A 1,153,433-nucleotide genomic window follows, 5' to 3' on the forward strand; every position below is an offset into this window, starting at 1 on the left:
TTCGACTGCCAGCTGATTTGAAGTTTGGGATAGATGCCGATGCGGAGATAAATGTCAATAAATCTACTGGTGTCTTGGAAGAAGAGATGAGAGAAATACACGATCTTGTAAGGCAACGAACAAAGATTATGATTGACAAGATCAAAGCCAGGTACGATAAAGCAATTAATTCGGAAGGTTTTCAGGAAGGAGATTTGGTGCTGTTATACAACCCACAATGAAAAAAGGTTTGTTTCAGAAATTTCAGTGTACTTGGGAAGCCACATACAAAGTTGTAAAACGGATCAACGATGTAGTTTACCGCATACAAACCATTGGCAAACCACGAACCAAAATGAAGGTGGCTCATTTGGAAAGGCTGGCAGCGCTTAGATCAGCAAATTTGTCTGATCGGGACGATCCCATTTAGGTGGAAGGCAATGTGGCGAATTTTCACATCTCTAAATAAATGCACAACAACAAAAACATTAAAGCAAGCTACATAAACACGTTAATCATCATTTACCCACATACATACACGTCAACGAAGAGATAACTCACACACAGATGTAGTCATCAGTAGAAGTAGTACTCACACATACACCCGCATATGGCCATAAGATAGACATAAACTATAAATATACATGTAAGTTAACACGCTGGCGGCACCCAGCATGTTAGATTCCCACAAGCTGAAGTTTACACGTGCCGCTGTGTCAGCATAATTATTCTTCCCACAGTCCCATAGCCCACCTGCTGTTGTGTCAGCATAATTATTCTTCCAACAGTCCCATGGGCCACCTGCAGCTGCGTTAACATAATTATTGTAAGCAGTATAATTGCAACCCAACACCCGTTTCTAGGCCAAGTGCATTTCATCATATCGCGCAATGACAATATTTCGCAACGTTATCAAACCTATGGGAACCAAGTCAGTACTTATGCACATTGCAGCGGAGTCAGCATATTTCTATTTCACACTGTTATGAAACTTTTGCATTGCACATGCCCGCCAAGTAAGACACCTGCGGGAAGTCAAGGCCACACTCACACCCAGACGTCGCATATGTCTGGCTACGGAACGACGCCAAGAGAAATGTTATAAAAGGCAGCAGAAGACATTGCGAGGGCAGTTGCATCGAGGTATTCGTACTAACCAGCACTATATTCTATTCTCAAAATTTGTAAGTAGGATTATAAGTATCCTGGAATAAATCTTATTGTAAAATTTTAACTGTGGTGTTCTAATGTGTTTGCAGGGCAAGTTGGCCCTTTAGTTTTTTTTAGTGTAAGGATCCTTTAACTGGCGCCCGAGAGCAGGGACTGGTAGTGAAGTGAAAAATAAAAAGTTCTTGATAGACCAAAAGGTCAATAGTGAAATCTTTAATATCAAAGGAAGTGAATAAAGAGACAAAGCGGTCCAAGTTGAAAGTGTATAAAAAAGGGCTAGTAGACCAAGAGGTCAAAAGTGAAATCCTTTAATATCAAAGGAAGTGCATACCGAGACCAAGCGGTCCAAATTGAAAACTAAAAAAGTGCTCAAGAGACCAAGTGGTTCAAAGTAGGAATTTGACAAAGCCGTTCTCAGTGAAAGCCCGGCCTATATATGATAATAAGAACCAAGTTGGAAATGCTAACATTCCATCTTTTATTGTAAGTAAATTATTCTCACCTAACTCTATGTTTGTAATTACAGGCCAAAATGGAGGCACTAAAAACTACGGTAAATAACTTGACGGGTGCTGTCAACGCACTCCTCGAAAAGGTGAATAGCGTGGACAAGTGGGTATCCCCTTTGGATACTCTACGATCTCGGCTTGCCCTCTTGGAAGGTGGAACCAACGAAGTGATAGAGGGGAACCGCGAGCTCCTCCAACGGAGATGGACCTCAAAGATATTTGAAGGTTGCCATATGCTGTTAAAGACCTCCAAACCTTTCACAGCAATCCAGTTCAATATGTTTCGTGGGTGCACTCAGTGGAGAGCATCCTGTCTGATTTTAAAATAGTGAAGAATAAGCCTATATATAGGGCTATTTTGCAGCACATACGCAACACGGTGCGAGGGCAGCCGATTGTGCCCTGATATCATATAATATTTTCGATAAAAAATGGGCTGCTATAAAGGAATGCTTATCACTCCACTACGCGGACAAATGGATGTTCGCACTTTGCAGTACCAACTCCACCAATTATCCCAAAAGGATTCACGGCTCGACGAATTCTATGCTGCCGTGAATAACCAATTTTCGTTAACCATTAATAAAATTAAGGACAACTTGGCGTCCTCAAGAGAGACGACATCCTGTTGAAAAGCGAGATCGGCAGTTTGCCCCAAAACCATCAACGCCACAACCATCTGTAGAGAATATGGACATGGATCAGTCGGTACAATCGCGTAGGGTAAATTGCATGAACCGACCGAATCTATTCAAACGGGGCGCTAGATCCGAAAACCTTCCCCGCAAACAACAATGCTGATACTGCGAAGTACTTAGAGACTGCGCAGGAAGAAAATATTTTATCCAACGGCTATCTAGCGTACCATACGTAGAGTACGTTCTCCCCGACGGCCGCACATTAGACTTCCTTGTCGACACAGGAGCTAAAAAAATTTCATAAAACAGGCGGTCGTCAAACAAGGCAAACCGGTCGACAGATCCTTTAGTGTACGATCGGCGGCGGAAATATTCCAATAGAGGAGACAGCTAATTTAAATTTATTTAAAGACATCGATTTCGGCTCCCAAATTACGTTTTTTGTTCTGCCAAGGTTAAGCTCCTTTGATGGAATCATAGGCGACGATACCTTGAAGGATATCGGAGCCATAGTTGATAGGAAATCCAATGTTTTGATGGTGGGAAAATTTAAGATACCCCTTAAGGCACGAATATCCATTGAAGTAAATTATACAATGTCTAAGGACCTTCCCTTAGAAGCGAAAAGAAGGGTAGGCGAAATAATTGAATATATGGCGAATTATTTCAACCGATTAGTGGAAACAAATTGGTAGACACTAGTGTGTTTGCGGAGATAAGGACATCGACAACCGACCCAATTGACCGCAAAAGTTATCCTTATCCCGCATGCATGAGAGAAGAGGTCGATAGGCAGGTGAACAAATTACTTGAGGAAGGTGTTATCCGGCCATGAAAAAGTCCCTACAATACCCCAATATGGGTAGTTCCTAAAAACCTAAACCTGATGGTGAGAAACAATACCGCATGGTCATCGTTTAAAAAAGATTGAATGCCGCCACGATCTCAGATACCTACCCAATTCCTGACATAAACGCAACTTTGTGCAGTTTAGGAAAATCCAAATACTATACCACTATCGATCTGACATCTGGTTTCCACCAGATACCTATTAAAGAACTTGACATCCCCAAACCCAAAAAAGGTTGAGGCCATGAAATTAATTTTGCCCCCATGTAATTTAAAAGATTTAAAAAGTTTTCTAGGTATGGCATCCTACTACCGCAAATTTATTAAGGACTAAATTGCTAAGCCGAATCTAACTCGTGGAGAAAACGCACAAATTAAAGCTACAGCGTCGGAAAAGGTGCCTATTGAACTAGAAAAGAATGTTCACTTCTGCCGACGTCCTCGCCTTCCCAGACTTTGAGAAGCCTTTTAATTTAACGACCGACGCATCAAGCTATGCGATTGGTGCAGTATTGTCACAAGGGGACAGAGGTAAGGATAAACCAATAGCCCTTATTTCTCGTTCCTTAAACAAAGCAGAAGAAAACTGAGCAACCAATGAAAATGAGATGCTCGAGATCATATAGGCTCTTGATAATCTCAGATCATATTTGTATGGGGCGAAGAAAATCAAAATTTACACTGATCATCAGCTGTTAACATTTTCTTTGAGTTGTCGCAACTACAACGCCAAGCTGAAGCGCTGGAAAGCTCGCATTGAGGAATATAATTGCGAAATCGTATGCAAACCAGGTAAATCAAATTTAGTCGCTGACGCCCTTTTTCGACTCAAAACTGAGTGTAACACATTAACTGATTCTGTTATCGCTCAGCCTCCTTCTGTATTAGGACAAGACACTCATGCAAATGCTGACGATAATGTAGGACCCGAAGTTGATTCAGCAACAATGCATTCTGCTGATCAGGACAGTTCGGATCCAATTCCACATGTAGAGGCCCCACTTAACGTGTTTAGAAATCAAATAGTTTTCAGGGACGGGGATCGCCCTCAATGCCTCGAGTATCCTCATTCAGGTTATAATAGACATTACGTCTCATTTCCCGAATCCGACAACGCCTCATTGTTTTCTATTTTGAGAGAATGTCTCAATCCCAATGTGATAAACGGAATAAAAATTCCCGAAAGTTTCCTTGCCTCCTTACAGGATGTTTATATAAATCACTTCCAAAGGTACCGAATCAGGATAACACAAAGAATCGTAAAATATGTTACGGCAAATCAGGGAATATTCCAAATAATGCGACACCTGCAAAATAAATAAATAAGATACGCATCCATCGAAACCCTTCCTTCAGCCCACATCGATTCCGAGCTATCCCTGCGAGATTCTGCATACAGACATCTTCGAGATTGAAAAACAAAAATAACTTAGCGCAATAGATAAATTTTCAAAATTCCTTAAGCTATTTGCGATATAGAATAAGTCTTCAGTACACATTCGAAAAAAGCTTACTGACCTCCTGCACTACTTCTCAGTACCAAAAATATTGGTCATGGACAACGAAGAGGTATCCTAACTCCTCTTGTCTTAAATTATGTCCGCTCACTAGGTATAGAAGTCTACCAAACCCCCACACAATGAAGTGAAAGCAACGGTCAGGTTTAGCGCTTGCACTCAACCTTGATTGAAATATACCGCTGCATTTCTGTTGAATTTAATAGATTAACTCCGAAGGAACACGTCTCGATAACAGTGGACCGGTACAGCAATACTGTTCACTCTGTTACTAAGCGAAAGCCAACAGACGTTTTCCTTAACAGGAATTCTAGAGTCAATTACCAGGGATTGGTGGACTTCAGAGAGAAAACGTATGAGGACGTTAAAGCGTTATTAGAAGGGGAGCAGGAGGTCAAGAACGCTAGGTTGAACAATAAACGTTCTACCCTACGCACCTTCAGTGCAGAAGAAAAATTGTTTATTGCGAATAAACAGATACAGGCTAAACAAAGGCCATTGTACAAAGAGGAAACTGTTGCTGAAGGCAGAAACGTAACCATTGTTACGGAAAGTGGGAAAAAATTCCACAAAACAGACGTAAAAAACGTCTAAGATAACATTGGTCAGAAGGCAAATACTATGCTTAGATCCTTGGGACCCAGGGCTTTGGGTACAAATCTTTTGTAGCCGATCAGGGTCAAATGTTGGTTCAACTCCAAATAACTCAGCGGCTCGAATGACGACGATCGGTGTTGAACCACTCCACCAAAAGGTCTCTGCTTTAATTGAAGTGAAGTCACTCGTGCCACGAGTAGGTCATTTGCAATTATCAACTCTTATGATTAAAAGGGATCATCACGAACCTTCTTTCAGCTGGGAAATCGCTTATATTCCAATGCAAAAGATAAGATTTTTATTAAAAACAGTGTGCGAACTGTCAAAAATATTAAAATATTTTTACACAGTTACTAACTGTTGAATCAAAAACTCATAAAGCGCATATTAACACAAAAGGCATAAAAGCGTTCAACAACAAAAAAAAAAAAGCAAAAAAAGAGGAAATGGCATCCTCAAGAAAAATGAAAACAGAAACTAGTAACCTAGCACTAATCAACTAACATACTAACTCTAAAAGAAAGGACTCGAAAAAATTTCGTTGATCCTCCTGTAGAGTAGAAATTAATATTAGAATTAAAATACACGTAAGGGAAATGGCAAGAGTACTAACAAATTAGCTTAATAATTTTTCTTCTCCATAGCATCTGCCTCTGCGCAACTGTATATTCGTATGATATATTCAAGATAGACTCTCCATTGGCTATTATACGTGATGGGTACGGCTGGGACCATCAATTGACACTTTAAACTTATTCACATTGTTTAGGTCAGAACCTAAATATTTATATCCTTTATACACGGCCACCCCACACTGGTTTAAATCGCAGTTTTTGTGGCATAAACTTAAAATTTTTATTACAAATATTTTAAAATTTAATAATGTGTCTGTTTAGTTAGATGTCCATTTATTCTGGAAATGTGCACAAAATATTTCCTTTGTGCAGCGTATACATCTGGCAACGCTACAAAACCAGATGTTTTTGAAAAATATAACTTCGGTGGCGTGTATGGAAAAAAAGTTCAGTTTTCATTGGAATTTACTTTAAAACGTCAAGTTAAAAATTAAAAGTCAAGTATGGATAATTCAGCAAAAGGTATAAATATTTGTGTGTTGTGAAGATTTTTACATATTTATTCAATGGTTTCCTTAAAATAAGCTTTAAGTCGTGTAGCTTTCTGTGAAAAGCTAAAAGTAGAAGTTTTTTTTTATGTGGAGCAAAACTAGGGGGGATACTGCTGGGGACTCAAACTATTGATGCTCAATTATCTGCTGAAATTTATTTTTTATGTGGTAATAATATTTCTTGCGCATATTTGCGCAAATTATCAAATATTTGTTTATTGCAGAGCAAGTTCAGCTTTTACGTGATCATCTGTTGTCAATTTGGGTGGAAAAGAATACGAATACCACTGAATTGACTAATTGGCTGTTAGAAAAACTCAATGGCGATATGTTAACAAAGAGCGATGTATCGGAAGTTATACAAAAAAACAAAATGTTTCGTAAAGTATGTGAAAAAAGGACTTGAAAAATGCGGAAGACGTATGGACAGATTCAAAAGCTTACACTCAGATTGGCTTGCAACAAGCATAACTATCACAATAGATAAACCTAAAATTTCAAAAAAAAAGCTCGGACGGCCGTCTCTAACATATGAGGAGGATCAAGACTGAAATGGAAATTTGCTACGGACTTATCCGGAGAGCACAGTACTTCACGTTTGGTTCACGCTGCTGCAGTGTCAGCAAAAAAGTCAAAGGATAGAGATACTGCGTTTGTTTTAAATCAGACTTTAAATATTTCGGACGCATCAAATATGAAAGATAAGTTGGAGTCAAAAACTGTAATCTCTCTAACAGTGGATGAAGCTTTTGCTTTCATAATTGAAAACTCGTTCACAAAAAGGCAATAAAACAGTTTTGTATAAGTGTATACAGTAGTACAGTATAAGTGCTAATAAACACAGCCGTTACCACACTATAGTCTGAAATATGTTTTGAAAAAGTAGGCCGAGTCACGCCCTTCCATAGGAAAAGGCTAAATTCGCTTCAAGGAGCTGTACATATTTGGTATAGAGGAGTGGGGGTGTGAGAAGGAAATCGGGATAAAGTACGAGATAGAAAAATGTGAGAAGGACGAAAATAGAAAGTAGTGAAAGATAGTGAAGAAAGAAAAAAAGAAAAGTAAAAAGGAATCGTTAGTTGTTTAATTGGAAAGAGTGTTACGACAAAAGCGTGACGGGGGAGCAAGAGACCCAGACTGAATGGTGTGTGTTTGATTTGATTTAGGATCTACACACGATGACAGGTTGACTAAAGCATATTTTTGGCTAACTAAAATGAGCATGCGTTGCAACAATATACAAAGTTTATGTAATAAGTTGCCCGTTAAAAAACAACTTAGAACTGCCGCGTTGCATTCAAAAACTTTTAGAACTATAAGCATTCAGGGTGCGGTAGTAATTGTTAAATGTTAATTTGTAAATCATTTATTTCGTGAAGAGACTCATAGAGTTAGATTATGAAGGTAAAAATAAAAAAAAAATGCAAAAGGCAGGCTTCGCAAATCTATATTCTTTCAAAAAACATGAAAACACTATGTTTATTCTATCAAAAAAACTCGCGTTCCACTACAAAAACGATTCACCCCATTAAAGATCTTCTTTTGCCCAAACCCGCCATATAATGGTTTCAAAGGTTGCGAAATACCTCAATGAAAAGCCAGTATTTTGTCTCAGTTATAATATAATGTTTAAACTTACACATTTTGTAAAATTATGCAAATACATTAAGCTATATACCTAACATATTAATTTTTATATAACTTTCGTATTTCTGACCCGATTTGAAAATCGATCCCATCACTGTGATGTGATACTTTAAGCGTTGCTATCTCACCAAAGCAATTTTTCATTATTTACATATTTTGCAAAGTTTTACGACGCGATTCTGAATTGTGCTTTATTTCTCCCATAAGTCTAAGAATACTGCATAAACTGTTGGTTTGATTGAAATAAAATAACGTCGTTTTCGCGGTTCCATATATGGAACTCGAAAGTTTTTAAATAGAATAAACATGGTGTTTTCATGTTTTTTGAAAGACTATAAAAATCTGCGATTATGATACACGGCAACAAATACCCATAGCTGCAGTTTTTCTCACCTTGCAGTTTATTCAAGGTATCAATAAGGGGTCGTGTGCACTTCTAATAGTCTTCTAAATATTTAAAATCAGTATCCTGCATGGTGTTTGTTATTCCCACCGCCTCACTGAATGTAATAATTTCGTCGCGTAACGAAACAATCAATGCTAAGCTATCGAACAAAGAGTTCCACCTAAGACATATTGGATTTTTCAGAGGTTTTCCAAGATACTCTATCATTATTTCTCTCTGCTTCGGGGAGCGTAACAAAGACCACAGAGCCTGACAGCGGTTAATCGTTTCACTATGTTGGGAAGACAAAGTGGCTGGCTGCTTTATGACGGAAGTAAAATCAGTGGAGGCAATTAAATTAATCGTATGACTGGCGCATATCACATGCACCGAAAGCGATGGCTTTGGTCGGAACTGATGAGGTTCATCTTCGGGTAAGGCTGGTTCAGCATCGAATGGTATTTGGGATGATGCATTATTGCGGACATATGGATCAATTATATCATCGTCTTCGTCATCATCGGACTTAAATCAGTAGCGCCGTCTGCAAACATTAAGTTTAAAATAAAAAAAATTAAGAAATGTTGTTCCGAAATGTGGTTTCTTTTGAGAAACTCAGCAAACTCGAATATGGTGGACGAAGGGATGGACGATTTACTCGATGCCACCATTTTACAATTAAAGAAACTTCATAACATAAATATAAAGTTTATAGTAAAATATGTAGACGACATTTTTGCTTTTGTAAAACAAAGCGACGTTACAGTTTACTATGGAAAAAGAAGAAAACCAAAAGATCCCATTTTTAGATGTCCTTATACATAGAAACAACAATGAAATTTTTCTCAATTGGTACTCGAAACCTATAGCGTCAGGCAGAATAATCAATTTTCTCTCAGCCCAGCCGAAAAAATACAAAATCAATACAGCTAAAAATATGATAAATAAAGTTTTAACCCTTAGCCATGAACAATTTACGGAATCGAACAAGGAAAAAATTTGCAAAGTGCTTATAAAAAATAACTACCCACGTCATTTAGTAAATACTCTCATTGAACAAAAAACCAAAGAAATGAATAATAAGTCCAAACAAATAACCCTTTCACAAACAACAAATGAGACAAAACGATACCACAGCATCACATATATTCCACAATTCTCAGAAGAGCTAAACAAAAACTTAAAGAACACAAACAAGACATATCTCTGGCGTACAAATCAAATTGCACACTCTCAACTGTATACACCAAAACCAAAAGCAAAATAGAATCACAACATAGAAACAATGTCATATACGAAATTAAATGCAACGGAGGAGAGAACAACGACTGCAACAAAATATACATTGGAACGACAAAAAGACCACTAGGAGTGTGATTACAAGAACACGAATCGGATATAAGAAGAAACAAAAGCGGTACAGCTCTTGCGCAACATATACTGACACATGCGCATACAGCTGATACACAAAACGCCAGAATTTTAGACACAGAGAAAAGAGAGAGAACAAGATATACACTGGAGAGCCTACATATTTTGAAAAACAGAGAAAAAACAATAAACAAAAGGGAAGATAGCGACGAAATCGCGGCAGCATATTTGTTATGTTTATGATAACAAATCAGTATGACAAATGTACCTGACATTGATGGTACAGATAAATTATGTTATATGACTCAAATTTAAAAAATTTTGTTGTTATTGTTTAATGTTTTTAGATTATACATTTTTCCAACTTTTCAATGTAAGTGACACTTATACATGTTTTTATGATATTGCCTCTTATGTATTATCTTTGTTTGTGTCTTATAAAATAAAGATCCTGCCCCTGAGGATGCCAAGGAGATTGGCGAAACGTAGGAAGTTAAGTGGAGAAAAAGCGTATCTTTTTTTCTTGCACTAGCGCGCATCAGACCGCATCAGCTTATTAAAAAACTAACGTTTATAAAAAAAGTGAATTAAAGTTATTCACCATCTATTAATTTTCTGAATGTCGGCATTTAAACTGTAGAAAAGGGACTCATACTTTCGAGCACATAGGTAACAACATTATCTTCATATTTTTTCTGACGGCTCGAACGGTTCAATTTTTTTATAGCACCAGATGTACTGTTCTCCACCTTTTCCTGGTTTTTCTGCACATATGGCTTATATTGATTTTCATAAGCTTCTGCGTGCACTATCTAGAAGGAAACATGCAAATTAAAACAAAATTTTTTCGTATTACGCAGATATCGAAGTTATGTCACTTGAGACTTTTTAATGTTACGTAGGTCGTATCATACGGCTATCTTCAGAGGCTGATAGAGACGCAGGATGAGACCGTTTTAGTACCTTTAAAATCAGGTGATCGAGTCTATTTGTTATTTTGTCGTCTATGCTTAAGATGTCACACTTGTCTTATCTGCGGTGGAACAAACAAGAGGGCAAAAGGGAAAGGATATGGAATTTCTACTGGGGAACTTCTAATATTTTTTACCGGAATGGGAACCGAAATACAAAATGGAAACGATAAACAAATGGTTTTATGTGTAATGCCCTGAGCCGCTAAAAAGTATTAAAGATAATACCTGCTGGTACCAACAAACAACATTCTACTATAAAATTTGAAACTCCTGATTGTAGCTTAGATACTTCTTTACAAATGTGCAAGTCCTGGATAACGGATGCGACATTCGCACGTAGGTTTAAATCTGCATAAAAGGGAGCATAAGCAGCGCATTGAATATATATTAAAATATTTAGATAGATAAATATTTTGTGGACTTTAAACATTTAAAATACTTATACATATACGACCATATACATATAATGCGGTTTGTCGCGACAAGAAATAGAAGTAATTCTTTTGTGCTTGTGAAAGTATGCAAACAGTTATACAAAATTTAAAAAAATTTCAGTTTTGTTCGTAGAGTAAACCGATATAAACTTATAGGCCATTATTTAAATCAACCTATGAAAGCGGGGTTACCGACGTGGTAAATTTTAGACGCCAATAAAATATCCTAATTGAATTTTCCAGAAAAAAATTATTTCATTTTTTTTAAGTACACATAACTATTAAACATCTGAATGCTGTTTGAATTCCACGTGCAGGTTTGCTTATAGGAAAAAGTTTTGTTGTTTTTATATAGGGGACGCGACACTAGGGTAAAGGCAGAATTAATTTATATAGAAAATAACAAACTTACCTTAAGATGGCTTATAAAATTTGATGCCGATTTTATTCTACCTCTGATGGATTTTCCCTGAGGGCACAGTTGGCACTTAGCAATAACTGATAGTGTACAACTGCTAGCTCCAAAAAACTCTGGCACAAAAAATGTTCCATCTAAGTACGCGGTAGAGGAACATGCATCAATATTTCCCTGGGGGTTAGGTTCAGCAATATTCAAGTCCAACATAATATTGCTGATACTCGATCGCGAATCCTCATCGATTTGTATTGGCGTTGATATTGTAAATATTTTATATTATTATTTAATATATCCACTTGAACACTTTCACTGAAAATCAATATTACAATTAAAAGGCCATTTAGCCAGTCTGCCCTGTCTTCAAAAAGTATTATACTTTTGCTCGGAATAACAGTATTCTAATAAGAATATGTACTATACAGCAAACTACTCGTGTAAACAAGTCGCTCATTTATTTCAATAGTGTCATAACTCAAAAACCATGACTTTTGAGTAAATAACGTAAAAACGTAATCAATATCATAATGTATGTTGTATAAAAAAAATCCTTGTGGTCCGTAAAAAATTGATCACGTGCTATACAAATGAAAAGATGCTTTTATATGCACAACAAATGGTAGTTAAAATCATTGAATGGCTCTCCTGAAAAATTTTGTTTTTTGAGTTATGACACTATTGAAGTAAATGACCGAAGTGTTATCGTCGATTTAAGCCAATTATGCCAAATGCTCTACATATAGGACACCTAAATTTTTACATACAAAGCGAGACATGTTTTATTATGTAGCGTTTACTTTATTTACGGATTTTATGTTTGTCAATATATAGCGGTCCACAGTACGATACGTTAGTTTTTTGCGGCAATTTGTGTGATGTCAAATCATAAACTATCAACATTTTCACTGCAAGTTGAATTTTTTCCAATTGTTAACTAGAAATATTATATTGTATTCAACTTTAAATTTACAAGCATGGTTTGCCAATTGCTTGTCTTCGGTGTTGTTTTTATTGTACCGTTCCATAGAGGTACTTCTTGTAAGTATAAACCCCACTGTCAATGGGAAGGCATGTATGAAATCAATTTTTTCCAAAACATTTTTATAAATCCATAACAACAATGTCTTTCGACTGTTGTTTTTGCTAAACATCAATGCAAACACTTTTAAAATATTTACGTACTTTTGATGGGCGTATCGGGGTTAATGGCAATGTTGGCTGCCAAATCACGGCTGCCATACAATGTTTTCATTTCGGTTCGAAATTCATCAAAAAAAAATTACCAAATTTGATAAAGGACCATATTTTCTTTATTTTTGGTAAAGATAAAATGACATTAACATAAGGTTTTCAATTAGTTTTTTCGCCGGCCATCGTATTGCCTCAATCCATGGTAATTAACAGGATTCTCAATCAAGCAAAGTCCTTTCAACGTTCCCATAGTTTGTTTCTCTCCCAGAGAAAAATAGAGAAATATACCAAAGTCGTGCCTACCTGCTAAAAATTACCAAAATTTACCAAAAAGGACCATCGGGCCAAACGGGGTTGGAAAGGACCATTTTTGGTCCAAATGGACCAAAGTGGCAACAGTTATGCATAGGTTTGCCCAACCGTTCAATAACTCCTGAGAGAGCGCTAAATACCCAGAACCAAACTTGTAAAACGGCATTTTTAACTGAGCTCACATCCAAATTACTCCATATAACAATTTCAGGTCAAAAGAAACTTTTTTCAAATCAAATAAAATTTTTTTTGACCTATGAGATGTACAGGTTTTGAACCTTGATTATACACTCAAAAACCGAATGGAATATCACCCAATCTCGGCTGCCGATTTGAATGCGCCACATCCCAGAAAAATTTTTAAACAAGGGACTTTTTTCGAAGAATGTCGTACCTCATCACGAAATTAATCCCAAATGACCCCTTGGGAGTTCCCAAAACCATTCCGAAATGACCCCGAGAGAGTCCCCAAAAAGATCCCGGAATGACCCACGAATGACCCCGAGGGAGTCCCCAAAAAGATCCTGGAATGACCCCCAAATGACGCCGGAAGGACCCCGAGGGAGTCCCCAAAAAGATCCCGGAATGACTCCCAAATGACGCCGGGAGGACCCCGACAGAGTCCCCAAAAATATCCCGAAAATACCCACGAATGACCCCGGGAGGACCCCGAGACAGTCCCCAAAATCATCCCGGAATGACCCCGAGGAAGTCCCCAAAATCATCTCGAAATGACCCCGAGCGAGTCCCAAAAAGGTCACGGAATGACCCCGGGAGGACCCCGAGGTGCTCCCCTAAACCATGCCAAAATGACCTCCAAAAGACACAGAGGGAGTCGCAAAAGCCATCCCGAAATGACCCCAAAACCCTAAAAGGATCGCGAGGGAGCCCCTGGAATGGACCCCAATAGACCCCGGGAGGATCCCCAGGGTCCCAGAAATTACCCCAAACGGCCCCCAAAAACCCCGCGAATACTCCCTAAAATCATCTCAATATTACCCTAAGAAGCTTCAAAGCTACACGCGAACTGGTTACGCATATGGGTATATTTTCAGGGCATCTCGATGGTTTATTTTTTTATTTTTGAATAACTGAATAAACACTGAAATTTTATTGTTATTCCATATTTTGTAAATAATGAATAATAACTCAACTCTTTATTCAAAATTTGCAAAAATAAGAATGGGCGTTTATCATCAATTAGAATATTTTGAATAACGAGAAAATGTTATTCATTATTCAAGAAATGCTTGAATAAAAAATACCATGTTATTCATCACTCAAGTTTTCTTGAATAATGAATAAAAATTTATTTTTTATTTTTTCGTCAATGGTTATTCAAATTTGTTGATAACGCCCATCCCTGTCTAATACTATAATTTTTTAAATATTTTTAAGTATTATTTTTGTTATCGTTGAAAGCGAAAGTTTATTAATTATTTATAATAAAAATATATTAATCTTGTGTAAAAATGTATATAAAACATTTTATTTTTATTTTTATTTTTGTGATATATTATTCCTAAAGTCGGGCATACCAAACTCTCTTTACTTGAGATAAATTCTACTCTTCTGTACAACACGGTGTTTATGTTGTGTAGCTCCAATTCAACTTTCACTTCCCAGGAGCACAGCGGAGATAATACATACATATATGATATGGGAAGAAAAAACTGTATGGCAGCTCCAACACCCTTTTTTCCAACTCTTCTCATTACCCTGACATTATTAGTCTCAGGACTATTTTATTTTTCATATGTTGCTCTATATTTGCACTGGAGCATCCTACTTTCTACAAATTGGTGTATATTTCATTCAAATCGGCCAACCAATGCGTTCAAAAACGGAGATGAAAAATTTGCATATGGCGTATTTCTACAATCGATTCTTTCATTTCATTTCATTTATTGCAAAAATAGTATTAGTACAATAAGATATAGAATATTTTATAGTACAACAAAAAGATAAATCGCAATGTAAAAAAACAAAATTACTAACAGAGGGTTATATAGGATAAATTATCACATTAAACATAGAGAAGTATCTTAATTTACTAGTATCTAAAATAAACAAATAATTAAATTCAATAACAAAACATTGTTTACACTCATACATATTGATGGCGAAAACTCAAGAAGTATAATGGTTTCATCTAAAATGAGCATAAAGAACATTTTTAAAGTTGCTTTTATTTAGACTACTACGAATGGATACTGGAATAGAGTTCCATAGGCGAATAGCATTGACAAAGAATAGCCGTCCAGGGGCCCTATTCGCTAACTGTGAGTTTTAAAGTGTACACAAGAAATTGTGTAAACTTTGAAATTCTGATTCTGTAAAGCAAAGCTGTGAACAAAAAAACTCACTGATAAAAACTTCGTGCGTTTTCTTGGCAGACAGTGTACACTATTGTGACATTCAAAACTCATACGCACTGTTACAGAATGACATTTTTGTTTTCATGGCGTTTGATGAATATTTTCTCACTGACATAAGACCATTCAGCGCTCATTCAGCAAAACAATGTGCACAATAATTTACAGAATCGCATGAAAATTTAAAGTATAAATTATGTGTGCAAATGAGTTTTCAATGAGTACATTTTTAATTTTTTCACAGTTAGGGAATTGACCCTCAGATGTTAGATAGTTATAAGTTGGTAATATTAGGTCGTTGATTTGAGCTGACCTGGGGAATATTAGCTTATCATATAGGTAACTAGGCTCCTTATACATGATAAGTTGACAAAGGAAAATGCTGTTTCTAGCTTTCAGATATTCGGAGATTTCACAGCCCAGTAGACGCGCTCTCCAGCTGGATATATTGTAAAATCTAGCTAAGCCGAATACATAACGTGTAACATGATTAAATGCTACATCAATTTTGTGAGCAGACTGGGAGCTCAGTTTACTGTACACTAGCTCAGAGTAGCAAATGATCGGCATAATCAATTGAATTGCAAGTTTTCTTCTAACATTGACAGGATTATAAATAGCAGACATTCGTAAGTTTCATAAGATATTGTATACTTTCTTAACCACCGAATTTACATGATCATCACAGGACAGCGTCGTGTTAATAACAAAACCAAGATTAGTCACTTTTGAAACGAGATTGAGACATTTACTGGCAACACGTAAGGGCGGAATACTTGAGAAACTTATTCATTTTTTAGATATAAGCAACACGTACGATTTCTCACTGTTCATGCATAAGTCATTTTTCCTAGCCCATTCAAATATGGATGTTAAGTCATTATTCAATCTTGAGCATAAATCATTTGTCCCCTCATGATTTCCCGACAAATATAGTTGGACATCATCATCATATGCATGCATATGAGCATGCTGGCATGCATTAAATATGTCATTAATAAAAATACTAAAAAGTAGTGGACCCAAGATAGAGCCTTGGGGTGCCCCTGCCAATAGTGGTTTTAGACCTGAAGTTTCGGAGCCAACTTTGACAAGCTGGGATCTACCCGTCAGATAACTTCGCATGAGCCGCTCTGCGGAGTCATCAAAACCAAAATAATTTTTTAATTTTAAGCACAGCAGGTCATTGCTTACAGAGTCGAAGGCTTTTGAGAAGTCAAGTAGGCATAATAAAGTCAACTGGTTTATGTCAAAGGGTGCCCTGATGTCGTCTAAAATTTTTATGATAGCCGTGGAACAACTGTGCTTTGATCGGAAGCCTGACTGTAAGGTGATAGCAGACTATGTTTGCTAGCATGGTCTTGAATTTGTTCCGACAACAATATCTCAAAGACTTTCGAGAGTAATGGCAAAATGCTGATAGGCCGAAAGACACTAGGACAATCTGCAAACTTAGTTTTTGCAATGGGTATAACCGTGGCAACCTTCCACATATCAGGGAAGCAGGAGGTAGTAATACTGTGGTTGATAATATGCGTCAATGTAGGAAGAACGTACGGGGCAATTATTTTAACAAATTTGAGCGGTATATTGTCCTGACAAATTGCGTTCGACCTTATTTTATTTATGCATCTCGCCACATCAAGTTCCGAAACAGCTGTAAACTCAAATACTTGACAAACAGGAACCACATATAAGGGAGGGGTTGGGAAACAGGTATTAACACAAGACGGGTTAACTTGAATCTCAAAAGCTGCATTAAGATCTTCAGGATTAAGGGAACAGTCAGAACTCTCACTCACATGTACACAAAGGCTTTTCAGATTACGCCACAAAACATGATTAGGCAACGATATATTCAACATTTTACTGTAGCATTTGCCTTTTTCTCTCCTAATATAGGCTGTGGTCTCATTTCGTGTAAGTTTGTATGCACGCCAATTTGCGTCGCTTCGGTTTTCCTTCCAGAGGGAATAAAGCTTATTGCGCTTGATAATCATAGCACGGACGGATCTATTAAACCAAGGGCAAGAGGAAAATCTGCTGCTATATACCCGAGATGGAACGTGAGTTGTATAGAGGTATAAACTAATTTCATTTAAAAATCTCAGCTTTTCATGCACCGAACTCAAAGTCCAACAAGCAAACCAATTTATGCTGGAGATGTCTCCAAGAAGGTTATTTACGCCCAGTCGTCGATAATCTAGTGAAATGGATAGTCTAGCTACTGCACTGTGGTTATCGAGCACTACATCAAATGAACAGAAAATTATATCATGGTCAGAGATAAAGACTAATTGATCAAACTTTAAGACTTTAGACGTATCGGACACAATGAGATAGTCAAGAAGGCTGGGGCAGCAGTTCTGTCCATACCTTGTTGGTACGCACACATTAACCACTTCAAGACCAACACTTGAAACATCGTCTAACAAACGGCAGGTATACGGGTCACTACATAAGAGATTAACATTAAAATCTCCGCAGATAATTATATCAGTGTAATCAACTACGACCGAGGACAACATTGTAAAATATTCCTTCACTATACACCATTTATTAGGGTTATAGACGCACGACAAAAGGACTTTGGACATTGAACTAGACACTTCAACTAGCAAGTTCTCAGTGACGCCAACAGCTATACTTGATATGATTCTGGACTTGAGATTTTTTTACAATACATAGCAACACCACCACCTTTCTTTTCCTTTCTATCCATCCTATAGAGTACGTATCCTTTTATGTCAAAATGGCCATCATGTATTTCAGGATTAAACTAAGTCTCGGAAACACAAATGATATCAACACTAGATTGTTCAAATATCGCTCTGACTACATCCATCTTTTCACCATTTAAACTACGAGCATTAAGTGCACCACGTTGAAACCTTTATGGTGCCTGCATAGGACATTAAGCAAAGCTAGGCTATTATTCGCAATGCTATTCGCGTTTCTACTATCTCCAAACACCGAGTACAATCGAATTAAAAGCAACTTTAAAGTAAGGTATAGACAAAGCCGAAGAAAAGGAAAAACAAGTAAGAACGGGACTGTCTTCGGCTGTGACGAAGACTTCATACCTTCATGAATGGGGCTGAGCAATAATCTTATCCTGTTCGTAATCTCCGAATAATCGGATGTATAAGATAAGAAATATATAGTGAAAAGATCTACATACCTAAACGATTTTTAAGATAAATATAAAATAAAAAACAGGTAGGTACTTTGTGTGAATTTTGAAGCGTCTAGCCGTAAAAAAGGGGCAAAAATTACAGTTTATATGGGGTATATAATATATATACCACCGATCTCTATGTTTTTTTCAGACAACAATATATGCTATATATGTAAGCATTTGGTGAAATTTGAAGCTTCTAGCTGTTAAAATGGGGAAGAAATTGCGCAAAATTTCTTATCTGAACAATCGGTTGTATGAGATATATACTATATACCACCGGTCTCTATGATTTTTTCAGACAACAAAGTATGCTATACACGTAAGCATTTGGTGAAATTTGAACATATCTAAACGATTTTTAAGATAAATATAAAATAAAAAATAGGTAGTACTTTATGCGAATCATGTATTTCAAAAATATATGACGTAAACGTAACTATTGGATGAATTTTGAAGCTTCTAGCCGTAAAAAAGGGGCAAAAATGACAGTTTATATGAAGTATATAATATATATACCATCGATCTCTATGATTGTTTCAGACAACAATATATACGTAAGCATTTGTTAGCTGTTAAAACGGGGCAGAAATTGGGCAAAGTTTCTTATCTGTTCTAAAATTTTGTTTACAACTTTAGGTCTGGACAATAAAATGTTTTAAACGAAAATTTCACCAAATATGCGTACAAAATGCAATTCAATTTCCAGAAAAATTAAGTAATTATCAACAAACAGAACAGAAAAAATGACACCAGTATTAATAATCCGAAGGCGTAAAATAAAAATTTTAACGCGTTCAAAAGATATTAACGAAAAACCGAAAATTGACCCGCGGGTCCCTCTGAACCCGGGGTGGGATCCATAGTATTTTTGCGCAGAACATATCTCTGCATTGGCGGCCTTCGGCCGCGGTTATAAAAAATTACCCTGGGTGGGTCCAACATCAGTTTGGAGACCAAAACTATATCCGCACAAAACACTTATGATCACAATTTGTTTTGTGGGCACCACAACATGACAACAACCACATGGAAATCGCCAACTTCAACTGCAAATATCTCTGGACAGAGAAAAAATTTTTCTTTTCCGCCGGATTATTGTTGTCGAGGTCAATACGCGTCTTTTGACACCTCTCTCGATATTTTTGGTAGCGTATTAGCAGTCGACCCCTCAACTAGACTTTTACCAACTTTGGATACAGTCAACTACGGCAAGTTACTGCAAGACTCGGAAGGCTCTCTTCTTCCTCCTAGTCTCAAAAACGGGCCGCCAATTATCTGTCTGGTCGACAGGCATCGATGCAATTCAGGAACGTAACCTAAACCCAGAAGAATAAAACAAGGGGTAACCAGAGTGGTTTCCTATCTTCGCTTTTGTTTATCTTCTACCTATCAAAACTCCCTTCGCCACATACATGTCCTCAAGAGAGATATCATATTGAAAGTGAGCAGAGATTTGAACATTTTCATCCAGGTGTAATAAGTGACAAGCTACAGGCATCACTTGGTTTAAACCGTGGAGAAATTCCATTATTTTTCTATCGTATGAGAAAGCTCGGCTATCCGCCTGCCTGGTTAGAAGAGGCTAAAGTGGAACACTCAGGCATATCACTTTTCACAAAATCAGTAATATGTTTGTTTTTTTTTATAGAAATTTATTTTCCCATGTTCACAAAAAGTTAGATATTGCAATAAAGATGTATGAAATAGTATTGTATATCATATAAACCGAGCTGCTTATTATTATTTACAATCACTGCACGTAAAAATATTAACAAACAACCAATATTAACAAACAAGCTATTTAATTATTTGTTTACACTGTTTTCTTTATTTATTTTTGTCAGGTGTTTCCCAGCAATATTGCCAGCTGGTTAAAGCGATGTTATTCCGAAAAAATGGCACTGCAAACTTTTCCGAAATAACAAAAGTACGTACATATTGGGCTTGACAGTCTCAGTGAATACGCAGTGAATACGTAGTGACTACGTAAGAGAACGAAGGCGAATACGTAAGAAGTTATAAAATACGAATTCTGGGTGAATGTGAATGTGAGTGAATGCGACGCAAACATTCACGGTGTCACGCAGTAGTTTCCGCACCTACCTTACCACACACACATTCATGTATAAAATAAAGTAAAACTGAATTCATGGATGGCTACGCATGTAAGCGTGGGTAATATTAAATTGTGTTTTTAATTAAAGTTCAAAAGAATTCACAGAGTATAATGAATAAATTTAAAAACAAAAATATATTTATTGAAAATTACTATCTTTGATTGCTTAAGGCTAAACTTTTCTTCACGGCGGCTACTACACGACTCTTCTCTCTCGTTTTGGTACATCAACGACAATTGTAGCGTATGTAGGGTTGTCGTAGGTTTAGATCAGGGTCGTATTACAATGGCATTTTTAGTGTTGGATAGAAGTTACGTGGCAGCTCGGCCATTCCTGACTAGATATCGGCCTCGATGTCTTCGTCGCTTGAATCGTCGATATATAATTCTGGGCAAGTGCTACACCACGGTTTGATTTTATCGACGGTGTATACTGAACAGAATTTCTTTGACGTGGCTTGATAACCAGGTATATCTTCGATGAGGTATCCATCGTTGCCCAAAACTTTTCGATTAATATATGGGCCACGATACTTCGGCTCAAGTTTTCTTGATTTGCCCACAGACGCTGGTTCGTTCTCAATGACGACGAGATCGTTTTCGACCTATATCTTCGGTGTTGCGTGTTTACGATCAAATCTCTGCTTCCACTTTTCATGTTCGTTGCTTATATTAATTGCGGCTTGTTCGTGCTTATCGGCGATTGTCGTTGTTGGTTTTGTTTCTATATCATCCTGAATTGCGGCTATAATTTGATTTTGGATAACGTCTCGAAGGTTGAAGTCAAATACAAGTTGTTTCGGGGTAAACCCCGTTGTTGAATTTTTCTGGTAATTTACAGACCATTGCAGGTTTCGGAGCGTTAAATCCCAGTCTTTAGGCTCTTCTGTTGTTGTTCGTATAAATGAAAGTATAAGCTGGTCGGTGCGCTCCACCTGACCGTTTGCTCTTAGAGTGCGCACTGCGATTTTTATATATTGTATGTTGTTGTCGTCGCAATAAGACTCAAATGCTTTGGACGTGAACGCCGTAACCCGATCAGATACGGTCTGCGATGGAAGTCCAAAGTAGCTAGTCATTTCGTTGAGTGTTTTAAGTACGTGCACAGTTTTTGTATCTCGAACGGCTTTAACTATGAGAAATTTGCTAAATGAATCGGAAATCGCGAGTGCGTAGCAATTTCCACGTTTAATTTTTACAAATGGATCCATGTGGTCGATATGTATTCGATAAAAAGGAATTGTTTTAACTTCGCTGTAATGGAAACTAGCTTCGGTTTTTCCTGAGCGTTGTTTCTTAAAGCAGCAATCGACGCATGCGGAAATATATTGCCTGCTTAAGCCGCTCTAATGTTTTTTCTACTGCTTGGTGCCCTACTTGGCATGATAGTATTGTAATATACGCCACCGTACAGCTTTTGGCACTACAAACTTAAGTCCATCTGGCTGTTTTCGGTAAAGTCGATGATTTTGAAGTTGATATTCTAGTTTAATTTGATTCGCTTCAGCAGCTTTATTTGTACCATTCAAAACAGATTTTATGTTGTGCAATTTTTCATCCTGTAGTTGCATCGTTAGCAACCAATCCTCTACGTTTGCGGTTACTTTCAGTACTAACACGGCTGGTTCAATTTCCCTACTGGGTTCATCTGAAATACGGCTAAGTGCATCAACATGTTGAATTCGGGAACCCTGACGATGAATACATTCGAAATCGTATTCAAGTCGCTTAAGCTGCCATCGAGCAATTTTTGGCTTAAGCTCCTTGTTTTCTTTAACGTGTGCAATAGCAGAGCAATCTGTAACTACACGGAAACGCTTACCTAATAGGTATATTCGGAATCGCTCCAAAGTTTCTACAACAGCTAGAACTTCGAGTTCATAGCTGTGATATTTACTTTCGCTAGCGGTAAAAAACAAGTTTCCAATTTTTCCCGTCTGATGACTGCAATAACACGCCTGCAAGCCCTACGCTGCTTGCATCTGCATGAACTTCATGTTCAGAATTAATGTCGTATAATGCGAGGGTAGGCTAAGCTGCCAATATTTTAATGAGCATAGTGAACGCGTTTTGTTGGTTTCCCCCCCCCCCCCCCTCCCCGACAAAATTGTCAACATTTTCTTTGTGCAAAAGTTTTGTTAAAGGTTTAGCGATTAGGGAATAGTTTTCAACAAACTTACGGAAGAATCCTGTAAGGCCAAAGAATCTTCTTACTTCTGTTATATTTTTGGGTTTCGGAAAATTTAATATAGCGTTAATTTTTGTCTAACCAGGTGTGATTCCATTTTCATCTATAACGTGTCCCAAATGCTCGATTTTCTTTTCTAAAAATTTACATTTGTCAATGCGTGAGATTTGCTTCTCTTAACAAAATAAAAATTTTCGCAATCGATTTAGTCCTTCTTCAACCGTTTTGCTCGGTATAATCACGTCATCTAAATACACAAGCACTTCGTTTGCTGACATTTTCAACACTATATTGTTCATTACGCACTGAAACACATTTGGCGCATTAACGAGACCAAAAGGCATTCTATTAAATTCATAATGTCCCTCTGTCGTAACAAACGCGGTAAATTTTTTTGAATTTTCTTCAATTTCGACCTGGTGGTACCCCATTCTTAAATCGAGGGTTGTGAAATATGTATTACCGGCTAACTGAGCAAACTGCTCGTCCATGTCGGCATGGGAAACTGTTGTTTAATGATTATTTTATTTAAACATCTATAATCAATGCATAACCGATGATCACCACTCTTCTTGTCAACGAGCACGACCGGCGAAGAGTATGGCGATTCACTTTGACGTATAATATCGTTTTCGAGTAATTCCGAGATTATTTTCGTAATAATAGGTCTTTTCGCGAACGGCACGCGATATGGTTTGAGACATATAGGTACTTCAATATTCAATTTAATACTCATTTTGGCAATAGCATGTTTTTCAATTTCGGAAACATTATCCGCGAATACATCGCCGTAATTGTTTATCAGTTTATCAAGCGTTTTACGTTCATTTTCGTTTAAATCGCCGCACGCGTTAATCAGTTGTATACGTTCAATTGTAAATTTGTCACCTCCGATAACTAATCGTTTATCAGCGAGACATAAAAAGTCTTTACCCAAAAGCACATTTTCTTTAATTAAATTATCGTCAACTATTAGTAAGTAAGAAACAATTTTATTCTTATCGATCACAAGAGGAACTCTTACTTTTCCCGAGCAAACGTATTCACCACCCGCAAAACCGTGTAGTTTGGTGTTATATTCATCACACACTTCTTCCGCGAATGATTTTTTTATTAGAGTACATGTACTACCCGGATCCACGATGGATTTCGTTTCCTTTCCGTTTACTAAAATAATTTTTATGATATTTTCAGATTTTCCACACCGCATTGTATTTTCTAAAATTGTATTTATATCTTTTGCCCCCGATGTACGACGTACGATTGCAATTAGCACAACGTGGCTTTTTCTGCGGCTCTGGAGTAGAATAATACCCGAATTCTGCACAATTATAGCACTTTACATTTTCGAATAGTAACTTTACACACGGCGTTGTCTTTTGTTTGTTTCCGTTTATATTCGATTCACGCGTATTCGTACTATTTCGCGCCGGTTGCACAAAGTTTTTCGTTTTCTTTTTAATTCTCTTCGGTTCATTATAAATGCAACAGCTTACTATATCACGGAGTAAGTCTTGACAACACTTAGAATTTTTTCTTTTTAAATCAATATCGTTAATTGCATTAACAATATGGCGCACAATACAGGACTCCGGTAGTCCACCTTTTGTTCCAAGCGCCAACATTCGATAATAATATTCCGTCGGTGTCTCCGCGTTTTGACGTTTCGTTTGAGATATTTTTAAATTCACGTCGGCTTCGTTGTCGATATGTGGAAAATCTGAAAAAAAACTTGTTCACAAACAAAAACCCATTATTCCGCGTCGATCCACAATTTGGCTGAACCACGCATTTTTTGTTGTAATGCAAAAGTAAAACACTTTCAGTCCATTGACACGTTTCTTTCAATAGTTCTACACGTTTAACAAATTGTCGCGAATTAAACGATTCATCTGAAGTCGGATCAAAAATTGGTAACAGCTCAATTATGTCACGTATATGATTTTGATAAGTCGAATTATTATATAAACCGGGAGTGTAATTCCCATAAGCATATGGCACATTTTGTGGCGGCACAGCATTACGCACGTTGCTGTATGACACTGGCACACTGGTATATATTGCATTATTTTGTATATTTTGATTTGGCACAGCACTTGTTCCATAACCCGTATTTGCCGATTCCCATTGCCAAGGAATGGTTTGCGACGTACGCGGTGGTATATAATTTGACGCGGTAGTGTACACTGCTGGTACAGGAGACGACGATATTAAACGCTCCAAATTTCTTGACACGGCATTCGGTCTTTGAGTTGATAATTGGAAATGCAATTCCGCTATGTATGTATGTATGTATTTATTTAATGATAAAATTATTAGTACAATAAGATTTGAGGTCTCTTATAGTACAACATGAAAGGAAAGATAGTTATAAGTAATAGTACACAAAGAAAATAAACAGTTGCATGATACTGATATAAACACATATATATACATTTATATATATACACATTTAAATCTGTTGCGTCGACTAGACTATTCTTCGTGAACACTATACGTACCTGGAATTCTATTCCCAATGCTATAAGAAATAGTATAAGTAATAGCAACTATAAGAATGTTATCTATAACTATTTTTCTGATAATAGTATGTAGACTGGCCGTGTATTTGATCACGATACTAGAATGAATTACAAATTACCAATTAGGTTTTATGGATAGGCTTACAATATATATATATATATATATATATATATATATATATATATATATATATATATATATATATATATATATATATATATATATATAAGAATAGTCTAGTCGACGCAACAGATTTAAATGTGGGTACTACTATTGTCCTTTCTAAATTAGAAACGCGCTGTATTACCGAATCGTTTTGCATTAACGTTTCTTCATCGCTTTCATTATTTTCGCCATTCATATGCTGCATTAAACGTTCTACCAATTCGTTTTTCCGTCCGGACATAGACAAACCAAATTTTTTACATTCGGTTTTCAATTCTTGCACCTTCATTTTTCGTAAAGACATTTGGCACTTTTGTTTTGATTATTATAACACGTAAAATCAAACACTTTCAATCGTGGTAGCTAATGCACTTATTAAACAGAGTGAACACTATTTCTCTGATAATCAGTTTCTCTTTTTTGTTTTGTTTTGTTTTTTCCTTATTCGCAAAAAATCTAATTAGAATTTTGTCTTTCATATGAGAATGTAAAAGAGATCGCAAGCTTTTACTTCAGTTTCATCGTTTGCTTTTAACTTCATTCGTACAAAAGCACTATTATGTTCTGTCTAACTTATTTTAACTTGTTGAGAGTGTAAAAGAGATCGCAAGCTTTTACTTTACTTTCATCATTTGCTTTAACTCCATTCGTACAAACGCACTATTTTGTTCCCTCTAACTGATTTTAACGTGTAGTATAACGTGTGGTAAGGTCGTCTTTTTTCTTTACATGAATTTATTTATTATGCACGAATATGCGTGTAGTGAAAATTTGTGTAAATTAACCGATGTAACTTTGACCAAGTTCGTTTTGTAGCTTAAACGCTGCTACTTCTAAAAGTTCGGATACATACCGACCTTATTTCAAATCGCGCACGACAAAACTGCCTTCGCGATGGACAAAGCGTATGCCCATAACAGCATAAATACACGATTCGCAACGTTTATTGCAAGTATCACATGCAGGGGAGTCTCAATCACAAATACATATGTATATACGTACATATGTATATTCGTTTTAAATCATTTTGCACATGCTTAACCTTTGTACATTGCAATCTGTTTCTTTTAATTTAAAACGATTTGATTTATTTATTTTGCTTTATTTTTATTTGAACAACCTCTGCGTTTCGCTGTCACCGGAAGAAGAAGGCCCCAGAGCAAAAGCGAAGCTGACTGCATTTCCGCCAGCAAGTGACATTTACCATCTGTCAGAAATGCATGGTATAATAAAATGGGTGACATGACAGATTAAATATAAGTACATTACAACTCGGCCAATCTGACTTAATGATTGACCTCAATCAGCTGAGATTGTGTGACCTGTTGCAGTTGGTGACTGAAGTGGGTCTTGTTCATCATTATTAGGCAGGCACCATTTACGAATTTTATAGCTTCAACAATGCCGTCATATGGCAGATGTGTCAGTTGGCAGTTATCTATATCCCTTATGAAATAACGATCATTCGGTAGTACTTTGTGTATAACATACAGACCCCTATATTTTTGAACGAGTTTCTTATTAGTTCCTAACGTGGTATCCACGTGCCTAATGACTACAAAATCTCCTACTGAATAGGTTTTTGCCGGAACACTGTGTTTCAAAAAATATTGGTAATTATACTCTTGAGAACGTTCTATATTCCTAAGTGCCTTTTGCCTATTTTCCCAGGTTTGCGAATCTACAAGTTGAGAATACTGACGACTGCTAATACTGCTTTCAAGTGAGATTTTTGGAATCGTATTCTCTTTTCAACAACGGACTCCGGCTTAACGCGTCTACATGGCCCAGATTAGCTCCAACCCGATGCTGAATAGAATAATCAAAATTTTCCAGCTCCAATGGCCACCTAGCTATTCTTGGATTGATCTGTTTCTTATTTAGTATCATAGTGAGTGAGTTGCAATCTGTTATGATTTTAAATGGCACACCTTCTAAATATATTCTAAATCTGCGGAGAGCATATATGATCGATAAGGTTTCTAGCTCAAAGCTATGATATCTAGACTCAGCTGGTATAGTTGTTTTGGAAAAGTACGTTATTGGATGAAATTTCCCATCATCCTGCTTTTGCAGAAGCACAGAACCAAAGCCCTGACTGCTTGTATCGCAATGAAGGTGTGTTTCACGTTTGCGATCATATATTGCTCACAGCGATGAACTTACTAAAATATTGCGTAATTCCTCAAATACCTTAAAACATTCCCTTGAAAACCTAAATTCAGCATCCTTGCGTAGTAAATCTAAGAGTGGCTTAGCGATTTTAGAAGAAAGGACAAATTTTCGAAAATAAGAAAACAAACCGATACAAGAGTGGAGCTCTTTATGATTCATTGGGACTGGGTAATTCGCAATTGCCTTAATATGGATCCTCGAAGGCTGTATGCCTGAAGGAGTAACTTGATAACCCCAACACTCAATGACGTTGTAGCAAAGCTTGCACTTCCAAGCTTAAGTTCCAAATTTTTTTTCATAAGTCCTCCTAAGCACTTTACGTAGGATCTTAATATGACTTTCAAGATCACTTGACGCTATTAATATGTCATCATTATACACAATGATTTCTTTTGCATCAATTCGGTCTCGGAAGATGTTAGAGACAAATTTCTGAAAATTAGCCGGTGCATTCTTTAACCCAAATGGCATTCTAAGGTATTCGAATTGCGCATGTGGTGTGACAAAAGATGTTAATGGAATAGATCCCTCATCCATTGCTAACTGATTGAACCCATCTTTCAATTCCAAGAGAGTGAACCACTTTTTTCCCGACATATAATTTATTCAATCGTCTATTAGGGGCAATGGAAAATTGTCGCGTACTGTTTTCTTTTTCAAAGCTCTGTAATCGATGCACATACGAGTTTCGCCACTCCTTTTTTTTACCAGGAAAATCGCAGAAGCATAAGGGGAGTTACTAGGTCGTATAATTTCGCGTTTCATTAAATCATCAGTGATCTTTTATACCTCTTCCCTATCCTTAAACGATAATCGTCTTGGCAAAGGATAGGAAGGTATATCATCCGTTCTTCGGATTGTCATTTTATAGTCATACGGTTTTTTTTCAATTGATGTAGGCGATAAATATTCACTAGACAACACTTCCATTACTACCCCTTTTTCTCGTTTAGCCAAACTGGGGCCTATATCTATTTACGACTGAAAAACACTCCTATCTCTTTCACAGCTGAATCAAACAGATCCGTCATATCATAGGGGTAATTGCCCATTTCTTTTGAGTCCTGCTTATTATGATCACATCTGTCATATACTTCACTTAATGTAGGATTATTACCATCTTATTTAACACTTAAGTCACCATCAACAAATCTATTAATAATCGAATCAGATATATGTTTTTCGATCTTTATTTAATTCAGTATTTCTAGAAGGTACCTTCTATTTTACGTTTTTATTAAATTCATTTGATATTTCATTTAATTGCATTAAGTGAATGTTAAATTTTTGCAAAAAATCTCGACCAAGAATTAATGGAAGAGTTACAGTTTCATCTGGAACTATTATTACATTAATATTTCCAATTAATTTACGAAAATAAATTGCACACAATACTGTGCCAAAAGAATATATCCTTCTTTTACCAACGCCAACAATTGTGTAGCCTTTGCCCGAAATGACAGCTTAACAAATTTTTCAGCAACTGATCTTTGCATAAGGCTAATAGAACTACCGGAACCGAAAAGAGAGATGATATTTGTAAAACCTGTACATCTGTTTCGATTTTTATCGTAAAAGGCCACACTTACCTCTTGCTGAGATTCTAAAGGAACATAGTCATCCATGGATACGGCTGCAACTTGAGATGTTTGGGTTTTCTTCTTTGTACAATTGCGATGCATATGTCCTAGTTGGTGGCAAATAAAACATGACCCGGCTGGGCGTTGCGGCTTTGGGCAGGCCGCCTTTGCCTTTACTGCGGTATTTGATAACTCTGTTCTCAATGGTTTGCGCACACCAACGCTGTGACGACGTTGCTCGTAACGTTCCATTCGGTGTATGAGTTCGCTTATGGTATTAGCGCCATACAAGTTGCTTATATTGTTGCTGCTGTCTGGGATTCCGTCCACTATAATGTCTACCAACTCCTGCTCAACTATATCCGTTTGGGCAGCGATTGATTGCATTGCCACCACATAACTGACACACGATTCTTACAGATTTAATTTGCGTAAACGTAGCTGGCGATAGACCTCCTGTCGAGAGCAATTACGGCGAACATTACGCATAATAAAAGATTCAACGTGGAGTAATCCGTTAGGCATTGGTTCAAAACGAATTGTTTCGCTGTCCCAGTCATGCATAGGCGCAATGCTAGGCATTTATGTCTTTCATTGTAGTTGTTAGCATCAGCATAGTCTTAAAACTGTAAAAACCACCGATTTATATCGTAGTGATTGTCGCCACTAAACTTCGGGACTGCTGCATCAAGTTCGTCGAAATGGATGTACTTTCCTATACGCACGACCGGGCCAGACTCCAATTGCTAGACTACACCTTGGAGCTCCATTACTTCTTTACGTAGCTTCAATAATCTTAACTGCTCTTTAAGGTGGTTTGTTTCTCCACTTGATGGTGTGGCTTCAAGGCCAACAGATACGTCAGAAGCAATAGTTGGGCTTATGGCATAGTTTGCAGCGGATTCATTCATATGAGGCTGAGTGGAACCATATCAGGCAACGTTGTTAGTATTCTCACTGGACATTACGACGGTCCCACCAGAGGCATCGGACAGCATAACAGCGGAGGAATTACGATTTACAGCAGTAGTAGTAACAGCAGGCAATGTAGTGGCAGGAACACCGTTAAAACAGGCAATGTAGTGGCGGAGGCAGCAGCTGATGTAGTGGCAGAGGCAGCGGTAACGGCAAGAAATGTAGTGGCAGCGGCAGCGGCAGGCGACATAGTGGCAGAGGTAGTGGCAGCAGGCAATGTATTGCCAAAAGTACTAGTTACAGCTGTCGATGAAATGACAGAGGCAGCAGGAGCACCAGGAGCAGGCGGAGGTACAACAATGGTGCTATTTTAAGAATCCTTAGGTTTTCTTTGTGTATCTGTAGATTTCTGCTCCACTGTCGATGCGCATATAGAGGGTAGCACCCCACACCTGAGGATACAATCTGTTTATTTTAATTTAAAACGATTTGATATATTTCCTTTGCTTTATTTTGATTTGAACAACCTCTGTGTTTCTCACTTACGAGTATATTCAAGATAAGGTCAAAGAGCAAACTGCTGCGGAAAGATAAGCATCGGTACAAAAATGTTTGCTGGTGGTGCAGCGGGTATAGCATATTGGATGGTGGATATGCCAGCTGATGTACTCAAGATTGCAAACAGCTCCCGCAGGCAAGTATCCGCGTGGCGTGCGCAGCGGCTTCGTGGATCTAATGTGTACCGATGGTCCTTTGGCTTTATATCGTGGTGTCACACCAGTTACGTTACGTGCCTTTCCCGTTAATTCTGCCTGCTTCTTTCGCATCCAGATAGCAAATAATGCTTTCGAGGCTATCATCGCTCTAATAAAGTAAAGAATTTAATCTAAAAGACTAAAAATAAAATTTTTTTATAACAATAAAATATATAGTGCACTTATAAATCTATGCAGTTTTCACTATTTTAATTTATATAAAAAAAATAATTAAGTATTTTACGTATGATTATTGCTATCATACTGAATTGTTGTAACATTATTAGTGTACACAACCTATATACATAAGCAGAAATGGTATCAAAATGATGAGATAGCTGAGCAGCTATTTGGAGAATTACAACCAAGATAGCCAAATCATAAGCAGCGCTTATTAGAGGCATGGCTAAGTTCTTTCAGGAAAAAGCTAAATTTCATATTTATTATATTGTTTTGTTGAGTTGTTGTTGTTAAAATAATAGTGCTTCGTTTCATCCAAAAGGCGGGATTACTCAAGAGTTGTTATTGTAATTGCAGAAACAGTCTCCAAGTCTAAGCGGCTTTTATGGTTATGGGCAAATCCAGTTTCCGAACTAGTATTTTGGTTATAGTATGAACTCCGTTGAAGTTTTTTTACCCTCCATACCTACAAGTCTGCGGTGTCTTTCTTGTTGTTGTACTAACGATAAAAACTCTGTTGTTGTAGTTGTTGTAGCAGTGCTTTTGCCCATCCAATAGGTGCGACCGATCATCAATGTCCTCTAACGGGAGTCCAACGAAACTTGTTTTTTCAACCGGGCTGGACAAAGTGAGAGGGGTGTTAGAAGCGTTGGTTTCAAATTATAATTAAAAAGATGCTTGGTGACTTGTGGGGACACATTCCAAATAGGATATAGATTTTGTAAGTCGGGGTTGATTCTGGATAGGTAAGAGTTTAACCTGTTACAGTATCCAGATCGAAGTTGAGCTAGAGTGACCGCCTGCCTCCGAGGGAGACTGCGTTCCTCTTCTGCTAGCTGAGTATTTTTCTTTAACTACCGGATTCTCCGGGCAATTCCCGGTATGGAGGTCTGACGCCTGTTTGTTTATATCACTGATCCTCATCAATAAGATGTCTGCTGGGATGCCCAGCTTTCTGGGTATTCAATAGAAACTGTTTGTTCAGCATTTAATTTCTCTCCCTAATATGGACTACTCACGCCTTATTGTGTACGTGGTGTTCTGGGGACATAAGACGACAGCTATGGCGGTTCTGAGGGCAGTATTTTGGCAAGCCTGTATTTTCTTCCAGTGAGAAACCTTTAGGCTTGGCGACCATATCGGGGACGCGTAGCGTGCAATCGGATGTCCAATAGCTTTGTAAGTGGTAACGAGTGTTTCCTTGTCTTTACCTCAAGTGATGCCGGCAAGAGATTTGAAGATTTTATTACGGATATGGATTTTAGGAATAATTCGGTTGCATGCTCTCCAAAATTTTGATGCTGATCGAACGTCACACCCAGGATTTTTGGGTGTAAGACAGAAGGTAGCGTTACTCCATCGACGTGGATGTTCAATATGGTCGACATTTGGCGCATCCATGTTATAAAGTCGCCGATTTGGTCGGTGACAATGTCAGTGACGCGAAGCGAAAAAATTGGAGAAATCAGGAGATAGTTGTTTATTTTATTACCTATCTCATCGATGGGTGGCCCGGGACCTGTAGCCATAATCGTGCAGTCAGGGGCTTCGATATATAGAAGTTAAACAGAAGCGAGGATAGGACACAACCCTGTGGTACCCCTTGTCTGATTCTTCTGGGCTTAGATGTTGCGTACCTGAATTGTACCGATGATTGTCGACGAGACAGACTATTTGCGATGCACCTTTGTGGTTCGAAGTAATTCACTATGTCGTTCGAGAATCAGCGATGTATAAGAACATTTAAAAAAAGTAACACAGAGGTATAATTATTATAGTTATTAAAAAATCCACAATAAAATTATTATTTTTTTCCTATTACTCAGAATTATTTTTTGACATAAAATTAAGAAAATAAGGATTGTAACGAAAGATAGTGACAAAACTATAGTATAACTATTAGTCATAATCAGTGACTCATTTTAATAATTTTTTTTCTTAACTCGAAAAAATCCGGTTAAAAACTATTCCTTGGTGAAGGTATATGGGACTCCGGGGATTCCCATACCATTTTCAGGACGAATCATGCATCCTTTTTCAAAAAAATCCACACAAAATTAAAAAACCGGGTATTTATTTTATAAGTCCGAAAATAAAAGTTAAATCCAGACTTATATTTTTTATTAACAGAATAAAAGTACGACCTTATAACTAAGATACGAATCATCCAAACGAAATGAATCCTTTATTTCTCGTAGATATCTGGATTTGAAACCTTTAGGGAACTTTAAAATGTTTGCTTCTATCACTAGAAACTTGTTATCGAAAAACCATAACCAACTGTTGTTGTTGCTGTAGCGATAAAGAAACTCCCGAACGTTTCAGGAGAGTTATGGATGTTGATGGTCTTTTGCAGGATAAATATCCGGTATGTTCCGGTAACAAGCACCATTAAGGTAGAAGCTCGACCATGTCGGGAAAGATTTAATTTGACCACATTGAACCTTCTAGGCCACACCAACATTTTTTCTGAAGGACTTTAATTACAAAAGGAATAACTGTTCTGGTCCCTGGCTATAATTTGTATAGGTTTCGCTTATGTTTTATTTGTTCTTGTAAAATTTTTTGACGAAATATATGTACATTGAACGAAGCTCTAAATATAACCGTTATGTCTACGGAAAATTTCAATCTTTTTTTTCCCGTTATGCTAAGACTTTTACTCAAAAATTATAAAAAAAACGACAATGAAAAAACGAAGTGAATGAAGCAAACGCGACCCAGAAGCAAATGAATATTTTGACAGCATAAATGAGTGTTCGTGATACTTTGCGTCGCTATATAATACGAAAAAACTTAAAGCTGCAGACATTGGTGCTTTTTCGGTAACCGTATCGGTAACCTTATAACAGTTGATTCGACCAACCTTATGGAAATCAATGCAAACGATTATTGGTGCCGCTTAGGTCGTAACCGTATCGTAGCCAACCAATTGGTTTTTGGTTTATCGTCGTAACGATAAACAGCTGATTACGTTAGGGATACGACTACAGCGATACGACATACGGCACCAATGACTCCCGCTTAAGACAATCACCTACAAACACCGATAGTCACTGAGAGTCACCGAAGTGAATGAATGCTCTTATATGATACGAATTTGGTTTCACTTGGGTGAAAGTAACTCCTCGCTTCGTTTTGCGTTATACATAATAACGCCGTTAATGTGAATGTCAGTGAATGCGACGCAAACATTCACTGTGACATACATTATACGGGCCTAAATGTTTTAGCAACGATCTTTTAGTCGCTGTCATGAAATCACTTGTTCCCAATCATTTGCCTCCTCTAGGCATAATTTATGTTGATGTTTTTTAGTACACGGGTAAATTGTTTAATTACAAATCAATTATACAAACTGCTCATTTAAAGAGATGAACCAAGTTATTTCCATGATCAGACTATTCTTTAACATGCCTATACTCACATACATGGAAGTACTCTAGGACTGACTATGTTTTCGCAATTAAAGGTAAAATAAAATTGAAAATAGTTTCAGTATTGTGTAGAGGAATGCTGCTATATTTTACTGGAAGCAACAATGTAGATCACCATTTCTTGAAAATGTCGCAGACGTATGCTATTAAATGTTTTGGAGTTGCTTGGAAAAGTCTTAGAACAGCGATAGCGGCAAATGCTAGTTAGGTAAATTGCACTAAATTTGGTAACGTTGTAAAAGACGGTGCACCACCTAATTTTTATCGAAAATTATCGGTAATTCTAGGTAATAGTCTAGTTGAGGGGTCGACTGCTAAAACGCTACCAAAAATATTGAGAGAGGTGTCAAAAGACGCGTATTAATCTCGAGAACAATAATCCGATGGCGGAAAAGAAAAATTTTATCCATGTCCGGAGATATTTGCAGTTGAAGTTGGGGATTTCCATGTGGTTGTTGTTGTGTTAGTACCCCCAAAAAAAATTGTGCATCACCGTGGCGGTAGCCACGGTTACACCACACACCCGGACTTGGCATGGCGTAGCCCAGGGTTATTTTTTATAAGCGCGGCCGAAGGCCGCCAACGTAGAAAGGTGTTCTGCGCAAAAATACTATGGATCCGACCCCCGGTTTCGGAGGTACCCGCGGGTCTTTTTTCGGTTTTTCGTTAATATCTTTTGAACGCGTTAAAATTTTTATTTTCCGCCTTCGGATTATTAATACTGATGTCAAGACGCGTCGTTTGACACCTCTCTCGATGTTTTTTGACGCGTATTAGCAGTCGACCCCTCAACTAGACTATTACCTAATTCTATACGACAGCATGACACTGCTAATACGCATCCAAAAATGGTAGTAGTGCAGTTTACGGTACCCACCCTAAAGTTGGGCAAAGATTTTCGAGTGAGGTATCAAAAGACGCGCATTAATATTTAGAACAATAATCCGAAGGCGGAAAAGAAAAATTTTATCTCTGTCCGGAGATATTTGCAGTTGAAGTTTGCGATTTTAATGTGGTTGTTGTTGCGGACTTGGCATGGCGTAGCCCAGGGTAAGTTTTTATAAGCGCGGCCGAAGGCCGCGAACGCAGAAAGGTGTTCTGCGCAAAAATACTATGGATCGCACCCCCGGTTTCCGAGGGACCCTGGGTCTTTTTTCGTTTTTTCGTTAATATCTTTTGAACGGGTAAAAAAAGTTAACTTCCGCTTTCGGATTCTTGATCTAGACGTGAATACGCGTATTCTGATACCTCACTCGAAATTGAGCCAAATTTCGGTGGGTACGGTAAACTGCACTATTACCCCAAAAATAACAAAAGAGGTGCCAAAAGCCGCGTATTAATCTCGACAACAATAATCCGAAACCGGAAAATAAAAATTTGGTGTAATAGTGCAGTTTACGGTACCCACGGAAATTTGGGCCAAAATTTTCGAGTGAGGTATCAAAAGACGCGTATTCACGTCTAGATCAAGAATCCGAAAGCGGAAGTTAGCTTTTTTTACCCGTTCAAAAGATATCGTAATAGTCTAGTTGAGGGGTCGACTGCTAATACGCTACCAAAAATATCGAGAGAGGTGTCAAACGACGCTTCTTGACATCAGTATTAATAATCCGAAGGCGGAAAATAAAAATTTTAACGCGTTGAAAAGATATTAACGAAAAACCGAAAAAAGACCCGCGGGTACCTCCGAAACCGGGGGTCGGATCCATAGTATTTTTGCGCAGAACACCTTTCTGCGGTGGCGGCCTTCGGCCGCGATTATAAAAAGTAACTCTGGGCTACGCCATGCCAAGTCCGGATGTGTGGTATAACCGTGGCTACCGCCACGTTGATGCACAATTTTTTTTGGGGGTACAAACACAACAACAACCACATGGAAATCGCCAACTTCAAATGAAAATATCTCCAGACATATATAAAATTTTTCTTTTCCGCCATCGGATTATTGTTCTCGAGATTAATACGCGTCGTTTGACACCTCTCTCGATATTTTTGGTAGCGTATTAGCAGTCGACCCCTCAGACGACCTCTGGTAAAAGTCTAGTTGAGGGGTCGACTGCTAATACGTGTCAAAAAATCTCGAGAGAGATGTCAAAAGACGCGTATTAATCTCGAGAATAATAATCGGAAGGCGAAAAAGAAAAATTGTATCTCTGTCCGGAGATATTTGAAGCTCAATTTGGCAATATTCATGTGGTTGTTGTTGTGTTAATACCCACAAAAAAAATTGGGGTTGGATTTTATATAAGGTGCCACGATTTTCAAACTTTTGTTGATTTGTAGGGATAGAGGGGGTCCTAAAAATCACAAAATTATCGTCCGCAACTCTAGGAAACTCTTAGGGCCGATTTCACCAACTCGACTTAGGCTAAAACTTAGTTGTGACTTAAGTTAGTCCAGATTTGCGGCTTAGTTTTTTTTCGGTTTCACAAACTTAGTTACTTAACGAAATTGACATACAACAACCCTATCAACTGTTTTATACATAGTAGTATTTTTTGCTACTCTTTAATTTCACGCAACCCAATCCATTTGAAGTATTGTCAGTTACGGCTGTCAGCTGCACAACTTATAATAAAATTATAATAAAAATAATAACATCTCATATGCGGGTGTAAGCGGTTTTGGTAGTTATTTAATGTATGAGAGTGGTACAAGTGGTCTGCTACCTGCAAGCTCTCTGAATTCAATTGGCGCTAACACTGAGGCGACACTTGTGCACATGCATCCAGGTAATGTGCCACAGAAGCAAGCAATGCAAGAGCAACTACAACGTTGTATCTCGATAAATTTATATTCGGTGCTGCGAGAATAATATCAAGGGAAGGATCAACAGGTGCCCGAGGTCGCCGTACTGAGCCAAGTACACCCATTGAAGAAAGAGAGCCAAGCAGTAAAAAGCAGAAACTAAGCGAAGATGATGCGGGTAAGTAACATTGAATAATCGATTAGACAGGCTTGATCTGTATAAAAATATTGCCAAAAACTCACTTGGAGAATTCTCCAAAGCCCTTCTGGTCTTGTTTACAGAAGACCTAAATTTGTATGCTCAAAAACCTCGGACAGGTTTTCGCCATTGCAGCACAATAAAACCTTGCTAGCTGTAATAACGTAACTCTTTTTTTTTTTTCTGCAGCAACTTCGGGCGCAACATCAAGCACTGTTACAACAACAGCAGCGTCCCCTAATAGCGACAGCACCGGCGATTATAGCGAAACAAATAACCCATCTGCAACAGTTGCAGCAGCGCCGGCGTAGAAATGACAGATAGAAAACCGGCGTGCATGTGAGTTAATGCGCGTCAAGTTCGATGCACTTGTCATAGCAGGAAAGGAACACCCAAGTAACATCGTGCAAGCTTTATTACGCTTTGTAAAACATTCACGCCCAATAGTGTTGTACAGTCTTAGCAAGGAATTGTTAATGGACTTGTATGTAGAGCTGAAAACCAACTCTAATGTCACAAATTTGCATTTGACTTGAAATTGGCTACGTTACTATCAAATATTGCCCAATCGCACACATCCTGAAGTAAATATGAATGGTAATAGTGGTTACCTCTTGACTGGTTATACCATAGGCTAATATTCTTAGTTTATTTAGAGTGTGCAAACAATTATATTCAAATTAATAATATATCGGACGAATATATACCACGGTTTTAAGTTTACTTTTGCTGTAATTATTTTTAAATTGGTTTTACTTCCTTTAATTGGAAATCAAATCCACAACCTCAACCTCTTAGGTGCTCCTCCCATTTCGCCCGCTTGTGTTCATCCACAAGCAATCTGATGCGTTGGTTTATATCCCTTATTTGGGGGTCGCCTGGGTCGAGCTGTCTTATAAGGTCACGTTCTCTTGCTAAATTTGCGGCCTCCGCCGGGAAGTGGGCCGAATTTCGGGAATTCTCCCGGCGGGAATGAAACGTGCCGAGGCGGATTCAATGACCTTGCGGAAAGCATGCTCCCCTTGGCGGGCATCAGTCGGGATAGGGAGGGCAGCAAAGAGGTTGCCTGTAAAAGAATTGTATTCCTCCCACTTTCCTTTTTTAAATTTTTTGAAAGTGCGTTTATCTGTAACGATGAAGTCGGCGGTTTGCTCGGACGAAATAAGTATAGGCGGGTGGTCGGATGCCAATGTTACCATCGGCTGCCAGTTTACGAGTTCTGCGCTCACGATTGAAATATTCGGCGAACTGTGACAGCTTCCTACCATGCGTGTGGGGGCGTCTCCGTTTATTGTGCTGAACGTCGTTTCTTCTATTTGATCCGCCAACATCTCACCCCTACTTTCCGCCCGCCATAGATCGTGATGGGCATTGAAATCACCTAAGATAATGCGATTGTTGCCAGTGAGTAAGGCGCTAATATTAGGGCGGTAGATGGTGATGATTTCTAGGTTTGCATCGCCTGACCGGACAGATAGGCCTTGAAGTTCTAAGACATTGTCCCTGCGGTCGATGCCAGGATCAAATATATATATATATATATAATATAATATAATACAGGGATGCACCTTAACGTTAAGCTAATCGTTTATCAAAAAATTTCCACCGTTTCCGTTGAAACACTTCGAAATATTATCGATAAAGAAATTATCAAGATAAATTGTATCTCGTTTTTAACCGAAACGAAAAGCTTTCGTTAACGTTAAAAACGTTAACGAAAACGTGATACTTTATGTTTGAATTATGCTGGCAATGCTATAACCATGGTGAAGCCGTAAGGTGGCAACAACGAGCGCACATACACACACAAACTCTATGTAATTTGTTTGTGTAATTCGTTGGTGGTAATGTCAAAAATACTCTGAGAAATGTTCGTACTGTCAAAATTCATGAGAAAAGTTGCAATCAGCTTGGATAATGCTTTCACCTTTAATGACTCCGCCATCAATCAGCTTTGCCAGCATAGTTTTGAAATTAATAATCAACATAAACGATTTGATTTCGTTTTGATATGGCAGAAAACGAAACGAAATCATTTCGTTAATTTGACGATCTTAACGTTAATAAACGAAACGAAATGACTTCGTTTCGTTTATTAACGTTGATTATCGTAACGAAATGATATCGTTTCGTTGGTTAAGCATGCCTGATATAATATATATAGATATTGCACAGAGTGGTGTATGATAAACGCGAGGCCGCCTCCATTTCCGCTCATGCGATCTTTTCTGTGGACATTATACCCAGAACAGGTTTGCAGTGCAGATCTTGCTATGAGTTTAGTCTCTTGAATCGCAGCAATGCGAATATTGTGCCGCTTCATGAAATCGACTATCTCTGTGATCTTCCCAGTTAGTTCATTACAGTTTAACTGCAGAATACTGAAGTGCATAGCGGGAAACGTCGCCACTCTGGGAGTAAGTGACGGGTGACTACCGCTGGGTTGAGGAAGGCCAGGACGCAACTGCTGTTGTGGCCCTGGGACTGGGGGTCCTTGGGCAAGCATTGGGGTACTCGGTAGATTGGGGTTTGCGACCTGGCAACATGACGCAATGAAACCCGTCGGGGGGTTGCCGTCGCGGAGAGCAGAACATCTAGGAAAGTGGCACCGCCCAAGGCAGGAGCTTCTTTGGGCGGATGTCGCAAACATATATATTCTGTGCTGGCAAATGGTGCAAACGGTGAGTTGTTGGCGCCGCTGGGCGCGAGCAGCAGCGGGTACTAGTTGTGGCTTGCTGAGCAGCTTGGCTGCTGGAAGGTAGTGGGGGGGGGGGGGGGCGCTAAGGCGTAGACTACGGGACGCCCTTGGACGTGAACAGCAAGGAGCCACAAAATATTTATAAAAGTTAAGTGGACGTCGGGTTTTGGGATCAAGCCCAGAACAACCTGTCCGATGCAACTATCCCTTACACGAGACACACTGAACAGAGTATGACCGTCCTAAAAATATTCTTTTCCGTCAGGTGCAGCAAAATCATTTCTCAGGAAATTAAGAAAACAAACCGATACAAGAGTGGAGCTCTTTATGATTCATTGGGACTGGGTAATTCGCAATTGCCTTAATATGGATCCTCGAAGGCTGTATGCCTGAAGGAGTAACTTGATAACCCCAACACTCAATGACGTTGTAGCAAAGCTTGCACTTCCAAGCTTAAGTTCCAAATTTTTTTTCATAAGTCCTCCTAAGCACTTTACGTAGGATCTTAATATGACTTTCAAGATCACTTGACGCTATTAATATGTCATCATTATACACAATGATTTCTTTTGCATCAATTAGGTCTCGGAAGATGTTAGAGACAAATCTCTGAAAATTAGCCGGTGCATTCTTTAACCCAAATGGCATTCTAAGGTATTCGAATTGCGCATGTGGTGTGACAAAAGATGTTAATGGAATAGATCCCTCATCCATTGCTAACTGATTGAACCCATCTTTCAATTCCAAGAGAGTGAACCACTTTTTTCCCGACATATAATTTATTCAATCGTCTATTAGGGGCAATGGAAAATTGTCGCGTACTGTTTTCTTTTTCAAAGCTCTGTAATCGATGCACATACGAGTTTCGCCACTCCTTTTTTTTACCAGGAAAATCGCAGAAGCATAAGGGGAGTTACTAGGTCGTATAATTTCGCGTTTCATTAAATCATCAGTGATCTTTTATACCTCTTCCCTATCCTTAAACGATAATCGTCTTGGCAAAGGATAGGAAGGTATATCATCCGTTCTTCGGATTGTCATTTTATAGTCATACGGTTTTTTTTCAATTGATGTAGGCGATAAATATTCACTAGACAACACTTCCATTACTACCCCTTTTTCTCGTTTAGCCAAACTGGGGCCTATATCTATTTACGACTGAAAAACACTCCTATCTCTTTCACAGCTGAATCAAACAGATCCGTCATATCATAGGGGTAATTGCCCATTTCTTTTGAGTCCTGCTTATTATGATCACATCTGTCATATACTTCACTTAATGTAGGATTATTACCATCTTATTTAACACTTAAGTCACCATCAACAAATCTATTAATAATCGAATCAGATATATGTTTTTCGATGTTTATTTAATTCAGTATTTCTAGAAGGTACCTTCTATTTTACGTTTTTATTAAATTCATTTGATATTTCATTTAATTGCATTAAGTGAATGTTAAATTTTTGCAAAAAATCTCGACCAAGAATTAATGGAAGAGTTACAGATTCATCTGGAACTATTATTACATTAATATTTCCAATTAATTTACGAAAATAAATTGCACACAATACTGTGCCAAAAGAATATATCCTTCTTTTACCAACGCCAACGAATTGTGTAGCCTTTGCCCGAAATGACAGCTTAACAAATTTTTCAGCAACTGATCTTTGCATAAGGCTAATAGAACTACCGGAACCGAAAAGAGAGATGATATTTGTAAAACCTGTACATCTGTTTCGATTTTTATCGTAAAAGGCCACACTTACCTCTTGCTGAGATTCTAAAGGAACATAGTCATCCATGGATACGGCTGCAACTTGAGATGTTTGGGTTTTCTTCTTTGTACAATTGCGATGCATATGTCCTAGTTGGTGGCAAATAAAACATGACCCGGCTGGGCGTTGCGGCTTTGGGCAGGCCGCCTTTGCCTTTACTGCGGTATTTGATAACTCTGTTCTCAATAGTTTGCGCACACCAACGCTGTGACGACGTTGCTCGTAACGTTCCATTCGGTGTATGATTTCGCTTATGGTATTAGCGCCATACAAGTTGCTTATATTGTTGCTGCTGTCTGGGATTCCGTCCACTATAATGTCTACCAACTCCTGCTCAACTATATCCGTTTGGGCAGCGATTGATTGCATTGCCACCACATAACTGACACACGATTGTTACAGATTTAATTTGCGTAAACGTAGCTGGCGATAGACCTCCTGTCGAGAGCAATTACGGCGGAACATTACGCATAATAAAAGATTCAACGTGGAGTAATCCGTTAGGCATTGGTTCAAAACGAATTGTTTCGCTGTCCCAGTCATGCATAGGCGCAATGCTAGGCATTTATGTCTTTCATTGTAGTTGTTAGCATCAGCATAGTCTTAAAACTGTAAAAACCACCGATTTATATCGTAGTGATTGTCGCCACTAAACTTCGGGACTGCTGCATCAAGTTCGTCGAAATGGATGTACTTTCCTATACGCACGACCGGGCCAGACTCCAATTGCTAGACTACACCTTGGAGCTCCATTACTTCTTTACGTAGCTTCAATAATCTTAACTGCTCTTTAAGGTGGTTTGTTTCTCCACTTGATGGTGTGGCTTCAAGGCCAACAGATACGTCAGAAGCAATAGTTGGGCTTATGGCATAGTTTGCAGCGGATTCATTCATATGAGGCTGAGTGGAACCATATCAGGCAACGTTGTTAGTATTCTCACTGGACATTACGACGGTCCCACCAGAAGAGGCATCGGACAGCATAACAGCGGGGGAATTATGATTTACAGCAGTAGTAGTAACAGCAGGCAATGTAGTGGCAGGAACACCGTTAAAACAGGCAATGTAGTGGCGGAGGCAGCAGCTGATGTAGTGGCAGAGGCAGCGGTAACGGCAAGAAATGTAGTGGCAGCGACAGCGGCAGGCAATTTGGCAGCGGTGAGAATAGGCGCCATAGTGGCAGAGGTAGTGGCAGCAGGCAATGTATTGCCAAAAGTACTAGTTACAGCTGTCGATGAAATGACAGAGGCAGCAGGAGCACCAGGAGCAGGCGGAGGTACAACAATGGTGCTATTTTCAGAATCCTTAGGTTTTCTTTGTGTATCTGTAGATTTCTGCTCCACTGTCGATGCGCATATAGAGGGTGGCACCCCACACCTGAGGATACAATCTGTTTCTTTTAATTTAAAACGATTTGATTTATTTCCTTTGCTTTATTTTGATTTGAACAACCTCTGTGTTTCGCTGCCACCGGAAGAAGAAGGCCCGAGAGCAAAAGCGAAGTTGGCTGCATTTCCGCCAGCAAGTGACATTTACCATCTGTCAGAAATGCATGGTATAATAAAATGGGTGACATGACAGATTAAATATAAGTACATTACAACATATAATGTTATATATGCAATTATCGAACTTTTCACTACAGCACTTCACTTCATTTATATGAATATCATTTTTTCTTATTTTCTTAAACGTTTGCGTTTGAAAGGGAGTTCGATCCCTACTTCTGAATAATTGTCACGCAGTAGTTTCCGCACTTACCTTGCCACACACACATTCATGTATAAAATAAAGTAACACTGAATTCATGGATGGCTACGCATGTAAGCGTGGATAATATTAAGTTGTGTTTTTAATTAAAGTTCAAAGCGATTCACAGAGTTTAATAAATAATATTTTAGACAAATATATATTTATTGAAGATTACTATATTTGATTGCTGAAGGCTAAACTTTTCTTCACGGCGGCTACTACACGACTCTTCTTTCTCATTTTGGTACATTAACGACAATTGTAGCGTATGTAGGGTTGTCGTAGGTTTAGATCAGGGTCATATTACAATGGCATTTTTAGTGTTGGATAAAGGTTACGTGACACCGGTGACTACATAATAAGGGCCGTAGTTTGATTCACAATAAGGCCCGTATTATGTATGTCACCGTGAATGTTTGTGTGGCATTTATAACTTCTTACGTATTCGCGTTTGTCCTCCTACGTAGTCACTACGTATTCACTGAAACTGTCAAACCCAATACGAGCCAGTATAGCCACTTGTTACTTTTTTATTTCGGAAAGCTTTGCAGTGCAATTTTTTCGGACAAATACCGTTTTAACAAGATGGCAATATTACAGGGCAAGATAATTGTAAATAAATAAAAACAGCGTAAACCAATATTTATGGTACCAGCGCAAGAACATAAAGCAAACCCTTTGAAGGCCTTTTTGAGTCGCGGATTTGGTTGCATATACAATGTACACTCGAGACATCCATTGGACACCATTAAGGTTCGCCTCCAAACAAGGTCCAACCCCGCTCCTGGTCAACCGCCCTAGTACAAGGGCACTTTCGATTGTGCTGCCAAAACTATAAAGAATGAAGGCGTCACAGGCCTATACAAAGGCATGACTGCACCACTCACAGTTTAGCGCCCATATTTGCGTTATGCTTTGCTAGTTATGCATTGCGTAAACGCGTGCAACAAACAGGTGAAAATGCAAAGCTAACATACACACAAATTGGAATTGCTTGCTCTTTTTCCGGGTTGATGTCAACCGTTATTACAGCGCCTGGTGAACATATTAAATGCTAATTACAAGTGCAGCAATCGTCAGGTGGCGAACGTAAATACAAGGGTATGTAAGATACAGCCTCGAAATTGTACAAGGAAGACGGTATACGTAGGTTATACAAATGGAGCTGTGCTTTCTATTTTCTCACTTACGAGTATATTCAAGATAAGGTCAAAGAGCAAACTGCTGCGGAAAGATAAGCATCGGTACAAAAATGTTTGCTGGTGGTGCAGCGGGTATAGCATATTGGATGGTGGATATGCCAGCTGATGTACTCAAGATTGCAAACAGCTCCCGCAGGCAAGTATCCGCGTGGCGTGCGCAGCGGCTTCGTGGATCTAATGTGTACCGATGGTCCTTTGGCTTTATATCGTGGTGTCACACCAGTTACGTTACGTGCCTTTCCCGTTAATTCTGCCTGCTTCTTTCGCATCCAGATAGCAAATAATGCTTTCGAGGCTATCATCGCTCTAATAAAGTAAAGAATTTAATCTAAAAGACTAAAAATAAAATTTTTTTATAACAACATAGTCTATATAGTGCACTTATAAATCTATGCAATTTTCACTATTTTAATTTATATAAAAAAAATAATTAAGTATTTTACGTATGATTATTGCTATCATACTGAATTGTTGTAACATTATTAGTGTACACAACCTATATACATAAGCAGAAATGGTATCAAAATGATGAGATAGCTGAGCAGCTATGTGGAGAATTACAACCAAGATAGCCAAATCATAAGCAGCGCTTATTAGAGGCATGGCTAAGTTCTTTCAGGAAAAAGCTAAATTTCATATTTATTATATTGTTTTGTTGAGTTGTTGTTGTTAAAATAATAGTGCTTCGTTTCATCCAAAAGGCGGGATTACTCAAGAGTTGTTATTGTAATTGCAGAAATAGTCTCCAAGTCTAAGCGGCTTTTATGGTTATGGGCAAATCCAGTTTCCGAACTAGTATTTTGGTTATAGTATGAACTCCGTTGAAGTTTTTTTGCCCTCCATACCTACAAGTCTGCGGTGTCTTTCTTGTTGTTGTACTAACGATAAAAACACTGTTGTTGTAGTTGTTGTAGCAGTGCTTCGGCCCATCCAATAGGTGCGACCGATCATCAATGTCCTCTAACGGGAGTCCAAAGAAACTTGTTTTTTCAACCGGGCTGGACAAAGTGAGAGGGGTGTTAGAAGCGTTGGTTTAAAATTATAATTAAAAAGATGCTTGGTGACTTGTGGGGACACATTCCAAATAGGATATAGATTTTGTAAGTCGGGGTTGATTCTGGATAGGTAAGAGTTTAACCTGTTACAGTACCCAGATCGAAGTTGAGCTAGAGTGACCGCCTGCCTCCGAGGGAGACTGCGTTCCTCTTCTGCTAGCTGAGTATTTTTCTTTAACTACCGGATTCTCCGGGCAATTCCCGGTATGGAGGTCTGACGCCTGTTTGTTTATATCACTGATCCTCATCAATAAGATGTCTGCTGGGATGCCCAGCTTTCTGGGTATTCAACAGAAACTGTTCAGCATTTAATTTCTCTACCTAATATGGACTACTCACGCCTTATTGTGTACGTGGTGTTCTGGGGACATAAGACGACAGCTATGGCGGTCTGAGGGCAGTATTTTGGCAAGCCTGTATTTTCTTCCAGTGAGAAGCCTTTAGGCTTGGCGACCATATCGGGGACGCGTAGCGTGCAATCGGATGTCAAATAGCTTTGTAAGTGGTAACGAGTGTTTCTTTGTCTTTACCTCAAGTGATGCCGGCAAGAGATTTGAAGATTTTATTACGGATATGGATTTTAGGAATAATTCGGTTGCATGCTCTCCAAAATTTTGATGCTGATCGAACGTCACACCCAGGATTTTTGGGTGTAAGACAGAAGGTAGCGTTACTCCATCGACGTGGATGTTCAATATGGTCGACATTTGGCGCATCCATGTTATAAAGTCGCCGATTTGGTCGGTGACAATGTCAGTGACGCGAAGCGAAAAAATTGGAGAAATCAGGAGATAGTTGTTTATTTTATTACCTATCTCATCGATGGGTGGCCCGGGACCTGTAGCCATTATCGTGCAGTCAGGGGCTTCGATATATAGAAGTTAAACAGAAGCGAGGATAGAACACAACCCTGTGGTACCCCTTGTCTGATTCTTCTGGGCTTAGATGTTGCGTACCTGAATTGTACCGATGATTGTCGACGAGACAGAGTATTTGCGATGCACCTTTGTGGTTCGAAGTAATTCACTATATCGTTCGAGAATCAGCGATGTATAAGAACATTTAAAAAAAAGTAACACAGAGGTATAATTATTATAGTTATTAAAAAATCCACAATAAAATTATTATTTTTTTCCTATTACTCAGAATTATTTTTTGACATAAAATTAAGAAAATAAGGATTGTAACGAAAGATAGTGACAAAACTATAGTATAACTATTAGTCATAATCAGTGACTCATTTTAATAATTTTTTTTCTTAACTCGAAAAAATCCGGTCAAAAACTATTCCCTGGTGAAGGTATATGGGACTCCGGGGATTCCCATACCATTTTCAGGACGAATCATGCATCCTTTTTCAAAAAAATCCACACAAAATTAAAAAACCGGGTATTTATTTTATAAGTCCGAAAATAAAAGTTAAATCCAGACTTATATTTTTTATTAACAGAATAAAAGTACGACCTTATAACTAAGATACGAATCATCCAAACGAAATGAATCCTTTACCAATCCTTTCTCGTAAATATCTGGATTTGAAACCTTTAGGGAACTTTAAAATGTTTGCTTCTATCACTAGAAACTTGTTATCGAAAAACCATAACCAACTGTTGTTGTTGCTGTAGCGATAAAGAAACTCCCGAACGTTTCAGGATAGTTATCGATGTTGATGGTCCTTTGCAGGATAAATATCCGGTATGTTCCGGTAACAAGCACCATTAAGGTACAAGCTCGACCATGTCGGGAAAGATTTAATTTGACCACCAACATTTTTTCTGAAGGACTTTAATTACAAAAGGAATAACTGTTCTGGTCCCTGGCTATAATTTGTATAGGTTTCGCTTATGTTTTATGATTAAAAGCCTAGGGAAAGAGGGTTTCAAATACTTAGCACATATCTTCAACCTGTCTCTTTTCACCTTTGTTATACCCGATAAATGGAAAATGGTCAAGGTGGTCCCGCTACTAAAGCCTGGGAAACCAGCTAACATAGGTGAGTCGTATTGTCCGATATCTCTCCTATCGCACACTAGGCGTATCACAAGGTGCAGTGCTTGGTACTCTTCTGTTCCTAATATATATTAAGGATATGGAAAATATGCTACAAGGAGTTGAAATCTGTCAACTTGCAGATGATACAATGGACCTCTCTATTTTGTCCGACACGTTCACTTAGGTAATTCGGCAGGTTTCCCAACTTTATGTTGTGTATAAACTTCAATGTGTAGTAAGTGATGTTCTGTTTTACACTAAGCCAGTTTAAGCTGTCCAGTAAATCTTTAATTGGGGTATCATACCGTTTTCTTGATATGAGACGCATAATTTTGTTTTGCTTAATTTGTAGCCTGGATATTTGCGAATCAGCTAATGCGAATAGGATTGTAGGACAGTAAATGAAATGCGGCTCGATAATGCATCTATAGACCAGTATTTTGTATTGCATACTAATATGCTTGCATGATCGAAACTTGAACCCTATTTTTTTTTTTGGAAATTTTCCCTTCAATGTATTTTAGATGTTCATCTAATTTTAATTTGTCATCTATAATTATTCCCAGGTATTTTATTCGGATTACTCTTTCTATAGGGGTATTTGCTATTTTAAGCGACACATTATCATCTTGAGTCACTCTAGACCCCATTATCATCCATTTTGCCTTTTCTATGTTTATTTTAAGCATATTTTGGCACAACCACTTATATATTGCCTGTAGGTCCGACTGTATTTTTGAGTCTGCTTCATCAATCGCATTACAGCTTATAGTCAAAAGTGCTTCATCAGCGAATAATCTTATTTTGCAGTATTTGATACAGTTTTTAATATCATTTATGTAAATTATAAAAAGAATTGCTGCAAGCACCGATCCCTGTGGCAATCCTATTTCAAGGTCGACTTCGGGGGAAATCTTACTTATTACAGTTTTCTGTTTTCTTCCACTAAGGTAACTTTTGAACCAGTTAAGCGCTATGGTTCCAATGCCAATATTATACAGTTTTTTTATAAGAATATCTCTGTCTACTGTTTCGAATGCTCTTTTTAGGTCGAGGAAAACTGAAATTTTAAATTGTTTCTTCGTTCTACTATCTTTCCATTCTGCAATTACCAGGTTAAGTGCAGTTTCACACGAGTGTTTTGATCTAAACCCTGACTGCTCATTTACAATAATTTCGTATTTATTTAAGTAATCCAGCAATTGGTTCTTAACTACAGTTTCTATTATTTTCTCATCGCTAGTTAAGGTATTTATGGGTCGTATCTCCTCTGGTTTAATTGTTCCCTTTACTTTTTCCACAGGTACAATTACTGAGGTCTTCCAGCAGTCTGGAAATACACTATGTAAATTGAAAACTTTCATTAATTACCTATGTGTAGGTATAGCCTAAGTATTCCATGCTGTCTTTTAATATACCTTCCGTTACTAATTTCTTTCCTCCGTACTTGTTTTTTAATTTCGTTGTAACTCTCATAAGTTCTTCAACATCTATTTTCTTCTGCATCATCCGCAAATAAACGAATTTTGCAATGTTTTTTACATGATTTAATATCGTTAATATATATTGTAAACAATATTGGTGCCAGTACTTAGCCTTGCGGCAGGCCAATGTTTACATCAACAACCGATGAAATTGAATTTCCAATTATCGTTCTTTGCTTCCTGTTACTCAAGTAACTTCGGAACCATTCCAACACTTTTCCCCTCATACCAATTTTAAACATGAAATCCAACAATATCTCTATAAATTGTTTCGAAAGCCCGTTTTAAGTCTAGGAAGACCGATAACACAACTTTTTTGTCACTTGTATCCTCTTTCCATTCTGCAATTACCATATTCAGTGATGTTTCGCAAGAATGACTTCCTAAACCCGGATTGCTCAGGTATAATTACATCGTGTTTTTCTAAGTATGCTACTAGTTGTTTTTTAACCACTGTTTTCATTATTTCTTCATCCGCAGGTAACGTATTGATTGGACGTAGCTCCTCCGGCTTTACTGTATTTTTAAAACTTTTTCCACAGGTACTATTGTAGATATTTCCCAGAAATTGGCAACAATGAATCGATTATGATTTTTTTTGTAAAAGTGAGCAGTGTATATCATGGCATCTTTAAATACACCATCCGACAAAAGCTTTTTCCCGCCATATTTGTTTTTAAATTTCTTAGTGATATTTATTATATCATGGTTATTTACGCTTATTTCGGCAGCATAAGGAATTATTTCAATGATTTCATTAATTTCGACTATGCTCTTAACAAAGAAATTGTTCAGGGCATTGGATATATCACATTCCTTCTCAATGCATTCATCATTAATTATTATTTTGGTTATGTGTTTTTTGTTATCAGTCCTCTCTGCGAGATCCTTCAAACACTTCCACATCCGTTTCATGTCTCCATGATTATCGAGCACCCTATCTTCCATATATTTCTTCTTTTTATACTTGATAGATTTTAACAAATTTTGTTGTTGGTATCTTGAAATGTATTGTCTCGTGATCTGAAATTCTATGATCACTCAAATTTTCATTTGGTCGTTATTACTAAACAGTAAATAAATTTTTGTAGCTGAGTACTCTGTTATTCTTGTATTGAAGGTGATCCTCTGCAACATAGCCATTTGTGCAAATAAACTTGTTAGCTGATTTGAGAATTTTGACGATACATTCATATTTATGTTGAAGTCCCCCATCATTATATTACCTTCTGATTCCTTTACATATTCAGTGATGATGTCGTTGAGATATAAAATAAAGTCGGCATCACTGCTGCTTGGTGAGTGATAGAGTACCACATATTTGCCATTTTAATGCACATTTCTTGATTTTTATGATAATACACCACACATTCATATTGATGGATTTATTGCACACTGTAACAGCAGCCTTATAGTCTCACCCTTTTCCAACTTGGTGCAACCCTGTTGTCTATTGTGAATGGACAGCAGGTGTTGAAACGAGTTGGAAACGGGGAGGTCGGCTCTAAAAAAAAAGGCGGCCATCTTTAAAAATCTACACAAAGAAAAGGAGACACGGACGTGTAGCAAAAGTAAAACTACAATAATTAATCTAATCGTACAAACTAAAATAAAACTAAAATAAGTGTAAAGCAAATTATAAAACATTTATTATACTAAAAACCAACATAAATAAAGAACTAAAACTAAACTAAAAATACTGTGTTTGCAATTGGTGTTTGGTGTGGAGTGCGTTGCGCGTGCAAAGCGCATAAGGACAATTTTTCAGAGGTTCCGAAATGGAACCTCACATGGCGACCGTGAGGCTGGAGCCTTGCTAGGCAGTGAAAAATATGCAGCAGTGGTAAGTAGAGTGGTTTAGGAAAAGTGGCAGTGGCAGTGGAAAACTAATGCCAACATTTAAAAGAAGCAGAGATAAAGAACGAAAGGACATTGGCTAAATAATAAAACTACCTAAAAACAAAATTACGAATAAATTAATTGGAAGAAATACGAAATTAAATACTTTTATAAAAGAAAATGTTTAACAAAGAAACTAATACTACGAATAAATTCAACATAACGCTATTAATTAATGGAATTTAAAACCCATGCCACTAGCCAACTGTACAACATCGCCATTTTTAAACGCCACCACCACCACCGGCATTTAACATCACCGCCAGCAGCATTGACGAAGACCAGCGGCAACAGCGCCAACGAAGACCAGCAGCAGCAGCAGCGCCAGCGAAGACCAGAGGCAGACAAATAAGTATATGATATATATGTATGTATTAATAAAATTTTTCCTACGGTTTTTTTTCTTAACACATATGTATGTATACGAAATATTGAAATCTTTATTAAATGCGGTGCGTTCGCATAATATTCATTTTTTATTTTTTTTATTACAACGGTGCGGCCGTTTAAATAAAACAGTTTGGATTTTTTTTGATGACAACGGTCCGTCCGTTTAAATAAAATATTTTGAATTTTTTTGATGACAACAGCGCGTCCGTTGATATAAAACACTTAGATTTTTTTACTAAAATGTTGCGTGTATCTAAATTCTAAACTTAAACATTAATTTTTCAAATTTTCAAACCATTTTATAAATATTAACATTTTCAAGTCTGCAATTTTTATTTTTTAAATCAAATTTTTCAACTCATTTTACAAATTTACAATTTCTTCAAATTATTCATATTTTCAGATTTCTAATTTAAATATTTATCAATTCATTTTACAAATTCTCATATTTTCAAGCTTCCATCATCATCTCACAAATCTTCCATTTAAAATTTCTCTTACTTCAAGTAAAATTTCTTTAATACGTTCATTTTCCAACATAATACTAATTCTCACCATATAAAACTGGTGAAACAGATAAACAGTCTGCATGTACCCTATAAATTTGATATTTTTTTGATATAAAGCGGTGGTTCAGTGAAAACCCAAAAAATATTTTTTTGATATAAAGCGGCGGTTCCGTGAAAAACCAAACGATATTTTTTTTGATATAAAACTATGGTTCCGTGAAAAGCCAATTAAGATTTTTTTTGAATAAAGCGGTACGTCCGTGATAACCACATTTTTGAGATTTTTACCAATTCCTACTTACATACTTTTGAGACATTTTAAATTCAATTGCTTTTTATACAATTATATTTCAGTTGCAATTAATGCTTCCAATAAATTTTAAATATTTCGTTAGCGACAATTCACTGTAAATCAGTTCCCTTTTACAAAAATTTTTTTTTTCTTTTTCCTCAACATTTCAACTTCAATTATAAATTCCGACATTTAAATAAGTGCTTCATTAATTTCATAGTAGTTTCAACTGAATTCTTTTGCTATTCTGATAACTGCATATGTACAACTTTAGAGATAGGAAGAGAGTTCACAAAACTTCTAATTCAGAACCAGATTCCTAAAAATTAGGTTCAAGCTCCGAAAGTTTAACTTCATCTTCGACCGAAAAAGTCACAAAACAGGAAAATAAATTATCTTTGTCAGCAGATTTCACAGGGTTCGAAGATTCTTCCAACAAAAAATTAACTTCAACTTCTAATTTAGATTCAGATCTTAACGATCCAATTAGTACAAACGTTGTAACTTCATCTTCGACCGAAAAAGTCACAAAACAGGAAAATAAATTTTCTCTGTCAGCAGATTTCACAGGGTTCGAAGATTCTTCCAACAAAAAATTAACTTCAACTTCTAATTTAGATTCAGATCTTAACGATCCAATTAGTACAAACGTTGCCTCACCTCCTTCCAATTCAGCTTCAGATCTTAACTATAAAATCATGGCAACACTTGAGGAAAAGAAAACTTTCATCAACATGTAGAATTCTATTAGAGAAAACTACAGCGGTGATCCTCTAGCACTTGAGACTTTTATCGACAAAATTGAATTACTTGAAGAGTTCGCTAATGCAAATTTAACTAATACTTTTATAGCATTTTTAAAATCAAAAATGGAGGGTAAAGCCCGTGAAGCAATGCCAAGACAAGTAACTTCAGTCAATGAAATTAAAGTAGCTCTACGTAGTAGGATCAAACCAGACAACTTGAAAGTTGTAGCAGGGAAAATTGCAGCGTTGCACGTTAACAATAACAATTATGCAGATTTTGGTAAAAAAGTTGAATTAGCTGACTCACTTGAGCGGTCCCTTATTATTGAAGGGATCACTCAAGCAAAAGCTCATGAAATGGCAGTCGAAAAACGGATAACGTGTGGCGTTTAAATGTAAGATCAAATTTAGTCAAAACCATTTTAGCCTCAACGGCATTCACTGATCTGAAAGACGTAGTAGCAAAACTATTTGTAGAACAAAACAACGAAGTAACAGCGTCAGGTTCTAGCTTTCCGATCGCGTCGTAACAATACATTCAGAAATTCACGTGGTAGTTATCGTGGTTTTTTCCCTAATCATAGCTATACTGGTTATAGAAATAATAGTTCATTCTCATACAATAGCAACCGTAACGGTAACAATAGTCAGCGATATAGATATGACAATAGAAATAGAAACCAAAATAGTAACAACAGTAATACGCGTATAAATTCAAACTCAAATAATAGTAACAACAGAAGCAACAATTCAAGATCGTCAAACGGTAGAGGTAGAAACGCAAACGTACGCGCTTTAAACGTTAGTGCCCCTCAGGCGCGAACACTGAGGGAGAACGAACTAAGCGAGTAAGCGAACTTCCCTCACTGTAAGCTAACCCCAAATTGGTGAGCTTGCGTTTCGCTCACCTGTTACCCCACCTGCTGCTATTAAAATCGTGGAGGGCGCTGCCTTCAAACTTCGGCGTTCTTTTAATTTTGTGTCGGGATCTTAGCGTGGTGGTCGTCCTCGCCACGTTCCCGTGTATTTAATAAAAATACTCAAATCAATTTAACTTTTAGGTTTCCCGTTTATTTATTTTAAGAACGGACACTCAAAACGTCCAGCGTGTGCGAAAGCGAAAATTATTCTGTGTATCACATTTTTATGTCAGTGATGTGGGCCGCAGTTGTATTTGACATGCGCGTTGCCACCTGCACGCGCCTGTCAAATACAACTTAAGGCCCAACCACATAGTATACCTTATAATAATTTTGTTTAAGGTTTATGTTCCTTATATCAGCCTTCCTTTTCAAAAGAAGAATTTGGCAAATTAATTAATTAAACACGTGTGCCATATCCTTCTTTTGTATTCTATTAATTGGTTCGGATGAACGAAAATATTAGGGTGTACCTTCCTTTTCGCAATTCGTTCATCCGGAGCAATTTTACATTTTGTTGCAAGATAAATTAAAAAATGTTAAAGTTAGGTTAGGTTAGGTTGGGTGGTAGCTTCCCTGATAGAGGAAGCTTACTTGGACAACATGACGGTCCGCTGTGATACCACATATAATAAACTAAACTAACGGTGACGTAGATATAACTACTTAGAAAATCGTTGGGTAGCAACGATAAAGTTCGGAATGATCCCGATCTCGACCTTGGATAGCTCCTCGGGAGATCCAAGTAAGTCACGACCGAAATACTTTCGCCTAGTTCTGGCAAAAGCTGGGCAGTCAAGCATAAAGTGATTTGGTGATTCCACCTCATCATCCTCCATACAGCTGCAGCAGGATGGAGTTTCCAATATATTGAGACGTACCGCATGGATACCCGTGGGACAGTGCCCTGTCAAAACCCCAATGACCATTGATAGGTGAGCCTTAGTGAACCCAATTATTTCAGTAGACCTCCTGCCATCCACTTTCGGCCAGAAAGATCTTGATACCCTGCAAGACGTAGTGTCCGCCCAACGTTTGCTGAGCTGACTCTAGGCCCAGCTATGGAAGAGCAATCCACAGGTGTCTAGCGGAATCCCGAAATCCCTACAGCCATCTTCATCCGGTTCAGTTGTACCGATTAGGGCTAAGAGATCCGCTTGACAGTTATCCGGAATATCTCTATGGCCCGGGACCAAGATAACCTTAATTGTAAAATAATTCGATGCAATCGCAAGTGAGGTCAGGCACTCCCAGACCACCCTCGATCGCACTTTGGTTGAGCTCAAGGCCGTTATAGCCGCTTGGCTAACAGAGTAGATGTTAAATTCCCTAACCGTAGAAGCGCTGGATAGCATTTCATCCACCGCATCCTTAATCGCAGCAACTTCCGCTTGGAATACACTGCAGTGATCAGCCAACTTAAACTTGCGGCTTACATTTAGCTCTTGACAAAAGACCCCCCGCCAACCTTCCCGTTCAACTTCGACCCATCCGTGAACAAGTTAACCGGTCCCATGCCCCAGATAATTCCTCTTCTCCACTCCTCCCTCGGGGGAATGGCTGGGGTGAAGGTTGTATAGGGAGCGGCCACCGGCATGCAATAGTCCGTCCTGTCCGGTATAAAGTCGAAACTAGTAAGAGGGCTAGAGTGTCCGAAATCAGAAAGCATATAACCCATATAACGAAGCCTGACCAACGACCGGGCGGCGGCTCCTTTGCCCGCAACATCTACTGGATGTATATTCAGCATGACATTCAGTGCCAAGGTAGGTGTTGTTCTAATAGCGCCACTGATACCAATAAGCGCCGTCCGTTGCACTGACACTAACATTTTGGAGGTGCTCGCCGTGTCCAGTGCTTTCCACCAGACCAGCACCCCGTAGAACAGAATCGGTTTGACCACCATCTCATAAAGCCAGTGTAATACTCCTGGCGAGAGCCCCCATCTCTTTCCGATAGTCCCCCTGCAGCATTACAAGGCAACCACGGCCTTCCTGGCCCTATCTTCCACATTGGGCCTCCAGGACAGCTTCTTGTCCAGAACGATTCCCAAATATTTAACCCTGTCAGTAAGTACCAACGGTACCCTTCCAATCGAAGGAGTTCTGAAGTCGGGTATCTTATATCTCCTTGTAAAAGAACCAATTCTGTTTTTCCCGGGTTGACCGCCAATCCACATGATTCAGCCCACCTAGCCACAGTATCCAGGTAGCCCTGCAGAACATCGCGCAGGGTACCCAGAAATTTGCCCCTGACTAGGATAGCGAGGTCATCTGCATAGGCAACCACCCGACAGCCATTGGCTTCCAGCTCCACAAGAAGCTCGTTGACTACCACAACCCAGAGCAGAGGAGATAGAACACCCCCCTGTGGCGTGCCCCTGCACACCTTCTTCCTAATTATGGCCCCTCCCTACTCCGCTGCGACAATTCTGCCGCATAGAAGTTTGCTAATAAATTCAACCAGAGCCGCTTCGACTCCTAAACCCACCAGAGCTCTCTCGATTTCCCCCGGTAAGACATTGTTAAAAGCCCCCTCGATGTCTAGAAAGGCACCCAAAGCATACTCTTTATGTTCTAGAGACCCCTCTATTTGCTTTACAATCGAATGGAGAGCCGTTTCCATCGATCTGCCCTCGCAGCACGCATGCTGTGAAGCCGACAGTAACCCCCCAGGTATCGTTTCCCCTAGGTACAGGTCAATCAGCCGCTCAAACGTCTTAAGAAGAAACGACGAGAGACTGATTGGCCTGAAGTCCTTAGGTGACACGAGAGCTCCTGCCGGCCTTCGGAATGAAGATGACCCTACCCGTATGCCACGACTTAGGGATATAGTTAAGCGTGAGGCAGTTAGTGTAGATGATGGCCAACCAGCGGCAGGAAATCCCTAAAGACCTTTGAAGTTGCGCAGGAATGATGCCATCCGGGCCTGGTGACTTATAGGGCTTGAACGAATTTATAGCCCAGGATGTTTGACTTTCCCGTAGTGAGATGGCAGGCATTTTCAGTCCGAGGGTAGTTTACTCCTCCTGGCTCTGTTAAAGAGCCGCCTACTGGACGCTCTCAGGTCGTCAAGGGAATCAGACCACCAGGGCGGCTTGCCCTTCCTCCTGTAAGTTTTCAGTGGGCAGGACTGTTGAAGGTGAAGTTTTCCACCAGACCGTCTATTTCAGATTCGGACAGGTCCGAACCAACGATAGGCGCCTCAGGCAATAGCTCTCCCAACTTCCTACAATACAAGTCCTAGTAGGTACTTTTAGGGTTCCTAAAAGATATTTTACTGGGACGTTCTTCGCTCACCGAGAACTGAATATATCGGTGATCAGAGAAGGAGTGCTCGTTGAGAACCCTCCAGCCAGTTATCCGATCTTCTAGTTCTCTGCTAACCAGGGTGAGGTCCAGGACCTCCTCCCTTACCGCAGTAATAAAAGTCGGGTCATTCCCCCTATTACATATACAAAGTCCCTCATCTACAATAAAAGTAAATAAAGACTCACCTCTGGTGTTCGTATCCGAGCTCCCCCATATGCTATGGTGTGCATTACCATCGGCACCTATGATTACGCCAACACCTCTCCGCCTTGCTTCAGCGGTGATTTCGCCCAGTATCACAGGTGGTGGTCCCGTTACGTCCCCATGGGGCATATACGCTGAGACCACCCACAATTCGTTACTGCCTCGCTCGAGGCAGACCGTGGTTACGTCAGCATTGCTGAAATTAGAGAGAATAAAAGCTTTAAATTCCTTTTTAATAAGCACACAGGATCTAGGCCTACCTGCCTCCCCATGCACCAAGGTGTTGAATTTTCCCGTCCTTAATCCAGGAATTTTTCCGCCGTTACTACTCAGCCACGGCTCCTGGACAAGGACTATATCCATTCCGCCTTTCTCAAGACAGAGCAACAAGTTTGCGGAAGCCGCCTTAGAATGCTGAACATTGATTTGACGGATTTCCATCAACACCACCCTTCTTCTTCTGCACCCCATCCTTGGCGGCTTCGCCCTCGGAGACTAGGAGATCCTCCTCCCCCCAAACAGACGACTTACACTGATGACGGATCCCGCCGTCGATGATTCGCCCTCGGAGGCTAGGAGCTCCTCCTCTGCCCTAACAGGCAGACGACTAGCACTGATGACATATCCCGCTATTGACGGGACGTCAACAGTGCTTTCGCTGTCCAAATTAGGGGGATCAGCATCCACAACCATGTGTACTGGCTCCCTTGCGGACGCCTCCACCTCCCGAATAGTCTCTGGGGGAGAGGAACCATCTCCCCTGGAATCGGCTTGGTAGATTTTGAGAACCACACGCTCGAGGCCATAGGAGATAACCCCCCTCGTGTCAGAGAGAGGACCGGTGGACTCTGCTTTTAGCAGAATCAGCACTTGCCGACGTGGCCCAACAGCCTCCTCTACTCTGAGGACCCTCCAGTTATGCGTCGGAAGGTTCGGGTTTCAGTAACGCATTAATTCAAGTATTTTCTCCGGCTGAGAGGGCCCGGCAGGCAACCACACTCGAGCCCTCGGTCGAAGGGGGAGATCCCTCCGTTGCACGGCCTGGAGTCTGGCTCCCCTCCAGACCTCCCCAACCAAAGAAATTATTTTCTTAAAGATACAGACCGACCGCTCGTCAGCACAAGTAATCAGTCTAAATCCATGATACCACCCCGAGTATTCCAAGCATGGCCGCGGATCTGGGCTCTCCATAACAGCGGTCATATAGGTGGCACCATCCTCCCTACTCCTATCCAGGACCCCGAGGGTGATGGAGCCCGCTCGTTTAGCGATTTCGCTAAACGAAATTGCGACCCCACCTCGGGCCCTTTTTGTCTTTGAGGCATTCCGCTCATCCGACCTTTGCCGCTTCATAGCCCCCAAACCCTGCTACTCACCCGCATCGTTCGACACCGGTGTGTGGTCGTCGCAAGTTACGACGCTCCTGGCCCACTCCAGCGTCCGGGAATACTTCTCAGAAATCTGAGCTGCATCCCTTCCGCCGTAGCGCTCCAAGATCTTCTCAGCTAGGCGCCGATCACCCAGAGCTTTCCTACGCGGCGTCGATCGCTTACCTTTCCCGACAGGCTTCGACCCAAGGGCTCCCGTTGGGAAAGCTCCTCGCGACAAGACTTTCTTACTAGTAGTGGGCTGGTCCGTCGCATTCGCCGGACCTCTACATTCTGTCTTGTTGATTGAATAAACATTATAATTTTAAAGTTTTTCTGTCCGAATACTCTTTCTTTTCACATACTTTACATCATCCGTGGTGTTTATGACTTTAATTATTGGGTTAATGGAATTAACAATGCACCTAGCTGTGAAAACGCCTTTTTCAATTTCCTGCGAGTCCACGAAAAGTGGCTCGGGTGAATCTCCTAAATCAAAAAATCTGAAGATTTCACATATGGGAGGAAAGATACAACTGTCGCTTTCTGTTCCGTGCAGGATTGGTACCGCGACTTTTTCATTACCTACCGGAAAGGAAATACTATTTCTTTCATAATTAATAATGCATTTGTTAATTTTCAGAAAGTCTTTACCTTATATGCCATTGGATGGAATATTAAAGTCTTCATCTACTACATGTAAAGTATGTTTAAGAGAAAAGTTTGAAAAATTTACATTTACTGTAATTTTACCTAAAGTGGAAACTGAATTTGAAGTGACACTGGTAATGTTAATAATGTTGTTTGTATTTAATGAGACATTACTGCCTATAAATGATATTTTTATTAAAAAAATGTCTGCTTGAGTGTCTACTAAGAAAGAACAAAATTTTCGTGACTCGTTAAGTTGTAATTCTATGAAATCTGAGTAATTTATATTTAAACGATAGATGCCTATTGGTGAGGGATGTTCGCTTACTTGCTTAGTTCGGCCTCCCTCAGTGTTCGCTCCTGCGGGGCACTCGCGTTTAAAGCGCGGACGTTTGCATTTCTGCCTCTACCGTTGGACGATCTTGAATTGTTACCTCTATTGTTACTATTATTTGTATTTGAGTTTGCACGTGTATTGCTATTGTTACTATTTTGGTATCTATTTCTATTATCATATCGGTATCGCTGACTATTGTTACCGTTACGGTTGCAATTGTATGAAAATGAACTAGTATTTCTATAACCAGTGTAGCTGTGATTTGGGTAAAATCCACGATAACTATCACGTGAATTTCTGAGTGTATTGTTACCACGCGATCGAAAAGCTAAAACCTGACGCTCTGTTACTTCGTTATTTTGTTCGACAATTAGTTTCGCTACTACGTCTTTCGGATCAGTGAATGCCGTTGAGGCTAAAATAGTTTTGACTAAATTGGATTTTGCGTTTAAACGACACACCTTAACCGTTTGCTCGACTGTCATTTCACGATCTTTCGCTTGAGTGATCCCTTCAATAATAAGAAACTGCTCAAGTGAGTCAGCTAAATCTTCAACTTTTTTGGCAAAATCTGTATAATTGTTATTGTCAACGTGCAATGCTGCAATTTTCCCTGTTACAACTTTGGAGTTGTCCGGTTTGATCCTAATACGTAGAGCTACTTTAATTTGATTGACTGAAGTTACTTGCGTTGGTATTGCTTAAAGCCCCTGCTTACCCCTCAAGTTTTGATTTTAAAAATGCTATAAAGGTATTAGTTAAATTTTCAGTGGCGAACTCTTCAAGTAATTCAATTTTATCTATAAAGGTCTCAAGTGCTAGACGATCACCGCTGTAGTTTTCTCTAATAGAATTAGCACACATGTTAATTAAAGTTTTCTTTTCCTCAAGTGTTGCCATGATTTGATCTTTAAGATCTGAAGCTGAATTAGAAGAAGGTGAGGCAACGTTTGTACTAATTGGATCGTTAAGATCTGGGTTTACGTTAGAAGAAGGGGTAACTAAGTTTGCACTGTTTGAATGGTTAAGATTTGATTTTGATTAGAAGAAGCCGACAAGGATAATTTATTTTCCTGTTTTGTGACTTTTTCGGTGGAAGATGAAGTTAAACTTTCGGAGCTTGAAGTTTATTTATCGGACTCTGATTCTGAATTTGAAGTTTTGTGAACTCTCTTCCTATCTCTAAGGTTGTACATATGTAGTTATCAGAATAGCAAAAGAATTCAGTTGAAACTACTATGAAATTAATGAAGCACTTTTTTGAATGTAGGCATTTAAGATTGAAGCTGAAATGTTGAGGAAAGAAAAGGAAAAAATTTTTTTTGGGAAAGTTGAACTGATTTAAAGTGAATTGTCGCTAACGGAATTTTAAAAAATTTATTGAAAGAATTAATTGCAACTGAAATCTATTTGTATGAAAAATCTGTAAGAAGTAATTGTATTTAAAATGGCACAAAAGTATATAAGTATGAATTGGTAAAAATCTCAAAAAAGTGGTAATCACGGACGCACCGCTTTATTCAAAAAAATCTCGATTGGTTTTTCACAGAACCACCGCTTATATCAAAAAAATTTTAATTGGTTTTTCACTGAACCACAGCTTATATCAAAAAATGTTAATTGGTTTTTCACGGATCCACCGCATATATCAAAAAATCTTAATTGGTTTTTCACGGAACCACCGCATATGGGTAAAGTGGTCAACCAGAAGTGAAAAAAATTTTTTTTCGCGATAGCAAAATCGCGATAGCAAATAGATGCCTTCATATGTCTTATACTTCAAATAAGTACTATTTTACTGGTTTTCTTAAGACTGCCCAAAAAATACATATTTGTCAAAAGTGCGTTCTCTTATGCAGCTATTGTGTGTTTTTATTTTACTTTTTACTAATTCCATTAATCCAATACTAAATGTCTCTCTTTAATATTTATTCTATTATTGAAAGCTATTTTTGCTCTTCGATATTCTCTTATGACAATACTTACAACTCAGCCGTATAACTGTTAATCACGCATTAACGCTAAGCGTCCAGTATGTAACGTCCATAACGAAAATTTCCAATTTTTTGTCCAAAAAAAAAAGTGTTGCGTTAAAAAAATACAGCGAAGTCATTTATTAAGCAAGTTGTATTAAAGTTAGAAGAAAAACAAATCATAAATAATAACTTTTGTAACGTCCGAACGGTAAGTCTTGATATCAATTATTTTAGAGTAGTTTGAATTTATATTATTTTGTTGAAAAGATGGCGAAGACTGCAGCAGAAAGGGCAAGAGCGTGGCGATCAGCTTTAAAAGAAAATCAGTCAAAATCAAAGGAATATCGCGAAAAAGATGCCGAAAGGAAACGAAAATTTAGGAAAAACCTGAAAATGCGGTGTGGAAGGGACGCTTTGCTCGCTGAAAAATTAAGGACAAGCAACTACAATCGTCAGAGAACTTTTCAAGAGAGAAAAAAAGCAGAAAAGGGTATAGTAGTTGAGCCGTACAGCTGTAAAAAAACTTTAGGAAAGGCCCTTAAAAAGTAGAGAAAGCGGTGCCGCAAGATATCAATAAGAAGCGTAAAATAATTGATGTGCTTTATAAAAAGTATGTAGGCAAGAACATAGCTGATTGTAACTACACCGAAGAAGAAAATGAAGATGAGGACGTTAAAACAACACATACATTTTTTGGTCGTGATGACATTTCAGTTCAAATGGCGGGACGAAAAAATACAGTCTTGAAGGGTCGTAATTCGCTACCTGTAGATAAGCGTTGTATGGTAATGACTGTAAATGAAGCATATCAATTATTTAAAACAGAATTTGTACATAAAAGTATATCACGAACAAAATTTTACGACAATAGACCAAAAACCGTACTTATGAGTAGGGGCATGCCCCATAATATGTGTGTCTGCAAATACCATGCGAACGTTTCTTTCATGTTGGAAGCTATGTCGAAAAAAATTCCATTATTTCCTTCTAAGTTTGATAACTTTTTAAAAAAAGTCTGTTGCGATATCAATAATGAGATGTGTATTTTAAATCAATGTAAAGATTGTGAATTCGACATAACATCAACTTTAGTTCCTTTACGCTTCTTAAGTGAACTGAATAAAATTATAAAATGGAAGCATTGGCGGACTGTCCACAATCGGATGCTTTTAAGTGTATCTGAAGAGCCAATGAAAGAGCTCATTTTTGAAATAGAGTCCCAGTTGCCTGCATTCAAGCTGCACACATTTATTAAGCGCACTCAACAAACTTATTTTGAAAACTTAAAAATGAATCTTAAGCCCAGGGAACTAGTTATCCAAATTGATTTTGCTGAAAACTATAGAATTACAGTACAAAACGAAGTCCAGTCTGCTCATTTCAGCTACACACAAGTAACACTCTTTACATGCGTAGCATGGATCCATAATTTCCAATAATTTATATTTCGTCCGTTAAAATAAATGAAGAAACACAAGACTTAGACGGAATATGGAATAATGTAAAAAATATAAATAACTTGATGCCTTACCACACTTTTACTTACTCTCATAAGAATCATATAGAAGCTGCTATAACAACGAAGTCAAAACCAATAAATATTTATATCTGATAACACAATTTCTATGTTCAACTAATTTTGCTATAAAATAAACCCGTTTTCTTATATATTCATACTATTTATTTTTGATTTAATTTATAATTTACATTGGAGGAACATATTATAATGCCCGTAACGTAACGTGCAAACTTATTTGTGTCATGATTACAAGGTCAATTAAAGCCGTAGACTGTTTTGATAATGACTTTCGCTTACTTAATTTTTTCACTTCCAAATCCTTCTTGGCGGCTTTATATTTCTTTTGCCCAATTCGCAGGATTTAGATGAGTTATAGGAGAACATAAATGTTACTTCCATTTTGAGTAACGTCCGAACACTAGTTTGGATGCCAAAAAAATTCTTAACACCACATACTTACAGTTATAACACTTTTTCTATGTAAGTACTATCTCGCAGTATTACTTCTACCTTAAGACACATATACTTTTTTGCTGTAGTGCAATCTAAAAATCCAAAGGGGCGTGCGAACATAACGTCCGTCACGCCAGGATTTGCCCATATATAAAAAAATGTTAATTGGTTTTTCACGGAACCACCGCATATATCAAAAAAATATCAAATGTATAGGGTGACTGCAAACTGCTTATCTAGTTCACACAGTCTTATATGGTGATATTTTGTTGGAAAATGTACGTATTAAAAAACTGAAGCAGAATGAAAATTTGAAAAATGGAAATTCAGGCAAAAGAAGAATTGTGAAATGATTTGAAAATTTGAAAAGTGGAAGCTTGAAAGTATGAGAATTTGTAAAATGAGTTGAGAAGTTTTTAAATTAGAAATTTGAAAATATGAAAAATTTGAAGAAAATGTAAATTTGTAAAGTGAATTGAAAAATTTGAGAAAAATAAAAATTGCAGACTTGAAAATGTTGATATTTATAAAATGGTTTGAAAATTTTAAAAATTGTTGAAAACTGGGGTAGTTAAACTTATCCGCACGCACCGTTTTAGAAAAAATCCAAGTGTTTTATATAAACGGAGGCATCGTTGTTATCAAAAAAATCCAAAATATTTTATAAGAACGGACGCACCGTTGTAATACAAATTCAAAAAAATTTATAATATTTAATGTGGCCGCACCGCACTTAATAAAAATTGTAAATTTTTTGTATACATATATGTAAAAAAAACCCGTAGGAAAAATTTTATTAATACATAAATATACTTATTTTTCTGCTTCACTGCTGCTATGATGACTGCCGCTGATGTTAATGCTGCTGCTGGCGTTCGCTGCTGCTGCTGCTGCGCTGGCAGACTTAAGTCGCTGCTGGTTCTGTTGCTGCTGGCGGTGATGTTAAATGCTGGTGGTGGTGGTGGTGGCGGCGTTTAAAAATGGCGATGTTGTACAGTTGGCTAGTGGCGTGGGTTTTAAATTCCGTTCCTTAATAGCATTATGTTGTATGAAAATTTTCACATTTTGACCTTATATTTAATGTAGTTTTTAGTCGATTTTATTAAATTAGAGATTTCGTATTACTTCTGTACCGTTTATTTGTAGGTTTAATATATTTTATTATTTAAAGTTTTTTTTTTTGATTATTTCTATATAATTTAGTTGTAGTTTTTAAATGTTTTTTATTATTTAACGCTTTCTTTACTTTGTTTTATTTAATTATATATTTTCACTGCCATTTTCCGCATAATGTTTCACAAAAACTTCCACCACCACCTACCAAAAATACGCGCCTGTCAAATACAACTTAAGGCCCAACCACATAGTATACCTTATAATAATTTTGTGTAAGGCTTATGTTCCTTATATCACCAATAGGCATCTATTGTTTAAATTTAAATTACTCAGATTTCATAGAATTACAACTTAACGAGTCACAACAATTTTCTTTCTCAGTAGACACTCAAGCCGACATTTCTTTAATAAAAATATCATGTATCGACAGTAATATCTCATTAAATACAAACGACATTATTAACATTACCGGTGCCACTTCCAATTCAGTTTCCACTTTAGGTAAAATTACAGTAAATTTAAAATTTTCAAACTCTTCTCTTAAACATACTTTACATGTAGTATGTGAAGATCCATCCGATGGCATACTGGGTAAAGATTTCCTGAAAATTAACAAATGCATTATTAATTATGAAAGAAATAGTATTTCTTTTCCGGTAGGTCATGAAAAAGTCGCGGTACCAATCCTGCACGGAACAGAAAGCGACAGTTGTATCATTCCTCCCACATGTGAAATCTTCAGACTTTTTGATTTAGGAGATTCAGCCGAGCCACTTTTCGTGGACTCGCAGGAAATTGTAAAAGGCGCTTTCACAGCGAGGTGTATTGTTAATTCCAGTACCCCAATAATTAAAGTCATAAACACCACGGATGATGTAAAGTATGTGAAAAGAAACAGTATTCGGACAGAAAAACTTTCGAAAAGTCGTACTGACCGGACGTGTTTTTTAATCGCTCTGCAACGATTTTGTATTTGCTATATGTACTGTGACATAGTTAATCGCTTTTGTTGCTTGTTTTACTCTAATGCCTTGTATTTGTGGTCTTAGAGTTGAGCGCACTCAACCTAAGGTTCAATGTGCTAAGTGTTCGGTACTTTTTCATCTTCCCTGTCTGGGTGTTTTGGAGACTGACTTAGACTTTTTAAGAGAGTCTAATAGTGCTTTTTACTGTAAAGCTTGTGCGTGTGAGCGTCGTGGGTCGATTCGATCGCCGCCCGCCTCTCTTAAATCATCATCTAACAAAGCGTCATCGAGTATTGTAAATGACCTGCCCTTGCTGCCTCCTGGTTCACTCAATGAAGATATGCAAAACAAAAACAATCACGATAATTTGTGCAATATAGAAAAAACATTGAAGTCGTTAGTGTGTGATATTGCTGTGCTGAAAGGCAATGAAGAGAAGATTTTACGTCTGCTTAAAACATCAATAGACGAAGGTAATAGTTTACGTCGACAAGTCAGCGACCTGCAAGTTAAGTTAAGCTCTATGCAGAATGCGCTCTGTAACTTGCCGCTGGCTACCTGTCGCTCTCGCTCTTCCTCTTAGTGATGCATTGCTGCTGTTTCCAATGTTCGTTCGAATGGTACTTCCTCATCGTCTCACACGACAAGTGAAAAAGTAGTTATTCTTTCTGCTTTGCCTGCTGCTTCTAAACATACAGCAGTTGCTAATACGTGTGTTATGGCTACCAATGTTGATGCTTGTTCTACTGTTAAAAATAGTGCTATGAACGTTGAAAACAACAAAAATAATTTTTCAGTACCAATAGCTATTAACAATGCTACCACCATAGCTATGTCTCAAACCTATGAGAATAACTCTGTTAACAATTCTGCTAATAGTGTAGATCGTCACAGGCTAATAACTCTAATGTTACCTGTATGGATGGCGCTGGTAATAAAAACAATGTTAAAACCAAACAAACATACAAAAGTCGTAAGCCGCCTAGCACTGTCGGTTCGATTACAACTTCTGCACCTGGCTTATCATCTTCTACTTCTACGTTCACATCTACATCTATTTCTACGCCTGCATCTTTATCCCCTTCTGCGCTGAAAGATAGCACTGAAGTTTTCAAGCGTCGTATGCCAAATTTCGTTGGCTCTAATGCTAATAATGAGTTGGTAGTCGTTGGAATGATTTGGCTTCATCTATCGTCATTTCAGCCGTCAGTTTCTTCTAATGATATTATTAGCTACCTGGTAAGGCATCTGAAGGCTGATCGGTCTAATTTTTCATGCAAAGGGCTCGTTAAGAAAGATACACCTGTTGACTCAATAACCAAAGTCAACTTTAAGCTTGGTGTTACTAATGCTGTTTATGAGAAAATTTTATCGCCAGACTTGTGGCCTGCTGGTGTGAATGTTCGCCCTTTCCGTTTTTTTCCTCAAGTGGAAAAGCAACTCCAGTTCACCTAGCTTCCAGCAGTAATGAGAACATAATTAACAAACAGCTTAAAGTGTATTTCCAAAATGCTTCTGGTATCAGGACTAAATCGCACATTTTGAGGGCATTTAGTTGCCAATTGGAGTACGATATTCTTGTCATTGTTGAATGCTGGCTTACTTCGGATTTCTTCGACCCTGCGTTCTTCGATCCCAAGCTATTCGTCGTTTTTCGTAAGGACAGGGATTGTACTAAAAATGGGCGTTCAAGAGGGGGTGGTGTACTAATCGCTGTTAAACGCAAGTATAATGCCTCCCTTATTATGTTAGATAATTCTGATACCATCCTTGACCAGATCTGCGTCAATGTCCGTGGTTCTCCACAGTCTGGATCTCTATATCTGGTTGCATCATACATACCGCCGAACAGATTGGAAGAAATTTACAAAGCTCATGTTAACAATATATCGTCCCTATTTTTAAATAAATTAGGAGATAATCACTTATGTGTTTTAGGGGATTTTAACCTTTGTGATATTTCTTGGTCTCATAGTTACTCTGCGTCAGGCCTATTACCTAATAATATTACTAAGTCTTTTGAGTCATACGTTATAGATAATATCTTAAGTCTAAATTTGCATCAAATCAATAGTTTCAAAAACAGGCTCGATAGAATGCTAGATCTTATTTTTATTAGTAATGACATATATTCTAATCTTTCTGAGTGCCATGCGCCATTCGCTCCGACGGATATGCACCATTCTGCTCTAATTCTTAAACTCGAATTTTATGAGTTTGGAGCTCGCTCTTTAATTGATGATTTTTCATTTAACTTTTCGAAGTGCGATTTTTCTAGACTCGATCAGGATCTAGCTGAAATAGAGTGGGCCAATTTGCTTTCCATCTCTGATGTTGGTCATTGCTTTGAAATATTTAAGTCGACTCTCTTTGATCTGTGTACGAGACATGTACCAGTTGCGAAAAGGAAACCATATAGGTTGTCATGGTACACAACAAGGTTAAAAAAGTTGAAGAATTTAAGAAACAAGTTCTTCAAAAAGTTTAAAAGAACCAAAAACCCGTTATTTTTTTTACCAAATATAAACATTATGTGAAGGATTTCAACTGTTTAGAGAAGTTTCTTTACAGAAACTGCATTACAAGCTTTGAGACGAATACAAAGTCTAACCCGAAAGCATTCTGGAATTACGTTAAGTCGAAGAAATCTCGCTCCTCGGTGCCTGCCACCGTCTTCTACAATGACAGACCTGCTAACACTCCCCACAATATGGCTAACGCGTTTGCTGAATTTTTTAGTTCTAATTTTGCTAATCATGATGCTAGTCCCTCGTCTGACTTCTCGTCTGAAATTTCTTCTTCCCTAAATTTTGGTTCAATGTCAATTTCATTTGAAGATATCTTCAGTGGTATCTCGAAACTGAGCAACTCTACTAAAGCTGACATTGATGGTCTCTCGGCTGCCTTGCTAAAAGGATGCACTTCCCTAGTTGTCCCGTTAGAGATCATGTTCAATTTGTCACTTAACTTTCGTGAGTTTATTGATGCTTGGAAATTCGCCTCGATAACTCCTATTTATAAATCTGGCATTAAGACTGATGTCTGCAAACAGGCCAATTTCAAAGCTTTCCACCGTTTCTAAGCTATTTGAGTGCGTTGTCAAGGAAAAGATTTATTTTTCAGTGAAGCACTTGATCTGTCCGAAACAGCATGGGTTTGTTTCTGGTCGCTCTACCGTTTCCAGTCTTGTGGAGTTCAGTGAATATTGTATCTCTGCCTTTTCATCTGGTATTCAGGTCGACTGTATTTACACCGACTTTTCCAAAGCTTTTGATAAGGTATCGCATGATGTTCTAATTCACAAACTGTACTGCCTTGGCTTTCATTCAACCTTTTTGCAGTGGCTAAAATCATGTCTAAGTAATAGATGGTGTGCCGTCTCTATTGATGGGGTATCATCAGATCCCTTTTTGGCGACATCGGGCGTCCCGCACGGTAGTATTTTGGGACCATTACTTTTTGTCTTATTCATCAATGAAATTAGCTCATGCTTCTCTTACGCTATATTTTTGTTGTACGCCGATGATCTCCAAGTTTACTCTGTTGTAAATTCCGCAAACGATATGATTAATCTTCAAGCTGATATTGATAAACTTTACTCCTGGTGCATTAGATCTCATCTTTCATTAAATATAAATAAATGCTTTCACGTAACCTACTCAAAATCTCGTTCAAATCTCAACAGTTCGTTAAGTATCGCTAACAGTACGTTGCAGACTGTTGAAAAAATCAAAGATCTTGGGGTTTTATTTGATACAAAATTTATGTTCGTGAACCATATTGATTTCATCATTGCCAAGGCCTATGCTATGCTAGGCTTCATTCGGCGTAATAGTTCGGAGTTTTCTGACCCGTATACTTTAAAAGTATTCTACTCCTCATTCGTGCGTTCTCATCTTGAGTATGCTACCATCATTTGGAGACCTTTCCAACAATTCTCAATCAACAGGCTTGAGCGAGTTCAAAAAGTTTTTCTTAAGTATGCTTTACGGTCATTACGGTTTACATACCCTCTTCCTCCATATACTGATCGTTTACTTCTTTTGAATCTTAAATCCCTGGAAGCCATGAGATCTATTCTCTCCTTGACTTTCTTGTTTGGCATTACCACGGAGATGTAGACTGCGCTGACCTTCTTGTGGAAATTAATTTTAATGTTCCAAGGAGGGATCTTCGTAATGTTTGCCCGTTTTATGGTATCAATATTAGAACCTATTATGGAAGGAATGCGCCAATTGCACGTGCCCTGAACGAATTCAATAAGATTTCATCTTCTATTGAGCTTGATTTTTCTATGTGTAGGGACGCTTTTATAAATATTTTAAAGTCAGCTATTTAATTGTTTTTAATTTGTTTGTTATAAGAACTTATTATTTATTGTAAACTATATATTTACATGTATATTTTGTAATCTTTGTGTTAATATTTTTTGTATCTACCATTATTGGCAGTCTGTAAGACCTGTATGTTCATAGACAATTAACAGGACATAAACAGATGACAAACGTACGAAAAAACTGACTTCAATTTTAAAAAATCAAATACCTCAACATGCTCACAGTAAATTAATTGACCTTTGCAAAAACTATCTATTGCCATACTCTCAACGCGAAGAAATAAATCGCCAAGTAAATAAACTGTTAGACAACGATTTGATTGAACCCAGTTACTCCAATTACAATAGTCCTTTGATTGTAGTCCCAAAGAAGAATACCAATGGGCAAAAAGCTTATCGCTTGTGCGTAGATTTTCGCGCAGTAAACAAAAAACTCATTGCTGATAAGTTTCCACTAGCTAGAGTTCACGATATTTTAGATAATCTCGGTAGAGCAAAGTATTTTTCGACACTAGATCTTTTTTCGGGATTTCATCAAATACCCTTTCATCCTCACTCTCGTGACATTACTTATTTCGGCACTGACCGAGGTGCATTTAGATGGAAAGTTCTTCCATTCGGCTTAAATATAGCACCAAATTCATTCTCACGAATGATGACAATAGCTTTTTCGGGGATACCACCCAATGTCGCATTCTTGTACGTCGACGATATTATCGTCATCGGTTGTAGTGAAGAAAACCATATTAAAAATCTTTCAAAATTTTTCAATACTTGTAGGTTCTTCAATCTCAAACTTAACCCAAATAAGTGCAACTTTTTACGACCAGAAGTTACATTTTTAGGTCACAAATGTTCAGCCAAAGGTTTGTTGCCAGACGACCAAAGTAAACGCTATTAAAAAGTATACAAAACCGACTGATAAAGACGCGGTACGACGATTCGTCGCGATTGCAAACTGCTACAGAAGGTTTACCAAATTTTCCGTCTCTGGCAGCGCCTCTTAACCGATTAAGCAGAAAAAGAGTTGAATTCGTTTGGGATGTTGAGTGCGAAAGAGCATTTTTATCTTTGAAAGCAGCGTTACTTTCACCAAAATTACTTACTCCAGATTTTACTAAACAATTCATTAAAAACTTCAACTCGTTCAAAAGATATTAACGAAAACCCGAAAAATTACCCGCGGGTTCCTCCAAAACCGGGGGGTGGAATCCATAGTATTTTTGCGCAGAATACCTTTCTGCATTGGCGGCCTTTGGCCGCGCTTATAAAAAATGGTAAAAGTCTAGTTGAGGGATCGACTGCTAATACCCTACCAAAAATATCGAGAGAGGTGTCAAACGACGTGCCTTGACGCCAGTATTAATAGTTAATCCGAAGGCGGAAAATAAAAACTTCAACTCGTTCAAAAGATATTAACGAAAAACCGAAAAATTACCCGCGGGTTCCTCCGAAACCGGGGGTGGGATCCATAGTATTTTTGTGCATAACACCTTTCTGCGTTGGCAACCTTCGGCCGCGCTTATAAAAAATTACCCTGGCTGGGTCCAACACCGGTTTGGAGACCAAAACTATATCCGCGCATAACAATTATGTTCACACTTTTTTTTGTGGGCACAACAACATTACAACAACCACATGGAAATCGCCAACTTCAACTGCAAATATCTCCAGGCAGAGATACAATTTTTCTTTTCCGTCTTCGGATGAATAAGAAAATTATTTGATTCAATATATTGAAATCTTGGAGTTTGCTTGAAGTATTTAAATATTTAATTGAGATTTCCATAAAAGACTTATTAGTGAAATTTATGACTGAAAATTTAGTTTCTACACCTTTTCCAGTTTATAATGAGAATATATAACTTTATATTGAGAAATATATGTTTATATTGAGAAAACGCAAATCGATAATGGGAAATCCAACTTTATAACGAGAAAATAAAAATTGATAATGAGAAGCGTAACTTCTTAATGAGAAAATATAAATTGATACTGAGACGTTACTTCTTGAGAATACGTAAATTGATAGTGAGAAATATGAATTGATAATGAGAAAATATAATTTAATAATGAAGAAATATAAAATTTTAAGATTAAAAAGTTGCAACTAAGCTGATCTAGAGTCGGTGAGCCAATGCTGCAATATTTCGGGGATACAGCATAAAGACAAATTATAGCCCTCTCCTTGGTGCATCCACTGCTTTTTCAAGGTACTACCATATTTGCTGACTTACTTAAGTAAGATTTTTTACATTATAACCTCGACCGTGGATTTCGTCATCCACAACAGACATTTTTAGCGGTGAACGCTTTTTAATACGGGTCCACCTAAGTAAAAACAAGTATAAATAAAAACAAAATATTTTTATTTTCTCATTATCAATTTCTATATTCTCAATATGAAGTACCGTTTCTCATTATCAATTTATATTTTATCAATATGAAGTTACATTTCTCATTACCAAGTTATATATTCTCATTATAAAATTACATTTTTCATTATCAATTGTATTTTCTCAATATAAACTCATATTTCTCATTATCAATTTATATTTTCTCAATATAAACATGCATTATCTCATTATAAACTTGAAAAGGTGTAGTATGGCGAACTCAATGAGTGGGTTGAGATTAAAATTGAAATTGAAAGAAAAAGTTTTTGGAATTAGGCCTAGGCTGAAAATGTTTAGATTGGGTTTATGCTTGTATTTCGGAAACTGTAAATTTTAAGTTTCAAAAGAGTCAAACTTTGGTACATATTCACGGACGCACCGTTTAAAAAAAAATGGTATATTGGTATATTCACGGACGCACCGCTTTATTAAAAAAAAATTCTCATATATTCACGGACGCACCGCTTTATTCAAAAAAATCTCGTATTGTATTGATTTATTAAGTATGGTTTAATAAGGGTTTTATAAGGCGTATAAGCAATTATTAGGGAATGAATAAGGAATTTGTAAGGAATCTTGCAGCGGATACTAATCTGGAAATTGTGCTACTTGGATGATGTAATAAATACGGTTTGGGATTTAAACTCGAAAAAAAAGCATTTAAAATGGAATTGATTAATTGCAGAAAATGTGAAGGCGAAATTTTTCAAATTTGTTTTATTATTTATGGTCTAATGACTTCCAGGGCGGATACCGATTGCAAAAAACTTAGGAACTCTGAATATTTAAAATTTATTATATTAACGTACCTATGTAAAACAAGTGAAGAGCAGTATGAGGAATCAAATTGAATAATGAAGCCGTATTATAAACTTAGAAAATGTTACTGAATTTGTAAGGAACACGTATTCGTAAAGAAAAATATCGAAGGAATACGCAAAATTGGAATAAACTAATAGAGTAAAGTTATTCCCGCCTTGAATTATATTTTATAGCAAATATAAACTATTTTTTTTTTGTTCTGTTGTATGTATAACTGATAAAAAATCAAACACATACGTATATCTAAACACATCTTGATACTAAATATGTATACCCATGTATATATAAATACATATAAATTTTTTTATTTTTGAAAATCTTTTCGTTTAAAATTTTTTTGGGCTGAAATTTCATTCAATTGAAAACTTAGTTACATAAACATTTTTTTTAATTTTTTTATTTTATTATTATTACAACATATTTTTTATTACATCGACAGTAATTTCTTTTGCGAGATTGCTGTTGTGGAATTCGAATAACGAATCGCAATTCACATTGTTAGTTTTATCGTGAAACTTTCAATTTCTGAAAAAAAACTTTTGTGCTTTTAATGCAAAATACTTTTGGTTTTTTTTATATCAATTTAAGATGTGGAGTTTAAAATTTTTATTTTAAAAATTCAATTTTTACAATTTTTGTATTTTTTATAGTTTTTTTACCTCACCTTATTTCTTTAAATACATTTTTTTTACTTTCTTTGGTTAAATCTAATGTTTGATTTTTTCTATCTTGGAGATTAGTATTTATTTTCAACAGGGTATATCCCGTTAATATTACATTTTTTTCCAATTACTTCAATTACCTCTTTGACCGTTTTAATTTAAGTTGTTGTATTTTATTTGGTTTAGGGTTTTGCATTGAATTTCGATAATTCATTGAATTTGATTTGAATTTCATTTGAAACTTTACAATTTTTATTTATTTTTTTTTTTGAAATTTGTTTTGGACTTAAAAATTATTAAATATTTTGTTTTTATTTTATTCTTATAAATATAACACCTTTATTGCCTTTATATTTTTTTAATCAATTTTTAATTTAAATCTAGGAGTTAAGTTTCCTTTATTATTTTGAATTTCATTATCCAAATCTCTTTGTTTTTTTTTTACTTTTAGTTTTGATCTAATTTCGAAAAGTTAACATTTTGTGATTACCTTTGAATCGAAATTTTGATTTTTAGATGTAAGAAAGAAGAGAGAGAGAGAATTGAAGAGTTTACATATAAATAAACTAGAATATGAGGAAGCCCGGAGGAGAATATTTAATGAGGAGTAAGTAGAAAGAAAAAGAAGCAGACATTTTAAAAAGATACAAAAGATGAGAGAAAAGAGAAAGATGTTTAGAAGAATCAGGAGCAAAATAATTTCGACAATAGTCACTTTAAAGGCTGACAATAGACTTTTTGCGCAAACAAAGATAGGGGGTTAAGACGCATTAGCTTTGTTAGATTCGGGAGCAGGATCATATTGTCTGGGGAAAAATAGTGAGAAGTTTTTAGAAGGTCACGAAGCAAGGATTCTGCCAATAACACATAAATTTATTAATACGGCAAACGGAGGAGAACCACCAGTGACAGGCGTGATAGTATTACCAGTGATGTGGGATGAGATGTGTAGGAACTTGGAGTTTTTAATAGTGCCAGGGCTCCAACAAGAAGTATATTTAGGGATTGATTTTTGGAAGGTTTTCAACCTAAATGTAGTTAGTAGAGGTCCAACAGATCGTCCAACCCACACGACAGTAGCAGAGCTCGCTGCGGCGGAGGGAGACTTGTCCTTCGACGCTGTACAACATGTCTTATCCCCAGACTAGACAGTAGCTTTAGAGAGGGTAAAGGCACAATTCCCGTCGTTCGCTGTCTTAGGATGAGGCCGTACCGGATTAGAAGAGCATGTAATAGAGGTATGCGATGAGAATTTACCTGTTAAACAACGCCACTACCCCATCTCACCAGCGATTCAAAAGTTAGTTTACGCGGAATTAGATCGAATGCTAAGTATGGGAGTAATCGAAGAATCCAATAGTAGTTGAACTCACCAGTTTCACTTGTCATAAAGGGGACTAAGAATCGAATTTGCCTTGATGCGCGTAAGGTAAATGAGCGTACCGTCAAGGACGCCTATCCCCTCCCTCAAATCGACGGAATACTTAGCCGGCTACAAAATACTAGGTATATATCAGCCATAGACCTGAAGGACGCCTTCTGGCAGATTCCGTTGGAAAAAAGGTCGAGGGAGAAGACAGCGTTCACAGTGCCAGGGAGACCCCCGCTCTACCAATTTACAGTTATGCCCTTCGGACTGTGCAACGCGGCATAAAGAATATGTCGATCAATGGACAAGGTTATACCCGCTTCGTTACGTGAATGTGTGTTTGTTCTGATGATTTTTCGTCTCATATATGTTTGTTAGAAAAGGTCGCTCGGTGTCTGCGCGAAGCAAACCTAACGATAAATGTAGAGGAAAGCAAATTTTGTTATAAAGAAGTTCGGTACCTTGGTTATCTTGTAGGTGACGGCTGCATTAGAACTGATGCAAACAAGGTAGCAGATGTGAGGGACTTTCCCGAGCCGAAAACCCCGAAACAGTTACGACGGTTCCTAGGCATGTCAGCCTGGTACCGACCCTTCATACAAGATTACGCGACTATTGCAGCTCCATTGCACGACTGCCTCACCAAGGAAAAGATGAAGAAATTCACTATGACTAATGACGCTAGACGGGCATTTGACCAACTCAAAAAAAGCCTTATATCAGCGCCCGTTCTAACTCATCCAGAGTTTAGCAGACGTTTCTACACCCAATGCGATGCATCGACAGACGGAGTGGGCGGGGTTCTTTTCCAATAACGAAAGACCAATTGCATATATGTCCTCAAAACTGAATAAAGCACAGAAAAACTACAGTGTGACAGAACTGGAATGTTACGCAGCAGTTCTAAGCGTTAAACGATTTCGACCTTACGTGGAGGGCTTGCCCTTCACGATAATAACGGACCACGCGAGCTTAAAATGGCTTATGAACCAAAAAGACCTTGATGGACGACTTACTAGATGGAGTTTAAAACTCCAAAGTTTCGATTTTGACATCAAACATAGAAAAGGCTCACGAAACGTTGTACGGCTCAATCAAATTTTTTTTCGATACTGATGATTTTGATATATGGAAATCTATATCTATCTCGATTCCTATTCTATATCTACGTGATTCCAAGCCACCCACCCAAATCATTGCGTATTTAAGGTAGTCAGCAGATTTTTTTATTACGTAGAGTGAGTCACACGTATCAATGCTTTTGCTGTGCTTATTGAAGTCAGTACACAGACAACGAAGAGGTTCGTACATTTCAAAATTCGATCTGCATGTGCTTATATGAAGCGGTTGAAAGTGTCTAGATGGTCTAAAGGGAACATTAAATAAAATTTCACCGAGCAGAAAAGGGCTATTTACCATCCCTCTAATAAGTTTTACTACAAATAACACACATACCATCTCCCTACGACTCCGTAACGTAGGGAGCTGAGTAAGTTTTAAACGGCAGGAGTAGGGAGGAAGAATCCTTGAGGGGTCCCATGGTAAGTCCCTTAGCGCAAAAATCAGGAACCGACCCTAATTTGTCGCAGTACGTCTGGTAACGAGGGTTCCAGATTATCGAAGCGTATTCTAATATTGGCCGCACCAAAGATATAAAGAGAGTTTTAGTAATATATGGATCATCGAATTCTTTAGACCGTCGTTTGACGAACGCCAAAGTCTCTTTGACTCTGTTCACGCAACCTTCTATGTGCAATTTTAGGGTCCATCGTAACCCCAAGGTCAACAAAACTAATAACATGGTTAATTGTGTAATCATCGATCATATACTCGTAGGATTGGAATGATTTCCTTGTAAAGCACATGAACTTGCACTTCGGCAGGTTTAGTGACATTATATTGTAACGAATTTAGGGAAACTCCGCTTATTGCCAACCTTCTGCAAACGTTCGAATCGCAAAATTATCGAATAAACAACTCCAATATTCAATAGTGCAAAATGGTCTTTATTAGACTACTTTAAGGTACTTCACAATAACACTTATACAAGTAATTGCGTGTTTAAATAAAACTGATTACTGACTACTCAGCTTGTGCTGCTTTTATACTCTCTGCCCAAATGTCTAAACGTTTCTTCTTCTAGAATTGTCTACTTGGTTACCAGCTATATGCGTGCGTATTTGTTGTATATAGCCCCAGTCGCAAAAGAACTCAGAACTGAAAAAGGTAAGCGAGTTGGGGGTTGCGGGGTGAGAGAAGAGACAAATGTTTTAAAATCGTTGTTGTTTTGAACTAAAGTATTTATATAAAAGTATGTGAGTCGGTAAGGTGAACAGCTGATCAATTCATTTACCCAAGTATGTGAGTTTGTAATTGATATAACTGACTGGTTAATATCCACGGGTAAGCGAGTTGTTCAGGTATGAATTTCGTAGGACATCGTTATGTTAAAATTCAACAGCAGACCATCACTTTGGCTATTACCAACTCATTTCCTATATATTACCTTTTGTTACTGGGGCCTCTCGCATAGCCATATGCGTGTGTATATGTGAGTACTACTTCGACTGATGACTACATCTGTGTGTGAGTTATCTCTTTGTTACCTTGTATGTATGTGGGTAAATGATGATTAATTTGTTTACGCAGCTTGCTTTAAAGTTTTTGTTCTTGTGCTTTTACTTAGTAACAGCTTAGAGATGGTAATATTCGTCACACTGCCCTCCACCTAAGTGCGATCGTCCCGATCAGACAAATTTTCCGGTCTACACGCTGCCAGCCTTTCCAAATGAACCACCTTCATTTTGTTTCGTGGTTTGCCAATGGTTTGTATGCGGTAAACTACATCGTTGATTCGGTTTATAATTTTGTATGGGCCTTCCAAATTACACTATAATTTCGGTGACAAACCTTTTTTTCCTTGTGGGTTGTATACCAGTACCAAATCTCCTTCCCGAAAACCTTTCGAATTAATTGCTTTATCATATCTGGCTTTCATCTTGTCACTCATAATCTTGGTTCGTTGTCTTACAAGATCATGTATTTCCCTCAGCTGTTCCTCCAAGACACCAGTGGATTTCTTGGTATTTCTCTCCGCATCGGCATCTGTCCCAAACTCCAAATCAGCTGGCAGTCGAAGGTCATTGCCAAAAATTACTTTTGCGGGAGTTTGGCCCGTTGTCTCATGCACTGCCGATCGGTAAGCCATCAAGACTAATGGTATGCGTGTATCCCACTCTTTTATATTTATTTATTTGTTTATTTATTTAAGTCTACAGTACCAAATACCGTACAGACTAGAACAATATATTTTGATAAATCCCAAACAGGGAAGTAAATATTATATAGAATAATAAAAAATACAAGTTTTTTACTAACAAATTGCATTAAGTGTTTTTACAAAGTGTGATTTTGAGGAAGCAAAGTCAACATGGTTTGTGATTGAAAATAAAGCACTCATTTCACGCAATGCCCGAGCAATAGGTGCCATACTCGCATATTTGGTTTTAAAATTTTCTAAATAAAAGGGGAACATTGTCCGCAGATTTCTTCGCGGAACATAAAAACGAATACACTCAAGTAAAACTGGACAATCAATTACGCCATTAATAACGTTAAACACGAACCCAAGTGAAAGAACTTTCCGTCGCTTTTTCAAAGAATTCAAATTTATTAGCATACGTCGAGCATCATTCGAGGGAGCTGGATCCTCAAACCGAAGGGAACGTAATGCGTGTTTCAGAAAAACTTTTTGCACCCGCTCTATCCTATTGATCCAAAGCTGATCATACGGTCGACAAATTAAGACTGCATACTCCAAGTGTGACCGGACAAGCGATGTAAAGAGTTGTTTATGGGTGTAAGCGTCGGCAAATTCAGACGAGTTGCGACGAATGAAACCCAAAAGAGAAAATGATTTCGAAATTATACCATTTAAATGACTGTTGAAATTAAACTTTGCATTAAACACAACTCCTAAATCCTTAAATTCTGTAACGGATTGCAGTACACCAGTATCAATAGCGTACGATGTACTCAGATTGGACTGACGCTTGGAAAAAGATAAATGGAAACATTTTTTAATATTTAAAGAGAGGCGCGATTTCACACACCATCTATAAAGATTGTCGAGATCCTTCTGTAGGTTCACCGCGTCAACTAAGTTTCTAACATTACAAACAATTTTTAAATCGTCGGCATAAAGTAAAAACTCTGCATGTAAAACACAATCACTTATGTTGTTAATAAATAGTATAAATAGGAGTCGTCCTAAAATACTGCCTTGGGGGACCGCTGAGGAGGCAACAAATTGGTTAGAAGACACACCATCAATCGTAACTACGCAGCGTCTATTCATTAAATATGAATTGATCCACAATAAGAAAGATGAGTGAAATCCTACGCAGGCCAATTTACTAAGTAAAATTTTGTGCGATAATTTATTAAAAGCACTTAACTCCTCCAATGTTTTATTGAATCGTTCCACCATACCATCGGACTGAGGATGCAATGCAGTTGTCCGTGTTTTTCGAATGCCAAATGTTTTACACATTTCTTGGAACACAGCTGATTCAAAAATATCTCCCTTGGTCAGAATGTAACTCCATTGATACAGCATACCTTGCAACCCAATTGTTTATGAACACTTCTGCTACTGTTTCCGCTTCTTGATTTGGGATTGGGTATACCTCTGGCCATTTGCTGAAATAATCCATAGCCACCAGTACATATTTGTTTCCGCAGTTGTTAGTAGGAAATGGACCTGCGACATCCATAGCGATCCTTTCAAATGGCGCACCTGAGTTATATTGCTTCATCTGGCCATGACTTCGGGCTTTGGGCCCTTTCGCTCTGCTGCAAACCTCGCAGTTCGCAATCCACTCAGTGACCGACTCACGGCAACCAACCCAATAGAATCTCTGCTCAATCTTCTCGAGCGTCTTCGTGATTCCCAGATGACATCCACTTGGACCATTATGTAGCTCGTTGAGAACGTCAGGAATCCTTTTCCTGGGAACAACTATCAGGTTCCTCTTACATTGACCATCTTCACTCTCCCATACTCGATGCAAGCAACCGGATATCAACTCTAAACTGTTCCACTGTTCCCAATATGACTTCGCAATGCGACTCTCTGCTGACATCTCCTCTCTATTTGGTCTTTCAGCGGGTTTCCCAGCCGCCCTGGTATAGTCTTCAGGGGAGCATAGGCCCTTTGCCTCTTTGAGCTCGGATTTTCCTCCGGAGTAAATTGCCCAATCCTGCGCTTTTCAGTGGGAGCGGTTGCATGCTTGCCAGCTATCGCTGGCTGTCTCTTATTTTCTGCTCTGCATCCTCGTTGTTGTTGTTGTAGCGATAAGGACACTCCGCGAAGGCCTTTGGGAGCGTTATCGATAAAGGTACTAGCCCGACCATCTCGGGAGCGGTTTTTATGACCACATGAAACCTGGTCGTGGTCTGGTTTATGCCTGTGCTCACTCGCCCTGGCTCTTGCCTTCATGGGTGACAGGCACTCCTCAAGGTATCGGATATACCATTTTACTCCAGACCCACTTAGTCCTAGGCGCCATCTGTCATCAAGCGCTCCTGGTCAGCCCGGTGGTGGTAATGCAGGTATCTTGCCTCTATTATGCCTTCTGTTGGGCCGCTTCCACTCCTATGTATTTCACTCTTTGTTGTTCCCCTTCTGGGACCTTTCTCAGTTGCTCTGTTAGCTGCTTCCTGAGTCATGCTTAGACGGCGAGCGCCTGGACTTACCCGACCCTCTAGAGGGCCTGCTAGGGTAGTTGTTAGTGTTTCTTCCAACAACGTTCTTAGGTAAACCGTCGTAGCCCCGCTTCGCTCTTGTGTCCTTGTTTTCGTGGTCATTTGCTTGATTGTCTCCGGACCCCGCGATGCACATTGGTGTACTGGGGCCTCCATGGATAGCGAGCTTATCGCCTGATGTCGCGTTCTGCTCCCCTTGTTTGTTTGGCCTGCGCTGCTCACCAGTGGCCGAGAGGCCGCTAGGAATCGTGGGTTTCGTCGCTGTTTGCAGTTTATGCTCTTTTATGAGCCCGCGCTGCTCTCCTGGAGGGATATTACCCTTGGAGTTGTTTTAAATGCCGGGTCTCTATGCACTCCGGGGAGGGGTTTCTTCGTCCCTCCGGTGCTGGATTTCGTTGGCTCCTCTGTTGTGAGGCTTTCCAGGAATTGCCTGGAGTATCTGCGCGGCCTTCTACTGCTAATCCCGTTTCTTTTCTTGTTGTTTTGTTTCTGGTTGTTATTCATCTTGTTCTTACGACCACTTGCTTGACATGGCAAGCGTGGTTGTGAAATTATTGTATAGGGGAAACTCATTTGGTCCGCCGCGGAAGATCCCCGTGACGCGGTAAGACCATGGTTACACCCCAAGGTGGGCCGGTGTTGGAGAGGCGCCGTTCTAATACAGGCGGTGTTGTTGAGCTCCTGGCTGCGCTTCCCAAGGCAGCCGCACAGTGTGATATATCATCAATATAGCTGATATAAAGTCACGATTGGAATAAATAATTAATTTTTCTGGCTCTACTCACCAACTAACGCTTTTACATAAAAATAAATATATTATTTGTAGACATTTATTATTATTTCACCACTTTTTAAGTTTTCATTGAGCTAAATAAATTTAAATTAAGAAAGGTTATATCGAAGTTAAAAAAATTCATTAGAGAAGAAAAGCATATTTTTGTATGTAGTAATAAGTAATTGCAATAAACTTAAATAAATGTAATCAAAATCAAAAAAATCTAAGTTGAACTCTTCATCTAGGTGTGAGATGTCGGAGCCTTGTTCAAAATTTGCTTCTGGGTTTGACAATAGCTTAAGTACTTCTTTGTCGAATGCCTCATTTGCCTTAAATTCATTCGAGTTCTTTTCTGAAATAGAGTATATTAGGGGATCGACGACAAAAAACAAATATTGAATAAATCTTCCATTGTATATTTACGAGACATCTTTGTTATAATGTTTTGCCTGTAGCTCTTAAAATTTTTATTTCTATTCTCCAGTGCTTCCTCTGAGAGCTTTCCTGTTGAAAGTAATGCTTTATTAATAATATCTGCCCCATGAATCAAAATTTTGTAAATGCTCGATGGCATGTAATACCATTGGTACAAATATACAAAAATTTTTGTGGTCAAAATGGCATACTTTCGAAATGCTTCGGACTCAACGGCGAATCCATATGACATTGTTTGAAGTATGAAAGCAAATCGCTTAATTAGATTTTCGTCAACTCCCGTTATTTCCGCAGCATTTGAAGGGTATTGAAAAAACGTCTGGCTGTGTTGCCCTCATTGGTCGTCCCAAAGCCTTGTTTTGGGAGATTTACTAATATTCCCATGTCTTCTTTAAATTTTTTTTTCTCTCTTCAACAATCTTTTCTTCGGTTCCTTCAAGAGTTTTTCTCACCAACGCTTGCAGGTGGACTTCCGCTGACAGAGCAGTTATAAGAATGGATTCTTTTGGAGGATAGCATGCAATTTTTTCTTCTCTAAGGAATTTAAATGCTGGGTAAATGTCAGCAGAACTTCACTTAGCCCCAGATCGTATTTCTAAATACGTTTTAACTGTAAACTTTTGATTTATGTATCTACTGCCGCTTCTGGAGTATATTTAACTATCACTGAGGCTGGACGATGCTGCATCCCGCTGACCTGATAACCGTAAGCTAGAGGCAGTTACAAAAGCCAACTCTTCTTTTGAATAGTTTCTTATCAAATGAAATGTGATTACTTTTTCCTTTTGCACTGATGACTAGGCTCCGAAAAAGATATCAGTGTTCATCCCTTCATCTTTAAAATATGTCTGCAACTTTTCCACTCACAAATTTTGAAACGGGTTTTTTTATTGGAGTCAACTTTGAGCTGTAATTTTTTTCTTTTGCGTTATTTTGTTTATACCAAATCTCGAAAAGTTCGTCCTTTGGAATTGCCATATTTCCTGAAAACAAAGTATTACATGAAAACCTCCATTTTCCTGCAGCTAAAGTTGTACTATTTTTGTTATACGAATAGTAGCAAACAAGTTTAGATAAAAATTAAAGCGGATAAACGCGGATAACGAGATTGCTGGTCTTATGAATTCAAAACATTTCAAAAATTTTACTTAATTTAACATTATCCCGCTATAACTTGAAAAACTAATTCCTGTTCAATTAAAATCACAAAAATGTATATTTACGAAAATTAGCATACCTCAGAAAATAAAAACAATATAATATTTTAGCAATTGAAGTATAACTCACTGCAGGCCAGCAATTTAAACTTGCACATTCAATGGTAAAAATTCGAGTTAAAACTTTTTCTCAATTGATATGCTTCCAAATAAAGCTCCGTTAGTCGATTCAACTTAGTTAAAATTTCCTAGTTTTTTATTTTTTCGCTTAATTACGCATTTCTAAATAGAGTTTCAAAGAATTTTTGAAATTCAATAATATACTTTTTATAATACACCGTGAGCCGGTTCTATGTATAGTGGTTGAAACTACTCTTATATTTTATAAACACTTTTATTTAAATACGCCTAAATGTATGTGTTGTTGAAGATTGTTAATGGTTAATTAATAATAAAATACATTTATTTTATATTTTAATATACAAATTGCTTTATTATATTAAACGCCTAAATGTAGGTGTTTAGTTTATAAATATTTTCAATAGAATGAAATTTTTGATATTTGAAAAATCAAAATAATGAAAATAAAATTACCGAACATAAATAAATAAATAAATGTAAGGCGCGATAACCTCCGAAGAGATCTAAGGCCAAGCTTCTCTTCCAATTTGCGTCGTGCTCCTCTTGATTTTTCCCTACAAATGGGCCGGACGGGACCTACATGTTTTATGCCGACTCCGAACGGCATCTGCGAGGCAGATGAGTTTTCACTGAGAGCTTTTCATGGCAGAAATACACCCGGAGCGCTTGCCAAACACTGCCGAGGGGCGACCCTGCTTAGAAAATGTTTCTTCTAATTGAAAAACCTTATTTCTAAAAATTTGATGTTGCTTTGCCCGGGAGTTGAACCCAGGGCATACGGCGTGATAGGCGAAGCACGCTACCATCACACCACGGTGGCCGCCGAACATAAACTAATGAATTCACAGTATACAAAGTTAACTGGTAAAATGTTTAATATTGTAACGAATTTACTTTCAATTACAATCTTCTACTAAGTTCGAATCACTAAACTGTTGAATAAATAACTCCAATATTGAATAATGGAAAAATGGCCTTTATTAAAGTACTTCACAATAAATAATACTGCTATTGCTCTCCAGATAGCGTTTTAATCAAAACTGCTTTTTTGTGCCTCTACTGTTGTTGCCTTTTATACTCTCTGATTTCCTCGTTCGCATCTTCTAGGCGCTTCCATTTCCAGAATCTACTAGTTGGCCACCAGCTATCAAATTTCTCAGCTGTAACTACAATAGCACGATTTTATAGCTTCTCTCATTGCATACTTTCGGGAGTATCTCAGATATATGCATGTGGGGTTGTGCGTTGCTTCTCAGCTGCGTATACGTACATACGTGTAGACATAATGATTGATTCGTTTATGTAGATACAAGTGACTGTCTGCTTTATTGTTGTTGTGACTTTATTTACTTAGCATCAGACTAGGGATGTGAGTATCACTTAGTGTCACTCATATTCGCCACATATTCACTCATATTCGTCCCGATCAGACAAATCTCCCGATCTAAACGCCGCTAGCATCTCCAAATGTACGACTCTTCTACTCCGTGGTTTCCCAATGGTTTGTATGCGGTAGATGGTATCACTGATCTTCTTCACAACTTTGTACGGGCCTTCCCAACTGCACCGAATCTTGGATGGAACACCTTTCCGCCGGTGAGGGTTGTATAGCAGTACCAAATCTCCCTCCAAGAGATCTTCCGAATTAGTGTTCTCATCGTACCTGGGTTTCATCTTACTACTCATTATCCTTGATCGTTCCCTCGCACTCTGTTGTTTGGCCAATGAACTACTTTGAAGAGCTTACTCTTGACGGATTGGCTTCACATACTCAGGTACCGTCCCGACGTTTCCCAACAGTGGTGCGCCCTGGCTTGAAACCACCCTTGCATTCTTTCTGAAAAATTCTTTCAGTGGTGATAGTGCGTCCATTAGGGTTTGTCAATGCCGGTCTTTTTCTCGCAGGTACTTTTAATTTCGCTTTATTTGGCCCATTCGATCCATCAACCTTTTCTTTTGACTTTCGTGGTCTTTGTCGAGTCTTCTCCACCATTACTCGATTACTACTGAACCCTTTCTCCAAACTGAAGTTAAGTGGTATTTCCTGGTTCTCATAACGCATCACCCTTCTCTGCATATCGATCTTGATGTCATGGTCAACCAAGAAGTCCACTCCCAATATGACTTCTTCAACGATCTCCGCCACAATGAATTTGTGTAGAAACATGACCTTCCCAATTAAGACGTCACAGATCACTTCTCCCTGGACTTGGCTATACTCGCCAGTGACTACGCAACCTTGCTCCGGGTAACGGTTGTTGATCAAGTCAGATCGGATTAAGGAATGGGATGCGCCCGTATCTAGAGTCAGTACACGCTCCTTGCCATCCAGCTTTCCTTTGACGGCAAGACTGCTCGATTTTCTTCAAATTTGCGACACAGATATCACAGGACATTCAATAGCTGGGGCAAGTTTTCGTTCTTTACATCTGGACCAAGATCGCAATGACGTGCAATGTGACCGGGCTTCCCACATTTGATAACTATTTCACTCCGCTTTTGCGATCCTTTCAGCGCCCCCACGCACACGGCGTGCTTTGAAAACTGGCTTACACAGAAGCGATGCTGTTTCCTGAATCAGAGCTTGTGACACCGTTTCTGCGAATGTTGGCTTTGGGTTTGCGTATGTAGCTCGCTTTGTTTCGACGTCCCACGTGCCATTTATAAAACTCAGGATTTTTACCACGTCAGGAGATCGCCAACTGTAGCTGCCGGTGTGCCGCTCACCATCATTTCGGCGTATATATCAGCGCCGAGTGTCAGCCGAATTGGTGATGAGCGGTGGAAATGCGGATCCGCTAGCCGCATAAATTGAAAGGGCGCGGCAATCTTCGGGTCCACATTAGACGGCGGACTCAAGCGATAGTGGCCTTTGACAACTGCGGTTTGAGTGGTGACATGCGTCGATGACCCGAACTTGCCGCGCAGAATGAGTGTGCACTGCCCTGGTCCTTGGCGCTCCAATTGTAAATCGCGTACCAGCTCTACATCGACGATTGTGCTGGTAGCGCAGGGGTCAATAATGGCACGAACCGAGTGTAAGTGCCCGCGCGATTCGATGCGTACGATGCCCGTCGGCGCAATGGGCACGAAAGGCCGCATGATGGGCGATGGAGTTGCCGACCGGTTCGGAAGCCTTCCGGTGTGTCGCGCGATAGTGCCCTTGTATTAGTATATTCAATCTCGACCAAATGAATGATTGATGGAGATATGTAATGCGCGACATGTAGTGCGTGTAGCAGCGCACGAGGCCTAATGTCGGTATTGCCATGCATTCAAAGTCAGAAATGAAGTGTAGAAATTTGAAATTTGCTACGCTTTTTCATTTCCTGAATGGCAAAAAGTCATTCATTTAAAGCACGCGGTGGTAAGTATACTCGTAGACTTGCTGATATTTTTTATTAATTACTTTGTGTTTTCTTTTTCGGGTATACAGTTACAAACATACCCAATCCATGTTAATATGACACTTTTAGCCTTTAAAGTCGAAATATATGGCTATAAACCACACCTAAACGAAGAATGTGAAATATCCTCTCTCCGTGGATGTAGCAAGATGCAGATAACATGCATTCCATCTGGCATAGAACCCAAAGCTGGCAAAATAGCTGGCAGACTGAAACAATGGTGCACGCGTTACATGCGTTTTGACTTCGGTTTTTATGTTTTCAATTACAGTCTCAAGAATCAATTACGATTATGCGGCAATCTGGCGTCCAAGATATTCCGTCATGAGCAACGTTACTATGAATTACTAGTGCAGAAGAGCATCAATGGTTTGCTATTATTTCCTTATCATTTGGCTGATATAATAACGAAAGGCTTGCGCTTTAGGCCCTCAAATCATTATCTCGATTTATTGCGCAATGATAAATCGTATGATATGCTACCAAATTTCACAGCTGCTGATTGTCTGCGTGTATTGGGTATTGGACGTAATTAATACCTTTCGCTGATGAAACCCAGGAAGAGATTCAACAACTTTGCGTGAGTCATGGCAATGTATGGGTATACTTTGCATTTTAAATGTATTTCAGTCAATAAATAAAATAAATGTAAGGCGCGATAACCTCCGAAGAGATTTTAGGCCGAGCTTCTCTTCCAATTTCCTCCTCGTGCTCCTTTTTAATTTTTCCTAAAAATTAGCGCGACGGGACCTACTTGTTTTATGCCGACTCCGAACGGCATCTTCGAGGCAGATGAGTTTTCACTGAGAGGATGTAATGGCAGAAATACACCCGAAATGCTTGCCAAACACTGTCGAGGGGCGACCCCGCTTAGAAAAATTTTCTTCTAATTGAAAAACCTTATTTCTAAATGTTGCTTTGCCCGGGGTGTGAACCCAGGGCATTCGGTGTGGTAGGCGGAGCACGCTAGCATCACAACACGGTGGCCGCCGACTTCACTCGCTCGTCGATATTTCGAACATTAAAAAGCAATTGGAAGCGATTTCACACGGCAATTCTCCTCACGCTGTTGTTGGAGAATTTGGAGAGTTGGAATTTTACCTATGTTGGGCTATTTCTCTCGAGTGGGATTATTACGCGTACATTCTCTGTTAGAAGAGTACTATCAACTTGATACTATCAAGCCATCAAAGTGTTGGAACCAATTGAAATACATAAAGGGCACAGTATTCTCATATACCTGCCGGCCGAACATCAACTTCATATTACATTGGCTTCGCCTACATGATGATGCGTCGTTATGCTGATGCTATACGCACTTGCTCTGAAATTTTGTTGTACATTCAATGTACTAAAAAATTGTATAGCACGCGTTTCTGTCACAATGATCAAATTAATAAGCAAGCCTAACAAATGTATCATTTGTTAGCAATTTGCAGAGTAAAACAGATCTGACGTGAGAAAAACTATCATGATGCTATGTTTAAGATGCAATGCGGTGACTTGGAAGTATTCAAGTCGTTTTACATTTTCGCATGTATCCATGTCCACCTGCTGCCGACGCGAAAATGAAGGACGACGTTAAAGATCCAATGGAACATCAACTAATCGCGAAAGTAAGGCACACGAGTAAGACGTGTTTGTGTTGTGCTCTTAAATTTTTTGATTCTTTTTCAAAAAAAGTGTGGAAATATATTGTTAAATTCATTTTAATAATAAAAAGTATAATTTTCTAAATTGATTTTGCTACATTCGAATCTGTTTCGCGCATTTTTTCGAGAGATTGCAGCAGAAAGTAGAAATTTCAGACAGCAACATGAATGCAACAATAATAACATGCGATGAATGTGAAAATCCAATACCAGCCAACGGCGAGTACGCCACTTGTGCGCAATGCAAGAACGTTTACCATTTCTCGACGTGCACTACAATATCCGATACAACCTTTATTGACATGAATGCGGAACGGCGAAGGAATTGGAGATGCCATAAATGTAGGCGAAGGGCAAAATCAGCATCAACCCAACAAGCTGAAGATATATCTAAACCAATAGCTGCCAGGCCTAAATCGTCATCTAATTCGACAGCCGAACAAGCTTCAGTGGGAACGAGCAAAAAACGCAAAGCGGATGGCAATGAAGGCTTCAATTTCAGCAGCAATCAATCAGATATTTCTGAGATAAAGCATCTGATTGAAGATATGGCCGCAAACTTTTCACAATTGCGAGATTAGCTGAAAAATTCGACCACCACGTTTGAAGCAAAAATGTCCGGTTTGGCGAGACAAAGTGAAAAGTGTAACGAGAAAGATATTCGTATATTAGCATTAGAACGTAAGCTAAATGAAACGGAGCAACAAATGCTGGAGAAAAACGTCGTTTTGAGGAACATCAAAAGAAAAGAAAATGACAACATTCGATCAATTGTGGATGGCATTGCAATTTTTGCTGTTGTTGGTTTGAGTGAGAATGATGTAGATGACGTGTATTTTGTGAAGAGAAATCGTGAAAACATTGTCATAAAGTTCTCTGTCCGCAAAAAGAAGGAGATGCAAAAAAATTTGCGAGGTGTGAAAATCTTTGCTAGCAAATTTGACGATGTTGAACACAATAAAGGCGTAGGCATTGACAAGAGGGTCTACATCAATGGCGATTTAACAAAAACATATCGCCGTCTATTATGGGCCGCTAGAAATAAAGCAAAGGCGTCGAGCTGGAAATTTGTGTGGTTAAAAGGGGGTCATATCTTAGCCAAAAAAGATGAGAATAATGAAATTTTGTATATTATTTTGTATATATGTTTGTTTTAACGACCAAAATGAAAAACCCTATCAAAAACCAGGACCTATGTGTATCACTCCTAATAGCTGGAGTCTTAGCCTGGCAAGGGCAGGGCAAGAGCACAGGACGTGCTCAATCGGTTCCTCCTCTAGCCCGCACTTCCTACATCTGCTATCACTGACCAAGCTTAATTTAAAGGCATGTGACGCCAGAAGGCAGTGTCCAGTCAGAATAGCCGTCATGAGTCTACAGTCCTCTCTTTTTAATGATAGAAGCAACTTTGTTAGTCTAAGGTTGTAAGACCTGCACATAATCTTCGACACTTTACAGCCCCCTGCTTGAACCCACGCCTTTCCTGCTTGTTCGCCTTCGCTTAATTTCGCCCAGTCTAATTGGGACGTCTAAAGAGCAAGTTTCAAGGGGTGCGCCTTTTTTAGCTAGTTCATCCGCTTTTTCATTCCCATCTATTCCCATATGCCCTGGGACCCAATATAGATGTATCCTTCTCTCTGTCCCGATTCTCTCCAGAGACTGCTTATACTCTAACACGCATTTAGATGCTGTGCTATGCGAGATTATTGCCTTAAATGCTGCTTGACTGTCAATATAAAAGTTAACACGATTGCAGCTGGGGCTATTTTCTTCCAGGGTTTCTACTGTTTTGGTTACGGCTACTATTTCCGCTTGGAAAACGCTACAGTAATCCGGCAGCCTGTGGGATCTGTTTATTTCCGGATCAGCACAGTATACCGCAGATCCTACTCCTTCCACTACTTTGGAACCATCTGTGTACACATGTATCGCCTCATCAACCATTTGAGCACCCTTGCGCCAACCGTCCACCTCTATTGTAGCCTTAAGATCGCCCTCGAAGCGCAGATAGGGAATCAGGTAGTCTGTTCGTCTTGTGATTGATGACGCTATACTACTATGGCCGTATGGTCGGCGCTCAAGCTGCCCCAAGGCACCGAGCCTGGTTGCAGTTGTTTATTTTTTTTTTTTTTTTGTGATATTACACAATTAATACATTGTTCACTTTTTCACTTTATTAACTTTTTATCATAATATTAAATTTTATTTTTTTTATCTTGCAATGAACGAAATTACAACAAACATATTTTATTCATTTGAAGAAATTGATACAATGACCTTTAACAAATATGAATGTAAATGCGTTGACTAAACATACGCTCTATGAGAAAGAACTTCAACGCGTTTAGAATAGAAATCGACAAGCTTATTAACAGCATAGACATATTGGTACTAGTTGAAACAAACATAAATGATGATGAGCAAAGTCTTTTTCAAATATAGGGGTTCAATGCTGAGTTTTTGAACAGAAACCAGAGATATGGGGAGGAATAGTGGTATATGTGAGAGAAAACTTATGTTATCAAAGAATTTTATACGAAACACACTCTTTCGAGTCTATAGAAATCAAAATTTCCAATAACAACTCCACTAGATACACACTGCATGCTATATATAGGCCCCCTAAAAACACAATACGTATGTTTGTTGATGAGCTTGATGATATTTTGAAGAAAGGGCACAAAGAAGATTGTAAAATAGTAGTTGGTGACATAAATCTAAATATATTAGATGCCGACAACAATACAAACGTCTACCTTGACATGCTCTCATCATGTGGTATGCAAAAGGTGATAAATAAATGCACGCGAGTTCCCAGCGGGTTAGGGGATCAGAATATACTCGCAGTAGGTATGCCTGTAGTAAGAGGCGACTAAAATACCAGATTCAAGGGGCTGTATATCGCAACCCTTCAGGTTGCCAGCGCAATATATAGCTTCTCCAAACCCAATTGTCAACCTCACCTATCCGCGGCGAATCCTGTTTCACTAACAGACGAGGCTCTGGCGACCCCAAGCTCCTCATGGAATTTGGGGGTAGGGAGGGAGGGAAGAGCCTGAAGGTTTAATGTGGCCACATAAATCGTTTCCGAGATGGTCGGGCTAGCACCTTAATTGTGCTATGGTACCGGAGCGTACCGGATTTGTATCCGGCAAAGGACCATCACAGCGATGACACTCCCCAAAGCCTTCGGGGAGCAACCTTATCGCTACAACAACAACAACAACAACAGTTGATTTACACAGAGACTCTCATACATGTATCGATCACACTGTGAGCGATGGATAGTAGTTGCGGGTTGAAAATATCCTTATACTTGCCGATTAATGCGGATTATGAAAAACACATCAAGTAATTTATAAGTATTGAATAGATTTAATAAAGCGCAAGTAAACAATGTGTGACAGCTGACAGCACAGTGCAGCCAAAGCTGGCTGATGACATTAGGGGAAAGTAGGTGTGTACAAAGTTGTCAAATAGGTTCGAACATGCTGGCCGCCTTGAACAACTGTTTAAAATTACAATACAGAATTAAATAAAATTACAATGTCAATTAATTTCGTAGGAAATCTCCTTCTGATGTTCTCAAATTAATCACACGAACATGATCGTCCCAGGGTAGTACACGCCCCAGTTTCCACTTAGTTGGGGGAGTGTTATCATCGTGGACGACTACGATGTCGTTTCTTCGTAAGTTTTGCGTTGGTCGAAACCATTTAGTTCGTTGCTGCAGATTGACAAGATACTCATCACGCCAACGTTTCCAAAAATGTTGTCGGATAGATTATTTGCCACCGTTGGAAAAGTGTTCCCTTATATACTTCTGTGTCAGGGTCAGGTAACCCTCTTAGTGGTTCGCCAATGATGAAATATCCTGGCGTAAGGACCTCGAAGTCGTCAACGTCGCTAGGTATTGAGCATATAGTGCGAGAGTTTACACAGGCTTCGACTTCGGTGAGTACGGTTGAAAATTCTTCGTATGTTAGGTGAGCTGTGTCTAACGCTCGTTTAAGGTGGCATTTGATTCGTTTAATGCCAGCTTCCCAAAATCCACCCATGTGAGGAGCACTTGGCGGATTGAAGTGCCAGGTCGTCTGCGTGTCAGTGAAGTACGAAGTAAGTTTTTCATCTCGGATGCATCGTTCGTAGGCTGCGCGCAGTTCCCTTTCGGCACCCACAAGATTCGTGCCGTTATCAGAGTACATATGTTGGCAGTACCCTCGACGGTTGGTACATCCTTTGAAAGCCGCGATAAAACTGATGGATGAGAGATCGCCTGCTAATTCCAATTGCATTGCACCCGTACTCATACAAATAAATGAGCAAATGTACGCTTTTATGGACTTGGCGCCTCTGCCTTGCGAGAACTTGACATTGTATGGACCTGCGAAGTCGACGGCGCTATGTAAAAAGCTGCGTGCGCATGTTACAGGACTAGGCGGAAGATCTGGCATAAGCTGCCGGAGCGGTTTGCGGTTAAGTCGTTTACACCGGACGCAATGACGATGTATGTATCTTACGAGATTTCGAATACCTGGTATCCAAAATCGGCGTTGTAAAGCGGCTTGCATAGCTTGCGGTCCTGAATGCATCGTTATTATGTGTATCTCAGCAGCGATGACCTTAGCAAGTGGTGAATTTCTTGGTAGTATTATAGGGTATTTTACATTATGTGCGCAATTTGAGTGTTTAATGCGGCCCCCGCGCGTAAAATACCTTCGTGATCTATGAATGGATGGAGGCGTACGAGACTACTCCGCACCGGTACTGGCTTATTTAATCTGCAATTACATTATTCTTGTTCGAACGCATTAGATTGAGAGTATCTTACCAAAGCTAATTCGGCTGTGCGAAGTTCGGCGCAAGTCAGATTTCGAGGCCGGAGCGAGAAGTGATGATACGTGAATTGTTCTCAAAGCGGATTAAATATGCAGTTACCCGCTTTAGCTTATTGTATGAGTGGTAACGTGTCAGTAAATCCCATTCCTCAGCGGTTTGTGCCAGATGAGTGATTTTTTTGGTTGATTTTAACTCCAACCCAGTAGCATGTAGGGAGGATTGGTGCACCCAGTCACCGTCGCGTTCTGAAAGCCAGATGGACCCGTGCCACCAAAGCGAATGTGAAAAATGTGAGGCAGAGCGGCCTCTTGAAGCGCAATCAGCAGGATTTCTGTCTGATGATACATGCCTCCAATTAGTTGGCGCTAATAACTCTTGTATGTCGGCTACACGATTTGCTACGAATGTAGACCAGCGATTGGGAGTTCCTTGCAGCCAACCATAGAATCCGTTCATGCAAACAACCTTTCTATTCCGCAATCGATACTTGATTGGACTTGGCGAACTAACTTTGCTCCAAGATGAGCTGCACATAACTCTAACCTCGGCAACGACGTAGTTTTGAGTGGTGCTACTCGGGTTTTTGCTGCGACTAGTAAAACCTTTGCCTGCCCATCTGGATCCTTAGCTCGACAGTAAAGAGCCGCTGCGTACGCGGCCTCTGAGGCATCAGTGAATACATGGAACTCGTTAGCTGAAGTGGGGCTGGTGTCCAACCAACGATCTAAGCTAAGCGATGAGAGCTTCGTCAGCTCAAGGCGATGTTTAACCCAATTGTCGGCGATTTAGTTAGGTACAAACTTATCCCAGTCAACATTCAGACGCCAAATTGATTGAAGCCAAATTTTGGATCGTACACGGAGCGACTAATCCAAACGGGTTGAATATTTTGCTAGTGTCAGACAGAAAAGCGCGTTTTGTAAGTTTCTGAGGCAACTCGTTTAGATTGACAGCTATAGACAGCATGTCGTTGTTTGTATGCCGGATGCACCCCAGAGTGCGGACTTCGTTACCCTCAGCTAACAGATGGGACACTTGTTTAGATATATATGGTATTCGCTCTTCTAACTGCTGACTGTTTATTGCCCACTTGCGAAGTTGGAAGCCGCTTTGAGAAGGCAGGAGACGTCCCTTTGCAGAGTGGAGAGGTTTTGAAAGGTGTCCGCTCCACTCAGCAAATCGTCCATGTAGAAATCTGACATGATTGCCTTAGCCGCGACTTTGTGAGTGTCGTCGGCATCAAGTGCTGCTTGGTGTAGCGACTTTACAGCAAGATGAGATGCGGAAGCTACTCCGGAAGTAACTCGGAGAAGGCGATAATATAATATTGGCGATGTTGAATGTTCGCGCCACACTATGGTAGTCTGCGTAATGTGGTGCGACGTAGACTTGCCTATACATCTTTTCGATGTCAGCGATGATACCGTAGCGATGCGTTCGGAAACGCACTAAGATCGAAAACAAGTCTTGCTGCAGTTGTGGACCTACCATTAAAGCGTCGTTTAGCAATTTTCCGGATGATGTTTTCATCGAAGCGTTGAACACCACCCTTAGTTTGGTTGTAGGACTCGTATCCTTTACGACTGCATTGTGGGGCATATAATAAGTCGTAAGTAAGCAAAACTTCGAAATGACACCACCTTATCGACGTATACGATGTACTACCATATCGACACCTACATAGTTACCCATTAACATTACGAAGATTATTAAGACAACATACCGCCGCCCTTGAACTATATATGTACATATGATATGTTCAACTTAATCTTATGATAAATATTTCAAGGTATTTGACAACAAATATTTAAATATCACGATATTACAAACTATGTATTTTGAGTATCATATGTTTACAAATTCAGTCTTCAGTTATTAAGATAACTATTAGAAAAGATATTCACCTTTACAAAAATTCAATTTTATTTAACTCTCAAATATTTTTAAATTTTAATAATCGAAAAAGTTTACTTTAAATTTCAATCGTCAAAAATTTACTTTAAATTTTTAACTTCGCAAAAGTTTACTTTAAACTTCAATTATCGACAAAAATTTACTTAAAATTTTTAATTATCAAAAATATTAACTTTAAAATTTAATATTGAAAATCTATCTCGAAAAATTTAATATTTTTACAAACTTGAGTAATCGAGATAAATATGGAAAAAATACGAAAACCTTATAATTATTACGGATTTTCTGATGATGATTCGCAAAACAAATCCCCTTTTGTAGGTAAAAAGCACAGTCTGGTTACGGGTCGAACGTACCCTCCATTGCTTGTCTTTACGGTTACGACGCGCATCGGTACCAGGGTGAGAACGAATTACCCTCGCAAGTGTCCACTTCGTAGGTGGAGTTCGTTCATCAAACAAAGCTCCGACATCTTCTTCTTCGTAGTTGCGTGCTGATCTAAACCCTTTAGTTCGACGTTATAAATTTAGCAAGTATTCATCACGCCATAGGCGCCAAAAATGTTGTCGCCTAGAAGAGATTAAATGCCATTGCTTAAGTAGATTTCCACAGAACCCTTGACCCTCAGGTTCTGGGATCGACTTCAGTGCAGCAGAGTGCTGAATTCTTCGAAAGACAATAAGTTCCCTTCTAGAACGCGTTTGATATGGTACTTTATGCGCTTGATACCGACTTCCCAATATCCGCCCTTATGAGGCGCGATTGGCGCGTTAAAGTGCCACTCTATGTTGGAGTCAGGGAAAAACGATCGCAACTACTCGCCATACACTTCTCATATCTCTCGCGCAATTCTCTGTCAGCGCCAACGAAGTTCGTACCGTTATCAGAGTACATAGCTTTGCAATAACCTCGACGGTTGATAAAGCGTTTGAATGCGTTGGGAAAGGCACTTGAGGACAAATCTCCTACAAATTCCAAATGCATGGCACCAGTACACATGCATATGAACGACGAAATGTAGCCCTTTGTTGACTTTGACCCTCTTCTATGTGCAAATTTATAAGTATACGGACCAGCGAAATCTAAAGCTGTGCGCGTGAAGCACGAAAAATTTCATTAGTAAAATACATACCTTGGGTATATTTAATTAAACGTAGTTCGGCTGCAGCTAACTCTTCACAATTAGGATTACCATCTTTGATTTTTGGCGTGCGGTTCTTACTAGCGCGAGTATTGTGAATGAACCTTAATACATATGCAATAACCCTCCGTAGTTTTGAAAATGATGACAGAGTAATAGTTGAATTAGTCCAGGCGTATAGCGAAGTTCGTCCCAACTTTGTAGTACACTTCGTACTAGCTTAGACGCGAGATGAACTGCGCAGATCTCCAAACGCGGTAATGGTGTAGACTTAATTGGCGCTACTTTGGTTTTGGCAGAAATCAGGGAAACCGTGACTTGTCCGTTGCTATATACTGTACGCGCGTATATGACGGCGGCATAGGCTCGTTCCGATGCATCTGAGAAAACGTGAAGCGCAGTTGCTGATTCAGAGGTTTTACAGCCAACCCAACGAGGCACCTTTAGATCCGTCAAACTTTGTAGCTCCGATCGAAGTTCACACCAGCTTTCCGCTATTTTATCACATATTAGTTCGTTCCAACCAACCTTGGCGCGCCAGATGTTCTGAAACCACATCTTGGATTTGATCGTGGTGGGGGGCGAGCAAGCCTAAAGGGTCGAACAGCGTGCTAGCATCCGATAAAAAAGCTCTCTTTGTAGCAAGCCTAGGTGGTTGCTTACGGTTGATTGCGAAAGTGAAATAATCTTCCTCCGTGTTCCACACGAGGCCGAGAGCGTGAACATCTTTACCTCCAGCGACGTAATGAGCAATGTTCTCTGAAGCGCTAGGGATCGTGTTGGTAAGCTCCACACAACTTGAAGCCCACTTGCGAAGTTCAAACCCACCACCCAGGAGGATTTCGGAGACATTTTGTTGCAAGGACTGAACACTCGAAACGCCGGTTAAAAGATCGTCCATATAAAAATCCCTTTGTATTATTGCAGCGGCATTTTCGCATATATTTGTTGAATAACGTGAACTTTGCTGAAGTGCCTTGACAGCCAAATGTGATGCGGCGGCGACCCCGTACGTTACCCGAAGCATCCTGTAGTCTTGAATGGGATGTGATGGGTCACTTCGCCAAACAATCCGCTGCAGGTCTACGTGTTGCGGTGAAACACATACCTGACGGTACATTTTTGCAATATTCGCAGTGACGGCATAACGGTGGGTTCGGGAGCGTAAAAGTATACAAACCAAGCTTTGTTGCAGTTGCGGACCGACAAACAGTGCATCGTTGAGAGAGTTCCCATTTGTTGTCTTAGCGGATGCGTTGAAGACGACTCTTCATTTGGTCGTAACACTAGACTCCTTAATCACGGGGTGATGGGGCATATAATATGTGGGATTTGACGTTTCGACAGCGGCTTCCATGTGCTTCATGCTTATGAGCTCTCGCATAAACTCATTGTACGAACCGCCTGGTTTCGAGACTCTCCAAGGGGTACATCAGGCTTTAGCGGAAATTCGACGATGAAACGGTTGTCCGGTGATCTGGTATGCGTTGCTTCGAAGTGCTCTTCACAAAATTGTTCCTGCGGTGCGTTTTCCAATTCACAGAGCCTCGTCAAAGCTCTTTCGAGTTGCACCTCACAAAAATAGGTTTGGAAACACGGTGTTGATGGATTGTCTGCACTTCCAAAGATCGTCCAACCGAACACTGTGCGTTGAGTTGTAGGCATCCCACATGGATCCTTTCGAATCTCCGAGCAAATTAACGTCTCCATTACGACCATACCTATCAATAGATCAATAGGACCAGGCCTCATAAACTGTGGGTATGCTAGGGATATGCTATGTGACCACGAAGTTATACTAACGGTTTGAGTCGGTAAATTCCCGGTGCTTCTTGGTAAAATTAATGTATTGATAGTGTAGCGAAACTTGACCTGTAGCGCGTCCTCCCTGCGATGACCCAATGCCTGTAATTATGGCGGTAGACGAGCTCCTACGTAAGCCCAAACGCCGGACACACGACTCAGTTACGAAGGAGGCGTACGAACCAAAGTCAAACAACAACCGAGCTTGTTGAAAGCGACCAGAACAATCTCGTAACTTAACGAGAGCAGTAGCCAACAATATAGTTTTGTTCTCTGGTAGCGGATCAGCATTCGTGTCTAAACACGAAGACACACATTCTGGGGCGGGGTTATCGGTCGAAAAAGCTATTGCGGAAAGAGCGGTGGTGATATTCCCTGAAGTGTTATCTGCGGCGGCGTAGTTCGATGTTGTTTGCTGGTTTTCGGCGGTGTCCGTACTGTTGGTTGCTGCTGGCGTTCCATGTAATAGCGTGTGATGGCGTTGGCAACACGGCATGACGAAGAACTGTTGCAACGAGGTTTATAATGCCCCGAACCTAGGCAATTTATGCAAAGATGTGACTGCTTAACAAACTTTGATCTAGAGGTAGGATCAAGGCTGATGCATTTTTCGCAGCTATAAATCTTGTGCGCACCCTTGCAACAAGGGCAACTATTAGTGTTGGGATCAGATATAGAATGGAAAGCTTTGGTATGTTTGTTAGCAGTAATGGGTTTACTTGGTTGTAATGGCGCTGCTGCTGACAGCATAGACAGGGATGTACATCGAGTCTCAAGAAATGTTAGCTCCTCAAATGTTGGCGGTGCATCAGTCAAAAGCGAAAGCTCCCACTGCTTCCTTTTTTCAAAAGATAATTTACCTACTATTTCATGAACGAGCCAGTCGTTCCAGAAATCATGGCGGCCTAATGCCTTGAGTTCACGAACATGCTGCTGATATGGGTTCAGAACTGCTTTAATTGCACTGGCGGTGTCACTTGTCGCTTTGCGGACATCGGCCATTGCCTTGAAATGCGATTCGACGATAACTCGCATACTGTTGAACCGGGATTTGAGCAAGTTTTGAACCCGCTGACCACCTTCAACTCTTCCCCCTTTAAACAACTCCGTAAATAATGCATTTTCTGCCCGTCCGACAGTGCAACATTACCATCACCAAGTGAGCAAAAGGAATCATAAAAGCTGATCCAATCAGTTGAGTTGCCCGAAAAAGGTGGTAGTTCCATTTTTGGTAAACGAATGGGGGCAGAAACTGTTGTAGAATGGTTTGAATTGTGACTTGGAGATTCTACGCGACATTTGCGATAACGATTAAAATTAGGTAGGGCCGATGCGGTCCAAGTTTCGGCTTGAGTCCGTGTGCTCTCCTCAACTGCAGTGTTTTCTGTACCACATGAAGTGTCCACCTCATCTTGTGCAGCGTTGATTCGAGCCCATTGCTCATTCAAGAGTTGCAAATAACTTTCAACTTGATCGATGTCTACAGTTAATGCAACATCCGTGCTTTTGGTCATATAACGTTTGATTGCATTGAGCGCGGAATCGCGGGTTTTTGCAAAGGCGGACATACTTGTTGATTGTTGTTAGGTATTATATAATATTCGAAGAAGTGTATGTGATTCTATTCGTAGAATGCCGATTTGTTACAAAAAATGCGAAAATGTAACCTTTGTATCAAAATCGCATGGGGGTATAAACGTATAAGCGGGGTCTGCTACTTAGTATTTGATTGCTCGCTTAGAGGGCAATTAAAAGTCGTATGAGTTGAACTTGTACGAAGAACAAAGCATAAAAGGAATTTGCAATCCTTGTTAATATGTAAATTTGTATGTGTGTAGAGGGCAAATGAAAGTTGATTGGTACTTGCAATTGTAGAGTTGCGCCAAGATTATTAAATATATAAGTTTTGTATATATGTATATAATATTTGCAAACTACTTGCGGTTTTTTAAGTTATACGGTGAAATGCTTTTCCTGGTGGACAATCCGGCGCGAAGGATCAGAAAATGATGTGGCGGATTACTTCGCTTGTGCGGTGCGGGTGGACTTCTCTGGTTTAGCGGGAGTGGACTTTATGCGGTGGTTTATCTTCTACATTTGCAGGTAGCTAAAGGAAACTCAATACAATTTCAGTTCACTTTCATTTAATTAAATTAAACTTTAGTTATTTGTACATAAATACAACTTTTAATTCGAATTATAATATTAAATACTTCGGCAAATAAAATAACGCGGGCGGTCGTGTCAGCAGCAAGAAGTATAAAAAAAGTCAATGTAAACAAAGCAAAACGTCGAAATGCAAAGTAGCGAGAAATGGCACCACCTTATCGACGTATATGATATACTACCATATCGACACCTACATAGTTACCCCATTAATGCCATGATGTGTGTCAAAATGGTATAGGTACTTCGCAATTTTTGACAAAATTAAAGTACTCACTTCAAACTTCCTTTCTAATGAGCGTGGAGATATGCAGACTTGGACTTCAACTTTAGTACGACCTCTTTGCAGTGAGCCAATACCTGTGACGCTAGTTATTGACGAAGATGTAGGGAGTCGTAAGCGCTGGACGCAAGCCTCGGTGATGAATGACGCTTGAGATCCGTTGTCTAATAGTGCACGAGCGGGTTGCCAACATCCAGTGCTGTCTTGTAGTAAGACTTCAGCTGTTGCTAGCAATGTGATGCGATCGGCATCAGCAAAATGCGAAGAAACTTTTATGTTTTTATCAGTAGGTGTTGGAGCGGGTGCGGCGGATTGGTTGCTGTTGAAGCTAGCGTGTAGTAGTGTGTGATGGCGTCGCTGGCATACGCGACACGATGATATGCTACGCCATTTGTCGAGCATGTGTCCTTTGCTGAGACAATTCAGGCACGAGCCTTGTTGTTTTATGGCGGTTAACTTGGCTTTCGACTGTAGTTGACTAAACTTGACACAGTTGTAAATTTTGTGAGTAGCGTTGCGATATGCGCAAGCGAAATTTTGTATAGTAGTTTGCGGCACATTATTTTGCGTTTTCAATTGCTTGCAAGTAGTGTGCAGAACATTCTTTGCTGTAGATTTTGTAGCGGTGGTGGCAATAGGCAACATTTCTAGAGATCGAGCGCGAGTTTAAAGGAAATATCTAAGTACATTAAACGATGCAAGCTCGTCGACGACTAGAGATAACTCCCATTGCTTGCGTGTTTCGTATGCTAGTTTTGAAACAGTTAAATGAACGAGCCAATCCCAAAATTCGGCTGGCCGCTTGAGTGCGCGTAGCGCGCCAACGTGTTGTAGCGTGAGTTTCAAAACGTTTTTAATGAATTTTGCGGAATCTTTCGATGCCCTTTCGATCGCTGATAAGGCCTTGATGTGGCTATCCACAATAACTATGATCAGTTTGTATCTAGCAATCAGCATGCCTCGGCGTAGTTGCTGTCACTTACCGCTAAACTGGTGACCAAATCTAATGCTTCACCCTTTAAACAATTTCTAAGATAGTGTATTTTCTGCCCATTAGATAAGCTAGCATTTGCCTTCACGAGTGAGCAAAACGCGTCGTGAAATGGTACCCATTCGGTAGGGTCGCCGTTGAGCGAAGGCAATTGCAGTTTTGGTAGTGGTACGGAAGAATGTATCATAGCACATCCTGGTTTTACGGTATTTTGTAAGGGCGTTTGCTTTGCAGCAGCAATGAAGCGTTTGGAATTGGCATTAGCGGTGGCGTACCACTCTTCGCCTTGAATACGCGATTGCTCTTCCACTGCAACGTTTCCGTCACAACACTGTAGCTCTATTTCTTGTTGCGCTATGCAAAAGCGTGACCATTGCTCTTCGATCATTTCTAAATATGTCACCACCATTTCACTATGTATTGGGTTTAGCTTGTTTTTAAATGTCGCTTAATAGCATTTAACGCGGAATCTCGTACTTTAAGTGTAGACATGTTGTATAGTTGTATAGGTTAAATTAATTTAATTAATTCGCGAAATATAGCGGTTCATTTGTTATTTGTTGAAAATAACGCGGTATCCGGAACGAAGGACCAGTTTGTGAGCGATGGATAATAGTTGGGGGTTGAAAATATCCTTATACTTGCCGATTAACGCGGATTATGAAAAACACGTCAAGTAATTTATTATCATCTTGGCTACAATTATGACCGGTGCCAGCCAAGAGGGTCGAAAAGTTTTGTAATCGCAGAAAGTATTGACCTTTTTGTTACAGCATAGTTATTGTTAAAGGTTTTCGCTGTAAAGTAGAATAAGTCGAAATGGGCGTTCCACCTGATCCCGAGTGCCTTTACCGTGCTGGTGTCTTCAAACTCAAGAAAATCCTCGTTTAATAAGTGTTGCTTCGGTATGCCCTGTAGAGTTTTCTTGCAGTTGGCCGATTATAATGCCGATGATATTTCATCCTTTGCCCTTATCGCAGTTTCGATGCTGTGCCCGCCGGCGAGTACGCCATCAACGTATATATAATTTCGCAGGATATCTGCTGCCATTGGATGCGTGGTCTCGTCCTCAGCGAGTTGGTGCAGCGTCCGAATCGCAAGGTATGGAGCACAATTTACCACAAAGGTTACCGTTTTTAATTCGTACAAGTTAATTTGGTTCTTGGGGCATTTGCGAAATATGCTCGCTGGTATTTTCTTCGGCCTTCATTGACCCATATTTGTCGATACATTTTCTCTATGTCGCTGTTGAAGACGTATTTGAACAGCCTCCAACGAAGTATTAGGATGGTTAGGTCGGATTGAAGAATCGGACCTGGATATGGGGCATCATGTAGACTTTTGCCATTCGTGGTAGGACATGATGCATTAAATACCACTCTGACTTTTGTTGTGATACTTCCCTTCTTTATAATAGCATGGTGAGGTAGGAAGTAACAGTCGGTTGAGTCTGGCGGGATATTACTGACTTGTTTCATATGCCCCAGGGTTTCGTATTCACATAAAACTCTATTGTATTCTGTTTGCAGATCGGGATTTCTAGCTAGTCGTGTCTCATTACGATAAAATTGAGAACACACACTTTTCAGAGAAGAACCTAAGCTAAATTCTTTCCTAAAGGGTAGGGAAACCACGTATTACTAAGGTTTTATTTGTATTAACCCCATCTGTCCACCCTGTTAGAATCCAGCCAAACACCGTTTCCTCTGCTATTAATAGCTATCCTCCGGTGGCAAAATCCTGAGCCAGATAAATAATTTTGCATGTAAATGCAACAACAACGATTTGAGCCAGATAAATCCAGATAGAAGTCTAGTTCAATTTGTGAGCCAGATAATTTGTTAATTACTTCTTTTTAGGTTGGCAACGCGGCCTTTAATAGACCTACTTTTTTAAAAATAGATGCCGCTGCTTAGCCTTTCGCCGTATGAGTTAAATGAAAAACAGCGGCGACATCTGCCTATCACATTTCACGTGTGCGAAAATTTCACGACATCTGCTTCTCAAGTCTCTCAATGATCCAGACCATTCCCGTGAGAATTGAGCGTGAGCCGGAGCTGTAAAACTCACTGAAAGACGGCGAATGTGTTTAGCACATATTTCCTAATGCCGCCTAACATAATTTAGGGGAATATGTTTCCGCCCAGAATTAGATCGACTGGCTCATTGACAAAAAATCTTTTGTCAGCCAGTACTAAGTCAGGGAATGCTTGCCTAGTCATTGCGTTTATGTGGCCAGCTGGAAGATTCCCTGTTAGTTGTGGTAAAACCAGCATGATCGTATTGATCTCGATTAATGGGTCAGTTGTATGTTGCACGCTTCTTTTACTTGTACAGACATTGTATTATTGATGCCCGAAACATGTGCATGCAGGTGTTTGGTTGGCTGATTAATTCTGCGCTTGAGTTTCTCGGTAATGAATGAACATTCAGGTCCCGAGTCTATTAGGGCTCTCGCCGAACAGTCAACACCATTAAAATTAATATTAACCAGATCTGTCCCTAGTAATACCCCTTTACTTGTATTTGCGAAACATGAGTTCCCATTATTAATCGGAGTATTTTCTCTTTCAGCATTGCCTCGTAATTGAGCTTCTCGTGACGCAGATGCTCCGATAGTATCTGAAGTATTTGTGGGTTTTGGCTGATTCGAAATATGAAGCAGCGTATGATGTCTTAAATGACATGTGGCACAGTTCATTTGACTTTTGACTGGTGCACTGTGATACCGAATGGCCAGCAGAAAGGCAATTTATACACCCCCGGCTGCTCTTAATTTGTTGAAACCGTTTAGTAGGTGTTAAACGTAAAAACTTTTCACACTTTGAAATTTGATGTGCAGGACTTTTGCACATCTAACATGCAGGTTTGGCTACACTTGCCTTATAGGACCCCAATCTTTTAGCAGATGTATCTGTTGTCGAACGAGGCTTAGAGGGTTTGGAAACTGTATCCCCTCTCACATCACTCACGGTTTCTAGGGTTTGGAAACGATTGGATAAGAATTTATCCATATTAGCCCATGTTGAAATTTCAGTTTTGTTTTCAATGGTTTGTTCCCAGAGTGCCAGTGTGGCTTCCGGCAGTTTTGTGGAACATAGATACGTAATAATTGCATCCCAGTTTGATATGTCGATATGATGACACTGGAGCGCCGAGATGCAATTATTTATTTCACGCTGCAGTTTCTTTATGGAGCTACCGCATTCACTCTCAACTGCTTTCAAACTAAAAATAATTTTTAATTTGGCATTAACGAAGATACGTTTATTTTTGTATCGGTCGCATAGATTTTTCCATGCTGTTTCGAAACCGTCTTTCGTTAAAGGACATCGTCCAACTATTTCTTTGGCCACACCTTGAATCTTTTGATTTAAATAATATAATTTTTCTACTGCTTCGAGGTTTTTGTTACGTATATATATAGCAGTGAACATGTCTCTAAATGACGGCCAAGGAAGGTAATCCCCTTTTAAAACGTCCGTATCACATGCTGGTAGGCGCACCCGATATTCCCTATCCCCTGAGCTTTCTTCTTTCCTTTCAGCTTTCTCAAGTTTTTCCGAAAGTTCAGCCCTTGCTGCATAGCACCTAAGAAAGCTGAAGTATGTAATTTTGTTCTTCTTTTTAATGGCCGACAGATCCTTTGATTCGAATTCTGATCTCAGGAGTTCTTCATATGTCCGCTTCGTCTTTTTTTCCCATAGCGATTTCAACTCATCCTTTTGGAATAAAAGGGTGTGTATTGTATGGGCTGAAGGGAACATATCATTATAAGCCATTTTCAAACTCTGTCACTGCATCTGCTTGGCGTATATATGTAGGTATCCATTATATCAGAAAATTTATTGAAATATTAATTAATTGTCTTTGCAGAGAGTATTAAGTGTAAATGTACTGAAATTAAGGACTGTGTTCGATAGAGATTCCTCGTGGAAGTGTCCTCGAAGCTTGCAAGAAAGCTAGTAGTTTTAAAAAAAAATGTGCTAATGCAGATTGTGTAAACCAATAAGTAATGGCTAGTGAAAGTGATGCTAGTGTAAAATACGAAACATTCGTTATGGACTGTATTCAGACTTTATAGTGCTTAGTGGTCTTTTATATATCAAATAAAAACAACAATATGTGCAGTTGAAAACAAGTGCACCTTGTACTAGAACAACAAAATAAATTGCAATCGTATTGTAGTATAAACAAGGCATAAGCCAAAAATTCCAATCAAAACGTGTAAGCCACTTAATACATAATTGTGTATATATGTACTAGCGTGTGACAAATTAAAGAATGCGTCTTAACTCAATCGCAGATATTGCAATTCCCAGCGACTTAATACATACTATGTATGTACGAGTGTATTACCGTGTGACAAATCCAAATTTGCGCGTCACCTTATTTCGGCAAATTTGATGATATTGCATTTCCCACGAACTTCACAAATCAACACAAATATGAAGGTGCATATTTGTGTCGATTTGTACGTAGATATGTAGGTATGTAAAATTTAAGTAGATATGTAAGTAGGAATATGTTTAGATTAGAATTGCTGATACCTGTGCTCACCCAGCACTGACCGTTAGCAATTAATTAATCAACTCATCGTTCTTTTTATTTGGCTAATTTGGCCACACCATATGGCGTTCCTGCCACTTGAAAATCGCCGCCAATAAAGGACATCAGTGTGAAAAAAAGAGACAAATAAATATGGAAAATAAGGTGGTCATTTATATAGACGTTCCAAGTTCCTGAGAAGCGATCCAGCCACTTGACAGTCGCCAATAAAGGACATCAACATTCGCACTTCCTGAGAGTGACGGTTTCGAAAAGTAAGGTGGTAGTTTATATAGAGGTTCCCAGTTCCTGAGAGTGACGGAATAAAAACCCAATGGGATAAAAATAGAGCTTACATATTGAACAGCAACAGCGTCCACAGTACACAACACATTTACTCACATTGAATGGACAATTGCAAGGTTTCTTATTGAGCATCCATTAACGTATAATATAACAGATAGAAAATAGCAACAGCATCAATTACATCAGCAGCACCAACATCATACTTTTAAACAACTTGAGCAACAATAACAATCAATATGGTCCAACAATAGACAACAATCAAGAAATACAAAATAAGGCAACCTAACAGCTGCTGATACCCCCATTGGCAAATAATTGAACTTCTTTCAATTTTTGCGAATATTTTTTTTATGTCTTTTTAAATAATAAATAATTAGTTTTAACACTTATCTAAAAAGTTTGACCATTTCCCTTCTCTTGTGATGCGAGAAGTCACATAAGAAGAGTTTGATGCCATTTTTTCTAAATGGCAATTTTTTCTTGGAAAATAGCTAGAAAACACCGGCAACAGAAACAAAGGCCCCACCCCAATCACACTAGAAGAGTATAGACGCCCACAGGGCAAAAATACAAAAATAAAAGGAAAAGGGGTGGAGCAAAATTGGCCACAAGCCAGGAAGAAAAAAGAAAATAAAACAAAAAATTAAAATAGTCAGAAAATCTTAATAAGTATGCCTCATAAAAACCCCATTGTCTGGGATGATAAGCCCCTAGAAATAGAATCTAGAAATGTAGAACAAGAATTAGAATGCCTTAGAAAATGTTGGATAATTTTAGGAATGGATAGAATCCCAACCATTAAACCCAACTACCTTAGAAATAGAAACCAATCTACTGTTGGAAAGAGTCTTCCCAAATGGACATTATTAAATAAAATAAATTATATAATTGAAAAATTGTTTATTTTAAAACTATTAACATAAATAGGTTTTTTTTGCCATAATGGGTGGAATCCAAAATAGAAAAATCAACGTTTGCTGTAAACTCAGTCCAAGTAGTAGACCATACCATTAAAGTCATGCTTCTAATCATCAGTATAGTTAGTTGCATAAATTTGTTTCTGAAGCTTTATTCAACCCATATGCAAGTCCCGCCGACGGTTTAGATAAGGTTTAACAAATTTTCCTTATCTACTATCCCCAATGGGCAAATGGGAAAATATCGTTAAACTACTTGAACAGACTTGCTCTTTCTTCCCTACACTCTTCACTTCTGCACAAAGAAAAAGATGTTTTTTTGTTTTCTCTTAAAACGTTATAATGTTTCACCTTTAATCGTTTAACTTTCAAAAATAGAAATTAATTCCAGACATGTATTTTTAATGTTGTTGAAACTTTAGCACTTTAACACTTTTTATACGATATACAAAATATTGTCACGGATATTAACATCACTAAGTTATACCATCACTAAGGCGATGCCAAGGCCACGATAAGCAGTATTTACGTCAATAATCAAATCATGTATACACATATATAAGGCAGCCGAAAGAAGTCACACACAGATGCATTTACTTATACGCCTATGTATGCGCGAGAGACTGTAAACTACAAACATTCACATCAATAATTCAATCAGTATGTATCTACATAAACGAATAAATAATTGCGTCTACACATATGTACGTATACGAGCATCGGAGGGGCAATGCACAAACACATGCATATATCTTATCTGAGTTGTCACAAGAGAGAGCAATAATTTGTGCACGTAGTTGTGGCTGGCGATTTTGTAGCCGAACTAACTAGTAACTTCTGGAAATCGAAGAGCCTAGAAGTATGCAGCGTAAACTATAAAAGCGGGGCGGGCGAGTAAGAAGTAATTCAGTTTGAGTTGAGCAATCAATGAGTTATTGATTAAACACGCGATCTGGCGGCCAATAGTCGAGTTTAATTTGAGTTATCAATCAGTTTGGTTATTAAGCCAGCGAGTAGCAAAGTATAAGTGTTATTGTTAAGTACTTTAATAAAGGCAATTTTTCCGTTATTCAATATTGGAGTTATTTATTCAACAGTTTAGTGATTCGAACTTAGCAGAGGATTGCAAATAAGAGGATTTGCAGTAAATTCGTAACAATTGGTGTCAGAAGAGGAATTGTTGAATAAATTCCGAAGATTGGGAATACAACTTGGACATGGCAAAGTTCAGTGAATTGAAGATCCAGCAACTGAAAAAGGAGTTGGAAAACCGTGGATTAAATACAACTGGCAAATAAGATCGAACTTCAAGCACGGCTACGAGAGGTAATGTAGTCGCAAGGAATTGATGTGGACGAGTTTGTCTTTTATCCTGATGGGGACGAAACAACAACAAAAATTGAAGAGAAAAACGAAACATCGCAGACAGTTACGAGCATAGACTTGAACATGATATTGGCTGCAATAACTGCTCAAACATCGACAGTGGCATCTCAGCTGGAATCGCAGGAGATACGTTTAACATCCAAGATGGAAGAACAGAAAACGTATATGTCATCTCAACTAGAAGAACAGAAAACGTATATGTCATCACAGATGGAATCCCAAGAGACACGTATAATATCAAAGATTGAAGCACAAGAAACGCGTATTTCGGAAATGTCAGCACAAATTTCAGCACAGATATCATCTCAGATCTCCACACAACTAGAAGAGCAGGAAGCCCGTATATCATCTAAACTGGAAGCGCATATGGAAGAAAAACTAACCCAGTTTCATGAAGGCTTCAGTGGTCGACAGGATAAAATCGGGGCCGAGGTGAATGCTTTGAGAGGACGTATCGAGCAGTTACAACTAAATCGTCCAGCAGTTTCAGCGAGTAATCCAAAGGTAAAAACACCATCCTTTGACGGTTCTGTTCCTTTCCAGGTCTTTAAGCTACAGTTTGAGAAGACCGCAGCAGTGAACAACTAGAATGTGGAAGATAAAGTTGCAGCTCTGTTCGTGGCATTGAAAGGGCCAGCAGCCGAAATCCTACAGACGATTCCAGAGTATGAACGGAACAGTTATGAAACATTGATGGCTGCTGTAGAACGACGTTATGGAAGCGAGCATAGGAAACAGATATTCCAAATTGAGTTGCAAAACCGTCACCAAAGAGCGAATGAGACTTAGCAGGAGTTTGCCTCAGATATTGAAAGGTTAGCTCATCTCGCAAATGCGGACGCACCCGTGGAATACACCGAGAGGGTAAAAATCCAGAGTTTCATAAATGGCATACGGAACGTGGAAACGAAGCGAGCTAAATACGCAAACCCAAAGCTGACATTTTCTGAAACGGTATCACATGCATTGACTCAGGAAACGGCCTCACTATTGAGTAAACCAGCATACAAAGCTCATCGTGTGGAAGTGGAAAGACCAGATTGGGTAGACACAATTTTGGAAGCACTGAAGGGATCACAACAGAAAAATGCCGGAGTTATTAAATGTTTCAAGTGCGGCAACCCCGGTCATATTGCACGACATTGCAGCAGCGGTCCCAATAGCTCCAACAATGTGGGTGGTCGTAAACGCAGAGCAGAAGGTGATGAGCAAATCTCCAAGACCACTCAATCGTTAAACTAAATCGAGTCAGCTGCAAGGGGCGACAGCTGGCTCCCGCAATTGAATGCCCCATAATCTCTATCTCGCAGATTGGAAGAGGATCGAGCAATCTTACTGTTGGTGGACATGTGGACGGAAAGGAACGTTTACTGACTTTAGATACGGGTGCATCTCATTCCATCATTCGAGCGGATTTAGTCAACAAAAAGATAAGACCATTGCTTGGAGCAAGATTACGTACAGCCACGGGAGAGGACACCCAGGTAATTGGAGAAGTAGAATGTGAAGTCGCAATTGGCAACGTCACGGTAGTACACACTTTTATAGTGGCAGAAATTGTTGATGAAATCATAATTGGAGTGGACTTCTTAATCGACCAGGGCATCAAGATCGACATGCAAAGCAAAACGATGCGATATAAAAACATGGATGTACCACTTAATTTCGGCTACGAGAGAGGCTACAGCAGTAAACGAGTGCTGGTGGAAGAGAGTCAGCAAATACCACCAAAATCCGAAGCAGTCATCTGGGCAAAGGTTGATGGAGATTGTGGGACAAACAAATTGTGGGTTGTCGAAGCAGCAAACAAATCAGCACTAAACATACTTGTAGGAAAAACCCTGGCTATGACAAAACAAGATGGACGCATTCCGGTAAGAGTACTCAATGAGTTCAAGTCACCATTCAATTTGACCAAAGGAGCTATTTTGGGAAGATGCCAAGAGGCCGAAGTAGTTATTAACTGTGAACAGCTCCAGGAACACGTTTCATCTAGTAATACTGATCTTTCAAATGATATCACGGCATGGACACATGGGCTAGAGGAAGCCTATCAGAGTAAGGCAAAACAACTGCTCATAAAATACGCGAACATATTTGACCAGGATGGTTCCAAACCAGGCCGCACCAATGTTGTGAAACATCAAATTGACACTGGAGATGCGAGGCCGATCCGTCAAGCTCCACGTAGTGTTCCACTAGCGAAGCGGGAAGTTGTGAGTCAAATCATACAAGAAATGAGTGACAGCGGCGTCATCGAACCATCAGCTAGTCCATGGAGCTCACCGGTAGTACTTGTAAAGAAGAAGGATGGAAAAATGAGGTTTTGCGTGGACTACCGGAAGTTGAATGACGTTACGAAAAACGATAGCTACCCGTTGCCAAGAATTGACGACACTCTGGACTCGCTATCTGGTACGAAATGGTTTTCCACACTGGACTTGAAAAGCGGCTACTGGCAAGTTGAGGTGAAGGAGGAAGATAAAGAGAAAACAGCCTTCAGTGTCGGTGATGGTCTTTGGCAATTTACAGTGATGCCTTTTGGACTTTGTAATGCACCAGCTACTTTTGAGAGACTCATGGACCAGGTACTGAAAGGACTACATTGGAAAACATGCTTGGTGTACCTGGACGACATCATCGTATTGGGGAAGAGTTTTGATGAACATCTTAAGAACTTGGAGGAAGTTTTCCAGAGAATAGCTGGCGCTGGTCTGAAGTTAAGTCCCAAAAAGTGTACGCTGTTTAAAAAGGAAGTAAATTATTTGGGCCACAAGGTAACTACAGAAGGTGTCTGTACAGCGAATGAAAAGATAGAGGCAGTAAAGGATTGGCCAAGACCACAGAACCTACATGAATTGAGAAGTTTTCTTGGGCTGTGCACATATTACCGCCGATTTGTACCAAATTTTTCCAGCGTAGTCCATAGCCTCCATGAGCTTACAAGAAAAAACAAAGCTTTTGAATGGAAGAAGGAGCAAGAAGTGGCTTCCAAACATTGAAGGAGCGTTTATGCACTGCCCCAATGTTAGCATATCCGATTCCAGGAGCAACATTTATTCTAGATACAAATGCGAGTGGATATGCTATGGGAGGCGTTTTATCACAACTGATCGATGGACAGGAGAAGGTAGTTGCATATTACAGCCGTTCGATTGGAAAACCAGAGAGGAACTACTGTGTTACGCGGAGAGAGCTGTTGGCATTGGAAGAGTGCATTAAACATTTTCACAAATACCTCTACGTCCAGCGATGCCGTGTCAGGACAGATCACGCAGCGTTGAAATGGCTTCTGCAGTTCCGTAATCCGGAAGGACAATTGGCACGGTGGATCGAGCGACTACAAAGCTACGACTTTTCCATTGAGCATCGAAAAGGTAGTACCCATGGAAATGCTGATGCAATGTCACGAAGACCATGTAGTTTGGAATGCAAGCACTGTTCAAAAGCCGAGGCTAAAGAAGACATTATAGATGTCCGGCTAATGAATATAACATGTACAGATGAATGGGACAAGGAACAGCTAAGAAAGTGCCAGCTAGAAGATGCAGATCTGTCACGTGTTATGCAAGGGCTCGAACGAAATGAAAGACCAAATAGAGAAGAGATGTCAGCAGAGAGTCCCATTGCGAAGTCATATTGGGCACAGTGGAACAGTTTAGAATTGATATCCGGTTGTTTGCATCGAGTATGGGAGAGTGAGGATGGTCAATGCAAGAAGAAACTGATAGTTGTTCCCAGAAGGAGGATTCCTGACGTGCTCAGCGAGCTGCACAATGGTCCAAGTGGAGGTCATCTTGGAATAACGAAGACACTCGAGAAAATTAAGCAGAGATTCTATTGGGATGGTTGCCGTCAGCCGGTCACCGAGTGGATTGCCAATTGCGAGGTATGCAACAGAGCGAAAGGGCCCAAAACCCGAAGTCACGGCCAGATGAAGCAATATAACTCAGGTGCGCCATTTGAAAGGATCGCTATGGATGTCGCCGGTCCATTTCCTACTAGCAACGGCGGAAACAAATATGTACTGGTAGTTATGGATTATTTCAGCAAATGGCCAGAGGTATACCCAATCCCAAATCAAGAAGCGGAAACGGTAGCAGAAGTGTTTATAAACAATTGGGTTGCAAGGTATGGTGTACCAATGGAGTTACATTCTGACCAAGGCAGGAATTTCGAATCAGCTGTGTTCCAGGAAATGTTTAAGTCATTGGGCATTCGAAAAACACGGACAACTGCATTGCATCCTCAATCCGATGGTATGGTAGAACGATTCAATAGAACATTGGAGGAGCACTTAAGGAAAGTAGTGGACAAGTACCATAAAGAATGGGATACCCGCATACCATTATTCTTGATGGCTTACCGATCAGCAGTGCATGAGACAACGGGCCAAACCCCTGCAAAAGTAATTTTTGGCAATGACCTTAGACTGCCAGCTGATTTGAAGTTTGGGATAGATGCCAATGCGGAGAGAAATGTCAGGAAATCCACTAGTGATTTGGAAGAAGAGCTAAGAGAAATACATGATCTGATAAGGCAACGAACAAAGATTATGAGTGACAAGATGAAAGCCAGATATGATAAAGCAATTAATTCAGAAGGTTTTCAGGAAGGAGATTTGGTGCTGTTATACAACCCGCAACGAAAAAAAGGTTTGTCCCCGAAATTGCAGTGTAATTTGGAAGGCCCATACAAAGTTGTAAAACGGATCAACAATATAGTGTACCGCATACAAACCATCGGTAAACCACGAACCAAAATGAAAGTGGTCCATTTGGAAAGGCTGGCAACGTTTAGATCGGGAGATTTGTCTGATCGGGACGATCAGACTTAGGTGGAGGGCAGTGTCACGGATATTAACATCACTAAGTTATACCATCACTAAGGCGATGCTAAGGCCACGATAAGCCGTATTTACGTCAATAATCAAATCATGTATACACATATAAAAGGCAGCCGAAAGATGTCACACACAGATGCATTTACTTATACGCCTATGTATGCGCGAGAGACTGTAAACTACAAACATTCACATCAATAATTCAATCAGTATGTATCTACATAAACGAATAAATAATTGCGTCTAGACATATGTACGTATACGAGCATCGGAGCGGCAATGCACAAACACATGCATATATCTTATCTGAGTTGTCACAAGAGAGAGCAATAATTTGTGCACGTAGTTGTGGCTGGCGATTTTGTAGCCTAAACAAACTAGTAAGTTCTGGAAATCGAAGAGCCTAGAAGTATGCAGCGTAAATATAAAAGCGGGGCAGGCGAGTAAGAAATAATTCAGTCTGAGTTGAGCTCTCAATCAGTTTGATTAAGCACGCGATCTTGCGGCCAATAGTAGAGTTTAATTTGAGTTATCAATCAGTTTGGTTATTAAGCCAGCGAGTAGCAAAGTATAAGTGTTATTGTGAAGTACTTTAATAAAGGCCATTTTTCCATTATTCAATATTGGAGTTATTTATTCAACAGTTTAGTCATTCGAACTTAGCAGAGGATTCCAAATAAGAGGATTTGCAGTAAATTCGTAACAATATATATTATATATGTATATAATATATGCTTATGGCACGTTGCAACAGGGGGGCGCCCGCGATTGCCGGCTATTAGTACTTGACTGCTTAAATGCGCTGTTGTCGGCGACGATGGCAGTTCAGTGTTCGTTGGCGCCTTTCCAATCGTCGCCCACGTCTGCGCATAGGAACTGCCGCCGTCTAATGGTGATGAAGGCGGCTTAAACACTACTCATAGAAGAAAAAACGATAGAAGAAAAATCCTACAAGTGTATTAATAAAAATACAAAAATAAAGGCAGAAACGGTAGTAAAACATCTCACAATAACAGTTGAAGCATTAAATAAGATAGGAAAAACGATACAAAAATTAAATGGTCTACTAAATAGCAGTCGCAAAACACATGCATATCAAATTTTTGCAAGCGTTAAAAGACAAATTGGTGTCCTCGCTGGCAAGATATGATATAGAATTCATAGTACCAACAACATTCAAAATATTCCAGATGTTTGGCTAGTTGTTTTATCTTGCGTATTCATACTATTGATCATCGCAACAGCTATGATTCTCAAAAATTATATACAAAATAAATTTAGACAGCTAAAAGGCATTCAAGAGCCTCATTTTTACTACAACGCCAACTACATTTGAACAAAATGTAAACATCAACTTTAAAACCTTATTATTTAAAATCCATTTCCAAGCAATAACCTTCAAAATGGCTCAATTAACAATAAATTTTCTTGGGACAGCTAAATTAGCGCTGCCTAAGTTCAATAGCAAACCAAGAATTTGCATAATCTTTTTGGATGCTCATGCATCTCTGCACAACTCAAATATAAGTAATGAAGCAAAAATTTAGGATGAGATGCATTAACTCTAAAAGAAAAAAAAAACAGCCAATAACACTATTACCAACAGTAATGAAGAAACTAAGAGTCACCAAGAGAACCTTATTATAAATAACGCGCTTAGTAAATAAATAAATTTGCAATTAGACATGTCGCGCTCGTTTTCATCCAAAAGGATAAAACATTTGTAGCATAATAAATACAAGCAACCGGAGTGTTGAGGAAGTTATTGACTTAGGACAATATTCGACCACGCCAGAGCGACTACACGGCTTTTGATAAAATTTGGGACAGACAATAGTTTACTAGCGAAATTTTTTTCGAACATTGAAAGGGGGTGGGGGTCCCACGACCCCTTCGAACAATTACTTTTTAATAATTTTTACACATAAATTTACGTATACTGGCCCTCACCAATATTACAGACTCAATGGGTCAAATAATTCGAGGGCTTACAAAGTGAGCAGTGACACCCTCCGCCCCTCCCCACTCTGGCGTAAAATCTATAAATTGTTATAACTCAATATAAATTTTCTCCTAAATCAATAGTTTTTGGTATCTGGCACATACAGATCGAGATCTAAACAATTTTGGAGAAACGATCAGTGGTCCTCTCCTTCTCCTCCCGCCATCCACCCTCCCCCAATTGTTTTTATTAGCACGCTTTTATTAGCTTTACCTGTATGTTTCTATGTAACTCTTCATTCGCTCCAACGCGCCTGCTGCCTTATTAACATGGTTTTATAATTAGCTTCACCTTATTTGTAATCCCGTTAGGGTCATATCGAGACCCTTCCGGGGTCATTTCGGGACTTTTTCGGGGTTATTTTGGGTCCCTTCCGGCATAATTTCTGGATGGTATTCGGGATCTGTCCGGGACCCCGTCGGGGCCATTTCCGGGTTATTTTGAGATCATTTGGGGTATCTTTCGGCATCATTTCTGGATGGTTTTCGAGATCCGTCCGGAATCCCGTCGGGGTAATTTCGGAACTTTTTCTCGACTAATGCGGGATCTTTTGGGGTCCGTTACGGCATCATTTCTGGATGGTTTTCGGGATTCGTCCGGTATCCCGTCGGAGTCATTTCAGTACTTTTTCGGGATAATTTGGGTTACCTTCCGGCATCATTTCTAGATGGTTTTCGGGATCCGTCGGGGTCATTTCGGGACTTTTTCGCGACTAACACGGGATCATTTGGGGACCCTTTCGCCATCATTTCTGGATGGTTTTCGGGATCCGTCCGGGATCCTATCAGGGTCATTTCGGAACTATTAGGGGATCATTTGGGGATCTTTCCGGCATCATTTCTGTATAGTTTTCGGGATCCCGTCGGTGTTATTTCGGGATCCTTTCTAGATGGTTTCCGGGATCCGTCCGAGATCCCGTCGGGGTCATTTCGGGACTTTTTCTCATCTAATGCGGGATCATTTGGAGACCTTTCCGGCATCATTTCTGCATAGTTTTCGGGATCCGTCCGGGATCCCGTCGGGGTCATTTCGGGACTTTTTCGGGATCATTTCTAGATGGTTTTCGGGATCCGTCAGAGATCCCGTCGGGGTCATTTCGGGACTTTTTCTCATCTAATACGGGATCATTTGAGGACCTTTCCGGCATCATTTCTGGATAGTTTTCGGGATCCGGACGGGGTCATTTCCGGACTATTTCGGGATCATTTGGGGTACCTACCGGCATCATTTCTGGATGGTTTTCGTGATCCGTCCGGGATCCCGTCAGGGTCATTTCGGGACTATTAGGGGATCATTTGAGGACCTTTCCGGCATCATTTTTGGATAGTTTTCGGGATCCGGACGGGGTCATTTCGGGATCATTTGGGGTACCTACCGGCATCATTTCTAGATGGTTTTCGGGATTCGTCCGGTATCCCGTCGAGTTCATTTGGGGACTTTGTCTCGACTAATACGGGGTCATTTGGGGGCCCTTTCGGTATCATTTCCGGATGTTTTTCGGGATCCGTCAGGGTCATTTTGGGACTATTGGGGGATCATTTGAGGACCTTTCTGGCATCATTGCTGGATAGTTTTCGGGATCCCGTCAGGGTCACTTCGGGACTTTTTCTCAACTAATACGGGATCATTTGGGGACCCTTTCGTCATCATTTCTGGGTGGTGGTTTTCGGGATTCGTCCGGAATCCCATTGGGGTCATTTTAGAACTTTTTCGGGATCATTTGGAGTACCTTCCGGATCATTTGTAAATGGTTTTGGGAATCCGTCCGGGATCATTTCGGGACTTTTTATCATCTAATACGGGATCATTTGGATACCTTTCCGGCATCATTTCTGCATAGTTTTCGGGATGCGTCCGAGATCCCGTCGGGGTCATTTCGGGACTATTTCGGGATCATTTCTACATTGTTTTCGGAATCCGTCCGGGATCCCGTCGGGGTCATTTCGGGACTATTTCGGGATCATTTCTTCATTGTTTTCGGAATCCGTCCGGGATCCCGTCGGGGTCATTTCGGGGCCTTTTCTCGACTAATACGGGATCATTAGGGGACCATTGTGGTATCATTTCCCAATGGTTTTCGGGATCCGTCCGGGATCCCATCAGTGTCATTTCGGGACTATAGGATTATTTGGTGTTCCTTCCGGCATCATTTCTAGATGGTTTTCGTGATCCGTCCGGGTAATTTCAGGACTTTTTCTCATCTAATACGGGATCATTTGGGGACCCTTTCGGAATCATTTCTGGATGGTTTTCGGGATCCGTCCGGTATCCCGTCAGGGTCATTTCGGGACTATTAGGGGATCATTTGAGAACCTTTCCGGCATCATACCTTGAAGGTTTTCGGTATCCGTCCGGGATCATTTGGGGTCCCTCCCGGCATCATTACTGGATGGTTTTCGGGATTCGTCCGGGATCCCGTCGGGGTTATTTCGGGACATTTTCTCAACTAATACGGGATCAATTGGGGATCCATTCGGCATCATTTCTGGATGGTTTTCGTCATCATTTGGGAACCTTTCCGAAGTCATTTCTGGATCCGTCCGTGATGCCATAGCAGTCATTTCGAGATTTTTTTTGTTACTATTTCGGGATAGTTTTGGGACCCTTCTGGGATCAATTCTGGATCCGTGCGGGATACCATCGGTGTCATTCCAGACTATTTCGCGATCATTTTGGCATCCTTCCGGAATTATTTCTGTGTTGTTTTCGCGATCCGTCGTGGATCCCCTCGGGGTCATTGCGGAACTTTTTCTGGACTATCTCGGGATAATTTAGGAACCCTTCGTGGATATTTTCTGGATGGTTTTTGAGATCCGTCCGGGAGCCTGTCAGGGTCATTTCGGAACTTTTTCAAGACTATTTCGGGATCATTTTGGTACCCTTCAGGGATTATTTCTGTGTGGTTCTCTGGATAAGTCTAGACACGATTCTCATTTCGGGTTTTTTGGGACTGTTCCGGAAAATTTTGGAGACCCTTTCGGGGCATTTCTGGAAGGTTTTCGGGATCTGTCCGCGATATCGTCGGGGTCATTTCGTGGCTTTTTCTGGATAATTTCGGGATCATTTGGGGATCCTATCAGGTTATCAGCTCATTTAGATCTTTTTTTTTACTCAATTACAAAAATAAAATGCATTAGACAGAAAAAATGATTTAAACAAATAACTTGATAAGCAGGCTAACGTGAATAGCCCATATATTTCATTTTCTCCTTGCGGACGGGGGCGCGGGTAAAGGCTAGTAACCTATAAAGTGAAAATATTGATAGTAAAAGTAATTATACTTTAATTCCATATAACATACTTTAATTCCAGATAAAAACGATTATACACCGAATAACGAAAATAAGAAAATAATAGTACACAAAAATATACTTAAATTATTAGAACAAGAAAATTTTCAACTTGTAAACATAAAATACAAAATATAGAATTAATTTACTTACACTTACATATAACTAAATAAATAGAAAACCACAAAAGTAATACACATTAACTTGAACACAACCCTTATTGTAACATAAAATATACAAAAAAAAATGTACAAAAATAATAAAAAAAAAACAAATTCAAAGCTAATGTAAACATGTCCAAACTAAATAACTAAACTTAAATCCATAAATCTTAATTGAAATAGACTGCTCCTGCATTCGCCAAATGCATAAGCATTCTATAAAAAATTAGATGTAGTATAAACAAGGCCTAACCCAAAAATTCCAATCAAAACGTGTAAGCCACTTAATACATAATTGTGTATATGTGTACTACCGTGTGACAAATTAAAGAATGCCTCAAACTTAATCGCTGATAGTGCAAACCCCAGCGACTTAATACATACTATGTATGTACGTGTGTATTACCGTGTGACAAATCCAAATTTGCGCTTCACCTTATTTCGGCAAATTTGATGATATTGCATTTCCCACGAATTTCACAAATCAAGACAAATATGAAGGTGCATATTTGTGTCGATTTGTACGTAGATATGTAGGTATGTAAAATTTAAGTAGATATGTAAGTAGGAATATGTTTAGATTAATTTATTATATAAAATCAACAAAAATCCAAATAAAGGCAGATTTGCTGATACCTGTGCTCACCCAGCACTGACCGTTAGCAATTAATTAATCAAATCATCGTTCTTTTCATTTGGCTAATTTGGCCACACCATAGTATTGCCCGTGTAAATAGCCGCAAGTGATTTGTGTGTGGAACATTTTTTCGCTAAATTGACTTGTGCACGTAAATTAAAATTAAACATTTTGGTTTAATAAGCTTAACAAATTAAAAATTAATAATGTGAATATTTTTTGAAAATGAAAGTTCTGCAAAAGTGAAGGTATAAAAGTGGCACAAAGCGGTGTTTGAGGTTATGTTAACATTTAGAGCAGTGTTTTGCTACCTTGAGCTGTGTCCGAGAATCTTACAGCGGGTGGGGATTGTTCCAGATAGTCCCAAGGCATGATGTACATACTTTAAATAACTGCCTGATGCTTTTCTACTTTCCCACTTCACAAATCACTTGCACTTTTTAATAAAGGAAACACTACTATGCTTTATAATTTTATTTTGAAATTTTTTATTAAAAAGAGAAAGGAAAACCCCTACCTAGCACGGAATATTTATAAAAAACGTACCTTTTCTTAGATTCTTGATCCGGAGTAATGAAATATGATTTTTGGATGTTGTTGTTGTTGATGTTTCCAAGATAAAAATTGCTGGTATCACCAAGAAAGTGTATCACTTGTTGTGTAATGTGGATTGATGTGTTGGTTGTAACAAATTGCTGATGTTGATATTGGATCGCTTTTCCTCGGTGTATTATCACGAGTTTTTGGATTGTTAGCTACTTCCTTGATTATTTGCCTAAGGGATGGAGTGGACTGTAGTTTCTTTGTGCGGTTCTCTTGACCGGCGTGGTAAGGACCATGTACAATTGCGTGGTGGCACCGGCGCGCACCCACGTAATTGTTAAAGAATGGTTAGGCGAGAAAAAATAAGAAAATAAAAACACCAGAAAAAGGTTTCGGGTTAATTCAATAACAATATGATAGCTTTTTTATTAAATAAATTGAAAAATAACAAGTGTGAAGAAACTAACTTGACTGAAATTAGAACCAGAAAGTAGAACCAGAGATCGGTAAAATTCTGAAGATTTACGATCACCCATTTCAGAATCGTACAACACTATCTAACTTCGCATTTTCGCTTAAGAAATGTCTTTAAATCAAATTTTTTTTAATGCAGAATATTTATTTATTTCCGGTGGATTTTCAATAAAATCTAAAATGGTCATTATGACTTCCTGAGGTAATGCAGCAATAATATACCCATATTTAGTCGTTTAGTGAGTAATTTGTTTAGTACCGAATTGCATTTCAGCATGTATGAACCATGCTTCAGGACAACTGGTCCAAAACTGAGGAAGTTTCACTGAAAAAATTTCGTTATTGTTTTGGTTCGCATATGGATTTATTAGGACATTTTGCGAAGAAGCACCTCCTAAATCAATAAGCGAATCGTTAACCCGATGTGTTGGTGTAGACGTGTTTCTGTCGTTTGGTGGCGTGCGAAGCATAATTAAAATGGAATGTCAAAAATTTATTTTTAAAATAACGGTCAAAGCTCGACGTTATTAAATGTAAAATATTCTTCTAAACCTCCAGAAGAAAGAGTTTACAATAAGAATAATAAGATATATATATATATTAGTATACATACATATGTATATAAAATGTATACATATATAAAAGATGATGTCGTTGGTAAAATACTTGCGAATATTCAGTTTGTTGCTGTAACTGATGTTTATGCAATGGCTTTTGATGATGTCTTTTTGTGTTAGCACCAACTTCCTTTGATGTGACTCCTTTTGTATACCAATTCAAACGTTATTATGTTTTTATGTAGATAATACGCTGGAATATTGTATCAATCTTCTTTAATCATGCCTTTCACTTTCTTCTTTTCCGTTTACTGTTGCTCGCACTGTTCCGTTTACTTTTATTCATGAATAATCCATGAGTAAATTTAGAAAAGCTATTGTTTTTGGCAAATTCGTTTCCTTTTGTTTTTGTATGTAATTTTAATATATATGATGATAATATCCTTGCGTTTATAACGTTAACAATCACTAACAATGCTGTGGTTGCATCTGTTGCAACTTTCACTTCTTCGTTTTCTTTTGACTGTTCTTTTCGCTTCAGTCAGCATTGCAAAATTTTCAGCACACACACACAAAAAGGTTTCTTGTTTAGTTTAACTATCCCCTTATAAACACTTTTATTTAAGTGCGACATGACATGGAATGAATTTTTTGTTTCGGGGTGAGTTCTTCGGTAGAATCTCATCACATAGCACAGCACTCGTAAAGCCCTCGGTAGGTCGGAAAAGCGTTGGAGAACATCGGCAGTATGTACGGTTGTCGTTGCGCAGGCCTCGCTCTCTTTTCCTCTTCGGAGGTGTTGTAATCAGTCTTTTGTCTTGGCCAGTGGGAAGTGTCTTCTTGTAATCAACAAGGTCCCTGCCACCATAACGAATTGTTAACCAAATCAGACGCAGGTAATCCTTTACTGCCTAAATCTTCTGGGTTTGATTCTGAGTTCACATGGAACCAGTCCTTATTTCCGACCATGCCGATGATCTTGGTGATCCGATGTGCGACGAAAGTGGACCAGGAACAGGGCGGTTTCCTTATCCGTGCGAGCACTATGGTTGAATCCGTCCATAGACGTAGTTTTACGGCGCCCTTTGCGCATGCAGATTGCTGCTGCATATGCCTTTTCCGATACATCGCAAAAGCCATTTATTTCGATGTCGTCCTCTGGCGTAAAATTGACCCATCGCGGTATCATAATTTTGTCTATCTCGTGGTATTGTTCGGTGAAATTTTCTCAACGTTCTAACGTACTAGCCGATACTGATTCGTCCCAATCTGTGCCCTCTAACCATATACTCTGCATGAGTATTTTCGCCAAAATTACCATTGGTGCAAGCCATCCTAAAAAAATAAATAAAGGTAAGGCGCGATAACCTCCGAAGAGATCTAAGGCCGAGCTTCTCTTCCAATTTGCGTCGTGTGCCTCTTGATTTTCCCTACAAATTGGCCGGACGGGACCTACATCTTTTATGCCGACTCCGAACGGCATCTGCAAGGCAGACGAGTTTTCACTGAGGGCTTCTCATGGCAGAAATACACTCGGAGCGCTTCCCAGACACTGCCGAGGGGCGACCCCGCTTAGGAAAATTTTCTTCCAATTGAAAAACCTTATTTCTAAAATTTTGATGTTGCGTTGCCCGGGGTGTGAACCGCTAAGTACGCTACCATCACACCACGGTGGCCGCCAGCAAGCCATCCTAGGGGATCGAAAAGTTTGGTGATTGCCGATAATATTGTTCGTTTCGTAATGTTTTCAGGGTTTTCCAACGCGCCTGATTTAAAATAAAAGATATCTGAATGGGCATCGAATGCCTAATGCCTTGACGAGTTGGATTTTATATAAGTTGCCACGATTTTCAAACTTTTGTTGATTTGTAGGGGTAGAGAGGGTCCTAAAAATCACCAAAATGGAATCCGCAACTCTAGGAAACTCTTAGTTTATGAAATATAAACTTTTTAATTTACAAATTTAGTAAAATTTCAACTTAAGTCCTGCACTTAAAATTCGGGTCGCACATGTCGATAGCGGTATCAAAAGACGCGTATTTGCGTCAAGATTCAGAATCCGATAGCAGAAACTATATTTTTTATCTCCCTTAAAATTTATTCGCGGAAAACCCGTCGATACTATTGTCGCTTTTTTCGTTGTTGCAATTAAACAAACGAAAACATATGAAGGTGGTGAATAGTGTTGCCAGCTCCACAACAATATCTGTTTATCTTGGTAGAACATTATAAGGTGGTGGCACTTCGAAATAAATGCAAACAAACATACATTATCAATGTATTTTGTTTTTGTAATTCTCTGAATAATTTGAAATTAATATATTTAATTTACCAAAACGCGAGATTTTTAAGTAAATATTAAAATTTTTTATGATAAGAATTTAGAAAAAGGGATATTTTTATTTGATGTACAAAAGCGCCGCAGGCGAAAAAATTTTTTTTTCTTTAATTTTATTTTTCTTTTTTTTTTTATAATTTATTTAATAGTTTGGGAAAAATTTAAACAACGTGACATCAGGACGGACAAGGCGACAGCTGTTTCGATTATACCTTGTAAATCTCTTCAAAGCCTTTTCTCCCGGGAGTGGTAGTCGAACTCGCACTCCTACGATAGTTGAAATGGTTGTAAACGCATTCAGCTACGTCATGCCTGTTGTAAAGTTCTTCCCAATTGCCTTCTTTTTTGCATATTTTAATCTTTTACACATTGCATACTTTGTATGCAATTATGTGTTAAAGCTATGCTTGGTACGGCGGTTTTCAAAGAAACTTTGGTTTTTGTTGCTGTTTTCGTTCTATTTATAGATCTACAACGAATTAACCAATTTTGTCTGTTTGTATGATTTTAATAATCGGGGATTGCCCATATTGCTTTTCTAAATGTATGAAAACATTTATTTGAAGCAATTTTTTTTTTTTATTTTATAATTTATTTAATAATTTGGGAAAAGTTTAAACAACGTGACATCAGGACGGACAAGGCGACAGCTGTTTCGATTATACCTTGTAAATCTCTTCAAAGCCTTTTCTCCCGGGAGTGGTAGTCGAACTCGCACTCCTACGATAGTTGAAATGGTTGTAAACGCATTCAGCTACGTCATGCCTGTTGTAAAGTTCTTCCCAATTGCCTTCTTTTTTGCATATTTTAATCTTTTACACATTGCATACTTTGTATGCAATTATGTGTTAAAGCTATGCTTGGTACGGCGGTTTTCAAAGAAACTTTGGTTTTTGTTGCTGTTTTCGTTCTATTTATAGATCTACAACGAATTAACCAATTTTGTCTGTTTGTATGATTTTAATAATCGGGGATTGCCCATATTGCTTTTCTAAATGTATGAAAACATTTATTTGAAGCAATTTTTATTTTTTATTTTATAATTTATTTAATAATTTGGGAAAAGTTTAAACAACGTGACATCAGGACGGACAAGACGACAGCTGTTTCGATTATACCTTGTAAATCTCTTCAAAGCCTTTTCTCCCGGGAGTGGGAGTCGAACTCGCACTCCTACGATAGTTGAAATGGTTGTAAACGCATTCAGCTACGTCATGCCTGTTGTAAAGTTCTTCCCAATTGCCTTCTTTTTTGCATATTTTAATCTTTTACACATTGCATACTTTGTATGCAATTATGTGTTAAAGCTATGCTTGGTACGGCGGTTTTCAAAGAAACTTTGGTTTTTGTTGCTGTTTTCGTTCTATTTATAGATCTACAACGAATTAACCAATTTTGTCTGTTTGTATGATTTTAATAATCGGGGATTGCCCATATTGCTTTTCTAAATGTATGAAAACATTTATTTGAAGCAATTTTTTTTTTAATTTTATAATTGATTTAATAATTTGGGAAAAATTTATTATTATTTATTATTATTTATTTTTATTTAATTTTGTTTTTTACATTTTACTTAATTTTATTAACCAATAATAAAAGCTTATTTTTTTTCTTTAATTTTATTTCCTTCTCTCTTGTTTACGTATTCTCGCGGTACCTTGCCTATTTGTGCGTTGTTCTGGCGACTCGTTTTCTCTATGCTTACCGACTGCTAAACTTATCTTTTCTAAGCGTTGCCGCTTGTGGGCATCGCTTTCATTAGCAATATTCTCCTGTCGCTTAAAGTTCGCCTTCTCTAAACGTATTTTTCTTTGTTTAGCAGTTTCTTTTTTTTTTGTTCATTTTGTTCCCACGAGTATAGGACAAAAACGGTCCTTCCCCCAGAGGTCCATTGTAGAGGGATAAGGGCTTCAGTACAACAGGGTTCGCCCTGGTACCCTGAGGTGCAACGTTAGCGATATGAAACTTTTATACACCCTCATATCAATCAGCCCTCGGCACGTACTCAGCTTGGCACTGGGTTATAAATACTAATAATAAATCAGAAAAAATCCGCATTCATAACCAACAAATTTTCTCTGTGGCAGAGATCGTCATCAGGTAACTTTTTTGATACTCTAATATATCCGCAGCAATATGAGTATGAGTTAGCGTTGCCAAATGTCCCGTAAATGCTATGTCTCGGCACTTTCACAATATCAAAATAACGGCTGAATTCTGTCATTCAGTCTCATCTCTCTATTTCTCTCTAAATTTGAGATTTTCCTTTAGAGACAATTTTTGTGACTTGAGGCGACAATTCACCATATTAACGAAATTCACCAAAAAGACAATTTACTCATACATTGAACAAATAATATAGCATCGCATTTTGTCAACATAATGTGGGGTGGTACTGTGGCTGAGCTTGCGAAGACATCGTTCACAATTTTGTATAGAAAATCCCAAAGTGTGTAGGTTCGAATCTCAGCGGGTCCACATAGAGTTCGATGTTTTTAAGCATTTTCTGTTTATTAAGTTTTTGTAGCTTATTTTAATTTGAGGAATAAAACAATATATTTAAAGCGTTTTTCGCAAATAATTTCCATACTTTTTCTGAAATTTTCACGTTTGTGATCTGCCCTGGCCCAGCTCACAAATTAGTGATTGCTTTTGTGAGGCTGGAGACGCGAGACAGCTTACAGAATGGCAAATTATCTCAAAAGTGATTTTCACCCCAAATAGTCTCTAATAGTGACTAGAGACGGCTTACTGAATTCAGCTATAAATAAATTATAATCTGCTAGGAAACATGGCCTTATTTGCGGCTTCGATTTTATTCAGCTCATTAGCATATTGCATGCAACTCAGTAAAGAAGAAAAATTCATCCCTACTGTGGTTCTGAATATGGTCAATGTTTGACATTTCGCACACCTAATTATTAATCTTGCAAGGCAAGTGTTGTGTTTTAAAATAACGTTTGGAAAATGAATCCATAGAATATTGAATTCACATTAAACACTGTAAACGTATCTGTTAGCCTGTTTCATAAAAATATTTGTTATAAATAAATGAGTTTAAGCAGTTTAATTCCATCTAAAAATTATTTCGCCGAATGAGCCGCCCTTACAATTATATAGGTGTTTCTTATTTTTCAAATGCCCCGGGAAATTTTTAAATACCGGGAATTTGGCCCAAATTTCAGGTTGGCCCGGGAGCTCGCAATAAAAATCTGGCAACCGTAGTATAAAGCAACCAATCGCAGCTAGCCTGATCTATTAGTTTACATACAAAAATTGATGTGTAAGTATAAGCTATGATGCATATGGATACAAGCGACAACGGTCTCCCACGAAATATTCTCGTGTTTGGTCTGCTTTCGTATGAAATTTTAATTGATATACGAGGTAAAAGTTTGCTTCGATGGGTCAAAGCGCAACTTCTTGCTCTGCTAATCACCATCAGCTGAGTGAAAGAAATTGTGCTTTTGAAACGATACGTTGAGCCAACTGTCAACAACCAATCGATAAAAACGTTAAGTGAATGGAGCGGAAAATTTGTATGCTCACTAATTTGTCGTGAAGTTGCAACTGTGCGTTCCAAGAAGTTATCACTAATCAATTTCGCCAGCAGTTGTGCTTTTGGAATGCGCCCCATGCTTTGTTCAACTTATTCAAATGAATTTGTATACTACAAAACGTTAAATACATACATACATACATATGAATATACAGATTTTCTAGAAAACATATCGTATGTGTTTGCCAAAAGTGGATTAACTTCGGATATCAGCATCTTCGGTTATCAGATCTTTCGCGTTCGACGCTAACGCGGTGTCAGAATGAAAAAGACTCTCAACCAAATCACTGATATGAATCGCTACGTTTAAATACCCTGACTGAGTATGAGTACACGATTTTTTATATCATGATCCGAATATATTGGGGCATATTCTTAATCGAAACAAAATGTGACTTAGTTGAAGCACTTTTGACAGAGAGCACATATAAGATTTTGTCAAACAGTGTTAACTAACTTAAAATCATATTTTATTGTGACTTTGCCTATGTCGCGTTCAGTTTACAACTACTCATTGCAGATCTCTGCTCTGTGGGTTAAATCTGTTTTAAAATAAAATTTCAACTTTCGCTTAGCTAAAATTCCATTGCCAAAAATCTGTAAAACAAAATCAATTACGCAGAAAAGGATGCAACATTTAGCGATAACAGCCTAACTTCTACGTTTGTTGTATACACAAACAAGGCGAAGTTACCTGCGTTCTTGAGCCGCTGTAGGTTATTCACCATTCCTCTAAACAAAGAACATGGAAGTAAGCGTGGAATTCACCACATGGTAAGAAAATTTTCTCATATAAAATAGCATTGTGAATCCCACACCCGCGTAGTAATGGCATGGAATTGCTACAGCGGTTCGTGTCCGTGGCTCTCGCAGTTCGTTAGTATGCAATATAAATATCTATGGTTACAAGCAACAATCGCCTAAGTCTCAGACTCCACGGATAGGTACCGCTGTAGCTAGGCCGGGTTTGTCTGGGACTTAGGCTTTTATTGCTTGTGAGCACAAATCTTTACCGATAACGCTGTTATCGATTAATTTATCGAATTCTCGCGAAGTAATATTGCATTGTCATCGGAGTTATACATGCGTGCAAAATTTCAGCTCAATCGGACACCGGGAAGTGTATCAAATTTAACTTGCAACATTTGATTACAGACAACAGCCAAATTAAATTAAATAAAAGCTTATAAAAAACGCTATAACACACCTATCAGAGACATGCTCTATGCTCTAAATTGGCTAAGCATTAGACAGCAACTGTTTTATTTTACTATGAAATTTATTAAAAACATAATAGACGGTAATTTGCCTGCGTACTTAAAGAGTAAGAGTGAAAGATATGCATTCTGTAAATACTCGAAGCAAAAATAACTTCAACCTACCTGCTTATAAAACCGAAGCAGATAAATGTAACTTGTATTATAAGGGATTAAAATGCTATAACGAGCTACCTAACGATATAAAATCATGTAATGCCCATAGGTTAGAAAAAATTGTATATGCATTGTAAAACACTACCGATTAGTACTGTTTAGACAAGCTTCCATAGCATCAATACAAATGGATGATTGATAAGTATTCTGATATAAGCGCCTTCCAAGCTCTCGTGCCCATACAATAAAAGTCGCCGAAGCATATACTGCAGCGCATCGCTCGATCATATCATAGTATCGCCGTTAGGATGTTGCCTTCGCGCTTTACGAACATGCGCAAAAGTCGCCGACGCACATACTGCAACGCATCACTCGATCATATCATAGCATCTCCGCTCGGATATCGCCTTCGTGCTTATGCGTAAAGGGCCTTCATACCAGAGACAACTGGCATCAAAATATTGTGTGGCATGATTCGGAGGTCTGCCACAGTTCAGCACTATATGGTAGTTCATAGATGTAACTAGGTTAGATATGTTAGTCTAGTTAAGAAATTATATATATACATTGTAAAAACATATAAGCTAGGCTCAATTAAGCTGTAATAAATAAATAAAAAATAACAATTAGAGACAAAGAAAGCGTCGTCCCTCTAATTAATAGGGATTGTAAATTAATAATCAATTGCAAAATAAAGGCCGCATATTCAAGTTTTGACCGTACAAACGATGATTAGAGCAATATCAGGGTATATGGATCTGAAAAACTGATGCTGTTACGCCTTAGGAAAGCGAGAGAGGCATACGTATTAGAGATAATGTAATTAATATGGTTATTGAACGAGAACGAGGAGTCGAAGATGACCCCAAGGTCCTTGATCTCAAGTAGGCGTGAAGCTTTTAATTGTTGAGTAGACTTTTAGGTCATCAGCACAGAGTAAGAACTCTGACAAGGTGAAACAATTGGCAATATCATTACTAAATAAAATTAAAAGAAATATATAGGATACTCCCTTGGGGTACGCCAGAGGTGGCAGTAAAAAGCTTGGAGGATACACTCTCGGTTGATACTGTGACGACTTTACTGCAAATCCTCTTATTTGCAACCTTCTGCTAAGTTCGAATCACTAAACTGTTGAATAAATAACTCCAATATTTAATAATACAAAATGGCCTTTATTCAAGTACTTCACAATAAATAACTCTACTATTGCCCGACAGATAGCGTGCTTAATCGAAACTGCTTCTAGCGCCTCTATCTGTCGCTACCTTTTATACTCTTTGATTTTCTCGTTCGCATCTTCTAGGCGCTTCCATTTCCAGAATCTACTAGTTGACCATCTGCTATGAAATTTTTCAGCTGTAGCTACAATTGCACGATTTTATAGCTTCTCTCATTGCATACTTTCGGCAGTATCTCAGATATATGCATGTGGGGTTGTGCGTTGCCTCTCAGCTGCGTATGCGTACATATGTGTAGATATAATGATTTAATTATTGATGTGCATTCACGTCACTGCTTAGCATCGGCTTAGAGATGACAGTACCCTTAGTGTTGTTAATATTCGTTACACTGCCCTTGACCTAAGTCTGATCGTCCCGATCAGACAAATCTCCCGATCTAAACGCCGCTAGCATCTCCAAATGTACGACTCTTCTACTCCGTGGTTTCCCAATGGTTTGTATGCGGTAGATGGTATCACTGATCTTCTTCACAACTTTGTACGGGCCTTCCCAACTGCACCGAATCTTGGATGGAACACCTTTCCGCCGGTGAGGGTTGTATAGCAGTACCAAATCTCCCTCCAAGAAACCTTCCGAATTAAAGTTCTTATCATGCCAGTGTTTGATCTTACTACTCATTACCCTGGGCCGTTCCCTCACAATCTGTTGTTTGGCCAATGAACTACCTCGTAGAGCTTGCGCTTGACGGATTGGCTCCCCATAATCAGCATCGTTTCCACGTTTCACAACAGTAGTGCGCTCCGGCTTGAAACTACCTTCACAATTTTTCTGGTAAATTCATTGCTTCGTTTTTGTGCGTCCATTAGGTTTTGTCAATGCCAGTATTTCTCTCGCAGGTACTTTTGATTTTGCTTTATTTGGCCCATTCGATCTATCAACCTTTGCCTTTGACTTTCGTGGTCTTTGTCGAGTCTTCTCCACCAGTACTCGATTACTACTGAACCCTTTCTGCAAACTGAAGTTAAGTGGTATTTCCTGGTTCTTATAACGCATCACCCTTCTCTGCATATCGATCTTGAGTCATGGTCAACCAAGAAGTCCACTCCCAATATGACTTCATCAACGATCTCCGCCACAACGAATTTGTGTAGAACCATGACTTTTCCAATTAATACCTCACATACCACTTCGCCTTGGACTTGATTATACTCGCCTGTGACCGTACACAACCTTGCTCCAGGTAACGTTTTTACTCTCCTGTTGACCAAGTCAGATCGAATTAAGGAATGAGATGCGCCCGTATCTACAGTCAGTACACGTTCTTTGCCATCCACATTCCCTCTGACGGTAAGACTGCTCGATTTTCTACCAATTTGCGACACAGATATCATAGGACGTTCAATAGCTGGAGCTAGCTTTCGATCTCTACATCTTACTCGCTCATGCTCATCCCCTCCAGCTTTGTTATTAAGACCACTCATGTTGTTGCAACCACTAGGATCAAGATCGCAATGACGTGCAATGTGACCGGGCTTCCCGCATTTGAAGCATTTCATAACTCTTTCACTCCGCTCTTGCGATCCTTTCAGCGTCTCCAATATTGCGCCTACCCACTCTGGCCTTTCTACTTCCACACGGCGTGCTTTGAAAACTGGCTTACACAGAAGCGATGCTGTTTCCTGAATCAGAGCTTGTGACACCGTTTCTTTGAATGTTGGCTTCGGGGTTGCGTATGTAGCTCGCTTTGTTTCGACGTCCCGTATGCCATTTATAAAGCTCTGAATCTTTACCCTTTCAGTGTATTCCACGGGTGCGTCCGCATTCGCTAAATGTGCCAACCTTTCAACATCCGACGCAAACTCTTGCAATGTTTCAGCAGGCCTTTGGAAGCGGTTCAGTAACTCCATTTGGTATATCGTGTCTCCTATGCTCAGTTCCGTATCGTCCCTCTAGAGCGCCCATCAATGTTTCATAACAGTTCCGTTCGCCCTCTGGAATGGTTTGAAAAATCTCAGCTGCAGGCCCTTTCAATGCCATGAACAGTGCAGCAACTTTATCTTCAGCATTCCAGTTGTTCACTGTTGCGGTATTCTCAAACTGTAGCTTAAAGACCTGGAAAGGAACAAAACCGTAAAAGGATGGTTTTTTTTACCTTTGGATTACTCGCTGAAACTGTTGGGCGATTTATTTGCAACTCCTGTATACGACCTCTCAAAGCATCCACCTCAGTTTCGATTTTTTCCTCAAACTGCGTTATTTTCTCGTCCATACGCGCTTCGAGTTTTGATGATATACGCGCCTCTTGCGCTTCGAGTTGTACTGTTATGCGTGCCTCTTGTTCCTTCAGTTGTGTTTCCATCTTTGATGTCTTCTGTACATCCAGTTGAGATGTCATGTTGGTGGATATTTGTGATGACATTTCGGACATTTGTGCCGATATTGCAGCCAATATCATGTTCAGGTCTGTGCTCGTAACTGTCTGCGGTGTTTCGTTTTTCTCCACAATTTTTGTTGTTGTCCCATCGCCATCAAGATGAAAGTCATACTCTTCCACGTCAATTCCTTCTAATTCCATTGCCTCTCGTAGTCGTACCTGAAGTTCGAGTTTAATGCCGGTTGTATTCAATCCACGGCTCTCCAACTCCTCCTTCAATTGCTGGATCTTCAATTCACTTAACTTTGCCATGCCCCCGTTGTCCTCTGGAATTTATTCAACAATTCCTCTTCTGACACCAATTGTAACGAATTTACTGCAAATCCTCTTATTTGCAACCTTCTGCTAAGTTCGAATCACTAAACTTGGGAATAAATAACTCCAATATTTAATAATGCAAAATGGCCTTTATTCAAGTACTTCACAATAAAAATTTCCCGACAGATAACGTGCTTAATCGAAACTGCTTCTAGCGCCTCCATCTGCCGCTGCCTTTTATACTCTTTGATTTCCTCGTTCGCATCTTCTTTCGCTTCCATTTCCAGAATCTCCTAGTTGACCATCAGCTATCAAATTTCTTAGCTGTAACTACAATTGCACGATTTTATAGCTTCTCTCATTGGATACTTTAGAGATGACAGTACCCTTAGTGTTGCTAATATTCGTTACAATACCATACAGCATCTATTCATCAGGTAGAAACACAAGAAGAAATTGTGAGATACCTTGTCGAATGCCTTGGAGAAATCCGTGTAGATACAGTCCACTTGATGGCTAGATGAGAACGCACCCAAGCAAAATTCACTAACTAACTTAAACATTCCACAAAGCAATTGTAATCCTACCAGTTCTTCCTCTAGTGCTCCGACACTTGATGCCGTAGCTGAAGTTCCTGAACCCGTAGTTATATCACCCCCAACTCTCGTATTAATAAATCTGGCATCCCCAAATCCCTTAACAGCTCAGACATCTTCATCCAAGGTTTCTATAACAAAACCTAAAAAGTCTTCTATAAAAAGCAATCGGGATCCCATAACCTTTCTACGGAGTTGGAACCGCCCACTAGTAATTTTATTGTTGTCCCTATTAAAAAATCGATTTTTGTGTCAAGATTTGATAAAGACACGACAGAAGAAAAGTCGTACATCATCGCTAAGCTTAAATTTGAAAACGTGACAATTCGAAAATTCAATTTTAACTATCCTAGAGATATTTCGTCTTTTAGGATTGATGTATGCGCACAACATTTTGAAACTATATTCACCCCTATTCTGCATTTCGATTACGTTCCCGTTCTACGCTCCGCTTTAATCGAAGTTGGGTATTCTGCATTACGACGGAATTGTAACGAGAAGAGGAAGAGCAAATGATTTTTCGAAGTCAGCTGTTTGTACGGAATGTGTGAACATTGGAACAAAATAAATTAAAGAAAATTTGTAAAAAACACTGAAAAATGTATATATTTTATTATGCACGCCATTTTGTACTAAAAAAAGCAATAGAATATATTGCCGCAGTGTTATATTTTTTTGAGTGAAGTGCTTTCATAATTGTAAGTGTGTTTTTGTCGTTCTTCCTGTGTTCCTGCACGAATATATTTGACATTTTCTGAATTTTATGGATGCTAATTCATTGCACTGGCCTAAAATACTTTATGAAGATTTGTTTATTCTTTCCGCAAGGATTGTTTACGTTTTCGCTTCACCTTCCTCTTGCTTTGGCATATAAGTGACGCAACGAACAGACACAAATTATAACTATTATAATGGCATCAATAGCCGTAGCATTATTTGTACAGTTGGTAAGCAACGCATACGAAAATGGCCAGGCGAGAATGGAAAGGCAAATATTGCGAGATTTGTGTAATCCATTTGAGATGAGTGACGAATTGTAAGAAATTGAACTTAAAAGTGGTAAAGTTTAATGACTTATTTTCTTATTTAGGTTCAGAAAAAACTTTCGACTTAATAAGGATGCTTTCAAGTATGTGTTAGATACTTTTGGGGAGCAAATTCGTCCAAGGACTTCGACATCGACATCTGCCTTTAATATTGTAGTAGCTGCTTTGAGATTTTTTGCAGAAGGCAGTTACCAGCATGGAATAGGGGCGGATTATAATGTAGGAATGGGACAGTCAACGGTGTAAAGGTCACTGTCTACGTTTCTGGATGTAATGCAACCAAAATTATGCCCTCAGTGGATAACATTTGAACAAAGTGAAGAGGAGAAAATACGAGCGAAGCAAGAATTTTATGCGAAGGCTGGCTTCCCAGGAGTCATCATGTGCGTTGATGGCACGCATATAAAAAAAATTAGGCCATCTGAAGAGCGCTTTCTGTATTACAACAGAAAAGGATTTTTTAGCATAAATGCTGTGGTGGTGAGAATTTTTTTCCGTAACATTAGTGCAAATTATGTATTGATTTCTTTTATGTTTTTAAGGTGTGCGATCACAGAATGCGTATAAAAAGCATTGATGCAAAGTATCCTGCATGCAACCACGACTACCATATACGGGGATTGAGTAGGCTGAATTTTAATTTACAACGGCAATATCGAGAGGGTGAAAGAAACACATGGTTGTTAGGTACTTTGTTATAACATGTATATACACTGCGTCTCATATTTATAATCTTACCAGAATTTCCATGTTCTAAACATTTATATAATTTTTTTTTTTTTAATTTCAATATTTTATAAACATCTGTTCTAAACTTTATATGCATATTTTAAGACTGTTGCCATTAAATTAGCCAACGTCTCATACTGCACTTGTGTTGTTGTTTTTGACCTGGAAACATATAAAAAACGCCACCGTGGTGTAATGATATTGGCGGCCACCGTGGTGTGATGGTAGCGTGCTCCGCCTGCCACACCGTATGCCCTGGGTTCGCACCCCGGACAAAGCAACATCAAAATTTTAGAAATAAGGTTTTTCAATTAGAAGAAAATTTTTCTAAGCTCCTCAGCAGTGTTTGGCGAGCGCTCCGAGTGTATTTCTGCCATGAAAAGCTCTCAGTGAAAACTCATCTGCCTTGCAGATGCCGTTCGGAGTCGGCATAAAACATGTAAGTCCCGTCCGGCCAATTTGTAGGGAAAATCAAGATGAGCACGACGCAAATTGGAAGAGAAGCTCGGACTTAGATCTCTTCGGAGGTTATCGCGCCTTACATTTATTTTTATTTTTTTTTACATATAAAAAACAATCTTTTTATCAAGCCCTTTACGTTTCTCAACAAGTTTTACTTACATTTTTGTTAAAATTCTGTTATAAATTAATAAAAAAATAAAAAGAAAATATTTTTCCACCACCAAATTTGCAATTTAAAAAAACGGAACTACGATCGGAATGCAGAATAAACAAAATCGAACGATTCGATCGAAAGAGATTGGAACACAGAATACCAAAGTTGCCAAATCGAAAAAATTCCAATCCAGGCCGAAATGCAGAATAGGGGCTATTAAATAATTATTTTTAGCCGCCCGGTGCTTTTGTGCTCGAATTCGAGCGTAGTCGTAACACTAATATCTCAAATCTTACTAAACTTCCTCATAACGATATTGCATCAAAAAACTGAATGTTAGATCGGCCCTTAATTTGTTTTATCAAAATATTAGAGGTTTAAACACTAACTGAATTGTATTTGAAATCGTTTAACTACTTACAACTAGTGCGATGAGATTCACATAGTAGACATACTGGCGGTGTGCTGATTTACGTACATAATTCAATTGAATATAACATTCGATAAAAATCGTTGGTGTATTTTTATTAAATTGAACCACGTCAACCCAAAATGGTAAATTGGAGTGATTTATCACTCTCCTAGCACAAGTGATGCCGATTTCATTAACTAATTGCGCAACGTCCTAGGTTGTACTTGCGAACTGTCTGATAGCAATATTCTTATACGTGATTTTAATATCAGTTTGAATAATAGCTCAACTTATAGCATTCAACTAATCGGTCTATTTAAATCATATTCAATGAATAAAAAAGTTTATTTTGATACCCGTATAACTGAGCCATCAAAAACTAAAATTGATTTACTCTTTTCGAATACTGACGATATCGTATGTGAAAAGTTAGATGAACACCAAATATCAGATCATGAAACCATCCAATTTAAAATTAAAGCAGCCATAGGTCAAAAAAGTGAAGTCTTAAAAAAATTACTTCTTGGGAGTATTATAATACGGAAGCACTTATTAATCAATTGCGCTTGTGTGATTTTAGCAACTTTAATAGAATTGATTTAGAGTCCAAAGTAGTGCTGGTTAATAGCAATGTTTTGATTGCCATGCGAAACTTAAATTATGAAAAGGTAGTATAACTTATGAAAAGGTAGTACACTTAAAGTTAATAAATGGTATGACAATGAGTTAGCCAACATGAATAAATATAAACTAGAACTTTATAAACTAGCTCAAATATCCAGAGAATGGGATGAGTATAGAAACATAAAGAAAGAATATAAAAAGCTGGTAAAAATTAAAAAAATCAAGCATATGGAGCATAATATACAGATGAATAGTCAAGATAGTAAAGCGATGTGGAAATATTTGAAATTCGCAATAAGTATGGTTAATGAAGACTCTTCTTTCAAGATAATTGTAATAAACGGTACAGCATATATGAATGAATCTGAAATTGCTAACAATCTAAATAAATATTAATTGTCCTGTTTTGCTGGCTCGAGGTCCGTGTTTTATAAATTAAACACAATTGTATCTTTTTTCAAAAAACCGATATATTTCGATTGCTCTACGGCAATCGTCTTCAAGGTTACGGAGCTTATAAAAACATAATAACAACAATTAACAAATGTACATATCAAACATTTAACATATTTACATACTTTTCTTAACACGTTTGCTCTGTGTGACGTGGAGTATGGTACTGCCTTTTTCTTAGCAGGTGTTTGTAAATATGAGCGCAATGGTCCACATCACTCTTATAGTTGAGTCGTATGTTTGTCGGTACGTTTATAATATGTAACATTTCCAGAGTAAATCGTTTATTATAGTGTTGACTCAACTATAAGAGTGACGTGGACCATTGCGCTCATATTTACAAACACGTGCTAAGAAAAAGGCAGTACCATACTCCACGTCGTCACACAGAGCAAACGTGTTAAGAAAAGTATGTAAATATGTTAAATGTTTGATATGTATATTTGTTAATTGTTGTTATTTTGTTTTTAGTAGCTCTGTAACCTTGAAGACGATTGCCGTAGAGCAATCGAAATATATCGGTTTTTTTGAAAAAATAAACAATTGTGTTTAATTTATAAAACACGGACCTCGAGCCAGCAAAATAGGACAATTAGTTGAAGAAAAAGGTCGCCAAAAATTATAATCTAAATAAATATTTTGTTGACAGCATTGACGATATTTGCAATAATATAGAAGAATTTTTTACAGAAGCAAATTTTCAGTTAAATGGGATTTTCAAATTTGTAAAAGTTAGTACAGATGACGTCATCGAACTTCTCATAACGTTTAAAGCTAAGCGAGGTGGTAAAAAGCTGTTATCAGATGGTGTTGTTAAAGACATGATATCATATTTAGGATAATTCTATGCGCAAATCATAAATGAAACTTTAAGTAGTGGCATAGTTCCGGGTATTTGGAAAACTTCTACCGTGCCAATCGAAAAATTAATAACACAATCAAAGCAGAGGAGCTACGTCCGATTAATACAATGACCAGTGATGAAAAGATTTTAGAACTTGTGGTAAAAAACCAGTTGGTTCAATACTTGGAGGAAAAAAATATACTCATACCTCAACAATCAGGATTTAGAAAAAAACATTCCGGTGAAACAGCTTTGAATATGGTTTTAGCTGAATGGAAAGAACTTAATAATAACAAGTAAGGAAGGCTAAGATCGGGTGTAATCGAACATTACATACTCAGTTGAGACCTATGGAGACAAAATAAGGGAAAATCACCATGTAGGAAAACGAACCTCGGGTAACCCTGGAATGTGTTTGTATGACATGCGTATCAAATGGCAGGTATTAAAGAGTATTTTAAGAGGGAGTGGGCCATAGTTCTATAGGTGGACGCCTTTTCGGTATATCGTTATAAAGGTGGACCAGGGGTGACTCTAGAATGCGTTTGTACAATAAGGGTATCAAACGAAAGGTGTTAATGAGTGTTTTAAAAGGGAGTGGGCGTTAGTTCTATGGGTTGACGCCTTTTCGAGATATTGCCAGAAAGGTGGACCAGGGTTGACTCCGGAATTTGTTTGTACGATATGGGTATCAAATGAAAGGTGTTAATGAGTATTTTAAAAGGGAGTAGGCCTTAGTTCTATAGGTGGACACCTTTTCGGGATATCGTTATAAAGGTGGACCAGGGGTGACTCTAGAATTAGTTTGTACGATATGGGTACCAAATAAAAGGTGTTAATGAGTATTTTAAAAGGGAGTGGGCCTTAGTTCTATGGGTGGACGCCTTTTCGAGATATTGCCATAAAGGTGGACCAGGGGTGACTCTAGAACTAATTTGTACGATATGCGTATCAAATGGAAGGTGTTAATGAGTATTTTAAAAGTTGGTGGGCCGTAGTTCTATGGGTGGACGCCTTTTCGAGATATCGCCATAAAGGTGGACGAGGGATGACTCTAGAATGCGTTTGTACAATATGGGTATCAAATGAAAAGTGTTAATGAGTATTTTAAAAGGGAGTGGGCCTTAGTTCTATAGGTGGACGCCTTTTCGAGATATCGCCATAAAGGTGGACCAGGGTTGACTCTGGAATTTGTTTGTACGATATGGGTATCAAATTAAAGATGTTAATGAGTATTTTAAAAGGGAGTGGGCCTTAGTTCTATGGGTCGACGCTTTTTCGAGATATCGCCATAAAGGTGGACCAGGGACGACTCTAGAATTTGTTTGTACGATATGGGTATCAAATGAAAAGTGTTAATGAGTATTTTAAAAGGGAGTGGGCCTTAGTTCTATAGGTGGACGCCTTTTCGAGATATCGCCATAAAGGTGGGCCAGGGTTGACTTTAGAATTTTTTTACGATATGGGTATCAAATGAAAGGTGGTAACGAGTATTTTAAAAGGGAGTGGGCCTTAATTCTATAAGTGGACGCCTTTTCGGGATATCGTTATAAAGGTGGTCCAGGGTTGACTCTAGAATGCGTTTATACATTATGGGTATCAAACGAAAGATGATAATGAGTATTTTAAAAGGGAGTGGGCCTTAGTTCTATAGGTGGACGCTTTTTCGATATATCGCCATAAAGGTGGACCAGGGGTGACTCTATAATGTGTTTGTACAATATGGGTGTCAAATTAAAGGTATTAATAAGAATTTTAAAAGGGAGTGGTGGTAGTTGTATATGTGAAGGCGTTTTCGAGATATCGACCAAAATGTGGACCAGGGTGACCCAGAACATTATCTGTCGGGTACCGCTAATTTATTTATATATGTAATACCACGAACAGTAATCCTGCCATGATTCCAAGGGCTTTTGATTTCGCCCTGCAGAACTTTTTCATTTTCTTTTACTTAATATGGTGGGTGTCACACCCATTTTACCAAGTTTTTTTCTAAAGTTATATTTTACGTCAATAATCCAATCCAATTACCATGTTTCAACCCTTTTTTCGTATTTGGTATAGAATTATGGCACTTTTTTCATTTTTCGTAATTTTCGATATCGAAAAAGTGGGTGTGGTCATAGTCAGATTTCGGCCATTTTTTATACCAATAGAAAGTGAGTTCAGGTAATTATGTGAACTGAGTTTAGTAAAGATATATCGATTTTTGCGCAAGTTATCGTGTTAATGGCCGAGCGGAAGGACAGACGGTCGACTGTGTATAAAAACTGGGCTTGGCTTCAACCGATTTCGCCCTTTTTCACAGAAAACAGTTATCGTCCTAGAATCTAAGCCGCTACCAAATTTCACAAAGATTGGTACATTTTTGTTTGACTTATGGCATTAAATGTATCCTAGACAAATCAAATGAAAAAGGGCGGAGCCACGCCCATTTTGAAATTTTCTTTTATTTTTGTATTTTGTTGCACCATATCATTACTGGAGTTGAATGTTGACATAATTTACTTATATACTGTAAAGATATTAAATTTTTTGTAAAAATTTCACTTTAAAAAAAAATTTTTTAAAAGGGGCGTGGTCGTTCTCCGATTTTGCTAATTTTTTTAAGCATACATATAGTAATAGGAGTAACGTTCCTGGTTGTACAGGTATAAAGGAATCGAGATAGATATAGACTTCCATATATCAAAATCATCAGTATCGAAAAAAAATTTGATTAAGCCATGTCCGTCCGTCCGTCTGTCCGTTAACACGATAACTTGAGTAAATTTTGAGGTATCTTTATGAAATTTGGTATGTAGGTTCCTGGGCACTCATCTCAGACCGCTATTTAAAATGAACGATATCGGACTATAACCACGCCCACTTTTTCGATATCGAAAATTTCGAAAAATTGCGATAATTCATTACCAAAGAGGGATAGAGCGATGAAACTTGGTAGGTGCGTTGAACTTATGACGCAGAATAGAAAATAAGTAAAATTTTGGACAATGGGCGTGGCTCCGCCCACTTTTAAAAGAAGGTAATTTAGAAGTTTTCAAGCTGTAATTTGGCAGTCGTTGAAGATATCTTGATGAAATTTGGCAGGAACGTTACTCGTATTACTATATGTATGCTTAAAAAAAATTAGCAAAATCGGAGAACGACCACGCCCACTGTAAAAAAATTTTTTTTTAAACTGAAATTTTTACAAAAAATTTAATATCTTTACAGTATATAAGTAAATTATGTCAACATTCAACTCCAGTACCAATCCTTGTGAAATTTGGTAGCGGCTTAGATTCTAGGACGATAACTGTTTTCTGTGAAAAAGGGCGAAATCGGTTGAAGCCAAGCCCAGTTTTTATACACAGTCGACCGTCTGTCCTTCCGCTCGGCCATTAACACGATAACATGAGCAAAAATCGATATATCTTTACTAAACTCAGTTCACATAATTACCTGAACTCACTTTCTATTGGTATAAAAAATGGCCGAAATCTGACTATGACCACACCCTCTTTTTTGATATCGAAAATTATGAAAAATGAAAAAGGTGCCATAATTCTATACCAAATACGAAAAAAGGGTTGAAACATGGTAATTGGATTAGTTTATTGAAGCAAAATATAACTTTAGAAACAAACTTTGTAAAATAGGTGTGACACCTACTATATTAAGTAAAAAAAATGAAAAAGTTCTGCAGGGCGAAATCAAAAGCCCTTGGAATCATGGCAGGATTACTGTTCGTGGTATTACATATATAAATAAATTAGCGGTACCCGACAGATGATGTTCTGGGTCACCCTGTTCCACATTTTGGTCGATATCTCGAAAACGCCTTCATATATACAACTACCACCACTCCCTTTTAAACTTCTTATTAATACCTTTAATTTGACACCCATATTGTACAAGCACATTATAGAGTCACCCCTGGTCCACCTTTATGGCGATATATCGAAAAAGCGTCCACCTATAGAACTAAGGCCCACTCCCTTTTAAAATACTCATTATCACCTTTCTTTTGATACCCATAATGTATAAACGCATTCTAGAGTCAACCCTGGTCCACCTTTATAACGATATCACGAAAAGGCGTCCACCTATAGAATTAAGGCCCACTCCCTTTTAAAATACTCGTTTACACCTTTCATTTCATACCCATATCGTAAAAAAATTTTAAAGTCACCCCTGGTCCACCTTTATGGCGATATCTCGAAAAGGCGTCCACCTATAGAACTAAGGCCCACCCACTTTTAAAATACTCATTAAAACCTTTCATTTGATAACCATATCGTACAAATTAATTCTAGAGTCACCCACATATAGAGCTAAGGCCCACTCCCTTCTAAAATATTCATTAACACCTTTCGTTTGATACCCATATTGTACAAACGCATTCTAGAGTCATCCCTGGTCCACCTTTATGGCGATATCTCGAAAAGGCGTCCACCCATAGAACTAAGGCCCACCCACTTTTAAAATACTCATTAACACCTTTCATTTGATACCCATATCGTACAAATTAATTCTAGAGTCACCCCTGGTCCACCTTTATGGCAATATCTCGAAAAGGCGTCCACCCATAGAACTGAGGCCCACACCCTTTTAAAATACTCATTAACACCTTTTATTTGGTACCCATATCGTACAAACTAATTCTAGAGTCACCCCTGGTCCACCTTTATAACGATATCCCGAAAAGGCGTCCACCTATAGAACTAAGGCCTACTCCCTTTTAAAATACTCATTAACACCTTTCATTTGATACCCATATCGTACAAACAAATTCTAGAGTCACCCCTGGTCCACCTTTATGGCAATATATCGAAAAGGCGTCAACCCATAGAACTAAGGCCCACTCCCTTTTAAAACACTCATTAACACCTTTCGTTTGATACCCTTATTGTACAAACGTATTCTAGAGTCACCCCTGGTCCACCTTTATAACGATATACCGAAAAGGCGTCCACCTATAGAACTAAGGCCCACTCCGTTTTAAAATACTCATTAACACCTTTCATTTGATACCCATATCGTACAAACAAATTCTAGAGTCAGCCCTGGTCCACCTTTATGGCGATATCTCGAAAAGGTGTCCACCTATAGAAATATGGCCCACTCCCTCTTAAAATACTCTTTAATACCTGCAATTTGATACGCATGTCATACAAACACATTCCAGGGTTAGCCGAGGTTCATTTTCCTACATGGTGATTTTCCCTTATTTTGTCTCCATAGCTCTCAACTGAGTATGTAATGTTCGATTACACCCGAACTTAGCCTTCCTTACTTGTTTATTATGAAAGACTCACAAACTGATAAGTTGCAAAAAATGTAAAATAAAGCAATGCGCTTTATTTTAAGCAAACGTTATGATACTCCTATAAATTACATGATTCTAAGTTTAAATTGGATGAGCGTTAAACAACAATTCTTTCTTAACACAATGAAATTTATTTATAATATAAATAATAGTTTAAAAAAACTAAAAAAATACCCTTTTATAGCAAACCGAACTAAAAAATAGAAAATAATTTTCAATTAAAAAGAGTTTATATAACAGTAGTAGAAGGTCAAACAATCGTTTATAGTTAATCACCTCAAAATAAAATTATAATAAAATTTAAGTTATTAACAGAATAATTTAATTCAGAGTAAAAAGCGTGGGGTGCTTTTGACTACATTTCATATCTTTCCTCTCAGATAGTTGTCAATAGAATGATTGTAGCATTCAATATCAAGCACCCCACGCTTTTTACTGTGAATTAAATTATTCTGGTAATAACTTAAATTTTATTATAATTTTATTTTGAGGTGATTAAGTACAAACGATTGTTTGACCTTCTACTACTGTTATATAAACCCTTTTTAATTGAAAATTATTTTCTATTTTTTAGTTCGGTTTGCTATAAGCGTGTTTTTTAGTTTTTTTAAACTATTATTTATTTTTAATTTTTTAGTTTAAGTAATTTTAAAAGTTTTACTTGAGAGTGATGAAACCTCGAAACACCAACGGTCCATGGATGAACCCAACCCCATGGCACCGAAAAGGGCCAAGACGCAGGGAGGCTGGACACGGTCTTTCGCCGAAATTACCAAGGGTCGGCAGATCATTGGCATTATAGACGAGAGCAGCGAAGATGGCAGGATCCCAAAACAACAGTGGAAGTGGATCGAGGCCGCGCTCGCTACGGTGGCCGTTAAGGTTAAAAAGACAACCCTGGTCCAACGCCATCTTACACCGATGCAGGGTGGTTCCAGGGCAATGTCAAGCTAATTGCCTGTGACGACGCCAGGTCGGTCAACCTCTATAGGGCCGCCGTCACGCTGATAGGGGTGGTATATCCGGGCACGCGCCTCAAGGTAGTGGATCCCCTCACGACCAAGGGCTAGAGCCTGGGTTCCAGTGACGCCAACGGACCCAGCTGACATCCTGGAGTTGCTCCATGAGTACAACCCAAAACAGGTTTGGAAGTCAACCCGGATAAAACCGAGCTTCTTCTCTTCACGAGGAGGTACAAAGTACCAAATCTTACACCGCCAAGAATTGGGGGTACGTTTTTAGCGTTTAGCGATCAAGTCAAGTATTTGGGAGTCATTATGGATAGGAAGCTATTATGGAGTGACCATATAGTGGAGCAATCCAAGAAGGCAGCAGCAGAGCTGTTCACCTGCAAGAGGGCAATTGGCACCTCCTGGGGATTCTCCCCTAAGGTGACCTACTGTATTTACACAGCCATTGTGCGCCCGATTCTTTTTTATGGTGCCTTGGTCTGGTGGCCTGCACTAGCTAAAAGTACCTATCTTAAAATGCTTCAAAGGGTGCAACGGAGTTCGGAGCTCTGCATTGCCGGGGCTCTCGGCTAGATACAGGCCAAGCTAATAAAAGCGTGCTAAAAAGGGCTCCAGTATGCTCTTTCGTAGACGTGCCATGCATACACTTCTATCATTAATAAATGAATGCGTTTTTCGCATTATGTGCAAGGTTTAAAATATATGGCCATTAGGGGTGGTCACAAGTTCAATTGATCTTATATCCGTTAACCTTATGTGACCCCACCATCACATTATTGCATTGTCATCGAGCCTTGATACGTGTGCAAAGTTTCAATCAAACTTATGGCCTTTCAATGTGGTAATAATTCCAATTGACCTTATGACCGTTGACTTTATGTCACCACACCATCACATTAATGCATTGTCATCGGGCCGTGATACGTGTGCAAAGTTTCAATCAAACTTATGGCCATTCAAAGTGGTAATAAGGCCAATTGACCTTATGGCCGTTGACCTTATGTCACCACACCATCGCAATAATGCATTGTCATTGAGCCGTGATACGTGTGCAAAGTTTTAATCAAAATATGGCTATTCAAAGTGGTAATAAGGCCAATTGACCTTATGGCCGTTGACCTTATGTCACCACACCATCACATTAATGCATTATCATCGAGCCTTGATACGTGTGCAAAGTTTTAATCAAATGTATGGCCATTCAAAGTGGTACTAAGGCCAATTGACCTTATGGCCGTTGACCTTATGTCACCACACCATCACACTAATGCATTGTCATCGACCCTTGATACGTGTGCAAAGTTTCAATCAAACTTATGGCCATTCAAAGTGGTAATAAGGCCAATTGACCTTATGGCTGTTGACCTTATGTCACCACATCATCACATTAATGCATTTTCGTCGAGCCTTGATACGTGTGCAATGTTTCAATCAAACTTATGGCCATTCAAAGTGGTAATAAGGCCAATTGACCTTATGGCCGTTGACCTTATGTCACCACACAATCGCAATAATGCATTGTCATCGAGCCGTGATACGTGTGCAAAGTTTCAATCAAACTTATGGCCATTCAAAGTGGTAATAAGGCCAATTGACCTTATGGCCGTTGACCTTATGTCACCACACCATCCCATTAATGCATTGTCATCGGTCCTTGATACGTATGCAAAGTTTCAAATTAATCAGACTTCTAGAAACCGGTTAAAATTAAGCTCAAAGATTCCGTTACATAGATACAGGCCAAGCTAATAAAAGCGTGTTAAAAAAGGGCTCCACTATGCTCTTTCGTAGATGTGCCATGCATCCACTTCTATCATTAATAAAGGAATGCGTTTTTCGCATTATGTGCAAGGTTTCAAATCTATGGCCATTTGGGGTGGTCATAAGTTCAATTGACCTTATGTGCGTTAACCTTATGTCACTCCACCATCACATTATTGCATTGTCATCGAGCCTTGATACGTGTGCAAAGTTTCAATCAAACTTATGGCCATGCAAAGTGGTACTAAGGCCAATTGACCTTATGGCCGTTGACCTTATGTCACCACACCATCGCAATAATGCATTGTCATCGATCCGTGATACGTGTGCAAAGTTTCAATCAAACTTATGGCCATTCAAAGTGGTAATAAGGCCAATTGACCTTATGGCTGTTGACCTTATGTCACCACATCATCACATTAATGCATTTTCATCGAGCCTTAATACGTGTGCAATGTTTCAATCAAACTTATGGCCATTCAAAGTGGTAATAAGGCCAATTGACCTTATGGCCGTTGACCTTATGTCACCACACAATCACATTAATGCATTGTCATCGAGCCGTGATATGTGTGCAAAGTTTCAATCAAACTTATGGTCATTCAAAGTGGTAATAAGGCCAATTGACTTTGTGGCCGTTGACCTTATGTCACCACACCATCACATTAATGCATTGTCATCGGTCCTTGATACGTATGCAAAGTTTCAAATTAATCAGACTTCTAGAAACCGGTGAAAATTAAGCCCAAAGATTCCATTACATACAGGCCAAGCTAATAAAAGCGTGTACAGGGTATTACAGGTATTACATTTACCTATGAGGTCCATGATATAAATACAAAGCAGATAAATGATTTTAAATTGCCAAATTATAAAACCTAATTGGAGCAAAATAGTCTTTTTTACAAATAAATAAATAAATAACATTATCGCTTTGACTGAAACTTGGCTAGAGCCTCATGTATTTAACCCCGAGGTTCTTTGCCATGATTACTAAATATACAGAAATGACCACTTGAACAGAACTGGAGGTATAGTTTTGCTTGCAGTACATTCAGGTGAGGGTAATTTACCCGTTATCGGTTCTCCAGAATTCAATGCATTAGAATCAAGTTCGGAATGGGTTGTGTCTATATTGCCCTGTGCTATATCCCACCATCTTCTGATACTTCGGTGTATATGGATCATTATTCCCTGCTGAAAATTGTTAGTTCAATGTTGAAGCCCATTGATTCGATGATAGTGATGGGTGACTTTAATCTCCCGCACATGTTACGGACCATATCTGACCAGGATATTGTACCAATTTCTCCAAAACTATCCAACAACGAATTTTAGCCGAAGTAACTGAACTTTGCCTTAAATAGATAAATATAATTTCTAATATGTTCGGGAGGACCCTTGATTTGGTATTTGTTACCGGTACATCAAAATGTACTGTTATGCGGGGTGAACCTCTTACTGTACCTGAAGACCCTTATCATCCTTCCCTGGGAATAGCATACGAATTTGAAAGAAATACTATGAGTAGCATTGCTACTAAATACGAATCTAGTTTCTGATTTGACTTTGCGAAGGCTAATTTTAGTAACCCTCTCAATATATAGCTTCGGCAACCAAATTGTCAACCTCACCTACCCGCGGCGAATCCTGTTTCATTAACAGACGAGGCTCTGGCGACCCAAGCTCCTCATGGAACTAGGGGGTGGGGAGGGAGGGATGGCCTTGAAGGTTTAATGTGGTAATTTCCCGAGAGGGTCGGGCCAGTACCTTAATGGTGCTTTGTTACCGGAACGTACCGGATCTATATCCGGCAAAGGACCATCAACACCTGTTAGAAATATACTTTGTAAATAACCACTTTGTTTTCAATATTATATCACATTTGCAATTATTGTCATATTGTACTACTGACGTTGGGTAAATTTGTATGAGTTGAATTCTTTCTTTCTGAAATATACGCTGTACGAAATTAACGTGTTTTCGTTTTACTTAAATTCTATAACTGCGCATATAAAACTGATATATGGTCTAATAGGTTATGGGCCCAGGTCGTTAAAAGAATTAAAGGATTTGAGATTAATTTATTAAAAGCGTATACATAATGAGTTTTGCCGGATTGCATGCCATCGAAAAACTTAATGACTATATGTCTTGGTCTGTACAAATGAAGAGCATTTTAATACATTCGGATTTGTGGGCAATAACTAGCGGAAAGGTAGTGAAAGGTGAGGATGCATCTGCAGAAGAAGCAGCAGCGTTCGACGTGAAGGATGAAAAGGCGTTGGCGACCATTATGCTGTGCATTAAACCATCACAGCTGAACCATGTGAAGCATTGTCAAACAGCAGCTTTAGCCTGGGTTAAGCTCAAGCAGATTCATCAGCCGGGCGGTCCTGCGCGGAAAGTGACGCTATTTCGACAATTGCTGTCTCTCATATTGTCTGAAGGTCAGAAGGTTCAAGAACATCTTAATGATTTTGCGACACAATCGAAAGGCTGGCGGAGATAGACGTGATTTTACCAGAAGAAATGGCAGTCATAATTTTGCTAACGAGTTTGTCGAAGTCTTACGAAAATTTTGTCGTGGCAATCGAGTCGCGTGATTTTTTGCCAACGTTAACATCAATCAAAGTAAAGCTGCTCGAGGAGGGAGCTAGACGGAATGGTGCTGAAATTGGTAGTACTCAAGCGTTGGTGGTACGTGCAAGATTTCATAATGATAACAACAACAATGCTCCAGAAGAACAGAAAAAAGTGAACACAACGGGAAGGAAGCGAAAAGGTAAATGGTTTAATTGTGGAAAACATGGCCATTATGCTGCACAATGCAAGGAATCCCAGTCAAGGAGGGATCGAGACGACAAATCCTTTAATGTGATTGCTTCTGAATCTTCTCTCGAGTTGAGTCGAAACGATTGGTGTATCGATAGTGGAGCAACTGCGCATCTATGTTGTGATCGTTCTGCATTTGAGACGTACAAGGAAAGCAGGCAAAGAATCGCACTAGCTGGAAGCAAATACATACAAGCGGATGGAGTTGGTGATGTCTGCGTTCGAAGTAGCGAATTTCAAGTAAAGTTAAGAGATATTTTGTATGTTTCAGACTTGAAGTGCAATATTGTGTCGGTAAGCAAAGCTTGTGAGAAAGGGCTTTTTGTTACTTTCAATGATAATCAATGTGTTATAAAGGATAGAAAAGGGAAAATTTTAATTAAAGGTAATAGGAGAGGTGGTTTGTATGTATTCAAAAGTTAGTCAAATATGTGTTTTAACGTAAATAGTGAAGAAAGTTGTGTTAGAACGTGGCATGATCGCTTCGGACATTTAAATTTCGATCGTTTAAATGAAATGCGGTCCAAGGAGCTTGTTCATGGCCTTAAAATGGAAAGAAGTTCAAAAAATGAAGACTGTGCTACGTGTGTTAAATGTAAGATATCTGTTAAGCCATTTCCTCAGGTTTCCAAAAATAGGGCTAGTGATTTGTTAGAAATCATACATTCGGATGTATGTGGGCCAATGAATATACATTCAATTGGTGGTTCCCGATATTTTGTGACGTTTATTGACGATAAGTCAAGATACATTTCTGTCTATTTTTTGAAATCAAAGTGTGAGGTTTTTGAGGCATTTAAGACCTTTAAGAAAATGGCAGAAAAGCAGACAGGCAGAAAAATAAAAATTTTAAGAAGCGATAATGGCGGTGAATATTTGAGTAACGAATTTCAAAATTTTTTGGATGAAAATGGTATATGTAGGCAATTGACAGTCCCATATACACCCCAACAAAATGGTGTGGCTGAACGTGCTAATCGAACTTTGGTTTAGATGGCACGATGCATGATAGTGCATAGTATGTTGGACGAAATGTTTTGAGCGGAAGCTGCGGCAACAGCATCTTATTTACGGAATAGGGCTGTTACAAAAACTTTAGTCAACAAAACTCCATATGAAGAGTATACGGGTAAGAAGCCAGATGTTAAGCATCTTAGAATTTTCGGTTCGTTGGTAATAGCCCTCGATAAGACGCAATCGAAGAAGTTTCAACCAAAAGGTAGGGAATTAATAATGGTTGGGTAATCCAGTACATCCAAAGCATATCGCTTAATGGATCCAGTTACTAATAAAATTGTTATGAGTAGAGATGTTGTGTTTATGGGGATTACATTTTTTGACGATAAAAAGACAGATACAGATATTATGCTACTTGATTTAACACCAAATGAGAGTAACAGTGTTGAACGAATCGAACAGTCTGTAAATGAATTGAACGACGGTGATAATGATCGCATAGAGCAAGTTCGTTATGGTCCGGGTAGACCAAAAATAATTCGTCCAGGAGCTCGAGGTCGCCCGTATAGAACGACATCGTCTAAATTTAATTGAAGCAGTCTGTTGAGGAGGCATTAGGTGGTGAAAATGCTACGCAGTGGAGAGATTATGCAGGAGGAGTATGATGCACTTATGAAAAATCATACGTGGTCGCTGGTGGAATTACCTCGTGGCGAAAAAGTCGTCAATTATACATGGGTATTTCGTATTAAAAGAAAGGCTCACGGAAGTATAAAATGCTTGAAAAGTCGTATTGTAGCAAAAGGTTGTAGCCAGAGATTTGGTGTAAATTTTAATGAAACGTTTTCACCTGTAGTGAGGTATGCAACAATACGTTTAATTTTAGCGTTAGCATGTGAATACGACTTACATTTGCATCAATTGGATGTATCATCAGCATATCTGAATAGTGATTTGCATGATGTGGTTTTTATGAATCAACCTGAAGGGTTTGTTAGTGAAGAGTTTCCTTATCATGGTTTCAAATTAAATAAGGCACTTTATGGGTTAAAGCGGAGTGGGGGCGAGTGGAATGCAAGGTTAGATTCAGTCCTAAAGTCATTTGGATATAAACCATGTGCTAGGGAGCCTTGCGTTTACATACGACATGAATATGAGAACTATAATATTATTGATGTATATGTGGATGACTTAATTATAAGCGGTACGAAATTAGAGGAGGTCGAAATAGTAAAGGGCAAATTAGCAAATGAATTTGATGTAGTTGACGCAGGTCCTTTAAATTATTATCTTGGAATGGAGATTTCGCGTGAAGGCAAAACAGGTGAATAACTCTATGCCAAAAGAATTATATTACAAACTTATTAATGGAACAAGGAATGTCTGATTGTAAAGTTGTATCTACACCGCTAAGTGCAGGTTTTCAAGTTAGTTGTAATGACAACAAATGTAGACGCGTGTCACAAAGTGAATATCAGTCTTTCATAGGCGCTTTAATGTATTTGGCTATTTCCACGAGACCAGATATTCTTCATTCATTAAGTAAACTGTCTCAAAGAAATACTGATCCACATTGTGAGCATGAAGCTGCAGCTAAACATGTTCTTAGATATTTAAAGAGATATCAAAGAGATATGATAATACGTTATCACAAAGCGGGTAAATCAATTGAATGTTATGTTAATACTGATTGAGGAGCCGACGTAAGTGACAGGAAATCATATTCAGGAAATGTATTTTTTGCTGCAGGTGCTGTATTTTCCTGGGAGTCTAAGAAACAGAGCGTAGTTGAACTTAGTAGTACAGAAGCAGAGTATGTAGCGATGTCATTAGCTGCAAAAGAAGCTATATATATAAGAAAGCTTTTAAATGAATTGGGTTTCGGTGATCCTAAACCTACTGTAATAAAAAGTGATAATCAGGGTGCACTGTTTTTGGTAAAGAATCCTGTATATCATGCTAGAAGTAAACACATAGATTTGAAATATCATTTTGTTCGAGATTTGTATAAAACAGGGGAAATAGCACTGAATTATGTTTGTACTGAAGAAATGATAGCCGATATTTTAACCAAAAACTTGCAAAAGACAAAACATTGCAAATTTAGAAAAGATATGGGATTATATTAAATAATGAAAAATGTATACATATTGAGGAAGAGTGTTAGAAATATACTTTGTAAATAACCACTTTGTTTTCAATATTGTATCACATTTGCAATTACTGTCATATTGTAATACTGACGTTGAGTAAATTTGTATGAGTTGAATTCTTTCTTTCTGAAATATACGCTGTACGAAATTAACGTGTTCTCGTTTTACTTAAATTATATAACTGCGCATATAAAACTGATATATGGTCTAATAACACCGATAACACTCATCAAAGCCCTTGGGGAGTGTATTTATCGTTAATGCAACAAAAACAACAACAACAACAACAAAAATGTTTCAGACTTTTATACCACCATTTACGGTATTATGGAAAAAGACGTACCTAAGCGAAAACGTGTGTCTGCAGAACCAGTCCAGTCACTAAAGGCCTAAGCAGGGATGGGCGTTATCAACAAATTTGAATAGCCATTGACGAAAAAATAAAAAATTAATTTTTATTCATTATTCAAGAAAACTTGAGTGATGAATAACATGTTATTTTTTATTCAAGCATTTCTTGAATAATGAATAACATTTTCTTGTTATTCAAAATATTCTGATTGATGATAACCGCTCATTCTTATTTTTGCAAAATTTGAATAAAGAGTTGAGTTATTATTCCTTATTTACAAAATATGGAATAACAATAAAATTTTAGTTTTTATTCAGTTATCCAAAAATAAAAAAATAAACCATCGATATGCCCTGAAAATATACCCATATGCGTAACCAGTTCGTGTGTAGTTCTGAAGCTTCTTAGGGTAATATTGAGATGATTTTGGGTAGTATTCGTGGGGTTTTTGGGGCGGTTGGGGGGTAATTTCTGGGACACCCTGCGGATCCTCCCGGGGCCTATTGGGGTCCATTCCAGGGGCTCCCTCGCGATCCTTCTAGGGTATTGGGGTCATTTCGGGATGACTTTGCGACTCCTTCGAGGTCTTTTGGAGTTCATTTTTGCATGGTTTAGGGGAGTACCACGGGGTCCTCCCGGGGTCATTCCGTGATCTTTTTGGGACTCCCTCGGGGTCATTTGGGGGTCATTCCGGTATGATTTTGGGGACTTCCTCGGGGTCATTTCGGGATGGTTTTGGGGACTCCCTCGGGGTCATTTCGGGATGGTTTTTGGGACTCCCTCGGGGTCATTTGGGGGTAATTCGTAGGTCATTCCGGGATCTTTTTGGGGACTCCCTCGGGGACATTTCGGGATGGTTTTGGGGACTCCCTCGGGGTCATTCCGGGATGGTTTTGGGGACTCCCTCGGGGTCATTCCGGGATGGTTTTGGGGACTCCCTTGGGGTTATTTCGGAATGGTTTTGGGGACTCCCTCGTGGTCATTCGTAGGTCATTCCGGGACCCCAAGGGAGTCCCCAAAACCATCCCATAATGACCCCGAAAAGACCCCGAGGGAGTCCCCAAAATCATCCCGGAATGACCCCGAAATGACCCCGAGAGAGTCCCCAAAACCATCCCGGAATGACCTACGAATGACCCCCAAATGACCCCGAGGGAGTCCCCAAAACCATCCCGAAATGACCCCGAGGGAGTTCCCAAAGAGATCCCGGAATGACCTACGAATGACCCCGAAATGACCCCGAGGCAGTCCCCAAAACCATCCCGAATTGACCCCGAGGGAGTCCCTAAAACCATCCCGGAATGACCCCGAAGGAGTCCCCAAAACCATCCCGAAATGACCCCGAGGGAGTCCCCAAAAAGATCCCGGAATGACCTACGAATGACCCCCAAATGACCCCGAGGGAGTCCCCAAAACCATCCCGAAATGACCCCGAGGGATTCCCCAAAACCATCCCGAAATTCCCCCAAAATGACTCAGAGGAAGTCCCCAAAATCATCCCGGAATGGCCCCCAAATGACGACGAGGGAGTCCCAAAAAGATCACGGAATGTCCCCGGGAGGACCCCGTGGTACTCCCAAACCAAAATGAACTCCAAAAGACCTCGAGGGAGTCGCAAAGTCATCCCGAAATGACCCCAAAACCCTAGAAGGATCTCGAGGGAGCCCCTTGAATAGACCCCAATAGGCCCCGGGAGGATCCGCAGGGTGTCCCAGAAATTACCCCCCAACCGCCCCCAAAAAACCCCACGAATACTCCCAAAAATCATCTCAATATTACCCTAAGAAGCTTCAGAACTACACACGAACTGGTTACGCATATGGGTATATTTTCAGGCCATCTCGATGGTTTATTTTTTTATTTTTGGATAACTGAATAAAAACTAAAATTTTATTGTTATTCCATATTTTGTAAATAAGGAATAATAACTCAGCTCTTTATTCAAATTTTGCCAAAATAAGAATGAGCGGTTATCATCAATCAGAATATTTTGAATAACGAGAAAATTTTATTAATTATTCAAGAAATGCTTGAATAAAAAATAACTTTTTATTCATCAATTAGAAAATTTAAAATGATGAATAATTTTTTATTTTGATTTGTTTCATTTCAAAATGACTCAACCCTGGGCCTAAGGTCTTTAAAAAACAGAAAATCGCGCTTCTTCAAATTATTCATAAGGTCAGGCTCTCACTCCGATTACTAGCAGTACTCTATTTTGCGTCATAAACATTTTGAATTAAACAAAAAGTGCTATAATATATACATCTGTAAGATGAAAAGGAAAATAACTTACAAATCGAAACCCTTCTATGATTTCGTGAACTATAAACGTGGGTTTAAACGGTTTCCTTCTGCTTCAAAATACTAGGATGATTTGTCTAGCGACGATCAAGATATTGCTAATTTCTTTGCACACTTTTTCAAGTCCAACTATTCCACTGATTTTAATTTCTTTCAAATGAATATCCATCTGAACTTAACACAATTAATATTCCAGCAATATCTCCTGTGTTTTTTCATATTTAACGTCTTTGAAGGAATCTTACAAGTACGGTCCTGATTTAATTCCACTTGTTTTCTTAAAAAATGCGCTGAAACATTTATCAGGCTCCAACAGATTTATTCAATCTGTCCCTAAAACGTGAAGTTTTTCCTTCAGCTCGGAAGGAATCTTTTCTCATAACCCTTCACAAAAGTGGTAGTAGTACGTGTGGAGAAAACTATCGAGAAATTGCAAAGTAGTCGGTCATCCCAAAGCTGTTTGAAGCTATCGTTACCAATCCGCTAACATTATCCATTTCTATTTTGTGATTTTCCGGTGAATTTAATTATAACATTTACTAATGCTTACTTAGGCTCTTTTGACCATTAGCGTTTGGTGCAAATAAAAACAAACTTATTTCACCATTCCAACCCGACGTTTCGCTAGTATCTCTAGCTTTTTCAAGGGCGATCTGTGCATTTTAATAACAAAAAGCAATACATTAATATAAAAACAGAAAAGGCATAAGTGCGTAACATTTCAATATTAGTAATCACAGTATTACATACAAACAAATATCACAAAACAAGAGGCAAAAACACTTCGAATAATATAACACGATTTATATAGAAAACTCACATAATTGGACTATTTAAACAAATTTGTTAGAACTAAAAATATTTTCGGTACCATTCCATAGTGGTATCATTGTCATACTAAAACGAATTAATGTTAGAGACAGAGGGTGTAGGCAGCAGCAACGTCATCTGTATCTTCCTTTTTGTTTATTGTCTTGTCTCTTCTTTGCAATATTCGCAGGCTTTCTAATGTGTACCTGGCTTTTCCTTGTTTATTTTTGTCTATGATTCTTGTGTTTTGTAGATCAGCTGCATGCCCAGTTTGCGTTGTGTGTTGACATAATGCTGTGCTTTGTTTTTTCTTTCGTATATCTGCTTCATGTTCTGCGAGCCGAACTCCTAGTGGCCGTTTTGTTGTTCCTATGTATATTTTCTTGCATTCTTCATTTTCATTGCCTTCACATGTTATTTCATATATAACGTTGTTTTGTTGGAGCTTCTCAATAGGGCTTTTTGTTTTTGTGAATATCGTCGATAATGTATGATTGGATTTGTAGGCAAATGCAATTTTGTATTTGTTGTTGGTTAGCGTTTTGCTGAAGTTCTCCGTAAGTTTAGGTATGTATGTTACGCTAAAGTATTGTTTCGTTTCTTTCTCTCTTTGTATTGTTGTTATATTTTGTTCGTTTTTTATTTCCATTATTTTGTGATCAACTAGACTTTTTATTAGAGTGCCCGGATAATTATTATTTTTAAGGATTTCGGTAATTTTCCTTAAGTTTTTATCCCAAAATTGTTCGTCGCTTATTGTTATAATTTTGCTTATAAGATTTTTCGCCGTGTTTATTTTATATTTTAGGGGTTGTGAAGAGAAAAGGTTTATTAGACGTCCAGAAGATAGGGGTTTTGCATACCAATCAAAAACGAGATTTCCATTACATTTGTGTATTTTGACGTCGAGGAAGGGAATGCTACAGTCTTTTTCCATTTCATATGTAAATTGAATTTTGTTATGATAATTGTTTAGGGCTTCTAAGATCTGTTCCACGTCATTTCTTTTAACTATCGCGAAGATATCGTCAACATATTTGACTAGAAATTTTATATTAATGTCAAGTTTTTCCTTAAGTGCTTTAAGTGTGTTGTCAAGTAGGTCGTCCATAATTATGTCAGCTATTGTCGGGGAGAGAGGGTTACCCATTGGCATGCCAAACGTTTGTGCATAAATTGTGTCATTGTATTTAAAATAATTGTTGTTTAACAAGCAGAATTTTAATATGTCATGGAATTTGATCTTTGGTATATATGTTGTGGATTTTATTTGGTCCCATTTTTGCATTATTATTCGGATGGCGAGATTGGTGGGGATATTAGTGAACAGAGACACGACATCAAATGACACTAGCACTTCTTCATCATCTACAATAATATTTTGGAGTCTTTCCTTTAATTTAAACACATTCTTGACATTATACTCTTCGGACGTTACATTTTTAATTCTATCTCCTATATATTTTGCTAAATGGTAACAGGGAACATTTTCCATTTCTAGTTTGATTGCAGAACCGCAACATGGATTCTGTAAAGGCAAATATACCATTATAAATCTACTTGTATTCACAACTCATGTTTCTAATGGGTTTAGAAAAAATCTTGACACCGATGTTATTTATACTGATTTCAGTAGAGCATTTGACAAAGTATCCCACTCCTTACTTATCTACAAGCTTGATCGGCTTGGTTTCCACCCTGGACTCACCCAGTGGATATCGTCGTATCTCTGCGGCCTAACGCAAAAAGTTATTTTAAAAAATACTCTTTCAAATGTCATCGATATTCTCTCTGGCGTCCCACAGGCCAGTCATCCTGGTCCAATTCTGTTCTTGCTATTTATTAATGATATCTGTACCACTATAAAATATTCCAAAATCTTAATGTATGCTAATGATGTAAAACTTTTTGGTCTTGCGCGTCTATCGAAGAACGTCCCTTGCTTCAAGCGGATTTCAACTAGTTACTGAGTGCAACGTAAATTCAATGCCGCTGAACCTCAATACATGCAAATTCATGTGCCTCCCTCGAAGATCTTTACCAGCAGCGTCTTACGTAACTAATAATTTTTGTCTCCTATCAGTAAACTTTTTTGTGGACTTGGGAGTCACGATAGATGCTAAACTTAGTTTCAACCTTCACATTAATACTACTGTCAATAAGCCTATAAGTGTCCTTTCATTCGTGAAACGGTGGTCCCAAGAATTTAGTGACCCTTATGTAACTAAAACCCTTTTAATCACTTTAGTTAGACCGATACTTACTTACTTACTTAATTGGCGCTTAACCGCTTAAACGGTTATGGCCGTCCAACAAGGCGCGCCAGTCGCTCCTTCGCTCCGCCCACCGGCGCCAATTGGTCGCACCAAGGGAGTTTAAATCGTTTTCCACCTGGTCCTTCCAACGGAGTGGGGGCCGCCCTCTACCTCTGCTTCCATAGGCGGGTTCCGATAGAAACACTTTCTTGGCCGGAGCATCATCTTTCATTCGCATAACATGGCCTAGCCAGCGCAGCCGCTGCGTTTTAATTCGCTGGACTGTGTTGATGTCTGCGTATAGCTCGTACAGCTCATCATTAAATCTTCTTCGGTACTCGCCATCGCCAACGCGTAGAGGTCCATAAATCTTTCGAAGAACTTTTCTCTCGAACACTCCCAAAGCCGCTTCATCTGCTGTTGTCATGGTCCATGCTTCTGCCCCATATAGCAGGACGGGTAGGATAAGTGACTTGTAGAGTATGATTTTCGTTCGCCGAGAGAGGACTTTACTTTTCAATTGCCTACCTAGTCCAAAGTAGCATTTATTGGCAAGATTGATTCTTCGCTGGATTTCAGTGCTGATGTTGTTGCTAGTGTTGATGCTGGTTCCGATACTAGAGTACGGATAAATAGTCTAGTATCCAAAATATCGAGTTCATGTAGATAGACTTGAATCAATACAACAGCAATTTCTACTTTTCTCTTTAAGGAATTTTCAGTGGGACTCTGCGTATAATCTTCTAGTCGGTAGAAGCGTAGAAGCTTATCAATCTTCCAATTCTTTCAAGTCCTAGAGAAATGCTGGGCGTAATATTTATGGCTAAACTGATATCTAGCCCAATTCTTTTGAACGAAGTAAACTTTTACGTCCCATCACGAGTGCCAAGGCATAACAAACCTCTTATTTTGAGGCATTATAATTATTATAATTATTATTATTATTATTATAATTCATTTGATATAACGGATTCACTTTTTACCATAAAGAGAACTGTCCTGTCCTATCTTAACTCGTAACAAAAAAAATAAATAAAATATAATAAAATAAAAATTTCACTTATTTAACAATGTAGCTGATGAAATTTATTCTGTAGCTGAGTACTCTTAGATCTCGACGCTTACCAAACCTCCGCCTATCAACAAGTCGGAAAAATAAATCCGTGCGTCATGCGGATGCGCCCTTGCGTAAGTTTAGCGGCTTGGAGGGTATTAATCCGTTGAGTATTATTATTTATTATTTAAACACTACTAAATTAGTAACTGCAGACCGACCAAAAACGAAACCATGCTGATTTGGCAGAATACAGTGTTTCACTGCGAAATACATTTTTTCCTTAACAATCCCTTCGAAGAGTTTAGAAATAATAGATAACTTAGATATTGGCCTATAGTTTGAAACATCATTCTTCTTGCCCGTTTTGAAGATTGGGTAATACCTGCAATTTTCCAGGCATCCGCAAAGATCCCGGAGCTAAGAGATTGGTTAACATTAGGGGGACAACATTAGCAGGACAATTTTTGAAGACAGCGCTTAATCCGCCTTGATCAGTCTGGGTAGACTTTTTCAATCCTTTAATACCGTTAATAACGTCATTGGAGGAAAACCGCAGATCGCTATAATTCAAAGCTGCCTAATGGTTAGAATGACTATTATCATTTCACCAATTCAACAAATTAGCAATGGCTTTGGGAGAGTTAGCCAGTTTTTCATCAAGAAATAGGGTTAGATTTGACAAAATACCAAACATTTTTATACTCAGCGTGCTTTGCACACAGAGTATATTAACTTTTATTGGATAACGGTTGGTTGTACAAATATAAAGGAATCGAGATAGCTATAGACTTCCATATATATCAAAATCCTCAGTATCGAAAAAAAATTTGATTGAGCCATGTCCGTCCATCCGTGTGTCCGTTAACACGATAACTTGAGAAAATTTTGAGGTATCTTGATGAAATTTAGTATGTAGGTTCCTGGGCGCTCATATCAGATCGCTATTTAAAATGGACGAAATCGGACTATAACCACGCCCACTTATTCGATATCGAAAATTTCGAAAAACCAAAAAAGTGCGATAATTTATTACCAAAGACGAACAAAGCGATGAAACTTGGTAGGCTGGTTGAACTTATGACGCAGAATAGAAGAATTTGAAGATATCATGATGAAATTTGGCAGGAACGTTACTCCTATTACTGTATGTGTGCTAAATAAAAATTAGCAAAATCGGATAACGAATGCACCCACTTTAAAAAAAAAATTGTTAAAGACAAATTTTAACAAAAAATTGAATATCTTTACAGTATACGTTTTCTGTGAAAATGAGCGAAATCTGTTGAAGCCACGCCCAGTTTTTATACACAGTCGACCGTCTGTCCTTCCGCTCGGCCGTTAACATGATAACTTGCGCAAAAATCGATATATTTTTACTAAACATAGGTCACTTACTTATCTGAACTCACTTTATCTTGGTATAAAAATGGCGGAAATCCGACTATGACCACGCCCACTTTTTCGATATCGAAAATTACGAAAAATTAAAAAAATTCCATAATTCTATACCAAGTATGAAAAAAGGGATGGTAATTGGATTGGTTTATTGACGCAAAATATAACTTTAGAAAAAACTTTGTAAAATGGGTGACACCTACCATATTAAGTAGAAGAAAATGAAAAAGTTCTGCAGGGCGAAATCAAAAGCCCTTGGAATCTTGGCAGGAATACTGTCCGTGGTATTACATATATAAATAAATTAGCGGTACCCGAGAGATGATGTTCTGGGGTCACCCTGGTCCACATTTTGGTCGATATCTCGAAAACGCTTTCACATATACAACTAAGGGCCACTCCCTTTTAAAACCCTCATTAATACCTTTAATTTGATACCCATATCGTACAAAAACACTCTAGAGTCACCCCTGGTCCACCTTTATGGCGATGTCTCGAAAAGGTGTCCACCTATAGAGCTAAGGCCCACTCCCTTTTAAAGCCCTCATCAATACCTTTTATTCGATACCCATATCGTACAAAGAAATTATAGTCTCCCCTGGTCCACCTTTATGCCGATATCTCAAACTAAGGCCCACTCCCTTCTAAAATACTCATTAACACCTTTCATTTGATACCCATATCGTAGAAACGCATTCTAGAGTCACCCCTGGTCCACCTTTTTGGCGATGTCTCGAAAAAGCGTCCACCTCTAGAACTAAGGCCCACTCCCTTTTAAAATACTCATTAACACCTTTTATTTCATACCCATATCTTACAAACACATTCTAGAGTCAACCCTGGTCCACCTTTATGGCGATATCTCGAAAAGGGGTCCACCTAGAGAACTAAGGCCCTCTCCCTTTTAAATAATCATTAACACCTTTCATTTCAAACCCATATCGTACAAACGCATTCTAGAGTCACCCCTGGTCCACCTTTATGGCGATTTCTCGAAGAGGCGTCCACCTATAGAACTAAGGCCCACTCCCTTTTAAAATTTTCTTTAACACCTTTCATTTCATACCCATATCGTACAACCACATTCTAGAGTCACCCCTGGTCCACCTTTATGGCGATATCTCGAAAAGGCGTCTACCTATAGAACTAAGGCTCACTCCCTTTTAAAATTTTCATTAACACCTTTCATTTCATACCCATACCGTACAAACACATTCTAGAGTCACCCCTGGTCCACCTTTATGGCGATATCCCGAAATGGCGTCCACCTATAGAACTATGGCCCATTCCCTTTTAAAATACTCTTTAATACCTTCCATTTGATACCCATGCCATACAAACACATTCTAGCGTTACCCTAGGTTTATTTTCCTACATGGTGATTTTCCCTTATTTTTTTTCCAAAGCTCTGAGCTGAGTATGTAATGTTCGGTTACACCCGAACTTAGCCTTCCTTACTTGTTGGGGTTAGCTTTAATTGTAGCTTTCACCCCAAGCACATAGTTTCTATAAAGAAATTTGTTGATGCAACCTTCAGGCACAGTGGGATATGATGTCGATCTGCGGGTGAGATAGGAGAAAGACATTCGGAAATGCAGTGCTTATTTACATGATTAAACACTCATCTGGTTTTGTACAAACTACAAGATTACAATCTTCCAAGCATTGCTAATTCACCAACAATGAACTTCCTTTGACTTTATATCACTTAAAACACGTCTAAAATGTTTAGTTTTTTTGTTCTAAACATTGGATTATATAGAGGACCTCCTCGTGCTTTTTTGGATTTAACGGCTGAGTTTGTAAGTACCGAATCTCATCGTAGTACTAGTGGTGATATCTTCTTACCTACATGGGAAGCAGGGATATATCAACCAGTTGCTTTCTGGCGTGTCATGGTTGATGAGAATTCAGCTTAAACTGTGTAGCATTTCAAAATGCTCCTTTACATTGAGCTCTCTTACCCCACTGTGTCGATGCTGTTCAGGTGAGTATTCCGTGTCAGTTCTGAGTGCAGTGTTTTCACAGGCCTGCAGCCTTTTCGAGTGGGTGTTTTTAAATCTGGCGACGCGTAGCACGTAATTGGCCGACCTTTGTATGTTGTCAGCAACGTACTGCCTTTTATTGTGCCCGGACAGTTTAATTCCCCTGGATTTGAATGTTTCATTCCTAAAAAAATTGTCGTGGTGCGGAAATAGCGCACTCACTCTGTGTGCACAAGTCCCTGTGTTCAAACGGTTGGGGTTCCACCTAAGCAGTGCTTAATAAGCAGTGTATTTCTTCAATTAAGGACTTCTCAGCGAAAATTTATCTGCCTGGAAGATGCGTTCGGAATCAACCATTTGTAAGAAGGCAAATACTAGAAGCTTCCCAGGACTTAAGCCACTTGCTGCTTTTAGATCTGACAGCTGTATCACTCCTAATAGCTGGAGTCTTTGCCTGGCAAGAGCACAGAACGTGCTCGACTGGTTCCTCCTCCGGCCCGCACTTCCTACATCTGCTATCACTGGCCAAGCCTAATTTAAAGGCATGTGACGCCAGAGGGCAGTGTTCAGTCAGAATAGCCGTCATGAGTCTACAGTCCTCTCTTTTTAATGATAGAAGCAAATTTGTTAGTCTAAGGTTGTAAGACCTGCACATAATCTTCGACACTTTACAGCCCCGCGGTTGAACCCACGCCTTTCCTGCTTGTTCGATCATGTGTACCTATCGCCTTGGCTTAATTTCGCCCAGTCTAATTGGGACGTCTACGGAGCAAGCTTCAAGGGATGCACCCTTTTTAGCTAGTTCATCCGCTTTTTCATTCCCATCTATTCCCATATGCCCTGGGACCCAATATAGATGTATGCTTCTCCCTGTCCCGATTCTCTAAAGGGGCTGCTTACACTCTAACACGCTTATAGATGCTGTGCTATGCGAGATTATTGCCTTAATTGCTGCTTGACTGTCAATATAAAATTTAACACGATTGCAGCTGGGGCTATTTTCTTCCAGGGTTTCTACTGCTTTGGTTACGGTTAGTATTTCCGCTTGGAAAACGCTACAGTAATCCGGCAGCCTGTACGATCTGTTTATTTCCGGATCAGCACAGTATACCGCAGACCCTACTCCTTCCACTACTTTGGAACCATCTGTGTACACATGTATCGCCCCGTCAGCCATTTGTGCACCCTTGCGCTAACCGTCCACCTCTATTGTGGCCTTAAGATCGCCCTCGAAGCGCAGATAGGGAATCAGGTAGTCTGTTCGTCTTGTGATTGATCACGCTATACGACTATAGCCGTATGGTCGGCGCTCAAGCTACCCCGAGGCACCGAGCCTGGTTGCTGTTGTTAACGCTATGTTCTTTGCTACCATTTCTACAGGTGGAATGTACAGAATGGCATACAGTGCAGCTGTCGAGGTTGTTTTCAGGGCTAACATTGATATTCTGCATACCCCCTCTAATTTTTTGAGGTAGGTTGCTTTTTGTGTGGCTTTCCACCAAACAAGAACTCCATAGTATAGGATAGGGCCTACAATCGCTGTAAAAACCCAATGATAAAGATAGGGTGATAAGCCGCACGTACACCCCAGCATTATTTTACATGTATAAAGTGGCGTTGAAACCTAATCGTTGGAAGGCACTTGTAACAAAGCCTTAATAAATAACAAAAATGTCACCCTGTCTCCAAATTGCTGCTACACACGTTGTCTACTGTGAACGGCCAACAGGTGTTGGGACAATTTGGAAACAGAGTAATTCGGCTGGCAGAATGATTATTAAAAATTTGGACAACGAAAAAGAAACACGAGACTAAGTGTGTGCAAAACTAAAATAAGTAATTTAAAAGTAGAACTAAAATACAAACTAAGTATAGTGTACAAACTAAAAACATTTATTACACATCAAACGCAAAACATACGTATTAAATAAACAAACGGAAACTGAAATAGTAAATACGTGTTTGGTGTTTGAGTGGAGCGTGCGCGTAGTAGGGTGTGTGCGCGCAAGAACAATTAAGGACAATTTTTGCAGGAGTTCCTTGAATGGAACTTTACATGGCAACCGTGACGGCTGGAGCCCGGTCATTTTTACATTTTGGGCGAGAGTGGTGGTCTAAAGTGGCAGTGGCAGTGAAAATATATAATTGAAATAAAAGAAAATCTTTAATACAACAAAACTAATACTACGACTAAATTTAACAGAGGTAACACAAAATCTTTAATATAATAAAATTAACTAAAAACTGTACTAAATACAACGGAAGTAATTGGAAGAGAAAAATTTGAAATTATAGTATAATATAATATGCCATAACGGGATATAAACCCACGCCACTAGCCACCGGTATATCATCGCCATTTTTAAACACCACCACCACTAGCAGCGGCGAACACCATCAACAGCAAAGTTCAGCAGCAGCAACCACAATCGGCAGCGAAGGCCATCGCCAGCATTCCTTTCGCATGCTGCCCTGTACTCGGCTTCGGTTGTTGAAAGCGCTACTGTTGGTTGAATTTTCGAAGACCATGAGATCGGTCCACCGCAGAAAATTATAACATAACCTCCGGTTGAACGTATAGTACAAACATCTCCAGCAAAGTCCGAGTCACTATAACAATTTAAAGATAAATTAACAGTTCTTGTAAAACATATACCTTTATCAATTGTGCCTCGTAAATATTTAAAGATTAGTTTAAGAGCGGCAATGTGTTCGCCCTGATGGATATCCAAGAATCGACTAACATAGGATACTGCAAACGCGAGATCTGGTCTTGTGAGCAAAGATAAATACATTAGGGATCCCACTGCTTCGCGGTATGGATAATTTGAATGGATGCTCGATTCCGCATTTTGGAGTATACCTTCTATAGGAGTACTAACTGGCTTAGCATCGAACATGTTAAATCGCTGTAACACTTTTCTAGCAAAGGCCCCTTGTTTGATGAAAATCTGGTCTATACCAAGCGTTATCTGCATACCTAGATAAAATATTGAGTCGAAGATTTTAATTTCGAATTCGCCTTTTAAATAATTAATCTAGTCGTCAAATGCGGTACTGGACTTAGCCGCAATTATTCCATCATCAATGTATTTGCAAGGATGAGCTTTGAGTTACCAAATTCGCCTACAAATACGCATGGATCAGCCTGTGTGGATTTCAGGTTATATGCTTCTAACATTTGTGTAAATTTCTTGTTCCAGCATCTGGAGCTTGCTTCAAACCATAAATAGTTTTATTTAACTTGCAAACCCTGCCTGAATCCTCCTCATAGCCAATAGGTTGCTGTATGTAAACTTCTTCCTCAAGATTACCGTACAAAAATGCGGTTTTAACATCAAATTGTTTCATCGTCAAACTATATGTACAGGATAATGCAAAAATTATACGCAGGGACGTAAACTTGGCTATTTGGCTAAATGTTTCACAATAGTCTGTGCCAAATTTCTGTGTGAAACCTCGTGCAACCAGACGTGCCTTGAACCCTTCAACTTCACCTTTCTCATCGATTCGTTATCAATCTTCGTTGTGAGCGGACGTGTTTTCGCAGTGTCTTGGGGTGCGCGATTTGTTAATACGTTTTCTCCACTATAACTCTTAAAAAAAAAAAATATATATATATATAATATGTTCTGCCCTGCTTGCAGTGACAAAGTTGATCGTGCGGATGTGGCTAAAGTCGCGTGTGCTGATTGTGGTAGCTTTTTTCATGCCTCATGTGCAAGTATTACTGCTGATGATTTGGACTATATGAAGTCCAATAACATTAAACATCGCTGTGGTGCATGCACTATTTCGCGGCGCAAGTCCATACAACAACAGCCATTACCAGGTTTTGTGCCTACTGTTGCCATGGATGGGTCTGCTACATAAGGATCGAAGTCTGCCGCACAAACATCCACCAAACCATCATCAGCGGCGCTTGCTAAACAAAAACAGCACGTGCTCAACAGCCAAAAACAACAAACACAAAAGATCATTGGTAATAATAGCGCCAACTTACATAAATCCACAAACAACAACAGCAATATCCTCAATGTAAACCAAACGGGTCAACTCCACCGCCCTCAACAAGAGCAATTGCTATCAAGTCAAACCAACACAGGTACGAAAGAAATAACATTGCAATTGCTGTATGAATAACTCGTGGGCTTAAAGAAACAAAACTCTGATTTCCTCAGCATAGTGAAGCAGCTCAAAGAGGAAAACGCAAAATTGTGCGATAGAGTGAGCAAGCTGGAAGGTTTATTGAACTGGAGAGAACAGCAACTGCTCAGCAGTGCTGTGGACATTGTTGGTGTGCCGCAACTAACAAGTGACAATGCAAGTGAAGTCACAAAAAATTTTTTATGCTCTGCTTTTGGCATAACTGTCACTTCTGACGACATAAGCAGATGCTATGTAAAAAAAAATAAAGCAGGGAACTGAATTTTCTCATTTGAGAAATGTGGTGCGAGTGCACTTTGCTTCAGTTGAAGTGAAGAGTAAAATAATGTCGAGCAAACGTAAGATGAAGAGAAAATTAACTACCGAAGTTCTTGGTGATACAAACAAAAGCAATATATTTATTAACGACAGTCTCACCAGCTACAATCGAGCTCTGTTCACAGTGGCAAAAAAAATAAAAAAAGAGAAAAGTTATAAATATCTGTGGGTTAAGAATGGCAGTATTTTGATGAAAAAGGCTGATAATGACGTGGTTGTCTATTTAAGAACTTTTGACGATTTGTCAAAAGTGAGTTAGTTTTCCTTTTTATTTCTTTTTATTAATAATAAATTAAATGGTCTCTTTCGATTTTTTAAATAATAACAGCCACTCCGTAATCAGCCCAATCAAAGATTTAAATTTATTATGTAATACTAGTGACTCTTTTGTTGTTGTCCATCAAAACATACGCAGTCTTCGGCAAAATTTTGATTTGTTGCTCTGTAATTTGGTATTATTTAAATTCAAACCGGATTTAATTTTTGTTTCCGAAATATGGATATACTGTCACGAAATACGTGACTTTACTATACCTGGCTATACTTTCTTTGCAAATACAAATGACCGATATTCAGCGGGTGGTGTTGGAGTTTTTGTAAGAAGTAATTACGAATGTGAATACTTAGAATATGATATTACGAGTGCTGACATTTTAAAGATATCTTTAAGGTTGGATTCCAAAGTTTTCAGTTTCATGTGTGTCTACAGGCTACACTCGGTCGCTGTTCAGATATTTTTGGATGAGTTTTCAAATCTTCTTTGCAGTGAAAATTCTGGTAACTTTTTTATTCTAGGTGACCTTAATTTAGATATCCTCAACCTAAATGCTATAACTGATAGCTACCTTATGCTTATGACTAATCATGGGCTAACATCCTTTTTAAATGAACCTACTCGTAGTGTTTCTGGGAGCTGTCTCGACTATGTATTTGTTCGCAGCAGCAGTTATATATTTAATATTGTTACTGGTATAAATCTCAACCTCAACATTACAGATCATTCTATGACAGGCTTAGTAATAAACATTACACGCAAAAAAACAGCCCCGAATAGCAGTAATGCTAATTCTAAATTCACCAGGATTAATTTCGGTTCCCTCAACCAAAGCCTACGGTTTGAGTCCTGGGACTTAGTTTATGCTGAAGATAACGTTTCTGTTGCATACCAAATCTTCTTAAATATCTTTATTAGCCATATACAGGCAGCAAGCTTCTCTTTCACTCCACCTAGGTCTGAAATAAAGTTGAAGCCTTGGATCAGCCAGCGGTTGGTTAAAACCATTCGCCTTAAAAATAAGCTTGGGAGAAAGTGTGCTCAATATTCGTCCAATACGATGATTCGTAATCGGTATAGAGGCTTATGTAAAAAGTTAAGGAAAGAAGTCCGTTTTGAACGCGACAGTTTCTATAGAAATGAGTTCAGAGCATCGCATGGGAACCCAAAGAAGGAATGGAAGGTAATAAACAATATTTTTAATCGGGGTTCTAAATCAGTCGACTCATCAATTATTTTATTACAAAGTGGTGTAAACATTTCTGATCCCAAAATTGTAGCAAATCTCTTTAACTGTCACTTTTCTTCAGTCGGTCTAACTCACACAATTGCAGGCACATGCGAAACTTCGATGATTAACCCTATATTTTCGACCTCAGGCAGCAGTTTTTACTTTGTACCTTTTACCGGCGCTGAAATATTAAAGGCAGTTAATTCTTTAGATAACTTTTAGATAACTTCAGATCGTGTGGCTCTGATGGAATTTCCAATCAGGTTTTGAAAAATGTCGCTTTAAATTTAGTCGATATTTTAGTTTATTTGTTTAACAAAAGCATCTTTTCTGGAATTTTTCCTACTGACTTGAAATGTGCTGTAGTCATTCCCTTATTTAAAAAGGGTGACAAAAAGGATATAAACAATTACCGACCAATTTCTTTGCTCTCTTCCATCTCGAAAACTTTTGAAAAGCTTGTTAAACGTAGAATTCTTGAATTTCTTAACAACAAAAATTTTTCAGCCCGATGCAATTTGGTTTTCGATGTGGACGTTCCACCGAAGATGCGCTCTTGAACTTTTGTTCCTTTATATATAGCGAGTTAGACAAAAAAAAAGAACTGTGCTGGCCTATTCGTAGATATCACGAAAGCATTTGATATGGTAGATCACCAAATCTTGTTAAAAATTACATTGCGTGGGCTTTCGTGGAATTATCTATAACTGGTTGAAATCTTACTTATCAGGAAGAGCGCAAAAAGTTAAGGTTGGCAGTTGTTTCAGTGATTCTGTTACTATTGACCTGGGAGTACCCCAAGGTTCTGTCTTAGGTCCGACATTGTTCTTAGTTTATTTGAATTCCTTATTTTCCTTGCCCTTTTTTAGGAAGGTTACCGCGTTTGCAGATGACCTTGCTATAGCCTATAGTTCAACGAACTATCTAGATTTGGTAGCAGGTGTCAACTATGATGTTCATCTGTTGAGAGTGTGGTTTGCTACGCATAAAATGATTGTTAGCAGGAAAACACACATGATGTATTTCGATTTACATTCAAAAATCTCTCCCGATATTGATATTATATTCCACGCCACTGACTGTGAACATTTTGCTCTAAACAATTTGTTGGGCTCTGGAACGTGGTATAATTCTGAAACAACTTGTAGCGACAAGTGTTTTCCAATTGAAAGAGTTAAAGTCTTCCAATATCTGGGAATTTCTGTGGACCAATCCTTAAGTTGGTCAACACATATTTCTCGCCTGAAGTCCTACATGCGATCCACGGTTCGCTATTTTTATAGTCTGAGGAAGATATGTTCAAACGCAACGCTTAGAACAATCTACTACGCGTTGGTTCACTCAAGGCTTCAATATGGCATATGCTGTTGGGGGGGGGGGGGGGGGGGGGGGGGGTGGTGCTTCTCACAATAATATCCAGCAACTTCTTACTACTCAAAAATTTTTCATAAGGAAGATATGCAACGTTAACCGTTTTCACCACAGCATGGACTTATTCAGGGAAATGAAAATTCTTCCGGTAAAGCACATGTACTATTATAAAACGTTAAACATATTTTTTATTCGCTGTGGGTATTTACACAGCCTCGTCTCTGATAATTATAACTTAAGGCAAAACTCACTGGGACTTGTTGTTGTTCCCACTTCTCGTACTACTCATTTTAATAACTTCTTTACTATCGTTTCTTGTAAAGTCTTCAATAAGATACCTGCGACTATGCGTGTCATTAGGAATTTGCGAGAATTTTTAAAAAATGTTAAATCATTTTTATTAGAGCTGTCACACGACGAGATCAAAACTTTGCGAACCCTGTCACTTAGTGAACTGAAACCAAAATTGTTATTTTTAATGCTTTATTATTTTCATTATTTAACTCATTGAACTTATGGATTATCTTTACCTTCACCCCACACATATCGTACATGTTCATGATTCTTAATTTGTGACGGCATTCAACACTAAAATTGCATACTATTTTACTGAATGCCTTAACTTTCTTTCATTTATTAATAATTTTTTAAGTTAAGTTCCTATTGTATACATATATGTAAAAAACTTATTGAAAGAATGAATAAATCTAATCTAATCTAAATCTAATCTAATAATCATTGCGCTTTATTTTAAAGCCCCATTTATTAGAAATGGTGCCTTTACCATGAGGAAGACTTACCAAATCTCAAGTTTTATTGTTGTTGAGAGATTCAATTTCCTTGTCCATGGCGCGTTTCCAATACGTTTTTAAGTCACCACTCATCGCTTCTTTAAAAGTTTCAGGCTCATCGGTCTCTGCCAAACATGCGAGGTGGAGATCCTTTTTGGTAGACATCGTGTTATATCGACTTGTTGTTGCTGGTGATTTTAACTTGCCAGCAGTTAGTTGGGTTAATATGAGTGACTAAAACTTTTTAATTCCCACTGCTCAATACGATTTTCTCAATTGCCTGTTAGACTCATCTCTTCTTCAGATTAACAACGTTCCAAATAGTAGAAACAAAATGCTGGATTAGTATTTGTGGATGGCTCGGTGCGTACTGCCCTTACTCAAATTCCACCTTTATTCCTTTCAGAAGACCCTCTGCACCCTACGCTTGAGGTATCACTTGATATCAGTCTATCCCGCAGGATTCAAGTACATGATCGACCCCATTCTAGATGTTTCTACAAAGCGACTTTCATTATGCTTAATGATCTGTTGGCTTCCCAGGATTGGTCGGATCTCTATGCATACACTGATGTCGCTTCGGCAATCTCCATATTTTACAGTACACTTGACGGCTTCTTTGATACCTGTATTCCTACTGTTGTTGTTGTAGCAATGCTTCGCCCCACCTAACAGCCGCGACCGATCACAAATTGTCATCAATATAGTTTAATTTTAGTTCTTGTTCAATGTTAAAAGAAATTGTAAATTTTTAATTTATTCCATTTTTAATTCTATACTTGTATATATTTTTACGCTATCTTTTTTTATGTTACTTTCCTTTGTATTTTGTTAGTCGATCACTCTTGTTAGTTGACTTTAAATAATTAAATAAATAAATAAAATAAATAAATAGCCTCTAACGGGAGTACAAGGAAACTTGCCGTTTCAACAGGGGTGGACCATAAGGTAAGGGGTGTTAGAGGCGTTGGTTCCACATTACAATTAAAGAGATGGTTGGTGTCATTTGGGGACACATTGCAAGCGGGGCATACATTTTGTATGTCGGGGTTGATTCTGGATCGGTAAGAGTTTTAACCTGTTACAGTATCCAGAACGAAGTTGAGCAAGAGTGACACGCGTTTCCCTGGGGGGTATGCGTTCCTCTTCCGCGAGTTTTGGATACTTTTCTTTAAGTACTGGATTCACCGGGCAATTCCCGGCATAAAGGTCCGACGCCTGTTTATGGAGTTCACCAAGGACTTGCTTGTGTTTTTTCGCTTCATACGGCTGGGTTCTCAGGTGCCGTATTTCCTCAAAATGCTTATGGAGATGACTCCTTAAGCCCCTAGGCGGTGCTGGTTCATCAATCAGATGTCTGTTGGGATGCTCAGGTTTCTGGGTATTCAACAGGAACTGTTTGGTCAGCATCTCATTTCTCTCCCTGATGGGGAGTATTCTCGCCTTATTATGCAGATGGTGTTCTGGGGACATAAGAAGACAGCCCGTGGCGATTCTGAGAGCAGTATTTTGGCAGGCCTGTAGTTTCTTCCAGTGGGTAATTTTTAGGCTTAGCGACCATATGGGTGACGCGTAGCACGTAATCGGCTGGCTAATTGCTTTGTATGTAGTCATGAGCGTTTCTTTATCTTTTCCCCAGGTACTGCCAGCGAGGGATTTGAGGATTTTGTACGGCTCTGAATTCTCGGAACAATTGCGGCTGCGTGCTCACCAAAATGTAGATCCTGATCAAACGTCACACCCAAGATTTTGGGGTGTAGGACAGTCGGTAGCGTAGTGCCATCGACGTGGATGTTCAAAATGGTCGACATTTGGGACGTCCATGTTGTAAATAAGGTCGCGGAAGATTTAGTCGGTGATAATGCCAGGTTTCGCGAGGCGAAAAAACTGGAGATATCAGGGAGTTAGCCGTTTATTTTATTGCATAGCGAATAGATCTTTGGGCCTGGGCCTGTGGCCATTATTGTGCAGTCATCGGCGTAGGAAACGATTGTGACTCCTTCCAGTGGTGAAGGTAGCTTAGATATGTAGAAATTAAACAAAAGTGGGGATAGGACACCACCCTGTGGAACACCTTATTTAATTCTCCTTGGTTTTGATGTTTCTCTTCTAAATTACACCGATGCCTGCCGACCACCCAGATAATTTGCGGTCCACCTTTTAAGACATGGGGGAAGGGTAGACCCTTCCAGTTCATGCAGTAACGAGGCATGGTTGACCGTATCAAAAGCTTTTGATAGGTCTAGCGCTAAGAGTACTGTTCTATGGTGGGGGTATTGATTTAAGCCGCAATTTATCTGCGTGCTAATGGCATTTAGCGCGTGGTAGTGCTATGGAGTTTTCTGAAGCCACACGCGCATTTTTTCGCATCCGACAGCACTTTGTCGCCAAAGGCGATGGAAACTTTGTCTTTGTGCTTAGTCGGATACGATAGGGACTTTACGGTGGACCAAAGTTTACCCACACCAGTAGAGAGGTTACAACCTCTTAGGTGCTCCTCCCATTTCGCCCGCTTGTGTTCGTCCACAAGCAATATGATGCGTTGGTTTATATCCCTTATTTGGGGGTCGCCTGGATCAAGCTGTCTTATAAGGTCACGTTCTCTCGCTAAGCTTGCGGCCTCCGCCGGGAAGTGTAGCCGGATTTCGGGAATTCTCCCGGCGGGAATGAAACGTGCCGAGGCGGATTCAATGACCTTACGGAAGGCACGCTCCCCTTGGCGAGCATCAGTCGGGATAGGGAGGGCAGCAAAGCGGTTGTCTGTAAAAGATTTATATTCTTCCCACTTTCCTTTTTTGAAGTTTATGAAAGTCCGTTTTTCGGTGACGATAAAGTCGGCGGTACGCTCAAGCGAAATAAGTATGGGCAGGTGGTCGGATGCCAATGTTACCATCGGCTGCCAATTGACGCAATTTACGAGTTCTGCGCTCACGATTGAGATATCTGGCGAACTGTGACAGCTTCCTACCATACGTGTGGGGGCGTCTCCGTTTATTGTGCAGAACGTCGTTTCTTCTATTTGATCCGCCAACATCTCACCCCTACTGTCCGCCCGCAAGTTTGAATGCCATAGATCGTGATGGGCATTGAAATCGCCTAAGATAATGCGATTGTTGCCAGTGAGTAAGGCTCTGATATTAGGGCGGTATCCACTGGGGCAACAGGTGGCAGGAGGGATGTAGATGTTGATGATTTCTAAGTTTTATCGCCTGACCGGACAGATAGGCCTTGACGTTCGAAGACATTGTCCATGCGGTCGATGCCGGGATCAAATATATAATATTGCACAGAGTGGTGTATGATAAACGCGAGGCCGCCTCCATTTCCGCTCTCGCGGTTTTTCCTGTGGACATTATACCCAGAGCAGGTCTGCAATGCAGATCTTGCTGTGAGTTTAGTCTCTTGAATCGCAGCAATGCGGATGTTGTGCCGCTTCATGAAATCGACTATCTCCGTAATCTTCCCAGTTAGTCCATTACAATTTAACTGCATAATTCTGAAGTGCATAAGGGGAGACGCCGCCACTCTGGGGGTAAGTGACGGGTGACTACGCCTGGGTTTTGGAAGGCCAGGACGCAATTGCTGTTGTGGCCCTGGGACTGGGCGTCCTTGGGCAAGCATTGGGGTACCCGGATGATTTGGGTTTGCGACCTGGCAACATGGCGCGATGAAACCCGTCGGGGGGTTGCCGTCGCGGAGACCAGAACATCTGGAAAAATGGCACCACCCAAGGCAGAATGGCGCTAAGGCGTAGACTACGGGACGTTCATGGGCGTGAACAGCAAGGAGCCACAAAAGATTTATAAAGGTTACGTGAACGTCGGGTTTTGGGATCAAGCCCAGAACAACCTGTCCGATGCAACCATCCCTTACACGAGACACACTGAACAGAGTATGACAGTCCTAAAAAGATTCTTTTCCGGCAGATGCAGCAAAACCATTTCTCAGGACCGGGGTCAGGAGACGGACCCGGATTGGATTCGATGCCTTCCCGGAGTAAGAGAATATGGAGCAGTCCTGCTGCAAGGAGCTGCTGGGAGGATGACAATTTGTGGGAGGAACGCAACAAATTAAATGGGGTCACACTGAAATGACAGTTCTTGGTCGGGAAAAATCCCGAGTCGCTCCGGTACATAGAACCGACTGCCTTGGGAAGTATTCCTACTCGCTATACCTAGTGTTCGAATAAGCCGCCTTGTTTTTCAAGGCAACTTATCAGACTTAATAACGTCAAATCTGGGCTTTATAAGAGATTCAAGAAAACTGGAACTTCTGCAAACTTCTCTAAATACCTAATAGCTCGTTCTAACTGTCACCGTCTTAATCAGCTTTGTTATAAAGATTACTTAAGTTGTTGTAAAGCTACATTTTTTGAAAATCCAAAAAAGTTGTACAGTTTCGTAAATTCAAAACGGAAAACTTCTAGGTATCCTTCCTCATTAACCTTTGGATGTAAACAAGCTTGCACTGATGACGACGTTGCTGAACTATTTTCTGAGTTCTTTAAGTCCACGTATTCATCCAGTGGTTTTCATTCTGGTCAATATCCCTATCGCTTAGATAGCTCGAATTCCATTAGGAATCCTGCTATTGATGGTAATATTGTTCCTCAGAGTCTTCAATCTTTGAAGTCCAACTTTTCTCCGCGACCAGATTGTGTTCCTAGTTTTGTGCTTAAGTACTGCGCTGAAAACATATATGACCCTATTTTAAAATTTTTTGAGCTATCTCTGGGATCTGCGTCATTCACGTCACTTTGGAAACAGTCTTTTATTATACCTCTGTATAAAAAAGGTAGTAGGTCAACAGTTGAGAGGTGTATTGCTAAACTTTCGGCTATAGTTTTTGAACAGATTGTTACCAGTCAACTTCAATATCAGAGCTCTTCCTTATATCTCCATGCCAACACGGCTTCATTCGTCAAAGGTCAACCACTACAAACTTGCTAGTATTTACCTCTTTAGTTATGGAAGGATTTTTGGCGAACAAGCAAACGGATGTCATCTATACTGATTTCAGCAAAGCATTCGATACCGTCAACCATGAGTTACTTATTCATAAGCTTGATTTACTGGGCTTTACGTTTGACCTAGTATTGTGGCTGAAAAGCTATCTTTCTAACCGAACACAAAAAGTCCTGTTCAAGTGCAATCTCTTGGAATCGTTTGGAGTTTCCTCCGGTGTACCTCAGGGAAGTCATATAGGCCCTTTGCTCTTTACCGTATTCATAAACGACTTGCCACAGATAATATTACATTCCCATATTATAATGTATGCAGATGATGTAAAACTTTGCTATACTTACTGTCCTACCGATTTGAGTTCCTTGGATCTTCTTCAGGCCGACTTAGACTCGTTCCATTGTTGGTGCACAACAAATTTACTAGCTTTAAATTGCTCTAAATCTAAGCATATGACATTTCACCGAGTGACACCAGTTTTGAAACCGTATGTAATAGATGGTACCCCTTTGGAGCGTATATCTATTGTAAATGATCTAGGTGTTCTTCTTGATCTGAAACTGTGTTCCAAAATGCATATTTCATCTATTGCGAACAAAGCGTTGGGTGTACTTGGATTTGTTAAAAGATGGGCTAAAGAGTTCCATGATCCGTACCTCACTAAGATTCTTTACAATCGCTGGTCCGTCCAATACTCGAGTATTGCTCATACCTTTGGTGCCCTGTTTCTCAAAATCATATTAAGCGTCTTGAGTCAGTTCAAAAGCAATTTTTGATATTCGCATTAAGTGGCCGTAACTGGGACTCAAGTCTCCACCTTCCACCATACAGAAATATACTTCTTCTTATTAGCTTACCCACTCTGGAAAACCGGAGAATATTACTGGGGGTATTGTTCATCCATAATCTCATTATCGGAGAAATTTATTCTGCTGACCTTCTCAGCCGATTGTTTTTTGCAGTTCATCCTAGGGTTTCCAGACACTACGTTCCTTTTTATTTACCCCTTTGTCGTCGAAACTTTGCTAAAAATAATCCTCTGCTTATCTGGTGCTCGCGCTACAATGACTTTTATAGCTGTATAAGTCTTGAATGTACTTTTGCCACTATACGTAATGCAATACTCGCCTATCTAAACTAAGAGATACAAGCTAATTTATTTTTTAAAATCTGAAATTATTATTTCTTCCGTAGAAAACAGGCGCGATATCGTATAAGGATGGATTGGATACATCGGTAATTCAACCAGTTCGCGCGTCCCCCCTACTGGTCATCCCGCTCCTTTATGAGCACGTCGCGTCAGCCCCCTTATGGGCACCAAGCTCCTTTCTGAGCACCTCGCTTAAGCTCCCTTCTGAGCTCTTCACGATGACTCGCCACTGGGGACACTTATATTAGTCCTTAATAACATTACTTTATGTATAATAGAAATTGTAATCCCTATAATTATATACAATTTACTTAAAATTTTTAGCAGTCGACCGCTTTGTTTTCGAGTCGACTATAATTTTAAATAAATAAATAAATATCGTTTTATAACCTCATCATCTTCTGTATTCGCATCATGTGATTGTGCATCCTTAAAATCTTCACACGATTCTTCATCGGTCACCGGATCAGACTTTTCAATTTCCAATGGTACATTAAGTTGCGTTTCTGCATTTGTATCATCTTTGTGAGGAATAACTGCTTCGAATAATAATGTCTCTCGAAATTGCAATTTTCCTTTCATACGGAAACCAAATTCGATACCCTTTACAATGCTCCTCGTATCCAACAAATACACCTTTCTTCGACTTTGCATTTAATTTTCGCCGTTTCTCCTGTGGAATGTGCACAAATGCATCAGAACCAAAAACTCGAAGATTCAGAATGTCTGGTGGATGGCCGAACCATAGGTAGTACGGTGTCATTTGTTCAGTTTTGGTTTTGCATGTTCGGTTAAGAGTTTATGTAACGTTTTGGACTAATTCGCCCCAGAATTTCACACTTAAACCTTTCGTATGTATCAGTGACCTTGCTGCTTCTATGATAGTTCACATATCTCTTTCTGCTCTACCATTGTGCTCTGGAGTATACGGTCTAGACTTTCGATGCACAACTCGATACTCATTAAGAATTTTTGTCACATCCTTATTCAACTCCAACCCATTATCAGATCTTATGTATCTTACCTTTTTCTGGATCTCAAATTCAACGCGGTCTAAAAAGAGTTTCAACTTGCTCGCAACATCTGATTTGGATTTAATGCAATAAAAGTAACGTTAGTTTGAGTAATCATCGCGAAACAGGAGCATGTAGCAAGCACCTCCATACAACATTTCCTGCATTGGTCCACATAAGTCGGTATGAACCAGTTCTCCTGCCACACTCGCTCTACTCTTGCTTTGGTCAAACGGAAGGCGATGCTGCTTTCCCATAATACATGCCTCAAAAAAGAAATCACTTCCAACGAAAGATATATTTTGCTTCTTAAGAACCTTCTTTACATGGTCTTTGTTTTGATGGCACAATCGCTCATGCCATAGTTGAAGATATTCGCATCTCGCTGCCACATTTGCTTCTGCTTCTGCATAATAGTTTAAAAAGCTTCGCGCTTTTACGCGTACCTTGCAGACACATTTTCCCGTCCTTTTCGAAACTACAATCATTTCCATGAGCGCGTCACGTATCCTTTATACAAGCAAGCATTGCAGGAAAATAGATTCAGCTTAATATCTGGAACATACAATACTTCCACTAAACGTTTGATGTTCCAATCATTTCCATCAAATGCTTTCACTTCAATATCGCCTTTGCCATACGCTTGAACAATTGAAGCATCTGCGATTCTCACATCTTTCGGAGTTCCTAGCTGGATGTAGATTTGAAACCATTCCTTACAGTACGTCATATGCTCGCTTGCACCGGAGTCCATGCACCTAGTCTTTTCTTCCGATATGTTTGACTTTTTTTTTTTTTTTTTTTTTTTTTTTTTTTTTTTTTTAATGGACGTTGTGGCAGCGCGCTGCCCTCAAGTGGCCCAATGAAACCAGGCTAATCCTGTTCACGCGATCGATTTATATATATATATAATAACTTTTTTTTTTTTTTTTTATTTTGCCGAGTCTTTGATGGGCAGCGGTTTGTCAAGCGTCACGATCTGAGACTGCTCAGCTACAGAAGAAATTTCATCAGCCAAGCGTAATACTTAAAGAGAACAGAAGCAAACGTAGTATACATTAATTTAGAGAGGTGAGAACAATCTTTTTTATAGAAAAAAGGGAGTCCGAGCTATCAAATGTGTTTGAGTGAGAGTTATAATCTTGGCATAAACGCCGAAAAGGTTCATTTTTTTCGAAATTCGTTCTACATTGTTTCAGCAGAAGAGGTTTGAAGTGTCTCGATGTCCGAGAGGGAACGCAAAAGTTCACTTCATTCAGAAGGAATGGGCTCGAAATTGATCCATTTAAAAGTTTTGTCATAAATATCACACCAAGCATTTCCCTTCGACTAGCAAGAGTTGGAAGATTGATAAGCTTTAATCAATTAGTATAAGGTGGAAGATTAGTTAAAGAGTCCCATTGGAAATTTCTTAAGGCAAATAGTAAAAATTGTTTTTGTATTGATTCGAGACTGTCTGCATGGACTTGATAACGCGGATTCCAAATTATCGAGCCGTATTCTAATATTGGCCTAACTAATGTTGTAAAAAGTGCTTTAGTTATGTAAGGGTCGTTAAATTCTTTTGACCACCATTTAACAAATGCAAAAACACCTTTGCCTTTATTCACTGTAGCATTAATATGAAGATTGAAACTAAGTTTGGAATCCATCATGACTCCCAAGTCAATAAAATTATTTACAGTTTCTAGACTATAGTTGTTAATTGTATATGAAGCTGGTGGCGAAACTCTCCGAGAAAAACACATGAATTTACATTTTTTGAGATTGAGCGGCATATAATTTACATTGCACCAGGTAACCAAGTGATTTAAATCCATTTGAAGCAAGGAATGTTCCTCAACCGAGGCACATGATTTGAAAAGTTTTACATCGTCTGCGTACATCAAGATTTTTGAGTATTTAATTGTACCAGATATATCGTTTATGAACAACAAGAACAGAATCGGACCAAGATGGCTGCCCTGAGGAAAACCAGAAGAAACATTGATGACCCCAGAAAGTGTATTTTTAAAGATTACTTTTTGCGTACGATAACCAAGATACGAAGAAATCCAACATATAAGACGGGGTTGAAAACCGAGTTGACTGAGCTTATGAATAAGTAATGGGTGTGATACTTTGTCGAAAGCTTTACTGAAATCGGTGTAAATTACATCAGTGTGAAGGCCTTTTCTAAATCCATTAGAAACGTGGGTGGTAAATTCTAGTAAATTGGTGATAGGTGATTTGCCCTTACAGAACCCATGCTGCGAGCTTGCAATTATGGGGGAAATAGGGAATGTTAGGTGGTGGGTAACAATAGCCTCAAATAACTTTGGGATAGCGGATAACTTTGCTATTGAAGACCTGCTTCCATTTTTATGAAGCGGAATAAGAAAAGATTCCTTCCATATTGTTGGGAAAACGCCATAAATTAAAGATAAATTAAATAAATCTGTTAGCGGCTGATAGATGTTTGCGGCACATTTTTTAAGAAAGTGTGTCGGGATCCTGTCGGGGCCGTATGAATATGATACTTTTAAAGTTTTTAAATAAGATAATACATCTTCTGAAGATATAAATGGAGCTCTGATTGAATAACATGAATCAATATGGTATGGGTATTCATTAGGTGGAACGTTGGTCTCAATAGAGTAATTTGATTTGAAAAATTCCGCAAAGAAGTCGGCGATCTCTTGATCATCGCTGGAAATATTATCTTGGAATTTCATGGATGATGGAAACCCTTTCACCCTGCGTTTAGAGTTTACGAATCCGTAAAATGCCTTCGGGTTGCAAGTTATATTTCTTTTCATTTTACAAAGATAAGCTTTGTAACACTTTTTGTTCAATTGAAAATACTTGCAGCGTAGAATCGAGTACTGTAAGTAATGGTTATGTAAACCCGTCTTTTTGAACAACTTGAAAGATCGAGACTTTTTATTCTTTAAAATTTTCAGCTCTTTAGTGAACCATACTTGGCTTGTATCGGAATGTACACAAATCCGCTTAGGTACGTATTTTTCAAAAAGACAGTAAATGGTATTGTAAAAGTGAGAAACGCTTTGCTCCACATCAGCATTAAATGTTGGCCACACTATTCGAGATAGATCACGATTTAATTTTTTAAAATTGGCCTTCGCAAAGTCGAAGCGATAACTGGAGTCGTATCGTTTATTTCCGCTGTTACAAGCATAATTTACAACTTCGTAAACTATTTTGAGGGAAGGGTGGTAAGCATCTTCAGGTTCAATAATGGGTTCGCATCGACTAATGGAATATTTAGATTCATCATCCACAAAGGCTAAATCCAACACTCTTCCGAATTTATTCGATTGGATGTTGATTTGTTGAAGGCACAGCTCAGACATTCCGTCTAGAAATTCATTGTTGGAAGACTTTGACGAAACTGGTACGATATTAAAGTCAGAGATGTACCATGATATGTGTGGCATATTGAAGTCACCCAAGACAATAATGGAATCGGAAGGCTTTAGCATCGAGTTAACAGTTCTTAGCAAGGAAATGTGATTCATATAAACGGGCAGTTCAGAAGATGGCGGGATATAACAGATGGCCAAATAAATGTGGATATTTGCTAGTTGTGTGCGTATGCACACGAACTCAGTTGTATCGGTGGCGGTTACGCAAATCTCTTCAGATGGTATTGAAGAGTGTACAGCAAGCAGAACCCCACCTCCAACCCTGTTCAGGCGGTCATTTCGATATATCTGGTAGTCATTACAGAGGATCTCTGAGTTAAAAACATGAGGTTTCAGCCAGGTTTCGGTTAAAGCAATTATATCGTAGCTTGAGTTAAATGACTTTAAAAACAGTTCTGTTAACTTGGTGTTTAAGCCTCTAACATTTTGGTAAAGTATATCTAAAGCAGATTTTTCGTTCAGTTTTTTGACTCAGTGTTATTAACAGGGATCTTTGCCAAGTTTGGAACACTCTTATTCCGCCTATATTCAAATTCCCGCACAAGTGCCCCAGAGGGCCAAAAATCGTTACTCAAGATAGTGTCAAAATGGTCAATAGGTACATCTAATCTAAAGGAAGATACGTTTCTTTCATAACTAAAATTAAATTTCCGAATTGTTACGTCATGGGTTTTCCTTTTTGAGAAGATATACGATTTCAGATCCTCCTCAGTAGTATCCCTGTCGAATCTTGACACGAATATCGATTTTTTAGGAGGGACTACAACCAACTTCCTAGTTCCAGGCTCAGTCGCCTGAGAACGGTTTGCAGGTTCAATATTCTTTCTAGCTGCTAGTTTTGTTGGAGGTGCCTTTGATGTTGAAGGCTCTACTGTAAGAGGACTTGGAGATGCTAAGTTTATTAATTCTATCGTGCTAGGTGTAGGAACGATTGGGTTCTGGATGTTTTGAACGGGGTTTAGGGTCAATACGCCAGCCGAGACATCAGTTCGTTTTCGTTTGCTGTCACGACTGTCGCTGTTAGCATTAGCAGCTGAATCGGTAATACATTTGAAAGTTTTAAACAAGTTTTCATAATACTTGAATTTATCCCCTAATGTAGAAAGTTCCTTACCGATTTCGGAGAATGCGTTTCGGGTATGTTTGAAAAGCTTAAAAAGATCCACTTCGGTGGATCTGCATTTCAAGCACGACCAACGCACACCCTTGTTATCGTTGATCGCATCACACGCCCTTGCTGTCAAACTAGCGCACTTCATATGAGCAAGCTCATCACAAAGCCAGCACGACACGAAACGCTCGGTATCACCTTTCAATTGGCAGTTAACAAAATTGCAAGACATTATAAGTTAAAGTAAAATTGATTAAACAGACGGAGGCAGTGAAAATAGTTTGGAGATCACAGTAAGAAAATCACTGTTTGAGCAGTTTGAAGATCACTGTATGTGCAGTTTAAGATCGCTATTAACTGACGCTTAACAACACACAATGCAAACAGCTGTGGCAGTGAAAAGAAAATGAAGTAAATGTGCACGAGCAAATAACAATTGAAAACTGAAAATATGTAAATGCCAATCAAATGCAACAACAAATATGCAAAGTGACTCGGCAAATATGTATGTATGTATGGATATACACACTTTATCAATTATTTTTAAGATACAAATTATTTTAGTAAAGAAAAGCAGAACTTTAAATTGCGAATGCAGTACACAACGTGTTTACACTTATTTTTAGCACAATAATTATTTAAACAAACAAATTTATTTATTTAAGACAAAATAAGGCACAGTAGAAATCAAAACACAACTTCACAGCTTGACGTTCGCACTTCGTACAAACATAACTTCACCTTTAAATGCATCGCCACTTGATGACTTCTCCGCTTTTCTTTTGTTTGGACAATCCCGCTTCAAGTGCCCATACTTTTTGCAAATAAAGCACTTGTCCTGTCGTTTTTTGATGTTTGCTTTATTTAAACGCTTTGCTACAAAAGCTGCATGTTTGTTAGAATGCACATCTAAACAAGATTCCTACATACATAGTCGAGAGGTCAGGGTTTTTAAGGTTCTTTCTTCGCGCGATGTCGCTTGCCAAGAAGCAAAAAGGTGATTATATTGCTCCGGCAATATCATTAAAATTTTTGTAATTAGCATATTTTCCGAAATTTTTTCGCCCAGATCTTCGAGCTGTCTCGCAATTTTCTGCAGTTTAGCGATATGCATTGCAATGCTGTCTTCTGGATTTTTCGTATACTGGAAAAATTGTTGTTGCAAAAGGTGAACGGAAGTCTCCGACTTCTGCTCATACACACTTTCTAACGTTGAGTACATCTCAGCCGCTGTCTCACAATTGATCACGTGCATTAGCGGCTCCTCTCCCATCGAGACCACCAGAATCTTTTGCGCCTTGGCATCATTTGCCTACCACTTCGTTAAGTCGCTACCTTCAGTAGTCGCTACACTGTAGTACCATTTGCAATATCCCAAATCCCGCTTTCTTTGAGTATAATCTTGACCTGGAACTTCCACAGTGTCCAGCCCTCATCTCCGACGAGCTTAGCAATTTTTATTTCCTCCATAGCGCAAAAAATTACAAAAAATTATACTGTGTTCTTTTACTTAGATATTACCGCACTGGGCGCGTAATCTGTTTAGCTACGCAAAAAAAAAAAAGAACAACTGGTTCTTAATGATTGAATATGAGAGTGAATAACTTTATTGTGCAGTTTGCTTATTTATATGTAGCGGAAAAAAGGTTTACATAAATAAGTATGTTGGTACTTGATTGTTTCTTACATACTATATGAAAAGCAACGTTATTAGAAAAAGTGAGTAATTAAGAAAAAGTCATCTAAAGAAATGAGGAGAATAAGCTGGTGAAATAAACAGTTAGCGATCAAAACATTAGTACGCTTAATGAACCCCGTTCTTAAAGACAAATGCCCGGAGCTCGCAGCTGAAGAAAGCAACCTTCCCAGGGGACGCGAGTCACTCTAGCTCAACTTCGATCTCGATATTGTAATAAGTTTAACTCCTACGTATCCAGAATCAATCCCTACATACCCAATATACATATGTCGTCATTGTATCGTGTCCCCTCATGACACCAACCATTTTTTCATTTAAAATGTGGAATCAATGCCCCTATTACCCTTATCTCGCTGGTCCAACCCTGTTGAGACAGCAAGTTTCCTTGAACTCCCGTTAGATGATCTATTCGATGGGGCGAAGGAGTGTTACAACAACAACACGAATTGAATGTTATGATATACGTTTCTGAAAAGTGTTCCATGAGATGTTTCCCCGGACTTATACCAGCTTTCTCAATCTTCTTTAAAAAGCTTATTTGTACTATCCTACTTTACAATTCTTTTGGTATCGATAAACAGATCCATTTTATGACTTAGTGCCGAAAAGTTTACTTTAAAATTGCTATTTGCGGTGCCAAAGTAAATCTTACGTTTATAATAATATATTCTGGCGTTTGTGACTTGGTGTGACATGGGGGGTGAAAAATTACCCAAATTCGCGTGACGTTATATATGCACAACCCCTTAACAAAAACTTAGTTAAGTTTAAAAAATTCCAGAAAAGATCAGGACTTGGACAGTTAATATTAAAAAAAAAAAATCTGCCCGACCAGTTGTTCTGAACTTTGGTCTATATGAATAACTTTTAAGAAGTTTTTACTTCTTACTCTCCCTCCCCGTTCTTTATTCTTTTAGTCACTCCTCTCTCTGCGTCTTTTTCTCGCGTTCATCGTTTCCATCCTTTCTTTTCTCGCTGGCTCCGTCTCCTTCTTCCTCTGCTCCATCTATCACTATTTCTTTATCTTTGTCTAACTATGTCATTCTCTGTATCTTACTCCTTTCTTTGTTTTTCTTCTCTATAGTTCTTTTTATTCTTCTTCAACACTTTTCCCAGTCCCAGTCCCAGAGGGTTGTATGTATTTTTAATGCTGTTTCATAAAAAAATAAAAACAAAAATGTTTGCTAGAAGAAGGGGGTGGCAAAAATTACCATATTGGGGTATGAAAAATTGATAAGATCGGATTCTCAAACTTACTCCATACGCTCACAAAATTTCAACGGTCGATCCGTTTCGAAAGTTTTCAGCCGCAAACACTGTGATTTATGAATTTGACAGACTTAAACATTTTTTTCAGACTTCAACATTTACTGGACGAATTACGTATAGTTTCAAAAGCTCCTTCTGTTGGGGTTTTGGGAAATCAAGTAATACCGCCTGAGACGCAATCGCAATTATGCCATTATTAAGGACTAAAAAAAATATCAAATATTTATTTTCGAGAAGCTTTTGGCGAGGCGACCCTCTGCAGCGGTTTTCAAGATTAAGGATTTCTCTATTTGGTATTTTCGGTTTTATATGCTACTGCTGTATTATCAATATCGTCGCGGCTTCAAATGATAGCAACAGTGCGAGTAGAATTAATAGGAACATTATAACAAAGAGTTCTTCAATAAGCTCAAATGATACTACTCAGATGGAGTTTCAGTTTTCACCTCGAGATATTGTTGCTCAATTTAATCTGCCTAAATTACAACAGGAGGGTAGTAACTTTGATATTAGTTCCGTGGATGGCAGTTTTTCGACAAATGCAACAAGCTCTTCAAATACTCCCAACCGCTCTGCGACTAACATATTAAGTACACCCGAGTACAAAAATTATTTTACTCATTTAGCATACGATTCCAAAAATAATGTTTTTTATGCCGGTGCAACTAACAAGATTTTGAAGTTGAATGGAAATCTGCGTGTTTTGTCCCAGGCTTTAACAGGACCTAAATATGATTCGCCACATTGTCATGCAAGCGGTTGTCCTGTAGATGTCGAAACATCTTTACGTAATAACCATAATAAAATCCTCATTATTCATTATGCACAAGGTTTGGGAATACTAATAGTTTGCGGCAGTTTACGTCAAGGTCAGTTGTGCTTTTTTTACTTTTCTATAATTTTTGTAAATTTTTATTTATAGGTGCATGTGACATGTATAATCTTACCAATTTTCCGGAAGCGCCGCAATTTATAGATACCCCTTTAGCAGCTAACGACGAATTTGCGTCCACTTATGCGTTCGTAGGCCCAGCAAAATATTCTTGGAAAGACGAAGATATTCTATATGTTGGAACAACATTCACCAATGTTGGGGACTATAGGCATGACGTGCCTGCTATTTCATCAAGACGCTTAAATGATTTACATTATGTCGAATTTTCGATACAGCAATCTATAATTAATATCGATGTAAAATATCGGGATAATTTCCTTGTCAATTATGTTTATGGATTTAACACTTCGGAATACGCGTATTTCGTTCTAGTGCAGAAGAGATCACATTTAGCAGATGAAGCTGGTTACGTGACACGTTTGGCGCGTATATGTGTTGCGGATCCAAATTACGATACTTATACTGAGGTAACAATTCAGTGCCTTGCAACTAAGGATAATATTGACTATAATATATTACGCGACGCAAAGATTACACCTGCTGGCCAAAAATTAGCTCAGGAAATGGGCATTAAGCGGGATGATTCTGTTTTAGTTGCGGCGTTTTCTCCATCCAAAGAAATTAGTGATCAAGCAGAAGCTAAATCGGCAGTTTGCATATATAGTCTGAATCACATTGAGGAGGTATTTAATGAGAATATACACATGTGCTTTAATGGCACTATTAAAGATCGTAATTTGGGCTATGTATCTGGAGCTATTGACGACGGGCAATGTCCAGTTGCTGGTGTAAGTAATTTAATGGGAGCGTGTCGTTATTCTGTATTACAAAATTCTGGGTGACAAAATTCCGTAAATTGCAAACAAATTCTGCTTGAACAAAATTCTGCTTTTTCAAAATTCTGGAAGTCAAAATTCCGGAATCATGGCATGGTGTAGTCGGTGTTGAATCGGCTAAGGGTTATTTTTTTTAAGTGTGGCCGAAGGCCGCCTACGCAGAAGGGTATACTACGCAGAGGACATCACCGTGGCGGTAGCCACAATTATACCACACACCCGGACTTGGCATGGAGTAGCCCAGGGTTATTTTTTATAAGCGTGGCCGAAGGCCGCCTATGCAGAAAGGTGTTCTACGCAGAATTACTATCCATGGCGCACTTTTTCAAAATAATTACATGACCTCTTTAACATTGTTAACATTATATTTTAATACAGAATTTTGTAATACAGAATTTTAAAAAGCAGAATTTTGTTTTTAGAATTTTATACATACAGAATTTAGACAACAACCCTAATTTAATTATTTTATTGCTATTAATAACGTTTTCTTTTAAACATTTTCAGGCCATAGGAAATATTCAAGATTTTTGTACAGTGGGTTTAAAAATTAGTGGATATTCGGTAATTACATCACAGGCATTGTTTCACTTTGATAATGTTAGTATTTCATCAATCACTGCAACGACTACTGGGCCTCATTCATTGGTTTTTTTGGGAACTGAATCTGGCACAATAAAAAAAGTACTAATATCTGGTCCAAATGCAGGCGAATACGATGAGATAATTGTTGACCCAGGCAGCCAAATCCTCCAAGATACAATGATGTCTTCTAATAAGGAATTCTTATACGTGTTATCAAAACAAAAGGTAAGTACACTTATAAAAATAAATCTGGGGCTTTCAGGCATAACCGAAAAGTCGACAAAACTAGTCTTAAAGTTTTTGAAATGGTTGTCAAAAATAAAAAACTTGAATGACTTTTTATTTTATAATATCATTTTCTGCTCTGCAAAAGCTGAAATATTAAAAAAAAATTTTACCGGTAAAACGGGCTCGGAAAAATGCAGTGTTTTGTTTGTGAAATGCCAGAAACAAATATAAAAAAGGTATAAAACTTGATAGTATTTTATTTTCTGAAAACTCTGGTTTTCCTGATTATTTCCAAAGCTTTTAAATATTTAGTTGCAGAAATTAGGCTAGGTTTTTGGGTGCGAATTTAACCGAGTTATTTTCAATTTTCCGGAAGATGATTGTTAATTTTTAAGTTTGTATGAAAATTTTAGAAGAAAACAACCTTAACATATTTAGGGAATTTGTAACCATTAACGTATGAAAGAAGTTTTTTGGTTGCTTCCGAGCTCGTTGTTATTTTCATATACTCAGTTGTTGTTTTGTAGCAGGGCCTTCCTCAATCCAATATGTGCAACCACTCACTATCTATCATCAATGCCTTTTGACGGGAGTCCAAGGAAACTTGCAGTTTCAAAAAGTTTGGACCAGAAAAGTAAGGGTGTTGAGGAGTTGCTGGTTTGTGCAATGTTGGAACACATTACAAGCGGGACATACATTGGGGATGTCGGGGTTGTTTCTGGATAAATAAGAGTTTAACCTATTACAGGATCTAGATCGAAGATGAGTTAGAGAGACGCACGTCTCCCTGGCGAGGTTGGCATAGTAATCCGTCGCTTTCTTATGGATGTCTCTGAGGGCTTTACCATGCTTTTTTTATACCGCTGAACTTGCAAGTGCCAGATTTCTTCATAGTGCATACCGAGATAACTTCCTAACTTTCTGCTAGGTGGGGCGTTTTCAATCAGATGTCTTTTGGATATTCATCAGAAACTGTTTGTTCAGTATATAATTTCTCTCCTTTGTAGTGAGAATTCTTGCCCGCTGTGTAGGTAATGTGATGCGGTCTTAAGAAGACGGTCCGTGGCGGTTCTTAGCACGGTGTTTTGACAGGCCTGCAGTTTCCTTCAGCGTGTTTCTTTTATGCCCGGCGGCCATATAGAGGACGCGTAGCATACAAACGGCCCCAAGTCCAACCGGCAAAATAATTGAGAATTTTGTTGCGGATTTGGACTTTAGGAACTAATAATTTGAATGTCAGACAGCCGGTACCGTAATGCCTGTCGTAGGAGGCGACTAAAATACCAGAATTGCGTAGCGCAATATTTTCAGGTTGCCAGCGCAATATATAGCTTCTCCAAACCCAATCGCCAACCTCACCTTAGAGCGGCGAATCCCGTTTCACTAACAAACGAGGTTCTGGCGAACGCCAAGCTCCTCATGGAACTTGGGGGTGGGGAGGGAGGGATGGTCTGAAGGTTTAATGTGGCCATATAAATCGTTACCGAGGTGGTCGGGCTAGCACCTTAATGGAGCTGTGTTACCGGAGCGTACCGGATCTGTATCCGACAAAGGACCATCATATAGATAACACTCCCCAAAGCCGTCAGGGAGCAACCTTATCGCTACAACAACAACAACCACTTACTAATTGTCATCGATGTCCTCAAACGGTAGTCCGAGGAAACTTGAAGTTTCCATAGAGTTGTACTAGAGAGATAACGATGTTAGAAGCATTGATTATGTGGCGGCATATCACAAGCGAGATATACATACATTAGGTATATCGGGTTGCTTCTGGTTAAGGGAGAGTTTAACCTATGGCATTATCGAATTTGAGCCAAAGTAACGCGCGTCGCCCTTGAATACTTCCCATGGCAGTCGGTTCTATGTACCGTAGCGACTCTGAATTTTTCCCGACCAAGGGCTGTAAAAAAATGTATGATAGTTATTGATGAAAGAATTTGTTATTTTTACGCTTTTAATATAGTAGCAGAGTTCGCCGGTCGTGAGAATTTATCTTGATGTTGCTAAACTAACTTATAAACTTAATGTATATTGGAACGATTTTCCGTCATCCCTTGTCAAATTTGGTTTCGCGACAAATCGGTTTCGGCGTTGTGCCATCATGAGTGTGAATTTCGTTCCGATCTGTTGTTGTCGTTTGTCTTGCATTTATAGTTCGTTGGACATGATCAGGTATTGTCAAAATGGATGTTTGTGTATGTGCTGTATGCATTTAGAACCAACGGTGGTTTTTACAGATGTTGTTGTTGTTGTAGCGATAAGACCCGAAGGCCTTGGGGAGTGTTATCGATGTTCATGGTGCCTTGTCGGATGCAGATCCGGTACGTTCCGGTACCAAGCACGACCATCTCGGGAACAATTTGTTATGACCACATGCGACCTTCTAGGCCATAACGCCCTCCCACCCGCTAGATCCATGAGGAGTTCGGGGTCGCCAGAGCCTCGGCTGTTAATAAAACGGGAATCGCCACGGATAGGTGAGGTTGGCAATTGGGTTTGGAGAAGCTATATATTGCGCTGGCAACCTGAAAGGGTTGCACTACACAACCCCTTGAATGTGGTATTTTAGTCGCCTCTTACGACAGGCATACCTACCACGGGTATATTCTAACTCTCTAACCCGCTGGGGGTTTTTACTGATCGAATTGTGTGACTGACTGAGGCAGGTAGAAATCAGTATTCTATTCGTTTGACCATCTTTGTGTGTTTGTCGCTTTAGTGCGTTTATTGTTTTGTGTTTATTATTATTTTTTTTGTTTTGTGTTTCTCTTTTGTACCTGTGTGATTACTTTGTTTCTTGTAAACAAGTTTTAAAGGTTCAGATATAATGCCTGCCTCTTCACTTATTAATCTACCGTCGAATGTTTTATGTTTGTAGATTTCCATGTTTTCGATTTCATTCAGGCGTTGATCTTTTGCTTGTATGTGAAGGACATTGGCTGTCTTATTGATGTTTCATGGAGAACATTCACTTTCAACCATGTCATTCGCGAAGTTAGACACTGGTATGATGTTTGGATTCCGTGTTTTTTTTTATAATCTGATCTATTTTCTGCATCTCATTCTTATTTGCCGTACTGTTCGTCCCACGTACCTGTTTTGGCATCCGCAGGTTAGCCTTTATGCGCCGTGGCTGCTAAACAGGTCCTCTGAGTTAGTTCTTAGTTTTCGCCCTAAGTTGTAAATATCAAAAATCGCATGTCAAATAGCCAAGTTACAATAAAAAAACATTTCGGCTGTATTTCGATGGATAAAAAAAAAAAAAAATTTCAAACCCTCTCAAATAAGCTTCAAATTTAGAGGCGAACTTTCACACACTTTTTTTTTATGGGGACCAACCCGGTCTATAGTACATTGTGGACCTCGTACCAAGTTTACAGCTTCGAGGCGAAGCCGGCTCACAACGCCCACTCAGTAAACTGTTGCACATACTATTTTTTGCGTCAAAATAAATTTCTTGCAGAACGTGGTTTAGCTTTTCGAGGCTCGGGCGAAATTATCGGTATATTCAACAATGGAAATTTTCTTGGTGTCCTGGAACTACTGGCTCAATTTGACCCCTTCTTGGCAGCACATATTTGTAAACATGTGGCAGCTCGAAGGCAAATAATCGCAACCCTGCTGAACAAAAATGAATACTCACTTGGTCTTTCTTCGCTACACTCCACAGTCGGGAATAAAAAAAAGTTTAATAGGTTTTTTTTTCGAAAACGTTATAAATTCACTAATTTTATTACTTTAATTGTTATAAATTAATTTCAAACTTCAACCTTTTACTTAATTACGACGAGGTCGCCTGGTTGAGGATTTCGCTGTGGCGTTTGCCATTTATAGCGCTTCTGAAGGTCCTTCAGATAATCCTCTTTCCAGCGTCGACTGAATTGGTGATGAAGAGATTTGAGTTTTTCCCATCGATTTATCCAGGAGAGGTCTTCCGCGTTTGGCTCAGGAATGGATAATAGCGGTGCACCTCGAAGGAAGTGACCCGGAGTGAGCGCTGTGAAGTCAGCTGGGTCCTGGGATAGTGAGGTTAGAGGCCTCGAATTGAGAACTGCTTCAATACGCACCAACAGCGTCGTGAATTCTTCGAACGTAAACGTGTGGGATGCAGCGGTTTTTTTGAAGTGGGTTTTAAAACTTTTTACTGCGGATTCCCGCAAGCCGCCCATATGAGGGGCGCTGGGTGGAATTTACTGCCAGTTTATTCCCTGGGGGCATATTTCTGCACAATGTCCGCAGAGCATTCGTTAAGAAGTTTAACGAAGTCGCGTTCGAGTGCGCGCTGAGCGCCAATGAACGTTTTACCATTGTCGCTCATCATTTTTGAGAGATAACCTCGTCTGCCAACGAATCGGGCGAATGCTGCTCGAAAGGCTTCAGTAGTAAGGTCCGAGCGTAGCTCGAGGTGTACTGCCTTTGTGGAAAAACAGACGAATACAGCCACGTACCCTTTTATGATAGTGGTCGGCCTCAGAACCAATGCTTTTATTTGGAATGGACCTGCAAAGTCTACTCTTGTTGTGGAAAAGAGGAGTGAGAAAGTGCAGCGCTCAGGTGGTAGAGCTGCCATTATTTGCGTGCGCGTTTTCTGTTTGAAAAGCGTGCAAGATTTGCATTGAAAAGTGCATTTCTGTATAAGAGGCTTTATTTTTGGTACGTAGTACTCTTGCCTCACCATTTGGAGCATTAACCGCATTTCTGCATGAAGAAGCAGGCGGTGTAAAAACTCCAGATACAACTGGCAGAGCCTTGAATCCGGAGGAAGGATTACTGGATGCTTCTCGTTGTATTGCATTGTAGAATGTTCCAATCTCCCACCGATACGTAGGAGCCCGTATCCATCCAGAAATGGGTCAAGAGCCAGAAGGGAACTATTTTTGCTTATTGGCATATTGTTTTGTAAGGCGCTCTTTTCCGCCCCGAAATGACGAGATTGTGCCATTACCACAAGCCGCGTTTTCACATGTTGGAACTCTTTGTACGTCAGATGGGGATTATGTGTTGTTGCCACCGATTTGGATTTGTTGCAGGCATTGTTCGCAAAACGGAACACGTATGCAATCACACGGAGAGCTCGAGAGTGTGAGGAGAAACGTTGAAGAATATCGTCTTCTTCCTCGAGTGCGTGATATGCTTCGACCTTGCGTTTCTCGGGTGGAGAGGCGCTACCTGCTTTCGGCTTTGGCCATGCCGAAATGTGGCAAGAAAGCCATTGTGGTCCGTGCCACCAAAGTGAAGAGCCTATCAAATCATGCGGCTTGCAACCACGTGTGCCAAGATCAGCATGGTTGTCTTGGCTAGATACATGGCGCCATTGCCGATGAAGGAATTTAGCAGTTCCCGAAATGGATCTATACAACGAGCTTTGGCAGTTGTCTAAATTTTTTCTTTCTTCTATTCTAATTTAAAAATTTTCTCAATTAAGAAAAAATTTATCATAATAATAATGATAAAAAATTATTTTTAGGCCTTGAGCTCTATTCTAACCCGCGATCTTACAAATCAGTAGGCCGATATAACAACAAAAATTGTTAATACATCCCAGAGCACGGGGAAAAAGTGTCAATAAAATATGACACTATGGCTGCCTTGCCATCAAACAAGTCCAATTTTCACATCCATTCTGCAACAGATGTCGCAGTCTTGTGAATATCAATTGGCACGAACCAGAATAGAAGTAGGATTAACGAATACAAACAAAAAACCGCTGTGATGTCTGAATGGTTATAGCAGCGGCGCCTAAACGTTGCCGATGTAGTTCCCGAAATGGATCTATACAACGAGCTTTGGCAGTTGTCTAAATTTTTTCTTCTATTCTAATTTAAAAATTTTTTCAATTAGCAAAAATTTATCATAACAATAATAATGATAAAAAAATTATTGTTAGGCCTTGAGTTCGATTCGAACCCGTAACCTTGAGAATGTTAAATTAAAAGACTACTCGCATGTCAACAAATTTTTGAATGACTTTGAAAAGCAGGTGAACGAGCTAAGAAGCCGGAGCTACGATAACTGAGCAGGAGAAACTAAATTATATACTAAAATCACTACCAAAAAATTATAGTTACATTGGAGATCTTATTGACGTTCTGCCAGGAAAGGACAGAACCGTAGACTGTCTCAAGAGTAAACTCAAAATGAAGTCAACGGAAGGTACTCCAGAAGGTCCACAAGATGATTTAAATAATAAATCAAATGTATTCAAGGCGCATTGCAGTGCGCGTTCAACATCTACAGAAAAGCCAAAATGCTATAACTGTGGAAAGCCAGGACATATTAAACGAGATTGTTGGCTTGGAGCTGGTAATCGTGGACGGTGCCGCGGATTTAAGAACCAGGAACGTGGTGGACACAACCAACGAAATTTTCAAAGAGGACGAGTAAGTTACCAAAGCCAATCGACTGGAGAATATCAAGGCAACACCTTCCATATTACTATAGCAAATAACATCGAAAGAAAACCCGAAAATTGCAATTGGAATAGAGATGAAATAGTATGGCTACTAGATAGTGGATGTACCGACCACATCATTAACAGCGATATATATTATTATGAGTATTTGAAGTTGAAAACCCCTATAAAAGTGAAAGTAGGTGATGGTAGAGTATTGGAAGCAACTAAAGTCGGAAACATAAAAACGATATTTCCAGTTAACGATACACAATCAGAAGTTACACTAATTAATGTGTTTTATGTCAAAGACGTGAAAGCTAACAGATTTGCTACTCTTAAATCACTGACAATCACTCCATCATATCGAAAGGTCGACTATCGAAAATATACAATGGTTATCGAAATATTGTAGCCATCGCTACGAAAGAGGAACGACTATACAAAATAAAAAGTTACATAGCGAAATCAAACGTAGAAGGCTAATACTAATTTAACAACAAAAGAAAAACTGCATCGTACACTTGGACACGTGAACTTTAAAAATTTAGCCTTAATGTGTAAAAGCGAATTTCTAAAAGGACTGCCAAAGAGTGGGTAGGTAGGTTGAACTGGCCGGTCCATGAGGACCTCACATAGACCGATTGAGTCCGTAGTGTTACCAGAAGTTTGTTTTAACGACCAAACTGAAAAATCCTATCAAAAACCAGGACCTATGTTATAAAATAACTCCGTCCTCTTGGCAAATACTAGAAGCTTCCTAGGACTTAAGCCACTTGCTGCTTCTAGATCTGACAGCTGTATCACTCCCAATAGCTGGAGTCTTAGCCTGGCAAGTGCAGGGCACGAGCACAGAACGTGCTCGATCGTTTCCTCCTCCAACCCGCACTTCCTACATCTGCTATCACTGACCAAGCCTAATTTAAAGGCATGTGACGCCAGAAGGCAGTGTCCAGTGAGAATAGCCGTCATGAGTCTACAGTCCTCTCTTTTTAATGATAGAAGCAACTGTGTTAGTCTAAGGTTGTAAGACCTACACATAATCTTCGACACTTTACAGTCCCGCGCTTGAACCCACGCCCTTCCCGCTTGGTCGATCATGTGCACGTCTCGCCTTCGCTTAATCTCGCCCAATTTAATTGGGACATCTACGGAGCAAGCTTCAAGGGATGCGCCCTTTTTAGCTAGTTCGTCCGCTTTTTCATTTCCATCTATTCCCATATGCCCTGGGACCCAATATAGATGTATGCTTCTCCCTGTCCCGATTCTCTCCAGAGACTGCTTACACTTTAACACGCATTTAGATGCTGTGCTATGCGAGATTATTGCCTTAATTGCTGCTTGACTGTCAATATAAAAGTTAGCACGGCTGCAACTTAAGCTATTCTCTTCAGGGTTACGGCTAATAATTCCGCTTGGAAAACGCTACAGTAATCCGGCAGCCTGTAGGATCTACTTATTTCCGGATCAGCGCAATATACCGCAGACCCTACTCCTTCCACTACTTTGGAACCATCGGTGTACACATGTATCGCCTCGTCCGCCATTTGCGCACCCTTGCGCCAACCGTCCACCTCTATTGTGGCCTTAAGATCTCCCTCGAAGCGCGGATAGGGAATCATGTAGTCTGTTCGTCTTGTGATTGATGACGCTATACTACTATGGCCATATGGTCGGCGTTCAAGCTGCCCCGAAGCACCGAGCCTGGTTGCAGTCGTTAACGCTTTGTTCTTTGCTACCAGGTGGGATGTGCAGAATGACATACAGTGCAGCCGTCGGGGTTGTTTTCAGGGCTCCCGTAATGCTAAGCATCGATAGTCTGCATACCCCTCTAATTTTTTGAGGTATGTTGTTTTTTGTGTGGCATTCCACCAAACAAGAACTCCATAGTATAGAATTGGGCTTACAATCGCTGTAAAAGCCCAATGAGAAAAAGAGGGCATAGGCCCCACGTACACCCCAGCATTCTTTTACATGCATAGAGTGCCGTTGAGCTTCCATGACAGCTTACTGTCTAGGATGATTCCTAAATATTTTGTGCAAGATTTCTCCTGTAAGGTCACCCCTCCTAACTTAGGCCTGGTCCAGTTTGGGACCTTGTAGCTCTTTATAAACAAGACAATATCCGTCTTCTCCGCATCGACTTTCTACCCGACATTAGATGTCCAGGTATGAATATAAGCGCCCGATTCATCAAAGAACTAATCGTTGGAAGGCTCTTTCCACTTATGACAATTGCCACGTCATCTGAGTAAGCCGTAAGTTTTACGGGTCCCTCATCGAATTGCCTGAGCAGTTGGTTGATGACCAGCGTCCACAGCGGAGATGATAGCACTCCTCCCTGCGGCGTGCCCCTGTCCACTGATTTCTGCCAAAGAGTATTGAAAAAGAATATATGAAATGGGCCACACGTGCAGAAAATAAAATGTGTAATTTGCCCTTTCATAACGATAGGCACAAGGCCGGAGGCATTCTGGAAATTGTGCATACAGACTTAAACGGGCCGCATAGAACTGATGGAAATAATGGTGAAAAATATTTCGTGAGCTTCATAGATGACTACAGTAAAATGGCAAAAGTATTCTGTATACAAGCAAAAGAACAAGTGTACGAATGTATAATGCAGTATGTAAATCAGATACAAAACAGTACAGGAAAAACAATAAAAGAATTGCGTTGCGACAATGGAACGGAATATATAAATAAAAAAGTACATCAGTTTTTGATTGCAAAGGGTATTCGCTTGAAAACTTGCCAACCCTATGTGCACGAGATAAACGGCACAGCAGAAAGGTATAACAGATCGATCATGGACACGGCACGATGTCTTTTTACTGAGGCACAAGTCGAACGAAAATATAGGCCAGAAGTGATAAAAGCTGCTGCGTATTTGAAAAGAAAAACACCGTACGAAATATTTTTCAAAGAAGAACAACTATTAAAAATCTAAGAATGTATGGTAGCAAAGTTAAGTGAGAATTCCAGAAATAAAGAGAATTTCAAAATGGGACAAAAAGGCTGAGCTCGAAACCTTACTGGGTTATACAGACGTTGGATATAAAGTACTAGTTGGAAATAAAGTGATAGTGGCAAGGCATTGTGGCGTAATTGAAGAGGGTGTGACTTTGACGACGAGCAAGAAGAAGAAAATGCAGCTCTAAAAAGCATCAAAGGAAGAATTGAAATCAGAAGGCAACGAGATGATAGCAACGAAAAGAGTGAAGATAGTGAAAACAATGAAGACGAACATAATCAATGGACAACAAAAAGACAAATAAAAGCACCAAAAAGGTTCGGCGAGGAATTTGGATAATATTGCATAGGAGATAATTTGTGCGATGCAACGGATCCTCTCACCTACCAGGAGGCGGTATCATGCAATGAAGCAGGAAAATGGATAGACGCAATGAACCGGGAAATGGAAAGCTTGAAGGAGAATGACACGTGGGAGCTTGTAGAGAAACCATATGACAAAAACGTTTTAGATATTAAGCGGGTATACCGAAAAAACCAAACTGTGAGTATAAAACCAGATTAGTTGCAAATGGGTTTCAACAAAAAGACGAGTTGACGATTGCTAAAATGCAAACACTGAAATTATTGTTATCTTATTGTTGTCAAAAGAGTTTAGAAGTCCATCAGATGGGCGTAGAAATATCTTTTTTAAACGGAAATTTATTCAGAAGTCTATGTAAAACAGCCAATAGGATTTAATGATAAATCTTGAAAGGTATATAAATTAAAAAAATCCCTGTATGGATTAAAACAAAGCCCTCGTGCTTGGTATGAATGTGTTAACAAATCCCTTCAGACCCCCGATTTTCGAAGGTGTAAATATTGTAACGAATCTGCCGCAAATCCTCTTATTTGCAATCCTCTGCTAAGTTCGAATCACTAAACTGTTGAATAAATAACTCCAATATTGAATGATGGAAAAATGGCCTTTATTAAAGTACTTCACAATAACACATACTTTGCTACTCGCTGGCTTAATAACCAAACTGATTGATAACTCAAATGAAACTCTACTATTGGCCGCCAGATCGCGTGCTTAAGCAAATTGATTGATAGCTCAACTCAAACTGAATTACAGCGCCTCTACATCTGTCGCCTTTTATACTCTTTGGTTTCCTCGTTCGCCTTTTTCTAGAATCTACTAGCATTGTCCATGAGCTCTCAAACTTCTCAGCTATAACTAAAATTGCATAATTTTATACATCTTTTAGGCGCTTCCAGAATCTACTAGTCCAGTAGCTCTCAAACTTCTCAGATATATGCATGCGTTTGCACATTGACTCTCCGCTGCTCGTATTCGTACATGGTACATATGTGTAGACGCAATTATGTAGATACATAAAGATTGATGTGAATGTTTGTAGTTTACAGTCTCTCGCGCACACATAGGCGTATAAGTAAATGCATCTGTGTGTGACATCTCTCGGCTGCCTTATATATGTGTATACATGATTTGATTATTGACGTAAATATCGATTAGCATCGCCTTAGTGATGGTATAGCTTAGTGATGCTAATATCGGTGACACTGCCCTCCACCTAAGTATGATCGTCCCGATCAGACAAATCTCTCGATCTAAACGCTGCTAATCTCTCCAAATGGACCACTTTCATTTTGGTTCGTGGTTTGGTAGTGGTTTGTACGCGGTACACTACATCGTTGATCCGTTTTACAACTTTGTATGGGCCTTCCCAGTTACACTGCAATTTCGGGGACAAACCTTTTTTTCGTTGAGGGATGTATAGCAGCACCAAACCTTCCTGAAACCCTTCCGAATTAATTGCTTTATCGTACCTCGCTTTCATCTTGTCACTCATAATCTTTGCTCGTTGCCTTACCAGATCGTGTATCTCTCTCAGCTCTTCTTCCAAGACACCAGTGGATTTCTTGACATTCCTCTCCGCATCGGCATCTATCCCATACTTCAAATCAGCTGGCAGTCGAAGGTCATAGCCAAAAATTACCTTTGCGGGAGTTTGGCCCGTTGTGTCATGTACTGCCGATCGGTAGGCATCAAGAATAATGATTGTGTGTATCCCAGTCCTTATGGTACTTGTCTACTACTTTCCTTAAATGCTCCTCCAATGTTCTATTGAAACGTTCCACCATACCATCGGACTGAGGATGCAATGCAGTTGTCCGTGTTTTTCGAATGCCCAACTTCTTGCGCATTTCTTGGAACACAGCTGATTCAAAATTCCTGCCTTGGTCAGAATGTAACTCCATTGGTACACCATACCTTGCAACCCATTCGTTTTTAACCACTTCTGCTACTGTTTCTGCTTCTTGGTTTGGGATTGGGTATACCTCTGGCCATTTACTGAAATAATCCATAGCCACCAGTACGTATTTGTTTCCGCGGTTGCTAGTAGGAAATGGACCTGCGACATCCATGGCGATCCTTTCAAATGGTGCAACTGAAATATACTGCTTCATCTGGCCATGACTTCGGGTTTTGGGCCCTTTCGCTCTGTTGCATACCTCGCAATTGGCAATCCACTCGGTGACCGACTGACGGCAACCAACCCAATAGAATCTCTGCTTAATTTTCTCGAGTGTCTTCGTGATTCCAAGATGACCTCCACTTGGACCATTGTGCAGCTCGCTGAGCACGTCAGGAATCCTCTTTCTGGGAACAACTATCAGTTTCTTCTTGCATTGACCATCCTCACTCTCCCATACTCGATGCAAGCAACCGGATATCAATTCTAAACTGTTCCACTGTGCCCAATATGACTTCGCAATGGGACTCTCTGCTGACATCTCTCTGCTTGGTCTTTCGTTTCGTTCGAGCCCTTGCATAACATGTGACAGATCTGTATATTCTAGCTGACACTTTCTTAGTTGTTCCTTGTCCCATTCATCCGTACACGTTATAGTCATTAGCCGGACATCTATAATGTCTTCTTTAGCCTCGGCCTTTGAGCAGTGCTTGCATTCCAGACTACATGGTCTTCGTGACATTGCATCAGCATTTTCATGGGTACTACCTTTTCGATGCTCAATCGTCGTAGCTTTGTAGTCGCTCGATCCACCGTGCCAATTGTCCTTCCGGATTACGGAACTGCAGAAGCCATTTCAACGCTGCGTGATCTGTCCTGACACGGAATCGTGGCCGTAGAGGTATTTGTGAAAATTTTTAATGCACTCTACCAATGCCAACAGCTCTCTCCGCGTAACACAGTAGTTCCTCTCTGGTTTTCCAATCGAACGGCTGTAATATGCAACTACCTTCTCCTGTCCATCAACCAGTTGTGATAAAACGCCTCCTATAGCATATCCACTCGCATCTGTATCTAGAATAAATGTTGCTCCTGGAATCGGATATGCTAACATTGGGACAGTGCACAAACGCTCCTTCAATTTTTGGAAAGCCACTTCTTGCTCCTTCACCTCCACTTGCCAGTAGCCGCTTTTCAAGTCCAGCGTGGAAAACCATTTCGAAAACCTTTTTCGTTACGTCATTCAACTTCCGGTAGTCCACGCAAAACCTCATTTTTCCATCCTTCTTTTTTACAAGTACTACCGGTGAGCTCCATGGACTAGCTGATGGTTCGATGACGCCGCTGTCGCTCATTTCTTGAATGATTTGACTCACAACTTCCCGCTTCGCCAGTGGAACACTACGTGGAGCATGACGGATCGGCCTCGCATCTCCAGTGTCAATTTGATGTTTCACAACGTTGGTGCGGCCTGGTTTAGAATCATCCTGGTCAAATATGTTCGCGTACTTTAGGAGCTATTGTTTTGTCTTACTCTGATATGCTTCCTCTAGCCCCTGAAACGTGTTCCTGGAGCTGTTCACAGTTAATAACTATTCCAGCCTCTTGGCATCTTCCCAAAATAGCTCCTTTAGTCAGTTTAAGTGGTGACTTGAACTCATTGAGTACTCTTACCGGAATACGTCCATCTTGTTTTGTCATAGCCAGGGTTTTTCCTACAAGTATGTTTAGTGCTGATTTGTTTGCTGCTTCGACAACCCACAATTTGTTTGTCCCACAATCTCCATCAACTTTTGCCCAGATGACTGCTTCGGATTTTGGTGGTATTTGCTGACTCTCTTCCACCAGCACTCGTTTACTGCTGTAGCCTCTCTCGTAGCCGAAATTAGGTGGTACATCCATGTTTTTATATCGCATCGTCTTGCTTTGCATGTCGATCTTGATGCCCTGGTCGATTAAGAAGTCCACTCCAATTATGATTTCATCAACAATTTCTGCCACTATAAAATTGTGTACTACCGTGACGTTCCCAATTGCGACTTCACATTCTACTTCTCCAATTACCTGGGTGTCCTCTCCCGTGGTTGTACGTAATCTTGCTCCAAGCAATGGTCTTATCTTTTTGTTGACTAAATCCGCTCGAATGATGGAATGAGATGCACCCGTATCTACAGTCAGTAACCGTTGCTTTCCGTCCACATGTCCTCCAACAGTAAGATTGCTCGATCTTCTTCCAATCTGCGAGATAGAGATTATGGGGCATTTAATTGCGGGAGCCAGCTGCCGCCCCTTGCGGCTGACTCGATTTAGTTTAACGATTGAGTGGTCTTGGAGATTTGCTCATCACCTGCTCTGCGTTTACGACCACCCACATTGTTGGAGCTATTGGGACCTGCTGCAATGTCGTGCAATATGACCTGGGTTGCCGCACTTGAAACATTTAATAACTCCGGCATTTTTCTGTTGTGATCCCTTCAGTGCTTCCAAAATTGTGTCTACCCAATCTGGTCTTTCCACTTCCACACGATGAGCTTTGTATGCTGCTTTACTCAATAGTGAGGCCGTTTCCTGAGTCAATGCATGTGATACCGTTTCTGCAAATGTTGACTTTGGGTTTGCGTATGTGGCTCGCTTCTTTTCGACGTCCCGTATGCCATTTATAAAGCTCTGAATTTTTACTCTTTCGGTGTATTCCACGGGTGCGTCAGCATTCGCCAAATGTGCAAGCCTTTCGACATCTGACGCAAACTCCTGCAAAGTTTCATTAGCTTTTTGGTAACGGTTTTGCAACTCTATTTGGTTTATATGCTTCCTGTGTTCGCTTCCGTATCGCCTCTCTAGAGCGCTCATCAATGTTTCGTAGTTGTTCCGCTCTCCCTCGGGAATAGTCTGTAGGATTTTAGCAGCAGATCCTTTCAATGCCACGAATAGTCCAGCAACTTTATCTTCAGCACTCCAGTTGTTCACTGCTGCGGTCTTCTCAAACTGAATCTTAAACACCTGGAAAGGGAGCCGTCAAAAGAAGGAGTTTTTACCTTCGTATTGCTTGCTGAAACAGCTGGGCGATTTAGTTGTAACTGCTCCATACGGCCCTTCAAATCATCGACTTCTGCCTGAAATTGAGCGATTTTTGCATCCTGCGCTTCCAGCTTTGATGTTACCCTTGCTTCCTGTGCTTCTAACTGTGAAGACATTTGTGCCACCTGCAATGATAAGCGCTCCTCTTGTTCTTCCATCTTGGATGTTATGAGTGTCTCCTGCGATTCCAGTTGGCATGCCATATATGTCTTCTGTTCTTCCAGTTGAGTTTCCATCTTGGATGTAATCTGTGTCGACATTTCTGACATGCGCGTTTCTTGTGCTTCAATCTTCGATATTATGCGTCTCTCCTGCGATTCCATCTGTGATGACAGTTGAGATGTTATATCTGTCTTTTGCGATTCCAGTTGAGAAGCCACTGTCGATGTTTGAGCAGATATTGCAGCCAAAATCATGTTCAATTCTGTGCTCGTAACTGTCTGCGTAACTGTCTCTTCCATTTTTGTTGTTTCCTCGCCTTCAAGATGAAAGTCATACTCTTCCACGTCAATTCCTTCTAATTCCATTGCCTATCGTAGTCGTGCCTGAAGTTCGAGTTTAATGCCCCTTGTATTCAATACAGGGCTCTCCAACTCCTTCTTTAGTTGCTGGATCTTCAATTCACTGAACTTTGCCATGTCCTTGTTGTCCTCTGGAATTTATTCAACAATTCCTCTTCTGACACCAATTGTAACGAATCTGCCGCAAATCCTCTTATTTGCAATCCTCTGCTAAGTTCGAATCACTAAACTGTTGAATAAATAACTCCAATATTGAATGATGGAAAAATGGCCTTTATTAAAGTACTTCACAATAACACTTATACTTTGCTACTCGCTGGCTTAATAACCAAACTGATTGATAACTCAAATGAAACTCTACTATTGGCCGCCAGATCGCGTGCTTAAGCAAACTGATTGATAGCTCAACTCAAACTGAATTACAGCGCCTCTACATCTGTCGCCTTTTATACTCTTTGGTTTCCTCGTTCGCCTTTTTCTAGAATCTACTAGCATTGTCCATGAGCTCTCAAACTTCTCAGCTATAACTAAATTGCACAATTTTATACATCTTTTAGGCGCTTCCAGAATATACTAGTCCAGTAGCTCTCAAACTTCTCAGATATATACATGTCTTTGCGCATTGACTCTCCGCTGCTCGTATTCGTACATGGTACATATGTGTAGACGCAATTATTTATTCGTTTATGTAGATACATAAAGATTGAATTATTGATGTGAATATTTGTAGTTTACAGTCTCTCGCGCACACATAGGCGTATAAGTAAATGCATCTGTGTGTGACATCTATCGGCTGCCTTATATATGTGTATACATGATTTGATTATTGACGTAAATATCGCTTAACATCGCCTTAGTGATGGTATAGCTTAGTCAAGCTAATATCCGTGACAATATGATTATTGTTTGTATGTAAAAAATGAAAAACATAATACGTATTTGCTATTATTCGTAGATGACATATTGATTTGTTACGAAGATACGACAGAAATAATGAATATTAAAAACAAGCTTAGAAAGAAATTTAAAATGAAAGATATGGGAAAAGTGAAAACATATATCGGAATTGAATATGAATTCGGTACAAACAATATTATGAAGAAAAGTATATAGAAACTTTAGCGAAACGGTATAATATTGAAAATTCAAAACTGTATAAGACACTAATGGAAGAAATTTTGAAATTGGAACAGTCCGAAAGATGTAAAGTATAGACACTTAATCGGTGCGCTATTGTACATAAGTTCCGGCACAAGACCAGACATAGCTTATAGTGTAAATTTCTTAAGTAGATACCAAAATTGTTGTAATGAAACACATTTTAAGTACGCCTTGCGAGTATTAAAGTATTTGTATTTAACAAAAATGCGACACTGAAATATTATAAAAATGAAAATGCAGATATAATTGACTGTTATGTAGACGCAGATTTGGCAGATGTTGTAGATAGAAAATCCACCACTGTTTATGTTATAAGATTGTTCGGAAATGCTATTTATTGGAAATCTAAGAAACAAAAATGTGTAACAAAATGCTCAACCTTTGCTGAGTATGTTGCAATATCAGAAGCTGTAACAGAAATTATTCACTTACTTAATATAACTGAAGATGTGTTTACAAAAGTTTGTAGGCCAATAAAGATATTTGAAGATAATTCAGGAGCAATATCAATTGCAAATTATGGAAATTTTACAAAAAATTCAAAACACTGAAGTTCATTACCATTTTGTAAATGAAAACTTAAAAAATTGAAAATATTAAAATTGATTCCGAAAATAATGTTGCAGACATTTTCACAAAAGCCTTAGGTAGTGTTAAGTTTGCAAAATTTAAATATATGTTATTAAACTAATTTCATAAAATGTATGGAATATAAATGTAAGGGGCGTGTTGAAATATGTACATTTTTATTCCTACTATATGGCAACGCCATGATATTATATTATATACTTGTATACTTCCGTGGTAAGAAAAACTCCTCCCTTCTTCAGTAAATCGTGTTTGGTGAACACGCGTTTGTTTCACAAGCAGAAACAAAATGAAATAAAGATCAAATTGAAATCCAAAATATATAAACTTTAATTAATTATCTTAACAATGTTCAATAAGATTAAAGTCAAATAAACAGGTTTCTTTATTAAGTTATTTTTGGGTTCCCACGAAATTAAAATGTATGGCTCGTGCTGTCAGGCACGTGAATAGTGCAACCCATCGCTTCTCCCTTCTTCGACCAATTGCAGCAAAAAATGACCCACAATAGTCGACACCGGCGTAAGAAAATGCGCGAACGTATCGTGTGAGGCGATCTGTTGGCAACTGACCCATGAGTGGTGTAACTGGCTTGCATGTTGTTGTTGTAGCGATAAGGAATCTCCCCGAAGGTCTTGGGGAGTGTTATCGATGTTGATGGTCCTTCGCCGGATGCAGATCCGGTACGTTCCGGTACCAAGGCCGACCATCTCGGGAACGATTTGTTATGACCACATACGACCTTCTAGGCCATACCGCCCACCCACCCCCTAAATGCATGAGGAGTTCGGGGTCGCCAGAGCCTCGGTTGTTAATGTAACAGTATTCGCCACGGATAGGTGAGGTTGACAATTCTGTTTGGAGAAGCTATGTATTGCGCTGGCAACCTGAAAGGGTTGCGCTACACAACCCCTCAACCCACTCAACCCCAGGTATATTCTAACCCCCTAACCCGCTGGGGTCTATTCGCCACAATGACTAAACCATCAGCTTCAAAAATATGGTGATGTTTGCCAGAAATCCGAATGGGTCGTAAATTGACATAATATGCCTAACCATTCACGCTTTTTTGACGTTCGCGTGCCATTCAGAACATTCCGGGGGATTTTGTAAATTTGAAATTGAAATTCAAGAGCATCTTTAGAGGTATTCCAATACATACCAAGCACCATTTCAGTTTTTGAATTGTGGTCCATTTTGACGAGTTTGTAATGGCAGCATAATAAATACGCTAAATAAAATGTGTCACCCTGTTTCCAATTTGCTGCAACACTGTTGTCTATTGTGAACGGACAACAAGTGTTGAAACAAATTGGAAACAGAGCAGTTCGGCTCGGTAAAAAGGAAGAAAGAAAAGAACCGGCGCCTTAACTACACGCGTTGAAAGAAAATGTGAAATTATAAAAAGTAAAAATAAATTAATCAACCTAAAGCTAAGTTACAAAAAGAACCAAGTGTAACTAAAAAGTTTGAATAAAAGCCGATACATATGATTTTGAAATATATATATTTTTTTTCAAAAAACTGTCATAGACAACGATTTTAGCGAAAATTTTTGGGTCGTACAGGGTATACATATGAAAATTTTTTAGTAGGTCATGAAAAAATTCTTAAAAATCAAAGTCGAAAAAAGTCAAAAAAATGAAATTTCGCAGGTTCGAAAATTATTCTTTTGGGTATGCGTAGTATAACTTTTTTCCTGAGCCCAAATCCTATCGAAAAATCGATGGCGCGATATCGGTTAACTTTCGTCCATACAAATCGACCCACCCTAATGTATATGCATATAATACATACATTGTGGCTAAAAGCGAATATATTGCATTTTTAAAACGACGTACATATGCACATACATAGATACATTTTGTGAAAATTTAATACAAAAAAAAAAAACATAGAACATTTTGCTGTGAAATGGTGCGTCCGACACGTTAAATAATGAATATATATTTTTGATGAAAACGGTGCATCCGTAAAAACTCTAAAATTAATGTTTTTCTAGTGCAACGGTGCGGCCGTCACGTAAAACAATTGGAATAAATATTAAATTGCAATAAATATATTCCTTTTAAAAGTAATATTGTCTTGCGCCAATTGGAAAAAATAGATCAGTCTTCTCTCTTGTATGGCGCAAAACAAAATTTTTTTTAAAGCCAAAATTTAGATGATGGTTCACGAGGAATACAATCAACTCACTTTCAAGTAATTCTAACAAATTTATGCCAACATTCAATACACAATTGAAATAAAGCTGATTCAATTTGGGTTATAAAATCAGTTCAAATTTCTTTTCCATTCAAATTTGTTCATATTCATAACTCAAACTTGAAACTTTTTCTTAATTCAATCTAGGTTATAAAATCATTTCAACTTTCGTTTTTTATTCAATTTTGTTCATATCCATAACTCACACTTTCAGCTTTTTCTTCTGTTAATGTCAGATTTCGAAACAAAGTTCAAAGAATTGAGAGAAAATTTCATTAAAATAAAAAAGACGCGTTTGACATACAGGTCGTTCTTTATCAACAAGGCAAGAGAAGTTAGATGAATATAAAAATAATTTAATTGAGGAATATAATAACATTTTGGTAGAGGTAAATGGTCACTATGAAAACCGACCTAGGCCAATTGCTGTGAATGAAAGTTTATCACGTTGTAGGGAAGAATTAATTAAATGCTTTACAAAACTTAACTGCACAGTTAAGGTACCAATTAACTGTAGCGACTTAGTCCAAGATAACATTTTTATGTCAGACACTGATCGTAAAGAAGAAGAATCCTTCGACGCACACAAAATAAATTCTGAGGAAGAAGAAGAATTCTCCGACCCAGCACAGCCACAAACATTCGAAAGTCGTATCGGTGAGCAAAGTTGTTCTTTGCCTCATACTGAAAATATTTCATTACAAGAAAACTTCTGCGGTTTCGATAACCCAGTCGGTACATCAAACAATTCTTTAGGGCTTTTAACAACTTTTTCCAATTCCAACCAATTTCGTAGTAATACTCTAGAACCAACAATAATGGCTACCACAGAGCAAAAGAAACATTTTATTGCGATGCGTGCTCCCATATTCAGGGAAAACTATAACGGTGACCCATTAGCGCTAGAATCCTTCATAAATAAAATTGACCTAGTAGAAGGCTTAACAGATACAGATCTTACACCAACTTTTATTTCATTTGTTAAATCGAAGCTCGAAGGGAAAGCAAGATAAGCAATTCCGACAAATATAACATCTATCCAAGAAATTAAAGATGCGCTTAGAAGTCGAATAAAGCCAGACAATTCAAAAGTCGTTGCAGGAAAAATAGCTTCACTAAAAGTTACCAAAAATAATTTAACCGAATTTGCATGTCAAAGGCCAAAGCGCACGAGATGGCAGTCGAACAGTCAGTAAACGTTTGTACCCTAAATACGCGCTCAGATTTAGTCAAAGCAATTCTGGCATCAACCTCTTTTAGTGACTCAAAAGACGTCGTAGCAAAAATGATAGTCGAGCAAAACAATCAGGTTACAGAAAGACAGGTATTAACATTTCGATCAAGGTTTAACAATCAAAATAATTTTCGCAATAACAATAGAGGCAATAACCACTACAACAACACTAATAGAGACAACAACAATAGCAATTTCAGTATGTTCAATAACAATAATAATTTCAATAGGTACAACAACAATAATAACCGTAGATACAACAATAACAATCCAAATAGGCAAACCAACGAAAATCGAGGCAATGATAATTCGCGTAACACTAGCAACAGTCAAAATAGGTCAGAAAACAGAACCAATACTAACAGCGGAAGCTCAAATGCGCGAAATAATGGAAACGTTCGCTCTTTAAATTTGGCCGCCCCTCAGCAGCGAACACTGAGGGACGAGGAGATAAGCAAATAAATATTACGAATGTTTTTTGTCTGAATTTAAATTACTCGGAATTTTATAGAAATTTATATAACCGGATCTAACAAATTATGCACATTTTTTTTAAATACACAGGCTGATATTTCTTTGAATAAAATTTCAAGTTTCAATAAGCAAATTCCCATTAACTCTGACGATATAGTTAATATCACTGGCGTGACATCAAACTCTGTTCCTACTTTGGGTAAAATAAACATAGACCCACATTTTGCTAATAATCCCGTTGAACATACCTGACATGTAGTAAACGATGACTTCAATATCCCATCAGACGGTAAACTGGGTAACGACTTTCTCCACTATAACAAATGTGTAATAAATTATTCAAATAATAGCATCTTATTCTGGGCAAATAAAAAAAAAAGTCATGATGCCAATCTTACACGGAACGGAAAGATATATGTGTATTATACCACCAAGATGCGAAGTTTTTCGAATTTCCCACTTACTTACTTACTTAATTGGCGCTTAACCGTCTAAACGGTTATGGCCGTCCAACAAGGCGCGCCAGTCGCTCCTTCACTCCGCCAACCAGCGCCAATTGGTTACACTAAGGGAGTTTAATCGTTTTCCACCTGGTCCTTCCAACGGAGTGGGCGCCGCCCTCTACCTCTGCTTCCATAGGCGGGTTCCGATAGAAACTCTTGGCCGGAGCATCATCTTTCATTCGCATAACATGGCCTAGCCAGCGTAGCCGCTGCGTTCTAATTCGCTGGACTATGTTGATGTCTGCGTATAGCTCGTACATCTCATCATTAAATCTTCTTCGGTACTCGCCATCGCCAACGCGTAGAGGTCCATAAATCTTTCGAAGAACTTTTCTCTCGAACACTCCCAAAGCCGCTTCATCTGCTGTTGTCATGTTCCATGCTTCTGCCCCATATATCAGGACGGGTACGACAAGTGACTTGTAGAGTATGATTTTTGTTCGCCGAGAGAGGACTTTACTTTTCAATTGCCTACCTAGTTCAAGGTATCATATAATGGCAAGATTGATTCTTCGCTGGATTTCAGTGCTGATGTTGTTGCTATTGTTGATGCTGGTTCCAAAATAAACGAAGTCTTTTACTATTTCGAAATTTCGACTTAGGTCTCTCAACAACTCCACTTTTCGTTGAATCTCAAGAAATACAAAAAGGCGTATTTACAGCAAGATGCATTACAAACTGCAATAACCCAGTCATAAAATTAACCAATACCACAAGTGGCGTACAATTCGTACATAAAAATTGTATTAAAACAGAAAGCCTATCAAATTATCACGTCTATGTAATCGACAAAACTAAGTCAGATAAGAAACGAATTAATGAAATAACTTCAATTTTTAAAAATCAAATTCCCTAATATGCACCATCTGAACTCTTAAATCTCTGCATACAATACAACGACAGAATGACGTTAAACAATTTTTATGAGCAGAAATTGCGGGTAACTTACAACGAACCGGTGTATATAAAGAATTATCGGCTACCCTATTCCCAGCGGGAAGAAATCAACAAACAAGTTACAAAATTACTAGAAAATGATTTATTCGAAGAAAGCTATTCTAACTACAACAGTCCTCTTATCCTAGTTCCTAAAAAGAAAATTAATGGAAAAAAAGCGTACAGAATGGTTGTTGATTTTCGCGCAGTTAACAAGAAGCTAATAGCAGACAAATTCCCATTAGGACGAATCAATGATATTTTAGACAATTTTCGCAGAGCCAAATTTTTCTCAACCTTAGACCTCTTTTCTGGATTTCACCAAATATCCTTACACGTTCATTCCCGCGATATAACCTCATTTTCTACTGATCACGGAGCGTATCGATGGAAGGTATTGGTTGAACATTGCACCAAACTCGTTTTCAAGAATGATGACAATCGCATTTTCAGGAATACCACCTAATATAGATTTTCTTTATGTAGATGACATTATAGTCATTGACTGTATAGAATCCCATCACATTAAAAATTTGTCTAAAGTATTCAATACATGTAGATCATTCAACCTTAAACTCAATCGAATAAATGTATTTTTATCAGACCCGAAGTAACATTCCTAGGACACAAATGCTCAGCTAAAGGTCTGTCATCAGACGATTCAAAAATAGATGCAAGTCGTAGCTATACTAAGCCAACATACAAAGGTGCTGTAAGACTGTTTGTCTCTTTTGCTAACTACTACAGACGCTTTATTCCAAACTGCATCTCTATGCTATGAGTAAGAAAAAATATAGACATGTGAAAATATACAAACATTAAATGTTCATGATAAATTCACTCATAGCTTTTCAAGAACAATTCCTCGTATTAGATCCGAAATATTTCATGATAAAAACAGTAAACAATTTTTAAGAATATGCGCGCATATGAAGCATAAAAGAACAATTTTATTTAATTTTGAATTTTCTAACGAAATAAAGAATTTCGATCCTTTACTTTCCAGGTTAGAAAAAGAAGCCGGAAAACTTTATATTAAGCAAAAGAATGGCCAAAAGACGATTTAATTTTCAAATACACTACAATTACAAATTTTAAAGACAGAGGAAATATGATTTTACTATTTTTAAAATAATTTTAATGGATCTAATTGAAACAATAACTGATCAGGAACAAAAATCAAAATTATTATCAATTTATCACAATGATCCGATCACTGGAGGTCACTGTGGAACGAAAAAACTATATGCCAAATAACGAAACAAATTTTACTGGAAAAACATGACAAAAGACAGCCAGTTATTTTAGAGAATGCGAAAAATGTCTTTTGAACAAAGTCAAAATAAGAAATAAAGAAGAACTCGTCCTAACTCCTACCCCTAATAAAACTTTTGACATTGTTGTAATTGATACAATCGGCCCATTGCCAGAATCGATATGTGGTAATAAGTTCAATAATTTACGATCTGACGAAATACCTAGTAACAATATCAATACCGGATAAAAGTGCAAAAACCATCGCTTCAGCAATATTCGAAAGAATTATTTTAATATACTGTGCTATGAAATCTGTTAAATCGGATTTAGGCACTGAATTTAAAAATGAAATTTTTGCAAATTTAACCAGTTTACTAAATATCAATCCCAACTTTTCTACACCATATCATCATGAAACTGTAGGAACTGTCGAACGAAACCATAGAGTTTTAAACGAGTACCTACGTGCGTACTTCAATGATTCCTTTGATGATTGGGATACATTCTTGAAATATTTTACGTTTTGGCATAACACAACGCCAAATACGGTATCCGATAATAAACGTACTCCTTTTGCACTAGTTTTTGGCAAAAAGCCATTGTGCCATCTGAATTGAAGAACGAAATCAATTTATAATATTGAAAGTTATTCCAAAGAAGTAAGGTACCGCATGCAAAAATGCCACGCCTTGGCTAAAGAATTAGTAGAGAAACACAAAATAAGAAATAAAGATACACACGACAAAAATGCACAATCAATAATACTAATCATAAACGATATGGTTTTAGTACAAAAAGAACCGCGTGAAAAACATAAAACATATATCAGGGCCCCTACCTAGTAGCAAATATAGACGGTGTAAATGTGCTCCGCCTACCACACCGTATGCCCTGGGTTCACACCCCGGGCAAAGCAACATCAAAATTTTAGAAATAAGGTTTTTCAATTAGAAGAAAATTTTTCTAAGCGGGGTCGCCCCTCGGCTGTGTTTGGCAAGCTCTCCGAGTGTATTTCTGGCATGAAAAGCTCTCAGTGAAAACTCATCTGCCTTGCAGATGCCGTTCGGAGTCGGCATAAAATATTTAGGTCCTGTCCGGCCAATTTGTAGGGAAAAACAAGAGGAGCACCACGCAAATTGGGAGAGAAGCTCGGCCTTAGATCTCTTCGGAGGTTATCGCGCCTTACATTTATTTTTATTTATTTTAAATGTAACTGTATAAAATAATTCAACTGCACTAGGCACTTTAGAGAATTAGATTCGTATGTTGTGTAATTAACAATTAGGCACTTTATTTATGTTTAAAATTTGTATATAGGTATTTATTCTTATCACTCACAGTTTCGAGTTATAACAAAATGAAGTTGATTAAATTATAGAAAATGAAATAAACTATTCAAAAACAAAATGCGCTATGGCAGGCGGGCGATTCGTTGGATCACGGCGAAGATCTTTTTACGATGCGAGATCGATGATAGTTTTAAGTAAACTAAAATATTGAGAGCACGGTGGTGGTTGGCAAGCCACAGCTGAGCTGCACTGCCTGCGCTTGGCCGCACTGGCCGGGTGTTGCCAGACGGAGGGCGGACTTAATCCGAAAATCGGATCATGTCTTCAACATGCTCCCCCCCGCCCGACGCGTTGATGGGTTAAAGGCGGCATCAACCCTGTCAAGGACCGACCGTGCCATTTCGACCAATTTACGTAGTTGTTCGTCCTTGTGACGAGCACATCGGCTTTGTAGCGCGCTCTGGCGGTTTTCCGTGCGGGCTCGTGGGGTTGCCCTGTCTCGTCGTCGGAGCTCGTTGTGTTGGCGTCTCGCGCTGTTTTCCTGTCGAGCCCGGTGCAGTAACGTATGGTGGCCAAGGGAACATTTTCGGCAGCTGTTCGGGGAGGCACACGCCCCAGTGGTATACGAAATGGCGAGGCAGTTGAGGCGGTGCCGGTGGGTTTTCGCACACTGGTACCTCTCCTCGGGTTGCATCGCTAAGAATGCCCGGCACTGTCTCAACACGTGACGTTGACCACAGAGGCGACACTTTGGCCCCTCGGTTGTTCTGCGGGTCCTGTAAATACAAGAAAAGAAAAACAAAGATTCGTATTTTTTAGGCATGGGTGAGGGTAGCTTATATATCTTTTCAGATTGTAGGGTTAGCACTACTAGGCAGTTGGTAGCACGCACAATTTGGCAATATTACGGATTAATAGTCCATTTTGGGTTTTGAGTTCCACAACTCGAACATGGTTATCCGCTCCAGGGTGTAAAGTGATTACCCGTCCTAAACGCCATTCGTTCGGGGGTAGTAAATCATCCTTTACCACGAGTAAATCTCCAACTTAAATATTGCGTTGAGGGCATTTCCATTTGTACCGCGTATGCAGCTCCTTGAGATACTCGCTCTTCCATCGTGTGCTGAACTGGTGGTGAAGCACTTTCAGTTTATGTCATTTGTTGACCAGGATGAGATGCTCTGCAGTTGGCTCCGGTAACGACAAGAGCGGAGTTGCATTTCTTAAATCGTGTCTACGACGTTAAAAAAATTTTTCACGTGGTCCCGCATATCTTGGCCATTCTTCATTTTTAGTAATATAAGAGATTTCAATAACATTGCCTTACGAGCTGGTCCTTTGGATTGATATATGCTATGAAGCTTGTCCCATATATCCTTTGAAGTGATACAATTTCTTATCTGCTTCAATTCGGTAGTAGCGATCGCTAATATCAAATCCGATTTAGCCTTTGCATCCTCAGAGTCCCATTCGGCAACTTTTTCCGGGGGAGAAGTTGGTTTTGAACACGTACCATTCACGTATTTCCAGGCATCATTCTTTGTTAGAAGGGCCTCAATCTGGATCTTCCACGTATCGAAATTCTCTTTACCCAATGGCTCAATTTTCACGGCTGTGTAGCTCATCCTGAATCACACGTATGTAGGTATTTATAAGTTACTTATTCGGCGCAGTGGAAGCTTGCTGGGCCCATAACCTATTGTGATAATATTCAGCAACAACTTTTATTTTGAATATAAAATATCTTGACATACTTTTTTTATATATAGTTTATATAAGCAAAGCTTACTGAGAATATTAAATGTAAAGTAGAAAGTAACAAGTGACAAAGTTGATAATTTCATTTGCTAAAATCCAACAGTTCGTCGGATATTCTGAGGTTGCAAAAGCTTATCGCTTGTATGATAAGGAAACGAGGCAAATTTGTGTAAGACGTGACGTAAAATTTTTAGAAGATGAAGTCAACTTAGCTGTGCCGAAGGTGACACCAAAAACAGAGATGAAAATGACAATGCTACAATTTTTGTAAAAATCGACGATCGTAAACATGTTGAAGAAGAGCGGAAAGAAGATGAAGAGTTTGAAAGTTGCACCGAATACGAAACAGAGGTAGAAGAGGCAAATGTAGGCAATGTTGCAGAGAATGGAATTGTTTCGGATGAAATGCAAATAATAGGTGAGTCTCATAGAAATGGAAACGAATCACGTCGCGGTCGAGGTAGGCCAAAAATTATTCACACTGGTCAAGTAGGGCGTCCCAAAAAAGAGTATCAGATGCTAAATTATCTACAATATGGTGAAGATGTAGACACGCCTCGATCGGTCAAAGAAGCATTGTCAAGCGAATACTCCTTTGAGTGGAAGAAATCAATGGAAGAAGAATATTCGGCGCTTCTTGCTAACAACACTTGGTCAGCAGTAGATCTGCCTGATGGTCAAAAAGCGATTGGATCGAAGTGGGTTTTTCGAATAAAACGTGATTCAGATGGCAATATTCAAAAGTTCAAGTCGAGACTAGTAGCAAAAGGCTGCAGTCAGCAGCTGGGTTTAAATTACTGGGAAACTTTTTCGCCTGTAATACGATATGAAACAATTCGTATGCTACTTGCTATTGCCGTTGAGAAAGAGCTTCACTTACATCAGATCGGTATTTCCAATGCATATCTCAATAGTAAGCTTACGGAAGAAATTTACCTTAAACAACCAGAAGAATTTGTAGACAATAAAAATCCTAATAAAGTTTTAAAGCTAAATAAAGCCATTTACGGCTTAAAGCAGTCTGGGCGACACTGGAATAGTACTCTTGATGTAGCATTGAAAGGTATGGGTTTCAGCCCATGCAAAAGCGAACCGTGTTTGTATGTCAAACAATACAATGACAGTTATAGTTACATTGCCGTTTATGTCGACGATCTTATCTTAGCATGTCCAAGCGAGAAAGAGATTGCGAGCATTAAAAAAATCATTATCGTCTAAATTTCAACTACACGATAGCGGGGCAATGACATTTTTTCTTGGCTTCGAAATAGAACGTCAGGGTAAGACAGGTGCGATTTCTGTGTGTCAGAAGAACTATATAAACGAGTTATTGATTATGTATGGTGTGACATCATGTCGTCCGGTAAGCACACCTCTTAATCCTGGTTTTCAAGTAAGCTGCATAAATGACCAGTGCACTAAAATATACGCAACAAGCTATCAATCGTTAATTGGATCTTTAACGTAGTTGGCCATTTCAACGCGGCCAGACATTATGCACGCAGTAAGTCTATTAGCACAAAGAAACGAAGAATCCCACACCGAACATGAGGCTGGTGTAAAACATGTCCTATGATACTTATCAAAGACCATCAATTTAAAGTTACACTACTGCAAAAATGGCAAACCGGTAGAAGGCTATGCGGATGCGGATTGGGCGAGTAACGATTTAGATAGGAAGACATACACCGGTTATTCGTTCTTTTTGGCGGGTAGCGCTGTTTCCTGGCAAGCAAACAAGCAAGATGTAGTTGCATTGAGCAGCACAGAGGCTGAGTACATCGCTTTAAGTACGGCAGCAAAAGAGGCTGTATATCTGCGGCGCTTACTTAAAGAAGTTGGTTTTATTCACGACATCGGTCCTGTTAAGTTAAAAGGCGACAACATGAGCGCAATTCAAATTTCAAAGAACCTTGTGTTCAACAAGCGACCCAAGTACATAGATTTGAAATATCATTATATCCGAGAAGTTGTCGAACAAAAAGTAATAGAATTAGAGTACATCTCCACAAATGAAAATGTTTCTGATATTTTTACAAAAAATCTGCAAAAACAAAAACATGTAAAATTTGCTCAAATGCTTAGCCTTAAAAATTAACTGAAGAAATATTTAACTTAAGAAAGAGTGTTGAAATAATAACTTGGAGTTTTAAGTTCAATATTTCCTATTGAGAACATATTTCTAGTAATTAGAATGAATAAGACATATTACATATATTGATGAGTTAACTATATGTACACATGAATTTTACGTAGTATATAGTAGTATATACGTATATATGTAATATATGTATATACCCACTTAGTTCGGTAATATCACCCGAGCTACATATTTTTCCAGCGTGAAATTCCGTTGCCCAATTTACTCTTATATACATATATTACATAAAATATATTTTACAAAAAACCCACATACATTTTTAAACAAATAAACATGTATAAACAAATTCAAATGCACTAAACACTTTAGTTATGTTGTATATATTTGTAGTTATCGTTTCTCACTCACAATTCACAACTTGAGCTATTATTATTTATGCTAAAATAAAAAATGAAATAAAAATTTTAAATAAACTGCGCGACGGCGGGCGGAAGAAAATACAGCAAACGATTGCGGTTCGGAAGTTGCGTGTGGGCGGGTAGTTTTAAGTAAACTAAAAAACTGAGAGCGCGGTGGTGGTTGGCAAGCCACAGCTGAGCTGCACTGCCAGCGCTTGGCCGCACTGGCCAGGTGTTGCCAGACGGAGGGGGCGGACTTAGTCCGAAAACTCGATCATGTCTTCAACATGCTCCCCCCTCCCGCCCTACGCGTTGATGGGTTAAGGGCGGCATACGCCTTGTCCAAATCCGCCCGTGCCTCGGCTACTAATTGCCGTATTTTGTCGTCTTTGTGACGAACCGATCGGCTTTGTACCGCGCTCTGGCGGTTTTTCGTGCGGGATCGTGGGGTTGCCCTGACTCTTCGTCGGCTGTCGTTGTCCTGGGGTCTAGCATGGTGGTTCGGTCGAGCCCGGTGGAGCAAAGTGTGGTGGCCGAGGGAGCATTTACGGCAGCTGCTTGCGGAGTCGCACGCTCCGGTGGAGTGTGAAATTGCGAGGCAGTGCCGGTGGGTTTTTGCACACTGGTATCTTTCCTCGGGTTTCACGCTAAGAATGCCCGGCACTGTCTCAACACATTTCGTTGGCCACAGAGGCGACACTTTGGTCCCTCAGTTGTTCTGCGGGTCCTGCAAAGACAAGAAAAGAAAAATATTCGTATTTGCAGGCATGGGTGAGGGTAGCTTATATATCTCTTTCAGATTGCTAGGGGCATGAAACAGAGGGTACCAGAGGTAGGGTTGGCATTACTAGGCAGTTGGTAGCACGCACAATTTGGAAATATTACGGATTAATAGTCCATTTTGGGTTTTGAGTTCCACAACTCGAACATGGTTATCCGCTCCAGGGTGTAAAGTGATTACCCGTCCCAAACGCCATTCGTTCGGGGGTAGTAAATCATCCTTTACCACGAGTAAATCTCCAACTTAAATATTGCGTTGAGGGCATTTCCATTTGTACCGCGTATGCAGCTCCTTGAGATACTCGCTCTTCCATCGTGTGCCAAATTGGTGGTGAAGCACTTTCAGTTTCTGCCATTTGTTGACCAAGGTGAGATGCTCTGCAGTTGGCTCCGGTAACGACAAGAGCGGCGCGCCACGTAGGAAATGCCCTGAGGCTAGGACTAGGGGATCCATTGGTTCTTCGGACATAGGGGAGAGCGGCCGGGAGTTGAGGACCGCCTCTATGCGTACTAAGAGGGTAGTAAGCTCTTCTAAGGAGAACTTCTGGTTTCCTGCTACTTTCGTAAAGTGTATCTTGAAGCTTTTCACGGCCGCTTCCCATAGACCACCCATGTGGGGAGCGTATGGTGGGATGAATTTCCGTGAGAATCCGTGAGTTGCATACTTTTCGGCGACGTCTGTGGCGACTTCCTTGAGGAATGTGGTGAATTCTCTTTGTAATCCGCGTTGTGTGCCGACGAACGTCTTTCCGTTGTCAGAATATATCTGGTGGGGTAGGCCACGGCGGCCAGTGAATCGGGCAAAGGCTGCGTTGAAGGCATTCGTGGTGAGATCAGAGCACACTTCTAAATGAACAGCCTTTGTGGAAAAACAGACGAACACACAAACGTAAGCTTTGGCATACGAAGCTCGGCGAAGGGGAGAAGTTTTTACCATAAATGGTTCAGCAAAGTCGACTCCTGTTGTATGAAAGGGTAGAGAATATGTTGACCTCGCGGGTGGCAAGGGTGCCATTATCTGCGTTTTCATCTGCTGTTTGTAGATGGTGCAGGTTTTGCAGTGGAGGATGAGCTTTTTGACATTTTGCTTCAAACGTGGAATGTAGTACTGTTGCTGCACCATTCGGATCATCAGCTGTTTGTCGGCGTGCAGCAGGTTCAAATGGAGGAAGTCTAACAGAAGAGAACAAAATCGAGAGTTTTCGGGTATGATAATTGGGTGCCGCCCATTAAAGCTATAGGTGGCATATGCTAATCTTCCAGAAACTCGCATGATTCCTGAGTCATCTAGCATGGGGTTTAATGTCAGAAGGGTGTTCTTTTTGGGTAAGGATCCTGACGTTTGAAGCAGCTCTATCGTGTCTCCGTAATGATTCCGTTGAGTTTGAATGATGATTTTGATTTTGGCATCATTCACTTCGGCGTGGGTGAGGTTGAGCGTGGCTGGAACTTTCAGTTTCCTTGCTTTCTTGATAAACCGCAACATATAGGCCACGACTCTAAGCGCTCGAGAAAACGACGAAAACCGGTCGAGTATGTCTATATTTTCTTCCTGCAGGGTGTGGAATACGTCCACATATCGTTGTTCGCGTGGAGTTGGGTGGTGAGGTGTATCCTTTGGCCACGAAGTTGATGGATTGATTAGCCAATTAGGTCCTTCCCACCATAGCGGACATTGGACTAAATCTTGAGGCTTGCAACCTCGAGTGCCCAAATCCGCTGAGTTATCCTTACTGGAAACGTGCCTCCAAGTGGCGTTGTCGACGTTCTTAAGAATTTCGGATGTCCTGTTGGCGACATACGTTTTCCAGGTATGGGGTGGTTTTTCTAGCCATGCTAGTACGATGGCAGAATCGCACCAGAGAATGAGTTCGTGTGGGGGTAGATTCAGCTCACTTCGGAGGTGTTTCACTAACTTGGAGAGTAAAACTGCTCCACAGAGTTCCAACCGTTTGGAGGGGTGCTACTTTACTTTTAGCAGCTAGCAAATGGGATGAAAAACTATTTTCATGGGTTTGTACTCGTAAATATATACAGGCACAAAATGCTTTTTCTGAAGCATCTGAGAATCCATGCAGCTGGATTAGTTCATCGGGGGAATACTGTACCCACCTAGGGATTTTAATGTCTCTGATATGAGGTAAATTTTCATAAATTGAGGTCCATTTTTGGAGAGCTCCGGGCTTCACGTCTTCGTCCCAATCCGTTCCTTCCATCCAGAGTTGTTGCAGCGACATTTTTGCAAGAATAATTATTGGTGAAAGCCATCCTGCGGGGTCAAACAGTTTTGCAACTGCTGATAAAATCTGCCTTTTTGTAATCGTGTTTTCTGCTGATGGTGGATCATACGTGTAGGTGAAGGTGTCGGTTAGCGCGTTCCACTGAATTCCAAGGGTTTTTGTGGAACTCGAATCATGCAATTTAAGGAAGTCGACGTCTAGCAAATCAGGGTCGGGAACGGGTTTTAAAATTTCAGGGTGATTTGCCGACATCTTCCTCAAAGGGAACCCTGCCGATTTTAAGGCTTCGATAATTTGAGTCATAGAGTTCAAAGTGGACAGTATATTATGACCGCCTGACAAAATATCGTCAACATATGTTTCGTTTAATAAAATGTTTTTAGCGAGCGGATATTCGTCTTGACAATCATGGGCAAGTTGGTGTACGGTTCGAATCGCCAAATATGGCGCGCAATTTACACCAAAGGTAACTGGTTTTAGTTGAAAATCTTGTATCGGCAGAGTTGGGTGTTTTCGAAAAACGATTCGATGAAAATCTTTATCTTCTTCATGGATGAGTATTTGGCGATACATTTTCTCAATATCGCCGTTGAAAACAAACTTATAAAGTCGCCATTTAAGTATGACGAGCATTAAGTCGTTTTGTAGAATGGGGCCTGTATGAAGCACGTCGTTCAACGAGTTGCCAGAATGCGACATTTTTGATGCGTTGAAGACGACTCGCACTTTTGTGGTTTTGCTGTCGGGTTTTATGACAGCATGCTGGGGTAGATAAAACGATAGATATTTACCATCTCTAATTATCTCTTGTTGGGAGGCGGGTTCCATGTGATCCATGGTTAAATATTCATTAAGGACTTCAAAATATTTGTCTCTTAGTTCGGGTTTTCTTTCGAGGGTTCGTTCGATGCTGATATACTGCTGTTGTGCTGCAGGTCGTGAATGACCGAGTGCCAGATGGGCTGGAAATTCCGATTTGAAGGGTAGTTTGACTCTGTAGCGTCCATCTTCCTCACGAATTGTGGTTGTCCGGTAGAGTGCTTCGCAGTATTCATCATCTGCTGATCGTTTTTGGGTTTGGTGAACTTCTTCCTGTTCCCAAATTTGTCTCAAAAGTTGATTGATGGGGTCATCGGTGCATTCCGTGACATGAGTGCTGAAGGTTGATACCTTTTCAGCTACAGGGCCGCTTAATATCCATCCGAATATTGTGTTTTGGGCAAGTAATGTTCCACTCACATTTCGTAGGAGCCCTTCGGTGAGGATTTGCGGGGTGATATCGCTGCCGATTACCACATCGATTTTCGATGGTATCGAATACTGTGGATCGGCTAACGGTAAATGGGACAGTTCTTCTATATCGATGCTTGAAACTCTGACTGTGGGCAAGAACTTAGTTAGTTTAGGCAAAATTATTGCTTGTGCGTCTATCATTTGGGTTAAGTCTGCTGAACAGAATGTTATCTGGCAGACTTTATTGGCATTTTTCACAACCGTTCCACCCATTCCAGATATCTGGTGGAGAGACTCTTTTGTGGGTAGACCAAGAACCTTTTGTATACGGGATGATACAAAATTTTTTTGTGAACCTTGGTCTATTAGGGCACGAATTTTATGAAATTCGCCAGCAAAGTATACTGATACTATTGCTGTGGGTAGTAGGGTGGTTCCATGATTACTCGAGAAGAGTGAAGAAGCCGGGTTTTTGTCTTGAGACTGTTGGGAGGAGGTGGCTCTTGCGGCGGCTTTCGATGTTCAGGCTCGCTCGTCGTCCGTTCTCCTAGGGGTGCCGGCTTGGGCATTTTGAGCTCTGGGGTTTGGTTGTGATTGTTGGGGTTTGGGCTGCAAATGCAGTAGCGAATGATGACGCTTTTGGCAATAAACGCACGTGAAACTACTTTTACATTCGTTCTTGGGGTGTGACGTTGATAAACAGTTTACACAGTAACTATATTCTCTCACAAATTTGATTCGGTCTGATACCGATAAGTTCCTAAACCTGACGCAAGATTTGACTGCGTGGTATTGGTTGCATAATCTACACGAAGCCGTTTTATTGAACTCCGTATGATATGCATGGGTTCTATTATTGTTAGATTGGATCGAGTTTTGATTCACAGTTCGTGGTGTAAAACTCGAAAATTGGGGTTTCGCCTTGCCTGGTCTGTAGTTACTTAGTCTTTCTACTACCTCGTATATACTGGTGAGGAATTTATTCATGTCCTCCCAAAGGGGCAGCTCCTTCCGGGAGCTGAGGGATTGTTCCCATAGTGAAAGGCTTTCACTTGGCAGCTTTGATGAGCATAGATAAACGAGGATAGGGTCCCAGTTCGTTGTCGGGATGCCTTGGGTGTTAAGGGTTGACATTCAGTTGTTGATTGTTGACTGCATCTTCTGGATTTGTTCTCCGTTTTCTGTAAATATTGTGGGCAGGTTGAACAGCGTCTTTAGTTGATTATCGACGAGTATCCTTTTATTTTCGTACCTCGATCTAAGTGCTTCCCAGGCAAGCTCAAAATTATCATCGCTCAGTGGGTATTTTTTTACAATAAGTCCTGCTTGCCCTTTAGTTTTCAGGCGTAGGTGGTATAATTTTTGAGCGGGTGATAATTTAGGGTGGTTTTTATAAACTGCCGTGAACATATCTCTAAAGAATGGCCAGTCTTCGTATCCACCATAAAATACTTCGGTGTCGCATGGTGGTACTTTTAAATAAAAACCGTTTGCGTTCGAATTGTTCATTGGGTGGGCGGGTAATTCTTGTTGGTTGGTGCTAGCAGTATTAAAAAGCTGTAAGGCTTCTAAAATTCCCGATTTGCATGTTTGGTACGTTTACATGCATTTAGCGAATTTTTGCTCAACCGAGCCGCAGGATGTGGAATACGTCCACATGCCGTTGTTCGGGTGGAGTTGGGTGGTGAGGTGTATCCTTTGGCCACGAAGTTGATGGATTGATTAGCCAATTACGTCCTTCCCACCATAGCGGACATTGGACTAAATCTTGAGGCTTGCAACCTCGAGTGCCCAAATCCGCTGGGTTATCCTTACTGGAAACGTGCCTCCAAGTGGCGTTGTCGACGTTCTTAAGAATTTCGGATGTCCTGTTGGCGACATACGTTTTCCAGGTATGGGGTGGTTTTTCTAGCCATGCTAGTACGATGGCAGAATCGCACCAGAGAATGAGTTCGTGTGGGGGTAGATTCAGCTCACTTCGGAGCTGTTTCACTAACTTGGAGAGTAAAACTGCTCCACAGAGTTCCAACCGTGGAAGACTCACGGTTTGGAGGGGTGCTACTTTAGTTTTAGCAGCTAGCAAATGGGATGAAAAACTATTTTCATGGGTTTGTACTCGTAAATATATACAGGCACAAAATGCTTTTTCTGAAGCATCTGAGAATGCATGCAGCTGGATTAGTTTATCGGGGGAATACTGTACCCACCTAGGGATTTTAATGTCTCTGATATGAGGTAAATTTTCATAAATTGAGGTCCATTTTTGGAGAGCTCCGGGCTTCACGTCTTCGTCCCAATCCGTTCCTTCCATCCAGAGTTGTTGCAGCAACATTTTTGCAAGAATCATTATTGGTGAAAGCCAGTAACCATTTTTGATAATGAAAAAAAAAAAAAAAATACAAAACGGTACATAAAAACCGCATAAGAGGAGTACCTAGATAAATAAAGTCAGATATAACCAATTTAGTTTTGAGACAGTAAAAAAAAAATGTTATTAAAAAATTTTAGCAAATTTAAATAAAAATATGCCATACTGTAGAAACCATAATTAATTTAAGTAAAAGAGACACATAGAAAATGTATGTATCAGTTAATACACAAAACCTATGAAAATGAAATTTTTAATTACAAAAAAACACAAACAAAAAAATATATAAGTTATTAATATTCATATATGTAAATATGTAGGCTTACGTATTTGTACCACGAGAAATGTAAAACTAAGCATAATAAATGTAAATACAAATAAATGTAATTAATTAAATTAACTAAGTTAATTTCGGTATAATGCGGCAAAAGTAAAATTTTTTTTTATTCGGGATGAATTTAAAAACACATCACCCAAAAAAAGTTGAAGTGTAACTAAAAGGTTATATAAAAATTAAAAATACTAAAGAAGTAAGCAGAACAGAAACATAAAGGGATGTGCGTGGTCGTGATTGACCACTATGTAATATGCTTGGTACAATATGCCAGTGAGTGAACGTACATAAAATTCTGTTTCATGGAAAGAGTATAATTGTGTCTGCTATTCTTCCTATTGGTCAACTTTCGGAAGAAGCTCAAGAGTCCAGAAACAAAGATGCATGCAACTATCGTGAATTTTTCACCACAAAAAAGTCAAGAATTTGTAGTAACTTGGATTTGCTGCACAGAACGTTGATATCGTCAGACGTTCATAAACAGTTTGCGGAAAACCCCTAGGTCCAAGCGGTGAGCATTAACGAGTGAAGTTATTGGCTTATTATCTGAACCAGAGCATGTCGACGATTTTGACTCCGACTAATTTTATACCAGTTAAAATAGAAGATGATGAGTTTGAGTGAGTAAGACGTGTTTGTGCGGTGCTCTTAAGTTTTTATCAAGTTTTTGCCCAAAAACAACATCTGAATTTCCTCAAATCTGTGCTGCATTTGCATATTTGTATGGTTGTTTAATTCGCGCATTTTGTCTTGAGCGTTTTCATCTGAATTTTTACATAATGTCTCTCGAAAAATGCCGAAGTAATCCTCCGCGCAAACCTTCTACCCCGCCAAAAACTCCAAACACGCCACTTGTAGGTAAGACAAATTACAACGCAAGATGGATGAGCAGAGAATGGCAATTGTTGATGAGCAGTAATGAAAAAGACAATAGCCGATTCCAAAGACAGGGTGATGCAGAAAATAGGTGAGTTAGCTGCTGAGACAGCAAACCTCAAGCAAATCATCACAACAATGGAAACAAGAATGACTACCTTAGAAAACTTGTATCGTGAGGTTGCAGCTTTGCGCAGTGAAATTGTTGCTGTTCGGAGCCAGCTTAACGAGCTAGAAAGCATCGCAGTCGCTACTGACATTATTATTAATGGTATCCAACTTGATTGAGTTTGCCTGATATATTCGACAACATACGCAAAGCTGTGAAACTCACCCCACCACCATTGCGTGATGCTTTTAGAATAAGAAAAGCAAAACGCAAAACAACAGCAACAACATGAATGTCATGCCTATTGTTGAAAAGCTGCGCTCTTCGCGCGAACGAAACCAGCTGTTTAAGTCTATTGCTGCATGTTTTAAACATAAACAGAGATCGCTTGTGCTGTCGGATGTTAATATACCTGGCTATGGATCTGTTTATGTACATGAGAGTTTGCCAAAGAGACTAAGAGAATTTATGTCTTATGCTAGAAAGATGAACAAAAAGAAGCTTTTAGCATATGCGTTCTCAGTTCGTGGAAAAGTTTTTTTACGAATAACATTGGGCTTTATTTATTTATTTAAGAGCCCAAATTGATAGCTAACAAAGGGGAAGTGGATTCTCTTTTGAGCACCGGAGATGGAAGAAGAGCAGCTAATTAATATGACCATACTTTTAGTTATATTTATTTGTTTTTTTTAATCAGGAATATTTATTAATATGTATAAGTTCTTATTTTATTCTTTAATCACTTTTCATATGTACTCTCCTGTTAACCCTTCCCTGTTATGCACTCTAGTGTGTCGGCAATTTGAAACGCACACTTCTGGATTTATTTATGAAGGTAAATAGCTCAGCTGTTGGCTCTAACGAATTTAACAATAAGATAGTACTGAAGATTTTGAGTGATTGTCATCCTGGATTTCAGGTTTGTCATTTTAACTCGAGAAGTTTAAATCAAACAAATCTTGATTACTTAAATCTCGTTTTTAGCTCTGCGTGTATTGATGTCCTGTGTATTACTGAAACTTGGTTTCAGGATGATATGGCTGATTATAATTACCAATTTCTTGATTACTGTATTGTAAGGAATGACAGACAGCAAGACAAGCGCGGTGGTGGTATCGGGATCTATTATAAAAAGGCATTACAGGGAAGAATAATTGACAGGTCAGGTCAACTTGATCCTGTGAAGTTTTTGATGTTTGAGTTCTTCAATAATTCTAAGCGTTGCCTAGTTGTATGTGTATATAATCGGAAAAAGTCGTATGATTTGGGTAACTTTTTTTAAGAGTTTCGATAAATATAGTGCAATTTATGAACACATACTCTTGTGTGGAGACTTAAATATAGATCTGCTTTTGGAAAACGATCGTTCCAAACATTTTGTTGATAACATATCAGGCGTAGGATTGGAAGTTGTAAATAAACTTGCTACTCGTTTCGGATCCCATTGCAAACCTAATTCAGAATGTATTTTGTGTGGCTGACATGAGCAATGTCTTACGTTTTGATCAGCTTTCTCTGGGAGGTGTTAGCGACCATGACTTAGTTTTTTTGAGTTATAATGTAGTTTTGCAATCTACGAAAACTACCTCCATTGGCATCCTGTACGTTCGTGATTTCAATAGAATCAATGTCAGAGCTTTAGCTGCTGAAGCATCTTCAGTTCCTTGGAATGACAGTTGGTTTGAAGCAGACATAAATAAAAAGGTTGACAATTTGTCCAATTTGGTTAACTACCTATTTAATAAATATGTCCCACTTAAGAAAATTAGAGTGAACAAAAATAAGCAACCATGGTTCGATCGAGATGTACTTCAGGCAATAAAAGCAAGAAATAATAGCTATTCCCTTTGGAGGAAATCCTCTTGTGAAGAAAACTGGCAGGCTTATATGATATTGCGAAATAGAGCTACGAAAATTACTAGGGATGCCAAAAGGGGTTATTTCCAAAGCAAACTTGATGTATGCCTACCACCAGAGATTCTCTGGAATAATCTAAAATAACTTAGTATTAAGAATGATTTAAAATCGGAATGCTCGATTGAGGCTAATGTAATGAATGATTTCTTTGCTACCAAGATACCGAATGAGAGTGAGTCAAATATTTCCAGCGACGATTCTTTGCTTGATTGGTGCAGTAAATTCAACTTTTCTAATATCACTGAATCTGAAACAATACAATCCATACTTTCAAAAAAATCAAATGCAACAGGGGAAGATAAAAGAAGTCTAAGATTTATTAAACTTATATTACCATATGTGATTGCGCCATTGACGCATATTTTAAGTTTTGCTTTAACATCACTAAGTTTTCCTGATGTTTGGAAGATGGCTAATATTATACCTATTCCAAAAAAGGGTAATGCTTCCCAACCGTGTGATTTTCGGCCAATAAGTATTCTTCCATGTTTATCAAAAGTTTTGGGAAAGCTCTTATCGAACCAGATTAGGAAATATCTGACTGAAGAAAATCTGCTTTCGGCAAATCAATTAGGTTATCGTATTGGACATAGTTGTTCACCGCTATGCTCAAGGTTTTAGAAGACACAGGACCAAACTTTGACAATGGCGACCTCACATTTCTTACGTTGTTGGACTTTTCTAAGACATTCGACACGGTCTGCCACAGAATTCATCTGCATAAGCTAAAAAAAATATTTTGGATTCAGTAGCGATGCTGTAAAGCTACTTGAAAGCTATTTGACAAACAGGTACCAACGTGTGATATGTGGAGATATTGGATCCAGGTTATTACCAATAAAATCTGGGGTACCACAAGGTTCTATTCTTGGTCCAATTTTATTTAGTTTGTATATTAATGACATAGAAAAATGCTATCGTAATGTATCCATTCATCTCTACGAGGATGATGTTCAGGTATACCTTTCTGCCCCTCTTGGCTTAACGGAGGATTTAGTTTGCCGATTAAATAAATATTTAGAAGTTAAGAACAAGCTACACCTTAATGCATCCAAAACACAGGCGATCACTATTTCACATTTTTCCTACAATCTGGATGGCATTTCTCCGATAGTTATAAATGGAAGCGTTGTGAAATATGAGACGACTGCAAAAATCTTGGATTTATCTTAAATAAGCATCTTACTTGTGTTGATCATGTGAATTCATCAATTAGTAGGTTATATTATATATTAAGGCATTTATGGAAAACGGCTTATCTTATTCGAAAAGACATAAAACTTAAACCTTTCAAAAGTCTATTAATACCAATAATATCTTACCATGAATTGATATACGTTTGCCTGGATAAAGCTTCCATGAACAAATATCAACTACTGATTAATAATTGTGCCAGATATATCTATCTTAAACGGAAATATGATCATATTTCGAACTTCTAAAAAACTATTCTTGAATGAAGTTTATCGTAGGAGTGCGAGTTCGACTCCCACTCCCGGGAGAAAAGGCTTTGAAGAGATTTACAAGGTATAATCGAAACAGCTGTCGCCTTGTCCGTCCTGATATCACGTTGTTTAAATTTTTCCCAAATTATTAAATAAATTATAAAATTAAAAAATTGCTTCAAATAAATGTTTTCATACATTTGAAAAAGCAATGTGGGCAATCCCCGATTATTAAATCATACGAAGTTTATCAGCGTTCTTTGACTGTCGTTTGCTAATATTTATACATAAGATTATCTTTTCTCGTACACCGGAATACCTTTTTGTAAAACTTACTTTCGCACAATCATCCCGTACTTGCAATCTAATTGTACCTCATTTTAAGTATTCAGTAACATCGAGATGTTTATCGTTAGGGCTGTGCAGTTGTGGAATGCTTTGCCTAATAAAGTAAAGTTAGAATCTACTCCTAAGCGCTTCAAATTAGCTGTACATCGTACCCTTTGTTCTTGAACATTCTTATGTGTTTTACTTTTTCTTTTCCTTTTTTACTTACCACCATGGAACATATGCTGTATGGTTTCAATGTTACTTCTATTTTTGTTTCTAGCTTTTAAACTTACTTTGTACTAGTAATAAGAATAATAACATATATGGCACTGTAAAAGACTATGTCTTATATGTGTATTTTTAAATAAATTAAATTAAAAGTGAAAAAAGTTACACTGTGCGTCAAAGACAATATGCAGTTTTCCCGGTTTCTACGGATTGTCAACACCAAAGTGAGGGAGATACCATGTTTTGCGATTTTCAATAGCGGCTTCATCTTGTGTCAGCTTTCTGGCATACCCCTTTTCTATATAATTGGCCATTTCCCTTTTATAACTCTCAGCATAAAAGAGATCCTGCATTCTAGACTCAGTATTCAATAAACGCTGCTTCGCCATTGCATAACCCGTTCGGTCAAATATTGTGCCAAAGTAATCCTACTCCATACCTCTGGCCGATGTTTTTCATGGTTTCTAACAAGATTTTCCTGGCTCGTTGATATTCATCCAACTCCAACACGATTTTGGTACTCCGGACTCCAAAGCTGTCATTTGAAAAATACTCCTCCATCAGAGAATGGTACAAACGTCAAGCTGTATAGTTGATTTTTTACCTGTGCTCTTGTGTTTTCAATGTTTAATATTACTAAATATAGCTTTATTGTTCACATAGTTGGTGAAGTGCTAAAATTATATATAATTGCTTTTACTTAAAGTTTTAATATTAAAAATTAAAATTTTCATCAATTTTGCATATACACATATGTACATATTTATTTGCAGTTGAATTGCCGAGTACTTTTGCATTGTGTTGTTGCTGTCGATAGGCTTCAGTTTTTAATAGTGTATTTTGTTTTTATTTTTGATTTTTTGCGTGCACATTCTTTCCTCAGTGTCACAGCTGTTTGCGCAGTTTGTTCAGTGTTATTGCAGTGCATCTCAAACTGCTCATACAGCATATCTCTTTCAAACAGCTACTTTCAAACTGTTGTATTTTTTGTTGTAACCCGTTGTGCTATCGTTCAATTAATATTCATACTTTTCCTATTTTATTATTTATCGGTTTTCTGTAGCATTTATATATATATTTATTCCTAATCCTCTAAATAAATTAAGAATGTCGTGTTTATATCCTAACTGCTTAGTAAAAAGTGAATCACATCCCTTCGTGGCATGCTGGCTTTGCGATGGGCTTGCCCATATGAAGTGCGTCGGTTTATCAGCACGAGTGGTTAATAACCTCAACCAAATTTTATCTACAATAGTTTGGCCCAAATACGGTGCAGATATTGACAAAAACGTTTCTGACTTCAATGCCATCATTCACGGTATTCTGGAAAGACATGTACCTAAGCGTAAACGAGTTTCCACTGAACTAGTCCAAATATGGTACACCAAAGAACTGAAATCTTAAAAAAAAAAAAAAAAAAAATCGCGTTCCTTCAAGCTGTACAAGAAGACGGGTTCACACTCGACTACTTGAAGTACTCTATATTGCGTCATAAATATTTTGAATTAAATAAAATGTGTTACAATACCTAACTCTGTGCGATAAAAAAGGAAATAACTTGCAATCCGCAAGCTTTCTATGATTTCGTGAACTCTAAACGTAGAGTTAAAGGCTTTCCTTCTGGCATGAAATACCGTGATGATTTCTTTAGCGACGATCAAGATATTGCTAAACTTATTTGCACAATTTTTCACATCTAACTATTCCGCTGAATTAATTTCTTTGTCTAGTGAATACCCGTATCAACTTTACTCACTTAACGCAATTAATATTCCATCAATATCTCCAGAAGAGGTTCTTACATATTTAACTTCTTTGAAGGAACGTTATAAATACGGTCCTGACCTAATTCCCACATGTTTTCTCAAAAAATTCGCAGAACACATTTATCAACCCCTACTGATTTATTCAACATGTCCCTAAAACGTGGAGTTTTTCCTTCTGCTTGGAAGGAATCTTTTCTAATACTCCTCCATAAAAAACGGCAGTAGGTCATGTGTAGAAAATTATCGAGGAATTGCAAAATTGTCTGCCATCCGAAAGGTATTTGAAGCCATTGTTACCAATCAGCTAACATTTTCCATTTCTGCATTGATTGCAGACTCGACATGGATTCTGTAAAGGCAAATCAACCATTACCAACCTACTTGAATTCACAACTCATGTTTCTAATGTATTTAGGGAAAATCTTCACACCGATGTTATTTACACTGATTTCAGTAAAGCATTTAACAAAGTTTCCCATTCATTGCTTATCCACAAGCTGGATCGACTTGGCTTCCAACCTGGTCTCACTCAGTGGATATCTTCATATCTATGCGGTAGAACGCAACAAGTAATTTTTAAAAATACTCTTTCAGATGTCGTTAATGTTCCCTCTGGCGTCCCACAGGGCAGTCATCTCGGTCCAATTCTGTTCTTGCTATTTATTAATGATATCTGTACCATAATAAAATATTCCAAAATTTTAATGTATGCTGATGATGTAAAACTTTTTAGGTCTTATGCGTCTATTGAAGAACGTCCCTTGCTTCAAGCGGATTTAAACTGCTTAGTTGCTTGGTGCAACGCGAATTCAATGCCGCTGAACATCAATAAATGTAAGTTCATGTGCCTCTCTCGGAGATCTTTGCCAGCAGCCTCTTACGTAATTGATAATTTTTGTCTTGTATCAGTACATTTTTATTCGCTGGACTATGTTGATGTCTGCGTATAGCGAATTAAAACGCAGCGGCTGCGCTGGCTAGGCCATGTTATGCGAATGAAAGATGATGCTCCGGCAAAGAAAGTGTTCCTATCGGAACCCGCCTATATTATGACTACTGCCAATAAGGCTAGAGGTGTTCTATCATTCGTGAAGAGATGGTCTAAAGAATTTAGTGACCCTTATGTAACCAAAGCCCTTTTTACCACATTAGTTAGACCGATCCTAGAATGTGGATCAGTAGTCTGGAATCCGCGATATCAAGTTCATGCAGTCGGTTAAAGCTTATCAATCTTCAAACTCTCGCTAGTCGTAGAGAAATGCTAGGCTAAACTACTAAAAGGACTAATTTCTAGCCCCTTTCTTTTGAACGAAGTAAAGTTCGTTGTCCCATCACGAGCGTCAAGACATTACAAACGTCTTCTTTTGAGGCAGTGCAGAACTAATTTCGAATTAAATGAATACTCAGCTAATTATTTTTATTCTGTAGCTGAGCAGTTTTAGATCTCGACGCTTAACAAACCTCCGCCTATCAACAACTCGGCAAAAAGAAAAACAAATCTGTGCGTCATGCGGATGCGCCCCTCGTGTCGGTTGGGCGGGCTTTGGAGGGTATTAATTCGTTGGGTTTATTATTATTATTAAGTTATTTCATTGTTTATATAATTCCGCCTTACGTACATGAAGTACCTTCGGCATGTCAACGCTTTCTTGTTGGTGTGGTCCGTATACCACCCAACCCAACTTAGTTTCCGCTGCTACTGGTTGATCACGTCCAACTTCGACGACTTGGTTGGACAAACACACATGACAATTTCCAAACTCAACAGTTTTTCAGTGAGTATGTATGGCGACTATTTACTTCTCCTATTTCAAGAGACACTTTCCTGGAGCTTTCTGTTGTCTGGCTGTCATCGTACCATTAAAAAGTGAGAGGCATGACACGACCTCGTAGACCTAACTGCGTTGCGATATCTTTCAAAAGCGACACTGGTGACCCTTCTATAGTTGATAATACAACTATATATTTTTTAAAATTTTATTTTATTAATTAAATAAATGTATTTACTTTAAAAAAAATTAAAAATTACTGACAAGAAAATTTTCTTTTTGAAAGAATATTGAAAGTAATGTAACACGAAAATAATTTATAAAATTACAGTATATTTAATACAAGTAGATAATCCTACATTTACTCCCCCTCCAGTGAAACGAAAAATTTATTTTTTAAATATAATTTACAGTGTGTATTAATTACTGTAAGAATTTTGTGTTGTAGTTTGAAAAACATTTGAATTGTGTCTTAATTGCGTTAAAAGTTTATGTTAGTATTGATGTAAGTATCCAATCTTTTGATGAATTGATGTACTTGATAACTGATTTTTAGAATATTTTATGTATATTAATATTTGGTTGTGTTATTTCTATGTTGTTTGAGAAATATTGTTATTTATCGTGATGTGATTGAAGAACCTGGGATGAGGTTGAATAATAGTAGATTGCAACTTTGTGTGCACAATTACTCAAAAATTAAAACTTGTATTATATATATGTTATATGTTCAATATATAATTGTACTCTGCATAATGTATGTCCAAGTTGTTGATAAGGAATGAAAAGTTGATTCCTTTATTCGGTTGAGGGTGATATGAAATTGTTATTGATTCGTGTCATGTTAATGAGTATAATATTGAGTTTTTAATATGATTTTAATTTCAATATGAAATAATTGATATATGTCAATAAAAATAATTTTAAGAAATCTTTTGAGATTTTTTAAAATTGATTGTACTAATTAGTTTTATTTTAAAAATTTAAAGTTGTTTGTTGTTTTGAATTGGAAATGAGATTGGCTAAATACGAATTTGAGTTTATATGTCTGTTGTTGTAAATTTACTTACATGTGTTAATGGTATATTTTTGATTATAAACTGGAGAAAGAGTGTATATAATTAAAATATATTTATTATAACCTTAATTTTGAATATATTAACTCTTTTTTTTTGTATACATTTAGTAACTTCACTAATAATTCATATAAAAGATATATAATTTGATTATTTTGTTTGTATAGCGTAAAAAGCGTGGGGTGCATTTGCTATAAAAGCGTGTTTTTTTAGTTTTTTTTAAACTATTATTTATTAAATACTCTTTAATACCTTCCATTTGATACCCATGTCCTACAAACACATTCCAGGGCTACCCTAGGTTCATTTTCCTAAATGGTGATTTTCCCTTATTTTATCTCCAAAGCTCTCAGCTGAGTATGTAATGTTCGGTTGCACACGAACTTAGCCTTCCTTACTTGTTTCTATTATGCACATATATATGTAGATTTCAAAGATTGCATTTTGATTATGCTGCTAAATGCTGTATTGAAACCCACATCGCGATACGTAGCATATATTGATGGAAAGCGTGTTACTTGTAAAACTACTATTCCAGATGCTATGGACAGTTATTATATATGTATATATATATATATTATACATATTACCAATATAAATGATCTGGAATTTACGTACGCAGAGAAGGTAAAATAATCGATACACAGGAAACAAAAAATTCAACCGTATCTCATTGTAGTGGGTCCAGACATAAAAAGCTTAACTGAATTTTATGTAAACTATGACGGAACGTTTAATATTCAATACTTTACTTTATTTCATTTTCATGTGTTTTTGAATCATCGTCAAAGGCAAAGAGAAAGACCGGTTTTATATACCTAAGTACGGGTTGGCTGATATTGGTATATGAACTGTGCTCGCACATAACCCAAAAATGACCGCTATGTGAATTATGTACACTCAGAGAAAAACGCCGTTCCAAAATCCAGCACCACCGGACTCAATTCAAGCTTTTCATGTTCTTACTTTCTTGTTCTTGAAAAACGAACGACCTGTTCTTAAAACAACAACCTTGTTCTTGAACTGACACCATTTTCTTGAAAAGAGAACGGCTGGTCTTAAAATATGAACAAATGTTCTATTAATGAGAACTATGTTCTTGAATTAAGCCCAAGAAAAAGAAACGGTACACTTCGCGTGGACTACAATGTTAAATACAACATTTGGCACAAGCTATCAAGCAGTTGTAGTGGCCCAGCGGCTATGATGTTGCGGTTGCGATCGTGTGGCGCGGGTTCGATCACCGTCAAACTCTGAATTTTTTTAAAACAATTTTTTATGTTATTTTTTTTAACTCTTATTTTTCGTTCAGTTCCATTCACATATGCACAGGTAATTCTCAAACTTGTTATGAAATGTTTTAAGTATATATGCAGATTACATCTTCAAATAAGAATAATTTCTCAATAAGAGAAATGTATGAGAAAATGCTTATTATGCATTTTTCTTAAACTTTTGAATTTTAAGAACAATTTTTTTGTTATAAATATTTTTTATTTATGACAAAAAAATTATTATTAATAAAAAATAAATAAATATATTTAAAAAAATACTTTACCTTCCCACCAAAGTTCAAGCACGAACCGTTCTTGAATTGAGACCGAAAAATGTTAAATCGACCCCAAATCGTTCTAGAAGCGTGAGAATGAAAAATCTTAACTCAATCCCAAGTAGTGCTTGAAATGAGCACAGAAGTTTCACACATCAATACCAAACTGGTCATAAAATACGAACGGTGTGCTTGGAAAAACTGTTCTTAAAACAAGCCCATCGGTCACAAGTTAAGAAAAAACGTACTTAACAGACTTTTGTCAACGAATGTTCTTAATTTTGAACTTGTTTCGTTCGTTTTAGAACGATTTTTTCTCTGAGTGTAGTTAAGTAGGGGATTGATAGAATTTACGAGCAGGGACCGTGCATATACAGTGATCGTACATAACACCCCTTAACGCCCAGTTGTGTAAAATTGTGGAGGGCGTCTTTCTCTGCTCGATCGACGTGGAGTCGGCTCATTGACACTGGAATCTGAAGATGCTGTTGCTCCGGCGGCAGATTGTCGAGATTGCGGAGAGTGCGTAGTGTGCGACGGATTTTCCGATGTTTCGTTATCTTGCTGGTTTCACTTGTTGTTTCCGACTCTCTTTCTACGAACTGAGGGGCATCATCTACTTGGCGACTTCGCATTTGATCTTGATGTCGCTTGACCGTTCTCGAGTCTTGCAGCTTCACTGTGTATGAAATCGGCCCTGTTCTAGATAATATGGTACCTTAGATCCATTTTGGTCCCGAAGAGTAGTTTCGAATCCAGACAGCGTCACCTTCACTATATGTTTTTATTTTAACATCGATGTCAACTTTTGACGATAACTCATGGGGATAGATCTTGTCGAAGTACGTCTTAAGTTGGCGGTTGAACATTAGCTCAGATGGCGAACGTCCTGTTGATGTATGTGGAGTGATATGCTGGTTAAAGAGGAATCGAGACAGTTTTAGATCTATGTCCGTGCTTTCCGGAATTTTCTTCAGAAAGTTCTTGGTTGTTTGCACCATTCTTTCAGCCTGCCCGTTAGAGGATGGATGAAATGGAGCACAGCGAATTTAGCGAATTAGATTGTCTTGCAGGAAAACTTTAAATTCTTCTGATGTAAAGGCTGTACCATTGTCGGATACTATGGCATCTGGCAATCCATGTGTTGCAAAAAGATTTCGCAGTACTGTCAAAGCCGATTTCGATGAGGTTGACTTTACCAAAAAAACTTCGAGCCACTTCGAAAATGAGTCGACTACGATAAAGAATAGTTTGCCCTGAAAGGGACCGGCAAAATCTACGTGTATGTGTGACCATGGTGATTTAGTGGTTTCCCACCAGTGAATTGGTGCGTGCGCATTGCAGACATCTTATTCGATGCTGGCCTAATGCCCAGGGAGGCCAGCTTGAAACCAAGAAAATCAACAACTGGCACTCCAAATGCGCATTTATCTTTACGTAACCGCAACCCCGATTCATCGAATCGTGTAAAAACCTGTTCAATACGTTCTGCAAGCTCGGGTAAAACAGAAAACCCATTAACATTAAAAATAAATAAATGTAAGGCGCGATAACCTCCGAAGATATCTAAGGCCGAGCTTCTCTTCCAATTTGCGTCGTGCTCCTTTTGATTTTCCGTACAAATTGGCCGGATGGGACCTACATGATTTTATGCTGACTCCGAACGGAATCTGCAAGGCAGACGAGTTTTCACTGAGAGCTTTTCATGGCAGAAATACACCCGGAGCGCTTGCCATACACTGCCGAGGGGCGACCCGCTTAGAAAAAATTTCTTCTAATTGAAAAACCTTATTTCTAAAAATTTTGATGTTGCTTTGCCCGGGGTTTGAACCCAGGGCATCCGGTGTGGTAGGCGGAGCACGCTACAATCACACCACGGTGGCCGCCACTTAACATTATGTCATTAAAATATGGCAACACACCCGGTATGTTTCGCAAGAGAGATTCAATAAAGTTTTAGAAAATGCCGGGTGCAGAGGAGATTCCAAATTGAAGACGTGTTACTCGGAATGCTCCTTTATGTGTGGCGATTGTTTGCAGTAGTGACGAGTGCTCATCAACAACCAATTGTTGATATGCCTGTGCCAAATCAAGCTTGGCGAATATGTTGCCACCCTCTATAGACGAGTAGGGTGCTAACAGCAGGAATTTGAAAATCATGCGGCCTGAGTGCCTTGTTGAGTGTTGACTTGTAGTCTCCACAAATTCTCACCGAGACATCGCGTTTAAGAACTGGTACGATAGGTGTTGCCCAGTCAGAGTACTCAACAGGTTGTAATATGCCTTGTGTGCATAATTGGTCCAATTCTGATTCGACGAGTGCTCTGGTGGCTAATGGAATTCGACGCGGTGGGTACACGTATACGTATATACTGTAAAGATATTACATTTTTGTTAACATTTGTTTTTAAGTGGGCGTGGTAGTTCTCCGATTTTGCTAATTTTTATTAAGCATACATATAGTAATAGGAGTAATGGTTCTGCCAAATTTCATCGTGATATCTTCACGACTGCCAAATTACATCTTGCAAAACTTTTAAATTACCTTCTTTTAAAAGTGGACGGTGCCACGCCCATTGTCCAAAATTTTACTAATTTTCTATTCTGCGTCATAAGTTCAACTCACCTACCAAGTTTCATCGCTTTATCCATCTTTGGTAATTAATTATCGCACTCTGTGTTTTTCGAAATTTTCGATATCGAAAAAGTGGGCGTGGTTATAGTCCGATTTCGTTCATTTTAAATAGCGGTCTGAGATGAGTGCCCAGGAACCTACATACCAAATTTCATAAAGATACCTCAAAATTTACTCAAGTTATCGTGTTAACGGACGGACGGACGGACATGGCTCAATCAAATTTTTTTCGATACTGCTGATTTTGATATATGGAAGTCTATATATATCTCCATTCCTTTATACCTGTACAACCGACCTTTATCCAATCAAAGTTATTATACTCTGTGAGCTCTTCTCAACTGAGTATAAAAATGAGTAAAGGAGTAAAATGTTTTGGCTTGTGATTTTTTTTTGTTTTTATTGAACTCCCAATATTACTTAACACTTTAAAGATGCTCATGGCTTGACACACACTAGTGACTTTCGATGTACTTTTTCAAATTGTAATCAACTATTTTCAAACCTGTATTGCTTTAAGAGGTATACCCAAAACCATTTGAAACATTTTATCGAAAGTGAGCTAACACTACCACAATCTAAAAGAACTAATATTGATTTACCTTTTGTAAACGACAGCTCTAGAATAGTTGCTCAAATAGCAGACTCAAACAGACCTTGTAACAATATGGACGAAATGACAGAAAGTAAGTTAATTGTATCAAAAAAATCAATCGTTTTTATTAGATTTACATACTAAGAGCAATATAAACAGAAAAGACGTTCTATCGATTCAGGAAAGTGCATCTGCTATAATTTCTAGGGTTGTGGAGCCATTCAAAAATAAACTGCTTAGCTATACTCTTGAAAATGAGAGAAAAGATATTATAGAATTTGTTAATTTTTGCGAAAGCCCGTTCAAACTGAATGTAAGTTCTTAAAAAGCGTTGAGCGATCATATGAATTTTCCAAACCACAGTTTTTTTAATATAAACAATGAAATGTGTGAAGTTATACTAAATAATAGACCAGCAATAGAAGCAGGTAATGTGCTTGGCTGCATTATGCCGATTAAATTTCAAATTAGAAATTTTTTCGAATTACCATCAGTTCTGGAAACTACTTTGAATAATATAAATGACCTATTTAATTCATCCTCGATTACGCATTTCATAAAGGAAGTTAAGAGAAGTTAAAGTTTTTTGTTGGTAAAACTGTAATACCGTTTTTTGTTTACATGGATAGCTTTGAAATTAATAATTCGTTGGGTAGTCATGCAAATGCAGAAAAAATATGTGGTGTTTATTATATATTTCCAACTTTGCCGCAATATCTGTTATCTAATTTAAACTATATATTTGTTGCAGCTTACTTCAAAAGCAAAGAACCAAAAAAGTTTGTCTATTTTATATATATAAACATATAATTTAACAAACAATAATTCTATAATTTAATCAAAACACTTGATACATTCATTTATTTCACATCCTGACTGTATAACGAGGAGTATTGTTGGGTATAATTTCCAAGTCGGAAAGAAATAATATGACCACTACAACGGCACTATCTCCCAGGATCTACGAGCTTCCAAAAGTTCACAAGGAAGGTACTCCTCTCAGACCCTGTTTCCTCATCACCATCCTACGGCCTTTGTAAATATATTGCAAACATTTTGAAAAACTTGACAACGAATGCGAATTATAACATTAAAAGTATGCTTGACTTCAAAGATAAAATTAATGATACGTATATTTATGAAGATGAAAAACTGATTTCTTTCGATGTTGTATCACTGTTTCCTAGTGTTCCAACCAGGGCCGTAGAGAGAAAATCCGGTCCCGGTACTAAACAATTTACGGGCCCCTATAGAAAATCCACTAATACATTTCATTAACTTGAATTAATGAAGTCTCATTACACTGTGTTACACAAACGAGCTTTAGTTCTGTCCTATGAACCAAATATACTTTTTCGGAAAGGGGAGAAAAAATAAAAATACACGTGTATCGGCGATTTTCATGTACACGTCAGAATTTGTTTATGTATAAAGTATAAAGCTCGTACTGTCCGCCTGTGTGTCCGTCTGTCCGCCATAAACAGTTTAGTGTTAGAAAGTTACTATTAATAAGCTACAAATATTCGGAGTAGGATGGGTCGGAAAACAATTTTTTTTTCGAAACTCTTTAGTAGTTTAAAAATTTGGAGTCCCTTCAAGTTATGCCGAAAAAAGTGATTTTTTTTTTTATTCTGGAAAGTCTGAGAATTGATAAAAATCTCTTTTTTTTTACACAATTTGACATAATACAGACATTTCCACGAGCCTGCCTGCAAAACTTCAGCTCGATTGGATCACGGAAAAGGGGTTAAAAATCGATACAAAGTCTTTCACACAGGCGGACAGACGGACACTACGAGCTTTATACTTTATACATAAAAAAAAAATGACGTGTACATGACACGTGTATTTTTATTTTTTCTCCCGTACCTTTATCAAAATTTGCTCCGTAAATGTGTTTTAAGTTAATTATTTCGCATTCTAAGCTTTGAGAAATGTCCGTCTTGTATTTTTCGACAAATTTTGCTGCGCTCGCCCGAACCGTAGTTTCATCCTTGTCTTCAAATTGCCACAAAAAGGAAAACGTCTCGCTTAAATTTGTCATAGCTGCAAATCGTTCAGTAATGCCAGTGATTACCGCATCAACGATCACCAGGAATGTATTGTTTTCAAAATCAGACTGAACCATCCGTAATTATCTCCTTTAATCCACCAGCGGGTTAGGGGATCAGAATATACCCGCGGTAGGTATGCCTGTCGTAAGAGGCGACTAAAATACCAGATTCAAGGGGCTGTGTAGCGCAACCCTTCAGGTTGCCAGCGCAATATATAGCTTCTCCAAACCCAATTGTAAACCTCACCTATCCCCGGCGAATCCTGTTTCACTAACAGATGAGGCTCTGGCGACCCCAAGCTCCTCATGGAACTTGGGGGTGGGGAGGGAGGGAATGGCCTGAAGGTTTAATGTGGCCACATAAATCGTTTCCGATATGGTCGGGCTAGCACCTTAATGGTACCGGATCTGTATCCGGCAAAGGACCATCACATCGATAACACTCCCCAAAGCCTTCGGGGAGCAACCTTATCGCTACAACAACAACAACCACAACATCTCATTTAAATTATCTTAAGAACACCTTTCGGGCTTTCTCTTTCGAATGGCGGGAAACTTTGGCGAGATGTTCAATTGAATAGCAACTGATTTGCATTCGTTAACAATTGTTTCCCATTGGTTCCTGATCAACTTGAAATCAGCTAATAAGGCATCTAGATGTCGGACCTCAACGTCTTTGGTGGCGTTTCTAGCTTGGAGGACCGCGTTTCTTTCATTAATGGTAGTCAGTATTTTGAATTGAGGACAGCAAGATATATTCGAACTTGTTGATGTACTTGAGAATGCCGGTAGCATCTCTGTATGCTTCCGCAGTCAAATTTGGCTTTTATCTGAAAGACTATGAAGAGAGCTCGGTACATTTTTTTTTGAGGACGTTCCATCGTTGTGAATTGCTGCTGAACATAGTAAAACATTTTTGTACAACTCCGAAGAAAGTAATTGCAGCCGTACAACATTCTGAAGTATCAACACCATATAAATTGAGACTGTGGGTTGCACAAGGCGAGTAATCAGCATTCGAGTTTTTGTCGTGAATGCGACGTAATGCTCCGTTGTAAGCTCCTTTCATATGGGCACCGTTATCGTACCCTTGTGCACGACAATTATCAATCAGGTATGGCAAATTAGATCAGCGATTTTCTGACCAGTTTTTTGGTTACAATTCACGAAAGCCAAAACCCGTTCTTGAATTGTAAAATTTGTTGCTTTCGAATTGAAATGGAGTTAGCGCAAAATGCACTGGGCCACAGCCACAGGTTTGGAAGTCAACCCGGATAAAACCGAGCTTGTCCTCTTCACGAGGAGGTACAAAGTACCAAATCTAACACCGCCAAGAATTGGGGGTACATTTTTAGCATTTAGAGATCAAGTCAGGTATTTGGGAGTCATTCTGTATAGGAAGCTATTATGGAGTGACCATATAGTGGGCCGATCCAAGAAATCAGCAGCAGCGCTGTTCACCTGCAAGAAGGCAATTGGCACCTCCTGGGGATTCTCCCCTAAGGTGGCCTACTGGATTTACACAGCCATTGTGCGCCCGATTCTTCTTTATGGTGCTTTGGTCTGGTGGCCTGCACTAGCTAAAAGTACCTATCTTAAAATGCTTCAAAAGGTTCAACGGAGTTCGGAGCACAGGGGCTCTCGGCTCCACCCCGTCTAAAGCACTCAACACAATGCTATACCTTCCGACTCTTGACCTGGTGGCGAAGGAAATAGCGATCATCGCCGCTCTACGCATAAGGGAAACAGGTCTCTGGTCAAATGGATCTAGTGGACACGCAAAAATCCTAGGCACGAACGCCCAGTCCCAATACCGGTACGCACTGACTACTGCACGCCAAAGCACGTCGTCGTTAAAAACTGTAGTACATATATACCATCGCGATAAGACTGGAAAACAAGACAACATACGGTACCGGGTGCCTTCAACATATTCACGGATGGTTCTAAGCTTGACGGGAAGGTGGAAGCAGGCCTCCTTTCACCGGATCTGGGTCTAGAGGTCTCTTTTCGCCTACCAGATCTCTGTAGTGTTTACCAAGCGGAAATGCTGGCAATAAACAGGGCTGTGAATCATCTTGGGCATATGCCTAAGGATGGTAAACGGGTGTTTATTTTCTCAGACAGCCAGGCCGCATTAAAGGCCCTGGAGTCATTCGTCGACAACGCAAATTCGGTCACTGAATGCCGCAGATCTCTTAACGAGATGGCTCAACACTTCAGTATCATCCTTATACCTGGGCACAGGGATATTGAAGGCAACTGCAGAGCAGACGAGCTGGCCAGAAGAGGCACCGCCGACCATATCCTTCCGGGAAATGATTCGGCAGGTATACCCATGGCTACTTTCAGGCTTCGTGTGACCACAAGCACTATAAGAATTGCAAATGGACTATGGTCAGCCATATCATCGTGTGAGACATCCAGGCTACCCTGGCCCTCATATGACAAGGGGCGCACAAGAGCGCTTCTGATTTTAAACAAATCAGTTCTATCGTCCCAGATAAGGGTTCTAACAGGGCATTGTTTAATAGGCACGCATGGTGCTAGAATGGGGGTAACGACCTTCGACTACTGTCGCAGCTGCAGATGTACAGAAGAGGAGGAGAGTGTTCAGCACCTTCTCCTTTGAGACCTTCGTCTTTGAGACCGTATAGGGTATTACAATGGGCCCATCGGTGGCCTAAATAGTGAGCTGTTACCATAGTTTCCAGCTCAGCCCTCGCAACCTAACCTAGCGCAAAATGAACGTAGTCAACGTGACTAGCATCAGGCATAGCATCAACGATAATAGCAAAATACTTGGCTTTCTTGCCTTCATCTAATATAGTTTCCCTCACGTGCTTTGCACAAATCTCTATAAACTCGTTCTGAATGTCTGGGGAAAGATAATGAACTTGTAAACGTTTGTGCTACTGTTGTGAAATCCTAACTTTCTCCAAATGATCTCTAAGTATCGGATCATATTGGCTTATTTTTATTTATTTATTTATTTATTATTTAAAGTCGACGACAAACTATGGTCGACTGCATAATATAAAAGATATATAAATATACAACTCAAAAGATAAAATTTAAGATATATCGAGCTTTCAACAATGTTATATTACAAACAAAGAAATATTAATGAACATTACTATTTAATTTCAGAATATAATAATAATAAGAAATATGAGCAGAAATAAGATCTTATGCCGAAATCTTATACTGGCGGAATGCATCAGATTCCGCTCAGCATGATTTCGGAATGCAGTGGATTCCAATCTCCCTGTTGGAATGCAACAAGATTCCAATCAGCATGTCATGGGAATCCGGCAGTGCTAAGAGTAGTGTAATGAGGATACGCCATCACAAGGCATAAAAAAGTAACATGACCTGTGTTGTTGGAATGCACCGGATTCCAATCAGCTCGATGCCTGACCCATAAGATTATACTGCCGGAATGCATACGATTCCGGTCAGTGACTCATGAAAAAGCATGTTTTTTACGTTGTTGGAATGCACCAGATTCCAATCAACACAGTACTGTCTTGTTCCTTCTTAATGATACATGTTGATAAATGTTCCTCCATCCTTAAGCGAGATAGTTCCTGTTTTTTATCGAAGGAATAAAATGCCGGCAAATTAAATTAGCTTGTATCTCTTAAATTAGATAGGCAAGTATTGCATTACGTATAGTGGCAAAAGTACATTCAAGACTGATGAAGCTTTACAAGTCATTGTAGTGCGCGCACCAGATAAGAAGAGAATTATTTTTAGCAAAGTTTCGTCGACAAAGTGGTAAATAGAAAGGAACGTAGTGTCTGGATACTCTAGGGGGAACCGCAAAAAACAAGCGGCTGAGGAGGTCCGCGGAATCAATTTCTCCAATAATGAGCTTATGGATGAACAATACCCCCAGTAATATTCTCCGATTTTCCAGAGTGGGTAAGTTAATAAGAAGAAGTCTACTTCTGTATGGAGGAAGGTGGAGACTTGAGTCCCAATTAAGGCCGCGCAATGCAAATATCAAAAATTGCTTTTGAACTGACTCAAGACGCTTTATATGCTTTTGAGAAACAGGGGACCAAACGCATGAGCAATACTCGAGTATTGGACGAACCAGCGATGTGTAAAGAACCTTAGTGAGGTACGGATCATCGAACTCTTTAGCCCATCTTTTAACAAATCCAAGTAAACCCAACGCTTTGTTGGCTATAGATGAAATATGCATGTTAAAATTCAATTTCGGATCAAAAAGGACACCTAGATCATTTGCAATAGATATACGCTCCAAAGGCGTACCATCTATTACATAAGATTTCAATGCTGGCTTCACTCGGTGAAATGTCATATGCTTACATTTAGAGCAATTTAAAGCTAGTAAATTTGTTGTGCACCAACATTGGAACGAGTCCAAGTCGGCCTGAAGAAGATCCAAGGAACTCAAATCGGTAGGACAGTAAGTGTAGCAAAGTTTTACATCATCCGCATACATTATAGTATGGTAATATAATATTGTCTGTGGCAAGTCATTAATGAAAAGGGCAAAGAGCAAAGGGCCTAGATGACTTCCCTGGGGTACGCCGGAGGAAACTCCGAACGATTCCGACAGATTGCACTTGAACAGGACTTTTTGGGTCCGGTTAGAAAGATAGCTTTTCAGCCACATTAATAGGTGAAACGGAAAGCCCAGTAAATCAAGCTTATGAATAAGCAACTCGTGGTTGACGGTATCAAATGCTTTGCTGAAGTCCGTGTAGATGACATCCGTTTGCTTGTTCGCTAAAAATCCTTCCATAACTATAGAGGTGAATACAAGCAAATTTGTAGTGGTAGACCTTTGACGAATAAAACCGTGTTGACATGGAGATAAAAGACTAGAACACTGATATTGCAGTTGATTGGTGACAATCTGTTCAAAGACTTTAGGAATGACTGAAAGTTTAGCAATACCCCTGTAGTTTTCAACTTTTGACCTACTACCTTTTTTATGCAGGGGTATAATAAAAGACTGTTTCCAAAGTGCCGGGAATGACGCAGATCCCAGAGATAGCTCAAATAATTTTAAAATAGGCTCGTACATGTTTTCGGCGCAGTACCTAAGCACGCAACTAGGAACACCGTCCGGTCCCGGAGAAAAGGTGGGCTTCAAAGATTGAAGACTCTGAAGAACAATATTACCATCAATAGCAGGATTCCTAATGTAATTCGAGCTATCTAAGCGATAGGGATATTGACCAGAATGAAAACCACTGGATGAATACGTGGACTTAAAGAACTCAGAAAATAGTTCAGCAACGTCGTCATCAGTGCAAGCTTTTTTACCTCCAAAGGTTAATGAGGAAGGATACCCAGAAGTTTTCCGCTTTGAATTTACGAAACTGTAAAACTTTTTGGGATTTCTAAAAAATTGGGCTTTACAACAACTCAAGTAATTTTTATAACAAAGCTGATTAAGACGGTGAAATTTAGAACGAGCTATTAGATATTTAGAGAGGTCTGCAGATGCTCCAGATTTCTTGAACCTCTTATAAAGCCTAGATTTGATGTTATTAAGTCTGATAAGTTGCCTTGAAAACCAAGGGGGCTTATTCGAACATAGGGTATAGCGAGTAGGAATGCAGGTATCAAAGAAGCTATCAAGCGTACTGTAAAATATAGAGATAGCCGAATCGACATCAGTGCAAGCATAGAGATCCGACCAATCATGAGAAGCCAACAGGTCATTGAGCATAATGAAATTCGCTTTGTAGAAGCATCTAGATCGGGGACGAGACTGTACTTGAATCCTACGGGGTAGGCTGATATCAAGTGATATCTCTAGCGTAGGGTGAAGAGGGTCTTCTGGAAGGGATAAAGGTGGTATTTGCGTAAGGGCAGTACCCACCGAGCCATCCACAAATACTAAATCCAGCATTTTATTTCCACTATTTGGAACATTGTTAATCTGTAAAAGAGATGAGTCTAACAAGCAATTGAGAAACTCATGTTGAGCAGTGGGAGTTAAAAAGTTTGAATCACTTATATTAACCCAACTAACTGTTGGCAAGTTAAAGTCACCAACAACAACAATTCGATCGTTATCTCCCAACTGCGAATGCAAATCGCAGATGGCCGAGCTATGACTAGCATAAACATCCATATCCGAACGAGGTGGTATATACGAACAGCAAACAATTACGCTATAGCTACCGAATGAAAGCCTAACTGCTATGAATTCGATATGAGAGATATTGTCCAGCGAAATCAACTCAGACGATAGGTTAGATTCAACAGCAATAAGGACACCTCCCGCTCTAGAGATGCGATCACGCCGATAAACAGCATATTTATTTGAAAAAACCTCAGAATTGTAATTATCAGGATTTAGCCAGGTCTCCGTAAAAGCTACAACTTGTGTAGAAAAGTTGAAAGAATTAAGGAAGAATGGAACAAGTTTTGATCGTAAACCACGAACATTTTGATAATTAATGAGAAGACGGGACAGATCAGCAATTACCTTTGTGTTGTTATTACTGTGTTCGTCATACCGTTTTTTGGCTGTAATAAAACAGGTTCGGCCCTCGCCTTTCTCGTGAACAAGTGAACCACAGTATGCTTGGGCCAAAAAGAGGAATCAAGTACCTTATCGAAATATTCATCTGAAAGGGATATTTTAAATGAGGAGATATCTCTCTCATATTTAAAGTTAAATTTATACACATTGATGTTACTAGTGGGTGCAACACCAAGTTTAGAGCAAACGTAATGAGCAATGTCATTTTCGGTAAGCGAGGCGTGTAATCGGGACACAAATACAGCCCTACGAGGTGGCACGGCAGTCACCTGCGAAGGAGTAGCGGATAGCGCACCAGAGAGCTGGGAAGGTGCGGCCGTTATAGCGTTGGTTATCGAGCCCGTACTATTTTTTTCAGGTACACTTGTATCGCTAGCAATAACCCCAGTATCGGTAACTGTTATTGTTGGAGCTAAAGATACCGGTGGAGGTGTAGGATGAATTGGGGAGTCCAGCGAAATCAACATTGGTGACGTAGAAAAAACAGCCGCAAAAGTACCACTATTAGTTCGTGCATCGTTTAATTTGCCATAGATCGTCTCACTGGAAGTCTCGACACAACCTTGTGTAGATTCTTGTGGAGATTCCTGAGCTGCATTGTTCATAACGTCTTTGGTTAGCCTGTTCGTATTAGTCAACGCGGTTGAAGGGACATTCGTAGGAGGACAGCTTTGCCCCTGACTCGAAGACAAGTTGGAGTCATTGTTGGGCATACATTTCTTTCGTTTTGGGGATTCAGATATCACTTTCAATTTTTTAAAGTGAGCCTCCATCGTTTTGAATCTTTCGTTAAGGTCACGAAACCCAATAAAAATGTTGTTGAACTCTTTCTGAGTTTGCCTCATAAAAGCTCGCATGTCATTTTCTACGGAACGACAATCATGACATGTCCAGTTCAGTCCAATTTTGCTGGATATTAGGTCAACCACCCGACCACCTATGTCAGAGAAACCGGCACAGATAACATGAGCCATATTATCACAGAGCCAACAACAAACATAAGTATCACCACGGGAAATTTTCTTTTGATTGGTGCACTTCTTGACACAGCAATCCAACATAATTGCAAAGTTAAACAAACCCAAAAGAAAAATAGGCAAAAGAAACTATAAGTATAAGATAAATTGAACAGCTGTTCAAAAATTATGGGCAAGAGTTATTTTGGAGCACTGGATGCAAATCGCAAGACAGCGTATAGCTAGCAGCGAACACAACACAAAGCAAAAAGGGCACACAATGACTTGCTAATAGCAGCTACCAACAAAAAGGTATGCAGTTATCACAAATTTTCGTGAAAATCTATGATATATGAACACACAGACTGAATGTTTAAATTGCACAAAAAGCCACTATGTATATTGCACTGTGTAAAGATTTAATACGAAATTAAACTTATAAACTGTTTTCTATTATATGAATAAATATTTATAAAAGACAAAACTTGTTTACAAAGTAAAAAGAATAACAATTCGAAGAGCGATCAAAAACACGTCCGCGCACGGCAGGGTTACCAGATCATTTATGAGATCTTAGATGCCCAAAAAATGCCCATCGTTTCGTTCACCAAGATATTTACTTTGAAAGCTAGGCCTCTTTCACCCAAAAATAAAATAGTATCCAAAATTCTATATAATATTTCTTTCCACTTTTGAGTTTCAGTGATTACCTGGTCATTGATAAGTGTATCAATTGTAGCTTCCTTTTGAATTAAATTTTATAAAAATCGCCATTGAATATAGCATTTAATTTGATCTTGAGTATTTTCGTGTGGTGGCAGTTTATCGTATAGCTTCTTCCATACCTGGAATTTCGAATATCCGCAGAAAAAATTTTAGGTCGATTTAAAGTATTGGTGCTTAACAGATGACATGGTAGGCAATAAAAAGCATTGCTACTGGCACTCCACACTAACCAGTCGCGCTCCACTTTCTCTCCATTTGGCAAGATTCTGTTTAACATCGAGGTAGGAAATGCCTCGTCATGACAATCACGTGGAAAAATAACAGGACACTTTTGCTGACCTCGACGAATTATTTCGTTGACTTCTTTATATCGCAAAAACTCATTATTCACGGTACCGATTTCGAAGTCGCTTAAATAATCTGGACTTGGATACAGAGTTGGTGGTATTATTGGAAGACTTTTTGAAAATGAAACTTCATCACTGTCACCACGAAAACTTTACAATTTCGGATTCATGTAAACATACATTTTTGTTTGATGTTTTATTGTCTCCTCCTTTTGAAATTCAGCTTAAAATTTGCACATGAAACAACTAAAGACTCTCCTGAATTAAAAAAATGTCTCAGTACCTCTAAATGGCTGGCCCCCTGAGAAACCCCGGAGTTCACTACGAAACTCGAAGACGACGGATAGTTACCCTATCTCGACTCAATTATAATAAGACAAGGCAATCAAATCAAGTTAGTGTGATATAAGAAACCAACATCATCAGGACGCATCATTAATTTTCATTCGAAACATCCTAAGACAATGATAATTAATACAGCAATGGGCTGTATAAAACGAATTGTGAATATATCGGACGACACTTACCACAATGAGATTAAGGAAGAAATAACAGTATTATTAAAAGATAATGATTTTCCGGATAACATTATTAAAACCTTAATAAGAAGAGCTCTATCAGAAAATGTGGAAACTAGACTAGAAAAAGTGAATATATTTAAATCTGTAGTTTATGTACCTAAACTATCAGAGCGCCTTGCAAAATCTGATTGCTATAATAGTAAGGAAATAAAAATATCCCACAAGCCAATCAATAATTTAAAATGTATTTTCAATCGTACGAAATCGCTAATACCAGAAACAGAAAAAAGTGACGTTATATACAAAATACCTTGCAGAGGTAATGACAAAGAATTATGTAACAAGATATATGTGGGCACTACGAAATCAAAATTGAAAACACGTCTCGCACAACACAAAACTGATTTTAAAAATTGTAACCATACAAAAACCACAAAACAGCACTCATGGCCCACTCTGCAAGGGAGGCGCATACTCCGAACTTCGACGTCGCTTCATTTATCCAAAAATAGGAACAATGGTAAAAGAGATATACATTGGAAATGTTACATATAGTGAATACACCCACGGACATACGTATTAATTACAAAACAAATATTGATAATACAGCGCAAGCATACAGACACTTGTTAACAAAAAATAAGCAGTTTAATACTCCTCGTTGTACAGTACGGATGTGAAATAAATGTATGTATCAAGTGTTTTGATTAAATTATAGAATTATTGTTTGTTACATTAATGTTTTTATGTTTGTTGTTAGTTCGCCCTTGAAGACGATTACCGATGTGTAATCGAAATATATTGGCACAAAATATAAACACCTTGTTTTAATTTATATGACCTCAAGCCAGCAAATAAAAATGTAACATTTAATAGGTCGCTAAACAATCATAATACAAAAAAAGTTTGGTAATGAGCCTTTTATGAAACCTCTAATTGATATATTCAAGTCTCTTGAAGAAGGCGGTTTAGAATTTAATTAAAAAAATTGTACTATGACATCTTGGTTTTACAACTTCATTTAATTCCAATTATTATTGCCGATTCTGTATGAGAAACAAAGCTGAGATGCATTTAGATTGCGTGGAGTATCCAGACTTCATCAGGTCCGAGAAAAATTATAATGCGGAAATAGTGACTAACGACGTTAAGCTAACTGGTATAAAATTGATTTGCTTGTTTAATAATTTAACATCTTTAACATGCTACAACAAATTTTGCGGTAGATATAGTACACGATTTGTTCCAGGGAGTTTGTAAATATCATATTTGTGAAATTGTAAAATATTTTATAACTCAAAAGAAACTATTTTCCCTCGAAGCATTTAACTATAGAAAGCAGATGTTTAACTACGGTGAAACGGAAATCGGAAATTTATCCCCTGCTTTTGAATTAACTCACCTCTCTAGTGGTAACCTCAAAATGTCCGCTAGGGAACTGAAGACGTTTGTACATTTTCTTCCTCTAATAACACTGGTCGACGTCCAAAATTTACCAGAGATGCCGTTATGAAATTCGTATGTAAAACCACCCCTGATTTCGAAAATCGAGTTCATTTTTAATTCTATGATACCATTTTTGAGATATTTGCAATTTACCGTTATTCGGAAAAACCAAAAAGATGGCTCCATTTAATTACGTATGTCTCACGAACGGGTCAAGCAATTGCAAAAAACTTTACAGAATCGGAAAGAAGATAAAATTTACTATAAATGCATAATATATTGTTTTTTGCGCAACCAGATAGTTTTCGAGATATTAGCATATCATTTCAGATTTTTGTTTTTTTTTTTTATGAAAAATTATGAAAAAAATTACTTTGTGAGGGCAGCATTCCAAAAACACAACTTTCTTTCAAGATATTTTTTCTTTGCGTAAAGTTCTGTTTAATTAGAAAAAAGATAAGCTATCATAGAAGAAAATCGATGCAAAACTGCGTAAGTTATAAGCGATCAAATAAAAATACCCAGGTTGCGCAATTTCAACGTATACCTCAAAACGTATGTATGGTATAAAGAAGAGTGAAATATCTAGCTATGCTCTGTTTCTATTTAGTTAAAAGTTCAATTTGAATGGAATTACCCATATTTTAACTTTTTTTAAATTTATTTATATTTATACTATATTCTAACAATCTTTATCTTAATTTGATTTTACTATGTAGTCGAAATAATTATGTGTTCTACTTTGACGCTTATTCAGTTTAGGATCGGTTTCCTTATGAGTAACCAGCAGTAATCACCCATCATTGTGAAGTCCCAGAATCCTTGATATCGATTCTCAATTAATTTCATTTGCTGATGAAACCTTTCGCCTTTTTCGTCACTTTCTTCGCCAAGATTTGCCGGAAAAAAGCTCAAATGTGAGTGCAGAAAGTGAATTTTTAAAGACATATTTAAGCCAGGAAAGAAAATATTAGTTAGGTAAACAAGTTATAGAATTTTGGGAAATTAATTTTAATAAGCTTTTAATATTTACCCATTTTCGCATAATTATTGATTAAGTCGTTCACTATCTGATCGTAGTTAGGGCTTTTGTGTCTACCGAGAAAAGAAGCAACGACCTTTTCAAAGGATTCCCACGCTGCTGCCTCAACTGATGAGAGTAGTCCTTTGAATTGATTATTGTTGATCAACTTTTTTATTTGTGGTCCAACAAAAATACCTTCCTTTATCTTGGATTGAAAAATATCTGGGAAAATTGTTTTCAAACAGTCGAATGCTTCGCCTTCTTTGTCCAAAGCCTTAGCAAAGTTTTTAATGAGACCGAGCTTGATGTGTAAGGGTGGAAGTATGATTTTCTCTTTCTTGACAAGAGAGGTTTATTTGATGTTATCCACACCAACGGTAAACTCGATTCTTTCCGGACAGTCCTTTCTGATGTAGTGGTCCTTACGAGCTCGGCTATCCTACTTGCAGAGGAAGCAGCAGTGCTTGGTGTAGCCACTTTGTAGACCGCATAGCATTGCAACGACTTTGAGATCAGAACATATTTTCTAATCATGCTCTTCATATTTGATAAATTTGAGTAGTTTTTGCATTTCCTCGTAGGTTTCCTTTGTATTTACTGCATGTGCGATCGGGATAGAAGGCTTTTTGTTACCAATATGCAATAATACAATCTTCAGACTCAGTATATTGCTGTCTATGAACAATAGCCACTCTTTTGAATCATATGTTTGACCAAACTTTTTGAATAAACCAGGAATGTCGTTTCAGTAGCATATACTGTCTTTCTTGGTATAGTGTTTGGAAAATGGTTCGTGACGAGTTCTACAATATATCACCTTAACATCGGATGACATAAATTTAAATTGTTGCATACGATAAGTGTGAATCTCGGTCTTTTCCTTGGATAGTTCCAAATATCTTATCCAATCATTAAGTTGTGCTTGCGACAGAACGTTTTTCTCGTTTCCTATGCGAAATTCAGTACAACTTGATTCCCCGCACTCAGATATTACTGTTGACAACGGAACTGGATCCGCAACTGCTGTTGAATGTAGTACTGGTAATGTCACTGTAGGTACGCTGGCATAGGTTACTCTTCTTGATCTTCCAACGCCAAGTACTTTTGTTTGACAAATATAACACTCTATTGAATGGCAAGTAAGTTCTCTCCATATCATTGGTGTATCAAATTTTATTTGTTGTCCTGATTCCGACTGAATCAATTCTACTCGAGACGATGTACGCAAAGTATTCGGTAACCATGGTTTTTCAGCATTTTTAGGCTCAATGCCAAAATACTTGGAGTATAAAGTTTTGATATGATCTGAGAACATTCGTCATCGCCTTATGATAGTATATTGGCCACACATGAAACTGAACATATCTGGATCGTTATTACACTCAAATTCTCGCGTCATTTTACTCAATTTATTTTTTTTAATAAATCACGGTTTTGAAATTTGACTTATGAACTGAACTATCTACGGCGATCCTTGCAGATGTTATGAAGTTTCAAGGCGCATTAACTTATATTTATACTCGGAACAAGAATAAAATTGAAAAAATCAAATCTTACTTAGACAGAAAGGTTCCTTTTTATACAAAGCCGGGAAAAGAAAATACTACCTGCTTTAGATGTAGGCTTTAAAAATTTTCTGTGTCTTACAATTTTGAAAATCTCCCTGCATACTTACCCATAAGTGACGGAAATACATTATAACCTCATGCCTACAGCAGGTTTCGAACCCAACCACTCTTCCTTTCGATGCAACCACTCTACCTAATAAAACAATTCGAGTATTAAAAGTACTATTTGATTTATTTAAAGAAAAAGTATTATCATTGTTATGGTGATATTCGTTTATCAGGATAATATCCCATTTGCACTTTATACCTTTTATATATGTATGTATACATACATTGAAGTTGCGCAACCTGGGTATTTTTATTTGATCGCTTATAACTTACGTAGTTTTGCATCGCTTTTCTTCGATGATAGCTTATCTTTTTTCTAATTAAACAGAGCTTTACGTAAAGAAAAAATATCTGGAAAAAAGTTGAGGTTTTGGAATGCTGCCCTCGCAAAAATTTATTTTTTTCATATTTTTTCATAAAAAAAAAAACAAAAATCTGAAATGATAAGCTAATATCTCGAAAACTATCTGGTTGAGCAAAAAGCAATGTATGATGCATTTATAGCAAATTTCATCGCCTTTCCGCAATTGCAATTGTCTTTTTTGCAATTGCCTAACCGTTCGTGAGATATACGTAATTAAAGGGAGCCATCTTTTTGGTTTTTTCGAATAACTGTAAATTACAAATATCTCAAAAACGGTACCATAGAATCAAAACTGAACTCGATTTTCGAAATCAGGGTTTGATTTTACATACGAGTTTCATAACGGCGTTTCTGGTAAAGAGAAAAAGTTGAAATTCGTGGTCCAGTGTAATAGGAAATCGTATTCCAGACGACGAGGAATGTTGGTTATTTTTTTAACACTCCTCAAAATTATTGACATGATACATAGCAGTTCTTTTGATACAAATTCTTTAATTAAGTTAGAGTCTTTAATAAAATCACATAATGAAATGTATTTAAAATTGTTTCACAAATCCCTTAAACCTAAATTTCACTTTTTAACACATTATGTGCGTGTCATTAAACAATTAGGCCTTTTTAAGTACTTATCGAATCTTCGATTCGAATCTAAGCACAAGGAAGCAAAAATGTATGCAAGAAGTATTACTTCCAGAAAAAATATAACATACAGTCTAAGCATGAAGTTTACAACATTTATTAGGGCCCATAACAAAGGGTTTCCAAGCCAAACGCAATATGATAAAACTGAGCATTTTCGGATTAAAGATTGCAGTTACTTTAAAAATATCGTGAACTTTCAAACTTTTGAATCAATGTTCACAAATAATATTAAATATTAATATTAATAATAGGAAATCGTATTCCAGACGACGACGAATGTTGGTTATTTTTTTAACACTCCTCAAAATTATTGACATGACACATAGCAGTTCTTTTGATACAAATTCTTTAATTAAGTTAGAGTCTTTAATAAAATCACATAATGAAATGTATTTGAAATTGCACAAGATTCGAATCTAAGCACAAGGAAGCAAAAATGTATGCAAGAAGTATTACTTCCAGAAAAAATATAACATACAGTCTAAGCATAAAGTTTACAGCATTTATTAGGGCCCATAACAAAGGGTTTCCAAGCCAAACGCAATATAATAAAACTGAGCATTTTCGGATTAAAGATTGCAGTTATTTTAAAAATATCGTGAACTTTCAAACTTTTGAATCAATGTTCACAAATAATATTAAAGCCAAATCAGTCAACTTTAAGGGGATGACGTATAGAATGGGCTATTTTTAAATGGTTTTATTTAGGTTGACTTGACAGGCTGCACGGCCGGCCGGCCGGCCAGCGCGAATTTTGTAATTAAAATTTAAGTAACTTCCCGATAAGCTACAAGCTTGAAACTTGGAATATAGTTCAGAACCCGATGACAATGCAATAATACAAAAAAATCGCCGCTAGGTGGGCACGGAACGAGATAGTCACAAAAATCGTATTTGTGGGCCGATTTCGCTCATATTTGGAACACATAATACATACAAGAATAGAAAGCGACCTATGAACAAAAATCGCGGCTAGGTGGCGCATGGATCGATATATTCACAAAAATCGTATTTGTGGTTCGATTTGGCTCATATTTGGAACACATAATACATACATGAATAGAAAGAGACCTATGAAAAAAATTGCCGCTAGGTGGCGCAAGGATCGAGATATTCACAAAACTCGTATTTGTGGTCCGATTTGGCTCATATTTGGAAATATTATTTGACATACAGAAACAGAAACCGCTTTAGTAAAAAAAATTTACGCTAGGTGTCGTAAAAATTGAGATATTCAAAAAACTCGTACTTATCTGTCCGATTTGGCTCTGTGAACAAATATTATATACAGTCCGGTAGAAGTGACATCAAAATACTTTGGAGCACATAAGTTCAAATTTTGTTAGTGAAATTTCTGTAAAAAATTCATTTCCCGATAGAAGTGACGTCAAAATATTTTGGATCACATAAGTTCAAATTTTGTTAGTGAAATTTCATTATAAAAATTCATTTCCCGGTAGAAGTGACGTCAGAATACTTTGTAGCACATAAATTCAAATTTTGCTAGTGAAATTTCAGTATAATAAAATAAATAAAAAAAAAAAAATTTAGTTAAACGGTTTTATTGAAAGCAATACTAGTATAAAAATTCTAGTCCCGTTAGAAGAGACGTCAAAATACTTTGGAGCATATAAGTTCAAATTTTGTTAGTGAAATTTCATTATAAAATTCATTTCCCGGTAGAAGTGACGTCAGAATACTTTGTAGCACATAAATTCAAATTTTGCTAGTGAAATTTCAGTATAATAAAATAAAAAAAAAAAAAAATTTAGTTAAACGGTTTTATTGAAAGCAATACTTACATTAAGTAATAATAATACTAAAAGATAGAAAATAAAATAATTAAAAAAATTTTTTAAGTAGTAATAATATTAGACGGTTCTATTGGAAACAATACTTACATTAAGTAGTAATAATACTAAAAGATAGAAAATAATTAAGTAGGTCCTAGGTACTAGTCATCACCCTCCTCATCAATCTAGGGCGTTGATCAGAAAATTAAATAAAAGCGTTGGGCGCGTGAAATTTCTGAAAATGTGAAGCGTAGCATAACCTGATTAAGGTTCAGTTGGACTTACTTCTGACTATCAATAGAAATTTTACGCGTCCAACGCTTTTATTTAATTGTCTGATCAACGCCCTAGATTGATGAGGAGTGTGATGACTAGTACCCAGGACCTACCTAATTATTTTATATCTTTTAGTTTTATTACTACTTAATGTAAGTATTGTTTGCAATAAAACCGTTTAACTTAAAATTTTTTTTAAATTATTTTACTTAAAAAAACTACATGAAATAAAAGAAATTGTTATCAATGTCAATATGAGGCTTACTTTCTAGTCTATAAACAAGAAATTATTGGATTCTTAGAGCACTATCAATCGTACAAAGTATAAAGAATGTTATTGAATTAAAAAATGTTAAATTTTTTTCAAGTCCACTTATTCATTTGTACTACATTAACGAAGGAACTCCTGCCATAAGAAATAAGAATTTTTAGTAGATAGGTCGAAAATTGATGTGCATCTACAAGGAGTTAAAAAAATTTACTGGTTATGTTCAGTTAAGAAACTTATTTAAAAGCAAAGTTATCTTAACAATTTGAATATATTTAACTTTATACAAATTCCTTTTTTATTATTTTAAAATTATAAAAGGTTTTTATTTTATAAAGTAGATAATGTCCGTTACATTACCTCCCCTCCAAAAGAAGGAACGCAAAAATCATGCTTTGAAGTTTACAACTTTCTTCTGAAATATTACATTGTTGTCTTTTTCGATGCATATAAAATTAGAACATTACCCCTGAATTATCTCATTCTGTATATTTTTAGAAACAACACTTGCAAAACTTATTTGTGCATGCGCATCAGGTGCGTATTCAGGGGGGTGTTTTGGGGGTTCAAGTTGATTGAACTGAAAATGATTCGAGTACAGTCCAGCCCCATTTCCCTTTTCCATTTTTGAGCCGTCTGTGTTGGATCTAATGTCTCTACCGTTGTCTAGGCCTCCCTCCTTTTCCACCCTCGTAGGAAACCTTATGTTCTTAACCTGGAAATCAACAACTGTTGGGATATAGTCTGTGTCTTCTCACCGGGCATATCAGGAATACCCGGGCCTGAGGGTTTTCCCCCTTTCCTCCTCCCTCTCGTAAGGCCTGTGTAGGCATCTTGTAATAATGCCACGCAGACGACGAATGAGTTTGTCGCCGGCGGCTTGTATCATAGCCGGTATCACTCCGTCCGGTCCCGCCGATTTCAACGTTTGGAATGACTTAATGGCCCATAATATCTTATCCGGGTCTAGGATGCTTGTGGTATCAGTTTGCGGAGAATAAACGGGACCATCTGCCATTATAATAAAATCCCAGATAGAAATTCTACTTTTAATCAAAATTGTTGCAGGTTTCTCCGAAAGACGTAGCAACCTACTGCCGGAAAAACCTCAACAACAATGAAAAGTATGAACTTCTTGTCAATACGTGGGTCCCAGATGAAACTTTCAAGTTCCCAATTTCAAGCTATCGAAATTTTAAATTTCAATAGTCATGGCTGCGATCTTTTCAATGGACGACTTACTCGTCTGAAGAAGATGGAGTTTATTGTAAATATTGTGTTTTATTCGCAATCAAATCTGCTGGGAAAGGAAATCATCAAATCTTGAAAACTTGTGTGGGGGCGCCGTTCAGAAACTGGAAAAGCCCTAGAAACTTTTAAAGAGCATCAAGAAAAGCGGTATCACATGGATGCCTCTATCGATGCACAGAATTTTCAGTCTACTTTTGAAAACAAAAAAGACGACATTTTGAACGAGATCGACACGAGTCGAAAGAAAATGCAACTCGAAAATAGACGGAAATTGACTCCAATTATCCGAACTGTCCTTCTGTGTGGCAGACAGGAGATCGCACTGAGAGGTCATCGTGATTGCGGTCCAATATCCACGACAGTTCCGAAAGAAAGTGAAGGAAATTTCAGAGCGCTATTGCGTTTTGTCTTAGAAAGTGGTGATACAGATCTACAAAGACATTTGGACACTGCTCCTGCCAACGCCACATATACGAGTCCATCTACTCAAAATCAAATAATAAATGCTGCTGGGGAAACGATAACAGAAAAACTTGTGGAGCGCGTTAACAAGTCAAAATGTTTCGTGGCAATCGCTGATGAAACCATGGACATCAGCGGAATTGAACAATTTTCAATCTGTGTACGGTACATCGAAAATTCAGAAGGGGAATATCGGCTTCAAGAAGATTTTTTGTGTTTTACACCAGTAAAAGATGTAACCGGGAAAGAGTTTGGCAATGCACTTCTTGCGACTCTAAAAGAGCTGAAAATTGAGTCTTCTTACATGGTTGGACAAGGTGAATATCAATAATGAGTAGAAGTAGAAGAACTTTAATTAGTACATTGTAGAGAAAGCAGAAATGTTAATTTTGGAGTTTTATCAAGATTTTTTTTAGTTAACCTTCGATTTCTCTATACATATATGTATAAGTGTACCAAAATTAATAGTTAAAGGGTGCGCCGTTGAAGTTCAAAAATCCCATCCACAAGCCATTTACCTTCATTGTGCCAATCATAGTTTAAATTTCGTCATCACACATGCATGCGACGTTCCACCAATCAGAAATTGTATCGGGACAATCAAAGCAATTGTTAATTTTTTCCGTCAATCAAGTAGATCTGGTGTCACGTTGGAGACTCCTTTTAAGACCCACGTTTCCGTATTTGTCTGGCTCTAGAAAAACTAGATGGAACTGTCACAAAAGTTGAAGGAGTTCAACCCAATGCACTCCTTACATCCATACAAAAACCTCAGTTTATAATTGCTCTGACAGTTTTGGAACCTATTTTTCGATTAACGAAAAATCTCAGTTTGAGTTTACAAAAGAAAGACTGCGATCTGAGTGTTTGTGTAAAATATGCAGATAACTTGTTGGAGAAGGTTCAGGATATGGAAGAAATGCAAACGTCACATTTGAAGAAATGTTTGCAGCAGCAACGGAAACTGCTACAAAAATGGAGTTTCATTAAGTATTCCTCGTGTTGTTGGACGACAGGCAAATAGAGACAACTATACTGGTACCCCACAAGAATACTACCGACGGTCTATTTTCATCCCATTTTTGGAACACTATTGCGAAGAATTGGAGACTAGATTTATCAAACACCGTGAACTCCTTTCAAAACTTCAAATCATATTTCCATCAAAATGTAAGGAACTGGATTCCGATAAGATCAAGTCAACGGTAGGATGTTTTGAGACTCAATGGCCAAATACACACTCTTCGACCGAAGAATTTCTAGCTGAAGTGAAAATGTGGCAAAGGTAATTAAGTTTCATATTTTCCGACAGCACAATTATCCTTTTAAAATATCGAATTTTGCATTATTTTCATGCTCAGACATATCATTCTCGTATGTTTCACCTGAGTAAAACCACGTCAAAACCGCCAATGTAATTTCATTGATCTCTGGGATTTCAACAAAGACTGCAAAGATATGTAGGAAATGTCGATACAAAAAAAAAAGGAATATTTTAATGAAAAGTTAATAATTCACAGGCTTTTTGCAATAAATCTATGAAATTTTTTTTGATAGTAGGCAAATATTTTGTCTACAAAAAGAAAATACAGGCAAGTTATTAACTTTTCACTAAAATGTTCCATTAAAAGAAAAAGGTTTTCTCGCAAACGAAGAGGAATCTCGAAAAGTGTAATTTTGTATCGACATTACCTATACATTTTTGCTTCGATGTTGAAATTCTAGAGATCAATTAAAAAAACATGTGCGGTTTTGACGCTGCTTTACCCACCTCTAAATTAAAATGCAATGAAAGAAATCTCTCATCAAGTAAATCAAATGAAAATATGATCAAGAATATTTTTTTGTATTACGCCATAATAAAAAACACAGCAAAACTTTTTCAGGCATTGTTTGACAATCCCAAAGGAGGAGCGACCAAGCACGTTCATTAATGCATTAAATAATTGTTCCGTGTCTTTTTTCCCTACGGTACATCGATATATAAAAATTGCTGCGACGCTTCCAGCTTCCGTTGCTCCTAGCGAACGCTCTTTCTCTTCCCTTCGAAGGTTAAAAACTTATCTAAGAAGTACAATGGGCCAGGAGAGGATGCACGGGCTGGCTCTACTCAACATCCACTCTACTATTGAAGTAACTAATGAAGAAATCCTAAACAAAATGGCAAAACAAACAAGAAAAATAAATATTGTTTTGTAGAAAGAAAGAAAAATTTCAAATAAATAAAAGTATAAATATGTAATATGCAAAAATATATATATGTGTATATTTACATGTAATTATTATTTACTGACACTTTGGCCAAACGAGCTGTCAAATTTTGTATAAAAAATCATTTACACAATTTGTATAAATTTACGCGCACCTTTCATTGTGTAAACGCGGTAAACTCAAGTCGAAAAAGTTTCCTTCCTCAGGCTTTTGTTGGTATCATGGGAATTTTTCGGATAAAGCTATTACGCAAAAACCTAGTAGACGCTGCTGTCGAAGCGGCACACAGCAGAGAAAATTTTAAAGTAGAGATGTTGCATGCGCGAAAAATAGTGTGAAGCAACCTTCACAAAACTCTAGTAGGTCACATTCACCACTCACCACAACAGAATGTGTTAAACTACCACAGTCTGTATTTGTTATTTAACAATTATTTGTATACTTTTTATTCAGCTAATCTGTTCAGAATTTTAATTTTTACTCTTTAAAACTCCAATCAATGTATTTTGTGTTCTTAAATTATTTTAAAAATTGTGTTAAAGTTTGTAGTGTGGTGGAAGTGACTTACTAGAATTTTGTGAAGCTCCGCAGCTTTCCACTGAATTTCGCGCATGCAACATCGTTATGTTCAAAAATCTTTGCACACAGTAGCATATTGCCTTCAAACAGCTTATTTATTTTCGATCCAAGAACTAAGTTAACATTTTTAGTTGATTCTGATGCTGATGTTAGTGCAATTCCCAAATCACTTTGTTCTAAAGTCTCCCAGCTACCAACACAAGTTCTTTCAGCAGCAAATGACACAAGTATAAACATTTTTGGATCAAAATTATTAACCTTAACATTGAATTTACTTCGTAATGTCCCCATTTTTTTGCATTGCTGTGATCACAGAACCGATCATTGGTGCTGATTTCTTAGTTAATTTTTTGTAATAAGTAAGTTTGAAGTATTTATTTATTGTATATTTAGCCGGCATAGACAAAGAAATTTTATTATAGCTTTTAGTTGGGCGAGTTTTGTACTGCACTCACGAAAAGTGCGAAATTATTAAGGCCCTTATTAAAAATGGGAAGACAAAGAAGAATGTGGAAAAAACTGTTGGTTGCTCGCCCACCATGATACAAAACGCCTTACTTATCAAAACAAAACGGGGAAAGAGGGTCGACACGCATAAATTATCAACGACTACCGTACCCCAAGTTAATAAATACTAGAAGACTCATACCACAATGTCCGGTGTCGAAACTTTTGACGACCTAGAACTCAACCTCTATGCTAGAAGTCCATGTAAGGCCCCGCTTTGAAAAAAAAACATGTGGAGCAACATTTTATGAACGGACTCTCGGTAGTTTGTTAGACACCCACACCAACACGTTAACGTGGGAGGTTATGCAGTATTATGGTATGGGGATATTATTCATATCATGGTGTGGGGCCAATATTTTGTATAAAAACCATTATAGACAAAAATGAGTATGCTAAAATAATCAAGGAGGTTATGCTCCCACTCGCCGGAAAAGAAAAGCCACTGAAATGGGTACTACAGCAAGATAACGATCCGAGGCATACAAGCAAATAGGCAAAGTTGAGGTTCCGCGACAATGAAATTGAGGGAATGGAGTGGCAAGCTCAATCTCCTGACCGCAGTCCCATAGAAAACCTTTGGTCAAACCTTAAAAAAGCTTTATAGTATGCAAAACTATAAAGCAACCACAATCTATGGCGTGTAGTGTTTCGGGCATGGCAGTCAGTACCAAGGGAAAGATGTCAACCACTCATAGGCTCTATGAGAAACCGATGTGCCGCAGAGATTAGAAATAACGGTTATGCTACCAAACACTAAATTTTAGTATTAGTATTAACGATTTAAAGCATATTAAAGAATTTTTGTTATATACTACTATTTTGCTGCTCGCGGTAATTTGCATGAAAACAAAACTTACGTGCCTATGTTTCTACATTTAGTTATGAAATTGTCCTTTAGTTTGCAATAAAATGAATGAAACTTTCATTTTCGTTTTCTAGCAGTTTAAAAAAATGTTAGCCGTGTGTTCAGTGCTCGCAGCTGTATATATCTTCACTTAATAAATCACCACTGAGCCATTTTCTATTTTATTTGATTTTACTTATGATTTTTGGAAATCTGATTTTGTGTATTTTTTTTTTATAAATGTAAAATAATTTTTTTTTTTCATTGCCGCAATAATAAAATGTGAAAAAATTTGCGTTTTTTTTATTGAAAGGCCCACATTTACGTTGTCAACCAATATTACCTAAATTAAAATCTCCAAGGTAGATTAATTTATCGAACTGACCTAAATTTTCTTTAATAGTAATTTGGTTGTTTAGATAGTTTTCATAAATGTCAATACAACTATTAGGAGGAATATAAGAAAATACTAAAAATTCACATCTGGAGCTAGAAAATTTCACTTTAACACAAATTTGCTCAAGCTTATTGCCATGCAATTGCAAAACTACAGCATTACTACATAAGTCGTTTTTGATAGTGATTAGCACTCCACCTCCACGTTCTAGACCAGAAGCTTCGGGACAGCGATCAAGGTGGTAAACATTACATTAATCGTCAAAAAATTCGCATGCGCTCGAGGCAGTGGTTAAATAACTCCCAACAAAACGGGTTGTGCTGATCAGTTGCAATGAATCGTGGACACACACACAATTTTAGGTCATACCTAGATGTGAAGAATAGTGTAGAGGTAAAAAGGAGATACACATTTTAGTTGCAATTTAGTATAGTGCGTACTGAAATTTAGCAGTTCTTATTTTCTGCAAAACGATTTAATAAGTGTAGATAAGGTTATGCAATTAGAAGTCCATATAAAGTTTAAGTGCATTTATATGCATGTAAAAAAAACACTGCTAATAACAGCAAAGCAAGCAATCACACATTTATAAACATCAGCTAAGAGCGAAGAAGAAGCCCAGCAAAATATTGAACCTTATATAAGACTTATTTCATTTGGCGAAAAGGTGTATAGTATCAGGCTTTAATTCGAAATATTGGTCTTATGGCGTATTCCTTATAAGGATTATCTGAAAGATAACGTTATTATAAGGCTTATGGACTAGATCAAATAAGACTGACATTATGCCTTATAAGGTACTGCTTGCTGTATTATCACCTTTCATTTAAGGCTTATAACCCACTTAATATCAGTCTTACATAAGGCGTTATAATAAGGTAATATATCGAGTACATTAACCTGATTTTAAGGTATCGGAACCAGGTAGCATAAGGAATAGTATGCCGTAAGAAAAATAAAAAGAAAATCCAGTTTCCTTAAAAATAATACGAAAATTTATCGACTAGGGCTGGATTCTATTTGTCACATTTTGGTTTACATTTTGGTTTACCTTAGGGATAAGGCTTATTTGTAGGATGTATGAACTTCAAATAAGGTGTTACTAACTATAAAGCGTATGATGTACTCTTTTTGCCTTATTCTGATGTTTATCTCTGAGGAGTGAAACCAGTATTCCTTATTGCTTACAACCGCTTATAGCAGTTTTTGCTGAAAAGAGAAAACAAACACACATACATGCACACAGCAATAAACAGCGTATATTTTGCAGCCATACACACACATATGCATAGAAGTCCATAGTGAGAGCGCACAGAAACGATATAATATAGAAACATTGCATAGACGAAAAATCGTGTGAGACAAGCTTCACAAAATTCTAGTGGGTCACATTCACCACTTACCACAGCAGAATTTGTTAAACTACCACTGTCTGTATTTGTTATTTAACAATTATTTGTACACTTTTTATTCAGCTAATGTGTTCAGAAATTTAACTTTTACTCTCTAAAACTCCAATCAGTGTATTTCTGTGCTTAAATTTCGTTAAAAATTGTGTTAAAGTTTTTGGTGTGGTGAAAGTGACCTACTAGAATTGTGTTAGGCTCCGCTGCTGTCCACAGAAGTTTGCGCCTGCAACATCTTTGTTTTCGAAAATCTTTGGAGCGCATAAGAGCACAGACGTTATTACACATACATGTAAACAAAAGCCAAAAGCGCAGAAGTTATTACTCACACTTATACCCGCATATAACTAGAAGACAGACGTGAATATCAGATGCAGGAATGAGTCATAAATAAACAGCTGTTCGAGAAGTCTGTTCGTGAAAAGTGTAAACCCGCATAAAGGCTTGGTTTCTTCAAAAAACGCGGTTTCGCTAATAACGGCCGTTAAATTTGGACTACCTTACCTACCATCATCAGCGGCACCGCTTTACTGTAAAGTTTGTCCACCGTCACAGCCAAAACATTCCAGTCTAGGTGATTTTTGATAGCCCGATACATACTAGTTATTGTAGGTTTGGTTAAGAGGGCGTGCGTGGATAATACCCACACTTCCTCTCGGAGACATTTTTGTCCATTGTGAGTGCCCTCAGTAAGTACAGGGTGGCGGCAAATTCGTTTAGCCCCATTACCTCCTCAATGAACCACTTGCTTTCCCTGATGAACCCAAGAAGAAGCGGGACGTCCACCTTCCCAACCTCTGCCAGGCTGTCGAAGAAGCGTGAGCCCAGAAATCTGAGCCTTCTTTGAAGCGCCGGGCATCGGGAGAGAAATTGGTAGATCGAATCCTCTTCCTCATCCTGACAGCTTCTGCAGAGGGAGCCTGTTGGTATTCGCCCCAGTCGGAGCATTGGTGCGATAGCACAATTACCTGTGATGACACCCGTAAGTACCCTCGCCGCAGATTTGTTCAGTTTGAGAAGGAAGCTGGTGCCCTTCCTATCCAAGCATGACCATAAGGACCTTGAGACTTCGCAGTCAACCCTGTTGGTCCATAGTGAGTCCGTTGGCTTGTTTTCATATTCGTCGATTCTCCCTAGGAGACAACTCAGCGGCGGTCGGACGGAGCTGTCCACCTCACTTATGTCTAAGTCGGAACCTTTCCTAGCCTTCTCATCCGCGAGTTCATTCCCTTCAATGCCGCTGTGCCCAGCAAAGGGAGACACTGAGATGACTTATAGAAGCCAGAAAGGCTATACACCTCCGCACGACGTCCGATTTTATCATGTTGGACTCTGATGCCCTTAAGGCGGCTTGGCTGTCAACAAAGATTGTTGCGTCGGTGTTGCTGACCGCGCTATCTGGGAGCAGCTTTGCCACTCTGTATATGGCATAGACATCGGCTTGGAATACACTGCATGCGTCAGGAAGTCGGAATGATTGGCTTAGCTGTAGATGTGTCGTGTACATCCTGGCTCCAGTTCTCGTTTCCATTTTCGAGCCGTCAGTGTATATTGCGATGCCCCTGCCGTTGTCTAGGCCTACTTCCCATTCCTCCCTTGAAGGATATCGTATGTTCTGAACCTGGAAGTCCAAAACCCATGGGATGTGGTCTGTTTTGGATGTTAGGTCGGTTATTATTCCGTTTAATTGCCCTTTCGTCATATCGTCCAGAATCGTTGCGTGTCCGTGCTTAGCTGCTTTCCACATGTTGGATTCTCTTAGTCGTAGAGCTCCTCTAGCGGCTAATCCCTGCACGAAGACTTGTACAGGCGTCAAGTGAAAGATGACATTTAGCGCTTCCTGAGGTGCGCAGCTCACAGTGCCTGACATTCCCAGGCATGCCAGCCATTGTACCTTCCCGATCCTCTGTTGATTACTCTTTTTGTCTAGCGCCTTCCACCAGACTAGAACTTCATGTGTTAGTATCGTTCGAATCACTGTGCTGTACATGTCATGAATGACATGTGGTGCCAGTCCCCAGTTCCGCCCAAAAGCCCCTTTGCAGCTGCTAGAGCTTTCTTTGACCTCATCTCAATGTTATTTCTCCAGCTTTACTTTGAATCGAGTATAATTCCAAGATATTTCGCTTCCGAAGATAGGTCTAACGTTGTGCCGTTTAGCCTCGGTAAGTTAAAGGAGGGTATCTTTGTCTTTATCGTGAACAGGACAAGTTCGGTTTTTTTTGGGTTTACCCCCAGCATATTTTGCCTTGCCCATCGCGAAATGTCGCAAAGTACCGATTCCATGAGTTCGCTGATAGTTGGCAAGAATTTGCTTGTGATCAGAATCACTAAGTCATCGGCGTATGCAACTACCTTTCTTCCTTTTCTCCTACATATTTCAAGAATTTCGTTGACCACCAGTATCCAGAGAAGAGGCGATAGCACCCCGCTTTGGGGATGCCTTTGGTGGTCATTTAGAACCGTAGAACCAGTCCCTAAAGTTGCGTTGACAACTCTACTCCTAAGCATAGAATCGATCCATGCAATTATAGAGCTTTGGGTTCCATATCGTGTAAGAACCTTGCAGATGGCCTCCGTCTGCATGTTGTTGAAAGCGCCCTCAATGTCGAGGAAAGCTGCCAACGTGTATTCCTTGCAGCTTAGTGAGTTCTCGATGACACTAACTGCCTCATGAAGGGGACTTTCAACTGATTTGCCTTTTTGGTATGCATGCTGGGCTGCATCTATCTGCCAGAGATTGGCATTGTTACTAATGTGTAGATCGATATGTCTCTCCAGTGTTTTAAAGGAGGAGAGGCTTATTGGTCAATAGTCTTTGGCTTCCGAGTGGTTATGTTTTCCTGCTTTGGGAATGAAAACCACCCGTACATTTCTCGAGGCTTCGGGTACATAACCATCTTGTAGGCATTTTGAAAAGATACCGTGTAGATATGGACGAACTGATACAAGCGGCTTGTAACATAGCCGATATCACACCATCCGGTCCCGCCGATTTGTAGGGTTCGAACGATTTTATAGCCCATGATATTTTATCCCGGTCAACGATGTCCGTGACGTCGGTTTCCGGAGGGTATGCGCGGTTTTCTGGCATCGTCGTGCCTGTCGTATCCGTGCATCCTGGAAAGTGTGTCTCCATCAAGACCTCTAGAGTTTCCTGACCGGAGACGGTCCATGAGCCATCAGACTTCGTTATGCTACTAGGGGCTGAACTAGATCCTGATAGTATTTTGCGTAGTCTTGATGCCTCATTTGTCGTCGCCAAGTTCTCACAGTATTGCTCCCATGATATCCTTTTTGCCTTCTTGATGCAGCTTTTGTATTTGTTAAAGCTACATCTGTAGGCATCCCAGTCCTCTTTCAGCCGGCTATGTTTGGCTTTGTTGAAGAGTTTTCTTGTTGTTGACCTCAGTTGGCTTAGCTCTGTGTTCCACCACGTAGTTCTAGGTCTTACCCGTGGTCTAGTAAGGAGACAACAGAGTTCAAAAGTGATTGTCAATATCGTTGTCAGTCGGTTTACCGCTCTGTCTATATTGTTAGCTCCCCGTCTGACTTCCATTTCCGTGGACGCCATTTTGTGAGATACTACTTCGGAGTATTTGTTCCAGTCTGTTTTTCTTGGATTTCTATATGGCCGGGGAACTTCCACTTCAAGATCGATGTTGAAGAGTATCCTACTGTGGTCCGAGAAGGAGCATGTGTCTGACACTCTCCAGTCATGGATTCTTACAGTGGGAGTGTCTGTGGCCAGGGTGATATCTATGACTTCTTCTCTAATTCTATTCCTAAACGTTGGATGGTTGCCTTTGTTGCATACAATTAGGTTAGTAGTAAGTTAGTAGTCAAAAATGGACTCACCTCTTGCGTTTGTGTCGCTGCTCCCCCATAGCTCATGATGTCCGTTGGCGTCGCAGCCGATGACAAGGCCGGTTTTATACGTTTCCGCGAACTTCACAAGTTCGCGGACAGGTATCGGTGGTGGCGTGTCCCTCTCGTACGGGGAGTATGCGGACGATAACAGCAGCTTGTGCCCCTGCTTTTGTTCGCATACTACAGTGAAGACGTCTCCGTTGCAGTGCTGTATAGAGATAAATATTTTTCTTACCTACAATACATGCTCTAATTTTACCCTCTTGTGGTGCATGTAGACGGTAGCCGTCTAGCCCTAATCCGCAAACCCTGCCCGTAACCAGCCATGGTTCTTTGATTAGAGGTATGTCCACTCCGTTTTCTGCAATATATTTCGTTAGGTAGAGCGAGGGGGAAGCTGAGTGGTGCAAATTAATCTGCACCACCTGGAGCTTCTTCCTTTGCGGCATCTCGCCGGCCAACAGCTACAAAGACCTTAAGGGAGCCCAGCCCAAACTTAACGACCCCGTTGAGCCTCTTTATGGCTTGCAGCGATGTTTGATCGATTGCGATCTGTAGTTCGCTGCCCGCCCTCATCGTAACCACCTGCCATTGGTCTGCCTTCAGCTCTTTATTCTGCTTGCCCATTACTTTCAGTATGGACTCCGTTGCCATTACGTTCGTTATTGTAAGGCCGTAGTTAAATAAAACACAATATTAAAAATTGTATTTTTCGGTTTTAATTGGTTGATATTTCGATTTCAATCTGAAATCATCTTCAGGAACATATCACTATGTCGATCAAACGTAAACAGTAGTTAAATAAAAACAAATTACATAATTTATATTTTTATTATGTGTTAACAGATAACCAAACTTCGAGTAGAGCACTGTTCAGTTTATACAAATTGTTCCTCATGCATGGAATCACATGATCCATTCTGTGGCTGGTGTTCATTGGAAAAACGTTGCACTGTGCGGTCTGCATGTCAAAAGGATACCTCTGCCGCGCGCTGGCTTGCATTGGGCGCTGGACAACAATGCATCGATTTCGAGTCTATTGTCCCTGATAACATACCCATCACAGACCTTGCAAAGGTACAGTTAATAATTCGAACCCTACCAGAACCTTTTAATGCTAAATATCGATGCATTTTTGGTAATTCAACTCCTATCGACGCTGATGTATTGGAAAACGGTTTAGCTTGTACCACTCCGCCCATAAAAGAAAGGCCTGAAATAAGTTCTGGTATGGACCACGTTTTAGTTCCTCTTTCAGTACGAAGTTCCGAAACTAATAAGGATTTTGTGTCCCGGTCTTTCGCTTTTTTTGACTGCTCGCGGCACAGTACTTGTCAGAAATGTTTACGCAGTACTTGGATATGTAATTGGTGCATTTTTGATAATAAATGCGTGCACAAAATGGAACAATGTCGAAATATGGAGAACGTAATCAGTAATGAAGAAATTTGCCCACACCTCAAACTTCCCAGTGAAATAATTATGCTGCCTGTGCAAGTTCCAAAGGAAATAAGACTAGAGATTGAAAATCTTCCCAAGCCAAAAAGTGCCCACTCAGGATTTTTGTGCACGGTTCAAATAGAAACATCGCAAATGCTTTTGCCCGCCCGAGTTGAATCTAATAAAGTAATAGTATGCGAAAAGACACCAGTAAGTATAATTAATTCTATATTTCAGGTATATTTTATTAATGTTACAAAATCTAGTACTTTTATGAAACGAACACGCATGAGTATGAAGCCAAAGTGGATATAACTTGGAACCGAAAACATTATATTGATACTGCAACAATTCATCTGTATAAATGTAGTGTGCTAGGTTCACATCGTGAACACGCTGATTGTAGCTTGTGCGTTACAAGGGATACAAAGTATCAGTGCGCCTGGTGCCGTAATTCGTGTGTGTACAATGAGACATGTTTTTCTGAAGAGTCTCAACACACTAAAATTCAGTATGACTCACCATATTCAATGTCTCGTGCTAATGAATGCCCACGTCCTCGTATTGATATGATTAAACCGTTATCAGGGCCTATTGAAGGTGGAACTTTAATTACCATTGAAGGCAGTAATTTAGGAATAAGAGAAGAAGATGTAAGAGGGAAAATATTTATTGGAAAAGTTCCATGTGAATTGGTTAGTTATGAAATATCAGTAAAGATTGAATGCCGAACAGGCCCTGTTACACACGAATTATCTGCACCTATAAAAGTAGCAAATGAAGCCGGATTTACCGAGTCTAGTGTTCAATTTAATTTCAAAAATATACAGCTCATTGGATTACAGCCAAATGTTGGGCCGAAATCAGGTGGTACTCAACTTTCAATTATAGGCAGATATCTTAATGTCGGGTCCCGCATTCGGGCTTTCTTAGACGAGTATGAATGTCACATAAATGTTACTCAATTATCGTCATCTCGACTAACTTGTATTACATCGGAAGCGACCCAGCCAGAGCCAATAAGAACTTTACGCTTGGTTATTGATAGTGCCAATCGTACGTATACATGTAACAATCCTATATTGCCACATGCTGACACTGTTAGTTATAACCACCACCAAGTTATAGATCCTATGCTTAGTTCAAATTTTACCTACCAACACCAAGTGCCCACGGCACGGATATGCTCCATTTTCAATTATACTCAAGATCCGCGTATAATGCAAATAAAACCACTTTTAAGTTTTGCAAGCGGTGGTAGAGTTTTGACGGTCCATGGCCTGCACTTAAATTCAATACAGAAACCTGAGTTACAAGTTACTATTGACAACGTGTGTATTAACAAAAGTTCTTGCATCGTTATAAATTCAAACCAAATGGAGTGCCCTTCTCCGTCTGTTAAATCCAAGTTTATAGAATATGAAGCCTCGTTGGAGCACATTTCAATGTCTGCTGCTGGTCCCGATACCTCAGCACTTGAACCGTTAAATATATTTGCTGTTAAAAGGCATAGCTTACAAATAAGCGATAATTCGTATTTGTACACAACAATGAGTAATGCAGGAAGTAGTTACTATTCTGGATATGGTGTCAATACTGATGTTACTGCTCTTGTTAAGATACGTGAATCCCAATTAAATCTCCAAATAGGTTTTATTATGGATAATGTACAGTGGGTACGTGATTTAAGCAAATATTTTCAAAACATACGAAGTACAATTGTATATGTCAATGACCCTAAATATACTCCGTTTCCAAATGGAGTAAAGATATATAAAGGTGACACGCTAGTAATAGAAGGCGAACTATTAAACATTGCTTCAGATGAGTACGATGTTAACGTAACAATTGGAACTTTGCAATGTAATATTACTAGTTTGGCATTAAATCAGTTAGTCTGCATTCCGCCTGAAAAACAGCCTCCGTCGACTGATGAAAATGGTGTAGATCAAACGAATTCCTTGCCTTTAGTTGTTGTAAGAGTTGGACGTAGCTTACGTTTTATTATTGGTCATTTAAAATATGATTTACTGAAACCCTACCCATTATCAAATGCAATAGTAGGTATCGTTATTACGGTGTTGGTCACTTTCGCGGCTTTATGTGTAGTTCTAATTATTTACCGACGCAAGTCCACTCAAGCTGAGCGGGAATATAAGCGTATACAAATACAAATGATAACATTAGAAAGTAACGTACGTTCAGAATGTAAGCAAGCCTTTGCTGAACTTCAAACGGATATGACGGATTTAACAGCGGACTTAGAAAATAGCGGCATTCCGACTCTTGATCACGTCAACTACATCATGAAGGTATTCTTTCCTGGAGTTTCTGATCACCCAATCCTAGTAACACCAAAGGTAAGTTTGTTTATGGACGTATTTTATAGCTTTACTGACTTCGAGTCATTTCAAGGTACACAATATCGACTGTTGAGTGGCTATTGGCTGCTGTTTCAAAGTTGCCCTACCTCAGCAACCTTTTTATTTATTTATATTTATTCAGTCTGTGCTTTTCCCGACATTACAGGCTGGATAAAATTTTTTAACATAACACTGCGTTACAAAAACGAGCTTTAGTTCTGTCCTATGAACCAAATATACTTTTTCGGAAAGGGGAGAAAAAATAAAAATACACGTATATCGGCGATTTTCATGCACACCTCAGAATTTTTTTTATATAAAATATAAAGCTCGTACTGTCCGTTTGTCCGCCTGTGTGAAAGATTTGGATCGATTTTTAACCCTTTTTCCGTGATCCAATCGAGCTGAATTTTTGCAGGCAGACTCGTGGAAATGTCTGTATCACGTCAAATTTTTAAAAAAATAGATTTTTATCAATTCTCAGATATTTCTCATTTTTTTTTTAATGGTTATCGGATTTTTTGTAACGGTTTCAGCTCATTAAAAAACCGAATTTTTTTTATTAATTTTATTATATTAAAATTAATAATTGTTACATTAAAAATTTTAATGCGTTTAAAAAACTTAGGCCTTTTATTTTTGCGTTTGTAAGCATTTGTGTCAGTATCGCAACAAATAGACCAACAGTATTCGCCAAGCATATGCGTAATGTCTTGTCCTTTAAAGCGCTTTTCAATAGCCGCAATGTTCTGATGGAACCTTTCGTCATGCTCATCGCTACAAGCTCCTAAATCATCAGGGAAAATATCTAAATGATTGTGAAGGAAATGGATCTTTAGCGACATTAATATGCCCATTTCGCCATATGCCGGAATCATTTCTGCAACAATATTTTTATAATTGGCAGCTCGTTTGTTGCCAAGAAACCGCTCAATAACGGCAACTGTGCCTTTCCATACACTTTGCTCGATAGCATTCAATTTTGATGAAAATTCATAACTTGCAACAATTTTTTTTATCTGCCATATCACATACACATCATTAAAAAAAAATTACTAAATGCCTTCTTAAAAAAATACCTGCATGAATCTTTGCGCCGCTCAATTTCGGAAAAATTTTGCGCAAACTGGCAATCGCCTCGCCCTCACGATCCAGTTTTTTAACAAAATTTGATACGAGACCGAGCTGAATGTGTACGGTTTTTTTTTTGGGACTTTTAAAGGACCGGATTTCCGGGATTCCGGGATCGCACTTCACAAAGCACCGATATTTTTCAGATGAGATGCGCTTTCTTATTTCTAAAGAAAGTAAATTTTTGTACGTAAAGCCATCGGTAGACGAAAAAGCACGCATTTACTTCATCTGCGGCTATTCCAGCAACACCCTTGGGTTGATCATTACACCTCAAATCCTTAAGGGTTCGGTTTAAAAATTGCAGCGACGGGTTACGAGTCATGGTGCACTCATCCCACACACTAACTTTGGCCTGACCGTTTACTTATGTTGTACATCGGTGTACCAGATGTTAGATGTTAGAGAGTGGTAATTTAAATGCGGAGTGAGCTACACGTCCACCACACAAAGGGTATTCGCGGTACATGAGGAAGCAACTGCCATAGTGACTTCCCTTTATTCTGTTACATCAATTAATAACAAATTTAGCAGATATGTTTTTTTCCGGTTCCTGGAGCATCCAAAAATATCAATCCTAAAGATAACAAACCCCAAAAGAATACTGAAGGAATAACAGCCAACCCCAGCTCTGCAATCGAAATTCGTGTTTAAATAATCTAAGGCAGCTATAGTTTTGAAAAATCCCATTTATCTTCTTTTTATCAGTTCCATATATTACTGGTGCTGTTAGGACTTAACGTCATGTAGCTCCATACCAATTTTCATTATTCTACCATTACTGAATGCAGAGATATGTAGTATGAAATATTCCTTACTGGATTTCAATGTTCTAGCATAAATCCCTTCAGAGTTATGCAGTACCAAAGATTCCATTTTATATATCGAAATTATTTTTAGACTACGACCATTCTTGGAAGATTTCTAGTGGGTGGTGCAAATTTGGTTGCGATCGGTCGATCCGTATAGGACGCAACCTACATACATACATAATGTGAATTTTATGTATATAGGTTAAGTAATTAACTATTAGAAAATATTCAATTAATTAATTAATTATTTTCATTACTTATATATTTCACTTTTTTCGGTTAACTAATTAATTAGTGTAAATGTAGTACTTTTTTTATTAATTCAAATTGATTTTGAACCCAAACGTTATGTGATCAATTGCTTCCGCGTGAATTATTTTAGTTATGTAACTGATTTAATTATTTTCTTATTCGATTTTCACTGTTTAAACCATTAATAATTACAGACTATGCAAAAGTTAAAAAAATAATTGAAAGTAAAGAAGGTAAGTAAAATAAAGACAATTCGAATCGCATTTTTTTAATTAAACTATCGCAGAGCTCTTTCGTAAACAACATTCTTTCTTTGTCTCTGAGTTGTGGTGTGGATAAAGAGAGCCATTGGTTTTCCAACACGTGAGCACGATTCATGGGAGAAGCATGGATATTCCAGACCTATTCCACACGATTCCAATTATTGTCCTTGCTTTTTATTTATGGTCATGGCAAATGCAACACGAATTAGAAATTGAAATCGTTTGAACTCAAATGGTAGATCTGGTAAAATCATTAGAACACGCGGAATCAATACATCATCACCTTTAACTTTTACTTTTAAAATTGTTGCTTCAGTGAGGTTAGTTATAACCCTTTTAACTGCTTTCTGGCCCCATTACACAATCGAGGAGGGTTTGTGTTTCGCAGCATAATAATAGGTGCACCAACTTTTAATTGCAATCGATGAGGTGGCAATCCTGGTAAATCCAATGAATTGAAAAATTCCATCGGATAATTCACAAAGTCATCCTGATTCATAACCGTGTCAACGGTACAAAATGTTGGTACTTTTGAGTAAAGCAATGTCCGAGCAAATATATCACTTTGAAATAACTCGAAGAACGATAATAATGTTGTTGATGGTGGCTGCTCTGCTATCTGTTGAGCATTATTAACTGTAAAATATATGCGCTGTCCATTTTCCAAGTGTACTGTCAAATGAACAACTGGATTTCGTTCATGTACTGGCAAAGATAGTATTCGCCATACTGCCTCGTTGCTACTTATATATCTGCCCATTTGAAATTGGGTGATTTCATCGTTTATGTTCTCCGCAACGACAAAAAGTGCCATGTCATTGTCTTTATTAACATACTTGCATATGTATTTAATCGATTTGATAGAATTTCAATACTCTACATTAATGTGAGCTTTGAAGGCTTTCGACAATATTGGAGAATAGTGGACAACCCACCTATTATCGACCTCTATGTTTTGGCCATTGACACACAGAACTATTGATTTACCATTATCATTTCTTGACCGTCGACGATATAATGGATAACCATCATTTCCAGAAATTGTTTCAGAAACCAATGCTGTGGGATATCGTTTCGTACAATTCCCGTCAAGCATGCACTGCGAATTAACTTTTATAATGCCACGCGACACATGAATCATATGTTTCGTCACAAGGTCAAATAAACCTGGGTCAGTGGTCTGGTCCTTAATTTCCGCTGAAATGGCATCATCTATTTAATTAGTCATTATTTTGTTGACGAATCATGAGTCTTTGTGCATAGTAATGCTGACATTTTTAGTTAGCTCACGTTCTGAAAAAAAGCATGCAATGTTAAAACTTAACTCAGACAATTATTAACATTGATAGTTAACTCAGTTGACTAAAAAGAAAAACTCTAACGTGGATTTGTTGGATCTACTATTTTCAAATTGATAGAGTATCCATCTTCTTCCCCCCTACAAAATAAAATTGGATATTGCAAGGCGTTATACGACGGATGTGTTTCGCACACGCGTTGGAGCGTGTTATTACAGGGATGACACTCATCACCAACAATGACAACAGCAATTTCATTACTCAACATTGTTCATAATGCAAATAACCACCAATTTATGAACACTATAATCAACAGCGGTATCATATCGAAATCCAGCACCATTCAAACGAACATTAACAAAAAGTATGTACAACCAAGTGTGTATGTCGATCGACTTCTTATCCCCGCAAGTAAGAGATATTTTTCGAACAGCACGCCCACTGAACAAAGCTGTCAGCGCCATAATCATTGAATTTCACAATCCCTATGATCGGATTCGTACTTTGCGTGCTTTCAGCGAACATCGCAAAAAAACAAAGGCAGATGTTTCTCTTAATGATATTGGTTTTGAGGGCAGTTTCAGAATTTATGAGAGCGTATCTCAAGGTACAAGAAAACTCCGTCATGAAGCAATTAAGCTTAGGCGAGCCGGCAAAATTGCATCTGCATTGACTCTTCGGGGAGAAGTGTACAAACGAGCTACCAAATACTCCGTTGCAGTGAAGATCTTCACCTCTGACGATATGAAGCAGTACCGCTGACTACAAGTTGCGCTAGCTTATTGCTATTTAATATTATATTTCTATTTATATTATTATACGTATATAACCTCATACATACATATAACATTAACACCTTATGTTAAAATGGTCCGCCTAAACCTCTTCAAACTCTTTTACTTATGTTTCTCGTCTTTGACTACTTTCGCTGCTGTAACTTTGTGTGTTTGTCTTATGGTTGCTTTTGTTTGCATACATTATAGTGACCCTTAGCAGCAATTTGAGTGGTGCGGGCGATAATAGTCTTGCTATGATAAATGTTTTATGTCAGCGTGGGAATGGTTTTAATATTGTACATTTTAACGCCAGAAGCTTGAATGCTGAGAAGATAGATTTTGTAAGGTGTTTCAGAGACTTGGTTTGATGAAGATCTTGATGACAGGCACTTCAATATAAGCAACTATGATCTGGTTCGTAATGACAGAGTGGGTAAAAAGGGTGGAGGCGTTGCAATTTATTGTAAAAAATATATAAATAAAAATAAAAAAATAAATTTAAGGCGCGATAACCTCCGAAGAGATCTAAGGCCGAGCTTCTCTTCCAATTTGCGTCGTGCTCCTCTTGATTTTTCCCTACAAATTGGCCGGACGGGACCTACATGTTTTATGCCGACTCCGAACGGCATCTGCAAGGCAGATGAGTTTTCACTGAGAGCTTTTCATGGCAGAAATACAATCGGAGCGCTTGCCAGACACTGCCGAGGGGCGACCCCGCTTAGAAAAATTTTCTTCTAATTGAAAAATCTTATTTCTAAAATTTTGATGTTGCTTTGCCCGGGAGTTGAACCCAGGGCATACGGTGTGATAGGCTGAGCACGCTACCATCACACCACGGTGGCCGCCTAATATATAAACATAGAGCCTATTTACAAGTCGGTGGGCCCGGTACAGAGTATTTGTTTGTTGAGTTACGTGATGCTTCTACAAAGGTCCTTGTGTCATGCGTTTACAGGCCCCATAAAACTAATAGTTCCTTGTCCTCGCACATTGTAGCTTATGATAGTATAATTGTTTGTGGCGACTTTAATGTTAATCTCCTTGTTCGTGACTCGTATAGTTCCAGTCTATTGAATAACTTCTGTAGTACTGGTCTTAGTGTTGTAAATCGGGATATTCCTACAAGGTTTGGTATTAATTGTTGTCCTAGTCTACTTGATTATTTTATTGTTTCTGACTTGGCTATTGTTCTAAAATTTGACCAGATACCATTTCTATCAGACCATGAACTTATCTTTTGTTCCTTTGACTTTAACTTTGACCGCTGTGACGCAAATAGCTCTTTTGCTTTTAGGGATTATCGTTTTCTTGACAACAATGCTTTGTACTCCGATTTGTCCCATGCTGATTTCAGTGAATGTTGGCGCCTCGTTACTGCCAATGAAAAACTTGAGTTTCTTAATAATAAGATTCTAGATGCCTATAACAAGCATGTCCCCACTCGCTATAGCAACCCTACAAATAGGTCCTGTCCCTGGTATAACGGCCAAGTTGTTTCTGCAATTAAAGCGCGCAATAAGGCATACAAATCTTGGAGGAGGATTAAAACTGATGTAGCATGGCAGACCTACAGAATCGCTAGAAACACTGCTACTAGGATTATAAGAAACCAAAAATGTAAGTTCTTCACCTCAAGGCTAAATTCCTCACTACGTCCTAAATCTCTTTGGCGTAATTTAAAGAGTCTTCGAATATATGGAAATAAAAGGCAAGATTTTACTTTGAATGCAGATACCCTTAATGATGCTTTTGTGCATAGTACAGTGGTTGGTGTTGATTTTGGTAATTTTGTTCCAAATAATTCTGTGTGTTTCTCTGGAAGTCCATTCGAATTCTCTGCGGTGACTGAATGTGAGGTAGTAAGAATTATTCTTAAAATAAAATCCAACGCAACTGGAAGTGATGGTGTACCAATTGAATTTATAAAAATTATTTTACCATTTGTGTTGAGTACCCTTACACACATTCTTAACCACTGCATTACGACATCTTGCTTTCCTGAGTCGTGGAAGTGTGCCATAGTTAAGCCTGTTCCTAAAAAACGGTCTGCGAGCTCAGTCACTGATTATCGACCCATAAGTTTTTTGCCGGTATTATCTAAAGTTTTTGAAAGGCTGCTAGCAGATCAAATCAACTCACATATTTTGAGGCATAATCTACTTTCGCCGTACCAGGTTTTAGAGCTAATCACAGCTGTGCAACTGCATTACTAAAAGTAATCGATGATGTCCTAATACCCTTCGATAATAACCAGCTCACCCTGCTCTGCTTACTAGACTTTTCAAAAGCTTACGAATTTGTCGACCACGAGTTGCTCTGTTATAAACTACAGCTATACTTCGGATTTACTAAAAGCGCCTTGATGCTAATGGAAAGTTATTTAACTGGAAGAGTTAAATATGTTAACACAGGAAGTGTCGGGTATGAAAAACTTAATCCAAGGTGTTCCGCAGGGCTCCATCCTTGGGCCCTTATTATTTAGTATTTTTATAAACGACATTTTTTCAGTGTGTAAACACATGTGCAGGCATGCGTATGCAGATGATATACAATTTATCTGGTAGTTTCGCGAACCTAAGCACACTTTGTGTCAAAGTAAATGGATGTTTGCGGGCTTTGATCTTACTTACTTACTTACTTAATTGGCATATTTATCCGAGGCTTGTTGGTATGTTTCATTGGAGTATAGTTTTACGTGGCAGGTCCCAAGCCCAGCGCACAACCCGCTCAGCGGGTTGTAGCATTATACGTCACACCCACTGTATTGTATCATTATACGTCACACTCACTGTAACATATTCGCGACATTACGCATAACAAACTCCAAATATATTTTAGTAATAATCATATTACAATATTTTCCAACATAAATTATTGAACTAACCCAGACGGCTAGCCAACATCAATGGAATGCCGAATATGAGACCCATATCCATTCACAGCTCATAAACTATACATACAAACATACAACCCATGGTGGGGAAAATATTAAAACACTCAAATTGATCTGCTGACGCTGCTAAATGTACAAAACTACATGTATGGAGTTATGCATACAAAACTACATGTATACAAAGACTGTATACAAACGTACATGTATGCATAACCCATTTCCTATGTACTTATTTTTAGTTATTAGTATTAAGATATTTATGAATGTATAGGTTAAGTAAATTACTATAAAAGACAAGAATTTATTTAATAAAACAAGATTTAATGTTGGAACATTGAACACTAAACATCTTTTCCTTCTTAACATTTCATGGCGATACTGCCAGCTCAGATCAAACATCAGCACAACTGCTAAAACGATCTGACTGGAAAAGATCCTGCCAGTTCAACCTTTAAGCATAAAATTTGCTGAATAAGCGGAAAATTGCTAAAGGCGATCATCTTGAAGGAAGAGCCTGCCAGATCCTGCTAAAGATCTGAAAGGCTAAAGTAATTAAAAGTAATTATCAAAATCCCAAAAAGGATTCAAATGAATTTTTTCGAAAACAACTATTTAATTGTGGCAAGAATGCAAGTGACCCCATTTCACAAGAAGTTTGTTTGCAAGGATGCAAGTGATCCCATTTCACAAGAAGTTTATTTGAAAGGATGCAAATGATCCCATTTTACAAAAAGTTTATAACAACGGGCGCATGGCAGCGAATGCATAATCGAGTGGAATATACACTTCGGATCCAAAAGGCACGCATGGCAGCGAACGCATAAAAAGTGGAATAAACCAGGACAGGAGAAACATAGCTACATCGAGAGACGATACATTAACAGTCAACGGAGCATCGGTTATATGAACAAAAACTGGCAGCTTATATTATAAATAGGTATAAAATTTAGAAAACAAATTGGGCGGTCTTTATGGACGCTAAACAATGAGCAAAAACGAAAGTTTTTGCTTAGGATTTTTTTTTTTGTCTCTCTAAGTAGGAAACTAAATAAATAATATGAAAGAAAATTAGTTAAAAAAAAATTTTTTTTTAACGTTGAGCAAAATTTTTAACAACAAAAACCGAGGATAGATTAAAATTAAAAGACAAGATTAGAGAATTGAGAAAGAAAAAATAAAAATTTTTTGAGTAAATTGGAATGTCATCTAATCACAAGAAACACCCCATTACATGGGAAGATAAAGATATTAGAAATAAAACAGAGGTAGATTATGAAAAACAGCTCCTATGGTTAAAACCATTTTGGAAGAAAATAGGCATGAAAAGGGAACCTACAGTAGAAGATGTAAAAAACCCTACAACAACAGAGGAGGAAATAGCTAGGATGATAAGAACGGTCTTCCCAAATGAAAAATAATTTTTTTAGAATTAAAATCTAATACTAAATTATATACTGGTTGGCAAATAAATGAATAAATAAATAAATACAAATTTTCTTAGTAAAATTTTTTTTTAAAAAATGGCATGGTAGAAAACTATACTAATAGGTATCGCAGGATACGAAGTTGGTAAGGAAAATACAGAAAAATAGCATAAAAAATTATTTTTAAAATATCGTGTAAAATGAAAAAAATTTTTTACATTAAAATGCTAAAATTAAACAAATTTTTCCAACGAAATCTTTCTTAAACTTTTACGTCAACTAAATAAGGAAAAATAATAAAAGTAAAATGGAATGTATAGGATACAAGAATAAAATCGAAAAATTTTATTAAAAATTAAAATTTAGCTCATTACTCATAGAAGCAGGAAAATAGCCAAAATGTCTTGGTGGACAAAAATAGCCCAAGGCATTATGATAGCCATAGCTGGCGATGAATTCGGCAAAGAAACCTCTGAAGAGGAAATAGTTGACAATAAATTGGTAAAATATGAGCCACAAGCCCAAGTGGACACAAAAACTACAGACATTTGGCTAGGTGCTTTAATATGCACGATAGGGCTATTAATAATAGCGATAGCCGCTATTCTTAAAAACTACATGAAAATCAAATATAGGCAAACTAATAACGTGCAACAACGCGTATAAAATTTTTTTTTCTTCCCCTTCTACCCAAATTTCCAAACTCAAAGCTGAGAAGAGCAATAAATAATTGAAGTAAAATCTCAAATAGTAAGTCTCAAAATGTCACAATCGACAGTAAAGGTAGCTCTGCCTAATGCGAACAGCAAATCCAAAATTCGCATAATTCCTTCGATTGCCCCTGACAAAGATGGCCAGGAAGCAATAGGAAATTCTAGGACAGTGGAAGTAAGCAAGACCTAAAGACAAAAAAAATATATACTAATATTTTACAACCAGCTCATAACAACAAGCATGAAGAAAAAGTCACAACGAGAACCTATATATATATAGATAAATATTAAAGCGCTATATAAATTTGCAAAAAAAAAACTAGTCGCGCTCGTTTTCATCTTAGGATAGAAAAATGGTAGTGTAGAAAAATTTTTAAGCAACTAGATTGTTGAGGAAGTTATTGACTTAGGACAATATTCGACCAGGCATAAAAGAAATGCCGGCAATCCAGGACTTGAAATTTATAAGGAAAACACAGTTGTCCTGAGGGACAAATTGGTGAAAATAATTGAATATTTACTGCAGTAGGCGAATTTATAAAATAATAATTGGTACCCAAGTTCTCTAAGATCAAATAATTGCACTAACCAAAGAGGTTGTGCCTGTGACAATCCCGGTATAAAAATAAAAATAATTCTTCATAAAAGTCATGACGATTCTGTCTTGGTGGCCGCCGCAGAAATCGCATGACTCATAAGATCAAAGATGTTGCTGGAAAATAGGGAAATTATCGAAAATATAAAAATAACATTTAAAAGATACGAAACATTCTTCTTTGCACCCACTGTACCTTCCACTCATCCATTAACAGAACTACTATCAATACATAGCTACCCCGCTCTTCCATCAGCAACCCCTCTATTGTATACAGTTTATTACATATTTACCTTATTATGAATGAAAAAAGAAAAAAAAAAAAATGCCAAGTGAAAAAAGATCTTTTTCCTTGAATAATAAACAGAATTAGTTTAATAAAATAAAATAAATACAATCATTTATTGCCTAGGTCTAAGGTCATATTTTTACATATTAGGAAAATAATACACTTTAACCCCAATAGATAGAATAGGAAAATAGTTTGCATAATTTACTACATAATGATAGGAACAATAAAGATATGGAATTAATAATCCATAAGAATAGGCTTAAACGCATATGGAATAAGCATTTCAGGTTACTCATTACACATTTAATATCAAAAAAAAAAAAAAAAAAATCGAAAAAACGAATTTTTTTTTCTTTCTCAATTCCACATTTACATTAATTATTATAAATATATAAACATTAGGGAATATATACCGACAAGCGGATTTTAATTGGATACACACATTTAAAATCCGACTATAAAAATATATACAATAAATAAAATAAATAAAATAAGAATAATAATCATTAAACAAAAAAAAAACTTTCTCTTTTTAAGATAATAATAATGTAAACAATAAATATAGAAGTAATAAACATATCAAGGTCAGCAAATCAAAAACAAAAAGCAAAATATCAAAATATTAACAATACGACAAAGAGTCTTATACAATTTGTTCACACAACAAATGTATAACACTCTTTTTCTAAGGTGGATGGTATAGCATTATACGTCACACCCACTGTATTGTATCATTATACGTCACACTCACTGTAACATATTCGCGACATTACGCATAACAAACTCCAAATATATTTTAGTAATAATCATATTACAATATTTTCCAACATAAATTATTGAACTAACCCAGACGGCTAGCCAACATCAATGGAATGCCGAATATGAGACCCATATCCATTCACAGCTCATAAACTATACATACAAACATACAACCCATGGTGGGGAAAATATTAAAACACTCAAATTGATCTGCTGACGCTGCTAAATGTACAAAACTACATGTATGGAGTTATGCATACAAAACATGTATACAAACGTACATGTATGCATAACCCATTTCCTATGTACTTATTTTTAGTTATTAGTATTAAGATATTTATGAATGTATAGGTTAAGTAAATTACTATAAAAGACAAGAATTTATTTAATAAAACAAGATTTAATGTTGGAACATTGAACACTAAACATCTTTTCCTTCTTAACATTTCAGGGTGTGAAAATATTACTTGCACGTTTATATAGCGAGCCGCTTGTTCCAAGACAGATGCCCGCTTGCAGCCGCACCTAGAGATGTACAGACGCTGCCGATGAGATCTCCCCGGCTAGCCCTTAAACCGATTATGTCAGAGTGGCCTAACCAGGTTGTCGCCTTCTCACATTAGCTCACCGCTAAACGGCTACCCAGAGGATACTTGGACGCAAGCGACCGGCAGTAGTGAGCTGCTTGAACCGCATGCAAAATAATCGCTCTGGCCATCCCCAGATGAATGGCGGGCAGAAGCTTTCCCCACTTTCGTGGACTTATACACACGGCTCCACCCTCATACATATGTATGTTAGCATAAAAAAACCTATTGTGCACTACCGCTAAAACAGCTGAATCTGTCAACATATGTTTGTACATAATTAGTTACATCTCTTGTTTGTGCTACCGTTAAATAAGGCAATATTTCTGCACCAATGAAAGATGCTCTTTGTACAATAGATGCATAGAATAATGATATGATAAACTATATAAGGGTAAATACTAAGAGCAGTTTTTGCCATTCGTCTTATGTTCATGGTGCAAATCAAAATAAATTTCATACCTATATCGTACAGTTTTCTTTATTGAAATAATAACATGGGTAATAAAAAAGCTTATTATCCTAAAAACATTGGTGACGTTATCGCGGAATCGGTTCAAATTCAAAAATTAATTATTTTCGAACACCGTGTGGAATCGTCAAAAAAAAAAAACAAAACCGACTCAGTTGACGCCAAGAAGAAGCTGGAGTCACTAATCCATCAAATTAACCAGATCAACAACTCATTCACCTTTGAGTTTCTCATGCGCAAATGGAAGATAGCGATAGTGATGACATTTTTACTACATCTAAAAACCATTATATTGAGGTAAAAACGAAGTTGACTCGACAGATGCACACATCCCGAACTACAGAAGCTCACAGCTCTACTTTGCTGGTATCTGCTGGAGATCAGCCGTCGTTCATCGTTACTCAACCTAAGCAAAAGCTACTCATCCTGCAAATTCTCAAATTTATCAGTAACTATGTAGATTGGCCAGATTTTATTTTCGATGCTCAACACCGTTGCGCATCAAGACACAGATTTGACAAGAATAGAAAAATTACAGCATCTTCGATAAAGTATACGTGATGCAGCGTTAGACACAATTCGATCGTTGGAAATATCAGCGCAAAATTATGATAATGCTACTGTTTTGTTAAAATCTAGGTTTGACAATAACTGCTTAAATTTCCAGGCTCATATCAGGGATATTGTGCAGTTCAAAAAGGTAGAGCGTGATAAGGTTGGTTCGTGAAATTAGCTATACGATGAATGCTCATTTACGTGCCTTACAAACCATGAGAACAAAGGAACATATAGCAGATTGTCTTTTGATTCAACTCGATGCACAGAAGTTGGACATCAAATCTCGATCCAAGTGGAAGGAAGAAGCACCTGCAAACGAAATACCAACGTGGACCTCAATGGAAACATTTTTGGAACAACGTTGCCAACGCCTCGAAAATGTCGAAAACGCTATTGCATTGCCCGATAAGCAGGTAGGAAGGAAACTGTCCTATGGCAATAACAATAAAAAGGTTCTATTGACTTCCACTAGCTGGCTGCACTTTATGTCGCTCTAGCGAACATAGAATTTCAAGATGCCAAAAATGTTTAGGTCTTTCCCATTAATGGGAAGTGAAAAAACTACAACTTTGTCTCAATTGCCTCAGAGGAGGTCATTCTATCAAGGAGTGCAAGTCTGTGTAATGGCACCTTAAGTTCAATTTCACCACATCAAAAATACATCAGCTGATGTCGCTCGCACGGGCGAAATGCAACCCGGTACGTGAGTATCTCGTCCATTACATTTTTGGATCTACAAACCGACAGCCACTAAGAAATTGTTAAAGATAATAAAATACGAAATAAATTAAAAAGAGTACTTTTTTTACTGTGTGCCGGCTGAATTATTTCTTTACGATCGACTGTATAATTACTGCGATGCAGCTTGCTGCGAAAATAAAAGCAATTTGGGTAATTATGCCACTTATATTTTCTGGTATATCACATGGCGACCGTGACTTAATCCAAAATGGCGGATTTTGGTGACAGGCAGCGAAAATTGGTAACAGGCAGAGGAAATTGATAGCAGGTATTGAGTATACGCAGGCTCCAAAAACTAAACAAGCAAAATTCAAACTAAATTGCACAATACTAACAGGATAAAGCAAAATACGGAAAAAGGATTTTTTTACTACAAATTTAACAAAATAAAATAAACAACAACATTTTTTTTTTGGTTCACAACATTTTCCGGTCATTACAACATCTATCACATGGCACATCTATTACATCCCAACATTTTTCCTAGAAAGGCAGTTTTCCGTCGTATATATGTATGCATATATATGGGTATGTATGGGATAAGTAATGTAGATACATAGTAACAAGCAAATAAACGTGATGTAAATTTTAAAAAAAGTTTTTCTCAACGAATCATTGCTTTCCTGTGTTTGAAAGCAAAGCAAATAAACGTGATGTAAATTAAAAAAAAACGAATTATTTTTTACCTGTGTTTGAAAGTATAGACACATTTTGATTTTCCAATAATATGAAATTTCCAAATCGCTTTCCATGTTGTCATAAATTTTCAAAAGTTATGTACTGTAAATTTTACATTATATACATACAATACACATTTAAACGCATTCATTTGTTTTAACTTGCATGTGAACAACCTCTTTTGCATGTAAACTCCATACGTTTTTTACAGGTGATTTTTGCAAACGGTACTTTGCGGAATATGGTAATTCCAATATATAAAATATTTTAAATATATTTTCGGCTTTTGCATATAAGTATAGTTGCCAAATCGGGATCCCTTATCAATTTAGTGCGTTTTAACTTATATTATTAATTCTCATTCCAATTTTGCATATTCTTTGAGATTTCTTCTTTTCGAACACAGGAACATGTGCAGTATCATTTTTCTGAAGTTATAATACAGCTTCGTATATTCAATTTAATTCCTCATACTACCCTTCACTTATTTTACATGGTTATGTCAATAGAATAAATTTTGAATATTCAGAGTTTCTAAGTTTTTTTTTGCAATCGGTATCTGCCCTGGAAGTCATTAGACCATTAATTAATCGAATTTGGAAAATTTCTCCATTATATTCTTCGCATTTAATACAACATTTTATGAATGAAATTCATTATTCTTATTTAATAAGACTAGGGGGCTTTGCCCCCTGCTCGTTACGCTCGCCAACCCCCACACTTTTTCGACCTCCTCACCTTCCCCAACCTTTACACTTACTCTTACTCAGATTATTACTTTTACTCTTGTTCTCACTCTTAATCTTACTCTTACTCCTACTCTCTCTCTTACTCTTATTCTCACTGTTAACTTTACTCTTACTCCTAGTTTTACTCATACTCTTATTCTCACCTTTACTCTTTGCCCTTACTGCCACGCTAACTCAGCCTTTTCCCTCTCTTTTCCTATTTCTCATTTATTTGTCTTTCACTCTTACTTTAACTGGTACTCTTATTTTTACTGTTACTCTTACTATTACTCTTATTCTTTTCCTTGCTCTTACCTTTACTGTTTCTTTTACCCTTCCACTTACCCTTAGCCTATTATTCTTAGTCTTACTCTTACACTTATTCTGACTTTTACCTTTACTCTTACTCTTACTTAAAAAAAAAACAGTACATACTACAGAAAGATCATACCACTGAAATAAAATATTTCCGGAAGAAAACAAATTTTTTATATAATAGAAGGATGGGGTTTAATAATCCTCGGATTTGAAAATTTTTTCGGTTTTGACTTTGGGTCTTAATTTTTTGTAAACTTTTACGATTACTGGCTTGTACTAAAATAAATTACGTCTACTTTACTACGCTACTTTAACTATATACGTGCGCTACTACAATATTTTTTTTTTAAATTCTTTAAATAACTTCTGTTTGAGTTTAAAAGGCTATGTCAGATTTCGAAACTGAACTTAAAATAAGACAAAGTGATATCCTTAAAGTAACGAACTGAATTCTACAAAAAGCGACCATTGTCGACGAATGCAAATAAATTAAAAGAATATAAGCTTTCACTCATTAAATCATATAATAATATAGTGTTATATATTACTGATAATAGTTCAGACTCTAACTTTAAACAATCAAAAGGAAAGTTATCACGTTGTAAAGAACAATTAATTAAATGCTTTGATCGATTAAATTGCCAAACAAATATTCCTGTAGAAGAATTAGCGACTATTCCTGAAGACGAGTCAGACGAAGAATTTTTCGATTTCAATTCTCAAAATCGAGAAAGTTTTAATACAAAACCAAGCTTATTATTGCCTTTAGAAGATCAATCAGCAGAAAGTAATTCACCTAATATTTATTTCGATTTTAAACGTATTTTTGAAATGGCTACTTTAGAACAAAAGAAAAGTTTCGTTGGCCTTTGCGCTTCAACCATGCGCGAAAATTATAGTGGATATCCACTTGCTTTAGAATCATTTCTAGACAAAATTTATTTGATTGAAGGTTTCAGTGACGAAACTTTAACAAATACTTTTATTTCTTTTATAAAATCTAAACTCGAGGGTAAAGCCCCCGAGGCGATTCCTACTCAAATTCGTTCTGTTAGAGATATAGAAGCAGCACTACGAAATCGTATAAAACCAGACAACTCGAAGGTTGTGGCTGGAAAAAACGCAGCTTTACAAGTAAATAATAACAACTACACAGACTTTTCTAGACGTGTTGAGGAATTAGCCGACTCACTGGAACGCTCGCTCATTATAGATGGCATCACATAAGCGAAAACTCACGAAATGGCATTCGAGCAAACAGTAAATGTTTGTCGATTGAACGGTAGGTCAAGTTTAGTGAAATCAATTCTCGTTCAACTACATTTACAGATTCCAAAGACGTCGTTGCCAATCTAATAGTAGAACAGCCAAACGAAGTAAAAGAGCGTCAAGTATTAGCATTCAGGGGTCATAACAACAACAACTTCAGAAATTTTCAAAATAATGGTCTAGGTCGTAACTTCTCCAACCAATCCCGTAATTACAACAATTATGGACAATACAGACCAAATTTTAACAATAATAATAACAATAATTTTAATCGAGGCAATCATCGACAATATTCCCATTCAGGAAACGGAAACCGATTACAGGAGAATAGGAACAATAACAACAACAACGGCAACAACAATACTGGCAATACAAACAACACGCGGACATCAAACATTAGAAATAGAACTGCAAATGTACGGACTTTAAACGTGAACGCCCCTCAGGAGCGGACACTGAGGGAGGACGAGACAGACAACTAACGGTTTCTTCATACACATTTTTTCCTTCTAAAAGTATTTATTGCTTAAATTAAATTATTCCGACTATATACAGTTAAACATCACTGTTTCCAACAAATTTTACACATTTCTTGTCGACACACAAGCCGACATCTCGTTAATAAAAATTTCTTGCATTAACAATATTTCATCAATTAATCACTTTGATACCATTAATATCACTGGAATTACTTCCGAGCTAAATTTTTTTAATTTTCTCATCAAACACACTACACGTGGTAAATAACGATTTTAATAATCCGACAGACGGAATACTAGGAAAAGATTTCTTAAAAAAAAAAAAACAAATGTAATATCAACAATAACTCAAATTCTATTTCCTTTTGGATAGGCTACGAAAAAGTATCACTTCCAATCCTGCACGGAACGGAAGGCGATATTTGCGTTATTCCACCTCGATGCGAAGTTTTTCGAATTTTTGACTTAAACAAATCAACAGAATCACTTTTCGTGGACTCACAAGAAATCACTAACGGAGTTTTTACAGCAAGATGTATCATAGATACAAGCAATCCTATTCTCAAAGTAATAAATAGAACAAACAGCATAAAATACATAAAAATTGTACCATCCGGACTGAACCAATTCAATTTCTAATTATAACGTTTATAAAATAAACAAAGTAGTAAAAGAAGATAAGCGTATTGACGATCTAAGGACAATTTTAAAAAACAAATTCCTAATTATGCTACAAGCAATTTACTAGACTTATGTTTAGAATATTCGAACATTTTCGCTCTTAATGTCGACAAAATGTCATTAAACAACTTTTACGAACAAAACCTAAGACTGAATGACACTACGCCTGTGTACGTAAAAAATTACTGCTTACCGCACTCGCAACGTGAAGAGATAAACAAGCAGGTTAACATATAGTTAGAAAACGCCTTAATCGAAGAAAGTTATTCAAATTATAATAGTCCACTTATTATAGTTCCAAAAGAAGATACAAACGGGCAAAAGGCTTGTAGGATGTGTGTAGATTTTTCATCGCTGATAAATTCCCTCTCCCTAGAGTGGATTATATTCTTGATAACCTTGGCAGGGCAAAGTATTTTTCAACGCTAGATTTATTTTTCGGTTTCCATCAAATGCCGTTACATCCCACCTCGCGAGATATAACGTCTTTTAGTACTGACCGTGGAGTATTCTGATGGAAAGTGTTACCTTTTGGCTTGAATATAGCGCCAAATTCATTTTCAAGAATGATGACTTTTTCTGGTATTCCACCTAACGTAGCATTTCTATACGTTGACAACATTATCGTCATAGGTTTCAGTGAAACGCACCATATTAAGAATTTATCACAAGTTTGCAGCACTTGCAGAAAATTTAATCTCAAACTAAACCCGAACAAATGTCATTTCCTTCGACCAGAAGTAACGTTATTAGGACAAAAGTGTTCAGCTAAAGGTTTGTCGCCAGATCCATCCAAAATAGAAGCAATTAAAATTATACAAAACCAATTGATAAAGATGCTGTACGAAGATTAGTCGCATTTGCGAATTATTACAGCAGGTTTATACATAATTTTGCCTCTCCAGCGGCACCTCTAAATCGTTTAAATAGAAAAAAGTTGAGTTTAATTGGAAAAATTTTTGTGAAAATGCGTTTAATTCTTTGAAATCGGCTTTAGTGTCACCAAATCTACTACAATATCCAGATTTCAAACCACAATATATAGTTACGGTTGGTGCATCAAAAATGGGATGCGGTGCTATCCCAAGTCAAATCCATGAAGGTAACGATACCTATTTGTTATGCGTCGAGATCATTCAATACTGCAGAACAAAAGAAACCCATCATAGAGTCAGAGCTGTTAGCGATTTACTTTGCCATTAAGCATTTCCGACCATATATTTACGAAACACATTTTCTTGTTAAATCCGATCATAGGCCACTTGTATATCTTTTTGATATGAAAGATCCAGCATCAAAACTTGCGAGAATATGACTAGAATTAGGAATACAATTTTACAATAGAATACATTAAAGGGAAGTCAAATGTTGGTGCCGATGCACTTTCGCGTTTCTCTTTCGAGGAAATAAAAGAATCAACAAAAAACGTTTTTGCAGTACAAACTAGAGCGAAGGCGAAACAAAAAAGCGACACAGACGTACAGTACAACGATAATAACACAGACAGTCCAGATGATGTAAAGGTTTACGACAAATTTGCTTACAAATTTTCTAACAAGGTTCCGCGTTAAGAACCACAATTTTTTATGATGATAAAAGTAAAATTTCTAAAGTTCATATAAGCGCACATATGCGACGTAAAAAGATTGAATTACTTAATCGAGAGATTGTTAACGAAATAACAAACTTAGGAGAGTTACTTTCGAAGTTACAAACGGTAGCTAACAATCACCATATTAACAAAGTTGAATGGCCAAAAGATGATCTATTTTTCCAAATATTATACTATTGCGAATTTAAAATAATGTGGAAATAAAATTTTAAAAACGTTAGAAATACTACTTACAGACACAGTCGAAACTATAACGGCAATTTTGGAAAGTTTTATTTTAATATATGGTCCTATGAAATCCATCAGGTCAGATTTAGGAACCGAATATAAAAATGAAGTCCTTGCAGAACTTAAGTCACTTTTAAATATCAAACATGACTTTTAAACAGCGTATCACCACGAAACCGTTGGAACCATCGAACGTAACCATGGAGTATTTAACGAATACCTACGGGCGTACCTTAACGATATATTCTCTGATTGGGATACATATGTAAAGTACTTTACTTTCTTGCACAACATAACATCCAATACCGTTTTCGATAATAAATTTACGGCCTTTGAGCTAACATTTGGTAGAAAGCCAGTTTTACCAAATGAGCTATGGAAAGAAACCATTGATCCAATATATAATGTAAGGGTTACGCAAAGGAAGTAAGGTACCGTATGCAAAAATCCCATGTATTAGCAAAAGAGCTCATAGACAAACATAAGGAACGTAATAAATTGTATTACTATAGGAATATACGTCCTTCAGACATTGCAGTAAACGATACGGTCCTAGTAGAAAAAGAACCGCGCGATAAACACGCAAGCATTTACGTGGGTCCATATGTAGTTAAACAAATGGATGGTGTAAATATAACGATTTTTTTAATTTTTCTTGCTTTTTTTGGATGTTGTACTGCCAAACGTCGCCTATTTTCTTCTTTCCGACGTATTTGTTTCCACTTTGCCTGAGTTTCTTATTTTTCGCGGCAAACCAAGTACTGCTTTGTGTTTGAACTCTTCGCTTGCGTTGTTTGGCTCAAACTGGAATCTCAACAACTGAGCACTCGTCTGAACTTGTATTGAATACAAATTTTTTATTTTTCTAGCGACCTGCATTAAAAACTAATTTTCGTAAAAAATTGGACTTGCCACTTTTGCACGTTTAGGTGACGATATGTAAAACTTTGGCAGCTACCCTCATATACACATATGGTTTTCCATATTTTAATTTCAATATTATTTAATTCGTCAAATATTAGGTACTTATCATACATTTATTCGTTTTTCCAGATGAAAGAATCAGATGATATTAATTCCAGCGAAGTTCTCGCTGAAACTGATAGCGACGTGTATTACGCTCCGGAATGTTCTACATCTGTATCATTCGAGAAATACAGAGAAGCAATGTTCGAGGCAACTAGTTTAATCAACAAAGGCTTAGAAATAATCGGAGTTTCACCAATTCAGAATGTTTCTGAAACAATTTCAGGTAAAATGTTTGGCTTAGCCAGTGCTGACAACGTCTGCTTCGATGAAAATGATGGAAACGAAATATTACAAACTCTTCTTTAAAGACGCATTCGCTACCACACGTGATCGAGCAAAACAACTTAAAATTTTAACTATTTGCAATGATTGGCCTCGTCGGAAAATTCAACATCATTTCTCTGCTACAGTTCATATGATAACTGTTGCTAAGAAAACTTCTAAGGAAGAAAAAATTCTGTCAGAAGCAAATCCCAAATCTGTGCACCCAAATAAAAGCTATCAAGACTGTTTAAAACGTATGTTATATCTTAATGCATCAACAAATTGTTATTTCGGAAAATGTGCGCAGTGCCCTGTGGCAACAAATTTGATCGATGAAATAAGAACAATTTTGGAGGATAGATTCATTGAGGAAATAACTTACAGACAATAGGTGAACGTCGAGAGAACCACTTTGCAAGTAATGATATCCCCAGTTGATGAATACTTGCAAAAATTAGAGTCCGGTTTAAAAAAATTTGTGTTGCATTCATACATAGTTAAAAGCCAAAACAAGTTTATAAGCAGCAAAAAAGAATCTTTACCAGAAAATGAATGCATCGTTCTCTGTGATTTTTCCGAAAACTGTGCATTTGTCGTGCAAAATGCTGCTCAAGGAATTCATTGGAATAACAATCAGGCAACAATTCCTCCATTTGCCATTTATTATAGGCATGAAAGCGGCGAAATTCGTATGAAAAGCTTTGTGGTCATTTCGGACTGTTTACATTACAACACAATTGCCGTGCATTTATTTCAAAAATACCTAGTGGAATATGTTAAATATAACTTTGCACAGTATAAAAACAAAAAAAAATTTTGTTAATCTTACCCACCATCAAAAAAGATTTCGGTTTGAGTGCGGAGTGGCACTTTTTTTTCCAAGTTCACATGGCAAAAATGCATGCGATGTTTTAGGTGGGACCTTGAAAATATTGGCTGCCAGAGCAAGTCTACAGAGAGCGAATAATCCAATTCAAACGCCAAAAGAATTATTTGATTGGACAATAGCGGATATCCCTAATATTTCATTTAAATATGTGGAAAACGAGGAATACTACAAAGAAGAAAAGAACTTTGAAGCTAGATTTAAAAAGGCAGTAGCAGTGAAAGGGACGCTGACATACCACTGCATGATTCCAGTGGCAGAAGGAATAGTAAAAGCAAAGTTTTGTTCTTTGGATGATCATTAATTAGTACATCAATTGCTGTCTTCAAGACTGAGTTTGTTATTTTTGTATAATTGATATTATATAAGTTGGTTTATATATTAGACCGAATACGTTTTTGGGTCTTCCTTAACCGTCTGAAAATGATTGTTCACGCGATGGTTGAAAACGAACTGATTTTCTATTTTATTCTTATTTTCTTCTAAAGTACTTATTCCTATACAAAACTAAATTGAACAGTAATTTTACCTAACGGAATTATGTTAGTTTAAAAACAAGTATTTACGCATGTTAATATCGGTGCACTTATGTACATACTTCATTACTTACGTACCTATGTAATTACATGTGTATATACCGAATAGAGATTAAAATAGTATACAGGGTGATTGTAATGTTAATATGAAATATCGGAGTATTTATACCTTTTACTAAGTATAGTTATTGATTGTGCAGATAAGTACATACACTCCCCCTCGAATGACGCCGCCCGCATAGTCTAGGAATACCTCTTCGGAAAGCGAATTGTTCGTCCGTTTTTTTTTTTACTGCTGGTTCAGATGCTGCGTGGTCCCGCTCGCTGGTTATCGTTTTGTGTTGCTAAACTTGGAACTGTGCTTATTCTGTTTGTTTATGTTCGTCGTCTAAGATACATGCGGGCTTCAAACGACCTATGCTTATTTTGAGTACCTTGTTTCCCACTTCGATATCGAAGAACTTTGCTTGGCGTTTGACTACCTTGAAAGGGCCGTCGAATGGTGCCTTTAGTGGTGGCCCCACGCTATCGTCCCTCACAAATACATGACTACATCTATGTAGGTCTTTGTGAACAAACGCGGTATGAGATGAATGATTTAAATTGGGAACGGCTTTGAGCATGGCCATGATTTTGCGCAATACCCTTACGAAATCGCTTTGGGTGTACTCCTCACTTGTTTGATCGAAAAATTCTCCGAGTAGTGACAATGTTGTCCCGTATAGCATTTCTGCGGCGATGCACACAGGTCGTTTTTGAAGGTTGTGCGGAGTCCCAGTCAAACGAAAGGGAGACTGTTGATCCAGTTAGCTGATGTATGAGATTTGATTGCGCTTTTCAATGTACGATGCATACGTTCGACGAGTCCATTGGCCTGCGGGTGGTATGCAGTAGTGAGTAGATGCTTTGACCCTGTGAGAAGTGATAGTTCTTTGAAGAGCTTTGACTTAAATTGCCTACCCTGATCAGTTGTTATGGCTCTCGGTACTCCATAGTTTGCGATCCACCCAGATAAGAAGGCGTGTGCGACTGTTTCTGCGGTGATGTCTTGAAGCGATATCGCGACGGGCCATCGGGTAAATCGTTCAACACAGGTCAAGCAGTATTTAAAGCCACCGGACAGGGGCAGCGGGCCAATTAAATCTATGTTGACATGCTTAAACCGTGTGTCAGGTATTTTAAAGGTATCGATAGATTTTTCCATATAAAGCGTTCCAATACCATTTTCACGGTGGACCGTACACCTGGATGGGATAAATTGTGCAAGGAATTAAACATTTGTCTTCTAAAATCACCTGTTACGAAGGAACGTGCACGACCGGTAGAGATGCCACACCATAGTGCGTTGCTTGTATTTGGTATGTCGATCAGTTTAAACTGAAGCTTGTCGCTTTTCTTTAGCTCCTCTAACTCGGTGCTGCTTTTTGGCTTACAGCAAGTTTTTCGAAGTCGATTGGTTCTCCGCAGGTCAGCTACGACGTTGTAAGGTGGGATATACTTCCGTGTAATTGGTTGGTGTTTAATTAAACAACGGGCCCGGGGTTCCTGAGGGGGCCCGCGATTTAGAGGTACTAAGACACTTTTTTTAATTCAGGAGAGTCTTTAGTTGTTCCATGTACAATTTTTAAGCCGAATTTAAAAAGCAACGAAAATCTGCATTTCGTTTTAATATAGTGAAGTGTGAAAAATAAAAATCCATATATATATATAAAAAAAGGCTAAAATGTGTGTTAGTTGCTCGCCGGTGTTTGAAGAAATGCGTCGGTCGATTCTGTTCAAACTTTCACAAAAGCTGCGTATACCTCACGCGGTGGTTATTACATTTGGTTGCGATCGACGTACACTCAGAGAAAAACGCCGTTCTAAAATTCAGCACCACCGGACTCAATTCAAGCTTTTTATGTTCTTACTTTTTTGTTCTTGAAAAACGAACGACCTGTTCTCAAAACAACAAGCTTGTTCTTGAACTGACAACCATTTTCTTGAAAAGAGAACGGCTGGTCTTAAAATTTGAACAAATGTTCTATTAATAAGAACTATGTTCTTAAATTAAGAACAATGTTCTTAAATTAAGTTCGTGAAAAAAGAAACGGTACAATTCGCGTGGACGACAATGTTAAATACAACATTTGGCACAAGCTATCAAGCAGTTGTAGTAGCCCAGCGGCTACGATGTTGCGGTTGCGATCGTGTGGCGCGAGTTCGATTCCGTCAAACTCTGAATTTTTTAAAACAATTTTTTTATGTTCTATTTTTTTAACTCTTATTTTTCGTTCAGTTCCATTCACGTATGCACAGGTAATTCTCAAACTTGTTATGAACTGTTTTTGGTATATATTCAGATTGCATCAGTAAAAAGAAGAATTTCTCAATAAGAGAAATACATAAAAAAATGCATATTATGCATTTTTTTCATATTTTGGAAGTTAATAATAGCTGTCTTGTTATTAATATTTTTATTAATGACAAAAAAATTATTATTAATAAAAAAAAATAAATAAATGGGTATTCATTGAAAAAACTACCTTCTCACTCCCCCCAAAAGTTCAATCACAGACCGTTCTTGAATTGAGACCGAAAAATGTTAAATCGACCACAAATCGTTCTCGAAGCGTGAGAACGAAAAATCTTTATTCAAGCCCAAGTAGTGCTTGAAATGAGCACAGAAGGTTCACACATCAATACCAAAGTGGTCATGAAATATGAACGGTGTGCTTGCAAAAACTGTTCTTAAAACGAGCACATCGGTCACGAGTTAAGAAAAAACGTACTTAACAGACTTTTGTCAACGAATGTTCTTAATTTTGAACTTGTTTCGTTCGTTTTAGAACGATTTTTTCTCTGAGTGTGTAGGGTCTCGAGATATAGGCCGAAACGTGGACCCGGCTACCCCTAGAATGTGTTTATAGAATATGGATAACAAATGAAAGCTGTTGATGTGTGCTTTAGTAGGAGGTAATTTTCATACCCATGGGTGACTAGGATCTCGAGATATAGGCCAAAACGTGGGCACGTGAATGCCTAGAGAGTGTTTATGCAATATGGATATCAAGTGAAAGCTGTTGAAGAGTGCTTTAGGTTAGGTTATGTAGGTTGCAAGGGCTGAGCTGGACACTGTGGTAACAGCTCCCTACTTAGGCCACCAATAGGTCCATTGTAATACCCTATACGGTCTCAAAGAGGACCAATACCCTGCCTAAAGCGGGTCTAACTACCTCGTGGAAATTATAAATTTTGCTAGAGTATTTACTTCATAGCTAGAGACCTCAGCGAGGTCATGTAGAAAAGGTTTACCAAGGATGGCCAACCTACGCCTACTAAGCGCTGGACAAGACAGAGAAGGTGCTGGACACTCTTCTGTACATCTGCAGCTGCGACAATAGTCGAAGGTCGTTGCCCCCATTCTAGCACCATGCGTGCCTATTAAGCAATGCCCTGTTAGAACCCTTATCAGGGACGATAGAACTGATTTGTTTAAATTCAGAAGCGCTCCTGTGCGCCCCTTGTCATATGAGGGCGATGTTTGCCTGGATGTCTCACATGATGATATCGCTGACCATAGTCCATTTGCAATTCTTATCCCGGAAGGATATGGTCGGTGGTGCCTCTTCTGGCCAGCTTGTCTGCTTTGCAATTGCCTTCAATATCCCTGTGCCAAGGTACCCATATAAGGCTGATACTGAAGTGCTGAGCCATCTCGCTAAGAGATCTGCGGCATTCAGTGATTGTTGACGAATACGAATACACTACAGTCATCTGGTAGGCGAAAAGAGACCCGGCGAAAAGAGGCCTGCTCCCACCTTCCCGTCAAGCTTAGAACCATCCGTGAATAAGTTGATGGCACCCGGTACCCTATGTGGTCTGGTATTCCAGTCCTGTCGCGATGGTATATATATACTAACGAAGATGGTCTTTGGCGTGCAGTAGTCCGTGCGCACCGGTATTGGGACTGGGGCGACAGCTCATACTGTAACGCATCACTCATCCTAGTAAGTGCATCGCTGTTTAGATATTGCTTTCGCACTTTAAATACGTTAACAGCGTTAGATATAACTGGCAAAATCCTTGCATTGGTGTCATTCGTCTGCTACCCATCTCTCACTCCATTTGTGCAGTCAATAGATGCAGATAAATTAATTTAATTAGATTATATATTAATTACTATTATATATATAAGCTAGGCTTAGTATAAGCTGTAAAAATAAATAAATTAAATTAAATATTTTTTCCACCACGAGACGACAAGCGCGACAATTTCACAGAAAATGAAAATTTACAGTTAGCTGAAGCAGAATACGATAATAAGCGACCGAAATTTACACATTGTTGTATGAAATTACACAGCATGTATACTTTTGCACACTTCCTGCGTAAAACTGCCTACTTTTCGGGTGTAAATCAAAATATTACACGTTTTTTTATATTAATATCATCCATTTTTTTGTTTTCAACATGAATACGTACAAAACATCGGCATTTTACACCAAAAAATTATTTCAACAGGAATTTACCCCCATTTTATCTTCATTTCATACAAAAATTTTAGAGTGTAATAGGATAGGAGGCGTTTAAAATTTAAAGCATATCTTTCGGTATTAATGGAATGCTTGGTATGACAACTTTTTGTTGTTTTCAAAATATCCCAATAAAATCATTGCTACAGTGACATTCGGTATAAGTTTTGTGATGATATGGGTTAATCGTCTGGAATTTTCAATGGGACTCTTTATTTAATCTACTACCTTACACTAATCGATTAAAACTTATCAATTTTCCAACTTTTGCTAATCGAAGGGAAATGTTTGGCGTAGGTTAGGTTAGGTTGCAAGGGCTGAGCTGGACAGTATGGTAACAGCTGACTACTTAGGCCAGCAATGGGCCCATTGTAATACCCTATACGGTCTCAAAGAGGACCCCTACCCTGCCATAGCGGGTCTAACCACCTCGTGGAAATTATAAATTTTGCTAGAGCCTTTACTTTATAGCTAGAGACCTCAGCGAGATCATGTTGAAAAGGTTTACCAAGGATGGCCAACCTATGCCTACTAAGGGCTGGACAATGACAGAGAAGGTGCTGGACACTCTCTTCCTCTTCTGTACATCTGCAGCTGCGACAATAGTCGAAGGTCGTTGCCCCCATTCTAGCACCATACGTGCCTATTAAGCAATGCCCTGTTAGAATCCTTATCAGGGACGATAGAACTGATTTGTTTAAAATCAGAAGCGCTCCTGTGCGCCCCTTGTCATACGAGGGCCAGGTTTACCTAGATGTCTCACACGATGATATGGCTGACCATAGTATATTTGCGATTCTTATAGTACTTGTGTTCACACGAAGCATGAAAGTGGCCATGGGTATACCTACCAAATCATTTCCCGGAAGGATATGGTCGGTGGTGCCTCTTCTGGCCAGCTCATCTGCTCTGCATTTGCCTTCAATATCCCTGTACCCAGGTACCCATATAAGGCTGATACTGAAGTGCTGAGCCATCTCGTTAAGAGATCTGCGGCATTCAGTGACCGACTTTGCGTTGTCGACGAATGAGTCCAGGGCCTTTAATGCGGCCTGGCTGTCTGAGAAAATAAACACCCGTTTACCATCCTTAGGCATAGACCCGAGATGGTTCACAGCCCTGTGTATTGCCGCCATTTCCGCTTGGTAAACACTACAGTGATCTGGTAGGCGAAAAGAGACCTCTAGACCCAGATCCGGCGAAAAGAGGCCTGCTCCCACCTTCCCGTCAAGCTTAGAACCATCCGTGAATATGTTGATGGCACCCGGTATCGTATTCCAGTCCTGCCGAGATGGTATATATATACTATAATTTTTAACGAAGACGTTCTTTGGCGTGCAGTAGTCAGTGCGCACCGGTATTGGGACTGGGGCGTTCGTGCCCAGGATTGTGGCGTGTCCACTAGATCTATTTGACCAGAGACCTGTTTCCCTTATGCGTAGAGCGGTGATGACCGCTATTTCCTTCGCCACCAGGTCAAGATGTGGAAGGTATAGCATTGTGTTGAGTGCTTCAGATGGAGTGGAGCCGAGAGTCCCGGTGATGCAGAGCTCCGAACTCCGTTCCACATTTTGAAGCGTTTTAAGATAAGTAGTTTTAGCTAGTGCAGGCCACCAGACCAAGGCACCATAAAGAATAATCGGGCGCAAAAGGTCACCTTAGGGGAGAATCCCCAGGATGTCATCTGCATACGCGATCACTTGCTGACCTTCTGATTCCATGAGGCGTAGTAGTTGGTTGACGGTAACCACTCAAAGTAGCGGAGAGAGCACACCTCCCTGCATAGTGCCTCTGCCGACCGGTCTGCGGATCGCGCATCCACCTAGGTCAGTTTTAATCTGCCTACGCGTAAGCGGATTGTATATAAACTCCACCAGGCATGCGTCCACCCCCAGATCGGTCAGCGCCGAGGTGATGGCCTCCGGGAGAACTTTGTTGAAGGCACCCGCTATATCTAGAAATGCCACCAATGTGTATTCCTTGAGGTCTAGTGACCTTTCTATAACGGATGCCAGTGAGTGCAAGACCGCAGTTGACCTGCCCTTAGTATAGGCATGCTAAGCTTGCGGAAAAAGCGACGGATCAATCCTCCTCCTGATGTAGTCCTCTAGGAGTCTTTCGAGTGCTTTAAGAAGAAAAGAAGATAAGCTTATAGGCCTATAATCATTTGGTTTAGAGTGGGAGGGTGTCCCTGCCTTGGGGATAAAGACCACGTTGACTTCCCTCCACAATACTGGTACGTAATTGAGCATAAAACAACCTATAAACATCCCTTTTATCCAGGGCCTTATAAGTTCGGCAGTATACTGTAGCTGAGCCGGAAAAATATCCGTCCGGCCCCGGCAATTTATAGGGCTTGAAGTTCTGTAAAGCCCAATCTATCCTTTTGTCATCTGTGATTTCGCTTATCAGGGGGGCTACTCTGTATTGCGATGGGAATGGAAATTTTTTCGCATTTGCCTTATCTACACTCTGTAACTCAACTATCGCAACTGACATTTGAGATTTTCGGATTTGCTTTTTCCCTTTCGCATTCATTTTTCCCTTTCGAATTGCGTACACTCTGTATCGCGAAAGCGAATGTCAATTGCTCTGTAAATTCGAATCTGTCTTCCTACAACAAAACTTAGTCGCGCGGCAAAAAAATGTAAGTTTAAAATGTAAGTTTTTACCAAAAACTATATGTTGTTTTATTTTTTATGTTTATTTAAACACTTAATAAATAGTGCTGTTAACGTTTTTTAGGGAAAAATCTAAAATGAAGCACACGCAACAAAAACAATTCGAAGTGCTCGTGGACTTCATGAAGGCGCATCCCGACTTGTCGAAGGGATTACTAAAGTCCGCGAATGGTCGAAATGCTGCCTCAAATTTGTGGAAGAGGGTAACATCACAGCTAAATGCAGTTGGTCCACCATCGCGCGATGTTGCTGGTTGGAAAAAAGTAAGTACTTCTCGGTAGCTATTTATGTACATAGTTAAATGCAAAAAATTTTAGGTGTGGGCTGATTACAAAGTGCATCTAAAATCAAAAATGCGACGCAACAAGACAAGCGTTTCCGGAACTGGTGGGGGTCCGTCGGGGGTTGTGGCGTTAACACACCTAGAAGAAGAAGTAAGTAAGCTATTGAGTGCAGATAAGTCCATGAGCGGAACCATTAGCACCTCGAGGTTTGGTGCTAAGCCAAAGTCGGCTTCAATACAACGGAGGGAGAGTCCGGTGGCGCGACGTGAGAGTCCGGTGGTACGACGTGAGAGTCCGGTGGTACAACGTTGGAGTCCGGTGGTACAACGTGGGAGTCCGGTAGCACGAGCAGACAGTTCCGCCGGGTCGGGGAACTCGTGCTCAGATAATGAACATACAGGCTCAGAAGAAAGCGAGCAAGAAGAGCTTCCCACTTGTTCGAACACCGCCAAAACTCCGCGCAGAAAGCAAAGTCTGTTGGAACATCAAGTGTCGAATCAAATCGAGTACCACAAGCGTTCAATAAATTTGCTGAACGAAATAAACTCGAACTTGATAAACATTTACAGCGAAATGAAAAAAAAAACGAGAGCTACAAGAATGCCGACTAAAGCTGGAGAAAGAAAGGTTCCTTTACCATCAAATAGCAGACAATAAAAAAATGAAGATGAAGCTAACCAAACTAGAACTACAAAAGGAGGACCTAGTTGTTGAAGCAAGTACCAACGAGTTGATCTCTAGCTCAAAGCGACAGGCACAGTAAACCAAAAGAGGTGTTGTTTCACTATGTATATATACTAATAAGACCGTACCTATTTATAAAAAAATATGTGATTTTACAAAAATGATGCTTAATTTAATATTAATTACCAAATAATTAAACAAATGGACCTGCATTTTTTTTAATTTAATGTATTTGTGTTTTATATTTATTTTGTTTTGCTTTTTACATTAATATTACTATGTACATACCTTTTTATATAGATACATATATACGTAGGTGTATGTGAATTTATTTTAATACACTTATGTTTTATATTCCTTGTTTATTTGTTTTAGATTAATAATACGTTTGTACATACATACATGTTTTTTTTTTTTTTTTTGTTTTACGAGGAGGAAGCATCGAAAGCCTCATAGTCAGTGTGGGACTTTAACCGCACAAAACCTCCTACCGTCTGAGTACCATTTACCCCCCGGTACTACCGTCAAGTATTCCGTCGGGAGGTAGGTTGAGCACTAAGCTCTACGTCTGTCGGGGTCACGTTGCTGTACTTACTACCTGCTTACTACCTGAATGTGCTTGACGCATACCACTTCTACGAATATTTGCAAGCCTACCTTAAACACTGTGCATATAGTGCTTGTGGCATGCTTGTGCGTTCGACTACTTGTATTGTAGGGTTTTGTTTTACATACATACATGTGTATATTTATACATGTATGCGTATAGTTTTTTTGAAAACACCCATACGCATACGTATATATGTATATATATATGTATGTATATGTATATATATATTTATATCAACATATGTGCCTTTAAAAATATTGCTTGTGAGTTTTACATAATATATATATTTTATATATTTTTTTTTGTTGTACGTTAATATATATATAAAATAAAAATAAAATAAATTAATATAAAAGACTATAAATATATAATATAAGATTGTATAAACGTATGTGATAATGTGTACAATGTTGAATGAAAAAGTCAGTACGCTTTATTTAATTTAATGACGTAAATTTATTGAAGTGAATTTAATTTTGATTTAATTGAATGCTTTTATGCTTAATTTAACTAAATATATCTACATATATATATTACATTAAAAAATGAAAAAAATAGTGTACCTTTTAATTTGAACCATACATACATATATGTATGTATTTACATAAATGATAATTAAAAATTTAAAAAATATGTACCTTTTAATGCCATAAGTGTATATGTGAGCATGTTCGAATTTATTTTAATTTAATATTTTTATGTTTTGTATTCGTTTTTTTACATCAAACATGTTTAAATTCACATACATTTGTATACATATGTGTATGTAAAAACTATTTCAAAATACATGAACAAAAATAATTGAACAATTCATATATTTTATTTCTTTAGTTTGGGTTTCTCGAGTATTATTTTTAATTTGTTCCCTAATGTTTTTGGCGATATTTGACAAATTTGGACTTTCTTGTGCATCGACATCGGCACTTGAAGGGTCATTTCGCTCGAAAACAATGTTTGAAGGATCATCCACTTTGTATAAAATGGAAATATTATGCAAAACACAGCATACGTTTAGAATTTGAACCACTTTTTCGGGTGTATAAGCAACTCTCTTGCAGCTAAGAGGCATCTAAACCTGCCTTTTAATACTCCAAAAGTTCGTTCGATTAACGATCTTCCTTTGCAAAACTTATCATTAAAAAAAATTTCGTCAGAGTTCTCTGCTGCGTTTCTGTATGGTGTTAGCAGCCATGGCTCGAGGGGATATCCAGAATCTCCTATAATAAAGTAACATAAGTATGTGGTTAGAAAAACTGCGAAGCAAATCCTCAGGCGAAATACCTAGAGTATGTTAATCTTACCAAGAATTCTCACTCCTCTGTCTCCATTTTCAAAATTCGTCTTTAAGCAAGCACGCTCTGAAGATAGGCTCCAGACGTGGAAATCATGCGAAGTACCTCCAAACCTTCCATCTACTGCCCTTATGCGCATTTTGTGGTCACAAATCTGAAATATATAAATACATAAATATGTAGTTGCATTTAAATGTGTATTTATAAATACTGTATCACTCTTACCACCATTGCATTAATGCTATGTTTGAGCTTACGGTTAAAATATAAATGCTCGTCTCGAGCCGGTCGTACCAATTGAATGTGAGTTCCATCGACCGCACCAATCACTCCTGGAATTCCGCAAGCCGAATAGAAACTTCTATTTGCTTCATTCTTTTCCGCTTCAGACAATGGAAACTCTATATGTTTTTTTACATAGCACTTTTTCAATGGCGCTACACACCTCGAACATGCTACGGGAAAACGTTTGCTGGGCCATACCCGGGTGGCAATCTTGACCAATCAAGTGTTGATACGCCCCCTGGCCAAGAAAATTCAATGTGTTCGACAACTTCAAAATGTTTGGAACTGCGGTTGACCTTTTTGTGCTCTTGAGTTCGCCGTTTATGCTATCTAGCACATATAAAAATGCATCCTTATTCAGGCGGAAATTTTGAACAAAACTAAACACAAAAAATAAACTTTCTATAGGTCACAAACTTACAAATTCATAGATTTTGCATACCTCTTATCACTAAGGTTCATTGGAGCTATCACGAATAATTCGTCTTTCAATGCGCTTCTCGTTTGTGTCATCCCATAGTGCCACTGAATCCATTTTATACACTTTTAAATCTTTATTGCAACTATTAATTTAAAGCACAAGCCAAATTGAACGCGTTCCTAATCGCAATATACAATTGTTTATTTTTTTACTTTATTTGTTTTGTTCTTACATTCTTTGACATCTTCTAGCAGTAATGCCAAACCCACACAGGAAAATACGCAAACAGCAAAAAGGCAACACTGTTAGCAATGCTATAGCAATACAGAGTACCATTTGCTTATCGACTCGGATTTGACAATCGCATCGAATTCGTTTTCGAATCGCAATACAGAGTAGCCCCCCAGCTGATTATTAGGTGACCCTCCGCTGACAATACTTGAAGACAAGCCCGCACTTGCTGGGAAGTGTGTATCCATTAGAAATTTTATGGTTTCGGCGCTGGAGTCCGTCCAGTGCCCATCCGGCTTTTGGACGTAACTTAGCTGAGTTGGAGATTTCGATAGCACCTTCCTTAACCGGGAGGCCGCGGATGTGGATTCAATCCTGCCGCAGAAATCCCTCCAGGAGGATCGCTTTCCATTTCGGATTGATTTTTTATATATATTTATTTTCGCTTTATAAGCAGCCCATGAGTATTCACGTCATCATGCTTTGCTTTATTAAAGGCCGGCCTACATGACTTCCTATGCTTGTCAAGATCGGACGACCACCATGGTGGTTTGTGAGTTTCCAAAACCTTTTTAGTCGGGCAAGCCCTATCTAAAGCATTCCTACATTTTTGACTGAAATTATTTACAAACACGTCTAGCTCCTCCTCGCTTTCTGGGGCTCGCACCTCTTCAGATAGCTTTTTACCTATTATCTTCTTATAGTAGCCCCAGTTCTTCTAATATTTTGTATGTACTTAGAACTTGTGTGCGCCTGTGTAGTATCGCGTGGATTTCACCCCATTTCAAAAACGCTTAACATTACAAACGCTCGTTCACTGACCCAGGTAACTACCATAAGTTCATTTGCTTTCACAAAGTCACCTAATGCATTTATACGTCATACCAAACTGCTCAAGCGGGAATCATATTGACAATATGTAGGTCAATAATTTGCTGACAAGCATTCCTCACTATTGAGTCATGCACCTTTAGTATGTAAATATTAATGTAAGTATGTATATATGCATAGGTTAAGAACTTCTGTATAAATAGTAATGAATTTCTTTAATAAAATGATTACTGATCAGACTTCCAAATTCTAAACACTCTTTTATCAATTTGTCACATCACATGGCGATCCTGTCAGCCTAGATCGGAATTAGCAAAACTTCTAAAGACTGTCGCGTTAATAAAGAAGCCGGATTCGCCTCATTACATGGCGATCCTGCCAGCCTGATCTTCAATTAACTGAAAATTTGCTCATAAGCAAAATTCGCTAGATCTTGCTGAACAGAGATCCTGCCCAGTTTTTTTTTTTTTAAAGTTTTGTTAAAAAACAAAAAAGAAACGATGTTAGCAGCAGCAGTACAATCAAGAAATTAAGCAGCGTTTAGATGGCATGAAATACGGACATTGGCAACAATTTTACTGACAGCATGCGAGCATATACCCAACAAACATTTAGGTTATAAAACGATTAGAAGACGAATCGAATTCTAATGTATTTCTCTAAGGTAGAAGGTTAGAGGACGATTTGCGAAACTGTCGCGAATTATAGCATTCTCGACAAAAAGGGGACTTCGTTCTCGATATCGAGAAAAGGGTTAGAATTCTAATCGAATTCTAACGTCAATTGCTAATGGGTTTCTAATGAGAATTTTTAGGTGATGCGCAATTTAGTTCATAACATTTAGGTTATAAAACGATTAGAAGACGAATCGAATTCTAATGTATTTCTCTAAGGTAGAAGGTTAGAGGACGATTTGCGAAACTGTCGCGAATAATAGCATTCTCGACAAAAAGGGGACTTCGTTCTCGATATCGAGAAAAGGGTTAGAATTCTAATCGAATTCTAACGTCAATTGCTAATGGGTTTCTAATGAGAATTTTTAGGTGATGCGCAATTTAGTTCAGTTATTTTAAATCAGCGAAACTTTCATTGTTTCATTATATCAGATACTTTTATTTTGGTTTAAGCTTATAAATTATAATAAAATAAAAATAATGCAAAATCCTATCGTATGTTTCACAGTTTTCAGTAATAGTTATTGTGTTGGAATTTTCGCTTCCACTTATTTCCTCAGGATTGAGCTCGGCATTGGTTTGAGGTACGGATGAGGAAGCGTTTTCTTCATGCCATTCAAATAGCCCTTCAATAATCGGCTCGCTTTCCCTTCTTAGCTTTCTTGGATTCATTTTCACTTACTAGTATTTATTATTATAAATAAAAAAACTTATTTCTCAGCTTATAATATTTCCACAGAACTTTTCACTATTTTTATTTTTTTTGTATAACACTATGACTGATCATGTCGTGCGAATAATCGATAAGTGTGACAATAATCATAACATCGCATTTCTAGTGTTATTCGAATCGTTTCACAGTCGAATTCTAATCGAGTTTTCTAACCTAGTTTTCGATTCGAAATGCATTAGAGAACTACATTAGAATTCTAATGTAAAACTACAATATTTCTCTAACGTTAGAAACTGTGTTTGCTGGGTATAGAGGTGGAATATAATAAGGAATAAATACTACATGGAAATTAACAATTTTGACTGGCAGCATGCGAGCATATAAAGAGGTGGAATATAAATAAGGAATAAGTATCACATGGAAATTAACAATCTTGACACCATTCCAATACAGTTAAACTTTTGCATTTAAACAAAAGGTAATACTATGTGGCATCAATAAAGATCTTAACAAAGAAAGCCTTCTTCGGCAAGGATTTGGCGGAAATATAAAACTAAGTTGAAAACAAATATTTCGTGGTAACAAAACGGGATCGGAGGACACCTTTCAATTGGCACAAGTTAACAACAAAATGAGATCGGAGGCGTACCGCTCGGGGCAATTAATATAAGTATATAATAACTTTAGAAACAAATTGGGCGGCCTTTATGGACGCTAAATTATTAGCAAAAACGAAAGTTTTTGCTTAGGATTTTTTTTAAGTTAGGAATTGGATAATATGTAAAAGTTGTGTTTTAAACGTTGAACAAATTTTTTTTTAATTGAAAAAAATAATAAAGAAGCTCAGTTATCTCTCTAGTATGCAAGAAATAGAAACGGAAGAAGAATTTCACAGAATTTTTAAAAAAGTGTGAAGACTATAAGAGAATTCATAAAAATTTCTGAGGAAGTCCTTAAAACCCCTAACACCACTAAACAAGGTCCGACACCAATTACTATAGAAGAGTATTGATGACAGAACCAGTCTATAAAAAAGGAAGAAATACCCAAAATACCTACCCTAAAAATCCGAAAAAAACGGGGAGGTAAACAATTTAAAATAAAGAAAAAGATAGTTGAGTCCTTTAAACAATTAAATATAACAACAAATACCGAGGATACGTTAAAATTAAAAAAAGAAAATTAGAGTCTTAAGAAATAAAAAATAAATATAGAGAAAATTCTCAGTACAAATGAACATAAACATTTTGCGTAGAATTTAATTTTAAGAAATTTCAAAAAAAATTATTCAAAATTTAAGTTAGTAAATCGGAATGTGTAGGTAGTCCACATTCAACTCTTTAAATTCGAAAATTTTTTTGATACGTTAACTGGTGCTTTTCAAAAACAGAACATTTTTTTAGCCCAAAATGGCACAAAAAAAAGTGGAAATAGCATAGGAATCAAATCTTAATTACTTTGTAAAATTAATTAAACAAAAGAAAATAAAGGTGTAGTTACCTATTAATGTGAAAAAATAAAATTAGAAAATTTTTTAAAGAAAAATTTTAAATATGTAAATTAGAAATGAAACAATACTAAAGTAAAACAAAAATTACAATTTTAGAAATAAATTGTTAAAATACCTAATAAATAATAAGGTAAAAACAAATGAAGGTCAGGAGTAAAATGGAATGTTTGAATAAAGACTAAAATTAAAGCGTAAATTAGCAACATTTTTTTTTCCTAAGGAATCCGCAATAATTTTTTTTTCTTGAATTTCCTCTTTCAATCGAAATGTCTTGGTGGACAAAAATAGCCCAAGGCATAATGATAGCGATAGCTGGCTACGAATTCGGCAAAGAAACATCTGAAAAGGAAATAGTTGACAACAAATTGGTAAAATATGAACCACAAGCCCAAAACGGCACAAAAACTACAGACATTTGGCTAGGTGGTTTAATATGCACTATAGGGCTATTAATTATAGCGATAGCTATTCTTAAAAACTATATGAAATTTAAATATAGGCAATTGAATAACGTGCAACAGCGCATCTAAATTTTTTTTTCTCCTTCTCAAACATCTAAATTCTTTTTACCCAAAACTGCGGAAGAGCAATAAATTCAAGTAGATCTCAAATAGTAAATCTAGAAATGTCACAATCGACAGCACAGGCAGCCCTGCCTAAAGCGAACATCAAATCAAAAATTTGCATAAATTCCTTTGAATGCTCCTGACAAAGATGGTCATGAAGCAATAGGAAATTCTAGGACAGTGGTAGTAAGCAAAACCTAAATACAAAAATCTTACAACCAGCCAACAAAAGATAATAATGAAGAAAAGTCACAAAGAGAACATATAAAAATAAATGTGAAGCGCTATATAAATTTGCAATAAAAGACTAGTCGCACTCTTTTCTATTTTAGATAGAAAATGGTAGCATAGAAAATTTTCAAGCAACCAGATTGTTGAGGAAGTTATTGACATAGGATAATATTCGACCAGGCTGAAATAAGCCGGCAATCCAGGACTTGAAATTTATAACGAAAAACACAGTTGTCCTGAGGGACAAATTGGTGATTAAGAATTGAATATTTACTGCAGTAGGCGAATTTATAAAATAATAATTGGTACCCAAATTCTCTAAGATCAAATAATTGCATTAACCAAAGAGGTTGTGCATGTGACAATCCCGGTATAAAAATAAAAATAATTCTTCATAAAAGTCACGACGATTCTGTCTTGGTGGCCGCCGCAGAAATCGCATGACAAATAAGATCAAAAAAATTGCTACAAAATATGAAATTATCGAAAATATAAAAAGAAAATTTAAAGATACGAAAAATTTTTGCATCCACTTTACCTTTCACTTATCCGTTAATAGAACTACTACCAATACATAGCTACCCCGCTCTTCCGTCGGCAACCGTTTTATTGCCCTTCTCATTTCAAGTGAAAAAAAAAACAAAAAAATTTTTTTCTCTCAGCTTCATATTTGTATATAAATATTAGAAAAAACTTTCTAGAAGACAAGCGGATTTTTAAGTGGGTGCACACATTTAAAGCCGACTGTGTAATAAGTATAAGTAAATAAATAAAAAACCACTTAATACAAAACATTTCTCATAATCGTAATCACTCAACCACAAAAAAAACACAAAATTTTGCACAAAGAAAAAATATAATCAAAATTACTCATTATAGCAAATATACGAAAATACAAAAAAATATATAGCAAAAGTCAGCCTATTATGAAAAAGCGAGCATGAGCATAACGGGCGGGCATGGTATGTAAAGCAAATGCAAACGAATAAAAGCAAAAAGAAAACATATAAACTTATAATATCAAGTTACCACTATGACATAAATTACAACCGAATGCAAAAATTATTTGGTAACAAGCAATTTGACTGGGTCATTCAACGAAAAATGAAACAACACGGCACACTTATCACAGTGACATTGGAGTGACCGTCTATAATTAAGCATAAAATTATATACGCTCACTTAAAAGGCCGATGGTGTAGTATCGCGTGGAATTCACCCCATTTCAAACACGCTTAACATTACAAATGCTCGTTCACTGACCCAGGTAACTACCATAAGTTGATTCGCTTTCACAAAGTCAACTAATGCATTTATGCGTCATACCAAACTGCTCAAGCGGGAATCATATTGACAATATTGTTACGAATATTAGCAAAACTAAGGAGTGCTGCCAGCTCTAAGCCGATCTAAGCAGTGACGTGAATGCACATCAATAATTCAATCATTATGTATCTACATAAACGAATCAATAATTGCGTCTACACATATGTACACATTCCGACGAGCAACATTTACATACAAGGCAGCGAGAGATGAGATGTCACACACCGATGAATTTACTTATACGCTTATGTGTGTGCGGGAGACTGTAAACTACAAACACATGCATATACCTTATCTGAGTTGTCACAAGAGAGAGCAATAATTTGTGCACGTAGTTGTGGCTGGCGATTTTGTAGCCGAAACAACTAGTAACTTCTGGAAATCGAAGAGCCTAGAAGTATGCAGCGTAAACTATAAAAGCGATGCAGGCGAGTAAGAAGTAATTCAGTTTTGATTTGAGTTGATCAGCAGTTACGACTAAGACGATATCTAGCGAGCAATAGCAGTATTATTTTGATTAGTGGAGTTTCATTTGAGCTATCAGTTGTTATTAAGCTATTCGTTGCACAGTTTGAGTGCTATTGTGAAGTACTATAATAAAGGCCATTTTTCCATTGTTCAATATTGGAGTTATTTATTCAACAGTTTAGCGATACGAACCTAGCAAAAGGGCAAATAAGAGGATTTGCAAGTAAATTCGTTACAATTGGTGTCAGAAGAGGAATTGTTGAATAAATTCCAAAGATTGGGAATACAACTTGGACATGGCAAAGTTCAGTGAATTGAAGATCCAGCAACTGAAAAAGGAGTTGGAGAACCGTGGATTAAATACAACCGGCAATAAGATCGAACTTCAAGCACGGCTACGAGAGGTAATGGAGTCGCAAGGAATTGATGTGGACGAGTTTGTCTTTTATCCTGATGGGGACGAAACAACGACAAAAATTGAGGAGAAAGGCGAAACATCGCAGACAGTTACGAGCACGGACTTGAACGTGATATTGGCTGCAATAACTGCTCAAACATCGACAGTGGCATCTCAGCTGGAATCGCAGGAGACACGTTTAACATCGAAGATGGAAGAACAGAAGACATATATGGCATCCCAACTGGAATCACAGGAGGCACGCATTTCAGAAATGTCGTCACAAATGTCATCTCAACTGGAATCGCAGGAGACACGCATAACATCCAAGATTGAAGCACAAGAAACGCGTATGTCAGAAATGTGGACACAGATTACATCAAAAATGGAGACACAACTGAAAGCACAAGAGGCACGCATAACAGTACAACTCGAAGCACAAGAGGCGCGTATATCATCAAAACTCGAAGCACGTATGGACGAGAAAATAACGCAGTTTGAGGAAAAAATCGAAGCCGAGGTGGATGCTTTGAGAGGTCGTATACAAGAGTTGCAATTAAACCGCCCAGCTGTTTCAGCAAGCAATACAAAGGTAAAAACACCATCCTTTGACGGTTCTGTTCCTTTCCAGGTCTTTAAGCTACAGTTTGAGAAGACCGCAGCAGTGAACAACTGGAATTCGGAAGATAAAGTTGCTGCACTATTCGTGGCATTGAAGGGGCCAGCAGCGGAAATTCTACAGACGATTCCCGAAGGAGAGCGGAACAATTATGAAGCATTGATGGCTGCTGTAGAACGACGTTATGGAAGCGAGCATAGGAAACAGATATTCCAAATTGAGTTGCAAAACCGCTACCAAAAAGCAAATGAAACATTGCAGGAGTTTGCTTCAGATATTGAAAGATTGGCTCATCTTGCAAATGCGGACGCACCCGTGGAATACACTGAAAGGGTAAAAATCCAGAGTTTCATAAATGGCATACGGGACGTGGAAACGAAGCGAGCTACATACGCAAACCCAAAGCTGACATTTTCTGAAACGGTATCACATGCATTGACTCAGGAAACGGCCTCACTATTGAGTAAACCAGCATACAAAGCTCATCGTGTAGAAGTGGAAAGACCAGATTAGGTAGACACTATTTTGGAAGCACTGAAGGGATCACAACAGAAAAATGCCGGAGTTATTAAATGTTTCAAGTGCGGCAACCCAGGTCATATTGCACGACATTGCAGCAGCGGTCCCAATAGCTCCAACAATGTGGGTGGTCGTAAACGCAGAGCAGAAGGTGATGAGCAAATATCCAAGACCACTCAATCGTTAAACTAAATCGAGTCAGCCGCAAGGGGCGACAGCTGGCTCCCGCAATTGAATGCCCCATAATCTCTATCTCGCAGATTGGAAGAAGATCGAGCAACCTTACTGTTGGAGGACATGTGGACGGAAAGGAACGGTTATTGACTGTAGATACGGGTGCATCTCATTCCATCATTCGAGCGGATTTAGTCAACAAAAAGATAAGACCATTGCTTGGAGCAAGATTACGTACAGCCACGGGAGAGGACACCCAGGTAATTGGAGAAGTAGAATGTGAAGTCGCAATTGGGAACGTCATGGTAGTACACAATTTTATAGTGGCAGAAATTGTTGATGAAATCATAATTGGAGTGGACTTCTTAACCGACCAGGGCATCAAGATCGACATGCAAAGCAAGACGATGCGATATAAAAACATGGATGTACCACTTAATTTCGGCTACGAGAGAGGCTACAGCAGTAAACGAGTGCTGGTGGAAGAGAGTCAGCAAATACCACCAAAATCCGAAGCAGTCATCTGGGCAAAGGTTGATGGAGATTGTGGGACAAACAAATTGTGGGTTGTCGAAGCAGCAAACAAATCAGCACTAAACATACTTGTAGGAAAAACCCTGGCTATGACAAAACAAGATGGACGTATTCCGGTAAGAGTACTCAATGAGTTCAAGTCACCACTCAAACTGACTAAAGGAGCTATTTTGGGAAGATGCCAAGAGGCTGAAGTGGTTATTAACTGTGAACAGCTCCAGGAACACGTTTCACCTAGTAATACTGATCTTTCAAATAACATCACGGCATGGATGCAGGGACTAGAGGAAGCATATCAGAGTAAGGCAAAACAACTGCTCCTAAAGTACGCGAACATATTTGACCAGGATGATTCTAAACCAGGCCGCACCAACGTTGTGAAACATCAAATTGACACTGGAGATGCGAGACCGATCCGTCAAGCTCCACGTAGTGTTCCACTGGCGAAGCGGGAAGTTGTGAGTCAAATCATTCAAGAAATGAACGACAGCGGCGTCATCGAACCATCAGCTAGTCCATGGAGCTCACCGGTAGTACTTGTAAAAAAGAAGGATGGAAAAATGAGGTTTTGCGTGGACTACCGGAAGTTGAATGACGTAACGAAAAAGGATAGCTACCCATTGCCAAGAATTGACGACACTCTGGACTCGCTATCTGGTACGAAATGGTTTTCCACGCTGGACTTGAAAAGCGGCTACTGGCAAGTGGAGGTGAAGGAGGAAGATAAAGAGAAAACAGCCTTCAGTGTCGGTGATGGTCTTTGGCAATTTACAGTGATGCCTTTTGGACTTTGTAATGCACCAGCTACTTTTGAGAGACTCATGGACCAGGTACTGAAAGGACTACATTGGAAAACATGCTTGGTGTACCTGGACGACATCATCGTATTGGGCAAGAACTTTGATGAACATCTTAAGAACTTGGAGGAAGTTTTCCAGAGAATAGCTGGCGCTGGTCTGAAGTTAAGTCCCAAAAAGTGTGCGCTGTTTAAAAAGGAAGTCAATTATTTGGGTCACAAGGTAACGACAGAGGGCATCTGCACTGCGAAGGAAAAAATAGAGGCTGTACAGGATTGGCCAAGACCACAGAATCTACATGAATTGAGAAGTTTTCTTGGGCTGTGCACATATTACCGCCGATTTGTACCAAATTTTTCCAGCGTAGCCCATAGCCTCCATGAGCTTACAAGAAAAAACAAAGCTTTTGAATGGAAGAAGGAGCAAGAAGTGGCTTTCCAAACATTGAAGGAGCGTTTGTGCACTGCCCCAATGTTAGCATATCCGATTCCAGGAGCAACATTTATTCTAGATACAGATGCAAGTGGATATGCTATAGGAGGCGTTTTATCACAACTGGTCGATGGACAGGAGAAGGTAGTTGCATATTACAGCCGTTCGATTGGAAAACCAGAGAGGAACTACTGTGTTACGCGGAGAGAGCTGTTGGCATTGGTAGAGTGCATTAAACATTTTCACAAATACCTCTACGGCCAGCGATTCCATGTCAGGACAGATCACGCAGCATTGAAATGGCTTCTGCAGTTCCGTAATCCGGAAGGACAATTGGCACGGTGGATCGAGCGACTTCAAAGCTATGACTTTTCCATTGAGCATCGAAAAGGTAGTACCCATGGAAATGCCGATGCAATGTCACGAAGGCCATGTAGTTTGGAATGCAAGCACTGTTAAAAGGCCGAGGCTAAAGAAGACATTATAGATGTCCGGCTAATGACTATAACGTGTACGGATGAATGGGACAAGGAACAACTAAGAAAGTGTCAGCTAGAAGATACAGATCTGTCACATGTTATGCAAGGGCTCGAACGAAACGAAAGACCAAGCAGAGAGGATATGGCAGCAGAGAGTCCCATTGCGAAGTCATATTGGGCACAGTGGAACAGTTTGGAATTGATATCCGGTTGCTTGCATCGAGTATGGGAGAGTGAGGATGGTCAGTGCAAGAAGAAACTTATAGTTGTTCCCAGAAAAAGGATTCCTGACGTGCTCAGCGAGTTGCACAATGGTCCAAGTGGAGGCCATCTTGGAATCACGAAGACACTCGAGAAAATTAAGCAGAGATTCTATTGGGTTGGTTGCCGTCAGTCGGTCACCGAGTGGATTGCCAATTGCGAGGTATGCAACAGAGCGAAAGGGCCCAAAACCCGAAGTCGTGGCCAGATGAAGCAGTATATTTCAGGTGCACCATTTGAAAGGATCGCCATGGATGTCGCAGGTCCATTTCCTACTAGCAACCGCGGAAACAAATACGTACTGGTGGTTATGGATTATTTCAGTAAATGGCCAGAGGTATACCCAATCCCAAACCAAGAAGCAGAAACAGTAGCAGAAGTGGTTAAAAACGAATGGGTTGCAAGGTATGGTGTACCAATGGAGTTACATTCTGACCAAGGCAGGAATTTTGAATCAGCTGTGTTCCAAGAACTGTGCAAGAAGTTGGGCATTCGAAAAACACGGACAACTGCATTGCATCCTCAGTCCGATGGTATGGTGGAACGTTTCAATAGAACATTGGAGGAGCATTTAAGGAAAGTAGTCGACAAGTACCATAAGGACTGGGATACACACATACCATTATTCTTGATGGCCTACCGATCGGCAGTACATGACACAACGGGCCAAACTCCCGCAAAGGTAATTTTTGGCAATGACCTTCGACTGCCAGCTGATTTGAAGTATGGGATAGATGCCGATGCGGAGAGGAATGTCAAGAAATCCACTGATGTCTTAGAAGAAGAGCTGAGAGAGATACACGATCTGGTAAGGCAACGAGCAAAGATTATGAGTGACAAGATGAAAGCGAGGTACGATAAAGCAATTAATTGGGAAGGGTTTCAGGAAGGAGATTTGGTGCCGCTATACAACCCACAACGAAAAAAAGGTTTGTCCCCGAAATTGCAGTGTAACTGGGAAGGCCCATACAAAGTTGTAAAACGGATCAACGATGTAGTGTACCGCATACAAACCACTACCAAACCACGAACCAAAATGAAAGTGGTTCATTTGGAGAGATTAGCAGCGTTTAGATCGAGAGATTTGTCTGATCGGGACGATCAGACTTAGGTGGAGGGCAGTGTTACGAATATTAGCAAAACTAAGGAGTGCTGCCAGCTCTAAGCCGATCTAAGCAGTGACGCGAATGCACATCAATAATTCAATCATTATGTATCTACATAAACGAATCAATAATTGCGTCTACACATATGTACACATTCCGACGAGCAACATTTACATACAAGGCAGCGAGAGATGAGATGTCACACACCGATGAATTTACTTATACGCTTATGTGTGTGCGGGAGACTGTAAACTACAAACACATGCATATACCTTATCTGAGTTGTCACAAGAGAGAGCAATAATTTGTGCACGTAGTTGTGGCTGGCGATTTTGTAGCCGAAACAACTAGTAACTTCTGGAAATCGAAGAGCCTAGAAGTATGCAGCGTAAACTATAAAAGCGATGCAGGCGAGTAAGAAGTAATTCAGTTTTGATTTGAGTTGATCAGCAGTTACGACTAAGACGATATCTAGCGAGCAATAGCAGTATTATTTTGATTAGTGGAGTTTCATTTGAGCTATCAGTTTGGTTATTAAGCTATTCGTTGCACAGTTTGAGTGCTATTGTGAAGTACTCTAATAAAGGCCATTTTTCCATTGTTCAATATTGGAGTTATTTATTCAACAGTTTAGCGATACGAACCTAGCAAAAGGGCAAATAAGAGGATTTGCAAGTAAATTCGTTACAATATGTAGGTCAATAATTTGCTGACAAGCATTCCTCGCTATTGAGTCATGCACCTTTAGTATGTAAATATTAATGTAAGTATGTATATATGCATTGGTTAAGAACTTCTGTATAAATAGTAATGAATTTTTTTAATAAAATGGTTACTGACCAGACTTCCAAAGTATAAACACTCTTTTATCAATTTGTCGCATTACACCTTTGATATAGAAAAGCTTATATATCTATGGTCAGAAAAGGAGTGCTCCTTTAGAACTCTCCATGAAACCATCAGGTCACTGAAAGACTCTGTGAGCAGGGTTATGTCAAGGACCTCTTCGCGGTTCCTCGTAAGACAAGTGTATTTCCCCTATTACATAAACTTAGATTAGTGCCTAAAAGATAGCTAAATAAAGACTCCTCGGTCATTTGTATCACTGCTGCCCCACTGGACGTGATGGGCATTGGCGTCGCCTCCGAGTAGGATGAAATCGTTTCGTAAATTTGCCGCTCTCACGAACTCCCTGAAATTATCCGGTGGTAATGAGCCTTGGTGATCGTGCGCTAGGTAGAAGGAAGCAAGTTTAAAGCTCTTCCCTAGCACCTCGACGCTAACCGCTGTCACATCCCCATCGCTAAAATTGGATAGAAGAAAAACATTAAGAGTAGACTTAGCCAATATACATGTGCGAGGCGTACCCTTTTCCTGAGCGCTATAAAGCTTATATGTTGTTGTCCGCAGGCCACAGATCTTATTGCCAGCGATCCACGGCTCCTGGACTAGTACGATGTCTACCGCACCTGAAGACAGGTGCAGTAGGAGTGCAGCTGATGCTGCTTTGCAGTGATGCAGGTTTATTTGGAGGACGCGAATCACTGTTTGTTTGCGCTCTCCTCCGTGAGCGTCGCGCCCGAATCGCCATCCTCCAGAAGCTGGCCCTCAGAGTACAACGCTCTGAGAGCCAAGCTTCCGATTGGGCCTGATGAAGCGTAGCCACCAGCTTCTTCGCCCTCGTCTACCTCCATCTCGTGTTCAGGGGGGGGGGGGGGGGTGGAGGGAGTTCAACCACCTTCGTACGAGACGCAAGGTTTACCAAGGCTTCAGCGTCAGCCTTATTAACCTTAGAGCTTATATTCTTGAAGCCGTAGCTTACCCTGAAATCCTGTCTTTTCAACGCTTCGACGCTTGCGCTGTCGAGCAGCACGACTATCTGCATCGTGGCCTGTTCAGTCTTCTCCACCTTCCACTTTTGGGTCGGTAGACCCGGGTTGTACTCCTGGAGCGGCTCCAGGATATCAGCTGCATCCGTTGGCGTCACTGGAACCCAGGCTCTCGCCTTTTTTCGTGAGGGGATATCACACGCCTCCACTACCTTGAGGCGCGCGCCCGGATACACCTCACCTATCATCGAGACGGCGGCTTTGTAAAGCTTCGCCGACCTGGCGTCGTCACATGCAATTAATTTAATATTGCCCTGGAACCACCCCGCATCGGTATAAGAAGGCGGCGGACCAGGGTTGTCTTTTTTGACCTTAACGGCCACAGTAGCGAGCGCTGCCCCAATCCACTTCCACTGCTGTTTGGGGATCCTGCCATCTTCGGTGCTCTCGTCCATAACACCAATGATCTGCCGATCCTTGGCTATTTCTGCGAAAGACCGCGTCCAGCCTCGCTGCGTCTTCGCCCTTTTCGCTGCCGTAGGGTGGGATTCATCCATAGACCGCTGGCGCTTCGATCCTTCATCGCCTCTCTTCATCTCTTTCGCCCAAACAAGGCCACGCTGCGCTTTCGCCCAGTCCTCCGCGAAAACTTCAGCCTCCCTTATCGGCGAGAAGGCATTCCTGCGCAAGATCCGGGCAGCCCAGCGCTTGTCCTGGTGACTGCGCTTTTTTACTCCCTTGACCCTAGAGCCGGCCACCCCCACATCCCTGGAGCCCCCAGCAGCCAAACCGCCAAACGCTTGACGCCGAGTGGCAGCCGTGCTGGTGGCTACGAGATCGGCGGCAGCCGCCCCAAAGGCCTCCCGGTGGGTGGCCCCTCCCCGAGAGGTACCGGCCTTCGGAATACCCGGGCTGGATTTTCCCTCAGCCCTATCCTGCCTAGATTGGCCTTTGGCCCGTGGACCTATAGCCGACCCCCCACTCCCATCTCCCTGAGGCCCCCCAGCAGTCGACCCACCAGACGCTTGTCGCTGGGTGGAGGGAGTGCTGGTGGGGGCCAAGGTAGGGGCGGTAGTAGCACTGATGGCCTCCCGGTCAGTACCCCCTCCATGAGAGGTACTGGCCCTCGGACTACTCGGACCGGATAATCTCTCGCCCCTTTTCTGTCTATCGGTCGCCGCTGCAGCGAACCTCTGGAGTTCTTTCAGCTAACTTGAGCCCCGGCTGAGCCGTAGCCTTTGCGGAGCAAGCTCCTGTCGGCTTCTTATTAGGAGAGCCGCCCTCATTATTTTTATATATATATTATCCTCCATACTAAATTACATCCCACGACTAGCGGAGAAGGGGAAAGGTCCACCCGGACAGAGATCCGCGATGTCCGGGTAAGGCTTAATAGCATCGAAGGTCGCCCGGTATTTGATGCGCTCCCTTAGCGACTGGGCTATTTATGTGCTCCCAGCCAGGCTGATCCTCTGCACGGGTCGTATAACACCTTGATCCAGCCCATTAAGGAGGAAGGGAGAGAAAAGGGAAGAGAAAAAAGAAAGGAAGATAGTGTTAAGGGGGTGGGAAAAAAGGTCGCCGCTCGAATTAGCCGCCGAAGCGTTACCAGGTGCCACCACGAGGAGGCTCCGCCCCTACATGAGGGAGGGAGGGTCTAAAAACACCTAAGAGTCGACGATTTGGGGTGACGCCGGTGAGTGCAAGGCGCAACACCCCTCATGAAAGGCACCCGATGAGTGCTTTAGTAGAGAGCAATTTTCATACCCCTGGATGACTAGGATCTCGAGATATAGGCGAAAACATCGGCCCTGAATGCCTAGACAGTGTTTATACAATATGGATATCAAATGAACGCTACTGATGAGTGCTTTAGTACAGAGTAATATATTATACCGCTGGGTGACTAGGGTCTCGTAATATAGGCCAAAACGTGGACCCGGATACCCCTAGAATGTGTGGGTAATATGGATATCAAATGAAAGCTGTTTTGCCGAGAGCTCTAAAGTAATTTTCATTGTGATATTCGATTTAGTCGCATACCCACATACCCATTTACATACGTCCTATTCGATGTGCCTGAAGTTTGGTATATAAATTTGCTTATAATAGTATTTACGATCCTTCTTTGCGGGAAGTAGACCAGAGACGGACTGGGACTGAGATTAGGACTAGGACTGGGACTGAGACTCGGAGTGGGACTGGGACTGGGACTGGAACAAAATACATACCGCCCTCTGGGACAGGCAATAAGGGAGGAAGAAGAATGAGCAGAAGAACTTAAGAGAAGAGAGAAGGAGACTGAGAAAATGATAGAATGAGACGAAGGTGGAGATAGATGAAGCGAAAAAGGTGGGGGAGGAGGATTAGGGAAAGTGAAGAGGGGGGGAGGGCAGATTTAGATGGAAAAAGCTTATAAAAATGTATGCAAATAGGCCAAATTTAGGGCAGAATAACGTCTGCCGGGTCTGCTAGTTATATATATTTTTTTCGAAAATATTCGTGGGGGAAAACAGTATGTAATAAATATTAAAAAAATTCATTTTTTATTCATTATTCTGATTTTATAAAATTAAATATTTTTTCACGCAGTTATAAAGTAAATATGTTTACCTTCAAAATAAAACAAAAATTAATAAGATACGACGAGTGGAAGCAAATATATAGCATTTTGAATGTGGGCAAGTTTGCTTACACATCGAATCTTAGCACATGCAGATCTCTGAAAAAAAAAAAGTTTTTTCCCAGGAAATCCTGATACAGGTATTTGCTTATTTCGTGCGAGCAACTTAACATAAAAGTTTGAGCCGAATCAAAACTATGAAATCTCAAAAGTGGTTCGATTTGTAAAATAATGACCCATATGCATACATTTATCGTTTTTCTCAATTAGCTAAAACAAGAAAGACTGGACTACTCAGTGCAAAGGCATTACAAGAAGGTGCTTTCCTACTAACTCGAATGCTTCAGAGAGTGCATCGTCGGGAAGAATACAAAGCCATCGAAATTGGAGAAACGATCAGACCTTCGTCTGAAATTCGTTCACTCAACCCCTTCCTTGACGAGCGTGGACTGCTTCGTGTTGGCGGAAGACTTCAGCATTCAAGTATGGACTTTTCAGCAAAGCACCCAATTATATTGCCGAAACGGCACCCTTTGCCTGACTCAATCACCAGCAGTTTTCATAACAAACTTTTACATGCTGGACCAAAATCGCTACTAGCATCTATTCGTCTTCAGTACTGGCCCATTGGCGGCCGTGAAACCGTAAGTCGAGTTATTAATAAGTGTGTTCGGGTCTTTCATGTCACGCCCACATCTATGCAACACTTAATGGGAAGCCTGCCAGCAGCAAGGGTTGAATGCAATCGTGCATTCCTAACGACCGGAGTCGAATTTTGCGTTCCGTTTTTCTACAAAATCGACGTACGAAACCGAGCTCCAATCAAGTGTTATATTTGCATATTTATTTGCTTCGCAACTAAGGCTATACATATGGAGCTGGTCAAAGATTTGGCAACCTCGCCATTCATCGCGGCTTTAAAGAGATTCATTGGTACTCGCGGTAGGCTGCAAATCATATGGTCGGACAACGCCACTAATTTTGTTGGAGCCAAAATTGAGCTATCTGAATTAAAAAACTGATTATTGATCAAGAGAATGTGAAAGCAATACATGAACAGTATACTAGTGATGGAATTGAATGGAGGTTCATACCCGCAAGTTCTCCGCACTTTGGCGGCTTATGGGAGCCCGGAGTAAAAATTGCGAAATATCATTTTTATCGCATAGTTGGCCTTTCCCTATTAAATTTTGATGAGCTTCACACGCTTGTGTGTCAGATTTGTGCAATTATAAATTCACGTCCTTTATGTACAATTTCATAGAACCCTGATGACATTGAGGTGCTTACCCCTGGGCACTTTCTTATTGGCGCATCTTTCACATGTGATAGAATCTGAACTTACCGCAGTAAGCATAAATCGACTTAGTAGATGGCAGCGTGTATTCTACATACAACAACAGTTTTGGAAAAAATGGCATACCGAATATCTTATTATTCTTCAGCAATGCCAAAAGTGGAATTCATCAGCAATAAATCTAAAGCCTGGAGACTCAGTTTTGATGAAGGACGAGAACCAACCGCCGCTTAAATGGCCACTGGCCAGGGTCATCGAAACTTTTAGTAAAAAGGACCAGGTGGTTCGGGTTGCCACTCTGAAGACTGCAAGTGGGATCTACAAACGGTCGGTGACAAAATTATGGCTACTTCCAACTGACGACAATGTATTGAAAGCCTAAGCCTTTCAACGGGGGGAGTATGTTTAGTTATAAACACATTGTACATATTTAAAAGTATAAGTTGCTAATTCCATATTACTACGTTTTGTCATGTACGATCACTGATAACTTTATTTTCTTATAATCACTTGCAATTTCTAATGTTCATATGGATATACATAACTTCATACAAACATATGTAAACAGTTGCTTACTCTAAATCTGCACTCCCACTAAACCCTATTGTTATCAATGCATACAAACCTGCTTACCATTGATCTTTAATCATTGTTGTACATAAAACATACAAATATATGTACATATGTATGTTAGCATAAAAAAAACCTATTGTGCACTACCGCTAAAACAGCTGACTTTGTCAACATATGTATGTTTGCACATAATTAGTTACATCTCTTGTATGTTCTACCGTTACCTATGAAAGGAGCTCTTTGTACAATAGATGCATAGAATAATGATATGATAAGCTATATAAAAGCGGAGTCATTGGTGCCGTTTTTCGTATCGCTATAGTCGTATCCCTAACGTAACCCTATACGACACATTGTGATCGATTAATGGTGCCTTAACCTAAGAATCGTGAAAATTTCATAAATATGAAGAAAACGCAAAAAATTACAAAAATATTCCACAAAAAATAAGTCTCTTAGTCATAACGTATCCAAAACAATGAATAAAATCTACAAAAAGTTATTAAATTCATCAACTCAAATATTTTTAGGTTATGGATATGGCGGAAAACCAAAAACCAATTGGTTGGCTACGATACGGTTACGACCTTAGCGTTACGATATGGCACCAATAATTGATTACATTGATTCCCATAAGGTTGGTCGAATCAGCTGCTATAAGGTTACCGATACGGTTACCGATAACGCACCAATGTCTGCAGCTTAAGGGTAAATACTAACAGCAGTTTTTTTATGTTCATGTTACAAACCGCATCTATAAATATATATAATCTAATCCAATCTAATATATATTGTAACGAATTTAGAGCAATTCCGCTTATTTGCAACCTTCTGCTAACGTTCAAATCACTAAACTGTTGAATAAATAACTCCAATATTCAAGAATGCAAAATGATCTTTATTAGACTACTTTCACAATAACACTACTACTTATCAACAGAAAGCGTGCTTAAATCAAACTGATTACTGATTCTCAGCTTTGCCTTCTTTTATACTCTGTAATGTCTCGTTCGCATATTTTTAGGCGTTTCTATTTCTAGAATTTACTACTCGTTTACCGGCTATAAATTTCTCAGCTATAACTACAGATGCACGATTATTATAGCTTCTTGCACAGCCCGTGCGCGTGTATATGTGAGTGATACTTCCACAGATGATTGCCTACTTTTGGGAGTATCTCAGATATATGCGTGTGTTTGTGCGTTGGTCTCGCTGCTTGTATGGACATATGTATAGAAGTAATGATTGATTTGTTGATGTGCATACAAGTCACTGCTTAGTATTGGCTTAGAGATGATAGTATCCCTTAGTGTTGCTAATATTCGTCACAATATATTATAAATGGGAAAGTTGGGATGTTTGTCCAGACGTTTGTCTTTGTGACTCAATCACGCTACACGGATTTGGATGAAATTTGGCACACATATAGCCAATAGTCTAGAAGGATCTACTAGCTATATTTTTTTGAAGAGAGGAAGGTCCCCGCCCCCAGGAACAGTTATAATTCAACTATTGTATCTATTCGTCTTTGTGACTGAATCACGCCAGGACGGCCTGCTGCCTTATTAACATGCTTTTATAATTAATGGATAGTTTTCGGGATCCGTCCGCGATTCCGTCGGGGTTATTTCAGGACATTTTGAGGAGTATTCTGGGGTCATTTGAGGATCCCTCCCGGATAATTTCTGGATGGTTTTCGGGATCCCGTCAATGTCATTTTGGGACTATTACGGGATCCGAAATTACCCTGACGGGGTCCGAAAACCATACAGTGATTGATCCCGAAAAAGTCCCGAACGGATCCTGAAATGATCTCATAAGGGTCCCCAAATGACCTTGATATAGTCCAGAAAGAAACACGAAATAAACCTCACGGGATCCCGGACGGATCCCCAAAACCATCCAGAACTGATGCCGAAAAGGTTCCCAAATGATCGCCTAATAGTCCCGAAATGACGCTGACGGAATCCCGGACGGATCCCGAAAACCATCCAGAAATGATGTCGAAAGGGTCCCAAAAGGATCCCGTATTAGTCGCGAAAAAGTCCCGAAATTACCCCGACGGGATCCCGGACGGTGCCCCAAAACCATCTAGAAATGATGCCGGAAGGTACTCCAAATGATTCCGAAAAAGTCCTGAAATGACCCCTACGGGATCCCGAAAACCATCCAGAAATGATACCGGTAAGTACGCCAAATTATCCCGAAATAGTCCCGAGATCAAAAAACAATAATATACTCATTAAGTTCTTTTCGTTGCGTAAGAAAAGAGAATTGATGATGAAACTAAGAGGTAAAAAGATACAACTTAAAGATATCGATTCTCAACAAGGGGGCCGAGTGGGGATAAGAGAGTATTTGTTAGCAATCAGCTCACAGCGACAAAAAGAAAGCTGATATGGGCATCCAAAAATAAGGCAAGGGCGGCGGGCTGGAAATTTGTATGGGAAAAGCAGGGTAAAATCGTGGCAAAAAAGGAAGAAAATAATAAATTTATTTATATAAACAATGAATTAGATATAGACAACATCAAATAACCCATATTTATTTATTGATTTACTTTATTATTTATAAAAAATTAAATTAATTATATAAATTTTTAACTTTTTTATATCGTATTTTACTTTTATTTTATCTAAATTTTTTTTGTACTCAGTTGAGCAGAGCTCACAGAGTATATTAACTTTGATTGGATAACGGTTGGTTGTACAGGTATAAAGGAATCGAGATAGATATAGACTTCCATATATCAAAATCATCACTATAGAAAAAAAAATTCGATTGAGCCATGTTCGTTCGTCCGTCCGTCTGTCCGTTAACACGATAACTTGAGTAAATTTTGAGGTATCTTGATGAAATTTCGTATGTAGGTTCCTGGGCACTCATCTCAGATCGCTATTTAAAACGAACGATATCGGACAATAACCACGCCCACTTTTTCGATATCGAAAATTTCGAAAAATCGAAAAAGTGCGATAATTCATTACCAAATACGGATTAAGCGACGAAACTTGGTAGGTGAGTTGAACTTATGACGCAGAATAGAAAACTAGTAAAATTTTGGACAATGGGCGTGGCACCGCCCACTTTTAAAAGAAGGTAGTTTAGAAGTTTTGCAAGCTGTAATTTGGCAGTCGTTTAAGATATCATGATGCAATTTGGCAGGAACGTTACTCTTATTACTATATGTCCGCTTAATAAAAATTAGCAAAATCGGAGAACGACCACGCCCACTTAAAAAAAAATTGTTTTTAAATTCAAATTTTAAAAGAAAAGTTAATATCTTTATAGTATATAAGTAAATTATGTCAACAAACAATTCCAGTAATGATATGTTGCAACAAAATACAAAAATAAAAGAAAATTTCAAAATGGGCGTGGCTCCGCCCTTTTTCATTTAATTTGTCTAGGATACTTTTAATGCCATAAGTCGAACAAAAATTTACCAATCCTTGTGAAATTTGGTAGAGGCTTAGATTCTAGGACGATAACTGTTTTCTGTGAAAAAGGGCGAAATGGGTTGAAGCCACGCCCAGTTTTTATACACCGTCTGTCCTTCCGCTTGCCGTTAACACGATAACTTGAGCAAGAATCGATATATCTTTACTAAACTCAGTTCACGTACTTATCTGAACTCACTTTGTATTGGTGTAAAAAATGGCCGAAATCCGACTATGACCACGCCCACTTTTTCGATATCAAAAATTACGAAAAATGAAAAAAATGCCATAATTATATACCAAATACGAAAAACGGGATGAAACATGGCAATTGTATTGGTCTGTTGACGCAAAATATAACTTTAGAAAAAAACTTGGTAAAATGGGTGTGACACCCACCATATTAAGTAGAAGAAAATGAAAAAGTTTTGCAGGGCGAAATCAAAAGCCCTTGGAATCATGGAAGGAATACTGTTCGTGGTATTACATATATAAATAAATTAGCGGTACCCGACTGATGATGTTCTGGATCACCCTGGTCCACATTTTGGTCGATATCTCGAAAACGCCTTCACATATACAACTAAGAGCCACTCCGTTTTAAAACCCTCATTAATACCTATAATTTGATACCCATATCGTACAAACACATTCTAGAGTCACCCCTGGTCCACGTTTATGGCGATATCTCGAAAAGGCGTCCACATATAGACCTAAGGCCCACTCCTTTTTAAAATACCCATTAACACCTTTCATTTGATACCCATATCGTACAAAAAAATTCTAGAGTCGCCCCTGTCCCACCTTTATGGCGATATCTCGAAAAGGCATCCACCTATAGAACTAAGGCCCACTCCCTTTTAAAATACTCATGAACACCTTTCATTTGATACCCATATCGTACAAACAAATTCTAGAGTCACCCCTGGTCCACCTTTATGGCGATATCCTGAAAAGGCGTCCACCTATAGAACTAAGGCCTACGCCCTTTTAAAATACTCACTAACACCTTTCATTTGATACCCATATAGTACAAACAAATTCTAGAGTCACCCCTGGTCCACCTTTATGGCGATATCTCGAAAAGGCGTCCACCTATAGAACTAAGGCCCACTCCCTTTTAAAATACTCATTAACACCTTTCATTTGATACCCATATAGTACAAACAAATTCTAGAGTCACCCCTGGTCCACCTTTATGGCGATATCTCGAAAAGGCGTCCACATATATAACTAAGGCCCACGCCCTCTTAAAATACTCATTAACACCTTTCATTTGATACTCATATCGTACAAACAAATTCTAGAGTCACCCCTGGTCCATCTTTATGGCGATATCTCGAAAAGGCGGTCATCTATAGAACTTAGGCGCACGCCTTTTTAAAATACTCATTAATACCTTTCATTTGATACCCATATCGTACAAAATAAATTCTAGAGTCACCCCTGGTCCACCTTTATGGCGATATCTCGAAAAGGCGTCCACCTATAGAACTTAGGCCCACTCCCTTTTAAAATTATCATTAACACATTTCATTTGATACCCATATCGTACAAACAAATTCTAGAGTCAGGCCTGGTCCACCTTTATGGCGATATCCGTAAATGGCGTCCATCTATAGAACTATGTCCCACTTCCTCTTAAAATACTCTTAAATACATTCCATTTGATACACATGTCATACAAACACATTCCAGGGTTACCCTAGGTTCTTTTTACAACATGATGATTTTCCCTTACTTTGTCTCCACAGCTCTCAACTGAGTATGTAATGTTCGGTTACACCCGAACTTAGCCTTCCTTACTTGTTTTTCATTATTTTCAAAACTTTAGCTATGAATAGTATCAGATACAATATACACTCTAATTTTAATGAAGTTGATGCAATAAGCTTTAATAACCATTCTATTAGTTGCATGTGCTTAAATATCAGATCATTAAGGAAAAATTTCTGTCCGTTCTTAGCAGAGATCAATGAACTAATAGATAGCGTAGATGTAATCGTTTTAGTTGAAACCAACATAAAAGCGTATGAGCAAGACTTATTTCACATAAATGGATTTAACACTGAGTAGGTACTATAACCGGGAGGAAAGGAGAGGGGGTGGAATCAGAGAGAACTTTATTTATGAATGTAATATTATTGAAACAATCTCTTTTGAGATTATTCGAATTAAAATAGCCGAAGATAACGAAAATCGGTTAAAATGCACTCTGCATGCTATTTACCTCATACTAATGTACGCATGTTTGTTAGTGAGCTTGAAGGTGTTTTACGAAATACGCACAAAGAAGAATGTGAAATATTAATAGGAGACATCAACATAAATACGCTCTGTGCTAACAACAACGAGAATGTCTCATTATACTTAGATATGCTCTCCTCGTTCGGTATGGAAAGCGTAATAAGTGACAGTACAAGAGTCGACATAAAAAGGGGGACAAGTACTAGCATAGATCATATTTTTATTAAAAGCAGAGCTACAGACGTAGGTGCTGCTACTGTAGAGTGTAATATCACAGATCATTACGCGCTGGTACTTGGTCTCTCTGAAAAAAGACCTAACAGTAGTGTTTTGAATTGCAATGCACCCCCCTCAAAGGCGTTAAAATGCAGAAAAATAAGAGCATATAAATAGCATAGACTGGAATGATGCTCTTTTATTGACTAATGTAGATGACCTATATGAAAATATACTTTCTCGATTTAAAAGCATCTATGAAATTTCAGTTTCCAAGGCCAATAACAAAAAGAAAAGAGCCGCAAATAACTGGATGACGCAAGATTTGAAGATTCTGTGTGGTAAAAGAGATAAGTTGTATCGAAGATGGAAAGATAAACCTCGTGATAATCTCTTAGAAACTGAGTATAAAAGATATAGAAATTTCGTAAACAAAGAAATCCATAAGACAAGAAATCTTTATTACCAACAGAAGTTTTTTGAAAACAAACACAATATTAGGAAAACTTGGCAAATAATTCATGAAATAATTGGCAAAAATGTTAATAATTTAGATGACGTCATAACAAAAAACTTCAAACTTGAAACTTATCTGTGATTCTCTAGCAAAGACATTTGAGGATGGGGTGAAATGTGCAATACATACCTGTATATTAGAACTATAAGTGCAATTCACTCTAAGACACCAAATTCAATTTATATAGACGTGATAAGCGAAGGTGAAATTTACAACATTATACTAAGACTTGACGATGGTATTAAACCTATAGACCTAAAACAAAATGTATCTGTGATAACACCAGTGATAACTAAACTTGTTAACCTTAGTTTGAGGCAGTCCTCTGTACCTGAAGCCTTAAAGATCTCAGTTATCAGACCCGAAATAGCCCCGAAATGGCCCCGACAGGATACCGGATGGATCCCTAAAACCAACCAGGAATGATTACGGAAGGACCCAAAATGACCCCGAAAAAGTACCATAGTGATCCCGGAAACCATAAAGAATTTATCTCTCAAAGGAAAACAAATTATCCCGAAAATACCCCGATGGGATGCTGGACGGATCCCGAAAACCATGCAGAAATGATGCCGGAAGGTTCCCCAAATGATCGCGAAATAGTTCCGCAATTATCCCGGAATAGTCCCGAAAATGTCCCAAAATAACCCGACGGTATCCCGGACGGATCCCGCAAACTATACAGAAATTATCCCGGAAGGGTCCCAAAATGATCCCGAATAAGTCCCGAAATGACCCCGGCGGGATGCCGGTTGGATCCCGAAAACCATCCAGAAATGACCCCCGAAGGGTCTCGATATGACCCTAACGGGACTACAAATAAGGTGAAGCTAATTATAAAACCATGTTAATAAGGCAGCAGGCGCATTGGAGCGAATGAAGAGTTACATAGAAACATACAGGTAAAGCTAATAAAAGCGTGCTAATAACAACAATTGATGGAAGGCGGATGGCGGCAGCAGAAGGAGAGGACCACTGATCGTTTTTCCAAAATTATTTAGATCTCGATCTGTATGTGCCAGATACCAAAAACTATTCATTTAGGAGAAAATGTATATTGAGTTATAACAATTTATAGATTTTACACCAGACGGGAGAGAAGCGGGAGAGGGGCGGAGGGTGGCACTGCTCACTTTGTAAGCCCTCGACTTATTTGACCCATTGAGTCTGTAATATTGGTGAAGGCCCTTATACGTAAAGTTACAATGTGTAACGTGTGTGCGTTGGAGCGAATGAAGAGTTACATAGAAACATACAGGTAAAGCTAATAAAAGCGTGCTAATAAAAACAATTGATGGAAGGCGGATGGCGGCAGCAGAAGGAGAGGACCACTGATCGTTTTTCCGAAATTGTTTAGATCTCGATCTGTATGTGCCAGATACCAAAAACTATAGATTTAGGAGAAAATGTATATTGAGTTATACAATTTATAGATTTTACACCAGACGGCGAGAAGCGGGAGAGGGGGCGGAGGGTGGCACTGCTCACTTTGTAAGCCCTCGACTTATTTGACCCATTGAGTCTGTAATATTGGTGAAGGCCCTTATACGTAAAGTTACAATGTGTAAAAATTATTAAAAAGTAATTGTTCGAAGGGGTCGTGGGAACCCCACCCCCCTTTCCAATTTCGCTAGTCGACTATTGTCCGTGTCCCAAATTTCATCAAACTCCGTGTAGCAGTTCTGGCGTGATTCAGTCTCAAAGACGAAAAAATACAATAATTAAATTATAACTGTTTCTAGGGGCGGGAACCTCCCCCCTTTTCAAAAAAATATAGCTAGTAAATCCTTCTAGACTATTGGCTATATGCGTGCGTATTTCATCCCAGTCGGTCCAGCCGTCCTTGCGTCATTGAGTCACAAAGAAAAACGTCTGGACAAACATCCAAACTTTCCCATTTATAAGGTACTAGTATCGCCTGTGGTCGAAATTCGACCAACGTGTTTTTTTTTCAACTCAGTCTATGCATCAAGTGTTGGAAATATAGCAAACTGGTCTAACTTACTTAACTTTTTCTTTAAAATTTTGAATTTGATCTAAGACTTTCTACTTTTGGATTGTATTTTCTTAAATTTGCTACAAACTTTTCACATGTAATTATAAAGTTTTGGTATGGAGCTCCTTAAACAAAAATATAAAAAATATGTTAAATCAAATGAAATTGACATAGAATTATTCTGAAATTACTTGAAGTTGAATTGAAAAATAGGTTTTTCCACACCACCCGGAAGGTCCCCGTTGGCGCGCTACCGAAGTTAGTTTTGGGAGCTCGGTTCCCCAGTAGGCCTATATCACCCATATACATATATCGCCCATTTACTTCAATAGTATCATAATTCAAAAAACATGAACTTTTAGTTAAAAACGAAGAAAGTTGCTAAATGAATTTAGCCTATTTCAGGCCACCCGTTTAATTTTGCATAAATACATATCTAATATGTAAGTGTGACACAAAACAAAAATTTCGAGTAGAATAGAGGATACCTTTATAAAAAACAGAATAAAAATATAAAAAAATTATGTAATGAGAAAGAAGACAGAGTTTACTAAAAATATGTTTAATTAAAGAAAAAAAATAAAGTACTTAAATTGCGAAAAAATTAAGTGAAGTGAACAAACAGTTCCATATAAAAACGCAATAAATGCACTTAGACTTTTCCGGGTTTTAATGTGATCATTGTGGAAATATGAATATTATAATGTTCGGATATTTAATGTTGGGATTCCCATTGAGATCTATGTACGTAATTAATTTGTATTAAATTTGTAAATACTCCGTTTCATGAATATATATGACCATATCTACCATAAAATTATCGTCTGTGAACAATACAATACTAAGATATAACAAAGCAGAATAAATTATAAAGAAAAGAGAAACAAACAAAAACATTGAAATTATTCACGCAAACATATTTACTAAAATAAAATTGATTTCATAACTTTAAGCGACATAAACAAATTAGGGTTATGGGATCTAAGCATCCGATTAATGGATATATAATCCAACAAAGTTAGCCTAATAATAAATACTAGTATCGCCCGTGGTCGAAATTCGACCAACTTGTATTTTTTTCAACTCACTCTATGCATCCAGTGTTGGGGTAGTGCAATAATGCGTTAATAGTTGAGCAGTGAGTGGAAATATAGCAAACTGATCTATCTTACTTAAAGTTCTCATTACAATTTTGAGTTTGACCTAAGACGTTATAATATTTGATTGTATTTTCTTAAATTTCCTACAAACTTTTCAAATGTAATTATAAGTTTTGGTATGAAGCTCCTTAAAAAAAATATAACAAATATGTAAAATCAAATGAAATTTACATAGAATTGTGGTGAAATTACTTGAAATTGAATTGAAAATTTGTTTTTTCCACACCACCCGGGAGATACGCCGTTGGCGCGCTACCGAAGTTAGGTTTGGGTGCTCTGTTCCCCAGTAGGCCTATATCACCAACATAAACTACATATACATATATCGCCCATTTACTTCAATAGCGTCAGAATTCAAAAAACACGAATTTTTAGTTAAGAACGAAGAAATGTGCTAAAGGAATTTAACCTCTTTCACACAACCGGTTAGGTATGCAATTGGCGCTTTACTATTACATATGTATTTATAATTAAATTAAATTATAATTAATTAAATTAATTATAAATACTTATGTAATATGTAAACGAAAACGAAAATTTCGAATAGATAGAGGATACCTTCATAAAAAATAAAATTAAAATATAAAAATAAATTAGCATAAAAGACAATATACAAATTTTAATGTAATTATAGTGTTAACTACTTTGTACTCTTTACTTTAATTTTTAAAATAATTTTAATTGAGTTTTCGTGTTAACTTAAAATTTTGAATAACTTCAAAAAAAGAAAATTCTAATTAGTTGGAAAATATCTAAACTCAAAAATAAACAAAAATAAATTTTTATATTTAAAATCAAAATAAAAGATTTTTTAAATATCAACTTGAATGTTGATATATTGGCGATCCTGCCAATGGTCCTACAACTTTAAAACGAACTTTAAACCGAACTTTAAAACTAAAATCAACTTGGATCATAGACGAATTTATTTTGCTTTTATGTGATTTCGCAATATATAGTAACGTGATGTAATTAAAGAAAACTGGGATCATTAATGTACATAACTATCCCTCCATATTTGTTATAATTAAAATAGCATAATGCAGTACGCGCTGAAGAATTAACTAATAAAAAAATTTAATAAATAGCACTATTGAAATTCTTGTGCATATAATTTAACTATGTTTGTGTTCCCTATACATTTGTGAACAGGAAGCAATACAACAACATTCTGTGCAAATTTCATATAACAGTCGCTGTAAATTATATGTACGAAACATTAAAACAAAGAATAAGTGTTGAAAATCAAATTAAAAACATAAACGTACGTATAACAGAAATTTACTAGTAAGCATTCTATGAATTTTATGCAACATAAACAAAATACAAAATAAAATTTGTTTACGATTTTTTAATTAATAAAGAACTCTAAAAACGTGTGTGTAAACAAAATAAAAACATTTACAACCTAATACTCTTAAAAACAACGATTGGGTTATCCAAGCCACAACAACAATTTTGCACGCAATACACACAAGAACAGATTAAAAATGAAGACATCACGATGAAAATTAAGAGATTTACAAAGAAAACAATAAAGCCATTGCATATTTTAAAAGCATTGCGATATCAAACAATACATATATTAATTTCAAGTAATTTTTAAACAATCATCAATCAACTACTTATTAATTTTAATATTTTTTTATTAAATTTAATTTTATGTAAGTATAATTTTTATTTTAATATTAAATTAAAAATTTTTCAATTATAATTTAAATTAAAATTTTAAACCTTTTAACTTTCAAATTTATTTTAAGATTATTTTTATATTTTAACAATTTTAATATAAATTATTTAAATTTACTTATTTTTTATATAAAATTAAATATTTTATTTAAATTGTTAACTCCCTTTCCAAAAAAAAAAAATAAAAATCTTAAATATTTCCTAATTTTCAAATTTTTCATTTAATTTTTTTTTTTTTTTTTTCATATGGTTCTACGTTCACCAATACGAACCCGTAAGTTTACAAATTCGGAAAATCAAAACAACAATTATACAAATAACACAATGACTCACAATACAACTCAAAATTCTAACATTAATACAACACAAAACAACATCTCTAATATAACACAAGATACTTCAAGACAAGATAACTTTACAAATTTTCCTTCTACTAAATCTATTAAATTACCACAATTTTGGCAAGATTCTCCTGATGCCTGGTTTTTACTTGTTGAAAGACAATTTGAAATTAATAATATCACTGATGATAATTTAAAATTTCAAAATGTTCTAGTTACCCTTCAACGAGATACTATTTCTAAAATTTTTGACGTTATTAACCCTCTCTTCAATAAATATGATACAATCAAAAAAAATTTATGTGAAAGATTTTCTCTTAGCGAAGAAAAACGATTAGAACAATTATTTTCAAAAAATGAACTTGGTGATCGTTCACCATCTGAATTATTCAGATTTATGAAATCACTTATAGGTACTGACTCCATTGTAAGTCAAGAATTACTTTTCAAATTATGGATTCGTAAATTGCCACAAGAAATACAAATCCATTTAACTTCTAGTAACAATCAAAATAAAGATGAAGTAATTATTTTAGCTGACAAACTTTTTGATTTAATCAACAAACGTCATTCTTCCAAATCTCCTATAGCTTCGAGTATAAATAATAATATTTTAGAACAATGCGTTAAAAATTTAACTGAATTAACCACGGCTATTTTTCAAAATTTAAATAAAATTTCTAATGATATTAATCAATTACAAATTCATTCAAGATCTAAAGATAGAAATAGATCTAAATCTCTAAATTTTTCAATATCCAGAAATTTTTCAAACAATCGTAATTTTAATTCACAAACAAATATTTGTTGGTATCACAAAAAATTTAAAAATAACGCTCTTAAATGTATACCCCATGCAATTTTAATCAAAATCAATTCAAATTCCGAACAAAATTTAAACTGAAATGATCCATTATGATGGTGACTGATAATGGAACTATTATTAAACCTACTCGTCGCCTATTCATATTTGATAAATTCAATAAACTTAATTTTCTTATCGATACCGGCGCAGTCGTATCAGTTATTCCTTTTTCTAAATTTAAAATTTATAAAAGAAATTCGGATCTTACTTTGACTGCAGCAAACGGTTCTTCAGTTGAAACTTTCGGTACAAAACTACTTAAAATTGATTTAGGTTTAAGAAGAGATTTTGAATTTCCATTCATTATTGCAAACATTGATACACCAATTTTAGGAGCAAACTTTTTAGAAAAATTCGGAAAAAAATAAAGAAATAATGGATTCTACTACAAAAATTAAAGTTACTGGATTTTCTGGATTTTCTGATATTTTCTCACTCAAAATTCCTATTATCGAAAATAAATTTTCAAAATTACTTAATGAATTTCCGTCTATTACCTGTGAACCAGATTATACTAAAAAAGTTAAACACCATACGGTTCACAGGATAGAAACAAAAGGTATTTTACCATTTTCGAAACCCAGACGTCTTGATCCAATCAAACTTAAAATTGTTAAAGCTGAATTTGAATTTTTAGTTAAAACTGGTATATGCAGACCCTCAAATTCTCCTATTGCATCTCCGCTTCATCTCGTTCCTAAGAAAGAACCAAATGATTGGAGACCTTGCGGAGACTATCGAAGACTTAATTTTATTACTACACCAGATCGGTATCCTTTACCACATATTCACGATTTAACAATTGATTTAAAAAACAAACAATTTTTTTCCAAAATTGATCTTGTGCGTGCTTACCACCAAATTCCAATGGCAGAAGAAGACATTCATAAAACTGCAATAACTACCCCTTTTGGAATGTTTGAATTCATAAGAATGCCTTTCGGTTTACGAAACAGTGCTCAAACTTTCCAACGCTTTATTAATGAAGTATTTTCTGATTTCGATTTTGTATTTACATACATTGATAACATTCTTATTGCCAGTGATAATGAAGATCAACATATAAATCATTTAAAATCAGTTTTCAAAAGACTTGAAGAATATAATTTAAATATCAAACCTTCAAAATGTACTCTCGGTGTAAATAAATTAAATTTTTTAAGTTACGAAATTTCAGGCGAAGGTGTTAAACCATCTTTCGATAGAATTGAAATCATAACAAATTTTGAAAAACCAATTTCTATAAATAAATTACAAAAATTTTTAGGTATGATAAATTACTATCACAGATATATTAAAATGTTAGCAACAGAACTTAGTCCTCTGCATGAAATGTTTAACACATGCAATTAAAAACAAACTCAAACCATTAAATTGGACAAATGAAACCACAACAGCTTTCGAAAATCTTAAAAAACTTTTTGCTAAAAATACTTTACTTACACATTTCGACAAAAATGGTATTTTATCATTAGCAGTAGATGCATCAAATGTTGCTATTGGAGCAGTTCTTCAACAAACTAGCAATAATATACTAGAACCCTTAGCTTATTTTTCAAGAAAATTAACTACAACAGAAACTAAATATTCAACATTTGATCGTGAACTTTTGGCTATTTATAATTCAATTAAACATTTTAAACATTTTCTTGAAGGTAGAACTTTTACTATTTATACTGATCATAAACCTTTAATTCATGTTCTAAATTCTAAAGCAGATAGATCTCCTCGTCAACTACGTCATCTTGAATATATTGCTCAATTTACAAATGATATTCAATATATACGTGGAAAAGACAACATAGTTGCCGACACACTTTCCCGTATTCCAGAAATAAATGCAATTTCAACTCAAGATATAAATTTAGAAACTTTATATAAAGAACAACAAACTGATACATTTTTACAAAAAACCATTTCTGATCAAAATTCTAAAAATAATTTAAAGGAAATTCATATTCCAGTTATTAATTTAAATATATGGTGTGATGTTTCTCTACAACCTTTTCGGCCTTATGTTCCACATTCTATGAGAAGAATTATATTTGACAAAATTCACTCATTATCTCATCCAAGTATAAGAACAACTAGAAAATTAATTCAAAATAAATATTATTGGCCTAACATGCGTAAAGAGATTAACGATTGGACTTCATCTTGCATCAATTGTCAAAAATCCAAAATTTCAAGACATACTAAATCTCCTATCTAAAAAATTCAAATACCATCAGGCCGTTTTGAACATATTCATATGGATATTGTTGGACCTCTTCCAGTTTCAAATGGAAATTGTTATATTTTAACAATTATTGACAGATTTTCACGTTGGCCTGAAGCTTATCCGCTTAAAGATATTTCAACAAATACTATAGTAAAAACTTTTATTCAAAATTATATACCACGATTTGGTATACCATTAAATATTACAGTAGATCAAGGTTCACAATTCACCTCAAAATTTTTTACAGAATTAACTAAACTTTTAGGTTCTCATAAAATTCATACATCTCCTTACCATCCCCAAGCAAATGGCATGATAGAGAGATTTCATCGAACTTTAAAAGCAGCAATTATAGCATCAAACGACTCGGTTCATTGGTCTGACATTTTACCATTCATTCTACTTGGTTTACGAACTTCTATTAAATAAAATTTAAAATGTTCATCTGCTGAACTTGTTTATGGCCAAACACTTAGAATACCTGGTGAATTAATTATTTCAAATAGTAATAAAGAACATGATTTTTCTAATGACGCTCTTCATAAAATAAGAGAATATTTTTCACTTGTTCGTTCTAAAGTTTTTCATCATAACAAAGAAAATGTTTTCGTTCCTAAACAATTAGAAAATTGTGAGTATGTTTTTGTTAAAGTTCTTCGTAAATCTAATTTAGAATCACCTTATGAAGGACCTTTTAAAGTTATATCTAAGAAACATAAAACATTTACAATTCAATACAATAATACTATTAAAAATATTTCAATTGATTTACTTAAACCAGCAAACATACTTATTAACACTAATTTAAATACAAATACATTAAACAACAAAAAAAAAAAAGGTTACATTTAATATTAATTAATAATTTGTTTGTTTCAAATTTTCTTGGAGGGGGAGTAAATATAGTGTTAACTACTTTGTACTCTTTACTTTAATTTTTAAAATAATTTTAATTGAGTTTTCGTGTTAACTTAAAATTTTTAATAACTTCAAAAAAAGAAAATTCTAATTAGTTGGAAAATATCTAAACTCAAAAATAAACAAAAATAAATTTTTATATTTAAAATCAAAATAAAAGATTTTTTAAATATCAACTTGAATGTTGATATAGTAATATCTTTGTAGCAAATTTATTTATTTTTTGTTCACTATAAGACGTGCTATATCTAAAATGAGCATAAAATCCGGAAATGCAAAAAACATTTGGGTAAAATTTGCAATTACTTACTTACTTAATTGGCGCTTAACCGTCAAAACGGCGCAGCCGCTGCGTTTTAATTCGCTGGACTATGTTGATGTCTGCGCATAGCTCGTACGGCTCATCATTAAATCTTCTTCGGTACTCGCCATCGCCAACGCGTAGAGGTCCATAAATCTTTCGAAGAACTTTTCTCTCGAACACTTCCAAAGCCGCTTCATCTGCTGTTGTCATGGTCCATGCTTCTGCCCCATATAGCAGGACGGGTACGATAAGTGACTTGTAGAGTATGAGTATGATTTTCGTTCGCCGAGAGAGGACTTTACTTTTCAATTGCCTACCTAGTCCAAAGTAGCATTTATTGGCAAGATTGATTCTTCGCTGGATTTCAGTGCTGATGTTGTTGCTAGGGTTGATGCTGGTTCCCAAATAAACGAAGTCTTTTACTATTTCGAAATTATGGCTGCCAACAGTAGCGTGGTTGCCAAGGCGCATATGCGATGACAGCAGGTACTTCGTTTTGTCCTCATTCACCATCAAACCCATCTTTACCGCTTCTTTTTCAAGCTTAGAGTAAGTAGAACTAACAGCGCGGGTGTTTAGGCCGATGATATCAATGTCATCAGCATATGCCAGTAATTGCACGCTTTTATAGTATATTGTTCCAGTGCGGTTAAGTTCTGCAGCTAGTATAATTTTCTCCAGCATCAAATTAAAGAAATCGCACGATAGGGGGTCACCATGTCTGAAACCTCGTTTAGTTTCGAACGGCTCGGAGAGGTCCTTCCCGATTCTGACTGAGCTGATAGTGTTGCTCAACGTCATTTTGCACAGCCGTATAAGTTTTGCGGGAAACCAAATTCAGACATAGCGGCATATAGGCAGCTCCTTTTCGTGCTGTCGAATGCGGCTTTAAAGTCGACGAAGAGGTGATGTGTGTCGATTCTCTTTTCACGGGTTTTTTCCAAGATTTGGCGCATTGTGAAAATCTGGTCGATGGTAGATTTACCAGGTCTGAAGCCGCACTGATAAGGTCCAATCAGCCGGTTTACGGTGGGCTTCAATCTGTCGCACAACACACTTGAAAGGACCTTATATGCGATATTAAGAAGGCTGATTCCACGATAGTTGGTGCATTGTGCAGTATCCCCATTCTTGTGGACTGGGCAAAGAACACTTAGATTCCAACCGTCGGGCATGCTTTCGTCCGCCCATATTTTGCTAAGAAGCTGCTGCATGCGCCTTACAAACTCCTCGCCGCCGAACTTGAATAGCTCCGCAGGCAATCCATCAGCGCCCACGGCCTTGTTATTTTTCAATCTGGTTATTGCTATTCTAACTTCGTCATAATCCGGTGGGGGACATATATTCCATCATCATCGATTGCGGGATCGGGTTCTTCATCTCTGCTTGGTGAATTGCTGCCTCCATTTAGGAGAGCAGAGAAGTATTCCCTCCATAATCTAAGCACTCTCTGGACATCAGTTACAAGGTCGCCGGGTTCATTCCTACAGGAGTTTGCCCCGGTCTTAAAACCTTCCGTCTGTCGCCGTATTTTTTGGTAGAATTTACGGGCGTTATTCCTGGTGGCTAGCAGCTCAAGCTCGTCGCACTCACGCCTTTCTGCTTCTGCTTTCTTCTTCCTGAAAAGGCGTCTCGCTTCCCTTTTCAACTCACGATAGCGTTCACACACTCCTCTTGTCGCGCTCGCTTTTAACGTAGCCCTGTAGGCAGCGTCTTTTCTTTCGGTTGCAGCGCGGCATTCTTCATCTTACCAGTTGTTTTTTCGTGGCCGCCGGTAACCAATTTTTTCCTCGGCGGCAGTACGAAGTGCTTTGGAGATATGCTCCCACTGCTCCTGTGTTCCTTCAGGATGAGTTGTGCTCTCAGAGAGCAGGTGTGAGAGTCGAGTTGCGAAATCATTGGCAGTCTGTTGTGATTGAAGCTTTTCGACGTCTAGCTTTCCTTGTGTTTTTTGTTCCTTGGTTTTAGCCGCGTTGAGGCGGGTGCGTATTTTGGCTGCAACGAGATAATGGTCCGAGTCGATGTTAGGTCCTCGGATCGTGCGCACATCTAAAACACTGGAGGCATGTCGTCCGTCTATCACAACGTGATCGATCTGATTGCGAGTATTTCGATCAGGAGACAGCCATGTAGCTTGATGTAACTTTTTATGCATGAACCTCACCATATTTGTATGTAGGTGAAACATTTGTGCTTTCGAATTTATGGGGGATACATAAAGGTTTAGGTCTTTGAAATTCGCATTAGAGCACTTAGATAATTGTTCCCAAAGATGGCGCGCTTGTGCACGAAAATGAATTTCGATATTTGTATGCATTGCTCGAATTTACAAAAAAAATTTTCTATTAATTATAAACAAATAGAGTAATATTTGTTAACAAAAATAGGCCTATGCACTGCGGCTGATCAATACGAATCGATTCATATAACTTTTATATGATTTTTCGTATGCTAAGTATGCGAAACAGCCTTCAATTGATTGTATGGAAATTTTATTAGCGTATTAATATATAGATATTAGATTAGTTTCACCTTATTTGTGATCCCGCCAGCGTCATATCGAGACGCTTCCGGGATTATTTCTGGATGGTTTTCGGTATCCGTCCGGGATCCCGTCGGGGTCATTTCGGGACTTTTTCGGGACTGTTTCAGGATCATTTTGGGATATTTCCGGGATCATTTCTGTATATTTTTCGGGATCCGTCCGGGATCCCGTCGGGGTTATTTTGGGACTTTTTCGGGACTATTCCGGGATCATTTCGGGACTAGTTCGGTATCATTTGGGGACCCTTCCGTCATCATTTCTGGATGGGTTTCGGGATCCGTCCGGCATCCCATCGGGGTAATTTCGGGAATATTTATGGACTATTTCGGGATCATTTGCGTACCCTTCAGAGATCAATTCTGGATTGTTTTCGGGAACCGTCAGGGTCATATCGAAACTATTTCAGTATCTTTTTGGGGCCCTTCCTGGATCCTTTCTGCGTAGATTTGGGGATCCATCCGGCATCGAGACTTTTTCTGGACTATGTCAGGGTCTTTTCGGGACTTTTACGGGATCATTTCTGGATGCATTTCGGGATCCGTCCGTCGTCCCGTCGGGATTATTTCGGGACTTTTTCGGGAGTATTCCGGGGTCATTTGGAGATCCCTCCGGGATCATTTCTGGATGGTTTTCGATATTCCGTCAGGGTTATTTCGGGACTATTTCCAGATCATTTTCGGACTCTTCCTGTATAATTTCTGGATGATTTTTGGGACCCGTCGGGGTAATTTCGGGACTTTTTCGGGACTATTGCGGAATAATTTTGGAACACTTACGGGATCATTTCTGTATAGTTTCTGGGATCCGTCCTCGATCCCGTCGCGGTTTCGGTACTTTTAAGGAGTATTCAGGGGTCATTTCTGGATGGTTTTCGAGATCCCGTCAGCGTTATTTCGGGACTATTTCGGGATCATTTGGGGATTCTTCCGGGATAGTTTTTGGATGATTTTCGGGATCCGTCCATTTACCCGTCAGGGTCATTTCGGGACTTTTTCGGGAATATTTCGGAATCGTTTGGGGACGCTTCGGGGATCCTTTCTGGACGGTTTACGGAATTCCGTCGGGGTAATTTCGTGACTTTTTCTGGATTATTTCGGGATCATTTGGAGCGTTTGCCGGCATAAGTTCTGCAAGGTTTTAGGGATCAATCTGTGATCCCGTCAGGGTAATTTCTGGATGATTTTCGGGATCCCGTCAGGGTCTTTTCGGGACTTTTTCGGTACTATTGCGTGATTATTTTGGGACCATTCCGGCATCATTTCTGTAATCAATCTGTGATGACGTCAGGGTAATTTCGGGATCATTTGGGGACTCTTCCGGTATAATTTCTGGATGATTTTCGGGATCCGTCTAGGTTTTTGATGTCATCCCACTGCGGATTACATGTAAATGTAATGAACAGATCCGGTCAACCGTATTTTCGTACATAACACATTGCGTCTTGTCATATTCGTTCATATTCCGTGGGCTACCAATATACGAAGATATAGTTAAACGTCCGATGTCATTAATATTAGCATCATTCGCTATCGCATCTTGCAAATGAATATATTGTTCAGATCTTAATTTTGCTTGGTTGAAACGAATAAAATTAAGACGTTCTGTTTCTATTTTGGCATACATATCAACGACGTACTGATGAGATAGTTTACCACATCTGAATATAAAAATCTCATAAAATTTTGTTCTTGTGGACGAACCATCAATCGATACGAATAAAAATTCATGGCACTAACTTTTTTCTGTACATGTAGACCTGAAAATAAGTGCAAAATATGACTTAAGAAATTTATACAAATTATGAAATGTCAACACACTGAAAATATTCAGACCAATTCTAAATATTCTCGCGGAATTTTGTTCTCGCGGATTTTTTATTTCCGCGGAAAAATTCCTCCAATTCTTTTCTCCTAGGGAGAAGAATAATTGGGGAATAGGAATTTCGAATTTTCGAAGTCAGCTATTTTGTCAATTGAAATTTTGTTGCGCATTTCTATTTTTGTTTAAGAAATTGAGAAGTATAATTATTGCTGCGAGTTTGTTTAAAATTTAGAAAGAAAATATGAACAATACACAATATTGCATTTCATATGGAATTGACTAAAATTAGTAATAAATTGGTGCCACAGCAACATCGACAAAGGAGCATAAGAAGAAGAAGACGGCGGGATAACACAAATCCACAGGAGTTGCATGCATTCATTCTGCAAAGCAATTTTCTGGCGGCCAAGTCGAGTTGAGTTCGCCTTTCGCCATATACCAAAATCTATTTAAGCTTTCTTAAAAAATCCTTGCGCAATTTCTGAATGGCTGCATCAAATATACGAAGAGCTCTTCCGTTGCTTATGATATACTTTTCGACTTAAAATAATGAATATTGCGGTTGTTGCATTAACAGTGGGAATATTGTGGTAGAATTTAAATTCATATTTTAGCACAAATTTGTAGAAATAAGTGTTTTTTTCTTAAAAGAACCAATTTCCTTTAACTATTTTGATGCATTCCCTTTCATTTAACTAGTGAAAAAACTCATGAAATGGCAGAGAAATCTCCCTCACATTCATAATACCTACTTTTCTCCCATAACCGGTTTCCGCTTTTTCGAACATTGTTCAGAATAGGAGGAAAGGGAGAAGTGAAAAAACTCACAAGGAATTTTTATTTAGAATACGAGGAATGGGAGAAGGGAAGCACGGAATTTTCGTTTAGAATCGGGCTGATTATTTACTTGTTCGTGGATCAATCATTGGTATATTGATATGGTATCCATCGTCACCTTTCCAATGCAATATTCGGTATTGTAATGCGTCGTAACTACGATGAAGTTCCGAAACATGTTACAATTGCTCATTTCTGCGATAAGTATAATATCACGGGATTAAAACTGATCACCAAGAATTACTATTGCAACGTCATCAATTGTCGGTGCATTTAATCGCCTTTCATGCTCTCCAAAAGCTGTTCTATCAGCCCTTATTACGATTTTGTGATTGTCAGATGGCATACGATCGAGAGAAATTTTGAACAATTGAACTAATGCGTTATGCTGATGGAAAAACCTTTGTAGCTCACAAATAATTTCTCGTCTTGTATTCAAAGCAATTGTGCAACGTTGATGCAATTCACGATTTTCATCACCAATAAAATAAATGTGCAAAAATGTATAATTAGCGTCGGGGTATGGCAATAACGAACCAGCTTGATTATAAATTTGGCCCTGAATCTGCAACATGTATGCAATTTTAGGTATATGTTGATTAATAATTTTTAAAACTATAGAATACTTTTATGATTCAGATTGATTGGGACAATCCTGTTTAAGTATTTACCTTAAACGTCGGGATAAAATTATCTCTAATAATGTTAGTAGCACCAAAAGAAGTCATTTGAAATGCCGTATTGTATTGTTGAATATGACTTAAAAAGTGTTCGAATTTTCGGAAGTCCCAAAAATTAATGAAGACAATGGTTCGAGTGGAGCTTCTAATGCTGGCAATCTCACTTTGCCATTAGCACAACATATGCCGGGCGTTTCACCTGGAAATTTAGCCGCATCACAATGTGGACATATTATCTCCATTATTCCAATATATCCGTACATACTGTAATCAATCTGACTGTTGTAATTAAAAGCAGCACGTATAATTTCAGGTACAACAGATCTATTTCGTGCATTACGTTCACGCTGCGATGCATTGGCTTGTGCTCTTTCATCTGGTGTCTGTGATCGCCTTTGTAATGCCGCAGAATTTGCATGCCACGTTCGGCAACCTATATTTCCTCGTGTGGGTGGTGGCGTTTTTCTTTCAATTAAAAAAAAAAATAAATTAAATTAAAAACAAAATGTCTACATTAATAGTGGTACACCATATGTTTTTTCAAATAAGGAAACACACATGTATTCGTGTAATTGACTTCAACAGTTCAAAACTTACCGTTTTTTGCTCGGAAATTCGCTTTGCGCTATATTTCTTCTTTTCACAAATTCACACAAACTTCAATAATTATTAAACAAAAACACTATTTTCATTTTTATGTAATAATTTGCACCGCGGTAATTTCGGACACTACTGAACGTATTAAGCTGCTTCGTTTATTCTGCTAAGGAATGGTGTTGAGGCCAAAGAAAACGCTGGAGCGATGTTTACACTCCAATGTCATTTATTCTCCTAATTTGAATTTTTTTAATGCTAAGAGCCAAAGCTCTATATACCTATCTATACAAAATATTCATGTATTGCTCTAAGTAAAAAAAAAAAAAAATGCATCGTAATATTGTTCGATGCCTTTTCAAAGCCTACTTTATTTGTCGATCTGCCTGCTACATACATACATGTTGATATACATAAATATAATGCAAGTAAGTTTGTAGGTGGGAATAATGAGTAAGCTAGTTAAGACGAAAGTACATAAATTTTGAGAGCGAAAGAGCGTAGCTAAGTAGGTAACAAATCGTTTAGTGAATGATTAAACTATTATTGATGTATGTATGTTAATATAAAAATGTATAATCCGCTGGCTAAGTGGGATGAATCTGACCAAACAAATGGGTTTTTAGTCTGTATTTCAAAATAATTTCACCATATATTGAGCGCTTTTCAGCGCCTTCAGGTAAAAACATTATGTTGTTATGTGATTGAATATATCATTTCAAATGGTTGTTATTACAAAAAGTGTTATTATATTTACAACAGCTCGTTACACGATTCATTTAAAAAAACTCAAAAATAGAAGGAAAAAGCTGTGTTAGATTGAAGATAAAACATACCGAATTTTAATTACGAATAATTAGCAGCAAATCTACGGCCATAAAAGCTCATAATTTAAAAAGGCATGTGTGCTGAACTACCGGTTGCGAAGAGACTTAAAATGATCCCGGAAAGGTGGTCCCAAGATGATAATAAAATTCCCGGACAGATCCCGAAAATCATCCAGAAATTAACCAGGAGCGGTCCCGAAATGATCCGAAATAGTTGCGAAAAATTCCTGAAATTATCCTGACGGGATCCCGAAAACCATCCAGAATTGATCTCTGAAGGGTCCGCAAATGATTCCGAAATATCGAATAGTCCGGAAAAAAAAACTCCTACGGAATCCCGGACAGATCCCGAAAATCACACAGAAATTATCCCGGAAGGGTCCCAAAATGATCCCGAACAAATCCAGAAAAAAATCCCGAAAAGGTCCCGAAATAACTCCGACGGGATCCCGTACAGATCCCGAAAATTACCCATAAATTATCCCGGGGTCCCAAAATGATCCAGAAATTATCCCTGAAATATCTATCCTCAAATGATCCCGAAATACTCGCAAAAAAGTCCCGAAATGATTTGGACGGAACCCGATATATCCCTGACGGGATTCCGTATGGATCCCGAAAAACATCCCGAAATAATGCCGGAAGGGTCTCCAAATGATCTTGAAATAGTCCCGAAAATGTGCCGATTTGACCCTGACGGGATCACGAAAACCATCCATGAACCCAAAATAGTCTCGAAAAAGTCCCGAAATAACTCCGACGGGATACCGGAAAGATACCGAAAATCATGCAGAAATTATCAAGGAGGGGTCCCAAAATGATTCCGAAATAGTCCCGAAAAAGTCCCGAAATGACACTGACGGGATCTCGGACGGATCCCGAGAGCCATCCAGAATTGATCTCTAAAGGGGCCGCAAATTATCCCAAAATAGCCCGAAAATCATCCAGAAATTATCCCGGAGGGGTCCCAAAATGATCCAGAAATATTCCCGAAAATAACCCTGACCCCATCCAGAAATGATGCCGAGAGGGTCCCCATATGATCCCGTAATAATACAGAAAAAGTCACGAAATGACCCCTAAAGGGTCCCAAAATGTTCCCGAAATAGTCCCGAAAAAGGCCCGAAATTACCCTGATGGGTTCCCGTACATATACCGAAATCCATCCAGAAATGATGCCGGAAGGGTCGCTAAACGATCCCGTATTAGTCCCGAAAAAGTCCAGGAATAGCCCCGAAAGTATTCCTGACGGATCCCGAAAACCATCCAGAAATTATGCCGGAAGGGACACCAAATGATCCCGAAAAAGTCACGAAATGACCCCGACGGGATCACGGATGGATCCCGAAAACCATACAGAAATGATGTCGGAAAATACCCCAAATGATCCCAAAATAGTCCCGAAATGATCCCGAAAACTCTCCAGAAATGATGCCGGAAAGGTCCTCAAATGATCCCCTAATAGTCCCGAAATGACCCTGACGGGATCCCGGACGGATCCCGAAAACTATCCAGAAATGATGGCGAAAGGGTCCCGTTGCTTCGTTTTAGCCGCGTTGAGGCGGGTGCGTATTTTGGCTGCAACGAGATAATGGTCCGCGTCGATGTTAGGTCCTCGGATCGTGCACACATCTCAAACACTGGATGAATGCCGTCCGTCTATCACAACGTGAGTGATCTGATTGCGAGTATTTCGATCAGGAGACAGCCATGTAGCTTGATGTATCTTTTTATGCATGAACCTCGTGCTGGATATGACCATGTTTCGAGCACCGGCAAAGTCAATTAGCCCCAGTCCGTTAGGAGAAGTTTCATTGTGTAGGCTGAACTTTCCGACTGTAGGGCCAAAAACACCTTCTTTGCCCACCCTGGCGTTAAAGTCGCCAAGCACGACTTTTATATCATGACGGGGGCAGCGCTCGTACGTGCGTTCTAATTATCCATAAAAAGTGTCTTTCACCTCATCGTCTTTCTCCTCTGTCGGCGCATGGGCGCAGATGAATGGTATGTTAAAAAATGTTGCTTTTATTCGGATATCGGCGAGATGCTCGTCCACAGGCGTGAACGCCAACACCTGACGACAAAGTCTTTCCCACCACGAATCCGACGCCGAAACTGCGCTTATTCATATGGCCACTCCAATAGATGTCACAATTTTTGATCTTCTTTCTTCCTTGCTTTGTCCAACGCATTTCTTGCATGGCGGTGATGTCAGATTTTGCTTTGACGAGGACATCAATAGAGAGTGTATTTATCCGAGGCTTGTTGTTATATTTAATTGGAGTATGGTTTTACGTGGCGGGTCCCAAGCCCAGCGTACAACCCGCTCAGCGGGGGTGAAAATATTACTTGCGCGTTTATATAGCGAGCCGCTTGCTCCAAGACAGACGCCCGCTTGCAGCCGCACCTAGAGGTGTACAGACGCTGCCGATGAGATCTCCCGCGGCTAGCCCTTAAACCGATTATGTCAGAGTGGCCTAGCCAGGTTGTCGCCTTCTCACATTAGCTCACCGCTAAACGGATGTTTAGCGCCTACCCAGAGGATACTTGGCCGCAAGCGACCGGCAGTAGTGAGCTGCTTGAACCGCATGCGAAAGAATCACTCTGGTCATTCCCAAGTGAATGGCGGTCAGAAGCTTTCCCCACTTTCGTGGACTTCTACACACGGCTCCATCCTCCAAAAATTATCCCGGAAGAATCCCCAAATGATCCCGAAGTAGTCCCGAAATAACCCTGACGGGATCCCGAACACCATCCAGAAATGATCCCGGAAGGATCCTCAAATGACCCCTGAATGCTCACATAAAAGTACCGAAACCGCGACGGGATCGAGGACGGATCGCAAAAATTATCCAGATATGATCCCGTAAGTGTTCCAAAATTATCCCGAAATAGTCCCGAAAAAGTCCCGAAATTACCCCGACGGGTACCCGGACGGATCGCAAAAATCAGCCAGAAATTATACCGGAAGAGTCCCAAAATGATCTGGAAATAGTCCAAAAATAACCCCGACGGGATCTCGAAGACCATCCAGAAATGATCCCGGAAGGATCCCCAAATGACCCCGGAATACTCCCGAAAAATTTCCGAAGTAATCCCGACGGGAGGCCGGACGGGTCCCGAAATCTATCCAGAGGTGATCCCGTAAATGTCCCGAAAAGACCCTGACATAGTCCAGAAAAAGTCTCGAAATTACCCCTACGGGATGCCGGACGCATCCCCAAATCTACCCAGAAATGATCCAGGAAGGGACCCAAAAAGATACCGAAATAGTCGCGAAAAAGTCCCGATATGACCCCGACGGATCCCGAAAACCATCCAGAATTGATCTCTGAAGGGTACGCAAATGATCCCGAAATAGTCCCGAAAAAGTCCCGAAATTACCCCGACGGGATGCCGGACGGATCTCGAAACCCATCCAGAAATGATCCCGGAAGTGTCCCAAAAGTATCCGGACGGATACCGAAAACCATCCAGAAATGATACCGGAAGGGTCTCGATATGACGCTGACCGGACTACAAATAAGGTGAAACTAATTAATATTAAAAGCATATTAATAAAGCAGCAGGCGCGTTGAAGCGAATGAAGAGTTACAAACAATCATTCCGGTAAAGCTAATAAAAGTGTGCTAAAAAACAATTGGTGGAGGGAGGATGGTGGGAGGAGACGGAGAGCACCACCGATCGTTTTTTCAAAACTATTTAGATCTTGATCTGTATGAGCCAGATACCAAAAATTGTTGATTTAGGAGAACATTTATAGTGAGTTATAACAATTTATAGATTTTGCACCAGAGGGGGAGAGGGGAAGGGGGAGGGGGGCGGGTGACGAGACGGAAGGTGTCACTGCCCACTTTGTAAGCCCTCGACCTATTTGACCTATTGAGTTTGTAATATTGGTGAAGGTAGTAAACGTAAAGTTCTAATGTGTAAAAATTATTGAAAAGCAATTGTTTGAAGGGTCGTGAAACCTCCACCCCTTTCCATTTTCGAAAAGATTTCGCCAGTCTATTATTGTCTACCTGTGTCCCAAATTTCATCAAAATCCTTGAAGACGTTCTGGCGTGATTCAATCACAAAAACGGAAAAATACAATAATTACATTATAACTGTTGCTAGGGAGCGGGGACCATCCCCCTTTTCAATAAAATATAGCTAGTAGATCCTTATAGACTATTGGCTATATGTGTGCCAAATTTCATCCAAATCCGTCCAGCCGTTCTTGCGCGATTAAGGCACAAAGACAAACGTCCATACAAACATCCAAACTTTCCCATTTATAATATATATTAGATTAAATATTAGATTAGATAGATACAAGCCTTTACCCGCGGCCCCGTCCGCAAGGAGAAAATAAAATATATGTGCTATTCACGTTAGCCTGCTTATCAAGTTATCTGTTTAAAAATTGTTTCTGTCAATGTATTTTTTTTTTTTTGATAACCTGAAAGGCACGCTTACATGAATACAATACAGTTTTTTCGAATTAAAAAAAAAAATACATTTCGTTTTTAAGTTAAATTAATTGCTATGACAGGGGTGAAAGAACAAAGGAGTGAAACTACAATTAGCTAAAACCAAAGAGAATTCTTTAGATGAAAATAGTTTGATTTTTCGGGTATTTAGTTGGTTAAAATATTATAAAAAGTGTAATTATAGTTATAACAGTTCGTTACAGGATTCATTTAAAAAATAGAACGAAAAAGCTGGGTTAGATATTAAAAATAAAACACCGAATTTTAATCACGAATAATTTGCAGGAAATTCATGGCCATAAAAGCTCATAATTTAAAAAGGCATGTGTGCTGAACTACCGGTTTCGAAGAGACCTAAAATGATCCCGGAAGGGTACCAAAATGATACCAAATAGTCACGAAATGAGGGCGACGGGATCCCGGGCAAATCCCGAAAACTATGCAGAAATGAAGCGTCCCAAAGTAGTCCCAAAGTAGTCCCGAAATAACTCCGACGGGATCCCGGACGGATCCCGAAAACCATCCAGAAATGATCCCGTAAAAGTCCCGAAATGACTCTGACATTGTCCAGAAATAGTCCCGAAATTGCCCCGACAGGATTCCAGACGGATCCCGAAAACTTCCCAGAAATGATCCCGGAAGGGTCCCAATATTATACCGAAATAGTTCCGAAAAATTCCCGATATGACCCGACGGGATCCCCAAATCCCTTCCAGAAATGATGCCGGAAGAGTTAACAAATGATCCCGAAATAGTCCCGAGATGACCCTGACGGGATCCCGAATACCATCTAGAAATGATCCCGGAATAGTCCCGAAAAAGTCCCAAAATAACCCCGACGGGATTCCGGACGGATCCCGAAAACTATACAGAAATGAACCCGGAAGAGTCCCAAAATGACCCCAAAATAGTCCCGAAAAAGTCTCGAATTGACCCCGACGGGATCCCGGACGGATCCCGAAAACCATCCAGAAATTATCCCGGAAAAGTCCCAAAGTGATCCCGAAAACTATACAGAAATGATCCCGGAGGAGTCCCAAAATGATCCCTAAATAGTCCTGAATTGACCCCGACGGAGTCTCGAACGGATCCCGAAAACCATCCAGAAATTATCCCGGACGATACCCAAAGTGATCCCGAACGACCATCCTGAAAAGATCCCGGAAGGGTCTCTATATGACCCTGACGGGATTACAAATAAGTTGAAGCTAATTATAAAAGCTGTAACGAGCTGACTAATATATCTACCATTAGTGTGACTCGACTATTATTTATTGTTATTTATGAACGGCTTAATATGCTTAGTTTTATTACAATGTAGAGTTAACGGTTATTTGATTCTCTTCATTCTCAATGATACATTAAAAATTCGGTTACTATCGCTCAAGCAGAGCAGACTATTTTATTATAAGCTTTTATTTACTTTCACTTGCCTGTTGTCTGTAATCAAATCTTGCAAGTTAAATTCGATACACTTCCCGGAGTCCGATTGAGCTGAAATTTTGCACACACGTATAGCTCCGATGACAATGCAATATTACTTTGCGAGAATTCGATAAATTAATCGATAATAAAGTTATCGGTAAAAATTTGTGTTCACAAAGGAATAAAATCCTTTGTTTAGAGAGAGGGTGAATAACCTACAGCGGGTCAAAAACGAGGTAACTTCGCTTTGTTTGTGTATACAACGAACGTACTGAGTAGTTGTAAACTGAACGCGACATAGGCAAAGTCACAATAAAATATGATTTTATGTTAGCACTGTTTGACACAATTTTATATGTGCTCTCTGTCAAAAATGCTTCAACTAACTTAAAAAAAAAAAAAAACTAACTTAGTCACATTTTATTTCGATTATGAATATGCCCCAATATATACGCATCATGATATAAAAATCGTGTACTCATACTCAGTCAGGGTTATTTAAACGTAGCGATTCGTATCAGTAATTTGGTTGAGAGTCTTTTTCATCCTGACACTGCGTTAGCGTTGAACGCGAAATATCTGACAACCGAAGATGCTGATATCCGAAGTGAATCCACTTTTGGCAAACACATACGATATGTTTTCTCGAAAATCTCTATATTCATATGTATGTATGTATGTATTTAACGTTTTGTTGTTGCAAGAACACGTGAACATGTGTATGAACATATATATACAAATTCATTTGAATGAGTTGAACATAGCATGGGGCGCATTCCAAAAGCACAACTGCTGGCGAAGTTGATTAGTGATAACTTCTTGGAACGCACAGTTGCAACTTTACGACAAATTAGTGAGCATAAAAATTGTCCGCTCTATTCACTCAACGTTTTTATCGATTAGTTGTTGACAGTTGGCTCAACGTATCGTTTCAAGAGCACAATATCTTTCACTCAGCTGATAACTAATTATTAGCAAGATCAATTAATTGATGGAACAAAAAACAAGGATCAGATTGATGTTAATAATATAATACACTCAGACATTAACAAAACAGGAGGTCTCCCAAAAGAACTAGAAATATTTGTTGGTGCTAAAGTTATGTTGAGATCTAACGTTGACGATGCTAAGGGACTTGCAAATGGAGCAATAGGTCACATCACTGAAATTATATGGCCATATTACAGACGTGCTCAACTATACCATAACGATATACAATCGGTTCGCGTAGACTTTGGTAACGATGGCGTTCACATAATACAGCCTAAATCAGTTCAATTTCCTTCTAAATTTAATCACGGTACAGCTGAAAGAAGAATGCTCCCGATTGTCTTGTCGTGGGCTTCAACTGTGCACAAAATGCAGGGAACTACTATTTATCTAGGCTGCAAATTATTTGCTGCTGGTCAAACTTATGTGGCTTTAAGCCGAGTTAGGTCTTTAGCAGGTCTTCGAATCAAAGAACTTGACTGTTAAAAGTTGACTTCGAAGAAACATTGTAATGTTTATGCATTAAAAGAAATGGATAGGATGTGGAACGTTACAAATAACTAAGTAAATACTACATAACTAATTTAAACAATATTTTACCCTACTAAAAATTTAAAAAATTGATATTTAAATTAAATTTAAGAAAAAAGCTTTTCTATGAACAAGCTTTTATTACTTGTTAATAAAACGAACTAAAAAGTAAAAAATAAAATTTAAGAAAAAAAAGCTTTTTTAAAAATAAGATTTTATTATTGGTTAATAAAATTAACTAAAAAGCAAAAATTAAATTAAAGAAAAAAAAAACTTTTTAAAAATAAGATTTTATTATTGGTTAATAAAATTTACTAAAAATTAAATTTAATGGTATAATTAAGAACATTTAGGACCTCCTTTTCTTGCTCTCACAATGTAACAGGCTTTTATTATAACAATTAGGACTGTGATATAAACTGTAAGATTTAATAATTTAAGTGTGAAGTTTTAATGTTAAAAATATATAACTATGTACAATATGGAATTTTTTTGTCGCAGACGAAGAAGCCTAATTATCGTTAAAGGTTACAATGAACTTATAAAGTGTTATATCTTTTTACAGTCAATTTATTTTTTACTTTCTAGTTAATTTTCTTAACCAATAATAAAAGCTTATTTTTAAAGAAGTTTTTTTTTTACTTTAATTTTATTTTAAATCAACTCGTCTATTTATTTTGCCCCCTGCGCTTTGTGTGATTTGGCCGCCTGTAGGAAATTCTTGGCTCTTGTTGGCTGGTCATACAAACGCAACAACTTGTGTACATCAAGCCTTAATTAGTGAAGCCTAACCAGCATCCTACAACTGGCGCCCAACGTAAAATCAAATAAAAAGAAAATAAATTTCAAATAAAATATAAAAAAGAAATCGTTGAGACGCCTGTAGACAAAATTGTTTGGCTCTTACGGCTAGTGATTTATATATATGAAAAAAAAAGAACTTTAAAACGCCCGAATTTGGCGCTATTGCGAAATACATCCGGCAAATAATATTAAATACTCTGCGTTTAGAAATAGTGTGTTGTTGTTGTACTGCAATTATTGGCACCGAAACTCGAATTCATCATCAATTGTTGTTGTTGTTGGTGGAATATTTTATGCGTGCATGGTTGATACCAGACATGGGCAGATTACAGTAAAACGAAATAAAATCTAAACGTTTGAATGCTGGAAAATTTTGCGCTGTGCTGAAACTATTGTCATAGAATCACAGTATTTTATGCGTGTGTTGTTGTTGGCTACCTTATAAAACGGTTGTTGCGAAATCAACCATTTAGGAAGACTAAAATTATATTCCGTTATTAAATTTTTTCTGCGTTGCTGTTGTTGTTGGCAGTAATTGATTCGCTGATCTTTTTACATGCAATCAAACTTAGCTTGCTGCCATATATTGTTGATGTTCTTCTAAAAGGTGCTACTTACCATTCGATAAACCTCTCTGCTAGCAAATTCATCTGAGTTTTTAAAGTTTTTGTGACGAATCTAGAATTTTGTTGCTTAACTCCCTGAATATATGCGCGCATGATAAGGAAAATTCCCATATTAAAGCCGGCAGCAGATAAGTCTAACGCTCGAGCTGGACGCTCAAAAACAAAATAACACTACGACCTCTAATGCCAATTCAAAGTTCATTTCAATGGAAGGTGCACGGCATAGTGCAAACACGACGGCAAATGATGTTCCATCAAACGCAAGCACTAGTACAGTTGGTGTACAGTCGCAAAGACTAGACACTAGTCCAAGCACCAATCCTAATTCAGGTCAAGCCAATGTTACTTTGTCGCAAAGTCAATTTAGGTTGTTGCTAGGTAACCTTCATGTAGCTCAGGAAACCAGCACAACGTTACCAAATGCAGCGCTCGTTTTAATGGCGGTAGACATGTTACCAAAAGTGAAGATTTTATAGCAACAATTCTGGTCTAAAAACAAGCAGAAAACGTTTCGGATGAAATGGTGTTATTAAGTTTAAAAATAAATAAATGTAAGGCGCGATAACGTCCGAAGAGATCTAAGGCCGAGCTTCTCTTCCCATTTGCGTCGTTCTCCTCTTGATTTTCCCTACAAATTGGCCGGACGGGGCCTACATGTTTTATGCCGACTCCGAACGGCATCTGCAAGATGAGTTTTCACTAAGAGCTTTTCATGGCAGAAATACACCCGGAGCGCTTGCCAAACACTGCCGAGGGGCGACCCCGCTTAGAAAAATTTTCTTCTAATTGAAAAACCTTATTTCTAAAATTTTGATGTTGCTTTGCCCGGGGTGCGAACCCAGAGCATATGGTGTGATAGGCGGAGCACGCTACCATCACACCACGGTGGCCGGTGGTTATTAAGTTTACCCTTATTGCTAGAAGGCTATGCTTCCTCCTGGTGGCAAGGAGTGAAAAGCGAAGTAGCATCCTTCAATGGTGCCATTGATCTTCTGCGGAGTGCGTTTTCTCCACCCAAACCGGATTGACGAATATTCGCTGAAATAAATAGCGACAAACAAAAAACTCTTGAGCATATATGCAGAAAAAGACAGCTTTTCTCGCAATTTACCGAAAGACTCTCAGAAAAAACCATGATCGATATGATTTTTCGCAATTACATGTTAAAAATAAATTAGGGGAAAACTCTCTCGTGATTCGGGGAAAACATTCATGATTTGCTAGAAAATGCTTGGGAAGTTGAAATGATGTTGAAAGAAAGCAACGAAATTCCAAGGATAGTTCATCCGGTTGATAAGATTTCTGGTCGCAGTTCATACTGCCGAAAGAAAAATGATACGGCTGAAACATGCTTTAAGAACATTGAATCGGAAAAGAAAGGTTCATGCAAAGTCAAGGACCAGTCAGCAACTGTATTAAAAACTAACACAAAAGCAGATATTTTGATAGGAAAACGCTTAAAGAGAATACGCTTCATTTGTTTGTCTAATGCAAGCAATAATCGCACATTACGCGGTATTGAGTTTCTTGAACAAGCCGAAATAGTAATGGACTTGGCTCAAAGAACATGGTACTTTAAGGATGACCCTGGTACAATTTTTGAATTTAAGTCACAGGAAGCAAACATTGAAAATTATGTTTCACTTACCTAAGCCAACGTTGAAAGTAAAACGAGCACCCATTACAAATTATCAAATTTTTTGGATTGGTTCGAAAAATCGAATAGAGAATCATCAAGCGCGCCCGAAGATTCGTACGTATATTCGCCAATGAGTATAAAAAAGATTTTCGCGGACCGTTTACCGGCAAATTATAAATCGCCTAGGAAAAAAGTTAAAAGATGCAAGCAGTCTGAAAAGAGAGTAAGCTGCTCCATCAATATAAATTCACTTGATCTACATCTAAGATCCGATGAGGGTACTCAGTTAGATGAGAGTCAAAAGAACGCCTTACAACATCTTATTATAAAGCGTAAAGCGGCCTTTGAACCAGGAATGCACTTTAACGTTAAGCTAATCGTCTATAAAAAATGTCCACCGTTTCCGTTGAAACACTTCGAAATTTATCGATAAAGAAATTATCAAGATAAATTGTATCTCAAGATCGGTAATAAACAAATATCAGTCAACATCCAAGAAATTAGTAAAACTAAAATCTAGCATTAAGTTTTTGTTAAAGTGTAGAAAAACTAAGGTCATACCGAATGTAATCAAAAATTCCACAAAATGCAACAATTTATTTGTATTTGACTCAGACACACATTCAAATATATACAGACTCTTGGACAAACACACATACTGTTTTCACACAAAACTATTAAATTTACTAATTAAACATAAGCACAACAAATTGAAGATACAAAACATGGAAATTGAGGAAGTCACAACAAAGCTAAGGAAACAGCTGGACGCGAAAGAATTCGAAGTTTTCATGGAAAGTGAGAAGAATATTACCAATAAGTTAAGAGTGACACTGAAGAAACGACAAGAAATGAAACATGAGAAACTGCGATGCCAACGCAACAGTGCATTAACCACGAATAACAACAACGACTGGTTTGTTAATATTACGAAAACTGAGTTTCCACAAGATATAGAAGCATTGTTAGCTAAAGGGCCGAAGTTCGCGTTACCCATACAAAAACAACGATTCCCCCTCTTCCAATACATCGCCGACGGAGAGGATCTCATACAAACTCTTAGCGTGAAAGAGGAACAAGAGCAAGCGCGCACAAAGTTCTCATTACTTGTGAAACATCACACTACAACTAATAAAGAAAGTGCAATAGACCGTGCAATATTAGACACATTATTTCGGACGCGGGATTTTCTAAGAAAAAATGAAAATATTAGAATTTTAACTTCGGACAAGGGAAACAAAACCGTCGCAATGGAGATAGATGACTATAATAACAGAATGAGTGATATTTTAAATGACTTGACTACATATAGAATTTTGAGACTTGACCCAACCTCCAAATTACAAAACAAAAATAATACTATAGTCGATAAACTATTTAAAATGGGATATATTTCGAAGTCTGAAAAACACAAACTCACCACAACCACCGCCCTTCCCCCTAGACTATATGGACTTCCAAAAATACACAAAGAAGGAGTACCACTCAGACCAATTTGCTCAGCGATTAATTCCCCATCTTACGGTCTATGTAAGTTCATAATTAATATTTTAAGGAACATAACAGCCAACTCTCCATATAACATAAGGAACGCACTTGAATTTAAAGAGAGGATTAATAATACCTTGATTTGTGATGATGAAAAACTTATCTCCTTCGACGTGGTTTCTTTGTTTCCTAGCATACCTACACAATTAGCACTTGACATTATACAAGATAAATGGACGATTATAAAAGAACACACCAGGATACCAAAGAAAACGTTTATGGATATACCTAAATTTTGCATCGAAGAAAATAGGTACTTCAAATTTAACGACACAATCTACACACAATTAAAAGGAATGCCCATGGGATCACCTGCATCGCCAGTCATTGCTGACATAATTATGGAAGGACTTTTGGAAAAAACAATGACAAAACTAAAACAGAAACCGAGAGTACTTACAAAATATGTTGATGACCTTTTTGCAATCATACAAGAAAACGAGATTCAAAATACGCTGAATACGCTTAATTCCTTTCACAAGAATATCAAGTTTACTGTAGATTTAGAAGACGGGGGCAAATTACCTTATCCATTATAATAAAAAAAGGTAACCAGCTAAAATTACGGTGGTATGAGAAACAAACAGCGTCTGGACGAATCATCAATTTTAACTCTAAACATCCTAAAACGATGATTATGAATACAGCAATGGGCTGTATACGACGCATGTTAAATATATCTGACAAAACTTACCATAAGGAGATTACGGACGAAATAAAATATTTATTAAAACAAAATGACTTCCCAGACAACATTATAAACTCCCTAATTAAAAGATCAAAATACAATATTCAGCATCAAATTCAAGACAAACCCAAACTATTCAAATCGGTAACTTACGTACCCCATTTATCTGAACGCTTAATGATGTCAGATTGCTACGACAAAGAGAAAATAAAAATATCTCACAAGCCTACAAGTACCCTTAAAAACATATTTAACAGAACTAAGTCAAAAATACCGGAAATGGACAAAAGTAATGTCATTTATAAAATCCCATGTAATGGAAACCAGAACGAGCTGTGCAACAAGGTATACGTTGGTACAACCAAATCAAAATTAAAAACGCGATTGGCACAGCACAAATCAGACACCAAACAATGCCAAAATTCTTTTACACATAAAACTGCGCTAATGGCACACTGTGCATCGAGCGGACACTCTCCCAATTTCGCTAAAGCATCCATCTTACAGCAAGAAGCAAATTATTCCAAGCGTTTCTCACTTGAAATGTTACACATTATAAACACTCCGCCAAATATACGACTGAACTACAAGACTGACACGGACAACGTCGCGGATATTTACAGACATTTAATTACAAATAAAGTAGTAACAAACTCCACGCCTAAGCAAGAGGACGTGTAAATTAATCTATGTCATTTGTTGTTACTGTTTCATCAATATTTTGTTTATATAATGTTATTTGTTTGTATAGATTTTGCAGTTTATATCCCTGAGGACGGTTACCGCGGAGTAACCGAAATATATCGGATTTTTAAAGAAAACTTGTGTTTATTTTTTAATTGACCTCGAGCCGGCAAAAATATATATTAAATTGTATCTCGTTTTAAACCGAAACGAAAAGCTTTCGTTAACGTTAACGACGTTAACAAAAACGTGATATTTTATGTTTGAATTGTGCTGGCAGTTCTATAGCTATGGTGAAGCCGTAAGGTGGTAACAGCGAGTGGACATACACACAAACTCCATGTAGTTTGTTTGTGTAATTCGTTGGTGGTAATGTCATAAATACTCTGAGAAATGTTCGTGCTGTCAAACTTCATGAGAAAAGTTGCAATTAGCTTGGCTAATGCTTTCACCTTTAATGACTCCGCCATCAATCAGCTTTGCCAGCATAGTTTGAAATTAATAATCAACATAAACGATTTGATTTCGTTTTGATATGGCAGAAAACGTTTCGTTAATTTGACGTTCTTAACGCTAATAAACGAAACGAAGTGACTTTGTTTCGTTTATTAACGTTAATTATCGTAACGAAATGATATCGGTTCGTTGGTTAAGCATGTCTGCTTTGAACCAACTGCGAAATCAATATCGCATGTTGAACATTTCATTGACACCGGTTCACATGCCCCAATATCATCTCTACCATATCGTATTTCACCGGCGATGAGGGCAAAGTTGAAAATAGTTACGTTTAGGTCATATATTTTTGAAATACGTGATTCGTAGTCATAGTTTTTACATGCAGACCACAAAAAACGTGAAGCTTTGCATCCTCACACAAAGTACCTACCTATTTTTTATTTTATATTTATGTTAAAAATTGTTTAGATATGTTCAAATTTCACCAAATGTTTACGTGTATAGCATATACTGTTGTCTGAAAAAATCATTGAGATCGGTGGTATATATAGTATATATCTCATACAACCGATTGTTCAGATAAGAAACTTTGCGCAGTTTCTGCCCCATTTTAGCAGCTAGAAGCTTCAAATTTCACCAAATGCTTACGTATATAGCATCTATTGTTGTCTGAAAAAATCATAGAGATCGGTTGTATATATATTATATACCCCATATAAACTGTATTTTTTTGCCCCTTTTTTACGGCTAGAAGCTTCAAAATTCATCAAATTTCATCAAATAGTTACCTTTACGTCATATATTGTTGAAATACGTGATTCGTAGTCATAGTTTTTACACGCAGACCACAAAAAACCTGAAACTTTGCATCCTCACACAAAGTACCTACCTATTTTTATAACTTTCATGAAAATGAAATGGTATATTAATTTCGTCACGAAACCCAAAATTGTAAGTCTTTAAAGGAAAATAGATAGACCCAACATTAAGTATACCGAAACAATCAGTTTGAAGAGCTGAGTTGATTTAGCCATGTCCGTCTGTCCGTCTGTCTGTTTGTATTCAAACTCGTCCCTCAATTTTTGAGATATCTTGATAAAATTTGTTGAGCGGGTGTATTTGGGTGTCCGATTAGACATTTGTCGTAACCGGCCGGATCGGACCACTATAGCATATATCCTCCATACAACCGATTTTTCAGAAAAAGAGGATTTTTGTCATATCTTACTCAATTTAACAGATTGAAGCTTCAAACTTCGCCATATAATTTCGTTTATTGCACATATTGTTGCCTGAAAAAACTGATGAGATCGGTCGTATATATAGTATATATCCCCCACAACCGATTGTTCAGATAAGAAACTTTTCGCAATTTCTACCCCATTTTAACAGCTATAAGCTTCAAATTTCACCAAATGCTTACGTGTATAGTATATATTGATGTCTGAAAAAATCATTGAGATCGGTGGTATACATAGATATATCTCATACAGCCGATTGTTCAGATAAGAAACTTTGCGCAATTTCTGCCCCGTTTTAACAGCTAGAAGCTTCAAATTTCACCAAATGCTTACGCATATAGCATATATTGTTGTCTGAAAAAATCATAAAGATCGGTGGTATATATAGTATATATATGGTCGTATATATAGTATATATATATATATATATTTTCGCAATTTTAGCTCCATTTTAACAGCTAGAAGCTTCAAATTTCACCGAATGCTTACGTATATGGCATATATTGTTGTCTGAAAAAATCATAGAGATCGGTTGTATATATGGTATATATCTCATTCAACCGATTGTTCAGATAAGAAACTTTTCGCAATTTCTACCCCATTTTAACAGCTATAAGCTTCAAATTTCACCGATTGCTTACGTATATAGTATATATTGTTGTGTCAAAAAATCATAGAGATCGGTGATATATATAATATATATATGATGGTATATATAGTATATATATTTTTTTTGCGATTACGGCCCCATTTTAACAGCTAGAAGCTTCAAATTTTACCAAATGCTTACGTGTATAGCACATATTGATGTCTGAAAAAATCATTGAGATCGGTGGTATACTTTGTATATATCTCATACAACAGATTATTCAGATAAGAAACTTTGCGCAACTTCTGCCCCGTTTTAACAGCTAGAAGCTTCAAATTTCACCAAATGCTTACGTGTATAGCATATATTGATGTCTGAAAAAATCATTGAGATCGGTGGTATACATAGTATATATCTCATACAACAGATTATTCAGATAAGAAACTTTGCGCAATTTCTGCCCCGTTTTAACAGCTAGAAGCTTCAAATTTCACCAAATGCTTACGCATATAGCATATATTGTTGTCTGAAAAAATCATAGAGATCGGTGATATATATAATATATATATGATGGTATATATAGTATATATATAGTATATATATATTTTTTTTTGCGATTTCGGCCCCATTTTAACAGCTAGAAGCTTCAAATTTCACCAAATGCTTACGTGTATAGCATATATTGATGTCTGAAAAAATCATTGAGATCGGTGGTATACATAGTATATATCTCATACAACAGATTATTCAGATAAGAAACTTTGCGCAATTTCTGCCCCGTTTTAACAGCTAGAAGCTTCAAATTTCACCAAATGCTTACGCATATAGCATATATTGTTGTCTGAAAAAATCATAGAGATCGGTTGTATATATAGTATATATCTCACTCAACCTATTGTTCAGATAAGAAACTTTTCGCAATTTCTACCCCATTTTAACAGCTATAAGCTTCAAATTTCACCGATTGCTTACGTATATAGTATATATTGTTGTGTCAAAAAGTCATAGAGATCGGTGATATATATAATATATATATGATGGTATATATAGTATATATATATTTTTTTGCGATTTCGGCCCCATTTTAACAGCTAGAAGCTTCAAATTTCACCAAATGCTTACGTGTATAGCATATTATTGATGTCTGAAAAAATCATTGAGATCGGTGGTATACATAGTATATATCTCATACAACCGATTGTTGAGATAAGAAACTTTACGCAATTTCTGCCCCGTTTTAACAGCTAGAAGCTTCAAATTTCACCAAATGCTTACGCATATAGCATATATTGTTGTCTGAAAAAATCATAGAGATCGGTGGTATATATATTATATACTTCATATAAACTGTCATTTTTGGCCCTTTTTTACGGCTAGAAGCGTGATTCGTAGTCATATTTTTTACATGCAGACCACAAAAAACGTGAAGCTTTGCATCCTCACACAAAGTACCTACCTATTTTTATACCTTTCATGAAAATGAAATGGTATATTAATTTCGTCACGAAACCCAAAATTGTAACTCCTTAAAGGAAAATAGATAGACCCAAACATTAAGTATACCGAAATAATCAGGTTGAAGAGCTGAGTTGATTTAGCCATGTCCGCCTGTCCGTATATCGGTCTGTCTGTTTGTATGCAAACTAGTCCCTCAATTTTTGAGATATCTTGATAAAATTTGGTGAGCGGGTGTATTTGGGTGTCCGATTAGACATTTGTCGGAACCGGCTGGATCGGACCACTATAGTATATATCCTCCATACAACCGATTTTTCAGAAAAAGAGGATTTTTGTCATATCTTACTCAATTTAACAGATGGAAGCTTCAAACTTCACCATATAATTTCGTATATTGCACATATTGTTGCCTGAAAAAACTGATGAGATCGGTCGTATATATAGTATATATCCCCCACAACCGATTGTTCAGATAAGAAACTTTTCGGAATTACTGCCCTATTTTAAAAGCTAGAGGCTTCAAATTTCAACGAATGCTTACGTATATAGCATATATTGTTGTCTGAAAAAATCATAAAGATCGGTGGTATATATAATATATATATGGTGGTATATATAGTATATATATATAGTATATATATATATATATATTTTCGCAATTTTAGCCCCATTTTAACAGCTAGAAGCTTCAAATTTCACCGAATGCTTACGTATATGGCATATATTGTTGTCTGAAAAAATCATAGAGATCGGTTGTATATATGGTATATATCTCATTCAACCGATTGTTCAGATAAGAAACTTTTCGCAATTTCTACCCCATTTTAACAGCTATAAGCTTCAAATTTCACCGAATGCTTACGTATATAGTATATATTGTTGTGTCAAAAAATCATAGAGATCGGTTATATATATAATATATATATGATGGTATATATAGTATATATATAGTATATATAGTATATATATAGTATATATATTTTTTTTTTTGCGATTTCGGCCCCATTTTAACAGCTAGAAGCTTCAAATTTCACCAAATGCTTACGCATATAGCATATATTGTTGTCTGAAAAAATTATAGAGATCAGTGGTATATATATTATATACTTCATATAAACTGTCATTTTTGGCCCTTTTTTACGGCTAGAAGCTTGAAAATTCATCAAATTTCATCAAATAGTTACGTTTAGATCATATATTTTTGAAATACGTGATTCGTAGTCATAGTTTTTACATGCAGACCACAAAAAACGTGAAGCTTTGCATCCTCACACAAAATACCTACCTATTTTTTATTTTATATTTATCTTAAAAATTGTTTAGATATGTTCCAATTTCGCCAAATATTTACGTGTATAGCATATACTGTTGTCTGAAAAAATCATAGAGACCGGTGGTATATATAGTATATATCTCATACAACCGATTGTTCAGATAGGAAACTTTGCGCAGTTTCTGCCCCATTTTAGCAGCTAGAAGCTTCAAATTTCACCAAATGCTTACGTATATAGCATTTATTGTTGTCTGAAAAAAACATAGAGATTGGTGGTATATATATTATATACCCCATATAAACTGTATTTTTTGCCCCTCTTTTTCAGGTAGAAGCTTCAAAATTCATCAAATTTCATCAAATAGTTACGTTTACGTCATATATTGTTGAAATACGTGATTCGTAGTCATAGTTTATACACGCAGACCACAAAAAACCTGAAACTTTGCATCCTCACACAAAGTTCATTATATATTTCATATCTTATACATCCGATTATTCGGAGATTACGAACGGCATAAGATTATTGTTCAGCCCCATTCATGAAAGGTATGGTCTCGTCCTTACTTGTTTGTTTTGTGTTCTGACTGCAAGAAAAAAAGAGCTTAGAAGTTCATCAGTGCAGGAGAGTATCGAGCTCAGATTTTAAAAGAGGGCTCCAAATTTTTAAAGGGCCCAAATTTTTAAATGACCTCTCATATTTCTAAAGTATATAAGTGTGGGGGAATGATAAAAATTCTTTTTTATACCCAACTATGCTTCACCTGTCTGTGCTTAACGTATAAAAAGCCCACCATTCTTTATTAATTTTCATAATGTTTGCGACAGTAGATGTTCAAGGCTTTAAGGCATGCGATAATAGATTTATCGTAAAGGAAACATCTGTGGTCCTCAAGAATGAAGAATTCTACTGTTTCCACATAATAGCTCCATTTGATTTTTCGGATCTGAGTAAGGATAATCAACGCAAATTAATTGGTTAATGTTACACCACCATAATTTATTATGGTCCTATGGAAGTGATAGTTTTAAATCTGTAAAAAACTATTTGATGTCAACATTGAAGCACATAAAAGTTTATGTTAAGGGGCGACAAAAAAGTGTGTGGATAGCAGAGTTCCTCCAAAAGCCGGTATTTAACATTGAAGAGGAGAGTACAGGATGTGATGGAATGAATCTCTCTAGATTATACAGTTTACACCCAGATGTTGTGCGTTGTCAATATCATTTTCATACTGATTGTAATGTGAAAATCAACCAACGACAAATTCGTTGTGCTTTAAAAGCAGCACATATTTTGTTCAAATATATATCGGATAGCAATTTAAATTTATAATGAAAGAAAATAGAATTATAAATCTTAACTGCAGTGTTTTTATTTTAAAAGGGTGAGAATAAGAAGAAGAAGAAATGTATGTATATAAATACATTGTTTTCTAATATCAACCTCATTTTAAATTGACGTGAACAAAGGGATATATCACAATGAATTTTAAATTTTATATATCATTATTATTATTATTAGTTGTTTTCAAAACTACCTACGGAGCACCATTTTGGGAAAACCTAGATAGTAATGCGCTTGCGATAAACCAAAACTCGAAAAGTATTCAATTTAATTTAACATTGCCGAATAGAAATGATATTTTATCAATCAATATTTCATTATTACTACTAAAAAAAAAGAGCCTCTTTTAACGAATGACGAAGAAGAAATTGAAGTGTTGTCAACGACGCCATTATTTTCACCATCCACAAAAATCACACCATCGCACTATGGAAAATAAAGGCCAGTTTCTAATTAAAAATCAAAAACTTTTTTATTTCTGAATATTATGTTCTAAAATGTTGCACATATATTGAATAAGGTATATGTAATTTATTTAGCCTTAATTTAAAACCATACCTTAAAAGATAAAAGAAATTCGAAATTATTAAAAATATCCAATATTTATTTTTTAACAATGGATACTGTTACGAATATTAGCAACAATAAGGGGTACTGTCATCTCTAAGCCGATGCTAAACAGAGGTTTGTATGCACATCAATAATTCAATCATTATGTCTACACATATGTCCATACGAACAGCGGAGAAGCAACGCACAAACACATGCATATATTTTATCTCAGGTGCTCACAAGAGAGGGCAATAATTTGTGCAAGTATTACTCGCGCGCATATGAGAAGCTATAAACGTAGTTGTGGCTGGTGATTTTGTAGCTGATAACTAACTAGTAAGTTCTGGAATGGAAAAGCCTAGAAGTATGCAACGAGAAATCAAAAAGTATAAAAGGCCATGACACTACAGGCGCAAAAACAGTTTCATTTAAGCTATCAATCAGTTTGAGTTATGCAAACTATTCGTAAGCGAAATATAAGTGTTATTGTGAAGTACTTTAAAAAAGACCATTTTGCATTATTGAAGAGTGGAGTTATTTATTCAACAGTTTAGTGATTCGAACTTAGCAGAAGGTTGCAACAAAGAGGATTTGCAGTAAATTCGTTAGAATTGGTGCCAGAAGAGGAATTGTTGAATAAATTGCGAAGATTGCGAATACAACTTGGACATGGCAAAGTTGAGTGAGTTGAGGATCCAGCAACTGAAGAAGGAGTTGGAGAGCCGTGGATTGAATACAACCGGCAATAACATCGAACTTCAAGCACGACTACGAGAGGTAATGAAGTCGCAAGGAATTGATGTGGACGAGTATGTCTTTTATCCTGATGGGGACGAGACAACAACAAAAATTGAAGAGAAGAACGGAAGTCCGAGTCCAGTCGCAAGCGGCGAGAATAATGCGATATTGGCTTTGTTATCACAGATATCGGCAAAAATGGAAACCCAGGGAACACGCATAACAGAAATTCCATCACAAATATCCACAAATATGGCATCCCAACTGGAATCGCAAGAGCCACGCATAACATCCAAGATGGAAACTCAACTGGAATAACAGAAAACGTATATGTCATCACAGATGGAATCCCAAGAGACACGAATAACATCAAAGAAGGAAACACAACTGAAAGAACAAGAGGCACGCATAACAGTACAACTCGATGCGCAAGAGGCGCGTATATCATCAACACTCGAAGCGCGTATGGACGAGAAAATAACGCAGTTTGAGGAAAAATCGAAGCTGAAGTGGATGCTTTGAGAGGTCGTATACAAGAGTTGCAATTAAATCGCCCAGCTGTTTCAGCAAGCAATCCAAAGGTAAAAACACCATCCTTTGAGGGTTCTATTCCTTTCCAGGTCTTTAAGCTACAGTTTGAGAAGACCGCAGCAGTGAACAACTGGAATGCTGGCGATAAAGTTGCAGCTCTATTCGTAGCATTTAAGGGGCCAGCAGCCGAAATCCTACAGACGATTCCCGAAGGAGAGCGGAGCAACTATGAAGCATTGATGGCCGCTGTCGAGAGACGTTATGGAAGCGAGCATAGAAAACATATATTCCAAATTGAGTTGCAAAACCGTCACCAAAGAGCGAATGAGACTTTGCAGGAGTTTGCCTCGGATGCTGAAAGATTGGCTCATCTCGCAAATGCGGACGTACCCGTGGAATACACCGAGAGGGTAAAAATCCAGAGTTTTATAAATGGCATACGGGATGTGGAAACGAAGCCAGCTACATACGCAAACCCAAAGCTGACATTTGCTGAAACGGTATCACATGCATTGACTCAGGAAACTGCCTCTCTATTGAGTAAACCATATAAGGCTCATCGTGTGGAAGTAGAAAGACCAGAGTGGGTAGACACAATTTTGGAAGCATTGAAGGGTACGCAGCAGAAGAATAATGATGCAGTCAAATGCTTTATGTGTGGAAAGCCAGGGCACATTGCGCGTTATTGCAACACCAACCCTAACAGTTCCAACAATGTGTGTGGTCGTAAACGCAGAGCTAAAGGAGATGACCAGACCTCCAAGACCAATCAATCTTTAAACTAAAGCGAGGCAGCAGCAAGGGGCGACAGCTGGCTCCCTCAAATGAATGCCCCATAATATCTATCTCACAAATTTGAAGAAGGTCAAACAATATTATTGTCGGAGGACATGTGGATGGAAAGGAACGTTTACTGACTGTAGATACGGGTGCATCCCATTCCATCATTCGATCAGATTTAGTCAACAAGAAGATAAGACCATTGCTTGGATCAAGATTACGTACAGCCACAGGAGAGGACACCCAGGTAATTGGAGAAGTAGCATGTGAAGTAGCAATTGGGAACGTCACGGTACTACACAATTTTATAGTGGCAGATATTGTTAATCGACCAAGGCATCAAGATCGATATGCAAAGCAAGACGATGCGATATAACAACATGGATGTGCCACTTAATTTCGGCTACGAGAGAGGCTATAGCAGTAAACGAGTGTTGGTGGAAGAGAGTCAGCAAATACCACCAAAATCCGAAGCAGTCATCTGGGCAAAGGTTGATGGAGATTGTGGGACAAACAAATTGTGGGTTGTCGAAGCAGCAAACAAATCAACACTGAACGTACTTGTAGGAAAAACCCTGGCTATGACAAAACAAGATGGACGTATTCCGGTAAGAGTGCTCAATGAGTTCAAGTCACCAATCAAACTGACAAAAGGAGCTATATTGGGAAGATTCCAAGAGGCTGAAATAGTTATTTACTGTGAAAAGCTCCAGGAACACGTTTCAACTAGCAAGACTGATCTTTCAAATGACATCACGGCATGGACGGAGGGCCTAGAGGAATGTTATCAGAGTAAGGCAAAGCAACTGCTCCTAAAGTACGCGAACATATTTGATCAGGATGGTTCCAAACCAGGCCGCACCAATGTTGTGAAACATGAAATTGTCACTGGAAACGCGAGGCCGATACGCCAAGCTCCTAGTAGTGTTCCACTGGCAAAACGGGAAGTTGTGAGTCAAATCATACAAGAAATGAGCGACAGCGGCGTCACCGAACCATCAGCTAGTCCATGGAGCTCACCTGTGGTACTTGTGAACAAGAAGGATGGGAAAATGAGGTTTTGCGTGGAGTACCGCAAGTTGAACGACGTCACGAAAAAGGATAGCTACCCATTGCCAAGAATTGACAACACTCTGGACTCGCTATCTGGTACGAGATGGTTTTCCACACTGGACTTGAAAAGCGGCTACTGGCAAGTTGAGGTGAAGGAGGAAGATAAAGAGAAAACAGCCTTCAGTGTCGGTGATGGTCTTTGGCAATTTACAGTGATGCCTTTTGGACTTTGTAATGCACCAGCTACTTTTGAGAGACTCATGGACCAGGTACTGTAAGGACTACATTGGAAAACATGGTTGGTGTACCTGGACGGCATCATTGTATTGGGCAAGAACTTTGATGAACATCTTAAAAACTTAGAGGAAGTTTTCCAGAGAATAACTGGCGCTGGTATGAAACTTAGTCCCAAAACGTGTTCGCTGTTTAAAAAAGATGTAAATTGTTTGGGTCACAAAGCAATGATCAAAGATTGTGAGTGACAAGATGAAAGCCAGATACGATAAAGCAATTAATTCGGAAGGGTTTCGGGAAGGAGATTTGGTGCTGTTATACAACCCACAACGAAAAAAAGGTTTGTCGCCGAAATTGCAGTGTAATTGGGAAGACCCATACAAAGTTGTAAAACGGATCAACGATGTAGAGTACCGCATACAAACCATCGGTAAACCACGAACCAAAATGAAAGGCTGACAGCTTTAAGATCGAGATATTTGTCTGATCGGGACGATCAGACTTAGGTGGAGGGCAGTGTTATGAATATTAGCAACACTAAGGGGTACTGTCATCTCTAAGCCGATGCTAAACAGTGATTTGTATGCGCATCAATAATTCAGTCATTATGTCTACACATATGTCCATACGAGCAGCAGAGAATCAACGCACAAACACATGCATATATCTTATCTCAGGTGCTCACAAGAGAGGGCAATAATTTGTGCAAGTATTACTCGTGCGCATATGAGAAGCTATAAACGTAGTTGTTGCTGGTGGTTTTGTAGTTGATAACTAACTAGTAAGTTCTGGAATGGAAAAGCCTAGAAGTATTCAATGAGAAATCAGAAAGTATAAGAGGGCGCGACAGTAGAGGCGCAAAAACAGTTTCATTTAAGCTATCAATCAGTTTGAGTTAAGCAAAATATCCGTAACCGAAATATAAGTGTTATTGTGAAGTACTTTAATAAAGGTCATTTTGCATTATTGAAGAGTGGGGTTATTTATTCAACAGTTTAGTGATTCGAACTTAGCAGAAGGTTGCAAATAAGAGGATTTGCAGAAAATTCGTTACAATACTATTATTTTATGCCTACAAAAACCAAATATCAAATGGTAAATCAAAATACAAGCCAATTTAAATAATAAAACCTTAAAAACATGGTGATTGAAATTGAACACAGATTAATTAATTAATTGTAATGCTTACTATTGTTATTGTACATACACATAAGTTTATTATGTTATTTATACCTGATGAACTTCGGGATCTGAAATTAATTCGTTCACTTTCAAAAGATCTAAGGTGTCTTCATCAAGTTCATTCTACAGTTTTCTAATGCTGGTTATGTGAGGATCTGAAGTATAAAGAAGAGTATGAAATATGTCCTCGTTTGTAGCGGGTTTTGATCATTTTCTAGCATGATGTAAACGAAATTTTTTATAATCCTTATAACGGGATTCTAGTGCATCTTCCGAAAGTTGACCAATAGAAAGTACTGCAAAATGCTTTATGACACATTCTCCATGAATCAAAATTTTGTGATCTAAAGATGGCATGTAGTGTTATTCATAATTGGTAACATAGATCCTGGCAGTCTCCATAGCATAACTGCCAAATTTTTCAGCATTTAAAGAGCTTGCAGAATGATGTAAAGTCGTTTAATCAAATTTATAAACTCCTGTAATTTCAGCAGAGCAGCATGCATTGTGAAAAATTCTTCTGGAAGTATTACCGTCATTAGTATTACCACTTACTTGCCTTGGTTTGTCGATGATCAATCCTAGCTCTTCACGGAAACGCCTTTGTACCAGGGTGTTCTTCTCTTGCTTTAGTCGTTTCTTTTCTTCGCTTGTGGCTCACCATGTTTGGAAATACAGATTATAGGAAATATGTAAAATCATTTCCATACAACGTATCCAGGCGTGTAAAGTAGACAGTCCATATTAATAAGAATCTTCATTTTCAGGCCTAGCAGTCACTTTAGTCAAATCGTTCATTTGTCCCGTAGTACAAATATTGTGCTTTCTTTAAATCCAAGTAAATAAATACGCTCAATGCTTCTTCATCCGTAAACATTTTTGTCTGCCTTGCGTCTTCTATGAAACTCGAGAATAAGGTCTTATTTTAACTGTCAGCAAACCTTAATGTTTCCACAAGTTTAGCTTCTGTTCCTTCTCTTATTGAACGACCTTTGAAGATATGCATTATAGACGTGTTCAAATCCATATTTATTAAATAGCATTTTATTTTTTCTTCTTTTACTGGATTCTGACAAATCTGGATAAGATACGCACGGTCTCCCACGTAGATGGTGCGGAGTCGGTTGTCAAGTCTTCAGATTTCGGTAAAGTTACTGATTATTCTGATTCTAACCAATTACGGATTTTCATTAAAAATTTATCCTTTTTCCGTGAAGCTTCTGCCCATCGTTTATAAAAAGTATGAATAATATGTCTTTGAAAATCACTGAGGATGAAACATAAGTTGTCTTAAGATACATGATAATTTTCTTTTAAAATTGTTGATGATGCCTCCAAGGATTTTCCTCCTTCGATATACGAAAGTATTATTTCACGTTTAAAACACTTGGAGGTAGACATTTTGAAGGGACAACAAAACACGCAGTTATTTGTATTCGCAACAATTACACTTCTGTTAATTCACTAATATTCCGTTTATATACTAATATGAAATATGAGGGTAGTGCGTTGAAACAAAGGGTATTTTGGAAATTCCCTTATAATTCCTTTTAAACTCGTTAAGTTCCTACCTAAGGTGTACATTCATAAGTACTCCGTCAACAAAGTTTCGAATTGTAGGTATATTATGCAAAACTACACTTAATGCTTTACTTTTTTATTTTTTAAAATAGGATTCAACGCTCAATGTCACACGGGAAAACTGGAATTTTTATTGATAAAAAATAGGAATTGTACATAGTAATAATATATTTCCGCCCACTGAAATTTAAAAATTTAGGTAAAACTGCATTTATTATTTTTGTTATGATGTTTGAAAAGATAATGCTTTAATTTTTTTTATTGTTTAAATCTGTATTCAACCCTCACGGTCACTCGAGAAAACTGTGATTTTTATTGAAAGAAGAATCATTCAGCGCTGTTATCAGGTGTGCAACTTGTTTATTAATGCTTTCAAACGCAATATTAGTTCAAAAGAGATAAACTTCCTAATAACAATGAAATATTACAAAACTTACCGCAAACTATTGATGTACACAGCAACATTTAAAACCCCAATAGATAGCGAGCGGTTTTCCGTTTTCTGACTTTTATCACATTTTTAATAGTTACTCCGAAAATCGTAAATTTCCGCAGCTTTTTTTTATTTGGTTATGTTAATGGATGCTAGGCTATAAATCAACGTAAAATGTAAAGCGTGGGTAAACGTGGGCAACTGTCAAAAGTCTCGATGAAAAACTTTTTTTCACCATATTTTATTTTGCAATTATTTTAAGGTAAACATAATATTAAAAACGTATTCGTTGTTTCATATTCTTAAAAACAAACGAAGTTTCCAGAAATATATAATACATCATACCTTTTCCTGTAACGTATAACATTAAAATCAATTTGAAAGTGATGAAGGGAATGGGCTTAACATGGACGTCCGTCAAAATTTAAAGTTTGTGACATTGTAAAAAAATCATTTCATATAATATGTATAATTTTTCGATATTACAGTCTAGCTTGGTGCTTAAACTATTGATTGAAATAAAAACAGCATGCCAGTAGCGACATCGAAAAACCCATTTTTAATCAGCAGTTGCTCTACGATTTTCCATAGTGCATAGTCTAAAGTTGTCTTTTCAACGGAAGGGAAGCCTATGAGAATTTTTACTATAGATGAAGCTATAGAGGCATTTCGTAGAGAGCTCACTGAAAAGGAATCTGATATTGGAGGAATCATTCAGGCAAAACAAGCATTTTATCGACATTTTAAATTGGAATATGATAATTTTGATCTACCAATTCGTTGTACTTATGATACGTGGAAAAATGTTGGGCATCAAGTGCTTTGAATATCGTGAAATTGAAGCTGAACGAATTCTTAGTAATGGTGATATTGAAAAGATTCTAGCCCAGGATACTTCATTTAAAAGAACACATGTAGAAATAATTGATGTGAAAAACTATAGACAAACATATAATATGATCACTGTATATTGTGACTCACACGTGTATAGATAAAAATAAAAAAATAAAAAACCGATATGAAATTAGCTAATTTAATAAATAATTTACCTATTTAAATTTTGAAAATAGTAAACAGACTAGTTTTGAATACAATATTCCAAACACTTCATTACGCTTAAAAATAAATGTAACAATTCAATTGTTAGATCAGAGTTTTCCTGAGCTGAACCCATCATTATTAAAAACAACATCAACAACAACAACAACGCAGAGCCCTGGGGATCTTTTAGACCAACTAACCGCGATCAAAGGAGTGAGTCACATGGTGTGAAAGAAAGTGAATACACCATTCTAGAGGCTACTGACAATTTTAAATAATTGCTGGTTGGAAAGGAAAAGAGAATAGGAGGCATTCTTGAAAGCCCAGAGGTTTTTATATACATTTCAATTTAGTTTACGATAATTGTGAAATACGAATTAAATGCTCTTATTACAGCAATTATATACAGCGTAGTTTAAATATCTATTGCTCTGAATTTCCGGAAGACAATACAATAATTCATGTTGATCGTTATTATCAAGCATTGCATATGAACAGCGGTGGGCACCACTACATTTACATGGTTACCAAATTGAGAATGTGTTAGTAAACACGAACGTGTAGCGAGCACGAAAGCAAAATCAGTTATTTATTTAGTTTGATTTCAATGCCTGAACGGTGAACACGTGTAACACGCACTCTTTGGTACTCTGTTTTAAGCGCGCGTGCGACACTTCCTCACTGTACGACCATCGAAATCAAACTAAAAGAGCTGTCGTTGACGAAGTAGCCATTGTGCTCTCGCTTATCGTATACATATATGGTCGCTTAGCAGGTGCTAAGCCCACCCCGGCATATGAAGGTTCAGTAATCACAAACATGTCATCGTTGTCGTCGTCAGCAGCATTAGACATATTTAATTTTCTGAAACAATTGGACATATTTTACCTGAAGAGCAGAGGAAAAGACTTTTCGAAATTCATTCAAAAATTGAGTATAGAGATAAATTAAGTAAAATAAAGAATCATTTCGGTTAAAACTATGAAAACTGTGTTTGGTCGAATTCGAATAGCACAGATGGCCAAGACACTTGCAATTGCTCACACATAGAGCGTTTGGATGAGGAAGCCTACAAAATTATGAATACTTACACAAAAATTTATAATCAACTTCGCTGTAAATATTGTAAATAAATTCTACCTGTAAATACTTACTTTTTTCAAATAAATAAAAACAATTTTTATTTAAAAATTTTTTTTTTAGTATCTTAAAGAGAGTGTTATGGCACCTTCCATAAAAATAATTTCACCCTCTCCTAGAGTCCATAAATACTCCATATCTCTTTAGCAGAGATGTACTAAGGCAGCAAAAATTTCCTGCCTCAGTATCCGCTAAAGCTACATCCTGTACAACCATTGTAAGTTCGGGTATGTAGTAGAACTCCGGCTGCAGGTGCAGGTAATGCACTAGCCCTTCTGTGATCTCATCAAGCAGCTCTTGTCGCTGCTGTTCATCCTCTAAAATTAGACGCCATCGCGCAAAATCATTAAGAGGGAGATTATCCCTCCTAATGTATGCACTAAAAATTACGAGTTTCAAATTAAGAATATCAATCATCTTGAATCTTTTAGTTTTGAATTTTTAGTGATTTAAAGTAGCTCTGAGCTGAGTTTTTATAGTAGAAGAATAGAAACATAAAGTACTTTTTGTGTGTAATAAGAAATGTGTAATCTACTTTTAACATGTCATCTCATTATAGTAAGCAATGCCTAATCTACTTGCAACATGTCATCGAATATATTCATAAATTTTATCATGGATGAGCATACAATAAGCAGTGGTGTTGTTAACTTGTCAGGTTAGGTTAGGTTGAACTGGCCTGTCCATGAGGACCTCACATAGACTGATTGACTCCGTAGTGTTACCAGAAGTTTGTTTTAACCGTCAAACTGAAAAACCCTATCAAAAACCAGGACCTATGTTATAAAATAACTCCGTCCTCTTGGCAAATACTAGAAGCTTCCTAGGACTTAAGCCACTTGCTGCTTCTAGATGTGACAGCTGTATCACTCCTAATAGCTGGAGTCTTAGCCTGGCAAGTGCAGAGCACGAGCACAGAACGTGCACGATCGTTTCCTCTTCCAACCCGCACTTCCTACATCTGCTATCACTGACCAAGCCTAATTTAAAGGCATGTGCCCTCTCTTTTTAATGAGAGAAGCAACTGTGTTAGTCTAAGATTGTAAGACCTACACATAATCTTCAACACTTTACAGCCCTGCGCTTGAACCCACGCCTTTTCCGCTTGGTCGATCATGTGCACCTCTCGCCTTCGCTTAATCTCGCCCAATCTAATTGGGACGTCTACGGTGCAAGCTTCAAGGGATGCTCCCTTTTTAGCTAGTTCGTCCGCTTTTTCATTCCCATCTATTCCCATATGCCCTGGGACCAAATAGAGATGTATGCTTCTCCCTGTTTCGATTCTCTCCAGAGACTGCTTACACTCTAACACGCATTTAGATGCTGTGCTATGCGAGATTATTGCCTTGACTGTCAATATAAAAGTTAACAGGGCTGCAGCTTAAGCTATTCTCTTCCAGGGTTTCTACTGCTAATATTTCCGCTTGGAAAACACTACAGTAATCCGGCAGCCTGTAGGATCTGCTTATTTCCGGATCAGCGCAGTATACCGCAGACCCTACTCCTTCCACTACTTTGGAACCATGGGTGTACACATGTATCGCCTCGTCCGCCATTTGTGCACCCTTGGGCCAACCGTCCACCTCTATTGTGGCCTTGAGATCTCCCTCGAAGCGCAGATATGGAATCAGGTAGTCTGTTCGTCTTGTGATTGATGACGCTATACTACTATGCCCATATGGTTCGCGCTCAAGCTGCCCCGAAGCACCGAGCCTGGTTGCGGTCGTTAATGCTTTGTTCTTTGCTACCAGGTCTACAGGTAGAATGTGCAGAATGGCATACAGAGCAGTCGTCGGGGTTGTTTTCAGGGCTCCCGTAATACTAAGCATCGATAGTCTGCATACCCCCTCTATTTTTTGAGGTATGTTGTTTTTTGTGTGGCTTTCCACCAAACAAGAACTCCATAGTATAGAATAGGGCTTACAATCGCTGTAAAAACCCAACGAGAAAGAGAGGGCGATAGGCCCCACGTACACCCCAGCATACTTTTACATGAATAGAGTGCCGTTGAGGCCTTCTTGACCCTCTCCTCCACGATGAGCTTCCATGACAGCTTACTGTCTAGGATGATTCCTAGATATTTTGTGCAAGGTTTCTCCTGTAAGGTCACCCCTCCTAACTTAGGCCTGGTCCAATTTGGGACCTTGTACCTCTTTGTAAACAAGACCAAATCCGTCTTCTCCGTATTGACTTTCAATCCGACATTAGATGCCCAGGTATGAATATCCCGAAGCGCCCGATCCATCAAAGAACTAAGCGTTGGAAGGCACTTTCCACTTATGACAATTGCAACGTCATCTGCGTAAGCCGTAAGTTTTACGGGTCCCTCATCGAATTGCCTGAGCAGTTGGTTGATGACCAGCGTCCACAGCGGTGGTGATAGCACCCCTCCCTGCGGCGTGCCCCTGTCCACTGATTTCGTGGCTCGTACAATACCCATTGTGATGTATTCTTTCTGTAATTTAACATCCAGCCGATCCATTTGATTAAGGCAGGATGTACTTTAATGTAATTAAGACCATCCATAATCGCCCATTTTGCAACATTATTGAAAGCCCCAGCAATGTCCAAGAAGACTCCTAGAGCATACTACACTACGGACTCAATCAGTCTATGTGAGGTCCTCAAGGACCGGCCAGTTCAACCTAGAGCATACTCCTTATGTTGGGGGCTAAGATACTTGGCTTGGATATCATAAGTGGTTCCAGGCTCTGTATCAGGGACTGTTATATCATTCTTAGACCGGCCATAGTGACGAATGTCACGCGTGATTAGTTATCACGTCCTGCACGAGGTGTCCCTGCTTCTACTGATAATGGCAGATCTAGAAAGGACAACTCGATAAAACCCGCACCCCTGAGTCATTGTGCAGAGCTAAGGGGAGGGAGGACTTTTTAAGAGTCAAGATCGGTACCCAACGGTGACGAACTGGATTGTTTAGGGCTTTTGATTATTGACATTCAGTTTTGACTTGATGACTTTGGGCTGGTAGGTGCGGTATTCTGCCACCTTAGTAGGTCGGGGTGAAACCCTACCGAAATGGCTGGTAGGCTAATGCTGCACCTGCCCACGTCCCGCTAAAACCGTGTCGGGCCTCAAGGTACGTTCCGGCTCTGTCGCCGTTAAGTTGGTGGTGTAGGTGCGGTTGAAAAGTTTCCCGCTTCGCGTCCGGTCTGGCTCTGAACGCATTACTCATAAGGTAATGCGTCAACCCTCGCGTGGCCTCCCTGCATAGCATAGATAACCACGGGACCGTTGAAGGGCGACTACACAATCGGCTCCGGATAGCGGCCTTGAGGGGGGGCTTTTTAGAATGGACACGACTAACACGAATCCGCCAATTATGGGTTGCGGAAGAAGAGCGGTTTTGATGGAAATCCGTCAAATCAATCTTCAGCACTCTAAGGCGGCTTCCGCAAATTTGTTGCTCTGCCTTGAAAAAGGCGGAGTGGATATAGTCCTTGTCCAGGTGCCGTGGCTGAGTTGTAACGGCAGTTATATTTCTGGATTAAGGACTAGAAAATTCAACACGTTGGTGTAGGGGGAGGCCAGTAGGCCTAGATCATGTGTGCTTGCTAAAAAAGAGATTAAAGCTTTTATTCTGTCTAATTTCAGCAATGCTGACGTAACCACCGTCTGCCTTGAGCGAGGAAGTAATGAAATGTGGGTGGTCTCAGCGTACATGCCCCACGGGGATGTAGCGGGACCACCACCTGCGATACTGGGCGAAATCACCGCTGAAGCAAGGCGGAGAGGTGTTGGCGTGATTATCGGTGCCGAATGCCCATCATAGCATCTGGGGAAGCTCGGATACTAACACTAGAGGTGAGTCTTTATTTACTTTTATTGTAGATGAGGGAATTTGTATATGCAATAGGGGGAATGACCCGAGTTTTATTACTGCGGTAAGGGAAGACGTCCTGGACCTCACCCCGGTTCGTAGAGAACTGGAAGGTCGGATATCTCGCTGGAGGGTTCTGAACGAGGACTCCTCTGATCACCGATATATTCAGTTCTCCGTGAACCAAGAACGTCCCGGTAAAATATCTTTTAGGAACCCTAAAAGTACTAACTGGGACTTGTATTGTAGGAAGCTGGGAGAGTTATTGCCTGCGGCGCCTACCGTTAGTTCGGACCTGTCCGAATCTGAGTTAGACGTTCTTGTGTAAAACTTCACTTCGGCAAGGAATAGCGCCTTTCAGCTGTCCTGCCAATTGAAAACTTACAGGGGGAAGGGTGGTCGGATTCTCTTGACGACCTAAGAGCGTCCAGTCGGCGGCTCTTCAATAGAGCAAAATTACCCTCGGACTGGGAGCTTTATAAGGTGTGTCTGGGGATTTATAAATATGAAATAAGGATAGCCAAGCGAAATACATGGCGAAGCTTCTACGAAAACGCAGAAGGCTGCAATGAATCCGCGAGGCTTAGAAAAATACTCTCTAGGAATCCCGCTCCTCTGGGGTATCTGAGAGAGGATGGTGGGGACTGGTCGATGAGTAGCGAGGAGTACCTAAGGCTTTTACTGGAAAATCATTTTCCCGATGTCCCAGTTGCGCAGGAATCTTTGCCTGCATGGTCGGCGGTCGTTGGCCATGCAGAAGTGCCTGCCATTCCAATACGGGAAAGTCAAATAACCTGGGCTATAGGGTCGTTCAAGCCCTATAAGTCTCCGGGCCCGGATGGAATCATTCCTGCGCAGCTTCAAAGGTCTTTGGGGATTTCCTGCCGCTGGTTGGCCATCATCTATACTAACTGCCTCAGGCTTAACTATATCCCGAAGTGTTGGCACACGGTTAGGGTTATTTTCATTCCGAAGGCCGGCAGAGGCTCTCATGTATCACCTAAGGATTTCAGGCCAATCAGTCTCTCGTCGTTTCTCCTTAAGACGTTTGAGCGTTTGATTGACCTGTACCTACGGGAAAGGATACCTCGGGGGTTACGGTCGGCTTCACAGCATGCGTACTGCAAGGGCAGATCGACGCAAACGGCTCTCCAATCATTGAGATCGGTGGTATACATAGTATATATCTCATACAACAGATTATTCAGATAAGAAACTTTGCGCAATTTCTGCCCCGTTTTAACAGCTAGAAGCTTCAAATTTCACCAAATGCTTACGCATATAGCATATATTGTTGTCTGAAAAAATCATAGAGATCGGTTGTATATATAGTATATATCTCACTCAACCTATTGTTCAGATAAGAAACTTTTCGCAATTTCTACCCCATTTTAACAGCTATAAGCTTCAAATTTCACCGATTGCTTACGTATATAGTATATATTGTTGTGTCAAAAAGTCATAGAGATCGGTGATATATATAATATATATATGATGGTATATATAGTATATATATATTTTTTTGCGATTTCGGCCCCATTTTAACAGCTAGAAGCTTCAAATTTCACCAAATGCTTACGTGTATAGCATATTATTGATGTCTGAAAAAATCATTGAGATCGGTGGTATACATAGTATATATCTCATACAACCGATTGTTGAGATAAGAAACTTTACGCAATTTCTGCCCCGTTTTAACAGCTAGAAGCTTCAAATTTCACCAAATGCTTACGCATATAGCATATATTGTTGTCTGAAAAAATCATAGAGATCGGTGGTATATATATTATATACTTCATATAAACTGTCATTTTTGGCCCTTTTTTACGGCTAGAAGCGTGATTCGTAGTCATATTTTTTACATGCAGACCACAAAAAACGTGAAGCTTTGCATCCTCACACAAAGTACCTACCTATTTTTATACCTTTCATGAAAATGAAATGGTATATTAATTTCGTCACGAAACCCAAAATTGTAACTCCTTAAAGGAAAATAGATAGACCCAAACATTAAGTATACCGAAATAATCAGGTTGAAGAGCTGAGTTGATTTAGCCATGTCCGCCTGTCCGTATATCGGTCTGTCTGTTTGTATGCAAACTAGTCCCTCAATTTTTGAGATATCTTGATAAAATTTGGTGAGCGGGTGTATTTGGGTGTCCGATTAGACATTTGTCGGAACCGGCTGGATCGGACCACTATAGTATATATCCTCCATACAACCGATTTTTCAGAAAAAGAGGATTTTTGTCATATCTTACTCCATTTAACAGATGGAAGCTTCAAACTTCACCATATAATTTCGTATATTGCACATATTGTTGCCTGAAAAAACTGATGAGATCGGTCGTATATATAGTATATATCCCCCACAACCGATTGTTCAGATAAGAAACTTTTCGGAATTACTGCCCTATTTTAAAAGCTAGAGGCTTCAAATTTCAACGAATGCTTACGTATATAGCATATATTGTTGTCTGAAAAAATCATAAAGATCGGTGGTATATATAATATATATATGGTGGTATATATAGTATATATATATAGTATATATATATATATATATTTTCGCAATTTTAGCCCCATTTTAACAGCTAGAAGCTTCAAATTTCACCGAATGCTTACGTATATGGCATATATTGTTGTCTGAAAAAATCATAGAGATCGGTTGTATATATGGTATATATCTCATTCAACCGATTGTTCAGATAAGAAACTTTTCGCAATTTCTACCCCATTTTAACAGCTATAAGCTTCAAATTTCACCGAATGCTTACGTATATAGTATATATTGTTGTGTCAAAAAATCATAGAGATCGGTTATATATATAATATATATATGATGGTATATATAGTATATATATAGTATATATAGTATATATATTGTATATATATTTTTTTTTTTGCGATTTCGGCCCCATTTTAACAGCTAGAAGCTTCAAATTTCACCAAATGCTTACGCATATAGCATATATTGTTGTCTGAAAAAATCATAGAGATCAGTGGTATATATATTATATACTTCATATAAACTGTCATTTTTGGCCCTTTTTTACGGCTAGAAGCTTGAAAATTCATCAAATTTCATCAAATAGTTACGTTTAGATCATATATTTTTGAAATACGTGATTCGTAGTCATAGTTTTTACATGCAGACCACAAAAAACGTGAAGCTTTGCATCCTCACACAAAATACCTACCTATTTTTTATTTTATATTTATCTTAAAAATTGTTTAGATATGTTCCAATTTCGCCAAATATTTACGTGTATAGCATATACTGTTGTCTGAAAAAATCATAGAGACCGGTGGTATATATAGTATATATCTCATACAACCGATTGTTCAGATAGGAAACTTTGCGCAGTTTCTGCCCCATTTTAGCAGCTAGAAGCTTCAAATTTCACCAAATGCTTACGTATATAGCATTTATTGTTGTCTGAAAAAAACATAGAGATTGGTGGTATATATATTATATACCCCATATAAACTGTATTTTTTGCCCCTCTTTTTCAGGTAGAAGCTTCAAAATTCATCAAATTTCATCAAATAGTTACGTTTACGTCATATATTGTTGAAATACGTGATTCGTAGTCATAGTTTATACACGCAGACCACAAAAAACCTGAAACTTTGCATCCTCACACAAAGTTCATCATATATTTCTTATCTTATACATCCGATTATTCGGAGATTACGAACGGCATAAGATTATTGTTCAGCCCCATTCATGAAAGGTATGGTCTCGTCCTTACTTGCATAACAGAAATTCCATCACAAATATCCACAAATATGGCATCCCAACTGGAATCGCAAGAGCCACGCATAACATCCAAGATGGAAACTCAACTGGAATAACAGAAAACGTATATGTCATCACAGAGACACGAATAACATCAAAGAAGGAAACACAACTGAAAGAACAAGAGGCACGCATAACAGTACAACTCGATGCGCAAGAGGCGCGTATATCATCAACACTCGAAGCGCGTATGGACGAGAAAATAACGCAGTTTGAGGAAAAATCGAAGCTGAAGTGGATGCTTTGAGAGGTCGTATACAAGAGTTGCAATTAAATCGCCCAGCTGTTTCAGCAAGCAATCCAAAGGTAAAAACACCATCCTTTGAGGGTTCTATTCCTTTCCAGGTCTTTAAGCTACAGTTTGAGAAGACCGCAGCAGTGAACAACTGGAATGCTGGCGATAAAGTTGCAGCTCTATTCGTAGCATTTAAGGGGCCAGCAGCCGAAATCCTACAGACGATTCCCGAAGGAGAGCGGAGCAACTATGAAGCATTGATGGCCGCTGTCGAGAGACGTTATGGAAGCGAGCATAGAAAACATATATTCCAAATTGAGTTGCAAAACCGTCACCAAAGAGCGAATGAGACTTTGCAGGAGTTTGCCTCGGATGTTGAAAGATTGGCTCATCTCGCAAATGCGGACGTACCCGTGGAATACACCGAGAGGGTAAAAATCCAGAGTTTTATAAATGGCATACGGGACGTGGAAACGAAGCCAGCTACATACGCAAACCCAAAGCTGACATTTGCTGAAACGGTATCACATGCATTGACTCAGGAAACTGCCTCTCTATTGAGTAAACCATATAAGGCTCATCGTGTGGAAGTAGAAAGACCAGAGTGGGTAGACACAATTTTGGAAGCATTGAAGGGTACGCAGCAGAAGAATAATGATGCAGTCAAATGCTTTATGTGTGGAAAGCCAGGGCACATTGCGCGTTATTGCAACACCAACCCTAACAGTTCCAACAATGTGTGTGGTCGTAAACGCAGAGCTAAAGGAGATGACCAGACCTCCAAGACCAATCAATCTTTAAACTAAAGCGAGGCAGCAGCAAGGGGCGACAGCTGGCTCCCTCAAATGAATGCCCCATAATATCTATCTCACAAATTTGAAGAAGGTCAAACAATATTATTGTCGGAGGACATGTGGATGGAAAGGAACGTTTACTGACTGTAGATACGGGTGCATCCCATTCCATCATTCGATCAGATTTAGTCAACAAGAAGATAAGACCATTGCTTGGATCAAGATTACGTACAGCCACAGGAGAGGACACCCAGGTAATTGGAGAAGTAGCATGTGAAGTAGCAATTGGGAACGTCACGGTACTACACAATTTTATAGTGGCAGATATTGTTAATCGACCAAGGCATCAAGATCGATATGCAAAGCAAGACGATGCGATATAAGAACATGGATGTGCCACTTAATTTCGGCTACGAGAGAGGCTATAGCAGTAAACGAGTGTTGGTGGAAGAGAGTCAGCAAATACCACCAAAATCCGAAGCAGTCATCTGGGCAAAGGTTGATGGAGATTGTGGGACAAACAAATTGTGGGTTGTCGAAGCAGCAAACAAATCAACACTGAACGTACTTGTAGGAAAAACCCTGGCTATGACAAAACAAGATGGACGTATTCCGGTAAGAGTGCTCAATGAGTTCAAGTCACCAATCAAACTGACAAAAGGAGCTATATTGGGAAGATTCCAAGAGGCTGAAATAGTTATTTACTGTGAAAAGCTCCAGGAACACGTTTCAACTAGCAAGACTGATCTTTCAAATGACATCACGGCATGGACGGAGGGCCTAGAGGAATGTTATCAGAGTAAGGCAAAGCAACTGCTCCTAAAGTACGCGAACATATTTGATCAGGATGGTTCCAAACCAGGCCGCACCAATGTTGTGAAACATGAAATTGTCACTGGAAACGCGAGGCCGATACGCCAAGCTCCTAGTAGTGTTCCACTGGCAAAACGGGAAGTTGTGAGTCAAATCATACAAGAAATGAGCGACAGCGGCGTCACCGAACCATCAGCTAGTCCATGGAGCTCACCTGTGGTACTTGTGAACAAGAAGGATGGGAAAATGAGGTTTTGCGTGGAGTACCGCAAGTTGAACGACGTCACGAAAAAGGATAGCTACCCATTGCCAAGAATTGACAACACTCTGGACTCGCTATCTGGTACGAGATGGTTTTCCACACTGGACTTGAAAAGCGGCTACTGGCAAGTTGAGGTGAAGGAGGAAGATAAAGAGAAAACAGCCTTCAGTGTCGGTGATGGTCTTTGGCAATTTACAGTGATGCCTTTTGGACTTTGTAATGCACCAGCTACTTTTGAGAGACTCATGGACCAGGTACTGTAAGGACTACATTGGAAAACATGGTTGGTGTACCTGGACGGCATCATTGTATTGGGCAAGAACTTTGATGAACATCTTAAAAACTTAGAGGAAGTTTTCCAGAGAATAACTGGCGCTGGTATGAAACTTAGTCCCAAAACGTGTTCGCTGTTTAAAAAAGATGTAAATTGTTTGGGTCACAAAGCAATGATCAAAGATTGTGAGTGACAAGATGAAAGACAGATACGATAAAGCAATTAATTCGGAAGGGTTTCGGGAAGGAGATTTGGTGCTGTTATACAACCCACAACGAAAAAAAGGTTTGTCGCCGAAATTGCAGTGTAATTGGGAAGACCCATACAAAGTTGTAAAACGGATCAACGATGTAGAGTACCGCATACAAACCATCGGTAAACCACGAACCAAAATGAAAGGCTGACAGCTTTAAGATCGAGATATTTGTCTGATCGGGACGATCAGACTTAGGTGTAGGGCAGTGTTATGAATATTAGCAACACTAAGGGGTACTGTCATCTCTAAGCCGATGCTAAACAGTGATTTGTATGCGCATCAATAATTCAGTCATTATGTCTACACATATGTCCATACGAGCAGCAGAGAATCAACGCACAAACACATGCATATATCTTATCTCAGGTGCTCACAAGAGAGGGCAATAATTTGTGCAAGTATTACTCGTGCTCATATGAGAAGCTATAAACGTAGTTGTTGCTGGTGGTTTTGTAGTTGATAACTAACTAGTAAGTTCTGGAATGGAAAAGCCTAGAAGTATTCAATGAGAAATCAGAAAGTATAAGAGGGCGCGACAGTAGAGGCGCAAAAACAGTTTCATTTAAGCTATCAATCAGTTTGAGTTAAGCAAAATATCCGTAACCGAAATATAAGTGTTATTGTGAAGTACTTTAATAAAGGTCATTTTGCATTATTGAAGAGTGGGGTTATTTATTCAACAGTTTAGTGATTCGAACTTAGCAGAAGGTTGCAAATAAGAGGATTTGCAGTAAATTCGTTACAATACTATTATTTTATGCCTACAAAAACCAAATATCAAATGGTAAATCAAAATACAAGCCAATTTAAATAATAAAACCTTAAAAACATGGTGATTGAAATTGAACACAGATTAATTAATTAATTGTAATGCTTACTATTGTTATTGTACATACACATAAGTTTATTATGTTATTTATACCTGATGAACTTCGGGATCTGAAATTAATTCGTTCACTTTCAAAAGATCTAAGGTGTCTTCATCAAGTTCATTCTACAGTTTTCTAATGCTGGTTATGTGAGGATCTGAAGTATAAAGAAGAGTATGAAATATGTCCTCGTTTGTAGCGGGTTTTGATCATTTTCTAGCATGATGTAAACGAGATTTTTTATAATCCTTATAACGGGATTCTAGTGCATCTTCCGAAAGTTGACCAATAGAAAGTACTGCAAAATGCTTTATGACACATTCTCCATGAATCAAAATTTTGTGATCTAAAGATGGCATGTAGTGTTATTCATAATTGGTAACATAGATCCTGGCAGTCTCCATAGCATAACTGCCAAATTTTTCAGCATTTAAAGAGCTTGCAGAATGATGTAAAGTCGTTTAATCAAATTTATAAACTCCTGTAATTTCAGCAGAGCAGCATGCATTGTGAAAAATTCTTCTGGAAGTATTACCGTCATTAGTATTACCACTTACTTGCCTTGGTTTGTCGATGATCAATCCTAGCTCTTCACGGAAACGCCTTTGTACCAGGGTGTTCTTCTCTTGCTTTAGTCGTTTCTTTTCTTCGCTTGTGGCTCACCATGTTTGGAAATACAGATTATAGGAAATATGTAAAATCATTTCCATACAACGTATCCAGGCGTGTAAAGTAGACAGTCCATATTAATAAGAATCTTCATTTTCAGGCCTAGCAGTCACTTTAGTCAAATCGTTCATTTGTCCCGTAGTACAAATATTGTGCTTTCTTTAAATCCAAGTAAATAAATACGCTCAATGCTTCTTCATCCGTAAACATTTTTGTCTGCCTTGCGTCTTCTATGAAACTCGAGAATAAGGTCTTATTTTAACTGTCAGCAAACCTTAATGTTTCCACAAGTTTAGCTTCTGTTCCTTCTCCTATTGAACGACCTTTGAAGATATGCATTATAGACGTGTTCAAATCCATATTTATTAAATAGCATTTTATTTTTTCTTCTTTTACTGGATTCTGACAAATCTGGATAAGATACGCACGGTCTCCCACGTAGATGGTGCGGAGTCGGTTGTCAAGTCTTCAGATTTCGGTAAAGTTACTGATTATTCTGATTCTAACCAATTACGGATTTTCATTAAAAATTTATCCTTTTTCCGTGAAGCTTCTGCCCATCGTTTATAAAAAGTATGAATAATATGTCTTTGAAAATCACTGAGGATGAAACATAAGTTGTCTTAAGATACATGATAATTTTCTTTTAAAATTGTTGATGATGCCTCCAAGGATTTTCCTCCTTCGATATACGAAAGTATTATTTCACGTTTAAAACACTTGGAGGTAGACATTTTGAAGGGACAACAAAACACGCAGTTATTTGTATTCGCAACAATTACACTTCTGTTAATTCACTAATATTCCGTTTATATACTAATATGAAATATGAGGGTAGTGCGTTGAAACAAAGGGTATTTTGGAAATTCCCTTATAATTCCTTTTAAACTCGTTAAGTTCCTACCTAAGGTGTACATTCATAAGTACTCCGTCAACAAAGTTTCGAATTGTAGGTATATTATGCAAAACTACACTTAATGCTTTACTTTTTTATTTTTTAAAATAGGATTCAACGCTCAATGTCACACGGGAAAACTGGAATTTTTATTGATAAAAAATAGGAATTGTACATAGTAATAATATATTTCCGCCCACTGAAATTTAAAAATTTAGGTAAAACTGCATTTATTATTTTTGTTATGATGTTTGAAAAGATAATGCTTTAATTTTTTTTATTGTTTAAATCTGTATTCAACCATCACGGTCACTCGAGAAAACTGTGATTTTTATTGAGAAGAAAGAAGAATCATTCAGCGCTGTTATCAGGTGTGCAACTTGTTTATTAATGCTTTCAAACGCAATATTAGTTCAAAAGAGATAAACTTCCTAATAACAATGAAATATTACAAAACTTACCGCAAACTATTGATGTACACAGCAACATTTAAAACCCCAATAGATAGCGAGCGGTTTTCCGTTTTCTGACTTTTATCACATTTTTAATAGTTACTCCGAAAATCGTAAATTTCCGCAGCTTTTTTTTATTTGGTTATGTTAATGGATGCTAGGCTATAAATCAACGTAAAATGTAAAGCGTGGGTAAACGTGGGCAACTGTCAAAAGTCTCGATGAAAAACTTTTTTTCACCATATTTTATTTTGCAATTATTTTAAGGTAAACATAATATTAAAAACGTATTCGTTGTTTCATATTCTTAAAAACAAACGAAGTTTCCAGAAATATATAATACATCATACCTTTTCCTGTAACGTATAACATTAAAATCAATTTGAAAGTGATGAAGGGAATGGGCTTAACATGGACGTCCGTCAAAATTTAAAGTTTGTGACATTGTAAAAAAATCATTTCATATAATATGTATAATTTTTCGATATTACAGTCTAGCTTGGTGCTTAAACTATTGATTGAAATAAAAACAGCATGCCAGTAGCGACATCGAAAAACCCATTTTTAATCAGCAGTTGCTCTACGATTTTCCATAGTGCATAGTCTAAAGTTGTCTTTTCAACGGAAGGGAAGCCTATGAGAATTTTTACTATAGATGAAGCTATAGAGGCATTTCGTAGAGAGCTCACTGAAAAGGAATCTGATATTGGAGGAATCATTCAGGCAAAACAAGCATTTTATCGACATTTTAAATTGGAATATGATAATTTTGATCTACCAATTCGTTGTACTTATGATACGTGGAAAAATGTTGGGCATCAAGTGCTTTGAATATCGTGAAATTGAAGCTGAACGAATTCTTAGTAATGGTGATATTGAAAAGATTCTAGCCCAGGATACTTCATTTAAAAGAACACATGTAGAAATAATTGATGTGAAAAACTATAGACAAACATATAATATGATCACTGTATATTGTGACTCACACGTGTATAGTTAAAAATAAAAAATAAAAAACCGATATGAAATTAGCTAATTTAATAAATAATTTACCTATTTAAATTTTGAAAATAGTAAACAGACTAGTTTTGAATACAATATTCCAAACACTTCATTACGCTTAAAAATAAATGTAACAATTCAATTGTTAGATCAGAGTTTTCCTGAGCTGAACCCATCATTATTAAAAACAACATCAACAACAACAACAACGCAGAGCCCTGGGGATCTTTTAGACCAACTAACCGCGATCAAAGGAGTGAGTCACATGGTGTGAAAGAAAGTGAATACACCATTCTAGAGGCTACTGACAATTTTAAATAATTGCTGGTTGGAAAGGAAAAGAGAATAGGAGGCATTCTTGAAAGCCCAGAGGTTTTTATATACATTTCAATTTAGTTTACGATAATTGTGAAATACGAATTAAATGCTCTTATTACAGCAATTATATACAGCGTAGTTTAAATATCTATTGCTCTGAATTTCCGGAAGACAATACAATAATTCATGTTGATCGTTATTATCAAGCATTGCATATGAACAGCGGTGGGCACCACTACATTTACATGGTTACCAAATTGAGAATGTGTTAGTAAACACGAACGTGTAGCGAGCACGAAAGCAAAATCAGTTATTTATTTAGTTTGATTTCAATGCCTGAACGGTGAACACGTGTAACACGCACTCTTTGGTACTCTGTTTTAAGCGCGCGTGCGACACTTCCTCAATGTACGACCATCGAAATCAAACTAAAAGAGCTGTCGTTGACGAAGTAGCCATTGTGCTCTCGCTTATCGTATACATATATGGTCGCTTAGCAGGTGCTAAGCCCACCCCGGCATATGAAGGTTCAGTAATCACAAACATGTCATCGTTGTCGTCGTCAGCAGCATTAGACATATTTAATTTTCTGAAACAATTGGACATATTTTACCTGAAGAGCAGAGGAAAAGACTTTTCGAAATTCATTCAAAAATTGAGTATAGAGATAAATTAAGTAAAATAAAGAATCATTTCGGTTAAAACTATGAAAACTGTGTTTGGTCGAATTCGAATAGCACAGATGGCCAAGACACTTGCAATTGCTCACACATAGAGCGTTTGGATGAGGAAGCCTACAAAATTATGAATACTTACACAAAAATTTATAATCAACTTCGCTGTAAATATTGTAAATAAATTCTACCTGTAAATACTTACTTTTTTCAAATAAATAAAAACAATTTTTATTTAAAAATTTTTTTTTTAGTATCTTAAAGAGAGTGTTATGGCACCTTCCATAAAAATAATTTCACCCTCTCCTAGAGTCCATAAATACTCCATATCTCTTTAGCAGAGATGTACTAAGGCAGCAAAAATTTCCTGCCTCAGTATCCGCTAAAGCTACATCCTGTACAACCATTGTAAGTTCGGGTATGTAGTAGAACTCCGGCTGCAGGTGCAGGTAATGCACTAGCCCTTCTGTGATCTCATCAAGCAGCTCTTGTCGCTGCTGTTCATCCTCTAAAATTAGACGCCATCGCGCAAAATCATTAAGAGGGAGATTATCCCTCCTAATGTATGCACTAAAAATTACGAGTTTCAAATTAAGAATATCAATCATCTTGAATCTTTTAGTTTTGAATTTTTAGTGATTTAAAGTAGCTCTGAGCTGAGTTTTTATAGTAGAAGAATAGAAACATAAAGTACTTTTTGTGTGTAATAAGAAATGTGTAATCTACTTTTAACATGTCATCTCATTATAGTAAGCAATGCCTAATCTACTTGCAACATGTCATCGAATATATTCATAAATTTTATCATGGATGAGCATACAATAAGCAGTGGTGTTGTTAACTTGTCAGGTTAGGTTAGGTTGAACTGGCCTGTCCATGAGGACCTCACATAGACTGATTGACTCCGTAGTGTTACCAGAAGTTTGTTTTAACCGTCAAACTGAAAAACCCTATCAAAAACCAGGACCTATGTTATAAAATAACTCCGTCCTCTTGGCAAATACTAGAAGCTTCCTAGGACTTAAGCCACTTGCTGCTTCTAGATGTGACAGCTGTATCACTCCTAATAGCTGGAGTCTTAGCCTGGCAAGTGCAGAGCACGAGCACAGAACGTGCACGATCGTTTCCTCTTCCAACCCGCACTTCCTACATCTGCTATCACTGACCAAGCCTAATTTAAAGGCATGTGTCCTCTCTTTTTAATGAGAGAAGCAACTGTGTTAGTCTAAGATTGTAAGACCTACACATAATCTTCAACACTTTACAGCCCTGCGCTTGAACCCACGCCTTTTCCGCTTGGTCGATCATGTGCACCTCTCGCCTTCGCTTAATCTCGCCCAATCTAATTGGGACGTCTACGGTGCAAGCTTCAAGGGATGCTCCCTTTTTAGCTAGTTCGTCCGCTTTTTCATTCCCATCTATTCCCATATGCCCTGGGACCAAATAGAGATGTATGCTTCTCCCTGTTTCGATTCTCTCCAGAGACTGCTTACACTCTAACACGCATTTAGATGCTGTGCTATGCGAGATTATTGCCTTGACTGTCAATATAAAAGTTAACAGGGCTGCAGCTTAAGCTATTCTCTTCCAGGGTTTCTACTGCTAATATTTCCGCTTGGAAAACACTACAGTAATCCGGCAGCCTGTAGGATCTGCTTATTTCCGGATCAGCGCAGTATACCGCAGACCCTACTCCTTCCACTACTTTGGAACCATGGGTGTACACATGTATCGCCTCGTCCGCCATTTGTGCACCCTTGGGCCAACCGTCCACCTCTATTGTGGCCTTGAGATCTCCCTCGAAGCGCAGATATGGAATCAGGTAGTCTGTTCGTCTTGTGATTGATGACGCTATACTACTATGCCCATATGGTTCGCGCTCAAGCTGCCCCGAAGCACCGAGCCTGGTTGCGGTCGTTAATGCTTTGTTCTTTGCTACCAAGTCTACAGGTAGAATGTGCAGAATGGCATACAGAGCAGTCGTCGGGGTTGTTTTCAGGGCTCCCGTAATACTAAGCATCGATAGTCTGCATACCCCCTCTATTTTTTGAGGTATGTTGTTTTTTGTGTGGCTTTCCACCAAACAAGAACTCCATAGTATAGAATAGGGCTTACAATCGCTGTAAAAACCCAACGAGAAAGAGAGGGCGATAGGCCCCACGTACACCCCAGCATACTTTTACATGAATAGAGTGCCGTTGAGGCCTTCTTGACCCTCTCCTCCACGATGAGCTTCCATGACAGCTTACTGTCTAGGATGATTCCTAGATATTTTGTGCAAGGTTTCTCCTGTAAGGTCACCCCTCCTAACTTAGGCCTGGTCCAATTTGGGACCTTGTACCTCTTTGTAAACAAGACCAAATCCGTCTTCTCCGTATTGACTTTCAATCCGACATTAGATGCCCAGGTATGAATATCCCGAAGCGCCCGATCCATCAAAGAACTAAGCGTTGGAAGGCACTTTCCACTTATGACAATTGCAACGTCATCTGCGTAAGCCGTAAGTTTTACGGGTCCCTCATCGAATTGCCTGAGCAGTTGGTTGATGACCAGCGTCCACAGCGGTGGTGATAGCACCCCTCCCTGCGGCGTGCCCCTGTCCACTGATTTCGTGGCTCGTACAATACCCATTGTGATGTATTCTTTCTGTAATTTAACATCCAGCCGATCCATTTGATTAAGGCAGGATGTACTTTAATGTAATTAAGACCATCCATAATCGCCCATTTTGCAACATTATTGAAAGCCCCAGCAATGTCCAAGAAGACTCCTAGAGCATACTACACTACGGACTCAATCAGTCTATGTGAGGTCCTCAAGGACCGGCCAGTTCAACCTAGAGCATACTCCTTATGTTGGGGGCTAAGATACTTGGCTTGGATATCATAAGTGGTTCCAGGCTCTGTATCAGGGACTGTTATATCATTCTTAGACCGGCCATAGTGACGAATGTCACGCGTGATTAGTTATCACGTCCTGCACGAGGTGCCCCTGCTTCTACTGATAATGGCAGATCTAGAAAGGACAACTCGATAAAACCCGCACCCCTGAGTCATTGTGCAGAGCTAAGGGGAGGGAGGACTTTTTAAGAGTCAAGATCGGTACCCAACGGTGACGAACTGGATTGTTTAGGGCTTTTGATTATTGACATTCAGTTTTGACTTGATGACTTTGGGCTGGTAGGTGCGGTATTCTGCCACCTTAGTAGGTCGGGGTGAAACCCTACCGAAATGGCTGGTAGGCTAATGCTGCACCTGCCCACGTCCCGCTAAAACCGTGTCGGGCCTCAAGGTACGTTCCGGCTCTGTCGCCGTTAAGTTGGTGGTGTAGGTGCGGTTGAAAAGTTTCCCGCTTCGCGTCCGGTCTGGCTCTGAACGCATTACTCATAAGGTAATGCGTCAACCCTCGCGTGGCCTCCCTGCATAGCATAGATAACCACGGGACCGTTGAAGGGCGACTACACAATCGGCTCCGGATAGCGGCCTTGAGGGGGGGCTTTTTAGAATGGACACGACTAACACGAATCCGCCAATTATGGGTTGCGGAAGAAGAGCGGTTTTGATGGAAATCCGTCAAATCAATCTTCAGCACTCTAAGGCGGCTTCCGCAAATTTGTTGCTCTGCCTTGAAAAAGGCGGAGTGGATATAGTCCTTGTCCAGGTGCCGTGGCTGAGTAGTAACGGCAGTTATATTTCTGGATTAAGGACTAGAAAATTCAACACGTTGGTGTAGGGGGAGGCCAGTAGGCCTAGATCATGTGTGCTTGCTAAAAAAGAGATTAAAGCTTTTATTCTGTCTAATTTCAGCAATGCTGACGTAACCACCGTCTGCCTTGAGCGAGGAAGTAATGAAATGTGGGTGGTCTCAGCGTACATGCCCCACGGGGATGTAGCGGGACCACCACCTGCGATACTGGGCGAAATCACCGCTGAAGCAAGGCGGAGAGGTGTTGGCGTGATTATCGGTGCCGAATGCCCATCATAGCATCTGGGGAAGCTCGGATACTAACACTAGAGGTGAGTCTTTATTTACTTTTATTGTAGATGAGGGAATTTGTATATGCAATAGGGGGAATGACCCGAGTTTTATTACTGCGGTAAGGGAAGACGTCCTGGACCTCACCCCGGTTCGTAGAGAACTGGAAGGTCGGATATCTCGCTGGAGGGTTCTGAACGAGGACTCCTCTGATCACCGATATATTCAGTTCTCCGTGAACGAAGAACGTCCCGGTAAAATATCTTTTAGGAACCCTAAAAGTACTAACTGGGACTTGTATTGTAGGAAGCTGGGAGAGTTATTGCCTGCGGCGCCTACCGTTAGTTCGGACCTGTCCGAATCTGAGTTAGACGTTCTTGTGTAAAACTTCACTTCGGCAAGGAATAGCGCCTTTCAGCTGTCCTGCCAATTGAAAACTTACAGGGGGAAGGGTGGTCGGATTCTCTTGACGACCTAAGAGCGTCCAGTCGGCGGCTCTTCAATAGAGCAAAATTACCCTCGGACTGGGAGCTTTATAAGGTGTGTCTGGGGATTTATAAATATGAAATAAGGATAGCCAAGCGAAATACATGGCGAAGCTTCTACGAAAACGCAGAAGGCTGCAATGAATCCGCGAGGCTTAGAAAAATACTCTCTAGGAATCCCGCTCCTCTGGGGTATCTGAGAGAGGATGGTGGGGACTGGTCGATGAGTAGCGAGGAGTACCTAAGGCTTTTACTGGAAAATCATTTTCCCGATGTCCCAGTTGCGCAGGAATCTTTGCCTGCATGGTCGGCGGTCGTTGGCCATGCAGAAGTGCCTGCCATTCCAATACGGGAAAGTCAAATAACCTGGGCTATAGGGTCGTTCAAGCCCTATAAGTCTCCGGGCCCGGATGGAATCATTCCTGCGCAGCTTCAAAGGTCTTTGGGGATTTCCTGCCGCTGGTTGGCCATCATCTATACTAACTGCCTCAGGCTTAACTATATCCCGAAGTGTTGGCACACGGTTAGGGTTATTTTCATTCCGAAGGCCGGCAGAGGCTCTCATGTATCACCTAAGGATTTCAGGCCAATCAGTCTCTCGTCGTTTCTCCTTAAGACGTTTGAGCGTTTGATTGACCTGTACCTACGGGAAAGGATACCTCGGGGGTTACGGTCGGCTTCACAGCATGCGTACTGCAAGGGCAGATCGACGCAAACGGCTCTCCATTCGATTGTAAAGCAAATAGAGGGGTCCCCAGAACACAAAGAGTATGCTCTGGGTGTCTTTCTGGACATCGAGGGGGCTTTTAACAATGTCTTACCGGGGGCAATCGAAAGAGCTCTGATGGGCTTAGGAGTCGAGGCGGCTCTGGTTGAGAAAAAACGGGAATTGTTCTTTTTAGAAGGAGATATAAGATGCCCGATTTCAGAACTCCTTCGATTGGAGGGGTACCGTTGGTACTTTCTGATAGGGTTAAATATTTGGGGATTCTTTTGGACAAGATACTGTCCTGGAGACCCAATGTGGAAGATCGGGCCAGGAAGGCCGCCATTACCGTGTACTGCTGCATAGGGGCTATCGGAAAGAGATGGGGACTCTCGCCAGGAGTAGTACACTGGCTTTATGAGATGGTGGACAAACCGATTCTGCTATATGGGGTGCTGGTCTGGTGGAAAGCACTGGACACAGCGAGCACCTCCAAAATGTTAGTGTCAGTGCAACGGACGGCGCTGATCGGTATCAGTGGCGCTCTCAGAACAACACCTACCTTGGCAATGAACGTCATGCTGAACATATACCCAGTAGATATTGCAGGAAAGGCGGCCGCGGCAAGGTCGTTGGTCAGGCTTCGTGATATGTGATATGGACTTTCTGACCGCGGACACTCTAGCCTTCTTACCAGTTTTGACTTCATCCTGGACAGAAAGGACTACTGTATGCCGATAACTGCTCCCTATACAACCTTGAACCCAGGTAGTCCAGAGAGAGAGGAGTGGGGAAGAGGAATTATATGGGGCATGGGACCTGTTAACTTCTTCACGAATAGGTCGAAGCTGGATGGAAAGGTTGGTGGGGGGGGGGGGGGGGGGGGGGGTCTTTTGTCAAGTTTTGGCTGATCACTGCAGTGTATTCCAAACGGAAATTGCTGCGATTAAGGATGCGGTGGATGGAATGCTATCCAGTGCTACTACGGTTAGGGAATTTAACATCTACTCTGATAGCCAAGCGGCTATCAAGGAGCTCAACTACAGTGCGATCGAGGGCGTTCTGGCAGTGCCTGACCACGCTTGCGTTTGCATCGAATTATTTTACAAATAAGATTATCTGGGTCCCGGGCCATAGTGATATCCCGGGAACTGTCAAGCGGATCGCTTAGCCCGCATCGGTACAACTGAACCGGCTGTAGATGGCTGTAGGGATTTCGGGATCCCGCTGGCCACCTGTGGATTGCTCCTCCATAGCTGGGCCTCGAATCAGCTCAGCAAACGTTGGGCGGATACCACGTCTTGCAGGGTAGCAAGATCTTTCTGGCCAAAAGTGGATGGCAGGAGGTCTGCTGAAGTAATTGGGTTCACTAAGGCTCACCTATCAATGGTCATTGGGGTTTTGACAGGGCACGGTATCCATGCGGTACGTCTCAATATGCTGGAAACTCCATCCTGCTGGAGGATGATGAGGTGGAATCACCAAATCATTTTATGCTTGATTGTCCAGCTTTTGCCAGAACTAGGCGAAAGAACTTCGGTCGCGACTCACTTGGATCTCACGAGGATATATCCAAAGTTGAGATCGGTATCATTCGGAGCTTTATCGTTGCTACCCAACGATTCTCTAAGTAGCTAGATCTAAGTCACCGTTATATTTGGTGTGAGCTATCCTTATCAGGGTAGCTACCACCTAACCTATCCTACTCCTTATATTCAAGGGATTTCTCTATGCTTATTACCACCCTATGCAATGTGGTGTCTACCGACTTGCCTTTGGTGTACGCATGCTGTGTTGTGGAGAGCAGCTTTTCATCCACGTTGGACTTTATGTACACATCTATCAGCCTCTCAAAGGTTTTGAGCAGAAATGATGTTAAGCTAATGGGTCTATAGTCTTTGGGATACACGTGACCTATCTTCCCCGCCTTTGGTAGAAAAGCTACACGAGCAGTTATCCAAGAGTGCGGTACATGATTCAGTCTTATGCACCCATCGAATATTATTGTAAGCCATTCCACGACTGCCCTACTTGAGACTTGTAGCAAGGCCGTGAATATACCACCTGGGCCAGGCGATTTAAACTTAGAAAACGTCTTCACTGCCCACTCGATCTTGGTATTGTTCACCAAGCCCGGCACTACTAGCTCCGTAATCGAAGTGTGAGTGATGTCTGTTGGCTCTTCCAAACCGTCTCCGAGAAGCACCTCAAGGGATTCCTCACTATTACGTGGCCATTCGCCGCTCTCTTCCTTTATTAGTCCCTGGACTATGTTTCCCTTTGCTAGGACTTTTTTCAACCGTGCTGTTTCGCTGGAGCACTCTATACCCATTCAGAAACTTTTCCTTGAGTTCCTCTTCGCCCTTCCTCAGTAGATCCCTGTACTCGTCCCGAAACGCTTCGCTGTTCGCAGTTTTTGCGAGCTTAAACATTTCTTTTACCTGTCTTCTTAGAAGACTTAGCTCATTGGTCCACCATGGCGGCTTTGCTTTTCCCCTGAATCTTCTTAGAGGGCACGCTTTGTTATACGCAGTCATAAGCGTCCTTGTTAGGAATTCATTCGACTCCTCCAGTTCCTCTACATTAGCAACCTCTTTGGGTTGTCCCAGTTTTGTTTCTACATGTTTCTGGAATTTAGTCCAGTTCGTTGACTTAGGGTTTCTAAAGTTTCCTCCCCTCTCTACCCTCTTTAGGGGGATGCTGAAGCTGATATACGCATGGTCGGAGAAGGATTGTCTATCAAGAACCATCCAATCATACCTTGATATATCACGCTCGGAGCTCAATGTAATATTCAGAACATTGCTGGATGTTGGACCAATGTATGTAGGGACATTTCCCCTGTTGGCTATCTGCAAATTGGTTTGCAGGATGTAACAAAATAGAGATTCGCCTCTCTCTTTCGTATCTGCTCCCCCCACGCATTGTGGTGCGCATATGCATCTGCGCCTATGACCAACCGCCCTTGGGACCTTCCTCCTGTACTAGCCTTTTGCAGTCCATCGGTGGAACATCCGCAGCATGGGACATGTAGCAGGATGCCAGGATAATTGCCTGCTAATTCTTTTGCTCAACGGCAACCGCTACGAGATCCTCAGTGGTGTAATTAGGCAGCATATATGACTGCAGCTGTTTCCTTACCATTACTACAGCTCGCACCCGTCCTTCCGCTTGCGCGTAGTAAACGCCAAACCGCGCGCGCTAAGTACAGAAACCTTTCCTCCTTATGAGAGCCACGTCAAACGAACCCTCCTCAATGGTTAGGAGGAGTTCGCTCGACGCCACTTTACTGTGTTGGAGGTTTATCTGTAGGACTCGCAGTACCATTGGGCTGTTTGTCCCCCTCCAGCACCTTCGTCTTGACGTCGTGGTCCTCCCCTTGCCCTTTTGGTTTAGAGTATTCGAGGCCCCCTTCAGCCTCTCGTGACTATTGTGCCGGGTGTTCCTCTGTGCGAGTCACAGCACCATTTAGCGGTTGGTCCCCTTCTAGCACGTTCGTGGTGACGTCGAGGGCCTCCACCTGTCTTTTTTCCCTTAGGATTTTGAGGGCCTTTTTGACTTCGCTCACCTCTAGCGTGTTAGGATTTTTATCCTCGGGACTTCTTTTCCTGAGTCGCATGTAAATTTTGCCAGTGCCAAAGGACATTTTGAAAAGCTGCGTGTACAAAATATCCTCCGCCTGCTTATTTATTTGGAAGATGTGGAACTGACCATCCTCGGTAGGCCGAGATACAGTAAGTACCTTCCAATTCTGTGTCGGTATGTTCGGATTCTGATTCTGCAGAAGTCGCAGGGTATCCTCCGACTTCATCACGCATGGTATCCATACCTTATCTTTTGGTGCCGTGGGGATTTGCGCTTTATCCACCACCTCAAACCGCGCGTTCGTGCCTTGCCTTTGGAGGTTTGGAACCACTTCCTCCAGCCACCGCAAGCTCGCGATGTTGTCGCACGCTATCATCTTCACACCATTATACAATCTCCCCGAATCAAAGGTTTGAAGGGGCTTACTTGGTTGTTCCCGCATCATCTTAAGCATTAAGCTAATAAGCTCCCTTTCCACAGATCTCCACCTTTCAGTAGTCATTTGTCCGAAAGGACTGCTACGATCAACGAGCGCCACAGTCAGTGACTGCTTTGTCACATCACTCATCTTCTCGGAAAAAGCAGGAGTCTTAGTGTTATCTCCCTTTGGCACCTCCGAGAAAGCCGTAGTCTTAGCGTTAACTCCCTTTAGTGCCTCCGAGAAAGCCGGAGTCTTAGCGTAATCTCCCTTTGGCTTATCTCCTACTTCCGTAGTTGAACTTCCCTCTGACTCGCAGCTTTCGAGGTATTGCTACCTCGCTATTGGGGCCCATCTGTCTTACAGCTTCGGGCCTACTTGTCTTGTCTATGCGATTGCCCTGCCTCGCGGCTCTAGGACTGGGTCCTTTCTGCCTCTTGAAAGCAGGCTTGTCGCCTTCCGCCGAACGTTGCCTCTTCCTTCTGCCGTCCGACGCTTCTTCCTCCTCGCACCGGTTGCAGAACCGAGGGTTTTCTCGCAGCAAACCTTTTAAACTGCCTTCGACCTACTTCTACCTCTTCATGGGCCTACTACAAGTGCTCGATCTCCACTTCTGTTGGGTCGACCACTGCTCCCAAGCGTTGTACAAGTCTTAGTGCTGCACGGTACTGCGAGAGAGCTCTTTTACTTCCTCTGCTCCGTACCATTCTCCACTCTTCCACTCCGTTTTCATTTGCGTGCTTCTCGAACACGGAGTTCATTGAATCAGCACTACTCTCGCTCCCCGAGTCCGACGCATCGCTTAATTCGTATTTGTGGTCCTTGGATTGCGACTCAGTCCTCCTCTTTACATCGTCCTTATTACAATCAGGTAATGAGTCGTTCATCTTGGTCGTACGACCACCTGCCCGACAAGGCGGGCTCAGCGGTCCAGTATTATATACGGGGAAAGAACCGTCCGCCACAGCAGCGCCCCTTACTGTGGTAAGGCCATAAATACTTCCCTAAGTGTCCCGGTATCGGGAAGACTCCGTTCGAATACAGCCGAATTTATCCCCTGGCTGCAAATCGTCCAATAGGCACGGTCCGCATAACACCCTGGATTAGGGGGTTGGCAGTTCTTGGTCACCGATATCCCGACGCCCTCCTATGAGGCGTAGATGTCAGTCCTAAACAGCTCCGCTTCATAGTCGGGCGCTGTGGAGTTCGGCTAAGCCCTCACATCAACGACAAGGTGCCTACCCTAGTGAGGGTGTCAACTTGTGAAAAAAATTGTTTGTGTGCATGTGATGAGAAAAAATGTGGTTAGCAATGCGTCAACTTGTCAACTTGTGAAAAAAATCTTTTGTGTGCGTGATAAGAAGAATTGTGGTAAGCAATGCGTAATCTACTTACGACATGTCATCTCATTAAGCAATGCATAATCTACTTGTGTGCGTCTGTGTTGCAGAAAAGGAAGATAAGGGAATTACATTTGATCAAAGTGTTTGCGGTACCAATTTTCGTTATGAACATGAAACGGCCGAGACAGTCTTAATTAGTAGAATGCCTGTATCCTCTAACAAGTTGATTCTATCCAATTCTCCCAATTTCATTCTTTTAAGTTTTTCTTTTAATACTTTCCTGATCTTAACAAGATTTGCTAATACAGTCATATGATTATTTGGCATGATTTTTAATGAGTGATCGAAAAAAATCTATTACCTATCAGCTATGTATCTGATAATAATCTGATACATAGCTGATATGTAACAGATTTTATTCGATCACTCATTAAAAATCATGCCATGTATTAGCAAATCTTGTTAAGATCAGGAAAGTATTAAAAGAAAAACTTAAAAGATTGAGATTGGGAGAATTGGATAGAATCAACTTGTTAGAGGATACAGGCATTCTACTAATTAAGACTGTCTCGGCCGTTTCATGTTCATAACGAAAACTGGTACCGCAAACACTTTGATCAAATGTAATTCCCTTATCTTCCTTTTCTGAAACACAGACGCAAGACTGTATTAGCAAATCTTGTTAAGATAAGGAAAGTATTAAAAGAAAAACTTAAAATATGAAATTGGGAGAATTGGATAGAATCAACTTGTTAGAGGATACAGGCACTCTACTAATTAAGACTGTCTCGGCCGTTTCTGTTCATTACGAAAACTGGTACCGCAAACACTTTGATCAAATGTAATTCCCTTATCTTCCTTTTCTGAAACACAGACGCACACAAGTAGATTATGCATTGCTTAATGAGATGACATGTCGTAAGTAGATTACGCATTGCTTACCACAATTCTTATCACGCACACAAAAGATTTTTTTCACAAGTTGACAAGTTGACAACACCGCTGCTTATTGTATGCTCATCCATGATAAAATGTATGAACACAAAAGATTTTTTTCACAAGTTGACAAGTTGACAACACCGCTGCTTATTGTATGCTCATCCATGATAAAATGTATGAATATATTCGATGACATGTTGCAAGTAGATTAGGCATTGCTTATTATAATTAGATGACATATTAAAAGTAGATTACATATTTCTTATCACACACAAAAAGTACTTTATGGTTCTATTCTTCTACTATAAAAGCTCAGCTCAGAGCTAATTTAAATTACTAAAAATTCAAAACTAAAAGATTCAAGATGATTGATATTCTTAATTTGAAACTCGAAAATTTAGTGCATACATTAGGAGGGATAATCTCCCTCTTAATGATTTTGCGAGATGGCGCCTAATTTTAGAGGATGAACAGCAGCGTCAAGAGCTGCTTGATGAGATCACAGAAGGGCTAGTACATTACCTGCGCCTCCAGCCGGAGTTCTATTACACTCCCCGAACTTACAATGGTTGTACAGGATGTAGCTTTAGCGGATACTGGGGCAGGACATTTTTCTGCCTTAGTACATCTCTGCGAAAGAGTTATGGAGTCTTTATGGACTCTAGAAGAGGGTGAAATTCTTTTTATGGAGGGTGCCATAACTCTCTCTTTAAGATATTAAAAAAAAAATTTTAAATTTAAAATAAAAATTTTTTTTATTTATTTGAAAAAGGTTTGTTTGAAAAAAGTAAGTATTTACAGGTAGAATTTATTTACAATATTTACAACGAAGTTGATTATAAATTTTTGTGTAAGTGTTCATAATTTTGTAGCGCTCTAGGTGTGAGCAATTGCAAGTGTCTTGGCCATCTGTGCTATTCGAATTCGACCAAACACAGTTTTCATAGTTTTAACCGAAATGATTCTTTATTTTACTTAATTTATCTCTATACTCAATTTTTGAATGAATTTCGAAAAGTCTTTTCCTCTGCTCTTCAGGTAAAATATGTCCAATTGTTTCAGAAAATTAAATATGTCTAATGCTGCTGACGACGACGACGATGACATGTTTGTGATTACTGAACCTTCATATGCCGGGGTGGGCTTAGCACCTGCTAAGCGACCATATATGTATATGATAAGCGAGAGCACAATGGCTACTTCATCAACGACAGCTCTTTTAGTTTGATTTCGATGGTCGTACATTGAGGAAGTGTCGCACGCGCGCTTAAAACAGAGTACCAAAGAGTGCGTGTTACACGTGTTCACCGTTCAGGCATTGAAATCAAACTAAATAAATAACTGATTTTGCTTTCGTGCTCGCTACACGTTCGTGTTTACTAACACATTCTCAATTTGGTAACCATGTAAATGTAGTGGTGCCCACCGCTGTTCATATGCAATGCTTGATAATAACGATCAACATGAATTATTTTTGGATTTATATCGTAGAAGTGTGCTCATATAATGCTTCTCGTTTATATAATGTCTCCGTATTGTCTTCCGGAAATTCAGAGCAATAGATATTTAAAGTACGCTGTATATAATTGCTGTAATAAGAGCATTTAATTCGTATTTCACAATTATCGTAAACTAAATTGAAATGTATATAAAAAACCTCTGGGCTTTCAAGAATGCCTCCTATTCTCTTTTCCTTTTCAACCAGTAATTATTTAAAATTGTCAGTAGCCTCTAGAATGGTGCATTCACTTTCTTTCACACCATGTGACTCACTCCTTTGATCGCGGTTAGTTGGTCTAAAAGATCCCCAGGGCTCTGCGTTGTTGTTGTTGTTGATGTTGTTTTTAATAATGATGGGTTCAGCTCAGGAAAACTCTGATCTAACAATTGAATTGTTACATTTATTTTTAAGCGTAATGAAGTGTTTGGAATATTGTATTCAAAACTAGTCTGTTTACTATTTTCAAAATTTCTAAAGCTGTTTATATTTTGTTCTTGATTCATAAATTGATTATAGGGATAACTTGTTCCATAACTTAAGTGAAACAGGTAAATAAGTAAATTTTTTATTAAATTAGCTAATTTCATATCGGTTTTTTATTTTTTTATTTTTATCTATGCACGTGTGGGTCACATTATACAATGATCATATTATATGTTTGTCTATAGTTTTTCACATCAATTATTTCTACATGTGTTCTTTTAAATGAAGTATCCTGGGCTAGAATCTTTTCAATATCACCATTACTAAGAATTCGTTCAGTTTCAATTTCACGATATTCAAAGCATTTGGTGCTCAACATTTTTTCCACGTATCTACTATCATAAGTACAACGAATTGGTAGATCAAAATTATCATATTCCAATTTAAAACGTCGATAAAATGCTTGTTTTGCCTCAATGATTCCTCCAATATCAGATTCCTTTTCTATGAGCCCTCTACGAAGAGCCTCTATAGCTTCATCTATAGTAAAAATTCTCATAGGCTTCCCTTCCTTTGAAAAGTCAACTTTAGACGATGGTGTGATTGTTGTGGATGGTGAAAATAATGGTGTCGTTGACAACACTTCAATTTCTTCTTCGTGATTCGTTAAAAGAGGCTACTTTGTTTTAGTAATAATAATGAAATATTGATTGATAAAATATTATTACTATTCGGCAATGTTAAATTAAATTGAATACTTTTCGAGTTTTGGTTTATCGCAAGCGCATTACTATCTAGGTTTTCCTCAAATGGTGCTCCGTAGGTAATTTTGAAAACAAATAATAATAATGAGATATAAAATTTTAAATTCATTGTGATATATCCCTTTGTTCACGTCAATTTAAAGTAAGGTTGATATTAGAAAACAATGTATTTACATACTTGCTTTTCTTCTTCTTCTTATTCTCACCCTTTTAAAATAAAAAACACTGAAGTTAAGATTTCTAATTCTCTTTTATTTCATTATAAATTTAAATTGCTATCCTATATATATTTGAACAAAATATGTGCTGATTTTAAAGTACAACGAATTTGTCGTTGGTTGATTTTCACATTACAATCAGTATGAAAACGATATTGAAAACGCACAACATCTGGGTGTAAACTTTATAATCTAGAGATATTCATTCCATCACATCCTGTACTCTCCTCTTCAATGTTAAACACCGGCTTTTGGAGGAACTCTGCTATCCACACACTTTTTTGTCGCCCCTTAACATAAACTTGTATGTGCTTCAATGTTGATATCAATGTTGACATCGTTAGTTTTTTACAGATTTAAAACTATCACTTCCATAGGACCATTAGCCAATTAGCTTTATCTTGGCGTTGATTATCCTTACTCAGATCCGAAAAATCAAATGGAGGTTTTATGTGGAAACAGTGGAATTCTTCATTGTTGAGGACCACAGCTATTTCCTTTACAATAAATCTATTATCGTATGCCTTAAAGCCTTGAACATCTACTGTCGCAAACATTATGAAAATTAATAAAGAATGGTAGGCTTTTTATGCGTTAAGCACAGAGAAGTGAAGCATAGTTGGGTATAAAAAAGAATTTTAATAATTCCCCCACACTTATATACTTTAGAAATATGAGAGGTCATTTAAAAATTTGGAGCCATCTTAAAATCTGAGCTCGATACTCTCCTGCACTGATGAACTTCTAAGCTCTTTTTTTCTTGCAGTCAGAACAAAAAACAAACAATTCGAGGCTAGAACGTATGCGCCTAAATGCAGGCACACAAACTTACAATACAATACAATAATTATTTGCGGTTTTACGAAATTCTCACGAACATACATATGGTCAGTATGTACACACAAACTTACAATCTAATAAAATGCCAAAAATGTTCAATCTTCATATTTAAAAAATTATAATTTATGTATATGCTGTCATGTTTAAGGAGCTCAAATGGTTGTAATCAATGTGAGAACATGTTTTATTGAAATACAAAACAAAAAAACTCAAAACTTTGTGATAAAGAAATCATAAGTTCAATATAAAGATGGACTTTAGTTAATTATGAAATTTTCAGATGCATATATATGGGACAGCATGTGCATACAAACATATAACCTAATAAAAAACAAAAATAAAATGTTCAATCTGCCCCTGATCGGGTTTCTATGTTTTATACTTACGGAAAATCTGATAACGACTTTAATTAAATGAAATACAGCATGTGGTTTTATTTACTTATATACATATAAATATGTTTCAATGTTGTACGGTTAAGGTTTCTTATCAGTGTGGTTTAATAAAATTCCCATGTACAAACATATGTGACAGTATGTACACACAAACTTACAATCTAATAAAATGCCGAACAAAATGTTCAATCTTCATATTTAAAAAATTAAAATTTATGTATATGCTGTCATGTTTAAGGAGCTCAAATGGTTGTAATCAATGTGAGAACATGTTTTATTGAAATACAAAACAAAAAAAACTCAAATCAAGAAATCATAAGTTCAATATTAAGATGGCCTTTAGTTAATTATGAAATTTCCACATGCATATATATGGGACAGCATGTACATACAAACATATAACCTAATAAAAACAAAAATAAAATGTTCAGTCTGCCCCTGATCGGGTTTCTATGTTTTATACTAACGGAAAATCTGATAACGACTTTAATTAAATGAAATACAGCATGTGGTTTTATTTACTTATATACATATAAATATGTTTCAATGTTGTACGGTTAAGGTTTCTTATCAGTGTGGTTTAATAAAATTCCCATGTACAAACTTATGTGTCAGTATGTACACACAAACTTACAATCTAATAAAATGCCGAACAAAATGTTCAATCTTCATATTTAAAAAATTATAATTTATGTATATGCTGTCATGTTTAAGGAGCTCAAATGGTTGTAATCAACGTGAAACATATTTTATTGAAACACAAAACAAAAAAACTTAAAACTTTGTGATAAAGAAATCATAAGTTCAATATTAAGATGACCTTTAGTTAATTATGAAATTCTCACATGCATATATATGGGACAGCATGTACATACAAACTTACAATCTAATAAAATGTCAAACAAATTTTCAATCTGCGCTTGCGAGTGCCCGACAGGTCCGTTTTGCAGACGATAAAAAAGGGGCCGGTACTACAAGTGCCCATCGGCACCTTTTTGTAGACGAGAAAAAAGAGGGGGTGGGGGGATTGGAGAGCAGTCGCTCTTGACAAAATTCTCTCACGTGCATACATATGCGTCAGTATGTATACAAGACAAAGGCAAGCAGCTCTTTAGAAATCTGTGGGACTCTTTAAAAACGTTCGGGTGAAGTCTAGCACTCATTAGAAATATGAGGGGACATTTAAAAATGTGCGGCCCTTTAAAAATGTAGGGCCCCCTTTTAAAATCTGAGCTCGATCCTCTCCTGAACGGCTAAGCTCTGCTAAATGCAAAAAACTCTAAGCTTTTTCTTACAGATCGGCCAGAACACAAACCAAAATAACAAATGTAGGCAACGAAATTGTTTAGCGTCACATATATGTGTGTCAGTGTGTATATACTTTTCCTTTCTCATTTTTCCTTTCTACATTTGAGCTAGAATCGGCTTTTCAATACTACTCCAGCGCGTTTCACATAGTCCACTTTATGATTCCTGCAGATGTTTTTTGGAAACTATGGTACGTTTCGGATACTGATTTGGAAAACTGATAATTTTTTTCATCAAAGCAATATAATCCTTTGTTTGAAGAACTTTCAACGTTTCCGCAAGCGAGTTATTAAGACAATGGTTGAAACACGGACAATGATTAGCATTGGTACATATTTTAAGAAATTCCTGCACAGCTCCCTTAACTTCTGATGTCATTACAGCATATCCATCCGTTCCAATTCCACCGCAATCTTCGAAGGGTAGTCCTAAATTATTAAAAATATCGATCACTATGTGTGCCAAGGCTACACCTGTCATTTTTTTTTTTCTCCATTTATAACATCTTCTTCTCGGATCGAATCGTACGCATCAAGGAAAGTTACAAAATCTTCTCTTATATTGCCATCATATAAATACCGCAAACAAAGGCTGAGTTGCTCAGTATGACTGCAATCAGTAGTTTCACCGAAAATAAGTGCAAAAATGTAGCTTTTTTAACCCTCTCTGTCAAAATAGATTGAACTTCATTGTTTAGGCAGGATGCCTAACTTTTCCGCATCTGATTGCGACCCCCCAATGCAACTCTGCAAATCGATATTCGATACTCGAATTAATTTATAACCACCCACACCATCACCCTCATGCATGTGCATGCATGTTTTTTTTTTTTTTTTTTGTTTTACGAGGAGGAAGCATCGAAAGCCTCATAGTCAGTGTGGGACTTTAACCGCACTAAACCTCCTACCGTCTGAGTACCATTTACCCCCCGGTACTACCGTCAAGTATTCCGTCGGGAGGTAGGTTGAGCACTAAGCTCTACGTCTGTCGGGGTCACGTTGCTGTACTTAGATAGTGCCGCGGTATGGTTAACGCTGGGACTGACACGCCCTGCTTACTACCTGAATGTGCTTGACGCATACCACTTCTACGAATATTTGCAAGCCTACCTTAAACACTGTGCATATAGTGCTTGTGGTATGCTTGTGCGTTCGACTACTTGTATTGTAGGGTTTTGTTTTTTTTTTTTAATTTTTTTTTTTTTCCACAATACGTAACGGGGCTTTCCTCGTACTTCCACCGGTTGGAGAGGTCTTCTCTCCAATCCGAGTATAAACTCTGATTGCATGTGAGACGTTTACCCTCATGCTCGTTGTTTCTACGGTTGGAGAGGCCTTGTCTCCAATCCGTAGGTTTGTTGTTGCGTGTATGTTGACTGCTTTTGGTCGCACGGTTGAAGAGGCCGTGTCTCCAATCCGTGCTTTATTCCTTCACCTGGGGCAGTATTCGAACGGTTGAAGAGGCCTTGTCTCCAATCCGTCGCCTGGTTTGCTATTACATTTACCTACATATATTACGGTATTTTCTTATGTTATCATTCTCACGCCGCTAATTGTACGGAGGCCTTGCATTCAATACGTGCTCAGCTCGATCCCCTCCACCTTAGCAATTTATTATCCACCCACACAACTCGACTGTTCAATGTTCGCTGCTGCGCCGTAGCCTTTCAAGACGTCGTAGACACTTCATTATTTCCGCTATTACATCGCACGCCGCTGACCATTTTACCTTGCTTTGTAGCATGCATCCAACAATTGTTTCAGGAATGTAATCCTCTCCAAATATTCTGCACAGTTTGCATCTCGAGCTATAGAACCTAGGACACTCGAAAAATACATGGTAAACATCTTCTACTGTATCGCCGCCGCAGTGATCGCATATGTTGTTAGGCTCGTGATTGAATCGGTGCAAATATTCCTTAAAGCATCCGTGACCACTCAGAAACTGTGTGAGGTAGAAATCCACCTCGCCGTGCTTTCTAGATATCCATATATTAATATCTGGGATACATCGGTGTGTCCAACGACCATTTGTTGAGGCATTCCACCTGAGCTGCCAGTTCTGCACGCTTCGCTCTCGTGCTCCGTTACTTGAGCTTTGATCCCGATAAATCGTCGCTGCTTCTTTTGCTAATATGTCTATAGGACACATTCCTGCGATGATTAGTGCTGCGTCGTCAGAGACAGTTTTAAAGGCGCTACAGACGCGTAGTGCACACAGGCGGTAAGTCGACTTTACCCCGCGGAAGTATGATTTATACTCCGTGGCCTGATGCCAAACAGGAGCCCCGTAAAGTATTTGGCTTTTTACAACGCCAGCCAGAAGTTGACGCCGTCGTTGCTTTGGTCCTCTTGCATTTATCATTATCCTAGATAATGCTGCTACGGTTTTTGCTACCTTTCCATTGGCATACTCTAAGTGGGATTTGAATGACAACCTCCTGTCTATCACAACCCCCAAGTATTTTATTGCAGGCAGCGTGTCGATGTCATGGCGGCCGATTCTTATAGTGACCTACTCCACCCTTTTCCTACTTGATATGAGTACAGCCTCTGTTTTTTGTTCCGCCAGCTGCAGTCCATTTTTCGTAAGCCACGATTCAACCATCGCTATGCTTGTATTAGATTTGGCGCATATTTCGCCTAGGTGCTTGGCGGTGATTACCAATGCGATATCGTCCGCGAAGCCGATAATTTTCACCCCATTGGGTACCTTGAGTCGAAATACTCCGTCGTACATAATATTCCAAAGCAGTGGACCGAGCACGGAGCCTTGAGGAACACCGCCTGTGACGTGAAGCTTTTCTACTCCAGCAGCCGTTTCATATTCCAGCACTCTACCTTCAAAGTAGCTGCGTATGATCCTACGCAGGTAAAGGGATATGCCTATCTGCTCCAGCGTGTCTAGAATTTTTGCCCAATTGGCAGTGTTGAAGGCATTTTTTACATCTAAAGTAACGATGAGGCAATATTCCTTAGAGCCTTCGAGCCATCGGGTGCCACTTATGGCTTCTTGGGCCACTTCCTTCGCCATGTTCACAGCTTGGATGGTGGATCTTCCTTTCCTAAACCCAAACTGGTTATCGGAAATACCACCCACATCTTCAATTTCTTTTTCAAGTCGATTATAGAGGACTCGCTCAAGAACCTTACCGGCGGAGTCGAGCAGGCAAATGGGCCTGTAGCTAGATGGTTCCGCCGTATTTTTACCAAACTTTGGCAGCAGGACCAGCTTTTGTCGTTTCCATATTGTAGGAAATGTCCCCTCAGCCCAGCATGCATTAAATAGTTCCGCAAATGTTGGCGTAATATAAGTGAGAGCTAGTTTGAGTGCTCTGTTTGGTACCCCCTCTGGGCCAGGAGACTTGCGGTCTTGCAGTCTATTCACCGCTTGAAGGACCTCGACGTCGGTAACCTCGTCAAATGAGTATAGTACGGCGCCTGATGTGGGAGACACTAGCTCCCTTTGCGTGGGAAATAAAGTATCTACCACGTTTCTGAGAAAAGAGGGGCATGTTGGCATCGCCTCTCCTTTGTGTTTCAATTTCTTAAAAACCAATTTATAAGCTGTGCCCCAAGGGTCATTCTCGACGTCATCGCAAAGCTTGAGAAAGCATTCGCGCTTACTATCTTTTATTGCTCTCTTAAGTGCGAGTCGCGCTCTTTTGTAGGTAGCTCTGCACTCTAGAAATTCCGGTCTCCCTCTGGCTCGTTGATAGCGCCTCCTAGCCTGAATACACTCTCTCCTTAGGGAGTGTATGCGCTCGTTCCACCAATATGTGGAACAATGTTGTTTGCGCTTGGTCTTTCTAGCCATTGACGCATCGCATGCTGCTCTAATATCCGCCATTAATTTATTCGCCATGTCGTTAGCACTTCCTCTATGTTCGACTGTTGTCAACATTAGCTTGAATATGTCGGGGTCGAAAGTATTGATATTCCAACCTCTGTTTTTTAGGGGTGGCTGTATAGTGGGCCGCCCTCCCCCCTCGAGGTTGATGTCCACCACAATCGCTGAGTGATCGCTTTGGGAATAGCAATCACTGATTTTCCACTCAGCCAACCTGTAGAGATTGGCGCTGACAAACGTTATGTCGATTACGGAGCCGAACCCATTTCTTAAGAAGGTGTTTTGCCCACCCACATTAAGGAGCGCTACATCAAGGCATGCAAATGCTTCGAGCAGAGCCCTCCCTTTGGGAGATGTTCTCTGTGAGCCCCACTCTATAGCCCATGCATTAAAGTCTCCCGCGATGACGAAACGCTCCCGCAACGTCGCATCCATGGCTATTTTCCCGACGATTTCTTCGAACGCCTCCAGCGGCGTACTAGGTGGTATATAGCAACTGTAAACGTAAATGCCATCAATCTTACCGCATACGAATCCTCGTTCCTTAAGTATTAATTCCGCATATAAGGGATTATGTCTGCAGGACCAAATAGCAGTCTTGCTCAATTCGTCTTGTATCCAATTCGCAGTCTTCGCTCTGTATGGCTCACTAAGAAGTGCTAAGTCAATTTTCAACTCCAAAACTGTTTGTGCCAGAAGGCCCTGGGCTGCTTCACAATGGTTAAGATTAAGTTGCAATAATCTCATAAAGGTCTTTGTTTCTGGACCGCTTCTTTATATACTGGGCACTTATAGCCACCAGTGTGATGGTCTGTGCAGCTGAGCCCTCTTCTAGCGCACAATAAGCACTTAAGCGCGTTAGTGCATGATTTCGCCGCGTGCCCTTGGCCCCCGCACTTAAAGCAAACGCCTTTGAGATTGGATTCGGTGCCGCAGTTGCTTGCTATGTGTCCGAACTCGAGACAGTTAAAGCATCGTTTCGGCTGAACTTTTGCTCGGACTCGGCATATGACCCATCCGATTCGGACTTTACCACTTCTCGTAAGTTCCCGAACTAACTCGGTGGGTAAAGACATAGTCGCAGTCTGCGTACCGCCGTACGCTTTGCGCAAGGATCGCACACAAGACGGCTTAGCATTGAAACCTGCAAACTGTGTGTTCAGCGCCTGGCAGACCTCTTCAACCGTCGTTACTTCGTCTATATCGCGTATTTCGCACATAGACTCCTCCTTGAGGGACTTGACATCGGCTTTCCCTGAGAGAGCTTGTCCTACAGCTGCTTCAAGTTTTGCAGTGTCATTGTCCGACTGCCTACTGAGTTGGAAGAGGAGTTCTCCTTTAGCAGTCTTGCGGATCTTACGAACCATTGTGTTCATTTCTCTCAGTGACTCTTCATTTTTAACCGCTTTAAGGATATCCGCGTATGAGCAATCACCTGAGCTTTTGATCAGGATTGCGTCGGGGCGGGCTGGTTTCTGCTTCGGGCGCTTTTGCTTTTTAACCGTCGCCCAAGCTCCTCCTTTTTCTGCTTCTTTCACTAACTCTGTTACTTCCTTCGTTGGTGCGTTCGCGACTTCTGAGGTCTTTTGCGCGTTCTTCTTCTTCTTTGGTCGCACCTGCGCCGATGGCGTACCCCCGGATGCGCACTCACGGCCACGTTTTGTAGACTTCTGTTGCACGCTTTGTGCCAGAGATGGGGTAGTCTGTGACTGCTTCACTTCCCAGCAAGAATTACTCGTCTTCTTGAGCGCATCCGTGGCTTGCTCGTAGGAGATCGCAATAGCCTTGACCAAATCCCGAAGGTTTTGGTAAATGGTGCGTTTTCCACTTCCTACAAACTCCTTCATCTCCTTAATGAGCTTTCCGAGGCACTGGAAAGCATTTTCGTCGTCTGATCTGCCCTCCGCCACTGGCTCTGATTCGCTCAGTCTCTGCGAAGAAGCACTAATGGGTGGAGCGGAACGTGGAGGCGACTGCGCAAGTCTTGACCTCCTGGCGAATGGGTTCATACTGCTGTCTTCGTTTATTTCAACAGGGACAATTGGTGGTGTTCTCATATTGCCCTTCTTCTTATTCTTTTCAGTTATATTATTATTATGTTATATTTGTACTTATTTTCCATTATATTTATGATTTTAATTTATTTAGTTATATTTTTGGTTATTTGTTTCTTTATTTATTTACTTATTTTTTTTTTTTTTTTTTTTTTTTAAGTATTATTTTATGGTATATTTTGTTTTTTGTTTTTTCCGCTTTATTTTACCGAATTTTAGTTGATTTTACTTTATTTTATTTTATTAATTTACTTTAATTTTTAGGTAATATTAGGTGTTTACCATATTATGGTATGTTATATATGCCTCATTTACCCTATAGCTAGAGGCTTTGTTTAATTTAAAAGAGCTTATTTGAAAAGCTCACTTGTGGTGAGAAGCTTCGCGAAGTCAAAAGCTTGCATCGATTTTGATGCAAGCTTCTACGCAGATATCTTCGTCTCGCTTGTGGGGCGAAGGATTGGATACAAAGAGAAGAGAAGGCTCGCTAAACCCACCACACACAGCTGATTATGTGGGTCACAGTTTCGCGCTCTTTTCTTTGTGTTATATAGGAAAATATAAGATTTTTAAAATATAAATCGATTCGCTTACCAGCGCAGGTTTGGTCTTTTACCGGGCTGTATACAAAGATACAGCCTATACCAATTTACGTTGCACCGATGGAATTTTTTTCCTCGCGTGTTTACCACTTTTATTTGGGCTTTTTTGCCGAGCACGTGTATGTGTGCTTTTTGTCAGCACTCATGCATATGCATGTCGGGGTTGATGTGTGGGTGCCTTTCCCCTCCAAAACGGAGGATTTTGCGGGTCAACGGTTATAGCTTGCTATACAACCGGCCTCTTGGATTTCAACAGCCGTACAGCACGCATCTGCCGCCAACGATCTCTGCCGTATTTTTGCGTTTATTCAGGTAATATTGTAACTATTGCTATTTCCACATTTACCCAATAAATCATACATATTATAACGAGAAATCTCGTCTATTTGCTTATTTTCTATTCCACACACCTATTCCCACTGAGATCGACCCGGTGCGCCCACCTCTCCAGGATTAGACGCACACCGGCCGAACATTTGGTCCTTCTCCCCGAAAAAGGAACCACAGCGATATAAATTACAGTCCACAACATAAGACCATAGCTGACCGCACAAATTTCAAATTCCTCATAAAAATTCATCCGAAAAACGAGTTTGCCCACCAACGAAAAGTCTATGATATCATACCAGCGTGAAAAAACACTGAGAGCTTAAGCCATCAGCAACACCACAAGTCATCTTGCCACATCATCACCAGAACATACAAATCATCAAAAAGTTCACAGTAAGTGCAATATTTCTTGCCACATTTTTTTTGGTTAAAATAATAAATAAAAGTGCGAAAAATCGATCTATAGTGCCGTACGTGATTGTAGTTAACCGCAAAAAGTGTGAAAAACCTGTGTAGTGCCAAAAAGGAAAATAAGTACAAACGCGTTGCATTAACGTCGCTTAAGATTCCTTGTGACTATCTGGTCTGTCGCCCCACCAGCGGTAAGGCTCTCCAGACACAGCACAGGGAAGAGGTGCACATAACCTCACTTTCAAAAAATTCACGCCATTCGACTGCGGCAAAATTCTATTTCTTTTGCGTCACTATTATTTTCACTAATTTCTCTAATTTCTCTAATTAATCTTGCTACACAGTTTTGGTTCTTTGTTGCATAACATTTATTTTACGGTTTCACACTTTTCGTCGAGTTTATATCAACGCGCGCACTTATTTTATAATAAAATTGAAGGTTGAAGTGGCGAGTGGTCCCTCTTTACTTCGCACAATACACATTGGTGTTGATTCCCCCTGCTCCTTGTTTTAAGGCACAAATAATCTGCAAAGTCAGACAAAAATAAACAAATTAAGAGTAATAAATCAATTGTGCGTAATTTTAATAGTTGTTGGTTGGGTGATTCGCTCGGGTTTTTCAAGTTTTATATCCCTTGGTTAATTCGCTCTCCACTTTTCAACCATGAACATGGACTCCTACATTAGATTGGCCGATCGAATAATCGAATTCGAGGCCGATTTTAATGATATCAATGCGGCTCTGCACACTGTACACACTCTTGCAATACAGCAAAAAGAGTTGCAAGCCAAGTGGGAAAAAGCAGAGAACGCCCTAGAGGAGTTGCTTGGCTCTGACACGCTCGACGCAAAGAAAATTGCAGCGGTCAAGATCAAGCATAAAGCGGCATATGCCGTATTCTTGCGATGCATGTCGAACATGGCTGAACGTCAAGCCAAATTGAAGGAGGAAAAAGATAGGGCAGTCAAACCTGAGGGAGAACGCGCGCGCGAACACAGTATCCGCCTGCCAGCCTGCGATACTGGGGTATTAAAGGGCGACTACCTATCTTGGCCAACGTTTCGTGACCTGTTCACGGCCATATACAAAAACAACAGTCGCCTAAGCCCGGTAGAAAAGTTGTTCCACCTCAATCAGAAAACTCAAGGTGAGGCAAAGGACATCGTCAAGAAATGTCCCTTGACAAATGAAGGCTTCGAAACAGCCTGGAAAAACCTATGTGAGAGATACGAGAATAAGCGGATTCTCGTAAACTCACAGCTACAAATTTTGTTTAATCTAAAAAAGATAGATAGCGAGTGCGGCAGCTCTATCAAAACCTTACAGCGCGACATAAATAATTGCTTGGCATCTCTAAAAACACATCAGATCGATGTTTCAAATTGGGATGCGATTATTACCTATTTATGTTCGACAAAATTACCTGAAAATACGTTGGCTCTATGGGATCAGAGCATTGACCACAAGACGGACATATCCAAGTGGGAGGATATGGACAAATTCTTGTCAAATCGTTTCCAGACACTTGAAACCGTGTCTGGTTTTACAGGGCATGCCACTTCTAAAGTGCAAAAATCAAACACGTCGCGCCAGTCGACGGAAAACCCTATAAAAAGACTTGGTGCTTTTCAAACCAAAGTAACCAAGCAAACAACAAAATCAATGTGTAAAATGTGCAAATCTACGGAGCACAGATTACGCAACTGTTCACGTTTTTGCGATTTAAACCCAGTAGAAAGGATTAAATTCGTCAAATCCACAAATGGCTGCCTGAATTGTTTATCCCCAGGACACACAGTGACGAGGTGCACCAGTTCATACAACTGTTCCAAATGCCACTCTCGTCACCACACGCTCCTGCATGCGGACACACTTCAGCAACCGGCGGTACGAAATCCCTTCAAAGATGCGGATAATGCCCCATCAACTTCGGCACAGGCAAGGAAAAGACAGGAATCGGGACAACCACCTTCCTCTGCGAATCAGAATGTCAAATCCTGCCATGCCAATTCCAGCACAGGCGTGCTATTAGGAACTGCTCGCGTACACATTCACCATAATGGTACCGACTTCTCCGCGCGGGCATTAATTGATTCTGGGTCTTAATGTTCCTTTATAACTGAAAGACTGAAACGCAGAATCAATTTGCCAGCGAGGAAAATGCATGCCCATGTTTCAGGCATCACAAATGCGGTGTCAGCTCAGGTGAAAGAAGCATCCAACATCGAACTACGTTCACCAGTGGATCCCTGCTTCAGCCTGACTACACCCGTACTAGTTCTAACGAAACTCACTGGGAATCTTCCATCCTGCCATATCAACGCAATGACTATGCAGGCATTCCCAGACTTGGTTTTGGCAGACAAGAGGTTCTACGTCAACGAAGACGTAGACCTCATACTTGGCGGAGACATATATCCCCAAATTATAATGAACGGTATAAAAAAGAATGTGCTAAACACACTCTTAGCCCAAGAGACAGTGTTCGGTTGGATACTGACCGGTCGTATCGAATCACCAAATCCAACGAAGAGCATTATGTCTTTCTACAACGAGGTTGCGTTAGACAACCAACTCAAAGCTTTCTGGGAGGTAGAAAATGTACCCAAAAATAAAATATTAAATTAGGATGAAAGGTACTGAGAACAACTATTTAAAGAAACAACGCAGGAAGTGAGAATGGAAGGTACACCGTGTCACTACCATTCCGGGAGGATTACCCTAACAATATTAACTTAGGACCATCCCTGAAGCGTGCATGCTCTCAATTCTTCCGGAATGAGGGGCGGCTAATAAAAAACCCAGACTTAGGTAAAGAGTATGTTCGAGTGTTGTCAGAATATGAAACGCTCGGACATATGAGAAAATTAAAAAAGAATATCCCATCCGACGATTCGGATCATTACTTCCTGCCCCACCACGCCGTTATTAAAGCGGAAAGTACCACTACAAAGGTACGCGTCGTATTCAATGCCTCGAGCCCTACGGCCAACGGTAATAGCTTAAATGATATTCTACTCCCAGGCCCAGTTCTACAAGCCGATCTACCCATCCTTATCTTACGATGGAGACTATACCGTTTCGTCTTCAATAGCGACATCGAAAAGATGTATCGACAAATTTGGGTGAACGAGAATCACACCAAATTTCAACGTATTGTGCATCGCACTTCCCCGAATGACCCTATTAGTCTTTACGAATTAAAGACGGTTACCTTCGGAGTGAATTGCGCTCCATATCTCGCGATAAGAACGCTCTTACAACTCGCAGACGACGTGTCAAATTCACACCCTACAGCGGCTAACATATTACGAGAATACATGTATGTAGATGACGTGTTAGCGGGTGGCCATACGATCACATCGACTATTAAAGCCAGAGATGAAATTCGTCAAGTCCTACACTCAGCGGGCTTTCCACTTCGCAAATGGACATCCAATTCAGAGGACATTCTAAGGGACATCCCCAAAGCAGACCTGCTCAATGAAAACTTCCTGGCATTCGAAGATACCAGTTCAGTTAAAGCGTTAGGCATTCGATGGAATGCCCTCTCCGATTTATTTTATTTTAAAGCAGGGACGCTGGACAACCCGGAAAACATTACGAAGAGAGCGATACTATCAGCAATCGCCAAACTTTTGGATCCCTTGGGATGGCTGGCACCAATGGTCATTGTGGCAAAAATACTCATGCAGAGTATTTGGTTGGAAGGCACCGCTTGGGACGAACCAGTATCTACCAGTACGCTGGAACGATGGAAAACCTTCACCGACCAATACCATGAAATCGATAAAATCCGGATACCTAGATGGGTCAACTTTTCACCAGGAACCGACATCGAGATCCATGGATTTTGTGACGCATCCGAGAAGGCTTATGCAGCAGCCATTTACATGCGCGTCAAAACGGATGATAATGTCTGCACGAACCTGCTTCTAGCCAAAACCCGAGTAGCCCCAGTGAAAACTCTTTCTCTTCCACGTTTGGAACTTTGCGGAGCCGTGCTGTTAGCGGAAATCACCGAATCAATTTTCAGGAACCTCAAGTTGGGACCAGTGAAAGTGCACCTTTGGACGGATTCAACTATCGTCCTCGCATGGATAAGGAAACCGCCGTGTTCCTGGTCCACTTTTGTCGCACATCGGATCACCAAGATCATCGACATGGTCGGAAATAAGGACTGGTTGCATGTAAACTCAGAATCTAACCCAGCAGATTTAGGTAGCAGAGGATTACCTGCGTCTGCATTGGTCAACAATTCGTTGTGGTGGCCGGGACCTTCTTGGCTGCAAGAAGGCACTTCCCAATGGCCAGCATAAGAAAGTGACTACATCACCTCCGTAGAGGAAAAGAGGGCGAAGACCTGCGCAACAACAACAGTAAATACTATCGATGTTCTTCAACGCTTTTCAGACCTACCTAGGGCTTTACGGGTGCTCTCATACGTAATGAGGTTCTACCGAAGAACTCACCCCAAAACAAAAAAATCATTTCAGGTCGAGTCACCTTTAATCTCTCCTGATGAGATCAAATCAGTAACCCAACTCTTAATTAAAATCTATCAGAAACAACACTATAGTTCCGAATATAGTGATCTAAAGGCCGGAAAACCAATTGCAGGGAAAAGTGCAATACTCTCACTTAATCCCTATCTAGACCAATATGGCATCATTCGGGTAGGAGGGCGACTCGGGGCGTCAAAGGACTTAGCTTTTAATGAACGCCACCCAATCCTCCTCCCATACAACTGCAGGTTATCCCGTCTTACAGTCCTAATGTTTCATCAACAAAGTCTGCATGGGGAAAATCAACTCATGTTGCGTCTGATACGCACCCAATACTGGATACCTAACATCAAAACCATGATTAGGGCAACCACTCATAATTGCAAAGTTTGCACGATACACCGAAAGCGTGCTCAGACCCAACTGATGGGTATTCTCCCTCGTGAACGCACGACATTCAGCCGTGCATTTACGAATACTGGAGTCGACTTCGCCGGACCCTTCGACATTAAAAGTTACCGCGGCAGAGGGTGTCGACTATCCAAAGGCTATGTCTGCCTTTTCGTGTGTTTTTCCACACGAGCGATTCATCTGGAGGCCACTACTGACCTCAGCACCCCATCATTTCTTGCGGCTTTTGCCCGTTTTATATCTAGACGCGGATGTCCCAAAAACGTCTACTCCGACAACGGTACAAACTTTGTCGGAGCTTCACGATCCCTACGATCAGAATTCAAAACTTTCATTTCACAAGACCGAGACAATGCTGTCTCGAAGTACACCCACCAATCACTCACTTGGCATTTCATCCCTGCGGGCGCTCCCCATATGGGAGGGCTGTGGGAGGCTGGAGTGAAAAGCTTCAAAAGCCATTTCAAAAAGATAGCCTCACCACACAAATTCACCTTCGAAGAATTCCATACCCTCTTGTGCCGCATCGAGGCATGCCTGAACTCGCGGCCGCTCAGCCCGGCGTCCAATGACCCGACGGACCTAGAGCCGCTCACCCCAGGACATTTCCTCACTGGCAGCCATCTACTGGCTCCGCCAGAGCCGGATGCGAGTGAGAGCCCTGCCTCGATGATAAATCGGTGGCAGAAACTCAAAGCCCTCCATCATACTTTCTGCAAGCGATGGAAGGTGGAATATCTATCCGAACTTCAAAAACGAGTGAAGTGGAAGCATCCCAAAGAAAACATACAAGTGGGAGATCTCGCAGTCCAAACAACAACCCTAATGCAGAACGCCCATCTGCCACCAAGCACTTATTTTTAATTTTGCAAATAACCCAAATTCACTCACTCCCCAGAGCGAGGACACCAGAAATCTTCCCACTCACTCGTTCTCCCATAACGAGGATACCAGAAAAACCCTAATGCAGATCGCCCATCTGCCACCAAGCACTTATTTTTGATTTTGCAAAATAAACCCCACAATTCACTCGCTCACCCATAACGAGGACACCATAAAAGCCTACCGCAGAAGGGCGAACCGATCTGGCACAGAACCTAAAGGCTGTCAGCCCATTATCTTTCTTAATTCCCAGCAAATCAACCCAAGTTCACTCGCTCACCCAGTCCTACGCACTCGGCTAAATGCACGAGGCTAACCGAATTTATCAAAATTCCCCATCACATATAAGATCAAAATAACCAGCAACGAACCCCCAGAAATCCTTGAAGCTCCGTAGAACTGGCAAAGATATAAATTCTACACGCCAAGGAAAAGAGTTTTAATATGCATATCGGGATTCTTCATCATAAAAAAAAAAAAAAATTCGTACGAAAACGAAAGGTACGACAAATCCGCCATTATTGAAGTTTTTCAACAGTCCTACTGCAATCGTTGTATGCGGGCCTCCATAACACATTCTTGAACAAGCTCAACCTGAGAAAAAGACAAATGAGCACCGTTAACAACTTAACAAAAAATGTTATACCCAACATTGCCATATCATCAAGTCTGAAGTTAACTGCACTGATACTGAACGGGTACAATAACAAAAACGGAGCAGGCAAATGCGCAAATTCCGGAAGACTGGAAACGCTTTCTGATGGATGAAAAGTCAAAACAGCAACTATCGGCGCCACAACAATAACCAAAATGGTAGAAAACCTGGAATATGCTGTTAATAACGGCTTATCAGTGAGTGATTTGCAAATCCCTTTAACCATTCAAGAAAGAAAGAATAATTTGAGCCAGCAGCATCACTCGTTTTTAAACCTTAAGCGTCAGTTTTCCACAGCTAATATGCTAACTGAATCACAAACCGCATGTTCAGTCGAAGTGACTCATCGCTCAAATCAATATCACGCAACAGTGAATGATAAAATATCTGTAACACATACAGCAACAACAGCGACAGCGACAACTACAGTAACCGCTAAGAGTAAGAGCATGAAACCATCCACACCAATGATATTGTAACGACCTTCTTCCCTGGTGTCAGAGGCGCCCACTATTGTTCAAAACAACCCCAATATGTCGACAACGGCACAAGTTATGACCTTGCCGCATCGAAAAATAGCGCCTAAGAATGAATCAAATAAATTATGTCAGATTACAACAGTAAAAGCTGTTACTAAGGCACAATCAACTAAACTGCCATATCGCTCAGCATCAAGATCGGTCGCACCTATTGGATGGGGCGAAGCATTGCTACAACTACTTGTTGCAGGAAGGGCACTGTTGTAAGTTCGAGATGTGTACGCCCAATTGGGGCTTCTGACTCAACAAACGAATATAAATCTAATATGACGATATTGGGTTTCATTGCACAGCAATGTAAATCAAACAACTGGCGTATCGCAGTGCTAATACCTTCACAACACATAAAAATTAGACGCAGCAACACGTTCTTGCTCCTATGCAAACTTATTTTCAATTTTCTTCCATAACTGGAAGTAATTTATGTATCTATTGAGTAAGCACTGCCAGAAGTTTATTCGTTAAAGTAACTTGCCATATCGCACTATACACACAATATTTTTGTCCCGAGTATTTGTATTATTTCTACCGCGAGTTCATATTTCTGATCAACATAAACCCGGTTAACAAATTACCTTTGGACTACGGCAGACGCATCGGGTGTCTTCTTCCTGGTCGCCTGAATTTTTTCGTGTCATAATCAGAGAAGTCTTCATAATTAACGAAGATTCCAGCGGTGTCGTTTTAGTCCTCATATTAGGTCCTTTTTCTCGGCGACGGTGATCACCTGAAATGAGCATACAAATGTGTTATTTGTATTTCTTAACAACAAATTATTCGAATCGTCTACTTTGTTCTGCTATGTTTCAGTACCTACCTAATGTGCATGCGTCACATTACTATTCCCTTCCTTGTTGTTGGAGTACACGGTCATAACTGCCATATATTGGAAGAATTCCTTTTTTCTCAGTGGATTTTGACGTTCAGTTAATCCATACTAACACGCCCGTTTTGCTGGTTGTGAGATTAAGTCTGTGTCGCAGAGCGTGGTGTAGAGAACGCCGCAGAACTAGCTGCACCACCACTAGCGCCAGCATTAACACCACCTAATAGGGAATGATGAAACGGAGAAGAGGGAGTGTTCTCGCGACACTGCGCCTTTGGCGAATCAGACGTATGGCAGCATAACCGCTACGAATCATGCGGCCAATCACTATACCGACAGGCACGGCTGGTAATACAATTAATAACATACCGGACAGTCTATAGTCATTTTTTGGTGCCTCGTTGGAATAAAATGGTGTATGTGGATACGAGCTCACACGCAACATCCCTGGATTCCTCCTCATTAGTATATCCGTCGGTTGCAGGTATGCTGCATTTAGTAGAGCTAAATATTATGGTGGAATAGCGACTGCACTTACAAACCTTCGATTTCACCGCCATATATATATCCCAGTGCTTCAACTACATTGTCTTGAGCTTCCTTATGGTCTCTGGTCACACTGATTGCGGGCTACAAATTTGTTTTATAAAATCTGATACAATTTACGGCAAATGAAATTCAACTAATTTTCTGTGACCAGCTGATTTGAGCCAGGGAAGTTTTTGATGTTAAAACCGGTGCTACCACTTTGGTCCATTTCAGCCAAAGCTGATACTTATTTTTTATGGGTGGTCTGATATCTATCTTGGAAACACGATTGAAGATTGCCGTCAGCGACGAACTACGTTCATTGGAGCACATACGTGGCCTTGATTAAATTTAGTCAACATCAAAACAAAATGCTATTACAAGATGGTTGTCAGTGACGTTTTTCCACCTGCTATGGGCGCATCCACAGCCCTGTTAGTAATGCCATCGTTGGCGGACGTTAGACAGTCTTTATGAAGATCTAAGGGAGAAATCCCATGCGGAGCTTTCTCGAATGACTAATGACAGTTTGCGGGAAAACGCCTGGGCCATCACACACAGGTTCAACATTGTATTCCGCAGTGCAAGAAGCGGTAGCATAGGGTCAAGCTTACCTGTACCAAAACGAATAGGCTTTACTCCTGCAACATAACCTGAAAAAATTTTTTTCTTTCGCTTAGGTGCCGCAGCGATCAGTTGTTGAACAATACTTACCGTCTTTTCCAGTGATCAATTTGCTACTTGTTGGGGGGGATATCAATTAAATTACGTTTTTGAATGTCAACCTGTTGAAAAGTGAAAAGAAAGGTTAAAAAAAAAAAAAAAAAAATATATATATATATATATATATTTACTACATTAAACAATACGTATCGTTTTTATTTTGCGACCGGCCGCCTCGTAGATTTTTTCACAATGACATTTCTCATTGAGGAAATGTCATGAATCACGCACAACATCGAGTGCAACTAATACTGAGCATCAGAGGCACCCGGTGGTATTCCCCACTATTTCAAGCATAAAAGCTAATGTGCATAATTTTGACCGCGGCGCTTCGCGTTAAAGCTTTAATTCTGCTTCGAGGACTTTTGTACAACGTTACAATGGGGGAATTGACATGTAGTAACTGTGTAGGTTTATTTTAACTTGAGTTGCAAATTCGTGACAAGCGACAAGGACCTTCGCTGCTAATTCTATATGGTTGATTATTTTTATTGGGCTGTCTGCTGGCACCAGTAAGAGCTCCAACCAACGGGAAATAGAAAGCCATAGTCGAATTGCGAAAGATATAGAATTTTCGCGTCCCACAGCGTGAACGAACATCACCCAACCAACCGCATGGCCACTAGCCTCTGCACATCCATAAGGTGCCACATCCAGTCGAACAAAAAAAAAAAAAAAGCAGTCGCCCCGAGAGCGACACGATACATTAGACGCTGGAACGGAGGCCTCGGCCTCTTCGTCCAGCCCGGAAAACCTAAACATAAAAATGCGAGTCTGGAACGGAGACTTCGGCCTCTTCGTCCAACCAACACAAAAAAAAAAACTGCAAATCTGGAATGGAGACCTCGGCCTCTCCATCCGAAACGACAAAAACCAAAGAATAACAAAAAATGGTGCCACTATGGAACGGAGACCTCGGCCTCTTCGTCCAGCCTTACTGGCCATCGACTATAGATATATTATGTTCTGAATTTCTATATTTAAGAATTATGTATAATTCAATGGCAAGAAATATTCACTTCACTGTTCATAACCGCTAATTCTTTCATCTTAGCTCAGGTGGCATGCTAAGCAAGTCGGAAAGTATTCCCGGCCATTTTGCGTCGCAGACGAACTCTTCATTTAGATTAAGTTTAGTGTGTAAATCTTATATTAATTTTTTCTCGTTTCAGCGGAGGTCATTGGCGGAAAACGATGTTGCGTATCGCAAGGGGGGCCGGCATGTTTAAGCAGGATGCCTAACTTTTCCGCATCTGATTGCGACCCCCCAATGCAACTCTGCAAATCGATATTCGATACTCGAATTAATTTATAACCACCCACACCATCACCCTCATGCATGTGCATGCATGTACATGCACGTGTATGTGTGCTTTTTGTCAGCACTCATGCATATGCATGTCGGGGTTGATGTGTGGGTGCCTTTCCCCTCCAAAACGGAGGATTTTGCGGGTCAACGGTTATAGCTTGCTATACAACCGGCCTCTTGGATTTCAACAGCCGTACAGCACGCATCCGCCGCCAACGATCTCTGCCGTATTTTTGCGTTTATTCAGGTAATATTGTAACTATTGCTATTTCCACATTTACCCAATAAATCATACATATTATAACGAGAAATCTCGTCTATTTGCTTATTTTCTATTCCACACACCTATTCCCACTGAGATCGACCCGGTGCGCCCACCTCTCCAGGATTAGACGCACACCGGCCGAACATTCATCTTTGCAGCATTGAATAAGATCGTTTTGAGTCGTGTTTCTTATATAAGTAGCTCTTGGATGTGTAGAATTTAAAAGTTCTTCAAGCTCTTTATAACCTGCATCGACTAAAAGTTTCAAAATTGCCCTAAAATCACCCTCGTTTGTTGCTGATTCAGAAAAGTTAAGTTTACCGTCATCTCTCTGGCCCCTTAATGCTAAATTCTGTCGCCCAAAAAGAATAATAGTTTTTATAATAATCTCCAACAATCTTCTATTTTTCTCAACTTGTTCCATGCGATGAGAAGAAAGCAAATTAGTGATTTCATTTCCTAGATTTTCATAAGTATTTATGAAACCTTGACTAAAAAGGGCTGACTTAGAGTGATATTTGTTAATAGCGTGGTTATTTAGTACACCTTCTTTACCGGACAACTTTGCAGACGATTCCACAGGAACTTTGACAAGTGCATTGAGAGGAACATTCGATTTCGAGTCACCAGTATCACTTGCAATTAAGAAACAATATTTACAAAAACATCCTTTTGTTTGTTCAAAATAAACAAGCCACTCATATTCAGTTAAAAAATGATGTTTAAAGTATCGCTTTTCTATTTTTCTTTTGTTACTATGACTCGAAAAAGGGAAGATATAGTCCTTCGGTGGTACCCAAGGATATTTTAGTAAGTTGTTCTTCGTGTAATCATCTAATAAATGTTTTTCCCCACAAAATTACCTATGTCGTATTTTTCAACATTAGAATTTTGTGAAAGTGATATAGGTACATTCGAACCCAATTCAGTATTCATAGATGTTGAATGCAACATTTTCTCATTATTATTATCAACCAACAATTATTGTAATAGATAGATATATATGTAAATACAGAGCTATTCTTAAAATTAAAAACTTTAAAAGAGGTACATAGAAAATTAGTATTTTATAAAAATTTGACATCACATTTTATAGGAAAAAAAATTAAATTAAAATATCAGGCTAAATTTAAGAGTATAGCAGTATGTATGGCGGCAAACGAACATTCAAGCCAATCCAGTTATACAAATCATTGTAACGCGAGCACCAATGATGCAGGTGACTGTTTCTAGCAAAATTTTGCCGGCATAGAGGTAAATGAAAAGGCACAAAATGTCTGGAGGCCCTGGCAGGAACCGCAAAATTTAGTTGACTGATTAGGTCAGGGGAGTCAATCACGCCAATGATGAGCTTGTAAATGAACATAACGCCAAGTAATACTCTACGATTTTCTAGAAATGGCCAATTAATTAGAAGAAGCCTATTCCTGTATGGTGGAAGATGAGTACTTGATTCCCAGTTGAGACCTCGTAATGCAAAAATTAAAAACCGTCTCTAGATCGACTCAATCCGATCAATATGGATTTGATAGATTGGAGACCAAACAAATGAACAGTACTCGAGAATAGGACGTACCAAAGGATCTTTATGAAATAAGGGTCATCAAACTCTTTAGCCCAACGTTTCATAAAACCGAATACACCAGTTGCTTTGTTTATAGTGGTTGAAATATGTGTGGTAAAACTTAATTTCGGATCAAAAATAACACCTAGATCAGTTACAACAGATATCCGCTCCAAAGGCTTGCCGTTAAGTATATAAGATGACAGGACCAACTTAACACGGTGAAAAGTCATTTACTTACATTTAGAGCAATTCATAAAAAGTAAATTTGCAGTACACCAGCTTTGAAATTAGTCAAGATCGGCCTGGAGCTGATTAAAACACAACAAGTTTGAAGGCAGAAATGTGTAACAAAGTTTTATATCATCTTACTTACTTACTTAATTGGCGCTTAACCATCTAAACGGTTATGGCCGTCCAACAAGGCGCGCCAGTCGCTCCTTCGCTCCGCCAACCCGCGCCAATTGGTCACACCAAGGGAGTTTAAATCGTTTTCCACCTGGTCCTTCCAACGGAGTGGGGGCCGCCCTCTACCTCTGCTTCCAAAGGCGGGTTCCGATAGAAACACTTTCTTGGCCGGAGCATCATCTTTAATACGCATAACATGGCCTAGCCAGCGAAGCCGCTGCGTTTTCATTCGCTGGACTATGTTGATGTCTGCGTATAGCTCGTACAGCTCATCATTAAACCTTCTTCGGTACTCGCCATCGCCAACGCGTAGAGGTCCATAAATCTTTCGAAGAACTTTTCTCTCGAACACTCCCAAAGCCGCTTCATCTGCTGTTGTCATGGTCCACGCTTCAGTCCCATATAGCAGGACGGGTACGATAAGTGACTTGTAGAGTATGAGTATGATTTTCGTTCGCCGAGAGAGGACTTTACTTTTCAATTGCCTACCTAGTCCAAAGTAGCATTTATTGGCAAGATTGATTCTTCGCTGGATTTCAGTGCTGATGTTATTGCTAGTGTTGATGCTGGTTCCCAAATAAACGAAGTCTTTTACTATTTCGAAATTATGGCTGCCAACAGTAGTGTGGTTGCCAAGGCGCATATGCCCTGACTCTTTGCTCGATGACAGTAGGTACTTCGTTTTGTCCTCATTCACCATCAAACCCATCTTTACCGCTCCTTTTTCCAGTCTGGAGTAAGCAGAACTAACATATATCATCTGCGTACATAAAAACTCTAGAATATAAGATAACCCTTGGTAAGTCGTTAATGAACAGGGTAAAGAGTAATGTACCCAAATGGCTACCCTGGGGCACGCCAGAAGTTACATCAAACGACTTTGAAATATTGTTGTTGAAGAAAACTCGCTGAGTCCTATTTTCAAGATAACTTGAAATCCAACTTAATAAAAGCGCTGGAAAGCCCAGAAGATCAAGTTTGTGAACTAAGAGCTCGTGATTAACAGAGTCAAATGCTTTACTAAAGTCGGTGTAAATTACATCTGTTTGTTTGCAATCTAAAAAACCATTCATAACAAAAGACGTAAATTCAAGCAAGTTGGTAGTTGTTGATCTCCGATGCACAAAACCATGTTGGCAAGGTGATATTAAAGGGCTACACAGGTATTGAAGCTGGTATGTAATTATCTGCTCAAAAGTTTTAGGGATAGCTGAGAGTTTAGCTATGCCTCTGTAGTTCTCAATATTAGACCTACTACCTTTTTTATGCAAAGGTATAATAAACGATTGTTTCCAAATAGATGGGAATGATGCGAATTCCAGAGACAGTTTAAATAGTTTAAAGATAGGCTCAGATAAGCTGACAGCACAGTACTTAAGTACACAACTAGGAACACCATCTGGACCCGGTGAAGTTATCGGTTTCAATGCAAGAAGATTATTAAGAACAGTATCTTTATCAATAAATTTTAAAATATTATTAGAACTTCCCAAGAAATATGGATAAACTTTAGACTGGACACATTGGGATGAATAGGTTGATTTAAAGAATTCAGCAAATAAATCTGCCATTTCGTGATCAGAATTTGCGTTTTTGCACCCATAAATAAAAGTAGATGGAAAACCAGAAGTTTTCCTTTTGGAATTAACAAATCTGTAGAAACGTTTCGGATTATTAATAAATTGGAATTTGCAGCATGATAAGTGACCTTTATAACACTGCTGGTTAAGACGATGAAAATTGGAGCGCGCCACTAAATATTTAGAAAAATCAATAGCTTTACCAGATCTTTTGAAACGCTTATAGAGTCTAGATTTAATATTATCAAGTCTTAATAGTTGCCTTGAGAACCAAGGTGGTTTACCCGTGGTGGTACTGGAATAACGAAGAGGGACACAGCTTTCAAAGAAAGCATCAAGAGAGCTATACAACAAGAAAGTCGCTGTTTCAACGTCTGTACACGCAAAAAGGCTCGACCAGTCATGGGCAGAAATCAATTTACTGAGCTCACTAAAATTCGTCTTTGAAAAACATCTCGAACGGGGTCGGGAATTCGGCTTAGAAACAACGAGCATCACAGGTTGAACAACATCCAGTACTATCTGAAGCGTATGATGAAGAGGGCATTAAGGAAGGGATAATGGGGGAGTTCGGGTTAGAGTAATACACGCAGTGCCATCTGTAAACACTAAGTCTAAGATTTTTCTTTTAAAATTTAAAATATTATTAATTTGGAGAAGAGATGTATCTAGCAGGCTATTTAAGAACTCGTGCTGAGTAGTGGGAGTCATAAAATTTAAGTCGATGGTATTGATCAAATTTACTTATGATAAATTGAAATCACCAAGAACTACTAGGCGGTCTTTGTCTCGAAATTGCCAGCACAAACTACAAATAACAGTGCTATGACATGTATAAACGTGTATATCCGATCGTGGTGGTATATACGAGCAGCAGATAAACAAACTAAAATTGTGCAAGGCAAGCTTTACTGCTATGAATTCAAAGCAATTTGTGATGTCCAATAGCAGCAACTCAGATGGAAGCGTCGAGTCAACATCAATAAGGACACCACCTGCTCTAGATTCACGATCACGCCGATAAACTACATATTTACGTGAAAAGAGTTCAGAGTTAAAATTATCAGCTTTTAATCAAAAGCTATAACTTGAGAAGTAAAAATAAAACTATTCAGAAAAAAGGTACTTTATTTCGATCTTAGGCCGCGAACATTTTGGTAGGTGATGGTTATTTTTTCACTGTTTCCGCAGAGATTTTTGAGTTTTTTGAAGCCCCTGCGGCGTTAGGTTTTTTTGTAACCAAATGCACAACTGAATGTTTCGGCCAGAATGTATGTTCAAGAATTCTATCAAAATAAGCGTCTGGCACTGATATTTTAAATTATGAAATATCCCTATCATAACTAAATTTAAATTTATAAACGCCTATTTTAATAGGTTGTGAAAGGTCTAGCTTATCTTCTATATACTTAATAATATCATTTTCCATAAGCGAAGAATGAAGACGAGATACAAAAGTTGTCCTGCGAGGCGGCACGGCAGTCACCTGCCTCGGTTGCGCAATGTCAACATTAGACAAACGCACAGCGGCGGAGGTAAAATCACCACCTGTGTTGGTGGAAGTTAAGAGTGGAACAGTACTTCCGTTTTCTACATTTGTATCATCGCAGACCTGTTCTTGAAATTTTGGCAGCTTGCAAAAATATTCTTTGATGCTCCTGATAGTTCGTCGCTTCTTATTATCTTTTCCATCAGAGTTTCCGTACTGTAGATATTTATTTCACGTTATTCAAGAATTCTCTTTGATTCACGTGGAAGCAGTGAGCAATATTTGCATGTTATGAAGTTTATCTACTAGCATTTTTGTTTGCTTGCCTGCCTGTGGGAACGTAAGTATGTTGACATTGCACATTCATACTTACGACATAAGCAGAGTGTCAAATGCACTGCAGCGTGAGAAACGTTTAGAATTCATTCAAGATATATGTATGTAACACCACCATTTTTTAGAGGATGACTTTACATTGAGTGTAAAGTCATTCTATTTCAATTAAATTTATGACAGAGTCTCAAGTGGTTTGTTTACTAATAAGTGGTGTTGGTTTTGTAAATAAAGATTTTTTTTTTCATTTTATTTGTTTTACTAGTGCGGTATTTTGTCAGTGTGACGTACTTGAGTTTATATATATTTTTTTCTTTGTTTTAGGTACTTACTTATGTTACAAGATTTTTTTTTCGTTGTGTTTACTAAATTTTCAATTGGGCTATTAGATGATTTATGTCATTTGCAATTTTTTTTTGTTTGTTTTATTATTGTATTTTTCTTTTGCATACGATAAAACTTTTTTTGTGTTTATAAATTTGAAGTGTTCTTATTCTATGAGTTTAAGCCTATTTTTATGTAATATGGTTTTCTTATTTTTATTGCTTAGAGCATAATTACTATTCTGATTTATGTTTTCTACGTTTCTATTTTCTACATTATAGGGAATTAATGTAAAATTATTGTTTTTATCGATATTTACTACTCTAAAGGGATTAATGTTTAGTTATAGTAAAATTATTTTTTCTTATCGATATTTTACATTCTACGGTTCTATGTATGTCTACTCTCTACCTTGTGACGTCTCTAAAAGGCGAGGTTTTCCTAGATGAAAGAAGACAAACATATATTTTATTTCTAAAAAAATAATGAATGAATGAATGGGGCCCTATTAAATTTAGAACATGAAGAATAAAAAAAATTCTATAGCTAATTATAATGAAAATAGAGGAGCTGTAGTTGTTGGAAGGGCAAAGTAGTTATGTAGTAAAAGTAGTGTAACTAATGGGTAAAAATCAAGTATTGTCCTAAGTCATTCTTTTCCTCAACAATCCGGTTGCTTGTATTTATTATGCTACAAATTTTCTATCCTTTTGGATGAAAACAAGCTCGACATGTCTGATTGCAAATTTATTTATTTATTTATTAAGCGCTTTGTCTTAGTTTCTTCATTCTGGCTGGCTTTTTAGTTTTCGATCTTGTGGTAGCTTTAGGTATTTTGCATATTCCCACTTACGTAAGGTTTTTATTCAAGCATAATGTTGCGAAAAGTTATTATTTTATAAGGGTTGTGGTATAAATCTGATGTTTCAGAGTTTCTTTTTCCTACCTAGTAACCAGCTATGGGGTTAGTTTTTGTCCACGAAGTCATTTTAAAGAGATGACGTGATTGAAAGAAAATTAAAGAGAAAATAACAATGTATTCCTGCTTCTGTGGGAAAAATGCTAATCTATGCTTATTTCTTTGTTTTTTATGTTTATTACATTAAGCATTCCATTTTCCTTTTATTATTATTATTATTTTTTTTTTTATTTAGTTAGCATTATAAAAGTTATTAATTAAAAGGTTTATTAGTTTAACATTTTAGACATTTCTAATTTTTCTTACAAAAGTTTCTGAAATAAATTTTTTTTTCAAATGATGAATAGTTAAATACAGTTTATTTATTAAAAATTAATTCCTATGCTATTTTCTTTTTTTTCATTTTGTTTTCTATTCCATTTTGGGTTTAAAAAATAATTTTCTAATTTGGTAAAACATCAGTAAACATTTCAAAAAAAATGTTTTTCATATTGAAGGATTTTTATAAAAATGACCTATGCACTTGACTTTAAAGTTCTTAAATTTATTGGCAAAAATCTACTTTTTGCCCGTAAACGCGCAACCGTTAGATTGCCAAATGCTTCTATTATAATCTTACAAATACCTAGATAATAAATACATAATAAGATAAATAATACATAATCCCGGTCATCCTTCAACAAGTTGTATAGCGCACGTAGAACTTTCAAGAAGCTGATAGTGCATATGGTTTTAATCTACGTTTATTCCACTTCGCTATGCGTCGGTGGTGGTCGTTTTGGTTGCAGTTAACGAGAATGCCATCCGTATTAAAGACCAAAAATATTTTCCCTTCTTTCCTTTGTCGTATTCAAGAATTTTTAAAATTTGAATTGCGCCCTTGTTGTCACTGTCGCTGTGATCCGCCCCTTTGCATTGACTATACCATTCGGCGTTGCAAAGTTGATGCCTTGAACTCCTTTGCAGAAAGTAAACTTTTTCCAAAAATATTTTGTATATGAAGTCTGCCTATACTTCAAGCAGCAGACGAGGGAGACTGTTGGTTTAATTCTGCAGTGTGGCAGGATCGCCCTGTAGGCATTAAAATAAATTAAATTTCGGAAGTGCCATTTGAGCAGCACCAAGATTGAATTGCTTTTATTAAGTAAATTTCGGCTTATTTATACTAAAATATTTTAAACAAATTCTTATGTATTAAAGTTCCTATATACTAATCATACTTATATGATTATGCGTTGAACCCGACCCCCTCAGAATTAGATGAAATTTTGCACGGGGTTACATCTTCCCACCCAAACACAACCTCATTTTTAGAAATTGCATTTTCGAAAAATGGTGGGCGTGGCAAGGTATCGAAATATCCGAAAATATTAGAAAAATGACGATAATAGGTACTTTTAAAGTGTGATTACTACGGAATGGCTTTACCGATTTCAAAGATCTGCATACCATTAGAAAGGTATTGAAATAAGCTTTCAAAAAAATACACTGTAAAAATTTTTAGTACACTGAAAAAACATTTTTTTTAAATAAAATTTAAAACTGAAAAAACACTTCAAAGATCAAGCGATTTTGAAAAATAAAATTTTATTTTAGAAAGGTCTATTTAATATATATAACATATCTGAAAACTAAAATGGGGGGGGGTTTTTTTTAATTTTTTTTTTTTTAATTTTTTAAGTAAATGCATCTCTTGGTTACTTTCTCATATTTGGATATCACGCGTAAATTAATCAACCAATTTGAAAAATTTTTATACCGTTAGAAAGGTATTAAAATCACCTTTGAAAACATATACTGTAAAGATTCTATATTACACTGAATGAAAAAAATTTTTTTTATTTTTTTCTAAATTTTTTTTTTCAAACTGAGAAAACACTTCAAAGACCAAGCGATTAAAAAAAATTTTTTTTTTAGAAAGGTAGATTTAATATATATAACATATCTGAAAACTAGAAGGGTGTTTTTTTTTTTCTTTTTTTTAAATTTATTTAAGTAAATGCATCTCTTGGTTACTTTCTGATATTTTGATATCACGCGTAAACTAATCAACCGATTTCAAAAATTTTCATTCCAGTGGGGTACACCCCAGCTAACATCAAAACAACGGCTCGAATACTTCACGTACAAGGAAAAGGTCGGCGGCTCAATGTACTTGAGAACATGGAGATATACAAGTTAAAAACATTTGACGGCAGGATAATAAACGAAAAAACCAACACTATATTATCTCTGACGAAATATTTGAACCCTTAAAACTAGTTTACAAAAAACAGCACAAGCCAGAAGGTACAGCAACCAAACACGTAACAATGAACAAGCAAAAACGAAAAATTTACCAAACGGAAAAAATCACCGATTTCTACCTACCTCAACCAACCGCTTAGCTAACAAGCGGAAAATGCTGTTTTCTCTATGTCGCACTCTCGAAGTGGTATCTTGTGGAATCCACTTTTAAGGTCAATGACAGTAAATAGTTTGTTGTTTCCCAGGTTCGCTAAGACCTCGTTTATCTCCGATATGGGGTACTTATCGGGAATAGTGACCGAATTAAGTTTTCGATAATCGATCACCATTCGGTACTTCTTCTTACCGGAGGCATCCGTCTTCTTGTCAACAATCCAGACGGGCGAGTTGTAAGGTGATTTTGATTTTCTAATGATACCATTATCAAGAAGTTCTTCTACCTGTCGTTCGATTTCTTCCTTTAGGGCCATGGGATAAGGGTAAGGTCTGGAATACACAGGTTTGTCGGTAGTAGTCCTAATTTCGCCCTTAACTAGAGTGGTGAATGTTAATTTTTCATGGGGGTCGGAAAACAAATTTGGGCACCTCATGATAATATTGTTTATGTTTCATTGTTGTTCCACAGAGAGATGTGGTATTTCCAATTTGACATTATTAACCTGCTGGGATATTCGCTGTTGTAGTGGGATAACGATCCCCGGAAAGATAGTCATTGTGCTTCCCTCAGTGTCTATGACAGCTTTTAGTTTCCTCAAGGTGTCGTTGCCTATAATACCATGAAAGGAATTCAGGGGTGGTAGAATAAAGGATTTGATTTTTTCTACGTTTGGTCCGAGGATATCTATAAATGCATGGTGGGTAATCTCTATAGTACCCGCGACTGATTCCACCTTAAACAGTTTATTGGGTATTGGGTTTCTTATTCTAGTGGATTGAATATAGTTTTTATTGGATCACGTATCGATCAGGAAATCCAATGAGTCCCCGCGCCTTGATGTAAATTTGTAGTAAGGGAGCGAGGACGGAGTTAGTCTAAAAAATTAATCAAGTCGGGTTCGCTGGTAGTCATGTTAATTTGTCCTTCGGGAGCTCCGTTCGGTTGTTGCGTTGCCCCGTAATAGTCGTCATAAGAATTGTTGCAATAAATCTGATTTGGATCCGGAGTCGTGAGGTAAGTAATTCCGTGAGATGCCCCAGCGTTCGCGTGGAAGTTGCGTTGCATTTTGTTAGGAGGGCGCGTATGTTGCGATGAGAGTGGGCGCTTCGGTGGTTGAGTATTTTGATTAGGACTGGGTCTATTTTATTAATTAACTTGTCTAGAATGTAGAGAAGGGCCCACGTCCATTGGGACTGGTGGCTTTTGGGGTAGATTGGAACGGTTATTGAATTCCGAATTATATTGTTGTTAAAAGCGTGTGCCGAAGCCAGTGTTAGGTTGGGAATTAAAATTTGGTCGATTATAATAATTCGTTGGACCGTTCTGATTGGGTTGGATTCGGGGTGTCGTGTTGAATGGTCGATTGTTATAATTGTTCATATGTCTTGGAGGATAATTATACCGCTGCGGGGATGCCGCATAGGTAAGTTCGGGATAGAAGGGTCGGTGATTTGTTGCAGTCTGTCGTGGAGGTCGCGGTGGTGGTTGATTTAACGGCTTATGCACGTTATGTACGTGGTTCATCCGGAAAGCCATGTTGTTTAGCTTATGGCATAGATGAAGGGCTTGAGGCAAGGTTGCGGGCTCTCGAACACTAAGAAGTCGAGGTAAATCGCCGTTAAGTCCCCTAATAAATGTATCGATAGCTTTATCCCGATACGAGTTTGTCATCGTTCTTATGGACTCGTCGCCAAGATCCCGGCATGATATCTTATCTAGAATAAGTGAAAGGTGTTGATACACCTTTTGATAAAAGGTCGGAATATCATCGCTACGCTGGGCCAACGTAGTCATTTGGTATTCGAGGGTACCGATATCCCTCTTATCCGAATAATGTATCATGAGGCATTTACGAATTTGGACCCAGTCGAGTGGAGTACTGTAAGTCTTCAGAGCGGTGTCGGCATCGCCAACAATTTTATGTCGCGTGGTATGAAGGATTGAAAAGTATTTAGGCGTGTCCTTCAATGCTTCATATGCTTTTAAAATTCTATCTACGCTCTTTCGCCAGGAGCTGAATTCTCCCGGTTTACCCGAAAATTCCCGTAGACATTTAACCATGTCGGGAATCCTGTACAAGTCATTCATATTCACTGTGCTCAGGGCTACGTTACAATCGTGACCACTAAAATCAGTAACGTTAGGTTGGCTAATTCGGTCGAGCACCTCGCGCACAATTGTTTCAACGAAGGTGGGGTTACTAGTAGCAGGGTTAGAGGCGACAGGATGTGTTGGATTTTCAGGATTAGTCCCTCCTTAATCTAGCCGGAGCTGGTTTAGTTGTTCCACTAACTGCTCTGCTGTACCTGGCATTTTAACTATGTGTTCTATTACCTTTGTTCTTCGATATTATTCAAAAAGAAGGAAAGTTCCCTCGCATAAATTATTGACTCTTTTAATTAATTAATCCCTAATTTACCTATTTTTTTCTTCTTATTTAGTAATAAATTCCCTTTGAACCATATGAATTCTTAATTTTCCTTTTTGCCTTTCTAGCAATACGCTTGTTTCAATGATATTATAAGAACCTTCTCAAAATCTTTCAATCAATTCTTTCGACAATACAATTTTTAAGTTTTCTTTTTAACCAACATATTCAAATACTCAATAAATTCTCAAAGTTTATTCACTTATTTTCCTTCTCGGAATTTATAATTAAAATTTTCGTTTAAATGCTTTCCAAGTTTCAACGACTTTTTCTCTAATAATTTTCACTTTCTTTTTTCCTTTTACAAATTTCACAGTAAGTTTATTTTTCTTTTACTCTTTATTATTTTTTTTGTTTAGTTTTCCCTAAATATTTAATTTTTACAAGATTAGAATGTTTCACTTTGTTAAGGATATCTTAAAAACTAGTCTTACATAAGAGTCCAGCGCTGCATGTGGGGTTTTCGCCGCTTCGGTGTTCGTCCTTTTCCCTCCTGGTACTTGGGTACCTCGGTCGTACTGCCTATTCCACTTCCCGGTGCCGCTGTAGACGCGTGGCCTTACTTGTTATTTTTCAGGCACTTTTAACGTTTTGTTATTTACGTCACTCGCGTGGCCTTACTTTTTGGTTTTCAGGCACTACTACTTTCCGACACTCGCGCTGGTCCCTGCTCGGGCGCCAGTTAACTTACTTCACATTTAAGTTTCCAAAAATATATATTTTTGGGAGCTTAGCTCCTTTATTCATTCAACTTCAACTTAAGACTAACTTACAAGATTTGTTATTACTTAAATCTAACTTGCTCTGCTACTCAGCTCTGCTACTGCCTCTGTTATTGCTTTACTCAATTGACGATTTCCATCACTTGTTGCAGATGGCCTTTTGCTGACGATGCGCTTCTCATCAATTGTTGCATTCACATTTGCTTATTTCCGAGTACTCGCTTGACGATTTCCATCACTTGTTGCAGATGGCCTTTTGCTGACGATGCGCTTCTCATCAATTGTTGCATTCACATTTGCTTATTTTCAAAGAGTCATATTTCCGTACGTGACTTTACTTTGTGAAGAACCCAAAGTGCAGGCGTTTTGGGATTCCACAAATATTTTATAAACTTGAATACTTTAAGCTTATACACATTTTTTCTGAATTGTACCTTTGAATTGTATATTTTAATTTTATAACATGAAGTACAACCATATTAATTTAAACTATGTCTTTTTTATACATATATATATTATATACAATATAAGTTCTATATAGTATACACCTAGTATAAATTACTTGAAGTTTTAGGCGAATACTTTTGGCACAGCCTATAGGAAGTCATGAACATACATATGTACACATAGATAAGGAATGTGAAAAAGCACAGCAAGAACATTATTGTTGTAACGCCAATACATTATTGCTAAGCAGCAGCGACCGACTACCAAAATCGTATAAAAGGAGCGGCCACTACCAAACAAAAGTTAGTTAGGGGCTGACCAGCCAAAGAGTAGGCATATAGCGGGACGCGTATCGACCACTACGGAGCAACTGGTAGTGACCACTCAGGTTGCTTAAGTTACGTATATTACAAGGAAGGAAAATATAGGTATATAGTGGGACGCGTAGCGACCACTACGGAACAACTGGCAGTGACCACTCAGGTTGTTTAAATTACGCATTTTTCGAGTTAAGAAGATATAGGCATATAGTGGGACGCGTAGCGACCATTACGGAAAATCCATACCCTAATAAGAACCGAATAAATAAATTGGATATTTCAATTTAACATAGTGGAATTATTTTCTTTGTAAGGGAACCCATCGACCGAGTTATACCCTGGCTATAGACCCGGACGACCGGGGTTCATTACCAATGGCGCCTGAGCAGGGACTCTTATAAGGTAAAAGAAAACGATAGGAACACTAAAATCAACAGAGAGAGAAGGTGGAAAATAAATTGCAGAAGGACCATCAGCTGAAAGACAGAACAAAGCAATCATGGTAAAGGTAAGGTGGATCTACTACCTCAATAAGGAAGACCTGGTAACATACGCAGGTGAATTTGGCTTCGGAAGCACGGGAACTGTCGACGAACTGAGGAAGGAGTTCGTCAATTTCGTTAATCAAAACCCATCGTACGAGAGTCGCTTCGCAGAGTTGGACGCAAAACACACGAAACAGGCGGGTACGCTAGAGCCGCCCAACCTACAAGGTGGTAGTGTAAGTCCAGGACGATCAACGATGGCCACCAACCTCAACGAGGCCCAGGTAGGACTAAATACAACGGAGCCAAGCAATCCACCGATGCTACAGGCTTGTATAATCGATCGGGTAAGGAAGTGGGGCGTGAAGTATGATGGTAGAGGAGATCCACTGGCATTCATTGAGAGAGTCGAGGAGCTGGCAGAGGGGTACGAAGTAGACCAAAACCTACTACCACGAGCGTTACCCGAATTGCTTAAAGATCGAGCGTTAGTATGGCTCAGAAACAATAATCGGCATTGGGCACAATTGCGGATGTTCAAGCAGGATTTTCTCCGTTTCTTCTTGAGCGGCCGATACTTCGAGAGGCTAGACGACGAAATACGGCAACGTCTTCAGCGACCAAAAGAAACATTCAAGGATTACGTCTTGGAACTGCAGAGCTTGATGCGGCACGCCAATCTAACAGAGGAACAGAAATTAGATCGTAACGAGTTCATTACGCTCGACGAGCTGGTAAGTCTTGTCGAAGATCTTGAGAATATAATTACAGAGAGAGAACAACCACGGCCAGTAGTGCGGCCAAACCCACCGCTTCGCACAGAAGGGCGCTATCCCCAAACTCAAAGGTATACACCTGCACACACAGCAGCAGCGAGAAGAGACGCCCAATTACGACAACTCCAAGAAACTGAACCACCAGGAAGTCAGAAACGTGTCGTAGATCCGAGGAATGCATGTAGGCGATGCGGCGAAACGGGTCATTTTGCATACGAATGTCGCAACGACAATTCTGCTGGGAGTGTGGTCGATGTGATGTACTGACGCGAAATTGCTGTCGCAGATCGACGGGAAACGACCAGAGACCATACCAGAACCGAGGGGTAGGGTCTCAAGTCGTGCAAACTCGGTAAGTTTAAACATTTTGAAACAGGCAGAAGGGCGAGTTTTGGCAGAGGCAACAGTAAACGGCGAAGAGGTGATGGCAACAATAGACACGGGAGCAACCAGAAGCTTCATGAGCGAGGCTTGGGCAAAGAATATACGTGCAAGTAATGTTAAACAGGTGCAAAGGCATGTGGTAATGGGGGATGGCAGACCAAGGACGGTAATGCAAGCAATAGATGTAGAGGTAAGAATTGGTGATAAGACACACAGAAGTGAGGTACTTGTGCTCCCTGGGCTAGTTGACGACGTTATCATTGGAACCGATATACTGGCCAATGCTAATATGACATTAAGCTGCGGAGGCCACTCTCTGACACTACAGGAGAAAGGGGTGGCGCGAGAAGTGATCGCGTGCACATCAATAATAGAGGACAATAACGGTCGTAACGAACCAAGCAACAACGAAGGAATTGTAAGTTTAGAACATACATCATGTAAAGATACCAAAAGGATCAAAACTTTCTTAGACGAAGAGCTGCGTCGATTCGAGAACATGAGTGTGACATCGAATATCGCCATGCACAAGATAGTAATGCGGGATGGCCGCCCCATTAAGCAGAGGTACTTCCCACGTAACCCTAAGATGCAAGAGGCAATCAATAAAGAGGTCGACGAACTATTAGAAAAGAAATGCATAGAGCCATCGCGGAGTCCCCACAGCGCCCCGATAGTACTGGTAAAGAAGAAAAATGGAAGTTGGAGATTATGTGTCGACTACCGACAGCTGAACGCACGGTCAATCCCCGACGCATATCCTCTCCCACGCATACAGCACATACTGGACCGATTGCGAAGTGCAAAGTTCATAAGCAGTCTAGAATTGAAGAACGGCTACTGGCAAATCCAAATGGAAGAAGCGAGTAAGCAGTACACGGCATTCACCGTACCAGGGCGAGGCTTATTCCAGTGGAGAGTAATGCCATTCGGCCTACACTCGGCACCAGCGACATTCCAAAGAGCGGTAGATCACGTTATCGGCCCAGAACTCGAGCCACATGCATTCGCCTATTTGGACGGCATCATTGTCACAAGCACAACGCTAAAAGATCACATCAGACACCTTACCGAAGTGTTTGACCGCCTAAGACAAGCCAACCTCCGAATAAATCCAGAAAAATGCGAGTTTTTCAGAAAACGGCTGAAATATCTTGGCCACGTGGTAAGCGAAGAAGGTATCCACACTGACCCCGACAAAATTTCAGCAATTAGAGAACTTAAGGCGCCCACGAATATAAGAGAATTACGAAGATTTTTAGGCATCGCATCCTGGTACCGACGGTTCGTGTCAGACTTTTCACGCATAGCACACCCCCTCACCACGATGTTAAAGAAAGGTAACAGATGGAAGTGGTCTGAACAACAACAGGAGGCATTTGAGAACTTAAAGTGTTCGCTTACTGAAGCACCGGTGTTGGCCTGCCCAGACTTCACACAAAAATTTACCCTGCAAACGGACGCAAGTGCTTTCGGATTAGGAGCAGTTCTTACTCAAGAGCTGGAGGGTGAAGAACGAGTCATCGCGTATGCTAGCCGCCGTCTTAACAAGGCAGAACATAACTATTCATCCACAGAGAAGGAGTGTTTGGCCATCATATGGGCCATCCGAAAGATGAGACCTTATTTAGAAGGGTACAAATTCACCGTAATTACCGACCATCTGGCCCTGAAGTGGTTAAACGCGATCGAGAGTCCCTCTGGTCGTATAGCAAGATGGGCATTAGAGTTACAGCAACATTCGTTTGACATTCAGTATCGTAAGGGAAAACTTAATGTAGTCGCCGACGCACTCTCACGCCAACCCCAAGATGCACAACTCTACGTGCTGGGACAAGCAAAGGAAATACCAACATGCAAATGGTTAAAATCTAAAATAGAAGACGTGAAAGGGAATCCGGAGAAGTTTCCGGATTATATTATCGAGAATGGTGAGTTATATCGTCACTTCACATTTCAGGTAGACGACGACAACGGGATGCCATGGAAGTTATGTGTGGGCAAACCTATGCGAGACAGAATACTCCAAGAAGTTCACGATAGTCCAACGGCTGGACACATGGGGGTCCGGAAAACAATCATACGAGCGGCTAATCGATATTATTGGCCTGGAATGCACCGAGATATAAAACGGTACGTACAACAGTGCCCAACCTGCCAAATTTTTTTTATTTAATCAACAGAAAACCGCTGGTAGGACGCTGACGAAGATAGCGGAGGAACCTTGGGCTACAGTATGCGCCGATTTTGTAGGACCGCTACCTAGATCAAAACATGGAAATACCATGGTACTCGTATTTCAAGACCGATTCTCTAAGTGGGTAGAAATTATTCCCCTCCATAAGGCGACGGCGAACAGCCTTAACAAGGCGTTTCGAGAACGGATATTGTCAAGATTCGGCATACCGAAGGTCATAATCACCGATAACGGAGCACAATTCACGAGTAAACAGTTCAAGAAACTCCTAGAGAATTACGGAGTCAAACACCAGCTAACCGCACCTTACACGCCACAGGAAAATCCAACGGAGAGGGCCAACCGAAATATTAAGAGAATGCTATCACAATTCACAGGCAATGACCAGCGAAACTGGGACGACTTAGTACCAGAGATTATGCTAGCACTCAACACAAGCGTAAGCGAAGCAACCGGGTATAGCCCTGCCTGCATAATACAAGGACGAGAACCACGAATGCCGAGTACACTCTACGATGAAAAAACGTTTGGAACAGGTGAGACCGTAACAACACCTAATGAAAGAGCTGAAAAAATGAAGGAGATATTCAAGATGGTACAAAGGAATCAACAGCGCGCATCTACGGAACAGGTGCGGCACTATAATTTACGCCGGAGACGATGGCATCCAGCGATTGGAGATAAAGTTTTGGTGAAGGAGCACAATTTGTCCAAAGCAATAGACAACTACGCTGCCAAACTGGCACCAAGATTCAGCGGCCCATATCAAGTCACGGACTTCATATCACCAGTAATCGTCTAACTAGACAAAACTCACAACGGCAGAAGAAGAACCGCACACGTAAGTGAAATTAAACCATTTTATGAAGACAAGACCGACCAAGAGACCAAAGCGACACCCGCCCTGGGCACCCCTCTGAACCTAATCCACCGACGAGCGGAGAAGGAGAAATAAGCACAAAGGATTACGAAGAACGCCGGAAGCGGAAGCTTCAAAGAGCGAAGAAGAAGAAGCACAAATAATTACGCGGAACATAATTAAGCAACCAACTACACGGATGGCGGAGAGTCACAAAATTAACCGAGGAAAAGAAGAACTATAAGAAGGAGAAGAAGAGCAAAGTTAAGTCTTATCACACACACAATGTTGTAAGAAGAAGCACAAGCAGCCCCAATTACAATTTTTATTAATAAGCATATTAAATACAAACACTTATTTACATATGCACGCACCAACAATGCTGATACAATTTTTGTTTGTTTAATAAACCCCTTTCTAGTAAAGGAAAATGACAACACGGCAACAACAACGCGTTACCCCAAAAGGCAACACTACGGATAATCATCCACTCCGTTAATATTATTAGCAGAACAAGAACAACCAAGAAAGTTGAAATGCCATACGAACAGAAAAGAACAACAAGTACAACGCAAGCAATAACGATCAGCAACAACGCCAACACTATCGCCAGGACAATAACAAACAAGAAGGTGAAGATGAAGTACGATCCAAGAAACAAATTGGTGGCCAGCGCCAACAACGAGAAACCAAACAACACAAACAACACACTGAGCAGGTACTTCAACGTAGGCAAGCGCAGTTGTCACATAAAGGAAGCTGCAATTAACTATACACCATAATAACATCCATTAAGAAATCGCAGTCATGGACAGACGACAAAAATTTATGGCAGAGAGCTCAACCGATGGTAGTCTGCGCATCCGGCTGCGCCGCATCAACAACGAGGATATCGAGGAAAGAAACTCAAGCTACGGCAGTAGTAGTGAGCATAACAGCACCTCGGAATACGGACACCTTGCCCCGAACAGCGCCGCAAACGAAGGGTTAAACGAACCTCCTATAATTATCCCGTCAGACGAAATCGACAACGAAGATGCCGGAGCAATAACGAGAGCCACCACACCGATCAGCATTTCCTCCGAAGAAGAGCCAAGGAGACGAGGTACGGTAGAGGTGAGGGAGGTCGAAAGCACACGGGCAGGCAACGGGTACATCGAGTACTCCAAACAGATGGATGTACGCATCCGGCTTTATAATGAGGGAGTAACCGAAGAAAACCCTCCCCCGCAGAAACTACAAATATGCGGTGCACCAACAAACGAACCAGAGGGTGACACACTAAGCCTATGCGCAGACGAGAGGTGGTTGGAAGGCTGGCTAGACGAGGTCATCAACGCCGAGGAAGAACCGGTAAGCCCGGAAACCATCGAAGAGGTGGAAAAGTGGCTCTTGGAAGGAGCGAGTCCGACCGATCCAACACCGCCTATAAAAAACTTTAGCGGAGTCGAACCGGTGCCAAAAGAAGTCACAAGAGAAATAGCCAAACAAACCATACACCGGCCGGGGAAGCGCCAAACGTTCCAGGTACACGTAGCGGGAAAAATCTTCAGGGTGCGGATCAATAGGAGTGGTGCGGTAACGGTCACGCTCCGTGGAAGTAACGGGGGGATGTGAAGACCCCAAAGTGCAGGCGTTTTGGAACTCCACAAATATTTTATAAACTTGAATACTTTAAGCTTATACACATTTTTTCTGAATTGTACCTTTGAATTGTATATTTTAATTTTATAGCATGAAGTACAACCATATTAATTTAAACTATGTCTTTTTTATACATATATATATTATATACAATATAACTTCTATATAGTATACACCTAGTATAAATTTGAATTTTAGGCGAATACTTTTGGCACAGCCTATAGGAAGTCATGAACATACATATGTACACATAGATAAGGAATGTGAAAAAGCACAGCAAGAACATTATTGTTGTAAAGCCAATAGATTATTGCTAAGCAGCAGCGACCGACTACCAAAATCGTATAAAAGGAGCGGCCACTACCAAACAAAAGTTAGTTAGGGGCTGACCAGCCAAAGAGTAGGCATATAGTGGGACGCGTAGCGACCATTACGGAAAATCCATACCCTAATAAGAACCGAATAAATAAATTGGATATTTCAATTTAACATAGAGGAATTATTTTCTTTGTAAGGGAACCCATCGACCGAGTTATACCCTGGCTATAGACCCGGACGACCGGGTTTCGTTACAACTTTATTTACTTTTCTGGGGAATGTGGTGTATTTGTAAGCTTTGAATAAATATCTTTTGAATGTGTGTCGTGCTAACATGCATACACTTGACTGCATTACTTTTGTTATTTTGTTAGACTAAGTAAGAATTAGAGTAAATATGTATATGTTTATGTAGTAACGAAGTGGCGCATAAGGGCTGCATGACTTTTGTTTTTGTTAGACTAAGTAAGAATTAGAGTAAATATGTATATGTTTATGTAGTAACGAAAGCAAAAAGGCGCTGATCAAACGAAATCTACTGAAAGCTAATTTGAATAAATTTGGAGCACTCAAAAATGACGCCATTTAGCAATTTTTATGATAATTTACGGGCTTTATAATCGAACTGATGCAGGAGCAGTGGATATGACCAATAAAAATATTGATATTGGAAGGAACAAAAGAACCACATTCGGAATAAACAACAAGACTGGCAGCATAATAAGTATAAATATAATAAACATAATTACCTTAATTTTAAAATAGTTTTAACATTTTAGACATAATTTCTAAGCAGGAAAAATATTCTGGAAACCTAACGGCTGCCTATTGACAAGCAAAAATTCAAATTTCTGCTGTAAAAACCTTTTTTCTTTTGCTAAATTTGGAGCTATGTTCCAAGAAGAGGACATTAAAAGTCAAAGCCAATTTGATCTAATTTTTGAAAAATTAGTTAAACTAAATCTGAAGTTCCAAGAAGGTGACAACAAAACACCTGAAATACCCAAGCAAGGCCCTAAGCCAATAACAATCGGGGAATATTTTTTTGTCTTCATTTTTTTTACGATGGGGAAGCCAAGAATCAAAAACAGAAAAACCAACGGCAAACGTTGTAAACTCAGTCCAAGCAGTAGATCATACTGAGGCACTAGATACTATCAAAATCATGCTTTTAATAATTTGCGTAGTCAGTTGCATCAGTTTGTTTCTGAAACTGTACTCAACCCATAATAAATTCCTAAAAAAGCGATATACCAGCCGCGAAGACGGTTTAGATAAGGTTTAACTATATTTTAACTACCATCCCCAATGGGAAAATGGGAAGATATCGTTAAGTTACTTATAGAAGAAAACCCGATAGGAGAAAAATCTTACAAATGTATTAATAAAAATACAAAAGTAAAGGCAGAAACAGTAGTAAATCATCTTAAAATAATAATTGAAATATTTAACAAAATAGGAAAAACACTTCAACAGTTGAAAGGTAAACTAGACGGCAATCGAGAGGACCATGCATATCAAATTTTGTCCAGCGTTAGAGACAAATTGGTGTCCTCACTGGCAAGATATGATATAGAATTCAAAGTACCAACGAGTTTCAAGAAGGAAATAGAAATAGACTTTAGCACATTCCTTCTGGAGTCAACCTCCGATTTAGAAGAGGAACCAGAAATAGAACAAAAAGTAGAAGAAGAAAAACAGGAAATTTTAACAGAAACATCAAACTCACAAACTGAAATCAAAAAAATGTCACAAACAATAGTCGAATTTTTAAGGACTGCTTCATCAGTTTTGCCAGAATTCGATGGTAAAGCTGAAAACTTGAATTGCTTTCTGAATGCTTTAGATATCTTAGAACAAATTAAGGATACCCATGAAGCTATAGTGGTTTCAATGATAAAGACCATGCTGAAAGGAACAGCCAGAGACCTACTAAACACTGAAAGCATAATCGAAGCAATAAGACAAACATTAAAAAGAGCAATTAAATGTGAATCAGTAGAAGTTTTGACAGCAAAACTCCTGAATATCCGACAGCGCAGTAAAACTGCAAATCAATACACTGCTGAAATTGAAAAGCTCACAAAATCGTTGGAAGCAGCATACATATCCGACGGACTAACACCAGAGTTAGCAACCAACTATGCTATACAATCAGCTGTGAAAGCTATGTGTGAAAACTGTTCCAAATCAAAATTTACTAACAGTTGCACAGACGTAACTGGAAATACAAATTCACTACTACATATTCGCCAACAAAATTCCTATTTCCGAGGAAACTTCCGCAGGAGTTACCAAAACAATAATTATAGAGGAAATTATAGACGTTCTTTCAATACGTATAATAATAATAATAATAATAATAAAAATAATAATGATAAGAATAATAATAATAATAATAATAACAGACAAAATAACCAAAGACCTGGTCGAAATTTCGGATCGCGAGGAAATACCCGCAATAACACGAGGAATGTCCGAAATGTTACACAACAGGAAAACCAACAAACTCCACCTCAATAAATACCAAATTATATATTTTCAATTTACATCTTAATAGCTACATATCTTCCAGAACAACTCTGAATGATTCCATATCAACCCTCCTAATCGATACGGGAGCGGATATTTCAATAATAAAAAAGGGGCAGATTGATAGTAATGCCTATAAATAATTCTCAAAAAAGAGATCTAAGAGGAATTGGTCAAGGAATAACAAGCACTATTGGTAATGTTAAAGCAGATTTAAAAGATGATTACCTATTAATTAGACAAAAATTTCACGAAGTAGAAGACACTTTCCCAATCCCATGTGATCGAATATTAGGATTAGATTTCATTAAAAAATATAATTGCATTTTGAATTATCAAACAGAAGGTGACACTCTAATACTGACACCATATGACTACCCAGAAGACATAATAATTCAGATGACTAACAAACCAACAATCAATAGTATTTCAATTCCCGCACGATCAGAAGTAGTTCGACAAATTCACATAGAAAATAAAAATTCAGATTTATTAATCTCACAACAAGAATTGTCTGAAGTTATTTTTATTGCAAACACACTAGCAAATTCACAACAAACATTTGTTAGAATTATAAATACAACAAATACAAATGCAACACTGCAAGATTTTAATATACGTACAGAAAACTTGAATGATTATACAATAATTGAAAATAAAAAACTCGAAAATGAGGTCAACAATAAGGAAAAAGTAGAGAGATTAAATAAAAATTTTCCAAAGTTTGCAAATAAATCACTTAATGCATTATGTGCAGAATTCATAGACATTTTTTCATTAGAAACAGAACCAATTACTACTAATAATTTTTACAAAAAAAAACTTCATATGAAAGACAACAACCCAGTCTACGTAAAATATTATAGAATACCAGAAGCTCATAAGAGTGAAATTAATAAACAAGTAAACAAATTAGTTAAAGATGACATAATAGAACCTTCAATTTCAGAATTCAATAGTCCAATTTTATTAGTACCGAAAAAATCACTACCGAATAACCAAGGAAAAAGATGGAGAATGGTTGTAGATTACAGACAGGTAAATAAAAAAATAACCGCAGATAAGTTCCCTTTACCAAGCATTGATGACATATTAGATCAATTAGGAACAGCTAAATATTTTTCATGCCTAGATTTAATGTCTAGATTTCACCAGATTGAACTCAGCGAAGAGCCAAGAGATATCACATCCTTTACAGCGGATAATGGTACTTATCGTTCTAAAAGACTACCGTATGGCCTTAAAGTAGCACCGAACTCATTCCAAACAATGATGGCATTGGCATTTGCAGGCTTAAAACCTTCACAAGCATTCCTATACATGGACGATTTAGTCGTATTAGGATGCTCCGAAAATCATATGATTAAACATTTATGAGATGTTTTCGCAACTTGTAGAAAATATAATTTAAAATTACATCCGGATAAATGCTTATTTTTCAGCAAAGAAGTAACTTACCTTGGTCATAAATGCACAAGCAAAGGAATTTTGCCAGACCCCAATAAATTCGAAATTGTTAAAAATTTCCCAACACCTAAAAATGGGGATGAGGCGAAAAGATTCGTCGCATTTTGCAATTATTACAGAAGATTTATCCCAAATTTTGCAGAATATTTTAGAATAATAACAAGACTTTGCAAGAAAAATGTAGTTTTCGACTGGACAGAGGATTGCAAAAAATCCTTTGACTATTTGAAAGCTGCGTTAATAAGCTCTAATATCCTACAATATCCCGATTTCAATAAACAATTTTGTATAACAACTGACGCAAGTGGATATGCTTGCGGAGCAGTATTAAGCCAAGAGTATGAAGGAAAACAATTACCAATTGCCTACGCATCAAAAACATTTACTAAAGGAGAAATTAATAAAGCAACAATTGGGAAAGAATTAGCAGCCATTCATTGGGCCATAACATATACCATACATTTACGGTAGACAATTTTTGGTCAAAACAGACCACAGACCCCTAACATTCCTATTTTCGATGAAAAATCCGTCATCAAAATTAACTCGAATCAGATTAGATCTGGAAGAATATGATTTCGAGGTGGAGCATATCGCAGGTAAAGAAAATTATGTAGCCGACGCATTATCACGCATAGATATTAAGACCTAAAACAAATATCGGTAGAAGCGTGTAAAATATTAAAAGTTACGACTAGATCGGAAACTAAGAAAAATTATAACAATAAAGATTCCAGTAGTAGGTAGGTAGGTTGAACTGGCCGGTCCATGAGGACCTCACATAGACTGATTGAGTCCGTAGTGTTACCAGAAGTTTGTTTTAACGACCAAACTGAAAAACCCTATCAAAAACCAGGACCTATGTTATAAAATAACTCCGTCCTCTTGGCAAATACTAGAAGCTTCCTAGGACTTAAGCCACTTGCTGCTTCTAGATCTGATCGTTTCCTCCTCCAACCCGCACTTCCTACATCTGCTATCACTGACTAAGCCTAATTTAAAGACACGTGACGCCATAAGGCAGTGTCCAGTCAGAATACCCGTGATGAGTATACAGTCCTCTCTTTTTAATGATAGAAGCAACTGTGTTAGTCTAAGGTTGTAAGACCTACACATAATCTTCGTCACTTTACAGCCCCGCGCTTGAACCCACGCCTCTCCCACTTGGTCGACCATGTGCACCTCTCGCCTTCGCTTAATCACGCCCAATCTAATTGGGACATCTACGGAGCAAGCTTCAAGAGATGCGCCCTTTTTAGATATTTCGTCCGCTTTTTCATTCCCATCTATTCCCATATGCCCTGGGACCCAATATAGATGTATGCTTCTCCATGTCCCGATTCTCTCTAGGGACTGCTTACACTCTAACACGCATTTAGACGTTGTGCTATCCGAGATTATTGCCTTAATTGCTGCTTGAATGTCAATATAAAAGTTAACACGAGTGCAGCTTAGGCTATTCTCTTCCAGGGTTTCTACTGCTTTGGCTACGGCTACTATTTCCGCTTAGAAAACGCTACAGTAATCCGGCAGCCTTTAGGATCTGTTTATTTCCGGATCAGCGCAGTATACCGCAGACCCTACTCCTTCCACTACTTTGAAACCATCTGTGTACACATGTATCGCCTCGTCCGCCATTTGGGCAACATTGCGCTAGCCGTCCACCTCTATTGTCGCCTTAAGATCTCCCTCGAAGCGCAGATAGGCAATCAGGTAGTCTGCTCGTCTTGTGATTGATGACGCTATACTACTATGGCCATATGGTCGGAGGTCAAGCTGCCCCGAGGCACCGAGCATGGTTGCAGTTACTAATGCTATGTTCTTTGCTACCATTTTTTGAGGTATGTTGTTTTTTGTGTGGCTTTCTACCAATCAAGAACTCCATAGTATAGAATAGGGCTTACAATCGCTGTAAAACCCCAATGAGAAAGAGAGGGCGATAAGCCCCACGTACACCCCAGCATTATTTTACAAGCATAGAGTGCCGTTGAGGCCTTCTTGACCCTCTCCTCCACGTTGAGCTTCCATGACAGCTTACTGTCTAGGATGATTCCTTGATATTTTGTGCAAGGTTTCTCTTGTAAGGTCACCCCTCCTAACTTAGGCCTGGTCCAATTTGGGACCTTGTACCTCTTTGTAAATAAGACCATATCCGTCTTCTCCGCATTGACTTTCAACCCGACATTAGATGCCCAGGTATGAATATCCCGAAGCGCCCGATTCATCAAAGAACTAATCGTTGGAAGGCACTTTCCACTTATGACAATGGCAACGTCATCTGCGTAAAGCGTAAGTTTTACCGGTTCCGCATCGAATCGCCTGAGCAGTTGGTTGATGACCAGCGTCCACACCAGGGGTGATAGCACCCCTCCCTGCGGCGTCCCCCTGTCCACTGATTTCGTGGCCTCGTAAAATCCCTATTGCGATGCAATCTTCCTGCAATTTAACATGCAGCCGATCCATCTGGTTAAGGCTAGATGTACTTTAATGTATTTAAGACCATCTATAATCACCCATTTAGAAACATTATTAAAGAATGAAATACAGGAGTTAAGGAATAATAATAATAAAAAGAAAAATTAAATAAAAATATAATTGCTATTAATTAAAAAGGATTGTTAAATAATGCCCACTAAAGGCCCAATTGAAGGCCTTAAAAACGAAGTAATAGATTACAATAAAGAATTAAAATGGACGAAAAAATTCTGGAAAACTATAGGAATGACTAGGGAGCCAACTATTTATTAATGATGTTATTAATGCTACAACCGTTTAGACGGTTAAGCGCCAATTAATTAAGTAAGTAATCCTACAACTAGAGAGGAGGAAACTAGGCGTATGATGATATTGTATAAAACTACAGATAATAAATAAATAAACAAAACAAAAAAAAAAAACAAAAAAAATACAACAATTTTTATATCTATCTTTTGACAATGGGAGGCCAAGAATCGAAAGTCACTAATCCAAATGCTAACATGGTAAACACAGTTCAAATAATAGACCACACTAAAGCCTTGGAAACCATAAAAATGTATCTTCTGACTATTGTCATTATTGGCGCTGTGAATTTATTTGTGAAGTGTTATTCAATACATAACAAAATTTTGAAAAAGAGGTATCAGAGTCGTGCTGACGGCATAGATAATATTTAAAAACCAAATTTTTTTTTCCTTTACCTCAATGGGTAAATAGGAAACTATTTTCAACACACTTGGGAAGAAAAAGCTTTGGCCGAAAAGCTTATAAATGCATTAATAAAAATTCAAGCATAAGAAATGAAACTGTGTTGAAGCATCTCACGATAACATTACAATCGTCGAATAACATAGGCAAAGCTATAGAAGAGATAAATAGCCTATGAACAGACAATCATCATCTGGAAGCACATCGAATTTTTTCCAGTGTTAGGGATAAATTAGTATCCTCACTAGCAAGATATAATATAGAGGCAACCGTCCCAATCACATTTAAAAACGTAATAGAAATAGACTAGTACCCTCTTGGAATCTCGATCCAATTTAGAGGACACTCTGAAAATTGAAACCCAACACAAAAATTCCCAAACAGAAGATTTGCAAACTAAAAAGATGGCGCAAACAACAGTAGAATTTTTGAAAACGGCTTCGTCAGTTCTGCCTGAGTTTGATGGTAAGCCTGAAAAATTACATGGTTTCTTAGACGCACTAGATATCCTAGAACAAATTAAGGATACTTATGAGAACATAGCAGTCTCCATAATAAAAACTAAGCTGGAGGGAACAGCTAGAAACCTTTTGAGAACTGAAAATTCAATACTAGCAATAAGGCGAAAGTTGAGCTCAGCAATTAAAGGTGAATCTGTAGAGGTTTTGACAGCAAAACTCTTAAACGACCAACAGCGCAGTAAAACAGCTATAAAGGCTATGTGTAAGAACTCGGCTACCGAAAGAGTTAAATTGATAATGCAAGCAGGAATGTTCACATCTATGAACGAGGTTATTTCAAAATTTACGAGTAGCTGTACTGAAGTCACGGGTAACTCAAATACAGTGTTACGTCTGACGCGATCACAAGACAATTACCGGGGTAACTTCTGAAGAAGCTACGAAAATAATAATTACCGAGGTAACCAAAACCGAAGATATTATAATAACTCTAACCGGTATAATAATAATAACAATAGACAAAATAATAATTTCCCAAGACGCAATTTTGGAGGTCAGTCAAGATCATCTAATCAAAGTAACTCGCGAAATCTCCGTAATATAAACCAACAGGAAAACCAGCAAACTCCACTCTAACAGTAACCTCCAAGGGTAGTAAAGTATTGTTACGAATTTTCTGCAAAACCTCTTATTTGCAATCCTCTGCTAAGTTCGAATCACTAAACTGTTGAATAAATAACTGCAATTTGTAATAATGCAAAATGGCCTTTATCAAAGTACTTCACAATAACACTTATACTTTGCTACTCGCTGGCTTAATAACCAAACTGATTGATAACTCAAATTAAACTCTACTATTGGCCGCCAGATCGCGTGCTTAATCAATAACTGATTGATTGCTCAACTCAAACTGAATTACTTTTTACTCGCTTGTGCCGCTTTTATAGTTTCCGCTGCATACATCTAGGCTCTTCTATTTCCAGAACTTACCAACTATTTCGAGTGTTTATAGTTCTCATATAGTTTCTACTTGTTTACAATTTTCTACTTTTCAGCGTATTTTAGATGTATGTGAGTTTGTAGTTTACAGTCTCTCGCACACACATAGGCGTATAAGTAAATGCATCTGTGTGTGACATCTCTCGGCTGCCTTATATATGTGCATACATGATTTGATTATTGACGCAAATACTGCTTAGCATGGCCTTAGTGATGGTATAGCTTAGTGATGCTAATATCCGTGACACTGCCCTCCACCTAAGCCTGATCGTCCCGATCAGACAAATCTCCCGATCTAACTGCCGCTAGCATCTCCAAATGTACCACTCTTCTAATCCGTGGTTCCCCAGTGGTTTGTATGCGGTAGATGGTATCACTGATCTTCTTCACAACTTTGTACGGGCCTTCCCAACTGCACCGAAATTTGGCTGGAACACCTTTCCGCCGGTGAGGGTTGTTTAACAGTACCAAATCTCCTGCCAAGAAACCTTCCGAATTAAAGTTCTTGTCATGCCAGTGTTTCATCTTACTACTCGTTACCCTGGGCCGTTCCTTCACACTCTGTTGTTGGGTCAATGAACCACTTCGTAGAGCTTGCGCTGGACGGATTTGCTTTGCATAATCGGTATCGTTCCCACATTTCACAACAGTAGTGCGCTCCGGCTTGAAACTACCCTCGCATTCTTTCTCGGAAATTCGTTGCTTCGTTTTCCTGCGTCTTTTAGGTTTTGTCAATGCCAGTGTTTCTCTCGCAGGTACTTTTGATTTTGATTTATTTGGCCCATTCGATCTATCAACCTTTGCCTTTGACTTTCGTGGTCTTTGTCGAGTCTTTTCCACCAGTACCCGATTACTGCTGAACCCTTTTTCCAAACTAAAGTTAAGTGGTATGTCTTGGTTCTTATAGCGCATAATTTTCCTCCGCATATCGATCCTGACGTCATGGTCAACCAAGAAGTCCACTCCCAATATGACTTCATCAACGATCTCCGCCACAACGAATTTGTGTAGAACCATGACTTTTCCAATTAATACCTCACATACCACTTCGCCTTGGACTTGATTATACTCGCCTGTGACCGTACGCAACCTTGCTCCAGGTAATGACTTTACTCTCCTGTAGACCAAATCAGACCGAATCAAGGAATGAGATGCCCCCGTATCTACAGTCAGTACACGCTCTTTACCATCCACATTTCCTCTTATGGTAAGACTGCTTGATTTCCTTCAAATCTGCGACACAGATATCACAGGACATTCAATAGCCGGGGCAAGTTTTCGTTCTTTACATCCGACACGTTCTTGCTCATTTCCGCCAGCTTTGCGTTTACGGCCACCCACATTGTTGGAACTATCAGATCGCAATGACGTGAAATGTGACCTGGGTTGCCGCACTTGAAACATTTAATAACTCCGGCATTCTTCTGTTGAGATCCCTTCAGTGCTTCCAAAATTGTGTCTACCCACTCTGGCCTTTCTACTTCCACACGGCGTGATTTGACAACTGGCTTACACAGAAGCGATGCTGTTTCCTGAATCAGAGCATGCGATACCGTTTCAGCAAATGTTAGTTTTGGATTCGCATATGTAGCCCGCTTCGTTTCCACATCTCGTATGCCATTTATAAAGCTCTGAATCTTTACCCTTTCAGTGTATTCCACGGATGCGTCCGCATTTGCAAGATGAGCCAATCTTTCAATATCTGAAGCAAACTCCTGCAATGTCTCATTTGCTTTTTGGTAGCGGTTTTGCAACTCAATTTGGAATATCTGTTTTCTATGCTCGCTTCCATAACGTCGTTCTACAGCAGCCATCAATGCTTCATAATTGTTCCGCTCTCCTTCGGGAATCGTCTGTAGAATTTCCGCTGCTGGCCCCTTCAATGCCACGAACAGTGCAGCTACTTTTTTTTCCGCATTCCAGTTGTTCACTGCTGCGGTCTTCTCAAACTGTAGCTTAAAGACCTGGAAAGGAACAGAACCGTAAAGGATGGTGTTTTTACCTTTATTTTGCTTGCTGAAACTGCTGGGCGGTTTAATTGCAACTCTTGTATACGACCTCTCAAAGCATCCACCTCGGCTTCGATTTTTTCCTCAAACTGCGTTATTTTCTCGTCCATACGTGCTTCGAGTTTTGATGATATACGCGCCTCTTGCGCTTCGAGTTGTACTGTTATGCGTGCCTCTTGTTCTTTCAGTTGTGTCTCCATCTTTGATGTAATCTGTGTCGACATTTCTGCCATACGCGTTTCTTGTGCTTCAATCTTCGATGTAATCTGTGTCGACATTTCTGACATACGCGTTTCTTGTGCTTCAATCTTCGATGTAATCTCTGACGACATTTCTTTTACTGTCGATGTTTGTGCAGATATTGCAGCCAAAATCATGCTCAAGTCTGGGCTCGTAACTGACTGCGATGTTTCATTTTTCTCTTCTATATTTGTTGTTGTCTCGTCCCCATCAGGATAAAAGACATACTCATCCACATCAATTCCTTCTGCTTCTCGTAGCCGTGCCTGAAGTTCGAGTTTAACGCCGCTTGTACTCAATCCACGGTTCTGCAACTCCTTCTTCAGTTGCTGGATCTTTAATTCACTGAACTTCGCCATGTCCTTGTTGTCCTCTGGGATTTATTCAACAATTCCTCTTCTGACACCAATTGTTACGAATTTTCTGCAAAACCTCTTATTTGCAATCCTCTGCGAAGTTCGAATCACTAAACTGTTGAATAAATAACTGCAATTTGTAATAATGCAAAATGGCCTTTATTAAAGTACTTCACAATAACACTTATACTTTGCTACTCGCTGGCTTAATAACCAAACTGATTGATAACTCAAATTAAACTCTACTATTGGCCGCCAGATCGCGTGCTTAATCAATAACTGATTGATTGCTCAACTCAAACTGAATTACTTTTTACTCGCTTGTGCCGCTTTTATAGTTTACGCTGCATACATCTAGGCTCTTCTATTTCCAGAACTTACCAACTATTTCGAGTGTTTATAGTTCTCATATAGTTTCTACTTGTTTACAATTTTCTACTTTTCAGCGTCTCTCAGATGTATGTGAGTTTGTAGTTTACAGTCTCTCGCTCACACATAGGCGTATAAGTAAATGCATCTGTGTGTGACATCTCTCGGCTGCCTTATATATGTGCATACATGATTTGATTATTGACGCAAATGCTGCTTAGCATGGCCTTAGTGATGGTATAGCTTAGTGATGCTAATATCCGTGACAGTATGTACATTCAACTTGCATCTGAGCAGCTACATATGTTCCAATACTACTCTATATAAGTAAACTTCAACGTTTCTGATAGATACAGTAGCGGATATCTCAATTATAAAGAAGGGTCAAATTGACAGGAATGTTACAATAAATAACTCACAGATCACGGAGTTAAAAGATATGGGCCGAGGTATAACAAGCACATTTGGAACAGTAAAATCAGGTCTAACAGATGATAGTCTTTTAATAGGACACAAATTTCACATAGTAGAAAGTGATTTCCAAATCCCATGTGATGGAATTTTTGGACTCGATTTCCTTAAAAACTATAATTTCATTTTAGATTATAATAAAAATGGGGGCAGCCTAATACTACCACCATATGATTACCCAGAAGATATAGTTATACAAATGATGAATAAACCAACAATCAATAGCAATACAATACCCGTAAGATCCGAAGTAATTAGACAGCTTCATATCAACAGTAACAATAATGAACTATTAGTAGCGCATCAAGAATTGACTGATGGCATTTTTGTAGCCAACACGATAGTAAACTCAAATCAAGCTTTAATAAGAATAATAAATACAACAGATAAATAAGCAATCAATCAAGATTATGACATCAAAACAGAAAATTTGTAGGACTATGTAATAATTGAAAATACACCTCACAATAAAGCTAATAGTAAAGAAAAATTAGAAAGATTGAATAAAAATTCCTCACCATTCGGTTGTAAATCACTCAACACATTATGCTCAGAATTCGTTGATATATTTTCATTAGAAACAGAACCAATCACGACCAACAATTTTTACAAACAAAAGTTGCATATGAAAGATAATACTCCTGTCTATATTAAAAATTTTAAACTACCTCAAGCACATAAAAGTGAGATAAACAAACAAGTAAACAAATTAATTCAAGATGATATTGTAGAGCTATAAACTTCAGAATATAACAGCCCTATTTTATTGGTACCTAAAAAATTCCTTCCCGGTAAACAAGAAAAAAGGTGGAGATTAGTTGTTGATTTTTCAGACAAATAAATAAAAAATTAACAGCTGATAAATTCCCTTTGCCTAGAATAGCTGATATTCTGGATCAATTAGGAAGAGCGAAATATTTCTCATGCCTAGATTTAATGTCAGGATTTCGCCAAATAGAACTCAGCCCAGAGTCAAGGGATATCACATCCTTTACAGCGGAAAACGGTACTTATCGTTTCAAAAGATTGCCTTATGGCCTCAAAGTATTCCAGAGGATGATGACATTGGCATTCGCAGGTCTAAAACCATCACAAGCATTTTTATACACGGACGATTTAGTCGTATTGGGTTGCTACGAAAACATATGATACAAAATTTAAGAAATGTTTTTTCAACTTGCAGAAAATATAATTTAAAATTACATCCCGATAAATGTTTATTCTTCAGTCAAGAAGTTACTTACCAGACCCAAATAAATTTAAAACTGTTCAAAATTACCCAACTCCCAAAAATGCAAAAATATTTGTCGCATTTTGTAATTATTATAGAAGATTCATACCAAATTTCGCGGAATACGCTAGGATACTAACAAGGCTTAGTAAGAAAAATGTCATCTTCAAATGGACAGACGACTGCGAAAAATTTTTTAACTACCTAAAAAATGCATTAATTAGTCCAAATATCCTAAAATATCCTGATTTTGATAGAGAGTTCTGTATTACAACTGACGCAAGTGGTTATGCTTGCGGTGCTGTGCTAAGCCAAGAGTATGAAGGAAAACAATTACCAATTGCCTATGCCTCAAGGTTATTTTAAAAAGGCGAAATAAATAAATCCACGATCGAAAAAGGATTGGCGGCCATACATTGGGCCATTATATATTTTAGACCATATGTTTATGGCAGAAGATTCACATTGAAAACAAATCATCTACCCTTAAAATATTTATTTTCAATGAAAAACCCTTCATCAAAATTAACCAGAATCAGGTTGGATTTGGAAGAGTATGACTTTGGGGTGGAATACATAGCTGGAAAAGAAAATTACGTGGCAGACGCTCTGTCACGAATAGATATCAATGATTTGAAAGAAATGTCAGAACAGGCATGTAAAATAATGAAAGTTGCGACAAGATCGGAAACTAAAAAGAATTCCAGTAATAACAGTAATAAAAATGAAGAGAAGTAAAAAGACTAGTCCAGCTCATTTTGGATCCTCCGAAATTATATTTCAAAAAAGGAAAGAAAATTTGTAGTGAAATAAATATAGATACTCAGATTTTTGAGGCGAAGATTGGCCTAGATCAATTCATTACCAGGCTTATGAAAGAAGACGGCAATTTAAAAATAAATAAAATGCAGTTGTCCTTAGGAGACAAATTGTTTAAGTATACTCGAGTAAACACATTTAAAGAGATTGGTACCAGAGCTCTCAGAAATTTAACTATTGCATTAACTCCGGAGGTTGTGCATGTGACGGAAAATGATGAAATTAAAAAGATTCTTCAAAAATATCACAATGATCCTGTTAATGGTGGCCACCCAGGAATCAATCGTACAACTAATTAAAATTAAAAAAAAAATATTACTGGAAAAATATGAAAACTGATATAAGAAAATATATAAAGAAATGTGTAAATTGTAATAAAAATGAAATTAATAAAAATTTAAAAGAACCAATGATTTTGACTGAAACACCACCAAGGCGTTCAAAATAGTTAAATAGATACCAGTGGACCATTACCGAGATCATTAAAGGGATATGAATACTCTGTTACTCTGATATGTGATTTGACTAAATACCTAGTTGCAATTCCTATACAGAGCAAACATGCAAAAACAGTAGCCAAAAGCCATATTCGAAAATTTCATCTTAATTTATGGAAGTATGAAAACAATAATAACGGATATGGGATATGAATATAAAAATAGCTTGTTTGAGGAACTATGTAAGCTTCCCTATGCTGAGCATAAATCATCTACGCCGTATAACCACCAAACTTTATATTGCACAATCAAATTGTTGCGTTGTCACCGGTCCCTGATATGTGTACAAAGTTTGAATTAAATCTGTTTAAAGTGGGGTCGAAATCGAATCCAAAGGAGTCGGTTACATACAACAAACAAACATACGGGTCAAGCTAAGATAAGCGTATTAACAAATAAGAAAGTTTTATATTTCACTTTTCAGCGTCTTGAGTTTAGCACTTAACACTTTTTTACAGATATTTAAAGATTTTGAGGGTGTATTGACTGACTGACTATCTATGCTTTGGTGATTCTGAGGGCGAATAGTTATTTTTTATAATTTTATTATTTGTTATTTCAGGGAATTATGTTATTTTATTTGTTTTTACCTGTGTGTATTTAAAAATAGGGATGTATTTAGAAAAAGGGAAAAGCTTTCTCATTTCCCTAAGAAGACTCAGCTTCGGCTCTGAGGTATTGGCTACATGTTGCTCCACCTCATTTTGCTCAAAAAACCCCACTGTTGTACCTATTATGTACTTATAAAGGGCCACCACTTTGGTTTCGAGGTTTTGGCTGCGTGGTGAAGCGCACGTTCTGGTTAATGAAACAAACGAAAGAACTTTGTTCATAGTTGAAGCCACTTAAATGCAAATAGTCACATGTATACGAGTGTAATGCTTTCTATACTGTAATATTGCAGCAGCCATTTTCATAAAAAATTTTTTTAATACCTATTTTATACAAAACATTCATTTACATACATATATTTGAAAACTGTACTGTTTTATCATTTCAATGTTTCTGAAAATTATTTATTGGCAGCTGCGATTGAACAGCCCCCGCACTCCTTACGATACGGCAATGCTTCAGTTCGAACAGTTAATAAGCAACAAATATTTTATATTAAATTTCATTGAAACTTTGGAGTCTCAGAAAACATTTACTATCCGTGATAAGTGAGTAACCTCTTCCTGAACAAATCATTGATTAAGGTTAATCATAAAATTATTAAATTACAGAGTTAATGTCGCCTCGCTCTTGATGATAGTTTTAAAAAACAAAATGGAGTATGCAACGGAAATTTTGAAATGCCTTTTGTTACGCTTAATAGATAAGTCAGTAGTGGGAAAAAATCCACATTTAATGCTAAGACGAACGGAAAGCGTTGTCGAAAAAATGCTTACAAATTACATGGCAATTTGCATGTACGAATATTTAAAAGAGTATGGTGGATCAAGCCTTTTTCTTCTTTTTAAAGCCATTAAGCATCAAATTGAAAAAGGTCTAGTAGATGCGATAACTCATGAGGCCCGTTACTCATTATCTGAAGAATGTTTGCTTCATGAACAATTTCCACACTCCATTGTTGTGCTGCACATTATTCAAGATGATCTTGATGAAAAAGTTCAATGCAAAGTGCTTGATTGGGACACGATTTCACAAGTAAAATCAAAAATACTGGACTCACTTTTTAAAAACACTCCATTTTCTTGCCGACCATCGGTATGTGAAGTTGATTTGGAATGGCGTCATGGTCGTGGGGGCCATCTAACACTGCAAGATGAAGATTTAACTACCAAAATAATGAATGGTTGGAAACGCATTAATACACTTGCGCATTACGGGGTCAAAGAATCCGCAGTAATGTCACTAATAGCTCGTCAAGGTGTTGTTTACAGCATGCATTATAGCAAATACCACTCGTCCTACCACAATGGTAAGTACCAATTTAAGTCTATTTACAATGTGTAAAAAAATTGTTTTTTTCATAGTTTTCTACATGAACAATTCGCAATCCCATATTATTAACCCAGACAGCGAAAGTGGATTGCAGCAGCCGCAAGCTTATCATCTTGTAAAACCATTAATGGCTGATCATTATATGAACGTAAAAACTTCAGTAATTTCAGGGGAACACATTTCCAGTGCTAACCGAAATAAGTCTAGTGAGCGTATAAGAAAGACAATTCCTGAAGTTTTTTTGACGAGATTGTTAGCTGCGAAAGGTACCATTCAAAAGTTTGTTGATGATTTTTTTTCAACAATTCTTACTGTAAATGAAGAACTTCCCCCATCTGTTAAATGGTTGTTCGATCTTCTTGATGAAGCTGCACAAAGACACGAAGTTGACGCAGAAATCGTCCATGCATGGAAATCAAATAGCTTTCCCTTGCGGTTTTGGGTTAATTTCATAAAAAATCCAGACTTTATTTTCGATGTGAATAAAACAGTTACTGTAGATTCATGTCTGAGCGTAATAGCTCAGACCTTTATGGATGCATGCTCAACAACTGACCTTAGATTGGGAAAGGACTCACCCTCAAATAAGTTACTATTCGCAAAGGTGTATAAAAAATCATGTTTTTTTGTAAATTATTGGTAACTTTTTGATTTATCTCTTGTTTTAAGGACATTCCCCAGTACCGGAAAATGGTTAAGCAATTTTATCGCGATGTAGCACGTTTGCCACAAATAAGTGACCAGGAAATGAATACAGCCATGCATGATCTATCAGTACAACAAAATGATGAGTTTAACACAATTGCAGCTTTGAAAGAGTTATATATATACGTAACTAAATACATGGATGAAGTAAGTTTTTTAAAGTCTTTACTTCATATCTATAAATGTTACAGTAAGAGCAGTTGATACATTTATTTTCTATTACTAGTTAGTTTAAGGAAAGTCTTTCAACTGAAACAAATTATGATATCACTGATAATCACAATTCCTCTACTCCTCAAGATCTGCACACGAAGCTACTTGCAAGCGTGGCTACAAAAAGCAAGAAATTATTGCGGAGACAATAAATTAAAATAATTCAGCTATATTCGTCACCAAAATAAAAGGAAAAGCTGTTTGCATCCCCTTGTATCTCTATATAAACTATGAAAAAAGGCAACTTTATACCATCGCGGATTAGTGAAAAAGGCGATTTCTAGTTTCCATTAGCATTTTAATTGCTTCCACAATGTCTCACCAAGCTTTTTTCGTTTTTAATTCTTTTTCTCACTTCGGAAATATACACTGCACGCACTTTGGCTCATTTTTTTTGGGGTAAATTATACCGACGCACTACGGCGGCTTTTGAGGTTTTTCTTAGCAAAAATCATAACTTTTGAACCATTGAAGATTGTTTAAAAATTGAAACTCAACCTGAAAGCGTATTGTTGTTAATTTCAATATTTGAAAGAAAAACAGGGTGTTTCACAATAAGTCGTCAAAGTTGTAAAATTTTAGAAAAATAACAAAACAAAAATTTCTTAGTGAAAACATAAGGAAGTAAATGAATTGATAAAGATGTATTTAAGCATAAGTCCACATAAATTATTGATTTTTATGAAGGGGCGTGGCACTGTCAACTTATGATGAAAAGTTTTATCTTAGTAGCTACGTTATCGACCTCCACCAAGATAGACGCATTGCTTCTTATAAAATATAATACTTACAATTCACATATCAATGTTTTCCAATAAACATATGTACAGTTTGCCACAATAACAGGGTTCGTCGTAAAATTTAAATATTTTTGAAATATTCAAAAACCATGTAGCTTATTAACAACTGAATAAAAAGCATTGGAAGTTGTTAATTAAAGTGATTTTTTTATCAAACGTGATAGACGTATTGATTTCTGTAAAAATTTAGTGCTCCTCTAGAAGTAAAATGCCTAAGCTTTATAATAAACCAGCTTATGCCCGTGAGTTTCACCCCACATTTCTATAAAAATATGCAAATTAAATAACACAAATTTTAAACTTATTTTAAGGTTGTGTATTCGCAAATTTAGGTACTGCTGAAAACCGTGGGATATACAATATTTTTTGTAATATTATTTAGAGTATAAACAAAAAGATTTTTCGATGAGCCAACTCTGGAGCAGCCTACGTATAATTGGTCATGAGTGAAACATGAGTTGGTAAGATTGACTCCTACTACAGCTAATGACTGCCCTTGAGCTTTATTGATGGACATTGTGAAAGCCAACCTACACTCTAAAGCGAAAATCGTAAATTTATTACCAAAATGGTAGGCAACACTTTAACCACTATAAATGTGTAATATTACACATCTTTATTTTTAAAAATTTCTTGTTGAATTTTACTCAAACAAGTAAGGAAGTCTAAGTTCGGGTGAAACCGAATATTACATACCCCGCTGTACACTTGAAATGCTGTTGTTGTTTGTTTTGTATGCTTAATAGTGTTACAAGGCTGGGCAATAATACTGTTTCGACTATGAGTGACACTAAGTGATACTCACATCCCTAGTCTGATGCTAAGTAAATAAAGTCACAACAACAATAATGCAGACAGTCACTTGTATCTACATAAACGAATCAATCATTATGTCTACACATACGTAGGTACACGCAGCTGAGAAGCAAGGCACAACCATATGCAGACATCTTATGTGAGATGCTCCTAAATGTAGGTAATTATAATTGTGGAAGTGTCGCTCACACATACAAGCATGGGGTATGAGAGAAGCTATAAAATCGTGCAATTTTAGTTATAGCTGAGAAGTTTGAGAGCTCATGGACAATGCTAGTAGATTCTAGAAGATGCGAACAAGGAAACCAGAGGGTGTAAAACGCCGCAGATGTAGAGGCGCTGGAATTCAGTTTGATTTGAGTTGTCAAGCAGTTACGCCTAAGACGGTATCTAGCGAGCAATAGCAGTATTATTTTGAAAGCCAGTTTCATTTAAGCTATCAGTCTGGTTATTAAGTTATTCGTTGCATAGTTTGAGTGTTATTGTGAAGTACTTGAATAAAGGCCATTTTTCCATTATTCAATAGTGGAGTTATTTATTCAACAGTTTAGAGATACGAACGTGGGCAGAAGATTGCAAATAAGAGGATTTGCAGTAAATTCGTTACAATACATATACATATGGTTCTATTCTGAACTAATTTTCGTTTAAAAGAAGCAAAAAGGATACAGAGGCTAACACCAATGACCTTGAGCTGGTAATAATGCAGTTTTCCTTCAAATATGGAGATTTCCCTACTGTTTATTTTAAAATAAAGATATAACAGAACAATAAAAATACGATTGGTACAAAACTATTTTTCGCTAAGATTTAACTTATTATTTTTGCCTACGACCATTTTTAAAGTCACTTATATAAAAGTGGGCGTTGTCCTTAACCAATCTTATCCATTTTTAATAGAAATATTTCCTGCTATAAGGAAAATATGTGTATCCAATTTTGTTACGATATGTAATCTTTTCTTCGAGTTATGGCTCCCGAAACATTGAAAATTGCTTAGACAAAAAAGGGGCGGTGCCACATCCATTTTCACAAATTTTTAGTGTTTTCCAATTTAATGTTATGATTCAATTTAGAAAGTAAAATTGTATTGATATAAAACTCTTTTTCGCTAAGATATAGCTTATTATTATCGTCTACGACCCTTTTAAAAATATTTATATAACAGTGGGCGTGGTCTTTAACCGATCTAGTCCATTTTCTCTAGAAATATTTCCTGCTATAGGGAAAATTCGTGTACCAAATTTTATTACCATCCGTTAATTTTTCTTCGAGTTATGGCTTCCGAAACATAGAAAATTGCTTAGTCATAAAAGGGGCGGTGCCACGCCCATTTTTTTAAATTTGAAATTTTTCCTATTTATCGTTATAAATCCGCTTGGGAAATGAAATACCATTGATATAAAGCTCTTTTTTGCAAAGATATAGCTTATTTTATTCGTCCACACCCCTTTTAAAAATCTTTTATAAAAAAGTGGGCGTGCTCCTCAACCGATTTCGTAAATTTTTCTTCAGAGCATTCCTTACAGTAAAGGCAACCTCTCTGCCGAATTTTCTTACGATAGGTTTAACGATTTTTGATTTATGATTAATAATATTTGTAAAATTGATTTTATCACAAGTGGGCGGTGCCACGCCCATTTTAAACAATTTTTTCAAATTTTTATCAAGAGTTGCAATATCAGTCAAATTTGGTGAAGATATCTCAATATTTACTCAAGTTATCGTGTTAACGGACAGACGGACAGATGGACGGACGGACGGATGGACATTGCTCAATAAAATTTTTTTTCGACACTTATGATTTTGATATAATGAAGTCTATATCTATCTCGATTCCTTTATACCTGTACAACCAACCGTTATCCAATCAAAGTTATAATACCCTGCGTACAAGTACAGCGGGTATAAAAATGTGTAATACTTTAGACACTATATGCCTAAAATTGTACGCATCAGTTGCTTATATTTACACCCTAAGAGCGCGATTTTAAACACTAAGGGAAGCCATCGAACAATTGAATTTGTGGTATACAGTGGTGACACCTTCAACCACGGCTTCTTTGCACACAAACATTTCCAATATATTTGTAAAGCTTATTTATATTTACATATATTTTAAAGCTTATAACTTATTTATATTTACACATAATTTATAGCTTATTCACATATTTGTAATTATATTTTAAAAGAGGAAGAGTAAAAAGGCGGTAAAGTTGTGAATATTTTAGCTCCGCATTTTTTATTGTTTAACGTGAAATGCGTACGATATAAACGCGTAAACAACGCTTAAATACTCACAACATCTTACTGGACATCAACTAAATTTAAAACAAGTGGACAACAAGCACCGTGGGAGTAACATCATTATCCTGATTTGCTTTGCTGCTCCAGTGGAGTCAGGAGTCAACTTCTTAGCCGCTGCGCAGCGAAGGTAAATAAATATAAACAAGCAAGTGTTCCTGCAAGTTGCCTGCACTTAAATAGGCAAAACAAAAACCTGCCTGACTGCTTTGTTGTTGTACGGCATTCGCACTGCTAATTTTTTTTTTGTTTGTTTTGTTATTCGCTTTGCTTCTTCTGTCTGTGACGTAGTGCTTAATATTTGCGCCTGTTCAGCATCATAAGTACATTGCTGAGTGACAGAAGAAGGAAGGTGGGTGGCATACGAAGGGAAGAAGAATATTGGCAGTGCTGCCACCACGTTTAGTTTTAGTTATCTATTATTATAACTATATTTGATATAAATTATTAGTATTTACATATATCAAAGTAGTATAAGACAACGTACTAATATAATTCATGTATTTGTTTGTGACAACTTCGCAAACAATATACATCCATAATCCCAACACAATGTAAAGTGTGTACAGCGAAATTGCTGCAGGTAGATGAAATGATATCATGCTCTGGTGGGTGTGGCTATAGTTTTTGGATCAAATGTAGTAACATAAAGCGAAACGAGATAAAAATAATCTCAGAAAACATGAATTTAAAATGGTTCTGCAATCAATGCACTTTGTCAGATACAAATACAAAGTTCATTGAGATCAAACACCTAACAAAGAAAAGTGAGCAAACAAAAATGACAAATAGTTGAACAAATATTTATCAATAAATGTTCTCAATTAAAAAGCAGCATCCTAACAGATTTCAACTCCCTTCTGGAGTACAATATAGAAGTAAAAATAAATGAAATGAAAAATGAAATTGTAAAGGATATAGCTAATGAATTCCAAAAGAGTAATGAAGTTATTAGTAACTTGAAGGCAACTAGCGAGAACGTTAACACTTAGTTGACGTTTGCTCAGGCCGTTAAATCAAATGAGAACAAAATCGTTATTAAACCGAAAAATCAAAAAAAGAAAGCGAAGGAAACTAAGGAAGCTTTGAAGAAAGTTGTTAAGCCCACAGATGGTCTTGTCAGAAATGTTAAAGAGATAAATAAAGGGGCTATAATTGTGGAATGTAGAAACAAGGAAGCTTGTGAGCAAGTGCGTCAGAAAGTACAAGGCACTATAGGAAAAGATTACGAAGCGGAGAAAATAAAAAATAAAAGTGAAATAAAAAAGATAGTTAAGATACTTGGCATAACTGAAAAAATTAGCAATGAACGGTTAATAGAGTGTTTAATGAAGCAAAACGATTCATGTGCAGGAAAAGAGTTAGTAGTTAGAAAGGTGTATGAAAATCGAATCGTAGGGAGGAAAGTTATATTGCATTAGTAGAAACTGATGCAATAACATTTGAGAATATATTGCAGCAAAAGAGACTATATACAGAGTGGGATACCTGTCGCTTACGAACACGTAAGTGTTTTGAGATGCTTTAAGTGCGCGGGATATAAGCACAAAGCGAGCGATTTTACTAATAAAGTGGCTTGTAGCAAATGTGCTGGAACCCACGACAGCAAGGGATGTGCATCAAATACGATTAAATGTATTAACTGTTGTGAACTGGTGAAAAAGAAAGTGATTGAAGTAGATGTCAATCATTACTCTTTCAGTAAAGACTGCCCAGCGCACAAAAAACACGCACAGTTAAAAAATAAAGTGCGCGTTTAGCAACGAGCATTAAATGAGCTGAACTGTATATATTTAAATATAATTTTGATGTGTGATAGAATGCAAAGAGAGTAGACGTGCGTGTTGGCTGGCAATAAATCACGACTTTTTGTGTGTCTAAACAAAGTATTCAAATAAGAAATCACAATTTTAAGCTTCATAAAACCGCGTTGAACATTTTAAAAGTTTTTAAGAGGGGCCACCGATTGTTTGTCGTGCAATATTTTATATTTTTCTGTAAATTTAATTACATATATATATATTTGTTTAAACAAATTTCGGGCACGCGAAGCGCTGAATTTATGAAATTGCTGGAAGAAAGACTCAATAAACACGAGGAGAATATAATCAGACGGCTAAACGACTCCATGAGTGGTTTGGAAGAAAGTTTATGCAGCGGTTGAGTGAAATAGCTGGTGAGTTGTCTTGTACAAAGTAAAGAATAGACGTGATTGAAAATAGAGTCACTGCTATTGAGAGCTTGAGATCAACAGCAGTCGATGGCATGCAATCTGAGCTTTTATCGCTCAAGGCGGAATCAGAAAAGGCGCGAAAAACAATTGAGCAGTTTGAGAGTGCGGCGGTGTCAACAGATCTTATTATAAATGGTATACCAAAATGTAATGAAGAAAACTTGAGTGAGATGTTTGGTGAAGTATGCCGGGCAATTGGTTTTGCCGTGCCTAGTGTACGTGAGTGTTTTCGTATGCGACAAAACAAAAGCCAAGCGCGCTCAGCGCCAATACTGTTTAAACTCAATTGCCAATATGATAAGCGAAAGTTTCTTAAAGCAGTCGCTGCTTTTTGTAAACACAAAAAGAGATCAATGATGCTATCTGATATTGGTCAAGGCGGTGAGGGTAATTTCTACATACATGAAAGTTTGACAAAAGCAAATAGAGCTCTAATGCATTACGCAACTCAACTGAAACGTCAAAAACTCATTTCGTCGGCATTTAGCATTAGAGGGAGAGTCTATGTGAGAGTAGAGTTTTCCCTATTTTCGCTATATATTTCTTCTTTTGTTTTTATATTGTGTATTTTTCTTTATTACTTAATTACTGCCACTGTAAACTTCCAAATTAATTGTGCCGATTTTGGATCTCAGCACGTTTAACGCAGATATGAGTTTTACTGCTGACAAAAAATTTTCTCTTGAAGCTTGTTAGTAGGAAGTATACCGGGTTGCAATTATGCTATTTTAATGCTAGAAGCTTTAATAATCAAAAAGTTGATTACATTAATTATATTTTGCAGGGCCTTGATATTGATGTAGTATGCATAACGGAAACATGGTTTAGTGAGTCCGTATGTGATAATACTTGTGTACTGCGTGACTATAAACTATTAAGAAATGATAGGCAAACGGGGGCGAAAGGTGGTGGAATCGGCATCTACTGCAAATCCGGGATTAATCGAAAAATTATACTTAAATCAAGTTGTGATGATCCGGTTGAGTATTTGGTGGTAGAAATTGGAGATGGTTGCAGGAAGTGTTTGGTCGTATGTGTTTACAATCCTAGTAGAAGATTTGATCTTAGTGGCCTTTTCAATGAAGTTGCTGAGTTAGCTCCCAAATATGAGCATGTCTTGTTATGTGGGGATTTCAATATTGATCTTCTCAATAGTGACAGCAGTTCCATTGATTTAACAGATAGGCTGATTTCTAATGGTTTGGAAGTAATAAATAAATTTCCCACCCGCTTTGGTCATAATTGTAAATCAAGTATGCTTGACATTATATGTGTGTCTGATCGTTCAAACGTACTTCATTGTGATCAGTTTTCCATTCCAGGAGTATCAGATCACGATATGATGTTTTTAGCGTATGATTTACAGTTTAATACTGATGTACACAAACAATTTTATTACAGGGATTTTAAATCTGTTGATATTGATGCATTAAGATATGAGGCTGGCATCCTTGATTGGAACACAACTTGGTTCTTTCCAGATATAAACCAAAAACTAGACTTTTTCACTTCAACCTTAAATTATCTTTATGACAAATATATCCCTGTAAGAATGGCCAAAGTCTCCAATAAAAAACCTCCATGGTTTACAAGAGTGGTATTACAAAGTATAAAAATGAGAAACCAGCTATACATACGTTGGAAACGTACACCAACGCGCGAAAACTGGGAAGCATACCGCGTTGCCCGTAACAAAGCTAATATGACCACGAAAAACTCTAAAAGGCAGCACTACCGTACCAAGTTAGATGTAAACTTATCTGGCAAAGTATTGTGGAACCATCTAAAGTCTGTTGGAATTGGGAGTAAAACTAGTATAGAATGCAATTTATACGCCAACTCTATGAATGACTACTTCTTATAATCTAACATTATCCAAAGCAGCAGAGATTTTAAACTGAATGAAAGCTTACTACTTGCAACAGAAAAAACATTTGACTTCTCAACCGTGACTGAGTATGATATTTTAAAAAGTATTTTTCAATTAAATCGAATGCCATTGGAGAGGACAACGTAAGCTTAAAATTTATAAAGCTGATAATTCCATTCATACTTTCAACCCTAACACACATTTTGAATTTTTCCATCACTACCTCGACGTTTCCGGACTCCTGGAAAATATCTAAAGTTAATCCAATCTCTAAAAATCGTTCGGGTGCCATTCCATCAGATTTTCGGCCAATTAGCATACTTCCTTCTTTGTCAAAGGTTTTGGAAAGGCTAATGGTTACGCAAATAGTTGATTATCTATACAACAATAATCTTCTTGCCGAAAACCAGTCAGGATATAAAAAGGATAACAGCTGTGCAACTGCTATGCTTAAAGTAATTGATGATATTAGACCGTCCTTCGATAAAGGTGATTTAACTGTTTTAACTCTATTGGATTTCTCCAAGGCTTTTGACAAAGTTGACCATACAATACTTTTGCACAAGCTTGAAAAATATTTTGGGTTTTCTGAAAGCGCGGTAAATCTGCTCAAAAACTACCTTAGTAATCGTTGGACTAAAAATATGGCTTCTGAGCTAAGAAGGTTGTATTCAGGGGTACCTCAGGGATCCATTTTGGGTCCGATTTTGTTCAATATTTTTATTAATGATATGGTCTACTGCTGTAAAAAGGTGTCCATACACCTGTATGCGGATGATGCACAAGTATATCTATCCCGTCCAACAGGACTATGTGAAGATTTGATAGCTAGAATCAATGATGATTTGCAATCAATCTCTTGGTTACAAAGTTAATTCATACCTTGGGTGCTCCGATTATATAAACCAAATCATATCTAGAATTTATTTCATTCTAAGAAAGCTGAGGTACACAGCTAACTTCGTCCCGCAGGACACAAAGTTACGTTTGGTGAAAACCTTTATAGTTCCACTCATTTCTTATGGCGAACTCATCTACGGGCACATAGATAGCGCATCTGAGCGAAAACTTGCAATGGCCATAAACAGCTGTGCAAGGTATGTGTTTTGTAGGCGTAAGTATGACCACATCTCACAATTTAGTTACAAGATACTCGATTGCAATCTGACTTGCTACTTGAAGTACCGTAATCTTATATATATGCATAAACTCATTAATATGAGAAATCCAAAGTACCTTTTAGAAAAGTTGGCTTTTGCGCATTCGATTAGAACACGCAACCTCATCGTACCAAAACATCATTATAATACTTCATCACGAACGTTTTTTGTCAGTGTTGTCAAACTCTGGAACTCTTTACCAAACCAAATTAAATCGATAACAAATCCCAGGCGCTTTAAATTGGAAGTGTTTAAGTTTTTAAATATCTAAATATTTCTCCTTTTTTCTTTTACTTTTTCATTCTTATGACCTTAATTTCTGTTTTTCATATTTTAAGGAATAAATCTTTCTAAACCTAAAATATTTGTTATAACTTGTTAATTATGATTTAAATTAATGCAATTTTTTATGATATGCATATACAGTAATTATTATTGTTATTAGATATTATTATTATTAATTATATATGAAACTATTGTAAATTAATTAATGATGATGGGCTTAAAAGACATTAGTCTTACGCTCAACCAACGAGTATTATAAATAAATAAATAAATAAATAGTATTGTTTCTAATAAAGGTGAGCTGGAACGCCTTACCGAACTTCGGAAACCTCATCTGATTCTTTGTTCAGAAAGCTGTTGCACAGATGAAATAACAAACCTAGAGTTAGAGATATCAACATATAAACCTTTACGGTGTAATTCACATAGCAGACATACAGGGGGTGTTTTAGTATATGTACATGACTCAATAGAGTATAAAATAGTTTACAATAACACTATTAACAAAAATATTTGGTGTATAATAATAAAAATCAAAAACATCTTTCCCCAGTATCAAATAGGATTGATTTATCATTCGCCTAGTGCGAGTGATGCTGACTTTATTTCATATCTAAACGAAATTCTAAACAACAACTCTCTTACACATGACAAAGTCGTCTTCTTTGGGGATTACAACATGAATCTTAACAGAAGCACAACATATAGCAAGCAGTTAGTTGACCTATTTAGGTGTTTTGCTATGGAACAAAAAATAGATTTTTCACCCGAAAGACCGATAAAACCGAAACAATGATTGATCTGCTCTTTACGAACAGTGAATCCATTTCTTGTGAAAAATTGGAAGAGAATCAGATTTCTGATCACGAAACCATACAGTTCAATATCAAGTTAGACAGAGAATCTCAAATGAGAGCTAAAAGAACCATAACTTCTTGGGAATATTATGCATGTGATAGTCTTGTCAACCAATTACGACAGGTTAACTACTCTGGCTTTGAGAATCTCAGTGTCGAAAACAAGGTCTTATTCCTAAACAATACATTATCGAATGCAATGACTACATTAACATACTCAAAAGAAATCTCTGTGAAACTTATGAACAAATGGTACGACTCTGAACTAGCGAATCTGCACAAATATAAATTCAATATATACAAAATAGCTCAAAGAAGAGGTGAATGGAACGAATACAACCTTACAAAGCGTAGGTATAAACGTCTGATAAAGATTAAAAGGGCCAAGTATATGGAACAAAAATCACACATAATGTTGGGGATAGTAAGGCAATATGGAAGCATTTGAAGAAAAGCATATGTATTTCCAAAGAAAATAATGGAGAATAAAATCGCCCAGTCCCTCTATAACTATTTCATTGACAGCATAGTTGAAATAAGCTCGAATATTCCAGTTAATAACAATAACGTAGCATTTTCGGCTGTTGAAAGTAGCACTCTTACTTTCAAATTTCAGAAGGTATTTGCAAGCGATATACTAGAAATAGTAAGTAAATTCAAAAATAAAATATTAGGGAAAAAATTTATAACTGAAGGACTCTGATAAAGGACTCTGTAACATACACGGGATACTTTTATACTCAAATTGTAAATGAAAGTCTAGACAAAGGGGTAGTTCCTAACCTATGGAAAACTTCAATTGTGGTACCAATAGAGAAAGTCAAGAATACTATAAGAGCTGATGAGATAAGACCTATTAACACGTTAGCGTGTGAGGAAAAGATACTGGAAACTGTAGTTAAAAACCAGCTAGTGAAGTCCCTAGATGATAATAAAGTTATTATACCGCAGCAATCAGGCTTTCGGAAAAAACATTCTTGTGAAAGTGCCTTGAACCTTGTTTTAGCTAACTGGAAAGAAGATCTGAGCAGAAATAAACATATAATAGCTGTATTCCTAGACTTAAAACGTGCTTTTGAGACTATTGATCAAAATTTATTGCTAAACAAACTATATAGCATAGGTGTTACTGAAACGGCGCTTAAATGGTTCCAAGACTTTATCATGAAGAGAAGTCAAAGAACTGTAATTGGATCATCCCTGTCTGAAAAAAGAGAAGTGCCTGTTGGATTTCCGCAAGGGTCTGTCCTGGCACCTATATTGTTTAATATCTATATTAATGATATAACCAATTCTCTAAAGTACTGTGATATTAAACTTTTTGCTGACGATACATTGTTGATGCTTAGTGGAGATAATATCACTGAAATATATATAAAATTACAATGAGGCTTAAATAGGGTATATGATTTGTTATGCTCGAATAGATTGAGACTCAATATAAGCAAAACAAAATTTATGGTTATTTCAAGAAGGAATTTTCAAAACTATGAGTTACCACTTCTAAATATAAACAACGAAGCTATAGAAAAAGTCAGTACTATGAAGTACTTAGGAATCAAAATCGATGATAAACTCAACTTCAGTGAGCACATCGATTACACGGTTGGGAAAATAGCCAAAAAGATATATTTCATGCAAAGAACCTGCAAGTACTTAAGTAGACGGTATAAGGTAATGGTTTACAGATCGATAATCGAACCTCACTTCATATATTGTCCAACATTATTCTTCATTATGAGAGATAACCAAATTTACAAATTGCAAAAGCAACAAAACCGAGCTATGCGATTTATTCTTAGGAAACGCTTAGACACACCTATCAGAGATATGCTCGCCACTCTAAATTGGCTAAACATTAAACAGGTACTGTTTTATCATACGATGAATTTTATTAGAAACGTAATAGAAGGCAACTTGCCTTATTATTTGAAAAGTAACATAAAATATTAAGAAATGTCCATTCCATAAATACAAGAAGAAGAAATGATTTTACTCTACCTGCTTATTGAACAGAAGCAGACAAATGTAATTTATACTATAAAGGATTAAAATTCTAGAATGAATTACCAAATGATGCTAAATCTAGTAACATAAGGGAATTTAAACACAAATTGTACAATTACTGTAGAACACTGCCATTCTAGTGCAAGATGGGCAAACTTTCGAATCATCAATAGCATTGCATACATCCCGATTACTCTACGCTGGCACTAGGAAGCTTTCAGTAGCCGAAGCTCATACTGTAACGCATCACTCATCCTAGTAAGTGCATCGCTGTTTAGATATTGACCTCGCACTTTAAATACGTTAACAGCGTCAGATATAACCTGAAAAATCCTTGCATTGGTGTCATTCGTCTGCTACCCATTTCTCACACCATTTGTGCAGTCAATAGATGCAGATAAATTAATTTAATTAGATTATATATTAATTACTATTATATATATAAGCTAGGCTTAGTATAAGCTGTAAGAAATAAATAAATTAAATTAAATTAAGTTTTTTTTCCATCACGAGACGACAAGTGGCGTGTCCACTAGATCCATTTGACCAGAGACCAGTTTTCGTTATGCGTAGAGCGGTGATGACCGCTATTTCCTTCGCCACCAAGTCAAGAGGTGGAAGGTATAGCATTGTGTTGAGTGCTTCAGATGGAGTGGAGCCGAGAGTCCCGGTGATGCAGAGCTCCGAACTCCGTTGCACCTTTTGAAGCGTTTTAAGATAAGTAGTTTTAGCTAGTGCAGGCCACCAGACCAAGGCACCATAAAGAAGAATCGGGCGCAAAAGATCACCTTAGGGGAGAATCCCCAGGATGTCACCTGCATACGCGATCACTTGCTGACCTTCTGATTCCATGAGGCGGTGAGAGAACACCTCCCTGCATAGTGCCTCTGCCGACCGGTCTGTGGATCCCGCATCCACCTAAGTCAGTTTTAATCTGCCTACGCGTAAGCAGATTGTATATAAACTCCACCAGGCACGCGTCCACCCCCAGATCGGTCAGCGCCCAGGTGATGGCCCCCGGGAGAACGTTGTTGAAGGCACCCGCTATATCTAGAAATGCCACCAATGTGTATTCCTTGAGGTCTAGTGACCTTTCTACGGATACCAGTGAGTGCAAGACCGTGTCAGTTGACCTGCTCTTAGTATAGGCATGCTGAGCTTGCGAAAGAAGCGACGGATCAATCCTCCTCCTGATGTAGTCCTCTAGAAGCCTTTCGAGTGCTTTAAGCAGAAAATAAGATAAGATTATAGGCCTATAATCATTTGGTTTAGAGTGGGAGGGTTTCCCTGCCTTGGGGATAAATACCACGTTGACTTACATCCACGATACTGGTACGTAATTGAGCCTAAAACAACCTATTAACATCCCTTTTATCCAGGGCCTTATAAGTTCGGCAGTATACTGTAGCTGAGCAGGAAAAGTTCCATCCGGCCCCGGCGATTTATAGAGCTTGAAGGTCTGTAAAGCCCAATCTATCCTTTTATCATCTGTGATTTCGCTTATCAGCTGATCATTAGGTGACCCTCCGCTGACAATACTTGAAGACACGCCAGCATTTCCTGGGAAGTGTGTATCCATTAGCAAGTTTATCGCTTCAGCGCTGGAGTCCGTGCGGTGCCCATCCGGCTTTTAGACGTAACTTAGCTGAGTTGGAGATTTCGATAGCACCTTCCTTAACCGGGAAGCCGCGGATGTGGATTCAATCCTGCCGCAGAAATCCCTCCAGCAGGATCGCTTTCCATTTCGGATTGCTTTTTTATATATATTTATTTTCGCTTATAAGCAGCCCATGAGGATTCATGTCATCATTCTTTGCTTTATTAAAGGCCGCCCTACATGACTTCCTATGCTTGTCAAGATCGGACGACCACCATGGTGGTTTGTGAGTTTCCAAAACCTTTTTAGTCGGGCAAGCCCTATCTAAAGCATTCCTACATTTTTGACTGAAATTATTTACAAACACGTCTAGCTCCTCCTCGCTTTCTGGGGCTCGCACCTCTTCAGATAACTTTTTACCTATTATCTTCTTATAGTAGCCCCAGTTCTTCTAATATTTTGTATGTACTTAGAACTTGTGTGCGCCTGTGTAGTATCGCGTGGATTTCACCCCATTTCGAACACGCTTAACATTACAAACGCTCGTTCACTGACCCAGGTAACTGCCATAAGTTCATTCGCTTTCACAAAGTCACCTAATGCATTTATACGTCATACCAAATTGCTCAAGCGGGAATCATATTGACAATATGTAGGTCAATAATTTGCTGACAAGCATTCCTCACTATTGAGTCATGCACCTTTAGTATGTAAATATTAATGTAAGTATGTATATATGCATAGGTTAAGAACTTCTGTATAAATAGTAATGAATTTCTTTAATAAAATGATTACTGATCAGACGTACAAAGTCTAAACACCCTTTATCAATTTGTCACATTACATGGCGATCCTGTCAGCCTAGATCGGAATTAGCAAAACTTCTAAAGACCTAGCTGATCAGAGGAGCCTGTCGCGTTAATAAAGAAGCCGGATTCGCCTCATTACAAGGCGATACTGCCAGCTTGATCTTCAATTAACTGAAAATTTGCTCATAAGCAAAATTCGCTAGATCTTGCTGAACAGAGATCCTGCCCAGTTTTTTTTTTAAAAAGTTAAAGAAAAAGTTTTGTTAAAAAACAAAAACAAACGATGTTAGCAGCAGCAGTGCAATCAAGAAATTAAGCAGCGTTTAGATGGCATGAAATACGGACATTGGCAAAAATTTTGACTGACAGTATGCGAGCATATACCCAACAAACATTTAGGTTAGAAAACGAATCGAATTCTAATGTATTTCTCTAAGGTAGAAGGTTAGAGGACGATTTGCGAAACTGTCGCGAATTATAGGATTCTCGACAAAATGGGGACTTCGTTCTCGATATCGAGAAAAGGATTAGAATTCTAATCGAATTCTAACGTCAATTGCTAATGGGTTTCTAATGAGAATTTTTAGGTTATGCGCAATTTAGTTCAGTTATTTTAAATCAGCGAAATTTTCATTGTTTCATTATATCAGATACTTTTATTTTGTTTTAAGCTTATAAATTATAATAAAATAAAAATAATGTAAAATCCTATCGTATGTTTCACAGTTTTCAGTACTAGTTATTGTGTTGGAATTTTCGCTTCCACTTATTTCCCCAGGATTGAGCTCGGCATTGGTTTGAGGTACGGATGAGGAAGCGTTTTCTTCATGCCATTCAAATAGCCCTTCAATAATCGGCTCGCTTTCCCTTTTTAACTTTCTTGGATTCATTTTCACTTACTAGTATTTATTATTATAAATAAAAAAACTTATTTCTCAGCTTATAATATTTCCACAGAACTTTTCACTATTTTTATTTTTTTTGTATAACACTATGACTGATCATGTCGTGCGAATAATCGATAAGTGTGACAATAATCATAACATCACATTTCTAGTGTTATTCAAATCGTTTCACAGTCGAATTCTAATCGAGTTCTCTAACCTAGTTTTCGATTCGAAATGCATTAGGGAACTACATTAGAATTCTAATGTAAAACTACAATATTTCTCTAACGTTAGAAACTGTGTTTGCTGGGTATAGAGGTGGAATATAATAAGGAATAAATACTACATGGAAATTAACAATTTTGACTGGCAGCATGCGAGCATATAAAGAGGTGGAATATAAATAAGGAATAAATATCACATGGAAATTAACAATCTTGACACCATTGCAATACAGTTAAACTCTTGCATTTAAACAAAAGGTACTACTATGTGGCATCAATAAAGATCTTAACAAAGAAAGCCTTCTTCGGCAAGGATTTGGCGGAAATAGAAAACTAAGTTGAAAACAAATATTTGGTGGTAACAAAACGGGATCGGAGGACACCTTTCAATTGGCACAAGTTAACAACAAAATGAGATCGGAGGCGTACCGCTCGGGGCAATTAATATAAGTATATAATAACTTTAGAAACAAATTGGGCGGCCTTTATGGGCGCTAAATTATTAGCAAAAACGAAAAACTTTCGCTTAGAATTTTTTTTAAGTTAGGAATTGGATAATATGTAAACGTTGTGTGTTAAACGTTGAACAATTTTTTATTAAATTGAAAAAAAAAATAATAAAGAAGCTCAGTTATCTCTCTAGTATGCAAGAAATAGAAACGGAAGAAGAATTTCACAGAATTTTTTAAAAGTGTGAAGACACTATGAGAGAATTCATAAACATTTCCGAGGAAGTCCTTAAAACCCGTAACACCACTAAACAAGGTCCGACACGAATTACTATAGAAGAGTATTGGCGACGGAACCAGTCTATAAAAAAGGAAGAAATACACAAAATACCTACCCCAAAAATCCGAAAAAGAAAACGGGGAGGTAAACAATTTAAAATAAAGAAAGGGATAGCTGGACCTTTAAACAATTAAATTTAACAACAAATACCGAGGATATGTTAAAATTAAAAAAAGAACATTAGAGACCTAAGAAATAAAAAATAAATATAGAGAAAATTCTCAGTACAAATGAACATAAACATTTTGCGTAGAATTTAATTTTAAGAAATTTAAAAAAAAATTATTAAAAATTTAAGTTAGTAAATCGGAATGTGTAAGTAGTCCACATTCAACTCTTTAAATTCGAAAATTTTTTTTGATACGTTAACTGATGCTTTTCAAAAACAGAGCATTTTTTTTAGTTCAACCACCTTCGTACGAGACGCAAGGTTTCCCAAGGCTTCAACGTCAGCCTTATAAACCTTAGAGCTTATATTCTTGGAGCCGTAGATTACCCTGAAATCCTGTCTTTTCAACGCTTCGACGCTTGCGCTGTCGAGCAGCAGGACTATCTGTATCGTGGCCCGTTCAGTCTTCTCCTCTTTTTTGACCTTAACGGTCACAGTAGCGACTCAATCCACTTCTGCTGCTGTTTCGGGATCCTACCATCTTCGCTGCTCTCGTCCATAACACCAATGATCTGCCGATCCTTGGCTATTTCGGCGAAAGACCGCGTCCAGCCTCTCTGCGTCTTGGCCCTTTTCGGTGCCGTAGGGTTAGATTCATCCATAGGCCGCTGGCGCTTCGAGTCTTCATCGCTCTCGACCCAGTCCAGCCTGACCTCCGGCAACATCTGTTTCGCCAAGCAAGTGCACGCTGCTCATTCGCCCAGTCCTCCGCGGAAACTTCCCCCTCCCTTATCGGCGAGGAAGCATTCCAGCGGAGGATCCGGACAGCCCAGCGCTTGTCCTGGTGACCCACATCCCTGGAGCCCCCAGCAGCCAAACCGCCAGACGCTTGACGCTGAGTGGCAGCCGTGCTGGTGGCTACGAGACGGGCGGTAGCCGCCCAAGAGGCCTCCCGGTCGGTGGCTCCTGCCCGAGAGGTACCGGCTTTCGGAATACCAGGGCTGGATTTTCCATCAGCCCTATCCTGCCTAGATTGGCCTTGGTCCTTGTTTGAATTTTATACTGAAGTAAAAAAAATTACTAAACGTCCACAAGGAATAACAGCCAAACTCAACTCTGCAGTCAAGCTTTAGCTGTTAAGATAACCTAAGTTTGTACGGTAGCCATAGTTCGGAAAAATCCCATTTGCAGGGAAGGTGCCACAGCCCCTTTTTCCCAATTCCATATTTTACTGGAGGTGTTGTGACTTAACGTCATATAGCTCCTTATCAATCTTCATTATCGTACCATTACTACATCCAGAGATATGCAGTATGATATATTCCATTTGTATGGGAGGTGCCACGGTCCCTTCTCACCCCACATTTTCTTGGTGGTGTTAGGGATACACCTCATATAACTCCTTACTGAAGTATACTAGAGCGGGTAAAATTGTATGGATGGATTTTTTTCATCAAGAGTATAGCAACGTAATCTACAGATGATTCTAAGAAAATTGCGAGTCCCCCACTTTCGCAAAATAGATATTTTGCCATATGAATGTAGATTTTGGCAAAAAAATCTTCACAGCTTCTGATAGAATTATAGGAAAAATATCATATTGGGCTTACTTTAAAGGTATTTTACGTACATTTCAGAATCTGTATTAATTTCTACAGTGTTTTTAAATTTTAGTAGAGGTATCAGGCTTAAATTATGAGAAATTAGCCTAAAATGAACTTTTAACTACTATAACTATTATCATTTTTAACAAATTTCTTATGGAACATTTTTTTTTCTTTACAGCTAAAACAAGTTCAGAACAATTTTCATTCAGACAGTTTTTCTTTTTTCGAATTCGTTTTAGTAAAAAAAAAAAAATTCAAGAAACAAACCTATATTTTCAAGTAATAAACAAAAAACACAATTTTTATAATTTTAATGTAATTTATTTAAAAAATAATTTTTTTACTTATGTAATAACTAGGCGCCACCTTAGTTATATAAAAATTAATATTTATTGAATATATTAACTTATATACAAAAACACTAATGAGGTGCGATGTGCACAGTTACACGGTGGATGAACGACTAGAGAAGATAGTTATTCGTTCGGTTCGTTGAGTGCGCAGTGCGCTCTTGTTAAGTTCATTTAAGCCCAGTTCACACCGAGAAACTGATTGCAATACACTACAATATCCCCCTTTTTAATCGTTCATACAACGTTTACAAAATAGATAAATATAACAGAAGGGAAATATATTGTATTCACTTCATTTAAATAGCTATTTGCAGAAGACTTTTTAATAATATGCCCACAAATGTTTTATTAATTTGTTTAACATTAATTAGATTGTTTTCTGGCGCGTATCTATGGTTTTTTTGATTAACGCTATCGATAACATTTTTATCATTGCGATCATTTAAAACTACTTCCTCCCTTTCAGTTCCAGGCGATTTTCGAGCGTTTTGTTGACCTTCTTCATCAACATTATTTCTAAGATTAATTCTTTCCAGTGGGTTTGCTAATATTTTTGGTTCTTGGATGTTCTGGATTTCTTTGTTTCTACAAGGAATAATTTCATTAACATGTCTTTTCCACTCCTTGGCGTTATTCTTTGGTTTTATCAGAAATATTTGTTTTCCCAGAGCTTTAACTATAGCCTACTTTTAGTTTGTGTTTAAGCGACTTAAACTATGAACATTTTTCGTTCGTTTGTTTCAGTAGCCATTGAGTGTGCTTGTAATTCTCAACTGGTTAGTGAAATATTCTAAAGACATAGTTTGAGTTTTTTAATTAAAATGGAGGTTCTTCGGATGGTGTGTTAATACATCAGAGCCCAGTGCTCGCCTCCATATCACACTTTGAAGGGGTTCTTCAAATAGAAGATGAGGTGGCTCATTAGAGCGAAACCTCAGAGTGCCCAACTCTCGCCCCAAATTAAATAAATAGAGGTTTTTCTTGTAGAAAATGGGGTGCCAATACCTCAGAGCCGTCCCGTGCTCGCCTCCATATCACATTTTAAAGGGTTCTTCAAATAGAGGATGAGGTGGCTCAGTAGAGCGAAGCCTCAGAGCCCCCCAGTGCTCGCCCCCAAATTAAATAAATAAAGGTGTACTGATGCTATGCATCCTCCCATGACTTAAATACACCAATAACACTAAAACTACCCAACTCAATAAATGGAATACATTAAAGCAAAAACCCCATAAACTCAATACAGTCCATTAAAAATAATAATTTATAAATTTAAAAAAAGAGAATGCTTGGTGGGAGTTGAACCCGCAACCCCGGGCGTTTGGTCGGGTACGTCAGCCACTGTGCCACGACTCATACGCTTACAAGCACATAAAATTACTCATTTATAACTCTTATTAAACTGCTCGCCCTCAATTGCCCAAAGCTGAGACAGTTTGTTATTTTTGTATCCGCGATCATTTTTTTTCTGTCTATCTTCTTGTTTTGTTACGTTTCCTACAATATTCTCTTTAGTTTTTTCTTCGGCTTTTCTTTTTGGATTTAATAAATCAAGACGAGTACGTAACTTTCTCTCAAACATAAGTTGTGCAGGTGAGACCCCCGTGCTGCAATGAAGAGTATTGCGTTAATCCAATGAAAAGCGGTTTAGTACATCGTTAAACTGATCACCTGGTTGGCGAATACCACGTTTTAATGCATTTTTTAAAGTCTTCGCTGTATTTTCCGCTAACCCGTTTGTAGCAGGATGATCTATTGGTGTAGTAGAATGCCGAATACCATTTCGCTTCAAAAACCTTTCAAACTCTTGGGACACGAAAGCCGTTCCATTATCCGAAACCAGTGTTTCTGGTAACCCGAAACGCGCAAATATATTTTTTAAAATATCTACTGTCGCTTTACTCGTTGTGTTTTTCCCCAATCAACGCATTCGACGACCCATTTTGTGTAGCTATCCACAACGACTAGACACCACCTATTCATAAAAGGGCCGAAAAAGTCAATGTGTTTGCTTTCATGGTTTGGGCCATTTCCAAGTTACTAGCTCCTATTTCGCGGGATTTGCGCGCGTCATCAAACATGGTTCGCACGATTTTACCGCATCTTCCAAGTCTTTGTTTTGACTTGGACACCAATAACATTCCCTAGCCATGGCTTTTATTTTGCTTATACCCATATGTGAAGCATGTAAAAACTCTTTTTGTTACAATTGAGCAATAACAAGTCTATATCCCCAGAATAAGCATTCCTTATCTATGGACAACTCCACATTCCTATTAAAATATGGTCGTAATTCCGAATCTACACACTTGCGTGGCCATTCCGTGTTCACGTATTCGAAAACCTTCTGCAATAGTGCGTCACTTTTAACGCTTTCTTGTACCTTTTTTGAGTTTCAGTGGGATACCTACTTCTTCTACATAATTCAGATACACTCCTTCTGAATAATCATCCATAGCTTCTTCGTTGTTGCCAGGATATCTTAAAAAAGTCTGCTATGTTCGTAGTTGACTTGATATGAGCTATGTCAAAATCATAACCCTATGCGCTGAAGCCTACTCGCTGCCATCAGTGGAATGCCCTTTTTAGGCTTAAAAATTGTGCAGTGGTTTATTATCAGTTACTAATGTGAAGTGACGGCTGTATAAAAAGTGATGAAACTTCTTTACACCGTACAGAATAGCCACAGCTTCCCAATCTAGCTGCGAGTAGCGTTGCTCGGTGTCAGACAATTTGCGCGAAGCGAATTCTATTGGTCGTTATTCGCCTTGCTCCGAAACCTGCGATAACACTGCACCTACACCCACTGGGCTAGCGTCAACAGTTAATTTTGTCTGATATTTAGGGTTAAAATACGCTAAATATGTATCAGCCTTTAATGCAACTTTTAGTTTATCAACCGCGCGACTGCAACTATCAGACCACTAAAAAACTACGTCTTTTTTAAGCAACTAATATAGGGGTGCACTAATACCAGCTATGTTGTGCAAAAATCTTCTATAAAAATTGACCACGCCTAAAAACGCCTGTGGCTCTTTCACATTTTTAGGGTATGCTATGTTTTCAATTTCCCGCACCTTTCGGTATTAGTATGCAGCCCATGTTTATCAATAATGTGCCGTAAGTACTCAACACAACTACTAAAAAAGTTACATTTTTCTTTGGCTAGCTTTAACCCCGATTCTTGTAATATGCTAAGTACCTGGTCTACTCTCTCAACGTGAATTTTCCTACTAGGTGCTGTTATCAAAATATCATCGAGAAAAGTGCATTAACAGCCCATCCATTAATTTTTGAAAAATTGCTGGCGCAGGAGAGAGACCGTAGATGAGGCGCGAATATTGAAACAGGCCCCTAGTAGTGGCTATAGTGGTTAGCTTACGTGATGAAGGCTCCAGCTCAATTTGCTGATAAGCCACGTCCAATTTTTTGAGCTCTTGCCCTCATGTAGTTTAGAAAATATATCTTCTATACGAGGCAAAGGGTGCTTGTCTACAAATAGCTTTGGGTTTAACGATACTTTGAAATCCCCGCATATCCGCACACCACCATCTTTTTTCAATACAGGCACAATCGGTGTGGCCCACTCGGAAAGTTCAACCGGCTCTAGCACTTTTAACTGAACTAACTTTTCAATTTCTTTCTCTACTTTCGCCTGAATAGCCAGTGGAACTGGCCGCGGTTTGCAAGACTTGGGAACCGCACCCTCTTGTAAGCGCAATTTCGCTTGTGCTTTTTTGAAGCACCCTAAAGTTCCTTCCCATAGTGCTGGAAATTTAGCCACAACTTTACTTGCATCCGCATTGAAGTTGGATAATTTCAAGTTAGCTAAGTTTATACCGAAAGCTTGTAAAAAGATAGCGGAAAGCGAATTATTTTTAAAGTAACGCAAGTAGGTGTCATACGAAACTCTACACTAAACTCTGAACCGGTGTCCAGCTCCATTAACAGTGGAATTTTATGCGGAAAGCGAATTATTTTTAAAATAACGCAAGTAGGTGTCATACGAAACTCTACACTAAACTCTAAACCGGTGCCCAGCTCCATTAACAGTGGAATTTTATGCACTACTACCTTTATTTTTATTGGACCATCACCAATGGCGTGCTGAAAAATCGATGGAGGTGTCTCCTTGGTGCAAGGGAATTGCATTACACTTCAAAAAAGCAGAAAAAATTGTAAACGTGTGCTGCACAACATATGCATACATTTCAAGGCATACACAGATATGACAGAAGTGCACTCCGCAGAAGAGCAGGCAGCTCAAAATAGAAATCAAGGTTTAATACCCTTGACTTCACCTCAGTATTTGAACGCAGTGCAAAACATACGAAACAACATTGGAAACTCGCTCTAAATTTGTATGAATGAAAGCACATACGTTGAGTTTACTATTTTATTTTCTCTTTTAAATTCAATTTTTCTGTCTTTAAATTCAGGTATCACAATTGAATACATTATACTTATTTCTTACTAAAGAGTTTCAGTCTCAGTTTTATAAGAAGAAATACAAATATCACAAATTGTTTTTTTTTTGCTCGTCATAATACAGTCTTAAATTAAGTAATATTATAGTCTACAAAATAAAAATAGTTCACATAACCATGTATAGTACTGATCTTAATACTACAATAAAATAACATAAAAAATAGTTCATATTAAGAAAATTAACTAGTCTTATATTTCAGTAAATATTAAAAAGGACTATAAAAAAATCGCAAATTCATGTAGCTTGCTACGAGTATATACAAGTGTATTTTTCTAGTTGGCGGAGCATAAGGCTTTTCATTGCTAAATTATGCCTTTTCAATTCGTCTACTTCCTCTCTTTTTAATTTTTCCATATCCTTATAATGATTTTTATTAATTTCATATATTTTGTCAACCGCCCTATATATTACTACCTTTTTTTTTTTTAATAATTTCTTTTTGCTCCATTGAATCTGACACTGCACCTTTTATGGTATCACAGAGCTCGCGTTGTATTGTATTCGGTATTTGGGCCACCGCCAGTGAATCGGAAACTCTTACGGTTGTTCGTTGTTTTTTTTGTTCTGCCAGGGTTAAGCTCCTTTGATGGAATCATAGGCGACGATACGTTGAATGATATTGGACCCAAAGTTGATAGGATATCCAATGTTTTGATGGTGGGACAATTAAGATTCCTCTTAATACCCGCGTATACAGCCAGGTAAATTAGTATTTTCCACACTTTTGGAGGCCAATTTAAAGGTTAATCTGAAAAAGACGTGTTTGTTCCAGACAGAAGTAGAATTTTTGAGTTATATCATAACTCCTGAGGGTATTCGCCCTGACCCGAAAAAGGTCGAGACGATGCACTTAATTTTACCACCAGCTAATTTAAAAGATTTAAAAAGTTTTCTAGGTATGACATCCTACTATCGCAAATTCATTAAGGACTACGCGAAAATTGCTAAACCATTGACGAATCTAACTCGTGGAGAAAACGCACAAATTAAAGCTACTGCGTCGAAAAGTGTACCTATAGAACTAGACAGTGCGGCTTTTCAAGCTTTCGAGGATTTGAAAAGAATTCTCACTTCTGCCGACGTCCTCGCCTTACCAGGCTTTGAGAAGCCTTTTAATTTAACGACCGACGCATCACACTATGCGATTGGTACAGTATTGTCACAAGGGGACATAGGTAAGGATAAACCAATAGCATTTATTTCTCGTTCCTTAAACAAAGCAGAAGAGAACTATGCAACCAATGATGATAATCTCAGATCATATTTGTATGGGGCGATGAAAATCAAAATATATACTGATCATCAGCCGTTAACATTTTCTTTAGTTTGCCGCAACTATAACGCGAAGTTGAAGCACTCGAAGGCTAGAATCGAAGAATACAACTGTGAAATCACCTACAAACAAGGTAAATCTAACTTAGTTGCCGACGCCCTTCCTCGGCTCAAAACTTAGTGTAACGTCTTGAATGAGTCCATGGTTGCTCAGCGTCCATCTGTTTTAAGATACGTCGGCAGCCGATGAAAATAATGTAGACCGCGAGATGGACTCTGCTACAATGCATTATGCTGATCAAGATAGTCCGGATCTTATTTCGCATGTAGAATCTACACTTAACGTGTTTATGAATCAAATTGTTTTCAGGGACGGAGATCGCCCTCGATGCCTTGAACATCCTTATCCTCGCTACAATAGATCCTATTTATCTTTTTTTTTTGTGATTTGCCGGTCAATTTATTTATAGCATTTACTAATGCTTACTTAGGCTCTTTTGACCATTAGCGTTTGGTGCAAATAAAAACAACTTATTTCACCATTCCAACCCGACGTTTCGCTAGTCTCTCTAGCTTTTTCAAGGGTGATCTGTGTATTTCAATAACAAAAAGCAATACATTAATATAAAAAGAATACATTAATAAAAAAAACAAAAACAGAAAAGGTACTTGAATAAATTTTGAGGTATCTTGATAAAATTTGGTATTAAGGTTCCGTGGCACTCATCTCAGATCTCTATTTAAAATGAACGATATCGGACTATAACTACGCCCACTTTTTCGATATCGAAAATTTTGAAAAACCGAAAAAGTGCGATAATTCATTACCAAACACGGATAAAGCGATGAAACTTGGTATGAAAGTTGAACGTATAACGCAGAATAGAAAATTAGTAAAATTTTGGACAATGGGTGTGGCACCGCCCACTTTTAAAAGAAGGTAATTTAAAAGTTTTGCAAGCTCTAATTTGGCAGTCGTTGAAGATATCATGATGCAATTTGGCAGGAACGGTGCTCCCATTACTACATGTATGCTTAATAATAATTAGCAAAATAGGAGAACGACCACGCCCACGTTTAAAAAAAAATTTGTTTAAGTCAAATTTTAACAATAAATTTTATATCTTTACAGTATATAAGTAAATTATGTCAACATTCAACTCCAGTAATGATATGGTGCAACAAAATACAAAAATAAAAGAAATTTCCAAAATGGGCGTAGCTCCGCCCTTTTTCATTTAATTTGTCTAGGATAATTTTAATGCCATAAGTCGAACAAAAATTTACCAATCCTTGTGAAATTTGGTAGGGGCTTAGATTCTAGGACGATAACTGTTTTCCGTGAAAAAGGGCGAAATCGGTTGAAGCCACGCCCAGTTTTTATACACAGTCGACCGTCTGTCCTTCCGCTCGGCCGTTAACACGATAACTTGAGCAAAAATCGATATATCTTTACTAAACTCAGTTTACGTACTTATCTGAACTCACTTTGAATTGGTATACAAAATGGCCGAAATCCGACTATGACCACGCCCACTTTTTCGATATCGAAAATTACGAAAAATGAAAAAAATGCCATAATTCTTTACCAAATGCGAAAAACGGGACGAAACATGGTAATTGGATTGGTTTATTGACGCAAAATATAGAAAAAACTTTGTAAAATGTGTGTGACACCTACCATATTAAGTACAAGAAAATGAAAAAGTTCTGCAGGGTGAAATCAAAAGCCCTTGGAAGCTTTACAAGAATACTGTTTGTATTATATATATAAATAAATTAGCTGTTGTTGAGTATATTTTGTTAACAAGTGTACAACATCTCTGTCAAATGTCTCTTATACATTTCTTAGCAACATGACAACACATATTTTTGTAACACTCTATGTACATACATATAATATCTCATTACCATTTCATGTATATAAATAAATACTCTCTTTTGCTCTTATTATTATTCCATCAAAAGACTGCGTGTTAATAGCTGTACCCGACAGATGATGTTCTGGGTCACCCTGGTCCACATTTTGGTCGATATTTCGAAGACGCCTTCACATATACAACTACCACCACTCCCTTTTACAACCCTCATTAACACCTTTAATTTGATATCCATATCGTACAAACACATTATAGTCACCCCTGGTACACTTTATAGCGATATCTCGAAAAGGCGTTCACCTATAGAACTAAGGCCCACTCCCTTTTAAAATACTCATTAAAACTTCTCATTTGATACCCATATCGTACAAACTAATTCTAGAGTCACCCCTGGTTCACCTTTATGGTGATATCTCGAAAAGGCGTTCACCTATAGAACTAAGGCCCACTCCCTTTTAAAATAATCATTAACACCTTTCATTTAATACCCATATCGTACAAACAAATTCTAGAGTCACCCATGTTACACCTTTATGGCGCTATCTCGAAAAGGCGTCCACCTATAGAACTAAGCCCACGCCCTTTTAAAATACTCATTAACACCTTTCATTTGATACCCATATCGTACAAATGAATTCCAGAGTCAGCCCTGGTCCACCTTTATGACGATATCCCTAAATGGCGTCCACCTATAGAAACATGGCCCACCCCCTCTTAAAATGCTCTTTAATACCTTCCATTTGATACACATGTCATACAAACACATTCCAGGGTTACCCTAGGTTCATTTTCCTACATGGTGATTTTCCCTATTTTGTCTCCATAGCTCTCAGCTGAGTATGTAATGTTCGGTTACACCCGAACTTAGCCTTCCTTACTTGTTGTTTATTGTTTTGTCTCTTCTTTGCAGTATTCGTAGGCTTTCTAATGTGTACCTGCCTTTCCTTGTTTATTTTTGTCTATGATTCTTGTGTTTTCTAGATCAGCTGCGTGTCCAGTTTGTATTGTGTGTTGACATAATGCTGTGCTTTGTTTTTTCTTTCGTATATCTGCTTCATGTTCTGCGAGGCGAACTCCTAGTGGCCGTTTTGTTGTTCCTATGTATATTTTCTTACATTTTTCATTTTCATTGCCTTCACATGTTATTTTATATATAACGTTGTTTTGTTGGAGCTTTTCAATAGGGCTTTTTGTTTTTGTGAATATCGTCGATAATGTATGAATGGATTTTTAGGCAAGTGCAATTTTGTGTTTGTTGTTGGTTAGCGTTTTGCTGAAGTTCTCCGTAAATTTAGGTATGTATGTTACGCTAAAGTATTGTTTCGTTTCTTTTTCTCATTGTATTGTTGTATTATTTTGTTCGTTTTTTATTTCCATTATTTTGTGGTCAACTAGACTTTTTATTAGAGTGCCGAATAATTATTATTTTTAAGGATTTCGGTAATTTTTCTTAAGTTTTTATCCCAAAATTGTTCGTCGCTTATTGTCATAATTTTGCTTATAAGATTTTTCGCCGTGTTTATTTTATATTTTAGGAGTTGTGAAAAGAAAAATTTTATCTGACGTCCAGAAGATAAGGGGTTTGCATACCAATCAAATACGATATTTCCATTACATTTGGGTATTTTGACGTCAGGGAAGTGAATGCTGCAGTCTTTTTCCATTTCATATGTAAACTGAGTTATGTTAAGATAATTGTTTAGGGCTTCTAAGATCTGTTTCACGTCATTTCTTTTAACTATCGCGAAGATATCGTCAACATATTTGACTAGAAATTTTATATTAATGTCAAGTTTTTCCTTAAGTGCCATAAGTGTGTTGTCAAGTAGGTCATCCATAATTATATCACCTATTGTCGGAGAGAGAGGGTTACCCGTTGGCATGCCAAACGTTTGTGCATAAATTGTATATTGTATTTAAAATAATTGTTGTTTAACAAGCAGAATTTTAATATGTCATGGAATTTGATCCTTGGTATATTTGTTGTGGATTTTATTTGGTCCCATTTTTACATTATTATTCGGATGGCGAGATTGGTGGGGATATTAGTGAACAGGGACACTAGCACTTCTTCATCATCTACATGAATATTTTGGAATCTTTCCTTTAATTTAAACACATTCTTGACATTATACTCTTCGGACGCTACATTTTTAATTTTATCTCCTATATATTTTGCTAAATGGTAACAGGGAACATTTACGGACGATGCGATATGACGTAAGGGTGTGTTGGGTTTATGGATTTTGGGCAATCCATAAAGCCTGGGCGCAGTCGTTGCTGAACATGATAATTTGTGTTTATACTCAGTTGAGCAGAGCTCACAGAGTATATTAACTTTGATTGGATAACGGTTGGTTGTACAGGTATAAAGGAATCGAGATAGATATAGACTTCCATATATCATAATCATCAGTATCGAAAAAAAATTCGATTGAGCCATGTCCGTCCGTCCGTCCGTCTTCCCGTTAACACGATAACTTGAGTAAATGAGGTATCTTGATGAAATTTGGTATGTAGGTTCCTGGGGACTCATCTCAGATCGCTATTTAAAATGAACGATATCGGACAATAACCACGCCCACTTTTTCGATATCGAAAATTTCGAAAAATCGAAAAAGTGCTATAATTCATTACCAAATATGGATTAAGCGATGAAACTTGGTAAGTGAGTTGAACTTATGACGCAGAATAGAAAACTAGTAAAATTTTGGACAATGGGCGTGGCACCGCCCACTTTTAAAACAAGGTAATTTAGAAGTTTTGCAAGCTGTAATTTGGCAGTCGTTGAAGATATTATGATGAGATTTGGCAGGACCGTTACTCTTATTACTATATATCTGCTTAATAAAAATTAGCAAAATCGGAGAACGACCACTCCCACTTTTGAAAATTTTTTTTTTTTAAATTCAAATTTTAAAAGAAAAGTTAATATCTTTACAGTATATAAGTAAATTGTGTCAACATTCAACTCCAGTAATGATATGGTGCAACAAAATACAAAAATAAAAGAAAATTTCAAAATGGGCGAGGCTCCGCCCTTTTTCATTTAATTTGTCTAGGATACTTTTAATACCATAAGTCGAACAAAAATTTACCAATCCTTGTGAAATTTGGTAGAGGCTTAGATTCTAGGACGATAACTGTTTTCTGTGAAAAAGGGCGAAATCGGTTGAAGCCACGCCCAGTTTTTATACACAGTCGACCGTCTGTCCTTCCGCTCGCCGTTAACACGATAACTTGAGCAAGAATCGATATATCTTTACTAAACTCAGTTCACGTACTTATCTGAACACACTTTGTATTGGTGTAAAAAATGGACGAAATCCGACTATGACCATGCCCACTTTTTCGATATCGAAAATTACGAAAAATGAAAAAAATGCCATAATTATATACCAAATACGAAAAAAGGGATGAAACATGGTAATTGTATTGGTCTATTGACGCAAAATATAACTTTAGAAAAAAACTTGGTAAAATGGGTGTGACACCTACCATATTAAGTAGAAGAAAATGAAAAAGTTCTGCAGGGCGAAATCAAAAGCCCTTGGAATCTTGGAAGGAATACTGTTCGTGGTATTACATATATAAATAAATTCCCGGTACCCGACAGATGATGTTCTGTATCACTCTGGTCCACATTTTGGTCGATATCTCGAAAACGCCTTCACATATACAACTAAGGGCCACTCCCTTTAAAACCCTCATTAATACCTTTAATTTGATACCCATATCGTACAAACACATTCTAGAGTCACCCCTGGTCCACGTTTATGGCGATATCTCGAAAAGGCGTCCACATATAGAACCAAGGCCCACACCTTTTTAAAATACTCATTAACACCTTTCATTTGATACCCATATTGTACAAACAAATTCTAGAGTCACCCCTGGTCCACCTTTATGGCGATATTTCGAAAAGGCGTCCACATATAGCACTAAGGCTCACTCCCTTTTAAAATACTCATTATCACCTTTCGTTTGATACCCATATTGTACAAATGAATTCTAGAGTCACCCCTGGTTCACCTTTATGGCGATATCTCGAAAGGGCGTCAACCTATAGAACTAAGACCGACTCCCTTTTAAAATACTCATTAAAACCTTTCATTTGATACCCATATCGTACAAACAAATTCCAGAGTCAGCCCTGGTCCACCTTTATGGCGATATCCTGAAATGGCGTCCACCTATAGAACTAAGGCCTACGCCCTTTTAAAATACTCACTAACACCTTTCATTTGATACCCATATCGTACAAACAAATTCTAGAGTCACCCCTGGTCCACCTTTATGTCGATATCCCGAAAAGGCGTCAACCTATAGAACTAAGACCGACTCCCTTTTAAAATACTCATTAACACCTTTCATTTGATACCCATATCGTACAAACAAATTCCAGAGTCAGCCCTGGTCCACCTTTATGGCGATATCCCAAAATGGCGTCCACCTATAGAACTATGGCCCACTCCCTCTTAAAATACTCTTTAATACCTTTTTTTTCTTTTCCAGGGTTACCCTAGGTTCATTTTCCTACATGGTGATTTTCCCTTATTTTGTCTCCATAGCTATCAGCTGAGTATGTAATGTTCGGTTACACCCGAACTTAGCCTTCCTTACTTGTTTGTATGTGTTTTTGTCGTCTAATAGAGTGTTGATTTTATTTATATACTCGCTCTTGTACATTACCACTGTTCGAGCGGGGATAAATGAAGCCGGAATTCCTCTTGGATTCCGGAAACGGGGAACCTATGGGGAGCCGGTTCTTGAAACTCGCGATAAAAGAAAAACTTACCAGCTGTACCTAGCTGTCCAACAACAAATAGAAAAACACTCTTCTGTTAGGATGTATGAATGTTGGTGTATATATATATATATGCTAGCCTGTTGCACAGGCCTTTATTCAAAATTTAGGTAAATCACAAAGTAAAAATAAAATAAAAGGTATGGTAAAACACTCACCTGGTGGTCGCTGGTAAAAGAATAAGGGAGAGCCTATAGCTATTCGTCCCTTTTATAGGCCGTAAGGAACTGATGCCATTTAACGGAATCGTTTTTAGTAGAGAAAAGTCAAAAGAGGAAAAGAAACGCAACGAGTGCTTGCAGCGAGTTTCCACCAGCGACCTCTCCAGGTGAGCATTAGGGATGATAATGCAGGCTTTAACATGCCGCCCGCCTTGCAGCATCACTGCAATATAAATTCAATATTAATATATAAACTTCATTATAAATTCAATTACGTATAAACTTTATTATAAATTCATTTTTCTTAACGCTGAAGGTTTTTTCTTGCCAGCTCAGTATGGGGTTACTCCGAATATGACCCATCCAAAAACGGTGCTCTGAGCAGCCGGTTGCGTCGGGGTTGCAGGCCTATGCCCAGGACGGAGTATGGCTACACACGCGTCTACTCCCAGAATCAGAGACCCTGCGCTTGAGCGGTAGAATGAGGGTCTGCCAGGCGCAAGTTGTCGAAATCATCGGCGACACGCGCATCAATAGTACGCTCAGGGGCCCTCCTTACGAGCCTCCCAAGGACCTTTGCCTGGATTTGCACCCTATCATTCAGACCCTTCAATGTAAGGTCGCAGTATTCCCTTTCATGCCGTGGCAGAAGGTGGAGTCGTTGTGCAACCCCCCGAGATATGGTGGATATGGGTTGTCCAAGGTCGAGGATCGCGCGTACTGCATGAGTGCGTCCCCTTGTCAGTACTTTGGTCACCACGGTAGAAATAAGGACAGAAAAACCCGTAGCATTTCTGGAAGCCCATTGGATTCGCTCTCGACGTCTCTTAGCCCTCGGGGTGGACCTTGTTATGCGGCGCGGCTTCGTTGGTGTCGCTGTGCTCGACGCTGGTTGAGCGAAGGAAGCGGCCGAGGAACTATGGACCGGATACCCGACAGGGGTGGTCTGAGTACCGGTGTTTCGGCGGTGACTGGTACAAGAGCATTTATCTGCTGGAGGTCTTCATCGCTGGCATCAATCTCCAGTATTTCGTCACTTGATTCCGACAGCTCTCGAACCCGGTATGGTCGCGGTCCCTGACTTGGCCGATTTTCCACCTTGTCAAGGCCCGGTGGCACGTCGTCCTATTGTCGTGGTGTCTCCCATAGGTGGAGAAGGCTGTGATGTTGCTCATGGCATCGGTCACATCGCCCTGTCGACGGACAGTTGCGCGTTACATGGCGCGGTGACAGGCAATTGGCACAATGGCGGTAGAGGAGGACGGCGCGTAGTCTCTCCTCTGGTTCCATACGGCGCAGTTGGCGACAGAAAAGAAGTCGGTGGTCGTGCTGACATAAGGGGCATCGATGGGGATTATTAGTATTGGCACGGACCATTTTGGTTTGAACGACTTTTGTCTCAAAGAAGAAAAAAGAAAGAAGAAAAAAGAAAGCTGCAAAGAGAGAATTGGTTACTTAGGGGTTTCGATAGGTAGTAGGACTAATTTAACTATTGGCCGTGTAATCACACCACGGGCTGAGCGTATTTCTACCACCCGTACTCGATTATCTTGGCCTGTGAAAACCTTCACCACTCTACCAGGTCGCCATTCATTAGAAGGTAAATTATCACTAGATCGTTAACCTCAAGATTTCGTTGGGGATGTTGCCACTTAACCCTCTTATGTAGCTCCCTCAAGTACTCTCCCTTCCATCGTTGGCAGAATCCTTGATAAATAGCTTTGAGCTTTTGCCATCGGTTGACGATTGAGATCGGTGTTCCTTGAACCTCTGGTTCTGCATTCGCGAGTATGGGGCTTCCAATCAGAAAGTTTCCAGGGGTGAGGGGTTCAATGCAGTCGGGGTTGTCAGACATCGGACTGATCGGTCTCGAGTTCTATTTTAGCCAGTAGAGTGGATAATTCCTCCGTTGTGAATCGCATGGTATTTGAAATTTTGCGGAAATGGGATTTGAAACTCTTCACCCCTGCTTCCCATAGTCCTCCCATGTAGGTGCTCCTGGTGGGATAAAATGCCAGTGGATTTCTTGATGGGCATATGACATAGTGGTATGCCGAGCAGCTTCAGTCATGAAATTCCGAAAGTCTTGCCTTAATGCCTTGTTTGCTCCTACAAAGTTCGTCCCATTGTCCGAATACACCTGGTGGGGACAGCCTCGCCGAGATATGAACCGCGCAAATGCAGCCAGAAATGTGGCTGTCGATAGATCGCTTGTTGCCTCTAAGTATATTGCTTTCGTAGCAAAGCAAACAAACACGCAGACATATCCCTTCGTTAATAGGCATGCCCTGCCCGTATAATTTTTGATGTCGAACGGACCTTTATCAAATTTTTTAGCTTCACGATCCAATATCCTGATCGCAAAAGTCGTAGCATTAGTTGATTTCCCCCGTGTAGGGAAATCAAATGGAAAAATTTTACTACAAGCCGCGAAAACGCGTAGTCGTATGGGAGAATAATTGGACAACGTTCGTTTTAGGGTATCGTCGACAGTTCCAATCTTCCTCCCACGCGCATTATTCCGTCCGCATCGAGGAAGGGGTTGAGGGTACGGATGGAGCTCTCTGAGCTCACGGCATCAGTTGAAGCTAGCATCCGATACTCTTCAGCGTAGCATCGTTTCTGCGTTAAAATAATTAGCCGGGCTTTTACCATTTTAATTTATTCTGGTGAGATATCTGAGGTGCCCTTGCGGGGGGTTAACTTATGCACAGGATGCGTGTTGCGGTAGAACTGGAAGATCCGTGCCATGACTCTAAGGGCTATAGAAAAGTTGGAAAATCGCTCCAGAATATCCGGGAGTTTTTGAGCGCTGGTGGTATGAGCTCGAACAGCTCGTTGTTCTAGGTCCTTTTCCATAAGCAAGGCATATGTTTTGTTTGGCCACCCCGATGGGGGCGCCTTCAGCCATCTTGGGCCTTGCCACCAGAGCGTTCTGTTCGCCGACTCTTGCGGAGTTACGCCGCGACTGCCCAGGTCCGCTGGATTATCGCTAGATTCCACATTATTCCATCCCTCCACTCCGACGAGCTCATCAATTTTTGCGACCCGGATCGCCACGAAGGGTGTCTAGCAGCACGGTGGCTTCTTCATCCAAGAGAGCACGATGGTCGAGTCCGTCCATTTTTAAATGGTCGGCAGCGTTACGTCGAATTGGGGGAGCAAAGCGTGGATAAGTTCGGCCAGAAGCAATGCTCCACATAATTCCAACCGTGGTAAAGAGACGGTTTTAACTGGGGCTACCTTGGGTTTACCTACAAGTCAACTTACATGGGGAGTCTTGTTTGTTGTGCGGTCGTACACTCTAACATACAGGGCGGCTGCATATGCCTTTTCCGAGGCATCGCAAAACCCGTGGAACTTGATTTCATGCCACGGTATGAAATGAATCCACCCTGGAATTCTAATTTCTGAAATGTGGATATAATTTTTGAGGAAAGTTTCCCATCGCCGGTGAGGATCTGGAGGGAGGCTATCATCCTAGTCAATCTTCGTAAGCCATATGTCTTGCATCAAGATTTTGGCTTCTACTACTATGGGTCCTAACCAGCCTGCGGGGTCAAATAATTTGGCAACATAAGACAGAACCTCACGTTTGGTGTAATTTTGTTTTGTAGGGATTTCCTGGACGCTAAAATAGAACACATCGAGTACCGCATTCCACCATGTGCCTAACATCCTGACTTCGCTGAGGTCATCAATTTCCAGGAACTCCTCCTTTAACAGGTGCTCCTTTGGTAACGCTGCCAAGGCCTCTTTCGAGTTTGACGTCCATTTCCGAAGGGGGAATCCAGCTCCCTTGAGTGCTTCTATGAACTCGTCACGAGCTCGTAGTGCTGTCTCGTGGTCATGGGCACCGGCGAGAACGACGTCGACGTACATATGCTGCTTCAATATCCTGGAAGCTAAAGGAAAATGAACCCTTATATCGTCTGCTAACTGGAAGAGAGTCCTGATAGCTAAGTACGGGGCACAGTTTACTCCAAACGTCACGGTGCGGAGTTCGTAGTCTACCAGCTCATCGTTCTGGGACTCCCGAAAAATTATCCTGTGAAACTGGGTGTCGTCGGGGTGTAACAGGATCTGCCTATACATCTTTTGGATGTCTGCGTTGAACACATACTTAAAAAAGCGCCATTTTAATAATAGGGCAGTAAGGTCGGCTTGTAGAACTGATCCAGGGTAGAGACCATCATTCAGATTAATTCCATTCGACGTGGGACTTGAAGAGTTGAAGATCATGCGCACCTTCGTGGTGGTACTGTCCGGTTTGATGACTTCATGGTGAGGTAGGTAGCAAGGAATTGAGGGGTTCCTTCCCTCCGCGGGCTTCACTGGACTCATATGCCCCAGCGTGATGTACTCCCGCAGCGCCCTATGGTACTCGTCCTTTAACTCCGGTGTTCTATACATAGACTTTTCGTTCCGGATGAACTGTTGCACTGCGCAGCTTCGCGAATGTCCAATATTGATGTCGTCGGGGAAATCACGTCGAACTGGTAATGCTACCATGTACCGTCATCATTCCTGATCGTTGTCCCTACATGGTTGTTTTCGCAAAATTGTTCCTCGGGGGTAACAAACTTTTTGTTCGGAACTTGCTCTAATTCCCAAAACCGCGTTAACTGGGCGCTCAAAAATTCCGTATAGAGGGAGACGCAAGACTCTGGACTCGTTTGGATAGGGAGCGAGGCTGGGCCAGTCAAGATCCAGCCAAACACTGTTTCCTGAGCTAATAAGGAGCCTAAGACATCCTTCTTTACACACCCTTTTATTACCGCGAGGTACAAGTCAGCACCGATAATCATGTCGACCTGCTGACTTTTGTGACAGTTGACGTCGGCCAACTGCATCGAGGGGAGTTGATCAAGATAGGCTTGGTCGACAGAAAACTGGGGAAGACTACCTGTCAGTTGGGGGAGAATGAGGCCTCTTGCTCGATTTTGAGCTGGGAGTCGACAGGTGATCCTAAAATGAACAGTGCTACTTTACGCACGTTTGCAGCGGACGTAGCATTGATGCCGCTCACCTTGGTGTTTGGCGCGCCTGTTGGAAATTTGATGCGTCTCTGGAGGCGCTTCGTGATAAAGGTCCCTTCTGAACCCGAATCTAGAAGACCTCTGGCTTCATATGCTACTCCATTATGACATACGTGTACCATGGCGGTTCCTGAAATGATATTCTTAAAATTCTCCGCGTATAACGCGCTTACATTCCCTGAGGTCGTTGGGTCCTGAGATGGTTGATTCGTATTAGTTTGGGGGGAGGGACTGGCTGTTGATGGAATTTGCCTGTTTCCATTTGGGTTGCGATGCAGGAGTGAATAATGACGCTGATGGCAAGTCATGCAATTAAAGGTACTAGTACAATTACGGGTAACGTGTGAATGCGCGAGGCAATTCATACATAAATTGTACTTCCTTACTACCCTACAGCGCTCCTCTACCTTCATTGCTAAAAACTTGTGGCACAACTTCAGAGTATGGGGAACATTGAGGCACAGCCTGCAGCCTGCCTGCGAAACATTGCTGTGATTGGCTGATACCTTCCTTTTTTCGTGGGTAGATGTCGAGGGCCGACTGACTGCTCCGCAGACAACTCGAACTCCTTGAATGTCCGACACCTTCTCCAAGGTTTGGAACCTGCTCGTCAGGAAATTGTCCAGATCCTGCCACGCCGGAATTTCACTTTTATTGGTAATTCCCTGCTCCCATAAGGCTAGTGTTGCGTCCGGAAGCTTGCTTGATACCAGATAAATAAAGATTGCATCCCAGTTTTCGGTATCAATGCCATGCATATGCAGTATCGAGATGCAGTTATTTACAGATCGCTGTAAATTTTTTATTTCAGTCCCCCGCTCTCCTGTCACCGATGGTAGGTTGAATAATATTTTTCAGCTGAGAATTTATCATGACTCTCTTGTTTTCGAACCTATCGGAAAGGTTTTGCCACGCAATGGCAAAACCCTTATTCATGAGTGGGGTTTTCTTCACTTAGCCGCGTATTATTTATGTATATGGCCGTAAACAGATCCCGAAAGAATGGACATGCGGTGTAGTCACCATAGAAAATTTCGGTGTTGTACGGTGGAAGTTTAACGCTGGAGCGCACCGTTAAATAAGGCTCGTGTGAGAGGTGATTTACCGTGGAGGAGGGTTGACGGATGAGGGTGAGGTTATGGATGGTCTCACCCATCAGGGCTGCGCACGTCAGATATGCTGTGTAGCAGTTTTGATACTTAACCTTCGCCTCTCGCAAGGCCGCGGCCCCGTCATCGTCGTCGGTAACGTCTCGTGAGTAGCTGCTAAAACACTTCTTCACTGTCTCCCTAAGGGCTTTAAGTTTTTCCTTTGGATTTCAAGGGAAAACACCGTGTGATGCGCCCCTGGAGCTTCGTTGAACCGATTTGCAAACTCCAGAAGCGCATCACAAGCGCACGCGAAATCCTGGGCGTTGGCCATGTTCAGGGACCCTGGATAACTAGCTATTTACTAACTGGTGAGATAGCGTTACTGCGTAAGGGGCCGAGTTCGTCGCAACTTAAGGGGGTTTGGTCAACTATGTATCAATATCCCGCTTGTGGGTACGTAAGGGGGTGAAAGTTGCCTTTAGCACTGCCGATGGGGGTAAAAAGCTAGAGAGGGGTACTGAGTTCGCCGCATCTTAAGGGGGTTTGGTCGACTTACTGGTAGTAGATTCCCAACGCGGTGGGCCGTTCGTGTGGGCCTTGAAAATGTAGCGCTACACAATATCCATCCAAGTCGGTTGGCCGTACGTGTGGGCCTTTAAAAACATGCTGGGTGATATGCAAAGCGGTGGGCGGTTCGTATGGGCCTTTAAAACTTGCTGCGTGAAAGCCACAGCGGTGGGCCTTTTAGGATATGTTGCGTGGAAATGTTGCGCTACACACTAGCTTCCCAATTAAAGTGGTGCTGGTCTGCTGAACAGATTTCAAAATGGTGGGCCGGTCGTATGGGCCGATATCTACACATACAGACGTGGGTAGGTGATATCAGAAGAAATTAATTACCTGGGCTGTATCTGCCAAACGTTTTCCTGCGATTATACTGTAGAAAAAAGTTGAACAAAAATGATTTAAGAGCCGAGCGCTGATGAGTAGCGTTGGATCGCAATTATTGCAATTGTTCTTTATTGACGAAATTCATTACTATTTATACAGAAGTTCTTAACCTATGCATACATACATACTTACATTAATATTTACATACTAAAGGGCATGACTCAATAGTGAGGAATGCTTATCAGCAAACTATTGACCTACATATTGTCAATAGGATTCCCGCTTGAGCCGTTTGGTATGACGCATTAATGCATTAGCTGACTTAGTGAAAGCGAATGAACTTATGGTAGTTACCTGGGTCAATGAACGAGCGTTTGTAATGTTAAGCGTGTTTGAAATGGGGTGAATTCCACGCGATACTATACCATCGGCCTTTTACGTGAGCGTATATAATTTTATGCTTAATTATAGACGGTCACTCCAATGTCACTGTGATAACTGTGCCGTGTTGTTTCATTTTTCGTTGAATGACCCAGTCAACTTGCTTGGTGTTTGGACAAATGCGTGGTGGCAACGGCGCGCACCCACGTATTTGTTAAAGATTAGTTATGGCGAAAAAAGAGGAAGAAAATAAAAACACCAAAAGGGTTTCGTATTAATAAAAAGGAATTCACTGTGTGCTTTTATTTATATAAATACAACAAGTTTTAAGAACTGGTTTAACAAATGTTGTGGAAAATGATATATATGTAATAATAATTATGAAAATTTGCACTTACGTGAACATGTGATTACGTGTACCTTTGCTGGCTGCTGGATTCAAAGAGGACGAGCCTCTTTGCGACATGAGCCAATGAACCCGAGATACAGCTCCTTCGTTGGGTTTCCCGGCAACAAAGTTGCTATACCGCGGGCTCACAGCGGTAAAATCTAAGATACATGCGTACTACCACTCACACATGCCTGTGTGTATTTGTGATCACAAGCATATGTGGGGGTAGTAAACGAAGGAAAATAACTAAGAAAATTATGTTACGAGGGAGGGGAGATATATTTAGGCCTGTGGCCTAAACATACCGGCCCCCTTGCCGTAAGCAACAAAGAAAACATTAAAAAAAAGGGGATGCCACGTGATCGCACGTCCAGTAAGACGGTGTAATGAAAGAAGGCAGTGCAGATGCGGACGTGTTGTCTTCGCCGTTTGTGGTCGTCTGGTCGCATACCGCTCGACGCTCATCTAAATGAAGCGTGGTGTGGTGCTTCTCTTGGCACCTCTTGCAGCGATACTTGCTGTTACATTTGTCCACGCGGTGAAAGGGCGACAGACAGTTTGGGCAATACTTATGCATAAGTACTGCCCGCAACCTCTCTTCTGGGGATTTTTTTCGATATTCGGCACAGATCCTAAGGCTATGATCCCTGCCGCAGAGCAACGTCGAAACGTTTTGCGCCTCCCTCTGACTTGGCCAATAAGGTGTGGTAACGGGTCATTATCTGAAAGAATATTGGTATCATTGATCATGCCCAAATTGAGGTTGGAGGAATGTTGTTTGGGTGGCGTAAACAAAAAAAATTATCTCTAATATATTTTCGCAGAAGAAAAAAAAAACATTTTATTGAAATAAAATTTAATTGAAATAAAAAATTAAAGGCCATAAGTAAATACTGATGCGCGCAACGAAAGGAAGAAAAAACGGATTTCGCACGCATCCATGCGATGTGGCTGTTGCTTTAGCGCCTTTAGTACATTTTATAATTTAATTTATGTCGGTAGATGTCACCGAAGTAGTCCTATAATTTACTTTTGATTCGTGGTGAACTTTGTTTTCACAACAAGTGGCCTGCCACCACACGGAACGGTTCCAAAACTGGCTGAAAAGGTATTACAGAGTTGCACTTCCACCATTCAACATTATTTTTGACGTGTATTGTCGATAATGTTGATATTCGTGGAATTAAGTATTTTAAATCTCGACCAAATGAATGATTGGTCGAGATATGTAATATGCGACATGTGTGGAGTGTTGTGCTCGATATGTCGTGCGGCATGTAATGCGTGACGTGTAGTGCATGATGTGTAGTGCGGCATGTAGTACGTGACGTGTAGTGTGCGAGATGATTGTGCATGAGGCCTAATGTCGGTGTTGCCGTGCATTGACTCTCAAAAGAAAAGTGTACCCATTACAATTTTCATTTCCTGAATGGAAAAAAAAATCATTGATTTAAAACACGCGGTGGTGAGTATGGAGGCTAGAAGTTGTTGTCTTTTTTCATTAATTAATTTTTCTTTCTCTTTTATTTGCAGGTATACGTTATCAAGTGGTCATTCCATTTTTATTATGCCGCATAAGGAATCCAAAACCAAATTTATAAGTATAAAAGCGGATTTTGGATATACATGAGAATCCGGTTGGATAATGATATTAAGTAATGTCTTGAGGCATGTCTCGGCTAACTCATTTTCATCGCCAGACATACAACCATCACCGTCGGGATCTTAAACACATGGCCAATAACATTTATTAGTAATTTTTAGCAATAGAGCTGTAATATTTTGACAATTCTCTAGAGAAAATCCAATGTTTTCCACCCAAGTACCAACACATTTGACGGCTCTTATCATATTGCTAAGACATTCACTATCCCTTTCACGTTCTAATTGCATATTTAAATAAGTTTCAGTCGTTTCCAATACTAATGGCGTTCATTTTGCGACTTCTGTTGTTACCAGTGGACTTCTGCACGTAAGGTAGCTCGCTTAACTGAAGTAAAAATTGCTTGCATCTCTTCTGGTATTGCCTGTAATACCTCAAGCATTATCCATAATTGCATTTCTTTTGTAACATTTGGTAATTGCTGATTTTGAAATGTATTTATCGCCAAGCATATGAACAATGAAAGCACTGAGAGCAATGCACAGACGATTGAGCACTAATATTGGACCAGCAGCAAATTTAATAATTTTTTTCTAAAATCTTTTGCTTTAGTTCCTCGTGACTTTCCATAGGTACTTCGTGCCAATATTTCATAAGTTTTGAGTGTAAAGTAACAGCTCCAAAAAATTGCACTTCTTGGCTTTTGCCTAGTTCCATTAGCTGCCATGTGAATTGCCATGCCTGCGAACTAGTCTGCGCTTTTGTTAACCATTCATGAGAGATGGTTTGTTCCTGTGAAGTTGACCGGTAAAATACAACAACCGCCTCTTCCAGACGTTTAATGTCGATTGGCTCCATATTTACAGCTAATTTATTATTTAGATTTTCCCTATTTCACTGTGCTGTGGCATATGCCTTTTAGGATTGAAGGATGGTGCCGTCTCAAGCTGGCGCTTTTTAAACAACAGTGATTTGCCTTCTTACCACCTTGTATGGTCCCGCCATGAATTAACGCAAGAAGTCAAAAACAAAAACATCAATTTAAAAATTTCGCATATTATCTAAGGTTCAGATGATCATGCTAAGCACAGCATTTCGTGTTGGTGGCCTAAGTAAGTTAAATTCTACAAAAGCAGCCCCTGCATACCAACAATTTGCTGCATCATATGGACTATAGAAGCAATTACAAACGTTCATATATCGCAAAAAATCAATTCTACGCTCTATAAGTAACAGGAAGTGCAGTCAGTAAAAAGTACAAGCGGAGAAAGGTCAGAAGCAGTACAAAAAATGCCAGAAGAACAGAAACCTCAAATTATATTTGTATTGTGTGGCCCCGGTGCTGGGAAAGGTCCACAATGCTCCAAAATTGTGGAACGCTATCAATTTGTACATTTATCTGCTGGTGATTTACTTCGTGAGGAGCGTGTACGCGAAGGATCTGAATATGGTAGTTTAAGTGAAGAATATATACGTAATGGTAAAATTGTGCCTGTCGCAGTGACATGCTCACTGCTTGAAAAAGCAATGAAAAATTTAGGCAAGCAACGGTTCCTTATCGATGGTTTTCCACGCAATCAAGATAATCTCGATGGTTGGAAGCAACAAATGGGTGACAAAGTAGATTTGAAATTTGTCTTCTTTTTTAACTGTAGTGTAGACATATGTATAGAACGTTGCTTGGCTCGTGGTCAAAGTGGTTCTGGCCGTAGTGATGATAATTTGGAGAGCTTGAAAAAACGTATACAAACATATAATAATGATTCAATGTCAATAATTAAACATTTTGAACAATTAAGACAAGTTAAACAAATCGATGCAAGTCCCAATGCCGATGAGGTATTCAAAAATGTTGAGCAAGTATTTGCTTGCAACTGGTATCCAGTAAAATGTATCGGTTGGAAAATATAAAAAGTGCACACAGCTTAGCTATTAGATGCATATATGTAGTATATATGAGTACATACATACATCTGTGCATTTTATTTTTAGTAATATGAGTATTTTTTTTTTTTTTAATATGAGTATTTTTACTTTTTGTTCTTTATTGGCTAGCATCAAGTGAAAATCTGACCATATTTCCGCCAATAGGCTTTTATTGCATTCGTCTTGGTATTATGATTTGTTCGACATGTAAAATTCTCAAGACCAAGCACGAATTCATAGATTTTCGTATATGGTCAGGCCTATTTCTAAGCTACGGTGATCATAATGTTGCAGCTGATATTTCTGAAAATCTCTTTTAAAAAAATAATCTTAAACTACATTTATATTTCTTTGGCGTTTTCATTGGCAATTTAATAGTATCGCCGTTAATACCAAACGGTTGGTTACCTCACTCTGAGCTAACCATTGTTTCATGCATATTTGTATTTGTTTCTCTTATTGCATTCATGTATTCATCAGAACGCAGCTTTCCCGATTGGATTGTACTGGTTTCATTTGGTGTAAATGTACTTGCAAAATATCCATATAAAATGGATGATGTTGCTACAGGTTGGCGTTTCTTAGACTTAAAGGTTCCAACCTTTTGTTCTTTTGTCGTCGGCAATGGTATTGAATTTTGTTTAAACTGTCGTACTGCATTATATTTGCTAATACCGGGTTTTCTGGTACATCTAGCAGCTCGCAGTAATTGGCATGGAATTTACACATATCTTATTACACATTGCGTTACATTAAGCGGGGCAGTACACTTGCAGCTGGCACATTAGCATTACTAGGCTCATGTTTTTTGGCGTTGAATCGTACTACTCAGAAATATGTTACCCTTTTACAGGTTGTTATTTATCTAATGGCTGCCTGCATTCTTACATACCTTTATATGACTGCAAATTTCAAAGATTCACCACGTTTTGGCAACTTAATTTCAATCGACGACAAGGATTCAACATTAGTTGATAGCATCGATGGACATCGTAACATAAAGGGAACAGATAACGATATACATGATGAAAATGAATATACACCAAACATTTCCAGTGATGTTTTACAATTAAATTTTGTTAAAGGTACTTTGTCAATGGACCCCTGTATGGCATCAAATTTCCATGTCCGTGCCGGCGAAAAGGAGTGTGGTCAATTTTCCAAAAAAGCGAACAAAGACAATTACAGCTAAGGAAGGGAAGTACTACACCTTTGAGTTGGGTGAACTTTTGACGCGCGGTGCCCATTTCGGTATTATATCGTGAGTGTTTTATTAATGTATGTATATGTAACAAAAAATTGAAAACCATTGGGTATACATACAAGTGAAAAATCTTCCTATCCCTCCATTGCCATAAATTGGAAGTGCCATAAATTGAACATTTATGTTTTAACTCAGCATTTCTTTTAAATGTGTATACAGAAAATCAGACTAAATATTAACATTCATTTTTAAAAATCAAGTTAATCGATTAATTATGCAAACATGTTAAAATATGCAACTAATGCAATATACCAGTTGTCTACAAAATGGTTGAAAAGGACTATTGAGCAAATGATTTAAGTACTCGAACAGCGATTGAAGAGGTGATCGAGGCTGTTCACTGTTGTGAACGTTTTTATCAAACATTCGCCACTTGTATGTATTCACAATGTTGAAAACCCTCACACCAGAAAAAAGGATATTGACTTCGGATATTAGATTCTCCTGTAAATAAAGGAAACCGCATGCGCTTTATGCACCCTTAATTGGGTATTTTTTTGAAATGAAAGGTACAAAGCCACTCGCTTCATTAAGCGAACCTCTGTCAGCACCCGCTAAAAATTATTACACTTTTACAAAAATGGTTAAAATGGATAGCAGCCATTTCGTCCTTAACCATTAGGGCAATCAAAATAAACTGCATGCAACTACTCATATGTAGATGTTGTACCTAATCAAGCAAAGCCTATTTTCCTTTGTTGCAAATGCGGCAAAAAATTAATTTTTGATTGTCAGTTGTTACATGGACAGTAAAATCCGACCATCAATTTGGAACAATTTAAAATTACTTATTCAATGGCAAACTGAATATTGTTTGCCAAGCATATTATGGAATCATATTCGAACCAAATGTGGTTACTTTGGGTGGGCAACAATTTTTAACCATTTTTCATTCAGCTTTCTGAATCTGACCTGATTTTGTATGAGATGTGAAGAAACATATGATAAACGTATCCGAAAATCCTTCATAAATTTTAACCAAAACGGTGGAAATATGTTCACGAATATGATCTGAAACAGACTGTGAAGAGCAGTCAAATGTTCCTTCCAAACTTTTGAAATTCATTTTCCGTGTCCTTATATAATGAAATGGTATGAATAAATTTTTTTGGTATTCCTTGCGATATTAAACTATTTTCCAACAATTGCGTGGTGGCAGCGGCGCACCCATGCAATCGTTGGAAAAGGTATTATGTGGCAGACAGTATATCTGAGTTAGGGTTCTGTTGGCCTCGTTCTGGGGAACGAGAGCTGGGTTATTGGTTTGTTGGCCTCGTTCGGGGTGAACGAGAGCTGGGTTATTTGGGATGGAGGAATGTGGACTATTAAAGTTCATTTTTGTCGTTGGGCGGAAGTAGTACCAGTTTCGCGATTGGTCTGCTAATTTGTCCCTTAATTGTATTGACGTCAACAACACATACACGGTTATCGGAACCTGGATGTGTGTTGACGACTCTCCCCATTCCCCACTCGTTTGGTTGTAGGTTATCCTCTATTATGACGACTAGGTCCCCGTGTTTTATGTTTGATTGTGGATGTTTCCATTTATACCTTTTCTCGATCTCGGTGAGATATTCCGATTTCCATCTTTTGCAAAAGGTTTGATGAAGGGCTTTCATCTTTTGCCATCGGTTTACAATAGAGTTTTCACTACAGTCGAGTTCAGGTGGAGCTAAAAGATGCCCACCTACGAGAAAATGGCCTGGAGTAAGCGGCTCCAGGTCGGAAGGGTCGTTGGATGAGGGACTTAGAGGTCTCGAGTTGAGGCAGGCCTCAATTCGACATAAGAGGGTTGTCAACTCTTCGAAAGTATATTTATGATCGGACGCGATCTTTTTAAAGTGGGTCTTAAAACTTTTTACCCCCGCTTCCCACAAACCTCCCATGTGAGGTGCGATTGGCGGTATAAAATGCCATTCTAAAGTGTGATGGCTGTATTTATTCAATGTTCCGTCCCTTGCTTCCCGCAGAAATGCCTTAAACTCGGATCGTAACGATCGCGAAGCTCCGACAAAGTTAGTACCATTGTCGAAGTAAACGTTTTTGGACAGCCTCGCCTGGATAAAAATCTGGCGAAGACAGCTAGGAAGGACCCGGTACTAAGGTCGTTTGTCGCTTCTAGATGGATGGCTTCCGTCGAAAAGCAGACAAACAGGCAAACGTATCCTTTTGAAATTCGACATTCCCTCCCTCGGTAGGATTTTATATCGAATGGTCCCGCGAAATCTACCCCAGTGTTAGCGAAGGCCCTAGTAAAGGTGGTTCGCTCTTTCAGAAGGATCCCCATAAGTTGCGTTTGTGTCCGCTTCCTGTAAATAGTACAGACCTTACAGTTGTGGATAACCGACCTTATCATGACTTTAACGCGTAGGATCCAGTACTGAGTGCGGATATGACGTAGCATCAGCTGGTTCCCTCCATGCAGGGTGGTCTCATGAGAGGATTGAACTATAAGTCTGGATAACCTGCAAGTATAAGGAAGAATAATGGGATGACTTTCGTTATGGGACATGTCTTTGGATGCCCCAGTCCGCCCCCAGTTCGAATGATGCCTTCTTCATCTATATATGGGTTCAGGGGTAAAATCTCACTCTTGCCATGTATTAGTTTTCCTTACTTCAAATTTGCGTACTCTTCTCGATAATGTTGCCTCTGGCATATTGTTATCAATCTTCGTGTTGTTTTTTCAATTTCGTCAGGAGCTATCGAATGAGAATCCCTTTTAAAGGAGGCTTTAGTTGTTGGGTGCGTATTCTGGAAAAACCGAAGAATATAGGATATAACCCGCAAAGCCCTTGGTAAATCGGAAAACCTATCCAGAATATCAAAGTTATTTTTGGCCGAAGTTGTACGAACTTTCACCCTCTTTTCCTCCATATTCGTATTGTAATCTTCTTCTTGTGTTGGCCAATTTTCGTTGTCTTCTTGTAACCAAGAAGGTCCCTGCCACCACAAAGAATTGTTGATTAGGTCCGAAGGGTAGAGACCTCTGCTTGCCAAATCTGCAGGATTTGACGCGGAGTCTACGTGCCGCCATACTTTGTCTCCTACTTTATCGATGATTTTAGTTACTCGATGTGCCACGAACGTTGACCACGAACATGGTGGTTTTCTGATCCATGCCAGTACTATAGTCGAATCTGTCCAAAGGGTTCCTTTAATATTTGAAAGTTGCATATTTTCTATGGCCGACTCTATAATTTCTGCAAGTAGGACTGCGCCGCAGAGTTCCAGTCGTGGCAATGATATGGTTTTGACCAGGGCTACTCTCGTTTCGGCCATCAACAGGTTGGTGAAGACTTGCTCCTTTGTTTGTACCCTCAGGAAAAGAGTGGCGGCATATGCTTTTTCCGAGGCATCGCTGAATCCATGTATTTCGACGCTGTCCCTTGGGGTAAAGTGAACCCATCGCGGTATGCGGATATGGTTGATTTTTCCGTATTCTTGCATAAATGCGGTCCAACGATCTAGAGTAGTTTGTGATACTTCCCAACCCGTGCCTTCCAACCAAATATTTTGCATTATAATCTTGGCTACAATTACCACTGGTGCCAGCCAGCCAAGAGGGTCGAACAGCTTTGCAATCGCAGAAAGTATAGCCGTTTTTGTGATTGCATCGCTGGTTTCAAAAGGTTTAGCAATGAAATAGAATAGGTCAGAATGCGCGTTCCACTTAATGCCGAGTGCTTTTACCATGCTGGTGTCTTCAAACTCAAGAAAATCCTCGCTTAATAAGTGTTGCTTCGGTATACCCTGTAAAATTTTCTTGCAGTTGGACGTCCATTTTTGCAATGGGAAACCTGCCGATTGCAATGCCGATGATATTTCGTCCCTTGCCTTTATTGCAATTTCGATGCTGTGTCCACCGGCGAGTACGTCATCAACGTACATGCAATTCCGCAGGATATCTGCTGCCATTGGATGCGATGTCTCCACGTCATCAGCCAGTTGGTGTAGTGTTCGAATCGCAAGGTAGGGAGCGCAATTCACTCCAAGTGTTACTGTTTTCAGTTCATAAAGGTTGATTGGATCCTTAGGGCAGTTGCGAAATACGATTCGCTGGAATTTGATTTGATTTTCATTAACCCATATTTGGCGGTACATTTTTTCTATGTCGCTGTTAAATACGTATTTGAACAGCCGCCAACGTAGTATAAGAATTGTTAGGTCGGATTGACGAATCGGACCTGGATATAAGGCATCATTTAGACTTTTGCCATTAGTGGTAGGACAAGATGCATTAAATACGACTCTGACTTTTGTCTTTGTACTTCCCTCCTTTATAACAGCATGGTGAGGTAGGACGTAACAGTCATTTGAGCCTGGCGAAATATTGCCTATTTGTTTCATGTGCCCTAAGGTTTCATATTCGGATACAACTCTATTGTATTCCGTTTGAAGGACTGGGTGTTTCGCAAGTCGTGTCTCGTTGCGATAGAATTGAGAACACGCACTTCTTAATGGGGGGCCTAGGCTAAATTCTTTCCTAAAGGGTAAGGACACTACGTATTTGCCATCATTGTTCCGAACTGTTGTGGATTTGTATAGCTCCTCGCAGTAAGTATCATCTTTATTGATGCTCCTCTTCTTTGGAATTTCCTCTATCTCCCAGAAAGCCGCCAGTTGTTTGTCTAAAGTGACCTCGTTAAAATATGAAACTAGGTCTTATTTGTATCAACCGCATCTGTCCGGACTGTCAAAATCCAGCCGAACACCGTTTCCTGTGCTATTAATGTGTTTAGCACATCTTTCCTAATGCCGCCTAACATAATTTGGGGTATATGTCTCCGCCCAGAATTAGATCGAATCTTTTGTCAGCCAATACTAAGTCAGGGAATGCTTGCGTTTATTTGGCAAGTTGGAAGATTCCCTGTTAATTGTGGTAAAACCAGCATGATCGAATTGATCTCTATCAATGGGTCTGTTGGTGACCGCAATTGTATGTTGCACGCTTCTTTTAATTGTGCAGACATTGTATTATTGATGCCCGAAACTTGGGCATGCATGCGTTTAGTTGGCAGATTTATTCTGCGCTTGAGTTTCTCGGTTATGAATGAGCATTCAGGTCCCGAGTCTATTAGGGCTCTCGCCGAATAGTCAACACCATTTAAATGAATATTTACCTGTGCTGTTCCTAATAGCACTCCTTTACTTGTATTTGCGAAGCAAGAGTTCACATTATTAATCGAACTGTTTCCTTTTTCGCATTGCGACGCGTTTGAGCATCTCTTGGCGTTGATGCTCCGATCGTATCTACCGAATTTGTGGTTTTGGGCTGATTCGGAATGTGAAGCAGCGTATTGTGTCTTAAATGACATGTGGCACAGTTCACTTGACTGGTGCACTTTGTGACCGAATGGCCAGCAGAAAGGCAGTTTATGCACCCACGGCTGCTCTTAATTTGCTCAAACCGTTTAGTAGGCGTTAAACGTAAGAACTTTTCGCACTTTGCAATTCGGTGTGCAGGACTTTTGCACATCTTACACGTAGGTTTGGCTACGGTTGCACTTGCCTGATAGGAGCCCAATCGTTTCGACGATGTATCTGCCGAGGAACGAGAAGCATGTGGCTTAGAGGGTTTTGAAACCGTATCCCCTCTTATATCTACGACAGTTTCCAACGTTTGGAATCTGCTGGATAAGAATTTATCCATGTCTGCCCATTTTGAAATTTCTGTTTTATTTTCTATGGTTTGTTCCCATAGAGCCAGTGTGGTTTCTGGCAGTTTTGTGGAGCACAAATACGTTAGAATTGCATCCCAGTTTGATATGTCAATCTTGTGACATTGAAGCGCTGAGATACAATTGTTTATTTCACGTTGCAGTTTTTTAATGGAGCTACCGCACTCGCTCTCAACTGCTTTTAAACTAAAAAGAATTTTTAATTGGGCATTGACCAAGATACGTTTGTTTTCGTATCGGTCACATAAATTTTTCCACGCTGTATCGAAACCGTCTGTCGTTAAGGAACACCTTTCCACTATCTCTTTGGCCTCCCCTTGGGTTTTGTGCCTTAAATAGTATAGTTTTTGTACTGCATGGAGTTTGCTATTATTAATATATAGCAGTGAACATGTCCCTAAAAGACGGCCATGAAATATAGTCACCTTTGAAAATATCCGTATCACACGCTGGCAGGCACACATGATATTCCATATTATCTGAGACATCTATTTTCTTATCTTTCTTTTCAAAATTTTCCAAAAGCTCAGCTATTGCCGCCTGACACTTTAGGAAGCTGAAATAGCACATTTTATGCTTCTTCTTAATAGCCGATAAGTCCTTTGACTCAAGCTCTGATGAACCTAAGAGTTTTTCGTATGTCACCTTCGTAGCTTCCCACAGAGTTTTTAACTCATCCCTTTGGTATATTAGGGAGTGTTTACTGTGTTGTGAAGGTGACATGTCGTTGAAGTCATTTTCATACTCCTTCACTGCATCTGCTTGGCGTGTATAGGTCTCCATTGTGTAAAAAAATTAAAACCGATGAATTTATAAAAAACTAAGAAGAAATTGCCTTTGCAGAGTGTAGTGAGTGAAAATGTTGGCAAAGGACCGAACTTGGAAGTGATAACGTGATTAGTGAAAAGATTTGGTGTATGCGTATGTATACACAAATTTACCAATTGAATGTGTAAGTCGATAAGTTGTGGCTAACGTAAAAAACGGACTGTATAGAGGCTTATGTGCTAAGTGTAATAAGTACAATTTCGTGGTGGCAACGGCGCGCGCCCACGTAAATGTTAAGGAATGTGCTAATGCAGATTTGCTACTGAATTGTCTAAGCCAATAAGTAATGGCTAGTGCAAAATGGTGTCAGTGGAAAAAGAAAAAATATATGTACGCTTGTTATAGACCTTTTTGGTAAATTTAACCAAGGAATGTGAACTTTTATATAACTAAATTAGATCAGTCAAAACTGATTTGTATATTGCCGCAAGTGAGAATAATAATTCTTCAGCTTTTTAATTAATTGTGCCAGGAATAAGGCTATTGGCCACCCAAACAACAACAACAATATGTATGTATTACACTAAGTGCACTTTGTGCTATAGCAACAAAGTAAATTGCGATCGCATTGCCCGTTTAAATAAGCGCAAGTGATTTTTATGTGGAAGATGTGTTTAATTAAGTGTGCGCGCAAATTAAATTAAATTTTTTGGTTAAATACCTTAACAAATCAAAATTTAATTATTTGAATATATATATATATATTTTTTTTCTATGAAAATTATGCAAAGGCGAAAGTAAAACAGTGGCTCTAAGCGGTGTTTAGGTTATGTTAACCTTTTGGAGCAGTGTTGTGCTACCTTGAGGTTTGTCCAGAAAATCTTACCGCTGATGGGGGATTCTTCCGGATAGTCACAAGCCGTGTTGCACAAACTTTAAGTAACTGCATTAAGCGCTTTTTTTCTATTTTTGCACGAAATATAAATTTTTCACTTAACACTCACTTGCACTTTTTTGATGGGAAAGAACCAATTTATAAGTTATTTTGAAATATTTGTTAACAACAAAAAAACACTACCTCGCACGGAATAAACCACGTACCTTTTAATTAATTTGTCGATCCGGAGTAATGGAATCTGGTTTTTTTTTTGTCGGTGTTGTTGATGTTGGTGTTGCCAAAAGGTTGTTGTATGCTGACGATTATATTATCACGATCGTTTAATATTATCTTCCGTGTACAAATGCGTGTTTGGTGGATCTGCTTCCTTGATTATCACGAATGGTGCTTCTAATTAATGGCCTAGGGAGTGGAGTGGACTGTAATTATGTGACTGGTTCTCTTTACCGGCGTGGTAAGGACCATGGACAAATGCGTGGTAGCAACGGCGCGCACCCACGTATTTGTTAAAGATTAGTTAAGGCGAAAAAAGAAGAAGAAAATAAAAACACCAAAAGGGTTTCGTATTAATAAAAAGGAATTCACAGTGTGCTTTTATTTATATAAATACAACAAGTGTTAAGAACTGGTTTAACAAATGTTGTGGAAAATGATATATATGTAATAATAATTATGAAAATTTGCACTTACGTGAACGCGTGATTACGTGTACCTTTGCTGGCTGCTGGATTCAAAGAGGACGAGCCTCTTTGCGACATGAGCCAATGAACCCGAGATACAGCTCCTTCGTTGGGTTTCCCGGCAACAAAGTTGCTATACCGCAGGCTCACAGCGGTAAAATCTAAGATACATGCGTACTACCACTCACACATGCCTGTTTGTATTTGTGATCACAAGCATATGTGGGTGGTAGTAAACGAAGGAAAATAACTAAGAAAATTATGTTACGAGGGAGGGGAGATATATTTAGGCCTGTGGCCTAAACAGTGTTACCAAATAAAAAATTTAGAATTTTAGTTGAAATTTATGTCATAATGGTAGCTTTATACTATAAGCAGTGAACTTTTTGCTTATGTGCTTTCTTGTTGTTTTTATTCGCTTGCATTTGCTTTACAGACAGTGTCCGTTATGCTGATTTTCGCTTTTTCATAATAAGCTAACTATTTTTTTGTTTTCGTATATTTAATATAATGAGTAATTTTGACTATATTTTTTTTCTTTGTGCAAAATTTTTTTTTTTTTTTTTGTGGTTGAGTGCTTACGATTATGTGTGACAAATCTTTTTGCTATTGGTCTTTTGTTTGTGCTTTTTTTTGAAGTATCATATATATATATATATATATATATATGTACATTTGTATGGTTATGTGCTTGTGATTATGAGAAATGTTTTGTATTAAGTGGTTTTTTACTTATTTACTTATTTTACTTATTACACAGTCGGCTTTAAATATGTGAACCCACTTAAAATCCGCTTGTCTTCTAGAAATTATTTTCTAATATTTATATACAAATATGAAGCTGAGAAAAAAAAAATTTGTTTTCAATTGCTTAGATACAAATTATTATTAAATGACTGAGTAAATTGGAATGTTTATAGTGTGATTTTCTTATTTTTTTTTTGTTACTAGCGAATGTTCTATGATGTTTTAAACCTATTATATGTGTAGGTTACTATTTCTATTCTACTGGAGTTGAAGTAAAAAATATGTTTCCTAAAATTATGACTATATATAATAATAAAATAATTAAAAATGGTTGACAATTATAATAAATGAGTGATAGCAATAACTTACCGGAAGAGTTTCACAAGTTTCGATTTGACGGCTCAGTTTTCCGGTTGCCGATCTTGGTCCAGTGCTGGTTGATTTATCCAAAGCTTCAAACAAATGCCGAAACGGAAGTTCGTTGAAGTATAGAAGACAAACGAACCAATGCAATGGTCTTTTTAACAGCAATTCGAATCGTCGTATAATTCCACCGTGTGGGCCAGTGTTTGTTGGCTCACCGTCAGTGCATATTCCCATTAATGCATCCAGTGATATATTTTTATCGTTGAAAGAACCATTTAATTTGGTTGTTTTGTATACAGCGGTTGCATGTTCCAGTTTACGTAACCAATCAATTCAGAATTGGGTTCTCTCAAAATAACAAGATGAGGTTCTTTTGCCATCCTAGTATGATACTTCTCATCAATTTTATCTATCGTTAAAGTATCATCTTTTCTGCCATTGAATGAAAACGCTAACAAATTGGTATCATCTAACCGTTTGCGAAGCACTTCTTGTCTGCATTTCTCTTTTTCTCTGCGAACTTTCGATTTATCCATGATGAGAGGTTTCCCATGCTTATCTTTAATTTTAAAATCTTGCAAAAGAGCGGTTCCGAATGCTGATGCTACTCTGTCAGGCACACCAAATCTGTGACATACCAAGGCAAAGTTAAAACAATCGTATCTCTCTGTGTATTGTGAACTTGTGCTTCTATTCATATCTTCTTGAACCGGTGGCGGTGCGTATGTTGAATCATAGGGATCTCGGTATGTTGGCATTGATGACATAGACATTGCTCCTTGCTCTTCATTTCCATCATAAATGCATCCATTGTTAGTCTTCTCTGATTATGTTAATCGTGCATGAACTCTTTGAGGCGTTCGGGAACCCAGCAGCATGCACATGGAGCTGCCTTCAAATCGCATTTACATGTTCCAATGTAAAAAATTGTTTCCAGAGATTTTATATACTCTGTAAATTATTGGGTATTGTTTCTTCTCTTGATTTGCTCTAGATACTTGTCAAGCAATTTATTCAATTTATTAAATACACTTTTTTTCAGCATTATTTCCATACCAAGTTTTTCCCAATTTCCAATCAACTTATCTTGTACTTGAATAGTGAATGATTTATGGGAAAACTTTTTTTGTTCTGTTGTTCTTAAGTAAAAATAATACCTCAAGATATCCAGATGGGTTGGTAAATTAAGATCAGTTAAATCAGTAGACACACCAAAAACAGTAACATCATGCTTGGGTATATGACTCATTGGGTTTTCGATAGTTGTTGATGTAGTTGCTTCATCTTGCGGTGTAGAGGATGGTGGATTCATTGAAAACTTTTTGATTTGGAATGGTCACTTCACTTATTATTTTTTTTGAAATATTTTTTTATCTGAAATTAGCACTTCACACTTTGAGTTCTTCACAACGACTTAATGCATTCACAAAAACTGTTGCGTTATATATGGGCTACGAGACGAGGTAATAAGAATGAAATGGTAATTTCAATTCTACCTGCTGTGGGGGGTCGATCATACATTTGGACTTGATTGGAGCACTTTAAATGGGTCAAAGTGGGATTTTCAAAATTTACCCCTACCTGAGGGGGGGGGGGGACATCAGAATTCGTTTTATAGGTATGGTTCCTTGATACTTAGAATATGATTTTCACAGGGAAATGGGCGATTTTTTTGCCGCCCAAAAATCGACCCGCCCTAATATATATATATATGTTCTCTTTGTGACTTTTTCTTCATGCTTGTTGTTATGGGCTGCTTTTTATTTTTATTTTTTATTTTTTTGTATTTTGCATATCTCCACTGGCACGGAGTTTTGTTTTTTCAAGTATAATTTGAAAGAATTGTTCTTTTTGGTATAAATTTTCTACCGTGCTAGCCTTCGTGGTTGGTATTTCCATGTGAACTACTTTGAGTTTTTGCTATTGCTTTCTGATTATCTTTGTTTTTAAAGATATCAGGAGCATTCATAGAAATTACGCAAACTCTTGATTCGCTGTTCACTTTAGGCAGGGGTGCCTTTACTATCAATTGTGACATTTTGAGATTTACTATTTGAGGTATACTTGGATTGTTTATTGCTCTTCCTTAGCTTTGAGATTTGTTTAAAATAGTAGGGTATAAGTTTAACAATAGAATTCCTTAGATACGAGCTTGAACGGGTTTTAATTGCCTATATTTAAATTTCATATAACTTTTGAGTATCATGGCTATTGCAATGATCAATAGCCCGATTACGCAGATTAAAACTGCTAACCAAACATCTGGAACGTTTGGCGAATTTTTCGTATCTATTTCGGTTGGTGTTTCATATTTTACTACTCTATTTTCCGTTGATTCCGAGTTTAGCTTCCCTAATTCATAACCGGCTATCGCTATCATGATGCCTTGAGCTATCTTAGTCCACCAAGCCATTTTGAACCTTCTGTGGTTACTTTCCTGTTCCAGTGAAAATAAGGGGTAAATTGCAATTTTAATAAAATTTCTTTGATTTTATTCTTTATCTTAAATATTATAGTTTATTTATAAGCTTCGTATTATAGAATTGTAAGTTCAAAATTTTTAAATTAAAAATATTTTTATTTAGGTTAAAAGGATTTTAACATTTAAAAAAAAAAAATTATAATCTACAAGCTTAGTATAGTTTATTTTCTTTCATAGTCAAAAAAAGTTTCAACGCTATTACAATTTAATTTTAAGCTCTCTCGGGGAATACCATTCGAATTATTCTCACGGTTTCTTCTTCCCTGGTTGTGGGATTTTTTACATCCTCAATTGTGGGTTCCCTATTCATGCCTATCTTTTTCCAAAATGGTTTTAACAATTTTAATTCCTTTTCGTAATCTACTGTTCCTGCGTCTAAAATTACTTTGTCTTCCCACTCAATGGGGTGTTCAAAATATTTTTCCGACATTCCAATTTACTCGGTATATGAATTTTTTTTTTTCAACAACTTATTTGAGAATTTGTATTTATGTTGTTTTTTTTCAAGATTTTTCTATTAAGCTAGTCCTATTGTGACAAAATTTTTCTAATTTAAAATGCAGGTAAAAAAAAATTTCCTAAGCAAAAACGAAGTGAAGATTTCTTTATTCCACCTCGTTTGCTTTTATTTGGTCCGTCATTCTTATTCCACCTCGCTTTATGCTTTTATTTGGTCAGTCATCCTTATTGCCGATCAGTATGTTGTTTAACTTCGATTTTGATTTGCTCCAATCTTCATAACTGGTGATGTAATATTTTCGATTTTAATTTGCTCAGTTCCTCTTAACTGATGATGTTAGCAATTTTCTTGGAATCCTCTTTGTAGCGCAAAATATCTCCTTCCTTTGTATCCTGTTTCGTTCAGGACTACTTAATTTTTATCTTTAGTTTGGCAGGATCTTTAGTCCTGTCTTTAAAATTCTTGGCAGTTAGCGAACTGTTTGTGAGATGGCAGGATCTCTGTTCAGCAAGATCTAGCGAATTTTGCTTATGAGCAAATTTTCAGCTAATTGAAGATCAGGCTGGGAGGATCGCCATGCAGAATAAAGTTGAACAAAAATGATTTAAGAGCCGAACGCTGATAAGTAGCGTTGGGTCGCAATTGTTGCAATTGTTCTTTATTGACGAAATTCATTACTATTTATACAGAAGTTCTTAACCTATGCATATATACATACTTACATTAATATTTACATACTAATATACATAATATACATGCCAAATTATTGACATACATATTGTCAATATGATTCCCGCTTGAGCAGTTTGGTATGACGCACTAATGGACTTGTTAAAGCGAATGAACTTATGGTAGTTACCTGTGTCAATGAACGAGCGTTTGTAATGTTAAGCGTGTTTGAAATGGGGTGAATTCCACGCGATATTACAATACATCCGTTTTATGGCTGACCGTGTGGTTTTGTTGAACCGTGACAGGTCGTCTATCTTCTGATGACTCCGTATCGACTCACAGAAATGCAGTAGAAGGTTTGCTGTTGCCTTACCGCTTCGTTTGTCGAAAAGTTGCACGAGATTTAAAATTTGACCCAACAAATTGAAATTTTTAAAACTAGATTATCAAAAAAAATGCTTCACTCGGTCAAATTTTGCTCTTGAGCGCTTTCAGAGGTTTCACCCTCTTTTAACCACCTTTTGTGGAATCACTGCCCTGCTTTTCAGGGACTTTGCTCACAAACACTTTTACTTTGATACTCTGCTTTTTTTTCTTTTTTTTCACCCTTTTTAAAGCACCTTTATCACTTCACCGCCCTGCTTTTCAGGGACTTTTGCACACACACCTAGTATGCTCTGCTTTTTTGGGGTATATTCACCCTCTTTTTAGGCACTTTTATCGCTTCACTGCCCTGCTTTTCAGGGACTTTTGCACTCACACACAACTGGCCTAGTATGCTCTGCGTTCTTTTTTTTGGGGTATATGCACCCTCTTTTAAGGCACCTTTTTCACTTCAGTGCCCTGCTTTTCAGGGACTTTTGCACACACACAGAACTGTCCTAGTATGTTCAGCGTTTTTGTTTTTTTTTTTGTATCTCCACCCTCTTTTAAAGCACCTTTTTTCACTGCCCTGCTTTTCAAGGACTTTTGCACACACGCACGACTGGCCTAGTATGCCCAGCGTTTTTTTTTTTGGGTATATTCACCGTTTTTTAAAGCACCTTTTTCACTTCACTGCCCTGCTTTTCAGGGACTTTTGCACACACAAACAACTGGCCTAGTATGCTCTGCTTTTTTGGGGTATATTCACCCTCCTTTTAGGCACTTTTATCGCTTACCTGCCCTGCTTTTCATGGGCTTTTGCACACATTCACTTCTAAGGTTTATTATGCAGTGTCCACCGGTGGGGACTGTTCGCTTAATAGCCTTATCGCACCGGTATTCTAATTGTGGTCGCGGCCACACTCTTTTGTTGTATCGGAGCGCAAACTGGTCAACGCTCAACTAGTTGTCACGCTTTTCTTGCTTTTTCACTGGTCTCCTTCCCGGTGCATCGCACTTAGGATATGCCGCGTACGGAAGGCTGTAATGGTAATTCAAACTCACAAGAAAAAATATGCGTTGTGCTTTAGTTTTTTAATATATGTACCTGTAAAAGTACAATACCTACGTTACCTTTTTCCAAGTAAAATGTTTCCTTTGGGTTGCTTTCCTTGTGGCCTCCAACACTTTGCTGTTGCTCCGGGGTGCTTCCTTTCCTTCTGTTGGTCCTGGATGTATTCTGGAGTATAGCGGATTCCAAATTTACCATCAAACTAAGATATTGTAGTATTTTTTCCTGCCACCTTACCCAAATCTTTTTTTTTGCAATGGCTAACTACTGAATGTCAAAACCAAATGTAAATAAACCTTCTTACTTACACTGCATATTCACAATGGATTTTGGTATGGTGTGTTTGACTGAATTCCAATGGGACTTGGCTAGAGTTGTGCTTTTTCGTTCATTTCAGAGATTTGAATCTTTCGTTCTTTTTCTGATGAACGAACAAGTTGTTCTTTTTGTTCATCTGTTCTTTTTTTTTTTCAAGCAAATTTGTTCACTGCTGCTCGCACCCGCGAATAAAGCCAACAAGTATAGATGGGGGTGTGTATGCAGCAATGCTTTGTGTAGGTATATTTAAATGTGTTATGAATAAATAAGTTAATATATATATGTGTAATTAACTTCAAAAAAAGTTACAAATTTCGGAACATCCAGGAAATTGAAAGAGTAGAGACACAAATTGTAAATATGAACTTTTCAAGCTTATTAAATGTAATAATTAGTTTCTTACAAAAGATGTTTTTCATAAATAGTCCATACATAATTGTTGTAGCAGTGACACACACATGACCACACATATCTTAAGTGTAAGTGGCATCATCGACATTCGTGCTCACTGTGAATTTCAGCGTATGTGTGTATGAATTTACAATGTTCGCGAACGAGAAGAGAGAAAGAATAACTTTAGATAAAACGAACTAAAAGAACAAATGAACTAAAAGAACAAATAGAACCGAAATCGAAGATCTAGTTCACTTGTTCAGTTGAGAGTCCCGGTCAATTGAACAAGTTCAGAACGAAACGACACAACTCTAGACTTGGCAATTGTTGGTGGGAAGGTTTTAAAAAAGCAACATTGTTGGAAAAGACAAAAGAAGATATGAATTTTGTTGTTGGATGCGTAAAGGCAAAAATAAAACTAATGGCAGGTGGTTTTATTACCAAAAAATTAAAAATTTTTCAAGATCCGGCTCGAAGGACCATGTTTGAGCGGGGATAAATGAAGCCGGAATTCCTCGTGAATTCCGGAAACGGGAAATCTATGGGGAACCGGTTCTTTAAACTCGCGATAAAAGAAAAATTTACCAGCTGTACCTAGCCGTCCAACAACAAATAGAAAAACACTCTTCTGTTAAGATGTATGAATGTTGGTGTATATATATATGTATATCGCTATATATATATATATGCTAGCCTGTTGCGCGGGCTTTTATTCAAAATTTAGGTAAATCACAAAGTAAAAATAAAATAAAAGATATGGTAAAACACTCACCTGGTGGTCCCTGGTAAAAGAATAAGGGAGTGCCTATAGCTGTCCCTTTTATAGGCCCTAAGGAACTGATACTATTTAACGGAACCGTTTTTCCTAGAGCAAGTCCAAAAAAGGAAAAGAAACGCAACGAGTGCTTGCAGCGAGTTTCCACCAGCGAACTCTCCAGGTGAGGTTTAGGGATGATAATGCAGGCTTTAACAACCACTGTTTTATTCCCCTTGTCTGCGTTCGTTATCACTATATTGTGTGTTGTGTAAGTTTAAAAAGGCTTTACTTTTGTTGTACGTTGCTGTAATAAATTTTTCCGCTGAATTGATTTTGATATTTCTTTTGAGTTGGAGAATTCGGTTACTCAACCTGTTTCTCGCCGTTTCCTTTTCGCTCTCATCGTCTAATGCTTGAGTAGCTTGTTCCACTTCTGCTATTATATGTATGGGCAAAGAGAGTAGATTAATAAGAGGGAGCATTGCAGAGTCGTTCATTCTCCACAAAGTGGGACGGCTACACCAGGAATACACCATACGTTGTGCTCCTGCTTCGTTTTCACCATCTGGATTAAAAAAGTCATGAGTCTGGGCATTCGCGCAATTTTAGTGATGTAAGTTGCATGGCGCCAGCGCAAATGCGGTGCCAGTTCAATGGTAGCTCATTGACGCAATGACTCCAAGCGAATTTTTGACGCTGCTCAGTAGTAAGTGCGTAGCACATTTCACTTGCGCTATTGAGTGAAATGATTTTTTTGTGTCAGGCACGAGTTTGGTGTTATTGGCGCTACTTGCAATGGCCTTTGCTATTATTGGCTGTGACTTTGAACCAAATAAATGCTGCGGACATAACAACCGGAGTCATTTTTGAGTTTTATATTTTAGATTTAATGCACAATTAATATGGGTGTGTTTGAGTAGTATTGCTAAAGTGCTGCTTAGTTGATGGAATGTCGCTAATTTCCTAGAGATGATCAATAGATTGTCAACATTTCGTTCAACGAACGCGCGACATTGCCACATCTGCTCAAATTTTCCAAGATTGTCCATTGTTGATCTAACTTAAGGTGTTATACCAATATTTTCAGCCAGCTTATTTCAAATAGGTCATTTTTCCAAAAGCAAAATAAATTGGAGCAAAGATTACAAAGTTAAACAGCCTTATAAAATCAGGTATGTTGAGGCGGACAGCATAGCAAAAAGTATGGTGAATTCGTGGTGCAGCCGTCCCACAATTTCCACAAAGCTTTAGAACTCTACAATGTACCATCTTATATTTAGAGAGTCTTTGGTATGGGTGAGAAGTTCCTTTTTGTTGTAGGCAGCGCGAATTTTCTACCCAGTGAGAGAATCCATTTCACTTCTTCGGGAAAGACTATACTCGTTTTATTTACTATACAATCGTTATTTTCCTTTATTCCTAAGTTCTTTAATTGTTGAGTTTTTAAATTGTGTATTTTAGATGTGTATTTGTTGTCTTTCCTTTGTTATTCTCTGTCCAAAGAAGTTTTGTTTGCTTTTAAATGAGGTAAAACCTATTTCGATGAGATCGCGTTTCAGTTCTCTTTCAGTGTGATGCATGTAGTCTTTCGTGATTTTTATGTCTAAGTTTGTTTGTGTTATTTCCATATTTAAAATTTTTCGAAGAAAGTTGCGTTTTGTATTATGGAGTTGTTGTTTCAATTTTTGCGATGTAGTTTCTATGGTTACGTTTTTTAACATTCATGAGATGACTTGGTGTTAGGTGGTATGTTTTGCATTCCAACAAGAACTTGAGGCGTTCCACTTGCTTAGCCAGTTTCTCCACTTGCTTGTTGTAGTGTTTTAATCTCATGCATGTATGTTCGCCATATTTGTATTTCATATGCTTGAAATATTGCTTCATTTTTGTTTATCTGTTTTTGAGCTTTTGTTATTAAATTGTACTTAAATTTCGGCAGGTCTTCCGAGATACTTAATTTTGTCATTTGCCTGTTAATTTATTTATAACATTTACTAATGCTTACTTAGGCTCTTTTGACCATTAGCGATTGGTGCAGATAAAAACAACTTATTTCACCATTCCAACCCGACGTTTCGCTAGTCTCCCTAGCGTTTTCAAGGGTGATCTGTGTATTTTAATAACAAAAAGCAATACATTAATATAAAAAGAATACACTAATATAAAAAACAGAAAAGGAATAAGTGCGTAACATTTAAATATTAGTAATCACAGTATTACATCCAAACAAATATCACAAAACAAAAGGCAAAAAACACTTTGAATAATATAACATGATTTATATAGAAAACTCACATAATTGGAGTATTTAAACAAATTTATTAGAAATTAAACTATTTTCGGTACCATTCCATAGTGGTATCATTGTCATACTAAAACGAATTAATGTTAGAGACAGAGGTTTTGTCTCTTCTTTGCAATATTCGCAGGCTTTCTAATGAGTACCTCGCTTTTCCTTGTTTATTTTTGTCTATGATTCTTGTGGTTTGTAGATCATCTGCGTGTCACCTTTGTGTTGTGTGTTGACATAATGCTGTGCTTGACATAATGCTCTGCTTCATGTTCTGCGAGCCGAACTCCTAGTGGTAGTTTTGTTGTTCCTATGTATATTTTCTTGCATTCTTCATTTTCATTGCCTTCACATGTTATTTCATATACAACGTTGTTTTGTTGGATCTATTCACAAAAACAAAAAGTCCTTTTATGGATGGTGAATTTTTCGATGAAAATTTATTCTGCGTTTTTCGTAAAGATCGCGATGCATTAAAACTGGTTTGTCGAGAGGAGGAGGCGTTTTAATTGCGATTCGACGAAAATATCGAGCGACTTTGGTGCCATTGCGAAAGCTGATTCTCTTTTAGATATGCTTCGCGTTTCTGTTCATGGAGTTTCTAAACTTTTAATTTGTGCTTCTTATGTACCGACTATTAGTAGCGATTCACTTTATAAAGAGCATGTTGATATTATTTTAGCCTTAGCATTTAGTCATGAAAATGTTTGCGTTTTTGGCGACTTCAACCTCAGTAATCTAGAATGGTCTACTTTTGATAATAGTCGGGGGCTTCTTCCTAAGTCTTCAAATGCGTTTGCTGAAACCTATTGATTGACTGCTTCTCAAGATGTGACCTTAGTAAGATTAACAGTTTTAATAACAGTCTTAATATAATATTAGATCTCATATTTTTAAGTGATAATATGAATTTTTGCCTCCAGGAATGTCTAGACCCTTTTTCCACTCCTGGTCCCCATCATGTACCGCTTGTTCTTCATTTGGAATTTTGTGAGTTTAATACTTACGTAGAAGATTCACTTTCCAAGTTTTGTTTTAAAAATAACGATGTTGATGCTGTTAATGCGGCAATTCAGTCTATTGATTGGGATTCGCTATTTGCTGAGGTAGAAGCTACCGGCTGTTTTAATATTTTTAAGAATATTTTAAATTGCATTTTTTGTGAACATATTCCTATTATAAAAAAAACAGGTTTACAAAATTCCTTGGTTCACAAAAGAGTGCAAAAAATTAAGAATTTGCGAAACAAGTTTTTCAAAAAATTTAAAAAATCTAGGCCTCCTACTTCCAAAGAATTGTATTTAAAATATTTGAAAGACTTTAAGTCATTGAGCAAAGTTTTAAAGCGGAATTATATAAGTAAATTTGAAGACTTTATTAAAGTGAATCGGAAGGCTTTTTGGGGTTATGTGAAGTCAAAGAGATCGTGTTCTAGTATTCCCTCTGCTGTATTTTACAAAGATACACAGCAACTCTTTTTGCAGATTTCTTCAGCACGAATTTCGAGGCTTACCCTGACTTGAGTAGTGGTGGTTTTTTTAGTGGCTTGGATGCTAGTGGTTCTTCACTAAACTTTGGGGCTCTTGAACTCTCTTTAGATGATATTGAACTCGTCGTGATAGTGATAGTGAACGTCGTCACATACTGATTTTGATGGGTTGTCGTCTCACCTTTTTAAAAACTGCCCTGCTTTCGCCTACCCGATTTGCCTGCTTTTCAATAAATCCCTTGAGCAAGGCGTCTTCATTGATGCATGGAAAATCTCCTTTATCACTCCAGTTTTTAAATCTGGCAATAAAAATGATATTTCCAATTATTGCCCTATTTCTAAAATTTCTACTGTCTCAAAAATTTTTGAATGCGTAGTGAAAAATAAAATTCTTTTTTCCATTCATCGTCTCATCTCTGTTGATCAGCATGGATTCATTTTTGCGAGATCAACCACTTCTAATTTAGCAGTTTTCTCCGAATACTGCATTGAAGCCTTTAGTAACCGCGCCCAAGTTGAAATCATGTATACTGATTTTTCGAAAGCGTTTGATAAAGCTAACCATCGTATTTTGTTATCAAAGTTACAAAGTTTTGCCTCCCATTCAAATTTTTTAAATTATATTAAATCGTATCTTTCTAATCGATCATGTGAAGTTGTAGTTGATGGGGTGTCCTCGTATTCTTTTATTGCCTCCTCGGGGGTTCCTTAGGGAAGTATATTGGGTCCGATTTTTTTGTGATGTTCATCAATGATATTAATACTTGTTTAAAATATTCTAAATTTCACTTGTATGCTGATGACATGAAGATTTTTAGCAATATAACGTGTTCCTCTGACTCGGGGAAACTTCAGAGTGATCTTGACAATGTTGTAGCTTAGTGTCAGAAAAATATGCTACCCTTAAATATTAAAAAATGCTCCCATGTCTCCTTTTCGAAATCCCGTACTCTTATCCCTAGTTTATATTTTATTGGTGGCTCTCAACTAGACATTGTTTCTAAAATCACTGATCTTGGGGTGGTCTTTGATTCCAAGTTTACTTTTCATAGCCATCTTAACTATACCATACCTAAGTCGTAATCTATGCTGGCTTTTGTCAGACGTTTCAGTTCAGATTTCTCTGATGCGTATACATTAAAAACACTCTTTACTTCACTGCTACGCTCGAAACTAGAATATGTTGCTTTTATTTGGCGTCCGTATTATTCTTGTCATATTAGTCGTTTGGAGAGAGTTCAGAAAATCTTTATTAAGTATGCTCTGCGACCCCTTCATTTTGGGCTTCCATTTCCCGCTTATGAGTCTAGACGTTTGCATATCGGTCTTAAGACACTAAATTGTAGGAGAACCTTCTTATCTCTAACTTTCATTTTTAATTTGATATCTGGGGTGGTGGACTGCCCCTTTTTACTTGAACGTATTTTCTTTCTTATTCCTAATATTTGTTTAAGGAATCATGCCACATTTTATGTGGGGCTGGCGAGGACCAATTATGCTGTCAATGCCCCTGTTGTCAGAGCTCTTAAAGAGTTTAATTTGCTTCCGAAATCTTCAGTTTTGGATTTCTCCTTTTGTGATAATAGGTTTAATATGCTACTTAATGACCAGGTAAGTTAGTTGGTATTTACCTACGTTTGTAATTAGTCTGTAAGAAATGTAACCATTTAAATAAATAATTGTATAGGGCTTCTAAAATCTGTTCCACGTCATTTCTTTTAACTATCGCGAAGATATCGTCAATATATTTGACTAGAAATTTTATATTAATGTCAAGTTTTTCCTTAAGTGCCTTAAGTATGTTGTGATATAGGTCGTCCATAATTATATCAGCTATTTTCGGGGAGAGAGGGTTACCCATTGGCATGCCAAACGTTTGTGCATAAATTGTGTCATTGTATTTAAAATAATTGTTGTTTAACAAGCAGAATTTTAATATGTCATGGAATTTGATCTTTGGTATATTTGTTGTGGATTTCATTTGGTCCCATTTTTGCATTATTATTCGGATGGCGAGATTGGTGGGGATATTAGTGAACAGGGACACGACATCAAATGACACTAGCACTTCTTCATCATCTACATGAATATTTGGGAGCCTTTCCTTTAATTTAAACACATTCTTGACATTATACTTTTCGCACGTTACATTTTTAATTTTATCTCCTATATATTTTGCTAAATGGTAACAGGGAACATTTACGGACGATGCGATAGGACGTAAAGGCGTGTTGGGTTTATGGATTTTGGGCAATCCATAAAGCCTGGGCGCAGTCGCTGCTGAATATAAATTATAATTTGTGTTTTTCTTTAAGGCTAATGTGTTTCTGTTTCTAAAGATCATCTACTATGTTATTTTTTTTATTTTGTAGCGTGTGAGTTGGGTCAGCCCTGACTTTTTTGTATGTGTTTTTGTCGTCTAATAGAGTGTTCATTTTATTTATATACTCGCTTTTGTACATTACCGCTGTTTTATTCCCCTTGTCTGCGCCCGTTTTCACTATATTGTGGTTGTGTAAGTTTAAAAAGGCTTTACTTTTGGTGTACGCTGCTGTAGTAAATTTTTCCGCTGAATTGTTTTTGATATTTCTTTTGTGTTTAAGCCGCCTCCAATAAGATCCAGACGGCGGCGAAATTCTTATGCGCAGCTGTGCGCGGCGAGTGGAAAGGCGCAAATTCACAAGAACTGCCATAATCAGCAACGATCCTTTTTCCAACGAATTAGTCAAGCATTATTACTCGGCAACCGCGGCCGCGCTCTTGTATCTATTTTTTTTTCTATTTTTAAATAGTTAAAGTCAAAAGCCAAAGTTTTAAGCAAATTATCTTCTTTCCATATCGTGGACAATTTAAAGGATACTCTGTGAAGTTGAAGTTTGTGAAGAGTTGAAACTAATTTGCAATTGTTAATTATTAGGTAATTAAAAACTGAATTATAACGTTTTATGAAAAAAACATTATTCTTTTATTTTCGGATTTGAGTGTAGCGAAGAGAGACCCAGAATTGATCATGGTCCTTCGAGCCATCTTTGGCCCGCCCTAAACATTTTATTAAATCGAATATTCGTTCGTACAAAAAAATACACAAATGTGCAAACAGTTTTCAAGTGACAACAAAAGTTAAAACAATATTATACACAGTGGATTTTTGAATACATATATACTCACATACCTACAAAAAAAATTCTTCTTTGAAATATAATTGCAAAGAACAAAAATTAAAAGTAGAATCGAGCTTTTGTTTATATTTTTATTTAAATCGGCGAACGAAGCTCAAAGTGCTTGGTTAAAAAATAAATAAAAAAAAAAAAAAATACACACACATACACTCGCATTCAAAAACAAAAAAATTGCGAAAACATTAAAAATTTAAAAACAAAAATATTTTTGAAAATTGTGGGTACACAAACACTTACATATATTCACAAAAATTTGCGAAAATAAATTTTTGTTTAACACGGGTTTAAAAAGAGTAAAATTTTGGAAAAAATCATCATCAAAAATCATCTCCAAAGGCACCAAGCAGCAGCAACAACAGCCAGCTTATCATCAGCAACAAGCAGAGCAGACAGCAACAATAAGGAGCAGAACATACAGGAATTGGTGAGTAGGCAGTTTTTATTTTTCGTAAAAATATAGAAAATAATAAAACTTTTTTCCACAAAAGTTATATTATTTTGTGTAAACTGCAAAAACATATATATATATATATCCACATATATACATGAATATTGCGGAAATTTTCTTACCGTTGGTTTTACTGCAACTTTTTTGCAACCAAAAATTGGTGGAAAATATTCCGCTATACCAATAGGCAAAATCCGCCAATTATATATATATATATATGTATACATATTTCTAGTGGTATTTAACCAACAAAAAATTGCAGTCTACTTGCCTACTCAAACCCACTGTGCAAGAAAAACATCGGCAAAAACTTCTTCTACAGCTGAGTTTACCCCGTTGTTCGCACAGAGCGTTGAACTTGTCGATACAGTTCAACTTCTTCCAAGTGATTTTTTCGTGCTTGCTAGCATATATAAAAATCATAATATTCATACGTACATACTTACTTACATGTACAAATAATTTCACGTTGCTTTTCCAGCATTCATACTCTGAGAACATCATACGTGTTTACTCACACGTTCCAGTCGATCTTCCAGCGACATTCTGCCAGCACATATAGCTACATTACCAACGAGAGCTGTGTACTGCTGATCAAATTTCTCACCCTCTCACATATTTGCAATTTTTTCATCTTTCTTTGTTGCACTCTCCCAACAGTGCAATCAAGCGCACTCAGCTTCACAAAGAAACGCGACATTAAAGCGACGAAGAAGCGAATCAAAACAAACTCTTCTGTTTGTAAACATAAACAGAGAAGCTCATCTGATTCTCGTGCATACGTTCGCACAAACAAATATATACATACATACGTTTGTATATTGCGCACGTACATTTGTACTTATTCTGGCGTACAAAACTAAGTTTGAGATATTTTCGTCCCTATAGGAACTTTCAAAAAAATATCCATACAAACTTCAAGTACATATTATTATTTTCTAATATATACATACCTATATATACCAGTAACTTACAAATACTCGTTTATTTTCACACGTATATTTACACGGATATATAAGTGAAAAGTGTTTGTAATTTTTTTTTAAATTTCATACCTTTTGTTTTTACAAAACAATATACATCCTATTAAATTCCGAATTTCGCGGATTTAAATAATTTAAGGAACGTCCCGTTGTCCGTGCTTGACTCTATTGTTCACAAAAAAAAAAACACAAACACCGCCACCAATTTGAATTCCCTTTTTTTAAATTTTTGTGGCACGAAGAGTTTTCCATCTTCGAATTTTGCGAACGTTCTCTGATCGGACAAATATTTTATTCGGTTTTTTTTGGTGAAAACCCAAAAGTTTGCATAAAATGCCTCTCAGTCCCCCAAAAACGTCCGAAACCGGAAAAAAAACCAAAAGGTGGCCCACAGGAAGAAACGGCCAAGGAAAAGTCAACATCCCCCCGCCAGAAATCCAAATCAGTTGACCCATCCGCGCAAAAGTTCATAGCGTAAGTGAAAATCTGATGAGATACTGTGCAAAATTCAACGAAGCACCGATTCAGGATCACACTGAATCGTATCTCATGATAAAGGACAAATCACTAGATGATTATTGGGCACGACTTCAATCGGTTTACGATCTGGTATTTTCGAAACCAGACGAAAGTTTCCCTGAAGACTTCAAGAGTTCAGTGCAAGGCAAACAATGCGCCTGCCTTGATACGTATGAAGTGACTAAAGCAAAAATTGCCGATCAACTTTCATTGATCAAAATGATGGCAACGCCGAGTCCACCACCCCGCGTGGAACAACCCCCGGCTGAGGCAAATATTTACCTCAAAGTCCCAGCATGCGACACGGAGACCTTTTATGGTGGCTATGAGGATGGCCCGCTTTTCGTGATATGTTCACAGCGGTGTACATTAACCACCCAAGGCTCTCCCGTGCTCAGAAATTGTACCATCTCCGGTACAAAACGCAAGGCAAAGCCGGCTCCATCGTCAAGCAATATGCGTTGAGCGATGATAACTTTGACCTTGCCTGGGAAGCTTTACGGTCACGATACGAAAACAAGCGAATCCTGGTTGACAACCAGATAAAATCCTTACTGACTCTTGCCACTATTCCATCCGAAAACAGTGAACAACTTCAGAAATTGCAAAATACAATAAACAACTGCCTATCCGTCCTTCACTCCCAAGGAGTTACGACAGACAGTTGGGATCCGATACTGGTGTACATTTGTTCAACCAAGCAAAAAAAAAAACCAGTCGCTCATCAAAATTCTGCGCAAAACAGGTCCTTCAACAGGACACAAACCCTTGTGGCAGAATCTAAAAAGGAAATTTGCCAATGTTGCAACTCCCCACACCTTATTAGATTCTGTCCACAATTCAAGCGAATGTCTGTGCAAAACGGGGCAAAATTCGTAAACCAAGCTAAGATGTGTACAAACTGCCTTAGCAGCACTCATATCATCAATGAGTGCACGAGCAAGTGGTCATGTTCGACATGTCATCAACGGCATCACACGCTGCAAGCTCAACGTTCCACCCCGCGAACGAATGCACCAAACGTGCAGCACACAACTGCTGAGTCAACACCTCCCGTTCGACAAACGCAGAATAGCTCCGATTCTAGCGAGCTACCGTGTTGTTCAAAACACGCACGGGTTCAATCATTGCATGCAGCCAATGATAACCAAATTCTCCTTCCTACTGCTATGGTCGCAGTCGAACACGAAGGGGAATTATTTCAACTGAGAGCCCTTATTGATCAGGGCTCGGAAAGAACTTTCATTTCCTCGAAAGTTCAAAAACAGTTGAAACTTCCATTCGAACATTCAAAGTTCGAAATCTCTGGCATGGGTGGACAAGTCGTACAAAAGTCCTCCAAGCTTTGTCCTTTGACACTGTTTGCATCCAAGGCCATGAAAAGGATAAAGGCTCATGCCATTGTGTTGCCGCAACTAACAAAAAATCTACCAACATCCACCATTAGTCGCAAAATCTGGCAGCAGTTCAAACTCCTTGAGCTCGCTGATCCCAGTTGCCACATATCGGGTCAGACTGACATGGTCATTGGCAGCGACATACTTCCACAAATTCTGCTGGAAGGTATAAAAAAGGTGTGCGGTAGCATACTTGCGCAACAAACCATTTTTGGTTGGATTCTCAGTGGTCCAATAACTGAAAATGTTGTATCATTCTCGACACAAGTCCAAGCGTCAAACGAGACACTCAGTTCTCAACTGAGAAAATTTTGGGAAGAGGAGGAAATTCCACAACCTCCACAGATATCCCCCGAGGATCAAGCGTGTGATGAGATATACGCAACAACAACGACACGTGCACCAAACGGTCGATACATTGTGCGACTTCCATTCAAGGAAGAGTTTCCTGAAAAACTCTGCCTCGGCAAATCCCGCCCGGCTGCTCTGCAGCAGTTTTTCAGCATGGAGCGATCGCTTCAGAAAAAGGGGGAGTTAGGTACAATGTACAACAATGTGTTGCAAGAATATCTCGACCTTGATCACATGGAATCTACCGACCCATGCGAAATAACTTCGAATGGCAAGGTCTTCTCATTTTACTTGCCACATCATGCGGTAGTCAAACCAGATAAGGTCACCACCAAAGTTCGTGTGGTTTTCAACGCCTCTAAAAAATCTGGGTCAGGAAAATCCCTGAATGACGTGCTATACACTGGTCCAACTCTCCAACCAGATCTCATGCTACTAATTCTACAGTGGCGCATGCATAAGTATGTGTTCAATGGAGACATTGAAAAAATGTACCGTCAGATCCTTATACACGAGGACGACAAAGATTTTCAGCGAATCCTATTTCGCAAATCGGCCAACTCCAATGTTAGCGATTTCAATCTAAAAACGGTTACATTCGGCGTCAATTGTGCACCATATCTCGCTATTCGTACGTTGCATCAACTATCCGAGGACACGAAAGCGACATTCCCGTTGGCTGCCACAATTCTCAAGACGCAAACGAATGTCGACGACATCCTATCCGGAAGTTATACCATCGATAACGCCACTGAATCACTCGTTCAAGTGATAAACGCCCTAAAATCAGCTGGTTTCATACTAAAGAAACTAACGGCTAATCACCCGGCCATATTAGAACAGTTTCCGAAGGAGGATCTTCTAGACTCCAACTTCTTAAAATTTGAGAGCACTTCCAATACCAAAACTCTTGGCATTCGATGGAACGCGCTCACGGACAAATTTTCATACACCATTCTGCCGGAACACACCCAAAATTCGGTCACAAAGCGACAAATTTTATCTTCTGTTGCAAAACTTTTTGACCCGGCAGGATGGCTGTCGCCAGTTATGATCCAGGCCAAGATGCTTCTCCAAGAAATCTGGCTGGATGGCAGCGATTGGGATGAAAGCGCCAAACCCGCAACATTATCAAAATGGCAACATTTCGCAGAAAATCTGCCAGCCATTTGCCACATCGAAATCCCTCGATGGGTTAATGTCGTTCCAGGGCAAGACACCCAAATCCACGGGTTCTGTGATGCCTCGGAAAAAGCATATTGCGCAGCGATTTACATCCGCACACATGTGGGCAACCAAATAAAATCTTCTCTTTTGGTTGCGAAAGGCAAAGTTGCCCTATAAAAACTGTAAGCTTACCCCGCTTAGAGCTATGTGGTGCAGTCCTACTCGCAAAATTGGCTTCAACTGTTCGAAAACAGCTCGACTTACAAGCATGTAACACATTCTTATGGTCAGATTCTGAGATTGTACTAGCTTGGCTAGAAAAATCTCCATCGACCTGGAAGACTTATGTGGCCAACCGTACCTCTCAAATTCGAGAATATCTTCCCAGCGGCACCTGGCGCCATGTATCTAGCCAAGACAACCCTGCTGATCTTGGCACACGTGGTTGCAAGCCGCATGATTTGATAGGCTCTTCACTTTGGTGGAACGGACCACAATGGCTTTCTTGCCACATTTCGGCATGGCCAAAGCCGAAAGCAGGTAGCGCTTCTCCACCCGAGAAACGCAATGTCGAAGCATATCACGCACTCGAGGAAGAGGACGACATTCTTCAACGTTTCTCCTCATACTCTCGAGCTCTCCGTGTGATTGCATACGTATTCCGCTTTCCGAACAATGCCTGCAACAAATCCAAATCGGTGGCAACAACACATAATCCCCATCTGACGTACAAGAGTTGCAACATGTGAAAACGCGGCTTGTGGCAATGGCACAATCTCGCCATTTCGGGGCGGAAAAGAGCGCCTTACAAAACAAAATGCCAATAAGCAAAAAGAGTTCCCTTCTGGCTCTTGATCCATTTCTGGATGGATACGGACTCCTACGTATCGGTGGCCGATTGGAACATTCTACAATGCAATACAACGAGAAGCATCCAGTAATCATTCTCCGGATTCAAGGCTCTGCCAGTTGTATCTGGAGTTTTTACACCGCCTGCTTCTTCATGCAGAAATGCGGTTAATGCTCCACTACGTACCAAAACTAAAGCCTCTTATAAAGAAATGCATTTTTCAATGCAAATCTTGCACGCTTTTCAAACAGAAAACGCGCACGCAAATAATGCAGCTCTACCACCTGAGCGCTGCAATTTCTCCCTCCCCTTTTCCACAACAGGAGTAGACTTTGCAGGTCCATTCCAAATAAAAGCATCGGTTCTGAGGTCGACCACTATCATAAAAGGGTACGTGGCTGCATTCGTCTGTTTTTCCACAAAGGCAGTACACCTCGAGCTATGCTCGGACCTTACTACTGAAGCCTTTCGCGCAGCATTCGCCCGATTCGTTGGCAGACGAGGTTATCCCTCAAAAATGATGAGCGACAATGGTAAAACGTTCATTATCGCTCAGCGCGCACTCGAACGCGACTTCGTTAAATTTCTTAACGAATACTCTGCGGACATTGTGCAGAAATATGCCCCCAGGGAATAACTGGCAGTATATTCCACCCAGCGCCCCTCATATGGGCGGCTTGTGGGAATCCGCAGTAAAAGTTTTAAAACCCACCTCAAAAAAATCGCTGCATCCCACAAGTTTACTTTCGAAGAATTCACGACGCTGTTGGTGCATATTGAGGCAGTTCTCAATTCAAGGCCTCTAACCTCACTATCCAGGACCCAGCTGACTTCACAGCGCTCACTCCGGGTCACCTCCTTCGAGGTGCACCGCTATTAGCCATTCCTGAGCCAAACGCGGAAGACCTCTCCTGGATAAATCGATGGGAAGAACTCAAATCGCTTCATCACCAATTCAGTCGACGCTGGAAAGAGGATTATCTGAAGGACCTTCAGAAGCGCTATAACTGGCAAACGCCACAGCGAAATCCTCAACCAGGCGACCTTGTCGTAATTAAAGAAGATTCGCTCCCACCCACCGAGTGGCGTCTGGGACGAATCGAGAACGTTCGCCTCGGACCTGACAACCATGTTCGGGTTGTAGAGGTTCGCACCCAAAATGGGCTTGTCATGCGGCCCTTAGTTAAACTGTGCTTCCTTCCAATGGAGCACTCTTCGGGCACAGCGCTCTAACTGATATACGTTTCCCCTGTATAATTAAATTTCCGTTTATCATCCGCTGTATCCAACTACTTCTCGTGTTTCTGTCTGCTCTTGTACTTCAGGACGACATCCATCTGGCTCTCACGGCAGAGACCGACAACTGCCTTCAGTGTCGGCTCTGCCTCCACTACCGCGCGCAGCGGACCGATCGAAGAAACCAGCGGCAACTCCCAAACCGGAACATATGGCCAAGCGCACGATCACGCGCACCCCACGAGGCCTGCCAACGACATAATATAGCCAGTCGCGCCTCAACTATCACCATCCGCGCCTTGCAGGAACTGCAGAAGGTCCTTACAAGCACCTCCCTGCAGGGCGGGCAGGATGTTTAAGCCGCCTCCAATAAGATGCAGACGGCGGCGAAATTCTTATGCGCAGCCGTGCGCGGCGAGTTGAAAGGCGCAAATTCACAAGAACTGCCATAATCAGCAACGATCCCTTTTCCAACGAATTAGTCAAGCATTATTACTCGGCAACCGCGGACGCGCTCTTGTATCTATTTTTTTTTTTTCTATTTTTAAATAGTTAAAGTCAAAAGTTAAATCAAAGGCGGCCACCCTGGTGTGATGGTAGCGTGCTCCGCCTATCACACCGTATGCCCTGGGTTCAACTCCCGGGCAAAGCAACATCAAAATTTTAGAAATAAGGTTTTTCAATTATAAGAAAATTTTTCTAAGCGGGGTCGCCCCTCGGCAGTGTTTGGCAAGCGCTCCGGGTGTATTTGTGCCATGAAAAGCTCTCAGTGAAAACTCATCTGCCTTGCATATGCCGTTCGGAGTCGGCATAAAAACATGTAGGTCCCGTCCGGCCAATTTGTAGGGAAAATCAAGAGGAGCACGACGCAAATTGGAAGAGAAGCTCGGCCTTAGATCTCTTCGGAGGTTATCGCGCCTTACATTTATTTTTTTTAAAGTCAAAAGCCAAAGTTTTAAGCAAATTATCTTCTTTCCATATCGTGGACAATTTAAAGGATACTCTGTGACGTTGAAGTTTGTGAAGAGTTGAAACTAATTTGCAATTGTTAATTATTGGATAATTAAAAACTGAATTATAACGTTTTATGAAAAAAACATTATTCTTTTATTTTCGGATTTGAGTGTAGCGAAGAGAGACCCAGAATTGTTCATTTTGAGTTGGAGAATCCGGTTACTCAATCTGTTTCTCGCCATTTCCTTTTCGCTCTCATCGTCTAATGCTTGAATAGCTTGTTCCACTTCTGCTATTATATGTATGGGTGAGAAGTTCCTTTTTGTTGTAGGCAGCGCGAATTTTCTACCCAGTGAGAGAATCCATTTCACTTCTTCGGGAAAAACTATACTCGTTTTATTTACGATCCAATCGTTATTTTCCTTTCTTCCTAAGTTCCTTAATTGTTGAGTTTTTAAATTATGTATTTTAGATGTATGTATTTGTTGTGTTTCTTTTGTTATTCTATGTCCAAAGAAGTTTTGTTTGCTTTTAAATGAGGTAAAATCTATTTCGATGAGATCGCGTTTCAGTTCTCTTTCCGAAGAATACATTAATATAAAAAACAGAAAAGGCATAAGTGCGTAACATTTAAATATTAGTAATCGAAATATTACATACAAACAAATATAACAAAACAAGAGGCAAAAAACGCTTTGAATAATATAACACGATTTATATAGAAAACTCACATAATTGGACTATTTAAACAAATTTATTAGAACTTAAACTATTTTCTGTACCATTCCATAGTGGTATCATTGTAATACTAAAACGAATTATTGTTAGAGACAGAGGGTGTAGGCAGCAGCAAAGTCATCTGTATCTTCCTTTTTGTTTATTGTTTTGTCTCTTCTTTGCAATATTCGCAGGCTTTCTAATGAGTACCTGGCTTTTCCTTGTTTATTTTTGTCTATGATTCTTGTGTTTTGTAGATCAGCTGCGTGTCCAGTTTGTGCTGTGTGTTGACATAATGCTGTGCTTTGTTTTTTCTTTCGTATATCTGCTTCATGTTCTGCGAGCCGAACTCCTAGTGGTTGTTTTGTTGTTGCTATGTATATTTTCTTACATTCTTCATTTTCATTGCCTTCACATGTTATTTCATATACAACGTTGTTTTGTTGGAGCTATTCACAAAAACAAAAAGTCCTTTTATTGGTGAATTTTTCGATGAAAATTTATTCTGCGTTTTTCGTAAAGATCGCGATGTATTAAAAACTGGTCTGTCGAGAGAAGGAGGCGTTTTAATTGCGATTCGACGAAAATATCGAGGGACTTTGGTGCCATTGCCGAATGCTGATTCTCTTTTAGATATGCTTCGCGTTTCTGTTCATGGAGTTTCTAAACTTTTAAATTGTGCTTCTTATGTACCGCCTACTAGTAGCGATTTACTTTATAAAGAGCATGTTGATAATATTTTAGCCTTAGCATCTAGTCATGAAAAGTTTGCGTTTTTGGAGACTTCAACCTCAGTAATCTGGAATGGTCTACCTTTGATAATAGTTGGGGGTTCTTCCTAAGTCTTCAAATGCGTTTGCTGAAACCTATTTGTTTGGCGGCTTCTGAAGATGTGACCTTAATAAGATTAACAGTTTTAATAGCAGTCTTAATAGAATATTAGATCTCATATTTTTCAGAGATAATATGAATTTTTGCCTCCAGGAATGTCTAGACCCTTTTTCCACTCCTGGTCCCCATCATGTACCGCTTGTTCTTCGTTTGGCATTTTATGAGTTTAATACTTACGTAGCAGATTCACTTTCCAAGTTTTGTTTTAAAAATTACGATGTTGATGCTGTTAATGCGGCAATTGAGTATTGATTGGGATTCGCTATTTGCTGAGGTTGAAGCTACCGGCTGTTTTAATATTTTTATACTCAGTTGAACAGAGCTCACAGAGTATATTAACTTTGATTGGATGACGGTTGGTTGTACAGGTATAAAGGAATCGAGATAGATATACACTTCCATATATCAAAATAATCAGGATCGAAAAAAATTGGATTGAGCCATGTCCGTCCGTCCGTCCGTTCGTTAACACAATAACTTGAGTAAATTTTGAGGTCAATTGGCCTTATTACCACTTTGAATGGCCATAAGTTTGATTGAAACTTTGTACACGGCCATAAGGTCAACGGCCATAAGGTTAATTGGCCTTATTACCACTTGGAATGGCCATAAGTTTGATTGAAACTTTGTACACGTATCAGGGCTCGATGACAATGCATTATTGTGATGGTGTGGTGACAAAAGGTCAACGGCCATAAGGTCAACCACTATGAATGGCCATAAGTTTGATTGAAACTTTGCACACGTATCAAGGCTCGATGACAATGCATTAATGTGATGGTGCAGTGACATAAGGTCAACGGCCATAAGGTCAGTTGGCCTTATTACCACTTTGAATGGCCATAAGTTTGATTGAAACTTTGCACACGTATCAAGGGTCGATGACAATGCATTAATGTGATGGCGTGCTGACATAAGGTCAACGGCCATTAGGTCAGTTGGCCTTATTACCACTTTGAATTGCCATAAGTTTGATTGAAACTTTGCACACGTATCAAGGCTCGATGACAATGCAATAATGTGATGGTGGGGTGACATAAGGTTAACGGACATAAGGTCAGTTGAACTTATGACCACCCAAATGGCCATAGATTTGAAACCTTGCACATAATGCGAAAAACGCATTCCTTTGTTAATGATAGAAGTGGATGCATGGCACTTCTATGAAAGAGCATACTGGGGCTCTTTTATAACACGCTTTTATTAGCTTGGCCTGTATGTAACGGAATCTTTGAGCTCAATTTTCACCGGTTTCTAGAAGTCTGATTAATTTGAAACTTTGCATACGTATCAAGGACCGATGACAATGCATTAGTGTGATGGTGCGGTGACATAAGGTCGACGGCCATAAGCTCATTTGGCCTTATTACCACTTTGAATGCCATAAGTTTGAAACTTTGTACATTTTCACCGGTTTCTAGAAGTCTGAATAATTTGAAACTTTGCATACGAAGGATCGATGACAATGCATTAATGTGATGGTGTGGTGACATTATGGCAAAGGCCACTTTGAATGGCCATAAGTTTGATTGAAACTTTGCACACGTATCAAGGCTCGATGACAATGCATTAATGTGATGGTGTGGTAGCATAAGGTCAACGGCCATAAGCTAATTTGGCCTTATTACCACTTTGAATGGCCATATGTTTGAAACTTTGTACATTTTCACCGGTTTCTAGAAGTCTGATTAATTTGAAACTTTGCATACGAAGGATCGATGACAATGCATTAATGTGATGGTGTGGTGATATTATGGCAAAGGCCATAAGGTCAATTTGCCTTATTACCACTTTGAATGGCCATAAGTTTGATTGAAACTTTGCGCACATATCAAGGCTCGATGACAATGAATTAATGTGATGGTGTGGTGACATAAGGTCAACGGCCATATGGTCAATTGGCCTTATAACCACTTTGAATGGCCATAAGTTTGATTGAAACTTTGCACACGTATCAAGGGTCGATGACAATGCATTAATGTGATGGCGTGGTGAAATAAGGTCAAGGACCTTATTACCACTTTGAATGTCCATAAGTTTGATTGAAACTTTGCACACGTATCAAGGCTCGATGACAATGCAATAATGTGATGGTGGGGTGATATAAGGTTAACGGATATAAGGTCAATTGAACTTATGGCCAAGTCTGATTAATTTTAAACTTTGCATACGTATCAAGGACCGATGACAATGCATTAGTGTGATGGTGCGGTGTCATAAGGTCGACGGCCATAAAGTCAATTGGCCTTATTACCACTTTGAATGGCCATTAATTTGATTGAAACTTTGTACACGTATCAGGGCTCGATGACAATGCATTATTGTGATGGTTTGGTGACTTAAGGTCAACGGCCATAAGGTCAATTGGCCTTACTACCACTTTGAATGGCATAAGTTTGATTAAAACTTTGCACGCGTATCAAGGCTCGATGACAATGCATTAATGTGATGGTGTGGTGACATAAGGTCAACGGCCATAAGGTCGCTTGGCCTTATTACCACTTTGAATGGCCACAAGTGTGAAACTTTGTACACGTATCAGGGCTCGATGACAATGCAATAATGTGATGGTGGGGTGACATAAGGTTAACGGACATAAGGTCAGTTGAACTTATGACCACCCAAATGGCCATAGATTTGAAACCTTGCACATAATGCGAAAAGCGCATTCCTTTGTTAATGATAGAAGTGGTTGCATGGCACTTCTATGAAAGAGCATACTGGGGCTCTTTTATAACACGCTTTTATTAGCTTGGCCTGTATGTAACGGAATCTTTGAGCTCAATTTTCACCGGTTTCTAGAAGTCTGATTAATTTGAAACTTTGCATACGTATCAAGGACCGATGACAATGCATTAGTGTGATGGTGCGGTGACATAAGGTCGACGGCCATAAGCTCATTTGGCCTTATTACCACTTTGAATGCCATAAGTTTGAAACTTTGTACATTTTCACCGGTTTCTAGAAGTCTGAATAATTTGAAACTTTGCATACGAAGGATCGATGACAATGCATTAATGTGATGGTGTGGTGACATTATGGCAAAGGCCACTTTGAATGGCCATAAGTTTGATTGAAACTTTGCACACGTATCAAGGCTCGATGACAATGCATTAATGTGATGGTGTGGTAGCATAAGGTCAACGGCCATAAGCTAATTTGGCCTTATTACCACTTTGAATGGCCATATGTTTGAAACTTTGTACATTTTCACCGGTTTCTAGAAGTCTGATTAATTTGAAACTTTGCATACGAAGGATCGATGACAATGCATTAATGTGATGGTGTGGTGATATTATGGCAAAGGCCATAAGGTCAATTTGCCTTATTACCACTTTGAATGGCCATAAGTTTGATTGAAACTTTGCGCACATATCAAGGCTCGATGACAATGAATTAATGTGATGGTGTGGTGACATAAGGTCAACGGCCATATGGTCAATTGGCCTTATAACCACTTTGAATGGTCATAAGTTTGATTGAAACTTTGCACACGTATCAAGGGTCGATGACAATGCATTAATGTGATGGCGTGGTGAAATAAGGTCAAGGACCTTATTACCACTTTGAATGTCCATAAGTTTGATTGAAACTTTGCACACGTATCAAGGCTCGATGACAATGCAATAATGTGATGGTGGGGTGATATAAGGTTAACGGACATAAGGTCAATTGAACTTATGGCCAAGTCTGATTAATTTTAAACTTTGCATACGTATCAAGGACCGATGACAATGCATTAGTGTGATGGTGCGGTGACATAAGGTCGACGGCCATAAAGTCAATTGGCCTTATTACCACTTTGAATGGCCATTAATTTGATTGAAACTTTGTACACGTATCAGGGCTCGATGACAATGCATTATTGTGATGGTTTGGTGACTTAAGGTCAACGGCCATAAGGTCAATTGGCCTTACTACCACTTTGAATGGCCATAAGTTTGATTAAAACTTTGCACGCGTATCAAGGCTCGATGACAATGCATTAATGTGATGGTGTGGTGACATAAGGTCAACGGCCATAAGGTCGTTTGGCCTTATTACCACTTTGAATGGCCACAAGTGTGAAACTTTGTACACGTATCAGGGCTCGATGGCAATGCATTATTGTGATGGTGAGGTGACATAAGGTTTACGGACATAAGGTCAATTGAACTTATGGCCACTCCAAATGGCCATAGATTTGAAACCTTGCACATAATGCTAAAAACTCATTCCTTTATTAATGATAGAAGTGGATGCATGGCACATCTACGAAAGAGCATACTGGAGCCCTTTTTTAACACGCTTTTATTACCTTGGCCTGTATGTATGTAACGGAATCTTTTGAGCTTATTTTCACCTGTTTCTAGAAGGCTGCTTAATTTGAAACTTTGCATACGTATCAAGCACTGATGACAATGCATTAATGTGATGGTGTGGTGACATAAGGTCAACGGCCATAAGGTCATTTGGCTTTATCGTATCAGGGCTCGATGACAATACATTATTGTGATGGTGGGGTGACATAAGGCTTACGGATAAGGTCAATTGAAATTATGGCCACCCCAAATGGCCATAGATTTGAAACCTTGCACATAATGCGAAAAACGCATTCCTTTATTAATGATAGAAGTGGATGCATGGCACATCTACGAAAGAGCATACTGGAGCCCTTTTTTCACACGCTTTTATTACCTTGGTCTGTATGTATGTAACTGAATCTTTTGAGCTTAATTTTCACCGGTTTCTAGAAGTCTGATTAATTTGAAACTTTGCATACGTATCAAGGACCGATGACAATGCATTAGCGTGTTGGTGTGGTGACATGAGGGCAACGGCCATAAGGTCAATTGGCCTTATTACCACTTTGAATGGCCATAAGTTTGATTGAAACTTTGTACACGTATCAGGGCTCGATGACAATGCATTATTGTGATCGTGTGGTGACATAAGGTCAACGGCCATAAGGTCAATTGGCCTTATTACTACTTTGAATGGCCATAAGTTTGATTGAAACTTTGCACGCGTATCAAGGCTGGATGACAATGCATTAATGTGATGGTGCGGTGACATAAGGTCAACGGCCAATAGGTCAATTGGCCTTATTACCACTTTGAATGGCCATAAGTTTGATTGAAACTTTGTACACGTATCAGGGCTCGATGACAATGCATTATTGTGATGGTGTGGTGACACAAGGTCAACGGCCATAATGTCAATTGGCCTTATTACCACTTCGAATGGCCATAAGTTTGATTGAAACTTTGTACACGTATCAGGGCTCGATGACCATGCATTATTGTGATGGTGTGGTGACATAAGGTCAACGGCCATAAGGTCAATTGGCCTTATTACCACAACTTGATTGGCCATAAGTTTGATTGAAACTTTGCACGCGTATCAAGGCTCGATGACAATGCATTATTGTGATGGTGTGGTGACATAAGGTCAACGGCCGTAAGGTCAATTGGCCTTATTACCACTTTCAATGGCTATAAGTTTGATTGAAACTTTGTACACGTATCAGGGCTCGATGACAATGCATTATTGTGATGGTGTGGTGACATAAGGTTAACGGACATAAGGTCAATTGGCCTTATTACCACTTTAAATGGCCATAAGTTTGATTGAAACTTTGCGCACGTATCAAGGCTCGATGGCAATGCAATAATGTGATGGCGGGGTGACATAAGGTCAACGGCCATAAGGTTAGTTGGCCTTATTACCACTTTGAATGGCCATAAGTTTTATTGAAACTTTGCGCGCGTATCAGGGCTCGATGACAATGCATTGTTGTGATGGTGTCGTGACATAAGGTCAACGGCCATAAAGTCAGTTGGCCTTATTACCACTTTGAATGGCTATAAGTTTGATTGAAACTTTGCACACGTATCAGGGCTCGATGACAATGCATTGTTGTGATGATGTGGTGACATGAGGTCAACGGCCATGAGGTCAATTGGCCTTATTACCACTTTGAATGGCCATAAGTTTGAATGAAACTTTGCACACGTATCAATGTTCGATGACAATACATTAATGTGATGGTGTGGTGACACAAGGTCAACAGCCATAATGTCAATTGGCCTTATTACCACTTTGAATGGCCATAAGTTTGATTGAAACTTTGCACACGTATCAATGCTCGATGACAATGCATTAATGTGATGGTGTGGTTACACAAGGTCAACGGCCATAATGACAATTGGCCTTATTACCGCTTTGAATGGCCATAAGTTTGATTGAAACTTTGCACGCGTATCAAGGCTCGATGAAAATGCATTAATGTGATATTGCGGTGACATAAGGTCAACGGCCATAAAGTCAATTGGCCTTATTACCACTTTGAATGGCCATAAGTTTGATTGAAACTTTGTACACGTATCAGAGCTCGATGACAATGCATTATTGTGATGGTGTGGTGACATAACGTCAACTGCCATAAGGTCTATTGGCCTTAGTACCACCGGTTTCTAGAAGTCTGATTAATTTGAAACTTTGCATACGTATCAAGGACAGATGACAATGCATTAGTGTGATGGTGCGGTGACATAAGGTCGACGGCCATAAGCTCATTTGGCCTTATTACCACTTTGAATGGCCATAAGTTTGAAACTTTGTACATTTTCACCGGTTTCTAGAAGTCTGATTAATTTGAAACTTTGCATACGAAGGATCGATGACAATGCATTAATGTGATGGTTTGGTGACATTATGGCAAAGGCCACTTTGAATGGCCATAAGCTTGATTGAAACTTTGCACACGTATCAAGGCTCGATGACAATGCATTAATGTGATGGTGTGGTGACATAAGGTCAACGGCCATAAGCTCATTTGGCCTTATTACCACTTTGAATGGCCACAAGTGTGAAACTTTGCACACGTATCAAGGCTCGATGGCAATGCAATAATGTGATGGTGGGTTGACATAAGGTTAACGGACATAAGGTCAATTGAACTTATGGCCACCCCAAATGGCCATATATTTGAAACCTTGCATATAATGCGAAAAACGCATTCCTTTATTAATGGTAGAAGTGGATGCATGGCACATCTACGAAAGAGCATACTGGAGCCCTTTTTTAACACGCTTTTATTACCTTGGCCTGTATCTATGTAACGGAATTTTGAGCTTAATTTTCACCGGTTTCTAGAAGTCTGATTAATTTTAAACATTCCATACGTATCAAGGACCGACGACAATGCATTAGTGTGATGGTGCGGTGACATAAGGTCGACGGCCATAAGGTCAATTGGCCTTATTACCACTTTGAATGGCCATTAATTTGATTGAAACTTTGTACACGTATCAGGGCTCGATGACAATGCATTATTGTGATGGTGTGGTGACTTAAGGTCAACGGCCATAAGGTCAATTGGCCTTACTACCACTTTGAATGGCCACAAGTGTGAAACTTTGTACACGTATCAGGGCTCGATGGCAATGCATTATTGTGATGGTGGGGTGACATAAGGTTTACGGACATAAGGTCAATTGAACTTATGGCCACTCCAAATGGCCATAGATTTGAACCTTGCACATAATGCGAAAAACGCATTCCTTTATTAATGATAGAAGTGGATGCATGGCACATCTACGAAAGAGCATACTGAAGCCCTTTTCTAACACGCTTTTATTACCTTGGCCTGTATGTATGTAACGGAATCTTTTGAGCTTAATTTTCACCGGTTTCTAGAAGTCTGCTTAATTTGAAACTTTGCATACTTATCAAGGACCGATGACAATGCATTAGTGTGATGGTGCGGTGACATAAGGTCGACGGCCATAAGGTCAATTGGCCTTATTACCACTTTGAATGGCCATAAGTTTGATTGAAACTTTGTACAGGTATCAGGGCGCGATGACAATGCATTATTGTGATGGTGTGGTAACATAAGGTTTACGGATATAAGGTCAATTGAACTTATGGCCACCCCAAATGGCCATAGATTTGAACGTTACACATAATGCGAAAAACGCATTCCTTTATTAATGATAGAAGTGGATGCATGGCACTTCTATGAAAGAGCATACTGGGGCTCTTTTTTAACACGTTTTTATTAGCTTGGCCTGTATGTAACGGAATCTTTGAGCTCAATTTTCACCGGTTTCTAGAAGTCTGATTAAGCTGAAACTTTGCATACGAAGGATCGATGACAATGCATTAATGTGATGGTGTGGTGACATTATGGCAAAGGCCATAAGGTCGATTGGCCTTATTACAACTTTGAATGGACATAAGTTTGATTGAAACTTTGCACACATATCAAGGCTCGATGACAATGCATTAATGTGATGGTGTGGTGACATAAGGTTAACGGACATAAGGTCAATTGAACTTATGGCCACCCCAAATGGCCATAGATTTGAAACCTTGCACATAATGCGAAAAACGCATTCCTTTATTAATGATATAAGTGGATGCATGGCACATCTACGAAAGAGCATACTGGAGCCCTTTTTTAACACGCTTTTATTACCTTGGCCTGTATATATGTAACGGAATCTTTGAGCTTAATTTTCACCGGTTTCTAGAAGTCTGATTAATTTTAAACTTTGCATACGTATCAAGGACCGATGACAATGCATTAGTGTGATGGTGCGGTGACATAAGGTCGACGGCCATAAGGTCAATTGGCCTTATTACCACTTTGAATGGCCATAAGTTTGATTGAAACTTTGTACACGTATAAGGGCGCGATGACAATGCATTATTGTGATGGTGTGGTGACTTAAGGTCAAAGGCCATAAGGTCAATTGGCCTTACTTCCACTTCGAATGGCCATAAGTTTGATTGTAACTGTGCACACGTATCAAGGCTCAATGACAATGCATTAATGTGATGATGTGGTGACATAAGGTCAACGGCCATAAGGTCAATTGGCCTTATTGCCACTTTGAATGGCCATAAGTTTGATTAAAACTTTGCACGCGTATCAAGGCTCGATGACAATGCATTATTGTGATGGTGTGGTGACTTAAGGTCAACGGCCATAAGGTCAATTGGCCTTACTACGACTTTGAATGGCCATAAGTTTGATTGAAACTTTGCACACGTATCAAGGCTCGATGACCATGCAATAATGTTATTGTGGGGTGACATAAGGTTAACGGACATAAGGTCAATTGAACTTATGGTCACCCCAAATGGCCATAGATTTGAAACCTTGCACATAATGCGAAAAACGCATTCCTTTATTAATGATATAAGTGGATGCATGGCACATCTACGAAAGAGCATAGTGGAGCCCTTTTTTAACACGCTTTTATTACCTTGGCCTGTATATATGTAACGGAATCTTTGAGCTTAATTTTCACCGGTTTCTAGAAGTCTGATTAATTTTAAACTTTGCATACGTATCAAGGACCGATGACAATGCATTAGTGTGATGGTGCGGTGACATAAGGTCGACGGCCATAAGGTCAATTGGCCTTATTACCACTTTGAATGACCATAAGTTTGATTGAAACTTTGTACACGTATCAGGGCTCGATGACAATGCATTATTGTGATGGTGTGGTGACTTAAGGTCAACGGCCATAAGGTCAATTGGCCTTACTACGACTTTGAGTGGCCATAAGTTTGATTGAAACTTTGCACACGTATCAAGGCTCAATGACAATGCATTAATGTGATGGTGTGGTGACATAAGGTCAATGGCCATAAGGTCAATTGGCCTTATTACCACTTTGAATGGCCATAAGTTTGATTAAAACTTTGCACGCGTATCAAGGCTCGATGACAATGCATTAATGTGATGGTGTGGTGACATAAGGTTAACGGCCATAATGTCATTTGGCCTATTTACCACTTTGAATGTCAACAAGGTTGAAACTTTTTACACATATCAGGGCTCGATGACAATGCATTATTGTGATGGTTTGGTGACTTAAGGTCAACGGCCATAAGGTCAATTGGCCTTACTACCACTTTTAATGGCCATAAGTTTGATTGAAACTTTGCACACATATCAAGGCTCGATGACAATGCATTAGTGTGATGGTGTGGTGGCATATGGTCAACGGCCATAAGGTCAATTGGCCTTATTACCACTTTGAATGACCATAAGTTTAATTAGAATTTTGCACTCGTATCAAGGCTCGATGACAATGCATTAATTTGATAATGTGGTGACATAAGGTCAACGGCCATAAGGTCAATTGGCCTTATTACCACTTTGAATGGCCATAAGTTTGATTGAAACTTTGTACACGTATCAGGGCTCGATGACAATGCATTATTGTGATGGTGTGGTGACAAGGTCCACGGCCATATGGTCAATTGGCCTTATTACCACTTTGAAAGGCCACAAGTTTGATTGAAACTTTGTACACGTATCAGGGCTCGATGACAATGCATTATTGTGATGGTGTGGTGACAAGGTCAACGGCCATAAGGTCAATTGGCCTTATTACCACTTTGAAAGGCCACAAGTTTGATTGAAACTTTGCACGCATATCAAGGACCAATGACAATGCATTAGCGTGTTGGTGTGGTGACATAAGGGCAACGGCCATAAGGTCAATTGGCCTTATTACCACTTTGAATGGCCATAAGTTTGATTGAAACTTTGCACACGTATCAAGGGTCGATGACAATGCATTAATGTGATGGCGTGCTGACATAAGGTCAACGGCCATAAGGTCAGTTGGCCTTATTACCACTTTGAATTGCCATAAGTTTGATTGAAACTTTGCACATGTATCAAGGCTCGATGGCAATGCAATAATGTGATGGTGGGGTGACATAAGGTTAACGGACATAAGGTCAATTGAACTTATGGCCACCCTAAATGGCCATAGATTTGAAACCTTGCACATAATGCGAAAAACGCATTCCTGATAGAAGTGGATGCATGCCACATCTACGAAAGAGCATACTGGAGCCCTTTTTTAACACGCTTTTATTACCTTGGCCTCTATCTATGTAACGGAATTTTGAGCTTAATTTTCACCGGTTTCTAGAAGTCTGATTAATTTTAAACTTTGCATACGTATCAAGGACCGACGACAATGCATTAGTGTGATGGTGCGGTGACATAAGGTCGACGGCCATAAAGTCAATTGGCCTTATTACCACTTTGAATGGCCATTAATTTGATTGAAACTTTGTACATGTATCAGGGCTCGATGACAATGCATTATTGTGGTGGTGTGGTGACTTAAGGTCAACGGCCATAAGGTCAATTGGCCTTACTACCACTTTGAATGGCCATAAGTTTGATTAAAACTTTGCACGCGTATCAAGGCTCGATGACAATGCATTAATGTGATGATGTGGTGACATAAGGTCAACGGCCATAAGGTCGTTTGGCTTTATTACCACTTTGAATGGCCACAAGTGTGAAACTTTGTACACGTATCAGGGCTCGATGGTAATGCATTATTGTGATGGTGGGGTGACATAAGGTTTACGGACATAAGGTCAATTGAACTTATGGCCACTCCAAATGGCCATAGATTTGAAACCTTGCACATAATGCGAAAAACGCATTCCTTTATTAATGATAGAAGTGGATGCATGGCCCATCTACGAAAGAGCATACTGGAGCCCTTTTTTAACACGCTTTTATTACCTTGGCCTTTATCTATCTAACGGAATTTTGAGCTTAATTTTCACCGGTTTCTAGAAGTCTGATTAATTTTAAACTTTGCATACGTATCAAGGACCGATGACAATGCATTAGTGTGATGGTGCGGTGACATAAGGTCGACGGCCATAAGGTCAATTGGCCTTATTAACTTTGAATGGCCATAAGTTTGATTGAAACTTTGTACACGTATCAGGGTTCGATGAAAATGCATTATTGTGATGGTGTGGTGACTTAAGGTCAACGGCCATAAGGTCAATTGGCCTTACTACGACTTTGAATGGACATAAGTTTGATTGAAACTTTGCACTCGTATCAAGGCTCAATGACAATGCATTAATGTGATGGTGTGGTGACATAAGGTCAACGGCCATAAGGTATATTGGCCTTATTACCACTTTGACGGGCCATAAGTTTGATTAAAACTTTGCACGCGTATCAAGGCTCGATGACAATGCATTAATGTGATGGTGTGGTGACATAAGGTCAACGGCCATATGGTCAATTGGCCTTATAACCACTTTGAATGGCCATAAGTTTGATTGAAACTTTGCACACGTATCAGGGCTCGATGACAATGCATTATTGTGATGGTGTGGTGACAAGGTCAACGGCCATAAGGTCAATTGGCCTTATTACCACTTTGAAAGGCCAAAAGTTTGATTGAAACTTTGTACACGTATCAGGGCTCGATGACAATGCATTATTGTGATGATGTGGTGACAAGGTCAACGGCCATAAGGTCAATTGGCCTTATTACCACTTTGAAAGGCCACAAGTTTGATTGAAACTTTGTACACGTATCAGGGCTCGATGACAATGCATTATTGTGATGGTGTGGTGACAAGGTCAACGGCCATAAGGTCAATTGGCCTTATTACCACTTTGAAAGGCCACAAGTTTGATTGATACTTTGTACACGTATCAGGGCTCGATGACAATGCATTATTGTGATGGTGTGGTGACAAGGTCAACGGCCATAAAGTCAATTGGCCTTATTACCACTTTGAAAGGCCACAAGTGTGATTGAAACTTTGCACGCATATCAAGGACCGATGACAATGCATTAGCGTGTTGGTGTGGTGACATAAGGGCAACGGCCATAAGGTCAATTGGCCTTATAACCACTTTGAATGGCCATAAGTTTGATTGAAACTTTGCACACGTATCAGGGCTCGATGACAATGCATTATTGTGATGGTGTGGTGACAAGGTCAACGGCCATAAGGTCAATTGGCCTTACTACCACTTTGAAAGGCCACAAGTTTGACTGAAATTTTGTACACGTATCAGGGCTCGATGACAATGCATTATTGTGATGGTGTGGTGACAAGGTCAACGGCCAAAGGTCAATTGGCCTTATTACCACTTTGAAAGGCCACAAGTGTGATCGAAACTTTGCACGCATATCAAGGACCGATGACAATGCATTAGCGTGTTGGTGTGGTGACATAAGGGCAACGGCCATAAGGTCAATTGGCCTTATTACCACTTTGAATGGCCATAAGTTTGATTGAAACTTTGCACACGTATCAGGGCTCGATGACAATACATTATTGTGATGGTGTGGTGACAAGGTCAACGGCCATAAGGTCAATTGGCCTTATTACCATTTTGAAAGGCCACAAGTTTGATTGAAACTTTGTACACGTATCAGGGCTCGATGACAATGCATTATTGTGATGGTGTGGTGACTTAAGGTCAACGGCCATAAGGTCAATTGGCCTTACTACCACTTTGAATGGCCATAAGTTTGATTAAAACTTTGCACGCGTATCAAGGCTCGATGACAATGCATTAATGTGATGGTGTGGTGACATAAGGTCAACGGCCATAAGGTCGTTTGGCCTTATTACCACTTTGAATGGCCACAAGTGTGAAACTTTGTACACGTATCAGGGCTCGATGGCAATGCATTATTGTGATGGTGGATGACATAAGGTTTACGGACATAAGGTCAATTGAACTTATGGCCACTCCAAATGGCCATAGATTTGAAACCTTGCACATAATGCGAAAAACGCATTCCTTTATTAATGATAGAAGTGGATGCATGGCACATCTACGAAAGAGCATACTGAAGCCCTTTTTTAACACGCTTTTATTACCTTGGCCTGTATGTATGTAACGGAATCTTTTGAGCTTAATTTTCACCGGTTTCTAGAAGTCTGCTTAATTTGAAACTTTGCATACATATCAAGCACTGATGACAATGCACTAATGTGATGGTGTGGTGACATAAGGTCAACGGCCATAAGGTCATTTGGCCTTATTACCACTTTGAATGGCCACAAGTTTGAAACTTTGTACACGTATCAGGGCTCGATGACAATATATTATTGTGATGGTGGGGTGACATAAGGTTTACGGACATAAGGTCAATTGAACTTATGGCCACCCCAAATGGCCATAGATTTGAAACCTTGCACATAATGCGAAAAACGCTTTCCTTTATTAATGATATAAGTGGATGCATGGCACACCTACGAAAGAGCATACTGGAGCCTTTATTTAACACGCTTTTATTACCTTGGCCTGTATCTATGTAACGGAATTTTGAGCTTAATTTTCACCGGTTTCTAGAAGTCTGATAAATTTTAAACTTTGCATACGTATCAAGGACCGACGACAATGCATTAGTGTGATGGTGCGGTGGCATAAGGTCGACGGCCATAAGGTCAATTGGCCTTATTACCACTTTGAATGGCCATTAATTTGATTGAAACTTTGCACGCGTATCAAGGCTGGATGACAAGGCATTAATGTGATGGTGCGGTGACATAAGGTCAACGGCCATAAGGTCAATTGGCCTTATTACCACTTTGAATGGCCATAAGTTTGATTGAAACTTTGCACGCGTATCAAGGCTGGATGACAATGCATTAATGTGATGGTGTGGTGACACAAGGTCAACGGCAATAAGGTATATTGGCCTTATTACCACTTTGAATGGCCATAAGTTTGATTAAAACTTTGCACGCGTATCAAGGCTCGATGACAATGCATTAATGTGATGGTGTGGTGACATAAGGTCAACGGCCATATGGTCAATTGGCCTTATAACCACTTTGAATGGCCATAAGTTTGATTGAAACTTTGCACACGCATCAGGGCTCGATGACAATGCATTATTGTGATGGTGTGGTGACAAGGTCAACGGCAATAAGGTCAATTGGCCTTATTACCACTTTGAAAGGCCACAAGTTTGATTGAAACTTTGTACACGTATCAGGGCTCGATGACAATGCATTATTGTGATGGTGTGGTGACAAGGTCAACGGCCATAAGGTCAATTGGCCTTATTACCACTTTGAAAGGCCACAAGTGTGATTGAAACTTTGCACGCATATCAAGGACCGATGACAATGCATTAGCGTGTTGGTGTGGTGACATAAGGGCAACGGCCATAAGGTCTATTGGCCTTATTACCACTTTGAATGGCCATAAGTTTGATTGAAACTTTGCACACGTATCAAGGGTCGATGACAATGCATTAATGTGATGGCGTGCTGACATAAGGTCAACGGCCATAAGGTCAGTTGGCCTTATTACCACTTTGAATTGCCATAAGTTTGATTGAAACTTTGCACACGTATCAAGGCTCGATGGCAATGCAATAATGTGATGGTGGGGTGACATAAGGTTAACGGACATAAGGTCAATTGAACTTATGGCCACCCCAAATGGCCATAGATTTGAAACCTTGCACTTAGTGCGAAAAACGCATTCCTTTATTAATGATAGAAGTGGATGCATGGCACATCTACGAAAGAGCATACTGGAACCCTTTTTTAACACGCTTTTATTACCTTGGCCTGTATCTATGATACGGAATTTTGAGCTTAATTTTCACCGGTTTCTAGAAGTCTGATTAATTTTAAACTTTGCATACGTATCAATGACCGACGACAATGCATTAGTGTGATGGTGCGGTGACATAAGGTCGACGGCCATAAGGTCAATTGGCCTTATTACCACTTTGAATGGCCATTAATTTGATTGAAACTTTGTACACGTATCAGGGCTCGATGACAATGCATTATTGTGATGGTGTGGTGACTTAAGGTCAACGGCCATAAGGTCAATTGGCCTTACTACCACTTTGAATGGCCATAAGTTTGATTAAAACTTTGCACGCGTATCAAGGCTCGATGACAATGCATTAATGTGATGGTGTGGTGACATAAGGTCAACGGCCATAAGGTCGTTTGGCCTTATTACCACTTTGAATGGCCACAAGTGTAAAACTTTGTACACGTATCAGGGATCGATGGCAATGCATTATTGTGATGGTGTGGTGACATAAGGTCAACGGCCATAAGGTCAATTGGCCTTATTACCACAACTTTATTGGCCATAAGTTTGATTGAAACTTTGCACGCGTATCAAGGCTGGATGACAATGCATTAATGTGATGGTGTGGTGACACAAGGTCAACGGCCATAATGTCAATTGGCCTTATTACCACTTTGAATGGCCATAAGTTTGATTGAAACTTTGTACACGTATCAGGGCTCGATGACCATGCATTATTGTGATGGTGTGGTGACATAAGGTCAACGGCCATAAGGTCAATTGGCCTTATTACCACTTTGAATGGCCATAAATTTGATTGAAACTTTGTACACGTATCAGGGCTCGATGACAATGCATTATTGTGATGGTGTGGTGACATAAGGTCAACGGCCATAAGGTCAATTGACCTTATTACCACCTTTAATGGCCATAAGTTTGATTGAAACTTTGCACACGTATCAAGGCTCGATGGCAATGCATTATTGTGATGGTGTGGTGACACAAGGTCAACGGCCATAAGGTCAATTGGCCTTATTACCACTTTGAATGGCCACAAGTTTCATTGAAACTTTGCACGCGTATCAGGGCTCGATGACAATGCATTATTGTGATGGTGTGGTGACATAAGGTCAACGGCCATAAGGTCAGTTGGCCTTATTACCACTTTGAATGGCTATAAATTTGATTGAAACTTTGCGCACGTATCAGGGCTCGATGATAATGCATTATTGTGATGGTGTGGTGACATAAGGTCAACGGCCATAAGGTCAATTGGCCTTATTACCACTTTGAATGGCCAAAAGTTTGATTGAAACTTTGTATACGTATCATGGCTCGATGACAATGCATTAATGTGATGGTGTGGTGACACAAGGTCAACGGCAATAATTTCAATTGGCCTTATTACCACCTTGAATAGCCATAAGTTTGATTGAAACTTTGTACACGTATCAGGGCTTGATGACAATGCATTATTGTGATGGTGTGGTGACATAAGGTCAACGGATATAAAGTCAATTGGCCTTATTACCACTTTAAATGGCCACAAGTTTGATTGAAACTTTGCGCACGTATCAAGGCTCGATGACAATGCAATAGTGTGATGGTGGGGTGACATAAGGTCAACGGCCATAAGGTTAGTTGGCCTTATTACCTCTTTGAATGGCCATAAGTTTGATTGAAACTTTGCACGCGTATCAGGGCTCGATGACAATGCATTATTGTGATGGTGTCGTGACATAAGGTCAACGGCCATAAAGTCAGTTGGCCTTATTACCACTTTGAATGGCTATAAGTTTGATTGAAACTTTGCACACGTATCAGGGCTCGATGACAATGCATTGTTGTGATGGTGTGGTGACATGAGGTCAACGGCCATAAGGTCAATTGGCCTTATTACCACTTTGAATGGCCATAAGTTTGATTGAAACTTTGCACACGTATCAATGCTCGATGACAATGCATTAATGTGATGATGTGGTGACACAAGGTCAACAGCCATAATGTCAATTGGCCTTATTACCACTTTGAATGGCCATAAGTTTGATTGAAACTTTGCACACGTATCAATGCTCGATGACAATGCATTAATGTGATGGTGTGGTGACACAAGGTCAACGGCCATAATGTCAATTGGCCTTATTACCAGTATGAATGGCCATAAGTTTGATTGAAACTTTTCACGCGTATCAAGGCTCGATGACAATGCATTAATGTGATATTGCGGTGACATAAGGTCAACGGCCATAAGGGCAATTGGCCTTATTACCACTTTGAATGGCCATAAGTTTGGTTGAAACTTTGTACACGTATCAGGGCTCGATGACAATGCATTATTGTGATGGTGTGGTGACATAAGGTCAACGGCCATAAGGTCTATTGTCCTTATTACCAGTATGAATGGCCATAAGTTTGATTGAAACTTTGCACACGTATCAAGGCTCGATGACAATGCATTAATGTGATGGTGCGGTGACATAAGGTCAACGGCCATAAGGTCAGTTGGCCTTATTACCACTTTGAATGGCCATAAGTTTGATTGAAACTTTGCACGCGTATCAAGGCTCGATGACAATGCATTAATGTGATATTGCGGTGACATAAGGTCAACGGCCATAAGGGCAATTGGCCTTATTACCACTTTGAATGGCCATAAGTTTGATTGAAACTTTGTACAAGTATCAGGGCTCGATGACAATGCATTATTGTGATGGTGTGGTGACATAAGGTCAACGACCATAAGGTCTATTGGCCTTATTACCAGTATGAATTGCCATAAGTTTGATTGAAACTTTGCACACGTATCAAGGCTCGATGACAATGCATTAATGTGATGGTGCGGTGACATAAGGTCAACGGCCATAAGGTCAGTTGGCCTTATTACCACTTTGAATTGCCATAAGTTTGATTGAAACTTTGCACACGTATCAAGACTCGATGACAATGCAATAATGTGATGGTGGGGTGACATAAGGTTAAGGGACATAAGGTCAGTTGAACTTATGAACACCCCAAATGGTCATAGATTTGAAACATTGCACATAATGCGAAAAACGCATTCCTTTATTAATGATAGAAGTGGATGCATGGCACTTCTATGAAAGAGCATACTGGGGCTCTTTTTTAACACGCTTTTATTAGCTTGGCCTGTATGTAACGGAATCTTTGAGCTCAATTTTCACCGGTTTCTAGAAGTCTGATTAATTTGAAACTTTGCATACGTATCAAGGACAGATGACAATGCATTAGTGTGATGGTGCGGTAACATAAGGTCGACGGCCATAAGCTCATTTGGCCTTATTACCACTTTGAATGGCCATAAGTTTGAAACTTTGTACATTTTCACCGGTTTCTAGAAGTCTGATTAATTTGAAACTTTGCATACGAAGGATCGATGACAATGCATTAATGTGATGGTGTGGTGACATTATGGCAAAGGCCACTTTGAATGGTCATAAGCTTGATTGAAACTTTGCACACGTATCAAGGCTCGATGACAATGCATTAATGTGATGGTTTGGTGACATAAGGTCAACGGCCATAAGCTCTTTTGGCCTTATTACCACTTTGAATGGCCATAAGTTTGAAACTTTGTACATTTTCACCGGTTTCTAGAAGTCTGATTAATTTGAAACTTTGCATACGAAGGATCGATGACAATGCATTAATGTGATGGTGTGGTGACATTATGGCAAAGGCCATAAGGTCAATTAGCCTTATTACCACTTTGAATGGCCATAAATTTGATTGAAACTTTGCACACATATCAAGGCTCGATGACAATGAATTAATGTGATGGTGTGGTGACATAAGGCCAACGGCCATATGGTCAATTGGCCTTATAACCACTTTGAATGGCCATAAGTTTGATTGAAACTTTGCATACGTATCAAGGGTCGATGACAATGCATTAATGTGATGGCGTGGTGAAATAAGGTCAACGGCCATAAGGTCAGTTGACCTTATTACCACTTTGAATGGCCATAAGTTTGATTGAAACTTTGCACACGTATCAAGGCTCGATGGCAATGCAATAATGTGATGGTGGGGTGACATAAGGTTAACGGACATAAGGTCAATTGAACTTATGGCCACCCCAAATGGCCGTAGATTGGAAACCTTGCACATAATGCGAAAAACGCATTCCTTTATTAATGATAGAAGTGGATGCATGGCACATCTACGAAAATGCATACTGGAGCCCTTTTTTAACACGCTTTTATTACCTTGGCCTGTATCTATGTAACGGAATTTTGAGCTTAATTTTCACCGGTTTCTAGAAGTCTGATTAATTTTAAACTTTGCATACGTATCAAGGACCGACGACAATGCATTAGTGTGATGGTGCGGTGACATAAGGTCGACGGCCATAAAGTCAATTGGCCTTATTACCACTTTGAATGGCCATTAATTTGATTGAAACTTTGTACACGTATCAGGGCTCGATGACAATGCATTATTGTGATGGTGTGGTGACTTAAGGTCAACGGCCATAAGGTCAATTGGCCTTACTACCACTTTGAATGGCCATAAGTTTGATTAAAACTTTGCACGCGTATCAAGGCTCGAGGAAAATGCATTAATGTGATGGTGTGGTGACATAAGGTCAACGGCCATAAGGTCATTTGGCCTTATTACTGGCCACAAGTTTGAAACTTTGTACACGCATCAGGGCTCGATGACAATGCATTATTGTGATGGTGGGGTGACACAAGGTTTACGGACATAAGGTCAATTGAACTTATGGCCACACCAAATGGCCATAGATTTGAAACCTTGCACATAATGCGAAAAACGCATTCCTTTATTAATGATAGAAGTGGATGCATGGCACATCTACGAAAGAGCATACTGGGTCTCTTTTTTAACACGTTTTTATTAGCTTGGCCTGTATGTAACGGAATCTTTGAGCTCAATTTTCACCGGTTTATAGAAGCCTGATTAAGTCGAAACTTTGCATACGAAGGATCGGTGACAATGCATTAATGTGATGGTGGCCATAAGAAAGGCCACAAGTTTGATTGAAACTTTGTACATGTATGAGTGCTCGATGACAATGCATTATTGTGATGGTGTGGTGACAAGGTCAACGGCCATAAGGTCAATTGGCCTTATTACCACTTTGAAAGGCCACAAGTTTGATTGAAACTTTGCACGCATATCAAGGACCGATGACAATGCATTAATGTGATGGTGCGGTGACATAAGGTCAACGGCCATAAGGTCAGTTGGCCTTATTACCACGTTGAATGGCCATAAGTTTGATTGAAACTTTGCACGCGTATCAAGGCTCGATGACAATGCATTAATGTGATATTGCGGTGACATAAGGTCAACGCCCATAAGGGCAATTGGCCTTATTACCACTTTGAATGGCCATAAGTTTGATTGAAACTTTGTACACGTATCAGGGCTCGATGACAATGCATTATTGTGATGGTGTGGTGACATAAGGTCAACGACCATAAGGTCTATTGGCCTTATTACCAGTATGAATTGCCATAAGTTTGATTGAAACTTTGCACACGTATCAAGGCTCGATGACAATGCATTAATGTGATGGTGCGGTGACATAAAGCCAACGGCCATAAGGTCAGTTGGCCTTATTACCACTTTGAATTGCCATAAGTTTGATTGAAACTTTGCACACGTATCAAGGCTCGATGACAATGCAATAATGTGATGGTGGGGTGACATAAGGTTAAGTGACATAAGGTCAGTTGAACTTATGACCACCCCAAATGGTCATAGATTTGAAACATTGCACATAATGCGAAAAACGCATTCCTTTATTAATGATAGAAGTGGATGCATGGCACTTCTATGAAAGAGCATACTGGGGCTCTTTTTTAACACGCTTTTATTAGCTTGGCTTGTATGTAACGGAATCTTTGAGCTCAATTTTCACCGGTTTCTAGAAGTCTGATTAATTTGAAACTTTGCATACGTATCAAGGACAGATGACAATGCATTAGTGTGATGGTGCGGTGACATAAGGTCGACGGCCATAAGCTCATTTGGCCTTATTACCACTTTGAATGGCCATAAGTTTGAAACTTTGTACATTTTCACCGGTTTCTAAAAGTCTGATTAATTTGAAACTTTGCATACGAAGGATCGATGACAATGCATTAATGTGATGGTGTGGTGACATTGTGGCAAAGGCCACTTTGAATGTTCATAAGCTTGATTGAAACTTTGCACACGTATCAAGGCTCGATGACAATGCATTAATGTGATGGTTTGGTGACATAAGGTCAACGGCCATAAGCTCTTTTGGCCTTATTACCACTTTGAATGGCCATAAGTTGAAACTTTGTACATTTTCACCGGTTTCTAGAAGTCTGATTAATTTGAAACTTTGCATACGAAGGATCGATGACAATGCATTAATGTGATGGTGTGGTGACATTATGGCAAAGGCCATAAGGTCAATTAGCCTTATTACCACTTTGAATGGCCATAAATTTGATTGAAACTTTGCACGCGTATCAAGGCTCGATTACAATGAATTAATGTGATGGTGTGGTGACATAAGGCCAACGGCCATATGGTCAATTGGCCTTATAACCACTTTGAATGGCCATAAGTTTGATTGAAACTTTGCATACGTATCAAGGGTCGATGACAATGCATTAATATGATGGCGTGGTGAAATAAGGTCAACGGCCATAAGGTCAGTTGACCTTATTACCAATTTGAATGGCCATAAGTTTGATTGAAACTTTGCACACGTATCAAGGCTCGATGGCAATGCAATAATATGATGGTGGGGTGACATAAGGTTAACGGACATAAGGTCAATTGAACTTATGGCCACCCCAAATGGCCATAGATTTGAAACCTTGCACATAATGCGAAAAACGCATTCCTTTATTAATGATAGAAGTGGATGCATGGCACATCTACGAAAGAGCATACTGGAGCCCTTTTTTAACACGCTTTTATTGCCTTGGCCTGTATCTATGTAACGGAATTTTGAGCTTAATTTTCACCGGTTTCTAGAAGTCTGATTAATTTTAAACTTTGCATACGTATCAAGGACCGACGACAATGCATTAGTGTGATGGTGCGGTGACATAAGGTCGACGGCCATAAAGTCAATTGGCCTTATTACCACTTTGAATGGCCATAAGTTTGATTGAAACTTTGCACACATATCAAGGCTCGATTACAATGCATTATTGTGATGGTGTGGTGACTTAAGGTCAACGGCCATAAGGTCAATTGGACTTACTACCACTTTGAATGGCCATAAGTTTGATTAAAACTTTGCACGCGTATCAAGGCTCGATGACAATGCATTAATGTGATGGTGTGGTGACATAAGGTCAACGGCCATAAGGTCGTTTGGCCTTATTGCCACTTTGAATGGCCACAAGTGTGAAACTTTGTACACGTATCAGGGCTCGATGGCAATGCATTATTGTGATGGTGGGGTGACATAAGGTTTACGGACATAAGGTCAATTGAACTTATGGTCACTCCAAATGGCCATAGATTTGAAACCTTGCACATAATGCGAAAAACGCATTCCTTTATTAATGATAGAAATGGATGCATGGCACATCTACGAAAGAGCATACTGAAGCCCTTTTTAACACGCTTTTATTACCTTGGCCTGTATGTATGTAACGGAATCTTTTGAGCTTAATTTTCACCGGTTTCTAGAAGTCTGCTTAATTTGAAACTTTGCATACGTATCAAGCACTGATGACAATGCACTAATGTGATGGTGTGGTGACATATGGTCAACGGCCATAAGGTCATGTGGCCTTATTACCACTTTGAATGGCCACAAGTTTGAAACTTTGTACACGTATCAGGGCTCGATGACAATGCATTATTGTGATGGTGGGGTGACATAAGGTTTACGGACATAAGTTCAATTGAACTTATGGCCACCCCAAATGGCCATAGATTTGAAACCTTGCACATAATGCGAAAAACGCATTCCTTTATTAATGATAGAAGTGGATGCATGGCACTTCTATGAAAGAGCATACTGGGGCTCTTTTTTAACACGCTTTTATTAGCTTGGCTTGTATGTAACGGAATCTTTGAGCTCAATTTTCACCGGTTTCTAGAAGTCTGATTAATTTGAAACTTTGCATACGTATCAAGGACAGATGACAATGCATTAGTGTGATGGTGCGGTGACATAAGGTCGACGGCCATAAGCTCATTTGGCCTTATTACCACTTTGAATGGCCATAAGTTTGAAACTTTGTACATTTTCACCGGTTTCTAAAAGTCTGATTAATTTGAAACTTTGCATACGAAGGATCGATGACAATGCATTAATGTGATGGTGTGGTGACATTATGGCAAAGGCCACTTTGAATGGTCATAAGCTTGATTGAAACTTTGCACACGTATCAAGGCTCGATGACAATGCATTAATGTGATGGTTTGGTGACATAAGGTCAACGGCCATAAGCTCTTTTGGCCTTATTACCACTTTGAATGGCCATAAGTTGAAACTTTGTACATTTTCACCGGTTTCTGAAGTCTGATTAATTTGAAACTTTGCATACGAAGGATCGATGACAATGCATTAATGTGATGGTGTGGTGACATTATGGCAAAGGCCATAAGGTCAATTAGCCTTATTACCACTTTGAATGGCCATAAATTTGATTGAAACTTTGCACACATATCAATGCTCGATTACAATGAATTAATGTGATGGTGTGGTGACATAAGGCCAACGGCCATATGGTCAATTGGCCTTATAACCACTTTGAATGGCCATAAGTTTGATTGAAACTTTGCATACGTAACAAGGGTCGATGACAATGCATTAATATGATGGCGTGGTGAAATAAGGTCAACGGCCATAAGGTCAGTTGACCTTATTACCACTTTGAATGGCCATAAGTTTGATTGAAACTTTGCACACGTATCAAGGCTCGATGGCAATGCAATAATGTGATGGTGGGGTGACATAAGGTTAACGGACATAAGGTCAATTGAACTTATGGCCACCCCAAATGGCCATAGATTGGAAACCTTGCACATAATGCGAAAAACGCATTCCTTTATTAATGATAGAAGTGGATGCATGGCACATCTACGAAAGAGCATACTGGAGCCCTTTTTTAACACGCTTTTATTACCTTGGCCTGTATCTATGTAACGGAATTTTGAGCTTAATTTTCACCGGTTTCTAGAAGTCTGATTAATTTTAAACTTTGCATACGTATCAAGGACCGACGACAATGCATTAGTGTGATGGTGCGGTGACATAAGGTCGACGGCCATAAAGTCAATTGGCCTTATTACCACTTTGAATGGCCATTAATTTGATTGAAACTTTGTACACGTATCAGGGCTCGATGACAATGCATTATTGTGATGGTGTGGTGACTTAAGGTCAACGGCCATAAGGTCAATTGGCCTTACTACCACTTTGAATGGCCATAAGTTTGATTAAAACTTTGCACGCGTATCAAGGCTCGAGGAAAATGCATTAATGTGATGGTGTGGTGACATAAGGTCAACGGCCATAAGGTCATTTGGCCTTATTACCACTTTGAATGGCCACAAGTTTGAAACTTTGTACACGCATCAGGGCTCGATGACAATGCATTATTGTGATGGTGGGGTGACACAAGGTTTACGGACATAAGGTCAATTGAACTTATGGCCACACCAAATGGCCATAGATTTGAAACCTTGCACATAATGCGAAAAACGCATTCCTTTATTAATGATAGAAGTGGATGCATGGCACATCTACGAAAGAGCATACTGGGTCTCTTTTTTAACACGTTTTTATTAGCTTGGCCTGTATGTAACGGAATCTTTGAGCTCAATTTTCACCGGTTTATAGAAGTCTGATTAAGTCGAAACTTTGCATACGTATCAAGGACCGATGACAATGCATTAGTGTGATGGTGCGGTGACATAAGGTCGACGGCCATAAGGTCAATTGGCCTTATTACCACTTTGAATGGCCATAAGTTTGATTGAAACTTTGTACACGTATCAGGGCGCGACGAAAATGCATTATTGTGATGGTGTGGTGACTTAAGGTCAACGGCAATAAGGTCAATTGGCCTTACTACCACTTCGAATGGCCATAAGTTTGATTGTAACTGTGCACACGTATCAAGGCTCAATGGCAATGCATTAATGTGATGATGTGGTGACATAAGGTCAACGGCCATAAGGTCAATTGGCCTTATTGCCACTTTGAATGGCCATAAGTTTGATTAAAACTTTGCACGCGTATCAAGGCTCGATGACAATGCATTAATGTGATGGTGTGGTGACATTATGGCAAAGGCCATAAGGCCAATTGGCCTTATTACCACTTTGAATGGCCATAAGTTTGATTGAAACTTTGCACACATATCAAGGCTCGATGACAATGCATTAATGTGATGGTGTGGTGACATAAAGTCAACGGCCATAAGGTCAGTTGGCCTTATTACCACTTTGAATGGCCATAAGTTTGATTGAAACTTTGCACACGTATCAAGGCTCGATGGCAATGCAATAATGTGATGGTGGGGTGACATAAGGTTAACGGACATAAGGTCAATTGAACTTATGGCCACCCCAAATGGCCATAGATTTGAAACCTTGCACATAATGCGAAAAACGCATTCCTTTATTAATGATAGAAGTGGATGCATGGCACATCTACGAAAGAGCATACTGGAGCCCTTTTTTAACACGCTTTTATTACCTTGGCCTGTATCTATGTAACGGAATTTTGAGCTTAATTTTCACCGGTTTCTAGAAGTCTGATTAAGTTGAAACTTTGCATACGAAGGATCGATGACAATGCATTAATGTGATGGTGTGGTCAAAGAGTATATATTTGTTAAGAGGCGTCACTCGATACTTTGTTGTTGCCAAAGCAACCCTGTCATGTCGAATGTGATTCTCAAGGAAGTTATGTTTAGTTTTTTTTAATTGAATCCTATATAGTTATGCGGTAAAGTGACTTTGCATAATTACGATTTTTGGAAAGAGAATTAATTAATTAACTTAATACAATCAATAAAATAAACACAAATACCCCACGAAAATGTATAGAAGGCGTTTTTGTAAATACATATGATAAAAAAAACCAACGACTACCTTGAGAAAACATCGAGTAATTTGCTTTGGCAACAACAAAAGTATCGAGTGACGCCTCTTGATAAATATATACTCTTTGGTGTGGTGACATTATGGCAAAGGCCATAAGTTCGATTGGCCTTATTATCACTTTGAATGGCCATAAGTTTGATTGAAACTTTGCACACATATCAAGGCTCGATGACAATGCATTAATGTGATGGTGTGGTGACATGAGGTCAACGGCCATAAGGTCAGTTGGCCTTATTACCACTTTGAATGGCCATAAGTTTGATTGAAACTTTGCACACGTATCAAGGCTCGATGACAATGCAATAATGTGATGGTGGGGGGACATAAGGTTAACGGACATAAGGTCAATTGAACTTATGGCCACCCCAAATGGCCATAGATTTGAAACCTTGCACATAATGCGAAAAACGCATTTCTTTATTAATGATATAAGTGGATGCATGGCACATCTACGAAAGAGCATACTGGAGCCCTTTTTTAACACGCTTTTATTACCTTGGCCCGTATCTATGTAACGGAATCTTTGAGCTTAATTTTCACCGGTTTCTAGAAGTCTGATTAATTTTAAACTTTGCATACGTATCAAGGACCGATGACAATGCATTAGTGTGATGGTGCGGTGACATAAGGTCGACGGCCATAAGGTCAATTGGCCTTATTACCACTTTGAATGGCCATAAGTTTGATTGAAACTTTGTACACGTATCAGGGCGCGATGACAATGCATTATTGTGATGGGGTGGTGACTTAAGGTCAACGGCCATAAGGTCAATTGGCCTTACTACCACTTCGAATGGCCATAAGTTTGATTGTAACTGTGCACACGTATCAAGGCTCAATGACAATGCATTAATGTGATGATGTGGTGACATAAGGTCAACGGCCATAAGGTCAATTGGCCTTATTGCCACTTTGAATGGCCTTAAGTTTGATTAAAACTTTGCACGCGTGTCAAGGCTCGATGACAATGCATTAATGTGATGGTGTGGTGACATTATGGCAAAGGCCATAAGGTCAATTTGCCTTATTACCACTTTGAATGGCCATAAGTTTGATTGAAACTTTGCACACATATCAAGGCTCGATGACAATGCATTAATGTGATGGTGTGGTGACATAAGGTCAACGGCGATAAGGTCAGTTGGCCTTATTACCACTTTGAATGGCCATAAGTTTGATTGAAACTTTGTACACGTATCAGGGCTCGATGACAATGCATTATTGTGATGGTGTGGTGACTTAAGGTCAACGGCCATAAGGTCAGTTGGCCTTACTACGACTTTGAATGGCCATAAGTTTGATAGAAACTTTGCACACGTATCAAGACTCAATGACAATGCATTAATGTGATGGTGTGGTGACATAAGGTCAACGGCCATAAGGTCAATTGGCCTTATTACCACTTTGAATGGCCATAAGTTTGATTAAAACTTTGCACGCGTATCAAGGCTCGATGACAATGCATTAATGTGATGGTGTGGTGACATAAGGGCAACGGCCATAAGGTCATTTGGCCTATTTACCACTTTGAATGTCCACAAGTTTGAAACTTTTTACACATATCAGGGCTCGATGACAATGCATTATTGTGATGGTGTGGTGACTTAAGGTCAACGGCCATAAGGTCAATTGGCCTTACTACCACTTTGAATGGCCATAAGTTTGATTGAAACTTTGCACACATATCAAGGCTCGATGACAATGCATTAGTGTGATGGTGTGGTGACATAAGGTAAACGGCCATAAGGTCAATTCGCCTTATTACCACTTTGAATGGCCATAAGTTTGATTAGAATTTTGCTCTCGTATCAAGGCTCGTTGACAATGCATTAATTTGATAATGTGGTGACATAAGGTAAACGGCCATAAGGTCAATTGGCCTTACTACCACTTTGAATGGCCATAAGTTTGATTGAAACTTTGCACACGTATCAGGGCTCGATGACAATGCATTATTGTGATGGTGTGGTGACAAGGTCAACGGCCATAAGGTCAATTGGCCTTATTACCACTTTGAAAGGCCACAAGTTTGATTGAAACTTTGTACACGTATCAGGGCTCGATGACAATGCATTATTGTGATGGTGTGGTGACAAGGTCAACGGCCATAAGGTCAATTGGCCTTATTACCACTTTGAAAGGCCACAAGTTTGATTGAAACTTTGCACGCATATCAAGGACCGATGACAATGCATTAATGTGATGGTGCGGTGACATAAGGTCAACGGCCATAAGGTCAGTTGGCCTTATTACCACGTTGAATGGCCATAAGTTTGATTGAAACTTTGCACGCGTATCAAGGCTCGTTGACAATGCATTAATGTGATATTGCGGTGACATAAGGTCAACGGCCATAAGGGCAATTGGCCTTATTACCACTTTGAATGGCCATAAGTTTGATTGAAACTTTGTACACGTATCAGGGCTCGATGACAATGCATTAGTGTGATGGTGCGGTGACATAAGGTCGACGGCCATAAGCTCATTTGGCCTTATTACCACTTTGAATGGCCATAAGTTTGAAACTTTGTACATTTTCACCGGTTTCTAGAAGTCTGATTAATTTTAAACTTTGCATACGAAGGATCGATGACAATGCATTAATGTGATGGTGTGGTGACATTATGGCAAAGGCCACTTTGAATGGCCATAAGCTTGATTGAAACTTTGCACACGTATCAAGGCTCGATGACAATGCATTAATGTGATGTTTTGGTGACATAAGGTCAACGGCCATATGGTCAATTGGCCTTATAACCACTTTGAATGGCCATAAGTTTGATTGAAACTTTGCATACGTATCAAGGGTCGATGACAATACATTAATGTGATGGCGTGGTGAAATAAGGTCAACGGCCATAAGGTCAGTTGACCTTATTACCACTTTGAATGGCCATAAGTTTGATTGAAACTTTGCACACGTATCAAGGCTCGATGGCAATGCAATAATGTGATGGTGGGGTGACATAAGGTTAACGGACATAAGGTCAATTGAACTTATGGCCACCCCAAATGGCCATAGATTGGAAACCTTGCACATAATGCGAAAAACGCATTCCTTTATTAATGATAGAAGTGGATGCATGGCACATCTACGAAAGAGCATACTGGGTCTCTTTTTTAACACGTTTTTATTAGCTTGGACTGTATGTAACGGAATCTTTGAGCTCAATTTTCACCGGTTTATAGAAGTCTGATTAAGTCGAAACTTTGCATACGAAGGATCGGTGACAATGCATTAATGTGATGGTGTGGTGACATTATGGCAAAGCCCATAAGGTAGATTGGCCTTATTACCACTTTGAATGGCCATAAGTTTGATTGAAACTTTGCACACATATCAAGGCTCGATGACAATGCATTAATGTGATGGTGTGGTGACATAAGGTCAACGGCCATAAGGTCAGTTGGCCTTATTACCACTTTGAATGGCCATAAGTTTGATTGAAACTTTGCACACGTATCAAGGCTCGATGACAATGCAATAATGTGAAGGTGGGGTGACATAAGGTTAACGGACATAAGGTCAATTGAACTTATGGCCACCCCAAATGGCCATAGATTTGAAACCTTGCACATAATGCGAAAAACGCATTCCTTTATTAATGATAGAAGTGGATGCATGACACATCTACGAAAGAGCATACTGGAGCCCTTTTTTAACACGCTTTTATTACCTTGGCCTGTATCTATGTAACGGAATCTTTGAGCTTAATTTTCACCGGTTTCTAGAAGTCTGATTAATTTTAAACTTTGCATACGTATCAAGGACCGATGACAATGCATTAGTGTGATGGTGCGGTGACATAAGGTCGACGGCCATAAGGTCAATTGGCCTTATTACCACTTTGAATGGCCATAAGTTTGATTGAAACTTTGTACACGTATCAGGGCGCGACGACAATGCATTATTGTGATGGTGTGGTGACTTAAGGTCAACGGCCATAAGGTCAATTGGCCTTACTACCACTTCGAATGGCCATAAGTTTGATTGTAACTGTGCACACGTATCAAGGCTCAATGGCAATGCATTAATGTGATGATGTGGTGACATAAGGTCAACGGCCATAAGGTCAATTGGCCTTATTGCCACTTTGAATGGCCATAAGTTTGATTAAAACTTTGCACGCGTATCAAGGCTCGATGACAATGCATTAATGTGATGGTGTGGTGACATTATGGCAAAGGCCATAAGGTCAATTGGCCTTATTACCACTTTGAATGGCCATAAGTTTGATTGAAACTTTGCACACATATCAAGGCTCGATGACAATGCATTAATGTGATGGTGTGGTGACATAAAGTCAACGGCCATAAGGTCAGTTGGCCTTATTACCACTTTGAATGGCCATAAGTTTGATTGAAACTTTGCACACGTATCAAGGCTCGATGGCAATGCAATAATGTGATGGTGGGGTGACATAAGGTTAACGGACATAAGGTCAATTGAACTTATGGCCACCCCAAATGGCCATAGATTTGAAACCTTGCACATAATGCGAAAAACGCATTCCTTTATTAATGATAGAAGTGGATGCATGACACATCTACGAAAGAGCATACTGGAGCCCTTTTTTAACACGCTTTTATTACCTTGTCCTGTATCTATGTAACGGAATTTTGAGCTTAATTTTCACCGGTTTCTAGAAGTCTGATTAATTTTAAACTTTGCATACGTATCAAGGACCGACGACAATGCATTAGTGTGATGGTGCGGTGACATAAGGTCGACGGCCATAAAGTCAATTGGCCTTATTACCACTTTGAATGGCCATAAGTTTGATTGAAACTTTGCACACATATCAAGGCTCGATTACAATGCATTATTGTGATGGTGTGGTGACTTAAGGTCAACGGCCATAAGGTCAATTGGCCTTACTACCACTTTGAATGGCCATAAGTTTGATTAAAACTTTGCACGCGTATCAAGGCTCGATGACAATGCATTAATGTGATGGTGTGGTGACATAAGGTCAACGGCCATAAGGTCGTTTGGCCTTATTGCCACTTTGAATGGCCACAAGTGTGAAACTTTGTACACGTATCAGGGCTCGATGGCAATGCATTATTGTGATGGTGGGGTGACATAAGGTTTACGGACATAAGGTCAATTGAACTTATGGCCACTCCAAATGGCCATAGATTTGAAACCTTGCACATAATGCGAAAAACGCATTCCTTTATTAATGATAGAAATGGATGCATGGCACATCTACGAAAGAGCATACTGAAGCCCTTTTTTAACACGCTTTTATTACCTTGGCCTGTATGTATGTAACGGAATCTTTTGAGCTTAATTTTCACCGGTTTCTAGAAGTCTGCTTAATTTGAAACTTTGCATACGTATCAAGCACTGATGACAATGCACTAATGTGATGGTGTGGTGACATATGGTCAACGGCCATAAGGTCATGTGGCCTTATTACCACTTTGAATGGCCACAAGTTTGAAACTTTGTACACGTATCAGGGCTCGATGACAATGCATTATTGTGATGGTGGGGTGACATAAGGTTTACGGACATAAGGTCAATTGAACTTATGGCCACCCCAAATGGCCATAGATTTGAAACCTTGCACATAATGCGAAAAACGCAATCCTTTATTAATGATAGAAGTGGATGCATGGCACATCTACGAAAGAGCATACTGAAGCCCTTTTTTAACACGATTTTATTACCTTGGCCTGTATGTATGTAACGGAATCTTTTGAGCTTAATTTTCACCGGTTTCTAGAAGTCTGCTTAATTAGAAACTTTGCATACGTATCAAGCACTGATGACAATGCACTAATGTGATGGTGTGGTGACATATGGTCAACGGCCATAAGGTCATGTGGCCTCATTACCACTTTGAATGGCCACAAGTTTGAAACTTTGTACACGTATCAGGGCTCGATGACAATGCATTATTGTGATGGTGGGGTGACATAAGGTTTACGGACATAAGGTCAATTGAACTTATGGCCACTCCAAATGGCCATAGATTTGAAACCTTGCACATAATGCGAAAAACGCATTCCTTTATTAATGATAGAAATGGATGCATGGCTCATCTACGAAAGAGCATACTGAAGCCCTTTTTTAACACGCTTTTATTACCTTGGCCTGTATGTATGTAACGGAATCTTTGAGCTTAATTTTCACCGGTTTCTAGAAGTCTGCTTAATTTGAAACTTTGCATACGTATCAAGCACTTATGACAATGCACTAATGTGATGGTGTGGTGACATATGGTCAACGGCCATAAGGTCATGTGGCCTTATTACCACTTTGAATGGCCACAAGTTTGAAACTTTGTACACGTATCAGGGCTCGATGACAATGCATTATTGTGATGGTGGGGTGACATAAGGTTTACGGACATAAGGTCAATTGAACTTATGGCCACCCCAAATGGCCATAGATATGAAACCTTGCACATAATGCGAAAAACGCATTCCTTTATTAATGATATAAGTGGATGCATGGCACATCTACGAAAGAGCATACTGGAGCCCTTTTTTAACACGCTTTTATTACCTTGGCCTGTATCTATGTAACGGAATCTTTGAGATTAATTTTCACCGGTTTCTAGAAGTCTGATTAATTTTAAACTTTGCATACGTATCAAGGACCGATGACAATGCATTAGTGTGATGGTGCGGTGACATAAGGTCGACGGCCATAAGGTCAATTGGCCTTATTACCACTTTGTATGGCCATAAGTTTGATTGAAACTTTGTACACGTATCAGGGCTCGATGACAATGCATTATTGTGATGGTGTGGTGACTTAAGGTCAACGGCCATAAGGTCAATTGGCCTTACTACGATTTTGAATGGCCATAAGTTTGATAGAAACTTTGCACACGTATCAAGACTCAATGACAATGCATTAATGTGATGGTGTGGTGACATAAGGTCAACGGCCATAAGGTCAATTGGCCTTATTACCACTTTGAATGGCCATAAGTTTGATTAAAACTTTGCACGCGTATCAAGGCTCGATGACAATGCATTAATGTGATGGTGTGGTGACATAAGGTCAACGGCCATAAGGTCATTTGGCCTATTTACCACTTTGAATGTCCACAAGTTTGAAACTTTTTACACATATCAGGGCTCGATGACAATGCATTATTGTGATGGTGTGGTGACTTAAGGTCAACGGCCATAAGGTCAATTTGCCTTACTACCACTTTGAATGGCCATAAGTTTGATTGAAACTTTGCACACATATCAAGGCTCGATGACAATGCATTAGTGTGATGGTGTGGTGACATAAGGTAAACGGCCATAAGGTCAATTCGCCTTATTACCACTTTGAATGGCCATAAGTTTGATTAGAATTTTGCACTCGTATCAAGGCTCGTTGATAATGCATTAATTTGATAATGTGGTGACATAAGGTAAACGGCCATAAGGTCAATTGGCCTTACTACCACTTTGAATGGCCATAAGTTTGATTGAAACTTTGCACACATATCAAGGCTCGATGACAACGCATTATTGTGATGGTGTGGAGACAATTTCCACGGCCATAAGGTCAATTGGCCTTATTACCACTTTGAAAGGCCACAAGTTTGATTGAAACTTTGTACACGTATCAGGGCTCGATGACAATGCATTATTGTGATGGTGTGGTGACAAGGTCAACAACCATAAGGTCAATTGGCCTTATTACCACTTTGAAAGGCCACAAGTTTGATTGAAACTTTGCACGCATATCAAGGACCGATGACAATGCATTAGCGTGTTGGTGTGGTGACATAAGGGCAACGGCCATAAGGTCAATTGGCCTTATTACCACTTTGAAAGGCCACAAGTTTGATTGAAACTTTGTACACGTATCAGGGCTCGATGACAATGCAGTATTGTGATGGTGTGGTGACAAGGTCAACGGCCATAAGGTCAATTGGCCTTATTACCACTTTGAAAGGCCACAAGTTTGATTGAAACTTTGCACGCGTATCAGGGTTCGATGACAATGCATTACTTTTGTTTTTTTTTTTTTGAGTTCAGTTGTTAAAATTTATTAAACAGAATTTAACTTATTAGAAACAAATTTTCTTTTCAACTGAAAAAATCTGACAACTTTCCATTTTCGTTTTACAAAATTTCTTATTGCTACTATATAATATTAACAATGTAAAAGTACAGTAACAAAATCTAAGGTATATAAGGCTATTATATAACTCGCCCCTCCTTAAGATTCGAGTCCCTTCGAATCAATAATTTATTTTAATAAAAATTAATAATAATAAATAACTAAAATTACAATAACAATAAAATTATAAAACATCTTATAACAAAATAATTCAACAAAATAAATCAAATTATTATTCAGTATATCATATTTTCTTTACTAATTTTGTAAACGTTTATTTAAGTAAGTATTATTTTTTTTTTTATATATTTATTGATTTTAAAGGCCTTCGAAATTGAGCTACATCCATTTTATTTGGATTACTGTAATGATATTTATTAAATCTCTTTGCGGTTTTTTGTCTGTTAGCAATAGGATTTTTAGTATACAAATTTGGTTTATTTAAATTCAGATTTATGTTTTCTCTTTTTTTGTTTATTCTGTTTATGGCTCTCATTTTATTATTTTCAATTCTTATTTTTATTTCATCAAAATTTAAATTCAAATTATTTATAAAATCTATTGGTTTCAATTTAGTTGAACTATGTATAGTGTTATTATAAAAATTTATTGCTTTAAGTACCAACTCTTCTGAATCATTAATGGCATCATTATTTTTCAAAATTCTTATATGTTCAAGAAGTGTCGAATGCATTCTTTCTATATCTGAATTTCCAGTATGAGAATTTGGTGTAGTATAATAAGGTTCTATATTGTTTTCCTGACAAAAAAATTTAATTAGTGCATTATTAAATTCGTTATCCATAATCAATTTATCCGGCTTTCCCAAAAATGCAATTCGTTCCTCAAGTTTTATTTTAACTGTTACCATATTTTTATCACTTAATTTATGAGCAGTACCCAATTTAGTAAATTTATCGATCGTTGTTAAGAAAAAAGATATTTGAATGTGGAAAATATCTAAATGTATAACTGCGTTTGGTCTATCAGAAGTAAAAGTATGTTTAAACTGTTTATTTATTGGTTTTCGATCATATTTGTTTTCTATACAAACTCTGCAACTGTTACAATACCTATTTACATATTTAAATAATTTCGGATTAAAATATAAACCTTTTAACTCCTCGAAATTCTCTAATATACCTCTATGATTTCCTTTTAAATGAATATCATTAATAACATTCAATAACAAATCCTCCGATTCAATATCCTCAGCTAATTTTGAGCACTTTATAAATTTCAAATTACTATCATTAGAAAAAAGTTGAATTAATTTTTGTTGTAATATATTATACATACTATCTTCAAGCTCTGAATATATTCCAACCTTCCCTTTCCTTAATTCTTTTCGAAATAAATTATTTAAATAACGGTCATTGGTTAAATCCGTTTCTGCAATATATATTATTTTATATTTATTAAAAAGTAAATCGATTTCTCTACTTTTAGTTTTACATAATCTAATTTGAGTTCGATATTTATTAACAATTCCGTCTATTATAGGATAAAATTCGGTTAAATCTTCTTGAGCACTATGTATACTACCTACTGAATTTTAATTTAATTGAACTCTACTTAAAAAATCTGCTACAGTGTTCTCTTTTCCTTTAAGATATTCTATATCAAACTGAAATTCATCTAATAAAATCTTCCATCTAATAATACGAGAATTTGGATCCTTTAATGAAAATAGCCATTTTAAAGGTTGATGATCCGTTTGTACCAGAAATTTCCTACCATAAAGATAACAACGATAATATTTTATTGCCCAAACTATAGCTAACAGTTCTTTTTCTAAAGTCGAGTAGTTCTTCTCATGTCCATTTAATGTTCTACTTGCGTAACTAACTGGTTTGCCTTCTTGGCTTAAAACAGCTCCGATTGCCAAATTACTCGCATCGGTAGTCAAAACAAATTTTTTATTAAAATTGGGGTAACACAGAAAGGGCGGATTACTTAATATTTTCTTTAATTTTTCAAAAGCGCCAATATATGACTCATCATTAATATTTATTTTGGTATTCTTTTTTAAATATTTTATTATTGGACTTGCTATAAGAGAATAATTTTTTATAAATTTCCTATAGTATCCAGTTAACCCAATAAATGATTTTATTTCTTTCAAGGTTGTTGGTAACCGTAAATTTTGTATTATATAAACTTTTTCTGGATTTGGCTTAATGCCATCTTTTGTCACTATATGTCCAAGAAATTTAGTTTCTTTTGATAAAAATTTACACTTTTCAATTTGAACCTTAAGATTGAACTCATTAAGTTTTGAAAAAATTTTTTGTAAACTTTCAATATGTTCAGTCAATGAAGTCGAAAAAACGAGTATATCATCCATATAAATGACACAAATTTTATTAATAAATTCAGATAGAACGTAATTTAACATACGTTGAAAAGTTGCAGGTGCATTTTTCAGACCAAAAGGCATTCGAATAAACTCAAAATGTCCTCTTGAAGTCGAAAATGCTGTTTTTTCAATATCACTTTCTTCCATCAAAATCTGATGGAAGCCCTTGGCAAGGTCTAATGAAGAAAAATATTGGGCTTTACCTAATTTGTCGAATAATGATTCAATATTTGGAAGCGGGAATTTGTCATCCACTGTAATGTCATTTAATTTCCTAAAATCAATTACTAATCGCCACTTTTGCTTCTTTATTTTATCAGTCTTCTTTTTGACTATCCATAAAGGAGAATTATATGGTGATTTGCTATTTCTTATAATATTTTGTTTAAGCATATCTTCAATTTGGGATTCAATTTCTTTTTCTAAAATTTGGGGGTGTCTATAATTTTTGCAATAAATTGGTTTAAAAGATGTTGTTATAATCTTGTGTTTAACACACTCTGTAGTTGTCAAATTTTGACCCTCAATATAAAAACATCCTTTATTTTTGTGCAAAAAAATTTCTAATAATTTACCTTCTCTCTATTCAAATCCTTAGGTACCAATCTTTGATTGCATTTATTTCTGATTTTTCTAAATAATAAACTTCTTCATACTTAACATCAAAACTATCACAAAATAATTTTATTCTCCTATTATTTACTGTTAATTTATTGTTTTTAAAGTCTAAAATAGCACCAATAGGACCTAAAACATTTACCCCTATAATACAATCAAAATTTTTATTAATGAAATTTGCTAATTTTACAGACATAGTCTTTCTACCAGAATTGAATTCTGTAGGTACATTTACTATAACTTCCTCTGTTATTAATTTATCACCAACCAAAGTATTTAATAATATTGGCTTTAAAAGATTTTGTTTTACACCCATATTAGAAAAAAATGTATTACTACCCAACGTAGTAGCAGCTCCACTATCGATTAAACATTTAGTTTTTATATTATTGATTGTTAGTAATACTATTGGTAATGTTGATCCTGAGGCTGCAAATGAAAATTTTCAGTAAAATTTACAACGCCTATTTCCATTGGCTCTTGATAATTAAAATTTCTTTGATTGTGATTAAAATGTGGAACATTTCCTGAATTATAATTTTGATTATTTAGATATCTACCATATTGTGGATAATTATTATCTCTGTTATTTTCAAAATTATTTCCCCTACTACTATCAAAATTTCCCATGTTAATTTTATTATTTTGGTTACTTAAATTTGGCACAACATAATTACTAAAACGCTTTTTTTCACTTAAATTTTGAGGTCGCTGAAAGCCATAACTATTAGAAGAGTTGTTACCATTTAAATATTTATTTCTTTTTGGAAAGTTATTTGAAAAATTTTCATTATTTAAATCATTTTTATCCTTATTTATGTTATATTGAATACCATATGAATTTTTATTGTTCACTAATTTTATATCAGCTAGTAAATTATTTTCTAGTAAAAATGAATGAGATTTACTCAAAGTATTAATATTGTTTTGGATTAGCAATGATTTTATATGAGCTGGCAAAAAATGAACGTATATATCAAAGATAATTTGCTCATTATGAATAGGTGAATACAAATTATTTGACTCAAGCATATATTTTGTATTCATGTCACAAAGAATTTTTTCCAACTTATAATTAAGTTCTTCTACATTTCTCGCATCCACATTTGTAGCATCAGTACGTAAATTAAAAAAAGATCTTTTTATTCCAAATTCCTCCTTAATTTTATTTATTATATCTTCCCAAGTTGGGTTAATTAGAGTTTCAACTACCTTCAAAGCTTTTCCCTGAAGTCGGTTGCTTAATACCGCCTGTATGGTATGATGATGTTCAACACGTCTCTTAAATAATCGCTGAGTGAGTATTCGCTTGTGCCATTAAACACTGGCAAACTTCTTGCTTCCCGTAAACATTCTGCTAACGTTAAAGCCATTGCTCTTTTTATTTATACGTCCTTACGGTGTCTTCTCCTTGCAGATCTTTTATAAACACTTAAATTTTTCAAGATTTTTACCTTTAGATTCCCAATTTTATTTCTTCTTCAATTATTGATTTTTCTTGAATGATTTCCTGCCATTTCTTCTTCAAATGATGATTTTTCTGAATTAATTCCTCTTATTTCTTTATTTGTCCTTCTAATGATGATATGAATTTCATAAATTGTTCTTCGTCCTTATCAATTTAGCTTTTTCTGAATTCCAATTTAAATGAAATTTTCTTGATATTTTCTTGTTTATTGGTTATATTTAATTTCAATTTTATGCATGCGTTTTTTAGTTCAGATCTCAGGATATGCTCTTTATCTAACATATCCCATCCTCGTCGCCACTTTTTTTTTTTTTTTTTTAGTTCAGTTGTTAAAATTTATTACACAGAATTTAACTTATTAGAAACAAATTTTCTTTTCAACTGAAAAAATCTGACAATTTTCCATTTTCGTTTTACAAAATTTCTTATTGCTACTATATAATATTAACAATGTAAAAGTACAGTAACAAAATCTAAGGTATATAAGGCTATTATATAACTCATTATTGTGATTGTGTGGTGACATAAGGTCAACGGCCATAAGGTCAGTTGGCCTTATTACCACTTTGAATGGCCATAAGTTTGATTAGAATTTTGCACTCGTATCAAGGCTCGATGACAATGGATTAATTTGATAATGTGGTGACATAAGGTCAACGGCCATAAGGTCAGTTGGCCTTATTACCACTTTGAATGGCCATAAGTTTGATTGAAACTTTGTACACGTATCAAGGACCGATGACAATGCATTAGCGTGTTGGTGTGGTGACATAAGGGCAACGGCCATAAGGTCAATTGGCCTTATTACCACTTTGAAAGGCCACAAGTTTGATTGAAACTTTGTACACGTATCAAGGACCGATGACAATGCATTAGCGTGTTGGTGTGGTGACATAAGGTAAACGGCCATAAGGTCAGTTGGCCTTATTACCACTTAATGGTCATAAGTTTGATTGAAACTTTGCACACGTATCAAGGCTCGATGACAATGCAATAATGTGATGGTGTGGTGACATAAGGTTAACGGACATAAGGTCAATTGAACTTATGACCACCCCAAATGGCCATAGGTTTGAAACCTAGCACATAATGCATTCCTTTATTAATGATAGAAGTGGATGCATGGCACTTCTATGAAAGAGCACACTGCGGCTCTTTTTTAACACGCTTTTATCAGCTTGGCCTGTATGTAACGGAATCTTTGAGCTCAATTTTCACCGGCTTCTAGAAGTCTGATTAATTTGAAACTTTGCATACGAAGGATCGATGACAATGCATTAATGTGATGGTGTGGTGACATTATGGCAAAGGCAATAAGGTCAATTGGCCTTATTACCACTTTGAATGGCCATAAGTTTGATTGAAACTTTGCACACATATCAAGGCTCGATGACAATGCATTAATGTGATGGTGTGGTGACATAAGGTCAACGGCCAAAAGGTCAGTTGGCCTTATTACCACTTTGAATGGCCATAAGTTTGATTGAAACTTTGCACACGTATCAAGGCTCGATGACAATACAATAAATTGATGTTGGGGTGACATAAGGTTAACGGACATAAGGTCAGTTGAACTTATGGCCACCCCAAATGGCCATAGATTTGAAACCTTGCACATAATGCGAAAAACGCATTCCTTTATTAATGATAGAAGTGGATGCATGGCACATCTACGAAAGAACACACTGGAGCCCTTTTTTAACACGCTTTTATTACCGTGGCCTGTATCTATGTAACGGAATCTTTGAGCTTAATATTCACCGGTTTCTAGAAGTCTGATTAATTTTAAACTTTGCATACGTATCAAGGACCGATGACAATGCATTAGTGTGATGGTGCGGTGACATAAGGTCGACGGTCATAAGGTCAATTGGCCTTATTACCACTTTGAATGGCCATAAGTTTGATTGAACTTTGTACACGTATCACGGCTCGATGACAATGCATTATTGTGATGGTGTGGTGACTTAAGGTCAATTGGCCTTACTACCACTTTGAATGGCCATAAGTTTGATTGAAACTTTGCACACATATCAAGGCTCGATGACAATGCATTAATGTGATGGTGTGGTGACATAAGGTCAACGGCCATAAAGTCAGTTGGCCTTATTACCACTTTGGATGGCTATAAGTTTGATTGAAACTTTGCACATGTATCAGGGCTCGATGAAAATGAATTATTGCGATGGTGTGGTGACATAAGGTCAACGGCCATAATGTCAATTGGCCTTATTACCACTTTGAATGGACATAAGTTTGATTAAAACTTTGCACGCGTATCAAGGCTCGATGACAATGCATTAATGTGATGGTGTGGTGACATAAGGTCAACGGCCATAAGGTCATTTGGCCTTATTACCACTTTGAATGGCCACAAGTTTGAAACTGTGTACACGTATCAGGGCTCGATGACAATGCATTATTGCGATGGTGGGGTGACATAAGGTTTACGGACATAAGGTCAATTGAATTTACTACCACTTTGAATGGCCATAAGTTTGATTGAAACTTTGCACACGTATCAAGGCTCGATGACAATGCAATAAATTGATGTTGGGGTGACATAAGGTTAACGGACATAAGGTCAGTTGAACTTATGGCCACCCCAAATGGCCATAGATTTGAAACCTTGCACATAATGCGAAAAACGCATTCCTTTATTACTGATAGAAGTGGATGCATGGCACATCTACGAAAGAACACACTGGAGCCCTTTTTTAACACGCTTTTATTACCTTGGCCTGTATCTATGTAACGGAATCTTTGAGCTTAATTTTCACCGGTTTCTAGAAGTCTGATTAATTTTAAACTTTGCATACGTATCAAGGACCGATGACAATGCATTAGTGTGATGGTGCGGTGACATAAGGTCGACGGCCATAAGGTCAATTGGCCTTATTACCACTTTGAATGGCCATAAGTTTGATTGAAACTTTGCACACGTATCAAAGCTCGATGACAATGCATTAATGTGATGGTGTGGTGACATAAGGTCAACGGCCATAAAGTCAATTGGCATTATTACCACTTTGAATGGCCATAGGTTTGATTTAAACTTTGCGCACGTATCAAGGCTCGAATACAATGCAATAATGTGATGGTGTGGTGACATAAGGTCAACGGCCATAAGGTCATTTGGCCTTATTACCACTTTGAATGGCCACAAGTTTGAAACTGTGTACACGTATCAGGGCTCGATGACAATGCATTATTGTGATGGTGGGGTGACATAAGGTTTACGGACATAAGGTCAATTGAATTTACTACCACTTTGAATGGCCATAAGTTTGATTGAAACTTTGCACACGTATCAAAGCTCGATGACAATGCATTAATGTGATGGTGTGGTGACATAAGGTCAACGGCCATAAAGCCAATTGGCATTATTACCACTTTGAATGGCCATAGGTTTGATTTAAACTTTGCGCACGTATCAAGGCTCGAAGACAATGCAATAATGTGATGGTGGGGTGACATAAGGTCAACGGCCATAAGGTCAATTGGCCTTATTACCACTTTGAATGGCCACAAGTTTGATTGAAACTTTGTACACGTATCAGGGCTCGAACACAATGCATTATTGTGATGGTGTGGTGACATAAGGTCAACGGCCATAAAGTCAATTGGCATTATTACCACTTTGAATGGCCATAGGTTTGATTTAAACTTTGCGCACGTATCAAGGCTCGAAGACAATGCAATAATGTGATGGTGTGGTGACATAAGGTCAACGGCCATAAGGTCATTTGGCCTTATTACCACTTTGAATGGCCACAAGTTTGAAACTGTGTACACGTATCAGGGCTCGATGACAATGCATTATTGTGATGGTGGGGTGACATAAGGTTTACGGACATAAGGTCAATTGAACTTACTACCACTTTGAATGGCAATAAGTTTGATTGAAACTTTGCACACGTATCAAAGCTCGATGACAATGCATTAATGTGATGGTGTGGTGACATAACGTCAACGGCCATAAGGTCAATTGGCCTTATTACCACTTTGAATGGCCACAAGTTTGATTGAAACTTTGCACGCGTATCAGGGCTCGATGACAATGCATTATTGTGATGGTGTGGTGACATAAGGTCAACGGCCATAAGGTCAGTTGGCCTTATTACCACTTTGGATGGCTATAAGTTTGATTGAAACTTTGCACACGTATCAGGGCTCGATGACAATGCATTATTGCGATGGTGTGGTGACATAAGGTCAACGACCATAAGGTCAATTGGCCTTATTACCACTTTGAATGGCCATAAGTTTGATTGAAAATTTGTACACGTATCAGGGCTCGATGACAATGCATTAATGTGATGGTGTGGTGACACAAGGCCAACGGCCATGAGGTCAATTAGCCATATTACCACTTTGAATGGCCATAAGTTTGATTGAAACTTTGTACAGGTATCAGGGCTCGATGACAATGCATTATTGTGATGGTGTGGTGAAATGAGGTCAACGGCCATAAGGTGAAATGGCCTTATTACCACTTTGAATGGCCATCAGTTTGATTGAAACTTTGCGCACGTATCAGGGCTCGATGACAATGCAATAATGTGATGGTGGGGTGACATAAGGTCAACGGGCATAAGGTCAATTGGCCTTATTACCACTTTGAATGGCCATAAGTTTGATTGAAACTTTGCACGCGTATCAGGGCTCGATGACAATGCAATAATGTGATGGTGTGGTGACATAAGGTGAACGGCCATAAGGTGAATTGGCCTTATTACCACTTTGAATGGCCATAAGTTTGATTGAAACTTTGCGCACGTATCAAGGCTCGATGACAATGCAACAGTGTGATGGTGGAGTGACATAAGGTCAACGGGCATAAGGTCAATTGGTCTTATTACCACTTTGAATGGCCATAAGTTTGATTGAAACTTTGCACGCGTATCAGGGCTCGATGACAATGCAATAATGTGATGGTGTGGTGACATAAGGTGAACGGCCATAAGGTCAATTGGCCTTATTACCACTTTGAATGGCCACAAGTTTGATTGAAACTTTGCACGCGTATCAGGACTCGATGACAATGCATTATTGTGATGGTGTGTTGACATAAGGTCAACTGCCATAAGATAAGTTGGCCTTATTACCACTTTGGATGGCTATAAGTTTGATTGAAACTTTGCACACGTACCAGGGCTCGATGACAATGCATTATTGTGATGGTGTGGTGACATAAGGTCAACGGCCATAAGGTCAATTGGCCTTATTACCACTTTGAATGGCCATAAGTTTGATTGAAACTTTGTACACGTATCAGGGCTCGATAACAATGTAATAATGTGATGGTGTGGTGACATAAGGTCAACGGGCAGAAGGTCAGTTGGCCTTATTACCACTTTGAATGGATATAAGTTTGATTGAAACTTTGCACACGTATCTATGCTCGATGAAAATGCATTAATGTGATGGTGTGGTGACACAAGGTCAACGGCCATAATGTCAATTGGCCTTATTAACACTTTGAATGGCCATAAGTTTGATTGAAACTTTGCACACGTATCAGGGCTCGATGACAATTCATTATTGTCACACATATCAAGGCTCGATGACAATGCATTAATGTGATGGTGTGGTGACATAAGGTCAACGGCCATAAGGTCAGTTGGCATTATTACCACTTTGAATGGCCATAAGTTTGATTGAAACTTTGCACACGTATCAGGGCTCGATGACAATGCATTATTGTGATGGTGTGGTGACATAAGGTCAACGGCCATAAGGGCAATTAGCCTTATTACCACTTTGAATGGCTATAAGTTTGATTGAAACTTTGCACACGTATCTATGCTCGATGACAATGCATCAATGTGATGGTGTGGTGACACAAGGTCAACGGCCATAATGTCAATTGGTCTTATTACCACTTTGAATGGCCATAAGTTTGATTGAAACTTTGTACACGCTCGAACACAATGCATTATTGTGATGGTGTGGTGACATAAGGTCAACGGCCATAAGGTCAATTGGCCTTATTACCACTTTGAATGGCCACAAGTTTGATTGAAACTTTTCACGCGTATCAGGGCTCGATGACAATGCATTATTGTGATGGTGTGGTGACATAAGGTCAACGGCCATAAGGTAAGTTGGTCTGATTAACACTTTGGATGGCTATAAGTTTGATTGAAACTTTGCACACGTATCAGGGCTCGATGACAATGCATTATTGCGATGGTGTGGTGACATAAGGTCAACGGCCATAAGGTCAATTGGCCTTATTACCACTTTGAATGACCATAAGTTTGATTGAAACTTTGTACACGTATCAGGGCTCGGGGACAATGCATTAATGTGATGGTGTGGTGACACAAGGTCTAACGGCCATGGTGTCAAATTGCCATATTACCACTTTGAATGGCCATAAGTTTGATTGAAACTTTGTACAGGTATCAGGGCTCGATGACAATGCATTATTGTGATGGTGTGGTGAAATGAGGTCAACGGCCATAAGGTGAATTGGCCTTATTACCACTTTTAATGGCCATAAGTTTGATTGAAACTTTGCGCACGTATCAAGGCTCGATGACAATGCAATAATGTGATGGTGGGGTGACATAAGGTCAACGGGCATAAGGTCAATTGGCCTTATTACCACTTTGAATGGCCATAAGTTTGATTGAAACTTTGCACGCGTATCAGGGCTCGATGACAATGCAATAATGTGATGGTGTGGTGACATAAGGTGAACGGCCATAAGGTGAATTGGCCTTATTACCACTTTGAATGGCCATAAGTTTGATTGAAACTTTGCGCACGTATCAAGGCTCGATGACAATGCAATAATGTGATGGTGGCGTGACATAAGGTCAACGGGCATAAGGTCAATTGGCCTTATTACCACTTTGAATGGCCATAAGTTTGATTGAAACTTTGCACGCGTATCAGGGCTCGATGACAATGCAATAATGTGATGGTGTGGTGACATAAGGTGAACGGCCATAAGGTCAATTGGCCTTATTACCACTTTGAATGGCCACAAGTTTGATTGAAACTTTGCACGCGTATCAGGGCTCGATGACCATGCAATATTGTGATGGTGTGGTGACATAAGGTCAAGGGCCATAAGGTCAGTTGGCCTTATTACCACTTTGGATGGCTATAAGTTTGATTGAAACTTTGCACACGTATCAGGGCTCGATGAAAATGCATTATTGCGATAGTGTGGTGACATAAGGTCAACGGCCATAATGTCAATTGGCCTTATTACCACTTTGAATGGCCACAAGTTTGATTGAAACTTTGTACACATATCAAGGCTCGATGACAATGCATTAATATGATGGTGTGTTGACATAAGGTCAACGGTCATAAGGTCAGTTGGCCTTATTACCACTTTGAATGGCTATAAGTTTGATTGAAACTTTGCACACGTATCTATGCTCGATGGCAATGCATTAATGTGATGGTGTGGTGACACAATGTCAACGGCCATAATGTCAATTGGCCTTTTACCACTTTGAATGGCCATAAGTTTGATTGAAACTTTGCACACGTATAAGGGCTCGATGACAATGCATTATTGTGATGGTGTGGTGACATAAAGTCAACGGCCATAAGGTCAATTGGCCTTATTACCACTTTGAATGGCCATAAGTTTGATTGAAACTTTGTACACGTATCAGGGCTCGATGACAATGCAATAATGTGATGGTGTGGTGACATAAGGTGAACGGCCATAAGGTCAATTGGCCTTATTACCACTTTGAATGGCCATAAGTTTGATTGAAACTTTGCACACGTATCTATGTTCGATGACAATGCATTAATGTGATGGTGTGGTGACACAAGGTCAACGGTCATAATGTCAATTGGCCTTATTACCACTTTGAATGGCCATAAGTTTGATTGAAACTTTGCACACGTATCTATGTTCGATGAAAATGCATTATTGCGATGGTGTGGTGACATAAGGTCAACGGCCATAAGGTCAATTGGCCTTATTACCACTTTGAATGGCCATAAGTTTGATTGAAACTTTGCGCACGTATCAAGGCTCGATGGCCATGCAATAATATGGGCGGGGGGGGGGGTGACTTAAGGTTAACGGACATAAGGTCAATTGAACTTATGACCACCCCAAATGGCCATAGATTTGAAACCTTGCAAATAATGCGAAAAACGCATTCCTTTATTAATGATAGAAGTGGATGCATGGCACTTCTATGAAAGAGCATACTGGGGCTCTTTTTTAACACGCTTTTATTAGCTTGGCCTGTATTTAACGGAATCTTTGAGCTTAATTTTCACCCGTTTCTAGAAGTCTGATTAATTTGAAACTTTCATACGAAGGATCGATTACAATGCATTAATGTGATGGTGTGGTGACATAAGCGCAAAGGCCATAAGGTCAATTGGCCTTATTACCACTTTGAATGGCCATAAGTTTGATTGAAATTTTGCACACATATCAAGGCTTGATGACAATGCATTAATGTGATGGTGTGGTGACATAAGGTCAATTGGCCTTATTACCACTTTGAATGGCCATAAGTTTGATTTAAACTTTTTACACCCTTTTTTAACACACTTTTATTACCTTGGCCTGTATCTATGTAACGGAATCTTTGAGCTTAATTTTCACTGGTTTCTAGAAGTCTGATTAATTTTAAACTTTGCATACGGATCAAGGACCGATGACAATGCATTATTGTGATGGTGTGGTGACTTAAGGTCAACGGCCATATGGTCAGTTAGCCTTACTACCACTTTGAATGGCCATAAGTCTGATTGAAACTTTGCACACGTATCAAGGCTCGATGACAATGAATTAGTGTGATGGTGTGGTGACATAAGGTCAACGGCCATAAGGTCAATTGGCCTTATTACCACTTTGAACGGCCATAAGTTTGATTAAAACTTTGCACGCGTATCGAGGCTCGATGACAATGCATTAATGTTATGGTGTGGTGACATAAGGTCAACGGCCATAAGGTCATTTGGACTTATTACCACTTTGAATGGCCATAAGTTTGATTGAAACTTTGTACACGTATCAGGGCTCGATGACAATGTATTATTGTGAAGGTGGGGTGACATAAGGTTAACGGCCATAAGGTCAATTGAACTTATGGCCACCCCATATGGCCATAGATTTGAAACCTTGCACATAATGATAAAAACGCATTCCTTTATTAATGATAGAAGTAAGTGCATGGCACATCTACGAAAGAGCATACTGGATCCCTTTTTTAACACGCTTTTATTACATTGGCCTGTATCTATGTAACGGAATCTTTGAGCTTAATTTTCACCGGTTTCTAGAAGTCTGATTAATTTGATCCTTTGCATACGTATCAAGGACCCATGACAATGCATTAGCGTGATGGTGTGGTGACATAAGGGCAACGGCCATAAGGTCAATTGGCCTTATACCACTTTGAATGGCCATAAGTTTGATTGAAACTTTCTACACGTATCAGGGCTCGATGACAATGCATTATTGTGATGGTGTGGTCACATACGGTCAACGGCCATAAGGTCAATTGGCCTTATTACCACTTTGAATGGCCATAAGTTTGATTGAAACTTTGCACACGTATTGGCTCGATGACAATGCATTATTGTGATGGTGTGTTGACATAAGGTCAACGGCCATAAGGTCAATTGACCGTATTACCACTTTGAATGGCCATAAGTTTGATTGAAACTTTGCACACGTATCAAGGCTCGATGACAATGCATTATTGTGATGGTGTGGTGACATAAGGTCTACGGCCATAAGGTCAATTACCCTTATTACATCTTTGAATGGCCATAAGTTTGATTGAAACTTTGCACTCGTATCGAGGCTCGATGACAATGCAATAATGTGATGGTGGGGTGACATAAGGTCAACGGCCATAAGGTCAATTGGCCTTATTACCACTTTGAATGGCCATAAGTTTGATTGGAACTTTGTACATGTATTAGGGCTCGATGAAAATGCATTATTGTGATGGTGTGGTCACATAAGGTCAACGCCCATAAGGTCAATTGGCCTTATTACCACTTTGAATGGCCACAAGTTTGATTGAAACTTTGTACACGTATCAGGGCTCGATGGCAATGCATTATTGTTATGGTGTGGTGACATAAGGTCAAGGGCCATAAGGTAAATTGGCCTTATTACCACTTTGAATGGCCATAAGTTTGATTGAAACTTTGCACACGTATCAAGGCTCGATGACAATGCATTAATGTGATGTTGTGGTGACATAAGGTCAACGGCCATAAGGTCAATTGGCCTTATTACCACTCTGAATAGCCATAAGTTTGATTGAAACTTTGTACACGTATCAGGGCTCGATGGCAATGCATTATTGTGATGGTTTAGTGACATAAGGTCAACGGCCATAAGGTCTATTGGCTTTATTACCACTTTGAATGGCCATAAGTTTGACTGAAACTTTGTACACGTATCAGTGCTCGATGACAATGCATTATTGTGATGGTGTGGTGACATAAGGTCAACGGCCATAAGGTCAATTGGCCTTATTACCTCTTTGAATGGCCATAAGTTTGATTGAAACTTTGCACACGTATCAAGGCTCAATGACAATGCATTATTGTGATGGTGTGGTGACATAAGGTCAACGGTCATAAGGTTAATTGGCCTTATTACCACTTTGAATGGCCATAAGTTTGATTGAAACTTTGCACACGTATCAAGGCTCGATGGCAATGCATTATTGTGAATGTGTGGTGACATAAGGTCAACGGTCATAAGGTCAATTGGCCTTATTACCACTTTGAATGGCCATAAGTTTGATTGAAACTTTGCACACGTATCAAGGCTCGATGACAATGCATTAATGTGATGCTGTGGTGACATAAGCGCAAAGGCCATAAGGTCAATTGGCCTTATTACCACTTTGAATGGCCATAAGTTTGATTGAAATTTTGCACACATATCAAGGCTTGATGACAATGCATTAATGTGATGGTGTGGTGACATAAGGTCAATTGGCCTTATTACCACTTTGAATGGCCATAAGTTTGATTTAAACTTTTTACACCCTTTTTTAACACACTTTTATTACCTTGGCCTGTATCTATGTAACGGAATCTTTGAGCTTAATTTTCACTGGTTTCTAGAAGTCTGATTAATTTTAAACTTTGCATACGGATCAAGGACCGATGACAATGCATTATTGTGATGGTGTGGTGACTTAAGGTCAACGGCCATATGGTCAGTTAGCCTTACTACCACTTTGAATGGCCATAAGTCTGATTGAAACTTTGCACACGTATCAAGGCTCGATGACAATGAATTAATGTGATGGTGTGGTGACATAAGGTCAACGGCCATAAGGTCAATTGGCCTTATTACCACTTTGAACGGCCATAAGTTTGATTAAAACTTTGCACGCGTATCGAGGCTCGATGGCAATGCATTAATGTTATGGTGTGGTGACATAAGGTCAACGGCCATAAGGTCATTTGGCCTTATTACCACTTTGAATGGCCATAAGTTTGATTGAAACTTTGTACACGTATCAGGGCTCGATGACAATGCATTATTGTGAAGGTGGGGTGACATAAGGTTAACGGCCATAAGGTCAATTGAACTTATGGCCACCCCATATGGCCATAGATTTGAAACCTTGCACATAATGATAAAAACGCATTCCTTTATTAATGATAGAAGTAAGTGCATGGCACATCTACGAAAGAGCATACTGGATCCCTTTTTTAACATGCTTTTATTACATTGGCCTGTATCTATGTAACTGAATCTTTGAGCTTAATTTTCACCGGTTTCTAGAAGTCTGATTAATTTGATCCTTTGCATACGTCTCAAGGACCCATGACAATGCATTAGCGTGATGGTGTGGTGACATAAGGGCAACGGCCATAAGGTCAATTGGCCTTATACCACTTTGAATGGCCATAAGTTTGATTGAAACTTTCTACACGTATCAGGGCTCGATGACAATGCATTATTGTGATGGTGTGGTCACATACGGTCAACGGCCATAAGGTCAATTGGCCTTATTACCACTTTGAATGGCCATAAGTTTGATTGAAACTTTGCACACGTATTGGCTCGATGACAATGCATTATTGTGATGGTGTGTTGACATAAGGTCAACGGCCATAAGGTCAATTGACCGTATTACCACTTTGAATGGCCATAAGTTTGATTGAAACTTTGCACACGTATCAAGGCTCGATGACAATGCATTATTGTGATGGTGTGGTGACATAAGGTCTACGGCCATAAGGTCAATTACCCTTATTACATCTTTGAATGGCCATAAGTTTGATTGAAACTTTGCACTCGTATCGAGGCTCGATGACAATGCAATAATGTGATGGTGGGGTGACATAAGGTCAACGGCCATAAGGTCAATTGGCCGTATTACCACTTTGAATGGCCATAAGTTTGATTGGAACTTTGTACATGTATCAGGGCTCGATGAAAATGCATTATTGTGATGGTGTGGTCACATAAGGTCAACGCCCATAAGGTCAATTGGCCTTATTACCACTTTGAATGGCCACAAGTTTGATTGAAACTTTGTACACGTATCAGGGCTCGATGGCAATGCATTATTGTTATGGTGTGGTGACATAAGGTCAAGGGCCATAAGGTAAATTGGCCTTATTACCACTTTGAATGGCCATAAGTTTGATTGAAACTTTGCACACGTATCAAGGCTCGATGACAATGCATTAATGTGATGGTGTGGTGACATAAGGTCAACGGCCATAAGGTCAATTGGCCTTATTACCACTCTGAATAGCCATAAGTTTGATTGAAACTTTGTACACGTATCAGGGCTCGATGGAAATGCATTATTGTGATGGTTTAGTGACATAAGGTCAACGGCCATAAGGTCTATTGGCTTTATTACCACTTTGAATGGCCATAAGTTTGACTGAAACTTTGTACACGTATCAGTGCTCGATGACAATGCATTATTGTGATGGTGTGGTGACATAAGGTCAACGGCCATAAGGTCAATTGGCCTTATTACCTCTTTGAATGGCCATAAGTTTGATTGAAACTTTGCACACGTATCAAGGCTCAATGACAATGCATTATTGTGATGGTGTGGTGACATAAGGTCAACGGTCATAAGGTCAGTTGGCCTTATTACCACTTTGAATGGCCATAAGTTTGATTGAAACTTTGCACACGTATCAAGGCTCGATGACAATGCATTATTGTGAATGTGTGGTGACATAAGGTCAACGGCCATAAGGTCAATTGGCCTTATTACCACTCTGAATAGCCATAAGTTTGATTGAAACTTTGTACACGTATCAGGGCTCGATGGCAATGCATTATTGTGATGGTTTAGTGACATAAGGTCAACGGCCATAAGGTCTATTGGCCTTATTACCACTTTGAATGGCCATAAGTTTGACTGAAACTTTGTACACATATCAGTGCTCGATGACAATGCATTATTGTGATGGTGTGGTGACATAAGGTCAACGGCCATAATGTTAATTGGCCTTATTACCACTTTGCATGGCCATAAGTTTGATTGAAACTTTGCACACGTATCAGGGCTCGATGACAATGCATTATTGTGATGGTGTGGTGACATGAGGTCAACGGCCATAAGGTCGATTGGCCTTATTACCACTTTGAATGGCCATAAGTTTGATTGAAACTTTACACACGTATCAAGGCTCGATGACAATGCATTAATGTGATGGAGTGGTTACATAAGGACAACGGCCATAAGGTCAATTCGCGTTATTACCACTTTGAATTGCCATAAGTTTGATTGAAACTTTGCACACGTATCAAGGCTCGATGACAATGCAATAATGTGATGCTGGGGTGACATAAGGTTAACGGACATAAGGTCAATTGAACTTATGACCACCCCAAATGGCCATAGATTTGGAGCCTTGCACATAATGCGAAAAACGCAATCCTTTATTAATGATAGAAGTGGATGCATGGCACTTCTATGAAAGAGCATACTGGGGCTCTTTTTTAACACGCTTTTATTAGCTAGGCCTGTATGTAACGAAATCTTTGAGCTTAATTTTCACCGGTTTCTAGAAGTCTGATTAATTTTAAACTTTGCATACGTATCAAGGACCGATGACAATGCATTAGTGTGATGGTGTGGTGACATAAGGTCCACGGCCATAAGGTCAATTGGCCTTATTACCACTTTGAATGGCCATAAGTTTGATTGAAACTTTGTACACGTATCAGGGCTTCGATGACAATGCATTATTGTGATGGTGTGGTGACTTAAGGTCAACGGCCATAAGGTCAATTGGCCTTACTACCACTTTTAATGGCCATAAGTTTGATTGAAATTTGCACACGTATCAAGGCTCGATGACAATGCATTAATGTGATGGTGTGGTGACATAAGGTCAACGGCCATAAGGTCAATTGGCCTTATTACCACTTTGAATGGCCATAAGTTTGACTAAAACTTCGCACGCGTATCAAGGCTCGATGACAATGCATTAATGTGATGGTGTGGTGACATAAGGTCAACGGCCATAAGGTCAATTGGCCTTATTACCACTTTGAATGGCCATAAGTTTGATTGAAACTTTGTACACGTATCAGGGCTCGATGGCAATGCATTATTGTGATGGTGTGGTGACTTAAGGTCAACGGCCATAAGGTCAATTGGCCTTATTACCACTTTAAATGGACATAAGTTTTATTGAAACTTTGCACACTTATCAAAGCTCGATGGCAATGCATTATTGTGATGGTGTGGTGACTTAAGGTCAACGGCCATAAGGTCAATTGGCCTTACTACCACTTTGAATGGCCATAAGTTTGATTGAAACTTTGTACACGTATCCGGGCTCGATGACAATGCATTATTGTGATGGTGTAGTGACATAAGGTCAACGGCCATAAGGTCAATTGGCCTTATTACCACTTTGAATGGCCATAAGTTTCATTGAAACTTTGCACGCGTATCAAGGCTCGATGACAATGCATTAATGTGATGGTCCGGTGAATTAAGGTCAACGGCCATAAGGTAAATTGACCTTATTACCACTTTGAATGGCCATAAGTTTGACTGACACTTTGCACACGTATCAGGGCTCGATGACAATGTATTAATGTGATGGTGTGGTGACATAAGGTCAACGGCCATAAGGTCAATTGGCCTTATTACCACTTTGAATGGCCATAAGTTTGACTAAAACTTTGCACGCGTATCAAGGCTCGATGACAATGCATTAATGTGATGGTGTGGTGACATAAGGTCAACGGCCATAAGGTCAATTGGCCTTATTACCACTTTGAATGGCCATAAGTTTGATTGAAACTTTGTACACGTATCAGGGCTCGATGGCAATGCATTATTGTGATGGTGTGGTGACTTAAGGTCAACGGCCATAAGGTCAATTGGCCTTATTACCACTTTAAATGGACATAAGTTTTATTGAAACTTTGCACACGTATCAAAGCTCGATGGCAATGCATTATTGTGATGGTGTGGTGACTTAAGGTCAACGGCCATAAGGTCAATTGGCCTTACTACCACTTTGAATGGCCATAAGTTTGATTGAAACTTTGTACACGTATCCGGGCTCGATGACAATGCATTATTGTGATGGTGTGGTGACATAAGGTCAACGGCCATAAGGTCAATTGGCCTTATTACCACTTTGAATGGCCATAAGTTTCATTGAAACTTTGCACGCGTATCAAGGCTCGATGACAATGCATTAATGTGATGGTCCGGTGAATTAAGGTCAACGGCCATAAGGTCAATTGGCCTTATTACCACTTTGAATGGCCATAAGTTTGATTGAAACTTTGTACACGTATCAGGGCTTCGATGACAATGCATTATTGTGATGGTGTGGTGACTTAAGGTCAACGGCCATAAGGTCAATTGGCCTTACTACCACTTTGAATGGCCATAAGTTTGATTGAAATTTGCACACGTATCAAGGCTCGATGACAATGCATTAATGTGATGGTGTGGTGACATAAGGTCAACGGCCATAAGGTCAATTGGCCTTATTACCACTTTGAATGGCCATAAGTTTGACTAAAGCTTTGCACGCGTATCAAGGCTCGATGACAATGCATTAATGTGATGGTGTGGTGACATAAGGTCAACGGCCATAAGGTCAATTGGCCTTATTACCACTTTGAATGGCCATAAGTTTGATTGAAACTTTGTACACGTATCAGGGCTCGATGGCAATGCATTATTGTGATGGTGTGGTGACTTAAGGTCAACGGCCATAAGGTCAATTGGCCTTATTACCACTTTAAATGGACATAAGTTTTATTGAAACTTTGCACACGTATCAAAGCTCGATGGCAATGCATTATTGTGATGGTGTGGTGACTTAAGGTCAACGGCCATAAGGTCAATTGGCCTTACTACCACTTTGAATGGCCATAAGTTTGATTGAAACTTTGTACACGTATCCGAGCTCGATGACAATGCATTATTGTGATGGTGTGGTGACATAAGGTTAACGGCCATAAGGTCAATTGACCTTATTACCACTTTGAATGGCCATAAGTTTGATTAAAACATTGCACACGTATCAAGGCTCGATGACAATGCAATAATGTGATGGTGGAGTTCCATAAGGTTAACGGACATATGGTCAATTAAACTTGCGACCAGCCTAAATGGTCATAGATTTGAAACCTTGCATATAATGCGAAAAACGCATTCCTTTATTAACACGCTTTTATTAGCTTGGCCTGTATGTAACAGAATCTTTGAGCTTAATTTTCACCGGTTTCTAGAATTCTAATTAATTTGAAACTTTGCATACGTATCAAGGACCGATGACAATGCATTAGTGTGATGGTGTCGTGACATAAGGTCGACGGCCATAAGGTCAATTGGCCTTATTACCACTTTGAATGGCCATAAGTTTGATCGAAACTTTGCACACGTATAAGGGCTCGATGACAGTGCATTATTGTGATGGTGTGGTGACTTAAGGTCAACGGCCATAAGGTCAATTGGCCTTATTACCGCTTTGAATGGCCATAAGTTTGATTGCCACTTTGCACACGTATCAAGGCTCGATGACACTGCATTAATGTGATGGTGTGGTGACATAAGGTCAACGGCCATAAGGTCAATTGGCCTTATTACCACTTTGAATGGACATAAGTTTGATTGAAACTTTGCACACTTATCAAGGCTCGATAACAATGCAATAATGTGATGGTGGGGTGCCATAAAGTTAACGGACATAAGATCAATTGAACTTGCGACCACCCCAAATGGTCACAGATTTGAAACCTTGCATATAATACGAAACACGCATTCCTTTATTAACACGCTTTTATTAGCTTGGCCTGTATGTAACGGAATCGTTGAGCTAAATTTTCACCGGTTTCTAGAAGTCTTTTTAATTTGAAGCTTTGCATACTTATCAAGGACCGATGACAATGCATTAATGCGATGGTGTGGTGACATAAGGTCAATTGGCCTTATTACCACTTTGAATGGCCATAAGTTTGATTGCAACTTTGCACACGTATCAAGGGTCGACGACAATGCATTAATGTGATGGTGTGGTGACATAAGGTCAACGGCCATAAGGTCCATTGGCCTTATTACCACTTTGAATGGCCATACGTTTGATTAAAACTTTGCACACATATCAAGGCTTAACGGACATAACGTCAATTGAACTTATGACCACCCGAAATGGCCATAGATTTGAAACCTTGCACATAATGCGAAGAACGCATTCCTTTGTTAATGATAGAAGTGGACGCATGGCACATCTACGAAAGAGCATACTAGAGCCCTTTTTTAACACACTTTTATTAGCTTGGCCTGTATCTATGTAACAGAATCTTTGAGCTTAATTTTCACCGGCTTCTAGAAGTCTGATTAATTTGAAACTTTGCATACGTATTGGCCTTATTACCACTTTGAATGGCCATACGTTCGATTGTAACTTTGCACACGTATCAGGGACCGATGACAATGCATTAATGTGATGGTGTGGTGACATAAGGTCGACGGCCATAAGGTCAATTGGCCTTATTACCGCTTTGAATGGCCATAAGTTTGATTGACACTTTGCACACGTATCAAGGCTCGATGACAATGCATTAATGTGATGGTGTGGTGACATAAGGTCAACAGCCATAAGGTCAATTGGCCTTATTACCACTTTGCATGGCCATAAATTTGATTGAAACTTTGCACACGTATCAAGGCATTAATGTGATGGTGTTGTGACATAAGGTCTACGGCCATAAGGTCAATTGCCCTTATTACCACTTTGCATGGCCATAAGTTTGATTGGAACTTTGCACACGTATCAAGGCATTAATGTGATGGTGTTGTGACATAAGGTCAACGGCCATAAGGTCAATTGGCCTTATTACCACTTTGAATGGCCATAAGTTTGATTAAAACTTTGCACACGTATCAAGGCTCAAGGACAATGCATTAATGTGATGGTGTGTCAATTGGCCTTATTACCACTTTGAATGGCCATAAGTTTGATTGAAACTTTGCACACGTGTCAAGGCTCGATGACAATGCAATAATGTGATGGTGTGGTGACATAAGGCAACGGCCATAAGGTCAATTGGCCTTATTACCACTTTGAATGGCCATAAGTTTGACTAAAACTTTGCACGCGTATCAAGGCTCGATGACAATGCATTAATGTGATGGTGTGGTGACATAAGGTCAACGGCCATAAGGTCAATTGGCCTTATTACCACTTTGAATGGCCATAAGTTTGATTGAAACTTTGTACACGTATCAGGGCTCGATGGCAATGCATTATTGTGATGGTGTGGTGACTTAAGGTCAACGGCCATAAGGTCAATTGGCCTTATTACCACTTTAAATGGACATAAGTTTTATTGAAACTTTGCACACGTATCAAAGCTCGATGGCAATGCATTATTGTGATGGTGTGGTGACTTAAGGTCAACGGCCATAAGGTCAATTGGCCTTACTACCACTTTGAATGGCCATAAGTTTGATTGAAACTTTGTACACGTATCCGGGCTCGATGACAATGCATTATTGTGATGGTGTGGTGACATAAGGTAACGGCCATAAGGTCAATTGGCCTTATTACCACTTTGAATAGCCATAAGTTTCATTGAAACTTTGCACGCGTATCAATGCTCGATGACAATGCATTAATGTGATGGTCCGGTGAATTAAGGTCAACGGCCATAAGGTCAATTGGCCTTATTACCACTTTGAATGGCCATAAGTTTGATTGAAACTTTGTACACGTATCAGGGCTTCGATGACAATGCATTATTGTGATGGTGTGGTGACTTAAGGTCAACGGCCATAAGGTCAATTGGCCTTACTACCACTTTGAATGGCCATAAGTTTGATTGAAATTTGCACACGTATCAAGGCTCGATGACAATGCATTAATGTGATGGTGTGGTGACATAAGGTCAACGGCCATAAGGTCAATTGGCCTTATTACCACTTTGAATGGCCATAAGTTTGACTAAAACTTTGCACGCGTATCAAGGCTCGATGACAGTGCATTAATGTGATGGTGTGGTGACATAAGGTCAACGGCCATAAGGTCAATAGGCCTTATTACCACTTTGAATGGCCATAAGTTTGATTGAAACTTTGTACACGTATCAGGGCTCGATGGCAATGCATTATTGTGATGGTGTGGTGACTTAAGGTCAACGGCCATAAGGTCAATTGGCCTTATTACCACTTTAAATGGACATAAGTTTTATTGAAACTTTGCACACGTATCAAAGCTCGATGGCAATGCATTATTGTGATGGTGTGGTGACTTAAGGTCAACGGCCATAAGGTCAATTGGCCTTACTACCACTTTGAATGGCCATAAGTTTGATTGAAACTTTGTACACATATCCGGGCTCGATGACAATGCATTATTGTGATGGTGTGGTGACATAAGGTCAACGGCCATAAGGTCAATTGACCTTATTACCACTTTGAATGGCCATAAGTTTGACTGACACTTTGCACACGTATCAGGGCTCGATGACAATGTATTAGTGTGATGGTGTGGTGATATAAGGTCAACTGCCATAAGGTCTATTGGCATTATGACCACTTTGAATGGCCATAAGTTTGATTAAAACATTGCACACGTATCAAGGCTCGATGACAATGCAATAATGTGATGGTGGGGTTCCATAAGGTTAACGGACATATGGTCAATTAAACTTGCGACCAGCCTAAATGGTCATAGATTTGAAACCTTGCATATAATGCGAAAAACGCATTCCTTTATTAACACGCTTTTATTAGCTTGGCCTGTATGTAACAGAATCTTTGAGCTTCATTTTCACCGGTTTCTAGAATTCTAATTAATTTGAAACTTTGCATACGTATCAAGGACCGATGACAATGCATTAGTGTGATGGTGTCGTGACATAAGGTCGACGGCCATAAGGTCAATTGGCCTTATTACCACTTTGAATGGCCATAAGTTTGATCGAAACTTTGCACACGTATAAGGGCTCGATGACAGTGCATTATTGTGATGGTGTGGTGACTTAAGGTCAACGGCCATAAGGTCAATTGGCCTTATTACCGCTTTGAATGGCCATAAGTTTGATTGCCACTTTGCACACGTATCAAGGCTCGATGACACTGCATTAATGTGATGGTGTGGTGACATAAGGTCAACGGCCATAAGGTCAATTGGCCTTATTACCACTTTGAATGGCCATAAGTTTGATTGAAACTTTGCACACTTATCAAGGCTCGATAACAATGCAATAATGTGATGGTGGGGTGCCATAAAGTTAACGGACATAAGATCAATTGAACTTGCGACCACCCCAAATGGTCACAGATTTGAAACCTTGCATATAATACGAAACACGCATTCCTTTATTAACACGCTTTTATTAGCTTGGCCTGTATGTAACGGAATCTTTGAGCTAAATTTTCACCGGTTTCTAGAAGTCTTTTTAATTTGAAGCTTTGCATACTTATCAAGGACCGATGACAATGCATTAATGCGATGGTGTGGTGACATAAGGTCAATTGGCCTTATTACCACTTTGAATGGCCATAAGTTTGATTGCAACTTTGCACACGTATCAAGGGTCGACGACAATGCATTAATGTGATGGTGGGTGACATAAGGTTTACGGACATAAGGTCAATTGAACTTATGGCCACCCGAAATGGCCATAGATTTGAAACCTTGCACATAATGCGAAAAACGCATTCCTTTGTTAATGATAGAAGTGGACGCATGGCACATCTACGAAAGAGCATACTAGAGCCCTTTTTTAACACACTTTTATTAGCTTGGCCTGTATCTATGTAACAGAATCTTTGAGCTTAATTTTCACCGGCTTCTAGAAGTCTGATTAATTTGAAACTTTGCATACGTATTGGCCTTATTACCACTTTGAATGGCCATACGTTCGATTGTAACTTTGCACACGTATCAGGGACCGATGACAATGCATTAATGTGATGGTGTGGTGACATAAGGTCGACGGCCATAAGGTCAATTGGCCTTATTACCGCTTTGAATGGCCATAAGTTTGATTGACACTTTGCACACGTATCAAGGCTCGATGACAATGCATTAATGTGATGGTGTGGTGACATAAGGTCAACAGCCATAAGGTCAATTGGCCTTATTAGCACTTTGCATGGCCATAAATTTGATTGAAACTTTGCACACGTATCAAGGCATTAATGTGATGGTGTTGTGACATAAGGTCTACGGCCATAAGGTCAATTGCCCTTATTACCACTTTGCATGGCCATAAGTTTGATTGGAACTTTGCACACGTATCAAGGCATTAATGTGATGGTGTTGTGACATAAGGTCAACGGCCATAAGGTCAATTGGCCTTATTACCACTTTGAATGGCCATAAGTTTGATTAAAACTTTGCACACGTATCAAGGCTCAAGGACAATGCATTAATGTGATGGTGTGTCAATTGGCCTTATTACCACTTTGAATGGCCATAAGTTTGATTGAAACTTTGCACACGTATCAAGGCTCGATGACAATGCAATAATGTGATGGTGGGTTCACATAAGGTTAACGGACATAAGGTCAATTGAACTTGTGACCACCCCAAATGGCCATAGATTTGAAACCTTGCACACAATGCGAAAAACGCATTCCTTTATTAATGATAGCAGTGAATGCATGGCACATCTACGAAGGAGCATACTGGAGCCCTTTTTAACACGCTTTTATTAGCTTGGCCTGTATCTATCTATGTATCTATGTATCCATGTATGTATATAACTGAATCTGGAGTGGAGCCGAGAGCCCCGGTAATGCAGAGCTCCGAACTCCGTTGCACCTTTTGAAGCATTTTAAGATAGGTACTTTTATCTAGTGCAGGACATGGTGTGGTGACATAAGATCAACGGCCATAAGGTCAATTGGCCTTATTACCACTTTGAAGGGCCATAAGTTTGATTGAAACTTTGCACACGTATCAAGGCTCGATGACAATGCAATAATGTGATGGTGGGGTGACATAAGGTTAACGGACATAAGGTCAATTGAACTTATGACCACCCCAAATGGCCATAGATTTGAAACCTTGCACATAATGCGAAAAACGCATTCCTTTATTAATGATAGAAGTGGATGCAGCGCACATCTACGAAAGAGCATATTGGAGCCCTTTTTTAACACGTTTTTATTAGCTTGGCCTGTATGTAACGGAATTTTTGAGCTTAATTTTCACCGGTTTCTAGAAGTCTGATTAATTTGAAACTTTGCATACGTATCAATGACCGATGACAATACATTAATGTGATGGTGTGGTGACATAAGGACAACGGCCATAAGGTCATTTTGCCTTATTACCACGTTGAATGGCCATAAGTTTGATTGAAACTTTGCACACATATCAAGGCTCGATGACAATGCATTAATGTGATGTTGTGGTGACATAAGGTCAACGGCCATAAGGTCAATTGGCCTTATTAACACTTTGAATGGCCATAAGTTTGATTGAAACTTTGCACACGTATCAAGGGTCGATGACAATGCATTAATGTGATGGTGTGGTGACATAAGGTCAACGGCCATAAGGTTAATTGGCCTTATTACCACTTTGAATGGCCATAAGTTTGATTTAAACTTTGCACACGTATCAAGGCTCGATGACAATGCAATAATGTGATGGTGGGGTTACATAAGGTTAACGGACATAAGGTCAATTGAACTTATGACCACCCCAAATGGCCATAGATTTGAAACTTTGCACATAATGCGAAAAACGCATTCCTTTATTAATGATAGAAGTGGATGCATGGCACATCTACGAAAGAGCATACTGGAGCCCTTTTTAACACGCTTATATTAGCTTGGCCTGTATTTATCTATGTATCTATGTATCCATATATGTATGTAACGGAATCTGGAGTGGAGCCGAGAGCTCCTGTAATGCAGAGCTCCGAACTCCGTTGCACCTTTTGAAGCATTTTAAGATAGGTAATTTTAGCTGGTGCAGGCCACCAGACCAAGGCACAATAAAGAAGAATCGGGCGAACAATTGCTGTGTAAATACAGTAGGTCACCTTAGGGGAAAATCCCCAGGAGGTGCCAGTTGCCCTCTTGCAGGTGAACAGCTCCATAATGGCTTCCTATCCAGAATGACTCCCAAATACTTGACTTGATCGCCAAATGCTAAGTACGTACCCCCAATTCTTAGCGCTGTAAGAGTTGGTACTTTGTACCTCCTCGTGAAGAGAACAAGCTCGGTTTTATCCGGGTTGACTTCCAAACCTGTGGCGGGTTGTACTCCTGGAGCAGCTCCAGGATGTCAGCTGGGTCCGTTGGCGTCACTGGAAGCCAGGCTCTAGCCCTTCGTCGTGAGGGGATATCACGCGCCGCCACTACCCTGAGGCGCGCGGCGTGTTTTTTTATTTTTTAACACGCTTTTATTAGCTTGTCATATGTAACGGAATCTTTGAGCTTAATTTTCACCGGTTTCTAGAAGTCTGATTAATTTGAAACTTTGCATACGTATCAAGGACCGATGACAATGCATTATTGCGATGGTGTGGTGACATAAGGGCAACGGCCATAAGGTAATTTGGCCTTATTACCACTTTGAATGGCCATAAGTTTGATTGAAACTTTGCACACATATCAAGGATCGATGACAATGCATTAATGTGATGGTGTTGTGACATAACGTCAACGGCCATAAGGGAAATCGGCCTTATTACCACTTTGAATTGGCCATTGAAACTTTGCACAGGTGTCAAGGCTCGATGACAATGTATTAGTGTGATGGTGTGGTGACATAAGGTCAACTGCCATAAGGTCTATTGGCATTATGACCACTTTGAATGGCCATAAGTTTGATTAAAACTTTGCACACATATCAAGGATCGATGACAATGCATTAATGTGATGGTGTTGTGACATAACGTCAACGGCCATAAGGGAAATCGGCCTTATTACCACTTTGAATTGGCCATTGAAACTTTGCACACGTATCAAGGCTCGATGACAATGCAATAATGTGATGGTGGGTTTCCATAAGGTTAACGGACATATGGTCAATTGAACTTGCGACCACCCCAAATGGTCACAGATTTGAAACCTTGCATATAATGCGAAACACGCATTCCTTTATTAACACGCTTTTATTAGCTTGGCCTGTATATAACGGAATCTTTGAGCTTAATTTTCCCCGGTTTCTAGAAGTCTGATAAATTTGAAACTTTGCATACGTATCAAAGACAACGCATTAATGTGATAGTGTGGTGACATAAGGGCAACGGCCATAAGGTCATTTGGCCTTATTACCACTTTGAATGGCCATAAGTTTGATTGAAACTTTGCACACATATCAAGGATCGATGACAATGCATTAATGTGATGGTGTGGTGACATAAGGACAACGGCCATGAGGTTATTTGGCCTGATTACCAATTTGAATGGCCATAAGTTTGATTGAAACTTTGACAAAGCATTAGTGTGATGGTGTGGTGACATAAGGTCAACGGCCGTAAGTTCAATTGGCCTTATTACCACTTTGAATGGCCATAAGTTTGATTAGAATTTTGCACTCGTATCAAGGCTCGATGACAATGCATTAATTTGATAATGTGGTGACATAAGGTCAACGGCCATAAGGTCAATTGGCCTTATTACCACTTTGAATGGCCACAAGTTTGATTGAAACTTTGCACAGGTGTCAAGACTCGATGACAATGCAATAATGTGATGGTGGGGTGACATAAGGTTAACGGACATAAGGTCAATTGAACTTCTGATCACCCCAAATGGCCATAGATTTGAAACCTGGCACATAATGCAAAAAACGCATTCCTTTATTAATGATAGAAGTGGATGCATGGCACATCTACGAAAGAGCATACTAGAGCCCTTTTTTAACACGCTTTTAATAGCTTGGCCTGTATCTATGTAACGGAATCTTTGAGCTCAATTTTCACCAGTTTCTAGAAGTCTGATTAATTTGAAACTTTGCATATGTATCAAGGACCGATGACAATGCATTAATGTGATAGTGTGGTGACATAAGGGCAACGGCCATAAGGTCATTTGGCCTTATTACCACTTTGAATGACCATAAGTTTGATTGAAACTTTGCACACATATCAAGGACCGTGACAATGCATTAATGTGATAGTGTGGTGACATAAGGTCAACGGCCATAAGGTCAGTTGGGCTTATTACCACTTTGAATGGCCACAATTTTGATTGAAACTTTGCACAGGTGTCAAGGCTCGATGACAATGCAATAATGTGATGGTGGGGTGACATAAGGTTAACGGACATAAGGTCAATTGAACTTCTGATCACCCCAAATGGCCATAGATTTGAAACCTGGCACGTAATGCGAAAAACGCATTCCTTTATTAATGATAGAAGTGGATGCATGGCACATCTACGAAAGAGCATACTAGAGCCCTTTTTAACACGCTTTTAATAGCCTGTATCTATGGCCTGTATCTATGTAACGGAATCTTTGAGCTCAATTTTCACCAGTTTCTAGAAGTCTGATTAATTTGAAACTTTGCATATGTATCAAGGACCGATGACAATGCATTAATGTGATAGTGTGGTGACATAAGGGCAACGGCCATAAGGTCATTTGGCCTTATTACCACTTTGAATGGCCATAAGTTTGATTGAAACTTTGCACACATATCATGACAATGCATTAGTGTGATGGTGTGGTGACATAAGGTCAACGGCCATAAGGTCAATTGGCCTTATTACCACTTTGAATGGCCATAAGTTTGATTAGAATTTTGCACTCGTATCAAGGCTCGATGACAATTTGTGCTCAATTTTTACCGGTTTCTAGAAGTCTGATTACTTTGAAACTTTGCACACGTATCAAGGACCGATGACAATGCATTAATGTGATGGTGTGGTGACATAAGGTCGACGGCCATAACGTCATTTGGCCTTATTACCACTTTGAATGGCCATAAGTTTGATTGAAACTTTGCACACATCAAGGATCGATGACAATGCATTAATGTGATGGTCTGGTGACATAAGGGAAACGGCCATAAGGCTATTTGGCCTTATTACCACTTTGAATTGCCATAACTTTGATTGAAGCTTTGCACACGTTTCACGACTCGATGACAATGGATTCTTGTGATGGTGTGGTGACATAAGGTCAACGGCCATAAGGTCAATTGGCATTATTAACACTTTGAATGGCCATAAGTTTGATTGAAACTTTGCACACGTATCAAGGCTCGATGACAATGCATGTGATGGTGGGGTGACATAAGGTTAACGAACATGAGGTCAATTGAAGTTATGACCTTCCCAAATGGCCATAGATTTGAAACCTTGCACATAATACGAAAAACGCTTTCCTTTATTAATGATAGAAGTGGATGCATGGGACATTTACGAAAGAGCATACTCGAGACCTTTTTAACACGCTTTTATTAGCTTGGCCTCTATGTAACGGAATCTTTGAGCTTAATTTTCTCGGGTTTCTAGAAGTCTGATTAATTTGAAACTTTGCATATGTATCAAGGACCGACGACAATGCATTAGTATGATGGTGGTGACATAAGGTCAACGGCCATAAGGTCAATTGGCCTTATTACCACTTTGAATGGCCATAAGTTTGATTAGAATTTTGCACTCGTATCAAGGCTCGATGACAATTTGAGCTCAATTTTTACCGGTTTCTAGAAGTCTGATTAATTTGAAACTTTGCACACGTATCAAGGACCGATGACAATGCATTAACGTGATGGTGTGGTGACATAAGGTCGACGGCCATAAGGTCATTTGGCCTTATTACCACTTTGAATGGCCATAAGTTTGATTGAAACTTTGCACACATCAAGGATCGATGACAATGCATTAATGTGATGGTCTGGTGACATAAGGGAAACGGCCATAAGGCTATTTGGCCTTATTACCACTTTGAATGGCCATAACTTTGATTGAAGCTTTGCACACGTTTCACGACTCGATGACAATGGATTATTGTGATGGTGTGGTGACATAAGGTCAACGGCCATAAGGTCAATTGGCATTATTAACACTTTGAATGGCCATAAGTTTGATTGAAACTTTGCACACGTATCAAGGCTCGATGACAATGCATGTGATGGTGGGGTGACATAAGGTTAACGAACATGAGGTCAATTGAAGTTATGACCTTCCCAAATGGCCATAGATTTGAAACCTTGCACATAATACGAAAAACGCATTCCTTTATTAATGATAGAAGTGGATGCATGGGACATTTACGAAAGAGCATACTCGAGACCTTTTTAACACGCTTTTATTAGCTTGGCCTGTATGTAACGGAATCTTTGAGCTTAATTTTCTCGGGTTTCTAGAAGTCTGATTAATTTGAAACTTTGCATATGTATCAAGGACCGACGACAATGCATTAGTATGATGGTGGTGACATAAGGTCGGCGGCCATAAGGTCAATTGGCCTTATTACCACTTTGAATGGCAAAAAGTTTGATTGAAACTTTGCACACGTATCAGGGCTCGATGGCAATTCATTATTGTGATGGTGTGGTGACATAAGGTCAACGGCCACATGGTCAATTGGCCTTATTACAACTTTGAATGGCCATAAGTTTGATTGAAACTTTGCAAACATATCAAGGACCGATGACAATGCATTAATGTGATGGTGTGGTGACATAAGGTCGACGGCCATAAGGTCATTTGGCCTTATTACCACTTTGAATGGCCATAAGTTTGATTGAAACTTTGCACACATCAAGGATCGATGACAATGCATTAATGTGATGGTCTGGTGACATAAGGGAAACGGCCATAAGGCTATTTGGCCTTATTACCACTTTGAATGGCCATAACTTTGATTGAAGCTTTGCACACGTTTCACGACTCGATGACAATGGATTATTGTGATGGTGTGGTGACATAAGGTCAACGGCCATAAGGTCAATTGGCATTATTAACACTTTGAATGGCCATAAGTTTGATTGAAACTTTGCACACGTATCAAGGCTCGATGACAATGCATGTGATGGTGGGGTGACATAAGGTTAACGAACATGAGGTCAATTGAAGTTATGACCTTCCCAAATGGCCATAGATTTGAAACCTTGCACATAATACGAAAAACGCATTCCTTTATTAATGATAGAAGTAGATGCATGGGACATTTACGAAAGAGCATACTCGAGACCTTTTTAACACGCTTTTATTAGCTTGGCCTGTATGTAACGGAATCTTTGAGCTTAATTTTCTCGGGTTTCTAGAAGTCTGATTAATTTGAAACTTTGCATATGTATCAAGGACCGACGACAATGCATTAGTATGATGGTGGTGACATAAGGGCAACGGCCATAAGGTCATTTGGCTTTATTACCACTTTGAATGGCCAGAAGTTTGATTGACACTTTGCACACATATCAAGGCTCGATGACAATGCATTAATGTGATGGTGTTGTGACATAACGTCAACGGCCATAAGGGAAATCGGCCTTATTACCACTTTGAATGACCATAAGTTTGATGGAAACTTTGCACACGTATCAAGGGCCGATGACAATGCATTAATGTGATGGTGTGGTGACATAAGGTCAAAGGCCATAAGGTCAATTGGCCTTATTATCACTTTGAATGGCCATAAGTTTGATTGAAATTTTTCACACGTATCAAAGCTCGATGACAATGCAATAATGTAATGGTGGGTTGACACAAGGTTAACGTGCATAAGGTCAATTGAACTTTTGACCCCCCCAAATGGCCATAGATTTGAAACCTTGCACATAATGCGAAAAACGCATTCCTTTATTAATGATAGAAGTGGATGCAGCGCACATCTACGAAAGAGCATACTGGATCCCTTTTTTAACACGCTTTTATTAGCTTGGCCTGTACGTAACGGAATTTTTGAGCTTAATTTTCACCGGTTTCTAGAAGTCTGATTAATTTGAAACTTTGCACACGTATCAAAGCTCGATGACAATGCATTAATGTGATGGTGTGGTGACATAAGGGCAACGGCCATAAGGTCATTTGGCTTTATTACCACTTTGAATGGCCATAAGTTTGATTGAAACTTTGCACACATATCAAGGCTCTATGACAATGCATTAATGTAATGGTGTGGTGACATAAGGCCAACGGCCATCAGGTCAATTGGCCTTATTACCACTTTGAATGGCCATAAGTTTTATTAGAACTTTGCACTCGTATCAAGGCTCAATGACAATGCATTAATTTGATAATGTGGTGACATAAGGTCAACGGCTATAAGGTCAGTTGGCCTTATTACCACTTTGAATGGCCACAAGTTTGATTGAAACTTTGCACAGGAATCAAGGCTCGATAACAATGCAATAATGTGATGGTGGGGTGACATAAGGTTAACGGACATAAGGTCAATTGAACTTCTGCCCACCCCAAATGGCCGTAGATTTGAAACCTTGCACATAATGCGAAAAACGCATTCCTTTATTAATGATAGAAGTGGATGCATGGCACATCTACGAAAGAGCATACTGGAGCCCTTTTTAACACGCTTTTATTAGCTTGGCCTGTATCTATGTAACGGCATCTTTGAGCTTAACTTTCACCTGTTTCTAGAAGTCTGATTAATTTTAAACTTTGCACACGTATCAAGGACCGATGACAATGCATTAATGTGATGATGTGGTGACATAAGGTCGACGGCCATAAGGCCAATTAGCCTTATTACCACATTGAATGGCCATAAGTTTGATTGAAACTTTGCACACGTATCACGGCTCGATGACAATGCAATAATGTGATGGTGGGGTGACATAAGGTTAACGGTCATAAGGTCAATTGAACTTATGACCACCCCAAATGGCCATAGATTTGAAACCTTGCACATGAAGCATATTATCAACCACAGTATTACTACCTCCTGCTTCCCTGATATGTGGAAGGTTGCCACGGTTATACCCATTGCAAAAACTAAGTTTGCAGATTGTCCTAGTGACTTTCGGCCTATCAGCATTTTGCCAGCACTCTCGAAAGTCTTTGAGATATTGTCAAGACCATGTTAGCAAACGTAGTCTGCTATCACCATTCCAGTCAGGCTTCCGATCAAAGCACAGTTGCTACACGGCTTTCATAAAAATTTTAGACGAAATCAGGGCACTCTTTGACAAAAACCAGTTGACTTTATTATGCCTACTCGACTTCTCAAAAGCCTTCGACTCTGTGAACCATGACCTGCTGTGCTTAAAATTAAAAAAATATTTTGGTTTTGATGAAATCGCAGTGCGGCTCATGCGAATTTATCTGACGGGTAGATCCCAGCTTGTCAAAGTCGGCTCCGAAACTTCAGGTATAAAAACACTATTGGCAGGGGTACCCCAAGGCTCTATCTTGGACCCACTGCTTTTTAGTATTATAATAAATGACATATTTAATGCATGCCAGCATGCTCATATGCATGCATATGCAGATGATGTCCAACTATATTTGTCGGGAAATCATGAGGGGACAAATGATTTATGCTCAAGATTGAATAATGACTTAACATCCATATTTGAATGGGCTAGGAAAAATGACTTAGGCATGAACAGTTAAGGCTCCATTACTGATACTTAGCATAGACTTGACTTGGCTTGCGAACTGTCATTTACAGTTCTGTTAAATTAACATTGCATGTTTCTGATTACTCAAGACTTTACTTGACTTAGAAGTCTGTTGAATTTTGATTTTCTATGTAAGTTCTAAGTGACGTTTACATTTTGAGATGCCATTTGTTTGTTTCCATTTCATTTTGACATTTTCATCATTTATTTAAAAATAAATTTCAACGCTGATTATGATGCCAGATTTTATGCGCCAAGTGGAGTATAATCGTGGCTAAGTTGCCAAGTTTACGCCAAGTCAAGTCAAGTCTATGCTAAGTATCAGTAATGGAGCCTTTAGAAATCATACGTGTTTCCTATATCTAAAAAACGAATAAGTTTCTCAAGTATTCCGCCTTTGCGCGTTGCCAGAAATGTCTCAAACTCGTTTTAAAAGTGACTAATCTTGGTTTTGTTATTAACACGACGCTGTCCTGTGATGATCATGTAAATTCGGTGGTTAAGAAAGTATACAATATCTTAAGAAACTTACGAATGTCTGCTCTTTATACTCTGCTCAATGTTAGAAGAAAACTTGCATTTCAATTGATTATGCCGATCATTTGCTACTCTGAGCTAGTGTACAGTAAACTGAGCTCCCAGCCTGCTCATAAAATTGATGTTGCATTTAATCATGTTACACGTTATGTATTCGGCTTAGCTAGATTTGATCATATATCCATCTGGAGAGCGCGTCTACTGGGCTGCGAAGTCTTCGAAACTCTGAATGCTAGAAACAGCATTTTCCTTTGTCAACTTATCATGTATAAGGAGCCTAGTTACCTATATGATAAGCTAATATTCCCCAGGTCTGCTCGAATCAACGACCTAATAGTACCAACTTATAACTATCTAACATCTGGACGGCTATTCTTTGTCAATGCTATTCGCCTGTGGAAGTCTATTCCAGTATCCATTCGTAGTAGTCTAAATAAAAGCAACTTTAAAAATGTTCTTTATGCTCATTTTAGTACCATTATACTTCTTGAGTTTTCGCCATCAATATGTATGAGTGTAAACAATGTCTTGTTATTGAATTTAATTATTTGTTTATTTTAGATACTAGTAAATTAAGATACTTTTCTATGTTTAATATGATAATGTAACCTACATAACCCTCTGTTATTACTTTTGTTCTTTTTTACATTGCGATTTATCTTTTTGTTGTACTATACAAGATCCTAGATCTTATTGTACTAATACTATTTTTGCAATAAATGATGATGATAATAATGCGAAAAACGCAGTCCTTTATTAATGATAGAAGTGGATGCATGGCACATCTACGCAAGAGCATACTCGAGACCTTTTTAACACGCTTTTATTAGCTTGGCCTGTATGTAACGGAATTTTTGAGCTTAATTTTCACGGGTTTCTAGAAGTCTGATTAATTTGAAACTTTGCATACGTATCAAGGACCGATGACAATGCATTAATGTCATAGTGTGGAGTCATAAGGTCAACGGCCATAAGGTCAATTGGCCTTATGAGCAATTTGAATGGCCATAAGTTTGATTGAAACTTTGCACACATATCAGGGCTCGATGACAATGATAGAAGTGGATGCAGCGCACATCTACGAAAGAGCATATTGGATCCCTTTTTTAACACGTTTTTATTAGCTTGGCCTGTATGTAACGGAATCTTTGAGCTTTATTTTCACCGGTTTCTAGAAGTCTGATTAGTTTGAAACTTTGCATACGTATGAAGGACCGATTACAATGCATTAATGTGATGGTGTGGTGACATAAGGGCAACGGCCATAAGGTCATTTGGCCTTATTACCACTTTGAATGGCCATAAGTTTGATTGAAACTTTGCATACATATCAAGGCTCAATGACAATGCATTAATGTGATGGTGTGGTGATATAAGGTCAACGGCCATAAGGTCAATTGGCCTTATTACCATTTTGAATGGCCATAAGTTTAATTGAAACTTTGCACACGTATAAGGGTCGATGACAATGCATTAATGTGATGGTGTGGTGACCTAAGGTCAACGGCCATAAGGTCAATTGGCCTTATTACTACTTTGAATGGCCATAAGTTTGATTGAAACTTTGCACACGTATCAAGGCTCGATGACAATGCAATAATGTGATGGTGGGGTTACATAAGGTTAACGGACATAAAGTCAATTGAACTTATGACCACCCCAAATGGCCATAGATTTTAAACCTTGCACATAATGCGAAAAACGCATTCCTTTATTAATGATAGAAGTGGATGCATGTCACATCTACGAAAGAGCATACTGGAGCCCTTTTTAACACGCTTATATTAGCTTGGCCTGTATTTATCTATGTATCTATGTATCCATATATGTATGTAACGGAATCTGGAGTGGATCCGAGAGCCCCTGTAATGCAGAGCTCCGAACTCCGTTCCACCTTTTGAAGCATTTTAAGATAGGTAATTTTAGCTAGTGCAGGCCACCAGACCAAGGCACCATAAAGAAGAATCGGGCGAAAAATTGCTGTGTAAATACAGTAGGTCACCTTAGGGGAAAATCCCCAGGAGGTGCCAGTTGCCCTCTTGCAGGTGAACACCTCTGCTGCTGCCTTCTTGGATCGCTCCCTTATATGGTCACTCCATAATGGCTTCCTATCCAGAATGACTCCCAAATACTTGACTTGATCGCTAAACGCTAAGAACGTACCCCCAATTCTTGGCGGTGTAAGATTTGGTACTTTGTACCTCCTCGTGAAGAGAACAAGCTCGGTTTTATCCGTGTTGACTTCCAAACCTGTGGCCGGTTGTACTCCTGGAGCAGCTTCAGGATGTCAGCTGGGTCCGTTGGCGTCACTGGAACCCTGGCTCTAGCTGTTGGTCGTAAGGGGATGTCACGCGCCTCCACTACCTTGAAGCGTGCGGCGTGTTTTTAACACGCTTTTATTATCTTGGCCTGTATGCAACGGAATCTTTGAGCTTAATTTTCACCGGTTTCTAGAAGTCTGATTAATTTGAAACTTTGTATACGTATCAAGGACCGATGACAATGCATTAATGTGGTGACATAAGGTCAACGGTCATAAGGTCAATTGGCCTTATTACCACTATGAATGGCCATCAGTTTGATTGAAACTTTGCACACGTATCAAGGGTCGATGACAATGCATTAATGTGATGGCGTGGTGACATAAGGTCAACGGCCATAGGGTCAATTGGCCTTATTACCACGTTGAATGGCCATAAGTTTGAAACTTTGCACACGTATAAAGGCTCGATGACAAAGCAATAATATGATGGTGGGGTGACATAAGGTTAACGGAAATAAGGTCAATTGGCTTTATTACCACTTTGAATGGCCACAAGTTTGATTGAAACTTTGCACAGGTATCAAGGCTCGATGACAATGCAATAATGTGATGGTGGGGTGACATAATGTTAACGGACATAAGGTCAATTGAACTTCTGCCCACCCCAAATGGCCATAGATTTGAAACCTTGCACATAATGCGAAAAACGCATTCCTTTATTAATGATAGAAGTGGATGCATGGCACATCTACGAAGGAGCATACTGGAGCCCTTTTTTAACACGCTTTTATTAGCTTTGCCTGTATCTATGTAACGGAATCTTTGATCTTAATTTTCACCTGCTTAAGATAGGTAATTTTAGCTAGTGCAAGCCACCAGACCAAGGCACCATAAAGAAGAATCGGGCGAAAAATTGCTGTGTAAATACAGTAGGTCACCTTAGGGGAAAATCCCCAGGAGGTGCCAGTTGCCGTCTTGCAGGTGAACAGCTCTGCTGCTGCCTTCTTGGATCGCTCCACTATATGGTCACTCCATAATGGCTTCCTATGCAGAATGACTCCCAAATACTTGACTTGATCGCTAAACGCTAACAACGTACCCCCAATTCTTGGCGGTGTAAGATTTGGTACTTTGTACCTCCTCGTGAAGAGAACAAGCTCGGTTTTATCCGGGTTGACTTCCAAACCTGTGGCCGGTTGTACTCCTGAAGTAGCTTCAGGATGTCAGCTGGGTCCGTTGGCGTCACTGGAACCCTGGCTCTAGCTGTTGGTCGTAAGGGGATATCACGCGCCTCCACTACCTTGAGGCGCGCGGCGTGTTTTTAACACGCTTTTATTATCTTGGCCTGTATGTAACGGAATCTTTGAGCTTAATTTTCACCGGTTTCTAGAAGTCTGATTAATTTGAAACTTTGTATACGTATCAAGGACCGATGACAATGCATTAATGTGGTGACATAAGGTCAACGGTCATAAGGTCAATTGGCCTTATTACCACTATGAATGGCCATCAGTTTGATTGAAACTTTGCACACGTATCAAGGGTCGATGACAATGCATTAATGTGATGGCGTGGTGACATAAGGTCAACGGCCATAGGGTCAATTGGCCTTATTACCATTTTGAATGGCCATAAGTTTGAAACTTTGCACACGTATAAAGGCTCGATGACAAAGCATAAGATTAATTGAACTTTTGACCACCCCAAATGGCCATAGATTTGAAACCTTGCACATAATGCGAAAAACGCATTGCTTTATTAGTGATAGAAGTGGATGCATGGCACATCTACGAAGAGCATACTGGAGCCCTTTTTTAACATGCTTTTATTAGCTTGGCCTGTATCTATGTAACGGAATCTTTGAGCTAAATTTTCACCGGTTTCTGGAAGTCTGATTAATTTGAAACTTTGCATACGTATCAAGGACCGATGACAATGCATTAGTGTGATGTTGCGGTGACGTAAGGTCGAAGGCCATAAGGTCAATTGGCCTTATTACCACTTTTAAGGGCCATAAGTTTGATTAAAACTTTGCACAAGTATTAGGGCTCGATGACAATGCATTATTGTGATGGTGTGGTGACATATGGTCAACGGCCATAAGGTCAATTGACCTTATTACCACTTTGAATGGCCATAAGTTTAATTGAAACTTTGCACACGTATCAAGACTCGAAGACAATGCATTAATGTGATGGTGTAGTGACATACGGTCAACGTCATAAGGTCAATTGGCCTTATTACCACTTTGAATGGCCATAAGTTTGATCAAAAGTTTGCACTCGTATCAAGGCTCGATGACAATGCATTAATGTGATGGTGTGGTGACATAAGGTCAACGGCCATAAGGTCAATTGGCCTTATTACCACTTTGAATGGCCATAAGTTTGATTATAACTTTGCACTCGTATCAAGGCTCGATGACAATGCATTAGTTTGATAATGTGGTGACATAAGGTCAACGGCCATAAGGTCAATTGGCCTTATTACCACATTGAATTGCCACAAGTTTGATTGAAACTCTGCACAGGTATCAAGGCTCGATGACAATGCAATAATGTGATGGTGGGTGACATAAGGTTAAAGGACATAAGGTCAATTGAACTTCTGACCACCCCAAATGGCCATTGATTTGAAACTTTGCACATAATGCGAAAAACGCATTCCTTTATTAACGATAGAAGTGGATGCATGGCACATCTACGAAAGAGCATACTGGAGCCCCCTTTTAACACGCTTTTATTAGCTTGGCCTGTATCTATGTAACGGAATCTTTGAGCTTAATTTTCACCGGTTTCTAGAAGTCTGATTAATTTGAAACTTTGCACACGTATCAAGGACCGATGACAATGCATTAATGTGATGGTGTGGTGACATAAGGTCGACGGCCATAAGGTCAATTAGCCTTATACCACTTTGAATGGCCATAAGTTTGATTGAAACGTTGCACGCGTATCACGGCTCGACGACAATGCATTATTGTGATGGTGTGGTGACATAAGGTCAACGGCCATAAGGTCAATTGGCATTATTAACACTTTGAATGGCCATAAGTTTGATTAAAACTTTGCACAAGTATCAAGGCTCGATTAAAATGCATTAATGTGATGGTGTGGTGACATAAGGTCAACGGCCATAAGTTTAATTGGCTTTATTACCACATTGAATGGCCATAAGTTTGATTGAAACTTTGCACACGTATCAAGGCTCGATGACAATGCATGTGATGGTGGGGTGACATAAGGTTAACGGACAAGAGGCCAATTGAACTTATGACCATCCCAAATGGCCATAGATTTGAAACCTTGCACATAATGCGAAAAACGCATTCCTTTATTAATGATAGAAGTGCATGCAGCGCACATCTACAAAAGAGCATACTAGATCCCTTTTTTAACACGCTTTTATTAGCTTGGCCTGTATGTAACGGAATCTTTGAGCTTAATTTTCACCGGTTTTTAGAAGTCTGATTAATTTGAAACTTTGCATACGTATCAAGGACCGATGACAATGCATTAATGTGATGGTGTGGTGACATAAGGGCAACGGCCATAAGGTGATTTGGCCTTATTACCACTTTGAAGGGCCATTAGTTTGATTGACACTTTGCACACATATCAAGGCTCGATGACAATGCATTAATGTGATGGTGTTGTGACTAAGGTCAAAGGTCATAAGGTCTATTGGCCTTATTACCACGTTGAATGGCCATAAGTTTGAAACTTTGCACACGTATCAAGGCTCGATGAAAATGCATTAATGTGATGGTGTGGTGACATAAGGTCAAAGGCCATAAGGTCAATTGGCCTTATTATCACTTTGAATGGCCATAAGTTTGATTGAAACTTTTCACACGTATCAAGGCTCGATGACAATGCAATAATGTGATGGTGGGTTGACATAAGGTTAACGGGCATAAGGTCAGTTGAACTTTTGAGCACCCCAAATGGCCATAGATTTGAAACCTTGCACATGACGCATATTATCAACCACAGTATTACTACCTCCTGCTTCCCTGATATGTGGAAGGTTGCCACGGTTATACTCATTGCAAAAACTAAGTTTGCAGATTGTCCTAGTGACTTTCGGCCTATCAGCATTTTGCCAGCACTCTCGAAAGTCTTTGAGATATTGTTGTCGGGACAAATTCAAGACCATGTTAGCAAACATAGTCTGCTATCACCATTCCAGTCAGGCTTCCGATCAAAGCACAGTTGCTACACGGCTATCATAAAAAGTTTAGACGACATCAGGGCACTCTTTGACAAAAACCAGATGACTTTATTATGCCTACTCGACTTCTCAAAAGCCTTCGACTCTGTGAACTATGACCTGCTGTGCTTAAAATTAAAAAATTATTTTGGTGTTGATGACTCTGTGGCTCATGCGAAGTTATCTGACGGGTAGATCCCAGCTTGTCAAAGTCGGCTCCGAAACTTCAGGTATAAAACCACTATTAGAAGGGGTACCCCAAGGCTCTATCTTAGACCCACTGCTTTTTAGTATTTTAATAAATGACATATTTAATCCATGCCAGCATGCTCATATGCATGCATATGCTGATGATGTCCAACTATATTTGTCGGGAAATCAAGAGGGGACAAATGATTTATGCTCAAGATTGAATAATGACTTAACATCCATATTTGAATGGGCTAGGAAAAATGACTTATGCATGAACAGTTAGAAATCATACGTGTTTCCTATATCTAACAAACGAATAAGTTTCTCAAGTATTTCGCCCTTGCGCGTTGCCAGTAAATGTCTCAAACTCGTTTTAAAAGTGACTAATCTTGGTTTTGTTATTAACACGACGCTGTCCTGTGATGATCACGTAAATTCGGTGGTTAAGAAAGTATACAATATCTTAAGAAACTTACGAATGTCTGCTCTTTATACTCTGGCCAATGTTAGAAGAAAACTTGCAATTCAATTGATTATGCCGATCATTTGCTACTCTGAGCTAGTGTACAGTAAACTGAGCTGCCAGTCTGATCATAAAATTGATGTTGCATTTAATCATGTTACACGTTATGTATTCGGCTTAGCTAGATTTGATCATATATCCAGCTGGAGAGCGCGTCTACTGGGCTGTGAAGTCTTCGAATATCTGAAAGCTAGAAACAGCATTTTCCTTTGTCAACTTATCATGTATAAGGAGCCTAGTTACCTATATGATAAGCTAATATTCCCCAGGTCTGCTCGAATCAACGACCTAATGGTACCAACTTATAACTATCTAACATCTGGACGGCTATTCTTTGTCAATGCTATTCGCCTATGGAACTCTATTCCAGTATCCATTCGTAGTAGTCTAAATAAAAGCAACTTTAAAAATGTTCTTTATGCTCATTTTAGTTGAAACCATTATACTTCTTGAGTTTTCGCCATCAATATGTATGAGTGTAAACAATGTTTTGTTATTGAATTTAATTATTTGTTTATTTTAGATACTACTAAATTAAGATACTTCTCTATGTTTAATATGATAATGTTCTTTGAGCTTAATTTTCACGGGTTTCTAGAAGTCTGATTAATTTGAAACTTTGCATACGTATCAAGGACCGATGACAATGCATTAATGTGATAGTGTGGTGACATATGGTCAACGGTCATAAGGTCAATTGGCCTTATGAGCACTTTGAATGGCCATAAGTTTGATTGAAACTTTGCACACATATCAGGGCTCGATGACATTGCAATAATGTGATGGTGGGGTGACATAAGGTTAACGGACATAAGGTCAATTGAAATTATGACCACCCCAAATGGCCATAGATTTGAACCTTGCACATAATGCGAAAAACGCATTTCTTTATTAATGATAGAAGTGGATGCAGCGCACATCTACGAAAGAGCATACTGGAGACCTTTTTTAACACGTTTTTATTAGCTTGGCCTGTATGTAACGGAATCTTTGAGCTTAATTTTCACCGGTTTCTAGAAGTCTGATTAATTTGAAACTTTGCATACTTATCAAGGACCGATGACAATGCATTAATGTGATGGTGCAGTGACATAAGGGCAACGGCCATAAGGTCATTTGGCCTTATTACCACTTTGAATGGCCATAAGTTTGATTGAAACTTTGCACACATATCAATGCTCGATGAAAATGCATTAATGTGATGGTGTGGTGACATAAGGTCAACGGCCATAAGGTCAATTGGACTTATTACCACTTTGAATGGCCATAAGTTTGATTGAAACTTTTCACACGTATCAAGACTCGATGACAATGCATTAATGTGATGGTGTAGTGACATAAGGTTAACGGACGTTGAACTTATGACCACCCCAAATGGCCATAGATTTGAAACCTTGCACATAATGCGAAAAACGCAGTGCTTTATTAGTGATAGAAGTGGATGCATGGCACATCTACGAAAGAGCATACTGGAGCCATTTTTTAACACGCTTTTATTAGCTTGGGCTGTATCTATGTAACGGAATCTTTGAGCTAAATTTTCACCGGTTTCTGGAAGTCTGATTAATTTGAAACTTTGCATACGTATCAAGGACCGATGACAATGCATTAGTGTGATGGTGTGGTGACATAAGGGCAACGGCCATAAGGTCATTTGGCCTTATTACCACTTTGAATGGCCACAAGTTTGATTGAAACTTTTCACACGTATCAAGACTCGATGACAATGCATTAATGTGATGGTGTAGTGACGTAAGGGCAACGTCATAAGGTCAATTGGCCTTATTACCGCTTTGAATGGCCATAAGCTTGATCAAAACTTTGCAATCATATCAAGGCTCGATGGCAATGCATTAATGTGATGGGTTGGTTACATAAGGTCAACGGCCATAAGGCCAATTGGTCTTATTACCACTTTGAACGTCAACAAGTTTGATTGAAACTTTGCACAGGTATCAAGGCTCGATGACAATGCAATAATGTGATGGTGGGGTAACATACGGTTAACGGACATAAGGTCAATTGAACTTCTGACCACCCCAAATGGCCATAGATTTGAAACCTTACACATAATGCGAAAAACGCAGTGTTTTATTAGTGATAGAAGTGGATGCATGGCACATCTACGAAAGAGCATACTGGAGCCCTTTTTAACACGCTTTTATTAGCTTGGCCTGTATCTATGTAACGAAATCTTTGAGCTAAATTTTCACCGGTTTCTGGAAGTCTGATTAATTTGAAAGTTTGCATACGCATCAATAACCGATGACAATGCATTAGTGTGATGGTGCGGTGACGTAAGGTCGATGGCCGTAAGGTCAATTGGCCTTATTACCATAAGTTTGATTAAAACTTTGCACACGTATTAAGGCTCCATGACAATGCATTATTGTGATGGTGTGGTGACGTAAGGTCGATGGCCATAAGGTCAATTGTCCTTATTACCACTTTGAATGGCCATAAGTTTGATTAAAACTTTGCACACGTATTAGGGCTCGATGACAATGTATTATTGTGATGGTGCGGTGATGTAAGGTCGATGGCCATAAGGTCAATTGGCCTTATTACCACTTTGAACGGCCATAAGTTTGATTGAAACTTTGCACACGTATCAAGGCTCGATGACAATGCAATAATGTGATGGTGGGGTTACATAAGGTTAACGGCCACAAAGTCAATTGGCCTTATTACCACTTTGAATGGCCATAAGTTTGATTGAAACTTTTCACACGTATCAAGACTCGATGACAATGCATTAATGTGATGGTGTAGTGACATAAGGGCAACGTCATAAGGTCAATTGGCCTTATTACCGCTTTGAATGGCCATAAGCTTGATCAAAACTTTGCACTCGTATCAAGGCTCGATGGCAATGCATCAATGTGATGGGTTGGTTACATAAGGTCAACGGCCATAAGGCCAATTGGCCTTATTACCACTTTGAACGTCCACAAGTTTGATTGAAACTTTGCACAGGTATCAAGGCTCGATGACAATGCAATAATGTGATGGTGGGGTGACATACGGTTAACGGACATAAGGTCGATTGAACTTCTGACCACCCCAAATGGCCATAGATTTGAAACCTTGCACATAATGCGAAAAACGCGTTCCTTTATTAACACGCTTTTATTAGCTTGGCCTGTATGTAACGGAATCTTTGAGCTTAATTTCCCCCGGTTTCTAGAAGTCTGATTAATTTGAAACTTTGCATACGTATCAAGGACCGATGACAATGCATTAGTGTGATGGTGTGGTGACATAAGGGCAACGGCCATAAGGTCATTTGGCCTTATTACCACTTTGAATGGCCATAAGTTTGATTGAAACTTTGCACACGTATCAAGGCTTAACGGACATAACGTCAGTTGAACTTTTGAGCACCCCAAATGGCCATAGATTTGAAACCTTACACATAATGCGAAAAACACATTCCTTTATTAATGATAGAAGTGGATACATGGCACATCTACGAAAGAGCATACTCGAGACCTTTTTAACACGTATAGGATACGTATCCAGTATTAATAATTTGTAGATATTCTGAAATCTTAAATTCAATGAATTTTTATTTTTTCCAATTTCTAATTACAAAGCAAAAGTAATTTGATCAAATTATAAAATTATTAAAAGAGAATAACAAGTTAAAAACTAACAGGTATCGCTACACACGCTTTTATTAGCTTGGCCTGTATGTAACGGAATCTTTGAACTTAATTTTCTCGGGTTTCTAGAAGTCTGTTTAATTTGAAACTTTGCATACGTATCAATGACCGATGAAAATGCATTAATGTGATGTTGTGGTGACATAAGGTCAACGGCCATAAGGTCAATTGGCCTTATTACCACATTTAATGGCCATAAGTTTGATTGAAACTTTGCACACGTATCAAGGCTCGATGACAATGCAATAATGTGATGGTGGGGTGACATAAGGTTAACGGACATAAGGTCAATTGAACTTATGACCACCCCAAATAGCCATAGATTTGAAACCTTGCACATGACGTATATTATCAACCACAGTATTAATACCTCCTGCTTCCCTGATATGTGGAAGGTTGCCACGGTTATACCCATTGCAAAAACTAAGTTTGCAGATTGTCCTAGTGACTTTCGGCCTATCAGCATTTTGCCAGCACTCTCGAAAGTCTTTGAGATATTGTTGTCGGGACAAATTCAAGACCATGTTAGCAAACGTAGTCTGCTATCACCATTCCAGTCAGGCTTCCGATCAAAGCACAGTTGCTACACGGATTTCATAAAAATTTTAGACGACATCAGGGCACTCTTTGACAAAAACCAGTTGACTTTATTATGCCTACTCGACTTCTCAAAAGCCTTCGACTCTGTGAACCATTACCTGCTGTGCTTAAAATTAAAAAAAATATTTTGGTTTTGATGACTCCGCAGTGCGGCTCATGCGAAGTTATCTGACGGGTAGATCCCAGCTTGTCAAAGTCGGCACCGAAACTTCAGGTATAAAACCACTATTGGCAGGGGTACCCCAAGGCTCTATCTTGGGGCAACTACTTTTTAGTATTTTAATTAATGCCAGCATGCTCATATGCATGCATATGCTGATGATGTCCAACTATATTTGTCGGTAAATCATGAGGGGACAAATGATTTATGCTCAAGATTGAATAATGACTTAACATCCATATTTGAATGGGCTAGGAAAAATGACTTATGCATGAACAGTGAGAAATCATACGTGTTTCCTATATCTAAAAAACGAATAAGTTTCTCAAGTATTCCGCCCTTGCGCGTTGCCAGTCTCAAACTCGTTTTAAAAGTGACTAATCTTGGTTTTGTTATTAACACCACGCTGTCCTGTGATGATCATGTAAATTCGGTGGTTTAGAAAGTATACAATATCTTAAGAAACTTACGAATGTCTGCGCTTTATACTCCGGTCAATGTTAGAAGAAAACTTGCCATTCAATTGATTATGCCGATCATTTGCTAGTCTGAGCTAGTGTACAGTAAACTGAGCTCCCAGTCTGCTCATAAAATTGATGTTGCATTTAATCATGTTACACGTTATGTATTTGGCTTAGCTAGATTTGATCATATATCCATCTGGAGAGCGCGTCTACTGGGCTGTGAAGTCTTCGAATATCTGAAAGTTAGAAACAGCATTTTCCTTTGTCAACTTATCATGTATAAGGAGCCTAGTTACCTATATGATAAGCTAATATTCCCCAGGTCTGCTCGAATCAACGACCTAATAGTACCAACTTATAACTATCTAACATCTGGACGGCTATTCTTTGTCAATGCTATGCGCCTATGTAACTCTATTCCAGTATCCATCCGTAGTAATCTAAATAAAAGCAACTTTAAAAATGTTCTTTATACTCATTTTAGTTGAAACCATTATACTTCTTGAGTTTTCGCCATCAATATGTATGAGTGTAAACAATGTTTTGTTATTGAATTAAATTATTTGTTTATTTTAGATACTAGTAAATTAAGATACTTTTCTATGTTTAATATGATAATGTAACCTACATAACCCTCTGTTATTACTTTTGTTCTTTTTTACATTGCGATTTATCTTTTTGTTGTACTATACAAGATCCTAGATCTTATTGTACTAATACTATTTTTGCAATAAATGATGATGATAATAATGCGAAAATCGCATTCGTTTATTAATGATAGAAGTGGATGCATGGCACATATACGCAATAGCATACTCGAGACCTTTTTAACACGCTTTTATTAGCTTGGCCTGTATGTAACGGAATTTTTGAGCTTAATTTTCACGGGTTTCTAGAAGTCTGATTAATTTGAAACTTTGCATACGTATCAAGGACCGATGACAATGCATTAATGTCATAGTGTGGAGACATAAGGTCAACGGCCATAAGGTCAATTGGCCTTATGAGCACTTTGAATGGCCAAAAGTTTGATTGAAACTTTGCACACATATCAGGGCTCGATGACAATGCATCAATGTGATGGTGTGGTGACATAAGGTAAACGGCCATAAGGTCAATTGGCCTTATTATCACTTTGAATGGCCATAAGTTTGATTGAAACTTTGCACACGTATCAAGGGTCGATGACAATGCATTAATGTGATGGTGTGGTGACATAAGGTCAACGGCCATAAGGTCAATTGGCCTTATTACCACGTTGAATGGCCATAAGTTTGATTGAAACTTTGCACACGTATCAAGGGCCGATGACAATGCAATAATGTGATGGTGGGGTGACATAAGGTTAACGGACATAAAGTCAATTGAACTTTTGACCACCCCAAATGGCCATAGATTTGAAACCTTGCACATAATGCGAAAAACGCATTCCTTTATTAATGATAGAAGTGGATGCAGCGCACATCTACGAAAGAGCATACTGGAGCCCTTTTTTAACACGCCTTTTTAGCTTGGCCTTTATTTAACGGAATCTTTGAGCATAATTTTCACCGGTTTCTAGAAGTCTGATTAATTTGAAACTTTGCATACGTATCAAATGCATTAATGTGATGGTGTGGTAACATAAGGTCAACGGCCATAAGGTCAATTGGCCTTATTACTACTTTGAATGGCCATAAGTTTGATTGAAACTTTGCACACGTATCAAGGCTCGATGACAATGCAATAATGTGATGGTGGGGTTACATAAGGTTAACTGACATAAAGTCAATTGAACTTATGACCACCCCAAATGGCCATAGATTTTAAACCTTGCACATAATGCGAAAAACGCATTCCTTTATTAATGATAGAAGTGGATGAATGTCACATCTACGAAAGAGCATACTGGAGCCCTTTTTGACACGCTTTTATTAGCTTGGCCTGTATTTATCTATGTATCTATGTATCCATATATGTATGTAACGGAATCTGGAGTGGAGCCGAGAGCCCCTGTAATGCAGAGCTCCGAACTCCGTTCCACCTTTTGAAGCATTTTAAGATAGGTAATTTTAGCTAGTGCAGGCCACCAGACCAAGGCACCATAAAGAAGAATCGGGCGTAAAATTGCTGTGTAAATACAGTAGATCACCTTAGGGGAAAATCCCCAGGAGGTGCCAATTGCCCTCTTGCAGGTGAACAGCTCTGCTGCTGCCTTCTTGGATCGCTCCACTATATGGTCACTCCATAATGGCTTCCTATCCAGAATGACTCCCAAATACTTGACTTGATCGCTAAACGCTAAGAACGTGCCCCCAATTCTTGGCGGTGTAAGATTTGGTACTTTGTACCTCCTCGTGAAGAGAACAAGCTCGGTTGTATCCGGGTTGACTTCCAAACCTGTGGCCGGTTGTACTCCTGGAGCAGCTTCAGGATATCAGCTGGGTCCGTTGGCGTCACTGGAACCCTGGCTCTAGCTCTTAATCTTAAGGGGATATCACGCGCCTCCACTACCTTGAGGCGCGCGGCGTGTTTTTAACACGCTTTTATTATCTTGGCCTGTATGTAACGGAATCTTTGAGCTTAATTTTCACCGGTTTCTAGAAGTCTGATTAATTTGAAACTTTGTATACGTATCAAGGACCGATGACAATGCATTAATGTGGTGACATAAGGTCAACGGTCATAAGGTCAATTGGCCTTATTACCACTATGAATGGCCATCAGTTTGATTGAAACTTTGCACACGTATCAAGGGTCGATGACAATGCATTAATGTGATGGCGTGGTGACATAAGGTCAACGGCCATAGGGTCAATTGGCCTTATTACCACTTTGAATGGCGGCCATAAGTTTGAAACTTTGCACACGTATAAAGGCTCGATGACAAAGCATAAGGTTAATTGAACTTTTGAGCACCCAAAATGGCCATAGATTTGAAACCTTGCACATCATGCGAAAAACGCATTGCTTTATTAGTGATAGAAGTGGATGCATGGCACATCTACGAAAGATCATACTGGAGCCCTTTTTTAATACGCTTTTATTAGCTTGGCCTGTATCTATGTAACGGAATCTTTGAGCTAAATTTTCACCGGTTTCTGGAAGTCTGATTAATTTGAAACTTTGCATACGTATCAAGAACCGATGACAATGCATTAGTGTGATGGTGCGGTGACGTAAGGTCGAAGGCCATAAGGTCAATTGGCCTTATTACCACTTTGAAGGGCCATAAGTTTGATTAAAACTTTGCACAAGTATTAGAGCTCGATGACAATGCATTATTGTGATGTTGTGGTGGCATATGGTCAACGGCCATAAGGTCAATTGGCCTTATTACCACTTCGAATGGCCATAAGTTTAATTGAAACTTTGCACACGTATCAAGACTCGAAGACAATGCATTAATGTGATGGTGTAGTGATATACGGTCAACGTCATAAGGTCAATTGGCCTTATTACCACTTTGAATGGCCATAAGTTTGATCAAAAGTTTGCACTCGTATCAAGGCTCGATAACAATGCATTAATGTGATGGTGTGGTGACATAAGGTCAACGGCCATAAGGTCAATTGACCTTATTACCACTGTGAATGGCCATAAGTTTGATTGGAACTTTGCACTCGTATCAAGGCTCGATGACAATGCATTAGTTTGATAATGTGGTGACATAAGGTCAACGGCCATAAGGTCAATTGGCCTTATTACCACTTTGAATGGCCATACGTTTGATTGAAACTTTGCACACGTATCAAGGCTCGATGACAATGCAATAATGTGATGGTGGGGTTACATAAGGTTAACGGACATAAGGTCAATTGAACTTATGACCACCCCTAATGGACATGGATTTGAAACCTTACGCATAATGCGAAAAACGCATTCCTTTATTAATGATAGAAGTGGATGCATGGCACATCTACGAAAGAGCATACTGAAGCCCTTTTTTAACACGCTTTTATTAGTTTGGTTTGTATCTATGTAACGGAATATTTGAGCTTAAATTTCACCGGTTTCTAGAAGTCTGATTAATTTGAAACTTTGCATATATATCAAGGACCGACGGCAATGCATTAGTGTGATGGTGGTGACATAAGGTCGGCGGCCATAAGGTCAATTGGCCTTATTACCACTTTGAATGTCAAAAAGTTTGATTGAAACTTTGCACATGTATCAGGGCTGGATGGCAATTCATTATTGTGATGGTGTGGTGACATAAGGTCAACGGCCATAAGGTCATTTGGCCATATTACAACTTTGAATGGCCATGAGTTTGATTGAAACTTTGCACATGTATCAGGGCTCGATGGCAATTCATTATTGCGATGGTGTGGTGACATAAGGTCAACGGCCATAAGGTCAGTTGGCCTTATTACCACTTTGAATGGCCATAAGTTTGATTTAAACTTTGCACACGTATCAAGGCTCGACGACAATACAATAATGTGATGGTGGGGTCACATAAGGTTAACGGACATAAGGTCAATTGAACTTGTGACCACTCCAAATGGTTATAGATTTTAAACCTTGCACATAATGCGAAAAGCGCATTCCTTTATTAATGATAGAAGTGCATGCAGCGCACATCTACGAAAGAGCATACTGGATCCCTTTTTTAACACGCTTTTATTAGCTTGGCCTGTATGTAACGGAATCTTTGAGCTTAATTTTCACCGGTTTTTAGAAGTCTGATTAATTTGAAACTTTGCATACGTATCAAGGACCGATGACAATGCATTAATGTGATGGTGTGGTGACATAAGGGCAACGGCCATAAGGTGATTTGGCCTTATTACCACTTTGAAGGGCCATTAGTTTGATTGACACTTTGGACACATATCAAGGCTCGATAACAATGCATTAATGTGATGGTGTTGTGACATAAGGTCAACGGCCATAAGGGAAATCGGCCTTATTACCACTTTGAATGACCATAAGTTTGATGGAAACTTTGCGCACGTATCAAGGGTCGATGACAATGCATTAATGTGATGGTGTGGTGACATAAGGTTAAAGGTCATAAGGTCAATTGGCCTTATTATCACTTTGAATGGCCATGAGTTGGATTGAATCTTTTCACACGTATCAAGGCTCGATGACAATGCAATAATGTGATGTTTTGGTGACATAAGGTCAACGCCATAAGGTCAATTGGCCTTATTACCACTTTGAATGGCCATAAGTTTGATTGAAACTTTGCACACGTATCAAGGCTCGATGACAATGCAATAATGTGATGGTGGAGTGACATAAGGTTAACGGACATAAGGTCAATTGAACTTATGACCACCCCAAATGGCCATAGATTTGAAACCTTACACATAATGCGAAAAACGCATTCCTTTATTAATGATAGAAGTGGATGCAGCGCACATCTACGAAAGAGCATACTGGATCCCTTTTTTAACACGCTTTTATTAGCTTGGCCTGTATGTAACGGAATCTTTGAGCTTAATTTTCACCGGTTTTTAGAAGTCTGATTAATTTGAAACTTTGTACACGTATCAAGGACCGATGACAATGCATTAATGTGATGGTGTGGTGACATAAGGTCGACGGCCATAAAGTCAATTGGCCTTATTACCACATTGAATGGCCATAAGTTTAATTGAAACTTTGCACACGTATCACGGCTTGATGGGAATGCATTATTGTGATGGTGTGGTGACATAAGGTCAACGGCCATAAGGTCAATTGGCCTTATTACCACGTTGAATGGCCATAAGTTTGATTGAAACTTTGCACACGTATCAAGGCTCGATGAAAATGCATTAATGTGATGGTGTGGTGACATAAGGTCAAAGGCCATAAGGTCAATTGGCCTTATTATCACTTTGAATGGCCATAAGTTTGTTTGAAACTTTTCACACGTATCAAGGCTCGATGACAATGCAATAATGTGGTGGTGGGTTGACATAAGGTTAACGGGCATAAGGTCAGTTGAACTTTTGAGCACCCCAAATGGCCATAGATTTGAAACCTTACACATAATGCGAAAAACACATTCCTTTATTAATGATATAAGTGGATGCAGCGCACATCTACGAAAGAGCATACTGGATCCCTTTTTTAACACACTTTTATTAGCTTGGCCTGTATGTAACGGAATCTTTGAGCTTAATTTTCACCGGTTTCTAGAAGTCTGATTAATTTGAAACTTTGTACACGTATCAAGGACCGATGACAATGCATTAATGTGATGGTGTGGTGACATAAGGTCGACGGCCATAAGGTCAATTGGCCTTATTACCACATTGAATGGCCATAAGTTTAATTGAAACTTTGCACACGTATCACGGCTCGATGGTAATGCATTATTGTGATGGTGTGGTGACATAAGGTCAACGGCCATAAGGTCAATTGGCCTTATTACCACGTTGAATGGCCATAAGTTTGATTGAAGCTTTGCACACGTATCAAGGCTCGATGAAAATGCATTAATGTGATGTTTTGGTGACATAAGGTCAACGGCCATAAGGTCAATTGGCCTTATTACCACTATGAATGGCCATAAGTTTGATTGAAACTTTGCACACGTATCAAGGCTCGATGACAATGCAATAATGTGATGGTGGAGTGACATAAGGTTAACGGACATAAGGTCAATTGAACTTATGACCACCCCAAATGGCCATAGATTTGAAACCTTGCACATGACGCATATTATCAACCACAGTATTACTACCTCCTGCTTCCCTGATATGTGGAAGGTTGCTGCGGTTATACTCATTTCAAAAACTAAGTTTGCAGATTGTCCTAGTGACTTTCGGCCTATTAGCATTTTGCCAGCACTCTCGAAAGTCTTTGAGATATTGTTGTCGGGACAAATTCAAGACCATGTTAGCAAACATAGTCTGCTATCACCATTCCAGTCAGGCTTCCGATCAAAGCACAGTTGCTACACGGCTATCATAAAAAGTTTAGACGCCATCAGGGCACTCTTTGACAAAAACCAGATGACTTTATTGTGCCTACTCGACTTCTCAAAAGCCTTCGACTATGTGAACCATGACCTGCTGTGCTGTGCTGTGTGCGGCTCATGCGAAGTTATCTGACGGGTAGATCCCAGCTTGTCAAAGTCGGCTCCGAAACTTCAGGTATAAAACCACTATTGGCAGGGGTACCCCAAGGCTCTATCTTAGACCCACTGCTTTTTAGTATTTTAATAAATGACATATTTAATCCATGCCAGCATACTCATATGCATGCATATGCTGATGATGTCCAACTATATTTGTCGGGAAATCATGAGGGGACAAATGATTTATGCTCAAGATTGAATAATGACTTAACATCCATATTTGAATGGGCTAGGAAAAATGACTTATGCATGAGTTAGAAATCATACGTGTTTCCTATATCTAAAAAACGAATAAGTTTCTCAAGTATTCCGCCCTTGCGCGTTGCCAGTAAATGTTTCAAACTCGTTTTAAAAGTGACTAATCTTGGTTTTGTTATTAACACGACGCTGTCCTGTGATGATCATGTAAATTCGGTGGTTAAGAAAGTATACAATATCTTAAGAAACTTACGAATGTCTGCTCTTTATACTCTGGTCAATGTTAGAAGAAAACTTGCAATTCAATTGATTATGCCGATCATTTGCTACTCTGAGCTAGTGTACAGTAAACTGAGCTCCCAGTCTGATCATAAAATTGATGTTGCATTTAATCATGTTACACGTTATGTATTCGGCTTAGCTAGATTTGATCATATATCCAGCTGGAGAGTGCGTCTACTGGGCTGTGAAGTCTTCGAATATCTGAAAGCTAGAAACAGCATTTTCCTTTGTCAACTTATCATGTATAAGGAGCCTAGTTACCTATATGATAAGCTAATATTCCCCAGGTCTGCTCGAATCAACGACCTAATAGTACCAACTTATAACTATCTAACATCTGGACGGCTATTCTTTGTCAATGCTATTCGCCTATGGAACTCTATTCCAGTATCCATTCGTAGTAGTCTAAATAAAAGCAACTTTAAAAATGTTCTTTATGCTCATTTTAGTTGAAACCATTATACTTCTTGAGTTTTCGCCATCAATATGTATGAGTGTAAACAATGTTTTGTTATTGAATTTAATTATTTGTTTATTTTAGATACTAGTAAATTAAGATACTTCTCTATGTTTAATATGATAATATTCTTTGAGCTTAATTTTCACGGGTTTCTAGAAGTCTGATTAATTTGAAACTTTGCATACGTATCAAGGACCGATGACAATGCATTAATGTGATAGTGTGGTGACATAAGGTCAACGGTCATAAGGTCAATTGGCCTTATGAGCACTTTGAATGGCCATAAGTTTGATTGAAATTTTGCACACATATCAGGGCTCGATGACAATGCAATAATGTGATGGTGGAGTGACATAAGGTTAACGGACATAAGGTCAATTGAACTTATGACCACCCCAAATGGCCATAGATTTGAAACCTTGCACATAATGCGAAAAACGCATTCCTTTATTAATGATAGAAGTGGATGCAGCGCACATCTACGAAAGAGCATACTGGAGCCCTTTTTTAACACGTTTTTATTAGCTTGGCCTGTATGTAACGGAATCTTTGAGCTTAATTTTCACCGGTTTCTAGAAGTGTGATTAATTTGAAACTTTGCATACGTATCAGGGACCGATGGCAATGCATTAATGTGATGGTGCGGTGACATAAGGGCAACGGCCATAAGGTCATTTGGCCTTATTACCACTTTGAATGGCCATAAGTTTGATTGAAACTTTGCACACATATCAATGCTCGATGACAATGCATTAATGTGATGGTGTGGTGACATAAGGTCAACGGCCGTAAGGTCAATTGGACTTATTAACACTTTGAATGGCCATAAGTTTGATTGAAACTTTTCACACGTATCAAGACTGGATGACAATGCATTAATGTGATGGTGTAGTGACATAAGGTTAACGGACGTTGAACTTATGACCACCCCAAATGGCCATAGATTTGAAACCTTGCACATAATGCGAAAAACGCAGTGCTGTATTAGTGATAGAAGTGGATGCATGGCATATCTACGAAAGAGCATACTGGAGCCATTTTTTAACACGCTTTTATTAGCTTGGCCTGTATCTATGTAACGGAATCTTTGAGCTAAATTTTCACCGGTTTCTGGATGTCTGATTAATTTGAAACTTTGCATACGTATCAAGGACCGATGACAATGCAATAATGTGATGGTGGGGTTACATAAGGTTAACGGCCATAAGGTCAATTGGCCTTATTACCACTTTGAATGGCCATAAGTTTGATTGAAACTTTTCACACGTATCAAGACTCGATGACAATACATTAATGTGATGGTGTAGTGACATAAGGGCAACGTCATAAGGTCAATTGGCCTTATTACCGCTTTGAATGGCCATAAGCTTGATCAAAACTTTGAACTCGTATCAAGGCTCGATGGCAATGCATTAATGTGATGGGTTGGTTACATAAGGTCAACGGCCATAAGGCCAATTGGCCTTATTACCACTTTGAACGTCCACAAGTTTGATTGAAACTTTGCACAGGTATCAAGGCTCGATGACAATGCAATAATGTGATGGTGGGGTGACATACGGTTAACGGACATAAGGTCAATTGAACTTCTGACCACCCCAAATGGCCATAGATTTGAAAACTTGCACATAATGCGAAAAACGCGTTCCTTTATTAACACGCTTTTATTAGCTTGGCCTGTATGTAACGGAATTTTTGAGCTTAATTTTCACGGTTTTCTAGAAGTCTGATTAATTTGAAACTTTGCATACGTATCAAGGAGCGATGACAATGCATTAATGTGATAGTGTGGTGACATAAGGTCAATGGTCATAAGGTCAATTGGCCTTATGAGCACTTTGAATGGCCATAAGTTTGATTGAAACTTTGCACACATATCAGGGCTCGATGACAATGCAATAATGTGATGGTGGGGTGACATAAGGTTAACGGACATAAGGTCAATTGAACTTATGACCACCCCAAATGGCCATAGATTTGAAACCTTGCACATAATGCGAAAAACGCATTCCTTTATTAATGATAGTAGTGGATGCAGCGCACATCTACGAAAGAGCATACTGTAGCCCTTTTTTAACACGTTTTTATTAGCTTGGCCTGTATGTAACGGAATCTTTGAGCTTAATTTTCACCGGTTTCTAGAAGTCTGATTAATTTGAAACTTTGCATACGTATCAGGGACCGATGAAAATGCATTAATGTGATGGTGCGGTGACATAAGGGCAACGGCCATAAGGTCATTTGGCCTTATTACCACTTTGAATGGCCATAAGTTTGATTGAAACTTTGCACACATATCAATGCTCGATGACAATGCATTAATGTGATGGTGTGGTGACACAAGGTCAACGGTCATAAGGTCAATTAAACTTATTACCACTTTGAATGGCCATAAGTTTGATTGAAACTTTTCACACGTATCAAGACTCGATGACAATGCATTAATGTGATGGTGTAGTGACATAAGGTTAACGGACGTTGAACTTATGACCACCCCAAATGGCCATAGATTTGAAACCTTGCACATAATGTGAAAAACTCATTCCTTTATTAATGATAGAAGTGGATGCATGGCACATCTACGAAAGAGCATACTGGAGCCCTTTTTTAACACGCTTTTATTAGCTTGGCCTGTATCTATGTAACGGAATCTTTGAGCTAAATTTTCACCGGTTTCTGGAAGTCTGATTAATTTGAAAGTTTGCATACGCATCAATAACCGATGACAATGTATTAGTGTAATGGTGCGGTGACGTAAGGTCGATGGCCGTAAGGTCAATTGGCCGTATTACCATAAGTTTGATTAAAACTTTGCACACGTATTAGGGCTCGATGACAATGCATTATTGTGATGGTGTGGTGACGTAAGGTCGATGGCCATAAGGTCAATTGTCCTTATTACCACTTTGAATGTCCATAAGTTTGATTAAAACTTTGCACACGTATTAGGGCTCGATGACAATGTATTATTGTGATGGTGTGGTGACGTAAGGTCGATGGCCATAAGGTCAATTGGCCTTATTACAACTTTGAATGGCCATAAGTTTGATTAAAACTTTGCACACGTATTAGGGCTCGATGACAATGCATTATTGTGATGGTGTGGTGACATAAGGTCAACGGCCATAAGGTCAGTTGGCCTTATTACCACTTTGAATGGCCATAAGTTTGATTGAAACTTTGCACACGTATCAAAGCTCGATGACAATGCAATAATGTAATGGTGGGGTCACATAAGGTTAACGGACATAAGGTCAATTGAACTTGTGACCACCCCAAATGGCCATAGATTTGAAACCTTGCACATAATGCGAAAAACGCGTTCCTTTATTAACACGCTTTTATTAGCTTGGCCTGTATGTTACGGAATCTTTGAGCTTAATTTTCCCCGGTTTCTAGAAGTCTGATTAATATGAAACTTTGCATACGTATCAAGGACCGATGACAATGCATTAATGTGACGGTGTGGTGACATAAGGGCAACGGCCATAAGGTCATTTGGCCTTATAACTCTTTGAATGGCCATAAGTTAATGTAATGGTGTGGTGATATAAGGTCAACGGCCATAAGGTCAATTGGCCTTATTACCACTTTGAATGGCCATAAGTTTGATTAGAACTTTGCACTCGTATCAAGGATCGATGACAATGCATTAATTTAATAATGTGGTGACATAAGGTCAGTGGCCATAAGCTAAATTGGCCTTATTACCACTGGCCACAAGTTGGATTGAAACTTTGAACAGGTATCAAGAAGGCTCGATGACAATGCAATAATGTGATGGTGGGGTGACATAAGGTTAACGGACATAAGGTCAATTGAACTTCTGACCACCCCAAATGGCCATAGATTTGAAACCTTGCACATAATGCGAAAAACGCATTCCTTTATTAATGATAGAAGTGGATGCATGGCACATCTACGAAAGAGCATACTGGAGCCCTTTTTTAGCACGCTTTTATTAGCTTGGCCTTTATGTAACGGAATCTTTGAGCATAATTTTCACCGGTTTCTAGAAGTCTGATTAATTTGAAACTTTGCATACGTATCAAGGGTCGATGACAATGCATTAATGTGATGGTGTGGTGACATAAGGTCAATTGGCCTTATTACCACTTTGAATGGCCATAAGTTTGATTGAAACTTTGTTCACGTATCAAGGCTCGATGACAATGCAATAATGTGATGGTGGGGTTACATAAGGTTAACGGACATAAGGCAATTGAACTTATGACCACCCCATAAGCACATAGATTTGAAACCTTACGCATAATGCGAAAGACGCATTCCTTTATTAATGATAGAAGTGGATGCATGGCACATCTACGAAAGAGCATACTGAAGCCCTTTTTTAACACACTTTTATTAGCTTGCCCAGTATCTATGTAACGGAATCTGTGAGCTTAATTTTCACCGGTTTCTAGAAGTCTGATTAATTTGAAACTTTGCATATGTATCGAGGACCGACGACAATGCATTAGTGTGATGGTGTGACATAAGGTCGGCGGCCATAAGGTCTATTGGCCTTATTACCACTTTGAATGGCCATAAGTTTGATTGAAACTTTGCACACGTATCAAGGCTCGATGACAATGCATTAATGTGATGTTGTGGTGACATAAGGTCAAAGGCCATAAGGTCAATTGACCTTATTACCACGTTGAATGGCCATAAGTTTTATTGAAACTTTGCACACGTATCAAGGGCCGATGAAAATGCAATAATGTGATGGTGGGGTGACATAAGGTTAACGGACATAAAGTCAATTGAACTTTTGACCACCCCAAATGGCCATAGATTTGAAACTTTGCACATAATGCGAAAAACGTATTCCTTTATTAATGATAGAAGTGGATGCAGCGCACATCTACGAAAGAGCATACTGGAGCACTTTTTTAACACGCCTTTATTAGCTTGGCCTTTATGTAACGGAATCTTTGAGCATAATTTTCACCGGTTTCTAGAAGTCTGATTAATTTGAAACTTTGCATACGTATCAAATGCATTAATGTGATGGTGTGGTGACATAAGGTCAACGGCCATAAGTTTAATTGGCCTTATTACCACTTTGAATGGCCATAAGTTTGATTGACATTTTGCACACGTATCAAGGCTCGATGACAATGCATGTGACGGTGGGGTGACATAAGGTTAACGGACATGAGGTCAATTGAACTTATGACAATCCCAAATGGCCACAGATTTGAAACCTTGCACATAATGCGAAAAACGCATTCCTTTATTAATGATAGAAGTGGATGCATGGCACATCTACGAAAGAGCATACTCGAGACCTTTTTAACACGCTTTTATTAGTTTGGCCTGTATGTAACGGAATCTTTGAGCTTAATTTTCTCGGGTTTCTAGAAATCTGATTAATTTGAAACTTTGCATACGTATCAAGGACCGAAAACAATGCAATAATGTGATGGTGGGGTGACATAAGGTTAACGGACATAAAGTCAATTGAACTTTTGACCACCCCAAATGGCCATAGATTTGAAACCTTGCACATAATGCGAAAAACGCATTTGTTTAGGCAACAGGCCTAAATATATCTCCCCTCCCTCGTAACATAATTTTCTTATTTATTTTCCTTCGTTTACTACCACCCACATATGCTTGTGTTCACTAATACACACAGGCATGTGTGAGTGGTAGTACGCATGTATCTTAGACTTTTACCGCTGTGAGCCCGCGGTATAGCAACTTTGTTGCCGGGAAACCCAACGAAGGAGCTGTATCTCGGGTTCTTCGGCTCATGTCGCAAAGAGGCTCGTCCTTTTTGATTCCAGCAGCCAGCAAAGGAACACGCAATCGCCCGTTCACGTAAATTGTCAATTTCATTAAATATATTTTATAATTTCCGAAAATATATTTAACATTTTCATTTTCACAACATCTGTTAATAATTTTCCTTAACACTTGTTGTATTTATACATTGAATAAAAAACACTGTGAATTTCCTTTTTTTATTAATACGAAATCTTTTTGGTGTTTTTATTTTCTTCCTTTCTTTTCGCCTTAAACTATTTTTTAACAAAAACGTGGGTGCGCGCCGTTGCCACCACGCATTTGTTCATGGTCCTTACCACGCCGGTAAGAAGAGCCAATCAATAATAATTACAGTCCACTCAACTCTCTAGGCATTAAAGCAAATATCAGCATACCAAACTCGTGAGAATACACAGGAAAAACCAAAAATTTCAACAGCAAATAACACAACTTTCTTGGTGATACCAGCGATTTTATATCCAATATACGACAACTGATAAATTTTGGTGGTACCTTTTGGAAACATCCAACAACAAAATTTAATTCACATTCGAGTACTCCGGATCAACGAATTAATAAAGGTACGTGGTTGAAAATATTCCGTGCTAGGTAGGGTTTTCCTTTTCACTTTTAATAAAAGTTCTAAATAAAATTACAAATTACAAAGTGACTCTTTATATGTAATAGTGCAAGTGATTTTGTTTTTTTTCTTCGTGAAGTGAGAAGTTTTTATGATTTTTAATAATCGGGAATTGCCCATATTGCTTTTTTTTTTTTTTTTTTTTTTTTTAAATGTATGAAAACATTTATTTGAAGCAATTTTTTAATTTTATAATTTATTTAATAATTTGGGAAAAATTTAAACAACGTGACATCAGGACGGACAAGGCGACAGCTGTTTCGATTATACCTTGTAAATCTCTTCAAAGCCTTTTCTCCCGGGAGTGGGAGTCGAACTCGCACCCCTACGATAGTTGAAATGGTTGTAAACGCATTCAGCTACGTCATGCCTGTTGTGAAGTCTTTCCCAATTGCCTTCTTTTTGCATATTTTAATCTTTTACACATTGCATACTTCGTATGCAATTATGTGTTAAAGCTATGCTTGGTACGGCGGTTTTCAAAGAAACTTTGGTTTTGTTGCTGTTTTTCGTTCTATTTATAGAACAACAACGAATTAACCAATTTTGTCTGTTTGTATGATTTTTAATAATCGGGGATTGCCCATATTGCTTTTTTTTTTTTTTTAAATGTATGAAAACATTTATTTGAAGCAATTTTTTAATTTTATAATTTATTTAATAATTTGGGAAAAATTTACTTTGTGCAAAAATAGAAAAAGGCGCTTAACGCAGTTATTTAAAGTTTGTGCAACACGCCTTGTGACTATCCGGAACAATCCCCCACCAGCGGTAAGATTTTCCGGACACAGCTCAAGGTAGCACAACACTGCTCTAAAGGGTTAACATAACCTCAAACACCGATTTGCGTCACTTCTATTTTCACCTTTGCAGGATTTATCTGAAAAAATTCATTTAATCCACTGCACAAAATTCGAAACCTGTAAATTTATTTTAGGCGCACATTTAATTAAATAAAATTTTCTTCCACATAAAAATCGCTTGCACTTATTTACACGGGCAATACGTTTGCAATTTAGTTTGGTCCTATAGTACAAAGTGCAGTTAGTTACATGCACATATATTGTTGTTGTTGTTTGGGTGGCCAAAAGGCTTATTTCTTGTTCAATTTTTTAAAAATTGAATTATTTTTATTTTTCACTTGCGGCAATACACAAATCAGTTTTTGACTGATCTAATTTTTTGTGATACAAAAGATCACAGCCCTTGGTTAAATTACCAAAAAGTCCATAACGAACGTTCATACATTTCTTTATCTTTTCACTAACACCACTTTCTTCACTAGGCATTACTTATTGACTTAGACAATTCAGTAGCAAATCTGCATTAGCACATTCCTTAACATTTACGTGGGTGCGCGCCGTTGCCACCACGAAATTTACTTATCCCACTTGGCACATAAGCCTCTGTACAGTCCTTTTCACGTTAGCCATAACTTATCGGCTTACACAATCAATTGGTAGATTTGTGCATACACACGCATACACCAAATCCTTTCACTTGTCACATTATCACTTCCAAGTTCTGTCCTTTGGCGACATTTTCACTCACTACTCTCTGCAAAGGCAATTTCTGAATGAACTTTTGGGTTTTTATTTTTATCCACAATGGAGACCTATACACGCCAAGCAGATGCAGTGACGGAGTATGAAAATGACTTCAACGACATGTCACCTTCACAACACAGTAAACACTCCCTAATATACCAAAGGGATGAGTTAAAAACTCTGTGGGAAGCTACGAAGGTGACATACGAAAAGCTCTTAGGTTCATCAGAGCTTGATTCAAAGGACTTATCGGCTATCAAGAAGAAGCATAAAATGTGCTATTTCAGCTTCCTAAAGTGTCAGGCGGCAATAGCTGAGCTTTTGGAAAATTTTGAAAAGAAAGATAAGAAAGTAGATGTCTCAGATAATATGGAATATCATGTGCGCCTGCCAGCATGTGATACGGATATTTTCAAAGGTGACTATATTTCATGGCCGTCTTTTAGGGACATGTTCACTGCCATATATATTAATAATAGTAAACTCCATGCAGTGCAAAAACTATACTATTTAAGACAAAAAACTCAAGGGGAGGCCAAAGAGATAGTGGAACGGTGTTCCTTAACAACATACGGTTTCGATACAGCGTGGAAAAATTTATGTGACCGATACGAAAACAAACGTATCTTGGTCAATGCCTAATTAAAAATTCTTTTTAGTTTAAAAGCAGTTGAGAGCGAATGCGGTAGCTCCATTAAAAAACTGCAACGTGAAATAAACAATTGTATCTCAGCGCTTCAATGTCACAAGATTGACATATCAAACTGGGATGCAATTCTAACGTATTTGTGCTCCACAAAACTGCCAGAAACCACACTGGCTCTATGGGAACAAACCATAGAAAATAAAACAGAAATTTCAAAATGGGCAGATATGGATAAATTCTTATCCAGCAGATTCCAAACGTTGGAAACTGTCGTAGATATAAGAGGGGATACGGTTTCAAAACCCTCTCAGCTACATGCTTCTCGTTTCTCGGCAGATACATCGTCGAAACGATTAGGGTCCTACCAGGCAAGTGCAACAGTAGCCAAACCTACGTGTAAGATGTGCAAAAGTCCTGCACATCGAATTTCAAAGTGTGAAAAGTTCTTACGTTTAACACCCAATAAACGGTTTGAACAAATTAAGAGCAGCCTTGGGTGTATAAACTGCCTTTCTGCTGGCCATTCGGTGACAAAGTGCACCAGTGAAATGAACTGTGCCACATGTCATTTAAGACATCATACGCTGCTTCATATTTCGAATCAGCCAAAACCAACAAATACTCCTGACACTATCGGAGCATCTACCTCACGGGACGCTCAAATACGACGCAATGCTGAAAGAGAAAACGCTCCGATTAATAATGTGAACTCATGTTTCGCAAACACAAATAAAGGGGTATTACTAGGAACAGCTCAGGTCAATATTCGTTTTAATGGTGTTGACTATTCGGCGAGAGCCCTAATAGACTCGGGATCTGAATGTTCATTCATTACCGAGAAACTAAAGCGCAGAATTAATCTGCCATCCAAACGCCTGCATGCCCAAGTTTCGGGCATCAGTAATACAATGTCTGCACAAGTAAAAGAAGCGTGCAACATACAATTGCGGTCACCAACAGACCCATTAATCGAGATCAATACGATCATGCTGGTTTTACCACAATTAACAGGGAATCTTCCAACTTGCCAAATAAACGCAATGACTAGGCAAGCATTCCCTGACTTAGTACTGGCTGACAAAAGATTCTTTGTCAATGAGCCAGTCGAGTTAATTCTGGGCGGAGACATATACCCCCAAATTATGCTAGGCGGTATCAGGAAGGACGTGCTAAACACATTAATAGCACAGGAAACGGTGTTCGGTTGGATTTTGACAGGCCGGACAGATGCGGTTGATACAAATAAGACCCTAGTTTCATATTTCAATGAGGTCACTTTAGATAAACAATTGGCGGCTTTTTGGGAGATAGAGGAAATTCCAAAGAAAAGGAGCATCAATAACGATGACACTTACTGCGAGGAGCTATACAAATCCACAACAGTTCGGAACAACGATGGCAAATACGTAGTCTCCTTATCCTTTAGGAAAGAGTTTAACTTAGGCCCCTCATTAAGAAGTGCGTGCTCTCAATTCTATCGCAACGAGACACGACTTGCGAAAAACCCAGTCCTTCAAACGGAATACAATAGAGTTGTATCCGAATATGAAACTTTAGGGCACATGAAACAAATAGGCAATATTTCGCCAGACTCAAATGACTGTTACTTCCTACCTCACCATGCTGTTATAAAGGAGGGAAGTACAACGACAAAAGTCAGAGTCGTATTTAATTCATCTTGTCCTACCACTAATGGCAAAAGTCTAAATGATGCCTTATATCCAGGTCCGATTCTTCAATCCGACCTGACAATTCTTATACTACGTTGGCGGCTGTTCAAATACGTATTTAACATAGAGAAAATGTATCGCCAAATATGGGTCAATGAAGACCAAACAAAATATCAGCGAATCATATTTCGCACATGCCCCAAAAACCCAATTAACATTTATGAATTGAAAACGGTAACCTTTGGGGTTAATTGTGCTCCGTATCTTGCGATTCGAACGCTGCACCAACTAGCTGATGACGTGGAGACATCGCATCCAATGGCAGCAGATATACTGCGAAATTGCATGTACGTTGATGACGTACTGGCCGGTGGACACAGCATCGAAATTGCAATCAAGGCAAGGGACGAAATATCATTGGCATTGCAATCGGCAGGTTTCCCATTGCGAAAATGGACGTCCAACTGCAAGAAAATCCTACAGGGTATACCGAAGCAACACCTATTAAGCGAGGATTTTCTTGAGTTTGAAGACACCAGCATGGTAAAAGCACTCGGTACAAAGCACGCCGTAACAAAAAGGTCAATACTTTCTGCGATCGCAAAACTTTTCGACCCTCTTGGCTGGCTGTCACCAGTCGTAATTGTAGCCAAAATAATAATGCAAAATATTTGGTTGGAAGGGACAGGCTGGGATGAAGATGTGTCTGAAACTACTCTACATCGGTGGCAATCATTCATGACGGACTACGAAAAGATCAACGATATACGCATACCGCGATGGGTTCACTACACATTGAAGGACAATGTCGAAATACATGGATTCAGCGATGCCTCGGAAAAAGCATATGCCGCCACTGTTTTCCTGAGGGTACAAACAAAGGATCAAGTCTTCACCAACCTGTTGATGGCCAAAACGAGAGTAGCCCCGGTCAAAACCATATCATTGCCACGACTGGAACTCTGCGGCGCAGTCCTACTTGCAGAAATTATAGAGTCGGCCATAGAAAATATGCAACTTTCAAACATTAAAGTAACCCTTTGGACAGATTCGACTATAGTACTGGCATGGATCCGAAAACCACCATGTTCGTGGTCAACGTTTGTGGCACATCGAATAACGAAAATCATCGACAAAGTTGGAGACAAAGTATGGCGGCATGTAGACTCTGCGTCAAACCCTGCAGATTTGGCGAGCAGAGGCCTCCTCGCTTCGGATCTAATCGACAATTCTTTGTGGTGGCAGGGACCTTCTTGGTTACAAGAAGACAACGAAAATTGGCCAACACAAGAAGAAGATTACAATACGAATATGGAGGAAAAGAGGGTGAAAGTTCATACAACTTCGGTCAAAAATAACTTTGAACACGAAGATTGATAACAATATGCCAGAGGCAACATTATCAAGAAGAGTACGCAAATTTGAAGTCAGGAAAACTAATAAATGGGAAGAGTGAGATTTTACCCCTGAACCCATATATAGATGAAGAAGGCATCATTAGAACTGGGGGGCGGACTGGGGCATCGAAAGACATGTCCCATAATGAAAGTCATCCCATTATTCTTCCTTATACTTGCAGGTTATCCAGACTTATAGTCAAATCCTCTCACGAGACCACCCTGCATGGAGGGAACCAGCTGATGCTACGTCATATCCGCACTCAGTACTGGATCCCACGTGTTAAAATAATGATACGGTCTGTTATCCACAACTGTAAGGTCTGTACAATTTACAGGAAGCGGCCACAAACGCAACTTATGGGGATCCTTCCGAAGGAGCGCACCACCTTTTCTAGGGCCTTCACCAACACTGGGGTAGATTTCGCGGGACCGTTCGATACAAAATCCTACCGAGGGAGGGGATGTCGAATTTCAAAAGGATATGTTTGCCTGTTTGTCTGCTTTTCGACGAAAGCCATCCATCTCGAAGCGACAAACGACCTTAGTACCGGGTCCTTCCTAGCTGCCTTCGCCAGATTTGTATCCAGGCGAGGCTGTCCAAAAAACGTTTACTCCGACAATGGTACTAACTTTGTCGGAGCATCGCGATCGTTACGATCCGAGTTTAAGGCATTTCTGCGGGAAGCAAGGGACGGAACGTTGATTAAATATAGCCATCACATTATAGAATGGCATTTTATACCGCCAAGCGCTCCTCATATGGGAGGTTTGTGGGAAGCGGGGGTAAAAAGTTTTAAGACCCACTTTAAAAAGATCGCGTCCGATCATAAATATACTCTCGAAGAGTTTACTACCCTCTTATGTCGAATTGAGGCCTGCCTCAACTTGAGACCTCTAAGTCCCTCATCCAACGACCCTTCCGACCTGGAGCCGCTTACTCCAGGCCATTTTCTCGTAGGTGGGCATCTTTTAGCTCCACCTGAACTCGACTGTAGTGAAAACCCTGCCTCCATTGTAAACCGATGGCAAAAGATGAAAGCCCTTCATCAGACCTTTTGCAAAAGATGGAAATCGGAATATCTCACCGAGATCCAGAAACGGTATAAATGGAAACATCCACAATCCAACTTAAAACTCCGGGACCTAGTCGTCATCAAGGAGGATAATCTACAACCGAACGAGTGGAAAATGGGGAGAGTCGTCAACACACACCCAGGTTCCGATAGCCGCGTACGTGTTGTTGACGTTCATACAATGAAGGGACAAATTACCCGACCAATCGCGAAACTGGTACTACTTCCGCCCAACGACAACGAAAATGAAGTTTAATAGTCCATATTCCTTATTCCCAAATAACCCAGCTCTCGTTCACCCAGAACGAGGCCAACACACCGAAATCCCAGCTCCCGTTCCCCCGAACGAGGCCAACAGAACCCTAACTCAGATTCTCTATCTGCCACATAATACGCAATTAAATTAGCCATCACATCCCCCACATATCATATGAACTAAACATCCAAATTTATCAGTACATATTTTTAAATTAAAAACTAATGGTCGTCGGGAGAAAAATGTACCCTATGTGTTCTATTGCCAAACTACTAATCAATGAATTACTTTCTAGCAAGATGAATATAATTTTCTGTAAAATAAATGAAATTCATGAAAGGATCTACATAATTTTTAGCTTTTCGTCAATTAAAGTTCATTATAAAGTTGTTATACAGGTTGTAAAGATGTAAAAGTGTAAAATAAATGTTTAAGAAACACAAATCTATACGTTGAGCATGTAGTAGTTTTTATATATGAACTAAAAAGTCTTAATAACACATAAAAACAATATTCTCAACTCCTATCAAAAAAAAAAAAAAACGCTGCGTACACATCGACAAAATACAAACGTTTTGCCTCTAACATAGCGCACATTGGGTGCCGTATCACGTACAATACCCAAGAAAACAACAAGTACTTCATGCAATTCGACACGCTCTCGATAGCCATGACTCTGTAGAGGTTGAAGCGGCCATATATGCAAGTGGACAGTTTGCCGCTTGATCACGCTCATTCACCATTAGCATATGCGCCAAAATATCAGATATGATTGAATCTTTACAAATACTAGTGCCAATGAAATTAAAACTCATGCCTGTGTTGAAGCACATGCATCACGATTCAAATCCAGCTACTCTATCTATGTCTTAATTTAATTTGCCTAGACGATATTCTCGGAAAATAGGGATACGTGTTTTGAATTGAAAATCGTAAATAAGTATTTGCAAAAAGGAAGGAACGAAACTAGGCAAGTGATTAACACTTAACTCGAGCTACATATGCCTGGCGAATGCGCCAGCTTCTGCAACACAAAAGGAAGACTCCAGTATACGAAGGCAGCTGGTGGCAAAGTCCCTGCGCAGCAGCTTAGTCGTTAGCTTGACGTTTGGAGATTGGCACACAAGAAGTAAATAGTCTGATGTGTTAAGATTTTGTAAGGGCCACCTTTGTTGTTCTTAACGCCGCCAGCGCATACTAATACATACTAAAAACACACCATATATAGATAGCTCATATGTCATCTACTAACAATGAATCGTTGGTATAAGTTGAAAAAGTCGACTTAATCCGTACGTTATCTGAAGATGAAGCTGTAGCAGCAGGAGCCGCTGCGGTTGCAGCAATGAATATTGAGGATTTTGGTACATCAGTAGGTTCAATGAACGTCAACAAGCTCGTAACACAAGTAGAGATAAACACAATCGGACTGAACAAAACAAAAAAGAAAAAGAGACGACGATGAAGACGACGAGCACACCAATGATACCAACGATGAGCAAAATAATGCCGGGGAGGCATCGGTTGAGGGTGGGGCAAGCGCCAAAAGACATAGTACACATGCTCGTGGCAAAACAGTTGCTCGCTATACCGATTCCGATGGTGACGATGAAGCTGATAATGAAGCTGCGCGCAGCCATGGCGTCGCAAATATTGAGAGTGACCCTTTTAATTCGCTCAATGGGCACTCACAATATAATCAAGCAAGCTATTGCAATCAGCAACAAAACCAGCAACATCTTCTGTTATTAGAAGGAAACACAATGACGCACAACAGTAGTAACAATTACATTACCCCCTCACCACCCAATACACCATCACTGGCACTAGCGCTGAGTAATGGACTTGACGGTAACAAAACTGGTCAGCATCAATGTACAATGAGTAGTGACGGCAGTCAAAGTGGTACGGGGAATGTCAGTAGCACTAGTAGAAGCGCGAGTAGCGTTAGCGTTAGTGGGTATAATCTTAGCGCACGCGGTACACCAAAATATGGCAGTCAAAGAAACATCAAGCAAATTTAAATCGACATACGTTGTCATCATCATTGCCGCCACCACCCGTAGCGACTACAGTGGCATCGCGTAATTTGAAACAAATGAAACGAAATCAGCTGGTGGCGTCACATTTCCCAAATATCCAGCAGAAAGTTTTGTTGTAGCTATATTGGATTCACCTGGCTCTCGGCACGTACACTCACTGGTGTACCAGATCAAGTTAATTTGTTGCTTGACGTTTTGCCAGATAAACGTAAAGTTGTGCGTGCACAAGTATTGAGATCCCCCACCCAATTAGCAGATCCGCAATGCGTACATGCTTGGCAAACAAAAAAAGAAAAAAAGCGATGCACGAACGCAAAGATACGCGTGAACAGTATTTATATCTAAATATTTCACTTAAATTATGCGATCGTCCTTTGACTTGTCATGTTCTGCTACATGAACAACAGGAATCAGTGCAGGATTTATGTCTTACATGCGTTTGTTTGGATGACTATGCAACTGCAAGTCAAGCTATGCCAACTATAGCAGCGCTTATGGCCTACGCTGAGGGTGACAAAGAGACTACGGCTGTCATAATGGAAATCGTAAATTTCCACATGGAAGGTTCAATATTTGCATGGTTGGTGATAACGAAAGTGAGCGCGATCTACAAAATTTATGTTGCGGCGTTAAAATTGCTAGTTACATTCCTCAATTTGTTGATAACTGAGGATATAGAATATCTACCGTGTAATGTCGAAATGATGTGCGATGCTTTGAGTGCACTTGGTTCACATTTTCAATTGCGTAAATTTGCAATCGCCCTTACAGAAGCACTAACAGACATTGCAGTAATGGATGTCGACTCTGAGGTGCAACCGTCAACATCAGCACAAACAGCTCTGAGTGGTACTATTAGAGTTGGGTGTGCAACAGAAACGCGAATTGAGGAGGAAGAAGCTGAATAGCCAATTCACAAATGGATAATCCAGTACTAATGTGCCTACTCTTTATACTACACAAATTGAATGCTATTATGGATGTTGGTCTTAAACCAGATCAACCACTACCGTTGCTGCAGCTACTACACTCAACCCACAAATAAAACGTCTATAACACCAAAAACACGTTGTTGGGTTATCGGTATTGATGGTTGGCGTTCGCTTCAACAAATTCCACAATTAAAATGGTGTCTCATAGCAAAGGGTACACCCATCTATAATGAAACTGAACTTGCCTCTGAATTATCAGATACACTTATAAGATGTACGAGTTTTTCTTTCCGTGTCGCACACAAAACGGCGCTGCCGTGCTTCCTCCTGGCCCAAAATTATTACGCAAGCTATCTGAATTTGCTTACTTACCACATATTATACAAGTTTGTCTAACGCACGATCCTAGGTCGTTGGAGCGCGTTGCTATATCACTATGCCAAATTATGGAAGACAATCCGGAAATGCCGAAAGTTTATTTTACAGGCGTGTTTTGTTTATGCTCACGCACACGGGCAGCAATATACTGCCTGAAATTGACATACATCAAACAGGGATTTCGCCGTGATGAGACATCTCAATCCGGTATTATGCATCGCAGGATTTTAAGTCAATTATTACCAGAGGCAATGCTATGCTTCTGTAAATCATAGACTACAATGGAGATGCAACCGCAATGCCAAGGAATGGAAATATTCCTTATAAGAATGGGTTTGTGCCAATTCTTTGCAATATTTGTCATTCTTTCACGAAATTATAGCGTATACATTGCAAGCCAGTGAAATTGTAAACGGTTTATTTAGTTGCAATAGAATATTGGTGCTCTTATCTCCGGTGGCACGCAATTTAATACGCAGTACAATAGCCATTTTTATATGGCAACATCAATGATTGCGCAAATCTGACAATAGGCACCATATAGCGATTTCTGAAAAATAATAAGAAAAATTAATTGATAAAAACCAGATTACGCATTTTAGACGTTTTCTCACTACCGCGTGTTTTATCTCAATGATTTTTTTTCATTCAGGAAATGGAAGAGCGACATCTGCTAGTCAAAATCTCTACACTCCATTTCTGACTGTCAATGCACTGTGTTCCCGACATTATGCCTTACGCGTTGCTACACGCAACACATGTCGCGTATTACATATCTCGATCAATCATTCATTTGGTCGAGATTTAAAATACTTAATTCCACGAATCTCAACATTATCGACAATACACGTCAAAAATAATGTTGAATGGTGGACGTGCAACTCTGTAATACCTTTTCAGCCAGGTTTCTAACCGTTCCGTGTTGTGGCAGGCCACTTGTTGTGAAAACAAAGTTCACCACAAATCAAAAATAAATCTTTAGGACTACTTCGGCGACATCTACCCACATAAAATAAATTATAAAATCCCTACAAGAAATTTGGTCACAAAACCTAATCACGCCCATGCAAATGTGACTAGGAATATAACCTATGACCGTAAAATGACTAGTCAAATGACGTGTAATGACTAAAGCACCAGCCACATCGCATGGATGCGTGCTAAAGCCGTCTTTTCTTCGTTTCTTTGCGCGCATAAGTATTCACTTATGGCCTTTAATTTTTATTTCAATTAAATTTTGTTTCTATAAAATGTTTCTTTTTCCTCTTGCGAGAGTATATGAGAGATCATTTTTTTTTTGGCTTACGCCACCCAAACAACATTCCACCAACCTCAATTTGGGCATGATCAATGATACCAATATTCTTTCAGATCATGACCCGTTACCAAACCTTATTGGCCAAGTCAGAGGGAGGCGCAAAACGTTTCGACGTTGCTTGCCAGCTCTGCGGCAGGGATCATAGCCTTAGGATCTGTGCCGAATATCGAAAAAAATCCCCAGAAGAGAGGTTGCGGGCAGTACTTCTGCATAAGTATTGTCCAAACTGTCTGTCGCCCTTTCACCGCGTGGACAAATGTAACAGCAAGTATCGCTGCAAGAGGTGCCAAGAGAAGCACCACACCACGCTTCATTTAGATGAGCGTCGAGCGGTATGCGACGAGACGACCACAAACGGCGAAGACAACACGTCCGACGACGCGTTGTCAATCAACCTCTCGGGACCGGCTAAATCCTGGGCTCAGCGGGTGGAAGAAGAAGAGATGTAAGAAGAAAGAGAGAGAGCGGAAAAAGAGCATGCGAAAGCGGAAATGAGGCCGTCAACGAGCAGGAATGGAATGCGCAGTTTCCGAACAAGGGCGGAGGAAGAGAAAAAAGCTCGAAACCAACAAAATAATTGGCGGCACCGTGAGGTCGGACCCCATCGAAACTCAGCTAAATCGTCAAAACTCGCAAGGCAGCAACGGCGAAAGAAATCGACGCCATACTCTCTTGAAGCCCAAAGTACAATGAAGTTAACGCGCGACACGCCGGAAGACTTCCGAACAGGGCGGCTGCTCCAGGCTACACCATCGCCCATCATGCGGCCTTTCGTGCCCATTGCGCCGACGGCCATCGGACGAATCGAATCGCGTGGGCATTTACACCTGGTTCGGGCCATTATTGATCCCTGCGCCACCAGCACGATCGTCGATGCGGAGCTGGTACGCGACTTACAATTGGAGCGCCAAGGGCATGGACAATGCACCCTCATACTGCGCGGCAAATTCGGAGCGTCGACACGCATAACAACCCAAGCAGCCGTCGTCGAAAGCCATTTCCGTTTGAGTCCACCGTCCAATGTGGACTCCAAGATTGCCGCGCCCTTTCAGTTCATGCGGCTGGCTGATCCGCAATTCTACCGCTCATCAACAATACGGCTTACACTCGACGGCTGACATTTACGCCGAAATGATGGTGAGCGGTACACCGGCATCGACAGTTGGCGGTCTCCTAACCCAACCGACCGTGTTCGGGTTGGTGGTCTCGGGAGCCTGCCAAAAATAAATATCCCACTTTCACGCCTCACACATGCGCCATCTTACATATATTTAAGTAAGTATGCACGGAATTTAAAACCACGTACGTATATCTAATAACTTATTTTCTTTTTCCACAGGAGAGCGAAACGTGAGGTCAACCATCTGGCGTGCAGTGCTTGCAGTCCGCATCTGCACTGCCTTCTTTCATTACACCGCCTTACTGGACGCGCGGTCACGTGGCATCCCCCTTTTTTTTAATGTTTTCTTTGTTGCTTACGGCAAGGGGGCCGCTATGTTTAGGCCACAGGCCTAAATATATCTCCCCTCCCTCGCAACATAATTTTCTTAGTTATTTTCCTTCGTTTACTACCACCCACATATGCTTGTGATCACTAATACACACAGGCATGTGTGAGTGGTAGTACGCATGTATCTTAGACTTTTACCGCTGTGAGCCCGCGGTATAGCAACTTTGTTGCCGGGAAACCCAACGAAGGAGCTGTATCTCGGGTTCATCGGCTCATGTCGCAAAGAGGCTCGTCCTCTTTGATTCCAGCAGCCAGCAAAGGAACACGCAATCGCCCGTTCACGTAAGTTGTCAATTTCATTAAATATATTTTATAATTTCCGAAAATATATTGTAACATTTTCATTTTCACAACATCTGTTAATAATTTTCCTTAACACTTGTTGTATTTATACATATTGAATAAAAAACACTGTGAATTTCCTTTTTTTATTAATACGAAATCTTTTTGGTGTTTTTATTTTCTTCCTTTCTTTTCGCCTTAAACTATTTTTTTAACAAATACGTGGGTGCGCGCCGTTGCCACCACGCATTTGTTCACATTCCTTTATTAATGATAGAAGTGGATGCAGCGCACATCTACGAAAGAACATACTGGAGCCCTTTTTTAACACGCCTTTATTAGCTTGGCCTTTATGTAACGGAATCTTTGAGCATAATTTTCACCGGTTTCTAGAAGTCTGATTAATTTGAAACTTTGCATACGTATCAAATGCATTAATGTGATGGTGTGGTGACATAAGGTCAACGGCCATAAGGTCAATTGGCCTTATTACCACATTTAATGGCCATAAGTTTGATTGAAACTTTGCACACGTATCAAGGACCGAAAACAATGCATTAATGTAATGGTGTGGTGACATAAGGTCAACGGCCATAAGGTCAATTGGCCTTATTACCACGTTGAATGGCCATAAGTTTGATTGAAACTTTGCACACGTATCAAGGCTCGATGAAAATGCATTAATGTGATGTTGTGGTGACATAAGGTCAAAGGCCATAAGGTCAATTGGCCTTATTACCACTTTGAATGGCCATAAGTTTGATTGAAACTTTGCATACGTATCAAGGACCGATGACAATGCATTAGTGTGATGGTGTGGTGACATAAGGTCGACGGCCATAAGGTCAATTGGCCTTATTACCACTTTGAATGGCCACAAGTTTGATTGAAAATTTGCACACGAATCAAGGCTCGATGACAATGCAATAATGTGATGGTGGGGTGACATAAGGTTAACGGACATAAGGTCAATTGAACTTATGACCACCCCAAATGGCCATGGATTTGAAACCTTGCACATGACGCATATTATCAACCACAGTATTACTACCTCCACGGTTGCCACGGTTATACTCATTGCAAAAACTAAGTTTGCAGATTGTCCTAGTGACTTTCGGCCTATCAGCATTTTGCCAGCACTCTCGAAAGTCTTTGAGATATTGTTGTCGGGACAAATTCAAGACCATGTTAGCAAACATAGTCTGCTATCACCATTCCAGTCAGGCTTCCGATCAAAGCACAGTTGCTACACGGCTATCATAAAAAGTTTAGACGACATCAGGGCACTCTTTGACAAAAACCAGTTGACTTTATTATGCCTACTCGACTTCTAAAAAGCATTCGACTCTGTGAACCATTACCTGCTGTGCTTAAAATTAAAAAAATTATTTTGGTTTTGATGACTCCGCAGTGCGGCTCATGCGAAGTTATCTGACGGGTAGATCCCAGCTTGTCAAATTCGGCTCCGAAACTAAACCACTATTGGCTCTATCTTGGGTCAACTACTTTTTAGTATTTTAATTAATGCCAGCATGCTCATATGCATGCATATGCTGATGATGTCCAACTATATTTGTCGGGAAATCATGAGGGGACAAATGATTTATGCTCAAGATTGAATAATGACTTAACATCCATATTTGAATGGGCTAGGAAAAATGACTTATGCATGAACAGTGAGAAATCATACGTGTTTCCTATATCTAAAAAACGAATAAGTTTCTCAAGTATTCCGCCCTTGCGCGTTGCCAGTAAATGTCTCAAACTCGTTTTAAAAGTGACTAATCTTGGTTTTGTTATTAACACCACGCTGTCCTGTGATGATCATGTAAATTCTGTGGTTTAGAAAGTATACAATATCTTAAGAAACTTACGAATGTCTGCTCTTTATACTCCGGTCAATGTTAGAAGAAAACTTGCCATTCAATTGATTATGCCGATCATTTGCTACTCTGAGCTAGTGTACAGTAAACTGAGCTCCCAGTCTGCTCATAAAATTGATGTTGCATTTAATCATGTTACACGTTATGTATTCGGCTTAGCTAGATTTGATCATATATCCAGCTGGAGAGCGTGTCTACTGGGCTGTGATGTCTTCGAATATCTGAAAGTTAGAAACAGCATTTTCCTTTGTCAACTTATCATGTATAAGGAGCCTAGTTACCTATATGATAAGCTAATATTCCCCAGGTCTGCTCGAATCAACGACCTAATTGTACCAACTTATAACTATCTAACATCTGGACGGCTATTCTTTGTCAATGCTATGCGCCTATGTAACTCTATTCCAGTATCCATCCGTAGTAGTCTAAATAAAAGCAACTTTAAAAATGTTCTTTATACTCATTTTAGTTGAAACCATTATACTTCTTGAGTTTTCGCCATCAATATGTATGAGTGTAAACAATATTTTGTTATTGAATTTAATTATTTGTTTATTTTAGATGCTAGAAATTAAGATACTTCTCTATGTTTAATATGATAATGTAACCTACATAACCCTCTGTTATTACGTTTGTTCTTTTTATACTCAGTTGAGCAGAGCTCACAGAGTATATTAACTTTGATTGGATAACGGTTGGTTATACAGGTATAAAGGAATCGAGATAGATATAGACTTCCATATATCAAAATCATCAGTATCGAAAAAAAATTCGATTGAGCCATGTCCGTCCGTCCGTCCGTCTGTCCCTTAACACGATAACTTGAGTAAATTTTGAGGTATATTGATGAAATTTGGTATGTAGGTTCCTGGGTACTCATCTCACATCGCTATTTAAATGAACGATATCGGACAATAACCACGCCCACTTTTTCGGTGTCGAAAATTTCGAAAAATCGAAAAAGTGCGATAATTCATTACCAAATATAGATTAAGCGATGAAACTTGGTAGGTGAGTTGAACTTATGACGCAGAATAGAAAACTAGTAAAATTTTGGACAATTGGCGTGGCACCGCCCACTTTTAAAAGAAGGTAATTTAGAAGTTTTGCAAGCTGTAATTTGGCAGTCGTTGAAGATATCATGATGAAATTTGGCAGGAACGTTACTCTTATTACTATATGTCTGCTTAATAAAAATTATCAAAATCGGAGAACGACCACGCCCACTAAAAATTTTTTTTTTTTTAAATTCAAATTTTAAAAGAAAAGTTAATATCTTTACAGTATATAAGTAAATTATGTCAACATTCAACTCCAGTAATGATATGGTGCAACAAAATACAAAAATAAAAGAAAATTTCCAAATGGGCGTGGCTCCGCCCTTTTTCATTTAATTTGTCTAGGATACTTTTAATGCCATAAGTCGAACCAAAATTTACCAATCCTTGTGAAATTTGGCAGAGGCTTAGATTCTAGGACGATAACTGTTTTCTGTGAAAAAGGGCGAAATCGGTTGAAGCCACGCCCAGTTTTTATACACAGTCGACCGGCTGTCCTTCCGCTCGGCCGTTAACACGATAACTTGAGCAAAAATCGATATATCGATACTAAACTCAGTTCACGTACTTATCTGAACTCACTTTGTATTGGTGTAAAAAATGGCCGAAATCCGACTATGACCACGCCCACTTTTTCGATATCGAAAATTACGAAAAATTAAAAAAGTGCCATAATTATATACCAAATACGAAAAAAGGGATGAAACATGGTAATTGTATTGTTCTATTGACGCAAAATATATCTTTAGAAAAAAACTTGGTAAAATGGGTGTGACACCTACCATATTAAGTAGAAAAAAATGAAAAAGTTTTGCAGGGCGAAATCAAAAGCCCTTGGAATCTTGGAAGGAATACTGTTCGTGGTATTACATATATAAATAAATTAGCGGTACCCGACAGATGATGTTCTGGATCACCCTGGTCCACATTTTGGTCGATATCTCGAAAACGACTTCACATATACAACTAAGGGCCACTCCCTTTTAAAACCCTCATTAATACCTTTAATTTGATACCCATATCGTACAAACACACTCTAGAGTCACCCGTGGTCCACGTTTATGGCGATATCTCGAAAAGGTGTCCACATATAGAACTAAGGCCCACTCCTTTTTAAAATACTCATTAACACCTTTATTTTATATCCATATCGTACAAACAAATTCTAGAGTCACCCCTGGTCCACGTTTATGGCGATATATCGAAAAGGCGTCCACATATATAACTAAGGCCCACTCCTTTTTAAAATACTCATTAACACCTTTATTTTATATCACCCCTGGCCCACCTTTATGGCGATATTTCGAAAAGGCGTCCACCTATAGAACTAAGGCCCACGCCCTTTTAAAATACTCATTAACACCTTTAATTTGATACCCATATCGTACAAACAAATTCTAGAGTCACCCCTGGTCCACCTTTATGGTGATATTTTGAAAAGGCATCCACCTATAGAACTAAAGCCCACGCCCTTTTAAAATACTCATTAACACCTTTCATTTGATACCCATATAGTACAAACAAATTCTAGAGTCACCCCTGGTCCACGTTTATGGCGATATCTCGAAAAGGCGTCCACATATAGAACTAAGGCCCACTCCTTTTTAAAATACTCATTAATGCCTTTCATTTGATACCCATATCGTACAAAGAAATTCTAGAGTCACCCCTGGTCCACGTTTATGGCGATATCTCGAAAAGGCATCCACCTATAGAACTAAGGCCCACTCCCTTTTAAAATACTCATTAACACCTTTCATTTGATACCCAAATTCTAGAGTCACCCCTGGTCCACGTTTATGGCGATATCTCGAAAAGGCGTCCACCTTTAGAACTAAGCCTCACGCCCTTTTGAAATACTCATTAACACCTCTCGTTTGATACCCATATTGAACAAACTCATTCTAGGGTCACCCCTGGCCCACCTTTATGGCGATATTTCGAAAAGGCGACCACCTATAGAACTAAGGCCCACGACCTTTTAAAATACTCATTATCACATTTCATTTGATACCCGTTACGTACAAACAAATTCTAGAGTCACCCCTGGTCCACCTTTATGGCGATATTTCGAAAAGGCGTCCACCTATAGAACTAAGGCCCACGCCCTTTTAAAATACTCATTAACACCTTTCATTTGATATGGCGACCACCTATAGAACTAAGGCCCACGACCTTTTAAAATACTCATTATCACATTTCATTTGATACTCATATCGTACAAACAAATTCTAGAGTCACCCCTGGTCCACCTTTATGGCGATATTTTGAAAAGGCATCCACCTATAGAACTAAGGCCCACGCCCTTTTAAAATACTCATTAACACCTTTCATTTGATACCCATATAGTACAAACAAATTCTAGAGTCACCCCTGGTCCACGTTTATGACGATATCTCGAAAAGGCGTCCACATATAGAACTAAGGCCCACTCCTTTTTAAAATACTCATTAACACCTTTATTTTATATCACCCCTGGCCCACCTTTATGGCGATATTTCGAAAAGGCGTCCACCTATAGAACTAAGGCCCACGCCCTTTTAAAATACTCATTAGCACCTTTCATTTGATACCCATATCGTACAAACAAATTCTAGAGTCACCCCTGGTCCACGTTTATGGCGATATCTCGAAAAGGCATCCACCTATAGAACTAAGGCCCACGCCCTTTTAAAATACTCATTAACACCTTTCATTTGATACCCATATCGTACAAACAAATTCTAGAGTCACCCCTGGTCCACCTTTATGGCGATATTTTGAAAAGGCATCCACCTATATAACTAAGGCCCACGCCCTTTTAAAATACTCATTAACACCTTTCATTTGATACCCATATCGTACGAGCAAATTCTAGAGTCACCCCTGGTCCACGTTTATGGCGATACCTCGAAAAGGCATCCACCTATAGAAGGAAGACCCACGCCCTTTTAAAATACTCATTAACACCTTTCATTTGATACCCATATAGTACAAACAAATTCTAGATTCACCCCTGTCCACGTTTATGGCGATATTTCGAAAAGGCGTCCACATATAGAACTAAGGCCCACTCCTTTTTAAAATACTCATTAACACCTTTCATTTGATACCCATATCGTACAAACAAATTCTAGAGTCACCCCTGGTCCACCTTTATGGCGATATTTCGAAAAGGCGTCCACCTATAGAACTAAGGCCCACGCCCTTTTAAAATACTCATTAACACCTTTCATTTGATACCCATATCGTACAAACAAATTATAGAGTCTCCCCTGTTCCACCTTTATGGCGATGTCTCGAAAAGGCGTCCACCTATAGAACTAAGGCCCACGCCCTTTTAAAATACTCATTAACACCTTTCATTTGATACCCATATTGTACAAACGCATTCTAGAGTCACCCCTGGTCCACCTTTATAACGATATTCCGAAAAGGCGTCCACCTATAGAACTAAGGCCCACTCCCTTTCAAAATACTCATTAACACCTTTCATTTGATACCCATATAGTACAAACAAATTCTAGAGTCACCCCTGGTCTGCCTTTATGGCGATATCTCGAAAAGGCGTCCACATATAGAACTAAGGCCCACTCCTTTTTAAAATACTCATTAACGCCTTTCATTTGATAGCCATATCGTACAAACAAATTCTAGAGTCACCCCTGGTCCACGTTTATGGCGATATCTCGAAAAAGCATCCACCTATAGAACTAAGGCCCACTCCCTTTTAAAATACTCATTAACACCTTTCATTTGATACCCATATAGTACAAACAAATTCTAGAGTCACCCCTGGTCTGCCTTTATGGCGATATCTCGAAAAGGCGTCCACATATAGAACTAAGGCCCACTCCTTTTTAAAATACTCATTAACGCCTTTCATTTGATACCCATATCGTACAAACAAATTCTAGAGTCACCCCTGGTCCACCTTTATGGCGATATTTTGAAAAGGCATCCACCTATAGAACTAAGGCCCACGCCCTTTTAAAATACTCATTAACACCTTTCATTTGATACCCATATAGTACAAACAAATTCTAGAGTCACCCCTGGTCCACGTTTATGGCGATATCTCGAAAAGGCGTCCACATATAGAACTAAGGCCCACTCCTTTTTAAAATACTCATTAACGCCTTTCATTTAATACCCATATCGTACAAACAAATTCTAGAGTCACCCCTGGTCCACGTTTATGGCGATATCTCGAAAAGGCATCCACCTATAGAACTAAGGCCCACTCCCATTTAAAATACTCATTAACACCTTTCATTTGATACCCATATAGTACAAACAAATTCTAGAGTCACCCCTGGTCTGCCTTTATGGCGATATCTCGAAAAGGCGTCCACATATAGAACTAAGGCCCACTCCTTTTTAAAATACTCATTAACGCCTTTCATTTGATACCCATATCGTACAAACAAATTCTAGAGTCACCCCTGGTCCACGTTTATGGCGATATCTCGAAAAGGCATCCACCTATAGAACTAAGGCCCACTCCCTTTTAAAATACTCATTAACACCTTTCATTTGATACCCATATAGTACAAACAAATTCTAGAGTCACCCCTGGTCTGCCTTTATGGCGATATCTCGAAAAGGCGTCCACATATAGAACTAAGGCCCACTCCTTTTTAAAATACTCATTAACGCCTGTCATTTGATACCCATATCGTACAAACAAATTCTAGAGTCACCCCTGGTCCACCTTTATGGCGATATTTTGAAAAGGCATCCACCTATAGAACTAAGGCCCACGCCCTTTTAAAATACTCATTAACATCTTTCATTTGATACCCATATAGTACAAACAAATTCTAGATTCACCCCTGGTCCACGTTTATGGCGATATCTCGAAAAGGCGTCCACATATAGAACTAAGGCCCACTCCTTTTTAAAATACTCATTAACGCCTTTCATTTAATACCCATATCGTACAAACAAATTCTAGAGTCACCCCTGGTCCACGTTTATGGCGATATCTCGAAAAGGCATCCACCTATAGAACTAAGGCCCACTCCCTTTTAAAATACTCATTAACACCTTTCATTTGATACCCATATAGTACAAACAAATTCTAGAGTCACCCCTGGTCCACGTTTATGGCGATATCTCGAATAGGCGTCCACACATTGAACTAAGGCCCACTCCTTTTTAAAATACTCATTAGCACCTTTCATTTGATACACATATCGTACAAACAAATTCTAGAGTCGCCCCTGGTCCACCTTTATGGCGATATTTCAAAAAGGCGTCCACCTATAGAACTCATTAACACCTTTCATTTGATACCCATATGGTACAGACGCATTCTAGAGTCATCCTTGGTCCACTTTTATAACGATATTCCGAAAAGGCGTCCACCTATAGAACTAAGGCCCACTCCCTTTTAAAACACTTATTAACACCTTTCGTTTGATACCCATATTGTACAAACGCATTCTAGAGTCAACTCTGGTCCACTTTTATAACGATATTCCTAATAGGCGTCCACCTATAGAACTAAGGCCCACTTCCTTTTAAAATCCTCATTAACACCTTTCATTTGATACCCATATAGTACAAACAAATTCTAGAGTCACCCCTGGTCCACGTTTATGGCGATATCTCGAAAAGGCGTCCACACATAGAACTAAGGCCCACTCCTGTTTAAAATACTCATTAACACCTTTCATTTGATACCCATATCGTACAAACAAATTCTAGAGTCGCCCCTGGTCCACCTTTATGGCGATATTTCGAAAAGGCGTCCACCTATAGAACTAAGGCCCACGCCCTTTTAAAATACTCATTAACACCTTTCATTTGATACCCATATCGTACGAACAAATTCTAGAGTCACCCCTGGTCCACGTTTATGGCGATATCTCGAAAAGGCATCCACCTATAGAACGAAGGCCCACGCCCTTTTAAAATACTCATTAACACCTTTCATTTGATACCCATATAGTACAAACAAATTCTAGAGTCACCCCTGTCCACGTTTATGGCGATATTTCGAAAAGGCGTCCACATATAGAACTAAGGCCCACTCCTTTTTAAAATACTCATTAACACCTTTCATTTGATACCCATATCGTACAAACAAATTCTAGAGTCACCCCCGGTCCACCTTTATGGCGATATTTCGAAAAGGCGTCCACCTATAGAACTAACTCCCACTCCCTTTTAAAACACTTATTAACACCTTTCGTTTGATACCCATATTGTACAACCGCATTCTAGAGTCAACCATGGTCCACTTTTATAACGATATTCCGAAAAGGCGTCCACCTATAGAACTAAGGCCCACTCCCTTTCAAAATACTCATTAACACCTTTCATTTGATACCCATATAGTACAAACAAATTCTAGAGTCACCCCTGGTCTGCCTTTATGGCGATATCTCGAAAAGGCGTCCACATATAGAACTAAGGCCCACGCCCTCTTAAAATACTCATTAACACCTTTCATTTGATACTCATATCGTACAAACAAATTCTAGAGTCACCCCTGGTCCATCTTTATGGCTATATCTCGAAACGGCGTCCATCTATAGAACTTAGGCCCACGCCCTTTTAAAATACTCATTAATACCTTTCATTTGATACCCATATCGTACAAAATAAATTCTAGAGTCACCCCTGGTACACCTTTATGGCGATATCTCGAAAAGGCGTCCACCTATAGAACTTAGGCCCACTCCCTTTTAAAATATCATTAACACATTTCATTTGATACCCATATCGAACAAACAAATTCTAGAGTCAGGCCTGGTCCACCTTTATGGCGATATCCCTAAATGGCGTCCATCTATAGAACTATGGCCCACTTCCTCTTAAAATACTATTTAATACCTTCCATTTGATACACATGTCATACAAACACATTCCAGGGTTACCCTAGGTTCTTTTTACAACATGGTGATTTTCCCTTACTTTGTCTCCACAGCTCTCAACTGAGTATGTAATGTTCGGTTACACCCGAACTTAGCCTGCCTTACTTGTTTACATTGCGATTTATCTTTTTGTTGTACTATACAAGATCCTAGATCTTATTGTACTAATACTATTTTTGCAATAAATGATGATGATAATAATGCGAAAAACGCATTCCTTTATTAATGATAGAAGTGGATGCATGGCACATCTACGAAAGAGCATACTCGAGATCTTTTTAGCATGCTTTTATTAGCTTGTCCTGTATGTAACGGAATCTTTGAGCTTAATTTTCACGGGTTTCTAGAAGTCTGATTAATTTGAAACTTTGCATACGTATCAAGGACCGATGACAATGCATTAATGTGATAGTGTGGTGAGATAAGGTCAACGGCCATAAGGTCAATTGGCCTTATGAGCACTTTGAATGGCCATAATTTTGATTGAAACTTTGCACACGTATCAAAACTCGATGACAATGCAATAATGTGATGGTGGGATGACATAAGGTTAACGGACATAAGGTCAATTGAACTTATGACCACCCCAAATGGCGATAGGTTTGAAACCTTGCACATAATGCGAAAAACGCATTCCTTTATTAATGATAGAAATGGATGCAGCGCACATCTACGAAAGAGCATACTGGAGCCCTTTTTTAACACGCTTTTATTAGCTTGGCCTGTATGTAACGGAATCTTTGAGCTTAATTTTCGCCGGTTTCTAGAAGTCTGATTAATTTGAAACTTTCCATACGTATCAAGGACCGATGACAATGCATTAATGTGATGGTGTGGTGACATAAGGGCAACGGCCATAAGGTCATTTGGCCTTATTACCACTTTGAATGTCCATAAGTTTGATTGGAGCTTTGCACACATATCAAGGCTCGATGACAATGCATTAATGTGATGGTGTGGTGACATAAGGTCAACGGCCATAAGGTCAATTGGCCTTATTACCACTTTGGATGGTCATAAGTTTGATTGAAACTTTGCACACGTATCAATGGTCGATGACAATGCATTAATGTGATGGTGTTGTGACATAAGGTCAACGGCCATAAGGTCCATTGGCCTTATTACCACTTTGAATGGCCATAAGTTTGATTGAAACTTTGCACACGTATCAAGGCTCGATGACAATGCAATAATGTGATGGTGGGGTTACATAAGGTTAACGGACATAAGGTCAATTCAACTTATGACCACCCCAAATGGCCATAGATTTGAAACCTTGCACATAATGCGAAAAACGCATTCATTTATTAATGATAGATGTGGAGGAACCGCACATCTACGAAAGAGCATACTGGAGCCCTTTTTTAACACGCTTTTATTAGCTTGGCCTGTATGTAACAGAATCTTTGAGCTTAATTTTCACCGGTTTCTAGAAGGCTGATTAATTTGAAACTTTGCATACGTATCAAGGACCGATGACAATGAATTAACGTGATGGTGTGGTGATATAAGGGTAACGGCCATAAGGCAACTGGCCTTATCACCACTTTGAATGGCCATAAGTTTGATTGAAACTTTGCACACATATCAGGGCTCGATGACAGTGCAATAATGTGATGGTTGGGTGACATAAGGTTAACGGACATAAGGTCAATTGGCCTTATTACCACTTTGATTGGCCATAAGTTTGATTGAAACTTTGCAAACGTATCAGGGCTCGATGACAATGCATTATTGTGATGGTGTGGGACATAAGGTCAACGGCCACAAGGTAAAGTGGACTTATTACCACTTTGAATGGCCATATGTTTGATTGAAACTTTGCACACGTATCAAGGCTCGATGACAATGCATTAATGTGATGGCGTGGTGACATAAGGTCAACGGCCATAAGGTCAATTTGGCGTTATTACCACTTTGAATGGCCATAAGTTTGATTAAAAATTTGCACTCGTATCAAGGCTCGATGACAATGCATTATGTGATGGTGTGGTGACATAAGGGCAACGGCCATAAGGTCATTTGGCCTTATTACCACTTTGAATGGCCATGAGTTTGATTGAAAATTTGAACACATATCAAGGCTCGATGACAATGCATTAATGTGATGGTGTGGTGACATAAGGTCAACGGCCATAAGGTCAATTGGCCCTATTACCACTTTGAATGGCGATAAGTTTGATTAAAAGTTGCACTCGTATCAAGGCTCGATGACAATGCATTAATGTGATGATGTGGTGACATAAGGTCAGCGGCCATAAGGTCAATTGGCCTTATTACCACATTGAATGGCCACAAGTTTGATTGAAAATTTGCACACGAATCAAGGTTCGATGACAATGCAATAATGTGATGGTGGGGTGACATAAGGTTAACGGACATAAGGTCAATTGAACTTATGACCACCCCAAATGGCCATAGATTTGAAACCTTGCACATAATGCGAAAAACGCATTCCTTTATTAATGATAGAAGTGGATGCAGCGCACATCTACGAAAGAGCATACTGGAGTCCTTTTTTAACACGCTTTTATTAGCTTGGCCTGTATGTAACGGAATCTTTGAGCTTAATTTTCACCGGTTTCTAGAAGTCTGATTAATTTGAAACTTTGCATATGTATCAAGGACCGATGACAATGCATTAATGTGATGGCGTGGTGACATAAGGTCAATTGGCCTTATTACCACTTTGAATGGCCATAAGTTTGATTGAAACTTTGCACAGGTATCAAGGCTCGATGACAATGCAATAATGTGATGGTTGGGTGACATAAGGTTAACGGCCATAAGGTCAATTGGCCTTATTACCACTTTGATTGGCCATAAGTTTGATTGAAACTTTGCAAACGTATCAGGGCTCGATGACAATGCATTATTGTGATGGTGTGGGACATAAGGTCAACGGCCACAAGGTAAAGTGGCCTTATTACCACTTTGAATGGCCATATGTTTGATTGAAACTTTGCACACGTATCAAGGCTCGATGACAATGCATTAATGTGATGGTGTGGTGACATAAGGTCAACGGCCATAAGGTCAATTGGCCTTATTACCACTTTGAATGACCACAAGTTTGATTGAAACTTTGCACAGGTATCAAGGCTCGATGACAATGCAATAATGTGATGGTGGGGTGACATAAGGTTAACGGACATAAGGTCAATTGAACTTGTGACCACCACAAATGGCTATAGATTTGAAACCTTGCCCTTAATGCGAGAAACGCGTTCCTTTATTAATGATAGAAGTGGATGCAGCGCACATCTACGAAGGAGCATACTGGAACCCTTTTTTAACAAGCTTTTATTAGCTTGGCCAGTATGTAACGGAATCTTTGAGCTTAATTTTCACCGGTTTCTAGAAGTCTGATTAATTTGAAACTTTACGTACGTATCAAAGACCGATGACAATGCATTAATGTGATGGTGTGGTGACATAAGGTTAACGGACATATGGCCAATTGAACTTGTGACCACCCCAAATGGCCATAGATTTGAAACCTTGCACATAATGCGAAAAATGCATTCCTTTATTAACACGCTTTTAGTAGCTTGGATTGTATGTAACGGAATCTTTGAGCTTAATTTTCACCGGTTTCTAGAAGTCTGATTAATTTGAAACTTTACATACGTATCAAAGACCGATGACAATGCATTAATGTGATGGTGTGGTGAAATAAGGTTAACGGACATATGGTCAATTGAACTTGTGACCACCCCAAATGGCCATAGATTTGAAACCTTGCACATAATGCGAAAAATGCATTCCTTTATTAACACGCTTTTATTAGCTTGGCCTGTATGTAACGGAATCTTTGAGCTTAATTTTCACCGGTTTTTAGAAGTCTGATTAATTTGAAACTTTACATACGTATCAAGGACCCATGACAATGCATTAATGTGATGGTGTGGTGACATAAGGGCAACGGCCATAAGGTCATTTGGCCTTATTACCACTTTGAATAGCCATAAGTTTGACTGAAACTTTGTACACATATCAAGGCTCGATGACAATGCATTAATGTGATGGTGTGGTGACATAAGGTCAACGGCCGTAAGGCAAATTGGCCTTATTACCACTTTGAAAGGCCATAAGTTTGATGGAAACTTTGTACACGTATCAAGGGCTGATGACAAAGCATTAATGTGATGGTTTGGTGGCATAATGTCAACGGCCATAAGGTCAATTGGCCTTATTACCACTTTGAATGGCCATACGTTTAATTGAAACTTTGCACACGTATCAAGGCTCGATGACAATGCATTACTGTGAAGGTGTGGTTACATAAGGTCAACGGCCATAACGTCAATTGGCGTTATTACCACTTTGAATGGCCATAAGTATGATTAAAACTTTGCACTCGTATCAAGGCTCGATGACAGTGCATTAATGTGATGGTGTGGTGACATAAGATCAACGGCCATAGGGTCAATTGGCCTTATTACCACTTTGAATGGCCATATTTTGATTGAAACTTTGCACACGTATCAATGGTCGATGACAATGCAATAATGTGATGGTGGGGTCACATAAGGTTAACGGACATATGGTCAATTGAACTTGTGACCACCCCAAATGGCTATAGATTTGAAACCTTGCACGTAATGCGAAAAACGCATTCCTTTATTAACACGTTTTTATTAGTTTGGCCTGTATGTAACGAAATCTTTGAGCTTAATTTTCACCGTATTCTAGAAGTCTGATTAATTTGAAGCTTTGCATACGTATCAAGGACCGATGACAATGTATTAATGTGATGGTGTGGTTACACAAGGGCAACGGCCATAATGTCATGTGATGGTGTGGTGACATAAGGTCAATGGCCATAAGGTCAATTGGCCTTATTACCACTTTGGATGGCCATAAGTTTGATTGAAACTTTGCACACGTATCAAGGCTCGATGACAATGCATTAATGTGATGGTGTGGTGAGATAAGGTCAACGGCCATAAGGTCAATTGGCCTTATTACCACTTTGAATGACCATACGTTTGACTGAAACATATGGTCACTCCATAATAGCTTCCTATCCAGAATGTCTCCCAAATACTTGACTTGATCGCTAAATGCTAAGAACGTACCCCCAATTCTTGGCGGTGTAAGATTTGGTACTTTGTGCCTCCTCGTGAAGAAAACAAGCTTGGTTTTATCCGGGTTCACTTCCAAACCTGTGGCGGGTTGTTCTCCTGGAGCAGCTCCAGGATGTCAGCTGGGTCCGTTGGCGTCACTGGAACCCAGGCTTTAGCCCTTGGTCGTGAGGGGATATCACGCGCCTCCACTACCCTGAGGAGCGCGGCGTGTTTTTTTTATTTTTTAACACGCTTTTATTAGCTTGTCCTATGTAACGGAATCTTTGAGCTTAATTTTCACCGGTTTCTAGAAGTCTGATTAATTTGAAACTTTGCATGCGTATCAAGGACTGATGACAATGCATTAATGTGATGGTGTGGAGACATAAGGGCAACGGCTATAAGGTCATTTGGCCTTATACCACTTTGAATGGCCATAAGTTTGATTGAAACTTTGCACACATATCAAGGCTCAATGACAATGCATTAATGTGATGGTGCTGTGACATAAGGTCAACGGCAATAAGGTCAATTGGCCTTATTACCACTTTGAATGGCCATAAGTTTGTTGAAACTTTGCACACGTATTAAGGGTCGATGACAATGCATTAATGTGATGGTGTGGTGACATAAGGTCAACGGCCATAAGGTCAATTGGCCTTATTACCACTTTGAATGGCCATAAGTTTGATTGAAACTTTGCACACGTATCAAGGCTCGATGACAATACAATAATGTGATAGTGGGGTGATATAAGGTTAACGGGCACTTATGACCACCCCAGATGGCCATAGATTTGAAACCATGCACATAATGCGAAAAACGCATTCCTCTATTAATGATAGAAGTGGGTGCATGGCACATCTACGAAAGAGCATACTGGAGCCCTTTTTAACACGCTTTTATTAGCCTGGCCTTTATCTATGTAACGCAATCTTTGAGCTTAATTTTCACCGGTTTCTCGAAGTCTGATTAATTTGAAACTTTGCATACGTATCAAGGACCGACGACAATGAATTAGTGTGATGGTGTGGTGACATAAGGTCGACGGCCATAAGGTCAATTGGCCTTATTACTACATTGAATGGCCATAAGTTTGATTGAAACTTTGCACACATATTAAGGCTCGATGACAATGCATTAATGTGGTGGAGAGGTGACATAAGGTCAACGGCAATAAGATCAATTGGCCTTAGTACCACTTTGAATGGCCATAAGTTTGATTAAAAATTTGCACTCGTATCAAGGCTCCATGACATTGCATTAATGTGATGGTGTCGTGACATAAGATCGACGGCCATAAGGTCAATTGGCCTTATTACTACTTTGAATGGCCATAAGTTTGATTGGAACTTTTCACACGTATCAAGGCTCGATGGCAATTCATTATTGTGATGGTGTGGTGACATAAGGTCAAAGGCCGTAAGGTCAATTGGCCTTATTACCACTTTGAATGGCCATAAGTTTGACTGAAACTTTGCACACGTATCAAGGCTCGATGACAATGCATTAATGTGGTGGAGTGGTGACATAAGGTCAACGGCCGTAAGGTCAATTGGCCTTAGTACCACTTTGAATGGCCAAAAGTTTGATTAAAACTGCACTCGTATCAAGGCTCGATGACATTGCATTAATGTGATGGCGTGGTGATATAAGGTCGACGGCCATAAGGTCAATTGACCTCATTATTACTTTGAATGGCCTTAAGTTTGATTGAAACTTTGCACACGTATCAGGGCTTGATGGCAATTCATTACTGTGATGGTGTGGTGACATAAGGTCAAGGGCCATAAGGTTAGTTGGCCTTATTACCATTTTGAATGGCCATAAGTTTGATTGAAACTTTGCACACGTATCAAGGTTCGGTGACAATGCATTAATGTGGTGGAGTGGTGACATAAGATCAACGGCCATAAGGTCAATTGGCCTTAGTACCACTTTGAATGGCCATAAGTTTGATTAAAACTGCACTCGTATCAAGGCTCGATGAAATTGCATTAATGTGATGGCGTGGTGACATAAGGTCGACGGCCATAAGGTCAATTGACCTTATTATTACTTTGAATGGCCATAAGTTTGATTGAAACTTTGCACACGTATCAGGGCTCGATGGCAATTCATTACTGTGATGGTGTGGTGACATAAGGTCAAGGGCCATAAGGTCAGTTGGCCTTATTACCATTTTGAATGGCCATACGTTTGATTGAAACTTTGCACACGTATCAAGGCCCGGTGACAATGCATTAATGTGGTGGAGTGGTGACATAAGATCAACGGCCATAAGGTCAATTGGCCTTAGTACCACTTTGAATGGCCATAAGTTTGATTAAAACTGCACTCGTATCAAGGCTCGATGAAATTGCATTAATGTGATGGCGTGGTGACATAAGGTCGACGGCCTTAAGGTCAATTGACCTTATTATTACTTTGAATGGCCATAAGTTTGATTGAAACTTTGCACACGTATCAGGGCTCGATGGCAATTCATTACCGTGATGGTGTGGTGACATAAGGTCAAGGGCCATAAGGTCAGTTGGCCTTATTACCATTTTGAATGGCCATAAGTTTGATTGAAACTTTGCACACGTATCAAGGCTCGGTGACAATGCATTAATGTGGTGGAGTGGTGACATAAGGTCAACGACCATAAGGTCAATTGGCCTTAGTACCACTTTGAATGGCCATAAGGCTGATTGAAGCTTTGCACACGTTTCAAGGCTCGATGACAATGAAATAATGTGATGGTGGGCTCACAGAAGGTTAACGGCCATAAGGTCAATTGAACTTGTGACCACCCCAAATGGCCATAGATTTGAAACCTTGCACATAATGCGAAAAACGCATTCCTTTATTAACACGCTTTTATTAGCTTGGCCTGTATATAACGGAATTTTTGAGCTTAATTTTCACCATTTTCTAGAAGTCTGATTAATTTGAAACTTTGCATACGCATCAAGGACCGATGACAATGTATTAATGTGATGGTGTGGTGACATAAGGGCAACGGCCAAAAGGTCATTTGGCCTTATTACCACTTTGAATGGCCATAAGTTTGATTGAAACTTTGCACTCATATCAAGGCTCGATGACAGTGCACTAATGTGATGGTGTGGTGACATAAGGTCAACGGCCATAAGGTCAATTGGCCTTATTACCACTTTGAATGCCCATAAGTTTGATGGAATCTTTGCACACGTATCGAGGGTCCATGACAAAGCATTAACGTAATGGTGAGGTGACATAACATCAAAGGACATAAGGTCAATTGGCCTTATTACCACTTTGAATGGCCATAAGGTTGATTGAAACTTTGCACACGCATCAGGGCTCGATGGCAATGCAATAATGTGATGGTGGGGTGAGATACGGTTAACGGGCATAAGGTCAATTGAAATTTTGACCACCCCAAATGGCCATAGGTTTGAAACCTTGCACATAATGCGAAAACCGCATTCCTGTATTAATGATAGAAGTGGATGCATGGCACATATACGAAAGAGCATACTGGAGCCCTTTTTAACGCGCTTTTATTAGCTTGGCCTGTATGTAGCGGAATCTTTGAGCTTAATTTTCACCGGTTTCTAGAAGTCTGATTAATTTGAAACTTTGCATAGGTATCAAGGACCGATGACAATGCATTAATCTGATGGTTTGGTGACATAAGATCAGCGGCCATAAGGTCAATTGGCCTTATTTCCACTTTGAATGGCCATAAGTTTGATTGAAACTTTGCACACATATCAAGGCTCGATGACAATGCATTAATATGATGGTGCGTTGACATAAGGTCAACGGCCATAAGGTCAATTGGCCTTATTACCACTTTGAATGGCCATAAGTTTGACTGAATCTTTGCACACATATCAAGGCTCGATGACAATGCATTAATATGATGATGTGTTGACATAAGGTCAACGGCCATAAGGTCAATTGGCCTTATTACCACTTTGAATGGCCATAAGCTTGATTGAAACTTTGCACACAAATCAAGGCTCGATGACAATGCATTAATATGATGGTGGGTTGACATAAGGTCAACGGCCATAACGCCAATTGGCCTTATTACCACTTTGAATGGCCATAGGTTTGATCTGCCGACCCTTGGCAATTTCGGCGAAAGACAGCGTCCAACCTCCCTGCGTCTTGGCCCTTTTCGGTGCCGTGGGGTTGGATTCATCATTGCACACGTATCAGGGCTCGATGGCAATGCATTATTGTGATGGTGTGGTGACATAAGGTCAACGGCCACAAGGTCAATTGGCCTTATTACCACTTTGAATAACCATCAGTTTGATTGAAACTTTGCACGCGTATCAAAGCTCGATTACAATGCATTAATGTGATTGGGTGGCATAAGTAGACATAAGTATTTTTTAAATTTTCATTCTATCATAGTCTGTAAGGATTAAAATTCATAGACTTAGACAAATAAATAAATAAATAAATAAGGTCAACGGCCATAAGGTCAGTTGGGCTTATTACCGCTTTGAATGGCCATAAGTTTGATTGAAACTTTGCACACATATCAAGGCTCGATGGTGGGGTGACATAAGGTTAACGGACATAAGGCCAATTGAACTTATGAAAACCCCAAATGGCCATAGATTTGAAACCTTGCACATAATGCGAAAAACACGTTCCTTTATTAATGATATAAGTGGATGCAGCGCACATCGACGAAAGAGCATACTGGAGCCTTTTTTAACACGCTTTTATTAGCTTGGCCTGTATCCATGTAACGGAATCTTTGAGCTTAATTTTCACCGGTTTCTAGAAGTCTGATTAATTTGAAACTTTGCATACGTATCAAGGACCGATGCCAATGCATTAATGTGCTGGTGTGGTGACATAAGGTCGACGGCCATAAGGTCAATTGGCCTTATTACCACTTTAAATGGCCATAAGTTGTTTGAAACTTTGCACACGTATCAAGGCTCGATGGCAATGCAATAATGTGATGGTGTGGTGACATAAGGTTAAGGGGCATAAGGTCAATTGAACTTTTGACCACCCCAAGTGGCCATAGATTTGAAACCTTGCACATAATGCGAAAACCGCATTCCTGTATTAATGATAGAAGTGGATGCATGGCACATATACGAAAGAGCATACTGGAGCCCTTTTTAACACGCTTTTATTAGCTTGGCCTGTATGTAGCGGAATCTTTGAGCTTAATTTTCACCGGTTTCTAGATGTCAGATTAATTTGAAACTTTGCATACGTATGAAGGACCGATGACAATGCATTAATCTGATGGTGTGGTGACATAAGATCAACGGCCATAAGGCCAATTGGCCTTATTTTCACTTTGAATGGCCATAAGTTTGATTGAAACTTTCCACACATATCAAGGCTCGATGACAATGCATTAATATGATGGTGTGTTGACATAAGGTCAACGGCCATAAGGTCAATTGGCCTTATTACCACTTTGAATGGCCATAAGCTTGATTGAAACTTTGAACACATATCAAGGCTCGATGACAATGCATTAATATGATGGTGTGTTGACATAAGGTCAACGGCCATAACGTCAATTGGCCTTATTACCACTTTGAATGGCCATAGGTTTGATCTGCCGACCCTTGGCAATTTCCGCGAAACACCGCGTCCAGCCTCCGTGCGTCTTGGCCTTTTCGGTGCCGTGGGGTTGGTTTCATCCATGGACCGTGGCGTTTCGAGGTTTCGTCACTTTCGACTAAAAAATTAAAAATAAATAATAGTTTAAAAAAACTTAAAAAGCACGCTTTTATAGCAAACCCAACTAAAAAATAGAAAATATATTTCAATTAAAAAGAGTTTATATAACTGTAGTAGAAGGTTAAATAATCGTTTATAGTTAATCACCTAAAAATAAAATTATAATAAAATTTAAGTTATTAACAGAATAATTTAATTCAGAGTAAAAAGCGTGGGGTGCATTTGACTACATTTCATATCTTTCCTCTCAGATAGTTGCCAATAGAATGATTGTAACATTCAATATCAAGCACCCCACGCTTTTTACTGTGAATTAAATTATTCTGTTAATAACTTAAACTTTATTATAATTTTATTTTGAACTGATTAACTATAAACGATTGTTTAACCTTCTACTACTGTTATAATCTCTTTTTAATTGAAATTTATTTTCTATTTTTTAGTTCGGTTTGCTAAAAAAGCGGATTTTTTTAGTTTTTTTACAGTATTATTTATTTAACACGCTTTTATTAGCTTGGCCTGTATCTATATAACGGAATCTTTGAGCTTAATTTTCACCGGTTTCTAGAAGTCTGATTGATTTGTACCTTTGCATAAGTATCAAGGACCGATGACAATGCATTAATGTGATGGTGTGGTGACATAAGGTCGACGGCCATAAGGTCAATTGGCCTTATTACCACTTTAAATGGCCATAAGTTTTATTGAAACTTTGCACACGTATCAGGGGTCGATGGCAATTCATTACTGTGATGGTGTGGTGACATAAGGTCAACGGCCATAAGGTCAATTGGCCTTATTACCACATTGAATGGCTATAAGTTTGATTGAAACTTTGCACACGTATCAAGGCTCGATGACAATGCAATAATGTGATGGTGTGGTGACATAAGGTCGACGGCCATATGGTCAATTGGCTTTATTACCACTTTGAATGGCTATAAGTTTGATTGAAACTTTGCACACATATCAAGGCTTGATGAAAATGCATTAATTTGATGACGTGGTGACATAAGGTTAACGGCCATAAGGTCAATTGGCCTTGTTACCACTTTGAATGGCCATAAGTTTGATTGAAAATTTGCACACGTATCAAGGCTCGATGACAATGCAATAATGTGATAGTGGGCTTACATAAGGTTAACGGACATAAGGTCAATTGAACTTGTGACCACCCCAAATGGCCATAGATTAGAAACCTTGCACATAATACGAAAAACGCATTCCTTTATTAACATGCTTTTATTAGCTTGGCCTGTATGTAACGGAATCTTTGAGCTTAATTTTCACCGGTTTCTAGAAGTCTGATTAATTTGAAACTTTGCATACGTATCAAGGACCCATGACAATGCATTAATGTGATGGTGTGGTGACATAAGGTCGACGGCCATAAGGTCAATTGGCCTTATTACCACTTTGAATGGCCATAAGTTTGACTGAAACTTTGCACACGTATCAGGGCTCGATGACAATGCATTATTGTGATGGTGTGGTGACATAGGGTCAACGGCCACAAGGTCAATTGGTCTTATTACCACTTTGAATGGTCATAAGTTTGATTGAAAATTTGTACATGTATCAAGGCTCGATGACAATGCGTTAATGTGATGGTGTGGTGACATAAGGTCAACGGCCATAAGGTCAATTGGCTTTATTACCACTTTGAATTGCTATAAGTTTGATTGAAACTTTGCACACGTATCAAGGCTCGATGACAATGCAATAATGTGATGGTGGGGTGACATAAGGTTAACGGACATAAGTTCAATTGTACTTGTGACCACCCCAAATGGCCATAGATTTGAAACCTTGCACATAATGCGAAAAACGCATTCCTTTATTAATGATAGAAGTGGATGCATGGCACATCTACGAAAGAGCATACTGGAGCCCTTTTTTAACGCGCTTTTATTAGCTTGGCCTGTATCTATGTAACGGAATCTTTGAGCTAAATTTTCACCGGTTTATAGAAGTTTGATTAATTTGAAACTTTGCATACGTATCAAGGACCGATGACAATGCATTAATGTGATGGTGTGGTGAGATAAGGTCGACGGCCATAAGGTCAATTGGCCTTATTACCACTTTGCATGGCCATAAGTTTGATTCAAACTTTGCACACGTATCAGGGCTCGATGACAATGCATTATTGTGATGGTGTGGTGAAATAAGGTCAACGGCCATAAGGTCAATTGTTCTTATTACCACTTTGAATGGCCATAACTTTGATTGAAACTTTGCACACGTATCAAGGCTCGATGACAATGCATTAATGTGATGGTGTGGTGATATAAGGACAACGGCCATAAGGTCAATTGGCCTTATTACCACTTTGAATGGCCATAAGTTTGATTGAAACTTTGCACACGTATCAAGGCTCGATGACAATGCAATAATGTGATGGCGGGGTGACATAAGGTTAACGGACATAAGGTCAATTAATGGCCATAGATTTGAAACCGCACATAATGCGAAAAACGCACTCCTTTATTAATGATAGAAGTGGATGCACATTAATGCATTGTCATCGAGCCTTGATATGTGTGCAAAGTTTCAATCAAACTTATGGCCATTCAATGTGGTAATAAGGCCAATTGGCCTTATGGCCGTTGACCTTATGTTACCACACCATCACATTAATGCATTGTCATCGGTCCTTGATACGTATGCAAAGTTTCAAATTAATCAGACTTCTAGAAACCGGTGATAATTAAGCTCAAAGATTCCGTTACATACAGGCCAAGCTAATAAAAGCGTGTTAATAAAATAAATATAAATATGCAATAAAATTATATATTGGGGCGTATAACTAACTCAACATCCACTTATGAGTAAGGGAACCATATAGAAATTTGTTTTATAAAATTCAGCTTTCAATGTACAATTCAATATTCTTAAGATTAATGTGTGAACATAAGGTCGTTTGGACATCGTCCCCGCCCTAGGCGCGTTCAGCGACTAGAGCCTCTTGCAGCTCTTGAAGAGTCCATAACGCATCCCTTACAGGGAGGTCTGACACCTTTCCCCTGAAGGTGGCAGTCTGCAGCCCTTGAGCAGTGCACCGGACGGTGCGTCGAGCGGCAATAGATGCTGGCGGTGGTGCGTCGGTAGCTGGCCGAGACCGAGAGGTAGCTGGGCGAGAACAAGGTCGCACGGAGGGGGCAGAGGATACCTGAGGTGGTACTATTTGGCGACCAGGCCGGGGTGCCTAGGTATGACGTGGGGTGCTCGGGGTTGCATCCCGTCGATGCAGCAGAGAGTGGTGTCTTAATCCGCAATTCGGCAGCGATCATACGAGCTGCATTCATCGGTGGCGTCAAACAATTTAAACAGAATTTATGCGCCCGCGCATACCTGGCCGGCCAATTGCTTTGTAAGTGATAATGATCGTTTCTTTGTCTTTACCCCAAGTGCTGCCCGCAAAAGATTTAAGGATTTTATTACGGCTCTGGACTCTAGGAACAATGCGGCGGCATGCTCTCCAAAATGTAGATCCTGATGGAACATCAGACCCAAGATTTTGGGGTGTAAGACAATCGGTAGCGTGGTGCCTTCAATATGGATGTTCAATATGGTCGACATTTGGCTCGAGCATCTTGTAAATAAGGTCGCCAATGATTTAGTTGGTGACAATGCCAGGTTTCGTGAGGTGAAGAAACTGGAGATATCTGGGAGATAGTTGTTCATTTTGTTACAAAGCTCATCGATCTGTGGGCCTGGGCCTGTGGCCATTATTGTGCAGTCATCGGCGTAGGAAACGATAGTGACTCTTTCTAGTGGTGAAGGCAGCTTTGATATGTAGAAGTTGAACAAAAGTGGGGATAGGATACAGCGCTGTGGCACCGCTTTTTTAATTCTTCTTGGTTTGGATGTTACGTTCCTGAATTGCGCCGATGCTTGCAGACAGATAATTTGCGGTCAACCTTTTAAGGCTCCGGGAAAGGGAGACCCTTCGAAGTCTTGCAGTAACGTGCCGTGGGTGACCGTATGAAAAGTTTTTGATAGGTCTAGCGCAACGAGTACTCTCCCGTGGTGGGTTTTGAATTAATCCGCAATTTATCTGAGTACTAATAACATTTAGCGCGGTGGGAGTGTTAGGTAATTTTCGGAAGCCATGCTAATGATTGGCTAGTTGTGAATTTGCATTACAGTTGGGAAGCAGAATGGCTTCAAGTGTCTTGGCTACTGGCGATAGGAGAGATATCGTACGATACGAATCTCCTATGTTAGCTGGTTTCCCAGGCTTTAGGAGCGGGACTACCCTGATCATTTTCAATTTTTCGGGGATGACAAAGGTGGAAAGGGACAAGTTGAAGACATGTGCTAGATAATTGAATCCCTCTTTGCCTAGGTGTTTAAGCATCGGCATGGCTATGCCGTCTGGGCCCACTGCTTTAGATGGCTTAGCATGAACGATGGCATTCTCAACTTCTTTGACGGCGATGGTAATTGGGGACGCGCTGTATTTATGCTTGTGTGCGCATCTGTTGGCCCGCCGTCTAACTTTTTCAACCGTGGAATGCATTACATCAAAGCCGGCCAAAAGTTGCACATTGTGCAATTTGAGTTCGTATTTTTACACCGACACTAACGATGTGTGATCACGATCGTTTGCTTTCGCTTCTCACTCACTAAAATCAACAGTGAATGCAAAAGGAAAAGTCCATGCTACTTTTTGGGCACATAATAAAAACAAAATGCTGCAATATTAAAGTGACTTTAAAAAGTGTTTGTTAGTATTATTGAGTTCCTTTGAACATACATATTTTTTAAAACATAATAATATGAAAATATTTTTACTTTTACATTGTTTTATAGTTCTTCATATTTTGCTATCGCTTAGCATTCGCTGCATAACGCTTAAGCAAGCAAGACGGCTGCGCATGCTAAACAAAACCAGAATGAATGCAAAGGAAAACGTCGATGCTACTTTTGCACATTAAATAAAAATAATATGCCGCGCCAGCGAATTTTCACATCAAATAAACTTTTTTCCTTGAAAAGGCATTTTAATAACTGCCATAAAGACATAGCTTCCCTTTCACAAGCAGAAAAGCTCAGTTTATTTGATAAAGCCAAAAAGAAACTATTTTCGGATAGCGAATCAGATACAGCAATTAGGAACTATGAAATAAAGAAGGCTTATTTTGTCGTCGCTTTATTTTAAGCAAAGCAATGCCGCCCTTATGAATCTTGCATTGAAGAAACAACATACCTTCTTTTATAATAAAAGTTGTATCTGGTTAGCTCGACCTCCGCGTTCTTAGTTATACGAATATAAGTAAATATAGTCAGGATTAGCTTGAAATCAAATAACCAAAGCCCTTTTTAATTTTTAATTTCAAACTTCACAGTCCATATTTTCTTTTAGCACACTGTGGGGAGTTGTCCCTCAATTTTTACACACACTGATGTAATTGTTTTAGTATTTGTGTGGCCGGCTCTGCATTACATATTGTCGGCAAAAAGTGCTCGCACATTTTTTCGCATCCGACAGCACTTTATCGCCGAAGGCGATGGAGACTTTGTCATTGTGCTTAGACGGATTCGATAGGGACCTTACGGTGGATCAAAGCTTACCCAAACCGGCAGAGAAGTTACAACTCTTTAAATCAGAGCCGGCCAAAGGTTGCACATTGTGCAATTTGAGTTCGTATTTTCACACAGACACTAACGATGTGCGATCACGATCGTTTGTTTTCGCTGGTCACTCTCTAAAATCAACAGTGAATGCAAAAGGAAAATTCCATGCTACTTTTTGGGCACATAATAAAAACAATATGCTGCAATGTTAAAGTGGCTTTTAATACGTTTAGTTAGTATTATTAAGTTCCTTGGAACATACATATTAATATTGACAATTTAAATATTAATAATTAATAATAACTAATTAATTATTAATAAATATTGACAATTTAATATAAGTAACTTTTTATACGTTCTACTTAGTTTTATTAATTTTTATACTTTTTTTTATTGAATAACTTTATGTTTTGAAAATATATATTTCTATCTTTACATTTACTTTATTTTATAGTTCTTTTTTGATGAAAAAGTGATTTTTTTAGTAAATTTTGCATTGAAGAAACACCATACCTTCCTATATAAAAAAGTTTTATCTGGCTAGCTCGACCTCCGCGTTCTTAGTTATATGAATATAAGTAAGTATTGTTTGGATTAGCTTGAAATCAAATAACCAGAGTCCTTTTTAATTTCGAACTTCACAGTCCACATTTTCTTTTAGCACACTGTGGGGAGTTGTCACTCAATTTTTACACACATTTATGCAATTGTTTTAGTATTTGCGTGGCCAGCTCTACTTTAAATGCTACTCCCATTCGTCCGAGTAACATACTCTCTCTTGAGCAGAGCCGGCCACACAAATACTAAAACAATTGCATAAGTGTGTGTAAAAATTGAGTGACAACTCCCCACCATGTGCTAAAAGAAAATGTGGACTGTGGAGTTCGAAATTAAAAACGACTCTGGTTATTTGATTTCAAGCTAATCCTAACAATATTTACTTATATTCATATAACTAAGAACGCGGAGGTCGAGCTAGCAAGATAAAACTTTTTTATAAAAGAAGGTATGGTGTTTCTTCAATGCAAAATTTACTTTAAAAAATCACTTTTTTTTATTAAGAAAGAACTATAAAACAAAGTCAATGTAAAGATAGAAATATATATTTTCAATAAAAAAAATGTATAAAAATTAATAAAACTAAGTAGAACGTATAAAAAGTTGCTTATATTAAATTGTCAATATTTATTAATAATTAATGAATTATTATTAATTATTAATATTTAAATTGTCAATATTAATATGCATGTTCAAAGGAACTTAATAATACTAATTTAAACGTATTAAAAGTCATTTTAACATTGCCGCATATTGTTTTTATTATGTGCCCAAAAAGTACCATGGACTTTTCCTTTTGCATTCACTGTTGATTTTAGTGAGTGACAAGCGAAAGCAAACGATCGTGATCGCACATCGTTAGTGTATGTATGAAAATACGAACTCAAATTGCACAATGTGCAACTTTTGGCCGGCTCTGATCATGAGTATGTCACACAACTGCTACCATCACTTATTATAATTCTCAGTTCTTATTGGAATCATTTCGTTTCATTGTTCTCATTTCCTTTACACTCATACTCTAGCTTCAAATCATGTTAACGTTAAGCTGTTGAGTGTTACTTAAAAGCTATTGCCCTATGTTAAAATATGTATAACTTAATCGTTATCTATAAGCATTTCCAATAGAGCAGAAACCATATCTTCATTTAGCTCTTTCACTGTAAACATCAATATTATTTCTAATTAGAATACAGGAAACTCTATTAAGCTCTTCCGCCATAGCTTACAGTATTGTACATTTTTGGAAATTGATGGGTGTTTGATTGCTTTTTAACATAATTAATTAAATAAGTTTGAGACAAAAACTGAAGTGTTGTGTAAGATTAATATATAGTACATGAAAAAAACATTACATTAACTAAACCCTAATAAAAGGTGTCGTTTGATTTAATTCTAAAAAGAAAAGGTAAATATTTTTGCTGAAAGTGGCAAAAGAAGTGTTATATTTGCTAAATATAGCAAATCTTGGTTAAAAACTTTCATTATTATGCTGAAGCACATAAATAGGAGCACCTCGCAAAAGGTAAATCCGTAAGTGGCGCAGTCAAAAACAGTTATTATCAAGCGGAAAATAGTACCGTTCGCTTCATTACATTGAGAAAAACAAAAACTTGCAATCAACCGCAAAGCAAGTACAGTGTTCATACAATTATTCATACATATGAATAAATATCGACGAAGTTTATTCTACAGCAACCGTTTATTACCAAATATGGAAGATTTGGTTAATGAATTGAACCAAAAAATTGCCGTAATGGAAGTGACGCTTAATCAGCAGCAATCCTTAACTACGCAACAACAACAACAAATAAATATGCAGAGACAACAGGAAATAGTGCAAAATCAACCGCTTCAACTTAGTCCTTAAGATGTCTTACAGCAATTTCGTCAAATAAGACCATTAGATGGCACCCGACCAGTATGTTCCTTTTTCAAGTCCGTCGAAAACGTACTACAACTATGCAATAATAATCCGCAATTGATACGGCTTGGGACTCAAATTCTGATAAACGAGAAAATAATGGGAGATGCCGGTAAAAGTATTCAAGAATTAGAAAATGATCGAATCACACCTGAAGCAGCAGTTCAGACCAGGATGAACATATGGGGAGATCTTCAATAGTTGCAGAATGGTAAAGGTTGGCACATTAAGACAATTATTTTGTTATTTTGAAAAGGCTAAATTTGAATTAAATGAACTTTATGAGTTTGACGGTAAAAAGTCAACATTATGTTCACCACATAGTGTAAATAGGGATTTAAGAGATATATTGCTAGAAAAAATTGATGTCCCTATTACAGCTCATATTATAGAAAGTAATGATTTGAACGCAGTTATTGTACGCTATACAAATTTAAAATTACTGGACTATACCAGATGCATAGATTTTAGGCATAAAAAACCGCAAGCAAAAACTAAAAACAATACAAATATTACAAATAATGTACATACAAATGCGAATTTTAATCAACAATGCATTGGTGAAAATAGTGACCCATCCTTTAGAGAAAACAGTAAATACACTGCTCCTTTTAATAAAAGCGATGTTGCAAAACCTGAAGTTCAAGCTGAAAGTTATCAATATAGGCAAAGAGATAGCTCTGCACAACGGCACCATGTCCAAAGCAGTATGAACAAATCTAGCAATAATAACAATCCTTCACGATTTAGGTATACAGACTTTTCAAATGTAAATAATAATAGAGTTGAACCCATGGACATTTCTAATGTAGATGAGGCTGTAAATTTTCACGACAGCCTAGATATTCAAACTTACTTAATAACTATACAAAATGAAATGATTAATTGTTTGACTGACACCGGCTGTACAACCAGTCTTATTGGGCCAAACACCTTAAGCCAATTTTCCATTGAAAATCTTGAAGATACACTATATTTTAGCACTATTAACGGTGTCAACCAAATAAAAAGTAAAATAACAACACCTTTCACAAAGGCATTCAATAAATATGGTACAATTTCCTGGAAAGTTGTTAAATTAAATAACAACAATTACAACGCCACCATTGGGCAAAACGTCCTAGGGCCGTTGAAAGCCAAAATAGATTTCGAAAACGATTTTATTGAAATAAATGGCAACAAGCTATTCTTTCATAAATACCCTTTCGATATTCATACCATTTGTACGCAAAAGCCAGCGCAAACTGATGTACTTAATAAATTAAATTTGGATTACCTCAATAGCGAAGAACGTGAAAAACTCCAAAAATTATTAATAAAGTACGACGATTTATTTTACAGGGAAGGATAGAATCTAACTGCTACTCATAGTATTCAGCACGAAATCGTTAGCATATCTAACAACCCTATATACTCTAAAATCTATCGATATCCGAAAGTTCACGAAGAAGAGATAAATCGTCAAATAAATGACATGCTTAAGCAAAACATTATAACGCCATCATCCTCTCCATATAACAATCCTTTATGGATCGTGCCAAAAAAAGAAAGTAATGCAGGCTCTAAGGAATGGCGAATCGTAATAGATTACCGGAAATTTAACGCAAATATAATTTCCGATAAATTCCCAATCCCAAATATAGAGAGTATATTAGAGAAACTGGGAAGGGCAATGTAATTCACTACATTAGACCTTGCGAAGGGGTTTCATCAAATTGTTGTGAAGCAAGAAGATAGGAATAAAACCGCGTTTTCAATCCCACATGGACATTATGAGTTCATCAGAATGCTATTTGGGCATAAGAACCCTCCATCAATTGTCCAAAGATTAATGAATATCGTGCTCCACAAATATATTAATAAGATATGTGTTGTCTACCTTGATGACATATTGGTGTTTAGTACATATTTGCAAGAGCACTTTGATAATTTGAAAATAATATTTGAAGCATTAAGAAATGCCGATCTTAAGATCCAAATAAACAAATGCAATTTTTGTCAAAAGAAACAGAATATTTAGGCCATGTCTTAACTACCGAAGGAGTAACGGCAACAAAATCGGTGTAATCCGGAACCTTAAATTACCAACTACTGTAGGTAGGTAGGTTGAACTGGCCGGTCCATAACGACCTCACATAGACTGATTGAGTCCGTAGTGTTACCAGAAGTTTGTTTTAACGACCAAACTGAAAAACCCTATCAAAAACCAGGACCTATATTATAAAATAACTCCGTCCTTTTGGCAAATACTAGAAGCTTCCTAGGACTTAAGCCACTTGCTGCTTCTAGATCTGACAGCTGTATCACTCCTAATAGCTGGAGTCTTAGCCTGGCAAGTACATGGCACGAGCACAGAACGTGCTCGATCGTTTCCTCCTCCAACCCGCACTTCCTACATCTGCTATCACTGACCAAGCCTAATTTAAAGGCATGTGACGCCAGAAGGCAGTGTCCAGTCAGAATACCCCTCATTAGTCTACAGTCATTTTTTTTAATGATAGGAGCAACTGTCTTAGTCTAAGTTTGTAAGACCTACACATAAACTTCGACACTTTACAGCCCCGCGCTTGAACCCACGCCTTTCACGCTTGGTCGATCATGTGCACCTCTCGCCTTCGCTTAATCTCGCCCAATCTAATTGGGACATCTACGGAGCAAGATTCAAGGGATGCGCCCTTTTTAGCTAGTTCGTCCGCTTTTTAATTCCCATCTATTCCCATATGCCCTGAGACCCAATATAGATGTATGCTTCTCCCTGTCCCGATTATCTCCAGAGACTGCTTACACTTCAACACGCATTTAGATGCTGTCCTATGCGAGATTATTGCCTTAATTGCTGCTTGAATGTCAATATAAAAGTTAACACGATTGCAGCTTAAGCTATTCTCTTCCGGGGTTTCTACTGCTTTGGTTACGGCTAATATTTCCGCTTGGAAAACGCTACAGTAATCCGGAAGCCTGTAGGATCTGCTTATTTCCGGTTCAGCGCGGTATACCGCAGATACTACTCCTTTCATTACTTTGGAACCATCGGTGTACACATGTATATCCTCGTCCGCCATTTGCACACCCTTGCGCCAACCGTCCACCTCTATTGTGGCCTTAAGATCTCCCTCGAAGCGCAGATAGGGAATCATGTAGCCTGTTCGTCTTGTGATTGATGACGTTATACTTACTTACTTACTTACTTAATTGGCGCTTAACCGTCTAAACGGTTATGGCCGTCAAAAAAGGCGCGCCAGTCGCTCCTTCGCTCCGCCAACCGGCGCCAATTGGTCACACCAAGGGAGTTTAAATCGTTTTCCACTTGGTCCTTCCAACGGAGTGGGGGCCGCCCTCTACCTCTGCTTCCATAGGCGGGTTCCGATAGAAACACTTTCTTGGCCGGAGCATCATCATTCATTCGCATAACATGGCCTAGCCAGCGCAGCCGCTGCGTTTTAATTCGCTGGACTATGTTGATGTCTGCGTATAGCTCATACAGCTCATCATTAAATCTTCTTCGGTACTCGCCATCGCCAACGCGTAGAGGTCCATAAATCTTTCGAAGAACTTTCCTCTCGAACACTCCCAAAGCCGCTTCATCTGCTGTTGTCATGGTCCATGCTTCTGCCCCATATCGCAGGACGGGTACAATAAGTGACTTGTATAGTATGATTTTCGTTCGCCGAGAGAGGACTTTACTTTTCAATTGCCTACCTAGTCCAAAGTAACATTTATTGGCAAGATTGATTCTTCGCTGGATTTCAGTGCTGATGTTGTTGCTAGTGTTGATGCTGCTTCCCAAATAAACGAAGTCTTTTACTATTTCGAAATTATGGCTGCCAACAGTAGCGTGGTTGCCAAGGCGCGTATGCGCTGACCCTTTGCTGGATGACAGCAGGTACTTCGTTTTGTCCTCATTCACCATCAAACCCATCTTTACCGCTTCTTTTTCCAGTTTGGAGTAAGCAGAACTAACAGCGCGGGGGTTTAGGCCGATGATATCAATGTCATCAGCATATGCCAGTAATTGCACGCTTTTATAGTATATTGTTCCAGTGCGGTTAAGTTCTGCAGCTAGTATAATTTTCTCCAGCATAAAATTAAAGAAATCGCACGATAGGGGGTCACCCTGTCTGAAACCTCGTTTAGTTTCGAACGGCTCGGAGAGGTCCTTCCCAATTCTGACTGAGCTGATGGTCATTTTGCACAGCCGTATAATTTTTGCGGGGAAACAAAATTCAGACATAGCGGCATAAAGGCAGCTCCTTTTCGTGCTGTCGAAGGCGGCTTTGAAGTCGACGAAGAGGTGATGTGTGTCGATTCTCTTTTCACGGGTTTTTTCCAAGATTTGGCGCATTGGGAAAATCTGGTCGATGGTAGATTTATCAGATTACGCGAAAATAGCGTATCCTATGATTTACTATTTAAAAAAGGGGAAAGAAGTAAATACTAGCGACCCTAATTACATCTCAGCTTTTGAAAAACTAAAAACCTTAATTACAGAATTCCCAATTTTACGCTATGAAAATTGGGAAAGGTTTAAGGTAATTACCGATGCAAGTAACTTTGCCCTTGGGACTGTTCTGTCGCAGGAAGGCCACCCTATTTGTTTCGCATCGAGGACCTTAAATGACCACGAGAAAAGCTATTCCACGATTGAAAAATAATTACTTAGCATAGTTCGACTGCCTATAACAAAACTTGCCCTCTGAGAAGATTCAGAGGAAAAGCAAAGCCGCCATGGTGCAGCAATGAGCTGAGTCTTCTAAGAAGACAGGTAAAAGAAATGTTTATGCTAGCAAAGACCGCGGAAAGAGAAGCGTGTCAGGACGAGTACAGGGATCTACTAAGGATCTACAAACGTGAAATTTCCAGGGCGAAGAGAATCTCATGGAAAAGTTTCTGTACGGACATAAAGTGCTCCATCGAAACAGCACGGTTGAGAAAAGTCCTAGCAAGGGGAAACATAGTCCAGGGACTAATAAAGAAAGAGAACGGGTAATGGTCACGTAATAGTGCTGAATCCCTTGATACACATTTCCCATCGGGAGATGGTTTAGAAGAGCCAGCGGACAGCACTCACACTTCGATCACGGAGCGGGTAGTGCCGGGCTTGGTGACCGCTACCAAGATCGAATGGGCAGTGAAGACGTTTTCTAAGTTTAAATCGCCGGGCCCAGATGGTGTATTGCCGGCCACGCTACAAGTTTCAAGTAGGGCGGTCTTGGAATGGCTTAAAATAATATTCGATGGGTGCATAAGACTGAATCATGTACCGCACTCTTGGAGAACTGCTCGTGTAGTTTTCCTACCAAAGGCGGGGAAGATCGGTCACGTGTATCCCAAAGACCCATTAGCTTAACATCATTTCTGCTCAAAACCTTTGAGAGGCTGATATATGTGTACATAAAGTTCAACGTGGATGAAAAGCTGCTCTCCACAACACAACATGCGTACACCCAAGGCAAGTCGGTAGACACAGCATTGCATAGGGTGGCCTGGGGCCAGCTTGGATGCGGTCGGTTTGGAAGAAATTCCGAACAGACCGAGAGCTTGGGCCTGGGTCCCAGACGGCATAGCGGATCCTGGCGAGATTTTAGAAACCATCGCGGAATCAAATAAGAGGCTACCTTCGAGTAATTGTCCGGGTCGGCGAGACAAGGGCGAAGCAGCGTTATGTTGGTTTCATCATAAACGAGGCGTGTCTCCCTTGGCTTGACGAATGTGGTGGAGTTTTAAGCTACGGCTTCTACTCCATCACGTTGAAGATACGAAGGGATGGTACTAAAGAAGAAGCACCGGACGAAGGTGAGCTTGTTCCTCAGGGCGAATAGTTAGACGGAAACACCCCGAGTGGATCTGCTTCCCCTGGCCCTGATGAAGAACCGCCTCCACGCCGGAAGATCTGGTGGGTGGGAATACTGCCTCGAGCGAATCCGCAACCGCCACAACGAATCTCGGGGACCCATGCAACACCTCGAGTGGACATGAGACATATATCGAACTGGCACGCAGCACTCCGGATGCCGAGAGCGATACACTCTCGGTATCGGAGTTTGTGGGTCAGTTCTTTACTGGCATGGACGAGCAGCTTCCGTTGGATGCCGAATTCGACGATACTATCTTACAGGAGGTACCCGATATTGCGGATCAGCAGAGGATGGACGTCGATGCTGAAGCCGACCTTTTACGGGCGCGCAGATACTGCAAATAAACCTGCACCACTCTAAGGCAGCCTCTACTACCCTAATCTTACGCCTCAGCACAACATAGGAGGACGTCGTTCTAGTCCATGACCCTTGGGTCGTTGGCAGCAAGGTCTGTGGGCTCTATACTAAGGACTACCAGCTGTTGACACCGCCCGTGACATGTAGAATCAGATCCTGTATTCTAATAAAGAAAACTTTAGTATTTATTCTGCTATCTCTTTTTAGCGACGAGGACTTTACCTGCATTAGCCTCGAGCTACAGGACCGAACGCTCTAGCTGATGTCCGCCTATCTGGCGCACGATCGCCCAACTTCTGTGCATGACCGGCTCTGCAAAGCGGTACGGTAGGCCCACAGTAAAGGGTTCCCGATAATAATCGGAGCCGATGCCAATGGACATCACACGGCTTAGGGCTCTACCGACATTAACACTAGGAGTGAGTCTCTTTTTGATTCTATTATTAACAACAATCTAAGTATATGCAACTCTGGAGACAAGCCAACTTTTATCACCTCAAATAGAAAGGAGGTTCTAGATATTACTATAGTTTTAGGCCGTTCTCTGACCTTGTCAAAAATTGGATAGTTACAAACGAAAACTGCTACTCTGATCATATGTATATCACTTTTACTCAGCTTTAGCGTACACCGCCTAGGGTGGCTTGCAGGAATAGGAGACGTACGGAGTGGAACTTTTATAAAAAAGTCCTATCCTCTACTCTCCTAAGAAACGCTTCTCACGGCTTACCGCTAAGAACTGATAAAGCGCCTCCTTTAGACACAACATTTGCTTCTCTCGGTGAGTTAGACTCATCGTCAAAAATAGAAGAAGCAGTAGATCTTATCACCAAATCTTGTAACGCTGCCTTCACAGCAGCCTGCCCGGAGATTAAGGTAAGGGGCAAAACGAAACCCTATTGGTGGAACCAAGAAATCTCCGAGCAGAGGAAAAACAGCAGAAAACTGTTTAATGAGGCTAAGCGCACTGGAATCTGGTCCCATTATAAGGAAGCCTTAAAATCTTTCAAGAAGTCAATCCTGAAGGCCGAAAGGGACTCCTGGAAGAACTTCAGAATGGGCCACTTCTAGTACGGGAATTCTAGATACCCTGTTCCGCACTCACTTTCCAGGCTGCACCTCTCAACCATACCTCTTAAACACGCAATCTAACCCAGAGCCGTTTCGACCCCTGGACCACATAGTTAGCTAAAAAGGAGTTATATGGGCAATCAAGTCCTTTAAACCCTTCAAATCTCCGGGAATAGATGGAATATTTCCCGCTGAATTACAAGCTGCAAGCGATCTTATAAGCCCGCTGCTACCTAAAATCTACAAGGCTTGCCTCAACGTGATCTATATCCCCACGGAATGGAACAAGGCAAAGGTAGTCTTCATACCCAAAGGAGGCAGGATATCGTGCAACAATCCAAAGGACTTTAGACCAATTAGTCTGACCTCCTTCCTCCTAAAAGTTCTAGAACGATTACTGGATGCCTATATTAAACGATCGGCAAATCTAGCACTAATCTCCAACAACCAACACGCCTACTCTAAGGGCAAACCCGTAGAGACAGCTATATATGCTATCATTACTAAGATAGAGACGGGACTTGCCTATAAAGAATTCACGCTGGGTATCTTTTTCGACATAGAAGGAGCCTTCAACAGCGTTCTCCCAGCAGCGGTAGCAAAATCTCTACGTTAACTAGGGGTAGAAGAGCCTCTTGTGGAATTCTTGGAGTTCCTTCTAAACAAAGGAAGCATTATTACTGAGCTGGGCAACTCCTCGTTAATAAGGTCTACCAGCAGAGGAACTCCCAGGCGGCGTTCTTTCTCCTCTACTATGGAACCTGACGGTGAACGCTCTATTATCTATACTACAGCCCACCGGATGTCAAGTCATTGCATATGCCGATGACATAGGCTTGACAGTTACCGGCAAACACCTTCCGGTGCTGGGTGAACTCTTGCAATAAGCTCTTAATCTAACAAATAATTGGTCTAGGGAATGCGGACTCAGCATCAGCAGTGAAAAAACTGAGATGGTGCTTTTTACCCGCAAACGCATTATACCGGAATATACCCACCCGTCCCTAAATGGGAGGGAAATCAAACTCCCTACCTAGGTTAAATATCTCGGAGTTATTCTAGGCAGGAAGTTAGACTGGAAGCGAAATGTGGAGGAGCGATCTCGGAAAGCCACAATGACTCTCTACGCTTGCAAGTCGGCAATAGGAAAAAGTTGTGGTCTCCAGCCCCGCATCGTCCATTGGATCTACACGGCAGTGGTGAGACCAATACTCTTCTACGCCGTCACCGTATGGTGGACGGCACTCGATATCGAATATAGCAAGAGCAAAGTAACGAGAGCGCAGAGGATGGCGGTAATTCTTGCTAGCGGTGCCCTTCCCTCCACTCCCACCAAAGCTGTGAAACCATATTATTCCTTCTCTCCACTGATCTGTGTAGAAAATACTGTCCCTCCTGCAACGCGGTAAGGCTCAACGCCATCGAGCCATGGAGGGACTGCAGGTTTGGTCACACCCGGATCCTGAAAGAGATCCCAGAAACCTTCTCTAAGTTGGACCATACAATACCGTACCCTTGCTGGGACAACAAATTCTCCACAAAAATCCCAGAGAGGAGCGAGTGGGCAAACGGCAGGGAGCCGGGATCTCACGAGATCTCCGTTTTTACAGATGGCTCTAAACTGAATAACAGAGTCGGCAGCGGAATATACTCAGAGAAGCTCAATATAAGCGAAAGCTTACGCTTATCCGACCTCTGCAGTGGTTTTCAGGCTGAACTTATAGCTATCTGGGAAGCAGCCCTCTATCTTGCTAACCTGCAGGTGACCAATTCTATTTCAATGTTCTCGGACAGTCAGGCTGCCATAAAATCCCGGCAATGCAGCAACACCTCTTCACTAGTGGCGTTGAAGTTTAGAGAAACCCTTAACAAGCTAGCTGAAAAATGCAACCTGAGCATTATATGGGTTCCTGGTCACTGTGACATTTCAGAAAACTGCGCTACGGACGAGCTACCTAGGGAAGGCACCAATCTGCAAACAATAACCTCCGCTGCTTGGGACAGCCGTCCTCTAAACACTTGCAAGCACTGCTTGCGATCTCTATTCACGCACCAAGCAAACGCCAGATGGGCCATGGAACCTACATGTAGAATATCCAAGCAAATCTCGCCTAAGCTGGATGAAAGGAGATCACAATCGTGGATACTGTTAAGCCGTATCTCTATAAGCCCACTAGTGGGCCCCCGCGTGGTAGCACAACGGCCTACGTGAGTCTCCGCTTGGACAGCGGAGGCTGCCACCTCAACTTAACTTAACCTAGGGTGGTAATAAGCAAAGATAAAGACCTGCAATATAAGGAATATGCTCTAGGGCGATTATGGATGGTCTTAATTCCATTAAAGTACATCCAGCCTTAACGAGATGGATCGGCTGCATATTAAATTGCCGGAAGATTACATTACAATGGGGATTGTACGAAGCCACGAAATCAGTGGACAGGGGAACGCCGCAGGGAGGTGTGCTATCACCTCTGCTGTGGACGCTGGTCATCAACAAACTGCTCAGGCGATTCGATGAGGGACCCGTAAAACTTACGGCTTACGCGGATTACATTGCAATTGTCTTAAGTGGAAAGTGCCTTCCAACGATTAGCTCTTTGTTGGATCGGGCGCTTCGGGATATTCATACCTGGGCATCTAATGTCGGGTTGAAAGTCAACGCGGATAAGACAGATATGGTCTTGTTTACAAAGAGGTACAAGGTCCCAAATTGGATCAGGTCGAAGTTAGGAGGGGTGACCCTACAGGAGAAACCTTGCACAAAATATCTAGCAAACATCCTAGACAGTAAGCTGTCATGGAAGCTCAACGTGGAGGAGAGGGTGAAGAAGGCTTCAACGGCACTTTATGCATGTAAGAGAATGCTGGGGTGTACTTGGGCTTATCGTCCTCTCTTTCTCATTGGGTTTTTACAGCGATTGTAAGCCCTATTCTATACTATGGAGTTCTTGTTTGGTGGAAAGCCACACAAAAAACAACATACCTCAAAAAATTAGAGGGGGTATGCAGACTATCAATGCTTAGCATTACCGGAGCCCTGAAAACAACCTCAACCGCTGCACTGTATGCCATTCTGCACGTTCCACCTGTAAACCTGGTGGCAAAGAACATAGCGTTAACAACTGCAACTAGGCTTGGTGCCTCGGGACAGCTTGAGCGCCGACCATGCGGCCATAGTAGTATAGCATCATCAATCACAAGACGAACAGACTACCTGATTCCCTATCTGCGCTTCGAGAGCGATCTTAAGGCCACAATAGAGGTGGACGGTTGGCGCAAGTGTACGCAAATGGCGGACGAGGACATACATGTGTACACAGATGGTTCCAAAGTAGTGGAAGGAGTAGTTTCTTCGGTATACTGTGCTGATCCGGAAATAAACAGATTCTACAGGCTGCTGGATTACTGTAGCGTTTTCCAAGCGGAAACAGTAACCGTAACCAAAGCAGTAGAAACCCTGGAAGAAAATAGCCCAAGCTGCAATCGTGTTAACTTTTATATTAACCTCGCATAGCACAGCATCTAAATGCGTGTTAGAGTGTAAGCATTCCCTGGACAGAATCGGGACAGGGAGAAGCATACATCTATATTGTGTTACAGGGCATATGGGAATAGATGGTAATGAAAAAGCGGATGAACTAGCAAAAAAGGGTGCATCCCTTGAAGCTTGCTCCATAGACGTCCCAATTAGACTGGGCGAAATTAAGCGAAGGCGAGAGGTGCACATGATCGACAAAGCAGGAAAGGCGCGGGTTCAAGTGCGGGGCTGTAAAGTCTCGAAGTTTATGTGTAGGTTTTACAACCTTAGACTAACAAAGTTGCTTCTATCATTAAAAAGAGAGGACTGTAGACTCATGACGGGTATTCTGACTGGACACTGCCTTCTGGCGTCATATGCCTTTAAATTAGGATTGGTCAGTGATAGCAGATGTAGGAAGTGTGGGCTGGAGGAGGAAACAATAGGGCACGTTCTGTGCTCGTGCCCTGCGCTTACCAGGCTATGACTCAAGCTATTAGGAGTGATACAGCTGTCAGATCTAGAAGCAGCAAGTGGCTTAAGTCCTAGGAACTTCTAGTATTTGCCAAGAGGACGGAGTTATTTTATAACATAGGTCCTGGTTTTTGATAGGGTTTTTTCAGTTTGGTCGTTAAAACAAACTTCTGGTAACACTACGGACTTATTCAGTCTATGTCAGGTCCTCATGGACCGGCCAGTTCAACCTAACCTAACCTCGACTTGCAAACGGACCACCAACCGCTTAAATGGTTACAGGCAAAATACAGGGGAAAAGATATAAACCCACGCCTTCAAAGCTGGGTTGTCCAACTAGGAGAGTACGACGCCAAAATAGATTACATTCAGGGAAAAGACAACAAAATCGCAGATTTTCTCAGTCGAATTAACCCTGATATAAACGAAATTAATATTTTAAATGAAGAAAGTGATAATTTCTTAACGATGGCAACAATACACTCACAAGAGCAAAACCATAATGATCACTTTCCGATTTTGGATACTGTCGTGAACAGATTTAAAACACAAATTATCTTAGTAAAACAAAAACAAATAGAAAGAGAATCTACCCTCGGAAATAGACGAATATACATTAAACAAAGCGACATTGCTGACTGTATTTCAGACATAATTAGGCGAAATAAGCCCTCGGGTAAAATCGGAATATACTCAGAGCTCAGTGACTCGACCTACAATGTTGTACATACGAAACTGACAGAATTGTTTGAAAACGCTTAAAATATAAAATTCGTAAAATGCTCCTACATGGCTAAAGACATGGAATCTGAAGAAGAAACTATAAAACACATATCAGTTTTTCACACCAAGGAATCAGGACATTCGGGCTAAAGACATGCAATCTGAAGAAGAAACTATAAAACACATATCAGTTTTTCACACCAAGGAATCAGGACATTCGGGTATCATACCCAATTATGAAAATTTAAACCGAAAAATATATTGTGCGAACCTAAGGCACATTATAAGTAAAGTAGTAAACAACTGCGACATTTGCGCTGCATCAAAATATGACCGAAATCCTATAAAAATATAGTTCTGCATTACGGAAACCCCGTCTGATAAAAGGGAAATAGTCCACATAGACACCTACGTAAACTCCAAATATTCCTTCATAATTTTCCTAAATAAATTTCAAAACATGCGGTAGCTTTTTTCCTAGAAGATAGAAACAGTCTAGCTTTGATAGAAAAAATCAGACTATACATCTCAACCATGGGTAAAATGAAAAAAAAAAAAATATTTGTGATAATGAATTTAATTCAGTCAATGTAAAGCAATTTTGTAAAAACGGAGGTATAGAATTACATTTATCCAAGCCAAACAGCCATACTGGCAACTCTGATGTAGAAAAGCTCAATAATACATTAACTGAAAAAATTTGAGCGCTAAATATAGAAAAAAGTTAGCAATAAAATACCAAGTAAGCAAGGCAATATAAATCTACAACAACACTTTTCATTCAACGATAGAAAATACGCCGAACAATGTTCATAACAAAAAAGTAGACAATAACAAAGTAAAATAAAGAACAAATTCAAAAAAATTTAGGAAAATATCGAACGCTAATAAAAAAAGAGAAGAATACACAGAAACAAGAAGTGAGGGATTTGTAAAAAATTATTCAAATGTCAGGCACAAAGAACAACCAAAATTTCGAAAAATGAAGTTAGCCAATGTCCATGAATCAAATATTAAACGACCCTTAAAACAAAATACAAACAAATAAAACAAAATAAAAAGTATATATATATATATATTTGTACACCAAAAATTTATTAATATTGTTCACCAATTTTAGTACTATTTAAAATCATAAAAACCTTCTGTAATAAATTTATTAATAATCAAACAAACATTAAGCTTACAAAACATTGATTTTTTTTTACAAATTGTTTAAAAGTAAGGTAAAGTAATCAAAGAAAACTTTTTATGGATGATAATTTTTACTTCTACAATTTCAATAATATTATATATGTATGTATATGTAAATACATATATGAAATAATTTTGAATTTCATACATATTTTAAATTAAGAATGGCTACAATTCTAACGGGTCGTTGGAAAATCCAAGAAACGGTTTAAATGCAGCTATTCCCTCATATGAACAAACGTTTATGAAAATAATTTGAAACTTTTCCGAGTTGAAAAATTTGAAAAATTCAAATCATGTTAATGTTAAGCTGTTGAGTGTTACTTGTAAAAGCTATTGCTCTATGTTAAAATATGTATAAGTTAATCGTTAGCTATAAGCATTTCCAATAGAGCAGAAACCATATCTTCATTTAGCTCTTTCACTGTAAACATCAATATTATTTCTAATTAGAATACAGGAAACTCTCTTTTTGCGTTAAGCTCTTCCGCCATACCGTACTGCTTTGTACATTTTTGGAAATTGATGGGTCTTTGATTGCTTTTTAACCTGTTGAATTGCTGATCATAATTAATTAAATAAGTTTGAGACAAAAACTAAAGTGTTGTGTATTATTAATATAGTACATTAAAAAAAAACATTACATTAACTAAACCCTAATAAAAGGTGTCGTTTTATTTAAACCTAAAAAGAAAAGGTAAATATTTTTGCTGAAAGTGGCAAAACAAGTCAATATAGCAAATCTGATTTAAAAACTTTTATTATTGTGCTGAAGCACATAAATCGGAGCAAGCAAGTATTATGTTTGCTAAATATAGTAAATTTGATATAAAAACATTCATTATTATGCTGAAGCACATAAATCGGAGCCCCTCGCAAAAGGTAAATCCGTAAGTTCCGCTTGCGTTCATCGACAAGCAATCTGATGCGTTGGTTTATATCCCTTATTTGGGGGTCGCCGGGATCGTGCTGTCTTATAAGGTCACGTTCTCTCACTAAATGTGAGGTATCCGCCGGAAAATGAGGCCGGATTTCCGGAATTATTCCGGCGGGAATAAAACGAGTTGGGGCGGATTCAATTACCATGCGGAAAGCACATTCCCCTTGGCGCTAATCAGTCGGGATAGTAAGGGCAGCAAAGCGATTGTCTGTAAAGGATTTGTAGTCATCCCACTTTCCTTTCCTAAATTTAATTAAAGTGCTGTTCTCAGTTATGATGAAGTCGGCAGATCGCTCGAGCGAAAGGAGTATAGGCAGATGGTCAAATGCCAATGTTACCATTGGCTGCCAGTTGACGCAGTTTACTAGTCCTGCGCTCACGATGGATAGATCTGGCGAACTGTGCTTCTTACCATACGAGTGGGGGCGTCTCCGTTTATCGTGCAGAACTTCATTTCCTCTATTTGGTCCGACAATATCTCACCCCTGCTGTCCGCCTGTAGGTTAGAATGTCATATACCATGATCGGCATTGAAATCACCTACGATAATGCCATTATCGCCAGTGAGTAGTGCGCTGATATCAGGGCGGGATGCACTGGGGCAACAGGTGACAGGAGGGATGTAGATGTTGATGATTTCTTAGTTTATATCGCCTGACCGGACAGATATGCCATGACGCTCTAGGACACAGTTCCTGCGGCCGATGTCGGGATCTAATTGATTATATTGCACTGGGAGGCAGATGATAAACGCGAGACCGCCTCCATTTCCGCTCACGCGATCTTTTCAGTGGACGTTATACCCAGAGCAGATCCACAGAGAAGATCTTGCTGTGAGTTTGGTCTCTTGAATCACAGCAATGCGGATGTTATGCCGCTTCCTGAAATCAACTATCTCCGTGATCTTCCCCATTAATCCATTATAGTTTAACTGCAGAATTCTGAAGTGCAACGGAGGAGACGTATCTAGGGGTAAGTGACGGGTGACTACGGAGCTAAGCCCAGAAAAACCTGTCCGATGCAACCATCCTTTGCACGTGACACACTGACAATACTGTGACCATCCTAAAAAGATTATTTTCCGGCATACGCAGCAAAACCATTTCTCAGGACCGGGGTCAGGTGTAGGACCCGGATTGGGTTCGATACCTTCCCTGAGCAGGAAAGTATGGCGCAGTCCCGGTGAAAATATGTAGGGGGACGCAACAAATTAAATGGGCTTACACTGGAATGACATCGGTCGGGAAAAATCCCGAGTCGCTCCGGTACATAGAACCGACTGCCTTGGGAAGCGACTACTAGCTCTTCGTTATTAGTAGTTAAAGCACATATTATGTCAAATACGTACCTGGCGTAAAATGCCATCCCTAAGAATGGCTGACGTGGGGCTTTCCATTCTAAGATCGTTTGTTTGTCTATATATTTTATTGTATGTTTGTTTAATGGTGTGTTCAGTTTATACTTATATTTAAGAATTCATGAGCTTAACACCGGCTTAAAATAATTGAATTTCAATTATTATGTTTTCTAAGAGAAACTGAATAGAAAGAAACATTTACTGGCATATTGCAGTGGAACCATTTCGAAAACCGCCAACGTAATCATCATCAGGCAATTTTGTAATGTTACCGAAGGTTTCACCGGGATTCGAACCGTGAATCACATGGTGAAACTGCAGTTGCCGTTAACAACTAGGCTATCCTGCTGGTATTTTTTTCATGCTTAATTCAGTTTTTCTCATTTCTACACTAACAACACAATTGAGACATTTTGTCTCTATATTAATATGTGTGCCATGTAGATTTTTTTTGTAAAGTTCTTCTTCGTTGCGAATGAGAAGCTTTGTAAACTCGGGCTCAGTTTTACATATTTATGTATGTTTGTTTAATGGTGTTTTCAGTTTATACTTATATTTAAGAATTCACGAGCTTAACACCGGCTTATAATAATTGAATTTCAATTTTTATGTTTTCTAAGAGAAACTGAAAAGAAAGAAACATTTACTGGCATATTGCGATGGAACCATATCGAAAACCGCCAACGTAATCATCATCAGGCAATTTTGGAATGTTATCAAAGGTTTCACATGACAAAATTGTCTAATGATGATTACGTTGGCGGGTTTCGAAATGGTTCCATCGCAATATGCCAGTAAGTGTTTCTTTCTTTTCAGTTTCTCTTAGAAAACATAATAATTGAAATTCAATTGTTATAAGCCGGTGTTAAGCTCATGAATTCTTATATATATTTTATTGTTGAATTGAAAATAGTTATGGCGTGTTTGTGATTTGCATACTATTAACTTTGTTTTATGTGTTATGAAGTATTGTTGAGCTAACTATGTCCAATGTCTCCGATATTGGTATTGGTGTGTATAGATATTTTATGTCGAAAGATACGGCCTCAAGTTTCTCTATTGGGTCTGTTAGAATAATAAACGAACAGATGAACACAATTTCTGACACAATATTTGAGCCTTAAAACTTGTTTACCAGAAACAAAGTAATCACAGAGGTACAACAGCCAAGTACGAAACAACAAATAAACACAAAAATATAAACGCACCAAAACAACAAATCCAAATCGACTAGAATTATTGACTTCTACCTGCCTCATTCAGCCACACAAATCGATCAGTAAAAATCACCCTTCGTTCTGAATGAACACACAGCACACACACAAACATCAATTTTTACAATACCTGCTCATGTACATGCGAACTATAAATACAAGAGAAACGACAACAACTGAACAGAACGAAAATCGATACTGATGATTGTACAACGCTGAAGCCGATTGGTATCGAAACCAAATTTAACAAGGGATGACGGAAAATCATTCCAACATATATCTCGATTCCTTTATGCCATTACGTACTACCGTTATCAAATTAAAGTTATAATACCCTTGTGTAGAAGTTCACGCTGGCTATAAAATATATAGGTATTTAACGAACGGCATAGTGTACACTGTACACATTAAAAATTGGAAACTCGCTAACGATGTCTTATATATTCGAAGTATGATTTAAAATCCAACTTTGTTTTACTTCCTTTTCCACAGATAATTCATGCATTGAACACCGATCTCAACTGCAAAAAGACGCATTTATCGTTTAAGCTGGAGAGTGTGGCAGTTACTTTGAATGGTGCAGAAACTTCTGGTTGCTGACATCAAGATCACGATCATTCATCTGAAACAAATTTGCAAATAATTGATACTAATTATTTAAATATGTCATACTATACAATTAAGTACAATATATACTCCGAAAAATTTAGTGCATTTTCCAGTATGTGTAAAAGTAGTAGGATTAATCCACTTTGTGTGAGGCAAACAACATGTACCTTAGACTGGGTTGATCCACATACATAAAAAAATTGTGAAAGGAAAGTCCGCCCCATAAATATGTAGCTTACGGATATGGTTTCGATAAATTTCTTCTTTAATCCTTTGATTTACAGCCGAAATATTTTTTTATTGCAACTTGGTTATTTGACATCGGAGATCCGAGTTGATAGAATTTCCGCTGACTCTTATTACATGCTATTCAGTATGTGCGTATTATGAACAAAAAACATATTGTACATTTTTCAGATATACTCTTATGTTAAGGCTTATTTCTAATTAGTGAAACTAGTAAGCAATCTTCAACAAGAAATTGTGGTGTGGTGGTTGCGTGTTCCCAATGTCAGCGAAAGCGTGTTTTTTTTTTTCAATTAAAAAAAATTTCTTCTAAGCAGCGTTTCCCCTAGATAGTGGCTTAGTAAATACTGTGAGTGTAGTTTAACCATGAAATGTTTCTCAGTCAAAATTCATCTGACTTGCAGCTGCCAATAGGAGTAAGCATAAAACATATAGCTATCGTCCCGCCAATTTTTACGGAAACATTAAAAAAGAGCAAAATACAGAATAAAACTCTTCGTGTGCTAAATTGCATCAAGAATTTTTTAATGATGTGGTTTGTTGTGCTAATATTCCGACAGAGGGGATAACTGATATATGTTGGAACGATTTTACGTCTAACCTTGTCAAATTTGCTTTGAGACAAACCGGTTTCCGCGTTGGGCCGTCATCAGTATCGATTTTTGTGTTTTTTTAATCTTGACGCGAATCAAGTCTTTTGTAATCTTTGCGGCTTCTAGTTTTGCCAAAATGCGACCGCGAGTAGTCAGTGGCAACACTGGCGAACTCACTCACAACACGAATATAGATAGCTCACTCGTTTCATAAGTATACTTCTGGCCTTAGCTATGCGACAAAGAAGTTTTATACTTAAGAGTGTGTTTCAAAAGTATTAAAAGAAATCCAAACAAAAGTATTAAAAGAAATTAAACAAACTTCAAATAATATATTATCTTTTTTTATTTAGTTGGCTTCAAAACCATCTTTCTTTCTCGAAATCACGAAACATACTCTACATTTTATTTTATTTTTTCACACCGCCTACTCTCACAACACAAGTATTTCACAATCTTCTCAAATCCATACAGTACTTAGCTTCATTTATTATCATATAAACAAGTGGTCGGATCGTAAAATAGATTTGTATTATATCACCTTCCTTTGGAAAAATTAGGATGCGACAAAGTGATAAATTTTGCCACGTCCTTCTTGCTTATTCAACTGAGAGATAAATAGTTTTGAATGCACGAATATGCATGAATTAAGGTGTACCTTCCCTTTCTAAAACTCGATCATTCAAAACAATTTGTGTTAAAACAAAAACCGGACTAACTTATTTATTAATTCTTATTATTAACTACTAAGTTAATACTATATTAGGTTAATACTATCTAAAGTAATTTACTAATAATTGCTAACTTATATTCAAAACATTATATTAATAATTCAAATATTAAATTCAATGTATATTTGTAAACTATTTTTTTTTTAGTTTTTATAATTTTCATTAATCTGAAAACTAAATCTAACTAAAGTTAATCTAAAATTATATTTTAGTCTATGCTAAACCTATAATATAAGAATATTTATTTTATCTTATTTATTCTATTTTTATGAACTAAGTAATTTTTTCTTTTCAGTTTTGTCATCAAAAACCGTTACATTTACACCATCGATTTGTGTTATGGAGTAGGGTCCCTGATATATGTTTGTGTTTATATCGAGTTTCTTTTTGTATTAGATCTGTATCATTTATATTAATATTTAATTGTTTTGCTGTTTTATCGTAAACATTTTTATTTCTAATTTTATCAACAATTTTTGTTGTTATATCGGCCTACTGATTTGTAAGATAGCGGGTGTGAATCGAGCTCAAGGCCTAACAATAATGATTTTATCAGTATTATTGTTATGATACATTTTTTCTTGATTGAAAAAAATTTAAATTAGAATAGAAGAAAGAAAAATTTAGACAACTGCCAAAGCTCGTTGTATAGATCCATTTCGGGAACTGCTAAATTCCTTCATCGGCAACGTTTAGGCGCCGCTGCTATAACCATTCAGCTATCAGAGCGGTTGTTTTGTTTGTCTTCATTATTTCTACTTCTATCCTGGCTCTTGCTAATTGATATTCACAGCACTGCGACTTTTTTTGAAGAATGGATGTGAAAAGTGAACTTGTTTCATGGCAATGATGCCATAGTGTCATATTTATTGACACTTTTTCCCGTGCTCTGGGATGTAAGATCGCGGATTTGAATCGAGCTCAAGGCCTAGCTTTGGCAGTTTAGTGAATTTTTCTTTCCTCTATTCTAATTTAAAAATTTTTCAGTTAAGAAAAATGTATCATAATAATAATAATAATAAAATAATTATAGTTAGGCCTTGAACTCGATTCAAACCCGCGATCTTACAAAGCAATAGGCCGATATAACAACAAACATTGTTAATAATTGTTTTGCCTACTCTGTTGGTTGGATCGTAAGGTAGATTTGCATCTTATCAACCTCCTTTGAAAAAAGAAGGATGCAACAAAGTGATAAATTTTGCCACGTCCTTCTTGCTTATTCAACTGAAAGATAAATTGTTTTGAATGCACGAATATGCATGAAATAAGGTTTACCTTCCCTTTCTAAAACTCGATCGTTCAAAACAATTTGTGTTAAAACAAAAAGCGGACTAACTTATTTATTAATTCTTATTATTAACTACTAAGTTAATACTATAATAAGTTAATAATATGAAGTAATTTACTAATAATTACTAACTTATATTCTAAACCATATATTAATATTTCAAATATTAAATTCAATGTATATTTGTAAACCATTTTTTTTTTTTAGTTTTTATAATTTTCATTAGTCTGGAAACTAAATCTAACTTAAGTTAACCTAAAATTATATTTTAGTCTATGCTAAACCTATAATATAAGCATATTTATTTTGTCTTATGTATTCTATTTTTATGAACTAATTTTTCTTTTCAGTTTTGTCATCAAAAACCGTTACATTTACACCATCGATTTGTGTTATGGAGTAGGGTCCCTGATATATGTTTGTGTGTTTATCTCGACCTTCTTTTTGTATTAGATCAGTAGGCCGATATAACAACAAAAATTGTTAATCATTGACAAGAAACAAGCCAATTTTCACATCCATTCTGCAACAGATGTCGCAATGCTGTGAATATCAATTGGCAAGGACCAGGATAGAAGTAGAAGTAATGAAGACAAACAAAACAACCGCTGTGATAACTGAATGGTTATAGCAGCGGCGCCTAAACGTTGACGATGAAGGAATTTATCAGTTCCCGAAATGTATCTATACAACGAGCTTTGGCAGTTGTCTAAATTTTTCTTTCTTCTATTCTAATTTAAAATTTTTTCAATTAAGAAAAAATGTATCATAAAAATAATAATGATAAAATAATTATTGTTAGGCTTTGAGCTCGATTCAAACCCGCGATCTTTCTAATTTTATGTTTATTGATTAGTTCTTTTGCAAGTACACTTGACTTTTGCTTACAATATTTTACCTCTTTTGCATAATTTTCAACATTATAAATTGGATCTATATTTTCCTTCTTTAATTCATTTGGCAAAGTAACTTTTCTACCAAATACTAATTCAAAAGGTGTAAATAGATTATCAAAAACAGTGCATGTTGTATTATGCAAAAATTTCAAATATTTTAAGTAAACGTCCCATTCGGGAAATGAATCGTCAAGGTAAGCACTTAAATATTCGTTAAATACACAATGATTCGTTTCAATATTACCAACAGTTTCATGATGATAAGGTGTTGAAAAATTATGTTCAATTTTCAAAAGTTTATTCAATTCCGCAAAAATTTCATTTTTAAATTCTGTGCCTAAATCTGATTTAATAGATTTCATTATTCCATAAGTTAGAATAAAACTTTCAAAACTTGCTTATGCAACTGTTTTTGCACTCTTATCTGGAATTGCTATTGAAACTAAATATTTGCTTAAATCGCACATAATAGTAACAGCGAACTTATTACAATTATTCGACTCAGGCAAAGGTCATATCGTGTCTATAAATACAATATCAAAAGGCTTGAAAGGTGTTGGTGTAAGCACCATATTTTCTTTTGTTTTGGTCTTAACTTTGTTTAACAGGCATTTTTCGCAAATTTAGCAATATCGCTTGTCATATTTTTCCAAAAGTATTTTGTACGTACTTTCGCGTAAAGCTTCTTATTTCCACAATGTCCACCTGATATTGGATCATTATGATAAATTGTAATTAATTTTAATTTCCTGTCTTCGTCAGTTACCGTCTTTACTGGCTCTGTCAATATAATTATGGTCGAAACTGCTTAACTGCTAAATATATTGTCAAAAGTTCTAATTCGATAATTGCTTTATTTCGTTCAGACTTGCTAAATTCTTTTGAAGCGAAACAAATTGGTAAAGCGTTACCATTATGACCTTGACTTAATATCGCACCGCACCCAATTTTCGAAGCATCAACTGTTATTAAAAATTCTTTAGTGAAATATGGATATTGAAACATTTTTTCGAGTCAAACAATTCAAAGGTGCCGCAAAAGAAGCAAAATTTGGTATAAATCTCCTATAGTGGTTGGAAAATGCAACAAATCTTCTAACTGTGTCTTTGTCACGCGGCTAGGATACTTTTAAATTGTTTATTTTTGCCCCAAAAATGTTACATCAGATCGAAGAAAATTACATTTAATAGGGTTAAGCCGCAAATTAAACTTTCTATATGTCTCAAAATCTTTCTCTAAATTTTTTAAATGATGGGTCTCACTACATCTAATGACTATAATATCGTCTATATACAATAGTCCGTCCGTCTGTAAACACGATAACTTGAGTAAATTTTGAGGTATCTTGATGAAATTTGGTATGTAGGTTCCTGGGCATATCGTCTATATACATACATAGTCCGTCCGTCTGTAAACACAATAACTTTAGTTACCCCTGGTCCACCTTTATGGCGACATCTCGAAAAGGCGTCCACCTATAGAACTAAGGCCCACTCAATTTTAAAATACTCATTACAACTTTTCATTTGATACCCATATCGTCCAAAAAAATTGTAGAGTCACTCTGGTCCACCTTTATGGCGATATCTCGAAAAGGCGTCCACCTATAGAACTAAGGCTAACTCCCTTTTAAAATACTCATTAGCACCTTTCATTTGATTTCCGTATCGTACAAACACATTCTAAAGTCACCCCTGGTCCACCTTTATTGCGATATATGTATACATACATAGTCCGTCCGTCTGTAAACACGATAACTTGAGTAAATTTTGAGATATCATGATGAAATTTGGTATGTAGGTTCCTGGGCACTCATCTCAGATCGCTGTTTAAAATGAGCGAAATCGGACCATAACCAGGCCTACTTTTTCGATATCGAAAATTTCGAAAAACCGAAAAAGTACGATAATTCATTACCAAAAAAATGTAAAATGGGTGTCACACCTACCATATGAAGTAGAAGAAAAGGAAAAAGTTATGCAGGGCGAAATCAAAAGCCCTTGGAATCTTGCCAGGAACAGTATCGTGGTATTACATGTATAAATAAATTAGCGGTACCTGACAGATGATGTTCTGGGTCACCCTTGTCCACATTTTGGTCGATATCTCGAAAACGCCTTCACATATACAACTACTACCACTCCCTTTTAAAACCCTCAATCGTACCTTTAATTTGATACCCATATCGTACAAAACGTTATAGAAACACCCCTGGTCCACCTTTTTGGCGATATCTCGGAGAAGGCCGTCCATCTATAGAACTAAGGCCCACTCCCTTTTAAATAATCATTAACACCTTTCATTTGATACCCATATCGTACAAACACATTCTAGAGTCACCCCTGGTCCACCTTTATGGCGACATCTCGAAAAGGCGTCCACCTATGGAACTAAGGCCCACTCCCTTTTAAAATACTAATTAACACCTTTCATTTGATACCCATATCGTACAAACAAATTCTAGAGTCACCCCTGGTTCACCTTTATCGATATCTCGAAAAGGCGTCCACCTATAGAACTAAGGCCCACTCCCTTTTAAAATACTCATTAACACCTTTCATTTGATACCCATATCGTACAAACACATTCTAGAGTTATCCCTGGTCCACCTGTATGGCGACAGCTCGAAAAGGCGTCCACCTATAGAACTAAGGCCCACTCAATTTTAAAATACTCCTTAACACTTTTTATTTGATACCCATATCCTACAAAAAAATTCTAGAGGCATCCTGTCCCACCTTTATGCCAATATCTCGAAAAGGCGTCCACCTATAGAACTAACGCCCACTCCCTTTTAAAATAATCATTAACACCTTTCATTTGATACCCATATCGTACAAAAAATTATAGAGTCACTCCTGGTCCACCTTTATGGCTATATCTCGAAAAGGCGTCCACTTATAGAACTAAGGCCCACCCCCTTTTAAAATACTTATTAACACCTTTCATTTGATACCCATATCGTACAAACAAATTATAGAGTCACTCCTGGTCCACCTTTATGGCGATATCTCGAAAAGGCGTCCACCTATAGAACTAAGGCCCACCCCCTTTTAAAATACCCACTAACACCTTTCATTTGATTCCCATATCGTACAATCACATTCTAGAGTCACCTCTGGTCCACCTTTATGGCGACATCTCGAAAAGGTGTCCAACTATAGAACTAAGGCCCATTCCCTTTTAAAATACTCACTAACACCTTTCATTTGATTCCCATATCGCACAAACACGTTCTAGAGTCACCCCTGGTCCACCTTTATGGCCATATCTCGAAAAGGCGTCCACCTATAGAACCAAGGCCCGTATCGTAAAAAACAATTCTAGAGTCACCCGTGGTCCACCTTTATGGCGATATCGCGAAAAGGTGTCCACCTATAGAACTAAGGCCCACTCAGTTTTAAAATACTCATTAACACCGTTCATTTGATTCCCATATCGTACAAACACATTCTAGAGTCACCCTTGGTCCACCTTTATGGCGACATCTCGATAAGGCGGCCACCTATAGAACTAAGGCCCACTCCCTTATAAAATACTCACTAACACCTTTCATTTGATTCCCGTATCGTACAAACACATTTTAGAGTCACCCCTGGTCCACCTTTATGGCGACATCTCGATAAGGCGGCCACCTATAGAACTAAGGCCCACTCCCTTTTAAAATACCCAGTAACACCTTTCATTTGATTCACATATCGTACAAACACATTCTAGAGTCACCCATGGTCCACCTTCATGGCGACATCTCGAAAAGGCGTCCACCTATAGAACTAAGGCCCACTCAATTTTAAAATACTCACTAACACCTTTAATTTGATACCCATATCGTACAAACACGTAATAGAGTCACCCTTGGTCCACCTTTATGGCGATATCTCGAAAAGGCGTCCACCTATAGAACTAAGGCCCACCCAATTTTAAAATACTCATTAACACCTTTCATTTGATACCCATATCGTACAAACACATTCTAGAGTCACCCCTGGTCCACCTTTATGGCGACATCTCGAAAAGGCGTCCACTTATAGAACTAAGGCCCACTCCCTTTTAAAATACTAATTAACACCTATCATTTGATACCCATATCGTAGAAACAAATTCTAGAGTCACCCCTGGTCCACCTTTATCGATATCTCGAAAAGGCGTCCACCTATAGAACTAAGGCCCACTCCCTTTTAAAATACTTATTAACACATTTCATTTGATACCCATGTCGTACAAACACATTCTAGAGTTACCCCTGGTCCACCTTTATGGCGACATCTCGAAAAGGCGTCCACCTATAGAACTAAGGCCCACTCAATTTTAAAATACTCATTAACACTTTTCATTTGATACCCATATCGTACAAAAAAATTCTAGAGTCACCCTGGTCCACTTTTATGGCGATATCTCGAAAAGGCGTCCACCTATAGAACTAAGGCCCACTCCCTTTTAAAATACTCATTAGCACCTTTCATTTGATTTCCGTATCGTACAAACACATTCTAAAGTCACCCCTGGTCCACCTTTATGGCGACATCTCGAAAAGGCGCCACCTATAGAACTAAGGCCCACTCAATTTTAAAATATTCGTTAACACCTTTCATTTGATACCCATATCGTACAAACACATTCTAGAGTCACCCCTGGTCCACCTTTATGGCGACATCTCGAAAAGGCGTCCACTTATAGAACTAAGGCCCACTCCCTTTTAAAATACTAATTAACACCTGTCATTTGACCCATATCGTGCAAACACATTCTAGAGTCACTCCTGGTCCACCTTTATGGCGATATCTCGAAAAGGCGTCCACCTATAGAACCAAGGCCCGTATCGTACAAAACAATTCTAGAGTCACCCGTGGTCCACCTTTATGGCGATATCTCGGAAAGGCGTCCACCTATAGAACTAAGACCCAATCAATTTTAAAATACTCACTAAAACCTTTCATTTGATACCCATATCGTACAAACGCATTCTAGAGTCACCCCTAGTCCACCTTTATGACGATATCTCGAAAAGGCGTCCACCTATAGAACTAAGGCCCACTACCTCTTAAAATACTAATTAAAACCTCTCATTTGATATCCATATCGTACAAACAAATTCTAGAGTCACCCCTGGTCCACCTTTATTGATATCTCGAAAAGGCGTCCACCTATAGAACTAAGGCCCACTCCCTTTTAAAATACTCACTAAAACCTTTGATACCCATATAGTACAAACACATCCTAGAGTCACCCTTGGTCCACGTTTATGGCTACATCTCGAAAAGATGTCCACCTATAGAACTAAGGCCCACTCCCTTATAAAATAGTCACTAACACCTTTCATTTGATTCCTATATCGTACAAACACATTCTAGATGGTCCACCTTTATGGCGACCTCTCGACGAGGTGTCCACCTATAGAACTAAGGCCCACTCCCTTATAAAATACTCACTAACACCTTTCATTTGATTCCCAAATCGTACAAACACATTCTAGAGTCACCCCTGGTCCACCTTTATTGATATCTCGAAAAGGCGTCCACCTATAGAACTAAGGCCCACTCCCTTTTAAAATACTTATTAACACATTTCATTTGATACCCATATCGTACAAACACATTCTAGAGTCACCCCTGGTCCACCTTTATGGCGACATCTCGAAAAGGCGTCCACCTATAGAACTAAGGCCACTCCCTTTTAAAACACTTATTAACACCTTTCATTTGATACCCATATCGTACAAACACATTCTAGAGTCACCGCTGGTCCACCTTTATTGTGATATCTCGAAAAGGCGTCCACCTATAGAACTAAGGCTACTCCCTTTTAAAATACTTATTAACACCTTTCATTTGATATCCATATCGTACAAACACATTCTAGAGTCACTGCTGGTCCACCTTTATGGCGATATCTCGAAAAGACGCTCACCTATAGAACTAAGGCGCACTCCCTTATAAAATACTCATTAAAACCTTTAATTTGATTCCCATATCGTACAAACACATTCTAGAGCCACCGCTGGTCCACCTTTATGGCGATATCACGAAAAGACGCCCACCTATAGAACTAAGGCCCTCTCCCTTATAAAATATTCATTAATACCTTTCATTTGATACCCATATCGTACAAACATTCTAAAGTCACCCCTGGTCCACCTTTATGGCGATATCTCGACGAGGTGTCCACCTATAGAACTAAGGCCCACTCCCTTATAAAATACTCATTAAAACCTTTAATTTGATTCCCATATCGTACAAACACATTCTAGAGCCACCGCTGGTCCACCTTTATTGCGATATCTCGAAAAGGCGTCCACCTATAGAACCAAGGTTCACTCAATTTTAAAATACTCACTAACACCTTTCATTTGATACCTTATCGTACAAACGCATTCTAGAGTTACCCCTAGTCTACTCTTATGTCGATATCTCGAAAAGGCGACCACCTATAGAACTAAAGCCCACTCCCTTTTAAAACACTCATTAACACCTTTCATTTGATACCCATATCGTACAAACATTCTAAAGTCACCCCTGGTCCACCTTTATGCCGATATCTCGAAAAGGCGTCCACCTTTAGAACTAAGGCCCACTCCCTTTTAAAATACTTACTAACACCTTTCATTTGATTCCCATATCGTAGAAACACATTCTAGAGTCACCCCTGGTCCACCTTTATGGCGATATCTCGAAAAGACGCCCACATATAGAACTAAGGCCCACTCCCTTTTAAAATACTCATTAACACCTTTCATTTGATTCCCATATCGTACAAACACATTCTAGAGTCACCGCTGGCCCACCTTTATTGCGATATCTCGAAAAGGCGTCCACCTATAGAACTAAGGCCCTCGCCCTTTTAAAATATTCATTAATACCTTTCATTTGATTCCCGTATCGTACAAACACATTCTAGGGTCACCGCTGGTCCACCTTTAAGGCGATATCTCCAAAAGGCGTCCACCTTTAGAACTAAGGCCCACTCCCTTTTAAAATACTTACTAACGCCTTTCATTTGATTCCCATATAGTACAAACACATTCTAGAGTCACCCCTGGTCCACCTTTATGGCGATATCTCGAAAAGACGCCCACCTATAGAACTAAGGCCCACTCCCTTTTAAAATACTCATTAGCACATTTTATTTGATTCCCATATCGTACAAACACATTCTAGAGTCACCGCTGGTCCACCTTTAAGGCGATATCTCCAAAAGGCGTCCACCTTTAGAACTAAGGCCCACTCCCTTTTAAAATACTTACTAACGCCTTTCATTTGATTCCCATATAGTACAAACACATTCTAGAGTCACCCCTGGTCCACCTTTATGGCGATATCACGAAAAGACGCCCACCTATAGAACTAAGGCCCTCTCCCTTATAAAATATTCATTAATACCTTTCATTTGATACCCATATCGTACAAACATTCTAAAGTCACCCCTGGTCCACCTTTATGGCGATATCTCGAAAAGGCGTCCACCTATAGAACTAAGGCCACTCCCTTTTAAAATACTTACTAACGCCTTTAATTTGATTCCCATATAGTACAAACACAATCTAGAGTCACCCCTGGTCCACCTTTATGGCGATATCTCGAAAAGACGCCCACCTATAGAACTAAGGCCCACTCCCTTTTAAAATACTCATTAGCACATTTCATTTGATTCCCATATCGTACAAACACATTCTAGAGTCACCGCTGGTCCACCTATATTGCGATATCTCGAAAAGGCGTCCACCTATAGAACTAAGGCCCTCTCCCTTTTAAAATATTCATTAATACCTTTCATTTGATTCCCGTATCGTACAAACACATTCTAGGGTCACCGCTGGTCCACCTTTAAGGCGATATCTCCAAAAGGCGTCCACCTTTAGAACTAAGGCCCACTCCCTTTTAAAATACTTACTAACGCCTTTCATTTGATTCCCATATAGTACAAACACATTCTAGAGTCACCCCTGGTCCACCTTTATGGCGATATCTCGAAAAGACGCCCACCTATAGAACTAAGGCCCACTCCCTTTTAAAATACTCATTAGCACATTTCATTTGACTCCCGTATCGTACAAACACATTCTAGGGTCACCGCTGGTCCACCTTTAAGGCGATATCTCCAAAAGGCATCCACCTTTAGAACTAAGGCCCACTCCTTTTTAAAATACTTACTAACGCCTTTCATTTGATTCCCATATAGTACAAACACATTCTAGAGTCACCCCTGGTCCACCTTTATGGCGATATCACGAAAAGACGCCCACCTATAGAACTAAGGCCCTCTCCCTTATAAAATATTCATTAATACCTTTCATTTGATACCCATATCGTACAAACATTCTAAAGTCACCCCTGGTCCACCTTTATGGCGATATCTCGAAAAGGCGTCCACCTATAGAACTAAGACCACTCCCTTTTAAAATACTTACTAACGCCTTTCATTTGATTCCCATATAGTACAAACACATTCTAGAGTCACCCCTGGTCCACCTTTATGGCGATATCTCGAAAAGACGCCCACCTATAGAACTAAGGCCCACTCCCTTTTAAAATACTCATTACCACATTTCATTTGATTCCCATATCGTACAAACACATTCTAGAGTCACCGCTGGTCCACCTTTATTGCGATATCTCGAAAAGGCGTCCACCTATAGAACTAAGGCCCTCTCCCTTTTAAAATATTCATTAATACCTTTCATTTGATTCCCGTATCGTACAAACACATTCTAGGGTCACCGCTGGTCCACCTTTAAGGCGATATCTCGAAAAGGCGTCCACCTTTAGAACTAAGGCCCACTCCCTTTTAAAATACTTACTAACGCCTTTCATTTGATTCCCATATAGTACAAACACATTCTAGAGTCACCCCTGGTCCACCTTTATGGCGATATCTCGAAAAGACGCCCACCTATAGAACTAAGGCCCACTCCCTTTTAAAATACTCATTAATACCTTTCATTTGATTCCCGTATCGTACAAACACATTCTAGGGTCACCGCTGGTCCACCTTTAAGGCGATATCTCGAAAAGACGCCCACCTATAGAACTAAGGCCCTCTCCCTTTTAAAATATTCATTAATACCTTTCATTTGATACCCATATCGTACAAACATTCTAAAGTCACCGCTGGTCCACCTTTAAGGCGATATCTCGAAAAGGCGTCCACCTTTAGAACTAAGGCCCACTCCCTTTTAAAATACTTACTAACGCCTTTCATTTGATTCCCATATAGTACAAACACATTCTAGAGTCACCCCTGGTCCACCTTTATGGCGATATCTCGAAAAGACGCCCACCTATAGAACTAAGGCCCACTCCCTTTTAAAATACTCATTAGCACATTTCATTTGATTCCCATATCGTACAAACACATTCTAGAGTCACCGCTGGTCCACCTTTATTGCGATATCTCGAAAAGGCGTCCACCTATAGAACTAAGGCCCACTCCCTTTTAAAACACTTATTGAACACAATTAGCAGGAATGAAACCAATTGTGGTTTGCGAAAAGAAATAAAAACAAGATTATTAGTATTTATACATAGAAATATGTATAATAATTACAATATGTCTTTATTTCGTCAATTAATAAAATATCACAATGAAAGGATTGCAGGAACTTACGTTTTGATTTTATGAAATGCTCCAAAATCGAACGCTGGATCAGTTGGTGATTCGTTGGCAGGCAAACTCAATCAGAGCCGACGGCAATTTCCAAATCGCCACCGAACCCCGAATTTTCTCTCTTAACGAAAGAAAATGCTGGATCAAGAGGACGATTGGAAGTTAGCCGTTGCTTGCTGACAAACGAAAAAATAGTTAAGTCGGGGACGGATACCCGGTAGGAAATTAATTTAGGCCCCTTGCCATGAGCAATATTCGAAATGCCAATACCAGCCGGCTCAACGTTTGACTTGAAATTTTGAAATGAACATTCAATTGAAAAAAGGAAGAATCTGCTATAAGAAGTTATGAAATGAACATTTGCATAAATTAAAATTTAACAATTTGAATACAGCAAACTTGACTTACGAAATTAGTCAACTAAAGTTTGTACATATTTACATAAGTATTCGAAATTTAAATGACAAATTTAAAATGAATAAAAAATGAAAGATATTGCTGCTGCTAGCCTGCCGTGGAGCCGGAAATGACCAAACCGAATATGGTCGGTTGCAATAGCAGGCTTCCTATCGATGAAGTTGGTGTACCGCTCAAAATGATTTTGGCGTACACGTCTGCGCCGATTACGAGCCGAATAGGCGACGAAACATAAAATTTTGGATCTGCTAATCGCATGAATTGCAATGGCGTAGCAATCTTTGAGTCCAGATTTGTTCGTGGACTTATTTTCGCATACCCCTCAACTACCGTCGCCAGTGTCGAGATCCGCTTGGTTACGCCATGTTTTCCACGAAAGGTTATGTGACGACTTTTACTGTGGCCACCCCCTGCACGATTCAGTTGAATTTCTCGTGCTAGCTCTTTGTCGATAGTCATATTCGGAGAACACGGCTCAATGAGTGCCCGCACAAGGTGAAGTCGGCCACCGGACTCAATTTTGACTATGGCGGTAGGTGCTATCGGCTCGAGGGTGGTCAAAATTGGTGCAGATGCAATTGAGGTTACTCTCCCTGCTCGAAATCCTTTCGGTGTTGCGCGTTTGAGGGTGAGCGATTTGATCTCGTTGGCTCGATTAGGCTCTTTCCGCGTATACGGTTTGCTTGCGTTAGGAGCTCTGTGATCATTGCAACGTTTGGACGGTCGGAAAGTATTTGATGCCGAGCCGTCCTGTCGCCAATTTTTCTGCGGAGCAGGACAAGATTGCAGCGTTGTCGTCGGTCGATCGTTTGCCACGGCCTCGATATGTAGGGTGGTGTGGTGTTTCTCACCACAATAATGACAACGTGCCGTGCTCCAGCACGTTTCGATGCGATGGAATGGCGACAAACAGTTGGGGCAGTACTTGTGGATGAGTACCATCCTCAATCTCTCCTCTGGTGACTTAGCTCGATATTGCGGGCATAGCCGTATACCATAGTGGCTGTTGCATAGGCGGCATGGAATCGGGAAGGAATGCGAACCTTGCTCCGACCTGTTGCGTGCTGCGACAAAACGAGACATTCTGTAATGAAAAGAACTCGTTTTAATCGAGAAAATAATAAATTAGAAAGTACGCGACGGTCGGGTGATGAGCATGGAGGCGAGGTGTTTTGTCAATTAATTTCCGGATTCGTTCGTTGGTAGTCGGACCAGTTTCACGATTGGCCTCGTGACAAGTCCTTTCTCGGTCCGAACTTTCACTACTCGGACGCGATTGTCCGCACCGCGATGTATATCGACGACTCGGCCAAGTCGCCATTCGTTTGGAGGTACGTTATCTTCACGGATCACGACGAGATCATCCGCTTTCATGTCCGGTTGCTGTCGCTTCCACTTAGTCCTCTTTTTCAGCTCCGTAAGGTATTCGTTCTTTCATCGTTGACAGAATGAATGATGCAATGCTTTCATCTTTTGCCATCGGTTAATCACTGATGCTGAATTCTCGCTAACCTCAATCTCCGGGGGAGATAACAGAGGGGCGCCTATAAGAAAATGGCCAGGAGTCAATGGTTCTAAGCTTGATGGGTCGTTTGAAGCGAGACTAAGAGGTCTTGAGTTAAGACAAGCCTCAATTCTACATAAAAGTGTCGAAAACTCCTCAAACGTATATTTGAGTCCAGATGCTACTTTTCTAAAATGGGTTTTAAATCTCTTCACGCCAGCCTCCCATAAGCCCCCCATGTGAGGAGCTGATGCGGGTATGAAATGCCAAGAAAGTTCTTGATAGAAGTACTTCGAAAGAAGTGCAGTACGACAATCAAATATAAAAGCCTTAAATTCAGCCTTTAGGGATCTAGATGCTCCAACGAAGTTGTTTCCGTTGTCTGAATATATATTTTTGGGACATCCTAGGCGCGATATAAACCTAGAAAAGGCTGCTAGAAAGGTGGTAGTGCTAAGGTCATTTGTGCGTTCAAGATGAATGGCCTTCGATGCGAAACAAATGAAAAGACAAACGTACCCCTTTGTAATAACACAAGCTCTACCTCTATAGTTTTTTTTTCTTATCTCGATAGGACCTGCAAAATCAACGCCGGTATTTGTAAATGCCCTAGAAAAAGTCGTGCGTTCTGAAGGTAGGGAAGCCATGATTTGAGATTGCGTTTGCTTTTTGTATATAGTTCATACCTTGCAATTGTGGATGACTGACTAGATCATAACTTTGATCCGAGGGATCCAATATTGTGCTCGAATGATGCGCAACAATAACTGATGTTCTCCATGAATTGATATTTCATGGATAAACTTCACTAACAAGCGTGAGTAATGGCAGTTATACGGCAGAAGGATTGGGTGCCGTTCTTTGTAACTGAGGTCTCGCGATGCTCCGAGGCGACCTCCGATTCTTAAAACTCCGCTTGAGTCGATAAATGGATTTAAGGCTAGAATTTCACTTTTAGCGCTTATCGCAAGTGCGGATTTTAAATTCGAAACCTCCGCTGAAAAATGTTGTTGCTGGCAGAGGGCAATTATTCGCTGGGTTGTACCTTTTATTTCCTCCGCAGAGATTGATACAGAAGCTGCTTGAAACATTGATTTCTGAGTGGGGTGGGTCCTTTGGATGAAACGAAAGACGTTCGATAGAACTCGTAAAGCCCTTGGAAGGGAAGAGAAGCATTGGACTATATCCGACACTTCAACGACTTTCGTTGCGTGGGAGAGCACGCGCTTTCCCTCTTCGTCAGTTTGGAATCCCGGCTCTTGTTTTGGCCATTCTGACTTGCCTTCTTGCAGGCAAGAAGGACCCTGCAACCACAAGGAGTTTTCAGTTAAGTCCTGCGCTGTGACTCCACGGCTAGCTAAATCGACAGGATTCGACGCTGAATTGACGTGATACCAATGGTGTTGTCAAACCTTGTCGATGATTTTGGTAACCCTGTGGGACACGAAGGTTGACCAAGAGCATGATGGCTTTCTAAGCCACGCTAGCACTATAGTAGAGTCAGTCCACAGATAAACCTGTAGTGATCGAAGATCCAGGTTCATGACTACAGCGTCCATGATTTCAGCTAGCAATACTGCTCCAAACAATTCGAGACGGGGAAGGGAGATCGTTTTCACCGGGGCTACTCTTGTTTTTGCTAACAGAAGATTTACATGGGCGGCATTGCCTTCTTCTACGCGCATATAAATGGCTGCCGCGTATGCCTTTTCGGAGGCGTCGCAAAATTCGTGGAGAAAACCTAACCCATAGTGGAATCCGAATGTTATTAATAGCTGGATACTTCACCGAAAATTTTCCCACCGGTCTAATGTGCTTGAAGACACTTCTTCATCCCAACTTGTTCCCTCTAACCAAATATTTTGCATCATCATTTTCGCTACTATGACTATTGGAGCAAGCCACCCGAGAGGATCAAAAAGTTTCGGGATTGCTGACAAAATCTTACGTTTAGTTACTTCTTGACCTTGATCGAATTCTTTCGTAGTGAAATAGAAATGAGCCGAACATGCATTCCATCGAATGGCGAGGGCTTTAACGCTGCTTGCGCCCTCGAAGTCTAAGAAGTCTTGGCTAAGCAGATGAGCTGCAGGAATATCGCTCAAGACTTGCCTACAGTTGGCGGCCCACTTTCTAAGAGGAAAGCCTGCTGAATATAAGGCGCCAGAAATTTCATCACGCGCTTGGATTGTGGATTCCAAGTCGTGCCCACCTGCAAGTACGTCGTCGACGTACATATGTCACGTTAAAATAGTGGCGGCGACTGGATGTGAATCTTGAACGTCGTCTGCCAATTGAAGCAATGTTCTTATTGCTAGGTACGGAGCACAGTTTACCCCGAAAGTTGCCGTATTCAATTGAAATTGACGGATGGGTTCGTCTGAAGACTCACGGAAGAGAATTCGCTGAAAGTTCCTCTGCTGAGGATGGACAAATATTTGGTGATACATCTTCTCGATCTCGCTACTGAAAACGAATTTGAACAGCCTCCATCTAAGAATTAAGATCGTAATATCGCTTTGTAAGATGTGACCAGGAAGCAGAGCATCGTTTAAACTCACGCCGTTATCTGATGGACACGAAGCGTTAAACACCACTCTCACCTTCGTAGAAGTGCTTTCTGGCTTACTCATCGCATGATGGGGTAAGTAGTAGGATTCGGACGGATTTTCGGACAGGCTTGGTCGGATTTCAGACATATGACCTAACTGATCATATTCTTTTAGGACTCTTGTATACTCCTCTCGTAAAGAGGGGTTTTTGGCTAGCCTACCTTCACAACGAAAATATTGCGAGAACGCAGTTTTACGTGAACACCCTAAAGAAATATCTACTGGGAAATTCTTTCGAAATGGTAGGGAGACAGTATATCTTCCGGTATCCGTTCGCGTTGTAGTTGCTTTGTAAATCTCCTCGCGGTATTCCTCATCGGCCGTACGGATCGCGTTCCTTGGGATATCTTCCAATTCCCAAAATGCTGCCAGTTGTTGGTCCAAAGAGATTTCATTGTAAAAAGAGACACAGGATGTCGCCTCTTTGTTTGCGTTGGTCCGTCCCGTAAGTATCCATCCGAATACCGTTTCCTAGGCGAGAAGATTACTCGTAAAGTCCTTCCGAATCCCATCCAACATGATTTGCGGATAGACGTCTCCTCCAAGCACAAGATCAACTCGTTCGTTCGCAAAGAATCTGCTGTCTGCTAGTTTAATTCCCGGGAAGTTTCGTTGGATAGCCGGGTCAATATCGACGGTTGGCAGATTGGCTGTCAATTGAGGTAACACTAAAGCCGTAGTGCTGATGGATACCGTTGTATCAAGGGGTGAACCTATATGGATACGGCAGGCTAGGGTGGAATGAGCGGACACCGTATTGTTGATACCTGACACTGTAGCGTTCACTTTTTTGACTGGAAGCCCAATACGTCGGCGAAGCCGTTCCGTAATAAATGAACACTCGGAGCCGGAGTCTATTAAGGCTGGGTTCAAATGCAGGAGAGTATGATGTCGTGCATGGCAAGTTGAACAGTTGTAGGCGCTGTTGAATTTCGCCACACCTTGTCCGGAAGACAAACAGTTCAGACACAAATTGTTCCTTCTCACGTGCTTACTGCGATAAGACGGAGTCATCTTTATGAAGCGTGAGCAGGATCGAACGTGGTGAGCGTCACGACTGCAGAGTTTGCATTTCGCATTTGATACGCTTGCCTGAAAAGTGTTCAATTTTTTGCTGTTCCCCTCGTTATGTGCTTTGAAGGGTTGAGATTTGGTCGGCTGAGAGCTTCGCAAGTCAAAAACAGTTTCCAAAGTCTGGAACCGACTTGTTAAAACTTGTCCATATCACTCCATTTTGGACTGTCGGTTTTATCTTGAACCGATTGCTCCCACAAGGAAAGCGCAGCTTCCGGAAGTTTCGTGGAGCAGAGGTACGTAATGATCGCATCCCAATTTGATATGTCAACGTTATGAATCTAGAGTGCCGAAATGCAATTATTTATTCCCCGCTTCCGGAAGTTTCGTGGCGCAGAGGTACGTAATGATCGCATCCCAATTTGATATGTCAACTTTATGAATCTGGAGTGCCGAAATGCAATTATTTATTCCCCGCTGAAGTTGTTTGATTGCAGTTTCACACACAGATTCAGTTCCTACGGGGGGGAGGTTGAAGAGGATCTTCAATTGGCTATTAACTAGAATTCGTTTATTCTCATAACTATCGGTCAGGTTTTTCCACGCGATTTCGAAACCTTCATTTGTAAGGGGACATTTGCTTACTACTTCTCTTGCTTCGCCCTCAGTTTTTTTTATTAAATGGCATAATTTTTCTACTAAGGCGAGCCCCTCATTCTTTATGTAAATGGCCGTGAATAAGAAACGGAATGTTGGCCATGACAAATAATCTCCCTTAAAAACTTCGGTATCACAAGGCGGAAGCCTAATATTGCGTTCCCTAACCGAGTCGTCGCTTGATTTTTCAGAGGCTTTATCTTTTTGCTTTGTAGCTAGGTCACCTATCAACTCTATGCACTTCATATAAGTACGCTAACTTATACTTTTTCTTCGCTCCAGCATCTGACCCTTGAAACTAACTATAGCTGCGTTTTATTTTGCCCCACAGCTTTTTAGCCTCCTACCTTTGGGTTTCGATGACTGTTTGATTGGGGTTTTCGAATTCACGAAAGTCCGCCTCGAGGTCTATCAAAGACTCAACTAATTGGTTGAAACTTGCCATTTTTTATTAGTTTGTTGGATGAAAAAATTTACTTTGGATTATCAAAAACTTGGACGAAATCCGAAAAACGCACGTAGTGCTAAAGTGTTTTTAAAATCCAAAATTATTAAAACTGGCGTAAAACTCAAGTAGCCTACAGGTATCGTAAACTTTTTGTAAATTTCAGTAAGAACACCAACCAAAATCCCGAAATAACTCACCAAAATCGAGAAATATTAGTACAATACAACTAAATAAGTGAGCAGAAAAAAGATAAAAACTGGAAATTTATGTACAAAAATATGTATTTATTATTTCAAAAATGATCACAAATTATTTGAAAAATAATTGAACACTTTATTTAAAATAAATACCGATAAAAATGTATATTTAAAGCTTCCTTTTTGAGGTTTCGGGATTCGCAGTACTAATTTCGGGATTGGCACTCCTTTGTAGTTGCTCACCACCCACCACTATAATGCATGTAGATACGCAGAATTTGCCGTGTTTTGTGTTTTCTTTTATTATGCTTTTCTTGCACTTGTTTTTAATAATACGATCGCAAATCGCTATTATTACAATGTTTATAAATTAAAACGATTATAATTATTGAAATAAACGCGGCGCGAGTGATTTTGTATTCACACAAATTATGTGATAATTAATTATTTAAATTGAATTTATAGTGCAGTACTGTGTTGTGATTAATTTAAAGAAAAAAAAAAAACAGTGTCCAATGGGCAATTTTGGCCGTATATTTGTGTCACCGATGAACAAAAATAATAGCAATTTGAAGACGGACGGTAAAAATGCAAGGAAATTCCCAATTTGGACTCTTGTTTACGTATTTAAAAAGATTAATTTCGAAAAAAGAATTTCTAAAGAACTCACTGCACAATAATTAATTTATCACTTTTTGTTTTGTTTATGTCCGTTCGGACGGACAATACAAAGATCGAGCGAGCCGAAGAGTTTTCCAAGTATTGGAAAAACAAGAAAAAAATGCAAAATTACTCGCGCAGAATCTAAAAAATTATTATTATAATACAATTTTTTTTTTTTTTGTTAAACTCCGCGAAAATCACTTTTAATATGGTTATTTTAGTTTTCTTATTGAATTTGAATTTTGCACAGAAAAACTCACCCGTATTTGATTATTCTCTTTTTTTTTTGTGAATGTGGGAGTAGGATGGATATGTATGTACTTTGTATATTCGGCACCTGTTGGCTTAAGTGTTCCTTCTTTGATATCACAGCTCTTGTAGGAAATATTGCTTGTTCGTAGAACGGCTACGAAGGACCATGAACACAATTGGCGGGAATGAAACGAATTGTGTTTTGCGAAAATAAATAAAAACAAGATAATTAGTATTTATAGATAGAAATATGTATAATAATTACAATATGTCTTTATTTCGTCAATTAATAAAATATCACAATGAAAGGATTGCAGGAACTTACGTTTTGGTTTTATGAAATGCTCCAAAATCGAACGCTGGATCAGTTGGTGATTTGTTGGCAGGCAAACTAAATCAGAGCCGACGGCAACTTCCAAATCGCCACCGAACCCCGAATTTTCTCTCTTAACGAAAGAAAATGCTGGATCAAGAGAACGATTGGAAGTTAGCCGTTGCTTGCTGACAAACGAAAAAATAGTTAAGTCGAGGACGGCTACCCGGTAGGAAATTAATTAGGCCACTGGCCTAAACACTTATTAACACCTTTTATTTGATACCATATCGTACAAACACATTCTAGAGTCACTGTTGGTCCACCTTTATTGCGATATCTCGAAAAGGCGTCCACCTATAGAACTAAGGACCACTCCCTTTTAAAATACTCATTAACACCTTTCATTTGATCCCCATATCGTACAAACGCATTCCAGAGTCACCCCTGGTCCACCTTTATAACGATATCTCAAAAAGGCGTCCACTTGTAGAACTAAGGATCACTCCCTTTTAAAATACTCATTACCACCTTTCATTTGATACCCGTATCATACAAACACATTCTATAGTCACCCCCGGTTCACTTTCATGGCGACATCCCGAAATGGCGTCTACCTATAGAACTATGACCCAGAAATATTAGTACAATACAACTAAATAAGTGAGCAGAAAAAAGAGAAAACTCGAAATTTATGTACAAAAATATTTATTTATTATTTCAAAAATGATCACAAATTATTTGAAAAATAATGCACACTTTATTTAAAATAAATACCGATAAAAATGAATATTTAAAGCTTCCTTTTTGAGGTTTCGGGATTCGCAGTACTAATTTCGGGATTTGCACTCCTTTGTAGTTGCTCACCACCCACCACTATAATGCATGTAGATACGCAGAATTTGCCGTGTTTTGTGTTTTATTTTATTATGCTTTTCTTGCACTTGTTTTTAATAATGCGATCGCAAATCGCTATTATTACAATGTTTATAAATTAAAACGATTATAATTATTGAAATAAACGCGGCGCGAGTGATTTTGTATTCACACAAATTATGTGATAATTAATTATTTAAATTGAATTTATAGTGCAGTGCTGTGTTGTGATTAATTTAAAGGAAAAAAAAACAGTGTCCAATGGGCAATTTTGGCCGTATATTTTTGCCACCGATGAACAAAAATAATAGCAATTTGAAGAATGACGGTAAAAATGCAAGGAAATTCCCAATGTGGACACATGTTTACGTATTTAAAAAGATTAATTTCGACAAAAAAAAATTTAAAGAACTCACTGCACAATAATTAATTTATCACTTTTTGTTTTGTTTATTTCCGTTCGGACGGACAATACAAAGATGGAGCGAGCCGAAGAGTTTTCCAAGTATTGGAAAAGCAAGAAAAAAAATGCAAAATTACTCGCGCAGAATCGAAATAATTATTATTATAATAAATTTTTTTTTTTTTGTTAAACTCCGCGAAAATCACTTTTAATATGGTTATTTTAGTTTTCTTATTGAATTTGAATTTTGCACAGAAACACTCACCCGTATTTGATTATTCTCTTTTTTTTTGTGAATGTGGGAGTAGGATGGATATGTATGTACTTTGTATATTCGGCACCTGTTGGCATAAGTGTTCCTTCTTTGATATCAAAGCTCTTGTAGAAAATATTGCCTTTTCGTAGAACGGCTACGAAGGACCATGAACACAATTGGCGGGAATGAAACCAATTGTGTTTTGCGAAAAGAAATAAAAACAAGATAATTAGTATTTATACATAGAAATATGTATAATAATTACAATATGTCTTTATTTCGTCAATTAATAAAATATCACAATGAAAGGATTGCAGGAACTTACGTTTTGGTTTTATGAAATGCTCCAAAATCGAACGCTGGATCAGTTGGTGATTCGTTGGCAGGCAAACTCAATCAGAGCCGACGGCAACTTCCAAATCGCCACCGAACCCCGAATTTTCTCTCTTAACGAAAAAAAATGCTGGATCAAGAGGACGATTGGAAGTTAGCCGTTGCTTACTGACAAACGAAAAAATAGTTAAGTCGAGGACGGCTACCCGGTAGGAAATTAATTAGGCCACTGGCCTAAACACTTATTAACACCTTTTATTTGATACCATATCGTACAAACACATTCTAGAGTCACTGTTGGTCCACCTTTATTGCGATATCTCGAAAAGGCGTCCACCTATAGAACTAAGGACCACTCCCTTTTAAAAAACTCATTAACACCTTTCATTTGATCCCCATATCGTACAAACGCATTCTAGAGTCACCCCTGGTCCACCTTTATAACGATATCTCAAAAAGGCGTCCACCTGTAGAACTAAGGATCACTCCCTTTTAAAATATTCATTACCACCTTTCATTTGATACCCGTATCATAGAAACACATTCTATAGTCACCCCTGTTACACCTTTATGGCGACATCCCGAAATGGCGTCCACCTATAGAACTATGGCCCACTCCCTTTTAAAATAATCTTTTAATACCTTCCATTTGATACCCATGTCATACAAACACATTCCAGGGTTACCCTAGGTTCATTTTCCTACATGATAATTTTCCCTTATTTTGTCTCCAGAGCTTTCAGCTGAGTATGTAATGTTCGGTTACACCCGAACTTAGCCTTCCTTACTTGTTTTTTATTTCAATATTTTATTGTTAAATATTTAAATAAATGTTATTATATTAGTAGAAGGTAGTGTGTAAACATGTAATGAGTATATGTGTGTGGTGGTACTTTAAAAATGTGTATAATGAAGTGTAAATAATGTAAATAAAAAAAATTTTATTCAAGAAAAATTTATTTTATATTTGCTAAACTACATGTTTCGCACACTGTGTGCTATACCCAATGCTGTAATTATTATTACTTCCACTGGTGTTATGTTGTTTCATTCTTGTTAATGTTCAGTGCTGAATAGTTACATTCAATAGTTGACTTCCCTGTTGCAATTAAGTTGACGAACATTATTGATTTCAGTAGCTGACTTTCTTTTTTAAAATTCTTCAACTAATTTCCACATTCATTTCGTTCCACATTGGTTCACTGAATATGTTAATATTCATATTCCGTTTTCGTTTTGTTCCGCCTACAACTGTTTACTGAATATTGTTGTTTCAAAATGTAAGAGGCCTAAACACAAAACTAACTGAACTATACTTGAGATCATTTAACTTTAATTACAATATCATCACTTTTACTGAAACTTGGTTAAAGCCTCATATTTTTAATTCGGAGATTCTTTGCAATGATTACCAAATATATAGAAATGACCGCTTGAACAGAGTTGGAGGTGGAGTTTTGCTCGCGGTACATTCTTCTATATCTTCCGCTGAGGTAAATTTACCTGTTATTGAAGCTACGGAAATTAAGTGCATTAGAACCCAGCTGGGAATAGGTTATACCTATATTGCCATTTGCTATATCCCACCGCCTTCAGATCCCTCGGTGTATATGAACCATATTTCGTTACTGAAAGATATCAGTTCAATGTTGAAGCCTATTGACTCGATAATTGTCTTGGATGACTTTAATCTTCCGCACGTATCATGGACCACATCCGACCATGGTATTGTACCGGTTTCTTCAAAATTGTCCAGCATCGACTTTTTAGCTGAAATAACTGAACTTTGCCTAAGACAGATAAATATAGTTCCAAACATGTTCGGGAGGGTACTTGATCTGGTATTTGTTGATGATACATCAAAATCCATTCTTAGGAGGGGTGAACCTCTTACTGTACCTGAGGACCCTTACCTTCCTTCCCTGGAAATAGTTTACGAATTGGAAGAAAGTTCTCGGAGTTGCACTACCACAGAAAACGACTCTAGTTTTAGATTCGAATTCGCGAAGCCTAATTTTAATAACCTCAACCAAATTTTATCTACAATAGTTTGGCCCAAATACTGTGCAGATATTGACAAAGACGTTTCTGACTTCAATGCCATCATTCACGCTATTCTGGAAAGACATGTACCTAAGCATAAACGTGTTTCCACTGAACTAGTCCAAATATGGTACACCAAAGAACTGAAATCTTTAAAAAAACAAAAAATCGCATTCCTTCAAGCTGTACAAGAAGACGGGTTCACACTCGGACTACTTGAAGTACTCTATATTGGGTCATAAATATTTTGAATTAAATAAAAAGTGTTACAATACCTATCTCTGTGCGATAAAAAAAAAATAACTTGCAATCCGCAAGCTTTCTATGATTTCGTGAACTCTAAACGTAGAGTTAAAAGCTTTCCTTCTGGTATGAAATACCGTGATGATTTCTTTAGCGACGATCAAGATATTGCTAAACTTATTTGCACAATTTTTCAAATCTAACTATTCCGCTAAATTAATTTCTTTGTCTAGTGAATACCCGTATCAACTTGACTCACTTAACGCAATTAATATTCCACCAATATCTCCAGAAGAGGTTCTAACATATTTAACTTCTTTGAAGGAATCTTATAAATACGGTCCTGATCTAATTCCCACATGTTTTCTCAAAAGATGTGCAGAACACATTTATCTGCCCCTAACTGATTTATTCAACATGTCCCTAAAACATGGAGTTTTTCCTTCTGCTTGGAAGGAATCTTTTCTAATACACCTCCACAAAAACGGCAGTAGGTCATGTGTAGAAAATTATCGATGAATTGCAAAATTGTCTGCCATCCCAAAGGTGTTTGAAGCTAATCAGCTAACATTTTCCATTTCTGCATTGATTGCAGACTCTCAACATCGATTCTGTAGAGGCAAATCTACCATTACCAACCTACTTGAATTCACAACGCATGTTTCTAATGGATTTAGAGAAAATCTTCACACCGATGTTATTTACACTGATTTCAGTAAAGCATTTGACAAAGTTTCCCATTCATTGCTTATCCACAAGCTGGATCGACTTGGTTTCCAACCAGGTCTCACTCAGAGGATATCTTCTTATCTCTGCGGTAGAACGCAACAAGTAATTTTTAAAAATACTCTTTTAGAGGCCATTAATGTTCCCTCTGGCGACCCACAGGGCAGTCATCTCGGTCCAATTCTGTTCTTGATATTTATTAATGATATCTGTACCATAATAAAATATTCCAAAATTTTAATGTATGCTGATGATGTAAAACTTTTAAGTTCTTATGAGTTATTGAAGAACGTCCATTGCTTCAAGCGGATTTAAACTGCTTAGTTGCTTGGTGCACGCGAATTCAATGCCGCCGAACATCAATAAATGTAAGTTCATGTGCCTCTCTCGGAGATCTTTGCCAGCAGCCTCTTACGTAATTGATAAAGTTTGTCTTGCATCAGTAAATTATTTTGTTGACTTGGGAGTCACGATGGATGCTAAACTTAGTTTCAACCTTCATATTATGACTATTGCCAATAAGGCTAGAGGTATTCTATCATTCGTGAAGAGATGGTCTAAAGAATTTAGTGACCCTTATGTAACCAAATCCCTTTTTACCACATTAGTTAGACCGATACTAGAATATGGATCAGTAGTCTGGAATCCACGATATCAAGTTCATGCAGATAGGCTTGAGTCAATACAGAAGCAATTTTTACTTTTTTCTTTAAAGAATTTTCATTGGGACTCTGCATATAATCTTCCACCTTATACTAGTCGGTTAAGGCTTATCAATCTTCCAACTCTCGCTAGCCGTAGAGAAATGCTAGGCGTATTATTTATGGTTAAACTACTGAATGGACTAATTTCTAGCCCCTTTCTTTTGAACGAAGTAAACTTCAATGTCCCATCACGAGCGTCAAGACATTACAAACCTTTTCTTTTGAGGCAGTGTAGAACTAATTTCGAATTAAATGGACCTTTCCGGTGTTTGTGTTATGATTTTAACTCTCACTCGAATTCATTTGATATAAAGGAATCACTTTTTACTATAAGGAAAACTGTCCTATCCTATCTTAACTCGTAAAAAAATAAAAATAAAAAACTTTATATGCTAAATCGTTAACTTATTTAACAATTTACTATATGTATAATTTTCTACTGTTATGTATATAATACTCAGCTGATGATTTTTATTCTGTAGCTGAGCAGCTTTAGATCTCGACGTTTAACAAACCTCCGCCTATCAAGAACTCGGCAAAAACAAAAACAAATCCGTGCGTCATGCGGATGCGCCCCTCGTGTCGGTTGGGCGGGCTTTGGAGGGTACTAATCCGTTTGGTTTATTATTATTATTATTGACAATTCCGTTTTCGTGTAGTTCCACTTTTCGTTTACTCAATATGGTAATGCCAACTCTTTTCGCTTTGTTCTGTTCTGAATAGTATTCACAGATTATTGTTACAGTTCAATGATAATTTTATAATGTATTTAATAAATTAAACAAAAAAAAAAAAAAATTGATTCAAATAAATGTTTTCATACATTTAAAAACGCAATACGGGCAATCCCCGATTAAATCATACAAACGTTCAATGATAATTTTTTTTAGTGTATGTATGTACATTAGAGCGTGCCAAATTTTTTTTCCATCAGGAGTATAGCAAAAGCGTAATCTACAGATGATTCTAAGAAAAATTGCTGAATATTGCTCTAAGTTCGATTTCGAGTTCCCCGCTTTTGCAAAATAGATATTTTGCCAATGAATGTAAGGTTTGGCCAAAAAATCTACATAGCTTCTGATAGAATTATAGGAAAAATATCATATTGGACTTAAAACCCCCTAATCCAGGGTGTTATGCGGACTGGGCCTATTGGGCGATTTGCAGCCAGGGGATAAATTCGACTGTATTCGAACGGAGCCTTCCCGATACCGGGCCACCTCGGGAAGTATTTATGACCTTACCACAGTAAGGGGCGCTGCTGTGGCGGACGGTTCTTTCCCCGTATATAATACTGGACCGCTGAGCCCGCCCTGTCGGGCAGGTGGTCGTACGACCAAGATAAACGACTCATTGCCTGATTGTAATAAGGACGATGTAAAGAGGAGGACTGAGTCGCAATCCAAGGACGACAAATATGAATTCAGCGATGCGTCGGACTCGGGGAGCCAGAGTAGTGCTGACTCACTGAACTCCGTTTTGGAGAAGCACACAAATGAAAACGGAGTAGAAGAGTGGAGAAGGGTACGGAGCAGAGGAAGTAAAAGAGCTCTCTCGCGGTACCGTGCAGCACTAAGAATTGTACAACGCTTGGGAGCAGTGGTCGACCCAACAGAAGTGGAGATCGAGCGTTTGAAATGGGCCAATGAAGCGGCAGAAGTAGGTCGAAGGCAGTTCAAAAGGTTTGCTGCTTCTGCAACCGGTACGAGGAGGAAGAAGCGTTGAATGGCAGAATGAAGAGGCAGCGTTCGGCGGAAGGCGACAAGTCTGATTTAAAGAGACAGAAAGGACCCAGTCATAGAACCGCGAGCCAGGGCAGTCGCATAGACAAGACAAGCAGGTCCAAAGCTGTAAGACAGATGGGCTCCAATAGCAAGGTAGCAACTACCACGAAAGCTGCAAGTCAGAGGGAAGTTCCAACTACGGAAGTAGGAGATAAGCCAAAGGGAGATAACGCTAAGACTCCAGCTTTCTCGGAGGTGCCAAAGGGAGATAACATTAAGACTCCTGCTTTTCCCGAGAAGATGTGGCGCTGGTTGATCATAGCAGTCCTTTCGGAAAAATTACTACTGAAAGGTGGAGATCTGTAGAAAGGGAGCTTATTAGCTTAATGCTTAAGATGATGCGGGAACAACCAAGTAACCCCTTCCAACCTTTGATTCGGGGGGATGGTATAATGGTGTGAAGATGATAGCGTGCGATAACATCGCGAGCTTGCGGTGGCTGGAGGAAGTGGTTCCAAACCTCCAAAGGCAAGGCACGAAAGCGCGGTTTGAGGTGGTGGATAAGGCGCAAATCCCCACGGTACCAAAAGTTAAGGTATAGATAACATTCGTGATGAAGTCGGAGGATACCCTGCGACTTCTGCAGAATCAGAATCCGAACATACCGACACAGAATTGGAAGGTACTTACTGTATCTCGGCCTACCGAGGATGGTCAGTTCCACATCTTCCAAATAAATAAGCAGGCGGAGGATATTTTGTACACGCAGCTTTTCAAAATGTCCTTTGGCACTGGCAAAATTTACATGCGACTCAGGAAAAGAAGTCCCGAGAATAAAAACCCTAGCACGCTAGGGGTGGGCGAGGTCGAAAAGGATCTCAAAAGCCTAAGGAAAAAAAGACAGGTGGAGGTCCCCGACGTCACCACGAACGTGCTAGAAGAGGACCAACCCCTAAATGGTGCTGTGACTCGCACAGAGGAACACCCGACACAACAGTCACGAGAGGCTGAAGGGGGCCTCGAATACTCTAAACCAAAAGGACAAGGGGGGGGGGGGGACGACGACGTCAAGACGAAGGTGCTGGAGGGGGACAAACAGCCAAATGGTGCTGCGAGTCCTACAGATAAACCTCCAACACAGTAAAGTGGCGTCGAGCGAACTCCTCCTAACCTTTGAGGAGGGTTCGTTTGACGTGGCGCTGATCCAGGAGCTGTGGCTCTCATCGGGAGGAAAGGTTTCTGGACTTAGCGCGGGCGGGTTTGGCGTTTACTACGCGCAAACGTAAGGACGGGTGCAAGCTGTAGTAGTGGTAAGGAAACAGCTGCATTCATATATGCTGCCTAATTACACCACTGAGGATCTCGTAGCGGTGGCCGTTCAGCAAAAGAATAAGCAGGCATTTATCCTGGCGTCCTGCTACATGGCCCACGCTGCCGAAATTCCACCGATGGAGTGCAAAAGGCTAGTACAGGAGGAAGGGCGCAATGGCGGTTGGTCATAGGCGCAGATGCAAATGCGCACCACAATGCGTAGGGAGGAGCAGATACAAACGAGAGAGGCGAATCTCTATTTTGTTACATCCTGCAAACCAATTTGCAGATAGCCAACAGGGGAAATGTTCCTACATACATTGGTCCAACATCCAGTAAAGTTCTGGATATTACATTGAGCTCCGAGCATGATATATCAAGGTATGATTGGATGGTTTTTGATAGACCATCCTTCTCCGACCATGCGTATATTAGCTTCAGCATCCCCCTAAAGAGGGTAGAGAAGGGAAGAACCTTTAGAAACCCTAGGTCAACGAACTGGACTAAATTCCAGAAACATGTAGAAACAAAACTGGGACAACCCAAAGAGGTTGCTAATGTAGAGGAACTGGAGGATTCGAATGAATTCCTAACAAGGACGCTTATGACTGCGCATAAAAAGCTTGCCCTCTAAAAAGATTCAGAGGAAAAGCAAAGCCGCCATGGTGGAGCTATGAGCTTAGCCTTCTAAGAAGACAGGTAAAAGAAATGTTTAAGCTCGCAAAGACCGCGAAAAGCGACGCGTGTCGGGACGAGTACAGGGATCTACTGAGGATCTACAAGCGTGAAATTACCAGGGCGAAGAGAAACTCATGGAGAAGTTTCTGTACGGACACAGAGTGCTCCAGCGAAACAGCACGGTTGAAAAAAGTCCTTGAATCATGTACCGCACTCTTGGAGAACTGCTCGTGTAGCTTTGCTACCAAAGGCGGGGAGGATCGGTCAAGTGTACCCTAAAGACTATAGACCCGTTAGCCTAACATCATTTCTGCTCAAAACCTCTCAGAGGCAGATAGATGTGTACATAAAGTCCAACGTGGATGAAAAGCTGCTCTCCACAACACAGCATGCGTACACCAAAGGCAAGTCGGTAGACCCGCATTGCATAGCGTGGTAGTAAGCATAGAGAAATCCCTGGAGTATAAGGATTATGCTCTAGGAGTCTTCTTAAACATTGCCGCGGCTTTCAATAATGAAATGGGCGATTATCGATGGTCTTAATTACATTAAAGTACACCTTGCCTTAATCAGATGGATCGGCTGCATGTTAAATTGCAGAAAGATCGCAATAGGGATTGTACGAGGCCATAAAATCAGTGGACAGGGGCACGCCGCAGGGAGGGGTGCTATCACCTCTGCTGTGGACGCTGGTCATCAACCAACTGCTCAGGCAATCAACGGCACTCTATGCATGTAAAAGAATGCTGGGGTGTACGTGAGGCATATCGCCCTCTCTTTCTCAATGGGGTTTTACAGCGATTGTAAGCCCTATTCAATACTATGAAGTTCTTGTTTAGTGGAAAGCAACACAAAAAACAACATACCTCAAAAAATTAGAGGAGTATGTAGGCTATCGATGCTTAGGATTACGGGAGCCCTAAAAAGAACCTCGACGCACTGTATGCTATTCTGCACATTCCACCTGTAGACCTGGTAGCAAAGAACAAAACATTAACGACCGCAACCAGGCTCGGTGCTTCGGGGCAGCTTGAGCGCCGACCATATGGCCATAGTAGTATAGCGTCATCAATCACAAGACGAACAGACTACCTGATTCCCTATCTGCGCTTCGAGGGAGATCTTAAGGCCACAATAGAGGTGGACGGTTGGCGCAAGGGTGCGCAAATGGCGGACGAGGCGATACATGTGTACAACGATGGTTCCAAAGTAGTGGAAGGAGTAGGGTCTGCGGTATACTGCACTGATCCGGAAATAAGCAGATCCTACAGGCTGCCGGATTACTGTAGCGTTTTCCAGGCGGAAATGTTAGCCGCAACCAAAGCAGTTGAAACCCTGGAAGAGATTGGCTTAAGCTGCAATCGTGTTAACTTTTATATTGACAGTCAAGCAGAAATTAAGGCAATAACCTCGCATAGCACAGCATCTAAATGCGTGTTAGAGTGTAAGCAGTCTCTGGAGAGAATCGGGACAGGGAGAAGCTTATATCTATATTGGGTTACAGGGCATATGGTTACAGGGTAGATGGTAATGAAAGCGGATGAACTAGCAAAAAAGGGTGCATCCCTTGAAGCTTGCTCCGTAGACGTTCCAATTAGATTGGGCGAGATTAAGCGAAGGCGAGAGGTGCACATGATCGACCAAGCGGGAAAGGCGGGGGTTCAAGCGCGGGGCTGTAAAGTGTCGAAGATTATGTGTAGATCTTACAACCTTAGACTAACACAGTTGCTTCTATCATTGAAAAGAGAGGACTGTAGACTCATGACGGGTATTCTCACTGGACACTGCCTTCTGGCGTCACATGCCTTTAAATTAGGCTTGGTCAGTGATAGCATATGTAGGAAGTGCGGGTTGGAGGAGGGCACGATCGAGCACGTTCTGTGCTCGTGCCCTGCACTTAATAGGTTAATACTCCAGCTATTAGGAGTAATACAGCTGTCAGATCTAGAAGCAGCAAGTGGCTTAATTCCTAGGAAGCTTCTAGTATTTGCCAAGAGGACGGAGTTATTTTATAACATAGGTCCTGGTTTTTGATAGGGTTTTTCAGTTTGGTCGTTAAAAAAAACTTCTGGTAACACTACGGACTCAATCAGTCTATGTGAGGTCCTCACGGACCGGCCAGTTCAAACTAACTTAACCTACTTTAAATGTATTTTACGTGCATTTCAGAATCTGTATTAATATATATAGTGTTTTTGAATTTTATTAGAGATATCAGGCTTAAATTATGAGAAATTAACCTAAAATGAACTTTTAACTACTATATTATCATTTTTAACAAATTTCTTATGGAACATTTTTGTTTTCTTTACAGCTAAAATAAGTTCAGAACATCTCCAATAACTGTCATTCAGACAGTTTTTCTTTCTTCGATCGTTATAGTAGAAACAAAATTTCAAAAAAAAAACCTACATTTTCAAGTAATAAGCAAAAAAACACAATTTTTATAATTTTAATGTAATTTATTTAAAAAAATATTTTTTACTTAGAATTGACCATTTTAACGTATTTTTTAAAATAAAAGTAATGTTATGTTATTATTTTTAAAAATCTTTTTTGCTCTCCATTCGTGGTTGTTTTTCACGACTTTCTGCTGTAACAGCCATAGCACCTTCACTTTTTTTCTATAACACGTTTGGAAACAGATGTTAAAACTGTACATATCTTTGTGTTCCTTGTACTTATATGCATTGGAATATAAGGATCATCTGGTGTTGGCTCATCATAACCTAAGAATTGTACCAAGTGATCGTATGGAATATTTCTTGTGAATGCCGGTTCATATAGTAAATTATCGTCATTCAGATCAATCATATCAGTATAATCTGAAGCATTAAAATTGATATTATATGTTTTGTAAACTCTGAGTTTAGTTGGATCAAGTATTTTTTCTCGATGGTATATAATTTTTTTCATAGCTCTATCACGTATGGCTTTTATATCATCAAATGACATTGTTAATAAAATGTTTTCTGGATGAGCGTAATATGAATTATTTGAATTACACCATCTACAATATTAAGTAAATTACGTGGTAGGTATCGTGTCCACCGAATAAACTTTGGTAAAAGTACACTGCCGTATACAACAGATTTACAGTATTTTACATTAAAATACAGTGGGACATAAATTCTAATAATATAAACTGCTATAGTTTTAAAATTTTCCGATGCTGTATTAGTTGTTGTATATAGACGTAATACCCTGCTTGCTTTGGCTAGACATTAGTGTTGCCATTTTGGTGCTTTTCGAGCTAGATCTTGCCCTTTTTTGCGTTTAGCTCCAAAAATTCCGGTTTAGCTCCTAGCTCTTTTTTAGGCCCTTTTTAAAATGTTTGCGCCTTTTTGGCTCCAAATCTATTTCGGCAATACGTATTGTGAAATTTGTAATGTGTTTTATGTGTAAAGTTTTATTTTATTTGTTTCGTTATATATGATGTTGTAACTCGGTACTCAACTGATAACAAAAACTTTAATCGATGTGTCATGAGGTTGTACATTTGTTTTCCAGCTTGTGCAATAGCATAGTGTCACCTTCTAAAAGTTTCTTCAGTTTAACTTCAGATTATAATAGATTTTTGTCTCCCGTACCTTGTTTTCATTATACCTTTGAAGAATATATACGAATTAAAAAAGAAGATAATTATATAGACGAATTTATTAAAAGAAAGTTACGTAATATGTATATATTATATGTCGCGACTTCATAATTAAATTAATAGAGCAATTGAGGCAACGCTTGCCGCAAAATATAGAAACGATTAGAAAAATAGATTTCTTTTCAGTTGAAAACACATTGAGAATTGTGAAACCTCAATTGTTTTCATATTTAACAAATGAAAAAACAACTGATGAAGTAACTAGGTTAGAAATGCAAAAATTCCAAAATTGGAAAAATGTGATTTCAACTTTACGTTTTTGGTTTGAGGTTAAGTAAAGAGTTTAAGAACGCATTAAATGAAAACCCTTTCGAAGAGCTTGTCGATTTTGTGCTTACATTTGTTTTGCTGCAAATAAGTAATTCTGAAGTTGAAAGAACGTTTTCAAACATGAGTTTAATTAAAAGCAAACACCGAAACAAAATGAATTTAGTTATGTTGAATTCGCTTCTGACAATACGAAGTGGTCATAAACGGCTGAATAAATGCTGTCATGAATTTGAAATAAACAACGATCTCTTAAAATTAATGAACACAAAAAATATTTATGAATGTAGCAATAATAATAATTCATCTTCTTAGGACCAAATCATAGATTTTGAAGTCTAAGGCTTCATATATATCTCGTCCCAACATAAAGTTAAATATCGCGCGATACCTTACCACCAAATGGCAAAATAAAAGTTAAAAAATAAAACGTTTTTTGCTGTTAAAAAATATAAAATGAACTATAAAAACAGTATTATTTATGTACCTCTATTGTACCTTATTTATTTTTTTTTTGTGAGTTTACTGTACTTTTTTATAACTTTGTTTAAATTTGATGTGAAATAAATGTGAAAACTAACATTGAAAAATATACATATAATTTTAGCTCTTTTGGCCACGGATTTTGGATTTTCCTGAAGAAATTTAGCTCTTTCTATCCCTTTTTTCTAGATTCTAGCCCCAAAAAAATTGTTTTCCTGGCAACACTGTTAGACATCGAGAATATACAACTGGTCCTGGTTTTATGTTAGCTAAATCAACTCAAACAGCGCCATTTGAAATTGCTTTGGCCATTTGATATAAATATTTAACATCTGTAGATAATTCTCGTTCTTGTTTATCACTGATATTACAAGACATATTTTCCAATTCCATTGGTTCAATACCACTTACAACCTGAAAAATAAATTTTTTAGATCAATCTCTATATTAATACGATAACAAAATTTCCATACAATCAATTGACAGGCGGTTTCGTATAGTTAGCATACGTAAAATCATATAAAAGTGATATGAATCGATTCGTATGGATCAGCCGCCGTGCCTAGGTCTATTTTTGTTGACAAATATTACTCTATTTGTTTATAATTAATAGAAAAAGTTTTTTGTAAATCCAACAAATCCAAATATCGATATTTACTTTCTTGCACAAAAGCGTGCCATCTTTGCACCAATATAATGTAAGTGCTCTAAGACATAAACCTACATAAGCGTACTCGCTACACGGTGAAAGATTAAAACATGGTTTCCCATTGTTGCCACTTACCTATAATAGCCTCTACCAAAATCCTAAAAAATTGTTCCAAAATAATTTGTAGCGCACCAAAATATCTTAAATAGAATTAATTTTTGACCGGCCCATTTTTTGTGGCAAATTTCACTCACACGTAAATACATAAGGCTTTATTGAACAGATTCTTTGTTTTTTAAATTAGTTGTTTTCAAAAAAACATGAAATCACAAATAATGATTTAACTTTTGTTGAAACTAACTAATTTATTTATAATAATTAATGGCAAATTTGCCCGAATTGACATTTTAGATAAAGTACGTTTTATATTGAACAAAAAAAAAAAGTTACAAAAATATAACATTACATTTTTTATATTGCCTTTTAAGCTAATTTATTTTATTTCTTATTTTATTTTATTATATATTCTCTTATTTCAAATTGCTTTATTATTATTTAAATGCAACTTGACTGAATCGGAAAGTTTCACGTTGTAAATTAAACGAAAAAAAACGTCCCAAAAACGTTTTTGATTTAAGTCAAAGCGGGAACCGGCATCATAGCGGCCGTATTTCATAGGCAGTATATTGCCCACTATCTATATATTAATACGCTAAGAAAATTTCCATACAATCAATTGACAGGCGGTTTCGTATATTTAGCATACGTAAAATCATATAAAAGTGATATGAATCGATTCGTATGGATCAGCCGCAGTGTATAGGCCTATTTTTGTTAACAAATATTAATCTATTTGTTTATAATTAATAGAAAAAGTTGTTTGTAAATCAAACAATCTCTACAAATATCGATATTTACTTTCTTGCACAAAAGCGCGCCATCTTTGGACCAATTATATAAGTGCTCTAAGACACAAACCTACATAAGCGTACGCGCTACACGGTGAAAGGTTAAAACATGGTTTCCTATTGTTGCCACTTACCTATAATAGCCTTTACCAAAATCCTATTTTTCCAAAGTAAGTGCTCTAAGACAAACGAAACAATAAAACGTCCTTAAAACATAATGAGTTAACTTTTGTTGAAACTAACTAATTTATTTATAATTATTAATGGCAAATTTGCCCGAAATGTCATTTTAGATAAAGTACGCTTTATATTGAACAAAAAAAAAAAAAAGTTACAAAAATATAACATTACATTTTTTATATTGCATTTTAAGCTAATTTATTTTATTTCTTATTTTATTTTATTATATATTCTCTTATTTCAAATTGGTTTATTATTATTTAAATGCAACTTGACTGAATCGGAATGATTCACGTTGTATATTAAACGAAAAAAAAAACGTCCCAAAAACGTTTTTGATTTAAGTCAAAGCGGCAACTGGCATCATAGCGGCCGTATTTCATAGGCAGTATATTATCCACTATCTATATATTAATACGCTAAGAAATTTTCCATACAAACAATTGACAGGCGGTTTCGTATAGTTAGCATACGTAAAATCATATAAACCAATTACAACAACGGGAAACTACGTTTCAGTCTTTCACCGTGTAGCGCGTACGTTTATGTAGGTTTATGTCTTAGAGCACTTATATAATTGGTCCAAAAATGGCGCGCTTTTGTGCAAGAAAGTAAATATTGATATTTGGAGAGATTGTTGGATTTACAAAAAACTTTTTCTATTAATTATAAACAAGCAGAGTAATATTTGTTAACAAAAATAGGCCTATGCACTGCGGCAGATCGATACGAATCGATTCATATCACTTTTATAGGATTTTACGTATGCTAACTATGCGAAACCGCCTGTCAATTGCTTGTATGGAAATTTTGTTAGCGTATTAATGTATAGATAGTGGGTAATATACTGCCTATACAATACGGCCGCTATGATGCCGGTTGCCGCTTTGAACTAAAATCAAAAATGTTTTGGGGCCGTTTTTTTTTGTTTCGTTTAATATACAACGTGAAACTTTCCGATGTCACGTTGCATTTAAATAATAATAAACCAATTTGAAATAAGAGAATATATAATAAAATAAAATAAGAAATAAAATAAATTTGCATAAAAGGCAATATAAAAATTTAATGTTATATTTTTTTAACTTTTTTTTTTTGTTCAGTATAAGACGTACTTTATCTAAAATGAGGATTAAATCTGCAAATGCAAAAGCATTTTCTGGCAAATTTGCCATTAATTGTTATAAATAAATTAGTTAGTTTCAACACAAGTTAACTCATTATTTGTGATTTCATGTTTTCTTTAAAACAACTAAAATAAAAAACAAAGAATCTGTTAAATAAAGACTTATGTATTTACGTGTAAGAGAAATTTGCCACAAAAAATGGGCCGGTCAAAAATTAATTCTATTTAAGATTTTTTGGTACGCTAAAAATTATTTTGGAAAAATAGGATTTTGGTAAAGGCTATTATAGGTAAGTGGCAACAATAGGAAACCATGTTTTAACCTTTCACCGTGTAGCGCGTACGCTTATGTAGGTTTGTGTCTTAGAGCACTTATATAATTGGTCCAAAGATGGCGCGCTTTTGTGCAAGAAAGTAAATATCGATATTTGGAGAGATTGTTAGATTTACAAACAACTTTTTCTATTAATTATAAACAAATAGAGTAATATTTGTTAACAAAAATAGGCCTATGTACTGCGGCTGATCCATACGAATCGATTCATATCACTTTGATATGGTTTTACGTATGCTAACTATGCGACATACCACATTATCCTCCAAATATATAGTAGGTTTCTTTGAAGTAGCAAAAAATCCTTTTTTCTATAATGTTTTAGATGCCGAAGAAAGGACAAATCAGAAAGTGGAATCAATGTGACATGACTACTGCAATAAGAGCCGTGCGCAAAGGCGATTGTGGAATTTTGTCGGCGGCAAAATTATTTGGCGTACCACATACTACCTTGCAAAGAATGGTTCGAAGTAAGAAGTCCATAGCTGAGTTATTTCGTGTGAAATTGGGTCGTAATCCAGTCTTCAATGAAAAACAGGAAAAAGAACTATTTGAATATTTGCTTGACATGGAGTCTCGATTTTGGGGTCTCACAAGAGAAGACGTTCGTTCTTTGGCTTTTCAGTTAGCGAAATAGAACAACATTAAGAATCCATTTTCGACTCTGTATGGTTCCGCTGGAAAAGACTGGTTAAACGCTTTCTGTAAACGCCACAAAGATAAGTTAAGCCTCCGTTCTCGCACTGGAACTTCGTTTGACAGAGCTAAAGGTTTCAATAAAGAAAATGTGAAGGGGTATTTTGACTTGCTTGAGCAAGAACTTGAAAAGTATCAATTTCCACCTACTCATATTTTTAATGTGGATGAGACAGGACTTTCTATCGTACAAACCATAGTGTCAAAAGTTTTTGGAAAAAAAGGTAAAAAGCAAATCGGGGCCATGACTTCAGCCGAGCGTGGGTCACTTATAACAGTGATAAGTTGCATGAGCGTATCTGGAAATTTTGTGCCCCCATACTTTATTTTTCCCAGAAAAAATCACAATGTTCATCTAATGAAGGATGTGCCCCAGGTTCGCAATCTTCGTGCCACTTATCGGGTTGGGTGCAAACTGACATATTCGCTAAATGGTTCCTTCACTTTCTTGAATTTACAAAACCTACGAAGGAAGAACCAATAATGTTGATATAAGATAGACACCACAGTCACACCCGAAATATAGAAGTAATCAACTTAACTCGTGAAAACGGAATGGTTATAATATTACTGCCCCCACATTCCACTCATAAAGTGCAACCTCTCGACCGATCTTTTATGAGCCCACTTAAGACTTATTATAGCAACGAAGTGAAGCGTTTTATGAGAGAAAATGGACGAAAAGTAACACAATACGATTTGGTTGGTCTCTTTTCTAAAGCGTATTTCAAAGTTCAGTCTGGCCAGGTTGCAGTTAATGGTTGCAGGTGTACTGGTATATATCCGTTCGATCGGAATATTTTTACTGACGCGGATTTCATTGGTCCGGAATCTTTATATGAGCACGTAACTGCCGATAAATCTGGAGGTCCTGAGCCAGATAATGTAACTTCAGATTATATATTGCCGGATACTGCACAACAAGCAATTACACTTGTATCTAATATAAATCAAGTCCCTTCTCCAGAACCTGTGGTATCCACAAGTAAAGGAGCTGTTCCAACATGGCAGATTTCACCTTTGCCAAAAATCAGAAAACCAGCGGCTAATGGCAGAGGAAGAAAATCAAAACCGACAGTACAACAAAATTACCTTATAAGAACCAGTTGGAAGAAAGCATTCTAAAAATCCAGGAAAAAGAAAAGGCTAAAGCTAAAAAAGTAAAACCATTGACGAAACCTCCGAAAAAGCCACCAGCAAAAGCCCGAAAAGATAACAACGAAGACTGAACCAGTGACTCCGAATTAAGCGTAGTATACGCAGGCTATACGCAAACTATACGAAGCAGCCTGTCAATTGATTGTATGGAAATTTTGTTCGCGTATTAATATAAAGATAGTGGGTAATATACTTCCTATGCAATACCGCCGCTATGATGCCGGTTGCCGCTTTGACTTAAATCAAAAACGTTTTTGGGACGTTTTTTTTTTGTTTCGTTTAATAATCACCGTGAAACTTTCCGATTCAGTCAAGTTGCATTTAAATAATAATAAACCAATTTGAAATAAGAGAATATATAATAAAATAAAATAAGAAATAAAATAAATTAGCATAAAAGGCAATATAAAAAATGTAATGTTATATTTTTGTAACTTTTTTTGTTTTTTGTTCAGTATAAGACGCACTTTATCTAAAATGAGGATTAAATCTGCAATACAAAAACATTTTCGGGCAAATTTTGCCAATAATTGTTATAAATAAATTTAGCTAGTTTCAACAAAAGTTAACTCATAATTTGTGATTTCATGTTTTTTTGAAAACAAATAAAATAGAAAACAGAGAATCTGTTAAATAAAGAGCTGTGTATGTACGTGTAAGTGAAATTTGCCACAAAAAATGGGCCGGTCAAAAATTAATTCTATTTAAGTTTTTTTGGTACGCTACAAATTATTTTGGAACAATTTTTTAGGATTTTGGTAGAGGCTATTATAGATAAGTGGCAACAATGGGAAACCATGTTTTAATCTTCCACCGAGTAGCGCGTACGCTTATGTAGGTTTGTGGCTTAGAGCACTTACATAATTGGTCCAAAGATGGCGTGCTTTTGTGCAAGAAAGTAAATATTGATATTTGGAGAGATTGTTGGATTTACAAAAAAATTTTCCTATTAATTATAAACAAATAGGGTAATTTTTTTTACCAAAAACAGGCCTATGCACTGCGGCTGATCCATACGGCCGGTTGCCGCTTTGACTTAAATCAAAAACGTTTTTGGGATGTTTTTTTTCGTTTAATTACACCGTGAAACTTTCCCATTCAGTTAAGTTACATTTAAATAATAATAAACCAATTTGAAATAAGAGAATATACAATAAAACAAAATAAGAAATAAAATAAATTAGCATAAAAGGCAATATAAAAAATTTAATGTTATATTTTTGTACCTTTTTTGTTTTTGTTCAGTATAAGACGTACTTTATCTAAAATGAGGATTAAATCTGCAAATGCAAAAAAAAATTTCGGTCAAATTTGCCATTAATTGTTATAAATAAATTAGTTAGGTTCAACAAAAGTTAACTCATTATTTCTGATTTCATGTTTTTTTGAAAACAACTAAAATAAAAAACAAAGAATCTGTTAAATAAAAACTTATATATTTACGTGTAAGTGAAATTTGCCACAAAAAATGGGCCGGTCAAAAATTAATTTATTTAAAATTTTTTGGTACGCTACAACTTATTTTGGAACAATTTTTTTAGGATTTTGGTAGAGGCTATTATAGGTAAGTGGCAACAATGGAAATCATGTTTTAATCTTTCACCGTGTAGCGCGTACGCTTATGTAGGTTTTTCGTCTTAGAGCACTCACATAATTGGTCCAAAAATGGCGCGCTTTTGTGCAAGTAAGTAAATATCGATATTTGGATAGATTGTTGGATTTACAAACAACTGTTTCTATTAATTAAAAACAAATAGAGTAATATTTGTTAACAAAAGTAGGCCTATGCACTGCGGCTGATCCATACGAATGGATTCATATCACTTTTATATGATTTTACGTATGCTAACTATACGAAACCGCCTGTCAATTGATTGTATGGAAATTTTGTTAGCGTATTAATATATAGATAGTGGGTAATATACTGTCTATGCAATACGGCCGCTAATATGCCGGTTGCCGATTTGACCTAAAATCAAAAACGTTTTTGGGACGTTTTTTTTTTTGTTTCGTTTAATAATCAACGCTAAACTTTCCGATTCAGTCAAGTTGCATTTAAATAATATTAAACCAATTTGAAATAAGAGAATATATAATAAAATAAAATAAGAAATAAAATAAATTAGCATAAAAGGCAATATAAAAATTTAATGTTGTATATTTTTTTAACGTTTTTTTTTTGTTCAGTATAAGACGTACTTTATCTAAAATGAGAGTTAAATCTGCAAATGCAAAAACATTTTCGGGAAAAGTTGCCATTAATTGTTATAAATAAATTAGTTAGTTTCAACACAAGTTAACTCATTATTTGTGATTTCATGTATTTCTGAAAACAACTAAAATAAAAAACAAAGAATCTGTTAAATAAAGACTTACGTATTTACGTGTAAGTGAAATTTGCCACAAAAAATGGGCCAGTCAAAAATTAATTCTATTTGAGATTTTTTGGTACGCTAGAAATTATTTTGGAACAATTTTTTAGGATTTTGGTAGAGGCTATTATATATATACTTTTATATGATTTTACGTATGTTAACTATACGAAACCGTCTGTCAATTGATTGTATGGAAATTTTGTTAGCGTATTAATATATAGATAGTGGGTAATATACTGCCTATGCAATACGGCTGCTATGATTCCGGTTGCCGCTTTGACTTAAATCAAAAAACATTTTTGGGGTTTTTTTTCGTTTAATATACAACGTGAAGCTTTCCGATTCAGTTAAGTTACATTTAAATAATAATAAAGCAATTTGAAATAAGAGAATATATAATAAAATAAAATAAGAAATAAAATAAATTAGCACAAATGGCAATATAAAACATTTAATGTTATATTTTTGTAACTTTTTTTGTTTTTGCTCAGTGTAAGACGTACTTTATCTAAAATGAAGATTAAATCTGCAAATGCAAAACAATTTTCGGGCAAATTTGCCATTAATTGTTATAAATAAATTAGTTAGTTTGAACAAAAGTTAACTCATTATTTGTGATTTCATGTTGTTTTGAAAACAATTAAAATAAAAAACAAAGAGTCTGTTAAATAAAGACTTATGTATTTACGTTTAAGTGAAATTTGCCACAAAAAAGGGCGGGCAAAAATTAATTATATTTAAGATTTTTTGGTACGCTACAAATTATTTTGGAAAAATTGTTTAGAATTTGGGTAAAGGCTGTTATAGGTAAGTGGCAAAAATGGGAAACCATGTATTAATCATTCACCGTGTGGCGCGTACGCTTATGTAAGTTTGTGTCTTAGAGCACTTACATAATTGGGCCAAAGATGGCGCGCATTTGTGCAAGAAAGTAAATATCGATATTTGGAGAGATTTTTGGATTTCCAGAAAACTGTTTCTATTAATTATAAACAAATATAGTAATATTTGTTAACAAAAATAGGCCTATGCACTGCGGCTGATCCATACGCATCGATTCATATCACTTTTTATGATTTTACGTATGCTAACTATACGAAACCTCCTGGCAATTGATTGTATGGAAATTTTGTTAGCGTATTAATATATAGATAGTGAGTAATATACCGCCTATGCAATACGGCCGCTATGATGCCGGTTGCCGCTTTGACTTAAATCAAAAACGTTTTTGGAACGTTTTTTTGTTGTTTCGTTTAATATACAATGTGAAACTTTCCGATTCAGTCCAGTTGCATTTAAATAATAACAAACCAATTTGAAATAAGTGAATATATAATAAAATAAATTAGCATAAAACGTAATATAAAAAATTTAGTGTTACATTTTTGTAACTTTTTTGTTTTTTGTTTAGTAAAAGACGTACTTTATCTGAAATGAGGATTAAATCTGCAAATGCAAAACATTTTCGGGCAAATTTGCCATTAATTGTTATAATTAAATTAGTTTCAACACAAGTTAACTCATTATTTGTGATTTCATGTTTTTTTGAAAACAACTAAAGTAAAAAACAAAGAATCTGTTAAATAAAGACTTATGTATTTACGTGTAAGTGAAATTTGCCACAAAAAATGGGCCGGTCAAAAATTAATTCTATTTAAGATTTTTTGGTACGCTACAAATTATTTTGGAACTATTTTTAGGATTTTGCTAGAGGCTATTATAGGTAAGTGGCAACAATGGGAAACCATGTTTTAATCTTTCACCGTGTAGCGCGTACGCTTATGTAGGTTTATGTCTTAGAGCACTTACATAATTGGTCAAAAGATGGCGCTTTTCTGAAAGAAAGCAAATATCGATATTTGGAGAGATTGTTCGATTTACAAAAAACTTTTTCTATTAATTATAAACAAATAGAGTAATATTTTTACCAAAAATTGGCCTATGCACTGCGGCTGATCCATACGAATCGATTTATATCACTTGTATATGATTTTACGTATGGCAAGTATACGAAACCGCCTGTCAATTGATTGTATGGAAATTTTGTTAGCGTATTAATATATAGATAGTGGGCAATATACTGCTTCTGCAATACGGCCGCTATTATGCCGGTTGAGCCTCCGTTCTCCCACTGGAACTTCGTTTGACAGAGCTAAAGGTTTCAATAAAGAAAATGTAAGGGGTGTTTGACTTGCTTGGGCAAGAATTTGAAAAGTATCAATTTCCACCTGCTCATATTTTTAATGTGGATGAGATAGGACTTTCTATCGTACAAACCAAAGTGTCAAAATTATTGGAAAAAAAGATAAAAAGCAAATCGGGGCCATGACTTCAGCCGAGCGTGTGTCGCTTATAACAGTGATAAGTTGCATGAGCTCATCTGGAAATTTTGTGCCTCCATACTTTATTTTTCCCAGAAAAAATCACATTGTTCATCTAATGAAGGATGCGCCCCCAAGTTCGCAATCTTCGTGCCACTTATCGGGTTGGGTGCAAACTGACATATTCACTAAATGGTTCGTTCGCTTTCTTGAATTTACAAAACCTACGAAGGAAGAACCAATAATGTTGATATAAGATGGACACCACAGTCACACCCGAAATATAGAAGTAATCAACTTAACTTAACTATAATATTACTGCCCCCACATTCCACTCATAAAATGCAACCTCTCAACCGATCTTTTATGAGCCCACTTAAGACTTATTATAGCAACGAAGTGAAGCGTTTTATGAGAGAAAATGGACGAAAAGTAACACAATACGATTTGGTTGGTCTGTTTTCTAAAGCGTATTTCAAAGTTCAGTCTGGCCAGGTTGCAGTTAATGGTTGCAGGTGTACTGGTATATATCCGATCGATCGGAATATTTTAACTGACGCGGATTTCATTGGTGCGGAATCTTTATATGAGCACGTAACTGCCGATAACTCTGGAGGTCCTGAGCCAGATAATTAACTTCAGATTATATATTTCCGGAGACTGCACAACAAGCAATTATACCTGTATCTAATATAAATCAAGTCCCTTCTCCAGAACCTATGGCATCCACAAGTAAAGGAGCTGTTCCACCATGGCAGATTTCACCTTTGCCAAAAACCAGAAAACCAGCGGCTAATGGCAGAGAAAGAAAATCAAAACCGACAGCACTTACAAAATTACCTTATAAGAACCAGTTGGAAGAAAGAATTCTAAAAATTCAGGAAAAAGAAAAGGCTAAAGCTAAAAAAGTAAAACCATTGACGAAACCTCCGAAAAAGCCACCAGCAAAAGCCCGAAAAGATAACAACGAAGATTGAACCAGTGACTCCGAATTAAGCGTGGTTTACGCAGACTATACGTAAACTATACGAAACAGCCTGTCAATTGATTGTATGGAAATTTTGTTCGCGTATTAATATAAAGATAGTGGGTAATATACTGCCTATGCAATACGGCCGCCATGATACCGGTTGCTGTTTTGACATAAAATCAAAAACGTTTTTGGGACGTTTTTTTTTGTTTCGTTTAATAGTCAACGTGAAACTTTCCAATTCAGTCAAGTTGCATTTAAATAATAATAAACCAATTTGAAATAAGAGATTATATAATAAAATAAAATAAGAAATAAAATAAATTAGCATAAAAGGCACTATAAAAAATTTAATGTTATATTTTTGTAACTTTTTTTTTTGTTCAGTAAAGACATACTTTACCTAAAATGAGGATTAAATCTGCAAATGCAAAAACATTTTCTGGCAAATTTGCCATTAATTGTTATAAATAAATTAGTTAGTTTCAACACAAGTTAACTCATTATTTGTGATTTCATGTATTTTTGAAAACAACTAAAATAAAAAACAAAGAATCTGTTAAATAAAGACTTATGTATTTACTTGTAAGTGAAATTTGCCACAAAAAATGGGCCGGTCAAAAATTAATTCTATTTAAGTTTTTTTGGAACGCTACAAATTATTTTGGAATAATTTTTTAGGATCTTGGTAGAGGCTATTATAGATAAGTGGCAACAATGCGAAATCATGTTTTAATCTTCCACCGATTAGCGCGTACGATTATGTAGGTTTGTGGCTTAGAGCACTTACATAATTGGTCCAAAGATGGCGTGCTTTTGTGCAAGAAAGTAAATATCGATATTTGGAGAGAATGTTGGATTTACAAAAATTTTTCCTATTAATTATAAACAAATAGAGTAATTTTTTTTACCAAAAACAGGCCTATGCACTGCGGCTGATCCATACGAATCGATTCATATCACTTTTATATGATTTTACGTATGCTTACTATACGAAACCGCCTATCAATTGATTGTATGGACATTTTGTTAGCGTATTAATATATAGATAGTGGGTAATATACTGCCTATGCAATACGGCCGCTATGATGCCGGTTGCCGCTTTGACTTAAATCAAAAACGTTTTTGAGACGTTTTTTTCCGTTTAATATACAACGTGAAACTTTCCTATTCAGTTAAGTTACATTTAAATAATAATAAACCAATTTTAAATAAGAGAATATACAATAAAACAAAATAAGAAATAAAATAAATTAGCATAAAAGGCAATATAAAAAATTTAATGTTATATTTTTGTACTTTTTTTTGTTTTTGTTCAGTATGAGACGTACTTTATCTAAAATGAGGATTAAATCTGCAAATGCAAAAAAAATTTTCGGGCAAATTTGCCATTAATTGTTATAAATAAATTAGTTAGGTTCAACAAAAGTTAACTCATTATTTGAGATTTCATGTGTTTTTGAAAACAACTAAAATAAAAAACAAAGAATCTGTTAAATAAAAAATTATGTATTTACGTGTAAGTGAAATTTGCCACAAAAAATGGGCCGGTCAAAAATTAATTTATTTAAAATTTTTTGGTACGCTACAAATTATTTTGGAACAATTTTTTTAGGATTTTGGTAGAGGCTATTATAGGTAAGTGGCAACAATACGAAACCATGTTTTAATCTTTAACGGTGTAGCGCGTACGATTATGTAGGTTTGTGTCTTAGAGCACTTACATAATTGGTCCAAAAATGGCACGCTTTTGTGCAAGTAAGTAAATATCGATATTTGGAGAGATTGTTGGATTTACAAACAACTGTTTCTATTAATTATAAACAAATAGAGTAATATTTGTTGACAAAAATAGGCCTATGCACAGCGGCTGATCCATACGAATCGATTCATATCACTTTTATATGATTTTACGTATGCTAACTATGCGAAACTGCCTGTCAATTGTTTGTATGGAAATTTTTATAGCGTATTAATATATAGATAGTGGGTAATATACTGTCTATGCAATACGGCCGCTATGATGCCGTTTGCCGATTTGACCTAAAATCAAAAACGTTTTGGGACGTTTTTTTTGTTTCGTTTAATAATCAACTCTAAACTTTCCGGTTCAGTCAAGTTGCATTTAAATAATAATAAACCAATTTGAAATAAGAGAATATATAATAAAATAAAATAAGAAATAAAATAAATTAGCATAAAAGGCAATATAAAAATTTAATGTTATATTTTTTTAACGTTTTTTTTTTCTTCAGTATAAGACGTACTTTATCTAAAATGAGGATTAAATCTGCAAATGCAAAAACATTTTCGGGCAAAGTTGCCATTAATTGTTATAAATAAATTAGTTAGTTTCAACACAAGTTAACTCTTTATTTGTGATTTCATGTATTTCTGAAAACAACTAAAATAAAAAACAAAGAATCTGTTAAATAAAGACTTATGTATTTACGTGTAAGTGAAATTTGCCACACAAAATGGGGCAGTCAAAAATTAATTCTATTTAAGATTTTTTGGTACGCTACAAATTATTGTGGAACAATTTTTTAGGATTTTGGTAGAGGCTATTATAGGTAAGTAGCAACAATGGGAAACCATGTTTTAATCATTCACCGTCTGGCGCGTACGCTTATGTAAGTTTGTGTCTTAGAGCACTTACATAATTGGGCCAAAGATGGCGCGCTTTTGTGCAAGAAAGTAAATATCGATATTTGGAGAGATTTTTGGATTTACGGAAAACTCTTTCTATTAATTATAAACAAATATAGTAATATTTGCTAACAAAAATAGGCCTATGCACTGCGGCTGATCCATACGAATCGATTCGTATCACTTTTATATGGTTTTACGTATGTTAACTATACGCAGCAGCCTGTCAATTGATTGTAAGGAAATTTTGTTAACGTATTAATATAAAGATAGTGGGTAATATACTGCCTATGCAATACGGCCGCCATGATACCGGTTGCCGTTTTGACCTAAAATCAAAAACGTTTTTGGGACGTTTTTTTTTGTTTCGTTTAATATACAACGTGAAACTTTCCGATTCAGTCAAGTTGCATTTAAATAATAATAAACCAATTTGAAATAAGAGAATATAGAATAAAATAAAATAAGAAATAAAATTAAAAAAAAAAATCAATTGAAAGATTGTATGGAAATTTTGTTGGCGTATTAATATATAGATAGTGGGTAATATACTGCCTATGCAATACGGCCGCTATGATGCCGGTTGCCGCCTTGACTTAAATCAAAAACGTTTTTGGGACGTTTTTTTTCCGTTTAATATACAACGTGAAACTTTCCGATTCAGTCAAGTTCCATTTAAATAATAATAAACCAATTTGAAATAAGAGAATATATAATAATATAAAATAAGAAATAAAATAAATTAGCATAAAAGGCAATATAAAAAATTTAATGTTATATTTTTGTAACTTTTTCTTTCATTATAAGACGTACTTTATCTAAAATCAGAATAAAACTGCAAATGCAAAAACATTTTCGGGCAAATTTGCCATTAATTGTTATAAATAAATTAGTTAGTTTCAACAAAAGTTTACTCATTATTTGTGATTTCATGTTTTTTTGAAAAGACCTAAAATAAAAAACAAAGAATCTGTTAAATAAAGACTTAATTATTTACGTGTAAGTGAAATTTGCCACAAAAAATGGGCCGGTGAAACATGAATTATATTTAAGATTTTTTGGTACGCTACAAATTATTTTGGGAAAATTTTTTAGGAATTTGGTAGAGGCTATTATAGGTAAGCGGTAACAATGGGAAACCATGTTTTAATCTCTCACCGTGTAGTGCGTACGCTTATGTAGGTTTGTATCTTAGAGCACTTAAATAATTGGTCCAAAGATGGGGCGCTTTTGTGCAAGAAAATAAATATCGATATTTGGAAAGATTGTTGGAATAACGAAAAATTTTTCTATTAATTATAACCAAATACAGTAATATTTGTTAAAAAAAAAAAAAAAATAGGCCTATGCACTGCGGCTGATCCATACGAATCGATTCATATCACGTTTATACGATTCTACGTATGCTAACTATACGAAACCGCCTGTCAATTGATTGTATGGAAATTTTGTTAGCGTATTAATATATAGATAGTGGGTAATATACTTCGTATGCAATACGGCCGCTATGATGCCGGTTGCCGCTTTGAATTAAATCAAAAACGTTTTTGGGACGTTTTTTTTTGTTTCGTTTAATATAAAACGTGAAACTTTCCGATTCAGTCAAGATGCATTTAAATAATAGTAACCCAATTTGAAATAAGTGAATATATAATAAAATAAAATCAGAAATAAAATAAATTAGCATAAAAGGTAATATAAAAAATTTAATGTTATATTTTTGTAACTTTTTGTTTTTTGTCAGTATATGACGTACTTTATCTAAAATGAGGATTAAATCTGCAAATGCAAAACATTTTTGGCAAATTTGCCATTAACTGTTATAAGTAAATTAGGTAGTTTCAACAGAAGTTAACTTATTATTTGTGATTTCGTTTTTTTTTGAAAACAACTAAAATAAAAAACAAAGAATCAGTTAAATAAAGACTTATGTATTTACGTGTAAGTGAAATTTGCCACAAAGATTTTTTGGTGCACCACAAATTATTTTGAAACAATTTTTAGGATTTTGGTAGAGGCTATTATAGGTAAGTGGCAACAATGGGAAACCATATTTTACTCTTTCACCGTGTAGCGCGTACGCTTATATAGGTTTGTGTCTTAGATCACTTATATAATTGGTCCAAAGATGGCGCGCTTTTGTGCAAGAAATTAAATATCGATATTTGGAGAGATTGTTGGATTTACAAAAAACTTTTTCCATTATTTATAAACAAATAGAGTAATATTTGTTAACAAAAATAGGCCTATGCACTGCGGCTGAATAAAAGGTAATATAAAAAATTTAATGTTATATTTTTGTAACTTTTTTTGTTTTTGTTCAGTATAAGACGTACTTTATCTAAAATGAGGATTAAATCTGCAAATACAAAACATTTTCGGCAAATGTTCCATTAACTGTTATAAATAAATTAGTTAGTTTCAACAAAAGTTAACTCATAATTTGTGATTTCATTTTTTTTTTTGCAAACAACTAAAATAAAAAACAGAGAATCTGTTAAATAAAGAGCTAGGTATTTACTTGTAAGTGAAATTTGCCACAAAAATTGGGCCGGTCAAAATTTAATTCTATTTAAGGTTTTTGGGTATGCTACAAATTATTTTGGAATAATTTTTTAGGATTTTGGTAGAGGCTATTATAGGTAAGAGGCAACACTGGGAAACCATGTTTTAATTTTTCACCTTGTAGCGCTTACGCTTATGTAGGTTTGTGTCTTAGATCACTTACATAATTGGTCCAAAGATGGCGTGCTTTTGTGCAAGAAAGAAAATATCGATATTTGGAGAGATTGTTGGATTTACAAAAAACTTTTCCTATTAATTTTAAACAAATAGAGTAATTTTTTTTACCAAAAACAGGCCTATACACTGCGGCTGATCCATACGAATCGATTCATATAACTTTTATATGATTTTACGTATGCTAACTATGCGAAACTGCCTGTCAATTATTTTTATGGACATTTTGTTAGCGTATTAATATATAGATAGTGGGTAATATACTGCCTATGCAATACGGCCGCTAAGATGCCGGTTGCCGCTTTGACCTAAAATCAAAAACGTTTCTGGGAGGTTTTTTTTTTGTTTCGTTTAATATACAATGTGAATCTTTCCGATTCAGTCAAGTTGCATTTAAATAATAATAAAACAATTTGAGCTAAGAGAATATATAATAAAATAAAATAAGAAATAAAATAAATTAGCATAAAAGGCAATATAAAAAATTTAATGTTATATTTTTGCAACTTTTTTTTGTTCATTATAAGACGTACTTTATCTAAAATCAGGATTAAATCTGCAAATGCAAAAACATTTTCGGGCAAATTCGCCATTAACTTTTATAAATAAATTAGTTAGTTTCAACAAAAGTTTACTTATTATTTGTGATTTCATGCTTTTTTGAAAAGATCTAAAATAAAAAACAAAGAATCTGTTAAATAACGACTTATGTATTTACGTGTAAGTGAAATTTGCCACAAAAAATGGGCCGGTCAAATATTAATTCTATTTAAGATTTTTTGGTACGCTGCAAATTATTTTGGAACAATTTTTTAGGAATTTGGTAGAGGCTATTATAGGTAAGCGGCAACAATGGGAAACCATGTTTTAATCTTTCACCGTGTAGCGCGTACGCTTTTGTAGGTTTGTGTCTTAGAGCACTTACATAATTGGTCCAAGGATGGCGCGCTTTTGTGCAAGAAAGTAAATATCGATATTTGGAAAGATTGTTGGATTTACGAAAAACTTTTTCTATTAACTATAAACAAATAGAGTAATATATGTTAACAAAAATATGCCTATGCACTGCGGCTGATCCATACGAATCGATTCATATTACGTTTATATGATTCTACGTATGCTAACTATACGAAACCGCCTGTCAATTGATTGTATGGAAATTTTGTTAGCGTATTAATATATAGATAGTGGGTAATATACTGCCTATGCAATACGGCCGCTATGATGCCGGTTGCCGCTTTGACTTAAATCAAAAACGTTTTGGGAAGTTTTTTTGTTTCGTTTAATATACAACGTGAAACTTTCCGATTCAGTCAAGTTGCATTTAAATAATAATAAACCAATTTGAACTAAGAGAATATATAATAAAATAAAATAAATTAGCTTAAAACGCAATATAAAACATTTAATGTTATATTTTTGTAACTTTTTTTTTTTTGTTCAGTATAAGACGTACTTTATCTAAAATGAGGATTAAGTCTGCAAATGCAAAAACATTTTTGGGCAAATTTGCCATTAATTGTTATAAATAAATTAGTTAGTTTCAACAAAAGTTAACTCATTATTTGTGATTTCATTTTTTTTGAAAACAAATAAAATAAGAAAGAAAATTTTCTGGCACCAAGCTACAACAAAATCACAAAAAGAATTGCACCTAAAATGCTTCCCTGAGGAACGCCTGAAGAAGCAATGAAAGAGTATAACGACACCCCGTCAACTACAACTGAACAAGATCGATTTGAGAGATACGATTTGATCCAGCTTAAAAAACTTGAGTGGAAGCCAAGCCATCGTAACTTCGATAATAAGATACGATGATTAACTTTATCAAACGCTTTCGAAAAATCAGTATACACGGTGTCAACTTGGGCCCGGTTACTAAAAGCTTCAATGCAGTATACGGAGAAAACTGCTAAATTTGAGGTAGTTGATCTCCCCGACATGAAACCACGCTGGTCTACCGAGATGACACGACTAATGGCAAAGAAAATTTTATTTTTTATTATACATTCAAATAGATAGATAGATAGAGATATAGTCGATATTTTAGAAATAGGGCGACAATTGGTGATATCATTTTTATTGCCAGATTTAAAAATTGGCGTAATAAAGGAGATTTTCAATGCCTCAATGAAAACACCTTGATCAAGAGATTTATTAAAAAGCAGCCATATTGGGTAGGCGAGAGCTGAACAATTCTTAAAAAGGTGAGACGACAAACCATCAACATCAGTCTGGGACGACAACTCGATTTCACGAATCCCCAGTTCAACATCGTCTAAAGAGATTTCAAGAACCCCAAAGTTTAGCGCGGAACCACTAGCACCAATGCCACTGAAAAAATCACTACTACTCAAATTAGAGTAGGTCTCAAAAAATGGGCCGGTCAAAAAATAATTCTATTTAAGATATTTTGGTACGTTACAAATTATTTTGGAACAATTTTTTAGATTTTGGTAGAGGCTGTTATAGGTAAGTGGCAACAATGGGAAACCATGTTTTAATCTTTCACCATGTAGCGCGTTCGCTTATGTAGGTTTGTGTCTTAGAGCACTTACATAATTGGTCCAAAGATGGCGCGCTTTTGTGCAAGAAAGTAAATATCGATATTTGGAGAGATTGTTGGATTTACAAAAAACTTTTTCTATTAATTATAAACAAATAGAGTAATATTTGTTAACAGAAATAGGCCTATGCACTGCGGCTGATCCATACGAATCGATTCATATCACTTTTATATGATTTTACGTATGCTAACTATACGAAACCGCCTGTCAATTGATTGTGTGGAAATTTTGTTAGCGTATTAATATATAGATAGTGGGTAATATACTTCCTATGCAATACCGCCGCTATGATGCCGGTTGCCGCTTTGACTTAAATCAAAAACGTTTTTGGGACGTTTTTTTTGTTTCGTTTAATAATCACCGTGAAACTTTCCGATTCAGTCAAGTTGCATTTAAATAATAATAAACCAATTTGAAATAAGAGAATATATAATAAAATAAAATAAGAAATAAAATAAATTAGCATAAAAGGCCATATAAAAAATGTAATGTTATATTTTTGTAACTTTTTTTGTTTTTTGTTCAGTATAAGACGCACTTTATCTAAAATGAGGATTAAATCTGCAATTCAAAAACATTTTCGGGCAAATTTTGCCATTAATTGTTATAAATAAATTTAGCTAGTTTCAACAAAAGTTAACTCATAATTTGTGATTTCATGTTTTTTTGAAAACAAATAAAATAAAAAACAGAGAATCTGTTAAATAAAGAGCTGTGTATTTACGTGTAAGTGAAATTTGCCACAAAAAATGGACCGGTCAAAATTTAATTCTATTTAAGATTTTTGGGTACGCTACAAATTATTTTGGAACAATTTTTTAGGATTTTGGTAGAGGCTATTATAGTAAGTGGCAACAATGGGAATCCATGTTTTAAACTTTCACCGTGTAGCGCGTACGCTTATGTAGGTTTGTGTCTTAGATCACTTACATAATTGGCCAAAAGATGGCGCGATTTTGTGCAAGAAAGTAAATATCGATATTTGGAGAAATTGTTGAATTTACAAAAAACTTTGTCTATTAATTATAAACAAATAGAGTAATGTTTGTTAACAAAAATAGGCCTATGCACTGCGGCTGATCCATACGTATCGATTCATATCACTTTTATATAATTTTACGTATGCTAACTATACGAAACCGCCTGTCAATTGATTGTATGGAAATTTTGTTAGCGTATTAATATACAGATAGTGGGTAATATACTGCCTCTGCAATACTGCCGCTATGATGCCGGCTGCCGCCTTGACCTAAAATCAAAAACGTTTTTGGGACGTTTTTTAATATATATACAACGTGAAACTTTCCGTTTCAGTCAAGTTGCATTTAAATAATAATAAACCAATTTGAAATAAGAGAATATATAATAAAATAAAATATGAAATAAAATAAATTAGCATAAAAGGCAATATAAAAAAATTAGTGTTATATTTTTGTAACTTTTTTTTTTTGTTCAGTATAAGACGTACTTTATCTAAAATGAGAATTAAGTCTGCAAATGCAAAAACATTTTTGGGCAAATTTTCCATTAATTGTTATAAATAAATTAGTTAGTTTCAACAAAAGTTAATTCATTATTTGTGATTTCATGTTTTTTTGAAAACAACTAAAATAAAAAAGAAAGAATCTGTTAAATAAAGACATGTATTTACGTGTAAGTGAAATTTGCCACAAAAAATGGGCCGGTCAAAAAGTAATCCTATTGAAGATTTTTTGGTACGCTACATATTATTTTGGAACAATTTTTTAGAATTTTGGTAGAGGCTATTATTGGCAAGTGGCAACAATGGGAAAACTTGTTTTAATCTTTCACCGTATAGCGCGTACGCTTATGTAGGTTTGTATCTTAGAGCACTTACATAATTGGTCCAAAATGGCGCGCTTTTGTGCAAGAAAGAAAGAAATATCGATATTTGGAAAGATTGTTGGATTTACAAAAAACTTTTTCTATTAATTATATACAACAGAGTAATATTTTTTAACAAAAATAGGCCTATGCACTGCGGCTGATCCATACGAATCGATTCATATCACGTTTATATGATTCTACGTATGCTAACTATACGAAACCGCCTGTCAATTGATTGTATGGAAATTTTGTTAGCGTATTAATACATAGATAGTCGGTAATATACTATGCAACACGGCCGCTATGATGCCGGTTGCCGCTTTGACTTAAATCAAAAACGTTTTTGGGACGTTTTATTTTGTTTCGTTTAATATACAACGTGAAACTTTCCGATTCAGTCAAGCTGTATTTAAATAATAATAACCCTATTTGAAATAAGTGAATATATAATAAAATAAAATAAGAAATAAAATAAATTAGCATAAAAGGTAATATAAAAAATTTAATGTTATATTTTTGTAACTTTTTTTGTTTTTTGTTCAGTATAAGACGTACTTTATCTAAAATGAGGATTAGATCTGCAAATGCAAAACATTTTCGGCAAATTTGCCATTAACTGTTATAAATAAATTAGTTAGTTTCAACAAAAGTTAACTCATTATTTGTGATTTCATGTTTTTTTGAAAACAACTAAAATATAAAACAAAGAATCTGTTAAATTATGTATTTACGTGTATGTGAAATTTGCCACAAAAAATTGGGCGATCTAAAATTAAATAGAAATATTTTTTGGTACGCTACAAATTATTTTGGAACAATTTTTTAGAATTTTGGTAGAGGCTATTATAGGCAAGTTTCAACAATGGGAAAACATGTTTTAATCTTTCACCGTGTGGCGCGTACGCTTATGTAGGTTTGTGTCTTAGAGCACTTACATAATTGGTCCAAAGATGGCGGGCTTTTGTGCAATAAATTAAATATCGATATTTGGAAAGATTGTTGGATTTACAAAAAACTTTTTCTATTAATTATAAACAAATAGAGTAATATTTGTTAACAGAAATAGGCCTATGCACTGCGGCTGATCCATACGAATCGATTCATATCACTTTTATATGATTTTACGTATGCTAACTATACGAAACCGCCTGTCAATTGATTGTGTGGAAATTTTGTTAGCGTATTAATATATAGATAGTGGGTAATATACTTTCTATGCAATACCGCCGCTATGATGCCGGTTGCCGCTTTGACTTAAATCAAAAACGTTTTTGGGACGTTTTTTTTTTTGTTTCGTTTAATAATTAACGTGAAACTTTCCGATTCAGTCTAGTTGCATTTAAATAATAATAAACCAATTTGAAATAAGAGAATATATAATAAAATAAAATAAGAAATAAAATAAATTAGCATAAAAGGCAATATAAAAAATGTAATGTTATATTTTTGTAACTTTTTTTGTTTTTTGTTCAGTATAAGACGTACTTTATCTAAAATGAGGATTAAATATGCAATTCAAAAACATTTTCGGGAAAATTTTGCCATTAATTGTTATAAATAAATTTAGCTAGTTTCAACAAAAATTAACTCATAATTTGTGATTTCATGTTTTTTTGAAAACAATTAAAATAAAAAACAGAGAATCTGTTAAATAAAGAGCTGTGTATTTACGTGTAAGTGAAATTTGCCACAAAAAATGGACCGGTCAAAATTTAATTCTATTTAAGATTTTTGGGCATGCTACAAATTATTTTGGAAAAATTTTTTAGGATTTTGGTAGAGGCTGTTATAGGTAAGTGGCACCAATACGAAACCATGTTTTAATCTTTCACCGTGTAGCGCGTACCCTTTGTAGGTTTGGGTCTTAGAGCACTTACATAATTGGTCCAAAGATGGCGCGCTTTTGTGCAAGAAAGTAAATATCGATATTTGGAGAGATTGTTGGATTTACAAAAAACTTTTTCTATTATTTATAAACAAATAGAGTAATATTTGTTAACAAAAATAGGCCTATGCACTGCGGTTGATCCATACGAATCGATTCATATAACTTTTATATGATTTTACGTATGCTAACTATGCGAAACTGCCTGTCAATTGTTTGTATGGACATTTTGTTAGCGTATTAATATATAGATAGTGGGTAATATACTGCCTATGCAATACGGCCGCTATAATGCCGGTTGCCGCTTTGATCTAAAATCAAAAACGTTTTTGGGAAGTTCTTTTTTTTTCGTTTAATATACAACGTGAAACTTCCCGATTAAGTCAAGTTGCATTTAAATAATAATAAACCAATTTGAAATAAGAGAATATATAATAAAATAAAATAAGAAATAAAATAAATTAGCATAAAAGGCAATATAAAAATTTAATGTTATATTTTTGTAACTTTTTTTTGTTCATTATAAGACGTACATAAAGCGCGATTTTGTGCAAGAAAGTAAATATCGATATTTGGAGAGTTTGTTGGATTTACAAACAACTTTTTCTATTAATTATAAACAAATAGAGTAATATTTGTTAGCAAAAATAGGCCTATGCACTGCGGTTGATCCATACGAATCGATTCATATAACTTTTATATGATTTTACGTATGCTAACTATGCGAAACTGCCTGTCAATTGTTTGTATGGACATTTTGTTAGCGTATTAATATATAGATAATGGGTAATATACTGCTTATGCAATACGGCCGCTATGATGCCGGTTGCCGCTTTGACCTAAAATCAAAAACGTTTTTGGGTAGTTTTTTTTGTTTCGTTTAATATACAACGTGAAATTGGGACGTTTTTTTGTTTCGTTTAATATACAACGTGAAACGTTCCGATTCAGTTAAGCTGCATTTAAAAAATAATAACCCAATTTGATATAAGTGAATATATAATAAAATAAAATAGGAATTAAAATAAATTAGCTTAAAAGTTAATATAAAAAATTTATGTTATATTTTTGTAACTTTTTTTGTTTTATTTAGTATAAGACGTACTTTATCTAAAATGAGGATTAAATCTGCAAATGCAAAATATTTTCGGCAAATTTGCCATTAACTGTTATAAATAAATTAGTTATTTTCCACAAAAGTTAACTCATTATTTGTGATTTCATGTTTTTTTGAAAACAATTAAAATAAAAAACAGAGAATCTGTTAAATAAAGAGCTGTGTATTTACGTGTAAGTGAAATTTGCCACAAAAAATGGACCGGTCAAAATTTAATTCTATTTAAGATTTTTGGGCATGCTACAAATTATTTTGGAACAATTTTTTAGGATTTTGGTAGAGGCTGTTATAGGTAAGTGGCACCAATACGAAACCATGTTTTAATCTTTCACCGTGTAGCGCGTACCCTTTGTAGGTTTGGGTCTTAGAGCACTTACATAATTGGTCCAAAGATGGCGCGCTTTTGTGCAAGCAAGTAAATATCGATATTTGGAGAAATTGTTGGATTTACAAAAAACTTTTTCTATTAATTATAAACAAATAGAGTAATATTTGTTAACAAAAATAGGCCTATGCACTGCAGCTGATCCATACGAATCGATTCATATCAGTTTTATATGATTTTACGTATGCTAACTATACGAAACCGCCTGTAAATTGATTAATGGAAATTTTGTTAGCGTATTAATATATAGATAGTGGGTAATATACTGCCTATGCAATACGGCCGCTATGATACCGGCTGCCGCTTTGACCTAAAATCAAAAACGTTTTTGGGACGTTTTTTTTTGTTTCGTTTCATATACAACGTGAAACTTTCCGTTTCAGTCAAGTTGCATTTAAATAATAATAAACCAGTTTGAAATAAGAGAATATATCATAAAATAAAATAAGAAATAAAATAAATTAGGATAAAAGGCAATATAAAAAATTTAATGTTATATTTTTTTAATTTTTTTTTTTGTTCAGTATAATACGTACTTTATCTAAAATGAGGATTAAGTCTACAAATGCAAAAACATTTTTGGGCAAATATGCCATTAATTGTTATAAATAAATTAGTTAGTTTCAACAAAAGTTAACTCATTATTTGTGATTTCATGTTTTTTTTGAAAACAACTAAAATAAAAAAGAAAAAATCTGTTAAATAAAGACTTATGTATTTACGTGTAAGTGAAATTTGCCACAAAAAATTGGCCGGTCAAAAAGTAATCCTATTTAAGATTTTTTGGTACTCTACAAATTATTTTTGAACAATTTTTTAGAATTTTGAAAGAAACTATTATAGGCAAGTTGCAACAATGGGAAAACATGTTTTAATTTTTCACCGTGTAGCGCGTACACTTATGAAGGTTTGTGTCTTAGAGCACTTACATAATTGGTCCAAAGATGTGTTACGCTAGCCTCAAGATACATAGATACCTATGTATGCCACCGGCAACCGTATTTGTTCTTGCGTTACACCCTTATCGACAAAATGTATCTCAACCAGGTATCTGCGCGCGTTGCGCAACATTAGTGGAAGGATGCCTACATATACAGGTATGATTGTGTGCATGCGCAAAAAACCAAATGCAACTGCACATGCGTGGGTGTGAATTTACTGAAAGTGGTAGGAAATTCCGTTTAGATACGAATCGGGGTATGCGCACGATCGATCTGAAGCTCAGAAAATCATTGCAAAAGTTGGATTTAAAGTGCGTGGGCGTGCCGTGGAAAAACTAAAGTAAACTATAGTGCCGATCAAGTGGAAAAAAAACTTCATTTTTTAATAAAAAAAAAAAAAAAATCCCGTAATTTTCGCAAAACGGTTTCAATTCCGTTCAATTGTAAAGTATAACAACGAGAAGCAAAGTCCGTTGGACATCCTGCCACCGGTAAGTACTAATGTACTGTTTATTTAACTAAATTCCTTAAAAGAAAAAAATCCTTTTGTGTCTTTTCCTAAAAATTTAAATTTGATAACTATTTCATTTTCATTTGAGAAAAACATGCACTTTTAAAATTAGAGTTTGAAAAAATTTAAAAGCCTAACACCTTTCGATTTTAAGTACCCTTTCTTGTATCCCAAATTGAGTGAAGGTTCCCTTTTCCAGAAATGAAAATTCGAGTAAATAGCCTGGCCAAATGACGCAAAAGAATTTTTTTTGCAGATAGTTGAACTGTAGCAATATTATTTTTCGCCACGGTAAAATTATATAAATTATTAACTCAGTTGACATAAATTAAAATTTAGCTAATTTTTCTTCAACTTAAACCTAATCTAAAGATTTGTTTTGCATTAAACATAAGTGGAAGATAAAAAAAAAATCGCCCTGTTGGTTTTTCCCAGCTCCCCTGTGAGTTCGTTTGTTCTTTTCAAAAAAATATTTTCCACCGAATAAGATAAGGGGTCCATTAACTACGAAGAAGAGCCATTTTTGCATCGCGGCAGGTGGCTAGCTCAAAAGGTAGACTTTAAGAGGGCAACATGAGGGCAACATTTTTTTTTTTCAGAAAAGAAAACGCTATAAAATTAACTTGAAATTAGTTAAACTATTCACTGCCGCTGATCCATACGAATCGATTCATATCATGATCACTATAATGTGTACCGAAAGGATCGGGATGTTCTAGCTACTGGGCACGAGAAGGGTGGTGGTGTTTTACTGGCTGTAAGAGCACATTTGTGCAGTAACGCAATCAGTCTTGATTTATCCGATGGGTTGTTAGATCAAATCTGTGTTAGAGTTAAATTTACTAGCAACAAATCATTAATACTTTTAGTTTCATATATTCCTCCTGGTAGTGATATAGAAATATATGTAAAACATTTAGAAAATGTGATTGCAATCTCAAATTCTCTACAGTCTGGTGATGAAATTATTTTCTTAGGCTACTTTAATCTACCCAATATCTCTTGGGAAAATCATAATAAAACTTTAATACCGCATAATCTCAGCTCCAGCTTCGAAATCTATGTTGTAAGCACTTTGCTCTCTCATGGTTTCCTGCAACGTAACGGAGTTCAGAATGACAATAATAAAATCCTAGATCTAATATTTGTTACTAATAATTTAAAAGTATCATGTCATGAATGTCTATCTCCAATTTTGAATAATAGTTTTCATCATAAGGCTATTTTTCTTAGTATTATGTTTTATAGTTTCGATACCGTAAAAGATGAACCACTAGCTCGGCGTGATTACATGAGTGCCGATTATGAGTCTATAAATAATTTTTTGCACTCTTCCAATTGGGAGTTTCTGAAAAATTCCGGCTGTCCCAATACTTCTTACGAGATATTGTGTTTCATTTTTTCTGAAGCCATCTCTAAGTTTGTTCCCCTAAAAAGATGCGCAGCTAAAAACAAGCCACCTTGGTTCAATCTAAGACTCTCTAACTTGAGAAATAAAAAGAATAAGGCTTTTAAGAAGTTCAAGAATAATAGTTCTGAAATCAATCGTCTTAACTTCATTCATTTAAGAAAGGAGTATGATCATCTTCATAACTTCTTATTTAGGCACTATATGTATACCGTTGAAACGAATTTAAAGTCCAATCCGAGAGGATTTTGGAAATTCATAGATTCCAGGAGGAAAACAAATGGATTCCCAACGAACTTGGAATATGATGGCGCTATCTCTGATAATACTGTCGAGTCCTGCGACTTGTTTGCAAAGTTTTTTCAGAAAGTTTATGAGAATCATAGCATTCCTATATCGCCTACATTTCATTCCATACCTTCACCTTTTATAACCTCCTTTTTAATCGCCGAAGAGGATGTACTATCCGCTATTTCATCGCTAAAGTCCAGCTCCAAACATGACTCCGAGGGATTTGCGCCTGTATTTTTCAAGCGTTGCTGCTATACTTTAGCTAATCCCATATCCCAGCTTTTCCAGCATTGTATCAATAAGGGTACTTTCCTCGACCAGTGGAAGTTATGTCACATTGTTCCGGTCTTTAAGTCTGGTGATCGTAATGATGTTTGTAATTATAGGCCTATCGTTATACAGGGGACACTGGCCAAATTGTTCGACTACATAATCCAATCAAAGTTATTTGACCATGTTCGGGATTTTATCTCTAAAGATCAACACGGCTTCTTTCCTGGAAGATCAACCTGTTCGAACTTGACCCTATTATCGAATAGTATAGTGGGTGCGTTCGGAAAGCAGGCACAACTTGATGTGATTTACACATACTTCTCCAAAGCCTTCGATAAGGTATGTCATACCATACTTTTGCAGAAGTTACGAAGTTACGGAGTTAGTGGCATTCTCATTAATTTCTTCGCTAGTTTTCTGTCAAACAGGAAACTATTTATTAAGTTAGGGAATACAACCTCAAGACTATTTATCGACGCGTGGTCAGGTATACCTCAGGGTACTCACTGCGGACCACTGCTATTTCTTTTATTTATTAACGACCTACCGAATTGCTTTAAATTCGCTAAGTGCCAAATGTTCGCGGATGACGTCAAACTTTTTTGTACCGTTCGTGATGCAAGTGATAGCCATAAGTTACAAGTCGATCTCAATTCACTGAATCAGTGGTGCACTTTGAATTGTCTCAAACTGAACATCAATAAATGCTGTGTTGTCACCTTCTCTAGGAAGTCTAACAACATAATATTTAGTTACAATATAGACAATTGTGCTCTAGCTAGAAGTACCAAAATGAAAGATTTGGGTGTTATTTTCGACTCAAAGCTAACATTTTCTCAACACATTGACTTAATAGTATCAAAAGCTTTTTCTATGATAGGGTTCATAAGAAGAAATTCAATGGATTTCAGAGATCCTTGCACTTTAAAAGCTCTTTCATATCTCTTGTTCGAAGCAGACTAGAGTATTGTTCTCTAATATGGTGCCCATACTATGAAACCCACTCAAACAAAATCGAAAGAGTTCAAAAAGTTTTCACGAAATTTGCTCTAAGAAAGTTACCGTGGCAAGGTAATCTTCCTTCTTATATTGGTAGACGGAAACTAATGGGCTTGCAGTCCCTATATGATAGGAGAATATACTTCTCAATACTTTTTATTTATAATGTCCTTAATAATAACATACACTGTGACGACTTATCTAATTTGGTCAATTTATATGACCCGCCTCGTAACTTAAGAAATAATCGCTTATTGGTAGACACATTCCACTCTACTAATTACGCCATGAACGAGCCGATTGATAGGAGCGTTAGATTATGCAATACCTGTGCAAGCGTTATTGAGTTTAATGATAGTATAAGTATATTTAAATTAAAATTATACACTATTTTTAATTGAAACTGCGTATTATATCTAGTCTGTAAGAATTAAATTCTGTAGACTGAACTTAAATAAATAAATAAATAAATAAATAAATAAATAAATAAATAAATATCACCTTTATATGGGTTTACGTATGCTAACTATACGAAGCCGCCTGTCAATGGATTGTATGGAAATTTTGTTAGCGTATTAATATATAGATATTGGGTAATATCCTGCCTATGCAATACGGCCGCCATGATGCCCGTTGCCGTTTTGACCTAAAATCAAAAACGTTTTTGGGACGTTTTTTTTGTTTCGTTAAATAATCAACGGGGAACTTTCCGATTCAGTCAAGTTGCATTTAAATAATGATAAACCAATTTGAAATAGGAGAATATATAATAAAATAAAATAAGAAATAAAATAAATTAGCATAAAAGGCAATATAAAAATTTTAATGTTATAGTTTTGTAAATTTTTTTGTTTTTTGTTCAGTATAAGACGTACTTTATCTAAAATGAGGATTAAATCTGCAATTCAAAAACATTTTCGGGCAAATTTTGCCATTAATTGTTATAAATATATTAGCTAGTTTCAACAAATGTTAACTCATAATTTGTGATTTCATGTTTTTTTGAAAACAAATAAAATAAAAAACAGAGAATCTGTTTAATAAAGAGCTATGTATTTACGTGTAAGTGAAATTTGCCACAAAAAATGGGCCGGTCAAAAATTAATCCTATTTAAGTTTTTTTGGAACGCTACAAATTATTTTGGAACAATTTTTTAGAATTTTGGTAGAGGCTATTATAGGCAAGTGGCAACAATGGGAAAACATGCTTTAATCTTTCACCGTGTAGCGCGAACGCTTATGTAGGTTTGTCCTCAGAGCATTTACATAATTGGTCCAAAGATGGCGCGCTTTTGTGCAAGAAAGTAAATATCGATATGTGGAGAGATTGTTGGATTTACGAAAAACTTTTTCTATTAAATATAAACATATAGAGTAATATTTGTTACCAAAAATAGGCCTATGCACTGCGGTTGATCCCTACGAATCGATTCATATCACTTTTATATAATTTTACGTATGTTAACTATACGAAACCGCCTGTCAATTGATTGTATGCAAATTTTGTTAGCGTATTAATATATAGATAGTGGGTAATATATTTCCTATGCAGTACGGCCGCTATGATGCCGGTTGCCGCTTTGACTTAAATCAAATTTGTTTTTGGGACGTTTTTTTTGTTTCGTTTAATATACAAAGTGAAACTTTCCGATTCAGTCAAGCTGCATTTAAATAATAATAACTCAATTTGAAATAAGTGAATATATTACTTACTTACTTACTTAATTGGCGCTTAACCGTCTAAACGGTTATGGCCGTCCAACAAGGCGCGCCAGTCCCTCCTTCGCTCCGCCAACCGGCGCCAATTGGTCACACCAAGGGAGTTAAATCGTTTTCCACCTGGTCCTTCCAACGGAGTGGGGGCCGCCCTTTACCTCTGCTTCCATATCATCAAATATATATTTTCGGCAAATTTGACATTAACTGTTATAAATAAATTAGTTAGTTTCAACAAAAGTTAATTCATTATTTATGATTTCATGTTTTTTTTGAAAACAACTAAAATAAAAAACAAAGAATCTGTTAAATAAAGCCTTATGTATTTACGTGTAAGTGAAATTTGCCACAAAAAATGGGCCGGTCAAAAATTAATTCTATATAAGATTTTTTGGTACGCTACAAATTATTTTGGAATAATTTTTTAGGAATTTGGTAGAGGCTATTAAAGGTAAGCGGCAACAATGGGAAACCATGTTTTAATCTTTCACCGTGTAGCGCGTACGCTTATGTAGGTTTGTGTCTTAGAGCACTTACATAATTGGTCCAAAGATGGCGCGCTTTTGTGCAAGAAAGTAAATATCGATATTTGGAAAGATTGTTGGATTTACGAAAAACTTTTTCTATTAATTATAGACAGATAGAGTAATATTTGTTAACAAAAATATGCCTATGCACTTAGGTTGATCCATACGAATCGATTCATATCACGTTTATATGATTCTACGTATACTAACTATACGAAACCGCCTGTCAGTTGATTGTATGGAAATTTTGTTAGCGTATTAATATATAGATAGTGGGTAATATACTGCCTATGTAATACGGCCGCCATGATGCCGGTTGCCGTTTTGACCTAAAATCAAAATCGTTTTAGGGACGTTTTTTTTTGTTTCGTTTAATAATCAACGTAAAATTTCCGATTCAGTCAAGTTGCATTTAAATAATAATAACCCAATTTGAAATAAGTGCATATATAATAAAATAAAATAAGAAATAAAATGAATTAGCATAAAAGGTAATATAAAAATTTAATGTTATATTTTTGTAACTTTTTTTGTTTTTTGTTCAGTATAAGGCGTACTTTATCTAAAATGAGGATTAAATCTGCAAGTGCAAAACATTTTCGGCAAATTTGCCATTAACTGTTATAAATCAATTAGTTAGTTTCAACGAAAGTTAACGCATTATTTGTGATTTCATGTTTTTTTGAAAACAACTAAAATAAAAAACAAAGAATATGTTAAATAAAGACTTATGTATTACGTGTAAGAGAAATTTGCCACAAAAAATGGGCTACAAATTATTTCGGAACAATTTTTTAGGTTTTTGGTAGAGGATATTATAGGTAAGTGGCAGCAATGGGAAACAATGTTTAAATCTTTCACCGTGTAGCGCGTACGCTTATGTAGGTTTGTGTTTTAGAGCACTTACATAATTGGTCCAAAGATGGCGCGCTTTTGTGCAAGAAAGTGAATATCGACATTTGGAGAGATTGTTGGATTTACAAAAGATTTTTTCCATTAATTATAAACAAATAGAATAATATTTGTTAAAAAAATAGGCCTATGCACTGGTGCTGATCCACACGAATCGCTTCATATAACTTTTAATTGATTTTACGTATGCTAACTGTGCGAAACCGCCTGTCAATTGTTTGTATGGAAATTTTGTTAGCGTATTAATATATAGATGGTGGGTAATATACTGCCTATGCAATACGGCTGCTACGATGCCGGTTGCCGCTTTGACCTAAAATCAAAAACATTTTTGGGGCGTTTTTTTTTTGTTTCGTTTAATATACAACGTGAAACTTTCCGATTCAGTCAAGTTGCATTTAAATAATAATAATCCAATTTGAAATAAGAGAATATATAATAAAATAAAATAAGAAATAAAATAAATTAGCATAAAAGGCAATATAAAAAATTTAATGTTAAATTTTTTAACTATTTTTTTTTTGTTCAGTATAAGACGTACTTTATCTAAAATGAGGATTAAATCTGCAAATACAAAAATACTTTCGGGCAAATTTTGCCATTAATTGTTATAAATAAATTAGTTAGTTTTAACAAAATTAACTCATTATTTGTGATTTCATGTTTTTTTGAAAACAACTAAAATAAAAAACAAAGAATCTGTTTAACAAAGACTTATGTGTTTACGTGTAAGTGAAATTTGCCAAAAAAATGGGCTGGTCAAAAATTAATTCTATTTAAGATTTTTTGGTACGCTACAAATTATTTCGGAACACTTTTTTTAGGTTTTTGGTAGAGGATATTATAGGTAAGTGGCAACAATACGAAACCATGTTTTAATCTTTCACCGTGTAGCGCGTACCCTTTGTAGGTTTGGGTCTTAGAGCACTTACATAATTGGTCCAAATATGGCGCGCTTTTGTGCAAGAAAGTGAATATCGATATTTGGAGAGATTGTTGGATTTACAAAAGATTTTTTCCATTAATTATAAACAAATAGAATAATATTTGTTAACAAAAATAGGCCTATGCACTGGTGCTGATCCATACAAATAGCTTCGTATTCCTGTGTATTGCAAGAAACTATGTGGAATTTGAGGCTTGGACATGTAAATTTCGGATGTTTGCATCAAATGAAAACAAAACAATTAGTGCGCGGATTAGAAAAAGCACATTTTAAGGAAAATAATTCGTGTGTTACATGCATGCGCAGCAAAATTTACACGCAACCGTTTCCACAACAATCTGAAGGTAAAGCTGGCAATATACTGGACTTGATACACACCGACGTATGTATGTGGCCCCTTCAACGTTCAACCAATTGGTGGCTCACGATATTTTCTTAGCTTCATTGACGATAGGTCTAGAAAAATGTTTGTTTACTTAAAATCGAAAGAAGAAGTACTTGATAAGTTCACAGCATTCAAAAACATGGTAAAGCGTAAAACAGGGAAGTTGATAGGCTCTTTGAGAAGTGATAATGGAGGCGAATTTATTAACAACGCTTGTAATAAGTACCTGGAGGAAAATTGTATTACTCGCCAATGGAGTACTCCTTAATAAAATGGGGTTTTTGCCTAGCAAAGACGAGCAGTGTGCAGTATACATACGCTACATTGTGTCGCTGCAGTCTATATAGATGATTTAATTGTAGGTAGCCAAAGTTTAGAAGACATAAACATGTTTAAAGCCGACCTCGCAAAAGAGTTTAAGCTCGTTGATAAGGGACCGATCTCATATTTCCTTGGTTGGGAGATCGACAGGTGTGGAAGTACTGGTGCGATAACAGTATGTCAGTCTAAGTATATATGCAATCTATTAAAACAATACGATATGGTCAACTGCCGTCCTGTATCAACTCCTTTGGATCCAGGGTATAAGGTGGGCGATGTAGACGAATCTGACACACAGATCGAGCAGAAATCATATCAGCAGTTGATTGGTGAGTTACTATATTTGGCAATATCTACACGCCCTGATATACAATATTCTGTAAGTAAATTGGCACAATGCAATTCAAACCCAACCCGTAAACACGAAGTTGGCACGAAACGTATATTACGCTACCTGGCAAAAACTATCGATTTGAAGTTGAAATACGATGGCAATATAAAAGAAATAGAAGGCTACGCTGACGCAGATTGGGGTGGTGACATCAAAGATAGAAAATCGTACTCGGGATTCGTGTTTTTAATGAGTGGTGGTGAAATTTCTTGGGAAATTAAGAAGCAGAGTGCGGTAGCAGTAAGCACAATCGAAGCGGAATATTATGCACTGTCTACAGCAATAAAAGAAGGGATTTACCTTAAACGCCTTTTAGAGGAAATTGGGCAATATTCGGCAAATGAGCATATCTTAATAAAATGCGACAACTTAAGCACTCAACAGCTAGCGAAAAATCCAGTATACCGACCGCGTACTAAACACATAGACATACGCTTTCATCATGTACGTGATGAAATATCTAAGGGCACTGTCAAATTAGCTTACATAGCATCTGGTGACATGAATTCCGATGTACTCACTAAAAATCTATCAAAGGATAAACACATTAAATTTGTGAAGTTTATGGGTCTTTCATAATATATATGCACATTTGAATTTTATTTCGAATTCGCTAAAACAGATATTCGTGTTGAGAGGAAATGTTGAAATAATCTTTTGAAATAATCTGTTGAAATAATCTGGCAACTCGAATAGCTGTTATACGTGTTTGTTCCCTCTCTTTATCATATAATTTTTCTTATTGTAATGAGACATTTCTAGTTAGTTGTTAACGACCACTCAAGTCGATGAGACTTTAATAATAATAATAAGCATCTTTGAATTTACTTCTACGAACACTTTTATTTCGCGGTTACGCCAAAAGGTAACGACCTCTAAATCTAACACTATGTATTTACGTGTAAGTGAAATTTGCCACAAAAAATTGGCCGGTCAAAAATTATATATATTTAAGGTTTTTTGGTGCGCTACAAATTATTTTGGAACAATTTTTTATGATTTTGGTAGAGGCTATTATAGGTAAGTGGCAACAATGGAAACCATGTTTTAATCTTTCACCGTGTAGTGCGTACGCTTATGTAGGTATGTGTCTTAGAGCACTTACATAATTGGTCCAAAGATGGCGCGCTTTTGTTCAAGAAAGTAAATATAGATATTTGGAGAGATTGTTGGATTCACAAAAAACTTTTTCTATTAATTATAAACAAATAGAGTAATATTTGTTAACAAAAATAGGCCTATACACTGCGTCTAATCCATACGAATCGATTCATATCACTTTTATATGATTTTACGTATGATAACTATACGAAACCGCCTGTCAATTGATTGTATGGAAATTTTTTAGAGTATTAATATATAGATAGTGGGTAATATACTGCCTATGCAATAAGGCCGCTATGATGCCGGTTGCCGCTTCGACCTAAATTCAAAAACTTTTTTGGGTAGTTTTTTTTGTTTCGTTTAATATACAACGTGAAACTTTCCGATTCAGCCAAGTTGCATTTAAATAATAATAAACCAATTTAAAATAAGACAATATGTAATAAAATAAAATAAGAAATAAAATAAATTAGCATGAAAGGCAATATAAAAAATTTAATGTTAAATTTTGTAACTTTTTTTTTTTTGTTCAGTATAAGACGTACTTTACTTAAAATGAGGATTAAATCTGCAAATACAAAAACATTTTCTGGCAAATTTGCCATTAATTGTTATGAATAAATTAGTTAATTTCAACAAGAGTTATCTCAATATTTGTGATTTCATGTTTTTTGAAAACAACTAAAATAAAAAACAAAGAATCTGTTTAATAAAGACTTATGTATTTACGTGTAAGTGAAATTTGCCAAAAAAAATGGGCCGGTCAAAAATTAATTCTATTTAAGATATTTTGGTATGCTACAAATTATTTTGGAACAATTTTTTAGGATTTTTGGTAGAGGCTATTATAGGTAAGTGGCAACAATGGGAAACCATGTTTTAATCTTTCACCGTGAAGCGCGTACGCTTATGTAGGTTTGTGTCTTAAAGCACTTACATAATTGGTCCAAAGATGGCGCGCTTTTGTGCAAGAAAGTAAATATCGATTTTTGGAGAAATTGTTGGATTTATAAAAAACTTTTTCTATTAATTATAAGCAAATAGGGTAATATTTGTAAACAAAAATAGTCCTATGCACTTCCGCTGATCTATACGAATCGATTCATATCACTTTTATATGGTTCTACGTATGCTAACTATACGAAGCCGAATGTCAATTGATTGTATGGAAATTTTGTTAGCGTATTAATATATAGGTAGTGGGTAATATACTGCCTATGAAATACGCCCGCCATGATGCCGGTTGCCGTTTTGACCTAAAATCAAAAATGTTTTGGGAATTTTTTTTTGTTTCGTTTAATAATCAACGTGAAACTTTCCGATTCAGCCAAGTTGCATTTAAATAATAATAAACCAATTTGAAATAAGACAATATGTAATAAAGTAAAATAAGAAATAAAATAAATTAGCATGAAAGGCAATATAAAAAATTTAATGTTATATTTTGTAACTTTTTTTTTTGTTCAGTATAAGACGTACTTTATCTAAAATGAGGATTAAATCTGCAAATGCGAAAACATTTTCGGTCAAATTTGCCATTAATTATTGTAAATAAATTAGTTAGTTTCAACAAAAGTTAGCTCATTATTTGTGATTTAATGTTTTTTTGAAAACAACTAAAATAAGAAACAAAGAATCTGTTAAATAAAGACTTATTTAGTTAGTTAGGTTCAACAAAAGTTAACTCATTATTTGTGATTTAATGTTTTTTTGAAAACAACTAAAATAAGAAACAAAGAATCTGTTAAATAAAGACTTATGTAAATTAATTCTATTAAACTTTTTTGGTACGCTACAAATTATTTTGGAACAATTTTTAGGATTTTGGTAGAGGCTATTATAGGCAAGTGGCAACAATGGGAAACCATGTTTTAATCTTTCACCGTGTAGCGCATACGCTTATGTAGGTTTGTGTCTTAGAGCACTTACATAATTGGTCCAAAGATGGCGCACTTTTGTGCAAGACAGTAAATATCTATATTTGGATAGATTGTTGGATTTACAAAAAACTTTTTCTATTAAATATATACAAATAGAATAATATTTGTTAACAAAAATAGGCCTATGCACTGCAGCTGATCCATACGAATCGATTCATATCATTTTTATATGATTTTACGTATGCTAACTATGCGAAACCGCCTGTCAATTGTTTGTATGGAAATTTTGTTAGCGTATTAATATATAGATAATGGGTAATATACTGCCTATGCAATGCTGCCACTCTGATGCCGGTTGCCGCTTTCACCTATACCCAAAAACATTTTTGGGACGTTTTTTTTGTTTCGTTTAATATAAAACGTGAAACTTTCCGATTAAGTCAAGTTGCATTTAAATAATAATAAACCAATTTGAAATAAGAGAATACATAATAAAACAAAACAGGAAATAAAATAAATTAGAATAAAAGGCAATATAAAAAATTGTATGTTATATTTTTGTAACTTTTTTTTTTGTTCATTATAAGACGTACTTTATTTAAAATGAGGATTAAATCTGCAAATGCAAAAACATTTTCTGGCAAATTTGCCATTAATTGTTATAAATAAATTAGTTAGTTTCAACAAAAGTTAACTCATTATTTGTGATTTCATGTTTTTTTGAAAACAACTAAAATAAAAAACAAAGAATATGTTAAATAAAGACCTATGTATTTTGTAAGTGAAATTTGCCACAAAAAATGGGCCGGTCAAAAATTAAATCTATTTAAGATTTTTTGGTGCGCTTCAAATTATTTTGGAACAATTTTTTATGATTTTGGTAGAGGCTATTATAGGTAAGTGGCAACAATGGCAAACCATGTTTTAATCTTTCACCGTGTAGCGCTTATGCTTATGTAGGTTTGTGTCTTAGAGCACTTACATAATTGGTCCAAAGATGGTGCGCTTTTGTGCAAGAAAGTAAATATCGATATTTGGAGAGATTGTTGGATTTACAAAAAACTTTTTCTATTAATTATAAACAAATAGAGTAATATTTGTTAACAAAAATAGGCCTATGCACTGTGTTCGGCCTGGGTGCGTCTGAAACCGGCAGTGGGTAGGCGCACACGAGTCGATCTCGGGTTGATAGTGCACTCGGAAGAAAATAAATAAACACAAGAGGAATTCCTCGTTATAATAATTAGAGCGTAAGGAAATACAAAGTGGATACAATATTACCTTTGTGTTTAAAGTGGCGATGGTGATCCTGGGCGTTGTGAACTGCTTGGCGGTCGATCATAAAAGAGGCCGGTTGTCCCGTTGAGGGCAACCTCTAAGCCGCGAAAAAGTTCTCCGGTGTTAAGGAGGGGAAATGCCACACATACAACCACCCCCACATACACGTGCATGGGTGCTGACAACCTGCACACACACACGTGCATGTGTATGAAACGCATGCATGTGCATGCATGCACACAAATGCGGTGTGAGTATGGGTGGCTGGAAATATTATTAAAACGTTAGGGAGGTGCGCCGTCAATCAGGTAAAAGTTAGGCATTGGGCCTAAACATGCCGCCCCCCTTGCGGTACGCAACATCACAGTCCGCCAAGGATCACCGACCGTGAAGAAGAGGAAAAAAAATTAAAACTTATAACTTGTTATATCTAACTTAACATAACGCCGGCCAGTCCGCCGGCTTGGCGGCACGCAAGATGGTTTGCGCAGTGTGCGAGCTTGGTTGCTGATGCCTCGGTCATTCGGCACTTTTCCCGTTATGGTTCAAAGCTTGAGCCAGGTTTGTCTAGAGCTAGGGATTGCGAAAAGATGTAAGAAGATATACGTTGATATTTCTTGCCGTTTATTACAAATTCATTGGAAAGGAACAACAAAGGATTTGGTTTGAAGAAAAATTCAATAAAAAATAACTTATTGTAATGATAAAGGAGTGTAAAAGCATACCTCCATTTTGAATTCATACAAGTGGCGAATGTTTGATAAAGGCGTTCACAATAGTAAACAGCCGGGAACACCTGCTCAATCGCTGTTCGATTACTTAAATCACTAGCTCAACCGTGGTTCTCAAACATTTTTGTAGACGACTGGTATATTACTTTATTTACATATTTTAAAATGCCTGCGTAACTGGTTGCTCAAATTTGATCTAAGCTTGCTTTTAGAAATGAATATTCGTATGTAGTCTGATTTTCTGTGTACACATTTAAAGAATGGCTGATTTGAAACACAAATGTTCAATTCATGGCACTTCAATTTACTAACGGCGAGCAAAAAAAAAAACAAACCCTTCTTCCATTATCTGGCCATTCGCGTTCTCTCGGACAGCTATTATTTGATAGGTAGTTATGGCACTGGAGGAATAGAAAGATTTGTCGCTTGTACGAATTCACAATGCACACTTCTCGCAACTGTGTACAACAAGAATTCAATAAAATAAAAAAGTGTAAAAAGTGTAAAAATTCATGTATTTCGGTCGTTACCGAACATTCTGATGTTAGGCCTTCGTTGTGCCCAAGAGTACCCAACCGAAGATGGTACTCTGAGATAGCAAAGGGCCAAACGTGGTGGGCAGAATCCCTGGTAGCATTATTTCCGCATACACGTCTCTCCCTAGTACGAGGGGGATCGGGGCGGATGAATAAAAGTGAGGATCCGCCAGACGGAGATGTGCATACGGGGACGCGATGGCGCTGTTGACGCTGGTCGTGGGGGCCATCCGCCGAAAATTGGACACAACCGCCGCATGGGTTGCAATTCGTTTGTTTTGACCGTGTATTCCTCGTATGCGTAGTAGGCATCCTGCTTGCCCGCCAATGGTGCTGGTAGGGAATTGGAGCTCCCGGGCGAGCCCATCTGCGATCACGGTGGTGGGGGAGCATCCGTCAATTAGGGCACGGGCGAGGTGTAGCCGCCCCCCAGCTTCTATCTTCGCGACCGCGGTGGGTGTGATAGCTACCGTTGGTATGATGGTGGCGGTACAGCTGAATGCTGGGCTACGAGCACTGACCGGAAGGCGGACACTGTGGTGAGCTGCAGCGTGTTGCATCCGTGGCTGCGATCTTGTGGCTGATGTCGTTGGTGCAGGCAGGCGAAGAGGCCTTGTCTTCGCTCTGCGGTCGCGCGAGTGTCATCTCCGTTGGGGGTTCCTGTTTTGCAGGCGAAGAGACCGGGTCTCCGCTCGGCCGTTATATGTATGGCGCTGTGCTGTCGCTGTCCCTTGTTGGAGCCGCTTCCACTCGTGCTGCAAAAGTGGTCGAAATGATTTGGCTGTACGCGGTATGGTCGGGCGAAGAGACCGCGTCTCCGCTCCGGTTCGGCTGGCATCCCGGTTGCGGGGTGGACGAAGAGTTCCAGTCTCCGTTCCAGCATATAAAGAGATTGAGTTCTCTATCAGTTCTCGGGGTGTATCTAGCTCCTCTTACACTTGGACGCTGCATGGCTTGGAGCGGGCTTCTCGTAATAGCTGCTCCTCTTCGTCGATCGAGGCGACGTGCAGCAACGTGTGGTGCTTCTCGCCGTACCGTTTGCATCGCCCTTGGCTTAGGCACGCGTTAGAGCGGTGATCAGGCGCCAGACAATTTCCGCAGTAGCTTTCGGGAATGGTTACATAAGGCGCTCTTCTGGCCTTTCCCCCGAAAGGTTGGGCACAAGCGGATAGGGTGTCGCTCAAGACACACTCGGCATTCCGACGAATAACGCGATGCGTTCGTGGCAGCATTACGTCTCAACGCGGCAAAACGACCAATTTTCCTGAAAGGAGTGAAATAGGTTTGAATGGTTCGAGTCATTCTCGAAATGCAGGGGCCAGTGGTCCCTAATTTTATTATTGAGATTTGGCAAATTTTATTAGCGCGTGCGTAAGGGGGAAACATCTGTCGTTGAAAAAAAAAAAAATTCATATTTGGGGCGCATTATGTGCATGGCCTCTTTCCCCGCACGTAGCGTTTTATATAGACACGGGCACACTAGTGCTGCAGAAAAATTAGCATTTACGATTTTCGGTTCGCACATTCTGGTACTGAGCCGGGTAGAGAGTGTATAGCGTGGGTTCTTTTGAGTCGCTGTTATTTGTGTTGTTGGTGCTAAAAACCAACAACTTTCCTGCCCGCAGCAAAAAAATGTTTGGACAGCAAAATTTTATGCTATATAAAGAAAAAAAAATAAAAAAATGTTCGTTTTGGAAGGGAGAGAGAGATTTATAAGATGTATAATTTTTTATTTGTTTGTATTGCCCTTCGATTATTTGTCTTACTTTTCCCCAAGTAGGCTTGGAGTCCTGTTTAATGGACGGCCTTTAGCAAATGACACGCTATCCGGCATATTGCAACAAGACATATTGGAATTTTTGCCTTATGTTTTTCAAATGCTTTCGCTATTGTTAGAAATACGCGAGGGCAGCGGCACTATACCCGAGCCATACTGGGCACTTCTTCCTTGTCCGAATGCAAAGTTTGGCGTAACCCATTGAACTTGTATCGTGGAGCTGAATACCAACGATTTTTTTTTTGTCAACGTTCCCAGTGGCATTCACAACGTTCCGTTACTTTTAAAACGTTAAAATGTCAGGAGGACTTGATATTCTGTCCTTCAAAGAGGATGATATCACTAAAAATGTTGGTGGCTACAACAACAATTTATACTGAAGTCACCAATCAATCCTTTGTATAATAAGATAGTTCGTAAAATAATTGCCTAAATTTGACTTGGTCGCAATATAAGCCTGCGAATTTAACATAAACATATTTTGTATACGAAAACACGAAACTTCAATAGCTACAAAGGTAAACATACCAAAACAACCGTATTGATTGCATCAATATTCATATGGTTATGATCCTAAAAAATCTGGACAAACAAATTCAACAACGACAGCTCCACAAAGGTCGCAGGCACTTTTAGAGGCTGAGGAAAACCTCTTGCCTAGAGTTTAAAATAATGGGAGTTTAGAGACACCGTGGGCCAGAGTATGAAGTCGAATATTTTATAAAGTTTTCTTATTTAATAGCGCAAATGTTAATGAAATGCAATGTCGAGTAATCACAGTTCGGTATTACGAGCCGTTTGCTAAGAAATAATTTAGGCAATTCACAAGGTATCCTATTCGCCGTATGTAGTAAAATTTTATGGTGGAAAACATGAAAAACAATCCAAATCTTAAAATTGTGCTTGAATATACTCTTGTGATTTGCGCAATTATAGACATAAATAATGTAGGGCGCGATAACCTCGGAAGAGATTTTAAGCCAAGCTTCTCTTTCAATTTGCGTCGTGCTCCTCTTCTTTTGTGCCGACTCTGAACAGCGTCTGCAAGGCAGATGAGTCCTCTTTGAGCGTTTCTCATGGCAGAATTACGCGCGGAGCGCTTGCCAAACACTACCGAGGGGCGACCCCGCTTAGAAAACTTTTCTTCTAATTGAAAAAAACTTGTTGTTGCAATGATCATTAGCATTTAATGATTCACTGAATGCAATAGTGAGTTTATCATATCGATTGCAGCATATGTTACTGCCAAATCTTTACGGCGTAGAGCGGCTACAATTTTAGGGCCAATAATTTCGCGGAAGCCTGGTAAAGTTGTAAATGCGCCATATGCAACTGTACTCACAAGTAAACGTCTAAGTGCATGAAAAATTGCTTCAATTTCAAGAATATTAAATTTTGCTGTTAGATTCAATTGATCTAAGGAGCACGGCGTAACTTCAAGCATTGTGGGTAAGCTGATGCCGGACCAATGGTATTTATAAGCAGAGAAACGTTGTGAATTTTTAGGCTTATCAGCAAATTTTTATAATATTTTAGTATCGGACAAAGAATGTCCTTGCGATATTCGGATGAAAAGCGCATAGAATCAACGCGTTTCTCCTTTTTTATTGTCAACAAAAACTCATTGGGTATATTTGAAGTTTTATGTCCAACGATTTGTTAAATCAAACTTATCTGGATTATATGTGGATATTGCTGTGCTATTTGGTGCTAATAAGGAACGTGCAACGAAGGAGCTACGTGAATCGATTGATTTCGAAATCGCATTGGCCAATGTCTCCGGGCCTGCTGAAAAACGTCGCAACACCAATGAGCTCTATAATTTTCGCGACAGTTACAAGAAACCTATCCCTATGTGCAATGGTTGGAGTACACAAACGCTTTATTGCCCTCCAAAATCCAAGTAACAGAAGGCGAACCTGTCAATCTATTAGTGCCTAGTTTCTTCGATGCTTTAGGTCCATTGTTGGAACGTACACCAAATCGTGTAATTGTCAATTATATGATGTGGCGTATTCACGCTTTCTCTGTCGTATTCCTATCGGAACAATTCCGTAAACGTCAATTACATTATGCAACGGCTTTGTCTGGACGTCACGACCAGGAGGCGCGTTGGAAGGAATGTGTTGACATCACAAGTGGCAGCTTGGCCATTACCGTTGGTTCGTTATACGTGCGCAAACATTTCAATGAAGATTCCAAAGCCATCGCACTAAATATGGTAACGCAAATACGTGGCATCTTTGATAATATATTGAATGAAGTCACTTGGATGTATGAGGCGACCAAAGCCGAGGCTAAGAAAAAGTTACGTAGTATGGCTACACACATTGGGTAACCCGATGAGATGTTGGATAATAAGCTGCGCTTGCCAGTGAATAAAACGGATTGGGTTCGTCATGCTCGGCCAGCGGTTGTAGATGCTGGCTATTCGGCCATTGAGAATAGTATACAATTCCCTGCTGGTATTTTGCAAGGTCACTTCTTCAATGCTGCTCGTCCAAAGTATATGAACTATGATGCTATTGGTTTTGTTATTGGTCATGAAATAATATACGGCTTCGACCCAGGGTGTCGTTTCGATTTGCAGGGAAACTTGATTGATTGGTGGGCGGAAAATACTCAGGAAGCCTCTTTGGAGAAGGCCGGGTGTATTATTGATCAGTATGGCAACTACACGGATGAGCAGACGGGCTTATATCTTAACGGCATCAATACTCAAGGTGAAAATATAGCCGACAGTGGAGGTGTCAATTTTATTTTATTTTTTTTTTTCTTTTTCTCAGAAATCATCAATTCACGCTGGAGGAAGGTGAACCATTTAGCTATCGTGCACAAATGCAAGGCGTGTGATGGCCCGTATCGCAGTACATGAAGCGCGTATGCGTGACATTCGTATAGAAAGGTGCAACCAAATTTTTACAGCGTGTGGCAGCAACAGCTTTAACCAGTCGCAGTGAGTGGGTGAGTTTGATTCGATTACTAGAGGTTTATTTTTCGATGACCAATCTGGACGGGTTACTTGTACGAAGTAGGGAAACGGGGAATAATTCAATCCCCTTCAGTGAAATTGTAGTAGACAAGTATCTTTGGTAGTTAAAAATTTAATGGGCCGAATGACCAGTTAGTATATTAGTAGTGATAATAAATTTGTAAATGCCAAAGGTTTTGGGGAAATAATTATTTTTTCTACTAAATATTTCGTGAATTGATAAAGTCATGTTGGTTTGGTCATTCTGTCAGAAATTGTTTGAAGAGTGCCGTATGATAGAACGTTATTCAAAAAACGTACCATCCCAAGTTTGGTTGCCAAAACTCCCTATATGAGCATAAGTTCAGTGCATCTTGTCATAAGGGGGAGCTAATGAAAAGCATTCCGAGATGAAGCATTCTCCAACAATTCCAATATAGGACGACATGGGGTGATACGCCACTCAGCGGCCGCAATGAACAGACAAAACCCAAAAAAAAAAAAACGGCTTATTGTCCCAGAACTTTATATCCCTACCTTGACTTTGACAGAAGAGTCGAGCTTTTGTGCGGTCCTGTTACACAGGGAGTGTTCACCTTTTTATTCTGAAATTTCGGAAAGCACTTTTCCGTTAAGTATTCACGGAAGCGTTCCGGAAGCCGAAGGCTTGTATGCTATGTGGCAGATGCGGATCTGCATGAGGGTTCTGGTGACCTCGCTCGGGGTGAGCGAGTGAATTGTGGGATGTTTTTTTCGAAAATTTAAAAATATAATGGGCCGAATGTTTTAGGTTCTGTAGCAGATAGCGGATCTGAGTTAGGATTGTTGGGTGGCCTCGTTTTGGGTGAACGAGTGAAATTTGCGTTGATTTTTTTTTGAAATTTGTCTAAAAATTTAATGGGCCGAATGCCTTTGTTTTCTGTGGCAGACCGAGGGTCTGCGTAAGGAATTTTCTGGTATACTCGCTATGGAATAACGAGTGAGTGGGGAGATTTCTGGTGCCCTCGCTCGGGGTTAGCGAGTGAATTTGTGGGATATTTTTTTGAAAGGCGGGATGTGGAGGAACGGGGGGATTGTTAAGAGAGGCTCTTGTTCCTCTCACAATCTATATCGTGGGAAGAAGGATCAGTTTGACCAAAGGTCGTCTGACTTGACCCTTCTCGGTTATGAGGTCGACTACACGTACTCGGTTATCTTCGCCGGGGTGTACGTTGACGACTTTTCCTAACCTCCATTCGTTGGGAGATAAGTTGTCCTCTTTGATGGCAACTAGATCATCCACTCTAAGATTTTGCTTTGACTGTTTCCACTTCACTCGTTTTTGAAGTTCGGAAAGGTATTCGTTTTTCCACCGACGGCAGAAGGTTTGATGGAGGGCCTTGAGCTTCTGCCATATGTTTATTATGGAGGCCGGGCTTTCGTTCACATCCGGTTCTGGCGGAGCCAGAAGATGGCTGCCCGTGAGGAAATGTCCTGGGGTTAGTGGCTCCAGGTCCGTTGGGTCATTGGACGCCGGGCTGAGAGGCCGTGGATTTAGTCATGCCTCGTTCCGGCACAAAAGGGTTTGGAATTCCTCCATGGTATATTTATGGAGAGAAGTGACCTTTTTGAAGTGGCTTTTGAAGCTCTCCACTCCCGCTTCCCACAGGCCGCCCATATGTGGAGCGCCGGTGGGAATAAAATGCCAAGTTAATGCTTGATGGCTATACTTGGAGACTGTTTTGTCTCGGCTTTCTGCCAGGAAGGCTTTAAATGCGGATCGTAAAAATCTTAACGCTCCGACAAAGTTTGTACCATTGTCGGAGTAGATGTTTTTCGGACATCCTCTTCTCGCGATAAAACGCGCAAAGGCTGCGAGGAAGCATGGAGTACTAATGTCACTAGTGGCTTCTAAGTGGATGGCCTTAGTGGAGAAACAGACAAAAAGGCATACGTAGCCTTTGGACAGTCGACATCCCCTACCGCGGTAGCTTTTGATGTCGAAAGGTCCCGCAAAGTCTACCCCGGTATTGGTGAACGCGCGGCTAAAAGTAGTCCGTTCGCAGGGAAGGGTCCCCATAAGTTAGGACTGCGCCTGCTTTCGGCGAATAATGCAGGTTTTGCAATTGTTGATGATGGCTCCGATCATGGTCTTGACATTCGGTATCCAGTATTGTGTTCGGACAAGACGGAGCATGAGCTGGTTCTGGAGATAGCCTACAATTGTAAGGCAAGATGATCGGTTGACGCTAGTTGTATGACATGTCTTTTGAAGCCCCTATATGCCCCCCTGTTCTAATAATATCATCTTTGTCGATGTTGAGTGACAGTATTTCACTCTTTCGGTCAATAGGTTCCCTATTTTTTAATTTTAAATATTCTGTATCGTAAAATTGTTTCTGCCAGACTCATATTAATGCTTGAGTCGTTGCCTTAATCTCATCGGCTGAGATTATACACGCCTTTTCGTGGAACGAGGCTTTTGTTCTTGGGTGAGTTCTTTTATAAAACCTCCTAACATAGGATAGAACCTTCAAAGCTCTGGGTAAATTTGAAAAACGGTTGAGAATATCTACATGATCTACCCTTGTCGTGGCATATGTTTGTGCCCTCTTCTCCTCAACGGACGTTTTGTATTCGGTTTCTTGTGCTGGCCAGTGGGAATTGTCTTCTTGCAGCCAAGAACGTCCCTGCCACCACAACAAATTGTTGACCAACTCTGATGCAAGTAGTCCTCTGCTTCCTAGATCCGCTGGATTAGATTCCGAGTCCACGTGAAGCCAGTCCTTGCTAGCGACCATATCGATGATCTTAGTGATGCGGTGTGCGACGAAGGTTGATCAGGAACAGGGCGGCTTTCTTATCCATGCGAGTACGATGGTTGAATCCCTCCAGAGGTGAACTTTTTCTGGTCCCAAATGAATGTTTCGGAATATTGATTCCATGATTTCTGCAAGCAGCACGGCGCCACAGAGTTCTAAACGTTGTAGCGAGATGGTTTTCACTGGCGCTACTCTGGTTTTTGCTAAAAGTAAGTGTATGAAAACCTGATCGTCTCTTTTCACGCGCATGTATATCGCTGCCGCATATGCTTTCTCGGAAGCGTCACAGAAGCCGTGGATTTCTATGTCGTCTTCCGGTGAAAAATTTACCCACCGCGGTATCCTAATGTTATCTATAGTGTTGGGTGAAATTTTCCCACCGTTCTAAAGTAGTTGGGGAGACAGGCTCGTCCCACCCGGTGCCCTCTAACCAAATATTCTGCATTAATATTTTTGCCACTATGACCATTGGTGCAAGCCAGCCTCAAGGGTCGAACATTTTGGCTATAGCCGACAGGATTGCGCGTTTGGTGATGTTCTCGCCATTCTCTAAAGCTCCTGCTGTAAAGTAAAACATGTCTGAGTGCGCGTTCCATCGTATTCCGAGTGCCTTCACCGAGCTAGCCTCTTCAAACGCTAGGAAGTCCTCGCTGAGCAGATCCGTTTTGGGGATGTCCTGAAGGATTTCCTCACAATTTGATGTCCACTTGCGCAATGGAAAGCCAGCTGAGTGTAATGCTTCGCGAATCTCGTTTCTTGCTTTCTGATGGTTGACGCTATTGTATGTCCTCCAGATAAAACGTCGTCGACATACATACTTTCTCGTAATATAACCGATGCATGGGTATTTTCTACATCATCAGCCAATTGTAGAAGTGACCGTATCGCGAGGTAGGGGCGCAGTTTACACCAAATGTGACAGTCTTTAGTTCTTAAAGACTGATGGGATCGTTGGGCGATGTTCGCTGGACAATTCTTTGAAATTTGACGTGATTATCGGTCACCCAAATTTGCCTATACATCTTTTCTATGTCACTATTAAAGACAAAGCGGTACAGTCTCCAACGTAGAGTTAAAATAGGCAAGTCTGCTTGGAGTACTGGACCTGGGTGGAGTATGTCGTTTAGACTAATGTCATTTGCCGTCGGATTTGACGCGTTGAAGACGACGCGCACCTTGGTAGTGGTACTTTCCGCCTTTACAACGGCGTGGTGGGGCAGGAAATAATTATCCGAATCGTCGGATGGTACATTATTCTTGATTTGTATCATATGTCCAAGCGTTTCGTATTCTGAAAACACCCGAACATACTCTTTCCCTAACTCTTGGTTTTTCAGTAATCGTCCCTCATTTCTGAAGAATTGTGAACATGCGCGCCTTAGGGACGTTCCTAATTTAATATTCTCAGGGTAATCCTGCCTGAATGATAGCGAAATTGTATACCTCCCATTTTCATCACGTTTTGTCGTTTCCTTAAATAACTGTTCACAATACCTTTCTTCTTCATTAAGCATTTTATTTTTGGGAACATTTTCTCGGTGCTTCACTGTCTCTTGGGCCAGAAGTGTATTGAGTACATTCTTTTTCAGACCGCTCATTATAATTTGGGGATATATGTCTCCACCAAGTATGAGGTCTACATCTTCGTTGACGTAGAACCTCTTGTCTGCCAGAACCAAGTCTGGGAATGCCTGCATAGTCATTGTGTTGATATGGCAGGATGGCAGATTCCCAGTAAGTTTGGCTAGAATCAGAACTGGAGTAGTCAAGCTGAAGCATGGATCCACTGGTGAACGTAATTCGATGGTGGATGCCTCTTCAACTTGAGCAGATACTGCATTGGTGATGCGCGACACTTGGGCATGCATTTTCCTCGCCGGCAAATTGATTCTGCGTTTCAGTCTTTCTGTCATGAAAGAACATTCAGACCCTGAATCAACTAATGCCCGCGCGGAGAAGTCGGTACCATTATGGTGAATGTGTACGCGAGCAGTTCCCAATAACATGCCTGTGATGAAATTGGCATGTCAGGATTTTACATTCTAGTTTGCAGATTTTCGCGCCTGTGCTGATGTTGTTGGGATATTATCCGCATCTTTGAAAGGATTGCGTACAGCCGTGTGCTGAGATGTATCCGCATGCAGGAGCGTGTAGTGACGAGAGTGGCATTTGGAACAGTTGTAGGAACTGGTGCACTTCGCCACGGTGTGTCCTGGGGATAAAGAATTCAGGCAGCCACTTGTGGATTTTATAAATTTAATCCTTTCTACTGGGGTTAACTCGCAGAAGCGTGAACAGTTGCGTACTCTGTGCTCAGGGGACTTGCACATTTTACAGATTGATTTTGTTGTTTGCTTAGATACTTTTGTTTGAAAAGCACCAAGTCTTTTCGAAGGGTTTCTGTCGATTGTCGCGACGCGTTTTGTTTTTGCACTTTCGAAGTGGCATGCCCTGTAAAACCAGACGCAGTAGCGGGCGGGATGGTAGGGTTGTCCGGGAGCAGCGGCGGGATTACCGCGGCGGCCGGACGGCGGACAGTATTGGCGGACGGATTGGTACAGTTATATGAGCGCAGTGGCTGGACGGCAGACAGTATTAGCGGACGGGTTGGCACAGAGGTATGTGCACAGTGGCGGGGTTAGCACGGCGGCTGGACGGCGGACAGTATTAGCGGACGGATGGATGTAGCGGTATAGACGCAGTGACGGCGCCAGCGAACTGGACGGACGGGGATAAGGTGGCGGCAGCTAGCGGTCGTCGTAGCAGCGGTGCGACGGCGGTTGGATAGCGGGCAGCTGACGGTCGTTGTAGCAGCGGCGCAACGGCGGTAGGATAGCGAGCGGCTGACGGTAGCAGCGCAACGGCGGTAGGATAGCGAGCGGCTAACAACAGGGCGACGGAGCGCGTACCACTGGTATGAGCGCAGTGGCAAGAGTAGCACGGCGGCTGGACGGCGGACAGTATTAGCGGACGGAATGGCACAGCGGTATGTGCGCAATGGCCGGATTAGCACGGAGGCTGGACGGCGGACAGTATTAGCGGACGGATGGATGTAGCGGTATGGACGCAGTGACGGCACCAGCGAACTGGATGGATGGCGATAATGTAGCGGCGGTTACGGGTTGCGGCTTCCTGCGAGGACGCTGTCTCAGTGGCGGCGGCGGAGGGACCTGCGAGGAATGAATGAAAGAGTTATGGTTAATGCCGGTCCGCCAGCTGGACACCACCGCCTCCATGCCCGCACGAATGCAGGGCTGGACGCGGAGTTGTACCAGCAGGAATTCCGTCGGCCGATCCAGGGGCTGAGGGGGAGTGCACCTCACGGCACAGCGGTAGAATTTGTAGCTGCTGGACCGGTCGACGGCCGGGCCGGGGCGGAGGGGAAAAGAGCCGGATGGTCATGAGGCGGCGAGCCCCCCACCTAGCTGGGACACAGGTGAGTAAACCATATAGGCGACAACCCGCTGTCCCCGCAAGTGAGGGTGACCCGTTCCCTGACAGCGCCCCTTTCCACTGCGTGGTGTGGTTGGCTCGCTCGCCTCAAGTGCTGGCTCGCTAGCTGGACACCACCGCCTCCATGCCTACACGACGGCAGGGCTGGACGCGGAGTTGTACCAGCCGGGTCTTTGTAGGTCGATCCGTGGGCTGAGGCGAAGTGCTCCTTGGCGGCACAGCGGTATCCCCTTTAGCCGACGGGTCGCTCTACTGCTTGAGCCAGGACTGAGGGGAAGGGATATATTGGCCGAACGGCGGCGAGCCCCCCTTATCTGGCTGGGACACGGGCGAGTAAACCGTAAGGCGACAACCTGTTGTCCCGCAAGCAAGGGGTGACCAGTGCCGTGGGGGCACCCCCTTTCCCTCTGGAGGGGGGATTGGATCGGTCGCTATTGCCCACCCCGTGGTTGCACACTAAGGTAAGGTGCCGGGGGGCGGTGCATCAGCTCTGTCCTTGCCGGTTCGGTGGCTGCGAGGAGGGGACTGGGCCCGAAGAGGAGTGGCTGGGTTGCTTAATAAAGCAACCACTTCCTCCGACTTACCTGCGAGGAATGAAGTGACAACAGCCAATTCGTCCTCTTTTATACTGTTTTGAGTTGGCGTGCCGTGTGCAAATTCTTGTTATCGCCCAATGCTATTCGCATGCATTGGTATGTAACTGCTGATGTTGTCGTGCCGTGTGCAAATTATTGTTATCGCCCAATGCTATTCGCATGCATTGGTACGTAACTGCTGATGTTGGCTACCTGTTAATGTGCTATGTATGTATACTCTCAGGCGTAGGTGAAAAAGGGTTACAGTAGGGGTCATACTATTGTAACGCTACGTTACAGTCCCCTCCCACTTCGGTTGACGGAAAGCTGCTGTGAGGAAAAGGAGTGTCACGCCAGGCCTGGCTTAGCGGTTGTGTATGTGCCGTTATGCCGGCTTTGCCGGTGTGTATGCGTGCATCGTTTTATTGACATTTTTTTCTTCATGAAATATACAGAGTCATTCCACTTATACTTAACAAAGTTGATTCAAAAAAAAAAAAAAAAAAAAAAATGTTTACAATTTCATTGTTCTTAAAACTAACAGAATATATAATTTTAAAATAATGCGAAATTCATGAATATTATAAATAAATTGCCATCCTTCTTCTTCTTCCATCGTTGACATATTGGCGTTGTTCTTATCTACCTCGTGTTGTGATTGCATTATGGCCGTTCGGTATTCGGTAATATATTGGCCATAAAAATGTGGTACCCTTTGTATTTTGACTCGGTTGACTGGCCTCTGGTACTGCTCCCTCCGTGTGCACCCGTTCTAACGTCGCTTTATCTCGCCGAAGTTTATGTCTGCTGAAGATGCTTTTGTACCCTCTTTGCTGACTATAATTACTGCAAATGCCATTTGTGGAGTCTCCTACTCCCATGTGCCGAACTGCTTCCCATTGTCGGTGGGGAAGGTTTTCGGACAACCAAGTCGGTATAAGACTTTTTCTTGTAGCGCTTTGAGCACGTTTGCCGTTTTTTCTTGGCGCGCCGGGATTAACTCGACCCACTTGTAGAATTTGTAGATCGTGGCGAGCAGGTAAGTACTTCTTTGTTTGGAACGTGGTAGTGGTGGTACGAAGTCGGCGGTTACTATTTCCTATGGCTGCGGATATTGTATGGTTGCCAATCATCTCACCGGGCTCTTCTATATCGCCTTTTATTGTGTAAAATATGTCTGGTTCGGTGTTTTGTAACGGGCGGCGGGAGAGCGCATTGCATAGCGCGTTCGGCGCTCTTTTTCGGTAATCTTCATTGACGTTGTATGTTTGTATAGCCGGGTAACGGGGGTAGACGCGTTGCTTCAGCGGTCGGTTATGTTTAGGGATGGTCGAATGTTCGGCTGCGGTATTTGGGCTACCGGTTTCTCTCAATCGCTTCTGGTGTTCCTCCGGTTTTTGACCATTGTTCACTTGATCCCGGCTGGTCATTGCACATAGTGTGTCTAGCTCGGCTGATCTCCTGGTCAAAGTGACTTCTAACGGCTGGCCATCTAGCATGAGGGTGATTCCCCTTTCCCGTAGAAAGTCCATTCCTAAGATCATACGTTCTGCCAGGTTCGGGATGACGGACATCATTGTTTTAGTCGTTCGTACTTGGTACGTAATTCTTGCTGGGTACGAATTCGAGCTATAGACACACGTCTGGTCTGCCAATTGGACGCTCCGCCTGTGAAGATGTGGTTCGAGGTTGTTTCTCTCCAGGTGGTTTCGTATTGACTCGTCGACGTATGAGAGGGTGGCACCGGTTTCTACTAGCGTGCGCACACTCATGCCCTCGATGGTTATCGGTATGTAGAGACGGTCATCTACTTGCATTTCGGCAGCGGGATTGCAGGCTGGTGGTTCCATATACTTCTGTGGTCGCACAAATAATGCTTGGCGGCTTCCTCTCACATAACTTGACGGCAATCTGGATGTATTGTTGTCGGTGGCTTGGTTGGTCGAGGGGCATAGGCAGTCCCTGGAGAGAATGTTGTCTTGTCCACACCTGGAGCAGAACATTCTCCAGCGGCCCCTGCATTGGAAGCGGCGGTGTCCGCGTTCCTTGTAGCGCCAGCAGCACTCCTTGCTATCGTACTCAGTTTGAAGATGATACAGGCTGTGGATCGCCGCTTTGCCCTGTTTCGCTTCCTCGATTGTTAGCAGCTCATATTCTTCCGTTATTTCCAGGAGCTCATCGATCGTTTTAAACTCGCTGCGCTTGACGAAGAGGCGGTTTTCAACGCGTAGGCCATCTTATATTCGTTCGATGTGGTTTTCCTTACACATTGTCGGGTGCTGGCGGATCAGCGTTTCTAATGCGAGGATGTAGTCTTTGGCTTTTTCACGGCCGTGTTGCTTGCGTTGTCGGATGGCCTCTTCCAAATGTCGAAGATGACGCTTGGGCAGGAAAAAATTTTGTACCTCCGTTCGAAAATCGCCCCATTGGTTGATTTGTTGCTTACGGATGCGGTGCCATTGGAGTGCTTTTCCCCGTAGAAGTTCCGGAAGTGTTGGAAGAGGCCGGTTGACGGGGATGTGGTAACATTCGGCAAGCTCCTCTATCTTCTCCAGAAATTCCTGCAGCGACGCTTCACCCGAAAAATGCAAATCCCAGCGGCGAACGGTATTCATTAGCTCAGCGTTGCTCATTTCGTCTTGCTTCGGTGGTGCGCGTTCTCTCTCTTGCGCATGCGGTTGGGGACTATGAGTCTGGACCGAAGGGCTCGGCTTTGTTGTTGGATGGGGTAGCATAACGGATTCCCCCTCTTCTCCATTCACTTCTCTCTCCAGCTCCTTCAGCAGGTCTTCGCTTGAGTTTCTGGTACGTTTGGCTCGTACATATGCGCTCAGCGCGCGACGCAGTTCGGCTACGGTTTGGCCTTCTACGGGGATTCGGTGTTCCTTACACTCCTCTATCAGCCTCTCCCTTTTCAGCAAGTAGATCCAATTGAGCGAGTCGGTTGTCAGCATTGTACCTTCGGGGGCCGGTGTGTTTGTTGTTTCTGGTAGTGTGTTCGTCGAACCCGCCCCGGCAGTGTTGGTGGTTGTTGTATTTGGTTTTCCACATTGGTCTGCGGAGGAGGGTCCCTGCTCGGGCGCCATTTATGAGGTGGGTTTTGTCGAAGGCTGAGGTAGCACTCAGTCAATCCAGGGTCAAGTAGAGGTCTCACAAACCCCCACTTAATAAGAACACAATTGTTATGTGTTAATGACGAATACACACACACACACGGCTTGATGGGTAATGAGGGTAGCAGCTTTCCCTACAAAGATGGAGGCGGCGGCTAACAGGCGTAGTAGTAGCGGAGGGGTCGGTACGGTGGTTTAGCGGCGGTGCAGTAGCGGGCCGGATTGTAGGGTTGTCCGGGAGAAGCGGCGGGATCAGCGCGGTGACCGGAAGGCGGACAGTATTGGCGGACGGATTGGTACAGTTATGTGAGCGCAGTAGCTGGACGGCGGACAGTATTAGCGGACGGATGGATGTAGCGGTATAGACGCAGTGACGGCGGCTAACGGTCGCCGTAGCAGCGGTACGACGGCGGTTGGATAGCGGGCAGCCGACGGTCGTTGTAGCAGCGGCGCAACGGCGGTAGGATAGCGAGCGGCTGACAGTATCAGCGCAACGGCGGTAGGATAGCGGGCGGCTGACGGTCGTCGTAGCAGCGGCACAACGGCGGTAGGATAGCGAGCGGCTAACAACAGGGCGGCGGAGCGCGTACCAGTGGTATGAGCGCAGTGGCAAGAGTAGCACGGTGGCTGGACGGCGGACAGTATTAGCGGACGGATTGGCACAGCGCTATGTGCGCAGTGGCGGGACCAGCGAACTGGATGGACGGTGGTAAGGTAGCGGCGGTTACGGGTTGAGGCTTCCTGCGAGGACGCTGTCTCAGTGGTGGCGGCGGAGGGACTTGCGAGGAATGAATGAAAGAGTTATGGTTAATGCCGGTCCGCCAGCTGGACACCACCGCCTCCATGCCCGCACGAATGTAGGGCTGGACGCGGAGTTGTACCAGCAGGAATTCCGTCGGCCGATCCAGGGGCTGAGGGGGAGTGCACCTCACGGCACAGCGGTAGCCCCTGTAGCTGCTGGACCGGTCGACGGCCGGACCGCGGGGGAGGGGAAAAGGGTCGGATGGTCATGAGGCGGCGAGCTCCCCCACCTAGCTGGGACACGGGCGAGTAAACCATATAGGCGACAACCCGCTGTTCCCGCAAGTGAGGGTGACCCGTTCCCTGACAGCGCCCCTTTCCACTCCGTGGTGTGGTTGGCTCGCTCGCCTCCAGTGCTGGCTCGCTAGCTGGACACCACCGCCTCCATGCTTGCACGACGGCAGGGCTGGACGCGGAGTTGTACCAGCCGGGTCTTTGTAGGTCGATCCGTGTGCTGAGGGGAAGTGCGCCTTAGCGGCACAGCGGTAGCCCCTTTTAGCCGACGGGCCGCTCTACTGCCTGAGCCAGGACTGAGGGGAAGGGATTTATTGGCCGAACGGCGGCGAGCCCCCCTTACCTGGCTGGGACACGGGCGAGTAAACCGTAAGGCGACAACCCGTTGTCCCGCAAGCAAGGGTTGACCAGTGCCGTGGCGGCACCCCCTTTCCCTCTGGAGGGGGATTGGCTCGGTCGCTGGAAATCGCCCACCCCGTGGTTGCACACTAAGGTAAGGTGCCGGGGGGGACGGTGCACCAGCTCTGTCCTTGCCGGTTCGGTGGCTGCGAGGAGGGGACTGGGCCCGAAGGCACCACTCCACGCAGCTGCCGAACCGGGTCGGACGGAGCCTTAGCTGAGTGGGAGGGGCGGGGTAGTCCTAAGGCGGCGGCCCCCCCCCCCCTTACTTAGCTGGGACACGGGCGAGTAAACCCCGAAGGTGACAACCCGTTGTCCCCGCAAGCAAGGGGTGGCCAGTGCCGAGGCCGCACCCCTTCCACTCAGCTAGTCAGAGGAGTGGCTGGGTTGCTTAATAAAGCAACCACTTCCTCCGACTTACCTGCGAGTAATGAAGTGACAACAGCCAATTCGTCCTCTTTTATACTGTTTTGAGTTGGCGTGCCGTGTGCAAATTCTTGTTATCGCCCAATGCTATTCGCATGCAATGATATGTAACTGCTGATGTTGTCGTGCCGTGTGCAAATTATTGTTATCGCCCAATGCTATTCGCATGCATTGGTACGTAACTGCTGATGTTGGCTACCTGTTAATGTGCTATGTATGTATACTCTCAGGCGTAGGTGAAAAAGGGTTAGAGTGGGGGTCTCAGGCGTAGGAGAAAAAGGGTTAAAGTGGGGGTCATACTATTGTAACACTACGTTACAGTTGTTTATATAAATTGCCGTGAACTGGTCGCAAAAAGTTGGCCAAGACAGATAATCCCCTTTAAAGACTTCCGTGTCGCAAGCAGGGAGGCGAATTTTATGCCCATTAGGTTCTTGCTCAGGGTTGACGTTCTTTTCATCCTTCTTGTATTTTTCTGCCTCAGCATATATAGACGCTGAACATCGCACATACATTACGTATGCTGCCTTTTGCTTCTTTCTGACCGCCATAACGTCATCCTCTGACACCTCATCAGATCCCAATAGCGAATCAAACGCAGACTTTACCTTCTTCCAAAAGGACCGCAACTCTTCCTGCTGTATTGCAAGGGTGTGTTTGCTATGGTCGCTTTCCGAAATAAGGCTGTAGTCTTTATCAAACTCTGCGATTGATTCTGCTAAACGGATGTAGGTTTCCATTGTTTTATTTACGTTTATTAACGAGAAAATTTCGAAGTTTATTATTTATTTTGTTTATAGCAGACTTTGTCAGAGTAGCCACAACGAAAAGGGTTTATTTTGGGCTTTGTGTCTCAGTAGCGACAACAACAGAAGGTTTTATTTGGACTTTGTGTCTCAGTAGCGACAACAGCAAACAAGGGACCACTCGCCACCTCCACAGTCAATGGGTTAATTGTGAACAAGGATTAGAAAGTGCGTGCGATATTGCAATTGAAACCGAAAATAAGCAGAAAAACAAAAGTGTAAAAAGCGCACCGAATAAATTAAATTGAAGATAAATTCGTGTTTGTGATGTGCAAGAAAAAATAACAAAAAAACTATTCAATATATTGCTGAAAGTGAGGTTAGGTTACCTCTTCCTTATGTTGTGTTTGGAAAACTTTACCACTGGTGGGGGGATAAACCAGATAATCACAAGGACCGAAATAAATTAACAAATCAAGTGTTTTAACTTTTAAAATGGAAAAATGGTGCCCACTAAATAATTTCACTTTTTACACTTCTTCTCGGTTTCAATTTTCCGCGCACAACACGGGTGTTTTCTTTATTTTTCTTTAATAACACTTAAAAAAAAGTGGCAAGAAATATAACACTTACTTTTCGTTTGTGCTGTGGCTCCGGTGGCTCTGCTGGTATGTGTTGTGGCAAATAAATTTTAGTAGGCAAATGTGCTGTGGCTCTGGTATTTATATATAGAAAAACTCCTTTCTGTGTTTTTGGCTGCTGGGGCAAATAATCCTCTAGACAAAAAATTTCCTCGGCAGATTGTGCTTACACGTTGATTATCTGTAGTAGTGGACTGTATTATAAAAGGTGCTTTCCGTTCTCTGTGAGGAGGACCAATGTTCGGCCTGGGTGCGTCTGAAACCGGCAGTGGGTAGGCGCACACGGGTCGATCTCGGAATGGATGGTTCACTCAAAAGAAATAAATAAGAACACAAGAGGATTTGCCTCGATATAATGGGATTTAATCAAAAAGCGAGAAAAGTACAGTGCAAAAATAACAGGTGATATTTTACCTCCATAAAAAGTACGGCGTTGATCCTTGGACGATGCGTATTGTTAGGCGGTTGATCGAGAAAGAGGCCGGTTGTCCCGTTGATGACAACCGCTAAGTCGCGAAAAAGCCCTCTGGTATTAAGGAGGGGAAAAGCCACACACACAACCCCCCCCCCCCCCCCCCCCCACATATACGTGCATGGTGTGCTGACAACCTGCACACACACACGTGCATGTGTATGAAACGATTCAGTGAAGTTGCATTTAAATAATAATAAACCAATTTGAAATAAGACAATATATAATAAAATAAAATAAGAAATAAAATAAATTAGCATAAAAGGCAATATAAGACGTACTTTATCTAAAATGAGGATTAAATCTGCAAATAAAAAAACATTTTCGGGCAAATTTGCCATTAATTGTTATGAATAAATTAGTTAGTTTCAACAAAAGTTAACTCATTATTTGTAATTTCATGTTTTTTTGAAAACAACTAAAATAAAAAACAAAGAATCTGTTTAATAAAGACTTTTGTATTTACGTGTAAGTGAAATTTGCCAAATTACGCTACAAATTATTTTGGATACATTTTTTAGGATTTTGGTAGAGAATATTATAGGTAAATGGCAACAAAGGGAAACCATGTTTTAATCTGTCACCGTGTAGCGCGTACGCTTATGTAGGTTTGTGTTTTAGAGCACTTACATAATTGGTCCAAAGATGGCGGGCTTTTGTGCAAGAAAGTGAATATCGATAATTGGAGAGATTGTTGGATTTACAAAAGACTTTTTCCATTAATTATAAACAAATAGAATAATATTTGTTAACAAAAATAGGCCTATGCACTGCGGCTGATCCATACGAATCGATTCATATCACTTTTATATAATTTTACGTATGCTAACTATACGAAACCGCCTGTCAATTGATTGTATGGAAATTTTGTTAGCGTATTACTATATAGGTAGTGGGTAATATACTGCCTATGCAATACGGCCGCTATGACCTAAAATCAAAAACGTTTTTGGGAAGTTTTTTTTGTTTCGTTTAATATACAACGTGAAACTTTCCGATTCAGGCAAGTTGCATTTAAATAATAAAAAACCAATTTGAAATAAGAGAATATATAATAAAATAAAATAAATTAGCATAAAAGGCAATATAAAAAATTTAATGTTATATTTTTTACTTTTTTTTTTGTTCAGTATAAGACGTACAATAAATAAAATGAGGATTAAATCTGCAAATGCAAAAACATTTTCGGGCAAATTTGGCATTAATAGTTATAAAGAAATTAGTTAGTTTCAACAAAAGTTAACTCATTATTTGTGATTTCATGTTTTTTGAAAACAACTAAAATAAAAAAAAAAAGAATCTGTTAAATAAAAACTTATGCATTTACGTGTAAGTGAAATTTGCCACAAAAAATGGGCCGATAAAAATTAATTATATTTAAGATTTTTTGGTACGCTTCAAATTATTTTGGAACAATTTTTTTGAATTTTGGTAGAGGCTATTATAGGTAAGTGGCAACAATGGGAAACCGTGTTTTAATCTTTCACCGTGTAGCGCGTACGCTTATGTAGGTTTGTGTCTTAGAGCACTTACATAATTGGTCCAAAGATGACGCGATTTAGTGCAAGAAAGTAAATATCGATATTTGGAGAAATTGTTGGATTTACAAAAGACTTTTTCTCTTAATTATCAACAACTAGAGTAATATTTGATAACAAAAATAGGCCTATGCACTGCGGCTGATCCATACGAATCGATTCATATTACTTTTATATGATTTTACGTATGCTAACTATACGAAACCGCCTGTCAATTGATTGTATGGAAATTTTGTTAGCCTATTAATATATTTAAATGCTGCCAGCCGTGTTGTTTGTTTATTGCTGCCAGTCAAAATGTTTGTTTATTGCTGCCATTCAAACTGTTTGTTTATTACTGCCATTCAAATTGTTTGTTTATTACTGCCATTCAAATTGTTTGTTCATTGCTGCCATTCAAACTGTTTCCCATTCAAATTGTTTGTTTATTGCTGCCATTCAAACTGTTTTGTATTCCACTCTACAATTATGCTTTGTGCTGCCAATCTTTACCCATTTAATGATATGCTTTTAAATGCTTTGTAACCCTCTTGAATTTATTCGTTAGTTATTTTGTCTGACTATAGCATATAGACTTTTTCAACGAAGTCTTCCGTTGTATCACTTGAGTGTGCCTTCGAAATTGCCTTATGTGTGGTCAAATACTTCGAAAATAATATGTCATCGGGATGAAGTTGATGTGTGCGTTCTTTCAAGAATTTAGAAGTCTGCTTCAAAATAGCAGTCTGCTGATAGTACTTGGCAGGATAATCAATTAATATAGTAGGTGGTTGTCCTGCTTGAGATATTGTAGCAGCTTTGGCAGGATCCTTTCAAGAATAACAGTCTGCTGACAATACTTGAATTGGCAGGATCGCAATATAGTATAAAAACTGTGGCGTCCCACTATGGAAAATAAAGGCCTGTTTCTGATTAAAAGTCAATAACTGTTTTATTTCTGAATATTATTTTCTAAAATTTTGCACAAATATAGAATAGGGTATATGGCTTCAAATGGAATGTAATTTATTATGATTTAATTTAAAATCATACCTTAAAAAATAAAAGAAATTCAAAATTATCAAAAATATGAAATATTTATTTTTTAACAATGAATAATATTATTTTAATGCCTACAAAAAATAAATATCAAATAGTACATGAATGTACAATTAAAATAAAATTAATAAAAACATAAAAAATGGTGATTGAAATTGAACACAGATTAATTAAATAATTGTAATGTTTACTATTGTCTTTTTACATATCTGTTTATTATGTTATTTATACTTGATAAACTTCGGAATCTAAAATTTATTCGTTCATTTTCAAAACATCTAAGCTATCTTCACGTTTTTAGTATACATTTTTCTAATGCTGGTTATATCAGGATCTGAAGTATAATGAAGAGTATGAAATACGACCTTGTTTGTAGCAGATCTTGAGCGTTTCTAACATGATGTAGTTTTTTGTAATCCTTATTACGGGATTCTTGTGCATCTTCCTAAAGTTGACCAATAGGAAGTACTGCAAAATTATTTATGACACTTTCTCCATGAACTACAATTTTGGGAACTGAAGATGGCATGTTGTATCATTCATAAATACTCACATAGATCCTGGCAGTCTCCATAGCATAACTGCCAAATTTTTTCAGCATTTATCATTAGACCCGATGAAAGAGCTTACAGAATTATGTAAAGTCGGTTAATCAAATTAATATCCACTCCTGTAATTTCAGCAGAGCATGTTCAATTAGTAGCATTGTATTTTTTCTTCTTTTACTGAATTCTGACAAATCTGGATAAGATACGCACGGTCTCCCACGTTTTCCAGAAGAAGAAGATGGCGTGGAGTCGGTTGTAACGTCTTCAGAGTTCGGTAAAGTTACTGAATATTCTGATTCTAGCCAATCACTGTTTTTCATTAAAAATGTATCCTTTTTCCATGAAGCTTCTGTCCATCGCACAGTGGGGTATTTGATGAATCCAGCTGGCCAAAAGTCGATTTTTCAAAATATTCCAATTTTTTTTAATATACTCCCTGGCGTTCCTAGATGTCCACTGAATAGCATACATAACCCAAAACCCATCTGCAACGTCAACGGAGCTAACCGCCCACATCTAAAGTTGTATAAAAATTGTGTGCAGTTCGATGTACTTTTGGGTTAAAAAGCAATATGCCCTTCTAACATAAATACTTGTTACTTGTTTAGCCTTAATCAAATCTAGTTACATTTTCTTTTACGACAGGTAAATGTGTTCAACAAGGCCGTGCGCGCTGATGGACTGCCTGCGGTGCTATTCAAGTTCGGCGGCGACAAGTTGGTAAGGCGCATGCAGCAGCTTATTAGCAAAATATGGGCGGACGAAAGCATGCCCGACGGTTGGAATCTAAGTGTTCTTTGCCCAGTCCACAAGAAGGGGGATACTGAAAAATGCACCAACTATTGTGGAATCAGCCTTCTTAATATCGCATATAAGGTCCTTTCAAGTGTATTGTGCGAAAGATTGAAGCCCACCGTGAACCGGCTGATTGGATCTTATCAGTGCGGCTTCAGACCTGGTAAATCTACCATCGACCAGATTTTCACAATGCGCCAAATCTTGAAAAAAACCCGTGAAAAGAGAATCGACACACATCACCTCTTCGTCGACTTTAAAGGCGCCTTCGACAGCACGAAAAGGAGTTGCCTATATGCCGCTATGTCTGAATTTGGTTTCCCCGCAAAACTTATACGGCTTTGCAAAATGACGTTGAGCAACACCATCAGATCAGTCAGAATTGGGAAGGACCTCTCCGAGCCGTTCGAAACTAAACGAGGTTTCAGGCAGGGTGACGCCCTATCGTGCGATTTCTTTAATTTGATGCTGGAGAAAATTATACTAGCTGCAGAACTGAACCGCACTGGAACAATATACTATAAAAGCGTGCAATTACTGGCATATGCTGATGACATTGATATCATCCGCCTAAACACCCACGCTGTTAGTTCTGCTTACTCCAAACTGGAAAAGGAAGCGGTAAAGATGGGTTTGATGATGAATGAGGACAAAACGAAGTACCTGCTGTCATCGAGCAAAGAGTCAGCGCATATACGCCTTGGCAACCACGCTACTGTTGGCAGCCATAATTTCGAAATAGTAAAAAAACTTCGTTTATTTGGGAACCAGCATCAACACTAGCAACAACATCAGCACTGAAATCCAGCGAAGAATCAATCTTGCCAATAAATGCTACTTTGGACTAGGTAGGCAATTGAAAAGTAAAGTCCTCTCTCGGCGAACGAAAATCATACTCTACAAGTCACTTATCGTACCCGTCCTGCTATATGGGGCAGAAGCATGGACCATGACAACAGCAGATGAAGCGGCTTTGGGAGTGTTCGAGAGAAAAGTTCTTCGAAAGATTTATGGACCTCTACGCGTTGGCGTTGGCGAGTACCGAAAAAGATTTAATGATGAGCTGTACGAGCTATACGCAGACATCATCATAGTCCAGCGAATTAAAACGCAGCGGCTGCGCTGGCTAGGCCATGTTATGCGAATGAAAGATGATGCTCTGGCCAATAAAGTGTTTCTATCGGAACCCGCCTATGGAAGCAGAGGTAGAGGGCGGCCCCCCTTTCCGTTGGAAGGACCAGGTGGAAAACGATTTAAACACCCTTGGTGTGACCAATTGGCGCCGGTTGGCGGAGCGAAGGAGCGACTGGCGCGCCTTGTTGGACGGCCATAACCGTTTAGACGGTTAAGCGCCAATTAAGTAAGTAAGTAAGTAAATGTGTTTTTAATTCATATGTTCGATTTTTTATACCGCATATTTTAACTGATTTATTCTACTTGTAATACTAATACTTTTCAATATTAAATTTTTTAAAAACTTGAAAACAAAAAGATATATCTTTTTTTCATGGCATATCATGTCAGTAATTTTTGGGCAATACATAAGCTTGTGTTTGTTTCAAAGTTTAATAACAAAAACAGCTGCGCATACCCGCGCTTTTTTGAGTGGTGATTAATTTTGTAAGAGACTGATACCCTTATTGGCAAAAAGTGGCAACCTTGTGAAAGCAACACCTGGCAACACCTATGTGAAAATTCTTAAAATGTAATACTATATTGACGTACCAAATTTGATTCAAATCGGTTAAGCCGTTTCTGAGATGGTAGTGGATATATAAAGAAATATAAAAAAGAAGGTTAGGTGGCAACCCTACTTAAAAGTATCAATAGAAATGCGCAGAATACTTTTCGTTTGATACCCATATTGACATACATATCTCATATAAACCCAAAAAATTACCCGGGTCCCTCCGAACCCGGGGGCTCCATCCATAGTAATTCTACGCGGAACACCGTGAATTTACTGTCAAATATTTCCTTTCATAACAATGAAGTGAGGCAACTACTTTTTTAACAGCAATAACTGCTGTTTTAGTTTTGGCCAGCTAGATTGATCAAATACCCCACCGTTCATCGTTTATTAAAAGTAGGGATAATATGTCTTTGAGGATGAAACATAAGTTGTCATCAGATACATGCTAATTTTCCTTTAAAACTATTGATAACGCCTCCAATGATTTTCCTCCTTCGATATACGAAAGTACTATTTCACGTTTAAAACCCTTGAAAGTAAACATTTTGAAGAGACTACAAAACACGTAGTTATTTGTATTCGTAACAATTACACTTCTGTTAATTCACCAATATTTTGTTGTTTATATAATAGTATGAAATATTAGGGTAGTGCTTTAAAACAAAAGAGTATTTTGGAAATTCCATTATAATCGCTTTTAACCTCGTTCGTTTCCTACCTAAGGTTTACGTTCATAAGTACTCCTAAACATATGCCTAAGTTCCTTGAGCAAGTAGGTAGAAACCAAATGTCTCCATGCAAATCCTTCACACTCGTTCAGTCTACCTAATAAAACTTAAAAAACTAAAAATTCTTAATTTAATATATTATCCGCCCACAAAGTTTCGAATTGTAGGTATATTATGCAAAACTGCATTTAATGCTTCACTTTTTCATTGTTTAAAATAGGATTCAACGCTCAATGTCACACGGGAGAACTGGAATTTTTATTGATAAATAATAGGAATAATACATAGTAATAATATATTTCGGTCCACTGAAATTCAAAAATTTAGGCAAAACTGCTTTTAGTAATTTTGTTATGATGTTTGAAAAGAAATGCCTTACTTTTTTTTATTGTTTAAACATGTATTCAACCCTCACGATCACTCGAGAAAACTGGGATTTTTATTGAGAAGAAAGAAGAATCATTCAGCGCTGTTCTCTGGTGTGAAACTTGTTTTTTAATATTTTCACACGCGACATGAGTGCAAAAAAGATAAACGTCCTAATATCAATGAAAAATTACAAAACTTACCGCAAACTATTGATGTAAACAGCAACATTTAAAACCCCAATAGATAGCGAGCGGTTTTCCGTTTTCTGACTTTTATCACATTTTTACTAGTTAATCCGAAAATCGAAAATTTCCGGAGCATTTTTTATTTGATTATGTTTATGGATAGCTAGGCTACAAGCCAACATAAAACATAAAGAGTGGGTAAACGTGGGCAACTGTCAAAAGTCTCGATGAACTTTAAACAAACTTTTTTTTCACCATATTTTAATTTGCAATTATTTTGAGATATTCTTCAAAAAACGAGGTTTCCAGAAATATATAATACATCATACCTTTTCCTGTAACGTATAGCATTAAAATCAATTTGAAGGTGATGAAGGGAACGGGCTTAACATGGACGTCCGTCAAAACTATAAAATTTGTGATGTAAAAAAATCATTTCATATAATATGTATAATTTTTTGATATTATAGTCTAGTTTGGTCCTTAAGCTATTGATTGAAATAAAAAAGCATGCCAGTAGTGACATTGAAAAAAACCATTTTTAACAACTTCCCTGTCCCCATACAAAGCGATTTGAGAATGCCCCACGTCCACTAGTTTTTGTATTACTTAACTGAGTAATGTCAATATAAATTATAAAATATTATTTTTATAAATAATTTGATATATTTATTATTTTGGCTATTTTATTTTGTGTGTCAAATGTGACTCATGAACGTAGCAAAAACAATTTTTTTTACCACGTTTAATGATTCACATGTGAACATATAGGACCATAAGAAATAATTTGCATGACAGATAAGTTTTCGCGTCACAAAAACGGTAAATTGATATATAAATGTCAAAAGCGTGTATTAGTTTGCTTGCTTGTTTAATTGAAGTTAGAAGTATATAAAATTGGAGAAAATGGCTAACAAATATTTACGACAGAAGAACTGATCCGATATTCAGAAAACTCTGATGATGAAGATTTTAGTGATGGAAGTGGTGAGGAATACCTCCCCAGTGACGAAGATGAAGAATACGATGATACAGAGGAAACTGCAAATTTTATAACAACTAGGCAAAATAGAAGTGAGCTGCCTTTACGACCATTGGAAGCCTCTTCGACATCTAACGCAGCGAATTTGCAATGGAATAGAGATGTTTTGCCTTTGGGAAGAGAAATATTTACAGATAGTCACGGTGTACAAAATATTTCCACTATTACTGAAGATGGAATAATTAGTTTGGAGAAAATCTATTCTTATTTTATACCTGATGATTTTATTGAAGAAATGGTTATTCACACTAATAATTACGCTCAGTTATTGAAGGAAGTACGCACTGCACAATTTAGTCGAGTGACGAGGTGGAAAGATGTCAGCAGAGAGGAGTTGAACTTATTTTTTGGAGTCATTATGTATATGGGTTTGAATCCTAAGCCATCGATCGAGCACTATTGGAAATTGGAAGGTCGCAGCAGTTAGAGGGTCTGCATAAACCTGAATCAACAGTAGTGCATCTCATAAAATTGCTTTTAGATGAAGGTCGTGTTGTTTTTGCTGACAACTACTATACAAGCTTGCTATTAGCTGAGTACCTAAAAAGTCGCAAAACTGATTTGGTTGGCACTTTACGTAAAAATATAAGGAATGTGCCAGAGGAGGTGATAAAAGCGAAGCTAAAGAGAGGCGATCAAATAGCTAGACAAAAAGATAATCTATATACTGTACTAAAATGGCACGATAAACGTAACGTACTGATGATATCAACATGCCATGGAGATAGTATGTCTAAAGTGCGTACAAAAAGGGGCGATGTTATAAAACCAGATGCAATAATTGACTATAATAAAGCAAAAAAAAAAGGGATTGATATTTCGGATCAACTTGCATCTTTCCATTCTCCGTTACGTAAAAGTTTAACTTGGTATAAGAAGATAGCAATTGATTTGCTATTTCAAGTCGCTATTGTGAATACTAGATGCGTTTACAACGAATTGGTAGACGGCTCTAAGTTTACAGTTTTACAAGTACAAGAATATCTAGTCCGACGTTTTCTAGGACCAGCAGCATTAACGGTTGAACATAACCTTCCCCAAAGGCCTTCAATTTCCTCTAGCGCTTCAGGAACTTCAAATCATTTTCCTGGACGTAGCCTGCAAGAAATTCCACGAAATATTAACAACAAACTCGTTCGAAAAAGATGCAATGGGTGCTACATTAAATTGAAAAGTCAGGGAGAATTGGCTAGGAAAGCAAAGCAAGTGAATACTGAGTGCATAATGTGTAAAAAGGCCTTTTGCTTGGAATGTTATAAAGAAAGACATGCTTGATTTTATTAATTTAAATGAATAAAAACATTATCTTTCGTATTTAATTTGTATATATTTCATGTTTCTTCTACCGAATAAAAGGCTACTATCAGAAAAAAATTTCCGAAATTTTCTTTCATATTCCTAAAGTTTGGGTCTTTTGATATACGCCCACATAGAACTCACAAATATATAATGACACGATCATAGCAAGAAAGCTTCTCTAAGTTGCATATAGAAATGAGTCACATGCTACTCATGAACTTATTTCAATACGTTCTCGTAAGTCACATATGACTCATTGGACAGGGAAGTTGTTAACCAGCAGTTGTTCTACGATTTTCCATAGTGCGTCCTGCTAAAGATGTTTAGCAACCTGCTTTTTAAATAGCAGTTCTGCTGCAACAACAAAGCAGCGTCCTTTAATTGATTTGTCTTTGACAAACACAACCAGCAATGGCTCACAATCTCCTAACACTATGATAGCGATACTATGCTGACGTCACTACCATGGATAAAGGCAACAATGAAAGCATACTCTATAAACAATCTGCATATGATGACGTCACTACAGAAATTATGGTAAACAAAGTCAAGAAAGCTGCTACTATCGTTGTAGGGAGTAACTTAAATGCTGATCTTAATCTAGCTAACACCTATAATGCAAATTTTGACGCACTCGGTTCGAGTATTGCTGAAATTGACTGGAAGTCTGTTTTTTGTGCTAAAAATGCCTCAGAATGCTTTGACATTTTTCTGCTGCCGTTATCTAACATATTTAGTACAAATCTCTCCTTGCTTCGAAGTAAAATACATAAATTACCCTGTTACAAAACCAGGCTAAAAAAGCTGAAAAATGTTAGAAATAAGTATTTTAAGTTGTATAAAGCAAGCAATGAATTTTCTTTCAGAGATCGATACTTATTATACATGAAACTGTACTTGTCAAGTTTTTATATAATAAATACATCTCTCGTTTCAAAGAAGAATTAAAGTAAAATTCCAAGGCCTTTTCCAACTTAGTCCGCTGGAAAAAAGGTTCTTCCAATATTCCAATTTCTGTCAATTTTAATGGCATTAGCGCAAAGAGTTTAGCGGAAACAGTGAATCTTTTTGCTGATTTTTTCAAATTTAATCTTGTTGCTGAGTAAAAATATTCTGATGTTAATGGCATTAGCGTAATGAGTTTAACGGAAACAGTGAACCTTTTTGCTGATTTTTTCAAATCTAATTTTGTTGTTGAGTCTAATATTTCTGATTTTAGGGTTTGTTCTGATACAGCCGAGTCCTTGGACTTTGGCTCATTATGTGTATCATAACTAGATATTATTAATGTGATCTCGTCCCTACAATCTCCTTTAAAAAAAGATATTTATGGGATGTGTTCTTTTTTGGTTAAACAATGTAGTAGTTCGCTTTGCATGCCGTTGTGTCATATCTTTAATGTGTCATTGTCCACTGGCGTTTTGATTGATCGATGTAAGTTGGCTTCCATTAGTCCAATCTTTAAGTCTGGAAACAAAGCCAACTACAGGCTCTAAACTATCAACCTGTTCAAAACTGTTTGAGGAAGTAGTAAAGGAGAAGTTTTGCTATTAAGGGAAAAATCTATCCATTTCAGCATGGGTTTGTTGCTTGTCGTTCAACAGTGAAAAACCCAGCTGTTTTTTTCTCAATACTGTGTTTCTGCTTTTAAGGATGGGTATCAAGTAGATACTATATATACAGATTTCTCTAAGGCGTTTGATACAGTGTCCCATAATATACTTCTGCGGAAACTTGAATACATTCGTTTCCATTCAACCTTTTTGTCATGGTTACAGTCATACCTGACAAACAGTATCTTATTTGTTGTAATCGGGAATATGAGGTCCTATAAGTTCTTGGCAACCTCTGGGGTGCCACAAAGTAGTATTCTCGGTCCAATCTTATTTGTTATTTTCATCAATGACGTCGGCTTATATTTGAAGCATTCAAATTATTTACTTTATGCTGATGATTGAAAACTGTTTAGGCGCATCACCTCTGCATCAGATGAATTGCTCCTGCAGAGAGACTTGGATGCTCTTAATAATCATCTGCGACTTAACAGTAGTAAATGTTGGCATTTCACGTTTTCTAGATCTACTAGTGGGCTTTCGTCGACATACTCTATCGCTAATACATATCTTGCTCGGTCAAAGAATTTCTTGATCTTGGTGTAATTTTCGACTCTTTGTTCACTTTTTTTAACCATGTTAACTACCTTATACCAAAAGCTTATGCTAACTTAGTTTTTTTACGTCGCTATGCGAAGGATTTTAAGACACTAGATGTATATTATATAATTCTTTAGTGCGATCTAAATTAGAGTACGCCGCTATCACATGGAATCCCATTTACACCACATACTCTGCAAGAATTGAAAGGGTTCAACGAAAATTCATTCGATTTGCCCTCCTACCCCTCAATTTTGTTAATCCCCTGCCACCCTATATAAACAGGTGCATGCTTATTAACGTTATGCCACTGCATGTCAGACGTTCAGTAAAACATTTAATGTTTATTTATGATATTATCTCTGGTACTATTGATTGATCAGCTGTGCTTGGGCAGTTAAATTTTCATGTTCCCAGTAGATCTCTACGCTCTCACAATATATTCTACGTTGAAGCTTTGAGAACCAATTACCTTAGCTTTGCCCCTCTCATAAGAGGCCTCGACAAGTTTAATAAAATTTCTAGAAGGCTTAATCTTGACTTTGCAATGCTCAAGCCTTTGTTTAAGTTACGTATTGAGTTTTGCTAATGAGAAAATTTATCTTATCCTTGAATTAATATATAATACAAAATTAATAATAATAGTTTTGTCATAAATAAAAAATTTTTATAACAAAAAATTTTTATTAAAACTCAAGATTTTAAGAAAAAATGCATAATATGCAATTTTTCATTTATTTCTCTTATATAGAAATTATCCTTATTTAGTTTTAAATTAATTTGTGAACTTTTAAATCTAGTCAGTAAGGTTTCTGTCATTGACTTAATAAATATGAATATGAATAATATAATAGATAGTAAGTTGTTGTGGAAACTCCATGTGGGAGAGAGAGCGAAGAAAGCCTCCCCGGTACTCTATACATGCAATAGGTTGCTAGGATGCACCTGGGGCCTTTCACTTAAACTCTCTTATTGGGTATTTACGGCAATTATCAAACCCGTACTTTACTATGGGGTTGTTGCTTGGTGAACAGCCACACAACATCTATACCAAAAAAATTGAGGGGTATGCAGATTATCAATGATTAGCATAACGGGACCCTTTAAAACTACCTTCAACAGCAGCATTGCATGCCATTCTATACATCCCGTCTGCAGACCTGACGGCCAAAAACATCGCGTTAGCAATAAGGCTTAAGGCCTCGGGCAGCTTGAGTGTAGGCCTTACAGCAGTATATCGGCATCTAATATCGGGCAAACGGAATATATGGTCCCGTGTCTGAGCTTCGAATTGAGGGGCCACAATTGAGCCGGAGGGTTAGATCCGGGGTGCAGATATGGCGGAACATGCTATACACATGTATACGGATGGTTCCAAATTAATGGAAGGGGTTGGGTCTGCTGTTTACTGTGTCGACCCCGAAATAAATAGATCCTAGAGACTTCCAGATTACTGCAGCGTTTTTCAAGCGTGCTTAAGCTGCAGTTGCGTCAATTTATATATTGATAGTCATGCTGCGATTAAGGCAATAATCTCACACAGTATTTTATCAAGAAGTGTTCTGGAATACAAAGAAACAATGGAAAAACTTCGCTCAGGCCGGACCATACATCTTTACTGGGTTCCCGGTTATAAAGTGATAGAAGGTAGCGAAAAGGGCGATGTGTTGGCAAATGAAGGTGCAACACTCGCTGAGTCGACAATAGACGTCTCAATCCGTTTGGGAGAAATCAAAAGGAGACAGGAGTTGCATATGATCCATCAAGCAGGACAGGCGTGAAAAGCCTACTATATTAAACTCACACAGTAGCTCATATCTCTGAAGAGAGAAGACTTAAGGCTCACGATGGGCATACTAACTGGACACTGCATTCGGGCGTCACATGCTTATAAGTTAGGCCTCGTCAGTAACAGCAAGTGTAGGATTTGTGAGCTGCAGGAAGAAACGGTTGAGCACGTTCTGTGTTTATGTCCTACGCTCGCCAGGTCAAGGCTCTAGCTATTGGAGGCGGCAGAGTTGCCAGATATCGAGGCAGCAATTAAGCGGGGTCCTAGAAAACTGCTGGTATTTGCCAAGAGGATGGAGTAATTCTATAACATATGTCCTGGCACCAGATTGGGGTTCTTCCGGTTGGTCGTAAAACAAATTCTGGCAAAACTATGGACACATTCAGTCTATGTGAGGTCTTTCTTGACCGGCCAGTTTAACCTAACCTAACCCAAACTTTTTGACCATTTGTCTCATGTTTTTCCAGATGTGCTTATGTTGAATACTAGCTGACCCCTCAGGCGTTCCCTGCATTAAATTATGTCTTTGAAATCAAACTTTCTATAACTTATAGTTTGTTAATCCGTTGTTAAATTAACCGTGTCGGCAGTCTTTTCAAATTTCATAAAATCTGTGGTCATTTATGAAAATACTTACTGGATGGGTTGCGGTTGTGTCGATTTTTATTGTATTTCCCATTATAGGAGTACTCGGTGATAAACTATAGTGTGACAAATATTAGTGACACAAAGTGATACTCATTTCACTAGTCTGATGTTAAGTAAATGAAGTGAGAACAACAATAAAGCAGACAGTCACTTGTATCTACATAAACGGATCAATCATTATGTCTACACATACATATGTACGCACACGCAGCGGAGAAGCAACGCACAACCACATGCATATATCTGAGATAAACTCGAACTTCCCGCACGACTACGAAAGGCAATGGACTTAGAGGGTATTAACGTGGAAGAGTATGTCTTTCCTCTTGATGGCGAGGAGGCAACAAAAATTGAAGAGAAAAATGAAACATCGCAGACAGTTACGAGCACAGACTTGAACATGATATTGGCTGCAATATCTGCACAAACATCGACAGTAACATCAATGTCGTCGCAAATGTCATCTCAACTAGAATCCCAGGAGAACCTTATAACATCCAAGATGGAAAAACAGAAGACACGTATTGCAGAAATGTCGTCAGAAATGACATCGATGATTGAAGCACAAGAAACGCGTATTTCAGAAATGTCGACACAGATTACATTTGAGATGGAAACACAGTTAGAAGAACGGAAGATATATATGGCTGCCCAGTTGAAACCACAAGAAACTCGCATATCCTCGTAACTGTCAGAAGAGGAAGCAAGGGTATCATCAAAACTGGAAGCGCAGGATGCAAAAATCGCTCAATTTCAGGCAGAATTCGATGATTTGAAGGGTCGTATGGAGCAGTTACAACTAAATCATCCAGCTGTTTCAGCGAGTAATCCAAAGGTAAAAACACCATTCTTTGACGGTTCTGTTCCTTTCCAGGTGTTTAAGCTTGAGTTTGAGAAGACCGCAACAGTGAACAACTGGAATGCTGAAGATAAAGTCGCTGCACTGTTCGTGGCATTGAAAGGGCCTGCAGCTGAAATATAACAGACTATTTCAGAGTTCGAGCGAAACAGTTATGAAGCATTGATGGCCGCTGTCGAGAGACGTTACGGAAGCGAGCATAGGAAACAGATATACCAAATTGAGTTGCAAAACCGTTACCAAAAGGCGAATGAAACTTTGCAGGAATTTGCGTTGGATATTGAAAGATTGGCTCATCTCGCAAATGCAGACGCACCCGTGGAATGGGGACGTCGAAACGAAGCGAGCCTCATACGCAAACCCAAAGCCAAGATTTGCAGAAACGGTATCACATGCATTGACTCAGTAAACTGCTTCACTATTGAGTAAACCAGAATACAAAGCTCATCGTGTGGAAGTGGAAAGACCGGATTGGTTAGAAACAATTTTGGAAGCACTGAAGGGATCACAACATAAAAATTCCGGAGCAATGAAATGTTTCAAGTGCGGCAACCTAGGTCACATTGCACGACATTGCAGCACCGATCCCAATAGTTCCAACAATATAGGTGGCCGTAAACGCAGAGCTGAAGGAGATGAGCAAATCTCCAAGTCCACTCAATCGTTAAACTAAAGCGAGTCAGCCGCAAGGGGCGGCAGCTGGCCCCCTTAATTGAATGCCCCATAATTTCTATCTCGCAAATTGGAAGAGGGTCAAACAATCTTACTGTCGGAGGATGCATACCATTCCATTTTTCGATCAGATTTAGTCAACAAGAAGATAAGAACATTACTTGGAGCAAGATTACGTACACCCACGGGAGAGGACACCCAGGTAATTGGAGAAGTAGCATGTGAAGTAGATATTGGGAACGTCACGGTACTACACAATTTTATAGTGGCAGAGATTGTTGACGAAATCATAATTGGAGTGAACTTCTTAATCGACCAAGGCATCAAGATCGATATGCAAAGCAAGACGATGCGATATAAGAACATGGATGTTCTACTTAATTTCGGTTAGGAGAGAGGCTACTGTAGTAACCGAGTGCTGGTGGAAGATAGTCAGCAAATACCACCAAAATCCGAAGCAGTCATCTGGGCAAATGTTGGTGGAGATTGTGGGACAAACAAACCGTGGCTTGTCGAGGCAGCAAACAAGTCAACACCGAATATTACTTACTTACTTAATTGGCGCTTAACCGTCTAAACGGTTATGGCCGTCCAACAAGGCGCGCCAGTCGCTCCTTCGCTCCGCCAACCGGCGCCAATTGGTCACACCAAGGGAGTTTAAATCGTTTTCCACCTGGTCCTTCCAACGGAGTGGGGGCCGCCCTCTACCTCTGCTTCCATAGGCGGGTTCCGATAGAAACACTTTCCTGGCCGGAGCATCATCTTTCATTCGCATAACATGGCCTAGCCAGCGCAGCCGCTGCGTTTTAATTCGCTGGACTATGTTGATGTCTGCGTATAGCTCGTACAGCTCATCATTAAATCTTCTTCGGTACTCGCCATCGTCAACGCGTAGAGGTCCATAAATCTTTCGAAGAACTTTTCTCTCGAACACTCCCAAAGCCGCTTCATCTGCTGTTGTCATGGTCCATGCTTCTGCCCCATATAGCAGGACGGGTACGATAAGTGACTTGTAGAGTATGATTTTCGTTCGCCGAGAGAGGACTTTACTTTTCAATTGCCTACCTAGTCCAAAGTAGCATTTATTGGCAAGATTGATTATTCGCTGGATTTCAGTGCTGATGTTGTTGCTAATGTTGATGCTGGTTCCCAAATAAACGAAGTCTTTTACTATTTCGAAATTATGGCTGCCAACAGTAGCGTGGTTGCCAAGGCGCATATGCGCTGACTCTTTGCTCGATGACAGCAGGTACTTCGTTTTGTCCTCATTCACCATCAAACCCATCTTTACCGCTTCTTTTTCCAGCTTGGAGTAAGCAGAACTAACAGCGCGGGTGTTTAGGCCGATGATATCAATGTCATCAGCATATGCCAGTAATTGCACGCTTTTATAGTATATTGTTCCAGTGCGGTTAAGTTCTGCAGCTAGTATAATTTTCTCCAGCATCAAATTAAAGAAATCGCACGATAGGGGGGTCACCCTGTCTGAAACCTCGTTTAGTTTCGAACGGCTCGGAGAGGTCCTTCCCAATTCTGACTGAGCTGATGGTGTTGCTCAACGTCATTTTGCACAGCCGTATAAGTTTTGCGGGGAAACCAAATTCAGACATAGCGGCATATAGGCAGCTCCTTTTCGTGCTGTCGAAGGCGGCTTTAAAATCGACGAAGAGGTGATGTGTGTCGATTCTCTTTTCACGGGTTTTTTCCAAGATTTGGCGCATTGTGAAAATCTGGTCGATGGTAGATTTACCAGGTCTGAAGCCGCACTGATAAGGTCCAATCAGCCGGTTCACGGTGGGCTTCAATCTTTCGCACAATACACTTGAAAGGACCTTATATGCGATATTAAGAAGGCTGATTCCACGATAGTTGGTGCATTTTGCAGTATCCCCCTTCTTGTGGACTTGTAGGAAAAACCCTGGCTATGACAAAACAGGTTGGACGTATTCCGGTAAGAGTACTCAATGAGTTCAAGTTACCACTCAAACTGACAAAAGCAGCTATATTGGGAAGGTGACAAGAGCCTGAAATAATTATTAACTATGAACATATCCAGGAACACGTTTCAACTAGCACGACTGATATTTCAAATGACTTCACGGCATGGATGGAGGGGCTAGATTATCAGACTAAGGCAAAGCAACTGCTCCTAAAGTACGCAAACATATTTGACCAAGATGGTTCCAAACCAGGCCGCACCAATGTTGTGAAACATGAAATTGACACTGGAGACGCGAGGCCGATACGTCAAGGTCCTCGTAATGTTCCACTGGCGAAACGGGAATTGTGAGTCAAATCGTACAAGAAATGAGCGACAGCGGCATCATCTAACCATCAGCTAGTCCATGGAGCTCACGGGTGGTACTTGTGAAGAAGAAGGACGGGAAAATGAGGTTTTGCGTGGACCACCGCAAGTTGAACGACGTCACGAAAAAGGATAGCTACCCATTGCCAAGATTTGACGACACTCTGGACTCGCTCTCTGGTACGAAATGGTTTTCCACACTGGACTTGAAAAGCGGCTACTGGCAAGTGGAAGTGAAGGAGGAAGACAAAGAGAAAACAGCCTTCAGTGTCGGTGATGGTCTTTGGCAATTTACCGTGATGCCTTTTGGACTATGTAATGCATCAGCTACTTTTGAAAGACTCATGGATCAGGTACTGAAAGGACTACATTGGAAAACATGCTTAGTGTACCTAGACGACATCATCGTGCAAAGCGCACGTCCATTTTTCGGAGGTTCATAAAAGGAACCTTATAAGGTGTTTTATCACAACTGGTCGAATGACAGGAGAAGGTAGTTGCATATTACAGCCGTTCAATTGGAAAACAAAAGAGGAGCGTTACACGGAGAGAGCTGTTGGCATTGGTAGAGAGCATTAAACATTTTCACAAATATTTCTACGGCCAGCGATTCTGCGTCAGGACAGATCACGCAGTGTTGAAATGGCTTCTGCAATTCCGTAATCCGGAAGGACAATTGGCTCAGTGAATCGAGCGATTACAAAGCTATGACGTTTCCATTGAGCATCGAAAAGTTAGTACCCATGGAAATTCTGATGCAATGTCACGAAGACCATGTAGTTTGGACTGTAAGCCCTGTTCAAAGGCCGAGGCTAAAGAAGACATTATAGATGTCCGGCTAATGACTATAACATGTACGGATGAATGGGACAAGGAACAACTAAGAAAGTGTCAGCTAGAAGATACAGATCTGTCACATGTTATGTAAGGGCTCGAACGAAACGAAAGACCAACAGAGAAGAGATATCAGCAGGGAGTCCCATTGCGAAGTCATACTGGGCACAGTGGAATAGTTTAGAATTGATATCAGGTTGCCTCCATCGAGTATGGGAGAGTGAGAATGGTCCATGCAAGAAGAAATTGATAGTTGTTCCCAGAAAGAGCATTCCTGACGTGCTCAGCGAGCTTCATAATGGTCCAAGTGGATGTCATCTTGGTATCACGAAGACGCTCGAAAAAATTAAGCAGAGATTCTATTGTGTTGGTTGCCGTCAGTCGGTCACCTAGTGGAGTGCCAACTGCGAGGTTTCCAATAGAGCGAAAGGGCCCAAAACACGAAGTCATGGCCAGATGAAGCAGTATATTTCGGGTGCACCATTTGAAAGAATCGCCATGGATGTCGCAGATCCATTTCCTACTAGCAACCGCGGAAACAAATACGTGCTGGTTGTTATGGATTATTTCAGTAAATGGCCAGAGGTATACCAAATCCCAAACCAAGAAGCGGGAAGAGTAGCAGAAGTGCTTTCAAACGATTGGGTCGGAAGGTATGGTGTACCAATGGAGTTACATTCTGACCAAGGCAGGAATTTTGAATCAGTTGTGTTCCAGGAAATGTGTAAGAAGTTGGGCATTCGAAAAACACGGACAACTGAATTGCATCCTCAGTCCGATGGTATGGTGGAACGTTTAAATAGAACCTTGGAGGAGCATTTAAGAAAAGTAGTAGACAAGTACCATAAGGAGTGGGATACACACATATCATTATCCTTGATGGCTTACCGATCGGAAGTGCATTAGACAATGGGCCAAACTCCCACAAAGGTAATTTTTGGAAATAACCTTCGACTGCTATCTGCTTTGTAGTTTGGGATAGATGCCTATGCAGAGAGATATGTCAAGAAATCCACTGGTGTCTTGGAGGAAGAGATGAGAGAGATACACGATCTTGTAAGGCAACGATCAAAGATTATGAGTGACAAGATGAAAGCCAGATACGATAAAGCAATTAACTCGGAAGGTTTTCAGGAAGGAGATTTTGTGCTGTTATACAACCCACAACGAAAAAAAGGTTTGTCCCCGAAATTGCAGTGTAATTGGGAAGGCCCATACAAAGTTAAAACGAATTAACGATGTAGTGTACCGCATACAAACCATTGGCAAACCACGAATCAAAATGAAAGTGGTTCATTTGGAAAGGCTGGCGGCGTCACTAGTCTGATGCTAAGTAAATGAAGTCACAACAACAATAAAGCAGACAGTCACTTGTATCTACATAAACGAATCAATCATTATGTTTACACATTTGTACATACACGCAGCGGAGAAGCAACGCACAACCACATGCATATATCTGAGATAGTGCCGAAAGTATGCAATGAGAGAAGCTATAAAATCGTGCATCTGTAAATACAGCTGAATAATTTTATAGCTGATAACTAACTAGTACGTTCTGGAAATAGAAGTGCCTAGAAATATGTCAATGAGGAAACCGACAATCAGTTTGATTTAAGCAAGCTATTGGTTGTGAAGTATCAGTGTCATTATAAGTACTTAAGTAAAGGCCATTTTACATTATTGAATATTGGAGTCATTTATTCAACAGTTTAGCGATACAAACGTTAGCACATGGTTGCAAATAAGAGGAATTGCAGTAGATTTGTTACAATATTTTTCGTTTTGTTGTCAGGTGCGAGAATGATCAAATCGGATGGTGTTCCTACACGGGAACATGCGATATACAGTTGACGGTGTGAAAAACATTCACTTTCCAGGTTCAGGCCCCAAACACTGGATGGTTGGCCCTGTGACTTATTTATCGTCATGGCAAATGCGAGACGAATCGGAAACTGGATTCGTTTAAGGTCAAATGGCATATCGGTTGGGAACATTGGAATTCTCGGAATGAGAACTTCCTCACCTATGAATTTCCCTTTTAATACCCTTGCGTGAATCACATTACCCATGAGTTTAGTGACTGCTAAACGGGTACCGTTGCATAGTTTTGGCTGATTCAAATTTCGAAGCATGATGACGACTGAACCAACCTTTACTTGTAAATTGTGCGGTGGCAATCCAGGCACATCCAATGAATTCAAAAACTCCGTTGTGAAGTTTGTTGCTTCGTCTTCATTGGTTACATAATCTATAGATTTGAAGGAATGCAGTGAACCAATGATTTCTTCTTGTATTTTGCAATTTAATTGATCCACGTCTTTGTTTTTTGCTGCCAAAATTGCTCTTTCACCCAACCAATCGTAATTGGTATGGTTGGCAACGATGTTCGGAAAAACTTTGCTTATCGGCTCCTCTTTCGTTGAGACGAAATTACAAAAGTTTTGTGGAAACGAAACCAATCCATTTGATGCGTCTACTGGAACACAACCATTGCCCATAGTTAGAAATTGGTTGGAGAACGCTTCTGCAGATGGATCGCTTAGTAATGCAACTCGTATGTTGGTTGTCAGCTGCAGTTTCTTCACGTAAGGCCACAATGCCGAATATTTGAGGCAAGCATTGATTTCATCGGCAGCGGTCGATCGTGGTATTACCGGTAGTGTTTGTCGGAAATCGCCGGAGAGCAAAATCAATGCACACCCAAAATGTCTAGCGTCATCACGCAGATCCTTCATGATGCGATTGGAGGCTTCTAACTCATGTTTATGTGACATGGTGCATTCGTCCCAAATAATTATTTTGCTCCTTACCAAAACTTTGGCCATTGCTGACTGTTTCGCGATGTTACAGGTTGGTTCTGCTTGAAAGTTTAATGGCAATTTTAATGCCGAATGAGCGGTTCGGCAACCTTCCAGCAGAGTAGCGGCTATTCCAGAAGAAGCTACTGCTACCGCAATTTCCGATCTTGCACGAACTGTAGTAAATAAGTGATACAAGGAATGTTTTGCCAGTGCCACCAGGCGCATCAAGGAAAAATATGCCATCATTTCCATCATCAACTGCCTTCATCACCGTATCGTATACTTCTTTCTGTTGGGGATTCAACACAGGCACATTCGTTCTAACCAAGTGGCTTAATGCATTTGTGTCGTATTCACGTTCACGATGCAATTCTCGTTCGAAAGCATCGTTTATTCCACGATTTGGTTATGGCATTCCTAGCCTGACTAATAGTTTGCCGCACATATGGTAACACATGTCTTCTACCAAAACCAAAGCCTGGTTGTGCATCTCTTCATTCATCTCAAGGTTGGGATTCATTGAATGGACTCGAGCACGACGCAAAATGTCTTCTGACATGTCATCCTTGTATTTGTCCCACAATTCACGTGGATTCGATGGAAAACACGTGGAAATAATAATGGCAAACAATGTCCGTAACTGTATTGGAGATGCGGATTTGTTTCGGCGATAGACGTTTCCCACTGGGCATCGTTTTGAAGCAAATTGAGCTCCTGTCATGGCACGAAATGTTGGCAATACTATACCATTGACAGTTCGAAGTGATTCACATGATGTCGGCCCACGAATATTCACCAACAACAGTCGCAAGTAAATTATTCGGATGCACTGTATAAATACGGCCAAGAGCTTCAGTAGAACGCACGTCCGGATGACCTGGTATTATATCGTTTTGCTTTCTACGTTGAAATTTCTTCAATGAAGAATTCCAAGTGTAATTATGCGGCATCTCCATGTAAAGTAGCGTACGTGCAAAGGGATCACTTTGGCAAATCGAGAAGAAACTGGTCATTGTTGTCGCTGGTGGGTTTTGAATACGTTGTGCGACATTTGCTGCATTAAAATAAACTCTTTGGCCGTTTTCCAGATGCAATGCTAAACGTGTAACAGTCGGATAGCGTTCGTGAATGGGAAATGAGAATATACGCCAAATCGCCTCATTGCAACTTACGTATCGACCACTTTGATAGCGCGTGATTTCATCATTACGATCTGGACCTTGCAGATCAAAAGCCGCCATATCACTGCCTTTCGTGACATATTTTCACACGTATTTGATGTACTTGACGGAGTTGCAATACTCGACGTTACAATGCGCTTTGAATGTTTTTGACATAAGAAGCGAATACGGTACACCCCAAGAGTTGTCTACCATAAAATCATTGCCTTTCACTTTCATTATGATTACCCTACCGCCATCAGTGGATAGCCATCATTGCCAGCGATGGTCTCATCGGTCAAATCTCGGGGATAACACTTTGAACACTTTCCGTCTAACATGCACGTTGATTGTGGGTTAACGGCATCACACAACACATGAATCATGTTCGTTATTACGACATCATGCAGGTCTGGATCGGTTACGGGTTCAGGAATCTCGGCATATATGATGTCATCAATTTGGTCAGGCTGCAATTTTTCGACTAACCAAATGAGAATGTGCGCATACGGCAAGCGTCTTTCCTGCCATTCAATCGAATACATCCAACATGGAATATGCCCAAAGACACGATGCTTAACAATATAGTCCATCAGCCACCGGATTTTTTTCCTGAATACACGTTCGGTGATATCGTGGTGATCACTTGACCAGGAAGCAGCAGTTGAACAATTTCTGTCCATTTTGGATTGCACGTGAATGTGTTGAACAGGTCACCATAATGGCGTACATATGTCATTGTATCTTGCGCATATTCATGCGTATGACGTGGGCTGCCAACGAACGTCGCCGGTAAAATGGTCAACCGACCGATACTAGCTGCATTTCCTTCGGTGCAAATTGCATCCCGTAAATAAATATACTCCTCCGTACGTAGGCTGCTTTGGTTTAAGCGTATAAAAAGGAGGCGCCCCGCTTCTATTTTGGCATACATATCGACGCAAAATTGCTAAAACAATCGGCGGAATCGAAACAAATAGTTGTCGACATTTTGGCGAATCATTAAACGATACGCGTAAAAATTCATTGCGCTAACATTCTTGGTGGTTTCCTCGCCTAAAATAATATCAGTGATATTAGTTTCGGATTGATATTATAATTTTATGATATCGATACTCACCGGTCAATGGACTTATCATCTTGATATTTATATAATATCCATCGTCTCCTTGCCAAAACATTAGGGAATATTGCAGTGTATCGTATGAGCGATGTGTTTCGGCTCTTCGTTTTAATTGCCCAGAGTCGCGTCGTGTCAGCACAATGTCGCGGGACTCCAAATTTTCACCTACTATCAAAATTGCAACCTCACCTATTGTTGGAGCGTTGAATTGACGTTAATGTGTTCCAGTCGGTCGTTTATCAGCTCTAATCATAACTTTATAGTCATCAGTTGGCATTCGATCCAACGCAGTTTTGAATAACCGAAGCAATGCACGAAGTTCATGAAGTAGCTGCTGCAGTTCTCCAAGAATTCCTCTTCTCGTTGCAGGATTGATTAAACAGCCCGACAAAATTAAAAAAAATGTTTGCTTCTTTAAATTCATCAACTGATTCTAGTTAATTTGGGAGCGCTGAATTCAAATCTGTAATCAGTTTGTCTCTACAAGCTCTAGTTTTCATGATATAGCTTTTTTATACCCTCCACTTAACTTATGACCTGAAAAAAAAATTTCGCCAAAAAAAATTGTTACCGTAAAATTTTTACCTTAACATTTTTTTTTTAATTCAAATATTTTTTTCGTTTCATAAGTATATTTTACCTTCCAGTCAACTTATAGGTATCAAACCGGTTCGCTTAATATATGCTTTTTTGATGAATTCGGGGAATTTAACTTAGTAACTCATTTACTGGATGGCGTATAAAATTCGGTACAAGAAGTTTCCGAAAATATTATTTTTTGTGTAGTTTCTAGCTGATTAACGGGAATTTTATTTGTATAATATTAGCTGTGATCCATTACTTTTCTCACCAAAACTAGTAAAACTGTAAAAATTAACAAATCCGCTCTCAGAGCGAGAGCAACACCAAAAGGTGCGGGATTGCCTTCTTCTGACTAAAACCTGCAGCTCTCTGGCTGTAGAGAGCTCAATTTACTCTCCTTTTCTGCTCTCATCAGAAAAGTGGCGTACGGGATCAACTGGCTGTAATTTCCTGTAGTCCGTGACTGTTTCTGACTGTCAAATTGGTGTAAGGGAAAACCCTTATTATTGAGAACGTTATTTTTTCTTATTGCGCTCCAATTGCATATCGGAAGTTAGTTGCTTGTAAGAAGTGGTTTATTGCAGTTGGCAAAGTTTATTAAAAAGTGTTGATCTAAATAGAAATGACTTCCAATAGAAGACGGTGTAAAAATTACGCTGACACATTTTGTTACATTTGTGGAGAATACACCTTTAAAGAAAACATAAGATCTATTTCGGAATTTGTTAAAAAATCGTATTTAGATTACTTTGGAGTAGATCTTGGTGACCAAGATAAAAACTGGGCTCCACACATTGTGTACAATACTTGCTGTGTTAATTTGCAACAGTGACTCAAGGAAAACGAAATAGGCTTAAGTTTGGTGTGCCGATGGTTTGGAGAGAGCCAATAAATCATTTGGACGACTGTTACTTCTGTTTAGTGAGTATTGCTGGTATTAATAGGAAAAATCGAAATAAATGGCAGTATCCCGATTTACCGTCAGCACGCCGTCCAATTCCCCATTCCGAAGATGTTCCCATTTCAAAACTGAATGAGTTCGGAGTTTGAACATAATTTTTTTCAGGTCATAAGTTAAGTGGAGGGTATAAAAAAGCTGTATCATGAAAACTAGAGCTGATAGGGACAAACTGATTACAGATTTGAATTCAGCGCACCCAAATTAATTAGAATCAGTTGATAAATTCAAAGAAACAAATTGAGTGTTGGCCTGTGTTATTTGACGCTGATCAAGTTGATTTTCCACATTGACCATGAAATATATTTGTAAGAATTTATGTTGTGCATCATCTAGCGGGAGAAATGCCACAATTCGATGGTAAATTTGGCCTTGGATCTGTGAAGTCGACGAGGAAGTTATAACAAAATATATCCTTCTATTTATTTAATCTACATTTTTGTCATAATATTTTGAATCTTTTATCACCTTGAACGTCGGACTGGATCCACGTTCATCAATAATATTTGCTCCAAATGAAGTCATTTGAAAGCATCCGTTATATTAATGAATGTTTGAAAGAAAATGACGTGATTTGTTATGGATTCGCATCTTTGATGGAGCAGCAAGGAAGGCAGTCGGCACGATCTGGGAGTGCACTGTGGCTAGTCATGTCGGCTGGGTTGGGTTCTTGCCAACCTTGCTGCCCTGCGCCATAACAGGAAAAGTTCCTATCATGACTTTTAAAAACAACCGCCAAAAACTGACAAAAAGCGCAGAGACGACTCAAAACGTTTGAAATTCAAATTAAAACGACATTCAGTCGAACCGGATGCCACGACAGACCGTTACCCATTCAAAATTTAAAACTCAAAAAAAAAATCCAAACACAAAAAAAAACTTAACCGGTTACTACTACTGAAAATCAAAAGTGAAAAGAGCTGAAAAATTAAAATAAAAAAAAGAAAAGGGCCGAATATACATGGAGGCGCCGCGGGTGTTGTTACGACGCCCGGTGCTTATTACCCATCCTCAAATCCATGGCCACCGACGCACCTAAATTTTCGGTGGCCCCTTACCTGTCCCACCAAGTGCCTTCTAAATAATTATGAAAGTCAGCATTCCCATTTTAAATTAAAATTTTATTTAGACATCATTCCGAAAAAAACTAAAATATATAGTATGTTTACTTGTGAAGTTGCAAATCAAAGAAGCTCTTATATATCTGTGTATGTATAATTGAATTAATCTTCGATAAGGGCAAATGAAAATGGTTGAACACTTTTAATTAAAATGTGTATATAGCATACGGATTATCCTGTATAGTATTTGAAAGCTAGATGTACATATACGGTCAATGCATTTATCATGGTTAGGCATTTGATATCAAATCCTTAATTTTTTTTCCCCCATTTGATTCTAAATTTAATAGTGATTTTAAATTTTAATTATCCAATTTGGGGTTAGCCTTAAATATTAACGTTTCGATAATCATGAACAGATGTGGCTATAAGGTCAATACTTATTGGCCGTCAACTCAATAGTTTCGCCTTTCAAAAGTGCTCCCTTATAATCTAAATATATTTAAATGAGCACGCATTAGGCGTCATATACGTATCTACTATAGAAAAAAAAAAATCCTTTAAAAAAAACCCTGAATGAAGTTCATATAATCTTAGGTGTTTTCCTTTCTACCCTTTTTGCATATACATACATTTAGGCATATCTTAAATGGGGTTATGAGTAAATACGTGCTATATACATATATGGTTAATTAACTGAAAAAGGTTACAGCTTCCGGCTGATCCAGGAAATTGGAAGAGCACGGACACAAATGCAAATTGGATCCTTCCAAGTTTAAGATACGTAATTAGTTATCTACAAAAGAGGTTATCCAACATTAGTTCATACGCCCAGTGTTGCAGCAATGGCATACCCGAAGAATGCCACGCACATCTGGTGTAACTGGCCTCATCGACATACGTGCTCAGAATTTCTGCGTATGCACATATTAATTCACAACGTACCAAAAGAACAATGGACCAAAAGGACAATTAGAACGGCGATCGAGAATCCAGTTCACTTGTTCAGTTGAGAACCCCGGTCAATTGAACAAGTCAGAATGGAACGACCCACTCTAATATAAATAGCAAGTATTCCCCCCCCCCCCCCCCCCTTCTCAAAAAAATTTTGTTTCCTCTGGATGTTGCCATATGCCTACATTTATGTATATTTTACGAAGCGTCAATTCTAAAACTAATATAAATTCATTTCTCTTTTGAATGTTGGCATATACCTACATTTATGCATATCTAAGATGGTGTTAATTCAGAATACAATAAGCATTCAGTTCTTTCTGATGTTGGCATATGCCTGCATTTATGTATATTTAAGATAGTGTTAATTTAAAATCTAATATAAATTCATTCCTGTCTTGGATGTTGGCATATGCCTACAGTTGTGTATATTTTAGATAGCGATAATTCAATCTAATAGACATTCATTTTTTTCCAATGTTGGCATATACCTACATTGAGGTGTATTTAAGATAGTGTGATTTAAAAATCGAATATGAATTCCTTAAACTTAAGGTAACCAAAAAAAAAAAGGGTTTTCCATATCCGGAACGAACTCACCAGGTTTTAAACGTGGTTGTGGTAGGTGCTGGTGCAGCAGGCCTATGCTTGGCGGCCCTGCTGGGGTGGTTGTGATCGGCGTTTGTTGCTGCGCCCGGCTTGATTTGTTGGGATTATAGGAAGCGGCCTTGCGGTTGTTGTTGACGAAGGTCTATATTCAGCGGCCCCTCCGTTGTATCCAGCGAAAAAATATTACCAATTCTGCCCTCACACTGATCTTCTAAGCGCCGTATACGCTCTATAGTTGCGCCAATAGTTTGACCAGGTACGCAGAGTGCACTTTGTAATGCCTTGTCAAAATTTTCCCAGCTTACTTCTCAATTCCATACGCGCCAAGATCCAGAAGAAATCCTCAACCAACAACTGAAAGTCCAGGAGATGTGCTTCGCAATCTGAATCTGGGTATAACCCGACTCGCAGCAACGCTACTCTTAGCCACCGATGGTGAACTGGCACGACTCGTGCTTGGACGTATAGCTCCTGGCGGCAAAGGCCGTTTAATGGATTTAATTGACTTTCCTGGCAAAAGAGGTTATGTTGTCGAATTGGTTGAATCGAAATTTTTTGTAGCCGACTGAATATTTTGTGTCGCAATTAGTTGACTTGGCTTGGTATTGTAACGAAGCTTTTCCTTGCCCCGGTGCTTCTTCAGTAACTGCTGGGGTATACTCGCCGTGTCCAAGGTTCGTTTACAATCAATTTGTATTTCGGGGCGCCTTGCAAATCGTTCTCATATAAATTCACTTTATTGGTAAATTCCCTAAACTATAATATAAAATGTATAAAATGTGTATCTATAATTCACTTAATGTCATTGCTTGCTTTATAATTCGTGATGGGCTAGCGGTCCCTCGTGTCCCGTTAGGAACGTTCTGTTAGGGCGCCGTACTGATCGCCGTCTAGGTATGTGTGAATGTGTCTCGGTGACGCCTTGCGCCGGCGTGTTCCTATTATGGTTAGTGGCAGTGCTAAGCCTGCTGCGGCCAGCGTCGTATGTACGCGTAGTTCTGCTGCTGCTAACGTCGTGCGTATTCGTGGCTCTGCCAGCGTCGTATTTATGGGTGGCTCTGCTGCCAACGTCGTGTGTATGCGTGAATCTGCTGTGGCCAACGTCGTATATTTGCGTAGCTCTGCTGCGGCCAACGTCGTATGTAAGCGTGACTCTGCCGCCGAGGCTTATGGCGATGGCGCGCGGGCTCGTGACGTTGTGGGCCTTCGCTTAGCGGGGAGCGAGCGTAGTTTAAGGCGTTGTAGAGCGGTCAAAACCAGCTTACCCACAATCCTCAACCCACAGCTCTCTCCTATGACGGGAAATGTCTTGCGATGGTCAAAACCGATACGCCTTTCAGATGCCCTTCAATTGCTGCAGGTGACAGTCGCAACTTTGCGCCCCGTTAGGTGAGATCCGTTAGCCTCGGTACAGTCACCTTGTTGCGTTTCACCTCGACTCACTCGTACTGCGGTTGCCGACGTACTTCTGCCGCGGACGACGTTTGGCTGAGCGCGGGATCACGATGCTGTGGAGGGCGTTTGCTTGCGAGGGAGCAAGCGTGATCTAAAGCGTTGTAGAGCGGTCAAAACCTGCTTACCCACAATCTTCAGTCCACGACTTTCTCCTATGAAACGCACTGGCTTGCAATGGTCAAAACCGATATGCCTTCCAGAGCGCTCCAATAGTAGCTCCGGTCGCAACCACAACCGCGTGCTGACTCACTCCTGTCTTCTCGTGTTGCCCTTTTTATAGCCAATGCTCTTGATGTTGCTAGCATAGTTCGTTGCGTTGCCATGGTTACGGTGTTGCTGTGGCGTGTTGCGGCAACTTGTTGCGCTAGTGATGTTTCTGACACTTGTTTGTGTCCCGTATTGTGTTGGCAATGTTGGTAATCGTGTTTTTATGATGTTTCAGAGACTTATTTGTGTCTCGTGTTGTCTGTAGTACTGCTCCTGTGTTATGGGGTGGTAGTTTTGTGTGGGCCAAATTAATGGATTATATTTGGTCCTCACACTCCCCCCCCCCCCCCCCCCCCCCACTTCGGCGATTTAAACCCCCGTGTCTGCTACTTGGATTGTTACCTTCCTTCTGTTCATCGTGATTTTGTACCTATCGGTTCGGAATTTCACCCGGGGGTTGCACCTCCCTTCGGCGATGTCGGTGAACAACTCTCGTGTTTGTTTGCCACCTCCGGGAATTGTTCTAGCGCTGGGCCCTCTGCATCCTCGGCGAGTATTATTGTTCGGCCGTATTCCAGTCCCTCCGCTGGGTTTGAACCATGTTCTGCCTGCGCCGGCTTATGGCTGGGCTGGGCACGCACTGTTTTGGCGTGTGTTTGTGCTACAGGATATGGCTGGTCGACGGTGGTGGTGGTATGTGGTCGTTTTCTGTTCGATGCATGGCTACGGCGGATCGTGGCTAAGATTTCTGCGCGTTTCCGGGCTGCCATCTCCTCCGTAAACGGCTGCCGTATGAGCCCAGGTCCCCTTCTCTCCGTCCTGTATAGCGTAGGACTCTGTCGATGCTTTCCAGCACGTATATGCCACAGTCGTTGTCATTGCTCTGCTGCGGCACGGCTAACTGTAACTCCTGGGCCATGAAGTCCGAACTCCCAAATCTCTGCTGGTACTCCCACCGCAGGAACTTCAGCCACGCCTCAGTCGCGTATGTGACCTTGCCCCTGACCCTGGAATCGGCTATCCATATGTAGCGCTCTTGCCAGCACTCCACATCAGCCACGTGGTGGGTCATTTCCCGATTCGCTAGCGCCAGTAAATACCAATGGTTCGATACATTGTGGGGTGCCAGTATGATGCGCTTACCAAACAGGTCCGTATTCGTCAGCCATCGGTGTATGCGCCGATGGTTTTCATCCTCGTTATCCTTCTGGGTGAGTTGCCAAATTACGAATCAACTTAATGTTGTACCCTGTTGCCGGTACATAATCTCCAGTTCCTTCGCCCACGCGTCGATGGCCGTGTCGGTGAGCCAGCGGCTTCCCTCGAGGGAACGGAGATCGGTCGCGTAGAGTGCGATACCTCGTGGTCCCGGTGGAAAACTTATCTCCAGCCCTTCCTTCTCCTGCGCTAATTGCTCATCGTCCGATGATAGCTCGATCGTGTCGGTCTGTTTTATTGGGCTATGTGGACGGTTGGCATTGCCCTTGCCAATTGTGGCGGCCTGGTCTACCCGTACCCTTCCCAGGATGTTGGTTGTTGTCGGTGGTCCGGTTGTTGGCATGTCGGCCTCGACCGAGGCAACCTCTCGTACTGCTGCGAGTGTGGCGTTCGCAAACGAAGCAATTGCGCGTCTGGCTATGGATCCGGCGATAGCTGTGTTCGCCGTGACTATGCGTGCTGTCTGCGCGTACGAGACGGAAGCGCGTCGGGCGTTCGCTACGATGGTGGCTGCGTTTGCCGCAGCTATACGAACGGCGTATACGGCTGCCTTGGGATCACTGTCGGCGTCCTGACCGGTTGCGCGTGCTGCGGGGCGCATATCGTCGGCGGTGGCGTTCGGGGCGTCTGCGTGTGCCTGCATACCGGCGGCGCTGGCGTAGGCAGCGATCGCCGCTCGGTCTTGTTCCGTAGTACGCGGGCCGTTGGCGTCGGTGTTCGCAGCATTTGGTGGTGTAATGGTGCGTGCGACGTCAACGTACGTATTTGTGCGAGTAGTTGCACGCATGTTGTTGACGTCGCCGCCCGTAGTTTTCAGTGGTGTGATATTGCGTGCGACGTCAGCGTACGAGTTTGCGTGTGTAGGTCCACGCGCGTTGCTGACGTCGGCGCCAGTAGCTCCTTCCATCAGCACGACCCTAGGGCGTTTTGCTTCCTCCTCGTAGCGCTGGCGCATGCGCTTGGCGGTGTTGGATAATTTGGCGTTATAACCCTCCATTGTAGATTGTTGGTTAGTCAAGAAATTCGTAGGAAAAAAACGTGTTGTCACCTCGGTGGTTTGCGATAGAATGACCGGTGCTTGCTTATCCTCCCATCCTTGACATTAATTAATATATGTTTGTTTTCCCCTGAATTTATTTTAATTTCGATTGTGTTTATTATTTCCTGGTTTCGTGGTCTCTCCGGTCTCCGATGAATGGTATGCCTTTAGTTCGGCAATGCTTGCCGTCTTCTCCTTCCCGCTATCGATTTTCCTTAGTTTGACAATTACTGGGGAGACATACCCCAGGATTTGGTAAGGGCCATCATACTTGGGTGCCAATTTCGCTGCAAATCCCTCCGCAGCCTTTGACAAGTGATGCTCCTTGGCAAGGCCCGACTCGCCGACTACGGGGGTCCATTTTCTCCGCCGTAGGTTGTAATGACGTGCTTGATCTACTGCTGCCCGCTCCATATTCTGCCTCACTATTCTGAAGGCCACCGTGGTGTGATGGTAGCGTGCTCCGCCTATCACACCGTATGCCCTGGCTTCAACTCCCGGGCAAAGCAACATCAAAATTTTAGAAATAAGATTTTTCAATTAGAAGAAAATTTTTCTAAGCGGGGTCGCCCCTCGGCAGTGTTTGGCAAGCACTCCGGGTGTATTTCTACCATGAAAAGCTCTCAGTGAAAACTCATCTGCTTTGCAGATGCCGTTCGGAGTCGGCATAAAACATGTAGGTCCCGTCCGGCCAATTTGTAGGGAAAATCAAGAGGAGCACGACGCAAATTGGAAGAGAAGCTCGGCCTTAGATCTCTTCGGAGGTTATCGCGCCTTACATTTATTTATTTATTTTTATTCTGAAGGCCTCCTGCATTCTGTTGGACTTCTCCTCGGCCGTAGCGAGAGCTGCACCCGTCCCAACGTTGACTTCATCGAATAGCACTCCTGGCAGTCGTGGCTCTCGTCCTTGCACGAGGAAAGTTGGGCTGTAGCCTGTAGAAGTGTTGACACTACTATTTATCGCTAGCACAATTTCCGGGAGGAGGTCGTCCCATCGCTTATGTTTTGAGTTGGTGAGCTGCGCTATGATCCGTTTGATGGTGGTGTTTGCTCGTTCTGTTGGGTTTTCTTGGGGAGTATAGGGTGCGGTGTATTGTTGTCGTACGCCAACTTCCTTAAGGTAGCGCTGCCAGAGCGTGCTACAGAACTGTGCGCCGTTGTCCGATATGAGTACTTTGGGGATGCCAAACCTTGCGAGTATCCGTTCCCTGAAAGCTCGGCGAAGGCCGTCTGCGGTAGCACGCCTCATGGGGATCAATTCCACCCACGTGCTGAATCGGTCGAAAAATACCAGTAACATGCTGTTTCCGTGTGTAGACCGTGGTAGGGGTCCAACGAAGTTTACGCAGACCGTGGCAAATGGTTCCTGGGCTTTCTGTGAGAGCATCTTTCCGGCTGGCTTTTGTTGTGTTTCCTTGTATTTCTGGCAGGATTCGCATTGACGTACATACCGGCTGATGTCACGGAACATACCGGGCCAATAATATCGGTTGGCGACTCGTGCTACTGTCCGGCGGATACCCATGTGTCCCGCGCTTGGTATGTCATGATTTTCCTGTAACACTCGCTGTCTGAGTGGTGTGGGCACACACAATTTCCATGGTACCGCCTCTTCGTCGTGTGAACGGCAGGGAATATGGCGGTATAAGTGTCCATACTGTATCGTATAGTCGGCGTATTTCTCCGGGTTGGTGCGTACCTCGCTGACCCGCTTGTGCCACCACTTGCATTGTGGTTCCTTCGTCGTGGTAAGTCGTAATGCTTCCAGCGGCTGTCGAGATAGAGCGCCCGCCACCAGGTTGAGCTTTCCCTTACGATACTCAATGTCGAAGGTGTGCTACTCTAGCTCTAAGGCCCATCGCGCTATGCGGCCAGAAGGGCTCTCAATGGAATTTAGCCACCTTAGTGACATGTGGTCGGTTATTACTTTAAATTTGTAGCCTTCCAAGTATGGCCTCATCTTACGGATTCCCCAAACGATGGCCAGACACTCCTTTTCGGTGGGTGAATAGTTGGCCTCTGCCTGGTTGAGCTTCCGGCTGGCGTAAGCGATCACTCGCTCGCCCTCTTCTAACTCCTGTGTCAGCACTGCCCCCAGGCCGTAGTTACTCGCGTCCGTCTGCAGGGTGAACGTTTTCGTGAAATTCGGGCATGCAAGTATGGGTGCTTCAGTGAGTTTCCGTTTGATGATGTCGAAGGCTTCTTGCTGCTCGGTTCCCCATCTCCAATGCTTGCCTTTCTTTAATAGGGCGGTGAGCGGCTGGCTTATAGTGGCGAAATCGGGCACGAAACGGCGGTACCACGAGGCTATTCCTAGGTATTGGCGTACTTCTTTCGCGCTGGTAGGTGGCTTCAGTTCCTGAATAGCTGCAACCTTTTCTGGGTCCGTGTGGATCCCTTTATCGCTGACCACGTTGGCCAGGTACTTGAGTTCTTTCCTAAAGAAATCACACTTCTCTGGATTGATCCTGAGGTTGGCGCGCTGTAGACGTAACATCACCTCTCTTAAATTTCGGATGTGTTCCTCTAAAGTTGTGCCTATGACGATAATATCATCCAGGTACGCAAAAGCATGGGTCTCCATTTCTGGCCCAATGGTGGAGCGCCCTCTGGAACGTTGCGGGTGCCGAGTGCAAACCAAAGGGCATGACACGCCACTGGAACAGGCCGCGTCCGGGTACCGTGAAAGCCGTGTAGGGTCGACTGTTTGATTCCAGCGGTATTTGCCAGTAGCCGTTCTTCAGGTCGGGCTACTTATATATTTCGCTTGTCATAGTTTGTCCAAGATGTGCTGTATCCTTGGCAGCGGGTATGCGTCGGGAACTGACTTGGCATTGAGCTACCGGTAGTCCACGCAAAGCCTCTACTTACCGTTCTTTTTCTTAGCTAACACGATCGGGGCGCTATGTGGGCTGCAGGATGGCTCGATGCATCCCTTCGCGAGGAGCTCGTCGATCTCGTTGTTAATTATGCTCTGCATCGCTGGATTGCGCGGGAAATACCGTTGCTTGATGGGACGGTCGTCAGTCAGGATGATCTTGTGTTCGGCTACCGTCATCACTCCGCTCATGGCCTCGAACTTTTTGAGTTCTACTGCCAGATATTCTCGTATGCGATCCGCGTCGCCTTCTATACCACTATGTTCATTGCTGGTTGTGCCGCCGTTAATCTCGTTCCTGACGTCGTACTTGCCGTTCCTCGCACTCGGTGGTGTTATACTCTGAATGGTCTCCGCCGTGTCTCCAGGAGGCGGTGTGTGCTGAGCAAGGGGTCTGGTTAGCACGAGGTGTCCTCCTCCACATGATATGGCTGCTCCTAGGCTCCCCAACGTATCTAGGCCAAGTATAATGTCGTCGATTGCCCCGGGCATCACATGTAGGACTGTGTGCAATGACGAATCTCCGATGCGTACCTCTGTCCTTACGGCATCGAAGATCGTAGTGCTGACTCCGTTGGCCATTGTTATTTCGATGGCCACTCTTACCCTCTCCCCGCTTCCAGAACTCACCACGTGATTCGCGAGGGTGGCTGAAACGAAGCTCCTTCAGGCCCCTGTATCGATAACTGCCTCCGACGATACTGCTCCAATCTGAGCTGGGGCATATAGGCGACCGTGTTCCTGGTACATGACTACCGCTGATTCGGCGCTGGGTTCAGTGGGCTCACCGCGCCTTGTCCTTGGTGAAGCCCTCCGTCGTTTCCCTGACGTCGACGGCAGCATTCAATCGTGCGTATATCGTTTCGACCGCACTCACAAAAAAAAATTTTCCGTGGGTTACGACATCTCCTTGCATAGTGTCCTTCTTGGCCCCACCTTCTACATACCCTGCTCGGATCGAAAACCCGAGTTTCTGGTGGTGAGTGGCGCTGTACCCTCGGTGGCTGCTGGTGGGATGATCGTTCCGACTGCGGTGATGAAGCTGTATTTTTGTCACCAACGACGTGTCTCGCTATTTCGCGACGTGATCCATCTGATGTCCGTCGGTAACCTTCGTGGATACCTTCATATTCCTCGGCGAGAGAGATGAGTTCTCCTAGGGTGTTGAAATCTCTTCGGCGAATGTAGAGTAAATAATCGGGGTGACTATTACGGAAAATTCTTTTCAGGTGTTGCTCGTTGCTGTATCCGGCGTGTCTCATCAAGCTTCGTATCCCTAGGACATAATCTTTATATCTTTCGCGGGCGTGCTGCCTTCGTTGCCGTATTTCGTCCTCGAGACGCTCGAAGTACCTGGCTGGTAGAAAGAAGCTTAAAAAGTCGCGCTTGAAGGTCATCCAGTTGCTCCAGTGTACGTTGTTATTGCGGTACCATTGAAGAGCGGTGCCATATAGCAATTCGGGCATCGTTTTTGGGAGCAAGTCTACGTTTAGCGTATAGATATCGGCTAGTTCTTCCAGCCGTTCGACGAAAGCTAGGGGGTCCCGTCCACCTTCATGTTTCACTGACCACTTTCTTACCTGGTCGATGATGGGTCCGAATATAACGGTCGGTGCCTGAGATGCACCGTTTGGTGGTAACGCTACTCCGTATGATGCGCACTGTTGTGGGGGTACTGTGTTCCTGGGAGGGAACGCAAACTGGTTGTGCTCAGCTGGTCTATCGGCGATATTCATGGCTCCGCCTCCGTTCGGCGGGATCGGTGTCTTAGACTCATTTTCCTCACTCGTGTTTGCTGTATTTTCCTTCCTATACGCGGCTTCTAAGGATACAAATTTTTTGTGTATTTCCGAGTCAACATCTGCTTTTGAAGCCATGGCTGCTATGCGCTTTCTGATTTCTCGGGTGGTGCCTGTCTGATCAATGCCCAGCTCCTGTGTAATGGATATCAGCTGCTCCTTTGAAATATTGTCTAGCCACGTGGTGTCAATCTGGTCGGCAATTTTTCTATTAGGTTTCTAGTCAGGAATGTTCCTTCTGACGTTGTACGATTTGCAGGGTCCCTGCTCGGGCGCCAATTGTAACGAAGCTTTTCCTTGCCCCGGTGCTTCTTCAGTAACTGCTGGGGTATACTCGCCGTGTCCAAGGTTCGTTTACAATGAATTTGTATTTCGGGGCGCCTTGGAAATGGTTTTCATATAAATTCACTTTATTGGTAAATTCCCTAAACTATAATATAAAATGTATAAAATGTATAAAATGTGTATCTATAATTCACTTAATTTCATTGCTTGCTTTATAATTCGTGATGGGCTAGCGGTCCCTCGTGTCCCGTTAGGAACGTTCTGTTAGGGCGCCGTACTGGTCGCCGTCTAGGTATGTGTGAATGTGTCTCGGTGACGCCTTGCGCCGGCGTGTTCCTATTATGGTTAGTGGCAGTGCTAAGCCTGCTCGGCCAGCGTCGTATGACTGCGTATCTCTGCTGCGGCCAACGTCGTATGTACGCGTAGTTCTGCTGCTGCCAACGTCGTGCGTAATCGTGGCTCTGCCAGCGTCGTATTTATGGGTGGCTCTGCTGCCAACGTCGTGTGTATGCGTGACTCTGCTGTGGCCAACGTCGTATATTTGCGTAGCTCTGCTGCGGCCAACGTCGTATGTAAGCGTGACTCTGCCGCCGAGGCTTATGGCGGGGGGCGCGGGCTCGTGACGTTGTGGGCCTCGCTTAGCGGGGAGCGAGCGTAGTTTAAGGCATTGTAGAGCGGTCAAAACCAGCTTACACACAATCCTCAACCCACGGCTCTCTCCTATGACGGGAACTGTCTTGCGATGGTCAAGACCGATACGCCTTTCAGATGCCCTTCCATTGCTGCTCAGGTGACAGTCGCAACTTTGCACCCCGTTAGGTGAGATCCGTTAGCCTCGGTACAGTCACGTTGTTGCGTTTCACCTGGACTCACTCCTACTGCGGTTGCCGACGTACTTCTGCCGAGGACAACGTTTGGCTGAGCGCGGGATCACGATGCTGTGGAGGGCGTTTGCTTGCGAGGGAGCAAGCGTGATCTAAAGCGTTGTAGAGCGGTCAAAACCTGCTTACCCACAATCTTCAGTCCACGACTTTCTCCTATAAAACGCACTGGCTTGCAATGGTCAAAACTGATATGCCTTCCAGAGCGCTCCAATAGTAGCTCCGGTCGCAACCACAACCGCGTGCTGACTCACTTCTGTCTTCTCGTGTTGCCCTTTTTATAGCCAATGCTCTTGATGTTGCTAGCATAGTTCGTTGCGTTGCCATGATTACGGTGTTGCTGTGGCGTGTTGCGGCAACTTGTTGCGCTAGTGATGTTTCTGACACTTTTTTGTGTCCCGTGTTGTGTTGGCAATGTTGCTAATCGTGTTTTTATGATGTTTCAGAGACTTGTTTGTGTCTCGTGTTGTCTGCAGTACTGCTCCTGTGTTATGGGGTGGTGGTTTTATGTGGGCCAAACTAATGGATTATATTTGGTCCTCACAGTATCGTTTTGCAAAATTTGACCAAAATTTTCGGCGTCAGATTGGTTGGCGGGTAATATATGCCATTAACCAGCCACACCAAAAGTACCACCATGCCACGTTCTTCTTACAAAAAGAGGTTATGGTGTCGAATTGTTAAAATTGAGATTTTCTGTTGCTGATTGAATATTTTGTATCGCGATTATCTGACTTGGCTTGGTATCGTTTGCCAAAATGGTGTCCAGAATTTTCGGCATCAGATTCGTTGGTGGATAATAACTGCCATTAACAAGCCATGACAAAAGTACCACCACGCCACGTTCTTCTTGCACAAAGAAAAAAATTATTTTTTCTTTTCTTCCATGGATAGGAAAAAACCAGTTATCTGCTGTGGCGGCGATTATCGATTGGTCCATGGTTATGGTTAGCTCATCCCTACAGCATTATACACGTAGCGTTCCTGCTGACAAACCTTTGTGTTGAGGTTAGGTGAATGGAACGTAGAGAAAGCGTAAAACTTTGCAGCTTTTTGTGTGTTGTGGGAACGTTGTGCGCTAAATTAGGTAAAATTTTACCACCACGACAGTGCATAATTGCCAATGCATCGGTTGCATTTTGCGTTCGCCATCTCCTCTTGACAATCTCTATGCCAGTACAATGAAACGAATAAAATCAGCTGATGAGATGAGCCACCTACACCATTGAGCCAGGTGTTATTGAAAATTCGTCAATGTCATGGAAATTTTTGGCGATGACACCCGCACGAAATTAACAAAAAAAAAATGTTTTAACCACCCCAGGCAGACTTGATTGAGGGTGAATCCTAACTTTTTTTCATCACTAGCCTCTTGGTGCGTTCCAAGGGTAACTCTCCCAAGTGGACCATAACAGATTCCAATGTTTCACCATGAAGCAGGGAATGCGCGGCATTTTGAAAGACACTGATAAATGAACAAATGTCAAATCCTCACAAAATATACATCTTCGATGGCAACTTACCGTTTGAAAATATAATATATTTATTTATTTATTTATCTATTACGAGTCTTAGAGCCTAGATCAACACCTAAAAGCATTATTGCATTAATTAACAATATGTACTATGTACGAAATTGAACTTAAATTAGTATATGAATTTGAAACATGAATTTGAATTTGAAACATGTATTTGAATTTGGAACATGTAACACAAATTCATTCGAATCCTAGTATTTATTTTATATTCGTTGATTTCGCGAAGGCGTATAATCTTTTCTTAAATAAGTTATTATCACAATTCTTAATATTTGCAGGTAATTCGTTGAAGCATTTTAACCCTTTGTAAAAAAGACTATTTTTTTCACACTCCGTTTTGTAATTAGGTAATTTAAAATCATTTCTCTGCCTCGTATTTCTGTCATGAATCTCGTAGTTAAATTTAATACTTGAGAATGTTATGTCCAAACTTATGAAAAAACTAGCAATCAGCTGCTTACCGACGCCACCTAGTTTTGTGTCGCCATGCAGCTCAGCATTGAAAAAGGAACGAACAGTATTGCCACAGAGAGATTTTTTATCCAAAATGTAAACTAAATAACAAATGGCGTGTTTACTACTAAGTTAGTTTCTAATGGCAAGCTAGTTTTTTGTACTCTATTTTTGCATATATGGCCAACATCGCTAAAAAGGAAATCACAGAAAAAATTAGATTTTTTCAAATATTGTGTGCTTTTGATTGATTTGGGGTTACACACATGCCAAAGAAACCTATGCTTTAAGACATCGCGCAACCTCTTGTTTTCCTCGAAAATATACTATAGTTTCTGTAGTGTTTCTTAATGAACAAAATTTTTAAAAATAGCATTATCTAACGAAAAGGTACGTTGCATTTCAGGAATCTTATTTCTAACGCTCTAGTTACCTTTCTCCCACAGATTTAGGTTAACTGAAAATAATTAGATAAAATATTTCGAGAAGACAAGTGTTTTGAGTGCTTTTGATCACAATGAATTCGATCGCATTTTTTCATGTAACGTAATAGTCCAAAATTCAAAATAGTTTTTTGTCCAAAGTCTAGCATGTCAACAAACCAGAAAAATTCAATTTCCTTCGAGCATTCCAAGTCTATTTTTCATATAAACTATAATATTAGTAGAGTTTCTACTTAAGACCTTGTTGAGAGCCCAAAGTTATTTGTAACGTAACAGTCTTTACTTCACACTTTTGTACGCCGATTTTTCATTGTAATTTATTTTTCGTTTATTACATACTTACTAAACCTTTAATATTATATACTACATGTTTTTTTTGAGGTTTTGCACGGTTTTTCGCGCATTACTTTTGATCGAATTGAGATATTAAATTTCTGTTTCCATATTCCTAATCTAGACCTAAATACGCCTGTTTGGGTCCCCCATTTGATATATTTTATCAGATTTTGGGTAGGTACCCATTTATACATATATACACACTAAAATATAAATTTCCTTTAGGTTCTACTTTCACAGTTGTGATCTATACGACCCCTCTACCATTCCCAGAAAGTAGTTATTGCCAAAGCGTGATGTTCTCTCGTAAAGTTTCTCCAATATGCCACAAACAATAATGTTTCTCTTTTTCGATAAGAGAACTTTGGTACTTTGAAACTTTTGACCATTTTACCTTACCAATACTGGCAACACTGACCACGATTTAACTTCTGTTCTTTTGAGAACAAAATTCTGTTCACAATCTTTGATGGGGACAGATGGCGGTCGAAGACAACATTTGTTCATGTTAAATCAAACCGAATTTATGGTGAGGGATACACACTATTGTAATTCTAATGCAGAAATAGTTCATGTTATTTCAACCATACGATCCTTGTTAAAATGTTCGTGTTGATTTTTCGAAATTGTTTTTGCTTTACGTACTAGAGCTGTTCATGTTGATTCAACATGATTCATGTTAACTAAAACTATAAGAAATTTTTCTGTGTGTATAGACTTAGAATGTTTTTTTGAATTTCTAAGTCACTTGCAATGGTAGAGCAGTGATATTCATCTATAAGTATCATTAAAAGATGTTGACGTGGGAATCATGATGAACTCCAAACTTAGTTTCTACAGTCAATAAAGCCGTCATAGGTGCCTTTGAAATTGTTAAACAGCGGTCAAAATTATTTAACGATCCTTACGTAGATAAAGCTCTTTCTAAACATTAGTAAGGCTAATATTAGAATACGGCTCAATAGTCTGGATCCCGGGTTATCAAGTCCATGCAGACAGGGTCAAATCAATACAAGAACAATTTTTCCCATATGCCTTAAGAAATTTTCAATGGAACTCTTTATATAATCTTCCACTGCTTTTTTTTTTGATTTTCCGACAGGGTGGAAATTGATGTATTGTAAAGGATAAGAAACAACTTCATTAGCAAAAGTAAAAGCCAACGTTTGAGGTTAAAGTATGAGTGTCTTTATTCAAAAATTGTCAGCATATTTATACTAAATTATTCTAAACATATTCTTACATACATATTTACTTAAACTTGATATGCCTCCATATCTACATACAAATCAACACAAATATGTACCCTCATATTTGTGTTGATTTGTGACGTCTGTAGGAAAAGCAGTATCAGCAAATTTGCCTAAATAAATCTGAAACGCAAATTTGGATTAGTCGCACGGTACACACACATATGTATTAAGTTGTGGGAATTGCGCTATCAGGAAAAATTAACAAATGCGCTGTTTTGTGTGAATAAATGGCTAGACGCATTTTGTCACACGGTGGCTCATAGTAGTGTACACGTTTTGGCATTGCAATTGTTGGCTGTTTACATTACATCTCCCTTTTTTTTAATTCTTATGCATTTGCCGAATGAATGAATATAATATTTTTATTTAGTTAAATGTAAGTAAATTAATTCTATATTTTGTATTTTATGTTTACAAGTTGAAAATTTTCTTATCTATTAATTTAATTTATTTTTGTATATTATTATTTTCTAATTGTGTATGATATCACTATTTTCTATGTTATTGGAAAATTTTTGCTTACCATTATTTCCTATCCTAGACGGGATTAAAGTGTAAATATTTTTACTATCGATATTTTCTTCTCTATAGGGCCGTTTGTATCTACAATCTAACTTATGACCTGCTTCTTTTTTACTAAAACTAAATCTCCTATATTTTTATTCCTTACTCTGAATATTTCAATCGTAATGGTACTTTTGTCTTTCTTTAGCTTCTTGTACTAATCTATTAGCTCTTTGTTGTGCTAATTGTAACCCTTATTTAATTTCTTTATCATAAGCTTCATGATTATATACTGGGCTAACTGTGTTTTATTGTAAAAATTCGTAAGTCTGGGATATTTTTCCAAAAATTAGTTCAAAAGAACAGTAGCCGTGAACCGTGGAAAGTGTTGTATTTTAACAATATGAGAAATATCTGAGATATTCATCCCAATCGTCTCTATCAATGGATATGTAAGAACGCACATATTCATTTAATGTTCTGTGGTTACGTTCCACTGTGCCTAAAGGTTGTGTTGAAGTTTTATGTTTTATTTTTAGAAGCCTCAATTAAATCGTTTTTGTATTCGCTTCCATATCCGTTATTATTGTTTGCATGCACCCATAAATTAGGATAAAATTCTCAAACATAGCTTTGGCTATTGTTTTTGCATGTTTGCTAGGTATTGGTTTTGTAACCAAACACTTATTCAGGTCACCTACTATGGTGACTGCATATTCATTTCCGTTTTCTGACCTGGAAAGAGGACTAATAGTATAGATTTGTACTATGTCGGAAGCTTTTGTGGGCGTTTCGGTTACAATCATAGGCTCTTTCAAATTTTTATTTATTTTTATTCCAATGTACGCATTTTTAAATATATTTACGTATATCATTTTTCATTCCTGTCTAATAATATTTTTGTCTTATTTTGTTTGTCATGCGATTTATTCCTGAGTGGCCACCAAAAACAGTATCGTCATGATATTTATGAAGAATTTCATTAATTTTTTCGTTATTTGTTAACCTCCGGAGTCAATGCTGTAATTAAATATTTGAGAACTGTGGTACCTATTTCTTTAAATGTTTCTACTCAAGTATAATTAAACAATTTGTCTCCTAAGGACAACTGTATTTTTTCTATTCCCAAATTGCCGGCTTCTTCCATAAGCCTGGTAAAGAATTGGCCTAAGTCAATCTTTGCCTCAACAATTAGGTTTTTATACTCAGTTGAGCAGAGCTCACAGAGTATATTAACTTTGATTGGATAACGGTTGGTTGTACAGTTATAAAGGAATCGAGATAGATATAGACTTCCATATATCAAAATCATCAGTATCGAAAAAAAATTCGATTGAGCCATGTCCGTCCGTCCGTCCGTCTGTCCCTTAACAAGATAACTTGAGTAAATTTTGAGTTATCTTGATGAAATTTGGTATGTAGGTTCCTGGGCGCTCATCTCAGATCGCTATTTAAAATGAACGATATCGGACAATAACCACGCCCACTTTTTCGATATCGAAAATTTCGAAAAATCGAAAAAGTGCGATAATTCATTACAAAATATGGATTAAGCGATGAAACTTGGTAGGTGAGTTGAGCTTATGACGCAGAATAGAAAACTAGTAAAATTTTGGACAATGGGCGTAGCACCCCCCACTTTTAAAAGAAGGTAATTTAGAAGTTTTGCAAGCTGTAATTTGGCAGTCGTTGAAGATATCATGATGAAATTTGGCAGGAACGTTACTATTATTACTATATGTCTGCTTAATAAAAATTAGCAAAATCTGAGAACGACCGCGCCCACTTTTTAAAAAAAATTTTTTTTTAATTCAAATTTTAAAAGAAAAGTTAATATCTTTACAGTATATAAGTAAATTATATCAACATTCAACTCCAGTAATGATATGGTGCAACAAAATACAAAAATAAAAGAAAAATTCAAAATGGGCGTGGCTCCGCCCTTTTTCATTTAATTTGTCTAGGAGACTTTTAATGCCATAAGTCGAACAAAAATTTACCAATCCTTGTGAAATTTGGTAGAGGCTTGGATTCTAGGACGATAACTGTTGTCTGTGAAAAAGGGCGAAATCAGTTGAAGCCACGCCCAGTTTTTATACACAGTCGACCGTTGTCCTTCCGCTCGGCCGTTAACACGATAACTTCAGCAAAATTCGATATATCTTTACTAAACTCAGTTCACGTACTTACCTGAACTCACTTTGTATTGGTGTAAAAAATGGCAGAAATCCGACTATGACCACGCCCACTTTTTCGATATCGAAAATTACGAAAAATGAAAAAATTGCCATAATTATATACCAAATACGAAAAAAGGGATGAACCATGGTAATTGTATTGGTCTATTGACGCAAAATATAACTTTAGAAAAAAAATTGGTAAAATGGGTGTGACACCTACCATATTAAGTAGAAGAAAATGAAAAAGTTTTGCAGGGCGAAATCAAAAGCCCTTGGAATCTTGGAAGGAATACTGTTCGTGTTATTACATATATAAATAAATTAGCTGTACCCGACAGATGATGTTCTGGATCACCCTGGTCCACATTTTGGTCGATATCTCGAAAACGCCTTCACATATACAACTAAGGGCCACTCCCTTTTAAAACCCTCATTAATACCTTTAATTTGATACCCATATCGTACAAACACATTCTAGAGTCACCCCTGGTCCACGTTTATGGCGATATCTCGAAAAGGCGCCCACATATAGAACTAAGGCCCACTCCTTTTTAAAATACTCATTAACACCTTTATTTTATATCCATACCGTACAAAAAAATTCTAGAGTCACCCCTGGCCCACCTTTATGGCGATATTTCGAAAAGGCGTCCACCTATAGAACTAAGGCCCACGCCCTTTTAAAATACTCATTAACACCTTTCATTTGATACCCATATAGTACAAACAAATTCTAGAGCCACCCCTGGTCCACGTTTATGGCGATATCTCGAAAAGGCATCCACCTATAGAACTAAGGCCCACTCCCTTTTAAAATACTCATTAGCACCTTTCATTTGATACCCATATAGTACAAACAAATTCTAGAGTCACCCCTGGTCCACGTTTATGACGATATCTCGAAAAGGCGCCCACACATAACACGAAGGCCCACTCCTTTTTAAAATACCCATTAACACCTTTCATTTGATACCCATATCGTACAAACAAATTCTAGAGTCGCCCCTGGACCACCTTTATGGCGATATTTCGAAAAGTCGTCCACCTATAGAACTAAGGCCCACGCCCTTTTAAAATACTCATTAACACCTTTCATTTGATACCCATATTGCACAGACGCATTCTAGAGTCATCCCTGGTTCACTTTTATAACGATATTCCGAAAAGGCGTCAACCTATAGAACTAAGTCCCACTCCCTTTTAAAACACTTATTAACACCTTTCGTTTGATACCCATATTGTACAAACGCATTCTAGAGTCAACCCTGGTCCACCTTTATGGCGATATTTCGAAAAGGAGCCCACCTATAGAACTAAGGCCCACGCCCTTTTAAAATACTCATTAACACCTTTCATTTGATACCCATATTGCACAGACGCATTCTAGAGTCATCCCTGGTTCACTTTTATAACGATATTCCGAAAAGGCGTCAACCTATAGAACTAAGTCCCACTCCCTTTTAAAACACTTATTAACACCTTTCGTTTGATACCCATATTGTACAAACGCATTCTAGAGTCACACCTGGTCCACCTTTATGGCGATATTTCGAAAAGGCGCCCACCTATAGAACTAAGGCCCACGCCCTTTTAAAATACTCATTAACACCTTTCATTTGATACCCATATCGTACAAACAAATTCTAGAGTCACCCCTGGTAAACGTTTATGGCGATATCCCGAAAAGGCATCCACCTATAGAACTAAGGCCCACGCCCTTTTAAAATACTCATTAACACCTTTCATTTGATACCCATATAGTAGAAACAAATTCTAGAGTCACCCCTGTCCACGTTTATGGTGATATCTCGAAAAGGCGTCCACATATAGAACTAAGGCCCACTCCTTTTTAAAATACTCATTAACACCTTTAAGTTGATACCCATATCGTACAAACAAATTCTAGAGTCACCCCTGGTCCACCTTTATGGCGATATTTCGAAAAGGCGTCCACCTATAGAACTAGGGCCCACGCCCTTTTAAAATACTCATTAACACCTTTCATTTGATACCCATATCGTACAAACAAATTCTAGAGTCACCCCTGGTCCACCTTTATGGCGATGTCTCGAAAAGGCGTCCACCTATAGAACTAAGGCCCACGCCCTTTTAAAATACTCATTAACACTTTTCATTTGATACCCATATTGTACAAACGCATTCTAGAGTCACCCCTGGTCCACTTTTATAACGATATTCCGAAAAGGCGTCCACCTATATAACTAAGGCCCACTCCCTTTTAAAACACTTATTAACACCTTTCGTTTGATACCCATATTGTACAAACGCATTCTAGAGTCAACCCTGGTCCACTTTTATAACGATATTCCGAAAAGGCGTCCACCTATAGAACTAAGGCCCACTCCCTTTAAAGTACTCATTAACACCTTTCATTTGATACACATATCGTACAAACAAATTCTATAGTCACCCCTGGTCCACGTTTATGGCAATATCTGGAAAAGGCGTCCACACATAGAACTAAGGGCCACTCCTTTTTAAAATACTCATTAACACCTTTCATTTGATACCCATATCGTACAAACAAATTCTAGAGTCACCCCTGGTCCACGTTTATGGCGATATCTCGAAAAGGCATCCACCTATAGAACTAAGGCCCACTCCCTTTAAAGTACTCATTAATACCTTTCATTTGATACCCATATAGTACAAACAACTTCTAGAGTCACCCCTGGTCCACCTTTATGGCGATATTTCGAAAAGGCGTCCACCTATAGAACTAGGGCCCACGCCCTTTTAAAATACTCATTAACACCTTTCATTTGATACCCATATCGTACAAACAAATTCTAGAGTCACCCCTGGTCCACCTTTATGGCGATGTCTCGAAAAGGCGTCCACCTATAGAACTAAGGCCCACGCCCTTTTAAAATACTCATTAACACTTTTCATTTGATACCCATATTGTACAAACGCATTCTAGAGTCACCCCTGGTCCACTTTTATAACGATATTCCGAAAAGGCGTCCACCTATAGAACTAGGGCCCACGCCCTTTTAAAATACTCATTAACACCTTTCATTTGATACCCATATCGTACAAACAAATTCTAGAGTCACCCCTGGTCCACCTTTATGGCGATATTTCGAAAAGGCGTCCACCTATAGAACTAAGGCCCACGCCCTTTTAAAATACTCATTAACACCTTTCATTTGATACCCATATCGTACAAACAAATTCTAGAGTCAACCCTGGTCCACTTTTATAACGATATTCCGAAAAGGCGTCCACCTATAGAACTAAGGTCCACTCCCTTTAAAGTACTCATTAACACCTTTCATTTGATACCCATATCGTACAAACAAATTCTAGAGTCACCCCTGGTCCACGTTTATGGCGATATCTCGAAAAGGCATCCACCTATAGAACTAAGGCCCACTCCCTTTAAAGTACTCATTAATACCTTTCATTTGATACCCATATCGTACAAACAAATTCTAGAGTCACCCCTGGTCCACGTTTATGGCGATATCTCGAAAAGGCATCCACCTATAGAACTAAGGCCCACGCCCTTTTAAAATACTCATTAACACTTTTCATTTGATACCCATATTGTACAAACGCATTCTAGAGTCTCCCCTGGTCCACTTTTATAACGAAATTCCGAAAAGGCGTCCACCTATATAACTAAGGCCCACACCCTTTTAAAATACTCATTAACACTTTTCATTTGATACCCATATTGTACAAACGCATTCTAGAGTCACCCCTGGTCAACTTTTATAACGATATTCCGAAAAGGCGTCCACCTATATAACTAAGGCCCACTCCCTTTTAAAACACTTATTAACACCTTTCGTTTGATACCCATATTGTACAAACGCATTCTAGAGTCAACCCTGGTCCACTTTTATAACGATATTCCGAAAAGGCGTCCACCTATAGAACTAAGGCCCACTCCCTTTAAAGTACTCATTAACTCCTTTCATTTGATACCCATATCGTACAAACAAATTCTAGAGTCACCCCTGGTCCACGTTTATGGCGATATCTCGAAAAGGCATCCACCTATAGAACTAAGGCCCACTCCCTTTAAAGTACTCATTAACACCTTTCATTTGATACCCATATCGTACAAACAAATTCTAGAGTCACCCCTGGTCCACGTTTATGGCGAGATCTCGAAAAGGCATCCACCTATAGAACTAAGGCCCACGCCATTTTAAAATACTCATTAACACCTTTCATTTGATACCCATATCGTACAAACATATTCTAGAGTCACCCCTGGTCCACCTTTATGGCGATATTTCGTAAAGGCGTCCACACCTCTTAAAATACTCATTAACACCTTTCATTTGATACTCATATCGTACAAACAAATTCTAGGGTCACCCCTGGTCCATCTTTATGGCGATATCTCGAAACGGCGTCCATCTATAGAACTTAGGCCCACGCCCTTTTAAAATACTCATTAATACCTTTCATTTGATATCCATATCGTACAAAATAAATTCTAGAGTCACCCCTGGTCCACCTTAATGGCGATATCGCGAAAAGGCGTCCACCTATAGAACTTAGGCCCACTCCCTTTTAAAATTATCATTAACACATTTCATTTGATACCCATATCGTACAAACAAATTCTAGAGTCAGGCCTGGTCCACCTTTATGGCGATATCCCTAAATGGCGTCCATCTATAGAACTATGGCCCACTTCCTCTTAAAATACTCTTTAATACCTTCCATTTGATACACATGTCATACAAACACATTCCAGGGTTACCCTAGGTTCTTTTTACAACATGGTGTTTTTCCTTTACTTTGTCTCCACAGCTCTCAACTGAGTATGTAATGTTCGGTTACACCCGAACTTAGCCTTCCTTACTTGTTTATATTAATTTCGCTACCAATTTTCTTTCCTTTTGTTATTTGGACACTAAACACCATTAACTGTTATCTTTTGCAAATTTTATATACATAAGTATACTTCTTTTTTATGAATTGTATAAATTTAAGATTGCACAAGATAATAATGAATAAAAATGAATGAGTGATTGAATACAATTTCGGAGGATCGAAAACGAGCTGGACTAGTCTTTTTACTTCACATTTATTTAGCGCTTCATATATTATAGGGTTCTCATTGTGACTTTTCCTTTCTTCATTTTTATTACTGTTATTACTGGAATTCTTATTAGTTTCCGATCTAGTCGTAACTTTTAATATTTTGCACGCTTTTGTTGATATCTCTTTTATGTTTTTGATATCTATGCGTGATAGTGCGTCTGCTACATAATTTTCTTTTCCTGCTATATACGTGGAGTAAATCATACTCTTCCAAATTCAACCTGATTCGAGTTAATTTTAATGAATGGTTTTTCATCGAAAACAGAAATGTTAAGGGTATATGGTCTGCTTTGATTAAGAGTTTTCTACCATAAACGTACGGTCTAAAATATGTTATGGTCCATTGAATGGCCGCTAATTCTTTTTCAATCGTTGCTTTATTTATTTCTCCTTTTGTAAATGATCTTGGTGCGATGATGGACGAAATCGTCCATGTATAAAAATGCTTTTGAAGGTCTTAAGCCTGCGAATGCTAACGTTATCATCCTCTGGAATGAGTTTGGAGCCACCTTAAGGCCATAAGGTAATCTTTTAAAATGATAAGTACCGTTATCTGCTGTAAAGGATGTGATATCCTTCGACTCTGGGCTTAGTTCTATTTGGTGAAAGCCGGACATTAAAACGAAACATGAAAAATATTTGGCTCTTCCTAATTGATCTAGTATGTCATCAATTCTTGGCAACGGGAATTTATCTTCAGTGAGTTTTTTATTTATTTGTCTGTAATCAACAACCATTCTCCATCTTTTTTCTTGGTTATTTGGAAGTGATTTTTTGGGTACTAATAGAATCGGACTATTAAATTCTGAAACGTCTTTAGTTAATTTATTTACTTGTTTATTAATTTCAGTCTTATGGGCTTTTGGTATTCTGTAGTTTTTTACGTAAACCGGGGTATTGTCTTTCATATGAAGTTTTTGTTTCTAAAAATTATTAGTAGTAATTGGTCCTGTTTCTAATGAAAAGATGTCAATGAATTCTGCACATAATGCGTTAAGTGATTTAATTGCAAACTGTGGAAAATTTTTATTCAATCTTTCTAATTTTTCTTTGCTGTTGGCCTTATTTTCAAGTTTATTATTTTTTATTATTATATAATCACCAAAATTTTCTGTGCGCATATTTAAAACTTGGAGTGTTGTATTTATAATTCTAGCAAATATTTGGTGTGAATTTGCTAAGGTGTTTGCAATAAAGATTCCTTCAGATAATTCTTGTTGTGGAATTAGTAAATCGGAATTATTATTTTTAATGTGAATTTTTCGAACTACTTCTGATCTTGCGGGAATTGAAATGCTATTTATTCTTGGTTTATTAGACATCTGAATGATTATGATTTCTGGGTAATCATATGGTCTTAGTATTAGGGTATCCCCTTCTTTTTGATAATCTAAAATGCAGTTATATTTTGAAACTTTTGACCATTTTACCTTACCAATACTGGCAACACTGACCACGATTTAACTTCTGTTCTTTTGAGAACAAAATTCTGTTCACAACCTTTGATGGGGGACAGATGGCAGTCGAAGACAACACTTGTTCATGTTAAATCCAACCGAATTTATGGTGAGGGATACACACTATTGTAATTCTAATGCAGAAATAGTTAATGTTATTTTAACCATACGATCCATGTTAAAATGTTCGTGTTGATTTTTCGAAATTGTTTTTGCTTTACGTACTAGAGCTGTTCATGAATGATTCATGTTAACTAAAACTGTAAGAAATTTTTCTGTGTGTATAGATTTAGAATGTTTTCTTGAATTTCTAAGTCACTTGCAATGGTAGAGCAGTGATATTCATCTATAAGTATCATTAAAAGATGTTGACGTGGGAATCATGATGGACTCCAAACTTAGTTTCTACAGTCAATAAAGCCGTCATAGGTGCCTTTGAAATTGTTAAACAGCGGTCAAAATAATTTAACGATCCTTACGTAGATAAAGCTCTTTCTAACCATTAGTAAGGCTAATATTAGAATACGGCTCAATAGTCTGGAACCCGGGTTATCAAGTCCATGCAGACAGGGTCGAATCAATACAAAAACAATTTTTCCCATATGCCTTAAGAAATTTTCAATGGTACTCTTTATATAATCTTCCACTCCTTTTTTTTTTTTTTTGATTTTCCGACAGGGAGGAAATTGATGTATTGTAAAGGATAAGAAACAACTTCATTAGCAAAAGTAAAAGCCAATGTTTGAGGTTAAAGTATGAGTGTCTTTATTCAAAAATTGTCAGCATATTTATACTAAATTATTCTAAACATATTCTTACATACATCTTTACTTAAACTTGATATGCCTCCATATCTACATACAAATCAACACAGATATTTACCCTCATATTTGTGTTGATTTGTGACGTCTATGGGAAATGCAGTATCAGCAAATTTGCCTAAATAAATGTGAAACGCAAATTTGGATTAGTTGCACGGTACACACACATATGTATTAAGTTGTGGAAATTGAGCTATCAGGAACAATTAAAAAATGCGCTGTTTTGTGTGAATAAATGGTTAAACGCATTTTGTCACAGGGTGGCTCATAGTAGTGTACACGTTTTGGCATTGCAATTGTTGGCTGTTTACACTACATCTCCCTTTTTATACTCAGTTGAGCAGAGCTCACAGAGTATATTAACTTTGATTGGATAACGGTTGGTTGTACAGGTATAAAGGAATCGAGATAGATATAGACTTCCATATATCAAAATCATCAGTATCGAAAAAAAATTCGATTGAGCCATGTCCGTCCGTCCGTCCGTCTGCTCGTTAACACGATAACTTGAGTAAATTTTGAGGTATCTTGATGAAATTTGGTATGTAGGTTCCTGGGCACTCATCTCAGATTGCTATTTAAAATGAACGATATCGGACAATAACCACGCCCACTTTTTCGATATCGAAAATTTCGAAAAATCGAAAAAGTGCGATAATTCATTACCAAATATGGATTAAGCGATGAAACTTGGTAGGTGAGTTGAACTTATGACGCAGAATAGAAAACTAGTAAAATTTTGGACAATGGGCGTGGCACTAATATTACTATATGTCTGCTTAATAAAAATTAGCAAGATCGGAGAACGACAACGCCCACTTTTTAAAAAAATTTTTTTTTTAATTAAAATTTTAAAAGAAAAGTTAATATCTTTACAGTATATAGTAAATTATGTCAACATTCAACTCCAGTAATGATATGGTGCAACAAAATACAAAAATAAAAGAAAATTTCAAAATGGGCGTGGCTCCGCCTTTTTTCATTTAATTTGTCTAGGATACTTTTAATGCCATAAGTCGAACAAAAATTTACCAATCCTCGTGAAATTTGGTACACGCTTAGATTGTAGGACGGTAACTGTTTTCTGTGAAAAAGGGCGAAATTGGTTGAAGCCACACCCAGTTTTTATACACAGTCGACCGTCTCTCCTTCCGCTCGGCCGTTAACACGATAACTTGAGCAAAAATCGATATATATTTACTAAACTCAGTTCACGTACTTATCTGAACTCACTTTGTATTGGTGTGAAAAATGGCAGAAATCCGACTATGACCACGCCCACTTTTTCGATATCGAAAATTACGAAAAATGAAAAAAATGCCATAATTATATACCAAATACGAAAAAAGGGATGAAACATGGTAATTGTATTGGTCTATTGACGCAAAATATAACTTTAGAAAAAAACTTGGTAAAATGGGTGTGACACCTACCATATTATGCAGGAGAAAATGAAAAAGTTTTGCAGGGCGAAATCAAAAGCCCTTGGAATCTTGGAAGGAATACTGTCCGTGGTATTACATATATAAATAAATTAGCGGTACCCGACAGATGATGTTCTGGATCACCCTGGTCCAAATTTTGGCCGATATCTCGAAAACGCCTTCACATATACAACTAAGGGCCACACCCTTTTAAAACCCTCATTAATACCTTTAATTTGATACCCATATCGTATAAACACATTCTAGAGTCACCCCTGGTCCACGTTTATGGCGATATCTCGAAAAGGCGTCCACCTATAGAACTAAAGCCCACTGCTTTTCAAAATACTCATTAACACCTTTATCTTATATCCATATCGTACAAAAAAATTCTAGAGTCACCCCTGGCCCACCTTTATGGCGATATTTCGAAAAGGCGTCCACCTATAGAACTAAGGCCCACGCCATTTTAAAATACTCATTAACACCTTTCATTTGATACCCATATCGTATAAACAAATTCTAGAGTCACCCCTGGTCCACCTTTATGGCGATATTTCGAAAAGGCGTCCACCTATAGAACTAAGGCCCACGCCCTTTTAAAATACTTATTAACACTTTTCATTTGATACCCATATAGTACAAACAAATTCTAGAGTCACCCCTGGTCCACCTTTATGGCGATATCTCGCAAAGGCGTCCACATATAGAACTAAGGCCCACTCCTTTTAAAATAATCATTAACACCTTTTATTTGATAACCATATAGTACAAACAAATTCTAGAGTCATCCCTGGTCCGCGTTTATGGTGATATCTCGAAAAGGCGTCCACACATAGAACTAAGGCCCACTCCTTTTTAAAATAATAATTAACACCTTTCATTTGATACCCATATCGTACAAACAAATTCTAGAGTCGCCACTGGTCCACCTTTATGGCGATATTTCGAAAAGGCGTCCACCTATAGAACTAAGGCCCACGCCATTTTAAAATACTCATTAACACCTTTCATTTGATACCCATATCGTATAAACAAATTCTAGAGTCACCCCTGGTCCACCTTTATGGCGATATTTCGAAAAGGCGTCCACCTATAGAACTAAGGCCCACGCCCTTTTAAATTACTTATTAACACTTTTCATTTGATACCCATATAGTAAAAACAAATTCTAGAGTCACCCCTGGTCCACGTTTATGGCGATATCTCGAAAAGGCATCCACCTATAGAACTAAGGCCCACTGCCTTTTAAAATAATCATTAACACCTTTTATTTGATAACCATATAGTACAAACAAATTCTAGAGTCATCCCTGGTCCACGTTTATGGTGATATCTCGAAAATGCGTCCACACATAGAACTAAGGCCCACTCCTTTTTAAAATAATAAACACCTTTCATTTGATACCCATATCGTACAAACAAATTGTAGAGTCGCCACTGGTCCACCTTTATGGCGATATTTCGAAAAGGCGTCCACCTATAGAACTAAGGCCCACGCCCTTTTAAAATACTCATTAACACCTTTCAGTTGATACCCATATTGTACAGACGCATTCTAGAGTCATCCCTGGTCCACTTGTATAACGATATTCCGAAAAGGCGTCCACCTATAGAACTAAGGCCCACTCCCTTTTAAAACACTTATTAAAACCTTTCGTTTGATACCCATATTGTACAAACGCATTCTAGAGTCAACCCTGGTCCACTTTTATTACGATATTCCGAAAAGAAATACCCATATAGTACAAACAAATTCTAGAGTCACCCCTGGTCCACGTTTATGGCGATATCTCGAAAAGGCGTCCACACATGGAACTAAGGTCCACTTCTTTTTAAAATACTCATTAACACCTTTCATTTGATACCCATATCGTACAAACAAATTCTAGAGTCACCCCTGGTCCACCTTTATGGCGATATTTTGAAAAGGCGTCCACCTATAGAACTAAGGCCCACGCCCTTTTAAAATACTCATTAACACCTTTCATTTGATACCCATATCGTACAAACAAATTCTAGAGTCATCCCTGGTCCACGTTTATGGCGATATCTCGAAAAGGCATCCACCTATAGAACTAAGGCCCACGCCCTTTTAAAATACTCATTAACACCTTTCAGTTGATACCCATATTGTACAGACGCATTCTAGAGTCATCCCTGGTCCACTTGTATAACGATATTCCGAAAAGGCGTCCACCTATAGAACTAAGGCCCACTCCCTTTTAAAACACTTATTAAAACCTTTCGTTTGATACCCATATTGTACAAACGCATTCTAGAGTCAACCCTGGTCCACTTTTATTACGATATTCCGAAAAGAAATACCCATATAGTACAAACAAATTCTAGAGTCACCCCTGGTCCACGTTTATGGCGATATCTCGAAAAGGCATCCACCTATAGAACTAAGGCCCACGCCCGTTTAAAATACTCATTAACACCTTTCATTTGATACCCATATCGTACAAACAAATTCTAGAGTCACCCCTGGTCCACCTTTATGGCGATATTTTGAAAAGGCGTCCACCTATAGAACTAAGGCCCACGCCCTTTTAAAATACTCATTAACACCTTTCATTTGATACCCATATCGTACAAACAAATTCTAGAGTCATCCCTGGTCCACGTTTATGGCGATATCTCGAAAAGGCATCCACCTATAGAACTAAGGCCCACGCCCTTTTAAAATACTCATTAACACCCTTCATTTGATACCCATATCGTACAAACAAATTCTAGAGTCACCCCTGGTCCACCTTTATGGCGATATTTCGAAAAGGCGTCCACCTATAGAACTAAGGCCCACGCCCTTTTAAAATACTCATTAACACCTTTCATTTGATACGCATATCGTACAAACAAATTCTAGAGTCACCCCGGGTCTACCTTTATGGCGATGTCTCGAAAAGGCGCCCACCTATAGAACTAAGGCCCACTCCTTTTTAAAATACTCATAAACACCTTGCATGTGATACCCATATCGTACAAACAAATTCTAGAGTCACCCCTGGTCCACCTTTATGGCGATATTTCGAAAAGGCGTCCACCTATAGAACTAAGGCCCACGCCCTTTTAAAATACTCATTAACACCTTTCATTTGATACCCATATCGTCCACCTATAGAACTTAGGCCCACTCCCTTTTAAAATTATCATTAACACATTTCATTTGATACCCATATCGTACAAACAAATTCTAGAGTCAGGCCTGGTCCACCTTTATGGCGATATCCCTAAATGGCGTCCATCTATAGAACTATGGCCCACTTCCTCTTAAAATACTCTTTAATACCTTCCATTTGATACACATGTCATACAAACACATTCCAGGGTTACCCTAGGTTCTTTTTACAACATGGTGATTTTCCCTTACTTTGTCTCCACAGCTCTCAACTGAGTATGTAATGTTCGGTTACACCCGAACTTAGCCTTCCTTACTTGTTTTTTTAGAATGCTTATGCATTTGCCGAATGCATGAATATAATATTTGTATTTAGTTAAATGTAAGTAAATTAATTCTATATTTTGTATTTTATGTTTACAAGTTGAAAATTTTCTTATTCTATTAATTTAATTTATTTTTGTATATTATTATTTTCTTATTGTGTATGATATCGCTATTTTCTATCTTATTGGAAAAATTTTGCTTACCATTATTTCCTATCCTAAACGGGATTAAAGTGTAATTATTTTTACTATCGATATTTTCTACTCTATAGGGCCGTTTGTATCTACAATCTAACTTATGACCTGCTTCATTTTTTACTAAAACTAAATCTCCAATATTTATTTCCTTACTCTGAATATTTCAATCAAAATGGTACTTTTGTCTTTCTTTAGTATCTTGTACTAATCTATTAGCTCTTTGTTGTGCTAATTGTAACCCTTATTTAATTTCTTTATCATAAGCTTCATCATTATATACTGGGCTAACTCACAGGGTCTTAAGCCTGCGAATGCTAACGTTATCATCCTCTGGAATGAGTTTGGAGCCACTTTAAGGCCATAAGGTACTCTTTTAAAATGATAAGTACCGTTATCTGCTGTAAAGGATGTGATATCCTTTGACTCTGGGGTTAGTTCTATTTGGTGAAAGCCAGACATTAAATCGAAACATGAAAAATATTTGGCTCTTCCCAATTGATCTAGTATGTCATCATTTCGTGCCAACGGGAATTTATCTTCAGTGAGTTTTTTATTTACTTGTCTGTAATCAACAACCATTCTCCATCTGTTTTCTTGGTTATTTGGAAGTGATTTTTGGGTACTAATAGAATCGGACTATTAAATTCTGAAACGTCTTTAATTAATTTATTTACTTGTTTATTAATTTCAGTCTTATGGGCTTTTGATATTCTGTAGTTTTTTACGCAAACCGGGTTATTGTCTTTCATATGAAGTTTTTGTTTCTAAAAATTATTAGTAGTAATTGGTCCTGTTTCTAATGAAAAGATGTCAATGAATTCTGCACATAATGCGTTAAGTGATTTAATTGCAAACTGTGGAAAATTTTTATTCAATCTTTCTAATTTTTCTTTGCTGTTGGCCTTATTTTCAAGTTTATTATTTTTTATTATTGTATGATCACCCAAATTTTCTGTGCGTATATTTAAATCTTGGAGTGTTGTATTTTTATCTGTTGTATTTATAATTCTAACAAATGTTTGGTGTGTATTTGCTAAGGTGTTTGCAATAAAGATTACTTCAGATAATTCTTCTTGTGGAATTAATAAATCAGAATTATTATTTTTAATGTGAATTTGTAGAACTACTTCTGATCTTGCGGGAATTGAAATGCTATTGATTCTTGGTTTATTAGACATCTGAATGATTATGTTTTCTGGGTAATCATATGTTCTTAGTATTAGGGTATCCTCTTCTTTTTGATAATCTAAAATGCAGTTATATTTTTTTATGAAATCCAATCCCAATATTCCATCGCATGGGATTGGGAAATTGTCTTCTGCTACGTGAAATTTGTGTCTAATTAATATGTAATCATCTTTTAAATCTGCTTTAACCGTGCCAATAGTGCTTGTAATACCTTGACCAATTCCTCTTAAATCTGTTGTTTGTGAATAATTAATTGTAGTAATGTCACTATCAATTTGACCCTTTTTTATAATTAAAATATCCGCTCCTATATCGGTCAGAAGGGTTGAAATAGAATTATTCAGAGTTGTTCTGGAAGATATGTAGCTATTGAGGTGGAGCTTGCTGGTTTTCCTGTTGAGTAACATTTCTGACACTTCTTGTATTATTACGATTAGATCCTCGCGATCCGAAATTTCGACCAGATCTTTGGTTATTTGCTCTGTTATTATTATTATAGTTGCTGTTATAATTGTTGAATGTGCGCCTCTGATTGTTTCTATAGTAATTATTTTGGTAACCCCTACGTGATTTTGGTGGCGAATATGCAAAAGCGTATTTGGATTTCCAGCTATTTCTGTGCAACTGTTGGTAAATTTTGATATGGCTTCGTTCATTGAAGTGAACGTTCCAGCTTGCATAATAGTTTTCACTTTGTCATTGGAGCAGTTTTTACACATAGCTTTCACAGCTGATTGTGTAGCATACTTGGTTGCTAACTCTGGTGTTAGTCCGTCTGATATGTATACTCCTTCCAACGATTTCGTGAGTTTTTCGATTTGGGCAGTATATTGATTTGCAGTTTTACTGCGTTGTTGGATGTTCAGGAGTTTTGCTGTCAAAACTTCGACTTATTCACCTTTAATTTCTATTTTTAATTTTTGTTTTATTGCTTCGATCAAGCTTTCTGTTCCTAACAGGTTTCTAGCTCTTCCTTTCAGCTTTGGTTTTATCATCGTAACCGCTATTGCCTCATGGGTACCCCAGCAGGAATGTGCTAAAGTCTTTTTTTATTTGTTTTTCAAATGTCGTTGGTACGATGAATTCTATATCATATCTTGCCAGTGAGGACACAAATTTGTCTCTAACCCTTGTAAAAATTTGATATGCTTGGGTTTAGCGATTGCCGTCTAGTTTACCATTTAACTTTTGTATCGTTTTTCCTATTTTATTAAATGCTTCAACTATTATTTTGAGATGCTTTATTACCGTTTCTACCTTCACTTTTGTATTTTTATTAATACATTTGTATGATATTTCTCCTATCGTTTTTTCTTCTATGAGTAGTTTAACGATATCTTCCCATTTTTCCATTAGGGATGGTAGATAAAAAAGTTTGTTAAACCTTATCTAAACCGTCGGTGCGGTTGGTTCTCTATGCATTCCTGTTTTATTCCAAAATTCTTTCAACCATTGTAGTTCTTTTTCTACATTTCTTTCAACTTTTTGTTTTATTGGCCAAGAAATAGGGTTTTTAGTGAAACTTTTGGTCTTTCTGCCTCTTTCCATATTATTCAAAATCAAAAAAAAAAAGTTTTCTTTGGACACCCTAATGCTTTACTTTTTTATTTTTATTATTATTATTTCTTAATTCCTTAATTTCTTGCTTTAGTTAAATTTTTTCTTCCTTATTTGGACTTAAATTTATTCTTTCGTAAAGCATAGCCATGGATCTCCTAACGTTTTCCTCTTCTTTTCTTCTTGAACTTTGTTGGCTTTGGAATTTTTGGTTCATCAATTTTTCGGACCCTATTTCTTTTTTTATATTCCTAGATTGTCAGCGGCGTATGGCCTTGACTGATCTGTTTGGGTACTTTATTTTTCTTTTTCAATTCCAAAGTCAATGCAGTTAAACTATCAAAGATTTGGTCAAACTGGTCTCGGTCCTTTATGTCCTCTTCTGGGAACATAATTTAGAGCGGAAAAAATTCATATATTTTACAGCAAAATAGGCAGCCGTTAGGATGTCCAAAACCCCTATATACTTATTCTAGAGTACTTCTTGTGCGCGCTGTTGATTTGCAGTTGCATGGGAGGTGGTACATTGGCGATGATGATTTGCGATCCGAAGAACCCTTGTTGTTGCTATTCTAGTTTATACCACTTCCTGTGCGCGCTGTTGACTTGCAGTTGCATGGGAGGTGGTTCATTGGCGATAATTTGTCGATCCGAGAAAAACGCTTTTGTTGCTATTCTAGTTTATTCCACTCTTTGTGCGCGCTGTTTACAGTGACGTGCTTGGCAAGCCTTCCTTGCTCTGACTCCTCGTCGATAAGAAATTGAAAATGACGTGCTTTGCAAGTCTTCCTTGCTCTAACTCCTCGTCGATAAGAAATTGAAAGTGTTTCCCTATAGGGCTTAGGCTGAACAATCAGCCAGTAATATCCTTGTAAGCAATGAACTTAGGCTGAATAATCAGCCAGCAGAATCATAGGCATGATCGCCATGTAAAGGATGAGACACAACTTCACTAGTGTTCGGCCTGAGTGCGTCGTAAACCGGCAGTGGGTAGGCGCACAAGGGTCGATCTTGGAGTGGATGGTTCGCTCAAAAGAAATAAAGGAAACAAACGCACAGAGGATTTCCTCGTTATAATAATGTTTTATTAAGAGTGTTAGGAAATATAGAGTGGATACAATATTACCTTGGTGTTGAACGTGACGGTGGCGATCTTGGGCGATGTGTGCTGGTTGGCGGTCAAACGAAAAAGAGCCCGGTTATCCCGTTGAGGACAACCGCTAAGCCGCGAAAAAGTCCTCTGGTATTAAGGAGGGGAAAAAAAGCCACACACACAACAACCCCCACATATACGTGCATGGGTGCTGACAACCCGCACACACACGTGCATGCGTATGAAACGCATGCATGTGCATGCATGCACACAAATGCGGCGTGAGTGTGGGTGGCTGGAAATATTATTAAAACGTTAGGGAGTGGCGCCGTCAATCAGATAAAAGTTAGGCATTGGGCCTAAACATGCCGCCCCCCTTGCGGTACGCAACATCACAGTCCGCCAAGGATCACCGACCGTGAAGAAGAGAAAAAAAATAAAAAACTTATAATTAATTATATCTAACTTAACATAATGCCGGACAGTCCGCCGGCTTGGCGGCACGCAAAATGGTTTGCGCATTGTGGGAGCTTGGTTGCTGCTGCCTCGGTCATTCACCAATTTTCCCGTTATGGTGTAAGGCGTGAGCCAGGTTTGCCTAGAGCTAGGGATTGCGAAAAGAAGTAAGAAGATATACGTGTTCATATTTCTTGCCGTTTATTACAAATTCATTGGAAATTCTATGCTTGTAAATTTTGCATGAAGAAAATTCAATAAAAAATTACTTATTGTAATGATACAAGCTTTTAAAACGCACACCTCCATTGTGAATTCATACAAGTGGCGAATTTTCGATAAAACGTTCACAATAGTGAACAGCGAGTGAGTATTAATATGTTTTCTGTATACAAATTTAAAGCTGATTTGAAACAAATGTGCAATTCATGGCACTTCAATTTAATAACGGCGAACACAAGAAAAGGAAACCTTTCTTCCATTCTCTGGCCCTTCGCGACAGCCGTTCTCCCTGTCAGCTATGATTTGACACGTAGGCATGGCAATGGAGGGATAGAAAGATTTTTCACTTGTACGAACTCACAATGCACACCTCTTGCGACTGTGTACAACAGAAATTCAATAAAATAAAAAAGGATAAAAAGTGTAAAAATTCATGTATTTCGGTCGTTACCGAACATTTTGCTGTTAGGCCTTCGCTGTGCCCGAGAGTACCCAACCGAAGATGGTACTCTGAGCTAACAAAGGGCCAAACGTGGTGGGCAGAATCCCTGGGAGTATTATCTCGGCATATACATCTGTGCCTAGGACGAGGCGGATCGGGGCGGATGAGTAGAACTGCGGATCCGCCAGACGAAGATGTGCGTACGGGGCTGCGATGGCACTGTCGATGCTGGTTGTGGGTGTCGTGCGCCGAAAATTGGCTACGACCGCAGCATGGGTCGCAATCCTTCTGTTCTGTCCGTGTCTTCCTCGGATACGCAGCAGACATCCTGCTTGCCCGCCAATAATGCTGGTAGGAAGTTGGAGCTCCTGGGCGAGCTCATCCGCAATCACTGTGGTGGGGGAGCATCCATCGATTAAGGCGCGAACGAGGTGTAGCCGCCCCCCTGCTTCTATTTTCACGACCGCGGTGGGGGTGATCGCTACCGTCGGGATCATGGTGGCGGTGACAGCTGCATGCGGGGCTAGGAGCCCTGCCCGGAAGGCGGACACGGTGGTGAGCTGCAGCGAGTTGGATCCGTGACTGCGATCTCGTGGTTGATGATGGGTGTGATGGCGTTGTTGCAGGCGAAGAGGCCTTGTCTCCGCTCTGCGATCGCGCGGTGGTTGTCTTCGTTGAGGGTCCTTAGTTTGCCGGCGAAGAGACCGAGTCTCCGCTCGGCCGTCACGAACATGGCGCTGGACTGTAGATGGGTTGTGCTGGAGCCGCTTCCTTTCGTGCTGCAAAAGCGGTCGATACGATTTGGCTGCTGGTGTTGTGTTCGGGCGAAGAGACCGAGTCTCCGCTCCGGTTCGGTGGATTCGAGTTGGACGAAGAGGCCCAGTCTCCGTTCCAGCATCTGACGCATATAACGATATGGAGTCGTCAATCCGCTCACGGGGTGATTCCAGCTCCTCCTCAACTTGTACACTCCATGGCTTGGAGCGGGCTTCGTGGAGTAGCTGTTCCTCTTCATCAATCGAGGAGATGTGAAGCATCGTGTGATGTTTTTCGCCGCATTTTTTACATCGGCCTTGGCTTGGGCATGCGTTAGAGCGGTGGTCTAGAGCCAAGCAATTTCCACAGCAGCTCCCGCGGATCGCTAAGTAAAGACGCTCCTCGGGTTTTTTGGCCCGAAAGATGGGGCACAGGCGTATGGGATGTTGCTTAAAACAAGCGCGGCATTCCGACGTATAACGCATGACGTTCTTGGCAGCGTTTCGTTTTAAAGCGGCAAAACGACCCATTTCCTGAAAGGAGTGAAATAGGTTTCAATGGGTCGGGTCATTGTCAAAGTGCAGGGGCGAGTGGTCCCTAGTTGTATTAGTGGGGATTTGGGAAATTTTATTAACGCGCGCATAAGGGGAAACATCTGTCGCTGCATAAAAAAAATATTCATATGTGGCGCGCATTATGTGTATGGCCTCTTTCCCCGCACGTTATGTGCCTGGGTCTTTAGTGCCGGCAGCGTTTTAGTTGGCCACGGGCACACTAGTGCTGCAGAAAGTGAGCATTTACGATTTTCGGTTCACACATTCTGGTGCCGAACCGGGTAGAAAGTGTATAGCTTGGGTTCTTTTGGGTCGCTGTTATTTGTGTTGTTGGTGCTAAAACCCAACAACTTCCCTGCCCGCCACAAAAAAAATGTTTGGACAGCAAAATTGTATGCGATGTAAAGAAAAAATAAAAAAAATGTTCGTTTTGGATGAGGAGAATCATTTGTAGAATGTATAATTTTCCTCTTTTGTATTACCTTTCGGATATTTATGAGAGTTGTTTATTCAACCTTTCCCCAAGTACGCTTCTAGTCCTGTTTAATTGATGGCCTTTAGCAAATGGCACGGTTCCCGAAGGGTGTTTGGCTCCGGTACCGATTTTTCGGAAACGGGTTGTTCGGTACCCGTTTGCATCATTTTATGCATCCCTAATATAATGTACATTTAAAACTCGGCATATATATGTACATACGTTGGTATAAGTATATGGGCAGTCAGTGCACGGACCTTACCGCATTGGTAGATTTACTAACTTTTCTGACCCATTTTTCATTTTCTACTACTTCTACTACTTCTGCCACCAAGACTTACATTCTGCCAATATTTCAGTATTTTCGCGCTGAAAACGTATACTGCGATCATTTTAAAGTGTCTAATTGCCAAACCCACCCAACTAACATTAGGAGGGGTACTGATTAAAATCAGTCAATTTTTGAAAAATTTGTGAACAACTTTAAACAAGAAATGAATTTTTGTTATTAAATGAACGTAGTGAATGCGCACGCATATATTGTGTCCTGCTCTATTTTCATCAGTTTGTGTGCACAATTCTGAACGAAAATAAAGTTTAAAGTAAGAGAACATGTCGGTGGTTTTATGGCAGTATTTTTGGCACATTGGAAAAATCTACCACCACCAACATTTTCATTATTTAAAGTCCGCGCCCTGGTATACGCATACCAGCGGCAAAGGCACAAACGAAAAAATACTCCGGGACATTGATACATACATATGTATATAACGTAAATTCCACAGAATTGAAGCAAACGGTAGATTGTTTCATTCTTTTCATTTTTATGCGTGGTTGGACAATGATGTTCGGTGGTCATTGAGGACATGGTAAGTATTGTAAATTCTCGAATAATGCAATATAAAATATCAATGATAAATATTTCTTTTATTTCATGTTGTTAATCAATCAATTAATTAATTTCTTTTATTTCTAGGTGGCTAGTTGTGTAGGTCCATAAAACGGTTGGTGTCAGATTTCGTTCTGGTTTTAGGTATACCGGCATCGCAAAAGGGGTGCTCCAACTACGGCGTCGGCCGCGCCGTCAGTTGTCACCTTTTTTGCGCTGCCCATTTATGCATTTGTGTTAATGGACTATCTCTTTTTTTTCTTTGCAGGTTTTGGTACGGAGCATCCTGGCTGTTGCAACTGCGATGTACGCTGAAGATTAAGCACTCGTTCTCTCACAATATGATTTTTGCCCGGAATTGTGGTTGGTTTTGTAAACTTGCGCGAATCTCGTATTACCTCGCCTGGGGCTAATAATAATTGCGTTTGCTGCGCTGAACCAACAGCAGCTATAGCTGCTGCAGCAGCAGCGCCAGCCCCACCAAATGTGGGGGAGGTGCTTAGAGATCCGCTTTGTGTTAGATCAATATGTCCATCTGGTAGATCGATATTCGTTACTTGGTTAGTTTTATAATACGAATTAAAGCCATTAGTTTCCTAACCTTTGGCGCGTAACTATCAATACGAGCAGATTCAGTCCCGTCATAATATTTAAGCGTTCGTCCTGCGAAGCATTACGGAATACAACGAAAGCACGATCTAGTGTATCCTTTGATACGGTTTCCAATTGTGTACCATGTGTGCATAAATTTGGCACTAGCGCCGCCATTGGTACCGTTTTATTAATGCCCGATTGTAGAGTTAGCGCATACAAAAATTTAGTATTTTTGCCATTATCGGTTTATTATCGGATTTCATGTTACAAATGTTCTCCGCAATACTTGCGATGAATATTAAGCTACTTGATCACAAGCAAAACACTTGCCCAAAATGATGCTGAAATATACAGTGGCAAATACCAACCGAACGTTGCATCCAGGTGATGTGTGCAATGATTACCTTTTCCTTGATAAAAATATTTCCGATACATCCTTGATTGGTAATAGTGGTGGCGGTACTGCTGGTGGTTTCGGCATGTTTCATCGCTCTCAATCACATCCGAAGTTAACATTTGCCGATCTCAATGCACACCCAGCAGATAGCGTACAAGCTAATAAAAATGGTCAAATCCCAAAGCGTTTGCGCATTGTAAATTTATGGGCACGTACACGTTTCTTTTAACGTGCCTTCATGATTTGGATGAGTGTTTGGATTTGTTCGATCGTTTATAATTCGGGATATTTGAAGATTTATTTGCCGTAGATGGCAATCGAACAACATTTACGAGTGACGACACACCAAATTTCGTTAAAACATATGAACAAAGCGCAGTGTCGAATTTTTTCTCGAATATGCAAAATGCTTTAAACGGCGCAGCTACCAATGGCAAAGATATAGCTGGACTAAAGGGCAATCGTAATGGAAACGCGGCAGCGTCAATGGCAGCGGGAGTACATTCAATTCGCAAACCAAAAGGCGAAACCGCAGCCAGTCAAGCCAGCGTAGTAGGCAAATCTGATGAAGGAACTATCAATAACACAGAAGCCGAACTACGCCGCCTACTCTATCCCGACTTCGAGTTGAATTACTTTCTATCGAATTTTAACTGGAGTGCCATCATTAAACAATATAATATATCGCGTAGCGGACGCTATGTTACTCTAGTAACCACCAGTAAGCCATCTCACGCCATTAGTCCCGAAACAGCAGTACTATTATGCAATCCTCGAGAGAAAATTATGCAAAACTTTCAGTGGAAAGCTTTAGCTGCTGCACTCGATCCTATCGATTTTAATGACGGTGAACGACGTGAATCGCCAATAGTATTTTCTGGTGGTGCACCACTCTATCCAAAAGGTCCGACGGAATTCTTTTTCGTCATCTCTATGTGCTTAATTAGCATTTTGTTCTTAGCTATACAATGGTGGTATTCTATCGTTGTATATGTACACGTAATTATGCCGAATGGCGTTCCAGTTGGTATGAAGAATCAGAAATACAACGAAAAACTGAGCATATACTTGAAGGAGTGCCAACGAAAATTGCCGGCCATCGGTATATGATCGAATGTCTTATCTAAATGGCCAAATTAAGGTTTGGGATGCAAGAAATGGTGAGCATTTGACAACAATCAATCGTCAACATATGCAATTGCCAGTGAAGCGTGATAGTGGTGAGGTGGTATTCGAACGTTTGATTTATTCGCCTATTTGGTGCATGAATGCGTTTGATGAAAATTTGGCAGTAGGTTGTGCGGACGCACGTATTGAATTGTGGGAAACGCCGGAAGGTGTATTGAAGTGTATTTTTTCTGGAACTTCGAAACTTAATTTGGGCATAACTCACATTCATATAAATGGTGATCGCGTCATTATCGCACGACTATGCGGGCGGTTAGAATTCTATCGACTGGCAACCTATTGGAAAGGACAACAAATCGATTGGAATTTCACGTCAGCTTATCGAAGAACACAAACGCGTGCTGGTTCAGCTGGGAGAATTGGCCTAGCGCATCATTCGCAGCAATCGTTATCTCAACAACAACAAAACCATACCGGACGCCCGCCCCCATATCCCAACAATAATAAGGAGGAAATGAAAAATCACTTTAATAGCAGTGCGTCATGGGCATCACCAGCCTGTCACTTGCATGGAGGTCTCGAATTGTATGGTGTTTACCGGCAGTAAGGATCATACGCTCAGGGTATATAGCCTGTCAAATGCCAATATCGAATATACATTACACGGCCATTGTGGGCCGATAACGCGCCTTTTCGTAGACCGTTGGCAACCTGGCACAGGTGGCTCTGGTTCTCAGGATGGTATGTTATGTGTGTGGGATTTATTTACTGGCGCTTGCTCCAACATATGTTATATCGTTGGGCGTTGATGAGCGTATATGTGTATTGGAATGTTTCCAGGGTAATCTCTTAACCACTATTAATCTATTGAATGCATATTCAAGTCTGTTGATGCTAACACCATCGTTATTGGTCTACACGCACTTGCACGTATATTCGCATTATTATTCCCATTCCGATGCTTTTCTGTATTATATACACTTTGTTTTATGGTTGCTCAGAGCCAAGAGCAACACTAACGGCTTTGACGCCACCACTAACACCTCCAATACCCACATCTTTGGAGGTACATTTGCGTTCACAAGCGTTGGCATACAGAAATTGGCCATCAAAGTGATGTATGTATGTAATTGAGTGGACTTAAATGGAATGAGATTTATAATGTAATATTATCTTTATTTCAGAAGCACTAATTATATTTAAGAATTGAAATAGGCCCGCCCGCTAGTTATGGTTAACCATGTGTAATGGCTAATTCGAGGGGTAATGACGTCGACATGAGCCAAAAACATAACCATCAACGACGAGAACGGTACCGGCACCAATGGGCCAAATGGTGGTAAAGCAAATGCACGAGATGATGATAAAGGACTATTTCTTGGTGGTCGTATCTGGGTGACATCGGAGAAGGAACTCGGCGGGCAGGATAAAGTTCATGCTGCTGGTGAACAGGATGTCGACAATAAGAAGGTAGATCTTTCTGTATAATTTACTCTTCACGGTTTACATAAGGGAGTACTGACGGTATTAGTTTTAGTAGGATGCTAGAGTTCTATTGTACGCGCATACATTTTTTCGGGTTTTTAACTGAAAGTTATTAACAAAAGTTGGTACAATCACTATGGGGTCTTTGGTTACTGGAGCCACGCTTGTGGCAATGTGTGATGGGTGTTTAATTATTAAATTATTATTAATATGAGGCAGATACCATCCCGAAATCCACTTTGTGGTGTTTGTTCATATCCAGCTGAAAATATAGCCCGGTTTGCTTGCCCTTTTTTTCAAAATGTTTCCGGTAAAGGAAGTCCCTTTTTTTCAGTGAGTTGTAGTAGACAAGTATATTTGGGGTATATTAGTCGCCATAATAAATTTGTAAATGCGAATAATTCATTTTCTGAATGGTGTGGCGACAACGAAGATCGTGGTGGAGGCGGTGCAAGCGGCGTCTTTGGCACTGAGATATCGCTGTAGCATAAGGTAGCGATAACACTAAAAGTTTAATTGAACTCATTAATAATTATGATATCTGGGGCAGATGAGTTTTCTCATCAGCGGTAGGCTTGCGATGTGCCTCGTTGCGCGGCAACGAGTGCGGCTGTGTTCTGTGGCAGATCGGTTCGCCCTTCTGCGGTAGGCTTTTCTGTTGTCCTTGCTCAGGGTGAGCGAGTGAATTGGGGTTTGATTTTGAAAATTTACAATAAGTGTTTGGTGACAGATGGAGATCTGCATTAGGGTGGTTGATTGGCCTTGTTTCAGTGAACGAGCGCTGGGTTTTGAAATTTGAAAATTTAAAAAGATTATGGGCCGAGTGCCTTTTTCTCCGAGGGTCTGCGTAAGGGCTTTTCTGGGATACTCGCTTTGTAATAACGAGTGAGTGGGGAGATTTCTGGTGTCCTCGCTCGAGGTGAGCGAGTGAATTTGTGGGATATTTTTTTGAAAGGCGGGATGTGGAGGAACGGGGGGATTGTTAAGAGAGGCTCTTGGTCCTCTCACAATCTATCTCCGTGGGAAGAAGGATCAGTTTGACCAAAGGTCGTCTGACTTGACCCTTCTCGGTTATGAGGTCGACTACACGTACTCGGTTATCTTCGCCGGGGTGTACGTTGACGACTCTACCTAACCTCCATTCGTTGGGAGATAAGTTGTCCTCTTTGATGACAACTAGATCATCCACTTTAAGCTTTTGCTTTGACTGTTTCCACTTCACTCGTTTTTGAAGTTCGGAAAGGTATTCGGTTTTCCACCGACGGCAGAAGGTTTGATGGAGGGCCTTGAGCTTCTGCCATCTGTTTATTATGGAGGCCGTGCTTTCGTTCACATCCGGTTCTGGCGGCGCCAGAAGATGGCTGCCTGTTAGGAAATGTCCTGGAGTCAGGGGTTCCAGGTCCGTTGGGTCATTCGACCCCGGACTGAGAGGGCGCGAGTTGAGGCACGCCTCAATCCGGCACAAAAGTGTTTGGAACTCCTCCATAGTATATTTGTGGGGAGAAGCGATCTTTTTGAAGTGGCTTTTGAAGCTCTTCACTCCCGCTTCCCACAAGCCGCCCATATGTGGAGCGCCAGCGGGAATAAAATGCCAAGTTAATGCTTGATGGCTATACTTGGAGACTGTTTTGTCTCGGCTTTCTGCCAGGAAGGCTTTGAATTCCGATCGTAGAGATCTGGAAGCTCCGACAAAGTTCGTACCATTGTCGGAGTAGATGTTCTTCGGACATCCTCTTCTCGCGATAAAACGCGAAAAGGCCGCGAGGAAGCCTGGGGTACTAAGGTCACTAGTGGCTTCTAAATGGATGGCCTTAGTGGAAAAACATACGAAAAGGCATACGTAGCCTTTTGACAGTCGACATCCCCTACCGCGGTAGCTTTTGATGTCGAAAGGCCCTGCAAAGTCTACCCCGGTATTGGTGAACGCGCGGGTAAAAGTAGTCCGCTCGCAGGGAAGGGTCCCCATAAGTTGGGACTGTGCCTGCTTTCGGTGAATAATGCAGGTTTTGCAATTGTGGATGATGGCTCTGATCATGGTCTTGACATTCGGTATCCAGTATTGGGTTCGGATGAGACGGAGCATGAGCTGGTTCTCGCCATGAAGGGAGTCATGATGAGCCATCATAACTGTAAGGCGAGACAGCCTACAATTGTAAGGCAAGATGATCGGATGACGCTCGTTGTATGACATGTCTCTTGACGCCCCTAGACGCCCCCCTGTTCTAATAATATCATCTTTGTCGATATATGGATTTAGGGACAGTATTTCACTCTTGCGATCGATAGGTTCCCTATTTTTTAATTTTAAATATTCTGTCCCGTAAAATTGTTTCTGGCAGACTCGTATTAATGCTTGAGTCGTTGCCTTAATCTCATCGGCTGAGATTATGCACGACCTTTCGGGGAACATTGCTTTAGTTTTTGGGTGAGTTCGTTTATAAAATCTCCTAACAAAGGATAGAACCTTCAAAGCCCTGGGTAAATTTGAAAAACGATCGAGAATATCTACATGATCTACCCTTGTCGTGGCATATGTTTGTGCCCTCTTTTCCTCAACGGACGTTTTGTATTCGGTCTCTTGTGCTGGCCAGTGGGAATTGTCTTCTTGCAGCCAAGAAGGTCCCTGCCACCACAACGAATTGTTGGTCAACTCTGATGCCAGTAGTCCTCTGCTTCCTAGATCCGCTGGATTAGATTCCGAGTCCACGTGAAGCCAGTCCTTGCTACCGACCATATCGATGATCTTAGTGATTCGGTGTGCGACGAAGGTTGACCAGGAACAGGGCGGCTTTCTTATCCATGCGAGTACGATGGTTGAATCCGTCCAGAGGTGAACTTTTACGGGTCCCAAATGAATATTTCGGAATATTGATTCCATCATTTCTGCGAGAAGCACGGCGCCGCAGAGTTCTAAACGTGGTAGCGAGATGGTTTTCACTGGAGCCACTCTGGTTTTTGCTAAGAGTAAGTGAATGAAAACCTGATCGTCTCTTTTTACGCGCATATATATCGCTGCAGCATATGCTTTCTCGGAAGCGTCACAGAAGCCGTGGATTTCTATTTCGCCTTCCGGGGAAAAATTTACCCACCGCGGTATCCGTATGTTATCTATTTCGCCATAGTGTTGGGTGAAGGTTTTCCACCGTTCTAATGTATCTGGTGAGACAGGCTCATCCCATCCGGTGCCTTCTAACCAAATATTCTGCATTAATATTTTTGCTACTATGACCATTGGTGCAAGCCAGCCTAAAGGGTCGAAAAGTTTGGCTATCGCGGATAGGATTGCGCGTTTGGTGATGTTCTCGCCCTTCTCTAAAACTCCTTCGGTGAAGTAAAACATGTCTGAATGCGCGTTCCATCGTATTCCGAGTGCCTTCACCGAGCTAGCCTCTTCAAACGCTAGGAAGTCCTCGCTGAGCAAATCCGTTTTGGGGATGTCCTGAAGGACTTCCTCACAATTGGATGTCCACTTGCGCAATGGAAAGCCAGCTGAGTGTAATGCTTCGCGAATCTCGTTCCTTGCTTTGATAGTTGACGCTATTGTATGCCCTCCAGATAAAACGTCGTCGACATACATACTTTCGCGTAATATACCCGATGCTATTGGGTGGGTATTTTCTACATCATTAGCCAATTGTAGAAGTGACCGTATCGCGAGGTAGGGGGCGCAGTTTACACCAAATGTGACAGTCTTTAGTTCGTAAAGACTGATGGGTTCGTTGGGGGATGTTCGATGGACAATTCTTTGAAATTTGGCGTGATTATCGGTCACCCAAATTTGCCTATACATCTTTTCTATGTCACTATTAAAGACAAAGCGATACAGTCGCCAACGTAAAATTAAAATAGGCAAGTCTGCTTGGAGTACTGGACCTGGGTGGAGTATGTCGTTTAGACTAATGCCATTTGCTGTCGGACTTGACGCGTTGAAGACGACGCGCACCTTGGTAGTGGTACTTTCCGCCTTTACAACGGCGTGGTGGGGCAGGAAATAATTATCCGAATCGTCGGATGGTACATTATTTTTAATTTTTCTCATATGTCCAAGCGTTTCGTATTCGGATAACACCCGAACATACTCTTTTCCTAACTCTTGGGTTTTCAGTAATCGCCCCTCGTTTCTGAAGAATTGTGAACATGCGCGCTTTAGAGACGGTCCTAATGCAATCCTCTCAGGGTAATCCTGCCTGAATGGTAGCGAGACTGTATATCTTCCACTTTCATCACGTTTTGTTGTGTCCTTAAATAATTGTTCACAATACCTTTCTTCTTCATTAAGCATTTTGTTTTTGGGAACATTTTCTACCTCCCAGAAAGCTTTTAATTGGTTGTCCAACGCAACCTCGTTGTAGAATGACATGATGCTCTTCGTTGGACTCGGTGCTTCGATGCGACCGGTTAGTATCCAACCGAACACTGTCTCTTGGGCCAAAAGTGTATTTAGTACATTCTTTTTCAGACCACTCAGTATAAGGTCTACATCTTCGTTGATGTAGAACCTCTTGTCTGCCAAAACCAAATCTGGGAATGCCTGCATAGTCATGACGTTGATATGGCAGGATGGAAGATTCCCAGTGAGTTTGGCTAGGACTAGAACGGGTGTAGTCAGGCTGAAGCAGGCATCCACTGGTGAACGTAATTCAATTTTGGATGCTTCTTTCACCTGGGCTGACACCGAATTTGTGATGCCTGAAACTTGGGCATGCATTTTTCTCGCTGGCAAATTGATTCTGCGTTTCAGTCTTTCAGTTATAAAGGAACATTCAGACCCTGAATCAATTAATGCCCGTGCGGAGAAGTCGGTACCATTATGGCGAATGTGTACGCGAGCAGTTCCTAATAGCACGCCTGTGCTGGAATTGGCATGACAGGATTTTACATTCTGGTTCGCAGATTGTCGCGCCTGTGCCGAAGTTGTTGGGCTATTATCCGCATCTTTGAAAGGATTGCGTACAGCCGTGTGCTGAGATGTATCCGCATGCAGGAGCGTGTGGTGACGAGAGTGGCATTTGGAACAGTTGTAGGAACTGGTGCACTTCGTCACGGTGTGTCCTGGGGATAAGCAATTCAGGCAGCCACTTGTGGATTTTACAAATATAATCCTTTCTACTGGGGTTAAGTCGCAGAAGCGTGAACAGTTGCGTAATCTGTGTTCAGGGGATTTACACATTTTACAAATTGATTTTATTGTTTGCTTGGATACTTTCGTTTGAAAAGCACCAAGTCTTTTCGTAGGGGTTTCCGTTGATTGTCGCGACGCGTTTGGTTTTTGCACTTTCGAAGTGGCATGCCCTGTAAAACCAGACAGGAATTTATCCATATCCTCCCACTTGGATATGTCCATTTTATGGTCTATACTTTGCTCCCAAAGAGCCAGCGTGCTCTCTGGTAACTTGGTTGAGCATAGATAGGTCAGGATTGCATCCCAATTGGAAGTGTCAATTTTGTGGCATTTGAGGGACGAAATACAATTATTTATATCATTTTGCAGCTTTTTTATTGAACTGCCACACTCACTTTCTACCTTTTTTAAGTTAAATAAAATTTGTAGTTGTGTGTTAACTAAGATACGTTTGTTTTCGTATCTTTCACACAAGTTTTTCCAGGCCATCTCGAAACCTTCATTTGTGAGGGGGCATTTTTTAACGATATCTTTTGCTTCGCCCTGCGTTTTGTTGTTGAGATGGAATAACTTTTCCACCCCTTTCAAGCTGGAATTGTTTATATAAATTGCCGTGAAAAGATCGCGAAAAGTTGGCCAAGACAGATAATCCCCTTTAAAAACTTCCGTGTCGCAAGCAGGGAGGCGAATTTTATGCCCATGAGGTTCTTGCTCAGGGTTGACGTTCTTTTCATCCTTCTTGTATTTTTCTGCCTCAGCAGATATAGACGCTGAACATCGCACGTAGATTGCGTATGCTGCCTTTTGCTTCTTTCTGATCGCCATAACGTCATCCGCTGACACCTCATCAGATCCCAATAGCGAATCAAACGCAGACTTTACCTTCTTCCACAAGAGCCGCAACTCTTCCTGCTGTATTGCAAGGGTGTGTTTGCTATGGTCGCTCTCCGGAATAAGGCTGTAATCTTTATCAAACTCTGCGATTAATTCTGCTAAACGGATGTAGGTTTCCATTGTTTTATTTACGTTTATTAACGAGAAAATTTCCGCTTAGAAAAATAGAACTCTTCTGAGTTAATATGCCTGCCCAGCCCTAAATAAAAACTATTGAACTTCGAGTTTATTATTTATTTTGTTTATTGCAGACTTTTTGTCTTGGTAGCGACAACGAAAAGGGTTTATTTTATGGACTTTTTGTCACAGCAGCGACAACAGAAAAAAGGTTTAATTTACAGACTTTTTGTCTCAGCGGCAACAACAAAAAAGGGGACCACTCGCCACCTCCACAAATAATGGGTGTATTTTGGTGAAAGTGAAAAAATGCGTGCGATATTGCAAAACAAGCGCCAAAAAAAGTGTAAAAAGTGTTTAAAAAGTGAAGTGAGCACCGGATTAATTAATTAAATTGAACTTAATTTCGTGTTTGTGAAATACAAAAAACAACAACAAAACCTATTTAGTATGGTGCGGAAAGTGAGGTTAGGTTAACCTCTTCCTTGTGTTGTGTCTGGAAAACCTTACCACTGGTGGGCGGATAAACCAGATAATCACAAGGATCGAACTAAAAATTAACAAACCAAGTGATTGAATTTTTGAAATTGGAAAGAAAAAAAAAAAAAAAAAGGTGCTCACTAAATAACTTCACTTTTTTACACTCCTTTTCGATTTAAATTTTTCGCGCACGACACGGGTATTTATCTTTATATGTCACTAATAATCACTTAAACGAAAAAAAAGTGGCAAGAAATATAACACTTACTTCTTATTTTTGCTGGAGGTATTGATGTGATGGCTGTGGCTCCGGTGGCTGCTAATGTCGTGTATAGTATAACTTCCAGCTTTGGTTCTGCTGGGATATGCTGTGGCAAATAAAACTTTTGATGATTTTTTTGTTTGTGGCAATTCGTGCAAAATTTTGTAATAGGCAAAATCCTTCGGCAAAAGTTTATGAGTTGGATAAATTGTGCTGTGCAGGTAGATTCTCTGGTGCAGTGGACTGTAATTTTAGGCTTTAAGTTCCTTTTTCGGGGAGTAAGGACCAATGTTCGGCCTGAGTGCGTCGTAAACCGGCAGTGGGTAGGCGCACAAGGGTCGATCTTGGAGTGGATGGTTCGCTCAAAAGAAATAAAGGAAACAAACGCACAGAGGATTTCCTCGTTATAATAATGTTTTATTAAGAGTGTTAGGAAATATAGAGTGGATACAATATTACCTTGGTGTTGAACGTGACGGTGGCGATCTTGGGCGATGTGTGCTGGTTGGCGGTCAAACGAAAAAGAGCCCGGTTATCCCGTTGAGGACAACCGCTAAGCCGCGAAAAAGTCCTCTGGTATTAAGGAGGGGAAAAAAAGCCACACACACAACAACCCCCACATATACGTGCATGGGTGCTGACAACCCGCACACACACGTGCATGCGTATGAAACGCATGCATGTGCATGCATGCACACAAATGCGGCGTGAGTGTGGGTGGCTGGAAATATTATTAAAACGTTAGGGAGTGGCGCCGTCAATCAGATAAAAGTTAGGCATTGGGCCTAAACAACTAGTAAAAGTAAAAGACAATGTTTGAAGTTAAAGTATGAGTGTCTTTATTCAAAAATGGTCAGCTTATTTATACTAAATTATTGTAAACATATTCTTACATACATATTTACTTAAACTTTACATACTTACATATCTACCCTGCCAACCATGAGTACCCACTTTTAACAACTTTCTCCTGAAATTCCGACACCATCAAACATTTCGGTGTCAAAAAATTCAAGTTTTTGGGATATTTTTCAGGGTGCAAAAAATTTTCCATAAATAGAATGAGTGCGAATGAAAACGCATGAGTGTCTAGCTTACAAATATCCTAAAACAAGGGAAATAAAGAAAAATTATTTGACGCGCTCGTTTGCTAATTTTTAAATTCAATAAATTTTCAGAAAAACATTTAAAGTTTTAGCAATTAAATTGCGAAAAAGTGAAAGTGTAAATTTTCGTGAAAAAGTATTGAACGTTCTGCAACTAAATGGCGAAGAAGTGTGACAAAGAAAGGTGGAAGGGGTCAACGAAGTTTTCATCTTTACAGGATTTGGTAAGTATTCCAAAATAGTATTAATATATTATGGTGTCACCATAATATAGAGATGCATATGCGCTGATGCACCTATATATTACGGTGTACACCAAAGCGGAGTGAAGTGCTAAGTCCCTGGCAAAGTTCAGGAAGATTTTATGGTGTTATCATAAAATATATATATGCATGAGCCCGCACATATATGCATAATAGTGTATGTCAAAACGGGTTCAGTGCAAGGCCCCTGAAAAAGTTCAGGAAGATTTTATGGTGGTATTATAAAATATATATATGTATGCGCCTGTACATATATGCATAATAGTGTATGTCAAAACGTGTTCAGTGCAAGGCCCCTGGCAAAGTTCTGGAAGATTTTATGGTGTTATCATAAAACATATATATGCATGCGCCTGCACATATATGCATAATAGTGTATATGAAAACGGGTTCAGTGCAAGGCCCCTGAAAAAGTTCAGGAAGATTTTATGGTGGTATTATAAAATATATATATGTATGCGCCTGTACATATATGCATAATAGTGCATGTCAAAACGTGTTCAGTGCAAGGCCCCTGGCAAAGTTCAGGAAGATTTTATGGTGTTATCATAAAATATATATATACATGCGCCTGCACATATATGCATAATAGTGTATGAGAAAACGGGTTCAGTGCAAGGCCCCTGACAAAGTTCAGGAAGATTTTATGATGTTATCATAAAATATATATATGCATGCGCCTGCACATATATGCATAATAGTGTATGGGAAAACGGGTTCAGTGCAAGGCCCCTGACAAAGTTGAGGAAGATTTTATGGTGTTATCATAAAATATATATATGCGTGCGCCTGCACATATATGCATAATTGTGTATGTCAAAACGGGTTCAGTGCAAGGCCCCTGGCAAAGTTCAGGAAGATTTTTTGGTGTTATCATAAAACATATATATGCAAGCGCCTGCACATATATGCATAATAGTGTATGTCAAAACGGGTTCACTGCAAGGCCCCTGACAAAACTCAGGACGATTTTATGGTGTTATCATAAAATATATATATGCATGCGGCTGCACATATATGCATAATAGTGTGTGTGCAAACGGGTTCAGTGCAAGGCCCTAACAAATCTCAGGAAGATTTTATGGTGTTATCATAAAATATATATATGCGTACGCCTGCACACATACGCATAATAATGTATGTTAAAACGAGTTCATTGCAAGGCCCCTGACAAAGTTCAGGAAGATTTTATGATGTTATCGTAAAATATATATAAGCATGCGCCTGCACATATATGCGTAATAGTGTATGTGAAAACGGGTTCAGTGCAAGGCCCCTGACAAAGTTCAGGAAGATTTTATGGTGTTATCATAAAATATATATATGCGTGCGCCTGCACATATATGCATAATTGTGTATGTCAAATCGGGTTCGGTGCAAGGCCGCTGGCAAATTTCAGGAAGATTTTATGGTGTTATTATAAAACATATATATGCAAGTGCCTGCACATATATGCATAATAGTGTATGTCAAAACGGGTTCAGTGCAAGGCCCCTGACAAAGTTCAGGAAGATTTTATGGTGTTATCATTAAATATATATATGAATGCGTCTGCGCATGTATGCATAATAGTGTAGTCAAAACGGGTTCAGTGAAAGGCCGCTGACAAAGTTCTAGAAGATTTTAAGTTGTCATCATAAAATATATATATGCATGCGACTGCACATATATGCATAATAGTGTATGTCAAAACGGGTTCAGTGCAAGGCCCCTTACAAAGTTATAGAAGATTTTATGGCGTTATCTAAAAATATATATATGCATGCGCCTGCACATATATGCATAATAGTGTATGTGAAAACGGATTCAGTGCAAGGCCCCTGACAAAGTTCTAGAAGATTTTATGGTGTTATCATAAAATATATATATGCATGCGCCTGCACATGTATACATAATAGTGTAGTCAAAACGGGTTCAGTGCAAGGCCGCTGACAAAGTTCTAGAAGATTCTAAGTTGTCATCATAAAATATATATGCATGCGCCTGCACATATATGCATAAAAGTGTATGTCAAAACGGGTTCTGTGCAAGGCCCCTTACAAGGTTCTAGAAGATTTTAAGTTGTCGTCATAAAATATATATGCATGCGCCTGCACAGGTGCAGTGAAATATCCCCCAAATGCAATAACTCCCAACAAAAAAATGAAATAACTAACAAATATTCTCCATACAAATTGGGACTTATTTCATAATTTTTGCTGGTAATTATTTCATAATGAAATAACTCCCAAATGAAATAATCCCCAATAAAATGTCTTTGGGAGTTATTTCATAATTTTTTGAGATTGGTATTTATTTCATTTTTATTGGGACTTACTTCATTGTTTGTAATTCAGACATTGGGATTTATTTCACTTTTGTTGGGAGTTATTTAATTTTCTTAAAAATACAATTTTATCAAACTTTCTTCTAACAGTTTCTATGGGTCGGATATACATTAAGGGAGCAATTGGTTTTATTCGTACACCAAAGGGGTTTGAACTTTGAAATTTTGCACATAGGTTCTCAGGGAGTTCCCCAACGAGAATCAGTAAGTAATTTTTAATTGTTATTAACAATTTACTAGTAATTAGTAGTTAAATTTACCATGGTATAACTATCACTTTTTATCTACATACGAACACTTTCACAAGAATTTTATACATAAGTACATTTATAATGTTTATAAAACCACAATCTACTATTTTCATTTGTTTAAGTTTGGGTATTATTGTAAAATTTAATGATTTATTTGTTTAATTTCCGCGCACGGAAAGCATACAACCATTTTATCTAATTCACTGCTTGCGTGGTGGTAACAGATGCTTTAAATTGTTACAACGCCACGGTGATGTCCTTCTGCATAGTACACCCTTCTGCGTACAAAGGGGTGTTCTACGCAGATTTGTTCCTTTTATTTTTTGCTTTTAATAAATTATGTTAATTTCATAAAAAATGCGATTTTTTTTTAATAAATTACGTTTACTTCGACGACACTATTCAAGTTTTCTTGTAATTGTAACTTTTACATGTGTACATAATAGTTTGCTGTATTTTCAAATCTCATTGTAATTTGATTTGGGATTTAATTAATTTGGGAGTTATTTCATTTTTTTTTTGACTTGTGATTTCATTATGAAATAACTGGCAACTATTGGGAGTTATTTGATTTTTTTCTTTGGGAGTTATTTCATTTATTAAAGTTGCGAGTTATTTCATTTTTATTGGGACTTATTTCATGGGAGTTATTTCATTTGGGAGTTATTTCACTGTACCGCCTGCACATATATATGCAGTAATATATTTACTTTATTGAATTTGATCAGTGCGAAGTTGCAGCAATTACTTCTGCATATAATTTAGATGAGCTTAAATATATAAAGCTAATATTTTTCTAACCTTTAACTAAAATTACCTAAATATCTAAACCTAATACCACTTGAAATAAATGAAGCTAAATTTGAGAAAAACTGAAATAAAACTGAAATATTTCTAGTAATAGAACTAAGGTAACATCTCTACTTATTTACATGGGGGCTCGACCAAATACTACAGCGGAGCGTTTAAATTGACATTACATTTGCTGAAAAAAAAACAGTTAAAAATATAATAGGATTTGTGCTAATTAAAAGTCTAATCACGTGAATAAAATTGCATTTATATACGTAGGAGAGTATGCAATTTAACAGCAGAAACAACCGTTCGACGAACAAACCCAAGAAATATGTATAAAACAACCGTTTGAAAACTTAATAAATACATAAGAAAATCGTTGCAAAGTAAATAAGCGAACTTCAGTTGAAAAGAACAGTAGTGGATAAATAATGTGTTTAAATGAACGACGATAAAGCAGAGCAGCAGGATAGGGAAAAAAATATATGAACTGCGGCCAAGAAAGAGAGAAGTAGACCAAAATAAAATAGGAGCGAATGAAAATTTTAAGACGCAATTGTAGAGGATAGATATAGTCACATCAGTGGGAGTGCTATAGAAGCAAATACTAGTGAATTGTTGGAACGTGTGGAAACTGAAACAAAAGAAATGGCAACAAGTGAACTAAACGAGTTAATAAAACTACTTGAAAATAAGTTTGATGAAAATAATAAGGCTGCTATTTCTAATGATGGGTTTTCAAAAATTATTTGTGATTTTGATGGAAAATCATACCTGTTGCAAAGTGGTTTGAAATTTTTGAAAGTAATGCTGAGGGATATGAGCTTAATGCAAAACAGAAATATGTGCAAGCCAGAAATAAAATCGTAGGTGTCGCAAAACTGTTTTTGGAAACAGAAAATGTAAAAGACTATGATAATTTGAAACGCGTTTTATTGCATGAGTTTAAACGCGATAACATAGTTCACAAAATGTTATCTGAAAGGCGGAAAAAACGAAACGAAACCTTCCATGAGTATATGTTGCAAATGAAAAAAATAGCTAGACATGGAAGAACGTGCGGTAATACAATATATAGTGGACGGATTGACTATTCCGATGAGTGCCAAGCAAAGTTTGCACAGTGAAAAATGTTATAAAGACCTCCGGGATCAATACGAAATTTTCGAGTATGTCAATGAGCGAACGGATAATATGCAAAACAAAAGTAATTTTAAACCGATCGCAAAAAACACAGTGGAAAATAATAAATTCTGCTTCAATTGTGGCTCTAAAGATCACAAACGCAGTGAATGTAAAAATGAGGCGAAATATTTCAAATGCAACAAATTTGGGCATATTTCAAAAGAATGTAGTAAAAATAAAACTTTGCAGGAAAAAAGCGTTAATGTTGCTATTTCAAGTAATCGCTTTAAAACCATCAAGATGGATGGTGTCGAATTAAATTGTTTGGTGGATACAGGTATCGACGTTTCGATAATGAAAAAAGAAATATACCATAGTAAATTCTCCAATCATAAATTATGTGAGAATAAACTAATATTGTTCGGTTTAGGCCAAAACTCAACTCAACCGATTGGGTATATCCGGGACAACGTCAAAAAGGAACATAATTTTGTTATTGTAGAAAACAATGCGGTAAAAGTTGATGATTATTGGATTTGATTTTATAAAAAACTTTGTTTGTAAATTTGATGACGGTTATACATTTTTCAACAGAAATTCGGAAGATAATCAAATTGAATTAAATGTGTATAATGTTGACACGTCAGAGCTGGATGTCGACCCGAATTTTATGCGCGATATCGAAGCTTTGGTATACAAATACAAAACAGTAGACAATGTTAAAAATTCACCTGTTGTTATGAAGATTGTACCAAGTGCAGACATGAAGCCATTTCGGCATGCTCCAGCAAGATTTTCCCAACCAGAAGAATTAACAGATAATTAGCAGTTAACGAACAAATAGATGAGTGGTTGCAGAGCGGAATAATTCGTAGATCCCACTCAGAAGTTGCCAGCATAGTGGTCGTGGTAAAGAAGAAATGTGGTAGTTACCGAATATGTGTAGACTTTCGGCAGTTGAACTCAATTGTTTTAAAGGACTGTTTCCCAGTGCCAATAGTGGAAGATGTGTTGTTAAAGTTGAATAAGGCAAAGTGGTTTGTCACAATGGACTTAGAAAATGGGTTCTTTCATGTCCCGATTGACGAAAATAGCAAAAAGTACACAGCTTTCGTAACGAAGCGAGGATTATACGAATTTAGTCGTGCACCTTTTGGGTTTTGGGACTCGCCTGCTAATTTTGTAAGGTACGTGAACTATATTTTTCATAGTTTAATAAATAACGATGTAATGAAGCTATATATCGACAATATAGTAATATACGGCGAAACGCCACAGGAATGTATGAGAAAGCTACATACTGTATTTGAAGTTGCAGCACAATATGGTTTGAAATTTAAATGCCAAAAATGCAAAATTTTGAAAACTAGGTTGGATTTTTTGGGACACTCCATCGAGAATGGCAAGATTTGGCCAGGAGAAGATAAAATCAGAGCAATCGATAAATTCCCATGTCCAAGAAACGTGAAGGGTATCCAATCGTTTCTGGGTCTAACAGGATACTTTCGAAAGTTTGTACTTGGTTATGCACAGATAGCAGCTTCGTTGACAAACTTACTGAAAAAGGAGGCTGTTTTCAAAATTGCAGAAGCTGAGAAATGTGCTATTGAGCAACGGGGAATCTAAGCTTACTAAAGAACCTGTACTACGTTTATATGACCGACAAGCTGAAACTGAGTTACATGCAGATGCATCGAAGGAAGGCTTTGGTGCAACACTGCTTCTAAAATACGGAAACAAACTACATCCAGTATACTTTTGGAGTAAGAAAACTTCACCGTCTGAGGCTCAGCAAAATAGTTATACGTTAGAAGTTAAGACAGCTTACTTGGCATTACAGAAGTTTCGGGATTACTTATTAGGCTTACGATTTAAACTAATAACAGATTGCTCGGCGTTCAAGCATACAATGAACAAAAAGGATTTGCCAAGTTCAGTAGCTCAATGGGTCATGTATATCCAAGACTTTACATTTACAGTCGAATACCGATCCTCAGTACGAATGAAGCATGTTTACAGCTTAAGCCGCTATCCAGTAGATGTAATGGTCGTTTCGTCAGATCTAACATGCATACTTCGAAAGGCACAAAAAGAAGACGACTCGAAACGCGCAATAGCAGTTGCGCTACAGTCTGGCTCGTATGAGGGCTTCAAGATGAAAAATGGGCTATTATTCAAATTTGTAAATGACCGTGAGTTACTGTTTACTCCGAAACTAATGGATCTCGAAATAATTAGAAATGCGCATGAAGAAGGTCATTTTGGCACGCAAAAAACTGCACATATCATCGAGCAACAGTTTCATATACCGCATTTAGAAATAAAAGTTAACAAAGTTATTAACAATTGCGTCAGATGTATTATACATAATAAAAAGTTGGGAAAGAAAGAAGGAATGTTGCAAGTAATTAATAAAGGTGATACCCCGTTGCAGACTCTACACATTGATTATCTAGGTCCAATGGACGCAACCGAAAAGATATACAAATACATTTTGCCTATAACGGATGCGCTTTCAAAATTTTTGTGGCTTTTTCGCACGAAAACAACCTCAGCGGAAGAGACTATAGCAAAGTTGGCAGTGTGGTTCGATACGTATGGATATCCGCACCGCATCGTAAGTCACAGAGGACCAGCATTTACCTCGAAGATATTCGAAAACTTTTGTAAGGGAGGTAACGTAGAACATATTTTAATAACCAATGGAGTTCCAAGAGGCAACGGACAAATTGAAAGGGCAAATCGTACAATTTTGGCCGTAATCGCGAAGTTGCCAGCGGACGATACAACAAAATGGTTTAAACAGGTCAGCCAGGTCCAAAAAGCGATTAACGCGTGCATAAACAGTTCTACGAATACCCCACTTTTTGAGGCTATGTTTGGCGTTAAAATGAATACAAATATGAACAATAAAATATCTGATATGCTACAGCAAGAATTTGTACAACGTTTTGATGAGGAACGACAACAATTAGGGAAGGACACAAAAGAGCAAATCCAAAAAGCTCAAGAACGACAGAAACAGCAATACGATAAAAGATGTAAACCAGCAAACGAATACGTCGTTGGTGACTTAGTTGCCATAAAGAGGACACAGTTTGTTGCGGGAAAGAAATTAGCGAGTGAATATTTGGGGCCATACAAGGTCAGCAAAATTAAGCGAAACAAAAGACACGACGTTTTAAAATGTGGCGAATTTGAAGGTCCGGGCAATACATCTTCTAATGCCGACAATATGAAGCCTTGGAAAATGACGATGTGTTATTGTCATCTGAGACAGATGACAATCAGGATGGCCGAGTGTAACATGGCAACCCTAGATTATGTCCGAAAAATGACAAATATCAAACAAACATAAAACTAGTTGAACAGTTGAAGAGAAGAACTCGGTCGTGTTGCTTTAAGAACGAACTTTTATAAAAGTTGTAATTAATAATTTGAAAATACAAATCGCTTTAAGAAGTTAAATTCCCTATATTGTCGTAATATATTTACTTTATTGAATTTGATCAGTGCGAAGTTGCAGCAATTACTTCTGCATATAATTTAGATGAGCTTAAATATATAAAGCTAATATTTTTATAACCTTAAACTAAAATTACCTAAATATCTAAACCTAATACTGCTTGAAGTAAATGAAGCTAAATTTGAGAAAAACTGAAATAAAACTGAAATATTTCTAGTAATAAAACTAAGGTAACATCTCTACTTATTTACATATATGCATAATAATGTATGTCAAAACGGGTTCAGTGCAAGGCCCCTGACAATTAGAAGATTTTAAGTTGTCATCATAAAATATATATATGCATGCGCCTGCACATATATGCATAATAGTGTATGTCAAAACGGGCTCAGTGCAAGGCCCCTGACAAATTTCAGGAAGATTTTATGGTGTTATCATAAAATATATATGTATATGCATGCGCCTGCACATATATGCATAATAGTGTCATCATCTTAATCTTAATATCTAATCTAATATATATTATAAATGTGAAAGTTTGGATGCTTGGATGTTTGTATGTCCAATGCATCAATCATGCAAGAACGGCTGGACGGATATGGATGAAATTCGGCACACATATAGCCAATAGTCTAGAAGGATATACTAGCTATATTTTATTGAAAAGGGGGTGGTCCCCGCCCCCTAGGAACAGTTATAATTTAATTATTGTATTTTTTCATTTTTGTGACTGAATCACGCCAGAACGTCTTCACGGATCTTAATAAAATTTGGGACACAGGTAGACAATATTATACTGGCGAAATTTTTTCGAAAATGGAAAGGGGGTGAGGGTCTCAACACCCTTCGAACAATTACTTTTTAATAATTTTTACACATTATAACTTTACGTTTACTACCTTCACCAATATTACAAACTCCGTCTCGTCACCCTCCCCCCTCCCCCTTCCCCTCTCCCCCTCTGGTGCAAAATCTATAAATTGTTATAACTCAATATAAATGTTCTCCTAAATCAACAATTTTTGGTATCTGGCTCATACAGATCGACATCTAAATAGTTTTGAAAAAACGATCGGTGGTGCTCTCCGTCTCCTCCCACCATCCTCCCTCCTCCAATTGTTTTTTTTAGCACGCTTTTATTAGCTTTACCGGTATGATTGTTTGTAACTCTTCATTCGCTTCAACGCGCCTGCTGCTTTATTAACATGCTTTTAATATTAATTAGTTTCACCATATTTGTAATCCCGTCAGCGTCATATCGAGACCCTTCCGGGATCATTTCTGGATGGTTTTCGGTATCCTTCTGGGATCCCGTCGGGGTCATTTCGGGACTTTTTCGGGACTGCTTCAGGATAATTTTGGGACACTTCCGGGATACTTTCTGTATATTTTTCGGGATCAGTCCGTGATCCCGTCGGGGTTATTTTGGGACTTTTTCGGGACTATTCCGGGATCATTTGGCTATCCTTCCGGGATCATTTCGGGACTATTTCGGTATCATTTGGGGACCCTTCCGTCATCATTTCTGGATGGGTTTCGGAATCCGTCCGGCATCCCGTCGGGGTAATTACGGGAATATTTATGGACTATTTCGGGATCATTTGCATACCCTTCAGAGATCAATTCTGGAAGGTTTTTGGGATCCGTCGGGGTCATATCGGGACTTTTTCGGGACTATTTCCGTATCTTTTTGGGACCCTTCCTGGATCATTTCTGGGTAGATTTGAGGATCCGTCCGGCATCCCGTCGGGGTAATTTCGAGACTTTTTCGGGATAATTTTGGAACACTTACGGGATAGTTTTTGGGATCCATCCTCGATCCAGTCGCGGTTTCGGTACTTTTATGGGAGTATTCAGGGGTCATTTGGGGATCCTTCCGGGATCATTTCTGGATGGTGTGGTGGAGAAAGTGGCTCGCTATATAAACGTGCAAGTAATATTTTCACCCCAGCTGAGCGGGTTTTACGCTGGGCTTGGGACCCGCCACATAAAACCATACTCCAATGAAATATAACAACAAGCCTCGGATAAATACACTCTCTATTGATGACGACCATGGCAAACGTTTGAAGGACGATAAATTGAGGGCATGCACATGGAACGTCCACTCCCTGAATGGGATTGGTGCAGATGCCCGGCTGGTTGATGTCCTCGTCAAAGCAAAATCTGACATCACCGCCATTCAAGAAATGCGTTGGACGAAGCAAGGAAGAAAGAAGATAAAAAATTGTGACATCTATTGGAGTGGCCATACGAATAAGCAAAAGCAAAGTTTTTTAACATATCATTCATCTGCGCCCATGCGCCGACAGAGGAGAAAGACGATGAGGTGGAAGACACTTTTTACGAACAATTAGAAAGCACGTACGAGCGCTGCCCCCGTCATGATATAAAAGTCGTGCTTGGCGACTTAACGCCAGGGTAGGCAAAGAAGGTGTTTTGCCCTACAGTGGGAAAATTCAGCCTACACGATTTCCTATTGGACTGAGGCTGATTGACTTTGCCGGTGCTCGAAACATGGTCATATCCAGCTGGAGGTTCATGCATAAAAAGATACATCAAGCTACATGGCTGTCTCCTGATCGAAATACTCGCAAACAGATCGATCACGTTGTGATAGACAGACGGCATGCCTCCAGTGCTTTAGATGTGTGCACGATCCGAGGACCTAACATCGACTCGGACCATTATCTCGTTGCAGCCAAAATACGCACCCGCCTCAACGCGGCTAAAACCAAGGAACAAAAACACAAGGAAAGCCAGACGTCGAAAAGCTTCAATCACAACAGACTGCCAATGATTTCGGAACTCGACTCTCGCACCTGCTCTCTGAGAGCACAACTCATCCTGAAGGAATACAGGAGCAGTGGGAGCATATCTCCAAAGCACTTCGTACTGCCGCCGAGGAAAAAATTGGTTACCGGCGGCCACGAAAAAACAACTGGTACGATGAAGAATGCCGTGCTGCAACCGAAAGAAAAGACGCTGCCTACAGGGCTACGTTAAAAGCGAGCGCGACAAGAGGAGTGTGTGAATGCTATCGTGAGTTGAAAAAGGAAGCGAGACGCATCTACAGGAAAAAAGCAGAAGCAGAAAGGCGTGAGTGCGAGGAGCTTGAGCTGCTAGCCACCAGGAATAACGCCTGAAAATTTTACCAAAAAATACGGCGACAGATGGAAGGTTTTAAGACCGGGGCAAACTCCTGTAGGAACGAAAACGGCGACCTTGTAACTGATTTCCAGAGAGTGCTTGGATTATGGAGGGAACACCTCTCTGCTCTCCTAAATGGAGACAGCAATTCACCGCGCAGAGATGAAGAACCCTATCCCACAATCGACGATGATGGAATATATGTCCCCCAGCCCGATTATGACGAAGTTAGAACAACAAGGCCGTGGGCGCTGATGGATTGCCTACGGAGCTATTCAAGTACGGCAGCGAGAAGTTGGTAAGGCGCATGCAGCAGCTTCTTAGCAACATATGGGCGGAAGAGTGCATGCCCGACGCACAGTGGGGTAATTGATGGCCATTTTGGATTTTAATTCAAAAATTTTATTTCGCAAGGCATAAATTCTTTTAGTACCGAATAAAAGTAAATAAATTCTGCATCACGATGTAAATATATATTTGTCCAGAAATGTACCGCTTTCTTGCAATGTGCTCTCAAATTTGACACTTTTTCCTTTTTGTGCGCGCAGTGCGATAAACGTGAAATAAACTTTGCATTTTTCAAAGTGTTTATAGCTTTTGTTTTTAAATAAATCAAAAAGATCAATGGAACCTTCTTGTTCAGGTATCTGAGAAATAAAAAGTGATCTTGTAATTTTATTTTTACGTTTGTAAGTAGTTTAATTAATTTTTTTTATAAAGCGTAAAAAAACGTGTTTTTTGGCTATATACGTATACATATAGTTGTGATGCAAGTAGGATCGAGCAAAATTGATTTCATTTAAAAATACTTTGACAATCATAGTTTCATTCTGTAAAAAAACAAAGCTGCGCTATTGCTGCGCACTTTTACACAATATCGATTTATATGATATAACCTCACATAGGTTGAAATATATAGAAATTCTCGAGAGGGAATAAAATATTACAAGTGCAAATTATAAACCAAAAAAATAGAAGTCAACATTGTTGTTGTTTTCAGTGGTTGCTCTATTACTGCTTATTCCCTTACATATGGCATAACTATGAGGAATTTACATAAGTGTCGTGCTGGCTTTGTGATGGGCTTGCTCATATGAAGTGCGCTAGTTTGACAGCAAGGGTGTGTGATGCGATCAGCGATAACAAGGGTCTGCGTTGGTCGTGCTTGAAATGCAGATCCACGGAAGTGGATCTTTTTAAGCTTTTCAAACATACCCGAAACGCATTTTCCGAAATCGGTAAGGAACTTTCTACATTAGGGGATAAATTCAAGTATTATGAAAACTTGTTTAAAACTTTCAAATCTATTACCGATTCAGCTGCTAATGCTAACAGCGACAGTCGTGACAGCAACCGAAAACGAACTGATGTCTCGGCTGGCGTACTGACCGTAGACCCCGTTCAAAACATCCAGAACCCAATCGTTCCTACACCCAACACGATAGAATTAATAAACTTAGCATCTCCAAGTCCTCTTACAGTAGAGCCTTCAACATCAAAGGCACCTCCAACAAAACTAGCAGCTAGAAAAAATATTGAACCTGCAAACCGTTCTCAGGCGACTGAGCCTGGAACTAGGAAGTTGGTTGTAGTCCCTCCTAAAAATCGATATCCGAGAGGGATACTACTGAGGAGGATCTGAAATCGTATATCTTCTCAAAAAGGGAAATTTAATTTTAGTTATGAAATATACGTATCTTACTTTAGATTAGATGTACCTATTGAACATTTTGACACTATCTTGGGTAACGATTTTTCGCCCTCTGGGACACTTGTGCGGGAATTTGAATATAGGCGGAATAAGAGTGTTCCAAACTTAGCAAAGATCCCTGTTAATAACACTGAGTCAAAAAACTGAACGAAAAATCTGCTTTAGATATACTTTACCAAAATGTTAGAGGCTTAAAAACCAAGTTAACAGAACTGTTTTTAAAATCATTTAACTCAAGCTACGATATAATTGCTTTAACCGAAACCTGGCTGAAACCTCATGTTTTAACTCAGAGATCCTCTGTAATGACTACCAAATATATCGAAATGACCGCCTGAACAGGGTTGGAGGTGGAGTTCTGCTTGCTGTACACTCTTCAATACCATCTGAAGAGATTTGCGTAACCGCCACCGATACAACTGAGTTCTTGTGCATACGCACACAACTAGCAAATATCCACATTTATTTGGCCATTTGTTATATCCCGCCATCTTCTGAACTGTCCGTTTATATGCATCACATTTCCTTAGCTAAGAACTGTTAATTCGATGCTAAAGCCCTCCGATTCCATTATTGTCTTGGGTGACTTCAATATGCCACACATATCATGGTGCATCACTGAATTTAATATCGTACCAGTTTCGTCAAAGTCTTCCAACAATGAATTTCTAGACGGAATATCTGAGCTGTGCCTTCAACAAATCAACATCCAATCGAATAAATTCGGAAGAGTGTTAGATTTAGCCTTTGTGGATGATGACTCTAAATATTCCATTAGGCGATGCGAACCCATTATTGAACCTGAAGAAGCTTACCACCCTTCCCTCAAAATAGTTTACGAAGTTGTAAGTAATGCTTGTAACAGCGGAAATAAACGATACAGCTCCAGTTATCGCTTCGACTTTGCGAAGGCCAATTTTAAAAAAATTAAATCGTGATCTATCTCGAATAGTGTGGCCATTATTTAATGCTGAAGTGGAGCAAAGCGTTTCTCACTTTTACAATACCATTTACTGTCTTTTTGAAAAATACGTACCTAAGCGGATTTGTGTACATTCCGATACAAGCCAAGTATGGTTCACTAAAGAGCTGAAAATTTTAAAGAATAAAAAGTCTCGATCTTTCAAGTTGTTCAAAAAGACGGGTTTACCTAACCATTTCTTACAGTACTCGATTCTACGCTGCAAGTATTTTCAATTGAACAAAAAGTATTACGAAGCTTATCTTTGTAAAATGAAAAGAAATATAACTTGCAACCTGAAGGCATTCTACGGATTCGTAAACTCTAAACGCAGGGTGAAAGGGTTTCCATCATCCATGAAATTGCAAGATAATATTTCCAGCGATGATCAAGAGATCGCCGACTTCTTTGCGGAATTTTTCAAATCAAATTACTCTATTGAGACCAACGTTTCACCTGATGAATACCTATACCATATTGATTCATGTTATTCAATCAGAGCTCCATTTATATCTTCAGAAGATGTATTACTTACTTAATTACTTACTTAATTGGCGTTTAACCGTCTAAACGGTTATGGCCGTCCAACAAGGAAGGCTTGTTGTTATATTTCATTGGAGTATGGTTTTACGTGGCGGGTCCCAAGCCCAGCGCACAACCCGCTCAGCGGGGGTGAAAATATTACTTGGCACGTTTATATAGCCAGCCGCTTGCTCTAAGACAGACGCCCTCTTGCAGCCGCACCTAGAGGTGTACAGACGCTGTCGATGAAATCTCCCCCGGCTAGCCCTTAAACCGATTATGTCAGAGTGGCCTAGCCAGGTTGTCGCCTTCTCACATTAGCTCACCGCTAAACGGGTGTTTAGCTGCTACCCAGAGGATAATTGGCCGCAAGCGACCGGCAGTAGTGAGCTGCTTGAACCGCATGCAAAAGAATCGCTCTGGCCATTCCCAGGTGAATGGCGGTCAGAAGCTTTCCCCACTTTCGTGGACTTCTACACACGGCCCCACCCCCGTCAAGAAGAAGATGTATTATCTTATTTAAAAACTTTAAAGGTATCATATTCATACGGGCCAGACAGGATCCTGACACACTTTCTTAAAAAATGTGCTGCAAACATCTATCAGGCGTTAACAGATTTATTTAATTTATATTTAATTTATGGCGTTTTCCGAACAATATGGAAGGAATCTTTTCTTATTCCGCTTCATAAAAAGGGAAGCAGGTCTTCAATAGAAAACTACCGGGGCATAGCAAAGTTATCCGCTATCCCAAAGTTATTTGAGGCTATTGTTACCCACCACCTAACATTCTCTATTTCCCCCATAATTACAAGCTCGCAGCTTGGGTTCTGTAAGGATAAATCACCTATCACCAATTTACTAGAATTTACCACCTACGTTTCTAATGGATTTAGGAAAGGCCTTCACACTGATGTAATTTACACCGATTTCACTAAAGCTTTCGACAAAGTATCACACCCATTACTTATTCATAAGCTCAGTCAATTCGGTTTTCAACCCCGTCTTATATGTTGGATTTCTTCGTATCTTGGTTATCGTACGCAAAATGTAATCTTTAAAAATACACTTTCTGGGGTCATCAATGTTTCTTCTGGTGTTCCTCAGGGCAGCCATCTTGGTCCGATTATTTTCTTGTTGTTCATAAACGATATATCTGGTATAATTAAATACTCAAAAATCTTGATGTACGCAGACGATGTAAAACTTTACAAATCATGTGCCTCGGTTGAGGAACATTCCTTGCTTCAAATGGATTTAAATCACTTGGTTACCTGGTGCAATGTAAATTATATACCGCTCAATCTCAAAAAATGTAAATTCATGTGCTTTTCTCGGAGAGTTTCGCCACCAGCTTCATATACAATTAACAACTATAGTCTAGAAATTGTAAATAATTTTATTGACTTGGGAGTCATGATGGATTCCAAACTTAGTTTCAATCTTCATATTAATGCTGCAGTGAATAAAGGCAAAGGTGTTTTTGTAGTTGTTAAACGGTGGTCAAACGAATTTAACGACCCTTACATAACTAAAGCACTTTTTACAACATTAGTTAGGCCAATATTAGAATATGGCTCGATAATTTGGAATCCGCGTTATCAAGTCCATGCAGACAGTCTCGAATCAATACAAAAACAATTTTTACTATTTGCCTTAAGAAATTTTCAATGGGACTCTTTAACTAATCTTCCACCTTACACTAATCGATTAAAGCTTATCAATCTTCCAACTCTTGCTAGTCGAAGGGAAATGCTTGGTGTAATATTTATGACAAAACTTTTAAATGGATCAATTTCGAGCCCATTCCTTCTAAATGAAGTGAACTTTTGCGTTCCCTATCGGACATCGAGATACTTCAAACCTCTTCTGCTGAAATAATGTAGAACGAATTTCGAACAAAATGAACCTTTTCGGCCAAGATTATAATTCTCACGCAAACACATTTGATAGCTCGGGCTCCTTTTTTTCTATAAAAAAGATTGTTCTCACCTCTCTTAATTAATATTTCAACAGCCACATTAATTTCATTATCGCGAAAGCATACTCAGTTCTGGGGTTTGTACGTCGTAACAGCACTAATTTCTCAGACCCATATACCTTGAAACTTTTATTTACAAGCTTTGTGCGCTCGCATGTTGATTATGCTGTCTTCGTGTGGAGGCCCTATAATCACCTTCCGATTCAAAGGATTGAGCGTGTAAAAAAGGTTTTCCTTAAATTTGCCCTACGGTTTCTGAATTTTGAAAACCCGGTTCCGGCCTACACAGCTCGTCTTCAATTGATAAACTTGCAATCTCTGGAAAGCCGTAGATCTATCTTGTCCTTAACGTTTACGTTTAACATGATTCAAGGCATCGTTGATTGCCCATATCTCTTGCATAAAATATGTTCCAATGTCCCTAGACGTAATCTTCGTGTATCTTATCCATTTTATCTACCCAAAGTAAAAACGACATTTGCTGGAAATGCACCTTTGGTGCGCTCTTTGAGAGAATTTAATACTTTGTCAGAAACTACTGTCATTGATTTTACAATGACAAAACAGGCTTTCTTAAATCTTCTGTACACTATTCTGTAATGTAAATTTATCTAATTCGTTATGTAGTCTGTAAGAAACATTGTATTTCAAAGATTACTATATTAAATAAATAATAATAATAATAATATACAATACGTTTGCTTCTGTTCTCTTTCAGTATTACGCTTGGCTGATGAAATTTCTTCTGTAGCTGAGCAGTCTCAGATCGTGATGCTTGACAAACCGCTACCCATCAAAGACTCGGCAAAATAAAAAAAAAGTTATTATATATATATAAATCGATCGCGTGAACAGGATTAGCCTGGTTTCATTCAAATGTAATAATTTACATATAACGCAGATTTATAAAACTATATCTAAGTTTAACAATTTTATTTATAATAGGTTAAAATTTTGTTATTCAGCTGTCAAGTAATGTATAGGGTGTATGTGAAACCATAAAGATTGACATTGCATATTTTTGTGTTAATTGTGATTCTTGTTATTGTTTATTGTGTTACCTACTATTTTTTTAGTAAACTAAAGCTGGACTCGATTCGATTTTCTCTCGATATAATCGATAATTTTTTGAGAAAAGAATAATCGATGCATAAAAACAACCTTGGTGGGTCCAATGCCGACTATGTGATCCAGAATATTTCGGAGCAGACCATCTTCATTGCATAGATCGGTTCTCCAAAATTTCGAGTCGAGTCCAGCACTTATAGTAAATGTCATGCGTACTGAATAGAAATAATAACAGAGATAGGCCTAAATATGTTTATTTTTTTTATAGGAACGAGTTCAAATACTATTTGGGTTACACGTCAAAGCCTCTATAATATAATGAAAAACTCTGGCTGCGATCAACTTACAGATAAATTTAACTTTTTATGTGAAAAAGTTAAAGAGCGTGTGAGGCCATCAGATGAAAATGTAACTGAGTTCAATGATAAGCTAAGACATTTCATCTCTGAGTTCAAAATTCGTTGGAACAGGTCCTTTAGACACGAAGATCGAAACGCCCTTGTCTGTATTAGCTTATGGTACTCAAATGAGCTTAAGATCTGCAGGAAAGATTGATGCATCTAAAGTTGTCAAAGAAATAATTAGCTCACATTCGAGAGCAACAAAATATCGCCAATTTGCTGCGAAAACAACCACACATTCAACACAAATGTCTAAAGAAGAAGCGCTATCAATTTTAGTTGAAGCTAAGTTATCTCGACAACAATACAACAACAATCTTGTCCCGAAAGATATTCTTGCTATACTTATGTGCAGTCTGCAAAACAAAAATGTTATCCTAACAATGAGTGTTAAGCGAAACTTCAGCACAAGTGAGTTTGCAAGCACTTTTAGATCATACTGTACAGCGTTTGATTTTGGTAAGCCAAAAAATGATTGAAACATTAAACGAAGAGGAAATGTCGCGATTTTGTCTGTGCTCTAAATGGGGCTTCGATGGAAGCTCTGACCATACATCCTATAAGCAAAGGTGCTCGAGCCAGATGCATGCGATTCATCAGTTTTTATTACTTGTCTTGTTCCACTAAGGCTAACTTGTGGAAGCAAAATTATCTGGCAAAATCCTAGACCTGCATCTACTAGATTTTGTAGACCATTAAAAATAGAATTTATTAAAGAGTCATCAGATGTTTCTCAAAGTGAAAAAGATAGAATTCATAGGGAATAAAAGGACTTTTTCCTTCGGTTGTGTTTCATAGTGATAAATATTTAAAAATTAAGCACGATTTGATTTTGACTATGGTTGGTGGAAAAGAATGCAACGCCTTAACCAAAACAACAGCCACGCAAAAATGTTACTTATGTGGCGCAACCTCTAAAGAATTCAATGAAATCGACAATATGATAAAACGGGCTGTAAAAACAGAAAACCTACAATTTGGTATTTCCATACTTCACGGTTGGATTCGGTTTTTTGAATGTTTGCTGCATGTTTCTTATAAACTTCCAATAAAAAATGGCAAGCACGTTCGGATGATGAAAAACTGTTAGTTTCTCAAAGCAAAGCACGCATTCAAAAGGAGTTTAAAGAGAAAATGGGATTAATCGTTGACCAACCAAAGCCCGGCTTCGGGTCCTCCAATGATGGCAATACTACTAGGCGTTTCTTCCAAAATAGTGAAATGTCAGCAATTATAACAAAGCTTGACCTGGGGCTAATAAAAATGATGCATACAATTATTGCAGTTGTTTCTAGTGGTCATCAAATTAAGGTGGACCAGTTTCGCGATTACGCTCAAAGTACGGCAAGGTATTTTGTTAAGTGTTACCCCTGGTACAAAATGCCTCCCACACTCCACAAATATTTTATTCATGGAACAGAGATAATATCCCACGCTTTGTTACCTATCGGTCAATTGTCAGAAGGACCTCTCGAAGCAAGAAACAAAGATTTTAAAAACTATAGAGAAAATTTTTCTCGAAAATGTGGCTGAAAAGAGACAAATGAAGATATACTCAAAAGACTTTTGATCTCTTCCGATCCATTTATATCAAGTATGCGAAAACTACATAAAAAAAAATTAAGAAATTGCCGATAGAGGCACAAAATTTGATAATTATGGACAACTACAGCAAATGAATTGTCGCCAACAATAGTTCCAAAAGTGACTCATACGAAGATGATGACGATCTTTATTAAAAATTAAGATAATTAGTATTTATTATATAATACTTTCTAGACTTAACAATAACTTATATATGTTAAGGACAAAAATATATACAATGTCGAAACATTACAACTGAGTAAAGTAATTTCCTATGTTCTCTTCCAGAAGATGATGATGAAGAAGGAAGTATTGTCAAAAAATATAAAGATTATTAAGATAATAATACAAATTATGTTTAATTTGTAATTTATGGTGATCAGAACTTTAACAAATTATTAGTTAACATATAAATTATTTTTAAGAGGAACGACTAAAGTTTTACTTTTTTCGATCTGTACTAATGATATTAAAAACTCGATAAAAAAGATTTCACTAAACTATTTGCGGATTTTTCTTTTTTTACTTCATTCGGTACTAAGCATGTAATTACATCAAAATATTTTGAATTAAATGCTCGTATGAATTGATCTCAATTTTCAGGCTCGATTACCCCACTGTGCGATGGTTGGAATCTAAGTGTTCTTTGCCCAGTCCACAAGAAGGGGGATACTGCAAAATGCACCAACTATCGTGGAATCAGCCTTCTTAATATCGAATACAAGGTCCTTTCAAGTGTATTGTGCGAAAAATTGAAGCCCACCGTGAATCTGCTGATTGCACCTTATCAGTGCGGCTTCAGACCTGGTAAATCTACCATCGACCAGATTTTCGCAATGCGCCAAATCTTGGAAAAAACCCGTGAAAAGAGAATCGACACACATCACCTCTTCGTCGACTTTAAAGCCGCCTTCGACAGCACGAAAAGGAGCTGCCTATATGCCGCTATGTCTGAATTTGGTTTCCCCGCAAAACTTATACGGCTGTGCAAAATGACGTTGAGCAACACCATCAGCTCAGTTAGAATTGGGAAGGACCTCTCGGAGCCGTTCGAAACTAAACGAGGTTTCAGACAGGGTGACCGCCTATCATGCGATTTCTTTAATTTCATGCTGGAGCAAATTATACTAGCTGCAGAACTTAACCGCACTGGAACTATATATTATAAAAGCGTGCAATTACTGGCATATGCTGATGACATTGATATCATCGGCCTAAACATTCGCGCTGTTAGTTCTGCTTACTCCAAACTGGAAAAAGAAGCGGTAAAGATGTGTTTGATGGTGAATGAGGACGAAACGGAGAATCTGCTGTCATCGAGCAAAGAGTCAGCGCATACGCGCCTTGGCAACCACGCTACTGTTGGCAGCCATAATTTCGAAATAGTAAAAGACTTCGTTCATTTGGGAACCAGCATCAACACTAGCAACAACATCAGCACTGAAATCCAGCGAAGAATCAATCTTGCCAATAAATGCTACTTTGGACCAGGTAGGCAATTGAAAAGTAAAGTCCTCTCTCGGCGAACGAAAATCATGCTCTACAAGTCACTTGTCGTACCCGTCCTGCTATATGGGGCAGAAGCATGGACCATGACAACAGCAGATGAAGCGGCTTTGGGAGTATTCGAGAGAAAAGTTCTTCGAAATATTTATGGACCTCTACGCGTTGGCGATGGCAAGTACCGAAGAAGATTTAATGATGAACTGTACGAGCTATACGCAGACATCAACATGGCCCAGCGAATTAAAACGAAGCAGCTTCGCTGGCTAGGCCATGTTATGCGAATGAAAGACGATACTCCGGCCAAGAAAGTGTTTCTATCGGATCCTGCCTATGGAAGCATAGGTAGAGGGCGGCCCCCACTCCGTTGGAAGGACCAGGTGGAAAACCATTTAAACTCCCTTGGTGTGACCAATTGGCGCCGGTTGGCGGAGCGACTGGCGCGCCTTTTTGGACGGCCATAACCGTTAAACGGTTAAGCGCCAATTATGTAAGTAAGTAAGTAATTTTTGGATGATTTTCGGGATCCGTCCAGTTACCCCTCGGGGTCCTTTCGGGATCATTTTGGGACCCTTACGTAATCATTTCTGGATAGTTTTCGGGATCCGTGCAGGTCATTTCGGGACTATTTCGGAATCATTTGGGGACACTTTTAGGATCATATCTGGATGGTTTCTGGGATCCGTCCGGGATTATTTCGGGATAATTTGGGAATCCTTTCGGGATAATTTCTGTATGGTTATAGGGATCCCGTGAGGGTTATTTCGGGACTATTTCGGGATCATTTGGGGACTCTTCTGGTATAATTTCTGAACGATTTCCGGGATCCGTCCGGGTACCCGTCAGGATCATTTGGGACTATTGCAGGATCATTTTGGAACCATTCCGACATCATTTTTGGATAGTTTTCGGGATCCGTCCGGACACCGTCGGGGTTATTTTGGGACTTTTTCGGGAGCATTCCGGGGTCATTTGGGAATCCTTTCGGGATCATTTCTGGATGGTTTTCATGATACCGTCGGGGTTATTTCGGGACTATTTCGAGATCATTTGGGGACTCTTGCGGTATAATTTCCGGATGATTTTCGAGATACGTCCGGGTACCCGTCAGGGTAATTTCGGGACTATTTCGGGATCATTTTGGAACCCTTACGGGATCATTTCTGGATAGTCTTCGGGATCCCGTCGCGGTTATTTCGGGACATTTATGGAGCATTCCGGAGTCATTTGGGGATCCTTCCGGGTTAATTTCTGGATGGTTTTCGGGATCCCGTCAGGATTATTTCGCTATCATTTGGGGACTCTTCCGGTATAATCTCTGGATGAATTTCGGGATCTGTTAGGTCCCCGTCAAGGTCATTTCGGGACTATTTCGAAATCATTTTGGGACCCTTGCGGAATCATTTCTGGATAGTTTTCGGGATCCGTCCGGGTTATTTAGGACTTTTTGGGGACTATTTCGGGATCATTTGGGGACCCTTCAGGGATCCTATCTGGACGGTTTACGGAATCCCTTCGGGGTCATTTCGTGTCTTTTTCTGGATTATTGCGGGATCATTTGGAGAGTTTGCCGGCACCAGTTCTGCAGGGCTTCCGGAATCAGGTATTATGGCCAATTTTGGGCCACGTTTTAGATTTCCTCAATTCGGAACCATTTATGATAGCTTGTTATTAAGGGATGAGTAAGCCCACAGATCTAAATGATTTTTTAAAAGAATTTTGCGAGGAGATAGGCACTTTAGGTCAGAATGGGGTGAAAGTGGGATCTGCACAATTGTTAAAGGAATTTAGTGTTAGGCTCTTTACTTGCGATTCACCAGCTCGGGCTCATACAGCAAAAAATAGCTGCCCGAAATGTTTGCAAATGGAGCAACATTTAGATCGGGTGTGTCTATCCCAAGAAGTGGACGAGCTAAGAACAGATGATTCATTTAAAAATAGGCTAGATTTGTCATTCCATAATCAGAGGGAGATTTTTCTAGAATCAGTAAATATTGGCATGGTTTCTCAGTTTCTCTTCGAACCCATGAATTTAGTGGACTTAGGAGTAAAAAAAAAACTATTCCACTTGCTTATTAAAAGAAGGAACGTAAAGAGAATGAACGAAAAATTGATGTTTCTGAATAATTACGTTCCCTCTGAGTTTTCTAGATGAAACCGTGATCTAGATGAATTAAGCAACTGGAAATCGACAGAATACCGGCGGTTTTTATTGTAATCTGGAATTTTCGTTTTGAAAGACTGCATACCGGATAACCTTTATTATCACTTTATTTTGTGCATTGTGCTCTCCCGTGAGAAGTCTTGTTAAGTAGAATCTAATGTTGCGAATGAAATGTTAAAAGAATTTGTTAAATTATTTAGTAATTATTTTGGCGCAAATTTAGTTTCAATGTCAACGGCCTTTTGCATTTAAGCGATTGCGTAAAACAATTTGGTCCGTTAGATTATTTTTCAGCATATAAATTTGAGAATTATATGCAATATATTAAAAAACTTATTCGCAATCCATCTAAGATACTGCAGAAATTGTTTTTGAGAATAGAAGAAAGGAGGAATTTTACGGATTGTATTAAAATTTTTAAAAATGATAAAATTATTATAAATTTTAAGAATGATAAGGAAAGTTCTTTCTTAAGTAGTACATTGGGTTCTATAAAGATTGTTAACCAACAAAACGAAAATAGTTTCGTAGTTCGAGTTTTAACAAAAGTTGGAAACGTTTTTATTGAGCCCCTTGTGTCGTCATCTGGATTGTGTTTTAGTAGCTCAACATATAGATGAGGGCATACATATTATAAACAAAGAAAATTTAGTCCTTAAGTATTATTCTATACCTGTAGACCCTAGATTTATTTTAATTCCTTCATTACATAATTTATTTTATAAATTTGCATAGGTTATATATAGTTAAGATTGCCGTTGTAAATAGTAGTTTGTAGATATATTTCACCATTTCCTTTTACTATTTAAGTCTTTCCGTTTCCTTTTTGATTTTGTACATAATTAACCTGCATTGCTTTTGTTATTTATTTCTTTGTATATAATTAGTGTTAATATATTTTTAATAAAATATTATATGAATTAACAAAAAATAAATATATATGGTAGTTATTTAAACAAGTTCTAATTTATTTGTAAAATTATGTATATGTATATTCTATTTTGGAACTAACATTTTCTAAATTAATTGTTTAATTTGCTTTTGCTTTTCAAAATGGGAAGATGAAGTCTTCTTAGAAAATTATGTTGAATTTTTTTAAAAACTTAGAATTTTCTTTTTTCTCAGCAATTGACTGGCAAAATTCAAAAAGCTGTTGTTTAACCCGAGCTCAAAAAAAGGGAAGATCAAGTTTTTAAAAATGGTGTTTAATCACATTTATTAAGACATAGGTACATACATACATATTTATACAATTATCGCAAGTACCAACTTACACTTATGACTGCACCTGGTCGACTAACCTTATATTTTATATTTTAACAAACAAGGGTAAAAGAAGAACATTAAAAAATATAAACAATAAAATACAGTAATCACAAACAAATTTTTATACAAACAAAAATACATTAAATCTCCAACCGTAAGCGACGCTCACATCAGCAGCAGGTGAACAATTGTGCAAACGAAGTCACACTCTTATTATAAGCCTTTTTTTGTTGTTGATAAGTTCTCTATAGGCGTAGGCGCAATGGTCTGTTTCTGATTTGAAATTTATGCGTTTGTCACTTGGTGTATTTATTATGTGTAACATTTCAAGTATATAGCGTTTATTGCTGTTTATCTCATGCTGCATTATTGTTACATTTTCCAAATCGGGAGAGTGTCCAGTGGTTCTGCAGTGCCGAGTTAAAGCTGTCTTATTGTAATTAGGGTTGTCACCATTTTTAATATTTTATTTATGTCCGGAAATCCTCGTCTTCCATTTCGATTTAGTTGTCCCCACATATACTTTGTCGTATACGTGGGACCCGTCGCCATTACAATTAATTTTATATATAACGTCCGATTTATAAATTTCTCTATTCTGCTTTTCGTTTTGCTAAAAATCCTCCGTTTCAACGTATTATTGTATGTGAAAGCTAATTTAAATCCCTCTCTGTCATATATGTTTGAATATTTTATTCTATTAGACAGACTAGATACTAATGTAGTCGATTTATACATTTTCTTTGTATCATTAGTTGATTTATTTGTATTTAATTTGACGAAATAATCTTTTATATAGCTCTGTATTATATGCGTTGGAAACTCATTATTTTCTAATTTGTTTTTTATTGCTTTTATATTCTCCTCGTGGTAGACTTCATCACTAATGGAGAGAACTCTTCTGACAAAATTCTTGGCTGTGTTGACTATCGTTGCCTTGTCATGATTCGAGTTATAATTGATTAGCCTACCCCATGCAGTGGGCTTCTTGTACCAATAAAATGAAAGTTGGTTATTCCTTCTTATTATTAAGGTATCTAAAGATGGCAGCTGTCTATCAATTTCGACTTCAACAGTAAACCTGATGCTCCTATTGTATCCATTCAAAATATTAAGCATATCTTCCACGACATCCCTTTTTACGATGGCGAACAAATCATCCACATATTTCGTTAATAAACGTGGCTTGTGATGTGAATCTTTTTCGAATTTCTGTAACAATTCTTCCATCACAATATCCGCTAATACAGGAGTTGCTGGTGACCCCATAGACATTCCTTACCGTTGCTCATAAATTTTATTGTTGAATCTAAAATATCTATTATCTCTTATGCAGAACCGAACCACATTCATAAAAAGTTCCTTAGTGAGAGTTGTATTGTTCTGTATATCATCCCACTTCGAAGCTATAATTTCCAAGGCATGATCTCCCGGGATGCTTGGAAATAATGAGACAACATCAAAGGAAACGACACTCTCGTCATCAAAGATGTAGGTATCTTAAATTTTTTTCTTAAAGGCGATAGCGTCTGTTACGTTATATTTAGATGTTATAGTTATATTTTCAAGGACATTGACAACATATTTACATAACTTGTATGATGGGGAATTGACAGACGAACAAATGGGTCTCAATGGTAATCCTTCTTAATGGATTTTAGGCGCGATGGCCGTTTTGGTTATTAATTGGTATTTCTCTTTCGTATCTATCATTTTCTCTTTAAATAGTTTCTCTACAATTTCATTATTTTTTTCTTGAAGCTTATTAGTGGGGTCTCGTTTTAGTACTCTGTAAGTGGAAATGTCGTTAACCATCTGTTGTAACTTCTTTTCATACTCATCCTTATACATTAAAACCGAAACATTTTCTTTATCGGCACTCAGAACAAGTGTATTTTTATTGTTTTTTAGGAACTTGTTTGTGGAGTGCAGTGTATTTAATACAAATTTATCTCTCACGCTACTTTTAGGCTTTCTCAGCTGACCCCGTATTGGTGTCGTTAGATTGTTCCTCTCAATTTCTTGCTGCTCTTTATCTTGAATAGTTTGAATGCAATCCTCTCCATCTGCTACCAATTTGAACAGCGGGAACTCAGCGCTAGCTATAGGTAAAGAGTATTTCGGACCTAAGGAGAGGAGTCACTGGATGTCTGTCGTTATCTCCACCTTTTTCGCATTGTGTAACCACTTCGGTACGTTTTTATGTTAAGATACTGTTTTTGTATATGTTTAAGTCTGTCAAATTTGTTTGTGTGTGTTTTCTCCAATGCTGTTGTTAAGTTATTGGTTAATAGTTTCTCACTATTTAAGAATGCAATGGCATCTTCCGCATCAAATTCATTGTGTATTACAGGCATGCTTAACCAACGAAACGATATCATTTCGTTACGATAATCAACGTTAATAAACGAAACGAAGTCATTTCGTTTCGTTTATTAACGTTAAGATCGTCAAATTAACGAAATGATTTCGTTTCGTTTTCTGCCATATCAAAACGAAATCAAATCGTTTATGTTGATTATTAATTTCAAACTATGCTGGCAAAGCTGATTGATGGCGGAGTCATTAAAGGTGAAAGCATTAGCCAAACTGATTGCAACTTTTCTCATGAATTTTGACAGTACGAACATTTCTCAACGTATTTTTGACATTACCACCAACGAATTACACAAACAAATTACATAGAGTATGTGTGTGTATGTGCGCTCGTTGTTGCCACCTTACGGCTTCACCATTGCTATAGCATTGCCAGCACAATTCAAACATAAAATATCACGTTTTTGTTAACGTTTTTAACGTTAACGAAAGCTTTTCGTTTCAGTTAAAAACGAGATACAATTTATTTTGATAATTTCTTTATCGATAATATTTCGAAGTGTTTCAACGGAAACGGTGGAAATTTTTTGATAAACGATTAGCTTAACGTTAAGGTGCATCCCTGGTGTATTATATCTAATATGAAGTTTACCTCTCTTTCCTTTTGCTTTCTTATTGCATATTTGATCCGTATAATAAGATTTAAGATATTATTTTCCACCGTTCTTAGATATGCCTTTGCCGAATTCATGATATTTCGTGGTATTCTATTGCAAGTGTCGGCAAAAATGTTGTGTGGATGTATTAGTGAGAGCGCTTTGATCGTACGAACCAATTGATTCACTGATCATTCGCTTGTAAAACTGCAAAGGCTAAGCACGCAATAAATAATAAATTATTGATGCGCACAATGGCAAGCGAATATTTTATGTTGAACAACGCCTTTGGGCAAATTCAATGGGGTTTATGCTACAAAACATTTTCAGCGACGTATGTAAATAACATCAAACGACATTTTGAAAGTTCTCATAAAAACTTAAATGAGTTGAATGCAACAAAAAAATTAAAACTTTTTGAGGAGAGTTGCATTTTTTCATATTAAATTAGTTAAATTAATTCATATTAATAAAATGTATTACGTAATTTCCTTAGTGTTGCAGTTGAGAACGTATGATATGTTCCTCGTGGCGTTGAGTATAAACTTTGGTATTATTCCGCTCTTCCTGCATCTCAGCAGAAACTTAGTTGATTGCTTTAACTTGATAAGCTGTTGTGTGCTTTGTTGGTAGCGCTTTGTATAATTTTCGTCCAAATACCATATTCTCGTTTCAAATTTCTGTAAATTTCATGAGCGTTTTTGTTGTTTCGGTGGGCTCTCCGATCCGTAATTAATTACTTGTATTCCGGCATTTTAGTTAATATATTCAAGGTATGTTTGAGCTCTAGGCCAATATATACATATGTTTATTAAAATACAGCAAATGTGTTTAAACAATGTATATATATTTGTCGAATGGTTTGTCTTGCCAATATTTCGACTTCAATCTGAAGTCATCTTCAGGACTGAAAAAACGAAAAAATTTTATTGAGACATAGGTACACACATAATTATACAATTATCACAAGTGCCAACTTACAGTTATGACTGCACCTGGTCGACTAACTTTATATTTTATATTTTAACAAACAAGGATAAAAGAAGGACATTAAAAAATATAAACAATAAAATACAGAAATCGTAAACAAATTTTTATACAAACAAAAATACATCAAATTCTTTGAAGGTTCTGTTCCTTTCCAAGTGTTTAAGCTTCAGTTTGAGAAGACCGCAACAGTGAACAACTGGAATGCTGAAGATAAAGTTGCTGCACTGTTCGTGGCATTGAAAGGGCCTGCATTTGAAATATTACAGACTATTCCAGAGTACGAGCGAAACAGTTATGAAGCATTGATGGCTGCTGTCGAGAGACGTTACGGAAGCGAGCATAGGAAACATATATACCAAATTGAGTTGCAAAACCGTTACCAAAAGGCGAATGAAACTTTGCAGGAATTTGCGTTGGATATTGAAAGATTGGCTAATCTCGCAAATGCAGACGCACCTTTGGAATACATTGAAATGGTAAAAATTGAGAGTTTTATAAATGGCATACAGGACGTCGAAACGAAGCGAGCCACATACGCAAACCCAAAGCCAACATTTGCGGAAACGGTATCACATCCATTGATTCAGTAAACTGCTTCACTATTGAATAAAACAGCATACAAAGCTCATCGTGTGGAAGTGGAAAGACCGTATTGGTTAGAAACAATTTTGGAAGCAAGGGATCATAACAGAAAAATGACGGAGATATGAAATGTTTCAAGTGCGGCAACCCAGGTCACATTGCACGACATTGCAGCACAGATCCCAATAGTTCCAACAATATAGGTGGCCGTAAACGCAGAGCTGAAGGAGATGAGCAAATCTCCAAGTCCACTCAATAAAATAAAGCGAGTCAGCCGCAAGGGGCGGCAGATGGCTCCCTTAATTGAATGCCCCATAATTTGTATCTCGCAAATTGGAAGAGGATCAAACAATCTTACTGTCGGAGGACATGTGGATGGAAAGGAACGTTTACTGACTGTAGATACGGGTGCATACCATTCCATTTTTCGATCAGATTTAGTCAACAAGAAGATAAGACCATTGCTTGGAGCAAGATTACGTACAGCCATGGGAGAGGACACCCATGTAATTGGAGAAGTAGCATGTGAAGTAGAAATTGGGAACGTCACGGTACTACACAATTTTATAGTGGCAGAGATTGTTGATGAAATCATAATTGGAGTGGACTTCTTAATCGACCAAAGCATCAAGATAGATATGCAAAGCAAGACGATGCGATATAAGAACATGGATGTTCCATTTAATTTCGGCTACGAGATAGGCTACTGAAGTAAGCGAGTGCTGATGGAAGATAGTCAGCAAATACCACCAAAATCCGAAGCAGTCATCTGGGCAAAGCTTGATGGAGATTGTGTGACAAACAAATTGTGGGTTGTCGAGGCAGCAAACAAATCAACACCGAATATACTTGTAGGAAAAACCCTGGCTATGAAAAAACATGATGGTCGTATTCTGGTAATAGTACTCAATGAGTTCAAGTCACCACTCAAACTGACAAAAGGAGCTATATTGGGAAGATGACAAGAGGCTGAAATAGTTATTAACTGTGAACATATCGAGGAACACGTTTCAACTAGCAAGACTGATCTTTCAAATGACATCACGGCATGGATGGAGGGAATAGATTATCAGAGTAAGGCAAAGCAACTGCTCCTAAAGTACGCAAACATATTTGACCAGGATGGTTCCAAACCAGGCCGCACCAATGTTGTGAAACATGAAATTGACACTGGAGACGCGAGCCCGATACGTCAAGCTCCTCGTAATGTTCCACTGGCGAAGCAGGAATTGTGAGTCAAATCGTACAAGAAATGAGCGACAGCGGCATCACCGAACCATCAGCTAGTCCATGGAGCTCACCGGTGGTACTTGTGAAGAGGAAGAATGGGAAAATGAGGTTTTGCGTGGACTACCGCAAGTTGAACGACGTCACGCAAAAGATTGCCAAGATTTGACGACACTCTGGACTCGCTCTCTGGTACGAAATGGTTTTCCACACTGGACTTGAAAAGCGGCTACTGGCAAGTGGAAGTGAAGGAGGAAGACAAAGAGAAAACAGCCTTCAGTGTCGGTGAAGGTCTTTGGCAATTTACCGTGATGCCTTTGGACTATGTAATGCATCAGCTACTTTTGAAAGACTAATGGATCAGGTACTGAAAGGACTAAATTGGAAAACATGCTTAGTGTACCTAGACGACATCATCGTATTGGGAAAGAACTTCGAAGAACATCGGAAGAACTTGGAGGAGGTTTTCCAAAGAATAGCTGGTGCTGGTCTGAAACTAAGTCCCAAAAAGTGTTCGCTGTTTAAAAAGGAAGTAAATTATTTGGGTCACAAGGTAACGACAGAGGGCATCTGTACTGCGAATGAAAAGATAGAGGCAGTCAAGGATTGGCCAAGACCACAGAACTTGCATGAATTAAGAAGTTTCCTTGGGTGTGCACATATTACCGCCGAATTGTACCAAATTTTCCAGCGTATACCATAGCCTCCATTAGCTTACAAGAAAAAATAAAGCTTTTGAATGGAAGAAGGAGCAATAAGTGGCTTTCCAAACATTGAAGGAGCGTTTGTGCACTGCCCCAATGTTGGCATATCCGATTCCAGGAGCAACAGTTGCAAGTGGATGTGCTATAGGAGGCGTTTTATCACAACTGGTCGATGGACAGGAGAAGGTAGTTGCATATTACAGCCGTTCAATTGGAAAACCAAAGAGGAGCTATTGCGTTACACGGAAAGAGCTGTTGGCATTTATAGAGAGCATTAAACATTTTCACAAATACCTCTACGACCAGCGAATCTGCGTCAGAACAGATCACGGAGCGTTGAAATGGCTTCTTTAGTTCCGTAATCCGGAAGGACAATTGGCACAGTGAATCGAGCGATTACAAAGCTATGACGTTTCCATTGAAGATCCATGTAGTTTGGAATGCAAGCACTGTTCAAAGGCCGAGGCAAAAGAAAACATTATAGATGTCCGGCTAATGACTATAACGTGTACGGATGAATGGTACAAGGAACAACTAAGAAAGTGTCTGCTAGAAGAGGGTTGGTTGCCGTCAGTCTGTCACCTAGTGGATTGCCAACTGCGAGGTTTGCAACAGAGCAAAGGGCCCAAAACACGAAGTCATGGCCAGATGAAGCAGTATATTTCAGGTGCACCATTTGAAAGGATCGCTGGTCCATTTCCTTCTAGCAACCGCGGAAACAAATACGTGCTGGTGGTTATGGATTATTTCAGTAAATGGCCAGAGGTATACCCAATCCCAAACCAAGAAGCGGACACAGTAGCAGGAGTGGTTACAAACGATTGGGTCGCAAGGTATGGTGTACCAATGGAGTTACATTCTGACCAAGGTAGGAATTTTGAATCAGCTGTGTTCCAGGAAATGTGTAAGAAGTTGGGCATTCGAAAAACACGGACAACTGAATTGCATCCTCAGTCCGATGGTACGGTGGAACGTTTAAATAGAACCTTGGAGGAGCATTTAAGGAAAGTAGTAGACAAGTACCATAAGGAGTGGGATACACACATATCATTATTCTTGATGTCTTACCTATCGGCACTGCATGAGACAACGGTTCAAACTCCCGCAAAAGTAATTTTTGCAATGACCTTCGACTGCTAGCTGATTTGTAGTTTGGGATAGATGCCTATGCAGAGAGAAATGTCAAGATATCCACTGGTGTCTTGAAGAAGAGATGAGAGAGATACACGATTTTGTAAGGCAACGATCAAAGATTATGAGTGACAACATGAAAGCCAGATACGATAAAGCAATTAATTCGGAAAGTTTTCAGGAAGGAGATTTTGTGCTTTTATACAACCCACAACGAAAAAAGGTTTGTCCCCGAAATTGCAGTGTAATAGGGAAGGCCCATATAAAGTTATAAAACGGACCAACGATGTAGTGTACCGCATACAAACCATTGGCAAACCACGAATCAAAATGAAAGTGGTTCATTTGGAAAGGCTGGCAGCGTTTAGATACTAAGTGATACTCACATCACTAGTCTGATGCTAAGTAAATGAAGACACAACAACAATAAAGCAGACAGTCACTTGTACCTACATAAACGAATCAATCATTATGTTTACACATATGTACGTACATGCAGCGGAGAAGCAACGCACAACCGCATATATCTGAGATACCCCCGAAAGTATGCAATGAGAGAAGCTATAAAATCGTGCATCTGTAGTTACAGCTGAGTAATTTTATAGCTGATAATATACTTATAGTAATTACTTATAGTAAGTTCTGGAAATAGAAGCGCCTAGAAATATGTCAACGAGGAAACCGCACAGTATACAAGCAGCGACAGTGGAGGCACGACAATCAGTTTGATTTAAGCAGGCAATTGGTTGTGAAGTATAAGTGTTATTGTAAAGTACTTAAATAAAGGCCGTTTTTCATTATTGAATATTGGAGTCATTTATTCAACAATTTAACGATACAAACGTTAGTAAAAGGTTGCTAATAAGAGGAATTACAGTAGATTCGTTACAATATTTTTTGTTTTGTTGTCACGTGCGAGAATGATCAAATCGGATGGTTTTCATACACGGGAACATGCGATATAAAGTTGACGGTGTGAAAAACATTCACTTTTCAGGTTCAGGCCACAAACACTGAATGATTGGCCTTGTGACTTATTTATCGTCATGGCAAATGCGAGAGGAATCTGAAACTGGATTCGTTTAAACTCAAATGGCATATCGGTTGGGATCATTGGAATTCTCGGAATGAGAACTTCCTCACCCCTGAATTTCCCTTTTAATACCCTTGCGTGAATCACATTGCCCATGAGTTTAGTGACTGATAAACGGGTACCGTTGCATAGTTTTGGCTGATTCAAATTGCGAAGCATGATGACGACTGAACCAACCTTTACTTGTAAATTGTGTGGTGGAAATCCAGGCATATCCAATGAATTCAAAACCCCGTTGTATAGTTTGTTGCTTCATCTTCATTGGTTACATAACCGATAACAACCAATGATTTATTCTTGGATTTTGCAATTTAATTGATCCATGTCTTTGTTTTTTGCTGCCAAAATTGCTCTTTCACCCAACCAATCGTAATTGGTATGGTTGGCAAAGATGTTCGGAAAAACTTTGCTTATCAGCTCCTCTTTTCTTTCGTTGAGACGAAATTACAAAAGTTTTGTGGAAACGAAATCAATCCATTTGATGCGTCTACTGGAACACGACCATTGCCCATAGTTAGCAATTGGTGGAGAACGCTTCTGCAGATGGATCGCTTAGTAATGCAACTCGCATGTTGGTTGTCAGCTGCAGTTTCTTCACGTAAGGCCACAATGTCGAAGATTTGGGGAAGCATTGATTTCATCGGCAGCGGTCGATCGTGGTATTACCGGTAGTGTTTGTTGGAAATCGCCGGAGAGCAAAACCAATGCACACCCAAAATGTCTAGCGTCATCACGCTGATCCTTCATGGTGCGATTCGGGGCTTCTAACGCATGTTTATGTGACATGGTGCATTCGCCCCAAATAACTATTTTGTTCCTTACCAACACTTTGGCCATTGCTGACTATTTCGCGATGTTACAGGTTGGTTCTGCAACCGTTCGAAAGTTTAATGGCAATTTTAATGCCGAATGAGCGGTTCGGCAACCTTCCAGCAGAGTAGCGGCCATTCCAGAAGAAGCTACTTCTACCGCAATTTCCGATCTTGCACGAACTGTAGCAAAATAAGTGATATAAGGAATGCCTTGCCAGTGCCACCAGGCGCATCAAGGAAAAATATGCCATCATTTCCATCATCAATTGTCTTCATCACCGTATCGTACACTTCTTTCTGTTGGGGATTCAACACAGGTACATTCGTTCTAACCAACTGGCTTAATGCATTTGTGGCGTATTCACGTTCACGACGCAATTCTCGTTCGAAAGCATCGTTTATTCCACGATTTGGTGATGGCATTCCTAGCCTGACTAATAGTTTGCCTGGTTGTGCATCTCTTCATTCATCTCAAAGTTGGGATTCATTGAATGGACTCGAGCACGATGCAAAATGTCTTCTGACATTTAATCCTTGTATTTGTCCCACAATTCACGTGGATTCGATGGAAAACACGTGGAAATAATAATAGCAAACAATGTGCGTAACTGTATTGGAGATGCGGATATATTATTTTCGGCGATAGACGTTTCCAAATGGGCATCGTTTTCAAGCAAATTGAGCTCCTGTCATGCAGCACGAAATGTTGGCAATACTATACCATTGACAGTTCGAAGTGATTCACATGATGTCGGCCCACGAACATTCACCAACAATAGTCGCAAGTAAAAGAATTCATCATTATTCGGATGCACTGTATAAATGCGGCCAAGAGCTTCAGTAGAACGCACGTCCGGATGACCTGGTATTATATCGTCTTGCTTTCTACGTTGAAATTTCTTCAATGCAGAATTCCAAGTGTTATTATGCGGCATCTCCATGTAAAGTAGCGTACGTGCAAAGGGATCACTTTGGAAAATCTAGAAGAAACTGGTCAATGGTGTCGCTGGTGGGTTTTGAATACGTTGTGCGACATTTGCTGCATTAAAATAAACTCTTTGGTGGTTTTCCGGATGCACTGCTAAATGTGTAACAGTCCGATAGCGTTCGTGAACGGGAAATGAGAATATACGCCAAATCGCCTCATTGCAACTTAGGTATCAACCAACTTGATAGCGGTTGATTTCATCATTACGATCTGGACCTTGCAGATCAAAAGCCGCCATATCACTGCCTTTCGTGACATATTTGCAAACGTATTTTATGGACTTAACGGAGTTGCAATACTCGACGTTACAATGCGCTTTGAATGTTTTTGACAGAAGATGCGAATACGGTACAACCCAAGAGTTGTCTACCATGAAATCATTGCCTTTCACTTTCATTATGATTGTCCTACCGCCATCACCAGGTGATCTACGCCGATACAGTGAATAACCATCATTGCCAGCGATGGTCTTATCGGTCATATCTCGGGGATAACGCTTTGAACACTTTCCGTCGACCATGCACGATGATTGTGGGTTAACGGCATCACACGACAGATGAATCATGTTCGTTATTACGACATCATGCACGTCTGGATCGGTTACTGGATCAGGAATCTCGGCACATATGATGTCATCAATTTAGTCAGGCTGCAATTTTTCGACTATCCAAATGAGAATGTGCGCATGCGGCAAGCCTCTTTCCTGCCATTCAGCCGAATACTTCCAACATGGAATATGCCCAAAGACACGATGCTTAACAATATAGTCCGTCAGCCACCGGATTTTTTTCCTGAATACACGTGCGGTGACATCGTGGCGATCACTTGATGTTTAACCAGGAAGCAGCAGTTGAACATTTTCTGTCTATTTTGGATTGCACGTTAAAGTGATGAACAGGTCTGGACAACCATAATGGCGTCCATATGTCATTGCATCTTGCGCATATTCATGCATATGACGTGGGCTGCCAACGAATGTCGCCGGTAAAATGGTAAACCGATCGATATTAGCTGCATTTCCTTCGGTTCAAATTGCATCCCGTAAATAAATGTACTCCTCCGTACGTAGGCTGCTTTGGTTTAAGCGTATAAAAAGGAGGCACCCCGCTTCTATTTTGGCATATATATTGACGCAAAATTGCTAAAACAATCGGCGGGATCGAAACAAATAGTTGTCGACATTTTGGCGAATCATTAAACGATACGCGTAAGAATTCATTGCGCTGACATTCTTGGTGGTTTCCTCGCCTAAAATCAGTGATATTAGTTTCGGATTGATATTATAATTTTATGATATCGTTACTCACCGGTCAATGGACTTATCATCTTGATATTTATATAATATCCATCGTCTCCTTGCCAAAACATTAGTGGGTATTGCAGTGTATCGTATGAGCGATGTGTTTCGGCTATTCGTTTTAATTGCCCAGAGTCGCGTCGTGTCAGCACAATGTCGCGGGACTCCAAATTTTCACCTACTATCAAAATTTCAACCTCACCTATTGTTGGAGCGTTGAATTGACGTTAATGTGTTCCAGTCGGTCGTTTATCAGCTCTAATCACAACTTTATAGTCATCAGTTGGCATTCGATCCAACGCAGTTTTGAATAACCGAAGCAATGCACGAAGTTCATGAAATAGCTGCTGCAGTTCTCCAAGAATTCCTCTTCTCATTGCAGGATTGATTATTTGACGCTGATCAAGTTGATTTTCCACATAGTCTATGAAATATATTTGTAGAAATTTATGTTGTGCATCTTCTAGCGGGAGTAATGCCCCAATTCGATGGTGAATTTGGCCTTGGATCTGTGAAGTCGACGAGGAAGTTATAACATAATATATCCTTTTATTTATTTAATCTACATTTTTGTAATAATATTTTGAATCTTTTATGACCTTGAACTCGGACTGAATCCACGTTCATCAATAATATTTGCTCCAAATGAAGTCATTTGAAAGCATCCGATATATTAATGAATGTTTGAAAGAAAATGACGTGATTTGTTATGGATTCGCATCTTTGATGGAGCAGCAAGGAAGGCAGTTGCATGATCTGGGGGTGCACTGTGGCTAATCATGTCGGCTGGGTTGGGTTCTTGCCAACCTTGCTGTCCTGCGCCATAACAGGAAAAGTTCCTATCATGCCTTTTAAAAAAAAAAACCGTCAAAAACTGACAAAAATCACAGAGACGACTCAAAACGCTTGAAATTCAAATTAAAACGACATTCGGTTGAACCGGATGCCACGGACTGACCGTTAACCATTAAAAATTTAAAATTCAAAAAAAAAAAAAATCTAAACGCAAAACAAACTTAACCGAACTGGAAATTACCGGTTACTACTACTGAAAATCAGAAGTGAAAAAAAGGTGAAAAATTAAAATAAAAAAAAAAGAAAAGGGCCGAATATACATGGGGGCGCCGCGGGTGTTGTTGCGACGCCCGGTGCTTATTACCCACCCTCAAATCTATGGCCACCGACGCACCTAAATTTTCGGTGGCGCCTTACCTGTTCTACCTAGTGCCTTCTAAATAATTATGGAGGTCAGCATTCCCATTTTAAATAACAATTTTATTTAGACATCATTCCGAAAAAAAAACTAAAATATATAGTATGTTTACTTGCGAAGTTGCAAATCAAAGAAGCTCTTATATATCTATGTATGTATAATTGAATTAATCTTCGATAAGGGCAAATGAAAATGGTTGAACACTTTTAATTAAAATGTGTATATAGCATACGGATTATCCTGTATAGCCTTTAAAAGCTAGATGTACATATACGGCCAATGCATTTATCATGATTAGGCATTTGATAACAAATCCTTAATTTTTTCCCCCATTTGATTTTAAATTTAGTAGTGATTTTAAATTTTAATTATCTAATTTGGGGTTAGCCTTAAATATTAACGTTTCGATAATCATGAATAGATGTGGCTAAAAGGTCAATGATTATTAGCCGTCAACTCAATAGTTTCGCCTGTCAAAAGGGCTCCCTTATAATCTAAGTATATTTAAATGAGCAGGCCCTAGGCGTCATGTACGTATTTACTATAGAAAAAAATTAATTTAAAAAAAAAAAAAACGTGAATGAAGTTCATATAATCTTAGGTGTTTTCCTTTCTACCCTTTTTGCATATACATACATTTAGGCATATCTTAAATGGGGTTATGAGTAAATACGTGCTATATACATATATGGTTAATTAACCGAAAAAGGTTACAGCTTTCGGATGATACAGGAAATTGGAAGAGCACGGACGCAAATGCAAATTGGATCCTTCCAAGTTTAAGAGATGTAATTAGTTATCTACAAAAGAGGTTATCCATCATTAGTTCATACGCCCAGTGTTGCAGCAATGCCATACCCAAAGAATGCCACGCACATCTGGTGTAAGTGGTCTCATCGACATACGTGCTCAGAATTTCTGCGTATGCACATATGAATTCACAATGCTCGCGAACGAGAAGCGAGAAAGGCTAACTTTAGATAAAACGTACCAAAAGAACAATGGACCAAAAGGACAATTAGAACCGCGATCGAAAATATAGTTCACTTGTTCAGTTGAGAAACCCGGTCAATTGAACAAGTCAGAATGGAACGACCCACTCTAATATAGATAGCAAGTATTTGCTTGGTGGCCCTGCTGGGGTGGTTGTGGCCGGCGTTTGTTGCTGCGCCCGGCTTGATTTGGTGGGCCTATAGGAAGCGGCCTTGCGGTTGTTGTTTATGAAGGTCTATATTCAGCGGCCCCTGCGTTGTATCCACCGAACCAATATTACCAATTCTGCCCTCACACTGGTCTTCTAAGCGCCGTATACGCTCTATAGTTGCGTCAATAGTTCGACCAGGTACGCAGAGTCCACTTTGTAATGTCTTGTCAAAATTTTCCCAGCTTACTTCTCAATTCCACACGCGCCAAGATCCAGAAGAAATCCTCAACCAACAACGGGAAGTCCAGGAGATGTGCTTCGTAATCTGAATCTGGGTATAACCCGACTCGCAGCAACGCTACTCTTAGCCACCGATGGTGAACTGGCACGACTCATATTTGGACGAATAGCTCCTGGCGGCAAAGGCCGTTTAATGGATTTAATTGACTTTCCTGGCAAAAGAGGTTATGTTGTCGAATTGGTTGAATCGAGATTTTTTGTATCCGACTGAATATTTTGTATCGCAATTAGTTGACTTGGCTTGGTATCGTTTTGCAAAATTTGACCAAAATTTTCGGCGTCCGATTGGTTGGCGGATAATAAATGCCATTAACCAGCCACACCGAAAGTACCACCACGCCACTTTCTTCTTGCAAAAAGAGGTTATGCTGTCGAATTGTTAAAATTTAAATTTTTGGTTGCTGATTGAATATTTTGTATCGCGATTATTTGACTTGGCTTGGTATCGTTTGCCAAAATGGTGTCCAGAATTTTCGGCGTCAGATTCGTTGGTGGATAATAGCTGCCATTAACAAGCCACGACAAAAGTACCACCACGCCACGTTCTTCTTGCACACAGAAAAAAATTCTTTTTTTCTTTTCTTCCAGGGATGGGAAAAAACCAGTTATCTGCTGTGGGGACGATTATCGATTGGTTCATGGTTATGGTTAGCTCATCCCTACAGCATTATACACGTAGCGTTCCGGCTGCCAAACCTTTGTGTTGATGTTAGGTGAATGGAACGTAGAGAAAGCGTAGAACTTTGCAGCTTTTTGTGTGTTGTGGGAACGTTGTGCGCTAAATTAGGTAAAATTTTACCACCACGACAGTGCATAATTGCCAATACATCGGTTCCCTTTTGCGTTCGCCATCTCCTCTTGACAATCTCTATGCCAGTACAATGAAACGAATAAAATCAGCTGATGAGATGAACCATCTACACCATTGAGCCAGGTGTTATTGAAAATTCGTCAATGTCATGGGAATTTTTGACGATGCCACCCGCACGAAATTAACAAACAAAAAAAAATGTTTTAACCACCCCAGGCAGACTTGAGTGAGGGTGAATCCTAACCTTTTCCCCATCACTAGCCACTTGGTGCGTTCCAAGGGTAACTCTCCCAAGTGGACCATAACAGATTCCAATGTTTCACCATGAAGCAGGGAACGCAATGGCTCTGGCGGCAAGGGTAATAGTGGTAATTTATCTTGCCACTGAGACAGCATAACCCAGGTGTTTCTCCAGCGACCTTCAATGTACTGCAATGGCTACACAAAACCTCCATCGGTCCAATTTGAATGGAAGGAAGCGAGCTGTAGTCAATTGTGCAATCATAATGAAATGCTACTCTATCCAAATCAACACTTGAAGCACTTCTTCAGGTTCCCTGATTTCGATTTTCACGTTGTTGCGTTAGTTGATATATTCGACGATTTCTCATTGTTAGCTGAGCCGTCTCACTTACCGCCTGTCTCTTTGCTTTTGTGATGCACGATGTTGGGTTATATTATCACGGCGCTCTTCTCTTACTATTTGTTGTTCGTCCGTATTCAATTGGTTGACGATATTGCGAAGTCTACTTGCATTCCGGGTTTGACGCGAAAGATTTGATCTTCTGACTCGCGGCATTTTGAAAGACACTGATAAATGAACAAATGTCAAATCCTCACAAAAAAAACATCTTCGATGGCAACTTACCGTTTGAAAATATAATTTATTTAGTTTGCTAAAATGAGCATTTGTGGCCTCATCTTAGCAAACCAATCATTTAAAAATTGGCCCAAACAACATAACATAATTTATTTATTTATTTATCTATTACGACTCTTAGAGCCTAGATCAACACCTAAAGCATTATTGCATTAATTAACATTGTGTACTATGTACGAAATTGAACTTAAATTAGTATTTGAATTTGAAACATGAATTTGAATTTGAGACATCTAACACAAATTCATTCGAATCCTAGTATTTATTTTATATTCGTTGTTTTCGCGTGAGCATATACTCTTTTCTTAAATAAGTTATTATCACAATTCTTAATATTTGCAGGTAATTCGTTGAAGCATTTTAACCCTTTGTCAAAAAGACTATTTTTTTCAGACTCCGTTGTGTAATTAGGTAATTTAAAATCATTTCTCTGCCTCGTATTTCTGTCATAAACCTCGTAGTTAAATTTAATACTTGTTTTTAGATAATCAGGCAAATTTCCGGTTTTTATGTTGTATATAAACTTCATACTGTGTAAATATATTTGCTGTTTTACGCTCATCCAATTCAAACTTTGTAGCATATCTTTAAGAGGGGTATCAAAACGTTTACCTAATATAAAGCGCATAGCTTTATTCTGCATTTTTTGTAGTTTATCGATTTGCGAATCCTTCAAGTTAAAGAAAATAGTACAACAATATATGATGTATGGCTCAATTATGGACCTATATACTTTTGCTTTATAATAACTAATCAAGTTTTTACAGGTTTTTTAAATGAAATATATTTTTTAGCTATTTTAACTGTTATATAATCAACATGGCCATCAAATTTTAGTTTGCAATCTATTTGAATGCCGAGATATTTAATCATCTGCACCTTTTTAATTTTAGTATTATTTATTTTAATAGTTTCAAAATGAGCAATATTCTTCCTTGTTATTACCATATATTTAGGTTTTTCAATATTGATTTTTAGTCTGTTATCACATATCCAAATATAGAGAGCATCTAAATCACTTTGCAGTTTTTCTCTTATTTCATGTTCATTCCTACCATTTATGGAAATTAGTGCATCATCCGCAAATAGTTTTATGGGACTGAATTTCAATATAGACTTAATATCATTAATATAAATGTTAAATAAGATTGGAGCTAGCACAGAGCCTTGGGGTAAACCAATCTTAACGTCAACTTCGTTCGATAATGCTGAACCAATTATTGTTCTTTGCTTTCGATTTGTTAAGAAATAATCAAACCAATCTAATTCAATATCTTTAATACCAATGCTTGATAATTTTTCTATTTTCTTTATTGATGAAGTTTCCTTTCCCATACTTATTTCCTGTTTCAAATGTTTCCACATCATTTTACTATCATGGCTATAGCTATTTATTTTATGTTCTATATGTTTTAGTTTTTTAATTTTCACAAGCTCTTTGAATTTTTTTTATGTTTCTGTACTCATCCCATTCTCCTGAAGTTTGCACCAGTTTATACAGTTCAAATTTATATTTATTCATATTGGCTAACTCAGTGTCATACCATTTATTCATTAATTTTAATTGAACAACTTTTTCATAAGTTAGATTTTGCATAACACTCAAAATATTGGTATTAATGATCGAAACTTTATTATCCAAACTTACTCTGTCAAAATTGCTAAAATCACATATGAGCAATTGATTTGTAAGTGATTGAATATTATAGTACTCCCATGACGTAATTTTTATAGGGCACCTCATTCTAAATTTAGGGCTTATTTTTATCTTAAATTGTATTGTTTCCTGATCAGAAATTTGGTGATCATCTAACTTTTCACACACTATGTCTTTAGTATTCGAAAAAAGTAAATAAATTTTTGTTTTGGATACATCGGTTATACGAGTATCAAAATCAATTGTTTGATACATATAGTATGATTTAAAAAGTTCAACTAATTGTATACTATATGTTGACATATTATTTAAATTAATATTAAAATCGCCTAAAAGAATGTTGTTTACAGACAGCTCACCAGTACTACATAAGACGGTACGTAAGTAGTTTATGAAATCCGCATCGCTTGTGCTCGGTGAGTGATAAACCACACTGATTTGCCATTTTGGGTTAAAATGCTTCAATTTAATAAAGATACCCCACATTTTTTTGGCTATTGCTTTATTATACTTAATGCTATATTCGATGGAATCATGCACATACACCAGAACACCACCTGTATGCCTACTATGTGAATCACATCTGACTAGGTTATAAGTTTGTATGCTCAACTCCTGATTCGTTATTAAATTTGTGGTACATGTTTCAGCACACAGTATTAAAGCTGGATTTTTAATTTCAATCAGTCTTTCCAATTCTGCTTTGTTCCCTAAAATACTATTTATATTGAGATACAGACAAATTAGATTGCTCCTATTTGATTCCTTCTTTCTAGTTTTGGTTTTAACCTGAATGTATCTTTTATATGCTGGACATTCTTTACTGAATGCAGCATGGTGTACATCCATCTCTAACAGTTTTTTCTGTACAAGTTCACAACAATTTACACAATTATAGGCAATTTATATACAATCTTTGAAGTCGTGATTACCTCCACCTTTACTACAAGCTTTTTTGTTAATATTTTCAACAGCTTTATGATTGAAACCCAAACATTTAAAACACCTAAATACTCTTTCATATTCAATAGTAATACAAGAGTCCCACGCTACATTGACTCTCTTTTGTTTCATGATATTTTCATATGTTTCTCTATCTGCTTCAACAATAGCATTAAAACACTCTTCTCTTCGACAAAAATTTTCAAAAGTCAATGCTATAATTAAATTTTTGAGAACTGTGGTACGTATTTCTTTAAATGTTTCTACTCAAGTATAATTAAACAATTTGTGTCCTAAGGACAACTGTATTTTGCAATTCCCAAATTGCCGGCTTCTTCCATAAGCCTGGTAAAGAATTGGCCTAAGTCAATCTTCGCCTCAACAATTAGGTTTTTTATATTAATTTCGCTACCAATTTTCTTTCCTTTTTTGAAATATAATTTGGGAGGATCGAAAACGAGCTGGACTAGTCTTTTTACTTCACATTTATTTAGCGCTTCATATATTATAGGGTTCTCATTGTGACTTTTCTTTTCTTCATTTTTATTACTGTTATTACTGGAATTCTTATTAGTTTCCGATCTAGTCGTAACTTTTAATATTTTTCACGCTTTTGTTGATACTCTTTTATGTATTTGATATCTATGCGTGATAGCGCGTCTGTACATAATTTTCTTTTCCTGCTATATACTCCACCTCGAAATCATACACTTCCAAATCCAACCTGATTCGAGTTAATTTTGATGAAGATTTTTTCATTGAAAATAGAAATGTTAAGGGTATATGGTCTGCTTTGATTAAGAATTTTCTACCATAAACGTACGGTCTAAAATATGTTATGGGCCAATGAATGGCCGCTAATTCTTTTTCAATCGTTGCTTTATTTATTTCTCCTTTTGTAAATGATCTTGATGCGTAGGCACTTGGTAGTTGCCTTCCTTCGTGCTCTTGACTCAAAACTGTCCAACAAGCATATCCGCTAGCATCTGTTGTTATAAAAAATTGTTTACTGAAATCGTAATATTGTAGAATAATAGGGCTTATTAATGCAGCCTTCAAATAGGCAAGGGATTTTTTACAATCTTCTGTCCAATCGAAAATTACATTTTTCATGCAAAGTCTTGTTAATATTCTAGAGTATTCTGCAAAATTTCGAATAAATCTTCTGTAGTAATTGCAAAATGCAACGAATCTTTTTTTAATCATAGGTTTTTCCGAGGATCCTAATACGACGAAATCGTCCGTGTATAAAAATGCTTGTGAAGGTCTTAAGCCTGCGAATGCTAACGTCATCATCCTCTGGAATGAGTTTGGAGCCACTTTAAGGCCATAAGGTAATCTTTTAAAACGATAAGTACCGTTATCTGCTGTAGAGGATGTGATATCCCTTGACTCTAGGCTGAGTTCTATTTGGTGAAAGCCAGACATTAAACCGATACATGAAAAATATTTGGCTCTTCCTAATTGATCTAGTATGTCATCAATTCTTGGCAACGGGAATTTATCTTCAGTTAGTTTTTTATTTACTTGTCTGTAATCAACAACCATTCTCCATTTTTCTTCTTGGTTATTTGGAAGTGATTTTTTGGGTACTAATAGAATCGGACTATTAAATTCTGAAACTTCTTTAATTAATTTATTTACTTGTTTATTAATTTCAGTCTTATGGGATTTCGGTATTCTGTAGTTTTTTACGTAAACCGGGTTATTGTCTTTCATATGAAGTTTTTGTTTCTAAAAATTATTAGTAGTAATTGGTCTTGTTTCTAATGAAAAGATGTCAATGAATTCTGCACATAATGCGTTAAGTGAATTGTGTGTGAAAAGTGTTGGCCTTATTTTCAAGTTTATTATTTTTTGTTATTGTATAATCACCAAAATTTTCTGTGCGTATATTCAAATCTTGGAGTGTTGTATTTTTATCTGTTGTATTTATAATTCTAACAAATGTTTGGTGTGAATTTGCTAAGGTGTTTGCAATAACGATTCCTTCAGATAATTCTTGTTGTGGAATTAGTAAATCGGAATTATTATTTTTAATGTGAATTTGTCGAACTACTTCTGATCTTGCGGGAATTGAAATGCTATTGATTCTTGGTTTATTAGACATCTGAATGATTATGTTTTCTGGGTAATCATATGGTCTTAGTATTAGGATATCCCCTTCTTTTTGATAATCTAAAATGCAGTTATATTTTTTTATGAAATCCAATCCCAATATGCCATCGCATGGGATTAGGAAATTGTCTTCTTCTACGTGAAATTTGTGTCTAATTAATAGGTAATCATCTTTTAAATCTGCTTTAACCGTGCCAATAGTGCTTGTTATACCTTCACCAATTCCTCTTAAATCTGTTTTTGTGAATAACTAATTGTAGTAATGTCACTATCAATTTGACCCTTTTGTATACCTTTCATGAAAATTAAATGGTATATTAATTTCGTCACGAAACCCAAAATTGAAAGTCCTTAAAGGAAAATAGATAGACCCACCATTAAATATACTGAAATAATCAGGTTGAAGAGCTGAGTTGATTTAGCCATGTCCGTCTGTCCGTCAGTCCGTCTGTCTGTTTGTATGCAAACTATTTCCTCAATTTTTGAGATATCTTGATAAAATTTGGTGGGCGGGTGTATTTGGGTGTCCGATTAGACATTTGTCATAACAGGCCGGATCGGACCCCTATAGCATAAATCCTCCATACAACCGATTTTTCAGAAAAAGAGGATTTTTGTAATATCTTACTAAATTTAACAGATTGAAGTTTCAAACTTCACCATATACTTTCGTATATTGCACATATTGTTGCGTGAAAAAATTGATGAAATCGGTCGTATATATAGTATATATCCCCACAACCGATTGTTCAGATAAGAAACTTTTCGTAATTACTGCCCTATTTTAAGAGCTAGTAGCTTCAAATTTTAACGAATGCTTACGTATATAGCATATATTGTTGTCTGGAAAAATCATAAAGATCGGTGTTATTTATAGTATATATATGGTGGTATATATAGTATATATACCGCCAATATAAACGGCTAATTAAGATAAAAAAAGCCAAGTACATGGAAAAAAAAATCAACCATAGTGCTGGTGATAGTAAGGTCATGTGGAAAAACTTGAAAAATTCCATAAGCATGGCTAAAGAAAATAATGGTATTAAAAAAATTAAAATAAACGACCAACTCTACACAGAGGAAAATGAAATAGCGCAGTCTTTGAATGACTATTTCATTGATAGTATATTGGAGATTAGCATGAATATTCCTACTTCTTTTAGTAATGAAGGTACTATAGATGAGCAAAATGGCCGTAATGTTTTTAAGTTTCAGAAAGTTTCCACTTCAGAGATAGTTGATATAGTAAGTAAGTTTAAAAATAAAATTGGAGGGAAGAAACTTGTGTCGGAAGGAGTCGTTAAAGATTCCATAACGTATACGGTTTTTTTTCTATTCTCAGCTTGTTAATGAGAGCTTAGATAAAGGTCTCGTTCCTAGTTTATGGAAATCTTCTATAGTTGTGCCATTAGAAAAAGTGAAAAATACCATCAAAGCTGAGGAGATAAGACCTATTAACACGTTACAATGTGATGAAAAAATTTTGGAAACAGTGGTAAAAAATCAGCTGGTAAAATATTTAGAAGATAATGTAATTATTATACCTCAACAATCTGGTTTTCGAAAAAAACATTCATGTGAAAGTGCTTTGAATTGGGTTTTAGCTAACTGGAAAGAAGACTTAAGCAGGAAAAAACACATATTAGCTGTGTTTTTGGATTTAAAGCGTGCATTCGAGACGATCGACCAAAAATTAATGCTGAAAAAGCTTTCTTGCATTGGCGTTTCTGGTATAGAACTAAAATGGTTTCAAGACTTCCTAATTAACAGATACCAAAGAACAGTCATTGGAACGTCCGTATCGGATAAAAGGGAGGTACCTGTTGGTCTACCTCAAGGGTCTGTGCTGGCACCCATAATGTTCAATATATATATTAATGATATAACTAGCTCCATTAAGCACTGTGAAATAAAATTGTTTGCTGATGATACATTGCTGATGATAAGTGGGAACAATATTACTGAAATATATGCTAAGCTACAAGAAGATCTTAACAGCGTATATGGTTGGTTATGCGTAAACAGACTAAAAGTGAATGTCAATAAAACGAAATTTATGGTTATATCTAGACGCAATTTTCAAAACAATGAGCTACAAAACTTAAATATAAATAACGAACTAATTGAAAAAGTCAGCATTATAAAATACTTGGGAATAAAAATAGATGATAAGCTGAATTTCAACGAGCACGTGGATTATACGGTAGGAAAAATAGCGAAAAAGTTATATTTTACACAACGAACCTGCAAATATTTAAATAGAAGGTATAAAATCATCGTCTACAGATCTATAATCGAACTTAATTTTATTTATTGCCCAACTATATTTTTCATCTTGCGAGATAGTCAGATATACAAGCTAAAAAAGCAACAGAACCGCGCTATGAGATTCATTCTCAAAAAACGGTATGACACACCTATCAGAGACATGCTATGCTCTCTTAATTGGCTTAGCATTAGACAGCAACTTTTTTATTATACCATAAAATTTATTAAAAACATAATAGAAGGAACTTTGCCTGCGTATTTGAGGACTAATATAAAATATGTAAAAGATGTGCACTCTGTAAATACTCGTAATAAAAATGATTTTAATCTGCCGGCTTATAAAACTGAAGCAGACAAATGTAATCTGTATTATAAAGGTCTTAAATCATATAATGAACTACCGATTGATATTAAATCATGTCATTCTAATAAATTTAAACAAAAATTGTACAATTATTGCAGAACACTACCAATTTAGTGCTGGACAGGCGGACTTCCATAGCATCGATAGAAGTGCAGCGAAACTATACTGCTGTGTAGCGCCAAGACTTCCAAGCTCTTGTGCGCATACAACAAAGGTTGCCGAAGCACATACTGAAACGCATCACTCGATTAACTCAGTGCATCGCCGTGCAGATGTTGCCTTCGCGCTTTACTAACATGCGTAAAATGCCTACATACTACATAATCACAACGCTTTGTTTGCATGATCTGGAAGTCTCCCATCCATAGTACTCCAAGGTAGGACATAGATGTAACTATTCTAGATTGCATAGTCCAGAAGCCAATTATAAACATGTAAAATAGATTTAAGTTAGGCTTAGGAAAGCCGTAATAAATAAATACATTATACATTATACATTATATATATAGTATATATATATTTTCGCAATTTTAGCCCACTTTAAAAGCTAGAAGCTTCCAATTGCACCGAATGCTTACGTATATAGTATATATTGTTGTGTCAAAAAATCATAGAGATCGGTGATATATATAATATATATATAGTATATATATTTTTTTTGCGATTTCGGCCCCATTTTAACAGCTAGAAGCTTCAATTTTCACCGAATGCTTACGTGTATAGCATTTATTGATGTCTGAAAAATCATTGAGATCGGTGGTATACATAGTATATATCTCATACAACCGATTGTTCAGATAAGAAACTTTGCGCAATTTCTGCCCCGTTTTAACAGCTAGAAGCTTCAAATTTCACCGATTGCTTACGTATATAGTATATATTGTAGTGTTAAAAAATCTTAGAGATCGGTGATATATATAATATATATATGATGGTATATATATAAAAAATGTTTTAACCACCCCAGGCAGACTTGAGTGAGGGTGAATCCTAACCTTCTCCCCATCACTCGCCACTTGGTGCGTTCCAAGGGTAACTCTCCCAAGTGGACCATAACAGATTCCAATGTTTCACCATGAAGCAGGGAACGCAATGGCTCTGGCGGCAAGGGTAATAGTGGTAATTTATCTTGCCACTGAGACAGCATAACCCAGGTGTTTCTCCAGCGACCTTCAATGTACTGCAATGGCTACACAAAACCTCCATCGGTCCAATTTGAATGGAAGGAAGCGAGCTGTAGTCAATTGTGCAATCATAATGAAATGCTACTCTATCCAAATAAACACTTGAAGCACTTCTTCAGGTTCCCTGATTTCGATTTTCACGTTGTTGCGTTAGTTGATATATTCGACGATTTCTCATTGTTAGCTGAGCCGTCTCACTTACCGCCTGTCTCTTTGCGCTCTCTCACGGCGCTCTTCTCTTACTATTTGTTGTTCGTCCGTATTCAATTGGTTGACGATATTGCGAAGTCTACTTGCATTCCGGGTTTGACGCGAAAGATTTGATCTTCTGACTCGCGGCATTTTGAAAGACACTGATAAATGAACAAATGTCAAATCCTCACAAAAAAAACATCTTCGATGGCAACTTACCGTTTGAAAATATAATTTATTTAGTTTGCTAAAATGAGCATTTGTGGCCTCATCTTAGCAAACCAATAATTTATAAATTGGCCCAAACAACATAACATAATTTATTTATTTATTTATCTATTACGACTCTTAGAGCCTAGATCAACACCTAAAGCATTATTGCATTAATTAACATTATGTACTATGTACGAAATTGAACTTAAATTAGTATTTGAATTTGAATTTGAGACATCTAACAAAAATTCATTCGAATCCTAGTATTTATTTTATATTCGTTGTTTTCGCGTGAGCATATACTCTTTTCTTAAATAAGTTATTATCACAATTCTTAATATTTGCAGGTAATTCGTTGAAGCATTTTAACCCTTTGTCAAAAAGACTATTTTTTTCAGACTCCGTTGTGTAATTAGGTAATTTAAAATCATTTCTCTGCCTCGTATTTCTGTCATGAACCTCGTAGTTAAATTTAATACTTGTTTTTAGATAATCAGGCAAATTTCCGGTTTTTATGTTGTATATAAACTTCATACTGTGTAAATATATTTGCTGTTTTACGCTCATCCAATTCAAACTTTGTAGCATATCAAAATGGTATCAAAATGGGGTATCAAAACGTTTACCTAATATAAAGCGCATAGCTTTATTCTGCATTTTTTGTAGTTTATCGATTTGCGAATCCTTCAAGTTAAAGAAAATAGTACAACAGTGAATAGTGAAAAATCACAAAAAGGCATCTGTTTGTACGTCAGTCAGCTGAAACTTGAGCGAAAAAATTAATATTAAAAAAAAATAATAATAAATTTGCTAGTAGTTGTATCAAGCGTAGCGTGCTCCGCCTACCACACCGAAAATCCTAGGTTCAAGTATCGGGCAGTCGTTGATTGACCGTGCGAGCGAACATACGTGTTTATCAAATTTCAGCTATTGACAACGAAAGTGAGAGTAAATCTTTGTGTTTTTGTTTCTTCTGTTTATCACAAACAAAGCACTCAATATGAATGCTACAGGAGAGAACGATGATGAAAATGACAATACTGTTTTGATGTGGCAAAATGTGCCAACTAAAATTGGAAAACGTGTCAATGAGGAGTCTCCCAGGAGAGGATGATAATCTAGCAGCGAGCAAGGAAGCAGAGTCGACTATTCCAAAGCCACCACCATTAATCATACCAGGCGTAGTAAATATAAGTGAAATGATAAACTATATTTCTAGTGTGATTGATAAAAAAGACTTTAGTTATAAATCTCTAGCAGATGGAAAAATTAGACTTATGGTAAAAAACATTGATGCTTACAGAAAAACTGTCACAAATTTAGATATAAGCAAAATCAGTTATCACACCTATCAACCAAAGCAAGAACGATCATATAGAGTAGTGTTAAAAGGAATTCACTATTCCACTCCTATCGAAGAAATTACCAATCAAATTACAGAGCTAGGACATAAAGTTAGAAATATTTATAATGTTAAAAGCAGAATACATAAACAATCTTTGTCAATGTTCTTTGTTGATTTGGAACCGAATGAAAGTAACAAAGAAATATATGAGCTAAGACATCTAAATAATGCAATAGTTAAAGTAGAACCTCCTCGTCAAACAAGTGACATTGTCCAATGTCATAGGTGTCAAGAGTTTGGACATACTAAAACGTATTGCAAAAAACCCTATAAATGTGTGAAATGTAATTTAATGCACCCAACAATTGAGTGCACAAAACCTAAAGACTCTCTCCCAACATGTGTTCATTGTCTCCAGCATCACACAGCAAATTATAAAGGTTGTGCTGTATATCAACAACTTGTTCGCAAAAATCCGCTACATTACAATCGTGCTAAAGAGAGTACAAGTATCAACCCAGAAAATCACGCTCATTTAGGCAATGAAGCAACTTATACCGAAAACAATTCTAATGAACTCAACAACAATAAACAGTCATACTCAAACGTTTTAAAAGGTAACTATGAAAAGAATGGCGAAAATGCAATGGAAAAAATAGAGCAGCTACTAACTAAGCAAATAGAGTTAACAAACACGCTGCTTAATATGATGTCTCTACTCATAAATAAATTATGCAAGTAAATCTAAGGTTAGCAATATGGAATGCCAACGGCTTAACCCGTTACGCAAATGAAACAGAATTATTTTTAAACGAAAACTTTATTGACATAATGTTAGTCTCAGAAACTCATTTTACTACCAAAACCTATTTCAAAATTAAAAACTACGATTTAGTCACATGTAATCACCCAAGCAATAGGGCGCATGCTGGTTGTGCTGTGCTAGTAAGATCTAGTATAAAGTATGGTGTGCTAGAACCAAAACAAACCACATCAATACAAGCCGCTGGAATAAAAATAAAAGCAAACAATGCCGACCTACAAATTTATGCATTGTATAAACCTCCACGCCATACAATCAAAACTGCTGAATATGAAAACTTGTTTAACTCTTTAGGACCTAGATTTTTAGTAGGAGGCGATTATAACGCGAAGCACCCCTGGTGGGGCTCACGTACTTCTAACCCAAAGGGAAGAGAGCTTTACAAATGTGTTGTTAAAAATAATTTTAGGACTTTGTCGACTGGTGAGCCTACGTATTGGCCCAGTGACTCATCGAAAATTCCAGATTTATTAGATTTCGCTGTGTACAATGGTATCCTAGCCCAATTACTAGAAGTAGTCAGTTCTGAAGAACTCAGCTCCGATCATTATCCTATCATTATTAGTTACGACACTCTAACTAGCCTGAGACAACAGAAGTACAAAGCATTAAGCAGTAAGAGTCAAATTAATATTTTTCAAGACTGGTTAACTAAAAATTTAAAACTTAATATATCAATTAAAACTTCAGTTGAACTTGATAATGCAGTGGAATATTTCACAAATCAAATTCACGAAGCGGCCTTTGCTTCTACTCCCCAAACGAGTAATGAGTTTAAATCTCGTAGCTGTATGCATGTAAGTGGTGAGATAAGAGCACTAATTAAGCATAAGAGACGCCTTCGGAAAAAATGGCAAACTACCAGAAATCCAATAGACAAAACTGCACTAAATAGAGCTACAACTCAGGTTAAGGAAAAACTAATAGAATTCAAAAATAAATCAGTATCAGATTATATACACAGCTTAAATGATAGAAATGTTGATGACCATAAGATCTGGAATGCTACGAAATACCTCAAATGTCCCAAAAAGAGAAATGCGCCTATAAAAGATAGTAACAACGTTTGGTGTAGGACAGATAAGAGTAAGGCTAATGCATATGCTAAGTATCTAGAGACAACGTTTACTCCGTTTATAAACCAAAGCAATAACGATTATGATGTGCTTGCATCTCTGGATACTCCATGTCAATTATCTCTACCGATAAAACATATTACACCGAAAGAAATTTCTTCTCAGATCAAAAACTTGAGTAACAATAAATCTCCTGGGTATGATAAAATTGACGCCAAAGTGGCCAAGTGCTTACCGAAAAAAGGAATCATGTTCTTAACTCTGATATATAACTCAATATTAAGATTAAACTATTTTTCCACGCAATGGAAGTGCGCCGAAATAGTTATGGTTCTTAAAGCGACAAAACCTGAAAATCAAATATCTTCTTACAGGCCAATCAGTTTATTGACACTATTCTCCAAAATATGTGAAAGACTATTTTTGCGCAGATTATTCCCAATACTGAAAGAAAATATGGTAATACCCGAACATCAATTTGGTTTTCGCCGATATCATGGTACACCCGAACAATGCCACCGCGTTGTTAATTTCATAACGGATTCCTTTGAAAGAAAGGAATACTGCTCTGCCGCATTTTTGGACGTACAGCAAGCATTTGACAAAGTATGGCATCAAGGCCTGTTATATAAATTAAAAAATATACTTCCTACACCTTTTTATCTAACACTAAAGTCTTACCTTGCCGAAAGATCATTTTACGTTAGAGTGAATGAAGAAATATCTGAAATAGGACACATTAAAGCTGGAGTACCACAGGGCAGCGTACTGGGCCCTATACTATATACCATTTTTACATCTGACATACCCGAAACCGAAAATATTCTAATTGCTACATATGCTGATGACACCGCTATCCTAGCATCAAGTCAGTCTCCAATTGATGCAACTAATCTAGTTGAGAGAATTAAACGAGATACAGACGTGGCTGGACCGATGGAAAATAAAAGTAAACACAAACAAATCTGTACACGTTTTGTTTTCACTTAGAAGGAAAGACTGCCCTTCACTGCAGCTAAATGGTGATATAATTCCCAAACATGACAGTGTCAAATATCTTGGTATACATTTGGACAAACGGCTAACCTGGAAATGCCATATTCAAGCCAAAAGTAAACAATTAAAGATACAAACCAACAAACTTTACTGGCTACTAGGCCCGAAATCACCGATAGATCTTAAAAATAAAATTTTAATATATAAGGCCATACTAAAGCCAGTATAGAAATTCTACAAAGATACCAGTCCAAAACTTTAAGATTAATTACTGGTGCACCCTGGTTCCTTACTAATAAAGCCATTCATTCTGATCTAGAAATTCCTTTTATAAAAAATGAAATTAAAAGAATTAGTACAAAATATTTACAGAGAATAAGTAATCATGATAACGGGCTAGCAGTGGCATTACTTGATGAATCTAATGAAATTATTAGACTTAAAAGGCATCATGTATTAGACCTTCCCTTTAGAATTTAATAACTAAATGTAAAACTAAAATATTAAAATGTAACTTAGATGTCTGAATATAAGCTCACATTTATGTAAGTTGCATAATTGTAAGCACATATATTATTATTGACCTCAATGGTGTTCAATAATATAAGTCACTTTTCTTAGTCATATGTTATAGAATTTGCTTATTATTTTAAAATAGATTGCAAATAAACAAATTATAAAAAAAAAAAAAAAAAGAAACAATATATGATGTATGGCTCAATTATGGACCTATATACTTTTGCTTTATAATAACTAATCAAGTTTTTACAGGTTTTTTAAATGAAATATATTTTTTTAGCTATTTTACCTGTTATATAATCAACATGGCCATCAAATTTTAGTTTGCAATCTATTTGAATGCCGAGATATTTAATCATCTGCACCTTTTTAATTTTAGTATTATTTATTTTAATAGTTTCAAAATGAGCAATATTCTTCCTTGTTATTACCATATATTTAGGTTTTTCAATATTGATTTTTAGTCTGTTATCACATATCCAAATATAGAGAGCATCTAAATCACTTTGCAGTTTTTCTCTTATTTCATGTTCATTCCTACCATTTATGGAAATTAGTGCATCATCCGCAAATAGTTTTATGGGACTGAATTTCAATATAGACTTAATATCATTAATATAAATGTTAAATAAGATTGGAGCTAGCACAGAGCCTTGGGGTAAACCAATCTTAACGTCAACTTCGTTCGATAATGCTGAACCAATTATTGTTCTTTGCTTTCGATTTGTTAAGAAATAATCAAACCAATCTAATTCAATATCTTTAATACCAATGCTTGATAATTTTTCTATTTTCTTTATTGATGAAGTTTCCTTTCCCATACTTATTTCCTGTTTCAAATGTTTCCACATCATTTTACTATCATGGCTATAGCTATTTATTTTATGTTCTATATGTTTTAGTTTTTTAATTTTCACAAGCTCTTTGAATTTTTTTTATGTTTCTGTACTCATCCCATTCTCCTGAAGTTTGCACCAGTTTATACAGTTCAAATTTATATTTATTCATATTGGCTAACTCAGTGTCATACCATTTATTCATTAATTTTAATTGAACAACTTTTTCATAAGTTAGATTTTGCATAACACTCAAAATATTGGTATTAATGATCGAAACTTTATTATCCAAACTTACTCTGTCAAAATTGCTAAAATCACATATGAGCAATTGATTTGTAAGTGATTGATTATTTTTTATAGGGCTCCTCATTCTAAATTTAGGGCTTATTTTTATCTTAAATTGTATTGTTTCCTGATCAGAAATTTGGTGATCATCTAACTTTTCACACACTATGTCTTTAGTATTCGAAAAAAGTAAATAAATTTTTGTTTTGGATACATCGGTTATACGAGTATCAAAATCAATTGTTTGATACATATAGTATGATTTAAAAAGTTCAACTAATTGTATACTATATGTTGACATATTATTTAAATTAATATTAAAATCGCCTAAAAGAATGTTGTTTACAGACAGCTCACCAGTACTACATAAGACGGTACGTAAGTAGTTTATGAAATCCGCATCGCTTGTGCTCGGTGAGTGATAAACCACACTGATTTGCCATTTTGGGTTAAAATGCTTCAATTTAATAAAGATACCCCACATTTTTTTGGCTATTTATTATACTTAATGCTATATTCGATGGAATCATGCACATACACCAGAACACCACCTGTATGCCTACTATGTGAATCACATCTGACTAGGTTATAAGTTTGTATGCTCAACTCCTAATTCATTATTAAATTTGTGGTACATGTTTCAGCACACAGTATTAAAGCTGGATTTTTAATTTCAATCAGTCTTTCCAATTCTGCTTTGTTCCCTAAAATACTATTTATATTGAGATACAGACAAATTAGATTGCTCCTATTTGATTCCTTCTTTCTAGTTTTGGTTTTAACCTGAATGTATCTTTTATATGCTGGACATTCTTTACTGAATGCAGCATGGTGTACATCCATCTCTAACAGTTTTTTCTGTACAAGTTCACAACAATTTACACAATTATAGGCAATTTATATACAATCTTTGAAGTCGTGATTACCTCCACATTTACTACAAGCTTTTTTGTTAATATTTTCAACAGCTTTATGATTGAAACCCAAACATTTAAAACACCTAAATACTCTTTCATATTCAATAGTAATACAAGAGTCCCACGCTACATTGACTCTCTTTTGTTTCATGATATTTTCATATGTTTCTCTATCTGCTTCAACAATAGCATTAAAACACTCTTCTCTTCGACAAAAATTTTCAAAAGTCAATGCTATAATTAAATTTTTGAGAACTGTGGTACGTATTTCTTTAAATGTTTCTACTCAAGTATAATTAAACAATTTGTGTCCTAAGGACAACTGTATTTTTTCAATTCCCAAATTGCCGGCTTCTTCCATAAGCCTGGTAAAGAATTGGCCTAAGTCAATCTTCGCCTCAACAATTAGGTTTTTTATATTAATTTCGCTACTAATTTTCTTTCCGTTTTGTGAAATATAATTTGGGAGGATCGAAAACGAGCTGGACTAGTCTTTTTACTTCACATTTATTTAGCGCTTCATATATTATAGGGTTCTCATTGTGACTTTTCTTTTCTTCATTTTTATTACTGTTATTACTGGAATTCTTATTAGTTTCCGATCTAGTCGTAACTTTTAATATTTTTCACGCTTTTGTTGATATCTCTTTTATGTATTTGATATCTATGCGTGATAGCGCGTCTGCTACATAATTTTCTTTTCCTGCTATATACTCCACCTCGAAATCATACGCTTCCAAATCCAACCTGATTCGAGTTAATTTTGATGCAGATTTTTCATTGAAAATAGAAATGTTAAGGGTATATGGTCTGCTTTGATTAAGAATTTTCTACCATAAACGTACGGTCTAAAATATGTTATGGGCCAATGAATGGCCGCTAATTCTTTTTCAATCGTTGCTTTATTTATTTCTCCTTTTGCAAATGATCTTGACGCGTAGGCACTTGGTAGTTGCCTTCCTTCGTGCTCTTGACTCAAAACTGTCCAACAAGCATAACCGCTAGCATCTGTTGTTATAAAAAATTGTTTACTGAAATCGTAATATTGTAGAATAATAGGGCTTATTAATGCAGCATTCAAATAGGCAAGGGATTTTTTACAATCTTCTGTCCAATCGAAAATTACATTTTTCATGCAAAGTCTTGTTAATATTCTAGAGTATTCTGCAAAATTTGGAATAAATCTTCTGTAGTAATTGCAAAATGCAACGAATCTTTTTTTAATCATAGGTTTTTCCGAGGATCCTAATACGACGAAATCGTCCATGTATAAAAATACTTGTGAAGGTCTTAAGCCTGCGAATGCTAACGTCATCATCCTCTGGAATGAGTTTGGAGCCACTTTAAGGCCATAAGGTAATCTTTTAAAACGATAAGTACCGTTATCTGCTGTAGAGGATGTGATATCCCTTGACTCTAGGCTGAGTTCTATTTGGTGAAAGCCAGACATTAAACCGATACATGAAAAATATTTGGCTCTTCCTAATTGATCTAGTATGTCATCAATTCTTGGCAACGGGAATTTATCTTCAGTTAGTTTTTTATTTACTTGTCTGTAATCAACAACCATTCTCCATTTTTTTTCTTGGTTATTTGGAAGTGATTTTTTGGGTACTAATAGAATCGGACTATTAAATTCTGAAACTTCTTTAATTAATTTATTTACTTGTTTATTAATTTCAGTCTTATGGGATTTTGGTATTCTGTAGTTTTTTACGTAAACCGGGTTATTGTCTTTCATATGAAGTTTTTGTTTCTAAAAATTATTAGTAGTAATTGGTCTTGTTTCTAATGAAAAGATGTCAATGAATTCTGCACATAATGCGTTAAGTGAATTGTGTGTGAAAAGTGTTGGCCTTATTTTCAAGTTTATTATTTTTTGTTATTGTATAATCACCAAAATTTTCTGTGCGTATATTCAAATCTTGGAGTGTTGTATTTTTATCTGTTGTATTTATAATTCTAACAAATGTTTGGTGTGAATTTGCTAAGGTGTATGCAATAAAGATTCCTTCAGATAATTCTTGTTGTGGAATTAGTAAATCGGAATTATTATTTTTAATGTGAATTTGTCGAACTACTTCTGATCTTGCGGGAATTGAAATGCTATTGATTCTTGGTTTATCAGACATCTGAATGATTATGTTTTCTGGGTAATCATATGGTCTTAGTATTAGGATATCCCCTTCTTTTTGATAATCTAAAATGCAGTTATATTTTTTTATGAAATCCAATCCCAATATGCCATCGCATGGGATTAGGAAATTGTCTTCTTCTACGTGAAATTTGTGTCTAATAAATAGGTAATCATCTTTTAAATCTGCTTTAACCGTGCCAATAGTGCTTGTTATACCTTCACCAATTCCTCTTAAATCTGTTTTTGTGAATAACTAATTGTAGTAATGCCACTATCAATTTGACCCTTTTTTATACCTTTCATGAAAATTAAATGGTATATTAATTTCGTCACGAAACCCAAAATTGAAAGTCCTTAAAGGAAAATAGATAGACCCACCATTAAGTATACCGAAATAATCAGGTTGAAGAGCTGAGTTGATTTAGCCATGTCCGTCTGTCCGTCAGTCCGTCAGTCTGTTTGTATGCAAACTATTCCCTCAATTTTTGAGATATCTTGATAAAATTTGGTGAGCGGGTGTATTTGGGTGTCCGATTAGACATTTGTTATAACAGGCCGGATCGGACCCCTATAGCATAAATCCTCCATACAACCGATTTTTCAGAAAAAGAGGATTTTTGTAATATCTTACTAAATTTAACAGATTGAAGTTTCAAACTTCACCATATACTTTCGTATATTGCACATATTGTTGCGTGAAAAAATTGATGAAATCGGTCGTATATATAGTATATATCCCCACAACCGATTGTTCAGATAAGAAACTTTTCGTAATTACTGCCCTATTTTAAGAGCTAGTAGCTTCAAATTTTAACGAATGCTTACGTATATAGCATATATTGTTGTCTGGAAAAATCATAAAGATCGGTGTTATTTATAGTATATATATGGTGGTATATATAGTATATATATAGTATATATATATTTTCGCAATTTTAGCCCACTTTAAAAGCTAGAAGCTTCCAATTGCACTGAATGCTTACGTATATAGTATATATTGTTGTGTCAAAAAATCATAGAGATCGGTGATATATATAATATATATATAGTATATATATTTTTTTTTGCGATTTCGGCCGCATTTTAAAAGCTAGAAGCTTCAATTTTCACCGAATGCTTACGTGTATAGCATTTATTGATGTCTGAAAAAATCATTGAGATCGGTGGTATACATAGTATATATCTCATACAACCGATTGTTCAGATAAGAAACTTTGCGCAATTTCTGCCCCGTTTTAACAGCTAGAAGCTTCGAATTTCACCGATTGCTTACGTATATAGTATATATTGTAGTGTTAAAAAATCATAGAGATCGGTGATATATATAATATATATATGATGGTATATATAGTATATATATATTTTTTTTGCGATTTCGGTCCCATTTTAACAGCTAGAAGCTTCAAATTTCACCATATGCTTACGTGTATAGCATTTATTGATGTCTTAAAAAAATCATTGAGATCGGTGGTATACATAGTATAAATCTCATACAACCGATTGTTCAGATAAGAAACTTTGCGCAATTTCTGCCCCGTTTTAACAGCTACAAGCTTCAAATTTCACCAAATGCTTACGTATATAGCATATATTGTTGTCTGAAAAAATCATAGAGATCGGTTGTATATATATTATATACTTCATATAAACTGTCATTTTTGCCCCTTTTTTACGGCTAGAAGCTTCAAAATTCATCAAATTTCATCAAATAGTTACGTTTACGTCATATATTTTTGAAATACGTGATTTGTAGTCATAGTTTTTACATGCAGACCACAAAAAACGTGAAGCTTGGCATCCTCACACAAAGTACCTACCTATTTTTATAACTTTCATGAAAATGAAATGGTATATTAATTTCTTCACGAAACCCAAAATTGTAAGTCCTTAAAGGAAAATAGATAGACCCACCATTAAGTATACCGAAATAATCAGGATGAAGAGCTGAGTTGATTTAGCTATGTCCGTCTGTCCGTCTGCCTGTTTGTATGCAAACTAATCCCTCAATTTTTGAGATATCTTGATACAATTTGGTGAGCGGGTGTATTTGGGTGTCCGATTAGACATTTGTCGGAACGGGCCGGATCGGACCCCTATAGCATATATCCTCCATACAACCGATTTTTCAGAAAAAGAGAATTTTGGTCATATCTTACTCAATTTAACAGATTGAAGCTTCAAGCTTCACCATATAATTTTGAATATTACACATATTGTTGCCTGAAAAAATTGATGAGATCAGTCGTATATATAGTATATATCCCCCACAACCGATTGTTCAGATAAGAAACTTTTCGTAATTACTGCCCTATTTTAAGAGCTAGAGGCTTCAAATTTCAATGAATGCTTACGTATATAGCATATATAGTATATATATGGTGGTATATATAGTATATATATATATATATATATTCGCAATTTTAGCTCCATTTTAACAGCTAGAAACTTCAAATTTCACCGAATGCTTACGTATGTAGCATATATTGTTGTCTGAAAAAATTATAGCGATCGGTTGTAGATATAGTATATATCTCATACAACCGATTGTTCAGATAAGAAACTTTGCGCAATTTCTGCCATGTTTTAACAGCTAGAAGCTTCAAATTTCACCAAATGCTTACTATATAGCATATATTGTTGTCTGAAAAAACATTGAGATCGGTGGTATACATAGTATATATCTCATACAACCGATTGTTCAGATAAGAAACTTTGCGCAATTTCTGCCCCGTTTTAACAGCTAGAAGCTTCAAATTTCACCAATTGCTTACGTATATAGCATATATTGTTGTCTGAAAAAATCATAGAGATCGGTGGTATATATATTATATACTTCATATAAACTGTCATGTTTGCCCCTTTTTACGGCTAGAAGCTTCAAAATTCATCAAATAGTTACCTTTAGGTCATATATTTTTGAAATACGTGATTCGTAGTCATAGTTTTTACATGCAGACCACAAAAAACGTGAAGCTTTGCATCCTCACACAAAGTACCTACCTATTTTTTATTTTATATTTATTTTACAAATCGTTTAGATATGTTCAAATTACACCAAATGTTTACGTGTATAGCATATACTGTTGTCTGAAAAAATCATAGAGACCGGTGGTATATATAGTATATATCTCATACAACCGATTGTTGAGATAAGAAACTTTGCGCAATTTCTTCCCCATTTTAACATCTAGAAGCTTCAAATTTCACCAAATGCTTACGTGTATAGCATATATTGTTGTCTGAAAAAAATCATTGAAATCGGCGGTATATATAGTATATATCTCATAGAACCGATTGTTCAGATTAGAAACTTTGCGCAATTTCTGCCCCGTTTTAACAGCTATAAGCTTCAAATTTCACCGATTGCTTAGGTATATAGTATATATTGTTGTGTCAAAAAATCATAGAGATCGGTGATATATATAATATATATATGATGGTATATATAGTATATATATAGTATATATATTTTTTTTTTGCGATTTCGGCCCCATTTTAACAGCTAGAAGCTTCAAATTTCACCAAATGTTTACGTGTATAGCATATATTGATGTCTGAAAAAATCATTGAGATCGGTGGTATACATAGTATATATCTCATACAACCGATTGTTCAGATAAGAAACTTTGCGCAATTTCTGCCCCGTTTTAACAGCTAGAAGCTTCAAATTTCACCAATTGCTTACGTATATAGCATATATTGTTGTCTGAAAAAATCATAGAGATCGGTGGTATATATATTATATACTTCATATAAACTGTCATTTTTGCCCCTTTTTATGGCTAGAAGCTTCAAAATTCATCAAATAGTTACGTTTAGGTCATATATTTTTGAAATACGTGATTCGTAGTCATAGTTTTTACATGCTCACACAAAGTACCTACCTATTTTTTATTTTATATTTATTTTACAAATCGTTTAGATATGTTCAAATTTCACCAAATGTTTACGTGTATAGCATGTACTGTTGTCTGAAAAAATCATAGAGACCGGTGGTATATATAGTATATATCTCATACAACCGATTGTTGAGATAAGAAACTTTGCGCAATTTCTTCCCCATTTTAACAGCTAGAAGCTTCAAATTTCACCAAATGCTTACGTGTTGTCTGAAAAAATCATTGAAATCGGTGGTATGTATAGTATATATCTCATAGAACCGATTGTTCAGATAAGAAACTTTGCGCAATTTCTGCCCCATTTTAACAGCTAGAAGCTTCAAATTTCACTAAATGCTTACGTATATAGCATATATTTTTGTCTGAAAAAATCATAGAGATCGGTCGTATATATATTATACACCCCATATAAACTGCATTTTTTTGCCCGTTTTTTACAGCTAGAAGCTTCAAAATTAATCAAATTTCATCAAATAGTTACGTCTACGTCATATATTGTTGAAATACGTGATTCGTAGTCATAGTTTTTACACGCAGACCACAAAAAACCTGAAACTTTGCATCCTCACACAAAGTTCCTACCTATTTTTATACCTTTCATGAAAATGAAATGGTATATTAATTTCGTCACGAAACCCAAAATTCTAAGTCCTTAAAGGAAAATAGATAGACCCACCATTAAGTATACCGAAATAATCAGGTTGAAGTGCTGAGTTGATTTAGCCATGTCCGTCTGTCCGTCTGTTCGTCTGTCTGTTTGTATGCAAACTAGTCCCTCAATTTTTGAGATATCTTGATAAAATTTGGTGAGCGGGTGTATTTGGGTGTCCGATTAGACATTTGACGGAACCGGACGGATCGGACCCCTATAGCATATATCCTCCATACAACCGATTTTTCAGAAAAAGAGACTTTTGGTCATATCTTACTCAATTTAACAGATTGAAGCTTCAAGCTTCACCATATAATTTCGTATATTGCACATATTGTTGCCTGAAAAAATTGATGAGAACTGTCGTATATATAGTATATATCCCCCACAACCGATTGTTCTGATAAGAAACTTTTCGTACTTACTGCCCTATTTTAAGAGCTAGATGCCTCAAATTTCAATGAATGCTTACGTATATAGCATATACAGTATATATATGTGGTGGTATATATAGTATATATATGTATATAGTATATATATATGTATTTTCGCAATTTTAGCCCCATTTTAACAGCTAGAAACTTCAAATTTCACCGAATGCTTACGTATGTAGCATATATTATTGTCTGAAAAAATCATAGAGATCGGTTGTATATATAGTATATATCTCATACAACCGATTGTTCAGATAAGAAACTTTGCGCAATTTCTGCCCCGTTTTAACAGCTAGAAGCTTGAAATTTCACCAAATGCTTACGTATATAGCATATATTGTTGTCTGAAAAAATCATAGAGATCGGTGGTTTATATATTATATACTTCATATAAACTGTAATTTTTTTCCCTTTTTTACGGCTAGAAGCTTCAAAATTCATCAAATGTCATCAAATAGTTACGTTTACGTCATATATTTTTGAAATACGTGATTCGTAGTCAAGGTTTTTACATCCAGACCACAAAAAAGGTGAAGCTTTGCATCCTCACACAAAGCACCTACCTATTTTTATACCTTTCATGAAAATGAAATGGTATATTAATTTCGTCACGAAACCCAAAATTGTAAGCCTTAAAGGAAAATGGATACACCCTCCATTAAGTATACCGAAATAATCAGGTTGAAGAGCTGAGTTTATTTAACCATGTCCGTCTGTCCGTCTGTCTGTTTGTATGCAAACTAGTCCCTCAATTTTTCAGATATCTTGATAAAATTTGGTGAGCGGGTGTATTTGGGTGTCTGATTAGGCATTTGTCGGAACCGGCCGGATCGGACCCCTATAGCATATATCCGCCATACAACCGATTTTTCAGAAAAAGAGGATTTTTGTAATATCTTACTCAATTTAACAGATTGAAGCTTCAAACTTCACCATATACTTTCGTATATTGCACATATTGTTGCCTGAAAAAATTGATGAGATCGGTCGTATATATAGTATATATCCCCCACAACCGATTGTTCAGATAAGAAACTTTTCGCAATTACTGCCCTATTTTAAGAGCTAGAGGCTTGAAATTACAACGAATGCTTACTTATATAGCATATATTGTTGCCTGAAAAAATCATAGCGATCGGTTGTATATATAGTATATATCTCATACAACCGATTGTTCAGATAAGAAACTTTGCGCAATTTCTGCCCTGTTTTAACAGCTAGAAGCTTCAAATTTCACCAATTGCTTAGGTATATAGCATATATTGTTGTCTGAAAAAACATTGAGATCGGTGGTATACATAGTATATATCTCATACAACCGATTGTTCAGATAAGAAACTTTGCGCTATTTCTGCCCCGTTTTAACAGCTATAAGCTAAAAATTTCATCGATTGCTTACGTATATAGTATATATTGTTGTGTCAAAAAATCATAGAGATCGGTGATATATATAATATATATATGATGGTATATATAGTATATATATAGTATATATATATATATTTTTTTTGCGATTTCGGCCCCATTTTAACAGCTAGAAGCTTCAAATTTCACCAAATGTTTACGTGTATAGCATATATTGATGTCTGAAAAAATCATTGAGATCGGTGGCATACATAGTATATATCTCATACAACCGATTGTTCAGATAAGAAACTTTGCGCAATTTCTGCCACGTTTTAACAGCTAGAAGCTTCAAATTTCACCAATTGCTTAGGTATATAGCATATATTGTTGTCTGAAAAAATCATAGAGATCGGTGGTATATACATTATATGCTTCATATAAACTGTCATTTTTGCCCCTTTTTACGGCTAGAAGCTTCAAAATTCATCAAATAATTACGTTTAGGTCATATATTTTTGAAATACGTGATTCGTAGTCATAGTTTTTACATGCAGACCACAAAAAACGTGAAGCTTTGCATCCTCACACAAAGTACCTACCTATTTTTTATTTTATATTTATCTTACTGTTGCGCGTATACTTACAGTGAAGCTCGGAATAAATATAAAACACGTTGTTACTCGTACTAAGTTTATTTTAGAACTGAACTCAACGTTGAAAATTTGAAAAACATAGTTGTTGTACATATATGCATTTTACAGGGATGCATTTCATAGGATTGCCAGGTTTCCAATACTCCTCCTCAACAATTATAGTTTTTATATAATCTCAAACCAAATACTATTTCAGTCCAAGCAATTCTACTAGTTTAACATGCTTTACTTTACATAAATTCTTTGTCAAAATATCTGATGGCATATTATCTGTGCTAATAAAATTCAGATTGATTACATTATTTTTTACAACATCTCGTATATAATGAAATCGGATATCGATATGTTTACTCCGGTTATGGTAAACCGGATTCTTCGCCAAATTATGTGAACTTAAATTATCGCCGTATATAATCATTGGTCCTTCATTCTTGCAATATTCAACCTCGCTAAGCAATTTCTTTAAATATACTGCTTATTTTGCCACTGCTGTTAACGCCATATACTCAGCTTCGGTACTGCTTAGTGCAACTGTTGATTGTTTCTTACTTTCCCGTGAAAATACACAGCCTGCTATTGTAAATACATAACCGGTGAATGATCTTCTGTCTTCTGTGTTGCCACCCCAATCTGCGTCTACATAACCTTCGGCTTGCTTACCAGTCTTTTTGTAAACAAGCTTCAAATCTTTGGTTGAAGAAAGATACCTTAATATATGCTTTGCTGTTGTCTCATGCTCAATGTGGGGATTTTGGTTTCGTTGTGCCAACTTGCTGACCGAATGCAAAATGTCAGGTGTTGTTGTTATCGCCAGATACATTAATGCGCCGATAAGTGACTGATACTCAGTAGTATCTACTTTATCGCACTCTGTTTTATCACAATGCACTTTAAACCCAGGATCTAATGGCGTAGATGTACTACGACACTTCTCCATACCATACTGACGGAGCATGTTTTGAACGTATTGAGTATGACTAACTGAAATAGCGCCTACACTTCCAATGCGTTCTATTTCCATACCCAGAAAGTATCTTATTTTGCCTTTGTCCACAACCTCAAAATTTTTTGCAATTTGTCGCTTTATTTTTATAAGTTCGTTTTCGCTGGAACAAGCCACGATAATATCGTCTACATATACCGCAATCAAATTGTAATTATCGCCGTCTTTTCTCTTATATAAGCATGTTTCATTAACGCAAGCTTCGAACCCAATATTTTTCAATATTTCATCTAACGTGTGATTCCACTGGCGACCTGATTGCTTAAGGCCGTATATCGCCTTTTTAAGCTTTAATGCGCGTTTTGGGTATTTTGTGCTTACAAACCCTTCTGGTTGCATCAAAAAAATTTCCTCATCTAAATCACTATATACATGAAGCTGATGCATATGCAGCTCAAGCTCTGCGGCCAACGCGAACAACATACGTACAGTAGCATGACGAACCACAGGCGAAAACGTTTCGTTGTAGTTTATACCATATTGCTGACTACACCCTTTAGCAACTAACCGCGATTTGTATCGTTCTATATTTCCTGCCTGATCTCTTTTTAAATTGAATACCCATTTGCAACCAATTTTTTTCTTACCACTAGGTAAATCAACTAGCACCCATGTGTTGTTTTTCATTAAAGAGTCATACTCTTTTTTCATTGCTTCTTGCCAGCGTTCACTACTTTCGCTAGACAACGCTTCTCTTACGCTCAGCGGTATTTTAACACGATTATCGTTTGCAAAATTAACAACATGGTACTCTTTACGCGGACGACCAACATTACCAGTATATATACGTTTCGGTCTTCCCCTTCCTCTTCGTTCAGTCAAACATTCATTTACGGTGCCTTCATCGCATTGCACTCCTGCTTCTTCGCTGCTAACGTCGCTCTCTACTTCCGATGCTGTTTCGTATTGCTCCTCCTCAATACGAACTTTGTTGTGGATTTCATTTGATGGTTGTTGTAAGTTGCTTCTTATTTCATTTGTGTCAATTGTTACCATTTCTGTCTCTTTCGCTTTCATTCTACCTAATACCTTTTCATCGAACATCACATCGCGTTTCTCAACTATTCTTGTTTCTTCGCAGTCATACAGTCTATACGCTTTTGATGTTAAAGAGTAGCCTACAAAAATATACTCTTTTCCCCGCTCTCTAAATTTATTGTGTTGACTCTTGTCTAACCCAATTGCTTTTGAACCAAACACCCTTAAATGACTAACATTCGGCTTGTTGCCTGTCCACACCTCGTATGGAGATTTGTTTACTAATTGTTTGGTTACCGATCGATTTCGCAAATACACTGCAGTAGCAACAGCTTCTGCCAACAAATTTTCATTGAGACCTGCTTCTACTAACATACTACGAGCCATCTCTACTATTGTCCTATTAGCTCGCTCTGCGACACCGTTTTGCTGAGGCGTATAAGGAACAGTCAATTGCCTCTGGATGCCGCACTCATTTAGAAAATTATCAAAATCGCGATTCACATACTCTTTGCCATTATCGGTTATTAGCACTTTTATTTTTCTCTCTGTTTGGCATTCTACTAAGCTCTTAAATAATTTAAATTTCTCAAACACTTCATCTTTCGTTTTGAGAAAATACACATACATTCGTCTAGAGTTTTGTCATCTATAAACGTCGCGAAGTAACGCGCTCCACCAAGTGACAATTTTGGCATAGGCCCACCCACATCTGGGTGTAACACATCTAACAAATTCTGCGATTTATTATCGCTAACCTTCGGAAACGACTTTACACATATTTTTGTTCTCATAAATACGTCAAAATTTATGTCATAAATACGTCACAATTTATGTCTTTGGGTAGTGTTCTTAGCTCTAACCCATTAACAATTCTCTTGCTACACAGCTCTTGCAGACTCTGAAAATTTTGATGGCCATATCGTTTATGCCACATCATTGCATTTTCTTCTACTGCACTGAAACACTTTTGTACACACATTTCGCTTTCAAATATATACAAGTTATTTCTCTTCTCTGCTCTTGGCACAATATTTCCTTTTTCATTTCTTATAATCGCGCATTGTTTATCAAAATTTACACGCACACCATTGCTTATGGCTTTGCCGATTGAAATGAAATTGCCTACCATTGTTGGTACAAATAATACGTCTCTTAAAACAATGTTACAATTTGCTTTAATCAAAACACTTCCTACACCTGTAGTTTCTAAGTACTTTTCTGATGCCAACATCACTTTATCTTTGCTTTCTTTAAGAGATATAAACATACTTCTCTCACTGCATATGTGAGTAGAGCACCACTATCAAGACACCACGACGAACGTTTGATGCTTGAGACATCGGCTGCTGCCAGCGTCGCGAACGAACACTGCTCACTCTTCTCACTCTGTTTGTCTTTTTTCGGTGCTTTACATTTTGACGCTATATGTCCCCGCTTACCACAATTAAAGCATTTTCCGTTGAATTGTGTATTTTGATTTTTACCTTCCCCTTTCGAAGTCGCTAGAAACACTTGTTGGCTTGTCACACCTCTATGCTGCCCCTCTGACTGTACTTAACGATCGTACTCTTCTAGCAATTTAATTTTTAGAACTTCGAAGGTGGGGAAACTGTCACGCGTCTCCATTGCGATCACGAAGTTCTCGAAACTTCGTGGCAAACTGGACAACAAAATTATCACTAAAAGTTCTTCGTTTAATTTAATATCCAATTCTGCCAATTTCTCAGAAATGCACACAAACTCTTGAATATGCTTTGCCATTGTTATATTTTCACACATATTCAGGCTTAATAACTTTTTATACAATGTAACTTTGCGAATTGGACCGCTTGGCTTGTATACACTTTTTAATTTTTGCCAAGCATCTAAATCATTGGTACAATTCTTCACATAGCCCAACTGCGATGGCTTCAAACACAATATAATCATAGCTAATGCCTTTTCATTTTCGCTCTTCCATTTGGCTTCTAAAGTGGCATCGTTTGGCTTCACAAATTCGCCACTCACTACACTCCAAATGTCCGAATGCACGAGGATGTACTGCATCTGTATACACCACGTATCATAGTTGGCGTCGTCCAACTTTTCTATTTGATACAGCGAACTAATTTTATTTTTTATTTTTCACACAGTTCTATTCAAGTCTCTTTTGCGACACACGCGATAACTTCCAAACGTTTTAAATATTATCCCGTCAAGGCTCTGGGCCCATAACCTGTTGCGCGTATACGTACAGCGAAGCTCGGAATAAATATAAAACACGTTTTTACTCGTACGAAGTTTATTTTAGAACTGAACTCAACGTTGAAAATTTGAAAAACATAGTTGTTGTACATATATGCATTTTACAGGGATGAATTTCATAGGATTGCCAGGTTTCCAATACTTACAAATCGTTTAGATATGTTCAAATTTCACCAAATGTTTACGTGTTTAGCATATACTGTTGTCTGAAAAAATCATAGATACCGGTGGTATATATAGTGTATATCTCATACAACCGATTGTTGAGATAAGAAACTTTGCGCAATTTCTTCCACATTTTAACAGCTAGAAGCTTCAAATTTCACCAAATGCTTACGTGTATAGCATATATTGTTGTCTGAAAAAATCATTGCAATCGGTGGTATATATAGTATATATGATGTATATTGGAACGATTTTCCGTCATCCCTTGTCAAATTTGGTTTTGAGACAAACCGGTTTCGGCGTTGTGCCATCATCAGTGTCGATTTTCGTTCTGATCTGTTGTTGTCATTTGTCCTGTATTTATAGTTCGTAGGTATATGAGCAGGTATTGTCAAATTGATGCTTGTGTATATTTAGTTATGTGTATGTAATGTGTGTTCGTTCAGAACCGAGGGTGGTTTACTAATCGATTTGTGTGGCTGATTGGGGTAGGTAGAAATCTGTGATTTTAGTCGTTTGGCCTTCTTTGTCGGTTTTTTGTTTTGGTGTGTTAATTGTTTTGTGTTTATTTGTTGTTGTGCGTTTGTCTGTTGTACCTGTGTGATTAAGTTGTTTCCTGTAAACAAGTTTTAAAGGCTCGAATATTGTGTCAGAAATGGTGTTTATCTGTTCGTTTATTATTCTACCGTCGAATGTTTTCTGTTTGTAGATTTCCATGTTTTCGAGTACGTTGAGACGTCGGCCCTTTTCTTGTATGTGAAGAACTCTAACTGTTTTATTGATGTTTGCTGGGAAACATTCATTCTCGACCATGTGATTCGCGAAGTTAGACTCGGGTATAATGTTTGGATTCCGTATTTTTTTGTTGTAATCTCTAATATGTTCTCTGAACCTCGTTCTTATTTGCCGTCCTGTTTGTCCTATGTAACTATGCTGGCATCCGCAGGTAAGCTTGTATACGCCGTGGCTGCTAAAAGAAGCCAAAAGATTTAACTATGAGATATATAGAAAGTCAACGGCCACCGACACAATAATACACAATACCTCAAATCACTCTCAACATCATAAAAATGCAGCATTAAGGCACTTGGTACATAGACTTGAAAGAACACCTCTTACACAAGAGGCATATAAGAGAGAACTTGAGGTCATATATAATATCGCTGCAAACAACGGATATAAAAAAGCACTAGTAGATAAGCTCAGAAGGACAAATGGAGAACCAAAAAGAAATAATGAAAAAGAAAATAATAGCTGGACGACTATGACATATACTGGAAAAGCAACATATAAATTGGCAAATTTCTTTAAAAAATACAACATTAACACAGCATTCAAAACATCGAACAATCTAGGGCGAAAACTAAGAACTAACATTAACTCAGAAGATCCGTTTAGCAGCCACGGCGTATACAGCTTACCTGCGGATGCCAACATAGTTACATAGGACAAACAGGACGGCAAATAAGAACGAGGTTCAGAGAACATATTAGAGATTACAACAAAAAAATACAGAATCCAAACATTATACCCGAGTCTAACTTCGCGAATCACATGGTCGAGAATGAATGTTCCCCAGCAAACATCAATAAAACAGTTAGGGTTCTTCACATACAAGAAAAGGGCCGACGTCTCAACGTACTCGAAAACATGGAAATCTACAAACAGAAAACATTCGACGGTAGAATAATAAACGAACAGATAAACACCATTTCTGACACAATATTCGAGCCTTTAAAACTTGTTTACAGGAAACAACTTAATCACACAGGTACAACAGACAAACGCACAACAACAAATAAACACAAAACAATTAACACACCAAAACAAAAAACCGACAAAGAAGGCCAAACGACTAAAATCACAGATTTCTACCTACCCCAGTCAGCCACACAAATCGATTAGTAAACCACCCTCGGTTCTGAACGAACACACAGTACATACACATAACTAAATATACACAAGCATCAATTTGACAATACCTGCTCATATACCTACGAACTATAAATACAGGACAAATGACAACAACAGATCAGAACGAAAATCGACAATGATGATGGCACAACGCCGAAACCGGTTTGTCTCAAAACCAAATTTGACAAGGGATGACGGAAAATCGTTCCAATATACATCATTTATCCACCCTGTCGGAAAATCAACCAAACAAGATAAGTATAGTATATATCTCATACGCAATTTCTGCACCATTTTAACAGCTAGAAGCTTAAAATTTCACCAAATGCTTACGTATATAGTGTAACGATTTTACTTGCAAATCCTCTTATTTGCAATCCTCTGCTAAGTTCGAATCACTAAACTGTTGAATAAATAACTCCAATATTGAATAATGGAAAAATGGCCTTTATTAAGGTACTTCACAATAACACTTATACTTTGCTACTCGCTGGCTTAATAACCAAATTGATTGATAACTCAAATGAAACTCTACTACTGGCCGCCAGATCGCGTGCTTAATCAAACTGATTGAGAGCTCAACTCAAACTGAATTACTTCTTACTCGCCTGCCCCGCTTTTATAGTTTACGCTGCATACTTCTAGGCTCTTCGATTTCCAGAAAATACTAGTTTGTTTAGGCTACAAAATCGCCAGCCACAACTACGTGCACAAATTATTGCTCTCTCTTGTGACAACTCAGATAAGATATATGCATGTGTTTGTGCATTGCCGCTCCGCTGCTCGTATACGTACATAAGTGTAGACGCAATTATTTATTCGTTTATGTAGATACATAATGATTGAATTATTGATGTGAATGTTTGTAGTTTACAGTCTCTCGCGCATACATAGGCGTATAAGTAAATGCATCTGTGTGTGACTTATTTCGGCTGCCTTATATATGTGTATACATGATTTGATTATTGACGTAAATACTGCTTATCGTGGCCTTAGCATCGCCTTAGTGATGGGATAACTTAGTGATGCTAATATCCGTGACACTGCCCTCCACCTAAGTCTGATCGTCCCGGTTAGACAAATCTCTCGATCTAAACGTTGCCAGCCTTTCCAAATGGACCACTTTCATTTTGGTTCGTGGTTTATCTATGGTTTGTATGCGGTACACTACATCGTTGATCCGTTTTACAACTTTGTATGGGCATTCCCAATTACACTGCAATTTCGGGGACAAACCTTTTTTACGTTGTGGGTTGTATAACAGCACCAAATCTCCTTCCTGAAAACCTTCTGAATTAATTGCTTTATCATATCTGGCTTTCATCTTGTCACTCATAATCTTTGTTCGGTGCCTTATCAGATCATGTATTTCTCTTAGCTCTTCTTCCAAATCACTAGTGGATTTCCTGACATTTCTCTCCGCATTGGCATCTATCCCAAACTTCAAATCAGCTGGCAGTCTAAGGTCATTGCCAAAAATTACTTTTGCGGGGGTTTGGCCCGTTGTCTCATGCACTGCTGATCGGTAAGCCATCAAGAATAATGGTATGCGGGTATCCCATTCTTTATGGTACTTGTCTACTACTTTCCTTAAGTGCTCCTGCAATGTTCTATTGAATCGTTCTACCATACCATCGGATTGAGGATGCAATGCAGTTGTCCGTGTTTTTCGAATGCCCAATGACTTACACATTTCCTGGAACACAGCTGATTCGAAATTCCTGCCTTGGTCAGAATATAACTCCATTGGTACACCATACCTTGCAACCCATTCCTTTTTAACCACTTCTGCTACTGTTTTTGCTTCTTGGTTTGGGATTGGGTATACCTCTGGCCATTTACTGAAATAATCCATAACCGCCAGTACGTATTTGTTTCCGCGGTTGCTAGTAGGTAATGGACCTGCGACATCCATGGCGATCCTTTCAAATGGCGCACCTGAGTTATATTGCTTCATCTGGCCATGACTTCGTGTTCTGGGCCCTTTCGCTCTGCTGCAAACCTCGCAGTTCGCAATCCACTCAGTGACCGACTGACGGCAACCAACCCAATAGAATCTCTGTTTAATCTTCTCGAGCGCCTTCGTGATTCCAAGATGACCTCCGCTTGGACCATTATGCAGCTCGCTGAGCACGTCAGGAATCCTCTTTCTGGGAACAACTATCATTTTATTCTTGTATTTACCATCCTCACTCATACTCGATGAAGGCAACCGGATATCAATTCTAAACTGTTCCACTGTGCCCAATATGACTTCGCAATGGGACTCTCTGCTGACATCTCTTCTCTGTTTGGTCTTTCATTTCGTTCGAGCCCTTGCATAACACGAGACAGATCTGCATCTTCTAGCTGGCACTTTCTTAGCTGTTCCTTGTCCCATTCATCTGTACGTGTTATATTCATTATTCTTTAGCCTCGGCTTTTGAACAGTGCTTGCATTCCAAACTACAGGGTCTTCGTGACATTGCATCAGCATTTCCATGGGTACTACCTGTTCGATGCTCAATGGAAAAGTCGTAGCTTTGTAGTCGCTCGATCCACCGTGCCAATTGTCCTTCCGGATTACGGAACTGCAGAAGCCATTTCAACGCTGCGTGATCTGTCCTGACACGGAATCGCTGGCCGTAGAGGTATTTGTGAAAATGTTTAATGCACTCTACCAATGCCAACAGCTCTCTCCGCGTAACACACTAGGTCCTCTCTGGTTTTCCAATCGAACGGCTGTAATATGCAACTACCTTCTCCTGTCCATCGACCAGTTGTGATAAAACGCCTGCTATAGCATATCCACTCGCATCTGTATCTAGAATAAATGTTGCTCCTGGAATCGGATATACTATCATTGGGGCAGTGCATAAACGCTCCTTCAATGTTCGCAAAGACACTTCTTGCTCCTTCTTCCATTCAAAAGCTTTGTTTTTTCTTGTAAGCTCATGGATGCTATGGGCAACGCTGGAAAAATTTGGTACAAATCGGCGGTAATATGTGCACAGCCCAAGAAAACTTCTCAATTCATGTAGGTTATGTGGTCTTGGCCAATCCCTTACTGCCTTATCTTTTCATTCGCTGTACAGACACCTTCTGTAGTTACTTTGTGGCCCAAATAATTTACTACCTTTTTAAACAGCGTACACTTTTTGGGACTTAACTTCAGACCAGCGCCAGCTATTCTCTGGAAAACTTCCTCCAAGTTCTTAAGATGTTCATCAAAACTCTTGCCCAATACGATGATGTCGTCCAGGTACACCAAGCATGTTTTCCAATGTAGTCCTTTCAGTACCTGGTCCATGAGTCTCTCAAAAGTAGCTGGTGCATTACAAAGTCCAAAAGGCATCACTGTAAATTGCCAAAGACCATCACCGACACTGAAGGCTGTTTTCTCTTTATCTTCCTTCTTCACCTCAACTTGCCAATAGCCGCTTTTCAAGTCCAGTGTGGAAAACCATTTCGTACCAGATAGCGAGTCCAGAGTGTCATCAATTCTTGGCAATGGGTAGCTATCCTTTTTCGTAACGTCATTTAACTTCCGGTAGTCCACGCAAAACCTCATTTTTCCATCCTTCTTCATTACAAGTACTACCGGTGAGCTCCATGGACTAGCTGATGGTTCGATGACGCCGCTGTCGCTCATTTCTTGTATAATTTGACTCACCACTTCCCGCTTCGCCAGTGGAAAACTACGTGGAGCTTGACGTATCGGCCTCGCGTCTCCAGTGTCAATTTGATGTTTCACTACATTGGTGCGGCCTGGTTTGGTACCATCCTGGTCAAATATGTTCGCGTATTTTATAAGCAGTTGTTTTGCCTTACTCTGCTAGGCTTCCTCTAGCTCTTGCGTCCATGCTGTGATATCATTTGGAAGATCAGTATTACTAGATGAAACGTGTTCCTGGAGCTGTTCACAGTTAATAACTACTTCGGCCTCTTGGCATCTTTCCAAAATAGCTCCTTTGGTCAAATTGAATGGTGACTTGAACTTATTGAGTACTCTTACGGGAATATGTCCATCTTGTTTTGTCATAGCCAGGGTTTTTCCTACAAGTATGTTCAGTGCTGATTTATTTGCTGCTTCGACAACCCACAATTTGTTTGTCCCACAATCTCCATCAACCTTTGCCCAGATTACTGCTTCTGATTTTGGTGGTATTTGCTGACTCTCTTCCACCAGCACTCGTTTACTACTGTAGCCTCTCTCGTAGCCGAAATTAAGTGGCACATCTATGTTCTTATATCGCATCGTCTTGCTTTGCATATCGATTTTGATGCCTTGGTTGATTAAGAAGTCCACTCCAATTATGATTTCGTCAACAATACCTGCCATTATAAAATTGTGTAGTACCGTGACGTTCCCAATTGCTACTTCACATTCTACTTCTCCAATTACCTGGGTGTCTTCTCCAGTGGCTGTACGCAATATTGCTCCATGCAATGGTCTTATCTTCTTGTTGACTAAATCCGCTCGAATGATGGAATGAGATGCACCCGTATCTACAGTCAGTAAACGTTCCTTTCAATCCACATGTCCTCCGCCAGTAAGATTGCTCGACCTTCTTCCAATTTGTGAGATAGAGATTATGGGGCATTCAATTGAGGGAGTCAGCTGCCGCCCCTTGCTGATGACTCGCTTTAGTTTAACGATTGATTTGTCTTGGAGATCTGCTCATCTCCTTCTACTCTGCGTTTACGACCACCCACATTGTTGGAACTGTTAGGGTTGGTGTTGCCATAACGCGCAATATGCCCTGGTTTCCACACTTAAAGCATTTGAATGCATCATTCTTCTTCTGCTGCGTACCCTTCAATGCTTCCAAAATTGCGTCTACCCAGTCTGGCTTTTCCACTTCCACGCGGTGAGCTTTGTACGCTGGCTTACTCAAAAGTGAGGCTGTTTCCTGAGTCAGTGCATGCGATACCGTTTCAGCTAACGTTAGTTTTGGATTCGCATATGTAGCCCGCTTCGTTTCCACGTCCCGTATGCCATTTATGAAACTCTGGATTTTTACCCTTTCAGTGTATTCCACGGGTGCGTCCGCATTTGTAAGATGAGCCAATATTTCAATATCTGAAGCAAACTCCTGCAATGTCTCATTTGCTTTTTGGCAGCGGTTTTGCAACTCAAGTCTGAAAAAATTACAAAGATTGGTGGTATATATAGTATATATATGGTGATATATATAGTAAGTATATATATAGTATATATATAGATTTTCGCAATTTTATCCCCATTTTAACAGCTAGAAGCTGTGTTTTTTTGCGATTTCGGCCCCATTTTAGCAGCTAGAAGCTTCAAATTGCACCAAATGCTTACGTGTATATCATATATTGATGTCTGAAAAAATCATTCAGATCGGTGGTATACATAGTATATATTTAATACAACCGATTGTTCAGATAAGAAACTTTGCGCAATTTCTGCTCCGTTTTAACAGCTAGAGGCTTCAAATTTCACCAAATGCTTACGTATATAGCATATATTGTTGTCTGAAAAAATCATAGAAATCGGTGGTATATATATTATATACTTCATATAAACTGTAATTTTTGCCCCTTTTTTACGGCTAGAAGCTTCAAAATTCATCCAATTTCATCAAATAGTTACGTTTATGTCATATATTGCTGAAATACGTGATTCGTAGTCATAGTTTTTACACGCAGACCACAAAAACCTAAAACTTTGCATCCTCACACAAAGTACCTACCTATTTTTATACCTTTCATGAAAATGAAATGGTATACTAATTTCGTCACGAAACCCAAAATTGTAAGTCCTTAAAGGAAAATAGATAGACCCACCATTAAGTATACCGAAATAATCAGGTTGAAGAGCTGAGTTGATTTAGCCATGTCCGTCTGTCCGTCTGTCTGTTTGTATGCAAACTAGTCCCTCAATTTTTGAGATATCTTGATAAAATTTGGTGAGCGGGTATATTTGGGTATCAGATTAGACATTTGTAGGAAACCCGGATCGGACCACTATAGCATATATCCTCCATACAACCGATTTTTCAGAAAAAGAGGATTTTTGTAATATCTTACTCAATTTAACAGATTGAAACTTCAAACTTCACCATATACTTTAGTATATTGCACATATTGTTGCCTGAAAAAATTGATGAGATCGGTCGTATATATAGTATATATCCCCCACAACCGATTGTTCAGATAAGAAACTTTTCGTAATTACTGCCCTATTTTAAGAGCTAGAGGCTTCAAATTTCAACGAATGCTTACGTATATAGCATATATTGTTGTCTGAAAAATCATAAAGATCGGTGGTATATATAGTATATATATGGTGGTTTATATAGTATATATATAGTATATATATATATATTTTCGCAATTTTAGCCCCATTTTAACAGCTAGAAGCATCAAATTTCATCGAATGCTTACGTATATAGTATATATTATTGTGTCAAAAAATCATAGAGATCGGTGATATATATAATATATATATGATGGTATATATAGTATATATATAGTATATATATATATTTTTTTTGCGATTTCGGCCCCATTTTAACAGCTAGAAGCTTCAAATTTCACCAAATGCTTACATGTATAGCATATATTGATGTCTAAAAAAATCATTGAGATCGGTGGTATACATAGTATATATCTCATACAACCGATTGTTCAGATAATAAACTTTGCGCAATTTCTGCTTACGTATATAGCATATATTGTTGTCTGAAAAAATTATTGATATCGGTGGTATATATAGTATATATCTCATACAACCGATTGTTCAGATAAGAAACTTTGCGCAATTTCTGCCCCATTTTAACAGCTGGAAGCTTCAAAGTTCACCAAATGCTTACGTATATAGCATATATTGTTGTCTGAAAAAACCATAGAGATCGGTGGTATATATATTATATACTTCATATAAACTGTCATTTTTGGCCCTTTTTTACGGCTAGAAGCTTCAAAATTCATCAAATTTCATCAAATAGTTACGTTTAGGTCATATATTTTTGAAATACGTGATACGCAGTCATAGTTTTTACATGCAGACAACAAAAAACGTAGTGCTTTGCATCCTCACACAAAGTACCTACCTGCCTATTTTTTATTTTATATTTATCTTAAAAATCGTTTAGATATGTTCAAATTTCACCAAATGTTTACGTGTATAGCATATACCGTTGTCTGAAAAAATTATAGAGACCGGTGGTATATATAGTATATATCTCATACAACCGATTGTTGAGATAAGAAACTTTGCGCAATTTCTGCCCCATTTTAACAGCTAGAAGCTTCAAATTTCATCAAATTCTTACGTGTACAGCATATATTGATGTCTGAAAAAATCATTGAGATCGGTGGTATACATAATATATATCTCATACAACCGATTGTTCAGATAAGAAACTGCGCAATTTCTGCCCCGTTTTAACAGCTAGAAGCTTCAAATTTCAGCAAATGCTTACGTATATAGCATATATTGTTGTCTGAAAAAATCATAGAGATCGGTGGTATATATATTATATAACCCATATAAACAATATTTTTTGCCTCTTTTTTACGGCTAGAAGCTTCAAAATTCATCAAATAGTCATGTTTACGTCATATATTGTTGAAATACGTGATTCGTAGTCATAGTTTTTACACGCAGACCACAAAAACCCTGAAACTTTGCATCCTCACACAAAGTACCTACCTATTTTTTATTTTATATTTATCTTAAAAATCGTTTAGGTATGTAGATCTGTTCATTATATATTTCTTATCTTATACATCCGATTATTCGGAGATTACGAACGGCATAAGATTATTGTGCAGCCCCATTCATGAAAGGTATGAAGTCTTCGGAACAGCCGAAGACAGTCCCGTCCTTACTTGTTTATTTTATATTTATCTTAAAAATCGTTTAGATATGTTCAAATTTCACCAAATGTTTACGTGTATAGCATATACTGTTGTCTGAAAAAATCATAGAGATCGGTGGTATATATAGTATATATCTCATACAACCGATTGTTGAGATAAGAAACTTTTGTAGTGTCTTGTAGTGCCAGCCAACTAAAAACTAAAAATAAAACTAAAAACTAAAATAGCTGGCATCACCCCCACATGCAACCATGCCGAGTGACGGAGAGAGTTCTGATTGGCTGAATCTCCCGTTACTCGAATTTATCACACCATTTCATTATGCGATTTCCCCGTTATGCACTTTTACATACCGGCAAAGCTGCTTTTGAAGCGTCAGCAGTTTTTCAGTTTCGAGTGGAGTTTGAATTGAGCCGGCCGCCGCGCTACACGCGCAAATTAAGAAAATCGGAAACGCGTTTTTTATAAGAATTAAAAGACTTATTTCTGTGAACATAAAAGATATAATTAAATGAAAGAACTAAAGAATAGTTACAAAGACTAAAATATTTGTTATACAAAGAAACCAAAGTGTTAAGACTAAAATGTAAGGAACTTAAATTATCAGTGATAAAACTAAACTAAAGCGTTAAGAGTTTAAGTATACATAAAAACTAAATGTGTAAGTGTAATCATAAAAAGGTTATAAATAAAAGAATTGAAATATCCATTAAAATAACAATTTTTATTTTAAAGAAAGAAACTCGTATTGTGCGTGCGTGGGGCTAATCGCCCAAAAATAAGTGGCATCGAAATGCCACGCAACATGGCGACCGTGACATTTTCATAGAACAACTGCATCATAAAAAATTGTGTAAAGTGTTGAAGAGTCTACACAAACCGATAAATCAAAAAAAATTTTTTAAATTTTTAAGAACGTGTAATTTCTGTACACAAGGGCTTCACATTTTAGTATTGCGTATATAAAATGTTTAGCAACAGCAACTACGCCGGCACGGAGTTAGCGCATTGCGCTACCCACGCGTGTGAGAAAAATTTTTTTGTTAAACTTAAAAACCATTTAAAAAGAAACTTGGGAAATTTATTTAAGTCCCACTTGTAAAAAACTATATACATATATTAAAGAAACTAAGAAATTAATAAACATTTAATAAAACAAAATTATAAAAAAGAAAATAGTTAGTGGCCAGTGCCTGTGTGTAGATAACGTGTGTGGGTGTGCTCGCAGAACATATTTTCAACGTTTCCTAATTTGGAAACAACAAAATGTACAGCAAAATACGAATTTAACATTGCTGGTGCAGTAAACGCATATTTTATTAAATTACATACAAAAATACGAAAAATTAAAAATTAAAAGAAAAGAAACACAAAAATTTAACATTATCTACAAAAAATGATACACAAAACATTTAAAACTTCGACATAAACTACAAAACTTTTAAAACATTAAAATAAAATTTAAAATCTACCAAAAATGTTGAAATTGAAATAAACAAAAACTAAAAAAATTCAAAAATCCTACAAAAAAAATATATTTCAAAACTATAAAAATCAACACTATTAAAAAAATCAATGAAGTTTTGAAACCAGCTGTACTTCAGCTACCAAGCCACTTGCATAACGGCATCACTACATTAATAACGACACAAACGCCAAGAATTTTATATATGCATTCATAATGGCGAATGAAGTAACGCCACAAATACTAAAACATCGACAGAGGCATTACATTTCCAGAAAGTCAGCACCAGCGGAAAAATACCGTAAGCACCTAAATTTCCAGTAGAGCAGCAACATCGAGCGCAGCACCAGTCCGGCAACAGGAAAGGGTTAACAGCAGTAATGTATGTATATCTATTTCATTTAACTGTACTTATTTCATTAAATTATATTTTACTTATCATAATTTTCTAGCACATATTTTTCTAACATCTAAATTGGTCAAGATTTGCATTTTGAATTTTTCCCATGAATAATTTTATATAAAATCCCAACAAACAAAGTAAACATATTTAAACGTAATGTAAGTTTCAAACCACTTTCACAGAAAATTTTTTGTAAAAATAAAGCTTTTTCTAAATAATTGTTCAAATGCTTTTCCAATCGATAACTTTTTATTTCAATCAATTCATTCAAACATTTATACCTTTTTATTAATTTACTTTCACAATTTATATATTAATAAACGTTTACCCTAAAAATTAAAAATATATTATTAAAAGTAATAAAGTATAATTTAATATCGAATTTATTATTAACAAAAAAAAAAATAAATAGATTTTTTGAATTAAGACAGTTCAGAGTTTTTGTGCATTTGATAGCCTATGAATTGTAAGCAATTCAAAAAAAAAAAATCTTAATTTTACCATTTGCACAAACTTCTGAACTCTCCCATTTTTGATACGCCATTAAATGAAATTTTTGCCTTTAAACCACGTGAATTTAATAGTGAAAAATTAAAATATTTTCATTGTTTAAATTTTTAAACAAGTTTTTCGTTTCAGAAAAATTTTATTAATAGCGGTGCGTCCGCGATAAAAAAAAAAAAAACGTTCTTATATTTTCGATATAAAGCGGTGTGGACGTAAACATCGCCGTATATTCGAAAAAAAAATACAATTTTGGTTAGGCTTGTGGAAACAAGTGCGGTTTTTTTATAGTTTTTTCCAATAGTCCGAAAAAAAATATACCAGCCTGTTTCGGTTTTTCACAAAATAAATAAAACCGGAACACGCTTGCCTATTTCCTTTTGCAAAGCCCATTCTGGGGGGCGAGAAACCACAGACCAAGTGTCCTTTTTAGGACAGCCTGTCCATTGGTTAGCTAGCGGGGCTAACCTAGTGGGGGACAGTCTGTAAGTCCGACTAAGTTCGGCACGGAAGGGGGGTAGGCATTTCTCTAGCCTATAATTTAGAGAAAATCCGCAGACCGGATGTTCCCTTGTTTTCAAAAAAAAAAAAAAAAAACAATTATATAATTTTCTTAACCAGACTTACCATTTTATAAAATTTATACCAAACGCGACAAATATTAACCGGTTTTTCAAATAATACTCGGATTTACAAATTATTTACCTGATTTACAAAATTTTTTTTCTTTTGAAATAATTTTCAATAAAATTACCCTGTTTGTAACACATGTCCGATTCTGAGGGCGATTCCAGCGATAAATCAAGCTCTAAAGGAAGGTGTTCACTAGCTCGTCAAGAAGATTTTTTAGGATTTAATGACTCAGATATCGCAGAAAATAATAATTCAAATGTTCAGTCCGTAACTAATATTATAAACACTCAGCCTTTAGCAAATTCGTCTAATAATTCAGACAACCTAAATCACAAAAAATCATAGAGATCGGTGATATATATAATATATATATGATGGTATATATAGTATATATATTTTTTTTTTGCGCTTTCGGCCCCATTTTAACAGCTAGAAGCTTCAAATTTCACCAAATGCTTACGTGTATAGCATATATTGATGTCTGAAAAAATCATTGAGATCGGTGGTATACATAGTATATATCTCATACAACCGATTGTTCAGATAAGAAACTTTGCGCAATCTCTGCCCCGTTTTAACAGCTAGAAGCTTCAAATTTCACCAAATGCTTACGTATATAGCATATATTGTTGTCTGAAAAAATCATAGAGATCGGTGGTATATATATTGTGTACTTCATATAAACTGTCATTTTTGCCCCTTGTTTGCGGCTAGAAGCTTCAAAATTCATAAAATTTCATCAAATAGTTACGTTTAGGTCTTATATTTTTGAAATACGTGATACGCAGTCATAGTTTTTACATGCAGACAACAAAAAACGTGGAGCTGTGCATCCTCACAAAGTACCTACCTATTTTTTATTTTATATTTATCTTAAAAATCGTTTAGTTATGTTCAAATTTCACCAAATGTTTACGTGTATAGCATATACCTTTGTCTGAAAAAATTATAGAGGCCGGTGGTATATATAGTATATATCTCATACAACCGATTGTTGAGATAAGAAACTTTGCGCAATTTCTTCCCCATTTTAACAGCTAGAAACTTCAAACTTCACCAAATGTTTACGTGTACAGCATATATTGTTGTCTGAAAAAATCATAGAGATCGGTGGTATATATATTATATAACCCATATAAACAATATGTTTTCCCTCTTTTTTACGGCTAGAAGCTTCAAAATTTATCAAATAGTCATGTTTACGTCATATATTGTTGAAATACATGATTCGTAGTCACAGTTTTTACACGCAGACCACAAAAACTCTGAAACTTTGCATCCTCACACAAAGTACCTACCAATTTTTTATTTTATATTTATCTTAAAAATCGTTTAGATATGTTCAAATTTCACCAAATGTTTACGTGTATAGCATATACCGTTGTCTGAAAAAATTATAGAGACCGGTGGTATATATAGTATATATCTCATACAACCGATTGTTGAGATAAGAAACTTTGCGCAATTTCTTCCCCATTTTAACAGCTAGAAACTTCAAATTTCACCAAATGTTTACGTGTACAGCATATATTGTTGTCTGAAAAAATCATTGAGATCGGTGGTATATATAGTATATACCTCATACAACCGATTGTTCAGATAAGAAAATTTACGCAATTTCTGCCCCATTTTAACAGCTAGAAGCTTCAAATTTCATCAAATGCTTACGTGTACATCATATATTGATATCTGAAAAAATCATTGAGATCGGTGGTATACATAGTATATATCTCATACAACCGATTGTTCAGATAAGAAACTGTGCAATTTCTGCCCCGTTTTAACAGCTAGAAGCTTCAAATTTCACCAAATGTTTACGTGTACAGCATATATTGTTGTCTGAAAAAATCATTGAGATCGGTGGTATATATAGTATATATCTCATACAACCGATTGTTCAGATAAGAAACTTTGCGCAATTTCTGCCCCATTTTAACAGCTAGAAGCTTCAAATTTCATCAAATTCTTACGTGTACAGCATATATTGATGTCTGAAAAAATCATTGAGATCGGTGGTATACATAGTATATATCTCATACAACCGATTGTTCAGATAAGAAACTGCGCAATTTCTGCCCCCTTTTAACAGCTAGAAGTTTCAAATTTCACCAAATGCTTACGTATATAGCATATATTGTTGTTTGAAAAAATCATAGAGATCGGTGGTATATATATTATATAACTCATATAAACAATATTTTTTGCCTCTTTTTTACAGCTAGAAGCTTCAAAATTCATCAAATAGTCATGTTTACCTCATATATTGTTGAAATACGTGATTCGTAGTCATAGCTTTTACACGCAGACCACAAAAACCCTGAAACTTTGCATCCTCACACAAAGTACCTACCTATTTTTTATTTTATATTTATCTTAAAAATCGTTTAGGTATGTAGATCTGTTCATTATATATTTCTTATCTTATACATCCGATTATTCGGAGATTACGAACGGCATAATTGTGTCGGAAATCGGAAACGCGTTTTTTATAAGAATTAAAAGACTTATATGATTGAGTTGGGCAAGATATTTGCTTAGCTATTTAATATGAATTTGGAGCTTTTAGGCCGATTTAATTAAATAAAACAAGTTTAGTTTTTTATTTCCGACGCGTTTCGACACATTTTCGTGTCTTCCTCAGGGAATCTATTTATTAAATACGAAAAACATATTGAACATTAATACCAATTATTGTATATGTAACATATATGTTTTTCGTATTTAATAAATAGATTCCCTGAGGAAGACACGAAAATGTGTCGAAACGCGTCGGAAATAAAAAAATAAACTTGTTTTATTTAATTAAATCGGCCTAAAAGCTCCAAATTCATATTAAAAGACTTATTTCTGTGAACATAAAAGACATAATTAAATGCGTCCGCGATAAAAAAAAAAAAAAAAACGTTTTTATACTTTCGATATAAAGCTGTGTGGACGTAAACATCGCCGTATATTCGAAAAAAAAATACAATTTTGGTTAGGCTTGTGGAAACAAGTGCGGTTTTTTTATATTTTTTTCCAATAGTCCAAAAAAAATATACCAGCCTGTTTCCGTTTTTCACAAAATAAATAAAAGCGGAACACGCTTGCCTATTTCCTTTTGCAAAGCCCATTCTGGGGGGCGAGAAACCACAGACCAAGTGTCCTTTTTAGGACAGCCTGTCCATTGGTTAGCTAGTGGGGCTAACCTAGTGGGGACAGTCGGTAAGTCCGACTAACTTCGGCACGGAAGGGGGGTAGGCATTTCTCTAGCCTATAATTTAGAGAAAATCCGCAGACCGGATGTTCCCTTGTTTTCAAAAAAAAAAAACAATTATATAATTTTCTTAACCAGACTTACCATTTTATAAAATTTATACCAAACGCGACAAATATTAACCGGATTTTCAAATAATACTCGGATTTACAAAATATTTACCTGATTTACAAAATTTTTTTTCTTTTAAAATAATTTTCAATAAAATTACCCTGTTTCAAACACATGTCCGATTCTGAGGGCAATTCCAGCGATAAATCAAGCTCTAAAGGAAAGTTTTCACTAGCTCGTCAAGAAGATTTTTTAGGATTTAATGACTCAGATATCGCAGAAAATAATAATTCAATTTTTCAGTTAGTAACTAATATTATAAGCACTCAGCCTTCAGCAAATTCGTCTAATAATTCAGACAACCTAAATCACAAAAAATCATAGAGATCGGTGATATATATAATATATATATGATGGTATATATAGTATATATATTTTTTTTTTGCGCTTTCGGCCCCATTTTAACAGCTAGAAGCTTCAAATTTCACCAAATGCTTACGGGTATAGCATATATTGATGTCTGAAAAAATCATTGAGATCAGTGGTATACATAGTATATATCTACAACCGATTGTTCAGATAAGAAACCTTGCGCAATCTCTGCCTCGTTTTAACAGCTAGAAGCTTCAAATTTCACCAAATGCTTACGTATATAGCATATATTGTTGTCTGAAAAAATCATAGATATCAGTGGTATATATATTATGTACTTCATATAAACTGTCATTTTTGCCCCTTTTTGCGGCTAGAAGCTTCAAAATTCATCAAATAGTTACGTTTAGGTCATATATTTTTGAAATACGTGATTCGCAGTTATAGTTTTTACATGCAGACAACAAAAAACGTGGAGCTTTGCATCCTCACACAAAGTACCTACCTATTTTTATACTCAGTTGAGCAGAGCTCACAGAGTATATTAACTTTGATTGGATAACGGTTGGTTGTACAGGTATAAAGGAATCGAGATAGATATAGACTTCCATATATGAAAATCATCAGTATCGAAAAAAAATTCGATTGAGCCATGTCCGTCCGTCCGTCCGTCTTTCCGTTAACACGATAACTTGAGTAAATATTGAGGTATCTTGTTGAAATTTGGTATGTAGGTTCCTGGGCGCTCATATCAGATCGCTATTTAAAATGAACGATATCGGACAATAACCATGTCCACTTTTTCGATATCGAAAATTTCGAAAAATCGAAAAATTGCGATAATTCATTACAAAATATGGATTAAGCGATGAAACTTGGTAGGTGAGTTGAGCTTATGACGCAGAATAGAAAACTAGTAAAATTTTGGACAATGGGCGTGGCACCCCCCCCTTTTAAAAGAAGATAATTTAGAAGTTTTGCAAGCTGTAATTTGGCAGTTGTTGAAGATATCATGATGAAATTTGGCAGGCACGTTACCCTTGTTACTGTATGTCTGCTTAATAAAAATTAGCAAAATCGGAGAACGACCACGCCCACTTTAAAAAAAAAATTTTTTTTAATTCAAATTTTAAAAGAAAAGTTAATATCTTTACAGTATATAAGTAAATTATGTCAACATTCAACTCCAGTAATGATATGGTGCAACAAAATACAAAAGTAAAAGAAAAATTCAAAATGGGCGTGGCCCCTCCCTTTTTCATTTAATTTGTCTAGGATACTTTTAATACCATAAGTCGAACAAAAATCTACCAATCCTTGTGAAATTTGGTAGAGGCTTGGATTCTAGGACGGTAACTGTTTTCTGTGAAAAAGGGCGAAATCGGTTGAAGCCACGCCCAGTTTTTATACACAGTCGACCGTCTGTCCTTCCGCTCGGCCGTTAACACGATAACTTGAGCAAAATTCGATATATCTTTACTAAACTCAGTTCACGTACTTACCTGAACTCACTTTGTATTGGTGTAAAAAATGCCAGAAAGCCGACTATGACCACGCCCACTTTTTCGATATCGAAAATTACGAAAAATGAAAAAATTTCCATAATTATATACCAAATACGAAAAAAGGGATGAATCATGGTAATTGTATTGGTGTATTGACGCAATATATAACTTTAGAAAAAAACTTGGTCAAATGGGTGTGACACCTACCATATTAAATAGAAGAAAATGAAAAAGTTTTGCAGGGCGGAATCAAAAGCCCTTGGAATATTGGAAGGAATACTGTTCGTGGTATTACATATATAAATAAATTAGCGGTACCCGACAGATGATGTTCTGGAACACCCTGGTCCACATTTTGGTCGATATCTCGAAAAGGCGTCCACATATAGAACTAAGGCAACTCCTTTTTAAAATACTCATTAACACCTTTATTTTATATCCATACCGTACAAAAAAATTCTAGAGTCACCCCTGGCCCACCTTTATGGCGATATTTCGAAAAGGCGTCCACCTATAGAACTAAGGCCCACGCCCTTTTAAAATACTCATTAACACCTTTCATTTGATACCCATATCGTACAAACAAATTCTAGAGTCACCCCTGGTCCACCTTTATGTCGATATTTCGAAAAGGCGTCCACCTATAGAACTAAGGCCCACGCCCTTTTAAAATACTCATTAACACCTTTCATTTGATACCCATATCGTACAAACAAATTCTAGAGTCACCCCTGGTCCACCTTTATGGCGATGTCTCGAAAAGGCGTCCACCTATAGAACTAAGGCCCACTCCCTTTTAAAACACTTATTAACACCTTTCGTTTGATACCCATATTGTACAAACGCATTCTAGAGTCAACCCTGGTCCACTTTTATAACGATATTCCGAACAGGCGTCCACCTATAGAACTAAGGCCCACTCCCTTTAAAATACTCATTAACACCTTTCATTCGATACCCATATAGTACAAGCAAATTCTAGAGTCACCCCTGGTCTGCCTTTATGGCGATATCTCGAAAAGGCGTCCACATATAGAACTAAGGCCCACGCACTCTAAAAAAACTCATTAACACCTTTCATTTGATACTCATATCGTACAAACAAATTCTAGGGTCACCCCTCGTCCATCTTTATGGCGATATCTCGAAATGGCGTCCATCTATAGAACTTAGGCCCACGCCCTTTTAAAATACCCATTAATGCCTTTCATTTGATATCCATATCGTACAAAATAAATTCTAGAGTCACCCCTGGTCCACCTTTATGGCGATATCCCGAAAAGGCGTCCACCTATAGAACTTAGGCCCACTCCCTTTTAAAATTATCATTAACACATTTCATTTGATACCCATATCGTACAAACAAATTCTAGAGTCAGGCCTGGTCCACCTTTATGGCGATATCCCTAAATGGCGTCCATCTATAGAACTATGGCCCACTTCCTCTCAAAATACTCTTTAATACCTTCCATTTGATACACATGTCATACATACACATTCCAGGGTTACCCTAGGTTCTTTTTACAACATGGTGTTTTTCCCTTACTTTGTCTCCACAGCTCTCAACTGAGTATGTAATGTTCGGTTACACCCGAGCTTAGCCTTCCTTACTTGTTTATTTTATATTTATCTTAAAAATCGTTTAGATATGTTCAAATTTCACCAAATGTTTACGTGTATAGCATATACTGTTGTCTGAAAAAATCATAGAGACCGGTGGTATATATAGTATATATCTCATACAACCGATTGTTGAGATAAGAAACTTTGCGCAATTTCTTCCCCATTTTAACAGTTAGAAGCTTAAAATTTCACCAAATGTTTACGTGTATAGCATATATTGATGTCTGAAAAAATCATTGAGATCGGTGGTATACATAGCATATATCTCATACAACCGATTGTTCAGATAAGAAACTGCGCAATTTCTGCCCAGTTTTAACAGATAGAAGCTTCAAATTTCACCAAATGCTTACGTATATAGCATATATTGTTGTCTGAAGAAATCATAGAGATCGGTGGTATATATATTATATACCACATATAAACAACATTTTTTGCCCCTTCTTTACGGCTAGAAGCTTCAAAATTCATCAAATTTCATCAAATAGTTACGTTTACGTCATATATTGTTGAAAAACCGTCGGCTTTTCGAACTAAATGCAAGGGGCTAGCCTAGTTACTTGACGATGGACGACAAATCGCAAGCTTGATTAGAGATTCGAATTCCGTACGAGCAGCTGCTAATTTTTCCGGCGATAAGCGCCGAGGTCGTGCGAAAGTGGGTTGTCCGTTCGTAGTAATTCGATGGAAGATCGATGACGTTGTTTGGCTACCGATCGGCTTCGGGCGTGTAATTTCATTGAACTCTCTAAGCAGTTCAGCAAACTTTTGAGTGTAGTTTATAGTAGAGATGCTTGAAGATTCTAGCTCCTGTGTTGAACATGGGGCCTTGAGTAGCGTAACTCGGTCAATAAGCCGTCGGCCTTGTAAATCGACAACAAGTCCGTGGAAACCAAGAAAATCTGCGCACAAAATCGCTTGCGATACATCCGCAATAACGAAATTCCAGAAAACCTCTCGTCGAAGCTTTAAATTTAGATTTAAAATAACTTCGCCATAAGTAGAAACGGCTGTGCCGTTCGCAGCAAACAATTGCATAGTTGTAGGACTTGCTCGAGCTAATTTTGTTGACTTCGGAATGACAGAAACATCAGCACCTGAGTCAATCAAAAACTTGATGTTGGATGAAGGGTCAAGAATGCAAAGTCTATAACTTTTCGTAGAACCAGAGTGTTTGCCGACCTCTGATATTAAATTAGCTGAGCATTGTTACTGTGTAGATTGTTTTTGATCAGTTGATGCGAATTAACATGGCTGCCGACATTTAGTTGCCTTATTGCCAAATTTGGCGTGATACCAACAACTTTGTTGGCTTTGATTTGACCTTGAGCGGGATAAAGATCTAGCACGTGGGCGAGCTTTCACACTTTGGTTATCTAAAAGCTTTCCGACTTGCTTAGTCAAAGCAGCAATCTCGGCTCGTAGGTTAGAAATCTCACGTGATTGTTGAGGTTCGACACTAACCTCACATACCTGCCCTTCTTTGAGAGCGACACAGTCAGTTATAGAATCGGCGATTTTATTCTTTTCGCTAATAGGTACACTTGTTGCAATTATTGCTGCCTGTGTGTAGGCAGGTAAACGACTTACCCAAAGATCGTGCAAAATGCTTTCACTAAGTGTTGGGCCGGCGGTGCGACGCATCTCGTTGTACAAATCACTTGGTCGTCGATTCCCTAAGGTGAGCTCTTTCAAAACTCTTTGAAGGCGGCGTTGCTGGCTTTCGATGAAATGCTCAATTAACTTTTTCTGAATGTAAGCGTAACGTCCAGTTGCAGGTGCGCTCTCCACAAGCGTTCGAAGCTCCAAAAGTCTAATGAATAAAAGTAGGCTTCAATATTTTCCTCAGACATCGTGGAAAGCGGCAATCGTGGTGTATGCAATTGTGACAGTGTGGCATCAGGAATGGAGGATCCACCTGTTACCAATGTACTATCGTTTAAAGACATTCTTCTTATTTAGAAATTTCAAGAATTGTTCGGAAACGTGCGGGTCACCAATATGGTACTATTAGCGAATTTAATGACGATTTTTATTAAACGGAAACACAAGTGAAGTAGTAATGACAATTCAATTATTTACAATAAAAAAGGTTTGTTTGTTCTTATTTGTAGGGTTGTATTTTGGCAGCCGCTTCTAAAGGTGCGAGCAGCTTAAACGTTTTGTGCGTGCGTTAACGCATAGTATTAAGTCATAACGTTGTCGACGCACCACATATATATAAATATTTTCGCAATTTTAGCCCCATTTTCACAGCTAGAAGCTTTCACCGAATGCTTACGTATATGCCATATATTGTTGTCTGAAAAAATCATAGAGATCGGTTGTATATATAGTATATATCTCATTCAACCGATTGTTCAGATAAGAAACTTTTCGCAATTTCTACCCCATTTTAACAGCTATAAGCTTCAAATTTCACCGAGTGCTTACGTATATGGCATATACTGTTATCTGAAAAAATCAGAGAAATCGGTTGTGTATATAGTATATATCTTATTCAACCGATTGTTCAGATAAGAAAATTTTCGCAATTTCTACCCCATTTTAACAGCTATAAGCTTCAAGTTTCACCGATTGCTTACGTATATAGTATATATTGTTGTGTCAAAAAATAATAGAGATCGGTGATATATATAATATATATATGATGGTATATATAGTATATATATATATTTTTTGCGATTTCGGCCCCATTTTAACAGCTAGAAGCTTCAAATTTCACCAAATGCTTACGTGTATAGCATATATTGATGTCTGAAAAAATCATTTAGATCGGTGGTATACATAGTATATATCTCGTACAACCGATTGTTCAGATAAGAAACTTTGCGCAATCTCTACCACGTTTTAACAGCTAGAAGCTTCAAATTTCACCAAATGCTTACGTATATAGCATATATATTTTTGTCTGAAAAATTCATAGATATCGGTGGTATATATATTATGTACTTCATATAAACTGTCATTTTTGCCCCTTTTTTACGGCTAGAAGCTTCAAAATTCATCAAATTTCATCAAATAGTTACGTTTAGGTCATATATTTTTGAAATACGTGATTCGCAGTCATAGTTTTTACATGCAGACAACAAAAAACGTGGAGCTTTGCATCCTCACACAAAGTACCTACCTATTTTTTATTTTATATTTATCTTAAAAATCGTTTAGATATGTTCAAATTTCACCAAATATTTACGTGTATAGCATATACCGTTGTCTGAAAAAATCATAGAGACCGGTGGTATATATAGTATATATCTCATACAACGATTGTTGAGATAAGAAACTTTGCGCAATTTCTTCCCCATTTTAACAGCTAGAAGCTTCAAATTTCACCAGATTTTTAAGTGTATAGCATATATTGATGTCTGAAAAAATCATTGAGATCGGTGGTATACATAGTATATATCTCATACAACCGATTGTTCAGATAAGAAACTGCGCAATTACTGCCCCGTTTTAACAGCTAGAAGCTTCAAATTTCACCAAATGCTTACGTATATAGCATATATTGTTGTCTGAAAAAATCATAGAGATCGATGGTATATATATTATATACTTCATATAAATTGTAATTTCTACCCCTTTTTTACTGCTAGAAGCTTCAAAATTCATCAAATTTCATCAAATAGTTACGTTTACTTCATATATTTTTGAAATAAGTGATTCGTAGTCATAGTTTTTACATGCAGACCACAAAAAACGTGAAGCTTTGCATCCTCACACAAAGTACCTACCTATTTTTTATTTTATATTTATCTTAAAAATCGTTTAGATATGTTCAAATTTCACCAAATGTTTACGTGTATAGCATATATTGTTGTCTAAAAAAATCATAAAGACCGGTGGTATATATAATCTCATACAACCGATTGTTCAGATAAGAAACTTTGCGCAATTTCTGCCCCGTTTTAACAGCTAGAAGCTTCAAATTTCACCAAATGCTTACGTAGCATATATTGTTGTCTGAAAAAATCATAGAGATAGGTGGTACATATATTATATACCCCATATAAACTGTATTTTTTTGCCCCTTTTTTACGGATAGAAGCTTGAAAATTCATAACATTTCATCAAATAGTTACGTTTACGTCATATATTGTTGAAATTCGTGATTCGTAGTCATAGTTTTTACACGCAGACCACAAAAAACCTGAAGCTTTGCATCTTCACACAAAGTACCTACCTATTTTTATACCTTTCATGAAAATGAAATGGTATATTAATTTCGTCACGAAACCCAAAATTGTAAGTCCTTAAAGGAAAATAGATAGACCCAACATTAAGTATACCGAAATAATCAGGTTGAAGAGCTGAGTTGATTTAGCCATGTCCGTCTGTCCGTCTGTCTGTTTGTATGCAAACTAGTCCCTCAATTTTTGAGATATCTTGATAAAATTTGGTGAGCGGGTGTATTTGGGTGTCCGATTAGACATTTGTCGGAAATGGTATATTAATTTCGTCACGAAACCCCAAAATTGTAAGTCGTTAAAGGAAAATAGATAGACCCAACATTAAGTATACCGAAATAATCAGGTTGAAGAGCTGAGTTGATTTAGCCATGTCCGTCTGTCCGTCTGTCTGTTTGTATGCAAACTAGTCCCTCAATTTTTGAGATATCTTGATAAAATTTGGTGAGCGTGTGTATTTGGGTGTCCGATTAGACATTTGTCGGAACCGGCCGGATCGGACCACTATAGCATATATCCTCCATACAACCGATTTTTCAGAAAAAGAGGATTTTTGTCATATCTTACTCAATTTAACAGATTGAAACTTCAAACTTCACCATATAATTTAGTATATTGCACATATTGTTGCCTGAAAAAATTGATGAGATCGGTCGTATATATGTATATATCCCCCACAACCGATTTTTCAGATAAGAAACTTTTCGTAATTACTGCCCTATTTTAAGAGCTAGAGGCTTCAAATTTCAACGAATGCTTACGCATATAGCATATATTGTTGTCTGAAAAAATCATAAAGATCGGTGGTATATATAGTATATATATGGAGGTATATATAGTATATATATATAGTATATATATATTTTTTTTCGCAATTTTAGCCCCATTTTAACAGCTAAAAGCTTCAAATTTCACCGAGTGCTTACGTATATGGCATATATTGTTGTCTAAAAAAATCATAGAGATCGGTTGTATATATAGTATATATCTCATTCAACCGATTGTTCAGATAAGAAACTTTTCGCAATTTCTACCCCATTATAACAGCTAGAAGCTTCAAATACCACCGAATGCTTACGTATGTGCCATATATTGTTGTCTGAAAAAATCATAGAGATCGGTGGTATATATATTATATACTTCATATAAACTGTCATTTTTGGCCCTTTTTCACGACTAGAAGCTTCAAAATTCATCAAAATTCATCAAATAGTTACGCTTGGGCCATATATTTTTGAAATACGTGATTCGCAGTCATAGTTTTTACTTGCAGACCACAAAAAACGTGAAGCTTTGCATCCTCACACAAAGTACCTACCTATTTTTATACCTTTCATGAAAATGAAATGGTATATTAATTTCGTCACGAAACCCAAAATTCTAAGTCCTTAAAGGAAAATAGATAGACCCAACATTAAGTATACCGAAATAATCAGGTTGAAGAGCTGAGTTGATTTAGCCATGTCCGTCTGTCCGTCTGTAAGTCTGTCTATTTGTATGCAAACTAGTCCCTCAATTTTTGAGATATCTTGATACAATTTGGTAAGCGGGTGTATTTGGGTGTCCGATTAGACATTTGTCGGAACTGGCCGGATCGGACCACTATAGCATATATCCTTCATACAACCGATTTTTCAGAAAAAGAGGATTTTTGTCATATCTTACTCAATTTAACAGATTGAAGCTTCAAACTTCACCACATAATTTCGTATATTGCACATATTGTTGCCTGAAAAAATTGATGAGATCGGTCGTATATATAGTATATATCCCCCACAACCGATTGTTCAGATAAGAAACTTTTCGTAATTACTGCCCTATTTTAAGAGCTAGAGGCTTCAAATTTCACCGAGTGCTTACGTATATGGCATATATTGTTGTCTGAAAAAATCATAGAGATCGGTTGTATATATAGTATATATCTCATTCAACCGATTGTTCAGATAAGAAACTTTTCGCAATTTCTACCCCATTATAACAGCTAGAAGCTTCAAATACCACCGAATGCTTACGTATGTGCCACATATTGTTGTCTGAAAAAATCATAGAGATCGGTGGTATATATATTATATACTTCATATAAACTGTCATTTTTGGCCCTTTTTCACGACTAGAAGCTTCAAAATTCATCAAATTTCATCAAATAGTTACTTTTGGGCCATATATTTTTGAAATACGTGATTCGTAGTCATAGTTTTTACTTGCAGACCACAAAAAACGTGAAGCTTTGCATCCTCACACAAAGTACCTACCTATTTTTATACCTTTCATGAAAATGAAATGGTATATTAATTTCGTCACGAAACCCAAAATTCTAAGTCCTTAAAGGAAAAAGATAGACCCAACATTAAGTATACCGAAATAATCAGGTTGAAGAGCTGAGTTGATTTAGCCATGTCCGTCTGTCCGTCTGTAAGTCTGTCTGTTTGTATGCAAACTAGTCCCTCAATTTTTGAGATATCTTGATAAAATTTGGTAAGCGGGTGTATTTGGGTGTCCGATTAGACATTTGTCGGAACTGGCCGGATCGGACCACTATAGCATATATCATTCATACAACCGATTTTTCAGAAAAAGAGGATTTTTGTCATATCTTACTCAATTTAACAGATTGAAGCTTCAAACTTCACCACATAATTTCGTATATTGCACATATTGTTGCCTGAAAAAATTGATGAGATCGGTCGTATATATAGTATATATCCCCCACAACCGATTGTTTAGATAAGAAACTTTTCGTAATTACTGCCCTATTTTAAGAGCTAGAGGCTTCAAATTTCAACGAATTCTTACGTATATAGCATATATTGTTGTCTGAAAAAATAATTGAGATCGGTGGTATACATAGTATATATCTCATACAACCGATTGTTCAGATAAGAAACTTTGCGCAATTTCTGCCCCGTTTTAACAGCTAGGAGCTTCAAATTTCACCAAATGCTTACGCATTTAGCATATATTGTTGTCTGAAAAAATCATAGAGATCGGTGGTATATATATTATATACTTCATATAAACTTTCATTTTTGATCCTTTTTTACGGCTAGAAGCTTCAAAATTCATCAAATTTTATCAAATAGTTACGTTTAGGTCATATATTTTTGAAATACGTGATTTTAGTCATAGTTTTTACATGCAGACCACAAAAACGTGAAGTTTTGCATCTTCACGCAAAGTACCTACCTATTTTTATACCTTTCATGAAAATGAAATGGTATATTAATTTCGTCACGAAACCCAAAATTGTAAGTTCTTAAAGGAAAATAGATAGACCCAACATTAAGCATACCGAAATAATCAGGTTGAAGAGCTGAGTTGATTTAGCCATGTCCGCCTGTCCGTCTGTAAGTCTGTCTGTTTGTATGCAAACTAGTCCCTCAATTTTTGAGATATCTTGATAAAATTTGGTGAGCGGGTGTATTTTGGTGTCCGATTAGACATTTGTCGGAACCGGCCGGATCGGACCACTATAGCATATATCCTCCATACAACCGATTTTTCAGAAAAAGAGGATTTTTGTCATATCTTACTCAATTTAACAGATTGAAGCTTCAAACTTCACCACATAATTTCGTATATTGCACATATTGTTGCCTGAAAAATTTGATGAGATCGGTCGTATATATAGTATATATCCCCCACAACCGATTGTTCAGATAAGAAACTTTTCGTAATTACTGCCCTATTTTAAGAGCTAGAAGCTTCAAATTTCAACGAATGCTTACGTATATAGCATATATTGTTGTCTGAAAAAATCATTGAGATCGGTAGTATAGATAGTATATACATCATACAACCGATTGTTCAGATAAGAAACTTTGCGCAATTTCTGCCCCGTTTTAACAGCTAGAAGCTTCAAATTTCACCAAATGCTTACGCATTTAGCATATATTGTTGTCTGAAAAAATCATAGAGATCGGTGGTATATATAGTATATATATATAGTATATATAAATATTTTCGCAATTTTAGCCCCATTTAAACAGCTAGAAGCTTCAAATTTTACCGACTGCTTACGTATATGGCATATATTGTTGTCTGAAAAAATCATAGAGATCGGTTGTATATATAGTATATATCTTATTCAACCGATTGTTCAGATAAGAAACTTTTCGGAATTTCTACCCCATTTTAACAGCTATAAGCTTCAAGTTTCACCGATTGCTTACGTATATAGTATATATTGTTGTGTCAAAAATCATAGAAATCGGTGATATATATAATATATATATGATGGTATATATAGTATATATATTTTTTTTTTTGCGATTTCGGCCCCACTTTAACAGCTAGGAGCTTCAAATTTCACCAAGTCTTACATGTATAGCATATATTGATGTCTGAAAAAATCATTGAGATCGGTGGTATATATAGTATATATCTCATACAACCGATTGTTCAGATAAGAAACTTTGCGCAATTTCTGCCCCGTTTTAACAGCTAGAAGCTTCAAATTTCACCAAATGCTTACGCATATAGCATATATTGTTGTCTGAAAAAATTATAGAGATCGGGGGTATATATATTATATACTTCATATAAACTGTCATTTTTGGCCCTTTTTTACGGCTAGAAGTTTCAAAAGTCATCAAGTTTCATCAAATAGTTACGTGTAGGTCATATATTTTTGAAATACGTGATTCATAGTCATAGTTTTTAATGCAGACCACAAAAAACGTGAAGCTTTGCATCCTCACACAAAGTACCTACCTATTTTTATACCTTTCATGAAAATGAAATGGTATATTAATTTCGTCACGAAAAACAAAATTGTAAGTCCTTAAAGGAAAATAGATAGACCCACCATTAAGTATACCGAAATAATCAGGTTGAAGAGCTGAGTTGATTTAGCCATGTCCGTCTGTCTGTTTGTATGCAAACTGGTCCCTCAATTTTTGAATTATCTCGATAAAATTTGGTGAGCGGGTGTATTTGGATGTCCGATTAGACATTTGTCGGAACCGGCCGGATCGGACTACTATAGCATATATCCTCCATACAACCGATTTTTCAGAAAAAGAGGATTTTTGTCATATCTTACTCAATTTAACAGATTGAAGCTTCAAACTTCACCATATAATTTCATATATTGCACATATTGTTGCATGAAAAAACGGATGAGATCGGTCGTGTATATAGTATATATCCCCCACAACCGATTGTTCAGATAAGAAATTTTTCGTAATTACTGCCCTATTTTAAGAGCTAGATGCTTCAAATTTCAACGTGTGCTTACGTATATAGCATATATTGTTGTCTGAAAAAATCATACAGATCGGTGGTATATATAGTATATATATGGTGGTATATATAGTATATATATATAGTATATATATATATTTTCGCAATTTTAGCCCCATTTTAACAGCAATAAGCTTCAAATTTCACCGATTGCTTACGTATATAGTATATATTGTTGTGTCAAAAATCATAGAGATCGGTGATATATATAATATATATATGATGTTATATATAGTATATATATATAGTATATATATATATATTTTTTGGGATTTCGACCCCATTTTAACAGCTAGAAGCTTCAAATTTCACCAAATGCTTACGTGCATAGCATATATTGATGTCTGAAAAAATCATTGATATCGGTGGTATACATAGTATATATCTCATACAACCTATTGTTCAGATAAGAAACTTTGCGCAATTTCTGCCCCGTTTTAACAGCTAGAAGCGTCAAATTTTACCAAATGCTTACGTGCATAGCATATATTGATGTCTGAAAAAATCATTGAGATCGGTGGTATACATAGTATATATCTCATACAACCTATTGTTCAGATAAGAAACTTTGCGCAATTTCTGCCCCGTTTTAACAGCTAGAAGCTTCAAATTTCACCAAATGCTTACGTGCATAGCATATATTGATGTCTGAAAAAATCATTGAGATCGGTGGTATACATAGTATATATCTCATACAACCTATTGTTCAGATAAGAAACTTTGCGCAATTTCTGCCCCCTTTTAACAGCTAGAAGCGTCAAATTTTACCAAATGCTTACGTATATAGCATATATTGTTGTCTGAAAAAATCATAGAGATCTGTGGTATATATATTATATACTTCATATAAACTGTCATTTTTACCCCTTTTTTACGGCTAGAAGCTTCAAAATTCATCAAATTTCATCAAATAGTTACGTTTACTTCATATATTTTTGAAATGCGTGATTCGTAGTCATAGTTTTAAATGCAGACCACAAAAAACGTGAAGCTTTGCATCCTCACACAAAGAACCTACCCATTTTTTATTTTATATTTATCTTAAAAATCGTTTAGATATGTTCAAATTTCACCAAATGTTTACGCGTATAGCATATATTGTTGTCTGAAAAAATCATAGAGACCGGTGGTATATATAAACTCATACAACCGATTGTTCAGATAAGAAACTTTGCGCAATTTCTTCCCCATTTAATAGCTAGAAGCTTCAAATTTCACCAAATGCTTACGTGTATAGTATATATTGTTGACTGAAAAAATCATTGAGATCGGTGGTATATATAGTATATATCTCATAGAACCGATTGTTCAGATAAGAAACTTTGCGCAATTTCTGCCCCGTTTTAACAGCTAGAAGCTTCAAATTTCGTCAAATGCTTACGTATATAGCATATATTGTTGTCTGAAAAAATCATAGAGATCGGTGGTACATATATTATATACCCCATATAAACTCTATTTTTTTGCCCCTTTTTTACGGCTAGAAGCTTCAAAATTCATAACATTTCATCAAATAGTTACGATTACGTCATATATTGTTGAAATTCGTGATTCGTAGTCATAGTTTTTACACGCAGACCACAAAAAACCTGAAACTTTGCATCCTCACACAAAATACCTACCTATTTTTATAACTTTCATGAAAATGAAATGGTATATTAATTTCGTCACGAAACCCAAAATTTTAAGTCCTTAAAGGAAAATAGATAGACCCACCATTAAGAATACAGAAATAATCAGGTTGAAGAGCTGAGCTGATTTAGCCATGTCCGTCTGTCCGTCTGTATGTTTGTATGCAAACTGGTCCCTCAATTTTTGAATTATCTTGATAAAATTTGGTGAGCGGGCGTATTTGGATGTCCGATTAGACATTTGTCGGAACCGGCCGGATCGGACCACTATAGCATATATCCTCCATACAACCGATTTTTCAGAAAAAGAGGATCTTTGGATTATCTTACTCAATTTAACAGATTGAAGCTTCAAACTTCACCATATACTTTCGTATATTGCACATATTGTTGCCTGAAAAAATTGATGAGATCGGTCGTATATATAGTATATATCCCCCACAACCGATTTTTCAGATAAGAAACTTTTCGTAATTGCTGCCCTATTTTAAGAGCTAGATGCTTCAAATTTCAATGTACGCTTACGTATGTAGCATATATTGTTGTCTGAAAAAATCATACAGATCGGTGGTATATATAGTATATATCTCATACAACCGATTGTTCAGAAAAGAAACTTTTCGCAATTTCTACCCCATGTTAACAGCTATAAGCTTCAAATTTCACCGATTGCTTACGTATATAGTATATATTGTTGTGTCAAAAAATCATAGAGATCGGTTATATATATAATATTTATATGATTTTATATATATTATATATATATAGTATATATATTTTTTTTTGCGATTTCGGCCCCATTTTCACAACTAAAAGCTTCAAATTTCACCAAACGCTTACGTATATGGCATATATTGTTGTCTGAAAAAATTATAGAGATCGGTGATATACATAGTACATATCTCATATAACCGATTGTTCAGATAAGAAACTTTGCGCAATTTTTGCCCCGTTTTAACAGCTAGAAGCTTCAAATTTCGGTGGTATATATATTATATACTTCATATAAACTGTCATTTTTGCCCCTTTTTTACGGGTAGAAGCTTCAAAATTCATTAAATTTCATCAAATAGTTACGTTTACTTCATATATTTTTGAAATACGTGATTCGTAGTCATGGTTTTTACATGCAGACCACAAAAAACGTGAAGCTTTGCATCCTCACACAAAGTACCTACCTATTTTTTATTTTATATTTATCTCAAAAATCGTTTAGATATGTTAAATTTTCACCAAATGTTTACGTGTATAGCATATATTGTTGTCTGAAAAAATCATAGAGACCGGTGGTATATATAATCTCATACAACCGATTGTTCAGATAAGAAACTTTGCGCAATTTCTGCCCCGTTTTAACAGCTAGAAGCTTCAAATTTCACCAAATGCTTACGTATATAGCATATATTGTTGTCTAAAAAATCATAGAGATCGGTGGTACATATATTATATACCCCATATAAACTGTATTTTTTTGCCCCTTTTTACGGATAGAAGCTTCAAAATTCATAACATTTCATCAAATAGTTACGTTTACGACATATATTGTTGAAATACGTGATTCGTAGTCATAGTTTTTACACGCAGACCACAAAAAACCTGAAACTTTGCATCCTCACACAAAGTACCTACCTATTTTTTATTTTATATTTATCTTAAAAATCGTTTAGGTATGTAGATCTGTTCCCTAGACATTTCTTATCTTATACATCCGATTATTCGGAGATTACGAACGGGATAAGATTATTGTTCACCCCATTCATGAAAGGCATAGCCGAAGACAGTCCCGTCCTAACTTGTTTATTTTATATTTATCTTAAAAATCTTTAGGTATGTAGATCTGTTCATTATATATTTCTTATCTTATACATCCGAATATTCGGAGATTACGAACGGGATAAGATTATTGTTCAGCCCCATTCATGGAAGGTATGAAGTCTTCGGCACAGCCGAAGTCAGTCCCGTCCTTACTTGTTTATTTTATATTTATCTTAAAAATCGTTTAGATATGTTCAAATTTCACCAAATGTTTACGTGTATAGCATATACTGTTGTCTGAAAAAATCATAGAGACCGGTGGTATATATTGTATATATCTCATACAACCGATTGTTGAGATAAGAAACTTTACACAATTTCTTCCCCATTTTAACAGCTAAAAGCTTCAAATTTCACTAAATGCTTACGTGTATAGCATATATTGTTTTCTGAAAAAATCACTGAGATCGGTCATTGTCGGATTTGTCATTGGAGCAGTTTTTACACATAGCTTTTACAGCTGATAGCTTGGTTGCTAACTCTGGTGTTAGTCCGTCTGATATGTATACCCCTTCCAACGATTTCGTGAGTTTTTAGATTTCGGCAGTATATTGATTTGCAGTTTTACTGCGTCGTTGGATGTTCAGGGGTTTTGCTGTCAAAACTTCGACTTATTCACCTTTAATTTCAATTTTTAATTTTTGTTTTATCGCTTTGATCGAGCTTTCTGTTCCTAACAGATTTCTAGCTCTTCCTTTCAGCTTTGTTTTTATCATCGTAACCGCAATTGCTTCATGGGTACCCCAGCAGGAATGTGCTAAAGTCTTTTTCTATTTGTTTTTCAAATGTCGTTGGTACTATGAATTCTATATCATATCTTGCCAGTGAGGACACAAATTTGTCTCTAACGCTTGTAAAAATTTGATATGCTTGGGTTTAGCGATTGCCGTCTAGTTTACCATTTAACTTTTGTATCGTTTTTCCAATTTTATTAAATGCTTCAACTACTATTTTGAGATACATTATTACCGTTTCTACCTTTACTTTTGTATTTTTTTAATACATTTGTATGATTTTTCTCCTATCGTTTTTTCTTCTATGAGCAGTTTAACGATATCTTCCCAATTGCCCATTAGGGATGGTAGATACAAAAGTTTGTTAAACCTTATCTAAACCGTCGGCGCGGCTGGCATATCGCTTTTTTGGAATTTGTTATGGGTTGAATAGAGCTTCAGAAACAATCTAATGCAACTAACTACACAGATGATTAGAAGCATGACCTTAATGGTATCCAGTGCCTCAGTATGATCTACTACTTGGACTGAGTTTACAACGTTTCCCGTTGGTTTTCCTATTTTTGATTCTTGTCCACCCATTGTGGTAAAAAAATCCTTTTTGTGTTAATCTTTTTAAAATAAACAACTTTTTATTTTGTTGATTTATTTTATTTATTAATGTCTCTTTGGGAGGAATTTTCCAAACATTAGATTAGTTTCTATATCTTATTGTTGAAATACGTGATTCGTAGTCATAGTTTTTACACACAGACCACAAAAAACCTGAAACTTTGCATCCTCACACAAAGTAGCTACCTATTTTTATACCTTTCATGATATGGTATATTAATTTCGTCACGAAACCCAAAATTGTAAGTTGTTGTTTTAAACGTGTACTTTATTCGGCTATGTTATAAACGGAAGTGAAGTGAGTACAAGAAGAAATTACAAGTGTATGAACAGGTTACAATAGTGTATGAACAAGTTACAGTACAATGAAATAATACAGGGTTGCATTAGGATTACTTCGCACTCTCCAACACCTGCCCTCGAAGAATTTCGACTGCAACCTCTCAGAAGGTAGTATCTGTCATGCCTAAGCCCGTCATGCATTTGTAGTGCTTCTCGGCTGGTAGTACCTTCGTTAAGACATCCGCTGGCATATCTTCAGATCGCATGTAGTTTAAAATAATGTCGCCGTTTTGATGCTTCTGTCGTATAAAGTGATGGCGTACGTCAATATGTTTGGTACGTAAATGGAAAGCGTTATTTTGCACAAGTTTTTGAGCACTCTGGCTGTCGTTAAATATTTGGATAGTTGTGCACTCTTTACCAATCTCGTTCAACATTTCGCGTAGATAAAGTGCCTCTCTAGTAGCTTCACACAAAGCCATATATTCGGACTCTGTGCTTGAAAGAGACACAGTTTTCTGTTTACGAGCTTCCCATGATATAGGTGCTCCAGCTAGAATAAAGGCGTAGCCGGAGTATGATCGTCTGTCCATCATATTTGCACCCCAGTCTGCGTCGACGACCGCGTGCAAGTCCACTCCTGTTTGCTTATAAAGGAGACCATAATTCAAAATGCCTTTAAGGTATCTAAGTATCCGTTTTGTTGCCTTCCAATGCTCCTCGTTGTAGTTGGAATTGAACTGGCTTAAAAAATTAACTGCATAAGCCAAGTCAGAACGCGTTGTCACTGCCAAATATAACAGTGCGCCAATTAAATTCTGATATGGATACTTTTTCATTAGGTCCACGTCTGGTTTAGCTGGTTTTTCCAGTTTGAAGTTACAATCTAATGGCGTTTTGATTGGCTTGCAATCTTCCATATGAAATCGTTTCAAAATTTCTAATGCGTATTCGCTCTGACTCAAAAATAAAGATCGGTTTTGCAGATCTTGCCGAAAATTTATACCTACGCAAGTTTTAACTGGACCTATGTCCTTCATTTGAAAACATTCGGTGAGATATTGTTTAACATCGCTCAACCATATCCGATCGTATGTGGCAATTAACAAATCGTCGACATATACAGTGATTAACATGAGTTTCAGTTTTATTTTCATAATAAACAAACATGGGTCACGTTCCGAAGGTGTGAACCCCATATTACGTAGTGTGGCGCTTAATTTTTGATACCATTGGAAACCTGATTGCCGTAAACCATATAAAGACTTTTTAAGTTTACATACCGGATTGTTCGCTTTAGCTATATCTGATTTCCATCTTTCAGCTGTGCTTCTAATTTCTCGAGCTTGTTTGACATCCACATTCATTAGTTTTCCTGAAACCACTTTTTGTAAGATTTCACTCAAGTATTCTGGCAATTCCATATACACGCTTTGCTCAAGATCACCGTTCAAGTAAGCTGTGATCACATCCATTTGATGTACTTGCAAGTTAAGCTCCGCTGCTAGTGCTGATATCATTCGAATCGAAGTTAATCGAGCTACGGGGGAGTATGTGACACTAAAGTCCTCCCCTGGACGTTGCGAGCAGCCTTTTGCCACCAGACGCGCTTTTTTCGTATTGCCATTTTTGGTTCGAAACACAAAACGATTGCCAATAATTTTTCTTTCTGTGGGTCTCTCAACAATATCCCACGTTTTATTTAACATTTGTGCCATATACTCATTTTCAAAGCATTGAGCCATGATGCACCCTCATCGCCATTTACTGCTTCTTGAAATGTTTCTGGGTCATTGGTCAACGCTAGATTTGCATATTCGCAATCTTCGAAATCATTGCTATTTGCATCGGAGCTTTCGGCATCTTCTTCAGTTGCACTATTTGCCGGTTGTTGATAAACTTTTTTGCGTCGACCAGGCCCGTGCTTTTAATTAGTTTTGGTCGACCTCTACCGCGTTTTGTGTCTTCAACGCCTTCACGTTCGCTTGAAGATTGTTCAGCAACTTCGTCTGAATTACCATATAATTCATCTTTTTTCAATTGCTCGGAGATGTAATCAGACTGAACATAAATTTCATCTTTTTTAGATTGAAGATCAATTTCTAAACCTTCTGACTTTTCATCATTTCGTTTCTTGAACATTTTATCTAGAAATTTAACATCGCGGCTAACTAAAACTTTTCTTTTGATTGGCGACCATAGGCGATACGCTTTGGCTTCTGTTGAATATCCAACGAGGATACATTCTTCTGAGCGTGATTCAAATTTACTATTTTTATTGTCCTTTTTCAATACGTATGACTTTGTACCGAAAGGTCTCAAATGAATTACTATTGGAGTTTTTCCCGACCAAATTTTAAGTGGCACTTCGTTTTTCAGTACTTTGGTTGGGCACCTATTTCTTATATAATTTGCGGTGTTAATGGCTTCTGCCCAAAAAACAGCTGGTAAACCTGCCTGCTTCAGCATACACCGAGACATTTCTAAGAGCGTTCTGTTTTTTCGCTCTGCAACACCATTTTGTTGCGGTGTATAGGGAGCAGTCAGGCGGCGCTTAATACCACAATCGTTTAAATAGTTTTGAAAGTCGGTGCTCATATATTCCAAGCCGTTGTCAGATTGAAGCATTTTTATTTTCTTCCCTGTAAAATTTTCTGCCGCATTCTTAAATAATTTAAACATTTGCAGAGATTCACTTTTTCGTTTCATAAAATAGACTTCGCTATATCGCGTAAAATCGTCCGTAAAAGTTATAAAGTATTTTGCGCCTGAATGTGAGCGTGATCGCATTGGCCCACAAACGTCAGTGTGGACGATTTCTAACAAATCTGACGTGCGCTGCTCGCTCTGTTTTGGAAAACTTTCCTTTGTTTGTTTTTCGCTAATACAAATTTCACATGTTTGCAGTTTTTCGTTTGTGTCAAATTTTATGCCGTGCACCATGTTTACTACACGCTTCAAAACATTTTCGTTTAAATGACCCATTCGCTAGTGCCAAGTTTGTATATTGATATTTTTCGTTTCAGAAATATTTGCAATAGGTTCAGCGCTTTTAATGTAATACAAATCACCAATTCGCGTAGCTGTTAGAACGCGTTTGTTGTTTTTCACAACAATTGCTTCATCTCGTCGAAAAATTATTCGTACCCTTTGTCAGCAATTTTTGACACAGACAATAAATTTGTTCGTAGCTCTGCCACGTACATCTCTTTTTCGAAGTTGATTCTCTCACTATTTCCCCTTTCGTTGATAGTCGCTTTGACGTTACCAACACAAGCAGAGAGTTTTGTTTATATCTTTAAATGTTTCGAAGTTTTCTCTATTTGAAAACATATTCGAAGAACAGCCACTGTCTAAGCACCAATATTCGTTTAGATTTTTTGCCAACAATGCTGATTCAGAGAACAAAGATTTTCGAATTTGTCTTTGTTAGCTTGACGTGCGTTTGAATGCGAATTTTTCTCCTTTTGTTTTGCTCGGCAATTACGTGCAATGTGACCGATTCTACCACATTTGTAGCAATTTCGTTTTTCTTTCACTGCATTTTGCTTGCCGTAAGTGTGGCCACCTTGAGTTTTATTGTAACTCTTACCTTTTGATTGTGCAATTAATCCATTTTGCTCTGTATCAGCCTCTTTGGCTTTTCTGGATTGTTCTTCTTTCATTATTTTTACGCGAAGAACGTCTGGCTTGGGCAGCTCATCACGCGTCTCTAGGGCACAACGGAATGTTTCGTAGGATTCTGGTAAACTATACAATAATAAGATTGTCAGCAGATCGTCACCCACAGTGACGTTTATTTCTTTGAGCTTAGCAACTGCATGGAAGAATTCGTTGAGATGCTCACGAACGTTATCCCCTTCCTTCATACGTGCAAGCGCAATACGTTTTAATAGGGTGGCTTTTCGCGCAGGCCCTTTTGATTGAAAAGATGACTCTAGTTTCTTCCACATATCATGCGCTGTTTCACATTCAGTGACTAAACCCAATTCTGATGGAGACATAGCAAGCGTTATGTCAGCGCAAGCTTTTCGATCGAATCCCTTCCATTTTGCGGCAGCGTTTGCGTCGCTTGGACATGGATTTTCACCCGATCATTATCCCACAAATCGCACTTTATCAAGATGGCACGCATTAGTAGCTTCCAGCTATCATAATTATCCGCGTTTAGCGGATCAATCCTCACACTTGTCGTGGCCATTTTTTAATGAATCGGCGTAATTATTTTCAGTTACCGATCGCTCAAATTTATACCGAATTTAACTTCTTGAATAAATTACTATTTTCCGAATTTATGTAGGGCTGGGCCCATAACCTGTTGTTTTAAACGTGTACTTTATTCGGCTATGTTATAAATGGAAGTGAAGTGAATACAAGAAGAAATTACAATAGTGTATGAACAGGTTACAATAGTGTATGAACAAGTTACAGTACAATGAAATAATACAGGGTTGCATTAGGATTACTTCGCACTCTCCAACATAAGTCCTTAAAGGAAAATAGATGGACCACCATTAAGTGTACCGAAATAATCAGGTTGAAGAGCTGAGTTGATTTAGCCATGTCCGTCTGTCCGTCTGTGTGTTTGTATGCAAACTAGTCCCTCAATTTTTGAGATATCTTAATGAAATTTGGTGAGCGGGTTTATTTGGGTGTGCGATTAGACATTTGTCGGAACCGGCGGGATCGGACCACTATAGCATATATCCTCCATACAACCGATTTTTCAGAAAAAGAGAATATTGGTCATATCTTACTCAATTTAACAGATTAAAGCTTCAAGCTTCACCATATAATTTCGAATATTGCACATATTGTTGCCTGAAAAAATTGATGAGATCTGTCGTATATATAGTATATATCCCCCACAACCGATTGTTCAGATAAGAAACTTTTCGTAATTACTGCCCTATTTTAAGAGCTAGAGGCTTCAAATTTCAATGAATGCTTACGTATATAGCATATATAGTATATATATGGTGGTATATATAGTATATATATATAGTATATATATATATATATATATTCGCAATTTTATCCCCATTTTAACAGCTAGAAACTTCAAATTTCACCGAATGCTTACGTATGTAGCATATATTGTTGTCTGAAAAAATCATAGCGATCGGTTGTAGATATAGTATATATCTCATACAACCGATTGTTCAGATAAGAAACTTTGCGCAATTTCTGCCATGTTTTAACAGCTAGAAGCTTCAAATTTCACCAAATGCTTACTATATAGCATATATTGTTGTCTGAAAAAACATTGAGATCGGTGGTATACATAGCATATATCTCGTACAACCGATTGTTCAGATAAGAAACTTTGCGCAATTTCTGCCCCGTTTTAACAGCTAGAAGCTTCAAATTTCACCAATTGCTTACGTATATAGCATATATTGTTGTTTGAAAAAATTATAGAGATCGGTGGTATATATATTATATACTTCATATAAACTGTCATCTTTGCCCCTTTTTACGGCTAGAAGCTTCAAAATTCATCAAATAGTTACGTTTAGGTCATATATTTTTGAAATACGTGATTCGTAGTCATAGTTTTTACATGCAGACCACAAAAAACGTGAAGCTTTGCATCCTCACACAAAGTACCTACCTATTTTTTATTTTATATTTATCTTAAAAATCGTTTAGATATATTCAAATTTCACCAAATATTTACGTGTATAGCATATACTGTTGTCTGTATATATAGTATATATCTCATACAACCGATTGTTGAGATAAGAAACTTTGCGCAATTTCTTCCCCATTTTAACAGCTAGAAGCTTCAAATTTCACTAAATTCTTGCGTGTATAGCATATATTGTTGTCAGAAAAAATCATTGAGATCGGTGGTATATATAGTATATATCTCATACAACCGATTGTTCAGATAAGAAACTTTGCGCAATTTCTGCCTCATTTTAACAGCTAGAAGCTTCAAATTTCACCAAATGCTTACGTATATAGCATATATTGTTGTTTGAAAAAATCATAGAGATCGGTGGTATATATATTATATACCCAATATAAACTGTATTTTTTTGCCCATATTTTACAGCTAGAAGCTTCAGAATTCATCAAATTTCATCAAATAGTTACGTTTACGTCATATATTGTTGAAATACGTGATTCGTAGTCATAGTTTTTACACGCAGACCTCAAAAACCCTGAAACTTGGCATCCTCACACAAAGTACCTGTTTAGGCAGGATGCCTAACTTTTCCGCATCTGATTGCGACCCCCCCAATGCAACTCTGCAAATCGATACTCGATACTCGAATTAATTTATAACCACCCACACCATCACCCTCATGCATGTGCATGCATGTACATGCACGTGTATGTGTGCTTTTTGTCAGCACTCATGCATATGCATGTCGGGGTTGATGTGTGGGTGCCTTTCCCCTCCAAAACGGAGGATTTTGCGGGTCAACGGTTGTAGCTTGCTATACAACCGGCCTCTTTGATTTCAACAACCAACCAGTTAACAACTGCCGCCAGCGATCTCTGCCGTATTTCTGCGTTTATTCAGGTAATATTGTAACTATTGCTAGTTTTACATTTACCCAATAAATCACATATATTATAACGAGAAATCTCGTCTATTTTGCTTATTTTCATTTCCAACCCGCTTACTCCCGCTGAGATCGACCCGGTGCGCCCACCTCTCCAGGATTAGACGCACACCGGCCGAACATTTGGTCCTATCTCCCCGAGAAAGGAATATACAGCACCTAAATTACAGTCCACAAAATACGACCATACCTGACCGCACAAATTTCAAATTCCTTACATAAAAAGTTATACGGAGAGTTTTTGCCACAATCAACAGCGATAACACAAAAAGTTTAAGAACGGCTATTATTTAACACCAGCATCAAACACTGAGCAATCGACAGCGAGCGGAAGCCACTGCAACACCGAGTTATCTTGCCACATCATCACATCATCACCAGTATACAAGTCACCAAAAAATACCTGAGTAAGTGCAATATTTCTTGCCACATTTTTTTGGTTAAAACAACAAATAAAAAGTGCGAAAAATCAATTTAAAGTGCGTAGTGATTTCTAATTAACCGCGAAAAGTGTAAAAAATTTATTGCCGAAAAGGAAAATAAGTGCAAACGCGTTGCATAAACGTCGTTTAACATTCCTTGTGACTATCTGGTCTGTCCCCCCACCAGCGGTAAGGCTCTCCGGACACAGCACAAGGAAGAGGTGCACATAACCTCACATTCACATTAAAATCTCACGCCATACGGCTGTGGCAATTTTCATTTTCTTTTCAAGCACTTTAATTTTCACTAATTCAATCGACACAGTTTTTACAACAGTTTTCACTGAGTTTTTACACTTTTCGTCGAGTTGTTATATCAGCGCGCGCACTTATTTATAACAAATTTGAACGTTGAAGTGGCGAGTGGCCCCCTTTAATTCCACAAATGACGTTGTTGTTGCTCTCCCCTTCCTCCTGGTTTTCGGCACAAATAAGCTGCAAAGTCAGTGAAAAAATAAACAAATTGAAAGCGTTAAATAAAGAGTTTTTTCTATATTTTAATCATTGTTGGTTGGGTGATTCGCACAGGTTTTTTCAGTTTTACAACCCCTTTTTAATTTGATCACAAATTTTAATCCATGAACATGGAATCATATATTAGATTGGCCGATCGAATAATCGAATTCGAGGCCGATTTTAATGACATCAATGCGGCTCTGCACACTGTACACACTCTTGCAATACAGCAAAAAGAGTTGGAAGCTAAGTGGGAAAAAGCAGAGAACGCCCTAGAGGAGTTGCTTGGCTCTGACACGCTCGAAGCAAAGAAAATTGCAGCGGTCAAGATAAAGCATAAAGCGGCATATGCCGTATTCCTGAGATGCATGTCGAACATGGCTGAACTTCAAGCCAAATTGAAGGAGGAAAAAGATAGGGCAGTCAAACCTGAGGGAGAACGCGCGCGCGAACATAGTATCCGCCTGCCAGCTTGTGATACTGAGGTGTTCAAGGGCGACTACCTATCTTGGCCAACGTTTCGTGACCTGTTCACGGCCATATACAAAAACAACAGTCGCCTAAGCCCGGTAGAAAAGTTGTTCCACCTCAATCAGAAAACTCAAGGTGAGGCAAAGGACATCGTTAAGAAATGTCCCTTGACAAATGAAGGCTTCGAAACAGCCTGGAAAAACCTATGTGAGAGATACGAGAATAAGCGGATTCTCGTAAACTCACAACTACAAATTTTGTTTAATCTAAAAAAGATAGATAGCGAGTGCGGCAGCTCTATCAAAACCTTACAGCGCGACATAAATAATTGCTTGGCATCTTTAAAAACACATCAGATCGATGTTTCAAATTGGGATGCGATTATTACCTATTTATGTTCGACAAAATTACCTGAAAATACGTTGGCGCTATGGGAGCAGAGCATTGACCACAAGACGGACATATCCAAGTGGGAGGATATGGACAAATTCTTGTCAAATCGTTTCCAGACACTTGAAACCGTGTCTGGTTTTACAGGGAATGCCACTTCTAAAGTGCAAAAATCAAACACGTCGCGCCAGTCGACAGAAAACCCTACAAAAAGACTTGGTGCTTTTCAAACCAAAGTAACCAAGCAAACAACAAAATCAATGTGTAAAATGTGCAAATCTACGGAGCACAGATTACGCAACTGTTCACGTTTTTGCGATTTAAACCCAGCAGAAAGGATTAAATTCGTTAAATCCACAAATGGCTGCCTGAATTGTTTATCCCCAGGACACACAGTGACGAGGTGCACCAGTTCATACAACTGTTCCAAATGCCACTCTCGTCACCACACGCTCCTGCATGCGGACACACTTCAGCAACCGGCGGTACGAAATCCCTTCAAAGATGCGGATAATGCCCCATCAACTTCGGCACAGGCAAGGAAAAGACAGGAATCGGGACAACCACCTTCCTCTGCGAATCAGAATGTCAAATCCTGCCATGCCAATTCCAGCACAGGCGTGCTATTAGGAACTGCTCGCGTACACATTCACCATAATGGTACCGACTTTTCCGCGCGGGCATTAATTGATTCTGGGTCTGAATGTTCCTTTATAACTGAAAGACTGAAACGCAGAATCAATTTGCCAGCGAGGAAAATGCATGCCCATGTTTCAGGCATCACAAATGCGGTGTCAGCTCAGGTGAAAGAAGCATCCAACATCGAACTACGTTCACCAGTGGATCCCTGCTTCAGCCTGACTACACCAGTACTAGTTCTAGCGAAACTCACTGGGAATCTTCCATCCTGTCATATCAATGCAATGACTATGCAGGCATTCCCAGACTTGGTCTTGGCAGACAAGAGGTTCTACGTCAACGAAGACGTAGACCTCATACTTGGCGGAGATATATATCCCCAAATTATAATGAGCGGTATAAAGAAGAATGTGCTAAACACACTCTTAGCCCAAGAGACAGTGTTCGGTTGGATACTAACCGGTCGTATCGAATCACCGAATCCAACGAAGAGCATTATGTCTTTTTACAACGAGGTTGCGTTAGACAACCAACTCAAAGCGTTCTGGGAGGTAGAAAATGTATCAAAAAATAAAATATTAAATGAAGAAGAAAGGTACTGCGAACAACTATTTAAAGAAACAACGCAGCGTAGTGAGAAGGGAAGGTACACCGTGTCACTACCATTCCGGCAGGATTACCCTAACAATATTAACTTAGGACCATCCCTGAAGCGTGCATGCTCTCAATTCTTCCGGAATGAGGGGCGGCTAATAAAAAACCCAGACTTAGGTAAAGAGTATGTTCGAGTGTTGTCAGAATATGAAACGCTCGGACATATGAGAAAAATTGAAAAGAATATTCCATCCGACGATTCGGATAATTATTTCCTGCCCCACCACGCCGTTATTAAAGCGGAAAGTACCACTACAAAGGTACGCGTAGTATTCAATGCCTCGAGCCCTACGGCCAACGGGAAGAGCCTAAATGATATTCTACTCCCAGGCCCAGTTCTACAAGCCGATCTACCCATCCTCATATTACGGTGGAGGCTATACCGTTTCGTCTTCAATAGCGACATCGAAAAGATGTATCGACAAATTTGGGTGAACGAAAATCACACCAAATTTCAACGTATTGTGCATCGCACTTCCCCGAATGACCCTATTAGTCTTTACGAATTAAAGACGGTTACCTTCGGAGTGAATTGCGCTCCATATCTCGCGATAAGAACGCTCCTACAACTGGCTGACGACGTCGCAAATTCACACCCTACAGCGGCTAGCATACTAAGAGAGAGTATGTACGTAGATGATGTTTTATCTGGAGGACACACAATAGCGTCAACCATCAAAGCAAGAAACGAGATTCACGAAGCCTTACACTCAGCTGGCTTTCCATTACGCAAGTGGACTTCAAACTGTAAGGAAATTCTAAAGGACATCCCCAAAACGGACTTGCTCAGCGAGGATTTCTTAGCGTTCGAAGAAGCTAGTTCGGTAAAAGCCCTGGGAATACGATGGAACGCTCATTCAGACGTATTTTATTTCAAGGCAGGAACCCTGGAAAATGGTGCAAACATCACCAAACGAGCAGTCCTATCCGCTATAGCCAAACTTTTCGACCCTTTAGGCTGGCTTGCGCCTATGGTCATTGTGGCAAAAATACTCATGCAGAGTATTTGGTTGGAAGGCACCGCTTGGGACGAACCAGTATCTACCAGTACGCTGCAACGATGGAAAACCTTCACCGACCAATACCATGAAATCGATAAAATCCGGATACCTAGATGGGTCAACTTTTCTCCAGGAACCGACATCGAGATCCATGGATTTTGTGACGCATCCGAGAAGGCTTATGCAGCAGTCATTTACATGCGTGTCAAAACGGATGATAATGTCTGCACAAACCTACTTCTAGCCAAAACCCGAGTAGCCCCAGTGAAAACTCTTTCTCTTCCACGATTGGAGCTTTGCGGAGCCGTGCTGTTAGCGGAAATCACCGAATCAATTTTCAGGAATCTCAAGTTGGGACCAGTGAAAGTGCACCTGTGGACGGATTCAACGATCGTCCTCGCATGGATAAGGAAACCGCCCTGTTCCTGGTCAACCTTCGTCGCACATCGGATCACCAAGATCATCGACATGGTCGGACATAGGGACTGGTTGCACGTGAACTCAGAGTCCAACCCAGCAGATTTAGGTAGCAGAGGAGTACCTGCGTCTGAATTGGTCAACAATTCGTTGTGGTGGCAGGGACCTTCTTGGCTGCAAGAAGACACTTCCCAATGGCCAGCACAAGAAAGTGACTACATCACCTCCGTAGAGGAAAAGAGGGCAAAGACCTGCGCAACAACAACCGTCAATCCTACCGATATTCTTCAACGTTTTTCCGACCTACCTAGGGCTCTACGGGTCTTATCATACGTTATGAGGCTCTACCGAAGAACCCACCCCGAAACAAAAAATTCATTCCAGGTCATGTCGCACTTAATCTCCCCTGATGAAATTAAGGCCACTACACGACTTTTAATTAAGATCTATCAGAAACAACATTATAGTTCCGAATATAATTATCTAAAGGCCGGAAAACCAATAGGAGGGAAAAGTGCAATACTTTCACTTAATCCCTACTTAGACCAAGATGGCATCATTCGGGTAGGAGGGCGACTCGGGGCGTCAAAGGGCTTAGCCTTTAATGAACGCCACCCAATCCTCCTCCCATACAACTGCAGGTTATCCCGTCTTACAGTCCTAATGTATCATCAACAAAGTCTGCATGGGGAAAATCAACTCATGTTGCGTCTGATACGCACCCAATACTGGATACCTAACATCAAAACCATGATTAGGGCAACCATTCATAATTGCAAAACCTGCACTATTCACCGAAAACAGGCGCAGTCCCAACTCATGGGTACCCTTCCCTGCGAACGGACTACTTTTACCCGCGCGTTCACCAATACCGGGGTAGACTTTGCGGGGCCTTTCGACATCAAAAGCTACCGCGGTAGGGGATGTCGACTGTCAAAAGGCTACGTATGCCTTTTTGTCTGTTTCTCCACTAAGGCCATCCACTTAGAAGCCACTAGTGACCTTAGTACTCCATGCTTTCTCGCAGCCTTTGCGCGTTTTATCGCGAGAAGAGGATGTCCGAAAAACATCTACTCCGACAATGGTACAAACTTTGTCGGAGCGTCAAGATCTTTACGATCCGAGGTTAAAGCCTTCCTGGCAGAAAGCCGAGACAAAACAGTCTCAAAGTACAATCATCAAGCATTAAGCTGGCATTTTATTCCCGCCGCTGCTCCACATATGGGCGGCTTGTGGGAGGCGGGAGTGAAGAGCTTCAAAAGCCATCGCGTCTCCCCATAAGTACACCATGGAGGAGTTCCAAACCCTTTTGTGCAGGATTGAGGCGTGCCTCAACTCGCGCCCACTTAGTCCAGGGTCGAATGACCCAACGGATCTGGAACCACTAACCCCAGGACATTTCCTAACGGGCAGCCACCTACTGGCTCCGCCAGAACCGGAGGCTAGTGAAAGCTCTGCCTCGATGATAAATCGGTGGCAGAAACTCAAAGCCCTCCATCATACTTTCTGCAAGCGATGGAAGGCGGAATATCTATCCGAACTTCAAAAACGAGTGAAGTGGAAGCATCCCAAAGAAAACATACATGTGGGAGATCTCGCCGTCCTCAAAGAGGACAACTTATCTCCCAACGAATGGAGGTTAGGACGAGTCGTCAATGTACACCCCGGCGAAGATAACCGAGTACGTGTAGTCGACCTCATGACCGAGAAGGGTCAAGTCAGACGACCTTTGGTCAAACTGATCCTTCTCCCTACGGAGATCGATTGTGAGAGGACCACGGGCTCCTCTTAACAATCCCTCCTTTCCTCCCCATCCCTCTTTTCAAAATCTACCCTAACCTAACGCAGATCCTCTATCTGCCACAGAACCTAGATGGACTCAGCCCATTCTACCCTTAAGCTTCCAAAGCAAACCCAAATTCACTCGTTCTCCCATAACGAGGACACCAGAAACCATCCCATTCACTCGTTATCCCATAACGAGGACATCATAAAAGCCTAACGCAGAAGGGCGAACCGATCTGCCACAGAACCTAAAGGCGTTCAGCCCATTATCTTTCTTAATGCCCAGCTCTCGTTCACCCCGAACGAGGCCAACAACCCGCTTAACCCAGCTCTCGTTCATCCCGAACGAGGCCAACAACCCGTATAACCCTGCTCTCGTTCCCCCGAACGAGGCCAACACAATCCTGACGCAAATCCCCAATCTGCCACACAATACAAATAAAAACCACCCGCTCCCCGAAGGTCGCTGGTTTTACTACATATGCATTAAATTTGACTTACGATTCACGACCCGAGTCTTCGTTCATATGGGCATTTGGATTGAAACTGTTTACTTGGAGCTCTTGCGAATCTTCATCAGTATTATGACTTGGAGTATTACGAGTGTAAACTCATCATCATCTTTCGGGTCTGGTGCATAAGAGTCCTAAACTCATTTGAATATTAATAAACATTTGGCATACCAATCGAATATTTTATTCGGAGATACATACCTCCTCATCTTCAACCTTTGGCATATCTGGCGAGCAATAGAGCGTTTGTGCTGGCTGAGTTTGTACACTGTTCATTAGTTGGTTTTCTTGATGTTGGAAATGTTTAGCATTTCGTATAATTTGTTGCATATCGGCAAAAGTTAGATGAAAGGGCAAAGGTGGTACTGGTACATCCGTATTATTTGAAATAGCTTGTCTCATTTCCGGTAATCTCATATTGTAAGAAAATATGGGTGCAGGGTTTGAGGTGGATGGTGCATCAGGGTTGTTGGCATTAACTGCATTGCCGCTCATATTATGAGTGAATAACATAGACCCGCCAGCGGCGGCAGCACTATTCGCACCCATAGCAGCAACAGCTGCGGCTGCATTTTGTCTTTGAAGAACTGCCTGCAAATTCTTTCTTGTCAAGAATAGGTTTGCGTTCATGTTGTACAGAACCACTTCGCATTCCGCTGGCTAAACATTTTTGTAGACGACAAAATTGACAGCGATTTCGATGATGTTTTGGTAACTTCACAATTCATAGAACCACGACATCGATATCCCAATTGTTTGCGGTGGAACGGCATCAAAAAAAAAAATCAACAACTCTCACAAAACAGAGAAAGCCGTCAACAAGCAGTTCAGATGACTTTTTTAATGACGACTCAAAGGATGAATCATACAAAGAGGATCTAGAAGATGAGCTAGACAAGATGTATCGTGCAATTGCTAAAGATAGCGATTCTCTTTTTTCGGATGAATCTAAAATTGTCACCACACGCCCCATAAAGCGAGTTAAACAACAACCACAGCAACGCAAAACTCCTATTGGGCCACCGAATGCCTCTACAACGCCACGTCCAACTGCCTCTACCACGCCACGTCCAACTATCACAACAACGCCACGACCAACGTCTACAGTCGCCCAAAAAAGTCAGCCTTCACAATTGCTACTTCTCAGAAAATCCTTTGCTGCTAATGTAAATCGTTCGATTGAGCCTATGGCAGGTGTTAAGCGTGCTCGTAATGATTTAGATAGCAGCGATAGTGACGCAGATGTATCGGGCATCGCGCGGAAACGCTTCTTATTAGCAAAGTCATCATCAAATGTGGCAAGCGGTAGAGATAATGAACAACAGCAACAACATAATAAAACTTCAAATTCCAGCGAGATTACTATGCTTATGAGAAAGACGAATCAACAACAACGGCAAACTCTAAATGGTAGAAAAATAATTAAGTTAAAAACGGATGGTCTTGCATTATTGGAGGAACCAAAACGAAATACAACAACAAGAATTATAGAAAAGCGTACATTAATGGATGGTAACAGTGTTACATTGAGGATGACGCAGCAACCTAGATTTCTACAAACTGTGCGTAGTAATAATAGTAATATTAAAACTACAGCAAAATCTTCCACACAAACATCAACTTCAACATCACGCACTCTTATAACAATGCCAAAGAAAACGCAACATGCGCGCCGTCTGTCTTTACCAAAACGTCGAAGTGCGTCATCTGCTATTACGAAGCCGATACCAAAGTCTACAGTCAAGCGTAAATCAACAAATGAGAGTATTGAGGAAAATAAAGCAATAGAAGCAGAACCCCTCTCAACAACTATAGAGGATTTTGAGACTATGCCCACTTTCACAATAGTCAATATAAACGATATAATTAATAAAAAAGGAGATGTACTAATTTCGAAAAGTGACAAAACACAGAAATTAGATGACAACGATATGTCAGATGATCACGCTTTGGTAGAAAACAGAAAACCTGATGACTATTCCCTGTTAAGCCGGAACGTCGCAAATTTGTGCCGCCCATTAAAAAAGCAAGTGGCGATGTTCGCCTGCCTAGAAGTCCTATGACCACGTCAACAAAAAGCCACCAACTCCGAAAATTCTCAATCACATACTTTAAGTTTAAAAAAAATAATTTAAATCTGATATTTATCGGTAGTACTGGAAGATTGCCTTAGCCTGGTCTGCCGGTCCGAAAATGCTTTATATTAGCAAGCGATTGAAGAGAAATTATTACAAGAATAATCTATCTAAGAATTTGGTTCAAAAACGACTTAATATACAGCCGGGAGCACGAAAATACAACAAACAAATTTAATATTTGATGAGGTTTTTTCTGTTACTTATTTTCGTTAATTTAAGTAACAAATTTAAGAAAACTGCCCAAGCCAATTTCGGAACGTTTTTGAAAATTGTGAATAATTAATGCGCGACTTCGAAATTGTAAAAATTTTGAAATGCTTGTGGAATTTTCGAATATTTTTGAAAACTTTTCTGAAATTGGTATGCATAGTTTTCGTTATAGAACTAAATTGAAATTCTTCTAAAATAAACGAAATGAAATAAAGGGCGAAATAATATCATAAAATATGATTTTAATTTGTGCTACAATTGTCGTGAACACAACTGTATATTCAACACATCAGATAAGATATGGCGGCAATCGAGATAGGATAATCTTCTCCAGTCAGCCGTCGATATTGTGAGAGAAGTACCATTAATGATTTCCATTTTATTTATATTAGATTGTATAAGTGCTGATTAGTTGAAGCATTGCGTTATTAGCTCTAAGAAGATATACATCTGCGCGTATGAAAATAGCAACAAAAAGGATTTTCGAATTTTAATGGTTATTTTCTCCCTGTTATTTTCGTTATTTTAAAAAAGTTAATAAGTTACATAGCAGTAAATGTGTATCCTCTTTTTCAAAAATTTTCCAAATTCGTAAACAAAAAAAAAAATCATCGCCAACTAATCCCAATTCATCCCCTAATAGTAATAAAGTGAACTCAAGTATTTCGTCTGATAAGCCCGCACCACGTATACTTAATTCCGTAGTAGTAGGAAAAAAAAAAAACCGCAAATCTGGAATGGAGACCTCGGCCTCTCCATCCGGAACGACAAAAACCACAGAATAACAAAAAATGGTGCCAATCTGGAACGGAGACCTCGGCCTCTTCGTCCAGCCTTACTGGCCATCGACTATACACCTATTACATTCTGAATTTCTATATTTAAGAATTATGTATAATTCAATGGCAAGAAATATTCACTTACATCTGTTCATCACCGTTAACTTTTATCATCCTAGCTTAGGTGGCATGCTAGGCAAGTCGGAAAGGACTCCCGGCCATTTTGCGTCGCAGACGAACTCCTCATTTAGATTAAGTTTAGTGTGTAAGTCTTATAATAATTTTTCTCGTTTCAGCGGAGGTCATTGGCGAAAAACGATGTTGCGTATCGCAAGGGGGGCCGGCATGTTTAGGCAGGATGCCTAACTTTTCCGCATCTGATTGCGACCCCCCCAATGCAACTCTGCAAATCGATACTCGATACTCGAATTAATTTATAACCACCCACACCATCACCCTCATGCATGTGCATGCATGTACATGCACGTGTATGTGTGCTTTTTGTCAGCACTCATGCATATGCATGTCGGGGTTGATGTGTGGGTGCCTTTCCCCTCCAAAACGGAGGATTTTGCGGGTCAACGGTTGTAGCTTGCTATACAACCGGCCTCTTTGATTTCAACAACCAACCAGTTAACAACTGCCGCCAGCGATCTCTGCCGTATTTCTGCGTTTATTCAGGTAATATTGTAACTATTGCTAGTTTTACATTTACCCAATAAATCACATATATTATAACGAGAAATCTCGTCTATTTTGCTTATTTTCATTTCCAACCCGCTTACTCCCGCTGAGATCGACCCGGTGCGCCCACCTCTCCAGGATTAGACGCACACCGGCCGAACAGTACCTACCTATTTTTTATTTTATATTTATCTTAAAAATCGTTTAGATATGTAGATCTGTTCATTATATATTTCTTATCTTATACATCCGGTTATTCAGAGATTACGAACGGCATAAGATTATTGTTCAGCCCCATTCATGAAAGGTATGAAGTCTTCGGCACAGCCGAAGACAGTCCCGTCCTTACTTGTTATAATTGAAATATCCGCTCCTGTATCGGTCAGAAAGGTTGAAATAGAATTATTCAGAGTTGTTTTGGAAGATATGTAGATATTGAGGTGGAGTTTGCTGGTTTTCCTGTTGAGTAACCTTTCTGACACTTCTTGTATTATTACGATTAGATCCTCGCGATCCGAAATTTCGACCAGATCTTTGGTTATTTGCTCTGTTATTATTATTATAGTTGCTGTTATAATTGTTGAATGTGCGCCTCTGATTGTTTCTATAGTAATTATTTTGGTAACCCCTACGGAACTTCCCTCGGAAGTGATTTTGGTGGCGAATATTCAAAAGCGTATTTGGATTTCCAGCTATTTCTGTGCAACTGTTGGTAAATTTTGATATAGCTTCATTCATTGAAGTGAACGTTCCAGCTTGCGTAATAGTTTTCACTTTGTCATTGGAGCAGTTTTTACACATAGCTTTTACAGCTGATTGTGTAGCATACTTGGTTGCTAACTCTGGTGTTATTCCGCCTGATATGTATGCTCCTTCCAACGATTTCTTGAGTTTTTCGATTTCGGCAGTATATTGATTTGCAATTTTACTGCGTTGTTGGATGTTCAGGACTTTTGCTATCAAAACCTCGACTTATTCACCTTTAATTTCTATTTTTAATTTTTGTTTTATCGCTTCGATTGAGCTATCTGTTCCTAACAGGTTTCTAGCTGTTCTTTTCAGCTTTGTTTTTATCATCGTAACCGCTATTGCCTCATGGGTACCCCAGCAGGAATGTTCTAAAGTCTTTTTCTATTTGTTTTTCAAATGTCGTTGGTACTATGAATTCTATATCATATCTTGCCAGTGAAGACACCAATTTGTCTCTAACGCTTGTAAAAATTTGATATGCTTGGGTTTAGCGATTGCCGTCTAGTTTACATTTTAATTTTGTATCGTTTTTCCAATTTTATTAAATGCTTCAACTATTATTTTGAGATGCTTTATTACCGTTTCTACCTTTACTTTTGTATTTTTTTAATACATTTGTATGATTTTTCTCCTATCGTTTTTTCTTCTATGAGTAGTTTAACGATATCTTCCCAATTGCCCATTAGGGATGGTAGATACAAAAGTTTGTTAAACCTTATCTAAACCGTCGGCGCGGCTGGCATATCGCTTTTTTAGAAATTTGTTATGGGTTGAATAGAGCTTCAGAAACAAACTAATGCAACTAACTACACAGATGATTAGAAGCATGACCTTAATGGTATCCAGTGCCTCAGTATGATCTACTACTTGGACTGAGTGGACAACGTTTGCCGTTGGTTTTCCTATTTTTGATTCTTGTCCACCCATTGTGGTAAAAAAATCCTTTTTGTGTTAATCCTTTTTAAAATAAACAAGTTTTTATTTTGTTGATTTATTTTATTTATTAATGTCTCTTTGGGAGGAGTTTTCAAACATTAGATTCGTTTCTATATCTAAAGTGGTAGGTATTGTTGAAATACGTGATTCGTAGTCATAGTTTTTACACGCAGACCATAAAAAACCTGAATCACACAAAGTACCTACCTATTTTTATACCTTTCATGAAAATGAAATGATATATTAATTTCGTCACGAAACCCAAAATTGTAAGTCCTTAAAGGAAAATAGATAGACCCACCATTAAGTATACCGAAATAATCATGTTGAAGAGCTGAGTTGATTTAGCCATGTCCGTCTGTCCGTCTGTCCGTCTGTCTTTTTGTATGCAAACTAGTCCCTCAATTTTTGAGATATCTTTGATAAAATTTGGTGAGCAGATGTATTTGGGTGTCCGATTAGACATTTGTCGAACCGGCCGGATCGGACCCCTATAGCATATATCCTCAATACAACCCATTTTTCAGAAAAAGAGGATTTTTGTAATATCTTACTCAATTTAACAGAATGAAGCTTCAAACTTCACCATATACTTTCGTATATTGCACATATTGTTGCCTGAAAAAATTGATGAGATCGGTCGAATATATAGTATATATCCCCCACAACCGATTGTTCAGATAAGAAACTTTTCGTAATTACTGCCTTATTTTATGAGCTAGAGGCTTCAAATTTCAACGAATGCTTACGTATATAGCATATATTGTTGTATGTAAAAAACATAAAGATCGGTGGTATGTATAGTATATATATGGTGGTATATATAGTATATGTATATAGTATGTATATATATTTTCGAAATTTTAGCTCTATTTTAACAGCTGGAAGCTTCAAATTTCACTAAATGCTTACGTGTATAGCATATATTGATGTCTGAAAAAATCATTGAGATCGGTGGTATATATTATATACTTCTTATAAACTGTCATCTTTGCCCCTTTTTTACGGCTAGAAGCTTCAAAATTCATCAAATTTCATCAAATAGTTACGCTTAGGTCATATATTTTTGAAATACGTGATTCGTAGTCATAGGTTTTACATGCAGACCACAAAAAAAGTGAAGCTTTGCATCCTCACACAAAGTACCTACCTATTTTTTATTTTATATTTATCTTAAAAATCGTTTAGATATGTTAAAATTTCAACAAATATTTACGTGTGTAGCATATACTGTTGTCTGAAAAAATCATAGAGACCGGTGGTATATATATTATATATCTCATACAGCCGATTGTTGAGATAAGAAACTTTGCGCAATTTCTTCCCCATTTTAACAGCTAGAAGCTTCAAATTTCTCTAAATGCTTACGTGTATAGCATATATTGTTGTCTGAAAAAATCATTGAGATCGGTGGTATACATAGTATATATCTCATACAACCGATTGTTCAGATAAGAAACCTTGCGGAATTTCTGCCCCGTTTTAACAGCTAGAAGCTTCAAATTTCACCGAATGCTTACGCATATGGCATATATTGTTGTCTGAAAAAATCATAGAGATCGATTGTATATATAGTATATATCTCATTCAACCGATTGTTCAGATAAGAAACTTTTCGCAATTTCTACCCCATTTTAACAGCTATAAGCTTCAAATTTCGCCGATTGCTTACGTATATAGTATATATTGCTGTGTCAAAAATTCATAGAGATCGCTGATATATATAATATATATATGATGGTATATATAGTATATATATTTTTTTTTTTTACGATTTCGGCCCCATTTTAACAGCTAGAAGCTTCAAATTTCACCAAATTCTTACGTGTATAGCATATATTGATGTCTGAAAAAAGCATTGAGATCGGGGGTATACATAGTATATATCTCATACAACCGATTGTTCAGATAAGAAACTTTGCGCAATTTCTGCCCCATTTTAACAGCTAGAAGCTTCAAATTTCACCAAATGCTTACGCATATAGCATATATTGTTGTCTGAAAAAATCATAGAGATCGGTGGTATATATATTATATACTTCATATAAACTGTCATTTTTGGCCCTTTTTTACGGCTAGAAGCTTCAAAATTCATCAAATTTCATCAAATAGTTACGTTTAGGTCATATATTTTTGAAATACGTGATTCGTAGTCATAGTTTTTACATGCAGACCACAAAAACGTGAAGCTTTGCATCCTCACACAAAGTACCTACCTATTTTTATACCTTTCATGAAAATGAAATGGTATATTTATTTCGTCACGAAACCCAAAATTGTAAGTCCTTAAAGGAAAATAGATAGACCCAACATTAAGTATACCGAAATAATCAGGTTGAAGAGCTGTGTTGATTTAGCCATGTCCGTCTGTCTGTTTGTATGCAAACTAGTCCCTCAAGTTTTGAGATATCTTGATAAAATTTGGTGAGCGGGTGTATTTGGGTGTCCGATTAGACATTTGTCGGAACCGGCCGGATCGGACCACTATAGCATATATCCTCCATACATCCGATTTTTCAGAAAAAGAGGATTTTTGTCATATCTTACTCAATTTAACAGATTGAAGCTTCAAACTTCACCATATAATTTCGTATATTGCACATAATGTTGCCTGAAAAAACTGATGAGATCGGTCGTATATATAGTATATATCCCCCACAACCGATTGTTCAGATAAGAAACTTTTCGTAATTTCTGCTCTATTTTAAGAGCTAGAGGCTTAAAATTCAACGAGCATATATTGTTGTCTGAAAAAATCATAAAGATCGGTGGTATATATAGTATATATGTGGTGGTATATATAGTATATATATATAGCATATATATATATATATATTTTCGCAATTTTAGCCCCATTTTAACAGCTAGAAGCTTCAAATTTCACCGAATGATTACGTATATGGCATATATTGTTGTCTGAAAAAATCATAGAGATCGGTTGTATATATAGTATATATATCCTTCAACGGATTGTTCAGATAAGAAACTTTTCGCAATTTCTACCCAATTTTAACAGCTATAAGCTTCAAATTTCACCGATTGCTTACGTGTATAATATATATTGTTGTGTCAAAAAATCATAGAGATCGGTGATATATATAATATATATATGATGGTATATATAGTATATATATAGTATATATATATTTTTTTTCCAATCTCGGCCCCATTTTAACAGCTAGAAGCTTCAAATTTCACCAAATGCTTACGTGTATAGCATATACACACAAAGTACCTACCTATTTTATACCTTTCATGAAAATGAAATGGTATATTAATTTCGTTACGAAACCCAAAATTGTAAGTCTTTAAAGGAAAATAGATAGACCCAACATTAAGTATACCGAAATAATCATGTTGAAGAGCTGAGTTGATTTAGCCATGTCCGTCTGTTCGTCTGTCTGTTTGTATGCAAACTACTTAGTCCCTCAATTTTTGAGATATCTTGATAAAATTTGGTGAGCGGGTGTATATGGGTGTCCCATTAGACATTTGTTGGAACCGGCCGGATCGGACCACTACAGCATATATCCTCCATACAACCGATTTTTCAGAAAAAGAGGATTTTTGTCATATCTTACTAAATTTAACAGATTGAAGCTTCAAACTTCACCATATAATTTCGTATATTGTACATATTGTTGCCTGAAAAAACTGATGAGATCGGTCGTATATATAGTATATATCCCCCACAACCGATTGTTCAGATAAGAAACTTTTCGTAATTACTGCCCTATTTTAACAGCTAGAGGCTTCAAATTTCAACGAATGCTTACATATATAGCATATATTGTTGTCTGAAAAAATCATAAAGATCGGTGGTATATATAGTATATATATGGTGGTATATATAGTATATATATAGCATATATATTTAGTAAAACTTAATATTTTAAAGTTACTAATATTTATTGAGTAGAGATTCTACTAAAAAATTCAGATCAAATAAAAGTTTTGTTTTTAAACACGCGTGCCGGTAATTCAATGCCCGAATCGAATAAGAACAAGTAAGGAAGGTTAAGTTCGGGTGTAACCGAACATTACATACTCAGTTGAGAGCTATGGTGACAACATAAGGGAAAATAACCATGTAGGAAAATGAACCGAGGGAAACCCTGGAATGTGTTTGTATGACATGTGTATCAAATGAAAGGCATTAAAGAGTATTTTATGAGGGAGTGGGCCATAGTTCTATAGGTGGACGCCATTTAGGGATAAAGGTGGTCAGGGTTGACTCTAGAATGCGTTTGTACGATATGGGTATCAAATGAAAGGTATTAATGAGTATTTTAAAAGGGCGTGGACCTAAGTTCTATAGATGGACGCCTTTTCGAGATATCGCCGTAAAGATGAACCAGGGGTGACTCTAGAATGCGTTTGTACGATATGGTATCAAACGAAAGGTGTTAATGAGTATTTTAAAAGGGAGTGGGCCTTAGTTCTATAGGTGGACGCCGTTTCGAGATATCGCCATAAAGGTGGGCCAGGGGTGACTCTAGAATTCGTTTGTGCAATATGGGTATCAAACGAAAGGCGTTAATGAGTATTTTAAGAGGGAGTGGGCCTTAGTCCTATAGGTGGACGCATTTTCGAGGTATCGCATTAAAGGTGGACCAGGGGTGACTCTAGACTTTGTTTGTACGATATGGGTATCAAATGAAAGGTGTTAATGAGCATTTTAAAAGGGAGTAATCCTTAGTTCCATACGTGGACGCCGTTTCGAGATATCGCCATAAAGGTGGGCCAGGGGTGACTCTAGAATTCATTTGTGCAATATGGGTATCAAACGAAAGGAGTTAATGAGTATTTTAATAGGGAGTGGGCCTTTCTGGACCAGGGGTGACTCTAGACTTTGTTTGTACGATATGGGTATCAAATGAAAGGTGTTAATGAGTATTTTTAAAAGGGAGTGGGCCTTCGTTCTATAGGTGTTCGCCTTTTCGAAATATCGCCATAAAGGTGGACCAGGGGTGACTCTATAATGAGTTTGTACGATATGGGTATCAAATTAAAGGTATTAATGAGAGTTTTAAAAGGGAGTGGTGGTAGTTGTATATGTGAAGGCGTTTTCCAGATATCTACCAAAATGTGGACCAGGGTGACCCAGAACATCATCTGTTGGATACCGCTAATTTATTTATATATGTAATACCTGCCAAGATTTTAAGGGTTTTTTATTTCGCCCTGCAGAACTTTTCATTTTCTTCTACTTAATATGGTAGGTGTCACAACCATTTTATAAAGTTTTTTCTAAAGTTATATTTCGCGTCAATAAAACAATCCAATTACCTTACCATATTTCATCCCTTTTTTCGTATTTGGTATAGAATTATGGCATTTTTTTCATTTTTCGTAATTTTCGATATCGAAAAAGTAGGCGTGGTCATAGTCGGATTTCGTTCATTTTTCATACCAAAATAAAGTGAGTTCATATAAGTACGTGAACTGAGTTTAGTAAAGATATATCGATTTTTGCTCAAGTTATCGTGTTAACGGCCATGCGGAAGGACAGACGGACGACTGTGTATAAAAACTGGGCGTGACATCAACCGATTTCGCCCATTTTCACAGAAAACAGTTACCGTCCTAGAATCCAAGCCTCTACCAAATTTCAAAATGATTGGTTAATTTTTGTTCGACTTATGGCGTTAAAAGTATCCTAGACAAATTAAATGAAAAAGGGCGGAGCCACGCCCATTTTTAAATTGTCTTTTATTTTTGTATTTTGTTGCACCATATCATTACTGGAGTTGAATCTTGACATAATTTACTTATATACTGTAAAGATATTAAATTTTTTGTTAAAATTTTACTTTAAAAAAAATTTTTTTTTAAAAGTGGGCGTGGTCCTTTTCCGATTTTGCTAATTTTTATTAAGCGTACATATAGTAATAAGAGTAACGTTCCTGCCAAATTTCATAATGATATCTTCAACGACTGCCAAATTACAGCTTGCAAAAGTTTTAAATTACCTTCTTTTAAAAGTGGGCGGTGCCACGCCCATTGTCAAAATTTTACTAATTTTCTATTTTGCGTCATAAGTTCAACTCATCTACCAAGTTTCGTCGCTTTATCGGTCTTTTGTAATGAATTATCGCACTTTTTCGGTTTTTCGAAATTTTCGATATCGAAAAAGTGGGCGTGGTTATAGTCCGATATCGTTCATTTTAAATAGCGATCTGAGATGAGTGCTCAGGAACCTACATACCAAATTTCATCAAGGTACCTCAAAATTTACTCAAGTTATCGTGTTAACGGACGGACGGACGGACGGACATGGCTCAATCAAATTTTTTTTCGATCCTGATTATTTTGATATATGGAAGTCTATATCTATCTCGATTCCTTTATATATGTACAACCAACCGTTATCCAATCAAACTTAATATACTCTGTGAGCTCTGCTCAACTGAGTATAAAAATTTACAAAAACAATGCAAAGAGTAATTAGCGAACAATGTAATGGCAAAATGTCAAAACTAAGTGTAGGTAAACGCTAATGAAATTATTGCAGTATTAAGTGTTGTAGAATGCAAGTTATGATACAAAATGTTTTGTTATTACAATTCAAATAATAGTAAAATTGATAAATTAAAATTAAATGATGTGGGTACGCCACATTACTCCCCTCTTAGATGCCAGACCCAGTTGCGACGAAAGCCGGTTTCAGCCTATCGATCGTGATTTTGACATGTTTTCCGTTTATTTCCACAGTGTAATAATTTGAAGACCTACGTAGAACTTTATAGGGACCTTTGTACGGTGGCGAGAGCGATGGTCGAATAGAGTCATCTCGTATAAAGACTTGCTCGCATGTTTCCAGCGACCGATGTATAAAAATTTTGGTGTTGAATGCCACGCTGCGTCTACAGGTTTTAGTTCGTGCATTACCCGTCGAAGTGTAGCAAGCATCTCGTGTTCGCTGTTTACTGGTTTGCTCTCTACCCAGAACTCTGAAGGTAGCCGAAGTGTGGTTCCGTAAACTAGCTCAGCGGGGCAAGCCATTAAGTCGTTTTTAAACGTTGACCGCAGTCCTAATAAAATTAAGGGCAGATATACCGTCCAATGCTCGTGCTTATGGCATAGTATGGCCGCTTTACGTGTACGGTGCCATCTCTCTACCATACCATTTGCTTGAGGATGGTAAGGCGTTGTGCGTAGATGATTCACTCCTAAGCGTTTCAGGAGTTCTTGAAAAAGGGCGCTTTCGAACTGCCTGCCCAAATCCGACGTAATATTTTTAGGTACACCAAAGCGGGAAATCCATTCGCTACTGTTGGTGCTGTGATGTCTGGGATGGGAATGGCGTCAGGCCATCTCGTAAATCTATCGATCACTGTAAGGCAATATCGGTTGCCATCACATAACGGGAATGGTCCGACGATGTCAATATGGCTGCTCTGGCATTTTCACTTGCTGTAGTCTTGCTCTGTTGTGGCGAACAATCTTTGACCGTTGGCAGTGGATACAATTGCGTGCGAACTCTCTACTGTCGCGCTGAATGGAAGACCAAACGAACCGTTCAGACATAAGGCGTGCAGTAGCTCTTGTGCCTGGGTGTGATAATCCATGAATCGAACGCAAGACATTTAACCTGAATTTCTTCGTAATGAATGGTCTCGCCATGTCGGTCGAAAAATCGCAATATATTTTTTTTGAACTAAACGGATACTAAACTGTTTTAGCTTGAGTGAATGAGGTTTTGCACCTGACAGCATTGAAAGAAGTTCATCATCTGTTCCTTGGTCCGTAGATAATTGGTTAAAGTCAATGGGCTTGTAATCGATTAAATCTATGCGCGACATCAAATCGGCAACTGCGTTGTTTTCTCCCTTAACGTGACGAATGTCAGTAGTTATTTGTGAGATGAAATCAAGCTGCCTAACTAGACGATCAGATGCCTTCTCGGGGAGCTGATGAAATGCGTACACTAATGGTTTATGGTCGGAATAAACGTGGCACTCTCTGCCTTCCACCATGTACCGAAAATGACGAAGGGACAAATACAACGCTGTAAGCTCGCGATCATACGTGCTATACCGCAACTCGGCTTTTGAAAATTTTCTAGAAAAAAATCCGAGTGGTTGTATGTGGCCGCCCACTACCTGATTCAATACAGCTCCTGCGGCGAAATTTGAGGCGTCTACCCATAATGATAATGCGGCGTTATGGACAGGATGAGCAAGCATAACACAATCCGGCAGTTGCTGTTTGCATGCTTCGAAATTGCGAGAAGCTTCTTCGGTCCACATTAGTATTGTAGAGTCGTTACGCTTGTTTGCACCTATCATGTCGAACAGAGGACCTTGTATGTCCACTGCCCGTGGAAGGAAGCGCCGGTAGAAGTTTAGCATTGCAAGAAATCGCTCTAACTCTTTCGTTACGGTTGGTCGTTTGAATTTTAATAGAGTCTCTACGCGACTTTTCAGTGGCCGTATGCCATCCTTTGTAATACAGTGACCCATAAACTCAAGTGTTGAAACGCCAAGCTCCGATTTAGCTACGTTTATTGTGAGATTATTCTGCGCGGTCGTTTAAATACCTGTTTCAAATGGTCGCGGTGTTCGTCAGACGATTTTGAAGCAACACAAACATTATCGAGATATGTGAAAACAAAGTTGAGGCCACGAAATACCTCATTTATTAAGCGTTGAAATGTTTGGGCTGCACTTTGCAGGCCGAATGTCATCTTTGTAAACTCGTATAAGCAAAATGGTGTGGTTATGGCCGTTTTGCAGATATCATCAGGGTGTACAGGCACGTGATGAAATGCCTTTTGTAGGTCTATTTTCGAAAAAATTGTATTACCGGTTAATACATTTGCGAAGTCCTGTAGAAACGGGAGAGGTTATCGGTCCGGTATCGTTTGTGCATTTAGCAAACGATAATCGCCGCAAAGTCTCCATGTGCCATCAGCTTTTCGCACAATATGGAGTGGACTAGCCCAACTACTGCTTGACGGACGGCAGATTCCATGTTTCAAAAGAGAGTCGAATTCAGCCGCCGCAGCTGCTAGTTTTTCATTTTAACAGCTAGAAGCTTCAAATTTCACCAAATTCTTACGTGTATAGCATATATTGATGTCTGAAAAAATCATTGAGATCGGTGGTATACATAGTATATATCTCATACAACCGATTGTTCAGGTAAGAAGCTTTGCGCAATTTCTGCCCCATTTTAACAGCTAGAAGCTTCAAATTTCACCAAATGCTTACGCATATAGCATATATTATTGTCTGAAAAAATCATAGAGATCGGTGGTATATATATTATATACTTCATATAAACTGTCATTTTTGGCACTTTTTTACGGCTAGAAGCTTCAAAATTCATCAAAATTCAAAATTCCGTCTGTCCGTCTGTCTGTTTGTATGCAAACTAGTCCCTCAATTTTTGAGATATCTTGATAAAATTTGGTGCGCGCGTGTATTTGGGTGTCCGATTAGACATTTGTCGGAACCGGCCGGATCGGACCACTATAGCATATATCCTCCATACATCCGATTTTTCAGAAAAAGAGGATTTTTGTCATATCTTACTCAATTTAACAGATTGAAGCTTCAAACTACACCATATAATTTCGTATATTGCACATAATGTTGCCTGAAAAAACTGATGAGATCGGTCGTATATATAGTATATATCCCCCACAACCGTTTGTTCAGATAAGAAACTTTTCGTAATTTCTGCTCTATTTTAAGAGCTAGAGGCTTAAAATTCAACGAATGCTTACGTATATAGCATATATTGTTGTCTGAAAAAATCATAAAGATCGGTGATATATATACTATATATATGGTGGTATATATAGTATATATATATAGCATATATATATATATATATATATTTTCAATTTTAGCCCCATTTTAACAGCTAAAAGCTTCAAATTTCACCGAATGATTACGTATATGGCATATATTGTTGTCTGAAAAAATCATAGAGATCGATTGTATATATAGTATATAACTCATTCAACCGATTGTTCAGATAACAAACTTTTCGCAATTTCTACCCAATTTTAACAGCTATAAGCTTCAAATTTAAACGATTGCTTACGTATATAGTATATGTTTTTCTGTCAAAAAATCATAGAGATCGGTGATATATATAATATATATAGTATATATATTTTTTTCCAATCTCGGCCCCATTTTAACAGCTAGAAGCTTCAAATTTCACCAAATGCTTACGTGTATAGCATATATTGATGTCTGAAAAAATCATTGAGATCGGTGGTATACATAGTATATATCTCATACCACTGATTGTTCAGATAAGAAACCTTGCGCAATTTCTGCCCCATTTTAACAGCTAGAAGCTTCAAATTTCACCAAATGCTTACGCATATAGCATATATTGTTGTTTGAAAAAATCATAGAGATCGGTGGTATATATATTATATACTTCATATAAACTGTCATTTTTGGCCCTTTTTTCCGGCTAGAAGCTTCAAAATTCATCAAATTTCATCAAATAGTTACGTTTAGGTCATATATTTTTGAAATACGTGATTCGTAGTCATAGTTTTTACATGCAGACCACAAAAAACGTGAAGCTTTACATCCTCACGCAAAGTACCTACCTATTTTTATACCTTTCATGAAAATGAAATGGTATATTAATTTCGTCACGAAAGCCAAAATTGTAAGTCCTTAAAGGAAAATAGATAGACCCAACATTAAGTATACCGAAATAATCAGGTTGAAGAGCTGTGTTGATTTAGCCATGTCCGTCTGTCTGTTTGTATGCAAACTAGTCCCTCAAGTTTTGAGATATCTTGATAAAATTTGGTGAGCGGGTGTATTTGGGTGTCCGATTAGACATTTGTCGGAACCGGCCGGATCGGACCAATATAGCATATATCCTCCATACAACCGATTTTTCAGAAAAAGAGGATTTTTGTCATATCTTACTCAATTTAACAGATTGAAGCTTCAAACTTCACCATATAATTTCGTATATTGTACATATTGTTGCCTGAAAAAACTGATGAGATCGGTCGTATATATAGTATATATCCCCAACAACCGATTGTTCAGATAAGAAACTTTTCGTAATTACTGCCCTATTTTAAGAGCTAGAGGCTTCAAATTTCAACGAATGCTTACGTATATAGCATATATTGTTGTCTGAAAAAATCATAAAGATCGGTGGTATATATAGTATATATATGGTGGTATATATAGTATATATATGGTGGTATATATAGTATATATATATAGCATATATATATATATTTTCGCAATTTTAGCCCCATTTTAATAGCTAGAAGCTTCAAATTTCACCGAATGATTACGTATATGGCATATATTGTTGTCTGAAAAAATCATAGAGATCGGTTGTATATATAGTATATATATCATTCAACCGATTGTTCAGATAAGAAACTTTTCGCAATTTCTACCCAATTTTAACAGCTATAAGCTTCAAATTTCACCGATTACTTACGTATATAGTATATATTATTGTGTCAAAAAATCATAGAGATCGGTGATATATATAATATATATATGATGGTATATATAGTATATATATAGTATATATATTTTTTTCCAATCTCGGCCCCATTTTAACAGCTAGAAGCTTCAAATTTCACCAAATGCTTACGTGTATAGCATATATTGATGTCTGAAAAAATCATTGAGATCGGTGGTATACATAGTATATATCTCATACCACTGATTGTTCAGATAAGAAACCTTGCGCAATTTCTGCCCCATTTTAACAGCTAGAAGCTTCAAATTTCACCAAATGCTTACGTGTATAGCATATATTGTTGTCTGAAAAAATCATAGAGATCGGTGGTATATATATTATATACTTCATATAAATTGTCATTTTTGGCCCTTTTTTACGGCTAGAAGCCTCAAAATTCATCAAATTTCATCAAATAGTTACGTTTAGGTCATATGCTTTTGAAATACGTGATTCGTAGTCATAGTTTTTACATGCAGACCACAAAAAACGTGAAGCTTTGCATCCTCACACAAAGTACCTACCTATTTTTACCTTTCATGAAAATGAAATGGTATATTAATTTCGTCACGAAACCCAAAATTGTAAGTCTTTAAAGGAAAATAGATAGACCCAACATTAAGTTTACCGAAATAATCATGTTGAAGAGCTGAGTTGATTTAGCCATGTCCGTCTGTTCGTCTGTCCGTCTATCCGTCTGTCTGTTTGTATGCAAACTACTTAGTCCCTCAATTTTTAGATATCTTGATAAAATTTGGTGAGCGGGTGTATATGGGTGTCCGATTAGACATTTGTCGGAACCGGCCGGATCGGACCACTACAGCATATATCCTCCATACAACCGATTTTTCAGAAAAAGAGGATTTTTGTCATATCTTACTCAATTTAACAGATTGAAGCTTCAAACTTCACCATATAATTTCGTATATTGTACATATTATTGCCTGAAAAAACTGATGAGATCGGTCGTATATATAGTATATATCCCCCACAACCGATTGTTCAGATAAGAAACTTTTCGTAATTACTGCCCTATTTTAAGAGCTAGAGGCTTCAAATTGCAACGAATGCTTACGTATATAGCATATATTGTTGTCTGAAAAAATCATAAAGATCGGTGGTATATATAGTATATATATGGTGGTATATATAGTATATATATAGCATATATATTTAGTAAAACTCAATATATTAAAGTTACTAATATTTATTGAGTAGAGATTTAACTAAAAAATTCAGATCAAATAAAAGTTTTGTTTTTAAACACGCGTGCCGGTAATTCAATGCCCGAATCGAATAAGAACAAGTAAGGAAGGTTAAGTTCGGGTGTAACCGAACATTACATACTCAGTTGAGAGCTATGGTGACAACACAAGGGAAAATAACCATGTAGGAAAATGAACCGAGGGAAACCCTGGAATGTGTTTGTATGACATGTGTATCAAATGAAAGGCATTAAAGAGTATTTTATGAGGGAGTGGGCCATCGTTCTATAGGTGGACGCCATTTAGGGATAAAGGTGGTCAGGGTTGACTCTAGAATGCGTTTGTACGATATGGGTATCAAATGAAAGGTATTAATGAGTATTTTAAAAGGGCGTGGACCTAAGTTCTATAGATGGACGCCTTTTCGAGATATCGCCGTAATGGGTATCAAATGAAAGGTGTTAATGAGTATTTTTAAAAGGGAGTGGGCCTTCGTTTTATAGGTGTTCGCCTTTTCGAGATATCGCCATAAAGGTGGACCAGGGGTGACTTTAGAATTTGTTTGTATGATATGGGTATCAAATGAAAGGTGTTAATGATTATTTTAAAAGGGCGTGGGGCTTAGTTCTATAGGTGGACCCCTTTTCGAGATATCGCCATAAAGGTGGACCAGGGGTTACCCTAGAATTTGTCTGTACAATATGGGCATCAAACGAATGGTGCTAATGAGTATTTTAAAAGGGCGTGGGGCTTAGTTCTATAGGTGGACCCCTTTTCGAGATATCGCCATAAAGGTGGACCAGGGGTGACTCTAGAATTCGTTTGTGCAATATGGGTATCAAACGAAAGGAGTTAATGAGTATTTCAAGAGGGAGTGGGCCTTTCTGGACCAGGGGTGACTCTAGATTTTGTTTGTACGATATGGGTATCAAATGAAAGGTGTTAATGAGTATTTTTAAAAGGGAGTGGGCCTTCGTTCTATAGGTGTTCGCCTTTTCGAAATATCGCCGTAAAGGTGGACCAGGGGTGACTCTAGAATGAGTTTGTACGATATGGGTATCAAATTAAAGGTATTAATGAGAGTTTTAAAAGGGAGTGGTGGTAGTTGTATATGTGAAGGCGTTTTCCAGATATCGACCAAAATGTGGACCAGGGTGACCCAGAACATCATCTGTTGGATACCGCTAATTTATTTATATATGTAATACCTGCCAAGATTTTAAAGGTTTTTTATTTCGCCCTGCAGAACTTTTTCATTTTCTTCTACTTAATATGGTAGGTGTCACAACCATTTTATAAAGTTTTTTCTAAAGTTATATTTCGCGTCAATAAAACAATCCAATTACCTTACCATATTTCATCCCTTTTTTCGTATTTGGTATAGAATTATGAAATTTTTTTCATTTTTCGTAATTTTCGTTATCGAAAAAGTAGGCGTGGTCACAGTCGGATTTAGTTCATTTTTCATACCAAAATAAAGTGAGTTCAGATAAGTACGTGAACTGAGTTTAGTAAAGATATATCGATTTTTGCTCAAGTTATCGTGTTAACGGCCATGCGGAAGGACAGACGGACGACTGTGTATAAAAACTGGGCGTGACATCAACCGATTTCGCCCATTTTCACAGAAAACAGTTAACGCCATAAAATCTATGCCCCTACCAAATTTCAAAAGGATTGGTTAATTTTTGTTCGACTTATGGCGTTAAAAGTATCCTAGACAAATTAAATGAAAACAAGTAAGGAAGGCTAAGTTCGGGTGTAACCGAACATTACATACTCAGTTGAGAGCTATGGAGACAAAATAAGGAAAATCACCATGTAGGAAAATGAACCTAGGGTAACCCTGGAATGTGGTTGTATGACATGTGTATCAAATGGAAGGTATTAAAGAGTATTTTAAGAGAGAGTAGGCCATAGTTCTATAGGTTGACGCCTTTTCGAGATATCGCCATAAAGGTGGACGAAGGGTGACTCTAGAATGTTTGTACGATATGGGTATCAAATGAAAGATTGTAATGAGTATTTTAAAAAGTAAGGAAGGCTAAGTTCGGGTGTAACCGAACATTACATACTCAGTTGAGAGCTATGCAGACAAAATAAGGAAAATCACCATGTAGGAAAATGAACCTAGGGTAACCCTGGAATGTGGTTGTATGACATGTGTATCAAATGGAAGCTATTAAAGAGTATTTTAAGAAAGAGTAGGCCATAGTTCTATGGATGGACGCCATTTAGGGATATCGCCATAAAGGTGGACCAGGGTGACTCTAGAATGTTTTTACGATATGGGTATCAAACGAAAGGTGTTACTGAGCATTTTAAGAGGGAGTGGGCATGAGGTCTATAGGTGGAGATATCGCCATTAGGGTGGGCCAGGGGTGACTCTAGAATGTTTTTGTACGATATGGGTATCAAATGAAGGGTGGTAATTAGTATTTTAAAATGGAGTAATCCTTAGTTCTATAGGTGAACGCCTTTTCGAGATATCGCCATAAAGGTGGACCAAGGGTGACTCTAGAATGTTTGTACGATATGGGTATCAAACGAAAGGTGTTACTGAGCATTTTAAGAGGGAGTGGGCATTAGGTCTATAGGTGGACGCCTTTTCGAGATATCGCCATTAGGGTGGGCCAGGGGTGACTCTAGAATGTTTGTACCATATGGGTATCAAACGAAAGGTGTTACTGAGCATTTTAAGAGGGAGTGGGCATTAGGTCTATAGGTGGACGCCTTTTCGAGATATCGCCATTAGGGTGGGCCAGGGGTGACTCTAGAATGTTTGTACGATATGGGTATCAAACGAAAGGTGTTACTGAGCATTTTAAGAGGGAGTGGACATTAGGTCTATAGGTGGACACCTTTTCGAGATATCGCCATTAGGGTGGGCCAGGGGTGACTCTAGAATGTTTGTACGATATGGGTATCAAACGAAAGATGTTACTGAGCATTTTAAGAGGGAGTGGGCATTAGGTCTATAGGTGGACGCCTTTTCGAGATATCGCCATTAGGGTGGGCCAGGGTGACTCTAGAATGTATTTGTACGATATGGATATCAAATTAAAAGTATTAGTGAGGGTTTTAAAAGCGACTGGCCCTTAGATGTATATGTGAAGGCGTTCTCGCGATATCGACCAAAATGTGGACCAGGTGATCCAGAAAATCATCTGTCGGGTACTGCTAATTTATTTATATATGCAATACCACTAACAGTATTCCTGCCAAGATTCCAAGGGCTGTTGATTTCGCCTTGTAGAACTTTTTCATTTTCTTCTACTTAATATGGTAGGTGTCACACCCATTTTACAAAGTTTTTTCCAAAGTTATATTTTGCGTCAATAAACCAATCCAGTTACCATGTTTCATCCCTTTTTTCGTAGTTGGTATAGAATTATGGCATTTTTTTCATTTTTCATAATTTTCGATATCGATAAAGTGGGCGTGGTTATGGTCGGATTTCGGCCAGTTTTTATACCAAGATAAAGTGAGTTCAGACAAGTATGTGGGCTAAGTTTAGTAAAGATATATCGGTTTTTGCTCAAGTTATTGTGTTAACGGCCGAGCGGAAGGACAGACGGTGGACTGTGTATAAAAACTGGGCGTGGCTTCCACCGATTTCGCCCATTTTCACAGAGAACAGTTACCGTCACAGAATCTATGCTTTTACCAAATTTGAGAAGGATTGGTAAATTTTTGTTCGACTTATAGCATTAAAAGTATTCTAGACAAACTAAATGAAAATGGGCGGAGCCACGCCCATTTTGAAATTTTCTTTTATTTTTGTATTTTGTTGCATCATGTCATTACTGGAGTTGAATTTTGACTTAATTTACTTATATACAGTAAAGATATTAAATTTTTTGTTAAAATTTGAATTTAAAAAAATTTTTTTTTAAAAATTGGGCGTGTTCTTCATCCAATTTTCTAATTTTTATTTAGCACATATATAGTAATAGTAGTAACGTTCCTGCCAAATTTCATCATGATATCTTCAACGACTGCCAAATTACAGCTTGCAAAACTTTTAAATTACCTTCTTGTAAAAGTGGGCGGTGCCACGCCCATTGTCCAAAATCTTACTAATTTTCTATTCTGCGTCATAACGTCAACCCATCTACCAAGTTTCATCGCTTTAACCACCTTTGGCAATGAATTATCGCATTTTTTCGGTTTTTCGAAATTTTCGATATCGAAAAAGTGGGCGTGGTTATAGTCCGATATCGTTTATTTTAAATAGCGATCTGACATGAGTCCTCAGGAACCTACATACCAAATTTTATCAAGATACCTCAAAATTTACTCAAGTTATCGTGTTAACGGACGGACGGACGGACGGACGGACGGACATGGCTCAATCAAATTTTTTTTCGATCCTGATTATTTTGATATATGGAAGTCTATATCTATCTCGATTCCTTTATATATGTACAACCAACCGTTATCCAATCAAACTTAATATACTCTGTGAGCTCTGCTCAACTGAGTATAAAAAGCGGAGCCACGTCCATTTTTAAATTTTCTTTTATTTTTGTATTTTGTTGCACCATATCATTACTGGAGTTGAATCTTGACATAATTTACTTATATACTGTAAAGATATTAAATTTTTTGTTAAAATTTTACTTTAAAAAAATTTTTCTTTCAAAGTGGGCGTGGTCCTTCTCCGATTTTGCTAATTTTTATTAAGCGTACATATAGTAATAAGAGTAACGTTCCTGCCAAATTTCATCATGATATCTTCAACGACTGCCAAATTACAGCTTGCAAAAATTTTAAATTACCTTCTTTTAAAAGTGGGCGGTGCCACGCCCATTGTCAAACATTTTACTAATTTTCTATTTTGCGTCATAAGCTCAACTCATCTACCAAGTTTCGTCGCTTTATCGGTCTTTTGTAATGAATTATCGCACTTTTTCGGTTTTTCGAAATTTTCGATATCGAAAAAGTGGGCGTGGTTATAGTCCGATATCGTTCATTTTAAATAGCGATCTGAGATGAGTGCGCAGGAATCTACATACCAAATTTCATCAAGATACCTCAAAATTTACTCAAGTTATCGTGTTAACGGGCGGACGGACGGACGGACATGGCTCAATCAAATTTTTTTTCGATCCTGATTATTTTGATATATGGAAGTCTATATCTATCTCGATTCCTTTATATATGTACAACCAACCGTTATCCAATCAAACTTAATATACTCTGTGAGCTCTGCTCAACTGAGTATAAAAATTTACAAAAACAATGCAAAGAGTAATTAGCGAACAGTGTAATGGCAAAATGTCAAAACTAAGTGTAGGTAAACGCTAATGAAATTATTGCAGTATTAAGTGTTGTAGAATGCAAGTTATGATACAAAATGTTTTGTTATTACAATTCAAATAATAGTATAATTGATAAATCAAAATTAAATGATGTGGGTACGCCACATTACTCCCCTCTTAAACGCCAGACCCAATTGCGACGAAAGCCGGTTTCAGCCTATCGATCGTGATTTTGACATGTTTTCCGTTTATTTCCACAGTGTAATAATTTGAAGACCTACGTAGAACTTTATAGGGACCTTTGTACGGTGGCGAGAGCGATGGTCGAATAGAGTCATCTCGTATAAAGACTTGCTCGCATGTTTCCAGCGACCGATGTACAAAAACTTTTGGTGTTGAATGCCACGCTGCGTCTACAGGTTTTAGTTCGTGCATTACCCGTCGAAGTGTAGCAAGCATCTCGTGTTCGCTGTTTACTGGTTTGCTCTCTACCCAGAACTCTGAAGGTAGCCGAAGTGTGGTTCCGTAAACTAGCTCAGCGGGGCAAGCCATTAAGTCGTTTTGAAACGTTGACCGCAGTCCTAATAAAATTAAGGGCAGATATGCCGTCCAATGCTCGTGCTTATGGCATAGTATGGCCGCTTTAAGTGTACTGTGCCATCTCTCTACCATACCATTTGCTTGAGGATGGTAAGGCGTTGTGCGTAGATGATTCACTCCTAAGCGTTTCAGGAGTTCTTGAAAAAGAGCGCTTTCGAACTGCCTGCCCAAATCCGACGTAATATTTTTAGGTACACCAAAGCGGGAAATCCATTCGCTTAGCAATGCCTTCGCTACTGTTGGTGCTGTGATGTCTGGGATGGGAATGGCGTCAGGCCATCTCGTAAATCTATCGATCACTGTAAGGCAATATTGGTTGCCATCACATAACGGGAATGGTCCGACGATGTCAATATGGCTGCTCTGGCATTTTCACTTGCTGTAGTCTTGCTCTGTTGTGGCGAACAACCTTTGACCGTTGGCAGTGGATACAATTGCGTGCGAACTCTCTACTGTCGCGCTGAATGGAAGGCCAAACGAACCGTACAGACATAAGGCGTGCAGTAGCTCTTGTGCCTGGGTGTGATAATCCATGAATCGAACGCAAGACATTTGACCTGAATTCCTTCGTAATGAATGGTCTCGCCATGTCGGTCGAAAAATCGCAATATATTTTTTTTGAACTAAACGGATACTAAACTGTTTTAGCTTGAGTGAATGCGGTTTTGCACCTGACATCATTGAAAGAAGTTCATCATCTGTTTCTTGGTCCGTAGATAATTGGTTATAGTCAATGGGCTTGTAATCGATTAAATCTATGCGCGACATCAAATCGGCAACTGCGTTGTTTTCTACCTTAACGTGACGAATGTCAGTAGTTATTTGTGAGATGAAATCAAGCTGCCTAACTTGACGATCAGATGCCTTCTGGGGGCGCTGATGAAATGCGTACACTAATGGTTTATGGTCGGTATAAACGTGGCACTCTCTGCCTACCACCATGTACCGAAAATGACGAAGGGACAAATACAACGCTGTAAGCTCGCGATCATATGTGCTATACCGCAACTCGGCTTTTGAAAATTTTCTAGAGAAAAATCCGAGTGGTTGTATGTGGCCGCCCACTACCTGATTCAATACATCTCCTGCGGCGAAATTTGAGGCGTCTACCCATAATGATAATGCGGCGTTAAGGACAGGATGAGCAAGCATAACACAATCCGCCAGTTGCTGTTTGCATGCTTCGAAATTGCGAGAAGCTTCTTCGGTCCACATTAGTATTGTAGAGTCGTTACGCTTGTTTGCACCTATCATGTCGAACAGAGGACCTTGTATGTCCATTGCCCGTGGAAGGAAGCGCCGGTAGAAGTTTAGCATTGCAAGAAATCGCTTTAACTCTTTCGTTACGGTTGGTCGTTTGAATTTTAAGAGTCTCTACGCGACTTTTCAGTGGCCGTATGCCATCCTTTGTAATAGAGTGACCCAAAAACTCAAGTGTTGAAACGTCAAGCTCCGATTTGGCTCCGTTTATTGTGATATTATGCTCGCGCGGTCGTTTAAATACCTGTTTCAAATGGTCGCGGTGTTCGTCAGACGATTTTGAAGCAACACAAACATTATCGAGATATGTGAAAACAAAGTTGAGGCCACGAAATACTTCATTTATTAAGCGTTGAAATGTTTGGGCTGCATTTCGAAGGCCGAATGTCATCTTTGTAAACTCGTATAAGCAAAATGGTGTGGTTATGGCCGTTTTGCAGATATCATCAGGGTGTCCAGGCACGTGATGAAATGCCTTTTGTAGGTCTATTTTCGAAAAAAATGTATTACCTGTTAATACATTTGCGAAGTCCTGTAGAAACGGGAGAGGTTATCGGTCCGGTATCGTTTGTGCATTTAGCAAACGATAATCGCCGCAAAGTCTCCATGTGCCATCAGCTTTTCGCACAATATGGAGTGGACTAGCCCAACTACTGCTTGACGGACGGCAGATTCCAAGTTTCAAAAGAGAGTCGAATTCAGCCGCCGCAGCTGCTAGTTTTTCGGGTGATAGTCGGCGTGGGCGTCGAAAGACTGGCTGACTTTTCGTTATAATTCTATGTACAACAGATGAATTTGTAGACGCACCCATTGGACACGGCCGAGTTATGTCCACAAATTCTTGCAAAACATCAGCAAAGTTTGATTCCATGTTAACTGTTTTAACACCTAACGTGAAGGTTCTGTAAACTGCGCATATTGATTTTAACTCGGTTTTACTGTCTCTTAAGCAACCACCCTTTAAGTCGACTAATATGCCATAGTTATTAAAAAAGCTGCACCGATAATGGCATGGGATACGTCTGCTATCAGGAAATTCCAAACGAATTCTCGTCTTAAATTTAAACTTAATTTTAAAAGGGCCCCACCATAAACTTCAATGGGTAAGCCATTGGCAGCAAACAATTTCAATTCGGTGGTGCTGACCCTAGCTGTCTTCGTATTTGGCGGTATCGCTGACACATCAGCGCCAGTATCAATAAGAAATTCAATTTTGGATAATGGGTCAAAAATACGAAGCCGGTAGTTGTTGGAGATTTCAGGTTGTTTGCCGAGACCTGAAAACGCTGCAGCTGAGCAACCTCATTGATTTGTCGGCTTTTTATCGAAGGTGCATGGTTGACGGCACTTCGTTGCTTTGTCTGAAAATGTTCGGTGGTACCAACAAAAGTTTTCTGAAGAGGCATGTTAATCGTTGAGTCGCACCTTTTTCGTTCGTGAAGTCGATCGTGAACGATGGCGACGATCCTTCAAGCTCAAATGCTTTTCAACAATTCGAGCTAACTCAGCAATTTCACTTTTGAGGTTAGAAATGTCTGTATGTGTGGACACAGCATCCACGTGACCGCTTTGCCAACCAATGGGCTCTACAATGGAGTCGGCAATTTTAGTTTTTTCGTCGAGTAACACTTTTGCAGCAATTACAGCTGCTTGCACATACGGTGGGAGGCGCGTTACCCACAAGTCGTGCAACAAACTGTCGTTTAGAGTGGTTCCGGCAACACGCCTCATTTCACTAAACAGCTCACTAGGTTTGCGGTCACCAAGTGGCATGTCTTTCAGCACCTTTTGCAGGCGACGTTGCTGGCTATCTGCAAAGTGCTCTATAACCTTTTGCTTTATGTATTTAAATTTTTCAACTGCCGGCGCTGCTTCGATTGGTGGTTTGAGCTCAATTAATTTGTTAGGTGGCAGGCTCGCTAATACGATATGAAATTTTCTGGTATCAGAATACACGAGTGATGCATGAAACCAGAACTCCAGGCCGTAGAAGTAGGATTCGATGTTATCTTCATTCATGTGTGGCAAGGGAATACGTGGCACTGTGCTAAAATTTTCGGTAAGATTGTTATTATCCCCACCGCTGCCACCAACTTGCATGCTGTCGTTTAATGGCATGTTGAGGGAAAATCCAAATGAGGGATTGCCGGCGGTATCAAGTGCACCTAATTAGTGAGGTTACGTTTCTCCGCTACACTAAGGCCGTCGCAGGCACTCAAGTAAAAAATGCGATATTCGTACAAAGATTGCAGGAAAAAGAACTCACCAACGTGCGGGGTCACCAATTTAGTAAAACTCAATATTTTAAAGTTACTAATATTTATTGAGTAGAGATTCTACTAAAAAATTCAGATCAAATAAAAGTTTTGCTTTTAAACACGCGTGCCGGTAATTCAATTGCCGAATCGAATAAGAAAAATTTACAAAAACAATGAAAAGAGTAATTAGGGAACAATGTAATGGCAAAATATCAAAACTAAGTGTAGGTAAACGCTAATGAAATTATTGCAGTATTAAGTGTTGTAGAATGCAAGTTATGATACAAAATGTTTTGTTATTACAATTCAAATAATAGTATAATTGATAAATCAAAATTAAATGATGTGGGTACGCCATATATATATATTTTCGCAATTTTAGCCCCATTTTAACAGCTAGAAGCTTCAAATTTCACCGAATGATTACCTATGAATGATTACCTATTGGCGGCCACCGTGGTGTGATGGTAGCGTGCTCCGCCTATCACACGGTATGCCCTGGGTTCAACTCCCGGGCAAAGCAACATCAAAATTTTAGAAATAAGGTTTTTCAATTAGAAGAAAATTTTTCTAAGCGGGGTCGCCCCTCGGCAGTGTTTGGCAAGCGCTCCGGGTGTATTTCTGCCATGAAAAGCTCTCAGTGAAAACTCATCTGCCTTGCAGATGCCGTTCGGAGTCGGCATAAAACATGTAGGTCCCGTCCGGTCAATTTGTAGGGAAAATCAAGAGGAGCACGACGCAAATTGGAAGAGAAGCTCGGCCTTAGATCTCTTCGGAGGTTATCGCGCCTTAAATTTATTTATTTTTTAAACTTCAAATTTCACAGATTGCTTACGCATATAGTATATATTGTTGTGTCAAAAAATCATAGAGATGGGTGATATATATAATATATATATGATGGTATATATAGTATATATATAGTATATATATTTTTTTTTCCAATCTCGGCCCCATTTTAACAGCTTCAAATTTCACCAAATTTTTACGTGTATAGCATATATTGATGTCTGAAAAAATCATTGAGATCGGTGGTATACATAGTATATATCTCATACAACCGATTGTTCAGATAAGAAACTTTGCGCAATTTCTGCCCCATTTTAACAGCTAGAAGCTTCAAATTTCACCAAATGCTTACGCATATAGCATATATTGTTGTCTGAAAAAATCATAGAGATGGGTGGTATATATATTATATACTTCATATAAACTGTCATTTTTGGCCCTTTTTTACGGCTAGAAGCCTCAAAATTCATCAAATTTCTTCAAATAGTTACGTTTAGGTCATATATTTTTGAAAAACGTGATTCGTAGTCATAGTTTTTACATGCAGACCACAAAAAACGTGAAGCTTTGCATCCTCACACAAAGTACCTACCTATTTTTATACCTTTCTTGAAAGTGAAATGGTATATTAATTTCGTTACGAAACCCAAAATTGTAAGTCTTTAAAGGAAACTAGATAGACCCAACATTAAGTATACCGAAATAATCAGGTTGAAGAGCTGAGTTGATTTAGCCATGTCCGTCTGTCCGTCTGTCAATCTGTCCGGCTGTCTGTTTGTATGCAAACTAGTTCGTCAATTTTTGAGATATCTTGTTAAAATTTGGTGAGCGGGTGTATTTGGGTGTCCGATTAGACATTTGTCGAAACCGGCCGGAGCGGACCACTATAGCATATATCCTCCATACAACCGATTTTTCAGAAAAATAGGATTTTTGTCATAACTTACTCAATTTAACAGATTGAAGCTTCAAACTTCACCATATAATTTCGTATATTGCACATATTGTTGCCTGGAAAAATTGATGAGATCGGTCGTATATATAGTATATATCCCCCACAACCGATTGTTCAGATAAGAAACTTTTCGTAATTTCTGCCCTATTTTAAGAGCTCGAGGCTTCAAATTTCAACGAAAGCTTACGTATATAGCATATATTGTTATCTGAAAAAATCATAAAGATCGGTGGTATATATAATATATATATGGTGGTATATATAGTATATATATATATATAGTATATATATATAGTATATATATATAGTATATATATATATATTCGCAATTTTAGCCCCATTTTAACAGCTAGAAGCTTCAAATTTCAACGAATGCTTACGTATATGGCATATATTGTTGTCTGAAAAAATCATAGAGATCGGTTGTATATATAGTATATATATGGTGGTATATATAGTATATATATAGTATATATATAATTTTTTTTGCGATTTCGGCCACATTTTAACAGCTAGACGCTTCAAATTTCACCAAATGCTTACGTGTATAGCATATATTGATGTCTGAAAAAATCATTGAGATCGGTGGTATACATAGTATATATCTCATACAACCGATTGTTCCGATAAGAAACTTTGCGCAATTTCTGCCCCGTTTTAACAGCTAGAATCTTCAAATTTCACCAAAAGCTTACGCATATAGCATATATTGTTGTCTGAAAAAATCATAGAGATTGGTGGTATATATATTATATATTTCATATACTGTCATTTTTGGATCTTTTTTACGGCTAGAAGCTTCAAAATTCATCAAATAGTTACGCTTAGGTCATATATTTTTGAAATACGTGATTCGTAGTCATAGTTTTTACATGCAGACCACAAAAAACGTGAAGCTACCTATTTTTTATTTTATATTTATCTTAAAAATTGTTTAGATATGTTCAAATTTCACCAATTGTTTACGTGTATAGCATATACTGTTGTCGGAAAAAATCATAGAGACCGGCGGTATATATAGTATATATCTCATACAACCGATTGTTGAGATAAGACACTTTGCGCAATTTCTTCCCCATTTTAACAGCTAGAAGCTTCAAATTTCACCAAATGTTGTCTGAAAAAGTCATTGAGATCGGTGGTATATATAGTATATATCTCATACAACCGATTGTTCAGATAAGAAACTTTGCGCAGTTTCTGCCCCATTTTAGCAGCTAGAAGCTTCAAATTTCACCAAATGCTTACGTATATAGCATATATTGTTGTCTGAAAAAATCATAGAGATCGGTTGTATATATATTATATACCCCATATAAACTGTATTTTTTGCCCCTTTTTTGCGGCTAGAAGCTTCAAATTTCATCAAATTTCATCAAATAGTTACGTTTACGTCATATATTGTTGAAATACGTGATTCGTAGTCATAATTTTTACACGCAGATCACAAAAAACCTGAAACTTTGCATCCTCACACAAAGTACCTACCTATTTTTATACCTTTCATGAAAGTGAAATGGTATATTAATTTCGTCACGAAACCCAAAATTGTAAGTCCTTAAAGGAAAAAAGATAGACCCAACATTAAGTATACCGAAATAATCAGGTTGAAGAGCTGAGTTAATTTAGCCATGTCCGTCTGTCCGTCTGTCCGTCTGTCTATTTGTATGCAAACTAGTCCCTCAATTTTTGAGATATCTTGATAAAATTTGGTGAGCGGGTGTATTTGGTAGCATATATCCTCCATACAATCGATTTTTCAGAAAAAGAGGATTTTTGTCATATCTTACTCAATTTAACAGATTGAAGCTTCAATCTTCACCATATAATTTCGTATGTTCCACATATTGTTGCCTTGAAAAATTGATGAGATCGGTCGTATATATAGTATATATCCCCCACAACCGATTGTTCAGATAAGATACTTTTCGTAATTACTGCCCTATTTTAAGAGCTAGAGGCTTCAAATTTCAACGAATGCTTACGTATATAGCATATATTGTTTGAAAAAATCGTAAAGATCGGTGGTATATATAGTATATATATGGTGATATATATAGTATATATATATAGTATATATATATTTTCAAAATTTTATCCCCATTTTAACAGCTAGAAGCTTCAAATTTCACCGAATGCTTACGTATATGGCATATATTGTTGTCTGAAAAAATCATTGAGATCGGTTGTATATATAGTATATATCTCATTCAACCTATTGTTCAGATAAGAAACTTTTCGCAATTTCTACCCCATTTTAACAGCTATAAGCTTCAAATTTCACCGATTGCTTACGTATATAGTATATATTGTTGTGTCAAAAAATCATAGAGATCGGTGATATATATAATATATATATGATGGTATATATAGTATATATATATATTTTTTTCCGATTTCGGCCCCATTTTAACAGCTAGAAGCTTCAAATTTCACCAAATGCTTACGTGTATAGCATATATTGATGTCTGAAAAAATCATTGAGATCTGTGGTATACATAGTATATATCTCATACAACCGATTGTTCAGATAAGAAACTTTGCGCAATTTCTGCCCCGTTTTAACAGCTAGAAGCTTCAAATTTCACCAAATGCTTACGCATATAGCATATATTGTTGTCTGAAAAAATCATAGAGATCGGTGGTATATATATTATAAACTTCATATAAACTCTCATTTTTGGCCCTTTTTTACGGCTAGAAGCTTCAAAATTCATCAAATTTCATCAAATAGTTACATTTAGGTCATATATTTTTGAAATACGTGATTCGTAGTCATAGTTTTTACATGCAGACCACAAAAACGTGAAGCTTTGCATCCTCACACAAAGTACCTACCTATTTTTATACCTTTCAAGAAAATGAAATGGGATATTAATTTCGTCACGAAACCCAAAATTGTAAGTCCTTAAAGGAAAATAGATAAACCCAACATTAAGTATACCGAAATAATCAGGTTGAAGAGCTGAGTTGATTTAGCCATGTTCGTCTGTCCGTCTGTTTGTTTGTATGCAAACTAGTCCCTCAATTTTTGAGATATCTTGATAAAATTTGGTGAGCCGGTGTATTTGGGTGTCCGATTAGACATTTGTCGGAACCGTCCGGATCGGACCACTATAGCATATATCCTCCATACAACCGATTTTTCAGAAAAAGAGGATTTTTGTCATATCTTACTCAATTTAACAGATTGAAGCTTCAAACTTCACCATATAATTTCGTATATTTCACATATTGTTGCCTGAAAAAATTGATGAGATCGGTCGTATATATAGTATATATCCCCCACAACCGATTGTTCAGATAAAAAACTTTTCGTAATTACTGCCCTATTTTAAGAGCTAGAGGCTTCAAATTTCAACGAATGCTTACGTATATAGCATATATTGTTGTCTGAAAAAATTATAAAGATCGGTGGTATATATAGTATATATATGGTGGTATATATAGTATATATATGTATATTTTCGCAATTTTAGCCCCATTTTAACAGCTATAAGCTTCAAATTTCACCGAATGCTTACGCATATGGCATGTATTGTTGTCTGAAAAAATCATAGAGATCGGTTGTATATATGGTATATATCTCTGTTTAGGCAGGATGCGACCCCCCCAATGCAACTCTGAAAATCGATACTCGATACTCGAATTAATTTATAACCACCCACACCATGACCCTCATGCATGTGCATGCATGTACATGCACGTGTATGTGTGCTTTTTGTCAGCACTCATGCATATGCATGTCGGGGTTGATGTGTGGGTGCCTTTCCCCTCCAAAACGGAGGATTTGCGGGTCAACGGTTGTAGCTTGCTATACAACCGGCCTCTTTGATTTCAACAGCCAACCAGTTAACATCTGCCGCCAAGAATCTCCGCCGCTTCCTACAACTGTACAGTCAGGTAATATTGTATTCAATTTATTTTATCTTTACCCAATAAAGTGCATTTTTATAACAAGGAAAATCCTCCTGTGTTTCTTATTTGTCTCGTTTGAGTGAATCTTCTATTCCCACTGAGATCGACCCGGTGCGCCCACCTCTCCAGGATTAGACGCACACCGGCCGAACATTTGGTCCTTCTCCCCGAAAAAGGAACCACAGCGATATAAATTACAGTCCACAACATAAGACCATAACTGACCGCACAAATTTCAAATTCCTCACAAAAAATTCATCCGAAAAAGAAGTTTGCCCACCAACGAAAAGTCTATGATATCATACCAGCGTGAAAAAACACTGAGACACATCAAGCACCAGTACACGATTCGCCACAAAAAGCCAGAGTAAGTGCAATATTTCTTGCCATATTTTTTTTGGTTAAAATAATAAATAAAGTGCGAAAAATCAATTTAAGTTGCCATACGTGATTGTGAATAACCGCGAAAAGTGTGAAAAATTTATTAGTGTCGAAAACCAAAATTAAGTGCAAACGCGGCACATTAACGTCTTAAATTCCTTGTGACTATCTGGTCTGTCCCCCCACCAGCGGTAAGGCTCTCCGGACACAGCACAAGGAAGAGGTGCACATAACCTCACATATTAAAATCTACCGCCACACGGCTGTGGCAGTTTTCATTTTCTTTTCAAGCACTTTAATTTTCACTTGTTCAATCGACACAGTTTTTACAACAGTTTTCACTGAGTTTTTACACTTTTCGTCGAGTTTTTATATCAACGCGCGCACTTAGTTTTATAATAAAATTGACGATTGAAGTGGCGAGTGGCCCCCTCTACTTCGCACAATACACATTGGTGTTGATTCCCCCTGCTCCTTGTTTGAAGGCACAAATAATCTGCAAAGTCAGACAAAAATAAACAAATTAAGAGTAATAAATCAATTTTGCGTAATTTTAATAGTTGTTGTTTGGGTGATTCGCTCAGGTTTTCAAGTTTTATATCCCTTGGTTAATTCGCTCTCCACTTTTCAACCATGAACATGGACTCCTACATTAGATTGGCCGATCGAATAATCGAATTCGAGGCCGATTTTAATGACATAAATGCGGCTCTGCACACTATGCACACTCTTGCAATACAGCAAAAAGAGTTGCAAGCTATGTGGGAAAGGCCGAGACCGCCCTCGGAAATTGCTTGACTCTGACACGCTCGACGCTAAGAAAATCGCAGCGGTCAAGATCAAGCATAAAGCGGCATATGCCGTATTCCTGCTATGCATGTCAAACATGGCTGAACTTCAAGCCAAATTGAAGGAGGCAAAAGATAGGGCAATCAAACCTGAGGGAGAACGCACACGTGAACACAGTATACGCCTGCCAGCTTGTGATACTGAGGTGTTCAAGGGCGACTACCTATCTTGGCCAACGTTTCGTGACCTGTTCACGGGCATATACAAAAACAACAGTCGCCTAAGCCCGGTAGAAAAGTTGTTCCACCTCAATCAGAAAAGTCAAGGTGAGGCAAAGGACATCGTCAAGAAATGTCCCTTGACAAATGAAGGCTTCGAAACAGCCTGGAAAAACCTATGTGAGAGATACGAGAATAAGTGGATTCTCGTAAACTCACAACTACAAATTTTGTTTAATCTAAAAAAGACAGATAGCGAGTGCGGCAGCTCTATCAAAACCTTACAGCGCGACATAAATAATTGCTTGGCATCTTTAAAAACACATCAGATCGATGTTTCAAATTGGGAGGCGATTATTACCTATTTATGTTCGACAAAATTACCTGAAAATACGTTGGCTCTATGGGAGCAGAGCATTGACCACAAGACGGACATATCCAAGTGGGAGGATATGGACAAATTCTTGTCAAATCGTTTCCAGATACTTGAAACCGTGTCTGGTTTTACAGGGAATGCCACTTCTAAAGTGCAAAAATCAAACACGTCGCGCCAGTCGACGGAAAACCCTACAAAAAGACTTGGTGCTTTTCAAACCAAAGTAACCAAGCAAACAACAAAATCAATGTGTAAAATGCGCAAATCTACGGAGCACAGATTACGCAACTGTTCACGTTTTTGCGATTTAAACCTAGTAGAAAGGATTAAATTCGTCAAATCCACAAATGGCTGCCTGAATTGTTTATCCCCAGGACACACAGTGACGAGGTGGACCAGTTCATACAACTGTTCCAAATGCCACTCTCGTCACCACACGCTCCTGCATGCGAACACACTTCAGCAACCGGCGGTACGAAATCCCTTCAAAGATGCGGATAATGCCCCATCAAGGAATATTCCAGGCAAGGAAAAGACAGGAATCGGGACAACCACCTTCTTCTGCGAATCAGAATGTCAAATCCTGCCATGGCAATTCCAGCACAGGCGTGCTATTAGGAACTGCTCGCGTACACATTCACCATAATGGTACCGAATTCTCCGCGCGGGCATTAATTGATTCTGGGTCTGAATGTTCCTTTATAACTGAAAGACTGAAACGCAGAATCAATTAGCTAGCGAGGAAAATGCATGCCCATGTTTCAGGCATCACAAATGCGGTGTCAGCTCAGGTGAAAGAAGCATCCAACATCGAACTACGTTCACCAGTGGATCCCTGCTTCAGCCTGACTACACCCGTACTAGTTCTAACGAAACTCACTGGGAATCTCCCATCCTGCCATATCAACGCAATGACTATGCAGGCATTCCCAGACTTGGTTTTGGCAGACAAGAGGTTCTACGTCAACGAAGACGTAGACCTCATACTTGGCGGAGACATATATCCCCAAATTATAATGAGCGGTATAAAAAAGAATGTGCTAAACACACTCTTAGCCCAATAGAAAGTGTTGGGTTGGATACTAACCGGTCGTATCGAATCACCGAATCCAACGAAGAGCATTATGTTTTTCTACAACGAGGTTGCGTTAGACAACCAACTCAAAGCTTTCTGGGAGGTAGAAAATGTACCCAAAAATAAAATATTAAATGAAGATGAAAGGTACTGCGAACACCTATTTAAAGAAACAACGCAGCGAAGTGAGAATGGAAGGTACACCGTGTCACTACCATTCCGGCAGGATTACCCTAACAATATTAACTTAGGACCATCCCTGAAGCGTGCATGCTCTCAATTCTTCCGGAATGAGGGGCGGCTAATAAAAAACCCAGATTTAGGTAAGGAATATGTTCGGGTGTTGTCAGAATATGAAACGCTCGGACATATGGAAAAATTGAAAAGAAATATCCCACCCGACGATGCGGATCATTACTTCCTGCCCCACCACGCCGTTATTAAAGCAGAAAGTACCACCACAAAGGTACGCGTAGTATTCAATGCCTCGAGCCCTACGGCCAACGGTAATAGCCTAAACGATATTCTCCTCCCAGGCCCAGTTCTACAAGCCGATCTACCCATCCTTATCTTACGATGGAGACTATACCGTTTCGTCTTCAATAGCGACATCGAAAAGATGTATCGACAAATTTGGGTGAACGAAAATCACACCAAATTTCAACGTATTGTACATCGCACTTCCCCGAATGACCCTATCAGTCTTTACGAATTAAAGACGGTTACCTTCGGAGTGAATTGCGCTCCATATCTCGCGATAAGAACGCTCCTACAACTGGCAGACGACGTGTCAAACTCACACCCTACAGAGGCTAACATACTACGAGAATACATGTATGTAGATGACGTGTTAGCGGGTGGACATACGATCACATCGACTATTAAAGCCAGAGATGAAATTCGTCAAGTCCTACACTCAGCGGGCTTTCCACTTCGCAAATGGACATCCAATTCAGAGGACATTCTAAGGGACATCCCCAAAGCAGACCTGCTCAATGAAAACTTCCTGGCATTCGAAGATACCAGTTCAGTTAAAGCGTTAAGCATTCGATGGAATGCCCTCTCCGGCTTATTTTATTTTAAAGCAGGGCCGCAGGACAACCCGGCAAACATTACGAAGAGAGCGATACTATCAGCAATCGCCAAACTTTTCGATCCCTTGGGATGGCTGGCACCAATGGTCATTGTGGCAAAAATACTCATGCAGAGTATTTGGTTGGAAGGCACCGCTTGGGACGAACCAGTATCTACCAGTACGCTGGAACTATGGAAAACCTTCACCGACCAATACCATGAAATCGATAAAATCCGGATACCTAGATGGGTCAACTTTTCACCAGGAACCGACATCGAGATCATTGGATTTTGTGACGCATCCGAGAAGGCTTATGCAGCAGCCGTTTACATGCGCGTAAAAACGGATAATGACATCTGGACAAACCTGCTTCTAGCCAAAACCCGAGTAGCCCCGGTGAAAACTCTTTCTCTTCCACGATTGGAACTTTGCGGAGCCGTGCTGTTAGCGGAAATCACCGAATCAATTTTCAGGAACCTCAAGTTGGGACCAGTGAAAGTGCACCTTTGGACGGATTCAACTATCGTCTTCGCATGGATAAGGAAACCGCCGTGTTCCTGGTCCACTTTCGTCGCACATCGGATTACCAAGATCATCGACATAGTCGGAAATAAGGACTGGTTGCATGTAAACTCAGAATCTAACCCAGCAGCTTTAGGTAGCAGAGGATTACCTGCGTCTGAATTGGTCAACAATTCGTTGTGGTGGCAGGGACCTTCTTGGCTGTAAGAAGACACTTCCCAATGGCCAGCACAAGAAAGTGTCTACATCACCTCCGTAGAGGAAAAGAGGACGAAGACCTGCGCAACAACAACAGTAAATACTGCCGATGTTCTCCAACGCTTTTCAGACCTACCTAGGGCTTTACGGGTGCTCTCATACGTTATGAGGTTCTACCGAAGAACTCACCCCAAAACAAAAAAATCATTTCAGGTCGAGTCACCCTTAATCTCTCCGGATGAGATCAAATCAGTAACCCAACTCTTAATTAAAATCTATCAGAAACAACATTATAGTTCCGAATATAATGATCTAAAGGCCGGAAAACTAATTGGAGGGAAAAGTGCAATACTCTCACTTAATCCCTACTTAGACCAAGATGGCATCATTCGGGTAGGAGGGCGACTCGGGTCGTCAAAGGACTTAGCTTTTAATGAACGCCACCCAATCCTCCTCCCATACAACTGCAGGTTATCCCGTCTTACAGTCCTAATGTTTCATCAACAAAGTCTGCATGGGGAAAATCAACTCATGTTGCGTCTGATACGGACCCAATACTAGATACCTAACATCAAAACCATGATTAGGGCAACCATTCATAATTGCAAAACCTGCACTATTCACCGAAAACAGGCGCAGTCCCAACTTATGGGTACCCTTCCCTGCGAACGGACTACTTTTACCCGCGCATTCACCAATACCGGGGTAGACTTTGCGGGGCCTTTCGACATCAAAAGCTACCGCGGTAGGGGATGTCGACTGTCAAAAGGCTACGTATGCCTTTTTGTGTGTTTCTCCACTAAGGCCATCCACTTAGAAGCCACTAGTGACCTTAGTACTCCATGCTTTCTCGCAGCCTTTGCGCGTTTTATCGCGAGAAGAGGATGTCCGAAAAACATCTACTCCGACAATGGTACAAACTTTGTCGGAGCGTCAAGATCTTTACGATCCGAGTTTAAAGCCCTCCTGGCAGAAAGCCGAGACAAAATAGTCGCAAAGTACAATCATCAAGCATTAAGCTGGCATTTTATTCCCGCCGCTGCTCCCCATATGGGCGGCTTGTGGGAGGCGGGAGTGAAGAGCATCAAAAGCCACTTCAAAAAGATCGCGTGTCCCCATAAGTACACCATGGAGGAGTTCCAAACCCTCTTGTGCAGGATTGAGGCGTGCCTCAACTCGCGCCCACTCAGTCCAGGGTCGAATGACCCAACGGATCTGGAACCACTAACCCCAGGACATTTCCTAACGGGCAGCCACCTACTGGCTCCGCCAGAACCAGATGCTAGTGAAAGCTCTGCCTCGATGATAAATCGGTGGCAGAAACTCAAAGCCCTCCATCATACTTTCTGCAAGCGATGGAAGGTGGAATATCTATCCGAACTTCAAAAACGAGTGAAGTGGAAGCATCCCAAAGAAAATATAAAAGTCGGAGATCTCGCTGTCCTCAAAGAGGACAACTTATCTCCCAACGAGTGGAGGCTAGGTAGAGTCGTCAGCGTACACCCCGGTGAAGATAACCGAGTTCGCGTAGTCGACCTCATAACAGAGAAAGGTCAAGTCAGACGACCTTTGGTCAAACTGATCCTTCTTCCAACGGAAGAGATGGACTGCGAGAAGGCCAACAGCTCCTCATAACAATCCCTCCGTGCCTCTCCCTCACCCCCTTCCGAACTCCACCTTCCTATCGAGACCCAAAACGAACCCAAATTCACTCGCTCACCCCGAGCGAGGACACCAGGAATCATCCCATTCACTCGTTATCCCATAACGAGGACCACAGAACACCTACGCACTCGGCCAGAAGCGCGAGGCCAACAGAATTTACCAAAAGTCATCCCCTTACCCGGAGCGCGGAACACTCAACACTTCGAAAAAAAACAAACGCTAATGATACGAAATAGCGAAAAATTACCGATAACTTATTAAACACAAGAACTACATAACTCAAGTTTAATCAAAGGATCGCAAAAAGGAAACAATTCGTTTGACAACTTCTTATTGTTGTAAAATGGGGTATGCCATTTAATACACTTTTGGGCAGGAGCAAGTTAATGTGTAACTTCTCTCCGACGTGGAGCTGGCTTTCAATTTGCAGAGTAGTAACATATCTCTTTTAGCCAGTTAGAAAAACAAAAACTTCCATTCTAACCCATTTAGCTACTGATTTTTAATTTTCATAGTAACTAAAGTTTAACTGCTTAAGATTGGTGATTTTAACTGTAGTTAGAATCATCAACTGTGTTAAATGTTCCCGTAATCTAATTTAACTCGCCACTTTGAAAATGTCTTCTAGATACATATAATTACATTGAGATTTAGATAGATTCCTGTTGAAAAGGGAAGCTCGAAGTTGCTTCAGCTCAGCTGTTTGGTCAGAACATGAACTGAAGCTTGAACATTGAAACTATATTTAACTCACTTAGCCACAAGCGCAATGTAACCCTGCCTTTATGGAAACTTAAGCCATAAACAGTGCCGGTATGAAATTAAGTGTCACCATACTTGGTTTTGAAAATGTGTCGACCCGAAAACTGGCTCTCAATTTATTTCCAAATCCCATATATTTTTCATGTGTGAATCTAGTTATAATTATTCTATTTTTTGGTTTTGGGTGAACCTTTCGGTTATGAATTCGTGATAAAGCATTTCATCACTACTTAGCTGCCAATACAGGCATTTAGTTTGTTAGGACTTCGTCTCTTTTCCTACAGTGAGTATCCGTATGGATGCATATTTATGTATTTTACATTCATAACTTCTATCGCAGATAGCGTCAAAGATATTATTAAAAGACTCACCGATCGCTTATTACCATTCCTGATCTATGATTCCTTCTATTTCTTTGGTTAGAGATGAGCATATTAAAGCAAAACAAACAGCTTCAGCTTCACAGGGGTAAGAGTTGGCAAAGCAGGGCATCCATACGATAACGCCGAAAATTTGGATAATCCACTAACAATGTTCAATTACGGACTAAATAAAAGAAGTAATAGATATGTATTTCCTTAAAAGAATACTACAAAATATATACCATGAGCTGCAATCATCCATTCGGCGCGCGTCTCAGCAAAATAGGACAATATTCCCCCGCGCACCCATTTCATCGTGTTTGGCATTGGACACCTGCTTGGACACATAATCCGTGATGATAGCGATTGGTTGTCCTTCAGCTGGCGAATGTTAATAACGAAATCCACCGATGCCATTGCGAGTAAAAAACTAATTGTATTGCTTTGTCCAACCAACGATCGGCGCTCTTTAAACATGTACCTGGTCCATGTACCACCACCATGATTACGATCCCTCCATTTCACTTGACGCCGTGCCTCATAACGCGCACCTACATCCGCTGAATTTTCACAGAAATTTAATTGTTTATTACTACGACCGGCTTTGTTGTGTATCAGACTTGAAACCTTTATCTTCTGCATTTTGTTGCTCTTCACCATCACCATTATCACTTTCATCATCATCTGAGCAACCTTCAATATTTGCTAATCCCGCGCTCAGCGGTTTTCGATCTAACTACATGGGATTCACTCCCCAGCAAAGTTTCATAACTATCATCATATTCATCATTACTACTTTCACCTTCGCTAACTAATTTGTAAGCTTGTTAGCGTTACTTTATTTGTGCTAAATATCGTTTACTAGCTAGCAATTATGCAGCATCTTTTGGTGTATGTTGCATCCCTTCACCTTGTTTGATGATGCTTTTTGGATTATCATGCGTCATAATGACATATTGATCACCACCATAAATGTTGTAATGTTTAACACCTGTTTCTGCATACGTTTGTTGTGCAGATCTAGTGGCACATAAATTCCATTTTGATCAACATTAACTAAATCAGGTGATAGATTTTCGTCAAGTATTGCAGCAATTGCTCCCTCGCTATTGTCATAACGTGGTAATACAACGCACAACCCCCACACCCAAATGTGGCAGCACACCCAATACTGCCGTTACTTCTAACGATAGGGTGTCTGGAATCTATCACGAGCTCCTCATCCTTTGACTTTGAACAACGAGCAGTTCATCAGACATTCTTCAAAATTAATCCCTTAACCTTCACTTCGCTAAATAATTATACTGTTAAAAAAAAAAAAAAAAATTACCCTAGTGCCAGTACTCAAAACCAATATTTGGAGGTCATGAGCACTCGATCCACGTTGGACTTTATCTCGTATGTTCGAAAGGATACATTTGCCGTGAAGTAGTAGAGTGACTCATCTATTATACCGTTTTGAGTATTGGCACTGGGAGCAGGGCCCGAGGCTTCAGTATGTAGTGGTAATATGACCTTTTTCCTACTTTCCAACTAATTGAGCATAGCTGAATTGAGTAGCTGATTATTTTGCGAAAAAATATTTTGTTGATGCGCCAATGAGTTACTGTTACGCGCGCCCACATAATTAACAACAATTTTACCACCTACGTTTACATTGCTATGAGCATGCGAGCGTAACTCGTCAGCATTGGATACAGATAGGTTTGCTCCCAACTGTTTCATCATTAGTGTTTAATGTTGATGTGGTCAGTGGCGTAGATTTAATTGATGCAGCAGATTTTAGCTTAATCACAGGTTGTAACAGCCGAGGAAGTAACACCAGTGCTACTACACGTTCCAGGAATAATTTAATGTCGGCTAACAAGGCGTTGAAGATATATTAAAAGGAATTTTTGATGCATGTTCGGATGCGCCGCTGCTGGCATTACCATTCAGGTTTATGCTGCTGCTGTTAGTATTTGTACCCGACTGAATGCCTTGTGTTTTTTTTTGTACGCCACCCAAAGGGACAACTGCCTGATAGTGAGATTGTTGTTGTGGATTAACAGGTACAGCGATGGGTTTTGTAAGCGTTTGTAACTGTTGTTTTGAATTTGGTGAGGTAGCTTGCACCCAACTAAATAAACGATTTTTGCGATCCTCCGCTCGTTCCGAAGTTGATTCGAGTTCCTCCTTTGCGTCCGCGCTCAATGAGACCCTAAAATTTCCCTCATGGAAGAAGCTTGTGTTCAACAGTCGATCTAAATAACGACACCCTTTGTATAATTTCAGTAAAGTACGCATCACCTTAGCATTTTGTGAATTTGGACTTATATTAAAGATTTCCTCTGAACGGGCAAAAGCAATACGTGTACGCTCAATATCCGCTATTATGTGAGATTCGTCGAATGCAATCTTTGGCGTACTACAACCTAATTCGCTATTTTCTGATTCTGTTTCCCACGAATCCTCCGATTCATGTCCCTAATTTGCATGATCATATTGTCCTACTTCAAACAAATCTTGCGGCCAACACATGCGTATATGGCCATCGACCTACCAAACTTTAGCGTATCCATTAACATAATTATCGATGATTTGACCGGCTGTACAGGTAGCATCTTCTCCAGAAAAGTTAAAAAAAAAAATAAATGTAAGGCGCGATAACCTCCGAAGAGATCTAAGGCCGAGCTTCTCTTCCAATTTGCGTCGTGCTCCTCTTGATTTTTCCCTACAAATTGGCCGGACGGGACCTACATGTTTTATGCCGACTCCGAACGGCATCTGCAAGGCAGATGAGTTTTCACTGAGAGCTTTTCATGGCAGAAATACAATCGGAGCGCTTGCCAGACACTGCCGAGGGGCGACCCCGCTTAGAAAAATTTTCTTCTAATTGAAAAATCTTATTTCTAAAATTTTGATGTTGCTTTGCCCGGGAGTTGAACCCAGGGCATACGGTGTGATAGGCGGAGCGCGCTACCATCACACCACGGTGGCCGCCAAAAAAGTTAGCTACACGTATAACCTTGTTGCAAAGATAGCTTAAAATTGTTACCTATAAGCTTAATTTTACTTTAATTGCGACAAAACGCATACGTGACATAAATGCCGATATTTTGTGTCCATCTAATATGGTAATGACGCACCCATTCGCAGAACGGTGTCGAGCATTTTACGTGGGAAGTCCTTGTGGGGATATAGTGTGTCCACCCGCAGTATAAACCTGAAAAGGAAAGAAAAAAATGCATTACTAAGTGCTACAAAAGACATCGTAAAAGTGTGACAACTGCCGGCGCGGCCGACGCCGCAGTTGCAGCACCCCTTTCGCGATGCCGGTAACCTGAAAAATACAAAAAGGGAACGACACATCAAACCCATCCACTGTCCTGGATCTCCATCACCAGCCACCTGAAAATAAAAGAATTTAATGTTTAATATGAAATAAAATAAGATATCCAATTACCAAGTCTTAAAATTAACTTACCATTTTCTTCCACAATTGTTCATGCGTTATGCTTCAAGCGCCGTAGTCAAAGAATTGAAAGAACAAAAAAAATCATTCGATTTTTTTTACCGTTTCTTTCAATTCATCGGAATTTTACATTCTATACACGGGTGTGTATGAATGTTCATTTGTTTTGTCTTTTGCCGTTGGCATATTTGTAACTAACGTATGTACATATGTATGTATGTATGCCTACTTGGTTCGGCATATCCTATTAGTGCTGCATCACGCACACTGATACCGAAATCCGCAAAAGGAACAAAATCGGGATCGGATTTTTTGACCCGGGCAGTCCCAAAACATACTTACGCACATAAAATAAAGGCAAGCACCTCCTTAAAAAATTAATTGCTCTCATTTTCAAACAAAAAAAAACCACAAAAAAATTTTTTTGATTTTTTTTGCCGTCGGTACTGCCTGTTTTTTGGCGGGGGGCAGGACTTGTTGTTTTTCGACAACAAACATCACAAACAGTCATTATAAGGGCTCGGTACAAAAACAACCCGAGTCCCGAAATAAAAGAATCCCGACACGACAAAATCCCGAAAAGGGAAAAGTCAACTGTTTCTACCGGCCTAGTGTGCTACTGCCCCAGTGACCTAGTTTTTTTTCAAGGGCAAGCAAATACATATATGTATATATATGTACTCGCACACCACAAATTCACCATACCAGCTGTCAGCTAACCAATAAATACACGACAGGGTTGCATGCAATATCAGAATGGTACGTGCAGATAGAACGCGTCGTGAAGAACGCATCGCCAATCTGCATGTAAGCACCGGCAGTTGGTACATTTTCGAATTTAATTACGATGTTCGCTATTCGTCATGAGCTGTCGCACAAAATTAAATCAATACCGTCGTCAGCCTCTACGGTTCGTTTTAAACTCGGTTTATTCATATATTTTAACGTACGTTTGTTAATAAAACACCACGCGTATCACGAAAACAAGTAATTTTGCGCGGGTGGCTTGGAATCACGTCCGTTCCAACCTCCCACACACCGCAATCTTGCTGGTTTTGTTGAAATACATAAGCTGCTCGAAATCACAGCACTAACTACTTTGCAAAAACACTCTCGTCACTCCACGTTATTTCACTAGTCATTTTACGGTGATAGGTTATATTCGTAGTCACATTTGCATGGGCGTGGGTAGGTTTTGTGACCAGGTGTTTTGTAGGGTAATAATATAATACACAACTGACGAAATACATGCGCTGCAGCGAAAACGCGCATCACCCAACCAACCTCACGGCCACTCGTCCTGGCACATCCATAAAATGCCACAGTCGACCTGAGAGCGACACGACACGTTATACGCGGGAACGGAGACCTCGGCCTCTTCGTCCAGCCCAGAAAAACCTAAAAACCCTCGAGTCTGGAACGGAGACCTCTGCCTCTTCGTCCAACCAACACAAAAAAACCGCAAATCTGGAATGGAGACCTCGGCCTCGCCATCCGAAACGACAAAAACCAAAGAATAACAAAAAATGGTGCCACTCTGGAACGGAGACCTCGGCCTCTTCGTCCAGCCTTACTGGCCATCGACTATAGCTATATTACGTTCTGAATTTCTATATTTAAGAATTATGTATAATTCAATGGCAAGAAATATTCACTTCACTGTTCATAACCGCTAATTTTTCATCTTAGCTCAGGTGGCATGCTAAGCAAGTCGGAAAGGATTCCCGGCCATTTTGCGTCGCAGACGAACTCTTCATTTAGATTAAGTTTAGTGTGTAAGTCTTATATTAATTTTTTCTCGTTTCAGCGGAGGTCATTGGCGGAAAACGATGTTGCGTATCGCAAGGGGGGCCGGCATGTTTAGGCAGGATGCCTAACTTTTCCGCATCTGATTGCGACTCCCCCAATGCAACTCTGCAAATCGATACTCGATACTCGAATTAATTTATAACCACCCACACCATCACCCTCATGCATGTGCATGCATGTACATGCACGTGTATGTGTGCTTTTTGTCAGCACTCATGCATATGCATGTCGGGGTTGATGTGGGGGTGCCTTTCCCCTCCAAAACGGAGGATTTTGCGGGTCAACGGTTGTAGCTTGCTATACAACCGGCCTCTTTGATGTCAACAGCCAACCAGTTAACATCTGCCGCCAAGGATCTCCGCCGCTTCCTACAACTGTACAGTCAGGTAATATTGTATTCAATTTATTTTATCTTTACCCAATAAAGTGCATTATTATAACGAGGAAAACCCTCCTGTGTTTCTTATTTGTCTCGTTTGAGTGAATCCTCTATTCCCACTGAGATCGACCCGGTGCGCCCACCTCTCCAGGATTAGACGCACACCGGCCGAACAATCTCATTCAACCGATTGTTCAGATAAGAAACTTTTCGCAATTTCTACCCCATTTTAACAGCTATAAGCTTCAAATTTCACCGATTACTTACGTATATAGTATATATTGTTGTGTCAAAAAATCATATATATAGTATATATAGTATACATATATATTTTTTTTTTGCGATTTCGGCCCCATTTTAACAGCTAGAAGCTTCAAATTTCACCAAATGCTTATGTGTATAGCATATATTGATGTCTGAAAAAATCATTGAGATCGGTGATATACATAGTATATATCTCATACAACCGATTGTTCAGATAAGAAACTTTGCGCAATTTCTGCCCCGTTTTAACAGCTAGAAGCTTCAAATTTCACCAAATGCTTACGCATATAGCATATATTGTTGTTTGAAAAAATCATAGAGATGGGTGGTATATATATTATATACTCCATATAAACTGTCACTTTTGGCCCTTTTTTACGGCTAGAAGCCTCAAACTTCATCAAATTTCATCAAATAGTTACGTTTAGGTCATATATTTTTGAAATACGTGATTCGTAGTCATAGTTTTTACATGCAGACCACAAAAAACGTGAGGCTTTGCATCCTCACACAAAGTACCTACCTATTTTTATACCTTTCTTGAAAATGAAATGGTATATTAATTTCGTCACGAAACCCAAAATTGTAAGTCTTTAAAGGAAACTAGATAGACCCAATATTAAGTATACCGAAATAATCAGGTTGAAGAGCTGAGTTGATTTAGCCATGTCCGTCTGTCCGTCTGTCAATCTGTCCGTCTGTCTGTTTGTATGCAAACTAGTTCGTCAATTTTTGAGATATCTTGTTAGAATTTGGTGAGCGGGTGTATTTGGGTGTCCGATTTGACATTTGTCGGAACCGGCCGGATCGGACCACTATAGCATATATCCTCCATACAACCGATTTTTCAGAAAAAGAGGATTTTTGTCATAACTTACTCAATTTAGCAGATTGAAGCTTCAAACTTCACCATATAATTTCGTATATTGCACATATTGTTGCCTGAAAATATTGATGAGATCGGTCGTATATATAGTATATATCCCCCACAACCGATTGTTCAGATAAGAAACTTTTCGTAATTTCTGCCCTATTTTAAGAGCTACAGGCTTCAAATTTCAACGAATGCTTACGTATACAGCATATATTGTTGTCTAAAAAAATCATAAAGATCGGTGGTATATATAATATATTTATGGTGGTATATATAGTATATATATATAGTATATATTTATAGTATATATATATATATATATATTTTCGCAATTTTAGCCCCATTTTAACAGCTAGAAGCTTCAAATTTCACCGAATGCTTACGTATATGGCATATATTGTTGTCTGAAAAAATCATAGAGATCGGTTGTATATATAGTATATATCTCATTCAACCGATTGTTCAGATAAGAAACTTTTCGCAATTTCTACCCCATTTTAACAGCTATAAGCTTCAAATTTCACCGATTGCTTACGTATATAGTATATATTGTTGTGTCAAAAAATCATAGAGATCGGTGATATATATAATATATATATGATGGTATATATAGTATATATATAGTATATATATAATTTTTTTTGCGATTTCGGCCACAATTTAACAGCTAGACTCTTCAAATTTCACCAAATGCTTACGTGTATAGCATATATTGATGTCTGAAAAAATCATTGAGATCGGTGGTATACATAGTATATATCTCATACAACCGATTGTTGAGATAAGACACTTTTCGCAATTTCTACCCCATTTTAACAGCTATAAGCTTCAAATTTCACCGATTGCTTACCTATATAGTATATATTGTTGTGTCAAAAAATCATAGAGATCGGTGATATATATAATATATATATGATGGTATATATAGTATATATATAGTATATATATAATTTTTTTTGCGATTTCGGCCACAATTTAACAGCTAGACTCTTCAAATTTCACCAAATGCTTACGTGTATAGCATATATTGATGTCTGAAAAAATCATTGAGATCGGAGGTATATATAGTATATATCTCATTCAACCGATTGTTCAGATAAGAAACTTTTCGCAATTTCTACCCCATTTTAACAGCTATAAGCTTCAAATTTCACCGATTGATTACGTATATAGTATATATTGTTGTGTCAAAAAATCATAGAGATCGGTGATATATATAATATATATATGATGGTATATATAGTATATATATAGTATATATATAATTTTTTTGCGATTTCGGCCACAATTTAACAGCTAGACTCTTCAAATTTCACCAAATGCTTACGTGTATAGCATATATTGATGTCTGAAAAAATTATTGAGATCGGTGGTATATATAGTATATATCTCATACAACCGATTGTTCAGATAAGAAACTTTGCGCAGTTTCTGCCCCATTTTAGCAGCTAGAAGCTTCAAATTTCACCAAATACTTACGTATATAGCATATATTGTTGTCTGAAAAAATCATAGAGATCGGTTGTATATATATTATATACCCCATATAAACTGTATTTTTTGCCCCTTTTTTACGGCTAGAAGCTTCAAATTTCATCAAATTTCATCAAATAGTTACGTTTACGTCATATATTGTTGAAATACGTGATTCGTAGTCATAGTTTTTACACGCAGACCACAAAAAACTTGAAACTTTGCATCCTCACACAAAGTACCTACCTATTTTTATACCTTTCATGAAAATGAAATGGTATATTAATTTCGTCACGAAACCGAAAATTGTAAGACCTTAAAGGAAAAAAGATAGACCCAACATTAAGTATACCGAAATAGTCAGGTTGAAGAGCTGAGTTGATTTAGCCATGTCCGTCTGTCCGTCTGTCTGTTTGTATGCAAACTAGTCCCTCAATTTTTGAGATATCTTGATAAAATTTGGTGAGCGGGTGTATTTGGGTGTCCGATTAGACATTTGTCGGAACCGGCCGGATCGGAACACTATAGCATATATCCTCCATACAATCTATTTTTCAGAAAAAGAGGATTTTTGTCATATCTTACTCAATTTAACAGATTGAAGCTTCAATCTTCACCATATAATTTCGTATGTTGCACATATTGTTGCCTTAAAAAATTGGTGAGATCGGTCGTATATATAGTATATATCCCCCACAACCGATTGTTCAGATAAGAAACTTTTCGTAATTACTGCCCTATTTTAAGAGCTAGAGGCTTCAAATTTCAACGAATGCTTACGTATATAGCATATATTGTTGTCTGAAAAAATCGTAAAGATCGGTGGTATATATATTATATATATGGTGGTATATATAGTATATATATATAGTATATATATATTTTCAAAATTTTAGCCCCATTTTAACAGCTAGAAGCTTCAACTTTCACCGAATGCTTACGTATATGGCATATATTGTTGTCTGAAAAAATCATTGAGATCGGTTGTATATATAGTATATATCTCATTCAACCTATTGTTCAGATAAGAAACTTTTCGCAATTTCTACCCCATTTTAACAGCTATAAGCTTCAAATTGCTTACGTATAAAGTATATATTGTTGTGTCAAAAAATCATAGAGATCGGTGATATATATAATATATATATGATGGTATATATAGTATATATATTTTTTTTTGCGATTTCGGCCCCATTTTAACAGCTAGAAGCTTCAAATTTCACAAAATGCTTACGTGTATAGCATATATTGATGTCTGAAAAAATCATTGAGATCTGTGGTATACATAGTATATATCTCATACAACCGATTGTTCAGATAAGAAACTTTTGCGCAATTTCTGCCCCGTTTTAACAGCTAGAAGCTTCAAATTTCACCAAATGCTTACGCATATAGCATATATTGTTGTCTGAAAAAATCATAGAGATCGGTGGTATATATTATAAACTTCATATAAACTGTAATTTTTGGCCCTTTTTTACGGCTAGAAGCTTCACAATTCATCAAATTTCATCAAAACGTTACATTTAGGTCATATATTTTTGAAATACGTGATTCGTAGTCATAGTTTTTACATGCAGACCACAAAAACGTGAAGCTTTGCATCCTCACACAAAGTACCTACCTATTTTTATACCTTTCATGAAAATGAAATGGGATATTAATTTCGTCACGAAACCCAAAATTGTAAGTCCTTAAAGGAAAATAGATAGACCCAACATTAAGTATACCGAAGTAATCAGGTTGAAGAGCTGAGTTGATTTAGCCTTGTCCGTCTGTCCGTCTGTCCGTCTGTCTGTTTGTATGCAAACTAGTCCCTAAATTTTTGATAAAATTTGGTGAACGGGTGTATTTGGGTGTCCGATTAGACATTTGTCAGAACCGCCCGGATCGGACCACTATAGCATATATCCTCCATACAACCGATTTTTCAGAAAAATAGGATTTTTGTCATATCTTACTCAATTTAACAGATTGAAGCTTCAAACTTCACCATATAATTTCGTATATTTCACATATTGTTGCCTGAAAAAATTGATGAGATCGGTCGTATATATAGTATATATCCCCCACAACCGATTGTTCAGATAAGAAACTTTTCGTAATTACTGCCCTATTTTAAGAGCTAGAGGCTTCAAATTTCAACGAATGCTTACGTATATAGCATATATTGTTGTCTGAAAAAATTATAAAGATCGGTGGTATATATAGTATATATATGGTGGTATATATAGTATATATATAGTATATATATGTATATTTTCGCAATTTCTACCCCATTTTAACAGCTTTAAGCTTCAAATTTCACCGATTGCTTACGTATATAGTATATATTGTTGTATCAGAAATCATATATATAGTATATATAGTATACATATATATTTTTTTTTGCGATTTCGGCCCCATTTTAACAGCTAGAAGCTTCAAATTTCACCAAATGCTTATGTGTATAGCATATATTGATGTCTGAAAAAATCATTGAGATCGGTGATATACATAGTATATATCTCATACAACCGATTGTTCAGATAAGAAACTGCGAAATTTCTGCCCCGTTTTAACAGCTATCACGTGATAACTTCGAAATTTTTTACAGATATAAGCATTAATTCTGAGATAACCTTCTTTATCCTTCCCGGTCTTAAAACATTCGATGGAATTATTGGCGACGATACCCTTAAGGATATCGGAGCAGTGGTAGACAGGAAGAATAATGTTTTAAAAATTGAGGAATATAAAATACCCCTTAAGGCGCGAATATCCAGTGAAGTAAATTATACAATGTCCAAGGACCTTCCCTTAGAAGCGAAAAGAAAGGTAGGCGAAATAATTGAAAAACATCGCGAATTATTTCAACCGATTGGAAACGAATCGGTAGACACTAGTGTGCGTGCGGAGATAAGGACATCGACATCCGACCCAATTTACAGCAAAAGTCATCCTTATCCCGCATGTATTAGAGAAGAGGTCGATAGGCAGGTGAGCGATTACTTGCGGAAGGTGTTATCCGACCATCAAAAGGCCCGTACAATTCCCCAATATGGGTGGTTCCTAAAAAACCCAAAGCTGATGGCGAGAAACAATACCGCATGGTCATCGATTACAAAAGATTGAATGCCGTCACGATCTCAGATACCTACCCAATTCCTGATATAAAGGCAATCTTGTGCAGTTTAAGAAAATCCAAATACTATACTACTATTGATCTGACATCTGGTTTCCACAAGATACCTATGAAAGAACCAGACATTCCCAAAACTGTGTTCTCGAGGATGAACGGGAAATACGAATTTTTGCGACTTCCCTTTGTGTTGAAGAACGCCCCGGCAATATTCCAACGAATGATCGACGATGTGCTCAAGCAATATATTGGTAAAATTTGCTATGTGTACATCGACGACATCATTGTGTTTGGAAAGGACATGGAAAGCCATCTACAAAACATAGAAAAATTATATTCAAGACTGCGCGAGCTTAACCTGAAGGTTAACTTGGGGAAGGCGTGTTTCCTCGAAACAGAAGTCGAGTTCCTCGGATATATTATTACACCCGAAGGTGTTCGCCCAGACCCAAAAAAAAGGTTCCAAATTTCACCAAATGCTTATGTGTATAGCATATATGAAAAAATCATTGAGATCGGTGGTATACATAGTATATATCTCAGACAACCGATTGTTCAGATAAGAAACTGCGCAATTTCTGCCCCGTTTTAACAGCTAGAACTTTCAAATTTCACCAAATGCTTATGCATATAGTATATATTGTTCTCTGAAAAAATCATAAAAGTCGGTGGTATATATATTATATACTTCATATAAACTGTCATTTTTGGCCCTTTTTTACGGCTAGAAGCTTCAAAATTCATCAAATTTCATCAAATAGTTACGTCTAAGTCATATATTTTTGAAATACGTGATTCGTAGTCATAGTTTTTACATGCAGACCAGAAAAACGTGAAGCTTTCCATCCTCACACAAAGTACCTACCTATTTTTATACCTTTCATGAAAATGAAATGGTATATTAATTTCGTCCCGAAACCCAAAATTTGTAAGTCCTTAAAGGAAAATAGATAGACCCAACATTAAGTATACCGAAGTAATCAGGTTGAAGAGCTGAGTTGATTTAGCCATGTCCGTCTGTCCGTCTGTCCGTCTGTCTGTTTGTATGCAAACTAGTCCCTCAATTTTTGAGATATCTTGATAAAATTTGGTGAGCGGGTGTATTTGTGTGTCCGATTAGACATTTGTCGGAACCGGCCGGATCGGACCACTATAGCATATATCCTCCATACAACCGATTTTTCAGAAAAAGAGGATTTTTGTCATATCTTACTCAGTTTAACAAATTGAAGCTTCAAACTTCACCATATAATTTCGTATATTGCACATATTGTTGCCTGAAAAAACAGATGATATCGGTCGTATATATAGTATATATCCCCCACAACCGATTGTTCAGATAAGAAACTTTTCGTAATTACTGCCCTATTTTAAGAGCTAGAGGCTTCAAATTTCAACGAATGCTTACGTATATAGCATATATTTTTGTCTGAAAAAATCATAAAGATCGGTGGTATATATAGTGTGTATATGGTGGTATATATAGTATATATACGTTAACACGCTGGCGGCTCCCCAAAATGTTGGATTCCCACAAGCTGAAGCTTACACGTGCAGCTGTGTCAGCATAATCATTCTTCCCACAATCCCATAGCCACCTGTCGCTGTGTCAGCATAATCATTCTTCCCACAGTCCCATGTGCCAACTTCAGCCCTGTCAGCATAATTATTCTTCCCACAGTCCCATGGGCCACCTGCAGCTGCGCTAGCATAATTATTGTAAGCAGCATAATTGAAACCCAACACCCGCTTCAAGGCAAGTGCATTTCATCATATCGCGCAATGACAATATTGCGCAACGTTATCAAATCTATGGGAACCAAGTCAGTACCTATGCACATTGCAGCGGAGTCAGCATATTTCTATTTCACAATGTTGTGAGAATTTTGCATTGCACATGCCAGCCAAGTAAGACACCGGTGGGAAGTCAAGGCCACACTCACACCCAGACGTCGCATATATCTAGCTACAGAATGTAGTTGCACGAAATATTATAAAAGGAAGCAGCAGTCGACGCAGAGGGCAGTTGCGTCGGGGCTTTCATACTAACCGCTATCATACTTAGTTATAGAATACTGAATAAAGTGTTAAATCTTAAATCTAATAAAGCTTCTTTTCTTATTTAATGTCCAGGGCAAGTTGGTCCTTTAATTTTTTTAGTGTAAGGATCACAGATCCTTTAAATGGCGCCCGAGCAGGGACCAGTGAAGCTAAGTGCACAATAAAATGAAAAGAGGCTGATAGCCCAAGAAATTGGAAAAAAGGGAAAACCCCTGCTACATAGAGTGAAAAGAAGCTGATAGCCCAAGAAATTGGGAAAAAGGGAAAACCCTGCTATATAGAGTGAAAAGAGGCTGATAGCCTGAGAAATTGGAAAAAGGGGGAAAACCCTGCTGTATAAAGTGAAAAGAATTATAAAAACAGTGTGCTAATGCTAAACCTATACGTGATAGGGGCGTAAGTAGAATGAATAAAAATAAATCTTAATATTTTCTTGCAGAATAATAGAAGCTCTGCAGACCACCGTTACAAATTTGACAGGTGCGGTTAACGCACTCTTGGAAAAGGTGAACAGCGTAGATAGGCGGGTATCTGCCTTGGATAATCTGCGATCCCGGCTCGACATTTTGGAAGGAACAACCCAATCATCCGTATCGGAAGCAGAACCGCGAGCTCCTGCAACGGAGGCGGATCTTAAGGACATCTCCAGGTTACCCGACTGTGTGAAAGAATTGCAAACCTTTGACGGCAATCCCGTCCAATACATTTCATGGGTGCACTCTGTTGAGAGCATCCTGTCTGACTTCAAGGTCGTAAGAAACAAACCGATATACCTTGCTATTTTACAGCACATTCGCCAAAAGGTACGGGGATCAGCTGACACTGCACTAATATCGTACAATATATTCGACACTAACTGGAGTGCCATTAAGGAGTGCCTATCACTCTATTATGCGGATAAACGCGACATCCGCACTTTGGAGTATCAACTCCATCAATTGTCCCAAAAAAAATCACGGCTTGATGAATTCTACGCTGCCGTGAATCACCAATTCTCCTTAATTATAAACAAGAACAAAAGGAGACGTACACTGAGGAGACGACAAAAGTCCTCATAGATACTTACAGGAATCCCGCCTTGGATGTTTTCACCCGCGGCCTGAAATAGGAGCTTGCTAAAATGCTCCTCATACAACGTCCCAAAACCCTACCTGAGGCTTTTCTGCATGCCTCGAAATTCAAAACACTAATTTCCGAAACTACACTATTCACAGCGCACGCCACGACAATCGCGTTGGTGCGCCAATGAACGCGATAGTAGATCACATGCATGGTTTAGGTGCCACGGGGGCACCACCAATACCTCCTAGGACAACGTGGCGTCCCAAGGAGCGCAAATTCCCTTTCGTATAGCGAAACCCAAATCAACAGAAATCTGCAAAGCCAGGACAACCAACTTCTTCGCAACCACCCGTTGAAAAGATGGACGTAGACCAGTCCATCCAGAGTAGGCGCGTAAACTACATGAACCGGCCAAACCCCTTCAAACGTGGGGCTAGATCGGAAAAATTTCCGCGTAAGCAACAACGGCTTTATCACGTGACCACGGACGATGTGGAGAAAGAAACAGTCCAGGAAGAGGATTTTTTACCGAACGGCCATCTAGCGTACCATATATAGAATACAAACTTTCCGACGGCCGCATGCTGGACTTTCTGGTTGATACGGGTGCGAATAAAAATTTTATTAAACCAACTGTGGCTAAACAGGGTTGTCCTGTGCAAAAATCATTTAGCGTTCGATCAGCGAGGTCTGTGTAGATATAAACGAAAAGATAACTTTGAAATTTTTTACAGATATAGGCATTAATTCTGAGATAACCTTCTTTATCCTTCCCGGTCTTAAAACATTGGATGGAATTATTGGCGACGATACCCTTAAGGATATCGGAGCAGTGGTAGACAGGAAGAATAATGTTTTAAAAATTAAGGAATATTAAATACCCCTTAAGGCGCGAATATCCAGTGAAGTAAATTATACAATATCCAAGGACCTTCCCTTAGAAGCGAAAAGAAAGGTAGGCGAAATAATGGAAAAACATCGCGAATTATTTCAACCGATTAATGGAAACGAATTGGTAGACACTAGTGTGCGTGCCGAGATAAGGGCATCGACATCCGACCCAATTTACAGCAAAAGTTATCCTTATCCCGCATGTATGAGAGAAGAGGTCGATAGGCAGGTGAGCGAATTACTTGCGGAAGGTGTTATCCGACCATCAAAAAGCCCGTACAATTCCCCAATATGGGTGGTTCCTAAAAAACCCAAACCTGATGGCGAGAAACAATACCGCATGGTCATCGATTACAAAAGATTGAATGCCGTCACGATCTCAGATACCTACCTACCCAATTCCTGATATAAAGGCAATTTTGTGCAGTTTAGGAAAATCCAAATACTATACAACTATTGATCTGACATCTGGTTTCCACCAGATACCTATGAAAGAACCAGACATTCCCAAAACTGCGTTCTCGACGATGAACGGGAAATACGAATATTTGCGGCTTCCCTTTGGGTTGAAAAACGCCCCGGCAATATTCCAACGAATGATCGACGATGTGCTCAAGCAAAATATTGGTAAAATTTGCTATGTGTACATCGACGACATCATTGTGTTTGGAAAGTACATGGAAAGCCATCTACAAAACATAGAAAAAGTATATTCAAGACTGCGCGAGGTTAACCTGAAGGTTAACTTGGAGAAGGCGTGTTTCCTCGAAACTGAAGTCGAGTTCCTCGGATATATTATTACACCCGAAGGTGTTCGCCCTGACCCAAAAAAAAAGTTTCCGGGGAATGACATCCTACTATCGGAAATTCATTCGCGACTATGCGAAAATAGCCAAGCCACTGACGAATTTAACCCGTGGAGAAAATGCACAGATTAGGGCTAATGCATCGAAAAAGGTACCAATAACACTCAACTCTTCAGCTTTGCAACTTCTGCTGATGTCCTCACTTTCCCAGACTTTGAGAAGCCTTTCAATCTGACAACTGATGCTTCGAATTATGCAATTGGCGCTGTCCTGTCCCAGGGGGACATAGGCAAAGACAAGCCAATAGCATTTATTTTTCGCTCGTTAAACAAGACGGAGGAGAATTACGCGACAAATGAAAAAGAGATGCTTGCGATCGTGTGGGCTCTCGATAACCTAAGAACATATTTGTATGGGGCGAAAAAAATTAGAGTATACATTGACCACCAGCCTTTAACCTTTTCATTGAGTTGTCGAAACTACAACACCAAGCTGAAGCGCTGGTAAGCTCGCATTGAAGAATATAATTGCGAAATCATATACAAACCGGGTAAATCAAATTTAGTCGCTGACGCCCTTTCCCGACTCAAAACTGAGTGTAACACATTGACTGATTCCGTTATTGTTCAGCCTCCTTCCAAGATACTCATGCAGATGCTGAGGATAATGTAGGGCCTGAAGTCGACTCAGCGACAATGCATTCCGCTGATCAGGACAGCTCGGATCTAATTCCACATGTAGGAGCCCCACTTAACGTGTTTAGAAACCAAATAGTTTTCAGGGACGGGGATCACCCTCAATGCCTCGAACATCCCCATCCAGGCTATAATAGATATTACGTTTCATTTCCCGAATCCGACAACGCCTCATTGATTTCTATTTTGAGAGAGTGTCTCAATCCTAATGTGATAAACGGAATAAAAATTCCTGAAAAATTCCTTGCCTCTTTACAGGATGTTTATGTAAATCGCTTCCAAAGGTACCGAATCAGGATAACACAAAGAATCGTAGAAGATGTTACGGTACTTGATAGGATTTTTGAGATAATTGAGAGGGAACACCAGCGAGCCCATAGAAACCCGCGCGAAAATAGGGTGCAGATTCCCGAACAATATTACTTCCCGGCAATGGCCAGACAAATCAGGGAATATTCCAAACAATGCGACACCTGCAAACTAAACAAATAAATACGATAGACATCCGTCGAAACCCTTCCTTCGGCCCACGCCGATCCCGAGCTATCCCTGCGAGATTCTTCATATTGATATCTTCGAAATTTAAAAATAAAAATACCTTAGCGCAGTAGATAAATTTTCTAAATTCGCTAAGCTATTTTCGATAAAGAACAAGCCTTCAATTCACATTCGAAGGAAGCTGACTGATCTCCTGCACTACTTCTCGGTACCAAAAATATTGGTCATGGACAACGAAAGAGGTTTTCTAATTCCTCTTGTCTTAAACTATGTCCGCTCATATAGAAGTCCGGTATAGAAGTCTACCAAACCCCAACACAACGAAGTGAGAGCAACGGTCAGGTTGAGCGCTTGCACTCAACCTTGATTGAAATATACCGCTGCATTTCTGTTGAATTTAATAGATTAACTCCGAAGGAACGCGTCTCAATAACAGTGGACCGGTACAACAATACCGTTCACTCTGTTATTAAACGAAAGCCTGCAGACGTATTCCTTAACAGGACTTCTAGAATCAATTACCAGGAATTGGTGGACTTCAGAGAGAAGACGTATGAAGACGTTAAAGCATTATAGGAAGGGGAGCAGGAGGTCAGGAACGCTATGTTGAAGAATAAACGTTCTACTCCATGTACCTTCAGTGCGGAAGACAAATTATTTATTGCAAATAAACAGATAAAGGCTAAACAAAAGCCACTGTACAAAGAAGAAACTGTTGCTCAAAACAGAAACGTAACTATTGTTACTGAAAGTGGGAAAAAATTCGACAAGACCGACGTAAAAAACGTCTGAGATAACATTGGTCACAAGGCAAATCTCATGCTTAGATCCTTTAGTCCCAGGGCTTTGGGTGCAAATTATTTTGTAGCCGATCCAGTCAGAAGTTGGTTCAATTCCAAATAACTCGTTGGTTCGAATGATGACGTTCGGTGTGGTTCTACTCCACCATAAGGTCTTTGCTTTAATTGACGTGAAGCTACTCGTGCCCCGAGTAGGCCATTTGCAATCATCAACGCTTATGGTTAAAAAGAATCACCACGACCCTTTCGTCAGGTGAGAAATCGCCTATATTCCGATGCAAAATAAATTTTTTTTTAATACAATGCACGCACTGCTCAAAATAAAAACAAAAAAATAATAATAATAAAAAAACAATCTTACAGTCATACAGATGTAAAACGCATAAAAGCGTTCATTAAAAAAAAAAAAAACAAAAAAAGCAAAAAGGGGAATGGCATCCTCACTAAAGGAAAAAGAAAAAAGGAAAAAAAGAAAAAAGAAAAGAGAAACAACTAACCTATCACTAGACAACTAATATACTAATAACTAACACCAAACAAAAAGCGAAGTCATTTCGCTACACTGCTTCACTGCTCCCAAACAAAAAAACCCTTAAAAATACCTTAAAAATAAAAACAAAATCTAATTGTTCTTTCGAATTACTAATACTTACTTTCCTTTCCAACCCACGCAACTCAACTAGTATAAAAATCCTAGAATAATGATAGTTATAATTTTACATTGCTTTAATCGATTCACTGTATGAATGAATGAATATGTAAAATCCTAGATTAGAAAATTAATATTAGAATTAAAACTCAATAAAATTAGATTAATGTCTTTATTTTATTAATAGCATCTGCCTCTGCGCAACTGTACACTCGTACGATATATTCGAGATAGACTCTCCACTAGCTACCATACGAGATGGATACACATGGATCAATGATGGGCACTTCAAACTTATTCATACCATTGACCTGCAGCTATATGACTTGGCAACAACGAGACTAGAGCAAACACTAGAAACGCTTAATGAAACAACATCATCGACAGAGGTACTATCATTCCAATTAAACAGAATCCGCACACACCTGAGCGAACTAAGAGGACATAAATCCGAAAGAGCAAGACGATCAATTAACTGGATTGGATCTGCCTGGAACTGGATCGCTGGCTCACCTGATGCCACCGACTGGGACGAAGTCCTCCGTAACTAAAATGTCCTCAAAGAAAATACTGAACAGCAATACAAGGTAAACAATGCCATTTTCAAAAAGACTAATGAATTATTGCAGAAGCTAAATGGAATAGTGACCATCACGAACAAAATGCGTGATCGAAGGCACCTGGAAAAATTAGAGCAAGAAATCCAGCACGGAATAACCATTTTAAAGGAGGACGTTGACCAGCTAATCCGCGCCTGCCAGATGGCTAAAGCTGGCATTATTAACAGCAACCTTTTGAGCAAAGAAGAAGTTAACAAACTTCTTAGTGAAATCGACGTCCTCCCATACAGCAACGCTATCGACGCCATTGAATATGGCAAGCCATCGACTTACACCAACAGCACGCTTCTTCTGTATGTGCTGTCCTTGCCTAAGGTCACTGATGCTAGATTTAACCACTTAATCAAAAGGTGGTCACCGTATACATTTGCGATACAGTTCAATCCTGACCAACAAATTCGAGACTTATGGGATAAGGGAAAATTGCTTGCAATTATCTTCTGCTATGGTTGCGACCGGAAATCTCTTGACTTATTACCGGAAACTGGTTGTCTGGCACGCCTTCTCAAAGGCGGACACACTAGTTGTACCTACTCTACATACAACGAATCCACGGTAGAAGTTATCAAAGAGGACACGATATTCCTTGATAACTTTACGGGCACAGTAGGATCAGGTAAAAGTTTAATTTATCTAAACGGTTCTTATATTCTTCAGATGGACAACGAGACCATTGTCATTAACAACGAAATATACCTAAGCACTAGTAGTTCTGGAGCACAGGTTCTTCCACCAGTTTTGACCAGCATTACAAACCACAGCATGGCGCTAAACCACAACCTGGTACACGGAATAACAATGGAAAACATCAAACTTCTGAATTATCTAAGGGATAAGACCAATTGGTTCGCACTTTCTGAAGGATCAGGGTTATTGCTACTTTTTCTATTCATTTGGTGCATTTGGAGGAAGATCACAGCAAGGATAATCTTACCTGAAATAAACATTGCAAATCGACTAAGTCGAAGAGGCGAAAATCCTTCTTCGCCAACTAATCCGCGGGACGCAGATCTTTAAAGGGGGAGGAGTTAACACGCTGGCGGCTCCCCAATATGTTGGATTCCCACAAGCTGAAGCTTACACGTGCAGCTGTGTCAGCATAATCATTCTTCCCACAGTCCCATGGGCCAACTTCAGCTTTGTCAGCATAATTATTCTTCCCACGTTTGATGGGCCACCTGCAGCTGCGCTAGCATAATTATTGTAAGCAGCATAATTGCAACCCAACACCCGCTTCAAGGGCAAGTGCATTTCATCATATCGCGCAATGACAATATTGCGCAACGTTATCAAATCTATTGGAACCAAGTCAGTACCTATGCACATTGCAGCGGAGAAGCATATTTCTATTTCACAATGTTGTGAGACTTTTGCATTGCACATGCCAGTCAAGTAAGACAACTGCGGGAAGTCAAGGCCACACTCACACACAGACGTCGCATATATCTAGCTACAGAATGTAGCTGCACGAAATGTTATAAAAGGAAGCAGCAGTCCACGCAGAGGGCAGTTGCGTCGGGGCTTTCATACTAACCGCTATCATACTTAGTTATAGAATACTGAATAAAGTGTTAAATATTCAATCTAATAAAGCTTCTTTTCTTATTTAATGTCCAGGGCAAGTTGGCCCTTTAACTTTTTTTAGTGTAAGGATCACAGATCCTTTAAGTTATATATAGTATATATATATATATATTTTCGCAATTTTAGCCCCATTTTAACAGCTAAAAGCTTCAAATTTCACCGAATGCTTACGTATATGGCATGTATTGTTGTCTGAAAAAATCATAGAGATCGGTTGTATATATAGTATATATCTCATTCAACCGATTGTTCAGATAAGAAACTTTTCGCAATTTCTACCCCATTTTAACAGCTATAGGCTTCAAATTTCACCGATTGCTTACGTATATAGTATATATTGTTGTGTCAAAAAATCATAGAGATCGGTGATATATATAATATATATATGATGGTATATATAGTATATATATATTTTTTTTTGCGATTTCGGCCCCATTTTAACAGCTAGAAGCTTCAAATTTCACCAAATGCTTACGTGTATAGCATATATTGATGTCTGAAAAAATCATTGAGATCGGTGGTATACATAGTATATATCTCATACAACCGATTGTTCAGATAAGAAACTTTGCGCAATTTCTGCCCCGTTTTAACAGCTAGAAGCTTCAAATTTCACCAAATGCTTACGCATATAGCATATATTGTTGTCTGAAAAAATCATAGAAATCGGTGGTATAAATATTATATGCTTCATATAAACTGTCATTTTTGGCCCTTTTTTACGGCTAGAAGCTTCAAAATTCATCAAATTTCATCAAATAGTTACGTTTAGGTCATATATTTTTGAAATACGTGATTCGTAGTCATAGTTTTTACATGCAGACCACAAAAAACGTGAAGCTTTGCATCCTCACACAAAGTACCTACCTATTTTTATTTTATATTTATCTTAAAAATTGTTTAGATATGTTCAAATTTCACCAAATGTTTACGTGTATAGCATATACTGTTGTCTGAAAAAATCATAGAGACCGGCGGTATATATAGTATATATCTCATACAACCGATTGTTGAGATAAGACACTTTGCGCAATTTCTTCCCCATTTTAACAGCTAGAAGCTTCAAATTTCACCAAATGCTTACGTGTATAGCATATATTGATGTCTGAAAAAATCATAGAGACCGGCGGTATATATAGTATATATCTCATACAACCGATTGTTGAGATAAGACACTTTGCGCAATTTCTTCCCCATTTTAACAGCTAGAAGCTTCAAATTTCACCAAATGCTTACGTGTATAGCATATATTGTTGTCTGAAAAAATCATAGAGATCGGTTGTATATATATTATATACCCCATATAAACTGTATTTTTTTGCCCCTTTTTTACGGCTAGAAGCTTCAAACTTCATCAAATTTCATCAAATAGTTACGTTTACGTCACATATTGTTGAAATACGTGATTCGTAGTCATAGTTTTTACACGCAGACCACAAAAAACCTGAAACTTTGCATCCTCACACAAAGTACCTACCTATTTTTATACCTTTCATGAAAATGAAATGGTATATTAATTTCGTCACGAAACCCAAAATTGTAAGTCCTTAAAGGAAAATAGATAGACCCAACATTAAGTATACCGAAATAATCAGGTTGAAGAGCTGAGTTGATTTAGCCATGTCCGCCTGTCCGTCGGTTCCTCTGTCCCTCTGTCCGTCTGTCCGTCTGTCCTTCTGTCTGTTTGTATGCAAACTAGTCCCTCAATTTTTGAGATATCTTGATAAAATTTGGTGAGCCGGTGTATTTGGGTGTCCGATTAGACATTTGTCGGAACCGGCGGGATCGGACCACTATAGCATATATCCTCCATACAACCGATTTTTCAGAAAAAGAGGATTTTTGTCATATCTTACTCAATTTAACAGATTGAAGCTTCAAACTTCACCATATAATTTCGTATATTGCACATATTGTTGCCTGAAAAAATTTGTGATATCGGTCGTATATATAGTATATATCCCCCACAACCGATTGTTCAGATAAGAAACTTTTCGTAATTACTGCCTTATTTTAAAAGCTAGAGGCTTCAAATTTCAACGAATGCTTACATATATAGAATATATTGTTGTCTGAAAAAATCATAAAGATCGGTGGTATGTATAATATATATATAGTGGTATATATAGTATATATATATATAGTATATATATATATATTTTCGCAATTTTAGCCCATTTTAACAGCTAGAAGCTTCAAATTTCACCGAGTGCTTACGTATATGGCATATATTGCTGTCTGAAAAAATCATAGCGATCGGTTGTATATATAGTATATATCTCATTCAACCCATTGTTCAGATAAGAAACTTTTCGCAATTTCTACCCCATTTTAACAGCTATAAGCTTCAAATTTCACCGATTGCTTACGTATATAGTATATATTGTTGTGTTAAAAAATCATAGAGATCGGTGATATATATATTATATATATGATGGTATATATAGTATATATATAGTATATATATATTTTTTTTTGCGATTTCGGCCCCATTTTAACAGCTAGAAGCTTCAAATTTCACCAAATGCTTACGTGTATAGCATATATTTATGTCTGAAAAAATCATTGCGATCGGTGGTATACATAGTATATATCTCATACAACCGATTGTTCAGATAAGAAACTTTGCGCAATTTCTGCCCCGTTTTAACAGCTAGAAGCTTCAAATTTCACCAAATGCTTACGCATATAGCATATATTGTTGTCTGAAAAAATCATAGAGATCGGTGGTATATATATGGTTACTTGAATAAATGTTTATTACAATTATTGGTTTTTTATTAAAAAATTGAAAAAATGTGACAGAATTTGAAAATTTTAAAAGTTGAAACTCCCCTCAATGTTTGCTTGTTCCTCTATTTATATCTTTTCTGTTCATGAAAATTTCAGTATCCGCTCACTCGATTACATCAAAGTCTGTACAGTGTAATACAATTGAAGTAGATTGTTTTGATTTGGCTTACAACACCGCTTGAACCGTCAATTGTTCTCACGCTGCCACCGTCGCCACCTTCATCATCTTCTTCAACATCGTCATCGTCTTCTTCGTTTGAAATAATAGCATACAGCAAATGGCCTTTTCGCAAATTTTTAAAAATATGAAATTTTAAGTTTTCTTCTCTATAATTCAATCTTAAGACGTTACATATTGCAGCAAGATCGCTTTCTCTTAGATTAGCATCGATGTATTTTATTTTATTTTCATATTCCGCGGTATTTTCGTCAAATTCGAATCCTACAAACTCGCGTAATCGTTGTCGATTGTTTCGGTCACCTTCGTACTCAAACACGTATTTGTGCAGCGCCGCTATGCACTCTTCCTTACTGCGTTTTAAATTTTCGCGAACTTCCGGAATCGCACCTAACGACATGGTAATCTGCGACATTTCTTGTATATAGCTTTATTTTTTAGGTTGAGCCGCCAATATATGGTCACTTGAATAAATGTTTAATACAATTATTGGTTTTTTATTAAAAAATGGAAAAAATGTGACAGAGTGTGAAATGAATTTGAAAATTTTAAAAATTGAAACTCCCCTCATTGATTGCTTGTTCCTCTATTTATATCTTTTCTGTTCATGAAAATTTCAGTATCCGCTCACTCGATTACATCAAAGTCTGTACAGTGTAATACAATTGAAGTAGATTGTTCTCTATTCCCACATATATATTATATACTTCTTATAAACTGTCATTTTTGGCCCTTTTTTACGGCTAGAAGCTTCAAAATTCATCAAATTTCATCAAATAGTTCCGTTTAGGTCATATATTTTTGAAATACGTGATTCGTAGTCATAGTTTTTACATGCAGGCCACAAAAAAGGTGAAGCTTTGCATCCTCACACAAAGTTCCTACCTATTTTTATACCTTTCATGAAAATGAAATGGTATATTAATTTCGTCACGAAACCCAAAATTGTAAGTCCTTAAAGGAAAATAGATAGGCCCAACATTAAGTATACCGAAATAATCAGGTTGAAGAGCTGAGTTGATTTAGCCATTTCCGTCTGTCCGTCTGTCCGCCTGTCTGTTTGTATGTAAACTAGTCCCTCAATTTTTGAGATATCTTGATAAAAATTGGTGAGCGGGTGTATTTGGGTGTCCGATTAGACATTTGTCGGAACCGGTGGGATCGGACCACTATAGCATATATCCTCCATACAACCGATTTTTCAGAAAAAGATGATTTTTGTCATATCTTACTCAGTTTAACAGATTGAAGCTTCAAACTTCACCATATAATTTCGTATATTGCACATATTGTTGCTGAAAAAAGGGATGAGATCGGTCGTATATATAGTATATATCCCCCACAACCGATTGTTCAGATAAGAAACTTTTCGTAATTACTGCCCTATTTTAAGAGCTAGAGGCTTCAAATTTCAACGAATGCTTACGTATATAGCATATATTTCTTTTCTGAAAAAATCATAAAGATCGGTGGTATATATATTATATATATGGTGGTATATATAGTATATATATATATATATATATTCGCAATTTTAGCCCCATTTTAACAGCTAGAAGCTTCAAATTTCACCGAATGCTTACATATATGGCATATATTGTTGTCTGCAAAAATCATAGAGATCGGTTGTATATATAGCATATATCTCATTTAACCGATTGTTCAGATAAGAAACTTTTCGTAATTTCTACCCCATTTTAACAGCTTTAAGCTTCAAGTTTCACCGATTGCTTACGTATATAGTATATATTGTTGTGTCAAAAAATTTTAGAGATCGGTGATATATCTAATATATATATGATGGTATATATAGTAAATATATAGTATATATATATTTTTTTGCGATTTCGGCCCCATTTTAACAGCTAGAAGCTTCAAATTGCACCAAATGTTTACGTGTATAGCATATATTGATATCTGAAAATATCATATTTGCATCCTCACACAAAGTACCTACCTATTTTTATTTTATATTTATCTTAAAAATTGTTTAGATATGTTCAAATTTCACCAAATGTTTACGTGTATAGCATATACTGTTGTCTGAAAAAATCATAGAGACCGGTGGTATATATAGTATATATCTCATACAACCGATTGTTGAGATAAGAAAATTTGCGCAATTTCTTCCCCATTTTAACAGCTAGAAGCTTCAAATTTCACCAAATCCTTACGTGTATAGCATGTATTGTTGTCTGAAAAAATCATTGAGATCGGTGGTATATATAGTATATATCTCATACAACCGATTGTTCAGATAAGAAACTTTGCGCAGTTTCTGCCCCATTTTAGCAGCTAGAAGCTTCAAATTTCACCAAATGCTTACGTATATAGCATATATTGTTGTCTGAAAAAATCATAGAGATCGGTTGTATATATATTATATACCCCATATAAACTGTATTTTTTTGCCCCTTTTTTACGGCTAGAAGCTTCAAAATTCATTAAATTACATCAAATACTTACGTTTACGTCATATATTGTTGAAATACGTGATTCGTAGTTATAGTTTTTACACGCAGACCACAAAAAACCTGAAACTTTGCATCCTCACACAAAGTACCTACCCATTTTTATACCTTTCATGAAAATGAAATGGTATATTAATTTCGTCACGAAACCCAAAATTGTAAGTCCTTAAAGGAAAATAGATAGACCCAACATTAAGTATACCGAAATAATCAGGTTGAAGAGCTGAGTAGGTTTAGCCATGACCGTCTGTCCCTCTGTCCGTCTGTCCGTCTGTCGGTTTGTATGTAAACTAGTCCCTCAATTTTTGAGATATCTTGATAAAATTTGGTGAGCGAGTGTATTTGGGTGTCCGATTAGACATTTGTAGGAACCGGCCGGATCGGTCCACTATAGCATATATCCTCCATACAACCGATTTTTCAGAAAAAGAGGATTTTTGTAATATCTTACTCAATTTAACAGATTGAAGCTTCAAACTTCACCATATAATTTCGTATATTGCACATATTGTTGCCTGAAAAAGTTGATGGGATCGGTCGTATATATAGTATATATCCCCCACAACCGATTGTTCAGATAAGAAACTTTTCGTAATTACTGCCCTATTTTAAGAGCTAGAGGCTTCAAATTTCAACGAATGCTTATGCATATAGCATATATTGTTGTCTAAAAAAATCATAAAGATCGGTGGTATATATAGTATATATATGGTGGTATATATAGTATATATACATATATAGTATATATATATATATTTTCGCAATTTTAGCCCGATTTTAACAGCTAGAAGCTTCAAATTTCCCCGAGTGCTTACGTATATGGCATATATAGTTGTTTCAAAAAATGATAGAGATCGGTTGTATATATAGTATATATATGGTGGTATATATAGTATATATATATAGTATATATATATATTTTCGCAATTTTAGCCCAATTTTAACAGCTAGAAGCTTCAAATTTCACCAAATGCTTACGTGTATAGCATATATTGATGTCTGAAAAAATCATTGAGATCGGTGGTATACATATTATATATCTCATACAACCGATTGTTCAGATAAGAAACTTTGCGCAATTTCTGCCCCGTTTTAACAGCTAGAAGCTTCAAATTTCACCAAATGCTTACGCATATAGCATATATTTTTGTCTGAAAAAATCATAGAGATCGGTGGTATATATATTATATACTTCATATAAACTCTCATGTTTGGCCCTTTTTTACGGCTAGAAGCTTCAAAATTCATCAAATTTCATCAAATAGTTTCGTTTAGGTCATATATTTTTGAAATTCGTGATTCGTAGTCATATTTTTTACATGCAGAACACAAAAAACGTGAAGCTTTGCATCCTCACACAAAGTACCTACCTATTTTTATACCTTTTATGAAAATGAAATGATATATTAATTTCGTCACGAGACCCAAAATTGTAAGTCCTAAAGGAAAATAGATAGACCCAACATTAAGTATACCGAAATAATCAGGTTGAAGAGCTGAGTTGATTTAGCCATGTCCGTCTGTCCGTCTGTCCATCTGTCTGTTTGTATGCAAACTAGTTCCTTAATTTTTGAGATATCTTGATAAAATTTGGTGAGCGGGTGTATTTGGGTGTCCGATTACACATTTGTCGGAACCGGCCGGATCGGACCACTATAGCATATATCCTCCATAAAACCGATTTTTCAGAAAAAGAGGATTTTTGTCATATCTTACTCAATTTAGCAGATTGAAGCTTCAAACTTCATCATATAATTTCGTATATTGCACATATTGTTGCCTGAAAAACCTGATGAGATCGGTCGTATATATAGTATATATCCCCCACAACCGATTGTTAAGATAAGAAACTTTTCTTAATTACTGCGCTATTTTAAGAGCTAGAGGCTTCAAATTTCAACGAATGCTTACTTATATAGCATATATTGTATTCTAAAAAAATCATAAAGATCGGTGGTATATATATATATATATTTTCGCATTTTTAGCCCCATATTAGCAGCTAGAAGCTTCAAATTTCACCGAATGCTTACGTATATGGCATATATTGTTGTATGAAAAAATCATAGAGATCGGTTGTATATATAGTATATATCTCATTCAACCGATTGTTCAGATAAGAAACTTTTCGCAATTTCTACCCCGTTTTAACAGCTATAAGCTTCAAATTCACCGATTGCTTACGTATATAGTATATATTGTTGTGTCAAAAAATCATAGAGATCGGTGATATATATAATATATATATGATGGTATATATAGTATATATAAGTTACACGCATAGGTACCATAATACGGCACACCCTACGATCACGTTGCTAAGCATCTGACTTATTTAGTTCAATCAAACATTTTTTAATATAAAGATATTGCATGCGCGAACTTCGGTGGAAAGCACCGGAGCGTAACAAAATTCTAGTAGGTCACTTTCACCACACCAAAAACTTTAACACAATTTTTAACATAAAATAAGCACAGAAATACACTTATTGGAGTTTTAGTGAGTAAAAGTTAAAATTCTGAACACATTGGCTGAATAAAAAGTGTACAAATAATTATTAAATAACAAATACAGACAGTGGTAGTTTAACAAATTCTGCTGTGGTAAGTAGTGAATGTGACCTACTAGAATTTTGTGAAGCTTGCCTCACACGATTTTTCGTCTATGCAATGTCTCTATATTATCAAAAAATTTTTAATATAAAGATATTGCATGCGCGAACTTCGGTGGAAAGCAGCGGAGCGTCACTTTCACCACACCAAAAACTTTAACACAATTTTTAACATAATTTAAGCACATAAATACACTGATTGGAGTTTTAGTGAGTAAAAGTTAAAATTCTGAACACATTAGCTGAATAAAAAGTGTACAAATAATTATTAAATAACAAATACAGACAGTGGTAGTTTAACAAATTCTGCTGTGGTAAGTGGTGAATGTGACCTACTAGAATTTTGTGAAGCTTGCCTCACACGATTTTTCGTCTATGCAATGTCTCTATATTATATCGTTTCTGATATTATAACGTTTCTGCTAACTGCCCTTTAAGCTGCTGGGCAACGCACAAAATTTGCTTGATGGTTACCTAGCAACGTGTATTTATGTGCGTATCGGGCGATGTCGTGCTCACACGTATTTGTTGTCGGCTTCGCGTTGATGAAAATCAAAATTTTTAGATTTTTTCGCTTGACAGCTTGGTTATTTCAAAAATTTTGGAATATAAAGATATTGCATGCGCGAACTTCGGTGGAAAGCAGCGGAGCGTAACAAAATTCTAGTAGGTCACTTTCACCACACCAAAAACTTTAACACAATTTTTAACATAATTTAAGCACAGAAATACACTGATTGGAGTTTTAGTGAATAAAAGTTAAAATTATGAACACATTAGCTGAATAAAAAGTGTGCAAATAATTAATAAATAACAAATACAGACAGTGGTAGTTTAACAAATTCTGCTGTGTTAAGTGGTGAATGTGACCTACTAGAATTTTGTGAAGCTTGCCTCACACTATTTTTCGTCTATGCAATGTCTCTCTATTATATCGTTTCTGGTTCAATAAGATAAAGTCGCTGACGCAGCACACGCGCAACCATCGATCAGGTCACCTTACGTTAGTTATGGGAATCACACGCTAAGCAATTCCTGTCTACACGTGCGGGCAGTTCTGGGTAAAGCATGGGAACTGCAATGTAAACATTTTAGTTAAGCTAAGAAGTTATTTAAGTAAGTTACAACGTATGTTTAGGGCAGTAGTTAATTAGCGTGCAAGTGGCACGAATAAAGAAGTTGTGACGTTAATCTGAAATCGTTCCTTGTTTGATTTCACAAGTATCGGAGGACAGTGAGTTCCTCCGCTCCTTTAATTTTTTTACATCTCCTACGAGACGGGAGATAACTGGCGCCCGAACTTCGGAGTACAGGATTCGCGTCGCGTGTGTTAAGTGGAAAATGCACGAAAAAGAGAGAAAATTGAAAATTCTCCAATCTAACAGTGAAAAGTGCAAGAAAAATAGAGAAAATTGAAAATTCCCCAATCTAACAGGGAAAAGTGAAAGAGAAAGAGAGAAAATTGAAAATTCTCCAATCTAACAGTGAAAAGTGCAAGAAAAATAGAGAAAATTTAAAATTCCCCAATCTAACAGGGAAAAGTGAAAGAGGAAGAGAGAAAATTGAAAATTCTCCAATCTAAACGCCACAAAAATCCTCAAATGAGACATTGGATTGTGTAGGTCACACGTATATTTTCTTACAGTTCTTATCTTTTCAGCATACCTAATCATGAACGCCGACGAAATGAAGAAGTCGCTGACTGAAATGAATGGCGCCGTGAACGCCATCCTCGCTCAGCTGAGGAAATTCGAGGAACGCCTCAAAAGCGTAGAATCGACAAACGCTGACGAGTCTATACAAGGACTTAGCCAAACCCTAGAGAGACTAGAAAGTAGGGTAGAAGAGGTTCGTCGGCAATCTGTCGATAGCGAGGCAACACTAGTAGAAGAGCCTCTTGTGACTCCTCAGACGGAAGAGGATCTCAAAGAAATAGCAAAGTTATCAGATTGCGTGAAAGAACTGCAAGTGTTTGATGGATCTTGGGAGCACTATACCTCCTGGATCCATAGTGTAGAACAAGTTTTAAGTGATTATAAGCCCGTTCGGCAAAAGCCAATATATAGGGCAATTTTAAGGCACATAAGATGCAAGATTAGGGGAGCGGCAGATGCCGCTTTGGTGTCTTACAATATTCTAGATTCGGATTGGAAGAAAATCAAGGAGGTTCTCTCCTTGCATTATGCGGACGTTAGGGATATCGAAACCCTTGATCAGCAATTAACTCTCATGAGACAGGGGCGGCAAAAGTTGTCCGAATTCTATGCCCAAATAAACAAGCAATTGTCACTCATGATAAATACGATAAGCACTGATAAATATGTATCGACGAAATAATTATCTTCAGCAAGGACGAGGCCACCCATTTGGAGGACGAAACAATTCTTTTTAGACTAATTGACGCGGGACTCAAAGTTAACCTCAAAAAACACAGTTTTTAAAAAGAAGCGTTGAATTTCTGGGTTATATTATAACCTCCGAAGAAATCCTGCCAGATCCTAAGAAAATAAATTCCATAAGAAATCTGTTGCCACCCTCAAATCTAAAAGAGCTCAAAAGTTTTTTAGGTTTAACTTCTTATTATAGGAAATTTATTCGGGACTACGCCAAAATTGCGAAACCGCTCACTAACCTCACAAGGGGCGAACACGCACAAGTTAAGGCTACGCAGTCCACAAAAATGCCAATATCACTAAATAGGGACGCCCTTTGGGCATTCGATGACCTCAAGGAAATGTTGACAACCTCAGAAGTCTTAACACTTCCCAACTTCGAAAAAACCTTTAACTTAACAACAGACGCCTCAGACTACGCTATTGGAGCGGTATTGTCGCAGGACTATGATGGTAAAGACAAGCCAATTGCGTTTATATCAAGAAGCTTAACAACCACAGAGGAAGGGTACGCTTCAAACGAAAAAGAGATGCTCGCCATCGTTTGGGCGTTAGACAATCTGCGAAATTACTTGTATGGTGCCAAGAAAATACGTATATTTACCGACCACCAACCACTAACTTTCTCCCTCAGCAATCGTATTTACAATGCTAAGCTGAAGCGATGGAAAGCCCGGATCGAAGAGTACAATTATGAACTCATCTACAAACCCGGAAAATCTAACGTCGTGACTGATGCCCTTTCTCGTCTAAAAACCCAAGTAACCCAACTGACGGATTCAATGCCGCCCACATCCGAGGTCGATAGTCAGAATGCAACCATGGGATCAGATTCCGATACAGTACATAGCGCAGAACAGGATAACACAGACCTGATCTCCTTCGTGGAAGTACCACTAAATGTTTTCAGAAACCAAATTGTGTTATGGGCAGACTTCAAATCTACGAAGAACCGCACCCTGGACACTCACGCCACTACGTAGGGATAGAAAACATTAGCGAAAACGAACTAGTTAGCACTTTGAAAGAAAAACTTAACCCAAATGTCATCAGTGGTATCAAAATACCGGAAGACCAGTTAGACCTACTACAGAGAGTTTATTTAGACCATTTTACCAACTATAAGGTACGAATAGCGCAAACCCTTGTGGAGGACTTAAGAAATCCAGATAGTGTGTGTGAGGCAATAACAAAGGAGCACAGGAGGGCTCACGGTAATACCACGGAGAATAGGAAACAACTTCTGGAGCGTTGCTATTTTGCCAAGATGAGCAGTCAAATTAGGAAATATGTACTGGCTTGTGGGACGTGTAAACTCAGTAAGTACGACAGGCACCCCCATAGGCCAGAATTACAGGCTACACCAATCCCATCGCGACCATGAGAGATCCTTCACTTAGATATATTCGAAATTCAGGGGGACACATTTTTGAGTTGCATCGATAAATTTTCTAAATTCGCAAAGTTTTTTCACATCAGAAACAAAGGAACCCTGCACCTTAGGCAAAAAATAGTGAAACTTCTGCACTATTTCACCACCCCTAGAATTTTAGTAACTGATAACGAACGCGGATTGATTAGCCCTGTTATACAAAGCTTGTTAGAATCTCTAGGAATTCAGCTTTACCGCACTCCAACTCAGATGAGTGAGGTGAACGGCCAAATCGAGAGATTTCACTCTTACCTTACTTGAAATTTTTAGATGCCTAAAGGCGGAGAATGAAGCCCTCAGGACCAAGGAACTTGTTATCATAGCTGTAGATCGCTATAATAATTCAATCCACCCGGTAACGAACAAAAGACCAACAGACATTTTTTTTAATCGCTCACAAGCCTCCAACTTTCAAGAACTCCTTGACCAGAGCAAAAAAATGAATATCCAAATTAAAGCACTATTGAGGGAAAAGCAAATGGCTCAGATAAAAAGACACAATAAAAAAAGGATGCTACCGGAGCGTTATGACGAAAATGACGTCATATACGTGAAGGATAAGCAAACAAAGGGGAAGCAAAAACCTCTATACAAGAAAGAAATCGTTTCAAAAGACAATAAAGTTTCAGTCGCCATACTTAGTGGGAAAAAAATTCATAAACTCCACATTAAAAATATAAAAAGAAGGGGACAAACTACCGCCACACAATAAAACAAACAAACATACAAAAAACATGAAAAGAAACTATAAAAGATCTGGCACCAAGAGGGAGTTTATCTAACAAGAGCGGGCTTGTAAGTGGGACAAATCGTGCCTTAGTAGGCTCGTAGTGCCTTCGAGTTTGACAAATGGCTACAATACTTCCAAACGGGATTCTGGCGATCTCTCCATAGCTGGTTCGAGAAATGTTAACACATCTGGTCCAGAAGAAAAAAGGAAAAATTGAGCTTATGCGCCTAATCCGCTAAGCAAATATTTATTTAATTCTCTGCGCCTAATCCGTAGATGAAAAAGAAAAAACAGAAAAATTTGAGCTTATGCGCCTAATCCGCTAAGCAAATATTTATTTAATTCTCTGCGCCTAATCCGTAGATTAAAAAAAAAAAAAACTTAAGCTTATGCGCCTAATCCGCTTAGCAAAAATAAAACAATTTTTTTTTTAACAAAAACAAATAAACAAATATAAATTAAATTAAAATATTAATCCAAAGAAAAGAAGAAAAACGAAAAAATTGTTAACAATGAAAAAGAAAAAAAAAAGAAAACCAAAATTTTTCACCTTTTTAATTTTCCCAATTTTTTGTCCCTTTTTATTTTTGAAACCCTCTGTAATAACAGTATAAAGTAAAATTTTTAAATTTTATTTTAATCTTCCCCACTAATCATAATTTGTAAACCACTAACACACTAACAAATTAACATCGCTAGAAAGGCGAAAATCCTAAACAAAACAGTAACGCTAGTTTAATGATAACCAATCTAATTTTAAGAATTCCGCTTACTAATAATACCTTCCTACTACCAATAATATTTTTCCTCTTTATTAAATAGATAACCGTAACTTACTTAGAACATAACAACTACTAACTACATTAAATTAGAATTAACATCTTGCGTTGCAGATTCCCACTGCTGGCATCAGCAATCAGCGCATTACACATATTTAACTACAAGGCCCCAATAATAACCATCCAGAGCGGGGATGGGTGGATCATAGGGGGCCCATTCAAACTCATACACGTCATCGACCTACAAAAATATACCACGATGGTGACTCAAATGGATAAATTAGCAAGCCATCTAATCAAACGAACGGACGAGCAGCTCTTAGCCCAGCACTACATCAACCAAACACTCGAACGACTCGGAGAGTTGATGGGAAGCACAAGCAAGACTAGAGTCACCCGATCCATTGACTGGATTGGATCGGCATGGAAATGGCTGGCAGGATCGCCTGACGCAACTGATTGGAATAACATCCTCCACAGCCAAAACCAGATAATAGCGGACAACAACCATCAATATAAGGTCAATAGAAAGCTATTCACAACCACCGAAGAACTATTGAAACGAATTGAAGAAGTGGTGAACCGCACCAACTACGTAGTAAAGGAAACAGAAGGAATGGAATTCGAGCAAAGCGCACTTCGCAACATCGTCCTCGTTCGCGAAGAGGTCAACGAATTTGTGCGAGCATGTCAATTGGCAAAGCGAGGAATTGTTAATACCAACTTGTTAGACATAGACGAGGTAAACCAAATCCTATCCGAAACAGAAACCCTCCCATACCAGAATGTAATTGAGGCAATCGAATATGGCCAACCATCGGTCCTCACAAACGGGACACTTCTACTCTACGTCCTATCGATGCCGAAAGTGACGGCCAGCAAATACAATCTTCTGATTACCCGCGCTGGAATCTACGCTGGTAAACAAGGGGACCTACCGTTCGACAGAATGCTGGTCAATCAAGAGGAGACATACGGGTTGACGAAGGATTGCATGGTTATCGGCTCGTCCACGAAACAGATCCCATATAGAGCTGGTAAACGAAAACACCATTTTCATTTCAAATTACCAGGGCATAATAAGGAGCAACAATGCCAAAAATACTATTAATGGCACATAAGTAATTCAATTCAACAACGAGACAATCAAGATTGGCGATCAGGAATTTTCCAGTAATGAAGCTGTTACCGTACACGCCCTTCCAGCCATACTTTCTAACATAAAAAACTATACCATGAAAGTCAATTTGGAGTATATCCACGACATCACAATGGAGAATGTTAAGTATCTAGGTTATGCCAATGAAAAAATCAATTTATCTATAGTTACAGAGGCTATCTCGATTTGCGCAATAGCCCTTATTGCCGGAACGCTGTGGAGATGTTACACAAAGAAACTAGACCTTCCACCGGTCCAAATTCCTACGCATTAGACAGGAAACATTAGCATAAATAGGATCCCCAAAGCCAAATCTGCACCTGAATTTTGTCGCCCAGATCCTAGCCTGCCAGTCACAAGCGTCAGTACTAAATCATCCCCAGAAGGTCGCAATTACTCCTTACAAAATTTCTCCCCTCACGCTTTTCGACATTTGATCTACGAGACGCAGATCTTTTAAGGGGGAGGAGTTACACGCATAGGTACCATAATACGGCACACCCTACGATCACGTTGCTAAGCATGTGACTTATGTAGTTCAATAAGATAAAGTCGCTGACGCGGCACACGCGCAACCATCGATCAAGTCACTTTACATTAGTTATGGGAATCGCACGCTAAGCAATTCCTGTCTACACGCGCGAGCATTCTGGGTAAAGCATAGGAACTGCAATGTAAACATTTTAGTTAAGCTAAGAAGTTATTTAAGTAAGTTACAACGTATGTTTAGGGCAGTAGTTAATTAGCGTGCAAGTGGCACGAATAAAGAAGTTGTGACGTTAATCTGAAATCGTTCCTTGCTTCATTTCACAAGTATAGGAGGACAGTGAATTCCTCCGCACCTTTAATTTTTTTACAACTCCCACGAGACGGGAGATAACTTATATATTTTTTTTTGCGATTTCGGCCCCATTTTAACAGCTAGAAGCTTCAAATTTCACCAAATGCTTACGTGTATAGCATATATTGATGTCTGAAAAAATCATTGAGATCGGTGGTATACATAGTATATATCTCATACAACCGATTGTTCAGATAAGAAACTTTGCGCAATTTCTGCCCCGTTTTAATAGCTAGAAGCTTCAAATTTCAACAAATGCTTACGCATATAGCATATATTGTTGTCTGAAAAAATCATTGAGATCGGTAGTATATATATTATATACTTCATATAAACTGTCATTTTTGGCCCTTATTTACGGCTAGAAGCTTCAAAATTCATCAAATTTCATCAAATAGTTACGTTTTGGTCATATATTTTTGAAATACGTGATTCGTAGTCATAGTTTTTACATGCAGACCACAAAATCCGTGAAGCTTTGCATCCTCTCACAAAGTACCTACCTATTTTTATACCTTTCATGAAAATGAAATGGTATATTCATTTCGTCACGAAACCCAAAATTGTAAGTCCTTAAATGAAAATAGATAGACCCAACATTAAGTATACCGAAATAATCAGGTTGAAGAGCTGCGTTGATTTAGCCATGTTCGTCTGTCCGTCTGTCTGTTTGTATTCAAACTAGTCCCTCAATTTTTGAGATATCTTGATAAAATTTGGTGAGCGGGTGTATTTGGGTATCCGATTAGACATTTGTCGGAACCGGCCCGATCGGACCACTATAGCATATATCCTCCATACAACCGATTTTTCAGAAAAAGAGGATTTTTGTCATATCTTACTCAATTTAACAGATTGAAGCTACAAACTTCATCATATAATTACGTATATTGCACATATTGTTGCCTGAAAAAATTGATGATATCGGTCGTATATATAGTATATATCCCCCACAACCAATTGTTCAGATAAGAAACTTTTCGTAATTACTGCCCTATTTTAAGAGACAGAGGCTTCAAATTTCAACGAATGCTTACGTATATAGCACGTATTGTTGTCTGAAAAAATCATAAAGATCGGTGGTATATATAGTATATATATGGTGGTATATATAGTATATATATATAGTATATATATATATATATTTTTTCGTAATTTTAGCCCCATTTTAACAGCTAGAGCTTCAAATTTCACCGAGTGCTTACGTATATGGCATATTTTGTTGTCTGAAAAAATCATAGAGATCGGTTTTATATCATTCAACCGATTGTTCAGATAAGAAACTTTTCGAAATTTGTACCCCATTTTAACAGCTATAAACTTCAAATTTAATCGATTGCTTACGTATATAGTATATATTGTTGTGTCAAAAAATCATAGAGATCGGTGATATATATAATATATATATGATGGTATATATAGTATATATATATTTTTTTTGCGATTTCGGCCACATTTTAACAGCTAGAAGCTTCAAATTTCACCAAATGATTACGTGTATAGCATATATTGATGTTCTGAAAAAATTATTGAGATCGGTGGTATACATAGTATATATCTCATACAACCGATTGTTCAGATAAGAAACTTTGCACAATTTCTGCCCCGTTTTAATAGATAGAAACTTCAAATTTCACCAAATGCTTACGCATATAGCATATATTGTTGTCTGAAAAAATCATAGAGATCGGTGGTATATATATTATATACTTCATATAAACTGTCAAATTTGGCCCTTTTTTACGGCTAGAAGCTTCAAAATTCAGCAAATTTCATCAAATAGTTACGTTTAGGTCATATATTTTTGAAATACGTGATTCGTAGTCATAGTTTTTACATGCAGACCACAAAAACCGTGAAGCTTTGCATCCTCACACAAAGTACCTACCTATTTATACCTTTCATGAAAATAAATAAATGAAATAAATGTAAGGCGCGATAACCTCCGAAGAGATCTAAGGCCGAGCTTCTCTTCCAATTTGCGTCGTGCTCCCCTTGATTTTACAAATCATCCGGACGGGACCTACATGTTTTATGCCGACTCCGAACGGCATCTGCAAGGAAATGAAATAGTATATTAATTTCGTCACGAAACCCAAAATTGTAAGTCCTTAAAGGAAAATAGATAGACCCAACATTAAGTATACCGAAATAATCAGGTTGAAGAGCTGAGTTGATTTAGCCATGTCCGTCTGTCCGTCTGTGTGTTTGTATGTGTTGAATTCCTAATACAACCCTGCAAACCAATCGTGCATTTCACTCAATTTCTATGTACTATGTATACTTTGTATATAAGGCTAATGTACTTTACAATAACTGAAGAGATTAGCTATATAGACATCATACCACTTTATTGTAACAGTAAGTTGAAATAAAGAGTTTAACCAGAACGGTCACGCGTTTTAATTCCGCTGCGCTTAAAAACCTTACAATTGGTTATGGGCCCAGGTAGTAAAATCTGGTAAAATCTTTAATTCGGAAAAAATTAAAGACTAATTAAAGACAATTTGTTGTGTTTTTCGGTTGTTTTGCTTATCCGGTGTTAAAAGCAATAATCGCGGTATAATGGCGAATGTGTTATCGAATATTGAGAAGTTAAGTAGTGATAATTATTCTACTTGGTGCATACAAATAAAAAGTTTGCTAAATACGTTAGATTTGTGGTCTGTTTTAGTGGATTCTCCTCCAGAAGCAGAGGAAGCAAAAACAGCATGGTTGATAAGTGATAGAAAAGCACTTGCAACTATCACTTTGAGCGTTAAACCTAGTGAGCTTATACACATAAAAAGCTGCGTTACAGCAAAAAGTGCTTGGGACGTTTTTAGCGGTCTTTACAAATCAGACACGGCATGTCGCAAAGTAAATTTGTTTAAAAAATTAATTCGCATTAAATTTTCAAGTAGCGGTAAATTTTCGGTCCAATTAAAAGAATTTTGCTGTATAATAGACCATTTAAAGGAAGTTGGCATAACAATGGAAGACGATTTTTTATCCATTTTGCTCTTATGTTCGTTACCAGACGAAATGGAAAATTTTGTGGTGGCAATCGAAAGTAGGGACACATTGCCAAAGTTGGATAAACTCACAGCAAAAATATTGGAAGAAGAACAAAGACAGAGGGTTTGGCAGCAGTAATGATACGAAGACAAGGCAGAAAGAAAATAGAAAAACTAACGAGCCAGGCAAATACAACAACGTTAAATGTTTTCGTTGTGGGCGGAGAGGGCACATACGCTCACAGTGCTCTTCTTCAGGTAACAATTCGTTGGTAGATGAAAAAGCTTGGTCATTATTTGAGAGAGATGGCGATTTCAGCGGAACTTGGATCATTGACAGCGGGGCGACGTCGCATATGTGCAAAAATGCAAATAGTTTTGTTTCGCTTGTTCCTCTTAAACATAAAATTATTTTAGCGTCGGGTTCGTGCATTTATGCAAAAGGAAAAGGCACGGTAGAATTAAAAACAAATTTTAAAACAATGAAATTGCGAGATGTTTGGTATGTGCCTGATCTTCACTCAAATTTTTTTTCTATCAGCAAAGCAAGTGAGGGTGGTAATGTCGTGACGTTTGCACAAAATAGCGCGGTTATAAAAAATAAAAACAAAGACACTATTTTGACTGCTAAATTGGAAAGCGGAATCTATGTAGCAAATGTATTAGCTAGTAAAACTATAGAAAGCGTAAATGCTGTTAGTGATGATGTGAGTGACTGGCATAGGCGGTTTGGCCACATAAATGCAAATGATTTAATAAAATTAACAAAAACAAATATGGTGAATGGTTTAACTCTAAAATTTCCTAAGAAAATTGACTGTTTTACATGTGCAGTTTGTAAAATCCATGGTAAGCCCTACGCAACTTATGGTAAAGTTTATACGAAAGATGTCTTGGAGTTGGTGCATACAGACTTATGTGGACCGATAAGTATTAACTCGGTGGGTGGCGCATCATACTTCATGACATTTATAGACGATTATTCGCGATATACAGCGGTAGATTTTTTAAAAAACAAATCCGAAGCGTTTGAAATGCTTAAACTTTTTACTGCGATCGCGGAGAAGCAGACAGCCGCAAAATAAAAACAATTCGTAGCGACAATGGGAAAGAATTTGTCAATTCCCAGGTCAAGAATTTTCTTAATGCGCGGGGTATTCGACACCAAACTACGGTTCCGTATAGTCCTCAACAAAACGGCATTGCTGAAAGGGCTAACCGGACATTGGTCGAGATGGCGCGATGTATGCTAAACGCGTCTGGGTTGCCTCAATCGTTGTGGGCAGAGGCGGTGAGTACGGCGGTATATATCCGGAACATGTCACCTACGAAGATTTTGGAATCTGTAACGCCTTATGAAAGGTGGAATGGACGAAAGCCAAGCGTGTCTCATTTTCGAACTTTTGGTTGCGATGCAGTGGAATTGCAAAAGGGTTCGCAGCCGCGTGGAAGTAAATTTTTGCCAAAGGGAATTAAACTAAAGTTCGTTGGTTATCATGCGTCAACAAAGGGGTATCGATTAATTAATTTGGAAACAAATCGAGTAACAATTGCACGCGATGTTATATTTTTTGAGAGGTCTTTTGAGACAAATTCAAGAGATGAGGAAAACCGGGAAGAACCATTTTTTATCAGCGAAGAATCATTTTTAAGCCAAATAAACACGTAATGAGTGACGATACGGTTGAAGAAGATGAGGAATGCGACGACGAAGAAAAAAACAAGTAGATGAAGAAAAAGAAGTAGAAGAAGAAGAAGAGGAAGATACCGAGTCAGATTATGAAGAGGTAGCGATGGCTAACAATAAGCGAAAGCGAGGTAGGCCAAAAATCATTCGAACTGGGAGTGTAGGAAGACCAAGAAAGGTTTACTGCATGGAAGCTGATGCCGATTTGTTGAATAGTGTTGTTGACGATCCTAGAACGGTGAAAGAAGCATTAAACTCGTCAGAGGCGGAGAAATGGAAGGAAGCCATGAAGCTGGAATATGACTCGTTAATGCGTAATAGCACTTGGGACTTGGTAGACAAACCGGTCAATAAAAATATCATTGGTTGTAAATGGGTATTTACTATAAAACGGAAGCCCGATGGTACGGTTGAAAAATACAAGGCAAAATTAGTTGCATTGGGGTCTTCACAAAAGTACAATGTTGACTATAATGAAACATTTGCTCCGGTGGTACGTCATTCAACGATTCGTTTACTGTTGGCGTTAGCGGCAAAACACAAATTGGTTGTAAATCATGTGGACATTGTTGCAGCATACTTAAATGGGGATTTGGAAGAAACGGTTTACATGTATCAACCACCAACGTTCAAAGACGCAAATCATCCGAATAAAGTGTGCAGGCTCAGAAAGGCTTTGTACGGTCTGAAACAAGCTGGTCGTGAGTGGAACAGGAAAGTCACAGATATATTGTCGATAATGGGGTTCTTGAGATGTAGGTCGGACCCATCCGTTTATATTCGTCGCGATAAAAACAATATTAATATCATCGGTCTATATGTCGACGATATGATAATAGCGAGTTCCAGTACACAAGAAATGCAGGCAGTTATAAAATCATTAAATAAGCACATCGAGGCGGTCGATCGTGGTCCAATATCTTTTTATCTTGGGATGGAAATTGGAAGAGAGGGTGATCGTGGTGACATAACCATACATCAAAAGAGATACGTCGAGCAACTACTTCAGCAATGGGGCATGGCTGACTGTAAGCCAGCAGCAACTCCATTTGCACCGGGTACGGTTTTGCGAAAGTGCGACAAACAATGCGACGCGTTAGAAACAAAAACCTGTCAGAGCTTAGTTGGTGGGCTCATGTATCTGGCTGTCATCTCTGGTCCAGATATTGCGCATATAGTTTCCAAACTGTCGCAATATAATTCGCATCCATATAAAGAGCATATGCAAGCTGCAAAATACGTGCTGAGATACCTAAAGAAAAATCCTGTCGGTAAATTAACTTTTTCTGCTAATTGTAAAAATTTTGTATGTTTCACAGATGCAGACTGGGGTTGCGATAGCGGCGATAGGAAATCCTTCACAGGATACCTTGTTCTAATGGCAGGCGGCGCTGTATCCTGGGAGTCTCGCAAAAAGTCTGCGGTTGCCTTAAGTTCAATGGAGGCCGAATATATTGCGTTGTGTCAAGGTACTAAAGAGACGGTGTTCCTTCGTGGACTTTTAGGCGAGTTGGGCTATCATGAATATGCAGAAGGCCCTACGTCAATTTTGTGTGACAATCAAAGCGCGCAGTTCATGGTAAAAAATCCAATGGTGCAAAAGCGAAGCAAACATATCGACATTCGCTATCACTATATCCGTGAAATGTATGAATGCGGGCATATCGAAGTGGAATATGTACCAACCAACAAATGAGAATGCAGCGGACATACTTACGAAACCACTGGGAAAGCAGAAGCATATTTATAATTGCAAATTAATGAACTTAAATATTTAAATTTGAAAGTTTCATGCACAAATTTGGTTTGAAGGGGCGTTTGTTGAATTCCTAATACAACCCTGCAAACCAATCGTGCATTTCACTCAATTTCTATGTACTATGTATACTTTGTATATAAGGCTAATGTACTTTACAATAACTGAAGAGATTAGCTGTATAGACATCATACCACTTTATTGTAACAGTAAGTTGAAATAAAGAGTTTAACCAGAACGGTCACGCGTTTTAATTCCGCTGCGCTTAAAAACCTTACAGTATGCAAACTAGTCCCTCAATTTTTGAGATATCTTAATGAAATTTGGTGAGCGGGTTTATTTGGGTGTCCGATTAGACATTTGTCGGAACCGGCCGGATGACCACTATAGCATATATCCTCCATACAAATGATTTTTCAGAAAAAGAGGATTTTTGTCATATCTTACTCAATTTAACAGATTGAAGCTTCAAACTTCACCATATAATTTCGTATATTGCACATATTGTTGCCTGAAAAAATTGATGAGATCGGTGGTATATATAGTATATATCCTCCACAACCGATTGTTCAGATAAGAAACTTTTCGTAATTACTGCTCTATTTTAAGAGCTAGAGGCTTCAAATTTCAACGAATGCTTACGTATATAGCATATATTGTTGTCTGAAAAAATCAAAAGATCGGTGGTATATATAGTATATATATGGTGGTATATATAGTATATATATATAGTATATATATATATTTTCGCAATTTTAGTCCCATTTTAACAGCTAGAAGCTTCAAACTTCACCGAATGCTTACGTATATGGCATATATTGTTGTCTGAAAAAATCATAGAGATCGGTTGTATATATAGTATATATCTCATTCAACCGATTGTTAAGATAAGAAACTTTTCCCAATTTCTACTCCATTTTAAGCTTCAAATTTCACCGATTGCTTACGTATATAGTATATATTGTTGTGTCAAAAAATCATAGAGATCGGTGATATATAATATATATATGATGGTATATATAGTATATATATTTGTTTTGCGATTTCGGCCCCATTTTAACAGCTAGAAGCTTCAAATTTCACCAAATGCTTACGTGTATAGCATATATTGATGTCTGAAAAAATCATTGAGATCGGTGGTATATATAGTATATATCTCATACAACCGATTGTTCAGATAAAAAACTTTGCACAATTTCTGCCCCGTTTTAACAGATAGAAGCTTCAAATTTCACCAAATGCTAACGCATATAGCATATATTTTTGTCTGAAAATATCATAGAGATCGGTGGTATATATATTATATACTTCATATAAACTGTCCTTTTTGGCCCTTTTTTACGGCTATAAGCTTCAAAATTCATCAAATTTCATCAAATAGTTACGTTTAGGATATATATTTTTGAAATACATGATTCGTAGTCATAGTTTTTACATGCAGACCACAAAAAACGTGAAGCTTTGCTTCCTCACACAAAGTACCTACCTATTTATACCTTTCATGAAAATGAAATGGTATTCTAATTTCGTCACGAAACCCAAAATTGTAAGTCCTTAAAGGAAAATAGATAGACCCAACATTAAGTATACCGAAATAATCAGGTTGAAGAACTGAGTTGATTTAGCCATGTCCGTCTGTCCGTCTGTCTGTTTGTATGCAAACTAGTTCCTCAATTTTTGAGATATCTTGATAACATTTGGTGAGCGGGTGTATTTGGGTGTCCGATTAGACATTTGTCGGAACCCGCCGGATCGGATCACTTTAGCATATATCCTCCATACAACCGATTTTTCAGAAAAAGAGGATTTTTGTTATATCTTACTCAAAATAACAGTTATAAGTATTATAGTTGCTGTTATAATTGTTGAATGTGCGCCTCTGATTGTTTCTATAGTAATTATTTTGGTAACCCTTACGAAACTTCCCTCGGAAGTGATTTTGGTGGCGAATATGCAAAGCGTATTTCCAGCTATTTCTGTGCAACTGTTGGTAAATTTTGATATAGCTTCGTTCATTGAAGTGAATGTTCCAGCTTGCATAATAGTTTTCACTTTGTCATTGGAGCAGTTTTTACACATAGCTTTTACAGCTGATTGTGTAGCATACTTGGTTGCTAACTCTGGTGTTAGTCCGTCTGATATGTATGCTCCTTCCAACGATTTCGTGAGTTTTTCGATTTCGGCAGTATAGAATACGTTTCATCTAGTAACACTGATCTTTCAAATTACATCACGGAATGGACGGAGGGGATAGAGGAAGATTATCAGAGTAAGGCAAAGCAACTGCTCCTAAAGTACGCAAACATATTTGACCAGGATGGTTCCAAAACAGGCCGCATAAATGTTGTGAAACATCAAGTTGACACTGGAGACGCGATGCCGATACGTCAAGCTCCACGTAGTATTCCAATGGCGAAGCGGGAAGTGGTGAGTCAAATTATTCAAGAAATGAGCGACAGCGGCCTCATCGAACCATCAGCTAGTCCCTGGAGCTCACCGGTAGTACTTGTAAAGAAGAAGGATGGAAAAATGAGGTTTTGCGTGGACTACTACCGGAAGTTGAATGACGTTACGAAAAAGGATGCTACCCATTGCCAAGAATCGACGACACTCTGGACTCGCTCTCTTGTACGAAATGGTTTTCCACACTGGACTTGAAAAGCGGCTACTGGCAAGTTGAGGTGAAGGAGGAAGAATAAGAGAAAACAGCCTTCAGCGTCGGAGATGGTCTTTGGCAATTTACAGTAATGCCCTTTGGACTTTGTAATGCACCAGCTACTTTTGAGAGACTCATGGACCAGGTACTGAAAGGACTACATTGCAAAACATGCTTGGTGTACCTGGACGACATCATCGTATTGGGCAAGAATTTTGATGAACATCTTAGGAACTTGGAGGAAGTTTTCCAGAGAATAGCTGGCGCTGGTCTGAAGTTAAGTCCCAAAAAGTGTGCGCTGTTTAAAAAGGAAGACAATTATTCGAGTCACAAGGTAACGACAGAGGGCATCTGCACTGCGAACGAAAAAATAGAGGCTGTAAAGTATTGGCCAAGACCACAGAACCTACATGAATTGAGAAGTTTCCTTGGGCTGTGCACATATTACCGCCGATTTGTACCAAATTTTTCCAGCGTAGCCCATAGCCTCCATGAGAAAAAACAAAGCTTTTGAATGGAAGAAGGAGCAAGAAGTGGCTTTCCAAACATTGAAGGAGCGTTTGTGCACTGCCCCAATGTTAGCATATCCGATTCCAGGATCAAAATTTATTCTAGATACAGATGCGAGTGGATATGCTATAGGAGGCGTTTTATCACAACTGGTCGATGGACAGGAGAAGGTAGTTGCATATTACAGCCGTTCGATTGGAAAACCAGAGAGGAACTACTGTGTTACGCGGAGAGAACTGTTGGCATTGGTAAAGTGCATTAAACATTTTCACAAATACCTCTACGGCCAGCGATTCCGTGTCAGGACAGATCACTCAGCGTTGAAATTTCTTCTGCAGTTCCGTAATCCGGATCGAGCGACTACAAAGCTATGACTTTTCCATTGAGCATCGAAAACGTAGTACCCATGGAAATGCCGATGCAATGTCACGAAGGCCATGTAGTTTGGAATGCAAGCACTGTTCAAAGGCCGATACAAGGGACAACTAAGAAAGTGTCAGCTAGAAGATACAGATCTGTCACATGTTATGCAAGGGCTCGAACGAAACGAAAGACCAAGCAGAGAGGAGATGACAGCAGAGAGTCCCATTGCGAAGTCATATTGGGCACAGTGGAACAGTTTAGAATTGATATCCGGTTGCTTGCATCGAGTATGGGAGAGTGAGGATGGTCAATGCAAGAAGAAACTGATAGTTGTTCCCAGAAGGAGGATTCCTGACGTGCTCAGCGAGCTGCACAATGGTCCAAGTGGAGGTCATCTTGGAATAACGAAGACACTCGAGAAAATTAAGCAGAGATTCTATTGGGTTGGTTGCCGTCAGCCGGTCACCGAGTGGATTGCCAATTGCGAGGTATGCAACAGAGCGAAAGGGCCCAAAACCCGAAGTCATGGTCAGATGAAGCAGTATATTTCAGGTGTACCATTTGAAAGGATCGCCATGGATGTCGCAGGTCCATTCCTACTAGCAACCGCGGAAACAAATACGTACTGGTGGTTATGGATTATTTCAGTAAATGGCCAAGGTATACCCAATCCCAAACCAAGAAGCAGAAACAGTAGCAGAAGTGGTTAAAAACGAATGGGTTGCAAGGTATGGTGTACTAATGGAGTTACATTCTGACCAAGGCAGGAATTTTGAATCAGCTGTATTCCAAGAAATGTGCAAGAAGTTGAGCATTCGAAAAACACGGACAACTGCATTGCATCCTCAGTCCGATGGTATGGTGGAACATTTCAATAGAACATTGAAGGAGCATTTAAGGAAAGTAGTAGACAAGTACCATAAGGACTGGGATACACACATATCATTATTCTTGATGGCCTACCGATCGGCAGTACATTACACAACGGGCCAAACTCCCGCAAAGGTAATTCTTGGCAATGACCTTCGACTGCCAGCTGATTTGAATTATGGGATAGTTGCCGATGCGGAGAGGAATGTCAAGAAATCTACTGGTGTCTTGGAAGAAGAGCTGAGAGAGATACCCGATCTGGTAAGGAAACGAGCAAAGATTATGAGTGATAAGATGAAAGCGAGGTACGATAAAGCAATTAATTCGGAAGGGTTTCAGGAAGGAGATTTGGTGCTGCTATACAACCCACAACGAAAAAAGATTTGTCCCCGAAATTGCAGTGTAACTGGGAAGGCCCATACAAAGTTGTAAAACGGATCAACGATGTAGTGCACCGCATTCAAACCATTGGCAAACCACGAACCAAAATGAAAGTGGTTCATTTGGAGAGGCTAGCAGCGGTTAAATCGAGAGATTTGTCTAATCGGGACGATCAGACTTAGGTGGAGGGAAGTGTTACGAATATTAGCAAAATTAAGGAGTGCTGCCGTCTATAAGCCGATGATAAGCAGCGACGTGAATGCACATCAATAATTCAATCATTATGTATCTACAAAATCGGAACAATAACTGCGTCTACATATATGTACCATGTACGTATACGAGCAGCGGAGAGTCAATGCACTAACACATGCATATATCTGAGATACTCCTATAAGTATGCAATGATAAAACTATAAAATTGTGCAATTGTAATTACAGCTGAGAAGTTTGAGAGCTACTGGACTAGTCGATTCTGGAAGCGCCTAGAAGATGTATAAAATCGTGCAATTTTAGTTATAGCTGAGAAGTTTGAGAGCTCATGGAAAATGCTAGTAGATTCTACGAACGAGGAAACCAGAGAGTATAAAAGGCCGCAGATGTAGAGACGCTGGAATTCAGTTTGATTTGAGTTGTCAAGCAGTTACGACTAAGACGATATCTAGCGAGCAATACCAGTATTATTTTGAAAGTCAGTTCCTTTAAGCTATCAGTTTGGTTATTAAGCTATTCGTTGCACAGTTTGAGTGTTATTGTGAAGTATTTTAATAAAGGCCATTTTTCCATTATTCAATATTGGAGTTATTTATTCAACATTTTAGTGATACGAACAAAGCAAAAAGGCAAATAAGAGGATTTGCAAGCAAATTCGTTACAATATGTTTCTTATCTTATACATCCAATTATTCAGAGATTACGAACGGCATAAGATTATTGTTCAGCCCCATTCATGAAAGGTATGAAGTCTTCGGCACAGCCGAAGACAGTCCCGTCCTTACTTGTTATAATTGAAATATACGCTCCTGTATTGGTCAGAAGGGTTGAAATAGAATTATTCAGAGTTTTTCTGGAAGATATGTAGCTATTGAGGTGGAGTTTGCTGGTTTTCCTGTTGAGTAATATTTCTGACAATTCTTGTATTATTACGATTAGATCTTCGCGATCCGAAATTTCGACCAGATCTTTGGTTATTTGCTCTGTTATTGTTATTATAGTTGCTGTTATAATTGTTGAATGTGCGCCTCCGATTGTTTCTATAGTAATTATTTTGGTAACCCCTACGGAACTTCCCTCGGAAGTGATTTTGGTGGCGAATATGCAAAAGCGTATTTGGATTTCCAGCTATTACTGTTGGTAAATTTTGATATAGCTTCGTTCATTGAAGTGAACGTTCCAGCTTGCATAATAGTTTTCACTTTATCATTGGAGCAGTTTTTACATATAGCTTTTACAGTTGATTGTGTAGCATACTTGGTTGCTAACTCTGGTGTTAGTCCGTCTGATAAGTATGCTCCTTCCAACGATTTCGTGAGTTTTTCGATTTCGGCAGTATATTGATTTGCAATTGTACTGCGGTGTTGGATGTTCAGGAGTTTTGCTGTCAAATCTTCGACTTATTCACCTTTAATTTCTATTTTTAATTTTTGTTTAATCGCTTCGATTGAGCTTTCAGTTCCTAACAGGTTTCTAGCTGTTCCTTTCAGCTTTGTTTTTATCATCGTAACTGATATTGCCTCATGGGTACCCCAGCAGGAATGTGCTAAAGTCTTTTTATACTCAGTTGAGCAGAGCTCACAGAGTATATTAACTTTGATTGGATAACGGTTGGTTGTACAGGTATAAAGGAATCGAGATAGATATAGACTTCCATATATCAAAATCATCAGTATCTAAAAAAAATTCGATTGAGCCATGTCCGTCCGTCCGTCCGTCCGTCTGTCCGCTAACACGATAACTTGAGTAAATTTTGAGGTATCTTGATGAAATTTGGTATGTAGGTTCCTGGGCGCTCATCTCAGATCGCTATTTAAAATGAACGATATCGGACAATAACCACGCCCACTTTTTCGATATCGAAAATTTCGAAAACTCGAAAAAGTGCGATAATTCATTACCAAATGCGGATTAAGCGATGAAGCTTGGTAGGTGAGTTGAACTTATGACGCAGAATAGAAAACTAGTAAAATTTGGGCCAATGGACGTGGCACCGCCCACTTTTAAAAGAAGGTAATTTAGAAGTTTTGCAAGCTGTAATTTGGCAGTCGTTGGAGATATCAGGATAAATTTGGCAGGAACGTTACTCTTATTACTATATATCTGCTTAATAAAAATTAGCAAAATCGGAGAACGACCACGCCCACTTTTTAAATTTTTTTTTTTTCAAATTCAAATTTTAAAAAAAAGTTAATATCTTTACAGTATATCAGTAAATTATGACAACATTCAACTACAGTAATTATATGTTGCAACAAAATACAAAAATAAAAGAAAATTTCAAAATGGGCGTGGCTTCGCCCTTTTTCATTTAATTTGTCTAGGATACGTTTAATGCCATAAGTCGAACAAAAATTTACCAATCCTTGTGAAATTTGGTAGAGGGTTAGACTCTAGGACGATACCTGTTTTCTGTGAAAAAGGGCGAAATCGGTTTAAGCCACACACAGTTTTTATACACAGTCGACCGTCTGTCCTTCGGCTCGGCCCTTAACACGATAACTTGAGCAGATATATCTTTACTAAACTCAGTTCACGTACTTATCTGAACTCACTTTGTATTGGTGTAAAAAATGGCCGAAAACCGACTATGACCACGCCCACTTTTTCGATATCGAAAATTACGAAAAATGAAAAAAATGCCATAATTATATACCAAATACGAAAAAGGGATGAAACATGGTAATTGTATTGGTCTATTGACGCAAAATATAACTTTAGAAAAAAAACTTGGTAAAATGGGTGTGACACCTATCATATTAAGTAGAAGAAAATGAAAAAGTTTTACAGGGCGAAATCAAAAGCCCTTGGAATCTTGGAAGGAATACTGTTCGTGGTATTACATATATAAATAAATTAGCGGTACCCGACAGATGATGTTCTGGATCACCCTGGTCCACATTTTGTCGATATCTCGAAAACGCCTTCACATATACAACTAAGGGCCACTCCCTTTTAAAACCCTCATTAATACCTTTAATTTGATACCCATATCGTACAAACACCTTCTAGAGTCACCCCTGGTCCACGTTTATATCGATATCTCGAAAAGGCGTCCGCATATAGAACTAAGGCCCACGCCCTCTTAAAATACTCATTAACACTTTTCATTTCATACTCATATCGTACAAACAAATTCTTGAGTCACCCCTGGTCCATCTTTATGGCGATATCTCGAAAAGGCGTCCATCTATAGAACTTAGGCCCACGCCCTTTTAAAATACTCATTAATACCTTTCATTTGATACACATTTCGTACAAAATAAATTCTAGAGTCACCCCTGGTCCACCTTTATGGCGATATCTCGAAAAGGCGTCCACCTATAGACCCCTTTTAAAATTATCATTCACAAATTTCATTTGATACCCATATCGTACAAACAAATTCTAGAGTCAGGCCTGGTGCACCTTTATGGCGATATCCCTAAATGGCGTCCATCTATAGAACTATGGCCCAATTCCTCTTAAAATACTCTTTAATACCTTCCATTTGAAACACATGTCATACAAACACATTCCAGTGTTACCCTCTTTTTAAAACATGGTGATTTTCCCTTACTTTGTCTCCACAGCTCTCAACTGAGTATGTAATGTTCGATTACACCCGAACTTAGCCTTCCTTACTTGTTCTATTTGTTTTTCAAATGTCGTTGGTACTATGAATTCTATATCATATTTTGCCAGTGAGGACACCAATTTGTCTCTAACGCTTGTAAAAATTTGATATTTTTGGGTTTAGCGATTGCCGTCTAGTTTACCATTTAACTTTAGTATCGTTTTTCCAATTTTATTAAATGCTTCAACTATTATTTTGAGATGCTTTATTACCGTTTCTACCTTTACTTTTGTATTTTTTTTAATACATTTGTATGATTTTTGTCCTATCGTTTTTTCTTCTATGAGTAGTTTAACGATATCTTCCCATTTGCCCATTAGGGATGGTAGATAAAAAAGTTTGTTAAACTTATCTAAACCGTCGGCGCGGCTGGCATATCGCTTTTTTAGGAATTTGTTATGGGTTGAATAGAGCTTCAGAAACAAACTAATGCAACTAACTGATGATTAGAAGCATGACCTTAATGGTGTCCAGTACCTCAGTATGATCTACTACTTGGACTGAGTTTACAACGTTTGCCGTTGGTTTTCCTATTTTTGATTCTTGTCCACCCATTGTGGTAAAAAAATCCTTTTTGTGTTAATCCTTTTTAAAATAAACAAGTTTTTATTTTGTTGATTTATTTTATTTATTCATGTCTCTTTGGGACGAATTTTTCAAACATTAGGTTAGTTTCTATATCTAAAGTGGTAGGGTTTAACACGTCTTCAATGGTTTGTTCTCTATGCATTCCTATTTTATTCCAAAATTTTTTCAACCATTGTAGTTCTTTTTCTACATTTCTTTCAACTTTTAGTTTTATTGGCCAATCAATAGGGTTTTTAGTGTAACTTTTGGTCTTTCTGCCTCTTTCCATATTATTCAAAATCAAAAAAAAAAATTTTCTTTTGACACCCTAATGCTTTTTTTTTATTTTTATTATTATTATTTCTTAATTCCTTAATTTCTTGCTTTAGTTTACTTTTTTCTTCCTTATTTGGACTTAAACTTATTCTTTCGTAAAGCTTAGCTATGGATCTCCTAACGTTAAATAGTTTTCCTCTTCTTTTGCTCTTTAACTTTATTGGCTTTGGCATTTTTGGTTCATCAATTTTCGGACCCTATTTCTTTTTTTATATTCCTCGATTTTCAGCGGCTTGGGGCCTTGACTGATCTGTTTGGGTACTTTATTTTTCTTTGTCAATTCCAAAGTCAATGCAGTTAAACTATCAAAGATTTGGTCAAACTGGTCTTGGTCTTTTATGTCCTCTTCTGGGAATATAATTTTGAGGGGAACAAATGTTTATATTTTACAGCAAAACAGGCAGCCGTTAGGATGTCCAAAACCCCTATATACTTATTCTAGAGTACTTCTTGTGCACGCTGTTGATTTGCAGTTGAATGGGAGGTGGTACATTGGTGATCCGAAGAACCCTTATTGTTGCTATTCTAGTTTATACCACTTCTTGTGCGCGCTGTTGACTTGCAGTTGCATGGGAGATGGTTCACTGGCGATGATTTGTCGATCCGGGAAAAACGCTTTTGTTGCTATTCTAGTTTATTCCACTTCTTGTGCGTGCTGTTTAGAGTGACGTGCTTGGCAAGCCTTCCTTGCTCTGACTCCTCGTCGATAAGAAATTGAAAATGACGTGCTTCCCTATAGGGCTTAGGCTGAACAATCAGCCAGTAATATCCTTGCAAGCAATGAACTTAGGCTGAATAATCAGCCAGCAGAATCATAGGCAGGATCGCCATGTAAAGGATGAGACACAACTTCACAAGTAAAAGTAAAATACATTGTTTGAAGTTAAAGTATGAGTATCTTTATTCAAAAATGGTCAGCTTATTTATACTAAATATCTAAAAATATTCTTACATACATATTTATTTAAACTTTACATACTTACATATCTACCCTGCCAACAATGAGTACCCACTTTTAACCACTTTCCCCTGAAATTCCAACACCATTAAACATTTCGGTGTCAAAAAACTCAAGTTTTTGGGATATTTTTCAGGGTGCAAAAAATTTTCCATAAATAGAATGAGTGCGAATGAAAACGCATGAGTGGCTTGCTTACAAATATCCCAAAACAAGGGAAATAAAGAAAAATTATTTGACGCGCCCGTTTGCTAATTTTTAAATTCAATAAATTTTCGGAAAAACATTTAAAGTTTTAGCAATTAAATTGCGAAAAAGTGAAAGTGTAAATTTTCGTGAAAAAGTATTGAACGTTCTGTAACTAAATTGCGAAGTGTGACAACGAAAGCTGGAAGGGTCATCGAAGTTTTCATTTTCACAAGATTTGGTAAGTATTCCAAAATATTATTAATATATTATGGTGTCACCATAATATAGAGATGCATATGTGCTGATGCACCTATATATTACGGTGTACACCAAAGCGGAGTGAAGTGCTAAGTCCCTGACAAAGTTTAGGAAGATTTTATGATGTTATCATAAAATATACATATGCATGCGACTGCACATATACGCATAATAGTATATATGAAAACGGATTCAGTGCAAGGCCCCTGACAAAGTTCAGGAAGATTTTATGGTATTATAAAATATATATATGCATGCACCTTCACATATATGCATAATAGTGTATGCCAAAACGGGTTCAGTGCAAGGCCCCTGACAAAGATCTAGAAGATTTTAAGTTGTCATCATAAAATATATATATGCATATGCTTGCACATATATGCATAATAGTGTATGTCAAAACGGGTACAGTACAAGGCCCCTGACAAAGTTCTAGAAGATTATAAGTTGTCATCATAAAATATATATATGCATGTGCCTGCACATATATGCATAATAGTGTATGTCAAAACGGGTTCAGTACAAGGCCCCTGACAAAGTTCTAGAAGATTCTAAGTTGTCATCATAAAATATATATATGCATGCACCTGCACATATATACATGATAGTGTATGAGAAAACGGTTTCAGTGCAAGGCCCCTGATAAAGTTCAGGAAGATTTTATGATGTTATCATAAAATATATATATATATGCGCCTGCACATGTATGCATAATAGTGTATGTGAAAACGGGTTCAGTGCAAGGCCCCTGACAAAGTTCAGGAAGATTTTATGGTGTTATCATAAAATATATATATGCGTGCACCTGCACATATACGCATAATAGTGTATGTCAAAACGGGTTCAGTGCAAGGCCCCTGGTAAAGTTCAGGAAGATTTTATGGTGTTATCATAAAATATATATATGCATTCGCCTGCACATATATGCATAATACTGTTTGTCAAAACGGGTTCAGTGCAAGGCCCCTGACAAATTTCAGGCAGATTTTATGTTGTTATCATAAAATATATATATGCATGCGGCTGCACATATATGCATAATAGTGTAGGTGAAAACGGGTTCAATGCAAGGCCCCTGACAAAGTTCAGGAAGATTTTATGGTGTTATCATAAAATATATATATGCATGCGCCTGCACATATATGCATAATAATGTTTGTAAAAACGGGTTCAGTGCAAGGCCCCTGACAAAGTTCAGGAAGATTTTATGGTGTTATAATAACATATATATATATGCAAGTTAACGCCACCATTCACCCATAGTACTTACCCGCCAAGTAAACAAATATAGCTTCATTGAAACACTTAGGAATATGAGTCAGATGTGTCTTTGCTACACTGCCACTGCTAAAGTAAATAATATCTCAAATATCCTAAGCTCTGCATTTTTAATCTAAACAAGAAAAGCTAAAGTAAATAATGACTCAGATATTCATTTGGCTATTTTTATTGATTTTTCAAGGGCAAGCCATTTCAAGGCTAAACCTATTTCATCAGATGATGAAATTGGTTTGAAGTAAACATTTAAGCTTCACATTACTTAGAACTTAAGCGCGAAGCAATTGTATGTAGTGGTAAGTAAATAAGGTATAAATAAGAGAATATCAATAAAGATTTTTAGATTTGATTTGAGCCACCAAGCACCACGGTTGATTTTTTAAAAACCTTTCGCGTTTCGTATGAAAGATAAGTGGCGATCCTGCCAGGAGCAATTTTAAAAAAAAAAATCTCCTAAAGGTAGCAATAAAAAGAGACATAAATCTCTAGTTACCAAATCAAAATAAAAACAAGTATCGTATAAAATCTGAGAAAAGTAAAACAAAACCAGGAGCTGTTTTAAACCTCCTAAAGTAACAATTAAAAGAGGAAAAAATTCCTAGTTACGAAAACAAAATACAAACAAGTATCGTATAAAATACGAGAAAAGTTAAACAAAATCAATGGACTTTTTAACTCTATAAGTTTCGATTACGAAACAAAGTGAAGCAAAAGTATGAGACAAAGTGAAAATGAACATCTAATCGGCACTAAGAAAATAAAATAAGAGAGTGATAAAACAAATATCAAACAAAAGCCACGAAATTACAAGAGGGCATCAGTAGCAGCAACAAGAATACCAGTAGCAGCAATAAAGGATCAAACTGATAGCGTAGTAGAAGACAAATACAGTGAGTCGCTGTTTATTTATAAGTTATGTATTTACATTGAAACTAGGAATTATAACTAATAATATTTTCACGGAATTTTAAAACAAATCAAACGTTTGTATAGCCAATAAAGCGAGTCTTCCCCGTTACGAGAGACTTTACTATTGCAATTATTGTGGTAATAACCATGAAATAAAAAAGTGTCCGTATTTAAAGAATAACCAAAGACTTAAGAGAAAGCCATTTTATTAATTTGAATTAAATTAAGGAGGAAATTGTTTTATTTTTTTGTGCGACATTCTGGACAGTTTGATAGAGAGTTTTTCTAAGATGTCAGTAAATGGAGATAATAAGGCAATTATAGCCAGATTAATAGCAGCTACCAATGCTTCTCTGAGATTGGAGGTCTCGGATTTGAAAAGGCAAATCGAGAACCTTACAAGGACAGCAACAGTGACGGATTATAGGACAGAAGAAATAGATCCCCAGATTCATTGCGATGAATCTTTGGATGTCATAAAATCTTTACCGGAATTTAGTGGTAGACCAACTAAGTATGTTAGCTGGAGGGAGTCAGCTAACAATACAATGAGCTTGTACATTAGGGGTAGCCGTAAGTATTTCGCTGCCTTGACAATATTGAGGAAAAAGGTAACTTATGAAGCAAATGATATACTTTCAAATCACGGCACAGTATTGAACTTTGACGCCATATTTGCCCGCCTTGATTTCGCGTACGCTGACAAGAGACCTTCTCATATTATTGAGCAGGAGATGAGTATATTGCGTCAGGGCAATAACACTATCATTAATATTATAATAACGTGATTGAGAAGTTAACCTTACTTATTAATAAAACTATAATGAAGTATGGATCAGATGGTGCAGTTACCAAAGAATTAAATTCTAAAAATAGGCGCGATGCGTTACGAATATTTATTACGGGATTAAATGGAAATTTTTCCCAAGTATTGTTTTCACTTTCGCCAAGTGATTTGCCAAATGCTCTTGCGAAAGCTCAAGAGCTTGAATCAAATAATATGCGAGCAAATTTCGCATTACAGTTTGGAAAAACACCAACTTTTTCGGACATAGTTAAGGGTAGGCAACAAAATAATTTTAACAACAATTTTAATAATAATTTACGATTTGCACAAAGCTAACCTCGAAGAAATAACTTTGGCAATAATTTACGGTTGGGGCAAAGCCAACCACAAATTGATTACCACCAAAGTACGGTTCAAGAGCATCATCAACCTCGACCGACACCTATGGATGTCGATCGGAGTATCCAGATTCAAAACCGACCACAACAAATGCCAAATAATATTCAAAGTAATTATCGAAATAATTACTTTACAAATAATCAGCGCAATGTGGCTGATAAAAGACCACGTGCTAGTGCACAGTTAAGTGTTCAACCACCAAACAAAGCACAACGAGTTAATAATATTGATGAGGACCATTTTTTTTAGATCAAAGCTAAGCTTGCCATATATGTATCCTGCAATATGACAAAGCTATATGGAAAAATTTTAAAATTTTAATTGATACTGGAGCAACAAGTTGCTACATAAAAGCAGGAATTTATAAAAATAAAAATGAGCTTGCCATATATAAAAGAGTAAAAACCATTAATGGTTATACCATAATAAAATATTACCACCTAATACATTTGTTTGGTATAAAACAGATGTTTTATGAAATCGATAATTTGGAATCGGATCTCTTAATTGGATTCAATTTTTTAAGGAAAATTAATGCGGTGGTGGATTTTGAAAATAAAAAATTAATTATAAATAATAATAGAGAAGAAGAAACCATAATTATTTCGGATATTGAATATGAAATGGCAGACAGTGAATATGCTGGCAACAATAATGCAATTTTAAACCCTTGGAACACAGTAGTCCTACGGCTCCCGCCGAAGCTTTTACCGGCAAAACCAAAAAAATTAAAGCAAACAAGCTAAGAGTAAACATTTAAACCCCTTAGGATATACAAGTCCTAAGGCTCACGCCGAAGATTTTACCGGCAATATAGTATTAAAAAAAAATTTTTCTTCCTTGAAACAGGAAGGTACTAAAGCGACTGCCGAAGGTGATACCGGCAATATCCCACAAAAAATATTTCAGAAGATATAATTTTGAAAGCACCAACCGAAATAAATTCAAATAAATCCAAAATAAAGAGTGTTGAATTAAAAAACAAACAGGGAAGAATTGGAAAAAATTTTTTGAAATCCGGAAACATACTGAATAATCTGTGTTTGGAGGCTTCGGGGTTATCTATCGAAGGAAATAGGGACGAGGTTGTTAAAGAAGAGGAAGCTTCAATAAAAAATTTGCAGGAAAAAATAAGAAAAGAAGTTAGCACAGCACATAGTGATTTGAATTTAAATTTGCCCTTTCGCACTGACATCAAAGCGGAAATACGAACAATTGAGGAAAGACCAGTTTGGTCAAAGCAATACCCTTATCCTATGTCAGTGAACAAATTTGTTAATGAAGAAATTCAAAATTTGTTGCAAAACGGCATAATTAGGGAAAGTAAAAGTCCATATAACTCTCCAGTGTGCGTTGTTCCAAAAAAGGGCATGAATGAAGATGGAAGTCCAAAAAAAACTTAATGAAAAAACAGTATCAGATAGATATCCAATGCCTAATCCGGAAGTAATACTTGCAAATTTGGGAAGATCTAAATATTTTTCCACTATTGATTTGGAGTCTGGATTTCACCAGATATTGATGAATGAAAGTGACATAGAAAAAACGGCATTTTCAGTGAATAACGGGAAATATGAATTTTTACGAATGCCTTTTGGGTTGAAAAATGCACCGAGTATTTTTCAGCGAGCTATGTATAATGTGTTGAGGGAATTTGTGGGAAAGTTTTGCCATGTCTATGTCGACGATGTCATAGTTTTTTCAAAGGATTTGGAAGATCACAAAAAACATTTGAGGTCGGTAATTGAAATACTTAAAAAAGCAAATATGAAAATATCTTCAGAAAAGTCAAAGTTTTACCAAGAAGAGGTAGAATTTTTGGGTTATGTAGTGGCAAAAGATATCATTAAGACAGATCCAAGAAAAATTGAAACAATAAAAAACTACCCAACACCAAAAACATTACGTCAGTTGAGAGGATTTTTGAGATTGACGGGTTATTATAGGAAGTTTATGGAAAACTACGCAGTAATAGCGAAACCATTAACCAAGCATTTACAGGGCGAAAATGGAAGAATTTCACAGCATTTGTCAAAAAAGAAAATTATTAACCTTGATGAAGAAGGCATCGCTGCTTGCGAAAAATTAAAAAGATTATTATCTCAACATATAGAATTGACACAGCCTGATTATAATAAAAAATTTGTGTTGACCAGATGCTTCGAATGTGGCTTTAGGGGCCGTATTGTCACAGGAAGGAAACCCTATTGTGTTTATTTCAAAGACATTGAACTCTACAGAATTGAATTATGCTACTAATGAGAAGGAATTGCTTGCTATAGTGTGGGCGTTAAAAGCTTTACGTAATTATCTTTATGGAGTGAATGATTTGGAAATTCATACCGATCATCAGCCATTGTCGTTTGCAATTTCCGAAAAAAATCCAAACATTAAAATAAAAAGATGGAGAGCGTTTATTGAAGAATATTCGCCAAAAATTGTTTATAAGCCAGGGGCTACAAATGCCGTTGCAGACGCATTATCAAGACAGATTTTAAATAATTTATCTATTTCAGAAGAATCAAGTAATTCGGGTGATTCATTAACGGGTACCCAACATTCCGCAGAGAGTAGTGATGAATATCAAATTCATGCAACAAAAAAAACCATTAAACCATTTTAAACAGCAAATTTTAATTGATAAAGGAGCAAGAATTACAACGTTGGAAACCATCTTCTCATTTGGTAACAAGCGTTTTTTGGCCGAATACGACTTGCCGGAAAATATAACTCCAGTTTTGACGGAATATTTAAATCCAAAAATAGTAACAGGAATATTTTGCACACCTGAGATGCTTTATGAGATTAAACATGTTTTAAGGGAGGCATACCCTACGACGAAATTTCTATATTCGAAGTAATTTCCGAATGATATAACCAATAGAGAGGATCAAGGAATAATTATTGAACAAGCTCATAATAGGGCACATAGGAATTATAGAGAAAATATAGCTCAAATTAGACAGCATTACTATTGGCCGTTAATGATAAAGCAATTTAAGCAATATGTAAAAAATTGTAATATATGTAATAATAATAAATATAAAAGACACCCAAAACTTATTCCGATAGGTGAGGCACCCATTCCAGAAAAAGATGTGGAACAACTTCATGTTGATATTTTTTTTGCGCAGAAATTAAAATTTCTGACATGTGTGGATTCTTATTCTAAGTATCTGGTGGTGAAATACATTGAAGATAAGGTAAAATTAGAAGATAAGGTTTTAGAACTTCTACAGAAATTCCCAGATGTTAGAAGTATAGTTTTATATAATGTTACGGTCTACGGCTACGATCCACTTGGGAGCGTGTTCGCGCGAACACACCTAGCGATGTGGCGAAAGTTGCGATAAAAAAATATCGAAAAACAAGGAAAAGACAGACCGGCCATCACTAGCGAAAAAGAGGGGATTGAGTTTCCGGCAAGATAAGTGTGTGGAGGTACGTAAAAATTTTAAGAATCGAAAAACATCCTCGCCGGCTGTGCACTTACGCAAGGAACTGTCTAAAAACGAGGAAAGAGTCAATAGCGCAAAGCACCGAAACAGTTCTTTGCGATAAATCTCGCTTTACGCGGCTATTTTGGGTGATAATAAACGCTGTACAGGTTATGTTGTGTGGACACAAGGTCCAGTTGAAGTAGGTCGGCGTTCGCAGTCATACTTAGCGAGATAAACCTCTTCCTCTACGTTTACTAAGAACACTACCACCTGCGGAAAAGCGTTCGACACCACCAACGGTGCCTACTATTATCACGGGCGTCACCATCAGTAGTATCTCCCCCAACCCATCCATTAGCGCCAACCACGAGCGCACAACCACCAGACGTACCGCCACCGGCAGCTGCAACGCACACAGCGGAGCCGCGAGCATAGGCCTGCGGCCACTAATGTAACACCTACAACAGGCGGTACCACCGACAGCAATACTAGCCGCACCTCCATCATCTACGTCCATTTCGGCTATAATAATACTAGCGCAATCCTATCAGCTACGACTATAACGGCTATAATAATACTAGCGCAATCCTATCAGCTACGGCTGTAACGGCTACAACAATATAGCCGAATCTTTATCAGCTACGACCATACGGGCTACAATATATCGGCTACCGTGACAAACACCGGGCGGCGAACCTAGGCCTGCGGCCAGGCCAACTGCGACAGTGAATATCAGCGGGTAAAGCGGTGAGTCCGTTCCTTTATATTTTGCCTACGTTTGAGTGAATTTATGAATAGCTCTACAAGTTTTTTTTACGAAACCAAGAAGGTTTGCCAACGGCACCAGGTCGATGAGGAATAACCAAAGCATACACACCACCCTATATGAAATGGTCATATAGCTAAAGCAAGCAAAACTATGTACAACATTTAGATAATTCGCTTGTAAATGTTTTGATTTTATATTCGACATATTTTACCGAGTTAAAAGGTTAGATAAATTGTTTTGAACCGTGGGTTATATTGTAATATGTAAAGGCTCGTAGAATGTAGGATGTCGTACATACGCCTGCGAGCAATAAAATTGCAGCAAAAATGATTCGCAATTTTTATCATTTTCAAAGCAAAATTCTCATTGTTGTATGGAACGAAATTATATATATGATAGTTAATCATTAACCTTGGAAATCTCGTAAATTAGATGAGTTTTCAACGTATGTTTACGAGCTTTATACGGTTAACCAGATTTGAAACTTTTCATTAGCTATTTTACGATTATTATTTCTATATATTTAGGCCTAAAATAAATTTTAAGAATAACGCAAAAAGAGCACTAGCCGCTATGGCTATCAGCTCGGCATTATTATATTAAAGCAATATACCAGTTGGAAAAAAAAAGGTTTTGACTGTTGTAAAGAATAAAAAAAGTGTAGCTTCGGTGATCACTACTATAAATTTGAATGTACAGAACAAGAGTGCTAGTTTAGTGAGCATCACTGTAAATTTTAACATCTAATTTTGTATTAATAATAAGTCTTGCACATATCCTTAAAAGAAACAAAAGTTAACAATGACCTTACTAGTTTAGTTGTCGAATGAAATTTTTTTTTCTGCCTCCATTACGAAATTTTATTAAGGAGGGAATTTAAAAATAAAAACAATGATATTCTACATATGCCCACAGCGAAGTGAGCAAGTATAAGGAAGCTTTCATTTATATAAAACTTATAATAATAGACAAAAAAGGGGGATTAACGAGTTGGGAACAGTGTGGAAATGGATTACAGGTACACCTGACCATGACGATTTTATGCAGATAACAAACAAAGTAAATGATTTAATAGATAATAATAATAAACAATTTACAACCAATTCTCAAATATTTAAAACAATAACGGAATTAACACAAATAGTAAAACAACTAGAATGTAGCTCTAATGAAGGGACCTTTTTAAGACAAAGAAACAGACTTATAATCACTGAACTTGAAAACACAATACAGACTATTACATTGTCAAAAGCAGGAATTTTGGGCCCTTTAATTTTGGATATGTCGGAAATTCAATTAATAATAAGTAAAGAGCAGTTTAATGTAACGATAACAGACGTCCTAGATGTTTCAGAATTTAAGATCGCACAGAGTAATAATTTAATAGTTTTTTATATTAAATATCCAAAAGTAAATAAGATGTGTAAATTATATAAAACAATAGATATAGCACAAAATGATGGAAAATTGCTAATTGAAAATGAAATAATAAAATGTTACAATGAATTTTATTCCGTTAAATTTTGTAAAAGAGAATTAAATAATGCTTTTTGTATGATAGGGAAAAATGTCACATGTTTATCAAATTTGTTGAACAATAAACCAGCAAACTGTACAAAGCTAAATGAAGCGAATGAACCCATAAGAATAGTAAAAGATGGATCTATAATAATTGCAGGAGAACATAAAGTTAATAATCATACTATACAGGGCGTTTATTTGATAACCTTTCAAGACTTGGTTATGATAGATAATGTAAGATATGAAAATCCATCAGGAAAAATTTTAAAATACCTAAAAGAAGGACAATTTAAAGCATATTTGGTGAAACAGTATGTTGAAACAAAAAATATAGATCTAAAATTGAACAATTTTAATGTACTAACGCCACTTAAGCAAGAAATAACAAGTAAGGACGGGACTGTCTTCGGCTGTGCCGAAGACTTCATACCTTTCATGAATGGGGCTGAACAATAATCTTATGCCGTTCGTAATCTCTGAATAATTGGATGTATAAGATAAGAAACATATTGTAACGAATTTGCTTGCAAATCCTCTTATTTGCCTTTTTGCTTTGTTCGTATCACTAAAATGTTGAATAAATAACTCCAATATTGAATAAAGGAAAAATGGCCTTTATTAAAATACTTCACAATAACACTCAAACTGTGCAACGAATAGCTTAATAACCAAACTGATAGCTTAAAGGAACTGACTTTCAAAATAATACTGGTATTGCTTGCTAGATATCGTCTTAGTCGTAACTGCTTGACAACTCAAATCAAACTGAATTCCAGCGTCTCTACATCTGCGGCTTTTATACTCTCTGGTTTCCTCGTTCGTAGAATCTACTAGCATTTTCCATGAGCTCTCAAACTTCTCAGCTATAACTAAAATTGCACGATTTTATACATCTTCTAGGCGCTTCCAGAATCGACTAGTCCAGTAGCTCTCAAACTTCTCAGCTGTAATTACAATTGCACAATTTTATAGTTTTTCTCATTGCATACTTATAGGAGTATCTCAGATATATGCATGTGTTAGTGCATTGACTCTCCGCTGCTCGTATATGTACATGGTACATATATGTAGACGCAGTTATTGTTCCGATTTTGTAGATACATAATGATTGAATTATTGATGATCATTCACGTCACTGCTTATCATCGGCTTATAGACGGCAGCACTCCTTAATTTTGCTAATATTCGTAACACTTCCCTCCACCTAATTCTTATTGTCCCGATTAGACAAATCTCTCGATTTAAGCGCTGCTAGCCTCTCCAAATGAACCACTTTCATTTTGGTTCGTGGTTTGCCAATGGTTTGTATGCGGTACACTACATCGTTGATCCGTTTTACAACTTTGTATGGGCCTTCCCAGTTACACTGCAATTTCGGGGACAAATCTTTTTTCGTTGTGGGTTGTATAGCAGCACCAAATCTCCTTCCTGAAACCCTTCCGAATTAATTGCTTTATCGTACCTCGCTTTCATCTTATCACTCATAATCTTTGCTCGTTTCCTTACCAGATCGTGTATCTCTCTCAGCTCTTCTTCCAAGACACCAGTGGATTTCTTGACATTCCTCTCCGCATCGGCAACTATCCCATAATTCAAATCAGCTGGCAGTCGAAGGTCATTGCCAATAATTACCTTTGCGGGAGTTTGGCCCGTTGTGTAATGTACTGCCGATCGGTAGGCCATCAAGAATAATGATATGTGTGTATCCCAGTCCTTATGGTACTTGTCTACTACTTTCCTTAAATGCTCCTTCAATGTTCTATTGAAATGTTCCACCATACCATCGGACTGAGGATGCAATGCAGTTGTCCGTGTTTTTCGAATGCTCAACTTCTTGCACATTTCTTGGAATACAGCTGATTCAAAATTCCTGCCTTGGTCAGAATGTAACTCCATTAGTACACCATACCTTGCAACCCATTCGTTTTTAACCACTTCTGCTACTGTTTCTGCTTCTTGGTTTGGGATTGGGTATACCTTGGCCATTTACTGAAATAATCCATAACCACCAGTACGTATTTGTTTCCGCGGTTGCTAGTAGGAATGGACCTGCGACATCCATGGCGATCCTTTCAAATGGTACACCTGAAATATACTGCTTCATCTGACCATGACTTCGGGTTTTGGGCCCTTTCGCTCTGTTGCATACCTCGCAATTGGCAATCCACTCGGTGACCGGCTGACGGCAACCAACCCAATAGAATCTCTGCTTAATTTTCTCGAGTGTCTTCGTTATTCCAAGATGACCTCCACTTGGACCATTGTGCAGCTCGCTGAGCACGTCAGGAATCCTCCTTCTGGGAACAACTATCAGTTTCTTCTTGCATTGACCATCCTCACTCTCCCATACTCGATGCAAGCAACCGGATATCAATTCTAAACTGTTCCACTGTGCCCAATATGACTTCGCAATGGGACTCTCTGCTGTCATCTCCTCTCTGCTTGGTCTTTCGTTTCGTTCGAGCCCTTGCATAACATGTGACAGATCTGTATCTTCTAGCTGACACTTTCTTAGTTGTCCCTTGTATCGGCCTTTGAACAGTGCTTGCATTCCAAACTACATGGCCTTCGTGACATTGCATCGGCATTTCCATGGGTACTACGTTTTCGATGCTCAATGGAAAAGTCATAGCTTTGTAGTCGCTCGATCCGGATTACGGAACTGCAGAAGAAATTTCAACGCTGAGTGATCTGTCCTGACACGGAATCGCTGGCCGTAGAGGTATTTGTGAAAATGTTTAATGCACTTTACCAATGCCAACAGTTCTCTCCGCGTAACACAGTAGTTCCTCTCTGGTTTTCCAATCGAACAGCTGTAATATGCAACTACCTTCTCCTGTCCATCGACCAGTTGTGATAAAACGCCTCCTATAGCATATCCACTCGCATCTGTATCTAGAATAAATTTTGATCCTGGAATCGGATATGCTAACATTGGGGCAGTGCACAAACGCTCCTTCAATGTTTGGAAAGGCACTTCTTGCTCCTTCTTCCATTCAAAAGCTTTGTTTTTTCTCATGGAGGCTATGGGCTACGCTGGAAAAATTTGGTACAAATCGGCGGTAATATGTGCACAGCCCAAGGAAACTTCTCAATTCATGTAGGTTCTGTGGTCTTGGCCAATACTTTACAGCCTCTATTTTTTCGTTCGCAGTGCAGATGCCCTCTGTCGTTACCTTGTGACTCGAATAATTGTCTTCCTTTTTAAACAGCGCACACTTTTTGGGACTTAACTTCAGACCAGCGCCAGCTATTCTCTGGAAAACTTCCTCCAAGTTCCTAAGATGTTCATCAAAATTCTTGCCCAATACGATGATGTCGTCCAGGTACACCAAGCATGTTTTGCAATGTAGTCCTTTCAGTACCTGGTCCATGAGTCTCTCAAAAGTAGCTGGTGCATTACAAAGTCCAAAGGGCATTACTGTAAATTGCCGACGCTGAAGGCTGTTTTCTCTTATTCTTCCTCCTTCACCTCAACTTGCCAGTAGCCGCTTTTCAAGTCCAGTGTGGAAAACCATTTCGTACAAGAGAGCGAGTCCAGAGTGTCGTCGATTCTTGGCAATGGGTAGCATCCTTTTTCGTAACGTCATTCAACTTCCGGTAGTAGTCCACGCAAAACCTCATTTTTCCATCCTTCTTCTTTACAAGTACTACCGGTGAGCTCCAGGGACTAGCTGATGGTTCGATGAGGCCGCTGTCGCTCATTTCTTGAATAATTTGACTCACCACTTCCCGCTTCGCCATTGGAATACTACGTGGAGCTTGACGTATCGGCATCGCGTCTCCAGTGTCAACTTGATGTTTCACAACATTTATGCGGCCTGTTTTGGAACCATCCTGGTCAAATATGTTTGCGTACTTTAGGAGCAGTTGCTTTGCCTTACTCTGATAATCTTCCTCTATCCCCTCCGTCCATTCCGTGATGTAATTTGAAAGATCAGTGTTACTAGATGAAACGTATTCCTGGAGCTGTTCACAGTTAATAATTACTTCAGCCTCTTGGCATCTTCCCAAAATAGCTCCTTTGGTCAGTTTGAGTGGTGACTTGAACTCATTGAGTACTCTTACCGGAATACGTCCATCTTGTTTTTGTCATAGCCAGGGTTTTTCCTACAAGTATGTTCAGCGCTGATTTATTTGCTGCTTCGACAACCTACAATTTGTTTGTCCCACAATCTCCATCAACCTTTGCCCAGATGACTGCTTCGGATTTTGGTGGTATTTGCTGACTCTCTTCCACCAGTACTCGTTTACTGCTGTAGCCTCTCTCGTAGCTGAAATTAAGTGGCCGGAATTAATCGCATTGTCTTGCTTTGCACATCGATTTTGATGCCTTGGTTGATTAAGAAGTCCATTCCAATTATGATTTCATCAACAATACCTGCCACTATAAAATTGTGTAATACCGTGATGTTCCCAATTGCTACTTCACATTCTACTTCTACAATTACCTGGGTGTCCTCTCCAGTGGCTGAACGCAATCTTGCTCCATGCAATGGTCTTATCTTCTTGTTGACTAAATCTGCTCGAATGATGGAATGAGATGCACCCATATCTACAGTCAGTAATCGTTCCTTTCCAACCACATGTCCTCCGACAGTAAGATTGTTTGACCTTCTTCCAATTTGTGAGATAGAGATTATGGGGCATTCAATTGAGGTAACCAGCTGTCGCCCCATGCGGCTGAATCGCTTTAGTTTAACGATTGAGTGGACTTGGAGATTTGCTCATCTCCTTCAGCTCTGCGTTCACGGCCAACCACATTGTTGGAGCTATTGGGACCGCTGCTGCAATGTCGTGCAATATGACCTGGGTTGCCGCACTTGAAACATTTAATAACTCCGGCATTTTTCTGTTGTGATCCCTTCAGTGCTTACAAAATTGTGTCTACCCAATCTGGTCTTTCCACTTCCACACGATGAGCTTTGTATGCTGGTTTACTCAATAGTGAGACCGTTTCCTGAGTCAATGCATGTGATACCGTTTCAGCAAATGTTTGCTTTGGGCTTGCGTATGTACCTCGCTTCGTTTCCACGTCCCGTATGCCATTTATAAAACTCTGGATTTTTACCCTCTCGGTGTATTCCACGGGTGCGTCCGCATTTGCGAGATGAGCCAACCTTTCAACATCCGAGGCAAACTCCTGCAAAGTGTCATTAGCTCTTTGGTGACGGTTTTGCAATTCTATTTGAAATATCTGTTTCCTGTGTTCGCTTCCGTATCGCCGTTCTACAGCAGCCATCAATGCGTCATAACTGTTCCGTTCGTACTCTGGAATAGTCTGTAAGATTTCGGCAGCAGGTCCTTTCAATGCTACGAAGAGTGCGGCAACTTAATCTTCCGCATTCCAGTTGTTCACTGCTGCGGTCATCCCAAACTGTAGCTTAAAGGCCTGGAAAGGAACAGAACCGTCAAAGGATGTTGTTTTTACTTTCGTATTGCTTGCTGAAATAACTGGGCGATTTAGTTGCAGCTCCTGTATACGACCTTTTAAAGCATCTACCTCAGCCTCGATTTTGTTCTCAAACTGCATTATTTTTTCTTCCATACGGGCTTCTAGTTGTACAGAGATCTGTGATGATACCTGTGCTGAAATTTGTGTTGACATTTCGGATATACGTGCCTCCTGTGCTTCAATGCTGGATGCTATTTGTGACGACATTTCGGATATACGTGCCTCCTGTTATTCAATCCTGGATGTTATTTGTGACGACATTTCGGATATACGTGTCTCCTGTGATTCAATCTTCGCTGTTATACGGATCTCCTGCGATTCCAGCTGAGTTTCCATCTTGGATGTTACGCGTCTCTTGCGATTCCAGTTGGGATGCCATATTTGTGGATATATGTGATGACATTTCTGTTATACGTGCCTCTTGCGCTTCCAGCTGGGATGCCAATTGCGACGACATTGATGCTACTGTCGATGTTTGCCCAGATATTACAGCCAATATCATGTTCAAGTCTGTGCTGGTAACTGTCTGAGATGTTTCGTTTTTCTCTTAAATTTTTGTTGTCTCCTCGCTATCAAGATGAAAGACATACTCTTCCACGTTAATTCCCTCTAATTCCATTGCCTCTCGTAGTCGTTCCTGGAGTTCGAGTTTATTGCCGGTTGGATTCAATCCACGGCTGTCCAACTCCTTCTTCAGTTGCTGAATCTTCAATTCACTGAAATTTGCCATGTTGTTGTCCTCTGGAATTTATTCAATAATTCCTCTTCTGACACCAATTGTAACGAATTTGCTTACAATTCCTCTTGTTTGCCTTTTTGCTCTGTTCGTATCACTAAACTGTTGAATAAATAACTCCCATATTGAATAATAGAAAAATGGCCTTTATTAAAATACTTCACAATAACAATCAAACTGTGCAACGAATAGCTTAATAACCAAACTGATAGCTTAAAGGAACTGACTTTCAAAATAATACTGCTATTGCTCGCTAGATATCGTCTTAGTCGTAACTGCTTGACAACTCAAATCAAACTGAATTCTAGAATCTACTAGCATTGTCCATGAGCTCTCAAATTTCTCAGCTATAACTAAAATTGCACGATTTTATACATCTTCTAGGCGCTTCTAGAATCTACTAGTCCAGTATCTCTCCAACTTCTCAGCTGTAACTACAATTGCACAATTTTATAGTTTTTCTCATTGCATACTTATAGGAGTATCTCAGATATATGCATGTGTTAGTGCATTGACTCTCCGCTGCTCGTATACGTACATGGTACATATATGTAGACGCAGTTATTGTTTCGTTTTTGTAGATACATAATGATTGAATTATTGATGTGCATTCACGTCACTGCTTAGTATCGGCTTAGAGAGGGCAGAACTCCTTAGTTTTTCTAATATTCGTAACAATAAAATGAACATAAATCTACATATCTAAACGATTTTTAAGATAAATATAAAATAAAAAATAGGTAGGTACTATGTGTGAGGATGTAAAGTTTCAGGGTTTTTGTGGTCTGTGTGTAAAAACTATGACTACGAATTACGTATTTCAACAATATATGACGTAAACGTAATTATTTGATGAAATTTTATGAATTTTGAAGCTTCTAGCCGTAAAAAAGGGGCAAAAAAATACAGTTTATATGGGGTATATAATATATATACCACCGATCTCTATGATTTTTTCAAACAATAATATATGCTATACACGTAAGCATTTAGTGAAATTTGAAGCTTATAGCTGTTAAAATGGGGAAGAAATTGCGCAAAGTTTCTTATCTGAAAATTCGGTTGTATGAGATATATACTAGATATATATACCACCGATCTCAATGATTTTTTCAGACAATAATATATGCTATATACGTAAGCATTTAGTGAAATTTAAGCTTCTAGCTGTTAAAATGGGGAAGAAATTGCGGAAAGTTTCTTATCTCAACAATCGGTTGTATGAGATATATACTATATTGTTACGAATATTAGCAAAACTAAGGGGTGCTGACATCTCTAAGCTGATGCTAAGGAGCGCCTTGCAAGCACATCCATAGATCAATCATTATGTATCTACATAAACGAATAAAACTTTGTATCTACACATATGTACGTACACGCAGCAGAGAAGAGATGCTCCCAAAAGTATGCAATTGTAACTGTTGAAGTGTCGCTCACAAATACACGCATATGAGAAGCTATATACGTGCATCTGTAGTTATAATTATATGACGGAAACTAAGCAAATTCTGGAAGCGCCTAGAAGATGCCACGAGGAAATCACAGAGTATAAAAGCACCAGCGGTAGAGGCGCTAGGGTCAGTTTCAATTCAGACGCGATCTAGAGAGCAATAGCAGTATTATTTCGATAGTAGAGTTTCATTGAAGCTATCAATCAGTTTGGTTATTAAGCAAGCTATTCGTTGCAAAGTTTGAGTGTTATTGTGAAGTACTTTAATAAAGGCCATTTTGCATTATTGAATATTGGAGTCATTTATTCAACAGTTTAGTGATTCGAACTTAGCAGAGGGTTGCAAATAATAGGATTTGCAAATAAATTCGTTACAATTGGTGTCAGAAGAGGAATTGTTGAATAAATTCCAGAGGACAACAAGGACATGGCAAAGTTCAGTGAATTGAAGATCCAGCAACTGAAGAAGGAGTTGGAGAACCGTGGATTGAATACAATCGGCATTAAACTCGCAATTCAGGCACGGCTACGAGAGGCAATGGAAGCAGAAGGAATAGATGTGGACGAGTATGTCTTTTATCCTGATGGGGACGAGACAACAACAAAAATTGGAGAGAAAAACGAAACATCGCAGACAGTTACGAGCAAAGACTTGAATATGATTTTGGCTGCAATATCTGCTCAAACAAAAGTATCATCTCAACTAGAAGAACAGAAAACGTATATGTCATCACAAATGGAATCCCAAGAGTCACGAATAACATCGAATATTAAAGCACAAGAAACGCGTATGTCAGAAATGTCGACACGGATTACATCGAAGATTGAAGCACAAGAAACGTGCACGTCAGAAATGTCGACACAGATTACATCCAAGATGGAAACTCAACTGGAAGAGCAAAAGACATATATGACATCTCAGTTGGCTGAGCAGTTGAAAGCACAGGAGGCCCGCATATCCTCGCAGCTGGAGGCACAGGAGATAAGGGTAACATCAAAGCTGGAAGCACAGGATACAAAAATTGTGCAGCTTGAGGATAAAATTGATGCCGAGATAGAAGCTTTGAGAGGTCGTATACAGGAGTTGCAAATGAATCGCCCAGCTGTTTCAGCGAGTAATCCAAAGGTAAAAACACCATCCTTTGACGATTCTGTTCCTTTCCAGGTATTTAAAATTCAGTGTGAGAAGACCGCAGCAGCGAACAACTGGAGTGCTGAAGATAAAGTTGCTGCACTATTCATGGCGTTGAAAGGGCCTGCAGCTGAGATTTTACAAACCATTCCAGAGGGCGAACGGAACTGTTATGAAGCATTGATGGGCGCTCTAAAGAGACGATACGGAACTGAGCATAAAAGACAGATATACCAAATGGAGTTGCTTAACCACTTCCAGAGTCCTGGTGAAACATTGCAAGAGTTTGCGTCGGATATTGAAAGGCTAGCACATTTAGCGAATGCGGACGCACCCGTGGAATACACTGAAAGGGTAAAGATTCAGAGCTTTATAAATGGCATAAGGGACGACGAAACAAAGCGAGCTACATACGCAAACCCAAAGCCAACATTCGCAGAAACGGTGTCACAAGCTCTGGTTCAGTAAACAGCGTCGCTTCTGTGTAAGCCCGTTTTCAAAGCACGCCGTGTGGAGGTAGAAAGGCCAGAGTGGGTAGACGCAATATTGGAGGCGCTGAAAGGATCGCAAAAGCGGAGTGAAAAAATTATCAAATGTTTCAAATGCGGGAAGTCCGGTCACACTGCACGTCATTGCGATCTTGGTCCTAATAGTTCCAACAATGTGGGTGGCCGTAAACGCAAAGCTGGAGGAGATGAGCAAGAGCGAGTAAGAGGTAGAGATCGAGAGCTAGATCCAGCTATGGAATGTCCTGTGATATCTGTGTCGCAAATTGGTAGAAAATTGAGCAGTCTTACCGTCAGAGGGAACGTGTATGGCAAAGAACGTGTACTGATTGTAGATACGGGCGCATCTCATTCCTTGATCCGATCTGACTTGGTCAAAAGCAGAGTAAAAACCTTACCTAGAGCAAGGTTGAGTACGGTCACTGGCGAGTATAACCAAGTCCAAGGAGAAGTGGTATGTGAGGTATTAATTGGAAAGGTCATGGTTCTACACAAATTCATTGTGGAGGAGATTGTTGATGAAGTCATATTGGGAATGGACTTCTTAGTTGACCATGACATCACGATCGATATGCGGAAAAAGATTATGCACTATAAGAACCAGGATATACCACTTAACTTCAGTTTGGAAAAAGGGTCCAGCAGTAAGCGAGTGCTGGTCGAGGAGATTGGACAGAGACCACGAAAGTCAAAAGAAAAGGTTGATGGATCGAATTGGCCAAATAAAGCGAAATTAAAAGTACCTGCGAGAAAAAGACCGGAATCCAAAAACCCTAATGGACGCACTAAAATCACTCAAAGAATTTTTCAGAAAGAATGCAAGGGTGGTTTCAAGCCAGCGCGCACTACTGTTGTGAAAGTCCAGAAGATATTGATGATGCAAAGTCAATCCGTCAAGTGCAAGCTCTGCGAAGAAGTTCATTGGCCAAACAACAGAGTGTAAAGGAACGAACCAGGGCATTGAGTAGTACGATGAAACACAGGTACCATGAGAACAATAATTCGAAAAGTTTCTTGGCGGGATATTTTGTACTGTTATACAACCTTCATCGGCGGAAAGGTGTTCCATCCAAATTTCGGTGCAGTTGGGAAGGCCCGTACAAAGTTGTGAAGAAGATCAGTGACACCATCTACCGCACACAAACCATTGGGAAACCACGAAGTAGAAGAGTGGTACATTTGGAGATGCTGGCAGCGTTTAGATCGAGAGATTTGTCTGATCGGGACGAATAACGAATAAAACATTGTGTCTACACATACGTACGTACACGCAGCAGAGAAGAGATGCTCCCAAAAGTATGCAATTGTAATTGTTGGAGTGTCGCTCACAAATACACGCATATGAGAAGCTATATACGTGCATCTATAGTTATAATTATATGACGGCAACTAAGCAAATTCTGGAAGCGCCTAGAAGATGCCACGAGGAAATCACAGAGTATAAAAGCACCAGCGGTACAGGCGCTAAAGTCAGTTTCGATTCAGACGCGATCTAGCGAGCAATAGCAGTATTATTTCGATAGTAGAGTTTCATTTGAGCTATCAATCAGTTTGGTTATTAGCAAGCTATTCGTTGCAAAGTTTGAGTGTTATTGTGAAGTACTTTAATAAAGGCCATTTTGCATTATTAAATATTGGAGTCATTTATTCAGTGATTCGAACTTAGCAGAGGGTTGCAAATAAGAGGATTTGCAAGTAAATTCGTTACAATTTATACCGCCGGTCTCTATGATTTTTTCAGACAACAGTATATGCTATACACGTAAATATTTGGTGAAATTTGAACATATCTAAACGATTTTTAAGATAAATATAAAATAAAAATAGGTAGGTACTTTGTGTGAGGATGAAAAGCTTCACGTTTTTTGTGGTCTGCATGTAAAAACTATGGCTACGAATCACGTATTTCAAAAATATATGACCTAAACGTAACTATTTGATGAAATTTGATGAATTTGAAGCTTCTAGCCGTAAAAATGGGGAAAAATTACAGTTTATATGAAGTATATAATATATATACCACCGATCTCTATGATTTTTTCAGACAACAATATATGCTATATACGTGAGCATTTGGTGAAATTTGAAGCTTCTAGCTGTTAAAACGGGGCAGAAATTGCGGAAAGTTTCTTATCTGAACAATCGGTTGAATGAGATATATACTATGTATACCACCGATCTCAATGATTTTTTTAGACATCAATATATGCTATACACGTAAGCATTTGGTAAAATTTGAAGCTTCTATCTGTTAAAATGGGGCCGAAATCGCAAAAAAAAATATATATATACTATATATACCATCATATATATGTTATATATATCACCGATCTCTATGATTTTTTGACACAACAATATATACTATATACGTAAGCATTCGGTGAAATTTGAAGCTTCTACCTGTTAAAATGGGGCTAAAATTGCGAAAATATATATATATAATATATATATATACTATATATACCACCGATCTTTATGATTTTTTCAGACAACAATATATGCTATATATGTACGTAAGCATTCGTTGAAATTTGAAGCCTCTAGCTCTTAAAATAGGGCAGTAATTACGAAAAGTTTCTTATCTGAGCAATCGGTTGTGGGGGATATATACTATATATACGACCGATCTCATCAATTTTTTCAGGCAACAATATGTGCAATATACGAAAGTGCATGGTGAAGTTTGAAGCTTCAATCTGTTAAATTGAGTAAGATATTACAAAAATCCTCTTTTTCTGAAAAATCGGTTGTATGGAGGATATATGCTATAGAGGTCCGATCCGGCCGGTTCCGATAAATGTCTAATCGGACACCCGAATACATCCGCTCACCAAACTTTATCAAGATATCTCAAAAATTGAGGGATTAGTTTGCATACAAACAGACAGACGGACAGACGGACATGGCTAAATCAACTCAGCTCTTCAACCTGATTATTTCGGTATACTTAATGGTGGGTCTATCTTTTTTCTTTTAAGGACTTACAATTTTGGGTTTCGTGACGAAATTAATATACCATTTAATTTTCATGAAAGATATAAAAATAGGTAGGTACTTTGTGTGAGGATGCAAAGTTTCAGGTTTTTTGTGGTCTGAGTGTAAAAACTATGACTACGAATCACGTATTTCAACAATACCTACCACTTTAGATATAGAAACTAATCTAATGTTTGAAAAACTCCTCCCAAAGAGACATTAATAAATAAAATAAATCAACAAAATAAAAACTTGTTTATTTTAAAAAAGATTAACACAAAAAGGTTTTTTTTACCACAATGGGTGGACAAGAATCAAAAATAGGAAAACCAACGGCAAACGTTGTAAGCTCAGTCCAAGTAGTAGATCATACTGAGGCACCGGATACCAGTAAGGTCATGCTTCTAATCAACTGTGTAGTTAGTGGCACTAGTTTGTTTCTGAAGCTCTATTCAACCCATAAAAAATTCCTAAAAAAGCGATATGCCAGCCGCGCCGACGGTTTAGATAAGGTTTAACAAACTTTTTTATCTACCATCCCTAATGGGCAAATGGGAAGATATCGTTAAACTACTCATAGAAGAAAAAACGATAGGAGAAGAATCATACAAATGTATTAAAAAAATACAAAATAAAGGTAGAAACTGTAATAAAGCATCTCAAAATAATGGTTGAAGCATTTAATAAAATTGGAAAAACGATACAAAATTAAATGGTAAACTAGACGGCAATCGCTAAACCCAAGCATATCAAATTTTTACAAGCGTTAGAGACAAATTGGTGTCCTCACTGGCAAGATATGATATAGAATTCATAGTACCAACGACATTTGAAAAACAAATAGAAAAAGACTTTAGCACATTCCTGCTGGGGTACCCATGAGGCAATAGCGTTTACGATGATAAAAACAAAGCTGAAAGGAACAGCTAGAAACCTGTTAGGAACAGAAAGCTCAATCGAAGCCGTAAAACAAAAATTAAAAATAGAAATTAAAGGTGAATAAGTCGAGGTTTTGACAGCAAAACTCCTGAACATCCTACAATGCAGTAAAATTGCAAATCAATATACTGCCGAAATCGAAAAACTCACGAAATCGTTGGAAGGAGCATACATATCAGACGGACTAACACCAGAGTTAGCAACCAAGTATGCTACACAATCAGCTGTAAAAGCTATGTGTAAAAACTGCTCCAATGACAAAGTGAAAACTATTATGCAACCTGGAACATTCACTTCAATGAACGAAGCTATATCAAAATTTACCAACAGTTGCACAGAAATAGCTGGAAATCCAAATACGCTTTTGCATATTCGCCACCAAAATCACTTCCGAGGGAAGTTTCGTAAGGGTTACCAAAATAATTACTATAGAAACAATCAGAGGCGCACATTCAACAATTATAACAGCAACTATAATAATAATAACAGATCAAATAACCAAAGATCTGGTCGAAATTTCCTGATCGCGAGGATCTAGTCGTAACAATACAAGAACTGTCAGAAATGTTACTCAACAGGAAAACCAGCAAACTCCACCTCAATAGCTACATATCTTCCAGAACAAATCTGAATAATTCTATTTCAACCCTTCTGACCGATACAGGAGCGGATATTTCAATTATAACAAGTAAGGACGGGACTGTCTTCGGCTGTGCCGAAGACTTCATACCTTTGATGAATGGGGCTGAACAATAACTTATGCCGTTCGTAATCTCCGAATAATCGGATGTATAAGATAAGAAATATATAATGAACAGATCTACATACCTAAACGATTTTTAAGATAAATATAAAATAAAAAATAAGTAGGTACTTTGTGTGAGGATGCAAAGTTTCAGGTTTTTTGTGGTCTGCGTGTAAAAACTATGACTACGAATCACGTATTTCAACAATATATGACGTAAACGTAACTATTTGATGAAATTTGATGAATTTTGAAACTTCTAGCCGTAAAAAAGGGGCAAAAAAATACAGTTTATATGGGGTATATAATATATATACAACCGATCCCTATAATTTTTTCAGACAACAATATATGCTATACACGTAAGCATTTGGTGAAATTTGAAGCTTCTAACTGTTATAATGGGGAAGAGATTGCGCAAAGTTTCTTATCTCAACAATCGGTTGTATGAGATATATACTATATATACCACCGGTCTCTATGATTTTTTCAGACATCAATATATGCTATACAAGAAAGCATTTGGTGGAATTTGAAGCTTCTAGCTGTTAAAATGGGGCCGAAATAGCAAAAAAAAATATATATATACTATATATAACATCATATATATATTATATATATCACCGATCTCTATGATTTTTTGACACAACAATATATACTATATACGTAAGCAATTGGTGAAATTTGAAGCTTATAGCTGTTAAAATGGGGTAGAAATTGCGAAGAGTTTCTTATCTGAACAATCGGTTAAATGAGATATATACTTTATATACAACCGATCTCTATGATTTTTTCAGACAACCGGCCGGTTACGACAAATGTCTAATCGGACACCCAAATACACCCGCTCACCAAATTTTATCAAGATATCTCAAAAATTGAGGGACTAGTTTGCATACAAACAGACAGACGAACAGACGGGCATGGCTAAATAACTCAGCTCTTCGACCTGATTATTTCGGTATACTTAATGTTGGGTCTATCTATTTTCATTTAAGGACTTACAATTTTGGGTTTCGTGACGAAATTCATATACCATTTCATTTTCATGAAAGGTATAAAAATAGGTAGGTACTTTGTGTGAGGATGCAAAGCTTCACGTTTTTTTGTGGTTTGCATGTAAAAACTATGACTACGAATTACGTATATCAAAAATATATGACCTAAACGTAACTATTTGATGAAATTTGATGAATTTTGAAGCTTCTAGCCGTAAAAAGGGCCAAAAATGACAGTTTATATGAAGTATATAATATATATACCACCGATCTCTATGATTTTTTCAGACAACAATATATGCTATATGCGTAAGCATTTGGTGAAATTTGAAGCTTCTAGCTGTTAAAATGGGGCAGAAATTGCGCAAAGTTTCTTATCTGAACAATCGGTTGTATGAGATATATACTATGTATACCACCTATCTCAATGATTTTTTCAGACATCAATATATGCTGTACACGTAAGCATTTGGTGAAATTTGAAGCTTCTAGCTGTTATAATGGGGCCGAAATCGCAAAAAAAATATATATATACTATATATACCATCATATATATATTATATATATCACCGATCACTATAATGATTTTTTCAGACATCAATATATGCTATACACGTAAGCATTTGGTGAAATTTGAAGCTTCTAGCTGTTAAAATGTGACCGAAATCGCAAAAAAAAATATATATATACTATATATACCATCATATATATATTATATATATCACCGATCTCTATGATTTTTTGACACAACAATATATACTATATACGTAAGCAATCGGTGAAATATGAAGCTTATAACTGTTATTTTGAGTAAGATATAACAAAAATCCTCTTTTTCTGAAAAATCGGTTGTATGGAGGATATATGCTAAAGTGATCCGATCCGGCGGGTTCCGACAAATGTCTAATCGGACACCCAAATACACCCGCTCACCAAATGTTATCAAGATATCTCAAAAATTGAGGAACTAGTTTGCATACAAACAGACAGACGGACAGACGGACATGGCTAAATCAACTCAGTTCTTCAACCTGATTATTTCGGTATACTTAATGTTGGGTCTATCTATTTTCCTTTAAGGACTTACAATTTTGGGTTTCGTGACGAAATTAATATACCATTTCATTTTCATGAAAGGTATAAAAAAGAATCCCGTTTGGTGGTCATTTACTACTCTTTTGTTCATTAGTATAATTACATATTTCATTTATAAATTAATCATATGTATTGATTTTAAAATTAAGTTGAAAAATTCTATAGAAGAGGAAAAAATATTGATGAAATTGTCAAATCAAATAAATCACCTTACAACTATATATTCGAAGACGGGACGCTTCGATTTAGAAGAGGATGAGTTAACGCCACCATTAACCCATAGTACTTACCCGCCAAGTAAACAAATATAGCTTCATTGAAACACTTAGGCATATGAGTCAGATGTGTCTTTGCTACACTGCCAATTAGTAACCACACATTTTGATTCTAAACAGGAAGAGCTAAAGTAAATAATATCTCGAATATCCCAAGCTCTGCATTTTTAATCTAAACAGGAAAAGCTAAAATAAATAATTACTCAAATATTCATTTGGCTATTTTTATTGATTTTTCAAGGGCAAGCCATTTCAAGGCTAAACCTATTTCATCAGATGATGAAATTGGTTTTAGGTAAACATTTAAGCTTCACATTACTTAGAACTTAAGCGCGAAGCAATTGTATGTAGTGGTAAGTAAATAAGGTATAAATAAGAGAAGATCAATTAAGAATTTTAGATTTGATTTGAACCAACAAGCAAGACGGTTGATTTTTTAAAATCCTTTCGCGCTTCGTGTGAAAGTTAAGTTGCATGCGGCTGCACATATATTCATAATAGTGTATGTGAAAACGGGTTCAGTGCAAGGCCCCTGACAAAGTTCAGGAAGATTTTATGTTGTTATCATAAAATATATATATGCATGCGCCTGCACATATATGCATAATAGTGTAGTCAAAACGGGTTCAGTGCAAGGCCCCTGACAAAGTTTTAGAAGATTTTAAATTGTCATCATAAAATATGTATATGCATGCGCCTGCACATATATGCATAATAGTGTATGTCAAAACGGGTTCAATACAAGGCCCCTGACAAAGTACAGGAAAATTTTATGGTGTTATCATAAAATATATATATTTTACCGAAGCTTTTCCGTCCCGGCGCTTCTTCAATAACTGCTAGGGGTATACTCGCCGTGTACAAGTTTCGGTCACAATAGATTTGTAAATTTGGGACACAGTGCAAATCGTTTTCATATAAATTCACTTTAGTTATCTAATTCTATATATGTATGTACACTATAATTAAAATGAAAAATTTTACGTAATCAAAAGAAGAAATATTTGTTGTTTTCGTTTCACTGTATGCTTGCTCTATACTGCGTGGTGGGCCAACGGTACTCGTGTCCAGATATGACGCCTCGATGGTCGTTGCTTGTGTGTAAATGTGTTTTGTGACGCCCAACGTCGGCGTGCGTGTCCCGTTAGGAACGTCCCGTTAGGACGCCCGGCTGGTCGTTGCCTGAGTGCGTGTAAAACGTGTTTCGGTGACGCCTTGCGTTGGCGTGTATGTTACTCCACCCTAGTGTGGTTGACGTCGTGTGTTTGCGTGACTCTGCTGTGGTCACCGTAGTATGCGTGCGTAGTGCTGCTGTGGCCAGCGTGGTGCGGTGACCAACGTAATGCGCTTGCGTAGCGCTGTTGTGGTCCGCGTCGTATGTAGGCGCTTGCGGTCAGCGTAGTGGGTTGGCGCAATGCTGTGGCCAAAGTCGTATGTTTGCGTAGTGATGTGGTCCACGTAATATGTTAGCGTGGTGCGGTCGCGGTCAGCGTAGTGGCTGGCGTAATGCTGTGGCCGACGTAGTGTGTGTGCGATTGTAGCCTTGGTAGTCGATTGGCGCAATGCTATGGCCAATGTAGTATGTTTGCGATTGTGACCAGCGTGGTAGTTTGGCTGGCGAATGTCACCTGCTCACAGGGCGCGTCACTGTGGTGGTGCCGTTGCTCACGAGGTCTCAAGCGGTATTTGGTGGTATAACCGACACATTCACCACTTGTGGCCACGACTCACTCCTGTGAAGAGACCTGTCCCCATGGTATAACCGACAACTTCAAGGGACGCTCCACAAGTAGATCTGGTCACGACCACAGCTCCTTGCTTCGGCACGAGGGTAACTCTGGTACAGTTGACGTAGTAGGTTTGCGTAACTTTGCTGTGTCAACGCAGTATATTATCGGGGCGCTGTCGTGTTCAGCGTAGTAGATCGGCGCAGTACTGAAGCCAACGTAGTATATTAGCTATGGTGCTATTGCGGCCAGCGTAGTAGATTGGCGTAATGGTATGGCCAGCGTATATATTAGCTATGATGCTGTTGCGACTAGCGTTGCATTTTTGCGTAGTGTTGCTGCGGCCAACGTATATGCTTGCGTAGCGCTGTTTGTGGCACTGTTACTGTCGGCGCAGGCGGACGGACGCTGCCTTTTCACGGGTGCGCGTTACTGTGGTAGTGCCGTTGCTGGCGAAGTCTCAAATGGTGTTTGGTGGTATAACCGACACATTCACTACTTGAGGCCACGACTTACTCCTGTGAAACGACCTGTCCGCATGGTAGAACCGACAACTTCAAGGGACGCTCCACAAGTAGCTCTGGTCAATGCCACAGCTCCGTGCTAACTAACTTTTGTCCTGCTGTATTGCTCCTTTTATTGCTTTGTTAGGTATTGCTGGCTCGAATGGTTGCGTTGCCATGGTTGCTGTTCGATGTTGCGAACGCTCGTTGCGTTGCTGAGATTTGTTAGTTTGTTGTGTTGGCATTGAAGTGTTGTGCTTACCCGTTGTGTTGCTGAGACTTGTTGGTTGGTCTGCTGCTATAGCCTTTTGTGACTGGCTGTTGTGTCAATGCTGTATTGAACTTGTTGGTTGGTCTGTTGCTATAGACTTTTGTGACTGGCTGTTGTGTTAGTGCTGTATCGCATATGATGTGGGGTCGTTTTGTGTGGGCCAAATTAATGGTCTTATATTTGGTCCTCACACTCCCCTCCCCCCCTCCCACTTCGGAGAGTGCGCCCCCGGTATTCAGTAGTTGTATGCGCGCCTTGCTTTTGATTATGGTGACCCAGTATTTCTCTGTCACGAATTGTGTTCGCGAGTAGGTTCTGCCTTCGGTGATGCGTCGGAGTTTATCCCGTACCTCCCCTGCTATCTCCGGGAATGGGTCCAGCATTGGTCCATCTGAGTCTTTAGCCTCGATGGTTATTACTTGGAAGTCTTCTGTTGTCGTGTGTAGCTTCGTTTTGGTGTCCGGTATTATGGGGTGGGTGTTGTCCTCGGTGCTTAGTTGTGGAGCTGCGTGAGAGTGGTATGTGGTGGTAGGGTTTTGTATGGTTTCCTCGGGCTTTCGGCGATCTCGTAGGAACCGTGCCAGCATTTCTGTGCGCTTTTTGCTCGCCATTTCCTCCGTGAACGGCTGTTTACACAGTCCGGGTATTCCTTCTCCGCTCCCTGTGTATCGTAAAACCCTCTCCATATTCTCGGCTACGTAGACGCCACAGTCGTTGTTGTTGAGTTGTTGGGGCACCTCGAGTATTAGTTCCTGCGCTTTAAAACCGTGGTGTCCGTACCGCTGTATGTATTCCCACCGGAGGAAATCTGCCCAAACCTGGGTTGCGTGGGGGACTCTGGCCTTGTGCATTGAGTCTGCTACCGATATATATCGTTCTTGCTAGCATTCCGTGTCGGTGACGTGGTGGGTGACTGCTGCGTTTGCCAGACCGAGCAGGTATCAGTGGTTAGCTGTGTTGTGGGGTGCTAGGGCCGCACTCTTGCCAAAGAGGTCGACGTTCCGGACCCATCGGCGTATGCGTTGGTAATCTTCCTCCGTGTTACTCTTCTGGGTCAGCTGCCAGATCACGAACGGGCTGAGAGTCGTATTTTGTTGCTCATGTTGCTCTTCAAGTCCCTTTGCCCAAGCGTCAATTACGTTGTCGGTCAACCATTACGATTCTCTGAGAGTGTCGAGGTCAGTCGTATAGAGGGGTATGCCGCCTGCTCCTGCCGGGAATATTAATTTAGGCGTGTCTCTCGGCGGTGGGGCTGTGTCCTCATCCGAGGAGAGCTCGATAATTTTCGGCGACTGTGGCTTTTCCGGTGGAGCTGTGTCCTCATTGGAGGGGAACTCGATGGCTGCCGGCAACTGCCCTGTCTTCACTTCTATCCGACCGAGTGTGAATGTTATCGGCAATGCTCCGGTCTTATTGTGGGCCTTGGCAGTGACTGGTTCGGTGTTCGTGGTGTTGTCATTGGAGCCCGTGATGTGTGGTAGTTTAATGATGCGTGCGACGTCAGCGTACCTGTTTGCGCGCGTAGTTCCACGCGTGTTGTTGACGTCGCCGCCTGTAGTATTAAATGGTGTAATGCCGTGTACGACGTCAGCGTACCTGTTTGCGCGTATATTTGCACGCGTGTGGCTGTAACTCCTTTCAGCAATACGGCCCTCGGGCGTTTTGCTTCCTCTTCCTCGTAGCGCTGGCGCATACGCTTGACGCTGTTGGTTAGTCTAGCGTTATAGCTCTGCATTGTAGATTATTGGTTTGTGAAAAAAATTCGTAGCAAAAGAAAACGATGTTGTCACCTCGGTGGTTTGCGTTGGAATGACCGGCGCTTGATTGTCCTTGATATTAATTAATAATATAAAAAATTGTTCTCCCTGAATTTGTTTGGTTTCACGCGATGAACTCTGCTGTATGATATGCTTTTAGTTCCGCGATGTTTACAGTTTTTTCCTTTCCTCCGTTGGGTTTTCGTATTTTGAGTATCACTGGGGATACATATCGTCGGATTTGGTAGGGTCCGTCATATTTGGCGGCCAACTTTGCCGCGAAATTTTCCCCGGCCTTGGAGAGATGGTGTTCCTTTGCGAGCGCTAGTTCGCCGACTACGGGGGTCCATTTTCTCCGCCGTAGATTGTAATGCCGTGCTTGGTCTGCCACTGCTCATTCCATGTTCTGCCTCACTATTCTGAATGCCTCTTGCATTCTGTCGGATTTTTCTTCTACCGTGGTGGTGGCTGTGCCCGTCCCCAGGTTGACCTTGTCAAACAATGCCCCTAGTAATCGCGGTTCCCGTCCTGTGGACGCGGTTACACTGGTGGTGGATGGCCATCTCGAGAGAAAGTCGTCCCATTTGTTGTGTTGTGATTTGGTGAGTTGCGCTATGATCCTCTTTACCGTTCTGTTCGCCCGTTCCGTCGGGTTTTCTTGCGGTGTGTAGGGCGCCGTGAATTGTTGTCGTATCCCCATTTCCTTGAGGTAACGCTGCCACATTGTGCTGGTGAACTGAACGCCGTTGTCCGATATCAGTATCTTGGGAGCACCAAATCTTGCTAGGATGCGTTCTCTGAACGCGCGGCGAAGGCCCTCTGCTGTCGCACGCCTCATGGGGGCCAATTCCACCCATTTGCTGAAGCGGTCGAAAAATACTAATAACATCGTGTTCCCTTGTGTGGATCGTGGGAGTGGTCCGACGAAATCGACGCATACCGTGGCGAATGGTTCTTGGGCCACCTGTGTGAGCATCCTGCTGGTTTTTGCTGTGCCTCCTTGTATTTCTGGCAAGACTCGCACTGCCGTACATATCGACTGATGTCCCGAAACATGCCGGGCCAGTAATACCGGTTGGCAATCCGTGCTACCGTCCGGCGGATGCCCATGTGTCCAGCGCTTGGGATGTTGTGGTTTTCTTCTAAAACTCGTTGTCGCAGTGGTGTTGGTACACAAAATTTCCAAGGCACCGTTTCCTCATCGTGTGACCGGCAGGGAATATGGCGGTACAGTTGCCCATCTTGTATCATGTAGTCAGAAAATTTCACGGGGTTAGTGCGTACTTCGCCGACGCGCTTGTGCCACCACTTGCATTGTGGCTCTGTCTGTCGATCACTCGTTCTCCGCCTTCCAGGTCCTGTGCCAATACGGCACCCATCCCGAAATTGCTGGCGTCCGTTTGTAAGGTGAAGGTCTTGGTGAAGCCCGGGCAGGCAAGTATCGGTGCTTCCGTGAGCTTTTGCTTTAAGACCTCGAAGGCCTCCTGTTGTTCGGCCCCCCACTTCCAGTGTTTGCCCTTTTTCAGCAGGGTTGTGAGTGGTTGGCTGATCGTGGCGAAGTCGGGTACGAAACGTCGGTACCAGGATGCTATACCGAGATATTGGCGTACCTCATTCACGTTCGTTGGTGGCTTCAAGTCTTTGATGGCTGTGACTTTCTCGGGGTTGGTGTGAATTCTCATGTCGCTTACTAGGTGTCCTAGGTATCGGATTTCCTTCTTAAAGAATTCGCATTTCTCCGGATTTATTCTGAGGTTGGCGCGCTGTAGTCGTAGCATTACTTCTCTCAGATTGCGATTGTGCTACTCCACAGTGGATCCTATGACGATTATGCCATCGAGGTATGCGAAGGCGTGGGGTTCCATTTCAGGCCCAATAACCTGATCTAGTGCTCTTTGAAACGTTGTGGGTGCAGAGTGTAGGCCGAAAGGCATAACGCGCCACTGGAATAATCCGCGTCCGGTACTGTGAAAGCTGTGTAGGGCCGGCTCTTGGGCTCCAGGGGTATTTGCCAGTAGCCGTTCTTCAAGTCCAAGCTGCTGATGTACTTCGCTCGTCGTAGTTTGTCCAAGATGTGTTGTATTCTGGGTAAGAGGTATGCGTCGGGTACGAATCGGGCGTTGAGCTGCCGATAGTCCACGCATAACCTCCACTTCCCGTTTTTCTTCTTGGCCAGTACGATCGGTGCGCTGTGTGGGCTACAGGATGGCTCTATGCATCCTTTCTGGAGCAATTCGTCAACTTCGCTGTTGATGATTGTCTGCATGGCTGGGTTGCGTGGGAAGTAACGTTGCTTGATGGGGCGTTCGTCCGTCAGGACAATCTTGTGCTCGGCTATTGTCGTCACTCCACTCATGCTCTCGAATTTTCGGAGTTCCTTTGCCAGAAAACCGCGCACTCGTTCCGCTTCTTCTTGTATGTCGTCGTCGTTGTTTTGCATAATGCCGTCGTGCTTGAAGTTACTACTGCTCGGTGCTGTTACACTCTGAATGGTTCCAGATGGGGCTCCAGAGGTGTCGTACCCGGCGTTAGCCTTTCTCGCTCGTGTTATACTCTTATTAGTCCCCGGGGTGTCGTACCTGGCGATATCCGTTGTTGAGGATGTTGAATTTTGAATAGTCCCAGGACTGTCGTACTTGGCAATATCCGTTCTGGCTGATGGTGTACTTTGAATAGTCCCAGGACTGTCGTACCTGGCGATATCCGTTCTGGCTGATGGTGTACTTTGAATAGTCCCAGGGCTGTCTTACCTGGCGATATCCTTTCTTGATGATATTGAACTTGGAATAGTCCCAGGGCTGTCGTACCTGGCGATATTCGTTCTTGCTGGTGTTGTTCTCTGAATAGTTTCTGGCGCGGCTTCAGGATTCGGTGTGTGCTGGGCAAGGGGTCTGGTTAGCACGAGGTGGCCTTCTCCACATGATATGGTGGCTCCCATGCTTCCTAGCGTATCTAGGCCCAGTATGATGTCGTCGATCGCTCCGGGCATGACGTGTAAAACTTTTTGGAGTGACGCTTCTCCGAGGCGGACCTCAGTCCTTATGGCGTCGAAGATGGTAGTGCTAGTCCCGTTTGCCATCGTTATTTTGATGGCCACTCTCACCATTTCTCCGCTTCCCGAGTTCACCACACGTTCTGCTAAGCTGCTCGAGACGAAACTTCTTGATGCCCCTGTGTCGATGACCGCCTCGGCTGATTCCGCGCCGAGCTTGGCTACGGCGTAGAGGCGACCATGCTCTTGGTACATTGTTACTGCCGTTTCAGCGCTGGGTTCCTTGGGTATCGTTACTGCCGTTTCGGCGCTAGGTCCCTTGGGCTCACGGCGCCTTGTTCTTCGTGGAGCCCTCTGTCGTTTCCCTGACGTCGGCGGCAGCATTCGATGGTACGTATATCGTTGCGGCCACATTCCCAGCAAAAAATTTTCTGTTGGTTTCTGCACCTATTGGTGTCATGTCCTCGTTCGCCGCATCTCCTGCATACGACGTTGGGGTCGTATCTCTGATTGCCTGTAGGCGTGCGGTTCGTTAGGTTCGGTGGTGGTGGCGGTTGTGTTGCAGGTTTTGATGATGACACCCGGGTTGTGTCACTGGCGATGTGTCGCGTAACTTCGCGGTGATATGCGCCTGATGATCTTCGATAGTCCTCGCGTATGTTCTCGTATTCTTCGGCAAGTGTCAGGAGCTCTGCGAGACTAGTGAAGTCCCTCCGACGGATGTAAAGTTGGTAATCGGGGTGTCTGTTACGGAAGATTCGTTCCAGCCGCTGTTCGCTGGTGTACCCTGCGTGTCTCATCAAGCTCTGGATTCCTAGTACGTAGTCCTTATACCTCTCCTTGTTGTGCTGCCTTCGTTGGCGTATGTCGTCGTCGAGCCGCTCGAAGTACCTGACTGGTAGGAAGAAACGTAAAAAATCCTTTTTGAAGCTTGTCCACTCTCCCCAGTGCGCATTTTTATTGCGGTACCATTGTAGCGCGGCGCCCCTAGTAGCTCGGGCATGGTTTTTGGTAGGAGGTCCACGTTTAGCGCGTATACTTCGGCTAACTCCTCTAACCGTTCGATGAACGCTAACGGGTCCCGTCCACCTTCATACTTTACGGACCACTTTCTTGCCTGGTCGATGATGGGCGCGAACACCACGGTAGGTGCTTTAGTTACCTGGCATATATAGTTCATGGCTGGTGCCGTCATTCCCGCTGGTAAGTACGGTTGCGTGGGTTGAGATGTGCCGGTTGATGATGCCATAATTTCTGATGGTACGTGCTGTTGTGTGGGTACTGTACTCCTGGGAGAAAACGCGAATTGAGTTTGTTCTACTATTGTAACGGCGACCTTCGGTGTGCCTTCTTCGTTCGACGGAGTCGGTGTCTTAACCTCATTTACATCGCTCATTTGCGTAGTTTCCTTGTAGGTGGCTTGTAGGGATAAACATTTTTCGTGGATTTCCGAGTCCGTATTTGCCTTTGAGGCCAGTGCTGCTATGCGCTTTCGGATTTCTCGGGTGGTACCTGTCTGCTCAATACCCAATTCCTGTGTGATGGATATCAGCTGCTCCTTTGAAATTGTGTCTAACCACGTGGTATCGATCTGGTCGACCATTTTGTGGTTAGGTTTCTCGTCGGGAATGTTCCTTCTGACGTGGTAACGATTTGCAGGGGCCCTGCTCGGGCGCCAATTGTAACGAAGCTTTTCCGTCCCGGCGCTTCTTCAATAAGTGCTAGGGGTATACTTGCCGTGTCCAAGGTTCGCTTACAATAGATTTGTAAATTTGGGATACCGTGCAAATCGTTTTCATATAAATTCACTTTATTTCTCTAATTCTATATATGTATGTACACTATAATTAAAATGAAAAATTTTACGTAATCAAAAGAAGAAATATTTGTTGTTTTCGTTTCACTGTATGCTTGCTCTATACTGCGTGGTGGGCCAACGGTACTCGTGTCCCGTTATGACGCCTCTATGGTCGTTGCTTGTGTGTGTGTAAATGTGTTTTGTGACGACCTGCGTCGGCGTGCGTGTCCCGTTAGGACGCCCGGCTGGTCGTTGCCTGAGTGCGTGTAAAAAGTGTTTCGGTGACGCCTTGCGTTGGCGTGTATGTACGCCACCCTAGTGTGGTTGACGTCGTGTATTTGCATGACTGTGCTGTGGTCACCGTAGTGCTTTTGTGGCCAGCGTGGTGGGGTGAGCAACGTAATGTGCTTGCATAGCGCTGTTGTGGCCTGCGTCGTATGTTGGCGCTTGCGGTCAGCGTAGTGGGTTGGCGCAATGCTGTAGCCAACGTCGTATGTTTGCGTAGTGATGTGGTCCACGTAATATGTTAGCGTGGTGCGGTCGCGGTCAGCGTAGTGGCTGGCGTAATGCTGTGGCCGACGTAGTGTGTGTGCGATTGTGGCCGGGGTAGTGGATTGGCGTAATGCTATGGCCAACGTAGTATGTTTGCGATTGTGACCAGGGTGGTAGTTTGGCTTGCGAATGTCACCTGCTCGTGGGGCGCGTCACTGTGGTGGTGCCGTTGCTCACGAGGTATCAAGCGGTTTTTGGTGGTATAACCGACACATTCACCACTTGAGGCCACGACTCACTCCTGTGAAGCGACTTGTCCGCATGGTAGAACCGACAACTTCAAGGGACGCTCCACAAGTAGCTCTGGTCACGACCGCAGCTCCGTGCTTCGGCACGAGGGTAACTCTGGTACAGTTGAAGTAGTAGATTTGCGTAACTTTGCTGTGTCAACGCAGTATATTATCGGGGCGCTGTCGTGGTCAGCGTAGTAGATCGGCGCAGTACTGAAGCCAACGTAGTATATTAGCTATGGTGCTGTTGCGGTGAGAGTAGTAGATTGGCGTAGTGGTATGGCCAGCGTATATATTAGCTATGATGCTGTTGCGGCTAGTGTTGTATGTTTGCGTAGTGTTGCTGCGGCCAACGTATATGCTTGCGTAGCGCTCTTTGTGGCGCTGTTACTGTCGGCGCAGGCGGGCGGACGCTGCCTGTTAGCGGGTGCACGTTACTGTGGTAGTGCCGTTGCTGGCGAAGTCTCAAGCGGTATTTGGTGGTATAACCGACAAATTCACCACTTGAGGCCACGACTTACTCCTGTGAAACGACCTGTCCGCATGGTAGAACCGACAACTTCAAGGGACGCTCCACAAGTAGCTCTGGTCACGGCCACAGCTACGTGCTGAATAACTTCTGTCCTGCTGTGTTGCTCCTTTTATTGCTTTGTTTGGTATTGCTGGCTCGAATGGTTGCGTTGCCATGGTTGCTGTTCGATGTTGCGAACGCTCGTTGAGTTGCTGAGATTTGTTAGTTTGTTGTGTTGGCATTAAAGTGTTGTGCTTGCCCGTTGTGTTGCTGAGACTTGTTGGTTGGTCTGCTGCTATAGCCTTTTGTGACTGGCTGTTGTGTCAATGCTGTATTGAACTTGTTGGTTGGTCTGTTGCTATAGCCTTTTGTGACCGGCTGTTGTGTTAGTGTTGTATCGAATATGATGTATGCTGTATTGAACTTGTTGGTTGGTCTGTTGCTATAGACTTTTGTGACTGGCTGTTGTGTTAGTGCTGTATCGAATATGATGTGGGGTCGTTTTTTGTGGGCCAAATTAATGGTGTTATATTTGGTCCTCACAATATGCATGCGCCTGCACATATTTGCATAATAGTGTATGTCAAACGGGTTTAGTGCAAGGCCCCTGACAAAGTTCAGGAAGATTTTATGATGTTATCATAAAATATGTATATGCATGCGCCTTTACATATATGCATAATAATGTATGTGAAAACGGGTTCAGTGCAAGGCCCCTGAAAAAGTTCTAGAAGATTTTAAGTTGTCACCATAAAATATATAGATCCATGCGCCTGCACATATATGCATAATAGTGTATGTCAAAACGTGTTCAGTGTAAGGCCCCTTACAAACTTCTAGAAGATTTTGTGGTGTTATCATAAAATATATATATGCATGCGCCTGCACATATATGCATAATAGTGTATGTGAAAACGGATTCAGTGCAAGGCCCCTGACAAAGTTCTAGAAGACTTTATGGTGTTATAATAAAGTATATATATGCATGCGCCTGCACATATATGCATACTAGTGTATGTCAAAACGGGTTCAGTGCAAGGCCCCTGACAAAGTTCAGGAAGATTTTATGATGTTATCATAAAATATATATATGCATCCGCCTGCACATATATGCATAATAGTGTATGTGAAAACGGATTCAGTGCAAGACCCCTGACAAAGTTCTAGAAGACTTTATGGTGTTATAATAAAGTATATATATGCATGCGCCTGCACATATGTGCCTACTAGTGTATGTCAAAACGGGTTCAGTGCAAGGCCCCTGACAAAGTTCAGGAAGATTTTATGATGTTATCATAAAATATATATATACATGCGCCTGCACATATTTGCATAATAGTGTATGTCAAAACGGGTTTATTGCAAGGCCCCTGACAAATTTCAGGAAGATTTTATGATGTTTTCAGGTGCACAGGTGCAGTGAACTAACCCCCAAATGCAATAACTCCCAACAAAAAAATGAAATAAATCCCAAATATTTTCCAACAAATTGGGACTTGTTTCATTATGAAATAGCTCCCAATTCATTGGGACTTATTTCATAATTTTTGCTGGTAATTATTTCATAATAAAATAACTCCCAAATGAAATAATCCCCAATAAAATTTCTTTGGGAGTTATTTCATAATTTTTTGAGATTGGCAGTTATTTCATTTTTATTGGAACTTACTTCATTGTTTGTAATTCAGGCATTGGGATTTATTTCATTTTTGTTGGGAGTTATTTAATTTTCTTAAAAATACAATTTCATCAAACTTTGACGTTCTTCTAACAGTTTCTATGGGTCGGCTATACATTAAGGGACCAATTGGTTTTATTCGTAAACAAAAGGGGTTTGAACTTTGAAATTTTGCACATAGATTCTCAGGGAGTTCCCCAACGAGAATCAGTAAGTAATTTTAGTTGTTATTAACAATTTACTAGTAATTAGTAGTTAAAGTTACCATGGTATACCTATAACTTTTTATCTACATACGAACACTTTTACAAGAATTTTATACATAAGTACACTTTATAATGTTTATAAAACCACAATCTACTATTTTTATTTGTTTAAATTTGGGTATTATTGTAAAATTTAATGATTTATTTGTTTACTTTCAGCGAACACAAGCATACGGCCATTTTATCTAATTCATTGCTTGCTTGGTGGTACCAGATGCTTTAAATTGTTCCAACGCCACGGTGATGTCCTTCTGCGTAGTACACCTTTCTGCGTACAAAGGGGTTTTCTACTCAGACATGTTCCTTTTATTTTTTACTTTTAATAAATTATGTTAATTTCAAAAAAAAAAAAAATTAAATTTTTTTAAATAAATTACGTTTACTTCGACGACACTATTCTAGTTTTCTTGTAATTGTATCTTTTACATATGTACATAATAGTTTGCTGTATTTTTCAAATCTCATTGTAACTGATTATATAGTATAAAGATACTATTTTTGAAAGTAATGCTGAGGCATATGAGCTTAATGCGAAACAGAAATATGTGCCCCTGATAAAGTTCAGGAAGATTTTACGATGTTATCACAAAATATATGTATATATGCGTGCGCCTGCACATATATGCATACTAGTGTATGTCAAAACGGGTTCAGTGCAAGGCCCCTGACAAAGTTCAGGAAGATTTTATGATGTTATCATAAAATATATATATGCATGCGCCTGCACATATATGCATAATAGTGTATGTGAAAACGGGTTCAGTGCAAAGCCCCTGACAAAATTCAGGAAGATTTTATGGTGTTATCATAAAATATATATATTAATGCGCCTGCACATATTTGCATAATAGTGTATGTCAAAACGGGTTTAGTGCAAGGCCCGGGACAAAGTTCAGGAAGATTTTATGATGTTTCCAGGTGCACAGGTGCAGTGAAATGCAATAACTCCCAACAAAAAATGAAATAACTCCCAAATATGTTACGTGGCTGACTGTTTGGGTGGTGAGGAGCGGCGGCAAGCAGGTATGCTTGCGGGCCCAGGCTAGCTCGTCGTCTTGGGCGGGGTATTGCACCACCGACCTCACCCGCAGCCACATGAACGAAAAGAGGGTTCATACCTGGATGTGTATAGAAAGGAGAGAAAAAGATGAAAAAGATAGAAATAAACGTGAGGGGCAGAGTTAAGAGGGGAAAAAGATGGAGTCCTGTCCTGTCAGGTGGAGTCTACCCTCCCTCTGCAGTGCAACTTGCACTGCACCGTGGGCACTGTGCTGACTCATGTTTACCTTACAGTGCCCCCAAACCTGACACTGGTCTGTCCTCTGTCAATCGGTCATTTCCCTAAACACTCACCTTCACCTTACCTTGCCACGCACAAGCGCAGCACCAACACCAAATATTGTCACCCTAACCCTGCATAATGAATATATTCAAATTTCATCCAAACATAATTCTTATAATTTATTTACAAATTTTTTGGTTTACAAATTAGCAAATACCACCCTACTAATAGTTCCATGATTTATAAAAAAAAGAGAACTTTAAACTCAGAGTTTAATACAAAATACTGTGACAATGATTTCAAAAGGCTTAGCTACTATCAATTTCTAATGTTTCTATTTACTCAAAGAAAAAAAATGCTCAAATATAATGCTGAGCTTTATTACTAGCTAACATTACAAATTCATGGGAATGCAGGAAGCAGTAGATAAATTTCAAATTCAATGCAATACAATATACCTATGACTAATAGACAAAGTGTCTGAATTCAAATATAGAATTTAAACTTTTAGGACCACCCTAATGCACTATTATTAATAGGAGCTAATTCTAAATCATAAAGATACAAATTCAAAAAAAATAAGAAGGCGAACAAAAAAATCAAGTGCCCTAATCCCTGACCTACCGCAACCGCTCAAGTAAACATAAGATCAAATATGTACAAGCAAAATTAGGTCACCTAAGCAAAGGAATTTATATGTTTATGAAAACAAAAGGTATGTATGTAAGTGCAAATGTAGGTTTGTGACGTTTTTCATGTATGTCCTTATGTTTGTTGCAATCTGTTTTTATTTTTTTGATTTGCTAATTCCTGTTCTATTTTTGCAAGAGCAGGAATCTGTGCTAACACATGTACATACAACTAAACAAGTGTATTTTGATAAATTTCAATGTTTCACTCAAAACACTCACCAAGTTACTCTTCTCATCCAACGGCGCCGCTGCAGTTGAGTAGCTGAAAAAAGAAAAACCCAAACATACATATGTACATATGACCACACTCAGGTAGCCACCCTCAAACACTCAGACAAGATCACTCGCTAGTGATCTTTGATAATGAGTGCTCTGGTAGTATCAAAGCTGCCCGCGTGATGGTAAACCGCGAAAATTAAAAATTAAAAATGTGTAATCAAAAAAAAATTGTTCTTGGTGCTGAAGGCACACTGTGCATATACACCCTCGGGGTGTGATGTTGCAATTGATTTTGCCAATAATAATAGAAGTAAGTACAAAAAAATGAAAAGATGGCAAAAAAAGCGAATGATTGAAAATCCTAATTTGGTTCAAATGCAAAAGAAAAATGTGTATATGGTAGAAAGTGGAGATATAAAAATATAAAGAAAAATTAAATGTCAAACTGACGTAGAAAAATTAAAACAAAAAAAGGAAGAAAATGAAGAAACGAAGAGAAAAAAAATGTGATGGAGGCAAAAGTGCCACCATTAACTCCTGAAATATGGAGTTAAAGTAAAACTCAGACTTTATATGCGCGAAACGGAAATGCTTGGCCCCGGAGATATAATGCCCCCTTTTTGCCCGTTCCCTGTAAAAATTATGACCCTTATACCAATATTTAAATAAACTTAATAATATATCCCAAACATACAAATTTCAACATATAACCTAATGTGTTGTTTGAAAAGCTCCTCCTTTGTTGTGTATGGTGTAGTGGCTGTTGTTGTTGCGGCTCAACTCAGCCAGTGAAAGATGTTATGTGTAAATTCCAAGTCCTTGTGGGTGATTCTGTTGTTGGGCGGTATGTCGCCAATATGAATAATTTGTTGTTTTTGTTGATGGTGTGGGGCACGCCGGTAAAAATAACAATGTAATGTAGTGCTTTTGGATGCGTGATAATTGTTGTTGGCGGAATGCCGCCAATATACAATATGGCGTAGTTGCTGTTGAGCGTTATGCCGCCAATATAAAAACGTTGTTGTAGTATTGTTGGGCGGTATGTCGCCAAGAAAAAAAAATAAATACCGGTTGTGGTTGGTGTTGCGCCGCCAATATAGCAAAAATGGTGCAGTTGTTGTTGAACGTTATGCCGCCACTATAAAAAAAAATGCTGTTGTGGTTGTTGCGGCCCTATATCGCCAATATGAAAATGCGATAGTGGTTGTTGTTGTGGAGTGCGCTAACAAATTAAAATTTTAGTGTAATGCGTGGTAGTTGTTGTTGTTGTGTTGACCGCCAAGTATAATGTATTTGCTTTTTGGTGGTACGCCGCCCATATACGTGCCCAGTGGGTCTTTCCCAAAGGAAAATCAATTGTGCGCTCTTGTAACTTGTAATTTTTTGACAACTGATTCCAGCTCTTTGCACGTACCGCGGAAACTTTTCGACGCGCACAAATTTTCTTTACAAAGCGGTTTAATTCGCGCACTACTAAGGACTATGCACTTTGTAATTTACGGTTGTAAACGCGCACTTCACTTGTGATTTTTCACTACTCACTTGCACTGTGCACTGTTGAAACAAGACTTTTGCCCGTTGACCCAATTTTCCCCTTCTTATAGCCACCGCCGTGGTAAGGAACGTTACCGAAAAATGGAAAATTTTTACCATTACATGCCAAACTTTCTTTTCGGCTTTCCCGTATTTTCCATCTATACAATCATGCACTCATACATTCATACGCTTACCGCTCCACAAAACGAACACCTACACAGATACATTTGGTTCGTGCCTTGACCGCTTACACTGATGCATTCACACGTTCATAGCCTTTCACAAATACACATCCACATATATAATACCGAACAGAACAAACACATAGTTACATATCATTCGTCAAGGCTGCTAGGTTGTTAGCAACATGGTGAAATTTTACTTATTATAACAACATGATGCCAAGCGCAACATCTTATTTCCGTTGAAACATTGTGTTCACTATAGGTACAATGTTGTCAATGTTAATGTTATTATGTTAATATTATTTTAATGGCGACATTGCGGCCACGGCACGGACCTGGACACAAAACACATAAACACATAGACACATATACACGCTGTCACCCATTCAAGCCAGTATGGAGACAGGCTGTCGTTACAGGCTCGCAACCGCCAATGGTGCATGCACTATGGAGCGTGTGCTTATAAAAGTTTAAACGCAGGCTGGCAAGTATTATTTCCCGCGTCCAACGTGTGGCCTCGACCCACGACTCAATGCCGGGCCTATTTTTTTTTTTCACGCCTTTAAATTTTGGTTCTGTTTAACTACGAACTAAATCACTGGGCTAATGCTACTACTTAAACGTATATCACAGATACTACTCTACATATCTAATAGTAAATAAAATATCACAGATAAAATAAATAAAAAAAATAAATAAATAAAAAAAATTAAATAAAATAAAATAAAATATCACAGATGGCAAAAAAAAATGTATATAAAAAAAAATATCACAGATCAAATAGTCAAGTAGGTAAAAAAAATAAATAAATAAAATAAAAAAAAATAAATAAATGCAAAAATAATCAAATAAATAAAAAGGTAAAAAAAAAAAATAAAAATAATTTAATAATATAATCACATACGTCAATAAATTAATAAATACAATACGTCGATAAATAAATAAATAACATAGAACAAGAGTAATAGCACTACAAAAAACATTAAACTATTTTGCAAAAATGTCTTTAGCGTGATATACGCCGATCTTTTTCCCATTGCTGTTGCCAAGTTCATACATTGAGTTCCCTATAACGTTTAAAACAATACATCTTACTTGTTTTGGAGCTAATTTAGCGTTGTAATTTTCGGCTTGGGAACTTTGTTTAAAGTTTCGACGATATACCACTTGTCCAATTTGAAACTTAACATCCCTACTCCTAGTGTCATATACCTTTTGGCTTCTTTCATGGGCCAACTTCAGCTCTTTCATAATTTTGTTCCTAATCATTTGCGTTCTATCGCTTGTTGCCTCTACCTCACAATCAACATCCTTTACCGCCGCCAGCTTTCGGTATAGCTCATATGATGCAGCATGCTGTATCATAGGCATACCGAAAGTGCCAAAATATGGCGACATGTTGATTAAAGAATGTGTGACGCTGCGGAGTGCAAATGCGGCATCACTGACGCACTTGTCCCAATTCTTTTGATTGTCCTTTATAAAGGATCTTATGATTTGCAAGACAAATATATTTACCCTCTCCGCAGCGTTACTTTGTGGCGAGTAAAATGCAGTTTTTATATGTTTGGTGCCATATTTTTCTAAAAAGTTGTTGAAGATCTCAGATACAAACTGTTTTCCGTTGTCCGAATGGACATATTCGGGCAAGCCGAACATGTGGAAAACATCCCTCTCTAAATATTTTATGGCTTCAGCTGAAGTTGCCCTTCTCATCAGTTTTAAAAACACAAACTTCGAGAAATGATCAAGACAAACAAAGACATATACATTACCATCTACAGTACGCGGATACGGACCCATACAATCAATGAACAGACGTTGGAAAGGTCGATCTGTGAGCTTTTGCTTTCCCATCATGGGTTGTTTAAACACGTTTTGAGTTTTGTTAGTTTTGCAGGTTCCGCAGTCTTTTACATGGGCGCATACGTCGGTGACCATTCCTGGCCAATAATATTTTTTACGTAGTCGGGACAGTGTCTTTTGGATGCCACCATGACCAGCGGACGGTGAGCTATGAGACGACTCTACCAGCCCCGGTCGCAGTTCCGACGGAACCCAGAGCTTCCAGGTCTGGTCCGCTAGAAGATCATCCCCTCTGTCGAATTGCGTCCGTTTATAAACGTAACCGTCCGATATGCATAAGTCTGGCAACTTATCTTTGTTCTCGGTCACCGTCTTTTTTAACTCCGTATACTCCTCCGACTCGAAGCACGGTGACTCGAGACATACGTCTATGGCTCTGTCATTCGTCTGTATTCCGTCCATGCGCATTCGTGAGAGTGTGTCGGGAACCACGTTTTGCGCACCTTTTCGATGTTGGATATCGAAATCATAACCCTGGAGTTTCAAATTCCACCTTGCCAACCTCCCAGAAAGATCTTTCTGATTCATGAGCCATTTGAGGCTGACATGATCAGTTATGATGGTGAACGGGGTTCCTTCTATATAAGGTCGGAATCTTTTAACACTCAAGATCGCAGCATATCATTCTAGTTCTGTTATGCTGTAGTTCTTCTGCGCTTTATTTAGTTTTGCCGAAACGTAGGCAATCGGTCTTTCGTTCTGGTCATCGTCCAACTGAAACAAAACCCCTCCCACTCCGTCCGTTGATGCATCACATTGAATATAAAATCGACGCTTAAAGTCAGGATGTGTGAGCACCGGTGCCGAAACCAAACTCTGCTTTAAAATTTCAAATGATTTTATTGCTTCTTCCGTCATTGCAAACTTTTTGATTTTGTCTTTCTTGAGGAAGTCGTGCAGCGGCGCTGCAATAGTCGCATAGTCCTGTATGAAACGTCGGTACCAGCCCGACATACCCAGGAACCGTCGTAGTTGCTTCGGAGTTTTCGGAACTGGAAAGTCCCTCACAGCCACCACTTTGTTGGCGTCTGTCCTAATACATCCATCCCCGACAACGTATCCTAAATAGCGAACCTCTTTAAAACAAAACTTGCTCTTTTCTACATTTATAGTTAACTTAGCCTCACGAAGACACCGAGCGACCTTTTCCAATAAACACATATGGGACTCGAAATCTACAGAACAAATTAACAAATCCTCAAGATAAACAAAAACACATTCACGTAAAGCGGCCGGAATGACCTTGTCCATGAGACGACACATTCGTTGTGCCGCATTGCACAACCCGAAAGGCATGACGGTAAATTGGTAAAGGGGTCGGCCAGGGACAGTAAAAACAGTCTTTTCTCTTGATTTCTTCTCCAGAGGAATCTGCCAGAAAGCGTCCTTCAAATCTATCGCGGAAATAAATCGTGTATTTTGTAGTCGGCTGAGGATTCCATCAATGTGGGGTAAGGGGTAGGCATCCTTAATTGTTCGTTCGTTGACTTTGCGAGTGTCAAGGCACAAGCGGTTTTTCGCCCTTTTATTACCAGTGACACCGGCGAATTCCAGCTGCTGTTGGACTCCTCGATGACTCCCATGTCCAACATTCGATCTAACTCTGCGTATATGAGTTTTTGAATAGCTGGTTAAATCGGGTAATGGCGCTGCTTTACTGGCAGATTCTCGTCAACCACCTCGATGACGTGTTCCTCCTTATCTGTTTGGCCTAACCCTAATACCGCGAAGGACGGGAATTGGGCTTTTACCCGCTCCAACCTATTATTTTGCTCCGGTGTTAAAACGTGCTGCACAGCATCGAAAGACAAGTCACCCTCGGCGGGCACGAGCTCCGCCACACTGGCACCATTCACAATACAACTCACACCCTTACTCACAACACTCATACCAAAGGCCTGCCAAAAATCTATCCCAAAATATACTTCCTGTTGCAGATCAGGAACTATTAAAAATTCTAATTCCCTGGTCGTATTATCCCACACGACTGGTAACTTTATGACCCCTACCACGACGGTTTCCTCCCCGTTCGCGGTTCGGATATTTTGGCCCTTGATTGGCACAATCAAGGCTTCCTTTCCCCGAAGGAGTGCAGCTGAGTCTTTGCCTAAGCAGCTGGCACTTGCCCCTGAGTCCAAGAGAGCCAGAACCTCGTGACCTCCTATATTTGTTTTGGCGAAAAACCTATTATCTCCTTTCACTGTAACAATTGTTGAAACTATTTTATTCCTCAACCTTTTAAAATATTTCCTATTTTCCCTCATTTTCTCTATCTTCGTAAAATTTCTGTTTTTCCTACTTGCATTTATTGTATCACAAAATATTCTCTTTCTCGCTTCTTCGTACTCTAGCTTTCTTTGGTGTAAACTCTTAATCTCCTTCTTTTCCGGTGTTATTCTTGGTTGATTCACTTCTTCCCTGTTTTCCGTATCCCTTCTCCTCAAAATTTTTACTTGAGTGTTTCCGGGTTGCCTGTCTCCTGGCTGGAGTCCCCGGTTAACTCCGCCAGCCTCGGGTTTCCCTGCTTGGGCTTAAAAACACAAAAGGACGAATCACTACCACACGCAAAACAGACCATATTGTGGAACGAGGACGAACATTTATTTGGTTTTTGTGCTTCTGCCGGGTTTTTCACAAAGTGATCCACCGGCATACCGCACGAAAAACAACATCAAGTGGAAGGGTGATGCACAAAAGGAGTTGAAAGTCGACTTAGACGCAGGACTAACAGAAGGACGAACACTTGGGGTGGGCGCTGAGGCTTCCTATCAAAAGCTTCGACTTTTCTTTCCCCTAATTGCTCTGGCTGTTCAAAATTAATTTCATTAATGACCCTCGACCTACTTTTTTTTCTTTAATAAGCTTTTGGGCTCTCTTGCATTCCGACTTGAGCTCCGCCAACGAGTCCATTTTTATGGCGAAGGTCAAGTTGCCAGGTACGGTTTGAGGTTGCCCCTGATGATGCCAACCAACTCCTTCTCAGGGATCCTCTTCCGCAAACGGAACGTCAAGTTGTGGACTTCGCTATAAAAGTTGTCGAAAGCTTCTGCGGGCTGCTGTTTCCGTTCCATTATTTCACGGATTCTTTCATAGTCGGACTCAGCAGACTTGAAGTGGCTTAGCATCTCGGCCTTCAGCTCGAAATAGCCGAAATCGGGCTCATCTGCATGGTCCTCTAGGACCTGCCAATACCACTTCAAGGCACCGCCGGAAACCAGACTATGAAAGTCCGTGAAAAGCTGGAAATAGGAAATATTGTGTTGCTCCCGCATGCGTTCAACACGAAAGATGAAGCTTTCGACGCTTATACGCTTATCGGCCCCATCAAATTTGATGTGCCACTTTTCTAAATCTAACTTTTTCCACCTTGGAGGGTCACTACCATCTCGCTCAGTAAACCGACTGCCACTCGGAATACCACTGCGGGTAGCAGGCTCCCCCCTACAGTTCTGAGGCTCGGGCGTGGATGCCACAGCGGACCGATGTCCCACCGCGTGACTGGATGCCTCCATCACTACCACGCGACCACCAAGATGATCGACGTTGGTTTTGATGCTCCGCACTTCACCCGCCATTTTCACCTCCAAATCTTGTTGTTCCGCCATCATCGCCATCATGCGGCTCAGCTGTTCAACATTGGTTGCGTGATCACTGGCGTCGGTGCGAGGAGCATTTAGGCCACCGTGAACTACTGCTGGTGTGTTTGGCGAACGAACATCGCCCCCCTGTGCACCCACGTTCTCGCTGTCGGACATTTGGCACACCAAATCGATTTTCTGCGAGAAATTTAAACTATTTTCCGAGTCGTTGAACGACACCCCGTTCGCGAAAGACACCCTCAGCGGACGTTCAGGGCCAAACGATCCGAAAATCCGCGACGCGCACCTATTGAAATAGTCTGTGGGCACAAAGTCGACGGCCCTGGGAATACCAGTGTCGATTTGATTGAACACCGAACCAGCGATCTGGTTTTCTAGTGCGGCCCTCGTAACGTTCCTAGTGACTGGTCTAGCAGTGCTCAGTATACCTAATCCCCCTGCAACACGATTCTCGGCCTCCTCGTCCTTGTCAGACATTCACTGTCTGAAGGAAACCCAAAAACAAAAGTAAACCCAAGTAAAATTGGAAAAATAAAAACGAATGGACTAAAAATTTTGCCCCGGACGCCCTAATGTATCCACGGGCACGATATCCCAAACGGCGAGTACCCACCGACGTTCAACTCAAATGGAAAAAAGAAGGAAAATTTAAAAATGTGACCCAAAGAATTAATTTCAATAAGAACAATCTGTGTATATTTGCAGATCGAAATAGGCTTAATAAATATAAAACAACCTGGTAATGTGATTCAAAAAAATAATAAATAATATAAAGGTACCAAAAAATTCAGTTTATATGTATAAAAGTAATATGTTAGTGTGTATGTGTATGTAATTCAATTAGTGTATATGTATAAAAGGATTAAATTTTATGCCTTATATGTCCAGTAGGCAGACCTATAAAAATTACTCCAAAGCCGAAAAAAATAACCGGGGGTATATGTAGTTGAAACCAAAAAATTTTCAAATGCAAGTTGGTAAACTACGATACAAAGGTATGAAGGAAACAAATAAAAAAAAAAAAATATAAATAGAGAAAATGCTTCCGAATTCCAGAACAAAAAAAAAAAAAAAACTACGGTACTACTCTAACCCTTCTATGAACCCAAAATAGTAAAAATCTTAAAATTAAATAAAAATAAGAAAAAGTTTGTTATTATCCAGGCACTTTGTTAGTGGTTGCATTTGTAGTGGATTACTCCAAACCCAAAAATATTTTAAAAAACAATTTCAAAAAAAATGTTTGGAAACAATCCTAATACGAAAATAATCCGTAAAAACATAAAAAAAAACAAAAATAGTTTATAACTTCGAAACTTCAAAAATATTTAATTTTGACTTCGAACTAAAAAGTTAAGAAATGAAATTTAATGTATTTGTATTGGTGTCCGTGGTGCTGCCTTGGCGAAGGTTCAGCGAAAGTGGTTAGTCCGTCTCTATGTATTTGAAATCTGATCAATCGTGCTGTCCGTGGAAGTGTGGCACTTCACGTTCAAGAACTTGTTCCTAAGCGTGGATGCCACACCTCCTACTCCTAAATATCGTGGCGACGACTGTAAACCTCACTTACCGGCAGTGCTGGACTCCCGGTAAGGTAGTTTGAACAGCTCGCCACGATCTCCTACCTAAGTCCGTCTCTAGCTAAGTGTCATACCAGTTACCACTTTGTTGAGCTGTTGAAGTTCAACAAAAGAACCCTGACATGGACACTCAGCTAATCCCTATCCTCTGGTCATGATGACACTTGTCGATCAGGTGAACCCAATCGGCGTTGCCATCATGACTGCCTCTGTTCTGCCAAAAGACGGAAATAAGGATTGGGTTTGAAAGGAACATAGGATACAAAAAAAAAAAAAAACAGGAAATCTGAAATAAAAGTGGGAAAATTAAGGAATAGTGAAAAATAGAGTTAGTTGAAAAAGGTTGGAGAGGATCGGGCTATTATCGTTGGAAATACAAGAGCTAAAAACTGGACGCAAATATTGGAAACAAAACAAAAATAAAAGCGGAACTTGAAGGATTAATGGAGAATGAAAAACTGCAAAGCAAACTACAAATTTAAAAATGATTTGCAAAAAAAAAAAACAAAAAAATATGGAAAGACAAAAAACTAAAAAGGTGATCTGGCTATTGACCTTGGGCGCCATTGTTACGTGGCTGACTGTTTGGGTGGTGAGGAGCGGCGGCAAGCAGGTATGCTTGCGGGCCCAGGCTAGGTCGTCGTCTTGGGCGGGGTATTGCACCACCGACCTCACCCGCAGCCACATGAACAAAAAGAGGGTTCATACCTGGACGTGTATAGAAAGGAGAGAAAAAGCTGAAAAAGATAGAAATAAACGTGAGGGGCAGAGTTAAGAGGGGAAAAAGATGGAGGCCTGTCCTGTCAGGTGGAGTCTACCCTCCCTCTGCAGTGCAACTTGCACTGCACCGTGGGCACTGTGCTGACTCCTGTTTACCTTACAGTGCCCCCAAACCTGACACTGGTCTGTCCTCTGTCAATCGGTCATTTTCCCTAAACACTCACCTTCACCTTACCTTGCCACGCACAAGCTCAGCACCAACACCAAATATTGTCACCCTAACCCTGCATAATGAATATATTCAAATTTCATCCAAACATAATTCTTATAATTTATTTACAAAGTTCTTGGTTTACAAATTAGCAAATACCACCCTACTACTAGTTCCATGATTTATAAAAAAAACAGAACTTTAAACTCAGAGTTTAATACAAAATATTGTGACAATGATTTCAAAAGGCTTAGCTACTATCAATTTCTAATGTTTCTATTTACTCAAAGAAAAAAAAAATGCTCAAATATAATGCTGAACTTTATTACTAGCTAACATTACAAATTCATGCGAATGCAGGAAGCAGTAGATAAATTTCAAATTCAATGCAATACAATATACCTATGACTAATAGACAAAGTGTCTGAATTCAAATATAGAATTTAAACTTTTAGGACCACCCTAATGCACTATTATTAATAGGAGCTAATTCTAAATCATAAAGATACAAATTCAAAAAAAATAAGAAGGCGAACAAAAAAATCAAGTGCCCTAATCCCTGACCTACCGCAACCGCTCAAGTAAACATAAGATCAAATATGTACAAGCAAAATTAGGTCACTTAAGCAAAGGAATTTATATATTTATGAAAACAAACGGTATGTATGTAAGTGCAAATGTATGTTTGTGACGTTTTTCATGCATGTACATATGTTTGTTGCAATCTGTTTTTATTTTTTTTGATTTGCTAACTCCTGTTCTATTTTTGCAAGAGCAGGAATCTGTGCTAACACATGTACATATAACTAAACAAGTGTATTTTGATAAATTTAAATTTTTCACTCAAAACACTTACCAAGTTACTCTTCTCATCCAACTGCGCCGCTGCAGTTGAGTAGCTGAAAAAAGAAAAACTCAAACATACATATGTACATATGACCACACTCAAGGTAGCCACCCTCAAACACCTAGACAAGATCACTCGCTAGTGATCTTTGATAATGAGTGCTCTGGTAGTATCAAAGCTGCCCGCGTGATGGTAAACCGCGAAAATTAAAAATGTGTAATCAAAAAAAAATTGTTCTTGGTGCTGAAGGCACACTGTGCATATACACCCTCGGGGTGTGATGTTGCAATTGATTTTGCCAATGATAGAAGTAAGTACAAAAAAATGAAAAGATGGCAAAAAAATCGAATGATTGAAAATCCTAATTTGGTGCATATGCAAAAGAAAAATGTGTATATGGTAGAAAGTGGAGATATAAAAATATAAAGAAAAATTAAATGTCAAACTGACGTAGAAAAATTAAAACAAAAAAAGGAAGAAAATGAAGAAACGAAGAGAAAAAATGTGATGGAGGCAAAAGTGCCACCATTAACTCCTGAAATATGGAGTTAAAGTAAAACTCAGACTTTATATGCGCGAAACGGAAATGCTTGGCCCCGGAGATATAATGCCCCCTTTTTGCCCGTTCCCTGTAAAAATTATGACCCTTATACCAATATTTAAATAAACTTAATAATATATCCCAAACATACAAATTTCAACATATAACCTAATATGTTGTTTGAAAAGCTCCTACTTTGTTGTGTATGGTGTAGTGGCTGTTGTTGTTGCGGCTCAACTCAGCCAGTGAAAGATGTTATGTGTAAATTCCAAGTCCTTGTAGGTGATTCTGTTGTTGGGCGGTATGTCGCCAATATGAATAATTTGTTGTTTTTGTTGATGGTGTGGTGCACGCCGGTAAAAATAACAATGTAATGTAGTGCTTTTGGATGCGTGATAATTGTTGTTGGCCGGAATGCCGCCAATATGCAATATGGTGTAGTTGCTGTTGAGCGTTATGCCGCCAATATAAAAACGTTGTTGTAGTATTGTTGGGCGGTATGTCGCCAAGAAAAAAAATAAATACCGGTTGTGGTTGGTGTTGCGCCGCCAATATAGCAAAAATGGTGTAGTTGTTGTAGAACGTTATGCCGCCACTATAAAAAAAATGCTGTTGTGGTTGTTGCGACCCTATATCGCCAATATGAAAATGCTATAGTGGTTGTTGTTGTGAAGGGCGCTAACAAATTAAAATTTTAGTCTAGTGCGTGGTAGTTGTTGTTGTTGTGTTGACCGCCAAGTATAATGTATATGCTTTTTGGTGGTACGCCGCCCATATACGTGCCCAGTGGGTCTTTCCCAAAGGAAAATCAATTGTGCGCTCTTGTAACTTGTAATTTTTTGACAACTGATTCCAGCTCTTTGCACGTACCGCGGAAACTTTTCGACGCGCACAATTTTCTTTACAAAGCGGTTTAATTCGCGCACTACTAAGGACTATGCACTTTGTAATTTACGGTTGTAAACGCGCACTTCACTTGTGATTTTTCACTACTCACTTGCACTGGGCACTGTTGAAACAAGACTTTTACCCGTTAAATCAGTTTTCCCCTTCTTATAGCCACCGCCGTGGTAAGGAACGTTACCCAAAAATGGAAAATTTTTACCATTACATGCCAAACTTTCTTTTCGGCTTTCCCGTATTTTCCATCTATACAATCATGCACTCATACATTCATACGGTTACCGCTCCACAAAACGAACACCTACACAGATACATTTGGTTCGTGCCTTGACCGCTTACACTGATGCATTCACACGTTCATAGCCATTCACAAATACACATCCACATACATAATACCGAACAGAACAAACACATAGTTACATATCATTCGTCAAGGCTGCTAGGTTGTTAGCAACATGGTGAAATTTTACTTATTATAACAACATGATGCCAAGCGCAACATCTTATTTCCGTTGAAACATTGTGTTCACTATAGGTACAATGTTGTCAATGTTAATGTTATTATGTTAATATTATTTTAATGGCGACATTGCGGCCACGGCACGGACCTGGACACAAAACACATAAACACATAGACACATATACACGCTGTCACCCATTCAAGCCAGTATGTAGACAGGCTGTCGTTACAAATATTTTCCATACAAATTGGGACTTATTTAATTATGAAATAGCTCCCAATTCATTGGGACTTATTTCATAATTTTTGCTGGTAATTATTTCATAATGAAATAACTCCCAAATGAAATAATCCCTAATAAAATTTATTTGGGAGTTATTTCATAATTTTTTGAGATTGGCAGTTATTTCATTTCTATTGGAACTTACTTCATTGTTTGTAATTCAGGCATTGGATTTATTTCATTTTTGTTGGGAGTTATTTAATTTTCTTAAAAATACAATTTTATCAAACTTTGACGTTCTTCTAACAGTTTCTATGGGTCGGCTATACATTAAGGGACCAATTGGTTTTATTCGTAAACCAAAGGGGTTTGAATTTTGAAATTTTGCACATAGATTCTTAGGGAGTTCCCCAGCGAGAATCAGTAAGTAGTTTTTTATTGTTATTAACAATTTACTAGTAATTAGTAGTTAAAGTTACCATGGTATAACTATCACTTTTTATCTACATACGAACACTTTCACAAGAATTTTATACATAAGTACACTTTATAATGTTTATAAAATCACAATCTACTATTTTCATTTGTTTAAATTTGGGTATTATTGTAAAATTTAATGATTTATTTGTTTACTTTCCGCGAACACAAGCATACGGTCATTTTATCTAATTCATTGCTTGCTTGGTGGTACCAGATGCTTTAAATTGTTCCAACGCCACGGTGATGTCCTTCTGCGTAGTACACCCTTCTGCGTACAAAGGGGTTTTCTACGCAGACTTGTTCCTTTTGTTTTTTACTTTTAATAAATTATGTTAATTTCAAAAAAAAAAATACAATTTTTTTAAATAAATTACTTTTACTTCGATGACACTATTCAAGTTTTCTTGTAATTGTAACTTTTACATATGTACATAATAGTTTGCTGTATTTATCAAATCTCATTGTAACTGATTATATAGTATAAAGATACTATTTCAAATTTTGATCTGGGATTTATTTCATTTTTTTGGGACTTATTTTAATTTGGGAGTTATTTCATTTTTTTTTTGGACTTGTGATTTCATTATGAAATAACTCGCAACTATTGGGAGTTATTTCATTTTCTTCTTTGGGAGTTATTTCATTTATTAAAGTTGGGAGTTATTTCATTTTTATTGGGACTTATATCATTGGGAGTTATTTCATGGTAGTTATTTCATTTGGGAGTTATTTCACTGCACCGCCTGCCTAGGAACCCTAGATTATGTCCGAATGACAAATATCAAACAAACATAAAACTAGTTGAACAGTTGAAGAGAAGAACTCGGTCGTGTTGTTTTAAGAACGAAGTTGAACTTTTATAAAAGTTGTATTAATAATTTGAAAATCCAAATCGCTTTAAGAAGTTAAGTTCCCTATATCGTCGTAATATATTTATTTATTGAATTTGATCAGTGCGAAGTTGCAGCAATTACTTCTGCATATAATTCAGATGAGCTTAAATATATAAAGCTAATATTTTTCTAACCTTTAACTAAAATTACCTAAATATCTAAACCTAATACTACTTGAAATAAATGAAGCTAAATTTGAGAAAAATTGAAATATTTCTAGTAATAAAACTAAGGTAACATCTCTACTTATTTACATGGGAGCTCAACCAAAAACTACAGCGGAGCGATTAAATTGGCAATACATTTGCTGAAAAAAAACAGCTAAAAATATAATAGAATTTGTGCTAATTTAAAGTCTAACCACGTGAATAAAATTGCATTTATATACGTATGAGAATATGCAATTTAACAGCAGAAACAACCGTTCGACGAACAACCCAAGAAATATGTATAAAACAACCGTTTGAAAACTTAATAAATACATAAGAAATCGTTGCAAAGTAAATAAGCGAACTCCAGTTGAAAAGAACAGTATTGGATAAATAATGTGTTTAATTGAACGACGATAAAGCAGAGCAGCAGGATAGGGAAACAAATATATGAACTGTGGCCAAGAAAGAGAGAAGTAGACCAAAATAAAATAGGAGCGAATCAAAATTTTGAGGACGCAATTGTAGAGGATAGATATAGTCACAGCAGTGGGAGTGCTATAGAAGCAAATACTAGTGAATTGTTGGAACGTGTGGAAACTGAAACAACAGAAATGGCAACAAGTGAACTAAACGAGTTAATAAAACTACTTGCAAATAAGTTTGATGATAATAATAAGGCTGCTATTTCTAATGATGGGTTTTCAAAAATTATTTGTGATTTAGATGGCAAATCAATACCTGTTGCAAAGTGGTTTGAAATTTTTGAAAGTAATGCTGAGGCATATGAGCTTAATGCGAAACAGAAATATGTGCCCCTGATAAAGTTCAGGAAGATTTTATGGTGTTATCATAAAATATATATATGCATGCGGCTGCACATATATTCATAATAGTGTATGTGAAAACGGGTTCAGTGCAGGCCCCTGACAAAGTTCAGGAAGATTTTATGTTGTTATCGTAAAATAAATATATGCATGCGGCTGCACATATATGCATAATAGTGTATGTGAAAACGGTTTCAGTGCAAGGCCCCTGACAAAGTTCAGGAAGATTTTATGATGTTTTCAGGTGCACAGGTGCAGTGATATTACCCCCCAAATGCAATAACTCCCAACAAAAAAATGAAATAACTCCCAAATATTTTCCATACAAATTGGGACTTATTTCATTATGAAATAGCTCCCAATTCATTGGGAATTATTTCATAATTTTTGCTGGTAATTATTTTATAATGAAATAACTCCCAAATGAAATAATCACCAATAAAATTTTTTTGGGAGTTATTTCATAATTTTTTGAGATTGGCAGTTATTTCATTTTTATTGGAACTTACTTCATTGTTTGTAATTCAGGCATTGGGATTTATTTCATTTTTGTTGGGAGTTATTTAATTTTCTTAAAAATACAATTTTATCAAAATTTGACGTTCTTCTAACAGTTTCTATGGGTCGGCTACACATTAAGGGACCAATTGGTTTTATTCGTAAACCAAAGGGGTTTGAATTTTGAAATTTTGCACATAGGTTCTTAGGGAGTTCCCCAAAGAGAATCAGTAAGTAATTTTTAATTGTTATTAACAATTTACTAGTAATTAGTAGTTAAAGTTACCATTGTATAACTATCACTTTTTATCTACATACGAACACTTTCACAAGAATTTTATACATAAGTACACTTTATTATGTTTTTAAATTCGCAATCTACTATTTTCATTTGTTTGAATTTGGGTATTATTGTAAAATTTAATGATTTATTTGTTTACTTTCCGCGAACACAAGCATACGGTCATTTTATCTAATTCACTGCTTGCTTGGAGGTACCAGATGCTTTAAATTGTTCCAACGCCACGGTGATGTCCTTCTGCGTTGAACACCCTTCTGCGTACAAAGAGGTGTTCTACGCAGACTTGTTCCTTTTATTTTTTACTTTTAATAAATTATGTTAATTTAAAAAAAAAAATTCAATTTTTATACCTTTCATGAAAATGAAATGGTTTTTTAATTTCGTCACGAAACCCAAAATTGTAAGTCCTTAAAGGAAAATAGATAGACCCAACATTAAGTATACCGAAATAATCAGGTTGAAGAGCTGAGTTGATTTAGCCATGTCCGTCTATCTGTTTGTATGCAAACTAGTCCCTCAAAATTTTGAGATATCTTGATAAAATTTGGTGAGCGGGTGTATTTGGGTGTCCGATTAGACATTTGTCTGAACCGGCCGGATTGGACCACTATAGCATGAAGAGGATTTTTGTCATATCTTACACAATTTAACAGATTGAAGCTTCAAACTTCACCATATAATTTCGTATATTGCACATATTGTTCTTTAAAAAATTGATGAGATCGGTCGTATATATAGTATATATCCCCCACAACCGATTGTTCAGATAAGAAACTTTTCGTAATTACTGCCCTATTTTAAGAGCTAGAGGCCTCAAATTTCAACGAATGCTTACGTATATAGCATATATTGTTGTCTGAAAAAATCATAAAGATCGGTGGTATATACATATATAGTATATATATATAGTATATATATATATTTTTTCGCAATTTTAGCCCCATTTTAACAGCTAGAAGCTTCAAATTTCACCGAGTACATATATTGTTGTCTGAAAAAAATATAGAGATCGGTTGTATATATAGTATATATCTCATTCAACCGATTGTTCAGATAAGAAACTTTTCGCAATTTCTACTCCATTTTAACAGCTATAAGCTTCAAATTTCACCAATTTCTTACGTATATAGTATATATTGTTGTGTAAAAAAATCATAGAGATCGGTGATATATATAATATATATATGATGGTATATATATTATATATATAAATTTTTTTTTGCGTTTCGGCCCCATTTTAACAGCTAGAAGGTTCAAATTTCACCAAATGCTTACGTGTATAGCATATATTGATGTCTGAAAAAATCATTGAGATCGGTGGTATACATAGTATATATCTCATACAACCGATTGTTCAGATAAGAAACTTTGCGCAATTTCTGCCCGTTTTAACAGCTAGAAGCTTCAAATTTCACCAAATGCTTACGCATATAGCATATATTGTTGTCTGAAAAAATCATAGATATCGGTGGTATATATATTATATACTTCATATAAACTGTCATTTTTGGCCCTTTTTTACGGCTAGAAGCTTCAAAGTTCATCAAATTTCATCAAATAGTTACGTTTAGGTCATATATTTTGGAAATACGTGATTCGTAGTCATAGTTTTTACATGCAGACCACAAAAAACGTGAAGCTTTGCATCCTCACACAAAGTACCTACCTATTTTTTATTTTATATTTATCTTAAAAATTGTTTAGATATACTTGTGTTAGCATATGCTGTTGTCTGAAAAAATCATAGAGACCGGTGGTATATATACTATATATCTCATACAACCGATTGTTCAGAGAAGAAACTTTGCGCAGTTTCTGCCCCATTTTAGCAGCTAGAAGCTTCAAATTTCACCAAATGCTTACGTATATAGCTGAAAAAATCATAGTGATCGGTTGTATATATATTATATACCCCATATAAACTGTATTTTTTTTGCCCCTTTTTTACGGCTAGAAGCTTCAAAATTCATCAAATTTCATCAAATAGTTACGTTTACGTCATATATTGTTGAAATACGTGATTCCTAGTCATAGTTTTTACACGCAGACCACAAAAAACCGGAAACTTTGCATCCTCACACAAAGTACCTACCTATTTTTATATCTTTCATGAAAATGAAATGGTATATTAATTTCGTCACGAAAACCAAAATTGTAAGTCCTTAAAGGAAAATAGAAAAACCCAACATTAAGTATACCGAAATAATCAGGTTGAAGAGCTTAGTTGATTTAGCCATGTCCGTCTGTCCGTCTGTCTGTTTGTATGCAAACTAGTCCCTCAATTTTTGAGATATCTTGATAAAATTTGGTGAGCGGGTGTATTTGGGTGTCCGATTAGACATTTGTCGGAACCGGCCGGATCGGACCACTATAGCATATATCCTCCATACAACCGATTTTTCAGAAAAAGAGGATTTTTGTCATACCTTACTCAGTTTAACAGATTGAAGCTTCAAACTTCACCATATATTTTCGTATATTGCACATATTGTTGCCTGAAAAAACTGATGAGATCGGTCGTATATATAGTATATATCTCCCACAACCGATTGTTCAGATAAGATACTTTTTGTAATTACTGCCCTATTTTAAGAGCTAGAGGCTTCAAATTTCAACGAATGCTTACGTATATAGCATGTATTGTTGTCTGAAAAAATCATAAAGATCGGTGGTATATATAGTATATATATGGTGGTATATTTTATTTATTTATTTATTTCTTTATTTAAAGTCGACGCAAACACAAAGCGGTCGACTAATTATTGTAATAGACAGATATATATGTAAAATACAGAGCCATTCTTAAAATTAAAAAATTCAAAAAAGGTACATAGAAAATGTGTATGTTATAAACATTTGACATCGCATTGTATAAGAAAAAATAAAATTAAAATATCAGGCTAAACATAAGAGTATAGCAGTATGTAAAGCAGCAAACGAACATTTAAAGCCAATGAAGTTATACAAATCATTGTACCGCGAGCACCAATGGCGCAGGGGATTGTTTCTAGCAAAATTTTGCCGGCATAGAGGTAAATGAAAAGGCACAAAATGCCTGGACGCCCTAGCAGGAACCGCAAAATTTAGTTGACTGATTAGGTCAGGGGAGTCAATCACACCAATGATGAGCTTGTGAATGAACATAACGCCAAGTAATACTCTACGATTCTCTAGAGATGGCAAATTAATTAGAAGAAGTCTATTACTGTATGGTGGAAGATGAGTACTTGATTCCCAGTTGAGACCTCGTAATGCAAAAATTAAAAACCGTCTCTGGACCGACTCAATCCGATCAACATGGATTTGATAGATCGGAGACCAGACACATGAACAGTACTCGAGAATAGGACGTACCAGCGAGGTATAAAGGATCTTTGTGAAATAAGGGTCATCAAACTCTTTAGCCCAACGTTTGATAAAACCTAATACACCAGTTGCTTTGTTTATAGCGGTTGAAATATGTGTGGTAAAACTTAATTTCGGATCAAAAATAACTCCTAGATCAGTTACAATAGATATCCGCTCCAAGGGGTCGCCGTTAAGTGTATAAGATGATAGGACCGGCTTCACACGGTGAAAAGTCATTTGCTTACATTTAGAGTAATTCAAAAAAAGTAAATTTGCAGTACACCAGCTTTGAAATGAGTCAAGATCGGCCTGAAGCTGATTAAAACAGAACAAGTTCGAAGGCAGATATGTGTAACAAAGTTTTACATCATCTGCATACATAAAAACTCTAGAATGTAATATAACCTTTGGTAAGTCGTTAATGAACAGGTTAAAGAGTAATGGACCCAAATGGCTACCCTGGGGCACGCCAGAAGTTACATCAAACGACTTTGAAAGATTGTTGTTAAAGAAAACTCGCTGAGTCCTATTTTCAAGATAACTTGAAATCCAACTTAATAAAGGCGCTGGAAAACCCAGAAGATCAAGTTTGGTAACTAAGAGCTCGTGATTAACAGAGTCAAATGCTTTACTAAAGTCGGTGTAAATTACATCAGTTTGTTTGCAAACTAAAAAACCATTCATAACAAAAGACGTAAATTCAAGCAAGTTGGTAGTAGTTGATCTCCGATCAACAAAACCATGTTGACAAGGTGATATTAAAGAGCTACACAAGTATTGAAGCTGGTATGTAATTATCTGCTCAAAAGTTTTAGGGATAGCTGAGAGCTTAGCTATGCCTCTGTAGTTCTCAATATTAGACCTACTACCTTTTTTATGCAAAGGTATAATAAACGATTGTTTCCAAATAGATGGGAATGATGCGGATTCCAGAGACAGTTTAAATAATTTAAAGATAGGCTCTGATAAGCTGACAGCACAGTACTTAAGTACACAACTAGGAACACCATCTGGACCCGGCGAAGATATCGGTTTCAATGCAAGAAGTTTATTAAGAACAGTATCCTTATCAATAAATGGGTTTAAAATATTATTAGAACTTTCCAAGCAATATGGATAAAGATTAGACTGGACACATTGGGATGAATAGGTTGATTTAAAGAATTCAGCAAATAAATCAGCGATTTCGTGATCAGAATTTGCGTTTTTGCATCCATAAATAAAAGTAGATGGGAAACCAGAAATTTTCCTTTTGGAATTAACAAATCTGTAGAAACGTTTCGGATTATTAGTAAATTGGAATTTGCAACATGATAAGTAACCTTTATAACACTGCTGGTTAAGACGATGAAAATTGGAGCGCGCCACTAAATATTTAGATAAATCAATAGCTTTACCAGATCTTTTGAAACGCTTATAGAGTCTAGATTTAATATTATCAAGTCTTAATAGTTGCTTTGAGAACCAAGGTGGTTTACCCGTGGTGGTACTGGAATAACGAAGGGGGACACAGCTTTCAAACAAAGCATCAAGAGAACTATAAAACAAGGAAGACGCTATTTCAACGTCTGTACACGCATAAAGACTCGACCAGTCATGGGCAGAAATCAAATTATTGAGCTCACTAAAATTCGTCTTTGAAAAACATCTCGACCGGGGTCGGGAATTGGGCTTAGAAACATCGAGCATCACAGGTTGAACAACATCCAGTACTATCTCAAGCGTAGGATGAAGAGGGTCTTCAGGAAGGGATAATGGGGGAGTTCGGGTTAGAGTAATACCCGCAGAGTCATCGGTAAAAACAAAGTCTAAGATTTTTCTTTTGGAATTTAAAACATTATTAATTTGGAAAAGAGATGTATCTAGCAGGCTATTTAAAAACTCGTGATGAGTAGTGGGAGTCATGAAATTTGAGTCGATGGTATTGATCAAATTTACTGATGATAAATTGAAATCACCAAGAACTACTAGGCGGTCTTTGTCTCGCAATTGCGAGTACAAACTACAAATAACAGTGCTATGACATGTATAAAGTGTATATAGTATATATATATAGCATATATATATATATATATATATTCGCAATTTTAGCCCCATTTTAACAGCTAGAAGCTTCAAATTTCACCGAGTCCTTACGTATATGGCATATATTGTTGTCTGAAAAAATCATGGAGATCGGTTGTATATATAGTATATATCTCATTCAACCGATTGTTCAGATAAGAAACTTTTCGCAATTTCTACCCCATTTTAATAGCTATAAGCTTCAAATTTCACCGATTGCTTACGTATATAGTATATATTGTTGTGTCAAAAATCATAGAGATCGGTGATATATATCAGGGATGCACCTTAACGCTAAGCTAATCGTTTATCAAAAAATTTCCACCGTTTCGGTTGAAACACTTCGAAATATTATCGATAAAGAAATTATCAAGATAAATTGTATCTCTTTTTTAACCGAAACAAAACTGCGAGACTACATTTTTGCAACAAAGAGCCACAAGATTGCATCGCTAATGGAACTATATGAGTCGGATGAGGTGGATATTGAGGAGGTCGAATCGCGTGAATATCCATCGTGGCAGCAACAAATTGGTGAACTCAAAGAAATTATGAGCAGCTTATCAAAAACCGTGAGTGGATTACAGCCTATAACGCAAGGGCGTAGTGAAACAATCCAGGTTGGAGATAGGAATTTGGAACAAGGGGTAAGCCAACAGCAAATAGCATCTGGGAGTTCGCAAGCATCAGCACAAGCTCCAACGCAAATTGTAGCAACAGTACCAGGGCGATCTACAGAAATTCCAGGAGCAACAGGCACGCCGGTTAGAGAGTTAAGGACTCCTGTGCTTGGACAAGTACCTCGCGATTTAATGACGGATGTCCAATCAACGACGACGCATGCAGGTACAAGGTATTCAATGAGGGAGATTATCGGCATTTTGCCAGAGTTTGACCCACTAAAGGGACACCGAGCAACGAGTCAGTTCATAGCGAAGATCGAACAATTGCGAGATATATATTTATGGAGTGATGAAGAAGTACTATTCGCGGCGCAACAAAAATTAAGAGGGGTGGCAAAAGATTGGGCTGATTCCCAGCCAGCATTCAGAACATGGTTTCAATTCGTTGAGATGTTAAGAAAAGATTTCCCAAGTGCACCAAGCTCAGCTGAAATACATCGCGAAATGGGGAGACGCAGGAAAAGGCCCAGTGAATCTTTGAAAGAATACTTTTACGTAATGCTAAGTTTGGGACGCAGCGGAAATATAGATGAAGTATCAATAAATTCTTATGTTATTAATGGTCTAAATGATATGAATCTTTCCAGAACTTTACATGCTATGAATTTGGGGTCATGCCACGAATTACTTTTATCGATTGAAAGATTATCTACGATGCCTGGGTGGCAAAAGAGTGTAGTAGACGAGCGCCAGGGTACAACAGAAGCTCCGAATAGTCAAGAAGCTCGGAAGTCAGTACGGTGCTATAATTGCAACGAGGTGGGACACATAGCAGCTAAGTGTCCACATCCACAGCGCAAAATTAAGTGCACGAAATGCAACAAATTTGGACACGAAGCCAAATCATGTGGCATAGCGAAACCATCGGTAGCAAACATAGCAGAGTCAGTGGATACAGTACCACCACCAGTAACCAAAAGTGTAAATGTATTTGGGCGAGATATTTCAGCATTTATTGACAAGGGCAGCGATGTGTCAATGGTCAAGGAGTCTCTAGTTCCTATCAGTTTACAACGTGAGGCCGCCAATAAGAAACTTGAAGGTTTTGGAGGCGGTATAGTCGAAACAGAGCACAAGGTAAATGTCGTCATGCAGCTGGATGGTAAAGAAGTGCAAGTTTGGTTAATCATAGTGGCAGACGAGTTTATGCCATATGAGTTACTCATCGGTCGTGATGTGCTTTGTAGTGGAGACGCAAAATTTGTCATCGACTCAGGAGTGTTGAGGATAGAAGAGCCAGGGCCACAGATGAAAGTAAACATCGTGAATGGGGGTGACTCCAAGCAGTTGAGCACCTTGTTAGATCAGTACGAAGATTGCTTTTCAGAAGAGTTGTCAGCCTTAGGAAGATGCAACATGACTGAAATGGAGATTCAAGTCACCACTGATAAGCCAATTGTGGGAAAGCGCTATCAATTGCCATTTTCGCAACGTCCGGTGTTGTCAACGATAGTGGAAAATCTATTGGATCACAATATCATTCGTCCAAGTACGTCGCCACATGCAGCTCCAGTGGTCTTAGTTAAGAAGTCCAATGGTGAAGACAGAATGTGTGTCGACTTCCGCGCACTCAATGCTGTGACTGTCAAGAAACCATTTCCAATGCCTATAGTAGAGGAACAGCTAGCGAGATTAGGGAACAACCGATTCTATACCACACTGGATATGACCGCGGGTTATTATCAAATTCCAATGAAGGAAGAGAGCAAACAATACACTGCGTTTATTACCCCGGATGGGCTGTTTGAGCACAATGTTATGCCCTTCGGGCTGGTGAACGCACCTATGGTTTTCCAGGAGATGGTGCTGAAGATTATTCAGAAGCTCAAGCAACGGGACAAGATTGTGAGTTATGTCGACGAAGTTATCATTGCTTCATCAACAAAGGACGAGGGTATTCACGTATTGGCAGAGTTTTTAGCAAAAGTACGCGAAGCAGGCTTGACGCTCCGACCATCCAAATGTGTTTTTTTGGCGGAGACAGTTACTTTTCTGGGTCATATAATTGGTCAAAATGGGATTCAGCCAGGCGAGGGGAAAGTGCAAAGCGTCAAAAATTTCCCACTACCGACTTCAGCGACACAGGTACGTCAGTTTTTGGGACTAACCGGTTTCTTTCGTAGGTTCATTCCACATTATGGTGTCATTACGAAGCCCCTCACTCAATTGCTCAGACAGGGCGAATGTTTCGAATGGACGAAAGCACAAGATGAAGCCTTCGATGCACTGAAGTTAGCACTTTCATCTGAACCGGTTCTGGCACTGTTCGATCCGTCAAAGCCACATGAGGTGCACACAGATGCCAGCGCTCTAGGTATCTCAGGTATATTATTACAAAAGGAAGACGAAGGTTTGAAGCCAGTACAATACTACAGTCGACAGTGCAGTGCAGCTGAAAGCAGGTACGCAAGCCACGAACTAGAGGTGCTAGAAATCGTAGAAACACTAGAAAGATTTAGAGTGTACTTGTTGGGTACGCCTTTTCTTGTGGTAACCGACTGCAACGCCATAGCAACTACAAAGGCAACAACGTTACTTCAACCTAGAGTAGCTAGATGGTGGCTTAAGCTTCAGGAGTTCGTGTTCGAATGCATTCATCGACCTGGCGAACGAATGGCACATGCAGACAGTCTTAGTAGAGCGCCAGTGCAACCACCGAGCCCTACGATGACAGCAGCCGAAAAGGTGATGAGAGTACGTGACCCGACAGCTATCAAAGATGATTGGATTTACGCTATGCAAATGCAAGATAACCAATTAAGGCGGATCGTTCACATTTTAAAAAACGATACTTCCACACCTGACGTAGACGAAAAGCAAATACGGAGTGATTACCAGATGCAGCAAGGTCGGTTATATCGTAACGTCAAAGGGCAACCAAAGCTGGTAATTCCGAAAGCAGTACGATGGCGAATAACAAAAGCATGTCATGATGATATGGGCCACTTTGCCGTAGAGAAGACAGTGGAACGCATTGGGAAGCGCTTCTGGTTTCCAAGAATAAGAAGGTATGTAAAATCGTACATTAACTCATGCGAAGAGTGTTGTCTTTTCAAGGTGAAAGGAGGGAAATCTGAGAGTCAGCTTCATGTTATCGAAGTCTTACCGATACCATTCCGAACGGTGAATATTGATCACCTGGGACCGTTTCCAAAGAGCAAAAGGGGTAATGCATACGTCTTGGTCATTGTATGTGGATTCAGCAAGTATGTACTACTGAAGGCGCTGCGGAATACAAAAACCGAACCTGTCACGAAAACATTGGAAGAGATGATGTCCATATTTGGCCAGCCAGTCCGTCTCATATCTGACCGCGGTACAGCATTCACCTCTAAAGCTTTCCAGGACTTTATGCAAAAGAATGGTATACAACACGTCAAAACAGCTGTCAGGACTCCTAGAGCTAATGGTCAGGCCGAGCGGGTCAATAAAACTATTCTCAGTTGCATTAAGTGCAGTACCAAAGAAGCGAATAATTGGGATTACTCCCTACCAAGCATCCAATGGGCGTTAAACTCACAGCAAAACAGTGTTACCAAATTCACTCCAAATGAGCTGGTGTTTCATTTCAATCCAAGAGACGTATCTACTAATCAAATCATCCAAGCATTGCATGATCAATATGAAGATGGAGACATCGAAACAAAGCGTAAAGAAGCAGCCACGAATATCTTAACTGAACGCCAAAAGTGGAAGGAGAGGTATGATAAAAAACATTTACAACCACACCAGTATGAAGTCGGCGATTTGGTATTTGTCGATTACGCACCAGTGGCTACGGGCGAATCACACAAGCTTGATCCAGCCTATAGGGGTCCATACATTGTATCTAAGGTACTGGATCATGACAGGTATCTAATCGAAGATTTACCGGATACAATGATCAATCAACGACGATATAGTAATGTAGTTAGTGCAGATCACATTAAACCTTGGTGCGCACTTAACCCAGAGTTGGATACAACCGATGATGACGATAGCCAATCGACCGGGCCGGTCGAAGAGTCAGGAGAGGCCGAATGTAAAGAGTAGTGTGCGTTGAGCATTCGTCAGGTGCAGACGTGCGAGTCCCATACATAGTATTCAGTAATTCAAACATCAATTTTCATATTAAACTCTTGTTTCTTTAAATTCAAATAAATACATAAATACATATGTGTATACGAATCATTTACTTGTAACTCAGTCGTCTTTGACAAATTTTATACATAAGTACACTTTATAATGTTTATAAAACCAAAATCTACTATTTTCATTTGTTTAAATTTGGGTATTATTGTAAAATTTAATGATTTATTTGTTTACTTTCAGCGAACACAAGCATACAGCCATTTTATCTAATTCATTGCTTGCTGGTACCAGATGCTTTAAATTGTTCCAACGCCACGGTGATGTCCTTCTGCGTAGTACACCTTTCTGCGTACAAAGGGGCTTTCTACGCAGACTTGTTCCTTTTATTTTTTACTTTTAATAAATTATGTTAATTTCAAAAAAAAAAAATACAATTTTTTTAAATAAATTACGTTTACTTCGACGACACTATTCAAGTTTTCTTGTAATTGTAACTTTTACATATGTATATAATAGTTTTGTATTTTTCAAATCTCATTGTAACTGATTATATAGTATAAAGATACTATTTCAAATTTTGATCTGGGATATATTTCATTTTTTTGGGACTTATTTTAATTTGGGAGTTATTTTTTTTTTGGACTTGTGATTTCATTATGAAATAACTGGCAACTATTGGGAGTTATTTCATTTTCTTCTTTGAGAGTTATTTCATTTATTAAAGTTGGGAGTTATTTCATTTTTATTGGGACTTATTTCATTGGGAGTTATTTCATGGGAGTTATTTCATTTGGGAGTTATTTCACTGCACCGCCTGCATATGGGAACCCTAGATTATGTCCGAATGACAAATATCAAACAAACATATCACTAGTTGAACAGTTGAAGAGAAGAACTCGGTCGTGTTGTTTTAAGAACGAAGTTGAACTTTTATAAAAGTTGTAATTAATAATTTGAAAATCCAAATCGCTTTAAGAAGTTAAGTTCCATATATCGTCGTAATATATTTATTTATTGAATTTGATCAGTGCGAAGTTGCAGCAATTACTTCTGCATATAATTCAGATGAGCTTAAATATATAAAGCTAATATTTTTCTAACCTTTAACTAAAATTACCTAAATATCTAAACCTAATACTACTTGAAATAAATGAAGCTAAATTTGAGAAAAACTGAAATATTTCTAGTAATAAAACTAAGGTAACATCTCTACTTATTTACATGGGAGCTCAGCCAAAAACTACAGCGGAGCGTTTAAATTGGCAATACATTTGCTGAAAAAAAACAGCTAAAAATATAATAGAATTTGTGCTAATTTAAAGTCTAACCACGTGAATAAAATTGCATTTATATACGTATGAGAATATGCAATTTAACAGCAGAAACAACCGTTCGACGAACAAACCCAAGAAATATGTATAAAACAACCGTTTGAAAACTTAATAAATACATAAGAAAATCGTTGCAAAGTAAATAAGCGAACTCCAGTTGAAAAGAACAGTATTGGATAAATAATGTGTTTAAATGAACGACGATAAAGCAGAGCAGCAGGATAGGGAAACAAATATATGAAATGCGGCCAAGAAAGAGAGAAGTAGACCAAAATAAAATAGGAGCGAATCAAAATCTTGAGGACGCAATTGTAGAGGATAGATATAGTTACAGCAGTGGGAGTGCTATAGAAGCAAATACTAGTGAATTGTTGGAACGTGTGGAAACTGAAACAAAAGAAATGCAACAAGTGAACTAAACGAGTTAATAAAACTACTTGCAAATTAGTTTGATGATAATAATAAGGCTGCTATTTCTAATGATGGGTTTTCAAAAATTATTTGTGATTTAGATGGCAAATCAATACCTGTTGCAAAGTCGTTTGCAATTTTTTAAAGTAATGCTGAGGCATATGAGCTTAATGCGAAACAGAAATATGTGCCCCTGATAAAGTCCAGGAAGATTTTATGGTGCTATCATAAAATATATATATGTAGGATTTCTTACCGTTTTATTTCATACAAAAACTTAACGCACTTTTGTTTTAATCACATATTATTTAATTCATTTAATTATTAACAACTATTATTTAATTTATTTAAGTTAGTTTGAAATTACAACATTTAGCGACATAAATGCGATCTTATTTTATAAGCTTCTCGAATCGTACTCAATTCATTTATCAGGAAAAAAAATATATTTCAAAAATCAAAGGTTGCTTCATAGGTTACAAAAATAATAATGTTGTTTTAATACACAAGTGAATAGTTCACTCTACATCCAGCACTACATTCGGCCGTTCTGATTTCATTCGACCCCGAATGAGTTAGGCCACTTTTTCATATATTCTGCAACTGTCGATGTCTTTCCCGGCCCCTCGTGATCACCTACCTTTTCAACTTCATATCGACCATGGTTTAACTTTTTAACTACTCTATATGGCCCTAAGAATTTCGGCTTTAATTTTAAACCACTGCCGAATTGGGTTCTTTTTACAGCTACTAAATCATTAATTTCATAACTCGTTTCCTGTCGTCTTCGCAAATTATATGATGTTCTGTTTCCCTGCTGCATATGAGAAATATTTTCTTTAGCTTCAATTCTAATCAATTCTCGATCTTCATTTAACTCATTTACCGCTTCATCTTCCAAAAGCTCTTGAAGCTCTGGCACATTGACTAACCGCATATCAATTCCTGTTATAATTTTAAATGGAGAATGCTTTTTGCTTCGTGGAGGTGAATTATTTATGAACTGTTGCACCCTATCTATGTGCTTGTACCAATTATTTGATGTTTCTGTGCATAGTTTCGATAACATAGGAATCACTATCTTATGCATCCTTTCCACCTGTCAATTTCCACGTGGCACTCCTGTTGTGATTAATAAATGCTGAATTTTTTCCCCCTCACAATATTCTTTAAATAAATTCGAAGTAAAAGCAGCTCCCTTGTCAGAAATAATACGCTTTGGGTTACCAAATATTGCTGCTTGTTTCTTTAGCCTATCAACTACTGCTTCTGCTCCGGTATTCTTTGTGGGATACAACCAAACAAACTTGCTAAATGCATCTACTACTACAAATATATAATTATATGACTTATTGGTCATTTCAAGTGGTCCTACATGATCAATGTGGTACGTCCCTAATGGTTTATCTTCCTTAATAATACAGTTTAGAAATCCTTCTTTCTTTCCTATCTTTGCTTCATTAACAATACATTCTATGCAACTTCGCACCACCTGTCCAACCTTTACACTAACTTTTGGTATATAAAATGTCTTTTCTAATAGATCCTGTGTTTTCTTTGTAGAGAAATGCCCTTGCCTATGTGCCATTTTTATGACCTCGTCATCCATTTGTGCTGGTACTACAATCAACTCTTTGTGCGGGTTTTTAAAAAGGATATCATATTTGATATAAAAGTCCTCATACTCGTCCTTTTCTAAAATTTTACGAACTGCATTTGTCCACTCGTCTTTAAGTTGTGCTTGTTTAAGTCGGTACTTTAGCGAGTCGTGTAACATTAAGCAATACACTCTACTTAAGGCGTCAACGTGCTTTATTCGAGTTCCTGGCCTATGCTCGATTTCATAATTAAAATCTTGGAGAAACAAAGCCCATCTCGCAATCTTAGGCGGAACTTCATTCCTCTTAATAGTCATTGTAAAAGCATTACAGTCCGTTAAAATTTTGAATTTTATTCCTAACAGGTATATCCTCCACTTCTTTAATGCTTCAATTATTGCTAACACTTCCAACTCATATGACGGATAATTCTCTTCTACAGGCTTTGTTTTTCGACTCATGTACTGCACCGGGTGTAACTTTTGGTCATCTGGATCCTTTTGCAATAAAATAGCCCCATATCCGTACTTACTGGCATCAGTATGGACTTCCGTTACTGCACTTTGTGAGAATATCCGTAATACTGGCGCTTTCTGCAAGTGAGCTTTCAACTGCTGAAACGCTGCTACTTCTTTATCTCCTAATGTGAAAGCCACGTCTTTTCTTAACAAGTCTGATAATGGTCTAGCAATAATAGCAAAGTTTTCTATAAACCGTCGAAAATAAGATGTTAGCCCTAAAAATCTCTGTATACCATTTTTGTCTGATGGCAATGGAAAATTCTGAACAGCTTTCGTCTTTTCTTCTGATATTTGCATTGTGCCGTTTTCTATTACGTACCCTTAAAACTCCACTTTTCGTTTTAAGAATTGACATTTTTTCCATTTAATTTTTAATCCATGTTCGTAACTAACCTTCAAAACCTCTTTTAACTTCTCAATACCCTCATTTTCATCTTTTGCGGGTATTATCAAGTCATCCATATATGTAATCACTGTGCCTTTCTGAATTAGCGTTCGAAACACAGCATTAATATACCTACAGAATACAGCTAGAGAATTCGATATACCAAATGGTACTACACAAAACTCATACTGTCCATCACTTGTCACAAATGCAGTGTACTTCCTTGACTGTGGATCTACTGGAACATGAAAAAAACCATTCGACAAATCTAAAGTTGTGAAAACTTTCCCATTTTGCAACCTATCTAAGACATCGTCCATAACTACCATCGGGAAATTGTCTCTTACTATCTTTTTATTGAGTTGCCTATAGTCACAACATAAACGTTTCCCTCCATTCTTCTTTGAAACAACCACAATCGGGGAAGCATAGTTAGAATTGCTAGGTACAATTATGCCATCTTTTAACCAATCTTCAATTTGCCTATCGATAAAGTTACGATCTTCGAATGACATTCGCCTCGGACGTTGATACACCGGTATTTCACCCGACAAAACAATTTCCATTTTTACGGCTGATTGGCAGTTACCCACTGGTATATATTCATTAACTAAACCCGTTACTTCCGTAGCCAAATCTGTATTTAAATGTTTAACGTCTGGTATATTTACTTCTTCTAACTCATTCATATTCATTACATCGAACTCTTTTATCCAATTTTCCGTTTCACTTTTTTGACGTATCTCCGCTGTTTGCTTATTTCGTAAATTCTTCTTTTTAAAAACTACTTCTTCTTCGGTTAGGACTATGTCAACATCCTTCAAAATGGCTTTTCCTATCATCCCTGCGAATTGTATATCCCTTTCCTTGACCACATGAAACGTTATATTTAACGAGATATCGTATCAAGGTATGTATCAAGGTTTCAAAACTTCCTATCGTCTCGATCACGTTTGCACAAGCACTGTATAATTTCCTGTGATCATTGCTCAACTTAGTCTCGCAGGCACTTAACAACAACGTGTCGTAACGCATTATGTTCAAAGAACATCCGGAATCTATAAGGGCTTCAAACTTAAAATCGTTAACTTTAACTGTTTTGAAATGTAACTCATTTTTAGCTCTTTTACAAATAGGTTGAAACACCTCATCTCCCAAAGAATTAACTGTGCCTAAATCTTTCTTTATTTCTTTGGAGCCTTTGGATTTACCCTTGCACTCAAACGAACGATGACCCATTTCGTTGCACTTAAAACACTTAAATTGCTTCTGTGGGCATTGTACGCACTTAAAACACCTCGTTTGCACTTCTTCCTTTGGCTTTGCTATACCAACTTTGTTTTTCCCCAGTAGTACACTTTGCTCAGTCCTAACCTGTCCTGAATAGGCTTTACGTATCTTTTCATACACTTTCAACTGCTCTTTCAAATCTTCAATATTCTTTGCTTGATATAACATAGACTTATTATATCTTGAATCTGGAATACCCTCAATGAAATAGTCTATGATACTTGCCTCATCTAAGTTTATTTGTTTAGCTATTTCCATAAGACTATATAAGTATTCCCGAAAACTTTTATTACCATTTTTGCGCTTATTCTTTAACAATTTATGAACATCTGACGAACAAAGTTTAGAACCAAATTCAGTTATCAAAGCATTTTTTAAACTCACCCAATTTAAAACATTACTTTGGCTTCTTACGAAAAGCTTAGCTGCTCCACGCAAAACCTGCTTTCCATACACAAATTTTTGTAAATCGTTCCACTTTACAACATCTGCATTTAGCTCAAAGTCATTCAACCAAAATCTAATATCTACAGATCCCTCTCCATAAAACGGACTAATACAATCGCTCATATCTTTAAGAGTAAACTGCTGTTGTCTTACGAGAAACTGGGGAAACTGTATGACATTATTTTCTTGCACATCATCATATATTGATTGATTAGACTCATCTTCACTCTGATCGTTACGTAACAACCCGTAGTGCTGGAGTAATCTATTCTGTAATTCACGTTTTAGGCCTGATGTTGAAAGATTTAACTCTGCCAACTTTTCCCTAAGTAAGTTGACTGTCAAATTCATAATTTCATTCAAATCCATTTTTACAAAAAAAAAAAATTTAGTTCAATATTACAAAAAAAAAAAAAACTCTTTTATTTAATAGACGTGTTTGCAGGCTATTCTTTCAATATCAAGAAACATACATGAATGCAAATGTGTACACAAATTTTAATTAGCTTCTTTTTGATTACATCTAGTTTTGAAATTTATATACTCTGTTTTCAACTACTTTTTACTATCTCTTGTATTATTTCGTTTCTTTTTATTACCTTCGTTAGGTTTGTATTTCACTCTCTATTTACCAAAATTCTGTGCTTCGCTTCTACCTTATTTGATTGTCATCACTCAGTATCACCAATTTTGATTTCTTCTTCTCTTAATTGCCACGAACTTCACATTTGCTTTCTATTTTCTTGTATCTTCTTCCAGCATTTATTTCGATTATACATTCACTTCATATTACATCTTAATTTCTTCAAAATTTTGCTCTTCTTTTACATCAATTTCGTATTTGCGTTTTGATTTACATTTCTTTGAACATTTCCTTCTACATATATTCACTTGACATCGATAGCGCAATGTTTTTTTTTTTCAATTCACACAGCTTCTTATTTGAATTTCTACTTTAAATTAGCATAAATTCATTTGCACAACCTTCTTTGTTTATCGATTCATTCAATTTTATTTTCTTCTGCTTTATCTTCTTTTTGTAAAACTTCTTTTCTTCTGAATTGGTATCAACCCCTTTTTTTTAATATAAACTTCTTTCTTCATTTACTTCTTGTTTCGATTCTTCTCTTTCTTTCAACAAACTTCTTTTTATATCATCTTAGACAAATTTGGATTTCACTTCGTATTTTATATTCGTTTTCCATCACTTTGATTTGGCTTCTTAGTTGTTTTCTTTTTTACTAAAACTTCTTTACATTTACTCTGCACGCATGTACATACATATGTACGTTTATACACACATTCTAGTTACTATGTTTGAGTTCCGCTTTATTTAGCTGTACTTTTATTTTAACTGGTCAGCTACTTCCGCTGCTGACGTTCTGATTCGGCTATAGGCACTGCCGACAATCAGCTTCGGTTACCGCCGCTGCTGACGCTCTGCGTCGACTGCGTTTTAAAAAAAAAAATTTAAAGTGATTGTTTCTGCCTGCGTCAGCTGCGCTGCTTTTTGGCGTCTCCTTCATACAAAAGACGTTTTCTTCGCGAAATTTACATAAAAATGTTCAAAATAATGCAGTTTTGGAACAAATATGAATATTTTTCATATATTAGAGTCTTGCAGCCGACAAAAACACGCGACTTCGTACGATTCAACTTATCTGCTGCTGCTTTCATTGGCAGAAATTCCGGTTGAGCCCCCAATTTGTAGGATTTCTTACCGTTTTATTTCATACAAAAACTTAACGCACTTTTGTTTTAATCAAATATTATTTAATTCATTTAATTATTAACAAAAATTATTTAATTTATTTAAGTTAGTTTGAAATTACAACGTTTAGCGACATAAATGCGATCTTATTTTATAAGCTTCTCGAATCGTACTCAATTCATTTATCAGGAAAAAAAATAAATTTCAAAAATCAAAGGTTGCTTCATAGGTTACAAAAATAATAAAGTTGTTTTAATACACAAGTGAATAGTTCATCACTCTAAATCCAGCACTACATATATGCATGCGGCTGCACATATATTCATAATAGTGTATGTGAAAACGGGTTCAGTGCAAGGCCCCTGACAAAGTTCAGGAAGATTTTATGTTGTTATCATAAAATATATATATGCATGCGGCTGCACATATATGCATAATAGTGTATGTGAAAACGGGTTCAGTGCAAGGCCCCTGACAAATTTCAGGAAGATTTTACGATGTTATCACAAAATATATATATGCGTGCGCCTGCACATATATGCATAATAGTGTATGTGAAAACGGGTTCAGTGCAAGGCCCCTGCCAAAGTTCAGGAAGATTTTATGGTGTTATCATAAAATATATATATGCATGCGCCTGCACATATATGCATAATAGTGTATGTCAAAACGGGTTCAGTGCAAGGCCCCTGACAAAGTTCAGGAAGATTTTATGATGTTATCATAAAATATATATATGCATGCGCCTGCACATATATGCATAATAGTGTATGTGAAAACGGGTTCAGTGCAAGGCCCCTGAAAAAGTTCAGGAAGATTTTAAGTTGTCATCATAAAATATGTATATGCATGCGCCTGCACATATATGTATAATAGTGTATGTCAAAACGGGTTCAGTGCAAAGCCCCTGACAAAGTTCTAGAAGATTTGAAGTTGTCATCATAAAATATATAGATCCATGCGCCTGCACATATATGCATAATAGTGTATGTCAAAACGTATTCAGTGCAAGGCCCTTACAAAGTTCTAGAAGATTTTATGGTGTTATCATAAAATATATATATGCATGCGCCTGCACATATATGCATACTAGTGTATGTCAAAACGGGTTCAGTGCAAGGCCCCTGAAAAAGTTCAGGAAGATTTTAAGTTGTCATCATAAAATATGTATATGCATGCGCCTGCACATATATGTATAATAGTGTATGTCAAAACGGGTTCAGTGCAAGGCCCCTGACAAAGTTCTAGAAGATTTAAGTTGTCATCATAAAATATATAGATCCATGCGCCTGCACATATATGCATAATAGTGTATGTCAAAACGTATTCAGTGCAAGGCCCTTACAAAGTTCTAGAAGATTTTATGGTGTTATCATAAAATATATATATGCATGCGCCTGCACATATATGCATACTAGTGTATGTCAAAACGGGTTCAGTGCAAGGCCCCTGACAAAGTTCAGGAAGATTTTATGATGTTATCATAAAATATATATATGCATGCGCCTGCACATATATGCATAATAGTGTATGCGAAAACGGGATCAGTGCAAGGCCCCTGACAAAGTTCAGGAAGATTTTATGGTGTTATCATAAAATATATATATGCATGCGGTGGCACATATTTGCATAATAGTGTATGTCAAAACGGGTTTAGTGCAAGGCCCCTAACAAAGTTCAGGAAGATTTTATGATGTTTTCAGGTGCACAGGTGCAGTGAAATTACCCCCAAATGCAATAACTCCCAACAAAAAAATGAAATAACTCCCAAATATTTTCCATACAAATTGGGACTTATTTCATTATGAAATAGCTCCCAATTCATTGGGACTTATTTCATAATTTTTGCTGGTAATTATTTTATAATGAAATAATTCCCAAATGAAATAATCCCCAATAAAATTTTTTTGGGAGTTATTTCATAATTTTTTGAGATTGGCAGTTATTTCATTTTTATTGGAACTTACTTCATTGTTTGTAATTCAGGCATTGGGATTTATTTCATTTTTGTTGGGAGTTATTTAATTTTCTTAAAAATACAATTTTATCAAACTTTGACGTTCTTCTAACAGTTTCTGTTGGTCGGCTATACATTAAGGGACCAATTGGTTTTATTCGTAAACCAAAGGGGTTTGAACTTTGAAATTTTGCACATAGATTCTCAGGGAGTTCCCCAGCGAGACTCAGTAAGTAATTTTTTATTGTTATTAACAATTTACTAGTAATTAGTAGTTAAAATTACCATGGTATAACTATCACTTTTTATCGACATACGAACAGTTTCACAAGAATTTTATACATAAGTACACTTTATAATGTTTATAAAACCACAATCTACTATTTTCATTTGTTTAAATTTGGGTATTATTGTAAAATTTAATGATTTATTTGTTTACTTTCCGCGAACACAAGCATACGGTCATTTTATCTAATACTAAGTTCAAACACACACCAAATTGGCAATTTATACTATTTGGGCAATTTATTACGCAATTTGTCATATAATAAATTGTAATAATAAATTGCCAATTTAAAAAAAATTGCGTAATAAATTGTTTCAAACTGCAAATGCAACATTGTAAAGTGTGTTTATTGAGTATATTTAAACGTAAATTACGAATGGCTAAACTATATGGTTGGCTCATCTCATCAGCTGATTTTATGTCTTTCACTTCACTGGAGTAGGGATTGTCAAGAGAAGATGGCAAACTCAAAATGAAACCAAAACATTGAACACATTTTCTTACAACACACAAAAATTTCAAAGTTTTATGTTTCATTCCATTTCATTCGACTAATAATGTGCGTGTTTATTTTGACAGTCTGAACAAAGGTATGTTCTTGCTGTAGAGATGAGCCAACCAGCTATAAAATTGCTATTGTGTAAGCTAAATCGAGTTGTATGAACAGCACTCTACTCAAATCGAAATTTCCTCAATTTAGTTTTCTGTTTGAACATAGTATAATTCACTGCTTGCTTGGTGGTACCAGATGCTTTAAATTGTTCCAACGCCACGGTGATGTCCTTCTGCGTTGAAAACCCTTCTGCGTACAAAGAGGTGTTCTACGCAGACTTGTTCCTTTTATTTTTTACTTTTAATAAATTATGTTAATTTCAAAAAAAAAAATTCAATTTTTATACCTTTCATGAAAATGAAATGGTATATTAATTTCGTCACGAAACCCAAAATTGTAAGTCCTTAAAGGAAAATAGATAGACCCAACATTAAGTATACCGAAATAATCAGGTTGAAGAGCTGAGTTGATTTAGCCATGTCCGTCTGTCCGTCTGTCTGTTTGTATGCAAACTAGTCCCTCAATTTTTGAGATATCTTGATAAAATTTGGTGAGCGGGTGTATTTGGGTGTCCGATTAGACATTTGTCGGAACCGGCCGGATTGGACCACTATAGCATATATCCTCCATACAACCGATTTTTCAGAAAAAGAAGATTTTTGTCATATCTTACACAATTTAACAGGTTGAAGCTTCAAACTTCACCATATAATTTCGTATATTGCGCATATTGTTCCTTAAAAAATTGATGAGATCGGTCGTATATATAGTATATATCCCCCACAACCGATTGTTCAGATAAGAAACTTTTCGTAATTACTGCCCTATTTTAAGAGCTAGAGGCTTCAAATTTCAACGAATGCTTACGTATATAGCATATATTGTTGTCTGAAAAAATCATAAAGATCGGTGGTATATACATATATAGTATATATATATAGTATATATATATTTTTTTTCGCAATTTTAGCCCCATTTCAACAGCTAGAAGCTTCAAATTTCACCGAGTGCTTACGTATATGGCATATATTGTTGTCTGAAAAAATTATAGAGATCGGTTGTATATATAGTATATATCTCATTCAACCGATTGTTCAGATAAGAAACTTTTCGCAATTTCTACTCCATTTTAACAGCTATAAGCTTCAAATTTCACCGATTGCTTACGTATATAGTATATATTGTTGTGTCAAAAAATCATAAAGATCGGTGATATATATAATATATATATGATGGTATATATAGTATATATATTTTTTTTTTGCGATTTCGGCCCCATTTTAACAGCTAGAAGGTTCAAATTTCACCAAATACTTACGTGTATACCATATATTGATGTCTGAAAAAATCATTGAGATCGGTGGCATACATAGTATATATCTCATACAACCGATTGTTCAGATAAGAAACTTTGCGCAATTTCTGCCCCGTTTTAACAGCTAGAAGCTTCAAATTTCACCAAATGCTTACGCATATAGCATATATTCTTGTCTGAAAAAATTATAGATATCGGTGGTATATATATTATATACTTCATATAAACTGTCATTTTTGGCCCTTTTTTACGGCTAGAAGCTTCAAAGTTCATCAAATTTCATCAAATAATTACGTTTAGGTTATATATTTTGGAAATACGTGATTCGTAGTCATAGTTTTTAGATGCAGACCACAAAAAACGTGAAGCTTTGCATCCTCACACAAAGTACCTACCTATTTTTTATTTTATATTTACCTTAAAAATTGTTTAGATATACTTGTGTTAGCATATACTGTTATATATATATATTGTTGTCTGAAAAAATCATAGTGATCGGTTGTATATATATTATATACCCCATCTAAACTGTATTTTTTTGCCCCTTTTTTACGGCTAGAAGCTTCAAAATTCATCAAATTTCATCAAATAGTTACGTTTACGTCATACATTGT

General features: G+C 38.4%; 2 protein-coding genes and 3 pseudogenes across 8 annotated transcripts; all 5 read left to right on the forward strand.

The window, feature by feature from the left end:
• The first annotated feature begins 34,536 nt into the window (after nucleotides 1–34,536).
• LOC137234558 (plexin-B-like) lies at nucleotides 34,537–880,830 on the forward strand. Of its 7 annotated transcripts, XR_010947816.1 has the most exons (13): nucleotides 34,537–34,739; nucleotides 185,465–186,245; nucleotides 186,299–187,059; nucleotides 187,615–187,917; nucleotides 269,314–270,117; nucleotides 270,174–272,267; nucleotides 460,937–461,070; nucleotides 461,134–461,831; nucleotides 461,887–462,458; nucleotides 462,524–462,706; nucleotides 635,572–635,781; nucleotides 647,156–648,377; nucleotides 648,442–648,908. XR_010947816.1 is itself a non-coding variant. In XM_067758015.1 (11 exons), exons 2-11 carry the CDS (start codon nucleotides 185,564–185,566, stop codon nucleotides 880,624–880,626), a joined length of 6,264 nt encoding a protein of 2,087 aa, XP_067614116.1. In that variant the 5' UTR covers nucleotides 34,537–34,739; nucleotides 185,465–185,563; the 3' UTR covers nucleotides 880,627–880,830. The 7 variants fall into 7 exon arrangements, 4 of the variants coding, with proteins under 4 accessions (XP_067614116.1, XP_067614114.1, XP_067614117.1 ...); XR_010947817.1 differs by lacking the exons at nucleotides 647,156–648,377; nucleotides 648,442–648,908 and adding an exon at nucleotides 727,889–727,987; XR_010947815.1 differs by lacking the exons at nucleotides 647,156–648,377; nucleotides 648,442–648,908 and adding an exon at nucleotides 694,727–694,943.
• LOC137234988 (eukaryotic translation initiation factor 3 subunit L-like) lies at nucleotides 88,635–89,764 on the forward strand (annotated as a pseudogene).
• LOC137234560 (uncharacterized) lies at nucleotides 301,828–303,006 on the forward strand. The gene is made up of 2 exons (XM_067758018.1): nucleotides 301,828–302,002; nucleotides 302,057–303,006. Exons 1-2 carry the CDS (start codon nucleotides 301,862–301,864, stop codon nucleotides 302,678–302,680), a joined length of 765 nt encoding a protein of 254 aa, XP_067614119.1. The 5' UTR covers nucleotides 301,828–301,861; the 3' UTR covers nucleotides 302,681–303,006.
• Nucleotides 641,723–645,519, forward strand: LOC137234453 (integrator complex subunit 7-like; annotated as a pseudogene).
• Nucleotides 844,613–880,475, forward strand: LOC137234454 (uncharacterized; annotated as a pseudogene).
• Nucleotides 880,831–1,153,433: the final 272,603 nt, after the last annotated feature.

Source organism: Eurosta solidaginis, chromosome X (assembly GCF_040869045.1).
Source record: "Eurosta solidaginis isolate ZX-2024a chromosome X, ASM4086904v1, whole genome shotgun sequence".
In the NCBI taxonomy this organism is placed as follows: Eukaryota; Metazoa; Arthropoda; class Insecta; order Diptera; family Tephritidae; genus Eurosta; species Eurosta solidaginis.

What these genes read in the sequence shown, in the direction of transcription:
- LOC137234560 (XM_067758018.1), top strand. Translation starts at nt 301,862, where the DNA reads ATGAAGGCGCATCCCGACTTGTCGAAGGGATTACTAAAGTCCGCGAAT. An exon ending in ATGTTGCTGGTTGGAAAAAA is followed by an intron (nt 302,003 to 302,056) that starts GTAAGTACTTCT and finishes AAAAAATTTTAG; the next exon opens with GTGTGGGCTGATTACAAAGT.
- LOC137234558 (XM_067758013.1), top strand. Translation starts at nt 185,564, where the DNA reads ATGCCATTATTAAGGACTAAAAAAAATATCAAATATTTATTTTCGAGA. An exon ending in GGCAATGTCCAGTTGCTGGT is followed by an intron (nt 187,060 to 187,614) that starts GTAAGTAATTTA and finishes AAACATTTTCAG; the next exon opens with GCCATAGGAAATATTCAAGA. An exon ending in ACGTGTTATCAAAACAAAAG is followed by an intron (nt 187,918 to 269,313) that starts GTAAGTACACTT and finishes ATGTGTTAACAG; the next exon opens with ATAACCAAACTTCGAGTAGA.